At 45.8% G+C, this 893,638-nt stretch overlaps 1 protein-coding gene and 2 pseudogenes across 1 annotated transcript; 2 read left to right on the forward strand and 1 right to left on the reverse strand.

Annotated features, from left to right (window-relative positions):
* Window positions 1-201,554: 201,554 nt before the first annotated feature.
* LOC147677808 (neural-cadherin-like) lies at window positions 201,555-885,687 on the forward strand. Its single transcript, XM_086945589.1, has 33 exons — window positions 201,555-202,887; window positions 313,720-313,917; window positions 315,729-315,954; window positions 329,595-329,799; window positions 342,202-342,313; window positions 344,951-345,200; window positions 363,202-363,344; window positions 365,545-365,717; window positions 381,903-382,071; window positions 383,419-383,589; window positions 386,451-386,623; window positions 393,112-393,279; window positions 395,734-395,983; window positions 403,398-403,525; window positions 404,866-405,052; window positions 408,068-408,211; window positions 534,705-534,988; window positions 536,881-538,492; window positions 547,486-547,579; window positions 548,122-548,306; window positions 549,488-549,723; window positions 594,051-594,328; window positions 621,253-621,461; window positions 645,060-645,187; window positions 693,414-693,541; window positions 694,458-694,581; window positions 708,312-708,492; window positions 754,051-754,217; window positions 769,798-770,062; window positions 810,168-810,348; window positions 869,615-869,859; window positions 870,464-870,618; window positions 884,595-885,687. The coding sequence occupies exons 1-33, from the start codon at window positions 201,555-201,557 to the stop codon at window positions 885,009-885,011; spliced, it is 8,919 nt and encodes a 2,972-aa protein (XP_086801715.1). The 3' UTR covers window positions 885,012-885,687.
* LOC147677809 (uncharacterized) lies at window positions 249,969-252,284 on the reverse strand (annotated as a pseudogene).
* On the forward strand, window positions 739,950-740,102 carry LOC147677810 (U4 spliceosomal RNA; annotated as a pseudogene).
* Window positions 885,688-893,638: the final 7,951 nt, after the last annotated feature.

Here is an 893,638-nt window from a genome sequence, read left to right on the forward strand (position 1 = left end):
TAGGATAGAGGTAACACCTCTCTCCATTGCAGGCATCTATTGTATCTTTTCTTGGGGGTCGTTGGTACATCTCCCCAGGAGAGCAGAAAGCTGTCTCTGGGACAGGCACCTTGTGCAACCATTTAGGCACAAGAGATTAAAGGCAACAAAGTGGCAACTTTGTAAAAGTTGCAGACTGCAGCATGGTTCATTGAGCGTAATGTAGAGAGTTGTTTGATACATGGGAGTATCAACTTTGGTTGCACCATTCAGGAGTTATCGCAGCTGAGGGGTCACCATGTGTACCTCCCATTGGGGCAACCAAGTCTTTCTACAGTAAAAATGACAGGTTCACGTTTTTACTGCCAGAACATGTAAAATACAATTTCTACCTGTGAAATATGTTGCACCCTTTCTTAGGGTTCGTTAGACCAGCTATAGGGGTGACTTACACACATTGCAGAGGGAGGTTTGGCTTTGCCATTGTTTTAAATGGCAAAGTTGGGGGGCGTGGCCAAGATGGCGGCCTGATCGGACGTGTTTCTGCGAGGCTCTCCTGCCCTGAACCCCAAAGCCCCGTTCTAATCGATTGACGTACCCCCTACCAGCACTAATTCCGTAACCGGGGTCGAAACGCTTAGCACCGGTGCCTCCCCGCTGAAGATACGGACTGTGCTGCCTCCCGGAGCCCGGATACACTCACCGGGAGCTCCCGCCGGCAATCATAGGAGGAATGGCGGCTGCAAGCGCTCACCGCCCAGAGTGAGCCCAAAGCCTTCTAACCCGAGATGGGGCAGCCGGGGGGACAGACGCGGACCGCGCTTCCCTAGACGCCACAGGGGGAAAACGAGCAATGCGAAGCTGACCTCCGGACGACACGGGCGGTTGAGTGACCAGACCGCAGCAGCACGGACAGCCGGATCACGCGAGCCCCCGGCTTGGGGCCTAGTCCGGGAGGAGACCGGACCCGTAAAACTGCTCCTGCATACCAGACACTTGGAAGCCCTCTGGAGTAACAGCAGTCCCCCGACAAGGATAACAGCAGCCCCCTCCGCCACCGAGAGACTGAACACAGATAAACGTGAGCAGGGCGTGCTGCGACGAGGGCCTCAACCCAAAGAAGGCCGCGGTCGCGCCCTAGCAGACAGGGGCGCGGCGGACCTGTACCACCCCGGGACCCGGGCGGCCCTGCACACCACTGTTTAGCAGTGCCCCCCAGTGATTAGCAGACCTACCTACCCCTCGACAGGGGGCTGGAGTCGGCGAACCCCGATCTGTGCGTGCTCCGGAGAGGCACCAACGGCCGGGGCCAGAACAGCTACGGAGCAGACACCGCCAGTCCTGACTGCACCGGGGTTCACAGGAAGAGACTCGACCACAGCTGTAACCCCCCAGAACCAGCATCCACTACGGGGGACCAGCCGCGGGGGTTCCCGGACCAGGAGGTGGGGCCCCCGTACCCCGGCCACGCAGGCGGAGACACGGCGGACCCTGACTGGCTCCTCCAGCCCGCAACTTCCGCACCAAGCAGACGGCACAACGGAGACTCCAGCCGGGAAATAAGGCATCTACCATCGCTAAACCAAAGGAGGTGCCTCACTGGCCCCCCCATTGTCATTGCGTTTGGCTCTGGCGGTTGGCCCGGATCCGGCCCACCACGAGGCAGGCCACGAGACTGCGTCCCGACTCCAGCGCTTAACATGCAAGACACCGTGGCAGATCACCGGCCCTAGTAAGGACTGCTCCCGACATTGCCATAGTGCTTCCTTGATTTTTACGCCGGAGCACCTAAGACCCCATACACCGGCAACATGGCACACACGGGACGCAAGGGATCCCGCAATATCGTGGACCTACTCCCCAAAAGCGCACCCAAAGGGGAGAAATCCCAGATAACGGCGTCCCCAAAGACTCCAGCCAGCCCCCAGGGGCAAGATGACGAGTCCGCTCCCATCACCAAAGCCTTCCTAGCCTCCCTCTTCAACACCCTGAGGGACGACTTCCAAGCCCTGAAACAGGAATTGGCGGGGGAACAACGGGAGCTGCGTCGAGATCTAGACAGCCTGGGCGAGCGCGTGGCGTCGGTAGAAGAAGCAGACCAATCCCGCAGCATGGAGGTCGAGCGGCTGCAGCAAGAGATTCTCCGACTTCAAGATCAGCAAGTGGACCTGCAGGCACACTCGGAAGACCTTGAGAACCGCTCTCGGCGGAATAACATACGGGTCCGGGGAGTCCCGTTGAAGTCCGAGAGTAACAGTGTGGTCGAATATCTGCAGGACCTATTCCGGGAGATCGTGGGGGAATCTGAGGAGTTCGATATACGGATTGACCGCGCACATAGAGTCGGTATGGCACGAAGAGCACCGCCCCCCCCAGACATACTGGCCTTCCTCCCAGACTTCTCCTTGAGAGAACATATATTGAGAGAGGCCCGATCGAAACAACCTATCCACTTCCGGGACGAACCAATAGCACTCTTCCAAGACCTCTCTGCCATCACCCTCCAGAAACGTAAATCTTTCCGGATTGCGACAAACTTCCTGAGAGACAATGGCATACCTTACTCCTGGGGACATCCGTTCCGACTAATCTTTAGGTGGAAAGGATCACTACACCAGCTCAAGTCACTCCGCGATACCTGTGCCTTATTAGACATTGACATGCCCATGGAAACAGGATCTAGAGACGCATCCCCAAGCAGATCACAAGATGGGCCCTTGAGACGACCAGGTGAGGGTTGGCAGATGGTGCGGCGGAGGCGATCCATCCCGAAACCTGATCCTGCCACAGTCGCTCAAGCACAGGAGGCGGCAGTGCAGGAAGTAGCGGATAACACAGCGACCAAACTGTAAGACAATTTTACCCAGGGGTATAACTTCACATTTTGGCTTTGCCCGGGGGGAAGGGCTGGGGAGCCGCCGATTCGGCCGCTGCCACGTTACCCGCCACATTGACTTCCTACGGACCTGCGCTGTGCACCAGTAGGCCCGAGACTATGAATGGTTCTTCTTTTTGGGGTTGTATTGGGGAGATTGGGAGGGCGAACATGGGGGATGGGGAGGGTTTTGTTGGGATTGGGGTAGTTCTGTGGGGTTGGTTGGGAATGGGGGGAGGTTGGCTCGGGGAGAGGGATGGGGGGGAGTTGGTGGGTTGTCCAGTGCTTCGTTCTTTACACAGAGGTCGGAGCCCGATCTCGGCGTATCACACCCGGTCAGGAGCGTTAACCAGCCAGTCCAAATCCCATAGACACCATGCCACCTACCACCCTTAAAATTTTAACCCTGAATGTACGGGGTCTCAACAGTCCTGTCAAAAGACGCGCCATTTTGTCCCTGCTAGAATACTCCCAGGCAGACATCTGTCTTCTGCAAGAAACATATCTGCTGGCGCGTGATTGCCACCGACTACGGTCCCGAAAATTCCCCACCCAGCTCTTTTCATCAGGCCCCAATAAGACCGATGGAGTGGCGATTTTAGTAGCACAGGCGTTTAAAGGTAAAGTCTTACACAAGTGCGCAGAACAGAAAGGAAGGTTGTTAGCATACCGCTTTGCTCTGGGAGGCCTACTGTTTACCATCGGGTCCATTTATAGTCCCAACGAAGGCCAAGAGCGCTTACTCCTTTCAGCCCTCACTGACATCGCCGTCACCCCAGACAGACACATTATACTGGGAGGGGACTTCAATATGGTGTTTAACACAGTATTAGACAGGTCAGCGCAACGTTCCCCCCAGGCTGGGACTTTCTCCGCCAACTGCAATTTCTGCTTGATCCAATGAAGTAATTGGTCTCTTGCCTGCTATATTACTTGTGGTACTTATTTGAACAGTACGAAGCACACTATCACTAAAATGTTGAAATAAATGTTTTTGTACTGCACAGAAGGAATCTCAAAATAATTTATTAACGTAAAGGTTTCCATGATAAATTCTTGGTTATAATCAATAGACCCTGACCACTGTATACGTACCTATCTTAACTGACCCAGGTCAGAGAGTTCTTAGGGTATACCTTTTTGGTCGCTGTTACATCTGCTCGGAGGTTGGGCGAGCTTACGGCGGTGCGCTGTTCTCCCCCTTCTTGAGGTTTCTGGACGACGCGGTGGTCCTTTCTTTGGACCCCGGGTTTTTGCCTAAAATTCGTTCACGTTTCCATTCCTCCCAGGAATTGATTCTTCCTTCTCTCCTTCCTTCTCCTTCCTCGCCCTCTGACATCTTGCTCCATTCTTTAGATCTGAGGCGTGCTTTGTCTGTTTATGTTGCTCGTCCTGCTGGGTTTCGGTCCTCTAACTCCTTCTTTGTTACCTTTGGTCTGGCTGGTATGGGGGAAAGCTGCCTCTCGCCTTACTTTGGGTCGTTGGATCAAGGCTGTGATCTCTTTGGCTTACCGGGGCTCTGGTTTGCCTTGCCCTTTTGGTGTTCAGGCGAGATCTACCAGGGGTGTGTCTGCTTCGTGGGCTGCTTTCCATGGGTTTCCCCTTGATGAGATTTGTAGGGCGAGGACGTGGACGTCCGAATCCACTTTTGTGCGACATTATCGCTTGAATTGTGCTCTGTCGGGCCGCCCAAATTTTGGTTCTGGTGTGTTGCAAGCTGTGGGGGTTCCCCCCCTGTTTGATTTTGTTTGTTAATAAACTCTGTCTTGCTGCACTCCTTTGTGTCTGTTCTGTTTTCTGGATGTGGTGTGCCAAAGGCCTTTTGGGGTTGCTTTGGTATGCCTCATGTGTTATGACTGGGTCGAGGACGAGGGACGTAGAGGTAATGCTTTGATTACTGAAGGTAATCCCCATTACTCTTAGTCCTACTCGTCCTCGACCCAGTCATACTACCCGCCCGCCCTCCCTTTCCGGGCCTTTGGTGCTTGGTACATCAGGATTTGCTTCTGGTGGTGTGGTGTATTATAGCACCTGACAGGAGGGTGGGTGGAGTCTAAAAAGCGTTTCCTGTTTTGTTTCCTGTCGGGTGGAATACCTCATGTGTTATGACTGGGTCGAGGACGAGTAGGACTAAGAGTAATGGGGATTACCTCCCGTAATCAAAGCAATATAGAGTATTGAATTAATCTAGCATTGAGGTGATCAGGGCTCTCACAGCTAATGCCATGATTTGTGCTATTAGAAAAGGCAGAATGAGTTTTACTTTTGTAATTACAAAAAATATATTTGTTGCATTCTTTCCAAGAAGGGCCAAAGTGAAATCTAGCAGAATGTCCAGATTTTTTACGTTTTTTGTTAGAGGCAATCGAAGATTAAAGTTTTTTTGCCGAGGTTAGGAAAGTGGATTATTTTGGGTGGACAAGTGTTCACCTTAAAGGAAAAGCCACCACCTGCTAGATGTCACACAAACTAATTAAAATAAACCTGTGCTCAGTCACTTGTAAGGTGACACAAAGAAGTCCGGCTTAAATCAAAAGAAATGTGTAAAGTATTTAAGGAGTGCATGCACAGTTGAAAATGTCACACTAAACAAAATAAAATTCCACAAACGAATTTTGAAATAAAGAAAAAAAATAAGGCAAAAAATAAGATCCAAAAGCCAATAAAGGGAACAGGAGACATGAATTTTTAAAAGATATGTGAAAATACCTCCAAAAGCACAAAGTGTCAATATTAGTCTATGGAAGTGGTAGCCGAGACCTAGGCACAATTTGAGGCCTACCGCTTTGTAGCACTGGTTAGCCCTGGATGAAGATGAAATTCAATCTGATGCAGAGGATCTTCCAGACAGGTACTTTTTCCCACAGGATCCCTGAAGCTCTGGAGGAAAACATTTTCAGTGTTTTCAAACTTTCTTCTGGTGCCCAAACAAACACAGGAGTGCACTTAAAGACTCTCAGGGTGTCAGGCACAGGCCAACAGCAAAGTCCAGTCTAGGTCCAGTTGCCATTGGTCAGCTGGGTACTGCCTGGAAAAGGCCTCTTGCAGCTTGTTGCACCCCTTTGCTGCACAGGAGGTCAGCCCACTGACCCATGGAGTCCACTTCTTTGTCCTTGGTAAAAGAGGCAGCGCGTGCAGTCCTTCAGAGCTCCTAGGTAGGTCACAAATTCTAATTCTAGTCATCCTCGAATCTTCGGCAGGTCCAGTAAGTGTTCTGAGGATGTGCCTTGAGTTGCCACATTATGGCTGGTACCTGTTAGTTGGTGGTGGCGACTCCTGATCACTCCCTAATCAATGGGGTAAAAGTTCCCAGAAGCAACCCTACCCACTATTTCAGCAGTTTCTGTTTGGCCTACAGCAAACATCCCACAGTGGCCTTGACTCAAAAAGTCAAGAATGGGGAAATATTTCTCCACTTGCGCAGAGACTGTGTGCTAACCCAGAGGTGTGTGTGGCCAGGTTAATGAGCAATCCCTTAAACGTCTTTCAAAACCTGATCTGGGGAAGCTTTCCTCCTGCTGGGTTTGGTGTTAGCCTGACTAAGGGGAAAAAAGACTGTCTCCTTTCCAGGTATCACCTAAAATGTACTTGTGAGAGGGAAGGCCCCTGTGAATTAAATTAAGTTCTTGGGCCTACCTCAATTAGTCTTACTTCCAGAGTACGAAAAACACCTGCTGTCCACTCCCAGAAACCGGTCCTAGGATGCTTGATTCCGGTCCAGGGAAGACATGGCTTGGCATTTCGGGCTGGACTGTTCCCATGAGGTACAGGGTCAAGGCTGATTTGCATATGGCCATGTCTGAACTGGGGTGGGGTGGAGTGCAAAAAAACGATGAATTTAGGCCCAGATCTCTGTTCTGGGGTGAATGTATGACATTGTTCTGCATTCTGTCCATCAACGGTTGTTTTTGCATTTGTCCACTCCCAGGCCACCAACTCTGCACTGGGATCAGTGTTCACACCTCTTTCCCAGTTAATTCAGGCCAAGTAATGGCTGGGCAGTTCTCAACAGGGAATGCCGCCGGCATCTTCAGGCAAGGTAAAGGCAACTTTCTAAAAGTAACATTTCCAATATATTTAATTAAAAAACGACGTCACCAATTGATTGGATTTTTACTAAATATAAAAATAAGTGTTAGAATGGAGCCTGTGGCTGGGTTGTTTTAACCCTTGTCACTGGAGGGACATGCCATTTCGAATGTCGGACCTGTCCCATCGTTAATATTAAGCACTCTACGTTGCGGGCAGCAAGGTGTGCTTAGAGGTGTCTTATTTAATATTTTTAATCCGGTTTTCCTGCCAGTGAAAAGAAAGATTTTGATCAGCCTGTACATTAGGGTTCACACTGCTGTTGTCAGGGCTACACAGGATTGTTCTGAATCCATTTGTTTATACTCCACTGTAGTGGATGACACAATAGGTGCTGCAGTCTACAAGTGGTATTTAACTTTCCATGCTCTGGGTATACATCTGCACCAGATACTATGGTCTTTTAGAAAAATGACATGTGCAATGAGGTTTTAAGCCAATTTCAATGTTTTTTGGGGTCAGAGCACGTACACAGGGCAGTGGATAACAGTTAGAGTTCAAGATTACCAACAGGTAAGTTTCAAGAAATTAACAAACTGGGGGTGACCACCGAAAAAGTGGTCACTTTACAACAGGTGGTACTTTCAATTAAGATGATCTTCCTGTCTCACACAAAGATCATTTATTCTGTTTTGCCTGAGTTGACCAAGGAAGAGTTGGATGATGTAATGACTTGAAATTGTTTAAAAGAGGTTTCAACAGAGGATGGACACCAAGTCATAGGAGAATGTAATCTACTTACGTGTCATCAGTATAAGGATGTGCATGCACCTTGGATCCCTTGATGAGGCCAAATAGGTAGTGCAAGTAAATGTTGAGCACTATAGGAGACAACAGCAAGCCATGGGAACCTCACATGTAAAACTGCTTACCTGTGGCAGATATAGACCAAATTTAACATATTGATAAGAATCCAGGAAACGATAAAACCTTGTGTAGGTTTTCCTAAGTGCCACAGCATGGTTTTTATTTGAAGTGGGCGTAACTCACATAATTTTGTGTAGCGTAATTACCACAAAATGACTCATAATTATGCAAAATGCATCACACATTCAAATTTAGCTGAACGGCCTGTTCATGTAACAATGTAACTTGAAAATGTAATTTTGAGTGGATTTCCAGTTGCTCTGGTTTTGGATTTGTAGGTTTGCACTAAACAACTGTACTAAAAAACTGAACGTTCTGCTCAGGTAAAGAAATCTACCTGGAATGTTTGATTGCTGCCCAGGTTAAAGGAGCTGCCACTCGTGTTCAAAACAATGCTGTTTGCATTCTAATTTGTTTATTCGTGCTCAAAAATTATCCAAAGGATCCATTCAAGTAAAGAATTCTACCTGAAATACTGTTTGTCTTAAAAGACTACCCAAATGCTACATCTTGCATTACAATTTCTCCCTGAAATTACACGATGTGGATCAATGTTGTAATTTTGATAATTTTGCGTAAAGGAGCACTAGGAGAGAATATGAGCCTGCATCTATGAAGCCCAAGGTGGTGTTCAAAAAACCAAGAGGAGGGGTGTTTGGTCCATGTCAGGCCCCAAACACTGATTGCACAACTGAGAGTGTTGTATGCTCTTCCAAGCAGACTTAAACTTGCTTAATAGTGGATCATTACAACACCTTTTATAGCACAGGGTGGTTAGGTATAGGGTGGAAGTTAGAAGGCTGGCTTCTCAATGGAGTCATTAACTGACTTTCTTTCAGCTGACCAGGCACATTTGACTTTCTGATTGAACAATAGAGCAGGTGTGTCGAGGACAGTGTGCTGTTTCATGAGATAGGCAGGGTCTGTAAGAACAGTGGGGCCTCCTCAGCACAGTACTCTGGCCTTAGAGCTCTTGACTGAGTCTGGATGTGCCCATCGATGTACTTTGCAGGGGGGGCCCTCAACTTTCGTTACTGTCTTGCTTCGCCTTTCAGATAATACAGAATCCCCCACATGGTGGCTCAACAAGGCGAAGCAGGAGACCTAAAACACAACAAAACCTAGTAAAGGGTTTTATTTCACAAAATGCAGACTCTTTTTAGAATAAGGCTTGGGGTTTATTTATGCAATGCTCTCTAACAAAAGGGCTTTCCCAGATGCCAAAATGAATCACGTTCAAATACACATATAGATATATATATATATATATATATATATATGCAAGCAAGAATAACTCACTCGATAAATGTGACAGTTGAATGCATGAATAAAACTAATGAATAAACAAGCAGCAAATAATGAGATAAGACTCAAACAAATATATATATATTGGACGTTCTGCAGGAGATCAGAAAGATATATACACTGAATCACAAAGTAAACACCTCAAATCATCAAAGCAACTGGCCACACATCATAATAATCAAAACTCAAACACCTCAAATGACCACAGCCACTGGAACCATGCATTTCAATGGCACTACTCAGAAACAAGTCACATCACCTGATCATTCACTCGACATCCTTGCTAATTCACGCTGGGGGAGGGGGGGCCTTTCACAGCTGGCTTGGACTCTGGACTTGGGCTCAGATTCCGTTTGACTTACAGCAGTACGTCTACTCTGTAAGTGAGCTCCCACCTCAGTTGTCAACAAACCTCCGCTTCATAGTATCAAAACACACACTAGAAGGTTTGCGAGTCTCCCCCCCCCACCCACACCCACACCCACACCCACCAAAGGCATCTTACTGGAACTGGCAAGCTTCCAGGCAGGAATTCCACAGCAGAAAGGAGTTCCCACGTTACCTCTACATTCTCGCATGTTCCAGCCTTTATCTTAATGAAGCTTATTAAAGCCTTCCAGTCAGTGGTCGAAGTGGGGGGAAAAAAGTAGGGGAACTGTGGGTGGAGACTCAGAGGGTGGGGATAACCCAAGGATTGGATCAGTGGGCGGAGTCAGAGGTGTTGCCAGAATGTGCCAAACATCCCAATGTTTAGTATTTGTTTGGCATTTCACCGACCAGTTACAGCTTATTGTGTTATTGAATTCAACCAATGGATACACTTGATTATTTAAGGTTTAATAGAAGTTATTGGCATTTAAATACATTCAAAAAGTGGAATATATTTCCAGTCACACAATGTCCCAAATATGCTTAAATGTGGAATCACAAGCCATTTGTCTCCAAGCCATGCAGTTTCTCTCATTATCACTTCTCCGCCCTTCTTCCACAAGAGCAGTTCAAACATGAATGGCAAAATATCCTAGTTTGCAAATGTTTTCTATATAATTATGGCTCTGCCATATTTGTCACATAATACATCATCCACTGCATAATCTTGCAGTTTTAACTAATCATTTTTGTAGCTCAAACGGATAAAAAGCTACTAAAAACGTGACTTGAGTTGCTGCACAGTGGACGACCCTTTGCAAAGGTTGACTGATTACCTTTCTCACTGCTGCATTTGCATGTTATACTGATACTAATGGGGCAGATTATTTGCAGAGACTTAACATGTGTAAAAATGTCTGAATAATAAAGTATAAGAAAATATATTGCATTACGCTGCAGCCTTTTTTTTCTGTTACATAATTTAGTCAACACTGCAGCATCATTTTGTCCCCCATTGCTGCATAATTCCAGTGGCTCCAGAGCAGGTAGCACATGTTAAAAGTGCTTGTGCATGAAGCAGAGAGTGTGAAGTTTGCAAACTTAGTTTGGTGTGTGTGCAAATCCTGCATTGCCGATTCTTGTTGAGTTGCAGCTACTACTGCTGAAACAAGGCCAATGGAGGTACCAATGGGTGAGGCAGACTGGCCTTGATGGCAGGGCTGGCGTTAGTGCTGGTGCCTGTGCAACAATGTTTGTTGGTGCCCCCAAAGGTCACCTACGCCTTGAACACTACACAGAGACAAACATGTATACGTGTGTAAATCAATGTATAGGAAATGTTACATAAGACAAAGGACTACAAGGTGTAGAAGCCACATGACAACCATACTAGTAGGCAGTATAGTTTAATAGCTCACTGTTCTATGTTAGGATTTTCACTTATAAACTGCAAGTAACAAAAGGATCTCTCTGACGCAAGCAGTAACCTACTAACCTAGTTAACATTATTTGGTATCTTGGTGTTCTCTATGCTATCCTTCTCTGCCTCTATTGGAATGTTCATGTGATGCACCTATCAGAATGTTGGTGTTCTGCCTGAGAGTTTACATTTGGCTAGGCTGAGCACCATGTTGGATGCTCCTGGTGGGGTCTCTCTATACAACTTGGAATAAAGCATCTCTTAAATACTTCATCACTTGTGGACATTTCATCATTACACATTATGTGGACTTTGTGACCTGCATGGTACATGTTCTTTGCAGCAGGCACATTAACCCTCTGTGCCACCTTTCCAGGAGTCAACCCTTCCACTAGACACAACTCTGATCTCTCGCTAGGAAGAACATTAATCAACAAAGTTTTCATGAAATCTTTATTGTTGCTGAAAGTTACTGGAGGCCAGGAAGGAGGCAGCAAGTTTTTTTAAAAACCATAATATACTTGCAAACACTACGGACCCACACGAAATAGGTACCCGTGACCACAGTGACAGAGTCACAGTGACTGGATCACTGTTGCTCTCGGGTGTGCTGCTTCGTAGGCCTGCCCGCAAGGCTGGCGGTGAACTTCAGTATGGATTGTGGTGGTCAGGCCTTCAAGGTTAACCCACAATTGCCACTGCAAAGGTCCACCTGCTGGTGCTAAGACACCTGGGTTCTAAGGTCTAGTGGGGCTTTCTAAGTTCTAGCATGGGAATGTGCTCCCTCAGGAGAGTGGTATGGGGGACTGGTCATGAAGGCTGAACCCGGCTCCCCGGTTCCAAATTCGACAGCTCTGGCCATAGTGCCACATCCTCTCCCCCACTAAACACCATACTGCCCCACTGAGAAAAACTCACACTGCCTTCAGCTACAACCCAATTGTGCCCTGCTAACACCAGGATGCGACTTAATTCAAATTATGCATTTGATAAGAGTAATATGCTGCCTGAAAAACAAAAGAATAAAAGCAAACACTCATAGGGAGGGCAAGATTAAGTAAAACGTGAAATGTAAGCAGAAACCACATGGTTACCTTAACGACCTCTCACTCACTATTCAGAAATCAGTGAGTGGTTTTACCTAAAAAGTTAAGGACATGACTACAGGGCCCTGAAGGGAACCGTTTCAACGTCCATTGCTTATATCCTTAATAAACGTAAATAGTATGGTTTAAAAAGACTACATCCATAAACACAGAGGTACACATTTTGTTTTCCAATCCACCCATCAACCAGGTACTGCAATACCTCCAGGAATGGTGCACTTCCCCACCTGGGGACAACAATGCTGTTCAAAGAAAGATGAGAAAACAAAAGTAGCGCTTCACTGAAAAGTCTGTAAAGTGAGGCTGATGTGTTTGGATGTGAATAAAACCAATCTGGCCACTTTGCAACCACTCTGTTTTGCTTTATTTAGTTATGTATTTATTTTTCATATTTAAAACCTTTTATTTCTCTCCATTCCGAGGCTGCACTTTGGAATAGAAAAATGTTAGAAAAAGGGCATTTCCCCCAAGAGTGTTTTTCTTTTTTTTTTAATCCATCAGTGAAGTTTTACATTGGGTCTTAAACTGCCATGGTGCAGCTCAGAAATGAAAACATAGGTGATAACTATCTGAACTAGTGCCCCCAGTGAAATCTGTGTGTTTCAAGGATCGTTTTCCTGAATGAAACCTAAGCTTGGTCTTGGACCAAAAGTCAGCGGACTCTATAATTCTTGCCTCGGTGCATATTCTAACCATGGGTCCCTGGGCAATAGCTTGCTTAATCTCCACTAACGGCCCCATCAGCGCCGGGGATGCTTGTCTTCACCTTGGAGATGCCCAGGAGGGACCATCTCACAGGGAAAGCCAGGATGGGTTCCCCAGCGGTATACAGCGCCGGGGCGCCCCTTTGCTGGGTCAGCTGTGCGCTTTACAAGTATATGACATTTAACATTTATAAGACCTCCTCTATCTAAGCAATAGGCCTGCTGCCCAGAGTCTGGGATACATGTGTAGCACGTGGGCCAGCTATGCTATGCGAAACCTGAGCCTGTGTATCTTTGTACACTGACTGGCAACTCCAACCCCTATCTAACATCTCTACTTTGGGGATCTGTTTGCTGAGTCTATTAGAGATTTGTGACCGGTGGGATAGCTTTGCCACCCTTTGAGGTATGTGGCATTTGAAGGATTCATCTCTGTGAAAGCTTAGCCTGTGTGAAGTATGTACCCTGAAGGATAGACTTGTTATACAAAGTCTGGGATGTGTAGGCCACTTGGAATAGCTCTTGTCGCTACAGTAGGAGTCTCTACAATCTCTGTAGCACCATGGAAAGCTAGGATTTCTAAACCTGAACCATCCCTGTAACCTTAGGGATAGCTGCCATAGCCTGAAAAAAATACCATATGGAGTAGCTTTGCTGTCCCAAAAAGGGACGGGAATAGCTGTCTAATCCGTTAGTTTGAACGCTGTCTGAGACTTTAGCCTCTACGATCTCTCCTTTAAGTGATAGGGATAGGTTTGTTCACCAAAGCTTTAGACATATTTATAATGTTGGCTGGCTCTGCCATTTGAGGTTTGACTCTGAATATCTTCTCTTGTCCAGTTGGCAGTTCTGAAGCCTGAGCCTGTAACCTGAAGAATAATTGTGTGACTCTGTAAAACACGTATAACCCGCAGGCTAGCCTTGCTGCATGAAAGCTGACCATCAGTTGGGATATCTGTTACCTAAGAGATCGCTGGTTAAAGCGCACATCTGTAAGATGTTTGGTACCTGGACGAGTGCGCAGCACCCTAAAGTCATAGCCAATGGCATCTGTGTGCTCTGAATTGTAGTAAACACTATGCACAACTCCCCCCTCACTGACACGTGGGAACTGGGGATGGGCATTATGCAGGCCACTACTGCAGCTTGCACAGTTAAGGACTGCACAACTGTCTGTCCAACAACAAATGTTGTCAGTATATAAACACATCTTCTGTGTATTTATATGTGCATTAATGAACTGCAAACTCTGTCAATGCAACTTTACAATACCAACACATCACTGTATCAAGATGGTGCTACAGCAATTGCGATCAGCCGGGCTCTATCTTAAAAGCGTTTATAGTACTCAGTATGTTTATATAATGTACAGTTAGCATAAAATGTACTGACAGATCTGAAGTACGTGCCAGATTTTGTTGAGATAAATTAAATTATATCCCAAAACTGAGACAAATTAAACCAAATGATATGCCTAAACAGCTGCCATTCTACCCTTTTCCTCAATCTATGTGGGTGAATATGCGCTCTATCGTTTATAAGGCTGTGCAAAATCTTACAAAATCACCAAGTTTAAAAAGAAGCAGGGGGCTTTAGGGGCTCTACATGGTAATGGTAGACATTCCCATGGCCACAAGGAGTCGCTCAGGGTAACGAGTGAGATGCTGCCTGACCGCTGCCTCCCTCCCTTTGCCATGCACTCAGCTCCCTCCATCTGTCGCTTCTCTACCCCTCACCCATGTAGTTTTGCAGCTTGCCCTCAAGCCAGTCCCTGAATTGCGCCCCACTCCAACTCAGTGGCATCTCTAGAAGTGATTTTTTTGGCGTGTCTCACACTCGGCCTCATAAAGGGCAGAGGAGTTCAGGGGGGGGCCACCAAAGCATCCTGATGTGACCATTGTATCGGTCACAGTGGGGGCTGGCAGGTAGCCTCGGCAGTGATGAGTTGTAAATCACTGCACAGCAGGGCCATCAGAGGCATGCTAACCCAAGACTGATGGCCCGTTCAGTGTTGCTTTGGAGGCCCCTTCTGTTACAGAGGGGAAGAGGGAGGAGGCCGTGGGCACTGCAGAGGCCTTGCTCGAGGCACCTCACAGGGGACACAGCTGAATGCTACAGCTGTAATTTCAATTGGGAGCATTCCTGCCGTCCCGGGACGCTTTTTAAAAATAAAGAAGTAGGGGAACGGACTGTAATAATTTTTCAAAGTAGAGGCACGCCTTGCCCTTCCGTCCCCACCCACTTCTACCACTGCTTCCAGTGCACATTAAACAATCTCTCACAAAAACAATCCTTGAATATGATTAACCCAAACAACTTGTGAGCGTGGCTGTGCGCAGATAAAGCTCAAGCCAGGCAGAGTCAGAATTCAGGATGACATGAGGCCATGTCAAAGCCAATAGTAAGAACTACATAATACTTTTCAATGTTCAAAACATTACATATTTGTGCACCACTGCTTATAGCATCACATACTTCATCTCTCAATGTCCAACACAGTGCTCATTGGTGCACCAATGCTCATAACACTGCCCTTCGAGACCAAAAAGTACATTCCACACCTCTCTCTCTCTCATGCTTTCAAATGCACATCCCACACGTTCTGTTCTTTGCAAGGCTGTCTACTCTGTGACAGCTCCCACTGAAAGAATGCAAGATTACAAGAAAGATACCTTTAAGAGAAACAAGGTATATGCAGGATGTCGAAAGGGAAAAACTTTCCTAGGCAGTGAATACCATTGGCATTACATTGATTTATTTAACATTATGTGGGGGATGACCCAAGCTCAGTGCAATTAGTCAACAACTGTTTAAATCATATTGATTCTTCTTTATTGGGGTTTATCTAAAAGATCAAACATGAAAAAGCAAGGTTCAAAACATTTACATATAAGTGCCTATACATCAATTGTAATGTATTTACCATGGGTTACGAGCGGTAAGCACTTTATCCAAAACAATATAGACAACACAGTACATAAACAACAATTATACATGAATTATAGTTCTGAGAGAAATTGGTAAGAAAGGAGTTAAAACTGGACAGTTGATATATTGTGGCAGGTGGTAACAGTTGTTAAAGTTCTCTATGCGTGTTTCGGCACAGGGCGTGCCTTCGTCAGTAGAGCCACGAAGGTATATCCTGGGAATGGATCAGAAAAAGATATTTGAAGAGCCAGATAAACATGATTCATTTCTTTTGCCCCCCACCCACTGCATTAGCATACTTTAGCAGACCTATTCGTTCTGGCCGTTTCTTACCGACTTTTGGCAACTTTTCTTACAAGACACTAGTCAGCCGATTCAATTTCGACAAACCTGATCCTTTGGTGAACTCATGAACAGAATTGAACAGTTAATTACCAAAAATCTTAACGCTAGGTTGCAATGCAATGGGCTAGAGGCCCAGATCCGACTCTAAAAGACTGGCATAAAGACAGGCTATACTGTAAGATACAAACCGATGATTATAGTAAAACGCTCCCTCCCCAGAGCCGCACAGGGGCTTTTGGGGCCCATATCAAATATACTTAGTGGGCAAAGAGACAGGAGAAACAGATGGGGAGAGTGATGTCATGTTATAAAAATCTATTACTGCATATTGAACATTTTATGTATTGGAAATGGGAATGTTCTACTGTGATTATCCTTTTGTAATTTGTGTAAAACCCGTGGTCTCCCTTTCTAGTTACCTGCTTTGCTCGTCATCCGCTTGTGAGAAGTGCTTAATAAGTTAGGATAGCAGTGTCACTCCATACTCTAACAAATGCTATGTGCAAGTTCCCATGATGTAACCAGACAGACTATGGGCCAGATGTAGGACCGATTTTTGCAGTTCCAAAGGGGTTTTCAGCCCCTTTGCAACTGCAAAATAGGTCAGGCCAATGTACTAACCCTATTTTGCGAGTTGCTAATCAATTAGCAACTCGCAAAAGAGGGTTAGTGACTCGCTATGAGGAAGGGTCATGCCAAGGGCGTCCCGCCCTAACAGCAACTCAAAACCCCATGTAGGAATGTTTTGCAACCGCATTTGCAGTCGCAAAACACTCGCAGTTTACCACTCTTCTCAGTGTGGTCGTACTTCTGGCCCTATATGTTCGTTTGTATCTCATCAATAAATAAATTAAGAATAATAAAAAAATGACCAATAATCTTAATTACTCAGAGTTAAGCTTTTTTTCAATACAGTCCAAGGTTGCTCCTCCAGCCCACCCGTGTTTAGTGGCGCAAGTACAAAAGGAAAGGCAGCCTTCCCATAGGAGGTTATGTAGACACAGTGCTCATCCGTAAGGAAAATTGAATTGTGAATGACCGTTTTACTCCATGCATTATGAGCCTCCGCAAAACGCCTGCATGCAGAGCGACCTAAATAATATTAATGTTGATTCTCAAACCGCAATGTTGTTTGTAGTAGTGTCAAAGTACCTGTAAATGGCACCATTGCTTAAGTAGTTTTATTTTCACTTTTCGACACTTGTGTGTCATGGAGAGTGTTCATGGCTGGCCTATTGGGTTTGAGTGCCGTAGGTCAATGATGCCCCCTGCAGAGCGGCATTTCAGCGTGGGACGCTCAGTTGTACTCACCCACTCAATGGAAAATGCCCGGGAACCGCATCTACAATGTTTTTCGTAGATGACTAAATGTAGGGAATGTGCTGTGCTCTATCTCATACTTTTATCAACAACTACCATATTTAAATATAACGACCCCCCTCCCGGAGAGAGTGTATTTAATCTGTAAAAATGCATAATAAAAACATTTAAAGTAAAAAGAAAAATTACTATATTTATTTATGTTATTGTAATAAATCCATGAGAAGCGATGCGTTCATGCATTCAGGGCAGCGTGGAAGGGGTGCTTTTCTTCATTTGGGATTCCGAATCCCGCGCTAATGCAATGCTAGGCACGCCAGAAAAACTTAAACTTGTCGCCACCCTTCAGCGTATATTTGGTGAGTTACTCATGTGGTAACACAAATCTAATTTATTTCGTTCATATTTTTTCTTTACCCCCTCCCCCCCGTATTGATGTATATGTAAATACTTTTTTTAAACACCGTGAATGATATATGTTCATAGTCCAAAGAGTGAATGTGTGGCTCCATTTGCTCCAGTAATCGAGATACTGGTAAAATAAGTGGGGGGATGCCGTCCACCCGCGTGGTACCCCGACTCGAGCCCTGGGTCGAGCACACCGTAATCACCAGGCATGGCCTGAAACAGGGGTCCTCGCAGTGGGAGACCTGTTCTCTAGCGCCACTCTTCACTTCTAAGAAACGTTGATTGGCGCTTTGGAGTGGGGTCCAGTCAGATTCTCATGAATAACACGCTCTTAGGGACAGCAATCAAGGACACATGGGGGTGAGTGAAATAGAACCCCCTACCAGTGATACACTACGCACAGTCCTCACACGCGGGACAGAACGATGAGTGATTACTCTTTTCTATGGGGCAAACTCCACAGCATTGTGCACAACCTTGGAACCTCTTAATATGAAGTGGGAGGGGGCACTGGATAAGGAAATAACATACCGCGCATGAGAAAAGATCCTAAGGTATACGAAAACCATCACAAGAAATCCACACTTTGAGGATACCAAAATCAACTACATGCGTCAACATATTTGACACCCGGTAACAAAAACGTACCCAAGATCGTAAGGTACTTGCCCACACCTCTGTTATGTTTGGGATTTGGAACATCCCATTTATACGTTGGGTGATAGGAGAATAATGGGTAATGCTGTCACACATGACCAAAATGGTAAAGAAAATAACAAGCATTGGCATAGCCAATAGGTCTCGCCTTTGGGACCTTATAAGTGTTTAGTTATCCAGCACAATATCCTTGGTGCAACAACATCAAGTGTTGCATGGCTAAACACTTAAGAGGTCCCAAAGGCGAGACCTATTGGCTATTCCAATGCTTGTTCTGAGTGAGTGGCTCGTGCAGGTATGCCACTGTGAGGTAGAGATGCTGCGAGTGCTTTTACAGGAGCCCCTGTGACATTGCGCCTCCTCAAAATGTATCTTGGGTCTGGTGTACAACTTCTAGCCCCTATTCCCGTCTTCTCGCACCCAATGCATCCTTAAATGTTCCATGTACAGCCAGGGTTGACACTCCTATTACCCCTCCCCTCAAGTGACACTTTACCTGTCACGGGTGGTGGTGGTGGACATAGTGGTGGTGGACATAGTGGTGGTGGACGTAGTGGTGGTGGTGTACATGGTGGTGGTGGATGTGGTGGTGGTGGACGTGGTGGTGGTGGACGTGGTGGTGGATGTGGATGTGGTAGACGTGGTAGATGTGGTGGACGTGGTGGTGGTAGTGGTGGACGTGGTGGTGGTGGTGGAAGTGGTGGTGGACGTGGTGGTGGTGGACTTGGTGGTGTGGACGTGGTGGTGGAGGTGGACGTGGTGGTGAATGTGGACGTGGTGGTGGCGGTGGACATGTTGGTAGTGGTGGACGTGGTGGTGGTGGTGGACTGAGAATGCAGAATGCTAATTCGAACACTGCGAGAGGAAGTACTGGGAATGCTGATAATTCATTGCCAGAGTTCGCTCGTTTAAGAGATGAGTGAATGAATGGTAGCGGTGATGTTGGTGGCGTTTCTGCGAAAGCAGGAGTTTACACTCGGGTGGCGAGATGGACTGCTTTACCAAAACAGTTTCACGATTTTGTAATGTAATGGGGTGATATCTCAGAAACACTTTTGTACTGTATGTTTCAATTTCATTCATTTATAGCATGCTAAAAAGGAGATAGTGTATATTGTTTTGTGTCTTATTTGCATCTTGTTACTTGTCTAATTATGATCTCGGTTTGGACATTTTATTTTTGTTTTTTTTCCTTAGTCCTTTTAAGGTCAATATTATATGCTTTTGTGGTTTATTTATAATGTGAACTGTAAGAAGGGAGGATGTGTTGTATCCAGGGTAGCAGGTTACCACAGATGTAGTTATAGAATGTTAGAAGCTAGAGGACTGGGGTGGGGGTGGGGGTGGGGGTGGAGGCTGTGCCCCAGCTTGCTCTCTAATAAAAGGTATGTCTTACATGTTAACTGCCGGTCTCGTCACTACAGAAGCAGCTGTCCACAGTTCGGCTCCATCAGCTGTGCTTGGCTAGTGCCAAAAACCTGATCTTTCAGCACGAAACGCTGAACTAATAACCAGAGGAAAATGGGGGTACAGCAAAAAACTGAAATATTGCTTGGTTAGCTGGCGAAACAATGTTGGAATGCACTCTGCTTCAACTGTCATGAAGGTCATCTGAGTGAAAACGTAAAACAGGAGATGTGTCTCAAGCTGCGACAGCGTTTTAATTGGCTGTTCGAGTTGACAGATTGTTATCAAAGCCATTAACGGTCAGTCTTACCTTTTCAGTTTTGCCTCAAGGTATTTACAGTAAATAAGTACGCAAAGGGCATCCTGCCACTCAAGGATTTTCTAAGCTTGCTGTTCTCCATACAGATGATGGATCCAACTGAGACCTGAGCCTAATACTCTAATTCTTAAAGACTGCTTTAAGTCACAGGTTTTCCTCTCCACTATTGAATGTCCCTCAGGATGGTAGGGGTAGTAATTATGCACAGCCATACAAAGACTTGCAAATCTTTTATAACAGTTCGAGCATCAGCCAGTCACTGTGGCCGTACCCATAATAATCAAGAACACGATTTTACTGCTAACAGGATGTATTTAAAGTTACCAGCAGAATTTAGGGGTTCTGCAGTGGTTGAGATACACACAAGCCATCGGCTTGTTACAAACTAGGAGACATGTCTTCAGTGGGCACGCGGTGGTGGAAGCTTTTATTTGTTGATAAATGTCACAGCTAAGGACACATTGCTTGGTGTGTTTGTAAAGACCTGGCCACCAATAGCATTGCTGAAGAAATTAAACTGTAGCCACCACACCTGCATAGGCAGAAGCTAACCCCTTATGTGCAGCTATGATCCATTCTAGTCTGGGGTCTGAATTTGGAATCTCTCAATCTCCCACTCTGAGGATATGAGCAAAAGGTATCTATTGCACACTACACCCAATAGGTGGGAGTATTTTGTAGGATTTTTTTTTCCAGTGGTGGCTGGTGACATTTGAAAGTGGTGGGGTGCACAATTTCGTGGTGACTGCCCGTTGGTGAGCGAGTGTAGTGAGTCAGCCCGATTGCCATAAGGAGTGTTTGTGGGGTTTCTTATCCCCTACCTTTGAAAATTTAGAAAAAGTAGTGGTCACATGGTGCATTTTCAAGCATATTTGAGAAAGCCGGTGGTGGTGTTACGGAGAAGGGAGTGCCCACCACTCCCCCACCAGCAGTGTCATCCTCTGGACCTGCCCCAAAAACTCGTCAAAGTCCTGTGGGTGGGTCCAAGGGATTAAAACAAAACGATAAAAAAACAGGCTTGAACACATTTTATTAACATTTTATTTGCTGATGGTGGTTGAGGGGGGCGGCGCTCCTCCACTCTAATAGAGCATCCGCCGCTGTTTTTTTCAGTAATGGTGTGCAGGCGCACAAAGCATTGACAGCAGCCATGATGTCTCCATCCATTCTTGTATGGGAACGAGTAATTGCAGCTACGTCAGCAGTTTGAACTGCTGCCTTTGTGGCTTCATCAGCCAGTACATTTTCAGCAAAGTGTATTCCATCAATCACATGAGCCTGTGGCAAGCATTCTTTCAAATGTGCCGTCTTTCTCTAAAGCAACTTGTGCTTGATGGTATTCTCTTTAGAGTCTCTGAATCCATTCACGTGCCAATAGTGTAAGTGTGCTCATTGTGAGACTGGACACAATAATATGAATCACACACTATTAGTTTGGGGAATTCAGGATCAATTTTCAAAAGTGACAGAATTAGAGTTTCCAGTTCGTCCAGCTGTGCAGTACAATTTCCTAGTGATGGTGCAAATGTTTTGAGAGGATGGAATTTTCCATCCCACATTTTACCCCTCACCTCTGCGCTGGCGGTGAATTGTTGTTTTATTCCGACTGCGGGCTGGGCAGAACCATCAGTATAGACCGTGAAGTCCTGCTGGTCAAGAGGCAAAACGTCATTGGGCATAAGGTATTCTTGTCAGTAGCTATTAAGGAATGGGCCCACTGTATCCATCTTGGAGTAAGACTTTTACGTTAGGAATGCTGGCCTTTGTAACAGCCTCTAAGGTTGGGATGGGAGTCATGGCAATTATGCTCTTTCCCTGAGCCAGTGATCCCTCCTTGATAAGTCGTTTGAACTGTAGTCAGTAGCTTTTCAGTAGATGCAAAACTCATTTCTGCATTGAAATATACATGCAATGTATATGCAATTGGTACTGCACCACCTTCATTAAAAGTGACATATGTGTAGCCTATGGTCCTCACGATTACGCGGATCACCAGGTTTGTGGTAACACATGTGTACAAATGTTTAGATGCAAGCATGTCTGTTTGTAGTAATCTAAGAATCTGTGTATGTTCTGTTGTCCAGTGTGTACTTGAGAAGTCTGGACTTTTGAAATCATAAAACTGTTTATCTGTTGGGCGTAGTCTGGTATGTATGTTCTACCAAAGTTGAGAAACCCCAAAAGCGATTGGTGGTTGTAGTAGCACACATTTCTCTAAGAAATGTAATGCTAAGCTTTTGCCTTCATTTGGTAGCTCGTGTCCCAAGAATAGGGCACTGAGATGGGCAAGTTTCATTTTCTTGAAGTTGAATTTGTAGCCATTAAAATGGCTACAAGTTCAACTTTAAGGAAACAACCTACCGTCGCAATTAGGGGTTTCCTATTTAGCTGATGAGGATTATTCCCTAGCACGAGGGACGTCTCCATTTAAAGTGACTCTGGGCAGATTTAAGAACTACTCAGGAGACCCATTGAATAAGTACCTGACCTATAACATTGGTGTTGCCATGTGGTACTGTTCCTACTAATCAAGTAAGACTGTGAAGTTGGACAACATATGCGTCAAAATATGGGAACGTGGTCCATGCATACCATGAGAATATGTTGGCCCAATTCCTGGCTAGCTCACAGTGCACCATCTGCACTCCTAAACTGACATGGTACAGGAGGGTGTCTGCGAACTTAGAACATGACCACTATGACTCCCCCCCCCCCCACCCCCCCACCCCCCCTAGGAAATCATTGAGACAGATCTACCCTTTTGTGGTTACCTTAGTGATGCCCAAAGGGAGACAAAATAAATACACAAATTGGCATTTCAAACATTTATTGAAGCAATTGCATTCTTGTGAGGAATACATGAGCTGCAATTATTAGTAGAAGGAAACAAAGCATTATACCAGCATTACAAGATTAATATTTCAACCATCAAAGCATTGCAATGATTACATGTATATATGAATATATATATATATATATATATATATATATATATATATATATATATATATATCATAATGAAAACCCTACCTACCTTAACTCTACTCTAGAGAGCATAATAAAAAGTGCATTCTGCCAGATCTCTTGGAGTCACCTTACTCCCCATTTACCCAAATGAGTGATGTATCAGTAAGCCAGCCTGGTGTGGAAGGGGCCTCTATTAATTGCAGGATGGTGACAGAATTCAGCAGGGCTGGGACACAGCAATGGGAAGCATCCAGGATAATCCAAGGAAGTGCTCCTCTGATAAGCTAAATGTCAGCACCAGTTTATATAATTAAAAACTAGTCTGGTTTGCACTATTTCTGAAGTCCTTAGCTATTAATTGTTTGTATTTCCCACTCAGAGCTGTCTCCGAATGGACAACAATTATACACAGGGGCAGCGTGCTCAATGCACTTTATCCTTGAACATAATGTAAAGTGTTGTGATAAAATGCTTACGAAGAAATGTGCCTACAAGCAGAAAACTTTTGGAGTATGTTATCATATATGTGCAAAGTATATCAAAAGTCACTTGTCTAAAAAGATGTCAAGTTTGAATATGAACATGTAAAATGGAAGCCTTTTTGCACGGGCCCTGTTAAACCTCACTGCATTCCCTCAAGGAACATCACAGAGAGCTCCTAGGAAGTATATCACTCGGTGCTCCTCTTAGGCACATCAATCAGTGCTCTCAGTGGTGTTGTGAAGCCCCCGCTATAGTAGCTACTGTGGGGGAGGGGTTCTTTATGGGCCTCTTCTACTTGGAATTCGGCAGACAAATGCTCCTCATAAACGCTGGAATACATGTCTAAAGAGGAGCAAATATGAGCAAGGAAACCGACAGCTGTGTAAATAGAACAGGGAAAGAAAGAAGGAATATTAGAAGGAAGGGTGAAAAGAAGGAAGTATGGATGAATGAGTGAGTGGACACACGAGTATGTGGATGAATGAGTGGGTGGGTGAAAGTATGAGTGAATGGACAGATGAAAGGATGGCAGAGTACAAAGATGGATGGATGGATGGATGGGTGGATATGTGAATGGACAAGTAAAAGGTTGGCAGAGTAAAGGGATGGAAGGATAGTGTATGGACAAGTGAAAAGATGGCAGAGGGGATGGATGGAAGTTAATGGTGGATGCACAGAGGAAATTATGAAAGAGAATAGGGATGGGTGGGTAGGTGGACAGATAGGTGAAAATATGGCAGAGTGAAGGGATGGATGGATAAATGACTGAATGGATAGGTGGATAAGCAGGTGAAAGGATAGATGGGTGGATAGACAGGTAAAAGGATGATAGAGTAAAGGGATGGGTGGATGGATAGATAGGGGGTGGACAATTGAAAGGATAGAAGAGTGGATGGATGTGAATGGACGGGTGGATGCACAGAGGAGAGGATGGTATAGTAAAGGGATGGATGGGTAGGTGGACAGATAGGTTAATGGATGCCAGAGTAAAGGGATGGATGAGTGGACTGATGGATGATAGCTAGATTGCAAGGTGGATGATGACAAAGTGATTGAATAGATAGATTAATGGGGGATGGGTGGCTAGTAGAGTGAATAGGTGGGCGGATGGTTGAGTGAATGTGTGGTTGGATGTCTGAACGGGTGGATGGCAGAATAGATTGATGGATAGCAGAGTGGATGGATGGACGGACGGACAAATTGAGGGCACTGAATGGATGGATGACAGAAAAGATTGATGGATGGCAGAGTGGGTGGATGGATGGCAGAGTGGATAGATGAATGGATGGATGTCAGAATTGATGGATTAATGGCAGAGGGGATGGATGACAGAGTTGATGGCTGGATGGCAGAGTGGCTGGCTGGATGATTTCAGAGTGCCTGGATTTGGATAGAAGAGAGGATTGATGGATGGCAAAGTGGACGAATGAATGGATGGCTAGATAGCAGAGTTTATGAACTGATTAATGAATGGCAGAGGGGATGGATGTCAGTGTGGATGGATGGATGTCAGAGTGGATGGATAGATGGATGGGTGGCTTAGTGTACGGATGCATAGATGGCAGAGTGTCTACATGGATGAATCCCAGATTGGATGGATGGTAGAGTGAATGCATGGATGGCAAAGGGAAGCCCGATTATTTTCTCCTGTGTTGTCCATTTGGCCACATCGTGGGTTGCGGACTGCTGCACTACATACCTCAGGGGGCACAGTAATCTCGCGGCAGGAGCCTCCCACAGTCCTCGCGCCAGCCGGCGCTCAAGACTGCTTAAGGGCTCCCGCGGCGGGAAAAGCCCGATTATTTTCTCCTGTGTTGTCCGTTTGGCCACATCGTGGGTTGCGGACTGCTGCACTACATACCCCAGGGGGGGAATAATCGCGCGGAAGGAGCCGCGCACTATCCCCGCGCAAGCCGGCGCTCAAAGCTGCTGGAGGGCTCCCGCGGTGGGACGGGCGCCGGCGCGTGCCGGGCGAAGCCCGGGCCAAGGGGGGGGCCGTCAGAGGCCGAATGAGGCTGGGCTGGGCCACGCTATTTGGATTTTTGACTTTGGCTTTGGCAGTGCCTTTCCTGCTATATTGCTGTCCTGATATTCATCTTGAGAACACCCTGCCATAAGGTAACGTGAAGAGCCCTGCCAGCAATTGATTGTACTTGCCTCTGTTCCACTGGTTGGTGGGTCCATTCGTAGGATAAGTGGCCAATACGGAGTTAAAATGAGCAAACAGAGATGGGTAGCCGGGACTCTGGATGCTTTTATTGTGAGGGCTGAGTCACTCCTCATGCATGAGATTGAATTGACGGAGAGATAGCTGTCCCTGGACCCAGCCACATTACACTCAAGTCCGTCGCTGGGGGTCTAGCTGCCCACAATATAATATGCCCAAACTCAGGAAATACATCACCAGTGAGGGTCGATTCTGCCACCGCTACCTCACCCCTGCCACTTCTGGACTCTTCCAATATGTCTGTTTCGGATGCTCCCTGCACCAATACCCGGGGACATGCAGCGAAGTCACATAGAAACACTAAATCAGTTGTTCAACCAATAAAAAGGAAGAAAAACGCTGTCATCGCCAAACCCAAATCTAAAAACTCTAAAAGTGGTCCACCAACTAGTAGCACAAATTTTTGTGAGACTCCTCAGCACAAATTTGGTCGCGACTCAGACAGATATTATCCCAGAGTCCAGGCGCGAGGAGGTTGATGTCGGCGGTATCGGGGGAATAACGCCAACAGGGCCTGTAATAAAATCTCCCGAAATGATGCTGGCCAACATTAAGGATGTGATTGCTAAAAACTTTGATCTGCTTTGGGGGAAGTTAATGGACTTGAATTCTGCCATGGACAAATTAAGCGGCGGGAGGTTGAATAATGTTTCTAATGATGTGGGAGGAAGGAACTCTATCAAATCTGTGGCCAACAAACATGGTCTTGAGTCGCAATTTTTTGCTATTGCTCTTCGCACAGATATACCCCTTGCCAAATCCTGTGTATCCTGCGGCCATCGTGAAGATTATTTTGTGCCTAACCCTACCCTTATTGGGAGAGAAAGTCAGGGTATGTCAAGAGCACATAACTCAAACAATTCCAACATGGCCGTAGGGAGTGTGAATTGTTATTAGCCCCAGCGAGGTATTATTGTGGCTGACCACATCAACGATGTTGGAGATTACCCTAGGGATACACGTCTAAATCCAAACACTGTTGTTTTGAATCAACCGCCTGCCTCTGGTCCCTACGTGTTGGTTTTGGCCGGTGTCCCAAATCTTGCTGGAGGTCAGAGGGAGTCTTGGTCAGACCTTCGAAACAAATCAGTTGACTGGCTTTGCAAACATAAAGGTTTCCACCCATCCGCAATGGATGAAATTATTATGGCCAGGAGAGTAGGGTGGGTCGGCCAATCGAATAAGGATATTAATGGTGACTGCATTGTTCTTAACTTTCAGAGACCGCAAATGATCCGCCGTATATTAACTTCTAGAGAGCAGTCCTTTGTTGAAAATACTGGTAATTGTGCACTTTACCTAGGCTATTTTTATAAACCATTAGCCACACCGGTTAGGGACTCTGATGAATTTCCGTTGGCAGCAAATAGATTTCACGAACTTTCCAATTTAGATGCTCAGGACTGACCACCACTGTTGATGCCCGAAATACAGGTCTATGAGGAGGACCGACTAGGCACTACACCTTTACCTAATGTAGATAGGGCAGTTACAGTTACAACTAGGGCCAACAGGGGGGCCGATCTAAGCATTCTTAGCTGGAAGGTGGCGGGGCTTCAAATCAAGCTTGATAATCAAGACTGGCTTCTTATAATAAAGGAACATGATATAGTCAAAATGGGAAGACCGTCGGGGGCCTATTTATTTGGTTTAATGTGGCCGCTGGAGGTAGCTTCAAGGTCCTGCCTACGAATAGCCAAAATTATCAAGTTTTGTTTTTTAAAAGGAAAGTTTGTTTTCACCTGGTAAATGTTTATAACAATGACTTTTATACTGTTCCTAATAGGAACTTCATTGGGCTTTTTGATTTTATTGCAAATTTAGATACCCAGCTTAATACGGAGGGACCCACAGGGATTGTGTTGGGGGGATATTTTAACGCCAAGCTCACTAATATGGAGCATGTTGCAGGGATAAGTAACTCCGGACCCTCCACTCGTAGGGGCACAGAGCTAGCAATGTTCCTAAGATCACATAATCTGGCCAATGTTATGGATTTGGCTGGAGGCTCTAATGCAACCAACCATATACCGCCAACCTTCAGGGGAAGGGGATGTTGTTCAACTATTGATTTTATTTTTATCTCCCTCTCTCTTGAAGATCAGTTAAAGACCGCAGAGGTCATTGCCACGGATCATGGGGATCACAACCCTATCAAAATGTTATTGAGCTCAGCCCCTAGACCCGTGTCTTCTTTGGAACGGTGGGCCACGTATCTTACACCTTCAACTGATAACTTAAGACTAATATGGAAGGGTGTTGGCAGTGGCGAAGTGTTAAAAAAATTACTTAAGGGTCATATGCATCTTGTAAATTCTTGCTTGTCATTGCAACCCGTACATGCTGTGGTCATTCAGGATTTTTCTAAACTTTGCCAGGCCTCAAAAACTCTCCTGTCATAACCTGCACCCTTGGCAGGAAGTATTCCTAGATGGTTTGATCGAGCCGGTACATTGGCCATAGGAACCTTAGTAGGATCTTGCCATCTAACCAAGGTGCAGAACAGATGTTCAGTTGGCAAGGAGAGAATATAATACAGCGATCTCGAATAGGAAGAAAGCTCTCCTAATTGGAAGCTGGGAAACCCTTTCTGAGGCTGCCGGTATTAAAAAAGGGTAGTATTTTTTGGTCTGCTGTAAAGGACCTCCGATTGATGGGCCAGCTATTAACACCTATTAGCTGTAACATCTCTAGTGAATCTTGGGAAAATCATTTTTCAAAAATGTATGCAACCCCTAAATCAGAGACAGATTATTATGAGGTCGGCCCATTGGCTACCATAGAGCTAACTATCTCTGAAGTGGAAGAAGCTATCCACCAGAGTATAGGGAACAAGGCATCTGGGTCAGATGGGCTGCCTAATGATTTAATTAAGTGGAATCCAGACTTTTGGGCCTGCTACTTTTTAATGTTTTTAATAGTTTAATTCATGCCACTTTACCTGAAACATGGGCTAAGAGTATTAAAGTTTCAATTTTTAAAAAAGGAGACAGGTCCCTGCATAGTAACTATAGACCAATATTGTTAATTGATAACACACTAAAAATATTGGGGAGAGTTCTCTACAACAAAATACTAACCTGGACTGAAGAAAATGATATTCTAGAGCCATGCCAGCTAGGATTCCGTAGCAAGGTGGGTACTACAGAGCAATGCCTTAATCTTAACTTGATTTTAGGAAAATACACCATCGCACGGAAGTCTCCGGTCTATTTGGCCTTCATGGATTTGTCCTCAGCATTTGACCACGTCAATAGGTCAAAGCTGTGGACAATCCTTTTGGCATATGGGCTAGATGAGCCGTTGGTACACTTTTTAGCGTACCTCCATAAAGATCTCTAGACACAGGTGAGGATTGGCATGGGTGGAGAGGTTTCGGGTCCTATTAGGTGGGAAGGGGGGTGAGACAGGGTAGTGTCTTGGCCCCCCTTCTCTTTATTATTTACATCAATGGGTTGAATAACTTATTGAAAACCGCAACTCATGAAGTCCCCTTAGTTAATAGAAAACCAATTCCTGTGTTATTATACGCAGATGATGCGGTTCTTATAGTCCGCACCCCAAATTCTCTGCGTATTCTAGTTAAAACTTTTGTAAGGTATATGGATGGCTTGGACCTGTGTGTTATTTTACAAAACATTTTTTAGTGTCTTGTGGCACAGGGAAGCGAGAGTTAAGTTCCATTGCAGTGGGCAGTCAGAAATTGACATGCACTCGCATATTTTCCTATCTTGGGTTGGTCTTTGCTGCGAACGGCTCCTGGACTGAGCATTTTGCTCACTTCAGGAGCAAGTTCTCAAAGGCCACCAATTCAATCCTTAGTCTTCCCCGCCCAAGGACTACTGGAGCTATTTTAGCTATTCAAAAAATCTACAAACTACAGTGCATTCTTGTGGCTACATATGGGGCTGAGATTTGGGGTATTGCAAATAGTTCATGTATCCAGCAGGAAGAAAATAGGTTTTGCAGGAAACTGCTGGGCATTCCAATCTCTACCCCACAATATATTTACCATAGAGAACTTAATCTTAATTTTATATCGGACTTCATACGTGCTCGACCTGCTCTTTTTTGGCTATCAATATGGAAGAACCAGGCTGCCTCACTTACTAGAGAGATTATTAATGACTGTCTCATGTGTGAGAAAGGGATGGTTATCCCTTGGCTGAGTGGTGTGCAGCAAAGTTTACGTAGTGTTAATAAGGAATGTATTTTCTTAGATCCAAGCACAGCTGAAACATTGTCTAAAAAGGAACTAAGAGATGTTCTCTACTCTCTATACAACACAGAAAGGATAGATTTGTAATCTAAGAAATCTACTGTTCTTAGCTACATGACCATCGAACAGTATTATCATCCTTTACCTATATATCTCACTTTATCCATGGGAAAGGAGCCTATTATTCCGTTTAAGAGCAGGAACTGTCAGATTTGCACTGTGTTTTCCTCTTGGTTACCACTTGAACCTCAATCACACATTATGTCCCTGCGATGTAAAGAGTGGTCAATCAATATAACACTTTTTAGTTTTTTGTAAATATTATACAAAATACTCAAAGTGGCTTTTAATCCCATTTTTTAAAAATAGAGGGCCTATTAGTCTGGAGAAGGCGTACTCGTGCATAGTATCTTTGGCTGATGAAGAGTTGATTTTTTGCACAAGTACATTCCTCAGAATTGCCACTAGAGCACATAAATCGATGTCTGATCCTTGAGATGTTACCCTTGTATAATTGAAGGTTGATATAATGTTTTTATATTAGTAACTTATTGATTACCAATGAAGTTATTCCAATTTTGTAACTAATTTATTGTGGTTATATCATTGCGAATTCTCATATTGCCATGTGTTCTCAAAACTCTCTTTGATTGTTATTTTATTTGTTATGATATTGTGCTTTTATGGGTACTAAGTTACCCGAATAAAGTTTATGAATGAATGAATGAATGGATAGCAAAGTGGATGGATGGCAGAGTGAGTGAATGGATGGATGGAATGGGAAAAGATTGAATGACGGATGACAGAATGTAAAGGTGAGTAAGTGGATAACAGCAGGTGAATGTAAGGGAGAAAGAATGAATGGATAGATGCATCGATGTGACAAGGAAGCTGTTCTAGTGAGAGTTTGGCTACTTGCTTCACTTGCTTGGTGTCATCAGTGCTTTAGTTCAAATTGGGGCCTATTTTAATTTTCTAGCTACTCCCTTGAGTGTTCTCCTGTGGTGCTTCGGCTAATGCTCCCTGAAGAACACCACTTCTACTCTCCTGGTGCACAGTATTATGTGCTCTATTATGGCCCTTAAAACTGTGCTTCCCTGACACACATTTCCATGTCCTCCTGATAAACGTGGTTCTGTATGGCTGGTTTTTGCTCACTGGTGCATGTTTCTTGGTATGTGTGCAAGGGTGCATGTATGTTATATGTTTTATCATGTTAGGTTATCAGGACGTGTACAGGATATTTATAATACTATGATGTTTTGTGGTACTTTTGAAGACTGGGGAGCCACCGGTCCACATCCCATGGGGTTTCTTATTGGCCCAGGTTAATCTGGCCTGTCGTCGTCGTATGTGCCAGTGAAGAGAAAATTGCATAGTTTGAAATGTCGTGTGTGGGCCGTGAGACTTTGTTTGATTTGCAGCATAAGGTTGAACGTTTGTCCTTTGTCCAGCCTAGTGTTAGTTCTATTGAATGGCAGAGGGTGTCCGTCAGTGAGCCAAGGAAATGTGGGCATGGTGTGTTGGATCACTGACAAAATATAGAATGCCAAAATATCGACCTGACAAAATATAGTGGACAAAATATAGAAATCAAAAATATCTAATTCCTATCTGCAAACAGGTAAGTACAAAAAAATCGAATCAAAAATATAGTTGTAAAAAATATAGTTAGTCAAAATATCGAGTTTTATTAAATGTCTGAAAATTATTTATTAATTAATGAAATAAGAAATATAATTAACTAAAACATACTTAAAAATACTTAAATAACCTTAACATTAATAAATAATTCTTGTAAGTTGAAAAAATAAACATACAATTTTATTTTTTATTTTATATATATATATATATATATATATATATATATATAGAATAAAAAATAAAATGTGAGCAAGGACTTGCGTAGCCCGAAACGCGTAATGCACTTTTTTCCAGCTGTATCTGCCAAATAAAGAATACCTGTAACTGATCCTGTGGTCTGGCTCCTATGTGAACGCCTCGCTTGTCCGGACGGATTGGAAGTGGCGTGGAGGAGGTTTCGTGCATATATATATATATTACCTACTGGCGGTCGCCAGTAGGTAGTTATAGTCAGGATTATTTTCAATAGGGAAATCGCAACATTCTATTGGCAATAACTTTGGCGCCGGTTGAGGAATCTGCATGAAAATTTCCTCAAATTTGCCTCGCGGCGCTCCGGCCCTTGCCTGAAAGTTTGGGGGGGATTCAGCCAAGCGGGGGCCGAGTGTTTTCCCCATGTTAAATTCCATAGGGCGGTCGACCTCACTTTTAGCCCGAACGGCTGAATGGATTTCCACGAAACTTGGCAAAATTGTAGGGACTGGTAGCTCGATGTGCCTTTGCTATGTCTCAAGATATGTGCTCCAGTGAATTTTGAGTAATTTAGGTTAAAAAAATATATATATCTATAAGCGCGCCCCGGTACGCGCACCGGGGCGCGAACCAGCGCGCTACGCAAGTTCGCACGTGGAAAGCTGATTGGCTCTCGGGTGTCTGTAAACATTCCAAACAGTCTGGAGCGGCTGCCATCTTGTGTCTCGGTAGGATCGAGACACAAGAGGTGGCAAAAACAAAGAGGGGAATGACCAAAAGGGGGCAGGAGAGACCCCCCCTGACTCCCTAGGTTTTTTTTTTTTTCGATTTGCGCGGGGGGAGCGCCCGATACGCGCACCGGGGAGCGAACCGGGGAGCGTACCATGGGGGAAAAAGAATGACAGAGTTTTTTAAAAATGTAGCCTTTTTTTTATAAATTGAAGGTAGTTCTGAAAAGAACTGTTTTTTTTCTTCTTTTTGTTGTTTTATATTTTTTTTATGTTTGTTTGAACATTTTGTACTTTTTTGGGCTTTTATGAACTATTTTATATTTTTTTTGTTATTTTTCTGGGGAGAAACAAAAAACAAGGACTTGAAAACGGCTCAACTGGAGCAAAAAAAAACAGGAAAAAATTATGGATTTTTGGGGCATTTGTGGTTGTCACCAGCACGGTTGATGAGCCTTATGCTTTGCTCACCATAGGTGATGGTTTTCCCACAAAAAATACAAGTGATCTTGTATTTCCCAAACTGGGGTTGAATGTTTGGGACCATCTCTCTTGTCGCTGGTCCCGATGAAGTGGGTTACTTTTTTTTTTAGGTGCTGGGTGAAGATTGGGGAGGGTTACTGGCCAGTTCTCTCACCTCTGCCGCAGCATAGTTGTTGGGATGCTTGCGCTGCATGTGGCAAATCATGGTGTTATTGCCAAATGAGTATTTTTTGTTAGGGTTCCCCCTTGAAAGTTCCATGTTCCTTTGGCGCATTCACCTTTTTTAGGCCACTTGGGATGGAAAAAAACTCCCATACAATGTGTGGCTTTGGCCTATATGGGGTATTGTCTTCTGGCAGGAATGTCCTCCTCCCCTCCTCTTCCTCCTCCTCCTCTTCCTCCTCTTCCTCTTCTTCATCTCCACCAGTGTGGTGTTGTGGTGGCTGAGATGCTCCTGCTGCTGCTACTACTGAAGCCATTTTTCAGTCCAAAAAAGTACAGAGAGGTCTTTCAACAGGTCTTCTTCACTCAAAGTACAAAGTGAGAATGAGGAAAAAAGGTGGGGGCTTTCATCATTAGGAAAAAAAACTGTCCTGAATCAATGAAAAGTGTTCATTTCAGGTCACATGACCAGGGCTTTCATCATTTGGAAACCAAAACTGTCCTGCACCAATAAAAAGTGTTATTTTTAGGTCACATGACCCGACGTGCTTACGATATGCGCCCAGGGGCGCGTCACGTAAGCGCGTCGGATGCTTACGTTGCGCGATCGTATGCGCTCGAGTGCTTCCGGGTGCGTTTACGCCGTGCGCATCACACGGACGCGGCTACGCGATACGTCACGATGATGGTTTTGTTCGAGGAAAAAGCGCTAACGGGACGCTCACCGGTACGCGCCCTGGGGCGCGCCGCAAGACTGTGCTTGCCGGTGCGCTCACCGGGACGCACACCGGGAGCGCTCCAGGGCAAAAAAAAAATTAAACATGAACAATATACATTGAAAAAATAGTATTACATAAATATACATTATAGGATTCATTATAAAAAATATTACATTTCATAGATATAGAAATTTGCTATTAAAAAACCTATGAAATTCACTGAAAAAACCAAAGGTTTCACACCTGTTATAATTAGGAATTAGCATTTAAAAAACCTTTGAAATTCACTGAAAAAACCATAGGTTTCACACCAGTTATAGTTAAGAATTACCATTTAAAAAACCTATTAAATTCACTGAAAAAAACATAGGTTTCACACCAGTTATAGTTAGCTGGAAATTTTACTGACATAAAAGTCAGTGATGTCATGAGTGATGTCACTGACCATGTCATGAGTGATGTAATATGTGACGTCATCAGCAGTGCATTGCAGGCGCGCAAGTTATAGTGAGTCCAACTCACTATAACGTGGGAATTTCAATGGTTTTATGTCAGTAAAATTTCCAGCTAACTATAACTGGTGTGAAACCTATGGTTTTTTCAGTGAATATATATATATATATATATATATATATATATATATATATATATATATATATATATATATATATATATATAATTGCGTAAAATCCTTCCGAAAAAAGATCAGAGGCCACAAGGGATTTGGGAGCAGGCAAGCTGTTTATTTCATATGTCCCAGCAGCGGCGGATGCATTTCGGCGTATAGCCTTCCTCAGCGCCTTACACTGTGATGAGCCTCTCCCTGATTAGCTCCTCCTATGTGTAAATACCTGCAGGCACTTGAGTCCCCTCCTCCTGATGCAGTCCGCACCCCAATAGCAGCCCGTGTCGAATCTAACGGACTCCAAGTCCCAGCAGGCACGATTTTGGCGTTGTTGGGTAGGTGGTGTGGGGGAGTGGGGAAGAACGGTGAGTTAGTGTCCGCTTTTAGGAGGGTAGGGTGGTCGTAGATCAATGAAACTGCCGGTGCCTGTCCTGGGTCCCCTGTAACTGCTGCAACCAATCCTCCCAGGTCAGATGACAAGCAGGGGCAGTCAAATGAGAGACTTCAGGCCCCCTCGAGATAAAATATCTCCGTCTGCTTCCTCTAGCCTGTGATTCATGGCGGACTCTGGATTTATCCATCCCTCGATCAAGAACAGTGCTGCGAGCAGCGTGGTGCCAGCTTAATCCAGAGTCACTGAGTGCTGCAGGGCCTTCTGTTCTGCGCATCTGGCTAGCGCAGTATACATTGCGTAAAATCCTTCCGAAAAAAGATCAGAGGCCACAAGGGATTTGGGAGCAGGCAAGCCGTTTATTTCATATGTCCCAGCAGCGGCGGATGCATTTCGGCGTATAGCCTTCCTCAGCGTCTTACACTGTGATGAGCCTCTCCCTGATTAGCTCCTCCTATGTGTAAATACCTGCAGCATGTCATGAGTGATGTAATATGTGACGTCATCAGCAGTGCATTGCAGGCGCGCAAGTTATAGTGAGTCCAACTAACTATAACATGGGAATTTCAATGGTTTTATGTCAGTAAAATTTCCAGCTAACTATAACTGGTGTGAAACCTATGGTTTTTTCAGTGAATATATATATTTCTATGGACTCCAGACCAGGCTCCATAGAAAGCCTACAGCGGGCAATTCTATTTTGCACGCTGGTAGTGCGCACCCAGGTCACCTCGTGAAAAGCATCCCGTATGGGGAATTCCTGCGTATTCGCAGGATTTGTAGCTCTGAGGAGGACTTGATAAAGTGCCAAGCAGAAGCATTCCACAGATTCTTGGCCAGAGGCTATGACTCCACGGCCCTCAGGGAGGCAATGACAAAGGCTAATGAGCTCAAGCGAGCAGAATATCTTAAAACAACTACAGCCATCAGAACTAGACAGGAAGGAGCATCTGAGGTCCCTGAGAGATTGGGATTGATCACCACTTTCAATAGTGAGGAGAAAAAATTGAGAGGCATTCTCAGAAAACATTGGCCCCTATTGAAAACTGACATCACGATAGCACCCTTATTACCTGAAGAGCCACTTTTAACTTTCAGGAGGGCACCCTCGATGCGGGATGCCTTGGTAAGATCTAGCCCAGAGGTTATCCCCAAAAAGGAGGGTCTATTTGATAAGTCAGGCTTTTATAGGTGTATATCTTGTAGGGCCTGCAAGTTTGGAGTCTCCACTAAGGAGTACAAAACTGCATTTGATGCTTCCCCCATTTCCATCAGGGGGCATTATACATGCCGGTCCGAGTTTGTAGTTTATGTGCTCCAATGTACTTGTGGGCTCAGGTACGTTGGGAGCACTAAACTACAGGCCTTCAATCGAATACTCCAGCATCTCAGGGCCATAGTAAATGCAGATGACAAATATCCTGTGGCTCGTCATTTTGGCCTAGTACACCAGAAAAATGTAAGTCACCTCAGCTATTTCATAATTGATGGAGTCCCCAAAAGCATCAGAGGGGGTAATAGGGAGAAATCCCTCAGACAGTTGGAAAGCAGGTACATCTTACTATTGGACACAAGGATCCCAAATGGACTGAATACGGGGGAGGACCTTCACTGCTTTTTATAATATCATGGCAGAAGAATTAGCCTTGCTGATTATATTTTATGTAATATTTAGTCCCTCCATATGTCCATTCATCAGCTACTTCTATCTCTGGGAAGAAAAGCTTAGTTATACTGTGTATGTAATAAATGGGATCAGTCCATTGTTCACTTTTTTCATTGTGCATAGGATAATATCATTATCTTCGCACTTTATCACTGTCTGAGTGTCTTATCCCCTACCGATAGATCATTTCCCCTCTCTTGTGTATACACCTTACATCAGGCACATCATTGATTGTAATTTAGATAAATTTGATTGATTCCATCTCCAATTTTGTGTGTACCAGCTGAATAGGAATGTCCAGACTATTATGTTTTGGTACCCTTAAGGCACTATGTCTTAATGTTATCTCTATTGATTGAGATTGTTCATATATTATGGTACTTATTTTTGTGGGGTACCTATTTGCAAAGCACTTGAGTCACGTTTAGTGTTGTGGACTAGGGTGAGTAGTTATATTAACTCTTGCACATGTAAACCTCCTAATAGGGTATAACATGGTGAAGCATGAGTATCTCCCCATTTTTATAATTTTTGACCAGTGTGTTATTTATATTTTAATCAAGTCACATAATAATCACATTTTTTGATTAATTATCTGAATCTCAGGTTGGTTCAGATTACACCTTGATTTTTTCCTTTTTCCCTCCCCCCTTTTTTTACACTAGGTGGTCACGTTAGGGGTCTTACACGCCAATCGACTTGGGTTTGTGAGCGGGTAGAGTTCATAATGAATAATGAAATACGATTGCGCATCATCATCTGATTTTTCAAACAAACGGAACGTAGAATCTGTTCAGGGTTTGTTAATATCAGGAAACAGTAATTTTGATGGATTTACATGTATATATTGTATAGCAATGAATACATAATAGTATTGTAAATTGACCCATTGTACATAGAATGTACATATGAATAATGAGATCAGTTTATAGAATGTAAATATTCAGGCATGTTTATTTCCATTTTGTGGTCTGTTTTTTACTCCTGGATGATATGCATTAAGTGTTTTTTCAGTTTCAATCATTTTACCGCCCTACTTGTTGATTGGTAACCCTTTATATACATTTTCATTGGTTTTGTTCGTCATGTGATCAAGGTCACCGTGCAGTGACCGAAACGCGTCATGCTGGCGAATCCGTGTGAATAAACCTTGTTGATATTTCACCCTTGCGCTGTGGAGTGGTCTGTACCTGTGGTATCCGTTGTGGCAGATTGGATCTTGGTCCTGGTTTGAGGCAGCGGAACAGGACTGTGAAGTGCATATATATATATATATATATATCCAACGTAAAGAGTTGCCTCAAAGACGGAGCCCACACGGGTGAAATCTTCTGCGCTTTATTTTTCGTGGCCAAAACAAAGTGAATGCACCGCCAGCAGCACTTCTAATTAAAAAGTCAAACGCCGACGCGTTTCGGGCTCCTGCCCTTTGTCACAGGCTGACTTTTAGAAAATGAGCACACTCCGAATGTCATTATTTATCAAGTACCTGCCCAGATGAGCGTGGCTGCTCTCCCAGCCTTCTGGTACCTGTAGTTTCGAATCAGACTCCAGTGAGTTTTCGTGTGTGTTCCTGTAATATTTAGTCCATCAAGTTTCCCAGTGGATGGCTTGTCTGTACGGTGCAGATCACCTAATTTCTTTAACTGGTCCCGAAAAGGCAGCACCACGTCCCTACAGCAAACCCTCAGTGTGGCGCCATCTGGGTCCTGCAACAGCAGCACGGCTTCCGTCGCGGCCAGGCATGCCGCTCATATCCAACGTAAAGAGTTGCCTCAAAGACGGAGCCCACAAGTTTCCCAGTGGATGGCTTGTCTGTACGGTGCAGATCACCGAATTTCTTGCGCGCAAGTTATAGTGAGTCCAACTAACTATAACGTGGGAATTTCAATGGTTTTATGTCAGTAAAATTTCCAGCTAACTATAACTGGTGTGAAACCTATGGTTTTTTCAGTGATTATATATATATATATATATATATATATATATATATATATATATATTACCTACTGGCGGTCGCCAGTAGGTATATATAGTTAGGACCTAGTTACCATAGGAAATTCCAAACATTCTATTGGGAATAACTTTGGCGCCGATTGAGGGATTTGCCTGTAAGTTTCCTTAAATTTGCCTCGCTGCGCTCCGCTCCTTCCCTGAAAGTTTCGGGGGGATTCGTCAAGCGGGGGCCGAGAAAAAAGGGGGGTCCCAAAACGTGTTTTCCCCATGTTAATTTCCATAGGGACATTCTGACAAGGCTACAGCTCGAACGGCTGAACGGAATTATACCAGATTTGGCAAAATGGTAGAGACTGGTATGCAGCAGTGCCTTTTGTATGTTTGGTGTAAATCCCTCCAGTAGTTCTTGAGAAAATTGAATTTGAAATTTTTCAAATGGCATTTTCTATGGGACCTTTAGACAGGGCTACAGCCCGAACGGCTGAACGGAATTACACCAAACTAGGCAAAATGGTAGGGACAGGTATGCAGTAGTGCCTTTTCTATATTTGGTGAAAATCCCTCCAGTAGTTGTTGAGAAAATGAATTTGAGCAAATTATATATCTATATGCGCTCTACATTCTATTGGGAATAAATTTGGCGCCGATTGAGGAATCTGTGTGTAATCTTCCAGAATTTTGGCCAGCTCCGCTCCGCTCCTTCCCTGAAAGTTTCGGGGGGATTCGTCAAGCGGGGGCCGAAAGGGGGGTCCCAAAACGTGTTTTACCCATGTTAATTTCCATAGGGACCTTTAGACACGGCTACAGCCCGAACGGCTGAATGGAATTACACCAAACTTGGCAAAATGGTAGGGACAGGTATGCAGTAGTGCCTTTTCTATATCTGGTGAAAATCCCTCCAGTAGTTGAGAAAATTTAATTTGATCAAATTATATATCTATAAGCGCTCACCGTACGCGTACCGTAGGCGTACATGCGCGTACCTTTCTGTGCGCGAGCAAGTTTCTGATTGGCTGGCAGTCGACTGTCAACATTCCAAACTGTCCAAACCAGGAAGTGTTGGCCACCATCTTGTTTTCAGGAGAACTGAGGCACAAGAGAGCCCAAAGCAAGAGTAGAAAACACGAGAAGGGGGCAGGGTAGAGACCCCCCAACCCTCTAGCCCTTCTCAGGGGGTCCCTTATATAGTTAGGAATTAGCATTTAAAAAACCTTGCAAATTCACTTAAAAAACCATAGGTTTCAGGCCTTATATAATTAGGAATTAGCATTTAAAAAACCATGGAAATTGCTCCTATATAGTTAGTTGTACTAACTATATTTCGCACACCCGCAATCCACTGCTGATGATGTCACATATTACATAATTCATGACATGGTCAGTGACATCACTGATGACATCACTGATGACATCTCAAATGACATCACCGATGACATCTCATTTGACATCACTGATCACATCACTGATGATATCATTCATGTGATAATACGATGCACCTCCTCACACTCTAATATAACCTTTGATACACCCAGTGTTAAATACAGACTACCATTCTTGAAACCATTGACACACCAATACCAGTTACTACATACGCACTCACTGATTCCTAGGTCTACACACACATTCACTCATTCACCCAAAGAATCACTCATACATATAGTCACTCATCAATACAACACTATCATATGCGCTCATTTTTTTTTTGTAAAACAATTTTTATTGCAGATTCCAATATGATCTTTACAACGCATTTGCAATTATGTTTGCGCAGGACCCCAGTGTCTCTCATTACTTCTGAGTAGTATGTACACAGCCTTATAACCCGCATCCCTGAGGCCGGGTGGCGTTCATCGTAATCAGTGCATTCTTTTCATTACTCAGTGTAGGCATGTCCAGTGGTCAACTGCCATCTGCTTTTAACTTTTTTTTCCCCCCCCAACAGGTCCCCCCCCTCCAGCAACCGGTCAATGTGTATTTCTAATTTCGTTATCATTGGGGTGCTATACCTCCCTCCCCCTTCGCTCTTCCCTCCCCCCTCCCCTCCGGTGTTCTGTGGTGTCCGTTGCCTGCGTCCGGTAGTAGTGTACTAAAGTATGTGGGTAAGCTGCGGAATATGGAGTAAATCATTGAGTGTGTGTGTCCATGGTAGGCGCAAGGATCGGCGCCGCCTCCCCCTGGACCCCAGAGTCTACTGTGTCCCCTTCCTCCTCGCTCTCCACTGCACTGTCCCTGAGCGCTTGGGCTAGGATTTCCCATGCCAGTGCCATTTCCTGAGCTCTCTCGTCTGACCCCCGTCGTGCTAGTTGGTATCTGATTGTGCTCTCTGCCGCTGCCCACTTCTGAAATTCAGTCAGCCATTTCCGGTGCGTCGGCGCCGTCTTTGACTTCCATCCCCTGGTGAGTTCCCTCTTCGCAATAAGTAGGCCCATGTCTATGAATTTGCTCGTCAGTTTATTTTTGCGTGTGTGTGGGAACCAATGTAAGAGTGTAGTCGCACTGTCATATTGCAGGTCTCTGTCCGTGACTTCATTCAAGGTGTCGCCCACCTCCCTCCAGAAGTCTTGCAGGTGTGGACAGCCACTTAGCATGTGCAGTAAGTCCGCGCCTAAAAGCGCACATCTGGGGCACGCTGCGTCCACCGCGCCAAAGTATTGTGATATTTTATGCGGGGTGAGGTAGGCCCTATGGAGTATGTATAGGTGTATTAATTGGAAGCGGGCGTTTCTGGTGCTTTTCCTGGCTCTCTGAACCAATTGAGCCCACGTCGTGTCCGGGATCTCTCTCTGCAGGTCTGTCTCCCATTGGGTTTTTAGGCGCGTCAGGGGCTGCAAGTTAGCCTCAAGTAGTCTAGAGTGCAGACATGTGACTGCCTTGATCGTCCCTGCAGCCATCATCGTGTATTGGCATGCTGGCGATGTTGGGGGTTCGAGCAGCCCTTCCCCCCAGTGCGCCTGGATCACGCGTACCACGGCCGCATGCAAAAGGTAGCCACCTCTCGGGAGGTCATATTGCTCCTGCAAGGTTTGGTACGGCACGAGCACCCCATCAATGTATAGGTCCCCCACCATCTGCAGGCCAGCCTCCTCCCATCCTTGGAGGTCCGACCAGTCGCCGCCATGTGGAAATGCTGTCAGCATACCCAGTGGGATTTCAGGTGCGTATGGGTGACCGAGACCCGCCCGCTTCTGCATGCGATTCCAGCAGAGCCTCAGCGTCCGTTCTTCCTGGGACAAACCACCGAGCGCGAGTTTCTGCTGCAAGGTAATATATGCCAATACGTGGCGGGGGGTGCCAGTGTCCCTTTCATGTTCCGGGCCCCGGTATACCCTTGCCACCTCTTGTGTGAAGAACTGCAGCTGGGCAGCTAAATAATAGAGTTCAAAGTCCGGGACCGCGAGTCCGCCCTCGTTCTTTGGGCGGGTCAGGGTCGCTAGAGCTATCCTCCGCCTGCCAGTACCCCATAGAAAGGACACCACTTGGGACTTCAGGCGTCGAAAGACGCTTCCCGGTATCCACACTGGGAGAGTCCTAAAGAAGTATAACAATCGTGGCAGGGCTATCATTTTAAGCAGAGATACCCGGCCTGTCATGGATAGCGGAAGAGTGGCCCAAAAGGTCATGTTACCTTGTAATGTACGGATACAGCGGCCGATGTTGCCCTCCAGCAGGTCTGCGGGCTCATGGTAGACATGTACCCCCAAATAAGGGAGGCAGTCTGGTTCCCAGCGGAGCCTGGGGCGGGCCCTGGGACATCGCTCCGCTCTCCGGAGTGGGAAGAGGCACGTCTTTGCCCAGTTCACTCTCAGGCCCGAGACCTCCCCGAATCGCGCCAAAAGGCACTCCGCTCCCTCCACCGCTTCCTCCGCATTGTCCAAGAACAGCAGGAGGTCATCCGCGTACAATGATATGTAGTGGTGGATCCCGCCAACTTCCAGTCCCTGGTAACAGTCTCCTCTTCTGGCCAGTGCCGCTAACGGTTCCATCGCGAGGGCAAATAACAAGGGGGAGAGCGCACACCCCTGCCTAGTACCCTTATGCACTATATAGGGATCCGATATCAGCACACCTATTCGTACCCTGGCTCCAACCGACGCGTAGAGTACTTTCGTCCATCGCATATAGCCCTCACCTATGCCAAAACTGTGCATCACCCTGTACAGGTAGCACCAATCCAGGCTGTCAAAGGCCTTCTCTATGTCAATCGCCATGACCATAGGGGCACTGGCGAGTGGTGGGGGATCCGCCACGAGCCTCAGTAACCTGCGGATATTGTGTGACGTGTTTCTGGTGGGTATGAAGCCCGACTGGTCCTTGTGAATCAGGTCCTGCATGTGGGCTATTAATCTGGCGGCCAGTATGGTACTTAGTATTTTATAATCGGTCGTCAGCATCGACAGAGGCCGGTACGACGCCGGATCAGTGCCGTCCCTACGCGGTTTTAATAGGGGAATCATGATCGCCTCGCGCATCGAGCGGGGCAACTCCCCTTTCTCTTTCGCCTCGTGGTATACGAGTTGGAGTCGTGGTGCTAGGATATCAATATATTTACTATAGAATTCCACTGGTAGTCCATCCACACCCGGCGTTTTATTGCGCGCCATTCTCTTTATGGCCCCTCTAATTTCCCCTAATTCAATCGGGCCCCCGAGGGCTTCTGCCTGTTCTTGCTCGAGGTGTGGCAATTGGACCTCCGATAGCAAGGCGTCTGCCATTTCGGCTCGATCCACCGGGTCTCTCCCATACAGCCGTTCGTAATACCCTCTGAAACAACGCAATATGTCCGGCTGGGAGTTGGATGAAGTGCCATCCGCATTCGCCATTGACAGTATCGGGACAGCGCCTCTACTGGGGTTAGCCAGCCAGGCCAAGAGTGTCCCAGTCTTGTCTCCTTCAGCAAGCGCCTTAGTTAAGTATGTTTTATAATCGAAACTACGGAGGCGCTCCACCTCTATAGCCACTGTCTCTCGCGCGGCACACACCCTTTCCTGCAAGTCGGGCGGTTGGGTCTTTGTTTCTCTACCACTCGCAGGGTTCGCTCAGCCCTGTCCAGGTCATCCAGTAGCGTCCGCCGCGCACCCGCAAATTTCCCTATACAGTGCCCCCTCACCACTACCTTTAGCGCGTCCCATTCCACGGCCCTGGAGGAGGCAGTTCCCTCATTCTCCGCAAAGTACTGGGAGATCCTTTCTTCCAACGCTCCGCTGAACGGTGGGTCATCTAGCGTGTCTGGGCGAAGCCGCCACGTCGGGATCGGTGAGACTTCGTTCATCCAGGCTAGCGTGAGGAGCAAGGGGTTGTGGTCCGATATCGTTCGTGCCAGGTACTCCGTCCGAGTAACCGACGGAATTACCGAGTGAGAGCACAGGAAAGCGTCTATGCGGACATGAAGGTCGTGTATGCCCGAGTAGAAGGAGTAATCCCTCTCAGCCGGGTGCTGTGCGCGCCATGCATCCGTCAATTCCCACCGCCCCTGCCAAGTAGATCTATGCCTCGCTAGTCTGTGTACTGGAGATGCCTGCAGAGGTGGGTGCGATCTGTCCAAGGTGGTATCCTCTATAGAGTTGAAGTCCCCCCCCATCAGCACCGGCCCAGTTAAATAAGAGGCCAACAGCCTGGACAGCCTGGTGAAGTATGAAGCCTGCTCCACTTTCGGCGCATAGGCGCTACAAAGAACAATCTGGCGACCCCTGAGTAACCCCTCAACCGCCACAAATCTCCCGTCAGGGTCTACAGTGTGCCTAGTGACCTGGAAGGGAACCCCCGCCCTGATCCAAATTAGTGTCCCCCTAGCAAACGCCGAGTATGTGGTGTGAAACAGGTGACCCCTCCACCTCCTCTGCAAAGCAACCCCCTCCTTTTTAGTTAAATGGGTCTCTTGCAAAAAGGCTATGTGTACTCCTCTACGAACAAGGTGGGAATGTATCTTGTGCCTTCTCGTCATTGAATTCAGTCCCCGCACATTCCAGGACACACATTTCAGCAAACCCATACTAGCCATTGTCCCAACTTACTCGCTGCAGTCCAATATCAGTTTGCATCCGGACACCAGACACCATCCCGCCCTTTCTCATCCCCAACGCCCCCCTCTTCCCCCCACCCCAAACCCCACCTCGAGTCTCCCCAACTTCTCCAGGCCCCCCCACCCCCAGAATAGGACCCAACTGCAAAGTAGTCGCTCCCATCCAAACCTGTGAGCAACCGCGCCCACTAAACTTTGTAGTCCGTAGTAAACACCACGGAGGCCTTATGGGCCCAGTGGTACGTGAACTGGCTACTGACCCTTCCCAATCCCGTCCCCACGCCCCTCCGCCCTATAGTTCCCAATGTGACTCATAAAAGAAAAGTCTCACAGTGGTCTGTCCCAGTGTTCGTGGGGGCGTCGCCTTCAGAGTCATACCTCTCCGCAATCGTAGACAGCTGTCAGGGTCCGATGATCTCTCCCGAAGTTTGCGGCGTGACCTTCGGGCCTCTGGCGCCATCCAATCCCGACAAGTCAGTGTCCGAGCCCGTAGCCAGGGCCTCCGAGGCCGAGTCCCTTGCCGAGAGGGCCGGTGCCGGTCCCGACACCTCTTTCACCGCAAGTAGTGCCGCCTTCCGTTCTTCCTCCGTTTGCGAGGTCGTCGGTCTTCTGGGGCCCCTGCCACGGTTACGAAGCCTGCGTGATCGTCTGATTGAGTGGCCCTGGCGCTCCTCCTCCGCCTGGTACCGGGCCCCGTCCGTTCCCGCTTTGTAGGTATCCCACCAAGTCCATGCCTCTGCAGATGTTTCAAAAAACAACGCCCTCTCATCTACGATCACACGGAGTTTGGCCGGGAACAGCAGGGAGTACTGCAGCCCCTCTGTACGCAATTCCTTTTTGATGGAGAGGAAGGACGCACGCTGTCTCTGGGTTTCGAACGTGTAGTCCGGGAACAATGTGACCCTGCTGTTATCTATTTGAAATGGGCCTGCGTCCCTGGCCCGCTGTAAGAGCCAATCCCTGTCCTTGTAGTGGAGCAGTTTGATGACCACTGGGCGGGGCGGCAGGCCCTCACGCGGGGGTCGGGAAGGCACGCGGTGCGCCCGCTCCAAGGTGAAGAAGGGAGATAGGCCCTCCGGGGCAACCACAGTTTTTAGCCAGTCGGTCAGGAAACCCACCATGTCCTTGCCCTCTTTTTTTTCCCGAAGGCCCACCAGACGCACATTATTCCGCCGACTGCGGTTTTCTGCATCCTCTGCTCTCCTCTCTAGGGTTTGTATCCGCTCCATCGCGTCTGTGAGCCGTCCCTCCATCGACTTTTGAGCGGGTACAACATCTTTTAGGGCGTCTTCTGTTTCCTTGACCCTGTCCGCCAGCTTCGCATGGTCCGCCCGCAGAAGCCCTAACCCCGTCGCCACCTGACCAATATCCTGGTGTAGTGCCTCCTTCGTGGCCGCAATGGCGTCCAGTATCCGGTCTTGCATCTGTTGGAGCTCCGTGGGAGGACGTGAGGAGTCGTCCGGCGTTTCCGTGGATGGACCTCCCTCTCCCTTGGGTCCTTTAGGCTTCCCCATCTTTCACTCTCAGAGCAGGCTCGGGCCTCTAAAGCCGTCGGGCAGGGACGATGACCCCGGCAACAGGCGGGCCGGCGGCCCCTCGGTGTCTCCGCTACTGGCTCGACGTCCAGCGGTGTAATGCTTCCTCAGGGGAGATCCGTGGGGATCAGGTCGGCACCGGTCGTGGGAATGTCACCTCGGGATCACACTGTGCGCCTCTACCGCTTCTAGAGCTAGGGGTCCGCTTCAGAGTCCACGCGGCAAGCTCCGGTCTCCCCACCACACTCAGCTCCTCTTCGGGGTGTCCGCACCATGCAGCAGTGGCGGGTCCGATCCGCCTTCCCCCGGATAAAAGGAGTAGTCAAGCCTCGACCAGTTCCCCAAACTTAGTGTCTCGCAGGCGGGGGGCGCCCCTCCAGAGTCCCGGGGTGGGGCAGGTGGTCTCAGGTGGTCTGTCCCAGCCCTCAGGGCCGGCGTGCCGGTATCCCCAGGTGCGTCACGCCCAGAGCACGAGGCCGGGTCGCAGCAGTCTCAGGGGGTCTCCGCCGGTCTCACTCAGCACTCAAAGCAGGGGCGTTTACAACTCACAGAGCTCGAGGTCAGGGCTCAGGTGGCCCCAAGCAGTCCCAGCCGGGCCCCCCCAAGGGAGAGGATGCAGTCCCCTGCGCACAGAAGGTCTCTGCCCCAGTGACTCCTGGGTTCAACTCGATGATGCAGTTGTGGATCTGAGCCCCTCCCGGGCCCTCCGCCAAAGCCAGCGCCACAGCACAGATGAGGGCAGGGATCCTAATCCTCGGCCCCGAGACCCGGCTGCATAGTAGGCCTCCCGGGCAGAGTTTGGCTGCACTGGGGCTGGCTCCCCGTTCAGAGACTCCGGAGCGTCCCCGGAGGATCAGTCCCGTCACGGGGCGGTCTTCTCTGGGCAATCCGCCAGGGCCAGGGATCAGGCAGCACTCACCGGAGTCATAGGCCGCGAAGCCGGGGACTGGATTTCCTGCCTCGCCAAGGGGTCCTGCCTCGCCAAGGGGGCGGAGCCTCGCCGAAGCTGCGTTTGCGGACAAGCCGCACACCGCCCTCAGGATCGCCGGTTCACCGGGCAGCCGCCGTCTCCCCTCGGTGGCCTGATGTTGCCCCGCTCTCCTTTCTCGGGCGGGGTGACCCCACGGGCGGACTCGCGGCCGTCTCTCCTTACGCTCAGGTCAGGCAGCCGCCATCTTGCGCTCCGAGGGTCGGGAGATCTTCGGTCTGCAGTGCCCTTTGCGGGTGTTCCCGCGGTTCGCCACTCCCGCCGGGACAGACCTTGGTGTCGTCTGCGGGATCGACCCGGTTTCCGCGGGGATCCCGGGTCCAAAACAGGATGATTCGGCGGATTATGGGCAGAGGGTCGGGAGCCTCGTTAGGCTGCGACCGTCTGCATTGGCTGCTAGCCACGCCCCCATCATATGCGCTCATACACCTTTACAGACACTCACACACTGCCACTCATCCATAGAGTTACTCACAAACCTAGTCAGTCATGCAAAGAATCAATCACACTTCCATTTCCTCAACTATACAGTTATACACACAACACCTTACTTATTCAAACATATACTAACACATACTTACTCTCTTATACAATCACTGATACAAGTACACAATGATCCATATAGCCACTCGCACATTCACTGGCTCTCATGTATAGTCATTTATATATGCCAACTCTCACGTGCACTGTGTTTTACATATGTAATTACTTGCACATGTAGCACTGAAATATTCACCTAGTGAATCAACTGCTCACACATCTATGCACAGAGACACACACCTCCCAGCCACCCACACACACACTCAGTCACCCATTCAAATACTTTGGCAACCAATCAATAACCTATATAGCCACTCATATAGCTACTGATCAACACATGCAGCAGCTTACACAACAACAGACATACTGATGCACACATTCAGACAGTTTAGTCACTAACCCATGCATTTAGTAAGACACATGTAATCACTCACTCATACAGTCAGTCACGCACCTACTAAATCCTTCATCCAGACACTTATACATCCACTCATTCTTCAATATGTAAAACATATTTAAACTTTACAGAAACACACAGTCACTGGAGGATTTCATCAGTGATGTCATCAGTGATGTCAAATGAGATGTCATCAGTGATGTCATTTGAGATGTCATCAGTGATGTCATCAGTGATGTCACTGGCCATGTCATAAATGATGTAATATGTGACATCATCAACAGTGGATTGCGGGTGCGCGAAATATAGTTAGTACAACTAACTATATAGGAGCAATTTCAATGGTTTTTAAAATGCTAATTCCTAACTATATAAGGCCTGAAACCCTATGGTTTTTTAAGTGAATATATATACACCTCAAGTTGAACATTCCAAAATGATCATTGACATGATTAATTTATGTTTGAACAACAATGTTTTTCTGTTTTCTAATCAGCTGTTTCAACAAACCAGGGGTGTAGCAATGGGGGCCTGCTTCTCCCCAAGCTATGCCTGCTTACATATGGGGTATTGGGAGGAGCAGGTCCTGGCCATTGACTTTAGTCCCATTGTCAACACCAAAATAAAGAGGTGGTTAAGATATATTGACGACCTCCTCTTTATTTGGGACGGGTCCACTAGCGAGGTTGCTGAATTTATTGAAAAACTTAATGTAAACAATTTGAACTTGAAGTTTACTAGTAGCATCAGCGCAGAGTCAGTCAGTTTCCTGGACGTTGAGATAGTTGTGGTTGATGGCAGATTGGAGACTAAACTCTTCAGGAAACCCACGGCTGGAAATTCCGTGCTACATGCTGCAAGTCAGCATCCAGCACACCTAATACGGAGCATACCCTATGGGGAGATGCTCCGTATTAGGAGAATATGCAGCAGCGACACGGAATGCCACAAGGCCCAAAGAGAATGTCAGATTAGGTTTCTAAGCAGAGGGTATAACATCGACACTCTGACCAGAGCTATCAACAGAGCTAACTCCAAAGATAGGCAGCAACTACTATTTCCTACAGTGGACAATACTCCAATCCCAGTATCTGACAATGAGACACGTATTATTTTTGGCTTCAGTACCCAACACAAGGCCATTCACAGGATTGTGAAAAACAACTGGTCACTCGTAACTAGTGATCCGGTTGTTGGCCACTTAATGAAGGGCACTCCTAATATCACCTATAGGAAAGCCAGATCCATGCAGGATAGTCTTGTCTCCAGTAGCCCGGAAATTAGAACTAACACATCCTGGCTAGATAGCAGTAGGGGCTTTCTGAAATGCTTTGCTTGCAAAGCCTGCAAAAATGGTATAAGCAAAAAAGAATATACGACCCCTTTCAGTACTGACCCTATTCAAATTCGACACAAACTGAATTGCAGAACCGAATACGCCGTTTACATTCTGGAATGTCCCTGTGGCCTCAGGTATGTGGGAAGTACCAGGCCACAGGTGTACAAACGGATTCTGCAACACCTCAGAGCCATCACAAATGCTGACGCAGCGTATCCTGTTGCGCGGCATTTTGAGGAGTGTCATGCCAAAAATGCCAGTGGGCTCAAATACTTTGTAATAGACACAGTACCACCCCAGAGAAGGGGTGGGGACCGTGAAGCCCAGCTACGTAAACTTGAGACAAGACATATCATCCTGCTTGATACCAAAATACCAAACGGTCTCAATGCCAGTGAGGATTGTTATACCTATCTATGAATTTGGTAACTTAACAGGAGTAATTTTGTATGAAACTTTGTATTTAAATATCTTATTTATCTATACATGCCACGTAACAATGAAATGATGCCTTCCATATTAGATTTTAGCGCACAACTTATTTTCTGTTATTTCACTGGTAGCACCTTTAATTATTATACATATGTATGTATTTTATTTCATTTTAGTTATATACCATTGCTAACAGACATATTCATGTATTTGATATGACTTGCGTTGTTTTGCACATAACTTAAGGTTAGCCCACTTGGGCTCAATGAACCTCCCGGTCACCCTTGAATTAGTGACGGATTTGGTTTTAGCCTCCCTGTAAATATGTGTTTTAAATTGGTTAGATATGTTGATATTTTATCATGACTGACCGGATTTTTCATACACATTTTACCATGGTTTTAGGGAAGCCAAGTCTTTTATCTTTGCAATGGATTTGAATATTTATATTTTAAAACATTTTAGAGAAGTATTTATTGTGTTTTATCATTATTCTTAAATTGCAAATGATAATCAATATAACCGCATATTGTGTAAATTATGTGCAATTACTAATGGCAAGAAATTGTGATTATAACAATTGCCACGCAATGCTACTTGACGTTATGACATTGATTTGAAGTATTTTGTCTGTCTATGTTTACCAATGGCACCGTGCACTTTAAATTTGCTAGTCCGCCTCCGTGACGTTGTAATGTGATCAAGGCCTCGCCAGGCCGAAACGCGTCATGGCAGAGTGGTGTTGGGTTCAAAATAAATGACACGCACCAGATACTGGGTTTGCCTCGTCTCTTGACTGAATCATTGGCTGCTGAGACGACAACGTTTCAGTATGTTTTCTTTGATGTATATCAAAAAATGTATACCTTTTGTTATCTTTGAAGAGGAAGAGTCTTTTACAGTCTTTTTTAGTTGTTTCAGATATGCATAAGATGAAATAACAACTGGGCTTAATATAGCCATGAAATCTGAAGTGTTTTTGTCAAACTTCCATGAATTGAAGTCTTTGCCGCCGTTTGTTTCTCCATATATACAACATCTTAAAGAATTTCATTTGGTCTAAATTAATTAATCTGTATATATTGGCAATTTGTGATGTTCCATTGATGATGGTGAGGGACATGATACATTTACATATCTCTAAAGAAAAATATTTCACTTTTTGCACTTGCACACTAATTCAGTGGTTTAATTTTTATCATGAATTTTTGTCCTTTTTCTTAAAATAGATATGCTAGATTATCCCTGATCGCCTATGAGCACTACGCTCTAATTTTGTTGCAAACTTTTCATTAATTTTGGGAACTGTTTGTTTATGTACCGATCATCTCATATATTGTATTGCCAATTGATGTCGTTATTTTACCCTTACAACCTGTTTCTTTAGGTGTTTGGGCTTTTAATTTTATTTAACCCACCGCCTACTCCTGGCGCGTCATGTGACCAAGCCCCGTTCGCGGGGCGAAACGCGTCATGGAGGGCACTTGCTCTGCACTTTCCACTGCTAATTAAATGCACTGCTTCAACTAACAGCGTTGGTGTCTGGCTCATCTATTGCTCATTGAAGATTGAGGAGTTGTCTCGAGGTCTGCGCTCGCTAATACTGCGACCATAGCAGTTGGGAGTCTGCTGTTTTCATTCATTTTACCGGGAGTGGATTGCTTCCAGTTTCGTGGACCCGCCCCTGTTGAGAGGCACGGCGTTTGCAATCCGACTACGCCTTCGGCGTTTGGAACTTATACTGTGTACAGTATTTCTTGCTGTGCCCCCCGCTATTCAGGAGATTTCGGCATTCATCAACGCGTTTCTGGTGACCGGTTCCGGTGAGGAGCTTCGCAATCTGGGAGGTCGGCGGACTTTCCACGGTTTTGGAGGCGGAAGCCGGTAGGGCACCGGTGGTGCGTTTATTTACCTATCTCAAAAGACTGAATACTTAGCGGGTTGGGGCTTATCCTCCTTTCATTGAAGCCAGCTAGCAGTGAAGCGGTATATTGTTTTAACCGCGAAATAACTTTGCAGAAAATAATGTTTTCCACGGAGGCGCTGAGGAGTAGGGAGTCAGCGGCAGAGGCTCTTTATGGTAATTTGCCGACCACTTCTAGAGAAACTGCCCAAGAGACTCGTATTGCAAGCACCAACAGCAATACCAAAGAACTCTTGAAAACGCTGGAAAAACTGCTTCGAAGTGAATTATCGAAGTGGTGGGAAAAGAAGTCATTGGAGAAGTATGTCGAGGCTAACCGAGTCCCTCGCGGTTTGAGAATATTAATTGTTCCCACTTACGAAAATCCGGACCCCAAAATGCTTCAGGAGTGGGCAGACAACAACTTGGAATCATCTAAAAAGATGTTGGAAATTTTAATAAAATATGCCCACACTGATAGAGAAGCGCTACTGAAGGAAATTGACAGAATCAACAACTTATTGGAAGCTTCTGGTGAAACAGATTTAATAACAGCTACCAGGAAGGAAATTGATCTACGTCTGGTAAAACTGGAACAAACCATTCAAGAGCGTAAGATTCACAAGTTTGCTAGAGACAAACAAGACTATGCCACAGGACGCATTTTTACCTTCTCTCGTAAGTACGACTCTTATAAGAGAAAGGCAATGTCTCTTCAGCAAAAACCAAGTGCTGCTCCAGGTTCCAATGCACAAACCACTGCCACTGCTGGTGTGAGCGAGGACAACTTATCAGTGTCATCTTTCACCGGCTCTGAAGACAGTACGCTATCTGCAGACACTGGGTTAACTGTTCCAACATCTTTTACAGTAGTTGATGAACTAAATTTTGTGAGCGAGGACCGGAGGTATTCCCTGCGCCCACGGTCCAACCCTCCCCAAGCAGGCAAACCAGCAGCCAAAAACGTCGGCGTAGAAAACGAGCCGCCAAAAAGAGGTGGAGGGAGGGGCAGAGCGCGCAGGAATTGGAACAAATAATTGAAACACAAGACAACACCGTGATTAATCTGACTGACCTTGTATTATCCAAAGCGGAAGAGCAACTTTTATCTTTAGGTCTCTCTTATTGCCCACCGAACAACTTCTCCTATGTGCAGGCAAGAATCAATGTATTTAAATTTATAAGGAAAATTAAGCTACAAAAATATTTCCTTTTACATCCTGGAAAACCTGAGGACAGTAGACAACAAGTTGATCCTTCTACAAAAGAGGCTCTTTCCGTCAGGAATTTGCAGGGATTGCAAACCCTCATTTCTCTGGCCCACGAAGATAGCTCACAAAATGAGCCTACAGTCAGTCAAGTTGTCACAGTAAACCGCTCACCATCTACGGAATTTCGGGGAAAGTCTACGTTCATGCCATTAATGCCAAAGGACGCTGTTGATGTTTTCAGCGATAGGGTCATCACTGAGCTCAAGATGTTAAACAAGACCATACTGGGAAAGAAAAAACAGTGTGACTATAACAACTCCCAATATACCAAATTGGTGAAAAAAATCCAAGGCAACAATCAGATAGTTGTGAAAAGTGCGGATAAAGGGGGGAACACAGTTCTTTGGGCTAAGGACGATTATGTGACAGAAGCAACTCGTCAACTGAATGATCCCCTTTGTTATTCTAAATCAACAAAGTTTGCTATGCAGAACAGTCATGTTAAAACAAGAAAGGACATTAACACCTGGTCCAAAAATGGTCTTTTGACTAAAGAAGAATCTAAATTCTTGAATGTTTTGCATCCTATCACGCCTTTATTTTATTTGTTGCCTAAAATCCATAAATGCACTACCCCAGTCCCAGGTCGCCCTATTATTTCAGCACAGGGGAGCATGAACGAGAATATTTCTAAGTATGTTGACTTTTTTTTACAGCCCCACATGAGTTCTCTCCCTTCTTTTTTGAAAGACACTACTGATTTTCTGGGGAAGTTAAGTTGTATCACCTGGGGTCCTGAGTTATGTTTTCTGGTGATGGATATTGAAGCACTTTACACCAGCATTAATCATCACCAGGGTTTGGAAGCAGTTCAGTATTTTTTGGATTCTCGCGAGGCAACTATGAGGGATCACAACCAAATGTTATTGGATATGATCCGCATCTGCCTCTGTAACAACTACTTCCAATTTGGCAAGGAGGTTTATCACCAGGAGCGCGGGGTGGCAATGGGTTCATGCTTCTCCCCCAGTTATTCATGCTTGCATGTTGGCTGGTGGGAGGAGCATGTGCTTGGCGTCACCCATGCTCATTGGCTCCCCCATTTGTTGGCCTATTGGCGGTTCATAGACGATATTTTTATCGTCTGGAAAGGATCACAAACCTTAGCTGCTGATTTTGTTAATGAAATCAATGTGAACACCAGAAACCTTAAATTCACTGCCACAATCACTGATACATCAGCTGAATTTTTGGATGTATTGGTTTACATCGAGAATAACAAAATCGAATCCAAGCTGTTCAGGAAGAGCACTGCGGGCAATTCCATCTTACATGCCCGTAGTGCTCACCCCCGCCATACCATCAACAGTATTCCCCTGGGTGAATTTATCAGGATTAAGCGCATTTGTAGTGATCCAGTTGTCACCGAACAATGTCTAACAGAATCTAGAGATAGATTCCTTCGGAGGGGCTATAAAAAAGCAGTTTTAGACAAGGCCCTTAATTCAGTGTCTATACGTACACGAGAATCACTGCTGACCCCTAAGACAACAGCTGATATTGATGTTAACAAATCTACAACTGCTAGATTTATTACTACTTTTTGTGCCCAAAGTTCCAAGCTTAGCCAGATTATTAGATCTGAATGGCCAATTGTTTTAACTGATGTGATTCTTGCTCCTTTTTTGCCTAAATCTCCTGCAATAACTTTCAGGAGGGCTCCCTCAATGAAAGATTCCCTCGACCGTGCACAACCAGAAAACCAATTGAAAACAACTTGGCTCCATAAAACTGGTTTCTTTAGATGCACCTCATGCCGTGCCTGCACGTTTGCAGTCAACGGCACGGAATATACATCTGCATTTAGCAATCGGCCTATACCAATCAGGGAACACTTGACATGTCGCAGCGACTTTGTTGTATACAAATTGACATGCACATGTTCATTATCATATATAGGGAGCACAAAGTTGCAAGCAAATCAACGCATCTTGCAACACATCAGGGCAATAGTAAATTCGGACATGAATTACCCGGTTGCTCGCCATTTTAAATCTGTTCATGACAAAAAACTGAAAGACCTTACATATACTTTGTTATGTTCAGTGGCTAATCCAGGTAGGGGGGGTGATCGAGAGAGACTTCTCCGTCAAAGAGAGGCCTATTTCATCGCTCTGCTCGATACCAGATCCCCTAACGGATTGAATGCTTTTGATGAATTGCACCATTATTTATAATTTCAGTATGTTTTCTTTGATGTATATCAAAAAATGTATACCTTTTGTTATCTTTGAAGAGGAAGAGTCTTTTACAGTCTTTTTTAGTTGTTTCAGATATTCATAAGATGAAATAACAACTGGGCTTAATATAGCCATGAAATCTGAAGTGTTTTTGTCAAACTTCCATGAATTGAAGTCTTTGCCGCCGTTTGTTTCTCCATATATACAACATCTTAAAGAATTTCATTTGGTCTAAATTAATTAATCTGTATATATTGGCAATTTGTGATGTTCCATTGATGATGGTGAGGGACATGATACATTTACATATCTCTAAAGAAAAATATTTCACTTTTTGCACTTGCACACTAATTCAGTGGTTTAATTTTTATCATGAATTTTTGTCCTTTTTCTTAAAATAGATATGCTAGATTATCCCTGATCGCCTATGAGCACTACGCTCTAATTTTGTTGCAAACTTTTCATTAATTTTGGGAACTGTTTGTTTATGTACCGATCATCTCATATATTGTATTGCCAATTGATGTCGTTATTTTACCCTTACAACCTGTTTCTTTAGGTGTTTGGGCTTTTAATTTTATTTAACCCACCGCCTACTCCTGGCGCGTCATGTGACCAAGCCCCGTTCGCGGGGCGAAACGCGTCATGGAGGGCACTTGCTCTGCACTTTCCACTGCTAATTAAATGCACTGCTTCAACTAACAGCGTTGGTGTCTGGCTCATCTATTGCTCATTGAAGATTGAGGAGTTGTCTCGAGGTCTGCGCTCGCTAATACTGCGACCATAGCAGTTGGGAGTCTGCTGTTTTCATATATATATATATTCACAGAAAAAACCATAGGTTATAGTGGATATATAGTTAGGAATTTGCATTTACAAAACCTTGAAAATTCAATGAAAAAACCATTGGTTTTAGGCCATATATAGTTAGGAATTAGCATTTACAAAACCTTATTTTACTCGCATAAAACCATTGAAATTCCATATATAGTTAGAAGCGCTAACTATATATCGCGCACCCGCAATCCACTGCTGATGATGTCACATATTACATCATTCATGACATGGTCAGTAAAATAAGGTTTTGTAAATGCTAATTCCTAACTATATATGGCCTAAAACCAATGGTTTTTTCATTGAATTTTCAAGGTTTTGTAAATGCAAATTCCTAACTATATATCCACTATAACCTATGGTTTTTTCTGTGAATTTCATTGGTTTTTTAATAGCAAATATGAAAAGCTTTAAAATGTCAAGTACGTGATAGATAAAAACATTTTCGTATTTATGCACGCTGATGTGCTTTGAACGCTGCACCCCCCCCCCCTCCCCTCTTTTGTCTTAGTAGTACTCTCTCTTTGCAGATACTGAAGGGTAGTTAACGCAGGCCTTTACCCCCGTTGTAATCCGTCGTGCCTCCTTGTCTCTCCATTTGATTGATTGTTGTCCAAGCATTTACTGTTTTAGAATTGGTTCTCTTTGGATCATTCTCTATTTACAAACAAGCACAAAGTCGCAATACTCTGTTTAGTCTTTGCAGATAGTGAAAAATCGTGTAAAAAAAAGTAATCGAGCAAAATCAGTAGGCCACTAATTGGATCTCTTTTTGACCTCGCTAAAATAGAAATATTAGGAACAACCCTTCATGAGAAATACGAAAATAGTGAGATGAACTGAGCTCCACACCATGAGGGCTGCAAGACAGCTCGGCTCCATCACCCATCCCGCACAAAATAACGACAAACCCTATGCAAATATTAAAAATATAGACAACACACCAGCAAAGAAACAGGGTAAAACATTTTATTAAAAAACTATTTACATAACGTTGGTTTATAAGATGGTGTCAGTAGTGGACCGATGTGTGAATAGATCGAAAACAGCACAAGGCTCCAAGATCCGGATGGCAAGCTCCTGGATGTTGGGTGCCATAGTTTAGAGTTCTGAATTTCAGCCTTTTTCAATGCCTGTGCTTTGTTGAATCAAAATGGCGGCTTGACACAAAGCTGACTCAAGCGTTGCTACTGATGCTATGCAGACCAAAACTGGTTTTCAGTTTGTACATTTTTCTAGATTTTTCAATCCAAGTTTGGTTGACTTTGTAGAACGATGGCTTCAGATTTTCAACATACGGTGTGGTGGCGCTGACTGGGAGGGGGCGCTTCGCTCCTGCCCCCTCCCCAAGTAAGATTTTCATACGTGAAAGTACGTTAATGGTTTTGGTCCCTGAGATGCTTCGATGTCACTACCATTCTCAAATAGCATAAGTTCTGGATGTTGGGTGCCATAGTTAAGAGTTCTGAGCAGTGCTTGTAACACTGTCTGAAGCTTATTTCCACCTACTGCAGCTTCACTATTCTCAAAGTAAGTGAGTGTCGTTTGTGGACCTGACTGCATTAGAAAACAATGTGATATGTTACCTTCCTAAACAGCTTGACGGAGGCCCCTGAGGGGCGGTGTGATGGCCATGGACTCGGAGAAGACGCTTGGCTCCGACACCCTCCCCAAGTCTTATAGCACTGGTGTAGCCTGAGATCGCCCCCGACATAGGCGGCCGGCTCCCGGGGTCCGGCGGAACTTTTTGCCTTTTGATGACTCTTCAATTCTGGACCTTGTCCCACAATCCGTTTGACCTGAAGACAAGCTGTAGTGGGGCGCCCCTTTATCGTTTTAGTTGCCATTCCGCCCGCTTTTGCTACACTGTGCCTCTTCCGCCATTCAGCTGTTTACCGCCCGCTCTTGCGACTACAGCGTCTCGCTCACCATGTAGTTGAGATGCGCCCGCTCTTGCGCTGCAGCGATAGGCGGCTGCCACAGGACTCTCAAAATGGCGGCCGGCTCTTCGGTTTTGGGCCTGGTCCACTAAAATGGCCCTGGGGCACCTTGGAACTCGGACGCTTGTCTACTAGGGCTTGGGTCCCATTCTCGAAAAGCGTCCCCTCAGCCGTGAAGATTCTACAAAAGTCTTGGGGGCCTCCGACTCCCGCAGGCTTCTGGTGGGGAGCGGCTGCCATGATTGCTCGTGGAATGGCCACGACGGAGCTACGAGATGGTAGTGGTCTCATGCTGACGCCAGCTTTAGTCTCAAACATCCAGAAACACTATAGACTACCAATTCGATCAGTTCCGGTAGCGCCCCAACATGACCCGGAAGAGAAGAACTTGCCCTCCCCTCTTTGACTGATGGTTCTTGTTGCCTGTCCCCTCTGTTGTCATTTAACAGAACTTTTTGGACTGCTGAAAGGGGTTGTGTTCTGAACGCTGGTTGGTGGAGACATTTAGACTATATTCTTGACCTACGTTGTCGCGTAATGCGTTTTATGACACGCCGCGTTAGCGCACCCGGAAGTGATCCGAGGCGCGGCGCGCAGCGCGTAACGTAAGCATAACAGGTCATGTGACTTGTTAATAAAACTTTTCATTGGTTCATTTTACTTTTGTTAATTTAATGATGAAAAGCTTGGTCATATGACCTAAAAATTACGCTTTTTATTATTTTCGAACAATATTTTTTTTTCAAACATATGTTATAATATTCCAGGCTAATGTACTTTCCCGGAAAATTTACAACTGTCTTGCAAGTAAAATATATTCCTTTTTCGAGAAAAAGGGCGTTTCTTCCTTCCATGACGGAGCCGTTGAGTAAAAGAGATTCGGCCTGCTGTCTTAGTCGCCGATACGCCTGATTATCAGATTCTTATCGATCACTTTATGTTGCAGACATGAAAAACACAACTGCCCTTGACCATTTATCTTTACTGCGTTCCTACATATTATACCTTTTATCCGTCATGTAATTGGACTGCTTTATTTCACTTGCCTTTTACTGATTCGAAAACAGTCACTAAAAGTAAAAACTTTACAAATGTAAATACTACTACCGTGTTTTGTTTTAAAAACCTTTATTGTGAAAATGTCAGTATACAAATACGGGCCTATAACCACGTGGGCCGGCCACGGAGCAAACTGAAATCGTATATGATGAGGAGACATTTACATTGTAGAAGAACGTAACGAGCGGGCCATTAGGTGACAAGAACAAAGGTGTCTAACAGTTGCGGAATCGGTGGACGTACATTTTGTAATTAAAATACGACAGGGCCACTTACAATAACATTTTCTAGATATACATTTGCGGGCAAGGAGTTACGAGTCCCATTTATACCGGCGCCATTTTGGGCGAGGCCGGGCAGGTCCAAGATATAGTCAAAATGTCTCCACCAACCATCGGCCAGACCAGAACCCCTTTCGGCCCTTTATGCTACAAGATGGTGTCTTCCATTCAGAAAATATTGTTGGCAGCATTTTGAAAGGAAACAGAAACAGCCGTTCTCCTAGTGAGTTTCACATTGTTACATTTAGGAAGAATGTTGAAGAGTAGTATGTGGAAAATCTGAAGCCATTTTTCTACAAACTCTCAATCAGACTTGGATGGAAAAAAAAAACCTGAAGAATGTACAAACTGAAAACCAATTTTTGTCTGTATAGCACCAACAGTAACGCTTGAGTCAGCTTTGTGTCAAGCCGCCATTTTCATTCAATCAATAGCGTCCCCCTGCACACATTCAGGGACCTGGTCGTGTCTTCAGATGAAACGCATTGTAGGAAAAGAAGCAGAAAGGAAAAGGCAAAAAGTTCCGCCGGACCTAGTGAAGCTGCAGCAGGTGCAAATAAGCTTCAGACAGTCTTACAAGCACTGCTCAGAACTCTCAACTGAGGCACTCAACATCCAGGACTTGCCATTCGGATCTTGGCGCCTTGTGCTGGTTCCGACCTATTCACACATCGGTCCACTACTGACATCACCTCATAAGCCAACGGGGCACCCCACGCCGACTTTCGGCGCAGCATTGTAGGATGGCCACACCAGTGCCGCAACTTGCTGGACACAACATCTGGGCCATCCAGATCTCGGCGCGTTCGACTCACTGTACCGCAACAGTGACCGCAACTCAGCTGGACACGCCGTCTTTCGGCGCAGCATTGTAGGATGGCCACACCAGTGCGGCAATTTGCTGGACACCACCTCGGTGCCATCCGGATCTCGGCGCGTTCGAGTCACTGTACCGCAACAGTGACCGCAATTCAGCTGGACACGCCGTCTTTCGGCGCAGCATTGTAGGATGGCCACACCAGTGCGGCAATTTGCTGGACACCACCTCGGTGCCATCCGGATCTCGGCGCGTTCGAGTCACTGTACCGCAACAGTGACCGCAATTCAGCTGGACACGCCGTCTTTCGGCGCAGCATTGTAGGATGGCCACACCAGTGCGGCAATTTGCTGGACACCACCTCGGTGCCATCCGGATCTCGGCGCGTTCGAGTCACTGTACCGCAACAGTGACCGCAACTCAGCTGGACACGCCGTCTTTCGGCGCAGCATTGTAGGATGGCCACACCAGTGCGGCAATTTGCTGGACACCACCTCGGTACCATCCGGATCTCGGCCCGTTGTGCTGCCTTCGGCCTATTCGCACATCGGTCCGCTACTGACGCCGCCTCACGTGCCAACGGATTTTCTACGCTTTTTGTAGCCCTATGCCGCATAACAGGTCATGTGACTTGTTTATAAAACTTTTCATTGGTTCATTTTACTTTTGGTTTCCTAAAGATGGAAGGCTTGGTCATATGACCTAAAAATAACACTTTTCATTGGTTTAGAACATTTTTTTTTCCCAAACGATGAAAGCCCCACCTTGTTTCTGGATCATTCAGACTGAAGCTGGCGTCAGCATGAGAGCACCACCATCTCGTGGCTCCGTCGTGGTCATTCCGCGAGCAATCATGGCAGCCGCTCCCCACCGGAAGCCTGCGGGAGTCGGGGGCCCCCAAGACTTTTATACAATCTTCACGGCTGAGGGGACGCTTTTCGAGAATGGAGCCCAAGCCCTAGCAGGCAAGCGTCCGAGTTCCAAAGTGTCCCAGGACCATTTCAGTGGACCAGGCCTAAAACCGAGGAGCTGTCCGCCATTTTAAGAGCCATGTGGCAGCCGCCTATCGCTGCACTGCAAGAGTGGGAGCAACTCAACAACATGGTGAGCGAGACGCTGTGGCCGCAAGAGCGAGCGCAACTCAGCTAGATGGCCGCCACCTGGGGAGGCCCGTTCACGCCGGCTCCCCCACGCCCCCCCCCCGGGCCGCCGCACGCCAATTTTCGGAGCAGCATTGTAGGATACCAAAACCAGTGCGGCAGTTTACTGGACATCACCTGGGTGCCTGTCGTACATGTTGTGTCAGCCATGTGACACTGGACACAGACCGCTACTGACGAGGCCTCCCCCCGCACCACCCGGGACGCCCCACGCTGTTTTTCTGTGCTGCATTGTAGGATCCCTAAACCAGTGCGGCACCCAGGCGACATCACCTGGGTGCCGTCCAGAACTCTGCACGTTGTGCTGCCTTGGGACTATTCGCACAACAGACCGCTACTGACGAGGCCTCCCCCCGCCCCACCCGGGACGCCCCACGCCAATTTTCGGAGCAGCATTGTAGGATCCCTAAACCAGTGCGGCACCCAGGCGACATCACCTGGGTGCCGTCCAGAACTCTGCACGTTGTGCTGCCTTGGGACTATTCGCACAAAAGACAGCTTCTAACCATTGTTGCTTTTTGTGTTGAGAAATGTTTAAATGTTTTTAGTTTTTGTTCCGTTCGTTAAAGTTAGTAGTTAATAAAGTTTTATAACCTTACTTTGTTGGAGTGTTATCTATTTTTTTAAAAACGGGTGAATGGGGCCTTGAATCGGGTTATTGTCATGTGTGGGCTTTGGAAGTGTGCTGCTGCAGGATCGGACATTTCAAACTCAAATGCACGTTCTTTTTCTTACCTTTCCGAAGCATGGAGCGCAATAGCAGGCAGAGAAAGGGTGATGCACGTGTTGAACACTACCTGACCTGGCAAGTTGCTGGCAGTGCCCCCCCGCCCGCTCCTGAAAGAGGGCACACACACACCGCCGCCCCGAGTACTTCACAAATCTTTAAAAGACCATGCGCTTGTTCATGAGGCTTAAATGGTTTATCACCTCTTCTAGAACCCCTGCATCGACCCTCTGACGTTTCATGGAAAAATTACCATGTAACACAATACCAAGCCCTGTCAGCTGAAACCCCCAAGGAATCGTGGGGCATATTATCAAGGGGGTTTATCTCCGCTTTTTTGGCTTTAAAAGCCATGAAAGCGGAGATAAAATTATTTCCCTATTACCAAGCTGTCGCTAACACCAGTTAGTGACAGCTAAAAGGAGATAGCGACCATCTTGGGCCCCGCTTTGCATGTCAGTGATACTTATCACTAATGACATGCAAAGTGGCGTGCCAAGATGTTAGCGACTGGAAACAGTCCCTAACATCGCTACCTTCTATTACCAACTTTTGGAGATATTCGCGCTAAGCGCGAATATCTCCAAAATCTAACACCTGCCCTGAGCAGTTCTTAGCCATGTTATCCAATGGGAGGTGGATAACATGGCTAAGAGCATTAGATCGATAATACATGAATATCGCTGACTTTTCACCTGCCCTGAGCAGTTCTTAGCCATGTTATCCAATGGGAGGTGGATAACATGGCTAAGAGCATTAGATCGATAATACATGAATATCGCTGACTTTTCTGCGATAATAGCAAGGTTTATCTGCGATAAAAATCGCCGATGTGCGGCGATAATTTTTGTCTCTAAACAAGTTAGAGACAAAAATTATCGCTAGTTGTTCGTAATATGCCCCCGGGTTTTTGCTTGCAGAAATCGGGAGGCGGGAGACTAGCACTGAAATCAGTACTCACACGCCTGAATCAGGAGGATTGGCATGTCTGAATTCTCTACAGCTGGGGCCATAAACTACATCCGCAGGGTTAGGTGATAGCCTGGGACCAGCCTGGCATCTAAAATGGCTGCCGTGCACGACAAAATTGTGGCATTCGAAAAAAGGCAAGATGGCGCAGCCGCTGGAAGAGATGTATCAACATATATCAGCCTCCTCAGCCACCCTCAGGAAACATAGGGGATTAGGATACGTCTCCCGCACCCCCTTATACCTAGTACTTTAATTAACGAAGCACAAAATGGCGAATTCCCGTTTCGCTACCAGTTTGCGGCCCAGTTCGCGGCCCGTGAAGCGCTTCTACCGTGAAAAATAATTTTTTTTTTATTTTCCCCACGGGACCCTTTAATAACCCCAACAACATTCCTAGGGGGTCAAGAGGGGGATACCTTGCCCCCTTTCATTAAATTCCCCCTTAGTTTTTCACCTTTTCTTCTCTCTCGATCCTACCGAGAGACAAGATGGCGGCCGCTCCGGACTGTCACGCAGCAAAAAAAAAAAAAAGCTCACGCACAGCCGCTGGAAGAGATGTATCAACATATATCAGCCTCCTCAGCCACCCTCAGGAAACATAGGGGATTAGGATACGTCTCCCGCACCCACTTATAACTAGTAATTTAATTAACGAAGCACAAAATGGCGAATTCCCGTTTCGCTACCAGTTCGCGGCCGCGCTTCTACCGTGAAAAATCATTTTTTTTTTATTTTCCCCACGGGACCCTTTAATAACCCCAACAACATTCCTAGGGGGTCAAGAGGGGGATACCTTGCCCCCTTTCATTAAATTCCCCTTTCGTTTTCCACCTCTTCTTCTCTCTCGATCCTACCGAGAGACAAGATGGCGTCCGCTCCGGACTGTTTAGAATGTTGACAGACACCGGAGAGCCAATCAGCTTTCTGCGCGCAAAGTTCCGATAAGCGAAAAGTAAGCGGACCGGATCGCTGCCCAGAGCGCTGTTACAGATATATATCTTGGTTTGAACGTTAATTTCTCAAAAACTACTGGAGCACATATATTGAGACCTAGCAAAGGCACATCGGGCTAACAGTCCCTACAATTTTGCCAAGTTTCGTGCAAATCCATTCAGCCGTTCGAGCTAAAAGTGAGTCCAACCGCCCTATGGAAAAATGAATGGAAAAAACGCGTTTTGGGACCCCCCTTTTTTCTCAGCCCCCCCTTGACGAAACCCCCCTAAATTTTCAGGGGCTGCTCAGAATCAAAATGTGCCATTTTCCTGAAAATTTCAGCCGATTCCGTCCACAAACGCCAAAGTTATTAGACATAGAATTTTCAAAAGTCCCATAGAGAAAAAATCCTAACTATATATACCTACTGGCGATAGCCAGTAGGTAATATATATATATATATATATATATATATATATATATATATATATATATATATATATATATATATTAACGTAATATTAATAAAAATATACAATATTTTTACCGTAGGATAGCGGGAGGGTAAAATGTACTATTCCCACCCCAGTGAGTGCAAAAGTAGGGAAAGTTTTGGATAGCGAGAGGGTAACAATTACTATTCCCACTCCAGAGAGTGCAAGTAGGGAAAGAGTTGGATAGCGGGAGGGTAAAAATTACTATTCCCACTCCAGAGAGTGGGGAATGCGTTGGATAGCGTAGGGGTAAAAATTACTATTCCCACTCCAGTGAGTGCAACAGTAGGGAAAGTAATGATTTAATATATTAATACAAATACATTAAATATCAATACCACTAAAAAATAATGAAAATGAATTACCAATGTAATATTATGTAATAATTAACCATTTAGAAATACAAATAAATATTAGTTATTAAAAATTAATTACCTATTCATAATTATTTAACTTTCTTAATTTTCAGTAACCAAAACTAAATTATAAAAATTAATACCAATTAATAATTAATTAACAGTACATTAATTATCAATACACATTCTTTTTAATATGAAATTAATTACAATTAAATTACTTCCCACCCTATTCCCCTATAAACCCACAATCCGCTACGGAAAATAAATTAATAAAATTATCATAATTATCAATTAATCAATTAATACAAATTAACTACCAATTAATAAAAATGAATTACCAATTAAAAAGTAATTACATTCAAAATGAATACCAATAAATAAATACAAATATTTAATTAATTACAATTAAATTACTTCCCACCCTATTCCCCTATAAACCCACTACCGGCTACAGAACTAAAAAGCAAAATTAAATTAAAAATAATTATTAATTTCTAAAAATTAATATTTAATATAATTAAATTACTTCCCACCCTATTCCCCTATAAACCCACAACCCGCTACAGAAATAAATTACGCAAAAATTAAATAACATAAAATTCATTACTTAAAATAAATTAAACGTACATTACAAAAATAATGTACACTTTTCACACATATACTAACATAAAAAACACTTTTAAAAATTCGATATTATTAAAAATTTGATATATTTTAATGCCTATATTAAATACTTCTATATTTTGACTTCTCTATTTTGACAATCGATATTACTTACCTTCAACTACTATATTGTGTCCATTCGATATTTTGTCAATTCTATATTTTTACTTGGATATTATGTCCATTCTATATTTTTTTCGATATTATGGCTAGTTACCGATGTGTTATATGTTATAGGCAGCATCTTCTGATTGCATCCTTGGGGTGTGATTTTTTTCAGGGCGGTATGCTTTTGGAGTGGCAATGCTTTGCTGATACTAGTACTTTGGTCCCGTGCGTGTCTAATATGTTCAGTAGGTTGCAAAGCCAGTTTTGTGAGTATGGTGACAACACTTTGCCAGCCTGTTGTATTGCTGGTGTCAGGTGTGGCAGCAGAGGATATGGCAGTTGAGTTTCAGAGACCATCCTCTGCCTCCTTGCTTTGTCTTTTGCATGTATCCTGGCTCTTCCTTGGGTGATCTGCAGTTTGTGTGTTGTCGCACAGTAATGCATTACCATTTGTATCCCCCTTGGCGCTGCGGTGGTTGTCTGAAAGTGTGGTGTAGGTGCATCTAAGGGCTTCTGTTGTATCGGTAGCCTGGTACAAGGGTGAGGTGCCATCTGTGCCCCAGCATTCCTTATTGATTGGTGTCAAATGTTTAGATCTCGCGCCTGCATAGTCTTGTGAGGTCTATAAATATCAGTATAGCGAAAACCTCAGTGGGGGTAATAGAACTCTATGAGCATATACACCAAAAGAATATAATAACAGCATACCTAACAATTAAGACGATAGTTTAAGCAGAACACGTGCAGCCGGCGTGGCTTCTTTTGTATATTAATACCGAATGGACAAGATACCAAAGAACAGCAATCAATTGTGCTGAAGTGAAGAGAAGAAAACTCACTTGAGATGCTGAAGGCACCTGCTTTGCCGGATTTTGTGGAAATAACTATATGTGTGTGTGTTGATTCCTGTGCATGCTCTATGTGTTCATTTGTACTTTGGAGTTGTCCCGTGTATAGATGCCAAACCTACTTGGTATTGCTTCTCACATATTCTGCTATACACCATGCTAGCCAGCAGAGGGCGTACTATACCGTCATATGTGCAAAGGCTTCATTTGCGGGCCTGTACAATGTGTCCTGCAATCAGATTAGGTTTTAATCTTCCTTGCATGTCTGTGTTGCTATAAATTCACGATCCATGATACCACCATATGCTTTGATTCATTCATGCAGTGAAAGCCGATCAGTCCTCATATCTCACTCTAGTTTAATCTCAGATTACAGAATGCTTTATATTTCAACATTGCTTGTAATGCTTAAAAGTAATATCCCTTTAGGCTGATCTGAGTAGGTTGTCCAGCCACAAGCACGTGTGATCAGTGTTTGTGTCGCAGGCTATCAGTAGTGCAGCAGGTGCAGTGGCACCGGGCTCAGGAGTGCTAGTGACCGTCTGAGCCCCTGTTATGGTTATATTCTACTTCTCGACCAATGGAAGGGAGGCTCTGCTTCCTTGACTGCACCAGGGCCCCTCGCACCCTTGCCACGCCATTACACTAGTTATAATTTGAGAAAATAGAGAAAAAAAACTTCCAGTTCATTACATCGGACTGTTACATTTATCAGTCGAGTTAAACCAAGAAAATTATGATTTTTTCCGCAAGAGAGAAAACAAACCACACATTTCTACCTGCGATGCATGCTGTATTTGAGTATAGACTTGAACAATGGCGTAACGGAAGTTGAGGGGGCCCTCACTTTGTATTTAATATGGAGTTCTCAGGCCTGAGTATGGTGCTGAGAGGCCCCCTGCAGCTCCCTGGGCCGCTGCATCGCAGGGGCTGCGGGGGACAGTTAAGCCCCTGGACTTGAAGCTCCGCCCACTCTCCGCCCATATTTTTCATTGCCTCGTGTCATTGTCCTTTGTGAATGCTGGCTTCTGATTTGGTAATAGGCTTGTTAGTCCCTCCTTAGTACCAGCTTGTCTTCATTTGCAACCTCCCATGAGGACTGCCCCTTTTATGCCTGTTGTTACACGGCATGTCTTATTTAGTCTGTAAGCACAATTTTCTTTAATGAGTTTCTCCGACAGCAGGCATGACATGCTTTCCTGCAACATTTAGCGGCCCATACACGCTTTCACTTTCCAAGCAGCCTGTGACAATGGGGGCCGCTTCTGTGAAGTGAAATAGGTCTTGCATTTACAACAGTATGAGCTATTGGCATTGTAAATGATAATGCCTTTTATTTATGTGTTAATTATCAAAACAAGCCATTGTCATTTACAATACCAGTACCTTAAACTCTCGCAAATGCAAGACCTATTGCATTGCAAATGCTTGTTATCGGGAGCGGCGGAGCCTGAGAGGAGGCAGTGCCGGCAGAGGAGTGTGTGTGGGAGACGAAGTGGGACCTGCAAAGTGTGTGTGGATGAGGCAGGGCCTGCAGAGGAGTGTGTGTATGGGAGACAAGGTGGGACCTGCAGAGTGCATGTCGGAGAGGAGGTGCGACCTGCAGAGGACTGTCTGTGGGAGGTAGGGCAGGACCTGCAGAGGAGTGTGTGTGTGAGACAAGACGGGACCTGCAGAGGAGTGTGTGCAGGAGACGAGGAGGGACCTGCAGAGGAGTGTGTGTGGAAGACAAGGCGGGACCTGCAGAGGAGTGTGTGTGGGACACGAGGCGGGACCTGCAGAGGAGTGTGTGTGGGAGACAAGGCAGGACCTGCAGAGTGCATGTGGGAGAGGAGGTGGGACCGGCAGAGGACTGTCTGTGGGAGGTAAGGCAGGACCTGCAGAGGAGTGTGTGTGGGAGGCGAAGTGGGACCTGCAAATTGTGTGTGGATGAGGCAGGGCCTGCAGAGGAGTGTGTGTGGGAGACAAGGCGGGACCTGCAGAGGAGTGTGTGTGGAAGACAAGGCGGGACCTGCAGAGGAGTGTGTGTGGGACACGAGGCGGGACCTGCAGAGGAGTGTGTGTGGGAGACAAGGCAGGACCTGCAGAGTGCATGTCGGAGAGGAGGTGCGACCTGCAGAGGACTGTCTGTGGGAGGAAGGGCAGGACCTGCAGAGGAGTGTGTGTGGGAGGCGAAGTTGGACCTGCAAAGTGTGTGTGTGGATGAGGCAGGACCTGCAGAGGAGTGTGTGTGGGAGACAAGGCAGGACCTGCAGAGTGCATGTCGGAGAGGAGGTGCGACCTGCAGAGGACTGTCTGTGGGAGGAAGGGCAGGACCTGCAGAGGAGTGTGTGTGGGAGGCGAAGTTGGACCTGCAAAGTGTGTGTGTGGATGAGGCAGGACCTGCAGAGGAGTGTGTGTGGGAGACAAGGCAGGACCTGCAGAGTGCATGTCGGAGAGGAGGTGCGACCTGCAGAGGACTGTCTGTGGGAGGCAAGACAGGACCTGCAGAGGAGTGTGTGTGGGAGACGAAGTGGGACCTGCAAAGTGTGTGTGTGGATGAGGCAGGACCTGCAGAGGAGTGTGTGTGGGAGACGACGGGACCTGCAGAGGAGTGTGTGTGGGAGACGACAGGACCTGCAGAAGAGTCTGTGGGGGAGACAAGGTGGGACTTGCAGAGTGCGTGTGGGAGAGGAGGTGGGACCTGCAGAGGACTGTTTGTGGGAGACAAGGCAGGACCTGCAGAGGAGTGTCTATGGGAGACAAGGTGGGACATACAGGTGAGTGTGTGTGGGAGACAATGTGGGACCTGCAGAAGGGTGTGTGGTAGAGACGAGGCAGGACCTGCAGAGGAGTGTGTGGGAGACGAGGTGGGACGTACAGGTGAGTGTGTGTGGGAGACAATGTGGGACCTGCAGAAGGGTGTGTGGTAGAGACGAGGCAGGACCTGCAGAGGAGTATGTGTGAAATAGGTCTTGCATCTACAAAAGTTTGAGCTATTGGCATTGTAAATGACAATGCCTTTAATTTATGTGTTAATTATCAAAACAGATAAATAGGAGAACCTGCAGAGTGCGTTTGGATGAGGCGGGACCTGCAGAGGAGTGTCTGTGGGAGGCAAGGCAGGACCTGCAGAGGAGTGTGTGTGGGACACGAGGCGGGACCTGCAGAGTTTTTGTAGATGAGGCGGGACCTGCAGAGGAGTGTGTGTGGGACACGAGGCGGGACCTGCAGAGTTTTTGTGGATGAGGCGGGACCTGCAGAGGAGTGTCTGTGGGAGGCAAGGCAGGACCTGCAGAGGAGTGTGTGTGGGACACGAGGCGGGACCTGCAGAGTTTTTGTGGATGAGGTGGGACCTGCAGTGGAGTGTATTTAGGAGACAATGTGGAACCTTCAGGGTGCGTGTGGATGAGGCAGGACCTGCAGAGAACTGAGTGGATGAGGTGGGGCTTGTAGATGAGTGTGTGTGTGGGAGACGAGGTAGGACCTGCAGAAGTGTGTGTGTGGGAGATCAGGTGGGACCTGGAAAGGAGTGCGTGTGGGAGACGAGGTAGGACCTGCAGTAGGGTGTGTGTGGATGAGGTGGGACCTACAGAGGGGTGTGTGTGAGACGAGGCAGGACCTGCAGAGTGCATGTGGATGAAGTGGGACCTGCAGAAGAGTGTGTGTGGGAAATGATGATGGACTTGCAGAGTGTGTGCGGATGAGGCAGGACCTGCAGAGGAGTGTGTGTGTGGGAGACAAGGTGGGACCTGCAGAAGAGTGTGTGTGGGAGACGAGGAGGGACTTGCAGAGTGTGTGCGGATGAGGCAGGACCTGCAGAGGAGTGTGTGTGTGGGAGACGAGGTGGGACCTGCAGAAGAGTGTGTGCGGAAGATCAGTTGGGACCTGGAAAGGAGTGTGTGTGGGAGATGAGGTGGGACCTGCAGAGGAGAGTTTGTGGGAGACAAGCTGGGGCCTGCCGAGGGGTGTGTGTGGAAGGCGAGATGGGACCTGCAGAAGAGTGTGTGTGGGAGATGTGGCCAGACCTGCAGAGGAGTGTGTGTGGGAGACGAGGTGGGACCTGCAGAAGAGTGTGTGTGGGAGACGAGGTGGGACCTGCAGAAGAGTGTGTGTGGGAGACCAGGTGGGACCTGCAGAAGAGTGTGTGTGGGAGACGAGGTGGGACCTGCAGAGGGGTGTGTGTGTGAGACGAGGCAGGACCAGCAGAGTGCATGTGGATGAAGTGGGACCTGCAGAAGAGTGTGTGTGGAGATCAGGTGGGACCTGAAAAGGAGTGCGTGTGGGAGACAAGGTGGGACCTGCAGTAGGGTGTGTGTGGATGAGGTGGGACCTGCAGAGGGGTGTGTGTGAGACGAGGCAGGACCTGCAGAGTGCATGTGGATGAAGTGGGACCTGCAGAAGAGTGTGTGTGTGAGACGAGGCAGGACCTGCAGAGTGCATGTGGATGAAGTGGGACCTGCAGAAGAGTGTGTGTGGGAGACGAGACAGGACCAGCAGAGTGCATGTGGATGAAGTGGGGCCTGCCGAGGAGTGTGTATGGGAGACAGGATGGGGCTTGCTGAGGAGTGTGTGGGAGACAGGATGGGGCCTGCCGAGGAGTGTGTGTGGGAGACAAGCTGGGGCCTGCCTAGGAGTGTGTGTGGGAGACAAGATGGGGCCTGCTGAGGAGTGTGTGTGGGAGACAAGCTGGGGCCTGCAGAGGAGCGTGTGTGGGAGACAGGATGGGGCCTGCTGAGGAGTGTGTGTGGGAGACAGGATGGGGCCTGCTGAGGAGTGTGTGTGGGAGACAGGATGGGGCCTGCTGAGGAGTGTGTGTGGGAGACAGGATGGGGCCTGCTGAGGAGTGTGTGTGGGAGACAAGCTGGGGCCTGCCTAGGAGTGTGTGTGGGAGACAAGATGGGGCCTGCTGAGGAGTGTGTGTGGGAGACAAGCTGGGGCCTGCCGAGGAGTGTGTGTGGGAGACAGGATGGGACCTGCTGAGGAGTGTGTGTGGGAGACAGGATGGGGCCTGCTGAGGAGTGTGTGTGGGAGACAAGCTGGGGCCTGCCTAGGAGTGTGTGTGGGAGACAAGATGGGGCCTGCTGAGGAGTGTGTGTGGGAGACAAGATGGGGCCTGCTGAGGAGTGTGTGTGGGAGACAAGCTGGGGCCTGCCGAGGAGTGTGTGTGGGAGACAAGCTGGGGCCTGCCTAGGAGTGTGTGTGGGAGACAAGATGGGGCCTGCTGAGGAGTGTGTGTGGGAGACAAGCTGGGGCCTGCCGAGGAGTATGTGTGGGAGACAAGCTGGGGCCTGCCTAGGAGTGTGTGTGGGAGACAAGATGGGGCCTGCTGAGGAGTGTGTGTGGGAGACAAGCTGGGGCCTGCAGAGGAGCGTGTGTGGGAGACAGGATGGGGCCTGCTGAGGAGTGTGTGTGGGAGACAGGATGGGGCCTGCTGAGGAGTGTGTGTGGGAGACAGGATGGGGCCTGCTGAGGAGTGTGTGTGGGAGACAGGATGGGGCCTGCTGAGGAGTGTGTGTGGGAGACAAGCTGGGGCCTGCCTAGGAGTGTGTGTGGGAGACAAGATGGGGCCTGCTGAGGAGTGTGTGTGGGAGACAAGCTGGGGCCTGCCGAGGAGTGTGTGTGGGAGACAGGATGGGACCTGCTGAGGAGTGTGTGTGGGAGACAGGATGGGGCCTGCTGAGGAGTGTGTGTGGGAGACAAGCTGGGGCCTGCCTAGGAGTGTGTGTGGGAGACAAGATGGGGCCTGCTGAGGAGTGTGTGTGGGAGACAAGATGGGGCCTGCTGAGGAGTGTGTGTGGGAGACAAGCTGGGGCCTGCCGAGGAGTGTGTGTGGGAGACAAGCTGGGGCCTGCCTAGGAGTGTGTGTGGGAGACAAGATGGGGCCTGCTGAGGAGTGTGTGTGGGAGACAAGCTGGGGCCTGCCGAGGAGTGTGTGTGGGAGACAGGATGGGACCTGCTGAGGAGTGTGTGTGGGAGACAGGATGGGGCCTGCTGAGGAGTGTGTGTGGGAGACAAGCTGGGGCCTGCCGAGGAGTGTGTGTGGGAGACGAGGTGGGGACTTGTACAGGAGTGTGTGTAAAAAGAGGGTAGGTCGCGCCTTGGAGACAAACAAAGCATCAATGGAGGGACGCAATAAGGCATTCACTGCAGAGGTGTGTGTGCAGCATGGATGTCCCAGTTTTTAATATGAAAGATTAACTCGGCTTTTCATCCTACAGCGATTGATAAAATGAGTCAGTGACACGCCTGTTGGCTAAGGATAGGTCTGCTGAAAACGTTGCATGGCTCATGGAAATCTAAGGAGGTCCATTGTGATAAAAATAATAATCAATCATCATGTCTTGCTTAAGTCACTTAGATGTGTGATAATTTATATTTATTAACTATAAATTAAAAACCTAAAGGGTACAGGCTAAGCCATTGCGTAGAAAATGACCTTTTTCTCTAGCGTTTTGTGACTAGAATATATGGATATAGAAATAGTTGTTTTGTGCCTCACTGACTGCATACCTTTATCGTGATCACTCCTGCACAGCAGTGGCGTAACAAAACTTTAGGGGGCCCCCCTGCAAAGTACATGGATGGGCCCCCCCATGCTCCGGGCCCAGTGAGGGGCTCTCCAGCCTGGGGCAGTACATATTGACATAGGGGGGCCCCAGGGACTCAGGGCCACCTGCACCGCGGGGGCTGTGGGGGTCATTGTTATGCTACTGCTTGACCTCACTATCACAGGTTCGCCCCCCAGTGGCTCCACTCAGCAGTTCATCATTTTGAGGTTGATAAAATTAGTACCATTGAGACTTCGGAAGCAGTGCACATCTGCTACACTGCCCTAAGAAACGCCAGGAGAACATGTGCTTTAAAATACACATGCGGTTATATTTTAAGAGCAACAAGCCTTAGATTTCAGGGGGCATTCCTCTCAAAGTTCCAAGGTATGGAAGGTATGGTATTGAAAAAAAAGCAACCGAAATAGCATGCAGTTCCTGCGACAGTCTGTTTATCAGAGCCAACACAAGGACTGGGCCACTCCAGAGGATCAAGAGATATTCTAGCTCCTTTCAAAAGTGTGGGCAGGTCTGCTCTTTTAGCCACAATGGCACTTCATGATGTTGGTACAGTGGGCAGTCACCAAACGTGGCCTACACATGGAGCAGGCTGTGCTAGGTGTATGAGAATGATCATGTGGTACGTAAGGATTGTCTTATGTGTCTCTCTACAAGAGAATGAAGATAATCACAAAAAATACATGCTATAATGATAGACTCAAAGTGAGGACAATCTGAGTCTTCCTTAAACAAAGCATCCCTGGCAAGGTAGTTCACCTGGAGGGCACCAAAGCAACAACTAGCAGAAGGTATTCAAATGCCAAGGGTCTCGTACAGTCTGGAGTTAACTGGTCTACTACAAGGGAAGACAAAATACCTCATCGATGGCTTGCATTCGAACAGGGTTAGAGACATCTTGGTTGTTGCTTGGTGACTTCAATGACAGGATGTTCATGAGTGCGCTGCAAGGAGGACTTTCACGTGTTGTGGACAACTCTTCTCCTCTGAAACCATCTCAAGAGGAAAGCAACCCAGAAGCTTCAGACCTTCAGAAGGACTGCCAGGCAGTGATCCGGGTTAATCAGGATCTAGGCAGGGTAAAACCACATGGGCAAGAAGGCAGAGATCCAGGCAACTTGGGAAGTTAGACTGTTTGGGTACTGACTGGACAGAGGGACTTTTCTAGGCTACCTCGCATATCTTGTAGACTAGACACAGGCACAAAACCTGATGGGCATGCCGAAAATATGGAATCTACTATAAGTCTTTGATATGAACCATAGTACGTATCAACAGCTGGAGCTGACAACAGAAAAGGTCCAATGACCTTATTTTGCATGTGCTCTTTCAAACAAGCAACCCTTGCATTTCTGATTCATCATGGTGAAAGAGGAAGTCATGATATGCCAGACATATCCACCAGATTACAACACCGCTTCTGTTGGTCCATCGTAGACCATCAACCATCTTCAGAAAGAACAAGGAATCCTTGCAGTAAAGATGATGGATCTTCAGGTCAATTTTGTCATTGACCATAAATGGTGGAAGCACCGTGAATGGACGGGCAGCAACAGTGTCTGATCCATCCATCATGAGTGCACGAGAAGCAAGGGAGGGATAACTAAGGGGAATGCTGACGATGAGGACCGGTCCAGGGCGACAGACACAGAAGGCACACGTGGCGGCTCCTCCGCTAAGGCGGAGTAGCGTTGCCTCACTGATTTTTAGCAGTGAAATAAAGGTAAAATAAAATGATAACTTAACGTTATTATCATTTTTTTTGTTCCTGTTGCGGCAGCTTTGCGGGCGGGGGTCCTCCAATGACAGAGGAGCAGGAGATGGAGTGGTTTGCCCACTCCAAGTGCGCATTAATGTTTGGCTGGCCATCTTGGACCGACCGTACATTCATGCACACTTGGCATGTTCTCCAGGCGAGCTGCACTACAGCCTGGGTGGAGAACATGCCCAGGCTCCCATTCTCTGGCTGAGTGTCGAACCACAGCACTCAGGCCAATCACCAATGCAGCACTGTGATTTGTCGGAGAGCCTGGGTGCTTCCTGTTCCTGTCTTGACACAAGGAGAGATGTGGCATAAGGTAAGTGTTTTTGTCTTTATTATTTTAGACTCCCCCACCACTCCCCTGCCTCCCACCCCGCCACTCAAGGTCTGTGCCGGCCACCACTGGTAGCCACACTGAGTACACTCAAGACAATCAAGAGAAGTCCTGCACAGAAGGGGATGTAAGGCTGGTTGTACCCAGATCCCTGGTGGTGGGACTTTTGGAACCACCATGCATGGATCTTTGGGGGTGGTACAAACAAGATTCAGACTATCACTAAGTGCATTGGTTCCAACGATGATGGCTACAGCGGCATCGCATTTTATGTGTCAAACTACAGGAGCAGCAGAAATAACAAACCTTTTCATGACAGGGACTCCCATTGGTGTTCACTGACAGCGGGTCAGAGTACCTGGTTATTCTAGGTGCGGAGTGTGGATTTTTCCCAAGGAGTAGGATAGAGAATGGTCTTCACCTTCGTAGTGTAGAGAGTAGGAGCATCCAGAAAAGGAAACCTTCTTGGTTGGATATTCTGGGGTTTGGTGGTTCAGGGGTTTGAAAAGGGAGGCAAGCAATCATTATGGTGCAGCGTGCACCTGTCTCTGCTCTTGGAGACAAGCCATTCTGCACATGCACATCCTTGCCTGGTGATTAACATCTGCCAGCAGGGTCCGCTTCTCCGTTGAAGCGGAGGAGCGTAAACCCACTTAAATGCGAGATGAAAAATAAAATGGTAATTCATCATTACCATTTTATTTTCATCCTGACATCCTCCCGTACTGAACTAGTGGCAGGATGAGGGTGAGGCCGCTGCTGAATGACAGCAATAGGGATTGGGAGGAGAGTGGGTTGTTTTTGTCCGTCCATCTTGCGACAGCCAGGCAGACATGCACACTTTGAAATATGTAACCCAGCTGTCTTAAGACCGGTGGGTTAGAGCAACTGCAGGCCTTCATAGCACTGTGGAGAGCGGAGACAGGCCACTCCTCCAATCAGGATGCTGCTCCCATGCTGGTGAGCGCAGCGCCCTAATTTGTCAAGGGAGTTTCCCGGTGGCCGGGCTGCAGCTCGAGGTCTGGTGCAGGAGGGCCAGTCAGGTGTTTCTTTTAATATAGTTTAACTATATATTTGCGTGCACCAGCTTTGTTTGATTTTTTTTAATTTTATCTGAGCGCGTGTGTCCCCCTCTTCCCAATGATGCCAGCTGCCACTTTCAGCCAATGCAGGTATTTCACCAAAACCCCAGGGCTATTCTCATGGACATAATGCCATTATTTAATCAGTCTGCTCTGTTTCGCCTGTGATGCCATCTTGCCTACAGCACTATGCATTCTGCAATTCTGAAACTTCACCTTCCACAGTGCAACGTGCTGTCACTAGGACTGGCTGAAGGTGTCACACATGATATGGCACCAGGAGCTATGCACCCCTTCTAATCGATAAAGACATAAACTTTGACCCTGGTAATGGCAACTGTAGCATTGTTCTGTGCAGTCTAGTGCTTAGGAGGGCGGAGCCAGGACGAAGAACAGGAGGAGCCGGGACCGGCCAGCGGGCAGTTAGAGTAGGGACGCGGTGGATGCTGGACATACGGAATAAAGTTCCAGTAAAAACATAACCAGTGTCTGTGGTTATTTGTAGCGCGATGCTACAACTGGCGACGAGGGTGGGATGGGCATGAACACTGCCCATAGAATCCCACGAGAGCGAGAGTGCCCTGTCCCATGCAGCGTCGAGGAAAGGAGAACGCTGCCGTGTGAAGCTGCCGCCTGAAGAAAGAGGCCAGCAGCAGGTGACTTTCTCCCCAAGCCAGACGACGAAGGGAGCACGAAGGAACCGGGAAAACGAGCGCCAGAGCGCCTGGAGGAGAAGCGCTCGTTCGCGCTAAAACGCGACTCACGCGTGATGCGTGGGAATCGGCGTGCCCTGAAAGAGCAGAAGTCGGGAGCCCACTCTGACTCTGCCTAGCACCCCGCAGTGGGGAGGATCGCCGTGGAAGAGGGCGCTGCCCCCAAGAAGGCCCTCCGGTAAGCGCTGTCGAGCGCAGGGAAACGGAACTTGAGCGTGCCCCGACATCGGGACCTCATGCCCGATGCGTGAGCCTCGGCGCGCTGTCGCCGAGTGAGCGCGAAGCGAAAAAAAGCAAGGTGGGAGCCCACCCCAACCTTACCTGAACGTGCTGGATGTGGACAGGTGGGGAGAACTGGAGAGGTGCTGGTGTTCCTAGGACCGGCGGCCGGTGAGTCCTGTTTTGAATCAGACAGGGTCTGAATGGACAGAGAGAAAGTCTCGTGTGACCTGGGATGTCAGAGACGTCGGCCATCTTTGAGTCAGGCAGTGCCAAGTTAACAAACCTTGATCAATGCAAAAGCAAGATAAGCAAACAAGCACAGGCACATGCAAGAGCTAGATAGAAGCGATATGTAGACACAAATGATCACGAGCAAATGCAAGGAGTATAATAGGAAAACAAACCCAAGCCAACGCAAGAGACGTAATAAGGAAACATAAATAAGCACCAGGAAAGACGAGGACAGATACAAACAAGCACGAGCGAGTGCAGAGAGTGAACCAGAAAACAAGCAGTGACAAATGTAAGTGAACTGCAAGGACAGACATTGGCAAGACTAAAGGAACAATCAGCGGCAAAGGTATAGAACCAAGCACTGGCAAAAGCAAATGCGCGAACACTGACAAACGTGAAGAGAACAAGCACATGCCAAGGAAAGGGTGAAACAAGCCCGAGCAAACACAAGAGCTAACAACACAAGCAAGCACGAGCAAGGACAAGTACCAGACAAGTACCAAAGTAAACTTCAGCACCACGTGAAGACAAATAGCTACGAAAGCAGAAGAAGTCAAGAAAACAACTGACCCAGAAGCAGGAGCAAACAAATATAAAGGAAGTCTTCTCTTGTCAACTAAGTGACTGGTTAATCTGCATTAGTTTGGAACGAAACGCAAGAACACTGACAACGTTGCCATGTATCACTGTGGAAGCACCACCGACCACCTGCAGTTAGCACGCAACACTAAGGAAAGCGGGAATTTGCAGAGCCACAAGTCGCGTATGGTGCAACTGAATGGTGGCCAGTTGACCTCAGGAAATCCTTATCCAACTCACAGAAGCATACCGAGACAGTCGCGCCAAGGGCGGACAACATACAATATTCACCCGGGAGCGGCGAACCATACCACAATTCAAAGGAGACGACCAAGCAAAGACTAACGGCCGAAAAGGGTCAGCAAAAGAAAACAAGAAGGAAGGAGGAAACAGTCCTGTGACAGCGGCATGCCAGCACATTCCACCATCATGTCGGTGAAAGAGGAAACACATATATCGAGCCCCTGCATTGGAGTGCCACCCCCAGTGACACAGACCAGCAACCAGAGTTTGGGTCCAGAATGGAACCGGTGGCTGGAGTCGCTGGATGCATTTCTGGACGTGATCGGAGAGCAAAGAGATAGTAAACGTCTACTACTACTACTCCAATTGGTGGGTCATGAAGGCCGACGCCTGATCAGAACCTTCTCAGCAAAGGATACCGGAACATATATGAAACTCAAAAAGGCGTTATGTGCTCATTTCATCACAAAGGAAGATGTCGATCATGAACGCATTGTTTTCAATGCAGCATGGCGGGAACCAGGAGAATCCTTATCAAACTTTGCAACGCGGTTACACAAGTTGGTACGATACTGTCAATTCAACACATTCACAAATGAGGAAGCTATCCACCTGAGGGTGATTGAAATCTGTTCAGAACCGGACGCACAGCGCAAGATACTTCAAAGGCAATTCTCGTTGAAGGAAATTGTCAGGAGGGCCAAAGCTGGAGAGCGAGCCGAAACAAGAGAAGTGTCAAAAGAGTTGCACATCAATGCCAGAAGAGAAGATAGGCAAAAGGAGACCTCCCTCAGGTTTGAGCGTAAGATTCAAGAGGCAACTGAAACCAGAAAAAGGAAGGGCTTAAGTAGACTAGAGACAAGGCAGTGGGAGAGGCAAAGTGACATAAAACACTCTGAGTCAAGAATGCGAAGACAAAAGACTGGGATGATCCAGAATCATGACAGCCTCACAGACATAACTTCAGGTAGTTATTCAACTTCAAGGAGTCACTTAGCAAATGACACAAACTATTCTGAAGAAGAGTCAAGTGAGATAGCTCACAGGGATGGAACCGATGTCAGCCTACTCAACGAACATGAAGAAAAGACAAGCTCTAGAATATCGGACCAGTCATGTCAACTCTGGGAGCCGGTACACGAGCACACCCGAGCAATCTGCGGGTCACCGACTTTCACAGACAAGTCCGAAGAAACATGCAGTGGTAGGAAACACCACTCCCCGGACACAGACATCAGGGCTCCCAGCGAGCCAGAAGACGAAAGAGGCCTCACAAAACTGGGTGATTCACTCCGACACCAGAAAGTGAGAGGCAAGTACACTCAGGACACCCATGAAAGTGAGGGAACTGAGAGGAGACTAGCAACATCGTACGAGAAGGGCAGCAACGAAAAGCCTCGCAATCGAATAAGAGTAATACACTCTTGGCTTTCAGACAATCATTTCACTGAAACAGCATGGAAGACATGGCGAGACACATACCCCAAGAAGTGTCCCACAGACAACGCTAAAACTGAGAGTCGTTTGTCACAGCCTACCAGTTCAAGAAGTGCATCTGTCCACACACCTTCGAAAGAAGGGTCTCGTAGAAAAGCAACAAGAGATCTCTCTGATTCAGAGGACAAGTCGGTACAATCACTGAGGCCAACAGAATCAAGTTCACAACAACATCCATGGCACCGATCACCTGAACGGACCTTAAACTCAGAGACTACTTCACTCATCCAAAACAGCATAGTGCACGCAGATGTCTCGGAACATTTGATTACCCAGTCAAGCAACTTGTCCTATCTGTCGCAGTCATATCCGGACTTGAGGATGGTACCGTCACCCCTGACGGGGTTTGCGAGGCTGACTCCAAGAGTTGTCAGAAAAGGGGCAGCCATATGGGGCACTGCACACTGGCAGGGGAAAGGACTGTCTCATCACTCCGTCAAGGAGACAAGGTGTGTTGGCAAAGATGGGTCCGCATCGCAGAGACAAAAGGGGACGAGAACGGAACCTGCCCATACTCCCATGCTCGAAAAGTTCAACATTTACAAACGCAAGTGGGAGCAGATAGAATCAATAGGATCTGAAAATACTGTGCTCAATGAGTTAAACACTTGCGAATGCGGGTGGGAGCCGAGAGGATCAATAAAATCTGCATATGAGTCCCACAACCGAACCAAGACACTCAGTGCTCTATTCTCCAACATGCAGGATCGTGAGCACGAGAGCATTGATGCCCCTGACCGAATGGGTAAAGGAAGTGAACTCACAAGCGGATGCTCAGGAAAACATGTGTCACAATGGAGAACGGACTGCCACTGCCACGCCGAGATATCAGTAGCTACACAGCAGAACGAAACCGTGATACCTGTGGAATTTGAGAACAAGCCGTTCACGCACGATATCTCACGCTCTCAAGAACCCGTTCCCATAGTCAAAGTCGTTTGTGGTGAGACAATCGGAAGATCGACCATAGACAGACTCATCACTGATTCGACCTTGCTGATGCTTGAAGACAGGACTGAGTCTGAGTTCATGCATAGAGACACCCTCCTGTGGCCCAAACAGACTGCTTGCCGACATATGGGGCCGAGTGGACAATTGAGAACGTGGTAGAGGTTAATTTCATTTTGTTAAGAAAGGGGGAGATGTAGCCTACTCAACGAACATGAAGAAAAGACAAGCTCTAGAATATCGGACCAGTCATGTCAACTCTGGGAGCCGGTACACGAGCACACCCGAGCAATCTGCGGGTCACCGACTTTCACAGACAAGTCCGAAGAAACATGCAGTGGTAGGAAACACCACTCCCCGGACACAGACATCAGGGCTCCCAGCGAGCCAGAAGACGAAAGACAGGACTGAGTCTGAGTTCATGCATAGAGACACCCTCCTGTGGCCCAAACAGACTGCTTGCCGACATATGGGGCCGAGTGGACAATTGAGAACGTGGTAGAGGTTAATTTCATTTTGTTAAGAAAGGGGGAGATGTAGCATTGTTCTGTGCAGTCTAGTGCTTAGGAGGGCGGAGCCAGGACGAGGAACAGTAGGAGCCGGGACCGGCGGGCGGGCAGTTAGAGTAGGGACAGGGTGGATGCTGGACATACAGAATAAAGTTCCAGTAAAAACATAACCAGTGTCTGTGGTTATGTGTAGCGCAATGCTACAACAGTGCAATATGATTACATAACTTTGAGGGGGAAAAAACTCCAGGCAGCAGTATGCTAATAAACACTGATTTGTGACAGACATAAACTGATGTACAGCTAGTAGAAAATAAAACGTAGAGTTGCGTTAGTAACTTCATTGGTTACCGTTAAATGTGGCTGCCAAGAAACCCCAAATCATTTGTGAATTCTTCACCAAGCCCTGGATTTTTACCTGAAAGTACTCTTCATTCTGTCTTATTTTCTCATAATTCTTATAAAGGTAAACTGAAACCCTTAGCCCCAGATTGCTGTTCTCTGCACACCCGGGAAAGACTGGGGGTGTCACATGTGATATCACGAGACCATTTGCAGCTATTGGCTAATTCGTGCTTGCGATGTGGGCAGCCGCTGCAATGCACCGTCCCTCCTTCCATTTTGCTTGTTGTGGGAGCAGAAGTGACTGAGGGTAAAATGGAGCCGAATGAGGGGTTCTCTAGCCTCCGTGCACAGCGTCCCTTTATGTCCCTAGGTGTAACCAAAGGAGCTTAAGAATGTTTTGTTTGCCCCAGAGCCCCCTTTCCTGATGCAAGTTGAACTCCATGCAACCAATTCCCATGGCTAAGTGCCTTAAACATTCAAAGCGCTTTGCATGATAACCAGGGCCCCTTCATTAAGGGGACAAAGAGCTGTAGTCTGCACAGCTCAGAAACATCTCCAGGCACTCTACCTTTAGGAAACAGCTTTCTGCATGCCTCTTTTAAACTTAATGTAGGTTCCGCCGTGAACCTTCAACTCTTTTCTTTTTTTTTAAGCACCAGGGCCTCCTTTTTAGGTTTTGCCTCGCCAAAAAGATGCGCTCTGCGCATCTTTTTCGGCGCAGGCGAAAACCTGATGAGAACTGTAGTGTGCTTTGGCTCGGCCCTCGTCATTCATTGGCTGGCTCCGTAAATGGAGCCTAGCCATTGGATGAGGGGCCTGTCCGTCAATGCCGGACCAGACACGGGGGCGTTCCCGACATTCTTTGGCTTTTGCCGACGTCACGCGACGCCGGGAACGCCCCCGAGTCTGGTCCGGCATTGCCGGCACTGTAGGGAACGGGACGGACAAGCAGATGGTGCAAAGTTTGTAATGCCCCCTTACGGAAAGCGTTCCGAAGCCGTTTAGGTGCCATAGTAGGCAAGGCGATGAGGTTAACAATGGCCGGGCTTGGTGGAAAATGCTACAGCGACATCCATTACCGGGCAACGGGGACCGCTGAGTACCCGAGCGGGTTTCACTGTGCGAGAATTTGTTAAGGCGGGCGGGGATAAGCAAACTCCCCCACGGCCGAGCCCAGCGGATTGCTGCCAGGTGACGCGGCCGGCAGCCATCCCGTCCGGGATCCAAATTGGCCGCACGACCTAGCCAGCCCCAGGGGCATGTAAACTGCTCAATCTCGAGGTCAGAGAGGCGGGGTGGGCTCCCGACCTCTCAGTACTGCTCCGGCAATGCGGAGGTGTCCGTTAGCTGGCCACGTGGCCAGGGGGTGCCTGTGCCCGCTTCGTGCGGGCTCCCCACGGCCATGATATCATTCACGCCCCTCCAAGCACCGTGCGCAGGGCGAGTGTCTTTCCCCTCCACCGTCTCGTGTGTGACTTTGGCCTGAAATAAGCTCCTAGATATTTTACTGTAGAAATCCAGCGCTGCGTCCGTGCGGGAGAGAACGGGATTCTGAGACTTCCTTAATACACGTGTTCGCAGCTGGGAATGGGGGTTCAACTTGTGTCAGGGGCCCCGTGGGACAGCCGCGGGAAGCAGCGGTCTCTTCCCACTCATTTGTAAATAAAGGACGCCCCTAAACCCGCAGCACCTTAACAACTGCATCTTGATCACCCGGAAAAGCGCTGCAGGTCTCAGTGTGTGTTCCACTTTGTGTGTTTGCCCCCCCCCCCCACCCCCCACCGGCAAGGGCAGTGGCAAGCCGGGGGCGTCCCAGCCGAGTCACTGGGTCCCTTGAGTTGTCTGATGCCAAATGTTTGAAGGGGAGGGGGGAGAGCACGGGGATGGGACTGGTTCCCTTGTCCGCGATCCCGGTGCCCGGAACATCTGCCTCGGGCGGTTTGTCCCTCCGGGTGTCTGCTGGCTTGCCCGGCACCTTTTACCCTCACAACTGACACTGATTGCCACCTCCCCGTGGCCCGTTGTGGTGTCTTGGATTGCTGAAAGCAATAAATTCAGGCAGCGCCGACCCCCTCTCAGTAGTATGCTTGTTAGAATAATAGATTAGTTGTAGCAGTGCGGGCTGGCGGTTGCAGCACCGCAGCTCCAGGTCTTCGCCGATGAGGCAGTTATGTGATGACACAGTTAAACTGCACTAGGAATGAAGGGCTGAGGTGGTTTGGATGGCCAGACACTGCTTTCATGTGGTGGTCCCTGAATGCAGCCCCAGTATATCACTAATTAGGTTCTGTGCAGCTCGTTGCATATGTCTCAGGCGCAACGGTTAGTATAAGCTGGCAGCGGGGTAGACTGTTCGTGCCACAATACAAGTTTATCTTGGCACCTGCTCGTGTATTCGGGTGAACTGGTGATCGGGGAAAACTGCCTCGGGCGTGGGCAGCCATGCACAGAAGCCCGCCGCATGAGGGCAATGGCGCGGGTGCGGACATCTGGCCCCCCTTTTTTCACTTTCACTTCCGGCTGGGGGACATGCACTGGGTCACCCCGGAAAGGTAGAAGGTGGGTCTGGTAATGTCGTGACCTCTGCATCAGTTGGAAGTTAGACCCGAGTACATATATATATATATGCCACTTAGCGAAACAGGTCTCTAAGAACTAGCAGCTGTTCTCCCACACGTCTCTTACAAGGTATTTTATTATCATAGTTCAGTTTTGCAAGTTAACACATCTTTGCTAACTCCTCAAAGAACTTGTGCAATAATTGAATAACAGACTGACAACTATTGGAACATATATTCAATGAGCCAGTTAATGCTTTTGAAGAGATTTATCGCGCTGTGTATATTTAACACCTTGTTTTCTGATCCTGCTAGTGAACAATGACCATTATTCTAGGGCACATTTAACGTCATTGTCTACTGGGAAGGTTTCCAAAGTTTGGCCTTGCACCATTCAAACAGTTTCGTGGAGATGTTTATTAGCATTGCAAATACCCTGCGGCCCTAGTTTTGGGGAAAAGTAGTTAGCCCCGTCTACATCAAAGCCAGTGAAACTGGGTTCATACCGGGCAACAATGCGATAAAACAACGCCCTATCGATGGAGTTTGCACCATCTCTTGTTTTATTTATTTATTTACGCTTGTTATATAGCGCAGACTTTACCCCTAGGGGTCAGAGCGCTTCACAATAGGAACAGGAATGGTCATGAGGAGAAGATCACAAATGAGCATGTTACTAAAGCAAATGGTACATTACATGAAGCAATAGTGAAGACTGTCCATGTATCGAGAGCAACCAAATGTCAAGAGGTAGCAGTCGATACGGTGCAGGAGGAAGAAAGTGACGTGCGCAGGTTACACGAGCGTACAAAGTACAATTAGAGGTATAACACTGCATTTCATGGCAGTTACTCTAGCACAAGAACGTTTCGTTACACGACACAACGGTGGCACTTGTGCATGTACCAGAGCAGACTAGGACAATCATTCAAGGCTTTGAGGCTCGTGGGAGGAAAGGCCCGGGAAATAATAGCTGTAAAAACTGCTTAGACGACGTGCCCCAGTGCTGTCTCGGTGAATTGCAGAGCAATTAATGTGCACTCCGAATACACAGCTGGATTTGCGTTAGTATGCAGATCTGAAGCTACATGGGTCTCTACTGCCTGCTCCTAACATTAGGAATCCACCCCTTGAAACACAATCTTCAAAATGAGTATCTCCTCATCGAGCCCTCTCGCCTCGTCCTCACCTGTACAATATTGGCCTGAATCCAATGGCGAACTGGATTGCTAACAGGCAGTCATTGGCAGGGTTTCATCCCGGACAAAAGACCTCATGTGCAGTTTCTACTGAATGATTTCTAAAAAATCTGCACTTTTAGGTAAGATTTCTTTGGAGGCTTCGTTGATATATTCCCTTACAGGCCCTCCAAATCCTTGTCCAATCTCTTGCTTTCAAGATGATTACAATGTGAATTATCCGCTGACTGCTCTTCCCAAAAAATATCTAGCCCCCATAAGGCATTTTTAACTTGTAGTGGTTTTCTTCCGCAAACGGACCAAACCAATGTGCATTAATTGCAAGTCCGAAATTACCCCCACAACTCCCCCTCCATTTCCTTTCCCCAAACAATGTCCATACTCTTAACTAAATGTAGCTTATGAGCTCAGTCGGTTCGCAGCACGGGGACTGTGGCACAGTCCTTTTCTGGAGTGGAGACAGAATTTTGAAATGGATAAAAGGACACATTCAGCGTGGAGGGGCCACCGCCCCCCCCCCCCCGAAAATTACTTCACTGAATAGGAAACGTTATTTTAAGCAGAATAGGGAATAATTTTACCCGGGGCGTGGTAGTCGCGCTAGAAATGCAGCTTTTTTGGCAGGCACACAGATAAAAATAAACAAATCCGGCTTAAACAGTAATGTTGTTGTTGGCAGCTTTTTATTAAAGTGCGTTTTGCTTTGTGTCCTCGGCGAAGTGGTGTTCTTATCTCTGTTGGTGGCGTGGTATCTCCTGTTCACATCCTGGAGGACGTCCCAATCTGTGACAGTCTTCCTGTGGTTTGCAGTCCAGTTTTGCCCACTGTGTATTGTTGTGCATTCACCTACTACGACAGTTTACTTTGTATGTTCAGTGCTTCAATTCTTTAGCTTCTATTGCTGGGTTTAAAAAAAATATATTTTCATATTCTCGGTTATTGTACTTGTGTTTACCGCGGATATATCAGTGTGCCTCACTTAAGTGCCATTTCTTAGCTAAACTGCTCTTTAAAATTGGAGGCTAGCGCAGCGTACGAAGGGGGTGTTGAACGGCTCCTGTCAGGATTGGGAGGTGGGGGCTGCGTCATGCGCGCGCACTTTATTTTTCCGGGTATCTCGCGCTCTCCAGTGACGCCGAGATTGATGGATCGAATACAGACTGCGCAGAATGATAACTAATGCACACCAGAAGGGTCTGGTATCCTCTGTGGATGAGATCTAAAGCCCTGTGACTCGCATTAAATGTAGCATACTTCTGCTCTGTGTGGGGGGGGCTCTGTGTGGGTGTATGTGTGGAGGGCGCTGTGTGGTTGTGTGGGGGGGCGCTGTGTGTGTGTGTGGGGGGGCTATCTGTGGGTGTTTGTGTGTGGCATTTGCGAGAGATTAAGCTATTGGCATTGTAAATGACAATGCCATTTATTTATGTTAAAAAAAACATAAATAAAAATAATGTCAAGAGCAATGCCAATAGCTCTAACTTTAACAAAGGCAAAACCATTGCATTGTAAATGCTTGTTTCACTATTAGAGCACTCTATACATGTCATTCATTCGTTCCAAAGTAGAAGAGCACTAAAGAAATCAGCACAGCCTGGAAACAGATACGTCTAGCCAGCAAATTACCCCAAGGTCCCAATGAGTAGCTTTCCATTTCATGAGCACCCACAAGATCCTGGTTTCAACAGCAGTGAACACCGTTTCATACAAAGAGGAAACTTCCCAGGACTGAACACAATTAGCCTGAAACCCTCATTTCACAACTCTCTGGCATTCAGCATGCGGCGCTCTCAAGTTTCTGAGGTCCATGCGTGGGTAGCTCATCCCCTCTAGTTTTTTGCTCTGCATTCTGGAACTAGTAGTTAAAACATCTAGACTACAGGTTCTTTAATGTAGACCTAAATCATTGACTGGATGAGCTACTCAGACATGGAATTTGAAACGTGAGCGTCATGCGGCTCAGGCTGAATGTGTCTGCAGCATGGAACTGAACCAGGAGTTACTGGGTAACACACGTAACAAAGCAGGTTTAGATGGGATATTTTGCAGGCCTTTCACACAGGAAGACAACTCAAAGGAGAGTGGAGCTGTGCACACAGATTGTGCTGCCCGCAAAAAAGGGGTGTACAACTTTTATTCCAAAAACGGTGTATCCACGTTTAGATTGAGTAGAAGTTGGTTAAAGAGCCTTGATGGGGCGCGTTACAACGGTGAAGGAAACAGAAGGGTTAACATACTATTGTACACATAGTACAGAATACTAAAATAAACAAGCCCTGGCAAAACTAATAAGGTTCACCTTTAGAAAACCAACACTGGCCTATTGGCTTGTTTTTGTTGGCATTCCACTTCTTTCCAGTGCATGGCAGGTGCACATATCTGGTTCAGTGTGCTAGTCAAGTGTTTCCCAAACTGTGGTCCGCGGACCCCCAGGGGTCCGTGACACATTCCCAGGGGGTCCGTAGGCAACAGTTTTAAAAGCACAGAAACGTTTCTTGTATAATTAGCAGCTTTCCAGCAACAATAAAAGTGTCAAGGGAATGCCAGTGATTAATGTGCCTGCTGGAGAGTGAAGAGAGTTTTCTTCAGTGGCAGCTTTGATTTAACTAATGTAGCACAGAGGGTTAATGTGCCTACTGCAAAGAAAGTGTAACATGCATCATAAAAAGCAGTATTTTATGTGCCTAGGTTCGCAGTTACTGCTTTTGTCACAGAGTTTATTTTGTTACTGTGCACTTCATAAGTGACAATCGTAATCTAGCAGAGGGACCTATAAACTGTCATCAAAGAGCTGCTTGCAAACTGCATGGTACCAGTTAGTAACTTATATTTTGTGACAGTTATTTATTATCCTGATCCTGCTAAAAAGCTATATTTGGGTGGAAATACATTGTTAATGTTAAAGTCAATGCTAGCCACTGTGTTATGTGCTGAATCCTGAGTTTGTGCTTTTCCAGACCATGCACTCTTTAAACATTTTATATACACACTGATTTACATATATGATTCAATGTCTCTATATGTGTGTGATGTAAAGTGCCCTGACATCCTATAATGGTATGAGAGATGCTATAAAACAAATGAAATACATGTGACAGAGGGGCTATTACTTCAATATAAAATACTAAGGGCCAGATGTACGATCTGTTTTTATATGCGCGAACGGGTTCGGGAACCCGTTTGCGCATGCAAAAACGTATTGGGCCATGTACATAGCCTATTTAGCAAGTCGCAATTTGTTTGCGACTCTCTAAATAGGTTTTGCAACTTGCTATTTGGAAGGGGCATTCCCTTCCAAATAGCGAGTCTCAAAACCATGTAAAAAATTTTGCGGTCGCAAAACAGTCACAATTACCACCTACTTCAAGTAGATGGTAATGCATTCGCAAATGGGAAGGGGTCCCAAGGGGACCCATTCCCCTTTGCTAATGCATGCAAAATTATTTTCTAAGGGCAGGCAGTGGTCCCAGGGACCTCTGCCTGCCCTTAGAAAATGAAACGAAAATGTTTCATTTTCTTATTTTTTTTTTAATGCATGGTAAGGCTGCTTTTTTTTTTTAATTGCTTTATTTAAAAGCAGTCCGAGACAGGGGGGCCTGCAGAGCCCAGCAGACCACCATCGCTGGGAGGGCTGGCATTTCCAATGGGCTCTCAAATTGCGAGAGGCTCATCAATATTAATGAACCTCACAATTTGCGACCCCATTGGAAATTCCAAACAGTGTTAAACACACTGTTGTACATTTCATTTAGTGACTCACAATTTGCCACTCGCAATGTGTCGCCAATTGCGAGGCGCTAAATGAAATGGTCGTCCATCTGGCCCCAAAATCCTTAGTACTTTGAGTATTTGTTTTATGTGCACACGTGTGTATTTTTTTAGAATTACCGTTTTAATGTTTGAAATTTAACTCATGCAAATTGCTTGGGGGTCCCCGGCTTCCAGTGGTGACTCAATGGGGGTCCTCAGGAGTCAAATGTTTGGGAACCACTGATAGCTAGTGGGTATTTTGAGGTCTCGCCTAGGCAGCGTGTGCGCTGTCTGATCGGGACATGCTGTATTCAGGATAGGGCATGAAGCTCCGCCCATCTTTTTAATTGGCTCCTGTTCCTGTCCTTTGTAAATAGTAGCTTTCATTCCTCAGTAGGCTTAGCAGTCCCTCCTTAGTAAAGCCTTTTCTGTTCTTGTAGCCTCCCTTGAGGACACCCCCTGTTACATATGTTGTTACGTGTAGGCTTTAATTACAGCCTTCGAGCACTATTTTTTAAATAGCTTTGTCCTGCCTGCCTTTGCAGGCAGGACATGCTTTTCCGCAACAGCTTTTTTTTTTTTTACCTGCGCTGCACACCTTAACGCCGTGTGCCTTCTTTATGTGAGGCTTGCCCGTATTTATCTTAACAAAGTCTTTTTATTTATTTAATTATTTCTAATTCTTTTTATTGAGTCACACAAAAAAAATGAAACAAAAACATAAACAATAAAATACACTGGGTTGCGTCCAAGCAAACAATAAATGATGTCACATCCTCCTAAATACACAAATACAATGCAAATAGTAAACAATGGGTTCAGGGATCTTCCGACAAAGCTGGATCATCCGGTGTGACGGGGGGAGCACAGATACCGCCTCTATACACGTTCCAGGCCCCCCAAATTTCCCCCCACTTCTTGGGTCTCCCCCTGGCCATATACACAGCCCGCTCTCTAAACATGCACCAGTCCAGGTCTTCCATCCATTTCCCGATAGTAGGAGGCTGATTTGCCCCCCACAATTGAGTGATCTTACGCTTGGCGATAGCACATGCCAGCGTGACCCACACCTTACCGTGAGACGTTAGATCAGTTGGTTCCCAGACATTCAAGAGACAACGACGTGCCTCCATCTCAAAGCCCACACCCCACACCTTACGCACCTTACTATGAACTGCGGACCAATAGTCCCGGATGAGGTTACAATCCCATAACATATGCATGAACGTTCCAGCCTCTCCACATCCCCTTCTGCACTCGCCACTTGCAGCCAAACCCATGCGCACCAATCGTGGGCCGGTAACATAGCAGCGGTGGAGGATCTTCAATTGCACCAACCAGAGTCTCATTTGGATGGCAATGACCTTTGGAGAAGCCACCGCCTCTCTCCAGTCCTCATCGTCAAGGACCAGCCCTTCTGCAGTCCACTGGTCCCTAAGAGCCCCAAGGGGATCCTCCATGTGAATAACTAGCTTTTTATAAATCAAGGAGATCGTTTTTGTCGGAAGATGACCGTCCAACACCCGATCCTCCAACGGGAAAGCCTCCGGGGGTGTCACTCCCCGGGGAATACCAGCTAGCAGTGCATGTCTAATCTGCAAGTAACGAAACCGCTCATTCCCCTGCAGTTGTAACCGCTCCTGCAGAGTCTCAAACGGAAGGATCCCATCTTTGACCCACATATCTCTGACCCGGGAAATCCAAATGAAGTCCCATTTGTCAAAACCTTTAGTCTTCCATAGACTACCCAGGCATTCAGCATTCCATAGTGGCGTAGCCTGAGTTATCCTCCCATCCCCTTTAAGGGAACGCGTAGCCTCATGCCAGACCTGAACAGCAACCGCCGTAGGCCCCACAAGGGGAAAACGCCCTTGTCTGGCATACAGAGCCCTGGAGAACTCTCCACCGGGTATCTGGCCGCGATCCATAGCATAGCCGGGTTCCAGCGGCGATCCATAAATAGCGTGATTAACTGCCGCCAGCTGGGATGCCCAATAATACTTCCGGATATTTGGTAAGCCAATCCCCCCGTCATAACAGGGTAACGTCACTTTCGTAAACGCGATTCGCGGCCTACCATCCCAAAGGAGTTGCCTCAGGAGAGACTCAATCTCCTTGAAGTACCACGGGGGAACCGGATCCATAGAGTTTTGGAGCGCGTATAAAAAACGGGGAAGAGCCATCATCTTGAACAGGACAGTGCGTCCCAGCAGGGAGAGCGGGAGCGATTTCCACCGCACCACGTCCTTCCGGAGACTGGCCAGAGGCGGAAACAGATTATTTTTATACCTGCACTGGGAATCCAAGGACACAAAAATACCAAGATACTTGAACCCCTCCGTTTCCAATGTAACCGGGCAGCCCGCAGGGACAACTGGGGGATCACCACTTAAGACAAAAAGGACCGACTTCGCCCAGTTAATGGCGAAGCCGAAATATCTGCCAAACACCGCCAGGATGTCCAAAAACGCTATCTGGACTGGTGACGAGGCTGACTTGCAGAACTTTTTTGAATGACTCAACAACCAGTCAACTGACATAAAATTTACAATGTACAAGAGCAGAGATTCCATTGACTTCCTTGACATTACCATCAAAGAAAATGAAGGCCAACTATACACCACCCTCTACAGAAAACCAGCAGAAAGGAACACCTTGCTGAGATATACGAGTCACCATACTAGAGGACTACGGGACAACCTGCCCTTCGGGCAATTTCTCAGCATCAGGAGGAATTGTTCTCGCAAAGAGAACTACTTTATAGAATCGGATGACCTAATCTTTCGCTTGATCGAAAGGGGATACCCGAAAAGATTGGTGAAAAGATCCAGAAAAAGAGCCTGGTTTCAAGACAGAACCACCTTACTGACACCAAAAGAACGCCAGCCATCTAAGGAACGAATGATATGTGTCACAACATACTGCAACAAAAGCAACGAAATCAAAAGAATAATAAATAAACACTGGGGCTTGGTATCTGACATTATTGAAAGCCCAGAACCACCTATGCATGCCTTTAAAAAGGCAAGGAGCATAAGAGACTACGTAGTTCGATCTCTGCTAGATACACCGCAGGCCCCAACCATACAAGGACTTTGGAATCTACCGGAAGTGGTAGGCCATTTTCGGTGCACGACATGCAAAGCCTGCCCGACATGTTGGGAGACAAAAAGAATTACCAACAACAACCTAACGGTAGATCTTAAATCTTTCACAAACTGCAACTCAAGTGGAGTTATATATGCTATCATCTGCCCATGCGACCTTATGTATATTGGGCAAACCAAACAAAAGATTAAGAACAGAATTTTCCAGCATTGTAGCAGAATTCGCTGCCAGACAGCAGGGGCACCTCTAGTAGAACACTACATGGAAAAGACTCATACTCCCGAGTCCATGAAATGGGTTGTACTGGAAAAGATCACCTTGGGACCACGAGGGGGGAATCTCAATTCTGTCCTTAACATTAGGGAATGCAAATGGATGCACAAGTTCAATACTATACACAAAGGTTTGAATGAACTGGACGATAACTTTGCACAAATGGCAGGACTCGACCCAGAGTGATTTTAATCCAGACCCTTAACCGCACTCTCTAAACCTACTCAGTAAGACACCCGATACCAGCAACATATCCCAACTGAAGGCACTCACTATCACCTCCGATAGCAGTCACACAACCTACTAATAGGCATTTCCACGCTGATATGATGTGTATGAGTATAAATATGCCGGTCATAAGGCTATTCAGAACATCACACTATTGTTAAATTGTGGTATTTTCTTTTATGTACATATTCTATGTTTAAAAACCTCTGACATAAGATAAAGAACTTCCTAGCAGACACTCCTCTGTCAATAATGAAGAGCACCTATATGTTGTTCGAAATAATGCAGAATGTTGACATTGTGTCTAATTTTTCATCAAATGTCGGTACTTTGGATTCTATAACTATGTAGGCATACGCTTGACCCAATGAATGTCGTAAGAAATGTTGCTGCTGACTAAGGCCCCTGCTCTGCTGTCGGATTTAACACTGCTTGGTAATTGTGATGGCCATCCCATCTAGAGTTACAGTAATTTGATACAATACATCCAGATACGAGGAGTCGATATTTTATAAATAAAGATAATGGGTTACCATGCCCCCGAAAAACTACTACTATAATTCAACCCCGGAGCAAACCCTAATACTTTCTAGACGGTCCCCCGTCCAACCACGAGCAACGTCACGGCACATTCGCTTGGCCGCTACCGATTGGCTGCCTGAGTCGAGCTCCCTGCTCCCAGCATCTAGCGGCAGCACCGCGAGCACGGCATCCTCACAATCACGGAGGACGCGACGTGTGCTGTCTGCTGAAGCCCTGCTCTGCATAAGGTATGAGGAAACAACCGTACCGAGTTGCACTCGAACCCATTCTTTTTCCAAATCGGCACTAAGCACTAGTAAAATTTAAATAGTTTGCCTGGTAAAAATAAAAGTGCTCTTAACTGTTGTGCCCCAATGCGGTTATAATACAGGCTAAAATACAGGCTCTTTCACTTAATCTTGCTAAAGGCCCGATTAACACGTAGTCTGTCCTCTTAAAGTCGACTACCTAGTAATGCTGAACCAGCAATTCTGACCTAATATTTATTTTGTGCCTTTTTGGAAATATGTGTGGTGCAAAGTGAAGCCGAGTGTATGAAGAAATAACGATACCCTTCACTACACCAAAGACGCTGATTCGCAGTAAGTAGTTGTGAACAAGTCTTTTCCCTGCCAGTTGGCCAAATGGGCTGCTTAGCATTTCCGCTCAAAACTCCCCTTATTATACTATATTTCAGAAACAACAAGGAGCACATCCAGGCCCTAGACGTGACGCTAGATTCGCCGTCCGTCATTTTTCATGTAGGTAACTCCTCAAGTTAGGCTACATCTAAGTGTCACTTCACCACAAAGATTACTAATACTAGATAAATGCCATGTTTTCCAGGCTCTCTTCTTTGTCCTGATGAAGACCCCAACATGAGGAAAGACTAACCCTTACACGATTTCGGGGTCGAAACGTAGACTACGCCTAATCCTACACACCATAGAAAAAAAGAACGATCTAATCTCATCTATGTGTGATGTACTTTGGGAACATTGTTATTACCTTAATTGTAAAGGCGTTATGATTTGAATGTGATATAACATTGCCACACCACCTTTACCTCGTCCCTCACAAACCCCTCACTTCCTTTTTCCTTTCGCACTGAGAGCACCATGTATGCAATGATTTTACAGACTACAGTGATGATATGCAGATGACTTATAAGTAACTGTGTGCAGTAACAAGCACAACAAGTGCATTTGTATGTGGAAAAAATACAATTCATTTCGTAATACTGCATACCCGATCCTCATTGCGCTAATGCATATCTATTGTGAAATATAATTGTGGTGTTTACAAATGCATACCAATGTAAAATAATTGTAAAATATATCTACCCAACTCGGACCACCCTTTTCTTGTACTTACATATTGACCCAGGTCCATGAGTCTTGAGGGCTTACCCCTTCCTTAACTCAACTTGTTCAAGACGGCAAAGAGATAGGGCCACTCCACTCTTTCAAATGCCATGGTGGCATCCAGGGACAACAAGTTAGTTTACATCTAAGTGTCACTTCACCACAAAGATTACTAATACTAGATAAATGCCATGTTTTCCAGGCTCTCTTCTTTGTCCTGATGAAGACCCCAACATGAGGAAAGACTAACCCTTACACGATTTCGGGGTCGAAACGTAGACTACGCCTAATCCTACACACCATAGAAAAAAAGAACCATCTAATCTCATCTATGTGTGATGTACTTTGGGAACATTGTTATTACCTTAATTGTAAAGGCGTTATGATTTGAATGTGATGTAACATTGCCACACCACCTTTACCTCGTCCCTCACAAACCCCTCACTTCCTTTTTCCTTTCGCACTGAGAGCACCATGTATGCAATGATTTTACAGACTACAGTGATGATATGCAGATGACTTATAAGTAACTGTGTGCAGTAACAAGCACAACAAGTGCATTTGTATGTGGAATAAATACAATTCATTTCGTAATACTGCATACCCGATCCTCATTGCTCTAATGCATATCTATTGTGAAATATAATTGTGGTGTTTACAAATGCATACCAATGTAAAATAATTGTAAAATATATCTACCCAACTCGGACCACCCTTTTCTTGTACTTACATATTGGCCCAGGTCCATGAGTCCTGAGGGCTTACCCCTTCCTTAACTCAACTTGTTCAAGACGGCAAAGAGATAGGGCCACTCCACTCTTTCAAATGCCATGGTGGCATCCAGGGACAACAAGACCGTCGGCTCGTGTATCTGTGAGGCACCGCCCAGGACCCTATGTAATCTGCGCAAGTTAAAGGCCGTATTGCGGCGGGGCAGAAAACCTGACTGATCCGGATGGATCAGTGTCGTAATGACCTTAACTAGCCGAGTCACGAGCAGCTTTGCTAAGACCTTCGCCTCGGCATTCAATAAGGAGATCGGCCGGTATGAAGAGCATTCCGTCTTCGGTTTGCCCTCTTTGTGAAAGACAACGATATTCCCGACCCGCTGATCGTACGAAAGCTGGCCCCTCTCCCTACTCTCATAAAACATATACTTGACAAATGGAGCCAGCTTGTTTGCATTTACTTTATAAAGCTCTATGGGGAGCCCATTGGGGCCAGAAGCCTTCCCAGAGCGAACCCCTCTAATGGCCTGCGCCACTTTGTCATTCGTAAAGGGAGAGTCTAGGTATTCCCTATCCTCATCGGAGAGAGTGGGCATTGGAATATCCCGATTCATTCCCGCATTTTCAGACTCCGTGTACGTACATTCGCCCGCATACACCGCCGCATAGTAGCCAGCGAATTTGTCCGCAATTTTCTGCGGATCCGTTATTTCATCCGAACCAACGGGCTGCAGCACCGGTACCAATTGCAACACCCATTCCCCCTTTTCCAGCCAAGCAATCAACTTCCCAGCCTTATCTCCATGCTCGTACACCCTGCTCTGGGTATCCGTCAGCTGTGTCCTCGCTCTATCACGCGCCAAGTTCCTATACTCATCTCTAAGGAGGCGCAGTCGGTGCAATCCCTCAGGGGTGGAGTCAAACAACACCTCCCGTTCTAGCGCCAGTAGATCTGCCTCCACTCTATCAACCTCAGCCCGGCCCTCCCTCTTCTTCCCGGAAATAAACAATAGCAATTCCCCTCTAAGGACAGTTTTGTATGCTTCCCACAGGGAACACTTTGAGTCCACCGTACCGACTTTTTCTTGAAAATAACTATCAGCAACGCGCACAATCTCCTTTTTAGCTGCAGGGTCCCGCAACGGCCAAGCGCTAATAGGTGCAACTCTAGCCACATCGCGCCCGCCAAGGTCCAAACCAATCCAGACCGGTGAGTGATCCGAGACCCCCCTAGCCAAATGCCGCACCTCCCGGATCCAAGCCGCCTGTGCCGCCGGCACCAATACATAGTCTATCCTGGAAAGGGACCCGTGTGCCGCCGAAGCATGTGTGTATTGAGATTCACCGGGATTTTTAAACCTCCATCCATCAGTCAGACCCGTTGTCTCCACAAAGTCAGCCAACCATCTCCGGGACGGCAACAAGGCCCGCGCCGGACACCTATCAGCCTCTCCATTCATAACTGCATTGAAATCACCACCAACAACCAACACCCCAACAGGCAACGTCAAGAAAATCTTGCAAAGGTCCTGAAAAGTATCGGTCTGAAGGGCCGGTGGGACATAAACAGACAAAAAGGTCACCGTCCTCCCTTCCCATAACCCTGAAATCCCAGCATATCTACCCCTGTTATCGGTCCACGTGGCCTGGATGACCATCGGGAAAGAATTCTTAACCAAATTCCCAACCCCTCTCGACCCAGTTGTGAAACCAGCATGAGTGACCAATTTGTAACCCCTTCTATGTAGAGTCATGCATCGCTTTCCCATGAGGTGAGTCTCCTGCAATAACACCACGTCCGGGGAGTGCCTCCGGATCAACTGGCCAACCATACCTCTCTTGATCTTGTCTCCAAGCCCATTCACATTTCAACTCAATATGGAAATCCCAACCACCCTTTTAGCGTATCACATCACAATACCAAGAAGTTACAGAATCGACTGACGGCACCCAGTGAAAAATAAAACGACAAAAACCTAATACACAAAACAACAATCCCAAATACAGAACCCCCCTCCCCCCCACCCTGCACCCCTGCATGTAGCAAACACCTCATCCCCAACTAGCAGTGTGCCTGTCGCCCCAGCCTAGACTAAGATTAACTAAAAGTAGTAAACAGGGGAGGACCTACTTACAGGTCCGCCACACCCTCCCCCCTCCCGAACCATCACAGCCACCCCTGTATTGTCAATTCAAACGATGAAAACAAAATAAACTATGCTAAACAGGGGATACAAATACTTGCTCCATTGAAACCTAAAGCTACTTAAGACTCATATCAATTCTCACGGCCACATATTTACAAGATCATTGTTCATCCGCCTCCACCTGGTCACCAGTCCCAGATTCCGGCCCATGGGAGCTGTCCAGCCAATCCGCCGCCACTTCAGGATTATCAAAAAACCAGGCCCTACCATTTAGCTCCACACGTAGACGGGCCGGATACAGCATTGCATATTTTACACCCTTGTCTCTCAGTCTCCTCTTGACTGTCAGAAATCCCTGCTGTTGTTTCTGCACCAAGCGAAACAAAAGGGGATGATGGACGGAGCGTTTGAGCAAATCCAAAGGGGGTGATGGAAGGAGCGTTTGAGCAAATCAAACACTGACCCCCAGTCAACTGATCTGGGTTTAATCCATCACCATTCTTTAGCTCACTCAGCCACCCCAGTTCAGACATGGCCATATGCAAATCAGTCTGACCCTGTGCCTCATGGGAACAGTCCAGCCCGAACTGCCAAGCCATGTCTTCCCTGGACCGGAAACAAGCATCCTGGGACTGGTTTCGGATTCATAATCCTTATCAGCCAGGCTATCTTGAATCCAGTGGCCAAGTGAGCAAGGGACTCACGTCTGAGCATACCCTGCCAACTTAGGGCGAACAAAGCGAAACAAAAGGGGATGATGGACGGAGCGTTTGAGCAAATCAAACACTCACTCCCAGTCAACTGATCTGGGTTTAATCCATCACCATTCTTTAGCTCACTCAGCCACCCCAGTTCAGACATGACCATATGCCATCTGCACCAGCTGGGTGAAATCCGGAAAGAAGAGGGGGGACGCATTCTCAAATGCTAACGGGCCCGAGGTGCGAGCAGCCTGAAGGATAACATCCCGGTCTCGGAAGTTAAGGACTCTGGCTATCATAGGACGGGGATTCGCCCCTGGCCTGGGTCTCCCACCCGGGACCCTATTTGCCCGCTTGATCGTAAAGAAGTTACTCAGGCCTTTAGGTTTCAGATAGTTGAGAATGAGGTTTTCCACGAACAGATCTGGCGTAGGACCCTCTGATTTCTCAGCAACTCCTAAAATGCGGATGTTATTGCGCAGTGCCCGCCCTTCGTAGTCGTCGAGCTTCCGGTCAGTAAGATCCCTGGACTTCTTAAGATCCCGCACCTCCTGCTGCAGCAAGTTAACATCATCAATAAGGCTTGTGGCCTTGACCTCCAGAGATTTGACATTCTCGCTGGTTTTTGTGAGGTCTGCCCGCAACAGTCCCATTTCGATGGTGACGATATCAAGTTTGCCGTCCATAGTCTCCATTTTCTGGCCCAGGGACGTCTGAACACCTGTGATCGCGCCCATGAGATCCGCCAAAATAGGCTCCCCAGTTGCGGAAATGTCCTCCGAGCCCCCCGTCGGCCCCCTTTTGGTCTCAACCGGAGATCCCTTAGGCAGTGTATAGCGGTCCAGTTTATTAGACTGAATTTGTCTGGCCCCTCTCATTGACTTGGTCACCGGTTTATCTGATTCCACTCTCGCCGCCATCTCGCCCCATAATGTTCAAGACTCCACCGCGCCTCCGCCACTAGAGTTACAGTGTCTACGCGAGGACCAGAATCAGGATGGGCCCAGGTTCACCACTGTTGTCCACGCCCAGACTCCTCCAGGAGGTCACTCCAGGTCTCCCCTTGGGCCCCGCATGGGAAAGAGACACCCTATCCCTCAAGGGCAGACACCAGTCAGCGCTCTCTCCCGCAGTCCGTTAATATAACCTGCACTGAGATCCGCCACTGCGTCCATCTATTCCAAAGATATGGTGGCACCTCTCTCCCTTCTCCAAGTCATACAACCAAGGGGCAATATGTTGGACCCCAGGGCACACAGTGCGCATCCGCCCCCCAGGCAGCCCCGATAATCCGCGGGCCACCAACGTTGCACACCCACAAGCAACCGACTTGCCACTCTGTGAGGCCCGCCAGATCTCGGGCAATTGCGGCCCCAGGTCCCCTCCACTAGGACGCTCCCGGGGCTGAGCTGATTAGTCTTAATATCGCAGCTTGCACCCGCAGCCCCGCCTCAGGATCAGCATGGAGCCTGCACCAACACACGGGCCCCAGTCACACCTCACCAGTATTGCGGGCTTACTCTCTTCATGGGGCTCCATAGACGTCCAAGCGCCGCCCCGGAACCATGATCTGCAGACCCTGCGGGCGGCCCCCCACAGCCACTCTGGCCCAGGCGACAGCAGGGTGTTGCCCCCAATGGGACTCCTCAATCCAGTGTCCCAAAGCAGCGGTGTCTCTCCCCAGCCGCCGAGCCCGCCAGGGACTCGCGGCAAACTTCTGGGCCAACCTCTGACCAGGCCGACCCTGCCCAGCCCGATGCCCGCAGTTGTTGCACTCCGGGGCGGGCAGTGCGTCACGCGAGGTCCCGGCCACACCGGCAGACAGGCCGTAAACTCTCGGGCCGCTTGCAGGGGCTCCCGACCTCAGCGAAAGTCCAGGCTTTCGCCCTCCGGCGCTGCAGCGATTCACCAACCCGAAAGTGGGCCTGGAGCACAGGATGATGTGCAGGATGTGGATTCAGGATCTGAGGGTCGGCGGAGCCGGTCCCTAAGCGGCCATCTTGGTCGCTGGTACGGCTCCTTCCCCGTCTTTTTATTTTTTAAAGCGCACCATGTCACGCTTTCACTTTAGTGGCAGCTGCGCACCTTTCTTTATAGTGGCTCGCCGTATTTTCATTAACAAAGTATTTTTTTAAAGCACACACATGCTGTGCTTTCATTTTAATGGCGCGGGTGCCGCGATTGCTTTGAGTTGTCCTGCGTATTCTTTGGCACACACAAAGTCAAAGAGACGAACGAGGCACTGCGCTTAACAACTATGACATTCAATGGGCATGTTTGTCAAATGTTCCATATCAAAACCAGTCAAGATGTGAACCCAAGGTACACGGACAGCGTTTGGGTTTGCCTGGCCCCAACATGTCCTCCATAGAAGCCTATTCTTCTGGGGCTTAGGGGCAAGGCAAAGGAGGCAACCCAGTTGGGCACGAACTTGCGTAAGCATGCACACCCTTGCTGAAGGAAACTTGTGCAAGTCCGTCGCTTGAGATGCACACCAAGAAGGAGCAGAACAGAAGGAGCGCGAGGCATCAGCACTGCAGCAACGTGAGCTACAGTGAGAGCGCAAGGTCTTCTCCTTCCGCTTCCGACTCTCTTCAGCCGCCCTCCCGCCATCATGTCCGCCAGCAGTCTACTGGAGCAGGTGAGGCCATCCTGCCGGCATGCTGCCAGCAAAGGCCACGTGCTTCTGTAGCGCGAGAGGGCCGCGGCTCGGGCGGGCGTGAACCTTCACTGTCACAACCATTACCCCCTCATAAATCCATTTCTCAATTGTATACGTAGATCTCACACTTCTTGTCTGCTTACAGGGTAAGCTGGTACGGACTCCCCAGCACAGGCCGTAGTCCCATTTCGGCTTCTCTTCCCTGCCTCAATAAGGCCCTAAATCCTCAAACACCCAGTCAGGGCTTCTTTCTACCTCACCACAAAGTCCTGGTATTCAAATGTATAGCCAAAAGGCCCATGGATCTTTCCCTTACCCGTGTCCTGTTCCTGCCCAGGGATCCGATTTCTTTTCACTGTGCCGCCTTGATTTCCACCCGTCACTCAGCGTGCCTTTGACTCCCCTATTTAGAATGTATTTGCCATGTCACCCCCAGTCTCTCTCTCTCATGTGTCAGAATTGCCCTTATCCCTCTATAGCATCCTAATACAGCGGGCTTTAAGTGGGCCGGGTCTTGCTGGTGCTAAGCAAAAGCCGTTCTAAAAAGGCAGGTGCTGAGACTGGTCCCTATCGGGAGCTCCATTTTTGCTCTCACCCTCAGAGTGAAAAAAGATAAATCTGAACTCTGCAGCAGCACCGCCCTTCACTGCCTTTGATGTAACTCTAAAGAGACTCGTTATAGTATTTACAGTATCCTCATTTCAGAACAGAAGCATTTTCAATATGCTATACATCGAAACCAGTCCAGTGGCACACTAAGCGCAGATTTTCAGCTTACGTGTTTTAAGCCATGTCCCCAATTACATCGACCACGCCCCTTTAAGAGACACCCCCCCCCCCAGTTTTTTCATCCCACTTAAAGCCCTGTTACTTCCCCTTTTTGACCTCCAGCCTTCTAGCTCTCATTTTTTTGAGGGGGGTTTTGCTTTTTCATTAGCACATGGTTTTGTTTTGTTTACTTTTCCCTGCTTTGCACAGGCTTAATTGATTTTCTTTGGTGCCCCCCCCCAGTTTCCCCGGGACATGGCATCCCAGTTCTACCAATCCGCAGTGTTTTACTTCTGTGTCTCCAGTGCGCCCCTTTCCGTAAATGTAAATGTATTTGTCTTGTAAAGCGCACTGCTGCCCTGAGGCATCGTGGCGCTGTAGACCGCTGGGGAACCCGTCCTGGCTATCCCTGTGAGATGGTCTCTACTGGGTATCTCCAAGGTGAAACTAGGCATCCCCAGCGAATGTGGGGGGCCGTTGTAGAGATGAGGCAAGCTAATGCCCAGAGTTGCCGAGTGTGATCCCTGGTTAGAGTAGGCACCGAGCCGAGAATTATCTAGTCCGCTGACCCTGGTCCACGACCCTGCCGCGTTGGGAATTGAACCCTGGTCCCAGGCCGTTCTCTGCTTCCGGGTCTGCCGCCTCTAACCAGTGAGCCACACCACTCCACCGTAATACTAAGGAATAGTTCCCATACTCTTATCAGTACTACTTTTTGGCAGTCATGGGTGGCTCCATGGTACCCCTTCTTTTCCAGCATTAGTGACCCACCTTCCCTAATGGCTTTTTGCTTAAGCTGCTCCCCAATTCATAATGTAATGTACATAGCACTTGTAATGCACTCACTCTTAATTACATATTTTTTTCTGTTCCCTGTTTCTAACGGAACTTGCTTTGGACATGACGCAGAGACCAAAAGGCAGCTAAGAAAAATGAAAGCTTGAGTGTAAGGTAAGATGCCAGACGATATGTATCAAAAAAAGGATTTATTGCAGGTGAAGAGACATTTAGTGCACTCTTTTCCAATGGCAGGACAACGAGAATACGAAGCAATGTGGTTGGGATTACCACATCTAAAGCAGTAATAATTTTTTGAATTGACCTGAGTTTTCGTATTAACATTGGGCTTGCCAGTGGAAAATGAGCTAGAGGATGAAACAGCACTAACATTACCCTCATCAACACTAGAAGATAGTTTACTAACAGTGCCAGAGGAAGCTTTACTTTCTAAAGTTTTCATCCAACGTTCAGATTGTTCAAGAGCTTTGGAGGTACTGATGGTCACCTCTAAACTGGGATCGCCCAGAATCCAAAGCTGCTCCTGAACTTTTTTACTTCTCACATGTACAATAATTTGGTCCCTGAGCATTTCGTCAGTCATTAACCCGAAATTGCAATGAAGGGACAGAGCTCGAAGTGCAGTGAGAAAGTCATCAAAACTTTCATTCTCTTCTTGAGCTCTAGTATAAAACTTATACCTGTTCAATGCTACACTGGTATTGGGTTTAAATCTATTTTCAATTCGCAATAAAGCTTCATCGTAAACATTGTGATCACCTCCTGAACGCATAGGAGGAAGAGTTCTGAAGACATTTTGACCCTCTGAACCCAAGCAGTGGAGGAAAATATTTTTCTTCCTTTCAGCAGACATACGCTCACCATCGATGGCTTTAAGGTAGGTGATAAACTCTTCCTTCCAACGTGACCATGGAATAGGTGGTTCACCTTTGCTCTGCAGAAACTTGCTTGGAGGATCAAATTGCATGGCAGAGTAATAAGTTAATCACACCACTTAAATAAAATAACAGTAACTGTAAATAGCATAGATGATGCCAATGGTGTAGAATGCACACAGAAAATGATAAGAAAGTATCAAAATATCCAAATTATACTTGCACTGTACTGGACACAGCAAAAATGCAGAGTAGCAAAAAAAATATATATATAGTACCAACCCTCAAAGCAGGAGAAGAACAAAGCTTTGAGAAAAGAACAATTGAATAAGTCTTTCAGCGTTTAAGCATCAAAAAGTGTAGCGTTTTCAGTCTGGAAGAATGTCTTAAAACGTTAAGGTGAAAAGCAGTAAATGTCAGTTTTAATCACGTCGTAGCTGTCAGTATTGTAGCGCTAGCGTCAGGATTTCACTCGGTCAGCCTAATTACCTGAGGCGGACGTTGATCCAGGAGGCTTTGATGCCGAGGCAGCGCTGATCTGGGGCACCGCTTGTGACGCGCCTCGAGAAACAAGTGTAGATCCAAGACGCTTTGACGCTGAGGCGGCGTTGAATCAGGACACCCTTTGTGACGCGCCTTTACCAGCAGAAGAAAACAAGGCGGATTGGCTCAAGAGAGAGCGTGATCCGCGTGATGACGCGTTAAGCGTCGTGACGTTTATGACGTGCTGACATGCAGGCAGAAAGGTTGTTATGGCAACCTGCTAACGCTACGTAGATAACGGCAGACCTCTCTTAATGAGGAAAAATAGTAAAAAAGCAATAACTTCCTCAAAGTACATACCACGAGGCTGCCAAACGAACGGATGAGGAGAGGCTTAACTCAACAGCAGTCCGACCACGTAGAAATTGAAGAGAGGTGGATGGGTTCGTTTTTAGAAGAAATCCTCGCACCTGTGCCTAGGAAATGCCGCAAAAGGATTTCTTTGGTTCTCCAGTCGTCGCCAATTTTGTAAGGTAAGATGCCAGACGATATGTATCAAAAAAAGGATTTATTGCAGGTGAAGAGGCACAGAGCATCCAGCTGAACAGCAGGGCAGGCTTAAACTGCCACACAGGGAATCTGGAACACAGAACCAGGAAGGCTCACGCAGGAGCAGGGTTCTAGTTCCAGCAAGGGAAATAAATAATTAAAAGGTGAAATGCAACATTGAGCTATTGGTGTTGCATTATTATTATTAGCCAAGCCAATAGCTCAAACTTTCAGTAATGCAAGACTTATTGCATTGCTAATGCCTGTTTTACTTTACCGTCCCAACATTGCCACTCGCCTTGCGGGATGATGAACTAAAGATCAAAAATAAAGCGAGTTGGGACAGCGGTTCTTAACCTTTTGACTTCTGTGGACCCCCACTGAATTATTACTGGAATTCGAGAACCCCCGCTGAGTCCTTCTCAGAAGTTGGGGACCCTCGTCATAAGCAATTTCTATGATTTGGACCTCAAAACAATACACATAAATACAAACACAGTCTGCACCAAACAAATGCTTAAAAATTGCATTGTTTTATTTCATTCACAGTCAAATATAGAAAAAGTTTTTTAATTCTCAATTTTGCTTCTATATTTGTACAAACGTTATTAATTGCAATGTTATACAATTTTGTAAAAAAGACACGCCCCCTCCCCCCCAACCAGTCATCATGGACTCCCAGGGGTCCTTGGACTACAGGTTAAGAACGACTGCGTTAGCACATTTGCGGAGCTAGCAGCCCCTTGGCACTTTGTACCTACCAGGTCATCAAAGAAAAAGAAACATAAGTAAAATGCGAGGTGGGGAAGCACTGTAGTGGAAAATGTGGGAAGGCAGGCAGGAGGACTTTAGAGGAGTTAGATATCCCCAAAACAGCGTGCAGGTGTGGGGGACCTGGGAATGAAAAAATTGAAAATAAAGGAATTAAATCATTGCGTTTGGGAACTACCTTTAACATGTTAACATTTGCAAAATCTTCTGTGCTTATGCAAGTGCTGGTGGACCCCTATTACCCATTGCCCAAAGCAAACTGATGTCTGTAGGCCATGGCTGAAATGGACTGTCCAAAGTCCCTTTCTGTATCTCTGTGTATGTGTGTGGTATGTGTTGTGGGTACATGTGGAATGGGTTGACATAGCGTTTGTCCAACAGTAAGTTCTCTGTAAGCATCTTAATTATAATTATAAATATAAATTGGGACCTATGTGAGGCAGTAAAGCTTTAATCGGTATTACATTGCTTCCGGGGAAGTGGGGGGCTGAACAGCCAAGATGACATGTGCGCTCCTGCCTGCCATTTGTGTAGAACCTGCTTTTTGGGTACTTGGGGGGCCTATCAAATTAGCGTAAGGCTTGGTCAAGACCCCCAACACACTTCAGGGGGTAGCGGAGGAGCATGAGGCCTCCAATGTAGTGGTTATCGTGGGTCTTGGATCGTGACATCCGCAGGCCTCAAGACAAAAATGCTGGCCCGGGTGGCCAAATGCCTTGGAGAGCTGATTGCCGTGGTGGCTACTCTCCTGGCAGCCTGTTTGGTCCATGCTCGGCCTGCTATCGCAGGACATGCTGTAGCTGAGCGCAAACCCTGCCCAAGTGCCCGCAGGAGGAAAAGCGGCACCGGACGGGTGGGCGGAGCATTGGACCGGGCCTTAAGGTTTGCACGCTGCCGTAGCAAAAGCTGGGCCGCTGCTGCAGGGGTGGCGCTGAGATTGGGAGCCCAGTGAGCTCCAGAGCCCCCTCACCACAGTGGATAAGTGAACTGTTTGGGGAGAGGAATGGCCCCTCCTCCCCATCCGTCTTTGACAGCTCCTGCATCCTTCCTCCTCTAGTGCAGTGGAGTGAGTGGATGTAAGGGACCTGGGGCAGAACTGGGCCTGGGGGCCGGGCCTCACCCCCAACTTGAACTCATGATGACGCACCTTTATGGGGCAAATTGCTTGTGTCACCCACGTGCAATCTGAATGGGCAAGTGGGTTGGGACCCTCCTCCACTGGCCGTTGGCATCAACATATATAGGACAGCTGGATTGGGGATCCGAGTGACCATGGGTTTAACCTGGGATCGGCTACTCCGGGATCACAAAGTGCTACAGTCCCTTAAGTAATGGGCCTGGACAAGGCACCTCAGGACAACATGGATAAATACACCATCCCAGTCAGGAGTGCAAAGGAGACCCCTGGAGGTGAGCAGGGTGCATGACCTCGCAAGATGAGGATAACTCCAGCAGTGATCCTACAAGCCATCCAAGATTCCAAGGCGGAATTAAAGACTAAATCCGGAGACATGGCCTTGCTGCACCAGGACCTCAGGTAGACTTTGGACCAGGTTGTCAAAGCTGAGGGCAGGATATCTGAATTAGAAGACACCATGCACAATATTTCTTCAGAGGTGTCCCAACTGTCGCAAATCTTCTAAATCCTACAAGATTCTGAGAACAGAGCCCGATATAACAACATCCGCTACATAGGTTTTCCGGAGGGGAGTTGAGTGCCCGAACTTGAAAACCTTGCTTGAACAATGGATCCAATCTTGGATTGCAGCAGAATTGTCGCCCTGTTTTATTCTTGAGAGGGCCTACTGGTCCCTGGATGAAAAACCACCCCTGGGCACCTCTGCGACTGATGATGGCAAAATACCGGAATTACAGGGACAAGGTGTTGATATTGATGAAAACTATGACAATGCTTATAATGATACACTCGCATACATGACCAAAATCTCATCACTATTATCAAATTCGCCAATCATGAACTCTCCATCATCACCGATTCAGAAATAAATGATGTCCTGCAGTAACTGATTGACAGGGCACAAGTGGGGTGGCATGTAGCTGACAGACAAACGAGTGAACAGGAAACTCAGGTCCATCCTCCAGATAAGCACAAAAGCACCACAATGGTCCCGAGAAATTTGCCCCAATAAAGCACACATGGCCAGAGGGGTGCGTGCATTCCCAAACCACCATAAAGTCAGATGCCACATGGATTTAGGAACACGCAGTCAATCAGGACACAGCACACACCTTACACGCAGTGATCACGTGCCCCTCATCCTGGACATCTGGACGCATTACCCACAGGGGCACATTGTGTCCATGCAAGGTTGAGGCTCAACTGTATTTGTTTTCAGGGACCTTTCAAACAAGGATCGCTGAATGTACTTTTATGACACCCAAAACTGTATAAAATTTGCTCTGATTGATTGCACTTTGCAACAGTCCTCAGACCTGTTTCTACATGCTGTACTTCCAGCGGAAGAGTTTAATTAAACCAACTGTTCCTGTTTAGCCAAATGCCTCTTGTTTTTTGTTTTTTCAAGATAAATTCATATTCGAGCAACATTCTGGCAAGCCAGATAGGAGAGATTGGTACCTCAAGCCCAACTGCGGCTGAAGGAATGGGACCCCACCCACCCGGGCCGATTCACATCTGTGCAGCAAGGAAGGTGAGCAAATTGTGCAATTGAGTGGAAGTTCTGCTGAATCCGTGGGGTGGATGTCCATCCTGAAGGGATGCTGATTTGCGAGGAGCATGGGTGAAAGGGCAATTATGGTTTCAATCTGGTTGTATCATGTTAATCCCTGACTACACCCAACAGGTCCAGATGAGACTCAATTCCTACGACCAAGTGAAGCAAAAACTACGCTCCAGGCACATAAGTTACATGCTTCTGTACCCTTCCGAACTACACATACTCCACCAATCTAAATCTATATTTTTTAACAACCCCGAGGAGGCTTGGGCCTGGCTCACTGAACAGAGACCCTTGAGTGTGAACCAGCCTCAACAGTGGTAATCGGCCACCCCATCAAAGAATGGCAGGCACAGGCCCGAATGGGCTAAAGCTGTACCACGACACAAATGATCCCAGAAGAGGTGGGGGATGTCTACGAGTTGGATGCTTCTATGGAATCTTCTACGAGGGGGAGCGTTGGGAGCCCTCCATGGCCAAAGGAGCCACAGACCGGGAAGAGCCTTGGGGTGGCCCAGCTGACGATGGGGGCAGAGGTCCGGAGCAGAACCTTCAGGAAGACTAACAATCCTCAGTTTATATTCATTCATTTCAACACACCAGCACCACTGTATCTTGAGCTGAGTCAGTCAATTATGGTTCCTCTGGGCGGTGGTTGGGGGACCTGTCCGGGCCATCTGAGTGCACCCCCCCAACTTAACATCACCTGTGTTAAGTTGGGCATGGGCAACAGATGCTTCTTCAGGGTGGGAAGTATAGGGTAGGAGGAGTTGAGGGGAGAAAGTTCCATTACGTGTTTGTGTTTTGCTTGTTTATTTGTTTTGTTTTGTTGCTTAACATCTTTAGATGTACAGTCCCCCCTTCCCTTGTTCATGATCTTGAGTCTGCACCATGGCTTGCATGAACCCGGCTGGGTCTTCCCCACTACGAGGGGCACAAACTGCAGACGGAGATCTATTGTGCACCTTCTCGGTCACCATGGGGGCTTTAACGGTCGTGACTTCATACTTTAATGGGCTAGTGGACCGGACTAAGAGGGAAGCTGTTCGACAATTCATATATATATACAGTCCCTGGGTATCCTGAAGCTCCAGGGAACCCACCTACAGGGGCACAACTGTTGTTCTTGGCTCTTAGGGGTTACAATAGGGTATACCATGCAAGATACTCCTGAGGTTCAGGTAGGGTGGCCATCATCTTACACAGGACATTGCCTCTGGTGATATCATGTGTCATGAGGGGTGCTCAAGGTAGATTTGTAATCCTCAAGGGCTCTATGGAAGGTACCCCCTAAAATGTCATCAGTGTGTACGTCCCACCGAGCACACACCAGTCTACACTGCTGACCCATTTGGGAGCTAATAGGCTTCCTGCCCCACGGGGCTAAAATTGTGGGAGGGGACTTTAACAAAGTTATTGACCAACAGGATTGGCATAGACTGACAAGTGGGTTTCAAGCAGGGATGGGGATTGGCAGATTGGGCTGTTGGGCTCGGCATGAGCAACTCCTGGCGTATTTGGAACCTTGCATTTTTGTGACTACACACACACATCTGTGGCACACGGCTCACCGGACCACATTGACTATCTATTCTTACCAGCATCAAACCGTCTACATACCACAGGATCACGCATCCTCACCCTATATATACCAGACCATGCTCCAGGGGTCACTAACTTTGGGACTGCGGATACTGGGGATTGTCCAGTGTGGCGTCTCAATGCATGACTCCTCCCAATGGGGAGTTCTCTGAGTACTTAACGGAGAAACTGAAAGCATTCCTTATCCTAAACAATGGCTCGGTGGAATCGGCTCGGGTGTTGGAACTTGTGGGGGGCATGTAAAGCCTCAGTGAGGGATATAGCTCGCTCTTATTCGAGGGGGGGTGGACTGTAAAAAGCAAGTCCACATTCGGGCCCTGGAGGCCTCCTTGCTGGCCCGGGAACGGGGGATCCGGACAGGCAGTCAGCTCTGTTGCAGTGTCAGGTAGCACTCGATAGGGCAACCCTACGTCAGTTATGTATGGAGGTGGTCCGCGAATAAATGATGGCATCCGCTCTGAGGGTGTATGAGGGGGGGGAAGTGGAGCAATCTCCTCTATTGGTCAGCTACAACAGACGGTGTCCAGCGTGATCCCCAGTGTACCTAATGGAGCCGGTCAGGTGGTGGTGAAGGCCAAGGAGTTCACGTCTGTATTTTCTAAATACTCTGAAAAGCTTTGCGCAGAAAAGTGTATATTCTGAATGTGAGTCCACCGCCCCCTTGGTAGAGGTCTTCCCACTGCCCTGTCTGAATGCTATGGACAAAGCGGCCTTAGATCAGGTGTTCATTTGCTTGAGGAAGTAGGGAGCACTCTGGCGGACCTAAACTCCAGGAAAATGCCAGGCCCTGATGGCTAGCTGGTGGAATATTACCGGAAGCTTTGACCCGATATTCCCCCCCTCCTTCCTGGACCTATTTAATGAGGCAAGTACCAAAGGTCAATTCCCACAAGACGGACGACCTGGGTACTCTGGTCATCCTACCTAAACCGGGGCGCATACTGGCCCATTTCTCTCATCAACATGGAGGTCAAATTATTTTAGAGCCTAACCAGTTTTCTTTTGCAGGTGCTACCCCAAATGGTTCACCCGGACCAATGCGGGTTTATTCCCCATCGTAGCACCTGTCATTGCATTGGAGGGTACACTTAGCCTTAAATCAAATTAGGTCTCTAGGGTTTTAGCTGCTTTTTTGTTGATATACTTCGAAAAGGCATTCAACACCCTAAGCTGGTCATTCCTAGATGAAGCACTTGCCAAGATGAGGCCCAGGCCCAAATATCGGGCATATATTAAAGTCCTTTAGCTGCCTCAGGGGCTCAGTTGCCGTTCAACAGGTTTCTGCCGCTATCCTCTCTCCCTCATCTTATTTGCTTTAACTATTGAACCTCTGGTTCACAGGCATAAGGGTTTGACTGGGGATTGGCGGCGGAAGACAAAATAGCATCATATGCTGATGAAGTGTTACTGTTGCTCTCTTGTTGCACTGAGACGGGCCCTGTTTGATCCGTATCCTCTATACTTTTGGGCAGCCTCCTTTTTGAAGGTTAATTGGGACAAATCCCTCCTGGTGCCATATGGGGTGACCGCCAAGGACGAAACTTGGCATCCCAAGATCCCCCATACGCCGATTGAGATTTTTACATCTTGGCATATACATTCCCTGGGAAGCAGAACTCACCTGGAGTCTCAATCTTAGCCCTGTGACCAAGAAAGCATGTGAAGATAAGTTTCAGTGGGGCAAGCTCCCACCTCAACATCATAGGTAGAATAGCCCTCTTTAAAATGATGACCCTTCCAAGGCTACTTTATGTCCTTCAGAATGATCTCCCCCACATTCCACAGGCCTGGTTCAATTCCATGGCTGCCATGACTCAACAGTTTATCTGGGTACACAGGCTACTGAGTGTGGCTTTTGGCAAGTGTGTCCGCTCTGTGTATGAGTGAGAACTTGCTATGGCAGATGTTCACATCTTACTGAGCGGCACAATTACTGACCATTAATGACTGTTTGCATGGGGGACCAAACCTATCAAGGGGAGTTGTCCCCCTTGACCTGAATTGGGTGGTGGGGATCCTATAGGGCACCCAATCCGGCGACCCTTCTGGAATTGACCCAGGTGGTCTTCCAGATGTGGTGGGCGGCGCTGAGATGGATAGGCTAGCACCATAAGCTCACGCTTGCGACCCCCTTGTGGGATGGCAGATGGCTGGTGCAGGTGACATCCCTGGAGGGTTTCCGCTTGGGAGATACACATGACTGGAACCATACTAAATCCTTTCAAGACCTATTGAGGCACATCCGAGGGTGGACTGCTTCGACAACCAACCCGGAGACCAACCCACCCAACCATCTGCTGAACCTTCACCCCCCTTGAACATGAACATCCTTAATGACTGGAACCCAATCTCCACTGAGGACACCATCCGCCTGATGAACTCCATCCACTCAGGATCCCCCACAGACCCATGCCCTCACCACATCTTCAACAAAGCAGACTCCATCATAGCACCGCACCTCCGAGACGTCATCAACTGCTCCTTCAACTCCGCCACCTTCCCGGAAAGCTGGAAACACGCTGAACTCAGCGCCCTTCTGAAAAAACCCACAGCGGACCCCACCGAACTCAAAAATTACCGCCCCATCTGGCTCCTTCCATTCCCGGCCAAAGTCATCGAGAAAGCTGTCAACAACCAGCTCGCCGCCTTCCTCGAAGCCAACAAATCCCTCGACTCCTCACAGTCCGGCTTCCGAGCAAAACACAGCACTGAGACCGCCCTCATCGCAGCAACAGACGACATTAGAACTCTACTGGACAATGGAGACACAGTCGCCCTCATCCTCCTCGACCTCTCCGCAGCCTTTGACACAGTCTGCCATAGCACCCTTCTACAGCGCCTCAGTAACATCGGAATCCAAGGAAAAGCACTTGAATGGATCACCTCGTTCCTCACCGGAAGAACCCAGAGAGTCCGCCTTCCACCATTCAAGTCAGAGGCCACTGAAGTCATCTGCGGTGTACCACAAGGATCCTCACTCAGCCCCACCCTCTTCAACGTATACATGAGCCCCCTCGCGGCCATCGCCCGCCAACACAACCTCAACATCATCTCCTACGCGGATGACACTCAACTGATCCTATCACTCACCAATGACCCTAGCACCGCCAAAACTAACCTACACGAAGGAATGAAAGAAGTTGCCGAATGGATGAAACACAGCCGTCTGAAACTGAACTCAGATAAAACAGAAGTCCTCATCTTAGGTACATCCCCCTCCGCATGAGACGACTCTTGGTGGCCAGAAGCCCTTGGAAAAGCACCCATCCCGACAGACCACGCACGGAACCTAGGCGTCATCCTGGATTCCTCACTTTCAATGAACAGACAAGTCAATGCCGTCTCCTCATCCTGCTTCAACATTCTGCGCATGCTCAAAAAAACATTTCGTTGGATCCCCACCGAAACTAGGAAAACGGTCACCCACGCTCTGGTCACGAGCCGACTGGACTATGGAAACACCCTCTACGCCGGTACTACCGCTAAACTCCAGAAAAAACTCCAACGAATCCAAAACGCCTCAGCCAGGATCATATTAGACATCCCGCGTAAAGAACACATCTCTGATCACCTGAAAAACCTCCACTGGCTTCCCGTCAATAAGAGGATCACTTTCCGGCTCCTAACCCACGCACACAAAGCACTCTACGAAATCGGACCAGAATGCCTCAACACACGACTGTCCTTCTACACCCCCCCCGGCAACTACGATCTTCCAACCAAGCCCTCGCCACTGTACCTCGCATCAACAAAACCACCATGGGAGGTAGATCCTTCTCCTACCTGGCAGCTAAAACCTGGAACTCACTTCCCACTTACCTTCGCCTTACCCAGACCCACCTAGCATTCAGAAAGCAACTTAAAACGTGGATATTTGACAAGTAATCCCCCACCCCTCCCTAAGCGCCTTGAGACCCTCTGGGTATGTAGTGCGCTATATAAATTCTCTGACTTGACTTGACTTGACTTGGGCACACTAGAAGATCTAGGGGTCCTCTTGGAGATGGAACACTAGTGGGTTTGGGCACGCTGGAGGCTAAAAGGGATATAGTCAGACATTGGAACTCTCCTGTGGCCCATTCAATTGTAGCATGGACGAATGGCATGGATTGGTGCGCCAAGAAGAGATGCCCCCATAAATACGAGAATGTCTGGAGAAAATGGTGGCCATATCATGGACTAGATGGATGACGATGGTGGGAATCATGCAAGATTGTTTATCCATGGGATGAGATTGAAGGGGATGGGGGCTGAGCTGTTTCATGTACATGTTGTGAGTTCCAGATGAGCAACTGGTTGTATTGTTCTTCATTAAAATGAAAATAAAAGGTTTATATAAAAAATACTTCTAGAGGTAGGCACTTTTGGTGCGTCAGTGTGGCTTTCAGGATAATGGTGCAATCCCTTTAATACTAATGAATATATACGTAGAAAGACTAGAGAAGGAGTTCATCCGATTGAAAATATGACCTGATCAGATATAATTCAAATATAAATAGAAGTAAAATACAAATATTAAGTGTTACATTTTTATTCTGAGAGTAAAATCAATTGTATAAAGCCATAAACCTGGAGCCACAATCCTTTGAGAAGATTCATAATTTCAGGATGCATGTCGGGAATGAACACTAAATGTCAATTTATGAAAAATAGTATTCCATGTATGTCTGCAATGGATTGCACAACCAGCTCCTAATTCAAGAAGCGCTGCACTGCTGGACATACTTTTTTGTAGGATGGTATAGTGAAAATCGGCAACCTCTGTAGGCCCACCAATCAGAAATTCAGGATGCAGTACATCAATTATATTGGAAAGAACACTATATACCTTTTGCGCTCCTGTGATTTTATTTTTCGTTGACAGTAAGTTTTGGCTCTAATATACCTTCTAAGCCAAATGGTAAAAAAAAGAGATTGAACAAGTTCAGATTAAATGATCCTTTTGCAAAATATATTTCTAAGCGGGGGCCAAACTTGGATTTACCCTCATCAAAATGTTTTCTTCTTGTGGCATGGTCTGCTCCCTGACTCTTTTCTGTTGTGTGACTTTGTTTTATTTTTTTTTAAATTCTTTTTATTGTTGACATCTTAAATACATTCTAGGTACAGTTCCAAACGTTACCATGACCACATGGTACATTGTGTCTTTTCGTAAATTCCTATCTATTGGCCTACTAAATATTACCCAAACCTGTTGTTGTTCTACCTCTAATGTAGAGTGTCTTGTTACCTGGGAGGATTCACAAATATTCCCTCTATATATGTTCCATTTATCCCAGATCTGTGACCAATTCTTGGGACAGCCGCGCAACATATATATACCATCTTCTCCATTAACATGCACCAGTCCATGTCTTTTTTCCACGTGTTCAGCGCAGGCGTCTATGGCGCCCCCCCATAGTTTAGCTATGTTTCTCTTGGCCACCATCATTCCCAAGGCCACCCAGGTGCTTTCCTTCCCTGTTATGTCAGTGGGGTCCCACATATTCAGAAGACACAGTTTTATCTTGGGTTGTACTTGTTTGCACAGTACATTTGTCATGCATTGAGTCACTTTCGTCTGTTGTGTGACTTTAGACTTGTGTGATGCTGGATAGGGGGGCACTGCCAAGCAGATGCATGGCAGAAGGAATCTGAAAGTTGGCAAAATTTCTTTCGTGCTGCCAGGTTGCTTTCTTCTAGCCCTGATGGTGCTAATGTGGGGATTCACTTCAGCTATTCCTCTGACGGGATGTCTGCAGTGACATCGTGATGACCCCCCACCCCCACCCCAACATAACTGGCTGCTGCAGTTCAATTGGAATACTGTCTCCTTTCATCTCCATGCTCTGCCGCTAGATTATGTGCTTTTCCTCTGTTTATTTTTTTGCCGCATTTTCCTGGTATTACACTAGAGAAAATCTATTTTTATCAGTGGTAGAAGTGGGCGGGGACGGAAGGGCACGGCGTGCCCCTACTTCTCAAAATTATTCCAGTCCGTTCCCCTACTTCTTACTCTCAAGAAAGCATCCCGGGACGGAAAGAATAGTTCTCCTTAAAAACGATCACTTTTTTTTCATTCGATTCCAGGGGCTGCTCGCACTTCTCTGTGAACTCCAGAGGCTGCAGCAGCCCCTCCCTGACCTCTCAGACTGCGGGCAGGCCCCTTGTCATTCCGATTGAGGCCGATTAGCCCCTTTCGAATGACAATGCGCCAGCAGTGCTCACTTAAAACTTGGCTATTCAGTAAAGTGTTTTACTCTGATACATAATGTCTGCTCTCCCCGGAGTATTCCCCGGAGTATTAGCGCCATGAATACCTTTGGGTGAAAGTACACTCTATAAATTTCATCTTGTATCTTTATTGGTGGTTGGCCTGAAGTTTGCAAATTAACTATTTTTAATGGAAAACATTTGCAATATTTTATGGTGGAGGCCTGGAGTTAAATATACCTTTTCTCCATTTTCTTGTGTGTTTTTTGTGAATGTTTGTAATGATTTATGTATTTTTTCATTGCCATGTTGTTTTAACCTTTGGGGCCTGGTCTGCACTGCACTAGACCTTGAGTGTATTTTTTAATATAGTTTCATGTTATCATTAATCATTTAGTGGGTTGTGGAAAGATTACATTCAAAATGTATGTTCTTTTTTCTCTAAATGTACCTGTTGGTGGCTAGGTTTGGGGTTGCTCTCAGAGTTCTGGCCCATGTAGCCAGGCATCTTCTTCTGTTCTCAGCTAACTTCTTCTTCCCCATTTGCTTGTGTACCATTTTTTTGTGAGTTTATGTGTGACATTGTTGATACTGTGTTTGAGGTATTCTTAAACCTAATTTAGCTTCTGTTTAGCTTTGCTGATTTAATGGTGGTGGGTAAAGAGCAGGTGCATGTATGTGGGCCCAGTCACATTGGGTAAATAAATAATATCCTTGCCATCCTTTTCCTGCAATGCTACATGAGGCTTTTTAGAGGTGGGGAGGCAGGGCGCGGCAACTGTGTTCTTTGTTGTGTATACCTCCTTCATTGCTATCCATGCAGTGATAGCTATTTTTGTTTAGCCAGTGTGTATGTTTACCATAGGCCACCATTTTGTTTTTGCGCGCTATGTTTTCATATGTGCTAGCAATGCAGCAGTGGTGTGAGAAGTTGTATATGATGTCCACTAATTAAAGTGGTACAAAAGGGGGTGGTGATGGACGGAGCATCTGAACCAACCAAACACTCACACCCAGTCAACAAATCTGGGTTTAATCCATCGCCTTTCTTTAGCCCACTCTGCCACCCCATTTCAGACATGGCCATATGCAAATCAGTCTGACCCTGTGCCTCATGGGAACAGTCCAGCCCGAACTGCCAAGCCATGCCTTCCCGGGGCCTGAAACAACTTTCCTCGGACCAGTTTCTGGCATTCCAGCCGTCTTCCATGGGAGAATACGTGACTACTTCCACTCTTGTTTAGCAAGGTATGTTTTTCCCACAATTACTTGGCACCTTTGTGAGTTTAAAGTCCCCTTTCAAATTCCCCCAAGAAGATCCAGTAGCGGAGCGAGCATCTGCTTCTGTTAGTCACTACAAGACTTGTTAACCTGAAAATTGTGGTGGGAGATCTACAGGACCCCCTTTTGCCCTCCGTGGCTGTCCAGGAAAGCATCATTTCTGCAACAGCAGGAATGAGTGCAGCAGGTTGTAATTCCTGTTCACTCTTTGACTCCGGGCAGAGACCTCTTGCCAATGGTTGGCATCTTTTGGCACCTGTTACACAATCACAAAAGCGTGAGGTTCTGGGGCACTTTGATAAGAAGAAAGTCTACTTGTACTACACAAAAACATAGAATTGTTGCAGAAACAGCCTGGAGTGGCGGGATGATAGAAAAGCAAAGGGGAAGCATCCCTGATATACCTTTCAGTAGATACTGTGCAGAGCAGTGACGGGACAGAAGAGGCAACAGGAAAGAAGAAGTAATAGGGCAGGAGAGGTGACCGGAGCAGGAGAAGGAACGGGCAGGAGAGTTGAGGGGAAAGGAGAAGTGACGGGAAAGGAGAGGTGACGGGAAAGGAGAAGTGACGGGACAGGAGAAGTGACGGGACAGGAGAAGTGACGGGACAGGAGAAGTGACGGGACAGGAGAAGTGACGGGACAGGAGAAGTGACAGGCAGGAGAAGTGACGGGCAGGAGAGAGTGACGGGCAGGAGTAGTGACCGGAAGGTGACGTGATGGACACGTGACATGACGGGCAGGAGAGGTGACCAGGCAGGAGAAGTGAGCAGGCAGGAGAAGTGACTGGGCAAAAGAAGTGACCGGGCAGGAGAAGTGACGGGCAGGTGACGTGACAGGGCAGGAGAGGTGATGGGACAGGAAAGGTGATGGGGCAGAAGAGGTGACGGGGCAGGAGAAGTGGCAAAGCAGATAAGTGATGGGGCAGGAGCGGTCATTAGGCATGAGCAAGAGCAGTAACCGGGCAGGAGCGGTGAATGGACAGGAGCAGAGAACGGGGCAGGAGCAGTGAACAGGGCAGGAGAAGTGAAGCGCCAGGAGAAGTGACGGGGCAGGAGAAGGGATGGGGCCAGGGAATTGACGAAGCAGGAGTGTTGATCGAGCATGAGCAGGAGTACTAACTGGACAGGAGCAGTGAAAGGGCAGGAGCAGGCATTTCCCAGGGCGACTTGAAGGGTAGGGGGCTAGTTTAGTTTGGGGGGACCGATTTTGTACAAGTGCAGGAGTTTTAAAAACACTGCAAAGTTCTTCGTATATTCAGCAGGTTTCGGTCAACAATACATGTGCCAAGATAACTTTGGTGATCAATGTATCTGCTGGAGAGAGATGGGAGCATGTTTTGTCTAGTGGCTGTTTTACTCATCTAAGGTAGCGCAGAGGGGTAATATGCCTGCTGCAAAGAACATGTACCATGCATATCAAAGAACAATATTTTATGTGCATAGTTCAGTGGGTACTGCTTTGTGTTCACTTCCCGAATGAAAGGACACTTGAATACATATGGCCTGGCAGTTCGGGCTGGACTGTTCACATTGGGTGCAAGATCAAGACTGATTTGCATATAGCTGGGTCCAAACTGGAATGGCATGGTGGGCAAAAAACGATGGATTTAGGCCCAAATCTCTGTACTAGGGGGAATGTATGACATTGTTCTGCATTCTGTCCATCAATTGTTCTTTTTGCATTTGTCACCCCGAGTGGGACAGGTATGCTCAGACGTGAGTCCTGTGCTCTCCATGCCACTGGAGTCAAGCTATCCTGGCTGATGAGGGCTGAAAGCCCGAAACCGGTCCTAGGATGCTTGTTTCCAGTCCAGGGAGGACCTGGCCTGGCAGTTCGGGCTGGACTGTTCCCATTGGGTGCAGGATCAAGACTGATTTGCATATGGCTGGGGCCAGACTGGAATGGCGAGAGCAAAGAAACAATTGCTTTAGACCCAGATCTTTGTACTGGGATGAATGTATCACATAGTTCTGCATTCTGTCCACTAGTTATTCTTTTTGCTATATTATGATTGAGCTGCTACTTGGCTGACATGAATATAAAGGATCCTTTGTGGGTTTCCGTGAGTCTAGATTCTCCTGAAGAGTCCCTTTCTCTTCTGAGCCCTACTTAACACATGTGTACAGGAGGAGCCCTGTATTCATGACCTCAATGTTTAAGACAAAAAATATTCATGGATTTCTGAACAATGAGAGTAAAAGCATTAAGGTAATATGTAGTTCCTGCTTATATTTCGCACGCTTTAAATAAACCTGTATTCCCTATGAGTGTTTGCTTTTTCCTGAATTAAACCTCAAATATACATGTTTATCCATTGTTTGAATTAAATAACGTTATAAGCTGTAACTGGTCAGTGAAATGCTAAACGTACAAAAAATTGGCATGTTTTGCTATTTCTAGCCACACCCCTGACTCCGCCCACTGATTCAATCTTCGGTTATTCCCGCCCCCTGATTCTCCACCCACAGTTCCCCTACTTTTTTTTTCCCACTTCGACCACTGATTTTTATCAAAGACAATGAGGCGAGTGTAGTATGCAAATCCCTTAATTTCTTATCTCGGCAGCAGCAGCAGAAGAGTGGAGAGTAAGCAGCACGTTACGAAGCAGAGACATTGATTGACCTGAGGGAGTCTCTCGGGAAAGGGGCTTCGGTGTGAACACCATCACCCCAGATATAGGGCTCTTTGGGGGCAGAGGGGAATGGAGGGCGCCATGATTCAGTATATGCCCCCCGAAGCATTTCAAAGACTCTTACCAGAGGACCAGCAGCCCTGGGAGACCGAGAGAAAGGACAGGGGCATTCGAGAGGGAGGGGGGTCTTTAGAGAGAGGTTGGAATGGGAAACATCTTTTACAACGCAGGGTTTACACATCACGACCTTTACGACGCAGCCATTACAACGCAAGTCATTACTACGACTTGCGCTGGAGGGCGCTCTTGCTTAAGGAATAGTTTGATTTTCTATTCCAACACCTTCCCTACTGTGTCGTGGGCTGGAGTTGGAATAGAAAATTAAATGAATCCACAATCCAGCGCCCTCCAACGCAAGTCGTTGTAACGACTTGTGTTGTAATGGCTGCGTCGTAAAGTACTGCGATCAAAATGATCTCGTTGTACTGACGTACATCCGTTGGAAAGATGCTCAGTGACAGAGTCCAGCACAGTTCAGAGATGACCGAGCGTCTGCCAGATCTTACTGCAATTCCAAATGGGAGACAAAGACTGACACTACAGCAGCCACACCAAATGTGATCAAAATTAAACCTTCGTTCCCTTTTCAGGGAAGAATAGTGCCAGGCAGCTTCAATTACGACATAGACAATTTCATTCAACTTTAAGCTCCCTTTTATCAGTGTGGCTTTCTTTCTCAGCATTATTAAATCGGATACACCTCTTTCTGTACCTTTTCCCCCGTTATGTTTTTTGCAGGTTCTAATTCTCATGAGATTATGGTGCTAACTTTCTGAACTCTTGAGTCAGGTAGCCTTCCATTTTACATAGGTCGCTCCCTCTGTGCCTTTGGTACTCCTCGTCAAACTGAGTCTCTCCAAGTTCATGCCAGCACTTAGGACGAGGACTGTCTTCTCAACCTGTTTTTCCTTGGCTTGTCCCTCACTTTCCCTGGTCGTGCAGGGACAATAATCAATTGGAATGAGGATAAAAGTGCTTTTGGCTAGAGCAAATTCTTATCAAAGGTGTTTCCCTTGACCTGGGGCGGCTGGGGCCGCTGGGTTGCTCCAGTTTGCTATCAGATCCAAGGTTGCCCAAGGCTTTCCGTGGACGTCTAAGGTATTGCTCCACCATTGCCATGCTGTAATTTCCTCCTTCTCCTCCCCTCCTTTAAATTGCCTCCTTCCTTTTCCTAATCTTCCTCTTACTGGTCAAAGACGTTCATCCTGTTCCTCTACTTGTTTAAACAAGGCTCTTCTAGTACCCCTTCTCCAGAATTTCCAGAACCAGTTCTTTCACAGCATGTACCTCTATTTGACTCTTAGGTTGACCAATGATGCAGGTGTATCTGGAAGCCTTTGCCAATCCCTCACCAACCTCAAGAACCTGTTAATTCCTTTCAGCTCATCTTCCAGAACTCTCCGAAGTGGTACTCCCCATACACTGTCAGAATATCTTTGGGGCCTTCCCTTTTCCGACAGGTTTTGCATGGACCCTCTTCCTGAATTAATATTGCTGGGCTTCATAGCGGACTGAGCCCTGTCAGAACTCCTTTCTGAGGACGATGGGGCAAACAGGAGTTACTGGGCCCAGCTGTTGTGATAGAAGGATTTTACTCCTGATGTCTAGGGTCACAAACTATGATGTGCCTTTCAGCACTTTACTCTCACTGGTAGCGCAGGTCGTGATGCAGCGCTTCTCCGGAAATAATTTCTAAAGACATGTCACCTCTCCCTGGAGTATAATTTCTAACATACTATCAACAGTGGGGCCCATATCACTGCGAATCACTTCTAAACACTTACACTTTACTCCATGGATCGGTGAAATTCAAAGGAAAATCTGCTGTATCCTAGTGGAGTGCCTAAAAACTAAATTGCATATTTATACTATTTGCACTTGCAGTTTAGGTTTAAAGTATTTTATTCATTCAATGTGACACATCCAAACTTATATACAGCAATATAAGATCAGCAAATGAAAAGGAGCAAAAGTCCGGCATGTCACAACATTTTAGCCCAAACATTCCCCACCACCCCAACGTCCCAATGCCCCCCCAACTCCCCCCCCCCCCGTCCAGTGCGCTACTAACATGCAGCCTATCTCCCGAGGCTATAGGCAATTGGGGAGGAGGATCCCATCCCTTTCACTGATCTGACGCTGGTGGGCTCGTAAGCCGTAGAAGGCGGAGGTACTTCGGGCAAGTGAGCTCCCTGAACTCTGTGAGCAGCAAAGAGTGAAATGGTTGCCACAGTTCATTAAATTGCGTTACATCCCCAGCTACCACCAAAGACAATTTCTCCATCCCCAGCACATGCCAAAGCCTGTGGAGCCAGCCCGTTATCGTGGGTACTGTGTCTGTACGCCAATGTATCAAGAAATTCTGAACAGCAGAGCCGAGTGCAATGGCGATCTGTCTGCCTCTTCTGGACTTGAGGGGATACATTAGAGCATTTGGGAGTCCTAGCAGGGTATATGCCGGGAAGCGCGGGAGCTCTATGCCGAAATGAGAGTCAATTTCATCCAGCACTTCCTTCCAGTAGTCAGTTAAGAGAGGACAGTCCCAGAGAATGTGTGTGAGCGTGCCCCGATGTCCGCACCCCCACCAGCACGTGTCCGTCTTACTATGGTCGAACTCATGAATCCGCTCAGGCGTATAATACCAGTAAGTGGACACTTTAGTAAAGGTATCTGTGAGGCCCATATGATAAGCTGAGTGGCGCGCCCTATAAGATATGTGGTCCCATTCCCTGGGGCTCAGTGTCCTCCCAAGCTCCCGCTCCCATCGAACCCTCCCTGGATTGTGAAAGTGTGTGGAGGGTAGTTGCAAAAACTTATACAGGTCCGAGATTAGTTTTGAGTCCGATGTACGGGACAGCAGCCATCTCTCACACGGTGAGAGCATCCTATCCGCCACCTCCCGCACTTGTGGCTGAAGGGCCCAATGCCGAACCTGCATGTAACGGTGTCTCTCCGTTTCAGGGAGTGAGAATTCCTGTCGAAATTGTGTGAACGGGATGATACCCTCGGGGCCATACAGGTGACATAAAGCTCTGCATCCTGCCTGCCGCCAATGTGTGAAAGCTCATTTCTCCATTCCGGGGGTGAAGGCAGGATTATCCACTAGCGGCGAAAGGGGCGAAGGAAACGTGGTGAGGTCATACCTAAGGTAGGTCGCATCCCAAACCCGCAAAGGTACTCTGGTAATGAAGGATGCGTAAAGATTCTTAGGCCGATGAGTCCGGTGCAGGAACGGTATCTCCTGCAGAGGCCGCCCGCCACTGCTTGGTCCTGGAAAAGCCAATGCTTGTCCGACTCCCACCTGCACCATTCGACCAAGTACCTCAATTGCGTCGCCTGAAAGTATTTCCGGTAGTCGGGAATGCCCAAGCCTCCAGCGTCAGGAGACAAAAGAGAAAGGGTCCTGCGTAGCCTAGGCTTTTTCCCCTGCCAAATGAAACGGGCTACGTCCGACTCCAATTGCTGTATCCACCCCTTCGGCGGCTGCAGCGGCAGGGCCCTGAATAAGTAGAGCACTTGTGGCAAGATCGTCATCTTGACGGCGGCAATCCTACCCAACCAGGAAAGGATGCCGCGATTCCAGCGGCCTAGCTCGGCCTTGATCTTGGCACCCAAGGCCAAGTAGTTGGCTGAGACCATGGCTGGCAACGTAGGGGCAATCTGAATCCCTAAATACGGTATCGCCTCCGAGGACCAAAGTAACGGGAACCTGTTCTGCAAGTACGCCTTGGTATCAGGCGCCAGGGATATATCCAAAGCCACCGAATTCCCTATATTTACTTTAAAGCCCGAGACCGTGCCGAATGCCTCCAGTTCTTCCATACAGGCCGGAAGTGATGTCCGGGGTGTAGCCAATGTGAAGATGACATCATCAGCGTAGAGACTAACCGCATGGGTAAAGCCACCCATCCGTATCCCCTCCACCGCCGGTCGAGTCCGCACCCGCTGAGCGAGCGGCTCCATGTAGAGAGCGAAGAGCAAGGGTGAGAGTGGACAGCCCTGCCTTGTGCCTCTCTCAATGGGGAAGGCTGCGGAAGTATGGCCATTAACCCGGACCACCGCTGATGGCTCCTTATAGCAGTTGAGGATCATAGAGCGAAACCGTTCTCCAATACCCGCCTTCACCAGCACCTGTTCCAAGAAGGGCCAGTGCACGCGGTCGAACGCTTTTTCTGCGTCGACCGTGAGCATCATCCTCTCTCCCGGAATCCGGGATGCCTTCTCCAGCAGGTGGACCACCTGTTTTGTATTATCCACTGTCTGCCGTCCCGGAACAAAGCCCGCCTGATCCGGATCAACAAGGCCGGGCAGATGAAGCGCCAAGCGGCTTGCCAAGGTCCCAGTATAAAGTTTCAGGTCGACATTTAAGAGAGATATCGGCCTATAAGATCCACAGTGTTTGGGATCTTTCCCCGGTTTGGGGATTACCGTGACAGAAGCCCTCAAGAGATCAGGCGGGATGGCTCCAGGTTCCGCGAAGGAATTGAAAAGGCGGGCAAGGATCGGGGCTACCGATCCGCAGAACGTCTTATAGAAGAGGGCCGAGTAGCCATCCGGGCCTGGTGCTTTGCCGTGCTTAAGTCTGGCAATGGCCGTCACTACTTCCTCTATGCTAATGTCCCTGTCTAGGTGGTCCGCCTGTAGGGGGTCCAAGGAGGGCATAGTGATCGAGTCTAGGTAGGAGGTTATAGCCGGCACATCCAGCGGTTCACCCGCGTAGAGGTTGCCGTAGAACTCTCGGAACACGGCCAAGATGCAGGCGTCATCCGTCACTATACCGCCCATGGGGTCAGAGAGTTCTTTCACCAACTGGCTCTGCCTAGTGGCCCGGAGTCTATTGGCCAAAAGTTTGCCACAGCGATCCCCCCCAGTATAAAACGCATGGCGTAGTCGAAGGGCCGCATATTCCGCCCGGTCCACATCTAAGGCGGCAAGAAGTTTCCTTGCTTCTTTAAGCTGCCGCCAAATCCTCGGGGCCCCAGTTCTGCGGTGAATCAGCTCCAATTCCCGGACCCTGCCAGTGAGCTCATCCCTCTTTATCTTGCGCTCCCTATTTTCGGCCGCAGCGATCGATATGAACTCTCCTCGGAGGACCGCCTTCAAAGCTGCCCACTGGGTGGCTCTGGTAGTATCTGTGTTGTCATTGTGCGCTAAATATTCACGAAGTACCTGCTCAATACGGTCCGTCACCGTTTTCCTGTGGAGCAGAGTATCCCGGAGGCGCCAGACCCTCGCCGGGGCGGCAGACGGTGGCAAGCAGAAGGATGCCTCAACAGGGGCGTGATCCGACAGGGAAATAACCCCCATGTCTACGGTAGTCGCAAGGGCCTGCACCGGGGAGGTGACCAGGAGGTGATCAAGCCTCGCGTAGGTCTTGTGCGCGTGGGAGTAATACAAGTAATCCCTGTCCACAGTGTGCTTATGACGCCAGAGGTCCTGGAGGTCCACCTCCGCCAGTCGCGCCTTGCAACCAGCTGAGAATTCCCCGACTTGCGGGGAGCGCTGAGCCGATCTGTCGACTACCGAATCAAAGACCATGTTAAGGTCGCCCCCGAGGATAACATGCCTATCCGGCGAGGCTGAAATCTCTTCCACCGCAGACTGCAAGAACCGCTCCTGTTTGTCATTAGGACTATAAAGAGAGCCTATCGTGAATATCATGCCCCCTACACGAAACCTATGTGCCAACATCCTCCCTTTAATTTCTGCGAATTTATGGATGTGCTCCCCCCTGAAGTGTCGAGCCACTAGAATCGCTACCCCGGCTGTCTTGGTAGGACCTGAAGAAAAGAACTGCGTCGGAAATTTACGAGAGCGTAGCCTATGCGTGTCCTGTGTCAGTAGGTGGGTTTCCTGAAGGAGGCAAATGTCCGCTTGGGTGTTCTCCAACAGGGAAAGCACCGCTCGCCGCTTAACGGGATTGTTCAGACCCCTGACATTCAGGGTCACGATTTTAAAGGAATGAGGAGGCATAGGAAGAAATGTGTGTAAAGGCGCAGGAGTACTGCATGGTGAATACCGTGGGTGAGCATACTCCCTCCAACTCAAACAGCCAGTCTGTCACCCACCAACAGAATGCAACGCCTCTCCCCCTTGCGCAGTGCGGCCTAGTATCAACCACCAGCCCCAATGCAACCAATTCACCCGCCACACACGCGTCAACCTCACAGACCCCCTCCCCATGCGCCAACCTATCGTCACAAAGCAATGCAAAATGGAGAAACTCAGGCAAAGCAACATTTCCTAGTACAGCGCACTGGACAACTTCTTTCCCCACACCCAACTCCCACGAACCCTCCCGGTGCCCCAACACCCAAAACATCCCCTTCCAGAACCCAAACACTGTCCCCGTCCCTCCAAAAAAGAGTCAAGGAAACCATTGTCCAAGGTCGGCCCAAAAAGGCAAGTCTATGGGAAAGTCTCGAAAGTGGACGTCCAGCCACAACACCACCCCCGCTCCCCCCCCCCCCCAGGCCCCCAAACCTGCAGCTCAACAAAGAAGAAGCGATGTCGATCTCCCCCCGGAGAATTCTTAAGCGGTCAAAGCAACCTCCTCTGTCGCTGTTTCTCTAGCGACCTCCCGCACAGCATTATCCATCTCAGCCCGGATAGTAGGCGAGTCCGGTCTCACCGAAGAAGTCGAAGACCTGCGGCCAGGGATCGATTGCCAGCCATCCCTGGTGATCTGGCGACGACGTGGAGTGGGGCCATCTTCGTCAGTCGCCGTGATGCCCAATACAGTACAGGTGTCCTGAAGGGAGCGCAGCTGATGCAATATTCCGTTCCAGCGGAAGATAATGCGGAAAGGGTGGCCCCAAGAATATTGAATGTCATGCTCCCACAAGAAATCAGTCACAATCTTAAAAGACTTGCGTTTCTGTAGGGTGACCACTGAAAGATCTTGGAAGAGGGCCACCCTATGGCCTCTGAACTCCAAGGAGGGCTTAGTGCGAGCTACCCTTAGAATCCTTTCTTTCAGGGAGTAGTCCGGCAGGAAAGCCAGAAGATCGGGGGAGGCACCGGGGCTCTACGTCGTGGGCCCACTCTATGTGCCCTATCGATCCTGAAAGTAAAGTCTGCCGGCTCACCCAGGACCTCCCGAAACAGATCTTGCAGGTAGGCGGCCGCCTCTTCCCCTTCTTCTCCGAGCGGAACGCCCCGGACCCTGATGTTGTTCCTCCGGGAACGGTTCTCGAGGTCCTCCACATGGGATTGTAGATCAATCTGCTGGTCTCGGAGCCTAATCACTTCCTGCTGAAGCTGTGTGAGTTCCTTGTCCCGGGCATGTCCAGCTTCTTCCACGGATGAGACCCTTTCTCCTAGGCCATCAACCTCTCTCCGGACCTCTCGTACCTCCCCCGCTATTTCCTGCTTAAGAGTCTGGAAGTCATCCCGTAGGGAGCTAAAGAGCGTCTCAAGGAACGACCTAGTAACTGGTGGCTCCCCTCCGCTCGCCCCTGTGAACTGCTAGACTGACTGGGGGAGGGCTGTCCACGGTCCTGCCGAGCATTGCTCCTGTTCAGCATTTCCGGCAGGGTGCGGTCGCCCTTCCTGTCCCCCCTGTTGCCGGCTATCTTGGGCGCCGAATAAGAGTGTTCAAGCCTCACCAGCGATAGTAGCGTTCACAACACCACTTAGCTACCCGCTGTGTGACCGCCCTGACCGAAGAGGCCGCACGTCGCTCCTGTAGTGCAGTCCAACACCCGTTCTCCACCGCTCCGTGCTAGCCGGGCGGAGACTCCTGCTCACTCCACCTCAGTGCTAGGCCGGCGGGATGTAGCTTCCAGGTCAAAATGGCGTCCACGCTCCGTAGCACGCTGCCTCCAAGCAGCCCCCGAGCGGACCCCAGGCCGTACTCAACAAGGGAGCCAACAGGTCCCCGCGGCAGTCGCTTCAAAGGCTTCTGGGCCCGAGTTGTACCACCAGGCACCCACCACTTCCTGTCCGGTTTCAGCGGGTGGGACGATCACGTGCCCCGAGCCAGGCCGGCAAGGCCTCCGAAATCCTCTGCACCGGTCCCATCCACGGCTGTAAATCGGTCTTTCGTCTTGGCGGGGCCCCAATTTCTCACCGCTCCGGTCGCTTTCGCTCAGCGCCAAAGTCAGCGGCTCCGCACTGCAGTAGGGGGCGGACCCGAACTGGTCCCCGCTCCCCTCTAGGCCGTGCCAGCGGCCTACGCACAGCGCCTCAGGCTCGAGTTCGCTCACAGGGCGGGCCCAACGGCACTTCCGGTCGGGCCGCAGCTTTCGAAGATCGCAGCTCGGCTTCCACAGTCCGCCAAAAAGTGCCTTCTGTCGCGCAGATTTCTCACCCAGCAGGGTCCACTAGTTCTCCACTGCACCCGCCGCCGCCAGCTAGCGACGGTGGGGGGAGATCAGCGATAAATAAGGTGCTCAGGGGCCTTGGCCGGAGGAGCTCGCCGAGGTCGCGTCCGTCTACTCCGCCATCTTGGCCACGCCACCATGCACTTGCAGTTTAGATGTATTTACCATGGTTTCATAAAATACGACAATTTTATTAGACACACCACCATTGAGATCGATAGATCTGCTAGTAAGAAAATTAGGCGTAGGAAAACTCAAGACCAGCTTGATTCTCTATTTATCTAATTTTTATTAATAGCAAATTCAGCATGTCTAATATTATTTACTTTTATTTATTTTATTCAGAAAATTCATAACATATAAAGATTCAGATTTAGGACAGTTAAATCATTTATTTGACGGAAAAATCAAAAATAGACGTTATCATTATTTTAATAAATCAGATATTAGCAAAAGACAGATAGTTCCCAAACATTCACCTATTCTCCTAACCTCCCTATCTAGATAAAGTGCATTGCCCTGTAAAAGAAAAACAGAGTTAGGCAGGTTTCTTACATCTCAGGAAAAATCATCAATCCGGCAGCATCTCGAGAGGAAATTGAAGGAAGCGAATCCCTTCAGTAAAATCAGCACTTTGTATACCTTTTTCACTAGCTCTATCTAACTAAAAGTGTATCTTTTAACTTAAATGCGAGTTCTGATTGGACAACTTTGGGGTGGATGAGCATCATCTCGTCATCGAGATTTAAATTCCTTCCGTCCGCAATTTTCTAATGGGCCTTTTGTTTTATTAAATGTCCAGCCTAGTCCGGTTCCCTATTCGCAACGTTCGGCATCTTTCCCACGTTCTGTACCACTGTGCTCATCACTTGGCAGCCATCTGCACTTCCAGTCCAAATCGACCTTGAACTTTATTCAGTCCAGGCTCAAGCTGTTCGCATTCAGTTTTCACACATGCGCAGTTCTTTTGTGGCCACAATAATAAAGTGACTCCATTTTCTCTTAGGCCTCACGACTCCGAAATGGGAACTATCATAGAAACAAACACAAACAAATGTTAATTTAAATCGATTAACCCTTCTGTTTACCTCCACCTTACTAAGGTTTTCCCAATTAGTATTTACCTAGCAAATAGCTACATTTAAGCGCAATATACATAATTTATCTTCGTGTTTTTACACAAAGACACATAAACAAAAGCAGGTTTTATGCTGCATTCCATTAATTTAAAGCTGCTTATTAGTTTAGGACTTGACAAAATCACATAATTAGTTGATTTTGTTTGCAACACAAGAAAGATTCATTTCCCAGGTGTATTTGTGTAGGTGCATTTCTTATTCTAAGTTGGTTATACATTCACGACGTTTCATTAATACAAGTTACTGTTATTGGAGTATGATTTCACAAGGGGTACACAAAATTTTGTTTCACCACCTTGCTCCATCAGTCAAGCAGTCCAAGGCTTCTCTAGGAGGAGGTGGATACAAGGTGTACACAGACTCCCAATTCAAAGCACGCTCATCAACCCCAGTAAATGAATGTGAAGCCAGATACTGGCTTTAATGAAAAAAGTAGTATTTACTTACAAACACAAAGTGAAATATGGCACACAACAAATAATACACACAGGTTTTGTAGGGCTGGCACTCTAGCATTGTTCCAGTAAGTCCCTGAGTCCCACTGCCAGTCTAATTAAGGTGGTTATTATACATTCACATGAGGTGACTGTGAGAAGCTGGCTTGGTATATGGAGTACACTTATGTAAGTGGACCCCTTGCACTAATTCAGATGACACTTATGGTGATTTTAGTGGACCTAGACAATTGTAGAAACCTCTCTAAAAAGTGGTAGCTGTGGAGAGCAGCCTTCAGGCTTAGTCAAGAAGGAGTGTAAAGCAGCTTGTTCTACCAGAACGTAATCTTATAGGTATAGATTAAGTGAAAAGGAACCACACAGTGTATTTATAAAAATATGTTTTTATTATAATATACTCACTAACACATTCCGATATTTCCTAGATGGAGATATACACAATGAGCACAATACTTTTCAATAGAAACAGGTAAGTAGCACACAATATACAGTGGTCGCCACAGGGAGACCAACCCATATACTAAAAAAGTGGTATGCGAACCACGACTCAAGTCAAGACTATACTCTAAAGACGTAGAAGTGCTGGGGACCCAAGGAACCACCCAAGGTAAGGAGCCAGGAGCCCCACGGAGGCCGTGTGCAGAGTGGGAACGCGACCGCGGGATCAATGCAAGTCAATAAGTAAGTTGCGATTGCAATTTTAAAGAAGAAGGACCCTTACCTGTGGACCCTGAAGAAATCCTGTGGTAAACAGAAGGTTGGAGAGCCAACGCAGCTGCGGATACATTAGGAACCAGGATACCTGCACCAGGGAAACTAGGTGCATAGGTGTGAAGTTGCGCCGGAAACCGCAGTCAAACTCAATGTAGGACTTCAGGAAAATGCCGCTGCTGGAGAAGGTGAAAGTGCCCGGTGGAATTCAAAGGTGGATTCAAGATGTGAAGAACCTGCAAGGGGACATAGTCTGTCACTCAGGAGTGACCAGGAGGCATGAAAGATGAATGCCCACCGATGTCGAGTGTTGCAGGAGAGCTGATGGTGACCTTGAAACTGCAGCTGTGTGGACCAGGCAGTGCTGTGGAAGACCAGGAGCTGTACACAAGCTGTCCCATGACGGATGTCGAGAGTTGAGGGGTGGGTGTCCGGCGGGAGGGCCCCAAAAAGCCTTGGTAACTGCAACCAACGTGAAAGTTGAAGAAGGTGCAATGTCGGGACCAGCAAGGTGCAGGAGACTCACCACAAGCAGGGGAGTCAGGGCAGGCCCAAAGAATTCAAAGATGACCCCCAAGAGGACCCACAGACCAGAGGCACTGGAGTTGAGAGAAGATCTCGGGCAGCTCACCAAGAGGCAGGTCCACAATACAAGAGTTGGGGTGAGTATGACAATCTTAGTCACTGGAGATGCTTGAGGTGGGGGCTACTTGGAGCCTGAAGATCTTGATGGAAGGAAGCCAACAAGCCTTTGCATCTTCAAGTCGACGCGGTGCACAGGGGTTCGACTCCTGCGGCTCTAGCGAGGGAAACTGGCCTCAAACTTGATATCATCTTGACCCCCACTGTGCCAGGTACCCCAAGACGATCCCGCCAAAATAAAAGAAGTCTTAGTCATAGAATGAATAGCGAGATAGTGCCAGTTAGATATACATCGCATACCCGACTTATGGCAGACTGGGTTAGTAATTTTCCAAGACACAGTTGTTTACACCTTCGACCAGCACCCTATGCCTAATTTTTCCTCCCAGCGCCAATAAGTGGAATGGTCCACATGACATAATATGTAAGGCAGCCTCCTTAGGTAGCACAGCTATAGGACAGGAGCACAAACATAATTTAAATGTAGAGATAGAGAGTGTGATGAGATATGGGGTAGGGAAAATAGAAGATACACGTCCAGTGAGGGTACACCATACACACAGGAAAAAGAATACAAGCTAAAGTCTCCTCTCCTTTGCTTCCTAGGTAATGGAACGGTACCTGTGGGCAGGAATGCCAATTACAAGAGCACTAGTACTAATTCCGACTCGAAGTACAGCACGTCCATCCTCATTGGCATCTATTGGATATGCGGAGAAAATATGTATCTGCAGCTGCCTCCCCAATGGCAAGGACTTTGTTCTATCTTGACGATGCATGAATGGCATCTCGTCGTCCCAGCAGCGAACATTACCCGCATCCACACACACCCAATGGCAGGTGATGTCACCCTGCCCCACCACCGAAAAAGAGAGGTCAATAAGTACTCCTCAGATGACACATTCCATGAGATTCCGGAAGATTTCAACGATGCTGAACTTTTCTTTGGGGGAGTTATCCCCATGTTCCAGACAAAAGCCAATGCTCAATGGCTCCAAGTAACGAGATATGAACTGATGCAGCTTGTTAACAACACCTGTGATGGGTTCAACGCCGTGGAAGAAGAACTACAACCTTTGAGACTAATGGTTCTGGAACAACGCTATGTTCTAGACTAGTTAATTGCGATGAATAGTGGTGGATGCGACAGAATGGGAAAATGGTCCTGCTGTGTCTTCAGTTTGGCCGATGATGCTGATAACGGAACACTTACAAAGGCCATTGAGGACTTGGACAATTTGGGGAGACAGATGCCTGAGGATGGAAGTGCAAAAGCAGATGTTTTAAGTAATTGGTCCAATTTGGACTGGATGCCTTCATGGCTATCTGCAGTACTAAAATTTATAATGCCTATATTGTATGTGCTTGTGGTTGTCTAATTTTGAACACAGATTATGTTGCATTATGTTGGAAGATTGAGGTCTAAGATAGTTGAGATGAACTACACAGGTACACGCATGGGACAAGGGGAAGATGTAGAGATAGCAGTGCTGAACATAGAGCGTACCATCCCTGACCCTCACTTAGCGCAGGTCCCCTCTGAAAGTCAGTACCTCCCTATGAGACCATGTGTAAGAGATTGGACCAGAAGAGGGTTTGGGAACAAATTCTTCATAAAATTGCCCTGGCCACCCCCATCTCCAGCTAAGTATGCAGTTCGAATGGTGTTTAAAGATGATTTGATAAAGTTCGAATTTCGAACTTAAGGGGGGAATGTTAGAGTAAGAATTTTTACCTGCACAGCTTTCCAAGGACACACCTGTCACCTGCACAACATGACCCCTGTGTGGGCCCTGCTGTTTAGAAGTTACAGGCCTCAGTTACGTTGCCCTGAGCACTGCCATTTTCTCTTAGCTTAAGCAGAAGCAGAAAGCAGGTCTGACCCAAGCTTCACCCAGCAGCTCTTGTCTGCAAGGCTCAGCACTCCTACCAGGCCCCCACCTCATTGTATATTTCGCTCACACTGTAGAAGTCAAGTTCCTCTATAAATCTTGCAACATGCCCCACGTCCCCCACCTAAGCCATGAATAGAACAAGGGAAGTTCCCACCACAGCTACGTCAAGCAAGATATCCGATAAACTGAGGATAACTGTGGCGAAGTATTATCGCAGACTGCCTGATTGACACATGAATAGAACCCTTCAAAGCAATAATAACACATTTCTGATTGATGACAAACTTCCAGTCAGAATGGCAGGAACTCAGTCTAGGCTAGCATACGTGCCACACAATTACGAGAAGGTAGCCACATCTACACTAATGATGGGAAAGTCACCAGGCAGGGGCGTGAGAGGCGGTAGAAGGATATGTGGTTCGAGGTGACGTAATATAGCGTGACCATAGGCCCCTCACCCCTGAACAAGTATAAAAGGGTGGTCCGCCCGATTATCGTTGAACTACTCCCGTCAGCACATGGGTGGCGGACAAGAGTTTTTCCCAGGGGTTACTCGAGATAGCCCCTGTTTTATGTACTTAGGTTTCATGTACTTAGATTCTGCTCCATTGTATATTCTGCTATAATGAAATGCTTTTTCCTTGTTGCATTTAAAGTTGTATTCCATTATTTGAAATGTTATGTTTTCTCTGACTTTGTTTTATCCGCACTGCATTTAAAATCTTTGAACTAATACTTTCAGGACATCTTACAGGTAGTGGTGAGTGTGCCCAATAATATGTGCTTAACCTCTTGTATGCAATATACCTCATGCCTCACCAGTGTTCTTAAAGTATAGTTTCTCTCTCTCATGGCAGCTGTAAAATGTACTTTGCAAACTCGTACTGGTCCATGTGACTTTCAAGAGAATGCTGGGTACAGGACCGAGTACTATATGATTTTTATGCTATCACTGATTATTTCTAGAAGCTGTGTCTTCAAATAAATTGTACAACTCCAAGCTTCAGTCTCCAAAAGCTCATATGTATGTTTTTTCCTGTTTTAGAGCAAGAGGTCCAGGACAGCCCCGGTGCAATTTAAGCCGCCCTATTCCCCTTAGTTCTCACTCATGGTCTCGCCAGCGCGGCTTCTGAAAGCTGCTGCACTGAGTCCTCTTGGCCCCGCCTGCCCTAATAAATCATCCCCTCCGACAAGAGGGCAGGCCTTGAGAGATGTGAAGAACCACCACCTGTGTTGTTGAGCCTTCTGGAGTCCGTGGGAGCCCAGGATCAGCAGACCAGTCAGCTTAGTTGCGGTGCCTGCAGAGGATTCTTGGATGCCCACAGGCCTTGGAATGTTCCTGTATGGAGGACATGCACGGACGTTGCAGCAGACCAGCAGAGTGACGAGATCAGGAGCAGCAGGAGTCTTGCTTGTTACAGCCTTGATGCCCCTGGTGTACCTATGCTCGGGTACCTTAGTACCATATACTAGAGACTGATAGGTTTACACCAGTGTCCAATCTGGGATGTACCTAAGTATCTACCAAACCAATTTAGGGTAGAAAGCACAGAGACAGGGGTCCTGGTTAGCAGGATCCCAGTCAGACTAGCCAGAAACAGCATAGCACCAGGCGAAAAATGGGGGTCACCATAAAAGCAGTTTTCTACTTTCCTACAGTGACTATTCGGGTTAGGCCCCGCTAGGAACCTAGAGGTCCCACAATGGCTTCTTAGGAATTAAAGTGTCCCAGCCCCGTAGTTCTTTTAGTCAGAGCAAGTTCCCCCAGAAGCTTGGTAGCCCAGCAATCAGTCAGTCAGTAACTTTATTTCGGCCATTGCGGCTATAAAAGTGCCACATGCATACAGTACAATACCAACATGAAAAAACATTTGGGTTTACAATAGCAATCTGTTGCGACATATATTTTTTCTTTACTACTCTGAGGGATGAGAAAAATCCACAAAAGTGCTAATGTGTACAGTATGAACGATTAATAACCATCGTACAAAAGCTGGTGCCTAGGATTAATAAAGTCGACCTTATCCCTTGCTATCAAAGCAGGGCCTCAAAAAGTGCCAGTGCCTAAAGTCCATAGAGACTGGAATTTGGTTACAAATTCCCAAAGATTAGTTCAACTCGGAAAAACCTGTCAAAGTAAGAGAGCAAGGTTAAGAGAACATTAAAAAAACGAAAATTATATCTAAGAACTATATCAGCCAAAGTCTATAACGTAAAATTTAACGGCATGACCCGTCATGCAGGTACAGTTCTAAAATTAGCTCAGATCCGAACTAAAAAATAGATACATATTTAAAAACATTTAAAAGTGTTAAAATACAGAAGAGTTACATCTGTTACATGGTCAGTGCGTACCTTCTACTAATCCACATTTCCCCCAGAAATTTAGCAATAGCACAGACAATTAGCATGCTAGAATCAGATTTTACAATACATAGCGCATCACTGTGACAGCGGGTGCCATGCTATCTACAAACAGGAGCTATCCACCTGGATCTTAAATGGTGGTACCTAGGACACGCAAAAAGAATGTGACTGATGGACTCGGCTGCAAGAGAGCAACCAGGGCAGAGCTGGGTTGTGGAAGAGGGCTGGCACCAGGAGACAACAAAGGTGTTCACAGGAAGGGAACCAAATCTAAATTGCATGTAGATTTCCTATCCTGGGGATTTGTAATAACCTCCAGATATTGCTCCTAGGTGCCTTCCAGTTTAAACTCCATAAAATCAAGTGTCAATCGACCCCCGGAAGGATGGGAAATAAGGGACTGCGCCACCCAGTCCCAATAATATTTCTTAACCTGAGCTTTGCTTGGAAGACAATCTGGAGTATTAGTGTCCCATGTACCTTCCATCCCTAAAGTGGACATCACAGATTTCACCATGGTCAGTCAGTCAATTTTCTTATGGCGGTCCAACACATAGGCCTCGTCTAGAGCAGCAGCGTATGGGTGTAACTCAGGGATGGTTTTTAGACTTAACAAAAAAAGCAGAGGACGTAACTGTGCTTTCTGTACAATTGAGAATCTACCCATATCTAGGCTCATCGGTTGCAGGGGGTACTCTGTGGGAGAGAACAAAGTGAACTCAGGAATTTATTTTCAGTTACAAGGAGTGCATCCAATTTTTCAAACCCCCAGAGTTCGGCCCCATAGAGAGCTGCTCCCACTGCTTTGTGATCGTAAATGCAAAGGGGGGCAGATATTGCCTTACTCAATGAGATTTTGTGCTCTTTGATCAGAGCCCCTGAGATACGTCTTAGCTGGAGGTTCTGCCTCTTAACATGTTGTCTCCAGGAAAGATCGTCGGAGAGAGTGACTCCTAGATAACCAAAGGTGCTCACTCTCTCAAGTGGTTTCCCCTCTAGGAACAACTTCCCCTTAAACGCCCAGCAATCATTCTTACCTGCACTTGCTGGAGCTGCGGTTTGGCTGGCTCGGTAATGAGCAGAAGTCTGGATGCTGTGAGGCAGCAAGCATCCACAATGCTGCTTTGGTTGTATAGTAAGCCTTCCTGATTCTGGTGGTCGCTCTTCTCCGGGGCACAGTCGTGGCCGGTGCAGGTGGGCTCTGGCCGGTCTGCTTTTCGTCGACGCTTGGCCCGGGGCAATTCACACGCCCCACGGGCTTCTTGGCGGCCGGCGCCATGCCTGGGGGAATGGTACGATGTTGCCCTTCTGTTCTCTCCCCTCGACCCACGAAGATGGTGGCTGTGGCACACTGGGGCTTAGCCACTCCTCGTTGGCCAAATGTTATGTCGTGGGGCCCTAGGCCCACATGGTGATAAATGACTGCGACACAGACACAGAGATTAGCTGGGTTAGTGTGCCACGAGCATGTGCGCTCGGTTCCTTTTATTAACTGTGTCACATGCTGTCGTGACATCAGTGGTGGGTGGGTGTTTAGTGTAGGCTTACAAATTTAACCCTTGCCTGTGTCTGCTAGGACACAACAGTCGCTCTCAGGATCTCTTGGGTTCAGGTGATTGAAACAATGCTCTTCTCCCGCTAGCCACAACCCACATGCTGTTCTGGCATATGCTGTTTCAGGGCCTCTGCCCTTATGTTCACCACAGCCCTCTCTCCTGGCATATCCGGGTTGTGGACGGCATGCTATAGGGAATGGACACTTCGGGTACATCCTTTACCGTACAGGGGACTTTTCCGTTCCCGCAGATGCTCCTCCCAGATCAGATTACCCTGAACCAATTCCTAACCTGGAGAGGTTGGGTCGCAGGATTAGGAAAAACGATGGGAAATTCCAACTGAATTCCTGTCGCCCAACTGATGCAGTTCATAGTAACTGAGGACTTTTGCTTGATCCCATGTGAATGTCATGGATTGTGGTATGTGTGTTGTGTATGCAGCATGAGCAAACATTTTTGGAAGTTTAAATGGTAAGTAATGCCGTGCACCTAAGTTATATGAAAGCTAAGCACTAAAAACAAAGGAGGAGGTGGCTCACAATCAGCAAGTGCTTCTACCAGCAGAGCACTTTAATTCTTCTTCTAAAGTCATAGAATATACAAAATGTAATGGACGGAATGTGTTGGGATCGAAAAGTCTCTCGCCTTGACGTCTGTCCCTTCCCTGAGTGCCCCAGCTGCTCTGATTCCTGGATTCATTGTACTGATTTTTGTTATCACTGGCGAACATGGATTACGTACATACGCCATGACCTAGGCCTTTCTCACAGATTCTGGTCGTCTTGGACCAGGATGGGCGCCTAAAGCGCTTCCCTTATAGTAGTGAAAGGCTACTGCCTTTACCAAGAGTTAAGCAACAGGAGTGTGTGTTGGCAGCATAGCGTGTAGTGATCAGTAAGAGTGACCTGCCTTTTTACCTGTGTCATTACAGTGAGGCCTACAGGCTCGCTCATTTAAACTTCCACTGCTGTGTGCTCAACTCACCTTTGGACTACATCAGATTGGTGTGTAGTGCTGCAAAGTGCCTATGTGTTGCATGCACATGCAGGGTATATGTGTGCCTGTGAATTGTGCAATACATGGACGATCTAGTGCTGTGCAGTGCATGTATGTTATATGTATATGTGTGCCTGTGATTGGTTGAATATATGGAAATTCTGGATTCCATTTTGGGAGAGCCAGTACTGGCTGGATGAGCATGAAGAGTTAATAGAATCCCCCAGACAGATTTGTGGATTTCTACGTTCCTGTGAGTGAAGTGGGACACACTGGAGCAAGGGAGAAACAGATTCTTCAGTATACTACAAAGGGCGCTCTTTGATTCAGAGAGAGGTCACTTGAAATGGGCCTGGGGACATCTAAGAGTATCATAAAGTGCAGGGCTGAGACCCTGGGTTACCATTTTGTTAGCACATATCACTGTGTCTGACATCCATGGCCTGTGTTGTGGGGCTATCAGATTTGAAGTCGCTCCTGTTGTAACAGACTGCTTTCTGGAGGAAAGGCAGAGGAGAGGGCACTTCAAAAGGAGACAGTCCCCCAACATAAACTTCAAAGACTCTGACGCTAAATAACAATTGGTGATTGGAAATTGACTATAAGAAGGGGAGCTCGAGGCCCCCAAAATTGACAAGCAGCCAGTTGGGCTGTGCGAGGAGAAGCTCTGTAAGACTTCTGCTTGTGACCAGGGCTGGAGGCTCAGGCCTGCCAGTCTCCTAGCTGGGTAAGTGGACATTACCCAGAGAGGGCAAGATCACCTGCCTCTAGAGCACCAATGCCTGCCTGTTTGCGGAGACCAGTGTGCTCTATGAGGAAAAGGAGAGAGTTGGAGAGAGCCAGGTCCAGTGGGAGATCCTGGCGTTTGGAACTGTGTTGCAAGGTGTGAGGAGATGGTTGCTGTACCAGTCAGGTTGTTTCTTGTGTTTAGGTTTGAATCTGTGACCCTTTTTGCCAGTTGGGGCTGCCACAAAAATTACTGTTGTACCAATCGGGCCGTAGCCCATTTGTGCAGAGTGAAGTAATCGACCCTGTATGCCTGGTGAGGCGGCCGTGAAGATTATTACTGTACCAAGTGGGCTGTAGCCCGGGTGGAGAGCAAAGTAGGGAACCCCATGTGACAGGTAAGGCGACTGTGCCAATCAGTCCATAGCCCCTATGCGGAGTGATGACGGAGACCCTGTATTGACCCCATAGGCCAGGCAGGGCCACCAGGAATAAGGCAAGAAGTGTGGTCTGAACTAGACCATCGTCAAAAGCAACAGCACCAGGAGCATTGAATTTTTCTCCCAACCCCTTGTGCGGAGGGCCCAAGGAAGCATCGGAGGAGTGCTGAGGACTGCCCGGTCGCTGCCCCTGCAGGTCCGCATGTGAGGAGCTAGGCCCTGTAAGGCTGCATGTGAGGAACTCACCGGATACAGCCACTGCAGCTTCAGTGCCTGTGAAGGTGGCACGCTTGGAGACTCTGGTCATGCAGGTTCTCCTGGTGAAGGTAGGACGGATTTATGGGCCAAACCGCTCTTGGAAACTTGCCTGTCATATAGCACTTTGGCACTGGAACAGTTTTGGTTTTAATTGAAGTCGTAGACCGACTCGTGAGACTTGGACTACTAGTGGGGCATAATCTGAATGACATATTGTGAATTGGAAATAGTCACTACCGCTACCGGTAGGGGATTGGGACTTCAGGACCCACCTGTTAAAGCACTAGAGCCCCGACCTCAGGGGACTGTGTGTATTGTTTGTGAATGCTGTATTTACATTGTGCTAGTGTATAAATACTTCTTTTTTACATTAAAGCAAGTATTTGATTGGGCAATCATTTATTGTTGTGACTCTATGTATTTTGAGTTAAGAGCCTGTGTTCACCCTCTTGTGTCTACCTCCTGTGTTCACCCTCTTGTGTCTACCTCCCCCCTTCACCCCTGAGAAGCCTTTGACTGCTGGACCCATGCTACCACTGAAAGTCAAATCCTGAAGGGGTACTTAGCTCCTACTTGCCCGCCTCTGAACGGGGTTGTGACAGAATTATTGAATTAACCCCTGCCACTGGTAATTACTCAGTGCCGCATCACAGTCCATTGTTACTTTTTCACTCCAAGCCACCTCTGTTTGGACCCTGCTATATGTAAATCGGTCTTGAACCTGCTCCGATAGGAACTGTCTAGCCTGAACTGCCAAACCAGGTCCTCCCTGTAACAGCACACAAGCAACCCAGAACTTGTTTTGCCATAGTTGGGGCTTATTAGCCATATATACTTTGGTTCCAGTGACACAACATGTCTGGGCAAGCCTGTCTCACTCAAGTCGACACACTAAAGTATACAAAAAGTGATGGATGGAATGCTTGAATTAATATCAGCCACTGGTAATTACTCACAGCCAAATACCAGCCCATCGTTATTGTGCATACAATGGTGCCTCCGTTTGCACCCAGCCATATGCAAATCAGTTTTGACCCTGCTCCATTGAGAACAGTCCACCTCGAACTGCCAGGCCAGGTCCTTCCAAACAGAAACACAGGTAACCCAGGAGCCTATGGCTCAAAGTTCAGCACATTCCAGGTAGCACACTCTTGGAGATATTGTTTCTCAGCACCGAAGACTCCACTCAACATTAACTTTTCACAAGATGGGACAGGCGGATCTGTCCTGTACTGTGTCTGATTCCATCTTTCATGAACCACCTGCTTTTCTGTGTTCATGTCATCTGAATACCCCACGAGTAGATAACTGTCCAGTTTATCATTTATCCACATCAGTGTCACCTCTGAACTACTGATTTGGTATCCAAGTTACGTTTGTCTGGTGGTTCATTGATTTTTTATGTAAGGACATTATACTTACTAAAGAAATCCATCTGTAAGCACAATCATAGTAATATTACATTTTTCTAGTGCTTACAATTAGTTTTTTTAAGTGATAGTAATGTTTCCAGTGACCTATATCAGCTTGGCATATCCGGGTTGTGGACAGCATGCTATAGGTAATGGACACTTCGGGTCACAATATTGCAATGGGGTGATAGCCATCTTTTTGTCACAGTGCTACACCAGGCCGATGGCCTTATCCTCTCCAAGGCCCCATCTGCCATAAGGGGTTCGCGAACACATGCCAGGCGATGGCCACTTCAGGTCACAACATCACAGGGGCAGCAATCTTCTTATTGTCACACCGTTTCACTGAGAACTTTTTTTTACACTTAATTTTAACTGTGCTCCCTTATTTTCTTTTAATTCAAAACATAAAGGGTCATGTAAGGCTTTGGTGGAAGCCAAACATCAGCCTCAAGCCAGCAGGTGTCCTGTACGTCTCTGGTTCACCACAGGGCCGGTGATAGGCATGGGCAGTGTAGGTCGCTGCCAGGGCTTTGCACTCAGCCGACCAGCATGGGGCCCGCTCCAGTTCAACACACCACCAGCCCTCTTGTACTCCTGCCGATTCAATTGAAAGAAATAGTCTTTTTGCAATTGGGCCCATGAGATGGAGGTGAGGGGGCCATCCCTGGGCCTCTTAGGGATGGTGTCCCAGTTGCAAGGAGATGCATTTTGCAGGTTTGTCCTGCAATTAGGGCTCCTGCCCAGCTGCCCATTCAGAGACACTGCGGGATGCCCATTGTCAGCACTTTGGCGCCCCACAGGTTTTACTCTCAGCCCCCAAGCAATTCCACACCTTCAGCCCGAAATGGACTGTAAAAGAGGTGCTTGTAGGAGGCTGGGAGGAGGAAATATGGCCCAAGAGAGGTCTTCACAAAGAAACTTCCGGAGTCCTGAATGTGTCACTTATGTAAATTAGAGCGGCCTCGCACATGCTTTTTCGGCCCAGGGCCCCAAAAATCCTCAACCGGCCCTGGTTCCCAAGACCACTTTTACAGGCAGGCAAGGGTGGTAGAGACTCCCCAGTAAGCACGAGGAAACCTTTTCCAGCAATGGAAGGTCAGACGGAGCTCCGGGACTGAGGCGGACATTTCAGTGTGGGCCACCATGAGTGCCCTAGAGCAGCCAGGTAGAGTACATCAGAAACTGTTCCGAAGTGCTGGAAGAAAACTCCATGCGGAGCAGGGCATTTGCGGTTTTTGTTTCTCAAGAACCCCCTCCTTAGTGGGGTTGTTTTTATGAAATACATTTGTTTTAATTTTTAACACAAGTGTTCCCATATGTTGGTTGGAGCAGGTTCGGGGACTATGACCCCCCCAGAAAAAAAACAGCATTCAAAATAATAAGAGCAGGCTGCCACAGGCGTGATAGCCCACACGGCAAACTCAAAATGTCCCTCGTACTCTTTTTGAAAGCATTAGCTCTGACTAAATGTTGACTTTATTTGCGAGAGTTCTGTATCACACTGTATCTACTACCACAGGAGTATGGTGGAGAACTAACTCCAGACCTGTGGCGACATTGATAAATGAGATTACCCCCCTCTGTTAATGCCCGGTAGACCCTAATTGCCTAGAGAAAATGCCTGGCCAGATACATTGTGCTTGACACTGTGATCTTACCCTCAGTGCCCAAACAAAGCAATACCAAAGGGGGTGATGGAAGGAGCGTTTGAGCAAATCAAACACTGACCCCCTGTCAACTGATCTGGGTTTAATCCATCACCATTCTTTAGCTCAATCCACCGCCCCAGTTCAGACATGGCCATTTGCAAATCAGTCTGACCCTGTGCCTCATGGGAACTGTCCAGCCCGAACTGCCAAGCCAGGTCTTCCCTGGACCGGAAGCAAGCATCCTGGGATCGGTTTCGGATTCATAATCCTCATCAGCCAGGCTATCTTGAATCCAGTGGTAGAGTGAGCAAGGGACCCACGTCTGGGCATACCCTGCCAACGTAGGGCGAACAAAGCGATACCAAAGGGGATGATGGACGGAGCGTTTGAGCAAATGAAACACTCACCCCCAGGCATTTCCACAGAAGTACTGGTGCACCTTTTCATGCCTCCAGGTTTCGGGAGGGTGTGGGAGAAATTTGAAAGACATGCTGGTCCACACCCGCCCGAAACCTGATAAAACATTGCCACTTTCTAGGCACGGGATACAGGGCCACTTTCCATGTGGCAACTGTGCCAGCTGCCACCTGGCAAGAAGGAGCAAACAACTGATTTTCAGCAATGGCACCAAATGGGATCAACGAGGAATGACTAACTGCAACAGCCGCAATGTAGTATACATGATTACCTGCCCTTGCGGTTTGGAATATGTAGGCATGACCACGAGACCTGTGAAAACCCGGATCAGTGAACACAAGAGCAACATCCGGTGCAGGAAGAGCACAACCAAAATGGCGACTCACTACCTTGAAGCACAACACTGTGTCAATGATGTCCTCTGGACAGTCATAGAACAATTACCATCTGAGTCCGGCCTACATGAAAAAGGAACAACGATGGGTGTTCCGCCTGGGGACCCACATAATTGGCCTCAATGATGAAATACCATGGGGCCAACTGACATAGCTAACCTACATTTGACACCCCGGTTCACCAACCATGGAATTTCTGAAATAGGTGATGCATGGAAGTCCTTACAGAACTTGAACCTTTAAGAAAGGGCCCCTTACAATACTTTTAGATGAATACATTCACAGAAATGAACCTTGAACCCAAATCCTTAGGAAGATTCCTACGGTAAATGTCAAGACCTTTTTTGTTAAAAAGGTTATATATAATAAACATAAATGGGCCAGTCAATGCAACTCATCTACTTTTCTATTAACAATTTAGTAGTCTTAGTAAACAACTATGCTGACGAAAAGTCGTACACCCCACAGTGATAGTATGGACTGTCAAGTCAAACCAAAACAATCTTGGACCCTGGTTACTGAATAACAACAAATCTTTCTCCACCCTTATTAAATACTTGGAGTGGGTTAAACAACACCCTACATAGAGCGATTTGAGTATTCTATTCAAAAACTGCACCGTGTGCCTCAGAAATTGAGCATGCTAATTACTTAGCGTGCCTCTATGCACACTCACAATATGTATTGAAAGAACACGGACGTGATACGGCGGGTTGTTCCAACTTTTACGCATGCTCGTTAAAAACCGAATAACCATTAAAGGCGCATGCTCCGGTGAACGACTTTGACGCATGCGCGCTAAGAAACTGAATAGCCATTGAAGGCGCAGGCTCCGGGTAACAACGTTACTATTCTGACGAATGCGCGCAAGCAACCGATGCCTGACCAAGACACCTGATCTCAATCACGATAAAGCAGCATCGGAATACCTATATTTGGGCAAATCCGGTTAGTTAATTGACCCCAATTAACCAATTAACGCTGATATAAAAACGGCACAAAATCATCAACCCCCGCACTCTCAGCGGAGCCGCGTATGGGGCAGTCAGGCAGCAGTGTCTCCTAGACCTTTGTGAGTATTTAAAAGGGTTCAAGAAAAGCGACGATACCGGAATGTAAGTATCAGAACAACATCAACTGGCTGAATGTATTTCTTCTTCCAGGTAGCGAATCAGCATGTAACCCCCTACGTTCTACAGGCTCATGAGGCATTGGAAGTGATACATTACAGTGTGCTACTCTCATTTCATTTGCTTTCTCCCCATTCACTCATTTTGCCTTTAAAATCCAGAGCATTTTCACCACCATAGATGAAACTTGATAAAGAACTCGTTTCTTAGAGAGTGTGTTTTATGTTAAGTGTTAGGTATGTCTTGTAATTGTCCTTTTTTTCACGCCAGGCACAAATTCACAAGTAGTTTGACTTTTACTGTCTAGTGATCGGAGCCCACACTTTGTATTTCTCCACAGGTCACTGCGCCTACTATTGTTTTTGTTTTTGCTCGAAAGGAATGGACTACCAGAAAAAAATGTTGTACCCTTCCTTTACAGGTCGAATCCAGCGACTATATATCATCCTGTAGGTACATAACTTGTCCTGCACTTAAATTTCACTTTTTGTAAATATTCTTCATGTTTTAAGTAGAAATACGTGAGTAAGGTGGGGTTTTGTGTACCCTGTCCTGAAGAAGGAGCTCAGTCTCCCAAACATGTCAACACACACAAAAGGGAGGTAGTGCACATAGCCCTGCACTTCAAACCTCCGTTTACTGCACGTTTTTAATAGAGCCAGCCGGGGGCAGATTAAAATTCTTTTTTTCCCCACGACCCAGGCCCTTTTTAAGTTTCACTCGCCGTTTATAAACCTCACCACTCACATAAGATACCTTCACATACACCACGCACGCACAGTCTGATAAGTGCTCCCGCGTACTCGTAGGTCGTAGCACGCCGCATCCCGTAGAGGGGTGCGAAGACCCCAATGATGAAGCATGACACCAAGGGTCCTTTTGGTGTGTGAGGGGTATTTTACAACACAGGGTGTTCCCAACCAATGTTAGGGAAACCCTTCCTTAAGTGGATTCCTTTTGTTTATCAATACTGACCTGGGGGTATGAATCCACCTATAAACCCTCTCTCCCTCTCTTGTTAATTTTGCGGTTCCTCCAGGTGTCAGGAACAGGAGTAACAACTTCTCCATTGCATTGTCATATGCAGTTTGTTTGAGACAAATACGTTTTTATTAAAGGCCGCTATCAGGAATGCCAGCCAAAGGCTGCCATGTTTTGTAGTTATCTATCAGGAAAAGGTGTCTTGTTTCACCAGGTATTTCATGCCTCATCATTTGACTCTGCAACCTTAAATATGTTTGAGGGCAACTACGACTCCCACCCATCGAATAACAGTAGACTGGACTGCCTACATATTGGACCCCTTATTTATTGTTTCCATATATATAGCGTTGGTTTGGATAGAGTGTACTGTAGGTAGATGGGCAGGAACACCATCCATGTTATTGGATAGATGACGTGAGAGGACTTTAGAACAAATAGGAGTTGCTCTGACCAGTGTTTATTTTTATTTTCTGTTTGTGACCTCCAGGTTTTACCTGGCAGTGGTCGACAGAAATAAAAAAAAAATCTCAGACCGTCCTCCCTATACAGGGCAGGTGGTCTGGTGCCCTTGCTTTGATGGCCCTCGGAGTAAGTTTCATGATGGCAGAGCCAGTAGGGGCAGCAGCTTCAGAAAACGGATGGTCCACTTGACTCAACATAGAGTGGGCAGACTGTGGGCTTGGCACTGCGGGTATTCTGAAAAATGTGTGAATGCGTACCCTGTCCGCCAAATACTAAATCACGCCCTTAGACTTCAGAAGCTTTAGTTCACATTCAGGTTATTCCTACTTACATGTGCAAATCCAAATGTTAAACAGCTGAACTAGTATTACAAGAGATCCCATGGCACTCCCCTGACAAGCCATGCTTTGAGCTCTATTGACGCGTGTGTTTCCCTGACAAAAACGCGTAGACTTCAAACACCATGTGTTGGCAGAGTGTGGTGTGATCTCTTGCAATGTGAATTCATCTTCTGGAATTTTGTAGGATAGTTCCAACTCCACCATCAGATTTCTGTTTCAGTTCCTCATAGGTTCTGCATTCCGCAGTGGCTCCATGTAGCCTACTTCTAACTGAAGGTCCGGGCAACCGAGGGGGGAGGGGTATCTTTTTTTTGTGTTGCTTTGACCAGCAGCAACTAAAAAAGCCTATGTTAATCACCCTGCCAGACCCCCTTGGCCCCAACATTACTCTATTTCTGTGACCTGAAACCGTTTTCTTTGAAGTAGCTTCACCCTCTACATGAGTGTCTGAGCTAGATACAGGACTGGCTGCAGGATAGACTAGCCTGCTGGTGGCCCTGATCATCTAGCCCAGCCCCAGTGTTTGCCCATGGTATGATCTTTTATGGGGTGTGATCAGTGTCGGCCACATGGTGCAACGAGCAGGGTTGGTGTGGCAAGCGGTTCCCTGGTTCTGTAAATGTACTTCTTTGTAGTCAGCTGGACAGGGAATGTAAATATTGAGCCTGTGTGAGTGAATCTCTTGGCAGCATTACCTGCTTTTAGATATGTGAAATGTCTGTCTGTCTCTATTTCAAAGTCTACATGAACAACTTGTGTTGACCAATTCGTTAGGCTGTGTCCTACTTTTTATAACTGCAAACCTTGTGAAGTTTCCTTCTTCCCTAGTATGCTATTGTGGAGTGTTGTCCATGCCCTTGCAGAAATGTATGTACTATTCTGTTTGTTCATATGCCTAACTATCCGTCTTTTATTAGCTCAAGGATAGTTTCTCCAGCTAGCAGATACTTGTGTTTATTCCAGATAGTGTCTATCCAAAAGTTAGATTCTTGCGTTAGTTCAAGGGCAGTTTCTACACAACTATCAGATTCTTGTGTTTGCTCAAAGGCAGTTTCTAAACAACTTTTGGATTCTTGTTATAGTTCCAGGATAGCTTTTGCCCAACTACTGCATTTCTCTGCCAGTTCCATTTTGGTACATAAAGTTCTATCACAGCGTGTTTTAGTTCTCTTGTTGTGCTCACTGATCATGCTGTTTGCCATCCTCTACCCTGTAGCGCCAGTCCCTGATTTGGATTCTCTTGCTGTAGCACCTAAGTCTGAATTCCTGTCCTGCTTTTCCATAGATCCCTTTAATAAATACCCCCCTGATCCAGATTGTCTCTTTTTTTGGGACTTTCGATCTGCCCTCTTTTGTATGTGACACAAATATGTTTTTCAGTGCAGCACTTGTCTGCTGCAACCACTCATGTATCCATCAAGGAAGTCAAGTGATTGAGAGGAGCTGAGTAAGAATAACAAACATAAAACGTTGGATCTCTAATCCTGTAGTTATGCCAGGTGACTTTCTAAAAGTAAAGAGGTTCCAGGATACTTTTTGGAGATAATCTCGCTCTCTCTCTCCCTCTCGATCTCTCTCTCAATCCGTCTCTCTCTCTCTCTCTCAATCGATCTCTCTCTCTCAATCGATCTATCTCTCGCTCGATCTCTCTCGATCTCTTGCGATCGATCTCTCTCTCGATCTGTCTCTTGATCTTTCTCTCCCTCTCGATCTCTATCTCGATCTCCCTCTCGATCTCTCTCTCTCTCTCTCTCTCTCTTGATCTCTCTCTCTCTCACTCGATCTCTCTCTCGGATGTGAAATGACATCAGTACGAGACCCAGAAGTCCTCTTTTTCCTTCAACATGTTGCATCCAATAAATCACATTACCTGTTTTAAAAACCGCCACGTCAGTGCTGTTTTATTCATATACAAGACGGAAGAAGGCTAAACGCTGAAACGAGCCCTTGTGAATAAATTATTTGGAAGTGGCCCTGTGAGTGCAGCGTGTTTCCTTTGGAACTGAGCGTTATATATATATATATATATATATATGTGTGTGTGTGTGTGTATATATATATATATAACAGCGGGGATCCATGCAGGCCTCTCAGATCGTGGGCTGTAGCCGACGCGTTTCGGTGAAATACCTTTTCCAGGCTGGTTTACTGGCTGCAGAGCATCTTTGACCACACCCTTTATTCTCTTATCGGCCTGCTGATAGGTCAATCAGTGAGCTTGAATAAGCAGTGCCCCAAGGTGGTCTGGGACTTGGAATGCGGTTGTTGCTGCCCGATTGGGTGCTGTGCAGGAGGGTCCCTTGATCAAACCCTCTGATGGCTCCCACGGTGTGGCAGGCCTGAAACTTCTTGGTTGCGCTGTCCCCGACAAACATGGCATGATTCCAAGTCAAGGCCCGCTACTGCAGCGTCAATATGATTGCTCCAGTTTGTCCTCAAATTTGACACCCACTCTGACAGCGGGGATCCATGCAGGTCTCTCAGATTGCGGGCTATAGCCGACGTGGCTCGGTGAAATACCTTTTTCCAGGCTTGTTTACCGGCTGCAGAGCGTCTTTGACCACACTCTTTATTCTCTTATCGGCCTGCTGATAGGTCGATCTGTGAGTTTGAATAAACAGTGCCATAAGATGGTCTGGGACTTGGAGTGCGGCTGTTGCTGCCCGATTGGGGGCTGTGCAGCAGTGTCCCTTGATGGAACCCAACAGTGATAAATGGAACTGGGGACACGTGAGGGGTTGGGAAGGTGGCAGATGATACGGTAGGCTGTAGGCTGGCAGTGGTTGCATTCTGTGAGCCCCCCCACTCCCTCCCCCGTGCTCTAGAAAGGGGTTGAGAACAACAAGAAAATTGCCTACCCACCAATATTTTTGCACAAAGTTCAAAAGGTCAAAAAAGCCCATGAATTCCAACAACGTAAGCCTCCAAGCAACTGCCCAGTAAGGTATGTTAGATATCATTTTTGAAAGAAGGCACAATGCAACAGAGTAGTAAACGCATGTAATTGATAGTAGCCATTTCTCTCAAAACAGAATGGTGTGTTGCTTATAAAGTGAAGCGATCACCAAACGGTCAAGGAGGACTCAAATGGTCGCAGTTACACAAGTGAACACAGTGGTCCTTGAGGCTCCCCATTTTTTTCAAACTATTTGGTAGGTGTTCATTTGATATACACCAACTGAGTGTCACTAGAATAGAGTCGAGTCTGGAAATTTGTGAACAAAACTTTATTGTTTTTTACATCTTCCATAGATACAATAATAACGCCCTGAAGAGATCCCAGGCACCCAGTCCTGGAATCGAAACGCGTCGGCATTTCACAAGGAGGACTTGTTTTGTTATTCAAAGCATTACACCAGCAATTGCTGGTCTAAATATGTGTCATTTATTGACCAAACTCCTTTTTGTTTTGAATTAATTTAAGTATACCTCATTGGAATGTTCAATTTCAAAATACATAATTATATCATGCACAGTTTTGTTTAACTGTTTTGTGTTTTATGTAGGATGTTAGCATTCATGTCTTTCTAAGTTTTTTTGCATTGTCACTTTTTGTTCGTAAATTACAATGTACAATACTGTAAATATATGGATGTATAGTGCCCTTATTTGTTGAAAAAATGTTTTCATAAAAATGTAAAATATATATAAATAGTTGGTACTAATAAATACCTGTTCAAACTTGACAAACGCTTTTTTGACCTTTTGAACTTTGTGCAAAAATATCGGTGGGTAGGCAATTTTCTTGTTGTTCTCATTCGAATAGGGTCCAGCTTACCCACTTGTCCTTATGGGCCTAACCCCCTAGGTTTTCACTAGGAAGGGGTTGGGCAAGGCCAAAACTTGGCTGGGCTTGCACGTGCTTTTATCAGCCAGATTTTCTGGGCGGTAAGATTGGACCAGGGTCAAACGCCCGGGAAATCTAGATGAGGGATCATCGGCAATCTATATTTGGCGCTGTGCAGTATATCTCCCGGGTATGCCCTTTAAACTTTGCAGTGTGATAACCCTTGACCTGGCTTCTCAACTACATCCCGATGGGGGCAAGGTCAAAGGTAACATCGCGAGATGTTTTTCGGCTTTCTACGACAGCGTCGAGCTTGCATATTTTCGAAGTGATGCTTTGCAAGTGAATTAATCCTTCCCGATCACGGTGGAACTTCCATTATTGCCGGGCAAATGACTGATCAGGAGCAGACGTCATTGCATGGCGACAAGCGGAAGTCGAGAGCATTTCCTCATGTGAGTTTGTGTCAGTATTTGGCGTACACAATCTTTCTACCGAGGGAGGCAGCCGCAGGCAGAGCAAGTGTCCCATGGACTTTAGGCTTCAGTATTGTGAGAATGCTTAATCGATTTGAAAGTATGAATGGATAATTACGTCACGTGACATTCTGCACTGGAGGCTCTACAAATATACGGCAATATCGTGTTATGCTGCTCACTGGGTGCAAAACAGGAAGCGTGACTGCCGTGTCCAGTAAAATATATACTGACAGTCGGGTAAACGTAATGCTTTTTCCAGTAAATTGGGTGCTTAAAAATTTAGCAGAGAGCGTTTTGCCTTCAGGGCGCATTATTCAGGGGACGTGAAATGCCCCCCACTTAATCATACATGGACAATTCTTAGCGCGGAGGCGGTTTTTTAGTGGGGGCTTCGCTGTCAGAAATACAGTGCTTGAGAGAGCTTTATTTTGATTAACTCTGTAAACGGATCATCAGCTAAAAGCCCAACGTACAACAATGTTTTAATGTACATATTTTTTAATGCGATTACTGCTTCTTTAATTTGCAAAATTGCAGTAAAAAAACGTTGCCCTTGAGTTGACTTGATGTTTGGAAATACGGGGGCTACAACTAACAAGGAAAAGATAATATGCAATGGAAAATATTGTTTTATTTTCTTTCCAAGGGTTTGGCTATGACTTTTTAAAACAATGGTCAAAATATGCACAGTATGTATCTGGTGAGACAGCATCATCTCGACAGACTAAGAGATAAAGTGTGGAAGAGGCCCCTTTATTGAGATAGATCAGAACTAACAATGACACCTCATATCCTAATGCCAAACACCTCACTTTAACAGTAATCAGCCAACAGCTGGCCAAACATTAACCACCATCCATTACATACTTCACATGCACCATGAATCTAACAGTTGTCCTTCTAGCTAGATTACTGTAATTCGTTGTACCTGGGAATCAATAAATCCCAGATACAGCGTTTGCAAACAGTACAAAACGCAGCAGCTCGGTTTGTTACTGATGCCCCGAAGCTTGCCTCAGCTACCTCTATTAGGAAGGACCTTCATTGGCTTCCTATCCAGGCCAGAATAGAGTTCAAGGTTCTATGTCTCACCCATCGTGCTTTGCACGGGCTAGGCTCTGAAGACATCAAACCCTTGGTGACCCCGTATGTCCCCGGCAGGACACTTCGTTCAGCCAATAAACATCTTTTGTCTGTCCCCAAAACCAACAAAGCCAGATGGGGTGACAGAGCTTTCAGCTCCCAGCTCCCGTGCTCCGAAAATTTGAAATACTCTTCCGGCTGAGATCAAGGAACTCACCTCCCACCCCCTCTTTCGAAAGGCTCTGAAGACCTGGCTCTTCAGGGAGGTCTACCACTGACCTTCCCCCCTGCCTCTCCACCTCACAGCTTTTGATTTCATCTTCAGCGCCTTGACGCCCTTGGGCAAAGTAGCACTATACAAATTCTCCCTCAACTCAACTAGCAGTCTTAACCTCTCAGACCTTCCCTAGTAACACTCATCTGCTCATGGCTTGCCCCCTTAAACTCCTCTACAGTTCCCCATTCTGTCCATCTCAGAGCACCATGGCTGAAGACTACTTTACTCCCGCATCCCCACATGTAGACGCGTCCAAGCCAAACACTCCTTATGCTTCTCCTCCACGCAACCAACCCGTATTCATGTTACCTGCCTCCCCCCAGCTTCCGTACCCTCCACCTATTCCGTAAATAGCGCTCTGAATTGTAGCCACGTGGTATCTCCCAAGCGGTCTCGCGAGGTCACCCCTCAGTTCAGATATATACTATTTGTTTCCTGGAAAAGACAAAATAACTCTGCCTTCTCAGAGCAACCACATTCCTTAAATGTTATCTCCTTATGCCTGAGCCGATAAAGACACCCCATAAGACAACCAGCCCCAATTCAACTTCTTCCTTGCTCCACATTCGCCTCAGTGCCAACTGTGTCTGTAACGCGCCGGCTCAATGCCACCTGATATCCTTCAACTCCCATTGGTTTATGCAGAATGACCCCATCATCTGGACTGGGCACCCTCTCCCCTTATGAGGGTTCACTAATATAGGAAGAAGATGCCCCAGCGCATCTCTCACTTTCTCAACCACTCCACCTATATCCTTCCCAAACAATCCTTTTCTTGTGTTTTGCCACCCGCTTCACAAAGGATCCCAGCATGTCAAGACACGTGTTCTTGGCACAGCCGGTCCCACCATTCAAACTCCATGGCATGAAATGATGAGATATAGAAGTAATGGAAGGAGACTAGGAGAAGGGAGGGATTAGGGCTTAGAAGTATCATTAGGCTTCCTTTTGGACACATATCTTTTGCTGCAGTCTACCCCATCCCCAAAGGTTCTTAATCTGGCCATCTGGAAAGCCAATGCTGTTTGTCTCCATTCCAGCCGCAATTCTGAAAAATGTGGCCCATATTGCCATCCTATTGGCCCCAACCTAACCAGGTACAACTTTAAAAAACAGAAGATGCTAAAAGCTTTTCCATTGAAGCCCATTGGAATGGATACATATATACCCTTTTCTTTCCAGCTTTCCTCTGCTGCACGGCATCCATCTTGTCTTGCTTGCTCCTAGTTCCCCCACCTGTGAAAAATTCCCACCAGTCTTTTCAATGGGCATGTCTGTGAAAGGTGCCAAAGTCCCCTCTGTTAACTGGAACACTCTACCACCTCCTGGTTCTCTGGTGGTATCTCTACCTTGTCCTAGCACCAGGACATGGAACCTTTTCCACTGTAAACAAGACAAGGCAGCAAAGTCCTTTTCCGAACCCAGGATATGTTGTGCCTTCTAAATGTTTTCCTCACAATCTATGAAATTGCCATCACTGACTTACGATTTTCTGTAATGCCTGCCACGTAAGCCCTGGCATTCCAACTTAAATACCTTTCTAAAATCCTCACTGCATACCCCTGCTTCTTCGCTCTCTAGACAGAAATATAATCAGGAACCTAATACTACCCCTTTAAATGGCGTGTGTGTGTCGTTTCTCACATTTCTCTATTACCCCTTCCCCTGCCCTGCTGTCCTTGTGATATTCCCTCAAATTTTCAAATTCAGCACAGCCACATGTTTTACACAAGCATGTCAAATCTTCATGAATGTCCTACTACTCAACCCCTGTTGAAAGGCCAAAATGTTCTTGCTGGGTGGGCCTGTTCTATGGCCATCCTCTGACCCTAAACTGGAGGGGATGTTCAAGAAAGGCCGATACAAAAGGGGGAATGAGGCATGGTCTGTAAGGCAAGATAGCAAACATATTCCTGTTAGGCTGTGGCTTAAGTCCCTAATACCATTCATAATCCTGCTGTAGGAATCTATTATGCCTGCTTTTTATGGTTATGTTGGTGCCCTATGTGCTTCTGTAGTGACTGGCCCTAAAATGCCGCTGTGAGGTAGTCATGAAGACTTGATCGATGAGGGAAGAGTGGGGAGGCCTACCCCAGAGCTGTGACACAAGGAGGTGAGGAGCTTTCAGGGCTCCAAGAAATCTCTGATGTGCCTTCATGTCAAAACTATTGCAAGACTGAATAACTTGTGCAGCAGTGATTCTGGTGCCATGGATAGGCAGAGCAGTGAGGTGGGAAGGAAGCTTCCCTGCACTCCATAGACTCAGACACTGTGTGAGCTGCGAAGTGAGTCTGAAGAGAATGGAGTGTGGTCAGCCTCCCTGCAAAGAGGGCACCAGATGATCAATCGAAAGAGCTGAAGGAAGGAGTAGTGTGGTGGAAACATCCACCCTTAGGTCAGGACTCTGCAGGGGCCTGCCTCTGCGGAAAGCTCAAGTGCTTTAGTGAGGCCTTGTTCACTTGTGGTGGTGGCAGACCCGACCATTTTTAGGTCAAGGATCGAGACTGGTTGTATTTAGTTTGTGGGCTTACAGCCTGCCCACTGCTTTTCATTCGTTTGGTTCACTGTCCTTTAAAAATTATTACTTGCTAGTGGTCAATCCTTCCTCTTTGTCCCTCCTTTTTGTCTTTCTTTTCCTCCCAAGGAGCAGGGACCACGTATTGCATCTTTATGCTTTGGTTGTTTATCTGTTTGTTTGTGGGACTATTTTTTTTATTTCTTTCCTGTTCATGTTACACTGTGGGTGCGTGTTCAGCTTCGGCGCTCATATTTTATATCATCTTCGCTCCCACCCTCTGCTTCCCATTGTTGCTGACGTCCTTTTCGCACCTCAAGAATCATTCCAGTCTTGCCTGCATAAGCATGAATGCATGAGTTGCCCAACTAGGCCTGCACTTGATGATCCATTAAAACATGTGCATATTACGTTATGATGCAGTCACATTACTGTTCTAAAAACAAATTATGATATTACGGTTGAAATGAGGGAAGAAATGTTTTTCATTGCCTATTATGGTCACTGTGTAAGTTTCCCTACTTTTGAACATTTTTCTATGGCTTGTTGCCCTTCCTTATATGTTGACGATGAGATGCTCCGAAGTCATTATGCTGCACCTATTGCTGCCTGTGTGAGTTACGCCGGCGGGGCTGCTCCACTTGTGGATATGAGAGTGGTGGCAATGGGTAGCGACTTCTACATGCGATACCACGTAGGTCATAAGGGAAAGTTTGGTCATGAGTTCCTTGAGATTGAGTTAGGGCCAGATGCTAAGGGTTTCCAGGCTCTATTAGAAGGGATGTGGGTAGCTACCTGAGGCCAGGGGTAGCCACACTCTCCAGTTATCTCCACGGTACCGGCATGCACATTGATTTGGACTCGGGCTGCGTTTCAAGTAGCATCTATGTCAATTTATATCACACACTGGTTTTGATGGGGTCAGGAACTGTGCTAAGGTAGTAGCTCTGTTCAATCCACTTTAACACTGTAGTCCCACCAATTGCGTGAGAGACATGGATGCCCTGGGCCCCATTACACAGCTCACCTTACTCTAGATGTGGGTTTGCCACAGTGGTGCCCCATGCAGTTTAGATAAATCCCAGCTTTGAGTACATATCAAGTGGGGATAATTTGGAGCCACGAGTCAGCCCGATGGCTCAATTTAGGACCCATTCCTGAATATTCCACTTTTATCATAAATATCCCCTATCCATGGTCCTTTGTGGTTGTAGTAAAGGGGGGAGATGGGGTCCAATATTGAGGGTACTAGATGTGAGGCCATTTTCGAGCGTGCCCATATTCACACGGTCTGCTCTCCACAATTAGTTCACACACACATTATCTGAAGCACTGTGTGGTTCATTGTCTATTATATGCTTCGTATGGATAATTTAACATGATAGAACCATCTTATACTGCAGATATGACAATAAAGGTGTTTGATACAGCAAGAAATGGGGCTAAAATCTTTTGGTTGATGTGTTCTTCGCAGGGCGACCTCAAATGTTTTATTGTTTTGGCAAATTTTACCCTTCCCTATCACTGCCTTTTTCACATCAATGACTGGGAGCCATATTTCTCACTGGCCCATAATTCGGAAAACTACATTCCAGAAACAGAATAGTCGGATAGACACTTTAAGAGAACATAGCGATACATTTGTGAGGGATTTGTAATTTTGGGTTTCCATCTAGTGCTCAAGCTTTTTTTCCTGTAAAAGCAGATCTTCCTATGAAAGTTGCATTTCCTCTTTGCGTCTGTTTTTTGGGTTCAGCCACACTCAAAGAAAAAAGAATTGTCTAACTCGCTAGATATTTTGATGAAACGGTCAGTCGAGGCAATGTAGAGTCCAAAAAATAACACTTTCAGGTAACCTAAGGGATGTAACAAACTTTAAAACGTTGACCTAGGCATGTATTGTTCTAGGCGGGCTGCTCCTATTCCATAAATGAAGGCTTTGGTTGTTAATCTTGTTCTGTTATGACACATTTGTGGTGCTTAAACACTTTATTCATTGCTTACAATAAGAAAAATGAGTAGGTGAGAGACTGCCAAAGAGCTTCCGTGATCATCATCCTCTTGTGCTAGCATATCAGTCTAAAGATGAGCCATGATGGAGAAGGATGAGATTACCCAGTTTTCAGTTTTCTGTCTGATTTTGTTTACATGTGTAAGGCAGCACCACATCTGACTTCTTTGTTTTTAGTATTTCGTAACTAATTTTTAATCTAGCACCTACATTAAACTCAGGAATAACAAGTCACAACTACCCGTCTCAGCAGAACCTATGTTCTCATCCACTGAATGATGAAAGTCTGAATTTACTGTTTAGGTATTTCAACCTGTAGTTTACAGGTTACACCGATCTCTGTAGCAAATACTACAGCTGCTTGTGCTGTCATGCCGTAACTCTTCATTATGATTCTCAGCGTTCCTCTTAGCTCTTGTTTGCTAGTTCTGTGATTGATTCCCCAAATTTGGGTCACAACTGAAAGAGATATTCGAGTGCAGTTAAGGCATTTGTTTCACACTAAGCATTCAATTGCTCTGTTCTATCATTTCTAGAAATAATTTATTTACTTCCTACACGTTTCTCCTTTAACCAGTCCCTAGTATTGGTAAATAAAACGTTGTTCAATGATGTGTTATTTCTATTCTACCTTGCAACATGAGATTTGTATAGGTTTTTAATCCCTGGCGGCACGGCTCCCAGGATAATGTGGTGCATGGCTAAACACTTATAACAGGGTTCACCAAAGTCGGTCCTGGAGGGCCGTATCCATGCCAGACTTTTAGCATATTCCCATTCAGATAAATGTAGTTATCTTAAAAATCTGTCATGGATCAACTTTAGAGATCCTTGACTAATAAGGTCCCAAAGGCTAGCCTATTGGCTATGCCAATGCTTGTTGTCGGTTAACTGGCAAGAGTCCCCACCCCCATGCTCCCATCCTTTCATACCAGCAGACCGTTGATGTCGGAAGCTAGTCTTGAGACATGACACGGGGAACTGTTGTCTGGTTTGAACCTGGGGCGATTTGGGCACTCAAAAGAAGGTGCCTGATGGCCTCTCTTGCTACGGCCTTTGTCCCTCGACATGTATTGAAGGCCGGATGGGGATGGGTGAGTGAAAGCCTTAGCCTCTTCTTATCCAGCCTCTGAATACTGCTAACGGGGTGTTCATTGTATAGGCACAAAACCTGAAAGGGGTCAGGCTGCCCATGGTCTGATCTCATTGCTAACATGGTAGCTAAAGACAGCCTTCCATATACCCTTGCTGGTCCTGATGCCTTTTATGTATATAGTATTTCTATAGCAAAGGCGAGCTTAAAGTCAGCGAATAGCAGGAGAGGAAGCAGAGTTGCGGTTGATTAATGCATTGTAATGTAATGCTCTTTAAAATGGTGAGTTTTCAAGCCTTGCCTAAATTGGAGCAGCGTTGAGGCGGTGCTGATGGATACAGCGATGTTGTTCCAGATCCTGGGTGCATAGATGGAAAGGCCTGCCGTCTCGTTTCTGTCACCTCATGCGAGGCACTTTGTCCCCATCCTTAGGGGAGTGGATGCCTTCCACATTGCTAATTAATGTGGCGGTGTCAAAGCCCTTGAGGAGGGTATACCCTCGCCAGCCAACCTAAAATACATACTCATACCCAACGATAGGATTTTAACAACAAGGAGTTGATGGTACTTAGTAGTAGTAAAAGCTTTATTCGATTTCATTACATAAGAAATCATAAAAGCAAAAAGAGCAAGAGAAGGATATGTACATACATGCCTGAATGAAATTTAAAATAGGCATTACATCAGATGGAACATGATTCATTTGCAATAGTCCCAGGTCTATTTGTTAAAAACATAAGCTAAAATTGATAACATGTATCTAATAAAAAATACAAATCTTAACAGTCGATATTCATAAGGATAAACCTCACAGTCAAATTGGGCAGAGAGATCATACTATAAAAATTGAAAATTACATTACATTGTTGACAGGGACCTAATTATCGCTTTCAAGTACGATGATACAGCCAGAATAATCACTGTTGATTCTAACATCTGTAATCTAAGCAATGCTGCCCTACAATATCTGATGTTCCAGCATCTGAGAATCGGTTTGAGATATTTTTTCCTGGGTACCGTAAAAAATTTGCAAAATAAAGTGAAGTGCAAAGTTGATTATAAAGATACATCATCACAGGGGCATACAAGTGTTTCAGGTGACCAAACATTTATCACTGGAAATAAAACCATTCTAAAAAGAGCCAGGTCGAAAACGGGCCAGTATCAAACGGCTAAAGGTGCTCGGTACCATCAAAAGATATTGTTGAGTGCCCTCACCACTCAAAATCAATTGGTGTGCCATTACCGTTTGTTTTTCTCTCTCTTTATCCCATCTTTGCTCATCAAGATATTTCAGGCAACGAGCCTTCAGATCTTTCCTGGAAATATCTTCAAGGCTACTGGGGTCAGTGAAGTATTCGGGATGCCCAATGTCATTTGTTAACCCTTTTATATAATGAAACCACACCATTTCTCTGGCCCCATCTAGCTTAAGGCAATCCAGTATTACGTCCCTATTAAAACCTGTTTAGTCCGTTACCCATACCTTGTGCCATAGTAGCAACGGAGCTATCTTGATGGTATCTAATATGTAAGGGATGCCTAATTCCTGATGGCAACTATAGGTAACGGAGGAAGCAGGGACACCTAGAAGAAAACGAGTTGATTGTAAAATCAGAACTGCTTGACTTGTCTTATTGATACCCCACTGCTTAGCTGACAGAGACCACCAGTCATTAAGTAATCAACAGTTTAACAACCGGTAAACCACCTTCACCCCGCATCGTGACCCCGCATGCTGTCACAACACAGTTGTTACAACGACCGCGTTGTGACAACACATACCATTACTCCGCACGTCGTTACAATGACTTGCGGAGGGGGGAGAAGGTGTTGGATTTAAAATCCAACACCTTCCCCACAGTCCGCAAAGATTGGAGTTGGAATAGTAAATTTTACTATTCCAACATCCAGCGCCCCCCCCCCCCCCCTCCGCAAGTCGTTGTAATGACTTGCGAAGTAATGGTATGCGTTGTCACAACGCGGTCGTTGTTACCACTGCATTGTGACAGCATGCGGGATAATGGTATACAGAGTGAAGAGACATATTCTTAACAACCAGATGGTGAAGAAACAAGGTAGCCAGCTGCAAAATCATCTGAAGAAGGTACACATGGAAGGTCCTGTATGAGTGCTAGAAATGCAGGACCAAAAGGAGACCAAAGTGTAGTCAGAGTGATAAGATAACTTTGGAGGAATCCTCGTCCTTAGGCATTCTACAGAACACTAATGACACAAAAACTGTTTTTGAAACATAAATTGGTGAAGTGTGGGTTTATGTGGGCTTTCTAAGAAATCCAAGCACCCTTCAATGCCAAAAGGGGCCGGGTGGTTTATATGTAGAACAAAATAAACTCCCTTTTGGGCAACCTTGCTCTGTATTATCCCAATTTTGTTTCCCTAGGCTAAATGGAGATGCACTAAATGATTATATACAATAAAAAAGTCTTACCACAATCACAAATACTGCCTGGCTCTGGCACCATTTAAAAAAAAAAAACATTCTAACATTTGTATACAATACAATAAATTGTGTCATCTATACATCGCATAACATACGAGAATTAAAAACATACACAAGTTAAAAAGTGGACTGTTCACAGTCCATAATTCTCTAATACAATTACTAAAAATCATTATTACACAAAGAATATTTTCATTCCAATAAAACCATGTATAAAACAACTCAAAAGATTCTGTCAATGCGGCTTTTCGGTGGCACTCAAGATGGTTCACACCACATTCGTCAGGACAAGTATTTGCAAATCATACAAACACCTGGGAGACAGAGAAATATAAAAATTCATATCAGTCTTAATCATTTTTAAAAGTATTAGACAAAACAAAATCCAGCTCAACTGTACATTAGTGCAAACCATTCACCTTACGGGCTCCATCCCACCTTATATTGTATAATCATGCATAATAGTTAGGCCAATTCTTGTATGGGCTCCAGACATTACGGGCAAACCATCCATGCCAACTAAATCAAAATATGTGGGTCACGTTTAAGAGTAATGCCCACCCTGCTGGGGTTGTGTACCTTGTTTTTCTTTTTGCTTCAATCATTGATTATCCATAGTCAAACAACTTAATGGTTTCCTGGAAAGACTCTCATGACGCTTTCTCTCCTAGACTTTATTACACAATATTAGGAGGAGGTGCCTATAGTCAGACCTAATTCATACATTTTTATCATTATGCAGACCCAGCCCATGTTCAAACTTACTATTTCTATGTGATGGACACTTTAATATATTCTGTTTCGATTACCCACAGTTACTTCTTGTGGGAAGGTATCTGTAACCATATATAAATATATATGTTATACTATATTATACAAAAATTGGCCCCTGGGTCTAGATATCCAAGAGAGTGCTGGGATGTCCCTTTCTTAGGATATTTCCCCTCATCCACCTATAGGTAGCATGCTCTGTTTTCTATGACTATGTAACACAGTCATATTGTATCACTACTCTTGTTTCTATACAGGAACTGGATGCCACCTCGAGTCTTGAATGCCGAGGTTTAAGGTGTAATGAGCTTGCCTGACATTTTTGATAGGTCATTACCAAAATGTGTTGAAATGTTAGTGATTATTTGATTAATTGTACTTTTGTGTTGCACTAAGACATGAAAAATTCAAGGTATAGATGTATATTCTACTTTTGAGTGCATGTTAGTAGTTCTGTGTATTTCACATTTAACACTTTGTACTGGTCAGCATGCTCCCTAGAAAGAGACAATCAACGCTTGAGTGGTTATCCACTCCGACTACTGGTTGTATAGCCCATCCACTTACATAATTTGGTATGAGTGGATAGTTCACTTTTTCACACATTAGTCCTGAAGAAAGCCGCTACATCTCTAGTGAGAGTAATAGGCTGAAACATGTCGACCTTTAGAGTTCTGTGACAGATTGAATCTCCCTCTGTCATAGTCACACTTTTTAATCCTGACCTTTCGATGCCCTATTAAAAATTGCTTGGCATACCATATAGCCAGTTTTAGTCCACTTACACTTTCTTTACTTCACCTCTCACCACACCTGCTCATCTAAAGGTTTAGGATTCATCTCCGCTTCACAAATAACACCTCTCTGCACTCCTCTCTCTCAGTGAGGGGGTTGTAGTCCCCTCTACTACTAGGTTCATAGTGCGAGGAGGTTACCCGATGATGACCCATGCCACCTATGGGTGGGTGAGGGGATCAGTCCTAAGAAAGAGACATCCCAGCACTCTTAGATATCTAGACCCAGGGGCCAATTTTTGTGTTTTCAAGCTGCGATAGTGGGGAGTCGGCTTCTGCTGGTTCTTAAACCTCCTCCAGTCCTACCCTTGTGTAATATACTATATTGCACTGCATTTCATTTGGGGCTATCTATCCCTTGTGGTGATTATATGAAGAGCCCATCTTTGTACCTGCTGATTTATTCAAATGTTTTACCCTTTCTTTCAATCTTCTGGGAGACAACTAGCCTTCTTTTTTTACTGGTCCTTCTCTGATCCGGTTTTGGGCTATGGATTGAAAAAATTGAGTAATTGGAAACCTTTCCAACTTCAACTGCCATTTCCTGTTCACCCCGAATTATATTTGAAAAAAACCTCTATGAATATAAAGCCCCCTCCCCCCCTCCTGTATTACTTTAGGCCCTAATTCTGACCGCACAGCAACACCTTCTTAGTAGGATCTCGGGCCAAATCCACTACAATACTCACTACACCACACTGTATGGAACCACATCTTACTTCTATATATTATGTCTTCCTGTCACACCATATTTAGTCCTGAATCCTTGCTGTCCGGCCTGCTGTGCAATTGAATAACTAACAGCACAGACTTGGGGCTGCCCCATAGTTCTACCCGCATATCTAATACATGCTCACCTCGTACACCTGGCGTCTGTCTCACGTTTCAGTATTGTCACCATTTTGCAACACATGTGGTTTATATACCGTGTCCCACCGTGCGTCAAGTGGTACATGCGCACTGCTCATTAGTCTCCTGTAGTGGCCATATTGGTTACAGGCAAACGGCTTATTTAAACATTGTTTTATTGTTGCTAATCCCCAGGTATACTTTATTATTCCTGAATTTCACTGTACTTCTGCATGCTATTATCATTGCCCTCTGGTGGCTCCTCTTTCTCATATGCTAAAAAGCCAATATGGCGTGGAAAATTATTCACAAAGTTATTACCACGGCCATTTGTAAAGGGACCATTGTACTTGGGTCCTTCCATTTTTGGGCTCCCCCTCACATAATGTCTGAACCCCCAACTTATTTTATGTGATTAGATCGCCATTATTATCAGTGGGCTTATTCTTCCATTATAGCCACTATTAGGTCATTACTTTATATATTATTCAACACCTACTGATCACATTTACTATAAGCGTATCTATACCTGGTCCTCCTGCCCACCCTTCATGAGAAAACTCCTCGGTTGCACCAGACTCTATAAGGGTCAAAATCACTTTTATCCATGGATTTACTCCATACTGCAATGGTGTATCCTAAAACAGACTGATGTTTCTATTGCAATGTTCCTGACCATATACCACTACACCAAGTGCTTCCATGCTACCATATCAATCTCTCCTATTCCTGCGAAGTTTAGTTATAATGTAACTATGGTGGGTGGTGGTCAACAGAACTATCCCATTTTGGGGTGGTGGACAGTTGAATAGAAATGTGCGTGGGGGGGCGTGATTTTTGCACACTTCACCGTTAGTCATGTTAAGGTTTGGTTAAACTGGAAGCACAACCAGCCGAATGGGTTCAATGCATGATTTCTCGTACACAGAATTGGTTCATGGCAGGAAGATTAAAGTATGGTAAACAATTAAAAATATCCTAAAAAGTTCATATACTTGGCACAATATCAATTGGGGAATAATAGTACAATAATTGGAATGGCAAGAACCTGCGCTGATCCTCTTACAAGAAACCTACTTACTGGAAACCAAATGCAAATGTAACCTACTTACTGGGTACCAAATGTGAACTTGTCAGGAGAGGGACATATACCACTCAGCATGTGCATGGCTAAGGAGATACCACCCTTTTTGGTTAGAAAAATCTGGATAGACCCTAACGGGTAGTATGTTGGCATCTATGGGATTTGGGGCAGGAAGGACATTGCCATGATTATTATTTATGAGCTGCTGAGGCTAATGAAACTAAACAAAATAATGAACCTTCTCATGGAAGTACCACCCACCTTGCACATTACAGACGGAGACTTTGACAACATCGTCGGCAGATAGGGGTAGAATGGCGGACACTTCTCCTAACATAGATACACTGATACTCTTGGCTCGGTATGGCAGGCGATGAAACTGATTGACATTTGGAGACGAGAGCATGTTTCACATCAATGTTACTCATACTTCTGTCCACACAAGTCATTCTGTAGATTGGGCTAATTCTTCTTCACCTGAAACATAGAGATACCCCACATAGAAAGTGTAGAGTATCCAGCGAGAGGCATACCAGACAGCTGGGATGCTGTCTGGATGCAGTAGTGACACATGGAGACTAGATGTCTGGGTACTAGGAAATGGAGAGACTGTCACTACTCTGATAAATACTAGAAACATCTACTTTACAGAGAATGCTGGGTCTGTCCCATCTCAAATAACACCTGGGGAAGCATAGTGAATGGTGCTGAGGGATAGAGCCAAGGATAGAATTAGTTATAAAAAGAAAACTGGACTCTAATAAAAACATCCTATAGAAGAGATGATTGCAAAGGCGGAAAGGCTTATGAGCAATCTTCTGACTGATACAACAAGAATCGGGCACTTGACACTGGTCTGAACAGTATATTTGAAGACTTAAACTGCAAACATACAATACTTAAATGGCAAAAGTACATTACTTAAACATGCTGAAAAAACTATATAAAGTGAGTCATTTTTGTTTGACTACTGGTTTGGAAAGGCAGGATGAATGAGGTGGCTAGATGGGTTGGTTAGATCTTTACTAAGAAAGGGGTGAAAGCTGCCATACACTGTGAAACATGACAGATTTTGCTAATATGCAGATTTGTAAGCAAGTGATGGAAATGGGCAATGAGGCAGGCATAGCTACTTTTCTGGAGAGATTACATATCTTAAGGTTAAAATGGGAGGATAGAGGAGCTGTAGGTGAAGGTGTCACCCCTCAGGAAGTGGCAGAGACCATTCACCAGCTACAAAAGGGAAAGTTGTAGGATCTAAAGGTCTGCCTGCTGAATAATTTAAAAAATCATACCTCGTCACTTGCTCAACATGTTTAGGGAGGACTACTCAGTAGGAGAAATGCCAAGGGACCATATACATGCCACTATAACAATCATTATACAAAAAAGTAAACCTCAAACTGACTTCTCATCATGTCACCTTATATCGCTTCTTAACATAAAGACGAAAATACAAACCAAAATATTAGCAAACGTATTTGTGAAAATGATCCCATGGCTGATCCACCACATTCAGGCTTGTCTTCGTGCCCTATAGGTCTCAATTTTAAATCTACGCAGGCTCCATAATTGGCTGTACAGAATGAGATGTAGTAAGGATCTGTTAGCGATCCTCTCCATTGATTTCGAGAAGGCTTTTGATTCTTGCCATGTGGGGGTGAAATGACTTAAATATCTACATGAGAGGGAGGCCAGGTATATAAACAGTGCTACCCTGAGGGGCTAATAAGAGCTCTTGAGGTGGGATAATAAAGAAAGCAGTTCCGGGCATTTTCTGTCTGCTAACTCTGGCTTCCGCTCAGTCCGTCCTCCTGAGCTTGGGTGAGCCTTTTATATACAGTCCCCAGAGGAGCAGTAAGAGTAAAATGTGCCCTTTCCTCTACTTGTAAAGTCGGGAGGCGCACAAGGCAGGGTTACCCACTCTCTCTAGTTCTGTTTGCGTTAGGAATTGAACTCTTGACCTGCTAGGTTTGTTCCATATCCAAAATTTGTGAATTTATTTTGGAACATGAAATGGAGGCACAAAATATTTCTTTATGCTAATGATTTCTTATTGTATGTGTCAGAGCCTCTCTGGACGATCCCTGAACTGCTCACTGTTTTCTGGGGTTTCAGAATACTCCCGTTACAGGTTTAATTGAAAGAAGTCTATTGTCATTAAAGTAAGTGAGGAAAATATGGGGGCGTGGCTTGGCACGCAATGGCGACGGACGCACACGGGTAGAGCTCCGACCTAAGCTCCCCTACCCGAGGCCGTTTCTCCGTCACTAGTATCCTAAACAGCCCACGGCTGTGGGCAGACCCGGAGAAGCCGCCCGCCGACAACCTGACCGAGTTTCCGGCTGTTCACACAGCGGGAACCACACCGGCGGAGCCTGAGCGCCTGCAGCCGCATCGGGTGACTCCCGCCGCGGCACACCCAACTACGCGAGGCCGAGGATTTGACGGTTGAGACAGGCCCGACGCCGGAACCCACTTGGCGCCACTCCAACAACGACGCCTAGATGCCTCCTGTGCTCACATGGTTCCACCACCGGTGCTACCCCTACGTTAACCTACGGATTTCCACGAGACGGTTGGCGTGAAGCAATCCCTGCCTGTGGAGGCCCCACACCTCGTGGCCCACCTACCACGCTGCCGATGGAACGCGGGAGGCCGCCTTGGACTTAGTCCTCCACGACACTGCAGAGGCGAGATCCCCCTCCTCCCAATCGTCTGAAGGAGCAACGCTGGTCAGTTAGACGAGCCTGGGGGCAGTGCGAGATCCACAGGCACGCGAGCCGCCATTTGCAAAACCGTACTCTATGGATGAGTAAACTACGCTGCCTGCCTGTTATGCGGCCACTCCTGGCGCTTTTGTGAACTTCATTCTTCGTTCACCTGACCTCAGAACTGTTAGTGGTGGATATTCGACGACACTGCCATAGTACTCTACCCCAAGGCACGGACTGGCGGCCCTCCCGGAGATCAGCGGCCTACCATCCTGGCCACTCAACCACACTGGCTATCTTCTATACCGCTGCATGTCCCTAACATAAAGGACGCTTCAGGCCAAGCCTTGCCCATGTCTGGAGGAGTGAGGACACGCACGGGCACGGGTGGTACATCGCTCAAGGGGAAGCAAACCAAATCACCGCCCAAGATGGCGACAGACGCTGTATCTGCGAAATTGGACAATATGCTTGCGGTGATGGAACGTCTAGAAACGTCTCTACAACAGACTCGCACCTCCCTGGAAGCCAAGATAGACACTGTGGCAATAGACTTGACCCATCTCAAGGCCGATCATAAAAAATTGCAAGATCGTACCACGCTGGAAGGTTCGGTGGCCGATGTCGAGCCCCGAGTGAGCCAATCAGAGAAACATGTCTGTGACCTTCTGAACAGGGTGGAATTCCTGGAGGAACTGGCGGAGGACGCGGAAGGTCGGGCACGCCGAAATAACATAAGACTGGTTGGAATACCGGAAAAATGTGAGGGGGCCGACCCCACGGAACATGTAGAGGACTGCCTGCGGGGCCTACTACCGGAAGGTGTGCTTCTGCCTCATTTCGTGGTGGAAAGAGCACATTGTGTCCCCACACGGCCCCTCCCTCCAGGCTCTAATCCCCGACCACTGATCCTACGCGTCCTCAATTACAGAGACCGTGACACTATTCTACGGGAGTCCAGGAAACTTGGAGACATTCGCATTGACAACGCCACGGTGATGTTCTTTCCGGATTATACCATCCAGGTACAGAGACAGACACTCTTTTTTGGCGGCAAAACGTAGACTGAGACAACTGGGCCTCAAATATTCCCTCCTCTTCCCGGCCAGACTGCGAGTCGTGGCGCAGGACAAAACGCACTTTTTCACTGATCCGGAAGAAGTCGAGGCCTGGTTAGATGGCGGAGGGGAAGGGACACCCAGAAGAACTAAGGGCACCACCACGGTGCCGCGCACCAGAGGACAGAGACGCCGCTGCCGTCCCAAATCGCCCACACCTTATCACACACAGGAGACGACTGCGCACTCCCCCCCCGGCGGACCAAATCCTGCAGGAGCAGCGGGATGCACTACGCAAAGTATCGGAGATCTGCAGCTCCCCAGCGCCATCCTCTATGCTACATGCCAGCCCACAGGCCTTCCCCAGCGATGATGAAGCAATGTATGGCTTACCGGACTCTCAACAATCCGCTGACCTCCCTGACATCACGCCGCAGACGGCGGACCTACCAATCTAAGGAGAACCCCCCCCCCTTTCTTATTTGACGATTGTTTAACTCGACATGATCAATGGCCTCACTGCCGAGACTTTGACTCCTCGTGGCCCATATAGGACACACTAGACCGGAGCACGGGCCCTTGCTCTACAGGCCCTAACGTCGATAGAGACACAGTGAGTAACCCATTGCTATCACCGCAAGTACTGTTTCAATTACATGCATGCAGTCTTTTTTTTAACTTTGCAATTTATATGAGCATTTGCGGTCAATGAGTTAATGGTTGCATTGTTTCCACTCAGTCTCGAAAGCTGGAATATAATTACTAATATACCACTTGCTGCATCAGTTGTTCATAGAGCTTCAGGTGCTCTCACACAGGTTGTTTCAACACAGTATATGCTTTTAGCTGAGGCTACATGGGAGGAGCTCAGAGGAAGAACAGTTTCAGTAAATCAACCTCATTCTCTTTCAAATCGGCCACTATAATCCATCTTAAAAAGTCAACGTCTGAGGCTAACAAAAATAGTAAGCCAGATAAAATGGAGGACCATCCTCAGCTAAAAGCATATACTGTGTTACGAGAGGTGGCCACTTAGAATACAGGGTATTCTTGAGAAGACTAACCGCTGTACAAATAGCTTACCTCAACTGTTTTCTATCATGCCTCGTATTCTGATGCGGAGATTTTCAGTGGGGTCTTCCTGTAGAATTGTGTAGTTTGGTCTGTCTGCCAACAGTCTCAAGCATTCTGTGTCGTATGTCTCATTGGTTTGCAGAACTGTGGCACTGCCTTTGTCAGCTGGTTTTATTATTATGTCTCTGTTACCAGCCAGTTCTTTTATGGCTAGTTGTTCCAGTTTACTGGTATTTTGGAAGGTGTTAGTATCCGTCGGGTTCAGTTTATTGACTTCTGTCATGATGGCTTTCTCAAATGTTAGCTGGGCACACATATCAGTGGACTCAATGACGAGGTCCCGTGGGGACAGCTGTCCACTTGACCTGCCAGCTTGTTCTCTTATAGGTGGCCCTTACCTAGCGTATGTTTTGTAGAACCATTTGTGCACCTGGGTAACATTGAGTTCTTTCAATCTGTTTATCGCAAAGCTATACAGCCACAATAGTCATTTATTGGTGAATAATGACGACTTCACGATCCCTGGCGAAACTCTAACACGAACTCTCGAATATACGGAGAAGAAGCTTCCCCGTGTAACTTTTTCCCCGGAATACGCATGCGCGGATGAATCTATCCACCCTTAGCGCATGCGCTGTACAAACGGCACTTCCGGAGCATGCGCGGAGCAGTTAGCATTTCACGCGCATGCGCGAACTATGCAAACCGGACTACGGGGCTAAATACTCACCGCGGCTGCCTGGATCTTCCTAAAAAGGGCTTGCAATTAACTAATTTACTCGTCTAAACACCTAATTAACGCCGGATTACCCATATATGGGCCCAAACTTACATCCGCCTAGGCGTTAACGAGGCAAGTAATTTACACGCAATTTCGAGTATAAATACCACACACCCTGGGCTTCCTATTCAGTTCAGCGGAGCAGCGTGTGGGGTAAGACGGAGGACGAGTAATCCCGAGCTCGTGAGTATAGGTTTTGCAACAAGCATTTATTATGGCAACCAAAGTAAGTACAGAACCACGCTAAAACCTGCATTAAAACCTGCATTATTTCTTACTTAGATTGCACATAGCAATCACCCCCCAGACGTTCTTGAATGCTCATGAAGCAAGCAAGCAATACTTGATAAGTATGACCACAGCTTCTATAACATTATTAGAGTGGTTTATGTTTCTATGTTGTGTGTTTTTGTAAGTGTCTCTTTTTTCCACAGGGCTAATAAGCATATGGTTTGTTCCAGGTGATTGCACCTGTTAGAACTACCCATTACCAGGGTGACCATTATTCCTTTTCTTTTTCTTTTTCTTTTTCTCAGGTCATGCAATTTGCATAAACTTGAGCCAATCCGCTGTAGGCACATAGTAGCCTGTAGTTACATACACTTATATATATATTTTTTCACTTTTTGTTAATAACATAAAAAACATTTTTTGACATTATAGTGAAACGTGAGTAAGGTGGGGAAGTTGTGCCCCCGTCCTGAAGAAGGAGCTTTGCCTTCGAAACATGTCGACGCACACGTGAGGTACTGTCCATAATCACGTTTACAGGTTTACCTCGCACTTCACTTCTTTTAATAGTACCAGCCCGGGGTCATCAATAAACATTTTTTCAAGTACGCCCACGAGCCAGGTGCTTTTTAATTTTTTCACCTCAACCCACCACTCTATATAAAATATACCCAATCACATGCACCACATATAGTCAAAACTATAAGTGCTCCCGCGTAGTCGTAGGTCGCAGCACGCCGCATCCCGTTAGAAGGGTGCGAAGACCCCTATGATGAAGCATGACACCAAGGGGCCTTTTGGTGTGTGAGGGGTATTTTACAAAACACTAAGTGCTCCCATACCACTGTGGCGAACACTTCCCCAATACCCCAGTAGGATTCCTTTTGTTTATGCGAGTAAGTCTGTGGAGTAAGAATCTTTCTGTGTTACTCTACCTCCCCTCTCCTGTTGATTTATATACCAGTGCTACATTGACACACCAATTTGTAGAGAATGAAAAATTACATCAGCTATGCCCTACAAGAATGAGACCAAAGCATGTTAACTGAAAAAAATGATTTATGAGAACAGGGGTTGTCCTAGAAAGTTATGAAAATGTGAGTAAGTTGCTGGGTCTTGGTGATCTTGATAGAAACCATCCTCTGGGTTCTCAAGCTGTCTGAAATCTTAGGTGAAGGGTGTTACATCAACACATTTATTTGGAAGGGACAGTCCAACATCTGGATGTTGTGGATAACTGTAGATTACTGTTTATGCATGCCTTCTGATCCAAATTGCCACAAGTACTGCAATGCTTTCATATGTTTCTGTAGTAATTGCCTTTCATTTTGTAAATGAAAAAGAATAAAACGTATTTACAAAAAAAGGGCTGATACAAAACTGTGAACCAGCTGGCCACGTTCACTACTGGTGGTGGCCTTCATTCCACGAGTCCTATCTAGCTCACCCCATTTCGATTCTGTTGTCTCAGACCCTCTAGTGAAACTCTTGGTCATATCGCACCTAAGCCAAACCACTTAAGGTAACCTATGCCTTTCTAATCGCAACAATATACTTAAATCACCAATCTTCGAATTCTTGACAACACTTGCACCATGCGTTAGGGGATGTGAGGAAAGTTGACATTCAATTCTCTACCCCGAGTATGAACTAAGTCCTTTTCGCCGACTCCTGTTTATACTTGTTTTAAACCCTCCTTTACTCACACCTCTCTGTGCTGCTGTTTAAAAACAAATCACCAAATTCTCCTTTTCACATTTTCGTTTTGTTTCTGCCCCCAAAGGCAGTTTCTGTTTTGATAGCGAGCTTCCTCAGAGGGTTCTGACTCAGTCTCTGTCTTCTCTATCTTACTGACCCTTTCCCCTGTTTGCCCTCTCCTGCATTGGCTTTTCCTTCTCCAGCCCCAGCACGTTTAGCTCACATTCTGCCATTATGATGGCATCCGTTCACCTTTTGGTTTTGTTGAGGGGTGCCGTCAGCTGACTGAGTGTGTCAGCTTCATGAGTTATAAGTTCTGCAATAGCAAAATCCCTGTATGTTCTCACTTGGTGCAAGTGCGCATTGACCAGCAAATGTTTATTGTTATAATTGATCTATGTCTCTTTTCCTTGGCTGGGATTTCCCTGTGGCTCAGATGGTGTGACTGCTGGAATGCTTGGTAACATTGTGGAATGTTGGGTGCCTGACCTGGGTGAAGAGTGGCAGTTGACAGGGAAATCACTCCTGGTGGGGTTTTACATTTCCATCTAACTTATCTTGAAGAACCTAATCTGGAACTTAACTTAATAAACCTATCCTGTTTATACACCTGGCTCAAGGACTTTCTATTTATAAAAGTTATATATGATAAATAACTGATTGTAGCTAGTGCTGTTGTGTGCGTTGCCAGTTACCTGCATAATCGGGCTTGCTGGGAGAAAGACAACAGATCTGTCTTAATGTGTGCTATCGTTATATGATGTTTGGTGTGTCTTGGTGGGAAGTGAGTACTACTTTGTGAGGCCTGTTTTCTTGGGTACATGGATAACTTCTGTGAGGTGTGCAGTGGACATGCAGCACTTACGTGAATGGTGTGTGTACACACACACACTTGTGTGGGCTCTTGTCCACGTGTGCACACAAGCATGCGCATCTTCAAACTTCAGCATTGAATCCCACCAATCAGAAAGCCACCATGCAATAAACCAATGAGAATCTAAAGAAAGTAGCATTCCAGAGAACCCCTTACCTGTTTCTTTCCGTATACAATAGATGTGGTTCGAATGGAGATGACACACTATTTAAATATATTTAGAACATTGGAATGTTGGGAGCTCCATTGCAGACAATGGAGTGCTCCCTGCTTCTACGGGCCGGTAAAGGTCCGCAGAGCAACATTCCAATGTTCTACAAAGGCTTCTCGAAGCTCGAGGGGATTTATATCCCCTCGAGCTTCGAGAACCCTTTGTTTAATTTGTTAGAACATTCTGCCCTCTAGTGGCAGAATGTTCTAATAGCCTTATAGCCCTTAGTAGCAGGGATATACCGGCTATTAAAGTCCCCCTGTCTTGTTAAAGGTTCAGCGGGCCTTTAATAGCCGGTATAGCCCACTACAGCGGGCTATAAGGCTATACTAAATAAATCCAGGGCACAAGTCCTAAAATAAGAAGTGGGGGGACTGAGCTAGTTTGGCAGTATGCAAGTGACGTCACAGCGCGCGACTTCACACATGGCATCATAGAAAGAGGCATCACAAGCCACTACTTGCATCATAAGAAGTGACATCAGATCTAAAGCTCTCACATATATGTTTAGCGGGTCTATCATGTGTACGTGTGAGCGCATTGCGAGGATAATAGCACAGTGAGCTATGGAACATGATATGTGACTTCTACACCTTGCAATCCCCCAGTTTTATGTAACACAGCCTGTACATTCATGTACAAACAAATATATTTTATTGTACATGTAATGTGCTTGTGTTGATGAAAAGCGCTCCGAGACCCTGCATTGGAATGAGTAGGGCTATACAAGAAAAAATAGTGGTACTTAAATTATTTCAACGCCTCCTCAGGGGAAGTAAGCGCTATATAAAAGCAATTTGTTTTGTGTAAATACTCGGAAAGACCATCACATCTGATATTCTTCCAATGCATGTATATCTCCTAAACAGGGACTGAACAAAATGAAAAGCTGCCTCTCTTAAGTATGTGTGAAATGCTAACAAGGTGTGAGCCTTTGTTTCCCCTCCACTTCATTTGTATCAGGTGTGAGGCTCCCGACTGCTCCCAGCCAGGAGTCTCCAACAAAAGGAGGCCTAATTACACCTCAAATTCGGCCTTTGTTATGGGCCCAGCAGGAGTCTTAAATAAGAAAGCCCCGTACCTGCCTGCAAGTTGTTGCTTGTTGCAGATGGAAAGCAGACAACTTGCAAGCACTGCTGAAAGTGTGTGTGTGTGTGGAGGGTGAGGGGGGTGGGGGGTTGGAAATTACAATGTGTGGAGTTCAGCACATTATTAAGTGCGGCCCAAATTCTTGGCAGAGTGGATGGCGTTCATCCTGTGAAAAAAGTGGGTGGACACCGTTCACCCACTTGTAACCTCGACTCATGCCCTGAATACATCACAGTAGTAGGGTATATCTAATATGGGTTCGGTGATCGAATTGCCAGTGCCCTAAATCACTATGAGAATATTTTGTTTTTGAACTGCATTTTAAAAGTAATAATTTCTTTCTGAGAGACAGCATAATGTGGATTCCTGGCTTCTTGCTGGAATAGTTTCATTAATGCGACTTCAAACTTTGCCTAACAGAGTTATATCTTTCCTATTACTTAGTTTCCGATATTTGCAACAATAAAGCCTTAAAAAGGAACGAATGCTGGTCTGAAAGAGATTTGTATGGGGGAAGCAGGCTGTTCCTTGCTGCTTCCGGTTAAAAGGGCACCAGGCCGCTGGCTGGAGGCCTACACTGAGCTCTGATCCCACAGAGGGGAGCAGGGGGCTGCTGTAAGCACCCAGGGGACTAGCGGGCCTCGTTCCTTAATTCTAACCGACATCTTGCTCCCCAGCCGTGCCCTGGCACCCGGCCCCGTCCCCGGAAGTCACCAGTGCACTGATTAGTGTGGACACCTGCAGCCCCCTCCCAGGCCCTGGGTACCACGAGGCTTGTCGGATGCACGCGCGTGTCAGTGTTTACCAGTCCTTGTGGGCCTGCTGCAGTGATGGTCACGCACATGACACGCATGGGGTTCAGCACAGGGCACTGTGTGCGGAGCGCGAGTTCAGAATTCTATTTTTAATGTATGCAGACGTGAGTTTACTGCCACGAGGAAATGATAACTTTTACAGCACTGACGCTCCTAGTGGGCTCCATGTCCCCATGGAAGCCATGTTACAGTCCTGGGCTTACTTTACCAAATCGTTGATTTCAGCTGCGTTAGACCGAACTGGTTCAGGTGACATGAACCAGGAATACAACTCCCAGAATGCAATCGTTTATTAAAGGAAAGTCCAGGACTGGACAGTTGAGTCCCTGATAATCCGGATCTATCTGGTAAACTGTGAAGCCAAAACCTAAGGCCAGGACTGGACTCCCTTCTGAAGCCAAAGTACCGGCTTTAAAGTGAATACAAATTAAAGGGGCGCAATATAGGTAATTTTGTGGTGAAAATGAATGCACACCTATAAATATACAGAATAACACGCTGCACTAGTGGCAACGTGTGGGCTATGCAAGGGCTAATTAACAAACAATTGGTTACTACTGATACAAAATAAGTCATATGAAGGTCCTTATATAGTATACGAGTGCAGTCGTCGTCAGATATAAATAATATATAAATATGGGCGGTGGTGAGACAACAACCCAAATTTCTTTTGGGGTGTGCTGGAAAGTGCTTTTCCATGGTGTACAAATATTTTCCCTCTGCAGAAAAATAATTTTTACATCTATAAATGCAGGTAGCTAAGCATACACAAATGCTTAATTTGTACTATGTTTAAGTACAGCTGCATTTGCATTTGAGTATTGTATTCATCGCATAGAACACTCCCATCAGAAGTCAACAATCCAGAGTACAAGTCTCAAATAAATCCAGGCCTGACCCACAAGTAACACAGAACCCTGTCTCCAGATGCTACGTTTTCCAATGTAGGAAACCACAGACTACTTACTATGAGGTCAGTTTCTAACAACATAGACAGGCTGTTAACTCAGTTACAGAATATGAATGTAGGCGATGTTGTTAAAATCCTATTGTAAGATTTATAGCTGCACTGAATCTGTTAAAACTCATTGGGTTACTTTTATAGTCTGCCTTGACAGCCCAGCTTTTCCCAGTTCTTATGTAACAACAAAAAAAGAGCTTTCAGAAGTACTTTTGAGAGAGGGGCTCATGCAGGGCCCGCATGTTGGTTTTGTTGAGTACAGCATTTGATTGGGTAGGAGTTGTGTGCTGCCACTGAAAAAAAAGTGCGTGCATCGCACGTGTTACCTTTGGGGAAAGCATTTGCTCAGTACAGAATTACTATGTTGGTTGTGGTGGGAAGCCAATGATCAATGCAATAGGCCTCATCTGTTTAACCCCTTGCGTGCTGCCGTCGGCCAACGCCCTAGTTGGCCGACGGAGCCCCGACCACTCTTTAGAACGCCCGCACCGCAGCGGAAAAACCGCCACGGTTAAGGCTTTAATAATAAAAGTTGCAAAACAAACAGTAGGCCCAAATTATTTATTTTCAAAAGCATTATGTCAAAAGGCAAAGCATTTAAGGGTGGCATGTTATTAATTTATATTAAAACCTGCAGAAAGGTTTTTTATTATATGAAGTCTTCACAGATTCCTCCTAGTAGGACAGGGTTCTAGTGTCCGTTTCTGATGGGGATAGAAGATTTGCGCTTTGAGAATCCTTGTTAGCCAGTTTTTTTTAACAACAAATTTTATTGAGTTTTTAGCGTACCAGATAGGTATAACCCAACAGGGAAAGTACAAAGGAATTGCATAGGATAGAATCTCTAGGTACATCGTAAACATCCCGAAGAGTCTGCGGAACAACAGACCAAGGAAACAAGAAACCCCCCCGTCCCCCCAAGATGCACCAAACATACTTAAAAAACATTACAGGTACATGATTTATACATTTCCATCCACGTATCATCAATGACAGTGCACTAAAAAGGTGAATTGCTCAGAACCAATTGTTCAATGGGATCATAAGTGCCAACCTGCGACAATGGGGACACATCTATACCTCTGTAAGCGGCCCACCGAGACCAGATCTTCTTTTGCTTCTGTGGGCACCCTCTCGCCTGGAAAACCACAATTGCAGCAGACATGCATCTATCTAACGCCTTTTTCCAATTAGTGACGCTGGGTGGGGATGGGTCCTTCCAGTGCTGCGCTATGTCTCGCTTAGCTAACGTAAGGCCCAAGAATAAAAGGTGTCTCTTATAACGGTTCCCCCCAATGTCTTCTGTGCTATGTAGAAGCGCTAATCTGGGGTCTAACGGAATATTCCACGCCAGGACGCGGCCCAAACAAAACGACACACTGGACAAGAATTACTGAATTACTGCGCAGCTCCACACCACGTGTAAAAATGACCCATTTTCTGCATGACAGCGGAGACTCATAGGAGACTGGATTGCGCCCATTTTCCATATCCTATGACGAGTGTAATATACCCTGTGGAGGTATTTAAACTGGATAAGTCTGTATCTGGTGGACACAGCTCTTTTTAGGCTGTTTTAGGAGTGAGGGGAACTTGCTTTACCAAATTTAATTTTGTATACATGTCCAATTTTATGTTTGATTGCCTGATGGTTGTGTTGTGGTAAAGTTTATAATCAATACAGTACGCCTAAATTAGTTTTGGTGACAAGCCATTGAGAAAGGCTATTTGGCTGGTTAATTCACTGGGAAAGGTTATGTCAGATCCAAATCTCTGATTTAGCTTATTATAAAAAAGAAAGTTATGACTTTAGGCCTGGCTGATTTATTGTGAAAAAACATTTGTTAGATCCAGGAGGCCAGCCTCTAACAATGGATTGCTATCACGCTTTGTTACAGGCTGTAGGAAGGTACTGTGTTAAATCCAATTTCACAGATTACTGTAGTAGGCAAGGGTTTTGGTGTTGGTTTCCTGTGCACCCCAGACAAACCACTTGAGTAGAACATTTTAACTGTGATCATCCATGTTAGGCCTTGTTGAAAGGGTTTGTATGGAGGGGTCTTTGAAATGTGTGTAATTGCGCGGAAAACAAATTGCCATTTCACACTATATGTTAGCACCGATTGAGTCCTGCCATCAATTTGTGGTACAAGGACACATTTAAACGAATCACAGTGAACAACATCCTCTCACATTCTGTTACCATGCATTCGCAGTAAAATTCTACCTGGAATGGCGCGTCATTACATGAAGTGCTGTAATGGCGTAATTTCTGGAATCTCGTGTAAAAGGGTAACATGAAATTATGCCAACGTAGTTTACATTCCATCCAGGCCTAGTTATATATTGTATTGCCAACTGTAATTTTGTACATATTTGTAATTTTATGATGGTATGTATGATGGTTGGCAGCTTACGCGCAATTCAATAGGTTTGCATTGGCTATGGAGTCAAACCAATGGTAAAGGCTACAGGCATTATCAGTTCATTGGGAAAGGGTTCGATTCGTTCTGTTTATTGTAAAAGGTAATAAAAAAAGCCAGTAGCCTGACTGAAAAGCATATGTTAAAACCAAATAGTTTTTAAGGATGGACTGTTATAACACTGTGCAAAAGCCTGTTTGCAGGTATTTTTTGCATGTTTGATGTACAATCATAGCTACCAAGGGTTTTGATGTTGAGGACCCACTTGATCAGACTGTGAGGTAGAAGATTTACACTATAATAATCCTTGTTGGGCCTTTTTGGGAGGGATTTTATATTGTTTTGACCATTTCATTTGTGTGCATATTTGTAATTTAATTATGCTAAACTCAATGGTTGCCTTGTGGGAATGCTTATGCTCAATACAGAAAGTAAAGCCATTTTTGGTGGCATGGCAATGATAAAGGCCTGAATAGTTCATTGGGGAATATTATTTCAAATGCCATCAGTCTGATCAGTTTATTATGAAAAGATATACAAAGGCAGTGTCATGATTGGGGAATTCACGTGGAAGGGGTTTTCCCCACCAACTCAATAAACCCATTCTAGTTATGTCAAAACACAGTTCTGGTAGCTATGGCACAAGGAGCAGGCAATCTACCGAGATTTGTGTTTTAAGTTCAAGAAGTACGAATAGTTTCAAATTAAAGAACACAATTCATTAAAATACACAAACCAATTTCGAAAAATCTAATGAATAGAAGACACAGCCAGTTCATTTAAATTGGTTAAGGCGAAACCAACGTATGAATTTCTGACGTTTTAAGGTGTCTAGAAAAAATAAAGCGACATTGAAAAACAACAGTGGTGGACAAGAGCTAGGTGCTATTTCAGGCCAACTGTGATAGAGTGGAGATTGGTTGCATCAAGACTGTCAAAGATTTTAACTTCAAACCTAGTGTACAACAGCTGGGAAAGTTTCTTCTGATCAGTCTTGCAGTCCCCAGGTCCTCAGGGCAGGCTTCGCGCACCAGGTTTCTCCAGTCACATCCCATGCATTGTCCAGGGCTTCTCCTACTTTTTGTGTCTGTTAAGCAGGCAATCAGGAGTCTAGCCAATTGGCCCTTGGAGATCTATTCCAGTCCCTGGGTGCCAGCAGAGGCCAGAGGTCCTTGAGTGCTTGTGTGAGCAGCCTTCTTCTACCAGGAGTCCCATTCCAGTAGGGCCTTCTTCTTCAGAGGTTCCCAGGTTCAAAAATGTTCTGAGGAAGTAAGTGTTGGTTATGGTGCTAGTTGTAGCACTTTGCCCGGGCCAGTTGTGGTTACCAGTCCGGCCCTGATACTGATAAATATTATTTTATTATGTTGTTTTAAAGTTAATTTGTAAAGTAAAGAGCGGTTCTAGCCTGCCGCCATTTCAAAGCGCCTTGTTTCAGGAGCCAGCGCAGCACCGCTCTCTGGCGCTTTGTTCCCAGGCAACCGAAAACCACCGACCACAGAAGACCAAGATAAGAAGGAACGATAGCACGACACATGAGGCGAGGCTCGCATACAATGATGGGGGTTTCAATCATGGACAGCGTCTTGGAGGCAAAACAGCAGTGCTTAATTTGTAAAAAAACCAAAAAAAACAATATGTGCTTTTTAGGAGGCCACTGCAGTTTGCACCAGCTATTGCCCCTGCCAACGCTGTCAGTGACAGTACCAGCACAATTATTAACCATCACACTCCTACAGGTGTGACAATCCAGACGATTCCAGGCTTCCTAACTATAACAATGGCTTGGGTGGCAGGAATGAACTTGTCTGTGCACATTATCCTGCCACTGCCTGCCTGTCTCTGCCCCCCCCCCCACCCTTCCGTCTCTGCGCCTATGCATGCCTCCATGCAGGTTTCTGCTCTTGTTATTGCCTGTGCCTCTACCCGTGCCCGCCTCTTGATGTGCACTCTTTAGCAGTAGGGGTACAGACCAAGAGTTACTCAGAGGAAGTACTAGGAATAATGAAAAGTTACACTAATGAAACTTGGTTTTCTTCGGCGTGCCATGCCCCTCCTGGTTTACTTAGCAGCCGACACACACCCCTCCCATGAGGCTACATTCTGTCGGGCTTCTAAATTAACAGTGTCTTGGCCAAATGAACCACGCTGGAAACGATGATAATTGATTTCATAAATAGGTATTTTTACAGTTATGTTAAACTTTGAGCTCTTCCCCGGGTGAGTACAGGATCACTCCTAGTTTCGAGTCCTAGATTTGATTATATTTTGCCCTGCGCCTCGTCGTCTGTCCTGACTGAAGCTGTGCAGACTGCAGGAAATTCATTTTATTCAAACTGTTTCTCGGTTCGAACCTGCGCTTCCGTGACCCTTGAATTTCACAGTCATAGATTGGGCAGCCGGAAACACGTCACCGTACAGGAGAATGGCTTCACACGGTATTTTCAACAATATTTGTTCACAAGATCACATCAACCAATCATCTTTTTATTTTAATTCGACCACTAAGCTTTGCGATGGATGCCACGCGCCAATGTCTTGCGCACTTCGCGCAAAACTTAATATTTGCATTTCTGGGGTAAAAAAAACTGTTGAATTCAGTGATTTGGGAAAGTCCTGTGTACAACGACAAACCAATATCGGCGCTACATCTATAGACTCCCCAACATAGGCATAAGCTTTGGCATAGCCAATAGGTCTCGCTTTTGGGGCCTTATAAGTGTTTAGTCATGCAACAGTCGATGTTGTTGCTCCAAGGATATTGTGCTGCTGAATATTGTTTTTCTGAATATTTTGGCCTCCGCGGGCAGGGCAAGAGTTCAGTGGGGGCAGAGCTCTAATTATTCCACACCTCGGCCTGCTGCATGTTCTCGTGTTCAGTTTCTTTGGGGGACAACAGAGTGTAAAAGTACATTTCTGTGAACTTTAGAGTGCCAGGATGTTGCTAGAAGTAGGGACCAGGAGGCGCAAAAGTGACAAGCCTGTGCCGAATCTGTGTAGCTGCCAGACAAAGTGCTGTCATTGCAGTGTATAGCACTGCGGAGATTTGCTTTACATAATGAATGCACTGTAATGTTCCACACACACACAACCACACATACAACCATGCACACAACCATACACACAACCACACACACACACAACCACACACACACAATCACACACACAACCACACACACAACACACACAACCACAGAAAACCACACACATAACCACAACCACACGCACAACCACACACACAACCACACACACAACATACACACACAACCACACCCAACCACACACAAAACCACAACCACACATACAACCACACACACAACCACACACAACTATTCACACAAATACACCCAACCTCATACACAAACACACCCAACCACACACACACAATCACACACACAACCACAACCACACCCAAACACACATACACAGAACCACACAGAACCACACACAACCATACAACCACACACACAACCCCACACATACACACACAACCACACACACAGCCACACATACAACCACACACACAACCACAAACAACCACACGCACAACCACACACACACACACACAACCACACACACACAATACCACACACAACCACACACAACCACACACATACACAACCACACACACAACCACACACACAGACACAACCACAAACACAACGACACACACAACCACACACACACAACCACACACAAAACCACACAAAACCACAACCACACACACAACCACACACAACTATTCACACAAATACACTCAACCTCATACACAAACACACCCAACCACACACACACAACCACAACCACACACAACCACACCCAAACACACACACACACACACACACACAACCACACATACACACAACCACACAGAACCACACACAACCATACAACCACACACACAACCACACACATACACACACACAACCACACACACAACCACACATACAACCACACACACAACCACACGCACAACCACACGCACAACCACACACACACACAACCACACACACACAATACCACACACAACCACACACATACACAACCACACACACAACCACACACACAGACACAACCACAAACACGACACACACAACCACACACACAACCACACACACAACCACACACACACACACACAACCACACACATCCACACACACAACCACACACACCACACACACAACCACACACACGCACACACACACACACAACCACACACAGCCACACACACAACCACACACACAACTACACAAACACACACACAAGCACAACCACACACACAACCACACACACAACCACATGCACACACAACTACACACACAACCACACACACAACCACACACAACCACACACACACACACACACACACACACACACAACCACACACACAACCACACACACAACCACAACCACACACACACAACCACACACACAACCATACCGTCAGCGCACACTTTCACCAGACACAGATACCATCAGCCGCCAGTGCACACTTTCACCGGGCACAAACACCACCAGCCGTCGGTGCACGCTTTGAGCAGGCACACACCAACAGACGTCCGTGCAGGCTTTCACCAGGCACACACACACCACCAGCCGTCAGTGCACGCTTTCACCAGGCACACACACACCACCAGCCGCCAGAGCACGCTTTCACTGGGCACACACACCACCAGCCATCAGTGCATGCTTTCACCAGGCACACACACCACCAGCCGTCAGTGCACGCTTCCACCAGGCACACACACCACCAGCTGTCAGTGCACGCTTTCACCAGGCACACACACACCACCAGCCGTCAGTGCACGTTTGGCACACACCACCAGCCGTCAGAGCAAGCTTTCACCAGGCACACACACCACCAGCCGTCAGTGCACACTTTCACCAGGCACACACACCACCCGCCGTCAGTGCACACTTCCACCAGGCACACACACCACCAGCCGGCAGTGCACACTTCCATCAGGCACACACACCACCAGCAGTCAGTGCACGCTTTCACCAGGCACACACACACCACCAGCCCTCAGTGCACACATCAATTGTTAACGCATCCACAATGAACTATTGTAGCAATCGCAGTATAGCGCACTTTACTATTAAACATATTCAACTAAAGCGAGCCACCACTTAAAGCAGGAAGTGGTGGCAGCCCCATTTGGACTTGGACTCGGCCGAGTACCAACAAAAACATAAAAAAGGACAAGGGGGCAGGGTAGGAATACCCAAACCCCCTAGGCCTGGTGATGGGGTACCACAGTGACCAAGAAAGTTTTTTTTATTTTTTTATTCCCACAAATTCATGGAGGATCCACTGGAAGAAAAAAAAAAAAAATATATATATATATATATTTAAAAAGCAGTCTCCCATGCTTGTTTTTATTAGCCGCCTGGGTGGGCCACGTCCTGGGGTGGAATTAACTATTATAAAATGGGGAGGGGGCGCACTCGTCCCCTCTCTCTGGGCCGCTTTTGACCCCAGGGACCCCATTCCCCGGTACCCATCTGATCTAGAAAACAGGGAGGGGGCAGCTGGCCCCCCTCCTCTGACTATTTCGGCCCAGGGACCTCATCCCCTGTGACCCGACTATTCTTTCAGTAGTGAGGAGGGCCCTCTCCTGGAGCCATTAATGACCCCCGGTGCCCACCCCCAGGACATAGGGGTTTCCTCTGTTTGCTCTCACTTGGCTGGAGCAATTTAAAACCTCCCACCATGTGAGAGCAAACAGTAAGTTCCCATCCAGCAGACAGGAGCATGACAAATGCTGCTGCCCGCTGGAAGAGGACTTTTCATCTGTTTCCCTGCCGCGCTGAAGTAGGCAGAGAAAAGGTGAAAATATTGCTCCTGTCCACAGGGAGAAGCATTTTTAGCTGCTCCCTGCGGGCAGGTGCAAGGCTGGCTCCCGATTGAGCGTGGAGCCGGCTGGGGGCAGCGGGTCTTGGGGCTCCACTCAAGGCCCCCAACAAGGAGATGGTGGGTGCCCTGTATGGGCACCAGGGTACTCTCCCTTTTTTGGCTGGGCCCCATGGAATGGAGTCCCCTGGGCCAAATTCGGCCCAGGGAGGGGGTCTTTGTGCCCCCTCCCTGTTTAAAAAAGTAGAGGGCCCCAGGGAATGGGGTCCCAGAGGCCACATTCGCCTGGGGAGTAGGGCTGCTTGATCCCCCCTTTATAATATGGCTGGGCCTAGGAGATGGGGTCCCCGGGGCAAGAAATCGCCCCCCCCTCTATAAATCCAGTGATGGGCCCTGGTGGATAAGGTCCCAGGGGCCAAAAAGGGTCCATGAAGGGGGCCACTTACCACCCATCCCCTAAAAATATGTGGCTAGCCTGGGGGATGGGGTTCCAGGGGCTGAAATTGGCCCAGGGAGGGGGCTGCTTTCTAACCTCCCAGGTTGGCTGCATGTGAGGGGTTGGCTGCAGGGCCTGCCCGCACGCCCCGTCATTCACTGCTAATTATCCCACATCAGAGTTATCTCAAGTTACTATAACTTGTGCCCTATGGTAATTATAACTTGTGCCCTAGCCATGCACTACTAAGTACCCCACATGTTACATCACTCATGACACCTTCTATGACATGATTGATAATATCACTGTAACACTGTAACAGTTCCAACAAAATTATTGATGAGAAAACTGTGCATGACGGGGCCACAGCCTATAGTTACCTTAGGGCACAAGTTATAGTTTTCTGAGATAAGCATAACTATAACTGCTGAATTTGTATGGGTTTGTGTGTGTAAAATCTGACCTTAATTATAACGTCCCTGTAACTTTAGTTTTTTTAGTTAATTTCTAAGGTTTTTTTTAAATTCTATTTCCTAATTAGAACATCCCAGTAACCTTTTTTTTTTCAGAGAAAAATAAATAAATATATATGTGTGTATGTATGTATGTGTATATATATATATATATATGAGGTATGTCCAGTTCCCAACAATAGTAGTGCAGCACAGTCAGCCACACCGACACACAGGAACCAGCGAGACCCAAAGTGGTGCAAATTTAGTTTTATTTAGTATTTAGCCCAGCACCAGTCCGCCATGACGCGTTTCGGCTAGAGATAGCCTTGATCACATATATCGAGCAAGAAGCACACCTGCGCTTTCAGCAGGCACACATAGCACGCCGTGCCTTCCAGCTCTCAAACGCCTCGTGTCCTGGAATACCCGCTTCTCCTTATGATTGTCACATCCATCATGCGCCCTACGCGTTTCGAGGCCCACGCCTCTTCTTCTTGGGGCTGACAAAGAAAGCAGGCTGTGTTTGCACCTCTTGAGAATTCAACTTTATTTCGTTTGAATGCTGACGCCCTAACCGGGCGTGGCTACAGGATCTTGCACAACCAGGGTATATATATATATATATATATGAGGTATGTCCAGTTCTTAAAGCAGGTAGCACAGCGCATTCAGCCACACCAACAAACAGGAACCGGCGAGACCCAAGATGGTGCAAATTTTTCTTTTTATTTAGTTGTTAGCCCAGCACCAGTCCGCCTTGAAGCGTTTCGGCTAGAGATAGCCTTGATCACATATATATTGTTGGACTTGGCCCTTCTGGCAGGTTCACCCCTCAACTTTTTGCTTTGTGAATGGGAATTGGTGGTAATGATTTTTGGTTTCTGCGCACTTTCACTGTGTCCCAGTGGAAAGTGCGTGCGCACACTGAGTGCGTGGAGTGAGGTTGGCCTGCCCTCCCATAGGAATGCATGGGGAATGTTTGTGTCCCTGGTAGTTCCTGATGCGTGAGGTGTGCATGCTCGAGTTTGGTATGTGCGAACTCGTGAGAGTGAATGCTTCGCAATGATGTATGTGGCATGATTATGTCTTGTGTAGAAGTGCCACTTCTAGGAGCTGGCATATTAGTGTAAAATATGCCTGGCATGTGATTGGCTGGAGCTGGCTGGTGAGCCTGGCTCCAGGAAGTCTGGATGGGTCTGCCCGGTAGTGAGTGTGAGATTAGCATGCTGATGTGAGGGAGGGGCTGCACCTGGTTCCTGAATGGGGCTGGGCTTTTCCCCACACAATGCTGGCTCCGCCCCCTGTGGTGCGTCTAATGACCCTAGCCCTGCCAGTGAATGAAAAGGGTGGTTGAGCACATCAAGGGTGCTCCAAAACCAGCTGCGACTGGTTTCTCCCCCACCCTGCACCTACAGACAAAGGAATTAGTAGTATAAGAAGGGGCTGTGTCCCCTTACCAGTTGTTCTGTTCTGTTCCAGGATCCTGCTAGAGGGGACTGCTGCTGTTGCTGGGGCCAGGAGGACCGCCACTTGGATTGCCTCCCTGCCTGTAGACCCAGTGAGCTGGCTCTGGGCCCAGCCTTGCCACTCTGCCTACCTAATGACTTTGCTGGACATTGCCAAGCGCCTGGGAGCGCTTGATTTCGGCCCCCAGCTCTTAATGGCGCTTTAAATTGCTATTCTAGTGCAGAGAGCGCTTTGCTTTCCCCCTTAGCGCTAAGGAGCGCTTCATTTTACTTATAGTGCTGGGCGCGTGGATATTTCTTCCCCCGAGTACTTAGGAGCGCTTTTATGCCACGATCGATTGCCCACCTCGATTTGAGTATTTATTTAAGAAAGCCGGTGCCCACCCTGCATTGCCCCGGTGATTTGCTGCTGTTTTTATATTTAACTCGAGGGAGCCCACCCCTCGGTTAATTACTCCCCAGCCTACGAGTGCCTGAAACGGGCCGCCGCGCTGCCCGCGACGACCCGGAAGTGGTTGGCCGGCCGGCCAATCCGAGCGTGGCCCGACCGGAAGTCCCGCCCTGCAGCCGGCATCCCTTCCCCGGGCCTCCCGAGAGCAAGGGAGAGCCCCAGAGCACAGCGCAGGAGCAGGGAAACCCAAGCAGAGGCCCCAGCAAGAGAGCCGGTGAGTGGAGAAAAGGGAGGAGGGCGTCGGGGCACATTACCGGTGCCCGCCGCTCCCCTCCAGTATGAGTGTCTTCGAGCCCCGAGAGGCTCGCAGGGGCCCAGTGGTGTTTGAGCCCCGAGTGGCTCAGCGCGCCTAGTTGTTTCGAGCCCAGAGAGGCTCTTGGGGCATTCCTTTGTTCTGAGTCCCCGTGAGGGACTCCAACGAAGCCCGCATTTATAATTAGGAGCCACGAGGCTCCAGGGCCCCATATGATTTTCGAGCTCACGAGGCTCCAAGCCCCCCATTGTTCGGCAAGCCCTGAAAGGCTCAGGGGCCCTAGTTGTCTTCGAGAGAGAGAAGGTTCGTGGCGGCATTCTTACAGGAGCCCAGAGAGCTCAAGGGGCATTCATTGATTTCGAGTCCCCAGAGGGGGGACTCCAACGTTGGTGCCACATTTGCTCGAGCCCAGAGAGGCTCAGGAGGACAGTGTAATTGTGCAGAGCCTGGGAGGCTCCCACATCGTTTTTGGTGCTATTGGTTCTTTTAGGAGCCCAGAGGAGACTTCCAGCTGCCCAGCACTTCGTGGGCAGCTGCCACGTTTAGGCCCCTGACATTGGGACACAGGGCCCTAGAGAGGCCAGAGGGCCTAGGGACAGTCACAGGTGGTGACTTATGCGAGTTGGCGCAATTGTTCTTTAATACACCGCTGAATGTGTTGTTCAATGCATCATGTGTTTTCCTTCCCTGCACCTCTGAATGTGTTTTTATGCGTCATGTGCCTTGTTTTTACACCGCTGAATGTCAGTTCTGCATCATGTGTTTTCTTTCCAGACACCTCTGAATGTGTTGTGATGCATCATGTGTAATGTGCTTATACCCCTACTTGTATTGAGATACTTAGGTGTTTGTTCTTGCTAGTACAGGTGGTGCTAGTGAGGTCCTAGTTCCCTGCGTGACCTGTTCCTAAGGTGGTTAGGATTGCGTAGGTGGTACTTAACCATTACCAGTAGTTACTGGTTGTGTACTTTATGTTCTAATTTGTGCTACAGCGATTGTATATTCTAAGTTCTAAAAGTGCTATTTCCTGACAGTGGTCCATGTGGCCCTGTCTTGTACATATCCCCTGTAAATTCTGCCCGTGCCTGTTGGCACATTGTAAAGTGTGTGTTTTATCTAATGTGTTTTGGTATAATACAAAGGCTATTTTTATATATAACCTTGTGTGGAGTTTCCTTTGTGGTGGGCCTTGGGTGTTGTTGCTGGGGTGCGTGCTCAAATACTTAACTCACATAGCCTCCAAGTTTAGCCTTGCTGCTCGCGCCACGTTGGCAGGGGTTATCTTGGCGTGTAGCTCCCTTGCCCTGACTTGGGAGTGGTGGTCTCTGACTGACTTTGGCGCAAGCCCTGGCCAGCCAGGGATCCCATTTCTAATATATATATATATATATATATATATATATATATATATATATATATATATATATATATATATATATATATTCATTCACTGAAAAAAAACAAAGGTTACAGGGACATTATAGTTCGGAAACAACATAAAAGAACCTTAGAAATTCACTGAAAAAACTAAGGTTACAGGGACGTTATAGTTGGGCTCAGATTTCACTCGTACAAAACCAGCGAAATTCAGAATGGTATACTTTCCATACTACTAATGAGTGATACTATCTCTAACATATATTATGTGAGTGGCTGTGTGACTGTGTGTGAGTGGGTGTCTGAGTGCCTGTGTCGGTGTATAAATAGGTGTGAATAGCTGGGCCAGTGGGTGAGTGTGTGTGAGAGTGAATGTATTGGTCAGTGAGTGGGTGTGTCAGTGGCTGTATGGGGGAGTGAGTGGCTGTGTGAGTAGCTGAATGGTTGTGAAGGGAACTGTATGAGTGAGGGAGTAGGTGTCTGAAGGGCTGTATGAGTGAGTGACTGGCTGTGTAAGTGGCTGTATGAGTGAGTGAGTGAATGGCGGTTTGGTTAAGTGAGATGTGTGTCAGTGGCTGTACTGTAGAGTGACGGTCTGCGAATGGATGTATGTGTGAGTGAGTGTATGTAGGAGTGCTTGTATGGATGTGTGAATGGGTATGTATGTGGTTGTGTGGGGGAGTGTGTGTTAAAAAAAATAGAATTTTACTGAAAAAACAAAGATTACAGAGACATTATAGTTAGGACATAGAATAAAAAAACGCCTGGACTCACTCCAGTAGAAGCCACCAGCAGTGTTCAGGACAGGTCTAGTTGTAACTGGTCAGCGGGGCTCATCAGGAAAGTGAGCTTCGTGCAGCTTTTGTGTTCCTGCATCTTAGCAGGGGGTCGCCACTGAATCTTTGAATCCAATTCTCCTCCTGGGTACAAGTGGGAGCAGGTCCAACCCTTGGGGGGTCTGCTCACAGGCCACAAACGCAGGTGCAGTCCTTCTGTCTTGCACAGGTCCAACGGTGTTCTGAAGAGGGTACTGGGGGACCACATTTATGCCCAGTTCCAGACTGTTGATTGAGGAAGCTCCTTGCCACTCCCTAACTAATGTGGTAAATGCTCTCAGGAGTAACCCTACCCACTTTTGAAGCACATCCTGTATGTTTTGCTGCAAACTACCCCACAGTGCCCCTCTCTACCTAAAACTAAGATGGCAGAACCATTCTTCCCCTGTGCAGAGCACCCTCTCCCCACCCAAAGGTGTGGTTATCATAATGGGCATACCCTCCCTTCTGGTACCTTCAAGCCAGTTCTGGGTTAGCTGTCCCTCCCACTGAGTTTGGAGAGAGGTTTGCTATTAAGATAAAATGGAGCAAAGGCTTAGGTGTGAGCTACATCTGCCGGTGATAGGGTAGCCTTCCTTTGAAGCTCAGAAAGGGGCTGGGCACAGCCACTCAGGCCATCCTACTCAGGGAGAAAAAAAATTCCGCACACCCAAACCCATGGTCCACTGTCTGGGAGCAATGCGCATCTCAATACAAGAAAGCCATTATCAGTCAGGTGACACTGAACCTTGGCAGAGAGGCACATTTGCTTAGGCAAGAAAATGACAACAGTCTTAAAGTATGATTTTCAAACAGTAATATAAAATCGGACTTGACCACTAAGTTGGATTTGATATTACTATGAAAATGAATCAATTTTCTAGCTACTCCGAAACTGAAGTTATGCATTATAAGGTGTTATAATGCAAATCAGTTCTTGTCCCTACACCTACCCCAGACAGCTTTCAAGAAATGATTGAAATCAGACAACTTTTCAGAAAGATACGTTTACGTGCTTTCTTTGACGACAAACCTGAACCAAGGAGTCAAGACACTGGATTAAGGAAACCTTCCACTTTCACTCCAACAGATGGGATGGTCCCCCCCAGAGGTCCTTACATTCGAGCGAGCAGTCCTGGCCAGCCTTAAGGACAAACCTCACGTCAACCAGTTCCACAACCTGTCGAATGCTGAGAGACAAGCCTCCATCACCTTGGGCAATGACGAAACCATTGTCATCAAACAAGCAGATAAGGGGGGAGCCACGGTCATTCAAGATTATGACGACTATGCCCTAGAATGCAGACGGCAGTTATCCAACAACACCCACTATAGACCTCTCACTGTGGATCCAACGAAACGTTTGACTACTACCATCATGAGTCTGGTGATCGAGGGCGAAACGAATGAATGGATAACCAAGAAGGAAGCGGACTTCCTCATTACAACGGAACCCGTCACACTCTATTTTTACACACTTCCCAAAATCCACAAGGGTGTCACCCCTGTTCCTGGAAGACCTATTGTCTCCGGAATAGGATCTCTACTGGAACCACTGTCCCAATTTTGTGATGTCTTTTTACAACCAGTAGTGAAGAAAATTCCATCCTATCTCCAGGACACTAGGGATGTCCTCCGCTTGATCAACGATGTGGATGGCAGAGAAGATGTCGACATCCTACTAACATTAGACGTGAAAGCCTTGTATACGAACATCCCCCAACAGGCTACCTTAGAGGCAGTTGAGTCAACTTTGAGGTCTGAAGAATGGTCATCTCCTACCCCGATCTCTTTTATCATGGCATTGGCTAACATAGCCCTAACGGAGAACTTCTTCAAGTACGAGTCACAGCTATACCACCAGATCCGTGGAACATCAATGGGCTCGACTTTCGCACCAAGCCTGGCATGCATATACATGGCCACTTTTGAGAAATACTTCATCTATTCTCCGGATCATAACCCCTTCCTCGAAAACCTGACCTTATGGCGTTGTTATATCGACGATATCCTGATCTTCTGGAAAGGTGACCGGGCGAGTTGTGATGCCTTTTGTACATGGATTAATCTCCAGGATCCATTCTTAAACTTCACAGGGACCATGTCTGAACACTCATTACCCTTCCTGGACTTGACAATCCCGTTAGGACCCACAAAAATTACAACAACCCTCTACAAAAAAGAGACCGACAGAAACAGCCTCCTTCTCTACAACAGCCACCACACTAGGGCTTTGAGGGACAATTTGCCGTTAGGCCAATTTCTGAGGATCCGCAGAAATTGTACCACAGTAACAGACTACAAACGGGAGGCGAACACCCTACAACATAAACTCCTGGATAGGGGGTATCCCACCAGATTACTGAAACAATCGGTGAAGAGAGCACTCAATAATAACAGAGAATATCTCCTAGAGACACATACAAAGGAGACAGAGGATATCATCACATGTGTAACTTCTTACACTAAGAACTCTACGTTCATTAAGAAAACGGTGAACACTCATTGGGGGATCCTGAACTCAGCTGGTTTGGACATCCCCCGGCCTCGGTTTGCCTTCAAAAGAACAACTAATCTTAAGGACACCTTGATTCACACCCGCCCCAAGAAAACGAGTACCCGTCCCCTGAACACCCTGTGGGAGCTACCCCCAGTTGTGGGACATTTCCGGTGTGGCAACTGTGTCGTCTGTCCCCAGTCCAAACAAGAAAAATCTGTCATACTAACTGATACCTTCACATGGCATCTTAACAAACACATGAATTGTAATAGCAGTAAATGCATTTACATGCTTATCTGCCCTTGCGGGTTAAAGTACATTGGGATGACGATGCGTACTGTCAAGGTACGCATTATGGAACACAATAGCAACATCCGCTGCACCGAGACACATACACGCCTGTATAAACATTGCAAACAACAAGGCCACACTGCTGAAAGCATACAATGGATCGTTTTGGAATGTCACCCCTCCATTAGTCAACAGGCTTTATACAGAATCGAACAAAGATGGGTACACCGCCTACAATTAGACACCCAGGGACTTAATGACTCTGTCCCCTGGAATATGCTGGCCGGATAGTTCATCCTTCTGTGGCCTTCTCTGTGTTCAATGGAGACCACAGTACTACCATTTGAACCCGACCTTTATTATTCGGTCATCCTGAGGTGGCAGTCCTTGATAACATTACTCCGTTCCAAGATGGCGCCTTTATGGGACACTCCTTTTGTATAGTCACACTCGGTGTGTCGCCGGTCCTTAGACATTGGGCAATTGATTGGTTTGTTAATCCGGCAACATGACCGCGGGCACTCTTGACCCCAACACATTCCCTTGGCTATCGAGCACTGATCATTAACATATATGTCGAAGCGGCCAGTTCGATCAATGACTCCCGGTTTAATGCGGATTAGATTGGATCGACTATTTAATTACAGCACAATAGTCCCACGATTCATACAGACGGCACTGATTCCTTACAAACTCCGTACACAATCGATCTCCTCAATGTTTACCCCTTTTAAACATGGCGCGCCATTACGGCGCAACGTCATGAAGTTGCTCCCTCCCACACGCATCACCGAGCCGGGTTTGGCCGCATCGCTTAGCAACGAAGCCTTGGACACGCCCACAAACAACGGCCTCGCGGGGCCGTATTTAACAGTGGCAGGAAGCACTGAACTTTGCCAGCTGTTCTACGTGCCGAGTCACGTCGTATTGTGGGGTTAGGTGTTTAGAAGCCACGACCAAGCGATGACCAGGTAAGGTGTTGCACTGTGTTGTGGGACAAACTATCACGATGTGCATCAACCCTCGGACCCTCCAGCGAGGCCGTCTGGGTTCTTGTCCCACCACGCAGGGGTACCTGGAGACTGCCCTCAACCGGGTGAGTGGGGCGGTTTGGACCCGCGTGGAGCCTTTGGGTTACTAGCCACCACGGGGCCTCGCGGGGATCACCTTGATCCGATCTGCCACCCTGCCGACAACAATGGAGGTACCACCACCAGGGGGATGTATTGTGATACATTCCAAGGGGTACACTGTGACTAGGTTGGGGCCCGATAGGCAACCGCGGCGTCTCCGCTTGCGCCGCTGCCTGACTCGAGTGGTATGTCTTACGGGCGCCGACGGGTGGTGGGGTAGGACCACAGACGGGCAGCAGGTCTGTTCCTTCCCGCCCCGGTTTGCCACCTTGCCCACTATTCCTTTCCTCAATTTACAGGTATATTTCCTGAAGCAAAGGTCCCACAAGAACAGTCTGTGGAGACTAATACTAGGGACTGAGGGTAAGATTCCAACTTTTCTCTTAAACACCCTCTTTTCCCTAATTTCTGTTCTTTGGGCACACTTGGCTCCTCACTTGTTGCACAACCAACCAAACCTGATTCACGAAATTATAACAGAATTTTGGTTGAGCATATAATATAGACACAATTGGTTGCTATACACGCATGAATAGATGTTTGGCAAATTGTGTGTGTCTCTCTCTCTTAGTTCTATCACACGACCCAACTGAAGCGATATTCCACGCTCAGGCTTAAGGTCGTTATATACAACATTGACCTGCATAGAAAAGCATGTATGTGTCTGTGGAGAATATTGACCTGGTTATTTTCCTTTTAGGTCTGATTTCCACGCAGGATCCCTTCCTGCCTTGGTGACTGACCCCTCAGGTGGTATATTGCACAATTCTCAGCCCGCCTCGGGCATCCCATGAGTTTATGAGCACTTTTAGGTCCTGAAGAATTGCCTATAGGGCATGAAACATGTTGACCAGATTATAGGTGAGGGTTGAACGAGGCCAATCTACATTGTTTTTGAGCCCCGGTACCCCTCCCTTCACCCATTTTTTAATAAGGCAGTTAGCTACACGAATAAAGTTTTCTTAGTAGACTAACTTACCTTTTTTAATTATACACCTTTTCGCGCTCACTCCTTCACCACTTAGGCCCCTCACACGCACCCAACTAACGGCCAGGAACAAAAGAACTCCACAAAAGTGTAGCACTTTGTGCTACCCGTCAGGCATCGCAGCGCCGGCTTGACGTTGGAGCAGGAAGCCGATGATGAGACGAGACAACCATCCGGCAAGATGACAGCTGTCGTCAAGCTAATTAGTTGTGTGAGGCATCCTAAGTTCCGATAAGGGATTACCTTGTTTCCCTTACTATCCTCTATACATTCACTTAGAGAGAGAGAGATCACTCCTGCCTTACGAACATTACTCCTTGGGGAACTTTGTACAACATTTGATTATAGGTTCTTAGGACACGTACACTGGACCCCCATACATATTGTCCTTTTTAGGTCCCCCTCTGTTGTATACCTATTGGAGAGACAGCCTTGCCACAAATAAAAAAAAACAACTTTGGAGGTTTTTCACTTGCAGGACATGTAAAATATAAGTACACATGTCCTACTTTTTAAATAGCAAGCAGCCTTCCATATGAACTTTTAGGGCCAACTTTAGGGGTAACGTTTAAGTATTGAAAAGTAAGGTTTAGGCCTGGCAAAAGGTTTATTTTGCTAGGTCAAATTGGCAGTTTTTAAACCCGAATACCCAGGAAACAGGAATAAATGTACCAGATACTAGGGGGGACTTACAGGTAAGTAAAATATGGAAGAGTGAGGGCAATTTCTACATGCTTTAGTGGTCGTGGAGTACATGCACTGGGGCCTGGTTAGCAGTATCCCAAATTGCAGAGTCAAAAAACCCAGCAGCATCAATCCAGAAGAAATGAAGGTGACATCCCAAAAGAGGCAATATCCTACACAGCTATTCAAGTTAAGTAGATGGAAAAGTGTGGGGGAGTGGGGATTAGTGGTGTAGTTGATTGAACAGTTGTATGTCTTAATATCGAGGTCAGTATTATTGGCATGCAGATATATTGATTCAACAATATCAACTACCAACATATTATCAGGGAAGGTATATATAGCAACTATATATTTACTATTCTTGAATCCACAACTGTTTATGTTGACGATGTTGTGGTAGTCGATATTGTGACTTTGATATAAGTGTCGGTCTAAACACAGAAGTGTTAGTGATAGGCAAAGCCCCATCGATTTGGTCCTCAGCTTGGTGGCCTTAGACACTGGGACCGACCCCACGCCCCTGCGAACAGGTTAAGAACCTAGGAATGTGGCTGGATACTAAACTATCCTTCAAGGGCCACACCAGGCTGGTGGGGGGGAAATGTTTTTGGGTCATGTGAGGACTTCGGAAGACCCTTGATGTACTTCCTGTTACAGCTCGGAAAACTATGGTCCATGCTTTTGTGACGTCGCGCATGGCCTACGGGAACACTCTCTATCTGGGGGCAAGTAGCAAATGTATACGAAGACTCCAATGCATTCAGAATGCAGCAGCTCGTCTCGTTTTAATGCTACCCAGGAGAGCTCCTTCTATCCAGGCTCTAGCCTCCCTTCACTGGCTTCCGGTGAGGGAACGAATTCTCTTTAAAGCTCTGTCTGTCAGCCACCGCATCCTACAGTGGGAAGGGCCCACCTATCTGCATGACCTACTCACCCCCTACGTCCCGACCCGCAAGCTGAGGTCAAGTAGGGGATGGTGCAGGTCAGTGTTCCGGCCATCAGAAGAGTAAGAATGGGTGGCCGTTCCTTCCGCTTTCTGGCGGCCAAACATTGGAATAAACTTCTCCTTGGTCTCTGGCTGTAGTCCTCTGAGACAATCTTTCAGAAAAAAGTCAAGACCTGGCTTTTTCCGTCTTTGAGCCTTCCCCTCTAACTCTTCTTCTGTTATCTCTTTTCTGCTCCATTCAGGGTCCTCGCTTTTTGCCGCCGCACGGGGACACACTAGCTAGTGTAACCATGCGCTTTACAAATTTGTTGTTTGTTAATATTAAATCATAACTCTGATAATGTATTAAAACCCCCGGTCATATGCTCTAGGGTTTTGAAAAAGGAGAATCAAGAGCTAGGTTGTTATTTGAGTAGGAAAGAGGATCAGCCATTGGCTTCTTCCATAGAAATATTAAAACTTGAGTTTTTAAACACTCAAGGTGTGGAATGGTTGAAGAATGACCGACAAAACAAAACTGTAGATAAAAGGACAAGGGGATGTAGATGTTTGGAGGTGAAGGGGTCAAAAGGGAGACAAGTGGCATGGCTAATTAGAATAAAGCTATTAATTCAGTTGTGATATTGGATCAATTGAGCCCGGCTGGCATGAGACGGTAGGGAGGGAGAAGAGGTGCATCTCAGTGAGGGGCGGTGAGCAGGGAGGTGTGTGTGTGTTTCATATTGTAGTGATTATGGAAGAAGAATAGGATGCTAAGACACTATCTGGGAGGCTGGACATGGTGGTGGAGGTACAAAGCAGACTCAAGAGGGAGGTAGGTGTGTGTGATAGACTCTGGCGCGGGCCCAAGAGAGAAGATGAGGTCAGAGAATATTCTGATGTGGCTGAAGCAAAGAGATTGTTAAAGCACAAAGTGCTGTTTTGTAGGATTTGAGGTTCTGCTTGGAACAGGACTTCATCTGTCACCAAAGGTGAGAGGGCACATTTAGGCCTTGAGCAAGGTCTTGGACTCTGCCCTAATTGCAGCCCTAGACCAGCGTGTGGATCTGTCCCAAATGTTGGCTTTGAGGTGCAGGTTGTACGTCCTGAAACGTCTCTTGAGTATGTTGTTAGCTTCTCAAAATGGCCGCTTCTGGACAGGCTGCTGGCTGCATATTGGCATCCACGGACTGAAACAAGTCTACTAGGAGCAGGACATAGAGTGACTGGGGGCATGCCCGCCTATCATTTCAGTGTGGTGTCCTTTGATGGAAACTCTGGGATTCCTCCATTTTACTGACTTGCAGAAGAAACTCTGGCAAATTCCATTTGCAAAGAGCGCCATCGCAGCACCACAGCCCTCACCTCGTGAGAAGACCCCATAACAAGTCAGTTCCCTTCTCCAGCGCCTCCCTACATATCTAGAGCGCAAATTCAAGCTAAATGGAAAGGCAATTTAGACCTAGAATGCACAGAGTACTCACTTTTCACAATACAATCGTATTTTAGCGCCTTTTTCTTCTTTTTAATTTCTATAACTGATTTGTAGGTTTAACCCCTTGGATGCTGCTGCGATTCTGCGCCTGTGCGGCACATTCCGATCGCGCGTGCGATCATGACGGCCGGGAGCCGTCATCAGCACACAAGCACTGTGTGCCATGACGGCTCCCGGCCGTCATCAGCATGCAAGGGGTTAATAGTAACATGTTTTAGATGCCCTAGGGATACAGAAGGCTGCAGCGATGGCCCTGCGTGGACATAAATCCGTCTTCCTAACGAAACCTGGGCCGATGAAACGTCCAAACCCGGCTTGGTTATAGCGCTACCCGCTGGCTATGCACTGGCCATTGTAGACAGGTTAGGACAAAAGGGGGGAGGCATAGCAATCATATACCGGTCTGGCTTCAAAGCCACCTTTGGGCCACTCAGCAGCCAGGAAGAGAAGCTATGACCTTCAACACTAAAATCACTAACACCTTGTCCTTCCCTGCTCTACTATAGCGGCCGCCAGGGCCGGAATCCATGTTCATACAAGATCTACAGACATTCATGGAATCCTGTCTGGACTCCCCTACCTTCACGACACTGGGTGATTTTAATTTTACCTTGAATGTGATAACAATGCAGATACTTCCACTCTACTGGATAATATGGCAGGTTTCGGACTGACCCAGATAATCGTAGAGCCCGCGCATAATGCCTGTCATACTCTGGACGGTATTTTCACTAACAACTCCAATATTACAGTGGACAAAAAACTTCCTCTAACATGAACGGACCACAAAGCCATTTTTTTCAAACTCTCCTGTATTGAGAGAAACATGTCTCAGTCAAAGAGGCGACCCCCTGCCAAATTTAGATTGTGGCATAAAATCAATATAGAGGATCTAGTAGAAACTCTTAATAAAAATCCACATTTGCCAGTGCTAGACAATGACAAGGCGGCTGACCATCTTGATGGCTGGATTAGATCAGCTATTGATCGGTTGGACCCAGAAAAAATAAATAAACAATGTAGAAATAAAGCTCCAGCCTCTTCGTATAATTCAGATCTTAAACTTATAAAATCTAAGAGTAGGCGCTTAGAGCGCGCATAGAGGGCAAACTACACTGAGCAGGGTAAACCTACGTTTAAACACGCCCTAAATGAATACAAGGAGGCCATTAAAAGCACTAAAACGAACTATTTTACAAGCAAAATCAAGGCGGCTAAAAACTCTTCGACAGAGCTTTTTAAGACCGTCACCTCTGTCCAAATTGAAAAGGGAGAATCAATTTGCACCTGATCAAGCCTTCTGTGACAAAGTGGCTAACTTCTTTCAGACCAAAGTTCAAACGGTCTATGACGAACTTGCAGGGAATGCTCCCGCCTCCATCACGGCTCTTACGCAACCTACTGAGGACTCTATCCCGGAGACTATCCCCTGCCAACTGACCGGTTTCTCACCTTTAACAGTGGCAAAGTATACAATCTGCTATTATCCACTAAATCAGGGTCCCCGGCAGACCCCTGTCCTCGTACTATAATACACCTGGCCTCAAATAAGGTTAGTACTCAATTTGCCCCACTCCTGAATAATGTCATCAGGACAGTGACCGTTCCCGTTTTCTAGAAGAAAGCATGTGTTAGACCCAGACTAAAGAAGCCATCTCTAGACCCTTTTGAGGTGAAAAACTACCGGCCTATATCTTGCCTACTGGACGCGTCCAAAATCCTAGAAAAACCGATCAACAAAGACCTAACTGTCTATCTAGACGCCAATGACCTTCTAGATTCCACCCAACACGGCTTCAGACCACGACACTCCACTGAGTCAGCTCTAATTATGGCCACTGAGGAGATACGCAGACGGCTGGACGGGGGAGGAAGAGCCGTCCTTATCCTACTTGACCTATCAGCAGCTTTTGATACTGTAAACCATTTGATATTAACGCAGCGGCTGAATGAAATAGGAATTAAAGAGGAGCCCCTAACTCTGCTCACCTCGTTCCTCACTTCTAGGGAACAGAGGGTGTGCTGGGACGACTTTAAATCAGAGAGTTTCTCCCTCCCTTGTGGAGTTCCCCAAGGCTCAGCACTGTCGCCAACCTTGTTTAACATCTATGTCACACCTCTGGCCAAGCTGACGATGGCTCACGCTTTCTCCTAGGGATCGTATGCCGACGACACTCAGATTGTTATCTTTATCTCTTGGAGTGTGGATACCGTGGCTGGGAGATTTCACAACTGTCTGAAGCACATTGTGGGGTGGATGCATCAGAACTACCTTAAATCAAATACAGACAAAACAGAGGTCATGGAGTTTGGAAAAGGGCCACCTCTTTGGAAACAATTTTAGTGGCCATAGAAGCAGGTCACTGCTCGAAAACCTCGTAAAAGTTAGGAACTTAGGTTTCCTGTTTGATGACTAACTTAACATTTCAGGACAGATTAACCTCTTGACATCTTCTTGTTTTCAAAATCATGCCTTTCATTCCCCAGGATCTCTGGAAATCCGTTGTAGTCGCCCTAATTCTTTCACGAATTGATTTGGCTGCTGTCTGTGCCTAATCTGTGTGTGAGTGTGAGGGGGAAGCTTGCCTTGCACTCCTGTCTCGCCTGTACCACTCACTGAGTGTAAGAAGCTGGCATAGCTGCTGCCAATGGTCTACCTTGTCTGTGCTTGAGAGGCTGTGAAATGAGTGAATGAACCCGCTTCAAGCAGCTAGCTGCCTGCCCTCCAATCCCGCTTTGCACGCGCCGGGTCTCCACGCCCCCCTCCCTTCCTTCCCTGTGCATCCTCGGAGCTGTCCAACTCTGCAGCAGCTGAACGAGGAGCGGCGGAGCCACGGAGTGCCCCAGCTGTGCCAGGGAGCAGAGCTGCTCTGCCAGCAGGAGACACCTCACAGGAGCAGTGAGTGCGTCACTGAGGGAACAGGGACCCTTCGGACGAGGATCACAGACTGACTCCACGGGACAGTGCGTCGCTGCCTGGAGCCGTGGAAGCAAGGGGCCCTCTCGCCGGAAAACCACACACTGACTCCACAGGAGCAGTGGGAGCAAGGGGTCCTTCACAGGAGGATCACAGACTGACTCAACAGGAGCAGTGCGTCACTGCCAGGAGCTGAGGGAGCAAGGGGCCCTCTCACCGGAGGACCACACACTGACTCCACAGGTGCAGTGGGAGCAAAGGGCCCTTCAGAGGAGGATCACAGACTGACTCCACAGGAGCAGTTCATCACTGGCAGGAGCCGTGGGAGCGGGGGGCCCTTCACAGGAGGACCACACACTGACTCCACAGGAGCAGTGTGTCACTGCCAGGAGCTGAGGGAGCAAGGGGCCCTCTCAACGGAGGACCACACACTGACTCCACAGGTGCAGTGGGAGCAAAGGGCCCTTCACAGGAGGACCACACACTGACTCCACAGGAGCAGTGTGTCACTGCCAGGAGCTGAGGGAGCAAGGGGCCCTCTCAACGGAGGACCACACACTGACTCCACAGGTGCAGTGGGAGCAAAGGGCCCTTCAGAGGAGGATCACAGACTGACTCCACAGGAGCAGTTCATCACTGGCAGGAGCCGTGGGAGCGGGGGGCCCTTCACAGGAGGACCACACACTGACTCCACAGGAGCAGTGTGTCACTGCCAGGAGCTGAGGGAGCAAGGAGGATCACAGACAGACTCCACAGGAGCAGTGCGTCACTGCCAGGAACCGTGGGAGCAAGGGGCCCTTCACTGGAGGATTATAGAGGGGATCCACAGGAGCAGTGCGTCACTCCCAGGAGCCGAGGGCGCGAGGGTCGAGGTACTCGTCACAACGTGAGCATAAACTCGCACGACAAGCGCTGCGCTGTACTGCTAGGACCCGATAGAGCACACACTCCCTCCACGGGAGCAGCGCTGCTCTGCCAGGAGCTGAAGGGGCAAGGGGCAATCACTGCAAGAACACTCACTGGAGGCTGGCAGACTCCCTTAACCGAAGGAGCGCCGCTCCTCACAGAGCCAGGGCTTCACTGGAGGATCACAGACGGACTCCACAGGAGCAGCCCGTCACTGCCAGGGTGGAGGGAGTAAGACACCCCTCACAGGAGGAGCACTGTCAGGAGGAGTCCTGTCAGGAGCTGAGGGAGGAGCACAAACTCGCACCACATGAGCAGCGCTGCACTGTGTCCTGTCAGGAGCTGAGTGAACACAAACTCGCACCACAGGTGCAGCGCGTCACTGCCAGAGCGGAGGGAGTAAGGGACCGCTCACAGGACGAGCACAAACTCGCACCACAGGAGCAGCGCTGCACTGCACTGTCCTGTCAGGAGCCGAGAGCACACAGGAGCAGCGCTGTACTGTCCTGTCAGGAGCCGAGAGCACACAGGAGCAGCGCTGTACTGTCCTGTCAGGAGCCGAGAGCACACAGGAGCAGCGCTGCAGTGCCAGGAGGCGTGAGAGCAAGGGATCCTTCAGAGGGGCACTAAGAGATCTCTCACAGGGCAGCACTGCAGGTCCAGGAGGAAAACAACAAGTCTTACTAGAGCATCTGTTCAAGGCAGAGCGAGCAGGTGCCAAGGCTCACAGGAGCATCTGCGCGCTGCCAGGACCCACGGAGGAACACTGGATCCTTTCAAAACAAGACCTTCACTGCCGGGGCAGCGACGGCCCCACTTGACAGGGGAAGACAATCTCAGATTATCAGCACCGCCGTCCTACTCAGAGAGGCTGTAGGCACTGCAGCACGAGCAGCTCAGCACCATAAGAAGCAGGAGGCGGCACTCTTACAGGAGCAGCCCAGTCCTCTTACAGGAGCAGCCCAGTACTCTTACAGGAGCAGCCCAGTACTAATACAGGAGCAGCCTAGTACTCTTACAGGAGCAGCCCAGTCCTCTTACAGGAGCAGCCCAGTCCTCTTACAGGAGCAGCCCAGTCCTAATACAGGAGCAGCCTAGTACTCTTACAGGAGCAGCCCAGTACTCTTACAGGAGCAGCCCAGTACTCTTACAGGAGCAGCACAGTCAGGGACGGTACTCTTCAGAGAGCAGTCCAGCGAGGAGAAATAATCTGACGAGCAGCCAACAGGAGGGCAGTACTCCAACAGGAGCCTTACAACTGGTAGTAGCAGTCGCACAGGAGCAGCCCAGCAGCGGGGAGTACACCTACAGGAGCAGTCCAGCAGGGGGCAGTACACCTACAGGAGCAGTCCAGCAGGGGGCAGTACACCTACAGGAGCAGTCCAGCAGGGGGCAGTACTCTTACAGGAGAAGATCAGCAGGGGGCAGGACTTTTACAGTCGCCTCTTAGCCAGAGGTATTCCTCGTGTGGGAGCAGACCTGCCTTAACTCGAGCTTCAGAGTGCACTTGGCTTCTGTAGTACAGGGTTGTCCCTCCCGTGCTCACCCTATCCTCAGCCCCGTGCCCGGGTGGTGTCAGATCGCCCTCCGTGCCATCCACGGTGCCCGCTGTTGAAGCTCCTGGCTGCCTCCCTGGCCATCCCTTCCAGAGACAGGAGACCCTCTCAGAAGGAGCACCCCTGAACTGAGAGGAAGAAGCATAGACAGCTGGTGGCAAGCCCCCATTACTTCCAAAGACCCCTCCCAAAGGGCACACTGAACGGCCCCGGGAGCCCTTGGCTGGCAGCAGGTTCGGGACCAGGGCACTGGTATTCCTTCAAAGCCCAGCCTTGATGAGGTTGGCAGCATGGGCTTCAACAGGAGAGCAGCTTCGTTTGATGCCACGACCCTCAGGTCTGTCCTTCTAACTTCCATGCTCACCCTGGTGTCCATGGAGGGCACCACAGGCCTCCGGATGCCCTCCTTCTCAGGGCACATCAAGGAGAACTCCCCGGCTGGCAGCGCTGTGCATGGGCTGGACATGCCTCTGAGCCGCCTGAGCCCCAAGCCCTGGTGCGCTGTGGTCCATGGGAACCGGTGGCACCTCCAGCTGCTGGGAGAGGGTCGGGGGGACTTCGGGCTCCTCCTGCAGCCGCGACGTGGCCGGATATCCCTGCGGAGCACGCAGGCCCTGGACCGAGAGGAGAGGGCCGAGTACCGGCTGCACCTAGTGCTGTGCTGCCAGCACCGCCTGCTCACCGTCCAGGGACCCGGGAACATGCTCACCAAGTTGGCCACCATCTCCATCAGCATCCTGGACGAGAACGACAACGCGCCACGTTTTATGGCCAGCAACGACCTGGGCCCCCACATCAGCCTGGACGAGACCGCCGGGCTCCGCTCGGTGGTGGGCCGGGTCAGTGCGCAGGACCCAGACCAGGGCACCAACGCTGAGGTGGTCTACTACGCGGAGCCCACCAGCACCCACTTCTTTGTTATCCCCAAGACTGGGCAAGTCATCCTGGTTGAGTCACTTCTGAACATGAAGGTGGCAGTCAACCTTACTCTGTATGCCCGGGACCGCGGGCACCCACCGCTGGTCAGCGCACCCCTTGAGGTGGAGATCTGCCCCAAGTCCTTAGAACTTCCCATGAAGGTGGCACCACGGAAGCGAGAAGGTAGATCGCTCCTCCACCAGGGTCGCAACGAGAAGACCAGGTTCATGTCCCTTGAGAAGGTCCACAGTGACAGCACTAAACCTGAATACCACAGAGCCCTTCCTGTTCCACATCCGGGGCATGACCTCGCCCCGTCACTTCCCCATCCTGGTCTCCATAGGACCATCTCCCATTCCATTGCAGCAGTCCACAGCCCCCATCCCCAGGATCAGCATCACAGTATCCAGCCCCATCTCTACGGCACCTTGACCCATCCCAGGCCATACAACACAGACCCCCTGCCAGGGCCAGAGCCCCACACGGCCCTCCTCGTGCCCGAAGACACAGTGCCGGGCTCCCTGCTGACCACCTTGTCTCCTGGCCGCTGGTTCCCTCATGCCTGGTTTGAGCTGCTGTCCCCTCCGGCTCTGGACTCTGCTCTTCACGTGGACAAGGAGACCGGACAAGTGACGCTCACGAGGACCCTGGACCGGGAGAGCGCAGCCCACCTGGAGTACATCATCAAAGTGCACGAGAGGGCAGGTAAGAAACGTGACACTGCCAACCCTGTGTCTTACATACATGCGATGAACAACCCCCAACTGTAATTATTGTGGCTGTAACAAACCTCGACCGTCACCCAGGTCACGACCCAACACACTATCTGCTACTTAAAAATACCCCATCTTCTCAGTATCCCAACATCTTTAGAACACTTTGCTCAAGTCATATTGGAACACAAGATTTTTGCTGCATTTTAAATTCACCATATCTTCTGATTACCTTAATTCCCTGCTTTGTGACCTGGATTTAGGTTCAATTCTATCCCATGGCTTTCTGTAGATTGTTCTGCCACCTTGGGCTCAGGGTCCTAACACTCTGTATCAAGATCCAAATTAAATAAATACCACAGAGTACCATCCTATGACCTCTGACCTCCTGTTCTTCGGGCATCTGTGGACAATGGTCCTGTTGTGGTTTTCATCTCTTTAATATTTTGTGCAGTGATGTGAATCTTTTCCTTATTTTCCCCATTCTTTTTTTAACATCCTTTTTATTAATTTCGGTTTATAATACAGTATAGGTCACAATAACTTTCCATATTAGAAACAACAGTTGGTTCACATCATAACAAAGGCACCAGTGACAACGGCATTATAAGGGTACGACTTCTTGTGACAGTCGATTCCTGTTCTTGCCCCCCCTGCTAGTTCGATCGAAGGGGAGATGCAGATCTCTCCTCTGTATGAGTTCCATTTTCCCCACTTTTTATACCATTTTTTGGGGCAGCCTCTGCCTTTAAAAACCTCTTTTTTGCCAAACATGATTTTCCCATTCTTGATCGGGTTACCCAGGGCCAGTAATGGGCATCTTTTTCAATCAATCAATCAAATAATCTTTATTCGATCCTTTCCCAGATGATCATCAAAGACGTACACGATTTAAAACACTCACGGATTAATATAAAACAGTCAAATAATGAAAGTTTTTAAAATACAGCCATACAAATTGAATGCATACCAGGCACAAATGGGGTCTGCAATGGAGCTCCCAACATTCCAATGTTCTAATATAAAACAATACAGTCACAAAAGCCAGGGCATATGATATAAGTAGAATTGAGCATCTGTTGGTTAGAATAACATTCCCTTTCTCACACGTAAAATGCTCCTAAAAAAATGGGCAACCAAATAACAGGTATCTTGCAGCCTGATTCATGAAGCAAAATTGCGCTCGCAAAGGGCCAGATTCTGAGAATCTGGCCCTTTGCGAGTGCGATTTTTGCATTTGGGATTCATCATCCCAAATGCAAAAATCGCTATTTGCGAAATGGCATATTTGCGAGGAATTGGATTTAAGGAATCTCTATTGGAGATTCCTTAAATGCAATTCATGAACCAATTTTAAATTGCGAATTCGCAATATTTGGTCGCTATTTACCACGAAGTCTGACTTCGTGGTAAATAGCGAAAAAGTAGAAAAAAGCACTTTACAGCATTTTTCTCTGTTGCATGTTATACGCACACATGTCCTTTGGACATGTGTGTGCGCAACACCTGTGTAAATTTGCATTTCAGGGTTGCTACAGGGTGTCCTTTGGACACCCCTGGCACCCTTGAAATCGCTATCTTATTTCCTTAGGCCCATAGGAATGAATGGGGAGTTATTCCTTATTTGCGATTAGCAATTTGCTAATCGCAAATAAGGAATGTGTAGGAATCGCAATTTATTTTGCAATTCCTACATGAATCCCGTTTTGCGAGTCTGTAATAGCGATTTCTTATGAATCGCTATTAAAGACTCGCAAAATGGGTCTTTGATGAATCTACCTGTTGGTCGTTTAGCTGCTGTAAGAAGAGCAAAACAGCTTTGCACTTAGTGCCTGCACAATAGAGGCAATAGAACTCTCCTGGTACAGGCAAGATAGAAATTGCAAAAGAAAACAAAGAGCAGTAAGGTCTGGTTTGAATGCTCGTCACACGGTCAAATACACATATTGTTTGAGAAGTATTGCCCTACAGGGAAAAACAACATCCAGCATCTCGTTCCTAACCTAAAATGAGACAGTAAGTTGCGTTCGTACATGTTCTGCACAAGTAATAGGTAAGGGGCAATCCCCGCTGTCATCTGAACCAAACAATAACCTCTTACAGACGGATTCACCACTTCCCCAGCCTCCTCAGAGGCACGTCTGGGATATTTTTATTTTCTACCTAAATGAGTTCTTTCTCCCCTGCCAGCCTTCTGACACTCCTTAGTATAATCTAACACCACAGAACATAGCAAGACCGCAAATACAATGTAACCCAAAATAGCAGGACATCTCAATGACTTCTTTTATATCTATTAAACAGTTCCTGAATATTTCTCCTTCCGCCTTTCACCCAGTTGTTGCATAATCCCCTCTCTGGTCGCCTGCTTTGCATCTCTAGATGTCTGTACACTGCCTTTGTCATATCTTCAAATGTAACCCCCCTTTTCTATTGTACCACTCTCCCCTCTGAGGTCTAAGAGGACATTTGCCTCGTTCATTCTCCTGATAGTATACTTCAGCTATAGGTGGGTGACTTTGGTGGTTTTTATGCATTTAATGCATCTGGTGCCTACATCTCCTTAGTGTTTCAACCACCCCCCCCCCCTCCATTATAGTTTTTCATCACAGAACTTCATGGCCAATCTCTTCTTTCCTCCCACATCGAGTACTGTTTTTGTGTTTTTTTAACGCTCATTTTTATTGGACTTGTTAATTACAATCATTTTACAGCATATGACTCTGATACGTATGTTGCAATTATCAAATTAATTCAGTAAAGAGCGTATACAACGTAGCTGCAGTACTCCTCGAAGCGCTACATGGGAGTGAGTATAAATCCTGGCGTGACGTGAAATCCAAGCTGGTGGCGAGATGTGGGTCACTGAACCAACAAATATCCGTTGTGCGGCCCGTCATGCATCAAAAGATGGGGCGCTTAATACAGGAATTAGTACCCAAGAGTAAAGCTGTGTATGAGACCAGCAGCACAGCAACAATAGCTGGACAAATAGAAAGTAACAGAGGAGGGTTATTGGCAGCCTTGGGAGAGGAACCCAGGGACGATAAATGAACGAACTGACCTGTCAGTGAATATACCTTCCAAGTGGCATTTTTTTCTTTTTTTTATCTTTCATATAGCGCAAACTTGACTGGGATCGGGTATCAGAGCGCTTTACATAGCACCAGTTGCGTTACATGAGGACACATTAATTTTTGTTAGGCACAGGGAGATTAAGATTCATGATCGGCTCGCAAAGGGCGAGATTCTGAGAATCTGGCCCTTTGCGAGCGCTATTATTGCATTTGGGATTCATCATCCCAAATGCAAAAATTGCAATTCTAGAAATCGCTAAATTGCGATGAATTGCATTTAAGGAATCTCAATTTGAGGTTCCTTAAATGCAATTCATGAACCATTTAAAAATTGCGAATTCGCAATCTGGAGCCGCTATTTACCGCGAAGTCTAACTACGTGGTAATTAGCAAAAACTTTGAAAAGTGCACTAAAGTGCATTTTTCAAAGTTTCATGTTGCGCACACACATGTCCTAAGGGCATGTGTGTGTGCAACATATGTCCACACATCAATTTCAGGGGTGCAACCTGCACCCTTGAAATCGCATTCTCAATTTGCGAATTGCTAAATGCGATTAGCAAATTGAGTTGGTCTTCCCATTCATTCCTATGGGCCTCTAGGCCATAGGAATGAATGGGGAGATATTCCTTAATTGCGACTCCCATTTGCGAGTCGCAATTAAGGAATTATTAGAAATCGCTATTTTTTAATGGATTTCTTGATGAATAGCATTTTGCTATTCCTTAATAGCGAATCGGTATTTTTTGCTATTAAGGAATCGCAAAATGTGTTCTTGATGAATCTGGGGGTAAGTGATTTGCCCAGAATCACAGGATGTTCAGCGTCATTGCCGAGACTCGAACCCAGTTCCCCAGATTCGAGGATGACGGGCCCTAGCCGTTAAGCCAACTCCTGCCCCCTTTCCTTCTTTTTTAAGCTCCAAGACATGCTTGCCCTTTCCTTATGGATGAATAAAGCCCCCTCACCCCCCTCCTATTTGAGTCCTGGGATCAAACCTGCAACTCGTTTTTCTCCATGTATATGTCCATAGTGTGGGGCCTGCCCTTTCTGAATGCAGTTACTAAACATGGGACCCCCGTTATTCGCCTCGTCTCCAACCCCGCAGTGACTCACCTTCTGTTATTCTTCCCTATGCATTGCATTATTTATGCCTGGGCCCAGCGTAAACCACATTGCGTCCTGATTCATAAGAAGGTGCAAGGGGTGGGGTGACCTCCATTGACGGGAAATTGACCTCTTAGCTAGAAGGGGGCAGAGATCCAGGGCACGTGGATCCAGGGCACGTGTTGGGCCCTGCGCTTCTTGGGACGCTGGGAAACCCCCAATGCAGGAGCTTCTCAAGGGGGCTGTGAAGGGATTTCAGTCCAAGCAGGCAATGCGCGGGAGATTTGGGTCCAGTAAGAAGTGAGGGCGCTGCAGCCCCAGAGCACGTGCTGGAAGTCCTCATCAGTGGAAAAACAAAAACAGGCACAAGAAGCAGTAGCCCCCGGAAAAATCTTCTTGATCCTGACAGGGGAAAGGTGAGCCTGATGTAAAAAAATAGAACAGAATTAATTTCAACCTGGCGTTCCAAGAGATCGAATAAGGATATTGTGGCGCCCTCGCCCATTCTTTCTCATGGATTGCCCTTCTAGTTCAGCCTTCCAGAGATCCTGCAAGTGTTGGTGTGAGGGTGGGAGCCGGAGGTGCATTGATGTGATGGTATTTGCCAGTACCGCATTTGAGTTGGTTCCGCGTCTGCAATTGCTCATTTAGTGCGCACAATATGTGATATTAGACAATACGTTAAGCATTGCCCCTTATGGAGCGCATGTTGGTCTTGGAAGGTCCGAAAGGATTGAAGGGAGCCATTTTGATTCACATCAGTCCAATCCCGCTGAACCCCAATGCATAAGTCTCCTCAGGTCAAGGAAAGAATATTGTCCGGAGAGACCCAAAGGAGGCTGCTGAGGGTTTAGGGGGACAGGCTCCTCATGACCAGGCAGAGTTGAGCTAGCCAATGGAGTGTCCTGTCACTCAAACCAATGTAGGTCTGGAACCAGGGAGAACAAAGTTGAATATTTCAGGCAGTCGTAACGGCCTATCAGTTGCACCAGTCTCACCCAGGCCTGCTGCTCAGTCACCTGCCCAACCACTGCAACTGACACACTACATACTGTGCTTCTAAATTAAGGGCCCCAGACTCCCCTGGTCGACTAGGAGGCTCAATGTGGCCAGTGCAACTCTCCGGTGGCCACCAGCCCCTATCACACTCCCAGGAGGACAGCTAAATCCTGAAAGAACCGCCAAGTCAGATCAGTTGGAAGATTGGCTAAGTAGCACAGGAGCCTCGGAAGCATCACCATCTTTAAAACCGCGAGGCGACCCATAACAGAGATTGGGAGTGTTAAAAAATGTATCTGAGTTTTGAGAGAGGTAACACAGCACACAAGGGGTCATCTGTCTATCTATACGCAGATATCGGAGTGTGGTACCCTCCTACTTTATCAAGTCCTCTCCCAGGAATGCATCCAAAGGGGGAAGGCCTCGACGTAAGGGGAAGAAACTTGATTTTCCTTTATTGATCAGTAGACCAGCGGCCCACCTACATTTGTCTAATCTATGGACTATTTCGCCTAAGCTTGAGTGAGGGTCCTTCAAATAAATGAGGACGTAATCCTTGTAAAGAGAGGTCAGATGGACACCACTTGGGAGAGTGATGCCCCAACTGTGTCGTTCCTGTTGCATGGGGACCGCGAATGGCTCCATGGCTAAAGTGAGCAGGAGGGGGTTTGAGCGACCACCACTGTCCTAGTACCTCTGCCAATTACAAAATGGATCCTGTATACGGCTGCCCAGCCGGACTCTAGCCACGGGTTCACTATAGAGCAACTGCACTAGGCGTATAATTCAGGGTTCAAATCCTAAATCATGAAGTACTGCAAAGAGGTAGCGCCAGTTAAACGTATCAAAAATATTATTATCATTATTATGATTTATTATTAATAATCATAATAAACAAATTTATAAAGCGCATGGTTACTCTAGACTAGTGTGTCCCCGCGCTGCGGTACATTAGAGGCAAATGTTCTGGACATAGAGAGCTGAGACCAGTCAGCCTCCACCCTGGACCACCAACGAGTGGCCTGGTGTAGCTTTATAGAGATGTCTCTCTGAGAATGGACTATGGAGCCCGACTCATCACTGAGCACAGTAATGTGGAGATGTTTCGTTTCGGTGGATTGGATCCAGGCCAGAAATCAGAGTGCCTGTTGGTGCTATACGCAGCCCAGTCACAACACAGTCTTTTGATTAACATTGCTTCCTCCTTATTGATGTCTCCAGTCTCGCCCTAGCAGAGGAATGGGATATTATCTTTCATTCTATTTCCAAAAATAATTGTTCAAACCAGGTCAGATCGAGCTCCAGAGATTTACGTGCACCCACCACAGACTGGATACAGCATCCCGAGTCGCCACCTTTAGTGCCTCCCACTCAACTGCCTCCATGAAGGATGAGCCCTCAAAATATTCAACCATTTGGGAGGCAAGATTTTCCCTAAAGCCCTGTCCTCTAACTTTGAAACGAGGATTCGCGAAGTTGGAACCAATGAGTGTGATCTTCCCCAATCCAGGCCCAACAACATTGAACGGAGATCAGATATATCTCTGGCCAAATAGTCGGTCCCAGTAACTATAGGGGAAAGGCTCGTAGTGCAGACCATCCTATTCAAGCGCAGATACAGATCATGTAAAGGCGATAAAAGGAGTAAAGACATGAAACTTTGTTATGATGCCGCCAGATGTTGGATAAGGACCGTTGACAGTCACTGAGTTAATGGGTCTGCTTTCTGCACAGTCGGCTCCCTTGGAACAGGGGGATGGGACCTACTAAGGACCACTTCAAGTACGATACTGACATCTCTGACAAGAAGCCAGGGAATACGCGCCCAATCCGCCAGGTGCACACAAAACTGGTCAAGAAAGGCCTCTCGATGTGTATGTGGTGCATATATGTTGCCTAAGACCACCGTTTCCCCATCTACTCTGCCCTCAAGAAATATAAAGCTGCACTCCAGGTCTGTCACTATCTCATGGCTATTGTTCCTGTTTTTTAAGTCTTCATTATTTCTCCAGTCTAATCAACACGCGTTTATCCTTCTTCCATTTCTGCCTCCAGCCCCTTCCACGACTTGACTGCCATGTCCTCTCTTTCTTTTTTCTCTTTTAAATTACATTTTTGTACTTTTTTTCTAATATATTCTCAATATACTCCTGCTCTTTGTTCGATTCACTGGTCTTAATCGGTGTCTTTTCTGCAGTTTCCTTTCATTGCCTCTTTTCCAGTCCTATGATTTCTAGACCTATATACCTCTTGATGAAATCACTGCAGTGGCGGTTCCTCTGGGAAGGCGGATGAGCGTCGCCCCACTTCTTTTAAGCAATGTCACCAAAGGAAAAATAAAATGATAATAACTCTGTTATTATTTTATTTTTTTCCTTGTTGCAGCAGCTTTGCGGGCTGGAAGGGGAGAGGCTGCTCTGCTGACAGAGCAGGGGAGGGAGGAGTGGTTTGTACTGCCTAAAGCGCGAATGAATGAGGGCCGGACAAACATTCATGTGCAATTTGCTTGTTCTCCATGAAGGCTACATTACAGCCTGCATGGAAAACATGCTCAGCCTCCCATTCGCTGGCTGAGCGCCGATCCACGATGCTCAGACCAATCACAATGCTGCATTGCAGGACCGAGAGGAAGAAGCGGTGGTGCAGGAGGGTGGCAGCGACAGACAGGTAACTGTGTATTTATCCTTTTTATGATTTTTTACCTCCTCGCCCCTTTGACCTACCCTCCACTGCCTTCAAATACCAGCCGCCACTGCATCACTGTCGCCTTTCTGAGCTTGTTTATCTTTCCCCATGCCTACTCCGATCTCCTGCCTGCTTGCTGCTCTGTTTCCTGACTCCCTGCCCCTGTCCACGTGCTTGGTCCAGACAGTGCCCCTTCCACTCACCAAGGTGCACCTAGGGAGGAGATGTGGCCTACTGGCTAAGTTCTTGACTTCCAAACCTGGAGACCTGGGTTTGAATCCAGGATTCGCCATTCGGCCAACAGACAATCAATCTATTGCCTTATGTCACTTACGTTTTTTAGAGGCAACTTTATTTGCAGTGTGTTTTATGCAGTAAAATGAATTAGTTCCTTCCTTCCATTGCCGTCCATGTCCCCTCACTTCAGAACTTCCTCTCTTCACTTTTACCTATCTGTTTCCTCACCCATACGCCTTTCTTACCTCTGTCCTGACCTTATCGGCCGCCCATCCATTCATCTATCCATACATAATTACATACATACATCTGTCCAGTAGAGCAACACCTGATTTGGCAGTTTTTTTTAGAAATGTTCCCTCAAACCGGGTTTGGGAAATAGGTCAAAGGTTTAACGTTAAAGCTGATTTTTCAGGGATCACCTTAACAGACTTATTCAAATAGGAGGCATATGCCTTACACTTACAGATGTGGAAGCCTGGAAGAAGTGTCAATGATACTTCAATGGGTTGAACTGTGAGGTCAAAGAATGTAGAAAACGTTCAGATTTAGCAGCCGGGGGTTTCAAACCTAAGGGACAGAGATGGTTTGTTCGCCCTTCAAAGTCCTTCAAATAGTTGCTTTGGGTGACTTTTATTGCAAAATTGGTACGGGATTGATGTGAGAGGTATTTATATTGAAAAAAAATGTATTACCAGATGTACAAGTTCTCCTGCGCGTATCGGTTAAAGGGGAATGACAATTGCCTTCTGTTGATCTATAATTCTTTGAGTGACTTCCATTCCTTAAAGAAATCTTTAGTGAACTCTTTTACAGAGGGTTTTGTCTTATAGGAAAGTTAAATAGGCCAAAAGGGTAGTTTCATTTGCACACCTCAGGATTGTGGAGGGAACACGGGGATTTTACTACTGTTTAGCAGTGGTAAAGTGCACAGAGTGCTAAAGAAACCAAAATGAGACGTGAACAATTGGGAGGACCACTACAATTTTTTTTACAGTAATAATGTGGTGTCATGCTGGTTTGTGCTTGTATCCCAAGCCCGTCTCTAAGTGGTTAGCAAGTGCACTGGGTTTTGCAGGTGGTAGGAAATAACTATATAAGATCAATACAGCAGTAGCAGTGATTGGCTATGGCATGTACAACTCCTAATGACATATGCCTTCCTGTTTAAAGTTTGCAGGTTCATGGCACAATCTGGATAGTTGTGGAATGCCTTCAACATCTTGGTGTGCTGTTTTTAGAGGGGTTATGTCTGTTGAGGTCCTCGTGTGTCCTTGGTCTATGCAATTGTTGTTTATTTCAGGGACCATGTAGCCTCAGTTTTTTGTACAGTCCTCTTTTGAAGAGTGACCGGCAGTTTTTGAGTTCCAAGTAGGTCATGTTGCAGAGTTGTTACCGAGTAATGTTGTCTGTTGAAGGGGATGATATGTGTACTCTGTTCCTTGTCTGTCTCGTTGCACTGTTCTAACTGTATATCATGCTGCAGAACTCTTACTGTGATCTGTGGTTTATTGCAGGGTGTACATATTGGTCATGTTGCACAGTGGTTACTATATAGTGTTGTAATGATAATAACAATTGACTCACAGTATTGTCTTTTGCAGTGGGAAGCCATGTTCAGTTCCTATAGTGTCATGTTGTTTAGTTCCTATTTTGCTCTGTTAATAATTTTGAGGCTGGGTGTGTGAGGGTCTTTTTTCGAAATGAGAGGACTCTTCTCCTGACTTTTTGACTCTACACTACCATGTGGAGCCCATGATCACACACAACTACCTGCTTAAGACATTAGGAACTGCATACCACTTTTGTAGAATAATTTTAAGGTGCCTGCCTTTTGTGTTTGTCAATTTGTTCCCCATGATGTTGCACAGTTCCTGATATATATGATTTCTCTTAGGTGCAGTTATGCCTCAGTCATAAGTTAGGTCTAACTTATCTCAGTTTGCAGGGCAGACTTAGCCTGTGTGTCTCTGGCCTCCTTACAATGTGTTGTCAGATGCGTTCAGCTCTTGTCACATACAGATGAGAGTTGAGTTGGCCATTATACCATTCCGTAATAGCCGGAATCTGCCTAGGATTGGGCCGGGTGCTGTTGCCCTAGTCATGGATCATGGCGAGTAGGCAGTTCTCTGATTAGATTCCCTTCTACATTCAGTAGACAGTGCAGTGCCGCAAACAGAAGAACAGGTTATATTCATTCGCAAAATGGGTTGAACATTACTATATCGTGGGTAAGTATTGACCTTCCAAAATATAGCATCCACTGTATTGCCTACTACCACATCATATAGTGGATGTATTTGAAAACAAGGCAAAGAGTATTTTGAAACATAGCTAGCTAATTAATGTCCCTGATATCTGCAACTCTAAAACGCTTGGAAACCATAATAAATGTATATGACGGAATAACGAACAGATGCAGAATAGGCAATACTAATAAAGACAAATACAAAAAATACTTTTGATAGTTCTTAGGTCTTGTATCTTAGATTTAGCAAATCTTCTTATCATGATAGGGTATAGAAGTTAGAATGTAGGTGATGTGTAGTGCTGGTAGAACAGGGAATATAGAATTTAGTGCATGGCGGTTGGAGGATTATTGTTTGAACTATGGCTTTCTGGTGTCTTCATCCTGAGCCTCGTCCTGTTGTCCTATTCCTGCAGCTGGAAATAAAGACTCTCAGTCAGGTAGAGTGTCTGTTAACGCAGCAAATTTGGAGATGGAGGCAATTAAAGAAAGAATGGATCAATGAGCGGAGTCTTATAAAGCACATGGACACTCCTGGGAGTGTCCCGATGATGTGGACCAGTGGTACGGAGAAAACGCCATTTAGGCATGAGTGAATAGCCAGGTTTTAAGGTGCTCCCTGAAAAGCAATCCACAACTAACAGTGCAAAGCTCAGCAAGGAGCTGATTCCATGATTGAGCAGCCACGTGGGAAGAGGAGCGATATCCCTTTCTAGGCTGCCCGACCTTGGGTACCACCACCAGAGAACGTGTAGAGGACCAAGACCCCATGGTGGAGAGTAATGCAACAGCCTGGCCGAGAGGTATTAGGGGCCAACAGAAAAATAGGCCTAAAGTGCCAGTGGTAGTGCCTTGAAGAGCATTCATTTTTCCACTGGCACCCAATGTAACAATGAATGAGCTTTAAAATCACATGCACAGCTACATTTTGGACAATCTGTAGCCTGGCAATCAAACAGTCCGGGAGAGCAACATACAACATTTTGGCATAGTCCAACCTGGATGTACAAATGGCATTGACAACTGTCTTATGGAAGTTCAAAGGGAGAAAGAAATGAACTTTATTTAGGGCTCAGAGTAGCTTAAATCATGCACCAACCACTGATGACACCTGGGTATGAAAAGGACAGCCCAGTGTCAAACTTGACCCTCAAATTCTTAACAGCTGCAGATGGCTGAGGAGAGGCGGGGACAGAATTGGGCCAATAGCTCTGTCATCAATTTGGCAGAAAGGACCCAAATATTATAAGTCTCCAACTTATTTGTATTTCAGATCAAGTGGCTGTAACTCAGCCAATCAAAGACTGCTTGGAGACCGGCTTTGAAGGGAGCAGCCGTGGTCTCAGAACCCTTCTCAAAAGAGAGCAGCAACTGAGTGTCATCAGCATCGGCCACCACCGTAAATCCATGGAGTTCAACGAAAGATGCTAGTAGAGCCATGTAGATGTTAAAGAACATTGGGCTAATGAAGGGCCTGAGGGACTGGGGCTTGTTTGCTGGGAAGAAAGGGGCCAGCCAAACTGATTGCCCTCTGACCCCAGGAAAGACTTAATCCAATCCATGGCGAGGCCCGCTATCCCCAAGCTTGCAAGGCATTGCAGGATTGCATGGGATCCGGTATCAAAAGCCGCAGATAGATTGAGTAATATCAATGCAGCTCTTCCCCCGTGGAGTTTCAGTTTAATGTATTCCGAAATGTCTGATAATACTGTCTCCGTACAATGTTTCGGACGAAAACCCAAATGACTTGAGTAGAGTAGCATATATTTTTCCAGATGTTTTAAGAGCTGCTTATTTATCAGCTTCTCAAACATTTTCAAAATTGCAGGAAGGTGTGATATTGGTCTGAAATTAGGCAACAATTTGGGATCAGTTTCTGAAAAAAATGTTCAAGTTTTGCTTGTTTACAGACCAACGTTGCCGAGGCGATTGATAGTGAGGTGCTAAAAACCTTGTTCAAAACTGGATTGATCGTCTCAACAGCAAGCCCCAGCATAGAAGGTGGACGCAGGTCTGCTGGAGGGCCCAATATGCTTGTCAAAATGGCAACTTTGGACTCCTCCAGCGCGATGGAATTAAAATGGAGGAGTGAACAGAGCCTAGGTGCAGCTTCTGGACACAAAGGCAATTCGCCATCCCCATCCGGTGTAGATGCCACCACCGACTTGTTCTGCATTCTGGTGATTTTTGCCTCAAAGAATGTCGAGGGATAATCTCAACGCACCTGAGCAGGTAAGATCCCAAAGATACACGATGATGGAGGCAATCTATTGTTTGCAATTTTCAAAATCTCCTGAAGGTCATTGGAAGCAGAAGCAATTTTGTAGTAAAAAATAAGCCGCTTAACGTTTCCGAGAATACCTTGAGACGGATAGCGAGATCCTCCTCCAAAATAGGTCTGGGTGAGAACAGATATAAAGTTCGAAATTTAAACATCAACTCAAATGCAACCTCAGACTTCATTAACGATTCAACCTCATCCAATGTTTTTGAATGGCCCGACAATGACTGTGAAAAGATCTAAAAAACGCTTTTGCCCGCTTGAGACTGAGGCAATAAGCTCCTGATGGGCAGATGATTCTTGAGCAGTTAAGGAGAGAATATAAAAAATTATATAACAGCTTAATCAAGCACAAGAAGAATCGGCTCTAACACATAGTCTTGGATTGGATGCTAATAGCACTAAGTAAAAAACAGGCATTTGTAATGCAATAGGTCTCGCATTTACGAGAGTTTGAGCTATTGGCATCGTGAATAATAATGTCTTTTATTTATATCAAAGAACAATCTTCCGCTGGAACTTCGGCTTGAACCCTCCGAAGTCCAGTTTAGGAAAAAACTTAAAACGCACCTTTTCAGCAGATAGCTTGGTTGGGAGGAGGGGGGACAGTCACTCCACTTGTCATAGCGCGGGGACACGCCAGTGGCGTAACCAGGCGCTTAATAAATGTCCATTAATAATAATAATAATAATAATATATGTTTTGAAAACCTGAAAGAGGCATGTAAACCCTGCTTACAGGTTTTATAAACACATAAATAAAAGAAATTGTCATTTCCAATGCCAATAGCGCAAATTCGTGTTCCTGTAATGTAGATGTATTTTCAGCCTAAAGTGTCTCTGCTAGGTGTTTTCTGTGCTATGATCTACTGTGCTCCACTGCCAACGAACACCTGGCACCTGACATACTAGGAAACACTGTGTTTCTGTGTGCAGTCTGTTGGTGCGGCGAAGGTAAACACAAACCTGTACTGAAGATGCGGTTAGCCTCAGGCCAGCCTCCTGAACGCCCCCCCTTAATCATTGCCCACCCAGTCAAATGGGACAGTACTAACGTGAAGCGATACGGGATCACTCCTGTCACTTCCATACGCTGCTTCCCCAGCTGCGGTGCATCCAATCTTGAATAGATTTGCAATTGAAGTCCAGAGTATCCAGCCGCAGGCTGAGACTTCCAATGTGAGTTCTCTATTACCTTTTAAACATCCTGTGGTCTTTTCACAAGTTCTTGGTTCCTTTGTGTGCTTTCCTCCTCTTGGCCCTTTCTGTGATTTTGTATTCCCCTCGGTCTGCTTTGGTCTTATGTCAGTTGGGTCTCTATGGCCAATCTAGTACCCAAGATTCCACCCAGGCTCCTTGCTGCCTTCTTCCTAGCTCTAGTGGGGGTTGGCAGTCTATTTTTTGGGTTTGAGTTCCAGCTCCTCTAGAGATTTGGCTCTTCACTTCAATGAAATTAAAGCCCTGTAGCCTGCTTAGGAAGGACACTAGTTTGTTGTTACCTTTTCCAGGGATACCTTCATGCTGGAGGCGATGGATGTGTCATGCACACTCAGTTACACTATGTCCCATGACCTTCACTTGAGACTATTTGAGTATGTGTTGCACAATCCAAGTAGATGTATAAATTCACAGGCTCACCTCATCACATGATCAAAGTTTACATTGGGAAAGTTTTGCAGTTTGAGCATAAATTTGACTCTGACCTTATTCGGTATAGTTGTATTTATGGTCTGGCTTCAGAACACAGCTGTCGCTAGACAATAAAGTGAGAATCAGCAGGAGAAGGACATTGATTCCGCCCACATGTTGGGAACAGGAATACATGTTTTAATTGATCAGACGTTATGTGCTTCCACCCAAAAAAGTGTTTACCCTCCACACAGCTGTGATAATTTTATTTATCCGGCTGCCTGAGCTTGAATTTTCAGGGTGCAAGCACATTCCATTGTAATGCTATTAAAATGTGTTAAGACAACTAGATAATTTATGACGTTTTTCTCTGGCAGCAGTAATTTATGCACATTGATTTTTTGTTCTGGCTCACTGAATCACCTTAGCTCCATCAGGCTGGTTCCAAGTTGTTTGGAAGAGAGAGGGTATTGATGTGTTTCGGCAGGGTGATACAGAGGGCCAGGTAGGGAGCTCATAGGGTGCTTAAAATAGTGCCCACAGCACGTTAAAAAAATTTGAAGCCCTTTAAATCCCTGGAGCCAAGGAAGACGGGCATTGCTGTTTGGAGGACTTTTAAGCAGACGGTTCCTTTCGTCCCTCTGAAAAGTGGCCCACTTGGCCTGGGCACAGCTCGCCCATTCAAAAAGCTGACCCTGCACATACATATTAGGAGAAATGTACCTCATGAATTTCACGGGATATTATTTGCATATGTGTTGGACGTGCCGAAAATCTGACTGGGTTTTACCATTTAAATTAGACCGTTAACATAGTGCTCTATAAGGACATCCTCTTGCATGGTTTCCTACTACCAATTGTTCACTCTGCACCTTTCATTAATCTCCTGATGTGGTCTTTGTTTTCTTGCAGGCGGAGGGGAAGCTGTTGTGGCATTCAATCTTCACAAATAGTTATTTCACATTTTTGTGGCCCCTTTAATATATTTTGCATTATTGATCTTATTTTTTGTTTCTTGGTTCCAGGACCATAAGCCGCAATTTTTGTGAGGCTCCATAGGCTGATTATTTTCTGCAATATCTCTAAAACATTTCAAACTAAAGCCTGTGCTTACAACCAAAATCATAATTAATATGCTTGTTTGACTTCAACCTTGCATATAGTGGATCTTATGAGTTTGCGCCCCCAAAAGCAAGGGGTGGACGAGAAAAATCATTTGAGTGCATTAAACAAGTTTGCCACAAGATGTTGCCAGAGTAAAATGTGCACAAGTGTCTTGTCCGGCTGAAAATCCATGCTGCAAGGGCGATCACATAAAGCGAGCATGTGATGGACTAATTTAAGATATCTGTGCTCCAGCGTTTTGGGCTGGTTGGTGTCTTAAAGGTGGAGCGCAAATAACTTTGCACCAGCAAGTATACTGTGATGCTGCGTGCAATGGGGGCAGGTTGAGTGAGCTTGGGGTGGAGGGGTTTCAAAGGCGTAGCTACAAAACTAAATATTTTTCCGCTAACTTCATATAAAAATTACTATTATATAAAACGTATACCGCGCTCAGTCACCCAGGGGCATCCCAGCGCTGTAGAAACAGGAAAAAGGCTCGACTCAGTCACTACACCGGAAACAGATAGGTCTTCAAGAATTTCCTAAAGTGCAAGATATTGGGCTCTGAACGAATCTTAAAGGGCATGGAGTTCCACAGTGCAGCCACTTGCACTGAAAAACGCCGGCCCCCAGAGCGAGCTCTTTTTACTCTAGCTGACTGAAGAAGATGTCTTTGGTCCGAACGCAGAGGGCGTGTGGGCTTATAGGGGCGTGCCATAGTGGACAGAATAGAGGGGCCCTTACCATGCAAGATCTTATGGGCTATGCATAACGCTTTGAATTTCACCCGCTCCTTGACGGGGAGCCAGTGAAGCGTTTTCAGGGCCAGGGCAGCTGAGTGTCTTCTCGGAACCTCCATCAGCACTCTAGCGGCTGCATTCTGCACCTGTTGAAGGGTTTTAAACGTCGCTTCGGGAGCACCGAGAAACAGCGCATTCCTGTAGTCAAGCCTCGACAAGATTAAACCACGGATCAGGAGCTTCCTAGATGGATTAGGGAGCAGTGGTAGCACCTTGCGAGCTGATCGCAACAGACCGAAACACACCCCCGCGGTCTTCCTGGCGTGGGTCCTAAAGGACAGATCTTCCTCCAACCAGACTCCCAGGGTCTTAATCTCCTTTTTGGGAGATGGTGGGTCACCCAGAGACCGGGGCCAGCAACTAGCAATGAGAGAAGGACAGGATTTGCCCATCAGCATCAGCTCGGTTTTCTCACCATTGAGCTTAAGGGCAGAATGAGACATCCAACGATGGACATTCGCGAGGCAGTCATGAAAAACTTCGGGTTGTTCCACCAGTTGGGTAAGGCCTACCACGAGCAGAGTATCATCAGCATAGCTGATGATCCTCACTCCTGAGGGGGAGACCACTCTTTCAAGAGGAGTCATATAAATATTAAATAAGGTAGGGCTCAAAGATGAGCCCTGAGGGACTCCACATTGAAGAGGGAACAAGGTCGACTGCTCTGCACCTTCCCAGACTTGATAGAAACGGTTAGAGAGGAAGGATTCAAGCCATTTCAAGGCCGTTCCTGTCACACCTACCCCCGACAGACGTTGGAGGAGCACCTGGTGGCTTACGGTGTCGAAGGCAGCACTCAAGTCCAGGAGGATCACTGCCACTGACCCCCCTGAATCAAGAATGCTCCTTGCTTCCTCCACCACTGCCAGTAAGGCAGTGTCTGTCCCCTGACCGGGGCGAAAGCCCGTCTGGGAGTCTCCCAGCAAGTGGTGGGACTCTAGATTGTAAGAGAGCTGGCGATTAACCAACTTTTCTGCGACCTTTGAGAAACCAGGCAGAAGTGAAATAGGCCTAAAGTTGGCCAAATTAGAAGAGTCTAATCCTGGTTTTTTCAATAATGCTTTGACAACTGCATTTTTCCATCTCTGAGGCACTATACCCTGGGAGAGTGAAAGGTTAATGAGGTCAGTGAGCGTGGTGGACAAAGTATTAGCCACTAATTTAAGATATTTCATGGGCACCGGGTCACTAGGAGACCCACTCTTCATCCCTTTCAGGACTTTTGTAACCTCCTCCTCTGAAAAAGGGCCGAAAGAGGACAACTCAGCGGGGCATATTGCTGGGCTAGGGTCCATCTCCGGGATCTGAGGGGTCGCAGGCAGTGAGGACAGGATCTTCTCTATTTTCGAATGAAAAAAACTAGCCAGTTCTTCACATTTTTCTTGAGGATTGTCGTGGACAACTGGGGGGACCGGAGCCTTAAGGAGTTCCTTAAAGATTTTAAAGGATTCCCCTGGTGAGTTACTTGCCCTTTCGATCCTATCGCTGAAAAAGTTCCTTTTGACATCTTTCAGAGCGACTTTATACTTCCTCATCTCTATCTTATAGCCTTCCCGACTTTCTTCCGTTCGCTCTCTCCTCCATGCACGTTCTGATCTTTTACATGATGTTCTGAGACCCCTAAGTTCAGGGGTATACCAGGGAGCGGAACCGACTCTTCTTTCCCTGATGGGCCTTCTCTTTTTCGGGATCAGCGAGTCCAGAGTATTAGTCAGCCAGTGTCCCACATGCTGATCGGCAATAATGGGGTCAGTGACAGGGGGAGGACAGGTTCTTGCCAACTCTGCCGCCCAACTATCTACTGGTAGCCTCGACCAGAGACGTTCCATTGTATACCGTTTAGGTACGGTATCCCTCCCCTTCCCCAACTGCCATGTAAAGGGAACTAAACAATGGTCAGTCCAGGGAAGATCCAAGGGCTGGAGGGCCTGCAGGTTTTCCAAGTTAGCAAAAACCACATCCAGCTGATGACCCCTATTATGGGTGGCACCAACATTAGCAAGGTGAAGATCAAGTGCACCCAATGTGCTTTGTAGGTCTCTCGCCACTACATCGCAGGGATCATCGAAATGTAAATTGAGGTCTCCGAGAACTATAAAGTTAGAGAACGCGGCAGCCAGTGGTATCACTGCCTCAATGAAGGAATCTAAAAAATTCCCCATCGTTGCCGGAGGCCGATAGACAAGAAGGCCAGATATAGAGTTGGTAGGAGATATGCGCAGCGAAAATTGACAGCCTTCTGAGTTATTAATACCGCAATCTACCGCTTTACATATATATTTATCTCTATACACAATGGCCACTCCTCCCCCTCTACCATCCGGCCTATCAAGATGTAACATAAGGTATCCGAAGGGAGGGCTTTAATAATATCGGGTCCAGAACATGAGGTCAGCCAAGTTTCCGTGAGGAACAGGGCATCCAAACTATGGTCCAGGATCAAGGAATTAATTTCAGTGGCGTGGCACGGTAATGACCTGCAATTGAGCAGACCCATGGAGATCTGTGTCCGGTCCTTAAAGCAGCTACCTGTACAGCATAAAGGGCATTGTATAAAAGGGGTACCTTCTTCCCACTGGTAGCTACAGCTAGTATGTCTAGGGGCCCGTAGCGACTACAGAATATCCCTAGGGTACCTGAGGGTTGAGTCCATAAAAACGTCGGAGTCGACCAGAGTAACGTGCCCTATGCCCGTCTGGGCCCGGACGGGCACAGACGGGCTTAACTCTGGCGAAACTCCGGCGAAGTTCCGGTGATGACGCTGCGTGATGACGCTGCGCGTCTGCATGGCTACTTTTATGCTCGCCGAGCGCCTGACAGCTAGAGCGCTACCCGCGCCGCCGGCAATGTCCCCCCTCCCAAGATGGCTACCACACGAGACAGTGGGCAGGGACCCGCGATAACGCGGTGATCTCACCAATTAGAGTGGGGGTAAGGTGGCAGCAGTCCAGGGAAGATAATGCAAACCTTAAATTAAAAATGTGTCTTTTCACAAAAGGTAGGGGATCTGTTTTTGAACACTGAGAGTGTTTTCTGATAATCTTGCGCTTATCAGAAAACAGGTGAGCAAAATATCCAGTCAGGGTGGTCGGGGCCTAAGGGAGACAGGGCGGACACTAACCCCGCTTCCAAAGAAGCCCGACACAAAACCAACGACAATAGATCTCGCCAAGGCGTCGCAGCGCATGCGCTGCAACGCAGGCGAGACCTAATGACTCCAGGAAATTCTGGAAGGTAGTCAAATGGGGACGAAGTGGTCTGCTGACAAACCTAGACCAGGGAGTGGGAGATATAGATTGGCTTCAACCATCTTCCACTTTGTATGACAGCTACAATAGTAACATCAATGATCAAACTGAAACGACATCTCCAGGAGTCAACACCAGACAACAAATTCACAACTGAAGAAGCAGGATAGGCAATTCGTTTCCAGAAAAGGAACAAGGCCCCCCAGTCCCAATAGTTTCCACCAACGTCTTTTGTAACAATCTTTCTATGTGAGCTACTATCGTTAAGGCAGTATATAATGTCATCTGATACACTTCCTTTATTCTGGAGTCATGGAGGGCGGCTGTCATAGTTCCAATATTTAAATGAGCATTGGCAAAGCCAATAGGTCTTGCTTTGGGTGCCACGCTTCTGGCAATGCTTGTTTTGTTTTGTCAAGGTTTTTGCAAACCTTTGTTGTTTGGGCATATGCTGCCACTTGTCAAGCTAAAAACCAGAAATCATTTGCTACAGGCAAAACCGTTTTTTGGCTTTAAAAAACACAGACATTGCCATAGTACTCACTGGCAGTGAAGGGAACTAGTTTGTGTGTGGAAGTGTTCCTTGTCAAAGGGCTGCATGCTATAAATCTTAGTTTAGGCTGCCAATGGCTGAGGTGGGCTGATACATCGCTCCTTAGTTCATGCTAGGGTGAATAGAAGAAAGATGTGAATGGCACCAACCACAGTCTACTGAATGAAGTCTGGCTGAAATTCTTATAAGAAACTATGTTTTACACATACTTTTAGTAATATCAAAAGGTCTTGGCAAATATAGACCTAAAAAGGCAATCATTCTGGCAACGACTGCAAGCTTCTTGCAAGAGAAAGAAAGAAGAAAGTAAAGAAGGAAATAAGGAAGAAGGCAAGAAAGAAAGATTGCAAGAAAAATGGCAGGAAAGAAAGAAGGCAAATAAAATTGCAAGAAAGAAAGAAGGTATCTAAAATGGCAGAAAAGAAGGCAAGCAAAATGGCGAGAAAGAAAGAAGGCGGGTAAAATGGCAAAAAAGGAGACAAGTCAAATGGCAAGAAAGGAAGACAGCAAGTAAAATGACAAGAAAGAAGGAAAACGAAAGAAAGATGAAGAAAAAGATAGGGTAATACAACAAGAGAAGAGGAGAAGGAAAGAGAAGGAAAAAAGATGGAAGTAAAGAGAATGACAGAAAGACAAGGAAAGAGAAAGAAATGGAAAGTAAAAGAGAAGGAAAGAGAAAACGAAAGAGAAGGCGAAAGAGAAGCAAAGAATACATGAAATAATGCAAGAATGAAAAAAGGCAAGAGAAAGAAAAATAGAGAAAGACCGAGAGAAGGAAAGAAAGAAGGAAACAATAAAAAAGAAAGAGAAAAGGAAAGAGAAGGATGGAGAGAAGAAAAAAGAAAAAGAACAAAAGAAGGCAATAAAAAGGATAATGTGTAGATCTCAAGAACTAATGCCCAATATTAGTACTGGATGGGGCAGACAGAATGGATGGGATGTCATTCTTCAATCCCATTTGAGACTGGGCCAAGGAGCTGTCCAGCCCTGCCTCCAGGCAGACATCAGACTTAGAGTTGGCACAGGATACCGGGCAATGAGATTGTACTTCACATGTATCAAATATTTGCCGATACTAAAGTCCGCCCTGTTTCTACCCTTCATTTACCTAAAAAGCGTCAGATAGCTTCTCCACCCGAGCAAGAGATTGCATAGATTGCCCGGTCGGGTTTACATCAACATTTGGATTGACCAACTGATGTTACATGTTTTTGCACTGGTCAATCAATGCTAAAGTTTTAGAGTACAATTGCAAGGGTAGTTGCAACTGTATAGTCGGTGTAATCCGCAAATGTAAGTAAATATTTGCACTGGTGCCCTCTAAATCGTGGGGCCCTGGAATAACAGTGCTATTGCAATAGAGATTTTGGAAGGCGGAAGTGCTCCGCAGATGCTGACTGGCGCTCGCGGCAGCCCCATCATCTGTGGTGATGCAATTTCTAGTGATTTGTGCATATTCGGCCCAGGCCCTGAACTGTTGTCATCAACTCCGACGATTTATCCAGCAGGAAAGCTTTCCCTTCCGTAAAATAAGCCCCTCGATGTCTGTGACCGGAAGCTGAGCGGCCCCATGCGTGCGCTAATCTGCGCCATATGTCTGCGCCCAGTGAAGCAAGTAATCACTGCACGTGGGACGGACGGCGTGATTGCTCTGTTTTACACCGAAATCCACTCACGCAGCGGAGAAGCAGAGACCTGACTTGTCCTCGTGCCCTGCGGCTCCTCCTTGGCGGTGCGCGCGCTCCCCGCGCGCTGCTCGAGGTGCGCAGCTGCTGCGATTAATCTGTCACTTGTATTAGTTGCAGAAGATGCCCATAAAGGAACAGATAATAGAGAAAGGTTGTGACGACCTGGTTAAGCCTTATTTGGCTGCCGAACTGCGCCACAAAGTCAGTGCATTTGTGCTTGCTGCTGCTATGTTTGTGGTAATATGAGAGGAATAACTGTAAAAAAAAGCTTTGGCAAAGCCAATAGGGCTCACCTATGCAAGAGCAACTGACTTTGCCAATATATGTTAGCCATGTTGTACACCGGTGTGACTGCTGTTTAGCATGGCTAAATGTTAGTTGGATAAAGGAGAGTGGCGTGGAGTGGAGTGGAGTGTCGTAAAGTGGAGTAGAGTGTAGTGTTATGGAGTGGAGTGGCCTAGAGTTTAGCTGGGTGTCATGGAGTTGAGTGAACTGGAGTGTCATGGAGTGGTGTAGAGTGTTGTGGAGTGAGTAGAGTGTCGTGGAGTGGAAAGGCGTAAAGTGTCAGGATGGAGTAGAATGTCGTGGAGTGGCATAGAGTGTTTTGGAGTGGCATAGAGGGTGTTGCTTTGAGTGGAGTAGAGTGTTGTAAAGTAGTGTAGGAGAGTAGAACATAATACACTGGACTAGAGTGTTGTAAAGTCAAGAGGCGTAAAGTGGAGTCGCATAGCGAGTCATGGGGTGGCAAAGAGTGGAGAAGTGTATCATAAAATAGAGTGGAGTAAAGTGGCATAGAGGGAGTTGCATACAGCCTCCTAGAGTGGAGTAGTTTTGCAGAGTGGCATAGAGTGGAGTAGAATGTCAGAGTGGAGTGCAGTGACGTAGATTAGAGTGGTGTAGAGTGCAGTAGCGTAGAGAAGAGTGGTGCAGAGTAGACTGCAGTGGCGTAAAGTGCAGAGACGTATAGTGCAGTGGCGTGCAGTAGATTTTCAAAATAGAGTAAAGTGGCATCGAGTGGAGTGGTGCAGGGTAGAGTGCAGTAGAGTAGAGTGGTGTACAGTGCTGTGGTATGGAGTGTAGTGGTACAGAAAAGATTAAAATGGGGGAGTGGCGTAGAGTGCAATGGGGTAGAGTGTAGTGGCATAGAATGCAGTTGAGTGGCTTAGATTTGAGTGGTGCAGAGTAGTGTACAGTGGCATAGCACAGTGGCGGAGAGTGCAGTCTTGATGAGTGTGGTAGAGTGCCGCATAGTAGAGTGGTGCATAGAGCAGTGGCGTAGAGTACAGTGGTGCAGAGTACAAAAGAGTGGCATAGAGTGCAGTGAGGTAGAGCTCAATGGTATGTAGTGGTGTTGAGTGCAGTGGCATAGAGTACAGTGGCGTACAGTGCTACAGAGTAGAGTGTCATAGAGTGGCGCAGCATAGAGTGCAGTAGTTTAGAGAGAGCGTCCTAGAGCGCAGTGGCGTAGAGTGAAGCAGAGTTTAGTGGCATGGAGTCCATTGGCGTAGAGTGTAGTGGCATAGAGAGCAGTGTTATAGAAAGCAGTAGTGCAAAGTGGATTAGAATGATGTAAATTGTAGTGGTGTAGAGTGCATTGGTAGAGTAGAGTGCTGCAGAGTAGAGTGTCATAGAGTGACACAGCATAGAATGCAGGGACGTGGCATGCAGAATGGTAAAGTGATGCAGAGTATAGTATAATGGCATATAGAGTGAAATGATGCCCAGGTGTAAGTGATGCAGAGGAGCTGGCGTAAAACACACTGGCATAGAGTACATTGGTTTTGAGTAAAGTGGTGTTGAGTGTATTGGCGTAGAGTGTAGTGGTTTAGAGAGAGTGGTATAGGGCACAGTGACGCAGAGTGGACTGCTACAGAGTGAAGCAGAGTGCAGTGGCTTAAAGTAGATTATTTCAGAGTAGAGTGATGATGGGAAAAGTGCATTGGTGCAGGTTAGAGAGCAGTGGCATAGAGTAGGGGCATAGAGCACAGTGGTGTAGAGTGGTACAGAGAAGAGTGTAGTGGCCCCGAGTGGAGTCCAGTGGCATAGCAGGCAGTGTCATAGAGTAGATTGTATCAGAGTACAGTGAAAGGGAGTAGAGTGAAGTGGTGTAGAGCGGAGTGGTGCAGGGTAGAGTGGAATGGTGCAAAGTAGAGTGCAGTGACATAGATTCCATTGGTGAAGAGTGCAGTGACAAAGTGTGCAGTGTTTCAGAATAGAGTGGCAAAGAGTGGAGTGGTGCAGAGTAGAATGGAGTGGTGTAGAGTGCACCGGTGCATAGTAGAGTGGGGTAGAATGCACTAGCATGAGTAAAGAGGTGCAGAGTAGAGAGGCGTGGAATGTAGAGACATAGTGTGCAGTATTATATAAGGCAGTAGTGCACAGCAGATTAAAGTGGTGTAGAGTGTGGTGGTGTAGAGTGCATTGAGGTGAAGTGCACTGGCGTAGAGTGGTGCAGTGGTGGAGAGTGCAGTGACGGAGAGTACAGTGGTGTAGAGTGCAGGGGTGTAGAGTAGAGTGTAGAGTGCATTTGTGTAGAGTGGTATGGGTTAGAGTAAAGAGATGTAGAGTGCAGTGGTGTAGAGTAGAGTCAGAGGCGTAAAGTAGAGTTGCAGTTTATATTGGTGTACAGTGCAGTGATGCAGAGTAAAGTGGTGTGGAGGGCAGTGGTGTAGAGTGCATCAGCGTAGAATAGAGTAACTTGGAGTGGAGTGGCGAAGGGTGGAGAGGACTAGCAAGAAGTCGAATGGCACAGTGGAATAGAGCGCAGTAGCTTAGAGTTGATTGTTTCAAAGTAGAGTGCAATGGCGAATAGTTCAGTGGTGCAGAGTAGAGCGGTGTAGTCTGTAGTGGTGGACAGTGCATTGATGTAGAGTAGTGCAGAGTGGAGTTATGCAGAGTTGAGTGGCATAGAGCAAAGCAGTGTAGAGTGGAGTGGTGCAGAGTAGAAAGGAGTGGTGTTGGGTAGAATGCAGTAGCATAGAGTGTGAAGACGTAGAGTGGTGCAGAGTAGTGTTCAGTGGCGTAGAGTGCAGGGCATGAGTGACCGAGTGTGGTGGCAGAGAGTGCAGTGGTGTATAGTAGAGTGGTACAGAGTAGAATAGTGTGACTCAGAGTACACTGGCATAGAGTGCAGTGGCGTATAGTACAGTGGCATAAAGTGTTGCAGAGTAGATTATAATGATGCAGAAGAAGACAGTGGTGCATAGTAGAGTAGTGTGAGGTAGACTGCATTTGCATAGAGTAGAGTTGTGTAGAATAGAGAGGCCTACAGTGAAGTGTCGTAGAGTGGAGAGGTGCAGAGTAGAGTGGAGTGATGCAGTGTGGAGAGGAGTGGAAAATGCATGGTGTAGTAGCACACTTCCATTACAGACAACACACTTTTAATTGAAATCACAGTTACATTTGCACAGACATACAATTTCACTCATAAAAGTATACAGCGCACAAACTATAATGTATGGAAATGTCATCACCTAGTGTATTGATTTTTTAAATCATTTTAAAATAATTGTTTCCACCACACTTCAGAATTACTAAAAAATGTGCTTCATTTGGACTTTTCTAATTCTCAAGTATCTGCCCAGTTCATTTACAGACATTCACATTTTGCTGTGTGCTATAAAAAACTACCATGATACAGCCTTCCTCAAGAACTCTCCAGAGCCAGCATGATTGGCACATAAATGCTCTCACTTTGAAGTCAGAGAAAGAAAAGTTAAGCCAAACTGCCTGTAAGATAGACCCAGACATTTGACCTCTGCCTTTGAGTACACAGCAAATGTTACAAGATAAGAACACAATTTATAGGCCTGTTTACAGAAAGGGAGCACTCGGAAGGATACAGTAAATAAGGTTTGGGCAAGGGTAGGGACACACTTGAGCTGGACATCCTAAAACAGAGTCAGCAAATAGAACGCAAGCAAATGTTAATTGCAAACCACAAAGCCAATGGTAAACAACGGTCGGAATGCATTCCCAGGGAAGCTTTTCGAGCGTCCCCAAGATGTCGTTATCAAACCAGACAGCTGTGCTGTCTGGTATGCTTTTGACCTAAAAAACAGCCCACCAGACCATAAAACATGCCCATGACTCCACACACTTATTGGCTTGTCAGACCAGCCTTTCGGCCTTTTCCAGATTCCCCTGTAGACCAGTCCAACCTTTGTGCTTTAACCCCTCCTGTGTATATGAGGAGGCCAGCACGTCATGATCCACAGCGCTCCGGTGCTCATGACGAGCTGAGCTCGTCATGACCGCCCCCGTTAAATGGAACGCTCGCATGCTGGGCTGATTCCCCTGCTGTGCTGAGCGTTCCATTGGAACAGGCGTGGTCATGACGAGGTCAGCTGGGGGAAACAGCCCCGCAGTGAATGTGTTAAGCAGCAGGTGATTACTGGTGTAGCAAATGTGCCAGGGGCCCCAGTACAAGAAATGAAAATGGATCATGAAACTGCAGTCTGAGTGATAAAATACAGTCATTATTGTGGTTTATTGGGACACTTAGGCTGTGGCCCCAGTGCCACTGCACCACTGATAGCTACACCTCTGCTGGTAATGCTTTTACACATTTGTCGCTTGTAAAAAAAATTCTTAATTTCAACTGCAGGCACATGAGAAGCTGCTGCCCATGTGTCCAAAATGAACAAAAATTTTAAAGAAAAGCAAAAAGTCCGCAGAAGCTGCAGATGAAGCCTAGAAATGAAAGAAGCATTGGCAAAGCCAATAACTCTGGCATTAGCTGGTAACCTATTTGGCTTTGCCAATGCTTGGTTATGGTCTGGCTTGACAGTACAGCTATTGCCAGACAATTATGTGATAATCCCCAGGAGAAAGGTTTGGCTCCGCTCACATATTGGGAGTTAGGAGTACATGTTTTGATTGGACAGAAGTTGTGTGCATCCACAAAAAATTGATTATCCTCCACCCAGCTGTGATCATTTTGTTTATGTATCCAGCGGTCTGAGCTTGAACTTTTAGGGGCACACAAATTACATTGCAGTGCTATTAAGGTAGAGTGGCATGGACTGGCATAGAGTGCCATTGAATGAAGTAGAGGGATGCAGAGTAAAGATCGTAGAGTGGTATGGAGTGGAGTGGTGTAGAGTGGAGTGGCGCAGAGTGGATTAGCATAGAGTGGCTTAGAATAGGGTGGCATAGAGTGGCATTGAGTGAAGTGGCGGGGAGTGGCTTAGTATAGAGCGGCGTGGAGTGACAGAGTGGGATGGTATAGAGCAGAGTGGTATGGCACAGAGTGGCGTGGCATAGAGGTGCATGCAGTGTCGTTGAATGGCGTAGAGTGGCGCTGAATGGAGTAGAGTTGCGTCAAACTAATAGAGTGGAGTGGCTTGAAATGATATAGAGTGAAATGGCATGGCATAGTGGCGTAGACTTGAGTGTCATAAGGTGGCACAGCGTAGAGTCATAGAGTGGAGTGGCGTAGAGTGGTATAAAGTGGAGTGGAATCGAGTGGGGTGCAATAGAGTGTTATAGGGTGGCATGGAGTGGCATAAAGTTGCATGGCATAGAGTGTCATGGAGTGGCGTGGCGTCTAATGGTGTAGAGTGGAATGGAATAGCTTAGAGTGTCATGGAGTAGAGTGGAATTGAGCAGTGTGGGGTGAAGTGGCATAGAGTAGAGTAGCATAGAGTAGAGTGACGTAGCGTAGTACAGTTCAAAAATGCATTTATAAACGAAATGAACGGAGAAAGCAGCATGAGAACTTGAAACAGAGGAAGTGTTCAGAAATACCCAAGTGTACAATGAAAAGCAATATAAACATGTAAATACAAAAGTTCAGCAGTCAAAGAAATACTGCTTGAATCACAGCCCGAGTAGCAGACAGACTCTAATTAAGATGAATCAATCTGTGCTCAGTCCACGTTCAACACAAAGAGAAAGAAGTGACACCTTGTATATGCTGACCAAGTAGTAGACAGCAAAGTTGAGTGACAATGATGCCAATGAATGCTAAAGAATGGAAGGGGTCCAAGCTCTTCATAGTAAACAATATCCCTTCCAGCAGACACCGCATGAGCTGTCGGCAGGCAAGACCTAAAAAGTTCAATAATAAATAAATAAAACACAATGGCCCAAAAGTCCCTAAATCTAAGGAGACTTTTTTCTCTGTGAGTGACAATATTACTACTGGGTAGAGTGCCATCAGTCACAGAAAAAGTTACCAATGACTGAAGTGGGCTGACCCATTGCTTCATGCTGTATGCTGTGTGCAGGCCAAGAGAAGAGGTTTTGTTGAAAGTCCCTACCTTTAAGTATATAATGTATATGTATTTTTGGTAAAATGAAACGGTCCACATGAAAACCTGAGACTCAACTGTCTGTCCTGATGATTGTGAGTTAATGTCCACTTTTGCCAAAACGTTTATCTCTAACAGTATTGCCACAGAACTTTCTGAACCGGCTGTAATTGGACACAGGCAATAGATTGTCAAACACTTCCTGATACGCCACGTATATTAACCCATGTTTTTTTCTATAAGCCAATAAAAAAATCTCACTGGACAAAACTAGTTGGAAGAACAACTTTGTGAAAAATATAATTGGTTACCTTTGCCTTACAGACTGATTCAAGCGCCATGGATAATTCTGATCCCTGCTGAAAACCCTGTTTTGCCATGGGCAAAACTCATAATCACCGGAGAACAAATTTCCGTGCTGTGAATGAACATATATTTATGGCATTCTTTCCCTTGAAACACTCTTCCAGCTCCAGGAGTAAATTCATTTGTGACCATTCCCTTTTACAAGTGTAAAATCACCTTTTGTGAATGGCCATAATGTTTTTTTTTACTACATGCAGATGTAACTCTAATCATACATGTTCAAATATACTTGTGAACTGGGCCCCTGGTGCTTTATGCGACTGTCAGGCCGTTTTATGTCCTCACGAATCCAGTGTGGTAACATGGTTTGAACTGTTCACCAAGACCTTCTCTAAGATTTAAGCACAGTGTTGCAATGTGAGAACTCAGAAATATTGGTTGCGATATAACTTTGTCTTGTTTAGACTTGCATGTTTAGGTGACAGAAGGTCTCTCCTAAACATATGTATGTGCGTGTGTATATATATATATATATATATATGTTGCTTTTATTCATTTCAGGTTGGCTTGGTTGGTATTTTACCAATTCAAAGCTGTAATATTGTGCCTGGAGTGATAAATGGCTTTTGTCATTTTACAGCTCGTCAAGTACAGCACTGCGCTAATCCTATGCTTAAAAACGTAGCTGTAGAAGTGGCAAAAGACTTTGTCCATTTCTATCTCGGCGCGGATAGCACTGTGCCAATCCTATGCTTAAAGACTTTGATAGAAAAGCAGACATTTGAGGTGAGCAGATCTAGAGTGTCGATGGTGTTGAGAGTGCTCTATACAGGAGCTGCTTTCCACCTAAACTTGAGAACTACCCAGAATTCTCTGCTTCTTTTTTGCATAATTTATACGTCACTCTATGCCTGAAAGGGTATTTTTTTTACTAATACTGGGTGCTCCCTAGTGTCTGGACAAAGCTATACCTCTCTGAAGAGCTCTAATTAGAGCGAAACACTGTGTCAGGGGTTGCTAAACTTGAGAACAACCCAGAGTTCTCTGCTTCATATATATATATATATATATATATATATATATATATATATATATATATATATATATATATATATATATATATATATATATATATATATATATATATATATATATATATATATATCTCCAAGCAAAAACACAGTTGTTTTAGTTTCTCACCAACAGCGGCCACGGACACGAAAGAGGACTTTGAAGCAGCCAAATTTATTAATATGCAGACAGAGTGGCAATCCGGCAGAACACTCAATGCGTTTCGGGACTTGCTCCCTCGTTCACGCAAAGCAAAAACAGCGTTTTTACTTGGATTTTACGAGGCTAGCCTGCCTCGCTGCGGACCACTGCCATGAGAGGCAAGGGAAAGGCGTTGCTGGTGTGGCACACCAGCATTTGACTTTATATATATATATATATATATATATATATAATATATATACACATACACATGCACACAAACACCCTCGCCAAAGCACATGGTGAAGGAAGGAACGAGCCACTCCAGATCAGCATGTTTCACAGTCTTTAATATGGCAACAAACAAAAGCAATGCGTTTCAACCAAATCAAGTTCTTGATCATATGACCTCGGGTCCACCTCTGTGCTCTTATAAAATGTCATGGCAAACAAGACAATAATTAACAAAGTATAAAGACTATCAGTCTGAAAACACACATTGCGGGCCAATATTATGCAGTCAAAGTACTTGATTCAGCTCCCACTTTCTGCAACGTAAATCATATTGTATTTCACCCCTGGACGCCACAAGAACGCTACTACCGACCTGGGAGCTGCGTTGGAGGAGGACTCACGGAGAAGCCCGCTCTCTAACCCTCGGGTTACCGCTGTTTACCGCTGGAGCTTGCCGCGCGGTTTACAGCGAGGGGCGCTGCTGCTTGGGCGCTGTGAGCCCTAGGGAGCAAGACTTGACTATTACAAGGGCGTGCACTAGCAAGGACTCGGAACACCAGGAGTCCCTGTGCTGCACAGGTGTGTACGGCCGGGCCCCAAGCGAGACACTCCCCCCGCCCGGCCAAGACTAAAGGCGTGTGGCTGCTGCATTCCTTGGGACGCCACAAGAACGCTACTACCGACCTGGGAGCTGCGTTGGAGGAGGACTCACGGAGAAGCCCGCTCTCTAACCCTCGGGTTACCGCTGTTTACCACTGGAGCTTGCCGCACCCGCTTCGCGGGTGCCGCTGCGCGGTTTACAGCGAGGGGCGGTGCTGCTTGGGCGCTGTGAGCCCTAGGGAGCAGGACTTGACTATTACAAGGGCGAGCACTAGCAGGGACTCGGAACACCAGGAGTCCCTGCGCTGCACAGGTGTGTACGGCCGCGCCCCCAGCGAGACACGCCCCCCGCCTGCAACGCCACCTACTTCACAGCTCGCCTAACGCTTAGCGGGACGCGAGCAGGATGCAGAGCGAAGCCCGGGCAAAGGGCAGGCAGTCTGTGGCAGTCAGGGGCTGTCAGAGGCTGGGCTGGGCCACGTCCCTAACATCTTGCCTGTGGACCTAGTAGGTTGCGTGACTGTGTCAGAGGGAATATACCCCACTATGTCTACCCGCTCCGGGAAATTGCTTAGGTGCGGGGGAGAGGGCGGAGTATCTGAGAGTTCTACAATAGGAACCATGGACCGCTTCATAACCAGAGTAGCAGCGGTCATTGAGAAGGAGATCGTTATGACCGAACGTCGCCTCTCTGAGGTCTACCTACCAGCTAGACGCTCCTCTCTAGGTGCTGTGGCCCAGGCCTTGTCCCCTACTTCTGGACGGGTTTCATCTCCCCACCCCTTAGATGCTCCAGTGCAGCCTCGGTTGTCTGCAATAGGAGCAAGTATAGATAGATTAGAGAATCTTGCTGACCTACTGCCAGTGGGGGGTGGTATCGAGACGGCGGGGGAAAAGATTTCTCAAACTTTACTGTGCCCCGCCTTGAGCCAGACTTCCCCAACGTTAGATCAGGATCAGGCTCCCTCTGCGGAGCCGCTACCGACCACCCAGTCTTTAGGCACTACAAATCAGGCGAAAAGGAAAAGGGTTATGAGCTCCCACAAAGGTAATCACACTACACTCCACAAGTGACCAAGAAAGCAGGGGCAAAGGGGTTTTGGGTCGAAAGTAGAAAACGGTCTAGCTCCAACGCATACTGGTAGGGTAGGGGAGCCTCCTGTTGCGGGAACAACTTCTGACATTTTGCCTGTACACCCTAATGCCCATGAGAGAGTAGTTGTCCCCCTAGAACCTGACTCACTTAAAATAATTACGGACCTGATTAAAAGCCTATTGGCTCCGTTGATGGATCAACTTAAGGGTTTGGGGGCGAGAGTGGACCAATTCGAACAATCCACCCTTGATAATTTTTTCTCACTTAAGACTCTGATTAAACATCACTCTAGAGCAAGTGAGGATCCTGCGGGTATGAACAAGGGAAAAGGATTGCCGGCAGTTCCTGTCCCAGCGCAGGTTGTCCCAAGGTGACACCCTCCAGGGACCCATCTTCAGTCCCCCTGGTCCCTTCCACCTCCAAGCCAGGCCCTGCCCCGCATATTTCCCATACAAAAACAAAGCCCCCTGTGGTCCCTAAAAACCAGCCTAAGAAAACACCTCAGGTAAAGACACCGGCAGGTGCGGGTTTGGCCAAGAGCAGCCAAACTGCCCAGCCGAGTGTCAATGCCAAGGGGGTCGGGGCAGCACCGCCAGCCAAGGTCGACAGATGCAATCTGGCATCTGACGCCACTGTAGCTGCTCCCCCAAATATCATCCCCCGGAGCCCCCGGTAAATCTTCCCCCGATTGCCATCCCTACGTTGTAGTGCTTGTCAACGTCCCACCACTGAGGGCTAATCAGATTGAGACCCACCAGACCCTAAAAAATAAGAGTCTCCATTGGTTAAAAATAAACAAACCACTTCCAACAGGTGTGGATGGATTAATCCTCAGTGTCCGTAGGGTAGGCTGGGTGGGACAGGGCAAAAAGCGATTGGAGGGAGACTGTATTATCATTAATTTCCAGGACAACAGAGTGGCAAAGATAATCTGTGGCCAAAATCAAGAGGTGGTTGGTCCAGGTGTTAGAGTAGTGGATCTGAGTTACTTTTATCCTAGGCCCGTTGCTAACCTTTTCAGGCCTGTCATTAGGGAGCCTTGATTTGGCCTTAGCGGAGGCCCACAATATTCTATGGAGCCCCATTTCTATCCCCAAACTGGATGGCCAGAGACGACCTGGGGCTCTTGGGGACACTGACTTGAGGGTAAGGGTGGGACGGTAGAGGGGGAGCGGAGAGAGTCTTCATTCCCTACCATAGTGCAGCCCCCATCCCCATCCCCACCCCCTCTTAAAATCCATTCTGATTCGGATGTTGGGGAAATGGTAGAGATCCAAGAATCCACTGGTGTATGTGGAACACTGGTGGATTCACAAGAGGTGGCCCCTTGTCACGACCCTGTATCTGGCAGCGCCCTAGCTGTGACGGACCCAGTCTTTAAGGTCCTCAGCTGGAACGTAGCTGGAATTTCAAGGAAGCTGACATTGCCCGACTGGAATGCATTGGTGGATGACCATTCCATATGCATTTTCCAGGAGACATGGTGCACGGAGCCCACCCATAAGGCGGGTTATTCGTCCTACTCTATCCCAGCAGTATGCTCTGACTCGGGGAGGGGACGCCCCTCTGGTGGCCTCCTCATCTGGGTTGCTGCCACATTGAACTGTAGGATAGTGGAGCAGCGGACCGGTTGTCCGGACATTCTTAATATTACCCTGAAGGACTCAAGGGGTCGTGCTATTCTAAATATTTACAATATTTATGCACGAGGTACTAAGGGGGGAAGGCAGTCCCCAACAATTGCACTCCTGGAGGGCCTCTTAAGATCAACCCCATACAAGGCTTGCATCCTGGTAGCCGGCGATATTAACTGCACATTCGAGCCCTTAGGCTCGGATGTCTTGCTGGACCAGGATGAGGAGGATGCTAGGAGGGGGATTCCCGCCTTAGAAATAGCTCCCATCAAGAGGTGGACAGAGGTGGCCCTGCAAATGTATACCCTCAGTATGGAATTCAACTTGAGGGCCCTTAACAGGAGGTCAGTGTCGGACAAGGGGGGGCCCACACTTATAATAGGCCCAACCACACATCAAGAATTGATTACATCTTGCTTGATGTGTGTTTGTGGAACTCGGTGAGGGATATGGTTGTGGTCACCTCAGTAGAGAGTGATCACAACTTACTTTCCCTCGCTCTAGTCTCCTGGTGGTCAGGCAGTAGGGGAGGCTCGGCTCCCCCCTTCACAGCAGATCTGGGCGAGTCGCAAGTTGCACTTTGTGGGAGGCGAATAAAGTGGACTGAACTCGCCCTCTCTGAGGAGAAGGTTGCAGCAATAACCCATCTCCTAGCCCTAGCACAACTTAATCTGGGGACCACCACAGAAAGGATGGGGGCGGCTTGTAGGGTATTTAGCGACCTTACCAAGGCCTTAATAAATCTGTTCACTGCTCAACCAAGTAGAGTAGGGACCAAAGAAAGGCAACCAAAAGTTAAGGGATGGTATACCCACACATGTTGGGCGATGAAGACTAGACTGATAGAGGCAGTCAAATCCAAATCGCAAAGCAAGACCAGGGAGGCGAGAAAGGCCTACTCTAGGACCCTCCAAACTGCCAAGAAGTAATGGGAGGAAAAGTACTGGGCGGACTTACTGGTTGCTAGTAAAAGTAAGGACGCAAGAGGGTTTTGGAATCTGGTGGGCTCCCGTAACAGACCGGATGAGACCCTGAGGACTTGTAACATCCCTCCCTAGAATTGGTCAAAACACTTTGGGGCCCTATACGCTCTGGTTGAAGGTCCCCTAAATGACCCAGCCCCTTTCACCGGCTCGCTAGGGGATGTTACTCTTGATCTTTTTACGGCACGGGAGGTAGAGGAGGTGATTAAATGGGTGGCACCACGGAAAGCAGCAGGCCCGGATGGGCTTCCAGGAGACCTTTTGCGTGCATACCCAATTGACTGGGGCATTGTAATCGCTGCGCTTCTAAACGACATCTTGAAGGGTGGCGCAGTACCAGACTCATGGAGGGGGGCGATGGTTGTTCCCATTTATAAAAAGGGTTGTAGAGATACCCCAGGGAATTACAGGCCAATTATCCTGATCGACTCAACGCAAAAGGTGGCAGGAAAGGCAAACTTGGGAAGGATTCTACACTGGGTGGACGAGAATAGAGTGCTATCTGACTTCCAGGCCGGTTTCCGTTCAGGAACGGGTACCATTGAGCAGGTCTTCAGGTTAGCACTCTTAAACTGGAAGGTCGTAGAACTAGGCAAGGGCAGTCTTTACTTGGCCTTCATCGACCTGAAGACTGCCTTTGACCTGGTCACTAGGGAGGAACTTTGGAGGGTACTACAGGGCCTGGGGCTGCCCCCCTACATTTTGTCCCTACTCATCAAACTCCACACCAGTAACTATGCCCAGGTCTGTTGGGGGAAAAATGGGGAAACAACGGACAGGATCCCGGTCTGCAGGTGTGTCAGACAGGGTTGCGTGCTAGCTCCCACACTATTTTCACTGTACGTTAATGGTGTGGTTGAGCACCTCCAGCAAGAACCAGCGGATGCACCCTGTCTGGGGGGCGTACGGATCCCTACCCTGCTGTTTGCAGACGATACTCTGCTTATTTTAAAAACTCCCCAGGGGCTACAGAAACTATTGACCCGCTTCCAGGACTTTTGTCTATCCAGAGGATTGGTAATCAACGTGGATAAAACTAAATATCTGATTTTACATCCTCCAAGGAAAATAGGTCGCCCGCCTGTTTTGAACACCGTCCCCTTGGAGAAAGTTTCCGAATTTGATTACCTAGGGCTGCGTATAACTGACAACATGAATTGGTCCTCCCATATTGACAAGATGGTCCTGAATCACAAAAAAGTAGGGGGTGCTCTGCTTAGGGAATTTCGAGCATCACCCAAATATTCTGTGAGACCTGCAATCGAGATCTACAAGGCCAGAGGCGTAACATCAGCATTGTATGGGGCAGAGCTGTGGGGACATGGCAATCTAGAGTCCCTATCCAAGGCTGAAAATAAGTTTTTGAAGGACCTCCTAGCCCTCCCCATGAGTACCCCGACAGTCCCGGTGCTCCTGGACGTTGGTTGCAAGAGCATTAAAGACCAGGCTCTCCTTCGACCACTGCTCCTTTGGTCCCGCATATGGAGGGTCCCGGAGTTAAAATCTTATGCCGACGGCTTGGCAGAGGTAATGAGTATGGGAGGCTGGGCCAAGATTAAGTGGTTGAGGGACACCAAAAATCTCCTGGGGGAGTTGGGCTTGGGGGACTGCTGGACTACAAAATCTGCTCCACCAAAGGCTGACCTCAAAAAACTTTATTGGGACTGGGTCTCTGGCAAACGTATCGGGAACCCAAACCATTGTAACTCGACTGCAGCATTTCTGGAAATAAAGGATGCGCCAGCCTTTGAACCTTACCTGGACTTAATCACCTTACCAGTCGACAGGGCTCTATACATTAAGCTCAGGGTGGGCACCCTCCCGATCGGGGCCCTTGTGTCCAAATGGAAATCCGGCATTCAACTATCGCCTTTCTGTGTCCTTTGTCCATCTAGGCCTGAAACGGTAGCACACCTCTTTTTTGAGTGCCCGGACTATATTAATCCTAGGAGATACTGGCTTAAACCACTTTTTAGACGCCTGGGAACACGTAGGCATTTAGTTGCACTACGTATTTTATTGACTGATACCCCCCCTCCAATTGTGTGTGGTGTTTCCAAATTTTTAAAACGTTCCTGGTTGATTCGCTGCAAGAGACTGTCAATTTCAATTTAATAGACTTTTTAGCTAATTTATGTAGGGTCACTTCCTATTTTTATTCTCTTAGCATTTAAATGTTGACATGTCTACTTTCTGTTTTGAAATGCTGTTTTTATATGTATGTTTGCTTTCAAGATATCTTGCATATCGAATAAAAGCTTTTCAACCAATCAACCCTGTACATGAGACATTGTAATTGATCTAGCATGATGATTTTTATCAAAGTCAAAACTCAAAAACATACTTTGCAAAGGAAATCTCCACCAGTTAGAAATAGCCCAATAATAGCATTAAACAATCGATAGTTGCAGGGCATATCCAGCAATACCTACTAATTCCTGAAATTTCTCCTCAGTGCTCATGTTTTAAAATTTATAGGGATGTGAATAGCCAGTTATCCAAATATGAGTGGCAGCAATTTACAGCCTGTTCAATCATTGTACTATACGGCTTCCAATTTTGAGGAAATTACCCCTTTGGTCTTCACATAAATATTCATTCATCATTATGATTGACTGCATACGAACAGCGAAATTCAAAAAAGTAATAAATAGCAAAATAGAAAGTTAAATAAAAGGACACAAATTAGAAAAACGATTTCTCATTTCTTTAGCTAGCCCGCAGAGGCGGGACGATATCTGATGAGGGCTTTCATTTTAAATTCCTTCATGATACCCACACACAATCAGTTCAGTTCAAAAATCTTTATTTCGGTAAAAATTTACCATAAAAGACAATTTATATAAAACAATTCATTAAAATGATTTATACAGTGGATTATAAAATTCATAAAAACATTACTAGAAAGAAATCCTTATATACTAAAACAGATCCGTACTCAAGTCTGTGTTATGAGACATTTCCTTCTAATAGACCAGAGGGCGCCCAAGTACTTGGCCATAGCAAACACAATATGGTCCGACAAATCAGTTTTTAAGACTCTAAAAGCGGCCAAACACTTCTTGAATCCCAGATTCCTACATAGGGGAACAATCCAGTACCTTCGGATCTCTCGATAAGCTGGACAGAAAAAAAGGATGTGGAGCTCACTTTCGTCTGAAATTCTGCATGCTGGACATGTGCTACTTGGATCATGACTCCATTTGGTTGTGAGAGTTCTGATGGGGAGAGATCCATGTCTCCACTGGAGGTATAATTTTCTCAGTATGGAGGAATACATTTTATCCAGAGTTGGTTCCATATTGTAATTCACCTTGTGGGACAAAAAGGAAGCTGTCAAGGACCCGAGATGTTGGTGGTTAAGTATCAGGGAGAGTTTGCTTTCTCGGTATGACCTAGCTAGATCCTTTTTAGAGAGGATATGGCACGTGTTCTGGGGGTCAGACCACATTGTTGAAAGACCTAGGGCCTCCAATTCTAATTTAATAGAATTGAGCCATTTAATTTTTCCAGCACCTGGAGTGGCAAGAACCTCCCTGAGTCCTTCCCTGTAACTGGCCAATTCTGGAGTTGTCCATATTCTACGCCAGAAGGCCAGTGGGCGAAGAGCCAGATCCTCATCAAGCGGGCATAGGCCTAGGTCCATCCTGAGGGGGACAAGGGGGGTGCTCGGTGGTAGCCCAACAAGGTTACGAATGAAATTATTTTCCACCTTCAGCAGCTTTGATGTGTTTTCATGGCCCCAAAGTTCAGATCCATAGGTGACAGCCCCCTTGGCCTGGGATTTGTAAATCTGTAATGGGGGGCCAATTGGCCTGATTGAGGATTTGTTGCTTGCCAAGAGCTTCATTATGCCCTCGCGAATGCTGGGTCAATTTAAGTGCAGCTTTCTCCAGGTGTGAGCTCCAGGTAAATTTATCATTTAGTGCAATTCCCAGGTATTCAAAGGTTTTTACTCTTTCCAGCTTGATATGTGCAATGCTTGGACTGAAGTGGAATTTCTGTGGGGGGTTGAGGACCATGAATTTCGTCTTGGTGGCGTTAATTTCTAATCCATGGGCCTCGCAGAAGTCCACAAAGCCGTCAAGGATGCGCTGGATGCCTTTTGCCGACTTGGATAATAGCAGTGTGTCGTCGGCAAACATGATGAATGGGACCCTCTCAGTAGCCAATTTTGGGGCGTCAGAGTTGGAAACACCCGCTAAGTGGGAGATTACCCCGTTGACATAGAGGCAGAACAGGGTTGGTGCAAGCACACAACCCTGCCTTACCCCCCTGCGAACGGGGAACCTCTCAGACAATTCCCCCATCCTGCCGCATCTAACCTGGGCAAAATTAGTGGTGTGGAGGCGGATTATCATATTCAAAAGACCTTCGGGGACCCCCAGTTTGTCAAGGACCTCCCACAGCTTGTTCCTCGGGACCAGGTCGAACGCTGCCCTCAGGTCCACAAATACAGTATAGAGGCTGCCACCCTCCAACTGCACTGTTTTCCAGTATATGAGGACGAGACGAAAGACCTGGTCCACAGTGGAGACCTTCTCCCTGAAGCCTGCTTGAAAGGGGCTAAGGATGTTAAAGTCCCTGATCCACTCATGTAAGCGATTTAACAAAAGCTTGGAAAAAAGTTTCTGGGATACATCAATTAGGCTTATAGGCCTATAGTTTGCAGGGAGGAGGGGGGACCCCTTTTTGAAAATTGGCACTATTTCGGCCCCTGGCCAGGTGGAAGGGATTGGCAGACCTTTCAAAATGGAATTGAATAATACCCCAAGATAGGGAGCCCAGACTTTGGGTTCGTGCTTGTAAAGATCGCCTGGAAGCCTGTCTAGGCCCGGCGCCTTACCTGCAGACAGGGAGGAGATTGCCAAGGTGACTTCCTCTATGCTGAAACCATCCATGGCAATTACAATATTTTTGATTTTGGGGGACACTCCTGCAAGTTCACTTCTCCCACTGTCACTGCTATGTGGATGGTATAGATTTTTAAAATGTTCCTCCCAGACAGATGGTGCTATGCAGGCCTCGACTGCTGCAAGTGGTTCGGCCGAGCCGTGCCTAACAATTTGCCAAAAGGTCCGTGAGTCTTGGCAAGCGAGGGCAGCTGTTATTTTTGTCCAATTCTCCTCGTCCCAATCTATTTTTGCAGTGTGGAGGGCAGATTTGTAGGCTACTCGTCTCTCCCTAATTGTGTTTGAAGTGTCTCGTGCTTTGAGTGATTCCAGCAGTAGGATTTTTGCTTCCCTGCAAGAGGCATTGAACCAAGTCGCTCTTCTCTGTTTGGGCTTGCGAGGCCTGGCAACTGGATTCAGTACCTCTGCAAGATTTGTGCATAACTCCGAATGGATGTTGCCAAGAACAGCCAATTGTGCCTGAGTACCCAAACTACCTGTGGTTTTGGTCTCGGATTCGCTGGCTGAATGGTTCATGCAGCACTCTACTTTTTCCAGGGCGGGGGCGACTAGTGCATAGAGTCTCTCAATGTTGTTGTGGTTTTCCAGCAATTTGGTCCATTTGATTCTGCGCCTATTGCTGGATAGCACAAGGTCGGGCTGTGATGGTGCATTAGTGTCTACCTTATCTGTTTGCCGGCCAGGGATCTCGAATTTTAGTGACCGCAGATTGTGATCACTATCATATCTGGGGATAACTTTAAAATCTTTCACCCTCCTCCAATCCCTGGCTGGAACCATTATATAATCGATCCGTGACTCGTAGCCCGGTCTATTAAAGGTGTTTTTTGGCGGGATATCTCCCTCAGTCCGACCGTTACACGCCCTCAGCGAGTGGCTGAGAGTGAGGGACATTATCTGGATGGCAAGAGCCTTGCCATCCAGATCCAGTGACATGCCTTGGTCACTGGATCTGTCAGGGTAGGAATGTCCCATAGGTCATCCTCCTCGCTGGATATGCCCTCCAGGTAGTCAGGAAGTGGTTCGTATTGCCGATTAAAGTCTCCACCTATGATTAGAGGGGAAGAAAAATTATTTGTGTCGAGGAACTGTGCTAAATCTTCCACTGGACCCGAAGTTGCTGCAACCCCCACTGGCCTTGAGTATATGTTAATCAGTACAAGCTTCCCTCCACATGGCCAATCAAGGGAGACACACTGGAAGTCACAGGAATTAGTTTCCAGATGTGTGGCCCTACAGGCCAAATGGGACCCAACCCAGGTCGAACGTCCTTCTGAGGGTCGGCCCTTTCCTCCCCATTTCGCTTCAGTGTTAAAAATAGCGAATCCCTGGTGGCTGAATTGTTCTCTAGCCCATGTCTCTTGTAGGAGACATATATCATAGCCCTCTACTAGGTCTGTCCAGTCAGGAGTGTCTACTTTATTGGCTAGCCCTGCCACATTCCAGGACAGAATGGAAATTATGCCCGGAGCCTCTGGTGTGCTTCTAGTATCTGGTATCACGAAGCACTCTTGTGCTACAGGTTTCCCACATTGGTTGGGTGGGGGGGCGTCCAGTGGGGCACTATTTAATTTGAGGCTATGTGAAATGGGGGGATTATGTTCCAGCCTCAGGTTGGAATCAGTAGTTACACCCTTGGATGAGCATGTGACTTGCCTGCCTACCCCTACTCTGAAATCATTTGTCATTATGTGGGCTGGTGTTGATGGAAAAGATTGACCGACCATGTGTGTATTTAGAACACTGATGGTTGGTGCGTCGCCCGTAAACTGAGTGCGGGCGCAGTTTGGGGTGGGTGAAGGGGGTACGGTAGTTGTTGAATGTAGAAGTCAGTCCACTTCCTCAAGACATCCATATCTATTGGAAGTCGGGAACCCGTTCCATCCTCCGAGTGTATCTACCCACCAATTGCTTTGTACTCCCCATGTGTGGTTCCTCGCCTGGATCCTACTCCAATTCCCCCCCTGAGCTGGAGGGGCACATGGTGATTAGAAAAAAGTAAGTGGTCTTGCTATTATTGATGCAGTTGAACCATGGTTGATCCATGAGTAAATGGCGTGAGCAGTGTTAGAATCCTCAAAGGAGACGATCACACAGTCTCCGCAGATGGACTTTTGTGTGGTCCCTACCCAAGGTACCCTCCGTACCATAAGGATTTTGCTCCTTAGGTGGTTGGGTATTGGTTTATTGGCGTCCAACCAGTGGATCACTTTATTCTTTAGGGAGGCAAAGTTTTCCTGCTGGTTGTACGTCAATTTGGTTACCCCGCTCAGCACCACAACATAGGGGCTAACCTCAGGGGGAAGATCTACAAATCCCCTTGATCGTATAAAGCTGGTGCTGGCTCTCTGCGATGTTGGAGGGTTTGTATTCTGGCCATTTTGCCTCGGATTAGGGTGGTCAGTCGGGGCAGGTGCTCTTTGGCCAGATGTAGCTAGGGGGGGTGGCGGGAGGGATACAGCCCCCGATTGCGTGGTATTTGACATTACCCTACTAGGAGCATTATGGGTTTCTACCTTGGTTCGGGGTTTAGGTGTTGGTTTGACCTTGGGTGTAGCGGTAAGAATAGCAAAAGAAGAGGTTGCAGCAGGGTAGGAAGGCGGAAGTGTGTTGGTGGTTCCTGGTGGCTTGACCTTGGGAGGGGGCCGCGGGTTCACAGCAACTTGAGTAGTAGGATCAGAAGGTGCTGCTGGAGGCAGGGGTCCATTTGAGCATGTAAATTTAGGGTTCTGCATAGTGATGGTTGCCAGATTTAGTATGCTTTTTTCTATTTCCAGTAGCTGTGTTTCTATATGTGTGAATCTCTTTTCTAGTGGGGAAAGTAGTTTTTTTAGTGTTTCCCAGACAACAGTGAGAAATTCAACGTCCTTCCCTTTAATGGTACAGAGCGGGGTTCCTACAGTGTCACTTTCTATGATGAGGTCATTATTTTCTTGGATGACTACTGTGTGAAGGGGAGTGTTTTCTGGGCATGTTACCAGGGGAGAAAATTTAGGTGGTGGCAGCGTAGCAAGGGGAGGTGCCTTTGTTGGTAACTGCGCCTTGGCCACTTTGGCCTTTTTCCTTGAGTATGCCGAGGTAGGGTTACGTTTCCTTTTATTGTGTGGGCGCTTTTGTGATTTGGGTAAACTACCACCTTTTTCTTGTAAAGCAGGGGTGGGTTCGACTTTGGAGGGTAAGCCCTCCTCAGTTCCCTTCTTTTGTTCTACAATCGCGCCCAGATGGGAATTTGGAGAGGGAGTGGGGTTTTGTGGGAATTCCCCCTGTGGGGGAGATATACTATCTGCTTGTGCTGCATGGATAACGGCATTTGTAACAATCAGGGTGGGTGTGGAGCCGGGCGGGCGCTCTGGTGTTTTTGCCCAGGCAATAGGACCAAGAGAGGATTTTTTGGCGGCAGTTAACTCGACTGACAGTCTTCTAGCAGCTTCGAGTTCTAATGAAACCCTGTGTTGCATCTTAGTTATTTCGTTATCGATGGCAGTGTGGGTCCTGGTGATGAAATCGTCCAAGGTACCATTTTTTAGTTTAGATTTGGCTGCTCTGTCTCTAAACTCGCGGGTTGCCATCATGGATGCAAAGTGAAGAGTGTAATAGAGGAATCAAATGGGGTGGCCCAGCCCAGTCTCTAACTGCCTCTAACGGCCTAAAACGGCCCGCTCTTTGCCCGGTCTTCGCCCTGGCCTTAGCCCCGCGCGCGTCCCGCGTGCGCGAGACTGTCAAGAGTTATCAAGGGGAGGGACAGGTGTAGGGGGCGGGAAGAGGACCAGCTGCGGCCGATCAGCGCCGCTGAGCAGGCTGGTCCTCGCAGTCCCGCCTCTCGCCTTGGGTGATGAGTTAAGGTTGCTCAAAGGACGTTGGTGCTCCTATGCACTTGAAAGGGCCAAAGAAACAGACACAGCCAAAGTCTGCAGCCTGCGAGCGGCACCCGCGGAGCGGGGGCCGCGAGGCGTGGCTTAACGGCCGGAAAAGTCGCTAGCAACCGGGACAGCACTCCCGACTAAACCAGTGGTAGAACCCAGCAAACACTCACTCCGCAATCCTTTTGGCTGGTGTAGGGGGCGGGAAGAGGACCAGCTGCGGCCGATCAGCGCCGCTGAGCAGGCTGGTCCTCGCAGTCCCGCCTCTCGCCTTGGGTGATGAGTTAAGGTTGCTCAAAGGACGTTGGTGCTCCTATGCACTTGAAAGGGCCAAAGAAACAGACACAGCCAAAGTCTGCAGCCTGCGAGCGGCTCCCGCGGAGCGGGGGCCGCGAGGCGTGGCTTAACGGCCGGAAAAGTCGCTAGCAACCGGGACGGCACTCCCGACTAAACCAGTGGTAGAACCCAGCAAACACTCACTCCGCAATCCTTTTGGCTGGTGTAGGGGGCGGGAAAAGGACCAGCTGCGGCCGATCAGCGCCGCTGAGCAGGCTGGTCCTCGCAGTCCCGCCTCTCGCCTTGGGTGATGAGTTAAGGTTGCTCAAAGGACGTTGGTGCTCCTATGCACTTGAAAGGGCCAAAGAAACAGACACAGCCAAAGTCTGCAGCCTGCGAGCGGCACCCGCGGAGCGGGGGCCGCGAGGCGTGGCTTAACGTGGCTTAACGGCCGGAAAAGTCGCTAGCAACCGGGACAGCACTCCCGACTAAACCAGTGGTAGAATCACATGTGAGGTTACAAGTAGCCTATTTGTGGGACATATGGCTTGCTAATGCTAGTCTGCCTGTATTGCCATAACTATATCTCATAAAGGATTTTAAACATATGCAGGGAGAAAGTCCCCTTTTCCATACTCTACACTTACTAAACTAGGAAATCTGGTTACACTGGTTCAACTTCCTTGCTGGACTGTATCTTACTCATGACTGGCTGGCCTCCCTGAAAGGGAGAAAGACTTCCACAGTTACGTAGTTCACATCTCCAAAGCACATTAATTGTCTCTATCATGGCTAGCCTTTGATCTTCTGCGTGTCATGCCTATACCTTTTGAAGGAAAAAAAACAAATATAAACGTTACTTGAGTTCATGATGAAGAGAACTAAAACGTACGAAATAAATACTACAAACTAAACCCAAGAGGAGTCAATTAATACTTAAGCCCTAATGTTTCCCAACATGCTCCTACTGATACAAATCCTAAATCACACATGACAAATAAGAAAAACAAAACAATGGAGCACCTAAGAGCAGTATCAATTGTGGGAGGCTATCTCTGTTACCCTTGTTATAAATGTGAATGTAGGTCCTCATCAACATTCATCCCGATTGGGGTGATGCATTCAGCTTGTAGAATCAATCTTGAGTCTAGTCTGTGGAGTGCAGTGGCTCTGCTTCCACCACTTGAATGTTTAGGCACTCAATCAATGCCCAACAATTTGCCTTTCATCCAGTCCATATTGTGTTCCTCGTTGAAACGTTTGGCTGTGCTATAACTTTGATTGTTATTTGTGATGGCTGTCCCATGCTTTAATAGGTACTTTTTGATGGGAATGTTTTTGAACCAATAGACCATTTGTCAACAAGGACATGTAATGACATATACCACAAAATCAGTTTTACGGGTAATCCATTTAAAAATGCACCATTTCTTGATCACTCTCTGTAGAGTATTGTTTTGTACATTTGCACTATATTTACAAGCTTTGCATTGGCCACAGCGACGGAAATCCTTACCCTGTTTTAGCCAATTAGTTGCTAAATAGTTGTGTACGAGCATATCTTTCAAGGAAGCGTTACTTGGTTTGTTCACTGTTGAAGTACTTCATATTTTATCCCTTAAAATGTGATCCTGGGCTAAGATATCCCTCTGTAACGTGGGCGAGAAGCAGACCAGGACAAAGTGGGTTGCTGTTCACTAAGGGGAGTTTTATTAGGTCAAAGAAACTTAGAGGGTATGGAAATGTTCTTCCAAAAACGGGCTACTAAAGAGTTTTCAATTGGTTCCCCAGTAGAGGCTTATGGGAGTTGTAGTCCGGTTACCTCTTGGGGTTATTAGGCCAACACCTCCGTGTCTTGTGGCAGCCTCTTCCTTCACTGGTTGCTCCGTGGTTTGGTGAGTTGGACCCCAGGGAAAGAAGAAAACAGAAAAGAACAGTTAGGAAGGGGGTTTCCTTCCTTTCTAGGTCGCGGGTGTGCCGGGGAAAATGCAGGGAAACCACCACTACCGTCACCAGTGTAGCGCTCGTGCTGTGGAGAATGTGCCTCTAGGTTTGCTCCCCCTTACTGCTTCCACTCTTACGCTCCACCCGGTCACCTCCCCACACTAGCCCAAGGAGTCCCCGTACCTTGTGGAGCCACGACCCTTCTCCTGGGCCGTGGCGGGCGTCAGTGCGTTGCCAGCTAGGGTCTGGCTGCCCTTCTAGTCGGTCGTCCGTTCTTCCCAGTAGCAAGACGTCTACGCCAGCAACCGGGTCTGCGTCCTCCGTCAACAACGAATCCTTGTTCCATGGAAAGACTTTGAAGGTCGTCACCAGCGTCTCCTCCTCACAGGCGGGTCCTGCCGAACGCTGAACTTCCTCCGCGTCTCCCGTTTTCAGCGCGTCTGCACCATGTGATCCCGTCACATGACCCCCCCCCAGGAGGCGGACTTAAAGGGGCCGTAAGACCCGGGGACGTTCTGTGAATACAGAAGGGGAGAACAGTGAGGTGAAAAGGGCCCCGATTGTGTCTCCAGAGAGTCCGTGTCCTCACACACCCCTACCCCAGTTTGTTCACGCTCAGGGAACAAAGGAAGGCGTGAAAGAAAGTCAGCATTTCCATTATCGGTTCCCTTCCGATGGACCACCTCAAAGGAAAACGGCTGGAGGGAAAGGAACCAACGCAATATTCGTGGATTGTTTCCCTTGTTGCGACTCATCCATTGTAGGGGAGCGTGATCCGTATATAGAAGGAAATGGGCCCCCTCCAAATAGTATCTAGTTTCTCAATCGCCCACTTAATAGCAAGGCATTCCTTCTCTATTATCGGATACTTCTGCTCACGGGGAAATAACTTCCTGCTAAGGAAAAGAATTGGGTGTTCTACCCCTTCGGGGGACAATTGGGACAACACAGCCCCTAACCCGTGTTCGGATGCATCTGTGTGTAACAAGAAAGGTTTCGAGAAATCAGGAGACCTCAAAACTGGTGTAGTGGTTATAGCTGTTTTTAGGTTCACAAAGGCTGTTTTGGCGCTCGCGCAGGGGTGTTGGATGTCTTTCGTCTTAATGTTTTTCTGCAGTAGGTCGGTCAGAGGAGCGGCCAGTTCAGAATACTGTGGGATGAACCTTCTGTAATACCCAAAGAGCCCCAGGAAGGCCCTAACCTCTTTCTTGCTTGATGGAAAGGTGCCTCCAGTATAGCCTTTACTTTTTCAGATTGCGGTTCGATAACACCGTTTCCCAAAAGGAACCCAAGGTATTTCACTTTTCTAAACCCTGCTCTTAATTTTTTTGCATTGATATGCAAAGCTGCCTCTTGAAGGGACTTAAGAACCTGGGTAAAATGCTGTAAATGGGTTTCCCAATCGGGGCTGAATATAACAATGTCATCAAGGTATGCGGAGGAGTACTCCTGATGTTCTCTCAATACCTTGTTCATGAGGCGTTGGAATGTGGCAGGGGCCCCATGTAACCTAAAGGGTAAGACTGTAAATTCGTACAAGCCGCTTGGTGTGTGGGATAAGAGTCGCACTTTGATATAGAGTTTACAGCCCGGAAGTCAATGCAAAAGCGGACTGAGCCGTCCGGTTTTGGCACGAGCACTATGGGAGAGGACCAATCGCTTTTAGATGGCTTTATGACGCCTAGGTCTAGCATGTTTTTAGCCTCATCTTCTATGGCTTGTTCAGCTAACTGGGTCTTTCCTGGTATGTTGGAGAAAATATGGGAAAAGGGACTCAAGGTATCCTGAAGGAGCCTATCTTGGTCCTTAGACAAATCAGGATTGACTACCAACTCCTTCAGAGTAGTTTCATTCTGGGATGGTTTGTCTATGCTATGTACATCTTGAGGGGGGCCTAGCCACTTTTTGAGTAGATTTATATGATACAGTTGGGTCTTTTTGGGTTTGATCTGTATCTTGTAAGATGTTAAACCTACTTTCTCTGTGACTTTATATGGGCCTTGCCACCCTGACCGTGGTTTCCCTAGGTTGGAAGGTAAAAGGACCAGCACCCAATCCCCTACATTGAGGTGGCGCCACTTCTTTCCCTTGTTATATATCGTTTGTTATTGTCTTTGGGCTTTCTCTAGATTGGAATCAGCAAACTCCCTTAGTTTGTGGAGTCGTGAGTGGAGGTTCTGTGTATACTCAAGAAATTTTTTAGTATCCTCTTCCTTCTCTTGTTCCCATACCTCCTTAGTAATCTCCAAAAGGCTCTGAGGTTCTCTCCCAAACAGGAGTTGGAACGGGGAGCACCCTAGACTGGCTTGGACCTGGCTCCGGATTACATACAATGATAGAGGAAGCAGCAGGTCCCATTCTTTACCCTCGACAGTTAGAAGCTTCTTCAATGTCAATTTCAAAGTGGCGTTGTAACGCTCACAGAGTCCATCCGTCTGGGGATGATATACAGACATTTTAATGTGGGAAATGTCCAAAGACTTACAGATTTGTCCCATTAGCTTAGAGACAAAGGGGGTACCCTGATCGGTAAGTATTTCCCGAGGGAAACCGACCCGTGAGAAGAGCTCCAGGAGTTTCTCAGAAATGTTGCGGGTTGTGGGAGTGCGTAGAGGGAAGGCTTCCGGGTATCTCGTGGCATAGTCAACCACGACCAAACCGTAGACGTGGCCCTTCTTGGTACGTGGCAATGGACCAATGAGATCCATACCGATCCTTTCGAACGGGTTATCCACAATCGGCAATGGTTGTAATGGGACTGCTGGTGGCCTGTACGGGTTCTTTTTTGGGCAAATCTCGCATTCTTGGCAGAACCGAGTGACTTGTGAAAATATGCCAGGCCAATAAAAATGTCGCAACAACATCTGCATCGTCTTTTGGGCCCCTCTGTGCCCCGTGAGCAGATGCGAATGGGCAAAAAAAAGAACCTGTTCCCGAAAAGCTTGAGGCACCAACAACTGGGGATCATCCCCTTGTTTCCCTATGCGATATAACAAGTTGTTTTTTGTTTGGAAAGAAGGGTAACTATTGGGTGTTTGTCGAACTTGATCCCATGCTGATTGTAAGGTTGGGTCGTTTTTCTGAGCATACTTGAAGCTTCGATCAATGACCCATGGAGCTTGGGTTAGAGGAGTAGGCAGTGCTCCGGATGTGGAAGGGATGTTCTGCAACTTGTTTCTTAGCATTTTAAGGAATGAGGGATTGTCTTGCCCTATTATCATTTGTTCGGGCAGACTAGGAACAACCCCGAGCCTGATATCTATAGTCTGACCTTGGGGAAGAGTGACAGGGCCTTGGATGACCGGATAAACCTTCACATTCCCTTGGATACACCTAATTGGTACAGAGTCTTTCACCTTATCAGGGAGAGGTAACACAATGGACTGGAGAATGACTGACTGTTTGCATCCTGAGTCTAGCAACGCCCTCTCTTGTACACCCTTTACTTGGACATTTACGTCAAAGCTGGGTCCTAGTTCCGTGGAATATAGAATGGAACGGGGAATACATCCAATGTCCATCGGCTCTTCGGGTGGTTTCTTCCGTGGACAGTTACGTGCTATATGAACCCACTCTCCACATTCAAAGCACTCTGGATTACGTAGGGGAGGTGGTTCTAAACGGGGTGTTCTTGGCTTTACTATGTCTAGCGGGGCCTTTAGTGGTTTCTTTTCAGGTTTTACTGGACCTCCCATTGGTTTTGTGGGTTTGTCAGAGTCCCATGGTAAGGCCCTAGGTTGTGCCCTATAAAACGTAGTGGCCATTTCTACAGCCTGTTCAGGACTCAGGTGTTTGTGTTGCTTCAGCCATCTTTGAATGGGGAATGGCAGGGCCTCTAAGAACTGCTCTAAATAAATCATATCCATGATTTCATCCTTTGTTTGTGAATGGGGTCTTAGCCATTTATCCGCTGCTGCTTTTAACTTGAAATACAGCGTTTTGGGGTTATCTGATACGGTGCCGCGTTCATTCCTGAACCGTACCCTATACGCCTCCGCATCCATGCCCATATGATCCAATATCAAGTCCTTTATTTCTGCATATGGAGTATTGCCATTTGGATTAGCCACCTGGTAGGCGGCTTGTGCTTCTCCAGTAAGAAGGGGTGCTAGGAAGAAAGGTCATTTAGCTTCAGGCCACTCAGATGCCCTTGCCGCCCTTTTGAAGTTAAGAAGGAAGGCATCTGGGTCTTCTCCAGTCACATACTTCTGGAGAGATACGTTTGGCCCGGTTCCTGCCCTTATTTGGAGTTGTGTTGTTAACTCCCGCCTGTCGTCTGCTACTTTCTGCATTTGGTCTGCATGGTTAGCCAGACTGTCTCTCATAAGTTCCCGGTCTGCTTGGGCAGAGGTCCTCTATGTTTCTACTGCCCATTCCAGCTTTTCTTGCCCACGGATTAGTTGCTGAATTAAGTTTTCCATCGTGATCCCACTTCTGACACCACGTGTAACGTGGGCGAGAAGCAGACCAGGACAAAGTGGGTTGCTGTTCACTAAGGTGAGTTATATTAGGTCAAACAAACTTAGAGGGTATGGAAATGTTCTTCCAAAAACGAGTCTTCAATTGGTTCCCCAGTATAGGATTATGGGAGTTGTAGTGCGGTTATGTCTTGGGGTTATTAGGCCAACACCTCCGTGACTTGTGGCAGCCTCTTCCTTCACTGGTTGCTCCGTGGTTTGGTGAGTTGGACCCCAGGGAAAGAAGAAAACAGAAAAGAACAATTAGGAAGGGGGTTTCCTTACTTTCTAGGTCGCGGGTGTGCCGGGGAAAGTGCAGGGAAGCCACCACTACCGTCACCAGTGTAGCGCTCGTGCTGTGGAGAACGCGCTTCTAGGTTTGCTCCCCCTTACTGCTTCCACTCTTACGCTCCACCCGGTCACGTCCCGACACTAGCCAAAGGCGTCCCCGTACCTTGTGGAGCCACAACCCTTCTCCTGGGCCGTGGCGAGCATCAGTGCGTTGCCAGCTAGGGTCTGGCTGCCCTTCTTGTCGGTCGTCCGTTCTTCCCAATAGCAAGACGTCTTCGTCAGCAACCGGGTCTGCGTCCTCCGTCAACGACGAATCCTTGTTCCATGGAAAGACTTTGAAGGTCGTCACCAGCCTCTCCTCCTTACAGGCGGGTCCTGCCGAACGCCGAACTTCCTCCACGTCTCCCGTTTTCAGCGCGTCTGCACCATGTGATCCCGTCACATGACCGGCCCAGGCAGCAGACTTAGAGGGGCCATACTCCCCGGGGACATTCTGTGAATACAGAAGTGGAGAACAGTGAGGGCAAAAGTGCCCCGATTGTGTCTCCAGACAGTCCGTGTCCTCACACTCTCATAGTCTCCAGAATCCCTTTTAGTTTCCCATCATTGATTTTGCATTTTTAGTAAAGAACCGAATGGATTCTGTCCAACATTGACTCTTCTCAGGGGGAGGCCGAGACAGTGCTTCCTCTCATTTGATTTTATAAGCTCATGTTCTTGCCGGTTTCAGAGCCCTACATGGGTAGTCTGTAGCCCAAAATCTCTTAGTCATTTCAAATTTCACCACCTGACAGCTATGTTCTGAGCTACAGTTCCTTTTCGCTCTGAGATGAAGGGGATACTCCATAATTGGTGGGGGGGGGGGGCACTTGATGCACGTTGAATTGAATTCCCAGCTGTCTCTTTTTTAACAATTCTGCGATTAATACCCAATCAGCTCTTGTCAGTCTGATATCTAAGAAGTCTATTGTGTTTTGGTCATGTTGCAATGAAAATTTCAAATTCAAATTGTTCTCATTTATGGCACGTCCAAAGGCATTAGGATCAGTTTCAATAACATTCCAAATAAAAAAAAACCATCATCAATGTATCTAAGCCTAACATTGATTTTCTCAGTCCAGTGTGCCAGCTCACTTCCCAGAACACATTTTCTTCTCACCAGCCCACCCCAAATTGGCGTAGCTGTGCCCACCGCAGTCCCCTGTATCTGTTTAAACAAATCATTTTGAAACATAAAAATATTTTCCGACAAACATATCTCAATAATTTTCAAAATTATATGTGTATGTTCCAGATGATTAATGCTCCTGGCTCGTAGGAAATATTTACTGGCATGGGGACAACCAGTATTTTTGATACTCGTGTAAAGACACTCTACATCCAAAACACACCAACCACTATGTTTACTCCCAGTGGAGATTCCGTATTTTCGGAATTAAATCTTTAGTGTCCCTCTCATAGAAGTTTAAACTAGTCACAAAAGGAAACAAGAAATAGTCTACTTAAATAGAAGTGTTTTCAAAAAGATTATTCTTCGATGAGATGTAGAATATCCCAGAGGGTTGTTTAAACTTCTGTGGAATTTGGGAAGCAGATATAGGATGGTAATTGTAGCTGAATACTTTTTGGGGGTTTCAATTCGTCTCAGTTAAAGAATTGGTTGTTATAGGAGTCCTGCAAAAGATCTCTGTATTTAGATTGCATACCACTAAAATACGATTTCTGTATCCTAACATAACATGCTGTGATATATAGCTGCTACGAGCTTCCTTCAGGTAATTCTCTCAAGTCATGAGGACTACATTGCCTCCCTTATCAAAAAGTTTTATTACCAGGTCTTGGTCTTTCTATAATGCAGTCACAGCTTCCCACTGTTGTTTATTCAGATTGGATTTGTGTGATCCCTTATTACATAGTTTACGGTTGTCATTGGCGACCACTTCACAGAAGACATCAATATTGTCTCTATGGAGTGGTACAGTGTCATTTATTGGGGCAGCGCTGGGATGCCTCGTCCCTAAGGCAGCTTTGCGCTCTATAAAATTTAAATAATAATAATAATACTAATGTGGGACATATTTTGAGGGTTGCTAAATGTCGTAGCAATGCTAGCACCTGTATCCATGCCAAATGAGGTGAGTACATTTGTCACAAAACTAGGATCGAATGGATCGCACAGTTCCCATGCCGTGGTGTCCTCCCCAGAGTTACCCAGATTGTCAAAAAAAATGGAGTGTCTCAATGTTATCAATTAATAAGTCAGATCTTTGTCTTACTTGGCAAGCATACGTCTGTGTGTATCCCTTTGAGTTTTCAGGGCACTAACTTTGTATAGTTTCAACTTGCGAGCAAATTTATACAGGTCCACTCGTACCTGTGTGCATAATCCAGTGGCACATCTGAACAAAACGATAGCCCCAATTTAAGAACTTGACCCTGTGTTGCAGTGAGCTCCCTTTTAGAGAGCTTTATTACCATGAGCTGGGATGTTGTCCTTTTTGGGATCCATCATTGTTTCCTCTGTCCCTGGCCACGTGTTCCCATGCCAGTATCGCTGTCTTTTCCTGCGTTCCTTTAGTTTTTGATTTTGGATTTTGCACCTCTGCCTCTCTGTTTGCCCTTGAAAGACTGTTCATTGTTTTGTTTTAATAACCAATATTCCTCAGAAAATGACATCTTTTCTCTTTGTATAACAATCAAATCTTCGCTGGAATCCAGGTCAGAGCTTAAATCAGTGCTGGAGTCTCCTCTTCCTTTATCCACGGATCAGAGTGTTGCTATCTCTGCGAACTCACTCTGGGTTTTGTCAAATTTTCTCGCAAATGTCAGGTTGCATCCTGGCATGTAATCACGCTCATCATGCTGGAACTTGAGTTGTTTCCTTTTCATTACATCTTTCTCATATATCTAGATCCTTTCATTCACTAATTTCGGTGTGTTGATTACCCATTCCTGGTCTGTCTCGGCTTTAAATTCCTCCATTAATTTCTGGATCTTAACCATTAGGCTTGTATGTTCATATCATGTATGTTTAATCAGGATCTGAAGCATGACCTTGGAACATGCATTGGTATTATCAGCCTATTTCTAAATTGTTGTGGGTTGGGATTGGATAAAGTGAGTATTTTTATAAAAATCCGTAGACCTTGTGGGATCCATTCTACTTCAAGGAATTTTTGAATTGAGGTGGCTTCAGATGTGTGCATGTTGGTATTTCTAGAGTGCAAACCTAGCTGTGAAGCAACAGCGCACTATATAAGACAAAGTAGTAGAGGGGTTTTGGATCATTTACGTGCACGTACAGGAGAGGGTAGTCAGTAGATGTTTCTGGGTAAGGGATATGGGGGACAGGCACACTGACTATATAATGGATACAGAGGGGTGCTATGAAGAGGTGAGCTTTATCTCTTTTCTGAAGCACAGGACCGAAGGTGTTAGCCCGATGTAAGGTAAGATCCAGAGCTTCAGATATTGAAGAGGCCGAAACATGTGAAAGCTTTTTTAATATTTTTTTTCTTTTCTGCATTTCTTGACTTAGACTTCAAGACTAGGGACATTGTGTGTGATAACTTTTCCAGCATATTCTAGTAACTGTTTAGGCCGTTCGGGATTCCGACATCCGCTTACAATCGCATCTTTTTCAGGTCTAACTTTTAGCCTTGTAGCGTTGGCTACAATTAAGAGTGCAATTCCTGTTCAGAGATCATTTTGTTGCTTACAAAGTGTTGCACCATCCGCTTCTAAGCAACTCTCCTACCAAAATATCGTTCCTCATGAGTGTGTTTTGCCCATCACTCACTGTGGTTATAACCCTTGGTGGTAATTATTGACTGCTGATGGTGGTTATCTACACACCTACTTCTTTATGTATTGACGGATATTCTGGTTCCCTTTTTTTTCACATGGTTCTTCATATGTCTTGTTTTGGGCATCAACTTTTGCTTGACTGATTAAGTTCCCTAATAGATCAAGCTGTATCTGTGCAGTATTCTTTCATCATCTCTGATTTAATGTGCACAGGCTGAATTTGATACACATTGAAATGCGTCAACAACTACCTGACTGACAGAGACATTCATTAAATGACCTTTATGTGCAGAAATCCCTTGTTTACTCTTGGGCTTTAATTTCTTAAATGTTGCAGCAACTGCACATGTTATTGGGATCGTTCTGCCGTCTTTGTGTGTTTATTGAGATCACCTTTTTTTGCGCCACGTGCACATTCAATTGAGCACTCCGTGTTCACACAGCACTGAGCACTCATTGCACTGGTTTTAATGAATGTGCATGCACACATACAATTGGCCAAGAGAAATCTTTTTGTAGAAAGTGAATTATTTAGTTGGATCTTCCTTGTTGACTTGTTCTGTACAATACATGTTTTGGTATTGCATGAATGTTGAATTTTGATCTTTAAGGATACCTTTTGGGACACTGTTGCATATTGATGTTTAATACCCTTGTTCTTTGGATCTATGGGTGCCTTCTTTGGAATGGATATGTACATGTGTGTTTTTTTTTACTATCATAGTGTTAATGGTATTCAGTCCCCACTAGAACAGTTTAAGGTCCGTTTCTGGATATATAGTTCACTTGATTGAACATCTAGGGAGTCTTCTGACTTTTTAAAAGGAGTTCTTCAGACCTCAGGGTTAAAACTGGGCACCAAAACTCCTTAGCACAAATAATATTTGTGCTGGGTATCGGGTGTGGGTTTATTTTTTAATTTGATTTACACATTGGTGTAAGAAAACTGGGGAGTAATGTACACAAACACTTTTAGCTCCCATTTTGCGTATGTCATGCACCAGTTTGTTGGTATTTTTGCATGTTATATTATCACCAGCAATAAGCTGGTGGTAAAAGCTTGTGAGCACGAGTAGTTTGGACTCAGCTTAAAAATGGTGCCGACGTAATCTGCAGTTGTAATGTATTGAATGTACTCCTCCCCCCAAAGCAGGCTGAAATGTGTAGGTATGTCCCTCTTGTACTCAACCAGGTACAGGACCAAGGACACACATGCTCTCAACCACACATGGGTATCCACTGCATCATTCTTCATTGTACTTTACTCAAAAAGGAAATCAGGCAAACATTGATGCATTTGGGTGTCCTTCTGCAATGGCATTTGTTAAACTTTTAAGATGGTAGGTCATGAATTTCTGCCTCAAATATGACAATACAAGCAAAGGAAACTGACGTGAAAGCGGTTTGGGTGAGTTCTGCCCCTAATAATGTTTATTTTTATTGAAATTGTGCTTTGTACGCACAATTTTTACATAAATTGACTACACTTCCAGAGGTTCTACATTGAAGGTCAAGAAGTAGATCTGCAATTATGTGCTGTTCCAGGCATGTTTACACTCTCTACATTGGTTAATGGAGGTTTCCCGCACAAGGAAGTCTTTGGAAAAAGGTGTAAATTTCCATTAAAAAATTATTAAATAGCTGTATGTATTACAGGCAGTGTATATGAGGTGACAATGCAATTTCACATGTCCTACCTTTAAAAAAATATATGTATCTTTCTTCACGTCATATTTTTATGCAGCTGCTGATTTTGAGTAGATTTTAAATCATATGTTATGACTGTGAATCTACTTGGAAAGGGCAGTGTGGAGAAATCAAAGTTCCACAGCTCTCACAATCACGTGTCATAGACAGCAGAGCTAGAGAAATCTTACAGGTTCATACAGCAGTGTTGCTGCTACATGACATAGAACAGATTCATGGAGCATGCAGATTATACCTAAGTTACATGCTGTTGTGTCCGAAAGCAGTAGTCCTATCATAGAAAGGTTTTCTATGGATAATTAAATTACTTCATTTAAGTTTGCAATTGCACATACATTACTGGAGCAGTTGTCATATGTTCCATTCTCCTTTACATTCATTCTTTTAAGGTGAAAGATGACGGGCCGATAATAGCACCCATGGGGTCCTGTTTGCAATTGTGAACCCACCACCAAGGCAGGTGACAGCTGCTTCGGCAATACATTTTTTTTTATCTATCATAAAATTCCACCACTCAGCAATGCAGGAGACAGTGGCGGCTCCTCCACTAAGGAAGAGGAGCGTTCCCCCACTGCTCAAAAGAAAAAATAAAATAATACTAACATATTGTTATCATTTTATTTTTACTATTGCAGTCAGTGGCAGGCGGTGTTGCCCAGAGCAGTGGAGGAGTGATTTGCACTCCCTAAGTGAACATGACTGTTTGGCCGGCCAAACAGTCATGCGCACTTTGCATGTTCCCCACCAGGCTGCATGACATAGCCTTGTGAGGAAAATGCACATGCTCTCTATCCCTGTCTGAGCTCCGAACCACGGCGCTCAGACCAACCACAAAGCTGCAAAGCAGCATTGTGATTAGATCAGGGGAGGCTGGGTGCTTCCTGCTGCTGGCCGGGACCTGAGACATGAAGGAAAAAGAGGACGGAGGAGAAGGCGCGCAGCCGGCAGATCAGGTTATTCCTTTCACCTTTTATTTTCACCTCTCCCCCCCCCCCCCCTCCCCAGCCCTGCACTCCATCTGGTAGCAGCCGCTACTGGAAGGGGAAACAATTAGTCCCTTAGTGCGTGGGCAAGGCAGAGGGTGACCAACTACCCTCTATCATTTTCCAACATGGGAGGTGAATTAAATCTCACCCTACTCCTGGGCAAGACTGGGATCTACCAAATATGTTCTCCTCCTTGGGCAAGGAGGGTAGACATGAAATAACCTTGGACAAAGTGGTGCTAAGGAGATGACAGCAATCCCCAGAAACACCCCGTCCCCTAACTTGGGCAAGATGATTGGATTTACTCCTTCTCCTCCTTGTCCCTTGAGCAAGGTCAGGGAGGTTGGCTTTGAACATCTGTCCCCTGTGTCTGGCCGGGGTGTGCTTGTTTCTAATGAAGACACACATGTCCAGAGTTGTTGTTTCCCACAAAATTCCACTTTGGAAGTGCTCTTTGGGAACACTGGTTTGTTTAAAACAGTTGAGGTGAAGCAGGGGATGACAGCCTAGAAGTGCTGGAAAAATAATGGGAGAAACACACAGTAAATTGGTAGCATGTAGGTAAGTGGAAAGAGGACATTATGGGTGCAGGGAGTAGAAAGGAAACAGGAACTCCGGGACATGCAAAAGAAAGTGGCAAACCTGACAGGGAGTTTAAATGCCAATGATGGAAGTACTGAAAGCAATGAAGCGAAACGAAAACAGATACTACTCTAAGGTGACATCAGTAAACATATGCTACGATTGGCAGGTTGGTGGGAGTAGAAATGAAAATGGACATCATAGAGAAAGTGAATGAAAGGAGAGAGGAGATAATAGTCACAGGTGGATTTAGAGAAATAAAGTCATACATTACCTGGAGCAGAAAAACAGCGAGGGAAAGAGAGCCATAAATATTAAGTAGAAATGGGAGAACAAATTATGACTTCATTCTTCTGCCCTTTTTAGCAATGTTGCCTTAAAGCAGCCTTCCTCCAGACCATGCTTAAGTTCGGGTACCTCCCATAAAGGGTGTTATCTTTACTCAGTGAATTTGTGAGGCAAATACTTTGCAGACAGATTCATTTGCTACAAGCTCTGTATTCTTTCTCAACAACCAATTTCTGGCATTTTATATTTATCCTTTCCAAAGAATAATTTCTAATAGGCAGGAAGCAGTTACTTTTCGAATATATTTTACTTTTTGTTTTGTCATTCAATTATCTATTAAACTTTCAAATTCAAATGCATGTTGCACTAAAATCTATTAAAAGTATACCCACACACTATGATTCTGTTTTGCTATTGCTGTACCTAAACTCTACTTAACCACTCAACAATGTCCGAGCTAAGTGCAAGAGGTAGGTGGAGAACTTGAAAGGGATGGAAGAGCAAACCAGGAGTTCATGCCAAGCTTCTAGGGGATAGATTGGACCCCATAAAAGTGAGAGGTCATGGAGAAGTAAACAGAACTAATAGTGCATCGGGGAGAGTTTGTGCAGTGTTCCCTACCCTGATGGTGAAATCATGAAGTGGGTGTGGCTGACTACCACATATATTGTTCCTTCAGAGAGGTAGACTAGCAGGGGTCCAATGAACCATCTGACGCTTGCTAGAACAAATGAATCCTTCAATGGTAACAACCTATAGAGCCAACTAAAATGCCAGAGAATATATTAAATTAGGAAAGTGCCATCCACCCTGAGCTAGGAAAATGACAAACGACTTTTACCACTCCAGGTACAGTATTGCAGCGGGCGCTATGCTATTCGGATGCTTAAAAACTCTAGTTACAAAAACAGTTGTTTAAGGTGAACAGTTTTGAAGTATCAGAAGTAGTGTATGGTGCTCCATATGAAGGAGCTTCTTTCCGTCTAAAACTTGGCAACTACTCAGGGTTCCCCCTTCTTTTTTGCATAATTTATGCAGCACTACAAGCCGGAAAGAGTCTTGCTTTGACTTGTACTGGATGCTCCCTTGTGTTTGGGCTCAGCTGTGTCTTTCTGATTATCTCAAATAAGAGCAAAACACGTGTCGGAGGCTTTTCTTATTTGTTGCACGTTGGCTTGGGTGGTATTTTACCACTCCAAACCTGTCATACTGTGCCTGGGGTGGTTAAATGCTTTTGCGCTTTTTCAACTTGGGATGGTTGGCACTAGCTAATCCTAGCTAGAAAAACAGACATTTGTTGTGAGCAGTTTTGGAGTGTTGGTGGTATTGTACAAAGCTCCAAATAAATATCAGTAAAATAAGCTGACTGTCCACTCAGCAAAATAGCAAGCCTACCTGCATGGCTCTCCTCTGGAGCCTCTCTAAGATTTCGCTTCAAAGCACGCTTCATGAAAATTAAAAAAGCTCAAAAATGAATTTGTTCGGTCAGGTCTTCTGCAAGGCTTGTTCTGAACTGAGAGCTTCACCAGCTTCGCAATACTTATTTTATGAAGACTTTTAGCTTGAGGGGCTTCATCTGTATTTGCCCCTTTCTCTGAAACCACTCTAAAGAGGCCTTGTAGCAGCGCCTGAGCTACACAAAAACAAAAGAGCAACAAATTGTGTTTGTGGTGGTACAGATCCCATCTGCGGTTGTACTCTGCACCACTCCCCTCTTCTGGTGGACCGGATCATGACCTGCTTGCTCTACATCAGAGGTTGACAGTTCTCCTGATGCGCTGATGTCGGGTTGGGTTCACCCTCTGCCAGATATGTGTCCTACAGATCCGACAGTTGTATCCCACCGCCACGCATACGCGTCACTGCGCTGTCAGTTCCTGTGGGCGCATCATGGGAAGGACGCTGATCTCTGAGGATGTGCCACGCGGGCTTAGCTGTGATAGGTGTCCCGGTTACAGCAGTACGTCGGTCCAGGGGTGGTGCAGCCATCACAAGGAGATGATGTGATGATCTGATGCCATATCACAGAACCATGGAGGTAACCCTGGGGGAGGGTGACTCAGGCAACAGCTGCAAAGAGATCATGTTCGCCTCTCACCTGCCCTCCTCCTTCACCCTCACTATCTGCCCATGCTATGTTATGTACTTAGCCTTTTGAATGAGGCATCTCCTGCAATCAAAGATCATTAGTACTTTGACATATTGCAAGCTTCATGGAACACAATGGAGCAGCAGAAGGTCAATCATGGTCAGTATAGACTTCTGATCCAACATTCCAGTGTTTTTCTTATTCCTTCCCGCTGTTTAATGTAGAACGTTTCACCCGTCAGTGAGTTCACAGGTCTGAGGGCAGGGCTTTAAGTGGGCCGGGTCTCACCGGGTCTGAGCACCTGCAGTGTTTTTTAAAGGGACCTCGAAACGTTCTCTATCGGGCTCTGTTTTGTGCCCTGGCACAGGCGGTCCGTTTTTTTCCAGACTGCAGTGACCGGAGGCACATCGATGCACGCGTGCTCACACTGCTCACTTCTCACTAGTGGAGAAGTTACGGCATGACGTCATGCCAGGTGAGCATGGTAGGAGAAGGGAAATCCTGTAAAGAGTCATTTTCTCGCTGGATTTCCCTTCTCTTTTTGAAACCCAGGAGCAGGAAATCATCCTGGTGTCAGCAGGGCTTTAAGTGGAAGCTTTTTCAATATTATATACAACAAGCCATAGTTGCTGCTTATTTGTCTTATGCAACGAACAACCATTGACAAAGCCAATAGTTCTGCCTTGTTGTAGGTATGATGTTACTTGTTGAATAATATATCTGGATGCAATGACAGAAACCGCAAAATACAAGTCGGGCGGCACTCTATGCTAAGCACAGATTTTTAGCTTATGTGTTTTAAGCCACACCCTTAATTACATTGGCCAGGCCCCTTTGAGAGACCCCCCAGTTGTTTCATCCCACTTAAAGCCCTGTCTAAGGGCATCATCGCCTCTTGCCTTCTGTTATAGGCTCTGACCTATATGTTGAGTTGAGGGCCTTTAACAACTGATATAGCTCTCAAAAGCTTTATTAAAGCGCTCCTTTTCGTGATGATGTAAACATTAATAAATATCAGTCCACCTTGAAGTTCATGCGAAAAGCACACTAGGCAATGTTATTTTATGTTTTACGGAACTTGTTTGTCCCGGGTGTGAGGTTTGGCTTTGGATTCATGTGCAAAAGCATCATTTAAGATCATGTTGGGTGGATAAGTGGCAATCTTGCCATTGAGTTGGGGGTGTATGATATTGCTGTCAGGAGAGTTCAAGTTAGAGGGCTTTGCTGGTTGTCTTTGAGTTTCTTAGGTATAAAACATCTTGTGCTAAGAGGTAGTTTGAGCTAGGTATTGGCTGGCGGAATTGTGAGATAACGTGGGTCAAGTAGTAATGAGGTGTACAATGAGCAATCCAGCAGTGGGAGTGTGGGGCAGTGAAGGGTACAGTCATGGTATGCGCAGTGGGTTTCCCACAGTAGTAGTGTGGAAAAGGGTGGGGTCCATCACTGGAGTGTGCACTATAGTGTCCAGCAGTAAATGTGGGGGGCAGTGTGCGACCAAAGATGTGTATGTACTGAGGCATTTCCTTTGTGGTGCTGATGATGGAAACAGAGCAGCCATGGTGTGTGACAGAGTGGTGACAAGTGGCAAACTATGCAAATAAGCAGTGACAATGCTACTATGTGGGGTGCGATGCGGATAGTCCAGCAGTGATCCTGTTGAATAGTGTTTGGTCCATTGATGGGGCATGAAGCACAGAGTCCATCATAGGTAATGGGGCACAGTTATGGCCCCCGGTGAGTGCCTGTGTGACAGAGGACAATGTGAGTGGCGCTAATAGCGCCGCTACTGGTGTGGGACAGAGTGTGGTCCGGTGAGGGCGTGTGCAACGGAACGTCCAGTCGCAATAGTGTTGGGCTCAGTAACGCAGCATGCATCGCCGATTCCAGCAGGGATAGAGTGGTCCAGTGACAGGTCCAGTGATGCTTTGTGCATCAGAACATCTGAAATTGATAACGTGGGACAAATTAGTAACATAAATAAAAGGTAACCTGGGCACAGTGATATGCAAGAAGAACGGTTCTTTCTGGAGCAGATGTATAGGGAATAGATGATGTATCTCAAGGGGCAGAAATGCAATTCGTTTGTCAAAATATTGAATAGTAAATTGCATAATCCATACTCTGGTATGAACACAATTGGGCATATTGGACACAAGAGAACGTAATACAGTTACAAAATTCATTTGAAAAACATTAGTTAATGGTCAGTTAAAGAATAAAAGACAAATCCGGGATGGAACAGTATATATTTATGCATAGTATACAGAAAGCGCTACAAGGGTTTAAAGTGATATGGTGCAGTGCTCAGAATACTTTGAAGTTTATGAAGGTAATGTAAAGGGGAGCATTCCAGTTAGGCAATGGCTGTCAGGTGCACATAATAGTACATGAGATAAACTGTTGTAAATGTACAATATTTTCAGGTGTTTTTTATTTGTTTATATGGACAGTCCCAAGGTATTAGCGTCTGTGTGAGTATAATGTGAGCCTGGGTGATGGTGTGGTCCACTGATGGCGTGCGCAACAGACAGATAAGATGCAAGTATACAATGAAGATCTAAGCCCACCGTAACTAACAATGTGTCTTGCAACAGACAGGGCATGCGCTGTCTAGTAGGCAAGACCTAAAATACAGTTAGTGCTAAGAGGGCTTGTGGGCTTTTAATCCAATGCAATCAAATCAGAAACCCTCAATGTGAGCAAGAGTTAGGCAGCAGTAACCTTAAAACTTTGCATGCTCTCATCACTATCCTGTGAAGCAGGAAGCAATATCACACTGAGAGACTAAATGCAAGTAAAAGGACTACATACCACTTTAATATGATGTGTATTTTCCATAAATAAGGTGATTTTAGCTTGTCTCTACTGTCTTGCCTTTAAAGATTTAAGTTGCTTGATTTCACCAAGTCTTATTTGTTTGTAATGTTTCTGATATGTCATCCATCTTTCCTTTCTTGTACTTTTCTAAAGCACATAGACACATGCCCCGCAGTCACTAACACTCTTTCCCAAACTCCCCCTGCACCATTATTTATGAGTAATCACACTGAATGGTTTTCTAGTCAGTGCCTTTTCATGCACTGAGGAGCGAAATATGGGGGCCAAACATGGTGATGATATCTCCAAAGAGGAAAAAGTACATCCGTTTAAATTTCATAAACTTCGGAGACTTTTTCCACTCGCTTAGACATGAAAAGGGTCATTTAGATCAATGTATCAGTAATTGACTTCTTACCCAGTTGAAAGTATCCACCTGACTGCATTATAACAGAGGGCTGACAATGGCCTACTCAAGTTTCCAAAACCGTTTCAAGTGATGCCAAAAGATTCAGGGCCCATGTGTTGGTACTTCCTGTGAGGTCAAAGTGCACGACACTTATGGGATGTACCTTCCAGTGACAGCCAGAGTGAGCCCCCCCATGCTGATTAGGTTAACTGTTGCCACTGACCGACTGTGAAAGTAAGAAATTGCAAAATTACAAAGCCTCCAAAACCAAGTAGCCATGATTTGCTTTAATTACACAAATCAGATCTAATCTCTCTAGCCCTCAAAACTCTTCACTGGGTTCCAGTGGCACAAACAATACCAGTCAAGCGTCTAATTCCCACTTTCAAAGCACAGGAGGGTCTTTGCCCCTAATACTTACAGAAATATTCAATCACTACACTCCTAGCAGTGCTTAATTTGTATAAATAAGTGCCAGGACCCTCGTAAGGAAGCGCCTGCAGCTTGCACCCTCCATTGCCCCTACCAGCGCTGCCAGTACCAACACAACTACTAACCATCATGCACCTACAAGTCTGACGTTGTAGACTATTCCAGATACCCAAACCTATAGGAATGGCTTCGGCGTCAGGCATTAGTCATGTTTAATGTATATTTAATTAATAAACTATTGTTGTTGTGCTGATCTCTAAATTAAACAAACAACGCCACCATGTGGCAGAATGTTATAAGTGCAAGAGTTGACAATTAAGTGCCGGTACCGATCACCGGAAACCACCTGCTCAAATAAAGCACTAACGCATCCTGACATCAAACATGGCAGACCTAACCATACAACTACAATCTTGAGAAGCGTGGAGGAAGGTAAACCTGTGATTCATTTGGGCACTCGAGGCTGGAACATGCTATGCCATCTTGGAAATCTTCTTGCCAAAAAGTGAAAACACATCAGTTTAAAAAGTCTTCCCTATCCTTCTAAAGTTGTTGAGACCACCCACTCTACCTGTGGGGAAAAGCAACCCAAAGGGTTCAAAAGTACCATCTACAGGCAGCGATCCTCATGATTTTGAGGAAGGAGGTTAGAGAAAGGGCCATTGAAGAACTACAGTGTAGGTTTCAGCAGCACTACTAAGATGCTCCTGTAATACACTACACCTTTCAGAAGATTTCAATACATAAATAAACAAGGAGCTCCATTTAGAAGGTTATAAATGTAAATGTAAATGTGGGATATTTGTAAAGCGCACTGTTACTCTAACCGAGTGTCCTGGCGCTGCAGACCACTGGGGAACCCGTCCTGGTATTCCCTGTGAGATGGTCCCTTACTGGGTATCTCCAGGGTGAAACCAGGCATCCCTGGCGTCTGTGGGGGGCGGTTGTAGAGATAAGGCAAGCTTAATGCCCAGAGTTACCGAGTGTGTTCCCAGGTTAGAGTAGGTGCTGAGGCGAGAATTATCGAGTCCGTTGACCTCTGGTCCATGACCCTGCTGCGTCGGGAATTGAACCCTGGTCCCGGGCCGTTCTCTGCTTACAGGTCTACCGCCTCTAACCAGTGAGCCACACCTCTCCACTATGCCACCTGGACTTGTATCGTCAGACGTAAAATTGTCCTGATTGGCTAATTTGAGCGTACACTAGCAGAGTATTATTCTAAATATTGTGCTACAAAAATATGGTAGCCAGAATATCGAACCTTCGAAATATCATGAAGGTAAGTATATATAGGTTAGTATAGATATACCTTACTTAACTCTGCATCAATGTACCATGACATTGTATTGCTTCACGGTATGAAGACATATAGTTAAAAATAGTAAATCTACTTATGCATGTATATTTGCCTTCAAAATGTTTTGAAAATCGATGTTTTGGCTACTGTGTTTTTGCAGCATGATATTTTTGTTTTGTTTTCATCTTTTGATATATAATCATTTTTAATGAGCTACCTGATTTAAATATTGAGCGCATTGTCAGTTGTGTTGGGGAGGGAGGTGAAGAAAGCCGTATATGGCAGGGGCTTCTTCCATATTCACTTGGAATTGTTGATGAAAAGATTCACCAGGGCGTTTTTACATAGGAGTTGCCCTGGAGTCCTCTCTGCTACTCAGATAGTGAAACCTCATGCATCATACATTGAGCTTGAAGTATTCACCTCAATGCATAGGTCAGTTAAAGTATGAGGTGTACATCCTGTGTCAAGAATACCATAGGTAGGCTACAAGAGTCTGCAAGTGTCATGAAACATAAAAGGGGAAATCTTAAATGAACTGTCAACTATACAAGGTGGTCTAAAAGGAGATTTTTGAGAAGGTAATATGGCTGAGCATGATACTTTAATTTCTGTAAGAAAGATTATACTGCTGTATATGTGAGAGTGAAAAGTCAATTACAAAAAAAAATGCTTAACTTTGTTTTAACTTGCTTCCAAACGTAAATCTATTATTTGCAAAGCATCAGTTTATGTCAAACCCTCAAAGTTAAAAGTATGGTTTATGAAGCATGGTTGTAGGTTTAATTCTCTAAAGAAGTGCTACCCAAACTTTATAGAACCATGACCCAATTTTTAGAACAACAAACTTATTTTTTTTAATAGTAGAATTGCTTTTCCAAATTCTGTGAATTATCACAATAGCATACTTTTTACAGTTTTTTGCGTTCCTCTCTACCTACCAGCAGTTGGTTGTAAATGTCCTGTCCTTCACCATACACCTTTGATAAGTCTTTATCAGACTGTGTCCAAGATATTGATGTGGCCATAAAAGTGCTAGAGGGTGAACCTCATTGGAGCTAGAACACTTTTCAGAGTGAGGTGCTGGCCTGTTGCTTCTGAAAAATCTTGGTGTTGCTATCAGTGATTTTAGTAAATTTGAAAAACACATTCTGCAGCAGAGTATGGATAAAGCCTTGTAAAAAATTGGGGTACTGACTAAGGGGGGTGAAACCCTACTCAAACAGCAACCATGATTCTCTGTTAAGGTGAAGTCACAAGCATCCCCAAATAAACTGTGTTCAGCCCTCTGGTAGCTTGGCACAGAGCATGCAGGCTTACCTTGGGGGCAATGTGTAAAGTATTTGTGCAACATTTCAAACAGTAATAGATTAAAAACACCACACAAGAATAATCCCACATCAGATTAAAAAACATAAAGTATGTTTTAATATATAAAGCAAGACTAAACAACAAAAATCTAATCACTATTTTAAACTAACAAAATCGCTGAAATTGACCAGTTATAGTTATCTCAATCAACCAATCAATACCTTTATTTCCATCTAAAAGGCCATAAAAGAAAATTAACCATATCTCGTGCCCTAAAGTAACTATAACTCTTTCCTCGTCATGCACAGTGTTGCCATCAATGATGTCATTTCAGATGTTGCAGTGATGATATCAATAATGTCATAGAACATGTCATGAGTGATGTAATATGTAAGATAACTAGCAGTGCATGACATGGGCTCTCGGCCACTTTTTGCGCAAGCCTTTGGCAATGTTCTACGTGAAATTGGGCGGAGGGCCTTGCCTGTGGTAGCCAGGCCCTGCACCAAACACATCGCTGCTGCCTACACCTGACTGTGTCCTGTAATAACATCAAGGGTGTCATTTTAAGTAAGGCAGACCTACTGACTTTGTCAAAGCATCAAAATACCACAATACAAAAATGATGCCTGCTTATTGGCTTTATTTAGGGGTCCGCACGTCAACATACATACAGCAGACCTGCTGGCTTTGTCAAAAAGTCACCAATAACTAAAATAAAAAGCGTATCTCACACATTGCAATGTTTTATATTATTGATTGTCACCAAATATTGTCAAGAAAGCATTATTTAAAAAAAAAAGCATTAAATATGTCCTTGTGTCTTTTTTCTCATTTTTCAAATCACAAAGTGCAACTAACCATGCACTCCAGCTGAGGAGCATGCAACACCTGCTCGGGGTGCTTTAAAAAAATATAGTAAGGTCTCCTGTGGTCATGGATTCAATGACCAAGAAGACTTATTGTGTTTTTTTCTTAATGTTGCTGGGGGGCTGCTGCACTCCCTGCAGCTCTCCACAACATTACAAAAATGGCTTGTGGTGCCCCTGTACCCCTGCTACGAGGACCACTAGCATCTACAAATATTTAATAAAAAGACCTTGAAGGGCATAATGGGGTGCTTCCCAGCTGGAAAAGTGAATGTGAAATGAGCAGCTACTCCACTCCTTTCCCATAAACTGTTTTTGTTTATGTTGGGAGGGGAGCTTGGAGTTGCCCCGGGATAACGGACTATTGGGGAGAAGTGACAGAAGCACTAGGCGTAATGCTAGACACGCATATAGAATGTTTAGTAAAAGTGTGCCTGTTGGGCCTGGTCCCGAATATACGAGCAAGAAAGCATAAGTTCTGTGTAATCGCATTGCTAATGGCTAAGCGTAGAGTCTCAATCCTCTGGAACAGCAAAAAGCACCCTAAGATAAAACACTGGTTGGCAGATCTCACATATTGTAAAGACACATTAAATACGTATGAGGAGGAACTACCAGCAGGTGCTAGGCCCAAAGACTACTGGATGTACCTAATTGAATATCTGAAGGGGAGGTCAACAACAGCGGATGAGTAAACAGTAGTTTCTTTTCTGTGTGTTTCCTCTGTTGGTAAGGCCCGTGGTAACATGGAGACACCATGTCAGAAATCACTAACAGAATACAATGAACAAGACAGGAGTGAGAATGTTGTGATGCAGTGCTCTTTGTTGAGATATGGAAAGTTAAGGATGTTAATACATAGAAAAATTTACAAAATGTTCTACTGTGACGACATATTCAATTAGGTACATCCAGTAGTCTTTGGGCCTAGCACCTGCTGGTAGTTCCTCCTCATACGTATTTAATGTGTCTTTACAATATGTGAGATCTGCCAACCAGTGTTTTATCTTAGGGTGCTTTTTGCTGTTCCAGAGGATTGAGACTCTACGCTTAGCCATTAGCAATGCGATTACACAGAACTTATGCTTTCTTGCTCGTATATTCGGGACCAGGCCCAACAGGCACACTTTTACTAAACATTCTATATGCGTGTCTAGCATTACGCCTAGTGCTTCTGTCACTTCTCCCCAATAGTCCGTTATCCCGGGGCAACTCCAAGCTAGATGTATAAAATCTGCGTCTTCCATTCTACATCTCTTACATCTTGAGTCTGCACTTAAACCGTATCTATGCAATTTGTGTGGTGTGTAGTACATTTGATGTAAGTATTTGTAGTGAATTATTCTTAGGTTACCATTTGGGGTAAGCATGTCAGTTAAGGTACATGTTATGGACCATTCTTCTGTAGATAGTGGTTCATCTATAACGCTATTCCATTTAAGCCTCTTCTGTCTGTGTTGTTCGCAATGTCTTCCTGTAATCTGGCATATAGCCTTGAAACTAAATGCGCTGCTGTGGGCGTTGTCAACAGATACTGTAAGGAGAGCAGTTGCTGAGGCTCTTCAGGGTATACAATGTATAGCTCCTTCATCGCCCTCTGCAGTCGGTAATAAGTGAAAGTGAAATGTAACGTCAGGTTACTAATATAACTCAATGTGTCTAGTGTTTTAAAACGCCCTTCCTCGTAAAGATCGCCCATTTTATCAATTCCTGCACGTTGTAACAGTTCCCTGCCTACCGTTTCTTGCGTCACCGATAGCGCCGGATGATGTGCTATAGGTAAGTCAGGTGCATACAGCGGGAGCTTGTTTGCTTTTTTTGCCATCAGTTGCCATGCTGTGTTGGTGGTATCTATCGTATTTATGTCTTTTGTATGTAGTGGTGGACGCTTGTGAGGCAGTATTGCTGACAAAGGAATAGGTTGGGCATCTCCTGTCTCAATAGGTACGTGCGACATGAAGGGTATCTCGTGGTACCAGTAGAAAGCGAATTGCGCTTGAGCGCACAGATAATAGAGATAAAGATCTGGCACCTTAAACCCGCCCTGCGCATATGGTAGCGTTAATGTTTGGAGTCCAAGTCTAGCCTGTTTTTCCACCCAGATAAGACTCAAGACCAATTTGTTTATGTTTTGGAAGACTGCTGCCGGTGGTTTGATAGGAATGTTGTTAAACAAGTAGAGAAACTTAGGTAGAAGTACCAATTTTACCATGGCAGTTATGTCTGCTAACGAAAGCGGTAATTTATTCCATCTATTTATTCTCTCCTCCTTGTCGGAAATGACCCTCACATAATTCGTGCGTATGACCAGTTCAGGGTCCCGGTGATCCCAGATGCCTAAGTATCTCGTGGGTTCGTCCTGCTATTCCAGTGGGTAATCCAGTGCAAATGGGGTGGTGCTGTCAGTTAGCGCCAATATTAGGGATTTGGCCCAGTTGATCAGCAGACCAGAGTGTTGGCCAAATTTAATGTATTCCCTCAACAGTGGGTTGAGGTTTTGGGCGGGGTCTTTCACGTAGAGCACCATATCGTCGGCATATAAGGATATATGTAAGGGTCGCGTTGGGAACTGCAGTGCCGAATAGTGGTGGTGTTGCCTGATTTTGCATGCTAGCGGTTCCAGCACCAGCGCGAACAGCAGGGGGGACAAGGGGGCAACCCTGTCTAGTCCCCCTACCGATCGCTACCGGGTCCGAAACGTAACCATTGACCCTTATTCTAGCCGACAGATCTGTGTACAGCATAGCAATCCATTGTGTAAACATTATCGGAAAGCCCATTCATCTCAATACTGCATGCAGGTATTCCCATTCAATTGTATGCGCCCGAAACTTTGATACCTGAAATTGATTGTAACATACTGAATGCATTGTAATTTGTTGACTTTACTGCTGTTTTGTTTGCTTTCCAAAGAATTTTAAGAGTTATTTTTACAGAATATGAATCTTGTTTTTATTATTAAAGTAGATATTTTTTAAAGAAAGTTATTTTTTTGTACCTTGAGGGTGAATCACGAGTTTCGATCCTCACTTCTGGTTTGACCTTACGATCCGTGTCAGTGGTCTAGTGGCTTATGGATAGGTCGTAAGGGAACTACAAGAGTTGATGGGCTGCACATTTGCGCAGTGGAGGCATGCTACAGGTGTGCTCAAGCCAAGTCCGCCTGCTCTCATCCACCCCCAAGGGGGCCCAGGGGCCAGTCATCTTGCCCAATGTATTAGGTACACTGCTTGGGAACTTCTGAGTATGCGTCAAACAGACCAGGGATTGAGTTAAGAGGCTCTTTTATGCTTAGAAGGAAAATACATTCTGACACAGCATACCAGAACTAATAGAATGGTGACTCAGCACCCAAGCACCAAGTGTGCCAGTATTATAACAGAGGTAAGCCCTTGCAAGGATGTATCAAAATAGCCTACCTTAATAGAAGTCCCTTATTGAACTTAAGGTGGTCATTTTGGGGGCCTTGGAATCCAGAAACCTTGATATCTTACTTTTAACTAGAACCTGGCTAGCAAAAGAGTCCTTGCCAGGCTTACTAGCAGCCATTACTGACAATTATTATCTGCTAGTGTAACAGAACAGAGACTAAGAAAGGTGGATGCATTGTGGCAATCATAGACCGCCATTTTCAAACCACAGCTATTGAAATTGCCCCTACTGAAAATTTAGATGTGCTCTTTCAAATAGTACTACCTAATAATTTGGTGATATGCTTATTAGTGTATCGCCCTCCTGGCTATATGGCCTACTGCCTGCAGCTTTTTCTTATAACAAGTTTGTACGCTAGCAATGGATTATGCAACATATTAATAAAGATCAACAGTATTTTAATTTAATGGCATCACTCAACTACAAATAACATATTAGCTGCCCCACACATAATAAAGGCCATACCTTAGACCAAATTTGGTCTTGTATTATCGCTCCTATCAACGTAACGGTGTAACCATATACTTGGTTGGATCACTATCTGATAGCTTTTGATATATGGGGCATGGTATATAGGCCCTCAATAAACTAAATAGTAAACATATCTGTAAATGGGGCAAAATCAATACGCAAGCAATGATAGATACCCTTCAGTCAACCTAAACTACTAATAGTTCGAATAAATGTAAAGCAGTTTTCAGGTTGGATTAATAATGCTGTTGATGTGCAGGCTTTGCTTATCTTCACGCGGCTACAAAAACCAGTCACTTGGTTTTCACCTGTATTGAAAGAGGCTAAATTAGAAATCATGACGCTTTGAAGGAGTTTGGCGTTAAAATAAATCAGTAGAACGAACTTTAAAGCAAGATTAGGGGACTATAAATGAAAATTGGCTGCCACTAAAACCAAGTATTACTCTAATAAGTAAGTAGTAGCAGACAGCAAACAAAAGGAGATTTATTAAATCCTTGAAGAACTTTCATTCCCTGAAAGAATTAATGGTAGTCTCATTACTACTCAAGAATTCTGCAGTGGCCTGAATGTTTTTTTTGTAAGCAAAATTAAGATCATCAGAGACATTATACATAATGCATCCTTAGTGGAAGTAGTTACGGAAATTATAAGGCACTCCACTCCTTCTAATGAAGTAATAGGGAACTTCTTAGTTGCCTTCCTAGAAATAGAGGAAAAATGCCTGAAGCAACTTATAGGGTAGGGGAAATCAGGCTCTCCACTCAACCCCTGATCTCTGGGAGTTTTTTAAATTCTTGGCCAAAGCAGTGAATAATCTTTTCATTTGCAATAAATCCCTAACTCAAAGCATTGTTCCAGATTCATTTAGGCATGCGGTGGTGCTCAGGTTGTTAAAAAATTAGGGAGAAGATCCATCACTGCCTAAAAATTACAGGCCTCTTTCACTGCTCCCTTTTTCGGCTAAGGTACTGAAGGCTGTTGAAATCTGTTGACACCTACAAACAACAGACTTTTTCTACCTCCTCCAGGCGGGGGTTTGGCGCTTGCATAATACGGACTTAACCATCTTGTCTGTAATTGATGATATTTAATGGGAAGTTGATCAGGGGCTGGTTTCTGTGCTGGTACTCTTAGATTTGTCTGCAGCCTTCAACAATGCCGGCCATAACATCCTGGTCGCCAATGCGGAGGAAGCTGACATTCAGGGAAATTCCCTGAATTTAATCAAATATTTTTCTATCAAATCGGACCCGGACAGTTCCCCTTGGGGAGTTTGCAGCAAAACCTGTGGCATTTGACTGTGGAGTCCCTCAAGGACCCATCTATCCTCCCATTTATTCAACTTATATACTAAGGGCCAGATGTACAACGAGAATTAGCAGGCGCAAACAGGTTTGCGACCCGTTTGTGCATGCTAATTCTGATAGGGCCATGTACAAACACTATTTTGCGAGTCGCAAATAATTTGCGACTTGCAAAATAGTGTTTTGTGACTCGCTATTAGGAAGGGGCGTTCTTCGCAAAACCCTCGCAAATTACCACCCTCTTCAAGAGGGTGGTAATGCAGTCAGTCAAAAGTGTACGTGACGCTGGTTTCGTACAAGTGAGGCCTGCCCTTATATATTTACAAATGCTTAGTAGTGTCCATGTTATGTATAATGTAGCAGGTTTCTTGGTGGCTGCGGCCCGGATAAACAATTGGAGACTTATTCATTTTTTTTTGAAGACCTTTATTGTTTAAAGGACAAGAAAATACAGTTGTACATGTCACATCGTCTGCAATCTGCAGGAATAGCAGTTGAAAAAGAAGAATAAAGAATGTTCAAGAAAGACATTGATTAGTGAACACAGCCTTTCTGCCGGCAACCCTGAGGTCCGGCGGCGCAGTCTAAGAGAAGAATGAAGAACATAGATGTAACATTAAACATGCTGTACAATGGCTATTTGGCCTGTGGTTTTTGTGTGTTTATGTTGGTTCTCAGTTTAAACATATCATCGCATTGTTAGCATCTGTATCATATGAGCCGCAAGTTAAGTCCACATTATAATACAATCAAAAGGTGGCAACAGCTCCCAGGTAGGGTGTGGGCTCTGAGTAGAGACCCTAAAGTGTTTGTGTGTGCGATGCTATCTTGTCATGGGCAGGTGTTCAATAGTATAGCTCACCAATACAAGGTAGTAGGCACTTGTGGTCGACGACATCAGGTTGCGACCGTTACAGCGGGGTCCAGGCGATTGTTGGCCCAGTGCGGGTTGAGCCCTCTAGTGTTCACTGTCCATATATGGATGCTAGAGGTGGGGGTTCGTATGAGTATAAATCACTCGGCGCCAGATGGCAGTTTTTCCGAGTATGGTCCGCATCCTACGTGGGTGGTGCGCTGTAGCCTGCCGTGGCACCTAAGGTGTAATGTGTCTAAAGGTATCTAGCATTCTGCGACTTGTCACGGCACGTAGGCCATTTCTGTGATCAACAATTTCGGGCTTGGTCAGAAAACGTAACCGGTTAATAAACAATAACAAGCATCAACGCGATAATGAGGGAAGTAGGAAAGGGAGGGGAAGGAGTGCGTATGTCTAGTGGCTTGGTAGGTAAGGGGATGGTAGCAGTTCCGACGACAGGTCATCGACTCTGGGGCGGGGCATGGCGGAGTAATTTCTGGAGCTCGTGGGAGGTCTGGGTGGAGGCGTATGTGTTACATCCCCAGATTATAGTTATCTGAGGGATTTTTCACTAAGAAAAGACATGGTGTAGAGCTGTCATATGGGAGATATATTATGGAACGTCAGGCATGTCAGTCTGTCGACTGCAGTGGGTCGTGTACCGCGAACGGGTGGGGACGGGTGCATAAAAGCAGTGTGGTGTTATGTGGGGTTGCTCAAGTTATTCCCTGCTCCTGACATGCTTGTTGGAAGGATGCAAGGAGGTCACCCCAGAGTTGCGCGATGGGGAATTTTCGAAGTCCAGCTATTTCCTCCCGGAGGAGGACTGTGCCTTCCGCCCATGCGTAATTAATTAAGGATGTGTGCCAATGTCGGGTGTGTGCGCGCTGGCCTTCCAATGTTTGGTCAGTAAGCGTTTAGCTGTGATGAGGCCCATGTCCCAGAATCTTGTTTGTACTTTGTTGAGCTTTGTGCACTTGTAAAGCCCCAAAATACAGGCTTCCCATGTTTTCGGTATTTGCTCATCAGTGCACTGCGTGAGTAGTGTCGTGACTTCATCCCAGTATGTCTGTATGATAGGGCAGTGCCAAAGCATGTGCAGGAGATCCGCTCCTATCAAAGAACATCTTTGGCAGTGTCAGTGACTGAGAAGTATCTGTTTATCTTGTCAGGGGTTAGGTAGGCCCGGTGTAAGATGTAGAATTGGATAAGTTTGAATCGGGGGTTGCGTGGGACATTAATCGGTCCAACTAGTATCATCGCCCACTCCTTGTAAGTCCAATCCCTCCCTCTGTCAGTCACCCATTTTTCTCTGAGTGGTTGTGTGGAGGGCTTCATGTGTAATAGTAGGCCCTGCGCTAGCCAATGTATAATGTGCGAGCCATTGCCCATAACATGTAAGTACTGTACAAAATGATGCATCAGCAATTCCTCCGACACATCGCCCCAGGAGGCAGTCAGTGCGTGTGCATGGGATGCATGTAGTAAAAACTGCCCGGCAGGGAGATCCGTGCTGGCGGCGAGGTCCGCAAACGAGAGCAGTGCGCCATCTGCATAGAGATCACCCAGCGTTTCCACCCCTGCGCATGTCCAGCTAGTCAATTGGGCCTCCGTCAGTGTCCCTGCCGTTCCAGGAGTGCCTAAGAGCGGGAGTATCGGTGCATAGGGCTTTGTGGCGCGAGTGAGCCGTAAGCAGCGCAGTATACATCGTCGCGCCACCGCCAGATGTAATTGCGAAGGACAGGGGGTGCGAGTCATGGGGTGAAAGAGTGTGTGCATTTGCGTCTGGGTGCAGATAGTTGTGTCCGAGGCGGTGTCCCCCAGATTCTTGCCGCAGAGCCATCCTGATACCCATTGCATTTGTGCTGCTAAATAGTATAGTTCCATGTTGGGGACCGCCAGGCCTACCGATTCAGTAGTCATGTGTAGTTTGGTCAGCACCACTCGGGGTCGGCCTGCATTCCAGATTAGGCCACCGATCAGGGCCTCTAGTTCCCGAAATATTTTGGTAGGCACATATGTCGGGATGTTGGCGAAATAATATAGGAGTCGTGGCAGTACAATCATCTTGGTCAGCGCCACCCGGCTAGGCACATTCAGGGGTAGGGTCTTCCAGAAACCAATTTGGGCGCGGATGGAGGCAATCGCCCGTAGCAAGTTTCCCTCTAGGATGTCTGCCGGGGCCCAGTAAATATGTATTCACAGATACCGAAACGTGGTGGGATACCACTGTAGCCTCTCCCTACCGATGTGAATGTCGCTTTCAGGCGTGTCTGGACTAAAAGAATAGGCCCCTGATTTGGACCAATTGACCCGCAGCCCCGACATGCTTTCGAAGGTTTGGAAAATGTCCGTAAGGGATTCCGGTACTGCGGTCAGGTCTTTGACATATAATAGCAGGTCGTGATTCCCCATTCCTGGCCCTGGTCCCTAAGGATCGTGGCCAGTGGTTCCATGGCTAACGAAAACAGCAGGGGTTACAGGGGGCAACCCTGTCTGGTACCCCTTCGCACACGGATAGCGTCAGATAGTAATTGACCGGTGCGGACTCGGACCGTGGGTCCACAGAATAGCAAGTTGACCATGTTCTCATAGCCATCGCCCAGGCGGTACTTCTCCATCACAGCCGTCAGATATGGCCACTCAACCGAGTCCAATGCCTTCTCAAGGTCTAGAACCAGGCACCCCGCCCGCGGCCAACGCTGGACCGCATACTCCTGCATCCGGAACAGTCGGCGGATGTTGTATGAGGTGTGGCGCGCCGGCACAAAGCCATTCTGGTCGTGGTGCACCAGTTGGGGAACCAGAGGGGCCAGCCTTCGTGCTAGGGTGGAGGCCAGTATCTTATAATCTGTATTCAGAAGGGCTAGGGGGCGGTAAGAGCCCACTCTTGTGGCATCTCTGCCGGGTTTAGGGACGGAGATCAGATTGGCTTCGTTTAGAGTAGGAGGGAGGGAGGAGTCTTCCGTAGCCGCGGTGTAAATTTTTAGAAGTTCTGGAATGAGAATGTCTGAGCCAGCCTTATAAAATTCGGCCGGTAGGCCATCCGGGCCAGGGGATTTGCCGTTAGATAGGTTGAATATGGCTTCACGTAGCTCCTCCGGCGTGAACAAAGCTCCCAGATCGTCCTGTTGCGCAACAGTGAGTTGCGGCATCTGGAGGGGGATAAGTATTCCAGTGCGTCAGGGCGGGGGTTGCGTAGTCGGGAGCGATAAAGGGCATCATAGTGAGATGTGAACGCCTCATGGATTTGGCGTTGTGAGTATACCAGTCCCTTTCCGTCAACATGCAACGCCGCTACTGGAGCCGCTCGGTCTTCTTGCGAAATCAACCAAGCCAACAGTTTGCCGGGCCTGTCACTTAGGTGATGCGTTCGCGCCGATTGTGCAGCGTTGTTGAGGTTGCGCAGTCTCTCTAGGAGGCGCATATGTTCCGCCCGTGCCTCCGTTAGTAGGTCGTCAGTTCCATCTACCGCTTCCCGTTCTTGATTAAGCAGGTCAGCCTCCAGTCGCGTTAAGTCGCCCTCCAGTTGACGCCTCATGTGTCCCTGTGTTCCCAAGCAATGGCCCCGTATCACAACCTTAAAGGCATCCCATTCCACCTGGGGAGAGGATGCTGTGCCAGTGTTCTCTTCAAAGTATTGGGCAGTTTCTGTGAGGAGGGAGTCTCGAAAAGCCAAGTCTAGTAGTAGCGCCGGTTGGAGTCGCCACGTGGGAATGGGCGGGTGTGGGAGCTCCCAGGCTATGGTTAAGAAGTATGGGTTGCGGTCTGAGTGTGTGCGTCCCATGTATCTTGTGTCTGTAACAATTGGGAGAAGTTCTGCAGATACCATAAATCTGTCCAGGCGTACGTGTAGGTTATGTGCACCCGAGTAATAAGAATACACTCGTGTTGCAGGGTTGTGTGATCGCCACGCGTCATGTAGGTCCCATTGTGCAGCCCATCCATTCAGTGTCTTCATGGCTCCGTGCGTTGGCGCACCTGGTGGTGGTGGGAAAGAGCGGTCTAGTGACGTGTCCAATACACAGTTATAGTCGCCCCCCAGTATCCAAGGGACTGCATGCCAGGTCGCCATTCTCAACGAGAGGCGCGCCAAGAAAACTCCCTGGTCAGTGTTGGGTGAGTAAAGGGAGGTCAATACCACTTGTTGCCCATCCAATCTGCCCTGCGCTGCTACGAATCTACCCTCGGGGTCTATATGTGTATCCGTGGCTTTCCAGGGGGTCCCAGGACGAACCCACACCAGTGCGCCGTGCGCGTATGAAGAATAATCTGTGGCATAAAGCTGCCCGCGCCATCTGCGATGTAATGCTCGTGCCTCTGTTTTGTTCAGGTGAGTCTCTTGAAGCAGCGCTACATGTATTTTATGGCGCTTTAAATATGAGTATATCTGGTATCGCCTAGCCGGTGTGTGCATGCCCCTTACATTCCAGGTACATATCCGAATGTCAGCCATAATCTCTGTCCATGAGTGTCCTGCCCATGTTGGCTAGGGCCCGTCCCCCAACCCCAATTCCCCGCCAGTTTTTCAATTGCATCCCGCCTTCAGATTATCCGTAGCTGCCAGTACATTATGCAATAATTCCCCTTGGAGTAAAATGGTGGGAAAAAAGGGGAATTGAATAAACCAAACAAAAGTAACATAGTAAATAATGCCAAAAGGTCGGCTGCACAACATGTCGCCGTCCAAAAACTCAAGTGAGCTATAGTAAACTATACAGTTCTATGGGGAGATGAGTGGCTTATGCAACAAAAGTTCTAGTGTCAGTCTTATTGACGAAAAGAGGTATCACCTCTCCCGGGCCTGTAAGGAGCGGCCGCGTGTGACTGGCAGGCCCGCCAGTCCGCCCACCCTGTGTAGTCTAAGTGTTGCCCTCCGATGCCAGAAATTGCAGTGAAGAGTTCTTACAGGGTCCCCACCGTTGGCAAGTCCAGTACAATTGGAGACTTATTCATATGTAATTATTTAGTAGGTCAAAAAGGGGCTTATGGTTTTAATTTGAAATACCCAATGAAGCACTTTATACCAAATGTATTGGCCCCCTGGGCTTAGGGCCTTTTAACTATATTGTATATGATATATTCATTGTATTGTAGACAGCGTATATATGAACTGTAACAACCGAATGCTTATTTATTTTATAGCTATTTTTAAATGTGAGGTGGACTTTTTTTCTTGCATTGTCTTTTATGATTTTAACTATCGAAATAAAGAATTTTTGACTGACTGGTAATGCAGTCGAAAATGGGAATGGTTCCCCAGGGGACCCCTTCCCCTTTGTGACTGGCTCTGAAATATTTTGTAAGGGCAGACAGGGTTCCAAGGGACCACTACCTGCCCTTAAAAAATTAAACGAAAAATGTATTTTTTAAATACATCTCGTTTTCCTTTAAGGAAAGAGAGGCTGCATTTAAAAAATAAAACTGCTTTATTTCGAAGCAGTTACTGACATGGAGGTCTGCTGAGCCCAGCAGGCCATCATCCCTGGGAGGGCCAGCCATTCCCAATGGGGTCACAAATTGCGAGTGGCTCATTAATATTCACGCGCCTCGCATTATGCGACCCCATTGGAAATTGCAATCAGTGTCTCCGACACTGTTGTACATTCCAAATTGCGACTTTCAATTTGAAACTCGCAATTGAGCGCAAATTGCGAGTCGCAATATGGAATGGTCATACATCTGGTCATAAACCTTTAATAGAGGAAGTTTCTGCCATGGGTTGCAGACTCCATACCTATGCAGATGACATGCAACTGTTGATGCATCTAGATGGGACCCTCGATTTTCAATATGCGTTTCAAAAAGTCATGCATTTCACTGGAAGCTGGATATATGCTAACTCCCTAAAACCTAATTCTGATCAAACTGAAATTGCTATTACACAGAATAAGGTTAATTTCTGGCAACACTAATATTGGGCTGCAGAACTGGAAACAGTCCACAGCCTCAACCATCTGCTTAAAGAGTTGGAGTGATTGTTGACCTCAATCTGGCAATGAAAAACTAATGTAAACTCTGTAACAGCAAGATGGATGTATAGTTACCCCTAAGATGTTGAATTATTCCACTTCTGCCTTTAGGGGCTTGTATCATGATTATCCTGGCAATAATAAAATCTCAACTAGACTGTGCTAATTTATTTTATCTTTGTATCCGTGATAAAACACTACGAAAATTCCAGTTTATTAAAAACTAGCAGCCCGCCCCAGCGTTGCCTGGGGTAGAAGGGGGCTGGGGGCTGCATTTCAGGTTTGCGTGCTCTCCCGCCCAGGCCCCCGCCCGCCACGACATTGTCTGTGTCCCGGACAATGTTGTGGCGGGCGGGGGCTGGGGCGGGAGAGCACGCAAACCTGAAATGCTGGCTTCCCCTACCCCCGCCTGCCCTGACATTCCCCAGCAGCCCGTGCCCCGCCCCCCTGCCGCGACCCTGGCTGCCCCGGATTCTTACCTTGCCTCTGCTGCTCACACCGCCGGTCCATATTTCTCCGCTCCGCCGCTCTGCCACTCACCACCTGTCCACCGCCGCTCCTCCCCGCGCCATATCCGCCTCTCCGCTCCGTCGCTGGCCTCACTTCACCGCTCCTCCCCTGCGCGCCATGTCCGCCGCTCCTGGGACGTTGCTCCTCCCCTGCTCCTGACGTGACGACGCACAGTCGCGGCCGGCGCTACTTTGGGGGAACTACTTTTTGTAAAAATGTAACTTTTTATATAACGTTTATTTAAAAAATTTTTAAAGCCTATGACCATCTACACACCCTGCTGATTTCAACGGTGTATCGGATGTGTAGATTGGCGCTGTGGTTCCCGAGTTTACCTTGCCTAAAGGTGCAAGTTCTCTCTTTATAATAGTAGTATAGATAAAGCAGCACCGTCCATTCAATTTAAAATCTCACTTTCAAGAGCCCGACTGGCCAGGGCCCGCTGTTCCTAGCCAGGAAATTAAATAACCATCTTACAAATCGCAATATAGGATCAGCATCGGCTAAATCTCTGATGGTGCCTACATTTCATAAATGCAGAGCCGGAGGAATGCCTTTTGCAGCTAAACCTCCTACTATTTGGAATGCCCTTCCAGCTCATCTATGCCATGACGATGATTTCAAATAATTTCGGCAAAATGTAATAACTTCTGAATTACAAAACAAAAGGGCTTCATTTTTGCTTTCCTAATTGCTGATATATTCTTATTATGTGTACATTTTATTTACACAGGTTTGAAAATTTGTTGTGCATTACCAAACATGGACTCCTACAGCCTTTCCTTTAACACTCCATGTATCTCAGCAAGATTGCCACATATTTAACTTTATAAACGGCTCTCACTTTGCGGTCAGAGAAAGAAAAGTAAACCACTCCAATCCACATGTTAAAAAAATAAGCAAAAATTTGTCAGAAGATGTAGCCTGACATTTAACCCCTGTCTTTCAAGCACAGCAAATGTGACAAGATAAATACAAAATTAAAAGCATATTTATTTATTTCTCCTTTGGCGACTCATTAGAAATTGGCTGGCAACCCTGTGTTTGTGAAACACTGCCTTAATGAGTAAGAGTGTACAATGTTTGGTGTGAATTTTTTAGCATATGCCCTTTGGATAGTTTTCAAAGTTTCCTGGTTCTACTTTGCTCACTGATTTTTTTAAATCCAAATTGCTAAATAATTTCCATGCTGTTAGGTGACTACCCTGACAAACATGATTCAAAATGCACGAGCCACAGAACATGCATATTTATATCATAATTGCATGCTTGAACACTTTTGCATATTTTCTCTCTGTAAGTTTACATTTTGAAGAGCTTTTCTGCACCCACCATATTGTGGAGGAGAAGAACACTTACTGTTTTCTGCAAAGTATGTCTTCTCCAGAACTAATGTAGCAACAAACAAGGATATAAACAACATACATTATTGTAACGGTTATGATATTTAAATGGAAGAAAAATGAACAAATCTGCAAACTACATTGAGTGCACATTTTCACCTAAACCACAGCGATTAAAAAAAACTTTGCAACTGCTCATGCCCCGTTTATGAGTTTATGATAGAAATAAAGTGCACATGTAAATTGAGAGCTAACCTAGCTATCAGAGTTTGTGTTAGAAACATGGCTATGGTAAAAGGGTTTTTCACTGGAGACATAAATAACCCCTTTATGGGGGAAGGGTGTAGGGAAGGCAATGTACTGAAGTCTTCTGGCTCCCCAAACAAAAAGTTGAAGGCCACAAAACGGGGATATAACCCAAGGAATCAGGGTATGTTCTCATTTAAACAGACTTTCTTCATGGAATATATAGGAAGGGATTTAAGGGTGAAATGTAAACACCCATCCCCTTTATTATTAAAGGTTCTATTGTATTAATACAGAAGCACGATATGGTGTCTAATCTACTCTCCAAAGTGCTCATTTACATATAATTAATTGAATTAACAAACACATTATCCTACACTAGTTTTAAAATTCAATACATAGGGACAGTGGTACACTTGTTCAATAATATATATTCAGGGCTACTCCTGAGCCTAGCCGTTTTTTCCAGTAAAGGTAGTAGAGTAGCTAACAGGCTTGCAGGGGTGGCCTTAGGCATGTGCAAGTTGTGCACCTGCACAGGACCACCAAACCCCAGGGGCCACTATGCCCATATATATCCTTAATATAATAGTCCTCTCAGGATGGATACATATTTGCGTGGCGGCCCCTGGCAGGGATTAGGCGGCCTCCGGCTCTGTTCCACTTCCAAACACCCTGACTCCCCCTCTTCACTGGCCTCCGTGCTCCGCCCCGCCTGAAACCCCTCTTCCGGGACCCCCTACCTACGCTCCCTGCCCAGGGCCGCCATGAGCCTAGAGCCGCCCCTAAGGCTTGCATTGCTTTATTCTCAATTTACGGAATGATTCGTTGTTGGTGAATTGCTCAAGCCACCTCTCTCCTCTCATCAGGATTATAAACTTATTTTCCACTTTGCGAGTTTTCATAAAGAGTTATGTGTCAAGAGCATCCACCCTAGTTTGCACTTGTTTATTCGACATGAAAGCATCTGTTAGGATTAACAACTCCATAGTCCTTTACATTAGTTCAACTAGAGAAGCCAGTGGAATATTGATTGTCCTTAAAACTATGGGCTGTTCTTAAAAGAAGTATGGTATTAAAAGAAGTATGGTATTAAAAGAAGTATGGTATTAAAGTGTTAGAATACGTGTTACCTTGTCGAAGTGTGTAGCCGAACCACCTATTAATCAATGCTTTTTATACTACAGCTGCGAATCGATGCCTAGAATATAATCATAACTGTGAAACACAGCTGCATAACAATCAAGGTATCTCTCGTAGCAAACAGTATATAGAAATTCAGAGTGTTGTTCACAGATACCACAGTTTTTTCTTGTCTGTGGATATCAATGATATGATAGTGCAGATTAAGCCCAAATCTGCACCCATTCAGTGTGAGAATATCCAGTGTCCCTGTTTTTCTCTTTTGTCCCATTCCCCTTTCCCTGGGTCAACATCTCATCTGCCTGTTTTTAGTGTAAGGTTGGCTTTGGGTTAGAAGAGATGTGGACGCTCACATACAAACAAATCCATCTGGTATCAGGAATTCTTCCGAGAAGATGACTTCATATCTAAGCGTAGGTCATAGCTCATTTGATTGAGGAAATGTCTTTCTTGACAGCATCAGTGGCGGCTCCTTTGCTAAGGCAGAGGAGCGTCGCCCCACTGCTTTTCACAGTGAGTGAAAAAATTGAAAAATAAAATGATAACTCAACGTTATTATCATTTTATTTGTTCCTGCTGCGGTGTTTTGGCGGGCGGGCAGGCAGGCGGATCTGCTCTGCTCTCAGAGCAGGGGGCGGAGTGGTGGGTACTATGTGAGTGCACATGAATGTTTGGCCGGCCCGAACAGTGTTGCACACTTTACATGTTCTCCACCCAGGCTGCATTACAGCCTGAGTGGAGAACATGCCCAGGCCCCCATTCACTGGCTGAGCGCCAAACCACAGTGCTCAGACCAATCACTATGCTGCATTGCAGCATTGTTATTGACTATGGGGAGCCTGGGAGCTTCCTGTTTACACAGGAGAAGCCAGGAAGAGACGGAGGAGAGGCGGCGGCCGGCCCACTGCTGCTTCCCAGGAGCAGCCGCCACTGGACAGCATATCAGAAAAACTCCCCAAACCCTTCTAATGGCAGTGGAATGACTCATTAAATGTATTTGAATCCTGGTTGCCACCTTTGGGGCTTCTTTTTAAGGCCATATGTTTGACGGATGACCTAGAATTCTGTAAACTGGTGGAGCAGGTTGATGGTCAGAGGGAAGGATACGTGGATAATTGTTCTGGAGACACTGGAAATTATTTAGCCTGCCCATCTGATAAAGAAGATGAGAAGTCTTCCAAATATATCTCTGAAAAAAAAGAAAAGGAGAGAAATAATGATAAAGGCCCAAAGAAACTGTTGTCACGGGGTAAGCAAACTTTACCGTACATGCCTAGCAACCGGTTTGTAATCAGTCCTATGAACACAGCAGTTTCAGGCTAGTGTTTGATATTGTGCCAGAAGGCCGCTGACGTCACAGTAGCTGCAGGGTATGAAAGTAAGCCTTGTGACAGGCCACCCTCTTGACACTGCAGCAGGCTTCTGGGCCTCACAGTAGGCCTTTGACCTCACAGTGGACCTTTGTGATATCATCTCAGAGTGAACTTTGAAGAGATCATTCAGAGCTGGGCTGGAAGAAGTCTGATGATGCCTCACCTGGGAGCTGGGCTTGGCTGCCTCACTTGGCGCTTTAACGATTACATGCTATTAGGAGCCTTGTTACCCTTAAGCAGTTGCCATCTGCTTTATCAGTTGTAAGTACACTCCACTTCTGCACCTTTTATCTGACTTTTATAGTTATACATGCTGCTGGGTGTCCACCCCAGGCCCAATATCTAAGCTGAGTTTCATACACTTTTATTGAGCAGCTGGTCCTGGATCCGAGTGGCGATGCCTATCCAACTGTAATAGGTTGAGAGGTCAGGTTGCCAATAATGTGATTAAATGCCTTTCTAACACACCAATACACAGGAATCATTATTAGGTACCTTGATGGGTTGGAGGAGTATTGATTTCTGTAGTTGGTTTACAATAGTACAGATTCAGAGTGTGGGGCAAAAACCATGCCCAGTGTTTCCTCCACCATCTTTTCTTGATGTGTTCCATAGAGTCTGGGTGGTAGTGGTCTCATCGAAGGGTAGAACGCATTCGTAAAGAGAGGGGACTTTAGGAGATGTTGGCAGTAGAGTTAGGGACAGTAATCCATGGACGCTCTGGACCGGAGTGTATGGTCTATTCCTTGAACACAGTATGTGTAGCCATTGGCTAAGATTTAGTCGCTGCAGAGGAGGAAGTGGGGTGGGTTATGGAGCTGGGGAATAAGTCAGTATCTGAATTATTGCATGGCTGGTGTGGTAAAGGAAGGGAAAATGGAATTTTGTGTACCGAAAGTACATTCCTCTTGTTGAAATAAAGTATGTTTCTAAATGGTCAAATGCAGCAACAGGAAAGCCTGCACAGCCCATAAGGTCTTCTCAGTACACTGCTAAGTAAACAGTCCAACCTTGTTTAAGTCTCCAGTGCTACCTGACTATGTCAGACTCACTAGACTGGCAGGAGTGGCGCTGTTCATCCCATGGCAAAGGCCGGCTGGTATATATACATTCTGGACTAACTCTTGTATAGTGCACTCAACTATGAAGTCACTGTGCTCTTTCATTGGTCTTGCTGTGCTGGCTTTACTGTAACTTTGTTGCTTTTTACCCTTCGTCTTGTAAAGTGCTTTAACTCCTGAGTCATGTTTATGCATAAGTACATCAATGAATAGTGGGTGATAGCCTAAGGTGGGATTCAGAACGTCTAGAATGTGGCAGGTGCAAGAAGCTATATTGTGGAAGGGGTTAAAGTGCTTTTAAGAGATGTCTTCAGTTAAAAAATGCCGCATAGCAAAAGGCTTTAGTTTGACCAGGTTGATTAGTTCCTGACACACCTACAAACTGGAGATAGCCTCTCCCAAAAACACCCCAAGTGTTGGCAATGCCAATAGGTCTCAGTATGGTATGTTGTGGTATGGTTTGGTATGGCGTGGTATGATATGGTACAGGTTGTCATGTCATGGTGTGGTATGGGAAGGTTTGGCCTATCATATAGTATGGTTTTATATGGTGTGGCCTATCATTATATTGTATGGTATGATTACCTTCCTTACACACGTATATCCTCTATGTGCTTATGCATCTATATATTTATTACTTTACTCCTGCTGTTAAATAAAAACAAAAAAAACGTTTTGAGTCTCTCTAATGCACTACCCTGTTTCACAACCCTTTCTAAAGCCTTCCCTCGTGTATCCCTCCTTTAGACTCATCCAACAATTCATTTTACTACTATGATCTCCCTAATGCAATTATAGAGACTTTTCCCGTCTCCATCTCTCCTTTACTCATCCCAAAGCTCCTCCTACTACTATGATTCTCCCAATAAACACTTTCTAGACTCTTCCCCAGGTCCCCTCTTCTATACCTCTATTATCTTTTTAAACCCAACTAACAGACTCACATGTCCACCGCTCAAAATTAACTCATTCTTCCCTATACTAATTCACTACTAATCCTTTTTGGGTTCCAGAGTAGCATGCTACTCGTCGAAAAGCACTTCGACGCCTCATCAGGGGTAGTAAGCACTATATGAATACAACTACAATTACAATGACAAATTTTCGCTGCTGGGGTATTGAAAATATCTCCTGGTTTTCACATTGCCATTGGGAAGCATAAGATACATTTTTAAGCAGCTGTAGATGGCTGAAGATGTTATGTTAGTTGTCACCTCATTAGTTCATTTTCAGATCCTCTGTGGTTTTTGAACCTTGTTGTGTTGTGCGGGCTCTGCAGTTGTGAATTAGATGACTCTTCTTTGCAGGACACTAGCAGTGCATTCGGTGAATATTCCAAGCATAACTGTTTGTTCTTCTAAGCTGATTACTTCACTGTTGTGGCTGAAGCTTACCTTGAACATATGGCCGAATGGTTGATGGTTGATATTGTTAGTTGGCTAAATTTCACTGCATTCAAGTTGTTGACTGAATGGTGGGCTGTGTGTTCTCTGTCATCAGTCAAAGAGATAACTTCTCCCATCTGAAGGAGTTTGTGAGCCACAGAAACCTGACACTAATCTAAAATGGATTTCATTATTCTTATCCATGCTGATGTCATCTTCATTCTTCCCTTAAAAGGTAATAGCGCCCCTTTGCCAACATCAAATTATACAACATATTGTTACAATTATCGAAACAATGGAGCATGTTTTCTGTGGCTCCACAGCCAATATTGCACGCGTACCCATTACACTGAGGTCCTTGTCAAGGGGTAGGTCAGTGTGCAGTAGGCTTCTATATCACAGTGCACAAGCCCACTACACCCAAGCCCCAACTCAAACCCACACTACACTGTCAATGTCCACTGCCATGCTGGCCCTTTCCTGGTGTTTGCATAAGGAATCCAGGTCTGCCAACTCACACGGTCATGCCACGTCGTTACACGGGTTCATGCCTCATCACGCTGCCACACAATGAAGAGGTACCATCACACATTAAGCTGGAAACCCTTGCACAGAAGGGGTTTCCAGCTCAGTGTGAACTCTCTACACTGTCTACACTGGTGGGCTCCAATTTAGAACCTCCACAGCACATTGGAGGTGGCACAAGATGAGTTCCTTATTGGCGCGAGGGAGAGTACCGAAAAAATAAATGATGCTACACAAAGTTTTGTCCAGAAGGCTGTGGCTGGCACTACTGAAGGTCAGGGAACTGCATGCCCATGCTGCATTATTTTATTCTACCTCCTGCCTCTTTAACCCTCTACCAGGCACTCCCTGTCTTTTTATCTCACTCTTACAGGTTCATTTCATCCCTGCTTTCCCCCTTTGTAACTGCTTTTCCATCTTTCTCTACCCCCCTTCTTTACTCCTATTGTGTGTTTCTCTTTCGTGCTTTAGATCAAAAGGTTATTGAGGAAAATTGAGTGCCTGTCCCAGTGGCGGCTGCCACAATAAAGAGGTGGTGAGCGGGTGGTGGGGGTGCGTGGGAGGGGAAGCGTACAGGGGGTTTTAATAATAAAAATAAAAAAATAAACCCTTACCTTGAGCTGCTGCCCACCTCCTGCAGTGCGCTCAGCCTTGTCCTTCCTGGTCCCGGCAAGCACTGGGGCCGCGTCACAGACTTCCTACAATCCCTGTGCTGCTCTTATGTGAGAGCAGCACGGAGATTGGTCTGAGCAGGCTGGAAAGATGCTCTGCTCAGACCAGGGAGTCTGTGAGGGTTTCTCCGGCCCAACTGTTGAATGCAGCCAAGCTGGAGAAACCTAAATGTGCATGTGTGCTTTGGTCGGCCCGAAACAGCCGGCCTAACACATATGAGCGCTTCGCGAGGGAGTGCACATAGCACTCCTCCTCGCCATGCCCCACCCCTTTCTGCACAAGCTGGCTCAGAGCCGGCAAACGAAAAATAAAACAATGGCATTGTTTTATTTTTCATTTGTTGTGTCTGAGCCAGGCAATGGGGCGACGCTCCTCTGCCATTGTGGAGGAGCCAACGCTGGCCAGTCCCCAAAAGTGAGTGCCGATGGAACTTGTATGCAACCACCGGCTCAAATTAACCACTGGCCCCACCCCCTTACCAAAGCCTCGTCCAATTCTCCCCGCACGCTCATAGGGTGAAAACCATTCCAGGATCAAGGAAACCTCCTCTCCAGTACAGGCCTGCAGTCTACATGGCCAGGGGCGTAGTTTCAGTTGGGGGGTTTTGAGTGTTACACCCCCCTAGTAAATGCATGTTCTGGTCAATAGTTGGGTCCAGGTGCTTTCAGTCGGGTATGGTGAGGTGGCTGTTGGATTTCACCAGGAATTGTTCCATACACACAATCAAAAACGCACATACTCTCTCCCTCTCTGTTTTAAAAGTCTTCAAAAATGTTATTTGACAAAATATTGTTTTTTCTCTCACTCCGTACCTCTACCAATCCGCGTTCGTCTCCCCTTCCACTGCCTTTTTCGCCTCTCATGCGCCCTGCTTGTCGTATAATGTATTTTAATATTTTATGTCAATGTGATTGTTGGAAAATCCGAACCTCACCCCACCAATCTTGCTAACCAAGCTACTTCCTTGTACATGGCTATAGTAGCAGGTGGCTAATAGGAGGACCTGTCTGTGCTGTGCCTCAGAGATGTATATATGTACATCAGTTCATCTGTATCACGTAAGAGGGTTTTGCAAACACCCACAAAAGTTGCAAGTCTCACAGGAGATCTGTTTCTTAAAATGGGCGCAGTGTTTGAGGAGGACCGCCCGCTGGTGATTCTCATCCGTGTGTGATGTCCGTTGTTTTGGACGGGTATAACTGCTCTTGCAACACATATCTCGTCCACATTCAGCGCATCCTCTGTTTACAGCTGGCGCATAATTGACTGTTGGTATTTTAATTAATACATTATTTTAATAAACACAATTGACCCCCCCCATTTCTGAACCTCTCGAGGGTAAATGGGTGGACATATCTTGTCAGGATTAGGAGCAGGAGGTTGAACAAATGTCTTTGCAGCAGACAACTAACCCACTGACCTATTTCCAAACTGCTTGAAACTGACTGCGCAGTCGAAATATTCTAAATTCCTGTAAAAATGACGAAACCATTGATGTGTCGTAAAAAAAGTATATAACTGTAATGAACAGAAATAAGTCCATTCTTTGTGATTTAAATGATGTATTTATTTTAGTTGTATTCAAGATGAAGGAGAGCCCCACCAGGAGCGGTCTGCGTTCTGCTCAGCCCATTCAGCAACTGATCACATCCAACCAACATTCTAACATCAATACTTCTTGAATAAATACTACATTCAAATTACAAAGAATGGACTACGCCTATTAATGTCCATTACAATAACCCTGCTTTGTATTACAATAAATGCTTAGAGAATCCTGCCCTAAATATCTCCGATTTTGTCATTTATAGTTTTATAAGATAAGCGCAACCAGGGCAACTAGTACAATCTGGTGCAGAGAGGGGCGCGGGAGGCAAAGATTTCTGTTAAAAGCAAAGGATTACATGCATTTTGTGTCTGCTTGGAGGAATTGAGCACAAAAGCTGTTTAAGATTGCTTACTGGTTCCCATCCCATGCAATTAATTTCCATGGACGAAGTCAGCATCTTAAAAAGCCCTAACATTCGACACAAATCTGTTAATCTGCCTCAGGGAGCAAACATATGGCCACAATCTTTCTGGCCTAGAGCTGATTCCTGGATTTTAGATACAACACCGTGGTTTCTGCTGTATAACATTTCATTGCACATAGTACTTCTGTTCTTGCTATTCTATTTATGTCTATACACTAGCGCTGTGAGGCCAGACTAACTCTCGAAGCACTTTATACAAAGTCAAGACACAAAAAAATAACATAATACAACACATAAAATAAAGTCCTACCGATACCTTTTGTAGGTTTTTGTTTTTTTATGTACTACGAAGTGGTTTCTATTTCCCTTGCTCTCTCCTCACTTTTAATTCAATAGCTTAAAGCCCTTACAGTTAATTTGTTGTGTAGCTTGATATTTGCAGATTATCTAAAATAAAAAAAAATTCTCTACGAATGTTCTGTGCAATATTAGATGTCGCTTTTGTCTGTGTTGTTTCTCGCTATTTTCATTTCGGTTGTGTATTATCAAACAGACTGTATTATGATTCCGGCTATAAAAAACTCCTATTACCAGCAGTGTAAGGATTTCCTCATAGCTCGTAATGGAAGCCTTAAACTGCATATATACCCACAATAGTAAACAAGCCAATAGGTAATACATTATCATTTGTACCCCTCCGAATACACTAAATTAGCATGGGGGGGGGGGGGGGTACCACAATTTCTTTTTTTCACTTTTTTTAAGGTTTTATGAAAGTGTATATTTATTCATTCCTTTTTGATGCTATGTTCATTGCAGAACACAGCCAATAAAAAAAATATTAGGAAATATTGCTAATGTGGCGTGGGGAAGAAGTAATTAATTGACAACTTCCATTGTTGAGCGAATACCCGTGTGTTAGATCAAGTCCTGAAGAAAGTCTTGGACCATAGAGACCTCACACATACGTCTGAAATTTGTTGTCTCGAGTTAGGGTGTAGGGACCCTACATTCCTCCGGAACCCCCTTTCAGATGCAAGTGTACCTCTTGCACTTACAAGTAAAGGGATACCTCAGTGACTCTAAGGTCTATGCAGGGTCACTGGAATTATGCAGCAGGGGGGGGGGCAAATTATGCAGCGGGATGAATAAATTATGCTGCAAAAAAAGGCAAATTAAGCGGCGTAATGCAGCACATTTTGTGATAGTATTAATTCATTATTTTGTTATTTTTACACTTGTTAACACTGTCTGGGCATTGGCTGCGTCTCATTTTAACACCCATTTATAGCAATAAACAACCAGGTAACCTTTTCAAATGGCCTTTCACAGCGCAGCAACACCTGTTTCTGCATTTTCAGTAACTTTAGAACTGTTTGAGCTAGAAATATTTTTTTCCGCTCAAATGTGTGGATTATGCAGCAAGTGATGCATTATGTGGCAAGTGTGGCTAATATATAGTAATGCGAAAATTGCTGCAGACGCACAGTCACATAATTCCAGTGACGCTGGGTGTTAGAAATGGGGGTCTCTAGTTGGCAGAGGTGGGTACACTTATCCAAATAGGGAGACCCTTGCTTCTAGTCAGTGTACGGGTATACACTCCTAAAATAACCCCTGCTCACAGCCTTGGTAGCTTGTCACGAGCAGACAGGCTTATCTCAGAGGCAATGTGTAAAGCATTTGTGAACCCATACAGTGAAAACACTACAAATGGACACCACACCAGTTTAGAAAAATAAGTAATCTTTATCTAAACCAAACAAGACCAAAACGATAAATATCCACAATACAGTAATAAAAATATGACTTTCAAATAGTAGAAATCATATTGCCTCTGGTCCCTGAGGTAATCAGCTTCGCTTATTTGTTAGTTGATTTCCAGAAGTAATAGAGTTGTGCTGGAGTTTCAGGATAAACACTTGGGCCTGATTCACCTTTATCAATCTGGCCTTGCCTGTGGAAGTGATTCCTATTGTGTGTAAATGCATCTTCTCATCTTATGTGGATAGAGTGAATGTGCAAACATATCTTCTTTTTTAATGTGCTGAAAAAGTTTCATAACTAAAATATCAACTACCACAAAATCTTAAAGCTAAGAATATATATAGGCAAGTGTTGATTTACTCTTTTTAATTTGCATACATATATCCTGATTGTGTGTGTGTGTATATACATACTTTTAGAAGGACTGAAGCCTATATATATATATATATATATATATATATATATATATATATATATATATATATATATACATATATATACATACGTACACACACACCTTTGAAGTACATCGATCTGGAGTTAGGAATAGTAAGTCTATACTTACCTATATGTACTTAGCATCACAATATTTTGGTAGTCGATATTTTTGAAGCACAGCATTTTTCTACATGATATTGTAACGTGTAATCCGCAGTGAAGGCCTTCGTTGACCAATGGTCGACAGCCCAGTATCCTGCGATCCGTTTTAAGGTATGGTTTATGGGATCCGATGAGTCCGAGTCCCGCAAGGCTCATTGGGTCGTCCTTCAATAAGCTGATCTGACCTACAAACGCCAGGAGCAGCCGGTCTTCTCACCCAGGATGGTGTAATCGTAATAATACCGCGCGTCTCTGCTTTGGACACGCCATGAAGAACTGACTCACAGGGACATGCTCACTGGAGTATATTTGCAGCAATGTCACATCTTTGTGTTCTCAGTCTAAACGGCAGTGTCAGTTCTCTCAATTATATAGAGGCTGAGGAGACCGCTCCCTGCAACAAATAGTGATGTGTTTGAGTCAATCTTACTGAAAAGGAGAGGGGGAACCGTCTGTGGAGGATGTTGGCAAATGATTGAGCCTCCTTTTCCAGTCTGGGATTACCCTCATAAAAGTAATGAGATGAACAGCTGTCTTTTGAGTATATTTCTGCATTTTTGGTTGACTAATTCAGTTTAGTTCTTACTTAAGCACGAATGTTTCAATATGAACAGCCTAACTAAGGGGCTGATTAGGATGGAGGATTTTTCGCATCCTCCGGGCTGGCGGAAGCCACCGCCGGCCCGGAGGATGCGGAAAATCCTCTGCGGACCCACCAAAGACCCACCGCCACATTAGGATGGCTGGTGGGTCCTGGTTTCAGTCCGCCGCTTTTCCGCCGCGGTTGACTTACAACCGCAGCGGAAAAGCTGTAACATGGCTGGCAGTGTCTATCAGACACCGCCAGCCATATTAGGATAGAGTAAAAGAGATGCTTTTCGACTGCGGCTTTTCCGCCGTGGAAAAGCATACAGAATTTTACTTCGGGGGCCTGTTGCGGGCCCCCTGGGTAAAGGGGGGGTGGGGGGTGCACTTGGGGGGTACCCATGGTACCCCCCTGCATTTGTATGCAGCAATCGGCAGGCACCGCGCTGTGCCTGCCGCTTTCTGCATACAAATGCAATGTATGCATTTTTAACATTGCGGCGGGTGCAGCTTGAAGCTGCACCCGCCGCAATGTTAAAGATAGAGGATGTGACCGCCACCCTGGCGGTCACATCCTAATCTGCACGGAGGGAACGCCGCTGCCCATGCGGATGTTCCCTCCTACTCTGGGGTCGCGGACGGACTCAAGTCCGTCCGCAATCCTAATGAGCCCCATAGTGTGAATAAGGGGAATAAAGGCACTAGTGGCAATACCCGTATAGATTGTGGATTATTAACAACATTAACAAAACTGTCTTCGGTTGTTTGGGGCGGGGGGGGGGTGGAAAGCTCAAAAACATCTCTTCATATTACTTAATGGTATTAGACCTGCCAACTAGCACTGGACATACAAGATTACTGGAACTATGCATCAATGGATAACCAAATTAAGTGGTAGGGTTAGCTACATATTGCAGCAACAAAGGGAAAAGTAAGACGCATGCAGTGTGTGGAACTAATATTTCACTATTTTGTCATTTTAACACACATTAATTCTGTCTGGGCAAAGGTTTCACCCCAGTAGTACTAGTTTAACACCTCAATGCGGCCATCGTCACCTGAAAGACAACTAGTTAAATTATGCAAAGGGTCTGCCACTGCTCTTTAATTTGTAACTTTTGGGGTTTTTGAGCCAGCAAGATTTATTTTTGATGAACTATGCAAATTATGCAGCAGGTGATTAATTATGGGGCAAGCGGGGTACATTCATTATTATTCCTAAACGGCTGCAGAATCGCCTAATTCCAGGAGCCCTGGGTTCAGGCTTTTTCACATGGGCTACAGTTAAGTAGTTTGCTCACACAGTGGTCACCAAGCTGAGCTGGAAACGTTTATATAGATACTGAGTTGGTTTCACAGCTCTGAAATGAAAGCTTTGCTAGCTCCGAAGTCATGACCATTTATGCAGTCTCACCCCTTGACATGGGAGGTGGTCTCAAGCCGCACCCTTTTATGGTTTAAATCTTTTATTGAGATTTCACAAAGAACAAAACAATAAGGCCTTGCTTCGTCAGGCAATGGTAGCATGTCAAGTTCCAATATATGATCAATGAGCTTATGCAGTGTCAGCCTAAGTTGTTTGATGACCTAAGACGTTCGAAATGCCTTAAAACAAAACATCAAGTCCCTCCCCCTTCCCACCCCCCCTGTCCACCAAAGAAAACACTAACTCCATTACAACCTATAGAAAAAGGTAACGAGGTAATCATTTGAGCCTGTGTGTCCGTTTGCTCTTGGATGCCTTTTGGTCCGGGATCGGGGTATCTGCCAATCGCAGAAGACGCAAGTATCTGGGACAGCTCAGCTCACGGAATTCCCCTTTGAGCAGCGTTAAGAAGGGGCGCCACAGCTCTGGGAATTCCTCCCCTTTCCCGGCCTGTACCAAAGACAGCAAGCCCCACCCTTTTACAGGACCCCGGTATTCTGCAAGACACCACCTTCCTGAAGCAGACAGTAAAACGTACTTCAAGGTTGGCAGGTAGTCTTTTTCTCAATTCAGTAAAAAAACACTTTAATGAATATTTCAGAGAAGGAGCTGTAAACTTATAAATAAAAACCTGTAGGCAAACAAAAAACAGGTATCCCACAGTTGATTTTCTCATCTCACAACACTTTACTTAAGTAATGGCTGGTGTTCCACAAGAGGTGGACAAAAGTTCAGAGTAGCCTGGGCCCGTGGGAGGACTACATTACACATGAAGTCATAGGTATTTATAAAATTACAATTCACTTCCTTAGTGCAAATTTCATAATGTGGCCAACTTGGGGTGTCACCTTTTACCTGCTCAACAGAGTACACAGTACAGACATAAAATTGGTGTATACATTTAGCTTTTTATTATATACAATTTGGCCGCCCTCTTTACTTTTTACTGTTCCTTCTTTTGCAACACGTTTTCTGCATTATTAGTTAAATGTTTGTAGAACCATTGCAGCTCAATAGTCCAGACCTGTGCAAATGTAAACAATATACGTTACCCATCTATATACACTTCAATAGGAGGAGAGTGTGAGATGGCCCTGCAGGGATATCAGAGTGTGATCTGCAGGTTAGACACGGATCCTTAGGCACCCACTAAGATGTCTCTGACCTGAAAGCCTACCACTGCCATTAAGCAGATATTGGGAAATAAATGCCCGTGTTTAGCGCAGTATAGAATGTTTTTGAGCTCATCAACCTCCAGCAGATTCACATAAAAAAGTCACATTCCAGATGCAGTGACGTAGCCTCGCAAATTGTTGACATTTACAACTTTTTTAGTGAAATCTATCTACCATTTTAGCAGATGTATATGTGTAATCCGGTTTCCACTAATCCTGCAATTTGTTTTAACGAAGGCATAAAATCTGCAAGGTTAGGAAAAATAGGCATGGGCACAATATTTAGATCTGGCCTAGAGACAGTTTTAGCAGTATTACCAGTCTTGTGAATAAATTAAAAACAATCATAATTAAAATACGTACATATAATATAACGGCTTTCGTCGGGGCTCTTTCTACATTGGTCTTTTCAAGAGTCATTAATGTTTTGCTTTCACCCACAACAACATACACCATGGGGAGGTGGGTCAGCACACTTCAGACGGGGGATCACAATACTTACCTACTTACCTAATCACACGTGCTGCACAGCTATCAGAAAAGGAGTGCACTTCAGGGCTGGTATGCCTGTGCTGCTGGACCACTTCTTTATGCTGATATTTCTGTCAATATATAATATATATTGGCACTTTTGCCATAAAATAAATAAATAAATAAATACAATTTTAAAATATGCACGCTTGCCAGTGCCAACCTAGTGGCTTTGCCAATGCTTGCTTTTATAATCTTTTTTTCCCTTCGCAATCTTCATCATACATGCCAGCATTTTAGAAGAGGAAAGTAGGAAATATTTAAAATATAATCAGGAAAATGTACTTCCCCCACTGGCTTCTATTGAAGCAGAGGCAGTTTCAGGCGGGAGAGAGCCAAAATAAAGCCATTTTTGGCTTTAAAATATCAGGCGTCTTGGGTCTATTGGCATGAATGCATTATGGTTGTACGAGCATTTACACACACTCACTACACAATTTGCACCTGCTTTAAATTGAGAAGTACAGTAAGTGTGAGAAGGCCGGGGCAAAGTTATGATCACAACATGCACCCAAAGACCTACGATGCTGTGAGTATTCACTACATGCGCATTGCCAGTTCCCACCAAGGCTACCAGCTGAAAACACCATTGTACACCACACACGTATGACTCCAAATAAATCTTCACATCGTGGACATTTTTCACATGCGGGCGTGCGCGAAATCTCCACTGTAAAACCAGTGCAGATCATAAATTTGTGAATTAGGATTGGGGATTTCAGAGTTCAATTTGCAATATTTTGCACTTTGCAGTTACATTTGAATTAAAAAACACACTTAAGAATTGGGTCCTTGCTCTTTTCTTAGAACTGTTTCCCCATAGGTGACTTGTTTTGCTGCATTCTACCGGGCCCTCAAATACCAACCTCTTTGTCAGAGGCCATCAGGCATCTACCTCCAATTTCAGAGGCTTGTGAACCACAAGCTCCATATGTAGTTGCCAGAAACACAACATTCCTAAATCTCATCCTCATCAAGACATGTTTAAGTACACTCCTAATGGTTTTATACAGCACAATAAGGGATCTTAACCAATTTCCCTCTGGACTAGGCTTGGTGCCTTACTGTCTTTCTACTTCTCTTCAGATCATTAAAGAGTACCGTATACCTATCCTTGTAAACACAAGAATAACATTGGTTTAGTGTTGGGTTCAGTTTGTATGTGGTCAACTACTATTTTTATTAGTACATGCAGTCAGTCCTGATTGTGATGGGAAACAAGAATATCTTTGCAACATCAGATTTGGTGGATTGCCCCTTCTTCTCCCAGGTAAAGTTACAGCTCTATTTACTGTTTGTATTCTTATGTGAGAGTGCTCTACGGGGTCAAAGACAAAATACAGAGATTGAAGGGGTAACTGGCTTTTGAGAGTGGAAGTAGGCTGCCACTGTGCCATGATATAGTGTGCCTAAAAGTGGTGTATATTCAGCTCTGTTTTTAACCCCTTCGATGCTATTGATGGAAACGTTCCGTCATGAGCGTCGGTTGGCCTGTGCTCATGACGGAACCGTTCCGTCATGAGCCCGTTGGCTCATTAGAACGTTCAGCACAGCGCAGAATCTGCGCCACACTGAAGGTGTTAATTGAAGTAGGTTTTGGACAGCTCTGATGGCTAAAGGGACGGTGTTCCGCATACTGGGTTGGCTGGGTGCGAACAAATCACTCTGGATCCACAATGTATGTGTATTCGATCATTTCTGGAGCAGTGCATACTTTGCAGTGAGTCTGCTGTTGGTGAAAACTAAATTATCAAAGGGGTTTCCTCATACCCTAGTAGGCACCGAGCTGTTGGTGCCTGGCACTCATGAGGATGGTCGCTTCCTCATATTTTATTTGTTTTTTTTTGCACTTCATTGTCTACAGTGTGATACTGTCCTGGCAATGGGTGTGCCCAGAGCCACTGGGGGTGGTGAGCTTGACAGCCAGAGAGATAGGGCTGCCAGCATTTAGAGTCTCAAGAGGCTCTGTATAGAATTTGAAGATGAATAGGGACACAATATAACGCGTGTTTGATATGGGGATGTCTAGTTGGCAGCGGTATGCACCCTGTCCAAGTAGAGACCCTTCCTTCTAGTCAGGATAGGGAAGCTACACACCCTTGGTAGCTTGGCACGAGCAGGCCGGCTTATCAGGAAATATGTAAAGTATTTGACATAGCACACATAGTAACACTGTGAAAACACTACAAATGGACACCACACCAGTTTAGAGAAATAGAGTATCTACCTTTATCTAAACCAAACAAGACCAAAATGACAAATATCCAACATGCACCACTCAAAATATGACTTTTAAAGGTTTTTGTTTGGATGAATACAGCTTGGTGGCTTATATACAAATTGTTACATCTTAAAAGGGCAACCTTAAGAGAAAGATCTTCCGGCTGACACAGACCTCAACCATGTGCTCGCCGCTGCACAGGGACGACCTGCGCTGAAGACAGAGCGGCAGGTTCAAACTACCCTTCCTCGTTCTTTGCCAGTAGACTGGCTTGACCATTGTGAGCCGGTGAGAATCGCCCCTCCCCCTGCATGCCGGGTAAGCATGTGACTGCACCTGGTTCATAGTGGTGCCCCGCCTGGAAGGATCACTGGGACACGCGTGCCCTTCATCAAAGGCTCCTTTGGGAGCTTCGCTGTCTGTGCTCCACTTCCAATGTGCCTCACAGGCACATCTCAAACAACGTGACGTGGATACAGGCGTATGCAGGTGGGAGCCACTGGGTGTTGGAGATGCCATTTTACGTGAGAATACCGATATGAAGCCATGGGTGGCGACCACAAGGGAGAAGCAGTATAATGCATAAGAGTAGGAGGTCCATAATGTACTATTAAGATCTGCATGATGCGTAGATTGCCCACAATGTGGCTGCAAGGGTCAAGGGACCACCATAATGCATACAACGTAATTTCAAAATACACCTAGTTGCAAGGGGTACTGACTACCATTTGCCTAAGGCTAGTGGCCACAGATGAGATGACAATGAGTAGCTACCACGTACCAGGTTTCGGCTACCAGATATTACTGGATGGCCACAGATACCCTGGGGTGGCCACAAGGCAGACAGACACATACAAACACAGAGGCACAAAAACATAGAATGACGCATGTAAACGAAGCAGAAACATTCCCACACACACACCGGGTCCAGGTTTACACACTCCTACTTGTTGGCCCTTTCCAACTCCAAAATTTACTTGCCTGCAGCCTAGTCTCATTGATAACCGTGGGCAGCTGCTGCCTCTTATTCTGTACCCACTCCCCCCCTTGGGCATCCGGCCGCGAGCCGCAGACTAAAAACAAGTCATTGTGGCTGAAAGCAAAATGTCAGCCATGCAGGGCTAATTACCACAAAGTTACCAGGAAGTGCAGTCGGTCATTGGCCGTTGACGGCAGGCTCATTTCAGTTACACTGCAGACCCCGTCAGAGCAGCATGATTGGCTGGGTGCCTCGTTTCCTCAGTAGAGGCCTCATCTCGATGATCCTCCCTGTCCCAGTTTGTTCTATACTTTTTTTTAAATTATTTATTTATTGAATTTTTCATCAAAATGAAACTGTACAATCAGTCAATAGAACGAAGGCCAGTACATTCCTGCATTCATCATTCATGTGTTTTTGTAACATACACAGTATATAAGACAGAGCCAGTCGAAGTATAATACATACAGTTCGGTAACATTAGAATAGAAGATATAGACATCGTTATTTACAATATTGCATCCATTTCCTTATCCTGCAGGTAAGCGGTGAGGTATCTCCAAAAATCTTTTGGTCGCGATCTGGCCGGTAGTTCCTCTTCATATGTTAGTAATCTATCCCTGCAACTAGTCATGTCGCGCAACCATTGTTTGATACCAGGTGACGGTGTACCGCACCAGCATTTAGATATATGATGTTTGGCTATGAGGAGCGCAATAGCACAAAATTTACGTTTCTCAGTTTGTTCTATACTTTAGTGGAGAGCCTCTCGTTATAATAAATCCTCGGTTCTAAATTCCAACAAGCTGTTCAGCCCATCTTCAAGCGGAATCAGAGCCCTCTTTCACGTTTTCTCCCATCTTTTCTAATGCTGCTCACTCTTCGTATGAAAAAGGAGATCAACTCTAATTTTCAGCTCCAGATCGCAAAGTCTGTTTGTTTCTCCCAAAAAGCTGTCCAGGATAGCTTCTAAAAGCTTGTGATAGATCACTGGCGCGGTCTTATGAGCAGTGGAAGTGGGTCACCGTAGGGAGCTGTCAGGAGGGCCTGAATTAAAGCTTGGCGTTAGAGGTGGCCATCTGCCCAGAATGACCAAAGGCCTTCAAGGGTGGGATCACCCCTAACAATCCTTGGCATCTCCCTGTTGGGACATCACACCAAGTCGCTCACCCAGAAGCCGGAATCTGGATGGTCCAAAAGGTCTGTCCACTGCGTGCCATTGTTTTCCCTATGGTGCCAAAAAGGTTCATTAGACTGCCTTGTAGTAGGCCTATAAATTAGGGAGAACCCCTCCTCACAAGGTAGGCAGAAACCCATTGGGCAATCCTGAAACCCACTCTCACTCCCTTTTCAATGGACTTCTCTGAATAAGGGCCTGTCTTCATGTCGACACCTCTGTGATTATCACTAAATCGAGTGGAAAAGGGCAGGCTTAGCTTTCTACGTAAACTTCAAAAGAAATGGAGATCTGGAACTTCAATTCATACCTAATTTGTTTTTTCTTCAGTCAGTGAGTCGGTGACCTGCAGGCTTGAAGTTTAGCGGCGGTGCGTGTGGAGAAGTCCTCAAAGACTGACATCCATGAACTCTTATGCCACGTAGCCTTCCAACCTTTCAATATAGAGAATATTTCGGACATTTCCTAGAAATAATGCTGCCTTGCAATAAGAATGATGGGACTACACAAGGTGTTTCACCCTTCTATGAAAAATACAAGATCATGGCCCAACTCCCATTCACTGCAAAGAAGATATTGACAGTGTCTTTAACCATAATTTCCACTTCTCGCTGAGTCTACCCTTCCTCTTCCAGCAAGACACTAATCTCAGCAGATCTATTATCAAAATCGCTTAGATGTTGAGTCTCTGTTATGTTGTATGTTCCTTTAAATATCACGAGGTTAGAATATAGAGTGTAATGTGTTTGGAGTTCCATGTGGAACATCTGTTGGTATGCTGAGCTGTTGAGAGGAAGACATCGCTTCCCTGGCTCTCACCTGTTTGTCACTTTGATCTTTATGGAATAAATATATATTCTACAATTTCATCTTGTTGAGTACTTCACTACAGTCTCCTTTCTAGTTCTGATACCTGTTCATGCATAGAGGTGCCACCAATTCCCTGAGCCTTTCATTCTTCGCAGATGTTGGTTCTCACTGCCACAGTGTCAGAGCAGGTCTTCATATCTGTGTCTAGCGCCTATGATGAAAACAAATCTAGTGCCTATGTGGGAATAAGTGCTTAGTGGTTCAGGGTTTATTGGTGTGCAGCCTTTACAGTGGCAGTGGATCATTTACTGGTTAAGATTTGCACGTCCTCCTGATTTTCCACTGTTTTTGTATATGCATGATAGGTGTTTCTGTGTTTGATGCTCTACTGAAGGTTACTATGCCGACCAGAGATGAAGCTTCTGTGATGTCATCAATGGAATGTTGGCACTGCTGCTATGGTGAAGGAGTGTGTGGACATGTTGAGGACTAGTGGGAGAAGAGAGAGGAGTCCAGATCAGAAAGACTGAATACGAGGGCTGTAGTTTGACACAGGTAACACAGATAAGAGGGTGTGTTTAAGTAGCCTTTGGGGTAATTTATATTTTGAATGCTATCCTAACTCTCTGCGACATATCCTTAGAGTGATCCCAATTTCTAGAGGCTGCAAGTGGGTTTAATTGATCTACGCTCAATTCCTCAGAGTTGCTACTCGATGAGAGGTGGACCTGAGAAAACTGGTGATCAAGGTGGACTGCCTGGCTCCAGTTGGCAGCATTGAGGTAATGGAGTCATTCTCTGGTTTGCCTGATAAGTCAGAACAGGGTCAGGTGGACTTCATTTTTGTACGTCTTCATTCGTGATATGATAATGAGGTATCACTTTAAGAAAATGAGTGAAGTTAAAGAATCTGGTATGATCGGTGCTAGGTTTTCTCCTGTTTACGTATCGAACATGGAACCCATTTTCCCTAAGTGTGCGTGTGTTGAGGGTATGCTGGGAGAACCACATGGGGATGTTAGTTGACTGGAAGGAGAGTGATAACTGAGAATTCAGATGATCACCCTACCCGCTCCCTGTACGAAGGTTGCTTCTTGGTGCCTGGAGAACGGCAATATGTGAAAGGCCCGGTACTTTGGAAATGATACCCCATATATAATCCTGTGTCCAACATAGGGAAACGGTCATGCCCATTGAGAGACGTTCAGACTGACGATTAAAGCTCTGTATTGCAGACAATGTGCACAAATTAGCCAAATGACATCTGCAATGCCATGAACCCAACCTTGAATTGCCCACTAATTCTACAGCCATGAAACTACAAGACATTCAGAAAGCATTGCACTGTGTTCCAGACCAAAAACACCACCATTGGTTTTGCAGAACGGAAACCTGATGAGCGCGGCCTTGAATCTGCTGTGGTTACAGCTGCAGACATAGACAAGGTTCTTAAACCTGAAGTGAGATGTCCTGCACAATGGGAAGTGCACAACACACCGATTTCACAGGAGAATACATGGTCAGACCAGAAAGGTGGACAGAGTTGGGAGTCCTAGCAGAGCCAATATGTCATTCCCATGCACAGGAAGGGGTCACCACTCTGAAAAGAGAAAAGGTCTGCTTGAAGCCAGCTAGAGCTCTCCCCAAAGTCTGGTGAGTTGAATGAAGCTGGAATTATATTGGATTTAAATGATAGTTATAGAGTTTTCAGAAAGCAAATATGTGGGAGGTGAGATTTCTAGTTGTACTGCTCGCTCATACAGGATCACATATCTATGCCTCGTTAAGAAAGAGGAAAAGAGGAGCATAAGTAGATGTAATCCAACCAGTTTTTCACCTGGAGTTTGCAGACACCTGTTACATATTTGAAAAGAAAAATACCGATAGTCTCAGGGAAATCAAGGCTCTGGGCCTAGATTTGTATCTTGTTTCCCACACTATTTATAATTTCATTATTATTTCCTAGTCCTGTTGACTTCATTTCTCCTGTTCCCTTGTCTCTTTCTAATGAGACCGCTGGTCACCGCCCTAGAGGGAGGGGGAATTGGAAGGGTCTTCACCACAATAAGCAATACACTGCGCAAGGCCCTGGCGGAGTGCTTAATTAGTAAAAGAATACAGTTTTCCTCAGAAGTTGCAGCCAGCGCTCTTGTTTGTCACATGCCAAATACCAGGTCTGTATAATCTTAATTCCACCTCACATCTCATTCATCCCCCACCAGGCACTCCCTACCGTATAATCCCTCTTGTAGTTCAAGCTTTCTCCTTTGTCAGTTTTTCTCTCTTTCTCTTTCTCCTTCTTTCCCCCTTGTGTGTTTTGCCCGGCTTTGCTCTGAGTCAGTCTGAAGAGGAATAATAAGTGCTGATCCCTAAAAAAGGAATGCCGGTGGGACCCACTTAAAACCATCTCCTCAAATTAAGCACCTCCCCGGTGAGCCTACACTTGCTGCCTTTGGATTGGATCTCCATGTAGCCCAAACTGATTGGTGATCTGGGTGCCACACAAGGCTGCCGACCGAAAAGGATTGGGTAAGCACCAGACGTACCTGTGGGCCAGCACCCCTGCGTTGCAGATTCACTTCACTCAACCAATAGGATGGGACGTCTCATCCCACCTTCTTCAGTCGGTAAGACGAAATGGATGATCCCAAGCCTACTGGCTTGACAACTGCAATGTGTCTGTGCTCTAAGGTTTAGTGGCAGGTACTACTCCCCGTCACCATGTGTTCATGCGTGTGATACGTTGCTATTCCTGGGACTTTTAAAATATCGTTCAACTGTTTTTCTCATACATTTCACAATGTGCGTGTTGTGCTCCATCAATGTTACTACGGCCTTCAGTGCTTACACGTGTGGGCTACGGACTTGGAGCTGCATTATACTGTAGGTATTTGTTTGTCATATGGGGGGGGAGAATAAATATATACAAGGTGTAGGTTATTTCCTGGCACTGTGGCATTTGCATTTCATTATCAGTTGCAGCCTGTTTCATGGCTGATGTGGTCATATCCCTGAGCTGATGTCCATATATGACATCAGCTCAGATGGACCAGCAGAGTGCACAGAAACAGTTACCTTGACAAAAGAAGCAGTCTCCAGTGAAGATCCGGTGTTAGTGGCTCCTTGCCATTGACTGCTATGGAGTGGTCCTGATGCAAGGAATACAGGGTGGTGAAGATGCTCAAGAATGCTGAAAATGCTGCGCAGTCGACGGGGATCTTCCTCTGACTACTACTTGGTCTGAAGGGATCCTGGCCACAGAGGTAGGTGTCCCTCGAAGTCCCCTTGAGCCTGGCAGAAGTCCGGTCAAAACTGGGCTACCAGTCACCAGGTACAGTGGTTTTTAGTGGTTCCCTTCTTCTGGTGTTATCTTGCCTCTGGACAACCAAGTTGCCCTCTGATGTCTCTCCCAGGTCCAGCATACTGGGGGGCAACTTTTGAGCACTGGATTCTGGTCCCTGGTTCTGCACAGCAGAGAGCACTGGTGTTCCAGTGATCGAGGCTACCAACTCGCCCCAGCAGGCTTCTTCAGCAGTTGTGGACCTGTGCTGTGAACAGGTGGTCAGTCAACTGACACCTGAAGTCTCTCAGTGGAGAAGTGTGGCTGACTGGTTAGAGGCGGCAGACCCAGAAGCAGAGGTCGGCCTGGGACCAGTGTTCAATTCCCGACGCGGCAGGGTACGGAACCAATGTCAGCGGGCTCGATAAATCTCGCCTCGGTGCCTCACTAACCATGGGTCCCACGCTGTAACTCTGGGCAATAGCTTGCTTAATCTCCACAACAGCCCCCTCGCTGCCGGGGATGCCTGGCTTCACCTTGGGGATGCCCAATAGGGACCATCTCACAGGGAAAGCCAGGACGGGTTCCCCAGCGGTACACAGCGCCAAGAAACCCTGGGGTGAACGTGCGCTCTACAAATTCATACTAACATAACATAACATAACATCTCACTTCGGCTGGACTTAGGAATCAACTTCTCCACAAGCAGGGCACAGCAGGCACAGTCCCTTTCCTTTGCTAGCAACCAGGTGCAGTCGATGTCGGTGCAGCCGTTCTTCACCGGGTCCTTGGTGTAGCAGGTCAGTCTTTCTTCGGTTGACTTATCCAGTCCATTGAGATCGGATTTCTGAGTGCCAGGGGTGCCCTTCAGATGCCCCCAAAATGCCCTCAGGGTATGTCACAGTTACTAGTCAATAGGCTATCAGGTTCCCCCCCTCCTGATTACTTCTTCCTCCGAACTGTGGCATCTAGCTATCCCAGAAGTCTGTTCTGCCCACTTCCATCATTTTCAGAACTCCTTTCTTGGTGTGCAGATCTCCCTACCCCCAACCCAGAGGTGTGGCTACGAAGGGGGCTAAACGGGCCTGAAAAACGGGTTGACAACTGGCTTTCCCTCTCTGTCCCTAGTGCCAGCCTGTCTGCCTAAAGAATAGAGCAGCCCCTCTCCCAAGTGTTTGCCATTTGCTGTTCAAAAGTGGCTTTCCCTTTGAAGCTCGCCTTTTGGCCCAACACTCATTTGACTTCTTATGAGGGAGAGGTCACCACTCTTCCCCACGCAGGCTTCTATTGTGTTCTCTCGTGGGAGTAGTTCACATGTGCCCCTTGGGCGGCAGAAGGCCATCTGTGAGGACAATTTTGTGTGCAACTGTAAACGGGCACTGGATACCTTGGGCCACTAAAATGGCAACTTCCAAAGTTGCACTTTGCCCACCAGTGACATTAAATTCGATGTAATCATTAAATCAGATTTACTGTACTGATGTTTTTTTAAACCTTACAGTACAAACTTTTGTAGTCGCAGTCAGATGTTAGCAGGACTGAGGGGTCAGCCTCTAGCTCGCCAATGGGGCTACTAGCCTTTTCCATAGTAAAAACAACAATTTAGGGTTTTTACTGTTGGAACATGTTAATGTACATGTTCCACCTTTTAATATACAGCACCCTGCTTTCAGGCTTACCTTAGGGTTGACTTACATATATATATTAAAGGGGGGGGGGGCTTGGCTATGCCATTATCTTGAATGGCAAAGTTGAGTGAGCAGTTTTAAACTTCCCATCCAGTCTGCAGTAGCAGACTGGGAGCCATGTTTTTCATTATCCTTCTCAGGGTGGCACAACAAGTGCTGCCGTTCCTGAGGGGATGCTAACTTACAGGCCCTGGGTACACCTGGTGCCATATAATAGGGGATTACAAGTAAATTAGGCTATGCCATGTGGGTATAAGCCAGTCAACCATGTACCTTTTTAAATGTCAGAGCTCATTCTCTGAGTCCTGATTAGGAGGTCTCAGAGCATTTCAGAGCCATTACACCAGTGCCTATTAGTCATAATTGAGTGTTCGGTTTAGCACACAATAGAACTATATAACAATAGCAAGAGGCTGCACATCCCACAGGGTTTGTCTGTTTAAAGGCTCACTTCAACTTAAATGCAAAGGCAAGAATAAAATTCGAACTTTGCTCTTGCAGTATGATGCTTTCATGTAAAGTGTATATATCATTTGTCTTTGCCCCAAGCTGCTGACTGAAAGACGGGCCCTCTTTAAGCACCTCTGGAATACAGAAATGATTAGAACATGTAGGGCAGCAGTCCTAGCTTGCTTCGATCCGAGGAACACTAAATTAAACTGTGCCCTTGTCAGATTTATGGATCAAGCAGCAAAAAAACTTTGTGAGGAGCCCACAGTCTGTGGTCACTCGTTAGTACTATGACTTGGCAGGCTTCACCAGTCATTTTTACCCATATCAGATATTACTTACCCATATTGAATATTATTTATCCACTCTTTTAAATGAACTTTTAAATGTATTTTAAACACTTTTTGATACCTTCTAAATCCTGTACTTGCAATGGTTTTTTAAATCACGCAATAAAGTTATTTACTGTAAAGTGTATGCAACGCTATACACTCTAGATCAGTGCCTCACAAACGTTTTAGAACCATGGCCCAATTTTAAGATCGACAAACCTTTGTGACCCACCTAGCTTTAATGGACATCACACAGACCATTTTTTAATGTAAATAAAGCATTGTGTGGTGGTGCACTGTCATTTACAAACGGCACATTTTCCATAGAAATGGTCACTAAATTTACACAGGCATACAGTTTTACTGATATAACTATATTGCACATTAATGATAATGTGTGGAAATTGAGTTTCGGTGAATATATATCATTTGTAAATCGCCAATTAAAATATCTTGATTTGTTTTGATCTTATTAAAATCTTTGTTCCTATCACACCTCAGAATTACAAAAAATGCGTGCTTCATTTTTTGTTTTCCTAACTTCTGAATGTGCATAGTTCATTTATAGGTATTTACATTTTGTTTTGGGTTTCATTAAAATGTCATCCCCCAGTCTTTCCCTTCATACACCTGTGCACCAGCAAGATTGTCACATAATTCACTTTACTGTTCTTTCTCTGACTGCAAAGCGAGAGGAGTTTGTAAACACCAATACCCATGTTAAAACAAATAAGCAGCAGTTTGTAAGAAGACATAGCCTGACATTTGACCTCTGTCTTTGACGTGCAGCAAGCGTGACATAACTACAGAGTTTTCTTTTTACATTTCTTTTTATTGAATGCATGTTCATCTTTCCACAACATGGTTATATAACATGACATTGTTGTTCCATTTACACTTCTCTATACAATTGCGACATCCAATTTAGCACTTCAATTATTAATACAGTGCACTGCTTAGAGTATTCTCGCCCCTCATCTGATCAACTAGAGTCTATTGCCGACTCACTCGGGGGTGGGGTGCATATATTCCCTCTATATGAGTTCCATTTTCCCCATATGTGTTCCCATTTCTTCGGGCACCCCCAATGTATATATGCCTCCCTTTCTGCCAACCATTGCATTGTCCATATCACTGCTCCATTCTTGGTATGTCGGATCTCCCCAGTGTTTAGCTATGTTGCGTTTGGCAAGCATGATCCCTAGCGTCGTCCAGTCTTGCACTGCATGAGATAACTACAGAATTGAATTGAAATTTGTGACCCTCCAAAAATCGGTCCTGACCCATATTTTGGTAAACCCTACTCTACAACACTGTGCAGTAAAGTTTCATCTCATGTAATGTCACTCTTCTGAGTTTCTAGATCTGTATTTGCTCTTGCAGTTTCATTGTATTATATAGATTGCCTGCAATATTATCTACAATACTGTCCATGCAAATCAGTCTTGAGGTCTCTGTTTGCATTCGCACTAAGACTGCATTAGAGCATATGCTTACTACTGTCAACTTTTATTCAGTCTCCAATGCTGTCTTGGCTTCCACAGTATGATTACATTTTATATTTAACGTATTATAACATTGTCGGCTCTAGTCAGTCTTCAGCTCCGACTTCAGTCTTGGAGTATTGTTGTATTATATATATATTCACTGAAAAAAAAACAGGTTAAAGGGATGTTATAGTTAGGTGAAAATGGCATTTAAAACATCCTATTTTAAACTATCAAAACCACTCAAATTCAATAGTTATCTTGGCGGGCAGCCAACCCCACACAGCGCACAGCCTTTGGCCATGGGTGGGCAAATTCCGGCAACCCTCCCTGCTGCTTACAAGCCATGCTGAGTGGGGGGGGGGGGCTAGGTGAAAAGTCTGGCGCCCAAACTTTCACTGGTGCCCATGGCTGAATAGAAGTGGTGCCATTTTAAGTAAGGATGAGCTTTTTACTTTGTCAAAGGTTCAGTATATCAACATAAAGAAAATGGGCCTATTGTCTTTGTCAAAAAAGTGACCATTAATTATAATAAAAAAATATTTAATTAATTCACACAGGTCAATGTGTAATTAAAGTGATTGTCATTAATAAATCTAACTAAGCTTTATTAAAAAAAAAACAGCAACATTTCTATTTTAAACTTTTTTCAAGTTATAAAGTACAGTCATAGACTGACCGCAAGGGGGCTCTGCCCTCTAGGTGAAGAACATAGAGCTCTAGCTAGGAGTGTTTTAAAAACATCTAGTCAGTTCTCCTAGGGTCATGGATTTAATGACCCCGGGAGACTTACTGTGGGGGAAGCCAGAGGGCCCCCCAACATGTACCCTACCTGGGTGCAGCAGGAGCTGACTTTGCTCCTGCCTGGTTTTGGTCCTGCGCTTGTTTTTAATAAAGCCCTAGGATGGGGGCATGCCTCCCTCCATGGGCATTTTTATGCCCTGGGGACCACCACCTCCCCCGGGGCTTATGTTAAAATTATGGCAGGGGGGAGTGTTGAACCTCTTCCTGGGCCCTGGGGACCATCACCTCCCCAGGGTTTAATTTAATAAAAAATGTGACACGGCCTCATGGACCACCCCACGCCCTGGGGATCAGCACCTTGCCAGCGCAGTAAATTAAATAAATAGGTGGGGGCGAGTAGACTCCCCGTGCCCTGGGGACTACCACCTTCCCGGGGATATAATTACCATTAAAGAGGGAGACCATGTGACCCCCCTTCTGGAGCCAATTATGACCCTAGGGACCTCCACACCCCAGGGCTGACTCCTGCTATGTCCCAGGGTGCCAGCCCCCGGGACATAGCTGTTTGCTTTTGCTTGACAGAGGCCCACAGCTCCAGCCAAGCAAAGGCAAACACTCCGATTCCAGCAGGCACGAGCTGCCAAAGTGCTCCCACCTGCTGAAAGCTGAGTTTCTATCTCTTTCTCTGCCAGCAGACACGACGGGGCTCGGACCATGGATGCCTTGAGGCTCCCCCTGTGGTCCCCATGCTGCACACTGGGTGCCCTGGGTGAGGAGGCATGGTGGTCATTTGAGATGTCACCAGTAATGCCACTGACCATGTTAGGAGTGATGTAATATGTAAGGTCATAAGCAGTGCATTGTGGGGTCGTAAGTTATAGTTAGCTCAGGATGAATGAATTTCTATGGTTTTGTACTAGTGAAATCTGATCCTAACTATTACTATCCCTGTAACCTTTGTTGTTTTCATTGAACATATATGTAAATATATATAGGTTCCCACTTGGTGTGTCCAAGGCCCTAAAGGAAAATTATATTTTTGAACTAGTGTTCTGTTTATCGATTGAAAAATATTTCTAATCATAATTATTTTTCTGCCAACCGTATCTTATGCGATTTTAGTGTTTATTCCCTTGTTATTTTTCTTCTTAAACTAAAAAAAAGCCTGGCTTGAAAAGTGGGTTTGACAAAAGTGGTCAGTGTTTCAGAAATGTTAAGTTACGTGTTTGATAACCATCACACTACGTATGATAATTGCTCCTCTGATGTTAGCATGCAAAACATCTTAAACTTCTGTAAATATTTGCACAGGACCTACGGTTAAACACCCAGAATTAAAATGCAAGCCTTTCGCCTTCTGATGATATAAACAAGCATTTGCAATGCAATAGGTCTCGCATTACTGATAGTTTGAGGTATTGGTGTTGCAAATAAAAATGCAATTCCAACAGCTCATACTTTCATTAATGCGAGACCTAGTGCATTGCAAATGTTTCTGTAGTGAGCCAGGAACCAGCAGTGTATTTCTCATTGCAGTACCGCAAGCTGCTCCTAGAGGTCCCTAGTGAGCAAGCCACAAGAACTGCATGTCCAGGTGCAGTACCGCAAGCTGCTTCTAGAGGTCTGTAGTGAGCAAGGCACCAGCACTGCATGTCTAGGTGCAGTCCTGCAAGCTGCTCCTAGAGGTCCCTAGTGAGCAAGGCACCAGCACTGTTTGTCTAGGTGCAGTACCTCAAGCTGCTCCTAGAGGTCCCTAGTGAGCAACGCACCAGCACTGCATGTCTTGGTGCAGTACCGCAAGCTGCTGCTAGAGGTCCCTAGTGAGCAAGGCACCAGCACTGCTTGCCTGGGTGCAGTACCGCAAGCTGCTCCTAGAGGTCCATAGTGAGCATCATACATTTTTGGTCACATATGGTACTGCACCCTGCAGAAGATATGGTAAATCCACCCTGCCCATAATGCATTGCATGCAAGACAGTACCACAAGTACATTCAAATTGCTATGTCCATATATACAATTAGTAGCTTTGAAATGTGACAAAAGAATGATTACATTAATTCTGGATTAGGTTGTACTCTATGTAGAGCTGATGACGGAAAATTTATAGAAGGTCTAATATAAATGTTAGATGTGCTAGCGAGTAAAGTAACCAGTGCCAACCTAGTTTAGGACCATATGAGTGTCCTGTCTGAAGGCCTTTAAGAAAATAGTGCCTTTAGGCTGTAATTAAAAACTAGGGCGTAACAACACATATAACAGGGGATGTCCTAATGGAAAGTTACAAGAAGAGACAAGGCGGTACTAAGGAGGGGACTACTAAGCCTGAGGACCAATAAAAATCCACCATTTACAAAGAACAGGGACAGGAGCCAATTAAAAAGATGGGCGGAAAGTAGGCGGAGCTTTATGCACATATCCTGAATACAGCAGGTCTCGAAGAGACAGCGCAAGCGCTGCCCAGGTGGGACATAAAAATGTTCTTTCCATATAGGTGTATATAGAAACATCTGAGGTGGGATTTTCCGCGTAATATACTAAAGAGAAATGTGATCATCTTAACTACCTGGTAGAGGAAATGAAGAGCGTAATGGAGGTGTATTGGGTCTATACCTATATACTTTAGTACAAAAATAAAAAAAAATTGCAGCTATCACTGCTACTAACTAAACATATTATATGTCTGCTGTGACACAAGTTAAAACACCTCTGATGGCAGGATGGGATGCAAATGTGGTTCAATATTTGGTTAATATGACAAATCTCAAAGTCTAAAAGTTACCTGAAGCTAAGTTTCATAGATTACTATGTTGAGGTATTTAGGGCACCATTTGTGCATTGGACTAGAAAATGTGTAATTTGTGAGTGTGTTTAGTCATGCTTTTGGCACAATGGTTATTCTGGTTAAAGTATTCAAATATCTTTAAACTTCATTTTAAATTTTGTTAGCTCGGCTGTTCAGTGTTTTTTCTCAAAGTTGCCTTTCTCCTCTCAGGCATGAACTGGTTCTTAATTCGTTTACAACTTACGGTACTGGATGTGAACGACAATGCACCGGAATGGACTTTGGAACCCTTCCCATACTTGGCAGTGGTTTCCCCAGGGGCTGCTGGTGGCTCCAAGGTCTACCAGCTTCTAGCCCAAGATGCTGATGAAGGGGAGCATGGACAAGTAGAATACTTTCTCTTGGAAGGTAAGCTCCTGCTACTATTGCCTTGGAATATGGAGGTTTTCGGGGGAGTGAGTAGGTTGTGTATAGGGTCATATAATGTTGGAGGTAAATGTTTACACACACCCACATATATACACATATATAATGGGGAAGCAGCAATATGGCACTATACTGTACTTGTAGAACTCTGATGACAATAAACCAAGAGGCCAAAGGTCAAGTGTTTTGTAAATGACATCTAATCCTCGAGATGGCATTACTGGAGTATAATATAAATGTTACTTATTTATGGTAAAAAAAAGAAAATGTTTCATTATGGTTCCCATTGTTTACAGGATTGTAAAAGCACCTTTAGCTTAGTTAAAATCTGTTTTGTCTGTAGAAGTGAGAGCTTTATGAAGCTGCTCTCTATGGGCCAGCAGTATAAAGAGTAGGATTAGCAATTTTGAATAGCAATTATCCCGAATCGCTATTTGGAAATCGCTATTCCTTATGTATGAAACTTTTTGGTTCATACTTGCTATTCCTAGTGGGATACAAAGCGACCTACCTCATGAATATTAATGAGGTAGGTTACCGTTTGCGACCCATTAGGAATCCCTACAATCACAGGGATGGTGGCCTGCTGGGGTCAGCAGACCACCATGTCTGTGATTGCCTTTGAATAAAGGTGTTTTTTTGGTTGAAATGCAACCCGTTTTCCTCAACAATAAAAAATAAAACGTTTTGTTTTAGTTTTTTAAGAGCAGGCAGTGGTACATAATTTGTTTTTTCAACATTCACAAAGGGGAAGGGGTCCCTTCCAATATGCGAATGCATTACCACCAACTTTGAGTTGCATTTAGGTCACAAAACCTTGATACATAACACGGACGCCCTAACACGCCCCTTTCAAATAGCGATTTCAAAACCCAAACTGTGATTCTGGAGAATCGCAGTTTGGGTGCTTGTACATCAGGAAAAGTATTTTTGCCATCGCAAATGGCGCTATTTCGCAACTCTGGATTTTTGTGAAAGTTTAAGCTAACAATGTCCCTGATTGCAATTAGACTGTTCAGGCTTTGTCATCCTTTTTTGTTTTTAAGAGAATGGTTATTATCGGAGGACAATGGAAAATCTTAGCCTAGTGTTTTGGGGCTGTCATTACTTAATTGTACTGTCATGCTTAGATACTGGTTAGCAGAAAGGAAGTGGATCAGTCTGAGAGTAGGCTTCCAATTGGATGAAATTCATATTTCACTGGAATGATGTTGTATCTGTGAAGTTACCCCTCTGCTTGAAAAACCTATTTTTAAACCACTACTTAGAACTATTGCATAGATCATAGTGCTGGTCACGAATACTTTTTCATAAACCATTGTCACCACCTTGTTGGGGCACCTCCTGTTCCTCTGCTAAATGACTCATGCACTCAATCTTATCTGTTTTTGCCACCATACCCTAAAGAGGGAGCCAATGGGAAGAAAGTTCAGCCGTACAAAAAATTTCTGTCACATCAATTGCCAGTGGTTATGGTTGTCCTATATGCCTAAGATAGAGATAGGTTTAGTAGAGGCGAGTAAATATATATAAAGAACACATTGGTTGTCCCACCGTGTTCTGACATACATTTACTGTTGTAAATTACCTTTTTCTATGGCTCCACGTTTTCTTGCTTTAGCTCCTGTTTTCTGTCTTCACCTTAAGTGTTGTTCTCAAGTATCTGAACTTTACTTTAGTGTACTTTGTATGTTCCATTTTTCATAGGTTTGGATGCAAATTACTTCATCTCATGGCCGGTCCACATAAATATTATTGACTGTCAGGTTTTCTTTTGGTTGATTTCTCATTAGGTGGGGAAGGCAGATTTGAAGTCGATAGAAACACTGGCTGGATCCGTACGACAGGTCTGTCGTTGGAGAAGAATAAGGAGTACCTGTTAATGGTGCAAGCTTCCGATAAGCTTGGAGAAAAAGGACCACCAGCCTCTGTATCTGTCATCGCTGGACTTCGACCACCTCAGTTCAGAAATGCCACATATACTGTTCACGTACCTGAAAACACACCACAGGGAGAGCCGTAAGTAGTTCTATAGCACCTCAAACTTACCTGGTGGTGAAGTCACTTCATCATCCACAAAAGGCTTACTGGTAACTGTACATATGATTCACGAAGGATAAACATGAAGTGAAGGCAAGAGCGTTTAGTTTACTTGAAAAGGAATTATAACCAGACACAAGTCAATGCATAGGATAAACATCAGAGTTGACTTTTTCTTTATTTTCTATGTCACATGAATGAATACTTGACCTTAGCAGGGAGGAAGAAATGTTCTCAATACTAGGTATTGTAAACCAGGACTTTGTTGCTTGCAGGTATGATGGGACTTAGGTGTGTGGTTGACAGATTGATGGATGCGTTTGGTACTGTCATCTCTGACCTTCCAAGGTGCTTCGAGGAAGGTGCAGAGGCCAGTCTCTGGGCATTTGGAGTCAGAATCTGTTGTGTTTTCTTGAAGCTTAAGTGATCATTAGAGATTGCCTTGGCCCTTGGGCCAATGTAGACTGGCTTCATGAGAAATTGGGAGACCAATGCTTCTGAACAAAGGAGAGAGAGGGAAGAGCAAATCATATATCTGGTGAGCCCGGCTGACAAACCACATACTCATCTTGATTGTATCCCTTGCAGAAATTGAAAGGAACTTGCCTATGTGAGGCAGACGGCTTGGGGTGAGGTAGTAATTTTGGGGAGTCCCGGGCCACTGCTGTGACTTGCATTTTACTGCTGAAGATGCCCACTCAAACAATCGTCTACCCGAACCGCACCACCCCAACTTTTCCTAAGTAAATCCATTTCTTCTTCCCAACCACAAACCCACCTTTACTTAACTTTAAATATCATCCTCCCATGTGGAGAAGTCCTTGCTCTGATCGAAAGATTGCTCTGGTAACTTCTGTGTTGCTGCAGACCTTCCTACTCCGAGATCCCTTATTTGTTGGAAAATTGAAATAACCGTCCCTCCTGTTATGAGACCTCAAGCGCAGAAAGACTGATAGAAGTATGAGAGAGAAAGTGAAACATGGCGGGAGAAGTGTGTGAGAGAAAGTGAAACGTGGCGGGATCTCTGTGCATTTGGGGGTACTGTAGATGGATTAAGGGTTTTGCAGAATGGGATCTGCACAAAACAGAAAGCAAGGTGTCTTCCCATCATGTCTATATTCCTTCCACGACCCAGGAAGGAGCCTGGCATTTCTTTCAATTAACTGGCACCAGACAATGTGGAGATGCTGATGCCCTTTGAGGAGAAAGAAAAAACTACATTAATAATAATAATAATAAGACCTTTATAATGCCACAACTTTACTTTGGACTTTCACCTGTACTGCCAGCTCAGTTCTGACTTTGTTTTCGATGGCATCTTTATTTCACGGCCAGTTTTCTGGTTTACAGTATGTTTCTAGTCTGGACCATATCTTAGTAAATTCCTCCTGATCTGATTTTTTTAAAGACATTTTTGCTTGAATCCCAGCTACCTCGGGTAGATCTGTCCTACTTGCCTCTTCACTGTGCTACAGTTGCCAATGGGGTCCAGTGGGCTACCTCAGAGGCCTGCCTACCTGAGGAGCTGAATCACTGTCAGCAAGAGGTACTGGGTAGCCTTCAAGTACACAATTTCCACTTCACTTGAGCATTCATGGAGATCCCCATTGCCCCTCTGCTTCCATTGACCATTTTATGTTCAAAGAATGATCTGGAGGTACCTCTGTGTTGGTGCCTAGGATCCGTGTGGTGTTTTTCTGGTTAAGTCATTAGCACTGTACTCTTCAGAACATTAGCTTCCTGCTAACTGAGCCCCTCATTCACATTGCTGAATGACTTTCATTGTGGTAACACTGCATCCAAACTTTCGACAACACAAGTGAGGTCATTTCTTGGTGTAGCATTACTATCCTATTCTGAGTTATCCCATGAAGAATGGGGATTTACTGCAGAGATTGGTATTTCTGCATCAGTTATCCCATGCAATTCCCATATTCTGCATTGTTTTCCAGAGACATGTTCCAACCTACAAAAACAGAGTGATGGTTCACCTGGGAGGCTGGTTTAGACCTAAAGGAAATCCATCTTTGAATGATTGGTTTTCTCCAGAAATATGGGGCCAAATTCAAATCATCTAATCGGCCAGTTGACTTCAGACAAACTGCCACTGATCCTAAATATGTATCCGTTTTGGCTTATGAACGCTTATGCAGAAAAAGGCTGGGTCCAGAGACAGACACCTTTGGCTTTCTTACCTAAAGGATTGGGGCACATGCTCAAAGATTGAGTGTTGAATTGCAACTTGGAAGAGAGAAGGAGATGGAATGCTTGGCATGTAGAGAATCTTTCTGGGGTTGGCGCAGAGCCAGACGCCAGCTCCAGAATGCTGCCTGAAGGGGTTTAGTGCACTGGAGGCTGAATATTGATGACTTGCGAGTGCTTTCCAGCTCAACCAAGATTGTGGCTGCACTGCCATGAATAAAGAGAGAGAAGAGAACCTATCTGGGCTGCCTACAAATGGAGTGTGTAGTAAAGGAAGATGCACAAGTAAGCTCCAAGCAGCTTAGCCTGAGTTGACCAACTGACACTGTGAGCACAGAGAGACACCCATGCATTCTATGATGTCATGGTACATTCTATTCAGTGGAGAACAGTAGAGAAGTAATTTACTACAGAGTGCAGCTTGTCAGAGATCTCCCTCTGTTCCCTGCACCACCTTGAACTGTGCTGCCCCTCCCGGAGAGTGTTAGATGGTCCTGATACCCCATTGGCAGGATATGTTCTCAGATTTTCATTTTGCGGGGACTCGCTGGCGTTGCAATCAACCTGAAGTGCCAGCATCACAGTGAGAGCTGAATACTTCCATGCACCTACACCTGTTTGAGACCAAGGCATGCCAGATGCTGACTTCATCTTGAGGCCCATGAGATCCACCTTGGGCGCCTCAGAGAGCAGAGGACCGGTACCCACCACCTACTGGAAGAACTGAACTCTGAGGATGAAGCAGCACTTCGCGTCTGGATGAAGACATGTCCTCAACAAACTGCTGAATGGTGACAGAACAGTGCTCAAACACCACAGACTCCTGGCTAAGAAGAATTGAATTATTCCAAGCATGCAACCAAACATTGAGCCAGACTTTCATGCTGCTGACACTTTCTAATCTCCCTAAGCCCAAACACTGTGTTTTGTGTACTCTTCAGATTGTAAACCTTGCTGAGACACAGTATGATTATGCATAGTCCAATTGCGCAGAAGATAACACAAAGTAATCTTTGGCCCTTATTTAGAACTGATTACATATTGTTTAGCCATATCACTAATCAAAGTATATTTGATAGAAATAAAGCCTTTTTTCCTAAGAAGGTAACCTGCTTAGATGCTGATTCAGTGTGCATGCACATTGAAGAAAACAATCTGGACCACAGATTGTCTTCAGGATTAGTCCTTGACTGTGCAACCTCCCTTACCCCGGAGAATCGAAGCACGATCTGCATTATTTCTTTCTGTATATCATGTCTTATATCATTTGTAAAAAAGAGTAACAGTACTTATTGCGAGATGCATGCTCTAGTTGAACTAAGGGCTCTATCCCCACACCACCCTCTGAGACCAATCCTTGAGTGATCTACCTCACTAGTCCCTCAAAGTCAAAGTCCAAAGAAGGGGTGCTAATCAATTAGTACCTGGTCCCTCTGCTCTAGGCAAGAAGAAAAGTGACAAAAAAATTCCGAGAATTGCACGTGCTGATGGTAATGGCCTGGTAATTCCAGACCTCCCATATTATTACCAATTCCAGACCAAAAACTCATGTTCGCCAATAACTGGGGTAGAGATAATAGATAAAATCAGTAACAACAGTCACAGTATTTCCACCCTTAATTACCTGTCATCTTAAAAAGAAGGGTCGCAGACGGCCCACGCTGAAAATTAGAAAAAAATTACTGCCACAAAAAAACACAAATACTGACAAAACCAGTAGGTCTCAGCTCCAAAAGTCTCAGCTGTTAACGTTGCCAATGCTTTTTACTAGTAGCATGCAGGCGCATGCATCAAGACACATGTGCACGATTGGCAGCCACTCTTGCAATGATGGGCTTTCTATATAAGAAAACCTATTTCATGATGGCCACCGATGCACTGTGATGCATATTCACGCGTGCCATGATAAATGCTTCTTGAGACCTGCCTGCATCTTGATGCATGGCGGACATTTTGAATGTACCATTCTAACATGGCAGACAGGTGTGTGAGAAAAGTATGTTAAAACTGCTTCAAAACAAGAAAAGGGAAGTGTGTGTAAGGAGCAAAAAAGGAAGTCATCAGCCCAGCAGCTGCCTGACCCACATAAAATTTAATAAATAAAATACAAAAATCATAACATAGGGGCAGGACGGGAGCATCAGAGAAGGGAAACAATGGAAACAAAGCGTACAGGAAAGCATTGGGTAAAGGGAAAAACAGGGGGAAAGAGAAAGGAAAGACATGAACGCCAGCGAGAACTGATTACAAAAAAAGAAAAGAGTTCCCCCGAGTATGCAGTGGAAGGATTTTATGTACCCAATTAGAGCACTGGGAGACCAAACTGCTCCTCTGTGAGAGAAGCACAAGAATAGGGAGGAACGCCATTAAATAAAGAGCAGCTCCACTCCAGAGTAGGCAACAAAAAACGTTCAATCATGAGCAAGGGGCTGCTTGCTCCAAAGCTCATTCTAAGATATCTACTGAAGACAATGTCTGCCAACAAGCTGACTGGGTCCAAAACCTAAGAAACAATTCTTCAGAATGGCTGTGTTTTTTTAGACCGCTTATACTATGCAACATACGTTTGCTGTCCTAACTTCAGTTCCTCATTATTTTTTGTCTTCCCAAATTGCACATCACAAATTTGAATTCCAGCAGAATTCCAGACTTTTCCACCCAGATAAGTAATGCCAACATATGTTTCAGAGTTATAGAGCTGCTTTACAGCGGCAGCTAGTTATACTGTGAATCCAACACTAGTTGTTGAACTGAAATCAGGAGAGCAGTTTTGGAGGGCAGAATACTGCAGTTCTGAAATCGTTTGTAGCTTTCTACAAACCAACCTTTATGAAAGACAGGGCACAGAAACGGATAGTCTGTTGCTAAGTGTTGGTGGAGTGCCTGTAACCTACCAGGTTTAACATTTATTACTAAATGAACTAAAAATATCTGTCTATCACTACTATTCCATGGATTAGGTGTGATTGCAAGTTAATTCAGTTTGAGGAGAATAATTGTCTTTTCACGTGTTTGTGGGCAATAGCGTACCAAACGAGCATTGACAAAGACAGTAAGTCTGGGTTTACTGTGCCTACAAGTGCAAACTAAACACATTTAAGGCAGGCATGAAAGGAAAGCCCCACTGGATTGAGGGCGCCCTTGCCTTAGGCAGAGTCCTATCTTTGTTTCTATTTGAGGTCAGATGTCAATGGAGAGATTATTATAGTGATCCTTAAATTCTTATGGCTAGAAAAATAGGAAGGGCTATAATGAAGTCTTTTCAAGCCGGCCTTATTTTGACATACAAACAAAAAGAGGAGGGTATTGAAGACACCTTTAGTGTCCATGCAGAAAAATTTAAATAACTATACAGTGCCCAATTTGTAAAATATTAAGTGCCAGGGCTCTGACCAGGAGGCCACTGAAGCTTGCACCACTCATCGCCCAAACAACTACTAACCATGTCTCTCCCGTGTAAATACGACAGTGAAGATAATTCCAGGTCCCCAAAGCAGAAGGAATAGCTGGGGATGCAGGTATTAGCAATTTTAATGATTATTATATTCCTAAACAACCGTTGTTCTGTTCATCTCAAAATTAGATGAGCAGCGCCACCATATGGTAGACTGTTCTAAGTATGGTGTTGACAATTAGGTGACGGTGCTGAGCACCGATAACCAAGTGCCGGTGCTGAGCACCGGAAAGCACTGGCTCAAATTAAGCACAGTGCCACTTGCCTTTCTCTCCCGGAAGCCTCTGGCAGGGAAAGGTGGGTGGGTTGAAAAAAAGCACCAGCACCTAGAGGAGGGAGGGTTGGAGTGAGGTGGTATGATGAGCTGTCCAGTACAAGGAATGAGGTGTGCGTGTGGGAAGGAGGGTGGGGTGTGAGAAAGGTACAAAAGGGTAGCTGGGAGGGGAAACGAGGAGTGCACAGTGGAAAGAGGGCGATATGAGAGGTTGGAGGGCAGGAGGAACGAAGAACACACAGAAGAAAGAGGGAGGCATGACGATGATCAGAGAGGGCGAACAGAAGAGAAGCAGAGTGATGATTGTGGGAGGGATCCAACAGGAATGAAGAGAAAGGGCTATAGTAGTATTTATTCCTTAATGTAATTCAATGCAAGCACTCCAAGTTTGGGTGACCCAGACGAGCAATAGCACCAGGGGAGAGATCAACGCGCCACTGTGTTGAGTCAATACGTGGTTGGCAAAGTCTCAAGTCAATGTCTGAAAGAGGCTGGTCGATGAAAGTGGTTGAAAGATGCGGACCCATGGCCCATTCCTTGTAGATATGAAGCAGTAGGTCTGTCTGTCAGCTGTGCTGTCAAAACCTAACCTATGTGACTAATGCTTATGGAGGGGCAGGGGGAGATTTGTTTAGGCCTCTGAGCAAAGTTTCTATTCACATAGGGAAATTTTGGCAGAGGATTTCAAATATAGGGGACTTTAAAACATCAAGACGGGAGCATCTGATACCCTGACATCACTGGCCACTCACTCTCTGGCTGTTTTACAAGGGAATATACTCTAAAACTGGAGGCATTTAATTGAATCTCGAAGGTAAATATTAGAGATGAGTTAAATTAAAATTTTGCGTCTGAAGTTGACAAACGTGATTACTTTTCAGTTTCGGAAAACAAATGCTCGTGACTGCAAATCACCAAAAATACATGTTTTTTCAAAATGTTAAAAAAAACTTTTTAAAAATAACGTCAATTATTAAGATTATAAAGACTGAAAAGTTTAAATAAAATTTCCTGAAGGTATGGGAAAAACCCTTTGCCACTTCGCCCACCCCACATGCGGCGTTGACCTTACGTTGGTGTCCTTGAAAATGCAGTAGTATGAACGATGATTTCTTAAACAAATCCTTTGCATAATATAGTGTGTAACCAAAAACTGTATTGTTTTAAGGTTCGTCTCCGATTCCAAGCTGATTGGGTATTGCTTGTTATCTCCTCTGCTAAAAGGCAGAAACTAACCTGAATAAGAGCTTCCATGTATATTTAGATGTATGTATATACGTACGTATGTATGTATATATGTGGTATTTCTCTAGGGCAAATCTAACTAAAGACAGAGGAGCGCTTAGAAGGGTCAGAGAATAGTATAAAGTCAATGGATGATAGTAGAGAGTTGGTTAGTTTGATGGTGTAGTGTTTTTTTTAAAAAGCGCATCAGCAGCTCTTTCCTAAACTGAAGCAGCATTGAGGCAGTCCTGATAGAATCAGTGATGTAGTCTCAGATGCAGCATGCCAAGATGGAAAAGGCCTGCTCTCTTGTTTTTTTCTTTTTTTACACTTCTCATTGTGCAGTCTAAGGGGTTTTTATACAAAAGGACCTTCATCGCTGATGCACCTAAAACCAACAAGAGCTGCCACTGAACCCTTTTCAGTGACCTAAGACATATACAACCCAGATTTGGAAATACTGAAGCTAAAACATCTTTTCACAAAGACAACCCTAGTGCTTCCTACTCTGCTTGGCATCCGCTGGAACTAGGATGCCTGCAGGAGCTGTTGAAGTACATGAATGACTGATCACCCTTTCCCGCCGGTCCTCTCATCCTCCAGGGAGCCCAGCTTTACCCTCAAAATTTGTATTCCTTTTATTAAAAACACCTATAATCGGTCCCGAAGCTACCAAATAGAAGAAGGTGCACGCAACACAGCACTGCATATATCTGACCACAGGACACTTCTGTCCAGAACCAGCTGCTCAGGTGCCCACAAGAGTACGCTATGAGGGTAGCACTGTAAAGCAGACTGCAGTGGGCCTGGCATGAGAGAGAAGTACAATGGACAAGAGATAGATGGCAATACACTGTGGAGGATTATGATCTCTAAACTACTTTCAATTCAATTGTTAGTTTTAGGCATTAAAGGATAGCAATTTAGTAGTTTTGCACTGTTTTGTATTGGGGTCCTTATTTACTACTGCATATCCCATGGCAGAGTACCAAAGTGCATCTTCGGAAAGGTAGACCGCTACGGTGTAGGGAGTGCTTGGTTGGTGAGGTTCTGCTTTTCCTGTGGTCCTATTTGGGAGTTGCATGTACTTGTGGCCAGAGAGGAGCTCTTTTCTTGGCACACATCTCTTAGAAGCGATATAGAGGAGGACGTGCTAACGATAGAGGCGCTCGCTATGGTTGTACTCAGTTAGCCTCTAAGATTAGCTCTGTATGTCCCTTATCACGAGGATGGCTTTCCTCTATTTTCAATCCAGTCTGAGTACAGATTACAAAAGGGGGTGGCGATGGACGGAGCATCTGAACCAATCAAACACTCACACCCAGTCAACAGATCTGGGTTTAATCCATCACCGTTCTTTAGCCCACTCTGCCACCCCAGTTCAGACATGGCCATATGCAAATCACTCTGACCCTGTGCCTCATGGGAACAGTCCAGCCCGAACTGCCAAGCCATGCCTTCCCTGGACCGGAAACAAGCTTCCGAGGACCGGTTTCTGGCATTCCAGCCGTCTTCAGCCCGGCTTGCTTGAATCCAGTGGCAAAGTGAGCAAGGGACTCACGTCTGAGCATACCCTACCAACTTATGGCAAACAAAGCGGTACAAAAGGGGGTGGCGATGGACGGAGCATCAGATAGGTAAATACACTGATGTCTTATGGTTCAGGGGGAAATGACTGACAGAGAAAAACAAGCATTTGCAATGCATTAGATCGTGCATTTGCGAGAGTTTGAGCTATTGGAATTGTAAATTATATTGCCTTTTATCTATGTGTTGGTTTTTAAAACAGATAAATAAAAGGCATTGTCATTTACAATACCAATAGCTTAAACTCTTTCAAATGCGAAACCTATTGCTTATCCAATAGGTCTCGCCTTTGGGACCTTATAAGTGTTTAGCCATGCAACAGTTGATGTTGTTGCACCAAGGATATTGTGCTGCGTAACTAAATACTTATAAGGTCCCAAAAGCGAGACCTATTGGCTATGCCAATGCTTGTTGTTTATGGGGCTAAGGCTCCACCATAGTGGTCACATTGAAATACACTATGGCGGATGCTTGGTTTTGAGGGTCACAAAAAAAACATATAGAAAGGATGATAACATATTTTATTTACAATATAAATAATTGATGGTAAAGCCATACTCGCGTTAGAAATTATGGTGAGTTACAGGATGATTTACTTCTGTGAAAAATGCTGATCTACATTGGAATTTGATAACAAGGGATTTTTTCCCATTATTTAGTCTTGAAAATAATGGTAAGAGCTCTAGAAGACAGAATGAGGGCATGTATGTCCTATAAATCAAAATATATCTTCCTCTATCCTGTGATAAAATAAGTCTGGCATTTTTTTTTTAATCTGTTTTTATTGTTTTATAGAGTCACACATAGTCCTTATACAGCAACAAAAAACATTATACCATACATCATATCATCAATGTCTGTGCCCCCGTAGGCTCATAGAATGAGCTATTTCTCCTTCCAAGGCCGATACAGTATAAGTTACGTCTCGATACTCGTCACATCGTACTTATAGCTATCCCAACAGGGGCACATTATCGACACTGTTAACGCCTACCTTTTAGCAATGTAAGTAAATCAATGAACAATAGACCAACCCAATCAAACTCCCCACCCCCTCAGGGGCGGCCTTAGGCATGTGCAAGCTGTGCAACTGCACAGGGCCACCAAACCCCAGTGGCCACTACGCCAATATATATCCTTAATATAATTATCCTCTGAGTATGGATACACATTTGCGTGGCGTCCCCTGGCAGGGATTTGGCGGCCTCCTGCTCTGTTCCACTTCCAAACACCCTGGCCCCCCCTCTTCACTGGCCTCCGCACTCCGCCCCGGCCGGACACCCTACCTACGCTCCCTGCCCAGGGCCGCCATGAACCTAGAGCCGCCCCTGACCCCCCTCCCTCTGCCTCCGGTGCACCCAGTCTTCCAATCTCAGTCTCCAATATGCATATCAAGTACCCCAGATCTCGTTTCAGTATATCTTGGGGACCATACCTGCCCTTCGCCTTGTATTTCCCGTTATCCCATTCACCCATCACCGGACCAGGGCCCCACCCCCTTCCCTACTCCAGGTTCAATCAAGGATAAAATTAGTCTGGCATGCGGAGTAAAACACACACTCCCAACAGAATCAGCCGCTGGTCACTTGACTGTCCAGTGTTCTTTTACAGTTTCATCACAGTCGCTAGCTTTCTGTGATCTTGGTAATGGTGAACGCATTTGACTACCATGCTGCTTGAATTGGAGCTGTAGAATTGAAATGATTTCCATGGAGGAGACTATAGTAATGAGGACACATTTTATATACGTTTTCAAGTACCCTCCCCACTCGTCAGAAAAAAATCGTTGAGCATGCTGTGAGTGAAAGTTACTTTTAGCAGCAGCAGTCAGTTAGTTGGTCCTCAGTGTGCTACACTAGCTGCACAATGAAGTGCCAATGAACCAGTAGAGCGCTATCATTCTCTATTTATGGCAGAAGTGAGGCGATCATGAATGGCACTTTGCTGTTAATAGGAGCTGTTGTATTTATAGCCTTTGCTGTGGAACAGGCTGGAATGAATTATTGAAAAAGATCCCTAGTTTAATCCACTTCCCCTTACCCTCTCAGATCATCCATCCTCTTTGTTGAATATTGCCTCCTTAATTTTAAAATAGTAACCTTTTGGTAGACATAAATGTTTTTCTTTAATTGTCCATTTAAATGTATTGGAGTAGACCTTTTTTTTTTTTAGAGGTGCAGTAACATATTTGCAGACTAGACTAATCTCATATTTAAAATGTTTAGATTTGTGACCACAGACAACATGACTGCCCTCAAGCACGCCACCCGCAAACACCACCAGCTGATCCGCACCACCAAGAAGACAGCATTCAAAGAACGACTGAACAACAACGCCCACACAGCAAGGAACTCTTCAGTATCGTCAAAGATCTCTCCAACCCCAGCGCCGGAAACAACAACATCACTCCCTCGCAAGACCTCTGCGACTCACTCGCCGCGTTCTTCCACAGCAAGATCGCCGACATACACAACAGCTTCGGCGCACAGACCACGCACCCAACCTCCGAACCAACGCCCCCCACCACCACCCTCTGCGCCTGGACCCCGGTCAGCACCGAAGACACCACCCGCACGATGAACACCATCCACTCCGGATCACCAACCGACCCCTGCCCCCACCACGTCTTCAACAAGGCCGATTCCATCATCGCACCCCAACTCCGGGACATCATCAACACCTCCTTCAACACCGCCACCTTCCCGGAGAGCTGGAAGCACGCCGAGCTCAGCGCCCTCCTGAAGAAACCAACAGCGGACCCCACCGACCTCAAAAACTTCCGCCCCATCTCGCTCCTCCCTTTTCCCGCCAAAGTCATCGAGAAGACCATCAACAGACAGCTTGCCGCCTTCCTCGAGACGAACGGATCCCTCAACCACTCGCAGTCCGGTTTCCGAGCCAACCACAGCACCGAGACCGCCCTCATCGCAGCCACTGACGACATCAGATCCCTGCTCGACAACGGGGAAACAGCGGTCCTCATCCTCCTGGACCTCTCCGCAGAGTTCGACACTGTCTGTCACCGCACCCTAGTGCAGCGCCTCAGCAACATCGGAATCCAAGACAAGGCACTGGAGTGGATCATCTCGTTCCTCACCGGAAGAACCCAGAGAGTCCACCTCCCCCCATTCAGATCCAAGGCCACCGAAGTCATCTGCGGCGTACCACAAGGATCATCACTCAGCCCCACCCTCTTCAACTTCTACATGAGCCCCCTCGCAGCCATCGCACGCCAACACAACCTCAACATCATCTCCTACGCCGACGACACCCAGCTGATCCTCTCCCTCACCAACGACCCCGCCACCGCCAGAACCAGCCTACACGAAGGGATGAAAGACGTCGCCGAGTGGATGAAGAACAGCCGCCTGAAACTGAACTCAGACAAGACGGAAGTCCTCATCCTAGGTTCATCGCCCTCCGCCTGGGACGACTCCTGGTGGCCCCCTGCCCTGGGCACCACTCCCAAGCCAACGGACCACGCACGTAACCTGGGCTTCATCCTGGACTCCTCCCTCTCGATGACCAGACAAGTCAACGCCGTCTCATCATTGTGCTTCAACACCCTGCGCATGCTCCGAAAGATCTACCGGTGGATCCCCACCGAAACCAGGAAGACGGTCACCCAGGCACTCGTCACCAGCCGACTGGACTACGGAAACACCCTCTACGCCGGAACCACAGCCAAACTTCAGAAAATACTCCAGCGCATCCAGAACGCCTCCGCACGACTCGTCCTGGACATCCCCCGACACAGCCACATCTCCGGCCACCTGAGAGACCTGCACTGGCTCCCCGTCAGCAAGAGTATCATGTTCAGACTACTCACTCACGCACACAAGGCTCTCCACGACCTGGGCCCCAAATACCTCAACAACCGACTGACCTTCTACACTCCCACCCGCCAGCTACGATCAACCAGCCTCGCCCTCGCCGCCGTTCCACGCATCCGCAGAGCCACCACCGGAGAAAGATCCTTCTCCTACCTGGCAGCCAAGACATGGAACTCCCTCCCCATCCACCTCCGGCTAACCCAGGACCATCTCTACTTCAGGAAGCAACTCAAGACCTGGCTTTTCGAGCAGTAACGTACCCCTCTGCCCCAGCGCCTTGAGACCCCTCCCGGTGAGTAGAGCGCTATACAAATGTTATGATTGATTGATTGATTGATTGCTCGGATGGGCAGAAGCGCCATTCAAAAATATCTTCTGTTAGTACATTTAATAATAAAAAAATAAAAATATAAAAAACAATTCACTTAATCATTCATGCACTGACTTCAAAATTAATTTTTATTGTGAGTTAAATATAAATAAATAATTAAATTGTTTCAAAATATATGGTCTTAGTCTAAAGGACTACATTTGCATGTAATTAATTAAAACATATGTTTGAATAAGTAGCGTTTTAATTCGGCCAGAGCGTCCGACTTCAGAGTTGGGGAACCAGGTTCGAGTCCTGGTCTCGGCTCAATATCCTGTGATTCTGGGCAAATCACTTAATCTCCCCATGCCTACCGTAGATGAATGTGTCCTTAACTGGTGCTCATGAAAAGCGCTGGTGTTGATAATTAAGTACACCACTGGCTCAAATTAAGCAATGGCTAGTATACAATCAACATTTTGGTAGTGCACTGCTGTCTGGTTTTAAATAAGTAATCTGTGGGAAATTCAAGATTCACGATACAAATACAACCAATTGAAAATAATCCCAAAATCTAATGGAAAGGAAACCCAGAATACGAAAGTGTTGGAATGTCATTAAAATGTTGGAAATGTGGTATAAAAGTGCTGATGACGTAACATTGGTGTATGCTAAATGTGTCTCTGACGATATCATGTTTTTGTTTGTTCTTTCACCCTGCCTGCCTCTACCTAGGATCATCACTGTATCTGCTTCCTCCTTCCAGAAGCAGCCCTTTAGCTACAGTTTGCTGTTGAACCCCAGCAGCATATTTAAAATCAACCAGGTAACTGGGGAGATCAGTTTAACGCGAAGTGTTGATTATGAGAGCAACCAGCATCAGTATCTGTTGCTCGTGAAAGTGACGGAGAACCTGGAGCAGCTCACGAGCACAGCAGAAGTATGTATTGTTGTAAACCTTTTGTAAGATTTTTTGTGAACAAGGCATTTAATAGCCACTGATGTATCCAGAAAGGATAACGGCTTGTATTGTGTTTTCTTGTAAGGAACAAGAAATACTGTGATGTCATGTTACTAGTAAAAGTATTTTTATCTTTGCCTCAAAATGCAAATTACTCAACACAATTTATATATGACCAAATACTAGTGCAGCAAAGTAGTTCTGCTGATGAGAAGAGACAAGCATTGGAAATGCAATAGGTCTCGCATCATTAGAGTTAGTGCTTTTTGAATTGTTTATGGGTTTTTTTGTAAATGTTTAGCATTTTTGTTTCCTGTAGCCAATGCTGAAGAATTACAAATAAAAAAAGCCATAAACATTTCTAAAAGCTCTAACTGAAATGGTCTGAGACCTATTGCACTGTGTGAGGGTGAGGGGTTGAGGGTGAGTGAGGGTGAGGGTGAGGGTGGGTGAGGGTGAGTGAGGAGTTGAGGGTGAGTGAGGGTGAGTGAGGGTGAGGGGTTGAGGGTGAGTGAGGGTGAGTGAGGGTGAGGGTGAGTGAGGGTGAGGGTGAGGGGTTGAGGTTGAGGGTGAGGTGTTGAGGGTGAGTGAGGGTGAGGGTGAGTGAGGGGTTGAGGGTGAGTGAGGGTGAGGGTGAGTTAGGGTGAGGGGTTGAGGGTGAGTGAGGGTGAGGGGTTGAGGGTGAGTGAGGATGAGTGAGAGTGAGGGTGAGTGAGGGGTTGAGGGTGAGGGGTTGAGGGTGAGTGAGGGTGAGGGTGAGTGAGGGGTTGAGGTTGAGTGAGGGTGAGGGTGAGTGAGGGTTGAGGGTGAGGGGTTGAGGGTGAGTGAGGGTGAGGGTGAGTGAGGTGTTGAGGTTGAGTGAGGGTGAGGGTGAGTTAGGGTGAGGGGTTGAGGGTGAGTGAGGGTGAGGGTGAGGGGTTGAGGGTGAGTGAGAGTGAGGGTGAGTGAGGGGGTGAGGGTGAGGGGTTGAGGGTGAGTGAGGGTGAGGGTGAGTGAGGGTGAGTGAGGGTGAGGGGTTGAGGGTGAGTGAGGGTGAGTGAGGGTGAGTGAGGGTGAGGGTGAGTGAGGGTGAGGGGTTGAGGGTGGTGAGGGTGAGGGTGAGTGAGGGTGAGGTGTTGAGGGTGAGTGAGGGGTTGAGGGTGAGTGAGGGTGAGGGGTTGAGGGTGAGTGAGGGTGAGGGGTTGAGGGTGAGTGAGGGTGAGGAGTTGAGGGTGAGTGAGGGTGAGGGGTTGAGGGTGAGTGAGGGTGAGTTAGGGTGAGGGGTTGAGGGTGAGTGAGGGTGAGTGAGGGTGAGGGGTTGAGGGTGAGTGAGAGTGAGGGTGAGTGAGGGGTTGAGGGTGAGGGGTTGAGGGTGAGTGAGGGTGAGGGGTTGAGGGTGAGTGAATTTGTGTTGCACAGTGACATGCACAAATGAAAACCGAAGAGTCAGCTGGAGTTTCTTTAATAAATCAAGGATGACTACAATAAACCAGAATTAACAAAAGCAACAGATCTGCCTTTTGTAAAGAGGCTGCATGGAAATACCTTCACTTATGCACACAAAGAGGCCGACATGCGCAAAGTCAACCCACATACAGGTGTCCATGCACACAGACAACACAAGGGGCGCACACACCTGCATAAATGCCATGTGGCCCCTCGTCATGTGACATCTTCAGTCAGTCCTTATTTGTTGGACGACCGCATTACTTGTGCTGTGATTTAAAAAATTGTACTTGTGAACTTAAAGCAAAAACCTTAAAAGAAAGAAGGCACCTTGTATGGTATAAATACAAGTGGTAGAAGGCATCACAGATGATACAAACGACTTCGGAGCGGAGACATGAGGAACTGCCCACATGACCGGGAGGAAATGGAGCAAAAACAAACGGCTTATCTAGCGAAAAACAGTTCGTGTTTTCTACTTTGCAATCCCCATGCAGTAAATAGAAGTCGTTCCATCTTTGAAACTGCAGTAAATTGCCGAAATGCGACAGCTTAGATTGATAACACCAATTGCAATACACATGTCTTTATAGTTAAATAAAAAAAGCAGAGCCCTACCAAGAAAACATTTAACTATAGTAAAAGACAAGACGGAGGGAAGAGAGAGAAGGGGAGGGGGGAGGAGAAATGCGACACGGCGGGCAGGGGAGGGGGCGGAGCGGGGGCCTGGAGTGCGGCTGAGGGAACTGATGTGCACACTGTCCACGCACACCTGAAAAATAACATTGACACTGTAGGGACAAGATCACTCACACAACCCCTGGTAACAATGAAAGCACCCTCATGCCAAATTACCCTCTGAAGCCCTGGAGCGGCCCAACCAAAAAGTGAACGATGACGTGTAACTATTCCTGAAATTAGCTAAGAAATGAACAGATTACTGCTCAGGCGCACTGTTCAGCACTGTGTTCCTCTCATTATGTTTACGCCACCATTTCACAGAACCGTAATTCTGGGGACGAAACTTTGTTTTACTCCAATGTAACTGGCGTAATTTCAGGAATTTTATGTTACACTTGTTACATACAATTCCCAAATTATGCAATTTCCCGCCATTTTCAGTAAAAATGTACCAAGCGCTGTGGGTAGCCTCACGGAAACGCTGCCCTGAACTGACTTGGGGCTCATGTATGAAATCAGAACAATGTTTGCCGACTTGCTCAGTGCGATGGCCGAGCTCTGGAAACATGGGCTAAATATAAATATTCCAGCTTAGGGAGTGCAGCGCCTTCCGTGTCTCCGTGTAAAGAACGAGGAGCTTTGAGTGCAGTTCCCAAGTTCTCGAAGTACGGACTGGCCTGTAAATGGCTCCGCTTAAGAGCGCACTGTTTGCATTGAACATGGCGCTCTGAGTGCGCCGCTGTGGGAAGATGGGCAAGTCTGCAGGGAACCGGGTCAACTGCTGTGTATGGTTTACAAATCAGAGTTCGTGATGAGAGGATTGTCCTCAAAGGCTCACAGCCTTGTAGGATAGTCAAAACACAGCTTTTAAACAAACGCTGAGAGCTGTGATTTTCAGCAAATTGCGAGGCAGGGACACCGGTCTCTGCCAGCAACTCTTCAGCCTTATAGCGAGGGCATGAGAGACTACCTGCACAGCCCTCTGTTCCTGTCCACGTGGCTCCGCTGTGTTGCTGGAGCCCGTGATTGATTGAAATGGAGGGGGGAGAGAGAGCGGTGGGGTGGAGGAGCAGGGTAAATACATACAAAAATTAAAGCAGAACCAGCGCGACGCACATGAAAGAGAAAACCTCAGACAATAAAAAAAACACTTACAATAATAAACTGCCCCGAAGCCATAATGACCATTGAAGATGTCAGAGCGATCTACATCGACGCGACATGGCAGGCAGGGGAGGGGGCGGAGCGGGGGTGTGGGAGGAGTGCGGGAACAGACGGCGAGGGGAGGAGAGCAGGAGGAGGAGAGTAGGGGAGGCACGGCCTAGCGGCCGTGCAATCAAGAAGTGAGGGGGGGGAGAGTAGGCAAGGCAGGCGGCTGGGGGCATGTGCACGCGCTTTTAAGCTCAATGCGCATGCGCATTGAGCTTAAAAGTCACGGGCACTGCAAGGAATCGCCACAATTCCTTGCAAGTTGGATAAAGAGTGGATAAGCCCCCAAAGTCTCGCTTGCTCGATGCGCATGCGCATCGACAGGCGAGACCTAAAAACTACAATGAGTAGAGTGTAACTTGAATATAAATTCAAAAGCGGCAGAGTATACAACACAAAATAATACAATTTCAGTTGCACTGCAGCTTTGTATTCCTACCACAATCAGAAGTCAGGTTTGAAGATGTTTCAGTGCTATCAAGAGCGATCAACCTACTTTAGCTATTCCCGAGTTATACTCATCTTAAACCTACCAGCATGGGGACAGCCTCCTTCAGCCATTGGCTTACCCGAGTGTGTAGGATGCTTTCTACTGTTGCACATTGTGTACATCCTCACTCTAAGTAGTCCCCTTTAGTGTCAGTGACTACTGACCCAGTGTGTGCTTTTGCATAATTAGTTTTTTCTTTTACTCAATGCATATTTTACATAATGCTTATTTTACTTTGGCGAGGGCTGGTTAGTTCTCCCAATACTGCTACTGGGCGGCTCGTGTGTTACAAGTCATATTCATGCATCTCGCATAAATCATTATTTTTGCACAAAAAAATAATTTAAAAAGCCACCTTTGGAAGGCCATTCGTGCATATGCACCTGCGTGCACAGCTGCCAACGATTCAATGTTTGTCACTTTTATAAACAAAATTCAGGATTGACAGACCCTGCATGCGCTCTTATGCACATGCCTAAACAGCCATCTTTAATGTTTTGTTTACAAGATTAAAAGCCATTGAAAGATGGGCAGCCATACATACCTGTCCGCATGCCAATACGCCTATCTTTCTATAGCTTTTTTGAAACTTTATTACAAAATGTTAGGTCTCCACTGGCCCAAGCACTGCAGGGACGTAGCATGCACCAATCCCCTTAACCAGCCCCGTGGACCCCCACAGGTCAGAATACTATGTGGGCACCAGGGGACCTGAAAAGAGGGTGGTAATAATGTAAAGACACCAAGTCTTCCACCCTTGGCGACGAAAAGAAGACAGCTCCCTCCTGCTTTACGCTTCTGCACCAAACTGTAATAGAAAAAACAGCACACCCCTTTAATCTCACTGCAGATAGAATGTTACCCAGCCCTCCATAATCATGCCTTGGATCACACACACAACCCCTCTTACCGCCTTAATATGCAGGCTTGGCTTCGTAAAGCATCAGAGTGTATATCAGCTCCACACTCTTGGTACTGCAATATTCTGAAATGGGGCTTGCAGTTAAGGAGAGGACGCTGTCGTCGCAAAGGCCAAAAAACCCATAAACAAAAGAATACTGGCCCGGAAAGGGAAAAAGGACACTGCCTGAAAAAACCCTCTTTATGTGGCCAAGTAGTAGAGCACTCGTATCACCAGCCGAGTCTGCCAAGACTCAGCGCTGCCTTCGCGGAGTGACCCAAAACGTCACTTCCGCAAACAAAGAAGCGGAGGGCGGCAACAGCGAAGACGCGCTGAAGCCCGCCGGCGCTCCGTTCTGAATTCCGCGTTGCTTTCTCCGAAGAGAAAAAAGAATACAATGCAACGCTCGTGTGAGCGGGGGCCCCCGGACACACGCAAAGTAAAAAATACGAAGGCAGTAAATAAGTATAAAAAACGGGCGGAAGGGGGAACCCAGGGCACCCTACAAACTAGGACAGGGGGTGAAAGGGACAACAAGGAGGGAAAAAACGGCAAGCCTTCTCACGAGCCCGTGAGAAGGGGGAGGAACACAACCCAAGGAATGAGGGATCCAAAAACAGCAGGGAAGAGCTCAATCCAACAGCAAAACGTCAGCCAACAACCAGGGTAGGAATCCAAACACTGGCAGATATCAAGCATCGAGCTAAAGGTAGGACCACCTTTTATCCTACTTCCCTGTCATGTGATCACAAGGCATGATCATAAACAAAGGACTACCCGACCCCTAACACAAAACCCATTTCATGATGGCCGCCACTGCTTATGTATGCCCGCTCAAGCATATGCATAAACAGGCAACAACCTTTGAATGGGATTAGTAATAAAGTTTTACAAAAACTCTTCACAAAAAAACATGCATTGACAAAACCAGAAGGGCAGCAGCCAATGTGAGACCTATCGGTTTAGGAAATACCTGTTTAATAATTGGGGTTATGTACACTGTGGTTCGCAGTTCTTCTGATGGTCTTCTGTGAATGACTAGGGGTAATCACTGTGGTTTTTGTTCTTGGGTAGTCCTCCTATTGCCCAGTATTATTTTTTTTGTATGAATACGTGTACTAAACCCAAATTTTGAGTTGTCGTTGGCTACCTTCTAACACGCAGGGTATTCCCCCAGAGCTTTGTGATTGTCTGAGAGGGGCTTCTTCCATACAATTGGGGTACTTACTTCTGGGTTTTGTGGCTTTCCCAAAAATATTTTGTTAAACGGTTTTCCAGTTGCCCAAAATGCTGTTATTTTAAAAATGTGGAGTACTCTTCCTTTTTAGGTCTCGCCCTGCGATTACAGGCCAAAGGCCTGTTGTCGCAGAGCGAGACTATTGTTGTCATTCCGGCTTTCAAGGACTGAAAGGGAGAGGACAACAGACTGTCACGCGCACGCAGCAGCAGCCTGCCGGGATCAGGTCACGCGCGTCAACGCGCGCTCCGATTCCGGCAGGCTTTTCACCACACATGCACAACACACATACAACGCCCATACAGACCCCCACGCACGCACACACATACACAGAGAACCCCCTCCCCCTCCCCCGCGCTTACACACACATCCCCTACCTCGTCTCGGCGTCTTCGTGCTCCCTTACCCCCGCTCCTCTGGCCGATTGTGCTCTGTGAACGCGCACGTCTCCGGAAGACGTGCTGCGCCCGAGCTGCCTCCAGCTTGGTTTTTTGGATCCATTTCGCGGCCGACGCAACTAAACGCTGACGTCTTGTTTCTGTGTGTTGTGTTCCTTGTCCTTTGTTGTAATAACGTCAGTGTGTGCTTGCAATTCTTTTTTTTATAACTGAAGGCTGTTAATTACAAGCAAAGGAACAATTATCTTTAAAACACGCACCCATGGCACGCTCTTAAATGGGTTTGAGTCTCTGCATTTGCTCCCGGCCTACTCCTCTGAATGGCCAATGGCTGTCCCTATAACAGTGCTTTTGCCCCTGTGTTCCACTTCACCTTTAACTCTGCCTGCTTTAGTTTCCTCATCGGCCTTAGCCGGCAAAGACCAACTGTTTTGCTCAAATTGGAGCTGCTACAACGGGGATGCTCTGCTGTTTGGTGAGTGCAGGTACGCTCTCTCGTAGATCCCGCTCATTTTTTCTGGTGATATAATCTGCCTGAGCAGACCAGTATTGGGAAAACGGAAGATGATTCCAGAATATGTCTTTGTTTACTCAGTCACTACGGCCGCACACATCTGAACTCGCTTCCCTCGTGGGCTGTGGCAAACAGGTGCTGATCCAGAAAGCTGCAACGCCTTCGGATACCACAGCCAGTGATCTGGCGCTGCAGCCAGTGCTTTTACAGCTGATACAGTGCTCTAGTGGCACAGCGCTCCACTACAACTCCCAAAATCACTGATGAATGAATAAAAGTACAGGATATGAACATCCTGCCTGGTTAGATGAAATTATTTAATCCCCATTTTCCTGCCAGACAAACCACTACTATCAAACGCGTATGCCCCACCCACCCCTCATAATATAAGAACTGAAGCTGGTAGCGCGGTGACTGACGTCTTCAATCAAGCATAAATGTAGATTGTTGCAGTGAATAGTTTTTTTTCATATCTAACACTTAAGCGCTGTCACATCATCACTCACGAGGCTTATATACAGCACATAAAAAGCAAAATAATGGCATGCCCACGCAGAACACATCCAGAAGATTTCAGCAGACAACCAGGTAAATAAATACATTTTTTGAACTCGTTTTGGACTTGATTTGTCAACAACTGCAGCTTGTCTCTTTTGCCAGTCACTCAGATGGCACTGGCGGTTTTGTTAGGATTTTAGCACATGCACAGGCAGTATTATTTTTTATTTTTTATTTTATTTATTTCATTTGTAAAGCGCTCCATCACCTGACTGCATCCTGGCGCTAAGAAACTCTGGGTACACAGCAGAAGACAGAGAGGCAAGGGCAGCAGCAACCGTAAAAGTTCTGTAGCTTGGAGCTCTCATATAATTATTCAAATTATCTACTTATGCAAACATACTGCAGTCTTGGAGGTGCTCAGTGCTCCGCTCGGCAAAAGTTTTACTCTTTGTCAGAGGGTGACTGAACAGAGGAGAACTTGCGCTCTTGGGCCTGTCACTGATCTCGTGCCATAATCAGGTTTTTGCCACCACAAAAAAGTTCTCTGAGATCGTTCCGCTCGGACAGGAAGCCAGCTTCTTTTTCACCCCTTTTAATTCCTCTGCTTCACTACTTCTGTGACAGCAACAGTACAATACTCGGTCCTCGGGGTTCCTCTCTGGTTTAGATTTGGGTATTTATTAAAACAAGCTTTTTGTTTCTTCAGTTCCCTACTGAAGCAGATTCAGGTGGAGGAACTATGAACGGAAATCCCTATCTGTTTGAAGTAATGCACCATTAGTATTCTGCTAATCATAAAGCATGCCGACCCAAACATACCTATGATGAATCAAAAAGAATTCAAAACGTATCTACGTATCTCTGATTGTTGCATGTTTTTGAGAATCATTAGTCTTTGACAAGGTCATGTTCAAAGTGACGATGCCCTCAAAGTATTACATTTTACTGACATTTTGCTTGGATTCTGGAGTAAAAAAAAAAAAAGTTTTCAAGTGAAAATTTAAATGTAAATGTACCACAAGTATGGGTTTTATTCAGAATGCATCGATCAGTTATAGAGGGCTCCCGGGCATAAAATGCAAGTAAAGCTTCTAATTTTATAAAGGGACGCTGCCTTCCGAGGAATGCTGGGATGTCGCCCTTTTATAATAATAATATGAAGCACTGTGGGATCACCTTGTTTTAGGTCGAGCCTGGGCAGCGCCTGCGCTGCTCTATGAGGCATGCAGTATTATGGTAAGGCATAGAAGCTCCGCCCATTTCCACCCATCTTTTCAATTGGTTCTGATTACTGTCCTTGCAAAATCTTTCATTTGTGAATAGGCTTAGTAGTCCCTCCTTAGCACCACCTTGTCTGCATTTGTAGCCACCCATAACAACTGGACTTTTTACTCGTGTTGTTACACGGTCTGCTTTAAAAGTCAGTGACCACTATTTTCTTAAAAATAATGCGGGCCAATGGCGACCGCTTCTTCTAAACATATTAGATCATTTACACACTGACAATCGCATATTCCATAAGTGCATGTCATCAAGATCAAATTAAAAATGGCGGCTGCCAAATTATATGGGTTTATTACGATTAAAATGATGCTTAAAAAATCTCAGTAATACTCCAAAAACCTGCTTTCTAACCTGGAGACTCAGTTACACGCAAATCTCCTCCTGACAAGCAAGTGTGACCTTTACACTTACCTTAACATTTTAATTGCTGTCAGACAGTGAGACTGGTGACATCAGGGGGCTGTATAGCCTTGCATGTCCAGTCACTCACTAGCTATCTACATTGCGCTCCGATGGTCACCAGCGCTTAGGGTTCATCTACTGTGTGAGGACCTGAGATTCCATTTTGGAAGTGAGACTAATTTATATCACTGGGCGCTGACAAGCAAACCACTTTTATTGCACCTTATTCTGATTGAAATCAAGTTAGTGGTTATCCTTATTGGGTCTCGAATCTGATACATCAGCAATGTGGATCAAGCAAGAAAATAAGTGCAACTTTAAACTAAATACTACCCAGCAGTAGCGCCGCACTTAATTCTCTAGCGCATGTGAGCTCTTAACTGCTAGCAGTGGGCCACTGGCATAGGAACGCCTACCAGATCTTTAAGTGCCGCCAAAGCCCAACCTGCTACCCACTAACATGAGCACACAGTTCTAAGGCCTCCCATCAACATGCTCTACTCCATGGCCCAACATAGTACTCCTCTGTGACACCAAAAATTCTAGGATGCAAGGATAATAGATCAAGACTGTGAGACCTGCATTACTATATTGCCAGAAAAAGTATCACTAAGAAAGGCACAGAACTGAAAGTTCAGGGCATCTTTATAATACCAAATCATGGCCTATGTGGTAGAGATAAAATTCTAGTTTGAAAAAAGGGCAAAGCAGAACCCCCGCTGGTCCTGACCTGCTGATTAAAAACAAAACAGACATTAATTCTACAAGGTACACAATCTTAAAACACTGGCTGTTGTACTTAAGTTAGCCGTCAGAACTAAAACAACAAGCATTTGCAATGCAATAGGTCTCGCAGTTGTGACAGTTTGAGCTATTGGCATTGTAAATGGCAATGCCTTTTATTTATGTGTTGGTTTTTAAAACATATATAAATGGCATTGTCATTTACAATGCCAAAAGCCTAAACTCTCGCAAATGCGAGACCTATTGCATCGCAAATGCTTGTTTTTCTATGTCTTTTTCTTTGAAAGGTTATTTACTCACCCTTGTTTTTTCAGGTGTGCAGACTTTGTGCTGTGTTTATTTTGTCAATGGGCATTTGACCGCCTGCACTGCAGCGTCTAATTAAACAGCTCTGTAGTTGGAGGTGGATCAATGCCCCTGGGTAGGGTGGGGAGGAGAGTGGGTGTGTTTTAAAATACAGCCAATAAAAAGGAGGACTGAATAAAAAATTCAGTTCTAAAGTGGAATTCGGAAAAACCATGAAGGTTTATTACCGAATTTCAGTAATACAATACAGGGAAAACATATGACATAAAGGCTCAAAGTAAATAGCATACTACAAATAAAATGCGTAATCAGAAAACAGGCCTAGGGCCTTATGTTCAAAGTTATTTTGTGGGCACAGAGACTCTGATTCTCAAAATAGGAGGTTTTGCAACCGCAAAATAGCTTTAGGAATGATCAAAACCCAAGTTGCGATTTGGTAACTTGCTACCGAATCACAAAATAGGTTTACGACCAAGTACTAACTGGCAAATTGAATTAAGCTTGTTTAGAGCGTCGCTTCCAATTCACAATTTCTTTTGGCATGTATTAATGGTTTCGCGGTCGCAAATCATTGATAGGTTACCGACCCTTCGAAGGAGGTGGTAATTCACGCAAGTGGGAAGGAGTCCCTTGTCGATATTGTAAAAACTTTTTTTTTAGGAGTAGCCATTGGTCCCTGAGACCTCTGCTTACCCCGAAAAAAGGTGTTTAGAACTTTTTTTATTCAAACACATCTTATTTTCCTGTAACTCGTTCCGTGCCAGTGACGGAACCACTCCATCACGAGCCACGGGCGTGCTGTGCTCATGACGCAGTAGTTCCGTCACGCCGCTGCCGCTCCGCCCACGTGGCACTGATTCCCCACCTGTGCGGGCGAATTAGTGAGTGGGCGGAGCTGTGACGGAACCACTCCGTCATAAGCATAGGGTGCCCGTGGCTCGTGACGGAGTGGTTCCGTCACAAGCATGGCGGCGCTGCACGACCCCCCCCACCCCAGCGCCACGGCGGAATTACCGCCGCGGCCAAGGGGTTAAGGAAAACAGACTGCTTTAAAAAACTAAAATATATATTGCTTTATTTAAAGCATTCCCAGACATGGTGGGTCTGCTGACCCCAGTAGGCCACCATCCCGTTGATGGCAGCGATTCGTAGTGGGTCTCTATTTACAACATACCTCATGCATAATAATGATGTAGATAAAAAAACTGCAACCCCCTACAAATCGAATTTTGCAAACCAGCATGTTTGAATATATGTTGGTTTGGAAAGAATCAATGCATTCAGTAAAAGTAAGTGCTCAAGTTTCGGCCACTTTTACTGAATGCATTGTAAGAACATAATGCCCAAAGTCCCAACTGTGCAGCAAAATCAGTCAGAAATCAGGTAGCATCCCTAGCGGTCTGGCTCACCCTCAAATACAAGGGTTTATATACAGTTTTCGTGCATAGACATTACACAGAACTGCATGGTATATGATCCTTGCTCCAGCAAATCACAGTGTTTCAATTAAAAACGTCACACTGCCCTCTCTCTTTAGCACTAGCCCACTACATAAATATTGATTGAGCCCTTCTGACCTTTTTTCACCCGGAAGTGTCAGAACAAATTAGTTACATGAACAACAGTGACCCATTGTGAATGAATGCAAAACCGCATGTAAGCGGAAGATCCTTGTTATTTGTCACTGAAGTTCTCCCCAGCAGTCTCTCTTCGAGAACAGTGCCATTCAAAATAAACAAACCCACATCTTGTTGCACGTAGTGTCAAGCAGAAATATGAACAGAAAATTGTATGATGTAACATCCATTCTGAACAAGATGGCATCATGGTCTAACTGAGGCCTATTTAGCCTAAGCAAGAAAAATACACACTTTAATATGTCATAGCAAATTTGTTTAAATTGTGATAGCTCCGTGTCAGTATACATACATTAATTCAAATATAAATTAAGTGCTCTGAACACTATTAATAATGCGCATTTTGATTTAAACACACAAAAGCTTTAACACAGTCATAACCATGCCAATGATGACAGCAGTGGCAAAAAAATGCAATATAAATTGCACATTGCAGAGAGCAACACATTCCGCACACCTTGAAAATATAAATCCCATGCCTAGACTATGGTGTTCATGTGGGATAATTTTACGGTCATATAAACAGCATTAGTAAATTGTGGCAGACCTTCATAGGGCTAGTGATACAGTCTTCAAAATCAGTACAGTTCACTTTGCTTTTAGTACCACCTTTCCTTTTAAAAGAAACTAATCACTGCTCTCTTCTCTGCAGGTGTTGGTAGTCATCACAGATGTAAATGATTGCATTCCAGAATTTCAGCAGTCAGTCTATAGTAAAGACAATGTCCCAGAAACAGCCCCTGTTGCTGTCTCTCTTCTGCAAGGTACGTTTTATTCACTATATTCAGGAGGGGGATTTGTGTGCTTGTTAGTGTATGACTGTTTGAGGTGTCATTTGCTTCATGTTGCAATCATTTGATGCAAATTGTTGAAATTAAGTTCGGTCATATAGTAAATAAAGCGTATGACTGAGGTTTTTTCTTCCTAATGTTGAAGCCTCTGGCTCACTGACCTTTGTAAGTTTGAAGTTTAATGGTGCTTGTGCCATTCATGACAGAAATGCTGCATTCTATAAATACTATGAGGGTGCTTCAGTTAAGGCTCCTACAGGCATTGACTTATTTGGCTCAGGAACCTCTAGCCATTAGCTGAAGATATTGTTAATCACATTTTGGATGAGCCTTAGTTCAACCTTCAAGGCTATTTGGATGTATCCTTCCCCTTCCGTTGGAGTGCACAAAGGACTATTTTAAATCGTAGAGGTACACTGTTATCACACATTTAGGGCCAGATGTGCTAAGAACTGGTCACAAAACAGACCACTGTACTATTTTACCAACCAATCTGTGTACTAATAGGTCGTTTTGCCAAACATCGAATCTTTGTGGGTCGTAAATTGACCTACCTCATGAATATTAATGAGGTAGGTTGCAAATTGCAACCTACCTTAATTCACAGTCATCACAGGAATGGCAGCCTACTGGGTCAGCAGACCATGATGTCTTTAATTCCTTGAAGGAAAATGGGATGTGTTTGGGAAAAAAAAAAGCATTTGCAATGCAATTGGTCTCACCTTTGAGACTTTATTTGTATTTAGCTATGCAGCACATTAGTCTTGGTGCTGAAACATCTACAGTTCTTTACCCAGGAGGGAAAGTAAGCACCAAACTGCGTGACACACCAGGCATGGGAACACATGGAGAGAAACATTGCCTTTAAGCGGGAAATGGTGTAGTCCAAAGCTCTGTCTATAATATAAAATCAGGGCTTTCGGTGGTCATATCGCTGAAAATACAAGATCTGAAAAAAATAGTATTGTCTACAGGTGCTCGTAGAAGACAATTTCTATGGACTGGAATCTAGAGAATGCTAAAGTGATTATGGTATTTTGCTGACCTCTGCTGGTCGTTTTCTATCAAGAAAGTTAAATAGAGGCAGTTACCAGAAAAATTAAAAAAAGAAAGGCCCCCAGCAGAAAGCAATTCTGGTATTTTACTGACCTCTACTGGTCATTTTCTATCAAGACAGTTAAACAGAGGCAGTTGAACAGAAAAAAGTACCGAAGCGGAAGCAGACAAGTCCTAGGGCTGATCTCCAGAGCCGACAAAGTACATACACATATAAGTATATACTAAAGTATATACAAGAGGTCTCGAATGCTCAACCTAAAAAATGAAAACCGTAACAAAATTCTTTTAGGTGTAGGCTGTGGTCTATAGGACCACTGCATACTCCTAAGAAATACTTTTAGCAACATTCACAAAGGGGATAGGAAGGGACGCACTAAACACGCCCCTTCCAAACACCAGTTTGGTATGTAGTTGCAAAGCAAAATTGATATCCGGTAACATGTTTGCGAATCACAATTTGTGTTTGCTACATACCAAAAGACTTTTTGCAATCACAAACTGCCTGATTTTAGGAATTGAAACCCTAGTGAACTCAAAAGGCCATAGTAGATCTGGCCCTTAATGCTATATCTCATGCTTATCCAACCTTTTATTTTAATTGTTTTGTACAGCAAAATACATTTTTGTTGCTTTTGTCAGTGGTCAAGGGTGAGTGTCAAGTCTATTGCATGTTATATTGTAAACCTTTAACAGAGTGTTTAGTACTATTCATTCAAGCATTTGGACAAAAGATCTGCACTCATGAATAAGAATTTGACTAATTGGTTGGTCAAACCGTCTCATTATTTGTTAGTTGAGAGCTGACATAGCTTGCCTACTTAACTGCACGTTAGTGAGGCATTGATCTGGGTGTTTTATCTCTCTCTACCTCACTGAATGATTTTGCTTGCAAGCTTCTTTGATTGAATAACCCTCACTTGCAGGGCACAAGTCCTAAAAAAAGAAGTGGGGGGACGCGGTCACCGGAAGTGACGTCACAGGGGTATTCATATGCCTTTAGATGAGTCTGCAACCTGCCGCACCCCACACCACGCCTGAGGCCTGGTGCCAAGGTGAAACGCAGGGCAGATCAGCTGAAAAACTGTCACAAACAATTACACAAAAACTGATTACCGCTGCTAAGAAGAGGCTGCCGGTGTGTTTCCCACTACAAAGCCTCACTTGTAATTACGCATCGGCAGATTTCGCGGCTCGGTGCTCTAATTGCCAGGCTTTCGAGCTGCCAGAGAGGCCAAAGAGTGAAGTCCAGCTTTTGTGCAGGGGGGACTGTGTCCACCCGGTAAAATGAGTGAGGGGAAGCCGTCCACCCGCGTGGTACCCAGACTCGAGCCCTGCTCACTTGTATCTGCTGCCTCAATGATTAGTACCCTCATCAAAATGGTGTTTTGAAAGTTTGACTATTGAAAGAATCTTGTACAGGGACACTCTTCGTAACCTTCTACTCTGTTAATTGTTTCATGTTTCTTATGCTTATTAACAGAACTTAATGTTTCATGTTTCTTGTGCTTATTAACAGGACTTAACTTTGTAGAATGATTCTCTTGTTTTTAGTGGCAGCCAAAGACTGTGATTCAGGGCGGAACTCAGAGGTGCTGTACCACACCCTGAGCCCTGACTTCAGCATCTCTGCCAATGGCACGATTTCACCAGCCAGACCTCTCGACTACGAGCGAGCCAACCACCTTTATGAGTTTGTGGTCATGGCAACAGACAAGGGCCTAGACCCGAAGACCGGGACCACCACAGTCAGGATCCGCATGTCAAACGTGAATGATGAGCCACCAGAGTTTTCTCAGCCAATGTAAGTATGACTCAAGGGTTTCCTTTTCTTTCTGCTTTGAGACGCATATACCATTTCACTGTCACCGCTTTTAGTCTTATTGCTCTAGAGAAAATGTACCAAGCTCTAGAATCCAGCCCACACAACTGACTGGTGGGAAACTGACCTCAGTGAAATACCTAGAAATTCTCTCACTAGATCAACCAGTGAGTCAGATCAATCAATCAATCATCGCATTTATATAGCGCACTACTTACCCAGAGGGTCTCAAGGCGCTGGGGGAGGGGGATCTGCTACTGCTCGAACAACCAGGTCTTGAGTTGCTTCCTGAAGGCGAGGTGGTCCTGGGTCAGGCGGAGGTGGGTGGGGAGGGAGTTCCATGTCTTGGCGGCGAGGTAGGAGAAGGACCGTCCCCCTGTGGTGGCTCTGCGGATGCGGGGGACGGCGGCGAGGGCGTGGCTGGTCGATCGAAGCTGGCGTTTGGGAGCGTAGAAGTTGAGGCGGCTGTTGAGGTATCCTGGGCCTTGGCTGTGTAGGGCTTTGTGTGCGTGGGTGAGGAGACGGAAGGTGATTCTCTTTTTGACCGGGAGCCAGTGCAGGTCTCTCAGGTGTCCGGAGATGTGGCTGCGACGGGGGATGTCCAGGATGAGTCGTGCTGAGGCGTTCTGGATCCGCTGGAGTCTCTTCTGGAGTTTGGCGGTGGTTCCGGCGTAGAGGGTGTTGCCGTAGTCCAGACGGCTGGTGACGAGGGCCTGGGTGACCGTCTTCCTGGTCTCGGTGGGAATCCACCGGAAGATCTTACGTAGCATGCGCAGGATGTTGAAGCACGACGAGGAGACGGCGTTGACTTGTCTGGTCATGGAGAGGGAGGAGTCCAGGATGAAGCCCAGGTTGCGTGCGTGGCCTGTTGGTTTGGGTGCGCTGCCTAGGGTGGGGGGCCACCAGGAGTCGTCCCAAGCGGCGGGTGAGGATCCCAGGATGATGACTTCCGTCTTATCTGAGTTCAGTTTCAGGCGGCTGTTCTTCATCCATTCGGCTAACTCTTTCATCCCTTCGTGAAGGTTGGCTCTGGCGGTGGCGGGGTCGTTGGTAAGGAAGAGAATCAGTTGGGTGTCGTCGGCGTGGGAGATGATGTTGAGGTTGTGCTGGCGTGCGATGTCTGCGAGGGGGCTCATGTAGATGTTGAAGAGGGTTGGACTGAGCGAGGAGCCTTGAGGGACGCCGCCGATGACTTCGGTGGCTTCAGATCTGAACGGAGGGAGGCGGACTCTCTGTGTCCTACCGGCGAGGAAGGAGATGATCCACTCCAGTGCCTTCTCCTGGACTCCGACGTTGCTGAGGCATTGTACTAGGGTACGATGGCAGACAGTGTCGAAGGCCGCGGAGAGGTCGAGGAGGATGAGGGCCGCTGTTTCTCCGTTGTCGAGCAGCGCTCGGATGTCATCGGTGACTGCAATCAGGGCGGTCTCGGTGCTGTGGTTGGCCCGGAAGCCAGACTGCGAGGGGTCGAGGGATCCGTTCGTCTCGAGGAAGGCGGCCAGCTGCTTGTTGACGGTCTTCTCGATGTCTTTTGCAGGAAACGGGAGCAGCGAGATGGGGCGGTAGTTTTTGAGGCCGGTGGGGTCAGCCGATGGCTTCTTGAGTAGAGCGCCGAGTTCGGCGTGCTTCCAGCTCTCCGGGAAGGTAGCGGTGTCGAAGGAGGTGTTGATGATGTCCCGCAGGTGGGGTGCGATGACAGCTTCGGCCTTGTTGAAGACGTGGTGCGGGCAGGGGTCGGTCGGAGATCCGGAGTGGATGGAGTTCATCGTGCGGACGGTCAGATCCCTAAATGCTTAATTCTGTAGCATGCTGAAACCTTGAAAACATGTACCTAGTAAATTTTATAGCTTATAAATAAAATGTATTTTTGTAGAATAGGGCTTCACCATACACATTGGATTGCTCCACATCTGTTCTTCCTTTGCAAATGTGAAGCATGCTTTCACATTTTAGTCCTAAAAATATGAGGCTGCCTGCTGACTATGAACAAATGTATTACCTCTCAGTGATAATGACTTAACCTTTTCTTTTGTATTTGCTTGTCTTTTACTTGTCTCACTTTGCCATGGGGTAAGGGCTGTCAGTTGCATGACCAAGCACAGCATGGATCAGAACCTTCTCTGAATCTTGTGTGAGAGTTCTGCAATGATGCAAGGACTCGCAGCTTTACATCTGGAGTGTGAAAAAAGTTGAGGTGTGGCACACCCCAACCATCTTTTTTTCCCTTGTTCGATAGCAATGGAGCTGTAGCCTATGGGCAATATGACATTGTGCATTGCTGTGGTTCGGTCAGTTACAGGTCTATCCTAAGAGACTTGCATGGAAAAGGTTGTACCTTCACCTGCAACACCTGGAAGTGATTCACAAAATCTGGAACACACACATGAGAATGCAGGTTCCATCTACATTTGTGGAATTTGTCCAAAGTTTGTGTAACTATGCAGTGTTCACCATGACTAGATTTGAGCGCTCTTATGGGAGTGTCAAAGGCCAAGTCCGGAAATTGCATTGTGGAGGAGGTGGTCCTCTACACAGATGTTACCAGCTCCCTCAGAATTATGAGATTTCAGGTAACATGATACATCTATTTACTTTCATCTAGAGATTTTGGCTGCTGAAAGTTCGGGCTGAAATGGGGAATAACCAGTGGAATCAGGCCCAGAATTCCCAATTCACGAGTAATTCCTCAATTCTTAGTGGGTCATCAGTGTCTGACTTGTAATGGGGTGTATTTTCACATCCCCGAAATTACTGGTACCCCTGGATTGGTAACCCCAGGGTGGACCTATATATTGACGGCCAAAGTCTTTCATAAACATTACTTCCTTCTTCAGAGATTTCCAAGCAAAAGAGTCGAATAGCCCCATAGGTACTTGCATTCAATTTAAGGAGATATCACAAAATGTTTCTTTGTAAACAGTGAATGTATGTTTAAAACAACTGCGTCCTTGTCCCTCATATTTTAATCAATAAGACTATTTACTACTCTCATTGCATTTCTTGTAGTTTCCAGAAGAGACAAATTCTGAAAATAATTAATTTGTTTTTTGGTTCCACTGTAATTTTAAATACTCAAGCATCCCTCCAAACTCTTGGATAAAATGACATATTTCTGCTTCACACCATGTGAATTTGAGGTCCCACCTTTATCCATTTGATGCCTAGTAGTATCAATGAGGTAGTTGTGTTCCTTCTCCCTTAATCAGGAGATTATGGCCAAAAAGTAAGGTCTTTCTCTGTTTGTGCTTCATTCAGTATTCCTTTTTAGTCTTCATTAATGGTTATCCAGGGAGATTTGGGCGAGGGTCTGGAAACCACATACAATTTTTATATTGCTTACAATCTAGGCTCTAAAATAATGAATTGTTCACATTTCTAGGTTTCTAGGTTTAACCAACCATTAATATCCACCCTTCTGGTTAGACCCACCCTTCTGATAGAAGGTTTTTCTAAAACTTTCCAGCACAATCCAACTGGCTCAGTTTATTAATTGTTTTAAAAGTATTGGACAACCTGGCTTCTCAGGGCCAACTTGTAAATCATGTATTTTGTCTACAATTCTTGAAACCTGTCAATTTGACCGCATTGCTCAACCATAGGGGCTTATCAAAGTTATTTTCTACTCTCAAACAGTTTCCTTCATCATTTGGATCCAGTTCTCAATTATCATTGTCACTGTAGATGGAAGTTGATTCTGGGGTCTCTCTCATAAAAAATTGAGCCACCCAATTCTTTGGCCATAATATTCGCATCCATTTGAATCAAATGGTTGTTAATGGACTAATACTGCCAGTCGTTTCTTAGTATTAGTTGTGCTGTTCAGTGGCACTTGTATGTTTAGTAACCTCCCTCTGCCCCCTTTCCCTGCAGTTATGCATCATGACTCCATAGCACTTCTTGGGGTTTCGTCTCTCCCCTTGCACGCTCACAAAGACGTTTGGACATTATAGAGTGGGCATTCTAGATAAAGGAATCCGACAACCTTCAAGAAGAATCTATAACCCATCACCCAGTGATAAACCAACGTGGGCTCCTGGTTTGCCAGGTCAGAGGATCTCCCACCAATTTAAAGATTCCCAGCTGCCTGGCAAAGGATCTCTAAAGCCTTCACTGCAGCTGCCAGTGAAGCTGGTGCACTGAAGGCAGAGAACTTTGCAGAAAATGTGCCATGTTTGTTCTGCTCACTTTGCAAACTTTTTTGTTTTTCAAAACCAAAATCCCAAAGGGTCAGTGTACCTTTGAAAAACTAAAAGTCTGTGGCCTTTTCTCACTTGGACATTACTTTATTACCATCGCTGGAAACATAGGCAGAGAAATTTAGTAAGAGTTGCCTCTTAACTGATGGACTTGTGGAGGACAGGATGTTAGGTGCAAGAATTCCAGCAGTGGAGCCATCTGAGGTGCTGCCATCTGAAACCGAGTGGTTCCACAACTTCTATCTGAGGAACTGTGAAGTTGGCAGATGGAGGATCTGCAGTTTTTTGCGAATACCCCTCACCCGCCAAACTTTAAATGCCTCACCCCAACATCTTAACACTGCGGGCGCTATATCATCTTCAAAAATCCTAATTTAAGACTGCAAATAGTAGTATTTACTATGGCAAAATCTACCTCCTGGCACACAAAATCAAGAATTGTGTTTATTTTGCCCTAGGGAGTGTTTTCACTTACAGTTCTACCAGCCTGTCATTTTGTATCAGTCCACCCCTATTATTAAACTAAGCTGCCTACTGATCTTTTAAAAGTGATTATTCCTTTGTCTGTCACTAGTTGTATAAATTATGTGTACCTTTTAGCAAACAGTGGGGGTTTCTGCGTGTGACCTGAAGCAACACAAAGCATTGTTTTCATTTACTTACCATTATAAAACCCTTCGGGCACAGAGCAAAATTGTGCAGCACTGCGCACGCGCCCATGTGACCCTTAGTAAATAAGCCTGCCAGTTTGTTAACATGTCACAGCCTCAAGTTTGTTTACAGAGATGGTTTACAAAAACTGTGCGATCGCGGCCATCTTGGTAAAACACCATGTCAAATTAAGGCTTAATAGGAAGAGCGGTGTCACTTTCGCGTTCTCTATAAGCATTATGAAACAGTGCAGCAAATTTTCACTGACCCTAGAAAAGATTAATTTGCACTCTCCTTCGGCTGTGGAGATCTTGTGAATAAATTAGGAATATTTAGTAAATTTGTGCATAGTCCTATTTTCATTAAAGTGAAGCAACGATTATTGGGCCTTTGGTGAAACAAGAAAATCAGAAGATAATTATTGTTTTTTACAATGAGGCTTAAGAAAACTTTCTTTCTTTAAGACAAAGTTTAAACTTAATATATATCTTCCAACACAGGACTGGTCTTTATTTTTAGAAATGTTCTTTGTTTACAGATACTGGCGAAGGACTCCTTAGTAGAGTCGCTGTTGTTAGGATTGCCCAGTTTTTTTTTACCTGCCTCTACTTTTGAAAGAGTTTCTTTTAAAAGGGTAATGGCAGTGGCATAACAAACTTGAGCCCCCCCCCTGCAAAATGCATGGAGGGGGCCTCACACCCCCCAGACCCAGTCAGGAGCTCTTAGTCCAGGGGCCCACTGCCCGTGCGCAGTGTGGGAAGGAACCCCTGGAGCTCGGGGGCCACCTGCACCATTGTGGCGCCACTGGGTCATGGGAGAGCCTTGAATATGTCTGTAGAGATTACCTATTAATTTTAGATATCTAAAATGTGTTTTCCACCGCCAGTATCAGTCTCTGTCATAAGAAATTAGCAAAAAGGACCAATTACTTTTGAGTATAAAACTTTTTTCCAGTTCTTTTCTCTTTAGTTTTTATATATTTGGAAAATTGCCAGTCTTGACGCCAAGTAGGGAACAGTAACATTGACGACCATTAATTGCATTGTTCCAGGGGGCTGACAAGGTGACAGAAACACCTTTAGAGCCGAGTCTGACATTGTCATTTGCAATCTCCATACAATCTTGCTGCGGATACAATTTCTTTCTTTTCTTCTGATCTTCCAGAGACCTCACTGCAAAGGTTCAAACTTGCTCGCGTCCCTCTCTCTAATAATCGTCGATGTTGATCATTGTCCTCTGATTCCATGTTGCGAAGGTTGTGCCTTCGGGCTAGACGTTGCTGCTGGATGGTTGAACTCAATTTGAGCATGCCTCTCCTCTATTTAGCTGCCTATTATTTAGTCTTATCAGGAAGCCACTCATCGAGTCCCTAAGATGTATCAGTTTTACTAACGAGACGTGTCCCTAGAAGCGTGCCGCTCGCACAGTGTCATACTCCACTGGCTTTCCATGCCTGTCACTTTTGGTCCTTTTTACCAAACCCGCTGAGGACTTTCCACTCCAGCAGAGCATATAGGTCAGAATCATCCAGGCTTTCCTCCAGTTAGGCCCACTCTTAATTTTGACGGTCTGACATGTATTCTGTCGTGTTTCTTTGTTTTTTTTTTCGTTGACTTGCATGCCTGTGCTCAACAATCTTGCTGGCTACGCTAAAAAAGACACATGAACGGTTTTTAGACATGATTGTGATAAACGTGAGGCTGTGTTAGTTCATGTTAGTCTAGCGGTGTAACCAGGATGTCATGAAGCCGCATTGTTGTAATTGAAGATCTGAGCATTGAGCTAATTGTTTCACAGAATGTGACAGCTGAGCTAGGGTCATCAGAGGAGGTAGCTGGGAGGGACAGGCAGCTGGATCTGGAACAGGTTAGGGTGCAAATAGTAATGTGGCGTTTCTCTTCTTCATCTGCTTCATTAGTGGATCCAGCTATAGCTTTAACTCTTCAAAAGCAAATTTATTTAGGGAGCAGTTTGAGATGCGCGATGCATCAGGATCACTGAAGACAGGGGAAGGATCATTTGCAAGTGTGCTCCTTTTTCATACAAAATGCTGTGCACACTTGAACGCTTTGCAATGCACATTGCTATTGATAGTGTGCCATGACAGTAAGAAATGCCCGTTCATTCAAAGTTGACCTTCTAGCACCAAATGTGGGTGCTTTTCTTCAAGTCCTACGGCAGCAACTGGCAACTGCCTAGGTAGTGGTTATGTTGGGGACTACTGTTAAGCACTTGTGCTGTATGGGCGCTTTACTCTCCAAGGGTGGCAAGTCGAACAGTGAAGTCTTACTCCAGAAGATGGTTGATGGTTTCTAACTCATATACTATAAGGCCAGAAACAAACACAATCAGTGTGGGCCCTTGTGTCGCACCTGTGCTAATTACTAGAAATATTGTGAATTGCTACGCTCTACTTTTCATGACCCCACTGCTTTGAGATCCCAAATATTGAACCACCACAAAACAAATTGAAAAGGAGCATATTTTTATACACCTATTTTCAGCTGTAATTGAAGCCATCAAAAAGTTCAGAAAATATCCAATATGATCCAATTCAGTATAATTCAATTCTCAGGAGTATCGCCATTGTGTTTCAGAATTCAACTATTCATTATTCATTTTTTACAAACAAAACTTTTTTAATCAGCCAACGCGTTTCATCCTATAGGCACAGTTTGCGTTTCCGTCAGTACTCAACCACACAAATGATCTTTGGAGTTCCCGTCCACCGGCACCTTCAACAGAGAGGAAAAGTCTGATCTTTGCAGTTCCCATCTGCCAGCACCCTTGACAGAAAGGAAAAGTCCAGTTCATTCCTTAGGCTCACACTAGCATTTAGCAAAACGAAATATAGCCGCAGCCTGAAACAGACCATGTGAAGCAGGGTGGCAGCATGGAAGCATGTGTTTCCTACCAATGACAGGCCTGGAGAAGCAAATTAAAAATTGATTTGGATCTTTTGGAGACGATGTCATTGAAAATATACAAAAACCCTCCACAGAATAGTTATTCAACAGGTTTGCACCAGACTGGAGCCACTCAGAAAAGAAAATACACACAGCCCTGATGAAATCCAATTGGACGAAACGCGTTGGTTGGGCTGATTGAAAAGTGGTGTTTGGAAAAATGAATAAAGTTGGAATTCTGAAACACAATGGCGAGACTCCTGAGAATTTAATTATACTGAATTGGATCATATTGAATATTTTTCTGAACTTTTTGATGGTTTGAATTATGCCTGAAAATAGATACATAAAAAATGCACTCCTTTTCAATGTGTCTTGTTCAGATACTAAAGGACTCAAGTAATTACTGTCAATGTCCAGTCAGAGATAACGCTTTTAAGAATAGTTCCTTATGTACACATATTAGAGGTCAACAGTTAAAATAAATAAAAACACAAAAAACAAAGTTCTTGCATCGTTCGAGGCCATGGTACAACCCCAACCAATACTATAGTGCATGTGCAGTAACTCAGTGTATTAAATTAACATGCAGTCCAATGGCCAACCGTAGTTTAAGGGAAACAGTTAGGGTTTTCTACATTACCATTGTGCACTCTCATGCCGGGGTGTGAGACCGAATGCACGCTGCACATGACACATCTGCTCTAATTCTTTGTAGCCCTTGTGCAATGATTGGGTCTGAAACCATTGTTTGACTTTCCAGCAAAATTGTTAAAAAATCCTTACTGCTGAAAAAATCCACCAAAAATCCAAACAAGAACAGGAATGCTTCCTAAGTCCAGAGTTAAGCTTAAGGTGCCATTGGGACAAGTTACATGTTACTGGTCTATACAGTGATGTGGTAGTTGGAATCTATATTTGAGACACAGTTCAGGGGGAGACTTGTTGTAAACTGGCCTCAGTGCAGTATTCAGTCAGTGTGATTACTGGTCCTGGCATTGGTAGCATCTAATGTAGATTCCCTTGGGTTCCAAACATCAGTTTCCTGTACCACAAAGCCTCATCAGCTTGGAATGGGGAACTGTGACACAGAGTTGGGGCCCAAAGCACAATCAATGCTTCAATTAGGGAGGTAAACTACAACCAATGGTGCAGCACTCCAAGTTCTGTGGTGCAGAAGAGAAAACCCATGTCTGTTTGGGGATGAAGACTGGTGGTTAAAGGCTTTCTTAAAGTCGGAGAATGTACTGACTGGGTCATTCGTCAGCACCCAATCATATATATACTTCTCAGGAGGGCCTTGGCTCTCTGGGCTGCAAGCTACTGATGTCATGGATGGCTCACTCCCTCGCTGTGACCCCGAAATGCCAGAAACCGGTCCCCGGAAGCTTGTTTCCTTCCCAGTATAAGAATTGGCTTGGTAGTTTGGTCTGCCCTGTTCCCATGATGCACTGGGCCAGGGTCAGACTAATTTGCATGTAGCCAGGTTCTGAGCTGGGATGGTGCAGTGAGCTAAAAAACGATGATGGATCAAGCCCTGATCTTTGGACTGGGTAAGAGTGGTCTGCTTAATTCAGACACTCTGTTCATCACCACCCCCTTTTCTGAATCGTTTTTGTCCACCATAAGCGTGGAAGGGTATACTCAGATGTGAGTCCCTTGCTCATTGCACCATCAGGATTCAAGCAAGCCGGGCCGAAGACGGCTGAAATGCCAGAAACCTGTCCCCGGAAGCTTGTTTCCTTCCCAGTATAAGAATTGGCTTGGTAGTTTGGTCTGCCCTGTTCCCATGATGCATTGGGCCAGGGTCAGACTAATTTGCATGTAGCCAGGTTCTGAGCTGGGATGGTGCAGTGAGCTAAAAAACGGTGATGGATCAAGCCCTGATCTTTGGACTGGGTAAGAGTGGTCTGCTTAATTCAGACACTCTGTTCATCACCACCCCCTTTTCTGAATCGTTTTTGTCCACCATAAGCGTGGAAGGGTATACTCAGATGTGAGTCCCTTGCTCATTGCACCATCAGGATTCAAGCAAGCCGGGCCGAAGACGGCTGAAATGCCAGAAACCGGTCCCCGGAAGCTTGTTTCCTTCCCAGTATAAGAATTGGCTTGGTAGTTTGGTCTGCCCTGTTCCCATGATGCACTGGGCCAGGGTCAGACTAATTTGCATGTAGCCAGGTTCTGAGCTGGGATGGTGCAGTGAGCTAAAAAACGGTGATGTATCAAGCCCTGATCTTTGGACTGGGTAAGAGTGGTCTGCTTAATTTAGACACTCTGTTCATCACCACCCCCTTTTCTGAATCGTGGCCTCCACGCAGGCTTCCTTCTGCTGGACCTTGCTGTTGTCACCAGGTCAGGAGGCCACTCATCTCCTCACAGTAGGCAGAACATCTTCATTTTCTTTTAAAGTAGGTTGCACGAGCAGGGTTTCTCCTTACTCCTAGGCATAGTTGCGACCTTGAAAGAAGCAGCAACCAGCAGTTTCCTCTTTCTGGCAAACGTCTCTCTCAGCTAGACAGTCTCCTACATACGTCAGGACAAAATACAACTACTGGCCGGTTGGAACTGGTTATTTACCCCTCTTTGGAGGCACTGGCAGCTAGCCAGGGCTGACAAAGCACAGGCTCCCTTTAAAATGTGAAGCACTCTAGAGACAGGTATCACCAGGTCAAGAAATGTGGAGTAGCCTTTGGCTGACACCAGACATACTTGACAAGGTCCCTGGTCGCTAGTCGGTGCCATCCCCCGCAGCCTACAATGTGCCTACTAAATCCTGGGGTGGAGTCTCCAGAACAATCTACATGAAGGTTGTCAAGTCCACAGAGAAAAACATATGTATTTATTTATTTTTATTTATAAAGTTTCATATATTGATAACTGCCTTTGTACAAAACAAATATTAATAAACTAATTCAGCATTCAGTTCATCATTTGCATGCCGAACTGCAACTCTCTTTGAGAATTAAGGACAAAACCAATCCGAGAACTTCACTAGAACGTTTTGGGGGTTCATTTTAGATGTTTTAGAACACCACTTCTAAAATGAACAGGTCGTCATACAAACATTGAATTGTATGATGATGACCTGCAAACTGCACATGTAAAAAGCTGTATGTACTTTACAAAAGAACCCAGCTCTCTCTAGTGAAGTATTGTGTGCACAATACATTAGTGCTAAGTAGCAGTAGAAAATGTTGTGACATTCATCGTACAGTGCACAGACAAAAAGCCCACCCAACACCATTTAGGGCTAAAAAATGAATACCTCCTGGTGCAATATATGTATACCGGCTCACTGTTGGGAAGATTATCGCTTCAGAAGGAGACACAGCCTTTCTTCATGAACACATTTCGAAGATCAGCACTTTGTGATCCTGGCTAGCGTCAAAGACCACAAGAGAGCCAGTAAGAGCAGTTGCTACTTTGCTTCATGGATCTAAAAATGACCCTTGAACCAGTAAAGAGCCAAAGTTATAGGCATTGCTAATAGCTTGAAGTTGACTTGAGCTTGACAGTAGAGGTGGGGTCTCATCATGACACAAAAACGTTGAACGTGAAGCAACAATAGGGCGTAGGGTTACTGGAAGAGGATTGGGTGGGTAGATATTGATTACATATGGAGGACCATAAACTCTCTTGTCTGCCTTGTTCTCCCCCTCCAGCATCTCCAAAAGTGCTCCATAGTTTAAGATCACCCCAAGCACCGATGCTATTTGGAGAGAAGATGGCTAACGTCAGAGCACATATCGCAAGCATACAAGTAGCTGAGCTTTCAAAGCACCCAGACACACGTTTCTGCGGGAAAAGATTAACTAATGTCTTCCTAATGTTTCCGTAGCTCACTATTTGACAGCTTGGTTGAGTCTGATGCTTAATTTATTTTATTTGTTTATTGTGTGCAGTTTTATATAGCACAAATGTGTCCCAAGGGCATTAAAGCACTTTACACGAGCAAAATGTTGCATTGCACACAGTCAGAATTATTTTTTGGGGGGGTACAGAGAATGTAAGTGATTTTCCCAGAAGCACATGATGTGGAGCCCAAGCCAGGACTTGAACCTGTTTCCCCAGTCCAAAGTCAGCATCTTTGACAGTTAGGCTGCATCTTTGGTGATGGGGAATGCAACAAATAGTAACCAAATTTCAGATAGCTTTCATGATTTAAAAAAATGATGTCCAGACAAGGTACATCCTAAACATATCAAGACTGTATTTAGTACAAACTACCTAAAGACAAAAAGTTCCAATAAAACCACACGGATAATGTAGGAGTGACTATTCAATTTTGAAGTCGGTTTAAAGTCTTAGAATAAATTATTGTTCAGGGGCCCCATTAAAATCTACTGCCAGGGGGGCGTGGCCAGGTAGGATGGCTGAGTGGACGTGATCCACCTCAGCTCCAGAGCCACGGAAATGCCGAATGGTGTTTTCTCTGAACGGAGGAACTGAAACTGCTGGTACCACATCGCAATGGAGGAGTGAGGCAGTGGGAAGCCTGGCACACACATTCGCTGTGGCGATCGGACCATTTTGCTGGCTTTGTGTGGCGCAGTCTGAGGCATCACATTTCTTCGGAGAAAAGATCACACCATAGCCATTCTTCCAGAGGAATCCCAGAATGGCTTAGCCCTGCGGAAGCAACACTAGCAGCGGCGATATTGGGAGCAGTTACCTGACCTCCATTGCTGCAATCGGAGATGTTGCACAGGTTTCCTGCGCCCTTGCCGAGGCCCCTGGTGATGTGAGGGAAGAACAATTGCGGTAAATAATGCTGCAGCAGGGAATCGCCCTGATGCCGACAACGGAATCCTGAGGTAAGCGAGGCACCGGGGCATACCAAAATTAGTCAGCTGGGGCATTCCAGGGGATCCCCCATAAGCAGCGCTCTGTCCTGGGGGCATAGTGAGGCCTGGATATTCACGGAAAGGCCAGGCTTTCCCTGACTCTAAAATGGCTCCCAGAAAAAGTTTTCAGTACCACTATAGGGGACTGCAGAGTGCAAAGGACTGGTGAGGGGAAGGTTTTTACTGCACAATTCTTCTTCAGTCTAACCCCCACTAAGAGAATTGAATGCTAGAAGGATGTGTCCCAGAATCCCAGGTCTGCCTACTCTAACTGCCTGGCCTTAAGAGGGCTTCCCTAGACTGACTCCTGGGAGCATTGCTGCCGATCTCACTGCAACCCAACAACAATTCACTGCCTTGCTCCATTCTACACAGGGTGCTCACGTGCCGGAGGGGGAGCTGCGCACTTCGCTGGTCAGGCTCGTGCCGCAGCCCCTATGCTACCAAAAAAAGTATCCAACAAGTTCTCCCAACTACTTCCATCAGCTAAAAAGGGTCCAGCACATGACGAAGGAGAGCAGGCCTTCCTGATGGCACTTACTAGAGAAGACCTGGTGGCTGCACTACTTGATTTTAAAACAGAACTGTGTGCGGAGATTAAGCAAGATATACATGCCTCTCTGGACCAATTAAAGATGGGCCTCTCCGGCCACATCTCTTCTCTCCATCAAGTTGTTGATGCCGCAGGATCCAGGGTGATGGAACTGGAAGACCAGACACAAGCACTTGATGACCGCACATTCAAGCTGCAGAACAAACAGCACGATCTCCAGTCGCAACTCCATCAGGTTTTTACGAAGACGGAAGATCTAGAAAACAGATCCAGACGGGAGAACATAAGCATCCGAGATCTGGAGGAAGGAGCGGAGGGACCAGACCTGGGAGCCTTTGTGGAGGGCCCATTAGCTGAGATATTGAGCCCAAGCCAACTGACGATTTAGATCGACAGGGTGCATCTTGTGGGAAACCAACAAATGGGAGAGAGGAGACGCCCATGAGCCGTGCTAGTCAAGCTGCACTCTTTCACGACAAAGGTAGCAATCCTACAGGCGGCACGAAAATCTATTGCAGGAGAAAAATGATCAAGAAAATTACTCCGTATGAGTGGCCTTGAGATTGAGTTGAGCCTGTTGAGTATAATAAACTTGGCAGATAGTGATTTCCTCAAATGAAGGGTCTGTGAAGCAGGCTCTGGTCCCAGAGCGAGTCCATAGAAGTCCTTGGTTCAACTTGGCAGGTGCAACGCACCATGATACGTAAATACAAAGATTATACTTTAGGTGGAAACCACCCACTACTTGTCAATTTTTATGAACTCAAAAAGTTCTATGTTTATTTTCTTGTGCAGGAAGGCTGCATAATAAAGATTTGACATCCCACGTTTTGTTCGACAAGTTACCATGCATAGATGTTTCTTCACACTTAATTCTGTTTTTACATTATATTCTCACTTGCTTCATATTGTTCATGGTTATGTTGAGCAGCACATCAACTTTTTCTTGAAATCTTCCAGTTTGGTCTCCATAAGACCCTTGGAACATGATTTCCTTTCCCCACTTCCGGATACCCTAATCTTTGGCACTGGATTAGCCCTCACTGAGACTGTTTTCAAAATAATAAGGATGAACTTGTGATGTCCCATTGACAATAACACTAAGTCAAATCAGACCTTCTCTGTTTTCTGACCAATTCTTGAAGCTGCTGTAATCAAAGCTTGAAGGATCTTTTAGACCTAATTTCTACTGATTACCTATAATGAGGAGTAACAATTCAATCCATTTCATTAAATACATCGGAAAGAATTTTCCTATTTCAGGCTGTAGCATAACCTGGTGGTCACAAGTGCCAAGTAGGGGTTCTGCAGGACATCATAAACATCTCTGTTGTGTACACTGTTTGGCTCAGCTCTAAAAGGTTTGTTTTGACACCCATGGGTGGCACGGGCGAGCGAAGTTCAATGCACCAATGCTTGAAGGTGAAAGACAGCTTTTTGTTGCCCTCGATGACCCCACCCAATACACAGTTGAAGTGGCATTGATGCTTTCGAGTTACGCACAGTCCCTAAACAGGGATCCACGGACACCAAGGTTGCAAATCTATTTTGTCCTCTCTGATATCACACACACACACACAAACTGCACTAAGAAAAAACTAACTTTTTACTAAAAGTATTTTTCTTTCAACAGTCTCAATCTGTTGCTTAGCACATTTAAAATAACAACACAAAATATCATAACACGTGAATGTTGCAAACACAAAGAATAAAATAAACATTTCCACCATGGTTAAAATGTCGTCTAAAAACCTAGCACCCTGAAACCTACTGTGTGAGCTACACTAGGAGAGTATGAAGTAGAATCATCTAGATTTTCTTGTTGGGAATAAGCGCACTGCATACCTTTTTACAGCAAAGCGCAGTAGTTGTTAAAAGTCAGGGAAACCGTGTTCCCTGTGAAAGGTAAACATAAGTCACATCAGCTCCTCCCCTCCTGGACTTGGGCTGGCAATCAGCTTTCAGGAGAAAGTGTGATGCGGCAGCATCTCTGGCAGTCAGTGTCATCTCTGGCAGTATCTTGTGCTATAATCTGAGGGTGAAGAACCTCTCATGCCAAGTAGTCAATGATCAGGCCTTTTATATCATTAAAGGAATTCAAGGAGGAGAATGTAGGAAGAAACTAAAAAGCAGACATACACACTCCTAAGCAAAAGGGCTGTAATTGCTAATATCTACAAGCTTCTAACTCTCTCCTGCTTGACGCCGCCCGACCTCCGGGTTGTGGGCCTAAAGGCTGTGTACGGAACTGAACAGAGAACAGAGCACTGTGGAGCCAGAGATATAATGTATGTATGGAAATATTCGAAGTCCTGTAAGTCTGCAATAAAAATTACTTTAAAAAAAAAGAAAATCAGGCCTTTTATATCATACTTATCTAATATGTGAAATTCCTACATCCCCCTAGAAATGGCTGGCGCAGCCAATGTGCATCACAATGCTAGTCTAATGTGCATTCCTATTAACAAATAAGGTAAAAATACAACAATATAAACTCCACTTTTTTGGCTACTGTTTTTGTCTTACCTTGAAATAAAGATAACAAGGCACAGACTGATGTTGTATCAGGTGTATTATCAATGTCATTGTTTGAGTGACTTATCACTTTCAAGGTTTATGGAAAGATCAGGACAGGTGACACCTGCGTTAAAACAGACATGTTGATGATTCTGCAAAAATGAAAAAAAGTTTAGTCTTGGCCTGATCAAAATGTAGTCTTACCACCAGCACGGGATTCACATTTGTTGTCTGTTGCTGTTACTCAGAACCCCTTGATGAAAAACATTCCCTTTATTCACTGTTACCTTCTATACTTCTCTGTATTATGTATAGAAAAATCTAATTATAATAGAACAGAATATGTGACACAAAAATTACAAGGTAACAGGTGTGATCTGGCAGAAGACGAATAGCTCCATAAAGCAGGATTTGACTGAGCTGCTATGCATAGAACTCAGCAAGGGCCACATGCTGTATTTACACCCTGAAGAGAAACAGTTAAAATATATATATATATATTTTTTTATTACATTTTTTATGAAGAATAACAAGAGTGGTACTGACGGGTACTCCCATTAAACATAGAAACATGGAGGGAGACTTTAACACGGTCATGATCATTTTGACATAATAAATTATCATAAATTGCACAGTATAATTATAAAGAAAGCACTGCAGCAGCAGCAGCATCATCATTTTCAGCGAGTCCATAATATTCTATCCATCTTCCCCATATTTTAAGAAATTTGCGTGGGCAACCCCTACTTTTATAAGTTACTTTTCAGCTGTCATAAATAAATCCATAACCTTCCTCCATTCAACAAGATTGGGCACCTCAGAAGGGATGTATGACATCACAACGCATGCTTTTACTCCGCATGCCATTACAACGCAGATTTTACAACGCAAGTCGTTACAACGACTTGCGTTGGGGGGCGCTGGATAGTGGAATAGTTTAATTTTCTATTCCAACTCCAGTCCCCGTGGATAGTAGGGAAGTTGTTGGATAGAAAATGAAACTATTCCCTATCCTACAGCGCCCTCCAGCGCAAGTCGTTGTAACGACTTGCATTGTAATAGCTGCGTCGTAATGGTAGTGCGGAGTAAAAGTTGCATTGTAAAGGATGTTCCCCATCAGAAGCTCCCTATCACTCTGAAGAGAAATTATTCCCCGAGTTGACAGAGTAAAACATTGTTTACGGATAATGGACATTTTGTTCTGTGCACAACAGACAGAGCTAATATTCACATTTGTGGGGTCGAGTGGTGTACCTAAAGGCTCATTATCTGCGTTCTATAACTGAATGTAAGTAGTAACTAATAGTTACTTATTGGAAGAGACAGTAAGACAGAGAGTGTCTAGTTATCACAACTGTAAGAGGCTGTGGGTTCTTTACTGGGTGTTCACACAATATGTGCAAATGGTTTGCTGCACTGAGAAACAATATTTCAATGTGGTCCTAAAAAATGTGTTCTTTGCAGACTTTAAAGGTGAGATGCCACAGTGAATTATGTTTTTATGTGCTTCAGTTGGCTATTTCTAATCTTTCCTATTCTGTATTTTTAAACAACTATGGGCCATATGTAGGTAAATGGCATTTACCGAATCGTAAATACCGAATTTTACCGATTCGGTATTTACAATTCGGTAAATGCCATGTAGGTAATTATTCTGTAAATATTACCGAATCGGTAATATGCGGTAATTACCGAATCGGTATTTACCGATTCGGTAATTGCCATTGATTCCTATGGGCCTTGAGGCCCATAGGAATCAATGGCATTTACCGAATCGGTAAATACCGATTCGGTAATTTTACCGATTTGTCAAGAGGGACAGGGTGTCACTTTGACACCCTGTTGCACCCCTGATTTTGGCTTGTGTGCAATGTGACACACATACATGCCCTTAGGGCATGTATGTGTGCCACATGGCACAGGTGTACATGCACAGATGTGCATGTACACAGAAATTCGTTATTTACCATGCCATTGTATTTCATGGTAAATACCGAATTTCTAAGGGCCTGTGGCACTGTTTCCAGTGCCACCTACATCCCAAATTTCCGATTCTGTACATTTACCGAATCGGTACTTTACCGATTCGGTAGAATTACCGATTCGGTAAATATACAGAATCGGTAATTTTCTTGCCCCCTACATCTGGAATTACGAATACCAGTCGGTAACGGCCGAAATCGGCCGTTACCGACCGGTATTTTGCCACCTACATATGGCCCTAAACTGTTTGGTCTCGATAACTCTGAAGCCATTGATTTAAATTTGATGTATCTTGCTTGGTGGGTTGTTTCTGAGTTGATGCTTTTTCTGCAGTTACAAGTCCTTTGTGTCAGAAGACGCAGGGCCCGGCACCTTGGTGGCCACCGTGCACGCATCCGACCCTGATGGAGATGGGATAATCTATGAAATATCTGGAGGGAACAAAGAAGGAAACTTTGTTATTGATCCAAAAAAAGGTAATAAACAGAATAAAAAGGCTCATATTCTGAGAAATACACCATTCAAAACAATAACCCCACAATATTGCAACAATGGGTCAATCATTAGTATTTTTGGAAACCTTCATTGGCCAGATTTGGGCAAACATAGGAAATAGATCCGTTGAAATGACTAGAACTGGGCTCTACGCAAACTGTCCCTTCATTGAATTTGCACAGACCTCGAAACGCAAACCTTATGTATTAATGCCCTGACATCCCTTGTGGCGCAGGCCAGAAGGAAAGCCTGAAAAGGGCAGTTGATCTTCTGTGCCCTTCAATACATTGTCTGGCCTTCAGGAGGAGTATTAAACAGCAGGCACTGATTGAAAAATAGTTTGTACCAAGTGCGCTTCTAGTAATTTCCTGCTTTGTCTCTTAATCAAGGTCATTGGAGCCCAAATTCCTGTAAATACACTGGCATTTTTTTGGATTTTACTTGCAATGCACTGCAGTGCTTTTGCATAATCTCCCTACATTTGAGAACATTGGAATGTTGAGCGCTCCATTGAAAACAATAGGTTGTTCGAGGCTTCTAATGGCTGGCAGAAGTCCGGAGCATCAACACTACAATCTTTGTTCACAGCAACAGCTGGAGCGGGCCTTTAATGGCTGGTAGAGTTTGCTACGACAGATCTAAGGCTAAAAGATTATTTTCTGTTGACGCTTGAATACTGAGTCATTTACAGAGAGAGAGAAAGCTTTGAGTGTGTGTCCATCCATCCGATCTGAAACGCTAAAACTTCTTAGGTTACCCCAGTCATTGCCAGAGCTGGACTGGTCCTTCTGCGACTCTGGCACTTACCAGTGGGCCGCTTTTAGAGGTGGATGGAGGGCCATCACTGAACTAGGCCCTCTTGAACTCATTCTAGTCCTGATCACTTGCAGCGTGGTGCTGATTGAAGCCTTATTACAAGGAATGATTTTGGTTTCCAGTCCACCCTCTGATTATTGCCTGCATGTCTGACTGACAAGGTGCAAAGTAGCAGAGATGTCTTATCAAGCATCAAGAAGGCTGTTAATAATGCCACGGAGTGGCAGTCCAAGAGACAGATTTAGAAGAAAAAAACACTTGAGGGTAGAGCACATTATGAGCACGTACAACAAAAATGCCACTAACCTCAAACAATATTTGGCTAAGGCAGGGATCTTGTCAAGTTTATGCAAAATAATTATTAACCCCTTTGATGCTGATGACGAGCTCAGCTCGTCATCACCCACGGGTGTCGTGTGCTGATGACGAGCTGAGCTCGTCATGGTGCCACTAAAATGGCAATTTCCAGCACAGGGGGGGGGGGAAACGCCTAGCAGCCAAGTGGTTAATTGCAATATGGAGGGAAAAAACGAAACTTACATAACTGTGGTCAAATCGTTGTCAACTCAGCAGCCACTTGGTTTTGCAAAGCAGTTTACAAAAGCCAAGCCTCACAGTATAAGATTTGAAATCTAACTAAGAATATAGCCTTATAGCCTGCCGTAATGGGCTATACCGGCCATTGAAGAACCGCTCCAGCGTTAAAGGCCCGAGACAAAGGCGAGGACTCATTAACAAGGGTGCAGGCCTTTATTGTCCAGTATAGCCTGCTACGGCAGACTATATGCCTATTAGAACATTCCGCCACTAGAGGCCATAATGTTCTAACAAATAAAACAAATGCCTCACGGAGCCCAAGGGGATTTCCATTAGGCCTTTGTTCACAGCAACAGCTGTGAACGATAACATTGGAATGTGGAGCTCCGGGCTTCTGCTGGCCATTAGTCTTCAATGGAGTAGAGTAGATGAATGAACTATACAATATCTTTTCATTGTATTTGTGCAAAGCCCCCAAGACATTGCACTCCCAATCTCTTAGATGTTGTAATGCAGATGTTTGCGAGGCTCTACAGCTGTCTATTTTTCAGACAGTTGTTATCAGGGCCAGAGGGGACTAGAATGTCTAGAAATGTCGGAATGTCCTTGTTTCTGTGGAAAGGGAATCCATGAAGTGACCTATTTGAATTACGTTTAGCACTATTATGGCTTGTGCTCTGAAGTGAGGAAAAGTGTGGATGTATCCCCAATGATTCTCTTCACTCCTAGGATCCCAAGACATAATTGGATACTAAGTATGGTCTATGATATTTGAGAAGGCAATTAAATTGGATACATTTTTTCATCACCTTTCGATTTACTTTCCAGGACTGATTCGCCTCCGATCAAACGCGGTTTCCAGATTCCATGGCACAGAGTACATGCTTAATGTGACTGCTACTGATGACAATGCGTCTGGTGGCCCTGGCTCCTTATCCAGCAGCGCCATTGTGATTGTGCGAATCAATGACGTCAATAATAATAAGCCGCTGTTCCAAAAGGTATGTTTAAAACGGTTCCTGGAAAAGAGGCTATTGACATAAGTGTGGTGGACCTGCTGGGTGTGTATTTATAAGCACTTTGGTCTAATAGCCAGTTTGGTGGACACAACATCAGGTAACACTGACACAGGCACTGCCATGTTTTTAAGTGGGAGTCTGTATGGAAGGTATGTTTTGTCCTAATATCATCCACACTGTGTTTGCAGTGGTGTTGCATTGGAGAGCACACTAGAATAGAAATTCTGCCACACCAAGCTCCAAACGTCACTAGGGAAAATATTTCATTGAAACTCTCCTGCATGTCCAATTTTCATCTTCTGCTGCACATGTTCGAATATTTGCCCGCTTCTAGGTCTGATATATCAGACCTGCAGCTCCTGGCGGGGTCCAATTTTCCAACAGTTTCCCCAACACTGCTTTCCTTTCCTTTGTCCCCATCTTTAGCCTTGTCTGGTTTCTTGCCCCTGAATCCTCCTAGCCCCATTGTTTGATACATTGTACTCATCCTTATCCCCCATTCCCACACTTGACCAGCCAGTTTACCACCCCACCCTGTACTTCAGGATTCTTCCATGGCTTCGTGGTTTCTGCATTGACACCCTGTTTGCTCAATAATAAATAGAGCCTCATAATTCTAAAGTCCAAATAGACTCTTTAAAGTGTATTCATCTGGAGTTCTGTTTATTGCACCGCTGGTGTAAGGGTCATATGAATCTTCAAAGGGAATTGTGAATGTGTTGTGGGTTTGGTCTAGCAGAGCCCTAGTCATGTAGAAATGTGACCACAGAATCAGTAGGTGGGACCATAGGCCAAACAATTCTGACAACACATTGAGTGGCCGTGTATACAGGTGGCAAATGCACAGTCTTCACCAAGTGAAATGGCAGGTAAGGGTCAACTATCCCATGGGCACAAAAGCCCACACAAACACCCCAGCCACACAGCAAAAATAATAGTTCATGGTACATACACATTTAAATCACAGGTACAGGCACAGACGGAACAAACGATTATTAAACCTATATTGTGTTAAAAACCCCTGTTGCCGAACCCACCCAAAATCGAACACTCCCAAAGCAATTTACATTTAAGAGCCATGGGACGCATACAAGAATGTACCTATGTATGTGGAGTAATTATATTGTGCAGACTAGGGTGGCCATCTGGCATGGGTGCAAATTCAGAACAGTCAGTGTTAAAATTCAGGACAAAGGGTCAAAATTCAGGACAAAAATTCAGGACAGAAGGTCAAAATTCAGGACAAAAATTCAGGACAGAAGGTCAAAATTCAGGACAAAAATTTGGGACAAAACATACGGTTTACAGACATATTAGAGGAGGTCCCACAATAGTGTATAAGTAAATAGACAACCAAAATAAGTACAAGTCAAAATAAGTTTATATAAGGTTGAGACAATCGTGCATTTCACAGTTTTTCAGTATGCGCGCAGCTTTGCAAAGCGACATCAGACCCTTTCTGCAATCAAGATTTGTGCGCAGAAGGCTCACCACTTGCTGTCACTATAATAGGGCCTATTGTCATCCTATCTGTGATAATCGTCTGCAGTCTCAGCATGACAATGGGCCAGTCCACAGTCTTTGCGATGTTCGGGAGGGGCTGCTGCAGGCAGCCTCAGTCTACAGATTAAAAGACAAGTGTGAGAGGCCCCGAGTGGAAACTTTTAAACTCACGGGGGCCTCTCACAGGGGAACAGCATACCTTGCTGAAATTCCCCAATTTGATTTTAGTAGGATGTCTGTAAGGCGTCCGTAATTTGGTGACCCCAAATTACGGACGCCTTACAGACATAATAAAATAACGAACGGTCCATGAAATGTACGGATGGTTGGTCCCCCTAGTGCAGCTAGCTACAAAGCATCATCGCACCTTACAGTGGTGGAGGTACATAATAGGGGGTCACCAGACAGATCTGAGAGAGTGGTGAGGAGAGGGTTTCCAAGCATTGAACAGAAAGGACAAGAGGAGTTTATTCACAAGTGGCGTCAGAAGGAATCCGGTGATACAAGAAGGAGGATCTATCTAGAAGGCACCAAACATCCAGAAAGGTTAAGGTGTTGCGCGATGACGTGGATCGTCAGCTCTCTCTCTCTCTCTCTCTCTCCCCCTCTCTCCCTCTCTCTGGGGTGTATTAGCTGACCTTTAGGGTATGGTGTAGAAAGACTGCCAGCGCCTGATCTGTTTTATTCGGATGTGTAACCCAGCATGCGGGGGCATGTTTTTGCAGGCATGCAAGCAGTGTTACCTATGTGCGGATTGCAGTCAAATGTAATAGCCTCCTGTGCTTATTTTGTGCCGGTGAATGTAGGCGGTGGGCATCAGCACCTCGTTTTTGAGAATAGGGGCTTATTTTTAATTTCCACACTTTGGGCCAGAGCAAGAAGGAGGTAGACAGAAAGAAGGGGGAATCAAAAGTTAGGGAAACTGGGGGGGCGTGGCTAGCAGCCAAGCATGGCGGCCGCATAGCGTGAGAGCTCCCGAGGGCACTGCAGCCTTTTCATAAATCCGTCACATTAATCCGCCATTTAGCGCGCCTGAAGCGGCGGCGTTCGAGTCCGGGACCCAAGCGGTGTCACCAGTCCAAGTCTCGAAGGAATCGGAGCACCGGAGTCCGAGCAGCATCGAGAGGCGAGTTGGGGCCTGCAGCGGGAGGCGGAGCACCGGACTTGCGTGGAGGCTGAGCCCAGGCGGAAGTGCGACGGAGCCGGCGGAAAACAGTGATCACACCCCGGTGCAGAGCGTTACCTTCGGACCAAGCCCACAACTACAGGCGGAACCCTCAGGTGACGAGCAGGCTGCCGCCAACGCCAGAGCAGGACCGAACCGGTGCAAAGGTCTGTACAACCCCAGCCTGGGCCACGCGAAACGGGGAAATTGCCCTGCAGCAACCCCCCCCCGGCACCAACATCAAAACGCAGACACACCTAGTGCCGCAACGCTGCGGGGGGCACTCTCAGACACCACATGCAAGCGGAGAGACGAAGGGCCCGCACTACGTGCCAGTACAATAGACGATTGGTAAATGCCCCGGGGGGACGGCGACTCACCGGGCAGCAACGAGGAACGCAAGGGTGACCCCCGGACCCGCCATTAACAGCGTCGCCACGACGGTAGTGACCCGTCGCTCAGCGGCCAGTGCAGTGCAGAACAGCAGGGGGAGAGATCATAGTGGCAGCTCCGTCCCGGAGAGAGACTACCGGGGACAACGAAACGGCACGCGTCAGCGGCTCCCGGACTCCCGCGTGACCATCCGGTGTGCCCTACTCCTGGCTGGCTAATAACGCCTATTAGAGACCTCCATTGGCCCACAAGCCGCGTTCGCCTGGGACATATCTCTGGCACCTACAGGCCCCAGCACCATGGCGGGAAAAGGCCTCAGGAGCGGATCCACGCAAGCCAAACTGGATAAGTTCGCCTATGGACACCAGGGGCAGCAGCAAAATACAGGGCGATCCTCCATGGGCCATGCCCAGGTAGCGGAAAAGACAACGACAATAACGCTGGAAGACATCATGAAAACGCTCACGGAAGTCAAAACCACAGTGGGCGCCATCTCCTCAGAGGTTTCACTGCTACGAGCGGACTTTCACAAAATGGCGGAGAGGGTGTCGCAGGTGGAAGTGGTCACGAAATCACTCGTAGAAGACACCTCAGAGCTCCAATTGGCCATGGAAAGAATGCAAAAAGTCACCAAACTCCTGCACGACAAGCTGGACGATCAGGAAGGGCGTTCACGCCGCAACAACGTGCGTATCCTTGGACTTCCAGAAACAGAGGGAAAGGGGGCCATGGACCTCTATGTAGACGACCTCATCAAGAACAAGCTTCAGCCCAAGGGCCTATCGCACTTCTTTTCGGTAGAGAGAGCGCACAGGGTCCCGGGGGGCCCACCTAAGACGGGGGCAAATCCACGACCGGTCCTAGCCCGGCTGTTTAACTTCAGGGACAGAGATGCAATATTACAGGCGGCGAGGAACTCACCACCAGTGCGAATTCAGAATGCAACATTGGCGTTCTTCCCGGACTACACGGCAGAGGTGGCCAGGCGACGTAAGTCCTTCACAGAGGTTAAGAAAGCACTACGCGACAGAGAACTGCCATACTCCATGATGTTCCCGGCGAAACTTCGAATAGTGGCCGAAGGGAAGACCTGGTTTTTTGACACGCCGGAGGTGGCTCAAGAATGGCTGGAGGGCTGGCGACCAGCAGGGCGAAGACACCGCTCACAGCGAGACCAGCCGCGACACCAGACTGACCGGACATCGCCTAGTCAGTCCTCCCAACGACCACGCCAGGGAGGCGAGACAGAACTTGACTCCGACCTCGAAAGGGATCCACTAGACTCTGGACAATCTGCTCCGGTGTAACACTTACCTGTATTGTTTCTTGGGACTGTGTGGGCCGCGGAACTGTGGCTCGGACGTAGCTGAGTAGGGCGGGCAAAGGCAGTGCCCGGAGGGGACTCACCTACCCTACAAGCAAGTAAGAAGTTTAGGGGAGGGCTGAAGCACTCTGCAAAGTTGGGGATGCGGGCGGGAGTTTGTCCGTGGAGCAGGGTAGCAGGGAGGGGGGATGGGTTTGAAGTTTATTTGTTGAAGTGTTTACTCTTGTTTGTAGTCATCATACACCACCTACACAGTAATGTCACCCTGGCATCAACATGCCTCATACACGACACGACACTAGTCGTCGCCTGGGCTAAGCCACAGCACCCATTGTGTGCCAGACTCCCTCATCAACCTGATGGCCAGGCCACTTAATCACACGCCCACGGAGGGCCCCTCAGCAACCGGAACGATTCCTCCACTGCGCATAATGACGTGGAATGTCCGAGGCCTGGGTGACAAAATCAAGAGAGGCTTGGTCCTCCAGGCCATAAAACGGCAGAACCCAGATGTGGTCCTCCTACAGGAAACCCATCTCACGGGATCCACCTGCAAAGCCCTAGACAGACGTGGGTACACAATGGCGATCCACGCCGATTTCACTACTGGCTCCAGGGGAACGGGCATACTGGTGAGAAGATCCTCCCCCCTTATGGTATCCAACCGTGTGGCAGACGACCAGGGTCGCTTTGCAGCGATCCACGGACAATGGGAGGGCAGGACCCTAAACGTGATTTCGGTATACATTCCCCCAGCCCTGCACTCGGTAGCCCTACCAGCCCTAGGCAAGTTCCTTCTCGATCTCCCTGAAGGCGACATGATTGTTGGGGGAGACTTTAACGCAGTCATGGATCCACTTAAGGACACCTTTCCCTCCAGAACCCGACCGCGAGGTATTACACCTCTGTCGGATTTTGTGGAAGCCCTGGGCCTTGTAGACCTCGGGCGGCAAATGTACACAGACACCACTCACTACACTTACTACTCAGCGGTACACAACAGCCTGTCTCGCATAGACTACCTCATGACACTGGGTTTGGGAATGGATATGATAGAAAAAGTAGACACACTACCCAGGGGGGTTTCAGATCACTCTCCGATCGTCCTATCACTGACCACAGGAGGGAAACGAAATGCACGACCATACCCGATCTACCCCAACTTCCTGAAAATCCCCAAGATCCGAAAGAAGCTCCAACTAACAACGTCACTATATTTTACTGAAAACACGGGCACGGTGGAGTCGCCCTCCACCCTGTGGGAGGCATACAAAACTGTCCTCAGGGGGGCGGCCATTGCGGCGATTACAGGACACAAACGGGACGCACGAAAGGAAATTGCAGACCTAGAACTTGCACTGGCAACGGCCAATAACGCTCATATGACAAACCCCTCCCCGACCACGACACACACACTCACACTCCGGCAGCAACAATACCTAGCCCACCTCAAAACGACGGAGAAGGGATTCATCGCGAACACTAGGCATAGAATCTATGATGTGGGCGACAAAGCGGGGCGTATGCTAGCGTGGCTGGACAAGAGAAGTAATGGAGTAAGAGGTATCCAAAAACTCAATACGGAGGATGGGCGGACACTGGTACACCCGGAGGCAATAGTGGGCGAACTGGCTCGTCATTATCAGGGCGTCTATACACCGGGACGGAGGGTCACACGACAAATGGCGTTAGCAACACTTACAGACACTACCATCCCCAGCATTACACAGGAGGATAGCGACGCCCTAGAACTAGACCCAACGAGGGAAGAAATCCAGCTGGCGATCCAGGCGCTACAGTCAGGTAAAGCACTGGGCCCTAATGGAATACCGGTGGAGTGGTACAAGTCCATGGCCGTAGACCTCAGTGCCCCATTACTAGCTATGTATTTAGAAAGCAGAGACAAACTAGAGCTACCACTGGACCAACGCACAGCGACGATTGTAGCAATACCCAAGCCCGGGAAACCACCGACAGAATGCACCTCATACCGCCCAATATCATTACTGAACATCGAAGCCAAAATACTAGCTAAACTTCTGGCAACCCGGTTGATGCCCCATCTTAGTACCCTAATCCACCCTGACCAGTCGGGCTTCATGCCCCACCGGAGTACGGCACTGAATCTCCGAAGAGTACACGGAGTGCTAGCCCGTGCGCACCTCCTCACGGAACAAGCGGTAATCCTCTCCCTCGACGCCAAAATGGCGTTCGACTTAGTAGAATGGGAATACCTCTTTGTGGTGCTGGAACGCATGGGTTTTGGCCCAAAATACATTAGGTGGATACGGCTGCTCTACACAAACCCCGTGGCGCAGGTGGTGGCCAACGGCCACACGTCGCCTAGATTCCCACTGAGCAGGGGGACCAGACAGGGCTGCCCCCTGTCCCCCCTGCTCTTTGCACTGACACTTGAACCCCTGGCCATCCAAATCAGATCAACGCCGCTATTCGCAGGAATCAAATGGGAGGAGGGATGGGAGGACAAAGTCTCGCTATACGCAGACGATATGCTCATATACATGGCCGCACCCGAGACCGGCATCCCAGCCCTATTGGACCTTTGCGACACACATGGGCACACATCGGGCTACACTCTCAATTGGTCGAAATCCACCATATACATATTAAAAGGCCCAGAACCAAGACTACAGAGGGACTGTCCTATGCTTAAGACGTCGGCCTCTTTCAAATACCTGGGTATCATCATCGCGAGCGGGGAAACAGAATTTTTCGTGAACAACCTTAAACCACCTATAGACCGCCTGCGAGCGGATGTTAAGCACTGGGCAGCCCTCCCCCTGACCCTACTGGGCAGGGCGGCATTGTACAAGATGATGGCCCTCCCAAGACTCCTCTACGTACTGGAAAATACACCGCACCTGGTACCACAGCGTTACTTTCAACAGATAGTGGCACTGGTCACGGTCCTGCTCTGGAACACAGGCCCGGCACGCATAGCTTATGACAAACTGGTAAAGAGCTGGTACGAGGGTGGCATAGCGCTCCCCAACATACAGCTCTATTACTGGGCGGCCCAACTCAAGATTATAAATTACTGGATACACACCCCGAAGAACGACCCGGCCTACCGGGCGGACTGGTCGCAACTGGGGACGGACTGCATGCTGTCCGTACTTTACAACAAATCGCAACTGAAGGTCCTGATCGGTCCGACCAAACACACGGCGGCGCTGTGGCATGTGGCACAGGCCCGTCTGGGGTGGACAGGTCGACTCACTAAAATGACACCCCTATGGGACACGAAAGCACTGGGGAACCTGAGAGGCTGTAGGGGGTTTGACCGGTGGGACTCAATAGGTATTTCTACGATAGGAGACCTCTGGGAAGGCGACACAGTATTACCATTTCCACAATTGCAACAGCAATACAACCTCGGACCCACAGAAACGTTTAGATATGTCCAGATTAGGCATGCATTACTACAGGCCATCCCTGCTGGCACCACGCTACCAGATTCTTCTCCTTTGGAAGATAGATTACTGACAGACTTCATGCTCCAGAGCGCCACCTCCCTTACATACAAGAAGCTAATTAACAATCTCACAGACCCAACGCTAAAACTTAAGGAGAAATGGGAAGGGGAACTAGGCGAGACAGACGAATTTGAATGGAATGAGGCCCTGGCCTCCCCGAAGGAGGCGGGAATCTCTAGTAGGCTCAGGCTGGTCCAGCTAAAAATCTTGCACCGCATATACTACACCAGAACACTGCTGCACAAAATACAAAGAGCACCGCACCCCTACTGTTTGCGAGGCTGCGGGGAGGAAGGGACATTGTTCCACACACTATGGGACTGCCCGCAGATACGCGAATTTTGGAGACAGGTGCTCCGATCCATCTCCCAGGCCCTTAAATTGTCAGTTCTGCCCGAACCACGTAAATGTCTTCTAAACATCTGGGACCCGAACGACCTGGGTAGATATGAACTGATTTGGGCGACACTGGCATTGACCGTAGCTAAGCGGGACATAGCACAGAAATGGGGGGCGCCGGACATACCCACCGCCAGTAGGTGGGCTAAAAACATGGATATACTAATGGTGACAGAAAGAGCGGTCTATGTGCTTCGAGCGGCGCCCCGGAAATGGAACAAAGTCTGGGCGGCATGGAACTTGTACAGAGGGGAGCTTTGTGAGCCCTTGCCAGAGGGTGAGGGATCTGACTCGGAAGGGGAAGAAGAGTGAATGGGCAGCTACGGGGGAGCGGCCTCAGGCATGTAATTCGGGTGCATAGGTGGCGATGGTATGGCCATTTCTTGTGACACGATCGACGGCACAGGTGACTGCAAGATGTGGGGTAAATTCGGGGGATATGATGACAAAGGGTTGGGGGGGAAAGTTGAGGAGTTTGTTCCTAGTAGTTAAAGGGAAGGAACCATAGTCGTCAGTGAACTTGGGAGGAGGGGTTACCGGAGACATACGCATGGTAAACAGATGTCAAAATAGTGAATGCCTAGACGAAAACCGTACCACAGCGTGAACTATGTTTTACTTACGAAACTGTAACCTGCGGACTACCGCGCAGATAAGATGTACAAGATGCAAGATTACAAATTGAATGTATGCAATTGATTGACCACTGTTCCTTCCTAACAATAAAGTTTTTAAAAAAAAAAAAGTTAGGGAAACTGTGACAAAGGAAGAACCAAGGATGAAAAAGAACCTGCAAGAATAGAGGAAAGCGACACGAATTGTAAGGTCATAGAATAGAGATATTAGCTGGAATCAAGGTTTGGTATTGGACAACCCCGGCATTTAGCAGCGCTACAGTGGGCTCTTAAGAAAAACTGCACCATTGCACAATTTTTTAAAAATATATAGGGAACCTCCTCTATGCTGGATGGATAGTCGCCGGAATCGTATTTGGAATATGTTTTCTTCTCTTTTGGGGACTGCATGTTGTATGCTGAGATGATGATGTTTTGATTGGGCTGGACGTTTTTTGGCTCATTCGAATGGTGCTATCACCATGGTTGGTACTTTCATTTTAAGGCAAGGATGCTGGTCGGTGGCCGGGATCCCTGTTGGCGAGTTGGCCGTATGTAGGTATGCTACAGTTATAAGTCATACATTTTGAGGCATAGTGTATTAGAATAGAGCTGCAGCATCTCCCGCTAAGGTGTTTAACACTTATGGTAGTGTTTCTCATGGATTACATTTTTTTTTAAATTATTTCTTCAGAGTGTGTGTGTGTGTAAAATATTTTAACCATTGATGCTGTGGCATGTTTGGGACTCACTGCATGCTATGTAGGGGTGCAAATCCTTACCTTGATGTACTTCTGTGTTTTTTCTCTATTCTAAACATTCCCAGTAGCAAGCCTTGAGACCTTTAGGACAGTGAGCCCTGTGCTGCTGGTCGCCAAGTTTGAGGGGACACCCTTTGCCTGCCTGGCTAAGGCGAGATAAGAGTAGCCTGCCGATACATTTGTGTGGCCGCCATTTTTAGGGGAGATTAATAACTGCAGGATAATTCCGGTGGTTAACATACTTGATGGAGACATCTGTGATTTGCTAATAACAGTTTTGACTCAAGATGAAGTAGAATAGAGGGCTGAAGTTCCTGCTGCACAGTATGTATAACATGCAGACCATAGGGTTGTGTCTTATGTAGCTCAGTGGAATACTGATTTTGTCACGGAGATCCTTTTGTTGGGTTAATAAGTTACAAACACATTGAACAATGAATTGGCATCAAAGTGCTGTATGCAAATTGCAAGGCATAGGTATTAGAATTGTATTTATTCATATTTTTTTTAAATCAATCTTTCGTTATTTTAAGGATGCTATCAAGGTTTCCTCTGGGTAGTGATACAAATAAATTAGTACGACTCCCCTAACCATTCTGTTACACTTCAAATCTGGAGTTTATGGGGTAGATTTACTAACACTTTGTACCTAGTCTGCATCACAAAAGTGACACAAACCCGATGTAAGGTGTTGTTTTGGGATATACTTCCCTGTGCAAATTCTGAATTGTATTGGAAAGTGGACTTAAAGTAACATAAAGTAGCACTATGTACTACTTTGCATCAAGGAGGCGTACCATGGGTGGTATATAGGTATTCCCATGCACCCACAATAGATTTAGACGATCATTTCGATCAACTAACTTTGGTAGAGAGGAATTTGTACTAAAAAATGATGGCTCCTCGAAGCAGGTGTAAAGTAGGAGAAAAGATTCGTTTTCTCCAAACCTTTCTAACTTTTTGTGTGCTGTACCGTTTAGCACACCTGCAAAGTGGTAAAGTGGTAAACTTTGTCAAAGCATGGAATTTTGTGCTGGAAGTGTTCTCTTCCTGTGTAAAGCTAATGATTGGTATCACGCAATCACTTGCACTATGGTCAAGGGTGTGGGCATTAGTGCAAGTCAACCTAAGGTACGACAGCACTAGAGGAGTGGGCAACAGTGGTGTAACAACACTTGAGGGGGCCTCCATACAAGGTACATAGAGGGGGCCCCTACAGACTCAATCAGGAGCTTACAGACCAGGGTACTACGCTGAGGGGGCCCCCTGGGGGTCGCCCCCCCACACCGCACGGGCTGCTGGGGTCCATGTTACACCTCTGGCGGGAAACAGCACCATATCTAAATGGATATAGTGCTCAGCAACGCCATATTGTAGTAGATATGGTGCTGTTGTGGTCTCTCCTTTTCAAGAAATGCAGCGCTGCCCCTTCGGTTACTGAACTGCATGAAAACCTGATAAATCTGCCCCTTTGTTTCTCCAGACCAAGCTGTCTTAACATCTAATGCCTAACAGCACGGATGACATGCAACTCTTATTCATTGTTATTCTCGTTGTCTTAAGTAATATTTCCTATATATTGATTTAGACACTTGTATAACTCATTGTCTCTGCATAATGTTTTTGATGTAAAGTGCTCTGACACTCTTCATTGGGATGAGAAGCACTACAAAATAAATAATTGTGAGAGAGATGTCAAGGAGACATGAGAGGCACCATTGGAGAGTGTTAGCGAGGGAATCCATGAAGATGATGGTCATGGCATGAGCCACCACAAAATTGTTGCACAGTGCACCATGAAGGTTAACGCCAGATCTGTGCGGAGATCTCCATAGCAGAGAACTCGGCACAGCAGAATGGGATCCACTGTGTAAATGCACATGTTTTTCTTTTTTTATATATTTTTTTAAAAACCTTTATTGTTCATTTCAATAACATTACAGGCATGGGCTTACAACCACAGGGGCAGGCTGCTAATCAACATAGGAGCAAATATATTGTAGTATGCCACAGCTCTTTAGCCGACATCCTAAAGGTCCGGCAGCGATTCAGGATAAAATTCGTATTGAACGCATAATTAAGTCACAGGATGTGATGGAGGTTTCATTTTTGAATTAACTAAATAAACGCATCGGGTGCCACACAATCAAAAATACTAATACGGTGGCTAGGCAGAGAAACAGGATATGTAGATTAAGAACAGCTATAATTGAGACGCTGGCGTTAAAGCATACTATTCAGGATATAAAACCATGCAATACACAGTCTACATTAAGCGCCAGTCCTCAGAGCCCGCCCACCCAAAGATCAGGATAATGAAAGAAGCAAGAGAGCCCAATACGGATATACAATACTAATCAGAACGTTTCGCCAACTTACTAATCAAAGGAAAGAAAAGAAAAGGAAGAAAAAGGCCATAGAAACAAAATAAAGGCAAAACAAACCCCCCCAACCCCCCACCCTGCACCGCTGCAGTTGTCTACAGCCTAACCCCCCCTAGCAGCGTGCCTGTCGCTCCGAATAACTAAGACCCTAAAAGAAGGAAGAAGTGGAGGAGGAGAAAGCGTATGAGCACCCGGTCTCCTTCTCCGCAGCCGGACACCAACCACCCCTGCGATAGCTCAAATTATACCAGGAGATATGACAGTAAAAATACAGGGGAATCACTAAACCCCGCCCGACCTCACTCTAATACCCAGATCCAAGTCTCATGTTAGCCAAGGCCCCAAAGTCAAACCTATCGAAACAGTCTCATCCTTGGCCCTTCCGATCTTGCACGCAAACACCATCCGGCAGCAGCACCGCAGTCATTGTAGATCCAGGATACTAGAGGAGTACCGCAGAGGATAGTCCACAGAAAGCCCGAAAAACAAAGTCATTACCAGCCACGATCATCAATAGGCCCTCTATCATCGGCCCCCTGTCCAAGTGATGTTCCCTCCGCGGAAGCGGCAAAGTAGACGGGGAGGCAGAGATTGTGTGGCGTTCCAGTCGACTCCGATGGAAAACTCCAGGATAAAGAGGCCAAGCGGAAGTACCCCAGGCAAAAACAATGGCGGGTGCGACCAACTCTCCGTGGGACCAAGTTCGCTACTCTTTGTCGGTACACGACTCAGGGGCTGCACCAGATCATTTTGCCCTGGGCGGTCATCATTGGTCCTCCCAGACCTCACGGGAACCGTTGATAGTGGTAGTCGCAGTAAAAGATCAGAGCCCGGTCCCATACAGTCCTCTTCAGGCCCATCGGCAAGCATATTATGGAGTCGAGATTCAATATGCACTTGCAGCTCCATGATGGCGGCCAAAACGGTCCGCAATGTCGGCTCTTTATTCGTCAGATCTGCCTCCGCTCTTCCGATCACAGACATAGTGGCAGTCCCCGAAGAGCCCGGTCCTCCCGGGGGGCAATGACAGAGCGGAGCGGTTCGCAACTGAGGGTGTCCTCTAGACAAAATGGTCCTGGACAGCGAGCGAGGGCCCCACACCGGCGGACCCCGGCGATGTCTAACCGGGTCCCCGGGCCAGGAGTCTCCAAACCTCCACAGACGTCTCAGGTCAATTGTCTGACAACATAAAGAAAACAACGTCGATCGCCATCTAAATCAGACATGGAGACTTCCACTGTTGAGACCGGACCCTGTCGTAGTCACACGGCCGATGTTGTTCAACTACGTCCCGGCTGGGCTCAAACTCGAGGCCCCGGCTTACAAGCTGCGATAGGCCAGGATCCAAAAGACGACATAACTCAGTCAATTCTGGCTACAAAGGTCTGGGGATTGAATCATACGATTCAGCAAGGCTTCATCTCCCTGGAGGTCGGGCATAACATCAGGATAAGTTGCAGGATCATCCGTCTGGAAACGGAGGTCGGCGGAGCCGGGCGCCTAAGCGGCCATCTTAGTTGGTAGCGTAGCTCCTCCCCTCCACATGTTTTTCTTTGTGAGAAAATCCTCCTCCTACTTACCCAGAACGTTCTTGGGGTGATCCATTCCCCTTCCCACCCTGGAAGGGGCATTATGCTAGCCCTGTGCCAGACTTAGTGTACAACACTTTCCAGATTGGAAAGTGGAGGGTTTGGAATTTGGGAATGCCAACAAAGCATTCTTGTTTGTGGGTGCTCTTAAACTTCAAAGGCAACCCACACCATGGAGAGCCTTCTTCCCAACCGCTTGTGTGGGATTTACCAATGCAGAGATCTCCACCCTATGAAAAGCCTTTATGCCTATCAGGAATCTCTTTGTAATTCCTAGCAGGTGTAAAGGTAAGTTTGGTTGCAAGCATTGGATTTGCCTTTTAGAATAGGCCTCTGTGGTTCAAACAAGAGTCGATCTGTTTAATGTAAGTGAACTTTTCACCACCGAGATCCACTGTTTTGTCTCTCATTTGATGGAGTTGTTTTGTTGATGTTCTGGGGTTCCTGCGTAATGTGGTATGTTCAAGGAGTCTGTTCTTTAGGCTGGCTTGGTTGGACTATATGTTATCATGATTTGGTGCCCCGAGTCTCATATTTGGAAGGGCATTTAACTGTACGCTGCTTGGTCATATATTCATGGCAAGTGGATTTGAATGGTGGTTTGTTTTGGCATATATGTCATGGGTGCTTTATAATTTGAAAGTTTGCTAGATTTCTACATGTAATTTTTAGAATTGCGATTTTTCCCCCAAAGATCATTTTACTGATATTTTGATCACATTAGATGGGATTGCATTACATGCTGGTTTGAGCCAATGGTTGCCAGTTTAGAAATTCAGGAAAGTAGTTTCATGTTTAGGCCATCTTTAAATACATGAAAAATTTCCATGGACTCACTCTGTTAAGATTTCTCATGGATTCAATCTTTTATGATTTCTCGGCAAAAGCAGGTGTACCGCATTCTGTCTAATACTGTTTTCTTGTGTAAGGTACTTATAAATATTTCATTTTCTATATTTTAATTGGTAAAATCCACAGGAAGAGCATATTTTTAGCTAAAGCATCACTATCATTATAACATCAAGAAGAAATTAAGAGGATAATTTGGAAGTGGGTGGTAACAAAGCATCAGCAACCAATCAGCTGCCCACCTCTTAGTGTTCCTACCTGATTTAGAGATGTGGTAACCACTGTCTTTCTGGTGGCAGTTCCTCACCCATCTCACCAACAGGAACACCTTTGCTGGAGGCCAGCTACTGCAGCAACACCAGTCTTTGGTGGCAGAAGGCATGTCCATTGAGGGATTTCAACAGTGATTTTTCCTGCCTGGTAGGGTCACGTCAAGTATGATGTTCTTGGCAGGAACAAAACTACGGTGTTTCCCAGGCGTCATTGGCATTGATTTTATTGTTTTTCAGAAATAAACTCTTGATTTGGGACTTAACTTCTGAAAAACAAAATGCCAGCTGGTAGCTCTAATGAGATGGGACAGCTGGCATTGCACAAGTTCCCAACACCTACTCCCACAATATCAGTGAAAGCAGTTTTGGAGACAAATCCCCACACATTTTGGAAGAGAGATACATTTAGCATGTAAATAAGGCCCAAATGGCCTTGTGTAGCAGTCTAGACTGGGTATAAGCCCCCTTCCTGCTCCCTCTTTGTAGTATCCATTGGTGTAGTTCAAACACTATACCATATGCAAATTTCGTAGTCTGCATGCATCCTCCTGCCAATACAAGTTTATACTAAGATACTACATTATGCGGCACATCGCACCTGCCTGGGTTCATACATACAACACCTTCAGCGCCCACTTCAGATGTTGTGTTAAAATAAATCCAGCACCGCTCGGAGACGAAGGAACAGAGGAATGGTAAACACTTTGAAGAGATCAAAATCATTTATGTATCTTCTAGTTTTAGAGATAAGAAACGGAGAAAACAAAATATCAAGATTTAAAGAAAAAAAACATTTATTGTTCACTGTCGAAAAACTTTAATTTTGCACTAAGGCAAGACATTCTGGTGTTTAATATTAAAAGTAATGCAATGTCCTGAATCAGAGTAGTTGCAGGGCAACTCATGCTGCCCTGACTGGTCTCCTAGTCTTTGCCCATCTCCCTCTTGTTGTGTGTCTCTATTTGGTGCTTCAGTGCTTACATACCTCTTTTCATTCCTTTGCCTTCCACTCGTCTCCACCTAGATAACCTCTTCTAGACCCTACTCTAGATCAGACCACACCGAGCCACTTCTTTCGGGAAGGACAACTGCTCCCATCCACAGCTATTTTCAAATGTTTTCTACCTTCCCAACTATCCCTCTCAGATTAAGAACAAAACATTATGGTGAACTAAATGTCTCAGTCAAAACTTTCGATGCTAGAATATTGCATGGGTGAAAGGGGGATCCATATAGTGGAAAAACATTGTCAGGGATTGGGCTGGATGGGGAAACCCTTTACACCTAGCTTCATGCACAAAAGTTGCATCTTACAAATTCCATGAAAAAATAAAAGGTTGATACATTATCTTTTAGTACTACTTCAAATGTTAACATAAGAAAGAGTGCAAGTAATTTGCTTTTACTCTTTGTCTAGTGTCAACATTACAGAGACCACGCCTCTGTCATGGAAAACCAGGCACCTGGGACCGTTGTGTTGCAAGTGGAGGCAACAGATGCTGATGAAGGGCCAAATGGCAGAGTGAAGTATGGGATCATGCACAGAGATGGCACTGTCCCGGTGTTTAGCATCCACCCGGACACAGGTAAAGGAAAAACAATTGCATCTCAATTATTGTGTCATTGGATGACCCTGTCATTGTAAGCATCATTAAGACATTAAGGTATGCAAAGCTCTGCTTTTTCCATAATTCAATATTCCCTGCATGTGAGAAGGCATTTGACTTGTACGGTATTTGCAGAACAACCAGATGTTGTTATGAGTTGGAGCAGAATCTGAATCTTCTTTGCATAATTGTAAAAAGGAGAAGATTTGGGGACAGAATATGGGTCAAATAGGAGAGGGGAGAGGTAAGAGCTTTGAGTCACTCGACTAGAATTGATATTAAAGTATGGTGATTAGGGCAATGGTTAATGAGGAGGAATATTGACAGGTTCAATTCTAATGCTTAAGAAACATTTCACTCATTGGATTACCAATTTGTTATCCCTACATCAGCAACACGGCCAAGGATAGTGATCCAATGTGTCCAATGTCGGATAGTGATCCACTGTGTCAAATGTCGGATAATGATCCAATGTGTCAAATGTCGGATAGTGATCCACTGTATCAAATGTCGGATAATGATCCATTGTGTCAAATGTTGGATAGCGATCGATTTTGTCAAATGTTGGATAGTGATCCATTGTGTCAAATGTGTCAGAGATGCCGAAATGGGGTAGAGCTTTAGTAAATCCTTGGTTCACCTCATTACAGAGACTGAGTGCAAAACATAGAACAGATTCCTCGGCCCAGAACCCAGCTGAAAAATAATCAACAACATTATGCTGTTCGTTAGACTGAATTGTAAAGGCCACTGGCCTTTCTGAGAGTTTTATGGAATATGGCAAGTTGTAGACTGGTCTACAAGAAGCAGAGTTCTTCAGGTCAAGTGAGGGAGGACTTTTTAATGAGCGTCAAAACTAGATTTCTCGTAAGTTACTCAGGGACAAGGCTGGATGCAAAAGACGTCATGCTAGTCCTACAGAGTGATGCACAACTTCCAATCAAAGAAATAGACATGTAAAGATGCCAGCTGAGCACACAAGCCAAACAATTGACCGACCTGAACCGTAGAATTACACTGATCCGCTTCTAGGGGGAATTAACCTTTTAAGAGTATTCTGTTGACTGGAAATGGTACTCTAAACCCCATGCTCCAGTCATATCCCTGTAGCAAGTGCAATGTGGTCATATTTTGTCATGCCTGTCGTGCTATGGAAGTGTTCTCCTATATGGCCTGTGTTCGCAGCAGTCTTCTGACCCTCTTTAGCATCCTGTTTACGGTATCTTTAGTATGGGGTGCCTGACTCAGAATTAAGATACAATACCGTTGCAGATGCCTCCATTGCCAGAATCTTCTCAGTGAACATTGATTTACTTTTCTTTTCAGGGATTTTGACAACACTCGAGAGGTTTAATCGTGAGCAACAAAGGGAGTATGCCATCACCCTGACCGCTACAGACCAAGCCACAGAGCCGCTCATCGGGATCTGCCAGATAAACATCATCATCCTGGACCAAAACGACAATGACCCCAGATTTGAAAACATCCGCTATGAACGTAACTAATTCAGTTGACTAGAGAGCTGCCTACTTGGATCCTTTAAATTCTTAACACCCTGAATCAATTATCATTCCAAAGCACTTAAATTATCATTATTCAGTCCCTAAGTCGTCTGTGCTTTTAAGTGCCAAAATAAATCAAATCTAAATTGAACTGGACTCGGGAACTAACCAAATAGCAAAATCACGTCAGATTTGGGAATGATCAACTAATTATGCAAAATGGACTCCACTGTAATTCAGTATATGTAAATGTATCGATTCATTAAAACCTGACTGGATTTAACTGTCCTGGGAAATGAGGAGCCTAGTTCTAAATCTATGTAAATAAGACATTATTCCTGTGACTTTTTTCCTGTTTCCTACTGGTTTAAGCCCCTCAGTTCTCAGGAGTTATGCCACACCTGTGAACTACCATTACACAAAAATGGGGAAACTTGGGTAATATATGTTAAAAGACAAAAGTGGTCCTGGCGGAGCCCATAAACATTTCAAAGAACACATTTTTCAAAGAACACGTTTTTGCATACCTAAGAATGAACACACTATATACAAATAAGGATTGGTTGCATTGTTAATCAGATTATCTTGATTGCATTTTTTCTTTTGTATTGGAGATTGTTAATCAGATTGTCTGATTAGCAATCTTCAATATTAAAGAAAACATGCAATGAATCCTTATTTGTATTTTTATAAATAAATAAATAGTCTGCTCATTCTTGGGTGTGCGAAAATTTGATCTTTGAAAACATTTTTTTTTTAAATGTTTATGGTCTCCTCCAAGACCCCTTGTGTCTTTCTACCTGTGAACTGCGGCATTTGTGTCACAGATGCCTTGTAATATCCATGAAGTGTGTGTTTTTTTAACTAACCTGAACATAAAATAAGTAATTATATCAAGAGCTGTGACATATAACAAATACCTAATGTAGTTATGGGCTAATTGGTTATGTAGTCGGCGGTAATGCATTGAAAAAGTTACAACGTGATTTTAACAATATTAATGTAATGCAAAAACACAAATCTTGAACTCCAAAAGTACAAGCATTTTAAAGATGTGCTTATTTCTATTAAAAATGTTTAACCCCCTTTGAAAGACAATGCTGAATCGAAACTCCAACGAGTATATTAACAGCACTTTATTGGACTACGAAAGAAGATGCTTTCATTTGCCTTTTAATAAGAACCTCAGAATGGGCATCGAGCTCCAAGTTTATTATGTCACTAAAACTCCTCGAGGGTATAAAAGGGGCATAGTAGAAAAGCTCAGATTTATAACCATGGGCAGTAAAAATGGAAATGCGCAAAAAGTTGCGCTTCTGCGTAAAATAATTTGCGCACAAGCAGAGTGGACTTGACCATCTGTCATTCACTGAGTGTTGCGCAGCTCTGCACTATTCTTCCTTTTCCTGTAAGAATCGTGATCCATTGCAGCATTCCCACAGGATAAGGTGCATTGCAGACTGAAGAGATGTATGCTCATACTAGTACTGCACTAACATACACCAAAGCTCATGCAAGGATTTAATTTGTAATCTTGTTAATTGGGGATAATCCCTTTGTGATCCATCCAGGACAATTAACTTCCCTGAACCAGAATGGTGTTGGGGCTGGGGCTTGCTGACCTGAGTAGACCCTTTTCCCGCTATTCATGCAGCCCGTGGTAGCTAACTAATTCAAAAGAAACGGGGTCATGTGTGCTGCTTAAGTAGTCATGGAGGGCTGGGCTTTGATACGCTCCGCTGCTGGGCCGGCCCTCCTCCTGCATGCACGGGCCCTTTGCCAATCAGGATGCGAGTGTAGTAATACTGCCCTTGCACAACCGCAGGGTGAAGTTAGTTAGTGCCAGATGTATGAAGCTGAAATGGGTTCGCAAACGCCGAAATTCTCAGAATTTCGGCGTTGGCGAACTCATTTGAGCAAAATGGTATGTATGTAGCAAAATTCAGTGCAAAATAAGGAATCGCAAATTTGTGATTCCTTATTTTGCGATTGCATTTAAGGAATCCCAAAATTTGCGATTCCTTATTTTGCGATTGCATTTAAGGAATCCCAAAATTTGCGATTCCTTAAATGCAATGTATGAAGCAAAAATAATTGCTAATTGTCCTTAAGGAATCGCAAATTACCACCAACTTCAAGTTGGTGGTAATTTGCTAATTTCTTGAAAAATGCCGATTTTTGCATTTTTCAAAGTGCCATGTGATGCACATACATGCCCTTAGGGCATGTATGTGCACCACATGTGCACCCATGCTTATTTCAGGGGTGCAACAGGGTGTCCTTTGGACACCCCTGCACCCTTGAAATTATTCTCAATTTGCAATTCGCAAATTGCGAATCGCAAACTGAGAATAATTTCACATTCATTCCTATGGCCCTCCTGGCCCATAGAGATGAATGGGAAATTATTCCTTAATTGCGATTAGCAATTTGCTAATCGCAAATAAGGAATTTTAAGAAATCGCTAAAAAATAGCGAATTTCTACATACATACTGTATTGCAATTCTCAAATAGCGATTCCTTAAATATCGCTATTTGAGAATCGCAAAAGTGTATCTTGATACATCTGGCCCTTAGTGCCTTGCAGGTGTGCTTATCTTTAATGATTTATTGTTCTCAAAAAGTCCCCTCTTTTTAGCTAGACAATTGGCTTGTTTCCTAAATGTTTTACCGTCAAGTGATGTGTAGGATAGACCTGGCAGTTATAATGGGAGCAAAACAAATGAACTTCGTCTCTCTTACAAAGTTTAGTTTCTTTTTGCTATTTTCAGTAACTATCCTGGTCAGGGTTTTCAAACTGGTTCCAGTATCACAGACTAGAATAGTTGACTTGAAGCTGTTGTTCCCTCTTTCAGATTTCTTACATGAAGATACTGCAGTTGGGACCAGCTTTCTCCGCATTGCTGCCCATGACGATGATTATGGAACAAATGCTGCGATTACATACTCCGCGGCAGGTGAAGAACCGAAGTATTTCCAAATTAATCCCACCACGGGCTGGGTCTATCTGGCCCGCCCTATATCAAAGGTAAGCTTGTACTCCAGGATTTCGAATATAGAATTCTTAGGTTGTCTAGTGGGAAGTTGGCTTAAAGGGTTAGTGGGCTGGCCGGATATAATGCAGATAACACTCCCCTTTCTACTACTGCCTGGAGTTGACCCCTCATTTGGCATTGAGGTTAGTTTATGGCATTGGGGACTGGATAATTAGCTGATGGACTATCCTCTTCACTGATTCACATCAAAGTTAGATCACAAGCCTTGAAACCTGTCACTCATCTGGTATTGGTTCCTTGCTTTGCAACAAAGAACTATGTTCTGTATTGGGGAAGCCAACTTGATTTAAAGGGCAGGGAATTTTCAACAGGGTCTAGGCTAGGGAAAGAGACTGTCATAGAGCGCAGCAATGAGCCATCTGACAGCTATGTGCATCCTTTGAGAGGCTGGCTCCTGGGTGGAAGGAACTTCTATTATTGAGACTGAGAACCTTGCCTGATGTCTCAGGTTATTGGTTCCAGTGCCACAGTAAGTGTGCCATTGGCTCTGGTGTAAGCAAAGGAAATGTCCCACCCACTGGTTGGGTAATGAAATACAAGTGTACCTGGAGTTTTAGTGTACTTTCTAAACCTCTATCTATAATGCCATGCCTGCTGCACTATTGATAGCTATGAACCAGGGGGCCGTATTTTTATAGCTAAGGTACACTATACCTAATAGACAGGTTGCGCCTGGTGCAAACAGAGACCGTGCACCCTTTTACAGATAATAACCTACCCCCAGGGTAGCTGTAAACTCACGACTGGCCTGGAGTCAGACACTGGTGAAAGGCAGATGGGCTCTTTGAAGCAGCTGCCCTTCTCTCCCAATTTAGGCCGTTCCAAGTCTACAGTTTAAGGGGGAACAGAGATCTCCCTGCAAGTGGGTGCAGTGAGCGACTGTGCAGTCTGCGGGCGAGTCCATGGGGCCCCCTTATCCCACTGCAAGTGTTGCACTGACTGTGCGCATCCTCTCTGTCCCACAGTCTGGTGGATGGGACAGGATTTTCTCTCAACTGATATGGGTTGTGACTCTCAGAAAACCTTTTAGACAGATTCTGAGATGCATTTTCAGATAATGGTGCATCCGGTTCTTCAAACCTCCAACCTGGTTCGGCGAGGCTGGCCCCTCTTGTTTATATGCTTACCACAGCTGAGAGCCAACATCTCCAAACTCTCCTTGCTATCTGCTCGGTGCTCCCTACCTTTGGGACCTGCATGGAAAATCCCCCAGCAGCGACCACCACACCTCTTAGGCTTTGTGCATGTTTCAGTACTGCCACAGCAACTAGTGGATATTAGATACATGGGGAGTGCAGCAGGGGCATTATTGAAGCAGGGCCCACATCTAACATCCTGGGTGCTTAGGGCCATATGTATCAACAAACCCTTTTGCGATTCCTAAATAGCGAATTTTAAGGAATCGCTATTTTGGAATCGCAAAATGGTATGTATGAAGAAATTCGGTTATTTTTAGCGATTCCTTAATCTTCCTTATTTGCGAATTCGCATTTTGCGAATTCGCAATTAAGGAATAATTTCCAATGCATTCCTATGGGCCAGGAGACCCATAGGAATGATTGTGAAATAATTCTCAAATTGCGAATTTGCAATTTGCTAATCGCAATTTAAGAATTATTTCAAGGGTGCAGGGGTGTCTCAAGGACACCCTGCTGCACCCCTGTAAATTACATGTGTGTGCATATGGCGCACATACATGCCCAATGGGCATGTATGTGCGTCATATGCCACCCTCACAAATGCACAATTGTGCATATTTACAAGAAATCGCAAATTACCACCAACTACAAGTTGGTGGTAATTTGCGATTTCTAAACCTGAAATCGCAATTTTGTAAAGCTTCATACATAGCATTTAAGGAATCGCAAAATTGCGATTCCTTAAATGCTTAAGCAAAATAAGGAATCACAATTTTTTGCGATTCCTTATTTTGCTAATTTTTAATACATTCCAAAATCGGTAAAAAGGCCGTTTGCGATTCGCTAAGGCCGGAATTCTGCGAATTTCGGCCTTAACGAATCGCAAAAGGCTTGATACATATGGCCCTAAATGCATATGCACACGTTGGCTAGACCTCAGAGTACCTCCCAAACCCAGTGTCTCTTAAAGATACATTATTGTGTAGGGAACAACCAGGCCTGTATGCCCTGTTCAAATGTGAAATATTCCTTCAGTCGGGGGGAATAATGGAAGGCAACCAATTCCATAATATAGCACAAATGAATGAGAATAGGCAGCTCGGCTGGAAAGACGTCTACCGGCTGATCACATCAGGAAGGAAGGGCAACAGCCAAAAATATTGTCTATGAAGAAAAAACCTTTTTTGCAAAGAGCATTGCAAGAAAGCGCAATGACTTATAGGCTATTCACCACAACACTGGACGTCTGTTGCTTATAAAGCGCTTCAAATTTAGCAGAAGTTGGACGGGCTCATTCTGAAGTTTCTGAAGTCATATCACTGCAGACTTAGGAAGTTCCAGATTCAATTGGTTACAGTGTTATGACTTAGATGATTGAAATTAGTTTCTCACAGAAACTCAGGGGGAATTATAAAGTACCGCAGATGCCTTTTCAAGATGTGTAGGAGAAAGAAGAAGCTTTGTACTACGGCCCTACTTTGTGTTGAGGACAAGAGTTAAGAGTATATTTAAAATCCCAAGTTGTCAATGTGTTTTAACTGGTGTGAGAGTAGGTACACAAGGTCAGATTTACTCACGCCAAAAATCAAGGGTGCTGTAGCATTTTGAATGCATTGAAGTCTGATCAGATATATTTCTGACAAACCCAAGAAGACTACATTGCAACAGTGGATTGTGGAATGGATAAACTATATTGATCACTACAACTTTCTGTGGGAAAGGAAGAAAAAGGGAGAAGAAATAATTTTAGCTGATGATCCAAGGATTTTTCTCAAACAATGAGAATACCCAATTGTATTTACTACTGAGACTTGCTCAGGGCAGGACCTAGGTTGGCAGGCCATAAAATAGCCTTCGACAGATTGGTTGGATTATTGGTTAATATGACCTATTTTAGATGGAGTCGGTTTGATATATTTGTGACACATCCATCATTTGATTTTCAGGGCTTCCAGGAGTAAAAAGTACTTTATGTAATGCCTTGCCTAATCTCCAGAAGGATCTGTGTCTTATCTTTATACAGTGCAAATGACACTCCTAGTTCTGATAAAACGAGGACCAAAGGGAACATGTGTGTATTAAAGAGGAAAGACAATAGAGCTGTTCTATGGAGCAAATCCCAGGAGACAGGCGTCAAGTTCGACGAATAGTGCCCAATCTTCACTGGCACCAAGCACTCTTATAAAAAAGATTTAGCCCAGTTCAGTAACCCCATTATCCAAATCTGAGAGAAAAGTGAGCAGAACATTGTGATCAACGGTGTTGAGGGCCACAACAATACCATTGCCTACAATGAAACACATCTAACTTAAAATTGAGACAGTGGCCATCTCGAAACTGTAACCTGGGCAAAACCTGAATTGCAAAGGTTATAATATGTGATTACATTCAATTAAATTTTGAATAGTGACAAAACTATCAGTAGTTTTTGTGGTATTGGGCGGCGATGAAATAGGTGTAAAATGTATTGTGTCAGTAGGATCTAAACCATTTTTTTAAATAAAGGTTAATACGTGAAGTCATCGTAGTTTGGACTATGGAACAGATACTATGAGCAAAGACCTCAGGAGTATATTTCGGATCCTCCACAGGCATAGGTCTAATGGTGACCCAGTGGGTTGCTTCCTTTTGTCGAGGCAATAATGTAATGACGCAAAGTGAAACAAAGACGGCAAAGGGGTTATTCCCCTCAGTGGCGTTAATGGCAGACTCAAATTATTCAGACCCTAGGTATTTGATTGAATTTCCTCCCTGGTAAGTCTCACCTTATTGATGCAAGAGACCAGGCATCGAATAAGCTAAAAGCTGCACTGAGATCACTGTTATGGATTCCTTGGCCACCAAGATCATATCTTGAACTGTTCTAAATAAAGATTTTACAGATGAAGTTGCTGAGTTGATCTTAGAAGAAAAATATCTCCTCTTTGCTGGCCAGACTAGATGGCAGTGGTTGCACAGTAGGCGTATATACAAAGATTTAGCGTCTATGACATAGGATTTCCTCTAGCAGTGTTACAAGTGATTTAGAATTGCTTTTTCTGCCTGAATCATGGGGTTAACCCATTTCCAAATGAAGGATTTATCCTTTAGTGTTTTACAGTCTTTTGAAGGGGATCAACAAAAACAGAGGTCATAACTTCATTAAAAAAAATCTAAACATAGAGCGTGATCATTGCGAGAGTGGGGAAGCAGAATGTTCTTCATTTTATTCTCATGCCAGAGTCAAGATTGGAGATTTAACATTTTTTTCCAGGGTCTCGACTACTGCTTACATGGTGCCTGGTTTCAAGTCGATTGTCCGGAATTAACATAACCACGAATTAAGAATAGGATAAGGTTGTGAACTGACCATGGTATAGGTGTGACTGACGTAACGAAGATCAATGGTGTACCCAGCTGTGTGTGTAGGGAACTTCACCAGTTATGAAAGATCAAGGACATTCATAAATACGGTGAGCAGAAAGCATCATCCACATGTAGATTAAAATCACCTAAAATCAATCCCAGTTGCCAGATGAATCAACATATCTTACAATCACTCCAAGAACGGTTTGTGTGTTAGAATGTTAGTAGATCAGTGCGACATCATTATTATAGACTCTTGGTAACTTTAAATTCTCTACTAAAATCTCCACATTGTTATAGATTTGGCAGGGACCCTGCATAATGTTTGCCTAAGCAGTAGATGATCATAATGCTTACACCTTTACTTAAGCCTCTGTCAAGTTTTCAAATATTATGTTGCAGGGGGAAAAAGTCTTCCAAAAAATGCCTGCAATCATTGGCCACAGTGTCTCAGTTATTGCCTACAGGTGTAACAGCGTGTTCTGATTACGTGCCTATTTTAGGCTGAGCCTACCCGAGCTGTCAAGGCCTATTGTGGGCTTAAAAAGAGTTTACAGAGGTTTAAAGCCCACCCATTGTTTACCATTGATTTGCTTTATTGTCACTATTGTGTGCTTGATTTTTATTTGCTGGCTTTCCTTGTCCATCTTGTGTTTGTCCTCCCCCTGGAGCCCAGCCTCTTTACCTTCTCTTTGACTGGATGACTTGCGTCCTTCCACTGCTCACTTTCAGTGAACTATCTTTTTCTTTTTGGTTAAGCACTTCATCAGAGTGCATGTCTTTCTTGCTCTCTCCCTTTTGTCTTTCTTCCTCCCCCAAAATACCTACTGGGTGCTCTCTCTCTCTCTCTCTCTCTCTCTTGAGACTTCACGTTCTTTTTCCCATGAACATCTCATCCCACACTCTGCCATCCTCTGTTTTGTTGTCGCCTTTGTGTACTTCTCCACCTACTTCCCTATATGGCTGCTGTCTTCCTCATGTGCTTCTCCCCCACCAATGTGTTGGTCTCAATCTCGTGCCCCCACCAGTTATCGTCGCTGTTCCCCAACCTGCTCTTCCCCCACCCCCTGGTAGCCAACCCATCTCCACTATGTTTCCTAAAATATATTTTATTTGGAGTGGCATGCAACAAATTGCTGTCATCCTACACATAAGTTCTTTCGCACATGCTAAAAAATGTATTAACCAATCTAAGTTCCAGCCGCCGTTTTAGATCAGTCAATAAAATATAAAAGAAAATGGCACCCACATCAGTCTGTAGGTGCACGCTTACGTAAAGACGTATGCCTATAGAATGACACAACCATGACATTCCCCCTTTAATTGCCAATACTAAATCACATCTGCAAAAAGCACTGTTAACATATTTGGGGTTACCTTTCACTTAAAATTAGTAAAAACTTTTTTTTCGAAGGGTAGAGGATGAATGAGATTCTCAGCTTGAAAGACTGTTTTAGACTGCTTTATCCACTGCCTCACACCCATAACAAAGTGCATTTCCAGTCCTCCTCACTTTCATCTGAATCCCTCCAATTAGCATACATTCCCTATCAATGTTCTCCTTACCAATGCCCATAACCCCCCACTCCTGTTTCCTTTAACCTGCTTGCAGTGCTGTCTTAAGTGGCACTCAATCTGTTATAGTTCTAGTGGGAAATAGCTCCTACGTCAAAGCTTCAAGAAGGCTGTAAGCATCTCTACCCTCCTCCTCGAACCCCAAAAAACAGGGAAGTATGAGAAATGTAGCAACACCAAGGCAAAAGCGTGGCTGGAATTTCCCTTTAAAGGGTGGACAATTTGCCTGTTTTTATAAGAATACAGGCATCCCTTCTGAGGACAGGGAAAGAAGTGCCCTCCTGCCCTTCCACGTCCCCTTCACTGATTGACTCTTTGCGCTTTGGTCCGATCACTCTTCTTCACGCCTACAACATGCCGCTCAAACAGAACCCGAAGATGCGTTTGCTCTTCTTTTTCAGAGATCCTTCATAACTCAGGAGATTATTGCCACGGATGGAGGTAATAGGAGCAGTCAGGTGGAGCTGGCGGTGACCATTACCAATGCCAAGAACCAGCCCCCAGTGTGGGAGAAGGACAGTTACGAGATAGTCATCCCGGAGAACACCATGAGAGACACGGCCATTGTGGTAAGAAATTTGAGTCACCTATCTGCACCTACTGCCCATAGCTCTATGCTCATCACTCACATCCTTGTACACTTAATCAATGAAGCCTGCCTTGAATCTTGTCACACAGAGGTCATATAATGCCCCCTGAAGCTCATTGGGCTCGTTTATTGACCACATGGAAGGAATTTAGCATTTTTATATGTCCTTCATTCTGCCTTTTATGTGGTCTGATTGGGTCTGTTTTTTTAGTTTATTTTAGCACCTCTGAGAAAAGTGTTGTATTCTACAATAGTGTTTTGTGTGGAGAAGTGTGGCTCAATGGTTAGAGCGGCAGACCCTGATGCAGAGGTCCAGCCCGGGACCAGGGTTCAATTCCCGCCTCGGCGGGTGTTGGGCTCAATTTCCGCGGACCTGATAATTCTCGCCTCAGTGCCTATTCTAATCATGGGTCCCACTCAGCAACCCTGGGCAATAGCTTGCTTAATCTCCACAATGGCCCCAACAACACTAGGATGCCTGGCTTCACCTTGGGGGTGCCCTGGAGTGGGCACTTCACAGGGAAAAGCCAGGAAGGGTTCCACAGCGATATGCGTAGAAGCGACTGAGATACCCCTTCGGGGTCGATTTGGTGCGCTATACAAATACTACTACATTTACATTTACATTCTCACATTAGTGTATTGTTGTTTTTTCCAGTCTAGAACACTGTTGAAGTTGAACTATCCTACTGAGTGCCAATGAAATGGTGTAATATTAAATTGACTGATAGCAAATTACAACATAAATTTACATTACTTGATTTTTGACAAATACACTCACTGCATCACTCTCTTGGTTTTAACCCCACTCAGAAGCTTCAGATATCCCTCGCCATATTCCATTACTTCTTTTGCCAACACCCTTCAAAACAACACTCTTCTGTGGTTGAATGGTTGTTCTGCAAAATTAGATCTGCTTTCCCTAAAGTAATGACAGCAAATTCGTATTCTGTTATCCTCCATAATCCGTGTTTTGCCGCCACTGTAAGTATCGTACGCTTAAGTGCATGCTATAATCTTTGATCTAAAAACGGGCCACACAAAAAAAGAGGTGATTTGAGGCTAACCTGGGGTACAGTGGTATTAATTTGCTCATTGCAAATTGTAATACATGGATGCCTGCAATCCTTTCATAAAAACCTGTCTCCAATTTTCTTATTACAGTTTTGCTGTGGCATCACTGCGATAACCTGTAAAAGAAAATGAAGTAGCTAATGGTAATAACGTATTAAAGGTGTGTTGTGACGTCACTATCTCTTCTGCCAAAAGCAGCAGACAGTGACTTGAAGATCTTCATATAGAGTTGCACATGTTGTTTCAACAATGAAAAAAATGAGAACTAAGCTCTTCTGATTTGTTTTCCTAAAAACGAAGAGCCATTAGCAGAACGATGATATTCATTTCTTGCCCAGCTATCTTTCATTACAGGAAGCAGCGATCGCCCCATAAGTTAATGTACATTCTGAACTACAGCATTTGTAGTCCTATAGTAAACTATTTATATTAGCTGCAATCAAACTATTTCATATTAAGCTGCAAGAGACCAAGAAGGTAAGTCTCTTAAGGGGAAGGGTAATGTTGTGACCCTAGATCATATAGATCATGATTAGGGCTCCCGGTTTTATGGTATTTATTTTTTTGACATTTTCGTCAGTATTTATCCATATTTATTTGGGGTTTTGTAAAAAAAAATGAAGCTGAAACAGGATTATTTCCACAGTTATTTAACTGATAAATATGCACTCATGCTTGAATGTCTGCCAGGTTTCATTAATATGAACATCCGGGGAAGATAAATCAATGCACTTATATGAACATATGCATATTTCAGTATCAACCTTGTGCTTATCTACGGCTGTTTAAGACTTTTCTAAAATTCCTTTATTTTTTGACCAACCTAAAAATCCACACATTTATTGGTCGGGCAGTCATGGCATAGAGTATTTAGAATCACTCAAAAGCAGCCCAATTTCAGTTTTTATCCACATTTAAAAATGAATACAGACAAGAAAATAAATGTTTTTCTGTCTGTATCTATCTGTAAAAATCAGTAAAAACGGAAAACAGGGAAACATGGTTATGATACCCTCTGCCGTTTATTATGAGGAGATTATACGACTCCTCGGAGTTCCATGTCCTACTAAGGAAACTTGGCCTTCGGCATCCTTCCTTTAAAAGGTGAAAAACAATCCTTGGTGACTTAGAATATCATTACAGAGGCTATTTTATCCCATATATCATTGATTCCTTGATGAAAAATGTGTATTAGAAAGTGGATTTAATGCTCAGCGTTCCATGGGTTTAACATGTAATGTAACCAAAACATGCTTTACTTTTACATTTGCATATTTGGCAAGTGATTTCTTATTTTATTAGCCTATGTCTGTAAGAAAAGGAGTTGCTAAATATCTGCTTATTATTTTTCGTTGGACAGACCGTTAAAGCAAACTCTCCTCTGGGCGACCCTCGTGTGACCTATATTCTGGAGGAGGGACTTGTTCCTGAAACTAACATGCCCATCCACTTCTACCTAACCCCAAACAGAGAAGACGGATCTGCTTCTGTGCTGGTGGCTGAGCCTTTGGATTACGAGAGCACGAAGAATTTCCTGCTGAAGGTCCGGGCGCAGAATGTCGCCACCGTACCATTGGCCGCGTTTGCGACCATCTGCATCAATTTAACAGGTAAGAAGATCAAATGATGCATGGACATCCTCTTCAGAAACGTGTAACATACGGAGAGCCACGTAACATGGCGACTAGGGACCTGCTCTGATGGTAGCCTCCCTTGGTGGCCATAGATGGACTACTGCAGAAAGGGTGGGCAGTGCTGATGGGCCCTTGTTTAGATGGTCATCAACATACTGCTACAGAAGGATGGACACCATGTATTTGATTTGATTTCAATATCTTTTGAGTGCAGCAAACATCTGTGAAAAAGAAGGATCAAATAGTATCTCTAGAAACTGTGGTAGAGAAGTGGTTGAAGGATTCACAGGTGACTACAGCATAGATAATTAGGACAGTAGTGATTTAGGGCCCAATTTATACTTTAAAGATATTCAGTCGTTGATCTAACCGCTATAAATGTATTTACTACAGCATAGTTGTATGCCACAAGTGTCTACAAATAGGCAGATTAAGTCCAAGCAAGGGATGGGCGCATCATGGTGTAGTATCCCATGTACGTGTGCAAACATCCCTAAACTTGTTGATTTGTGGACCTTCACAAACTCCTTTCCCACCCTTTGGCATCTTGGAAAATGCTTCAACCCTTAACCATCTTGGAAAATACATCAATTCTGTGCCATTTTGGAAAGACCAGAGAAAAAGGTCTGTAAATAGAGGGACAGGGTTCAACAAAGAGGAAACTGTTTTCAACATGATGAAAAGCAGAAAATAAAACATTTGCATTCTCACATTTGGCAGCTGGTTCATAGATCATAATCGTACCCTACGTACAGTTCTTCAATGTGGAAATAGTCTTTAAAACTGGCCTGACTTAGTAAGTAGTATGTCAGGAAAGTTGCGACATGTGCAATTTTCGAGGTATGGTATTGCAGAGTTTTGTGAATTGGAGACAATTGTGAATCTGCCCCATGTTGAACAGTACTTCTGTGAGTCCGGATTTATGATTTCTTTTGTGAATCGGACCCTTAATTCTATCTCAAGATGGTGCATGAGGAGCAGTATCAAACTGCTTCAGGTAAACTTGTGCCCCAGTTAGGGACCATTTAGACACTTGTAGATCAAACATAAAAGCCCAAGTTTACTTGACGTTAACGCAGCGCAGCAGGGGGATTTGCTGCACTGCGTTGTGCCAATAGGACAGAGCAGAAACGTCCCATTAACCGCATCGCTGCGGCGGTTATTTTTCCGCTGTGCGGCTTTTTTCTAAAAGCCGCGTTACATGACGAGCTCAGCTCGTCATCCGCACACGACCACCGTGGCTGATGACGAGCTGAGCTCGTCATCAGCAGTGAAGGGGTTAAGATATGGCACATTTCTGCTCTCGTAGCACTGGCACACTTTTGGCAGCCTAGCTCCAACGCAGGCAACGTTGCCCCACGAGGGAAGGATGCCTGCATTGTGGTCGGAATAGATGTTGTGCAAGAAGGGATACTTTCCTGCAGAAAAACTGTTCTTGGAGGCTTATTCCTCTTCAAAGAGGAAGTAACGAGGAGAAATAAAGCTATTTCTGGCCCTTATGTGAGCCTTGACTAGGCGCTCGATTTTGGCTCAAACCCATGTTTAGCGACTTTGGGGAATATGGGTTTGCATCAAAATACATGGGCGGATGCTCATGTTCCACCCATGTAACGCCTCCGGAACGCAAGAAATGCAAGGCAGCATTATGCTCTGCATTACTTTACTTCTGAGATCAAATCCTGTGCAAGGGCAATCAGATCTTGATTTGTGGGCCTTAGTATTAGTAAATCCCAACATCTATTTTGTCTCAGAGCTGAGCTACAAAAGTGGTGCAACCGCGAGGCAAGATCTTGGTATACGTGGACCAGAATCTTGAATACAATTCTCAGTTGCACAGGTAGCCAGTGAAGCAGTCGTCTCAGTCTTGAAGCTAGAATAGAAATTAGAAAGTGTACAAACTAGAAGGGAAGCTGCTTTGCTCCAATTGAAGTCGGTTTTGGTTTATAATGTTGGAGGCTAGAATACAGCATGTTCTCATAGTCCCATTTAGAGTTGATCAAAGCCAATATAACCACATGGTCTTTTTGGAAGAGGCTAAAAAGGAGTACCTGCTTATGGTCTTATAATTTCATATAAGGCACACTTAGTTTATGGCCCAATTTGACCCTCTAGGCTCATAGACTACTCCCACCACAAACATGATTGGGCAAGGAATGACATTAATTGTTGAGAACTTATATATGTTCACCTTGATTATAATTGATACAATGTGTTAAAGGAGGGCAGCACTGATAGCTGCTTGCCTTCATTCTTGTTGATGTACTGCTGCATAAAGGGGTGCAGCACTGATAGCTGCTTGCCTTCATTCTTGTTGATGTACTGCTTCATAAAGGGGTGCAGCACTGATAGCTGCTTGCCTTCATTCTTGTTGATGTACTGCTGCATAAAGGGGTGCAGCACTGAGAGCTGCTTGCCTTCATTCTTATTGATGTACTGCTGCATAAAGGGGTGCAGCACTGAGAGCTGCTTGCCTTCATTCTTATTGATGTACTGCTGCATAAAGGGGTGCAGCACTGATAGCTGCTTGCCTTCATTCTTATTGATGTACTGCTGCATAAAGGGGTGCAGCACTGATAGCTGCTTGCCTTCATTCTTATTGATGTACTGCTGCATAAAGGGGTGCAGCACTGATAGCTGCTTGCCTTCATTCTTATTGATGTACTGCTGCATAAAGGGGTGCAGCACTGAGAGCTGCTTGCCTTCATTCTTGTTGATGTACTGCTGCATAAAGGGGTGCAGCACTGATAGCTGCTTGCCTTCATTCTTATTGATGTACTGCTGCATAAAGGGGTGCAGCACTGAGAGCTGCTTGCCTTCATTCTTATTGATGTACTGCTGCATAAAGGGGTGCAGCACTGAGAGCTGCTTGCCTTCATTCTTATTGATGTACTGCTGCATAAAGGGGTGCAGCACTGATAGCTGCTTGCCTTCATTCTTATTGATGTACTGCTGCATAAAGGGGTGCAGCACTGATAGCTGCTTGCCTTCATTCTTATTGATGTACTGCTGCATAAAGGGGTGCAGCACTGATAGCTGCTTGCCTTCATTCTTATTGATGTACTGCTGCATAAAGGGGTGCAGCACTGAGAGCTGCTTGCCTTCATTCTTGTTGATGTACTGCTGCATAAAGGGGTGCAGCACTGATAGCTGCTTGCCTTCATTCTTATTGATGTACTGCTGCATAAAGGGGTGCAGCACTGATAGCTGCTTGCCCTGATTCTCAGTGATGTACTGCTGCATAAAGGGGTGCAGCACTGAGAGCTGCTTGCCTTCATTCTTGTTGATGTACTGCTGCATAAAGGAGTGCAGCACTGATAGCTGCTTGCCTCCATTCTTGTTAATGTACTGCTGCATAAAGGGGTGCAGCACTGATAGCTGCTTGCCTTCATTCTTGTTAATGTACTGCTGCATAAAGGGGTGCAGCACTGATAGCTGCTTGCCTTCATTCTTATTGATGTACTGCTGCATAAAGGGGTGCAGCACTGATAGCTGCTTGCCCTGATTCTCAGTGATGTACTGCTGCATAAAGGGGTGCAGCACTGAGAGCTGCTTGCCTTCATTCTTGTTGATGTACTGCTGCATAAAGGGGTGCAGCACTGATAGCTGCTTGCCTTCATTCTTGTTAATGTACTGCTGCATAAAGGGGTGCAGCACTGATAGCTGCTTGCCCTGATTCTCAGTGATGTACTGCTGCATAGAGGGGTGCAGCACTGATAGCTGCTTGCCTTCATTCTTATTGATGTACTGCTGCATAAAGGGGTGCAGCACTGATAGCTGCTTGCCTTCATTCTTGTTGATGTACTGCTGCATAAAGGGGTGCAGCACTGATAGCTGCTTGCCTTCATTCTTATTGATGTACTGCTGCATAAAGGGGTGCAGCACTGATAGCTGCTTGCCTTCATTCTTATTGGTGTACTGCTGCATAAAGGGGTGCAGCACTGATAGCTGCTTGCCCTGATTCTCAGTGATGTACTGCTGCATAGAGGGGTGCAGCACTGATAGCTGCTTGCCTTCATTCTTATTGATGTACTGCTGCATAAAGGGGTGCAGCACTGATAGCTGCTTGCCTTCATTCTTGTTGATGTACTGCTGCATAAAGGGGTGCAGCACTGATAGCTGCTTGCCTTCATTCTTATTGATGTACTGCTGCATAAAGGGGTGCAGCACTGATAGCTGCTTGCCTTCATTCTTATTGATGTACTGCTGCATAAAGGGGTGCAGCACTGATAGCTGCTTGCCTTGATTCTCAGTGATGTACTGCTGCATAAAGGGGTGCAGCACTGATAGCTGCTTGCCTTGATTCTCAGTGATGTACTGCTGCATAAAGGGGTGCAGCAGTGCAGCACTGACTGCTGCTTGCCTTCATTCTTAGTCACGTACCGCAGCAGAGCTGTGCAGCACTGATAGCTGCTTCCCTTCATGATTAGTGACGTACTGCTGCATAAAGGGGTGGAGAACTGATAGCTGCTTGCCTTCATGCTTAGTGACGTACTGCTGCACAGAGGTGTGCAGCACTTATAGCTGCTTGCCTTCATTCTTACTGACGTAATGCTGCAGAGGTGTGCAGCACTGATAGCTGGTTGACTTCATTCGAAGTGCCGTACTGCTTCACAGAGGTGTGCAGCACTGATTGCTGCTTGCCTCATTCTTAGTCACGTACTGCAGCAGAGGTGTGCAGCACTGATAGCTGCTTCCCTTCATGCTTAGTGACGTACTGCTGCACAGAGGTGTGCAGCACTGATAGCTGGTTACCTTGATTCTTAATGACGTGCGGCTGCAGCGGTGTGCAGCACTGATTGCTGCTTGCCTTCATTCTTAGTGACGTATGACTGCAGAGGTGTGCAGCACTGATTGCTGTTTGCCTATATTCATAGTGACTTACTGCTGCAGAGGTGTGCAGCACTGATAGCTGCTTGCCTTCATTCTTACTGACGTATGACTGCAGAGGTGTGAAGCTCTGATAGTTATAGCTACATGCCTTGATTCTTTTTGACGTACTGCAGCACAGAGCCATGCAGCACTGATAGCTGCTTGCCTTCATTATTAGTTACGTACTGCAGCAAAGACTTATGCAGCACTGATAGCTGCTTCCCTTCATGCTTAGTGACGTACTGCTGCATAGAGGTGTGCAGCACTGATAGCTGGTTACCTTGATTCTTAATGACGTACGGCTGCAGAGGTGTGCAGCACTGATTGCTGTTTGCCTAGATTCTTAGTGAAGTACTTCTGCAGAGGTGTGAAGCACTGATAGTTATAGCTACATGCCTTGATTCTTTTTGACGTACTGCAGCACAGATGTGTGAAGAACTGAATGCTGCTTGCCTTGATTCTTAGTGATGTACTGCCGCTGAGGTGTGAAGCACTGATAGCTACTTACCTTTATTCTTAGTGGTGTACTACTGCACAGAGCCAGCTGCTTCCCTTCATGCTTAGTGACGTACTGCTGCACAGAGGTGTGCAGCACTGATAGCTGCTTGCCTTGATTCTTAATGACGTACGGCTGCAGAGGTGTGCAGGACTGATAGCTGCTTCCCTTGATTCTTAATGACGTATGACTGCAGAGGTGTGCAGCACTGATTGCTGCTTGCCTAGATTCATAGTGACTTACTGCTGCAGAGCTGTGCAGCACTGATAGCTGCTTGCCTTGATTCTTAATGACGTACGGCTGCAGAGGTGTGCAGGACTGATAGCTGCTTCCCTTGATTCTTAATGACGTATGACTGCAGAGGTGTGCAGCACTGATTGCTGCTTGCCTAGATTCATAGTGACTTACTGCTGCAGAGGTGTGCAGCACTGATAGCTGCTTGCCTTCATGATTAGTGACGTACTGCTGCATAAAGGGGTGGAGCACTGATAGCTGCTTGCCTTCATGCTTAGTGACGTACTGCTGCACAGAGGTGTGCAGCACTGATAGCTGCTTGCCTTCATTCTTACTGACGTAATGCTGCAGAGGTGTGCGGCACTGATAGCTGGTTGACTTCATTCGAAGTGCCGTACTGCTTCACAGAGGTGTGCAGCACTGATTGCTGCTTGCCTTCATTCTTAGTCACGTACTGCAGCAGAGCTGTGCAGCACTGATAGCTGCTTCCCTTCATGATTAGTGACGTACTGCTGCAGAGCTGTGCAGCACTGATAGCTGGTTACCTTGATTCTCAGTGATGTACTGCTGCACAGAGGTGTGCAGCACTGATAGCTGCTTGCCTTGAGTCTTAGTGACTACTACTGCATAGAGATGTGCAGCACTTATAGCTGCTTGCCTTGGTTCTCAGTGATGTACTGCTGCACAGAGGTGTGCAGCACTGATAGCTGCTTGCCTTGAGTCTTAGTGACTACTACTGCATAGAGATGTGCAGCACTTCTAGCTGCTTGCCTTGATTCTCAGTGATGTACTGCTGCACAGAGGTGTGCAGCACTGATAGCTGCTTGCCTTGAGTCTTAGTGACTACTACTGCATAGAGATGTGCAGCACTTATAGCTGCTTGCCTTGATTCTCAGTGATGTACTGCTGCACAGAGGTGTGCAGCACTGATAGCTGCTTGCCTTGAGTCTTAGTGACTACTACTGCATAGAGATGTGCAGCACTTCTAGCTGCTTGCCTTGATTCTCAGTGATGTACTGCTGCACAGAGGTGTGCAGCACTGATAGATGCTTGCCTTGAGTCTTAGTGACTACTACTGCATAGAGATGTACAGCACTGATAGCTGCTTGCCTTGATTCTCAGTGATGTACTGCTGCACAGAGGTGTGCAGCACTGATAGCTGCTTGCCTTGAGTCTTAGTGACTACTACTGCATAGAGATGTGCAGCACTTATAGCTGCTTGCCTTGATTCTCAGTGATGTACTGCTGCACAGAGGTGTGCAGCACTGATAGCTGCTTGCCTTGAGTCTTAGTGACTACTACTGCATAGATGTGCAGCACTTCTAGCTGCTTGCCTTGATTCTCAGTGATGTACTGCTGCACAGAGGTGTGCAGCACTGATAGCTGCTTGCCTTGAGTCTTAGTGACTACTACTGCATAGAGATGTGCAGCACTTATAGCTGCTTGCCTTGATTCTCAGTGATGTACTGCTGCATAGAGATGTGCAGCACTGATAGCTGGTTACCTTGATTCTTAATGACGTATGGCTGCAGAGGGCGACTTACTGCACCACAGAGGTGTGCATCACTGATAGCTGGTTGCCTTGGTTATTCGTAAGGTACTACTGCATAGAGCCGTCCAGCACTAATAGCTGCTTCCATTAGTTTTCATTGATGCATTGATGTAAAAATGTTTGCAGCACTGATAGCTGCTTATATTGATGATCACCGACTTGTTGCCAAATATATATGGACGGTGAAGATGGCTGCTTGCCTGATGGTGAATGACACACCTTTTTCTTATTCTTTCCAGATGTGAACGACAACGTTCCTTTCTTTACCTCTTCAATTTACGAAGCCGCAGTCACAGAGGGGACTCCAGCCGGTACATTCGTTCTTCAGGTGTCTGCAACAGACCTAGATCTTGATCTAAATGGAAAGGTGAGCTCTTAGCAGACCATTTATGTCATTTATTGCCTGATGAGGCATAACATAATAGCTCACATTTTGAAATAAATGTCAAATGTGCATCATATTTTGTATAGGAAATACATGAGTTGAGATAACTTCAGAGGCAATTGGAGTTTTTTCGAAGCAACTGAAGTCAATGAATGGAAAAAGAGCATGGAATACATTTTTCAGTTGTATTCTTTCCCCCCTGCCCCCTCATACTCCCCAGCCCAGCACTTCTCATGCAGCTGGTGGTGTGAGCCAGAGGAACGAGTGCTCTGTGTCTGTCTTCTACCAGCTTGAGAATAATTACTAGTGAGTTGGATCATAATGACATCTCCTACATAAACCCAACATGCAGGCCTGTTTGTTATATGAGCTTTAATGGTTAACGGTGGGCAGAGAATTCCGCTCTGTCAGCGGTGTTTGCGAAGATTTCCCAACTTCGCACTTCACTGAGAATGCAGAGTAAAGGGAAAACTCCTACTCCACAGCGGAGCGGAGTTAGCCAACCCCCTCACCGCTAAATTAGCTCCCTGCCTCCACCCCCCTAATAAATAATACTTGCAAGGTTATTTTTAAAAAAAATCACTTACCTGTATTGCGGTGTCCCCGGGCTGCCCTCCACCTCCTCGGCATACATCTTGTGAGAACTGCGCATGCGCGCACCCATGCGCAGTTCTCACAAGACCGCACATGTGCACTTCTCGCAAGATGCACACCGAGGAGGTGGGCAGCCTGGGGACGCCGCAATACAGGTAAGTGAATGTATTTCTTTTAAATAACCTTGCAAGTATTTTTTATAGGGGGGGTGGAGGGGGTGGCAGAGCGGAGTTCCACTGAGTTTTTCCCCAACTCTGTGGACCTCCAGGTAGTTGCACTCCGCCAGCACAGCCCAGGGTTAAACATGGTTTGCCCAGGAACATAAAAATAAGGTATAAATAACCTCATTTTTATATTAATAGCAAATCTTACTGGGGGTTAGTCTTATGAAAGGTTTTACGGGTTCCTTCTTTCAGTTTCTTGATTTTCCTCTGAATTTGTTTGTAAATTGGTAAGCATTGGCAGACCAATGCATGGTGAGTTGTGGGAACTCAGCATTGTGTCTACGTGTCACGTGGTCACTTGTGATCTAGTCCACAGTAGACACCTTTCCCAGCTGTAAGCCTTTACTGCTTAAAAAGAGACATGGTGGGGCAACAACAGGGAGCTCCTGCAGCTAGCTAGGGTCTGTCAAGTCATAACTTCGAGAACATTCCTCGTTGTATTACTTGAATACAGATGGACAGTTGTAACAGATTTCATCAATGCTGTTGTTTCTCTTTCTTTAGATAACCTACTCTTTGTTGCATGATCGTAACGGGGATAACACATTTTTCCGCATCGATCCTGAGACTGGCTCAGTCTATACTACCACTGTTTTTGACAGAGAGATAAAGGGATCCTACTTGTTAGAATTAAAGTCAACAGACGGCTCAGAATCTGCTCGTCCCGGAAAACACGGGCAGCCTAATTCAGGTGAGACACAAATCTATCTATGTTAGTTTTGTAAAATATAATTGCTTCTTATAGAAGATGTCTAAACTGATATCTAAGATAGTATATAAGCTGTGTTATTGATGTAGTCTTTGCCAGGCAAAGCTAATCGGTCTCACTTTGCCAATGCTTTGAGGTCGCTGCTATTGGCTTTGCCAATGCCCTTTGCTTTTAAAATGCACTGTCATTGGCAAAGCCAATAGTGGTGACTGGTCATCCTAAATTTGTAGAAACCATTATTTCCTGTAATTTCAAGATGGCCACCACACTGTGTGATGCAACATGACGTCTCAACATGGCCGCCATTTTGAAAGAAAAGGAAACTATTTATGCATATTTTAAATATGGCCAGCACACTGCCTGATGCAATGTGGGACACATGCAGCAGCCATCTTTTCTATACTTTAATGGATTATTGATGGCTGCCACATTGTGCGAGAAAATGTGGCGATTCTACGCAACAGGGATCATGAAAGTATGAAAACATTGTTTTATATACTTTCAAGATGGTTGCATTGTCATATAACTTGGAAGTATATAAAACAATGCTTTATATGCTGTTTTAGATAGACAATCAAGTTTTCTGTATGTTTAACGTAGTCAGACATCGTTACTGGCTTTGCCAGTGCCGGTGCATTTTAAAAGCATCTGCCATTGCCAATGGCAATAGAAGTGGCCACCATGGAGCAGGAAAAGGGTGGTAAGGGAGGGAGAGAACATAGGGAAAAGGGAGAATAAAGAGGCACAGGATAATGCTACAAGACAATATTCAGGACAGCTCCTGGTACGTCGAAGAGGACTACTGGGAGAAATCGATGGTAGGAGGAAGGTGAGGTAGGACAGGTGCGAGGAGTGAGTGAAATAGCACAAACACACTATGAAGCGGAGAAAAGAGCAGAACATTCACTCCCATGGAGTTCTAAGTGAGAAACAACATGTTGAGAAAAAAGAACAGTAGTTCCATGAGGTTGGCAGTGGAAGGATACATCTTTTCCAATTAATAGCAAGGGGGAGGGGGGTAAAATCTGTGCTCCAGGGCTAAGACTAACACAGGAATAGGGAAGAAAGCCTTCCAATAAAGAGCACGGAACTGAAATCGACTAAAAAGACATCAAATCACTAGTATGGGGCTGATTCAAAGCCGACTCCATATAGTATTATGTAAAGTGCTCTCTGCAACAGGCAGCTGAATCGGTCTGTTGCGAGACCCCAAAAGGGACAAGTGAAATGTACTGGAAGGACCCTTAATGCCCTGATTGCCTTCTATTGGTAGCGATAGATTGTGTTGATGGTGATTATGATGTCAAGTAAAAGTCCAGCTCTCTTAGTCAGAAACTACTTAAGCAGAATGCACCCTCTGCCATAAGAGCACTGAGGAGACATTGGAACAACGGAAACTGCATTCAGCAGAAGGGCTGAATGTATGTCTTCCACAGCCCTTAAAAACAGTCAAATAGCCTGCATCATTGTTAACAGAGACCTGTACATACAGGGTGCGGTGTAACCTCACTATATCATTTGTGAGTTCAAACAGCAATAATATGCCCTTCACTACATCGACCTAACCATTGCATCTCAAGGTAGGAGTAATCCAGTGAATATCACAATCAATGGAATTAGGTAATCAAAATGAAAATAATAAAATACATGCCTAGGAGATGTAATAGAATGCAATATACTGAATGCATTATATTTTAGTTTGATAATTTCCATTTTAATATAAGACCTTTTTTTGAGTTTAGAGTGTGGGATACTCTGTCCCAAATGTGGCGGATATCCTGTCTGCCGTATTATAAGTGTAATGAATCTGTCCTTTTGTAACGTAACTGGTGTTCATTTAACCCCTTCGATGCTGATGACGAGCTCAGCTCGTCATCAGCCACGGGTGGCGTGTGCTGATTACGAGCTGAGCTCGTCATGTAACGCGGTATTTTTTAAAATGCCGCACAGCGCAAAAATCACCGCAGCAGCGATGCGGTTAAAGTTCTCCAATAGCTCTAGATTGAGTTTGTGCTACATAAATCTGCAAAAAAAAGCTATAATGCACTTGTAATATGGAGAAAGGAATCTTTACCTCTTTTGTAACAGAGTAGCCCTCCTGCCAAACTAAAAAAAAAATCCCAGTGTCTTACACTCACAGCCACATGTGAGAAACCTGAGTATTGTCCAGTCCTTATAAACTCTGGTTTCATATTGCTAGTTGTAGGGTTTAGGCCGCTCGTCATTGTGCCACCCTGGCCTCGAGTGGTGCATGGACTTGCTCATTTCAAGATTACAACAAATAAGGACTGGTGCAAAGCGTGGAACTTTCAAGAGTTATGAACATGGCTCCTTGTCTTGTGTCAGTCCGCCCCAGATAATTGGTGGAATTTGGCTTGCAAAGGACTGTGTGTGGCCTTATTTTTCTTGCTGCCAGACATTTCACATTTCTGTAGTTCCAGGAACACTTGAAAGGGAAAGACAACTAAAGAGGGCAGATATCAGCAGTGAAAGGGGGACATACTCTGGCATGTCTCCCTTCACACTTATCAAGTGACAGAGCCTAGGAACTTGGCAGCAAACGAGCATTAGCTAATGTAACCCAGTGAGCCCTAGCTGCATTGTTTCCAAAGCTAATGGAGGTTGTTGTTTACTGCTCGAGAAGTCATCCAGGCATTCAGTTAGGAAGTGAAGGTTACACAAATGAAATAGGAATTTGATTAGTTATCATTTAATTTTGGGGCTAGAACGGAGAATTAAAGTTGGTGCCCGAAGCTGAAAGAAAAGAACAAAGTTATGACTTCTGGCATCAATTATTCACATGCTTTATGTTTAGGCGAAACGAATTTGACGTTTGTTTGAAATCCGAGTGCTTTTGAGTAATGTCGGTGCATGGGTTGCCTGCAGCCTGAGGGCTCGTTTCTGAATTGCGCGCGTGGGTGCCCTCGGCGCGAGGGATCGCAGTTGACAGCGCAGCCACAGCTGAGCCCTTGCGTCTCTTGTCTCGTGCCTCTCCAGACACGGCCTACGTGCGCATTTCCATCAGCGACGTGAACGACAACAGGCCCGCCTTCACCCAGAGCGCGTACGAGGTGAGCGTGGACGAAGACCAGGACGTGGGCAGCGCCGTCATCACGGTCAGCGCCAACGACGAGGATGAAGGTAACGTACCAACCGTCCCATTAGCAATTGGTTCGGTTAAGCATTCTGAGATGAATTTAATGGCTTGCCAGAGAGGTAACTACGTAGATGACGCTGTAATTGAAATCTCCGTATGCTTCATTGGGCTTGCTCTCGCGCAGGGCCTTGAGGTATAAAGGAAATCGTGTGTTAGTAACGTGTTCCAGAGTTTGAAATTGTGCACTGAGAAGAGGGCCTTTGCGGCCAAACATATCAATCAAGATGGGCTTGCGAATTAATGCAGATTCTCAATGCACCATTCCTTTTTCGTTCTACAAATCTAAATGTCTACTTGTAGGCGTCATTTACGTAAGGAATCCTGTCCGTTTATGAATGTGTTTTTATCTCTCCCGTGAACCAAGCCCTCGTGATTTTTGTAAAATGATATATGTAATATACTTCGTTTTAGGGGCTTTCAGCCAGCCTCTTCATTCATTGTTCTATTATTGTATCATTCACATTTTTCCTTCCCCCCACCCCACTACAGCATACATCATGGAGCTATGTGTTAACGCACTTTAGTCACTGACGAACTTCACTGTGAGTTATGGGATTCGGCCCTTTTACAAGGAGCACATACAAAGTAGTTCTCTTAAGTGCCAGGAACTACGATGGAAATGTGTGGTTTTGTAGACCATAAATATTTTCCTTTTAGCCAGTGTTTTTTTAGCGTTCCCAACTATAAAGTTTTGTAAAACCAATGACAAAACAAACACAACGCCTGACCTATTGGCTTTGAAAATGCTTGTTTTTCTATGCGAGTATGTGCCTCTCTCTTCACCCCCACGGCTCCTTCCATATCATACTCACTCCCTCTTCTGACTAGTGCCTTTATTTATCTACTGAGATGAAGAGGTCTGTAAAACTAGAACCCATTAAGGACGGCCTTTGGACAATGGCCGACGCCTGCACTCCCTCCCCATAGCATTTGAAAGTCATTGGCCGTTGCTGGGGAGCATTTAAAAGGACCCTTTGGTGCATTTCCTTTTTAGGTCTCGCCTGTCAATGCGCATGCGCATTGAGCTTGCGAGACTATGGGGGCTTAAACAGACTTTAACCAACTTGCGATTCCATGGCGATTCCTTGCAGTGCCCGTCAAATTGAAGCTCAATGCGCAAGCGCATTGACATTAAAAGCGCGTGCACATGAAAGCGACAAGGCTCCCTCCCACGGCTATCCCCACCCCCTCCCCTCTCTCTCCCCGCACACAGCCAGGCTCGCATTTCTCCTCCCCCTCCTCAGCCGCCAGCACCTCCAATCTCTCTCCCAGCACACAGCCAGGCTCGCATTTCTCCTCCCCCTCCCCAGTAGCCAGCACCTCCCCTCTCTCTCCCTGCAGTTTCACGGCTGTGTCTCGTCTTAAACCCTTAAACCTGCACAACTCATTTTTTGCCCACTGAAACAGACTATTTCTTAAACAAAATTCGCCAGCCTTCGCCATCTGTTCCCCAGCCCCTCCCCTCTCTCTCCCCGGGCACAGCCAGGCTCGCAATTCTCCTCCCCCTCCCCAGACGCCAGCACCTCCCCTCTCCAGCACCTCCCCTCTCTCTCCCTGCACACAGCCAGGCTCGCATTTCTACTCCCCCTCCCCAGCCGCCAGCACCTCCCCTCTCTCTCCCAGCACACAGCCAGGCTCGCATTTCTCCTCCCCCCCCCAGCCGCCAGCACTTCCCCTCTCTCTCCCTGCAGTTTCACGGCCGTGTCTCGTCTTAAACCCTTAAACCTGCACAACTAATTTTTTGCCCACTGAAACAGACTATTTCTTAAACAAAATTCGCCAGCCTTCGCCATCCGTTCCCCAGCCGCCAGCACCTCCCCTCTCTCTCCCCGGGCACAGCCAGGCTCGCAATTCTCCTCCCCCTCCCCAGACGCCAGCACCTCCCCTCTCCAGCACCTCCCCTCTCTCTCCCTGCACACAGCCAGGCTCGCATTTCTACTCCCCCTCCCCAGCCCCCAGCCGCCAGCACCTCCCCTCTCTCTCCCTGCAGTTTCACGGCCGTGTCTCGTCTTAAACCCGCATTTCACATCTTCGCATTGAATACTAAAAGATGTTGGAAGCCTCATGTTCTTAAAAGAATTTGGAATAACTAACACACATTAATTAGCCTTGTACCGAAAACAATAAATACACTACCCTAAATGTGTGCTAGTGAACGGCAGCGTTCCAATGCTGGTGAGCCCAACAAAATCAAAATAAAATGGCAGTCCTCTATCTGTTTCGTGTGCCTTGATGGGGTGGGGGGCTGAGGGGGCTTTCAATGCGGCTTCCCTTTGCAGGCTCAGAACAATATCAAAATAAAATGGCAGCCCTCTATCTGTTTCGTGTGCCTTGATGGGGTGGGGGGCTGAGGGGGCTTTCAATGCGGATTCCCTTTGCAGGCTCAGTTTGAAGCCCTGGTCTTAACTATGCAGCCTGCAACTTGCAAAACTCCACGACTCCAAGCGAGCATGCACAACTCAATTCGCCAGCCTTCGCCATGAATAACTAACACACATTAATTAGCCTTGTACCGAAAACAATAAATACACTACCCTAGATGTGTGCTAGTGAACGGCAGCGTTCCAATGCTGGTGAGCCCAACAAAATCAAAATAAAATGGCAGCCCTCTATCTGTTTCGTGTGCCTTGATGGGGTGGGGGGCTGAGGGGGCTTTCAATGCGGCTTCCCTTTGCAGGCTCAGAACAATATCAAAATAAAATGGCAGCCCTCTATCTGTTTCGTGTGCCTTGATGGGGTGGGGGGGCTGAGGGGGCTTTCAATGCGGCTTCCCTTTGCAGGCTCAGTTTGAAGCCCTGGTCTTAACTATGCAGCCTGCAACTTGCAAAACTCCACGACTCCAAGCGAGCATGCACAACTCAATTCGCCAGCCTTCGCCATCTGTTCCCCAGCCCCCAGCCGCAAGCACCTCCCCTCTCTCTCCACGCACACAGCCAGGATCGCATTTCTCCTCCCCCTCAACAGACGCCTTCACACACTCTCACAACCTCACACACCCTCACACCCTCAATCACACTCACACCCTCACACACCATCATTTACCAACACACCCTCACCCACAACCTCAACACCCTCACCCTCAATCACCGTCACACCATCACACACCATCACTCAACATCACCCCCTCACCCTCACACACCCTCACCCTCACCCACAGTCACACACTCAACCTTCAAACTCGCACACCCTCACTCACCTTCACACCCTCACAACACTCACCCTCACTCACCCTCAAACTCTCACCCTCACTCACCCACACCTGTCACACACCCTCACACTCCATTAGCCTCACCCCCTCATGTTCACACATCCTCACCCCTTCACCCTCACAAACCCTCACCCCTTCACCCTCACAACCCTCACACCCTCACTCATACTCACTCTGTCACCCTCACTCACCCTCACACACCATCACACACCCCCACACCCCCTGACCCTCACATCCACTCACACTTACACCGTCCAAGTCCACCCCCCCATTAGCCTCACCCCCTCATGTTCACACACCCTCACCCCTTCACCCTCACACACCCTCACCCCTTCACCCTCACAACCCTCACTCATACTCACACCGTCACCCTCACTCACCCTCACACCCCCTGGCCCTCACATCCACTCACCCTCACACTCACACCGTCCAAGTCCACCCTCACACCCTCACTCATACTCACACAGTCACACTCACTCACCCTCACACACCATCACCCACCCTCACACCCTCACATCCACTCACCCTCACATCCACTCACCCTCACCCTCACACCATCCAAGTCCACCCTCACAACCCTCACACCCTCACTCATACTCACACCGTCACCCTCACTCACCCACCATCACACACCCTCACACCCCCTGACCCTACATCCACTCACACTCACACCGTCCAACTCCACCCTCCAACTCCACCCTACAACACCACCCTACAACTCCACCCGCCAATATGACTGCGCATCTATGTTAATGCAAGCAAAGCTTTTGCTGTGCAAATTGATGCGTACCTTACAAAAAAAAAGAAAACTTTTTACATGGATAATATAAAAAAAGTTTATGATGTGTTTGTTTTTGGATTCAGCGCTAACAACATCATCAATCAACATTACATAGGTCTCTATTAGCTTCTGAAACAACGCTTCACTACATTAATACATTTGAAGTGTCCAATATTCACAGAGAAAAAAAGAACACTTATAGGCATCATCACAACAACTCACACTCACACCCACACCCACCCTCACCCTCACTCATCCTCACCCTCCCTCACACCCTCACACACCATCAATCACCAACACACCCTCACCCACAACCTCAACACCCTCACCCTCACACACCCTCAATCACCCTCACCAACTCACCATCACACACCATCACTCAACATCACCCCATCACCCCCTCACCCTCACACCCCCTCACCCTCACCCACAGTCACACACTCAACCTTCAAACTCGCACACCCTCACTCACCTTCACAACATCACAACACTCACCCTCACTCACCCTCAAACTCTCACCTTCACTCACCCACACCTATCATCACACACTCTCACATCCCATTAACCTCACCCCCTCATCTTCACACACACTCACCCCCTCACCCTCACACCCACTCACCCCCTCACCCTCACACCCACACTCATACTCACACCGTCACCCTCACTCACCCTCACACACCCTCACAACCCCTGAACCTCACATCCACTCAACCTCACACTGTCCAAGTACACCCTCACAACCCTCACACCCTCACTCATACTCACACCGTCATCCTCACTCCCCCTCACACACCATCACACACCCTCACACCACCTGACCCTCACATCCACTCACACTCACACCGTCCAAGTCCACCCTCCAACTACACCCTATAACTACAATACCACCCTACAACTCTACCCTCCAACTACAACTCCACCCTCCAACTCCACACATAAATAGCGTTAGGCAACATTTATTTTAATACGTAAAAATCGAATTACACACTTGTAGCTATTCATAAATTTAAACTCAATGCAACGCAAGGACAGTGCAGCAATTAATAATCAAAAATGAAGAAAGGGATTGTAAAATAAAACTTCTTTCACAAAGATCATAAATGCACACAAAATAGGCAAACATCTGAATACACAGCAAATAATACAACAATTTAAAAGTGGACAAAGCGAGCTAAAGGAAACAAATTCACAACATAAAGCACTTACTAAAGTAAGGGAAAATAAACCATTAAACAATGCCAGAAAAAAATCAAAAACACAAACAAAGTGCGTAATCACAAAAGCACGAGACTTCACAGCCTAATTGCAATTCCTCCAAAAATACAACAAAGTATTTCACTCAAAGTAACAAAAGAAATCTAAACAATGCATTTAAGTATTCAAAAAAATAAAGAAAATAAACAGCAGCGCTAACAACAGCATCAATCAACATTACATAGGTCTCTTAGCTTCTGAAACAACGCTTCACAACATTAATACATTTGAAGTGTACAATATTCACGGAGAAAAAATGAACACTTATAGGCATCATCACAACAACTCTCACTCAAACCCTCACCCACCCTCACCCTCAGCCTCACACACCCTCACTCATCCTCACCCTCCCTCACACCATCACTCACCAACACACCCTCACCCTCAACACCCTCACCCTCACACACCCTCACTCACCCTCACCCACTCACCCTCACACACCATCACTCAACATCACCCCCTCACCCTCACACCCCCTCACACCCCCTCACCCTCACACACCCTCACCCACAGTCACACACTCAACCTTCAAACTCGCACACCCTCACTCACCTTCACACACTCACACCCTCACAACACTCACCCTCACTCACCCTCAAACTCTCACCCTCACTAACCCACACCTATCATCACACACACTCACACCCCATTACCCTCACCCCCTCATATTCAGACACCCTCACCCCCTCACCCTCACAACCCTCACACCCTCACTCATACTCACACAGTCACCCTCACTCACCCTTACACGCCATCACACACCCTCACACCCCTTGACCCTCACATCCACTCACCCTCACACTCACACCGTCCAACTCCACCCTCCAACTCCACCCTACAACACCACCCTACAACACCACCCTACAACACCACCCTACAACTACTACACCATCCTCCAACTACTAATACACCCTTCAACTCAAATAAATAGCATTAGGCAACATTTAATTCAATAAAAAAACATCGGATTACACACTTGTAGGTATTCAAAAATGAAAACTTAATGCATCGCGAGGACAGTGCACCAATTAATACATAAAAACGCAGAAAAGGATTGTTAAATATAACATTTTTACGAAAAAAAAATAAAAAAGAAAATAGGGAAACATCTGAATACACAGCGAGTAATACACCAATTTAAAAGGGGACACAGACATCTAAAGGACACAAATTCACAACATAAAGCAGTTACTAAAGTAAGGGGAAATAAATAAACCATTAAACAATGGTGGAAAGAATCCACAAAACAAACAAAGTGCGTAATCACAAGAGCACAAGACCTCACATCCTAATTGCAATTCTTCCATAAGTACAATTAAGGATTCCACTCAAAGTACACAACAAAAACAATACAATTTTTAAAGGTGGCTTCATACTTATACTTTGCCACAATTAATGCGCATCTGTAGTCGGAAATTTAAAAGGAGGTAAACATTGTTTCTAATGAGCAAACACAGACAAAATCACTGCGCATCTATGTTAATGCAAGCCAAGCTTTTGCAGTGCGAATTGATGTGTACCTTACAAAAAAAGGTAACTTTTTACATGCATTATATAAAAAACGTTACTGATGTGTTTGTTTTTTGATTCAGCATTAACAGCATCAATCAACATTACATAGATCTTGATTAGCTTCTAAAACAGCGCTTCACAACATTAATACATTTGAAGTGTACAATAATCACGGAAAAAAATGATCACTTATAGGCATCATCACAACCACTCACACCCTCACCCTCAGCCTCACACACCCTCACTCATCCTCACCCTACATCACACCCTCACACTCTCACAACCTCACACCCTCAATCACACTCATACCCTCACACACCATCACTCACCAACACACGCTCAGTCTCACTCACAACCTCAAACTCCCAGACACTCACATCCACTCACCCTCACACTCACACCGTCCGAGTCCACCCTCCAACTACACCCTAAAACTACAATACCACACTACAACTCTACCCTCCAAATACAACTCCAGCCTCCAACTGTACACATAAATAGCGTTAAGCAACTATTTGATATATACGTAAAACGCGGATTACACACTTGCAGCTATCCAAAATGCAAACTTAAAGCAACGCAAGGAGAGTGCAGCTATTAATACACAAATATGCAAACAGGGATTGGAAAATAAAACATTTTTCACAAAACGCATAAAATACACACATTACATCACTATGCATCCTCTTAATACATTGATAGGGAAAATAAATACAGCAAATACAAAAACTTTCCTTTAATACATCGATAAGCTCAATAACATATAATCCGGCTACTTCAGCATCACAGGAAAAAAACAATGCAAACACAACATACATAAATATAATAGAAACTAAATAGCACTTCAAAGTTCAAACAACAGCTCTTGTACGTCAAATAACAAACACCAGCTAAAAATACATTACATTACAGTTTTCAAAAACATATACATTACATATCGACGAATAAAAACAAGATTTTAATTTACATTACATAATAAACATTTACAAATATTACGATCGAAAACAAACAATGTCAACAGTTATAAAAATACACTCCTATTCATTCGTTAAGTTAAACATACTATAGATACTACATTACATTACATAAAAAAACACTTTGGAATAAATTCTTACCTGTCAAACGACGCAGCAACAGCACAGGAACAAGAACACGCCTTCCGCGCACCAACATTCTCGATCTTCTTGGGAATTCCACTGTTGACGTAAGCAAATCGGAACGCAACGTCAAAAACGTCGCGCTACGATTGGCTACAAATAAACGTCAAGGAAACGTAAACACTCACAACACAAAAAAAACTAGAACGCTAACGTAGGGAACGTCAAGGGGACGCATTGTGTCGGCCATTTTTAAATTAATACAATTAATACGGGACTCCACAGACACCAAAAACACACATAACACCACACATTAATTAAAACACACACACAGTTAAATTACATAAAAAAATACACATAAGGCAGGACAATTACAAAGGGAAGCTCTATCATCTTTTTTTTATACACAACACATATTAAAAAGAATTTTTTTTTTTATTATTAACATACACACACTCATAACATCACCCTCACACACCAAAACTCTCACACACCTTCACACACCCTCAATCACCCTCACACAACGTCACCCTCACACACCATCACACACCTTCAGCCTCACACCCACTCACTCACCCTCACCCTCACACACACTCACACCCCCTCACACTCACACACACTCACACACCCTCACTCCCCTCAAAGACTCACACCCCTCACAACAATCTCACACTCACTACACCGGACAGCCTCACCCTCACACACTCACCCCCTCACACTCTCTCACCATCAACACCCCTCAGCCTCACACACCCTTACCCTCATCCCCTCACCCTCACACACCCTCAATCACCCTCACACCATCACCCTCACACACCCTAACTCTCACCCTCAACCGCTCACACACACTCACACTCCCTCGCTCACCCTCACCCTCACACACACTCACACCCCCTCACCCTCACACCCCATCACCCTCACACACCCTCACTCCCCTCACACCCTCACACCCCTCACAACACTCTCACACTCACTACACCTCAACACACTCACCCTCAAACACCCTCACACACACTCACCCACCCTCAGCCTTGCAAAATCTCAACATAAACACCCCTCACCCTCACACATCCTTACCCTCATCCCCTCAACCACATTCACCCTCAGTCACCCTCAAACACCCTAACTCTCAAACTCACCCACTCACACACCCTCACACTCCATAACTCACCCTCGCACACCCTCACCCTCACACCATCACACACCCACACACTCACACTCAATCATTCACCATCAAACACACACACTCACCCTCACACACCGTCACACAACCTCATCCTCACACCACCTCACTCACCCTCACCCACACTCACACCCCCTCACCCTCACAGCCCCTCACACACACTCGCTACACTCACAACTTCACACCCCTCACAACACTCTCACACTCACTACACCGCACACCCTCACCCTCACAGACTCACTCCACTCACCCTCTCTCAACATCAACCCCCTCAGACTCACACACCCTTACACTCATTCTGTCACCCTCACACACACTCAGTCACCCTCACACCCTCACCCTCACACACCCTCACTCCCACCCTCACCCACTCACACAACCTCACACTCCCTCACTCACCCTCAAACACACTCACACTCACACAACGTCACACAACCACACCCTCACACTCCCTCACTCACACTCACTCACACTCACTCACAATGACTCACACTCACCCTCACACACCCTCACCCTCACACACCGTCACACACCCTCTGCCTAACAACACCTCTTTCACCCTCACTCACCCTCACACACACTCACACACCGTCACACACCCAAAGCCTCACACCCCCTCACTCACCCTCACCCTCACACACACACCCCCTCACCCTCAAACACCTTACACTCACACATCCACGCTCCCCTCACACCCATCACAACACTCTCACACTCACTACACCTCACACACTCTCAGCCGCAAACAACCCCACTCACCCTCACCCTCACACACTCACACACCCTCACACCCCATCACCCTCACACACGCTCACTCCCCTCACACCCTCACACGCCTCACAACACTCTCACACTCACTACACCTCACACCCTCACCATCAAACACCCTCCCACACACTCACCCACCCTCAGCTTTGCAACTTGTCACAATCAACACGCCTCACCCTCACACAACCTTACCATCATCCCCTCACCCTCATTCACACTCAATCAACATCACAACACCTAACTCTCAGACTCACCCACTCACACACAATCACACTCCCTAACTCACCCTCACACACCCTCACCCTCACACCGTCACACACCCACACACTCACACTCCCTCAATCAACATCAAACAACCTCACTCACCCTCACACACCCTCACCAACACACACCGTCACACACACTCAGCCTCACAAACACTCCCTCAACTTCACCATCACACACACTCACACCCCCTCACACTCACACTCCCTCACACTCACAACGCTCATGTTCACACCCCTCACCCTTACATCCCTCACCCTCACATCCCTCACCCTCACACCCCTCACCCTCACACCACTCAAGCCACAGATGGGTGTGAGATGGGAGGACGTTCAGCTTGCAGGGCTGTGCTTCTATCCCCTGCTGCACTCTCCTGCTCTCTAGAAAGGTGGCATAACAACAAAAGCTGCCATCAAAGTCACGTCAATACAAATCATGTGGCATTCCAAATGCTATAGGTGTCACATTCACAAACATTAAAACTATTGGCATTGTAAATGACAAATCTATCAATGTAGCTATTTGGAAAAACTACACACAAAAAAAAATCATTTACAAGACCTATAGCTCCTACTTTTCTAATGCGAGACCTATTGCATTTCCAATGCTTGTTTAGGTTGAAGCTTTTCTCAGCTGTCTGATTTGCTCACAAAGTCTTGGGACTATTCTTCAAGCTTCCCTGGGAATGTTTTTTGCCCACTGCTTACAGTTGGCTGTGTTGCAACTCACAGTTGCTTGCTTTCTATTTACAAACTTTATTTGCTTTAGACTGTCCGGTGAGTTCATCCCTCCTGTGGAGCATCTTTTGTTTACTATATCTTTCCGAGTACTCATTTTCTGTGAACAGACTTTTAAATCTTGTTCCTATCTTGTTACATTTGCTGTGCATTCAAAGACAGAGGTCAAATGTCAGGCTCTGCCTTCTGAGGGAGCTTGGTGATCACGTTTCTTTCTCCACTTCAAAGTGAGAGAATTTATGTGACAATCCTACTGGGTATTAACACACAAAAGGGAGCCTGATGAGGTTTAAAGACCTGCAGGGACCAACTCCCCAAAATTAGAAGTAACAACATACAGCAAGACCCCTGGGCTTACAAATAGAAATGAGAAGTATAACAAGAGAGTGCTGGACTGTCCCTTTTACAGGGCAATTCCCCTCACACACCCGTAGGTGGCATGCTTCATCATTGGGAAACCTCCTCGCATTGCAAACCTATTTGCAGTGGGGGCTACAACCCCCTGTCTGAGAGAGAGGAGCTCCGGGATGTTTTCAGTGTTTTCAAGAGAGGTCTCATAAAACCAATAGTTTAGCAAGGTGTGGTAAGGAATGAAAAGAAAGATCCTGCTCGGTATCCTTGTGAGAGGAGATGCTGCAGGATGTTATTTTTTCTAGCACACAACAAAAATGAACTGTTTGATATATCAGAATTGGAAAGTACAAATGAAGGATATCTTATTTGTAATTCTGAAGTGTGGGGGAAACAAATATTTGAATATGATCAAAACACATCAATACACTCAGGCGATGACATTTCCACACATTATTATTTGTGCTCAGTAAAACTGTATGTCTGTGCAAACGTAATGGTCATTTCAATTGAATATGTGTCTATAGCGGCAGTGGCTTGCCATACTATGCATACTACAAACTACACCACTCCACTCTATGCCACGCCATTCCATTCATTGACACTCTTCTTAATGACCTGCTACTCCACTCTAAGCCCTGACACTCTGGGCCACCTCATTCTACACCACGCCACTCCACACCACTCCATTCCACACTATCCCTCTCCGCTCCATTCTACGCCCCTCCACTTACCCCACTCCAATCTACATCAGTCTACCCAACTTCAATCTACCCCATTCCACTCTACCCCAATCTACTCCACCTCAATCTACTTCACTACACTGCCATCTACTCCACTCTGTCTACCCCACTCTACTTTACCCCACTCCATTCCACCTGATCAACCCCACTCCAGTTTACCCCAATCTACCTGACTCCACTCCACTCTACCCCCCTCAACTCCAATCTAGCCCACTTTCGTTCCATCCCAATGTACCCCACTCCCCTCTACCCCAATTTACCCAATCCACTCCAATATACACTCCAGTGTACCCCAGTCTACTCCACTTCACTAAAATCTACGACAGTTTACTCCACTGCAAACTAGCCCATTCCAATCTACACCACTCCATTGTAACCCACTCTACTCCACTCCAATCTACAACAATCTACCCCACTCCACTCTATTCTATACTAATCCACCACACTCCAATCAACCCCAATCCAACCCACACCACCTCACTCTACCCCACTCCCTTTTACCCCAGTCTACCTCACTCCACCCCAGTCTACCCCACTCCACTCTATCCCACTCACTCCAATCTACTTCACTCCTCTTCAGTCTACCCCACTCTAATCTACCACAATCTACTTCGCTTCACTAAACCCCAATCTATCCCACTTCACACCAATCTACCCAACTCCACCACACACTACTCCACTCTACCTCATTCCACTCCAGTCTACCCCACTCTACAGTATTCCACTGGAATACACCACACTCTGCTACAATCTACCCTAATCTAACCCACTCCACTCCAATACACTCCAATCTACCCCAATCCTCCCCACTCCATTCAATCCCAATCCAATCCACTCCAATCTACTTCATTCCACCCCACCCCAATCTAACCCATTCCAATTTACCCCAATACTCCCCACTCAAATCTACCTCAATCCAACCAACTCTATCCTATTCCACCACACTGCACTCCAATCTACCCCACGCCACCCAACCACACTCCATTCCAATTTACCCTACACAACACCAATCTCCACTCCAATCGATCACACTCCACTCCACCACATTCCTCTCCATTCTACCCCACTCCACCCTACCAGAATCTGTCCCACTCCACTGCACCCCTATCTACCCAATCTACTCCACTCCTCTCCAGTATACCCCACACCATTCTTGCTGAGTCCCCTCAAATATACCCCACTTCACTCCAATCTAACCACTCCAATCTACCCCAATCCACCCACTCAAATCTACCCCTTACATTCTGCCCCAATCTACCTCTCCTCAATCTAACCCTCTCCAAGATATACCCCTTCAATCTACCTCAATCTACTCCACCCCACTTCAGTCTACTCAAATCCTACTCAAGCTACTTGAGTCTCCCAAACAGTACCCCAGTCTACCTCGCTCCGGTCTACCCCACCCCAAGTCTACCTCACTCCACTCTAGTCCGCTCCAATCGACCCTATTCTCCCCCACGCCAAACTATCCCACTTCAATCTATTCCACTCTAATCTACCCCAATCCATCCCACTCCACGCCAATCTATCACACTCCACTCCAGTCTCTCCCACTCCCCATTCCAATCTACCCTACTGCATCCCACCCAATCTACCCCACTCCAGTCTACCGTGCTCCATTCTAATCTACACGAGCTCCACCCTAATCTACCCCACTTCACTTTACCATACTCCACCCCAATGTACTGCACTCCAATCTATCCCAATTCACCCCACTCTTCCCCAGTCTACACCACTCCACTCTAACTCAATCAATTCTACCCCGGTCTACCCCACTCCAGTCTACCCCAATCCGCTCTAATCTACCCCACTCCACTCCAATCTATTTTACCCCATACCAGTCTACCCCACTTAACTCTAATCTACCCTGTCTACTTGACTCCAGTCTACCCCACTAAAATCTACCCCACTACATTCTACCCCAAATTGACCACACTCCAGCCTACCCAACTCTACCTCAATCCAACCTACCCCACTCCTATCTGCCCCACCCCACTAACTTTAAGCCCTGCTGAATGGCATCCGCACTAGTGTACAACATGGCTAAAACACGTTGCCAATAGCGCTTTCATAGGCGAGACCTATTGGTTTTTTACCAGTGCTTGTATTTTCAGCTTCCACAGCAACTGTAGCGGTTTTTTTCTTATTTTCTTTGTAATGGCGATCATCATGCATTTACACTGACGGCATTGCAGCTCATTTAATTTTCACTGCATTGGTGCTCGGGTGTATCTCAGCCACCCAAGCACTGTTTGTCGTGGGGGAGCTATCATTGGAAAGGGGAGAATCTCCTCTTTTCAATGCTATCTCTTCCTAGTGGATTCCTGCCTGGGCTCCCTGCAGGATGGCGATTCCCAAGCAGGAATTCACCCACTAAACACCAGGGATATTATTGGGGCTCCCCAGTCTATCCCGGGGGGGTGGTGTCAGAAAGTCCACTAGACACCAGGGACTGACATTATGCAGTATTGTTTTTTGGGGGTAAGCAGCCCCCTGAGCATGGGCCCATGTCCCCCTCACACCCACCCTGGGCCTCCATAGATTTCTGCTTCCCCTGGGGAGTGGATATGGGTACTCACCCCAAATCTGCCCCAATGAGTGGTGGAAGCTCATTAGAACCTAGGGACTGCATTTATGCAGTATTTTTATTGGGGGGGATGGCCCCCGGCACTGGGCATGTGCTCCGCTTCACACCTTGGGGCCCAATAGACTTTTTACTCCCCCGGGGGGATGAATATTCTCCCTAATCTGCCTCGGGGGTGAGGGCAGAAAGCACACTAGACCCCAGGGACTGCATTTATGCAGTATTTAACTATGCAAGGGAGCAGGCCCCCTGGGCTTGGGCCTGTGCTCCCCTCACCCCTGGGTTGATTAGACATTCTGCCCTCAATGGGGAATGGATGGAGGTATTCACCTCCAATCTGCCTGCTCCCCACCCCAGGGCACAGAAATGGGCTGGACACCTGGGACTACATTTATATTATTATGTTATGTTTTATTGATTTGTATTGTGCACTAATTAGCCAAGAGGGTTTCTAGGCACTTGGGCAGGTGTGTAGGTATGTTGTCCCCAAGGTGCTTATACAAAGAGCCAGGATTTCAGCTTCTTGTGGAATTCAAGAAGTGAGGAGGAGACTCTGATGTGTTGAGAGAGGTTGTTCCATGTCTTGGGAGCTATTTAGGAGAGTGAGCATCCTCCAGTTTTGCTTTTGCAGATGCAGGGAGTATGTGCAAATTAGAATAAGGCAGAGTGTAGGCATCTAGTGAGTTGATGAAAGTGTATGTGGCTGGGCCCATGTGCTCCTAACCCAGGGCTTTATATACTCAATTTATTTTCTGTCCCCCGGTAGAATGCATATGGGTGTTCACCCCAATCTGCCAGCCCTGGGGTAGAGAGCCCACTAGATATAAGGGACTTCATTTATGCAGTGTTTTCTGGGGGATAGCAGCCCCCCTCGGCATACGCATGTGCTCCCTCCACCCCTGGGCCGATTTGACGTTTTGTCCCAGAGGAGTTGGAAGGGGTACCCCCCAAACTACCAGGGGGGGAGGAGAAAGCCCATTAGACACCCGAGATTTCAAAATGGCACCAAAATAAAAGGTTGAGATGGTCTACCCTGGCTCGAGCCATACCCCCACCCCAGAGGGGGCATCAGTATCTTACTGCCCCCCTGGGAATTTTGACTTTGGGGCAAAAGCAAGGGGTGTGGACTTGGCACTCTGGCATTGGCCATACCGCTATCCCAAAAGGTTCAAACCAGTTTTTCTGCTCCCCCCCCAGGGTAGATAGGGTTCGCCCCGAATGCCCCTGGAGGGGCAAAAAGCCCACTAGACACCAGCGATTTTGAAATGGTGCCAAAGCAAAGAAAAGGTTGGGGCCACCTAGCCTGGTATCGATCCATACCCTCGCCCCAGTAAGGGCAATAGTGTCTTTCTATCCTTCTGGGGGAAGATAGGAGTTGTGTCCTAATTGGGGAAGTTGCCCCAAATGGATATTAAACACCAGGATTTTGCATTTGAGGCAGAAGAAAGGTGTGCAGCCTCAAACTCTGACACTGGCCATACTCCCACCCTAAAAGGGCAAGCCAGTATTTTGGCCTCCCTGGAGGGCAGAGAGGAGATTTGCCTCCTAGGAGACAGAAAGCCCACTGATGGCAAGCCTATTCTTTTAATAACCTATGAGGTGAGTCTGGCTCATCCTGACATCAGGATCCACCCTCACACCTAAAGCTTCAACAATCTTTCTGCTTCCCTGCTGACTAAGCGGTACAAAAGGGGGTGGTGATGGACGGAGCATCTGAACCAATCAAACACTCACACCCAGTCAACAGATCTGGGTTTAATCCATCACCGTTCTTTAGCCCACTCTGCCACCCCAGTTCAGACATGGCCATATGCAAATCAGTCTGACCCTGTGCCTCATGGGAACAGTCCAGCCCGAACTGCCAAGCCATGCCTTCCCTGGCCCGGAAACAAGCTTCTTAGGACCGGTTTCTGGCATTACAGCCGTCTTCAGTCAGGTTTGCTTGAATCCAGTGGCAAAGTGAGCAAGGGACTCACGTCTGAGCATACCCTGCCAACTTATGGCGAACAAAGCGGTACAAAAGTGGGTGGTGATGGACGGAGCATCTGAACCAATCAAACACTCACACCCTGTCAACAGATCTGGGTTTAATCCATCACCGTTCTTTAGCCCACTCTTCCACCCCAGTTCAGACATGGCCATATGCAAATCAGTCTGTCTGAAGACGGCTGTAACACCAGAAACCGGTCCTAGGAAGCTTGTTTCCGGTCCAGGGAAGGCATGGCTTGGCAGTACGGGCTGGACTGTTCCCATGAGGCACAGGGTCAGACTGATTTGCATATGGCCATGTCTGAACTTGGGTTGCTAATTCTGTGAACATATCCTGACAGTTACAGACTAACAGTAGCTGCATGGACAGCTGCAAGCTCAACTGAGCATGTGCGAAGGTGGAAGATGCTAAATATAGTTAGTTTCTAGGCAGATTACAAGAGCAGTCAACACTGAGGGAGGACAGAGCACATGGTGAGCACACGGTAGCACTTGGCAAACAAAATGGCTGCCAGAAATACAAAATGGATTCCACAAAACGGACAAGATAGCCTCCATATACAGGATGGCTTCTGCTAATGCTAACCTAATCGCTGCCAAATTACAACAGACAACCTTTTTACCATTAGCTGAAGACATTCGTTCATCTGGGGTAATCTAGATATGCATCCTGTACATTGATGCTCATAATCTCAGTAATCTCCTTGTTTAGCATTTGTTGGGCTTTCATTTCTGCAACATTTCTTTTGGTAGGTGTACTAGCAGTAATGTAGATATAGCAAAGCATGGGACCACATTGTATACATACACAGCATGTAAATAGCATCATCAATAGTATACATAAGATAGTCAGTAGCTTCCAGCCCCAAGTGATAAAGAGTGTCCATATCCAGTTCGAAAATGTCCATGTACCAGTCTCCTGGTGAATCTCTGCAGCAATCTTATGCAGTTTTGATATTGCATCGTATACTGAAGGTGAGTGATCTGGTATAAATACGCAGCAACTGCTACTGATGATGCGACATGCACCACCTCGATCAGCCAAAATCACATCAAGCACCATTCTGTTTTAGAGTGCTACAATCCTTGCAATTTGCAGTTCTTCTGTAATGTTCCCAAGTGCCATAGCTGTTTGATTGGTGACAGCTTCCACAACACGAGTCAATCGCCTTATCTTTCTGCTATTCAAGGCAGCACCCACAAAGAACAACAATCCTAAGTTAAAATCGACATATTGTTGTAGAGCAGTGTCAGTTTGATCAACTTCGTCCATACTTATTGTTCTCTTATTTCGGTTCTTAGAGATATCATTATAAAGTTTATAGTCTCTGTGATAAGATGCAGGTGCCAGAAACACAGGGGGCAATAGAAAGGATACATAGCACACGCCAGACCACCCAACAGGTAGTTGATAATATCCCTTATTTCCGCAAACGAAATAAGTATTATGTGAGGCTGTAAAACTGCTGTTATTAGCACCTTCAATGGGCAGAACTACTGTACACTCACTCCTTCCTACTGGAATTCTCCTAAAACTACTAATACACAAATCTGCTTTAGGTCTTGTCACAGAAATTACAAAAGGTCTATTGTTTTTAATGGTTCTCATGTTCGTGAAGACATATGGTGTCGAAATATGGTCAGGTTGATACTCTTCCCATTCCCATTTAGTCCCTTTAGCTTGAGGATAACCATCTTTATCTTGATAGCATACTTTATTCAGATGAAAGTTAACCCCACCTACTGAAGGCTTTCCGGAAGCAAACAAAAGTGCATACCAAGCTTGACATGAACCATTATAGGAAAACGGCAGAGGAATAAAAGGTGTTCCTCCGTTCTTTTGTTGTGCAGGTATCATTCCACACACCCAACAGTTGGTAGTATTCGTGGCATTGTGTGTATGATGCAACATCTGGATGAATGTATTATTTAGGTAGGATTGTCGATGCTTCTGCTCATGGTACGGAAGCGTAAAGTAGTGATGTTCCACTGGCACTGGAGTAGTGGCAATAAAAAGCTGTCGAACAGGAGCCACTTTCTCAACAAACCAGGTGATTATTGCCATAACCACCAGAGCAACAACAAACCCTACAGCACAAATGATTCTTTTGTTATGCATTTTAGCAACAGCGATAATTGATCTTTCTACAAACTCGTTGAAACAATCGTTGGAGCTCTTATCCTTAGCCAGCCGTTCATTTCTTCACCACGGGCCAAGACGGGTGTCACTACACTAAGCAGTACTGACCCCCCCCCCCCCTTGCCACATCGGCTCTCCGTTTCACTAACCCAGGGCGGTAGCTCAACCAGTCTTTTTCAGCACTGCAGATTCTTTCCTCGATCTCAAGTGGTATCGCGATGCTTCAGGAATCGTGTGGTCCAGGAAGACTTCCGCAGATTTGTCAGGTGAGATAGCTTGACCTTTCTCTGTCTCTAGAATCTCTTGATGGTCGGTCAGCACAGCAGGTTCCACCAAGGTAGGTAGTACTCTCTTGCAGTGAGTACTATGGACCCAATTCTTTTGATTCGTCACTCGAACTGCAGTCCTTGTCGCAAGGAGCAGTTGCTCTGGTCCTCGCCACCTCGGCTCCAAGCTGTTCGATCTGTCAAAGACCATGACCATCACGTGGTCGCCAGGACGGAGTTCATGTTCCTCACCTGTAGATCTGCCAGGAAGAGCTTCCCGAACCTGTTGATGAATAGAAATCAAACTGTCGGTTAACTGTACCAAATAATCATTCATCAAAACACAGGGAACATCATGTATGGGGTGTGGCTTAGGGACTCCCCAAATGTTCATTGGTCTCCCAAAGACCACTTCATATGGGGTAAGGCCAGATTGTGAATGTGGCACCGATCTTATGGATTCAAATGCCAAGGGTAGTGCATTTGGCCAGTTCAAAGACGTGGAAGCCAGTATTTTCGCCAACTTCAATTTCAAAGTAGTAATCCTGCTGATTGCGGGTGGAAGACTGCATGGAATTTCTGCTTGATCCCTAATCCTTTCAGGACATGCTCAACAACTTGCCCAATAAAATGCAGTCCGTTGTCACTCCACAAAAGTTTACAAAGACCATATCTAGGGAAAAACTCCTTTAGAAGCACCTTCCTGTGGTGAGAGCAGTATTATCCTTTGTAGGGTATGCCTCTATCTATTTACTGAAGGCACATACCACCACTAGGACGTATTTCAGATTATTGCAGCTTTCAAGTTGGATGTAATCCATCTGCAAAACTTCAAAAGGTGCGGTTGGTGTAGCTAACCCTCCTGTAGGAGTCCGTGTCCCTTTACCAGGATTATACTGCCAACAGATCAAACAGGACTGTACTACTCTTTTAGCTGTGCTGGCAATTTCAGTATGCTCCCAAACTTGCGTAAGCAATTTAGTTATTGCTAGAGCTCCAACATGTGCCAGCCCATGTGCCATTGGGTTGTAAATAAGCAGCAGGCAATTTCCACTTATTCATTTCTTTGTTTCGCCAACAGCCCTCATCATCGAACATTCCTTCTTTAGACCATTGCTCAAGTTCTTTCACAGAGGCAGATCTCTGTATATCCAATACTTCCTCTCTAGCATCATGCCAACGCTCAGCTGGTGATTTCACTACGTACATGGATGTAGTGCTTCGTTGCATCGCAGTCTCACGGGCTACGCGGTCTGCAAAGGCATTGCCTTGTCTTATTTTGTCAATGATTTTCTTGTGTGCGCTACACTTCATAATAGCAACTTTCTTTGGGTATGTGAGTGCAGTCAAGAGATTATGCACTAATTCTCCATGCATTATCTGCATCCCGTGGGATGTAAGAAAGCCTCTTTCCTTCCAGAGTAGGCCAAAATCATGAACAACTCCAAAAGCATAGCGGCTATCCGTGTAGATGTTCACACACAAGTCAGTGCTAAGTTCACACGCTCGTGTCAAAGCTATTAGTTCAGCTGCTTGAGCCGACTTCTGTGGTATGCGAGCTGTTTCCACTACTGTCTCAAGTGTAGTGATTGCATATGCAGCTGAGGTCGTGCCATCTGGTAACTTCAAACAGGACCCATCAACCCACAGTTCCCCACCTACATCTGGAAGGGGCGTATCTTGCAAATCGATGCGACCCTTTGTCTGTTCCTCAGTAAGGAATATACAATCGTGAGGCTCCTTTGACTGAGAATGAGTCACAGGATATGGCAACAAAGTGGCTAGGTTCAGTGTTGCTCCAAAACAATAAGGGAAGTGCAGAGGAGTTGATAGAATCACCCTCCAAAACGATATATATAAACAAAGAGATTCTATCAATGTGTGGACATGTATTTTATTTGTTGGTTTTACAGTGATGAAAATATAGTGAAAGTACTCTCTCTTAGGGTGATAAAGATGAGAGCGCTATGTGCTTTTTAAAATACCCCTCACACACTAAAAAAATCCAGTAGTGTCATGCTTCATCATTGGGGTCTTCCCGTCCCTCTACGGGGCGGGGCGTGCTACGACCTGACCGACTACGCGGGAGCACTGAAGTGGTGACAGGACTATGTGATGGTGCAAGGTGTCAGTGAAAGTGTAGGGACCTAACAATGTGTGTGAGTACAAAAATTAAAAATCCTCTGGCTAGTAGAAAAAAACAATTTATTAGCTTCTCTAGCTGGGGACGTTAAGAAGGGGGTTTTGGGGTTGAGCCGATCGCTACAACCTGGTCTACATGTTTCGTAGGCAGTCCCCTACTGCCTACTCATCAGGACCTTCTACTGGTCCCTACGAAAATAAGCTCAGTTGCTAAGTATTGTCAGCCTGTCTTCCTAAAAACTAACAGTAAAATTCCACTGTTAGTTTATGCTTCAGGGCATGAGCTGGCCCCCTGGGAAGCAAAAATTGTCAAAATTAGTGACCCAAATGTGGTCTTGTTGTGGCAACTGCGTGGTGCCCCATGAGCTGACAATCGGTAGGAATTCACCGCGGCGCTTTTGTCCGCATAATCCCTAAGTCTTACTTCTACCAGTGTTGCGCATCTCTTCAAGGTAATATGAGGTACTAACAGTGTCAATTCGTATCCTGTCAAACGGGCACTACTTAAGTGTTGTGTCTTGGTCTGATTCAAAAGGTCATCTACTGCATGGGGTACTAGCACCAACAGTGTGTGTGACAAAACTATCCCTTCACTCTGACGTATGGACACAGCTGTTGCTGCAACTGAACAAAAACACTCAGGCAATGCACGAGCAACAGGATCAAGGACGGCTGAAAAATATGCACAGGGACGCTGCTTGTCACCGTGTGTCTGTACTAGAACTGACAATGCACATCTATATTTTTCGTGTACATAGAGTGTAAAAGGCTTTGTGTAATCTGGAGTGCCTAACACTGGTGCAGAACAAAGAGCTTGACGTAACTGTCGAAAAGCATTCTCACATTCATCTGTCCATGGAAGGGGCACTGGAGTGTCTTTCGTCAAAAGCGCTAGCAGAGGTTTTACAATGTGTGAACACCCTAATATCTATTGCCTACAAAACAAGGTCAGACCAATGAATGCATGGACATCTTTCTGAGTGGAAGGTACTGGTGTGTCTAAAATTGCTTGAATGCGATCTGGTGTCAGTGCACGGCCCTCCTTAGACAGAAGGTGACCTAAGTAGGTTACCTTCGGTCTACAATATTGCAATTTCTTTCGTGACTCTATATGATGGTGTGTAGCAAGAAAAGAAAGCAAAGACAAAGTACACTCTTCACACAGTTCAGGCATATCAGCTGCCAACAAGATGTCATCAACATATTGTATGAGAGCCACTCCTTTAGGCAAAACAAAAGAATCAAGTTGTCGTTTCAGTGCTTGGCTATAGATACTAGGACTCTCAGTGTACCCTTGAGGAATTCTACAAAATCTGTATGACCGATTATTTAAAGTGAAACCAAACAAATATATGCTATCAGGATGAATAGGGATTGAGAAGAAAGCATTCTTCAAGTCAATCACGCTAAATGTCGCTGTCGGGGGAACCAAAGTAAGTAGTGTCGTAATGTCAGAAACCACTGGGTATTGTGGTACTACAATCTTGTTAACTTCTCGCAAATCATTAATGAATCTGTAAATCTTAGTATAAGTATCCTTTTTCAAAATGGGCAGAATAGGACCGTTACAAACATTGTAAGGGACTTCCTCCACAACCCCCACTTTAATCAAATCATGGACAATGCGAATGAGTGCTTCTTTGCCTTCCTGAGAAATTTTAGAATGAGGCAAGCGCGGCAATGAAGCGCCCTCCTTGACACTAATATGCACTGGTGGAATAACCATTTGTCCTACATCAGTGTCTGAAGTAGCCCACAAAGCACTAGGGAGTGAAGCTAATGCAGTATCTTCTTTAACCAAACAAGATCACTCAGTCATGGGGTAGTTGTCATTCAAAATAACACGCACTCCTTCAGGAGAACATCGTATCGTAGTCCTGAAATACTTGAGCATATCAAGACCCACAATATTGTCTGGTGTGTTTGAAGAGAGCAAAAATGGACATGGAGCAGTGAACTTATCAACATGGAATGCAAGTGGTTGTGACAATGGGCTAAGGGAGGGTCTTCCATCGAACCCTATCGATGTAATGGTTGAGCCAGACAGGGAAGTCCTTGGAACCAATTGTTTAGATAAGGCACTACGAGTAGCTCCCATATCAATCAGAAACTGATCAGTAGAACCCAAAACATGTGCTGTAACATAGGGACCCCTCTGATCTACTGGAACTTCAACTGATTCCTTATCGCATCCTAGGCAATCCTATGCATAAGCAGAATCTTGAAAATCAGACGTCACATAGTCGGACATTTGATATTTGGTTCCTTCTATCAAAAGTGTTAAACCCATCCTGCCCACGTGTATTAACATCAAAACTAGCACGATCATTTGCGCTTCCTCTAGGCCCTGGATATCCTGAACGATTTCTCATTTGTCCCCAACCACGTGGACTCTGCTGAGCACACAGCACTGGACAATCAGAAAGCCAATGTCCAAATTTTTTGCAGTACGCACACTGGTCAACAGACAAATTCGAACGAGTAAAGGAAGGAAAGGACGAGCCACAAGATCCACATCCACCCCTATCATTACCTCTAGAAGGCGGACCATAAGCCTGAGCCAACATAACCTTTGTTTTCAATTCTTTAGTCTTCTTATGCTCATTGCCCTTCGCTTCTAATTCCTGGCGTTCATAATACTGAGCCATAGTCAAAAGAGAAACCGGAGAAGAGGTAGTCCATGAACTCTCACTGGCCTTTAGGCGACTAGCTTTTCCTGGCAAAAAGTTTGCGACATATTTATCGACAAACAGATGCCTACCCGTGTCATCTGTCAATGACTGGCCACTAAAATCGTGGAATGCCTCCTCAAAGCGTATAAAAAAATCTGAAACCGATTCATCTGCCTTTTGCTTACACAACGCTAATACAGTCCAATCTATCTTTATAGGGGCAATAATCGTCTTTAACTTAACTAATATAGCTGTAGGGAGATCTAAAATCAATTTACATGGTTTCTGTGCAGGCTCCTGCTCTATATCCATTTGTTCTAACTCTTTCCATAATGCCCCAAAAGTTGCACAATCATCAACTTAACGCACAGTTCTCCACATGCCAGGCAGCAATATCAATCTGAAAAACAAATCAATATCAGGCAAAGTCATGGTACAAGAGCTAATAGCACCCTTAACTTCCTCATAAAAAGCTGCTGGATTTTTGCTCGGATCAGGCAATGCATTTTTAAGGGCCATAACATCCACTCTATTCCAAGGAGTATAGACCCAATTATAAATAAAGTAAACCTTCGAATCGGGAGAACTTTTATCATCTGTTCCCTTGCCTCTAGGAGGAAAATACAAAGGTGCGGCTTCCCGCATAGGCTCCGCATGAACTATCATAGTATTATCTGTTCCGAAGATAGAAGCTTGTGCCTCGCCGGTCTGAGATGTTTGTGCAGCTGCATCTGCTGCCTTTTTCTCCTCTCGCAAACGGACTGCCTCAACACGTAATTTAACCAAGCGCCTGATAGAGTCAGTCACCTGAGAAAAGAGAAAAAGACCATCACGCATTTACTTACAATCATTTGCTAGATCAACAAGCTCTGATTCCTCAGAATATTTCCTAAACCGTTCAACAACTTGTACGGCAAACACCTCTGTAAAATACACTTGCTCCCTTTTCTTCCAACTCTTCATTTCATCTAAAAGTTCAGAGGCAGTATTACGGGCGCCCTTGCGAGCAGCAGATCTAAGCTCAGCAGAACGCGCAGTGGGCAACATAGAACGAGTTTCTCGCGTTTTAGCCTGATCTGTAGGAGATTCCTCATCGGACTTATGAGGAGCGGAAGGTAAAATATACAGAGGTGGAGAATGATCTAATAACAAGAAATCATCTTGCGGTTTATTAAGGATAGGATAAAGGGGTTGCCTAACAGCCTATTGGCCAGTTACCTGGAAATGGCGCTCCCTATCCTCTCTCTCTTTTTGTTCTTTCGTTTCCTTGTTTTTTAAATCTAATGCTTTCGCATAAAGGTTCTTTCGCTGTTCTTTTTCAATCAAGGCTTGCTCACGTTTCATTCGTTCACGCACTTCTTTCTCCCACATACGCACAAAGTCAAACATATCTTGCCTAGTCTTTTGCTTAAACATATATTGTTCCACATACTGAATCTTTCGCAAATCAAATGACCCATGCATAGGCCAACGCAACTCAGAATCCTTACGAGTATATTTATCCCATAACGTGCTGCACATTATAGAAGAAATACCATACTTAATATACATGTCCCTATTAGGCGTCCCCTCCGGGGGGGCCGGTTGTGCTTGATCGAGTCTCAAACTGGTACCTCTGCAAAAGCAACACATCCTACGAAGTGTGCTGGAAACAGGCATGCCAAAAATTGTGCAAAATATGCAGTATTATAATCAAAGTAGCGCTTAAGATACTCTTCGTACGTTGCGCCGTTCAAACAAATTCAAATAGAGAAAAATCTCCTCATTACCTGCCTATTTAAATTGCAATTTATATATTACATACATACAAATACAAATATTGGCCAATCATACAAATCAAAAGCCGCAGTAAATGTTACTAAACTACCGTACCAATCCAAGGCATCAAAAACCAACAGCAAGTGCAGCAGAACGACTCTTACCAATCAAATGGTGTCCAGGTTCCAACTGCCAAGTTCTCAAATCGACCAAATGGTCACTGCAAGGCGAGTCAACAGAAGAGATCTCAGTCGAGGACTGGCACCACCTGGATGGTCAGATCAGAAATAAAGGAAAAACGCCGTGGTTGCCAAGACTCTGGTCTCCTCAGGCAGCGATCGCGTCCAAAGCGAGATTCCAATCCTTCGTCTCGACCACGCCTTCGGGCATCCGAGTCGCCGATGAGCCCCGCGTTGGAAGCACCAATTTGTGGTGATGAGCCTCAGCAAGGCCTACCAGTGCAAGGGATTCACCCTTCTCTGCACACAGGGGCTCAAAAGAAGGTGGCACAAGTACAAGGAGAAGGTTTTAGGTACATATAAGGTCATACAGGAAATGCACAGTCTACAAGTGGGAGAAGCTAACAGTTGCTAATTCTGGTGAACACATCCTGACAGTTACAGACTAACAGCAGCTGCATGGACAGCTGCAAGCTCAACTGAGCATGTGCGAAGGTGGAAGATGCTAAATATAGTTAGCTTCTAGGCAGATTACAAGAGCAGTCAACACTGAGGGAGGACAGAGCATATGGTGAGCACACGGTAGCACTACTTGTGTTTCTGGACCTAGTGACCGTGACAGGAGCAGATCAAACCAGGTTCAATATGAGTCTTACCAGTCCCAGGAAATACGGCAGCTACCACTATAGCTGGGGTGCAGTTGTTGTCAGGAGTCATGTGGGAATTCTGGATGGTATGAAATTTGTGGATCCCCACAGATTCCAGAACGTTCCTGCACAGATATGTGAAGAACATTTGTGTTTTTAGTTTGAGATGTGCAAAGGCTTCTGGGTAACTAAACCGTCTGGGAGTCAAACAAGTCCCCTCATCCTGGATTCCCCTAGGTATATAGTTTTAAAAAATGTACAGGTTTACTAGGTTTCCGTAGGCCCTGGCTGAACAAGGGCAAAAAATCCACAGCTACTCATGTTGCAAAAAAAGGCTCTGTTTTTTCAGTGTAAAAATGTGATGTGTCCATGTTGCGTTTTGTGCCCTTTCTTGTCATGGGCACTAGCCCTACCCACGCAAGTGAGGTAAGGTTGTTAACAAGAGACCTGTGGGAATACAGAATATCAGAACATTTCTTATTGTCAATTGGATTTCTCTGTATTGGTTCCTTCCAAATGTAAGCCAGTGTGTAAGAAAGAAGACATTTTGAGAAATGCCCCAATGAATCCAATGCTAGTGGGTACCCACAAATTCAGAGATGTACAAATACCCACTGCTGCTAAACTTCTTACCTGGAGTCCATTTCAGAAATGGTTTCCTTGATACTCATTTTTCACTCTTCGTGTTTTACCATATGAATTTCTCCACATTCGGTACAGAATGAAAAACAATTTTAAGGTGCAGCACAGTTGTCTCTGGGTACCTCTGCCTCTTGGACAACCCTCCAAAACTACATGTCCTGCCAACCAGAAGGGTCTTGCAGACGTAGTGATATATTGCTTTTGTAAATTGTCCATCGTTACAAGAAGTTACAGATGAAAACTTTGTCACAAATGGCAGTTTTTTCCTACTCATTTTCTATATATTTCAACCACTAGTTTCTGTGGCAAAACTCTTGGGGGATCTGCACAAATTGTCCCCTTGCTGAATTGAAAATGTTGTCTACTTTTCAGACATCTATAGCCTTTTGGGATCACCCATGGGTTTCACACAGGTTTCCACAACAACCTGAAAGTAGGCTGGAAGCAATTCCCAAAATGTAGTAAAAAATAGTTTTTTTATTCAGCTCTCCATGATCCTAAAAGCTGGGAATATGATGACTTTAGCACAGGAAACCTTTCTTTGATTACATTTTTAGGAAGAAAAATAAATGTTTCTGCAGAACACCTTTTACCTATTTTTTTCAAAACCTCAAAGTGTAGCTATAATTTGGCTATTTTCTTGGTTCTCTCCTGGTGAATCCACAAAGCCTAGATACCATTAGAAGCTTCAACACGTTGGAAAAAAGGACGCAAATGTAGCCTCCGGTCATTACTCACAGACCGCCCAGGGGTACCGACGGACAGAGCAGGGCCCCCTTCCCTGAGTAATTACCAGGTAGAGATGAGGGTGACACCCAACATTTGTGGGTAACAGATAATTTGTTCCATCGCTGACAAGCTGGATTATGTCGGTGGAGTATATGAACTATTTATTTTGAAATTTATCACATTTTCCTTTTTCACATTTGAGCAGCAGCTATATATATTTCTAGCTTAATTGGTCCTGAGGAATGCCCCGATACTTATAGATCCTTGTGAGGGCAGAAACATATCGACCTTTTCCATCGTCTAACTTTTGCTTTTCAATAGTTAGCATTCTGCTTGTTAACCATTTCAGGGGCACTCTGAGAATAAAATTGGTATGGAGCTCCCTTAGTCATTTTTAAACACACTTTTTTATTATTATTTAGTGCTGCACTTATTCTTCCTTTGAAGTACCCTCTTTACCTGGCAGGAATTTATGCCTATGGGTTTCATGGTGTGCTCTGCGGAGTCATCAGCCATCCTCTGAATGAAAACAGCTGAGGGTATCTCAGTCATATTCCTAGACTGAGTACCCCATAAGAGGAGGCCAGACCCAAATGATGACAACTCACGATCTGTGAATGATGGGTTTTTGGCAACTCAGTTCTCTCCTCTTCTTGTGAGGTGGTTGATATCCTAACCCTGTGACATACATTCTTTATCCTTGGTCCCTTCACGCCCATTTTTTCACCCCTGTATATAGACCCAAGGTGTTTTGTGGTGTATGTTTTGCAAAAAGGGGTAACACTTTGCAGGTCTTTAAACTGAACCCTGAGACCCTCCTTATTGTTTTGTGTTCCGTTAAAAACTGGAAGCCATCTTGGTTTTTTAAAAATGTATCTGCTAATGCACCAACCTGTGCGGTTGAGAATTAAAGCAACACATGCCGATACCCATCTTCTACCCTCAGCCTTGATTTTGGTTAATGATAAAGATTGTGAGCTGTGGTAAGAATTTCACAAGTACAATTCACAAAATCATTACTGTTTCTTGGTCTGAGTTCATTCAAATAATGTCACTTAACATAACACCCATCAGCATATTAATGGTTGTATACAGTTTTTAAGCAAGAAAGTGCAGTTTTTTCCCTATCAAAGTGCACCCACCTCCAGTGCTTAAATTGTTAAAGAAAGAGTGCTGGTGTCCGAAGTTCTGCTTCGAAGCCTGCAGCTGGTGCAAGATAACGTCGATGCACTGAATGCCTCAGTAATCCACTACCAGACACTCACCTTCCCCTTATTTCACTATTTCAGGTTACTGCATTCTCCCTTTGTGATGTATTTTCCATCTTTTTCTTCCTCCATCCTTCAGATTTGTGTGTTTTTCCCTCTTTTGTGCTCGGATAAATAAGCACAGGTCCAAAACATAAGGGCTCAAATTAAGCGCTGCTGATGTCCCTCCACCCATTTAACTACTGCAGATGTATTTGTAGCATATGCTTTCTGCTATTATTGTCTGACCTGGACACAATCATTGATGAGTATCTGTTTGCAGCCCCTTAACTATCAGCTCATGTGTTCAGCTAGCAGAGCTGTTTCAATAAAACAAAAAGCAATGTGATTGGTCTCAGGTAGTTACTTCAAGTCCAGATAGAGCATATATTCTCAGTAAAGCATTTTCAGGAAAATTACACAAATCTATAGACTTTAATGAAAAGTTTTTGCAGCCAGAATAGGAATGCCTAGAACTATTTTAAAACATCAGAAATTAAATATTTACGATGGGGTCTATAAAGTAGATACAAAGTCATCTTAATGCTAGTTCCTGCATTAAAAGTGAACCTCTATTCAGAAAGTAGGGAAGTCCTGAAGTCATTGAAGCAGGCTTCACTAGCAGTTGAAATTCTCTCCAGTTAAACCCTGTCTGATAAACCACCTTTGTCCTCTCTTTATGAGTTTCTTCCCTTCATGTGAAAGATGGAAGGCTGAATTAATTATCAGAAGGAGAAACCTGGAGAGCTTTGCAGATCTTACTGAGGTTGAACCTTTATGTGCAGAAAGAAGGGAAATTGACTGCAGCACTGGCCACCATGAAAAAAGGGGGCGTTTCTGAAGGGATGGTGGTTGGCCTAGGGAGGGAATGAGTGTATGTGAGAGAACTAATCATTGTATGGGAGAAGTGGCAGAAGAAGCAGCCAGAAGTCAGTGCAACAGGTCAGGAAAACGCTGTGGTGTTATCTGCCAGTATGTGCATAAGCAACCAAAGTGATGGAGGAACATGCCGAAGTTCGTAATTTCTTGCAGCCAAACTCAGCCGTCTTAGGGCTTTCCGTTTTTGAATCCCCAGTAGCTGCTTTAAAATGATAGCCTATTTTGAGGATAAGATTGATTTGGGTAGCTAGTACAGACTGCACGAAAGGCTACTGACTAAAGGATCAGTCGGGCAAAGAGACCTACAATGCGGTGCAATGACTCTTTTCTTTTATTTATTTATTTATTGGTTTGTATAGCGCTGGAATCAACTCTCAGTGGAGTATCTCTGCGCTTTGACACCTGTAGAACACCAAGAAATAAATGGGGGTGGAAGCTAAATTTCATTTTTAAACAGTATTGTTTTCAATTGTTTCCGAAATTTTAGATGGTCTGTGCATTGTTTGAGTGACAGAGGGAGTTTATTCCAGAGAGTAGGTCATGCTATGGAAAGTGCCTTGCTCCCGTGTCTGGCTTTCTTAGCCCGTGGTACCTGCAAAAGAAGATCATTACTGGACCTAAGAGATCGAGTGGGGGTGTAAGGGACAAATGTCTTTTTCAAATAAGCAGGTCCTTGGCCATTTAGGCACTTGTGAATCAGGCAGCATGTTTTAAATTTCGTTCTCTGCCGGACAGAAAGCCATGCTAACCTATTTTCTAGTTGCATAATATTTTGACCATTTCCAACCAAAGAGCAACAATGTTTAGGGCTCACCTGGCATTAGCAGCTCACATGCGCTGCTCTCGCCATGCGAGGGCCTTTTGAAACAGTACGGATTCCAGATGTGCACTCGGGGGGACAGAAGGTGTGCACGCGGGGACTGGATGCTTTACTCGCGACGTGAGATGGACGCACTATATTTCTGGCTCTGCTTAGTGTAAGAAGCACACGTTTTTCAGAACGAGTTAAAATTGAAACTGGGTTTATTGGTGAATGCTTCCCTAAAGTGGACATTTGGTGGCATTGTGCCCGCTAAAAATATGCAGTTTCCGTGTTCATTCTCACAGCTGAATTAGTTGTATGCGTTTATCACCGGACCTCCGACCTCACCAAACCTGGAACTTTTGCCCATCTTCCAGTAGGATTGGCACGTTTCTTAGAAAGAAACACGTCATTTGTTCATGCGCACTTCAAAACCTATTTCAAGCTTTAAAATAAAACATTTGTTTCTTAAACTCTTTGATGCAGCATGTGTTCCCTAATGGTATTTCCTTTAAAATTACAATGTGCCTGCAATTACACACAGCTGTCTCCAGATGGCTCCATTTGCTAGGCGGCAAAGGGTGATTAGCAGCAACACCGCATGAGACACACAGCTATACCGAAGACCTCCTGTACCACAAACGGTATTCTTTCATTTGTCTCAAGTTTGCACATTTAAAATGTATATTTTAATTCCATGTGCCTTCTCACGCCTCTTAAGGCTGCTCAGCTGCCTTTAACAAAGTTACACCATAATTACTCCTCCACATTCGCTTTGCTTTCTTTCGCCCTCAGCCCGGTGCATCTAACATTATAACTGCGGAAATTCGACCTCAGTGTCTTTTGATTTTTTTTTAAATAGAAGTCTGCTTTACTGAAACAGTCGCTTGACACAAAACTGTCTTAGCTTTTTGAGTGAATTGGCGCGCACTCTCCTTCTTCTCCTTGGGCTACAGCTACCTGCTTCGATCTATAAACAGCGCGTTTCAAATTCGAACTGCGCCACAGCGGCATCATTGTTCTTTTCATGAGGGGGCGTGGCTTGATGCCGGCGATGGTGGCTGCCTAAACGGGGAGCTCCGCAACTGAGACCCCATATATCCTGCAAGACCGGAGCTTGGGACCCCCACCTCCCGCTCGGAGGTAGAGGAAGGGGCGCCCCCCGAGACCAAAAACCGGAGGGAGCGGACGACCCAGAGACCGGCTGGAGCCCGGCTGCGAACTACCTGTGCATCGTGAAAGGCGCACCCAAGATGGCGCCTGCATCATCCAGTTGAAACCCCAGAGAGCCACATTGGTGCGCACGACGGCGGGCTGCTGCGACCTCTGCTGGGGTGGTGAGCACCGGTGGGGACACTTGGGGGTCCCTCCGACCTCAGCGGAAAGGGCGGGTGTGACCCGCGACCGCACCTGACACCAGGGGCGAAATAGCGGCGGACTACGCCACAACGCGCTGAGTACCTGGCTGATTCCCCCGGAGGCGAAATAAACTATCGCGGGGGCCGCCGAGGAGTGGGGGAGTGTTGAGAGCAGAAGGCCAGCTGGCGTAGCGGCGACCGCAAAATAATATAGCGCCTGGTCTTCACGGCGCAGGCGGACGACACAGAGGACACTGAAGCCGTGACGACTGCGATGGCGTGCCAGATGATAGGCGGGGGACGAAGAGTGGCCATAGCTGGTGCAGAGAGTGGCCGCCTGGCGGCAGTGTGAGCCCCCCCCCACTGGTGGAGCGGAAGTGCCCCTTGGAAGCTAGACGATTGCTCAGTGAGGTCGCGCAACTGCTGAAGGAACAGCTTTAGCGTGAGGCCCGCTTGACATACCAGACAACCTGCGAGGCGCTTGAGACCCCACTACACGTTGGGGCCTAGGAACTACGATCTGGGACCGGCGAGGGGACCGCTCTAGGTGTTCGAGCACAATAGCGATCCCAAAACCGGGCCTGGCAAGATGGCGGCCATGACGACCCCCAGCTGGAATATTCTAAGAGCCTCTGAAAGGGATTGAAGAGTGGAGGCTGGTGGATCTTCCGGTAAAGGCTACTGCTGGCACCGCTGTCCCTGCGACGAGCCCGAATTCTGTGTGGGGCTATATCGTGTCCACACGCGCTATACTGCATTTGGGGCCGAATCCTCCTGAGGAGCGGAACGAGTGGAGTGAGGGCCTGCGACCGATGATAGCTGGGCCATACAGCGCACCTGCGAATCACCCACTAGGACGGTGTACGTGCAGATTGGTCTGAGCACGATTGATCATGGGGAAACCGAAGGGGGGCAGGGGCAGCACTCAGCCGTCCGTGGAAGAAGAGCCCACTGACCGAGGAGAACTAACAGAGCATGGTCCGGTGCAAGACACCCACCTGCAACAACAGCTGGACAGAATCCTAATGGCCATAGCTGATTCACGCATGGCGCTCCAGCAGGACATATCACAGGTAGCCACGGGACTGGGGCTGTTAAAAGCCGATCATGGTAAACTTATGGATAGAGTTAAATTGGTGGAAAACACGCTCCAAACCGTTGAACCAGCGTACAAAGACCTCAAAGCTACTGTAGCACACATGGTGGAGCGAGTCGACGCCCTGGAACGAAGAGCAGAGGAAGCCGAAGGCCGTAATCGACGAAACAACATCCGCGTAGTGGGCCTACCGGAAAAAATTGAGGGGTCGGACATGGTACAGTACCTTGAAGATTGGATAAAGACAGTGGTGGCATCGGAGGGCCTGTCTGCCTTCTACACTTCTAGAGCGGGCCCACCGGGTGCCGGCTCCGCCGCCTCAACAAGGGCGGCCTCCGCGACCGGTGGTGGCCCGACTATTACATTTTCGGGACCGGGACTTAATCTTACAGAAAGCACGAGTAGATGGTCCCTTCCAGGTGGAGAACAGTAGAGTCAACATATTCCCAGACTACACCTATGAAACCCAACGACGGCGAACTTCTTTTCTGGCCTTCAAAAGGGAATTGCTCAGCGAAGGACTCCAATATTCTCCCCTTTTGCCAGCTAGGCTGAGGGTCAATGTGAATGACAAAACATGGTTCTTCGATACCCCAGATGATGCTTCTGCTTGGCTGGAACTGTATAAGGTGGGGAAGGATGACGGTGGGAGAAGCGCGCAGATCGCCTCGGAGGGGCTGCCTCCGCGAAAATCGTGACGGATCCGCAACAGAGGACGGGAACTGAGGAAGCCTTCATCGTCACAGACAGAAGTGGAGCGGTGAGATGTACTGGCGGTGGTTTCCACATTGTCGGGGACGCAGGAAACTCCATCGCTGGAGGGCACAGGATCAGAAAAGGACAATAATCGATCTGACTCTGAACACTCCGAAGCGGACATCGAGCACCTACCGACAGTGACCCCAGAGACGGCGGAGGGAATATTGGACGAGGGGTAAACGGACCGGGGGAGCTGGCTGGAGTGCGGAATTGGAATTGAGATGGACTCCCAGGTGTGGCATATCCGGAGGGTTTAGCTCTATGGTGTTGAGAGGGAGGGGGGGTGCCAGAGGGGGTCTACTTATAGTGGGCTCAGTTGCACAGGGAGATCTGGAAATTAGGGGCGGCAACCAGTTGTTATACAGTCCCCCCTCACCGCCCTTAAGGCATGCCCACAGTGTCTGCTGTTGTGCTTCGTAGTTGTTTGATCGATATAATGGTTTGGATGGGAACTAGATGGGAGTTGCTAGTTCCTGTTCTTGGGAGGTTGGGAGGTGTGGGATGTTTGGGGGGGAGTTGGGGAGGGGCGATCACCGATGCAGACACAGAGGTACGACTCCAATTGTTCAGGGACACATGGGAGAATGGGTGATTCAGCTAATTTGAGATGCATAACCTGGAATGTGAGGGGACTTCATACCATAACAAGACGCCATAAGATTCACGCCTATCTAGTTCGCAGGGGAGTACACATTGCACTACTCCAAGAAACACACTTAACGAAGGCTGAAGGTATTGCGCTACAGCGAAGATGGAGGGGCCAAGTATATAGCACCACATACTCTGCTTATGCTAGAGGAGCGCTGATCTGGATTAGGGCAGGAGTCCCTTTTCAGGTAACTAGACAGTCAATAGACCCTGAGGGCAGGTTTGTGGCCATTGAAGGAAAAGTGAGAGGTAGGGACATTGCCTTCTGTAGTGTCTATGCGCCTAATGTTGATCAGCTGGGTTTTCTGGCGAGAATGTCTGGATCGCTGGCGCACTATCTTGCGAGTCCTCTGGTGATGGGGGTAGACTTCAATTCCATTGCAGACATATCCCTGGATAGATCACACCCCCCCTCGCCGAATCCCCGATCCATCGCTTGACCAAGGTTAGGCTAGATTTGAAAACACGATGGGGACTAGTAGATGCTTGGCGTGCGCAACACCCAGGCGATCAAGACTACTCCTATTTTTCTGGCATGCATGAGTTACACGTAAGGTTAGACATGGTGCTGTGCTCCCCCGCAGTAATGCCATCTATTGCGCGGACTGAATATTTAACCAGAACGATATCTGACCATAACCCGTTGTTAGTCACCATGCAATGGATGACTGGACTCTTGTGCATCCCCACGTGGAAATTGCGCCCCAAGACACTAGATGACCCGCTCTTCCATGCTGCGCTGGAGGAGGGGATTACCCACTATTTTGCGGAAAACGCTGGTTTGACTGTGACGAGGGCCACGGAATGGGAAGCCTTCAAGGTAGTTATGAGGGAGCTCTGCATAGGGAAGCACGCGGGAGTGTGGAAAGTCCTCTTGGACGATCTGAACAAAGCTGAGGATAAACTACGCCAGGCGGAATTATTAAGGCCTGGCCATCCTGATTTACAGGCGGAGGTTAGTGCAGCGAAGGAGGTGGTGGCGGCAGAAGTAGAGCGTTTGCGTAGCTTTGATCATAAGGCTTACATGACGAGGACCCATGCGGAGGGAGATAAGGCTGGGACACTGCTGGCCTGGCTAGCCAACCCCTCCAAAAGGAGTACCCCCATATTAGCTTTAGAAACGGAAGGAGGAGATGTAGTTCATACCCAAAATGAGATCCTGCAATGCTTCACACGCTACTATGAGGCACTTTACAAAAGTACGCTGATGACCGGGGACCCTGCCATTGATATCTTGATAAGAACTGTGCCTTCCAGGACTAGATCAGGAGCAGGCGAAAGATTTGGGTAAAAACAGAGCTGGGAGAGATTAGAGGGGCCATTAAGCACATGGCCCGCAACAAAACCCTGGGTCTAGATGGGCTACCCATAGAATTTTATGGGAAATTTGTTGACCTATTGGCACCAAGACTCCAGGAAGTCTATCAGGAGGCAAGAGAGACAGCAGCTTCCCCAATCTATGTGGGAAGCGCTGGTGATCCCACTGCTGAAAACAGGGAGGGAGAGTATGAATACGGCCTCTTATAGACCATTGTCGATGTTAACCACCGACTACAAAATACTGAGCAGCATCTTGGCGACCCGACTATTAAAGCATATGACCACACTAGTCCACGCAGATCGGGCTGGTTTCATACCAACACGGAACACGACCACGAACATCAGACGGTTGGTGCGCCAACTGGAAGAGGACCATCCAAGGGCGCTACAGCCAATGGTACTATCGGTAGATATCGAAAAAGCTTTTGATAGCTTAGAGTGGGAGTATCTATACAAGGTGATGGGACGATTTGGTCTGGGAGGGGACTATCTGCAATGAACGAAAGTCTTATATACGTCTGCGGTGGCCAGAGTGAGGCTAGGCACGCTGATATCCTCGCAATACCCGGTAGAACGAGGGACGAGACAAGGGTGTTCGCTGTCCCCGTTACTGTTTGCCTTGGCAATGGAACCCCTCGTGGTTACGATTCGGACGGGACATCACTATAGGGGACTAGAGAGTAGAGAGGGCCAACAGTATATATCGCTTTACGCGGACGATCTATTGCTCTTCCTAGAAGATGCTGGCAAAGCGATGACGGGGGCTGAACATTTGCTCTCGGACTTTGGAGAAATCTCAGGCCTGAGAGTAAACTGGTCGAAGACATGTATGTTCCCGATAAGGCAGGGGGAGACCCAAACTGATACGGTCCGAGCGGTAAGGTGGGAACCCACCTGCTTGAAGTACCTGGGAGTGCACACACGGCAGCGGACATGCTGGAGGGGAATGTGGATCGCGGCGTGAGTGCGTTGAAAAGCAGCATGGTCTTTTGGGCCACCCTCCCATTGTCAGTGACAGGCCGCGTAGCCCTCTTAAAAATGATAGCGCTGCCTCGTTTCTTATACTATTTTAGAACACTCCCAGTGTGGGTACCGAGCTCCACGTTTTAATCACTGAAGTTACTCGTAGTGTCTTTCCTCTGGGGTGTGCAGGCAGACGTAGAGTTGCGCAGGCAACGCTCGTACGGCCTAAAGTTGGGGGTGGACTGGCAGTCCCAGACTTTGAGTTGTACTACTTAGCGTTCCAACTGCTGATCTTCACGCAAGAAGTAGCAAGAGAATTTAGAGGACCGGAACATAAGTGAGGTAGGGGAATACCGTGCCCTGTCCTCTCCTTTATAGCGTTACAATAGAGGCTCGACCTCGGAGATTTACTAACAGAGGAGAAGACGCTCAGACTTTGTTGGAACTGCTCCCAATGTAGGGCGGGAGTGTTGCACCCGTATGCGCCCAAAATCCCACCTGGAATGGTGACGGGGTTACCGCACGGCGGGGACTGGTCACGATTGCAGATCTGGGAAGAGGCGGGACTCCAAATGCTGGGGGACCTCTACGAGGACAGGGCTCTACTACCCTTCCAGACACTCCAGGAGAGGTTTGACCTACCGATAGGGTCTTTCTTATTGCACGCAGCGTTAACGAGAGCAATACAAGCGCACTGGCGGGAGGGACTGATGGAGCCTAGGACGTCGATGGCCTGCCAGTACACTATGATGGCGGCTGGGACCATTAAGGCGCTCACACGTTTATACTCCAGAATGCTCAATGAAGGGTTAGCGCCCCTAGCTACACTGAAAAAAAAGTGGGAAGTAGATTTAGGGAAAGCTATCCCTGATGCAGCCTGGGCGCCAATAATGCGGACAGCCTGGAAGAGCACGAGGAACGCAAGGTTCCAGTTGATACTCTTTTATATACTCCACGAGAGTACTTAACGCCAGGGAAAATCCAGAAATACTTCAAGGTGGCAGAGGCGACATGCCCCAGATGCACGAGAGCCGGGGTAGAATTAGAACATATGTTATGGTCCTGCCCAGCGATGGGACACTATTCGGAAGAAGTGGGATACACCCTAAATGCATAACAGAGAGGCAACTGGTATTTGATATGGCTACTAGCATTCTGCATTGGTTCCCCCACACATCTAAGAATAAGACCACAAGTAAATTTGTGGACATGGGGCTTATACTGGCAAAGCGTGAAATCACGAAACATTGGAAGGCAACAGTGGGACCCAGCAGCGCATGGTGGAAGGGCGAGTTTTTAAAATAGGCCAACAGGGAGAGCGCGTTAAGGTATCAGTTAGCGCGTAGGCGAAACAGTGTTAAAGAGCTAGAGGCAGCGACTGCATGGGAAACCTTAGTGCAGGCACTGCGAGAGTATGAGTCGCATGACGACTGAGCGGAGCGGATCACTGACTGAGGGCAACCCCGAAACAGGACAGGTACATCAAATGGGTCAATATGTGATAATTCCTGTGCATGTATAACAAAGAGAATAACTACGGTTGTGCGCGTCGGTGATGGGGGGGGCTCGGAAGAGGGAGGGAGGGCGCAGTTTTGGTAGGAGGGAATAGAAGGGTTGTATCCCGGAGGGCATAGTTTAATCTGGTACACTGATTGCAAAGAGCTGCTATATCAACATAACATGTAAAGTACGACAGGTGGAGGGTTTGCAACCGATTCAATGAGGCTGATACAGCAATTGTTTTGTCAATGTTTATGTATGTTTTGTACAGAAAACCAATAAACTACGTCTTAAAAAAAAAATCATTGTTCTTTTCATCGTCTCGATATACAATAGAGCTGCAGTTAAACCAAGCTGTTTTTACTCCGTGCACTCGCCTCTCCTCACAAACTTATAAGGTCCCAAAAGCGAGACCTATTGGCTATGCCAATGCTTGTTTTTACTTGCTTGTTTTTTTTAAGGCATGGAGTATAGGCTGCCTCCTCTGTAGGAGCACCTCTGTGATTTATCAACTCGAGCCAGATGGGGTATTTCTCGTCTTTCTCCTACTTGCAAGTTTTTAGCAAAGGAAAGTCCATGACCAGTGTGTAAGGTGTCAAGTGCCAGCTAGAAGCCTCTACATTTTCTTCTTAAAGATTCTAACTTTACAATACATACATCTCCTCTTCTTAGCTTGTATGGGTAAGCCTTTTGGGGAGACATAGAAAGAGCTCACCTATTAAGTTTCACAGCTAGCTCTCCAATATAAATCCCAAAGAATGCAAGGGGGGTGCATGCCCACATGGGGCTAGTTAAATTACTCCAATCCAGAGGTCTACATTAAGAACTACATGCCTGCCCAAAGAGCCAGAATGCCACTAGGGCAGTGCTGCCTCTGAACAAGGGGTTAGATACAGCTTACAGGATGTTGGTCGGTCAGAGGGATGAACCAACTGAGCAGGCCTCTATTCAGCATTAAAAAGTGGACTTATATGAAAACTCAGACACTGTACAATTCAGTAAAATCAAATCAAATCAAAGACAACTTTATTCGGTTTCACGTATATAAAACCATAAAAGTTTCACAGCATCCAAATCTCATTTAAAACATGATACAATAAAATTACATACAAAATACAGTTCATATCAGTAAAAGGGGAAAAAAGATGGCCCAGTTTTTGTGACTCATACACTAAACATTAAAACAAAGAGTGCCTTCTACCAAGTGGGGTTGCTAAATTTCCAAACAGGCCCTAGTTCTCACCGTAGATTTCAAATAACACACAATGAAAAAGATACAGTCTGTCTTCAGCAATTGCAAATACAGAAGCTGGGCGAACCTGGTTAAAATTCAACTTCTTTAAAACAGGGAACAAAAAATATCTCCGGGGTACCTCGTAAACTTTACAAAAGAACATGAAGTTTAGCAGATCCTGTGGAGACACACCGTCGCAGCCACAGGAAGCTAACGCCTGTCCTCTACTGCACCCTTTTGGAACAGCAAGTAACAAATGAAAGAGATCCAGAAGGAACCTGGACAGTAAAAAACTCTCATATGTAGACAATGACCCCAGGAGATGAGGCTCTGTGGATGGGTTTGTTTTTAGCACCAGGAATTTGCAACCACTAGGTTTTCGCACTTCAAGCTTGTCTCTTTCTAGTTTCCTTAGGCTGCTAAAAGATTTCTTGACAAACTCCACATCCTTTTGTACAATGGAATCAGGCTTTGATAAAAGTTCAGGGCACCCCACTTCTTCAAAGCAACCTTTAATATATTTCAGCCATGGTATACGGGACTTGTGATTGAGGCTAATACATTCGGTTATAATCTGCTGGCTGAGGGCTAAATCCTTATTCAGCCAACACTTGAGCCAGAACACTAGTGGGCACAAAGCCAAGGTGTCACATAGAAAAGGCACCCCCAATTCCTTGTGAGCCACTAAGTTAGATAAACCGCCTGTCACGCCCAACAAGCGCTTTAAAAAAGTGTTCTCGACCACCTGCAATGCATCTGTGGCAATGTGCCCCCAAATTTCACTACCATAGCAAGCTGTGGCTACACTTTTGGCCTGATAAACTTTCAACATGGCTGCAATTGGGCGCTTGCCCATTTTTGCGGCAAAGTTGAAAATAGCAGCGTTTACCCTTGTAAGCTCCCTCTTTTTCTTCTGAATAAGAGGCCACCACTTCAAACGGTCATCCAATAAAACCCCCAAGTGTGAAAAGACAGTCGTCAGAGGGACCTTCTCGGGGCCTACTGTGAAGAGGTACTTTTTCTTGGGCCGCATCCCTCACTGCAATATATAGGATTAAGCGTTGTTTATTGCTAAATCTCAGGCCCCCATAAAATTTAAGAAGGTGTCAAGCAGGGATTGAAATCCCCTAGCAGTTCTGGCTATAAGGACCGCATCATCCGCATATAGTAGGACAGGGAGACCCTGTCGCCCTACATACGGAAAATATGCCCCTGTGTTAGCCAAAACTCTGTCCAGATCCTTTATATAAAGGTTGAACAGAAAAGGGTCCAAAATGCAGCCTTGCCATACCTCTCGATTTTAAAGTCCCTAGAGACACGAAGACCCTGAGCGTATCTAACGTTGGCCTTGGTGGCCCTGTGCAGGTTCTCTAGGAAGTTAACGATATTGCCCTCCACCCTCATGGTCCTCATGGACTGCCACAGCTTGATCCGGTTCACACAGTCAAACGCGGATGAGAGGTCCATGAAGGCCAAGTAGATCGTACCAGGGCAGGCAATCGTGTACTTACCGAGGATCAAGTAGAGATTGAGGCATGGGCCACAGTTGCCCGCCCTGGGCGAAACCCTTATTGAATATCAGAAATGATCTTGTGCTCCTCTGCCCAGAAAGATAATCTTTCTAATATCACCCCTCCCACAACCTTTACCACTGAGTCAAGTAGGGAGATTGGCCTATAGCAAAAAGTGCTATTGCGGTCCCCCTTCTTAACCCCTTCCCTGCTCATGACGAGCTCAGCTCGTCATGCAGTACACTGGTCGTGTGCTTATGACGAGCTGAGCTCGTCATGAACAAATGGCACCAGGGATTTTCCAGCACAGGAGGGGAAAACCTCTAGCAGCCAAGGTGTTAAACACTGGCACAATAGTTGAAGTGGCCAAGGAGTCAGGGCAGCCATCCCTGGCTGCAGCATTAAGCACCACCACAAGAACTGGTGCCCAAAAAAGTGGATCCGATTGAAAGAGGTCCGGTGGGATGCCGTCCGGGCCTGGTGTCTTGTTACATGTCTCAATCTGTTTAGTGATCAATCACTCCAAGATGACCAATGAACAACCGTGCAGCCTAGCAGAGCAAAATAAACAGAAAAATCCCTTTGTACGCACACGTCCATACACATAATTCTTTACTGATTGGATATGATTTTTATTTGCTTCCGACACATAAGTATTTCTCTTAAAACAAATAGGACTAAAATATTATTACTATTAAATCTTATTAGAAACAAAATACAGAAACATAAAACAAAAATAAGATAGTTAAAATGTTAAACATAATTCATGTCTATGTTAGGGACAATTACTCAGGAAAAAAGTAATAGAAGTAATTTAAATAGTGCAAAATTACGAGTGCGTGAAGAATCTAACCTTCCACATTATGAGGAAACAAAGATATATTGTCCCAGAGGGTATCTCTTATTCATCCACATGTATGTTTATCTTGCCCAGTTTGGGTATGTTCTAACATAAGAGCTTGGGAAGTTTCCTAACTCTCCATACCTTATAGGGGCACATGTATCAAGCTAAGCAATTGCGATTTCTTAATAGTGATTATTAAGGAATTGCTGTTAAGGAATCGCAATTGCCTATGCATGTGGGTTTCGCTAAAAAAAAATAGCAATTATTACAAAATTCCTAAGAGCAAATCGCAAATTGCGATTCGCAATTAGGGAATGCTTTCCCATTCATTCCTATGGGCCTAGAATGAATGGGAAAGCATTCCCTTATGGCCTAGATTTTCAGTCAAGAAAAAAGCCATTTTGCTCACATTTGTATGCTTCAAAATTACCTTGTTTAACACCTTGAGATCCCCCTTCATGTAAAATAGATGTACATGTTCAGTCCAAGCTTTTTCAGAAAAGTGGATAGTGGTAGTTTAGTCTGTTTTACACTATACCATGCTAGGCTCTTCTGTTGCCTCCTTAGTTTCGATTGAAAGCAATATCTCTTTCCAGTGAAAACGTACAGCATGCACTTTCACATGTGCCGTAAGTTGAATTTTTTCCATTTTCCCCAAATATTTTGAGAGAAAAAGAGCTTTTAATCAATTGTTGGTTTATGCAGAAAAACTAATTTGGAAGTTTTTAATCAGTGATGTCATATCCAGCACCCCATTCCTTGCAAAGCAGTAAAGTTATTAACTAACTCAGTGAAAACTGAGTAGAAGATGACAACAAGCTTCTAGATCAAATAGTTATGGCACTGGTCTCATGGACAAGCAATTGTTTCAAAAGCTTGTATGACAATGCTAATCTTTGTAGGTGTAATTCACAAAGATCTTGTCATGGGTAGGTGTGTCTTACTCTTTTAGTACCTGTTATGTTATGTTAAAGGAGTATTTGTAAAGCCCGCATCTACTCAATAGAGTACCCCGGCTCTGAAGGAGTAGTGACAACGTAGCCCTGTGCTGTGGAGACCAGGTTGAATATTATTGCTGGAATAACCAGGTTTTCAATGACTTCCGAAACACGAGAAGGTCTTGCATTAGTCTTAGTTCCAGTGACAGAATGTTCCACAGTTGAGCTGCCTGTACCTGGAAGGAGCCTATACTTCTGAAATCCAGGAGGAAATCAGAAGTCCTACTGGCTTACTCCTAGAGTTCAGTAGTAATCCAAAAGTACATCACAAGTAAGTCACAGCAAAATCTTTGTGGATTGGGCCTATTGTCAGTAACAGACTAGAGGTTAAATTTGACTACATACCAGATGGAATGCATGTTGACAGACAATAGTGAGACAGCCAAGTGGTCTGCTCTGGATGTAACCAGGACGTTTTAATTATATTTTATTAGAATTTTTTATAACATATTTTATTGGGTTTCTCTAACTTAAATACAACACTGTCCAAAAGATTAGCATGGTTCCATTCCTTCTCCCTCCCCGAAACAGCTTTAGGTTCAGAGGCAATAATAAAGTCGGGGTGGGGTTGCAGATATTTGTCTCAGGCCCCTTTTATGTGCTCTGTAGCACAGACTTCCAGGTACTGGAAACCAGTTGTACTTATTTTTAATTATTTTGCCCAGAATGTAGACTGCATCTTGTTTCCCAGGAGATACAGTAAGGATTTTGTAAAGTTGATGCATAGACCGTAGTGGTCCCTACAGATCCACAGGATCTGGAGGGTCCACTGGCCTGACCATTGTGGGTCTGTCAGGAAAATGGGACTACTGTCTGCATATGCTGCAATCTCATCTAACATGCCGGGTCTCCACTCAGACCTCCTAACTAGCGCATCTTTCCTTAGCCATTCTGCCAGGGGCTCAATAGCAAGTGCGAAAAGCAAAGGCGAAAGATGACACCCCTGTCAATTGCCCCACAGGATTGGAAACATAAGGGTCACTTAGCCACTGACAAATGTCATAAGGTCGCCATAGAGCAGTTTGACTAAGCTTATGTATCCTGGGCAGAAGTTCATTTTAGGAAAGAGTGCAACTAGGTATGTGCGTTCTATTCTGGTAGTCTGGGTGCTAGTGCCAGGGCGTTCTTTATGCACCGGATGCAGTGCCTCGTGGCTTGGCTTGGCATGAAACAGGATTGTTCTGGGTGGACCAAAGTGCCTGCGATTTCAGCAGCCAGTTGGCTGAGCCTTTTGCCCATGTTTTTACCTCCACATTGAGAAGGGAAATGGGGCGATAAAGACGAACAACGGGTGGCAGGTTGACCTGGTTTAGGTATAATGGCTACATCTGCTAGTCAGAGGTCCAATAGAAACTGCGCTCATGAGGGCTGCGGTATATATGTTTGTCCCAGCCGGGACAAGTCTGCTTTGTAGAATTCTACTGGCTACCCGCTAGGGATTGGGGTTTTAGCCGATTGAAGTTGGGTCAGGGCCTCCCCCAGCTTCCCCAATGCAACATCTCCCTCTAGTGAGGTCCTATCTTCAGTACTAAGGCTCTGGTTGGGTATGCCGGCCCTGAAGAAAGGCAAGGCTGATTCGATGGCCCAGTCTACGTGAGACTATCATGGGTTTGGTGGTGATGACGTTTCCTTCATCGTCTTCTAAGTGGCATATTGATGTTCATGAGGCGGCAGTGGAGCAGAGGCAGTGCAGGATTTCACTGGATTTGTCCCCCAATGGTAGATTTGCGCTTGCATTGCAAGCCAGCTCAATTGCACCTCATCTGTGAGTCAGGTCTGGAGCAGCTGTGTAAGTGTGTACCATGTCACTAAAGTTCGCTTCCCAGACCGCCACCTCCGTAAGGCCCTTACATTTTTTGCCCATGTAGTAACTGATGATAACCCCTCGTATAGTGGCTTTAAGTGCCTCCCACAGTGTCTTGGGTAAGGCAACCATGCCTTTGTTGTATGACAGGTAGGACTTTATCTCTGTCATGAAGTGATGCCTGGCTGCAGGATCTTTCAGGAACGTTAAAGTGCCAGTCAGATGTCTGGGGTCCATGTCATAGGGTGAGTTTGACTAGAAAGTGGTTGGATAGACTTCTGGCAAGGAAGCATGTTTCCAGTATCCTGGCGACCTCCGTGGTAGGTAGCAAAAAATAGTCAGGGCGGTAAAATATCTTGTGCGTGCCGAAGAAGTAAGAGTAGCTCCGCGTATTGAAAAAGTGCGAGAGCAAGCCGTCTGTTAGTTTCATGTTATCAATAAAAGTGGATAGGGTTGTTTGTGGTGTTATAATCCTGGATCTTTTGGGAGCAGGATCCCCTATCCCATTAAAGTCTCCTCCCCCAGCACCCACAGCCCATCAGGAAATGGCAACAAGACGTCCCCCAAGGATTCAAAGAATTCTGCTCACAACAGGGGATGCTACTGAAGGAAATATGAGTTCTCTATAGTAATCTGAATACCGCTATGTACCTCCCCCACTTGTCAAGCAGAACCCATGACATCTGGAAGGGGTGGTTTTACAGATCAGAATGGCAACCCCTCCATGAACCCCTAATAAATCTGAAATGGTAGACTTGTGTGTATTTAGCCTTCACTACAAAGGGACATGGGTCACCTGCTAGATCTGTTTCTTGGAGCATGGATTTGTCAGGCCTGATGCCTGAGGAGACTTAAGGACTGCTCCTCTCTTCATTTGATCTAATAGCCCATTTACATTCCTAGTGAGGAGCTTGATCTGGCCTTCCTCCATAGGAGAGGTTCTGGGGGCCATCAAGGAGGGAAGCAGATGGCACAGTGCAACAGCTTGAGTGATCAATAAGGGCCAGTGGCACCCTTGCTTGTTGTTCTAAGGGTCTGTGTCTGGGGAAAGGTGTCATACTGGATATGTGTTAAACTCTACCTCCCTCCCAATACTTAAAAAAACTGGAGATGCCACAGACAATGGTGGGGACAACTGTCAACCAGGCAATTGAAACAACAACCCATCACCACCTTCCACCATCTCTTTAAACAGTCCCTGAAACAACTTATTAACAAAATAATGCAAAGATCAAAGTAAAACTGTCAAATCCAGCTTAAGGTATAACAGTATAGCAAACCACAATAGACATGTCTGTGAGACATGGGCTGCAGTGTTATTTATTGTTCAAAGCGGTCAATGTTTTATCCTCTATGCTGGGCAATTACTATCTCCGTCTGCCCTCCCCCACTCCCCGACATCACCTCTGGCAACTTCACTAAAGGCAGAATGTTGTACCCCTTCTTTGTTCGGTTTTCTGCCCATTCTTTGATCCAATGCCACACACCCACTGGGTGTTCTGCATGAACTTTGGGACAAGTTGGGAAGAGCAACATGTATTGGATTTGCACAAGCCCTAGTTTTTGTTTAAGGCTGAGAAAGGATCGATGTTGTTGTTGTATCTGTAGCATATAGTCTGGAAATATCATAATTTTTGAGGAGTTGTGGAGGCGAGTTTCCTTTTTGTTGGAGACCCGCACTATAGAGTCTCAGTCCGCAAAGTTGAGCATGTAGGCGATAATTGACCTTGGGGGCATAGTCAGGGGCCAGGGATCTATGTCCCCATTCAGCTAGGAAGCATGTGGACAGTTTGTGGGGATTTGTTACTAATGGAATGTTAAGTGGTTGCTAGGAGTTTGGGATGTTGTTCCTTGAAGTAGATGAACAGACATTGGAGTTGCAGATGAAGCTGGAGGTCTTGTTTCTCTTCTACTACAAATAAAGATCTACCAACTTATTTCCTGTGTTGGAGACATCTTTACATTGGCGACGAGGACTTATCTTTGCAGGGGACAGACTTCAAGAACCTCCACCCCTGGATGATACCTGAGATTGGTGTACATTTCACAAATTAATTTAAGGATTTTCGCATGATACTTTGTTACTGGTATGTACTTCGTGTTCAGTGAATATCCGCTTCTATGATCTGCTTCACTTCATCTTACTTCAACTTTATTCTAATTTTGTTTCTGGACATTGACTGTATTTGGCATGCATCATTACTCTTTCTGAAAACTGTACTTATCTTCACTCAAACCCCACTGAGGAAACTTTGTATATCTACTTGTGTGCATTACTGCGCTTAAGGATTCATCTTTAAAACCTGGATCTTTTAATCCCACAACATTACTTCTTAAAGCCTGTAACGTATGTACGCATGCAATGAAATTCCTATTCTCGGATAAAAAGCGTTTTCCTATGTAATTTCATAGGAAACCCATATCTGTGATAAAGCTGCTGAAATCGCCGTTCTGCTAACAAACTTAAAGAACTTAACGTCTATGAGTTATTTACTGTTATGATGCATCTTATTTAATTTCGACAATCAGAGCCTGCAGCTTCTGAAAAGCCGCGGTATCCTGGTAACACTCGAGCACTGGTAACGCTCGAGCACTCCTGAAGCTTTCCTCTGAATTGTGCTCCATAGCCTATCGAAAATCAACGCTGCGCCACAACGTACGCAAGGTCAAAGACGTGACCTGTACGTGGCAGCCATTTTGCTTAAGGATCGGGAGTAAGTTTTCAAAGAAAGGTTTTTCGACACATCACGCTGCATTACCTCGGCACTACAATTCTTGGCTCAGCACGCTACATTAACCTTTCCGAAGAGAAATTCCAACAATAAACAATTAGGCATTTGACAATAACTGTTTTCAGAGAACCCTTCGTGACAAGAATTTTATTGTTTATAATAATTGGCACAACATGCTACATTAATCTTTCGGAACTGAAATTCCAACAATAAATAAAAACGCATTTGAAAATAACTGTTCTCAAGGGACCCTTTGAGACAAAGAATGTTGATTGTTTATAATAATACCGAATTCACATCAATCTACAAGGAGCCCTTTGTGACAGTAATTTGTTATTTTATCACATTATTTTAGTTTATTGTTTTCTCTAACATTATTTCCTTTTCAGGTTGTTGATTATTTGCAATTTGACTTATATTTCTTTATTTCCTGTTTGGCTTACTTCATGGCTGACCAAGGATTGGCCGCACCTCTTTCATTTTTTCCAACTCCGGGTGAACCTGCAATACCCTGAAAGGAATGGAAAAACATATTTTTAACTTATATTTTAGCAACAGGTGCAGACAAATATGGTCCTATTCGCAAACAAGCTGTCTTACTTCATCATTTGGGTGTTGAAGGTAGACGTTTGTATGAAGACTTACCTGAGATTTCCTTAGGGATGGAGAATGGCCAACCAACCAATGCTTATGATATGAGTATGCAAATGTTAGAGAAAAGATTTATCACGAAGAATAATAGTGTTAGAAAGGCACACATTTTTTTGTCGTTTCCAAAAAGAGGAGGAGGATATTGCAACTTATGTAGCTGCATTAACAGGGTTGTCTTTAAATTGCCAGTTTGAAAGTTTGGGTGATTCACTTATAAGTGATCAAATTGTTAGATGTACTAACAACAAGAGGATGCGAGAGAAACTACTTATTAAAGACTGCACGTTAGATGAAGCCATACAAATAGCTAAGGGTCTAGAAAATACGGATCTATGGATCAAAGAAATGGATAAGTGTACAATAGTGTCTAAAAATGTAGTTTCCAAGGATTCCGAATCAAAAGATTTAAATTCCAAATATTCTCAAATTCATGCATGCATTGATGAGACAAAAGCTGTAAAGAATAGAGGGAAGTTCCAACCAAAACCTTTTAACAAGTCTTTTGGGATGACTCTTTCCGCCAATGTTACCCAACAAGCTAATTCACGCACTTTTAAATGTTATAGGTGTGGTGCTCCTGGGCATATTGCATCAAGTACGAAATGCATGGCTAGAAATGCGATTTATAGAGCGTATGGGAAGAGAGGACATATTGCAAAAGCTTGTAATGCCAAAACCCAATATGTTCATGAGATTGACGACACTTGGGAAAATGTTCAAGAATTAATGCTGTATGTGGAAGCATCGTCTATACATGAGGTTTTCAGTTCGGAATCTGTTTGTGATGTAGAAGTACCCACTGAGAGCTCCGATAAACTTGAGAAGCCACACTGTCTTATAAACTTTGATAGCAAGGATGTAAAGCACCCTGGTACGAAGGATATCATGATGTTGATTGATTCCGGTAGTTTGTATACACTATTGTCTAAAGAAATGTATATTGAAGTTTGGGGTGATGAAAGTGATATGAACTCCTGGGATGTGCCTGACATTAGAGCCGTTGGTTATGGAGGAAAGACTATTGATATCCTGGGACTTAGGTGGATGATATTAAGTTTTTCTGATAGGAAGGTATATGGGCGAGTGTCTCTAACGAAACAAGGCTCCAATTTATTGGGTTGGCGCCATCAAAAAGATTTGGGAATTTTGCTCAATCCTAATGCACCTGAGCCGGTTATGTCTTTACCTATTCTTAACATTGATGCTTTTGAAACTGATATTATGAAGACATTTTCAAATGTTTTCTCTGACAAACTGGGAAAATTAATAGGTTTTTCTCATAAGATCATCCTCAAGAAAAATGCTGTACCAGTCGTTCACAAGGTGAGGAATGTACCCTATTTAATGAGAGGTCCCCTTCAAGAAGAGCTTGACAAGCTGTTGAAGTTAAACATCATTGAGCCCATAGAGGCTTCAGAATGGCTTGCGCCCATTGTAGTCGTGCCGAAGGATGGGGGGGGGCAAAATTCGGCTTTGTGTGGATTTGCGCGACCTTAATAGGAACATTTGGGTGGACAGACAACCGCTGCCAAATATATCTGAGATGTTAACTGCCATGGGTGGAGGTGTTGTATTCAGTGTCATAGATATGTCCGCTGCTTATCATCAGATCGATTTGGATAAAGAGTCCAGGCACCTCACCTCATTCGTAACACCACTGTGAGCATTTAGCTACTGCAGAATGCCTTTTGGTTTAGCGTCTGCCTCAGTGGTGTTTCAAAGGATCATGCAACAGATATTTGGCAATATGAGCAATGTTCTGTGTTTTCAGGACAATGTATTGGTCGTAGGGAAGGATTGTGATCATCATGATAACGTTTTGACTTAGGTGCTGAGACGTATGGAGAGGCATGGGTTGACCATAAAAAAAGAAAAATGTCAACTGAAAAGAGACTGTGTGACCTATTTAGGACATGAAATATCTGGGTTAGGAATAAAACCGAAGAAGAGTATTGTCTCAGCAATTAATGATGCTCCACTCCCCTGAATAAGGATCAATTGAAGTCCTTCCTGGGTCTTGCCAAGTATTGTTCAAAGTTCATAAGTGGGTTCTCAGAAGTCGTGGAACCTTTGAGATTACTAATGAAAAATGGAGTTGCTTTTGAGTGGAATGATGCTTGTGAGAAGGCGTTCAAGTGTGTTAAATAAGGGATTTTGCATGCACCTACCCTTGGGCATTTTGTTGTCAAGGCAAGAACTTTTGTCACTACGGATGCCAGTGCAATTGGAATTGGGGCTGTGTTGTCTCAGGTTCATGAGGGTGTGGAGAGAATCATTGGTTTTGCGTCAAGAAGACTTCAAGGAGCGGAAACTTCATATTCTGCCATTGAGCGAGGTGCTGGCGTGTGCTTGGGGTATTAAGCATTTTAGATATTTTCTTTGGGGCTTGCCATTCAGGGTGCGCACTGACCACAAACCACTAGTGCACTTGTTTAAAGGTGGGAGAGGTCTAGAAGGTAGTGTTACTCCCCGAATATCCAGGTGCATCTTGTCTGTACTTGAGTACAATTTTGAGATGGAATACATGAAAGGAGTACTTATCTAGAATGCCAGTGGAGGAGATTAGAGAAGAGTTTGAGGATGTTGGTGAGGTGATTAGATGCAATGAGGAACAAGCATTTGAGAAAGAGGAATGGGACAGTGCCATGTCTGAAGATGAGTTAATAACACCATTGCGGCTGCAGCAATTCCCCTCCTGTGCTGCAGATTCTTCATTCCCATTGTTCATGACGAGCTCAGCTCGTCATCAGCACAGCTCAACCATGCCTCATGACGAGCTGAGCTCGTCATGAGCATTGAAGGGGATAAGGCAAGCCATGAATTGTGTATCCAATGGATGGACTAAGGAATTTTGTGATGATGTTCGTTTTAAAGGGTTTTATCACGTTGAGGGTGAGCTGAGTGTAATTGAAGGAAAGTTGTGAAGAAGGAGCAGTTTAGTACCACCAACTAAACTGAGATGTAGAATTATGAATATAGCACATGAAGGGCACTTGGGGAGAGATATGACCAAGAGGAGAATTCGTCAATTGTTCTGGTGGCCAGGGATGGACAATGATATTGATGTTTTGGTTAAATAGTGCTACGCATGTGTGAGGAGTGACAAAACTAAGATTGTTAGACAACCTCCCCTTGCTTGTGTGGAATTCCCTGAACGCCCTTGGGAAAAAGTGGTGATTGATTTTCTTGGTCCAATTTCTAGATTGGGATCTCGCAGCAGATTTTTAGGTTTCGCCTGGGGCACGGAGCTTTAGCTCCGCCCCCAGGAGAAATCTTTAGTTTTCAGTATGGGGGACTTGAATACGCCCTCTGTTCCATTGGCTAGCTCCATAAATGGAGGCTAGCCATTGGAACAGAGATCTGTCCGTCATTCACGGACCAGATTCGTGGGCGTTCCTGCATTTTTTTCCCTCTCCACCCTTTTTGCATCGTCATTGGGCGGTGGGCGGAGTTTCGTTTTTTTTTTTCTTCTTGGTTTGTTGTTGTCACTCCATGCCGACCATGGCCGCCGGAGGAAGTCCAGGTGAGTGCCCGTTCTCGCCCCCCCCTCCCGCTGTCCGTGTGCCATTCCCCCCCCCCTCCCACTGCTCGTGTTCCCGCCCCCCTCCCGCTGTCCGTTCCCCGCCCGCAGCTCTCCTTCCCCAGTTCCAAAGCCCAGAGCTCTGCCCGTAATCACATCTCCTTGTTTCTTTCTGTTTTCATGCAAGTGCTTACAACCGAACAAATCTAGCAGGCGCGAAGGCAGTCTGCAGCTGCAGCTCCTCTGAGCCAGGCTACGTCAGCCAAAAGCCAATTCTCGGGAACGCCCCCGAATCTGGTCTGGCATTGACGGCACCCGCCTTCCTGCTCGGGCCGAGATGTCCAGGTGAAAAGCTCAGCGCGCTGCCATTTCAGTTGGAGCTACTTGCACTGATCTAGCAAACTGTATTTTATACCTCACCACCGTAGCCTACATACCACGATAAACGGGGAAATCTTATACTTATCGGTGTCTGCAGGAGCTGTCTGGCGTGCCTGGTTGCATCAGCTATTAACACAAAAGAAGGACCAATTGCTGCGGCACCCCGCCTTTCTGAAAACATAGTAAAAAATACTTTGTGTTGAAGGAAAGTTCACAGATTTAATTTAATGATATATTACGACTCTGCTGATCGCTTTAGAGGCGCTGCACCCGCCTCCCTGTCCGGGGCCGCGCTGCCATTGGCAGCCCCGGAGAAACCTTCTCAGCCCGGCGATTGGTCCTCGGCCGCCGGGACTCCCCCGCGTCATTCCTGGGCCGCGCAGGGATTGGCCCGACCTGAGAGGCGTCCCCGCGCGCGCCCGGAGGTATCTGGAGTCCGGCCGTCCCTCAAAGCAAGTCCGGAGAGAAGGAGCAATGCGACCCCCGCAAGGAGCCCCCGCCAGAGTGCCCGGTAAGTCAAATGGGCTAGGGAAGGCTCCGTGTGGCGGGGTGTCACTCCTCTGAGCCTGCAAGGCTCCCTCGATGTCCGGAGCCCTGCGAGGCTCCCCCGTGTTGTCCTGAGCCTAACTTCTTTTAGTGTTGCTGTTTTGAATAGTAACGTTTTTTGGATGGTGTCATTTTCCATATCTAGTTTAGTATGTAATAAAAGTAATGCATTTTTATGTTTTGGTAAAGGTACGTTTTGTATCTGTCATGAAGGGCACCTACTGAATGACTTGGGAGTAAATATTTTGAGCATTGAACACATTTGGATGAGATTAGGGTGAGGGAGTTTGCGTAAAAGGACGTTCCGATAAAGATTAAATAATGACCAGGCTTGTAACCCCATCATTATGAGGTTGTGGTCTGAACCCATCGTTATGTAGTGGTTGCTGGTGCTGTACCTACAGTAAAAGACAGATGGAAATTTAAGACCATTTATGGGACATACCGACGATTTAGTTTAGATTAAACATTGTTTCTTTGAAAGTGTTTGTCGTTTAAGCTCTCTTTGGAAGGAGAACTGCCCAGTCGAACATCGAGATATCCCTCCCACCCCGGCCGCTTCTTTAAATGTATTTATTTCACTACACAAACTCATAACAGACTTGAGAACCACACACACAAACACACAGAAGCTTGGGAAGCTTGGGACCCGGTGCCACTGCACCGGTGGTCGCTGCACCTCTGAGTGATGCAGAGAGGATGAGGCGCAAGAGCCGTTGGCTGAGAAGCAGGGCTGCGCCATCCCGAGGGGGGTGGGTGTCAGGCCAGCAGAGGTGAGGGGCCGTTTGTAAGCAGGGCAGGTGAGAGATGGTGGCTGTAAGCAGGGTAGTGCAGAGGGGCCGTTTGTAAGCAGGGCAAGTGAGAGATGGTGGTTGTAAGCAGGGTAGCAGAGAGAGGTCCATTGTTGAAGGCAGGAGAGAGGAGGTGGTTGGAAGCAGGGGAGATGAGGTGGTTGGAAGCAGGGCAGAGGAAAGAGGCCGATTGTTGTACACAGGGGAGGGGCAGATTATAAGCAGAGCAGGCGAGATAAGGTGGTTAGAAGCAGGGCTGGCGAGAGGGGTCGATTGTTGTAAGCAGAACAGGTGAGAGGATGTGGTTGGAAGCAGGGCAGTGGAGAGGGGCCGATTGTTGTAGGCAGAGGAGAGGAGGTGGTTATAAGCATGGCAGGTGAAAGGGTCAACGTGTGTGTGTGGCTGGCTGTGTATGTGTGGCTCTGGGTGTCTGTGGCTCTGGGTGTGTGTGTGTGGTAGTAATTGCTGTCTGCTGAGCTCGTACAGTAGGGGACAATAGGTCTCACATTTGCGAGAGATTAAGCTATTGGCAATGTAAATGACAATGCCATTTATTTATCTGTTTTCAAAACCAACACATAAATAAAAATGTTGTCATTTACAATGCCAACAGCTCTAACTTTTGCAAAGGCGAAACAGTTGCATTGTAAATGCTTGTTGATGGTTCTTGTGGATTACCATTCAAAGTGGTTTGTGATGGAGTCTACGGATTGCATTGAGACTGGTAAAGTGATTGCTTTTATGGAAAGGGTTTTTATAAATGAGGGAATACCGAAGACCTTGGTATTGGATAATGGAGTCCAGTTGGTTTCTAAACGAATGAAGGAGTTTTTGTGTAAAATGGGAATTAATCATGAGAAGGTTGCGTTATTCAGGCCACAAGCAAATGGTCTTGTTGAGAGAATCAACCGTTTGTTAATGGACAATATTCAACTCTCATTAGCGAATGGATTGGCATGGTCTGAAGAACTGAAGAGGTTAGTGTGGTCGTATAGAGTCACACTGCACTCCATAACTGGAGTTTCTCCGTTTGTTTCTCTTAAGGATCGTGAGCCAGGTGTGAAAGAAGTTCCAGGTTGGTTGAAGAATAAGGAATGTGTGTGGGTGAATCGTGCTGCGGTGAAAGATGATGTAGTGAAGCAACAGAATGCATCCACGAATCGTTACAATTTGAGGAAGGGAGTGAAGGAATTGAATATAAAGGAAGGTGATTGGGTTGTTGTTAAAAGAGGAGAAATTGTCACTAAGGGGGAGAGCAAATTTACTCAACCTATCCGAGTAAAAGTGTCAAGAAAAATGACCTCATCTTAACTGATGGGTCTGCTTGGAGCAGTGGCAATGTTTCAAAATGTCATATTCCTTAAATTATTTCCCATTTTGTATCTTTATGTGAATCGGTCTTTATATTCATTGTATTAAAGTTCTTTTATTTTTGTTCTGTGGAAGGGGGGAGATATTTGGGGATTTGTTACTAATGGAATGTTAAGTGGTTGCTCGGAGTTTGGAATGTTATTCCTTGAAGTAGATGAACAGACATTGGAGTTGCAGATGAAGCTGGAGGTCTTGTTTCTCTTCTACTACAAATAAAGATCTACCAACTTATTTCCTGTGTTGGAGACATCTTTACACAGTTCCAATGCTGGTACTTCGGATTGCAGCCACTGAGTAACAAATTAGGTAGAACGAGGCCCTTCCATGCCCTCAGGGAAATCCACCAGGCGGATATTATTGCAGCTGGAGCAACACTTGGCATCCTTTGCTAGCCTCTTAGGTGGGTGGATGGTCTTCCACAATTGCATTAAATGCTCCCATAGTCTCATTATCTTATCTTCTGCTTCAGAAATGCACCACTCTACTCCTGTGACTCTGTCTACCGCATTTCATAAGTGTTGCCATAAAATGGAGGGGTCTCCGATCCTCGCTTCTAGGAATGACGGGACTCTTGAATTTTCAGGAGGATTGCCTTGGCGCAGTCAGGAGGTAACTTAATGGGGGTTTTTTGCAGAGTGCGTGAGTCTCTTGCTCTCTGGGCTGCGTGTGAGCCTCATATATTTGTCCATGTAACCCTGCCTGACCTGCAAAATATGTTAGTCTTTCCCCATATTGAGAGCATTTCCTGGCTCACCTGGGCAGCGGGACCTCCACAGTGGGGACTGGGGTAATTGCATACCTTAGGTCTTTTCTGAGGGAGTGCGCCTCCAGAAAGGCATGCTGGGTCCCTGGACCACTCAGGGGTAAGGCAGTCTCTTGTCTGTGTATCTCTTGAGGGAGAAACTGGCGTTTCTCAGTCAGGGCCCCAGGATTCAGCACATTCTTACAGGTGAGTACTCACTGTGGGCGTTTGGTGGTAGGTCTGTCTCCTAGGGATCATTGCTGCATAGTCTTGCTGGGCCTCAGCCCAGGCTCCAGAAACGTCACTGCTGGTGTATCCAGTAAGTTCAAGGTCCCAGTTGTCGTCCCACTTCCCCTCGGCAGAGCTCAAGTCGCCGAAGCAGTCACCGGTAGTGGATGCCCTTGTGGTCTGTGTGCAGGGTAGTTTTGCCCTCGGGGTGCACCTTGTGTTCCTTGGGGGTATGCAGCATCCAGGTGTGGGCTTTCTGGAGGACCTGTACGCCTCTGTGGTGTTTCTGATAAGGGCTGTGCCTGAGGTGGGGCTCACGCTCTGTCGTACTGCCGGGTGTATTCCGGGACTGCTGTGTCAGTGCTCTCCACACAACTGGAGTCAAGCTATCCTGGCTGAAGATGGCTGATAGCCAGAAACCGGTCCTAGGATCCTTGATTCCGGTCCAGGAAAGACATGGCTTGGCAGTTAGGGCTGGACTGTTCCCATGAGGCACAGGGTCTAGGCTGATTTGCATATGGCCATGTCTGAACTGCAAACTCACCTATGTGTGATGTAAATGTAAATGTATAGGCATTTATATAGCGCACTACTTACCCGGAGGGTCCCAAGGCGCTTCGACCGCTGCGAAACCCTTCCTGGCTTCCCTGAGAGATGGTCCCTTAATGGGTATCTCCAGGGTGAGACCAGGCATCCCCAGCGGTCTGGTGGGGCCGTTAGTGAAGATGAGGCAAGCTAATGCCCAGAGTTGCCGAGTGTGATCGCTGATCAGAGTGGGCACCGAGGCAAGAGAATTATCGAGTCCACTGACCCTGGTCCAGAAACCTGCCGCGCCGGGAATCGAACCCTGGTCCCGGGCCGTCCTCTGCTCTCGGGTCTGCCGCCTCATGACAGGCTGATCCTTATCCGCCGCTACAGGTTGTTTCTCCTCCCTTTTCCTCCTTAGGATAACGGAAGTCCATAATTCCTTCATGCCTTTGCAGAGCTGCACCTGTCACCCTGTGCATTCTCTACTCCATAACACTTGTGATTATCCAGTTTTGCTCCTATGTTTTTCTCTTCTCTTAGATACCCTGAGATCCACCAGGATGAAATCCATTAAGTAGCTCCTCTTTACTACTGGTCTCCGCCCGTCCTACGCTTCTCACTTTACACAGTGCACCACAGTTTACTTTAGGGTTCGTTATACTCTGTGTTTTTTTGTCACAGTATGTATTCCTTCTGCACCTTAGGGTTTCCACGATCACTCTAGCTTCATCACCCCACAAACCATGCCGTTGTCAATGGTTCATTTAGTAATTCATCCTTATTTTATTTTATTATTTTTTCTCCCTCCTTCCTTTCATGTTTCCTTAGCCCTGATGAGTCACATCTCCTTCACGGTGTGACAAAACACGTGTCGGCTGGCTACCTCCTACGCCACAGCATCACTCAACGCCACAGCATCACTCAATGCTACAGCATCACTCAGCACCACTCAACGCCACAGCACCACTCAACGCCACAGCATTACTCAACGCCCAGCATCACTCAATGCCACAGCATCACTCAACGCCACAGCATCACTCAGCACCACTCAACGCCACAGCACCTCTGAAGGCCACAGTATCACTCAGCACCACTGAAGGCCACAGCATCACTCAGCACTACTGAAGGCTACAGCATCACTCTGCACCACTGAACGCCACAGCATCACTCTGTGCAACCATTCAACAACAACTGGTTCTAATATGTTCTCTCAATGTTTCAAGCTTTATTACAAATGTCACAAAAAGATGTTAATATTTCACTGCTGTTCTTGGATTTTCATCACAATAAAATACGCTGAACATAATCTTCCCAAAAGTTATTTACAAAAGTTTAAGCTATTGCCATTATAAATTACAATAACTTTTATTTAAGTATTAATTATTTTAAAAAATAAAAGCCATTGTTACATCTAAGTCATGTAAATACAACACATATTGCATTACAAATGCTATAGGTGTCACGTTTGCGAAAGTTAAAACTATTGGCATTGTAAATGACAAAGCTATTAATTTCGCTATTTTCAAAACCAACACATAAATAAAATATTTGTCATTTACAATACCAATAGCTCAAACTTTCCTAACGCGAGACCTATTGCATTGCAAATGCTTGTTTTAGTTCCCATCTATTTGATGACTGTTTGAGAAGCAGGGCACTGGGCAGGATTGCATCACCCACAATTCCTCATGCTGCCAGGAGGTGAAGGCGGCATGGCAGATTGAGATTGCACTTTTAAACGCATTAAGTCTCACAGCTTGAGACGTGTGCCGGTCTTGCCCAGGCACATGCCTGGGCCAAGATCGGGCCCGTCTGCATCCATCTACACCCGAATGAGGTCAGGCCATGTCCTTTTTTTCTGACCAGATTATAAGTAAGAGGATGTCTCCATGCAACCCCACTACTGGTCCGAAGACTGCACATTCTTGCACCTTGATAATCGCCTATTTGGCTCTGCTGTAAGCTTGCTTTCTGAAGAGATCTCATCAGTAGAGCAAGAGCTGGGTTTGGGGAAAAGTAGGGATGGGAGTGCCCCTGGATCTCAGCCGGGTAAATCTGCAGTGTGAGAAGCTGGCCTGGTATATGATGTCCACTAATGTAAGTGGGTACCTTGCACCAGTCTAGACAACCCTTATGTTATTTAGGGGTCTCGGACAACCTTAGAAAGCTTTCCAAGTGGCAGGTATGGAGAGCAACCTTCAGCCTTAGTCTTTTTGAGGAGTGTAAACAGCTTGTTTTACCAGAATGCAATATTATATTATAGGTTGCATGAAAAAGTATTTATTATATATCACTATCTATTACGTTATAGTATCTCCCACATGGAGACAGACACAAAGCTCACAATACTTTAGCAAAGAAATCACAGTAAAAAGCACTAATACACAGTGAGCCCCAGGGGGGTACCAAATCATATACTAAGAAAGTGATATAAGAACCACGACTCGACAGTGTTGAAAGGATGAGAATTACTGGGGACGCACAGAACCACCCAAGGCAAGTAGATCAGGACCCCACTGAGAGCATGTGCAGTGTGTGACCACGACTGCGTGCTCCGTACAAGTCGAAGTGCAAGTCACGGTTAGATTTTTAAAGATTAGGGACCCTTCCCAATGGACCCTGAGAAAACCCAGTGGAACACAGAAGGTTGGCGATCCACCCTACCCCTGGATACCGTGGTACCCAAGTTACCTATCCCAGGGAAGTTGGATGCATAGGTGTGAATTGGCGTAGGAAATTGCAGTTGAACCCAATGGAGGACTTCAGGAAAGTGCCGCTGCTGGAAGAGGAGAAAGTATCTAGAGAAATCGAAATGTGGATTCTCAAAGAGGAGTACCTGAAAGCAGAGGGGAAAGAGTCTGTCACTCCGGAGTGGCCAGGAGCCTTGGAAGACAAATGCCCACCACTGTTGGGTGCTTCAGGAAAGATGACTATGACCTTGACTCTGCAGCTGCGAGGACCAGGCGATGCTGAGGTTGACCAGGACCCGGATACGAGCTGTGCCACGAAGGATGCCGAGTGCTGATCGGTCGGTGTCTGGCGGGAGCACCAACAAGCCTTGGCAAATGCAACCCATGCAGGAAGTCAAGAAGGTGCAACGTTGGGACCAGCAAGGTCCTGGGGACTCACCACAAGCAGGGGAGTCAGGGCAAGCCCCGAGAAACCAGGGGAGCCCAAGGAAAGCAAAGGTGGTCCTCAAATGGAGCCACAGGCCGGAGGCACAGGCGTCGCGAGAGGACCTCAAGCAGCTCACCAAAAGGAGCAGGCCACAGTGCCCACGAAGTGGTGTGGCTGAAGATCATGGTGGAAGAAGTTGCCGGAGGTTGGGGCTACTTGGAGCCCAATGCCCTTGTTGCAGAGTTGACAGCAAGAATTTGCACTTGCACAAGTACTCAGTGCACAGGGGTTCGGTTAATGCAGCCCCCACGAGGGATTCTGACCTTAAACTTGGTGAGAGGACAGCTTAGGCCTCGAGGGACGTAGAAAACCACCACCTGTGTTGTTGACCCCTTCGGAGTCCATAGGAGCTCAGGATCAGCAGACTGGTTAGCAGTGTTGAGGTGCCTACGAATGCAGGGAAGTGATTCCTTCACTTTAAGGGAGATTCCTTCAAGTGTCTTGGATGCTCCACTGGTCCTGCACGGATCCTGTATGGTGCACAGGCACAGACTATGCAGCAGACTGAAAGGGAGACAAAGTCAGGCTCAAACAAAGTCCAACGAAGTCCAGAGTGCCTAGACGGTGCAAGTGCATTGGTTTCAGTTCTGAATTTCCTCCCATGACGAATCTAAAGACCTACACCCAGGTAAGCCCTTAAGTATCCTAGGGAAAGGGTTGGGAAGATTCAGAGGACCCTCCCAGGGGAGAGTCTGGACAGGGGGAGGTTATTCCCATGTCCTTTGTCCACTTTGTGACAGAGCGAGAGGCAGCGGCTCCCAGCCCGGGGCTGGTTTGAACTGGACTATGCACAGGGACACCAAATGTGCCCCATATGCAGACTTTCTGGAGGTGGCAAGCGCGCCCACCCAGCCCAGATACACTAAATCCTGTCTGGGAGGTGGGTACACCTCCATGTGACAGGATGCCTATTGATCTACCTTCCTCTGCTTGAGCTTAGCTCAGCAGCAGGAGGGCAGAAATGTTTCTCTGGTCTATGATTACAACATGATAGGATTCGTTGCAGCCGTTTTCAAGATGTTCATCGCGCGATTACGCGTTGCCCCTCTATATAGTATATGGCTGCTTCACTGACAACCCATGAGAATGGACTCCATAGGCTGCAGGTGTGTCCTGCTCATGCAGTGTCACCCTCTCACTTAGAACCTAGCACCCTGCCCCCAGGGTAGCAAAAGCCTGCTATAGGGGTGATCTTTATTGACATTTGATACAATCATACAATATCCAAATATATAGTTCCGTAGTCATACAGTTGGGATTCCAGAAGCTCCGTGAGCACCAGGTAAGTGAATTGAATACATTCCATACAGTTGTCATGTCCCTCCCTTCAGGATTTGGGTCCCATAATCATGCATGCTACTTTGACGGATTCTAACCCCAAGGATCGTCTTGGGTTATGTCCCAGTGCTTGCGCGCAACCAATGTCAACAACATTAATCCCAAAACCCCCCTCCCCACCCTCAACTAAAGCAATCCCCCCTTTATCCATGTCTGGTGTGCGTCTCATGTTATTAACCCCCATCTCTGCCCTTACAGTACATGTCCACCATTGCCCAAGCTGTTCCTGATAATCGGCCTCTCCCTCTACCCCAGTTCTCTCGGGCCCACTTGCTATCCGTGCAGTCCACCCAACTCCCTCCTGTTCTTCACTTTTCATCTCTTCACTTGACAGCTCCTCCAACATCACGCTCCACGCCTGCAGATCATCCTCTAACTTTTCGTCATGTCATGTCTGCTGCATACGGATCACTGCAGCTGTTGCCCATTCCTTTATATCCCGTACCCACTGGGGCGCCCTGGGCGCAAGAGAAAAAAAGAGACTGTAATTTAAAGGAAGTCTGTAGCAGTCCGAATCTTATTCTGGGGCTGAGGGGGAGCCTTTATTAGACCTGTGCAAGTACTGGAATTCTGTGTACTTTAATAATTTTGATAGTAATATGATGGACACTGTTGTGAATAGGTTCTACATTAGACTATTGAAGCGCGTCGAGATTGGGCTCCTCCGAGAGGAAGTCCGAGTGGTGGACACACAAGCAGAAATATGCCGGCTGGCGATGCAACGGGCAGGGCGTAAATCCCTGCTGGAAAGGCTGCGGTGCTCAAACTACACAGCACATTCAGCTCGCTCACGCACTACAGCAGACAGAGCTGGGCGATTATTGGCTTGGATCATACGCCTGGGAGTCTCTTGGACATCCATCATGGTGCTCCGCTCCTCTGTTGGTACGTTATTCTACACACAAAAAGAGATACATGCCGAGCTTATGCGTCACTACTCAGACCTGTTTCTGTCACCCGCTGTGACCACCCCGGTCGAGATCTGCTCATTCCTCTCTGCACTGCAACTGCTGCGCATCACCCCTGAACAACGGGCGGAGTTGGAAGAGCCGATCACTCAAGAAGAGGTTTTGCTCAGGTTCCGGGCCCTTGCCACTGGGAAATCTCAGGTACCTGACTGGCTGCCGGCTGAGTTTTATAAAATCTATACTGCATTGCTCGCCCCGCAGTTGAAGCTCTTATACAAAGAAACCCTTTCAGTTGCCACTCTTTCTGAGTCCCAGCATGAGGAACTATTCGTCTCCCTAAACCCTGGAGAAGTGTGGCTCACCAGTTAGACCACCCCCTTTTGTACCGCTTTTGGCCGCCATAAGTGTGGCAGGGTATGCTCAGACGTGAGTCCCTTGCTCACTTTGCCACTGGATTCAAGCAAGCCTGGCTGAAGATGGCTGGAATGCCAGAAACCGGTCCTCTGAAGCTTGTTTCCGGTCCAGGGAAGACATGGCTTGGCAGTTCGGGCTGGACTGTTCCCATGAGGCACAGGGTCAGACTGATTTGCATATAGCCATGTCTGAACTGGGGTGGCAGAGTGGGCTAAAGAACGGTGATGGATTAAACCCAGATATTTTCACTGGGTGTGAGTGTTTGATTGATTCAGATGCTCTGTCCATCACCACCCCCTTTTGTACCGCGTCACCAGTTAGAGGCGGCAGACCCAGAAGCAGAGGTCGGCCCGGGACCAGGGTTCAATTCCCGACGTGGCAGGGTACGGAACCAATGCAGCGGGCTCGATAAATCTCGCCTCGGTGCCTCTCTAACCATGGGTCCCACGCTGCAATTCTGGGCAATAGCTTGCTTAATCTCCCCAACAGCCCCCTCGCTGCCGGGGATGCCTGGCTTCACCTTGGGGATGCCCTATAGGGACCATCTCACGGGGAAAGCCAGGACGGGTTCCCCAGCGGTACACAGCGCCAAGAAACCCTAAGGGTGAACGTGCGCTCTACAAATTCATACTAACATAACATAACATAAACCCGATAGGGACCCGACGGAACTGGGGTCCTACAAACTACTTGCGCTACTCAGTACATATAACAAAATCCTGGCCAGGGTCGTGGTGGCCCGCTTGACTCCCTTAATTCAGACCCTGCTACACCCGGATCAAAACTGATTTGTGTCAGCACGCAACACAATATGCTATGCTTTTGCTGAGTTCAGGCTTACTCACCACACTCCTGGACTCGGGGCAGAAGCCTGCTGCTAGATCTCGAGAAGGCCTTCGACTCACTAGAATGGCCATTCCAATTTGTGGCATTACATCAATATGGACTCGGAGCGTGTTTCATACATCTGGTACAACTACTATATGGACAGCCTCTCTTTAGGGTCAGGACTGGTTCATTAATATCTGAATTGATACTGACTGCCCATGGCACCCAGCAGGGGTGCCCTCTTTCGCCTTTGCTATTTTCTCTGGTAATTCAACCATTGGCCGCAGAGCTTCGTAGGAAGAGCATGGACTGGGGCATACAGCTGGGTGATGGCCTAAATATAGTATCCCTATACGCAGGTGACCTGCTGTTGTACCTCAAGGATATCCACACTATACTGGGTGTGGTAGCCGAAATATTGCACTGATTTTCTGAACTGTCGGGCTTTCGGGTAAACTGGAGGAAGTCCTGCCTGTTTTCTTTTGTGTCGGATCTTCCGGATCCAGGGCTAGCCTTTAACGAAACAGTGGTGCCCTGGCAGCCCACCACGTTTTGGTATCTGGGCGTTCGTATATATCGCTCCTCCGATTATCTACTAGACGGCAACCATACACGAGTGGTGTCCTCCACCCAAACTGAGATGGTGTTCTGGAGGACGCTACCGTTATTTGAGATGGGTTGGTTTGCATTGTTGAAGATGTTGATCTGTCCTAGACTACTGTACTACTTTTCAAGCTTACCCATTTACATAATAGCTAAACTTGATCGAGACCTTGAACAAAAATTGTGCGAATTGATTTGGAATGCTGGGTGCTGCAGGGTAGCATTGCCGAAGCTGTATGCGCCTCTGGATAAGGGAGGGTGTTAGCAGTACCAAATTTAGAACTAGACTACTGACCAGCCCAGCTGCCATAGGTGGTCAGATGGCTCTCAGGATTGCATCTGACTGACACAGCCACCACTTTCCCACCCTGGTCGATGCCTCATATCCACCACCTATTTCAGCGATCACTTAACCCGCCACACCAGGTCCCTGGTTATTAACTGTCACACACCGCTGCTACTGATGGAGCCTTTCCTTGACGCGTTTCGTGATCCCGTATGCACCTGCGCTGCCCCTCCTAGGCATGCCTAGAAGTACCGCCATCACATCTGGGGCTGAGCTCACCACTTGGCATGCGGCTGGACTACATTCACTTGGTGTCTTGCTGCCCTATGAAGAGCTGGCGGGAAGCACAGACTTGTCCCTGGGGCAATTTTTACTACACAACTCTTACTCGCCACGCTGGCACGTGCATGGGCCGAAATATAACAACCTCGAAAAGCAGCCAGAGTTCCAATATGGCCGCTAGAGAATGCCGCCTTTCAACCTTTTCTTTACTCTATAGTCCTTCAGGGATCCCACCCCACACAGGTCAAACCTTTTACTCAATTAACACAAGTATAAAAACTGATCCTCTGCACCACTCGTTCACAGCACGGAAGCCATGGACGAGGGAGGATGCGAGGATTTCCTTGGGTCAAGTGAGTACGGCATAGCCGATGTAGGGAGCAGTTTAAGACTCTGAGCAAAGTTCACAAGCCAAATATTGAATGCTGGTACACCCTACTTTTTTACCAACAGATGGACTTTACCCCTCTTTCCTGATGGGCTCATGGGGCATTGACTCCTAGAAATTCCAGTATGTATCCCATATATATCAATATGTACAGTTCTCTTTAATTACAGCTCACCATTAGAATGTACAGATCTTCACAACAGAGTGTGTGTCTTATGCTTTGTGTTTGTTGTGTCTTGTGGTGTGTTTTTCCCCCTCCCTCTTTTCATACAGGTCACAGAACCTGAGTGTGCCTTACAGCATTAAGATACGCTTATCATGTATAGTCACCGTTAAGGTCATCAAGCATTTTCCTTTTACAGGTGACAGATAAACGCACATTGGGACGCGCGCTGAAAGTACTTACGTGCTCTCTCCTTTATCTTTCAGGCCCACGTACCAGTAATACTGTTAGGGCTTTAATCGTAATTTAATCTCATACCACATAGGTATTGATATTTTTCATTTTTCACTTGTATATAAACAGAGCACATAGTGGTGACAATATTAGTGAGTGACAGAGGGATCTGACCCCGTCCTGACGAAGAGGAATGAGCCTCGAAACATGTTGACACCATCAGGAGAATTAGCTCATTGCCAAGCTTTATATTCTCCGTTACACCTATTTTAACAGTACCAGCCTATGGCTAATAAAGAATTTTTGTTTATCATAAGGCCAGGTATTTTTTAAACCTCACTTTCTCTATCACTCCTGACCCTACTGACACTCACTCCAATACACTTCACATAGCACTTACAATATCTAAGTGCTCCTGCATAGTCGCTAGTCGTAGCACGCCCCGTCCCGCAGCGGGGCGGGAAAACCCCGATGATGAAGCATGACACCAAGGGACCTTTTGGTGTGTGAGGGATATTTTAACAAAGACTGTATGTACCTATTACACTCTGGCTGAAAGTAAAACTTCCTAGAGGTGGATCTTTTTGTTTGTATAAACCATTGACTGGAGGAGGGTGCATCCACCTGAGTGCAGTCTAAGCCCTACCTCTTCACTCCCTCTTTTGATTTACTAGTAACTCATACAATTTTATATCATACACAGAACATATCTAACCCCCACCAAAACAAATCGATATTTTCGTCGGACAGACGCTGCTTGCCTCCGATGTGCACCAGTTGGGGGTGACCTGCTCCACATGTTATGGCACTGCCCTGCCTTACACGCCTACTGGCAAGATATCACAACTCGATTATCTCCTTGCACAGACCATCCAGCATTAGATACTTGGGAGGCGTCTGTGCTAGGTCTGTTCCCCAGACCCAAAAGACATAGGGTCACTTCCCGATTACTTGACCTGGGCTTCATAACTTCTAATCGGCTTATTACTCACCGGTGGAAGTCCCCCATTTATGGCCTGGCTACTTCCTTGTGTGGGTGCAGGTGGAGAGTACGGCACTACACAGGGAACACATCCTAGGACTGCGCAAATATCGAGAACTTCAAAACTGGGACGCAATGCTGGTAGATTTCCAATCAGTGACAAAGGCTCCAGAGGAGGGGGGGACACAATTGAGAGGAGGGCTGGGGTTTGGTAAACGCAGAGACTGTGTCATGTTAGTGAAGACATCAGGAGCTAAAATTACTGCGTTGCTGATGGCAGACATGCGGGAGGGTGGCGCCGCTCTGACATCCATGAGTATGTACCAGCGCTAATGGTTGTGGGTGGGGGGAATGACACAGTTGTGTATCACTGTACTTGTGGACTCAAATTGGTCTCTTTGGTTGAAGTTTTCTTCTTAACATAATCAAAAATCTTGCAATGTACGCTGGCCCAAACCGTTGTTTTGATGCCTACACAGTATATATGTCAAAGACTGTGCTAATTATTTATAGGTAACAAGGACGCCCTGAAAATATGGATATGGTAATTCCTAGGTCAGGGATAAACAACTCCGTGCTAATACAGGCGGGAAGGGGGCATTTGCCTTCGGTAATCCTGGCTCCATACTGAAATTGTCATTTGCTGAATTTCATATATGAGATATGTACCTGTTGTAATCAGAAGCAGATATGTTGTGTACTGTATTGTCATATGAGCTGATATTGCAAGAGATAACCACTAAAATGCAATAAAGAGATTCCAACAGAAAAATGGTTGAGGTCCCTCACTTTAAAGCAGGGTGCATAGAAAGCAGTGATCATCTAAAAAAGAAAGTTATTCACTGTTGTGGTGAAAGTAGTGGGAGTGGACCTTCTCTAGTTGACCAAATAATTTTGGCCAGGCGAGTTGACTAGGTGGAGATGCGCCCTGAGACCAGTAACGGCTACTGTGTGGTCACAAATTTCAATCAGCCGAGAATTGTGGAAAGGTTGCTTACAGTGCCTTACTATTTGGGCAGTCGACCCTCCACGATCCAACTTCGCCTACTTGTGTTTTTTTAAATCTCCCACTAAACCCTCCTACTCCCAGACTCCCGCATAGCCCTGCTGGCAGTCAGGATTAAGCACCTTGTATTAACCGAACCAGGGTACCAAACTCCCTCACTCCCAGTCACTACTACATATGCTGTAACTTGGACGGTGTTTAAATAATTGTTTCTGGAGGGTTTTATTTTCTATTTCTTACCAGCAACTCCCGGCTTGATGAGCAGAGCTAAGGGTGGCTCACTTACACTAATTTCTCTTAACCTAGATTGTAAAATCACAGTTTATGATAGTCTCTCTCCAGACGTCTTAAAGTGCTTGCTTTCTTTTCCCAAACCATCCAACTTGTTGGTGCTTAATTTATATAATTTGTCTCAGTCTCGCTCTCCAGGCTAATTAATTTTTGTAAGGTTATTAGTCGAGGCCATAGCAATCATAATTCAGTTAATCTCATGCTAAGCTGGGATAATTATGGCATGCTCTCTGAGTCCCCTTGATAGAGCGCGCGGGTCACCCGGGTCACTAGATTACCAAATTTCCACGCACTGGGCCCTGGCGTGCATATGATGACAGTGTTTTGCATGAACCGGGTGAAACCTCTCCACGCTACTATGAGTAATCGATTGGGTGACTCTTACACCACTTACTATTCATGTACCTGACTTACCACAGGCACATTACTCCTGACGGATCAGGAGCTAGCAGTGGACAGGAGATAAGAGTTTTCCTAAAAGGGAGAAAATGCTTTACACATTTAGTACCTTTAATTCCACTTTAATGTATAATGACCACAGACACCTTGATAGTTTTAAGGATTTTATATAGTATAAGTTTAAAAAGAAAATGCCATTACAAGTAGGCAAATGCAAAGCAATACATCAATGATTAGAATCAGAACCAGGATGTAACTATGGATGAGTGTGAGTATCATAGAATAAAAGGGAACACTATAGGGCATGAATCCTAATAAAACATATTAAGCTAATATGGTTTAAACTAGGGCAAGGACGTGAGGAGGACCTAATGTGAGGCTTAATCTCTTAATACTAATTCCTAAACCTTATGCTATCTTTACTAACTTCACGGCAACCATACTAAGGGAAAAGGGAATAAGTGGAACAAACTGGATGAACAGTTGATTTTAACAATGTCCTATAGGAGGGGTAAAAGTGGAACATTTACTAATAATCAATTGCATAAAATTACATTCAAAGGAGATATGGAGAATATCACAGGCAAGATTGCTTTAATCAGAGGAGGAAAAGTTTAGGGTATAGTATAGACAGACACCTATGCCAATATTTACCTAAGTGAGAATGAGGACTAACCCTGGCCACGGGTCAGATGGGAAAGAACGGGACAAGGACCCTCAAGGATTCAGGAAATACCAGAAGGTGAGCAGGTACAGCTCATGGACAGTCAGGACAGGATACCCCTCAGGTCTGGGTCAGGACTGGGTTCACCAAGGCACGACCAACCCCTCACAGCTTCGGACGTTACCCCCTCTTCTGCACGGAATTCGCCAACAACCCCGATTGGGTTTTCGAATCTCCCAGCAAAGTGCTTCGCTTAGCACTTAGGACTAATTTCCACCCCTTGGAGTTTGTGGAAAGTTTCAGGCAGAATGCTCCGCAGCACTCTGTATCAGGCACCTATAGAGTTCGTAGGGTCAGTGACAGGTCTGCTACTCGGACAAGTCGGACAATTTCTCTAAACTAAGCTAGGCTATATATACAGTTTTAAGTCCCCAAGACCACCCATAAATGTTGCAATATGACAAAGCCCCATCTTCTGATTGGTCAAGGGAGGTGGTTAGGTCATAGGTACCACCTATATTCTTATTACGTTTTTTTCACGTGACATTACCCTCCCCCTAACACCTGGGTTCCCAGGCCTACGTGTGGGAAAGTACAATAGTGAAGAAAAGGTTTGCAACATTGTTGCGCATTTCAGAGTAAAAATAGCAAGTCTTCAAGGGCGAAGGTGCGTCAGGAAAGGACAGTCCCCTTTTCAATGGCCAACTGGCCAGGTTCCATTGCTGCACGTCCCAGATCTTAGGTCACGTGATGAGGGATACGTCAGCTTCAATATGGTTCTGGTCACTAATTCCAGGCCCTCATTTACGCGGTACATGAAAAGTAAGCGAAAACAAATTAATAACACAAAATAAAATGAATACACTGTACACCATGACCAACTACTCTTAATCCCTTATTTTATAATACTTATAGCTTTAAGAGTTAGTGCAGAAAAGATGCATATACAAAAGCGGCTTAAGATAGCATGAAGCATGATTAGTGACAAGCGGCCATTTTAACAACAATGCGCATGAGCGAACTTTTCCCTCCAGATTGCGAGTGCGTCACATCACATGGGTATGACCGACGCATGCGCAGACTGGATTTCTGCAAAGCGGCCATTTTATTAATGTGCAAGCTTGATTATGATGAAAAAACACATAGGCAAGCCTCCTAGGGACACCCGTGTGTTGGGGAAATACAAATAAAATGACAAACAATCGGAGTTAGTACAGTTATGATTCAAGCGAGGTTCATAAAAGAGAGCAAGTCGCGTTACGTGCGAATCCTTGCTCCATCAATCCCCTCTTTGATGATATTTACTATCATCACTACACATGAAAACAGATGCCAACTTCATTCTTCCATTTCATCCATCTCAACCTCAGTGAACTTATTGTTGAGTTTTCTCTCTGCCTCTCTGTGTGTATGATTGTTCTTTATTTTCTTATATATCTGGTTTCTTAATTCTTCTAATTCTAATTCTTCAGCCTTTCGCTTTCCTCTTTTATTCACTATATATTTTCTGCATTTCTGGCATTTGCAACAGATGAATATGATCAGAACAATCAAACCTATTCCAGCTATTGGCATCAGTATTTTCCATATAAGACTTTTACCTAAATTAGAGAACCAACTACCTACAGAGGAGAGACCATCAGTCAGTCTCTTCCAGGCACTGTCAACCTCTAATGGTTTGAGTTCTTTTTCCAAATTAGTAATATTTCTTATATATTTCTTAATTTCGACACTTTTATCAGGAATGTAAGTGCAACAATGTTGTGCCCTCAGCATCCTGCAGACTCCGCCCTCTTTTGCCAATAAGGTATCAAGAGCAAGGCGATTTTGTAAAACCATTGATCTGATCGCAACCATTTCGGTATTGATCATCAGAAATCCAGCAGCAGTGTCAGTTGATAACCGATCCACTACTGTAGATAATTTGCAGATTCTGTGAGTATTCAGAACTACCCCCATTCCAGGTATCAGTGCACTAAAAATATCACCTACAATTTCTCCTACACTTTCACGTTTTCTACGCACTAAGCCATTAGTAATCTCATTGCTTCCAGCTGCATTGTTCACATGGTATATTTTCGGAAAGACAATGCCAAAGTAGCAGCTTCCATACCAGTGATCCGGCAATTTGAAATACGCCTTGTTTCCACATATATAATAAATTCCTGGAAACACAGGTTCTGACCCATTTTTGAAACCCCAACCTCCAATTACCTTGTAATTATGTTCACACTCGCTGGAACCAATGAATACATTGTTATAATAACTAGTCTTTTCTCTATGAAGACAGAGTTTCCCTTTCCGTTCAAAATCCAGCAACAGAGCAGGAGTAACTTCGCTTTGTGAGGTGTTATCCATGTTTTCTGCCCATCTAGGTGTTCTGTCCTTCTCGTCATTTGCCTTTTTCTGAAACTTTTCCCTTCTCTTCTCTGCCATTTTTAAGAACATTTTCTCTTGTGCATGTAAGGAACACGTCAAGTTGTCTCTACGAGCTTCATTCAGATCTATGTCACCTATCGTCAGGAAGTATTCCCCCATGTAGCGAGTCACTCCACCAAGGGTATGTACAAGGTTCAGATTCCCTCTAATAGGAAGTTCTGAAAAGATAACGTCAGTGTTTGAGTAATAGTACTGTAAAGTGCTTCTATAGAACAAACTAGCTAGAATACTACAGGAGATTCCATAGGTCAAGGGTAAATGGTGGTAGGTCACGCCTTCAGCTACTGAAGTAGGTAGCATCATGCAGACATAGCAATCTTCTATTTCCATAGCTTCTACATAGTGCACTAAAAGATTAGCGAAAACATTTAAGTGTGTCCTGTTCTTCATTTGGTGATAATGTAATTCTCCCTCATCTGATGTTTCTAAGTCAGGTCGTGTATGTCTCAGCCTCATTGAATTGTCACGTCTTTCTACTCTTCGTGGTGTTTCTTCGGTATGTACAACTTCTGCGTCTTGTGTCGTCAAGTCTGTAGGATATATGTTAGGGTCTTTGCTTATCATAAAAGGTATAAACACTGTTAATCCTATCCATATCATTACTATCAGTACTATACTACAGATGCATATTTTACAGCATGTCTTGCAACAGCTAAATCTGGATCTTCCAGTGACATTTGAATCAGACATTTTATCTTACAGGGGGCTTTTCAACCCCTCTTCGTTTCTTCTCAGCAGAGGTTTTATTTCGCTTCACCTCAAGGAGGGTCTTCGTCAGAACTCCGATTAGCAATTGACTCTTTGTCACTTTTGCCACAGGCTTCGGGCTCATCAATTTCTTCCAACACCAAATAGGTCCACTCAGGGCTCCGATACAGTCTGTTCTGTTTCTTTATTCTGTCGCCCTTTCGGATGGACTTCCCTCGGGCTTCTTTTCTTTCACTTTCAGCCCTTTTTTGGTCTTTCAGTTTTTCTTCGACTGTTTTTATTCTTATTCTCAGTCTTTTTACATATCGGGGTTCATCCTTCTTTTCGATCCTTTTTGTAGTCGAGGAAACTTGCTCTTCCTCGTGAACTCTTTTGCTTTTTCTTCTTTGTCGCACTATTGCTTCAGCAGTGTCTTTTTCCCTTCCTGTCTGACTAGTTCCAGGTCTTTCATCTATTTCTTCTGCCTGGTCCTTAAGCTGACCTAGTTCAGGTTTAGACTGTATTTGATCTTCGTTTGTGAGTGATTCACTGGACTCTTCTTCCTGAACACGTTCATCTATTACTAACTGATCCTGTTCATGCTCTTCGATCTCTTGATTTTCTTCCGCATGAACTTCTGCTTTGACTACTATCTGTCCCTTTCCCGTCTCCTCGGTCTCGAAAGGAGTGTCGATGTCTTGATCTGTCCCTACTTGGCCTATTCCCTGATCAGATTTTATGATGGCTTTGATGATCTGACCTTCTTCTTCTTGTTCTGACTCACCTGCACTGTCCCACTCACTACCTAGGTAAGAGTATTTTCTGGTTCTTATTGGATCCAGAACCTGGTCATCAGCAGGAAACCATTCAATTTCTTGACTTGTGCCTGGTAGTTCGATGTCAGCGGGATCCGGACCCTCTTCTGGAGTCTCCTCAGCTGGACTACCTTCGGCTTCAGTCGCGTTTTCTCCAGTCACCTTCTTCGTGTGACTTGCATGGATCCACTTTGGTGCACCAGCACACTTCACAGCAGTTGTGGTGACAAGGATCACTTGTCGAGGCTTGCCCCACTTTGGTCCAAGGCAACTCTTCCGGATATGTTTCTTCAACACCACCCAATCACCTGGTCTCAGATTGTGTGCTGGAGTTGTAGGCCATTCGACAGCAGTCTCTCCAATCTGGTGAGAGATAGAATGCACTTGGTCACCCAACTGCCTGCAGTATTCTAGCACCATATCATCAGAAATACTTAGCAGTTTGTGTCCAGGTACCCATGCCTGTCGCATCATTCTTCCCATTAGCACTTCATGGGGGCTCAGGCCTGTCTTTCTGTTTGGAATACTTCTCAAGCTCATCAGCACCATGGGCAAAGCCTCTATCCAGTTCATTTTTGTGGAGTCACACAGTTTTGCCAGCCTGGACTTGAGAGTTCCATTTATTTGCTCGACTATCCCAGAAGCCTCTGGATGATAGGCACAGTGCAGCCTTTGCTCCATTTTGAATGCTTCGCAGAGTTCTTTTAGGACTTCGTTTGAAAAATGTCCACCTTGGTCTGTTTCAATTGTCTCAGGAATTCCAAAGCGGGGGATCAGTTCCCTAAGTAACAATTTAGCTACCGTCAGGGCATCATTCTTCTTAGCTGGATAAGCCTCCACCCACCGGGAAAACAAGCAAACTATGACCAGGACATATCGATATCCCTTGCACAGGGGCATTGTTATGAAGTCTGCCTGCATCCTAATGAAGGGACCTTCTGCTCTCCCAATGGTACTTTGTTCCACTACTGTCTTCTTTCCTGCATTGAACTGTTGACACACTAAACACCTCTGACAAAGTTTGTCTGCTGTGCTCCTGAATTTTGGACTGTAGAACACCTTTTCAAACATTCGGCACATGGCATCCCTCCCAATATGTGTTGGTTCATGTATTATCCGTGCCATTGCGGTAACCAGTCGTTCAGGGAGTACAGGCATACCAGTCACGTGGACCACAACACCATCCCTTTCCCTTGGTCGACATTCATCCTGCCTCCACCTGTTCCTTTCTTCCCTGTCTGTTGTCTGTTGTAGTTCTCTCAATTCATCCCATGTTCCCAATCTTTCAAACAACATCAGTTGGCAGCTGCTTCCACCTCCCCATAATTTAATTAGGAGGGACATTTTGTGTCGGGCGCAGTACTGGGCAATTTGGTCAGCATATCTGTTTCCGGCTGTCACCTCGTCATTTCCAGATCGGTGAGCCGCACACTTGACCACAGCCAATTCTTTGGGCAATTGGATGGCTTCTAGTAAGTTTTGCACTGGTTTCCCATTCCGGATAGGAGAACCTGAGGAAGTCATGAATTCTCTTTGCAACCAGAGCTGGCCGAAGTCATGAACAACCCCATAGCAGTACTGACTGTCAGTATAAACAGTTACTCTTTTGTTTTTCCCAATTTTACAAGCTCTTGTTAGAGCAATGAGCTCCGCTACTTGAGCAGATTTAACTTCGCAAAGATAGGAAGCTTCCAGGGTCTTTTCCAAAGTGACTACAGCATAGGCAGCACTCAAACCTCCATCCTCATGTCTCAAACATGAACCATCCACAAACATTTTAAGGTCTTCATCAACCAAAGCCACTTCTCTGATATCAGGACGGGGTTTTGTGCTAAATTCAGTTAAGTCTATGCAGCTATGTTCAATTTCATCTCCTGCCTCTACATCAATGGGAAGGGGCAATAGAGTTGCAGGGTTTAGAATGTTACATCGGGAAATTATTACATTTTCTGCACCAATGAGAATCCTCTCATACTTAGTCAGCCGACTAGGGGTGAGATACTGTGTCTTGGTTCGGGTAAGTAATATCACAACTGAATGTGGAACAAATACAGTGACAGGATGTCCCATCACAATGTTCTCACTTTGCTCTAGACTAGTACAGGTAGCGGCTACTGCTTTCAGACATCCAGGTAATCCAGCAGCCACTGGATCTAGGGCGGCTGAAAAGTAGGCCACGGGACGTCTAATCAGACCATGTTCCTGGGTTAGGACCGAGAGCGCACAATTGTCTCTCGTGTCACAGAACAGTTCAAAGTTCTTGGAATAGTCAGGCATTCCTAAGGCTGGAGCTGTGCACAGACAATTTCGCAATTTTACCCACGCAGTCATGCATTCATCATTCCAGCAAACTGGGTCTTCCGCTCCTTTCTTTGTCATGTTAATCAAGGGTTTAGCTATAGCCGCGAAACCCACGATCCACTGTCTGCAGTACCCAACAACTCCTAGGAACATTCTTACTTCTTTCTGGGTTACTGGTAGTGACATTTCTCGAATTATTTTAATTCTTTCGGTAGTGACTTTCCGGATCCCTTTCTCTATCTGGTGCCCCAGATATTTTACTGAGGTTTTGCAGAACTGCAGCTTGTCTGGTGAAACCTTATGTCCTCCCTTTCCTAGGTGATTCAGCAAGGCAATGGTATCAGTGACACAGTCGTCTTGACTTCTAGATGCTACCAGCAGGTCATCTATGTACTGCACCAGGACAGACTCTTTAGGCAGTACCAAAGATTCAAGGGATTTCTTTAGAATCTGGTTGAAAATCGATGGACTTTCGGTGTACCCCTGGGGGACACGATTCCAGACATAGACCTGGCTGTTAAATTCAAAACTGAAAAGGAATTTGCTTTCTGGATGCAATGGGATGGAAAAGAATGCATGGCACAGGTCAATGACAGTGAACCATTCCGCATTCCATGGAATCTGATACAGTATCACTGCGGGGTTAGGCACTATTGGACAGCAAGGTACTACAATTTGGTTTACCTTGCGCAGGTCCTGCACTACCCGATATTTTCCGCTAGGCTTCTTAATTCCAAGTATGGGTGAATTACAGGGACTGCTCATCACTTCCTGAATGATGTTTGCTTTGAGCAATCTGTTTAATTCCTTTGCAACTCCTTCTTTCACTTCTGCACTCATTTTATACTGTTTGGTATTTGGGTATACAGCATTTGCTTTTATGGCTATTTTTACTGGGTCTACATTTGCCATTAAGCCTACATCTTTTCCAGTAAAATCCCAAACTTCAGGTATTACGCTCGATTGTAGTTCTTCAGGTAGACTTTCAATAGACATGGGCTTAATTTCTGTGTCGGGCCTCAGTAACATCAATTTATACAGGCCATCTTCATCTGGGGTCTGGATTTCAACACCATTTGGTGAGCAAAAGATGGTGCAACGCATTTTGCACAGCAAATCTCGTCCTAATAGGTTTACAGGACTGGAATCACAGACCACAAATCTGTGCATTTCCTTGAAATTTCCTATGGAGATTTCCATAGGTTCTGTTACCGGAGTACTGATTATTTGATTAGAAACTCCCACTACTTGGATAGCTTCTCCCGAGAGGGGTAGGTTAGGAACATCCGCTGTTCTCACAGTGGAACGGGTAGCACCAGTGTCCAACAGAAAGGTGACATCTGTCCCTTCAACCTTTCCTTCAATGTATGGTCCAGTCTGGTCTACCGGTAAGGAGGCGCCAAGCACGCACTCCTTGTCCTCCCCTCTCAGGCCCCGTCAGTATTGATCATCACAGAGAAAAGTATCATTTAACAGGTACTGTGGAATGGGTGCATTTCTTTCATTCTCTCCTTCCCACACTTCGACCCTTTCATTCTGTTGACCCTGATTCCTATAACTTTGTCTAGGAGCGCGTGGCACCGGGGGTTGATTTACCTGTTGTTGGGTCTTTCGGATCTCCTCTTTCTGCACCTGTGGATTTAAACCATTTACGGGGGCATTACCAGCCTGCGAGTGCGGACATTTATCTCTCCAATGCCCCATCTGACCACATCCGTGACAGGGGAATTTTTCCATAGCCTCTTCCCTACTCATTTTTACCCGGGGCCTGCCTCCACCCCCAGTATTCGGATTTGGAACATTATTACTATTAGTCATTTTACTTAACTGTTTTTCTTGTTGTTCAGCTAATTTCACCTGAGCCCACATCACCTTCTCCTTTAGGGCTTTCTTTTTGTTCTCGATCTCATCTTCGCAGTATTTGGCATATTTGAGAACATCATCAATGGGTTTCCCTTGCCAACGGATTTTGTTATCTCTAATCCACTGGGATATTTCAGGTCTCAATCCCAACACGAATCGATAACTGAAATGAGTCATATCCTTCATGTCCACATTATCGATTCCACTGTAAGTTTTGAACACCTGTAGTAACCTTTCATAAAAGGAGTGGACTGATTCATCACGCTCTTGGGTCGTTCTATCTATACGGGTCCAATCAGTTTCTTTTGCAGGTACCTTTTTCTTTAGGTATTGTATGACTTGATCATACTTTCTCATTACTTCAGGTGAGGGAGCGCCTGTTCTATCGTCTCTTGCATATTCCTCATTGGGCCAATCAATTTCAATTTTGCATTCGGTCCACAAATCTACAGGCACCACAATGTCGAAAAAACCATCCAGGTCTTTCAGAAGACATTTCTGAACTTTTATGAAGCGTTCGACCTGTCGGTACCAATCGACTGGTTTCTCCCGTAGTTTTGGAAAGTCATTAGTAAATGACACTATATCTTGCCTGGACCAAGGGACATGGACATATTTTCCCCCTGGGACTTCTCTCATGGGACATAATTTTTCTGGTTTGTCAACTTCTTGTAGGACGTATTCAGCAGTACGTGGTCTTTCCTTGCTATCCTCCTTTTTCTTTGCCCATCTGGCTTTCCACTTGTCTAGATCTCCCCATTTCTGTGCTAAGTTTATCAGTTCCTTAATCTGCATCTTCTTCCCTGCGGTATTCAGGTTTTCTAGATCTTTGTCTGAAAATTCTACCCTGTAGGATTTCTGTAGTACCTTGGATCTGCTGATATCTATTCCCATACATACTGCCGTGTCCATTAATTTGTCATAGTATAATTTTGCGTTCCGAGTAAGGTGTTTGCACATGAACAACAACTCATCTTCCTCCCGGACATTCAATCGGTCTAGACTCACATTCCCTGCGCTCAGTTCCTCTAGCTCTATTCTTAGCTTATAAATATCTAGTGGTTTTGGATGAGGGGTTCCCTTTTCTAATTCTCGGGTCCACCTTTCTATTTCCTCGGGAGTTACCACTGTCGCACTTTGTGTTCCTGATGAAGACTCTATTAGTACGTCTTTGTTCCTAGTCTGAGTTCCCGTTCGAGACATACTAGGTCCCTGTTCCCTATTAGGCAGATCCATCAAGGAAACCATGGACTCACATTCGCTTGTCTGGTCATCAATAATGAGTGGTTCCCTTCTGGGCGGGGGCATCATCGGGGTTATGACTGGAGTTTTAGGAGTATTCATTCTGTCCCCATATAGAGGAAAAACTGGACCAATGGTTACTGGAATCGTCAGGGCTTCAGGATTTGGATTAATCTGAGCTATGGCATGTATGAGATCATTCCGCTGTCCTCTCAGGGCATCCCTTTCCTGCTCGTGTAATACTCGATTCATGGGGGGATCCTGTATCATTTGGGGTACTAGGGAAGGATAAATATTCGGAGCAGATGGAGTGGATAAAACTGATCTTTCCTCACCAAAAGGGTTGTAATTTGGGACCACGGGGTCTGGTCTACCAAATCCCTCTCCTCCCGCTCTTCTCTGTTCTATCCCTGTGGAATCTGCTTCACTAGTACTTTTTCTTCCTGAAGGTCTCAATGGAGTAGTTAAGCTTTGAGATCTGGTTTCTTCATTATAAGGCGGGGGATTTTTCATGAATAAGTCTTCTAAAAACTCATCTTCCGATTCACCCAGGGGCATCATGTGTCGGGTTTTCTCAGTACATTTTTTCCCTCCCATCATTTCATTAGCTCCGAACATGGGAAATAACCCTTCTACCATCATATTTTGTCTCCACTGTTTCAATTTCTGCTCCTTGGTTTCCTTTACCATTTTTGGATACCATCGGGTCACTCCCTTGTCCATTCGGGGTCTGTCTCGCTCTAGAGCCTCAATCTCCCATTCCTCTAAAGCTTCATACTGAGTTAATCTAGGTCTGGGATGCAATTCATTCATTCGGGTCCTCAGGTTAAATAGGACTCTCCCGTTAAAAGTACCATCTATGGGAAAGGCTAAAACTCCATCCTCCGCAGTGTACTTTACCCAGTTCTCTAACCATACACAGGTATGATACCCTTTCTCCAACATCATGAAAGAGGCTGGAGTATTTGGCGGAGGAATGATCACACCTTCCCTAGTTCGTACGGGTTTGTCAGTTTTGAAGAAATTCTTTATCTTGCTGGCAAATGACATTTTCCTCTTTCCTCCGTACATGTTGTGAGGTCTGCCTTTACTCATCAACTCCTTATGACACCCTAGATTTCTTGGATCAGGCAGAAAGTCAGGGTACCACATACACCGCTCGTAACAATCTATAAGCTCGGTGCGGAAAATTTTGACTACCTCGTTTGAGCTTCCAATGCTAGCGTGACTCCAATTTCGCAACAACCAATCAGTGCAGAGGTTGCAAAAATTCTTGACCAATGGGTGTGCGGCCTTTTCGCGAGACGCGTTCTCACGCTCAGGCACTCACCCCTCCCTTACAATTTCGGCTTCACTACACACCCGCTGGTTTAACCAATCCCAGCGCGGCACGGAGTGACGTCAGAGCAGCCCTTCGACTGACTCCCTCCTTTACAAGGTAACGGAAACTTTGTATTTTCTCTAAGATGCTAATATTAATTTTAGTCAACAACGTGTAACATTCGCCATTGTGTAGGAGTGTTCTAAAGAGATAGAAATTTCTCCTTTTACTGCAAGTAAACCACTTCTGTCTACTTTTCATACACTTCGGATAGACTTCTCTTGCCTACCCTCACGCAAGCATTAGAAAACCTGCTATTACCCAGTCTCATCCACTTCTTTCCGGGATATATACTAAGCCTGGGGTTCGTCAGCGCTTCCCTTTGCTATCATACAAGCTCCGATGACTCTATTACTCCCTTAGTGTGACCCTTACTAGGTGATATCAGACCAAGGTTTCTATCAGCAGTCCCGTCACTGTCATTCATACAGTTTTCCGAAAAAGACCTAATTAGCGCTTCCAGTTCCACTTGAACCATGCACTAACCTTTCCTCCCTACAAATGACCTCAGAACGCGATGGATTCTACTCACCATCCGTTATACAATTCCCCGGGGATTTCAGACAACACTCAACAGTCACACACAATTGGTTAATAAAACATATAATATTTAGCAGCAATACATATATATAAAATTTTCTCAAAACATTTAAAATATTTTTAAAAACAGTTGCGCAATAAAATATTAAGTAACACAATCAATATTAAAAATTTTAGCAGCACATTTATTTTTCACGGTTTATTTTCTAACTATCTTATCTACCTATCTTACTAGTCCTAACCATTCCTCTGCTTACCAGAAATTACTGATAGAGCGCGCGGGTCACCCGGGTCACTAGATTACCAAATTTCCACGCACTGGGCCCTGGTGTGCATATGATGACAGTGTTTTGCATGAACCGGGTGAAACCTCTCCACGCTACTATGAGTAATCGATTGGGTGACTCTTACACCACTTACTATTCATGTACCTGACTTACCACAGGCACATTACTCCTGACGGATCAGGAGCTAGCAGTGGACAGGAGATAAGGGTTTTCCTAAAAGGGAGAAAATGCTTTACACATTTAGTACCTTTAATTCCACTTTAATGTATAATGACCACAGACACCTTGATAGTTTTAAGGATTTTATATAGTATAAGTTTAAAAAGAAAATGCCATTACAAGTAGGCAAATGCAAAGCAATACATCAATGATTAGAATCAGAACCAGGATGTAACTATGGATGAGTGTGAGTATCATAGAATAAAAGGGAACACTATAGGGCATGAATCCTAATAAAACATATTAAGCTAATATGGTTTAAACTAGGGCAAGGACGTGAGGAGGACCTAATGTGAGGCTTAATCTCTTAATACTAATTCCTAAACCTTATGCTATCTTTACTAACTTCACGGCAACCATACTAAGGGAAAAGGGAATAAGTGGAACAAACTGGATAAACAGTTGATTTTAACAATGTCCTATAGGAGGGGTAAAAGTGGAACATTTACTAATAATCAATTGCATAAAATTACATTCAAAGGAGATATGGAGAATATCACAGGCAAGATTGCTTTAATCAGAGGAGGAAAAGTTTAGGGTATAGTATAGACAGACACCAATATTTACCTAAGTGAGAATGAGGACTAACCCTGGCCACGGGTCAGATGGGAAAGAACGGGACAAGGACCCTCAAGGATTCAGGAAATACCAGAAGGTGAGCAGGTACAGCTCATGGACAGTCAGGACAGGATACCCCTCAGGTCTGGGTCAGGACTGGGTTCACCAAGGCACGACCAACCCCTCACAGCTTCGGATGCAACGCCAGCGTTACCCCCTCTTCTGCACGGAATTCGCCAACAACCCCGATTGGGTTTTCGAATCTCCCAGCAAAGTGCTTCGCTTAGCACTTAGGACTAATTTCCACCCCTTGGAGTTTGTGGAAAGTTTCAGGCAGAATGCTCCGCAGCACTCTGTATCAGGCACCTATAGAGTTCGTAGGGTCAGTGACAGGTCTGCTACTCGGACAAGTCGGACAATTTCTCTAAACTAAGCTAGGCTATATATACAGTTTTAAGTCCCCAAGACCACCCATATATGTTGCAATATGACAAAGCCCCATCTTCTGATTGGTCAAGGGAGGTGGTTAGGTCATAGGTACCACCTATATTCTTATTACGTTTTTTTCACGTGACATTACCCTCCCCCTAACACCTGGGTTCCCAGGCCTACGTGTGGGAAAGTACAATAGTGAAGAAAAGGTTTGCAACATTGTTGCGCATTTCAGAGTAAAAATAGCAAGTCTTCAAGGGCGAAGGTGCGTCAGGAAAGGACAGTCCCCTTTTCAATGGCCAACTGGCCAGGTTCCATTGCTGCACGTCCCAGATCTTAGGTCACGTGATGAGGGATACGTCAGCTTCAATATGGTTCTGGTCACTAATTCCAGGCCCTCATTTACGCGGTACATGAAAAGTAAGCGAAAACAAATTAATAACACAAAATAAAATGAATACACTGTACACCATGACCAACTACTCTTAATCCCTTATTTTATAATACTTATAGCTTTAAGAGTTAGTGCAGAAAAGATGCATATACAAAAGCGGCTTAAGATAGCATGAAGCATGATTAGTGACAAGCGGCCATTTTAACAACAATGCGCATGAGCGAACTTTTCCCTCCAGATTGCGAGTGCGTCACATCACATGGGTATGACCGACGCATGCGCAGACTGGATTTCTGCAAAGCGGCCATTTTATTAATGTGCAAGCTTGATTATGATGAAAAAACACATAGGCAAGCCTCCTAGGGACACCCGTGTGTTGGGGAAATACAAATAAAATGACAAACAATCGGAGTTGGTACAGTTATGATTCAAGCGAGGTTCATGAAAGAGAGCAAGTCGCGTTACGTGCGAATCCTTGCTCCATCACCCTCAGTGTATGTCAGAGAAGTAGTCCAACGGATAAAGATCATAGGCTAAAGTGGGATGAAGTAATCCATGTGGTACTCTACCCCAAACCTATTAGTACGAACCAAGATTTCAAGGTGTGTCTGGCTGAGAATAGTTCAGTCATTGCAGTTGTGACCTTGTTGTCCAATATTTGTGAAAAGATTAAGGGGGAGCTAATGCGACCATGTTTAATCAACTTGGATCACTTCTGTAGATGGTTAAACAGTAATTGCTGTAGCTGCAGAAGGCTTTGAGGTCCATTCGTAGGGAAGATAATGCAATAATGGAGAGAAAAGCCCAATTAAGGGAGGACGCATGGGACCAGCTATGGCACACCAACACTCACAGAGATAGTTCTTTATTCTGGGAAATCACTGATAGCCCAATTTCTTTGTAGATAATGGAAATATAGTGTGCGCTCATAACTCTCAGGAAAAATGGACTAATCACTTCAAGGGTATTTATAATTTGCCCACTAGTAGTGACAGACGGTTCTTCATTAATGACTACCTCTGGTGTTTCCTCTTTTTTCACATTTGAAGAAATGGCCGATGGTATTGCACTTTTAACTAAGTATAAACCTCCAGGGCGGGGTACCTGCTGATGTCTTTAAGTCGAAACCTAGTTTGTGGTTTCCAGGTATTGCTCTGACTTTGAATTCATCAGCAAGGGTGGGGATCCCCAAGTCTTGGTCACCATGTATAGTGGTACCAATTTTCAAGAGAAGGGACAAAAGTGATCCCCATTGTTACAGACCTATCTCTCTGATCAATTTGACTTTTAAGGTCTTTGGACATGTGTTCCTAGCCAGACTCACTGATTGGGCACAGAAGAATCATATGATTTTGGATGTTTAGTAGGGCTTTAGGGCGGGCTGGTGTACCATTGATCAATGTCTGAACTTATACCATATAATTAAGACTTGTTCATTTATAAAAGCGGAAAAATACTGAAAATGGTTCAGGTTGTGAGATACTTTCCATGCTCTCTTTCATGAATTCCAGGCAACAACTGAGCAGATAGACAGCATGGAGAGAAAAACAGGTTGGGATTTCCTTAAATACATGCATATGTTAACATATATTTGTAGTACAATGCTAATGTGTACCTGTGAGTGTAGTGTTTTGTGGCTGCTTAATTTGCTAAATCGTGACAAGCATCTATGTATGAATGAAAATTAAACAGTTAAATAAATGTGGAAATATACCATTTTACGGCTCCATTTATTCTCAAAACACAAAATAAATATGGGTAAATACAAATAAGATGGCCAAAAAAGCAATAAGGATAAATATTGTCCTTCACCCCTTGTTAAAATGGCTTTTAATCTGGTCTAACCTGGACACTTAGATTAATAGATACATTTGGCATCACTGCCTACTATTAGAATGCGTAGGAAGAGCCCCTGGATACATTATGTTAAGATTAATTTTAAATGTCTTGGGCACCTGGAATTGTTTAGCCATCCTGAGTGTAATAAGAAGTCAGATCTGTTATGGGCAAAAAGGAGTTTTCTTTGTTATCAGCATTCTGCTTGAGATTTACTAGAATTGAGCAAAATGTGTGTGCACGTCTTAGTCATCACAACTTTATCGATTGAGCCCTATCTTATTTTCTTTACTAATGCGAATGACAGATTCCTCCTTGTGAGGTTCAGATTACATTTATTTAGTTATTTATAAATGTATTACATTGCCTTTTGGTTTTCCCGAAAGGGCGAAATTGACTTAGTGATCTGGGACAGTGTGCATGCAACATGCTCTTGGATCAAGACACATTGCACCGTACCTTATTTTTATGCTGCTTGTCGAGCTAACTTATGTTAAGAAATATTAATGTTACACCTGCCAAGTCGCCACTGACCTTTTTAGGTCTCGGACCGTAGGCTGCGCTTGCGCAGTCTCGCTCCGAGATTTTATGTTTTCTAGAGTGGGGCTTGAACCCTCCCCTCATCTCCATTGGCTGGCTTCCTAAACGGAGGCCAGCCATTGGAGGAGAGGGGCATCACTCCGTTCAAGCCCTGTCTTTTTGGGATTCGGGGTGTGTTTTTTACATCCTTTCTCTTTTCTTTCTCTCCTCTTCCCACTGGCTGGATTTTTACCTTCCAGCCAATGGGAAGAGGAGAGAAAGAAAAACACGCCCCTGAATCCCAAAATGACGCTGCATTTCTCCGAGGCATTTCTGCCTTGCCTCGGAGAAACATGGTGGTCTCTGAGTGTCTGTCCCTCGGTACCCGGCTTGTTGTCCTTGCAAATCAGTTTATTTCTGCTTTGTATACATTAGGAAATTTTTCCATCTTCATATAAAAGTCTCCTGACTTTGAGGCCCAGCGCGCGTGCCTCCAGATCAGCGGTCCTCTTCCCCGTCGGCTGATTCCTCGCTGCCCTCGGTTCCTCGCTGATAAGCCGCCCCTTGCAGGAGAATTACTGGAGCCCTGCGTGGAAACAACTGATAAAACATCAGACGCGGCGGAGTGCTGCAAGAGGGCGATTGTTTCGCTCCGCTTATAGCTCATTCCGTCTTCACCTTGTCCAAATAAACACTCTTCCAATGTACACAGCGACAGAACAGGGCAGTCTCTCTCCACCGGGCAGCGAAGGCCAATTAAGGGTCCGACCTCACCCAGCGACGGACAGAAACACACCACAAATGTGTCCACACGGAAATGCTGCTTGTAAGCGACACGTCCTTCTGCTGTTCTTCTGGTGGCGGTGATCTCCAAGCACGTAATAACCATTTCGGTTGGCAGTGACCGAGTAGTGCTACCAAGAATTTTGTCTGGCTCGATCTTAAGCCAAGAAAATCCAACGTGACGTAACATTATTTATTTTTAATTGACTTCATCGTTTTCAATTGGTCTTTACTATTCGCGTCACCGTAAGAAAATTCTGTCGATGATAATAATAGTAGTTCTCATGCTTGGACTTGTAGGCCTGTATAATAAGAAATACCAAACTACAATCCCAAGCGTAGTTAGAAAAGGCAGGGCTGCAGGGAGATGACACCTATATATGTCGACACAGAACATACATTATCAAAGAATATAGAGAGGTAAAGAAATACGAGGATACGGATATTAAGATTAAGAAGAGAGAAAGGGGCAGTGTGAGTGTGTGTGAATGCGCACCTGCACATACAGGTGCATGTACTGTAGTGATTCGCACATCTAGCCAACATAACATTTCCGTGTGAGTAACCATACATTTATTGGTGAATACGCTGCAAACACAGGATGCTGTTTGGTTGCACTTTTCTCATGAAGCAGGCAGTAATTTAATATCTGCCCAAGGAGGCGCTTAGAATTTTATTTCATTTAGAGGCTATTGATCATTTTTGCTTTTCTCATAAAATATTAATACTTCCGATTGCAAGAGATGGAATCGATAAAATACAGTCCTTTCATTCGAAGAGAATGTATTGTAATCAAGAATGTAGCCCACTGGGATCTGAAAAAGATTTGATTTCACCAAAGACTGTTCAAGAGTTGAAGATCACTCAGCCCACTGCTGCCCCCGCCGATCCATATGTCTGCATCCTGATGCGGATGAGCGAAAGCTGCCTGGGCTGAAACTCGACAGCCCCAAACCACTTACTCCCACCCTGTCCAGGGAGTTAATGTTTTCATCTTCTGCTGTCCATCATGTAAGACATCCCGGCGTGGATTACAGGATCTTCACTTGTTATCACTGACGGCAATGCCATGACTTTACAGCAAGCAGTAATGATCCGTGTGCCTGTGTGTCCCACGCATTACGAGTGCTCTTGTGGTAGACTAGCGCACAACCAGAGTGGCCACTTTACACCCCATGTGTCGTTACACAGACACACCTGCAGTTCTCACGGGCGCCTTAACCCGTTGCATTGACTCCCTCCCTTTCCTCAGTAACTTCTGTGGTTTCTTTGAACCCCTGCCGCCATTCAGAGCCGGCCTGTGCAGCGCTTAGCAACTGCATTATTAAGCAAATGTCGGGTGGCCGCTGGGCTGCTCTGCAGTGGATGGGAGCCCTTGCTGCGGCACAGCCCGCTGCACACTTCTGTATGCACGGTCAGCCGGGTATGTGCTGCTTTTCACAACGCATATAAGGCGCTGCCAGCAAGAAGGCTGGGCGCTGTGAGTTTTGTTCTTCTGGTGGGACGCCTTACTTTTCTTTTGCACTATTTTCCTGTCAGTATAGCTCAGTAAATTGCTCAGTGGTGCCTAAGTAATAAATATAGATACATTAGTACATAGTATACCTCTTTATATCAAGAAATGCACATATCTTTAGATAAATATAATCAAATTAAATGTATATCCTCTACCTCCACCCGGACTCCTCCCAAATCATATTCCACTACTATGATCTCCAAAATAACCCTTTCTAGACTCTTCCCTCCTCTATCCCCCCTTGGGTCACCCCAAAACCTCATTTTAATACTATAATTTCCCAAACTACCCTGCTAAATTTTTCGTTCATGCATCTCTCCTGTTTACTCATCCCAAACCTCATCTCCCAATGAACACTATCTAGACTCTTCAATCTTCTATCCCCCACTATCCTTTTCAATTCAACTAACACTCACATGTCCACTGCTCAAATTAACACATATTTCCCTTTCTAATCCTTTCTGGGTTCTGGAGCAGCGTGCTACTCGCCGAAAAGAACTTCATTGCCTCATTAGGGGTCGTAAGTGCTTTATTAATACAATTAAAATAAAATACAGGCATTGGGTTCTGCCCCTGATCTAATTTAAGGATTTATTTGGCCTGCTTTCAGCCCGGTGGGCATAGGCAGGTGTGCTTTTGGTCTTTCAGCACTATGTTTGATCTTTTTGACACCATGCATTGCGTGTGGTGTCACTGCAACTTTTTTCAATTGCCTTAAAGGGTCTAAAAGGCACCAGACGAGATGGATCACTGCTTTGATAGTGGGAGGCCCTCCATTTCCTGTCACTAATATAGTAAAGGGACCATCCGGCGAATTATGTGGAGCGTGGGTGCCAATCGCAGCTGTCCTTTCTGTGCCCTCTGCCAACCTAAACACCCCCCTCCACTCGCTTGTGTGTGTGGGTGGCTCTGTGTGGGTGGCTCTTTGTGTGTGTGGGTGGCTCTGTGTGTATGTGGCTCTGTGTGTATGTGGGTGGCTTTGTGTGTGGGTGGCTCTGTGTGTGTGTGCGTCTCTGTGTGGGTGTGCGTCTCTGTGTGGGTAGCTTTGTGTGGGTGGCTTTGTGTGGGTGGTTCTGTGTGGGTGGTTCTGTGTGGGTGGTTCTGTGTGGATGGCTCTGTGTGGGTGGCTCTGTATGTGTGTGTGGGTGGCTTTGTGTGTATGTGTGTGTGTGGCTCTGTGTGTGGGTGGCTCTGTGTGTGTGTGGGTGGCTCTCTGTGTGTGTGTGTGGCTCTGTGTGTGTGTGTGGCTTTGTCTGTGTGTGGGTGGCTCTGTCTCTGTGTGGGTGGCTCTGTCTCTGTGTGGGTGGCTCTGTCTGTGTGTGTGGCTCTGTAGGTAGCTTTTTTTGTAGGTGGCTCTATGTCTGTGTGGGTGGCTCTGTGTGTGTGTGTGTGGGTGGCTCTGTGTGTGTGTGGGTGGCTCTCTGTGTGTGTGTGTGTGGGTGGCTCTGTGTGTGGGTGGGTGGCTCGATGTGAATGACTCTGTGTGGGTGGCTCTCTATGTGTGTGTGGGTGGCTTTGTGTGTGTGGTTCTGTGTGAGTGCAATTGCAATAGGTCTCGCATTTGCGAGCGATTAAGCTATTGGCATTGTAAATGACAATGCCATTTATTTATGTTTTGAAAACAAAAACATAAATAAAAATGTCATGAGCAATGCCAATAGCTCTAACTTAAACAATGCCGAGACCATTGCAATGTAAATGCTTGTTACAAATGTTAACTTCTGAGCAGAGCTGTTATTTTATTGCACGTTTTTTTTATCTCGCTCTGTGATTAAAAAGGTCTTTAATGGATGTTTAACTTTTTTATTTGTATGTGCTTTTATGGGCTATGATTACATTGAAATAAAGTTATTTTAATGACACTTATACATTTTTACGTTTTGATCCTGGGGCCATATTAGGGATACGGCGCACTTTCTTCGTTTGAGCCAGGGCACACTTTTCAAAAAGTGTGCCTATAGCACACAAGGAATGTTTGAGGTATTAGAACGAATGCGCTGTCCCCAGGGCAGCCAAGGGCTCGCGCTGCCCCCAGGTCAGCGTATTGAAGTGAAATACACAGCAGCTGTTGTAAAAGCTGCTCTGTGTTTCATTGTGTAGGCGGCAACCCACCTGCACTTCTAAGGGGGATTAGTAATCTCCCTGAAGGTGGGTGCAGTTAGTGACTGCACCCGCCTGCTAGGGGATGTCTGAGGAGGTCCAAGCAACCCTTTTTCTTCCCCCCACCCCCAAAGAGGGCTGCCTGTAGGAGGCGCACAGAAAGTGCGCCTTTTTGTGCTGCACTTTCAGCGTGCCTCTTAAATACATTTTTGCCTCTGTTCCCACATTGGTAATATGGCACAGGTGCATAGGCAAATTAATACCCTAATATGAATTGTGCCACGTCCCCATGCAAATGAGGGAATTCCCTCTCAGGATAGCATTGGCGCAACATGTGCGCCAGCATTATCTGTATTACATAAGGGGACGCACTGGTGTCTGCAGCCCCCTCTGTGATACCATTGTGCCCCGGGGGCACTCAAAGTGGGCACACACACCCATTGAGCACCCAGGGCACAATTTATAATTCGAGCCATGGTTTTTATCCATATTTTTTTGGTCTGTTAAAAATTAGATTGCAACTAATAGATTTGCACATTTATTTAACCCATAAATTGACTCTTGTATTAGGACAACCATAGGGCTTTCGTGTTACAGGTAAACTAATACAAAACAACAATGTACTCGTGAAATTATTAGCATAAGGTGTGCACCACTGAAGGTGTTTCAGCTTGATTTGGCTATGTGATCCTTCTGTCACTAATCACAGCTACTAGCCTGGCAGGCGTGAATAGCAGCAGGAATAGTCATTCAAAAGAAGAAGTCATTTCTATTTTTTCCATGTATGAAAATGCAAACAGGCATAGGTTTTTTTCTGTCTCTATGAGCAAAATCAGTGATTATTAAAGTCTGGAAGCCTTACTAATAGAGGACTTGATTCACATCAGCATTTATATACTCATCATTCAACGTAGGACACACATACATTCAGTGATCAGGAGGAAATCTCAGTTCTGATTCAAATAATCTGGAATGATGAAATTTTACTATTTGGAAAGTCCACCAATGTGGTGGGATTTCCACCATCATAAATGAATGGCTGTTGGCTGGTTTGTAGGTGTTTCTTGATGGTTCCTTTGCAAAATAGGTAACCAACAACAAACGCGGCAGAAGCAAACGTTTTTCCTGAATCAGAAGGAAGAGGGCACACTTCCCAAATTTAATGAGCAGCAAAGGGAAAGAGATTTCTTCATGAGGCATGATATGCTGCCCATTAAGAAATGTAACATTTAATGTGCACATTCTCATGTGGGTCAGATTTTTCAATGTACAATTTTCAAATATCGTGGATATTCTACATGCGTACGGTTTGCATATGGTAGTACTCCTGGAAAATGGACTCCAGTGGCAGAATGTTAAAGTGAAATAGGCCCCTGGTAAACCAAGGGCGGTGTTGTGGGTGAATTGTGGGTTTTTGATTAACATACCATTGCTTACACTGTGATGCACCAGTCCTCCCAGTAGCTCAAGCACATAAACACACGAGAGGAAGGCATCCTAACTTTTTCCTCAAAGTATGTATTATCTAAAAGCATTTTTGTAGTGTTAATTAAGACTATACTATATGCAAAATTAGTTGTTATTAGTAGTTATTAGTAGAAACAAGCTTTATTTCGATATATTGCACATATCTTAAAAAGCGTTACAATACAATAAAAAGACATTAAAAAACTCATTACATTGATAAAAACATTTCGTTTCTTATTTAAAAGCAAACAAAACATTTGCACAGGTAGGAAGGGTATTTATGGGAGACTCAGTAGCCTAGAGGATCTAACCCGCCAAGCCCAACCAAGGAATTTGGCCAGGCAACAAGCAAACAGAGGGCAGGGGTCTGATCTTAAAATTCGTAGGGCCTCCAGATGAGATCTAGTACCAAGGCTCCTGCAGAGTGGCTTCAACCATATGCGGCGCGGGACTGCATAGGCTGGACATACAAACAGTAAGTGATGGACTGACTCGAGTCTGTTTACACAGAAGGGGCAATATGGTGTCGTTTGTGCCGGTACCTTCCAGCTAGCAGTCAGTTTCCCCACTGGCAGTAAGCCCTGAACTTAAAATATAGTGCCCTATCCCAAGATTTGCAGATCATGTCCAAATATGGTTCACAAAAGGGGACCTCCTTGACCATCAGAAATTCTACCGTAGTTCTACACAATTTGGAGTTGCAGTTTCTGCCATCCGTCACCCATGACCAGTATAGCTTCTTTAGAGTCAGCTTAGGCGGGGCAGTTCTATTAGCCCAGGCATCCTCAAGGCCCAGGTCAAGGAGAAGGCACTTAACTTCTTTTAACCAACGGACCTTGTGCCAACCAGATGTTGAGAGGAGTTCCCTTAAGCCTTCAGCATAACTAGACAGTTCTGGTACCCTCCAAATTCGTGCCCATAGGAGGAGGGGGCGCAACCTCGCCTGATCACTTATTGGGCGAGTACCCGCATCTAAAAGAAGTGGAAGAGATGGTGTACTATGCGGTAAGCCCATAAGGACTTTGTGGAATTTATTTTCTGAACGGGTCAAAAAGTCTACTTTCTGTACACCCCATAGTTCAGACCCGTACAGAGCTGCACTCACCCCCCTTGCCCTATAGATGTCCAGTACAGGACCAATGGGTTTAAGTGAAGAAGCACGATGTTCCTTCAAAAGTGCCCCTACCACCCTCTTGTGATTCAACAATATCTTTTGATGGTGGGATTTCCAGCTCATGGAATCACATAGGCGGATGCCTAAGTAATCGAACTCTTTTACCCTCTCGAGTGGGACAGAGTCCAAGGAAGGTGGAATAACAGTTTTCCTCGGAGGGTTTAAGACCTGGAACTTAGTTTTACCTACATTAATAGCAAGACCCCTAGAATCACAGAAGTTCTTAAAGCTGGTAAGTAGACATTGCAGGCCTACTGGGGTTTTTGAGATCAGGAGGGTGTCATCTGCAAATAGGAGGGTGGGGATTTTCCTACCAGCCAGGGAAGGTGCGTCTGCTGATTGTTTGAGTAGATGCTCCACCACTCCGTTAACATATAAAGAAAACAGAGTGGGGGCTAGCACACAGCCCTGGCGGACACCCCTATTTACAGGGATACGTGATGTTTTTTGACCCTGGTCACCCCACCTGATCTGTGCAAAGTTATCCTCGTGCAGCTTTATGAGCATATTAAGTAGATATGAGGGGATACCCAATGCGTCAAGGACACTCCACAGTTGGTCACGTGGGACCAGGTCAAAGGCAGTCCGTAAGTCTATGAATGCAAGGTACAGACTGCCCTTGCCCAGTACAACCACTTTCCAGTAGATCATTAATAACCGGAATGTCTGTTCAATGGTCCCCGTGCCAGATCTGAAACCAGCCTGATAATCCGAGAGTATTTGTTTTTTCTCACCCACTGCAAAACTCTTCCTAGGACTACCTTGCCGGCTACCTTCTGTGTGGAGTCTAACAGGCTGATTGGGCAATAGTTAGCGGGGTCGTCCCGGCTCCCTTTTTTAAAAATTGGGACGACCTCCGCGCCCTTCCATGAGTCCGGTAGGCGCCCACCCATCAAGGCAGCATTCAGAAGTGAGGCAATGAGTCTGCTCCACTCTTCTGGGTTAGCCCGAAGTAGGTCGCCTGGGATACCGTCAGGTCCCGCAGCCTTGTTCGGATCCAGGCACTTAATCGCCCCCTCTACTTCCTTGGTAAAAAAGAGATAAGCCTCATTGTGATCGGGACATTCAGTGTGCGGCAGATCCGTCGGGCTGACTGGAGGACCCCCAGATAAGGAGTAGAGCTGGGAAAAATGGGTAAACCACGCCTCCCCGGTTATGTTGCATGTCAATAGGGAATCTGCGGGTTTATCCCTTACTCTCATCAATTCCCAGAAGCCCTTCGAGTCTTTCCTGGAGCTAGCCGCCATTAGATCATTCCAAAATTTAGTTTCGTGCTCGACCCTAGCTGTGACTAGTGCCTTTTTGTAGTTTTTCCTAGCAAGACTGATGTGTCCAGCAACCTTAGATTTCACTGCTCTGATGAGTTCACGTTTTGCGGAGCGACAGGCAAGGGAAAACCAACTCGCGCCGCCCTTAGGTACACCTCTTTTCTTGTCCCTTGCGCCTGCTGGATGGGCAGTGAACAGTTCACCTAGTGCTTTGGTTGTTTCTGTAAAGAGAGTCGGGACATCAAGTTTACTGAGACCCGGGGAGTCTAACCGCAACTTCACATTAGACATTATGGATTTTGCTAGTGTTATCTTTCCTTCATCCGCCGCCCCTTTTTTCCATTTCAGCCGCCTACCACAGTTCGAGGGGCATACTTTGTGCGTTGATTTCCATGTGTGTAAGGGTGGAATTGGGATCATACCCTTCCAGGGGGGACGACAAAGTCAAGGCTAGTGGATTGTGGTCGCTATCGGTAGATGACAAGACCTCCATATCTAGCAAATGTGCCCAGAGCCTATAATTCAAGAGTATATAATCAATCCGTGAGGTGTGACCCACCCTGTTATATGTGTGTACCCCTTGGGAGTCAGACTTGGATCTACCATTGGTTGCCCTAAGGCCAAATTCCATGCAGAGGGCGTTAAGATCTATAGCGCTCTGGGTCCATTTTTTGATGGGTGGGAGAGTGAGCGGGGGGATACCTCTCCTAGCATCTTCTTCCCAGATATCTAGGATATCCTCACCGGCAAGTGGTTCAAAGGAACAGTTAAGGTCCCCAGCTAGTAAAACAAGGGAGTCAGCATTACAGGATCCGAGTTTCTCCTCAATGCCTGTGAGTGGCAGCATAGAAACACCACCCCTTGCCCCCCTTAGGTAGATGTTAAAAACTTCTAGCTTTTTCCCCCCATGGCCTTTAATTGATACTCTCTGCAGGTCAAGTGATTTTGAGGGCATGTGCCTAATAGTTAGACCCAACGAAATGCTAGCCCAGATTAGGAGGCCACCCAACGGGCGGCCTATGCTGCCAGGTGGTTGTGACGCAGTCACAAAGTAGGTAGTGTAACCCACCCTGTGATGTGGTTCCAAGCACCAGGTTTCCTGCAGAAGGCAAATCCCGAAGGATTCAACAAAAGAGTTCCAATCGGGAATGTCGATGTTACGTGCAAGTCCTCCTACATTCCAGCTGAGAACCCTCAACGCTGGGCTACCAACAACCCTCGGCCCTAATATAGAGGCAGACACAAGGGGATCGAAAGCAGGGCTAAGCCTCCTTGCCATGGGCAGCGACAATAGATCCGCATCATCTTCCCCCAATAGGATTTGAATGTCCTCCACCCTTACAGGTTTAGTTTCCGGGGGATCTAAATCAATGGCGGCATTATTTCTGAGGTTGATTACAGGAACCGATGACAGTGTTGTTAGAGAGGTCTGGGACAAAGTGCCAGAAGCATGGGCCGCCTTGTGGATAAAATTGCTCAGCACCCCCTGCTCGGCTGCAGCATTCGATATTAATTGGCCAAAAGAATGTGTTGCGACTGGAATGAGATCTGGAATAATAGACGTTGACCTGTCTAAGTCCGTTTCTGTACCTATAAATGGACTACTCCCGCTTGAGTTACTCTCGGGAGGCATAGAGTCAATAAATGGTGGGGGCAGTTTATCCTTCACATCAGGTGGTAGTCCCAGAGACATGGGGAGTCAGTCTACCTCTTCTAGACAGCCAAACCTATTAAAGGTTGGTGCCCCGTACCACCTTCTATTTGGGCCTTGCCATCCATCTCACACCCCTCCACGGGCCGGGTGTCGAACCAATGACCAATCCCTCCCATAATTTAGGCTAGGACGAGGAGGATAGAAGAATGTTAGTGGTCTGACTACAATGGATGAATTCTCCCCACCTGTGTTCCACGAACATATGTGTTGGGCCGTATGTGGGTCCTCAAATGAGACTACGATACAATCACCTGGAATAGTTTTGCATGATGGACCTATCCAGGGGACTCTACGCACCATTAGAATTTTGCTTCTCAGATGGTTAGGAATCGGTCTGTTTACATTCAGCCAATGAATAACCTTGTTTTTGAGGGAATAATAATTTTCTATGGCTCCCATTTTCTGGTACACCAGCTAATACCGCCACATATGGCCTTACATCTGGGGGGAGATCTATATAACCCCCGCGAATGTTACCTATAGTTTGTGGCCCCTGTGAGATGGTTCGATGAGCCTTAGTGTCATTCAACCTTGGAGCAACGCCTTCTTTGTGTGATATAATTGGTTGTTGAAGGGGGTGCTTTGGTGACTTAAGAGGGAATTTGGGGGCTTTATGTTCATAACCCTTTGTGCGTGGTTTGGGTATTGGCCTACTGGGGGGCAGTGCTAGTGGGGTAATGGTAGGTGTTAGTGCGATTAGATCAGCTTCTGGAGGGATAGTAATTTTGTTGTCCTGGAAGCTAAGGCTTGCTAGGGTTAAGATGCTCTTTTCTACCTCTAGAAGATGGTTTTCTATGCGTGAGAGTCTTAATTCCAGGGGAGTTAGGAGCTTTTTTAGGGTCTCCCAAACTATTTTTAGGAAATCCTCATCTTTTCCCTCAGACTCGCATAGTTGTACCCCGTTGTCCTCTTCTACAGTAACTGTCTTGGTAGTGTCCATAATTGAACAATTCTCATCTACGCTTGGGAGCTCCTGCACTGGGGCTACAGTCCTTCCCACTTCACTTTGTACATGCAGATTTCTATCAATAGGATAGTGTGCCCTAGCAACTTTGTCCTTCTTCCGTGAATAGGCAGATCTTATATTGCGTTTTCTTTTGTGTACTGTACCCTTAATGTTGGTGCGCAGGGAGTTCTCATGCACCTCAATAGTCGGTGGAGTGTTTTCAGTGAGTGGGCCCAAATCAGATTCAGTAACAATCAAGGAAGGGTTCTGGATGGAATGCAGATGGATAGGACCTGAAGTCGGTATTGTCACAGGTGATGTGGCTGGAGTGTGGTGAACATCTGCCTGCGTTGTGATGAGTCGTGGGTTTGATGGTTGCTCAGGGGTTTTTGCAGTCGCTATGTGTCCTAAGGATGATTTTTTAGACATAGAAATATCTTGTGACAATCTTCTAGCTGCGTCTAAATCTAGGGAAACTCGCTTTTGTATTTTGGTGATTTCATTATCTATGGCAGTGTTTGTTCTAGTTATAAAATCATCGAGTGTCCCATTTAACATCTTACCACCCTTTGCGGCCCTACTACGGCTTGCCCGTGAACACATGGTTCCTGTAGGACCTTGCTAAACTAGAGTTACAATAAGAATAACAAAAGATAGTACCAATGGAGCGGGGATAACGAAAAGGGTAGGGCCCAGTCCAGTCTCTCCAGTCCTCGAACGGCCTCAAACGGCCCGCCCTTTGCCCGGGCTTCGCCCCGTGCTCCGTCCCGCGTTCGCGGGATGGAGGTGGGTTAAGTACAAGAGGACTATTACGCCAGAGGGCGGAGTTGGGCGGGAAGAGTCGCAGGTGCGCTGGTGGCTGACGCGCAATTCCTGCTGGGACTCGCAGTCCCACCCCCACAGTTGCAGATGATGAAAGGCTCTCGCCTGGGTCCTCAGGTCCTCGGTAGGAATTCGCTCTCCCTCGAGGCACAGCAGTAAAGAAACAAAGGTCCGGCACTACGGCTGCGAGCGGCTCCCGCGGAGCGGGGGCCGCGAGCCGTTTTTAACAGGTGAGGGCGGAGTTGGGCGGGAAGAGTCGCAGGTGCGCTGGTGGCTGACGCGCAATTCCTGCTGGGACTCGCAGTCCCACCCCCACAGTTGCAGATGATGAAAGGCTCTCGCCTGGGTCCTCAGGTCCTCGGTAGGAATTCGCTCTCCCTCGAGGCACAGCAGTAAAGAAACAAAGGTCCGGCACTACGGCTGCGAGCGGCTCCCGCGGAGCGGGGGCCGCGAGCCGTTTTTAACAGGTGAGGGCGGAGTTGGGCGGGAAGAGTCGCAGGTGCGCTGGTGGCTGACGCGCAATTCCTGCTGGGACTCGCAGTCCCACCCCCACAGTTGCAGATGATGAAAGGCTCTCGCCTGGGTCCTCAGGTCCTCGGTAGGAATTCGCTCTCCCTCGAGGCACAGCAGTAAACAAACAAAGGTCCGGCACTACGGCTGCGAGCGGCACCCCGCTTAGTTGTTGTAAAAGCCACGATTTTCACAGCATTGCAACATTTTAATACCTTTATAAATATTGTCTACAAATCCTTGCACACCACTATTTGTAGTACCTCTGTTCTCCCTTCCTCCAAGTCCCACTTCTACCATTGTTCTATAATTAAAAGTTAATTAGGGAGACAGTACTTGACCCTGACATTGTGGGGAGAGGAGCCAATGAATACGTTCCCCTACATTACAGGTGATCATTACAACTGCCAACCAAATAAGGAAGCTATGTGCCAGTCAAAACAAAGTTTCCTTCATTTGGCCACTGCTCTTCAACATATTTCTCTCACTACATCATATCAGTGGAGCTCAGAAAGGAATGAAAGATTCATCTCTTTAATGAAATTAGGATTTATTTCTTCTTCGGTTATTATTGTTAAAGACCACCCAGCTCATTTTGAACTAATAATGACAAACTGTCCCTTGTCCACTGTCGTTTAATGTGCTTGATCAGAAATAGTTTCCTAACTCCATCTGCAACAGTCTAAGCTTTTCCCCTTCATGCTGCTATATACAGCACTTGGTTGCTCGATACATGATTAGCATTACAGCTCCTGATGCAGTATTTGAAATGCATAAAATTTCTCTTAGCAAAGGATGTGCAATAGCCATTTCTAGACTGAGCCTAGGCAGCACACATGCGCCGACCCCGATACATGCTGTATTCCGTAAAATTACTTTGATCCCAGCTGCTGCTTACCATAGGTTGACTCCAGTGTTGCTCTTCTTTGCTACCTCCTAACTGGTTCACACAGCCGATACGTCACTTCCATTCTTAGCTGAGGAGCACTGGCCAAGTACAGATAAATTCCTCTTGATTAGTGCTCATCTGCTGCGATGCAGGTACTAATTCTTCTACTCCCTCCCGTTCTCCCTGTCCTCTTTGCTAAGGTGTGTTTTTAAAGGACTTGTGGAAATGGGCTCCTTCTATACAAACGTGGCACCCATCTTAGAAGTGGGCTGAAACCTCGAATTTGGGGTAAAATTGTTGTACTAACTGAAACATCTACTTTTTTTTATGTTTATAGTATCAACAAATTATTCTGGCAGTACTAGTGTTATTTCCATTCAACCTAACATTATCAAATTCAAATTCATTACACATATTTCATTTAAATTGATTGCTATCAAAATGCAATTGCTCTTAATGAATCTAGCTGTTTAAAAAACGAAAAAAGTATGATGTAAAGATATAGGTTGCCTGTGACTGATCGAGATCTTGCAATATTTTGAAGTCGTCATGCCGCTCCGAGAGTGCTCTGCTGCCTGTTCCTGCATGGCATGGCATCCGGGGCTGAGAGAAGTGGGGAGACTAAATTCAATCCGTAGGGAGTCTCGCAAATCCTGGCTTGAAACACTCCGGTTTCATTCTTTCTGAGAACAGGATATTTTTTCCAGCAAGGACCCTCCATGTTTACAAACCCGGTTGGGTTTTACTTCTGCAGTAGTTTGGGGTCTAACTACAGCTGTCATCATCAAGTGGGCCTCTAAGCCTGGGCTCTACGGTCTAATGAGACACTGGGCACCGATAGAGCAGCAGCATGTGCCCCTCTCGGTATGTACGACTGTCTGTTTTACACTGGCTGGGAATTTTAATGGGTCACCTGGCCACCAGTAACTTGAAATAGTCCTGTTTTCACTGATTTGTATGTTAGACTGTTTAATTATCAGCTCTAAGAAAGACATTGGGTAACGCTTTGTACACATTCCCGTGCCTATGTATGTGCCTGTATTCCTAAATGCTTCTTCTTTTTGTGATCACTAGAAGGTTAGAAGTGCAGACTATTCACATAGTCTTAGCCAGTGTATTTATCCTTTGTAACTACAGTGGGATATCTGACCGTAAAGGACAGGTACGGATTATCAAAGCCACCATTCTCCCCCTCCCCCTCCCTGTTACCTCTTTAAAAAAATAGACCATTTATTTTTCCTCGTTGCTAAGGATTAACCCTTCGAGAGAATCTAGCTTCTACCACGTCGATAGGTCGTAGGTCAAGAGTTCTGGTATTTTGCATCACTTCCTTCTGAAACGTTGCATTCCTTTCCCGGCGGGTGCTATGTCCAACCTACCAGGTCCTTCCCTTCCTTCCTTTTCGGGGTCTGCAAATGGCGGCTATGGAAGGGCCTCTGGCCGTGCTGGGCGAGCACACCTCCGAGGAGGCAGTCCACAGCCAGAATGCTAATAACACTGTGGTTGTTTGCTCATGGGTGGGTAGGTGATGCTTAATCCTAAAAGTCTCCTATTAGCTGTTTCAACAAGCATGGGGCGGTACGACCTTGGGCTTTGCCCACATCTCTACAACTGCTTTTTTGTAATGCCTCTTGTCGTTGAGCAATGGTCTCCACTTCACTGATGTCTTATGCACTTCGGACACTTTTGAGGGATTACGGCTATTTGGCTTTTTATTGGTACAGCACAAGAGGCCCGTTTCAATGACAATGGCTGACATAGCTCTTTCTATGATTACACTAGAGCACAACATTCTATGGTTTTACTGAACTACCTCCGACAGTAGAACGGATGTTAATTTTTCTATTAAATGGCATGGTTGAAACAATAAAATCTGACTGGTTACAAAATCAAAATGTTGAATTTTCGTCAAAATTTGTTGTCATTTTTATTGGGACCTCCAAATGAGAGCTGTAGGAAAGTAGGATCTGCTTTTATTGTTACCCCAACTTTTTGCCTGGTGCTATGCTGTTTCTGAATAGTCTAACTAGGGACAATCCGCTTCCTTTTCCCTACGCAAGGAGAGCCCTTACCTGCATTCTGCAACTTGTGCATCGGAGCCCTTCCCTCGCCACCGGCAGTGCAGCTCACCCCCCGCCGCCGCGCACAACACTCTACAGCGGCCGCAGAGTGGGGGCGAGCATCAGGAGGCTGCAACTACATCTCCCAGCAGCCTCCTTGGCCGGAAGTACCTCACCCGGGAAGCGCGCCAGGAGGCGCTTAAGACCAAGCGTCACTCCCGGGTGAGTGGGACAATCTGCTTCCTTTTCCCTACGCAAGGAGAGCCCTTACCTGCATTCTGCAACCTGTGCATCGGAGCCCTTCCCTCGCCACCGGCAGTGCAGCTCACCCCCGCCGCCGCGCACAACACTCTACAGCGGCCGCAGAGTGGGGGCGAGCATCAGGAGGCTGCAACTACATCTCCCAGCAGCCTCCTTGGCCGGAAGTACCTCACCCGGGAAGCGCGCCAGGAGGCGCTTAAGACCAAGCGTCACTCCCAGGTGAGTGGGACAATCCGCTTCCTTTTCGCTACGCAAGGAGAGCCTTTACCTGCATTCTGCAACCTGTGCATCGGAGCCCTTCCCTCGCCACCGGCAGTGCAGCTCACCCCCCGCCGCCGCGCACAACACTCTACAGCGGCCGCAGAGTGGGGGCGAGCATCAGGAGGCTGCAACTACATCTCCCAGCAGCCTCCTTGGCCGGAAGTACCTCACCCGGGAAGCGCGCCAGGAGGCGCTTAAGACCAAGCGTCACTCCCGGGTGAGTGGGACAATCTGCTTCCTTTTCCCTACGCAGGGAGAGCCCTTACCTGCATTCTGCAACCTGTGCATCGGAGCCCTTCCCTCGCCACCGGCAGTGCAGCTCACCCCCCGCCGCCGCGCACAACACTCTACAGCGGCCGCAGAGTGGGGGCGAGCATCAGGAGGCTGCAACTACATCTCCCAGCAGCCTCCTTGGCCGGAAGTACCTCACCCGGGAAGCGCGCCAGGAGGCGCTTAAGACCAAGCGTCACTCCCAGGTGAGTGGGACAATCCGCTTCCTTTTCGCTACGCAAGGAGAGCCTTTACCTGCATTCTGCAACCTGTGCATCGGAGCCCTTCCCTCGCCACCGGCAGTGCAGCTCACCCCCCGCCGCCGCGCACAACACTCTACAGCGGCCGCAGAGTGGGGGCGAGCATCAGGAGGCTGCAACTACATCTCCCAGCAGCCTCCTTGGCCGGAAGTACCTCACCCGGGAAGCGCGCCAGGAGGCGCTTGAGACCAAGGGTCACTCCCGGGTGAGTGGGACAATCTGCTTCCTTTTCCCTACGCAAGGAGAGCCCTTACCTGCAAATTTCTGCAACCTGTGCATCGGAGCCCTTCCCTCGCCACCGGCAGTGCAGCTCACCCCCCGCCGACGCGCACAACACTCTACAGCGGCCGCAGAGTGGGGGCGAGCATCAGGAGGCTGCAACTACATCTCCCAGCAGCCTCCTTGGCCGGAAATACCTCACCCGGGAAGCGCGCCAGGAGGCACTTAAGACCAAGCGTCACTCCCGGGTGAGTGGGACAATCCGCTTCCTTTTCCCTACGCAAGGAGAGCCCTTACCTGCATTCTGCAACCGGTGCATCGGAGCCCTTCTCTCGCCACCGGCAGTGCAGCTCACCCCCCGCCGCCGCGCACAACACTCTACAGCGGCCGCAGAGTGGGGGCGAGCATCAGGAGGCTGCAACTACATCTCCCAGCAGCCTCCTTGGCCGTAAGTACCTCACCCGGGAAGCGCGCCAGGAGGCGCTTAAGACCAAGCGTCACTCCCAGGTGAGTGGGACAATCCGCTTCCTTTTCCCTACGCAAGGAGAGCCCTTACCTGCATTCTGCAACCTGTGCATCGGAGCCCTTCCCTCGCCACCGGCAGTGCAGCTCACCCCCCGCCGCCGCGCACAACACTCTACAGCGGCCGCAGAGTGGGGGAGAGCATCAGGAGGCTGCAACTACATCTCCCAGCAGCCTCCTTGGCCGGAAGTACCTCACCCGGGAAGCGCTCCAGGAGGCGCTTAAGACCAAGCGTCACTCCTGTGTGAGTGAGACAATCCGCTTCCTTTTCCCTACGCAAGGAGAGCCCTTACCTGCATTCTGCAACCTGTGCATCGGAGCCCTTCCCTCGCCACCGGCAGTGCAGCTCACCCCCCGCCGCCGCGCACAGCACTCTACAGCGGCCGCAGAGTGGGGGCGAGCATCAGGAGGCTGCAACTACATCTCCCAGCAGCCTCCTTGGCCGGAAGTACCTCACCCGGGAAGCGCGCCAGGAGGCGCTTAAGACCAAGCGTCACTCCCGGGTGAGTGGGACAATCCGCTTCCTTTTCCCTACGCAAGGAGAGCCCTTACCTGCATTCTGCAACCTGTGCATCGGAGCCCTTCCCTCGCCACCGGCAGTGCAGCTCACCCCCCGCCGCCGCGCACAACACTCTACAGCGGCCGCAGAGTGGGGGGAGCATCAGGAGGCTGCAACTACATCTCCCAGCAGCCTCCTTGGCCGGAAGTACCTCACCCGGGAAGCGCGCCAGGAGGCGCTTAAGACCAAGCGTCACTCCCGGGTGAGTGGGACAATCCGCTTCCTTTTCCCTACGCAAGGAGAGCCCTTACCTGCATTCTGCAACCTGTGCATCGGAGCCCTTCCCTCGCCACCGGCAGTGCAGCTCACCCCCCGCCGCCGCGCACAACACTCTACAGCGGCCGCAGAGTGGGGGCGAGCATCAGGAGGCTGCAACTACATCTCCCAGCAGCCTCCTTGGCCGGAAGTACCTCACCCGGGAAGCGCGCCAGGAGGCGCTTAAGACCAAGCGTCACTCCCCGCCTCGCGGGACGCGCGCGGGTGGCGCCGGGCTAAGCCTGGGCAAAGGGCGGGCCCTCTGTGGCCCTCAGAGGCCTGAAGAGCCTGGGCTGGGCCACTCACCCTGCTTTAATCGTATCAACTTACCGACACATGGACATCTGAACTGTAAGCACGGGTGCAATAATTCGAACTCCTTCTCACTTAGATACAAAGGGGGTGTGTATACTTGCTTAGTATTTGTTTTTTGCTGGGATTTGATAAGACTGTAACTTAAGCATTAAGAGGAGTTGATATGGAGTGCCGAGAGACCAGAAGTATGACTGCAGGGGTTAAAAAGTTGACTGGTACCCTAGATGATTTTATAGTTCGTACCAACTCACAAATTGATGAGGGGATAGTCTTAATGGGCAGAAGGGTGTCACAAGATTTGGCATTGGCCAAAAGATCCTCATTAGGCCATATTGCCCAGACACGAACACCTGACACCTCAGTATGCATTACTATGCCAGCTAGGTGCAGTCCCCAACAAAGCCCTGGTGTACCCCCTGACTCTAATTCTTTGTTAGAAGGCACACTGGGAAACTATTCTGCAGCCTTGCATGTGAACACCCAATCCATGACTACTGATATTAACCAGAGGGGACAGATAGAGGGGGCGATTCCTAAAATTAGACCTACCAAGTCGATTGTCAATAAAACCAGGAAAGTAGAAACCATCTCTAACCAGATGACAGCTGGCAAAGAGACTGTAGTTGTTAGTGGGGACTCGGCCGTAAGAGTCGAAGATCCAGGGGACGTCCAGCTGGTAGCTGGTGGCCTATCATTGAGTTTACCTGATGATACGCTTGCAGATGACAGTTTGGATGATATCCTGGAAGTAAGTGGGGAAGCTGACAACTTGGGGGATACTCGCAAGGAAGGAAGAGAGGCAAACCTGATGAGCAACAATGTCATTGAAATCTTGAAAACCCTACTTGCACCTTTGGAGGCAAGGCTTCGCGGCATTGAACTTGTGTTGAAAAATATCCATATGGATATAAGTGAACCTAGCCCCGCTAAGAATAACCTGGACCCCAGTGCGACAACTAACGCTCGTAAACAACCTCTGGCTAATAACAATGCAGCCACGGGTAAAAAAACATGCCAAAGAACCCGACTAGGACCTCAAACTTGGGAGGATCAAATGTTAAGACACCTGAATTAAATAAAACACCTATTCCTGTTAACCCCAAGCCTACCACCCAGGTTAAATTTAAAGACCAGGTACCACAGACCCCTCTGACCCCAAATCTGGACTCAGCCCCACTAGAAAAGGCAGAGCCCCGAAGAAATATTCACCTTCCTCCAGATGCTGGCCCCTATGTTGTGGTTCTGACCGGGGTAACAGAACTAACACCACCCTACGTGAAACCCTTCCAAGCACTAAAGAATAAGGTATGGCACTGGCTATCAAATAACCATCCCCTACCAGTGAACACCCCCAGTAACATTTTAATGGTGGAAAGAACCCCTTGGGTGGGTGGAAACAAGAAAAGATTACAAGGGGATTGCATAGTGGTAACCTTTGAAACCCCGCAGGTGGTGGAACATATCTGCCGTAGGACCCCTCACTATCAAGCCAGTACAGTCACTGCTAGGCCACTCTCTTATTTCTAACTGCCAACTGAGCAGATGGACAAAAGATGGAGTTGGCTGAGAGCTCCAAATGACCAAAAGGGAAGGAGGAGGTCTAACTTCCCATGGAATGCTAATGCCCATGGATGGGGTGGTGGAGGTGAGGATAGCTGGAGCATGGTTTATGGAAGAGGTGGTAGATCCACACATGGGGGATTTGGGGCAGGGTCATTTAATGGCCATTTTAACAGTTATCCCCAGTCTGTCAACTGTCAAGAACAATACTTTAATATCCCCATGGCTAATCGTTATGACTGCTTGTCCAACCTAGGCTGGGTAGACTGACAAACACAGGGCCCATTGGTAAGTGAGATGGAAAACACCCCCCAAACCCCACCACAGCAGGTAAAAAGTACCCAGACTTTTCAGGAATTGAATACAGACACGGGCCTACCAGCCTTAGTTACCGACCCATGTATTGGCGGTGGCGAACAAGAACCCGTAATTGAAAATAAGAAAGTAAGAGGGAAGGGGGAGTTATTTGTGGCCACATGGAATATTGCCGGTCTTAGGAACAAAGTTGATGACCCCATTTGGAGGGATTTCCTAAGTACTATGGACATTATCGGCATGCAGGAAACCTGGGACACACAAAATGTCTTAACAGTAGATGGTTTCACCACTTTCTATCTCCCAGCTGTCTCCTCTACTCGGGGACGGGCGCGGGGTGGTTTGGTAACGCTGATCTCTGCTAAAATCCCTGGTACGTACAAAGAAATAGCCACTGGCTGCCCCTATTGCCTGGCAGTACAAATAACACGTAAGGGTCACCACAATGTCCTTGTGGTAAACTTTTATAATTCCTTTGACAGGGCTCAACCTACTAGCAACTTAATGATGCTAAACTCTTTCTTCTTAAGATTTAAAGAGTCACTTGAGGCTGAATGCACAATTTTAGTGTTGGGGGACTTTAATATCCATGAGTGTCCGGACAAATGTCCACCAAACGTTTTTTTGGGTCCCCCGGATCAAGTTGACATTCACTTCGAGCATACAGACCAGGGTGTTTTACTGGAAACCATGTTGGCTGAAAATGGGCTGATGTTACTAAGTAGGGGAGGTGAAGACATTCCCACATTTAAAGGACAAGGCAGCGGGTCAACAATAGATTTTATTTTTTTAAGTAGTACCTGTGGCAGTCATATCATCAGTTATTCCGTTGCGAGGTCCCATTTCAGTGACCACAATCCAGTCCTGTTAAGGATAAGAGATGTTATCATAATAACTGAGAGTAGGCCGAATATGGTGGACAAATGCGATATCCGGTCAACTGACCAAGCCCGTAGAATTAAGTGGTGCAAGATAGTCCCAAAGGAGTTTTTCTCAAATCTCTGTAATGGTAGCCGGGAGAAACTGGACCTTTGTATGAATGCCGATGCTGGGGACAAAGAAGTAGTCGAGGCGTATCAAAAAGTTTGTCATGAAATTGCCTCCAACCTGACACGACATGGCAAAGGTAAAACCAATGGGAGGGCAGGCTGGTTTGATAAAAATTGTTCAATGGCCAACAAAAAACTAAAAGCGGCCCTTAAAAGCAAACCAGTGGACAGACTGCTTGTAGCCCCCCTCAGGAAAGATTATAAGGTAGCCGTTGAAAGGAGGCGACGTGAGATTAGAGAGGACGCCTGGGCAGAGTTAACGTCAATTGACGTGTTGAAAAATAGCGCCAAGTTCTGGGCAGTGGTAAACCAATCTTATTTTGCTGACTCTTGTAACAATGAACTGGACTGCGGAATACAAGAAAATAAATGGCTGCTGCACTTTAAGTCAGTTTATGAGGATGAGAATTCTGGGGCTGAGGCGTCGACCACCTTCATCAGGCTCCCTTATACCTTAGTAGTAAACGAAGGTGAGGTGGGCGACACAATTGACAAAATGACTAGTAATAAGGCTCCAGGGCCGGATGGTGTCCCCTCCGACCTTTTCAAAGCTAACATAGCATTTTGGTCCAAAATCTTAACGAATGTTTTAAATAGAATTTCTAGTATAGGCATTCCGGAGACATGGTCCCAGTCGGTGATTGTCCCTATCTATAAAAAAGGCGATAGAGGTGACTCGGGTAATTACCGCCCAATTTCTCTCATTGATTCAGCCGTAAAGGTCCTAGGGAGAGTGGTCTTATGCAAACTTACTGATTGGCTTGAAGAAACTGATACTCTTTCCGCCCTACAGTATGGTTTTAGAAAAGGGCGAAGCACAATAGACCAAAGCCTCAATTTGCAACTGCTCATAGGGAAGTACACAATAGCGAAGCAAGGAAATCTGTATATTGCATTTATGGACCTATCCTCGGCGTTTGATCGAGTAAATAGGACAAGGTATGGGGTTTGCTTTTAAGGATTGGTATTGACCCCGATATTGTGTACTTCCTGGCAGACCTCCATAGGGATCTGACAGCCTCTGTGAGGTATGATCGAAAAGGTAACAGCACAGGGAAGATTAGCATCTCCAATGGTGTAAGGCAAGAATGCATTTTAGCTCCTTTGCTTTTTACACTATATATTAACGATCTGGGAAGTGTTTTAGAACTATCATGTAAAGATATACCCAGGGCTGGGACGTTTCTATTACCGGCATTATTATATGCAGATGATGCCGCCCTCTTAGCCCGCACTGCAGTGGGTCTCCAATGCCTACTAAATTCTTTTTATGTTTTTATGTCATCTCTTGATCTAAGTGTCAATTATGGTAAATCTCATGTAATGGTTGTGGGCCAGAAAGGTAGGGCCCAGAAAAATTTTAAGGCGTTGCATTGCAATGGGCATAAATTGACAAGAGTGTCGAGATTTCCCTATTTGGGGGTTGTTTTTGATGACTGTTCAACTTGGCATCCCCAACTGTTGGAGAAAAAGAATGCCTTTGTTCGTTCTATCTCGGCATTTCTGGGTTTTTCCCGCAAATTAGGGGTGAAACCTCTGGAGGCAGTACTGAAGGTTTATACTGCAAAATGCATTGCTATTGCGATGTATGGTGCAGACTTGTGGGGCTTCAGACCCGTTAAGATGCTTCAGGTAGCGGAGGACAATTTTCTCAAAACAATTCTTTCCTTACCAAGATCTATGGCCGGTTTTATTGTACATCAGGAATGTGGCATAGATTATTTGGAGGATCGAATCGCTATGGCCCCACTACTGAAGTGGATTTCAGTCTGGCTGATCCCGGAATTGAAGGTGAACCACAAAGTTTTAAATGATTGCCTCGCACTAGATCATTGGGACTACATTCCGTGGTTGAAATATGTCCAACAATTATCCATAAAGCTGGGACGGCCAGAACTGTTTAATAAGCCATCTCACTTGGTCAAGGGCGACTAAAGTGGGTGAAAAGCACCTTTATGTTAAATAGAGGGTCGGACAGAGAAGGCCTGGAACTGGCAAAGCCTACTGTGAGAACGCATCAATTGATCGTATCCTCTGGGTGCGAACTGGAACTGTATCTAAAGGTCGTCAACATCTCAAACCATAGATATCTTTTAACTAAGTTTCGGTTAAATAAAATCCACTTTTTGATTTCTGGCCGCCCCTGTTGGACTAAATCCCTTGATCTGGATTTGTGCAAATGCGATGGTTGTTCCCTCATGGATACTGCCCATTTCTTGTTTTTCTGTGGTTACTTCACTTATATAAGGAAAAAGTTTATTATACCCTTATTAAAGGGGAAAGGATTTAGCCAAGTGAAGCCCGCTTTACTGTACCTTCAATTACTGCCAAACATATGGGAAATCTGCAATGTCGCCAAATTTTTAACCATAGCAATGAGACTCAGTAAAAAGATCAATTGGACTTAGATGAATTATAATACATCTTATTTCTTTTTAAAATAAGTGCATAATGTTTTTATTCCTCTCTTTTAACCATGGATTGCTGCTCATAACTCTTTTTTAAATTGGACACCATGTACTTGTACTTTTATGCATTTTCAATTGGGCATTCACCCCTGTTTGTACCTAAATTGCATATATTTTTTGTTATTGTGCTACTTGGTGCCCTTTGGACCTCGTTGCATGTTTTTGTATACTTTTGTGGTTTTTGTAATGAACCGAATAAAGTATTTTTGACTGACTTTGAATAGTCTAACTGGGATACTGCTAATCAGGAACCCAGTCTCTCTGCTTTCTCCTTTAAATTGTTATGGTAAGTACTTGGGTAAATCCCAGATTGGATACTGGGGTACCCTTATAAGTTCCTGGTATATTGTACTAAGCTACCAATTGCATAGGTACCCCAGGGGTCCCCCTTAGGCTGAAGCATATATTATGCCACCTATGAGAGACCATTCAAACGGTCACTGCAGGCCTGCCATTGCAGTATGTGTAAGCTGGTGCTAACACCACTTACGAAAGATATAGGTTCCCTATATCTAGGGTCACTGCACTTAAAACCTATAAGTCACCCCTACAGCAGGCCTTTTCAGTCCTGAAGGCAGGCATGGGCATCCGCAGAAATTTTTCCGGGGAGGGGGGGGGGCTGGGGGCAAAATGTTAACGTCATCACCATCCTCCGACATGATGTGTGCCAGGTGGGGCACAAGAAACACTGGGGCGCAGGAGGAGCCATGGGGGGCAGGAAGCAGGCCGCATATGTTCTCATACACCATAGGGTTGTTGTTCCACAGCCATCTCTTTCTTTTGTGGCACCCCAAAATCCATACCTGCCCTGGTCCCTAAAATTACCCCCTAGGACCCTACAACCCATACCTACCCTGAACTCTAAAATTACCCGACTCACCCAAAACTCATACCCTCCCTGAACCCTAAAATGACACCCCTGGCACCCCAAAACCCCTACCTACCCTGAACCCTAAAATTACCCCTACCCCCCCCAAAACTCATACCCGCCCTGAACCCTAAAATGACCCCCCTGGCACCCATAACCCATACCCACCCTGACCCCTAAAATGTAACCCCTGATACCCCAAAACCCATACCCACCGAACCCTAAAATTACCCCCTTGGCACCCCATAACCCATACCCGCCCTGACCCCTAAAATTGTCTCCCTGGCACCCCAAAACCCATACCTGCCCTGAACCCTAAAATTTCCCCCTTGCACCCCAAAACCCGTACATCCCCTGAACCCTAAAATTACCCCCTGGTACCCCAGAACCCATACCCACCCTGAACCCTAAAATTATCCCCCTGGCACTCCAAAAACTGAACACTACATTCTGATTGAGTATCGCACCGTCTCCCTGCTCAGGGAGGATCTGCTGGTCTGGATCGGCTCGCCCTGGTCTGGTTCTGCTCGCCCTTCTCTGGAGCTATGCTGCCTGCCCTGTCCCTCTTCCGGACCCACCGAGCCTGCCTCCGTGCACACTGCCTGGACCTACTCTGTCTGCCCTGGTTCTTTCTCCCTTAGACCCGCTGTCTTCACTGGTGGAGTTAGGACACAGGTCTCACCTCTCTGAAGCTGCTCTCCCTCACCCAGACCCCCCACTCCCCCTCCACTTGCTCTCTCATCTTCCTTCCTCCCTACTTCTCGGTCTCTCTTTCCCCACTGCTTCTCTCTCCCCCCACTTCGTTCACACTCACCCCCACCGTATTCGTCTCCCCGACCCCACCAAGTCTTCCTCTGTCTCCCCTCTCTCTACCGCCTCCTCATGTTGGTGATAGGGAGCCCGGGCCCTCTCTGAAAATGCGAGCTGGAGGTGACTTTAAGTGTGAAAGCACCAAGGTGTTAACCGAGAGAAGAGGCGGGGAAGGAGTGGGCGGCAGGTAGAGGGTCAAACGGGGCACTGGCTTTCAGAGAGGTGAGAAGGGGTGCCGCGGAGAGCCTGGTGTAAACTGAAGAAACGTACACTTCTTAGCACTACAAAGCAGCCGAAGGGCGCCTTTCACAAGATTCAAGAACCTGACCCATCGCGAACAAACAGCAGCCACAGGAGAAACCAGCAGTGTCACGAACAAAGGACAGAGTGACAGACGACTGCCGCCGAAACCTGGAAGTACAACTTACACCTTTACACCTTTAACAAAAGGCAATTACTGGTGCAAGTACACACGCCAGAGCACTATAAATATATAAATCTCCCATCTTTACTTCGGGTACTGGACCAGTACCTGTGCTATCCTGGAAATCTTCCTGTCCTGAGGTTTGGGGTGTTAGTTACAACTTGTGGCGCCCCCTGCCTAGAAGGTCTATGTATGCGAAGGATCTCGGAATAGGGGTCCTCAATTATGCAAATCTCAAAACCACTACATTTAGACCCTACATTCTTCTAAGCACCTACTGGCTATTTAGTTGACTGATTGAGTCAAATGTATGCAAAAATAAAAACACGTGTTATGACCATTTACAACGCTTTACTGTGATTAGGAAAAACTGTGAACAGATGGACAGAAAAAGAGATTCGGCCCAAAGTTGAAAGAGGATGGAAAGATGGCCTTTTTTGTCGCATTACAAAGTACCTAATTATGGATTCTCGACATTTTGTACTGTATTTTTGGTAATTAGGGAAGGGGATGATAAATGAAAATGAAACGGATGTTTCTACAACCATTTTTACTCTATACATCACAAATTACATTTACCTCTTGCACTGGTGTTACTTAACTTGGTTACCTTTATCAAGCTCAAGCAGTCTTGGAGCACGTACTACATTCTAAAATTAGGTTAGAGTGGAAGTTCGAACTGCTTGGTCATCGCTGCACCACTAACCCCTTGTTTCTGACGTCACCAGATAGTCACTTAGTGCAGGTGAGGAATGCAGATATCGTTTTGGCAGGATGCTACGGAAATATCTTCCCCAGTCTACTCAGGAGCACCTCTTAGCATTCACGCTTCCTAACCCATCTGGATATCCCCTCTGTACTGACTTATGTCTAACACTTCCTTTCCATTCGTTTTCTGTTTGTGTTATCTTTCTTGATAAATGCAACTTATTAAATCAAAAATCATCCATTGATGTCCACCATTTTATGTCAGAGCGGTGCCCACGTTAAAATATACTCTTTTATTCAAATGTGACTATTCTTTCTGCTTAGTAATGTACTTAAAAGCAACTGATCTAGGCAGTCCCTCACTACAATCCAATAATTATTTGAAAAGACTTTGCCTCAATCTTGTTATTGTGTTAGAGCGCGCTATAAAGTCCGAGGTCTCCTTGCGCTTCTGACTAAATTATAAGATGGAGCGGGGGCAGAGGGTACTCAGAAGGATCTCGAAAAGAGCAGAGTCTCCAGGTATTGTCTAGATGTGACGTGCGATGAGATGCACAGGAGTTCACCTAGAAGAGAGTGCCAAAGGGACGGTGCAGGAAAATGAAGCCCGCGTCTTGTCCTACTGAGCCCTGGGATGCAGAGGAGCTTCAGACTAGAACAGAGAGTGCGAGCTGGATAGGAACAGTGGCTGGAGCACCATGTGCTATGCACAGTGGAATGGGCGTCCGCAGGGGGCAGGGCCGGCTTTAGCGCTGGTGGCACCCAGTGACCACCTCCACCACGGATTCTCTCACTAGCACCCTTTAACAGTGACCAAGTCTCCATAACCACTCTCTCTCAGATGCATTGAATTAGTTATATAGCGCTACTCATACCATTAAAGTATGTCCGAGCACATTGCATCACACACACATTACACAGACAATCAATCATACTTGTGTAAATCAGTGTATAGAAAATGTTACATAAGCCAAAGGACTAAAAGTGTAGGAGTCACATGTCATCCATACTGGTAGGCAGTATAGTTTAGGAGTGCTTGGTGTGGAGAAGCACAAACTCGGAGTCGAAAAAGAAACAGCATAGTTGGGAGTTTTCTTTAATAATAAGAATCCATTTCTACCCAAATTAACCCTTTTTGCAACATTAATCAATGTTCTATACTTAGCAGAGTGTATTCACTTCTACGATGAAAGTTAATACCTCATTCTTCTATATTAGGACTTTAAGTTATAAATTGAAAGTAACAAAAGAATGGCTCTTTTAAAAGTAGTAACCTGCTGATCTATTTACATTAAATGCACTCTGTAATCTACTTGGTACATGTTCTTTGCAGTAGGCATATTAACCCTCTGTATTACCGTCACATAAGTAAAAAACCTCAACTACACAAAACTCTGATCTCTGGCCAGGAAGAACATTAGAATCCACTCCTTGGAAACGGGGGTGTTACCTCCACAGTGGGGAACACCTATATGTTTTTAGGTCCCCTCCCACACCAACAGGTGGTTTTTTTTTTAGATGTGAGTGTATAGTGGGGTTTGGGGAATGGTGAAAGTTAAAAAGAACCTGGCACCGAAACATGTCGACGCACACAGAAAGGAGATACGCACATTGACAGCGTAGAGACCTCCTATCCTCTTTTTTAACAGCACCAGCCCGGGGGCTTATTAAATAATTTTTAGTCACCCCACGAGCCAGGTTCTTTTTAACTTTCTACTTTTAGGGAAAAGGAGGGGAAAGATAGACTCAGGTACGTCAGTCAATGGTAATAAGGAAAAACACTGTTTTCCTTATAAAGCCCTCACCCACCGACCTAGTCGGTGGCATGCTTCATCATTGGGCCCACCACAGTGGCACCGAATGCGCCCCGGGTGTGCTACAACGCCAGGTGACTGCGGAGCTGGTATGTTGCTGAGTGTGCAGTGAAGGGGTGAGATAAGTGAAGTTTAAAATGCTATACAAGGGGTCCCAGCACCCGAGGGTTAACCAAGGTGCCGCAGAAGGACGAATAGGTCCAAGGAGGAACCAGACCGCACTACTCGGTCTCTTTCTCTGCCAGGCGACCCATGAGGCTTTCTACAGAAATTAACAGACTAAGCCAGAGGGAATCCCCCTCTACCAGTTATAGCGCCTTAGCGTGCGCAACACATAAACAAAAAATAAACACAAACACTTAATATAGTTCTTTATTATTTAACTTGCACATTTCACTTATCCTATTGGTCCTGAGGAAAGCCAGCTTAGAATATAAAGGCACTGGCTGAAACATGTAGACCACACTGGACGTTGGAGGTCATCATAACACTCCTATTCACGTTCCTTTGCCTTTTTAATCTGCTAACAGAGGCCCAGTTTATTAAAAATTTGTTAACCCTCGGGTGCTGGGACCCCTTGTATAGCATTTTAAACTTCACTTATCTCACCCCTTCACTGCACACTCAGCAACATACCAGCTCCGCAGTCACCTGGCGTTGTGGCGCATTCGGTGCCACTGTGGTGGGCCCGATGATGAAGCATGCCACCGACTAGGTCGGTGGGTGAGGGCTTTATAAGGAAAACAGTGTTTTTCCTTATTACCATTGACTGACGTACCTGAGTCTCTCTTTCCCCTCCTTTTCCCTAAAAGTAGCTAGTCCTTATTGATTTAAACATATAAACCCGGGGGATCCGGGCTAGCCTATCTAGTCCTCTCTCTCTCTTTGATCTGCGTAATCTTTTTAACTTTCACCATTCTCAAAACCCCACTATACACTCACATCTAAAAAAAAAAAAACCCCACCTACACCAACATCACCCCACCTACACCAACATCACACAGTCTTATACAAGTGCTCCCGCGTCTTCGTAGGTTGCAGCACGCCGTACCCCGTAGAGGGGTACGATGGCCCCGATGATGAAGCATGACACCAAGGGGCCTGTTGGTGTGTGAGGGGACCTAAAAACATATAGGTGTTCCCCACTGCGGAGGTAACACCCCCGTTTCCAAGGAGTGGATTCTAACTGTTTATTTATGTATGCCCAGGGAGAATGAATCCATTCTAAATCTCTCTCTCCCCCTATTGTTTGTTAAGTACAGGAAGAACATTAATCACAGGATTTATCTTGACATTTTTGTGAGGCCCCATAATTGCAGGAGGAAAGGAACGTGCAGCAGGTGCTTTTAAAATCATAATTAAGTTGTAAACACGGCGCACCAGGAAGCCAGACGGGGGAAAGCACCCCTCCTTGCCCCCCCTGCGGACGCCCATGAAGGCAGGGTGCTCGGTTTTAAGTGTGAGGGTGCCCCTGCATGAGCAGGACACCCCTACAGCCTTCGGAGTCCATTCTCCCGGGTTGTAAGTGAAACAGCCATATAACATATAGAAGGGCACCGCATCATTACACTATGACCATCTCAAAACTGGCTGTAACGAGCCCAGTCATGTTTGGTATCAAACAGGTTGGAATCATACACCCACACCCTAAACGGTGTGGTAGGTATGATTCCAAGCACTGTAAAGGCCCTCCGTTAGGCTCTCAGGACTCCAGGTACCAGTCTTCTAGACCCGGACAGCACAACATTGCTGTTGCCGACTAGAGACATGATTATACCCTCCTGCTGCTGAGCCAAGCTCGAGCAGGGGAAGGCAGAACAATAAGTATCCTGTCACCACCTCCCAGACAGGGTTTAGGAAATTGAAGCCGGGTAAGAGCGCTTGCCAGTGCCACTCAGTCTGCTTGAAGGGCACAGTTGGTGCCCTCCTTGCATAGTCCAGTTCAAACCAGCCCAGGGAGCTGTTGGCTCCTGGTCTGGCATGAAACTGGACAAAGGACATGGAAGTATCCTCCTCACTGTCCAACCCCTTCTGGGAGGGAACACTGAATCGACCCAACCCTTTCCTTAGGGTACTTAAGGGCTTACCTGAGGGTGGGTCCCTAGATCCATCGTGGGACACAATACAATTCAGACCACCTCAACTTTGACCGTCTGGGACACAATACAATTCAGATACCACTTCAACTGCGACCGTCTGGGCACTCTGGACTTCGCTCTGGGTATCTAGGCTGCAACCAGGAAGACTCCGGCTGCTCCTAATCTCTTTGCCCTGCTCGTCTGCTGCAACATCCGTGCCTGTGCTCCATACAGGAAACCTTTCAAGCCTATGGGCATTCAAAAAACCTGAAGAAATCTCCTTTGAAGTGAAGGAGTCACTTCCCTGCATCTGCAGGCATTGCAACTATGCTGACCGGTCAGCAGTTCCTGAGTTCCCACAGACTCCAAAAGGCTCAGTGACACAGGTGGTGGTTCTTCACATCCCTCAACGCCTGCCCTGTCCTCTCACCAAGTTCGAAGCCAGTATCCCTCGTCGGAACCGCAACAACCGAACCCCTGTGCACCACGTCAACTTGCAGTTATTAAGGTTTGTTGGCTTCCTTCCACCAAGATCTTCAGGCTCCAAGTAGCCCTAACCTCAAACATCTCCAGTGACCAAGATCTTTGTCCTTCCCACATCACTTGCATTCTGGTCCCACTTATTTGGTGAGCTGCTCGAGGCCCTCTTTCAACTCCAGTGCCTCCGGACTGATGGTCCTATTGAGGGTCACCATTGAATTCTTTGGGCTCCCCTAATTGCTCGGGTCTGCCTGACTCCCCTACTTGTGGTGAGTCTCCTGGACCTTGTTGGTCCAGACACTGTACCTTCTTCGCTTTCCACATTGTTTGCAGTTGCCAAGGCTTGCTGGTGCTCCTGACGGACAGCGACCCCTCAACTCTCGACATCTGACGTGGGACAGTTTATGAATGGCTCCTGGTCTTCCACAGCATCGCCTGGTCCTTACAACTGCAGCTCCAAGATCACCATCAACTCTCCTACAGCACCCGGCATCGGTGGGCATTCGTCTTCCGTCCCTCCTGGTCACATTCAAGTGGCATAGACTCTCTCCCCTCTGCTTTCAGGTACTTCTCAACTTGAATCCACCTTTAGGCTCCACCGGACACTTTCTCCTTCTCCAGCAGCATCATCTTCCTGAAGTCCTCCATTGGGTTTGACTGCGGTTTCCAAAGCCATTTCACACCTTGTTCCTAAGGTATCCATGGGTGGGGTGGCTCTCCAACCTTCGGTCTTCCAAAAGGTTTCTTCAGGGTCCACTGGGAAGGGTCCTTCTTCTGTAAAATCTCAACCATATTTTACACGTTGATTTGTATGGAGAACGCAGTGGTGTTCCTACACTACACACAACCTCTGTGGGACTCCTAGATACTCACCTTGGGTGGTTCCTTGGGTCCCTGGTACTTCTGTGTTCTCTGAGTGTTGTCTTGATTTGAGCCGTGGTTCGCATACCACTATTTTAGTATATGGTTTGTTCTCCCCCTGGGGACCACTGTGTATTCTGTGCTAATTACCTGTTTCTATTACAAAGTATTGTGTGCATTGTGTATATCTCCGTCTAGGAGATATTTGTATGCGTTAGTGAGTGTCTTATAATGAATACATATTTTTTTATAAATACACTGTGTGGTTCTTTTTCATTTAATCTATACCTAAAAGGATTATGTTCTGGTAAAACATGCTGCTTTACACTCCTTCTGGACTAAGCCTGAAAGCTGCTCTTCACAGCTACCACTTAGAGAGCTTTCTAAGGTTGTCTCAGACCGCTAAAATCACCATAAGGGTTGTCTGGATCAGTACAATGTATCCACTTACATAAGTGTACATCGTATACTGAGTCAGCCTTTCAGAAGAGCCCTTTGAATATTTCTAAAACACAATCGCATTTCGTTTTCTAATAGTTGTCATGCAAACTACAGATTTGTCTGCCCCTCTCATCTCTCTCTCAATCTCCCACTACCCCTCTCATCTTGCCCCTCTCATCCCTCACTCACACGCCATGTCTCCTCTCTATACTGCCTGCTCACCCATGCTACCTTCCTGTACCTCCTCACGCTGTGCACTGGTACACCTCTCGCCTCCCTCCATGGGTGCCACTCCCACTTGTCCCTCTATCTCTCTTTCTCGTACTCTCACCTCTCTCTCTCTCTCTCTCTCTCTCTCTTTCGCTCACGCATTGTTCCTGCCTCTCTCATATAATTGACTTTAGGTCTTCAAGTACAGTTTCTTTCCTGAGCCTATTCAAGGTTTCCGTCCCTCAAACACATGCTTTCCTCCTCTTCTTAGGGGTCTTCAGCGTACACAGGTGCTTCCTCTATATGTGTCTGCAGCCTGCTCTCCCTTTCTTTCTCACTCACTTTCTGCTCCTATTTCTGGAGTTCATTCACCACTTCCTGAAAAAACTACCTACCCCTCTCTATCTTCCTTTCTATCTATTCTGTGCAGCTCTCACCCCTATCTATTCACCATACCAGATAATTCCCTACGCAAATACACTACACACCACCAAATTCCATCTTACACAATTCCACAACAAACAATTCTAACACAACCCACATAATTCCACTCCACATCACATACATCCACTACACTCCAAACCAAAACACATAGGTGAAAGGCATTGGCATTTACAGGGCCAAAAGCTCGAACTCTCCCAAATGCAAGCCCTATTACATTGCAAATGCTTGTTTTCATTTCAGTAAACTACAAATTTGCCTATACCACAATTATTTTAAGCTCTCATTATTCTTGCTTAATGGTCAAAACCTTTTTGTTTGTACTGGTATTTTATTTATACCTTTTGATTTAAATTTTATATTTTCATTTAGCACATTTATGTATGAAGGGGAGAAAAAAGATCTATTTTGTACAAAATTTACAAATATACAAATATTTACAAAAACCATTTAAAGTCCACATTTTCACTAAAACATACTTCACATACTACATCAAAAAGTACAAAACTTTACACAAAAAAACCTTTACACAAAAAAACAGACATTAATAACCTTCTTAATTTGCAACTGAATAAATCAATATCCAAATGCACAACCAAAGACTTCAAAGGAGCAATCAACCAAAAATCGCAAATTTCATTAGTAGCAGAACTTAATTCAAGCTATCTCAGAACAAAAACTTGGTTCCATGTAGTTTGTGCTCCTCTGCTGTGCCGACGCGTTTCAAATCCAGGGAAATGAATACACAGATTCTCATCTGGGCTTTCTTGTTTTTCTGTGCAAGATGTGTAAAAAAAAAGTATTTACAAATTTGAAAAGCTTCCTTACTTTCAATATGTTTCACTAACTCTTCAATATGTTTCACTAACTCTATCATAAACTTGATATTGTACTTGATTATAATACAGATGAGCCTTCTCGTTATTAATTCTAAGCTCTAATCAGGCTGTTGCAAATCTGGCTAGGATGTTCCTATTTGTGGTTCACTTAAAGATTTCTTGGCTCCTTGGTTTAATTTCTACAAAAAGATACGAATTTGGATTTATAGAAGCCTAATTGAGCGATATTTAATGGTGCTGGCACTTGACCCTAGAGTAGTGCATACCTCAAGACTGTTGTCTCCCTTCTTATCACAATAGTCGCAGCTTTATTTTTCAAGTGCGGCCGTCACTATTTTCCTTGTGAATCTACCGTAAAATGAATATTTATATTAAATATAAGCTTCACGTTGTTCATTCACAAACTGTTTTAAATACACACAAAGACGTGGCACGTACCTCGCGGGTTTACTGTAACACGCTCGCTGGGTTTCTATTTTCGTTTTTCAAAGGGCGCGTTCGTTATGCATTGCCGCATTTATTTTGGCAAAAGCTGGTGAGAAATGGATACATTTATCAACAACCTCCTCGCTACATTTGTATCAGTGTATTAATACGAACAGTTCATAACCAACAGCGCTCACGCGTACCTCGTAGAAGCGGTTTAACGGGTCGCGCTGATGCTCGGAACTCCTATTTTTTCTTACTGCGTTTCCTGGAGCAATAAAGAGTTTGTTTAGTTAACCAGTAATCCAGCCGCTAGCTTATATTTGACTCAATTTGAACTAAATTAGTTACCTCCATGTCGACTTAAAAGGCAGTTATCAGCTTCTCCACAAGTCGAAGCGGACATCTTAGAGGCGGAGCCCCATCCCCTTTATCCTCGTAAGTTGAATTCTGGGTGATGCAGTGCGTGTTCTACAAAGCGGTTTAGTTTGGCCCAAAGTTTTTGCATTATGGGAAACTGAGTTCATTATTTCAAATCAAGCTCTAATGCAGACATCTATGCATTATATTCTTTATATTTCCGACAGATTATTCAACCCTGTCTGTGCAATATTAAATTTAAGTATCAAATACACCTCTTTTTGAAGTAAAACTTTATCGATGCCAACAGGACGTTTCATTGTATTCATGGAGAATAAAATTGTCCATTTAAAGTAATTTTCCCCATTGGATTTTTCAATAAAATGTTTAACCATAGGGCCTGTAATGACCTTTTTTTTAATTTGTTTTCATTTCAGGCACAATGTATCAAACAGTCTCTGCTTCTCCGATGGCACACACATTTGTCTTATTTTTAGTGTTTCTGTGGTGCATTTTATTATCTGAAAGGCACATAACTGATTTTATACTGAAGAAGCAAATTGTAATCTCTTCTCTTCACTAAGATCAAATGCAGTATTTGTTTCACCTTTTTGTCTGAATCTGCTCTGTCGATACACCCCCTCGCTGTGTTCGCTTTTGTCTTTGTGGGGACAGGCCAAAAGGTGTTTTGCTCTGGAAAGGTTCACTTTCACAACACAAAGAATTCTTTGCATCGCTTTGCATCAAGGGGGCATCTCTCAAAAAACAATGCTTTACTTGTGTGCTGCAGTGCACAGCACACATCTAATGTGTATGAACCTTCAGAGTTTGTCTGTGCATATGAATGTGTACTGGAGGGTTATGCTTCCACCACACACTACCATTCATGCCATGGTACTCATTTTTGAGGACCAGGCCTTATTTTTCTGTCATCAGCCTTCGTCACTGGAAAGCAGGGATTGAAAAGAACCTGCAAAAGTAAGATGAAGAGAAAGGAAGGCGTTTGGGTGGTGCAAGAAAATGACATGAGGTTGAATCAGGAGTTGACAGCTTTGCTATTAAGCAACCCCGATAATCGGGATTGCTAATGGTGGTCTCCACAGAAAAACCTTTGGCACCAGGACATTTTATTAACAAATTATGCACTGAACATCACTACTGCCCTACATGGTAGCAACTTATATTGTACCTGCTTCGTTGTAAACAGATTGAATCCCATTTTTCGACTCACAGGCCATGTTCAGAACACCGTTGCTACCCAGCTCGGGTCACATTATTCAAGTACCCCTATATACGTACATACACAATTATTCGAGACGGAAACCAAAGTAAGCATATGAGTCTCCAAGAGAGTAAATCATGAATATGTTGATTCTTAAATCGGTTCAATCAACAATTGTGAGTGGAAATATCGCACCTTTTGTCCAGAAGTTAAACCCAGATTGCATGCTGAAGAGAAGAAGGGGAGGAAAACAAATGGAGAACGAGGGAATAAGCATAAGGAGAGTGAGCATGGAAAAAGGTATGTCAGTCTAGAAGTGAAGTTCAAGATGGGACTGTAATTTGGCAAGAAGAAATAGTCTAGTGAAGAAAGAAAAGAAGAAAGAAAATCCTGGGAATCATCAGCATGTGCAGCACAGGGAAGACTAAAAGCGAAGAATGAAGCAAGAGCCCTAGTAAAGATCAAAACAGGAGTTGACTAAGAAGTGAGTTGACCTTGAGGAGCACCAACTTAGATAGAAAGAGAGGGAAATGCAAGGCCAGCCCATGAAACTGAAGAGGTACGATGTGAAATATAGGAAGGGAGCAATGGAAGTGGAATATCAATTATACGAGCAAAAGAATTACAAGTCAAGAGGAATAAAATGTGAAGAAAATTTAGACTGAGGAGCAGAAGGGAGAAAATTTGTGACAGACCGAAGAGCTGCTTCTCTTATACATGCTGGGTGCTGAGACTCCAGAGATCCACAATACTTGTGCCCAGGTCGTGAGGGGAACGGCCCTTGCTCACCTTTTATTGCTGGCTGCCTGTTTGCTTTCTTTCTCCGCGGCCGTTTCCCTCACGGCAGCGGAGAAAGAAAGCAATCGCCTGAAACGCGCCCGCAGCCCCCGTGCCTACATCTCCCAGGGGGCTGTGCGAAGCGCTCTGCCACACCCCGTCATCGGAGGGCGCCGGAGGCCTTCATAGTCAGCCCGGCCCTCATGCAGCGCGGGACGCGCTGAGACTCCAGAGACCCACGATACTTGTGCCCAGGCCGTGAGGGGAACGGCCCTTGCTCACCTTTTATTGCCGGATACCTGTTTGCTTTCTTTCTCCTCTGCCGTGAGGGGAACGGCCATCGCCTGAAACGCGCCCGCAGCCCCGTGCCTAAACCTCCCAGGGAGCTCCGCGAGGCGCTCTGACACACCACGTCATCGGAGGGCGCCGGATGCCTTCATAGTCAACCCGGCCCTCACGCAGCGCGGGACGCGCGTGGGCGGACCCGTCAGCGGCCGATAGAGGCCGGGCTGGGCCACCCCCCTAAAGTCGCCACCAGGATCTGAAGTAAGCAGTTCAATAACTTCATCTTTGGTACCCAGTAGAACATTGTTGCGACTTTACCATTAGCACCAGCACGAACATCAAGCTAACTGTGCCATAACCACTTTGGCGTCAAGCTGGCCAGATAGTGACTTTTTCTTGGTTGATTGGTGACTGGTGTACGTCCAAAAAAAGCGATAAATTAGATCATGAGTAAACCAAAAAGCAAAGGAGGGAATGGGGGAAGAGTTATGGTGACCTTGGACGCATTCCTTAATAGGGCTGAGTCCGTGCTAATGCATGAGATCCAGCTCACTGAGCGGAGGTTATCATTGGAACCCCTGCATTTACCCATACCCCAGGTTCCCCCGTTAGAGCCCAATATTGTCATAGTTAATAGACAACGAACACCACAGAGTCCCGCTCCGTCCCAGCCACAGGTCATCACAGCACCACCAACACCGGGTAATTCAACTTGTCTAACATTATCACCTTCTCCCTCTCCCCCTCTCACCCGGACTAGGCAATCAAAAATCCTGCCAGTGCCCAAAGGAAAACACCAGCCAAAAAAAGGAAAAGCTCGTAGTGCTCCAAAAACAAGCCAACAGATTACCAAACAGGCTAAAAAGAGGAATGCTACGCACGAGCAGGGAGGGTCGGTAGCTATACTACCCGACCCAGATACTCATAATGGGGACGTGGTCAGCACTAGTTTGACAACAGGAGTGTTACATGTCAAAAGGAGGGGAGGTGGATCACATCAAGATCCAAGGGCTCAGATTACCATTCAAGAAAATAGCAGAATGGAAGGTCCAGCCACAGTCAGAGCCCCAAGGGACAATGTCAAGCAAAGACAGACTCGGCTGTGCCTGAAGGATATAAGAAGGGAAAAGGTACGGTCACAAGGAGGGTACAGGTAGTGCTCATTGGAGAGCTACCCTGGATATCCAATTTGTTGGTTTTAATGGCCTCACACACCCTTGCGAGTGTCATGCTTCATCATTGGCGTTTGCTCCTCGTTGGGCAGGCGGTGCAATGCCCAACGGGCTCACCTCAAAGAGGGGCTCTTTGGCGGAGATCTTTTTACCAACTGCCTAAGGGTGAAGTGCGGGTGAGGGGCCAGAAAGGAAAGGATAGTGTAAATACGTGGATTAAAATGTGGCACAAGGTACAGGAGATCAATTTATTCTGGTGGTCCCCGGCCACAAGTAAAAGCAGTGGGTAGTCTATGATCGCTGGAAATTAGGATTCCACGTCACGATCCAGGACTACAATACATATCGTGAGGTCAACATGTTTCTCGCCTTTGCACACTGGCTGCGATTCTTCAGGACCTAATAGTTACATCTATCTCTAGTAAGACATGACCTAGTTTAGTGTCAGTTTATAAATAGTTGTACTACCTGTATGGGACAGCTCTTGCCTAGGGAGACAAAAGAAATCGTTACCATAGTTCAGTGACAACAAGTGCCTTTTGTGACCGTGAACACGCAGTGTTGTTGTGGGTGGAGTGACATAATAGCAGTGACATACTAGTGATAATTGGTGACCAGTATGTATTGACTTATATCACAATGCAACAATACACAGCATTCGTAAATTAAAACCAAAGGTAAAGTTTAAAAACAGCAGCAATTACTTCAAAGTCTTCGGTCCAAAACCTATAGCAAGGGTAACATGTTACTCACCTAAAGGTCACGGTGTCTAGGTGTCAACAGTACCCGGTAGGTTTTACATCAAGGGGAGAGAACCATAGGGGTTTAAGGCTAAAAGGGAACAAGCACAATGGCAGGCTGAATGAATCACTTTTCTTACTTCTTTTTTCAAACAGTCGCCTGCTGGTGTTGGAATGAAGAGTAAGTGGCCAGCTATGAACAAGAAACACTGTTTATTCGCTGTGTATAACTTCGTGACGACGCTCCCTGTTAGATGGTTGATTCCAATGTTTGGATATTTAACACACACAAGGTAAAGCTTCACGCGCTTACTGGGAGGGTTCCCCAAAGTGAATACATCATGGGGTGGCATCATGGATAACCCTTATCATGCCTGTAGTTGGAGCGAAGTAGGCTCTGGTTGACCCCCATCTTTAGTTGGCTAAGGGTGCTTAAGGCGCTTTAGTCGTGTGTCTAAAGTCCCCACTCGACAGAGTGCATTCCCTGTACCAATTCGGGTTTGAGGGTAACCATAACTTGAAAGAATTATTAAATTTAAATTAGAAGGTGAGTGTTCCCTCTCAGTGTCCATCTCGTGTTGTTATAAAAGCGGCTCATAAAAGACACCTAGCAGGAATATGTCAGAGTGCTAGGGGCAGTCTCGAGCAGATTACTGTTTTCTCCCGTTGCCCGTATCGTGTGTCAAAATCCCGTTTAAATTGGGCCAGATTTAGGGGAGAGTATCAAGTAATGCATACAATGCCTCAAGGGGTGAATGCACGATAGAACTGGCAAAGCGGAACCCTCGCCATTGAGCAGCGTGATGAAAAGCAGGACGCGTTGCCGTTGTACGGATAGACGGAATGCAGGTCGCGCTATCGCATACGGGTCTCAGCGTCTGTTTATTTGTCTTTTGGAATTTAGCAGGTCAGGGTAATATCGCGCGTGTGTGGCTTAGCGCGGTGCTGGCTATCGCGTGTCAGTACCCGCGTGTGGTGACTGCGAGGGAGAGAGAACCCACTTACTTCTCGCTGCCTTGGTCAGTGCGTGGTCTGCCTACCCATCTCTACCGGGATCTGGATAGTACCGAGTCCTCGGGTGGGGATCTGTTAAATGGTTGTTGGGGGCGTGGTCATTGCTCGGAGTAGTCTCGCCCTGAGTGTCATGTGGGAACCAGCGTTAACGCGGGGGTCATCTTGGAAGGGACCCATACTCATTAAAACCAATGTATGGCAAGGATGGTAGAGATGTGAGTTTAATAAATGGGAGCTATATATATACTCTCACTAATTCAGAAGCTTATTTACATATGTGTGTTACCAAATATTCATGTAGTCCAAGCCAGGCAGGATTATGTGGGCAACCTCCTAATGGTGTGTTTTACTAATATAGTGGTATTGTTATAGTGCACTCCACGGGCCATTTCTACGTGACATAGTGCATGTTTCTACGCTGGTCCTACCTATAGAGCAGCGTTTTCTTGCACTAAAATACCGTTTATGGCACCAAGGCCACTTTTTTACTAGTCCACAGAGAGATTTCTCGCTGCAGAAAACCCTTGAGATGGATCGCACTAACTATGTGTTGTTTGTCTTTTTTGTATGTATGTCTTTTTCTTTCAGACTGTACAGGTACCTCAAAATTGAAGCTATCCCACTACTTATGGTTTGTTTTTTGCACTTTAATTTTTCCACAGCTGCTTTTAACTTTCACGTCCTCAGGTAAGGGTGGGCCTTAGCGTGCCCATACCGCCGAGGTACACCATCTTACGGTCCTGATGAAAGCCCAGTAAATGACACATAGAAGGGCAGAAACATGTTGACCCCACTTTAAGTGGAAACAACCAAGTCATTAACTGGTAAGTTTCCCACACATATTTTATCCATGTCAGACTGACCATTGAATAAACTTTTTGTATGGTACAGTTTTTGACATTTTTAATCCACATTTCTTATTGACACCCTTGCCACGAAGAACCAGCTCCGCAGTAATCTGGCTTTGTAGCACACCAGGGAGGCACTCGGCTTCTCCTGGTGGGCCCGATGATGAAGCATGTCACCACCCAGGGTGGTGAGTGAGGGCTTCCTGAAAAATCCCCACTGATTTCCAATGTGACTTATTCAGGGTGATTCTTCTTTCTCTGTGTCTAGTGCTCATACACTTTTTCCACAACACTCTTTTGTTGTTTAACAAGATTGACCAGGGGGACCAAGAGCGCCCTTTACCCTCTCTCTCAATTTGTTATTATTGAGGTGGCAGAGAACATCTTCCTGAAACAGTTACTGGGGGTACCCAAAGGAACAGCCAATCTAATAGTTCACGAGGAAACCGGAACACCCTATATCGGCGATACCATAGCACTACGGCCTCTACTGTTCTGGCTCAAGTGCTGGCTAAACAAAGACCTGGTTCTTAATCATCAGCTGTTAAGTGACGTGTTGTCTCAGGAACATATGCCTAACGTACCATGGCTTAAATATCTAAAATGTTGTTTTACTGGGCTGGGGCGCCCAGATCTATTTTTAAATCCTGAACTGATTGTCGCCGTTGGTGTAGAGTTTGTTAAAAAAAACTTTTGCTTATGAAACAACTAGCCAGAGATGTGGTGGAATTGGTAAAACCTAGCATACGTAAATTTGTAATGCTCAAAACCACATCTCTAATGGAGCCTTATCTATCATGGCCCATTACAAATCACAAACGGTTTCTTTTAACAAGGTTCCGGCTGGTATATTATCATCTTTTATTAGCTATACCTAGGGGATTACATAGAGGCCAGATGTTACCCTCCTACGGCTGCGCCAATTTGTCTCCGCAGGACTTGGTGCATTTTTTATTTATTTGTCCTTTCTATCACTCCCCGCGGAGATTTTACTTGAAACCCTAGTTAAAGAAACTAAAATTCAAACAGGTTCGCCCCGCACTGTGTTACCTGCAAAAGTTAAAACCTGAAAGCACTTTATATACGGTCAGTTTTCTTAAATCAGCACTAAAATCAAGAAATGCCAGAGAACTCTAACAGTTTACCAACTTGTTATCAAATCTGTTTTTTACCGATATATCTTATGTGCCTCTGTAAATGAAATGAATTGAGTTTAAATTGAGGAATTGATCTTGTTTTTTATCTTTTTAAACTTTTATGCCCATGCTGTTATGTTGCTTTTATGGTTTTAATATGTGTAAAACCGAATAAATTATTTTTGACTTTGACAAAATTTCCACCGGCAAAGAAGATAAGGCAAGTCAAGATATGCACAAGATTGCAGCAAGGAAATAGTATAAGGCAATCAAAATATGTAGTGTGTGTCACATTGGGTCAGTCAGATCTGAAAGAAAAAAATAGTAAAGAGATAAGATGAAAATCAGCAGAAAAAGAATAGACAAAAGTTTGCTTCCCAAGAGTAGAAGGATGCTTTTAGTGTGTGTAAAGGCATCTGGGGAAGTGCTGGAAGAGAAAAACGGGTTGTAGTGCTGGGAGGTAGAGAAGAAGTGAAGTGTAAATAGATACGGGAAGAGGAGAAGGATCTTAAGGAGTAGACGTGTGGGGATAGTACATGTTCAGCAGGAAAGGATCTTAGAGTCAGGAAAGCCTATAAAGGAAGGTATCGAAAGAATATCAGTGGGGAGAAAAAGGTGTCAAAATAGGAGAAGAAACAGGAAAGAGAGACTAGACCTTTCCAATGTCAGTGGTGAAGAGTGTTTTAAAACCATCTACCTTCGTGAACATCTACTTTTCCCATAGAAGGTGTTTTCCTAACTGTTTGACTTTACATAGAAGTATATCACATCGCTGCCAAAGGCCTGACCTCCTTCACCCATGGTGAACTGTGGGCTCTTATAGGACTCTCACTTAGCACTGACCTGGTGGCTTTCCCTGCGCAAATTCACCAGGTAACATCTAGCAGAATGTATGTAGGTAAGAAGTGTGAGATTCCACGTCTTGCAGCTGGAGAAAAATATGCCATATTAATATAATATGTGGCTGCTGTGACCTGCTGAACTTGTAAAGGGGTTGTGATACCATGCATTTTAAAATCCACAGCTTGCACCAGTATTGATTCAGGTGTTATTACCTCTCAGTATTACCCTGCAGATTCCAATAAGATGCTCATGAGTTTTCTGTTGAACTTCAGCTTTGTTGTTTTTGTGTGCTTCTCAAGGGGGTTGTCAAGGAAACATGTTTTTTCAGTGAAGTAAGTTGCAGGATCACTTATATTCATGTATGTATTTTTATGGTACTTTTTACAGCTGTGTTAAACACTGAAGTGTAAAAAAACAGTATTCAATCACAATAAAATTCAACCTACATAATATAATTCTTTGAGACACATTTTTGTGTGGGTGTTTGAGATCGCAATAAAGATAAAGGTATGCACTATCTAACACTGTATTTATGTTCTCAGGGGTAAATGCCAAAATAAGGTACCTGATCACAGCCGGAAACGTTGGTGGTATGTTCAATATTGAACCGGAAACAGGTGTGATCTTCATTTCTCAACCACTGGATTATGAAGCGGTGCCCAGGTACGAACTTGAACTCTCAGCCTCGGATGGTAAATGGGAAGACTACGCTGTGGTCATCGTGAGGGTTGTCAATAAAAACGATGAAGCCCCAGTCTTCAACATCAATGAATACTACGGCAATGTGACTGAGGAGTTGGTTGAATTACCCAGCTTTGTGCTTCAGGTAGGAGACTTCTTCAGTCAGAAGTTTGTTCATTTGAGTATAGTTATGAGGACTTATAAGTGACATCTTTTTTTTATAAAAGTGTAATATGCTTTATGGACGTCTGTACATTCCTTTTCAAATAAGTTAAGTTGTATCAAAAAGTTGATGAATTATGTACCTGCCAATCAGTACTCTACAAAGCAATAAAAATTGCCCATAAGCCAACCATTATTTAGTTGAGCAATTCTTTAGATAAAAAGGACAATAAGATTCCTGACTTTGAACTCGATGTATATTGATGAAATAAAAGAAATAGTTTTTCTCGGTACGAGCAGTAAATACATTGAACTTACTCCCAGAAAGAGTGAAAAAATCTGAAGGATTATTCAGGGCACAAAGTTTCATAAAAACACAGAAGTGAAAAAGCAGTAGTAAATCGAGGAGGAAGATGTAGATTTCTTTAGCATTTGGAGCTCTACATTAGGTTTGAAACAGGCAGAATAGATGAGGCTGGCATTCTTAGCTTGCCTTGAAATACAATCTTTTGATGATTCTAGTGTTAGCAAGGTACCTCCTAGAGTGTCTGTTCTGAATCTATTCCCATCAGACTGATTTCAAAGCCCGTCACAAAATCAGTGGTCCAGCGGCTTGGCTGACACCAACCTCAAGTGTGCTGGTGCCTGGGGGCCGTGGTTGTTGCTTCAACAAATGCAAGACATATTTCAGACCATGTCCAATGAGTTATTTGATAGAGCTTATAAGATGAGTTGTTACATTGATGACTTGGATACCAACATTTCAGACCTCTTCACAAAAGCAGGAGTCAGGGCCGGCTTTAGCACTGGTGGTGCCCTGTGCGACAATGTCTGTTGGCGACCCCTACCCAATGACCACCTCTGCCACGGATTCCCTCACTAGCACCCTTTAACAGTGCCTCTCATGTTCCATAACCACTGTCTCTCAGATTCATTTAGTTTTATAGCACCACTCATACCAGTGTAAGGTGTCGGGGCACTTTACACATCGCACACATTGCACAGAGACCATCATATATTTGTAAATCAGTGTATAGGACATGTTATATCAGACAGCACTACAAGGTGTAGTGTAGGAGTGATATGATATCCATACTGGTAGGCAATGTAGTTTGAGTCCTTATTCTGGAAAAGCACAAATGCAGAATTTTAACCGTAACATCATTGTTAGGGGTTCTCTTTCATCATAAGAATTGTTTTCAACCCAAATGAACCCTTTTCACAAGATTAGGATGATGAAAGACTGGGCAAAAAACCTGTAGCTCTAACAATTAGCTTGCAGTTTGCATGCAGCCTCTAGGATGACAGTTAATAGCTCAATGTTCTATATTAGGATTTTGACTTCTAAACAACGTTACAAAAGGATCTCTCTTACAGAAACAGTAATCCACTGACCTATTTACATTATATGCGTTTCATTATCTGCATGGTACATGTTCTTAGCAGCAGGCATTTTAACCCTCTGCGCTACCGTAGGATGAGTTGAAACTTACACTAGACAAACCTTTGGTCTTTTTCCAGGAAGACGATTATTCACTGGAGTTATCTTGACATTTTAATCGATGTCTAAAAAGTGCTTGAGGCAGGAACGCGTCAGCAGATGCTTTTAAAATGATAATATACATTTTCAAAAATGAAGCCCCCACCCCAAGTCAACTCCTGGTGCAGTCGCACGGATCGCACCTCCCTAGAGCCGGCCCTGGCAGGAATGGAGACCATGAGCAACGTAGAAAGCCTCATGCCACATTTGTCTGATCAGATAGAAGCGTGTTTTATATATGTGACATGAATGCCTGAACTATTTTCTCCTGATTATTAAGATGTTAGCTTTTAAATGGTACAGCAAATTTCACTATACCGCCCTTTCTTTTATAGGTTTCAGCATCCGATCCGGACGATGACATTAATCAAGGAGACATCCGATATTCTCTTCATGGGCATGGTGCAGAAAATGTATTCACTATAGACCAGAAGTCTGGCAAAATTTTTGCTCAGAAGGCTCTTGACCGCGAAGAGCGTGCACTTTGGCGATTTGTTGTCTTGGCTACTGATGAGGGAGGAGAAGGACTAACTGGATTTTCTGACATCATCATCACCGTCATCGACATAAATGATAATGCACCAAAATTCCTCTGTATGCCTGATAAATGCAATGGCAGTGTGTTTGAAAATTCTCCGGCAGGCACACTGGTGATGGAAATGGCCGCAGTTGATTTGGATGATCATGTTGGATCACATGCTTTTCTTACTTATCGGATCATTGACAGTGTAAGTACCGGGTTAAACGTGGACCTGTTCAGTATTAACCCCAGAAGTGGAGCTATTCACCTGGCCAATAGAACATTAGACAGAGAATTGAATGATAAATATTTTTTGACTGTTGAAGCATGCGATGGTGGAGGATTAACAGGAACGGGAACCGCAACTATCCATGTTTTAGATGTGAATGACCACATTCCAGAATTCACTCAACGTTTCTGGCAAGTAGTGATCCCAGAAACAAGTGAGATCCACTCTTCAGTGCTTGTGGTAACAGCACGGGATGCTGACCTGGGAGAGAACGCTCATCTAACTTTTAGCATTGTTGGGGGGGATGAAGAACAGAAGTTTTACATTGAACATAATAAGCATGAACAACATGCAATGATTAGACTGAAAAAGAAAGTAGACTATGAGAAACCTCGTGAACGAAAGTTTAATCTTACTGTGAAAGTGGAAGACCTTCATTTCACCAGTACGGCATCCTGTGTGATTATGGTAGAAGACTCAAATGATCATGCTCCAGTTTTGGTTCCACAGTTTCTACAGGTGGATCCTATCTTTGAAAATGTACCTGTTGGCACCACAGTAGCCAAACTCACAGCCACTGATGAGGATTCCGGTTTGAATGGATATATTTCCTTAATGTTCCAGGCAGAGTCTGACCCCCTGAACCAGTTTGCAGTTGACCAAGCTGGGCATGTGATGGTTGCCAATGCACTTGATCGAGAAACAGTTCAACAGTATACTCTGATTGTACTTGCAAGCGACCAAGGATCACCTTCACAAACTGGAACCGCTACAGTGCTCATCGGTGTGCTTGATGTAAATGACAATAAGCCTGTGTTCGAAACTGTGTACAGCCCTGTTGTTTTGGAAAATACGCCAGGCCCACATGTGATCCAGGTTAACCAGACATCTTACTTAGTACATGCTCTTGATCGTGACACTTCTGAAAATGGTTCACCTTTTACATTTTCTCTGCCACCAGACTACCGTAATTCCTCTGATTTCACTCTAACTGACAATAGAAACAACACTGCAACCATCACAGCTCTAAGACTCTTTGACCGGGAAAAACAGAAGGAGTTCCACCTGCCTATTATTATAACAGACAGTGGCAGCCCACCTATGACTGCTACAAATACACTCACTATAACAATTGGGGATGAAAATGATACCCCTCATGCAGCTGGCCATAAGGATGTCTACATTTATACCCACAAAGGTAATATGTAATTGATGACAAACACTTGCACAGTATGTAAAATGGAGAATGTTGTCCTACAATGTTTTGCCAATAACTTTCTCTTCACACACAATAACCATAATTTTCTGTATTGCTGCTACTGTTGATTGAATAGTTCAGTGATTTGAGGGCCATCTACAAGGATCTGAGTAAATACTAGAGGTTGCTGGTTTGTATCGTGTAGAGCCATCTCAGCCTTAAACCCTCTGATGGTGTTAAAATAATAGCTACAGATTTGGATAGTTATAACATAGTAGCCCGGAGATCTTCAAACTGGAGTGTGGGGCCTGATATAATCTTGTGGAGAGGTGTGCCAGTCTCTTTCCACAAGTAGCATTAGTTATGCCCCTAGGAAACAGACAAACACAGTGCTTAAAACAGTGTTGTACTTTTTAATGAAAGAAAAGAGGGTGGCAGTGAGCCACTCTTTAGTTGGCCCTCGGTAATGTATTTTTTCACTCATGTATTAGCTGGAGGATGGTGTCAAAGTGTGAGGGGGGCTACAAATCAATCTCAAATTCCCACCCCCGTTTCTGATCAAGGATCACACTATAAATTCTCTTACACTTAAGGGAGGAGTCCAGGCTGTCACATGCATGTTGGCAATTATGTACCTGATTGCAATGTTTTAAAGAAATAAGTGAACATATCTGCAATGTTTGAATTTGTTACAGTCAGATTTGACAATTGTTTAGAACAATTATGAGCAAGTATAATTGCCATTGTCTGGAGCCCCGATATATATTTTTTTACATGAAGGGGGTGTGGCATTATAAAGATTAAAGACCACTGTACTAGTCTTAGATCCTTCCAAGGTTGATAAAATAAGTATAATTTACTTAGAGAATAATGGCATATATGTCTAAGCTTGAATAGACTGTTCTCTTTTTGATGTGAGCTAGATAATTTGACCATTTGTCTCATCCCTCTTAAATTTATGACACTGGTCTAGTAACACTGTGACACTGCGCTAATAAATATTACCAATAGCTGTTTAATTCTTTTAGGGTTGCACCTCAATCAGAAGCAGCTGTGTTACTGGTAACAGTAGGGAACAAGTAGAAGAGAGTGAAGGACACAAGGATGTAAGAAAAGAAAAAGAGCGAGTCGGGGTAGCTGAAAAGAGAATCTCAGTCTGAGTTTAAAAGCAGAACCATTATAAAATAAAAGCTCTATAGATGCCTAATGCCTATGGAGCTCTATTGGAAGCCAAATAATGGTGAAATAGGGTCCACTTCAACACATCTATCCTAAAACATGTTGGACATATGCTCCTGTAGTGTAACTCGTATGTTTGGAGCAGATTTCCACCTTTTTTGGAATTTTCAAATCATAAGCAATCAAACAAGGGACCTTACATAAACCTCTATTTTCCAGAGGGAAATCTCTTCCGCTACAGTTCCATTAACTTTAGAGATGCTTCCACTACACTAATCCTGGAAACACATTTACTCAAGTCTGTGCTTTTCTAGGGTGGCAAACTACTTCCTTCCAAGCATTGGTAAATACATCCAGATTACAACTTTGTGAGCATTCATCAACTTTCCCACAAGAACTCTAAACCCTCCTGTAACACTGATTGTGCAAATACAGATTTCCCACATGCCTCTGGAATTTTATATTGGCAGATCCTATTTGCAAGTACTAATGTCTACCATTCCAGATTCTGGTAATCATGAATGTGATTATACTCTTGCAAATTCTTTGTTTTGAGCACTTACAATATATATGTGTACAAAAATATTTGGGAAGCCGGCCAGCAGCCCACAGTTGATAACATAGACAACAATTTATTGGTGCTCAACTGCATTTTTATTATCAATATCAAACGCTTGGAATGCTGAATTAACAAGGAAAGGATTTGCATCTGTGACCTGTATACGTCCAAGTGGGAACTCAACTGTGAGCTTTCTTGCCAACTTGAGCAAAGAGAATCATGATGAAAATTTGGTGTGCATAATTAACCCTTTGTTTTTGCAAAATGAGGGGCTTTACCCTCTCATGAGCAGTTTTTCCTGCTCTGCCGGATATACAATCTGCTTAAACTCTGAGAGTCTGCCAACCGAATTTGCAGATATCTGCCTCATCAATATTCATGAGGTAGGATTCCTTCTTCAAAGCCGTGTGACTGTATGTAAATAAGATGGTCGCTTGCAAGGGACAGAAGACCTCCCCCTCTGCGTTTGTCTTCGATAGTGCTATGTTGCAAGCCCGGTCTATGCTCCTCCACATGCAGCATGCAGCTGTCACATTGTACAACACAAGCTCTGGGCACTCATTGCTTTTTTGCACTCACCAGGCACCCCCCGCACAGCGGATTTAGCGCTGCCGCGGGTCCAAGATCACGATCTTGCTGCCATTCCTGGGACTCCCCAGGACACGCCCACGACTGCTGGTCACGCCCCCCTCATAAGACTATATAACGCGCGCTGAATACAAGCGCCGTAAATAGAAAGCAACCTCCTGAGGCGGAAGCCGGGAGGGCCGATAGCACGCTGTTTTTAAAAAACGGTATAATACTGCGCTTTTGTTTTAAACTGTCAGAAATCCCCGCTCTGGGCACTCATTGCTTATTTGCACTCACCAGGCCCCCCCCGCACAGCGGATTTAGCGCTGCCGCGGGTCCAAGATCACGATCTTGCCGCCATTCCTGGGACTCCCCAGGACATGCCCACGACTGCTGGCCACGCCCCCCTCCAATACCCCCAGCCGCCTATAAAGCATGTGTATTTTCCGGACGCGCAGCGGACGAGCGCAGCAGGCACGCCGTTTGCGCGCCGAAGGCGAGCCTAAGGCAAGCCCGTCTGGGGCACGGGGCATGTCTCCCTGCCGGTTTCATCCAATACACCTCTACAGATCTGATCCGATTACATCCTCATAGGTCTACCCCCCCCCGCGACTCTGTTGGGCTTTGAGCCACTGGGGTTCCTCTGTACTAGAGACACATTCCCTGAGATAGTAACCGGTTCGCCCTCAGCTCCCCCTTCAACTACCAATCCTCCACCCAACAAACGGACCCCATACCTCAATCTCACAGTGACCTATCTCAACACACGCTCACTGGTAAAACACCAGCTGGAAATCTTTGCTCTGTTAGACTCTGAGAAACCGGATATACTGCTGTTAACAGAGACATTGCTTAATGAGGAATCTGCCCCCGATATACTCGCTGCAATCCCCGCTGGTTACTACATCCTCCAGGCAAACCGAGCTCCCGGGAGGCCGGGAGGTGGGGTAGCAGCGATTATCAAAAATTCCATCCGGTTCTCCGCCTTGACTTCAGTCGGCATCCCCTCGGTCGACTATCTTGTGCTTAGACTGGAATCCTCAGCCACCCCATTTATCTGTGTCCTAGTCTACCGCCCCCCCCAATCTATGCCTGATTTTCCCACGTTGTTTGGGGAAATGTTCTCCCAACTTATCATTAATAATTAAAAAAAATTGGTATTAGGCGATTTTAATTATTGGCCTTCTGACGTAAAGGAGAATGCTTGCTCTATCTCATTTACCGATCTCCTATCTAGCATGAACTGCCTGACACACTTAAAGTCAGCCACCCACGTTAAGGGTCACATTCTGGACCAGGTTTGGACATCCAACCTGGACATATCTGCCCCTCTCATCTCACCCTGCCTATGGTCAGACCATTTTATAATCTCCTTCTCCATTACGGCTACTACCAGCCTTGGTAGACCTCTGGAAGGCAACCTTTCGGCCCGGAATTGGAACAAGGCCGATCTCAGAGAATTTGTCACCCTACTTAGAACCTCCACCCCCTCTAATCTGGGCTCCATCGACACCCAAGCCTCTGCCCTCACACACTGTCTGGAGTCAGCCAGCGACATCGTGGCTCCACTCAGACAGATTAAACTTAGACGCCTGCACGACGCCCAAAAGTGGTTCACGGAAGACCTCAAAGCCCTGAAGCTGGGCCTTAGGCAGGCCGAGCGCCAGTGGCGACGCAGCTACGCCCCAGACATGAAACTACGCTTCACTACCCTGCTCAAAGATTATAAATTAGCGGTCCTACAAACTAAGACCACTTATTTTTCAAACAAGATTGCTGACTCCGCCACCAAAATCAAAGACATTTTTTCTATTGTGGAGGAGCTGTCAAACCCAGATAGGGTCACCGCTAAACCTCTCCCCTCCAGCGCACTCTGTGACTCCCTAAATCTTTTCTTCGTCGAGAAGATAGTCAATATCAAAAACAGTATTTTATCCTCAGCCCCGCCTCACCCCCTTGGGTCCGACTTCACCTCGCCTTCCCCCAACCCCAAGCAGTTGACCCAGATCCCTCTAATCTCGGAGACAGAGCTTCCTGCCCTCCTTAAGAAGGTTGCCTCTGGATCCCCCACCGACTGTTGTCCTCCCTTGATCTTTCGTGAGGCCTTTATAGCCTGTCCTTCCCGGAGCCCCCCCCCCCCCCCCCCCCCCCCCCTCTGGCACTGCTGAACAATTCTCTTTCTTCTGGCACTGTCCCCGGGTCATTCAAATGCGACGAGGTCATGCCCATTCTCAAAAAACCCACAGCAGACCCTACGATTATGAGCAACTTCCGTCCCATTTCCCTCCTCCCCTACCTCAGCAAAGTCCTTGAGTCCCATGTGACTAACACCCTGAGTACCTTTATTGAAGACTCTCACTTCCTCGACTCCCAACAGGCCGGCTTTAGACCCAATCATTCTACTGAATCTGTTATACTTTCAGTCATGGAGGAACTGCGGAGAGGAGCGGACTCCAACATCAGCCAGGTTCTGGTGCTCCTGGACCTGTCGGCCGCCTTTGATACGGTCGACCATGACATTCTAGTCGGCCGTGTCAGAGAGGCCGGCATCCAGGGCTCTGCCCTGGCCTGGGTCCGCTCCTTCCTGAGCAACCGCCGCCAGGCGGTTCGGCTCTCTCAGTTTTCTGCGGACAAGGTCGAGCTAACTTGCGGCGTCCCGCAGGGCTCCTCCTTATCCCCTCTTCTTTTTAATTTATACCTCACCCCCCTTATTCGTTCCTTACGAGGTAGCTGAGTCACCGCATTTAATTACACGGATGACATCCAGCTGGTCTTCGACATCAACGCCATGGACCAATCTATCGACAATTTTCAAACCACCCTCTGTCATATCAGCGACTGGATGGGGGCGAATCATCTGAAGCTCAACCCCGACAAGACAGAACTGTTGCTTGTCCGGGGTGCAGCCAATCTCTGGAATTCCACCTTTTGGCCCACAACGCTGGGCCCCAACCCAACCCTGTCAGTTCAGTAAAAAGCCTTGGGGTCATTATTAGTAACGACCTCACGATGAAACCCCAGAACAACGCAGTAGTTTCCTCCAGCTTTTTCCAGTTGAGAAAAATCCGAAAGATTGCCCGCTTCCTGACCACCGAGGCCCTCACCCTGGTCCTATTGGCTTTAGTCATCTCTAGGATAGACTATGCCAACTCCCTTTATGTTGGCATACCGGCATACCAACTAAAGAGGCTACAACTTGTCCAGAACCAGGCCGCACAGCTCATTCATCATCAACCCAAACACCAACACGTACGCCCTCTTTTAAAATCCCTCCACTGGCTTCCTGTTTCTGAGCGGTGCAAGTTCAAACTGGGCTGCATTATTTTTAAGTCCCTTGCTGGCACAGGTCCTTCGTATATTTCTTCACTACTGCACCCATACGTTCCTTCTCGCAATCTCCGCTCCTCCCATCTGGCTTTACTCCAGATCCCGACCTTCAAACGCAAAAAACAGGGAGGACTGAGGTTCTCATTCCTTGCCCCGTCCTTCTGGAACGCCCTCCCTCTAGGCCTAAGACTAGCCTCCCCCCACACCCACTTCAGGTCCCTTCTAAAAACTCACCTGTTCCGTAACGCCTACAATTAACGCTTCCAGCCCCATGGATTGTTTGTTTTCTTTATGCTTCAGTGCCAAGAAACCGCCAGGTGTTAGTTGCGCTTTATAAGTTCTTTTTACATTATATTACATTACACATTGCAAGCTGCCCCTTATGGATAGCATTCACAGATTGAATGGTTAGTGGCTGACAAAGGCAGCAGGTAGCCTCTCAATGCTTAGTGACCACATCCATCATTTTTAAAAAAAAAATCTTTTTATTATTTCAAACACAAACAAGACCTGAGAAGGGGCCAATACACATACAAGGCACATACAAGGCGCCCCACATTCCATGCTCGTATAAGATTCGACAATTATACATCAATTACCAAAGCATACAATCCCAATTCCAATCCTAACGCTGTAATGTCAATCTCTTCAGTCTGCACAGGAACCTGCCTGAGTCCAGGCACTGAATTCTTAGCATTGCCCTATACGTGGCCCCCCTCTATATCTATCAACTCCCATCCCCCACCCCTGCCGCTGCTGTTTAGATAAATAGTGTTGCTAAGTTACTACTCTCGCGTGTAATGTATTTACGGGTCAGCTCACTAACTATACTAAGATTCCTCATAACCTCCTATGTTGCGGGGACTTCCCACTGCGCTAATTCCCCCCAGATCGAAGGAAGCCTCCTATGCCTGCTCCTCTCCCACCGATGATACAGAATCCGAGTCAACATCCCCATCTAGCATCCGAAGCTCCACAACCAAGGCCTCCCACGCTCGTGCCGCCTCCAACGCTTTATCACTATGGGATCTATGAGCTTGCTGCATTCTAATGGAGCCCTCACTGCCCGCGTGCATCAGGAAATGACTGCGCGGAAGGCCAAAAGACTCCTGTACCATGCTAAATGACAACAATACGCCGTCCGCATACAGGTCACTCACCATCTGCAGGCCCAGCTCCTCCCACTCCTCCCACTCCGCCAAACCGGACCAATCGCCACCATGTGGCAGCGCCATACACATGTCCAATGGGATCTCGGGTGCATAAGGACGCTGCACTCCAATTTTGCTGTGGAACCGTTTCCAACAATGCCTTAGGGTGCTCTCTACCATCGATAAATCGGCAGACCTCAGTCGCTGCTGCAATATCACAAACGATAGTACATGTCTCGGTACCTCTGGTATAGTCCCCCTGTCCGGACCTCTAAACTCCAATGCTACCGCCTGAGTGAGAATCTAAAATTGCGCAGCTAGTGACCACATCCCTCATCACAAAACACTGGTACAGTTCCTGGGGAATCACAAGGAAGAGCAAGAAGTCTTTTTGTAACATTATTTTTTCTTGTGATTCACAAAGAGCCACAATGATACAAAAGTGATTAGCAAAGATATTGTGACTCAGCCATTTTTTTATATTTCAAATTGTTTTTTATCCTTGCAAAGCCTGCTACTTTGTGCAAGACAGTCTTTGTATGCGACAAAAGCGTTTTATATATCAGGCCCCAGGTTCTTTACCACACTTAATCAAGGTGTGCACTAAAAAACTTTTCCTAGCATTAAACAGAGAAAATGCATGCAGGTCCTATTATTATCCTTCTGGCAGAACTATGTTTGGGACCTTGAGTTTCCACTGCAAGAATAGAATAATGCTCTCAAAATGTATGTTCTTGCAGGCTACTACCTTGAAAACTGGAAAGGCCACATCACTCATCCCAGATATTTCCACATATCCCAGATATTTCCACATAGGCCTGGTTGGCTGTCAGGTGTATCGAAGCCAGAGCAGGCAGTAATCCCCACCACAGTGAGGAAGGATTCTGTCAGATTGAGTATGCAGCCACAGATTTCAAGTGTGTACATCTTGACTCTACACTTTTGCATACGTCATCCAGGGGCTGACGTTCACTCCCATGACTGAGACCCATCCTAGCACAAATTGACGTGATGCACCCTAAAGCAGCTCCATGGTTGACCTATAAACATATCAATGAATCTACTATTGCACTCCAATCGGCTTCCAGGTGTTCTCAAATACATACAGTTACTAACAATTGGTTTGAGAATGACATTCTGACCAAACAGTGTTGTAAATGTCCTCTAAAATGCTGATTAAATTGTAATAAAATGTGCCAAATATGTCCGAAATCTGTAACCCAGAATCAAGTAACTTATCACCAAAAAACAACAATTATGATACAAAGATGATATGACTACGGAATACAACTGACACTGTGAAAAAAAGTAAGTTAAAGGGAAGTTATGTTTAGCTTTGATTATAACACATTAACATATGTTTAAGAAAAATCTTAGACATTCACTTAAGAAAATCAGTTATAGTGCGGTTATGGTCACAAATTAAAACAGAAAAACCAACTGAAATGCGCAAGTTACAGTTAGTGCACACTCCATACATCACAAAATAGCCATGCAAACCATACCTTTCACACCAGACTCAATGATCATTACCTCACCCTTAATGAAACCGGTGCAATTACAAACGTTGTAAATCATCTTGCAGTTGAGATTGTGTATCAATTTACCCATACCACTTTAACAGATACAACTATGAATGTAATATTAGTTATTGGTCTGAGTATGTGGTATTTTTTAGTTACATTTTCATTGTGGGTGTTGTTACCTATTTGTATAGCTATTGTGAGGTCAAGGGCATTGAATTTGCCATGCAAGAATGTTTGGCACTTACTTTGCTCTTATTAGAGCTCACAAGAGTTACACAACTCATTCTGGACAAGAGCAAGAAGAGCATACCCACTTTTGAAAGTTCCTCAAAATATACCTCTTTTAAACATGTGAAGTAATTCTATCCACTGCATGCTTTCTTGCCCTTCCTATCCCCAAATCTATTACGGTGTGTCATACCTTTAAGCTATATCAAAATCTGCTATCAAACCAGCCTGTTACACATACCTTAATGAATGCCAGTAGCCAAATGCCAAATTGAGAATTTAAAAAATATTGCCATATGCCCTAAAAGTTCATGAAATGACAAGCATATTTGTTAGGAAAGTGATTGTGACAAAACCAAACAATTGCATTCTGCAAATGATTCGTAAATACAATAGGAAGACATTAAAATAATTTGAGATTCCAAAATTAACTTCTAACTCTTTTTTCAACAGGGAATTGGCCACCAACAATTCTTGGACAGATCTATGCACCAGATGATGATGACTGGGGCAACAAAACATTTGAGTCGGAAACACGATTGCCCAGGTAAGAGACACGGTATGAAAACTAAACATCTGCTCATTGCGCTGGTGTTGTGGCATCAGCTGGCCTATCAGAGCTCAGGTATTGTACTCAATTCTAAATGGACTTGAGCCATCACAACGCTGAATCCAGTAAGATTTGTTTTTATTGGTGAGAAACACAGAAATAAGGCATCCGCAGTCCAATTCGAGGGTGGACAAAACAAATGCATGGGACACGATAATGCATATTTCAGTGCAGCAGAACATATTTTCTGAGCCTCTCTTTACCCAGTTGAAGATTCCCAGGAATATGTGATACACTGAAGCCTTTAGATAGGATTTCATAACTTAACATGGTAAATTACTGTTCCTTCTCTTCCCATTTTTCCAGTCCTTCTCAATGCCATGATCTGGGTGCTTATTGCTGGTAGCAGTATCAGCCAGTGTACCATCTTGCCTGTCATTATGTAACTAAATGGGGGAAAACAGGTCCTGGGAACTCTCATAAAACATTAGCATGTCTTTAATCCAAATTTATTTTTTATTTTATTTGGTTGCTTTTAGGTATTTTAGGTTGAATAAAAGTACTGGCACCCTAACAATGATAGATCCTGCTCCTCCTGGGACATTCGACCTGAAATTCCGGGTTTCCGATGCTATCTGGCCTGATGTAATTTCTACTGTCAAGGTTCACGTGAAAGCATTACAAGATGAACTCATACAAAACTCTGCTACGTTACATCTTAAAGGTGAGTTACACCAAGAGTTCAGAGGTTCTACCATGATGCCCTGACCAAACTTCTGTCATTCTAAAAAGGGATGATGGAAGTACAATTCTATATAAGAGCATCGTGGCACAAGATGGTGGCACAAGATAATGTTTCAAAGGTTAGGGAAGCCCAACAAAAGGGATGAAACGTGGCACTGTAGTAGTATGTAGAAAGTGTAAGACAGAAGTATCTTCCTGTTAGGGTGAAGAGAGAATGGGAGGATGTCCACTTCCCAGAAAAAAAGGACTTAGCATACAGTCCTGCACCATCAACACCTGTGGACAAAGAGTCGTCACCAGCAAACACTCTGGGGTCACAGAAATCTGTGGGGCAGATATGGATTAGAAGTGCACATACAAGCATGAAGCATTCAATACTGTTGGGCCACTCAAAGGTTCACCCTATCAGAGTGTCTGTTCTTCATGGAACATATAAAAGTGATCCGCACCAGGTTGTGCTCCTCAATGGCCTTTAGTGCCCTTTCACTGACTAAATGAAAGGTGCTTCTTAAATAAAGTAATATGTATGCATGTCATCCTTTACTCTTAACACACAAGACTATTACCTTTACAATACATGCAGTGTTTTCTAACTACTTAGTGGGGCAAAAGTGCACGTTTTCCATATGCTTATAAAGTAAATAGGGCTGCTTTTTTTAAATCATTTTTTTGGGTGAATTCTAAGTTCAGTTGCCTCAATGTGTGAAAGAGAGGCATGTAAGTTACTGTACGTTAAAATGGCACTGGATTTATATTTGTGTGTTATGTGTGTGTGTTCGTCTAGGGCTATCCCTGAATAAAGTCAATTCGTAATTGCACTGCCAGATCCCCCATTCATGGTTCTATGGGGATATTTAGCTTTACGTGTGGAATAGCATGTAAAAATGGTATTATTGAGTAATTTTTCACTTTGTATACTGCAATGTTAGCACCCACTTTTTGCTTGTTTAAGAGCATGGTTGTCCTATTGTGTGATGCAGTATTAGTGTAATTTCTAATGCGGTATAATAGCATTTGTTTAAATAGAAAATTGTGTTACATGTGCAATAATCTACTTATCTCATATCTGACACCATTTATGCACTTCTGACCTTCTCTGAAGGAAGCTGTGAATGTTGTTGATTCAGTATAACCCGCATCTGATCTTATTCTTGTTCTCAGATTTAACAGCAGAAGACCTCCTACAAAAAGATGAATTTGGGGTCAGCAGACTTGATAGATTTAAGGAAGTGATGTCCGAAATTCTGCCAGCAAGTCCCAGGAATATAGAGATATTCAGCTTGGCGAACACTGCTGGAAGACAGACTATCCTACGATTTTCAGTTCTGGGCTCTATAGGGCACACTTACTACACACCAGAGAAAATACATGGTGAAATGGATGCTCATAAGGACAAGGTAAAATCCACAGCTTTTATAATCTGCTTACTGACCAGTGCTCTTATATTTTGTGAGATAAAGACTACAATCATTTACAGGAGTGGAGACTATGTCTCATGTTTTAAGTCACATAGATGCCATCATTTAGTCAGAATATAGCATGTCACTGTGAAGCATGACATATTGGCACAGATTTACTAAGGCTTCGTGCTGGCGCTAGGGTGATACAAAGCAACTCATGCTTTCTACTATCCAGCTCAAAAGATGTTTTGCATTACAAAGCAGCATTTTTCAAAGGGCCAAAACTACTTTATGTCAAGGGGATGTTACTGCGGTAGTACAAACACCCAAAGCTTGATCTACTGAAGTAGAGAGACAGGACATTGAATAAAAAATGAATGCCAATGACAATGACCCTGTGATCTGCCGAATCGAGGAGAGGGGGAGCAAGCTGTGAATACTTTCCAGCGGCACTGCTGTGGATTCTGTGTCCCGTGATCCCTCTGGTTCCTACAACGCGCTTAAAAAGCGCCACACAGCCCGCAGCCTCTGTAGCCGACAACAATGAATTGAGGCGAGGGGGAGCAAGCTGTGCATACTTTCCAGCTGCACACTTTGGGACTTTGTTTCCTGTGAGCTCTCTGGTTCCTACAATGTGTTTAAAAAGTGCCTTGCATACTCGTGGATGGGTACGCGCACGGGGACTTGCCGGGGGCAAAGTGCAGGCCCGTCCACACCCGTTGGAGCCTGAAGGAGGCTGGGCTGGGCCCGTCTCTAACGGCTGGATTTCTACAGGACATTGGAAACCTTTCTACATCTGACATGGGGAAAAAGAAGGTAGATCCATCGGTCCCCGAGGGGAGTATCATACCTACACTAGACTCCTTCTTGGTAAAAGCAACAACAGCGATATCAAATCAGATTGCCTTAATAGAGAAAAGACTATCACTGGGGTAGCACTATAACTGAACCCTCTTTAACATCTGATACTATGCTGTCAGCGATGGAATTACAGGGCGTCGCCTCTAATGCCATCATAACGGACTTACCTCATTTGCCGCAAATCACTCCAGAGATAATTACTCTGCCGACTAGAATGTCCCTTTCCAAGAGGAAAAGAGATGCCCCAAGAGAAACTTTGCTTATTAAACCAAAAACATTGAGAAAGTCATCATCTATAATCCCTTCCTCAGACTCACTAAATCAGATTCAAGGAAAGAGGACTGCATCGCCTGTTTGGAATGAGGACGATTTAAGCAATAAACTATCTCTATTACTGCAACCAATATTGTTATGTCTAACCTCAATAGAGGACATATTAAAGGTGTTGATGAATGGCAAGGTGGCCACTGAGGGGGTAGGGTCTGACAGATCCCAAGCACATTTAGTTAATTGATGGTTAAAGAAGGGGTTTCTTGCAATGAGACAAGCGGGAAGGAGAGATTGAATCTGACCGCTACTTCCATTTTGCAACCGGTGCCATCCTCTTGTGGATTGCTTCGTTAGGGGGGCATAGGGGCGGCAAGTTTATCACAAAACTCAGGAGCAGAAAATGCTATCCAGAAGTGGGCTTGAGAGGTGGGATATGATGAAAGGTTCTGATGGTAATGGAAGCAGAACTCCTAAGAGGCAGCATCTTTGGACAAAAACACATTATCAATCTCTGAATTTTCCTCCAGTTGCCTGTCCTTTTGTTATAGTCATGGTAAACGTTCCGGTTCTTAGAGTAGGTGAACAAGAAACAACTATCCAACTCAGGGATAAAGCTAGGCACTGGTTAACAAAATCCAGCAGTCTGACCTACTCTGTATATGATCCGTTAACCCCTTCCACGCTGATGACGAGCTGAGCTCGTCATGGCGTAGCCTCCTCACACGCTGATGACGAGCCCAGCTCGTCACGTAACATGCGTTTTCGCAAATCTCAGCGTGCGAGCGGAATTAGGCTAGCGCGCATGAGGTTAACTATGGCCAAAAGACTGCTCTCAACCTCTCATTTAGCAGATCGCCCAAATTTAATGGACAACAGGGAAATCAGCTGACAAGCACAATGACGTCGATAACGGACACTCAATTAGAAATTGTAGGAAATAGGCAGAGTGCGAACTAATCCAAACCCCAATACTAATGGATTAATAGGCAATGTGGAGTTAATGAGTAACGATAACCATATCTTACTCTCCTGGAACATTGCAGGATATAATATTAAAAAAATGTAATGAGGAGTGGTATAATGAATTAGCAAATCACCATATTATATGTCTACAAGAAACCTGGGAGTTGAATACCATTTATTTAAACAGGTATTGTTGCCTGAAAACCCCAGCTCTTCCATTGAAAAGAGGGAGAGCTAAAGGAGGCCTATTAACCTCTCTAGCTAACAGAACTATATTTAAATTGGTTGTTTTTGTAAATAATTCGCCTTATTTTTTATATTTTGCTGCTAAATGATGATCCCAGCATGAACTTAATGATAATACATTTCTATAATAATGACTTTGAGGATCCAACCTCAGTGGTTAAGCAATTAGAGAGTATCCTGAAGGATGTAATGTTTCAACAGTCAAAGCCAGTGTATGTCATCTGGGTTGGTGATTTCAATATAAATAGATGCATGAACGATGACTTCGGGTAATGTGTCCTCACTGTCCATGAGGAGGAATTGATCAACCACTTTACTCACTCAATATATGGAAATGCCTTAAATAGCCTATTAATAAACTGGCAGCTAGAAATCAGAGCCCAGAGAGGTGCTACTGATGCCCAAATGATTGCCTGATCAATAGATCATATTATAACTTCGGCCAACTATGGAGATAATTCCAGTAAGTTATCTTGGATTGGGGTATGTTTCATAGATTCACATGCCTGAATCATTCCCCGTCGCCGAGGCGGGAGTCCTACGGTACATAAAAAAACAGTGCAAAAAGCACATTATAGTAGTAGGCCCTAGAAAAAGGCCTGAGGCCTAGATTGTAGTAGACTATCTACCTCATTATGCTAAAAAAGACCAAAGTCTTTGCATCAACCAATTAGCTTACAGCACCCTCTAGAACCCTCTCTGCAGAGCCAGTTCTCCTCAGATTTTCACAGCACGTCGTGTGGAAGGGAGTCTCCCTGAGTCTTGACTCAGTTTTTATCCTGACAAGAAGGCCTTGTTTAGACCTTGTAGAACCTGCGAAAAGAAAAAGGTCCATGTTGATGACTAACATAAGGACTGTATTTATTGTCTCTACCCTAAACATGAGGCAAAATGTTTTAAAATCTGCCGCACCTTCCCTTCAAAAACCTTAAGGGATAGGGAGGCCAGAGTCTTTTTGTGGCTGAAATCCTGTTCTACGGATGACAATGACAAGGCCTCTACCTCCAGCAAAAGGGCGAGGTCTAAAGAGGATGATTCAAGTGAGGGGAGAACGCTGCTAAAACCTCCCACTCCACTTCAGGCTCCTTACAGAGATCTCCACATTCTGTCTCTGGAGCCTCAGCCACCAAAGATTCTTCAAAGAAAACCGTGAGTAAGAGCTCTGCTGTCTCCTCACCAGTGAGTACTATCTCTACTTCGGCCTCTTCTTCTATGGCTATGATCTCCACCACAGCTATCACTTCTCCTATTGTTTCTACGAGAATATGTATTGTGACTAAGAAGGCTCTCGTAGACGACCCGTCGACGACGACATCATCGTCAACGAAGCTTTTGTCAACTAAGAGGATCCCGTCGACGAAGTCATCGCCACCACCGTTGACGACTGTCTCATCGACGAAGAAGCGTATCCCGTCGACGACATCGACGACGAGTCCGTCGACGGCTGCCCCGTCGACGTCGAGTCCGTCAACGGCTGCCCCGTCGACGATTGTCCCGTCGACGACGGCTCCATCGACGTCGAGCCCATCAACGACGGTCCCGTCGACGTTGAGCCCATCGATGACGGTCCCGTCGACGGCAATTCCATCGACGACGATGATCCTCCCGTCGACGACGACATCTTTACAGCTAGCAACTGCACCATTGTCACCGGTGCCATCAAGAAGAATGGATTCAGCTTTGGTTAAGCCTATCGCTGTGAAGCAGGCTGAAAAATTTGATGACGATAATGAGGGAGCTTTTGGAGTAGCTCGCCATCCATCCGAACTCGTTATTAAGTGCCAGGATGAGGATGAAGACGATACTTATTCAGGACACTATTACCAGGAAGACATTGTAGTGCCTCATTCTATGGAACAGCAAAGACGACCTAAAGTTTCGGAGGTCACTCATTTACCACCTAACCTTATTCAGGACTTACAGGCTATGCTTGCAGATTATAAACAGCGTTTACCGGCGCAAATACCTCAACCTGTTGCTCCGGTTCCTCCGCCTCAAGTTCCGCCACTTTCTCCGGTCGTAGACGCTCCGCAACCTGAGTTGCCTACACACACCCCGGACACTTCTTCGGATGAAGAAGTAGAGGAAGGAGAGTTACCTAACGTGCCTCCAGTGGATCCGTGGGATGACTACGTTATCCCCATGCCATCCCCCCAACGCCTCAACCTTCAGACTCGCCACCTGAAGATATAGGGGGATTCCACAATCTTATGCAGAGAGCAGCAAATAAATTTAAGCTCCTGGTGATGGTGGATCAAACGGAATGTTTTCTTCACGATTTCAAAGAAGAAACTAGGAAGGTGTCTAGAGCCATTCCGATTATTGACTACATCTGGCAAGAGGGCATCAAGGTGATGAAAAATCCTGCTTCTGTGTCTGCTGTGTTACCACGAATTGAAACGAAATATCGTGCCCCACTCGGTAGTCCTATTCATAACAGACAAGGGAACCCTATAGGTATGCAAGGACCTAGGGTATCAACTTAGTAAGAAACAACGGTCCTTGACCAGGAAGAATTAACAATTTATAATAATTATAGGCCACAATAAGCACTATAATGAACAGGAAGTCCAGCCGGACTTCAACATTTATTCAATACTTAAATAGAACAGATAAACCAGAACAACAAATAAAGCAGTGGGACACAGTCCTGTATCCACAGTACTAGACATACAATACACAGTACACAAAACTAGGGATTTTCAGGCATTCAAAAGGAACGGGAGCAAAGAAAAGTAATCTTACAATCTGATTGCTTCACATATGTGGGAAACACATGAATTTTTGACACATAATCGTGAACTAGTGCTTAAACCACATATTATGTCGACGGCGTTTCGATCCAGTTATAAATAATGGATCATCATCAGGACATTCAGTGTCTGCCTGAGTTTAAAAGCCTAGAACCGGTGGAAGGGACTAATAGGTTCCCTAGGGCGAGCAAACTGTCAGATGGTGGGGTCTTGTTGCGGCTTGCGCTTCAGTGGGGCGTATGAACCCTGCACGACAATAATCAGCCTCATCGCAAGTGGTGATTCACACGGACTGAAGGTGGGGAGAGGTACGAGCCTCGCTACTTGGGTATCTTGGAGGGCGCGAGGGTGGAGAAAAGTAATGCTACAGATGTCGCAGGGGTGGCGTATCAGTCTTGGCAATGTTCCTTGCGCAGGTTGATGTCTGAGAAGCCGCCAATAAAATTCCTGGCTGGGATAACTTGGAAGCACGATGGCTTGCAGTATCTCGCTGGTGTAGCTTAGGTTGTGAGTATATCTTCCGTGATAGGGGAACGTCAGAGGAGCTGGGGCAATAGGGAACCTATTAAGTTTGTACAAGGAGCACGATGGCCCATTGGGACGCTCCTTAGGTTCACAATGGAACCAGTGAGCAGGTCTACTCGGTGCCGGATCGCGCCGTAGCACTCGGTAGTCCTGCATGCCTCATCGGTCATCCGCGTCCAGATTAAGTCATTTCACAGGCTGCACAACAAAGGTCAAAGAACCCAGCCACCCCTATTTCTACACCACCTGATAAGGAGGGGCGCCGTTTAGACCTTATTGGTAAACAATTCTCTACGATGGCTGCGGCTTCCATTAGAGCGGCAAATTCCTTGGCGACTATAGGGCGCAATGATCGCCAAATGTGGTCCGAAATGGCTTGTTTCATGGATCTGAGGACAAGAGACAAAAAGTGCGTAAAATTCTAATGGAAGGAGAACGCTCAGCTGCGGAATCTATTGACTGTGCATTGGATGTTGCGAACACGAATTTCAGACAGTTGACAGGAGCGGCGGTCTTGAGACGTCAAGGGTGGTTGAAGGCCACTACCTTTAGGCCAGAGGTTCAATTTAAAATACTGGACATGGCATATGACGGAGAGTCCCTGTTTGGGAAACATATTGATGAGGCTCTCCAAGCAATTAAAACAGACACTGATACTGCGAGATCACTGGGCTCATTGCAGTACATAAGAGGGTCCTTCAGAGGCGCAAGAGGACGTGGTTACTCGTCCAGAGGAAATCATTATCAACAAGGCAGGCAATACCAGCAGCAATATTGTCAGAACTATCAATCCTCTTATCGCCAGTCAGGATCAACTGGTTTCTCTCGCCAAGGAGGAAGAAAGCTCACAAATAATCAAGGCAGAGGCACTCACAAAAAACAGTGAGGTCAGTTGGGCGTCAACCTCAGTTCCCTACCTTCCCGTGGGCACGAAGATATCTGCCTTCCAACAAAAATGGCAACAGATCACTACCAATCGGTGGGTTTTGGACCTAGTCCAGCATGGTCACACCCTGGAGTTTATCAACAAACCTCCAACACTCCGCCCAGGGGTCCCCCTCCCCCTCATCTTCACTTATTGTTCAAGGAGGTTCAAATAATGCTTCTCAAGAACGCTATGGAGAAGGTTCCAATCCATCAGAGAAGGACAGGCTTCTATTCCCGTTTTTTCCTCATAAAGAAGAAATCAGGGGAATGGCGACCGATCCTAGATCTGCGCAATCTCAACAGATATCGCAAGAAGCAGGGTTTCCGAATGGTTACTCTTTCGGACATTCTCAACTGCCTCAACGAGGGAGATTATATGGCTCCCTTGGACATGGAAGATGCATACTTTCACATCCCAATCCACCCAAAACATCGAAAATATCTCAGTTTCACTGTAGCTGGCGCCCATTACCAGTTCAAAGTCCTTCCATTTGGCCTCAAGTCAGCTCCAAGGATTTTTACAAAGTGCCTGGCTCCTGTAGCGCCAACTCTTAGATCATCAAAGGTTCAGGTGTTCCCGTACTTGGACGACTGGCTAGTCAAGGGTCCATCGAAGGCCAAAGTAAAGTCCGACATTGCAGTATGCCGCACTCTCTTTGCATCGCTAGGCCTCACGATCAACAAGAGCAAATCTCATTTGATTCCGAAGCAGAGCATACTGTTTCTAGGAGCTTGTCTGGACACAGTAGGATGCAAGGCATTCTTGTCTCAAGAGCGACAACTCCGGCTACAAGCTTTGGCCATAAAGCTATCAAGAAAAAGGTCACTTTCAGTTCGCCTATTCGCATCCCTTCTGGGGATGTGCTCTGCAGCCATCAATCTCATTCCAATAGCACGGCTCAAGATGCAGCCTTTACAGGAAGAGCTACATCGTCAATGGCAGCATGCGACGAGCTCTTTCGAGGACACCATCACAGTCACCACCCGAATGGTGGAGGCCCTTCAATGGTGGACACAATTACACAATCTGAAACAGGGGCTCACGTTCTTGCAAACTCCTCCAGATTTCATTCTGACAACAGATGCGTCCATGAAGGGCTGGGGAGGTCATCTCCAAGACTTACAGGTGCAAGGCAAATGGTCTCAACAACACAAAAAATGCCACATCAACAGTCTAGAGCTGAGAGACATCTTTCTTTCTCTTCAAGCGTTCCTTCCCAGGATAGCAGGGTCCTCAGTCCTGGTCAGAACGGACAATACCACCAGCATGTTTCATATAAACAAGCAGGGAGGGACAAGATCAGCAACATTGTCCAAGGAGGCCCAAGAGTTATGGGAATGGTTAACAGTACACAACATAACTCTCAAGGCAGACCACGTCAGAGGTCTCTATAACACATTAGCGGACAAACTAAGCAGGTCCTTGTCAGATTGCCACGAGTTGGAACTAGACAACGGTCAACTGAGCAAGGTGTTTCAGAGGTGGGGCAAGCCGATGTTGGAACTATTTGCAACACAACAAAACAAGAAATGCCGGTATTACGCCAGCAGATACCCTCAACAGAGATCAAGGGGAAATGCCCTGTCCATGCGATGGTCAGGGATTTATGCTTACCCCTTTCCTCCGATCCCTTTGATTCCACGAGTGTTACGCAAGATGAAGTTGGAGAGTTGCCGCCTTCTCCCAATTGCTCCCAGATGGCCTCGCCAGTATTGGTTTCAGGAGCTCATGCTACTAGCACAGGAGCCACCGATCAGGCTTTTGATATCTCCGGCACTACTGTCACGCAACGAGGGTCAGATACTTCACCCAGACCCTCAATCGCTGAAATTGCACGCATGCCTCCTAACTTCCTAGAATTTCAACATCTCCAAATTCCTCAAGACTGCCGAGACATTCTGAAGAAAGCAAGAGCCCAGAGCACGTTAAAGACTTATCGTCTCAAATGGAAGTGTTTCTGCGCTTGGTGTACGTCAAACTCTTTACACCCTAGTGAAGCTCAAGCTGAAAAAATACTGCCTTATTTATTGCATTTGGCTCGCTCTGGTCTTTCTTTCTCCTCAATAAAGGTCCACTTAGAGGCTTTATCCAGGTACAGGAAAGTGGATAACGCTCCATCGCTATGCTCTTCATCGCTAATAAAACAGTTCATGAGAGGTCTTTTCTGGGCTTATCCTCCAGTAAAGTCTTCGCCACCAGAATGGGAGCTTAACACAGTCCTCTCACAGCTGATGAAACACCCGTTCGAACCAATTCACAAAGCTGATCTAAAATTCTTGACATGGAAGGTTGCTTTGCTGTTAGCACTAACTTCCGCCAGAAGAGTGGGAGAAATTCAAGCCTTCACCATAAAGGAACCCTTTTTACATTTCTCCCAGGAGTATGTCACTCTGCGGACGAATCCAACCTTCATACCGAAAGTGCCTTCTCAATTCCATCTAAATGAACCTGTAAAACTGAAAGTTTTCTTTCCAAATCCTACAACCCCGGCGGAAAGAACATTGCATTCTTTAGACATTAAGCGATGCTTAAAGTTTTATCTTCAGAGAACCAAAAACTTGAGAAAATCAGATCAACTATTTGTGGCGTATGGCCAGACTACATTGGGAAAAGCGGTCCTAATGGCACAATTTCCAGATGGATAGCCTCCGCTATTCTTTTCTGCCACATCAAGGCTAACCGACCATTGACCAGGTCTGTTCGATCTCATTCCACAAGGGCTGGCTGTGGCAGCGTCTGCAGCTTTGTTTGCAGGAGTGACGCTTGAGAACATTTGCCGTGCTGCGACATGGAAGAATGTCCACACATTTACAAGACATTATTGCCTGCAATCAGCAAATCAGGATGATGCGGCAGTGGGCCAAGCTGTTTTACGTCACCTGTTTCCATAAGGGATATATTCAGGTACCAATATTTGCTTATTCCATATGTTGTGAATACAGATCAGTATGTTGTTGATATAATATACAGGCATTTGTTAACGTGTCATCCGCATTGTGAATACAAATCAGTATGTTGTTGATATAATATACAGGCATTTGTTAACGTGTCATCCTATGCGGATGACACGCAGTTGGTCCTGGCCATCAAAAACAACGGCGATAGGGTGGCAGAGAGCATTAAAAAAGGTATGTTGGCAATTGGGGACTGGATGGCTTCCAACTGTTTAAAACTTAATTCAGAAAAGACTGAAGTCGTCATATTCGGACAACTCACCCCAGGTTGGTCCTCCGTATGGTGGCCCACGGCCTTCGGAACCCCGCCTAAACCCGCAATCAAGGTGAGAAACTTGGGAGTGGTCTTTGACGACCATCTCAACTTTGTCTCGCATGCCAACCAAATCGCATCCTCAGCCTTCCATAAACTACGTCTAATAAAGAAAATCATCCCCTTCCTCCCTGAAACCGCCGGGAAAACCTTGGTGACCTCTCTAGGTCTGTCCACTCTGGACTATTGTAACGCTCTTTTTGCAAATGCCCAGGTAAGGGTCATCAAAAAAATGCAAACCGTCCAAAACTCAGGAGCAAGACTTTTGGCCAGAATTCCTAAACATAAGTCCGCGACCGACACCATCAGAAACCTACACTGGCTTCTCATCAGAAGCAGGATTATGTTTAAAACTCTCTGCATTGTATACAAGTCTCTGCATAATCAAGGACCCTCCTTTCTCAAGGAACAACTGATTCCCTACCGTCCATCTGGATCTCTTCGTTCCTCCACTCTAAACGATCTAGTGGTTCCCCGCACCAAAACTGTTTCCTGGGGTGATCGGAGGTTCTTGGTCTCGGCCCCGAAACTATGGAACACCTTACCCCAGTCAATAAAAACCAGCCCCTCACTTTGGTCCTTCCGCAAACAGCTACAGACTTGGCTGTTCAACCAGTAACATCAGATCATACTCTTGCAGTAGGAGAATTATTCGCAGATATCTTAGCGCCGAGACGCCCACGGGCATTTGTTCGCGCTTAATTAAATGTTATAAAATAAATGAATATTGTTTACATAATATCGTGCTAATATTTCTTCCTGTGGAAAACTGCATGATTTCTATTTTGAAGTTGGACATGATTTATTAACACCTTCAATGCTAAGTCAATTCCCCCAGAGTGCTGACATCCCTTGAACAGCTTGTCATAAGCACAGCTCAACCGTGCCTCATGACGAGCTGAGCTCGTCATGAGCAGCGGAGGGGTTAATAGATCATTTACTATGTGATTGTTGGTTGTTGCATATAAATTTATGGGGGTGCACCACAATAAGTCTCCCACCATCCGCAACCGACTTTTGCCTGGCTTACTGCTTGCTATTCTGATCCAGGCATGTGAATCTATGAAAGATACCCCAATACTGGATAAGAAAACAAGTTACTTACCTGTAACTTCAGTTATCCAGTATTGGTATCTTTCATAGATTCACATGCACCCACCCTCCTCCCCGGAGAGTCAGTTCTATAGATTTGGTATACTTGTTCCCCACTTGTGCTACAAAAATCTGAGGAGAACTAGCTCTGCAGAGAGGGTTCTAGAGGGTGCTGTAAGCTGATTGGTTGGTGCAAAGACTTTGGTCTTTTTTAGCATACTGAGGTAGATAGGCTACTACAATCTAGGCCTCAGGCCTTTTTCTAGGGCCTACTACTATAATGTGCTTTTTGCACTGTTTTTTTATTTACCGTGGGACTCCCGCCTCGGTGACGGGGAATGATTCAGGCATGTGAATCTATGAAAGATACCAATACTGGATAACTGAAGTTACAGGTAAGTAACTTGTTTTCATATATATTATTATGACTGAACTCAGCGACGATGCAGTAATATCTACAATGATCCCATGGAAAGAAGAATCGATAAAATGGCGGGGTAGAAAGATTCCTAAACCTATCCTTGTTAGATCAAATGGATCCACATTAAGGTGGGACAAAATTGATGAAAAGGCTCTTTCCACAAAAGTGATATCTACTAATTACAATGAGGTCTTGACGTGTCTAGATACCTCTGTAAATATATATCAGGTAATCCAAGCATTTTATAAGATTTTAGAAACTATCAAACTGCAAAAATCCCACCCGTTAACAGCAAGAACTCAGTAACCAATTCGGTGGTTTGATCAAAACTGCACAGAAGCATCGGCTAACCTCTGCAATGCTTTAAAACTGAATCCTAGAGAAAAGGATCAAATTTAAATCCGGAGAGCCACATACAAAAAATCTTGAGAAAACAGAAAGAAAAAATTAAGAGCTGAGGCCTGGGAAACATTAAGGCTAGCATCTAATAGTAATGTTAGCAAAGCTTTCTGCAAAGTGATTAATGCCCTCCTTCTGTTAGATCAGGGAGGACCCTTGTTGGATACATTTATAGACGAGGTCACATGGATTTATCACTTTCAGAAATGTTTTCTAAAGAATGAGATGGGCACTTCTAGAGATTATTTTGTAGTTCTAACAGATACCCTCGTCTTTGAATTTTAGAATGGAAGAGATAGACCTTGCTCTATCACAATCCTCGAGCCTAAAGGCAGCTGGCGCAGATGATGTCCCTGTGGATATATTTCTTATTAATAAAAGTTTATGGGTTTCTTTAATCACCTCAGTTTTTAACAGAATTAGTAACTCAGGGCCTCTCCCTTCATGGAAGCAATCCCTAATCATCCCAGTATTTAAGAAAGGGGATGGTTCAAATCCAACAAACTATCCCTCCATTGCTTTAATAGATAACACCGCAAAAAATAATGGGTCAATTATTATTAAACAGACTGAAAGATTGGGTTGCTGAGAATAGGATCCTAGCGGAAGTCCAATATGGATTCAGGAACGGAGGGGCACACTGGACCAGTGTTTAAATCTCGCTTTAGTATCAGCAAAATATTCAATAGCGGGGTGTGGTCTGGCCACGTAGGAAGATGGCCGCCTGCTAAGTGAGCTCTGCCGAGGGACGGACCACCGACTAGCTTCTATGACTTGCCTGCTGGAGCGGGACGTCCTTTTCCTGATGGCAGTGCTCCGGAACTTGTGAGGATTCCGGCGGTGTTCTTCTTTTCTGGGCAGCGGCTCCTATTCCCATGACAGCGGAGTGATGGTGAGGCGGCCGGCTCCCACAGCGTACGCCTCGGCATTCGCGCGCTTTTGTGGCCGCGCCTCTCTTCAGCCGAGGCGGCGCCTGAACTACTACAGGGCCGCGCCTCCTTAATACCAGGGCTGCGCCTCCTCAGGCGCTTTAGAAACGCTGCAAGCTGCTTCTTCATCATTCTATTGCCAATGTGAGCAGTCAGCAGCGCCCTCCTCAGGTTCCTTTCATATTAACATTCCTCATAAGCTGCATTTAAGGCTTTTTACATGGAAAAGACACCTCAACAGAATTGAAAGGAACCTAACAGTCTGGGACGCTCGTTCTTTCACAACAACATGTCTATTTAATTACTTTTAATACTTGTTATTACATAAGGAAGCCAACAATTACTATTATTTGAAGGGGCAGAAATAATGCTACTGGCAGATTTACATGCAGCAGTACTGATCCATTTCGTCCCCTCACCAATTGGTTTTGCACCTTTTGTTTAACTGTTCTCTAGACCACAAGTGTCCTTTGGGTCAGATTGACTTGACCTTCTCCGTTTTACTACCTTTGTTCTCTGCCTTATTCTCCTAAAATGATACCTTACCAATTACACTCTTCCAAAGAGATGCAGACGGGGGAAAATACTGACGACTGAACTTACATTTACAGTTACTAGTTTCTATTGTGCGCTCATGTGCTTTGTTTTTCTTTGCAACCATTTACTGTCTTTACATGCTTTGCTTATGAGGTAGTTTACGTACGCAAAATTGATTACTCTGATATTTCATTGATTTTGTGACATATTATTCGCCTTTCTATGCAATGTTGTCATAATTTTCCGATTTCAGGAGTTACCTTTCTGCTGTTAGTATTGGTTATTGTATTCCTACGTACACCCTATTACCTCATTGTTATTTGCTATATTCCTGGCTTCATCATTGCCTCATATTCCAATATCTCCTCTATTCGCTACTGCAGACCCCCATTGAAAAGGTCAACGGTCATGTCTAACAATAGAAATGGTAGTCGTGGGCCTAAACAACCACTTTTCACTGATGTGGTAAAACAGCCCTCTCCTGTGGCAGTTAAAGGTAATGGTTCTGCGTTATCTCCTTCATCGAAAGTTGCATTGCCTCAGAGCGACACATCCTTATCTGACACTATGCAACGCATTTTGCAAGAACTTTCTGGGGTCAATCGGCGATTAGAGGGTCTAGATATTACCATGACTTCATTGACTGCAGAAACTAAGTCTATCAGGGCAGAACTTTCTACTTTTCATTCCAGGATTGATGTCATTGACTCTAAAATAATGGACATAGAGGGCCGTCCGGATTCTGTTCAGGGTTCAGATCAAGACTTACTTTTCCTACACAGCAAGATCATCAATTTGGAAGATCGCAGTCGTAGGGACAATATCCGTTTTTTTGGTTTTCCTGAAAATGTTGAGAAGCAAGACATGAAGACCTTTCTTTGTGATGGCCTTCCCACTCTGACTGGACTCTCTTTCACTCCTCCTCTTGAGCTCCAACGTGCTCACAGATTGGGTCCGCCACGTTCTGGCTCTTCTGCAAGACCTAGACCTATCATTGCATACTTCCTTAGACATGAACAAACCAGACAGGTTCTATCATTGGCTCGTACTCATGGTTCCTTCCTGTTTCAGGGTCATACCATCCATATGGCTGCTGATTTCTCTAAAGAAACGAATGAACGACGAAAGGCATTTCTTTCCATGCTACCCCAATTACGTCAAATGGACATCAAATATGGATTATTTGAGCCTGTGCGTTTTCGTATTACTAGGAATGGAGAATCCAAAGACTTTTATGATCCTGCACTTCTACAACAGTTTCTGAATGATATCAGGTCCGAAAATATATGGAAACGCAGTCTCCTTCTTATGCTCAACCTTCTCAGTCCAAGTCCTCATCTCCGAATCCTCCATCGTCTCAATCACACACCTCTCCTGAATCTAGACAACGTGGCAGAGATTTCACTCGTCTGTCTCGCTCTCAGGATGGCAAGGATTCAGCTCTACGTTCTGTCTCTTCTCACACCAATACACAGTAAAGGGACAAGTCCAGGTCGCCTCTTAAGACACCCTCTGATGCTGACTGAACTCTTTTCAATGCTTTAATGTTTAATTACTTTTTCTTATCCTATAAGTCTATAGCATTGTTTATTATTCATAATGCTTTCACTGTTCATGTAGCTCAACCAGCTTTTAACGCATGGTACAATAAGATTTATTCTCTTTAGTATTCTATATAGTACTCTGTGCTCTATTGTTCTTCTATATTTACTACTACTATGTGGTTTACTCTTAAAAATCCCTCTGAGGCTGACTGAATTCCCTTTTTTGTGTTCTACTGATTTTGTTTTTCCATGAGTTGATGGCCGCCCATGTTGTTACTGTTCTGCTTCTTGCTTTGTTCACTGATACTCCCTAGCACTGTATGATGTGTCTAGATCGCCTCTTAAGACGCCATTTGATGCTGACTGAATTCTTTTAATGTTTTAATGCTTTATTACTTTTTCTTACTTTAGAAGCTTATAGCAGTGTTTATAGTTCACAATGCTTTTGTTGCTCGCTTAGCTCACTGAGATTTTACTGCATGGTGTTGTTGTTCTTATATGTTGCTTCATGCTCTATTGTTATTTTCAACTCGCTACAGATTTTTATGCATGGTATAATTAGATTCACTCTCCTTAGTGTCCTATATGGTATTCTGTACCATATTGTTCTTCTATATTTACTAATAATATGTGATTTAATTATTTCGGGTTTCGCTTATTATATACTATAAGACTGTTCCCCATCCCACAAGAGATCTTTCTCCTCCTGTCCACTCCCCTAGCTATGGTGTTGTTATTGTTGCTACGCCTCTCATCATTTGTTTTATGTATTCATTATTCCGGTTTTATTTGATGTTCTTTGTTTTACTGTTTTCTTGGTTTAAAATTGTGTTTGATCATTTTTCTTGGTTTCTTCTCTGTTGTATGACTTTACGGGGTTTTTTCCTCCTTTTCTTCTACTTTCTATCTCTTTCCCTCCTTTTCCATGACAATGTTGGTATGTCCCTCATTCCTGTTTGTATCTTATCTCCCCTTTGCTTTGTCCTTCCTGCTTCTTTTCACTCTTTTCATGTCCTTCCCATGTAATCTTTAGGATCTTGGGGGTTTTGAAGTGTTGGTTATTCTTCTTATTACATTTTGTGACAGACTCCTGTGGAGACGTTCAGGAGTTGGTCCAGACTTTTATGATGATATTTTATTCTCTTATGCTTTATGTATTTCATGTTACAATTTATCCTATAGGTCCCCATTCTTCTTTACTTGAAGGGGGTCCGGTTCCCCCTGGCGTTGCTCTAAGTACACCCAGACCGTAGTTAACAGTCCAGGTTGCTCTTTCCTCCTACTGTTCTTACTTATTTTTCCTTTTCTTTTTCCTTCTTTTCTTCTCCTTTTTCCCTCCCAGAGTAACATTTCTCCTTTTTCTTTCTGCTTTTCCTCACTTATTGTTAACTTAATCCTATTATCATGCCTTCTATCCATCCGTTGTCTGTGGTTTCTTGGAATGTTCACGGCCTCACCCACTACATAAAACGTAAGAAAGTTCTTTCCTATTAACATTCTAAGCATGTGGATGTGGCTCTATTGCAGGAGACTCATTTGGATGATATTGAGTCTAGTCAGCTCAGCAGAGATTGGGTTGGTAAAGTCATTCATAGTTCAGTCTCTAAACCTGATCCCACCAATCCTAATCCTATTCGTAAATGCGGAGTCACCATTCTTTTTCGGAAGTCACTTCCTTTCACAATTTTAAAGACATGGTCGGATCCGGAAGGTCGGTATGTTTTTGTTAAATTGAAGTTTGGCAATTCCTTGCTTTGTCTTGGTTCTGTATACGCTCCGCTTGGTTCCAAAAAACAATTTTTCCTTCGACTAAATCGTCTTCTTACGGAAATAAATGCTTCTCAATTTCTCATTGGTGGTGATTAGAATTTAGCACTGGATCCTGCTCTTGACAGAACAGGTTGCATTGACACTATCAACGCTTCTGACAGAGCCATTTTAGGTGACATCCTTGCTGACACTGGTCTTGTTGACCACTGGAGACTAAGTCAACCACAGGATAAAGAATATACGTTTTTTTCTTCTACTCACGGTACATTTTCGCGTCTTGATTACTTTCTTCTTTCGCAAGATTCAGTCCGACTGGTTACTGATTCTAAGATTTTAGAAGCAGCTATTTCTGATCATTCTCCTGTCCTTTTGTCTCTAGATTTGGGTCTTATGAATCCGGGGCGCAAATCGTGGCGTTTGAAAATCAACAAATATAAAACGCCAGCGGGTAAACTTCTTTTACAATCCCACTTACGTGACTTTCTTCTTAATAATGCAGATTCGGTTTCCTCTAAACGAACGGTTTGGGCAGCTGCTAAGGCAACCATTAGAGGCCAAATTATGCGGGACGCTGATCTTTATAATAAAAAGAACGCTGCCAAGCAGACTGAACTGGAACATGATATTCGCCAACTCTCTCAATTATATATTTCGCAGCCATCTTTACAAAACCGAAAGTTATTAGAACAGGCGCGTATGTCTCTCAATACTCTTTTTACTTCTAAGGCGGAATACGCCTTACAAAAAATGAAGGGCCGTCATTATGAACAAGTGGAAAAAGCTGGTCGGTTATTGGCTGCGCAGTTGCGCCAAAGAGAGGCCGCTATGGCGATTCCAGCAATAAGATCAAGTGGTGGTGATATTCTTACTCGACCACAAGAGATAGTTGAGGAATTCGCCTCATTTTATAGATCTCTATACTCCCCAGGCACTCAGGTAGATAAGATAGTGATGTCTAAATTTCTGGATGACGTTCATCTTCCGAGGCTCTCCGATGATGGCAGGGCTCTACTTGAGGGAAATATCACGAAGGAGGAAATTTCTTCAGCTATATCTTCCTTACCGTACCATAAAGCTCCGGGAGATGATGGTTTCCCTCCTGAATTTTTTTAATGGATTGGTCAGAGTATGCTTGATACTCTTCATGCTGCCTTTGAGGAAGCCGTGGAGGAGTCTTCTCTTGGTTCTATCTCTAACAAAGCCATCATTGCAGTCTTGCCAAAACCTGGCAAGGATCCTCTATTGTGTAGTAGTTAACGTCCTATATCTCTTTTAAATTCTGATGTTAAGATTCTTGCCAGCATCCTAGCATCACGACTCTGCAAGGTTTTGCCTTCCTTAATCCATAATTCCCAAGTAGGTTTTGTTCCCGGTCGTTCCTCCCGCAATCATTTACGTACTCTCTCCCATGCCCTATGGTCCGCTAAGAAATTTGCAGATGATGCCCTCCTTCTTTCTTTAGATGCTGAAAAAGCATTTGATCGTATTGAGTGGGAATACCCCTTTACCATAATGCAAAAATTTGGATTAGGTGATCAGTTCATAGCCAAAGTACGACTACTTTACGATAGCCCATCTGCCCAAGTTAACTGTGGAGGTTTTCTCTATACTCCATTTCCTATTCGGCGGAGTACCCGTCAAGGTTGTCCACTCTCCCCTCTTCTTTTCCTTTTGGCTATGGAACCTCTGGTTGCTGCAATTCGTCAATCGACTGCTGTGGTGGGTGTTCCTCTTCCAATTGGTCATTCGAAAATGTATTTATATGCAGACGATATTCTTCTTACACTTACTAATCTTCCGCAATCTCTCCCTGCTCTCCTCCTTGTCATTGATGATTTTTCTTCTTTTTCTGGCTATAAGATAAACTGGGACAAAAGCGAAGCCTTACCTATGTCCCTTGGTACTACAAAGGATGCAATCTCTGTTTTTCCATTTCACTGGCAACCTTATCGGCTTAAGTACTTCGGAATACTCCTTAATAGAGGATTGGATAACGTTGTCACGGACAATTTAACTCCCTTGATTGTGCAAATGCAAAGGGACTTCGATAAATGGAAAGCCCTGGGTTTATCCCTTTGGGGACGGGTTCAGGCGATTAAGATGGTCACCTTACCGCGTTTCCTTTATGTTCTGGGTATGCTTCCTTTGACTATTCCTTTGGCTACTCTTCGGTCCATTGATTCCAAAATTAAACTTTTTATATGGGGTACAGTTAAACCGCGTCTCACCTTTGCAAAATTAAAATCCCACCAATTGCAGGGAGGTTTGGGTCTTCCCTCTATCGAGCACTATTCCCTTGCCCTTCACCTTTCCCATCTTTCTTTCTTTTTACCTAAGTCTAAAGAAATCCCTCAATGGGTGCCACTTGAACGCCATTTATTGGCTTCAGGCCCTGGTTTGTCCCTTTTATATGGCAAGGGTTCCAGTTCTCTTGACCCCAAAAATCCTATCTTATCTGCCATGTTTAAGTCTTGGCAAAGAAGTCACCGTCTCCTTAAATCTAATTCGCGGCTTCACTTTAATGCTCCTATATGGTCTAATTCGGCTATTCGAGTTCGAGGTCGAACTGTATCCTGGCCTTTATGGCAGGGCGCTGGTATTCATTCCCTGGAACAACTGGTGACAATTTTAAATCCTTTTCCCAATTAAATGAGAAATTTCATTTACCACCCACTCAATCCTGTAAATATTCTCATCTTCAGTAAGCTATCACAAAACATCTAAGTTCCCCACCTGAATTGTTGTCCGCTTCTCCTATCCTATCTTACCTGAATTTATGGGGAACTTTTAAGGGTGTCACTTCTGGTCTTTATAAGACTTTTCTGCACCCTCTATTTTCGCATCCCCTTTCGAAAGCTCTTCAATTGAAATGGCAAACACGCCTCTCAGTGACATGCTCAGATACTCAATGGGATCTCATTTTGGAAGGATTACATAAGGGTGTTCGTGAAGCTCGCCTTAAATTTTGTATTTTTAAAATACTTCATGAATGGCACTGGTCTCCGGTCAAATTACATCATGCTAAGTTACTTTCGCATTCCTTCTGTTGGAGATGTTCTGCTTCCGGCTGTGACATAACGCACATTATATGTGAGTGCCCTCGTACCAGATCATTTTGGCTTTTTGTACGAAACACTTTGGCTCATTCTATGTCATTGCCCTTAGCCTTTACCTCTGCAAACTTAATTCTACATGACTTTCGTGGCCTTTCCAAGTTTACTAAACCACAGACCCGTTTCCTCCATACTGCTTTAGCCACGGCAAAAATTTGTATATTGCGTCACTGGAAGTCTCCCTTACCTCCTTCTCAGGAGGAATGGTTGGTGGCAATGATACAAACTGCCTCTTATGAACGTATAATTTACAGTCTACAGGACCAAGCTTCCATTTTTCTTCAAGTATGGTCCCCATTCCTGGAAACCACAGTGGATAATGACTCTGTCTCTACTTCTTCTTCTTCTACGACTACTCTTCCTTCTTAAATTCACCTTCCTTGTAACACGCTTACTTTCTCTTCCCTCTCTCTTTTCCGCTTCCTATCGTTTTTCTTGTTTCCATCTCTTTTCACAACTAGTTTGTTACTCTGGGGCTTCCTTTCTCTTTCTTTTTCCTTTTTTCCTTTCTTTCTCTTCTCTTTCTTTTCTTTTCCTTTTTTTTTTTTAATTTTACCCTGAATTTCGCCTTAAGAATACTAGAGGATGTGTTGTTTTATACCTCCTTTGTTATATTTTATGAATGATTTCCTCATTTATACTGTGATCCATTACTTCCTCTGCATATGTATCTGCATTTGTGACTTTTTTGAAATTTTCTTAATGAACAATTTCAACACAGAAAAAAATATTCAATAGCTAAACAAGTTAACCTTTACATAGCCTTCTTGTACCTGTCGGCAGCATTTGATTGTGTTAATCACAACAAATGATGGTATATCATGGAGGAAATGGTGGTGGATCCAGCAATAATAATCCTCATTAGGCAATTATATATAGCAGCTACGGCGAGGATCCATTATGGGAAAGAGGTAGAATGTACTAAATCTTTCAAAATTAAATTGAGAAAAGAGTAAGACAGGGCTGCGTTTTGGCTTCTTTCCTATTCTCACTGTACACCAATAAATTAAATGATGTCCCGTAAAAAAACATAATCTAAGGATATTCCTTATGTAGACTCTACGCCGTTCAATCAATCAATCAATCAATCAATCATAGACATTTATAGAGCGCTCTACTTACCCGGAGGGTCTCAAGGCGCTAGGGGGGGGGGAGTGCTGCTACTGCTCGAACAGCCAGGTCTTGAGCTTCTTCCTGAAAGCGAGGTGGTCTTGGGTCAGGCGCAGGTCGGTCGGGAGGGAGTTCCAGGTCTTTGCGGCCAGGTAGGAGAAGGACCTTCCTCCTGTCGTCGCTCTTCGGATGCGGGGGACGGCGGCGAGGGCGTGACTGGCTGATCGGAGGTGACGTTTGGGAGCGTAGAAGTTGATGCGGTTGTTGAGGTAGCTCGGGCCTTGATCGTGCAGGGCTTTGTGTGCGTGGGTGAGGAGACGGAAGGTGATTCTCTTGTTGACCGGGAGCCAGTGCAGGTCTCTGAGGTGTCCGGAGATGTGGCTGTGTCGTGGGACGTCGAGGATGAGTCTGGCTGAGGCGTTCTGGATCCGTTGGAGTCTCTTCTGGAGCTTAGCGGTGGTTCCGGCATAGAGGGCGTTACCGTAGTCCAGTCGGCTGGTGACTAGGGCCTGGGTGACCGTCTTCCTGGTCTCGGTGGGGATCCACCTGAAGATCTTACGTAGCATGCGCAGGATGTTGAAGCATGACGAGGAGACGGCTTTGACTTGTTTGGTCATGGAGAGGGAGGAGTCCAGGATGAAGCCCAGGTTGCGTGCGTGTTCTGTCGGTTTGGGTGCGGTGCCCAGGGCGGGGGGCCACCAGGAGTCGTCCCAGGCGGAGGGCGAGGTTCCCAGGATGAGGACTTCCGTCTTGTCCGAGTTCAGCTTCAGGCGGTTGGTCGACATCCACTCGGCTACCTCTTTCATCCCTTCGTGAAGGTTGGCTCTGGCGGCGGCGGGGTCGTTGGTCAGGGAGAGGATCAGCTGGGTGTCGTCGGCGTAGGAGATGATGTTCAGGTTGTGTTGGCGTGCGATGGCCACGAGGGGGCTCATGTAGACGTTGAAGAGGGTTGGGCTCAGCGAGGATCCTTGGGGTACTCCGCAGATGACTTCGGTGGCCTCTGACTTGTACGGTGATAGGCGGACTCTTTGTGTCCTTCCGTCGAGGAAGGAGATGATCCATTCCAGTGCCTTCTCCTGGATTCCGACGATGTTGAGGCGCTGCGCTAGGGTGCGGTGGCATACGGTGTCGAAGGCCGCGGAGAGGTCTAGGAGGATGAGGGCCGCTGTTTCTCCGTTGTCCATCAGGGCTCGAATGTCATCGGTGGCAGCGATGAGGGCGGTCTCGGTGCTGTGGTTGGCCCGGAAGCCAGACTGTGAGGGGTCGAGGGATCCATTCGTCTCGAGGAAGGCGGCTAGCTGCTTGTTGCCGTTCCCCATCCTGCTATATGCAGATGATGTGGCAAGGACCCCTCTGTCTTTACAGAAGTGTATCACAAATTACATACCATTTATGAGGGATCTTGACTTGCATGTTAATAAAACACCATGACAGTGGGAGCTGGGAGAAAAAAAGACAGGCAAATATCAGATTGAAGGTAGGAAAATAGATTACGTAGATAATTTTTCAAAGCTGGGTATCCATTTTTATTCCAAATTAAGGTGAAATGAGAGGGTGATATCCAGAGCCAACCAAATGAATAAAAGTATAGCTGCAATTTTTAAATTTGCTAAAAACTTAAGTAATAAGGCTATACAGGAGATGGTTAAAATCTACCTAGCAAAAACAATACATGTTGTCACTTACGGAGCAGCAATTTGGGGCACTGTACAAGTGGACAGCCTACAAACGATAGAGGATAGATTTGCTAAGAAATTATTGTCTGTCCCATTGAGCTGTTCCAATTCTATCCCCCATAAAGAATTAGGCCTACCTTTTTCTAGTGATACTATTAAAATGGCCCCTTTATTACTATGGTTGTCTATTAGGAAAAGAAAGACGCTGCAGTTAAACCAGCGCCTTTTAAAGCATGTAATGAATTTAGATCATGTCGTTAAAATTCCATGGCTGTGTTAAGTAAGGCAGTTATATGTCTCTTTGGGTTTGGCGGACCTCTATAATAATCCAACTCACTGTGAAATATTTCCTAAAACCAGACCAAAAGATATCTATCTTTATGGCCAAAAGTTCACTTGATAGATGGGATCGAAATAAAGAAACATCCACAATAATTTCATTCTACACTTTGCCCTCTGTATTATACGGATCTGCTTCCTATCTTGCTTTTGTCGAAAATTATCTCCACCGGTATATTTTAACAGGATTTTGTTTAAATTACGTTCCTTTAGTGGTGGGGTACCCTGCAAATTGTATTTGCATTGAAGCATCTTTCATCTAGCCCATGTGATGCTATTTCAAAGCAGTCGACTGAAAATATCTTATTTTTCTGTCTGTTCTATCAGATCGAAAGGAAAAAGTTTATTAGTCTTCTTCTAACAAAATTCAGTTTGTGTAATCATTGGGTAGCTCTTCGCATTCTGCAACAACTAGAAACACCCTATATATGCTTTGTATTGGCTTCTTTTCTATTGGCAGCTATAAAAACTTGCGGGCTGTCATTTCTCCGACACTACAAGTTGAAGAGCAGAAAATATGTATATGGGGCCTCTACCTTGTGAACATACATGAATTTTGGAGTGTCTCCAGTCAAATAATGACAAGACTTGGTCGTAATTTTTAATTGAAAATTAATGTGAGGAGAACAACATAGAGAATACTCACTTTTTATTAGGTATTGATGAATCATTAGGTAGGGAATATATTGACATAAAAGTGATTAAGTAATGCATATAATATATCATTAAATAGCGAGGCGCTAGGGGGCGCACAGCGACATGGCTGCCTGAGCTGCAGCTCCGCCGGGCGATCAACAAAGATGTGATCGTTTGCCGGTATCGCCCCCACTACCCGCACACCGGACACATCGGCAGGTGGGAGAAGACGTCCTGCACCGACTGCGGTGCAGATCACGCTCCAAAGAACGACTATTAGGAGCTTTCGCGCCTTGTACAACTTTGGCGCTTCAGACTGCCTGACAAGATGGCCGGCGCTAACGGACAGCCGAGAGACGAGCGAGGAGCCAGCAGCGATTAATCACCCTCCAACACCGGCGCTGTCACCAAGGGGGTAAGGAGCTGATCCCTGTACCTTCCGGTGCAATTAACTCGTCTCTGACTCAGGCGGATGACCAGAGGCTTCTGCTGAGTCCCCAAGCAGGATGCCTGACAATATGGCGGCGATTAGCACTGGACGGAGGAGACTGCAGCCTTTTCCCTGGTAGCCACGAAACCACCCCACTCTCACTGTTGTACCGGCGGGATACAGCGTTCTCTGCTGCCTGAAGAGCTGCTGTGTGGGCATAATCGACGTGAATGCTGCGCAAACTATGTTGTGTGGGCTGATCGGTGTGAAGTAGGTGAGGTCCAACAGCACGTGTCCACTGCCCTGGGTGAGGTATCAACAGGGTGGGGACCTGCGCGCCAGCCTGCAGCGACTGCACTGAAGACTGGACTAGCGCACTACTGGTAACTAGCCAAATAGCGTCGCATTACAGCGTGGGATTACCGCTGGCGATCTCCCGATTGACCACACGACTGGGTGACTGGCAGTGAGAGCCCCTTCCTACTCCGGGGGACGATATAGTGTGCGTCCAGGGTGCGCTCTGAGTGGTACATCACGGCAGCGGCAGCCAGAGTCACGCGGGCATCTGGACCCACAAGCAAAAAGGCGACATCCCCAACTGCCAAAATGGGAAAGCCAGATAAACAACAGCAAAAAATATCGTTTGAGAATAAAAAGGCGACGAAACCCACGGGAGATGTGATGGACGACAGGGATCATGCGGGACCTGCGACGAACAACAACATAGAGAAGATACTGTTGGCGATCCAGTCCAATTTGCAGGATATAAATGGCAAGCTGGATAGTCTGACTTGCAGAATGGACAGCATGGCCGCTCGACAGGAGAAGCATGGCGAGCGCTTAGATGAGGCCGAAACAAGAATATCCGCAGTCGAGGATGAAGCGCGGGCCTCCACCTCAAAGTGCGCAGGGATGGAACGTCTCCTGGAGGTGATCAGAGCGAAGGAGGAAGATTTGGAAGCGCGTTCGAGGCGCAACAACGTACGCATCACGGGCCTGCCGGAGACTACCAACACAGGGAGGATGGAGACATACATTGAGAATCTGTGCAAAGATCTGTTTGGAGCGGAGGCATTATCGCCACTTTTCATCGTGGAGCGTGCACATAGATCACTGGCCCCGAAACCACCGCCTGGTGCTCCGCCGAGACCGATAGTGGCGCGGATCCTCAATTATCGTGACAGGGACGCGATCCTTCGACTTGCGAGGGAAAAGGGGAAAATTCAACATCAGGGTAACTCCTTGGAGTTCTATCCGGACCACACGGTGGCGGTCCAGCAGGCCCGGAAGGAGTACACCACCGTGAAGGCCAAACTGCGTGACTTAAACATTGGGTACTCAATGTTATATCCAGCAAAACTCAGGGTGGTATGGAAGGAGAAAGTGCTTGTACTGGCGACTCCGAAGACAGCCCAAGACTTTGTTAAAAAGGTACAGCGCGAGATGAGGGAAAGCTCGCAAAATGACCAGCATCGTGACTCAGATTGAAACCAGGGGCTAGACTTCACGTCCACCAGCGGTGAGTTGTACTGTGTTATTCGCCTATAAATATTGTACCATGGCCACAGACATAGGCTCTGATAGAGAAAGATGGCGCCGGACTCCTACGTGAAGTGTTCTAGAGTTGGCGTGGTACTGTCAGGAGTGCCGGATAGTGGGCGACTGTTGGGGCAGCCAGGATTGCAGTTCGTTTGTAGAATGTAAATATAGCTTATGGCCTGTGGCTGCCCCACGTTTGCAATGCCCCCCCTCACACTACACTGTCTGATGAAGGAGAGATGTCAGGGCGCCATTTTACGGACCCCGAAAAGGTGGACTTGGGCCCGCACTCCGCAATCATTGATATATCCTCTCATCGTACGCACTGAGGTGAGGCGTTCGTGTGTGCTCAAGGCACGGTGACTGATGGACCTTGCGATATGTAGGCCGGCACCTATGCACTAGCGCCTACACGCCTAAAACAATGCTAATATTACAGGTAGCTCACATACAATATGGGGCAAAATAGACACTGGGCGAGATATGGACTGTACTGTTTGCCGCAATCTGCTGTAGTTGTTGGGTAATAGTTCTGCCATTAGCATGTTGATATCGTTGTAACACTGTTGGTGTGTTCTTGGGGGGGGTTGGGGGCGGAGGTGAATGATCACTTGTATTGCGTAACTAGACTGTTTCTATAGCATCGCCTGCACCCATCTATCGGGTGGAGAATTGTGCTCCTAGCGGACCCCCGTGAGGGTAAAACCCACTAAGAGTTCTAACTGGGCACTGTATTTATGGTTATAAGTTCTGGGGAATGGTGCACTGAAGGGGCAAGGCTTCGGCAGGTTGGGGTTGCTGGAGTGGGTGGGTTGAGGGATGGGGGGTTGTTTTCATGTATGCAGAGACCGACAGTCTTCAGGACAACTATCCTTTTTGTTCCCCCGAGGGTACAGGCTGCCATTGTGTGGCTCGAACATTATGCTGAGGATATGCTCACATTCCTTGCAGTGTTGCACTGGGTAAAACTGACAGGCATTGTATTGAGCGATATTGATGGGTACTAGAGGTACAGGTAGGAGAAGTTTGAACGTTCTTACCTGGAACATTAGAGGGTTCTCCCAACCTCGTAAAATCAGACAGATTTTCGCCAGCCTGGAGAGGTGGAATGTAGACATTGCCTTCATACAGGAGTCACACCTAGCGCCACACACTCATCAACAACTGGGGTCAAGGTGGGCGGAGGCGACCTACATGGCCTCTTATTCTTCATACTCTAGAGGGGTGCTCATATTGATTAAGCGGGGGGTTGGCTTCGAAACACGCCACGTCACGCAAGATCCCTCTGGTAGATATGTGTTGGTATCGGGTGCATTAAGGGGACAGAAAGTGACATTGTTAAATGTGTATGGTCCGAACACGGACGCTCCAGACTTCTACCGGGAAGTCTGGGATCACTTGCAAAAACATACTAGTACACACATACTATGCGGGGGTGACTGGAACGTGACTCTACAGGACAGCTTAGACCGCTCACCCAACTCTCTGGAACAACACAAGCAATCACGTCTACTAGTGGGGCACATGATGAAAGATCTGGCATTAGAAGACCTCTGGAGGCTGAAACACTCTGAAGCGTCAGGAGCCACGCACATAACAGCGTCACATAACAGTTGGTCCAGGTTGGATTACTGGCTAGGCTCTGAGGATATGGCACTATGGGCTCGTCAACTACAGGTCTTACCCCGCACGTTGTCGGACCATAACCCGGTCCTGTTACAACTGGAAATTCCACAGTACACACCCCCTCCCTTTCAATGGCGCTTCAATTCACAGGCCCTCACTGACGCGGTGTATGCAGACACCATTAAAAAAGCGATTAGAGACTACTTTGACATTAACGAAAAGACAACTGAAGACCCTTGTCTTCTCTGGGAGGCATTTAAAGCCACGATCAGAGGGGTATGCATTAGCACCACAATAGGGGTACTGAAGGATATTAGGGGCCAGCTTCACCGCTGTGAGCGGCAGATGAGGGACTTGGAATCAATGTATGAGACAACTCAGGATGTCTCCCTCCTAGCTAAGCTGCGAGAAGTACACACTGAACACGCAGACTTCCTGGAGTCCGAAATAAAGTACAGGGATCGCAAACATGTGGCTAGATCCTTTGGAGAAGGGGGAAGGCCAGGGGCAGCACTAGCCCGCAAAATCTGTGATGGCCGTGGTCCAACAGCAATACTCAGAGTGAGGTCTAGGGAGGGCATACTGCAAACACACGCTACAGACATATTAAAATGCTTCGTCGACTCCTTTGGGTCGTTATACAAGTCACAACCCACAGCACCAGCGGCAGACACATATGATTATCTACACAATGTGGCGATTGGCTGCACACAGGGAATACCTGGCTAGGCCCATCACGGTGGAAGAGGTGACCGAGGTGATAGGATCTCTTCCGAACGGTAAGGCGCCAGGCCCTGACGGGTACACCTCGGAATTTTACAAACAATATGCGGACATTCTTGCACCACACTTGGTGGACATGTATGGCACCTCATTTGAAAAATCACTGCTCCCCCCCACGCTGCGCGAGGCCATGATCATCGCTCTCCTTAAACCATCCAAAGACCCGGAGGAGTGTGACTCGTACAGACCACTGTCTCTTATCAATGTGGACTCAAAAATCCTTGCGAAACTTATAGCGAAGCGTCTGTCTCCCCTGATGACTTGTCTAGTTCTGCCGGACCAATCTGGCTTTGTGCCAACCAGATCAACCGCACATAACACCAGGTCCCTGTTTGCACTCTCACATTATCTTCAACCCTCTGTTAAAGCGGTGGCTGTCATGCTCGACGCCGCAAAGGCATTCGATTCCATTGAATGGCGATACATGATTACCGTCCTAAATAGAATGGGGTTTCCTAAACGTTTCGTGCAATGGGTCTCCTTGCTCTATACTCAGCCGTGTGCCAGGGTTAGAATTAATGGCTATGTATCGGACAAATTTGCAATTGAACGAGGTACGAGGCAGGGCTGCCCGCTCTCGCCTCTCCTGTTCGCACTGGCACTGGAGCCACTGGCCTGTCTGGTACGTCAGAACTACAAAGAATCAGCTTTGCAATTTATAGCCAGACCACTACACATATCGCTATATGCGGACGATATGTTGCTCTATGTTCGTGACCCAGAGACTCATCTCAACCCATTGCTAAGGGAATACATCAGATTTGGCGGACACTCGGGGCTAGCGATCAATTGGGCTAAATCCTCAATTATACCCCTTACTGACACCACATCCCCCTTTGTTGTGGATTTCCACTTAGAGTGGCAACAGGACCCGATTAGATACCTAGGGGTAATGTATCACAGAGACCCAGAGGAGGTACTGCGAGCGAACTATGGTGTGGTACTCTCAAAGCTAGAGGACAGCATCCAACGCTGGATACACCTGCCACTATCGCTAGCCGACAGGATAGCAATTGTTAAAATGAACGTGTTGCCCAAATTGTTATACATGTTTAATAATATTCCAATCACACCGCCGCAAGCAATCTTCCGTCGCATAAACTCCATGGTGAGGACCCTGATATGGGCGGGCAAACAGGCCCGCGTTGACCTGCAGACTCTGACACTCCCATTTGCACAAGGTGGCTTCAGTGTACCCGATTTCCTTCTATACTATCTCTGCGCACAGGCGCAATACGCGGCATACTGGTACCATACAATCCCATACATCACACATGCGGCTATAGAGGAGAGTGATGCACATCCTGTTCCCCTCTCGGCAATAATCTCGCATACACGACCCCACCTACATGTCAGGGACATTAACACAGTGGACACTACGATCAAGGCGTGGCACAGACTTGGACAGCTGGCGCATAAAATCCCACTGTACGCCCCGGCCATGCCATTGCACCATCACCAGGCACTGTCCGTTACAGGGGAAAGAATCGGAATGTCCTTACTGAGTAGGGCTGGCATTGACAAGCTGGGGGATGTATATCAAGGGGGCACATTTATAAGCCTGGACCAACTGATTTATATACAGAACCAAACCCCCATGTTTCGCTTTACATATTATAGGCTGACCAGAGCATTGAGGGAACACTATCCGACGTTTCCATCGGAACCAGAATGCCTTGCACCACTGCAATTATTGATCACAACTAACGACTTATCCCACTTGGTATCTAGACTGTACTCAGCTGCACAAGCGGAATTAGCGGGACACACACTGAAGGCCAAAGAACGATGGGATACGGTATTAGACACACCACTGACAGATGAGGAGTGGACAAGCACCTGCGCCCTGACACAAATATTGACACCTAACGGTAATTTAAGAATTATTCACTTTAAATTTCTCCACCAGATCTACTACACGCCGCAGAAAATGCTTAGATTCGGATTACAGGAAGAGGACAGGTGTAAAAGATGCAACAGGGAGGGAGCGGGCTTTACACATTTGGCCTGGGACTGCGCCAAAATAGCGGGGTATTGGGAAGAGGTCACTGCCACATTATCTGTCATACTGGAGGAAGAGGTGCAGTGCACGCCCAAGGTCTGTTTATTGGGTATAGTACCACAATTTAGAGCATTGAAACGCAGGTTTTGTGCGATAGCCTTATTGTTAGCAAAACGGCAGGTGGCACAATGCTGGCACAGTCGGAAGGTGCCGACAAGAAAAATATGGTTGCATGACATGTCCACCTGTCGTGACAAACTACAAACTTATGAGGAGCAGCTGCCAGCGAAGTCCAGGCCAAAGAATGTTTGGTGTTATTTAGAGGACTACCTCGCCTCAATACCGGATGGTGAGGAAGATGAGCAACTCGAATGAATAAGTTAGGTATTGTGACACTTAGGGCACGAGGTGGAGCCGAGTGGTGGCGGTCTGTCGGGGGGAACTAGAATCGATGTCACAGTTGGAGTTTAGCACGTAAGAGGTAGCACTGTACGGTCTTAGTTGGGGTATGTTTTCTGTTTTTGTTAACTATAAAAGAAGAAAATGTAAGACTCACATCTTGTTATCAGCAAATAGCCGAACGGGAGGCACACGGGATGGCTCGACATCACAGTGCAGAAATGGTAATGTACAATGCGAATATGCTTTGAGGAATGTTCATACAAACGTAGCGAGCCGGCCCCCGGGTTGTAGGCTCATGCTGTGTGTTGGAACTGGGGTCACCAGTCCCCTAGGGTAGCATGGCACGAGCGGGTAGGCATCCGAAAGCTTATGTGTAAAGCAACCATACAGCACACGCAACCACTGAGTCAGAAACCTGGGCACGCAATTAGTGACACCACTCCAGTGAGTTTGTGTAAAAACTCAAGTTAACTTTATTAGGATAGAGCAGGATCAGGGTATTAGGAATTCATCATAAAATTAGCTTATTAGCTTTCCATTAAAATGCATGTGTGAGAACACTTGGCAATAAATACTGGATGAATAAATAATAAATATTAAATATTAAATAACCACAGGCCTGACCTTGGCCTGGTTTCTCATCATCACCTGTAAGAAATACATTATAAGGTCATGAATACAACACTGCGTTAAGTAATGAGGAAACATTTCACTAAAAGTGTAACATCCTATTAGCCTCAGCATTAGGCTCCTCCTCCCCTATCAGGGGTAAAACTTATGAATGCATAAAGGATGTATCATAACTAACTTTAGGCTTCAACAAATATAACACTCAAGAGGCAAAACATTTCATCATAAATAAATGACCTCTTGTGTAGGTTAAACCATCTCCCTATTTAGGAATAAAACATCTCACTGGGGAAAACCAGCATTTCATTTAGGCATTTCAACATAGTGCACATAAAACCTTCCCTTAAAGGCAGAGCATTTCTCTATGTAACATTCTTTGTTAGAAGTTAGGCCCTTCCACCTTACATGAGTGATAACCAGCTGCTCAATAAAGAATCAGGTATGGTCTTCTGGTTTACCCCCTTGGAGGTAAGTAATCAACTTTTACTTGTAAAACACACTCCTGTAGGAATAACGTTTTCTTAGATAACTGACAGGCATCGCACTAGGCAGAGTTAGACATTTAACTACCCAGTGCCAAATATTCCTATAGGGCTTTCCATCCTAATATGCCACAGTGCATTTCATCACTCCTCTAAACAGGAATACACATGTCCTTACTCAGGAATCAACATTTCCTCATGAAAGGGAAAACATTTCATGTAAGGCCATTCAATTCTTTATGTCACTAACTTATTTAAATAAAGAATAAAACATTGCCTTACCCAGCATTGGGCATTTCCCGGAGTTATACTTAGGGAACATTGCACTTGGCATCTTACCCTTCCCTATGCATAGGTAAAACATTTCCCTGTGGACCAGGCAACAACTCATTAGAGTTTGGATAACATTTCATTAGACAAGGGCAACCAGGCAATTAACTACCAGTTACCCTAAGTAAGAATAACCATTCCATTTCAACAGGGATTCATATCTAATTCTGTCTGGTAAGAATAAAAACCTTTCATTAGATGTAAAATATTTAATCAGCATACCCCTATGCAAGGTTTAACATTTCATTCCAACTGGTCACTTTAGCAATAACCATCTAATTGGCAGACACAAAGTCCTCCCTGAGGGCTTTGCTGACAATCCGGGGCTCTTACCCAGTTCAACGGGGCCAACGGGGCCCAACACAGTCTCCCTCAGGGAAGGGCGAACCCGGGTCTCCCTCCGGCCTTCTGCTCTCCTCCCCAGGGGGGTTTTCACCTTCTCCTTCGGCTCATGGAGGAGCCCTTGTGCCGGTTCCGGGGTCTGACGGGGAGGGCTCCGGCCCTCTAGTAGGCCTCCCACGTCCTTGGATTGAGGCCCGGCAGATTAGGGTTAGCCCGGGGCCTCTGATGCAGCAATGGAGGCCCCGAACCGCCAAGGCACAGTCTTCCCAGCAAGTAAGTGCCGGCCGCCAACCACAGCGCGGCCGGCAAAGGGGCTTGACGCTTGCAGCCAATAGCTGCGCGGCAATGGGCGGGGGTGCGGCCGATGACACGGCGCACCTCCGTCACGTGAGGTGAGGTCGGGGCTTCACGGCCTGTCAGGCCCAGCGCGACCTGACTGGAATTCCGGCGGCCCCCTCCTGACACCGGGGGTTGCCGTGGAGACTCCTTCTGCTTGGCCTGGGCTGCGGCGGTGATCGCAACACTCAGCAATGCTGCGGCGGCCCTCTCCAGGCACCGGGGGCTGCCGAGGACGATGACTGCACTCCCAGCAGTCCCACCTGGACAACCGGGGCGGCGGTGGTGAGTGGACCCGGCCTGCGCCTCTTCACAGCGCTAAGTAGCAGGATGGCGGCCAAAGCGCCGCGGGGTTACAACAGGACCGTATGTCCAGCGCTTTGCCAGGCAATCGGGTTTTTCGAGGCGGCAACCTCCTCCAGTCCCCCAGCGCTCCTCATAGGGTCAGCAGGAGAACGCTGGGAAAGTAGGGCTGACAGCACGATTCATTCCCAATCCCTTTTGGGCAGTCCAGCGCCTGGAGCAGAGATATAGCGCTTGTATGGGTGCCACCGTTCTAGGGAGTCCAGCGCTCTTCCAGGGGCACACAAGAAAGCGCTTGAGGGGCAATACAGCTCGACTCAGTTTTCCATAGATTAGCAAGGCGGCTCAATCAGGACAGCAATCCAGGCAGATATAGCGCTTCAGGATTCTAGCGCTTCAGGGCCACTATAGCCTCAAGAATCACAGCGCACTCTGGCAATATCAGCAGGCTCAGTGCTTCTCACAGGGACACAGTAGATAAGCGCTTGGAGGGCAATGTAGCGCTTTGGCAGTTTCTAGGAGGCTAGCGCTTCAGCAGTAGCTGACTTCAAACAAGGGCAGATCACAGGTCAAGCCACACAGCAGTGGCAGGTGAGCGCAGGAACCCCAGGTGGCGTCAGGGGGCACAGGGAGCGACACAGCGCCAATACCTGGTGGGTTCCTCAAAAGTCCTGTGGGGTTTTAGTTTCCTTCTTGGCGTGATGTTTCTTGCGCCCTTAGTTTAGTTGCTTGGTTTCTTGTTTCCTTTGGTTTCTTATTCCTTGAAGGGGGTTAAGTTGGTGGCTGGTGTTAGATCTCCTCAGCCAATCCCCTCAAATGGTCCCTGGGGGTTCCCTGCCGCGGGGCTAGGTCAGTGGGGGGGGAACAGGATACCTCAACACTTGCAAAGCAGCACACTAGGCCCTGTCATTCCAGCATCATAAGACCCTGCCCTGACCCCCACTGCCTATCCTCCTGCGTAGGTACTTCCCCAGGTCTTCCCCTCAGCTTCTCTCCTTCTTCTCCTCGGGAAAGTTCCCTCCCTTTCCTTTTATAGTGCCAGTTGACAGTTGGTAGTGTCAGTTGATGTCAGTTGGTGTCACCTCACCTCTCCCAGAAGGTTCCAGAGGCTTCCAGGAGGTTCCACCATTCTACCTGTGGACAGGCTGGCAGGCTAAGATGGATACATTGCCTGAGGGTTCCAGCCAGCCCCTGGCTACTAGAATGCGCCCTCTAAACCACGCTGCTGCAGCAGTGGTCTGTGGCGGCCATGTTAGGGGTAGGAAGCACCTGTACTTTAACACCAGTTTTAAACTACACAGGGCATTCTCCACCACCCAAGGCCTACACAGTGTTGTTTCAATAGGGGCATTCTAAATTAACAGGGGATAAAAAGCGAAAAATTTCTGGGGAAAGGGCCAAGTCTCACACATCTCCCCCCCAGCCAAAAGCCAGGGTAGACTGATCATTCCCTTGACGGGCTTCCCTGCTTGGGGCGGAAAAAGGTGGACGCAGGCCCAATACCACCATGACATCCTCGCTAATCCAACCACCCCACTGGTGTTCCTAGTGGGATGCGGCCAGGACAGACCTCCAATCCAGATGTCTCTGGCCCTCAGAGTGGGGGGCAGTCGCCCCAGGCCCGTGGTACCTTTTTCCACTCTCCTTCTCAACCTAGGGTCTAAACCCTTAAGTTGAATTGGTGACAGGGGCGAGACTTACCTCTCCCTGCACCCCCTCCCAGGGTTCCGCACCCTCCCACCTGGAGTAGTACCCCTGAGAGTCACAACCGGAGGAACTCTGAATACAGAGATTCCTCCCGCCAGGTCAGGCAACCCCTGAACCTGGCCACCCAACCCAGGATCTTAACCCCGTGGCTGGACCGGTGCCAGAGGAGAGACCTTCCTCCCTCTGCACCCCCTCCCAGGGTTCCGCACCCTCCCACCTGGAGTAGTACCCCTGGAAGTCACAACCGGAGGAACTCTGAATACAGAGATTCCTCCCGCCAGGTCAGGCAACCCCTGAACCTGGCCACCCAACCCAGGATCTTAACCCCATGGCTGGACCGGTGCCAGAGGAGAGTTCTTCCTCCCTCTGCACCCCCTCCCAGGGTTCCGCACCCTCCCACCTGGATAGGTACCCCTGGAAGTCACAACCGGAGGAACTCTGAATACAGAGATTCCTCCCGCCAGGTCAGGCAACCCCTGAACCTAGCCACCCAACCCAGGATCTGCGCCCTGTGGCTGGACCGGTGCCAGAGGAGAGTCCTTCCTCCCTCTGCACCCCCTCCCAGGGTTCCGCACCCTCCCACCTGGATAGGTACCCCTGGAAGTCACAACCGGAGGAACTCTGAATACAGAGATTCCTCCCGCCAGGTCAGGCAACCCCTGAACCTAGCCACCCAACCCAGGATCTGCGCCCTGTGGCTGGACCGGTGCCAGAGGAGAGTCCTTCCTCCCTCTGCACCCCCTCCCAGGGTTCCGCACCCTCCCACCTGGATAGGTACCCCTGGAAGTCACAACCGGAGGAACTCTGAATACAGAGATTCCTCCCGCCAGGTCAGGCAACCCCTGAACCTAGCCACCCAACCCAGGATCTGCGCCCTGTGGCTGGACCGGTGCCAGAGGAGAGTCCTTCCTCCCTCTGCACCCCCTCCCAGGGTTCCGCACCCTCCCACCTGGATAGGTACCCCTGAGAGTCACATTGGTAGGGTCCTTAGTTACCGGTACCCCACCCTCCAGGTCAGGCAATTCCTGATCCTGAAACCCCAGTCCAGGTCCTACACTCTGTGACTGGTCTAAACTCCGAACCTCGGGTACGCTGCCACCATTGGAAGCACCTGGTACACATAATTCCAAGGCCTTCAGCTCTAACTCTTCTAGCTGAAGCCTGTGCACCAGCTTCCTCTCATCCATTGCAAAGCTCTCACTCTCCCTCTCATGCTCTATCATCTTAGACGACGTACACCCCCAGTTACTCTACTCCCTGCCCCAGAACATCCTCCCGGTAGCACATTGTCAGACACAACAATTTTGAGTAGGCCTGGTTCTTCTGGTGTGCCCGCCTCCCTGGGTGTGACCTGCCCCTCCTGTTCCCCATCCCCTCTCCCCTCTGGGTGGGCTCCTACCCGTGCCCCCAAAGTGGTACGGAGTTCCTTCTTCCCTCCGCCCAACAGGCACCCCCATCCCCTGACAACACTCCAGTATGCCAGGTGGGGACTCAGATAAATCTGGGAAAAGATACCAGGACGTGGGTGACAGGATTAGGTCTAACAGATCTTGATACACTCACAGGCTAGACAGTGGAGGGGTCAATTACTTAGGCTTGCACACACAATAGGTGTGCAGCCTAATTGCTGTGCACCCTGTCCCAATGGAGGGTGCTGCATGGTCACAAGTCCTGGATCCCACCGCTCAACACCAATATGTTGGAACTGGGGTCACCAGTCCCCTAGGGTAGCATGGCACGAGCGGGTAGGCATCCGAAAGCTTATGTGTAAAGCAACCATACAGCACACGCAACCACTGAGTCAGAAACCTGGGCACGCAATTAGTGACACCACTCCAGTGAGTTTGTGTAAAAACTCAAGTTAACTTTATTAGGATAGAGCAGGATCAGGGTATTAGGAATTCATCATAAAATTAGCTTATTAGCTTTCCATTAAAATACATGTGTGAGAACACTTGGCAATAAATACTGGATGAATAAATAATAAATATTAAATATTAAATAACCACAGGCCTAACCTTGGCCTGGTTTCTCATCATCACCTGTAAGAAATACATTATAAGGTCATGAATACAACACTGCGTTAAGTAATGAGGAAACATTTCACTAAAAGTGTAACATCCTATTAGCCTCAGCATTAGGCTCCTCCTCCCCTATCAGGGGTAAAACTTATGAATGCATAAAGGATGTATCATAACTAACTTTAGGCTTCAACAAATATAACACTCAAGAGGCAAAACATTTCATCATAAATAAATGACCTCTTGTGTAGGTTAAACCATCTCCCTATTTAGGAATAAAACATCTCACTGGGGAAAACCAGCATTTCATTTAGGCATTTCAACATAGTGCACATAAAACCTTCCCTTAAAGGCAGAGCATTTCTCTATGTAACATTCTTTGTTAGAAGTTAGGCCCTTCCACCTTACATGAGTGATAACCAGCTGCTCAATAAAGAATCAGGTATGGTCTTCTGGTTTACCCCCTTGGAGGTAAGTAATCAACTTTTACTTGTAAAACACACTCCTGTAGGAATAACGTTTTCTTAGATAACTGACAGGCATCGCACTAGGCAGAGTTAGACATTTAACTACCCAGTGCCAAATATTCCTATAGGGCTTTCCATCCTAATATGCCACAGTGCATTTCATCACTCCTCTAAACAGGAATACACATGTCCTTACTCAGGAATCAACATTTCCTCATGAAAGGGAAAACATTTCATGTAAGGCCATTCAATTCTTTATGTCACTAACTTATTTAAATAAAGAATAAAACATTGCCTTACCCAGCATTGGGCATTTCCCGGAGTTATATTTAGGGAACATTGCACTTGGCTTCTTACCCTTCCCTATGCATAGGTAAAACATTTCCCTGTGGACCAGGCAACAACTCATTAGAGTTTGGATAACATTTCATTAGACAAGGGCAACCAGGCAATTAACTACCAGTTACCCTAAGTAAGAATAACCATTCCATTTCAACAGGGATTCATATCTAATTCTGTCTGGTAAGAATAAAAACCTTTCATTAGATGTAAAACATTTAATCAGCATACCCCTATGCAAGGTTTAACATTTCATTCCAACTGGTCACTTTAGCAATAACCATCTAATTGGCAGACACAAAGTCCTCCCTGAGGGCTTTGCTGACAATCCGGGGCTCTTACCCAGTTCAACGGGGCCAACGGGGCCCAACACAGTCTCCCTCAGGGAAGGGCGAACCCGGGTCTCCCTCCGGCCTTCTGCTCTCCTCCCCAGGGGGGTTTTCACCTTCTCCTTCGGCTCATGGAGGAGCCCTTGTGCCGGTTCCGGGGTCTGACGGGGAGGGCTCCGGCCCTCTAGTAGGCCTCCCACGTCCTTGGATTGAGGCCCGGCAGATTAGGGTTAGCCCGGGGCCTCTGATGCAGCAATGGAGGCCCCGAACCGCCAAGGCACAGTCTTCCCAGCAAGTAAGTGCCGGCCGCCAACCACAGCGCGGCCGGCAAAGGGGCTTGACGCTTGCAGCCAATAGCTGCGCGGCAATGGGCGGGGGTGCGGCCGATGACACGGCGCACCTCCGTCACGTGAGGTGAGGTCGGGGCTTCACGGCCTGTCAGGCCCAGCGCGACCTGACTGGAGTTCCGGCGGCCCCCTCCTGACACCGGGGGTTGCCGTGGAGACTCCTTCTGCTTGGCCTGGGCTGCGGCGGTGATCGCAACACTCAGCAATGCTGCGGCGGCCCTCTCCAGGCACCGGGGGCTGCCGAGGACGATGACTGCACTCCCAGCAGTCCCACCTGGACAACCAGGGCGGCGGTGGTGAGTGGACCCGGCCTGCGCCTCTTCACAGCGCTAAGTAGCAGGATGGCGGCCAAAGCGCCGCGGGGTTACAACAGGACCGTATGTCCAGCGCTTTGCCAGGCAATCGGGTTTTTCGAGGCGGCAACCTCCTCCAGTCCCCCAGCGCTCCTCATAGGATCAGCAGGAGAACGCTGGGAAAGTAGGGCTGACAGCACGATTCATTCCCAATCCCTTTTGGGCAGTCCAGCGCCTGGAGCAGAGATATAGCGCTTGTATGGGTGCCACCGTTCTAGGGAGTCCAGCGCTCTTCCAGGGGCACACAAGAAAGCGCTTGAGGGGCAATACAGCTCGACTCAGTTTTCCATAGATTAGCAAGGCGGCTCAATCAGGACAGCAATCCAGGCAGATATAGCGCTTCAGGATTCTAGCGCTTCAGGGCCACTATAGCCTCAAGAATCACAGCGCACTCTGGCAATATCAGCAGGCTCAGTGCTTCTCACAGGGACACAGTAGATAAGCGCTTGGAGGGCAATGTAGCGCTTTGGCAGTTTCTAGGAGGCTAGCGCTTCAGCAGTAGCTGACTTCAAACAAGGGCAGATCACAGGTCAAGCCACACAGCAGTGGCAGGTGAGCGCAGGAACCCCAGGTGGCGTCAGGGGGCACAGGGAGCGACACAGCGCCAATACCTGGTGGGTTCCTCAAAAGTCCTGTGGGGTTTTAGTTTCCTTCTTGGCGTGATGTTTCTTGCGCCCTTAGTTTAGTTGCTTGGTTTCTTGTTTCCTTTGGTTTCTTATTCCTTGAAGGGGGTTAAGTTGGTGGCTGGTGTTAGATCTCCTCAGCCAATCCCCTCAAGTGGTCCCTGGGGGTTCCCTGCCGCGGGGCTAGGTCAGTGGGGGGGGGAACAGGATACCTCAACACTTGCAAAGCAGCACACTAGGCCCTGTCATTCCAGCATCATAAGACCCTGCCCTGACCCCCACTGCCTATCCTCCTGCGTAGGTACTTCCCCAGGTCTTCCCCTCAGCTTCTCTCCTTCTTCTCCTCAGGAAAGTTCCCTCCCTTTCCTTTTATAGTGCCAGTTGACAGTTGGTAGTGTCAGTTGATGTCAGTTGGTGTCACCTCACCTCTCCCAGAAGGTTCCAGAGGCTTCCAGCGCGTTCCACCATTCTACCTGTGGACAGGCTGGCAGGCTAAGATGGATACATTGCCTGAGGGTTCCAGCCAGCCCCTGGCTACTAGAATGCGCCCTCTAAACCACGCTGCTGCAGCAGTGGTCTGTGGCGGCCATGTTAGGGGTAGGAAGCACCTGTACTTTAACACCAGTTTTAAACTACACAGGGCATTCTCCACCACCCAAGGCCTACACAGTGTTGTTTCAATAGGGGCATTCTAAATTAACAGGGGATAAAAAGCGAAAAATTTCTGGGGAAAGGGCCAAGTCTCACACTGTGTAAACTACTTGTGTTAATAAAGGTCTTACACAAAAAAAAAAATATATATATATATCATTAAATATGTTCATTTATATGACGATACGGTGTGGCTGTATTTTTTAGTTAAGAGAAACAGAATAGATAACACTTCCTCCCTAAGAAGTAAACTATTTATGAAATATAATGTGTTAGAGGGGAATAAACTAATGTAAGAATGGTCTGGTAAAATGTTTAAGATATTATTTTAATTTTGTGATGAAATGATTTTATGTTCTATCACTTTTATTCTAATTTAATGTATTGTTCTCTACACTTGCATTCATTTCGTTGTGAAATAAAGTTCTAACTAACTAATGCCTACTTGAGGCAGACACAAATAAGGAAAAATGTGTTAATTTCTCAAGACACAATGACATATTGCAAGTGTGCTGCAGAGCACATCACATACCACATGTGTGGTAAACTTCTGAGTTTGTCTAAGGTAGGAATCTTTAATGGAGGAGTATGCTTCCCATACAAATCCAGTGCAAACTCACCTCCACATCATGGTGTGAGACTATGCATCATACTAGGCAGTATTGTTTGTGCACCAGTACAGGGGGTGACTCCTGGAGCAGGCCAATCTTTGTGGATATGGTATCGTGCTGTGTTTTTCCACTTGCACAACTCATTGCTGCCAATTGCCATGCCTCGTTACCTTGCCTAAAAAATTAGTAAGTCTGGGCACCTGTCTTGTGTTACCTTGCGCTGTGTATTCCTATCTTAAATATCAAATCTTCACTGACTGGAGCCTGCTCTCAGCTTCTCATATGTAAGGAGCTGTTTCATTTTAGAAAGCACGTACCTTAAACTGGAGCTCTATATATCAGACAGACCTGCAAAAAATATATATTCTTAAAGATCCGCAATTTACAAAGGCAAATTAAATCTGTAATTTTCAAGCCAATGAAGTTGTAGCCCATGCTCCAATCCCAAAAGTTAATAAGATGGATCAAGCTGCAGTCATGCTGCAGTACCATAAGACATTCGACTGACTTCCAGCTCGTACACCACCTGCATTTCCTAAAGTCCTTGCACACTGAAACCATAGCCTTCATTTATGCAAGAGATTGATTTTCCTATTACTGGTTTAAACACCACAGCTTAAACCCAGGCACATGTTCTCCCTTTTTGTTTAATATGTACTATTGAATTACCTTTTGTAGAAAAAAATCAGGGACAGTATGTAATTCACTATAAGTTGAGAAGTGGTCCTTTTTATGTCTATTAGTAAAATGAACAGGTTTTCACAGGTGAATATGAGCAGATGGATATGTTCACCTTCGGGGTACCTGCATCCCCCAGAATGACAAGAAAGCATATACAAATAGGACAAATAGAGGGTGACATAGTCCCCAGCAAGATGGCTCCCATGAAGTAAATGCTCCTCACAGACATCTGCAGTAATTTTCTGGTAACATGGTGAATCCTGGCAATGTCAATTCAGTCTTCCTTCCTTCACATTTGAGTAAATGGAGTACCATTAAATTGGGGAACCGTAATATCTATTATTTTCAGCATTAAGGCATGCCGCATGTGCAGTATGATATACAAAACAAGTTATTACAATTAGTAAACAATGTAATGTTTGAACATGAGCGTATGCATACCTTTTCATAGACATTATACATCCCAGAATAGAGAAACTTAGATAGAGGCTACAGGTTTTCGGAGCCAGGCAATCTGCTTAATCACTTGCGATGTTATAAAAGGGTTGTTTGTATTCAGCTGCTGAGGAATAAAAGAAAGTTAAAGTCAGATGTATATTTGCGGAAGACTTATAATGGACAGAAACTTTTTATTGTTCTGTTCCAAGTCCTTGTACATTTCACAACCTTACAAAAGAGGACTTTGAAGACTATCAACCCAGACTTCATTTATGCAGGTGTGTGGCCATCACTTTACAGACATTGAAAACACTTCCTAGAGATGGTTGCCTGCCCATCCAAAATGAAAACGTCCTTCTCCGCTCTACACCAAGTATTCTGCCCGTTTGATGTTTTGTTTGTCTAATTATCTCTCACAAATCAGCCTATTTGCACTTCTTTAATCATCTTCTCTGATCAAAACCATAGTTGATGCTAACTGCAGTTTCTGTCCTCATTCTGCTCGAAATGACTTTGTGCTTATGTCAAATAAATAAATACCATGTTAGTCGCTGACAACCTTCGGTCTAAAGCCTTTGTTACCAGGCCCTACAATACAAAAGGAAAACACCACCCTCCATGAGTGTTTCCCCAGGATTATGTGAAAATGAGAACCATCAGAAGAGTGAAGATTAACTAAAAACAGTAATCAGAATACAGGAGACTTCTCATCTGTTCTCCAAAGTACAGCATGTCCTTCCTAGAGGACAGTAGATCGACTACATGTCCAGTTCTCAAAAGATAATTCCTCAAAAGAGGTATTTATTTCTACAAAGACCTAGCAGCTACAGGAAGAGCATAATTCTGTGAAGATGACTTCTGCAAAGCAAATGCTTGTAGGACGAAGATTACATCAGCTGGACCTCTTTGAGTGCTATTTACACTAAAAGGCAATCATTGTCTTTGGTTTGAGTTATGAAGTAACTATACACCATCCAAAAATCCTATCCATTTGACATTGTTGAATGTGACAATCACATTACTAATTATGAAAATCTGGACCAACTGGATTATTATCTCAAAACTAGTGTCGAATTGCGAAAACCTTGGCAACCATTATATGCTTAGAACTCCCTGCAAAAAACACTAACCACCATCCTGATGAGTAGGTATCAGTCAGATTTCCTACTGTAATGTGGAATCAAAGCCACTCTATTTAACCTTAGCGAGTAACTATTCAATACAGTGTTCGGATTAAATTGCTCACATCGCTCACTGCAGAGGATAGGCCTGTCATCTGCTGATTCTCGTCTTCATTTGACTACTCCACTCAATAAGTCAAACGTGTATGCTCCTTTGTGAAATTAAGCTGCAAAATCTCAAAGGATAAACTCCACTGATGGTCCTCTTCAACAACTACACTGCTATGTTTGCTATATTTTGGAAGCCCACCACCCTGGTAACCCTCTTGAAGCAGAAGATGTGCATGGCTATTGTAGGCTAGAAGAGGAATCTCGTATAAGTCATTTCAGATAAACTACTTCATTCTCAAGTGTGAGAAGACAAAGCTCTTGGTTATTTCCCAAGTGGGTGCTTCACCGTGCCCTTTCATGTGGCCCAACTCCTTAGAACTCTTGCTGTTGCCAGACCAGAAAGTTTACAAAGTAGTGAGTATTTCAAATCAAGTCGACGGAACCCCCAAGAATAACGGATTGAAAAAATAAGTCAGCAGACACTTGAAATGGATTGAAGTGGATTAACCTTCCTAAATATTACATACATATTAACATAAAATCGTGCTGACAAGTGTTTTAATGGAAATAGCCTCACCATATAGCACCTTAGCCCATAGCACAGACAGCATCTTATTACTGCTTGAAAGGACACTAAACAGATTACAGTTGAGCAAATGAGCAAACAGATCCTAATTAGCATGGGATGACATGATATAAATTATTTTATTGTATTAAATAGTGTTGGGGTAAACACAGTGCCTATTTAAATATAATCCACCCCCGCATCCAGTCATTAACGAAAATTGGTAGACTGTATAACCTTCAATGGGTTCTCCTTAATCCCACTATTATCTTCTATGCAATTCCTTAGGAGTTGTTTGCACATTTTCGTAGAAAGTAGTATTCGTATGTAAAGTGACACTGATGAGTATATTCTCTGGAATGTATAATTTTAGATGTAGCCCTACACCTGAAAGTAGCATGCTGCACCTTTCTGCAATATCTATATTCTTATTTTTGGCGTTACCAGAATAAAACCATCCTTGTAGCCGAGTGACCTAAGATTAAAAAACACCTGTTTAGGTATGTGAAATGTGGAATCCCTAACCATATTATTTTGCTCTCACTCCTTTTCTCTAAAATAGGTTGTCATTAAAGTCCCATATAACAGTTTCTCAACTTTCCTTTAATTCTCTCAGTGACATTTAAAATTATTTGTAGATTATCAGTCGTTTGTGCTAATTTGGGAGACAGGTGTATTGTAATGTGTATAATCTCTTTCCTTGAAATATTGTTCTCAGATACATTTAGGTGACGGCCTCCATTGCTTTGGAGGTAGTCTATAATGAGCTACAGACATAAGCTAGGACGTTTGCTATACATGTATTAAATCCCCACTGGGTCAGTTCTTATTTTTTTTTCCCTGCAAATTCTTGGTTGTTTTTCTGCAAACACTTTATGGTTTGAAGCGTTTGAATTTGACAGGTAGGTTAAGCACCATCAAACTTGTGTATAAATAATGTGATACTCATTTAACAATTCACACAGTGAAGGCTCTATGGAGGATAGGTTTTATATGCCCTATCTATTTTCCATAACAGAAAACCAATTCTGGAAACCAATATCGTTCCAGAAGATGTTTTGGAAACATTGGTTTATTGGAGTCCTACTTCCCCTAAATCCACTGCTTCACCATCTAAGAGGTTATAGAGTGACATAATTTCTATCAAGTTCCCATTGGATTATAATGTTGCCTACAGCTAAAGGAAGCAGGAACATATCTCAAGCAGATTAGCCTTGTCAAGAAAGCTTCTCTTTGGACTTAAATTATGTCTTCTTTTCCCAACTGTCTATATTCTGTTATTATTTTAAACCTATTGTTGAATTAAAAATCACAGGAAATAATTCCTGTTTGCAACAAAGCTGCCAAATAAATTGTTGAATTATTGATCCTTTTAGATCCAGCTGGCAATGAAGGTGGATGCTCTGCAGATTAGTTATGATGAATGCATGCGAAGAGACTGTGGCAATGGCGGTGGGTGCACTTCCTATTTCACAGTCACTGAGGCGCCGTCCGTGATGGATGCTGGCAACGTTTCACTTGTGTCCATTACACCAACCTTCCGAACAGTTTGCACCTGTGAAGCCACGGAAAAAGTACACAAGTCGTGTGCCTCTTATGCAACTGGCCCTTGTCTAAATGGTGGAACTTGTGTGGACTCCAGGAATGGCTACAGGTAGGCCAATTGTAAAATAGTGCATAGAAAATATCAAGTCTCCTGTATATTGGGGTTTATACTGGGAAAAATACTTTGCACCCAACACCGGGAATACACAGTATCTGAACCAACTGATAGAGAGCAAGTAACTTTGAGATATACCCCTTACATATTGTACTTACAGGTGACTCTTCTCACTGCATTGATCCCGCAAGCACTCTGACACTGCTGTTGTACAATTGAAGTGTAGACATTTCCACCTAGCTCTTATCTGTGTATCTCACAAGTGCAAGGGGTGCCGTCTCACCTGTTGGAGCACATTCTTACTATTAGCCATCTGTAATGGCCACATTCATTACCTTTAAAGAAATCTCACACTTAGAAATGACTTTGTTTGATGAAATCCTTAGCCTTTGGACTGAAGCCAAAACCACTCAGGTGAAATGTTCAAAATAATCTTAAACACTGGCACTTACTCTGGCCTCAATCTGGTCTATTGTTTCCTGCCCACTGTACCAGTGCAGACCGCTACCAACAATCTGCAAATCATCCATTTTTCTGCTCCAATGAGAATAGTCCAATCCAAATTGTATCTCACGTCCAGTCTGAATGGTAACAAAAGCAACCGCAGACCAGTCTCAAATTAGATTTTACCAGGGAAATGTAGCCTGAGTCCTGTGGCACAGTAGGCAACTGGGCCTACATCTGGACATAAAGGTAACCCTTGCGGAGTATCACTGACAAAAAAACGATTGTTGGAATGTTTAAGTAATGTCTGCCACAGGTAATAATCTGGACTCTTTAGAGGCTACAACGCAAACGTCCCCGAGACGCTCACATGCAAAATATAATTTTCCAAAGCCACATTGATTTGCCAACTTTTTGTACCCAGTAGAATGTCTGGGAATATGGGATGGAGGAAAACATTCAACCTCTTTCCTCAGTTTACAGTGAAAAGTACCTTCATCAAGAAGTAAGCCTCCATTCTTGTGTCTTGCTTTCCATCATTCCAGTGGAGCCATATTTTACTGGAGCGTTTTGCTGATGTCTATCAAACCCCTCCCTCTCTTTGTGAAGTTCAAATCCCCGAATACGCTTTTGCATGTGTTATAGCCATAGTTATTTGGAAACTTATCATTTGAAATTAATGTATTACTTGTATAACATTATTGGGTATTACTGGCACTAAGCCTTTTTCTAAGCATTCCCAGTTCTGGAAGAGAAGAAATATTAGGAAAAGGAGATGAAGCTAAATTACAAGAAAGATAGTTTGTTTAAGTGGGAAGCCGCCATAAGCAATCTGATCTTCTACTTCCACAGCCACCACTTGGCCACTAAACTGTATTTTGTACGTACCTAAGTTCATGTTTCACTTATTACTCATGAATGTGTTGGTTTTCACGCAATCCCATTAACTTATTAGAACTGGCTTTGAACCCAAGTGTGTAGAAGCTTAATTCATATTTTAATTTCCAGATATCTCATTTACTTTTAGGTGACCACGTGTTATTTGATTGGAGTTTAGAGTACTTTCCATGATGTCCTCCAACATTTACCCTGTAAAACTAAAAATGAAAAGCACTTAAGGAGAAAGTTGTCACTACTTTAATGTAAAACATTTTTTCAGTGAGAGAAAGGAAATGGGGAAAGAAGCACAGGTTATGCAATAGATAAAAACAGATATGGGGAAATGAATGAGAGAAGAGAAAATGTGTAGTAGATGTTGCTGTCTCTTATCTTGTGTTTGGGTTTTTCTGTGCTATTCAGTGTTATTTTATGCTTGAATGATCTAACCTATGTTTTCCTGCACTGTGATGTGAATGTTTTGTTGTACTGTTTTCTTTTGTGCTGTTGTGTTCTCTGTGAACTGTATTTTTCTGTTGTTCTAATCCAGAGCTCCCAACCTTTTGTGGGCACAGACCAACATTTACATGTCAAACAAAATGGTGAGCAGCACCCAAACCTTGAACGAACATACAGCTGCACAGGTGATTACTACATGAATTTCAATTAACTTAATCAGTCATTAATTCTGGGTTTTAACCTGATTTAGAAACAGAGATAACTGTTTTAGTCAAGCAAAATATTATTCTATGAGTTCATTATCTGGTATGGAGGATTCTCTCCCGAGGAATTCTTGTGCAATTTAGTGTGAATTGTTACATTTGTAGGACTTAACACCAGTAGGTCTAGTCCACAAGTTGCAAGACTAAACTGTAGATCAGTTTGAAGGAGGACTTGGTGATTATTATTGGAAATTTAGCAGCATTTTGTGCATTTTTACCATATTAGATCAAGTATTAGTCACAAGCATTGTAGGATGTGAACACAGCTTTAAAGTGGAGTTTGGAAATTTGGAGCAATCATATAGCAAATGACGTGTTTAATATCAAAGTACATTAGGCAGTATTTGTCCGGACTGGTGGGATTCAAAAAGTGCTCATAGACGTTTTATAGGTGTTAGGCAACAGATAGTTGCTGTATGTAGAGGCACCTTTGGTATGTTTAAGTTAATTAGGCTAGTAAAGTTGTTCTAAGCCTGATAGAACCTGTCCAACTTTACAGAGAGGCATGTGGTTCTTGCGCAAGAAAATCTGGGAAAATTATAACAAAAAAAGAAGTAGCTAATCTCATTAAAACAGTACATTTAAGTATAAAGTTTGCTAAGAATTTTATACCAATACACTCCCCCAAGGAATTACTGTCAAATGAATTGTCAAATAGAGCATTTTAGGCTCAGTAGGCCAGTAACCATAATCACAAGATTTTCGAAGTTAAAGACCATTTACCAGGGATTTGGTCTCCTCCTCATTTCCAAAAACTGTTAGGGAAACACACTGGTAACAACCTATGTATAACACCCTATAGCTAGTCATGGAACAGACATATCCAACATTTTGTGCTAATTGTTGCCTCTAAAGATTTCTTATATGGAGATAATTCAATTTTTGCTGAATCAATGGTGCAGTCAAGATAGGTCTGTGGTTAGTGTATCCTCAACAGGCACCATCTTGGATTCTGTGTTATATCACATAGTGCTGTGTAGTTCCTTTATCCTTGACTAGGGTTTCTCTGGCAGCATTTACAAGCGGGTCGGGTTTTGGCAATTTGCCAAAGGATCCTTAAGTTCTTCTTTTCATGGAGTGGGCTCTCCTTCAGTAAAACATGATTATTCTTGAATTATATTCCAAGATAGCGGCACTTTTAAAATAAATCTTTCTGTATTCAAGTTTTCACCAACCACAATGCAGACGCATATTCTCCAAGAATCGCTTAGATCAGCGACCAACACCATTAAAGGAAACGTGTTCATTAACAATTCTCACTTGCTTACATCCCATTTCTTTTGGGAGTTTGCTCTCTAACAATAACCAATATAATATGCATTCAACTACAAACACAACTATCTACTCCTTGCAGCTTTCCTCTTCTACCCCGCACCATCCCCTAAAGAGCACATAGTATTATTACTTCTGTATGTGAAATACACAGCATCATTCTATTACGATATTTTAGTTTAACATTTCTCAAACCCCCCAGTTATAATTCGTTCTGATTTCTCCTTTGTTAGCCCATATATGTATCTTGCCCTCTTGAATTAATCAGGAGCAGATATACACCCAGTTCAGTCCTCTCTAGCACTAGTTAAGCCCTAGTAAGCATCAGCACCCTACCCAAATTATCCACCTGCAGTTTATTTGTGTTCTGATAAATCTGCACCCCAATGAATTTGAATGTTTCCGCTTCCCAACTGAGCAGGGAAATGTAAAGCAGTCCTATGTGTGGGGTGCCGACTAAGTGGGCAGGACTTGTCCTGATAAGTCCCGAAACCTTTTCAATAGTTCATTACCTCCGGATGACTGTCCCTTGGACAGCTTAACCCCTTCGCCGCGGGCTAATTCCCCCAGCGGCCCCTGTGTGTGTGATGATGCCTGTCTACTCTGTCATGGAGCAAATGAGCAATCTGTCAGTTTCACCCCACACCAGCCATGCAAAGAAATGTCCTGCTGTCTCCCTCACCATTTTCCTTAGTCAAATACTCTAAATCGAATTGCTCCTGAGTCTATCCAATAACTCAGCGTGCTGTTTCAGCTTGTATGCCCTCGTCTGGAGTGTCCCTGGTTCCAACACCCCCTTTTTATCTAGCTCACGTAATTCTTCTATTCAGTTGCTGTGTATCACTGGAACTGGTTTGATACTGTATATAGAGTCTAGACTTCAGACGCATTCCTCTCAGCACCACATTGAAAGCTTACCATTGCAGCATTGTGATTTCAGATGTTCCATCATTATCGTTAAACTAGTTATCAATCTGTTCTTCAATCTATTTTCAGAAGAGGGAATTAATCAGAGCCTCTGCCCTTAACTCCCATGCTGAAATCTCTGATTGCATTGTACCACCTATAAACTGCAACTGCAGTGGTTTGTGACGTGAGACATTCCATGCCAGGTAGTCCTACTCATCAAATCAAATCCCCTCCAGCTGTGACCAGAAAGACATCCAAATGTGACTAGATCGCATGCACCAGAAAAAGGATACTCTCTGTGTTCAGCTCCCTCCAGGGTTCCAGGAACTGCCACTGTGCCATCCACACTTTATATTTCTGTGGATTGGACCTACATGTTGCGTCCTGTAAAGGGGGATAGACCGGTCTATATTTAAATCTAACACCATGTTGAAGTCACCTCCCCAAGCCTTTGGTGTGTATAATCTAGTATAGATAGTAGTCCAAATATTGTCCCTGCCCCAAGTTCAAAAATATATGCTTGCCAGAGATTTTAATTTACTTTCAATTGTTCCTTCCCGGATGTGAGTCGCTAATAAAATAGGGTATCCCTGGTCTTATCCATATCAGTGTCCCCTATGAGAATGCAGAGAAAGTGATTTCCCAAATCGGACAATCCAATCTTTTCATAGTTTATCAAGTTCTTCTTTTACTAAGTGTGTCTCCTGAACAAATGCAATTTCCACCTTAATTCACTTTAAGACAGAGAACAATCTGTGTTGCTTGTCGTCTCTACCCAAGCTGGATATATTCCAGGTCAACAGATTATAAGTTCTTTACCATGGCATGTTGTAAGTCATGGGACTCTAATATCCCATTCCTGTAGTTGTATGATGGAACCATACATGCTATTACCACGCATGCCTCTATAACCTGTCCATTACAACACATATGCCCTTACCACGGAAACCTTTACCCCCATATACCTTTACCACTCTTGCCTTTACAACAAAAATGTAAGTATTTTGCAGGTAAGTATAAACCCTTTGTGTGTTTGTGTGTGTGTGTGTGTGTGTGTGGGTGTGTGTGTGTGTGTGTGTGTATATATATATATATATAATACTCCCGTACCTGGCTATGAATATCACCTTCCAACCCCCATCTAATCTAGTGGAAGTCTGGGTGTCTCTTATCTACCCGCACCACTTCTTCTCTTCCAGGGAGTTCTGTTAGGTCCATCGATCTCCGGACCTTTTCTGGGGACATGAAAAAGTGTTATTTTTTCCTGAGCTTTGTGCGTCATAGCAGGGCGTAGGAGATGTTCCTCTCTCACAGTGACCTTTTAATGACTACATAGGAATATCTTAGGCATTGCACCTGCACCTCGTAATCTGGAAAAACTTTAACCTTGGCATTTTCAATTACCCAGGTACTGTGTTCACCGGCTTGCTGCAGAATGTGATCTGTATCCCTCAAGATCAGGAGCCTGGCCACCATGGGTCTCAGAGGTGCACCAGTGGCCAGAGGGCGCCCTGGTACCCTGTCCACTTTCTCTACCACAAGAAGTGGCGATAGCAGTCTTGCTTATACATTGTTTTTAAGCGATACCAAAGGGGATGATGGAAGTGGCGATAGCAGTCTTGCTTATACATTGTTTTTAAGCGATACCAAAGGGGATGATGGACGGAGCGCTTGAGCAAATCAAACACTCACCCCCAGTCAACTGATCTAGGTTTAATCCATCATCATTCTTTAGCTCCCTCCACCACCCCAGTTCAGACATGGCCATACGCAAATCAGTCTGACCCTGTGCCTCATGGGAACAGTCCAGCCCGAACTGCCAAGCTGTGTCTTCCCTGGACCGGAAACAAGCATCCTGGGACCGGTTTTGGGTTCATAACCCTCATCCGCCAGGCTATCTTTAATCCAGTGGCAAAGTGAGCAAGGGACCCATGTCTGGGCATACCCTGCCAACTTAGGACGAACAAAGCGATACCAAAGGGGAAGATGGACGGAGCGCCTGAGCAAATCAAACACTCACCCAATGTCAACTGATCTGGGTTTAATCTATCATCATTCTTTAGCTCACTCCACCACCCCAGTTCAGACATGGCCATATGCAAATCAGTCTGACCCTGTGCCTCATGAGAACACTCCAGCCCGAACTGCCAAGCCATGTTTTCCCTGGACCGGAAATAGGCATCCTGGGACCGGTTTTGGGTTCTTAACCCTCATCAGCCTGGCTATCTTGAATCCAGTGGCAAAGTGAGCAAGGGACCCACGTCTGGACATACCCTGCCAACTTAGGGGGAACAAAGCGATAACAAAGGGGATAATGGACGGAGTGCTTGAGCAAATCAAACACTCACCCCCAGTCAACTGATCTGGGTGTAACCCATTATCATTCTTTAGCTCACTCCACCACCCCAGTTCAGACATGGCCATATGCAAATCGGTCTGACCCTATGCTATACATTGTTATCTGAAAGAAACAGGGTAGTGTGAGATTCCTTACCTTAGATATCCCCAGGAGTCAGACTGGATCCGGAAAGTTTTGCGTAGCAGTACCCCTGCGCGTTGGTAGGCGTCGTCTGCGGCTCTGCGTCCATCGTCGGCGTTGTGATCGCCGGGATGACATCGCCAGAGTACTTAGACGCCGCCCTCGCGTGCTGATGTCAGTTCTTCTTTTTTCCACGCCAGCAAGCGCAGATCTGGGAAGAGCAGTACTCCAGTCAATTGTTTACTAACTTTCTGATCTCTTTTGATCACGTTTCGAGTCGACTCTCGACTCGCAGTGCCGATAGGGATGCCTCGTTTTAAACCTTGCAAGGCCTGATGTCGGTGACAGACCCCCACCGTCGGTGTCTTTATTGCCTCGGGCCGACCATGATGACAAGTCGTGATTCGACTGCCGGGCTTTGACCTCGAAGGCTAGACGGGAGTGGTCCCGTAAGCTGCTTGAGCTCCGGCAGTCGGCAGTCATCGCCGCTCAACGAGTCACCACCACTCGCCGGGCTCCAAGTCCTCAGGTAAGTCGAGGCATTCTAAAAAGATGTTGAAGAGTTGTCATCGCTATTCTGACTCCCCCCCGAGGAAGCTCGCGCGACGCGGACATGGGTTCGGGCAACACCGCACGCGCGGCTCTGCCGGAGCTGCCATGTCCAGTTCCATACCCTCCAGTCCCTGGGCTGCACGCGACGCCGGAGTGCTTTCCTCACGGCCATGAGGTCGCACTTCCCTCCGTCGGAACCTGCCAAGGCACCTTCGGCCCCCACGGTCCGACTGGGATTTCTAGCGGGCTGGCAGCTCCGGCCCCGGCGCCGTCGGGTGCTTTGGCCCCAGCGCCATCGTCGACTCCGGTCCCGACGCTGCAAGGCCCCGCAGGATCCAGACCTGGATCCGGGTCGTTGCCAGTCGACCTCACGACTCCTCCGCTGGCGCCGACCCCAAGGGTATCGCTCCCGGCGCCGTCCTCGGACGACGTCGACCTCAGTTTTAGTCCGGGTCTGGCGTCGGACCGGCTCCGCTCTGCGCCGTCTCCGACTTCGATGGGTGAGGCCATCACCCACGACCCGGATCCATCATTTTTGCCTGTTTATCAGGAGATGGATGACGAGGAGGGTTGGGAGGGGTCTGAGGACCCGGTGGCACAGCAGTGCCAGTTGAGCCAGACTGGGCAGATGAGCTGGGGGAGGCCGGTGGTCTGGACACTTCGCCAGACACTGGATTCGTCTCTCCTCCCTCCGTGGCTTCGGAGGAGGGGGCTGCTTACAGCGTGGTGTTTAACAGGGCAGCCAAGGCCTTAGCTCTTGAGCTCCCTGTGGCGGCCGTGAGGACTAACCTTCTCAATGAAGGGCTCAAACCACAGGCAAGCTCCTCGGAGCCTCTACTGCCATTTAACGAAGCCCTCTCCAACGTTCTGATGGGCACCTGGTCCAATCCCTCCTCAGGCCTCCCTGTGGATCGGAATGTGGCCCGATGCTTTCTGTCCACCCACCCCACCACCGAGAGCCTGGTAATCCAGGCCTCTACGTCTCAGATGGCATTCCCGACCGCTCCACCGTATCGGGAATCCTAAAGGTATGATCAGTTTGGGAAGAAACTGTTCTCCTCTTTGAGTTTGGGGCTGCGGTCTGTCAACACCGCTTGCCTTTTGGGCCGTTACACCCACTCTCTATGGGATACGGTTGCGGAAGTGCTGCCACAGTGTCCGGAGGAGGCCCGAATACAGCTCGCCTAAGCCCTGACGGAGGGGCGGGATGCAGCACGGTACCTGATCAGGTGTGGACTTAACACCACAGACTCGCTGGGTAGAGCGATTGCAACGACTGTGGCGGTTCGCCTCCATGCCTGGCTGAGGTCCGCCAACTTTTCGGGGGATGCCCAGGTCACGCTCATGGACATGCCCTTTGATGGCCGTCGCCTTTTTGGTGACAAAGCGGATAGTGCGCTGGAACGTTTTAAGGACTCCAGGGCTACGGCCAAGTCCTTGTGCGTAGGCCAACGCCAGCAAACATCCGCTTTTCGCCCCATTCGTGGCCAAGGAAGGGGCGCCCCTACATGTCCAAGCAGCCACAGGCTGCAGAACCAGTCTCAACGCGGTCGCGAACGTGGTTACCGCCGTGGCGGTGCCGGGGGGCAACGGCAAGGTTAGTCCACACCCGCTCCCGCAGCATCTGCCTCTAAACCTTCCTAGTCCGGCATTTCAGGCACCTAAGACGCCAGTGGGGGGCAGGGTTCGCCATCACCTCCTCCACTGGCACACCATCACGTCGGACAGGTGGGTGCTGCAAATCGTCCGAAAGGGCTACTCCCTCCCAATCGAGGCAACCCCTCCAGCCATGCCACCGCAGTACCACTGCATGTCGGGGGATCACTTGCAACTTCTGCAGGAGCATATTACAGCCCTCTTGGCCAAGCGGCCCATCGAGCGCGTTCCTGGGCCAGAAGTAGGAAGTGGTTGCTAGTCTCACAACTTTCTCGTACCCAAGAAGGGCAAAGTAGGCCTACCCCCTATCTTGGACCTACGGAGCGTCAACAGCTTCCTCCGGAAGGAGAAGTTCAAGATGCTGATTTTGGCTCCGGTCCTAGCTGCCATGGACCCAGGAGAATGGATGGTAGCGTTGGACTTGCAGGACGCGTATTTCCACATCCCTGTCCTGCCAGCCCACCGGCGCTACCTGTAGTTCACAGTAGGCCATGAGCACTTTCAGTTTACTGTGCTCCCCTTCGGCCTTACCAGCGCCCTTCGGGTGTTCACGAAAGTGATGGCGGTGGTCGCAGCTCATCTGTGCAGATTAGGGGTTGTAGACGACTGGTTGTTGAAGGCGGGCTCGCCCCAGACAGTTGTCTCCCCCCTCCAGACTACGGCCGACCTCATGCACTCGCTGGGGTTCTCCATCAGCATGCCGAAGTCACACCTGTGTCCCTCTCAGAGGCTCCTTTTCATCGGAGCGATTCTGGACTCGGCGCAGTTCCGGGTTTATCCCCCCGAACAGCAGATTTGGGATATTCAGGCTCTGATTCCGATCTTTCAGCCTTTATCCCGAGTTTTGGTCAGGTTGACGCTGCGGCTCCTGGGACTGATGGCCTCCTGCATCCTTCTGGTGCATCACACCAGGTGGCGGATGCGGGCTCTGCAGTGGGATCTGAAGTTTCAGTGGGCACAGCATCAGGGCAACCTGTCCGACCATGTCCTGATCTTGGAGGGCACTGCGAGTCAGTTGCAGTGGTGGCTCATGAACCGCGATTGGGTCAGCAGCAGATCCCTCTCCCTACCCCAACTGTAGCACGTAGTGGTGACAGATGCGTCCCTCCTGGGATGGGGGGCCACATGGGCGAGGGGAAGATCAGAGGCCTCTGGTCTCCGGCGAAGTCCTCGCTCTATATCAACCTTCTGGAGCTGCGGGCGATCCGGCTTGCACTGAAGGCATTCCTTCCCTCTGTCCGGGGAAGTGTAGTGCAGGTGTTCACAGACAACACCATTGCCATGTGGTACTGCAACAAACAAGGCGGGGTGGGGTCATGGGCCCTTTGTCAGGAGGCTCTGCGCCTCTGGCAATGGCTGGAACACCAGGGCGTCACCCTGATGGTTCAACACCTGGCAGGTTCTCTGAACACCAGGACAGACGAACTCAGCCGCCAGTGCATGCTTGATCACGAATGGCGTCTGAACTCGGGCGTGGCGCAAGGTCTCTTTCAGCAGTGGGGGGAGCCTTGGTTAGATCTATTTGCCAACGAAGAGAACACGCAATGTCATCAGTTCTGCGCATTGGAATTTCCAAGGCGGCACTTGCTCGGTGGCACTTTTCATTCGCGAGTGGAGCTGCGGTCTGTTGTACGCCTTTCTGCCTATACCACTTCTGCCCAGAGTGTTGAAAATCAGGCGAGACCGGGCCCAAGTTCTCCTTGTGGCTCCGGACTGGGCACGAAGATACTGGTATCCCGAGCTACTCAGCATGTCAGTCGATCCCCCGATTCGTCTGCCTCTTCAGGAGGACCTTCTGTCTCAGCAGCAGGGGACGGTCCTCCACCTGAACCTGTCCAGTCTCCACCTACATGCGTGGAGATTGAGCAGCGGCAGTTGAGGCCATTTCACTTGCCTCCTGAAGTCTGTGATGTGATTCTGACAGCTAGGCGTCCCTCCACAAAAACGGTATACGCCTGCAGGTGGAACAAATTTGTGGCATGGTGCACAGCAAAGGCTGTGGATCCACTCTCTGCCCCCCTTTCAGAGGTTCTCCTCTTCCTTCTTTCTCTTTCCCAGCAGGGCTCTGCTCTGGGCACTATCAAAGGCTACCTCTCGGACATTTCAGCCTTCTTAAGGCTTCCTGAACAGCCTTCTCTTTTCAAGTCCCCTGTTGTAAATCGATTCTTGAAAGGCATCACACACATGTTTCCTCCTGTTCCCTTCGAGATGCCTCAGTGGAACTTGAATCTGGTTCTAACGTATCTGATGTGCGCTCCCTTTGAGCCACTTCATAACTGTCCTCCTAGTCTTTTGACTCTTAAAACTGCATTCCTGGTTGCCATCACCTCTGCAGGAGAGTTGAGTGAGCTCCAGGCTCTATCTTCAAAACCTCCTTTCCTCTCTGTCCATCCGGACAAGATTGTTCTGAGTACTCGTCCTTCTTTCCTGCCCAAGGTGGTCATAGCCTTTCATATCGGGCAGTCCATCACCTTGCCCACCTTCTTTCTGCCTCCGCATCCCTTGAAAGAAGAAGAGAGGCTCCACCGTCTGGACCCAAAACGTGCGCTCTCCTTCTGTCTGGATCGCACACGCCAGTTCCGGGTGGATGACCAGCTCTTTGTTGGTTACCTGGGCGCTAAAAAGGGACTGGCGGTGCACAAGCGGACCATCTCTCGGTGGGTCGTCTTGTGCATCAAGGTTTGCTACTCTTTGGCGAAAAAAGAGCCTCCTGTTGCGCTGCGCGCCCATTCCACTCGGGCCACGGTGGCTACTACTTCCCTGGATCGGGGAGTCCCCTTGCAGGACATCTGTCAAGGAGCTACGTGGGCCTCGCTGCACACGTTTGCTAGACATTACTGCCTGGACAGCCAAGTCCGGAGAGATGGCTTTTTCGGCCGTTCGGTTCTCCAGGACTTTCTGGTGTCATCTTGGTTCGCAGACTCACCACCGGGGTTTGTATTGCTGGGGTATCTATTCTAAGGTAAGGAATCTAACACTCACCTGTTTCTTTCAGATGCAGAAGTTACTTACCTTCGGTAACGATATATCTGTAAGAAACAGTAGTTAGTGTTAGATTCCTTACCGCCCCGCCCATCCTCCCCGTTCTCCGAACCGATATCTAGGGTTACGGCCATCCCTTTCAGGGCCCTAGTCCTAGCACCAGTGTCTGTTTCTATCATGGCTCTGCATTCCTGGCACGGAAAGCTATGTACAGAACTGACGTCGGCGCGCGAGGGCGGCGTCCGAGTACTCTGACAACGTCATCCCGGCTATCACGACGCCGACGACAGACGCGGAGCCGCAGACGACGCCTACTGAAGCGCAAGGGTACTGCTTAGTAAAACTTTCCGGATCCAGTCTGACACCTGGGGATATTCTACGGTAAGGACTCTAACACTAACTACTGTTTCTTACAGATATATCGTTACCGAAGGTAAGTAACTTGTGCTTTAAGGCAATTCTTCAGAAATACATCCACTCTCTGACCTTCTTGTCCCTCGGGTACACCCAATAGGCGAATGTTACTATGCTTGGATCGCCCCGCAAAGTCTTGAGCCCTATGTTTAGTTCCTCCAACTGTTCATGCAGTTTTACCATGGAATGAATTGAGGCCCACATTTATTCATTCTCTGATACCCTACTAGATAATTTCATTTGGTGTGTTCTCAGTAAGTTGACTTCTAATGCGACAGAGTCTGTCTTGTGTTCAAAGAGTGATTTTGCCTTGTATCACTAGCAAAATAGCCTAGATCTTCTCTGCATGCCCTTTAATAATGGTCTCAATCGAGTGTAGTGCACCTTGTGCCTCCGGGCATGTACCCCTGTTAGCCTCCTCATGCTAATTGAGCAGATGCCCTGTAGTTACATTTGGCTTAACCACTGTATCAACTGTCTCATGTCACCTTTAAACTACCTTTTAGCCAGTTGTTGTACCAAACAGTACAAACAGAGTTGATGCAACGCCCCAGACCAGTCCACACTTCGTGGAAGTCAGCACATCATCTCCTCTGCCCCACTAGGTACACAGACGTAGATCGATCCGGTATAAATGCCATTTACAACTTCCACACAACTTTCTCATATTCAGACCATCATAATTTAATTAATTCCATCTGAGATCTGCTCTCTTTAGTCCTTCCCAAATTTGCACCACCTCCGTCTTTTTTTTTTGTCCCAGCATGGCGCAAAGACCGTAAGCTTCAGCAAACACACCGCCATCATCACCAGGGTTTAGGGGCGTTTATCAAACCACCACACACCCACCTGGAAACTTTGCTCTTAGTGACCCGGGGAAAGGCCGTCTGGTTCTGGCACTGTAGGCTGCAAATGAGGCTCCAGGTCCTGGGTTGGCCGATAGAGCCTACCGCTCTCCAGTGAGGCAGTCAACATGAGCAGTTGTGTGCAACAGTATCAAGGCAGGTTGTTCACAAAGCCAGCTTCAGAATATCATTGCACCACTCCACATGCCCGGCAAGTACTCTTCTTGTATTGTGGGCACCATCTTCGCCTGTGAACACGCCACCAAAACTCTTGCACTTTTCGGGAAGCCCCCCTTGTCCCATGGACATGGATGGGTATGCTCAGACGTGAGTCCCATGCTCTCCACACCACTGGAGTCAAGCTATTCTGGCTGAAGACGGCTGATAGCCAGAAACCGGTCCTAGGATGCTTGATTTCGGTTCAGGAAAGACATGGCTTGGCAGTTCGGGCTGGACTGTTCCCATGAGGCACAGGGTCAGGGCTGATTTGCATATGGCCATGTCTGAACTGGAGTGGTGTGGAGTGCAAAAGAACGATGGATTTAGGCCCAGATCTCTGTACTGGGGTGAATGTATGACATTGTTCTGCATTCTGTCCATCAACTGTTGTTTTTCCATCCACACAGGCAGCATCAAAGCACATCCTATAGACTGCTTAACTAGCCACACCTACAAGATGGTGGCACTTAATATTCTTATTAGCGAAGATAGCCCAAATCATCATGGCTATCATTCAATACTTTCAAGGTTTCTCTGCAGGCATCTGTTTCCTACACATAAAGCTGCGTGGAAACATTGTATCTTTCAGAGGGTGCCATCTATTCTTAAGACAATTAGAAGAAAGCATTGAAGTTCAACTATGGTCCAGCCCTTGACATCAACAGATACGCCACACTATTCTACTAAAGCCCAATGGTGCCTCCATTAGCAATTCTTTCAAAGCTTTCATAATATTTTCAATACAAGCATTCAAGTAAGAACTGCTACAAGGCATTGTAATCCTAGGGGATATCATTAATTAGTAATGCCCTGGTTACTCCGAGTATAGTCTTCCTTGCCACATGAGTAACAAAGTGAGCTTCAGTTCCACACCAGAACCCTCCAAAGCAAAAATGTCAGCCTCCCATGCCTCCCATCCCTTCCTAATATGTCAAACCCATTACACTCTTGACCTCTATAAGAGGCGGGCCGGCCCAACCCTTCAGCCTGAAACTACCAAGGATAAACATGGAGCCGATAGCTAGACAGGGAGGGAGGGATGGGAACTCATGTGGCGAGAAAGACTACTCGGAGTAATGAAGATTACCGGTAAGTAACCGGGGCATTACCTCCTCGTTATTCTTCCTCGCCACATGACTAACAAAATGAGCACATACCAAAGCAAGAGGCTACATGGAAACTCACAAGAAACCAATGGATCAGAATGGATACCCACGAAAGAGGGCAAACCCTAAAACACAAACGAAAAAAAACACCCAAGAGAGAGGCAACCACGAGCAGGAAGAACCAGCCCAGGAAACAGACATCTGAAGGGCCGAGACCCCAGACCCCCGAGACCTGTAGGCCAGCCAGAAGCAGGCCCAAAACCAACGACAGAAGAGGACAGAGAAGGACCGGGAGGAAACTGCAAGAAGCTAAAGCCAACAACAGGCCCCAGAACAGAGAATAGGTAGCAGGCCCCAAACACACCAAGACCGACCGACGGACAGCCAATAGTGAGAAGGAAGTTGAAACCCAGACTTCGGAACCGAAGAAAAGAGAGAGCACCCCACCACAGCGGCCACACAAGAAGCCACAGCGGCAAGAGACACAGTCCGACTGATACCAGCCACCAAACCACCCCAAAACCAATGACCGGAGGGGAGGATGGAAACAAAAACCCACCAGGCCAGGCGGCAACCGAGCCGAAGCAGAGGAACCAGACGGGAACTACCCAGACCGGAAGGAACCAGAAGAACGGAAGAAGGCGCAGAAAGGAACCCAGCACCCCAACCGAACAACAAAAATGAAGGGCACCCAAATCCCACCAGCAAGGAGAGAACAGGCGGGACCCGTACCCCAGCCATACAAAGGGCCACCCGGAAGGGAGCCCGACACCAATGAGAGAAGCCATGCAAGGACAAGGCAAAACCGACCCAGGAGGCCGCAGCAAATGACACCGAACCGCATAAGGCTGGAAGCCCACAAGACCCCCATGAAGGCCTAAGACCGAACTCCAGGCCCCACCCAGCAGACACCACCCAAAGGAAGCAGACCAACCAAAGAGCCACAGCACTAAGGACAGGAGCAGGGGAGTACAACATCCTAGAAGAGGAGTGGCCCAGCAGCGGGCAGGACCCAAGGAACCGTGCCACACAGGATGACACCACAGAAGGCCCGAAACAGAACCCTGATCCCCAGGAAGAGAGGAGAAGCACGGCCAGGAAGGGGGGGGCAAGAGCAGCCTGCCGAGACAGGGAGCAGGAGGAGGAGGCAGCATCAAGCCGGGCCCCGGAGAAACATCCCGGAGCCAAAACAGAAGCAAGAGCCCATCAGGTGACCACCGAAGCAGCCCAGAGACGGACCGGAAAGTGCCAACTGCAGCCGCCCCCAACAGACACGCAGCAGGACACAGCCCCTGTAACCCCCAGAGGACGTCCAACAATGGAACGACCGGAACAGACCCCGCACAACAACGGAGAGCAGGCGGGAACAGGAGACCATACGACACAAGGACCACAGGCCCAAAGCCCGGAAGGGAGAAGGAGATGGGGGCAAACACAGCAAACAAGGGAAGCCGTGGCCCCATGACACCCCAAAATGCTATGCAAAACACCAGGACAGGAACACACGCACAGCAGCCTACAGACATTGGCAAACCCAGCAGGAATCCCATCCAGGAACCGACCAGACCCGACCCTGCGAAATCGCTTGAGAGCAGAGGAGACCACGTGCAGCAGGGTCCCAAGGCCCTGGGCCTAACGGTCAAACAGGCAAAAGAAGGAGCACCACCAGGACGCACATTAATGGCAAACAAAGACGCACCCACTGGAAACGCGTAAGTCCACCCAAAAGGGACCCATAAGTCAAGTCATTAAAAAACCTTCAATATCTGCTAGGCCCTGGCTGACCCCCACCCAGGCACTAACTGAGCCCGAACCTGCGTAACTCCAGAGAACAGACGAGACCAGGAGGTAAAAGGGCGGTATGGCCCTAGGCAGAAAGAAAGATATAGAGGGCCCAGTGACATGTCATGAAGTGCACGAGACAGGGTAAGCACGGCAACTTGACGCCATACCTTAAAGAAAGTAACAGTACTTTAATTCACGACGAGAACCCAAAATCAGGATTTTAACACATGACCTCCAGGGTAAGATTCTGTAACCCTAACCACTAGGCCACAGTACCTCGTCAACCCAAAACACGAGCACGCACACTAAAAACCAGACAGCAACGACCAGCAGGGAAGAAAAGAAGACAGAATGCAACAACAAGTCGCACGGGGAGACCAACAGACAAAGCACAAAACACCAATGCGCTATGCACCTGGCAACCCCAGACCGTCTCTCCACAAGGGACCAACCAGGCCCGAAGCCGCTCAACCACCGAGAGCAGGCAAAAGCCGGAGCTGACAAGCAGGAAGAGCCCCATTACCGGCCCCACTTAGTCATAGCGTGCCACGATGCAGGCCAGAACTGCCAAAAACAGAGAAATAGCCGTCACCCAGAGTAAAAATTACCCTTCGGACAACCCGTGACAGACTGAAGCCGAGCTGATTAGAGAATGCAAAATAAAATATTTTCCAGGGAAAACACCCATGGGTCCAGTTCTACTGAAGAACCAAACCTATGGAAACTCTGGGTTAGAACATGCAACCATGAGGCAGAGAGTCCGAGATGTAACCACTAGGATGCTGGCTCCCACCACAACCAGTACCTATGCACAGCCGCACCCAATACCCGCCGTAAAGTCCAGCAGTGCGAGAAGGGGAAAATCGCGCGCGTGTGTGAAAAACACTCAAAAAAAACCCTGAAAGCTACAGACTGAAGCCGAGCCAAGAGGCAGAAAGAGACCCACCAGGGAACGGTGTCACTCCAGGGACACCAAAAAACTACCCGCCCCACGCCCCTGGACTGAGGAACGGGAGAGCGTGAGGCAAAATTGGGACCAGGATTGCAAGATGCAAGCGCCGCCGACCACGGCTCCAGACAGCCCGCAGCCACGCGCGGACCCCGGAAGTATACGGGCCAACACTGGCCCGGGGAGCAGCACCGGGTCAACCCTAAACAGGCATACGGAGGCAGAGCGCAAGGAGTCCGGCTACCAGGACCGAAAGTGTCCAACCGAGGCATGCAAGGAGTAGCGCAGCCCTGCAACAGCCGGAGCAAAAACAGGTATGGACACACCACAAGCCCCCGGGACAGAGACAGAAAAGGCTGCAGGGAAGCCCCCAGGGGACCCCGACCAATACAACAAGGCAGCGGATGAGCGCACTGGGACCGTAGAACGGACCGCCGGGCACCCCACCCCCCATCCCCCATAAGACCCCCAAGACCAGTAGGCCAGCCACCAATAGTGGCTACAAAACAGGGCAAAAGCCGCCGTGAGGCCCAAACAGCCCGGAAGGGGGGGGGGGGGAGGAGGGCGAGCAGGACAGGGCTAAGAGAAAGAGACCTGACACACACTGCCCACACGGACGAGGGGACAGGAGACGGTCCAGAAAAGGGCCAGCCCCCCTTTTCCGGCCTCCTGTAAACCCATCGCTCGCTAAATCAGAGCTTAACCGGCCCAGACCAGACACCGGGGGAAGGAAGGAGGAAGGCCCCAGAGTCCTAGGGCCCGCCAGAGCAGGGCCACCAACCAGGGACCCCAGTCCCAGCTACAGCAGGAACCACTTACCCGAAGACACGCACAGAAGGATCTGCAGCGCAGAACGGAAAAAACAGGCTGTAGGGTTGGGCCAACCCGCCTCTTATAGAGGTCAAGGGTGTAATGGGTCGGCCATATTGGGAAGGCATGGGAGGCTGCCTTTTTTGCTTTGGAGGGTTCTAGTGTGGAGCTGAAGCTCAACGTGTTACTCATGTGGCGAGGAAGACTAACGAGGAGGTAATACTTCATTCCTCAACCGCATAAGGATGAATGACTGCGCCAACTGTACCAGGTTTCAAACTTGTCACTGTAGACTGAAAACGGTTCTCTATAATGAATGCATAACTGACTCATACCACAAGCATTTTTTTTGTCAAAATCTTTTTATTGGTTTTTATAAAGATACACAACATTTGTAGCTCAACTGAGCGCAGTTCTTATGCCAAGATAAACAGATATCTGAAAATAAAACACAGCTTTTCCACAAGTTCTCAGCATAACTTTTTTTGAATTTCCCAGATGTTCTAGACCCAGCATTACTGCGCTTCAAATATACAGTTGATATGTTTCACATTGCGCCTGCAGTCTTTACTCGAGAGCTAACAAAATAAACATAACTGTGAAAGAAACAAAAAACACAATTAAACATTTCCGTGGTATCTCGTGTTAATGATTTAATGTGACTGGGGAGGACGTAGGGCGGGTGCCAGCTGGGGCCCAGAGAACCCAAGGGATCTCCCACACCAAACCCAGAAGGGTGTGCAGGACCAATCACAGGGGATGTGTCGTGGGACCCTGGGGCCCCAACTGCAAGGAAGGTCAACTTTGATGCCAGATCTGTTATATCTGAAAGAGGTGAAGGGCCCGCAATCTGGGTCCGCAGGAAAACAAGGGCAACCCCTCCAACAAATAACCCACCAAAGGACTCCAGGTGTAATCGAAACTCTTGCATGAGTCCTCGACTATATCCGTCATCTGTTCAAGGGCCAGAGCTCACCACAGACGGGCATGCCATTGGGTAAGGGAGGGGGGCCTCCGGTTTCTTCCAGGCTGCGGCTATTGCCATTTTAGCCACCCCTAAACATAGTCACATAATGAAGGGGTCCCCCTGTGTTGGTTCTTCAGACTAGGGTCCCGCACCCCCAGAAGAGTGTGTTCTTCGGAATCTGGGATTGGATATCCCAGAATCTGTTTGATTTGGGATAGGATTTCTTTCCAAAAGGGTTGGATGGAGGGGCAGTCGCACCATTTATGATGCAAGTCCCCCAAAAGTCCACAGCCCCATCAACATTAGTCTGAGGTATTTGGGAATATAGTGTGTAATTTTTGGGGGTGTAAATACCATTCGTACACAATTTTGTAATGAGCTTCTCTCAGAAACATGGATAGGTTATATTTAGCAATGTCTTTGTATAGGGAACCCCACAGTTTCTCTCCTATGGGGGTGGCTAGCAAGGTATACCAGAACCATCTGTGTTGCGGAGCTAAAGGAGGGCCCACCGTTAGAAAAGAGAGTACACAAATGATATGCAGCCCTTAGTTGTAGTGCTGGATTGCATGAATCTCTTTATTAGGAGCAAGTCCCTGGTCGCGGCCAGCCGCTCCTGGGGTTGTTGTAGCTAATGTTTTACCTGGAAGTAATGATATTCTTCTGTGGGCAGCAGCTTAAAAAGGGCTATGCATTCAGCAAAGGAACGCCATTCTCCCTGTTCAAAGAGATTGGATAACATGGGGTATCCACCCTCCCTTCATTTATCATAGGGACCCGCAAGTAACGCTGGGGGGAAGGCCAGATTGAAATGAATGGGAGTGTAGGGAGATGGATAGGTCTTTAGAGGCAGTGTCTTGGTGACGTTGTCCCATACTAAAAGTATTTTTAACTTTCCAAATTTCCATATAGATCTTTACACCCCCTTTAACATACCACTTTTCAGATTTCCAAAATGACCATGCATCCATGATTAGCCCAGTTTATTACTCCCTGACCTCAGTTATTCATCAAAAAGCATGGTCTCATCAGTTCAAAGTTTTTACCTTATAGCCTAGTGGCCTAGCAAGTACGGCCTTGGGCCGATAGCAAAGTAGTAAATAGTCCCCCTAGGCCTTGGTTAGTTAGTAAAAGATAATGCTAATTGGAGTGAGTGACTCTTCACCCGCCCGATCTTAGTCCCACTGCCCCTACTGCATCATTGATCACTATACCCCAATCAGAGCTGTGTGGGTGTTAAACCTGGCATTCAAACTCACCAGGCTCCCTTTGGCGTGCATAAGTGACCTTCTTACTGGTTTCAGATGTACTGGCTGGAATGTTGCACCTGGTTTTATTCACAGAGCTGGGCATAGCCTAGCTGGTTTGGTAAATAATTCTGTTGGCCATTTTAAACCTTTGCGTTCCAGGCCTGGACACAATGCTGGGCCAGAAGCATAGGGAGTGGGAAATATTGCAGTATGTCATATGTAATCCTTCCCTGGAACCATGCACTCATCGGTGCAATGACCCTGCATATGAGGGGAAAGTACCTGCTCAATGGCTTCTCTCATCAGATAATCAACAGTTGTACATCTCCCTGGGAATGTGGAGGTAATTAAATCCATTAGGTCAACTAGCAAAGCCATCCTCTTCCTGTATGATACACTGAAAGAGGGACTTTGGACCATATAACTTGATTGAACCCTTAAGGTATTGTACTGGCTTGTTGAAGGGTCTTGGGAGTGTCTGCTCCTGTCAGTGAAATGCTCAAAAGGATAATAGTCTGAGATGTTGCACCATGAAAACTGATGGTATGATATGGTATTTGTACATATAATGGATCCCCAGGGTGGTGGGGGTTTGAGGGTCAGTGCAGGGATAAATACATTGATCTCTATAATGACTCGGATACTACAGAGGCTCCTACATTGTTAAAATTGGAAGTTTGAGTTTGATTCAAGTGCCTCTTTACCACCACATGCATTCAAAACATCCAGTCGGTACTTTTACTGAACTGCCAAAATCCATTCTCCACATACATTGTTTTCTGGAAAAGGTATATAGACGATGTCCTTGACATCTGTCAGGGACCGCTCGATATACTCATAGACTTCACCAAATGGATCAATACCTGTGACCAAAATCTGAGGTTCACAAACACCGTTGACCCAGACAAAATGATTTTCCTGGACATTACTATCACGAACGAGAATGGTCACCTAGAGACTAATACCTACCACAAACCTAGTGCCAAAAACAACCTACTCAGGTTTGAAAGCTTCCACCCCAGACCACTGAGGGAGAACCTTCCCTATGGTCAGTACTTGAGACTACGCCTGAATTGTAGCAAAGTCACAGACTATCATACCCAGGCAGCAACTCTCACTGAAAAACTTACTACTAGAGGCTATCCAAAACAGATCCTCAATAAATGCCAAAAGAGAGCACGAAATCAACCCAGGGAAGCACTTCTTGAAGATAAAATACGTTTAGAGAAGAATATACCCCAGACATGTGTGACCACCTACAACACTGCATCAAACCTTATGACAAGATCTATCAACAAAGATTGGTCTATCCTTAATACAGGAAATTTACATTGGAAAAAAACGCTTTTTTCTTTCAAGAGATCACGTAGCCTAAAGGATTCCCTTGTGTATACACGCCCCAGAAATACCTCCCAAAAGATGACACAATCAATCACCATGGCATGGGGGCTTCTAAATGTGGTGGGTCACTACCAGTGTGGCAATTGCAGCGTATGCCTTTTAACTAGCAACACAAAAACACTGTCATTAGAACCAGGGAAAGAGTGGAACCAACTGGTCCACACTAATTGCAACAGTACCAATGTGGTATATCTAATCAAGTGTTCTTGCAATCTTCCCTACGTGGGCATGACCTGCAGAAAAATAAAGCAAAGGATCTGCGAACATCGCAGCACAATCAGATGCAGAAAGTCCGTGACGAAACTGACCGAACATTTCCTAGAGAAAATCACACCACCAATTACATAAAATGGACAGTCATTGAACAAATTAAGACTGGGCCTAGGATACAACAACATTTTTTTGAGAAAGAACAACGTTGGATTTACAGACTTTCAACTAGCAAAGTAGGATTAAATGACAATATTCCCTGGAATTCAGTCCTTTAACGATGAGACTACAGCTATTCTCTTGCACACTGTAACATGTATAATGACCACAAGATCCCTGAACCCAACACCCATATATACTTTATTGTGAAATTGAATATAACTCTTCACATACCACTTATGTAATATATGGGACAATTGAGTATACGTATAACACTCTCCAGCAGGTTCAGACACAGAGGTAATCCTTGACATAACCCTTTGAACCATCTGTTCAGGAATACACCCCCTTTTGGTCCTCCTTTGGTCCAATTATTGACTCCACATTTGACTTATTCATGTTGAATTTTTATTATAACACTGTATTCTTTTCTTATATGCTGACACTCAGCATACTACTTCGCTTACACTGTGCTGAAAGGTGCCACTTAAATCATTAAGGACGCCTTTCTTTTGCACCATAATCCCCACTGCAACCGATCCATCTATCTTTTAAGCAGCCTTAGGCACTACTCCTCCTTTGTTTACAGAGGTTTCCATAGTTACACCATGACGTCTCCGCGCTCATCACGTGACCACATGATAACGCGACCACGCCCCACCCGGAAGAGACCTCCATTTAGTATTGGGTTTGGTCAGCTTCTCCACCCACGGGGAGCTGAGGTCGGCGTCGGCATAATGGATTTTCCTATTTTCCGGTCACAGTGAGTAATTGAGCGGCAGTTGACAAGCGGGAGACTTAGCTTCGGCGATGGTATTTTCCGTTTTCCTTCATATTGCGCTACTTTTCCCGAACCCGGGGAAACACAATGCCCTTTTCTTTCCTTTACAAACAGATAGTGTTTCAGAAGTAGCAGTCTGACCCAGACTCCTATGAGGCACTAATCACTCGATAACCGAGTACGCAATGCCCTCCCTTGATTTACCCTCCCATAGCTAACGCTACCTTATCTACCGATTTCCTGATCAGATTACATGCATGCATTTTATTTAGCTCACAGATGGGACATGAGCGAGAAAAACCACTTCTTAAATTTGAATGTAAGTGGTGTATTAACTGTATACTAACCGGCGCACTTAAATTGGTACAGAGTGAGTGTGAATGACACTGCAGTGTTATGGAACCCACAGCATGGTTTCCTATTCTCCTGTATAATCGTTTATTACAGGATTGCTCTAGTGCATATTTGAGCACTCTACATGATAGCTACAGTGCACACCTAGAGCACTCTGCTTGCTCACGCTAGCATTATAGCCACCACCAGTACAGTATGCATTGTATTCGCTCTAGCTGCACGCATGATGGGGAAAACATGGAGCACCTAACCACGGAGAAACTACGTTGCAGGCATGTATCTTGTATGTTTGTGATTGTACTTTTGTTTCCACAGGTTTTATTTTGTCCTTTCTCCAAACTTTGGACGCAAGGGCACCTGACTGGAAGTACGCAGTTAGGTCACAGGGGCCGAGGGTTGGATACACCTTAGCGTGTGTATACCGCCCAGGTCTCCCTTCACTTGGTCCTGAAGAAAACCTGGCAATTTCCTCTACAGGTTGAAACATGTAGACCTTATTACACCCACATAGATACTGTCGGTCAATCTAACCAACTCAAGTATCAAAGTATTGTTTTTAACATTGTCCAGTAGCTTCAGAATAAAGTTTTTTCTTCGAAGTTATACATGGCCAATTTTTAACTCACTATTTTCACACCACACTCAACAAAAATTACCCGCTCCACTGTAATCAGGTGTCGCAGCACACCCGGATGGCACTCGGCTGTCCGGGTGGGACCTCGATGATGAAGCATGTCACCAACCAGGTTGGTGAGTGAGGGGTCTTCTAACAAAATAACTATTTTTTTTTAACATCCCCTTTCCCCACACTCCATTAGGACCTGTCAGGTCCAGTGGTGATACTCCTTCCTTTGTTTATATATACTTTTCCTGCTGCTTCATCGCCAAAGGGTTAGTTCATATGTTGTGAGAAGGGTAGTTTGAGCAGCAGTTCAAAGTAGCTACAAGACGTTTTATATGTATGTAGCAGGGAAAAGACACTTGAGTGAGGACACACCAGGAAAATTCTGATCTGCAAATTGTAAAAATCATATATGTACTGTGGTGAGGAGACTTAAAGGGTAGGGGTTGGATGGTTGCAAACCTTATTTTTTCCAGAACTAGAACCTCCTATGGATCTATGGATCTTCTAATGGCACATAGTTAAATATGACTGTCGGTCAGCAGCAGAGTTGTGTACTCACTGTTCTGTACTGTGGCAGTTTCAAGGCATTTGCAGCTCAGAGAGGAAAATAAACCCTATACTCATTTTGAAACAAAGAATAACTTGTCTTAGGCCCTAAGAAGGGGGATGGAAATTGATATCTTCACCGGCACGTGCATTGGCTGTGATCATCTGTGCAGTCCCTCAGCTGTGACCCAACAGCCATAGAGGAAGGAATAACTACCTCTGGGCTGTGTTGTGAAGGACTTGATTTGGGGACTGTGTGTGTCTGTTTGAAGTTGAATGAATTGTATGTATTGGAAGTGTATGAGGTTAGTCGGGTTTGTGATGATGGAGTCATGTTGCTAAAATGTTTTGGATTGTTGTTCGGAAGATATGATGAATTTGGTACTATTATGTAATAATGCAGTTTATAAGATGAATTTGGTAGTATTATGTAATAATGCAGTTTATAAGATGAATTTGGTAGTATTATGTGATGAAACATTTAACACCTTACACTTTATATTGAACTTGAGAAAAAGGTATACAAATTATTACATTTTAATGCATATATTTGAAATAATTTTGGGTCAATAATTACTTGTCTGATTAATTCAGAGTGTGAAGAGGCACAAGTTAAACAGGAATATTTTTTGCTGATTGTTGTGTAATTTACCCTATTTCCCAAACTAAAAATATGTTGTTAGGGGGCTTCTCTTGTTCACATCTTGGTATAGTACCAACAGATGCTAGTGGAATCACTTTAAAGTTGTTTAGGTGAAATTGATTATTGGCGGGGGAAGTTGAATGGCAGGAGGAAACTCTGTAGCTATAAGCTCTCATTTGGTACATCCAATGCTGTTGAGCAGAAGGGCAAACCGGTTTTGTGTGCCCATTTTCATAAAATTACTCTGGGAGGTGTGAGGTTTGAGAAAGTGTTGGGCTATTGGAGACTAAGGACACATTTAGAATTTACCAGTTAATAGAGAGATTCCAAAGTGACAGTGGTAGACATTTACCGGTTATGGGGAGGCTCCTATAACTAATTTCAAGAGAACTGGAACTCCTAATTCCACCCCAGAGTACGCCAGCTTAACATACTTTTCAAGAGGGTTATTTTGCTTTGGAGATTTTGTTCTGGGCGAGATTTACTAGATTTGCTGGGCAAAAGCTCAATTGTAACTGGTTCCAGATGACAGGACTAAGGTAGGATTATCCATTTGTCAAGGAAAGTCCTTGTCAGATAACTGCACCATCTTGTCCTGTTCGGAGATGTTTTTTCTGCAAAAACTGTTCATCAAGTCCTCAGCATATAGATCTTAAACTAGACAAGTTTGGGTATAGTTGCCACTTGGCACTGACTTTAAATGTAGCACCCTCTCACATTTGTTTTCAATGTGACTTTTTTTTTTCATTTGGCCTAACCTTGTCTGATAATCTTTGTGTCTTTGATTTTTCCTTATTACACTTTCTATCTTTTTACATAAACTTTGCTGCAGACTTTAAGGGTTTTATTTCTTAGATGTTAGTATTGTTTGGTTGATTTATTACACATAATGCCTTTTATTTGCAGGATGCATTGCTGCTTGGCCAAACTAATAAGCAGGCCAAGGATTTCCTTATTAAAACCAGTTTACCACATTGGAATGCTTGGTTGGGCAGTCTGTGAGCCAAGTGTCTCTCTTCTACAGACAACCATTGACATTTTGGATTTTCGATCAACGTATTTACAACCAGACTAGATGAAAGTGGGATTTCTATCTTCACTACATATTTTGGCAAAGGCTGGGATTTTTCTTGTCATGTTATTTGGTGTCAGAAATGTGCACATTTTTCTCCCTTGTTTGGTTATGGTCATACAGAAATGTTCCTGTTTGCATATGGACTCTTATTAGGAAACTATCCAGATCTTACCAATTAGTAGACCATTTATGGATTTTGTCTTTTTTCCACTATTCTAATTAGGTAAATATGCCACAATATGATCTAGAGATTATTTTACACATTTCAATATTCCAGCTTCTGTGGCATGTAATTATTGTCAATCAATAAGACTATTTCCCTGCTGGCCTTGGATCTTAGGCGTCAATTGCCGTATGAGCATTGTGTGTCTCTCAAAAGCAGCCACGTACACACATGTATACCAAGACAGGCATAAACCCACACTGATAAATAAATCCATCAATTTACTCATGGTCCCCCCCCCCCATATAACCTTCCTCAAATTATTTCTGACATTTTGTTTTTTAAGGACTCTTTTCTTTACTATTAAGAAACACTATTCCTCCAGTAATTATATCATGTGCATGGGTGTTTTATTTTTGTAAAGATCTTCATAACCTGCATGAATTTAGGAAATTAGCAGCTTGTACATATTAAAGAAACAACTAGCATGTGTACTACACCTAAACCTTATATTCTTAGCACCTCCTTATGCAGACAGAAGCACAATCTGTTAAGGGTTGGTTTATTTCATTGACCAGCATTCTCATTTTTCATGGTGGTTCCATATATAATACAATGACACTGCTTATGCCTAATTGTTTTTTTAGACACAGGTAACTTTACTCTTTTTTAAATATTTTGCCATGTACTTTTCCTGATTGTCCCTGTAATCTTCTCTCCTCAGGTGTCAGTGTTCTCCTCAGCTCCATGGACCAGACTGTCAACAGACTATGCACAGCTTTCATGGCAATGGATTTGCCTGGTTTCCGCCCCTGCGCCCTTGCACTGAGAGTCGCCTTTCCTTGGAGTTTATCACGGAGGCTCCTGGTGGTCTTCTTCTCTACAGTGGCCCTTTGTCTGAACCAGGGTATTTACATTACTCCATGTCAATAGGTAATTCAAAAGAACAGATACTCAAGAACTACCTCAGCATTTTTGAAAGGTTATATTAAGTAATATTAAAGTCACTTACGCACAAGTTCAAAACTGTTGACCTTGTAAAATAAAAAGTTCTTATTTTTAAGGTAACAGCATCTATCATCAGAAAGTGCTGACTGAAAGATATGTTTAAAATGGGTATCTGATTTCTACGCCTGGTAGAACTAAGACTGTGATGGACATATTCTGTTATTATTTCCCCTGAAATCAATGGTTATACATTAGCCATGGATTACTGAGGTTTGATAGATGGCACGTACAATGGTTTTGACACGTATGTTTTTCAATGGGGATGCTAAATGTTCAGCGAGAAGCACCAACAGCAGCCAGATGTAAATTATAGCAACATGGTCAGGATAGTAATATGTAAGGTCCAGCACCCTCTTTCTGTCTAATGAAATACCCAAAGTTTGTTGGGGGTGAACACTCCAATGGGGCTCGGACCCTTTTTACCCTAATAACAAACAATTTGAAACCAGAATAGGGGTCTCCTCCCTTTCAAAATCAATCAAATTGGCATCCATTCATTGTTTGACATGTGCTCCTTTGTTTAGGGTAAGTCATTCCTTGTTCTGGTATGGGTGAAATATGCCATTTGGTGTACAGTATGACATATGGAACAGCTGACATTTGTTTCATCCCTTGTGGCTGATATGCCTGGGGCTTTCTCAAGGCTGCAACTGAGAAAAGATCAAAGGTGGCTAAGGTTTGGGGTCCTGTGTTCCAAAACAACCATCACCACGGTGTGAGGTGATGGAGCACCAGTTTTTCCTTCTGCAGACACTAAAGTGAACTGCTCATTCCAATTCTCCTGTAATACAGCACATTTGGTGATCATTGGTGATTCCCAGCGGGGGGTTTGAGAGAAGGGAAAGAAGAAAGGAAACAGAATCTCATGCTGTGATAGAACATAATCACAATAGTGTGTATTAATGTTTAGATCAAAGTTTTTCACTTAGTACTTAATGTGTGCGGATAACAGATCAAGGCATGATAGCTTGCCAATTTATTATCATAGTAATGATAACGTAGCTCAGAATATAACAAATCCAGTCATGTCTTCTTAGTGTCTGCCTTGGACTAAGTATACCTAAACAGAAATCCATTTTGTCCTAATCAGATCAGGAAAACTCATAGTCTGAGTATCTCATTACATTTCCCAATTGATGTATAATTTTGCTGTCATTAATAACCTCTAATGCCTTGACAGTTGGTTCATATCCACAATAATGTCATGTGCCAAAGGACGGGGTTATTACAATATACGACAACCTGCTCGCCTGTTCCAAATGCATTATATGAGACGTACATGTTAAAGATTAGGGAGGAATCCTTAGGGAATCAGAAAGCAGATACATCTTAATGGATAGTAAGTGAGTGATACATTTTATATAGAGGCATGGGTTGCATAATTGCATAACTATAGAGTAGAACTTACTTATCAAATGGGGCATTTAGTACATGACTTAAAAAGATGGCACATATTTATCAGGTTATAAGACACATATATATATATATATTGTCTGCTGTTTCCTATGACAGCTTCAGCGCGGGGACACGCCGTGATGGCGTTACTGAGCGCTCTATAAGCTCTATATTATTATTATTATTATTATACAGTTGTTAAAAGGTTGCTCTTGCGATACATAATCCATTCAGGTAAACAGCATTGGAGTATATTCAGAAAGCAGTCCTGATTCCAAGTACTGTGTGCTACAGACTCATCCATACAGTATTGGTTGCTTCAAGCGTTCATATTATAATGGGAAAGCTAGGGAATCTGATATGTTGCGCTTCAAATTAATGGAGTGCACATGGATACAGTGAAGTGATGCCTTTCACATATTACCAGTTGTTTAATCACTTGCAACCTCTAGACTATCTAATCATGCTTTTAATGGCAGGAATAGCTACGGAGTGTAATACTGTACACTTCGATGTACTAGAGGGCACCCGGGTACAGAGAGGCACACAATGCGCTACCCTATCCCGGTTCTGGTTCACTATAAGAAAACCCCGAGCGTGTCGGGCACCAGAGCCCAGTTTGTCTCAGTGGGGGATGCTGAGTGATGAAATGCAGAGCACTCCTTGGTGTCGGGCTGCACCCTGGTAAAAAGAAATGCCCCAAAAGATTTGCAATGTAATGATTCTAGTTGTGATGAAATGCCAAGCACTCATTGGTGTTGGAGTGCACCTGGGTAATGTGGAGTGCCCCGATAGATTTGCAATGTAACAATTCAAGCACACTTGGAGTAGTAAAGCATGTTTTAAACACAATTGGGGCTTATTTATGAAAACTGTCGCATCACGGTGTGAAAACAGCAATGTGACCGTTTTCACTGCGACCTCCCTGCGAAACGATGGATGCGCCGTATTTACTGTATAGCGCTCCATGTTGCAAGGAGTGACAGATACACCAGGATTCCTGATGCATCTGTGGGCGAAAAAGACATGCATTGCTAGAGTAGTTGCAAGCATGACGCAACTCCAGCAATACGGTTGGTAGGCCTATCCTTCAAGCCCCTCGTCATCCTTACACTTGCCATGAGGCAGACGTAAGGTTTTGACGCAGTAGTGTCCTAGAAGTGATGCAGGGAAATCTGATTGATTTCATTGCGCCACTCCTATGAGGCTTTGTTTTTTGGGAACGCACACCTTGCATACATTATACCTGACGCAGGTATAATATGGCGCAGGGCTTTACAAGGTAAAAAAAAAACAAAAAAGAACAATTGATGGACAGAATGCAGAACAATGTCATACATTCACCCCAGTACATAGATCTGGGTCTAAATCCATCATTTCTTTGCTCACCCTGCCATTCCAGTTTGGACCCAGCCATATGCAAAGCAGTCTTGGACATGCGCCCAATGGGAACGTCTAGCCCGAATTGCCAGGTCAGGTCCTCCCTGGACTGGAAACAAGCATCCTAGGACCGGTTTCGGGTTTTCAGCCCTCATCAGCTAGGATAGCTTGACTCCAGTGGCATGGAGAGCACGGGACCCGCGTCTGGGCATACCCGTCCCACTCAGGGTGACAAATGCAAAAAGAACAATTGATGGACAGAATGTGGAACAATGTCATACATTCACCCCTGTACAGAGATCTGTGCCTAGATCCGTCACCTTGTAAATATGCTGCAACGTGGTGCATTGTTTACGCCATTGCTGTGTCACAAAAAGTGACGCAACTGTGGCGCAAAAGTGTTGCAATGGGCTCATAAATAAGTCCCAGTTGTGTCGAGCCCTTAAATTGGGCAGGCCCCTATCCGGTCCTGGATCAAATCCCTTGCTGCAGTCTGTCCTTGAGTGAGTATGTTGGCATGGTACTAATGCGCCTTTCTTTTAGGTAGTTTGAAATCCATCTTTTGTGTCAGTGACGAGTAAGCGAGAGGACGTTCTATATCCTAACCGGGGCTGCCATCTTGGTGTATGTGAGACTTAGCCTTATTTCTCTAGTGAATACATTTTGGAATGTTCTTGAAGGTGATTGTAAGTCAATTAAAAGATGTAATTTGAAGAGTCCTGCATAATGTAGTAATTGTTTCCAATTTGTCTTGTTCCTTATGCAACGGAGGCGAAAAAAGGGGAAGAGTAAAGAGGGGCAGGTTTGGAAAAGGGAAAGAAACAATTTACATGGCATTGTTGTGTCGAAAAGCTCCTACTATCGAGAATTCGACATCCCCGTGGTGATGGTGGTTTCGGAACACAGGACCCCAAACGTTTATAGCAGCAAGTACATGTGATCATTGCTTCTTCTTCTTTGAAGCAGTATGATTAATAAAACGTAGTAAATATGATCAACAAGGTCTTCAAAATGGCTTCTACATACACTAAATGTGTGACGGCTTCTGGCCAAAACTCCAGTGACTCTTGAACTTCAAGTTCTTTTTCAGATAATGAGATATTAGGATCAAGAGAGAAAACCAAATTGCACAAGCACCCTCTTAACAGTCCATTAATCTATGAACATGAATGTAGTCATTTCCAAGGTTCTTGCACCAACATTATTCAATGGTTCGATGTCAATGTAAAATATGGATCCAAAACCAGATCTTGTACTTAAAGTTCTTTATTATTCAAATAGGTTAAATGATTCCCAGCTTTACACTGCCGACACGTGTTTCGCCCTCTCCAAGGCTTTTTCAAGGCTGGAAACATAAAAGTTGCAATAAGTATATCTCATAAAATATATATACACTAAATATATACAATATCCCTAGATAAATACACTTGGTCTATTTACATGGTCTCATGCATATAATCCTGTATATATACATTCATATTGACATCCCTAGAAAACCACTAAAAACAGGGACATTAACATGTTGCCTGTGGGCTGATCACAAAGAGATAAGGAAGTGTCAGATACTGCCGGTAAAGACATCACAAACACATCAAGGCAGGCTAAAGAAATTATATACATATAGTTTCAAGCTACGAGGCTGTAGTCTCATAATACTGCATGTGTAGATTTGGTATATTAAAGGCTTCTTAGCTCCAGTATATTGAAATTGTCTAATGTCTGAGTAGTATCCAGATTTTGTTACTTTTTCACTTTTCACTTAACCATGTTCAAGATTAGATAACACAGTATTTTGCAAAAAATGTTGGGATTTGAATACACAAGATGCAACTGTAATGAGACAAAGACCTACCTATCTTGTTCTGGTCTTATGCTGCTCTGGTCTTATGCTGCTCTGGCATCGGACTGGTTTATAATTCAAAAAGATATGGGTATGAAGCGTTTTATACGAAACCTAATGGGGATGGAGTACAGCATATGTTATACAACTATTGGGATCAAGATGTTTCAAATATAAGCAAGATTGTAGCCTAATTTAAGGAGACTAACCCTACCTATTGGATGTCTTGGTCACAGCGAGCTTTTCAGAAAGTAGATTCCCTCTAAGTAACATTGGTCTTGTTTCGTCCCTCATGGAGCATTGAACGAACAGAGATGATTTAGATTAGTCCTATAATTTAAACAAAAAATGGACACATTAGTTTTAGTCCTAGGTGCAGCAGAGGAAACACACAAGAAAAATGTATAGGTGTGTTAACACATAAATCAAGCCAGTTGTACTGTGCTCCTTATGAATACAAGATATTAATCTAGCTCCAAGAGACAATCATCCTACAGTGGGAACAATAGTTCTGTGTTTGTAATTCCTTGTAGCATATCCAAGGAATTGCGAAAGTTGGAGAAATTCCAAAAGAGAGATTTGGTTTTGGACTAGTCACTCACTTGTTATGGGGGTGCGTCTCGCTGCGTGGAGATAAGTCCTATCTCGTTGAGTGAGAGATTCTTGAAGACCTTGATAAGTCTGGAAAAAACAAATAAAAGAAGGGCTGATGTATCCAGAGTCTATATGCCCTGCATGTCTGCGTTTCAATAAGTGATCTGTTGGGGAGAAGCCCAGTGTACATTTCCAAATGGGGTCGTAGTTAATATTGAACCTTACGGAACCAGTGGCACGAGGTAAAGCACACCACAAACGTTTAAATGCACTGTGTGCACCACACGACTTGTTCCTGGCTAGCCACGAGGGATTCAGTGGGAAGAAACCCAAAGAAAACACACAGGCAGATCAAACTTAGTGATATAGTTGATCTGCCCCAAAGAGTAAAAGTACAGATGGGCAAATGGGAATATCTGTGTGCTCTTAATTAAACCCCATATACATAAAATGCTATGCGCACACAGCCCTATCCGTGTTCCGGTACATTCCAGGCACCAAGTGGTTGCCCGTAGCATGTTAGACTGACGTGGACAAAATAAAAGGAAAAAAACGGACAAACGACTAACTGTCCGAGTCAAACAAATAGAAGGTGGCGCATGTCTGGCAGAGTGCCACACATATAAGAGCTCTCTCATTTACCTTATTAATGTTGTTTCCGGGCGCCGAGTCTCCACTGCAAGGCACTGAAGTTGACGCGATCCCGCGTTCATTATTTAAAGGGACGCCGGGAGGGAGTTACCGCGGGAAAACAGTAGCAAGCGACCATCCTATGAGATGCGACTAGTTCCAAGGAAATACGGCGGCCATCTTGGAAAAGTACTTGGACCATAGTATTACATGCCGGTCCACTAAACAAACCTTTGGTTTGTGGAATCGAACAGTCAAGTTTTTCAAAAGTATGAATTTATAAGTAAGGAACTCCATTTATGTGGTAATGTAAATTACAGACCCGTCTTGAGTAGGATTAAAGGCATAATATTGTGTTCAGTTCATTAGTACTGTTAGTGTATCATCGACCTTCTGTTGGGTATATTTCACGAGTATACAGCTATTTTAGGACTAAAAGACTGTAAGTCCTCATATAGACTAGTCTGATAAGTTACATAGCGCCCCTATGTATAGATTTCAAGCCTATGGGCCCATAGCGGGCTGGGTGTAGTAGAGAAATAGTATTTAGGGGTAACAATATTAAATCCCCTCAAAATAGAACAGCGTGGCAATCTATCAAAGACATTGGTGGCAGTTCAAAATAAAAATATAGATGGAAGAAAAGGTAAGAGAAAGTTAATTAATTGAAAATTGAGGACACAGGAATCAGCATATCCTCATATATACATCCTAGCAAAATCTTGTATATGATCTTTCATCAGGAAAACAGTGCATTCATAGAAGAAACATATATGTACTTCATGTCACCATGAAATTTATCACATGTAGAAAACACAAAGATTGCAGTTGAATTTCATAATATACAGAGACATATGACAGATAAAATTAATCCTTGAGGAAGACATAAAGGTCCCTGTCTGTGTTAAGCCCTAGGTCTACTGCACGCAATTTGATTAGCCATTGTGATTCTAATTTACGGAGGGCAAGAGTGTTATCTCCTCCTCTTGGGTCAGGTTTGATCATATCAATGCCATGAAAACGGATGCCCAATACCTCCAGTTCCAAATGCTCCTTGTTGTAGTGTGCTGCTAGTGGGTATCTGGCATCGTTATTGCGGATAGCTCTAATGTGTTCCTGCAGTCTTTCCTTGAGGGGACGGATGGTACTCCCCACATAGATCAACCCGCAGTGGCATATGATGCAGTAGACTACCAACTTTGAATTACAGTTGATAAAGTGCCTGATTTTGTGGGTTCGTTTGGTATTGTAAGAGAATGTCTTTTTCTTGTCCATGGCAAATTGACATATATTGCACATGGTGCATTTGTAGAAACCACAGGGTCTAATGGGCATCCATTTGTTAATGCTAGTTAGTACGTGGTTATTAGGTGTAGGGTTCCTAATGTTAGACGGACTAAGCCAGTTTCTGAGTGTTTTGCCCTTTTTGTAGACAATGCGTGGTTTATTTCCAATGTGTTTGTCCAGATCTTTGTCTAGTTGTAGAAGATGCCAGTGCTTTTTGAACACATTAAAGATCTTGGAACTATTCGCATTGTATTTGGTTATAATGGCAAGCTTTTTATCTGCACCTTGTTTACGCTCCTTAGGTTTTCTTTTCAGAGTTGACTCCCTAGAGATCTTATGTATCTTTTCCTGTGCCTTATTGAGAAGTTGATTGTCATATCCTCTTGTCAAAAATCTTTTCTTTAGGATCTCTAGTTCCGCCACAAATATATCATCTGTACTACAATTGCGTCGTAGTCTGGTCATTTCGCCGTATGGAATGGCCCCAATCTGGGAATTTGGGTGGGCACTGCTGGCGTGTAAGACCGAGTTACAGGAGGTGCTCTTCCTGAACAGTTTGGATTCAATTTTGTTGTTAGAGATAAATAGGGTGACATCTAGAAATGGGATGCTGTTATCACTGTATTCATGGGTGAATTTAAGATTATACTCATTCTCATTGAGATAGCGAAATGACCAGACTACGACGCATTTGTAGTACAGATGATATATTTGTGGCGGAACTAGAGATCCTAAAGAAAAGATTTTTGACAAGAGGATATGACAATCAACTTCTCAATAAGGCACAGGAAAAGATACATAAGATCTCTAGGGAGTCAACTCTGAAAAGAAAACCTAAGGAGCGTAAACAAGGTGCAGATAAAAAGCTTGCCATTATAACCAAATACAATGCGAATAGTTCCAAGATCTTTAATGTGTTCAAAAAGCACTGGCATCTTCTACAACTAGACAAAGATCTGGACAAACACATTGGAAATAAACCACGCATTGTCTACAAAAAGGGCAAAACACTCAGAAACTGGCTTAGTCCGTCTAACATTAGGAACCCTACACCTAATAACCACGTACTAACTAGCATTAACAAATGGATGCCCATTAGACCCTGTGGTTTCTACAAATGCACCATGTGCAATATATGTCAATTTGCCATGGACAAGAAAAAGACATTCTCTTACAATACCAAACGAACCCACAAAATCAGGCACTTTATCAACTGTAATTCAAAGTTGGTAGTCTACTGCATCATATGCCACTGCGGGTTGATCTATGTGGGGAGTACCATCCGTCCCCTCAAGGAAAGACTGCAGGAACACATTAGAGCTATCCGCAATAACGATGCCAGATACCCACTAACAGCACACTACAACAAGGAGCATTTGGAACTGGAGGTATTGGGCATCCGTTTTCATGGCATTGATATGATCAAACCTGACCCAAGAGGAGGAGATAACACTCTTGCCCTCCGTAAATTAGAATCACAATGGCTAATCAAATTGCGTGCAGTAGACTTAGGGCTTAACACAGACAGGGACCTTTATGTCTTCCTCAAGGATTAATTTTATCTGTCATATGTCTCTGTATATTATGAAATTCAACTGCAATCTTTGTGTTTTCTACATGTGATAAATTTCATGGTGACATGAAGTACATATATGTTTCTTCTATGAATGCACTGTTTTCCTGATGAAAGATCATATACAAGATTTTGCTAGGATGTATATATGAGGATATGCTGATTCCTGTGTCCTCAATTTTCAATTAATTAACTTTCTCTTACCTTTTCTTCCATCTATATTTTTATTTTGAACTGCCACCAATGTCTTTGATAGATTGCCACGCTGTTCTATTTTGAGGGGATTTAATATTGTTACCCCTAAATACTATTTCTCTACTACACCCAGCCCGCTATGGGCCCATAGGCTTGAAATCTATACATAGGGGCGCTATGTAACTTATCAGACTAGTCTATATGAGGACTTACAGTCTTTTAGTCCTAAAATAGCTGTATACTCGTGCAATATACCCAACAGAAGGTCGATGATACACTAACAGTACTAATGAACTGAACACAATATTATGCCTTTAATCCTACTCAAGACGGGTCTGTAATTTACATTACCACATAAATGGAGTTCCTTACTTATAAATTCATACTTTTGAAAAACTTGACTGTTCGATTCCACAAACCAAAGGTTTGTTTAGTGGACCGGCATGTAATACTATGGTCCAAGTACTTTTCCAAGATGGCCGCCGTATTTCCTTGGAACTAGTCGCATCTGATAGGATGGTCGCTTGCTACTGTTTTCCCGCGGTAACTCCCTCCCGGCGTCCCTTTAAATAATGAACGCGGGATCGCGTCAACTTCAGTGCCTTGCAGTGGAGACTCGGCGCCCGGAAACAACATTAATAAGGTAAATGAGAGAGCTCTTATATGTGTGGCACTCTGCCAGACATGCGCCACCTTCTATTTGTTTGACTCGGACAGTTAGTCGTTTGTCCGTTTTTTTCCTTTTATTTTGTCCACGTCAGTCTAACATGCTACGGGCAACCACTTGGTGCCTGGAATGTACCGGAACACGGATAGGGCTGTGTGCGCATAGCATTTTATGTATATGGGGTTTAATTAAGAGCACACAGATATTCCCATTTGCCCATCTGTACTTTTACTCTTTGGGGCAGATCAACTATATCACTAAGTTTGATCTGCCTGTGTGTTTTCTTTGGGTTTCTTCCCACTGAATCCCTCGTGGCTAGCCAGGAACAAGTCGTGTGGTGCACACAGTGCATTTAAACGTTTGTGGTATGCTTTACCTCGTGCCACTGGTTCCGTAAGGTTCAATATTAACTACGACCCCATTTTGGAAATGTACACTGGGCTTCTCCCCAACAGATCACTTATTGAAACGCAGACATGCAGGGCATATAGACTCTGGATACATCAGCCCTTCTTTTATTTGTTTTTTCCAGACTTATCAAGGTCTTCAAGAATCTCTCACTCAACGAGATAGGACTTATCTCCACGCAGCGAGACGCACCCCCATAACAAGTGAGTGACTAGTCCAAAACCAAATCTCTCTTTTGGAATTTCTCCAACTTTCGCAATTCCTTGGATATGCTACAAGGAATTACAAACACAGAACTATTGTTCCCACTGTAGGATGATTGTCTCTTGGAGCTAGATTAATATCTTGTATTCATAAGGAGCACAGTACAACTGGCTTGATTTATGTGTTAACACACCTATACATTTTTCTTGTGTGTTTCCTCTGCTGCACCTAGGACTAAAACTAATGTGTCCATTTTTTGTTTAAATTATAGGACTAATCTAAATCATCTCTGTTCGTTCAATGCTCCATGAGGGACGAAACAAGACCAATGTTACTTAGAGGGAATCTACTTTCTGAAAAGCTCGCTGTGACCAAGACATCCAATAGGTAGGGTTAGTCTCCTTAAATTAGGCTACAATCTTGCTTATATTTGAAACATCTTGATCCCAATAGTTGTATAACATATGCTGTACTCCATCCCCATTAGGTTTCGCATAAAACGCTTCATACCCATATCTTTTTGAATTATAAACCAGTCCGATGCCAGAGCAGCATAAGACCAGAGCAGCATAAGACCAGAACAAGATAGGTAGGTCTTTGTCTCATTACAGTTGCATCTTGTGTATTCAAATCCCAACATTTTTTGCAAAATACTGTGTTATCTAATCTTGAACATGGTTAAGTGAAAAGTGAAAAAGTAACAAAATCTGGATACTACTCAGACATTAGACAATTTCAATATACTGGAGCTAAGAAGCCTTTAATATACCAAATCTACACATGCAGTATTATGAGACTACAGCCTCGTAGCTTGAAACTATATGTATATAATTTCTTTAGCCTGCCTTGATGTGTTTGTGATGTCTTTACAGGCAGTATCTGACACTTCCTTATCTCTTTGTGATCAGCCCACAGGCAACATGTTAATGTCCCTGTTTTTAGTGGTTTTCTAGGGATGTCAATATGAATGTATATATACAGGATTATATGCATGAGACCATGTAAATAGACCAAGTGTATTTATCTAGGGATATTGTATATATTTAGTGTATATATATTTTATGAGATATACTTATTGCAACTTTTATGTTTCCAGCCTTGAAAAAGCCCTGGAGAGGGCGAAACACGTGTCGGCAGTGTAAAGCTGGGAATCTTTTAACCTATTTGAATAATAAAGAACTTTAAGTACAAGATCTGGTTTTGGATCCATATTTTACATTGACATCGAACCATTGAATAATGTTGGTGCAAGAACCTTGGAAATGACTACATTCATGTTCATAGATTAATGGACTGTTAAGAGGGTGCTTGTGCAATTTGGTTTTCTCTCTTGATTCGTGGTATTTGCATTCAGTTGCATTGCTCAAACACCCCTGGTGGTGGGTGTCTTATCAAGTTCTCAGTGCACCTCTATATCTTTTTGATACCTCACGCATTACGTACCCGGGGAGAATAACTAACAACAGTAGGTGCGGACGTTTTCTCTGATGAGAAACACTACCGCCATTTTGTTTGTATAAATGAGATATTAGGAACCATGGGCCAAATGTACGAAATTGCGTGTTAGCGATTTCCTAATAGTACATTTTTGTGATTTGCTATTAGGAAACCACAAACTGTGTTGTACAATAGTGTGTTTCACACTGTTAGCAATTCGCAAATGGACCTGTGTAAGAACTGGGGTCACCAGTTCCCCGGGGGTAGCCTGGCACGAGCAGGTAGGCACCCAAAAGCTCAGGTGTTAAGTGACTACACAGTACACGCATCCACAGAGACAATAAGTGCACGCTAGGACTTAGACCACACCAGTTACGTTTGATTCAAATTAATAAGCTTTTATATAAGATTAGAATCAGGGCAATCAAAAATTCACAGTAGCAATAACTTATGAGTTTCCCTTAAAAGCACATGTGTTTCATCACTCGGCAATAAATACTTAAATAAATGAATATTAAATATTAGATGACTGGGGGCTTGGCAACAACCTTGCTCCTGATCAGCACCTGCAAGGAATTCTGTATAAAGACATTCAAATAACATTGCATCAAGCATCAATAACCATTTCTTCATGTAAGCAACCCTCTCATTTAAGAATAAACGTTATGTTACTCAGCATTAAACATTTCCCGGAGTAGTACTTAGGGGAACACTGCAGTTGGCATATAACACTTCACTATGCAGGAGTAATACATTTCACTGAAGGCCAGGCAACATCTCATTAAAGATTGGGCCACCATTCATTAGGCAAGGGTAAACTCTTCCTTGGACCAGGGTAGCCTTCCTTCAGGTAAAACTAAACAGTTCCCCAATTAGGATTCGGCCCTTTCATTGGAAAATTAACACCATTCTCTTACTCAGCACCAAGTATTTCATTATTTCCAACATGGGCCAGGCTGGTATTCAACTATACCCCAGGCAGGGGTTAACGTTTTGTCACTGGAGGCCCCACGGTGTCTTTTAGGGGCCGATTAGGGCCAACAGGGCCCAGCCACAGTCTACCCGAGGGGAGGGGCGGTTTTGGGGCCTCCCTCTCGCTCTTAGGAGGTCCCGCGTCACCACGAGTTCTCCGCCCTCCCCCGGGCTTTACCTGCTGTGTTCGGGCTGTTCCGGGGCCCCTTGCGGTGATTGCTGCCGGTGGGAGAGCTCCCGCTCTCCGGAGGACCTCACTCGGCTTGGTGCGGGCGGAGAGGCTCGCGGAGCCCAGCGGAGCCCCCACGCCGCACTGGAATCAGTCCTGGGCCTCACGCTGACTCCGGGCCCAGGGTACACTCTGGCACAGCCTCGGGGCAGACGCGCCCGCAGCCGCCAATGTCAGAGCGGCCTGCGGGGCGGAGGACCAAGGCTCACTGCAGGCACCGCGCCGGCGGAGGCGGAGCCCAAGTCGCGCCCCCGTCACGTGACGCGGGAACAGGCTTCAGAGCCCAGTGCGGCCCACTGTGAACTCCGGCGGCCCTCTCCTGGCACCGGGGGCTGCCGTAACGATGGCACTACGTGGGCGGAGGGGGGGTCCTCAGCCCGGCACACCGCCGCGACAGCGTCGGCAGAGCTAGAGGCAGCAGGCAGCGCGAATTGCAGCGCTTCTCAGGGGGGCAATCAACACAGCGCCTCGATGCAGCAGGCAGCGCTCTGGGGCACACAGAGGGTCCGCGGTGGTGGCGGTGAGTACCACAGAGCTTGGGCGTTCCCGCGCTCGAGGGGGGGTTCCGCTCGACAGTTCTTGCGATATCACTGGGAACACAGCGCTCTTCAAGGATTCAGCAGGGGAGTGCTAGGGGGCAGATCAGGCCACACGGAGGGAGTAAAGCACCTCAGGGGCACAGCAATCCAGGCAGTTCAGTCAGGGAGTGAAGCAGGATAGCGCGGCGGGGCCAGGTTGAGGAAAAGGGCGCGGAGTGGGCACAGCCCTGTACCTGGTTGATCTCCAGTGGTGCTGATTAGCGCAGGGGAGTCTCTTATCGGCTCTTGTTGGTTCTGCCACCCTTCTGTGGAAACAGGTTCCTTGGTTTCTTGAGGGGGGGCGAGTTGAAGGCTTGACAGCAGGTCACTTCAGATGGTCCCTGAGTTCCCCTCCCGCCGGGCCAGATCAGTGGGCTAGCTCAGGGTTCCTCACTCTACTTGGAAGGCAGCACCTAAGCCCTGTCACTCCCAGTGGCATAGGTCCCTGACCTGGCCCGTACCGCCTAAATCTCCTGTGTAGGTTCCCCCAGGCCAGTGATGCCCCAACTACTCTGCTCTGACAGGAAAGTTTCCCTCCCTTTCCTTATATAGCGACAGTTGGCAGTGGCAGTTGATGTCACCTCCCCTGTTCTAGAAGGTTCCAGGAGCTTCCCTCATTCTAGATATGGGCAGGCTGGCATTGAAACATTGTTTAAGGGTTCCAGCCTGCTCCTGGCTACTAGTGTGCGTCTACAAAGACCGCACTGCAGTAGCAGGGGTCAGTGGCAGCCATGTTAGGGGAAGAGAGCACCTGCACCTTAGCATTGGGAACAATGGGAAGGTGCCCAGAGACCTAGGACCAACAAAAAGTTGGTGGGAAAAATAAGGCCAAGGCGAAAAAAATAGGGAAAGACCACCCTAGGGCTGACAGGTCTAACAACCTGCCTCATAATTATTCATGAGGCAGGTCGCAATTTGAGACCCATTGTGAATGGCTACAATCACAGGGATCTGGTGGCCTGCTGAGGTCAGCAGACCGCCATGTCTGTGATTGCTTTTTAAATAAAGCAATATTTTATTTTTGTAATGCAGCCCGTTTTCCTTATAGTTAAACTGGATGTTTTGAAAAAAATGAAAAGCTACCTTTTAATTTTTTAAGAGTAGGCAGTGGTCTGAGGGACCACTGCCTGCTCTTAAGAAATTCTGGGGCCCACATTGACACAGGGGAAGTGGTCCCTTGAGGACCACTTCCCATTTGAGAATGAGTTACCACCAATTTAAAGTTGGTGGTAACTGCAAATGTTTCGCAACTGCATTCCCGGTCGCAAAACATTCATACAATTCGGTATTAGGAAGGAACACCCAAAACACAACCATTTCTCATACCGAATCGCAAAAGCAAAATGCGATTCGGTAACAAGTTAAAGAGTCACATTTTGCCTTCTGTACAAGGCAAAATGCATTTTACTGGTCCCAAATGGCCCGATGGGCCACTTGTAGCCAGTAAAATGCTTTGTACACCGGCCCCACATTCAGTGGGAAATTTACGAACATTATGTGCTGGGTTTGTACCACAAAATTGACACAAACTGAGTGCAAAATATTTTGTTGGGAATTACTTTATAACCCAAATTCAGATTTGCTTTGGAAAGCTTCCTAAAATTATGGAAAATAGTGTTATGGGCTACTTTGCATCATGTAGGCATTCCATGAGCATTTCTATGAACTAACCCCTGGGTTTTGATGCAGAACCCTTATCTATGATAGAAGTAGACATGACTTTGTGTCAAAAATGTGCACCACCTCAAGGCAGGCGTTTGGCTTGGGAAAAGTTTTTTTTCCCCAAACCTTACCAACCTTGCAAGTGTTCACTGCCTAAAACATAGTAACATTGGCTTACACTCTATTGGCATTCTTATAAGACCTTAGTAAATTGGTACTACATGTACCCAGGGCCTTTAAATGAAATGCTACTAGTGGTCCTGCAGCACTCATTGTGCCATCCACCTAAGTAGCCTTTTTTAACATATCTCAGGAACACCCCAAGACTTTGCCCAGACAGGCCAAAACTCCCGTCCAGAAAGGGTTAAGGATCTAGCAGCTCTAGGAAGTGTGGAGGAAGTCTCCCTCGTGGGTTGTACCGCGATGGCATAAAAGTGAAGTGATAACACCTGTATGCCAGAGTTTAGCACATCTGATGTACACCCAGTGTAAGTACTTAAACTGTACAAGCCAAAACTGGGCGGCTATTGCCACTTCTCTGTGGGAGCTTAGGGCCTCTCGTCAATCATCATCATCATCATCATCTAATTGTTCGATGTCCCTCGCCCTGGCTGCTCCCAGGACTTGAAAGGAGTCTGGACTGTGTATGACCAATAATATGTATCTTGCGGACTCTTTGTGCCACATTGGGGGATGAGCTAAAGAATAATAGAGTACCTGGGCCTCTAGGGGACTGAACTGAGGCAGTTCCGTCTTGCTTAATGTGTAAGGCTGAAGGGTATGCCTGTGTTGTAGGTAGTGGTAAAATTGGGTTCTATGGAGTTCAAACTCCGTCTGAAGGCTTGTAAGGGATTTAATGGTCGTTCATGTCATGACGTTTTTCCGGTGTGGAGATACTAATGATGTCCCATTCTTTGAAACCCTTCAATGACAACACTTGTGGGAGCCAGCATATCTCTCACAAGGGTGTTTCCCCGTATGGTGCCTGCCCCATTCATGTCCACTCAGCGCATCACTTCAGATATGGTATAACACCGGCATCACCAGGGGGAATGTCGGGGGGGGAGGGCCTTCATAAAAGAAGCGAGAAATCGGGGTTCCCTCTAAGTCCCACCTCTCCACACCCATGTCACTACTCGTCGAGCACAACCAAGTGTGCAGTACTGTAGTGTGATAAGAGGTCCAGCGTAGCTACAGTGAAAGATAAACAACAAGGAGGGAGGAAATCTCACAAAATCCTTGTTAGTTTATGCTAAGTTATAAGACGAAGAGAAATTGAATCCAGCAAACTCACATCTGTGATTGAAGGTGTAACGCATTCCTCAGAGTAGAGAGTTCATGCCTGATATCAAATACAGAAAGAAAAAAATCAGAAGAGTTGTGGTGCTTAAACTAAATTAAGCCCATGCTTCACAGAAAAACAGATCCGGGTGCATATTCAACAGTGATACATAATATGAATAGTTAACATTAATAAATGAATACTATTGATAAAGATTTTTGTGTTTCAAGATTATTCAGTAAAAAAAATCAGTGATAGACTCTAGAGCTGTGCTGCCATGTTTCAGGTGACCAGTGGCACTTGCAAGAAGGTAAAGTCATATTCTACAACACAATTTTGAAAATGTCACTTTTATAAAGTTGAACCCAGAAGAGGAGTAAGGCCCCTTTGGACAGGACTTAGGTAGGGCCGTGTATTAAATATTAGAAAAAAGATTTACCAAAAGTCCTATTTTTTAATTAGAAAAATCACACTATATACTTTTTGAAATTTGGGTTATTTATTAACCCTTTCCTTACTTATTTCTTCTTTTTCTTACAAATAGATATCCTCTTATTTTTAGTGAATCACATATAAAGTTTACTCATACATTTACATTTACTACATAAAAGACAAAATCTACACACCATGAAACGAATCACATTATCAATACATAAAACATCCGATATGTCACTGAGTTATTCAACATTAATTCCACCGTATACATGTAATGTATATAAGCTCTCACATACGCCACCAACTATTTGGGCATATGTGCACAACAAACCAATTTGGCTGACTTCAAAAAAACATTATTCGACATCAAACATTGATTCAGCCGACGCGTACAGACTCATTCTGGAGTTACGAACTCTCAATCTATACATCAAGAAAGAAGAGTTTTGCATGTTGGCGCTTCATCAAATATATCCACATCTTGGCAGGGGGATTGGATGTGTTTGTTGGACCTGCAAGATGCGTACTTCCATGTCCCGATCAATCAACGTCACAGGCAATTCCTGCGGTTCCGAGTAGGATCCGTTCACTATCAGTTCAAAGTCCTACCCTTTGGGTTGAAGTCCGCTCCCAGAGTGTTTACGAAGTGCATAGCGGTGGTGGCAGCCGCTCTATGCCGCAGGGGTGTCTTTGTGTACCCTTACTTTGACGACTGGCTGTTGAAGTGTCCTTCTTCGGGCAGTGTCAAAAATCATTTCCGGAGGTGCATAGACCTATGTCACCGGCTGGGTCTGCATGTGAATTTCAACAAGTCAACTTCACAACCGACACAGAAAATATATTTCTTAGGAGCTCTGCTAGACTCCAAGGTAGGAAAAGTGTTTCCTTCGGAGGAGAGACAGTGTTCCATCATTCAGAAATGCCATCTAGTTCTGAACAACAAGAAACTGCTGGTGCGTCGGATTGCCTCCTTGCTAGGGTCGATGGCGTCCTGCATTTTCCTGGTCCCCATTGCCAAACTACGGATGCGTCCTCTTCAGCAGGATCTGGAGGACAAGTGGGACCAACAGTCAGATCGCTCGGACAACAAAATATCTGTCTCACGCGGCTTGAGAGTCCATACCTTGGTGGATGAAAAGACGGAATATGCAAGTCTGAATTCCATTCCATCAACCTACTCCCACACAGACACTGATCACAGATGCCTCGCTGCAAGGTTGGGGGCTCACATGGGACTTCTTCAAACTCAAGGACTGTGGTCTCCCAAAGAGCGCTCCTACCACATCAACATGTTGGAGCTGAGAGCAGTTCATCTAGCCCTCAAAGCTTTCCTACCTTTGATCCAGGCAGCCTCAGTGTTAATACAGACGGACAATACCACCACCATGTACTACCTGAACAAACAGGGGGGAACGCGCTCAAGCACACTTTCCCTGGAGGCACAGAATCTATGGCATTGGCTCCTGGCTCAGAATTTATTTATTTTATTTATTTATTTATTTTTAAAATTTCTAGAGCGCACAAATACCTTCCGGTGTCTCGGCGCTAGTGCATACAGATTACATGGTTGTTAAAGGATGTTACTGGTTAAAAAGCCATGTTTTAAGGTGTTTTCGAAAGGAAAACAACGAGGTATGTTCCTTGATCTGAGATGGAATCTGGTTCCACAGTTTGGATGCAGCCACTACAAATCGTCTATCTCCCCAAGTTGCCTTTTTTGTTGGGGGGATTTGGAGCTGTTGGACTGTAGATGACCGCAGAGTTCGACTGGGCTTATAAATTTTGAAAGCGTTTTTGAAGAAGTCAGGACCGTTATTGTTCAAGGCCTTGTAGGTTATACACATGGCCTTGAACTTTATCCTGCTTCTTATGGGTAGCCAGTGAAGCTCTCTTATTATAGGGGAGATAGAGGCGTATTTTGGTATCCCCAGAAGGACCCTCGCAGCAGCATTTTGAACAAGCTGTAACTTATTCACAACTTGCTCCTGTGCATTAAGCAGTAAGCCATTACAATAATCCACCTTGGATAGTACCAAGGAGGACATCAGCGTTTTGCCAGCGGTAGGAGGAAGAAACGGAAGCAGTTTCTTCACCATTCTCAAGGTGAAAAACGAAGCCGATACCACGGCGTTAGCATGGCCAAGGAACGTCAGCCTACTGTCAAAAAGCACGCCCAAGTTTTTCACCTTGGCAACTGGCAGTGGAGGTGTACCCAGTTCAGGAGGCCACCAGACCGGAGACCAAGACGGAGTTAGTTCGCCAAAAACCAGTACCTCCGTTTTGTCGGAATTCAGCTTTAAGCAGTTCCGATTCATCCATGTACTGATTGCCTTCATGCCTGCCTGAAAGTTAGCTGCCACAGCTACTCCATTTTTATGTATTTCCAGGATCAGCTGTGTGTCATCGGCATACGATGTAAGCCCTATGCCGAATGACTTTATTACCCTCGCCAAGTCCGACACATAGATGTTGAAGAGTGTCGGACTTAGCGAGGAGCCCTGGGGGACACCGCACGGAAGAGTGAAGTCAGGGGAACTGAAGTTTCCCATCTTCACGGATTGTATCCTATTGGCCAGGAAGGAGGCAAGCGTTGCTCTGGCCCTGCCCTGGATGCCAAGGGCGGCGACACGGTCGATCAAAATAGAGTGATCGACCGTGTCAAAGGCCGCGGATAAGTCCAGTAGTATCAGAATCGCTGTACCACCCCTGTCCATAATAGTCCTGACCTCCTCAGCTGCTTTGATCAGGGCCGTCTCCGTCCCATGACCCTTCCGAAACCCGAACTGCGTATTGTCCAGCAGGTCGTTCTGGTCGATAAAGTTGACAGCTGTTGATTCATCGCCTTTTCGATAATTTTGGAAGGGTAAGGGAGGGAGGCAATTGGACGATAGTTTTTCGGCTCTAGGGGATTTAGTGAGGGTTTTTTCAGGAGAGGTGTTACAGTAGACTTTTTCCAAATTTCGGGAAATATGCCGAGAATCTGTCAATCACAGCAGTCCACTTGCCAGGAGAGCAGAACGTGAGAGCAGACGCGCTCAGCCGTCATTTCGAAGACAGAGAGGACTGGGTTCTCAAGGACGAGGTCGTCGAAGACATCTTCCAGTCATGGGGTCGTCCTACCATCGATCTATTCGCGGACGACGAAAACACCAAATGTCGAGACTTCGCCTCTCAGTCCTACCAGCCAGGATCGAAAGGGAATGCCCTTTTGATAGACTGGTCAGGGGCATTTGTGTACGCCTTTCTACCAGTTTCGCTGATCCCGAAGGTGGTGAACAAGCTCTCTCATTCGTCCACAAGGATGATACTCATCACCCCGGACTGGCCGAGACAATAGTGGTACCCAGACCTTCTGCATCTATCAGAGTGTCCGCACAGGAGGCTGCTGTGCAGACCGGACCTGCTATCCAAGATGAACGGGAGGATTCATCATCCCAACCTTCCCTCACTGAACTTGGCAGCATGGCTCCTGGGGATCTACAGTACGGCCACCTAGGACTACTGCAGGACTGCATGCCCATTTTGAAAGAGGCAAGGAGACCTTCCACGAGGCATTCCTATGTGGTGTATGCAGAACAATTATAGTCCTATCAAAGGTCAGGAAGAGGTCGTTCCTCCTTACCTACTTTATCTGGCGAAAGCAGGGTTGAAGTTTAATTCCATTAAGGTGCATTTAGCAGCTATAACAGCTTATAGACGTTCACCTTCTCATCCTTCTTTCTTCCAATATACAAGCTGTTAAGGATTTTCTGGAGGGCTAGAAGAAGGTCTATCCTCTGGTACGACCTCCATCGCCACCTTGGGAGCTCAACCTGGTGCTATTGAAATTGATTGGTTCTCCTTTCGAACCCATAAATAAAGCGACCTTGCAACATATTTCTTGGAAGGCTGCTTTTTTGGTAGCGATCACGTCAGCTCGCAGAGTGAGCGAGATACAAGCTCTCTGTTCTAAAGAGCCTTATCCAGTTTTCCATCTAAATAGGGTGGTGTTGAGAACACATCCCTCTTTTCTTCCTAAAGTGGTGTCGGATTTCCATGTGAATCAGACCATCTCTCTACCCACCGGTCCAAATCTATAAGAAAATCTGATCAACTGTTTCTCAACTATGGTTCGATCAGGTCTGGTTTTGCAGCTTCGAAATGTTCCATTTCCCGATGGATAGTTTCATGTATCAAACTTGCTTATCAACTGGCGCAGAAACCCCTTGGTTTTTCTCCCAAAGCACATTCCACCAGAGGAAAAGCGGCTACTACAGCTTTTCTTCATAATGTGCCCATGTCTGAAATTTGTAAGGCGGCGACCTGGAGGACCGTCCATACATTTACCAGACATTACTGTCTGGAATCAGACACCAGAGCAGACACCCAAGTAGGCCAGGCCTCCTTGCGGAATCTGTTCAACAGCTGATTTCGGCTGTTGCATTTTGTTGGGTCATGTTTTTTCTCATTTACCTGCAGGGGGTTGATGGGCTTGATATTCTATTCAGTGCTTCTGACTATTGATGAGAATCCCCTGGAAGAGAAGGATAAGTTACTTACCTGTAATCCTACTTCTCTTCCAGGGGTATCCTCATCAAAGTCATAAGCAACTCACCCTCCGTCCCAGGTAAATGTGACACTGTCAAAGTGTTAATGGATATTGTTGAGCCCTGACTTTCAGGGTTATGCAAAGAACAACTGACCTAACTGTCACCCCTGAGGCATGATGGGAAGCTGGGGGTCATGGCTGCCTTAAAGGCACGGTGCCAGTTTTTGTTGAAAATGCTTTCATTTTCTATGGTATTGTTTTACAATGCAGCCTGTAGGCTAACAATGTCTGATTTATTTGCAGTTGTCATGATATATGAGTGATTTGCTCATTAAAACACAGAGTTCAAGTGCTACTTGCCCTAATGTGATTTTTATGTTTGCAAATGCAGTCTCTATATGGGTGATTACATTGTTTAGCCTCCTTTTGGGAGCTGCATTGGTATGAGAAAAAATGATATATGTACATACATATATGTGGATCTAGGTATATATGTGATTTCCATATATAATTTTTATATTATATCCCGGGTCCCCGCACATGGGTGGGAATATTTAGTGCTTATGACTTTGATGAGGATACCCTTGGAAGAGAACTAGGATTACAGGTAAGTAACTTATCCGTGCCTGCAGCCTGTAATCCTGGGTCACATGACTAGGAGTAGCTGGCAGTTGGTCTTTGTATATTGCTCCCAGACAGTGAGAGAAAGGGGGAATAGGTATTGACACAATGGGCCATCTCTGACCAGTTAGGGGGTGGAGCTTTCTCCTACCACACGTACACATCGCAAAGCCTTTGTTTGAGCTCAACTAGCAAGGGTTTGAAACTATTCTTTTGTGACTCCAGACCAGCCGTGGCCAGGGCAGGAAGGCTGGAAATTCCAAACACCTCTTGGGGTGGAAACCCCTAAAACCTTCTCCTACTTCAAAGCTGGCACAAAGTATGAATATTGGACCCTCAGACCCAACTCTTCAGTACTCCTCTGACATATGAAAAACTCAGAAGAACTGTTGTGCTGCTCTGCTGCCATTCTGTCTGAGTGAGAAGAACTGGACCTGCATCTCGAACCCTGGACCACCAGAGTGACTCCAAGGGCTTACTGACTGGCCTACTGATCAGAGCCTTAGGGACAGAAAAGGCTCCAAGCACCTTGACCCCAGCACCGGGAGCCTTGGAAGTGGGCCTGGAGGTGCTCTGGCAGTCCAGCTGTGGTCCCTGCAGATCCAACGCAGCGCAATCCATCGCTAATAGAACCGCTGCTCCATAATGCATTTTCACGCATCACAGCCATGCAGCTCCTCAGAACCCCCGCTGTGTTATGCATCTTGACACAGGACATTGCATCACAGCCCCACAGCTCCTCAGCTCCTCTGAACTGCCACTGCAAGATGCAGAACCTCGCATTGCAGCCCCTCGAAACTACCTCTGCAGTGCATCTCGACAAAGCACCTTCGCATTGCTGCCCCGCAGTTAATCAGAACAGCCGCTTGTCTGGAGGTACGACACATCTTCTGTGCAAGACTTTGCAACGCTAGGCCAGCCAGATTTAAGGTGCTTTGTACAGCGGGTCTAACTTGGTCCCTGTATCTGGCCCACACTCCATTGTAATAGGCCTGAACTTGTGACTTTGTCCCAATCCGGCACAATAGGCGCTTTGTGCTTTTAAGCACTGTTTTCACTTAAATCTTTAAAACTGCATATCTCCAGGTCTATTAATACGATTTTCGTTGTTTTGCTATCACCTAACTTATAAAATGTTACTCTATTTTTCAAATTTGGAGTAGGATTTTTCTTGTGGTATTTTCACTGTATTACTGTTTGTATAGCTGCATTAATACTTTACACATTGCCTTTTAGTTAAGCCTTTTTGCATTGTGCCAAGCTACCGGAGAGTTAAGCACAGGTTAATTTAGAGTTTGCTTGTGACTTCACCCTGATATGTATTGTGGTTGCTGCTTGAGTAGTGTTTCACCCCCCTCAACCAGTAACTCAATTCCCTACATCTGCTAATCCACATTTATACACAAGTCACTTTGAAATGTGAACAACCCTACAATTTGGTTGGGAGCTTGACTAGCGTCCAGCTCTCCCAAACATTATATGTGGCAGCAAGTAACCCAGATTGCTTGAGGACCTGGCATGTAACAATTTGAATGGAATTTGTCTGGTATATAAATAACTCTAAACCGCCATTATCTATTTAAATTACATGTTCTTTCTCTGTTAGAACTTTCAAATGGGACTCCGGTGCTGAAAATGAACCATGGAGCAGGTTCTCTAGTCCTGACGTTCCCTGCGGGAGTAAATGTCGCTGACCGACAATGGCATCGCCTTGATGTGAGAATCAGCAGGCAGGTTGGTTTCTTTTATAAATTAATGTTTTTTTTTTTTTTGAAAACCTTTATTTATCAAATGCACAATACACAGCGTCTGCCTACAACCCCTTCGGGCCGGCCGCTATGACAAGAGAGCAAAGTATCCATCACATTACACTGCGGAAAAGGCCGTATAACGCTTCAATACGGTGTAGTGGCATAAAACATCATATAAAGGATACTGAAGGTTCAATTTTGTAATTTTGTCGAAGTCAAACAAACAACAAAAACAAATACATGGTAAAGCAATGGCAAGTTCACGGGAGGGGAGGAAAAGCGGGAAACAGTATATATGAATGGAAGCAGGTCTACTAGGGGAGGGAAACAATGAAAGGGGTGTTAAGAATGGAAGCTGATTAAAGGAACGTCAACTATGGGGAGGAGGGAATGGCGTCAGTGTAGTCAAGGGGCGGGGTACAAATGTCACCCCGGTATTCATTCCATTGTGCCCAGATTCCACCCCACTTCCTAAGACTACCCAGAGCCTCATACACCGTCTTCTCCCGAAACATGCACCAATCCATGTTATCTTTCCAGGCATTGAGTCCAGGCGGTCTGTGGGAGCCCCAGAGCTGCGCTATGTCCCTCTTGGCAACCATGTTACCCAGGGTGATCCAGAAGGTCTGAGCGGCCGTACAGTCCGTAGGCTCCCATACATTAAGCAGGCAGCGCCTCGTCTCAGGAAGGAGGGGGACCCCAGTGACACGCCCCATCACATCGTGGATCCTAGACCAAAAAGCAGAAATAACCGGGCATTCCCATAAAATATGAAGAGAAGTACCATTCATACCACAGCCACGCCTACACAATCCATCAGTTGCGAGCCCCATTCGTACCAGACGCATACCAGTCACATAGACTCGATGGAGGATCTTCAATTGCACAAAACGAAGCCTAGCCGGAATAGCCACCTCCTTAGGGGAGGAAATCGCCATTTGCCAGTCTTCGTCATCCAATTCGAGACCATCTGCCACCCAGGAGGCCCGAAGCTTCACCAGAAGGTCAACCCTATTGTTAATGAGTTTTTTATAAATTAAGGAAATTGTACTATCCGGGACATGACCGTCCAGAATACGATCTTCCAACGGGGACGACTGGGGGATTTCCGTCCCAGGGGGAAAGGCAGAGAGCAAGGCGTGCCGCACCTGAAGGTAACGAAAATACTCCTTGTCATCCAGTTGATATTCTACCTTCAGGGCCTCAAAGGATTTTACTGTTCCTCTGGCCCAAAGATCCTCCACCTTGCTAATCCCAATCATATCCCATCTATCAAACCCTTTCGTCCGCCACAGGTTACCCAGCCGTTCAGAATCATACAGAGGGGTCATGCGCGTCAATCTATCGCCCCAACCTGTAGCCACAGTCGCATCCTTCCAGGCACATTTCGTGGGACCGGTCAAGAGACAAAGTGGTGACTTCGAGTATAAGGCTCTATTGAAGTTGCCGCCCGGCAACAGGAGTTTATCCATAGCGAAAGCGGTAGCGGGTCCTGGAGAATACGTCACATGGTTAATTGCACTTAATTGTGAGGCCCAGTAATAACGTCTGATGTCAGGCAGAGCAATACCGCCATCGTAACAGGGGAGCGAGAGTTTTGATAGGGCTCCACTGCAGCCTTTATTGAAAAGCTAGTGGAAAGCGTCACAGAAGCCGCATTACGCTCGGATAAATACCTGGTCTTAGGGGACCTTAGCCTGCATTTAGATACCCCTGCGGATAGATTGGCGAGTGATCTATGTCACACGATGGCCAGCTTACAGTTCGAACAGAAGGTATTGCATCCTACCCATAAGCTGGGCCACCTTCTGGACCCAGTTTTCGCAAACTGGAACCAAGTAGACGCCCAACCCCCGATTCCCATCCCATGGTCTGACCATCTTCTTGTCCCCTTTACCATCGAAATGCAGGGACCTCGCCCCAGTGACCCCCCTGCTGATAAACACCCAAGGCGTAGATGGGCAGCGTTCTCCCAGGCCAAATTCAATCTGGCACTTACTGAGAAGGGTCATCCTGGGGGCGATGGGGTAGATGAAATTAATTCCAACTTTGACCAACGCATCATGGAAGCCTTGAATCAGGTGGCACCATTGGGTATGGCGAAATTGGGGGGCCGAGTGCAAAGATCGGCACCTTGGTACAATGAGGATTTGCGAACGGCCAAAGCAGCATGTAAACGTGCCGAAAGGCAATGGAGGATTGCCTATTCCACTCAGGCCAAAACCGTTTACATAGACTGCAGACGCGTCTATCACACGTTGATTAGGAAGGCCAAATCATTGTACTACTGCAATAAGATAGAGGAAGCAGAGCAGTCCACCAAGGAGCTTTTCTCTATTTATAAGTCTATTGCGATTGGAAAACCTGCCGCGGTGCCTAAGAAACTCTGCACCACGGAGGGCTGTAACCGAATTGCTGAGTTCTTTGCAACTAAGGTCACCAACATCTATAACTCCTTTCCCCAGAGGACAGACAGTGGCTCTGCCCCCTCGGAATCCTCCAGAATGAAAGGGGAACAACGTCTAACCACTTTTGTTACTCCTTCCACTACGGAACTTCTCCGTATTTGTGGATCTATAAAATCCGGTTCCCCTAGAGATCCGACCACTCCTAGTCGGCTAAAGGACAGCTTGCCAGTACTAGAGCCCTATGTGCGTCATTTACTAGACACCTCCTTTGAGTCTCAGGTGGTCCCGAAGGCCTGGAAGCAGGCAGTGGTACTTCCTCTGCAAAAGAACACCAACGTCAGCTTTGATAAACTGGATAACCTCCGTCCCATTTCCCTCCTGCCCTATATGGCGAAGGTGGCGGAAAAAATAGCCAACATACAGCTTATGCAGTTTGTGGAGACGGCCTCGCTACTCCACGACTCGCAATTTGGCTTCCGCCCCCGTCACTCGACGGAGTCTGCTCTTCTCGTGGCGGTGGAAGCACTTAGACAGGGAGTGGACGAGGGCCAAACCATGGCATTGATCCTACTTGACTTAAGCGCAGCATTCGACACTGTAGCACACTCCACCTTGCTACAGTGTCTGAATGGAGGAGGGGTGACAGGAGCTGCGCGTGGCTGGATCAAGTCCTTCCTGTCTGATAGGTGCTTTCAAGTCAGATTGGGTGATTGCTACTCCAGGGAGATTGAGTTGGGCCAGGGCTTTCTAAACAAGCACCTTCCTCATGGAAACTTGCTAAAATCATATTTTTTCTGAAAAAGGGGAAACCAGAAAAAGAGTGTGGTTCGTATCGGCCCATATCTCTACTAAACTCCGATGTGAAAATTTTTGCTAAAATCCTAGCTAATCGGTTAGCGTCCCATATGCCGGACATTGTTAATCCCCAACAGCATGGCTTTGTGATGGGTAGAGATACCACTCTGCATGTTAATACCTCAATAACCGCTTTGGATGTAGCAGAAACCACTAACACCCCACTCGGTATGATAATGTTAGATGCTGAAAAAGCATTTGACCGAGTGGGGTGGGACTATCTGTGGACAGTATTAAGTAAAATGGGTATAAATGGCTCTTACCTAGATTGGGTTAAGTCAATTTATGATGAACCATGGGCCGTGATCAGCTATGGAGGTACAGATTCTAATAATTTTAAGATTGCAAGAGGTACAAGACAGGGATGCCCCTTTTCCCCACTATTATTTGCTTTATCTTTAGAACCCTTTTTAAATGCCTTAAATGACCAAACCAATATAATACCAGCTCAACATGGGGACATAACCCTTAAATTAACTGCCTTCGCGGATGATATCCCAATATATACATCGGATGTTTGTAAAGCTATGCCTGCAATTATAGAGGAAGCACATAAGTATGGGAAAATCTCTGGGTATAAATTAAATGTTAATAAAACCCAAATCATACTCAACTATACTCCGGCTACATGTACTTATAAAACCTGCAAAGAAGCCGTATATTTAGGTATAAAGCTCATGGCTAAAGTGGAGAAAATTGTTGAAATAAATTATGGGTCATTTCTCAAAGAAACAACTGCGAGCTTTAAAAAATGGCATAAGATACCTCTGAGTTTACTAGGGAGATTAAATCTGATCAAAATGAAAATCTTACCTAAGCTACTTTATTTGTGTAGAGCTATACCGCTACAACCAAATAAGCTTTTTTTTAAGAAATTGGATGGCATCTGTAGCAGCTTTATCTGGGGGTATAAAAAGGCACGAAGGGCGGTAACATTTCTGACATTACCTATCTCTAAAGGGGGACTCACCTTTCCGGATTTTAATCTTTATTTTTTTGCTACTTTTTTTTTGCGCATTAGGAGCTTATTAAAAAACACTCCATCTTTATTTTTTCATCAATACATGCTGGGGGCCGATGCCAATCAATTTCTATTACGCGTCCATGACCCTAATTACTTTAAAAGAGTAAAATTTAAGACTGCTAAGCATGCTATAAGAATTTGGGACAAAATTCTGCACATTAGTAATAGCTCATTTTATAACGCTGAGCTTAGATTATGGAATAATCCTGGCCTTCCTGGTATTTTTTCGGATGGATTGGGTAATCGGTGGATGAGACAGGATATAAACACACTAGGAGACCTGTATGGTATTAATGGTTTGATGGATTTTGAGAATTTAAAAATCACAAATGGGCTCACGGATGATATGCACTTTAAATATAGACAACTTAGAGATTTTTTTTGTAATAAATTGAAAATAATGGAAGTCAAACAATCTGATATTCTTGAGGGTATTTATTCAGAAAAAACTAAATCATTAATTAAATGGGGATATCAATGGCTCATTAAGGAGAAGGGAGAAAACACAACTCAAATCGCAGCCAAATGGTCTCGTAGATTAAATCAAAATATTAATTCAGTCCACATTGGTAATGCCCTAACCCATTTAAATGATATAATCCATTCTTCCAATCTGAAAATGCAACTATATAGGACAATCACGGAACTGTACTATACGCCACAAAGAATATCCAGCTGGGCACAAGGTAATTCTTTGACAGATAAATCCAGGTGTGCTAAATGTAATACTGCCGCGGCTGGAATTGAACATATGTTATTCTCCAGTCCCGCACTTTCCAATTTTTGGGATCGTATATCTTATCATCTTCAATTTAATCAAATAAGTTCAACGGATCTTACGGCACAAATGGTTTTGTTAGATATTCAAGATAGGAACTGTCCCAACAAAGATCTTTCAACGATTTTGCTAGCATGTGCTAGATTAATTATAGCCAGGGTCTGGATTTCTAAAGAACCCCCTAAGGTTGCAGATTGGCTATCATTGGTGTATGAAATTAGAACTATGGAGTTTTCTCTAGCTAAGCTTAGAGGTCCTAAAGCTCTTCGGAGGAAAGAAAAGATATGGAAGAACCTTTTTGATGGTCAAGAGATGTGATTAGGCCTAATCTGGTTTTTCTGTCTTAGTAGTTTATTACTTTAATAGTAGAGTCAATGTGAAGTTTGATTTACGGATTACTTTATGTTGTTTCCATTCCTCAATTTTATTTGTTGTTTGTAGCAATTGTATTTGTATGCTAAGTATGGAATTGAATTGTCATGAATACTGTCACTTCTTGCAAACAATAAAAATGTTTAAAAAAAAAAAAAGAGTTGGGCCAGGGCATACCTTAGGGTTCGTCCCTGAGCCCAACCCTATTTAATATCTACGTCTCCCCCCTGGCGGCCATCGTGGAGGGATATGGTCTTCGCCTGGTGTCCTACGCCGATGACACGCAGTTGGTCATCTCCCTATCGCGTGCGCCCGGCCTTGCAGCGGACATCTTCAGGAATTGCATGCAAGATCTTGCTGCCTGGATGTCCGCAAACTGTTTAAAGTTGAACGGTAGCAAGACCGAGGTGCTCGTGGTGGGGGGTGCACCGTCTGCGTGGTCGTCGGCGTGGTGGCCACCTTGTCTGGGTGAAGTTCCTGCTCCCTGCCGCGAGGCCAGGAACCTTGGCGTGTGGCTGGATAAGGACCTCACCTTCGGTCCACAGGTCGGTCGGGTGGCGGGGATATGCTTCAGTGTTCTGAGAGCCCTCAGGAAAGTGTTAGATCTGCTTCCCATTTCTGCTCGAAAGACGCTGGTGCATGCCCTGGTCACCTCCCGACTTGATTATGGGAACCTGCTCTATCTGGGGGCCACAGGCAGGGTTATGGGCCGCCTGCAGGTTCTTCAAAATGCGGCAGCGCGGCTGGTTCTCAGACTCCCCAGGAGGTCTTCCGCCAAACCAGCTCTACGGGCCCTCCATTGGCTCCCCATTGAGAGGAGAGTGGAGTTTAAGGCCCTTGCCACATGTCACCGTATCCTGAGCGGCAAAGCACCTCTTCCGCTCCAGAGCCTAGTATCCCGTTATGAGCCCGCACGCAGTCTTCGGTCTTCTCAGACTGGGCTGCTAAAAGTCCCAAGAGTATTCAAAGCTCGTATGGGAGGTAGATCCTTTAGATACCTTGCTCCCAAGTGCTGGAATAATCTCCCGCTGGAACTTCGACTCGAACCTTCTGAAGTCCAGTTCAGAAAAAAACTTAAAACGCATTTTTTCAGCAGATAGCTTTTGTGGGAGGAGGAGGGACAGCCACTTCACTTGTCATAGCGCGGGGACACGCCAGTGGCGTAACCAGGCGCTTAATAAATGTCCGATAATAATAATAATAAAGATACGGGCTCGTCCGTCCCAAATCAACTGTCTCTGCAGGCCTTCAACCTCACGGAAATAACGAGCGGGGACAGGATCGAAAAAGTTCTGTAAGGCATATAAAAACCGGGGGAGGGACATCATTTTAAAAAGTGCCGCTCGTCCCAATGGAGACAAGGGCAATTCACGCCACCTTCGTACATCCTGCTTGAGGCGACGAAGAGGAGCGTAAAGATTACGATCATAGCGCACTGAGGAGTCCATGGAAATAAAAATCCCCAAATATTTAAAGCCATCCTCCGCCACCTGGATCGGGAACCTACGAGGCAGCGGAGGCAAAACCCCCGCTATAACATAGACACACGACTTGGTCCAGTTAATAACAAGCCCGGAGTTCTTACCAAAGGAGGTGAGAACATCGAAGAGCACGTTTAAAGACTTCTGAGGTGAGGTGAAATAGAGAAGGATATCGTCAGCGTAGAGTGAGACGCGATCCTCCAGATCCGGTGTCCACCGGATCCCTTTAATCGAAGGCTCCCAGCGAAGCCATGCTGCAAGGGGTTCCAATGCCAATGCAAAGAGAAGTGGGGAGAGCGGGCACCCCTGACGGGTGCCACGTCCCAATGGAAATTAATCAGAGCCTCTGCCGTTCACCACGACTTGGGCTAACGGTTGTTCATATAGGAGCCGCACCCATGCGATGAAGCTAGGGCCAAACCCGAACTTGGAAAGGGCCGCCCACAAATATGGCCACTCAATGGTGTCGAAGGCCATTGTAGCATCCAGGGAGGCCACTACTGCAGGCTCAGTGAGAGCCTCAGCTCTCGCGAGAACGCTGTGGAGTCTACGGAGATTAAGAGCTGTGTTTCGATGGGGAATGAAACCGGACTGATCCGGATGGATCAAGTTGCAGATTACAGACAATAGTCGATTAGCTAGGACTTTGGCCAGAATTTTAGGCTCGGCGTTGAGCAGCGAGATCGGCGATAAGAGGTGCATCGGTCACGAGGCTTGCCATCCTTATAAATGACCACTATGGTAGCCAAGCGCTGTTCAGGTGGAAGGACGCCCGCTTCGAATGCATCAAGAAACATAGTGCGCAAATGGGCAGCCATTTTGTCCAGTCGGAGTTTATAGAGCTCGATAGGCAAACCATTGGGCCCCATCGCTTTGCCCGATCGCAAGGACCTAATGGCAAGAGCGATCTCGTCCACTGTGATAGGAGCCTCCAGAGCCAATCTATCCTCCTCCGAGACACAAGGTAGCGCAATGTCGCGCAAAAGTAAACGAGAGTCAGCCTCATCACGGTCACTCACTGAACTGTACACCGTTCGGAAATGATCCACAAAAGATTCAACGATCTCCCCCGGATCAGTCACACATTCACCATTCTCACGGGTGATAACGGGCACCACACGGTTTAGTCTCTCAGCCTTGTCCAGCCACGCCAGGAGTTTACTAGCCTTGTCACCCACATCGTAAAGACGGCCTAGCTGATTCATGCGCATCACCTTAGCAGCATCAGTCACAAGGGCTCTATAATCTGCCTGCTTCAGTTCTAAGAAGTGCAAGAGTGCAGGTGTATCATCTCCACCCAACCCACTCTCGAGCGTAGTTATTTCGGACTCAAGGGCCGACACAGCCTCCCTCCTAGCCTTCCTATCAGCTGCAATAAGGGACAGCGCAGAACCCCGTATAACGGTTTTAAAGGCCTCCCACAAGGTCGTAGGGGAAGCGACCGAACCCACATTCTCATCAAAATAACAATCGATCGCCTTTACCAAATTCGAGCGGAGCTGAGGATTCCTAAAGTGCCAGGGGGGAACAGGAGGAACTCTGCTTCCGGAAAAGCCTGCCACCGAAACCTCGAGTAACAAGGGGGAATGGTCAGAGATACCCCTAGAGAGATGCCGGATTTCACGCACCAAGGAGGAGTTAGCAGTGAGCATCAAAAAATAATCAATCCTTGAGAGGCTGCCATGAGCACCAGAGTGAAAAGTGTACTGAGTTTGCGTGGGGTGCAACATCCGCCAAACATCTACCAACCCGAAGGTCTCCGTCAAGTCAGTCAGCCACATCTGGGACAATGGCAGAACTCTAGGGGGCAGCCGGTCACACTCGCCCGACATTACCAATTTGAAATCCCCACCTATGATCAGGAGACCATCTGGAAGCCCAAGAAGAGTCCTACCGAGGTCAGCATAAGTGGTAGCCTGCAGTCCCGGGGGGACATAAACAGCAACAATTACAATCAGCCTCCCCTCCCATCTCCCCGAGACAGCAGCGTATCGACCCCGATCATCGAGGGTGACATCACCTATTTCAAGGGCCAAGGAGGATTTCACCATTATACCAACTCCTCGGGAGCCGGATGTAAAGCCAGCGTGAGCCACAAGTCGATAACCTCGGCGGTCAAGAGCTTTACAAGCATTGCCTATCAAGTGAGTTTCCTGGAGTAGAACAACATCAGGGGAATGACGTCTTATAAATTGCAGCACAATACCACGTTTGATCCTGTCTCCCAAACCATTAACGTTCCAAGATAGCACTTTCACGTCACCCCCCCCCCATTCCAGTAAGTCTCCCAAACCACCCCCTCCCGGAACCTCAGAGCAAGGATACAGGCAAGCGATACAGTACCATGTGAAAAAGAAAACACAGAACACAAAACACAACCAAGTCCCCACCTCCCACCCCCAACCAAGAACCCGTTACAACACCCCCCACCCTGCACCCCTGCTGACTGATAAGCCACCCCAAACTGCAGTGTGCCTGTCGCCCCTACCGAAATCTACACGAAGAACCCCTGAGGAGGAAGGGAGAGACTACCCCAACCCGCCCCACCCCTGGGCCTAAAGGTGAAAGCATATATTAATACTCTGCAAAAGTTACAACCCAAAATCGGACCTCAGGACCCAAAGTCAGTCTTGCGCCGTTGCGCCTCCGTCCGCGCCTCCGGGGCCTCTGCTCTCGGCGTCATCCTTTGGCAATGACTCCAGCCAGTCACTGACACTGTCCGGTTGATCGAAGAAGAAAGCACGTTCCCTGTACTCGATACGTAGGCGAGCGGGGAACAGCATCGCATATTTAAGTCCCAAGTCTCTCAGGCGACGTTTCACTCCCAGGAATCCGGATCGTTGCCGCTGCACTTGAGGAGTAAAGTCAGGGTAGATAGAAATGGAGCTGTTCTCAAACTTCAGCGGGCCGTGCTTGCGAGAGGCCATAAGAATAGCGTCCCTGTCCCGAAAGTGAAATAGCCTAGCAATAATAGGCCTCGGGGGTGCCCCCGGCTTGATCTGCGGTACGCACGCTCGACCGCAAAGAACTTAGTAAGGCCTGCGGGAGCAAGTTTGGCAACAATTAATTCCTCGACCAGCAAATCGATTGAGGCAGCACCACTGTCCTCCGGTACCCCGACCAGGCGAATGTTGTTCCGTCGGGCCCTGTTAACGTACTCCTCCATACGTCTGGCCAGCAGATCCTGCGATGACCGCAGATTCCCGATCTCAGATTGCGCTTCCGCCATGTCCGTCACTAGACTGGTAGCTTTAAGGTCCAATGCCTTGACCCTCTCGTTAGTTTTAGCCAAGTCGGCTCGAATAAGGGTAACATCAACCGCCACCGTGTCTATCTTGGACACGATGGCCTCGTATTGTTGACCCATATCAGCCTTGAGTCCTGTAATGGCGGCCAGTAGGTCTTGGAGACACCTCCGATGAGGCCGTCATGTCCGTCCTCGGATTCTCTAAACTGCGGCTGGCAGCGCTGGGGGATCCTCTTGGCTGAGTATAACGATCTATCACATTGGACTGGACCGATCCCCCACGATTGGTGACTTTCCTGCGCTTCTCCAGCTCGGGTTTCGTCGCCATGTTGGAATCAGCACCTCGTTGGGTCTAACCGGGTGCGATAGAATGGCAGCGACCCTCTGGTCTCCGAAATTCGCAGCCTCACAAAAATCACAGACCACTGATCCGGGGCTGTGGTGAGGATGTACAGCTGGGTAGACCACCAGAACCAGGAGTGCAGATTAGGTCTCAGGCAGTCAGTTCAAGGATGGAAGAGAAACCGAAAGTGAAAGTGACACACCACCGGTTGAGCAGATGCCAGGCGACCGTTGTTGTTGAATTACTGCTCGGCCATCCAAAGCAGCAGAGTCCCCGGTGCCGTCCGGAGCTAGGCCAGAAAACTTAGGACGACGCAGATATGGTTCCCGAAGTCCGATCTCGGCCCCCAAAAGTGCAGCAGCATCAGCAAGAGTAGCACTTCAAAAGCCCATCAAAGCCCATCAAAGTAACCAGGATTTCAGAAGGATAGATCAATAAGGGCGGCGCGGGTCTCGGGAGCTCTCTGCTCACGCGACCATCTTGGATGCCCGCGTAGCTCCTCCTCTATAAATTAATGTTTAGAAAGTGATACCACATCTTTACCTATGGCAATGAACACCTGCTTGGAGACAAGGCTTCAACATCTTTTTCCACTTTGCCACACACAATGGGCCAGACAAGTCACTTTAAAAAAGAACATGTGTTTGTTTGATATTAGCAGGTTTTCCCATTTATTTGTGTGGACATGAAAAGGTTTGACTGAATGTGTATCATGTTTGGGGTCAGAAGGTTGTATGATGTGTATATATAAAGTATTTCTATAGTGCAAACCAAGCCAAAAGGCAGCAGAGCACTGTACACAGTAAAAGACCAACATAAAAAGAACAAGTAAGAGGAGAGGAGAGTAAGGTGTAAAGTGCATGGGGGGGCACAACAAGGTTATAAAGCTCTGTGCAAATGCTACAGTTAAATATAATATAATGCGGCATGTGGGAAAGGGCCTCTTTTTACATGGGTAAACCCCACTTTCAGCCTAGTTTTGATGTGGTTTCGATTGTAGTCCACAGGGTCTCTGCCAACTTGGTCCCCTGTGCCAGTGCTTTTTCCATAAAAACACATCTCCTATTGGTACTTCTACATCCTGTAGGTCCTTAGTAAATGACACCCTAGGAACATAGAGCCTGGGAGCTGAAGAGGGTCACCTGGAACTCCCCTCTCTGGGACCATGCCACTGCTCTTGCAGCTTGGATGCCACTGTGAAGGAGAAAACGAAAAAGTTGACATGGCACCGCGTTTGGGTGCTATGCCAGCTAGCTCTGCCCTAAGGCATGTGTAAGTCACCCCTGGAGCAGGCTTCACAGCCCTAAGGCAGGGTGCAGTATACCAAAGGTGAGGGCATATCTGCATGAGCAGATTTTCCCCAACAATATTAGTGTCAATTCCTTAATATTGTAAGTGCCAGTGAAGCCATAGAGAATAAATGGACTGGAAACTCAACAACTCGAGTTCCACAGCACCATGATGGCCACACTGAACACAGGAGTGTTTGGCACCAAACTACATATTTCATTAAATCCACACTGATACCAGTGTAGGATTTATTGAACCATGTACTCATAGGGCACCTGAGAGGTGTCCTCTAAAAATCTACCTACCCTGGTGTGGTCTCTGACCGGATGCAGGCAGCCAGCCACCACCAGACAAGTTCTGGACCCCTGGGTAGAGAGCCTCTGCTCTCTGGGACCAGGAACAATGCACATCCTGGGTGTAGGCGTCACGCTGTCTCCCCCAGGATGGGCCAGTGCTTGAAGGAGGAAGCTTGAAAGGCCTGCCCCTTTTGTAATGCGACCCCAGCCTCTGCTGCTAGTAGCAGATGGCAGCCCCTAGTTTACACCTCCACTTTGGGCAGGAAAACTCAAAAGAATAGGAGGTGTGTCCACCTCTATCAAATCCACCCCTAAGGTGGGGGAGACGGGGAGAAGCATATCTTTCAGTCCTCACCATCTTGAATATGGGGGGGATCCTTCCAGTCTGGGCTAGGTCTATGATACCTCCCACAGGAGGGTGGCATAATAGAGGGTGTAGTCACCACAGGTAAGGTGCACATTGGCCCTTCCTGCTACTCCCCTAAAACACCCCTAGTATTTAGGTGGCTCCCAGAGACCTAGGAACTAGATCTGCAATGACCTAAAAAACAAGAAGGGGAACCTGCAGAGAAGACTGAAGACGACAACAGTCTTGGCCTCAAACTTACTAGGGTCGCAGTGTCTCTGCAGAAAGGCTCTGCGTCTCTGGTCCTGGGTTCAGGATCATCAGATTTTTCCCCACCCCGCCCCCGCCTCCCAGCTGCTCCGCCCTCGCCCCTCCCCCCTCCACCATCCAGATATGACAGATGCCTCTACATGCAGCGTTCACGTGCAGCGGTCGCGCCCCATGCGCGCCGAAGGTGCGCCAAAGGTAAGCCCGTCTACGCCCGTCCGCTCCTGGACCTCACCCAGCGCCATACCCCCTGGCCCCCACAAAATCCATTCCGCCCGCATATCATACGACGCCGCAACCCTCTCAGCCCTTAACCCCGGCCGCACACCACAATGCTACCAATCTGCCCCAGGACACACCCATGGACCCTTCACCTGCCACTCCTGCAAATTCGACTGCATCAGGACCCACACCAAATCCACAAACTCCAAACAGAGCTCCGACACCAACCATCTAAAGTGCATCCTGCTCAACACCCGCTCGGTCCACAGACACTCCATTGAACTCTGGAACCTACTCGACACTACTTTACCGGACGTCGCCTTCCTTACAGAAACCTGGATGAACGCCTCTTCAGCACCCGACATCGCCATAGCCATCCCGGACGGCTACAAGATCATCCGAAAGGACCGCATCAACCAAACAGGAGGAGGCATCGCCATCGTCCATAAGAGCACCATCCGCATCACAACCAGCTCCGATGATAACCTTGCTAACGCCGAACACCTTCACTTTCAGATCCACACCAACCCCAAGACCACACTCAGAGGCACCCTCATCTACAGACCACCAGGGCCCCGCACACAATTCAGTTGAGACATCACTGACTTCATCAGCCCACATGTCCTCACCTCAGAGAACTACATTCTACTAGGAGACCTCAACTTCCATTTGGAAAAGAAAAACGACAGCAACACCACCTCCCTTGTGGACAATGTGAACAATCTCGGACTCAAACAACTTGTCGACACCCCCACCCACCTTGCCGGACACACGCTCGACCCTATCTTCACCTCCAGCAAGCACATCTCCTTCGATCACACCACAGCCCTCCATTGGACGGACCACAGCTGCGTTCATTTCAGCTACAAAAAGACCACGACCCACAACCCCCCACATCCTATTCCTCGAAGAAACTGGAACAAAATCACCACCGACCAGCTCTTCACTTCGCTCCACCCAAACCCCCCTGCCATATCATTGAACTCAAACCAAGCAGCCACCAACCTCACACAATGGATCACCCACAGCGCCGACGTACTAGCACCCTTGAAGAACCATCCTTTCAAACAAGGTAGCAAAAAAGCCCCCTGATTCAACGATGACCTCAAGAAATCCAAGAAGATCTGTCGAACTCACGAGAAAGCCTGGAGAAAAAACCCAACCTCTGACAACCTGGCCACCTTCAAGAACGCCACTCGCAAACACCACCAAATGATCCGATCCACCAAGAAATCAGCATTCAAGGACCGACTCGACAACAATGCCCATAACAGCATGGAACTATTCAACATCATCAAAGAATTTACCAACCCCACCGCCGGCACCAACGACATCACTCCCTCCCAAGAACTCTGCGACTCTCTATCCTCATTCTTCTACAACAAAATCGCCGATATACATAACAGCTTTGAAAACCAGTCCGAAAACCAGTCCTCCCCACCCACCTCCGAACCAAAACCGCACTCTAACAACCTGTGCGCCTGGAACCCAATCACCACCGAAGACACCATCCGCCTTATGAACTCCATCCACTCAGGATCCCCAACCGACCCATGCCCCCACTACATTTTCAACAAAGCAGACTCCATCATCGCACCCCATCTCTGCGATGTCATCAACTGTTCCTTCAACTCCGCTACCTTCCCGGAAAGCTGGAAACATGCCGAACTCAGCGCCCTTCTGAAGAAACCCACAGCAGATCCCACTGAACTTAAGAACTACCGCCCCATCTCGCTCCTCCCATTCCCTACCAAAGTCATTGAGAAAGCCGTCAACAGTCAACTCGCCGCCTTCCTCGAATCCAACAAATCCCTCGACCCTTCACAGTCCGGCTTCCGAGCCAAACACAGTACCGAAACCGCCCTCATCGCAGCAACAGACAACATTCGAACACTACTGGACAACGGAGAAACAGTTGCCCTCATTCTACTCGACCTCTCCGCAGCCTTCGACACAGTCTGTCATAGCACCCTCATACAGCGCCTTAGCAACATCGGAATACAAGGGAAAGCTTTGGACTGGATCATCTCGTTCCTCGCCGGAAGAACCCAGAGAGTCCGCCTCCCCCCTTTTAGATCAGAGGCCACCGAAGTCATCTGCGGCGTACCACAAGGATCATCACTCAGTCCCACCCTCTTCAACGTATACATGAGTCCCCTCGCATCCATAGCACGCCAACACAACCTCAACATTATCTCCTACGCAGACGACACTCAGCTGATCCTATCCCTCACCAAAGACCTAAACACCGCCAAGACCAACCTACACGAAGGGATGAAAGACGTAGCCGAGTGGATGAAGAACAGCCGCCTAAAACTGAACTCGGACAAAACGGAAGTCCTCATCTTAGGATCATCCCCCTCTGCCTGGGACGACTCTTGGTGGCCACCAGCCCTGGGAACCGCACCCAGACCTACGGATCACGCACGTAACCTTGGCTTCATCCTGGACTCCTCCCTCTCGATGACCACAAGCCAATGCAGTCTCATCATCTTGCTTCAACATCCTCCGCATGCTCAAAAAAATCTTCCGTTGGATCCCCACCGAAACAAGAATGACAGTCACCCATGCACTGGTCACCAGCCGACTGGATTAGGGAAACACCCTTTACGCCGGAACCACAGCCAAACTACAGAAAAAACTCCAACAAATCCAAAACGCCTCAGCCAGACTCATATTGGACATTCCTCTGCAAGCTCACATTTCTGACCACCTCAAAGACCTCAATTGGCTCCCCGTCAACAAGAGAATAACGTTCCGCCTCCTCACCCACGCACACAAAGCCCTCTACGACCAAGGACCCGATTGCCTCAACACGCGACTGTCCTTCTACTCCCCCTCCCGCCAACTACGATCGTCCAATCAAGCCCTCGCCGCTATTCCGCGAATCAATAAATCCACCATGGGGGGAAGATCCTTCTCCTACCTAGCGGCCACAACCTGGAATTCTCTCCCCACCCACCACCGCCTTACACAGAACCACCTCGCCTTCAGAAAGCAACTAAAAAACTTGGATATTCGACAAGTAAAGCACCCCCCCTCCCTCAAGCGCCTTGAGACCCTATGGGTGAGAAGTGCGCTATACAAATCCCCGAACTTGAACTTGATGGCAAATCATCTGGCCGGAGTTCTGAACGTGCGTGCAGGCAGTCTCAGTCGGCAGTTCTCGGCCGACCAAGAGTGGAGGCTTCATCCAAAGGTAGTTTGTCACATCTTTCGGACATGGGGGACTCCTCGGGTGGACCTGTTCGCCACTCTCGAGAATGATCACTGCCCGTCATTCTGCAGCCTCCAGTTTCCGATGCAGGGAGCCTTAGGGGACGCGTTTCAGTTGAGTTGGGAATCGCAACTCCTCTACGCGTTTCCCCCCATACCCTTGATTCCTCGGGTTCTGAGGAAGATTCGCCAAGACCGGGCCCAAGTTATATTGATCGCCCCTGATTGGCCAAGACGGGTGTGGTACACAGATCTTCTCCACCTCTTCTCGTGCCCGCCGCTCCGTCTCCCTCTCAGGGCAGATCTCCTCTCTCAGATGGAGGGGCAGGTTCTACAGCCCCACCTCCAGACCTTACCCTTTCATGCCTGGAGATTGAACGGGCAACCTGAATTCCTTTTCTCTCCCACATGATGTGGTGGATGTCATTCCATCGGCCAGGCGTGACTCTACCAAGTCAATCTATTCATACAGATGGTCTAAATTTGTGACTTGGTTTGAGGAGAAGTCCATTGACCCTTTGAGAGCTCGTTTGTCAGATATACTTCTATTTGCTCTTTCTTTAGCGCAGCAAGGGTTTGCTGTGGCTACATTTAAAGGTTATCTTTCGGATTTGTCGGCATTTCTCTGCTTGCCGGATCAGCCGTCCTTATTTAAATCTCCTATTGTTTTAAGATTCCTGAAGGGTCTTATAAATACATTTTCTCCTTCTCCTTTTATTGTGCCTCAATGGGACTTGAATCTGGTGCTTACTTTCTAATGGGTTCTCCTTTCGAACCTTTACATAATTGTCCCTTGAGGTTGTTGTCTTTTAAGACGGTTTTCCTAGTTGCAATTAACTCGGCAAGGAGGGTAAGTGAGCTTCAAGCTCTTAGTTCAAAGCCCCCAATCTTGACCATTCATGCTGAACGAATGGTTCTTAGGACCAGGGCTGCTTTTCTGCCTAAGTTGGTAACTCCCTTCTATCTAGGACAGTCTATTAGCCTTCCTACCTTCTATCCTCCCCCTCACCCTTCCAAGGAGGAGGAGCGGCTTCACCGTCTGGACCCTAAGAGGGCGGTGAGCTTTTATCTTGATAGGACGAAGGACTATCGAGTGGATGACCAGCTGTTTGTTGGATTTGCTGGCTGCAGAAAAGGAAGAGCTGTGCACAAGCGCACACTTTCGAGATGGATAATATTATGCATCAAGATCTGCTACGCCCTGGCTGGTCAGGAACCTCCAGAGGGTATAAGAGCCCACTCTACTAGAGCAAAGTCATCTACATCTGCTTTGTCTTGGGTGTACCTTTCTGATAGATACATCTGCCTTGTGGATTTCTCACCTTGTGAATATCCCCCTTGCGCCAGCAACGTTCGGAAAATTCTTTGTAGCACGGCGGCGTGGTCGACGTCATAGGAGCACGGCATTGCGCGCGACTCCGTCTGACGTCACCAACTCCTCATAAGACCCACGTCGGCGTGATGACGTCAGTTCCCTTTTTTCCGCGTGGTCGACGCTAACGGTGTCTGGGATCTTCTGCGATACTTTGAGTATCTTGTTGCTATTTGGTGTTACTGTTTCTCTTTTGAGATTTTCTTCTTCGTCGAGGATGTCGTCGAGGAAGACGGGGTTCAAGCAGTGTGGTTTCGGTGCCCGAATGATGTCGATCACTGATCCGCATTCCGACTGTCTTTGGTGTCTTGGGTCGGACCATGATGTTAAGAACTGTCGTTCTAGCTTCAAGATGAACCCCAAGGCCTTGCGAGAGCGGGAGGCGAAGCTTCTTCTTGCGAAGGTGAAAGAAAGAGAAGCTGGAAGATCTTCGAGGTCGGTTTCCAGGCGCTCGAAGTCGAGGCAGATGTCGAAGTCTAGGTCAAGGTCGGCTTCGAGGTCGAGGTCCAGAGCGAGGTCGAGATCCAGAGAGAGGTCGAGGTCTGGATCCAAGTCGGCTTCGGGCCATTCTTCGAGCTCCTCGAGGAAGAAGCATAAGAGGAGTAAGCATCGCTCTAAACATCACTCTGGCAAGGAGTCTTCGGATTCGAAGAAGAAGTCTCGTAAGCATCATAAGGACTTCGTGTCTCCTTCTCCGGCACAGTCTCATGTAGGTTCTCCTGTTCAAGAGCAGGAACCGGATCTGGAGTCGCACCATTCTTCGGTGCATGATGAAGAAGAGGTTCCTCGAGCTCCGACTCCGGATGTGGAGCCTGAAAATCAAGAGGGCCAGGGTGCACCTTTGCCGGATCAGCCTCCTTCGGAGCGGCCGTTGGGTTTGTACCCTCCCCTCCCTTTCCTGGTCCAGGTCAGGATCCCTCGCAGTTTTTAAATGCCATGTTTGGTGTTTATGCGAGGGCAATGTACCCCACTGGCGCACCAATAGGTCCCATTGGTCCATTGTCTTTTAATTTAGGTGTGCCTCAGGCTTATGCCCCGGCCCCCTTTATGCCGTTTATGCCGACGCCTTGTGCTCCTTGGCTCGGTACGGCTCCGCCGAGGTCGTCGACTTCGCATGCGGCTTCGCCGGCTCCAGATCGACCTCGTGGTGATTCGGATCGTGCTGCTTCCTGTCCTCAAGTTCCTTGTTCGATGTCGGCTCCGGCTCCGTCAGAGTCTTTGCCGGATCTATCGACTTCGGTCCGCATGGAATGGTCGAAGCGCAGAGCTCAACGCCTCTTGGAGGAGAAGGAGTATATGGATTCCGAGGTTGAGGAAGGAGAGCTACAAGATCAAGGGGATTGTTTTGAGGACCTCCAAAGTGCTAGTGGCCTGGAACTTTCTCCTGAGTGGGGTTTGCCATCCGTTTCGGATACACCATCCAAGGACGTTGCACCCTATCACGTGTTGATAAGGATGGCTGCGGATTTGCTAGGCTTGACTTTGACCACTGTTGAGTACAAGCCCAACATCCTCACGGAGGTTTTACATTCGCCTTCTTCTATTATAGAGCCTACTCTTCCTGTCACTGACGCATTGACTGAGCCTATAAAGGAGGTTTGGAAGAGGCCTTTGACTGCTCCTGCGGTTTCCAGGTCGGTGGCAAGGCGTTACAGGGTGGCTCCTGGTGACCCTGAATTTCTTTCCTCACATCCTTCTCCGGAGAGTCTGGTGGTGCAGGCCGCTTGTTCCAGCAGGGCTGCAGGTTCATTCCCTCAGGTGCCGGCAGACAAGGACTCTAAAAAATTGGACCAGTCTGCTAAAAAGATTTTCTCCTCAGGTAGCATGGCTTAAAAATCCACTAATGCTACTTGCCTGTTGAGGAGATATGTTCATGCATTGATGGACTCTGTGAAACAACTTTCATCTAAGCTTCCAGAGGATGATAGGAAGAACTTTAATGAAGTGGTCTCCGATACTCAGGCTGCAGCCCGTATGGTAATACAGAGTGGCATGGACACGGTGGACTCTGTTGCCAGGATTATGGGCTCTACTGTTGCTACCAGAAGGGCTGCATGGCTTAAATCTTCTGATTTTTCAACTGATGTTCAGTCTACCTTGTTGGACTTGCCATTTGATGGGACAGGCCTCTTTGGTAAGAAAGCTGACGTGGCCCTGGAGAGATTCAAGGACAGCCGGGCTACGGCGAGGTCTTTGGGCCTTCAGGCAAGGGGTTCTGCAACTAAGAAGTTTAAGGGATTTGGCAGATCCACTTTTCGTTCCTATAACCAAGGTCAGCAGCAGCAGCAGCAGCAGCGACAGAATCCTCTGTATAAGACCTACAGAGGAAAGCAAAGGGGCCGTGGTCGTGGACGCCAGGCCTCCTCCTCCTCCACTTCCTCTAATAATCAACCCCCTCCCTCTACAGCAAAGCAGCCCTAGATCCGCCATTCTGGATCATGTGGCTCCGGTGGGGGGTCGGCTTACTCATTTTCTACGGGATTGGGAATCGGTTACATCAGATCTTTGGGTTCTCAATCTCGTAGAAAATGGGTATGCTCTTCCTTTCCAGGAGTTCCCTCCCAATTACCCTCCTTGCCAGGGTTATTGTTTGGAGGACCACCTGCTTCGCCTGCAGGAAGAAGTCCTGGCTCTGTTCTGAAAAGGTGCGACAGAGGTGGTCCCGGAGCAGGAGAGGGGTCAGGGGTGCTACTCCCGGTATTTCCTGATCCCCAAGAAGGATGGCAGGTTACGTCCAATCTTGGACCTCAGGATTTTGAATCTCTACCTCAAACAGGAGAAGTTCAAAATGCTCACACTTGCGCAGGTTCTTCAAGCGCTGTTGGAAGAAGACTGGATGGTGTCAATCGACTTGCAGGATGCGTATTTTCACATCCCCATTCTGAAGTCGCACAGGAAGTATCTCCGTTTTACGGTGGGATCGCAACACTACCAGTTTGCGGTCCTTCCGTTTGGACTTACTACTGCGCCTCGAGTTTTCACCAAGGTGATGGCGGTGGTGGCTGCGCATCTCAGGAGGTCTGGGATTCCTGTGTTCCCCTATCTGGACGACTGGCTGATCAAAGCGGAGTCGCCCGAGAAGGTGCTTCATCACCTGCAAGAGACATCGCAGCTGTTGTAAGGTTGGGTTTTTCGATAAACGTGCCCAAATCTCACCTGGTGCCCTCCCAGCGCAACCTGTTCATAGGTGCAGTACTGGACACTACTGTATGTTGTGCATTCCCTCCTCCTCAAAGGATTTGCGACATTCAGGAAATGATTCCTTTGTTCTACAATGGAGCGGTTGTTCCAGTCCTGAAGGTTCTTCGCCTGCTCGGTCTGATGGCTTCTTGCATTCTGTTGGTCAACCATGCACGCTGGCACATGAGGGCACTCCAGTGGTGCCTCTGCAGGCAGTGGTATCAGCACAACAGAGATCTCAGGGAGTCAGTGAAGAGCTCCAGAGAAACTGCAGCGGATCTGTCTTGGTGGGGCGTGGAAGGCAATCTGTCACAAGGAAAGCCTTTTCAGCTTCCACTATCGGTGGCCACGGTGATAACGGATGCATCCACTCTAGGGTGGGGTGCTCATCTGGGGGATCTGGAGGTCAAGGGTCTTTGGTCTCCAGAGGAAAGGTTGCTTCACATCAACCTTCTCGAGTTGCGGGCCATACGTCTGGCGCTCAAGGCCTTCCTCCCTTCCCTTCGCGGTCAGTCGATCCAAGTCCTGACGAACAACACGACCGCGATGTGGTACATCAACAAGCAGGGAGGAGTAGGGTCGCAGTGTCTCTGCAAAGAGGCTCTGCGTCTCTGGTCCTGGGTTCAGGATCATCAGATTTGTCTCATGGCAAATCATCTGGCCGGAGTTCTGAACGTTCGTGCAGACGTTCTCAGTCGGCAGTTCTCTGCCGACCACCAGTGGAGGCTTCACCCGGAGGTTGTTCACGACATCTTTCAGATGTGGGGAACTCCTCGGGTGGACCTGTTTGCCACTTGCGAGAATGCTCACTGCCCGTAATTCTGCAGTCTCCAGTATCCGATGCAAGGAGCATTGGGGGACGCGTTTCAGTTGAGCTGGGGAGGTCAGCTCCTTTACGCGTTTCCCCCCATACCCTTGATTCCTCGGGTTCTGAGGAAGATTCGCCAAGACCGGGCCCAAGTCATATTGGTCGCCCCGGATTGGCCAAGAAGGGTGTGGTACTCGGACCTTCTCCACCTCTCCTCTCACCCGCCGCTCCGTCTCCCTCTCAGGGCAGACCTCCTCTCTCAGATGGAGGGGCAGGTTCTACACCCCCACCTCCAGACATTACACCTTCATGCCTGGAGATTGAACGGGGCAACTTGAATTCCTTTTCTCTCCCTCACGATGTGGTGGATGTCATTCTTTCTGCCAGGCGCGACTCCACCAAGTATATCTATTCGTATAGGTGGTCTAAGTTTGTCTCTTGGTGCAGGGAGAGGGATGTTGACCCTTTGAAGGCTCATTTGTCTGACATTTTGTTGTTTGCTCTTTCTCTGGCACGGCAAGGGTTTGCTGTTGCTACGGTCAAAGGATATCTTTCGGCCTTATCGGCATTTCTTTGTTTGCCGGATCAGCCCTCTCTTTTTAAGTCTCCTGTAGTATTAAGATTTAATAAGTTCCCTCCTTCTCCCTTTATTGTTCCTCATTGGGACTTGAATCTTGTGTTAACTTATCTGATGGGTTCTCCGTTTAAACCCTTGCACAAGTGTCCCATGAGGCTTCTTTCTTTTAAAACGGTCTTCTTGGTTGCAATTACCTCGGCAAGGAGGGTAAGTGAGCTTCAGGCTCTTAGTTCCAAGCCCCCTTTCTTGGCCATTCATGCTGAAAGAATGGTTCTCAGGACCAGGGCTGCTTTTCTGCCTAAGGTGGTAACTCCCTTCCATCTAGGACAATCCATTACCCTTCCTACCTTTTATCCTCCCCCACACCCTTCCAAGGAGGAGGAGAGGCTTCATCGCTTGGACCCGAAGAGAGCGGTTAGTTTCTATCTTGATAGGACTAAAGACTATCGTATTGACGATCAGCTCTTCGTGGGTTTTGCTGGCTGCAAGAAGGGCAGAGCGGTGCACAAGCGCACACTTTCCAGGTGGATTATACTCTGCATCAAGATTTGCTACTCTCTGGCGGGTAAGGACCCTCCTGAGGGTATTAGAGCTCATTCAACTAGAGCGAAGTCTGCAACTTCTGCATTGTCTAGAGGTGTTCCTGTTGAGGACATTTGCAGGGCCGCGACATGGGCCTCCCTCCACACTTTTGCGAAGCACTACTGCTTGGATGCTGAGGTGAGGAGGGACAGCCACTTCGCACGCTCTGTTCTCCAAGATTTCCCGGTGTAGCAGAGTGGACACCCTCCTCCGGGAGTGGGGACTGCTGTGGGACTCCATTCACAAGGTGAGGAATCCACAAGGCAGATGTATCTGATGAAACACCATCCTCTACCCCCCATTGAAGTTTCCCTTGGCTATGATAGCTTCTGTGAGTGGTTAAATCACTCACTAGATATGCTTATACCGGCCAGGTGGAGTAAGACTAGATCGAGTCCTTCTAGTCCTTAGTATGACGAATCCCTTAAAAAGCTTAAATCTTCCTGTAAAAAGGCGGAACGTGCTTGGCGCAAAACTTATGATGCTGACCTCAAGTCGGCCTATAGGGCCTGCACCAGAGTGTACCATCGGGCCATATGCTCAGCTAGGGCTGCCTTCTACTCTAAGGAGATAAAGAACAGCACGAATCCTACCAAGGTTATCTTCAGGGTATGTAAGGACCTCACAAGCAAAAAGACTGACACTACTACTCTTGAAGCCTCCTTGGCACACTGTGAGGATTTGGCCTCGTTTTTTGTTGAAAAGGTGGAGGCCATCTACAGGTCATTCTCTCAGCCTACCATCAGGGAGAACATTATTGCACCAATGGTCTCTAAACCACTGTTAATTATTCCCAGTCCTACTCTGGAGGAGTTCAAAGCCTTGATGACAAAAGTCAAATCCGGTTCACCGGATGACCCTATGAGACCCACTCAATTCCGGGAACTTGCCGAGTGCTGCTACCGTGCCATGCACAGTCTTATTGATCTGTCCTTTAACACTGGCAGTGTTCCCACTGCTTGGAAGCAGGCGACTATCATTCCTATTCTTAAAAAGCCTGCCCTTGACCCTACTAAATCAGAACACTATCGACCTATCTCCCTTCTCCCTTGGCTAGCCAAATTAGCAGAAGCGCATGCTAATCACATTCTATCATCTCATCTGCAGGAAGCCAATATACTGGACAACTCCCAGAATGGGTTCCGCGCGGGCCACAGTACCGAGACTGCTCTCTTGGTTGTGGTGGAGCACATCAGGAAGATGCTGGACCAGGGTCAGACGGCGGCACTGATCCTATTGGATCTCAGTGCCGCCTTCGACACGGTCTCCCACCAGATCCTTTTACACCGTCTGGTGGAGGCAGGAGTTGGAGAGGTAGCACTTGAGTGGTTCCGATCCTTTCTCACGGATCGAACCTTCAAAGTATCTACACCGCCCTATGTCTCTGCCCCTCGCCCCATTCCTCAGGGTGTCCCGCAGGGATCGGCCCTTAGCCCTACCTTATTTAATTTGTATGTTCAGCCGCTGGCGGAGGTAGCCCACAGTTTTGGTCTCACCTTGGTGTCATACGCCGATGACACGCAGCTGGCGGTGGCACTCAATGGCGATTCCAACATGGATGCCCCCACCTTTCAGTCAGCTCTTAAAGCTGTGGCAGGCTGGATGGCGAATAATCGACTCCAACTCAATGCCTCTAAGACCGAGGTCATCATTTTTGGTAGGGAAAGTGGGTTATGGGGAGATCAATGGTGGCCATCTGAATTGGGCCCTGTTCCCACTCCCGTAGCTGAAGTCAGAAATCTCGGGGTATGGCTCGACGACAAACTCTCTTTCACCTCCCACACTAAACGTGTAGCTGGTACTTGTTTTGGTGCCCTGCAGTGCCTTCGACCTATCTTCAAGTTTTTTGATGCGGACACCAGACAGATCATAGTCCAAGCTCTGGTCCTTACCAGATTGGACTATGCCAGCTCTCTGTTTTTGGGCGTGAATCAGGCAGAACTAGTCCGCCTTCAGAGGGTCCAAAATGCGGCGGCCAGGATGCTGGTCGGCCTCCCGAAGTTCGTCTCTGCTCGTCGAACTATCCAAGATCTTCACTGGTTACCTGTAGGGCAAATAATTAAGTTCAAAGCTCTCTGCTTAACTTTTAAAATTCTTAAGTCAGCCTCCCCTCCTATCCTCTCGCAGACTATCCTTCACTATGCCCCTTCCAGAGCTCTTCGATCCTCAGGATTAAATCTTGCCATCGTGCCACGCTTTAAAAGAGCTAGAATGGGTGGACGTTCTTTTTCAGTGCTGGCCGCAGCTCTCTGGAACTCTTTGCCTGCCCCTCTCTGCTCCATCCCCCGACCAGCTCCCTTTTAGGAAGGCATTAAAAACCTTCCTATTTTCTACAGTTTAGTCCCATTCCTTTTTAGGTTATCTCTGCTGTGTTGTGTTACACCATCTCCTAAAGCGCCGGGACGCCGCTTGGCTGCGGCATCTGCGCGCTATATAAAATAAAATCACATAACATAACATCTATCAGAAGAACAAGTTACTTACCTTCGGTAACGCTTTTTCTGGTAGATACAGTATCTGCCTGTGGATTCCTCACTGACCCACCCGCCTCCCCTTTGTCCACTCTGCTATACCTGAGTTTATGTGCAAATGTACTTATGTATTTGTATTTCTGGTATTTTATGCTTTTGCACTTTTAGTGTTTTTGGATTGCGTGTACTGTGTACATTGTATATATGTATATATTTGTTGGTCCGTCTGGGTGCCTCGAAGGCACGGAAAAAAGGGCGGAACTGAAGTCATCACGCCGACGTGGGTCTTATGAGGAGTTGGTGACGTCAGACGGAGTCGCGCGCAATGCCGTGCTCCTATGACGTCGACCACGCCGGCGTGCTACAAAAAAAATTCCGAACGTTGCTGGCGCAAGGGGGATATTCACAAGGTGAGGAATCCACAGGCAGATACTGTATCTACCAGAAAAAGCGTTACCGAAGGTAAGTAACTTGTTCGTTAAGGACATTCATAAAGCGGCAATTTGGGCCTCCCTCCACACTTTCGCAAGCATTACTGCCTGGACACCGAAGTGAGGAGGGACGGCCACTTTGCGCGTTCTATCTTTCAGGACTTTCTGGTATAGAGGAGTGGACACCTTCCTCCGGGAGTGGGGACTGCTGTGGGAATCTTTTCACAAGGTGAGGAATCATCTGGCAGATGTATCCATCAGAAGAACAAGTTACTTACCTTCGGTAACGCTTTTTCTGGTGGATACAGTATCTGCCTGTGGATTCCTCACTGACCAACCTGCCTCCCCGTTGTCCACTCTTCTATACCCGAGTAACTGTGATGTTAATATGTTTTTTATTGTTGAAGGAAAAGTTTTATTTCTATTGCTTTTTTCTGCTTGGTTTCATACTATGTGTGTGTTCTTGACATTTGTGTACTATGTATACTGTGTATATATCTACTGATGTTGGTCCGTCCGTGTGCCTCGAAGGCACGGAAAAAAGGGCAGAACTGATGTCATGAAGCTGGCGTGAGCCTATTATGGAGTCGGTGGCGTCAGCGGAGTCGCGCGCGGTGTCGTGCCTCAGTGACGTCGCCCACATCGGCGAGAAGCTACAAAAAGAATTTCCGAATGTTGCTGACGCAAGGGGATATTCACAAGGTGAGGAATCCACAGGGAGATACTGTATCCACCAGAAAAAGCATTACCGAAGGTAAGTAACTTGTTCAACCGAACCAAATGCCCCCTCAGGATGTCTCTGCCCCACTTATCAGGTGATCGTCTGACACTTGACAACCTATCCCGCAAGATTAAATCAGGCTTGCTCTAAAAGATATGAACTCTCTAAAACTCCCATCCCAGACAGGTACCCAGTTGAATACTATTGCCTTTATTTAATTGGGTTATCCCGAATATTTTAACACCCCATCCTCTATGAAGAACATTACAAGAAAGATATTAAAAAAGGAGGGCATGCATTTCTTAGAAACTAAAAGATTAAACGGATAATCTGCAGTTAAAATAACCGTATGAAATCATCAGTTGCTGCGTACTACACTATGAATGGAGCCGTACTTATCTTTTGTTCCCGGATCTTTTGATAGATTTTTTTCTTACAAGGTTAAGACTGGGTATTATTAATAGGCTGGTGACATTTCCAAAGATGAATGATTGGTCTTGTAACCTCTCACACTGCCCATGTGATAACACATTCACTCAGTTCAACATGCACCTAGTCCTATCTTGTAAGTTTTTTTGCGAGTTTAGGAAAGCTTGGATTATACCTTTGTTAAGAAAGCTGGGCCTTAGGCGGTGCCGTGAAGCAATGCACCAACTTTTACTGTTAGAGAATGAGCATACAGCATGGTGGGTGGCCCAGTTCTTGAAAGCTGCATTTTATATGAGGAAAAGTTTTGTTTTAATGGAATAGAATCATGTAAATTGACTATACTGTGTCTTTTCATCTTTTATTTGTAAATAGTATGTTGTATTTTCCTTTTAACCTATGTGCTTTTATGACTGTTAAATATAGCAGCCGAATAAAGCTTGACTGAACTAAACTGAACTTTAACCTTTGTCAGTTACTCCTGATACCCCTCCTCATCTGCTCATTTACCAAGAACTGATAACAAATGGCCATTTCCCCCTGGAACTTGACCTGGCAACTGTTGTAGTGTTACATAAATCAGGTCACCACCCTGAATGTTTACGTTTTATTGACTGATATCTCTTACCAATACAGAGCTTAAGATTTATGCTAATGTCCTGGCAAACAGACTCCTAAGACTGGTGCCATACCTGGTCCACCCAGATCATTTAGGGTTTATTCCGCACTGCGGCACCAGACACTGTATCCACAGAGCCCAAATCTCTGTAATAAGCCTCTCCAACCTGAGAGATCCTACTACCTTATTGATTATGAATTTTGAGAAGGCCTTTGACTCGGTCGACTGGTCTTTTCTGGAGGTAGTACTAATGAAAATTGGGTTTGGGCTCAGCTTCCAGTCATACATCCAGATTCTGTAAACACACCCATGTGCTTAAGTTCAAGTCAATGGCAACCTTTTGGCTCCTTTCTCAATTGGTAAAGGCAATCGGCAAGGTTGTTTGCTATCTCCCCTTATATTTGCCTTGGTCATATCATCCCCTAGTGGTATGGATCAGGTGTGATGCCCAGAGCTGAGGATTCTGTTGGGGAGTGGCGATGTAGGACCGTATAGTGCTATATGGAGATGATGTTTTCTAGTTCTTCTTTCGGGCCTCTCTTATAGTCCTCCACCTGTTTCAGTTCTCTTCCAGGGGATACTCATCAAAAGTCATAAGCACTGAATAGTCCCGCCCACGTGCGGGACCCCGGAGCAATAGCCAATAATATGCATATATCGACATATATATATATATATATATATATAAATACACATAAAAACCCATATATATATATATATATAGAGAGAGAGATAATATGCATATACACATACATATGCAGCCTGAAATACACCATACTAGGCTAAAAAACACTGCCATTATTTGCATGTAACACTTTTACATTTGCTAAATAAAGACATGTATATTACATTATATGATAATGTAAAGAAGAAACACTGCCCTGGGTTTCTTTCAAACACACAACCTTTATTTTCAAAGGTAAAAACAGGCAGGATCATAGAGGCAGATTTAGCCTAGGTAGGCTGCATAGTAACAACTGAAAAACTTGGCGCTGTGCCTTTAAGACCTCCATGAGCCTCCAGGCTCCCATCATGCACCACAGGTGACAGTTAGGTCAGTTCTTTTTTCCGGCTCCTTTCTGGAGCATTGAGCTCACCAGTTGGTGATATTTTATCACTTTATTCTGGTATTTCTCAAATTATTTTGTCTTTACTCGACGTTTTTAGTCATTGTTTGACTAATTCAATAATTTTTTTCCTGGTTTTTGACTATTTTTCCAGTCATAAATCCGGCCTTGTTTGTTAAGTATCCGCCCTGTGGTAATAAAATGGCCAAGTCAGACCCTCATTCGGTCTTTGTAGCTTCTTTACCATCTTCTCACAAGCCAGAACTCTGCTACCACTTCAGCAAGTTGTCTAACCGAACTCTCAGGGAGAGGGAGAAGAGCAGGCTACAGTCCCTGTATGACAGAGGAGAAACTGTGAGTGGAAGAGAAGATGTTCATTCCAAGAGGCCTTCTTCTCAGCACAAAGAGCGCAAAGACAAAGGGGAGAAGAGAAAACATTGGTCCCCTACTGCGTCGAGGGACAGATCTTCTTCTAAGGTACCTCTGTGTTCAAAATCAGCATCAAAATCACCGTCGCGGCGACCGTCGCGTCGAGGCATCCTTCGCCGTTGAAGAAGATCACACTGTCGAAGCAAGGTGAGAAGAGGCAGGCGCGTAGGCTGTCCAGGTCCGGCTCATCTACGACTGCAAGAGGGTGGGACTCAACGTCGTCTCATCGACGTCGACAGTCGCCGCCGCGTGGCTCGGAACATAAGTCAAGGTCGCTGTCGAGAGGTGCCATGACGTCGACGTCGAACCGGCCAGCAGAGGTTTCGGCGTCGAGGCACATGACGTCGAGAAATTCATCGCCGTTGAGGCGCATGACGTCGACGCCTAAGAGACCATAGCCGTCGAGGTAATCACCTCCGAGGAAATCGCCGCCGAGGAAATCGCCGCCGAGGAAGTCAATGCCGAGGAAGAGATCGCCGTTGAGGAGATCGTCGTCGAGGAGGTCGTCGTCGACGTCTCCTGCACCTATGAAGCATAGGACGGTGTCTAAAGACCGGTCTAAGGTTAATAATGTGTCTTCTGGGAAATCCTCTTCCTCCCCTGAACTACAGATTGTGCAAATCTCTCCAGAGCCCTCGAGAGCACCTTCCCCTATTCAGCCGGCAACTAATATCTCGCCACGCTGGCTGGGGGAGATTAGAGACTGGAAGATAAGGGAAATTAATCTTCCAAGGTCTCATTCCAGGTCACCTGTGTCTGCAAGACCTGCTTCGAGATCAAGATCCCCTCAAAGACAGTTGGTGCACTCTCCGAGAAGACGTGAGCGTACTCCTCCGAGAAAGTCTCCATCAGTGAGGAGGCGGACTTCACCTTCTTCTAGATCCTCACGTCGCCACTCTTCGAGGAGGCGCGATACTAGATCCTCTACAAGATCTACAAATTCAAAAAGGGGCTATTCACCGACACTGTCATCAACTCCTCCAAGTAGGATTTCACCGATTGATGACGTGATTACCTTTAATGAGGATCTCTGTCGTGGAGCAGCTAAACTTAATATCGAAATGCCGGTCTCTACCACCAAGACAACGGTCATTTTCGAGACTTTGCACCAAAAGCTAACGTCAAGGCCCTTACTTCCTCTGGTACCATGTCTGCTGGAGCCAGCGGAGCACAAGTTCTTAACTCCAGCAGCATTGGGAGCGGTTCCTTCTCGGATCGCTAAGAAATATAGAGCACCGGACAATGATCCGTTCTTTCTGAGGGCTGAGCCAAAACCGGATTCTGTAATTGTCTTAGCAGCACGTAAGAATCAAACAGGAGCGGCGTCATCTTCTGTGCCGCCGGATAAGGACAGTAAGGCTATGGACTCAGTAGAGAAGAGAATGCGTGCCACCTCTGCTTCCTACATGAAAGTCGCCAGCGCTACAGCTTTGCTAGGTCGCTTTGACCGTGCCCTATGGGACTCCATGTCACGTTTTGCAGAAAAGCTTCCAAAAGAAGACAAACATAATTTTCTGGAGATCTTACATGAAGGTGGGCTAGTAGCTAACCAGGTGATTAGAGCAGCCGCTGATGCTTCTGATTTATCTATGCATGGTTACGCACATGGACTCTGCGCCAGGCGCTCACCTTGGTTGAGGCTCATGGGTCTTAAGCCTGAGGCACAACACTGAATTCTTAATCTGCCCTTTAACGGAAAATCGCTCTTCGGATCTCATGCTGACGATGAGATGTCACGAATGAAAACAGAACTTGATACAATGAGAGCTGTTGGTCTTGAGAAAAGGAAGGATTTTAAGAAAAAAAACGTCCGTACGACAGGAGACAGAACCAGCAGAGGGTTCAAACCCCTCAATGGTCGTCTCAGCAGAATCAGGGAAGATCTCAGTTCTCCCAGCGTCGTCCTGGTCGAGGAAGAGGTGGCATTTCCAGGCAGTCTGCTCCTGGAAACAAGCAGCAGCAACAAAAACAGTGAGCTTTTGCTTCCCCTGGGCCAGTTACCCACTCCGGTGGGGGGGAAGTGTTCGTTTTTGCCTGGAAGAGTGGACAAACATCACAATAGACAAATTGGTTCTGAATATTGTAAAGAATGGATATACCATCAGATTCAAGTCCCCTCCGCCTTCCATTCCTCCTCAAAAGTCTGTGACCCATCGTATTCATCTTTTGAGACAAGAAGTGTCTGCCCTAATCATAAAGAATGCCATTGAGGAGGTCCCAAAGACACAGCGTCGGCAAGGCATTTACTCCCGATATTTTCTAGTTCCAAAGAAAGGTCCAAACAAGGAGTTCAGGCCCATACTAGATCTCAGGCGCCTCAACCAATTTATTCGGCGAGAAAAGTTCAGAATGTTGGCGTTACATCAAATAATTCCACTTCTGCATCAAGGGGACTGGATGTGCTCCATAGATCTTCAAGATGCTTATTTTCACATCCCCATCGCCCCAAAGCATCGGAAGTTTCTAAGGTTTTGCATCCAAACAAGCCACTTCCAGTTCACAGTCCTGCCCTTTGGGCTAAAGTCAGCTCCTCGCACGTTTTCAAAGTGCATGGCAGTCGTAGCAGCTTTCCTGAGGAAGAGACACATTTTCGTCTATCCTTACCTAGACGATTGGCTTCTAAAGAGTATGCTTTCAAGTGGAAGCGCTTTTTCATGTGGTGTGTTGCTGAAGGTCATGACCCGATTCGAGGTCAAGAACAGGTACTGTTACCATACTTACTTTCTTTGGCCAAAGCAGGTTTACAGTATTCTTCTATAAAGGTCCATCTGGCAGCAATAACAGCATATCGAAAGTCTCCCACTCAGGTTTCTTTCTTTCAAATGCCAGTGGTAAACGATTTTCTGGAGGGTCTCAAGAAAGTTTACCCTCCGGTGAGGGCTCCCTCTCCGCCTTGGGAGTTGAATGTGGTTTTGTCTAAATTGATGGGTCCCCCATTCGAACCTATTCATAAGGCGTTCCTTCAACATCTGTCGTGGAAGGTGGCCTTCTTAGTAGCTATCACTTCTGCGCGCAGGGTGAGCGAGATACAGGCTTTTTGTTCTACAGAACCTTATCTCGTTTTCCATGCGAATAGAGTGGTGCTTCGCACTCATCCGAGATTCCTTCCTAAGGTGGTCTCGGATTTTCACATTAACCAGTCAGTTACACTGCCTACGTTTTTTGCTAGTCCAAACACTCCAGCTGAGAAAGCTCTACATTCTTTGGACCTAAAAAGAGTTCTGAAATGTTATCTTGACAAAACCAAGAGTGTTCGAAAGTCTGATCATTTGTTTGTGAACTATGGCCCTCTGAATACAGGCTTGTCTGCATCTAAGAGGCCCATTTCTAGATGGATTGTGTCATGCATTATGTTATCTTATCAGTTGGCACGGAAACAGCTCCCGGGCAAGCCGGGAGCACATTCCACTAGAGGAAAAGCTGCTATGATAGCAATGCTTAAAAATGTTCCTATCCATGAGATTTGTAAGGCAGTTACGTGGCGTTCGGTCCATACCTTTGCACGCCATTACTGCCTTGATTCTGATACTCAAGCGGATGCTCAAGTTGGTCACGCATCCCTGAGGAATTTTTTTGGGTAATGTTTATTAGTATACTGTTTAGAGAGACTGGTATTCGTCCGCAGGGTATGGGATGGGCTTGCTACTCTATTCAGTGCTTATGACTATTGATGAGTATCCCCTGGAAGAGAAGGATAAGTTACTTACCTGTAATCCTAGTTCTCTCCCAGGGGTATACTCATCAAAGTCATAAGCAACCCACCCTCCTCCCCGGGCGAATACCAGGACTGTCTATTTTTCCATGTTACCCATGCTGTGATTACACTGTTATACGCCGTCCAAAAAGAACTGACCTAACTGTCACCTGTGGTGCATGATGGGAGCCTGGAGGCTCATGGAGGTCTTAAAGGCACGACGCCAAGTTTTTCAGTTGTTACTATGCAGCCTACCTAGGCTAAATCTGCCTCTATGATCCTGCCTGTTTTTACCTTTGAAAATAAAGGTTGTGTGTTTCAAAGAAACCCAGGGCAGTGTTTCTTATTTACATTATCATATAATGTAATATATATGTCTTGTTACATGCAATAATGGCAGTGTTTTTTAGCCTAGTATGGTGTATTTCAGGCTGCATATGTATGTGGATATGCATATTATATATATATATATATATATATATATATATATATATATATATATATATATATATATATATATATATATATATATATATATATATATATATATATATATATATATATGTGTAGATATATGCATATTATTGACTATTGCTCCGGGGTCCGGCACGTGGGCGGGACTATTCAGTGCTTATGACTTTGATGAGTATACCCCTGGAAGAGAACTAGGATTACAGGTAAGTAACTTATCCATACTGCCTCTCTATGCCGGTCCGGCAGACTTAGTTTTCAGTATGTAGAGCACATCTTGCTTGCTGTGATACTGGGATTCCTGTGGCTGCTGTGCGTGCTGTGCTGTGCGTGCTGTACCTTACCGGTTCCGAAGGAGGAGACGCCATCACATGCCTTGCACCGCCACCCCACTACCCAGCTGCCGGCCATTACAGGGCCTCTGCCGCCCCAAGTTTGTTTTGGCCTAGGCTTTTGCTCTGCCCTGCCTGACTGGGGGATCACAACACTGCTGGACACCCTGCAGAGCCGGAGAAAGGTAGGCAGTAGGAGGCGCGGGCGGCTCCAGCGACCATGTTTCACGCCGGTGCCAAGGAACAGAAACGAAGATGAAGTGCATGAATGCTTTTTGCCCCCACTCAACCCTCACCAGTATTATCTACAGACTAAAGAAGGCGAAATTGCCAGCATTTATCAGCCTTACTAGTATAGTCCGCATTATCAGCATAGGCATCAATATTTTCTCTGGGATTGATTAAACCCGGCAAGGCAGCATTTGATCCTGGCATATTGTTGGCATTTTGTTAGAGTGGTTGGGTGGGTAAGGAGTACATTAAGAGTGATTGGAGACAGCGCAAATAGGGGAGCTGTGACTTAGTTACTGCCGTATTGTGCCCTGTGCCTGTGGAGGCGGCCCAGCTAGGCCTGGGTGCGGCTTGTAAACCAGGTGAGCTCTGCTCCCTTTTCTCTTGCTACACTTTGTACGCCACCCACTTCTCTTCCTGTGGTCCGACAGCCTTGCCCCTTGGTAACACATAATTTGGGAGTTGCCAAAAGAGTTGCTGAACTGAACTGAACTGTTCTGCCCAGGTAAAGAAGCAACAGCTCCTTATCCTACTTTTAGTTTGGATTAAAGGTCCCTCCAGAGCTAGGATTTTAAAGACCTCCCTGAGGAGGGAGCAATTTTCCTGGGGAGCTACACATTCTGGAATCAATTAGGCAAACAAAAACAGAAAAACTAATACAGAGGCATAGACCCAAATCTTCTTTAAAATCCCCTTCAATAAACATCATTGCCTGGTCTGTAAAACATAAGGAGGTCTTAATGGCAGTAGAATTGATTCTCCATCTGTCCCCTGTGGATTGTGTATTTTCGCCTGTTCCCTCATTAAATGAGCCTACAAGTGAGCACTCTATCTTTTTCGAAAAAAGCTGTTAGCGAGCACTCTATCCATTTTTGACACGCTGCTGCCTCCTAGTACATCAAATGCCCGATTTAACCAAGGCTAAGAATCATCTTTGGGAGATTGCTCCTTTGAACAGCTACAAGATGACAGTGGGACCAAGTGTTGGAACCATGATACTGCACACATTTCAGCAGAAGGAATGCAACCATCTTGTGAGCATAGCAGGGTTTGGAACAAGATGTTCATTTTCATCTGTTTCAAACATTGGACACTACCTCAAAAGCGCTTGAGTTTCAATTGAATAAATTCAATATACAAATCTCGCTGCTGGAGTCTCTGGCACAATATACTACTACTATAGAATGACGCTTTGAGAACTTGCACTTGACAGTAAAAGAATTGCTTAGTGAATCTAACAAACCTCTCTCTACTGCTAATCAGAGAATGACTCCAAAATGCATAGGTAGTTCCATTGTGGAAAAACAACAGGAATTCTCGACTTTCGTGCCTTCTCTGGTTGAAGAAGTTAAATCTATTAAGGCACTTTTTTTTCCACCCCTCTTCAATGGTCACTCACTCTGGGCTGCCTCATTGTTCATAACCTTTAGAATCAGTAAAACAAAACTCTCTTACACCATCTCTAACTGACCCTTAGGCTCCAACTAAATTGTGTATGATAGCAGGGGTACACAAAAGTCAGGACCATGAACAAAATAATGAGTGTGAATTGCCCAACTTCAACAAGCCTGCATCTGATATAAAAACTTTATCATTTTCTGAAACTTCGAGGAAAAAAAAGTCCTTCATCAAATTCTCTCATTAAAGTTTCCACTTCCTCTGGGAGTAAATGAAAAACATTGAGGTAACAAAAAAAGGAAAGAACAAAATGCAAAAGCTCTGAAACGAAGAGAAACTACTAACAAATTGTTACAAATATCTCAAAGGCCAAAGAGAAGGCACGCACTGATCAATGCCATGGACAAACACAAGAAGTGATTTTCTCTGTCTGTACTAAGACAGCTTCTCCATGATCACAAAATGTTACAATCTCATCCATCTGAGAGTGTGAAACACCCGGCACCTACATGTACGAACTTCTCACCTCCTTTGAAAATAATGAACAAGGAGCGAGCTAGCCCTGGGAGTCACCAGATGTTAAGAATGGATAGAAAAGAACTAATTGCTGGAATCCATCAGAAGGTACAGGTAAACCAGCAGATGCCAACTGAGAAACGGTTTGACCATCATTGCAGTATGAACATACCACAAGTGTTCTCACTCAGTGGTCTAACTCAAGCTCCTGAAATTGGTTCACAAATATTAAGTGTTTAGGAACACACTCCTCCAACTCATACAGACCCCTCTAGTTTCAAGTTTAGTTTATTATGATAATGGAACTCTTTACGAGGTCCACATAAAAGACATAAAATATACATACAGAGAAAGCATTAAACGTAAAACTTCAAGCATGTACATAGCATCAAAATACACAACAATCTAAAAGAAAAAAAAAATACCAACTTAATACAGATCCAAAAAACATTTGAAAAATGTGTACAGTTTAAAACAAAACATTTCATTTGGCGGGTTAATCATAGCCGCCCTGAAAGCAGTGGCAGACAAAATGTTGAGTTGAAGGCAGATTGGTCTTAACCATCTTCGCCTAAGAGACATCAGGGCTGGACAAACGAAAATGACATGGGACAAATCTTGGTCGTACATCTGACAGAAATCACAGACCGCTGAATGGCCATACCATCTGGAATAAAGAGATTTCAACGGGAGCAAATCCTGTCTTACCAAAAACACTAGGCGTCTAACGCCATGAGGAATGTTCCATTGAGTATACGGTTGAGCTTTCCTCAATAGGCAGGAATCAATAACAGGAGTGCAGCCTTTTTTCAACATCCGGAAATCTCTATCCAGTCTGAACCCTAGTTCCCACGTGGAGGACTTCAAAAGGGTTTTTAACCTCTTCGCCGCTAATGACAAGGGTAACTCGTCATGGACTTTCCATTGATTTCAATGGAAAGTAAATGGCAATAAAAATAATGCCTTAGCAGTAAAGGGGCTAACTGATAAGATGATATGGAAAATAAAACATCTTTATCCAGTTGTAATTGACCCACGGCATATCTGAAGTTTTTTACGATCAATGAATAGTCATTAAAGTTTCCCAACAACTCATTTTTTATAAGATGTCTTAAGGTATTGGGCTCACTCCTTGCAAGGCTTACAACCCAGCGTACGATACCAGCCAGACCTTGGACCCAGCTACTACGTAAGCCGAGTTCCTGTCTTAAGGCAGCAGTTGAATTTGCTGTGCTGACGGATAATAAACTACGTAAAATTTTTCCTTCCGAGGAATTTAAAAAGCTCCAATTTTTTAGGTCAATTAACTCTATTCCGTAGAGTAGGGAGGCAGGAACTTTTGCTCTAAATACATCCAGTAATATAGAAAAATGCCTTCTACCTGTAGCCTTATACAAGGATACCAAACTCTTTCCCTGAGAAATAGCTTTCCGGGAATTATTGGCCATATGAGCTTTCTCACTTAAATTACTCATAACAATTTTACCAAGGAAGGCATAAGATTTCACAGTTTCCAATTTTTGACCCCCTACTGCCCATGGAAAGTTAGAAAATTTAGGTTTCTTCCTTCCAGCCATGCACATCACTTTGCTTTTCGCAGTATTTATCAACAGATAATGGTTTCCAGCATATTCATATAGAGCTTGCAGGCGATTATTCAGGCCCTTCGGAGTAAGATCGAGAATCAAAATATCATCAGCATACATGAGGCATACAATCGGAACGCCCCCCAAAGTCGGGGCAATACCTGAGCATGCTGAGAGAGCCAGAGGTAAATCGACTGTATATAGCGAAAAAAGTAAAGGAGCCAATAGGCAGCCTTGCTTTAACCCGTTGGATGTGGGTATTATTCTAGATAAACCTCTTTCACCGCCAAGCAGCACTCTGCACCAGGTGTCTGAATAAAGGGCACGGATTAATTTAATAAGGAAGGGGGGCATCCCTAAATCAAATAGCTTTCTCCACAACAATGTTCTGTCCACTTTATCAAATGCTGTAGAGAAGTCGATAAATGCACCATAAACATGCCCTCCACGGACTTTCACATATTTTTCCGTAATAACCTGAAGTGCAGTCAAGTTATCTAACGTTCCATGCTTTTGCCTGAAACCAGTTTGTTCAAAAGGCAGAATTTTGAACTCAGTTACCCAATCGTTGATTAAGGTGAGAATACATTTTGCAAAAACCTTGCCAATGGCGTCGAGCAAAGCAATTTGACGATAATTTTGAGGAAGGTCTCTTGCCCCTTTTTTATATAAAGGAACAAGGATACTCCCTTTCCAGGAAGGGGGGACTATTCCGCTAGCAAAGCAAGATTTAAACACAGGAAAAAGAATTTTGCTCCATAGCTCACTCTGTTGTTTTAGCACAGAGATGGGAACCTCGTCGGGACCCATCGCACCGGAGGAGCGCATATTCTTAATAGCGAATTCAATTTCCTTTTCAGATGGGGAATCGTACACACTAGAATCAGCATAAGTTACCCTCTATATTACACACAAATGAGATATAAAACACAAGGGGAAAAACTAAGACTGTATTTCAACGTCAGTACAAATCCCAGGGCAGCAGTGACATCTTAAGTAGGCGTAATATTCTGAGACTTTTAGCCACACAGGAAGATCTGTGTCATCTCTCTTCCTCGAGCATTGAGGCAGTTGAATTAAAACCAGCTGCAGCAGCAAAATTGATACTTTAAAAACATGAAGTTTTTGCTGAATGGGGAATATCAATATCATTCTTGCCCAAGGAAAAGTACTCCATTGTGCTATTAGCCGATGTCTTAGAACGGAAACCAATGAAGAAGGATAAATATTGGGCTTAACAGAACTTGAAGAAAACCACCACATTGCTGAAAAGTGCATTAGGTGCTTGTGGAGCTAATCAGACTACCCTAATAGATTATGTTACAATCTCACTAAATTGTTAACGAGGCCGCCATTGTTGGTTTTTCAATTCCACAATTTTCCAATCCGCCAATTGGAACTGGCTATCATCTAATCTTAATTAAAATAAAATTGATTGACACTGTTTTGTGAAATATTCTGATAAATTCAATAGGATGTTAAATGTAAATGTGCTTGTATTTATATAGCGCCTTCTACCCAGAGGTCTCGTAGCGCTGTATTCATACCGCTGTGGAACCCTTCCTGGCTTTCCTGTGAGATGTCCACTCCTGGGCACCCCCAGGGTGAAGCCAGGCATCCAAGCACTGCTGGGGCTGTTGTGGAGATTAAGCAAGCTATTGCCCAGAGTCATAGAGTGGGACCCATGATTAGACTAGGCACCGAGGCGAGAATTATCAGGTCCGGGGAGATTGAGTCCAAGAGCCGCCAAGGCGGGAATTGAACCCTGGTCCTGGGCCAGACCTTTGCATCAGGGTCTGCCGCTCTAACCATTGAGCCACGCTTCTCCACAGGATAAAATACTCAGCACAACAACTTCCTTTTGGCCAGGCCGCGCAAAACATAATCTGTTGTGATAGTAAGCCTCTCCAAAAGACACCATGATCCATGTCCATTATTTTATGGAACATAGCAGTAGTTAAAAAAAACTCAGATCCAGAACTCAAGTCGCATTTAAGGAGGCTTTATTTGGCCTGTCTTCAAGAGACATTATAAATAGAGTCAGTCAATCAATCCACTTTATTCGATTAATTAAAATCATAAAAGTACAGCACAAAAAATACAAAAACCACTAGACAAATAAAACACATTAACAGTAAAATTCATCAGTAATAAAACGTAATGTGTCGAATTATATAAAATGTCCTTAAAATATAGATGTATGGGCTTTAAGCATGAATTATCATAGAAATTTTCCTTTTCCTGAGGCGAACAGCAGCAACAAGAAAAATTGCAATATAAAAAATATCCCAAGTACTGTTAAACATCTGAAGGTAAAGCAACGCTAGTCTAACCTGTAAAAAGCCTTTATCCTTCAATAAGGGGACTAAAAACTTCCTACGAATATCATTGTAGTAACGGCAAATCATCATAAAGTGCAATGTATCCTATGGGGAATGGTTATCACACAGGCACCGAGCAGCATCCTCTGGTTTACACCACCCCGGCAAATTCCCCAGCGTGAAATGGATCAGATTAAAACAAAATCTAACTTTAGGTTTCTGTAGCTCCCACTCCTCTCAATTCAAAGCCACTATATTCAAAAACTGGTATTTTACCCAAGTCACATCTTCTTTTGTAATCCCCTCAGGAGAATTAAAAAGATCAGGCCGCCCCAATTTAAAGAGCATGAGGCAGCCATGGACTACTACTGGCTTTGTCCAGCTTAACGCAGTCCCACAGGATCTGATCGTTCAGGGTAATATCTGCGTTAAGCCAGGTTTTAAGCCAACAAACCAGCGGTGCTAGGCTCAACTGATCTGAAACATAGCCCAACCCCAGGTCCTGATGTGAAGCAAAAGTTGAGGAAGATTGTTGTACAGACAGAAGGGCACGTAGAAATCTAGTTTCTGCTAACTGTACCCCATCCTGCTGTTTGTAACCCCAAATAGAGGAGCCATACTTAGCAATTGCCAGGCACTCAGATCTGTAAATATTAAGCATGGCCTCAAACGGCCTCGCCCCCAAGCGCTGTGCAAACCCTGATAAAGCTGAGATAGTGATGTACTAAAAATCCTCATGGTCCTTCTCAGGGGTCTTACCAATAAGTAGTCCATTCAAAAGCAGCAAAGAAATCAACAGAGAATCTGAAATATGAAAAGACATCTTTATTACAATTAATTGTGAGGCTACGTCGCCCGGTCACACCTAAAGCAACTGAATGAGGCAGCCTGCTGAATGGTCTCAGCACAGACCTTTTAAACCATTTATTATGCTCTAGGCACACATTTTCTCTTTGAAGTACATTATTGTTGGTCACTCCCAGGACGTGCACACAAAGCACTGTATGATGACAAACCCACTTTCAAGATAAGTCCAGGCCATAAACAATGTCCACATAATGCGTACATTCTCTAGCTGACAAGGCCGGATAAACCCAAAACAGTAAGATCACAGCCCATGTCATAAATAGCTCGTGGAGGCAGGAACAGGAACAGATGGAATAAAGATGGGCACGTTTGTGTAGTAAATCTTTACAATGTCCTGTGCTCTGATCTATATAATCTTGATCAGCTAAAGGGCAGGAACTGGCTTGGCAAGGTTAGCCTCAAGCAACAGGGTCAGCTTTCGCCAGGTCATGCAGGAGTCAGCACAAACCCATGCTAAGGTTATGTCCTTAAATACTTGTTCTGCCACAGTGAGGGCCTACTGTAAGGGCAATCCACAAAATGGCTGCTATGCACAAGATGGAACCCGAGGGTTCAGAACAAAACCTTCAAATACACAGTGAAACCATTGGTGTAACATGACGAAAACACTCGCACTTGCTGAACTCACTGTTTACGGTCTGCTGTTACCAAATTCATAACAGAATCATGATATTTAAAACACAGGTTCAGAATTCAAGGAACCACAATAGATCTAACAACTGCATTCTTTTTAACTCTCTGTTGGGGGACCCAGGAGCATTTTTAATCGAAAAGTACCCCCAAATAAGTAAAGGAGGTCAGCCCCATTACAAAAAAAGGATTTAGACTTCCTATTTCCTCGGCCCATTGTCATAACATGAGATTTTAAAATATTAACTATTAGGTCCAGGGACAGTATGTAAGCTCCAAAGGCATCCAGCAGCCATTGTAGACCTACCGCAGTACGGGCTAGTAACACAGCATCGTCTGCATTTAGAAGAACAGGGATGAGCCTTTCCTCTACATGCGGAACGTCCGGGGTTGCCACTACTAGTGATTTTTCAAGCAGATTGATTTAAAGAGTAAAGAGTAGTGGCGCCAGTATGCACCCCTGTCGGACTCCTCTGCCCGATTTAAAGTGCATTGTGCAATTCCCTGCTTGAGAGACCTTAACTGAAGCTGATAGATCCTGGTGCAAATCAGCCAAAAAGTAAACCAGGCAAGGATCAATGCCCATATCAAGCAAAATGGTCCACAGCTTCGATCTGTTAACCAGATCGAATGCTGAGGAAAGGTCCATAAAGGCCATATGTAAGGAAACTGATTTAGCCATTGTGTATTTGCCTATTAAAAGATAAAGATTAAGGCACTGATCCATGGTGCTTCTGCCCTGCCTGAATCCGTATTGTAGGTTGGATAGGACATCATTATCATTTACCCAAACCATTACTTTGGCTAGAATTGCCTTACCTAGTATTTTAACAGCAGAGTCAATCAATGAAATCGGTCTATAACACTGAGGATCCCCTCTCTGCCCCTTTTTAAATACCGGTATAATTGTTGACCCGGACCAAGATGCAGGGAACCCCAGTGCGCCTGAAGCATTAAAAACATTTGTTAATATCTTTGACCAAAATTTGGGGTGACATTTATACAGATCCACTGGCACACAGTCAGGGCCAAGTGCTTTATTGCTAGAAATCTCAGTTATTGCCCTTTCAATGTCCTCCTCCTTAAAAACCAGCTAAGTTGAGCCCCTCTGGCATAATGAAATCACACAGGAGTCCTGACCCACATTAGACCCATAAACACCCTCAAAATGGGAAATCCACTGTGCCTCAGTAATATTGCGTTCCATAGAGTCATTTTCAAGGCTAGAAAAAAGTGGAGTGTTAACGATAGCCCAGAATCTCGAGCTATCCTTAAGGACTTCGACCGATAGAAGTGCATCGAATGCCTCAACTTTGATCTTATTTTTACGTATATGGAGCGCTAACTTATATTGCTTTCTTAGACTGGCTAAAATAATCTTACCAGGAGGTATATTTTTCAGGGCCTGAAGTAAATTACGGTGGGCCCATGAACAGTTATTTTCAAACCATTTTCCCCTTTGTTAGATCTTGGTTTAGATAACACTGTCAGGTCTGCTGCTATCTGTTCACAAATTCCATCAAAGGCGCTTAAGACCTCAGCCCTTGGGGTGGTTAAATCAGTGCATTTTACTATGTTCTTTGCAGCCTTTGTACAAAGATAATTATAAATAGAGGAACTGCGACTGGAAGGGTATGTGGTAGTTTTCACCTCAGCAGAAAAAGCCAAGAAAAATGGGCTTTCTATGGGTGGCCTTTCAATTTATGAGACGATGGGCAAGTCTTTTAGCTTAAGCCGCTTGGAATCTACTTTGCCGCAAATACTTGGCTTAATAATATTTAATTGGGTCTTTGGAAGTAAAACTGGCCCAATCATCATTTTAAATATCTATATCAACCCAGGCTCCAGGCAAAGTGAGCAAAACATAAAGTTATTGAAAAGTTCCTCATGGAACTGAAAGGTGCCTATAGTGGATTCTCACAAATACTTACAGGTGAATTTAATCTCAATTTGGCAAATCACCTCAGAAGAAGTTGTAACCTAAGAAGGATGGATATGCGCTGGGGTATTCCGATACAAACTTCCGAATACAATCTTATCAATAAATTAGACCACAACCTCCTCCGCACTCTAGAGGCTCTTGGATACCGGGCAGTCAATTGGTGCTGTCACTGTGACACTTTGAGGACTGCCACAAGAAAATCATGCAAACCAGATTCTGTCTTGGAATACACTTTTGTAACTCTTTCCCTCTTCAATAAAATTGTGAGTTTCAACATAGCTGCACGATGCGAGAGTGACTATTCACCACAGATCATTAGGATCATGAAGTCCAATGAGCGAGTACAAGCATATGATGTTATTGGCACACAGGACGCAGGTTGCCATTGACAAAGGAACAGGTGGAACACCCTCACATCAGCCTGTTGTGAGGAGTGGAGGCAGACTAGTACAACATTAAACTGGTACCTCAAAGATCCAATCAGGGCATGGGATACGACTCAAGATGAACTTAAAGGGTATTCCCTTAAATCTAGTAAATGGCCCTGGCAGAGATGTCGACCAAGAAAAAACAGGAAATGGTACTCAAAATCATCAAAGCCTCATTGTTGAGCAGTGATAACTGAAATGAAGGCTACTAATACCCATCCTGATCCCGCATTTCAGCGTAAAAAATTCAGTGAGCTACGTAAAGACTACAAAAAGGCAGTTTGATCAGCAAAAAGATCCCAAACCGAACAGGATTGGATAGACATCATGCAAGCTTGCAAAAGTAATAATTGAAAATCTCTTTGGTGTCTTTTTAACAAACTTGATAGAGATTCAACTGCCACAATAGGCAATAATGTCACTGAAGAAACATGGGTGAGGCATATTGAATCTTTATACAAAAGCCGGGACCTAAACCCTCTCCTGTTACACAAGGACCACCACACAACACCTTTATCCTTTTTCTGAATGAAATAAAACAAAAGGTTGAGAAATGCACACCTGGCCCAAATGGGCTTCCTGTGGCTATTGTTAAACAAGACTGTGATTTTGGTGGGCCCGTTTTCATTCCATATTTAATTAATGTATATCTGAGAAGGAAGTTCCAGAATCACGGTGTGGCTCTATTTTCTAACCTATTCTCAAGAAAGGCCAGTATGCTACCCTGACAGCTACTGTATGAATGCCCTTTTGGATGTAGACTCAACAATCTTTGCTAGCTTGCTGCTGGCTGAGCTGGAACACTGGGTGGTAAGAGAAAAATTAATGGCCTTTAATCAAACAGGTTTTAAAGGTGAATGTAGTACCACAGATAACTAGGTTGTACCCTCAATGATCACTGAGAAATATATCATCCGTAAAAAACAACTTTTATATACCTGCTTTGTAGATTTCTCGAAATCATTCGATTATGTCAACCGTAATACCCTATGCAGGAAATTGGCTGACTGGTACATTCCAGCAAAATGACTATGTTCCATCCACTTTTATACTCAAACAATTGGGCAAATGTCAAACTTGGTTCTAACAAAAGCTTGTCTACCATAATAGAAGTCAAGAGGATCTTGAAACAAGGGTACGTTCTTGCCCTAAAGCTTTTCAATCTGTTTACATTGGCCTTAAGTGCACACCTTTGCGCAACCAAATCCATCCACCAAGGCTGAGGCACTGTCAGGTGACCTCATTACAATTTGCTGATGATGCAGTTCTGATTAACTTGACTGGAATTGGGCTTCAGAGGCTATTAACCAATCTCCATACTTACTTACTGTGCTGAAAATGAAATGGCGGTGAATCTTACAAAAACTCAGATTGTGTTTTTGGAAGGAAGGTTGGGAAGAAAAGTAGCTGGTTCCTAGGCAGCCTGCCGGTCTCAGGAAGCTCTTGCTATAAATATCTATGTGTTTGGCTGCAGGATTGCTTGGCTTATCGTTTGCATCAAAATTCATTAACCAAAGACCGCCTCCTTAATTGCTACTTTTCAGTACTTACACTGCAAATGGCAAAGCCCAACTTTGACACCTCTTCTTGCGGTGATAATTGCCAAACTTAGCCCAACTTATGTCCTTTCTTAACTCTGCACAAAGTAAGACATTTCGTATTCTTTTTCAACTATCATAAAAAAATCCCAAGCCAGGTTGTGGTTGGAATTTGGTCAGCTTAACCAAGTGTTTGCTCAACGCGGCTCCATACTTTAATATATATCACTAATAAGACTGTCCGATCAGACGACACTGCGTTCCTAGATATAGATTGGAATTCAAATTGCCATTCGAAAAAAACAAAAAGCTGGACACGCGCTTTTGATCTGGCCTTGAATGACCTTGCAGCAAATGAACTATGAGAATCTACACTCTTGCAAGTTCTTTTCAAAACATCTCTAAATAAACAAATAAAGATCTCATGGAATAGGGACAAGAAAGGCTTTAGTAAAAGGAGCCATGGATGGACGGTCATTGACTCTTACAACAACATTACCGGCAGTAATACTTAACTGCTTTAATTAGATTTTTTTTTAAATTCAAGTTGCTACACCTGTGTTTTGGCTTGGGTCAAACTACTGATTGCCTGCCAAACTGGTCATTGAAACCTCTATGTTCTAAGTGCAGCCTTAGTCATCAGCATATGGAAAGTCTGCCTCATACTGTATCAATTTGCCCAAGCTTTTGACTGAACGAAAGGCTTTGCTGCACAACTTTTTTATTCAGAACGGCATCAGGGAAGAGAGTGTGGCCTAATGGCTAGGGTGGTGGACCTCAAATCTAGGAAACCGGGTTCGAGTCTCGGCAACGACGCTTAACATCCTGTGATAGTGGGCAAATCACTAAATCTTCCAGTGCCTAACAAAAATTAATGTGTCCTTATGTAATGCAACTGGTACTCATGTAAAGCTCTCTGATACCTTCGCGTCAAGTTCGCGCTATATAAAACTCCTTTAAAAAAAAATCAGAACATGCTGCCATGCCTTACTCTTTTGTCTAAAAGGTGAATGCCCCCAAGTGCTTGCAGCTTTCATAAAGTGTATTACAAGAGCAGACAGGCTGCTGTTGTTTGACTGCAGCAATGTGAAGGAGCACGAGCAAAGGTTCTAGCCTGATGCAGTTTAATGCTTTCAATGTCACCCTGTAAACAATAGGAGTATTACCTGGCTACTGGTCTGTGAACCCGAACTTTACTTTAAACAGGTACAACAAACAATCCAGCATTACATTATGCTTGGATCAAGTTATTTATTTAACTTTACCCTTTTAGAAATGTTCAATGTTACTTTGATTTTTCAAACGTCTCAAGACAAGGAAAACATTTCTCCTTAAAACATTCAAACAACATTTAACAAACAATTTGACATTAGACTATATACTTAAACATACAAATCTTTCTATATACAGTAGTGCAATCTTGCACCAATTCCTAGCCACATTATATTTACAATAACACTGCAACTTTTGTAAATTATATCATTTCTTTGGAAGTCAACCTATGACCTATCGTTTGTCTTTTATAAGAAACATTTTTAGAGATGCCAAACACTTTTAGAAATGCAGACGCGTTTCTAGTTCCATTCCCCCTTGAGGAACTTTCATCAGGGCTTCTTATACACTTTGTGTGCAGAAATTCTTTGGTCTTCTATGAGAACCATTGCTGGGTTCATCAACATAGTGGTACAACTCTCAACTAGTCATGTGGGGGACTTAGTAACATTTGCTGATCGATACTGGTATCTGTGTTGCCTGGATTTTCCACTTGAAAAATGAATAATGTGGTCGCCTGCTTCTGGATTATTTTGTTCCTGCCAGGCGTTCAAGATTCGTTCTGCCTGGCAGCTGGGATCAGTATGCGCGAGATGAATCGACTGAATAACTGAAAAAAGAAAGAAAGTATGTTGGGAACAGCAGCGGCAGCGTGAACAAGGAGTGCGACAGGAGCCGACCGAGTAATGAGGCGCAAACAAATCTTGAACGCCTAGCAGGAACAAAATAATCCAGAAGCAGGCGACCCCATTATTCATTTTTTATTTTTTTAAGGGCAGGCAGTGGTCTCTGGGACCACTGCCTGCTCTTAAAAAATATTTTCAAACATACTCACAAAGGGCAAGGGGTCCCCTGAGGACCCCTTCCCGTTTGTGAGTGGTTTACCACCTACTTGAAGTAGGTGGTAAACTGCAAGTGTTTTGCGGCTACAAATGCGGTTGCTAAACACTAGTACAAAGCATGTTGACTCACTATTAGGAAGGGACGCCCCTTCCTAATAGCAAGAGTCGCAAATGCTATTTTGCGAGTCAGGGAGGTTCTCCCGTTTGCGGCTGCAAAAAAGGGTTGTACATCTGGCCCTTGGTTCCTTGGAAAAGGTAGTGTAAGACACAATGGGAAACAATGTGAAACAAGGGAATATGGGGCGATACTGCTCTCCATAAATGAGGTTATTGTTTTATAATTGTGTGAATGTTTTTCATTTTCTGCTTTGTGATGTGTACATTTATGGTTTTAACTAACCAAGATACATTTGTTACTGTTACTGTCAGTATTTAGTGGTGTATTTGGCACTGAAACCTAACCTGCAAACTGTACTTTAACCCTTTAATGTTTAATTTGATGACAGTTCTTACCACATTTGTCCAAACTTCCACTTAATGTTCTCAGCCGAGTAGCACTATTTAAAATTATAATGTTACCATGAATACTCAACGCCATTCAGAACTTTCCCTTGCCTGTACCCCAAACCTGGTTCCAAACAATGTTTACTAAAAGGAATTCCTTCTTGTGGCTAAACCAACCGTCTAGGGTGGCCTTTGGCAAATGTGTCCCTATTACTATCTGGTGAAGGGATAGGTATGGCAGACATCCACCTCTGCTATTGGGCATCGCGGTTGTTGATAGTGGATGAGTGGCAGATAGCTGATGTACAACTGGCTTGTTTCAAACTGTCCTGTTGAAGTGATACACATTTCCTATGCTGGCAGATTGTTGATTCTGTTGTTACTGACTATTCTCAAAATAATAAAATATGATTATAAAAAAAAATTCTGATGTGGGCAGCAGTGGCAGGTACCCGCCTTATTGGAATTATAAGGCCCACAGTAACTTCACTAACCTGCTAAGTTTCACTCAGGGGCTCTGGCTGCTGAAAGCTGCTGAAATTTGCAGATGAAATTCTATGGGAGAATGAGTTCTTATTGGTCGAACCAGACCCAGGATATACGATTCCGTGGTAGTTCCTTTTTCTCAGTGGAACCTCAAGATTCAACCCGTAATCCATGTTTACTCAGCCTCTCTGGAGTTATTAGTAACCCCGATATAGGTAACTCTTAGAAAACAGATGTGACGTGACAACTATCGGGGACCTCATAATGAGGCTTTAGTTTTTTATCCATCGATAGTCTTACAACTCTTCATTTTGTTTACATAGGATGTTTATTTCATTCTTGACCGCTGTCAGGCCGCTGTTGTCTCGGAGGCAGAGGGAGTGGGACAAGGGCTGTCAACCGATGATCGCTCAAGCTGTGAGGCTACAGGGATGCTTGCTCTAAACAGAAGGTACACACCTTATTATACATTTTATGAGAAATCAAGGTATACATGTTTATAGTGCCTATCCCATGCCTAGGGATATGAAGATTAGAAGCTCTCAAATAATCTTTTGGAGCTTCAGAAAGGTCCTTTCATACCCCTTGTCAAAAAGGGAGGGTGCTGTCTGAGATGGGAAGTTAGTTGAGAAATTAATAGTTAGTCACAAACATAGTACTCTACGATTAGAGCTTTTATGGGTCCATTTACTTCTAAATAGATTGTTCTGAATGTTTCCCAGCAAAAACAGTGTAATAGCCACATTTGAGAAGTTACCATTCCACATTCAGTGGCGGAGAACAGAGCTTAAAAGTCAAATAGTTTCAGGATTTAAGTTTACTGTTAAGTATTGTAAACATATCATGACAGGTCGGTGTCAGAGCTGGATGTATGTGAGTGGCACTTCCATTTGTGGAGAAAGTGATACATCCTCTGGAAGAAGTGTCTCACCTGGTGAAGAATCCTCTGGTGGCATTACATCTGGTGTAGGTAAGGCAGAACTAATTGTAGTGTGGGATTCATCAAAAGAGGAGAATCCTCCAACAGAGGCTTTATTACTTACAGCAAAAATATGAGAATTTTCTCTGATCACCATACTCTAAATCTAGCTCAAGTGTTGCAAGATGTGTTCTCTGTTCACTAGCAAATTGTTGTGGGTGCCTTCGATATATATTGACCTACTCCAGGTCTCAGCGAAGTTTAGAACACCCCTGTGCCCGGGTTCTAGCTCTTTACAGATTTTATCAATGTATTTGGTTTTTCTTTGATTGTTGTGACATTGACATATCTTTTCCTGAATTTGTTCTAGGCCACAAGGCGACCCTTTGTCTTAAGAATATTCAAGTGCCTAAGGAATATGCACTAAAGTTGCCTTCTTCTTTTAAAGCTATTGGAGTGGACACCCGGTGCTGCAGTTGGGTGGCGTCAAGGAGACCATCCCTTACTCCTATCCTCGCTTACAACACAAGCATTTCACAGGCTGCCTGCGCAATGTTATCTTAGACAGTCAGGTTGGTACACAGAAGATGTCTTTTAACATGGTGTCCTATGGTTGTTTATTATTCATACTGTATAGGGGACTCAAGCAGTAAAGAGCTGTCTTGAATATTGTACAGGAATCAAGCAGGATTTGTATAGCCTGGTTGCATTATCCGTGAGGGTCTTGAGGCCCTGTTGGGTCATGCTGCGGGATCACGCTGTCTGTTCTTATTGGTTGAACGTCCAGGTCTTGATACAGAAAGCATGTAATGTATGGGCAGTGACGGATTAAGGATGAGTGAGAGGAACCATTATTTATGAGTGTTTGATGCACAAAGTAGCTTTCAACTAGTGGTTTGCCCCAAATAATAAATTGTCCTTTCTAGAATCCAGAAACCCTGTTCTATTTGTGATATCTCCACTGATCAATATTGGATGGTCCTTGTCAGATCACTTACTTTTTATGTACTTAGCTCCATTAAATACAAAACAGGATTTCTTGGAAGACCGGTTACATGCCCATATTTGATGCAGCGTAAAAAATAGACACCCGAAGGAGGAGCCAAGACGGCGGCCAAAATGGCCGCATAGACGCCCGGCTCCGCCGCTCGCCCTCGCCTCCCGCACCATCCTGGCGCATATCCTGTATCCCGATCGTGGCCCCGTATTGGTGAAGGTGTGTGGAGCTCGGCGGTGTGACTCCGGCGCGAAGCCCACCTCTGATGGCCGTGATCCGTCGATCTGAACTTTCTGGCCCTTGGAGGGAGCGAACCGGGGCTTCCAGTGACGCAGCGGCCGGCACAGACGTAATCAACTTCGGCTCCGGTCGGCCATGTTTGTCCGGTGACCCAAACCGGGACTTGTAAATGTACGTGGCCGTGGACGGTCGATCGGGGCTTGGCGCTGGAGCCCCCGAGCAGCCCACTTAAGGTGACATGTTGGTGCCTCTAATGCGTACAACCTCAGCCGCAACTATCGATGCTCAGCCTGGATCTGCCCTGCCTTGGGGACTGCTGGCGACCGAACGATCTCCCTGCAATGCTCTTTATTGTGGCAGTCTCCGCCTGCGGCTGGTAAGCGATTGACGGTGCGGAGTGCGCCTGCTATTACCCGTGTGTGTGTTACGGGCAGCACTTGATTTCTCGGCTGCCTGTGGGCTTGCTGCCTCTCCTGCTCTGAGGTGCCCTGCGTAACACTGAAAATCGGAGTTGGCGGATCATGTTGCCGAGCTCCTGTTGTTGCTGACTTTCCTACTTCCCAGCCCACTATTTCCTCTCCTGCTCTACAGTGTTCAGTTCTCCTGGTGGCCAGTGGGACATGGCGATTGCTCATCGCATCGACGCTTTTGTTTTTACCCGTAGTCGGCTCGGCTCCAACAGGGATTGTTGACTCATTGTACTTGCCACTCCATGATATACGTTTCTCTACTATTGCAGTTTGCACCGGCCAGGGCTGAATCTGGCTGTTTAGGTATTTGTTGGCTGTTTTTGGTGTCGGTCTGTATCATGGCTTGTGACATTGATTTGGGGTGATCGGGATGACTATATACTGTTGTTTGCCCTCCATCATGGCGGGCTTCCAGGGTTTTCGGGATGGGTGGGGGGGGGCGTATCTGGGGCCGGAGCTAGGGCCCTCCTTCCAATTTCCCTCTTGTGAGTTTTCTGGGGCGACAGGCATGCCTATGGGGGGGGGGTGGGCCGTGGCCTTCCGCTGCATGCAGGGTGGGGGGTGGGGGGTGGGACGTCTTCCTGTTTTTCTTTGTCTCTATGGCCCTACTTTCTTTCTTCCTTTCTTATTCTTTCTTGATGTATTTTCCTTTCTCGCACATTTTCTTATAGTTGGAGGCGGGGGTTTGGGTTTCTTGGGAAGATTATCGCCTGTGTCCCTTTTTGCTACGGACTTTGGTTGTCATTGCTCGCGTTCGTGAATGGGACCCTGTGGTACAGTTTGATCGTATTTGGCTTCATACCTTCCTATTGTTCTCCCAATGTTATATTCGACTAAATGCTATTATCCTGTCCTGCGTATTGTTTGCTATGTGACATCGTAATAATGCTTGCTGTTCGATCCTTCAACTCTATTATAAATTGGATTCCTCTCATATCCTGTAATAATGTGGACAATTTTGCACGTCGATCCTGATTTACTATGGCTGGTCGGGCCAGGGTGCACCGTACTGTTTTCCCATTGTTGCATGACATTATGATCTCTGGCACTATGTTGTTTGGTGGCCCCCTGGCCTATACTTGCTTTGCTGTAATGTTTGAGGTTTCCAAATACAATTTTTACAAAAAAAAAAAAAATAGACACCCATCCTTGCTTAGTGATTATTATTTCTGAAATGCTTATCTTTGTAGAACCAATTTTGGTATACACTATGGATTAAAATATTTAGAAAGGGCTACCATGGAAACATGTTTCTAAGAGCGGCTATTTCACCAGGTTTCAAGATGTGTTTTTCGTGAGCTACTACATTAAGCCATGTGTTTACCTCAGTCCAAAAGAGTATAATAAATATGGAAGAAAGAGGCTCCTTTGCTCACACGTTTGGAGGCTCTTCTTCATAACTATTGCTGTTTATTTAAAGAAACATTGTAGACTTAAAAGATTAAAAAAGCTTGAAGAAACGCTAGCTAATGCTGAAAATGGCACTGCTGTTGCAGAAAATTTTCATCAGCCCTTGTTTTGTCCCTAACATCAGATGTGACATTGCATTACCATTCCACCGATTATATTGCTAGTAGTGACATCACAGCCTTTGGCTGGTGAAATCACGTTGAGGTTGATACACGTAGTCTATGATAATTTCTCCAGACACCGCAAAAACAGACCTGAGCCAGGTGTAAGTCACAATGGCAGCATTCAGATCTTATATCCACTCCCAGTGGCAGCCAAACGATGCCTTTGATGTCAGCTTTGGGCTAGAGAATGCCTGTACATCAGTTTAGTATTGGGCTGCTCTTTGTTCACACGGAACATGCACAAGCGTTACATCACAGAATGTTATATTGTTGTGTATGACATGTGTAATGTTCACGCAGTTCTGCTCTGTGCCACCTGGTACTGACAACACACTGGTCGAGGATGTCTTTCCATACACCACAGGGCAAAATTAACTTACTGCAGCTAACTACTACTAGAGTCAAGCAAGCTCTAGTGATGTATCTTGCATCTCAATTTCAGCTGCAAGAAAAACCCTGTTTGTGCAAGGAGGAGCTGCAACATTGCCTTGTGCTAGTACGTGGTGAGAGGAATATGTGGGTCACCCTGAATGGTGACAGTGCTAATGAACCAGATGCAGTTAGGCCAAAAGCTTCTGTCGGAGTAAGAGGCTCCAAGAGGGCTTGACGTAAGCCACTTTGATATGTGAAGTTCGAAGCGCTCTCAAGTTCTGTGCTGAGGTTGCTGAAGGCGTGTATATTTGAATGTGGTGAAGGCATTTTTCCTCAACGTACAGTTGGTGTAGGCTCAGGGATGGTTTCAACAAACTTAGTCCACTTGAAGAATTTCCTGCCTGGTGAGAAACTTCTTCCGATTTCAAGTTCATTACAGCAATCGAGATTGCAGAAGTAAGGCCACCAGCAGTTAAGCTGCCGCCAGCAATGTCAGCAGGGGACTGACACTCATTTCTTCAGAACAATTCCTAGGGGCCAAAAAATGGAAGCAGAGAGAGTAAGAGATCTCAGTAGGCAGGCAAGTGTTTTTGTTGTCTTTGTCCCAGTCTTGATCAGATGTTCCAGTGGGTCGACAATGGGATTTTAAAAAACATCTAGCTTAATTTTGTGGGTGCCCTAGTTCAATCCCTCAAACGTTCCTATACATAAAAACCCTACGTCTACTGTGTTCTTTGTTTGCTGCTTGTGTGAATGACTTGTGACATAAGAAATCACAAAGTGTCCTTACAGCAAAATTCAACATTGTAGCATAAGTGAGGAAGAGCGTTCACATGTCTTTCAGATACACCCCTTTTTTTCACCAGTTTAGCTTAGCCTAGGTATAAGGCAACCCAGCACCTCCTGGAATCACTCCATTGATCTCTCCCACAGAACTGTCTGTTCCGGCAGCTAGAGACATATGAAGCCTCAGGAGTGGATATGAAGAGACATCTCCCTACCTCCTTTTAAGGGACACTGCTCACCAGTATCAGATTGGACAGCAAAGCCTAGGGACGAGAAACAGCAGTCATACCAAGAGAGCTGGAACAACACAGGACGATAATCAATAAGATGTCCGCAAAGTGTAGTCTTAGTCTGTGTTCAAAATAATTCACCCTGGCCACACTGCCAGAGTATCTAAGGGAACCACCTGATCCGGGATTCACTGCTACTTATCATTTGAATCGCCAGCAGCAACTTTGGAGGAATGATGAAGAATCACTCTGGAGAATGATAGGAAGCTGGCACAAGTAGGAGTGATGGGAGTCAGTATGAAGTAATCCCCCTATCTAGAGGATCGCAGTGGAATAGGTCAATATTCGAGGGGTCAGGAGAGAGCTACAAAGTAGGGAGGAACAAGAACATAGGGAATTGTACAAATGAAGGAAAGCGAGTAATGCAAAAACTGCATCAGTCGACATCTCGTACATTTTGGAAAATATTGGAGCCCTCTCCCAAACTCAAATAAGTAATAGAAGGAGATTCATGAACATTTCTGAAACATCTTCATCACAAAGTTTAGGGGAAGATCATACAAAGGAGTCAGTAACTTTGAACTACTTGACAGGAGGGCTCCTGTTTTAGGATGAGGTGCCAGAAAAGGCAGAGAAAGGAGACCAGAATCAAGCTGTTCCACTTGAAGGGTTGGGGGCCCTTGCACAACAGGGCTGCATCAGCTGCGTTGTGTGAAAGAGAAAGAACTGGACAGCATCATATCTCCTAAGATATTTAGTTTTATTTTTGATTTTTGAGTTTTATATAGCGTTAACTCGACCTGAATGTATCAGAGCGCTTTACATTACCACCAGTTGTGTTACAGACAGAGACATTCATTTTTTTAGGCACAGGGGTAATTTGCCCAGAATCACAGGATCTTAAGCGTCCCCTGCGAAGACTCAAACTCCGTTCTTCCGCTTCAAGGTCATCCCTCTAGCCGGTACAGGTGCACTTCAGGCTGCCTTACAGTAAGCACACACCTTGTTGACACCCATCCAGTACAGAAAGCTATGCTTGGACATGCATTAAAATGTTTCCAACTTTTAATGTGTGCTGTACTTTATGGCACATATGTAAAGTTTGAAAAGTTGGGAGAAACAACATGTTCTCCTCCCTCCTTATGCCTGCCTTGTGGAGGCTAGTGTTTTTGGCACAAATCCTTGTATATAGATATTAGTATATAGGGCATTTGGGTCAAACATCCATGTATTGTTGCATGGGAATGCCTTTGTACCACCCATGGGACAGCCACTTCATGCAAAATAGCACACAGCAGCACATATCTCTACTTTGTGTTACTCTAGTGCCTCAAATACAAAACAAGTTTTCCACTGGAAAGTAAATTCCAAATAAACACTTTCCATTAGTTTATGTCACTTTTGGTGACACTGCACCTGAGCAGTGTTGATAAATTGACCAAAAATGTTCTGTGGGGAAATTGAAAACATGGCAAATCCTGCATCCAGCACCATATAGTGACATTAGCTAACGGTTTTGTCATTAATGAAGAGGACAGCTTTGCTGTAAAATCTATAAGCAAATGTTAGTCACCTGAGTGCAGGTGTGGGGAGTAATCGTTCTTATGCCTATGTTCTGAACATACTGAGGTTGTGGGGTTTATCAACCTACTCTACAGTCCCATAACCTACGCCACTGTCCCCATCAATTACACATAGGCATTGAAAAAATGTGGCATGTATATTATGAGCTTGATACTAAAGGTTTGACAACTCTCAGAGTCAGCCTTGTGTTCTGATAGTAAATAAGCTCAATTTAGCAGACCACAAGTGGCTGATCAGTAGACTCTTAAGCCCAAATCATAATTTACTAGTGCATATACATTTGTGGGACATGCAAGATGCCATAGAACCTGATGGGGTAATAGTTGTTGACAACCACAAAACATTATGTTCGAGGCATGTGGGCTGCTGAGTTCATATCTTAGCATAGATCGCCGCTAGTGTTGGGTCCGGATGTTTGCACCTTGTTGTCTTGGAAGAGTCTTCGAAGTATCTCAAGATAGGTGACTCCTCCCCTGGACTACAGTACGCATGGGCATCTTCTCCATCTTCAGATTGTTTTTCTCCGCAATTGGGTTCGGATGCACTTCGACAACTCCAACTTCGGGACCAAAGTTTTCCTATTTTCTAAGGCCAAAAACCTCATAATTTCGATGGTATTGTTTCCGCTCGGTATCCCTCGACTCAACAACTCTTTCCATCCATCTCTGGTAGTCGATGCGGGCCGTTGGGCCTTTTCGACGCCACGTGGGCCTCCCGCCGATGGAAAGGACCCCGTTCAAAAGATGCCCACAATGTCGATCCAAGTTTCCACATAGCGACAAGCATACAGTATGCAACAAGTGCCTGTCTGCGGAGCACAACGAGGAAGACTGTCCAGCTTGTGCTCAGTTCCGGTCGATGAAAACTATCTGCTCAGCTAGAGATGCAGCGACAGGCACCTGAACCGGAAAACATTTTCGACGACGAACATGAACTTCCAGAGGCAGCCGACTCCGACCTAGAGCTCGTCACAGTAGAAGACCAGTCGGACTCCGATGACGACATCCCACCGGGGCAAACCGTGAGTACTTAAGCCCGTACCCTGCCTCCACCTCCAGACAAAGGCTCCAGTCGAAGCATCTCCAAGAGGACTTAGCCGCAACCTAAACACTGCTTCAGAAGCCCCGCCTTCCGGCTCGGCTCCGAAGACCATTACCAAACCTTCCTGTACCCCAGGACCGAGCAAGACTCTTCCCAAAAAGAGCGTAGACTCAAAAACACCCGCACAGCCGAGAACGGGCCCAGACACTAAAAAAGTCGTCGACCCGAAAAACACTGATCAACCAAAAAAGGTTGTCGATCCGAAAAAGACTGTCGATCAGAAAAAGGGCATAGATCCAAAGAAAAGTATTAACCGGAAGAAGGGCGTCGATCCATGAAAGACCGTCGACCCAAAAAAGGTCATCGACCCGAAAAAAGGAATCGACCCAAACAAAGTCGTCGATCCGAACACTGCCTACGACCCGAAGAAGGCCATCGAACCGAAAAGGGCAGTGGAGCCGAAAACAGACGTCGACCCGAAAAAACAAATTGAGCCGAAAAAGGCTGTCGACCTGAAAAAACACATCGAGCCGAAAAAGACAGTCGAACATAAGAAGGTCGTCAAGTCGAACAAGGCTGTCGAGCCAAAAACAGCCGTCGAGCCGACAAAAGACGTCGAGCCGAAAAAAGCTCAAGACAAAAAGAAAAACAAGCAAGCAAGTGACCTATCCAAAAACATCGGTGCCGAAGCCACGAACAGTGGAAGAAGAACTCTCATCCTGATCCAGTGAGCCCAGACCAAAATAGACTGTTTATAGAACCTGATACAGGACATATAACAGTTTACAATAAGAACAAGAGAAGACTGGACACTGAGGCTCCGTCTCCTGTTCCTCCTAAGAAAAAGGACTTTGGGACATCCCCTTCTAGACCTTTTACACCTCCTCCTTTCACTCCTGACATGCCTTACGTTCCATATTCACCTATACCTCCACATTATGATGAGGGAGAAGACATGGGTGAAGACCCTCATCAGGACTTTATAGACCCTGATGATCCGGGAAACCAAGATCATACATGGGACGATCAGAATGACCCTAATGACCCATATGATACACAACCCATACCAGATCCCTCTACATATCCCACAAAACTATCCCCTACTAACGACACGGTTGCTTTTAACCAGCTAGTTGACAGGGCAGCTCAGTATCCTGGTGTAAGCATGCACACTGACCCTGTAGAGGAGGATTTCCTATTTGATACCTTCCCAACATCAGAGAAGAGTATACGTACACTCCCTATGCTAAAGGGAGTACTTAAGCACGCACCAGACATCTTTAAAGACCCAGCCAGAGCGCGTGCCCTCAATCCAAGAATTGAAAATAAATATAAACCAGCCCCTACAGACCCCTCTTATATCAAGTCTCAGTTACCACTAGACTCTCTAGTTGTTTCTGATGCCAGAAAGAGAGCAAACTCTCAAACAACAGGTGATGCCCCCCCCCCCCCCTCCTGACAAGGAGTCAAAGATCTTAGAAGCCTCAGGAAAGAGAGTGGCCTCTCAGGCAGCAAATACCTGGAGAATTGCCAATACACAAGCTCTCCTAGCACGCTGACAGAGCACACTATGATGAACTGGAGGGATTACTGCAACACCTATCAGAACCCTATAAGGCAAAGGCTAATGACCTAATTCAAGAAGGGAAATTCATCACTAACGCATCTATAAAATGCGCCCTTGATGCAGCCGATACAGCCGCTAGGTCTGTCAACACAAGTGTGTTGCTACGCCGGCATACCTGGCTACGCATCTCAGGTTTTAAAAATGAAGTACAGTCTACCATACTTAAGCAACCCATTAATCAGGATTTCTTGTTTGGCCCAGCAGTTGATAACATCTTAGAAAAGATGAAAAAAGATACTGACACTGCAAAGTCCATGGGTGCACTTCAATTTCAACAGTCTAGGGGCTCCTTTCGCCGCTCCTCCTTTCGAGGCACCACATCACAAACCTCTTCATCATTTAAAACTAATACCCAAGGCACCTTTAATAAAGGCTCCAACAGAGGAGGTTATAGAGGAAATAATAACAAAGGCAGAGGACGTGGTGGTAATAACACCAGAGCCTCCACCACCTCCAAACAATGACTTGTTCACACTCCCTCCAGACTACTTAACACCAGTCGGAGGCAGAATTAGACAATTCCTACCAGTCTGGAATGCCATTACCACAGACAGATGGGTGAGATAAATTATCCAGTATGGCTACTGCCTGGAACTCAATTCTACTCCACCCAACATACCACCCAAACACCGTCCAAAGCACACATCACCCTGTTACAACAAGAAGTGCCATCCATGCTAAAAAAGGGAGCCATAGAGCCAGTCCCTTTTCAACACCAGGGCATAAGAGTATATTCTCTGTACTTCCTTATTCCCAAAAAGGGCGGCTCCCTCAGACCAATATTGGACCTCAGACCTCTGAACCAATATATACTTTTAGAGCATTTCCATATGATCACTCTACAACAAGTACTCCCGCTACTCCAGTAAGGCGACTTTCTCGCTACATTAGACCTCAAGGATGCATATTTTCACATACCTATACATCCAGCTCACAGGAAAAACCTCAGGTTTACAATAGAGGGTCACCACTATCAATTCAAAGTTCTTCCCTTCGAGGTAACTACAGCACCAAGGGTTTTTACAAAATGCCTAGCAGTAGTAGCAGCACACCTCAGAAGGCAACACATCCATGTGTTCCCATACCTGGACAATTGGCTCATAAAAGCCAGCTCATACATACAGTGTGCAAACCATACATCTCAAACTATCCAGCTACTGCACAGTCTGGGATTTTGCATAAATTACCCAAAATCACATCTGCAGCCCTCCTACATACAACAATATCTGGGAGCAACAATAGATACCTCAGTGGCAAAGGCATATCCAAATGCAGCCAGGATATCCAACATACAGTCTCCCATTCAAAGATTTCAGCCACAACACTCCCTGCCAGCTCGAGTGTTCATGCAGCTTATAGGCATGATGGCCTCCTGCATATTCATTGTTCCTCATACCCGACTTCAAATGCGTCCATTGCAGGAATGCCTAGCACGGCAGTGGAACCAAGCTCAAGGACAACTGAAAGACCTAGTGTTGGTAGACAGTCAAACTTACAACTCTCTGCAGTGGTGGAACCCACAAAACCTTTCCAAGGGGCGACTGTTTCAAGAGCCGGTTCCACAAGTAGTATTAACAGAGGACGCATCACTGACAGGTTGGGAAGCCCATCTCCTTAAATACACAGTCCAAGGTCTCTAGACAGTCAAACAAAAGATACTTCATATAAACCACTTAGAGTTACTAGCAGTATTTCTTGCAATGAAAGCCTTCCAGAAATACTTGTACAACAAGGCTGTGTTAATCCGGATGGACAACATGACAGTCATGTACTACATACAGAAACAAGGAGGGACACATTCTCCACAGCTCTCTCACCTAGCACAGAGCATATGGAGGTGGGCAATTCCAAAGAACATCTTTCTCCTGGCAGAACACCTCCCAGGGATAGGCAATCATATAGCAGATCTACTAAGCCGACACAGTCAACAAATACACGAATGGGAGATTCACCCTCCGGTTCTACAACCATTCTTCCAAAAGTCGGACATCCAGAAATAGATCTGTTTGCCACAAAAGAAAACTCAAAATGCCCGTCCTTTGCCGCCAGGTTCCCACACCCGTTGTTACAAGGCAATGCGATATGGATGAACTGGTCAGGCAGATTTGCTTACGCTTTTCCACCAACCCCACTGGTTCCATTAGTGGCACACAAACTAAGGCAACAGTCGCTCATAATGATCCTGGTTGCTCCCACATCGGCAAGACAGCCATGGTACACAACCCTTCTAGAACTCTCAGTAGTTCCGCACCAAAGACTACACCTGTCGCCACAATTGCTAACACAGAACCATGGCGAAATCAGGCACCCAGACCCCAATCAGATGAACCTAGCGATCTGGCTCCAGAAGTCTTAGAGTTCGGATACCCTAACTTGCCTCCAGACTGCATGAACATTATCAAGGAAGCAAGGCGCCCCACTATCAAGAGCATGCTACGCAGCTAAATGGAAAAGATTTGTTATCTATTGTAATAATAACCAAATCAATCCATTAGATGTCTCCATCCAGAACATAATATTTTACTTGCTACATCTTCAAAGATGTAATCTGGCATACTCATCCATAAGGCTACACCTTGCTGCTATAGCAGCATATCTTCAAAACAGGCAACACATGTCCCTGTTCAGAATACCACCTATCAAAGCTTTTATGGAAGAACTCAAAAGAATGATCCCTCCAAAGCATCCACCTTCGCCAGTCTGGAACTTAAACGTAATACTAACCAGGCTCATGGGGCCACCTTTCGAACCACTCCATTCATGTGAACTACAATTCTTAACATGGAAGGTGGCATTTTTAATTGCCATTACTTCCCTCAGGCGAGTGAGTGAGCTACAGGCACTAACCATTCAGGAACCCTTCATGCAAATTCACCACAATAAGGTTGTGCTTTGCTCTAACCCTAAATTTATGCCAAAAGTAATATCCACTTTCCACATCAATCAGTCCATAGAATTGCCAGTTTTCTTTCAAAACCTGCAGTCGGTGTCAGATGTCAAAAGAGCTCTGCTATATTACTTTGACAGAACAAAATCATTCAGGAAAACAAAACAACTTTTTGTTGCCTTTTCTCCACAACATAAGGGTAATTCCATTTCAAAGACAGGACTAGCTAGATGGATAGTTAAATGCATTCAAATATGCTATCAAAAGGCAAAGCGCACTTTAACAGTTCCCCCAAAAGCCCACTCAACGCGCAAAATGGGGGCATCTATGGCTTTCCTAGGAAATATTCCCCTAGAAGACATATGTAGGGCGGCTACATGGTCTACCATACACACTTTCACTAAACACTACTGTATAATGTTAATGTTAATGTTAATATAAATTTATTAAGCGCTCGTATGCCCGGGGCTTCATGGCGCTATAGAAGGAACACAACACACCGGTTAGAGGTAGAGATGAAGCGGCTCAGCAATACGCCTGGGAGAAAAGCCAGGTTTTAAGGGAGTGTCTGAAACTCAGGATGTTATCACTCAGTTTTAATTGAAGAGGAAGGGAGTTCCAGAAAATGGCTGCAAGATGGTCAAAGCAGCAGCCTCCGAGACGCTTCCTCTTATAAGAGGGGACAATCAGAAGGGATTTGAGAGTGGACCGGAGATTGCGGGAAGGGTCATATCTGTTGAATAGATCTCTGATAAACTGAGGGCCAGAGTCATGTAGGGACTTAAATAGCAATACGCCTGGGAGAAAAGCCAGGTTTATAGATTGTATAGATGTGCAAGCTAAGCAACAAGCTGCTGTAGGCCAGGCTGTCCTTAAAACTCTTTTTTAAACCACTGCAGCTGGTACAGGTAACCACCGCTAGAGTAGAAACTGCTATACAGTCTATGCTAAGATATGAATTCAGCAGCCCAAATGCCTCGAACGGAAAATGCTACTTACCAGTATGCATCTGTTCTTGGCATGTAGGGCTGCTGACATTCATATCGCCCACCCTCCTCCCTGGTGCCTGTCACAGCTGCAGAGTTATACTTTACATACATTTACATGGTCATCTCTTACTTTCCTATACTCCATCTTTGCCACAATGGCGAAAAACAATCTGAAGATGGAGAAGATGCCCATGCGCACTGTAGTCCAGGGGAGGAATCACCTATCTCGTGATACTTCGAAGACTCTTCCAAGACAAAACGGTGCAAACATCCGGACCCAACACTAGGCGGCGATCTATGGTAAGATATGAATGTCAGCAGCCCCACATGCCAAGAACAGATGCATACTGGTAAGTAGCATTTTCCTATTAAGCAGTATCTTTGGTGTATGTACACGCTATAACCATGAAAGTATAATGACAGTGTGTGGTATTTAGTAATACTTTCAAGACTGGAGATAAGTTTTTCACTGGGAACTTAACTACTTGCAAATTGAGTGTTGTGGATGCCATTTTGTTAAAACGGGATAACGCAAAGAGTAGTGACACCACCCTTTTCTTGGAGGGGGACATTCGGCATTTACAGAGGCAGTACATGAGCAGGACTTCAGAGTAATTAGGGAGAAAATATTGTTAAATACATTACAGTTAGAACTGGGCACTCAAAGCTCTTTATGATAGAGAACAAGAGCGAAGCTTGAGATTTCTATTATGTTACTCAGAACCCAAGGTGAAAAATCGCCCTGTAATACACTTTTTACCCAACTATAATTTTATGTAATTTATGACCCTGAAATCATCTGTCCCTGGTTTCAACTGCTACGTTGAGGCAGAGGAGTAATGGGAGAGCCATACATAACATGTCCTCTGTTCTGTGTCTAAATTGTAAATAAATAAATACCTGAACTCCTGCACCCTCCCCACTCCTCTGTGCCTCTTCTACAGAAGCTGTGCTCCCTGGTTTCCAGTATTGTTCTAACAAGTTCTTAAAGAGCCCAGCCAGAGCCCCTTGTAATGCCCATATGATGTAAAAACAGTGGTAACCACTTTAATTAATAACTGTTGCCAAGTCATAGCAGTGTTCATGCTAGTGGATGTCTACGAGAACCATACATAGCAATGAAATGTTACTGACTGCTTTAAATAGTATCCCAGGGGGAACGGGGAAGACAGCTATGGTTAGATGGAGTCATAAAGGACTAGAAATGACACTGGGGAGCAATGAAAGTGAAATAACAAGGCTAATGGCTGCAGACCACTTAGGATCAATTTCTGAAGTGCATGTAGAAGAAGGCTATGATGGACAACCTTGTAATTGCTTCCCTATTATCACAGTCTATATTTCTATCGAGCCTCAACTTAATCAGCCCCCTTTCCCATCCCAAGATTACCATCAATAACATGAGAATTTATATATTTTGGTTCACAGTACTGAAACAAGAATACCAAGCTTCTGTAGCCCAAATCCCAATTGACTGACATATATTGCTTTATTTATTTTAAAAGATATATGACCTGGGATCTCCAGCTGAGTCCTTGAACACCTCCCCTGGATGTGCCCTCCCTTTCGATGGTTGTGATACTGGGAGCTCCTCTACCTGTGGGCCTCATGGCACTTGTCTAGGAGAGCAGAAATCTTTCCAGTGTCTTTGCCAACCAGGATTCTCCGGACGGCAATGTGATGAAGGTAAAGAATTTACCACCCTAAATATTTTTTCTAAACGCGTATGTAGGTATTTTTTTATATTTCTATAGTCCAAACCTAGGTAGTGAGCAATGGAGGGTGGTATATCAATAAGAGATATGCAAGATCACATATCTCCAGTAAACATTTTTTATACATTTTTCACATTACAAAAATGTTACCGCATTAGCTTCTCTGTCCCCGTGCATACTGATATATACAGTTGAATACGAAGGATCTTTATGAAGTTAACTACATTAGAATGGAAATGTTGAGAGTCACCTCACACTAAAACAATCGCCAAATGGAATATGAGGTGACTGCATTACAGTATATCAATATCTCTCTCTTACATTAGGCTTTTTATGATTGTGTATAGTTTTGTGATGCCTCTTGGATCTGGGTAATTATCATCCTGTTCAAAAACTTGATAAAGTAGTTTCTCAATTGATGCCTCAATGTGGGATCATCCAACCTTGTAGTCTGGCTCTGAACCATAGGAGTTTGCACATCTCAAGGACCTATTTGTGCAGGGCTGAAAACGCACGCAGGATGTTTATGATTTCAATTTGGAATTATTGTGAAATAGCATTAAACAAATAAAAACAGTTTATAGATCAAGGTTTGGCATAGGCTAAAAATGGAGGACCTTTGATGCATAAGCTGTTTGTCATTGTTTTATGTGCTGTCACAATGTTTTCTAATTGTATATACATGAGCGCAATCAAGTAGTAAAGTCTTGTATAAAAAGTTGATCCATCTTCTTCCAGTAGCCTGGGTAAGTCATTTTGGCAGCAGAGTCTCAGTGGGATGCTGTACATGCCCGCAATGCATGCACCTCTGTAAATAGGGTATAGGATTGGAGGTCAGATGAGGGTCACACAGTACCTCAGAGGAAACAGCAGCATAGTCAGGCTACATGAGGGTGTTCTCACTGCCTAGAGAACGGTAAAAGTGGGTAGTGGCTGTGAAAGAGGGTTGAAGAAGGCTGACGGTAGCAGGATTTCAGCCTGCTTGCATTGGAGAAGGTTACAACTGGCTCTATGGACTTAGAGCAATTTCACCTTGAATATGGTTGTATGATTAGTTAGAATGAGCCTCAAATTGTGCATCGCGTTTCTTTCCAAAAAGGCATTGAGTTAGTGGCAATCAATGTCTCAAATCACAAGAGTAAATGTATAGGCATAAAATCCCCTTTCAAACCTCACCATCCAATACTTGGGCGATCCCAAAGGCTTGCATACATAGAAGCCTACACAAGATTGCAGTTATCTTGAAAGGATTGAGAATGCTTAATGATCTATTCCCTTCTTTCCAGGGAATTTCCCTTACTAAGACTTCCTTCTCCGAGCAGGTAATCAAGTTGGCAGCGGTGAAGTGTGAGGCGGTGTCAGCAGGGATTTGACTGTGGAACAAAGCATGCCAAAGTGGATGGGTGTGGACTCCCTGTGATGGTGCCCTCCATTCCAGCAAGGCACAGTACACTCTTAGATTAAATTGGGAACACAGGTCAAAGATTTAGGGACTGCTCTCAGGGGAACACTCCTTCGTGCTGCAGGAGCTAGATTATGACAGTGTTTTGAACTTGGTCGCTGGTCTGTATTATGTAAAAGAGCAACAGAAACCTGGAGTTGTTCTTAGTCATAGGGTCTTTATGTTACCCACCAAGGAGCCGATTATAAGGTCCCTGGTAATCGCAATTCAGGCAATAGCAGGAGTTAGCTGCCAACTCTGAGATCCGCTGCAACTGCTCAGTTCATAGTTGTTTCTCCAATGGAAAGATAAGGGATTACCAGGCGAAACGGGACAGAATTGCTGATTCCTCTGGGAATTCCTCTATTTCAGGGGAACATCAAAGCCCCTCTTGTAATCCCTGTTAACGTTGCCCCCTAAGTCACCACTACCCCCATTATCGTTATCTCTGGGGCATATTTAATGGGGAGATAACAGGGACCGCAAAATGAAACCATGACAGTAAAGAAGAGATTGGAAGCACAGTGATGTTACTGCTGAAAGAGCTATACTTGCCACCTGGCCAATATTTTACTGGCCTGTGGGAAAAGTAAACTGGAGCACCAAGAGGTGTGTTGCTTTTCTTTTCACAACAACATTGAGTTAGTGGCAAACAATGTCAGCATTCTCAAACCTGCAAGATCCCAGAGAACTGTTTCCCCAGGTAGTTCCTTATCTCTCAGGGAAACTTTGGAGTCCCTTTGGTAATTCCAATTAAGTACACTGCCTGACTTACTGGCAATATTTATTATCGTTAATGCTGTGGTTGAAGATAAACCTGAAGGTAGTGGTGACCTCGTTATGAGTCCCTCGACTCCTGAAGGTCAAGAAGAAGGTGGAAGCACAATGATTTTGCTTCTGAAAGGACTTGCACACAGGGAAAAGGTAGATAGTTATATAACAGAGAAGGAAATATGCGAGTAGAAGAAACTTGATGTTCCTTTTTCTGTCAAAAAGAAGGTTTTACTGGCAGACCCACAATCTTGTCTTCTTGCTTACACCCTTATACTCCAATAAGATCTCACTGTGTTACCTGATTAGACGGTTGTACGACGCTACAACGCACGTAAATACTTTGCATGCCTTTGCCACTCATTTTTTAGCTTGCATGTTTTTAATTTGAATATGCATTTACAATGCATGCCAATACCACATATTGTTTTTACATTTTATAAACAATGTCCACCTCCTCCAATTTGCCTTAAATGTGTGGTATTGGTATGCATTGTAAATGCATATTCGCTGTAAAGATATATGTGCTTAAACATGTGTGGTAAAGGGACAACGAGGTAAAAACCTCGTTGTAAAGGCTGTTTCCCGATTAGACCAGCTTCTACAATGTTAAGCTTGGGAGTTGATGCTCCTCATTTCCAATGCTGCTATCATGGTGATTGGCTTAGGGGAGCCTAGGTGTTTCCTGGAAGAGAAGCAGAGGAGAGACGACACAGGAGAGACAGCATGCAGAGGTAAGTGAATTTTTCTTTCTTCCCCGCTTCACCACCCTTGTCCCTTACCGGCCACCACTGAACTCAACAACTGAGCCTTCAAGATCCTTGTATGCCAGATCATATCTAAAGGAAACCACCTGGTGAATTCATTAGATTTTTAATGACTTCAAGGGCTACATATTAGACCAAAAATAAATGAGAACGCTATTGGTAAAGGCAAACCTTAGTAGTGCACTGCAGCAGATACAGAGCTATAACTCCCCTGCATGTGTGACTTGTGGAGCTGTAACTCCTAGTGAGAGGTAGGATCCAGATACAGGAACACAATCCCCTAGTCCCTGTAAGTATATGTGTAAGGGTGGTTCCAGAATGACTCCCTGATCTAGACTGACCACCACTGCATTAAGTCCAAAATCAAAGAATTCAAATTCCTGAGAGTGGGGTTTGTAGGAGAGTAGGGTCTGCAATCCTATGGTCACCCCAGATTTTTGCTTTTTGCTTCACTGGTTTACGACTTTCCCTGGCTGTGGGCCTGCTAATCAGACCCACAGCCTAGCTGTGCTCTCTCTAAATTGACATCCATGTACCTTAGCTGCATTTACCTATTGGTATTGGGTCACTCTTGTAAGTCCTTGTACAGTGTACCATAGGTACCCAGGGCATAAGTGAACCCAAGGCCTACCAGGGGCTGCAGCATGTATTATGCCACCCCTGGCTGGCCATCCAAATCTGACACAACTGGCTGATCAATCAGCTGGGGCAAGGTGGTGTAATCACCCTTTGCTTTAGATATAGTATACCTATATCTAAACCTAAAATGGACACATATACTCCTATAAGTCACTCCTATGGCAGGCCTTAACAATCCTGGAGGCAGAGTGCTTGGAATTATGTGAGATAGTGCTCTGGCATGAGCTGAGCCTGTCTACAGCTTTCGGAACCAAGTCCTTTAGCTGTTTCCATGATAACGCTATACCATATACTCTTAAGTGCATTATAATCCTTGCGGTTATTGCTAACTTTGGCATAGCATTATCAAAACATGTCGAGTAAGGTGTTATACGAATTGGAATACTACCCCCTCGCCAATTCTTGTGACGGGGGTAGCATTCCACCCTTCTAGAGGGGCACGACATGTACCTAACTGTGAACCCCGGTTAAAGGTAACCCGAGCCTCAGCATCACAAAATGGATGCTGCCACCACAGACACAAGTCTGACCTCCTGCTGCTGGGAGTCCTTCCAGCGAGGGAGGCTTGGCAAAGGGTTTCCTGCCTTGGGAGGTGCTAGCACCACCCCAGACAGGAGTTTGTGTATTGGGTAGGACAGGGCTGAAAGGAATGAGACATGCCTGGGGCACACAAGGTGTCCCCGTGCATACACCGGTCTAAACCAGTTCCTGGGGCTCTCCAGCCCCAGCTCTGGCGCAAGACCGGACAAAGGATAGGGGGTGTAACCACCCCCCTTCCTGGTCCCACCTGTAGGAGGGACCTAGTCGTAGTACAGCCCCCTTAAGCAGGATAAAGGTAGGAGCTGGTCCCATTCCGAGTTAGATTAATCCTGAACTGAAACTCTGCAAGAATAAACTCTGGACTTCGACTTTCTGCCAAGAAGACTGAAGAAATCTCCCTTGTGGGCAAGGAGTGTCCACCCTGCACAAGCAGGCACCATCAGCGTCCAGCGGCTTCCCTTTGTCGTCTTCCCTCGAGGATCCAGACTTTAGAGCCCGACGAGACCCGGATTCCCAGACCTCTCCGACCTCTACCTACATCTGCAGCACAGCTGAGATCCGTGGGTGCGACGAGACACGTGGGACCGGCCATCTTGGAAGAAGCAGCACTTCGCTCCAGCACGACTTCTGAGGTAACCTCGACCAAGTGCTTTGGGGACTGAGAAGCCCCGACCCTGAGCAGCTCCTGCACCGAAGACCAGCCCTCCAGCATCCACGAGATCTGCGTGGGGCCCTTCTGCCTGTTTGCTGCTCGACACGTTGTCTGGTCACTTGCAGGCTGGCTAGTGACCTCCTAGACGACGAACCTTGAAATCCAATCTGCTGGTCTGGTTGCTCCAATCTGGCCCCTGCTTCCCTGCAAAGGAGAAGCACCCCGGACCCTCCTGGTCCACTCCAGACGCCGTTTCCACTCACCGCTTGGGTTGCCTTTGCCAAGGCCTGTTGACTCCAAATCCGGATCCGACACCACCGATTTCGAGAGCCTGTGTGGGACAGCTCGTGTCTCCATCCTTGTCGTCGAAGACAGCACCTGGTCCACGTGGCTGCAGAGACAAGCGTCCACTCTTCACCTGATCGTGACGACGACATCTGGTTCCACTCCAGTCACTGGCTAGTGACTTTGAACATTGTCCCCTCTGCTTTCAGGTTCTCCTCTTCACTGATCCACCCTTGGATCACACCGGACATCTTCCTCCTGGTCGCCTGCAGCATCTTTTCTTCCAGGCTCCATAGACTTCAACGCCGGAACCCGACACAACTTCGCACCTATGCACCCACAGCCTGTGGGTGAGGTAACAAGAGCATTTTGGTGCTCAAGGGTAGATTGACTCTCCTAGTGTCCAGTTCAACAGTCGTTTTAGTCCTAACTAGTCAGGATTGTACGTACTCACCTTTTACTTGAACTGTACTGTCCATAGACGTTGTTACGGATCTCGCGTGTGAGTTCACACTCTGCACACACGTTCCGTGGGCCTCCTATTACTTACCTAAGGTTAGGGTAGTGTGGTCCCAGCGATCCTACAGCCTCTGGACAGCTCCATTCCTTCTATCAACTTTCTCATTCCACTTACTTAGTATATGGTTTGTTGTGCCCCTAGGGCAACATTGTAACTGTGCAACTTAAACGTATTTTTCTTAAGAGTCTTGTCATGTGCTTAGCCCTCTGATCTCATAAAGAGTTCAGAGGTGTTTGTTTGTTAATAAATATCTTGTTTATTTTCATAACTACCTGTGTGGTGTCCTTTCATTTGGTATTCAAGGGGTTATATGTGGTAAAACAGCTGGCTTCACATGCCAAAAGAGTTTAGCCTAAGACTGCTTTGTCCATGCTACCATTAGGATAGCGGGTCTAAAAGGTTGACTTACAACCAATCACCATAAGGGTTGTTTGGACTGATACAAGGTGATCACTAGAACTAGTGAACATCATATATCAGGCCAACTTCTCACAGGGTTTACAAAATAGCTGCACAGGTCTTGACAGTGGACCCAGGTGCAGCATAGCCAAGTGATCCAATACATCATAACAGAGAGAAAACCAGGAATGAAGGCCATATTCCAAGGATAACATCAGTGGTCCACTGCGGGTGGCATTGAAATCCTTCCACTGAACGAATAAATGTACCTGGATTTACAGCTGGCTTTGCAGTAGCTGACAAAGGGACATAACAGCTTAACAAACCATACATTCGGAGAAAACATGGCCTCAAAATCCTTCCTGAAGCAAGAGCCTATGAAACCAACATCTTGGACATCAATGAGGTTGCACGTTTTTTGGTTCAGGGAGAATCTCTTTCTCCATCAGAATCTGGTAAGCCATGCAAGCATCCACAGCATTCTCTTCCCTACAGGAAGAGTGAATCATCCAAGTAAAGGTGGCGGCAAGCTCCTAGACTGCGGAGAAACAGTACCAAAGGATGGTAGATTTAACCCCTAAGGAGCAGTACCTCAAACTGAAAATGAATGCCAAGGTATGCAAACTTCAATAAGCATTTGTTTTATCTTTCTCCTGCAGTGTGCTGGTGCGCAACCTCTAGTGCTACTACATACATCCCCTTTGGTATCATTACATATAATAGCTTCACTAGAAGAATACGTAGATTATTCTCTTAAGAGAGTCCATCTGGAAATGTATTGCTTTTACAAACACATTTACCCTTTTTAGATTATATTAATCAGAAGCCTTCTGGTGACCTTTTGACTGTACTGTAGCGCAGTCCCATACACTCCTTCAGTTAGGGATCTTAAAAAATTACCTTCATTTTTGGTTCAAATTTATTTTTATTGTTGCTTTACAAAGACAGTAAAAATTAAAAGCAAGGGGGTGCCTACGTGCACACCTAATATTGCAAAATCAACTTTTAAATGGGTCCCAACTCCCCACCCTCCCTCCGTCCTCCCCCTTGGGCACTCAACACATGATCAAGATCGTTAATGATGACAACATCCATATAGGAGATTGCGAAGATTGGACCCCCCTGGTGGTGTAGGTGTTGGTTCAGTTAAATGGAGCAATCTGAGATACCTTGTGCAGGTCAGTTCCATAAACTCCTGAGAAAAGAGTGAAATGAAGGGCCTTCAAATTTCTCAGTAAGAATCACCCTGTGCAGTTAATTTCAAAGTGAGCAAATCTATCCCCAGTAGATGCCACATGCGGTGAAGCCAACACTGATGAATCAACACCCTATCAGTTCCCCAATTTGCCAAAATTGTCTGATGTGCCGTCCCCAATGACAGACACATTTGTCGAACCCTGCGAGATGTAAGTAAAATGTAATTAAATTGGGTAGACCCAGAATAATGTATGCTTGAAATCTAGGCAATTGAGTTTGCAAATACGTATCAATGTAATTTAAAATCTTGCTCCAAAATTGGGCTAGCTGGAGACAGACCAAAAGAATATGCAAGAGTGTCCCAGGTGTACAACACCCCCCTCATGCTCCAGGTTACCGCTATGCAGGCGGACAGGGATCAGATACCAAAAGGTGACATTACATGGAAGTTTCCCTGCTAGAAGTGTTGCGAGCTGTATGCCCCACTCCATAGTATATATCCTGTAGTATATATCCTGCCAATCCTTGGGGTACAGCGGTCTACCTAGCTCTGATTCCCATCTGACCTGAGCTGCGGTCTTTGATTTGGGGCTTGGTAGAGTAATATAGCGTACAGTTCCATAGTTAAATGTTTATCTGTATCCTTGATGAGAACCCACTTTTCATACCTTGTTAGCTGCCTTTGCAGCCTCCCTGACCGGAGTATGTGCAAGCCAATGCCTTAACTGCAGATAATGAAATCTCTCGGTCAAAATATATTGGACCCTCAGCATTAAAAACTGTCCAATTGAGCGGCAACCCACCTCCTCCCATACCCTTAACCTCTTCGATGCTCATGACGAGCTCAGCTCGTCATGCAGTACACTGCTCGTGTGCTCATGACAAGCTCAGCTCGTCATGAAGTATGGGATTTTTGCTTGTGCTCGTCTCCCGAGCACAAGTTGAAAGACTGTGATGCCTGCAAATCATTTTGAAAACTCTTTGCCATCGTCGGGCGACGTCGAGAAATACAGCGTCAAAGCATTGAAGACACACTTCAGTGAACATTTTGATCATGACAATGTGGGGGCATCAGCGGCGGAGGAAGAAGAAATCTTCTCTGAATTGGACCTCGAGATAGACCTCGACATCAAGGAATTGCTACAAGGATGGGGTCCTTTACAAATTACACCTCAGGATTCTCCACAGTCTCTCCTTGATAATGATGATATTGATGAAGAGGGTACACATTTACCAGCAGACCCATGGTCAGATTATACTCTTGATCCCCAACAGATAACGACCCTGACCTTTACCCTGCCAAGCCATAGCACCCAGATGACAATGTAGCCTAACAAGAACTCATTGCCAGAGCAGCACAATATCATGGGGTGGCACTACACAAAGAGGCATTAGAGGAAGATGTTTTGTTTGAAACCTTAGGGTCCACACATAGGTCGTCGCAAACACTTCCTATGCTTAAGGGCATGATGAGACATGCATATGACATTTTCGACATTTTTAAGGATCCTGTGCGTACTTGCATATAAACTCCTAGAGTTGACAAAAAATATAAGGCCTCCCCGACTGATCCTGTATTTATCAAGGGGCAATTACCATTAGATTTACTAGTGGTATCTAATGCACGTAAAAGAGTTAATTCCCAAACATCAGGGTAGAGGACAAGGCAGCACGCCATGTAATTCCCCTTCCCCTAATAAACAGTGACTTCTCCACACTCCCCCCCCCCCCCCCCCCCGACTATACCACACCTGTCGCGGGAAGACTGCAACAATTCCACCCCATTTGACAGTTCATAACTACAGACAAATTGGTGTTAGGAATTATCCAACATGGTTATTGCCTGGAGCTTACTACCAATCCTCCAAACATTCAACCTCGTTCTCACAAAATGTCAAGAATATATCACACCTGCTTAACACCTTGGCTGCTATGGCTTTTCCCCTCCTGTGCTGACTATTTATGAGCCCCATTGTTCATGACTAGCTCAGCTCGTCATAAGCACAGCTCAACCGTGCCTCATGATGAGCTGAGCTCGTCATGAGCATGGAAGGGGTTAAACAAGAAGCCCAGTCTCTTTTGCTAAAAGGAGCTATAGAGCTTGTACCATTACAAGATCAAGTGTCAGATATATACTCCCTGTATGTTCTAATTCCCAAAAAGGAAAGCTCATTTAGACCTATTCTAGACCTCAGTGAACTAAACCTCTGCATACTGTCAGCACATTTCCACATGGTGACACTTCAACAAGTGCTCCTACTCTTACAACAGGGTGACTTTATGTCTACCCTAGACTTAAAGGACGCATATTTCCACATTCCAATTAACCCTGCTCATCGCAAATATTTCAGATTTGTGATAGCGGGTCAACATTACCAATTCAAAGTACTACCATTTGGAGTCACCACTGCTCCTAGAGTATTTACCAAATGCCTGGCAGTAGTCGCAGCTTATCTGAGAAGATAACACTTCCATGTCTTCCCATACCTGGACGACTGGCTCATCAAAACCAGCACTTAACAGAAGTGTCTCTAACACACTCAAGCCACAATCCACTTGTTACACCAACTAGGGTTTACAGTGAATGCGTTGGAGTCCCATTTGCAGCCTTCCAACACAAAGACATACCTGGGAGCCTCCATAGACACTTAAAATGCTCTAGCCTCTCCTAGTGCAGCCAGGATCTCCAGTATTTAGTCTCTTCTCACCCAGTTTCAGCCCAACCAATCATTACCAGGAAGAGTTTTCATGCAACTGCTAGGAATGATGGTGTCTTGCATAGTTATTGTTCCTCATGCAAGACTTCATATGCGTCCCCTTAAAGAATGGTCAGCAAGTCAGTGGAACCAATTGTAGGGTCAATTTACTGATCGACTGTTGGTAGATGGCCGCTCCCATCACTTTCTGCATTGGTGGAAGCCACAAAATGTATCCAAAAGGGGCCCCTGTTCCACAGACATTATTAACAGCAGACTCATTGCTCACTGTTTGGGGTGCTCACTTACTCAATCACACAATTCAAGGATTGTGGAGCATAAAGCACAAAAGTCTTCATATAAATCACCTAGAACTTCTAGCAGTGTTTCTAGGGCTCAGAGCCTTTCAAACTCACCTCATAGGCAAAGCTGTCCTAGTCCGCATGGACAACATGACAGCTACGTCCTACAAAAAAGGGGGACACTTTTTCCAACTGTCAAGCCTAGCACAAGCCATTTGGAATTGTGCGATACACCACAAGATTTATCTCCTGGCAGAGCATCTTCCAAGAATAAACAATCAGATTGCAACCTTCTCAGCAGACAGTAGCAGCAAATACACAAGTGGGAACCTCATCCTCAGGGTCTCCTCCCATACTTTCAGGAATGGGGTTTTCTTCACATAGACCTGTTTGCCACAAAGCAAAAGGCAAAATGCCCAAGCTTCGCTTCCAGGTTCCTCGGCTGTTCTCCAAAGGCAGTGCCCTATGGATGAACTGGTCAGAGATATTTGCTTACGCTTTTCCGCCTCTCCCACTCATTCCGCTGGTATTCGGAAGCTCAGGCAAACATCCCTCATGCTGATTCTCATAGTTGTCACATGGGCACGTCAACCCTGGTTCTCCACCCTGCTGGATTTGTCAGTAGTTCCACACTAAAAGCTGCATCTCGCCTCCAATCACCTCCCTCAGAGCCATGTAGAAATCAGGCATCCAAATCCCAAAGAACTCAATCTGGCGATCTGGCTTCTGAGGTCATAGAGTTTGGTTATTTACAATTACCACCAGACTGTATGAATATCCTAAAAGAGGCTAGAAAGCCGACTACTAGGGCATGTTATGCAGCAAAATGGAAATGGTTTCTTACCTATTTTAACAATAACAATATCAATCCTCTTGATGATTATGTACAGAACATTATCTGTTACCTGTTACAGTTACAGAAATCTGGACTAGCCTACACATCCAATCGCTTACATCTAGCAGCAATGGCTGCATACTTACTAAACAGACAACACTTATCTCTATGTAGAGAATCAGTAATTAAAGCCTTTATGGGAGGATTAAAAAGAGTAATACCGCCAAGATTCCCACCTGCTCCAGCGTGGAACTTAAATATAGTCCTTACAAGGCTGATGGGTCCACCATTTGAACCAATGCACAACTATCAGTTACAATTCCTCTCATGGAAGTTTGCTTTCCTCATAGCAATAACTTTACTAAGGAGAGTTGGTGAACTCCAAGTATTAACTATACATGAGCCCTTCTTTCAGCTTCATAAAGACGAAGTGGTTCTTCGAACTAATCCTAAATTTCTTCCTAAGATAGTTTCTGCCTTTCATATCAATCAATCAGTTGAGTTACCTGTGTTTTTTCCTCAACATGATTCTGTAGCAGAACCAGTTCTTAACACACTTGATGTTAGAAGAGCTCTACTATATTACAAGGAAAGAACAAAGGATTTTCGCAAAACAAATCAGCTCTTTGTTGTTTTTTTCTCCGCCACACATGGCAATCCCATATCTAAATCGGGCATTGCATAATGGATCGATGGATCGTGAAATGTATCCAGACAATATACATTAGAAAGGTCAAAGAACCTTAGGGGTAAAGTAGTCCCTTGTGGGCGTTGGCGTGGGCGTGACAAACTCCACTTGGGCGCTGGTGTGGGCGTGGTCTTGGGCGTGGGCGTGTCAAACTACACAAACTCCACTTGGGCGTTGGCGTGTCTTGGGCGTGGTCTTGGGCGTGTCAAACTACACTTCACATTATTACTTTGTGGGCGTGCACCGTTGTTAGAGGGGCGTGGCGCAACATCGTAGTCAGAGGGCCGTGCCACAAATAAAAGAAAAAATGGCCGCCTACTTCAGTAGCGTGCCTTTCATAAGCAATGTGCGCGCCCATTCACGCTCCACCTTGGCGTTCTGCTCACTTCTCACACGTCCGTCTACAAACACCAATCTGGCCGTATTCACGCACATTGCCATTCAGGCGCTGTTAATGATATAAGTGCGAAGCAAACTTTGTGGGCATAACCGTTAGTGTTGTCACAAGGGGCTAAACCACAAATAAAATAAAAAGGGGCGGGCCTTTTGCCGGCAATGTGCGCGCACATTCACGCTCCACCTTGGCATTATGATGAAGCCACATTAATGATATATAGTGCGGCGCTAACTTAGTGGGCGGTCGCCACAAGGTAGTTATAGTTAGAACCTAGTTTCAATAGGAAAAGCGTTTTTTGATTTGCTAGTAACTTGGGCGTCGTTTGACGAAGGTTCACGAAATTCTCCAAAAAAAAGATCTATCCAGGTCAGCTCCTATCCTGAAAGTTTGGGGGTGATTCGTCAAGCGGAGGCTCAGAAAAAAGGGGGTCTCAAAAAGTGTATTTTCCATGTTAATTTCCATAGGAAATTGTATTACAGGCTACAGCCCGAACTGCTGAACGGAATTACACCAAATTTGGCAAAAAGGTAGCGCTTAGTTCAGAAAACGACTTTTTTTTTTTTAAATGGTGTAAATCCGTTCAGTAGTTGTTGAGAAATTCAAAAAATAAAAGTCTAAAAATCAATGTCCCATAGGAAACTTTAGCCAAGGAACTGCACCAAATTTGGCAAAAAGGTAGTGTTTTTTGAATGGTGTAAATGCGTTCAGTAGTTGCTTAGAAATTAAAAAAATAAAAGTTTCGATATCTGGGGCAACAGTAGGTTCGTGCACCCTCCCAACCACGAGGTTCACTGTGATTGGCTGCCAACACTTCAAACCAGGAGGTGTTGGCAGCCATCTTGTGACTCTGTAGAACCGAGTCACAAGAAAACAGTTGAAAAAAGATTAAAAAAGAAGAAAAGGGGGCAGGGGAGAAGCACACTGACCCCCTAGCCCCTAGTTTTTTTTTTTAAACGTCCGAATACACGCTGGTTGAGCAAATCCAGACGAAAAAATGAAACTAAAATGAAGCGGAGGCTCCCCCACTTCATTTAAATGAGTCCCCGGGTGGGCCAGGTTCCAGGGGCAATCGTATAATTATATTGCGGGGGCCTGCGGGGCCTCCACAGCCTCGGGGACCACCACCTCCCCGGGGCTATGTAAATTGGGTATTTTGAGGCCGCAGCCCCGGGGACCCCCACTTCCCTGGGGCTTGTTGTGTAATTATTGTGGGGCCCCCCAAGCCCCGGTGATCGCTACCCCCGGGGCTTTAATTAAATATGCATGGGGGGCCTCGCGGACTCCCCGAAGCCCCCCTCCCCTTTTAAATATAATAAGGAGATGTGGGCATGCCTCGGGGGATGGGGTCCCCGAGGCGAATGTAAATTAATGAAAGTGAATGGTTTTTTCCCAAAAAAAATTGCCTGGCTACCCTAGCTCGGCCTTCAGCGCTGCCCCCTAGTGTGAACCCGAAGGGTGTGCGCCTCTCAGCACGGCCCCCTAGTGTGAACACGAAGGATGCGCGGCTCTCAGCGCAGATCCCTAGTGTGAGCACGAAGGGTGCTTGGCTCTCTGCACGGTCTCCTAGTGTGAACCCGATGGGTGCGCGCCCACCTAGTGTGAACGTGGTGGGTGTGCGGCTCTCAGCGCGACCTCTAGTGTGAACGCGATGGGTGGGAGACTCCAAGCATAAATAATTTTTTTTTAATTGTAAAGCTAGGTTATATGTTGGGTTACTAGGTGGGTCTAAAAAGAGCACTTGTTTTTATTGGGAGATTTTTGTAGCTACATGTAAGTGCCGATGCAGAGCCTTAGGTTGTTGAGAAGGACTCTGTTTCCCTTATCTGTGAAGTGTGCACCATCACTCCTGTAGATGCCATCCATATCGAAACCCAGATTGTTGTTGTATATGGAACCCATTCTATGGTCTCTGAGATAAGCAGAAACAGTTTTATTGAAATTGACATAATTGATTGGACCATTTCCATTTCTGTCTTCGGCATATGTTAAAGTATACAAAGACAGTTTGGGGGAAAAGCAACAACAATTCTGCATAGGTGTCCTTCATTGGCATTTCCAGTCCTACCCCAGCCAATGTGCCTAGGTCATTGCCACCACAGTGTACAATAATGAGGTCAAGGGGTTGGAAATGTAAAAAGGTTTTAACCAAAGGCATCAATTGGTGCCACTTTAATCCTCTTTGCACAATCCATTTAATGCTCACATTTGCCAAAGCTAGATCTTTGTCAATACCTCTGTGTTCAGCATACCTTTTGCACCAGAAAACATAGCTGTACCCACAATCCACACTCTTAAGCATCTTGAAGGGAAGTCTGGATGCACTGAAAAGATGTCTGTAGCTGAAGTAGGCAGTTGGTAGAATGAGAGGTATCTAAAATGGAGGATAAAATGCAGTTTTTGAAAAAGAAGAGGAATGATTGGTTGTTTAAGAACATTTGGGTGGGTAGGTGGGGGGTTGGGGACATTGGAAGGAGAGAAACAAGTGGCAGAGACTCAGAGTTTAAAGAAAAAAGGAACTACTTCACAAATCTAAGTGAGACAAACTTGCACATCTATTGCGGAGCTGCACCTATTCATGTTTAGGGAGCTTACTCTTCTGATGCCATTACTATACCACTACTCTGCACAAGCGAACCCTGTGGCTACTGCCTGTGCTGCAAATGCTCCTTGTGTGGGAGAAGAATGTGGAGATTTAGCAGTGAGTGCACAGTAGTATAATCTCACCTCACCTTCAGGAATGTAAATGGTGAGATTGAGTTAACTACCCATTACTGCCTCCTGTGTATTTGTACTTGTGGATACTGCCTCAGTGAACCACAGCACCTCTGCCACGCAATTGTGGCTGCCCCATGAATCGTGCATAAGCACTGCCAAAAAGTGTAGTTATTCCCATCCACAAGTTTATCATATCATGTTCACATGTGAGTATTTTTAAAGCTGTCGTGTATCAAGAGGGAGAGAGAGGACCAGAAAGCTAGTCCAAATCCCCGAGTTTATATGAAGTTAATCAAAAGGAGACTAGCTTGAGTAAAAAGGGGGGGTTAACAAAAATAATTAATTTTAGTTCAAAGGACCGGTTCTGCGAAGGAGGCACTACAGGTCCAAAGCTGGCTCTGCCCAGAAATTCTGGCCAACCCTTGCCACTTCACAACCTTGAAGCAGAATATTGCTTAAACTAGCGTGTTTTTTGAGAAGGGAATCCCCCTCTCACACATAGAAAAACACTTTAGGGCGTGTATACACATAGTCTGAATTACACACCCACTAGTTTTAATTACACACACATAATTTTAATCCGTCCTGAAGAAAGCCAGCATATTCATAAGGCACTGGCTGAAACATGTTGACCCACCAAGGATGTAGGAGGTCGTAACTCGCCTCTAACATCCCACAGCCTTATTTTTAACCACTGACGGTGGCCCAGGTATTAAAGTCTAATTCACCTCCGGGTACTGGGACCCCCGCCAAGCCGTTTTAATCCAACTTTCATAACACTCTTCACCACACACTCAGCGACATACCTGCTCCGCTGTAATCAGGCGTCAAAGCACACCCGGGACACGCTAGGTGTCACTGGGTGGGCCCGATGATGAAGCATGCCACCAACTAGGTTGGTGGGTGAGGGCTTCATGAGCACACTCACAAGGTGCCACTACCCCCGACAAAACATACTTGAGTCCTTTGAACCAAAATTAATTATTTTTGTTAACCCCCCCCTTTTTACTCAAGCTAGTCTCCTTTTGATTAACTTCATATTTTTAAAGCTGGACAGCTATGAGTTGACCCTAGGATGGCGAACACCAGTCTGCCCTACAGGTTCATTTTTTTTTTTTTTTTTTTTTAAATATATTTTTATTGCAGGAATCAGTACAACAATACAGTAACGACCAGCATCATATTATAGCCAACTTTTACCAGATATAGCCCACCGACCCCCTTCCATAGCATTGCTATACAGCCAAGCAGCCCATATCCCTGGGGTTGGGCGGCGAATGTAGCTGGGGTCAGTAGGATGCGGGAGCTGGTCCGGATAATACACTGTCCGTCCTCTGCTTTTCTAAACAAACCCCAACCCCCAAAAGGTACCCCCCCCTCAAACTTCCAGTCATTGTGAAACTCCCCCCTCCCCCCCCCCCCCCCACCATCAGCGCCAGGGAGCTTATCACTTTAGGATCCACTGCTTGACCCACGGGGAAGGTAATAGTGCTGTTAATGCTAGTGTCTAACGGGACTCGGGTCTAGTTGCTTCTTCGCTTTCGGAGTCGCTGGGGGCACAATAATCCCTGAGGGCCTGCACCAGCGTTTCCCATTCTAACGCGGCCTCCTGCGCCTTCTCATTGCTTTGCCTCCAAGCCAACTGATATCGCAGCGCGCTCTCCCCCGCCGCCCATATGCCCTACAGGTTCATATTCTGACACATAGCGCAGACTAGTAATTGACTACATTTCCTGAAGTATATTTGGCATATAATGTCTTTAGGTACTCTTTCTCTACAATTGAAGTTTTGTCACATGCATACTGGTTGATAATTCGGTGCAGTGCAGTGCACACTGACACATCCACGCACATACTGTACAACAGTTGCATTTAAGGATGCATGACCATGCACTGCATAGTTGGACTAGCGCTTGAAATAATGTTGCACAGTATGTTCCACTGATTACAGTGCAGGTTCTCGCCGTGCAGGCCCACCTTAGTGATTTATGGAATAAGTGGGGCAAGCAGATATCTTCCCAGGACAAGTAGATTTCTGTAAAAAAATTCCATTGGCCAAGTAGAATTTTGACAAATTTCCACACCCCTGATTTGTAATATATTTTTGAATTCCCGTATGGATTTGCGGTGCCATCGTTTTCGATGCACGGTCGAGTCCCGACTTAAAAAAATTCCAGAAGCAGTTTGGGTTCAGTTAGAAGTCAGTTGGTAAGGGTTGATATGTGTAACCAATAGAAATATGTTTTAGAATTTGAAATAATCTGGTAAGCAATGTGATTTGTTATTTACATGTATACGTGTGGAGAAAGAGAGGGAAACTTTGCCATTTCTGGTTTTGCTTTGCTGAGAGAAGTGCTATACATATTGATTGTGTGCATATGAAAATCTTTTCTGAGTTTCTGATACTTCATAATCTACAAATCAATTTGAAAGGTGAGTTATTATTTTTTGAGGTGTATTATGTGTTGGCTTTGTTTTTAAAGGTAAAATATAAATCCTGAACTTTGAAATTTGACATATATTATTAAATGTAGAAATGTTAATTACAGTTTGTTGTAATGTATTTAAATGTTATTTAACCCCTTTGGTGCTTAGGACGGCCCCTGGCTGTCATATCACGGTGGGCATGTGCAGAGGACGGCCGGGGGACGTCCAAACCCCGCCCGCTCATTAATTCTCCCGCGCAGCTGGAGAATTATCACAGCACGCAAGAGGTTACTATAGATTCTGTATAGTATCATGTGTATTTTGGAATATGGATTACTGATTATGGTAGTTTATTTCAGTGTGTGGATATGTACATTTGTAGTATACTGCATAATTTTAGGTGTTGCTTTCAAGTTCGAAGTGTATATGTTGAGTTTAGGTATTAGTAGTTGGACTAGGTTTGGAGAAGTGTGGCTCAGGGGTTAGAGGCGGCAGACCCGGAAGCTGAGATTGGCCCTGGACCAGGGTTCAATTCCCCGCCTCGGCGGGTCTTGGGCTCAAAAAATTCCACGGACTCGATAATTCTCGCTCCGGTGCCTTCTCAACTCATGGGTTCACACTCTGCGACTCTGGGCAATAGCTTGCTTAATCTCCACAACGGCCCCTCGCGGGGGGTTGCCTGGCTTTCACCTTGTGGATACCCTGCCGGGGTTATCTCACAGGGGAATACCAGGACGGGTTCCCTAAGCAAGCGCCGGGAAACCCTTTGTGGGTAGCTGGGCGCTATATAAGCTCAAATACATTTACATTACATTTAGGTTTTATAAGTGTTTAGAGAGGTATAGTTGAATTATACCACATAATGCTTAGTTTTTGATTTAAATTTGAAGTTTGTTCTGTGAATTTATGAGGTGTACGTAGTGTTAAGGTAGAGACATATCCATGCATGTTTTCAGGAATATGGTGAGATTTATAGCAGAGACATGTGCACGGTTCCTGCTTTCTATTTGGCTAGGTGTAACATTATAAGTAGTTGTAAAATGGTACAGCGGGAGCACAAAAGTGAGTTTTGAGATATGTTTGTAGAGATATTATCACTCAGGCACTTTGTATGTACTCCTGAAATCTCCGAGACATTACCCTAGCACTCATGGAATCACTAGGCATTACGTATATACCTGTGTAATCTCTTAGACATACTTCTGCAGTCATTGATTAATCAATGCATTAGCTATACACTGGTTCAATCACTCAGGCACTATCCTTGTACTGCTCTAATCACACTGTCAGGATCTACACACTCTTCCAATCATTTAGGCAGTGCTGATGCACTTTCAAAAGGCCATACCTATGCAATTATGTATTCACCTAGACACTACCGTTGCACTCCTGCAATCACCTTGTCACATAGGCTGTGCACATGCACTACCTTAAGACTTCTCCAATCACATATACATTTGTAGTATACTGCATAATTGTAGGTGTTGCTTTCAAATTGGAAGTGCAGTCTGTCAAGTTTAAAGGTGTGCATGTAGTTGTGTGTGAAGTATGTCTCTACATGCATATGTTGAGTTAAGGTATTTCTGATTAAACTAGTTTTTATACGTCTATAGAGAGGAGTTTGTTCTGTGAATTTATGAGGTGTACATAGTGTTGTGGTACAGAGATATCCATTCATGTTTTAGGAATGTGGTGAGACTTATAGCAGAGAAATGTGAATGGTTCCTGCTTTGCATTTGACTAGGTGTAACATTAAAAGTAGTTGTAAAATAGTAAAGCAGCAGCACTGCTACAATCCCCTAAGCTCTACTCTTGCAGTGCAGTCATCGCCCTGTCAGTATCCATGCACTCCTCCAATCACCCATCCAGCACCATGTACTTATTCAATCGTCCTGCCAATACCCAAGCACTTATAAATTCACCATGCACTCTCTTTGCAGCACTGTAATCATCCAGTCACTACTCACGTACTCATGCAATGACGCAGGCACTAACATATGCACTGCGACAATCAACTGTGCACTATCCATGCAGACCTCTAACCAGCTACATACTACTGATTCACTCCTCCAATTATCCAGGTAGTACCCGTGCAGTACAGCAATCCCCCTGGCAGTCCCAATGCCCTCCTCCAATCACCCATTCACTCCATGTACTTATCCAATCAGTCTGCCAATACCCAAGCACTTAGAAACTCACCTTGCACTCTCTTTGCACTACTGTAATCAGCCAGTCAGTATCTATGTACTCGTGCAATAACCCAGTCACTAACTCATGCACTATTACAATCCCCATGCACTATCCATGCAGACCTCTAACCACCTACACACTACTGATTCCCTCTTCTAATTACCTAGGTAGTACCCATGCAGTCAAGCAATCCCGCCACTCCCCATGCACTCCTCCAACTACCCATCCAGCAGCATGTAGTTTTCCAATCACTCCGCCAATAACCAAGCACTTATAAATTCACCCTGCACTCTCTTTGCAGCACTGTAATTATCGAGTCACTACCCATGTACTCATGCAATGACCCAGGCACCACCATATGCACTGCTACAATCCTCTGTGCACTATCCATGCAGACCTCTAACCAGGTACACGCTACTGATTCACTCCTCCAATTACCCAGGTAGTAGCCATGCACTCCAGCAATCCCCCTGTCGCTCTCCATGCACTCCTCCAATCACCCATCCAGCACAGTATAGTTTTCTAATCACTTTGCCAATTCTCAAGCACTTATAAACTCACCAAGCATTCTCTTTGCAGCACTGTAATCATCCAGTCACTACCCATGTACTCATGCGATGACCCAGTCAGTAATACATGCACTATTACAATCCAGTGTGCACTATCCATGCAGACCTCTAACCAGGTACACACTACTGATTCATTCCTCCAATTACCCAGGTAGTGCCCCTGCACTCCAGCAATCCCCCTGTCACTCCCCTTGCACCCCTCCAATCACCCATCCAGCACCATGTAGTTTTCCAATCTCTCCACCAATACCCAAGCACTTATAAATTCACCATGCACTCTCTTTGCACTACTGTGATCATCCAGTCAGTATCTATGTACTCATGCAATAACCCAGTCAGTAATACATGCACTATTACAATCCAGTGTGCACTATCCATGCAGACCTCTAACCAGCTACAGATTCACTCCTCCAATTACCCAGGCGGTACCCATGCACTACAGCAATTCCCCTGTCACTCCCATGCACTCCTCCAATCACCCATGCAGCACCATCTACTTATCCAATCACTTCGCCAATACCTAGGCAATTATACATTCATCATGCACTCTCTTTGCAGTCGTCTAATCATCCAGTCAGTACTCATGTACTCATGCAATGACCTACATACTAACTCATGCACTTCTATAATCCCTTGAGCAGTACAGTTGCAGTGCAGCCATTGCCCTGTCAGTGCCCATGTACTCCTCTAATCACTCACCCAGCACCTTGTAGTTATCCAATCACTCAGCCAATACCCAAGCACTTATAAATTCACAATGCAATCTCTTTGCAGCACTGTAATCATCCAGTCACTACCTATGTACTCATGCAATGACCCAGGCACTAACATATGCAGTGCTACAATCCTCTGTGCACTACCCATGCAGGCCTCTAACCAGGGACACACTACTGATTCACTCCTCCAATTACCCAGGTAGTACCCATGCACTCCAGCAATCCCCCTGTCACTCCCCATGCACTCCTCCAATCACCCGTCCTGCACCATGTAGTTTTCTAATCACTTCACCAATACCCAAGCACTTATAAATTCACCATGCACTCTATTTGCAGCACTGTAATTATCCAGTCACTACCCATGTGCTCATGCAATGACCTAGACACTAACATATGCACTGCTACAATCCTCTGTGCACTATCCATGCAGACCTCTAACCACCTACACACTACTGATTCACTCCTCTAATTACCCAGGTAGTACCCATGCAGTCCAGCAAACCCACTGTCACTCCCCATGCATTCCTTCAATCACCCATTCAGCACCATGTACTTTTCCAATAACTATGCCAATACCGAAGCACTTATTAATTCACAATTCACTTTCTTTGCAGCACTGTAATCATCTAGTTACTACCCATGTACTCAATCACATGCAATGAATCAGGCACAAATTTGTGCACTGCTACAATCCTCTGTGCACCATCCATGCAGACTTTAACCAGCTACACACTACTGATTCATTACTGCAATTACCCCGGTAGTACCCATGCACTACATCAATTCCCCTGTCACTCCCCATTCACTCCTCCAATCACCCATCCAGCAGCATGTACTTATCCAAACACTCTGCCAGTACTGAAGCACTTATAAATTCACCATGAACTCTCTTTGCAGTAGTCTAATCGTCCAGTCAGTATGCATGTACTTATGGAATGATCCAGGTACTAAATCATGCACTGCTACAATCCCCTAAACACTAGCCTTGCAGTGCAGTCATCACCCTGTCCACTACCCATGCACTCCTCTAATCACCCATCCAGCACCATGTAGTTTTTGAATCACTCCGCCAATACCCAAGCAGTTATAAATTCACCATGCAGTACTCTAATCATCTAGTCAGTACCCATGTGTTGATGCAATGGTCCAGGCACTAATGCATATACTGCTACAATCCGCTGAGCACTATCTATACACTCCAGCCATCGCCCTGTCACTACACATGCACTCTTCCAATCACTCCGCCAATGTAATGTACTAATCCAGTCACTCTGACAATACCCAAGCACTTGTAAATTCACTATGCATTATCCTTGCAGTACTCTAATCATCCAAGCGTACCCATGTACTTATGCAATGATCCAGGTACTAACCATGCACTTCTACAATCACCTGTGTACTATCCATGCTGTCCTCTAATCTCCTACACACTACTCATGCACTCTTCCAATTATCCAGGTAGTACAGTTCCACTGCTCTAATCATTGTGGTATTATCATTGTATCTATTTTTATATTTAAACATGCGAATATTTCAATATAATTATTTTAATTATACTACATTGTTTTTAAAACTTTTTTTACAGATATTTTGCATAATTATTAAGACAGAGTTCCAATGACAAGAAAAGAGCAAACAAAAAGAAAACAAAGAAAAGGGGCCTATGTAAAGAAAACAGCAGAGGAGCAATTAGATCAAGTACAACATGGGTCCTTAAAGTAAAAGCCTGCTGGTAAGAGAAGTAAAGAATTTGTAAAGAAAGTTTTAAAGTCTGAAAATAAAGAAGAGAGAGACAAAAGATATACAGTGAAACAAAAGGAAAAGAAAAATGTACAAAAAAGTACAAAATTGGATTATCAGAAAAAAATGTTAAAAAGGAGGAAGAAACAATTTTTAGAAATTCGAAAAAGATTATATAAAAATAGTATTACAAAATTTGTTACAAAATGTAAAAATCCATAAAGATATCAGCATTTTACAAACATAAAAAAGGAGATTTTAAGTGTGATTGAAAAAGCATTTAAATTGAAAAGAAAATTGTTTATCTTAGTTTTAAACAGATTGAAGACTTTAAATACAATAATGCAGCCCATGAATGACAAATGTAAAATAAAAAGAATTGTAAATAGAACTAACTTTTGTATAATATTTTCTGGAGAGTGGAAGCTTGCTTCAACGCAGCTGAATAAATGGCGGCCACTGCGCGAGTGCGCAGCGGACGCGCCGAAGGCGCACCTAAGGCAAGCCCGCCTGCACCCAGACCGCGCCCAGCTCCAGAACCCCTGGCCCTCACGCCACCCGTGACGTCCGCTACCACTATGACGCCACCACCCTCAGTGCTCTCAACCACGGACCGACCATCAACTGCTACAAGGCCACCCGCAAGCGCACCCACGGCCCCTTTACCTGCCAGAACTGCAACTTCCCCTGCAACAGCGACACCCTAGCGGGTAAGTAGTGCGCTTTACGATTCCCTTGATTGATTGATGGATTGAGTACAGAATTTTTTTTTAATAAAGAAAGCTATTTTCAACAAAATACATTAGCTCACGCAGTTCATACCTATGGTCGTTGTTACGAACTCAAAAATGGTTGTCCAATTGAAAAAGAAAAGATGGTTCCTAGAAATGTGGAAGAAGTAATAGCTGAGGAAGTTCAAGGAAGACGTACCCAGGCTCCAGTGTTTACATGGCATTGTAGTAGTATTTGTAGTATACGACAGGAATCTATTGATATATTACTAAATTTCTTAAGAGAATATGAAGAAAATAAACTGTGAAACAGAATATAAAGATATTACAAGGACTGGATCCTTGCAAAGTGAGACAAAATACAGGGCTGCAAGGTCTTTCTCTGGCTTGTCTTTCTAGGAAAGTGTGTCAAAGTCGTTTTCATTATTTAAGAATGTCAGCAGTACAATATTCCGAAATGCGGAAGTTAGTTAGATTATACTACGTGAAAAGTCCTGCATTATGTCTAAATGAAATTAATACTGCTCTTTTGCATGGTTCAGTGTTGGATGTAAAAAAAAGTGTGTGATGATATAGAGTTACATTTCTTTTCTGGTCAAGAGGAGTGTAGAGAAAGTGAGAGTTTGATAAGTGTAGGTCTTGAAGAAGAGATGGAAGATACTACTGATGTGAAGTTTGAAAAAGAAATAACAAAGTTTAAAGTAGTTTCTGGTGAAAATCCCAACTATGTTTGTATTTGTTGCCGACGTACTCACTATAAAATTCAAACTAGGAATGTATATGTGCTTCTAACCCCTTGTGCGCAGTGTTAATTCTCCCGCTGTGCGGGAGAATTAACAATTGGGTGGGATTCAGACGGCCCCTGGCGGTCCTTCGCACACGCCCACTGTGACGTCGGATGGCCAGGGGCCGTCCTGAGCACCGAAAGGGTTAAAAAGTGAAAAGGAAAACAATGATAAATGGACGGAATGTGCTGTTTGTTTGTGGAAGGTCGTTCCAGTTGGGTACTCAACAATGTATTTGTAAATATTGTTACAATAAATTTGAAGATAAAAAAATGCCAGCGAGAGCTGTTCATGATGACCTAGAATTAGTAGCTATACCTACAGAACTTGAAGATTTAAATACATATGAGTCCATTCAATCTTTGCACCCATTTCAGGCTATAATTCTTATGGAGCCTAAAACAGACAAGCTGCCTCCAACAGATCTACAAAGAGGTTTAATAGGAAGAGTTGTGTATTTACCTTTAGATTTTAAGAAAAATGTTGACACTGTTGGTGTAGAAAGAGAGGAAAGTGAACCTGTAGTCATTCTTGTTAATGGTGTACCTACAAAGAGTAGGAAAATATGGCAAGAGTTAGTAGATGTCACCAAGTCTAAAAGGCTACATTTTATCTGGTGCAAAACAATATTTACTATAAAACTGTAAATGTAGAAGAACAAGAAATATGTTTAGAAGATAAAACAGACTTTTCAAGTGGACAAGTAGAAAAAGTGGAGAAGTCCAGAAAAGAAGAAATGTATGACCATTACACTATACACCCTCTGCACTCAAAAGAAGTGATAGGAGACATTATTGAATTGTTCCATATGAAAATAGCAAAAGGAACTCCCATGAGTGTATGGGAAAAAAGTTTGGAAGCTCGTTGTTTTCCACAGCTGTTCCCTACAGGAAAAGGTGGATGATATTTAAACAGTGTATTCCATATTTGTTTCATCTTTTATTTGATAGTGACCTTTTTGCACTTTCATATGCAGTGAATCACATATTAAAAACGGATTCAATTTTCGGATGCTTCTGCAAAGAAATTCATGGACAAAGTTGAAGAAAGAGACGAACAATTAGAAACACAGTTAATTAATTTGATGGCATTTCAACGAGGCACTAATGAATATTGGTATCGACGTCATGAAGAACTAAAATGTATGTTAAGGAGCTTAGGAACTCCTACGTAGTTTGTTACACTTAGTTGTGCTGAGTGCGTATGGGATGATTTACTTGATTTTCTACAACAAGGAATTCAAATATAGAGAATATTGAATTGAAGACAGCTGGAGTACTGTGTTCCCTGGATCGAGTAAATGTGTGCAGATATTTTAATCATAGGTTTAAAGCTATGATGTCTTTCATCTGTAATAAAAAGAATCCACCTATTGGCGAAGTTATTGATTTATTTTGGAGAAAGGAATATCAAGCTAGTGTTGCACCTCATATTCATATGCTGTTATGGATCAAGAATGCACCAAAATTTTGAACTGACAGTGATGAGATTGTTCTGTCTTTTATTGAACAACATGTTACCTGTACCATACTAAAAGAAAAAGCAGGAAATAACTTGAGAATAACAAGTTATACGGTTTCAAAATCATCGATGTGGAAAATATTGTCGACGGAAATACAAGTCAAAGGAAAAACTTTACACAAAATGTTGATTTATTTTTTCACGTCCAGTAATTTCCAAAGGAAGAGTGAACAGTTTTATGTCAGAAGTGAGGCATACTATCACTCGAAAATCACCAAAAAATACTTATAATATAGAAAGAACAGAAGAATCAAAGTACATTAGTGATTACAATCCAGTGATTTTGACGATGTGGAATGCAAATATGGACATACAATATGTTGCAGATAATCAATTGCTGTTGCTCGCTATGTTACGTCATACATTTCCAAATCTGAATAGACAGAATTGAAAGAAATGTGGAAAGAAATTTCACAAGACAAGACACTTAGAAAAAAATTGTACAGCTTCAGCTTGAAGATGCTTTCACATCGAGAAATTAGATACTACGAATGTTCGGATCGATTGACGTTTGCAAGTTTATTCAAAGTCAAGAGGAATCATCTGGATAAGTCTGGGTCTTGCTGCGACACAAAATCAAGTTTTGAAATCTGTACAAGAAATTAAAAACTTTGCATTAAATGATCCAGAAAGTACAGATATTCTTAAAACAAATATGTTGGATACGTACTATCAAAATAGAAGTCCACATCTGGAAAAGATATTTCTATATGAAGTACTGCAACATTACAGCTTTAAGAAAAATGTTACGGAATATATAAATGAAGGAAAATGTGCTGTAATTGGATGTGAAGGATGTTTGGTAAAACATGCCAAAGGAAATCTGATTAATCACACAAAACTAAGCTGCGATACTCCATATAAAAGGGAGTTTTTCTATTTAGCTCTTCTGAAACTCTTTAAACCTTGGCGGAGTAAAATTGAATCACTTGGCGATTTTGACTGCTATGATGTTTCTTTCAATGCATGTAAAGATAGCATTGAATGTACAATTTTTCCAAATATTGAACGAAGAGATTAATCAAGGAAGTACCATTGCAGCTGAAATAGCTAAAGATAGTTCTCAAGATAGTCAGAGTTCTGCTGCACAAAGCCAAGATCAACTAGGAGAAGCCATACTTGAAAATGAAGCAACAGTAGCAATGAGTGAAGTGGAAACGGTGATGCAACAAACACAACAGGACAATATTGATTTGAAAAACTTAGAGGAACAACTGAATACTGAACAGAAATAAATAAATGACCAAGTTACATAACAAATAGAACACAGACTACTTCACGAAAAGAGTGTTTGCCAATGTACACCATTTAAACCAATTCTTATGTATATCAGTGGGCAAGCTGGAACAGCAAAAAGTTTCTTGATTAAATGTTTGTCAAATTATCTACAGAAAACGGATTCACATGTATTTGTGTTGTAACTGCTCCAACTGGATTAGCAGCACCCAGTATCAAAGGGATTACATAACATCGCTTATTTCTGTTACCAGTAGAACATGAAAATAAGTTGGAATATCACAAGCTATATGGAGAAGCTTGTTTCAAAGTTTCAAGAGGACTGAAGAAAATGAAACTTCTGATAATTGATGAGGTAAGCATGGTTTCAAACTTAATGCTTGCGTTTGTACATTTGAGAATACAGCAGATTTTAAAAACAAATTACAATGTTTTATTTGGAGGAAAACATGTAATTGTATTCAGTGATCTACTACAACTCCTGCCTGTGAATGGCCAACCAGTTTTTAACATCCTTCTTCATGAAGACACTAAAACATCATTGGGAAGTATTGGAAATGTGAACATTTGGACTTATTTTGAATATAAAGTACTTATTAAGAACATGCGACAAGCAAATAACGAAGATTATGGAAAAATTCTCAAAAATATTAGAATCGGTGTGTTAACAAAGTATGGCAAAGAAGCTTTAGTAATACGTCTACTAACAAACTTGTTTCCAAAAGAAAATATTGCACCTGAAACTATCTACCAAAAAATTGCAGAAAAGAAGTCTATAATTTGCCTTATGCCAAAACTGAAAGAATGCTCTACATTCAACGAATAACTGTTGAAACTGGAGAAACAACCAATAATGAAAATGGTAGCCACTGATAAAATAGAACATGAAGGAGTAACTATTCTTCTGTCAGAGAAATTACAGTTACAATTAGACTCTTTGGAAAAATCTAAATCTAAGACTTCTGGTTTGGAAAATACCTTGTATGTATCTGTAAACTGTCGGGTAATATTACGGCGTAATTTAGATGTTGAGAAAAGTTTAGTAAATGGAGCAATGGGGAAAGTTGTTGACTTTGTTAGTTATTCAAATAGAGATGGAATTGAATTTCTGAAGATTAAATTTGATCAGATTGAAGAGGTGAAATAGTTTGCATGTTGTGGTGTCCGTTTCTTGCTTGTAAAAGATTTGTTTGTTCGTAGAAAACAGTTTCCTGTTTGTTTAGCATATGCAGTGACCATTCATAAATCTCAAGGTTTAAGTGTTGACAGTGTTTTGGTAACCATTTCGAAGTTCTGTGTTTAAAGAGGGTATGGCATATGTTGCATTGTCTCGAGTAAGAACATTATCTGGATTGTATTTGATTGATTTTGAAGAGGAAAAAGTTAGTGCAGATGTAAATTGTGTAAAAGAGTACAATAGTTTAAGAAGACTCTACGCTCCTAACTTAGGTGAATATCCTATTTATGAAAAATGTTAGATACGTCCTAAACGAAAATATGAGAAACATTCCAGTGAGGTTATAAAGAAGAAAAGAACTGAACAGAATGTTGAGGCTGGAAAGAAAATGGAAGTGGACATGGTTGCTAATATTGTCGGATATCAGTTAGAAAATAGTTCAGGTATCAACTGCTATGCTAATGTAATCGTGAATGTTGTGTTTTTAAAAAAAATATACAACATGCAATTATGGAAAATCAAGAAAAAAGATGCGTATTCTTTGTTACATTAATGTTTAATGAAAAGTTGAAAACTGATAAAACGAAAATCCATACTGCTTCTGACGTGCAGAATATTCTGGATATATGTTCTGGTTCTTAACAATTTACACAGAATGTACAGCAAGGTGCTCAGGAATTTCTGATGTTTAGGCTTGCAGTATTGGAAGATCAAGGAATACAAATTGAAAATCTGTTTGGACTACGTTACAGATGGGATCATACATGTGACAGCTGTTCATTTTCATCTACCACTAAAATAGACACTGAAAGATTCATATATTTGACAATACCAGATTGCAAAACAGTGTCTTTCAATGAATTAGTGAAATCAGCTAATCAAGATATGGAATGTACTCAGTGCAAATCGGAAATGTTGCCAACATTATTTATAGAAAGATTTGGACAATATATCATTTTAATGCTGCAACGTTGTAGAGCAGATGGAACAAAATTGGAAACCAAACTTAAAAATGTTGTGGCAGGTCAAGTGGCAGTTTCAGGAAGAACTTTTAAAACAGTGGCTATTGTTTTCAACAATGGACCTACTTCAACATCTGGACACTATACTGTGTATTTAAAATGCAATAAAGGATGGACACTTAGCAGTGATGCACATATACAGTTCAAATGTCTGTTGCCTAATGAATTACCTGTATAACAACATGAAGAGGCAGTTCCCAATAATATGGAGGACCAATAGGTTCCAATAGTAACAATTGCCCACAGAACAGCTGAATATATTCAAGTTATTTTATTATCATTTGTATTCATAAAAAATTGCATAGAGAAAAGTCCATACTTCAATGAGTAGAACAACTTATATCATTCATATAGCGTCAGCCCACAGCTACAAGGAACAATAAAAACATTCTTCATACATCATTCACTGGTTCAATCAATCACAAACTCACTCACAGACCAGTACATCCATCTAGATTCCTACAACTAAAAAACTCAACAGCCAGACAGAAAGAAGCGCCGACGCGCGTTTCGGAAAAATGCCACAGTGGGGAAATCCTTCATCAGGGCGCCAATCGTTCAGGTACATAGGACCATCACAGTCCTCCAAATGTCCAAGAGGGTAGAGTTAAATCAATTTCATAATTTCTGGGCAAACACCAGCATATCTGTGGGCAAAACAGATTGAATCAATAGCAAATCCAAAATAAATAAAGTACTCTAATACAGAAAGAAGGGGATTGGTCATGACATGGAGTAAAAGAATACAAAATCACGTCTTAATACACCCAATCGACATACATACAATGAAAAAGGTTTATTAAATTGAAGAGTTTCTGTTAGGGAGACATATGTGCAAAGGAATAGAAACTAGCCAAATAATCATATCTATTCCACTGAATCAGCAAGTGCTGCAGTCCAGAATCTAGAAAGAGCAGCCGGCTAATGAGGGAAAGAGAAGGATGTCCAAGTGTTTACATACCAGGAAGGAGGTTTCTACGACGTCTAGACCATAAGGATGGTTAACGGCAAGCCTTGCGATAAATGAAGGTCAGAGTAATTTCAAGCGCAGAAATGTCCGTCTCTGTGCTGTAGTATATGTAAAGCGAGAAAGAGTAGGGCCATATAATACAAATATACTAGAGAGTAATCTAGCGCTAGCAGCCCTACTCCATATCGAGTTTTTGTACAGCAAAATGTAGTACAGACAAAATATCCAAGAGCTGAATATCCCCAACAGACAGCAGAAGCTCACCTGAATTTTCAAAAGAGCAGGGATTCAGAGGAAATGTAGAATCACAACGTTCCTGGTACCAGTAACGTGAAGTTTAAAAGTTTATTTGGATGATGTCCTCTAAATAAGAAAAAACAAGGAATAGACATTCGCCTGTAAGTACACCTGCGAATAATATAAATTACACAAAGAAACCCGAGAAACAACAACTAATTCACAAAGGAGCCATCATTAGCTTAGGTAGATCGTAATCTTCTATGCGCCGTCGACTGAAAAGCTACAACTGAATATGGCTATGCGGTCTGATATAAACCAAAAGGTCTAAAAAAGTACCTAGGACCCAGATCTAACAACGAACAGTCGAAATATCAACAAGAGTTATTACCTCGTTTATACAAGTAGGCAGGACATAATCAGGCATCGGGGTAGAAACTCCAACCGATGCAGTCACCAGAGTCAGGAAGACATATAGTTCAAACACAGTCCTACGGAAAGGCAAAAAACACGGCTTACAAAGCGACCAGGGTAGAATTTCAAAGCAGATGTAAAGACAGCTGCATAGAGGCGGGCTTACCTAACATGAAAATAACGAGGATCTCGGAGTCCAAGCCACACGGGTAAACCTTCTGCACCGGTAAGAGAGAAGAGCCCGTGACAACCGTAAGGTATATATATCGTACGGGAATCATATGATGTGCGGCACCTGTGTGCGATAAGATAGAACATGCACAACACTAGACCGCTAGACTCAACAGCGGCTAAGGACGAAAGTAAGCCGCCATTGCCTAATGAATTACCGAATTCATATCTATTTTTGATGCCAAAATTCTGAGAAGATGTCAACATGAATTACTGGGTATATTTTGGATATTTTCACTACTAATGATTTCAGACACATCATTCGGCCTATTCGGAAGATGTGAATATGAATTCAGAAGTTTATGTTGGATAGCCTTAATGTAAATGTTCTTAGAAACATCATTCGGCCTATTGGGAAGATGTCGAGAAATATGGTTTAAATTATTGAGTCTGTTCTTTGATATTGCATTTGGAAAATTGTGTTCAAAAGAAGGTGCTGATATATTTGATCTTTGTATTATATACAATGTTAATGAGGCTGTTCATTTGTGAAAATGTAAATAGATAGTTGAGTTTGTTGTAGATATTTTGAACACAGATTTGTATTTTTTAACAATCTTATTGATTGTATGTTTTTGCCCGCTGTCAACTGATGATCAAAATTGAAATCACTGTGCAGCTTTTGCGCAGTTGCAGTATTGTAGCCAATGAGGTTTAACTGAGGCATGATTATTGCTTATTGAAAACTGAAATCACTGTGTATGGTGAAATTCAATAGAATCTGAAGACAGCAGAAAAAGCAAACTGAATATGTTATGTAATTGTAAAATTATGTTGTGTTCTTAAAACAATAAAATTATATGTAATAACAGGAGTTTTGTCTTCTCTTTTACAGGCCATACTACTAAAGTTTAAAATATTTTAAATTTACTTTACAAAAAAAGAAGTGAAAAAATGTTTCAATCAGTTTTATATCAACTTCAAAACAGGTACGATTAAGTCACCCAAGCACTACCCATGCACTGCTACAATCACTTGTGCACTACCCTTACAGTCCTCTAACCACCTACGTACTACTGATCCTCTCCTCAAATTACCCCGGTAGTACCCATGCACTCCAACAATCCCCCTGTCATTTCCCATGCACTCCTCCAATCACCCATCTAGCACCATGTACTTATACAATCGCTCCGCCAATACTCAAGCACTTATAAATTGACCACACACTCTCTTTGCAGTACTCTAATCATCCTTTCACTTCACTATATATGTACTCATGCAATGACCCAGGCACTAACACATGCACTGCTTCAATCAACTGTGTACTACCCATGCAGTCCTCTAACCAACTAGATACTCCTCATGCACTCCTCCAATTACTCAGGTAGTACCCATGCACTCCAGCAATCCCCCTGTCAGTACCCGTGCACTCCTCCAATCACCCAGCTAGTACCATGTACTTATCTAATCACCCCGCCAATACGCAAGCACTTATAAAGTCACTATCCTCTCTCTTTGTAGTACTCTAATCATCCAGTCAGTACCTATGTACCTATGTACTCATGCAATGCCCAGGCAGTAACTCATGCACTACTACAGTCCCTTGAGCACTACCCTTCCAGTCCTGCCATGGCCCTGTCACTACCCATGCACTCCTTCAATCACCCATCCAGCACCATGTACTTATCCATTCACTCCGCCAAAACCCAAGCACTTATAAAATCACTATGCACTCTCTTTGTAGTAGTCTAATGATCTAGTCAGTACCCAAGTACCCATGTCGTCTGGATGTTTTTCCCCCATCTCCCCGACCGAGTTAATTTCTTTGTTAAATTCAGTGAGCTCGGGCTCTCAATGATTGCTGCCCCCCTCAAATCCTCAAAGAAGCTTTCTTAGCCTGTCCGGATCCCCCGCTGTCATTGCTCAACAACTCGCTTGCCACCGGCATAGTCCCAGCCTCTTTCAAACAGGCGGTCGTAGTTCCCATTCTTAAGAAACCCGGCGCAGCTCCCTCGATTATGAGTAATTTTCGTCCAATCTCCCTTCTCCCGTACCTGGGGAAAGTTTTGGAGACTTATGTCACTCGCTGTATCAGCACATTTATTGAGGGTTCTTCTTTTCTGGATAACCAGCAAGCCGGCTTTCGACCAGCTCATTCCACCGAAGCTGTCATCGTGGCCGTGATGGATGTGTTACGACAAGGTGCCGACAAGAACATCGCCCAGGCTCTTGTATTACTTGATCTGTCGGCTGCGTTTGACACGGTCGATCATACCATCTTGATCGACCGTGTCAACAATGCGGGCATCCAGGGTACTGCCCTTGACTGGATCAGATCCTTCCTGCACCAGCGCTCCCAGGCAGTCCACCTGTCCACTTTCTCTGCTTCTTACTTCCCCCTTTCCTGTGGAGTCCCTCAGGGCTCTGCTCTGTCGCCACTTCTGTTTAACCTTTATATGCATCCCCTCATGGTTTCCCTCCGTCACACCCCAGCTACTATCTTTAATTATGCTGACGACTTACAATTGATTTTTCCTGTTGATTCCTCCCCCTCTTCCTGCACTAACTTTCAATCCACCATGCTTGCTATCTCTGAGTGGATGCACTACAGCCAGCTGAAGCTTAACCCCAACAAGACGGAGCTGGTGCTGATGGGTGGGCCAGCCAACCCTTGGAATTCCAGCTTCTTGTCACCCACTCTTGGGTCCTCGCCCTGCCCTGTCAATTCAGTAAAGAGCCTGGGCGTCATTATAAGTAGTGACCTATCTATGAGGCCCCAAATTAATGCAGTTACATCATCCTGCTTCTTCCACCTGTGCAGGATAGGCAAAATCCGTAGGTTCCTCACCACTGAGGCGCTCATCCTTGTCATCATGGCTCTTGTCACCTCCCGTATTGACTACGCCAACTCCCTCTATGTTGGAATACCGGCTCTCCATCTACACCGGCTGCAGTTGGTGCAAAACCAGGCGGCCAGACTGGTCTTTCGTCAGCCTAAACATCAACACGTCTTGCCCCTGCTGAGGAGACTGCATTGGCTTCCTGTGGCCTACCGCTGTATGTTCAAACTTGGCTGTATTGTTTTTAAGGCTCTTGACGATCAGGCTCCTGCCTTCATCACCTCCAGCCTTCAGCTGTACACCCCCTCGAGAGACTTCGGTCCATCTCCCACAACATTTTGATGGTCCCAAGGTACAAACGTAAAAAGTATGGTCGCTCGTGTTTTTCTTTACTGGCCCCCACTCTGTGGAATTCCCTCCCCATTTCTCTCAGACTCTGCCCCAGTTATGTCCACTTTCGCAAACTTCTTAAAATCCACTTCTTCCAGTTAGCCTATTGAGTTATTCTGCTGCACTGCTTACCCGCTGTTGTCTTTGAGCACCATGAAACCATTTTGGTGACCGTGCGCGGTATAAATGTTTTTAACATAACATAACATAACATAACATGCAATGACCCAGCCACTAACACATGCAGAGCTACAATCACATGTGCACTACCCATGCAGTCCTCAAACCACCTACACATTGCTCATTCACACCTTCATTTTCCCAGGTAGTACCCATGGAGTCCAGCAATCGCACTCTTACTCCCGTGCACTCCTCCAGTTACCCAGTCAGTACCATATACTAATCCAATCACTCTGTCAATATGCAAGCACTTATAAATTCACCATACACTCTCCTTGCAGTACTCTAATCATCCAGTCACTAACATGTACCCATACAATCACCCACACACTAACACATGCAGTGCTACAATCACATGTGCACTACCCATGCAGTCCTCTAACCACCTACACACTGCTCATTCACACGTTCATATTCCCAGGTAATAACCATGCACTCCAGCAATCACACTGTCACTCTCCGTGCACTCCTCCAATCACCCAGCCACTACCATGTACTAATCCAATCACTCCGCCAATACCCACGCACTTATAAATTCACAATGCACTCTCTTAACAGTACTCTAATCGTCGTGTCACTAACCATGGACTCATGCAATGACCCAGGCAATAACACTTGCACAGCTACAATCACATGTGCACTATTCGTGCAGTCCTGTAACGACTTATACACTGCTCATTCACACAATCACTCAACCACCACTTATATACTAATACAGTCACCAATGTATTATCCATCCACTCATGCAATAACTCACGGATTACAGATACACTTGTACAATCATGTAGGCAGTACTCATGCACTCATACAATTACCATGCGCTACCCATGCACTCTTTGAATCAATCATGTTCAACACATATACTCCAGCAATCATGCAGACATTAGCATGAAGTTATTGCTCTTTTTAAACCTGATAATGTAGTTCTGAACAGAACTCTTTTTAGTCTTCTTTTTTGTTTTTCATTTTTTTGGTGTTTTTTAAAAACTATTTCGTAAATTATTTTGGTGTTTTGGGAAAACCGAAAAAAGCAAAAGGATAAAGTCTTAACATTGGGAATTGTAAAATCATTCCAACAAAAAAATAGCAACAATGGTTCCTGCTGCAGAACAAACAGCATCCCCAGATTGTTCACCACAACATAGGATGGCGTTGCAGTTTATGCATAGCTGTTTTAAATTTCCAAACTCTGAGTGTATGTCCGGCCCTCGAGATGATGTACTTGACGCTCCTGAAGTGCTGGGACCAGCTCCCTGGTCACCTTGTTGCATATTTTGTTGGGCACGTCGCATCTGCTCCTGTGCAAAATGTCTGGGGTGGATTGTCTGGAGGTGATTGTACATGCTCGACGTGCCACAAGAGTATTTTTTGTCACTACCTCTAGACAAAATCCGTGGACAGAGAGTACAACTGACCTTCCTTGCGTTGAGACTCTTTTCACCATCTGGGCTGGTGAAAAATTTCCAGACAATGGATTCTGGTATCTTTTGGGGAGGTGGTTCTTCTATCTCTTCTTCATCAGAAGTATATTCTTGCTGAGGATTGGAAGAAGCTATTTCCAAATCTTTCCAGAAAACACCCAAAAAATGTACAGACTAGCTGCAAAAACACAACAGGTGTCTATCCTGTGAAGCTGCAGAGAGAATGACTAAAATGGGTGGGATTCTTCAACTGTTAGAATGGGAAACCATATGAACCAATCAAATGCTCTCTTTTAAAGTCAGATGGGTGTCACGCACTCGGTGCGCAACCAGTGCACCCGACGTGAATACGCGAAAATATATTTAACAATAATATAAGTTTAGTACAAGTACAAATATATTATTTTGATAAATAGTTTAGATAATCTCTTGCCCTCATGTATACATTAAAGTTATATACATATAGTTTTAAATCATTAAAAAATTTTGCAGGGGTCGCACACCCGGCGCGATTCCATACGTATTTGACGTTACGCGGGGCCAGGCACCGCGCACCCATCGCCCACCAAACGCACACACAACGCGATCCCATACGCACATGACATTACGCGGGGCCAGACACAATGCTCCCGTTGCACACCAAATGCGCATCCTTCACTACTTTAGCAATATGGCGGCTTTAATCTGCACACCCACTGAGATGGGTGCACGATGGGTGCGTGACTTCACTTTTTCCTAAAAAAAAATATATATATATATTTTAGAACACACAAGACATTACATAATATTGAAAAATAAATTAAAAAACGACTACAATTCGAAAATATCACTCAATTATTTTTTTTCATTTACAGAAAAAAGAAAGGTTTTATAAATATTAAACTTACAACTTAGCAATTAAAAAGCGTTTGAAATTCACTGAAAAAAACAGGTTTCAGGGACGTTATAGTTAGAAATTTACATCTAAAAAACCTTTGCAATTCACTAAAAAAAAACATAGGTTTCAGGCATGTTATAGTTAGAAATTAGCATTTAAAAAACCTTAGAAATTCACTGAAAAAACCATAGGTTTCAGGGACATTATAGTTAGTTGGACATGTCTCTCGTACAAAACCATAGAAATTCCCCCGTTATAGTTAGTTCAGCTAACTGTAACTCGCTTACCCGCAATGCATTGCTGATGACGTCACATATTACATCATTCATGACCTGGTCAGTGACATCACTGATGACATATTTGGAAGTGCCACCAGTTTCATCAGTGCCCTCTTATCCCCAAGTTCACTTCTAGAGACACCTCTGTGCCCTCTCTTCCCCCAATTCACTTCTAGAGACGCCACTGGAGATTGCTCATTCCATTGAGCCTATATATCTTTTCCACTTGCCCTTGTACAAGGGTCCTAGAAGGGGATCTCTGTGATTTATTTTCACATGATGATTTCTTCCATAATGCAGAAAGCATCATGTGAAGGCGTTAAATGATGCTTTCACTGCACATTTAACGGCAGTTTATACTGCAACGACCTGCGAGGAGGGTTTTGCCCAGTTTCCGGAGGACATAGAGGGCCTCCAGTTGCCATGTCTTTCACGGGACTACCGTGTTTCGATTGGGACCCTGTTGTCAAGGCAGGAATTGCTGATGGTCATAGGTGCTCTGAAAAATGCCAAATTGCCTCGGGGAGATGGGATCCCGGCAGAATTGCATAAAACGTTTGCTGGGACACTGGTGGATCATCTGTTACTGGTCTGCAATGAGGCATTGGAGAGGGAGGTACTCCCGGGTTCCTTGAATGAAGCATTCGTAGTCCTAATACCGAAACAGGGGAACGACCCTCTAGAGCAGTGTTCTTCAATCTGTGGGGCGCGCCCCCCTGGGGGGGCGCGACACCATCCCAGGGGGGGGGGGGGGCGCACTTCACTACAATCTGACCTTTGTTCCGTCCTCCGTGCAAATATCCCAGGAGGGGGTTAATTCACGGAGGTGACAGCTTCAACTGCAGTGTGAGGCAAGGAGTCTCCTCTGCTAAACAAGCACTGGCGTTGCCAATAGGTTTCGCCTTTGGAAAGTTGGAGCTATTGGTTTTGTAAATGACATTTTATATTTATATATCGTTATTGGCATTGTCAATAACAATATATAAATATAAAATGTCATTTACAAAACCAATAGCTCCAACTTTCCAAATGCGAAACCTATTGGCAACGCCAGTGCTTGTTTACTTATCTTGCTGCTAATCAAAATAAAGCAAGAAAAGAAGGCATAATACTCGCCTCCGTGTCTTTAATAAAATTAAGACTTTCCGTCATAAGTACTAGGAAAATCTACATTGCGTGGAACCCAAGGAGGATAAAGGTGATGCAGGTCCCTGGACCAAGCCACGACAGGCAGTTTGATTTTATCTGGCACAAGAAGCCGGGTGTAGAGTTGTCCTGGCTGTCCTTGGTGCTGAAGCAGGAGCTGCGGCAGAGCTGGTTTTAGCGCGGACATGGTGTTGGTGGGCAACAGGGTGCATAATGTCAACAACAAAGGCCATTGCTGACGTTGGATTAAGTTTTTTTTTTAATAGTGTTACTTCTTTATTTTGTCATTTTTACACATTTTAACACTGTCTGGTAAAAGGTTTCATCTCTTTACCACCAATGTAACACACAAACATCACATTAAGTAACAGAAAGTTTCCCACTCAGCCTGTCTAAAGAGCCTTTCCCTGCCCACAACACTGGTTGCTGAGTTTTAGTAACTTTTGATCTGCTTTAGCTAGAAACCTTTTTTTGGTTAAAATCTGCAGGACGTGGAGATGACGGTGGATTGTGTGGCAAATGGGACACAACCATAAATATGCGGAAAAAGTTGCTGCTGCACGATTGCATAATTCCATTGGCCCTGCCTATAGCCATAGATTCTATGTCTATGAAAGGGAGTGTTTATTTACTGTTTTTATATATCTCTGTTTTCATACTGGTTCGCATCTCGCAATGCTGATCTTCCTCTGCCAATTGTAAAGGGTTTTGATATAGTTCTGAGTGGACCGTTGTATCCTTTTCAGTTTCATCGTGTGAATGGCATGTTGATATTGATGGGGTGTTTCACCGTGTGAATGGCATGTTGATATTGATGGGGGGTTTCACGTGTAAAGGCGCAATTTGATATTGTTAGGTTTCTCTCCGTTGTCACCAGCCTAATGTGAAACCTCAAATAATGTAAATAAAGTTATTTATACCCCTCCCCCTTTCAAGGGTGCACTACACCAAAGCTGGGGGTGGGAAGTCAATATGCCAGTAAAACGCGCAGATCCGGTCCTACTGGACGGCCCCCTCCCACCCATGTAGTACCAGTTGCTGCGCACTGCCGGCCCGGCCCCTCACCCCGCGATGAACCCAACACTCTTCCCCTGTGTAGGGTTTAGCGTTTTGACGCAGCAGTTCAAAGGGGGCCCCGAGCTGGGATCGTGTAATCCGGGGTTTTGCCGCAGCTGGGGGCAGGATGGCGCTTATCTGCCTGCCGGACTGGGATCTTTACACCGCTCACACTTAGAAGGGAAACCCCCCCTTTGAAATGCAGCGCATCTTCAAACAGGCCGAGCGCACCTCGAATCAAACGCTCCGGGAAAGGACGGGCTGGAAATCACCAACTGGAGGAGCAACTAGCGTTAGAAAGAAACGTAAAGTTTGAGGAGGTGCCGTGTGAATAAAGTAAAATCTGTGTGCGGTGTAAACAGTCCGATTGAAAAATGGTGCTGTGATTAAAATTGAAAAGTGGCAGGACTTTTTACACTTAACGTCTGAAATGTTTAAGTGTATTTAGTGTAATTTTTTGGAGCGTAGCTCCCTCCACCCCCCGTTATTGGATGCATCATCGTAGCGCGATAGCAAGCACTGTAAATACCAAGTATGTAAATATTTAAAATCTATTTCACTATCTGCTGAAGATCGCACTCTCGCTCTGGCCAAGGGTTTGACTCTTTCCCTATATGTTTAAGTATATTTACTTGCAACCCCCAACACGAGGGCAAGAAGCGGCGGTGGGCTCTAAAGTGAAAAACTTGCTTTGTAGGGAATGTGATGCTCTTCAGTATTCTTGGGTGGTGACACAAACTGCAACGGCGGGAATAATAACCCTGTGTTATACCATTGTTTACAAGAATCAGCATTTATAATTTGCAAAACAGACAACTTCGTACCCCCCACCCCCCCTACCCCCCCTTACTGGTGTGCGGAACAGAATAATCGATATAACATGCCCTTTTCCACATAAAGGTGTGGCTTAATATAGCACGGATATCTCCAGCTAATTTTAATTGTATGTGCCTATCAAATGGAAACGAATGGAGTAATGTACACATGATGTATGCTATATTTCAGCAATTGTACAGATCTGATTAACAAACTCAAATACACGTTTTTTTCTGCAACAGTGTGAAAAAATGAGCGGTTCTTATTTCCTCTTATTTTCAGCTTCTTTAATTGACAAAAACAAAATATGCTGGCTTGTCATCTCGGAGACAGCATGGCGGACATCGATATGTATCCGTGTGAGAGCAGATATATGCGGGTGTTACCCGCCAACGTGGCGCGCAATTAGAGAAGCGCTAATAAAATCGCATTCCGTATTCATTTATGCCGGAATTTGCACGAACTTTGACCCGAGGAGGATTGCAGGAATTAGCAACAAAATCAGTTACTTTTTGATGGTCATTTTGAATTTGCGTCTAATAACGCAGGTTCAAATAATGAACCTTGAGACACAAAATTAAGTGGACACGTATTATATAAAAGTAGCGTTCGCGAGCTTCTCTTCTTTTTATAAACGATGCCAGTTGCAATGTTGAGTTTAGAAACTAATGAATGTACTGCGAGTGTCATTAATATTTATGGACTGAGCTTGGTCGACGCAATCGATAATATATCGATATTGCTGATTTCAACGTTTTTTTTTAAAAACAAATACCTTTATTGGCGCCATAAAACATCACGACCCAAAAACAACATAATTCCACGTCAGCCTGAATGAGAGATATGTATTGCTACATACGGTGTTATCAAATCCAAATAAAACGTGATTTGCATTCAGTGGTGTTTAAAAAATCATAGTGATATGTAAGTATGTTACTGAAGTAGTGAAATCAATAAAAAACAAGCACTGGGGAATGCAGTGCAGATCTGCGCAGAGCGCTGGAAACCGGATGCGGGCCTCACTCAGCTCTAGGTTGGGGCAGGCGCTCTGGTTATGCTATGCTGAACAGTCAAACAAACAGGGGGGAAAGAAAACACAGTCAAGCAAAGAAAAAAAAAGGGACTGACGCTGCTCCGAGTGCTCCTATAGCCACGACCACTCAAATTATGTAAATAAACCGGTCTAAAACCAAATCTTGATTTGTCGCTCGTTCAGGCAGAGGTTGTTGGCGATCTCAACGCGCCTCCGGCGAGTGAGATATCTATTAAAATGAAACTCCTTCTCCAGCTCCAAGGTCTGATAGCGCGTGTAGCTGGTCCGGGATCGCTTGCTGTCTGTTTCTGTAACGGGCAGAAGGGCGCACCGTTGTGAAAAAAAAACACTGATTGAAGTTTGGTTCAATTTAAAGGCAACATATCAAAGAAACTGTTGTGTGTGATTTTATTTCCATATCTCCATATGGAAGGTCTAGCAACAAGGGACTGACGCTGCTCCGTGTGCTCCTATAGCGCCGACCACTCAAATTATGTAAATAAACCGGTCTGTGACGTAAGGCTTAAGAGGGTACAAGGGAAGCCGAATGGGTGCGGGAGAGCCTGGTGGGGGGGCGGGAATGCGAGCGAGGGGAGAAGTGTGGCAGGCAGATGCACGGAGGGAAGCCGGATGGGGGCGGGAATGCGAGCGAGGAGAGAGAAGTGTGGCAGGTGGATTAGGGAGATGCGCGTGCTTGTGTGGTCACGTGACCCGCTTTTGTGGTCACGTGACTCACATGCACTGTGAAGAAACCGCAGTGGTTTGACGAGTCGATCGAGCCCTTGAATTTTTGCCTATTACATTCGCAAGCGAATGATAATAGGCGAAACCTAAAACGAAAGCAAACAAACAGACACACTTTCGGTTTTAGAAGAGGAGACCCCTTGCCTCCCACTGCGGCTGAAGCATTTCAGCGCTGTGAATTAAGTTCATATCCACTGCTTTCCATGCTGAATGTGGGTCTAAATATCCTAAGTCACGCCCTGGCAACTAGATTGCTTCCACATCTCACCCAGGTGGTCCACACAGACCAATCGGGCTTCATACCACATTGGAATACTCTGGGAAACCATCGCCACTTAATGCATGTTATGCATGCCCTGGTATTTGAAGAGGACCAGTATGCTCTGGCCTTCTTAGAAAAAGAGCAAGCTTTTTATTCAATGAGATGGGACTATATCTGGCAGGTCCTGCATAGGAAATGGACAGAGGCATGACTATATTTGTTGAATAAAATGTTTCTATGGTTGCCCGCGGGCGAGAGTACAAATAGGTAGATATGTTTCCACTGAAATACTTTTACAGAGGGGCACCAGAAAGGTATGCCCCCTGTGCCTCATAATATTCACATTGGAGATGGAGCCTCTGGCATGTCACCTTCAACAGATTCAAACACTATATTTGTGGGGCATAATTATTGGAAACATGAATCATGTGGTGGTATACACAGATGACGCTATGATATACTTGCGCAGACCTGATATATCCGGTCCCATATTACTTAAAGTAATGCAGGAATTATGGGATTTCTTGGGACTCTGTGTCAACAGGGGAAAGTCGGCCCTCTTTCCACTTGGGCAACTGCGGGTATGTCACTTGCGTGGTTGCCGGAGGTTGGTTAACATGGCAGGTAGATCATGTTAAATATTTGGGCATTTCTATCGCCGACAAAGAACACACATACGAGTTAAATTTAGGGTGTGTGATTGCAAATCTGCACCCCTCTATAATGTTCTGGAACATGCTGAAGTTGTCCTTGATTGGACACATATCTCATAAAGATGGTGGTCCTACCCCAATGTTTGCATGTGCTGCAGGGAGCTTCGTATGGTATACCAAAGAAGGTGTTCCGAGGGTTTGACAGCTTGCTGGTGGAGCTCCTTTGGGCTGGTAAACACAACATGGTAAGGCTTAGAAGCCTCCAGAGAGAATGGGACAAGCAGGGAGTGGAGGTATCCGACCTGGAACTTTAATACTTAACGGCGCATTTACAACACGCTATCCATTGCTAGGTGGGGAATAGAATTGGGAGAGGGCCTTGTTGGAGTGCAATCACAACGGTTCCAAGATGGGGGTTTAGTTGAAGCATGGTGGTGTCATGCTTGATTGATTTCTGCATCTGATCCATCAGATGTGCTGGTTGTGGGGAAGAGCAGTGAGGGGTGTAGGCAGAGTGCCATATGCGCTGGTACTAGATATATGAATAGTGTGCCCTTTTGAGCAGATGTCGCAAATTATGGCACTAAACCGGTGGTAGGAGAGAGGTTGTATTATGCTGTAAGATTTGCATCTGGAGGGTCACTTGTAACCATGATGGATGCGAAGGCAACGTTTGATCTGGGGAGAGGTCAATTTCTCCAATACGGCCAAATAGCAGCCATGGCCAGACAGCTCTGGCCATCCTTCCCGAGGCCCTTGAGCCTACCCAGACTTTGGTGATACTTCTTTCTATGACGGGGGACGTAGGTTCATTAATCATATCTACAGCTCGCGCTCCGCGCTGCTAGGTTTTAGACTCCACTTTGTGTGGAGGTGGTATGCCAGCGTGAAAGTGCAGAAACCTTTTAGACTAAAGATTGGTCAAGGACACACACAGAAGGAGAAAGGTCTCAGTTAGAGAACGGTTTAAACAAATTCAACTTAATATGGTGCACATGACGTACCTCTCATCTAAGAGGCTGCTACAAGCTACCCCTCCAGAATAGTGTGCTATCCTAGATGCAGGGCCAGCTGATTTTCTGAATATGGTGTGGCGGTGCCTGGGTATAATGTTATACTAGGCTGGGATACTGCACCATCTTCAAGAGGTGATGGGATGGGAGGTGAAGGGCACAATTAAACAGTGTGTGCCTGGCTTCAGGGCCAGCTTTAGGGCAGTGCGGCCGCACTGGGCGCTGACCTGTGAAGGGGGCGCTGACCTCAGGGAGGGGTCACTGTGCTTAGCAAAAGCTTATGATTGAAGAGATGAGGGGCACTTTTGCCCGGTGGTATTGAGAGAATCCAAGGAGGCAGTCATGGGGTGGGGGTGCCAAAAGTGACTATCGCACCGGGCGCCATCAGCTCTAAAGCTGGCCCTGCTTGGCCTCCTTCCTGATAATCCAAAGAAAAGACTGAGCTGCTGATTTACAGTGTTAGGTTTATAATTGCTAAAAGGCACATAGAATTCAGCTGAATTAGCTCTAGACCCCACCCCCCCTCCCAAACAAGAAGACTGGTGGAACGATTTACTCAAATGGGCTGTAGCGGTGGAGGCAAACATGAGGCAAACCCGTAGGGATGACAGGGTTGCAGATGACTTACTCTCCCTGTGGGATTATGGTACAAGCTGTGCTGGAGTCTCCTGGTGAAGCTTGGCCGGGGGCGGCAGACTGAGAAAATGCCGAGGTGGTTGAGACGGGCTAGCGGAGCAGCTTAGCGCCATCAGCTCTAAAGCTGGCCCTGCTTGGCCTCCTTCCTGATAATCCAAACAAAATACTGAGCTGCTGATTTACAGTGTTAGGTTTAATATTTGCTAAAAGGCACATAGCATTCAGCTGAATTAGCACTAGACCCCACCCGCCCTCCCAAACAAGAAAACTGGTGGAACGATTTACTCAAATGGGCTGAAGCGGTGGAGGCACACATGAGGCAAACCCGTAGGGATGACAGGGGTGCAGATGACTTACTCTGTGGGATTATGGTACAAGCTGTGCTGAAGTCTCCTGGTGAAGCTTGGCCGGGGGCGACAGACTGAGAAAATGCAGAGGTGGTTGAGACTGGCGAGCGGAGCAGCTTAGTTGCATGACCGAAGGAACATTCAGGGTCCGTGTGACCTTCTCACAATATACGCACAGGCACATGAAAGCCCCTTTCATTGCAGTTTATTCGATGAATGGAAGCAGGGGGGGTGGGTAAGGGCAGGGGGGTATGTTTGTAACGTTGATGATCATTACAGGATAATCCTTTGAGTTTTATATTTCTATTTTTATGCAAACAGATGCTGATGCTGTATTGTGTTGGACTTTATTGTTTCTCTCCCTCGTTTTATGACTAAATGTTGTCTCATGAGAAGGATATTGAGCCTGCAGCACGAGGGAGCGTTGGAACATGGTTGATTTCACCGGATAATGCTTCATAGTATGTTTACAAGATGTAAAACAGCTTAGCTGTGTAAAACTGTTTTGTCGATAATTATGGCTTGTTTTCTTTTTGCTCTTTGATACGACAATAATGAAATTGAGAAACCAAAATGCATATCAAGACATAGCTACAAGGAACCTGAGGCATACGAAATCCTTCTGTAATTTACAACGATACCAGCATCTCATATTGAAGAGTTTATAAAAGCACCTACCTGCCTTTGAATTTGTGCAAGCTCAAAATGACTGTGTAGCAAAGAACATTCACTGGAACTGTGAGTACCCTTTTCAAAATAGCTATGGTCTTTAACCTCTTCGCCGCTAATGACAAGGGTAACTCGTCATGCCCCTCCCATTCAGGTGAGCAAAGGAACTGGTCAAGCAAGTGCACAAGTCCCCAAAGCCATGCACTAGTGTTAGCTCATTCCAAGGAAAATCTTAAAAATTTAAATATAAGGACCTACAACACGCCTAGGCCTTCTACGTGTCATTGCATTGCAGAAATAAATAACAGTATTAACATTCTTCTTCTAATAATAATAATGATAATCTGAAGAGCGATAAACTATTTCATTTTACCCATATATTACCGACCTTGATGTCTTTTTTGTCATCATTTCTTAGTTCCCAGAGGATACTCCTTTGGGGCGGCTAGCCACATTCTCTATGGACTTCCCGCCACCATCTCGGCTCGCAAGACCCTTTTACAGGTGATGATCAGGACGCGGCATTCCGACGGCTACATCATGAGTCTCTCCTCTCGAGGCCAGACTGAGCAGATCACTCTTCAGGTAAGACGCACAGAAATGGATTGCCTGCATAATGGAGGCTGACTGAGGGAAACATGATGAGTTTATGCTTGTTAACACACGTGTGTAAGAAATGCTTTCACTTTCTGCGGTTGACTTGGCATTACAATCTCTGAGAAGTCACTTACCAGTACACACACTACTTTTCTAAGAACAAATGTATAAAACATAAGAAGAATGCCATGATTAATGGAAAGTCTCAGAAGCCCCTTATGTATCTAATCATAATTATCCAAAGCAAATACTGTTCTAGAAATAGCTGAGAATAATTGTTGAAATAATTAAAATGCTTTGCTGCATGTCCATGATTACAATTTATATAGTGGCTTCACTATTAAAATATCAATGCTTTTCTGGTAGTATATGTAATTTTAGATAGATTTAAGGGTATCTATCCCATTACACTCTAAAGGACGAGAGCCAGTTTCTGGAAAGTGATGAGACAGCTATTGCATTTCCAGTTGGCTAATATGATGGCTGATAGATATTGTCTAATATTTTTTGATAGATGCTAATTCATCATCCTCATAAACGTTATTCAATTTTACCAATAATATTATACAAATACAGTAAAAACAGTAATACAGCAATATATAAAAAAAAACACCATGATAAAAAGCAACGTCATATCCTAATAGTTTCATTAGACCTCAAAATTCAGCATTGTACCCGATGAATAGCTTTATAATCCCCACAAGAAACTTTGACAAATTGTAACAAAATGTATGTGAATCTAGAAGTTGCAGGAATAAAATGGGTGGCCTGGCCTGCTAAAAACCATGATTTAAAGAATGGTTTTAAAAACTTGTGCCGAAGATGTGCATACAAAGGACAAATCATGACAATGTGCAGAGTATTGAATTTAAAAGGCAGGTTGCAAGTACCTAATGGGGGCTCAGTATACTCATACCACATTCCATCATGATACAACAGCTGGTGAAGCAAACCTAATCTAAAAAAAAGGTCAAAAGACGACGGTGAAAGATAGGCTTGCCAGAGTATATATGGCTCAATCTCATGCACTGATTTAACCATAATAAAACTGCGAACTAGGAGCTTGGTCAAGGACTTTGCTTCCTTCTCTGCTATTGATCTAAGGAGATAAGTCTCCTTGAGCCACATAATATCAGGTTTGGTAATAATGGCAGGATTAAAGTTTAATTCGGCTCTACTGAGGAGCATTAGATTCTCTCAAATTCATACCAGTCAGGGTACTTTAGAATGGGAAAGAAAAAGGTTAGTATTAGATTCCTTACCTTAGAATATCCCCAGGTGTCAGACTGGATCTGGAAATTTTTGCGTAGCAGTACCCTTGCGCATCGGTAGGCTCCGCGTCCGTCGTGGGCGCCGTGATGACGTCGTCGGAGTACTTAGACGCCGCCTCCGCGTGCTGACGTCAGTTCTTCTTTTTTCCGCGCCAGCAGCGCAGATCCGGAAAAAGTGGTACCTTAGTCACTTTTTGACTAAACTTTTTGTGATCTCTTTTGATCCTTTTTCAAGTCTTCGACTCCGAACAGTGCCGGTAGGGATGCCAGGTTTCAAACCCTGTGAGGACTGCGACCGACTGATGTCGGTCACCGACCCTCACCGCTGGTGCCTCCACTGTCTCGGCGTCGATCACGACGACAAGGCCTGCTCCAACTGCCGGGCCCTAACTTCGAAAGCTAGGCGGGAGCAGTCCCGCAAGCAGCTCTAACTCCGGCAGTCGGCCCTGCGCCGCGAGAGGTCCCGGTCCGGATGGAAGTCGAGGGACACGTCGCGGGGTCGAAGCCATCATAGCTCCGGGAGTCACCATCACTCCTCAGGCTCGAAGTCGTCAGGTAAGCACAAGAAGTCGAAGAGACGTCATCGCTCTTCTGACTCCGCCCGACGCTCGCGCGACGTGGCCGGTGGTTCGGGTGACACCGCCCACGCGGCTCCGTCGGAGTCACGGGCGTCGCGACCTGCCCCATACCCTCCGGTCCCTGGGCAGCAAGCGACGCCGGAGGAGATCGAGCGTTTCCTCATGGCCATGAGGTCCCTCACTCCTCCGGCGCGCTCCGCGGCACCTCCGGACCCAGCGGACCCGTCTGGGGGCCCTAGCGGGTCGGGTGCTTCGGCCCCGACGCCGCTGGCGCCGCAGGGCCCCACTGGATCCACTTCTGGATCCGGATCGTCGCCGGTCGACCTGACAACCTCACCGGCGCCGGTCCCTCAGGTGTCATCTCCGGTGCCGTCCTCGGGAGGCGCCGTTCCTGATACCTCCCTCGACCCGGTTCCGGCGCCAGAGCGGCGCCGCTGGGCGCCACTCTCGACGCCGCTTGGGGAGTTTTACTTCAATGAACCGGCCCCATCATTTGACAACCCTGATTATCAGGGGATGGGTGATGAGGAGTATTGGGAGGGGTCTGAGGACCCTCTGAGACGTGCGTGTCAGTCCCAGGAGGACTGGACAGGTCTTGGGGATGCCAGTGGTCTGGACACTTCGCCAGACACTGGTTTTGTCTCACCTCCTACCGTTGCTACGGAGGAGGGGGCATCCTTCAGTGTGGTGTTCACGCGGGCGGCCAAGGCTTGACCCTTGAGCTCCCTGACGCGGCCATGAGGACTAACCTCCTCACTGAGGTCCTTAAACCGCAGTCAAGCTCGGCTGAGCCTCTGCTGTCATTTAATGAGCCCTTGACTGACGTTCTTTTGGGCACTTGGTCCAGTCCCGCTACAGGTCAGCCTGTAGATAGTAACGTGGCCAGACGCCACCGCCCGGCCCCGGGCGACCCTGCTTTCCTGTCCACCAACCCCACTCCTGAGAGCCTGGTCATCTAGGCCTCTAACTCCGAGATCGCATTCCCGTCGGCTCCGCCTGATCGGGAATCCAAGAGGTATGAGAATTAAGGAAAGAAGATATTCTCCTCCCTTAGTTTGGGACTGTGGTCTTCCAACACCGCATGCCTTTTGGGCCGCTACACCCACTCCCTGTGGGACACGGTCGCGGACGTGCTGCCACAATGCCCGGCGGAGTTCAAGGCTAAACTCGCCCATGCCCTTGCGGAGGGTCGAGATGCGGCACGTTTTTCCATCCGGTGTGGGCTGGATACCACCGACTCACTGGGCAGAGCGATGGCAACGAGGGTGGCGATTCGTCGCCACGCCTGGTTGAGGTCCGCCAACTTTTCAGCGGATGTCCAGAATACCCTCATGGACATGCTGTTTGATGGCCGCCGCCTTTTCGGCGACAAGGCAGACCATGCGCTTGAGCGCTTTAAGGACTCCAGGGCTACATCCAAGTCCTTGGGCCTCTCGGCCCCGCGCCAACAAACGGGTGCCTTTCGCTCCTTTTGTGGCCAAGGAAGGGGTGCCCCCACACGTGCTGCCAGCCCCGCATCGCAGACTAACATCCAACGCGGTGGCGGCCGTGGAAACCGCTGTGGAGGCGGTCGGGGACAACTGCGAGGCCAGTCCACACCTTCCCCCGCAGCATCCGCCTAAAAACCTTCCTAGTCCATGCTTTCAGGCCCAGGTGACGCAAGTGGGGGGCAGGGTTCGCCATCACCACTTCCACTGGCGCACTGTCACATCGGACAGGTGGGTGCTGCAAATCGTCCGAAGGGGCTACTCCCTTCCCTTCGAGACGACCCCTCCAGCCATGCCACCGCAATACCACCGCGTATCGGGGGATCATTTGCTTCTGTAGGAGGAAGTTACGGCCCTCTTGGCCAAGGGGGCCATCGAGCGTGTTCCTAGGCCAGAAGTAGGGTGTGGTTGCTACTCCCACTACTTTCTGGTACCCAAGAAGGGCAAAGGGGGCCTACGCCCTATCTTGGACCTACGGAACGTCAACGGCTTCCCCCGGAAGGAGAAGTTCAAAATGCTGACACTGGCTCAGGTCTTGGCTGCCCTGGACACAGGAGACTGGATGGTAGCGTTGGACTTGCAGGACACTTATTTCCACATCCCCGTCCTGCCGGCCCACCGGCGCTACCTACGGTTCACGGTAGGCCACGAGCACCACAGAGATGGCGGTGGTCGCAGCTCACATGCGCAGGTTAGGGGTTTCAGTCTTCCCCTACCTCGATGACTGGTTGTTGAAGGCGGGCTCGCCCCAGACAGTCGTCAGCCACCTACAGACTACGGCGGACCTCCTGCACCTGCTGGGGTTCTCCATCAATGTACCGAAGTCACACCTGTGTCCCTCTCAAAAGCTCCTCTTCATCGGAGCCGTTCTAGACTCGGCGCAGTTTTGGGTTATCCCCCCGAGCAGCGGGTTCGGGATATTCAGGCTTTGATTCCGATCTTTCAGCCTTTATCCCGAGTCTCGGTCAGGTTGACGCTGCGGCTTCTGGGGCTGATGACTTCCTGCATCCTTCTTGTGCATCACGCCCATTGGCGGATGCGGGCTCTGCAGTGGGACCTGAAGTTTCAGTGGGCCCAGCATCAGGGCAACCTGTCCGACCATGTCCTGATCTCAGAGGGCACTGCAAGACAGCTGCAGTGGTGGCTCACGGACCGCAATTGGGTCAGCGGCAGATCCCTCTCCCTTCCCCAACCGGAGCACGTAGTTGTGACGGACGCGTCCCTCCAGGGCTGGGGAGGCCACATGGGAGAGGCGGAGATCAGAGGCCTCTGGTCTCCGGCGGAGTCCCGGCTCCATATCAACCTTTTGGAGCTGCGGTCGATTCGTCTTACACTGAAGGCATTCCTCCCCTCTGTCCGGGGGAGTGTAGTGCAGGTGTTCACAGACAACACCACCGCCATGTGGTACTGCAACAAACAGGGCGGGGTGGGGTGGTGTACCCTCTGCCAGGAGGCTCTGTGCCTTTGGCAGTGGCTGGAACATCAGGGCGTGACCCTGGTGGTTCAACACCTGGCAGGTTCTCTGAACGCCAGGGCGGATTAACTCAGCCGCGGGTGCATGATGGATCACGAATGGCGTCTGAACTCGGACGTGGCGCAAAGTCTCTTTCTGCAGTTGGGAGAGCCTTGGTTAGATCTATTCGCCACAGAAGAGAATGCGCAATGTCATCAGTTCTGCGCGTTGGAGTTTCCAAGGCGGCACTCGCTCGGAGACGCTTTTCGTCGCAAGTGGAGTTGCTGTCTGTTGTACGCCTTTCCGCCTATACCACTTCTGCCCAGAGTGCTGAAGAAGATCAAACGCGACCGGGCCCAAGTCATCCTTGTGGCTCCAGACTGGGCACGAAGGTACTGGTATCCGGAGCTACTCAGTATGTCAGTCGATTCCCCGGTTCGTCTGCCTCTTCAGGAGGACCTTCTGTCGCAGCAGCAGGGGACGGTCCTCCACCCGAACCTGCCAATCTCCACCTCCATGCTTGGAGATTGAGCGGCGACAGTTGAGGCCATTTGACTTGCCTCCTGAAGTTTGTAACATCATTCTGGCAGCCAGGCGTCCCTCCACAAAGTCGGTATACGCCTGCAGGTGGAACAGATTTGTGGCATGGTACGCAGCAAAGGCTGTGGATCCTCTCTCTGCCCCTATTTCTGGGGTTCTTCTCTTCCTTCTTTCTCTTGCCCAGCAGGGCTCTGCTCTGGGCACTATCAAGGGCTACCTTTCAGCCTTTCTAAGGCTGCCTGATCAGCCATCTTTGTTCAAGTCCGCTATTGTAACTCGTTTTCTGAAAGGCATCACACATACGTTTCCACCTGTTCCTTTCGTGATGCCTCAGTGGGACTTGAACCTGGTTCTTGCTTATCTGATGTGCGCTCCCATTGAGCCACTTCACAACTGTCCTATCCGCCTTCTTACTCTGAAGACTGCTTTCCTGGTTGCTATCACCTCTGCCAGGAGAGTGAGTGAGCTCCAGGCTCTTTCATCCAAACCTCCTTTACTTTCTGTCCATCTGGACAAAGTTGTGTTGCGGACTAGACCCTCTTTCCTGCCCAAGGTTGTCACGGCCTTCCACATCGGGCAGTCTATCACCTTGCCCACCTTCTTTCCGCCTCCGCATCCCTCAAAGGAGGAAGAGCGGCTCCACCGTCTGGACCCAAAACTTGCGCTCTCATTCTATCTGGATCGCACACGCCAGTTCCGGGTGGATGACCAACTCTTTGTTGGTTACGTGGGCGCTAAGAAGGGATGGGCGGTACACAAGCGGACCATCTCTCGGTGGGTCGTCTTGTGTATCAAGACTTGTTACTCCTTGGCAAAGAAGGAGCCTCCTGTTGGGCTGAGGGCCCATTCCAATCGGGCCACGGTGGCTACCACTGCCCTGGGCCGGGGTGTCCCCTTGCAGGACATCTGTCAGGCAGCTACGTGGGCATCGCTGCACACGTTTGCGAGACACTACTGTCTGGACAGCCAAGTCCGGAGGGATGGCTTCTTTGGCCGTTCCGTCCTCCAGGACTTTCTGGTGTAATTATTGGTTCGCAGACCCACCACCGGGGTTGGTATTGCTGGGGTATCTATTCTAAGGTAAGGAATCTAATACTAACCTGTTTCTTTCAGATGAACAAGTTCTCTTCATGGGGATCCTCATCAATAGTCATAAGCATTAGAATATTCCCGCCCATGCGCGGGACCCCGGAAACACTATAATATATGTGCCCCACATATAAATACTCATATATATACATATATATATATATTCACTGAAAAAACCATAGGTTATAGACCATATATAGTTAGGAATTTGCATTTACAAAACCATGAAAATTCACAGAAAAAACCATTGGTTATAGACCATATATAGTTAGGGATTAGCATTTACAAAACCTTCATTTACTCGCACAAAACCATAGAAATTCGCATATATAGTTAGTTGCAATAACTATATATCGCGCACCCGCAATCCACTGCTGATGATGTCACATATTACATCATTCATGACATGGTCAGTGACATCACTGGTGACATCACTGATGACATCACTGATGACATCTCAAATGACATCACTGATGACATCTCAAATGACATCACTGATGACAACATCCAGTGACTGTATGTTTCTGTAAAGTTAAAATATGTCTTACATATTGAAGAATGAGTGGATGTATAAGTGTTTGGATGAAGGATTTAGTAGGTGCATGACTGACTGTATGAGAGAATGATTAAATGTGTCTCACTGAGTGCATGGGTTAGTGACTAAACTGTCTTAATTTGTGCATCATTATTTCTGTAGTTCTGTAAACTGCTGCATGTGTTGATCAGTAGCTATATGAGTAACTATATGGGTTATTGATTGGTTGCCCAAATATTTGTATGGGAGAGTGAGTGTGTGTGTGTGGGGGTGGCTGGGAGGTATGTGACTCTGTGCATAGATGTGTGAGCAGTTGATTCAGTAGATGTATGGGTTCAAAAGTGCATGTGGAAACAGCTGTATGGGCGGTTGACTGTCTGCATGAGTGTATTGGTGAGTGATTGGATTTCTCAGTGCTACATGTCAAAGTAAGTACATATGTAAAACACAGTACATGTAAGAGTTGACATATTTAAATAACTGTGCATAAGAGCCAGTAAATGTGTGAGTGGCTGTATGGATCATTGTGAACTTGTATCAGTGATTGTATAAGAGAGTAAATATGTGTTAGTATATGTTTGATTAAGTAAGGTGTGTATAACTGTATAGTTGAGGAAATGGAGGTGTGATTGATTCTTTGCATGACTGACTAGGTGTGTGAGTAACTCCATGGATGAGTGACAGTCTGTGAGTGTCTGTTTACACTGATTGTATCTAAGGTTATATTAGAGTCTGAAGAGGTTCATCGTATTATCACATGAATGATATCATCAGTGATGTGATCAGTAATGTCAAATGAGATGTTATCAGTGATTTCATCAGTGATGTCATTTGAGATGTCATCAGTGATGTCATCAGTGATGTCATTTGAGATGTCATCAGTGATGTCATTTGAGATGTCATCAGTGATGTCATCAGTGATGTCACTGACCATGTCATGAATGATGTAATATGTGACATCATCAGCAGTGGATTGCGGGTGCGCGATATATAGTTATTGCAACTAACTATATATGCGAATTTCTATGGTTTTGTGCGAGTAAATTAAGGTTTTGTAAATGCTAATCCCTAACTATATATGGTCTATAACCAATGGTTTTTTCAGTGAATTTTCATGGTTTTGTAAATGCAAATTCCTAACTATATATGGTCTATAACCTATGGTTTTTTCAGTGAATTTCATTGGTTTTTTAAAAGCTAATATCTATAGCTGTAAAATATATTCTTTATTACGTGACGTATCACGTAGCCACGTGAGACGCCTCATGACGCTTCGCATAAACGTGACGTATCGTCTCTGCAGCGCAAACTAAAACCGTAACGTAAGCGCGCCAGAGCACGCTTACAGATATATATATATTTTTTTAACCTTAATTAGACAAAATCCACACGTGCACATATCTTGAGGCCTTGCAAAGGCACATCAAACAAACAGTCCCTACAATTTTGCCAAGTTTGGTGGAAATCTATTCCTTTAAATTTTATTTTACTGTTTCTCTTGGTTTTCCCCTTGTTACGCTTACCGGAACGCTACCCGGTACGCAAACCGGACGCTCCAAAAACACAAGATGTCGGACTCCCGTTACGCTGCCGGTTAGCTGCCCGGTTGGCGTACCGGGAAGCGCCTCTACCGCGAAAAATCGCAATTTTCTTTTTTTTTCTTTTGCCCCGCGGGGCACTTTAATATCCCCCTCATCAATCCTAGGGGGTCAGGAGGGGTCTACCTTGCCCCCTTTCCTTCATTTTCCCCTTCGTTTTTCACCACCTCTTGTCTCTCGATCCTACCAAGAGACAAGATGGCGGCCGCTCCGGACTGTTTACAATGTTGACAGCCAATCAGCTTCTCCTCAGACTCCTGTTACGCTGCCGGTTAGCTGCCCAGTTAGCTGCCCGGTTCGCGTACCGGGACGCGCCTCTACGGCGAAAAATCGCAATTTATTTATTTATTTATTTATTTATTTTTTGCCCCGCGGGCCACTTTAATATCCCCCTCATCAATCCTAGGGGGTCAGGAGGGGTCTACCTTGCCCCCTTTCCTTCATTTCCCCCTTCGTTTTGGCCTCCTCTTGTCTCTCGATCCTACCGAGAGACAAGATGGCGGCCGCTCCAGACTGTTTAGAATGTTGACAGAAACCGGAGAGCCAATCAGCTTCGCTTCGCAAAGCTCCGTTACGCGAAAAGTACGCGAACTGGTGCGCTATCCGGTACGCTGTCACAGATATATCTGTTTTTTTAAACGTTAATTTCTCAAAATCCACTGGAGCACATATATTGAGACCCAGCAAAGGCACATCGGGCTAACAGTCCCTACAATTTTGCCAAGTTTCGTGCAAATCCATTCAGCCGTTCGAGCTAAAAGTGAGGCCAAACGCCCTATGGAAAAATGAATGGGACAAACGCGTTTTGGGACCCCCCTTTTTTCTCGGCCCCCCCTTGACGGAACCCCCCCAAATTTTCAGGGGCTGCTCAGAACCAAAATGTGCCATTTTCCTGAACATTTCAGCCGATTCCGTCCACAAACGCCAAAGTTATTAGACATAGAATTTTCAAAAGTTCCATAGAGAAAAAATCCTAACTATATATACCTACTGGCTATCGCCAGTAGGTAATATATATATATATATATATATATATATATATATATATATATATATATATTTTCAGCAAAACTCTTCAAAAGAGAAAACGCCGCACACTATTTCGATTGTTGATCTTTAGTTTATAACTTTTAGTTTGTAACCGTGATCAGGGACAGTTTGTTGTCCGAAACGCGTAGGTGGGGAACCTACAGAAAATAAACTAAAGAGCAACAATCGAAATAGTGTGCGGCGTTTTCTCTTGTGAAGAGTTTTGCTGAAAACATTACTTGCGAGGGTGTCCTGAACAGCACCAGCCACTTTTGCTCCTCTCATCTTGGGACATTATATATATATATATATATATATCTGCCCAAACAGTGAGAAGCACTCTGACACAGGCACTGGCTTCAAGCCCTTTATTGGTACAGGTACGATGAGCCTGCTGATTCCTTAAGCAGCTGTACACCACATACGCCTGACGAAGATACAAACTTCTTTCGCAGAGTGTTATGGGAATAGAAGTCCCAGCTGGAAAATTGTTCCATTTAAAAGTGACAAATGTACTGCCGGAAGATTGCAAGTCCATGAATGAGCCTCAGCAGGTGGGCGTATCTTTATCCTTGTGTCTGTGCCCCACGTAGCAGAACTGTAGAATTACAACTCCAGCGGCCCCCTGAGTTTGCGGGTGGTGCTTCTCGGCGGCAAGGCTGCCGCCAATATCTCATGCTCCAAGTCTGCCCAAACAGTGAGAAGCACTCTGCGAGGATTATAATGCACTTAAGAGTATATGGTATAGCGTTATCATGGAAACAGCTAAAGGACTTGGTTCCGAAAGCTGCAGACAGGCTCAGCTCATGCCAGAGCACTATCTCACATAATTCCAAGCACTCTGCTTCCAGGATTGTTAAGGCCTGCCTTAGGAGCGACATATAGGAGTATATGTGTCCATTTTAGGTTTAGATATAGGTATACTATATCTAAAGCAAAGGGTGATTACACCACCTTGACCCAGCTGATTGATCAGCCAGTTGTGTCAGATTTGGATGGCCAGCCAGGGGTGGCAAAATACATGCTGCAGCCCCTGGTAGGTTTTGGGTTCACTTATGCCCTAGGTACCTATGGTAAGCTGTACAAGGACTTACAAGAGTGACCCAATACCAATTGGTAAATGCACCTAAGGTACATGGATGTCAATTTAGAGAGAGAACAGCTAGGCTGTGGGTCTGATTATCAGGCCCACAGCCAGGGAAAGTCGTAAACCAGTGAAGCAAAAAGCAAAAATCTGGAGTGACCATTGGATTGCAGACCCTACTCTCCTACAGTCGGGACACTCGGCTACGAGATCCAGGGATGGTTCAGTGATCCTAGTGACTGAATCAGCCACCCGTCGCTCTTCTGGCTCTTCCAGATCCCCATCAAGATCCAGAAATCCTGCCCGCAGATCTAGAAGTCCTGCCCGCAGACCTCCCACTGATGGTGTGCAGTTGTCTCCCAGATGGAATATGCCTCTGCACAGTTGGCGAGACTCAGGGGCTACAAGACAGCTGCAGGAATATGTCAGCCCAGTACACCGATCTCCTCTGCAAAGACTGGTCGAGGAATTGGACAGTCGCAGCCCTCCCAGGCACAGAGAAAGATCGCCTGTGAGGCTAGCTGCATCTTGTTCTCCTGCACCACAAGAACGCTCAGGGAGGTCTCACGAGAGGAGGCGCACTCGTTCCCCTAGATGGGAGGTACCCACCAGAAGATCTCGCGAAAGGAGAGCTCGAACACCAGCTACTTCTCCTACCTCCTCTACCCGCTCTTCCATACGGGATTACTCCCCCGGGATTACTCCCCCACTTTGGTTGATAGCCCTGCCTCTAGGGTTTCCCCGGTGGACGATGTCAACACCTATCATGATGTCCTACAGAGGGGTGCACTGAAATTAAACATCGAGCTGTCTGGGCCACAGGTCTCCACAACAGTGATCTTTAAGACCCTTCATCAAAAGTCGGGATCTCGTCCAGTGCTACCGTTGGTCCCAGGGATCATGGATCCTGTCAATGATGTGTTCCTGGCTCCAGCATCGGTAAAAGCGGTGCCGGCTCGCATCCAAAAGAAGTATAAGGCCGCACCCTCTGACGCGATCTTTGTAAAAGCGGACCCGCCCGCCGACTCAGTAGTCGTGGCGGCAGCACGAAAAACCCACTCAGTCTCTCCCTCCTCCTCAACTCCTCCTGACAGCAAGTTGCAAGACTCGTGGGGCCACAAGGTCTGCAGTTCTGCCGCTTCGACGCTGAAGGTTTCTAGCGCGGCTGCGCTTTTAGGCATGTATTATAGAGCCTTATGGGACTCAATGGAGCGTTATAAATCAAAATTGCCTAAGGAGGACCAACAAGACTTCGAGGAGACCCTGACGGAAGGAAGTCTGGTGGCTAACCAGATAATTAGCACTGCTGCAGATGGAGCAATACTGGCGGGACATACATATGCCCATGGGGTATGTGCCAGACGTTCATCGTGGCTGCGCCTGACAGGCCTCAAGCCCGATGCGCAACAGCGCATTCTGAACCTCCCGTTTACCGGATCATCTCTCTTTGGCCAGCACACGGACAACAAGATGAGTCGGATGAAAGCTGAGCTCGACACCGTCAAGGCAGTCGGCTTAGAAGAAAAAAAGAGAGTTTAATTGCCGTTTCAAGTCCAACAAAGGCAGAGGGGCTCAACAGAGGGTTCAAACCCCTCAGTTGTCCCAAAACAAGACCCAGAGCAAGACCAAGTTTCGAGGTGGTAAGGCCAGCCTAGGTAGAGGAGGTCACCAGCAGTCCTCTTCCTCGACGAGAGGAGGAAAACAATGAGCACTGGCTTCCTCTGGCGTATATATATATATATATATATATATATATATATATATATATATATATATATATATATATATATATATATATATATATATATATATATATATATATATATATATATATATACACAATTGCAGCCAAATTCCCAATAGAGCTGGATTATGCTGTAAAGAATTTCCACCATACATGAAACATATGCATTAGAAACATGAAAATGAATATTATATGATATATATATGATATTATATGATATATATATATATATATATATATATATATATATATATATATATATATTCCAACCGGAGGTTGCGGCGCTTCCACAACAAACCCAGTGCGCAGACACAGATGGATAAATCCACAGCCAGACTTTTTTAAAGGTATTTTCTTCGTCCTTTATTTCATCAACGTGCAGAGGTGCAACACACTGCCAAACAGAAGCGTTTCGGGCGTGAACGCCCTTGCTCACTGTCCATATATATATATATATGGGGCACATATAATATAGTGTTTCCGGGGTCCCGCGCATGGGCGGGAATATTCTAATGCTTATGACTTTGATGAGGATACCCTTGGAAGAGAACTAGGATTACAGGTAAGTAACTAATCCTTACTTACCTTGGGTAACGATATATCTATAAGAAACAGTAGTTAGTATTAGATTCCTTACCGCCCCACCCATCCTCCCCGTTCTGCGAACCGATATCTAGAGTTAAGGTCATCCCCTTTCAGGCCCAATTTCAATGGCACCAGTGTTGGTTTTTAACATGGCTCTGCGTTTCTGGCGCAGAAAAGCTGTGTCTAAGAACTGACGTCAGCACGCGGAGGTGGCGTCTAAGTACTCTGACAATGTCATCACGGCACCTACAACGCCGACAACGGACGCGGAGCCGCAGACAACGCCTACCGATGCGTAAGGGTACTGCTACGCAAAAATCTCCGGATCCAGTTTGACGCCTGGGGATATTCTAAGGTAAGGAATCTAATACTAACTACTGTTTCTTACAGATATATCGTTACCGAAGGTAAGTAACTTGTTCTACACAATCCAATTTTATGCAATCTAATATCATTCATCTGTTCAAACTGAACACACTCTTTAAGCAGACATTTCTTATGAAGAATTTCGGGGGGATTCGATTGTCTCAAACCCAAGAACCCTCTGAGATATGTTTTCTCCGTGATCCCCAGAGGATCAATATCAACATAACCCCAAATTTCACTGCTAAAAGTTGATATTGGGGTACACTTAGCCCTATAGACATCCAGCATGGTTTTTAACCCCTTCCACGCTGATGACGAGCTGGGCTCGTCATGGTGTAGCCTCCTCGCACGCTGATGACGAGCCCAGCTCGTCACGTAAAGTGCGGTTTTGAAAATCTCAGCGTGCAAGCGGAATTCCGCTAGCGCGCATGAGGTTAATGGCCTTTGACCTAGGTGGGAAGAAAATGTATTAACGCCAGCACAGGCTCTTATCAAATTAGCAGTGTTCTTCTTAAGTAGAGGTTGCCAATGAAGTTTAAAAACAATTAAAATACCTAAGTAACTAACATTTTCAACCTTGGACAATGTGTGGCTCTGCACAGAAAAAGTTAAACTTTTTGTATTTTTTGGTCCTAAAATAATTACATGAGACTTAACATTAGTGTGCAAATCCACAGTACTCATTAAGTCAACAAACAAATCTAAAAGCTGCTTTTGGGTTTTAGCAGTGTGGGCAATTAAACCAGCATCATCTGCCTAGCCCCTGGCTCTTGTAACGTCTATGTCCGGTACCGTGAGTGCTTTTTCAAGGCGATTAACATACATAATAAAAAGAAAGAGGGCCAAAATACAGCCCTGTCGGACCCCCTTCCTGAGTACAAAGTGCTTAGTACATTCGCCATTGCCACTATAGCGCACTGAAACTGTCAAACCGCAATGGAGGTCCCTGAGGAAATTAACCAGAGATGCTAGGTATTTCATGCATGCTGGCTAATATGTGAGGTCTAATAAGTGTTGCCAAATATGTACTGACTTATACATTAGTCAATACATATTAGCCTACATACATATCGGGTAGTGTGTATTAGGTGAATTATATTGTCTGGTTTGTTAGAACCAATATATAATGACTTAAATACTTTGAATACATTTTGTTTTATTTGATAACTGCTGTCTGAAATATATATATTCACCAGCTATCTTTAAGCATTGGCTGATCTGCTTTGATGTATTAGCTGATTTGTTAACTAGTATATATTCGGTTATGCGTGTTGCCTTAAAAGCATTTACTAGGTTTTAGTGGCTGTATTTATTGGCTGATACATGCAGACTGAAATTTACTTGTTGACAAGTACTAGCTTGAATATTTTGGATGATGAGCGCATACTGGTTGTCAGATATGTGCTGATGAGTATTGATTGATATATGTTGTCTATTATGCGTGCAGGGATATGTACAAACTGATAGGTACTTACTGATGTGGATTGAACAATACATATTGTCCTAGCTATAGTGGATGATGTGTATTAGTCATATGTATATGCCAACATATGCAGACGCAGACAAATGTAGGCCGACAGGTATTGGCTGTTGTGTGTTGGCTGATAAATAGTGGCTATGTCTGTTGATTGATATTTATTGACTGATATGATATTTATTGCCGGCTATATCGTGGCTAATATGTGTTTTCTGATGCACGTTGGTGTTTATATGCATGGGTTGATATGTGAGACTTACCAGGGTATTGGTAGTTCAAAGTGGTCTTATCTTCAAGATGTCCAGATATTGGGTACTATTCTGACAGTAAATATGATGTCATTTTATTTGCTTGGATATTTGCTTGGATAAAGGACACTCACCTTACAGGCACATGGTTTTAGGGAAACCCACAGAAAATGTCCATTAACACCACATTCATACAGTACATTGTAAAAGTAATGATGACTGGAGATCAGTAAGTATATCCCAGGACAGCAATTCCTATTACACTTATAAGAGCATATAGATGCCCCACCATTAGCCCATTGGTCTCACTTGTCCAACAATTAGTCCAGCTACTAACACTGACTAAACCGTTCCTTACAGTGTGCTGCAAGCATCACACAACAAAATGCTGGAGTAGGGACCCACTGACATATACAAAGGGAAGTGCAGGACAAAACACTATACATTTTGCAATCTAAAAAAGAGAACTCTGATATTGTCACAGGTGCTGCAAGGATTGCTGGTAGTTTCCTACAACCTTGGAGATGGTGATTACAGAATGCAGCTTCCTTCCTTTTCTATCGACAATGGAGAGTGGCACTCAGTTACCCTGGAGCGCTTCGACAATGAGTTCATTCTGCGCCTCGACGGTGGAGGAGGAAAGAGAGAAGTAACAAAGTTATTAGGAGACTACAAAGAAATAGTGATTGATCCTAACAGTCTGGTTATTGGGAACCTTTATCACACACAGCTGAATGCAAGCTTTCAAGGTGAGTTTTCTCTACGCATGGATTGCTTGTTACAAAAAACTCTTTCCTGCACGAATATGCATGGTAATAGGTTGTCAGGAATGTGGCCTGTCACCTATATATGCTTTCTAATACACCAGATAGCTACTGGTACACTCATGATCATATAAAAACATTATTCAGTTGTAAACTGTAATACATATCACATACAGTAGTAGATGCATCAATAGCGTTCTTTGGACTTTCTCAGGAATTTGCTACTTGAGGGTTCTTAGGTTTCTCATCAGCATAATGTTTTTATAATCATGCTTTCACAGCGAACACACGTTTTGTGCCAGGATCACTTTTTTCAGGGCCATAGCTTCCACAGTACCACAATGTATCTACGTTTATCAGTACATTGATAACATATCTTAAAATAATTCTACACACTTATCTATCTTGTGAATCTGCACACAAGTCACTCTTATTTAATTTTAGGGGTTTATGCCTTTTATGATAAAGTTATTTACACACAAGCAATTATTTAAAATGGAACATTTTATACATTACACATCTTGTATTCAAATTAAAAGCCTTTGCATATTACACATATTTTCTTACATATAATCATAGGAGTTAATATATTTAGTTATGATTAGAGGACACTAATAACTGTCTCACACAGATTCCAAGACTACTTGTACACAATAGAAGATCTACAGATTATTGCATTATTTTGTAATTTTATCATAATGTAGACAACAATTTTCTATCATTTTTATTCATTTTATGATTATTTATATTGTTTGCAGCACTCTCCTCTGCAGTTAGCTTCCCCGCCTTCAGTCTAATCTGCCTGAGGTCTTCAATCAGTCTTAGCATCAGTTACACAAATTTCTATGAGGCAGAAGTATCTTTGATTTGCAACAATACAGCAATCATCTTTTACATACCTGGATAAATATCCCATGGTTAATAATGATTTTGCATTTGGTCCACAACTCAGTGACTGATTGCCCAATCTTTCCTCTGAATTGTTTTTATTACAATATCACTGTTTTTCCTCTATCATCAAAATAGGACAAATAGTGGCATATCAAACCAAGATGGATTAAGAACCTAATCATCTTTGACTGGATAAAATACTGAATGGATCCCTCGTACAACTTATGGTCGAAATTAAATCATATAAATTTGATTCCACATCTGGGTGTTGTCACAACAAACCTAAAAAGCCTTCAGACGTCAGTTGAATAGCCTTTATACATCTATAAATGATCATTTCAGGACACAATCAAATGTGAGAGGTTGTAATTGGAAGCAAACATCTGCTTAACAGCATGCATGACTTAAAAACAGCATGAAATATTTTGACTAATAAGAAAGATATTTTCAATCCAAACTCACTTAGCGTAAGTACACATATGACCATGTGGGGAAGGCCCTGTGCATGACAGCAAACTTACATCTTACTGGTTATTAATATTTGTACTTCCCAGTGACAGCCTACTAACCATTCAATATGTCAGGCCACTTCCATGTTGGGACAGACTGTACTGTGAATGTAGTAGTGTAATGAACACCATTTTCAATATATGCAAAGAAGTGTTCAACAGCAAATAGACAACAATAGTCTTACAAAATCCTTTGTGCCTGAAAGTGCAGACCGGGCCCTCAATATTCCTAATACTTTATGTAATATGAGTACGATTGAGTTCAATTACCAATTTACCACGTAATCCACGTTTCAGCACTAGGATCTCCTTTCTTCCCATGATGAATCTGTGAATATAGTATTAGTAGTCAAAGAGCAACATTTTACATTTCAAAATATAAATTGTATCAACAGTTTAAGTTCAGCCTATGATGAGAGTTGGGATACGTTTTTATAACGTTTATGCTCATTAAGAGATTAGTAAAGGTTTTCTGTTTATTTCATCTTTATTTCAGTACGTCCATAAATCAAATAAATTTACAGAAATCTCATCATGAAGTTTGGTTAGATTAAAGCCTCAAATATTTCATTAAGCAAGTTCCATAAAGGAATAGGTTCCGATTCCTAAGATCAAAGTCAGAGTTTTAGATTTGTAGAACCCATTAAGGACTCCGAATCAAACTGAAAAGAATGAGGCTAGAGGAGCGTAAAGCTTCAAAGCTAAATTGGAACAGTAGAACTTCCCATATAGAGTAGCTAATAAGACTCAGTCAAGTGTCAATAAATCCAAATAGAGCAGCATACAGTTTCTGTAGCAATCTGTTGAAAATCAAATAGCAAAATGAAAGCAGTAGTAGCCACAACTGCCAGGGGTCCAGCAAGGGAAAAGGGAAAAATCTTTACATCCACCTAGGCACACTCACTAAAATAAAAGTCCGGAAAACCTATTAAAAACATCGCATCAGGCTTCTTCCTCCATGGACTAATAGGATGGCAACATTCTTTGGTAAGCAGGTTCAGCTCTTCTGTTCCCATGAAAATACATGCGACTTGCAACATTTTATGGCAAGGTTAGCTGCAGACAATCCTGCGTAGTTAAATTCTGGAGACATAAGGCTTAGTTCCAATAGGCATTTTAGCATAGGTCAGCCTTCTACATCTCAATCTGTTTCACTGTGAGAACAATGAACTACTAACTAAAAGGCAAATCACTGTTACTAATGCATTCCATTTAATACGAACAAGAATTACTGTCTATAATGCACAAGTTATTCCATTCAAATGTTATATGAAACAGGAGAAAATTGGAAGATCTTGACATTCATGAATAAAATGTTGCTTATAAAGTAATACATTTGTTAAACCGGTACATTCTGAAGTTAGAACGAACATCTTACTTTATCGTCAAGCTTCAAATTCACGTTGTGCACATTTCAGCAATACTAGGTTTGCTTCAAGTTAAAGAAAACTTCCTTCTTAGCTTTCGATGGCTTATACAGATAACTATGGCTGCCTATTTGCAAATCAGCATATTTCAAATGTGTGTCCTTTTAACATTACATTTTGCATTTATCTGTGCACATATCAGCTACTAAGCTAATTAATTTTTATGTTAATTAATAGACTTTCTTATGTCCAACAGCAAAACCAAATCTGACAAAATCCTTTAGGCCCATGTATCATGGTGGAGCTATTTTGAAACATGGGATTTTCATTTTCGATGATTTGTCACAATAAATTTGCAAACCAATCACTCAAGCATTGAAGTGAAGTATTGCACATTCTCATCGTACACCATTTGGTTTAACCTGCACATTTCCGTAAGAAAGCAGCTCAAGGCTGCAAAACTCGTGCCAGCTGTATCTAATTGGAAAAATATTAAAATATTGACATATTAAAAATTCACACTATGTGCAGATATTGCCAGAGGAACAAACTGCTTACCTATAGAATATACCCCATATGCCAGACTTGACCTGGAGAATTCTTTCAGCTGTGCTCCCACATGCAAATATGTGATGCAGCTCAGGTCTGCGTTGACTACATACTCCCCCACCTCTGAAATCACATACCAGAGGTCCATATAAACAACACCCCTGCAGGCTGATATCAGTTTAGACAATTTTTGGTGACTTTGTGCTGATCTTCAACTTGGTACTGTTTTAAATGTTAAATAGAGACACTCCACAGAACAGTGAGGTGGGATAGCAGTGAGGAATCTGTGGTTGGATATCCACCACAAAGAGCATTACTTGTTCTTCTAATGGATGCTTCTGACCACAGATTACTCCAGTATTGGAACTTTCATAGATTCACATGCCTGAATCATTCCCCGTCGTCGAGACAGGAGTCTCCGGTATATAAAAAAGCAATGCTTAGTAGTATAGCAAACTGAAAAGAGGCCGAGGCCCATTTCCCTTTTGCAACCCTTAGCCTTTGGTGTGTAAAAAAGGCCCAAACTTTTCCATGAACCAATCAGAGCTCCTCACCCTCTAGAACCTTCTGCCCCTCAGATTTTCTACCGCACGTTGTACTAGGGAGCCTCCTTTGAGCTCTGCTCAAACTCTTTACTTTTACAGTATTTTGACTGAGATATGAGCTGTGATAAAGGCTGAAGTCAAGGACGTCCAGTGCTAAAGACTCTGGTGTAATATCTCCTGTACGTTTCCTGCACGTCGCAGCCTGCCAGCCTTACCAGGACAAACGCCGACTTGGGTCTCTCTCCTTCACCACCGCGGGACTGCGAGGACCCAGGTGCGGCCGGTATCTGTGGCACTAGGCAACCTGGTCCTCGCAGTCTCTCCTTCACCACCGCGGGACTGCGAGGACCAGGTTACCTATCGCCACAGACACCGGCCGCACCAAGGACGAACAAGGCCGGGCCAGTCCTCTTTCAACGGCTTTTCCCATTCATTGATTCCTTGATAATTTGTATTTTATTGATTTAGTCAAGGTAACCATCTATAAAGCATACTGATAAGGAAGTCATTATGCCTTTGCGTTCAGGAAAAGATAGAAATGTTGCGCTTTCTTCCTCTGGAGGGATGGTTACTGGTACCCTGGATCAATTTTTTAAAAGGGCAACTATAATTATTGAAAAGGAAATAGCCCTCACTGAGAAGCGCTTATCCTTGGATTTAATTACAGGGAAGCGCTTATCGTTAGGTGCAATTGGGACTGTACTATCCCCTGTACCTCCGAGTCAGTTAGGTTGTGGTGCTAGCCCCAAGCAGGTAGTTGCCGCTGACTCTAATGCTGTGGGCTGCTCTATAATAATAACAATAATAATATAGAGCTTATAGAGCGCTCAGTAACGCCATCACGGCGTGTCCCCGCGCTGAAGCTGTCATATAGCTAATGTATCTCTTTTAAGCTTGGCTTCTAGTAATGGTAGTGTCACAGAGGTATCTAATCCTGTTTTGGTACATAGTTTTCCTCAAATAGCACAGAATCAGGGATCATTGATTGTTCCAATACATAATAAAAGGAAAAGAGGGGTGGTGCTTCCAAGGGGGCCCTGCTAAAATACAGAAGAAAAATAGTAGTATTACTCCGACCCCACTAGCTGTTGTCCATCCCCCTAGCCCGCTTATGGCTCCAATAGACTTATTAATCCCCCTCATGTATTGTTGATGATGATGGTGGTGGTCTTTTGGGAAAAATTGAAATTTTGGTAAAATCACTGATGCTTCCATTATTGGAGAGAATTAGGATGATTGCCTCCAAATTAGACCAGATCGAGAAGCAGGTCTTAGGAAATTCACATAAACTGGATAATATGCAAAGTGGTATGGCTAATAGAAAAATCCCCCAAACCAACGTAGAGGGTCTAGGATCGGGTAATGGTTCTAGGGCGAATCAACCGATCCTGGCTGCCAAGCCAAATAGCCAGCCTGACAAACCAGGCCAAAAGAGGCACCTAGTAGATAAAAATCTACCAGGCAGTTCTAAATCTGGGGTGAAGTAGGTCGCACCTAGTCAGCAGTCCATCCTTCCCTCAACAGAAGACGGTAGAAAGTCAAATGGTCATCAGCCTGCAAGTAATATCCCAGCTATTCCCAATACTGCTTCCCAGCTTAGTCGTGGTATAACTACCGGGCCCTTGGAGGTAGACCAGGCTATATCTAAAAAGCTAGCTGACCCGCTCAAAGACAAGGGAATAGCAGCCAATAGTAGGATGGGGAGTAAACTAACACCTGACTTGCCCCCTGAAGCTAATCCCTTAGTAGTTATTTTAGCGGGTGTGCCTACTTTGGGAGAGAATGTGAAGGAAAACTTTGCCTCACTCAAAAATAAGGTAGCTAACTGGCTCAATTTGAATAGGCCGCTGCCCTCCCATATTGTGAGTGAGATTGTAATGGTTAGGAGGACCCCATGGATTGGAAGAACAGTTAAAAGTATGAAGGTGACTGTATAGTGGTCACCTTTAGAGACCCTAGAACTGTCTCTCATATATGTGCTTGGTTAAACCAAGGAATGGATGGTATCATCCAGACATTACCACTAACCTTCTTTTACCCACCCTACTGTGCAGAGGCAGATAAGGGAAATCCTTTTGCATGGACAGGAGTAGTAAGGAGGGGAGTGAATAGGGGGACGTGGAATAGACCGGATCCTATGTCCTGGAATAGACCGGATCCTATGTACATAGCGGACATGTTCCTTATCTACAATCGTTTTAATTGTCTTGAGGCGGTAGATTGACTGAGCTCATCGCAAACGATAGGGTTGCATCAGGACCAGGAAGGGGTGGTAAGGGCCCCTCTAGAACAGCCAGAACCATTAAGCCAATCAGAGCCTAATTTTAAGGAGGTTTGCGACCCAAAAGGTAGTGTAGACTCACGTATGCAGGAGGATGTGAATAAGGGTGAGTTAAGTGGTCAACTTAGTCTTCCTGTGACAGGGAATGATAGTTTAAATCCCAACCTAGCACACCCGGGGGCTAGAGATGATGTATCCAGGGAAATGAATAGAATCCCCTAATTGGAACAAGCTAAAGGTCAGAGAGGGTATACATTTGCCTGTTGGAATATTGCAGGCTGGAACAGCAAAATAGGGTCTTTGGGTTGGAGAGACACTGTGGATAGTTATGACATCCTCTGCCTCCAAGAGACATGGAGTGTGGAAGACATAAGTTACGAAGGATTTGTCTCATTTAATCTACCAGCCCAAGGTTCGACCATGGGCAGAGCTAGAGGTGGTCTCCTGATTCTGCTGTCTATTAACCTCCCTGTGCAAGTTATTTTACACGAGAAGGTTGGATGTCATTCCCAACTGTTATGGTTGTGTCACAAAAATGGCTGTAACGTTTTATTGATCAATTATTATAATAACCTACCGGACTCATTACGCTTGACTGCAGTTAATGAATTGGAGAAGGCCATGGACAAGATCTGCCGGGCTAATCATGTTAATTTTGTATTTATCTGGGGGGGGATTTTAATGTTCAAATGTGTTCGTTATCATTAAGCAATGTATGTGGTTTCAATGATGAGAATGGTGATGGTTGTCTACACTTTACTCACAGCGTGTATGGAGAGTCGTTGAACTCAGTCTTAGCAAAATATGATCTAGTTGCTTTACAAGCTGCAAAGGATCGTGAGGGCAACATTGTCCCTACATTCACTGGGAGGAATGCCGCTACGGTTATTTACCATGTGTTGATCTCAGATAATATGAGTGGGTTTTGTGATACTTCATTCGTATTGGACCTTGCGATGAGTGGCCATAATTGTGTCACACAGGTATTAACTATTTGGGGCAATAAAGTACTAGCAGCTAAAACTGTGGTTACTGATGTTGTCCCAAGCTGACCAAATGGCCACAGGATTAAATGGAGGGGAGACAATTCTGATAACCTATTGGCTAAAATTGTGGTGGCCTGCTTGCCAAACCTCCATTGTTGCTTGGATGTGAATACTGACTCGAGGGACATTTTGATAAGTTTCAGCATGATCAATGACCTAATTGGTAACATTATGACTATCACTAAGTTTAGTAATAAGAAACCGAGGTCCGGATGGTTTGACACCGCTTTTTCGGAGTCACTGCGGAACTTAAAGAAGGCCCTAGCTAGCAGGTCCAGAGATAGGCTGATTATTAAAAATCTAAGGGTTGCTTACAAAGGGCAGATAAAGCGCAGGAAGCATGAATTGCAGGAGAAAGCATGGGACAAGCTGGCCAGGGCTGTCGAACTCTTAAGACAGTAAACTTTTTTGGGACACTGTTAACTGCCCCTTCCTTAAGAGCGATAACACGCCAGTCCTCACTGCTCAAGTTAGTGAGGATTGCTGGGTCCCACATTTTACGAGCATTTTCGACCCGGAAGGGGTGGGCGATTCAATTACCATGTTGGCCAATCAATGGCCTACCATCCCACTAGGCATTACTATTCCAGAGGTATAGCTTGCCATTAGACGTAGTAAGGGTGGGAAAGCCCCAGGCCCTGATGGGGTGCGCATCGACCTGTATAAGGCTGATATAAAATTATGGGGCCCCGTCTTGACCAAGGTTTTTAATGTGGTAGTTGAGTAAAGCACCCCACATACTTGGGGCGAATCTATAATTATTCCAATATATAAAAAGGGAGATAGGTCGGATGCGAATAACTACCGACCTATCTCCCTTTTAGACTCATCACTTAAAACGATGAGTCGAGTACTGCTGGCCAGGTTAGAGGAATGGGCGGAAGCTGGTGGCATCCTTGCGCAGTCCCAATTTGGGTTCCGTAAAGGCTTGGGAACCATAGAACTGTGCATAAGTTTAGACCTCCTAATAGGGAAGTATACGCACGCCAAGCTGGGTTCGTTGTTCCTCTGCGTCGCGGATCTTAGTAGCGCGTTTGATCTTGTTGACCATGCATTGTTATGGTCAACCTTGTTAGAGCAAGGCGCTCCTCCTGGGATTATTTATTTCTTGGCCAGATTATACTCAAAATTATCTGTCCGCATAAGATATGGCCAAGGGGGAGAATGTACGGATAGCGTCAGAGTAAATCTGGGCATAAGACAAGGGTGCGTTCTTGCGCCCCTTCTTTTCTCCCTCTTTATCAACGCAATTGACACTGAATTTAAGCAGGTCAGTTCTGATGCCCCACAAGCAGATGGTCTGGCTATTCCCGTTTTGCTTTATGCCGACGATTCGGTGCTCTTATCTAGAACTCCTTGTGGCCTGCAGAGGTTAACGGACAAGTTTGCGGGATTCATCAAGGGTAGGAAGTTAAAAATAAATAATACCAAAACTTTTATTATGCAGTGTGGGAAGAAAATGAGGAAGTTGAAACAATTTTATATATTTATTTATTTATTTATTGACATTTGTAGAGCGCGGCGAATACCCGTGGGCGTCTCGGCGCTAATTAAGGGATGGATCAGCAACTGGGGTAAAGAAGATATACAAGGCTATTGGTCAAATAACCACGTCTTTAGCTGTTTGCGGAATGTGAACAGGGAGGGACTTGCTCGGATATGTGCAGGAAGGGTGTTCCAGAGTCTAGGGGCGGCAACCAGGAAACGCCTGTCGCCCCAGGTGACTGTTCTAGTGCGAGGCACAGCCAAGAAGTTCTGAATAGAGGAACGAAGAGATCGGGTTGGGACATGATGGAGAAGATTCTGTTTGAGAAAGTGGGGACCTTGATTATTGAGTGACTTGTAAACAATACACAGCGATTTGAATTTGATACGGCTGCGTATCGGGAGCCAATGGAGATCCCTAATGATATTTGTAACTGGTGCGAACTTGGGGATCCCAGCCAGCATTCGTAGAGGATAAGAAAATAGAAATCGTAAAAAAATTCTGCTATTTAGGTATTACGTTTAGCAGTAATGGCATTTGGTCCCAAGAGATAATTAATGAGAAGGCCAAAATGTCTAAAAGTGCCCACAGAATTTTCAAATTTGCGACCAAGCTTGGGGACCGTCATATCCATGATATGCTGCACATCTACTGTTGCAGATGTGTTTCAATCGCATCATATGGATCCGGTGTTTGGGGGTATAGTCGTCACGTGGATCTACAGGTGGAGGAAAATTGTTTTATTAAAAAATTGTTATGTTTACCCAAATCAGTCTCAACTGAGATAACACACCAGGAATTGGGGTTGGAGTATTCGTCTGACTTAATCACCCTAAGGCCCTTGATGGTGTGGAGAGCAATCTGGATGAAGGAAGAAACTGGTTTTACCAGGAGTATTATTAGTGACTGCCTTCTCCTAGATAAATGCTCCTGATCCCATGGATTCATTATGTTGTGGCAACAGCTAGAGATGTATTTAATCTAGACGTCCAGGCTGACCCCGACAGCCTATCTGATATCCCCATGAAAGAGTTAAAGTGTCGTTATTTGAGTAAGAAAGCACAATCACAGAGAAATGTTAATATGCTGCTAATTACGTCACAATTCTATTATTCCAATGTGGTGACACCTGGCTTTCAAAATTATCTGAGGATAGTTACTAGACCATCCTCACTAGATTACGATTAGGAATCGTTCACCATTTGGTGGCATTCCCTCGTATGAAAAATCATCCTTCCTCACCCTGCCCTTATGACAAGGTTACTAAACAGAGCACTGTACACTTCCTATTTATTTGTGATCTTTATTTGCACCTTCGCATTGCTTATTTGAAACCTTTATTTAAAAAAAAGGCTGTAACAACGATAAAATCAACAATGAGCTTACTGTTTTCCCTAGAGGATCCTGATATCTGTTTCTTCACAGCTACATTTATTTTGAAATCAATGGCCGTTAGGAAAAGTATGGTCTTTTAATCTTCTAAGCTGTTTTTTAATTATTACGAGCTGCATCATGTTTACATTTTTATCAATGTTTTTTTCCTTTTAATTGGTATTTCTTAGTGATATTGGAACTAGAGTGTATCAGGAGGAATGTATTTTGTACATATTCTGTATGCTTTTATGATTGTTTTTTTAAATAATCGAATAAAGCTTTTGAAACGAAACTACTGAGATTTGATGTCTCTCATCTTCTAATTTCTTCTTATTGGAATTTCTTATTCATCTACCATGTCTGAGAAGGAGAAAAAGGGATTATTTAGAGCTTGTTCCACCTGCTCTAAGAAGAGACTTTATACAGATGACCCTCTCAAAGATTGCATATACTGCCTATATCTAGACTGTAAGGCAGCAGATTGTAAGGTATGTCGAACCTTTTCAAATAAAACCATGAGGGATCGTGAGGGAAGGCTGCTGATTTGGCTCCAGAAGGTCAAAGCAAGGAAAGAAATCCTCTCAAGTGAGAGTGAGGAGGAGTCTGTATTGTCTAAGAGATCTCAAAAGAGAAGTAGATCTCCTCAGACACATTCCTCAGAAGAAAGACCTGAGAAGGCCCCAAAAAAGACCACTCCAGGGTCTTCTGGGCGTAGTCCCTCAAAATCCCCTTCAGGTAAAGCTAAGGGGAAGACGGGTTCTGCTTCTGTGGTAAAGCAGGAGAAGTCCGCCTCAGAACCTCCAAAATCGCCTCATGGAGTCAAGATTACCATCAAGAGAACTTCCTCTGCGCCTTCTGAGGAGAAAGGAAGTGTTTCAGCGCTGTCGACGGGACCGTCGACGAAAAAGATGTCATCGTCGATGAAAAAACCATTGACGTCGTCGACGAGAAAAGAAGTAAAAGCTGGTGAGAAGACAGCGTCAACGCTTTCACCATCGATGGCGATATCGTCGACGGTTTCGTCGGTGACTAAGGCGTCCACGAGCGTTGCTGTGTCTTCATCGTCGACGGCAGCGTCGACAACGGCAGCGTCAACGAGGACAACGACGACGGCCGGAGCGTTGACGAAGACAGCGTCGACGGTAACTGCAATGTCGACGGTGGTGTCGACGACGATAACTTGGTCGGCGACGGGGATCTCATCGACGGGCTCGTCGACGACGGAAAAGACACCAGAGAAAAGATTGGTACCCTGGAAAAAGCCTATAACACCAGAGGTTACATCGCCGAGCAAAGTGTCTCCATTGGTTCCATCTCACCTGTTGGAAGAGGAAAATTCGGAGGAAGGGGATGACGAGGATCCTTATGGTTTTGCGAGTAGCCCTTCGCAATTACAGGTCAAGTACCAGGAGGTCGAGTCTGAGGAAGAATATGGGGGTCTTCAAGAGCATCCCCAAGAACAGCACCAATATCACCAACAGCAGCGTGAGGAGATGACGAGTGTACCATCCTCTTTGTCGAAAGACCTCCAGGGTATGTTGGAGGATTATAGAAGAAGATATCCAACGGCTCCAGCCACTCAGGGAAATCCAGAGGCTACTCCACGTCCACGGTCTGTACCAGGGACGCCAGTGCGTAGGAGAGAAATTTTGCCGGAGCCAACTGCTAGGTCTCCACCACCAGCGTCTCAACACGATACCTCGGATGATGACCACGAGGATGGAGAGATTGCGGAGCCAAGTGCAGAGTGGAATGACTATCTCATCCCCTCACCTCCAACTCCTACGCCAAAGCCAGTAGATTCTCCACTGGAGGACATTGGTGGTTTTCATAATTTAATGGAAAGAGCCACTAAGAGGTTTGCACTCACCATGACTGAGGGTAAAGCGGAATGCTTTTTATACGACTTTAAGGATTCGTTTTGCAAATCTGTGCGATCCTTGCCTATCGTGAGTCATATTTGGGAGGAAGGATTGAAGGTCATGGAGACGCCAGCTACGGTGACACCGGTTCTGGCCAGACTAGACAAAAAGTATAAGGCACCTACAGATGCACCAGCTTGTCTTTTGGGTCATCCCAAGCCGGATTCTGTAATTACTCAGGCGGCACAGCAGAAGTCCAGAAACCCGTCTGCTCCAAACACGACACCTCCAGACAGAGAGGGCAGAAGACTGGATAATGCAGGAAAACGTTTTTCCTTAATGTCGGCGCTGCTGGTTAAAGCCGCTAATGCCCTCGCGATCTTGGGATGGTACGACAGGCAAATGTAGTGTGACCTATCTCCATACATTAACCAGGTGCCGGAATCGGAGAAGCAGGAGGCTAGGAAGATTCTCCTGGAAGGGGAAAAGACTTCGGCTGAAGTCATAGACTGCACTATGGATATAGCGATGACGGCACTTAGATCTTTGGGAGGAGCAGCAGTACTGCGCAGGCAAGGATGGCTACGAGCAACGGCTTTTAGGCCGGAAGTTCAAAACAAGATTCTAGACCTCCCATTCAATGGAGAAGATCTATTTGGGAAGCATATTGATGATACTCTGCAGACCTTTTCGTGGCTCCAGAGGTAGAGGGCAGTCCTTGTATAGAGGAGGATATCAACAAGGGAGATATACCTCTTATTCTGCCTCATCGCAGCCCTACCGTCCGTACAATCAGCGTCAATCAGGGCGATATACTAAATCAGCCCCAAGAGGAAGGGGTGGCCGTCAGGGGAAGGATAACACCCGACGGCAATGACAACCTCCATCTTCCGGCTATGTCAACATTCCAAAGATCACGTGCTCCCCTGGGTGGAAAGATTGCTCACCATCTTCAAAATTGGCGGAAAATAACAACGGACCAATGGGTCCTCAAAATTGTTCAATTAGGTCACACCCTAGAATTTCTTCAAACGCCCCCTTGTACGCCACCGAGGCATCAGCGAGCCAACCATCTGCATCAACTCCAGCAGGAGATTCGGACAATGCTCCGAAAGGGAGCAATAAAACCGGTACCGAATGCCCAAGAAAACAAGGGGTTTTACTCCCGGTTTTTTCTTGTCAAGAAAAGCAAGCTCCAATGGCGTCCCGTTCTGGATCTCAGATCCTTAAATACCGATCTCAAAAAGCAATCTTTCAGGATGGTGTCTCTACAGGACATCCTTCCGTTATTGTACCCAGGAGATCATATGACTACATTAGACCTACAAGTCCCGTATTTCCACGTGCCGATCCATCCCGCACACATACAGTACCTTCGGTTCTTAGTAGCCGGAAGACATTACCAATTCACGGTACTGCCATTCGGCTTAAAGTCAGCGCCAAGAGTGTTCACAAAATGCCTGGCCCCAGTGGCGGCTGTGTTAAGGAAGCAAAAACATCAAATATTTCCTTACCTCGACGACTGGTTAGTCAAAGCTCCATCGAAAGCACAAGCCAGAGCGTCAACACAGACCTGCATAGATCTGTTCGCCAAACTGGGTTTGACTCTTCACGAAGGAAAGTCAAACCTCCAACCAGCAAGGGTGATCACATTTCTGGGGGCGATACTAGACACAGACTGCAACAAGGCATTTCCCTCCGATGAAAGGCAACTGAGGATTGTTTCCCTCTTCCAAGTCTCTTTCACTCCGAAGGTACAAATCCTTGCTGGGCATGATGTCATTTTGCATTACCCTTGTACCTCACTGCAGATTAAGGATGCGCCCATGGCAGGAACAGATCGATCTTCAGTGGCGTCAGGCGGAGGGATCCTTCGACGACACAATACAAGTGACACCAGTGATGGTGCAAGCAACGGCATGGTGGACGCAGAAAGAGAATGTATCTCAGGGTCTGATGTTTCTTTCAAGAGCGGCTCCATTAGTGGTGACAACAGATGCGTCCTTAGAAGGATGGGGAGCTTTCCTTCAGGATCTTCAGGTCAGCGGTCGTTGGAAGATACACGAGCAGCGATTACACATAAATCTGCTGGAACTCAGGGCGATCCGCTTAGCATTGCAAGCCTTCCTACCGCAAATACGAAGTTTGCCGGTGTTGGTTAGAACAGACAACACTACGGCGATGCACTATTTAAACAAGCAGGGGGAACAAGATCTCTCTCCCTATCTCAGGAGGCCCAGGAGATATGGGAATGGGCTCTTCGACAAGGAATATCATTGTCAGCGGAACACCTCCCGGGAGATCAAAGCGCCAAGGCAGATACTCTCAGCAGGCTCAAATCGTCCTGCCACGAATGGGAGCTCGACCAGGGGACCCTGGACAGCATCTTTCAAAGGTGGGGAGCACCAATAGTGGACCTCTTCACCACAAGAGAGAACAGGAAATGCCGGTGCTTCGCAAGCTGGCTTCCCCAGAAGGGATCTTGGGGGAATGCGTTTTCCATGGCATGGTCCGGCGTCTTTGCCTACGGTTTTCCTCCAATTCCTCTTCTCCCCCGCTTACTGGTGAAGATCAAGAAAGAGCCGTGCAGGCTGATCCTAATAGCCCCGTGGTGGCCCAGACAACACTGGTTCACGGAACTCCTGCTGCTGTCAAAGGACCGTCCAGTTCGGCTGCGACCAATTCCATCGCTGTTGACAATGTCCAGAGGTCAGGTGCTCCATCCGGACCCGAAATCCTTGCGATTAGCAGCCTTTCTCCTGAACACTGTGAGTTTAGTCATCTAAACATCTCACACGAATGTAGGAGTATCCTGTCCAAAGCTAGAGCAGACAGTACCAACAAAACCTACAGGATGAAATGGAAGAGGTTTTGTCTGTGGTGTAAGAGGCATGACACTCACCCTTACTGCTGCACCTCATCAGATTATTCCTTACATTCTGCTGTTGGCGAAGTCAGGATTGGCACACGCTTCCATCAAGGTGCATTTGGCTGCTTTATCCCCCTACAGGAGGTCTTCATCGGGCCCGTCCTTATGGTCATCAAGGATCATCAAACAGTTTATGAAGGGTTTATTCAGGGTCTTTCCTCCAGTAAAACCTCCACCACCACTATGGAATCTCAATATAGTACTGTCACAATTGATGAAACCACCGTTTGAGCCGATACACAGAGCGGACCTTAAGTTCTTGTCCTGGAAAGTGGCTCTTCTCATTGCACTAACTTCAGCGAGAAGAGTAGGGGAACTGCAAGCGCTCACTATTCAGGAGCCTTTCTTACAGTTTCAGGAAGATAGAATGATTCTTAGGACTAATCCGAAATTCATTCCGAAACTGCCAACTGATTTTCATCTGAATGAGCCGTTGGTGTTAAAACGTTTCTTTCCTCATCCGTCAACACCGGCGGAAAGAGTGTTACACTCACTAGACGTTCAAAGATGTATGAAGTTCTACTTGAAGGAAACTAAGAGCTTTCGCAAATCTTCTCAGCTCTTCGTCGCTTTCAGCGCACCCAGGAAAGGTTTCACTTTATCAAAGAGGGGAATTGCCAGATGGATTTCCAGTGCAATTGTCTACTGTCATCAAGCTGCTGGCAAACCTCTAAATGCACGAGTTTGTGCTCATTCCACGAGGGCAGTGGCCACATCCACTGCACTATTTGGAAAAGTGCCAATCCAGGATATCTGCAGAGCAGCGACCTGGGCATCTACGCACACCTTCACCAGGCACTACTGCTTGGAGGCAGCCGCAGAGTCAGATGCGGCAGTGGGAGAGGCGGTACTGCGGAATATCATCCAGTAACGGTGAACCTTCTTTCCATCCCTCCATCCGTAATTTCTTTTGTTTTACAAAGTCACATTTTATATGTTATGCTTGGTTTTTCAAGTAGTATTACATGATTATGAAATGTATCAGAGAAATGTGCTTTGTAATCTCACTGCTCGCTATTCTGATTCAGGCATGTGAATCTATGAAAGTTCCAATACTGGAGTAAGAAAACAAGTTACTTACCTGTAACTTTAGTTCTCCAGTATTGGAAGCTTTCATAGATTCACATGCACCCACCCTCCTCCCCTGAGAGGCTCACCTTGGATTTAGCACCACAAGTGTTGTTGATGCACAAGTGCTCGAAAATCTGAGGTGCAGAAGGTTCTCTCAGGAGTGTTCTAGAGGGTGAGGAGCTCTGATTGGTTCAGGGAAAAGTTTGGGCCTTTTTTACATAACAAAGGCTAAGGGTTGCAAAAGGGAAATGGCCTAGGTCTCTTTTCAGTTTGCTATACTACTAAGCTTTGCTTTTTTATATACCGGAGACTCCCGTCTCGACGACGGGGAATGATTCAGGCATGTGAATCTATGAAAGCTTCCAATGCTGGAGAACTAAAGTTACAGGTAAGTAACTTGTTTTCTTCCTCAACTTTAGCATATATATCAAAGCAGTAACTCCCAAAGGTGGAAGTGATGGGGAGTGGATTCAGACCAAAATGTCCTGCCAGACCTAGTGAGAGAAATTACTCTTGTTGGACCTGGCTGTCAAGGCAGTGGTGTTCCGTAAATATATGTACTGATGCCCATGTCACAGCATGGTAGATAGCAAGAACAGGCACACCTTATGCTAATATAGTAGCGCAACCCTGACACTGGTGGCATGGGTTCTCAGCAATCGAGGTCTGCTTTTTGGCCAGTGTGTAGCAGATGTAAATGCAGCGGACTATGCACCTCAGCAGGGTCTACTTTTGCACAGTCATCCCTTTTTTCACTCCAGAAAACCCCACAAAGAATCGACTTGATGGACCTTGGTAGGATCAATATACAAATTGAAAGCCCTTTTGGGGTCCAACCAATGGTGTTTATCCTCCTCTTTCAAGGGTTCAGGGGGAGCAAAGACCTCTGGCAGGTTGTTCAACTGCCCAACTGGAAGGAAATGAAAACCTTTGCTATAAAAGGGCAGTCCGAGTCCTCAGCTCCAGTTTGTCGCAAAGAGGGTGATGTTGTACAGGGTAGGTACGCTGAAAGTGCCTGCAGTTTGCTAAAGTGACAAGCTGACAATCAGAATAGGAAGACAGTTTTCAGGATCAAAAGGCACAGCAAGCAACTATGCATCAGCTTGACTGGTATACATGTAAGAAATGCCAAGACTGAATTAACGATTTTGAGGGGGGCGGGGGGGGGGGGGGGGGCTGTGGGTCAAATATTTAAATATACCAAATAACAACTGGTGATTTAAACAGCTTGTCTGAAAAATGTAGAGAGGCAGGTAAAAACATTTTATAGTGCCCACTGCAAGGTATTGCTGGGTTAATGAAAGACCAAACAACAGAACTTCCAAAAGCTTAGCCTGTAAGGGGGGTCAGTGTTTTGTGCCCCACATCGGGCAACAAACTTGACCCAATGCCTAGCATAGATAGATTTAGAGGAAGGGCTTCTAGAAGCAAGAATGAAATGAATACCTCAGATATCAACTTAATCAGTTAAATGGCACTGCTCAATCTCCACGTATGGTGGTTTAAGTTTGCGGAGATTCAGATGAAGGACTCTGCCTTGTTGCTGAGACAGAAGGTCCTCCCGAATTTGTTGCCTGATCAGAGTCCCATTTCCCATTCTTAGGACTTTCAGGTACCATACTCATCTGGCCCAGTCCAGAGCAATTAGGATGAGATGGGCATTGCTCATTCTTGATCTTCGTCAGAACTCAGAGCAGGAAAGATAGCAGTGAGAAGGTGCATAGGAGTCCCTCATTCCATTCCAGCCAGATAGTGTCTCTTCCCAAACTTCTAATGCTCAAACCATTGACACTGAGAGCTCAACTTTGGTAAACAGGTTTAGCTAGGACTTTCCTCGCTGATAGAATACGTGCTGCACCATCATTGGTACGCAATTGTTGGGATGCAGGGGCCACTCATGATCTGTCAGTGGACGTCTTCTTAATTCATCTGCACTAGCATTCAGGGCCCCCGGTAGGCGGTTGGCTACTAGAAAGATGTTCTGCTACTACAGCCACCTCCAAAAATGTAAAACCTCTTAGCACAGGCTCCACAATGCCACTCTGTGGTGTCAAATACAGAAACTCCAAGGTATGTAAATACAGGAACTTCAGGCAACAACTGTGGTACTGTAGGATGGGTGTATGAAAATGTGCTTCACGCAAAACACAGGAACACCATTGAGTCCTCTGGATCTTTGACAGATAGAATCTGTGCCAAACATGAGCACAGATTCTATCTGCGTATCTGCCCACATGACCATTTTGGACTTGCCCTTCCACAAGTTGGTATTTAGAGGCTGAAGGTCAAGGCACGCAAAAGAAAGAGATGCACTTCCTGCAGTATGATGGATGGATGTGCCTCCATGATTCATGACTGGTGCAGGAGGAAGGTAGGTTGGAGATCAAAATCAAATGCAGGACGTAGCCCCTTTGAACAGTCTGTGACGCCCATCTGTCATACATGGTGGCTCGCCAGTATGGGAGGAAATAATGAATCCTGCCACACTCTGGTTAGTCATGAGTCATTGAAAACAAAATAAAGTTGCATTGTAGCAAGAGGATGAGGAGTTGAAGGAATGATGCCACTGTTGTCATGTGTGATGTCAGCACAACATGCATGGTCTCAAAGTTCTGGGCTGGCTGCTTCTGTGCTGGCTGGAAAGGCTGCAGTTATGTACAACCAGCTTCCTTGAATGGACCCTAAATTTGTGGAACTGATGGGGAGTCAAAAATCCCAAGGAATGTGTTGTGGCCCCACTCTCTATAAACAGTTCCTGGGCATACTCCTTCTGTTCAAAGTCTGGCACCATCAAAAGGCATGTCCATCTGTGATGCGTGCACATTCCCAGAAAGTTTGGTCTACCTCATCCAGGCAAGCCAGGGAAGCACCACACTACTACAAACTGCTCTGCAATCTAATCCGTGGTGTCTAGGCCGATTTGGATGACATATTTTGCTGCATCATGCCATCTATGGATAGTCTGAGCCAGGAAGGTCCTAACGCCCTCTGGAATTGCTGGCAAGATCTCACTAGCCATTTCCACGTAGCATGTGCCTGACAGTCTAGTGTAGCGGCATAACAAGCAGTCTGCATTTATGGACCATAGTGCTAAGTAGGCATAAGAAAACATCTGTTTGTCAAAAGCATAAATCCATCTGGATTCTGTATCCAGGGGATTGCTCAGAAATAAGTTAGAACTAACCTTACTGGTTGAAGCCTGCACAAAAAGAATTTTCGGAATAGGGTTCTTGGTAAGGAAGCCTGGATCCCCATAACCAGATCTATGTTGTTTGGCTACTTGCTGATTAATGGGCAGACAAGAACATAGTTTCAACAATGTAGCCATCAAGGCATCTGTGAAGGCATCATTAAATGGGAGTAAGGGCTTCTATATTGCCGGCCCAGGTTGGAAAACCTCTGTTAGAACATTTGCCTTAGTCTCAGTGGAGATCAACTGCAGTTTTAGTACCTCAGCTACCCTCCAATCGTCAATGCAAACAAGGCACTTTATTCTATTGGTGACCAATGTTTCAGAGCAGGTGTCAAGCCCATTGATATTTTGTGAATAAAATTAGAAGGGCTCATCAGTATAATGAGGGGCAATAGCCATCCTCCTCCCCATCATCATCAGTATCTTGGGGTGGTCTCTGTTCTGGTGTGGGATCAGGTTCAGAGGTAAAAGGAAAGTTGAGCCTCTGCTTATAGTGGCCTCATGGCAGAGGCATTAGGTTAGAGCTAGGAAACATGATAAACGGTTGTGCTTTAGTTGTTTTGTAACATGACATGGGGCAAACTAGAACTGCCTTCAGTTTGGGGTCTAACATGGGCGTTAGCACTGGGTCATCGATTGGCATTGGTGGCGCCGGCAATGGCATTGGTGCAGTGGAAACCAGCGTGAAACATGGGACCAGAGCGGATGCTTGTACTGGAGTCAGTAAGGTCCTAAGGGGGGCAAGAAGGCATTGAGGTAACAGCTGTTGATAGAAACCGAATTAGAGGCCTCTGTTGCTCTGTGGGACCTGAAGGTGCACCAAAAGGAGTCAGAAGTGCACTAAAGATTTGCAGCATGGCCTCCTTGAAGGGATTTACCATTACACAGTTGGTTATCAACTACCTGTTATTTTATACACAGGTTATTGTATAAGACTCACTCCTTTCTTTACCATTTCCTCATGGATGTTCTTTTAGTTTATTTTTGGGGTTATGAATGAAATTGTACCCATCTTATAGAGCAGTGAGTTCAAACAAGTCAACAGATGGCTGCCAACACTTCAGGCTGCCAACACTTCCTGGTTTGAAGTGTTGGAAGCCAGTCCTATGTCGGCACAAGCTCGGGAGGGGTTGTGGATCCTCTGCGTCCCCAGATATACAACTGGAAATTTCTTTCAATAACTCCGGAACTACTGAACGGATTTATACCAAATCACAAAAGGCACTTCCCTGAACCATCATCTAACTTCCTGTCAAATTTGGTGTAATTCTGTTCACCAGTTCGGGCTGTAGCTGTGTCTAAAGTTTCCTATGAAAATTAACATTTGAAAAACGCATTTCGGGACCCCTTTTTTCTTGGACCCGGCTTGACGAATCGACCCGAAACTTTCAAGACAGCAGCTGAATGGAGCGTCGAACTCGTTTCAAGAATTTCGCGAGGATTCATCAAACAACGCTAAAGTTGTTGGCAAAACATAAAACTGCTTTTCCTATGGAAACTAGGTCCTAACTATAGCTCCCGACTGGCGATATATAATATATAGATAGATAGATAGACAGATAGATAGATAGATAGATAGATAGATAGATAGATAGATAGATAGATAGATAGATAGATAGATAGATAGATAGATAGATATTTCCTCATCAAATTGGTCCATAATGAAGGGCGCACTTTTCACAGTTGGTGCACTCGTCAGGGGTGGACTACCCCCGCAAAATATTTGTTCCAACCAGAAAGTAACATTGCACTTGCCTTACGATATATCCAAGTACTTTATTGAGTCATAAAGCAACTCCGCCCAGTACTCCCACCTACGCGTTTCGACCACACTGGTCTTGATCACGGTAAACCATGATCAGTGTGGTGGAAAGGTGTAGGTGGGAGTACTGGGCTGAGTTGATTTATGTCTCAATAAAGTACTTGGATATATTATAAGGCGAGTGCAACGTTATCTTCTGTTTGGAGCATATATCCGAGTCCAAACTAAGGTGGCATGGTGTGCCAAGTAACAATGGACTGGGATGTGGCCCGAGTAATTACCAGTGGCTTAGATTAACAAAAGTATATATATATCCACAGTGTGGAGCATAGGTGTGACTGTATGGGCCACCACTCTCAGGATGGCAGGGGGAAGTTGAGCCCAGCCCCAATTACACTTGAATATGTTCTTCCCTGTCTCTACACATAGGGTTTCATAACCCCTGTAGTTAGTCTGGAGCCAGGGCCAGAAAAGCAGGGCATCTATGCTTCTCCCCACTTCAAAGCCACAACTGTGTATTAAAGAAGGACCTCAGACACCAACTCTTCAAAACATTTCTGGAACTGTGGATAGTCTGCCAAGAAGGAGGACTTCTGTGCTTCTACAAGGACAGCTGCTCTAAAGGAACTGCTGCCCTTCTGTGCTGACCTGCTGCCTGCTACCCTCTTGCCTAGGGAAGAAGACCTGCATTTTCATCTTGAACCAAGGACCCCACCGTGTCTCATAGGGCTAATATACTGGCCTATTGATCTCAGCCTCAGGAACATAAAAGGCTTCCCATCCAGCTCCTGGACCCAGCTACAAGTTCTCGACCCCCATGTGGTGCCCGTCAGGCCCAGGGCCCTGGGTGTGGCTCCTGAGCTCTTGAGAGCAATCTTTGGCTCTGTGCGACAGCAAACAGGCCCATTTGCACCATAAACGCGCCGCTCGCACCAAAATTCAGCGCCAGTCCCCACTAGCCCATCTCTGTGTACAGCACCATTGACAGCCCGTGGGAGAATGCCAGTGCAAACCTTCAGCCTGTCTGTCCACGACGCCCGGCCTGCTCTTCGCACCATGCTGACTCTTGCCAAGCTCTTTGTGCGACCTTCTCCAACGTGAAAGGGACTCTTGGAAGAAAACTTGAGAAGGTAAAACTTTAGTGTGCCTAATCTGGGACTATATTTGACCTGTGCTCTATCGCGGCTGGCCTGAACTTTTCGCTTTGACCCAGTTCAATGTTACCAGATAGCTGTGTTTCACGCATTATGCTTTTAGACGCTGTATTGCAGTTTATTCTTTGGAAAAGAATAACTATGGTTCTTCTGATTGGAATTTAATCTTTTTGGTCTTGTTTTATTTATTATATTTTGCTTTGCCTTTTTGACCTTATTTAGGATATTTTTGTGTGGAGGTTTCCGCTATTTTACTATTTTAAGTGTTGCACAAATATATTTTACAAATCCTCAAAGTTAAGCCTGACCGCTCTGTGCCAAGCTACCAGGGGGTTGAGCACAGGTTAATTTGGGGTTTGAATTTGCCTTACACAGACTAGGATTGTGGTTGCTGCTTCACCAGGGCTCATATCCCAGCCAGCCAACAACCCAAGTTCTAACATGCTTTTATGGATAATGGATATTCTCTTCCAGGAGATCCTCATCAATATTCATGAGCACTAGAATATTCCCACCCATGCGCGGGACCGCAGAAACACAATCCTATATGTGCCCCACATATATGTGTATATATGTATATATATATATATATATATATATATATATCTGCGCAAACTCCCAAGAACGCCACTTCTGATCCTAGTACGACCTAGGACCCACGAGGCAAGCAGGAGACGGACCACAATCAGGATTCACAGGTCTTTATTGCAAGAAGGTTGGAAAATAAGAGGGCAAGACGCGTTTCGGGCTTACAAAGCCCTTGTTCATATGTATATATATATGTATATATATATGTATATATATATGTATATATATATATCCACCAACTTGGCTCGTCTTTGTCGACCCCTGGCGCTTCTACAACCGGTGCAGTATTCCTCGGCAGAGCCCCGCCGAATTCAATCAACCACACATCCTCTTCAGGAATGAATACGCACTCGCAGGATCTCTTCTTTTCAGATTATTTATTTATCCACAGTTTCCAGCATAATAAATACCGACGCGTTTCGCCGCCAACTGACGGCTTGCTCACGGTTGATATTTACATTGACATCTAACTTCCTTTAAGGAGTAGTTACCAAACACACGTGATTTGATTGTGACTTCCTGTAATACTCGCTAAGCCTCACGGGTTTTGTAGTTTGTTCGATCTTTTGGTACACAGGTTTCTATTTACAAACACCAAATTGCAATTTCACAGATAACCAATTCCGATCATCATGTATATATAATGCCCCACAGTATTACGATGTTATCCTTTGGTGCCCTAAGGTTTTAAACATTTTTTTCGCCCCAGATTTAATTACTTCAAACAATGATCGTATCAGTATAACCAATTAGAATTAAATTCATTGTCCTCATTCTCAATATGTCAAGGGTTTTTGTGTGTGTTTATGGGGTGTAGCCCTCTAGTGGGCAATTTTAACATGGTGGTTATTGTTCAATTAAAGCCCTCCAGTGGGCTCTTTTAATTTACATTTATAGAGGCAACCTTCAACTCATTTCTGTTTAAGGGCTTGGCATTGGTCATTCCCATATCCTCTTATTTAAACAGTTTTTTTCTATTTATGATATGATTTGTTGTGCAAAATTACAGAAGGTAAAAATTATATATGTTTAGCACTCCCCATACGACTGTTCAACAGATTGGTGCATTATTTCTTTTTACAAATGTACATAAAGTTCCTCGCTCTGGTTCAGACCGTCCGGATATAAAGTTCGAAAGTTTAATATTTGTCGTGATTCCCTGCATCTTAATTTTCGCTCTCTGTCCCCCCCTCTCTCATGAGGGCCAATTGTCTCTAGAGCATAACATTTTAGAAGTTTCCAGTCCCTATTATGCGCAGCTTCCATATGTTTCGCAACGGCATTGCCTCTGTCCTTGTTTACTGTAGCTCTTACATGTTCAAGGATTCTTTTTTTCAATTCTTTCTTTGTGCTGCCGATGTATTTCAAAGCACATGGACATTCTATCACGTAAACTACAAATTCAGTTTTGCAGTTTATCAGTTGTTTGATTATCCAAGATTTTTTATTGGGTAAGGTTACTTCTGTTTTGTTTATTGCAATCTGGCATACTTTACACTGTTGACATTTCACAAAGCCTTTGCTTTTCAACCACTGAATGCCTTTTTTCTTTTTGTCCGGATCTTGATGGTGGCTATGCACCAGCTTGTCTTTCAGACTTGTTACCCGTCTGAATGTTACTTCTGGGTGTTTCCCCATTATCTTGCCAGCAGTTTCATCCAGATGTAGGATTTTCCAATTCTTTCTTAGGACACTTATGATTTGTTTAGATTCCCTTGAGTGATCTATGATGAGTCTCACCTGTTGTTTTTCTGGCTGCAATGTATCCTTATGTTTAGATTTTGTTTGGAGGATTTCTTCTCTCTTCTTTTCATTGGCTCGTGCCCAGCATTTTGTAATGACTCCTTGTTTATAGCCCCGTTGTTTGAATCTTCTTGCCATGTCGCAACTGTTCATTTTCCATTCTTTTTCTTGAGAACTGATGCGGCGTAATCCTAAAAATTCACCATACGGTATGTTGTCCTTTACTGTGGCTTTGTGGAAACTTTCAGCATGTAGTGTTGCATTTGTTGATGTCTCCTTCCTGTATAGTGTGGTCTCTACCTTGTTGTCGTGTATGTAGATCTCAGTATCCAGGAAAATTGCTTTGTCCCGACTTACATTGTATGTAAATCTTAAATTTGTATCTGTCGAGTTCAGAATCTTAAAATAGGTTTCAAATTCCTGAGCTGATCCATCCCACACTATTAGGAGATCATCAATGTATCTCATCCATTTCGCTATTTTGTTCACGTGATGGTCATTGTCTGGATGCCAGGCTACTTGTTGTTCCCACCACCCCATGGTAAGACATGCGAATGCTGGGCTGAAGGAGAAGCCCATTGCACAGCCTTTGACTTGCTGATAAATTTCTTCACCGAAGAGAAAGATGTTTTGGGTAAGACACATTTCGATCATATCCAGAAGCATCTGGTTTTGTCTTGTGAATTGGATGTCTCTTTCTTTTAGAAAAAAGGCACATGCTGTTGTTCCAATGCTGTGGTCAATGTTCGTGTATAGCGCAATTACGTCCATCGTAATTAACATGTAATTGGATTGCCATGGGAGTTCCTGAAGATTTTTCAATAGGTCAGTCGTGTCACGTAAATATGAACTCAAGTTTAGTACAAAAGGCATAAGAAAATAATCAATATAATTAGCCACTGGTTCCATAAGTGATCCCTTTGCTGATACAATTGGTCTCCCTGGTGGTTTTAGTGGATTCTTATGCACTTTCGGTAGGAAATAGATCGTGGCGGTTACCGGATGTTCAGTCATTAGAAATTTGCATTCAGATTTTCACTATGCCATTCCATGATCTTTTTATCTAGGTTTGTTTTGAAGATTTTTGTTGGATTCCGATCCAATTTCCTGTAATATTTTTTGTTTCTCAGTTGTGAATGGGCTTCAGTTATGTAGTCTTTTTTGTCGAGAATAACAATATTTCTGCCCTTGTCGGCCATTTTAATTGTTATCATCTGATCTTCCATGAGATTTTTTAAAGCTCGTCTTTCTTCTTTCTTTAAGTTGTCACGATATTTTGTACCTTTGATTTTGTAGATATCCCGAATTACTGCCTCCTGGAATATGTCGATTTTATTTCCTTGTGGTAATTGAGGATAGAATTTTGAGGGGGGGGGGTTTCCACTCAATCCTGCTCCTTTTTGAGGACAGACCTCCTCTTCTGTGATTATATCGCAATCTTCCATTACGTGGAGATTTACAAGGGTCATTAATGCCGGTAGGTTAGTTGTAGTTAAGCCTTGTACTTCAGTATTCATTTCCATCTTTTTTTTCTTTTTCATTTTCGTGTAGTTTGCCATTTCTTGATTTTCTTGAAAGATTTTAGCCAATTTGATTTTCCTTATATATTTATATATATCAATACGTGTCTGTGCCATATCCATTGATTCCGTCGGACATAAGTTGATTCCATATTTTAGAAGGGAGTTTTCATAGGTACTTAGGGGACGAGATGATAAGTTTATGATTACCAATTCATCCTTTATCATATTTTCCTGCCAATTTATTTTGAGTTCTTCCGACGCATGCTCCTGTTTTTGGTTCCTATTTCCTCTGAGGAGCCACTTCCTCCTTTTGCCTCTTCTTGTTTTTTTTATGCTCCCGGGGCTCCTGTTCTGGGTACCCATTTGCGTCCTCTCCCTCTTGCTCTTCCCCCTTGGCTTTGATTTTGTTCCCAAAATCTTTGTTTGAGGACTAGCCTCATGTCCCCTAAAAAATCCTGTGTCGTCTGGTCCTTAATTTCTTGCGAACCATTTTCACTTGTTCCTGTTGATGTTAGTGATGTTACACTTGTAGAACTTTGAGAATTGGTTTTGTTCACTTTTTGATCTTGGAAAATGTCAAACTTTTTTGCATAAGTAAATATGCGTCCTTGTGCATAATCTTCTTTGTTTCTTTGGTATTTCATTTGTTTGCAATTTCTTACTATATCCTCATGTTTTTCCACATATTTCTCCAGATCTGCTTTTAATTTCGTCATTTCTTGGTTCATGTCAGTAGATGCTTACCTTCACCTTCCGATGCCGGTCCGCCGGCCTGTTTGTGTTACCACACCGTTCACGGCGAAACGCGTCGGTATTTATTATGCTGGAAACTGTGGATAAATAAATAATCTGAAAAGAAGAGATCCTGCGAGTGCGTATTCATTCCTGAAGAGGAGGTGTGGTTGATTGAATTCGGCGGGGCTCTGCCGAGGAATACTGCACCGGTTGTAGAAGCGCCAGGGGTCGACAAAGACGAGCCAAGTTGGTGGATTTAACATGGCTGACCCGGTGAACGCCAAATCGAAGTAACACAAGGTGCGGACTTGAACGGTGTGGTAACACAAACGGACCGGAAGACCGGCATCGGAAGGTGAAGGTAAGCACGGTCGCAGTGCGTGTCTCCAATTGAACACTAGCATCCACGAGAGCAGTCACAAAACTGACATTTGGTTGATTCCGAGCGAAAGGGGTGGCTCGGTTGCGCTGTATCGTGGCCATAATTGTAAACAATCCAAGACGATTGAGTGTGGCGGCAATTCCAAACAGTAGCAACACTGATATCCACCCTCTCGGGCAGGAACTCAAAATATTCCCGAAAATAAAACTTGTGGACTTCAATAATTACGTAATAACCTATTTATGTGAGCAAAACGAGTTTCCAACGCTTAGAAAATAAATACACAGTAACATGGAACAAAGAGAAGCGAAACGCAGTGAACATTTGAACTCCCTCTTTGACGAAGACACAACGGTGTAAGATAAAGAAAAGACCAAACAAAGTATCCCGAAATCAGACACAAGGAGTAAACTCAAATTATGGGAAAAGTTGAGTAAAAAAGAAATAAATAAGTGGTGGGAGCTGATTACTTAAAAAAAATATTTGGAAGTAAGAAGAGTACCAAGGGGATTGAGAATCTCACTCATGTCGAGTCAGCAAGACGCCTCAAACGATCTACTGAAGGAAGGGGCCAACATATATTGGATTCCTCATTAGGATTGATGACCATCCTAGTCAAACACTTGGAAATATCCTTGGCAAAAATCAAAGAGGAGTTAACAGAATTGGAAAAAGATCTGGCATCTACTGACATGAACCAAGAATTGACGAAATTAAAAGCAGATCTGGAGAAATATGTGGAAAAACATGAGGATATAGTAAGAAATCGCAAACAAATGAAATACCAAAGAGACAAAGAAGATTATGCACAAGGACGCATTTTTACTTATGCAAAAAAGTTTGACATTTTCCAAGATCAAAAAGTGAACAAAACCAATTCTCAAAGTTCTACAAGTGTAACATCACTAACATCAACAGGAACAAGTGAAAATGGTTCGGAAGAAATTGAGGACCAGACGACACAGGATTTTTTAGGGGACATGAGGCTAGTCCTCAAAAGATTTTGGGAACAAAATCAAAGCCAAGGGGGAAGAGCAAGAGGGAGAGGACGCAAATGGGTACCCAGAACAGGAGCCCCGGGAGCATCAAAAAAACAAGAAGAGGCAAAAGGAGGAAGTGGCTCCTCAGAGGAAATAGGAACCAAAAACAGGAGCATGCGCCGGAAGAACTCAAAATAAATTGGCAGGAAAATATGATAAAGGATGAATTGGTAATCATAAACTTATCATCCCGTCCCCTAAGTACCTATGAAAACTCCCTTCTAAAATATGGAATCAACTTCTGTCCGACGGAATCAATGGATATGGCACAGACACGTATTGATATATATAAATATATAAGGAAAATCAAATTGGCTAAAATCTTTCAAGAAAATCAGGAAATGGCAAACTACAAGAAAATGAAAAAGAAAAAAAGATGGAAATGAATACTGAAGTACAAGGCTTAACTACAACTAACCTACCGGCATTAATGACCCTTGTAAATCTCGACGTAATGGAAGATTGCAATATAATCACAGAAGAGGAGGTCTGTCCTCAAAAAGGAGCAGGATTGAGTGGGAAAAACCCCCCCTCAAAATTCTATCCTCAATTACCACAAGGAAATAAAATCGACATATTCCAGGAGGCAGTAATTCGGGATATCTACAAAATCAAAGGTACAAAATATCGTGACAACTTAAAGAAAGAAGAAAGACAAGCTTTAAAAAATATCATGGAAGATCAGATGATAACAATTAAAATGGCCGACAAGGGCAGAAATATTGTTATTCTCGACAAAAAAAAGACTACATAACTAAAGCCCATTCACAATTGAGAAACAAAAAATATTACAGAAAATTGGATCAGAATCCAACAAAAATCTTCAAAACAAACCTAGATAAAAAGATCATGGAATGGCATAGTGAAAATCTGATTGACATTGATGAATGCAAATTTCTAATGACTGAACATCCGGTAACCGCCACGATCTATTTCCTACCGAAAATGCATGAGAATCCACTAAAACCACCAGGGAGACCAATTTTATCAGCAAAGGGATCACTTATGGAACCAGTGGCTAATTATATTGATTATTTTCTTATGCCTTTTGTACTAAACTTGAGTTCATATTTACGTGACACGACTGACCTATTGAAAAATCTTCAGGAACTCCCATGGCAATCCAATTACATGTTAATTACGATGGACGTAATTGTGCTATACACGAACATTGACCACAGCATTGGAACAACAGCATGTGCCTTTTTTCTAAAAGAAAGAGACATCCAATTCACAAGACATAACCAGATGCTTCTGGATATGATCGAAATGTGTCTTACCCAAAACATCTTTCTCTTCAGTGAGGAAATTTATCAGCAAGTCAAAGGCTGTGCAATGGGCTTCTCCTTCAGCCCAGCATTCGCATGTCTTACCATGGGGTGGTGGGAACAACAAGTGGCCTGGCATCCAGACAATGACCATCACGTGAACAAAATAGCGAAATGGATGAGATAAATTGATGATCTCCTAATAGTGTGGGATGGATCAGCCCAGGAATTTGAAACCTATTTTAACATTCTGAACTCGACAGATGCAAATGTAAGATTTACATACAATATAAGTCGGCACAAAGCAATTTTCCTGGATACTGAGATCTAAATACACGACAACAATTTAGAGACCACACTATACAGGAAGGAGACATCAACAAATGCAACACTACATGCTGAAAGTTTCCACAAAGCCACAGTAAAGGACAACATACCGTATGGGGAATTTTTAAGATTACGCCGCATCTGTTCTCAAGAAAAAGAATGGAAAATGAACAGTTGCGACATGGCAAGAAGATTCAAACAACGGGGCTACAAACAAGGAGTCATTATAAAATGCTGGGCACGAGCCAATTAAAAGAAGAGAGAAGAAATCCTCCAAACCAAATCTAAACATAAGGATACATTGCAGCCAGAAAAACAACAGGTGAGACTCATCATAGATCACTCAAGGGAATCTAAACAAATCATAAGTGTCCTAAGAAAGAATTGGAAAATCCTACATCTGGATGAAACTGCTGGCAAGATAATGGGGAAACACCCAGAAGTAACATTCAGACGGGCAACAAGTCTGAAAGACAAGCTGGTGCATAGCCACCATCAAGATCCGGACAAAAAGAAAAAAGGCATTCAGTGGTTGAAAAGCAAAGGCTTTGTGAAATGTCAACTGTGTAAAGTATGCCAGATTGCAATAAACAAAACAGAAGTAAGCTTACCCAATAAAAAATCTTGGATAATCAAACAACTGATAAACTGCAAAACTGAATTTGTAGTTTACGTGATAGAATGTCCATGTGCTTTGAAATACATCGGCAGCACAAAGAAAGAATTGAAAAAAGAATCCTTGAACATGTAAGAGCGACGGTGAACAAGGACAGAGGCAATGCCGTTGCGAAACATATGGAAGCTGCGCATAATGGGGACTGGAAACTTCAAAAATTTTACGCTCTAGAGACAATTGTCCCTCATGAGAGAGGGAGGGACAGAGAGCGAAAATTAAGATGCAGGGAATCATGACAAATATTAAACTTTCGAACTTTATATCCGGACGGTCTGAACCAGAGCGAGGAACTTAATGTACATTTGTAAAAAGAAATAATGCACCAATCTGTTGAACAGTCGTATCGGGAGTGCTAAACATATATAATTTTTACCTTCTGTAATTTTGCACAACAAATCATGAATAGAAAAAAACGGGTTAAATAAGAGGATATGGGAATGACCATACACCAATGCCAAGCCCTTAAACAGAAATGAGTTGAAGGTTGCCTCTATAAATGTAAATTAAAAGAGCCCACTGGAGGGCTTTAATTGAACAATAACCACCATGTTAAAATTGCCCCCTAGAGGGCTACACCCCATAAACACACACAAAAACCCTTGACATATTGAGAATGAGGACAATGAATTTAATTGTAATTGGTTATACTGATACGATCATTGTTTGAAGTAATTAAATCTGGGGCGAAACATTTTTTTAAAACCTTAGGGCACCAAAGGATAACATCGTAATACTGTGGGGCATTATATATACATGATGATTGGAATTGGTTATCTGTGAAATTGCAATTTGGTGTTTGTAAATAGAAACCTGTGTACCAAAAGATCGAACAAACTACAAAACCCGTGAGGCTTAGCGAGTATTACAGGAAGTCACAATCAAATCACGTGTGTTTGGTAACTACTCCTTAAAGGAAGTTAGATGTCAATGTAAATATCAACCGTGAGCAAGCCGTCAGTTGGCGGCGAAACGTGTCGGTATTTATTATGCTGGAAACTGTGGATAAATAAATAATCTGAAAAGAAGAGATCCTGCGAGTGCGTATTCATTCCTGAAGAGGAGGTGTGGTTGAGATATATATATATATATATATATATATATATATATATATATATATATATATATATATATATATATATATATATATATAGATATATATATATATATATATATAATAAAAAAGCAAATGCAGCCTTACACACACTAGAGCTGAATTATGCTGTAAGGACTCCCCATTATATCATAAAAGTATACATTAGTTACAGGGAATAACAACAGCAGAGCATGTTTTAGAACTATGTTAATGCTTAGCAGTCATCACAAACTCTCACATAGTACTGAAAGCATATACAGCTCCCAGGCTGCATTGCAGAAACCTAGCCTAAAAAGGCTGAAAAGCTAACTCATAGCAACATAGAGATAAACTGGCACCGTGCCTTTAAGGCAGTCATGACCCCAGCTTCCCATCATGCCTCAGGGGTGACAGTTAGGTCCATTGTTATTTCCGGCTCCTTCAGGAAGGATCCTGGTTACACAGCTCAACTTCTTTCTGATTTTAGTCGGAAATAATCATCACTTCTATGGAAATTCTTGACTTACTTCGACGTCTTTCATCTCTTGAAGTAAGGTTCTGTCTTTTTTTGACAGTTTTGGGCATTTTTCCTCTCAAAATGCCATCTCTTTTTGACCCCTGCCCTTCTTGTGGAAATAAGAAAGCCAGGTCAGATTCTCCTGAGGTCTACATTCTTTGTTTGCCTAAGGACCAGGACCCTAAGGCTTGTCCTCATTGCCGGACCCTGTCCAAAAAGACTTTGAAGTACAGAGAAAGGATCCGTCTAATGGGCTGGCAGAAAAGTCTTCCAGAGGCAGGTCACCGGTGAAGAAGGGCTCCAAGAGGGCGAGATCTCCATCCAGAAGCAAGCTCCCTCGACCTTGTACTTCAGCGTTGGGCTCGGCGCTGAAAAATCTACCACCGGTGGGTAATTTTTCCAAGAAAAGACCATCGACAGCGGGCTCGCCGTCGAGAAGACAAAGTCATTCAGGTACGTCGTTGACGTCGAAGAATCGTGATCCTCCGCCGTTGTCAACCCGGCGGCGAGGAGTATCAGCCCTCCACCGTCATCATCCCGCCGACGATCGGCGTTGAGGAGTAGAAGTCCCCCGCCGTCGTCAGCTCGACGTTCGGTGTCGAGGGCAGGTACCCACCCATCGTCAGTCCATCGACGTCGAGCGGCAGTAGTCCTCTGCCGTCGTCAACCCGGCGACGATCGGCGTCGAGGATCGGAACCCCTCCGCCGTCGTTTTCACGACGATTGGCGTAGAGGATTAGCAGCTCTCCACCGTCGTCTCAGCGACGAGGAAGAAGAACCCTCCGCCGTCGTCAACACGGCGACAATCGGTGTCGAGAAGTAGGTGCCCTTTATCTACATCTGCACGACGTCGTTTGGCGTCGAGGAGTTGAAACCCACCGCCGTCGTCGGCTCATCATTGTTCGACATTAAGACGAAGGGATGTTCAGGCGTCGTCTGCAAGGGACTCGACATCGAGGAACAGGGAAGCGTCATAGAGACCAGGTCCAACATCAGACTGGAGATCGACGTTGAGAAGGAGGTCCATGTCTGCGTCGAGAGGCGCATGCCCGACGTCAAGACCCACTTCAGTGAGGTCTGGAGAAGGATCAGTGGTTCTAAGAGAATCAGCGTCACGCCATTCTTCCTCTCATTCCTCAAGACATCCTTCAACGAGGCATTCACCATCTGCCTCTCCAGAAAGACGTTCAAGCAGACCAAGTCATAGGTCTCCTTCACAGCACAGGGAGGCTTCCCCTGCAATGCACTTGTCTCCAAGATGGCTCCTTCCCCTGCATCACTGGTGTAAAGATACAGGAGCAGCACAGCGGTGCAAGAATATCCCAGTCCTCTTCATAGGTCACCTCTACAGAGATTGGTGCAGGAAGTGGACAGATCGCATTCGCCCAGACGTGAGGAGAGAACTGGCAGATCACGGGAACATAGACATAGTTCCCATCGCAAAAGACGAGGGTCACCTACGTGGTCTTCTCTCACTCGATCCTCGAGGAGGGACTATTCTCCCACCCTATCAGACAGGCCTTTGTCCAGAGTGTCTCCGATAGATGACATCAACACCTACCATGATGTGCTTCAGAGAGGGACTCAGAAGCTGAACATTGAGATGTCTACCCCTCAGGTGGCAACAACAGTTATCTTTGAGACTCTGCATCAGAGAGCAGCCTCTCGTCCGTTACTTCCCCTGGTTCCTGGTCTTTTGGAACCCGTGATGGACATTTTCCTGATGCCAGCTGCGATTAAGGCAGCACCGGCTAGGATTCAAAAGAAATACAAGCCGGCCTCCACAGACCCTGTGTTCTTGAAGACAGATCCGCCTGCGGACTGTGTTATAATTGCGGCAGCGAGAAAAACGAATGCTGTGGCTGCGTCTTCATCGGTGCCACCCGATAAAGAAAGTAGGTCCCAGGACTCTTGGGGTCGTAAGGTTTGCGGTTCTGCAGCATCATCACTAAAGGTCTCCAGTGCAGCAGCCTTATTAGGTCGCTATGACAGGGCCTTGTGGGATTCCTTGGACCGCTTCAAAGAGAAGTTGCCAAAATAGGATCAAAAGGCCTTTGAGGAGGTCATCACGGAAGAGAGGCTTGTTGCCAACCAAGTGATCAGCACGGCAGCGGATGGTGCTGCACTGTCGGTGCACTCATATGCCCATGGGATTTGCGCTTGGAGATCCTCCTGGTTGAGACTGACAGCTCTCAAACCAGATGCCCAACAGAGGATCCTGAATCTCCCTTTTTCTGGCTCCTCCCTGTTTGGCACTCATACAGATGAGGAAATGGGTAGGATGAAGGCAGAGCTCGATACCCTCAAAACCGTTGGATTGGAAAAGAAGGAGTTTAAGCGTTGGTACAGACCCAACCAATGCAAGGGCTACCAACAGAGGGTTCAAACCCCTCAATGGTCCCAGAGTAAAGGCCAATGCAAGTCGCAGTATCAAGGCTGTAAATCCAACAGAGGTAGAGGAGATCACCAGCAGCAGTCCTCTAACACGGCCAGGTCGGCAGGGAAGCAATGAGCAGGAGCTCCCTCTAGCGCCGTTGCCCACTCCAGTGGGAGAAAGTGCTTCACATCATCTGGAAGAGTGGTGCAGCATAACAAATGATCATTGATTGCTAAGTATACTGCACAATGGATACAGCACTACCTTTTCGTGTGCTTCCAAAGGACATTCCTCCGAAAAGATCTCGTCCTCACCAGTTAAAGTTGCTTCGGCAGGTAGTGATAACCCTTCTGTGAAAAAAGGCCATAGAAGAGGTTCCTTCTGGTCAGCGAGAGAAGGGAGTCTAATCCTGGTGCTTTCTTGTGCCCAAAAAAGATCAGGAGCACAAGTTCAGACCTATCCTGGACCTTAGCTTGCTGAACAAAGTCATTGTGAAGGAGAAGTTTTGCATGTTGGCCCTTCATCAAATATGTCCACATCTACAAGCAGGAGATTGGATGTGTTTGGTGGACCTCCAAGATGCGTACTTCCATATACCTATCATTCCACGAATACCTTCGATTCGTGGTTTGTGGCAAGCACTTTCCGTACAAGGTCTTGCCCTTCGGACTGAAATCTGCCCCACGAGTCTTTACCAAGTGCATGGCAGTGGTGGCGGCCGCCCTACACAGAAAAGGTCTGTTCGTCTACCCTTACTTAGATGATTGGCTCCTCAAAGGGCCATCGCCTCAAAAAGTAAGGAAGGATTTCCAAGTCTGTCTACATCTGCTCCACAGACTGGGTCTTCATGTGAACATGGAGAAGTCAGTCTAACAGCCTACCCAGACAATCCATTATTTGGGATCGACTCTGGACTCAAACAAAGGGAGAATGTTTCCTTCTGAGGAGAAACTTTCCTCAATGCAGCAGAAATGCAAAGCTCTGCAGTAGTCTGACAGGTGGCATCTCTGCTGGAGTCAATGGCCTCCTGCATATTTCTCATTCCCAACGCCAGGCTGAGAATGAGACAGTTGCAGCAAGATCTAGAAGATAAATGGGACCAAGCAACGGGTCGCTGGGAGGATCGGATTGTGCTCTCCCAAGCAGCAAAATCGTCCATCATGTGGTGGACTGGACAGCAGAACCTGTTAGTGGGAGTCCCTTTCCATCAACCAGTTCCAGTGCAATCATTGATAACGGATGTATCTCTGCAAGGATGGGGGGCACACATGGGGTGCCTTCAAATGCAGGGCTGGTGGTCCACAAAAGAGCAGTCCTATCACATAAACATGTTGGAGTTACGGGCAGTCCATCTTGCTCTGAAAGCTTTTTGGCCGTCTATAACGTCCAACTCGATCCTGATCCAAACAGACAACACGACCAGCATGTATAATCTAAACAAACAGGGTGGTACGCGCTCTCGTCCTCTCTCCCTGGAGGCTCAAGCGATCTGGCACTGACTTCTGTCTCAGAACCTCTCCATAGTGGCGGTGCACCTTCCGGGAGAGCAGAACGTAAGAGTAGACGTGCTTAGTCCGCACTTCGAAGATCAGCCAGACTGGGTGCTGCACGACGAGGTGGTGGTAGATATTTTCCAGCAGTGGGGTCGTCCGTCAATAGATTTGTTTGCAGATGACAAAAACAAAAAATGCCACGCCTTCGCATCTAGATTCCACCGTCTAGGGACAAGGGGGAATGCACTTTTGATGGATTGGTCAGAGACATTTGCATGCGCCTTTCCTTCTCTGCCTCTGATCCCGAAGGTGGTGTCCAGGCTCATCAGATCCAACATGAAGATGATTCTGATAGCTCCAGACTGCGGGGGTACCCGGACCTTCTGCAGTTTGCGGTACTCCCCCACAGTAGACTACCTTGCAGAGCGGACCTGCTGACCAAAATGGACGGGAAGATTCTCCATCCCAGCCTTCCTTCTCTGAACTTGGCAGCATGGCTCCTGAGGTCCTACAATACGGACACTTGAATATGCCACAGGACTGCATGCACATTCTGAAAGAGACTAAGAGGCCTTCCGCAAGAGCGTCCTACGCTTTCAAGTGGAAGAGATTCTATCTATAGTGTGTTGCAAATCATTTTGATGCTACAACGGGGCAGGAGGAAGTGATTCTTCCTTACCTCCTTTTTTTAGCCAGAGCGGTTCTGAAATATGCCTCTGTCAGGGTTCATTTGTCAGCCATTACGGCATACAGGAAATCACCCAACCAATCTTCTTTTTTCCAGTTACAGGTGATTAAGGATTTCCTACAGGGGTTGGAGAAAGTGTATCCCCTGGTGCGAACTCTTTCTCCCCCTTGGGAACAGAATCTGGTGCTGTCTAGATTGATGGGCTCTCCTTTTGAGCCCATTCATAAAGCCACATTGCAGCACCTGACATGGAAAACCGCTTTTCTGGTAGCGATAACATCAGCGGGTAGAGTAAGTGAAATCCAAGCGCTGTGTGCAAAAGAACCATATACTGTGTTTCACCACAACAGGGTAGTGTTAAGGGCTTACCCTGCTTTTTTCCCAAAAGTTATATATGATTTCCATATTAATAAATCAATGTCCCTGCCGTCCTTTTTTCCCAACCCCGCAACTCCTGCGGAGAGGTCGCTGCACTCCTTGGACCTTAAAAGAGTGCTAAAACTCTATTTGGAGGGTACAAAGGGCATAAGGAAATCAGATCAATTGTTTTTGAATTATGGTTCCATGAGAACAGGTTTCCCAGCCTCCAAAAGATCCATTTCAAGATGGATAGTGTCCTGTATAAAATTGGCCTACCAGTTGGCGCATAAACCCCTTTTGTTGTCTCCTAAAGCACATTCCACTAGGGGAAAAGTGGCCACAGTAGCTTTCTTGCATGATGTTCCACTGTCAGAAATTTGCAAGGCAGCAACCTGGAGATCGGTTCACACTTTCACAAGGCATTATTGTCTAGAATCCAATTCCAGAGCGGATACTTAAGTGGGCCAGGCCTCCTTGAGGAATCTTTTCGGATAGTAATACATCAATCCAGGCTTATTGTTTCCTTTGCCCGCAGCGGGATGAGGTGAGGCTCGCTATTCTATTCTAGTGCTTATGACTATTGACGAGGATCCCCTGGAAGAGAAGAATTAGTTACTTACCTGTAATCCTAGTTCTCTTCCAGGGGTATCCTCATCAAAGTCATAAGCAACCCTCCCGCCTTCCCGGCCAAAGGAGCACTGTATTTTTAAGAAAAAGGTAATGTCAACTCTTTGTGTTGTGGCTTTTGAGTCACCGCAAAGAACAACTGACCTGTCACCCTGAGGCATGATGAGAAGCAGGGGGTCATGACTGCCTTAACAGCTTGCATGCTCGTGACGGAACCATTCCGTCACGAGCCACGGTGGTACTGTGCTGGTGACGGAATGGTTCCGTCACGGCCCGGCCGCCGCACCTGCGCGGCGCTGATTCCACGCCTGCGCTGAAGGTTCTATTAGGTGGTCGGGGCCGTGACGGAACCATTCCGTCACAAGCAAGGCGCCACCGCGGCTCGTGACGGAGTGGTTCCATCACAAGCATGGTGGCGCTGTGCGGCCCCCCTAACCCCTAGCGCTGCGGCAGAATTACCGCCGCAGCCAAGGGGTTAAAGGCACGGTGCCAGTTTGTCTCTATGTTGCTATGAGTTAGCTTTTCAGCCTTTTTAGGCTATGTTTCTGCAATGCAGCCTGTGAGCTGTATATGCTTTCAGTCCTATGTGAGAGTTTGTGATGACTGCTAAGCATTAAAACCGTTCTAAAACATGCTCTGCTGTTGTTTTTCCCTGTTTCTAATGTATTCTTTTATGATATAATGGGGAGTCCTTACAGCATAATTAAGTTCTAGTGTGTGTAAGGCTGCATTTACCTTTTTATTACATATATATATATATATATATATATATATATATATATATATATATATATATATATATATATATATATATACATATATATCGTTCACCAAAAAGAATTAATGTCCGTACTCGCTCAGTTACGTTAGTTGGGTTTATTGAACCAGAGACTCACAAGTAGCCCCCTTCAGTGAAGGGGGCTACTTGTGAGTCTCTGGTTCAATAAACCCAACTAACGTAACTGAGCGAGTGCGGACATTAATTCTTTTTGGTGAACGATTTATCTGTAGGGAAACGTTCATCCCTACTGTCCGACACCGACCGCGAGAAGCGTGCACCTTCTAAAGAACGATTTGGTGGAATATATATATATATATATATATATATATATATATATATATAGAGAGAGAGAGAGAGAGAGAGAGAGAGAGAGAGAGAGAGAGAGAGAGAGAGAGAGAGAGAGAGAGAGAGAGAGAGAGAGAGAGAGAGAGAGAGAGAGAGAGAGAGAGAGAGAGAGAGAGAGAGAGAGAGAGAGAGAGAGAGAGAGAGAGAGAGAGAGAGAGAGAGAGAGAGAGAGAGAGAGAGAGAGAGAGAGAGAGAGAGAGAGAGAGAGAGAGAGAGAGAGAGAGAGAGAGAGAGAGAGAGAGAGAGAGAGAGAGAGATATATATATATATATATATATATATATATATATATATATATATATATATATATATATATATATATCTAAGGCGGAGGCCTTAGATCTCAAGAGTGGCTCACCTTAGTGAAATCTGCCAAACACTGCCTCAACAAGGAGGACATATGTAAACAGGTAAGTCTCATGTCCCAGGTACATTTATGGAGAAAATAATCTATGCCTTTAGAGGTATCAACAGCTGTGCTCATCAGTCTATGCAAACTGCAGTATTTGAAAGATTTCTTCACATAAGGCACACTAATTTTGTTGTCGAGGTTGTAAAAGTTGTAATTCAAACAAATCACTGATCCTGGATATATCTCAATCTGTGCAGCATTCTGAATTTCTCCATTTGGCAAAACTCCCTTACAGCATTCTGGAACAATTTCAGTCTCAGGCTCTGCTGCAACCGTCACTAAAAAGGAAGAGATTTAATGACTGCTTGTTCTTAAAGCTGGCAAGGTGAAGGCCACAATCACGTCCCACCAGGGCTTCTTGGATATAAATATAGGGACATTTACATACATTTTCAACTATGTTGGCCTTTTGTGTGAGAGATTATCATAAACTTTACTGCTGCCCATTCTATTGTGTAAGGGACATACAAGAGGGCCAGTCAGCATAGAAGTGCTTGCTCCACCCATGAGCCTTTTGCAGTATTTCTTGGGCATCAATGTTTTGCTAGGGCTTGGAAGCAGGAGGCTTGCCAGTTTAAGGGAATGTGTGACTAAGGTCTATACATATTATACTGTGTCTTCATTTGCAGGTTTTTATGAATTGTTAAAGGGTTTTAATGTAATGCTTTGCCACTTTGTGATTCTACGTTTTGGAAAATGTTCTTCTAATTATGCATCAATACTTTGTGTCTCACTCTGACGGGCATAAACAAGGTCGTACATTTCTCCATTGCATGCCTCCAAATTTGGTGTGTGTGGATGAAATCACAGATGTTAAGTATTTGTAAATAACTATATGCATTGAACATTTATAATTTTCAGAGTGGAGAGGAAAATCCAGAATAATTTGTTGTGTATGTGGGAAAATTAAAAAAAAGTAAGAATTAGGACTCTCTTCAAGTCTTATTATTACAAGAGGACTCAAGGTGTAATACTGTACATTGGACAAATATGTCCATCTCCGATATTATGCTGTCACTGATAAGTGTTTTTGGAGAAATTCTACTTTACATTTTACATGGTTAAACAGCTGTATACAACAATGACCTTTCATAGTTTGCCTTATCTTTTGACCTAGGGTGTATGAAAGACGTGCGATTCAATAACTACCAGTTGCCTCTCAATAATCGGAGCACTGCTACAGTGATGGTCCTACGATCCCATGGAGTAACAGAAGGCTGCTCATCGGACGCTTGCGGGAGCAGCCCGTGTCGCCATCCTTTCTCATGTACCGATCTCTGGAGGACGTATGAATGCAGGTAGGGTCTAATGGGATTGGTCGCGGCTCCACATTGACATTCTAGCCCAGGTGTAGCTAGACGTGGTGGGACAACAAGAACCTTAAGTGATAAATGATTACATTATTTACAGTGCTTCAAACTGACAGTATCGAACATTTCTTATTTAAAATAACATGTGTCATCTATAAATTCTTCAAAGGTCAACATGTAAAATGGAATCAACCACCAAAGTACAATATAGTATAAACAAAGGTCTAATGCACAAATTCTTAAATCAGACATTTACAGAAAATAAAATCTTTAATCTTTGGCTGCATTCTATCAAATTGAATAAAGCGATAAATCTAGCCAGTTTTTGGGGGGATGTGATTCACAACTTTCTTTTTTTGTATTAAAAACAAAAGTACTAAACCAACCCACCTCATTATGCTAGATGCTAGGTTTTTTAGCAATGAATACCTACCCTCACATCACTGGCAGTAGCCTATCATGGATATCTCGCCCTTCCCCATCCCTCACCCCCCTCTCTCTCTCCCTCCTATTCTTATATCTCCCTGGGGTCTCCTTTGTTACACCCCTTCTTCTCATCCCTGACCCTTCCCCCCAAGTTTTACCTTAATTCATATCTCTGATCATTAATATGTGGCTGAGAAATATCCCAGCTGATTGCATTTTGTTTTACTTTTGAATGTACTTTTATATCAGAAGCATTATCCTCATTATGAACTGCCAATACCCTCCTTTTTTGCCTCCCCTCCTTTTTGTATCCAATAAAACCAATAAAAATGTGTTAACTACAAAAAAAGAAGCCTACAAATTTCACTATCATTTTTAAAAAATTAGCTAGCTTTTTACTTATTTTCCGTTCTTTATGTAATTGACAAAGCATTTTTTACCATTAGCTTTAAGGAGTGTAAAATGTTCTCCTGTGCTTCATATAGAGGTGTTAAAAATTGAGTGACTATTACGCAATGTTGCTGAAATTACACACATGACATTTTCGTGTGATATGATAGCTCGAGTAAAACAGCAAATACACGTAGAAGACAAGACATTTGCTGCGCAGGTCTGAGCAGAGAACAGCGGGAGAGGTGCTGGAGGTGTTCCCACTGCAGCTGGAGACCGCCTGGGTGGTGCTGACCCACCTCTAGATCTCAAGACAAGGACTTGGAATGTCCTCCGTCAGTGATCATGGTGAGCACCTTGCTGCAGCATGCGAGCTGCGCGGCCACTGGGTGGAAGGACCAGAGGCTTTTTGCAATGCCAGAATTGTAGGTAAGCGGCAGGGCAAGAGTGACTGGGGCCCACACTGCACCAGAGCCATGCAGCGGGTGTGGGACAGAGTGTATCCCCTCAACTGCGGCGGGGGGATTCGGGTGGGATGCCGAGAGAAACTGTAGTCGCTGCCCGCTTCTGATGTATACATCTGCCTGTGGATTCCTCACCTTATGAATATCCCCTGCGTCAGCATTCCGCGGAAAATTTTCGTAGCTCTCCGCGCCGACGAGGACGTCATTGCGTCATGGCTCCGCACGTGGCCCCGCATGACGTCACCGGAGCCATAAGAAGACCATGTCGGCGTGATGACCTCAGTTGCCTTTTTTCCGCACATTCGAAACAAACTTTTTTTTCTGAGACTCTCCATACTTCGTTTGGATATTTTGTATTTTTGAATGTATCTCTTCCTTTCTTTGTCATGTCTGCTCCTAGGAAGTCAGGGTTTAAACCTTTCAGAGAATGCGGTAAACATATGTCGATCACTGACCCGCATGAGGACTGCCTTTGGTGTTTGTCTTCAGACCATGACGTCAAGGGATGCTCATCGTGCAAGAAGATAAACCCGAAGGCGTTAATGGAGTGAGAAGCCAAACTTAACATGGCCAAGGTGAAAAAAGAGAAAAGGAGTCGAAAAAGATCAAAGTCTAGTTCTTCGGCGTCGCATGACTCCAAGAAGAAGTATAAGAAGAAGAGGAGGCATGCTTCTCAACGTCGTTCTTCGAAGTCGGTGGTGTTGAGGTTGCCTTCACCTGCTCTTCGATGTCGAGAAAAGGACTTTGTTTCTCCTTCACCCTTGGTGTCTCCTCAGGTGTCTCCAGCTCATTCTCCTTCCTTTACGGGCACTCCGGAGCAGGCAATGACGCCAAGATTCTCACCATTGAACCCGGCTGATGATGATGAGGTTCCTTCGCCTCCGGCTGTTCCACCTGTGGCTCCAGCGGCTCTGATTGGAGAGGTACCTGAATTGGATCCGGAACCGGCTTCTTACCCTCAGTTTCCGACACCGGGTTCCGATCCCTCGCATTTTTTAAATGCAATGTATGATTTTTTCACCAGGGCCTCTTAGCCCTCTGGACCACCTTTGGATCCCATGGGTCAGTTGGCTTATAATTTGGGTGTGCCTCATCAGTATCCTCAGGCCCCCTTTATGCCAGCGACATCGTCCTGGTCTTTTTCCGGCTCCATCCCTTGAAGCATCTCGGATTCGCACGGCGCCGCTAATGAATCCACCTTTGACGCTTCTGCAGGAGCCATCGATGCGGCGTGTGGCGCCGCCGACGCCGCAACCAAAGATGCGCCCGAGAAGAGAGGCACAGAGGTTAGTGGAGGAAGAGCTGTACCGGGATGAAGAGAGAGAGGAAGAAGAAGTGTATGACACTGAGGATGCTTTTGAAGACTTGTGTGAAGCAAGTGGACTTGACACTTCCCCAGAGTGGGACTTTGTTTCTCAAAAGGCTTCTCCTTCTAAGGATGTTGCACCATATCACACAGTTATTAGGAAGGCTGCAGAAATGTTGGACTTGCGGCTTCTTGTAGCAGAGTATAGACCTAATATTCTCACCGAAGTGCTTCATTCTCCTTCTTCGGTGATTGAGCCTCTTTTACCGTTTAATGATGCTCTAACTGAGCCGATACTTGAGGTGCGGCGTAATCCTCTTTTAGTACCTGCAGTTTCGAGGTAGGTCTCAAGAAGATCTAGACCTGCTCCAGGAGATCCGGTTTTCCTATCCTCTCACTCTTCTCCTGAATGGCTGGTTTTGCAGGCTTCTTGCAAGAAGCAGGCAACAGGAGAGTTTTCGCAGGCCCCCGCAGACAGGGACTCTAAGAAGCTGGAGCAGTCTGCGAAAAAGGTCTTTTCTTCAGCCAGTATGGCATTAAAATCTACCAATGCCACTTGTCTCTTGGGCAGGTATATTCATGCTTTAATGGACTCTGCGAAACAGCGTCTCCCTAAGTTATCCGAGGAGGACAAGGGGAATCTGAGTGAGGTGTTTGTGGATGCTCGCCAGGTTATCCAGTCTGATCTGGATACAGCGGGTTCTGTTGCCAGGGTCATGGGCTTGTCTATTGCAACAAGGAGGCAGGCTTGGTTAAAATCTTCAGGGTTCTCTCCTGACATGCAGGCTGCTCCTATTGATTTGCCATATGATAGTTCCAAGCTTTTTGGTGAAAAGGCGGACTCTGCCCTGCAGAGATTCAAGGACTGTAAAGCAACTGCAAGGTCTTTGGGTCTGCAGACTCAATCAAGAGGTTATGGGTATAAAAGATACCGTGGCTTTGGGAAGTCTTCCTTTTGTGGATCCAGACAACCTCAGCAACAGCAGCAAAACCCATTGTATAGGAGCTACAGGGGTAAAGGTAGAGGTCGCCTTCGTGGAGCCGGGTGTCAACCCTCTTCCTCCTCTGCCTCCCCAACCCCTCCTGGTAATGCAGGAAAGCAGCCCTAGATCCGCCATCCTGGATCATGTGGGTCCCGTGGGAGGCCGGCTTACCCATTTTCTTCAAGATTTGAGGTTAATCACTTCAGACCTTTGAGTTTTAGATCTTGTGGAAAATGGGTACGCCCTTCCCCTCAGGGAATTCCCTCCTCTTTACCCTACTTGCCAGGGGTTTTGCATGAAGGATCATTTGCTTCTCCTTCAGAAGGAGGTTCTTACCCGGTTACAAAAAGGTGCGATAGAGGTGGTTCCGGAGCAGGAAAGAGGTCAGGGATGCTACTCCCGGTATTTTCTGATTCCCAAGAAGGATGGCAGGTTACGTCCTATCCTGGACCTCAGAATCTTGAATCTATTTCTCAAGCAGGAGAGATTCAAGATGCTCACCCTAGCGCAGGTTCTTCAGGCACCGCAACAAGAGAACTGGATGGTGTCCATCGACTTGCAGGATGCTTATTTTCACATTCCAATCCTGAATTCGCACAGGAAGTATCTCCATTTCACGGTTGGGTCGCAACACTACCAGTTTGCAGTCTTTCCGTTTGGTCTTACTACCGCACCACGAGACTTCACCAAGGTGATGGCAGTGATGGCTGCCCATCTCAGGAGATCAGGATCCCAGTTTTCCCCTACCTGGATGACTGGCTGTTGAAGGCAGAGTCTCCAGAGATGGTGAGTCATCATTTGCAGGTTACAGCCCAGCTGTTGTACAAATTAGGTTTTTCGATAAATGTACCCAAGTCTCACCTGGTGCCCTCTCAGCACAACCTGTTCATAGGGGCAGTACTGGATACCACTGTGTGTCGAGCACTCCCTCCTCCGCAAAAGATTCTCGACATTCAGGAAATGAGATTCCCTTGTTTTACAATGGAGCGGTTCCAGTTCTGATGGTCCTTCGTCTGCTCGGTCTGTTCGCTTCCTGCATCCTGCTGGTCAACCATGCACGCTGGCACATGAGGGCGCTCCAGTGGTGTCTCCGCAGGCAGTGGTATCAGCACAATGGAGATCTCAGGGAGTCAGTCAGGAACTCCAGAAGAGCTGAGGCGGATCTTTCTTGGTGGAGTGTGGAGGGCATTCTGTCTCAAGGAAAGCCCTGCCATCTTCCTCCATCGGTGGCCACAGCGATAACTGATGCCTCCACTTTAGGGTTGGGTGCTCATTTTGGGGATATGGAGATCAAAGGTCTTTGGTCTCCAGAGGAGAGGCTGCTTCACATCAACCTTTTGGAATTGCCGGCGATACGTTTGGCACTCAAGGCCTTCCTCCCTTCCATCGGCGGTCAGTCGGTTCAAGTCCTGACGGACAACACTGCCACGATGTGGTATGTCAACAAGCGTGGAGGTAGTAGGGTCATACAGTCTCTACAGAGAGGCGTTGCGGCTCTGGTCCTGGGCTCAGAACCATCAAATTTGCTTGATGGCAAACCATGTGGCCGGGGTGCTGAACGGGTGTGCGGACAGTCTCAGTCGGCAGTTCTCCACTGACGCCGACTGGAGGCTTCATCCGGAGGTGGTTGGACACATCTTCCAGACGTTGCAAACTCCTCGGGTGGACCTGTTTGCCACTCTCGAGAACGTGCACTGCCTGTCATTCTGCAGTCTCTAGTTTCCGAGGCAGGGAGCGTTGGGGGACGGGTTTCAGTTGAGTTGGAGCTCACAACTCATTTACGCGTTTCCTCCCATATTCTTGATTCCTCGGGTTCTGAGGAAGATTCGCCAAGACCGGGCCCAAGTTAAATTGATCGCCCCGGATTGGCCAAGAAGGGTGTGGTACACAGATCTACTTCACTTCTTGTTGCATCCTCCGCTCCGTCTCCCTCTCAGGGCAGACCTCCTCTCTCTAATGAAGAGGCAGGTTCTACACCCCAAGCTCCAGATCCTGCACCTTCATGCCGAGAGACTGAACGGGGCAACCTGACTTCTTTTTCTCTCCTGCCTGACGTGGTGGATATTATTTTATCGGCCAGGCGACACTCCACCAAATCTATCTGCTCCTACAGGTGGTCGAAATTTGTTAGATGGTGTGGAGAGAAATCTGTTGATCCTCTGAAAGCACATCTTACTGATGATCTTTGTTTTTCACTTTATTTGGCTCAGCAGGGTTGTGCTGTAGCCACTGTTAAGGGATATTTGGCGGATTCGGCGGCATTTCTTTGTTCGCCCGATCATCCTTCTCTGTTTAAGTCTCCTATAGTCTTATGGTTTATCAAGGGGCTTACTAACATGTTTCCGCCCACTCCTTTTATTATTCCTCAGTGGGATTTAAATCTGGTGTTAACTTTTTTAATGGGTTCTACGTTTGAATCTATGCATAGTTGTCCTCTGAGACTGCTGACATTTAAAATGGTCTTTCTAGTGGCTATCACTTCAGCTAGGAGGGTGAGTGAGCTTCAGGCTTTGAGTTCAAAGCCTCCTTTTTTGACCATACATGCTGAAAGTTGGTACTCAGGACCAGGGCTGCTTTTCTGACTCAGGTGGTAACTCCCTTCCACCTAGGTCAGTCCATTACCCTCCCTACTTTTTATCCTCGCCCTCCTCCATCCAAGGAGGAGGAGAGGCTTCATCGATTGGATCCAAAGAGAATAGATTAGCTTCTATTTGGATAGAACAAGGACTTCTGTCAAGATTATCAGCTCTTTGTTGGATATGCTGGTTGTATGAAGGGCAAGGCAGTGCACAAGCGCAGTTTATCCAGGTGGATCATCTTGTGCGTCAAGATATGCTACTCCCTGGCTGGTAAGGAGCCTCCTGTATGCATTAGAGGTCATTCCACCAGTGCTAAATCATCTACTTCTGCCTTGTCCAGAGATGTTCCTGTGTTGGACATATGTGAAGCTGCAACTTGGGCCTCCCTCCACACTTTCGCGAAGCAGTATTGCTTGGATTCCGAGGTGAGGAGGGATGGCCATTTTTGCATGCTCCTTTCTACAAGACTTTTTGGTATAGAAGGGTGGACACCCTCTTCCGGGGGTTGGACTTCTGTGGGATTCTATTCATAAGGTGAGGAATCCACAGGCAGATGTATCCATCAGAAGAACAAGTTACTTACCTTCGGTTTCGCTTTTTCGGTGGATACAGTATCTGCCTGTGGATTCCTCACTGACTGTCCACCCTGAAAAAACACTGGACAAGCACTTCAAGGAATGTGAAACCTTGCAGCAACAGATTCTCCACCTAGATCAGTAAATTAGTCTCCAAGAGAAAAGCAAGGACTTGGAGAACAAGTCATGCCTCAACAATATTCACATCTGCAGCATTCCATCCACAGTGTTAGACGCAGTTCTTCAACCATACCTCTCCGACCTCTTCAACGCCATCCTGGAACGCAACTCATGCATATGGACGGAGTGCACAGGGTCATGTCTCTCCGCTCACCTTCTCCTTTTTCAGGACCTCTCAGCCACAACCCTTGTAAAGCAGCACACCTTCAAGCCAGTCACAGACTTCTTACTCTCCAAAGGTCTTAGCTGGCAGCGCATGCAACTGCTTCAGGCTTGGGGGCTGGCTCAGGCAGCTCACTCTGGCCTGGGTTGGCTACAATGTTTCACTGAGTCACCGCAGCAAAGTGACCGATGTCACATCTAGACCGAATCTCATTATCTAATTTGACCAATCAACAGCCAGGACACACAATCACTGATGAGGGTCTGGGCTGTGGCATAGAGTTCAGTTAGCAGATTCGGATGGACCCATGCAGCCGTCGCCGGAGAATAGTGGTGTGTGTTTAGCATCCTAGCCCGCCACCCTGCGCTGACTGCAGTCCACTGCTGGTGCAGCCATGAATGCTGCTCAAGTCGGAGTCCTGGACCGTGGCGCGGCGCTGCTAAGACCGGCAGACCGGAAGGTGCCGGGGGGAGTTCTTGGGGCTGGTCGGGCTGTACCGTAACAGAGTGTCACTACTAATCACTTGGCTTCCTACTTTAATTTTTTAGGAGTGCGCCTCATCATTCAGCCTGTAATTTACATTTAGCAGAGAGGCTGCTCCGCTCTACATTGTAGCATACGCAGACAGTCTGTACAAAGTTACTTCACAGCCACGAGCAAGAAGTAAACGTTACACAGCTTAGAGCTCTTCAGTCACTGACTGTCTAAACAACAAGTTGAGTTCTGTTCATGAGGGGCTGGCTCAGGCCTGCTCCGTGCTGGGGTCTTTCACAAGTCTTCCCCTCCCCCATTTCTGGTGCTTTGCAGGAGTTTTAAGATCTTCTTAGAGTTTTGCTCAAATGGGTGCTTGATTTTGGTCGCGAGAAAGTGCTGCGCATAGTCGTTGAATGTCACTCATAATTACACTTAAATCATGAAGCTGTCACACATAGCCATTCTGAAACATTGGCAGCTATGCAACTGCAGTTGGAAAGCACTGCTGAGTCCAGCATGAGCTTGTGGGGGGGGCGATCCAGGCGGCCCCACCTTTTTCCATCTCATTCTAAACAGGTGCGAGAGCTGCAAGTGCAAACCCGATGAGGGACAAACATGTAGCTCGCCTGGAGAGCTTGATGGGGGGTACAACCCCAGGTGCTCATGGCGGCAAGCAGAGAAGGACCCACAACAAAAGCTGAGTTTTGGCAGTCTAAGGTCCTAATAGACTGGTACGTGCAGAGAGAAGGGAGCTGAGTGGACTGCAAGCCTCATAAGCCCCAGGAACTTTCACATGTCAGAAGGCGCCAGGAGGTGGTTCCTTCAAGCCCGGCAAGGGGCTCATAAACAAACCGTATTACCAGTAGTGTGGGATGTGTGCGGGACGCGTATGGGGTGTGCCGATGGGAAGCCCCGTCCAATGACAGGCCCATCCACGCCAGTCAAAGCCTTGAGGACGCTGGGTTGGGCCACCCCACTTGGTTGTGCTACTTTAAAGGTACTAATTAGAATTATTCTTCCTTGTATTCTTGCCTGCCTCATCAGTACTTCTGAGCCTAGCTCTGCTTGGCTGCGGTTACCATGTGGAATACATGGGAAAGAAGAAAGTACCTGGTAGCCAATCTGCTTCCACTCCTCCAGTGAAGTATACCTCAATTGAAAGAATGTTGGGCAGGGCTATGGGGGTTATTAGCACTGAGATCACCTTGACAGAGGCATCGGTCTGTGCTTCATGCCTCCTCGCTGGGGCAAGGGATGACACCAGCAGCTTCAATCCTTGATCTCCAGTAAGCAAGAGGGGAAATGGGGAATCCACAACAGACACGGAACGGCATCCGTCTCAGTCAACCCGACCTGCCAAATCATGGCAACAATCTCAGCTCCTCATGCCCCAATCACTCCCAATTCTTGTGTACCTGGTCAAGCGCATTCTCGGCGTAGACCGTAAGCAAGTGGGCCTTGATGTCCGAGTGATCAGCCTTGTCTATCAGGTGCAGGACTTGTTTTGTGTTGTCACTACTTTGTCTTTGATGAATAAACCCCGCCTGGTCAGGGTCAATAATAAACCAGCATCAGGGGGCCCAGTCAGGGCGCTAATTTGCTTGTGAAGAGCTTTATGCCGTAGCGTGAAGCCCGGGCCAAGTGCGGGTCCGTCTCCACCTGTCAGCGCCAGACAGAGGCAGGGCATGGCCACCCCCCTTGGTTCCATGCTGACGGCACTTTGAAAACGTAAGTACTGCATATTGTGACTTTTGCTGTATTCTGCACTCCTCCTGGCTCTTTCTCTCTCAGTTACCCCCCTCGCATGGTCATCATGGGGAAAAAGGAAAGCGTCTGACAAAAGTATGGGCCCTGGGAGTGTAAGGAAAATCCCGAGACATGCGGCAGAAAACTGCACTTTATCTGAAATAGATGAGCTAATAGAGGAGGTAGAGGACCTCTTAGCTCCCCATCACAGACCATCTGGCCAAAGCGCAAGAGAAAGGGAAAAAGTCCCTTGGAGAAACGATCTTCAAATCCTAAAAGCGTAGCTTCCTACTTTGGGACTTGCACAGCCTCAAGCTCAGCTAACATCTCCCTCAGCCAAAGACCACGTACTGAACATCAGCAACAACCTACGTTCAGTGTGGCAAACCCTCCTACTAATGGTAGTGACTAGTACGTCTTCACCGTCGACTGTGCGAACAAATACTTGCCCCTGGACATCCACCGACACCAGCACTCACATAAGGGGCAGGTGGGTTCCTGACTAGCCTGGACTTGGCAGACCAATTGAACGATCTTAAGCAGGAAGTTAAATCATCAGAGGCGGTAATGGAGAGAATGGCAAAACTGTTATTCGAAAAAAATGGACACACTGATATTGTAGCAGCACGAGGTTAGTCAAGGCCACGTGGGTATAGTAACCCAAGTGTACTGCACCAAATGAGTCCACTAAGAGGTCCATTAACGGGCCATCTAATCCCCCTGTTGCTCATCATACAAGCTTAACTACCCAATAACAAAGCCAAACCAGGAACAATACTATGTATGAGGACAATATAGGCAAATGGGACCGTGTTCCCCTAAGGGAATTGACGCCTGCTCAGTTCGCTATTCCTTTCAAAGCACTTTTGGACTATAAGCCCCATACCCTTTTCACAAATAAAATTCCATATAGGTCACAACAACAAAGCACCCCTTAACACTCAAGGTTTTGAGCTCTACATGATCAATGCCCCAAAGCTCCAGAAACCCCACACAGAAACATATGAGGGTCTAGTGAATAAAGTAACTCATTGGATTCGCTACAAAAGGGGTTGCAGCTCAATTATAAGAGAGGACATAACAAGAGTCAAGAGGTTCTCAACAGGAACATCTGAAAGGGACTATATAGGTGTGACGTTTAGGGATCCAGCCCTAGCAAAAGACCAATTGTATTAGAACTCCGTTTTAGACCAGACACAGATTTGCATATCACATAAAAAATGAACCCCGGTATCATTCATTAGTCACACCCCTTACCACTCGCCAAAATCGGGCCTCTAGCGTATTGAAGGTGAACCCTAGGGAAATCGCTAGTGCTAGCACCTCCCAACACGTCAGACATCAATTGACCTACTATCCACTGCCCAGCACCGTGCACCTCAATTAAACCAACTCGAATGACATCGACCGAAAGGCCTCTACCCCACACTAAGCGGGATAGTGATGGGTTGCCAAGGCATAGGGGTTTAGCTAAAGACAATGACAAAGGGGGGCACGCAACATTGCAGGGAGAACCCACCAAGATGATTACGCGGTCTTTAGGGCCGATGGACAGTGAATACCTAAACTTTTTGTCATGGCATGTTGCGGGCATTAAGTCCAAATTCTCTGATCCCGAGTGGGGAGCGTTTATTGATTCTCACCATATTATCCTGCTACAAGAAACTTGGGCTACCAAGCCGGTGCATCGCCCAGGTTATGTTGCTTTTAACAAAAGCACAGTTCCATCTCCGGCAGGGCGACCATCAGGTGCCTCCTATTATGGCTAAGAATGGAGTTGTTCCCAGTGGCTAAAATCCTACATACTACTTTAAAGACATATTTGCCCTGCAAATTAAGATTAACATTGGGATACGCCCCACACACAAAATCTTAGTAAATATATATGCCAGATCAACAACCCTAAATGTTCAATCTCCAATCGTAAGTAAGCTAGACTATCTATTGGGTCAGTTTGCTCAAAAATCTTTAAAAATTGTAGCTGGAGATTTTAATACCTGCCTCCCAATATCTGGAGGGCATATACATGAAGATCTATCGCCCCCCTCGTGAACTTAAGAAAATAGCAAAAATGTCAAAGGTGGGCACTCAGATTATTGATGTAATTACTGACTATGGCCTACGACTAGCGAATGGCAACACCAAATCTAATTGCCCCACTCGCTTTAGCTTCAATAGAGGCCTTAGTAAATCCAGAATTTACTATATGCTAGTGGATAAAGACCTCTGGTCATAATTGCAGGACATGCAATTTATTTCTAGACCAGACAGTTACCACCAGGCACTAAGTGGATCTTTCCTAATGCCCAGATTTTGAGACTCAAAACTAGAGGCGGTCGTATACACTAATCGAATTACAACTTCCAACAATTTGATAAATGTCAAGTGGGCAGAATTGGTGGTAGATGATTACAAACTCTCCTTAATTCATGATCTTTTTGTGTCCAATTTCTCTCAGATTGACACAATTAATATTCACAATATTAATTTCATCCCCATACACAGTGAGCTCATGGACAAACTGAGACCATGCTACATGAAAGAACAGAGGAGAGGAGCACCTAGAAAGTCAGCACCGTCCTGGTATGACAAGGCCTGTCGAACAGGAAAGATCCTCCTGCTGACTGCAATTAAAAGGGGTTCAAGGCCAGAAATAATAAAGACCAGGGGAGACTTCAAAACCCTCCTATCGAAAGCCAAAAGAGAATGTGTGGAAGAACAATGGGCAATGATTGCTGAAGCCTTAGAGAAGGGTGACCCAAAAAGTTTTGAAAACTTATAGCTGTGAACCCCTCCAACCCTTATCCCCTCGACCCAACGATTAACCTTGACAACTGGGTCTCACACGCAGCAAAACAACAGCTAAGTGACCCCTTGACCTGAAGAGGTTTATTGGCCCTCAAACCCTAAATATGACTAGCCCAGTTACAAACTCTACTCTTACATTTACTTTATCTGAAACACTCAAAGCAATAGAACAAACAGACAAGGGTAAAGTCCCAGGGATGGACAGCATACCGGGAGACCTCTTCCTCTCCGAACCATACATTTGGGCCCCCTATTTGAATGTTTTATCAAAAAGCATAATAGGAGGGAACATGATCCCACCCTCATGGCAAAGTGCCATAATTATACCAATGTTTAGGTCTTGCGCCTAGCGTTGCAGTGCGCAGCATTGCTCGTGCAGCGCAAGACATTTAGTAGGTAAAAATGGGGTTTAAGAAGCTGACCTAGGAATGGCACATGCAGGAGCGTGTGATTTTCCTTTTGGGGCATGCTATTGGACTTTGCATGCGCGTTTTTCACTAATACGGCACGCAATAGGCCATAGGCGGGCGCACTGCTCCGCCCATGGCCTATTGGTGTCTGTTGCGAGCACCGGCCGTCATGTGGTTTCAATTATTGTGCCCAGGCACGGGCGCAATAATTAAAAGCACATGTCTCGCTGTTGCGCGCGCACGCACTACTCGCAGGATTGTTCGTTGTTCATTTTTGGATCCATTTCTTAGGGAAGCAACTAAATGAAAGAACCGCTGACGTCTTGTGTGCTTCTTGTTCCCAATTCCAACAGCAGCGCACGGGGCTTAAAATATTTTACCTATTAGCGTTTTAAACGTAATTTAGCCGGGGAAGGACACACGAACGTACAGCCGCCTCAAACGGTCCTCCCTGCCCGATTTGCTGCTGATAAAGGTGGACGCCCTGTCTGCGGCCAGGCCCGCTCCCTACTCACCTCTCCCTCCCTGTTTGCTGCGTCTGTACCTCCGAAACCTACCTACAGAACGAGTCACGCTACCTGGCACGTCCTTGCCCCGGGTTGGACCCATAACACAGGGGGAGGAGTTCAGCAACTTTCAGTTCGAGGCATTGTTGGAACCGGGGCAGACCATGAGCGGAAGGGAAGCTCACCTTTGTAAATGTAAATGTAAATGTATAGGCATTTATATAGCGCACTACTTACCCGGAGGGTCCCAAGGCGCTTCGACCGCTGCGAAACCCTTCCTGGCTTCCCTGAGAGATGGTCCCTTAATGGGTATCTCCAGGGTGAGACCAGGGATCCCCGGCGGTCTGGTGGGGCCGTTAGTGAAGATGAGGCAAGCTAATGCCCAGAGTTGCCGAATGTGATCGCTGATCAGAGTGGGCACCGAGGCGAGAGAATTATCGAGTCCGCTGACCCTGGTCCAGAAACCTGCCGCGCCGGGAATCGAACCCTGGTCCCGGGCCGTCCTCTGCTCTCGGGTCTGCCGCCTCTAACCGGTGAGCCACACAGCAGCAGCAGAGCCCCGGCTGCCTCCCCCGTCACATGATGCAGTCATGGTGAGTGGAAACACGCGTGGGGTTGTGGGCGATGGCGGAGGCTGACCTTGTAGGCAGGTGCGTGTGAGGGACAGCCACCCGTGTGCGTTTAGTTCACAGACTAGTTTCCTAATCTGCTGGGAAACTCACCATTCTCCCTTTGGTGGACAGTAGATCAGCCCAGCACTACTAGGAGCCCTCGTGACGTCTACCCCGAGCAAACCCAGCCTCCCTTTACAAACCTGCTTAATTCCCCTCTTGCATGTCGTAATTAAGCATGCATCAACCCTGCAAGCTGTTTACCTGAGCTCGTCTTAAGTGTGCTTAGTCCCTGCTCTGCGAACTGGTTACCTGGACTCTGTAAATAAAACATGGGTGCAGACAGCGCATCTCTGCGGACTAGGCGAACGTGTTTGACTGGAATCCTTTCTAGTCTGTGGACTTCCATGACGTAACTGATGGGCAGCGTCTTATTTTCAGCAGTCTGCACTTGTATTGTCTGCAGGTGCGTTTCTAGGAATAGCCATACCAGAGAGAATAGACATACCTCGTCCTGGAAATCCTGCTTAACCCCTTAACTTCGGGGGTAATTCCCCTCCTGTGCGGGGGGAGGGGGGCCGCGCGCATCGCCGTGGTGCTCATGACGAGCCCAGCTCGTCATGAGGCCCAATGCAGCTGTGCTCACGCAGAGCTGGGCTCGTCTGCACAGGTGTGAAATTCGCTGCGCGGGGGAGTGGCGCGGCCGTTAGGACGAGCTCAGCTTGTCATGAGCACAGCTCCACTGTGCCTCAGCAGGCAAGGGGTTCATGTTTCAGCACAACGCCTGCTCATACTTTCACAATGGCAGCGCGCCTTTCTTATTTTCTGTATTTTATAGTTTGGGGAAAGATGTCTCAGTCTGTTTGTGGTTTTTATATTTTATTTCTCTTTTCAGTCCTAATTGGCACTGACTGCACAGTTTGCGGTGTCCGGTGCTGAGCACTCTGTGAACTTCTCGTTTTTGGACCTTTCGCATCACTGTGTGGGTTCGGACTCTTTCTGTCTTCTTCTCTAAGCAGCAACAGCTCTTGCAGTGAATGGTATGCATGTTCTGTGCAGGTAATATGGTTCAGGAGGAAAATGATCCAAGAATCCCCAGTAAAGCGGCGATTATCCCTGGGAATGGTGTGGGCAGCTTGGAGTCCTGCCTGTGGTACGGAACGACCAAGAAACGACTTGATAAGAAATACGGTAGCACTTTCACGGACAGCCCCAGAGTGTATTTTAGTGTTTCAGACCCACACACAGTCAGGTGGGGAGAATATGCGAAAGAAATGCAGGTACCATACTGTCGGGGCTTTTAGGTGGGATGAAAAAACTGCGGCCGGGGTGGTCTCTCAAAGGGGCCTGGCCAATGGGCGTGGTTTAAAACTGCTTTAAAACACGTAAGCTAAAAATCGGTGTTTAGCATAGTGTGCTACCTGACTTGTATTTTGTTGCTTTTGTCACTACATCCAGATATATAATACAAGTAGCATTACTCCTACAACAAGCCGGGACTATTGGCTTTGTCAATGGTTGTTAGTTGCATAAAATAAATAAGCAACTACTATGGCTTCGTTGTATATAATATTAAAACTGCTTCAATTCTGACATGAGACTGTGTAAAAAGTAAAACAAGTCTATTTGAAGTTATACCAAAGCCTGTGAAGGATGGTACTGCTGCAAAGTGAAGATTTTTATTTTCACCCTAAGGGTGAAGTCAACAATTGAAGAGCCTAATAAGGACCCTTCTCTGCACCTGCAGGACCCGGCCCACTTAAAGCTCTGCATACAGTGTATGTTTTTGTAGGGGACGCAATATTCGTAGAAACATGAATAGCTTTAGTTGTATCCAGCGTTTGCAATCACCAATTTGCTGGTTCGTAGCACGATAAACAGTGCTACCACGTATTTCCATGTAAAGTCTTATCAGTAAGTCATGACTTTTCAACCAACTGCCTGTTACTTTCTGAGGCTTTCTTTTTTTTCGTAACATTGTAAATTTTGGTTACAAAAAAGCCCAGCACGAGTAGTGGTATTGAAGTAAAAGCCAGGACTGGCTGAAGGTGTCACACATTACAGGATCCACATAATTAATATGTTTTCTAGTGCTTCAAGCAGGAATAAATAGCATGAAAAGTTGGAAGGCTATACAAACTCTAATAAGAATAACCCTGTTAGTTGTGGCTCAACAAGCGTAAATCAGAAACGTGTTGTGAGGACCTTGTCATTTAGGTAAAATAGCACAATCACAACAAAAGACTGTCAAATACTGTTCCCCTTACCGCCTATAAACAATCACCTCAACAATTCATAGATCAAACTATGCCTAAACCGCCCTACCCCTCTGGGCCTCCTAGGCGTAAAACCCTCTGTAGCATTTATAATTGCATTTCTCCTTCTGTCTGTGATCTATCTGAATGCAATCCATGAAACCGTCCTTAAGCCTCATTTCAGCTGTCTATTCTTTCCAGGCTATTTCTTTTTTTTTTTTTATTTCAAATCTTTTTTATTGAAGAATAAGGATAAAAATAAAGACAATACAATAAATCTTTAAAGGTACAAATGAACAAATTCTTGGTATCATGACACTTACAATAATCAAAAAGCAAATCAAGGGAAGAAGATAAGAAAAGGGAGAGAGAGAAAGAGAGGTAGAGAAGGGAAAAGATAGAGAAGAAGAGAAGAGAGAGGTGAGAAGAGAGAGGACAGGTGTATCCATAGGGCAGTAGTAGTTGGTTTACCCAGACTCGGTACACTGTGTGCGTAGCAGAGAATATACAGTAAGTATACAAAACCAAAAGCAAACACCTCAAATTCCGCCTAGATACTGTCTAGGAAAGTCAATTGTTGAGGTGCATATCATGGTGGTTCAAAGTGGGAGGATGACGCATCCAGGGATGTCCAGAGTTTTTTGTTCGAGGGCTTCCAAGTGGCTGACTGCAGTTCAGGATTATCTGCCCCTCTTAAAAATGAGAGCCATTCCAGCCACATTTTGAAGTTGACTTCGTCAAAAAATTTTCCATTTGTAAAGAATGACCTTGCACGCTGAAGTGAAGGACTGAAGTGTTGCATTCTCCCTCATCTGGGTCTAAACCTCTATTACCATTTAATGAGGCAATTTTGGAGCCAGTGTTGGAGGTTTGGAAGAAGAATTTGTCTGCTCCTGCGGTCTCCAGAACTGTGGAACGGAGATATAGGGTGGCACCTGACGATCCAGAGTTTTTGTCGGCTCATCCTTCGCCTGAGAGCCTTGTAGTTCAGGCGGCTTGCTCAAATAAGTCTTCAGGGGCTTTTCCTCAGGTTCTGGCTGACAGGGATTCAAAGCGCATTGACCAGTCTGCCAAAAAGGTATTCTCATCTGCAAGCATGGCGCTAAAATCTACAAATGCTACTTGCTTGATGGGAAGGTATATCCATGCCTTGATGGATTCTTCTAAGCACTTGCTGCCAAAACTACCCCATTAATTGCCTTACCCTTGATTACGAAGGAGAGGCTGACAGCTCTCTTGGGTCGGGTCAAATCGGGCTCCCAGGCAGACCCATGCCCACCAGAAGTGTTCAAACTAGCACTGCCTGGTATAGAGGAAGACGTGCTGAGCCTCTTGAATACATCCTTACAAACAGGACAAGTACTGTCTTCCTTTAAGGAGGCCCGGCTGATTCCCCTGCTGAAAAAAAACAGGGGTGGATGTGAAATGCCTGAAAAATTTCAGGCCTATATCTCAGTTGCCGTTCTTGGCGAAGGTGGTGGAGCAACATGTACTCACCATCCTGTCGGAACATCTGGAAAGAAACATCTTGCTTGAGCCGAACCAGGCTGGGTCCAGTGCGAATCACAGCACGGAACTCGTTATGCTGTCTATTCTGGACGAATTGAGGAACAGGGCAGATAAGAAAACTCCAGGTGCCGGTGGTGCTGTTGGACCTCTCCGCGGCATTTGACACCGTTTGTCATAAACAACTATTGTCGCGGCTGATGGACTTCGGCATTCAGGGCACGGCACATGCCTGGCTTTCCTCTTTCCTCCAAGGGAGGTCACAGAGAGTGCAGCTTGGTGACCTTCTTTCCACCACTACATCGATCACCTGCGGAGTGCCGCAAGGGTCTGCCCTGTCACCCCTCCTTTTTAATATCTACTTACAGCCTCTGATTAGACTGCTTAACCAGATGGACTGCCAGGTGTACAATTATGCAGATGACACCCAGATCGTGATCCAATTAGATGATGGTCCGGGTGCTTTCGCAAGATTGCAAAACATCTTGAAGTACACAGCCAATTGGATGTCCATGAACTCACTAAAGATCAACCCGGACAAGACCGAGGTATTGCCTATTACCATCGCGGGCAACCCATGGAACGACCAATTCTGGCCAAGAGAACTATGGTCACCTCCGGAACCTGCGGCCGTGGTTAAAAGCTTGGGCATCCATGTGGATGGCAAGCTGTCCATGCAGAAACAAGTTATGGCTGTCGTGGGGACCTGTGTCGGCCTCCTTCGACAACTTAGGAAAGTTTCCCGCTGTTGTCCTTTTCCACCCTGAGGCGTGCGGTCTCTGCCACGATCTTAGCCAGGCTGGACTATGGCAATTCGCTATACATAGGGCTGCTGCAAAAACTCCTGAATAAGATGCAAGTTGTCATGAATGACGCTGCTAGGCTTATTTTTAAAAAGTCAAGGAACACCCATTCATCTCCCCTCATGCGAGAACTGCACTGGTTGCCAGTTAAGCAGAGGGTGATGTTCAAGGGGCTGTGCATTGTACACAAAGCCCTTTATGGTAAGGCGCCAATCTACATGAAATCTCGCCTAACCCCCTATAGGCCAGCTAGGGTGCTTCGATCTGCAGATGCCACCCTTCTCACTCAACCACGTTGCAGATTGGCCACAGTGGGTGGTCGTGCCTTTTCCTATACACTCCCTGCCGCTTGGAACAAGTTGCCAATGGAACTGCGGAAGGAAACCAATTTGTTGCCCTTCCGAAAGAAATTAAAAACAGTACTTTTTCAGCAAGCGTGGGGTGGCCTGTAATTTTATGACTAGCTGTTTTCCACTGTACTCGATGTTCGATCCTGACAAAGCGCTTAGAGACCCCTGGGTTATAATGCGCTATATAAATCAAATAAATAAAATAAAATAAATAAATAAAACTGTCTGATGAAGATAAGAACAATTTTCAGGAGGTTTTGGACGATACCCAGGCTGCTGCTCGTCAAGTCATCCAGAGCAGCCTAGATACGGCTGACTCAGTGGCAAGAATTATGGGCTCTGCAGTTGCTACGAGAAGAGGGGCTTGGTTGAAGTCTTCAGACTTTTCTTCTGATGTGCAGGGTACTCTGTTGAACTTGCCATTCGATGGAACAGGACTTTTTGGTAAGAAGGCGGATGCCACTCTTGAGAGGTTCAAAGATTGCAAGGCCACAGCAAGATTACTTGGCTTGCAGACTCAATCTAGAGGATCTTTTAGAAGGTATAGAGGATTTGGAAAGTCGTCCTTTCGTTCGCAAGGACAGCCTCAGCAGAAGCAGCAGCAGCAACAAAATACGCTGTATAAATCCTATAGGGGAAAAGGCAGACGTCGTCCACGAGGTCGTCAACCCTCCTCCTCCTCCTCCTCCTCCTCCTCCTCCTCCTCCTCCTCCTCCTCCTCCTCCTCTTCTTCTACCTCACCCCCTATCACTGCAGCAAAGCAGCCCTAGATTCCCCATTCTCAATCATATTGGTCCTGTGGAGGGTCGGCTTACCCATTTTCTGCGGGATTGGGAATCGATCACTACAGACCAATGGGTTCTCAATCTTGTGGCAAATGGGTATGCTCTTCCCTTTCGGGAATTTCCTCCAAATTACCCTCCTTGCCAAGGGGCTTGCTCAGAAGAACATCTCCGTCTCCTACAGGAGGAAGTTCTGACCTTGTTAAAGAAAGGTGCGATAGAGGTGGTTCCAGAGCAGGAAAGGGGTCAGGAATGCTACTCCCGGTATTTCCTGATTCCCAAGAAGGATGGCAGGTTGCGTCCAATCCTGGATCTCAGGATCTTGAACCTTTATCTGAAACGAGAGAAGTTCAAGATGCTCACCCTTGCGCAGGTTCTTCAAGCGCTTTTGGAAGAAGACTGGATGGTGTCACTCGACTTGCAGGACGCGTATTTTCATATTCCGATCCTGGAGTCGCACAGGAAGTATCTCCGTTTCACGGTGGGTTCGCAGCACTACCAGTTTGCGGTCCTTCCGTTTGGAATTACTACTGCGCCTCGAGTCTTTACCAAGGTGATGGCAGTGGTGGCAGCACATCTCAGAAGGTCGGGGATTCCGGTTTTCCCCTATCTGGACGACTGGCTGATCAAAGCAGAGTCCCCAGAGAAGGTGCTACATCATCTGGAAGAGACAACTCAGTTGTTATTCAGATTGGGTTTTTCGATAAATGTACCCAAGTCTCACCTGGTGCCCTCCCAGCGCAACCTGTTCATAGGTGCGGTACTGGACACAACTGTTTGTCGTGCATTCCCTCCTCCTCAAAGGATTAACGACATACAGGAAATGATTCTGTTATTTTACAATGGAGCGGTTGTTCCAGTCCTGAAGGTCCTTCGCTTGCCCAGTCTGTTTGCTTCCTGTATTCTCCTGGTCAACCATGCACGCTGGCACATGAGGGCACTCCAGTGGTGTCTCCCCAGGCAGTGATATCAGCACAACGGGGATCTCAGGGAGTCTGTGAGGATCTCCAGAGAAACTGCAGCGGATCGGTGGAGCGTGGAGGGCAATCTGTCTCAAGGAAAGCCCTTTCATCTGTCTCCATCGGTTGCCACGGATAACGGATGCATCCACTCTAGGGTGGGGTGCTCATCTGGGGATCTGGAGATCAAGGGTCTTTGGTCTCTGGAGGAAAGGTTGCTTCACATCAACCTTCTGGAGTTAAGAGCGATTCGTTTGGCACTCAAGGCCTTCCTCCCTTACCTTCGTGGTCTGCCAGTTCAGGTCCTGACGGACAACCCGACCGCGATGTGGTATATCAACAAGCAGGGAGGAGTGGGATCGCATCTTCTCTGCAAAGAAGCTCTGCGTCTCTGGTCCTGGGCTCAGGACCACCAGATTTGTCTGATGGCAAATCATCTGGCCGGAGTTCTGAACGTTCGTGCAGACAGTCTCAGTCGGCAGTTCTCAGCCGACCACGAGTGGAGGCTTCATCCGGAGGTGGTTTGTCACGTCTTTTGGATGTGGGGAACTCCTCGGGTGGACCTGTTCGCCACTCACGAGAACGCCCACTGCCTGTTGTTCTGCAGCCTCCAGTATCCAATGCAGGGATCCTTGGGAGATGCGTTTCAGTTGAGTTGGGACTCGCAACTCCTTTACGCGTTTCCTCCCATACCCTTGATTCCTTGGGTTCTGAGGAAGATTCGCCAAGACCGGGCCCAAGTTATTTTGGTCGCCCCGGATTGGCCAAGAAGGGTGTGGTACACAGATCTTCTCCACCTCTCCTCGTGCCCTCCGCTCCGTCTCCCTCTCAGGGCAGATCTCCTCTCTTAGATGGAGGGGCAGGTTCTACACCCCCACCTCCAGACCTTACACCTTCATGCCTGGAGATTGAATGGGGCAACCTGAATTCTTTTTCTCTCCCACACGATGTGGTGGATGTCATATTATCGGCCAGGCGTGACTCCACCAAGTCGATCTATTCCTACAGGTGGTCCAAATTTGTTTCCTGGTGTGGAGAGAAGTCTATTGACCCCTTGAGGGCGCGTTTGTCCAACATTCTTCAATTTGCTCTTTCTTTGGCCCAGCAGGGTTTTGCTGTGGCGACTGTAAAAGGCTATTTGTCGGCATTCCTTTGTTTGCCGGACCAGCCGTCTTTATTTAAGTCACCTATTCTTTTACATTTTATCAAAGGTCTTACCAACAAATTCCCTCCAACTCCATTTATTGTGCATCAATGGGACTTGAATCTTGCCTTGACTTACTTGATGGGTTCACCCTTTGAACCTTTACACTAGTGTCCCCTGAGACTTCTGTCTTTCAAGACAATTTTTCTTGTAGCAATTACCTCGGCAAGGAGGGTAAGTGAGCTTCAAGCTCTAATTTTGAAACCCCAATTCCTGACCATTCATGCTGAGAAAATGGTACTTAGGACCAGGGCTGCATTTCTGCCTAAGTTGGTAACTCCCTTCCATCTGGGGCAGTCCATTACCTTCCCTACCTTTTATTCTCCCCCTCACCCTTCCAAGGAGGAGAAGCGACTTCACCGCCTAGACCCTAAGAGGGCGGTGAGTTCCTACCTCGATAGGACTAAAGACTATCGTGTGGATGACCAGCTTTTCGTTGGATTTGCTGGCTGAAAGAGAAGAAAAGCGATGCAGAAGCGCACTCTGTCGAGATGGATAATCCTGTGTATAAAGATTTGCTACGCCCTTGCTGGTAAGGAACCTCCAGAGGGTATAAGGGCTCACTCTACTAGAGCAAAGTCAACAACGTCTGCTTTATCTAGGGGTGTACCTGTTGAGGATATTTGTAGAGCCGCAACTTGGTCCTCCCTCCACACTTTCGCGAAGCATTACTGCTTGGATTCCGAGGTGAGGAGGGATGGTCTCTTTTCGCGCTCTGTCCTCCAAGATTACTTGGTATAGCCGAGTGGACACCCTCCTCCGGGAGTGGGGACTGCTGTGGGATTCTATTCACAAGGTGAGGAATCCACTGGCAGATGTATCTATCAGAAGAACAAGTTACTTACCTTCGGTAACGCTTTTTCTGGTAGATACAGTATCTGCCTTTGGATTACTCACTGACCCACCCGCCTCCCTGTTGTCCACTCTTCTATACCTGCTAAGTGTATATTTGTTTAAAATTTTAAATGAATGTATTTATATGTTCATGCATATTGCATTGGTTTCACACTGTGTGTGCTGTTTTGAATACTGTGTACTATGTATACTATTACTGTTATGTCGGTCCGTCTGTGTGCCTCGGGGGCACAGAAAAAAGGGCGGAACTGACGTCATCACGCCAACGAGGCCCTATTATGGATCCAGTGACGTTAGCGGGGTCGCGAGCGGAGTCGTACCCTCTGTGACGTCGTCCATGACCTTGCCGGCGTGGAGAGCTACAAAAGTTTCCGATTGGCTGCTGCGCAGGGGATATTCACAAGGTGAGGAATCCACAGGCAGATACTGTATCTACCAGAAAAAGCGTTATCGAAGGTAAGTAACTTGTTCTTCTGGCGCAGGGCTTTACAACGTGACCCATATCCCAGATGCGTCACGTTGTAAATACCTCGCAGCATGGCGCATCTTTTGTGCCGCCGCTGCGTCACAAAAGTGATGTAATTGCGGCGTAAAACAGGCACAAGGGGCATGTAAATCTGTCCCTTTGTAGCCAGGAAAATCCTCCCCCGACAAGATTTCGTGTCCCATCCATTTGTGGCACAAGTCCTAAACAAGCATTTTCAATGCAATAGGTCTCGCATTACTGTAAGTTTGAGCTATTGGTGTTGCAAATTATAATGTTTGTTAGGTTTTTTGTTAACATATATCCTAGCAGTAGCGTAAGTAATAAGCAAGAAAAGGGTGCTGTATCACAGGCTGTTACTAGGTGTCTCTGTGGAGTTATAAAGAGAAAACTCTATTAGCCATATAAGGTATTGCACCCTTACTTATACCACTGCTGGTTTTATAATACACCATCCCTTTCGCACACAATACTTCCTTACTTATACCCAACTGCTACTTGACGTTTTCTCCCTCCCTCCCTGAGTCTTCCTCCTTATTTCTAAACCCCTACTGATTTAACTACATACGCTTCTTCTCTTTCTCTAAGGCCCCTTCTGCTTTAACTACATGCCACTACTAGTTGCTTTTTCCTTGGCGCTCCTCTCTCCAACAACCCCCTTCAATTTTTTTAATTGAATGCCAGCCCATTTCCATTATTAAATACCCACACAAATGCCCTTTAATCTTTTTTCCCTCTTCCATATGCTTATTTTTATCTTTTTAGCATACAATAGCGCCTTACTATGTTATATACCCATACACAACTTCTTTTACACCTTCTTTTTATTGTTCCCCATGTATTTTTTAGCTCTACTATATCTTAAATAGGCTGCCCCAAGGCCCCCCTAGCACCCTACAAAGACTCCGTATTACCAGGGGGCTGGCAATAACCTTATACTGTACACATTATTACACTACAGTTTTTGCTTGCGCAACATTGCTTACTAACTTCTTGCCTGTTATGCGCCTTTATACACTTCAAATGTTATAATCCGCTATCTTTCCGACGAAATTACCAGATTTTTGCATGATGTACAAAATGTTTCCCTATTATTTCTACTTTTAGAAAATTCCTTATTATACTATTTTTATATGAACTGCTTAAAGCATAAACAAGCAGTTACAAGTAAAGTCACCTTGCACAACAAAACAAATTATAAATGCATTGGTACAGCAAATGTAGTACCACCAACTTATATTTCTCATACATTTATTCCTACATAATATTCCTATATTTTTTCATAATACAAGCACACACAATCCCACTCTATAAACGTTCCTCCACTTTACACAACTCAACACCACACCATGCTAAACTACTCAACTCCACTACACTCTGTAATAATTTCCTCTACTCTATACTACACCACTTCACTGTACCACACTACACTCTTTAGGTCTACATAAAAAAAATGAGATAGTAATGTTGCATACGCCAATAACTCAAGCTTTTAATAATGCAAGACCTATTGGATTGCAAATGCTTGTTAACAAAGGGGACAGAATCATCCCCTCTAATTATAGACCCATAAGCTTACCTGATAATTCCAACAAAAAATTCTTCAGACAGGTCTTATTCAAATTAAATGACTGGTTACTACTGAATAATGTCTTGGAAGAGTCTCAAGCAGGCTTTAGATTAAAAGTCAGCACATTAGACCAGGTCCTCCGCTTCAAGGTGATAACCTGCAAATATATCACCTTGCTGCGTGACCATCTATATGTCGCCTTTATAGACTTAAGAGCGGCGTTTGACCTGGTCCAGAGAAACACACTGTGGTTGGTACTAGCTGGGTATGGCATTCCCTTAGATCTATTGCGAATGCTCAGGCTCCTACATGATAACACATACGCGAGGGTCAGATGGAACCCTACAAGTGACATGACTGACAAGATAGAGATCCTGAAGGGGTCAGACAGGGGTGGGTGCGTTCTTCCACCAACACTATTTAGCTCATTCATCAATGGCGCAGTGAAGCGAATGATGGAATGCAAACATGATGCCCCAAGAGTGGTGGGAAAATCAATACCTATATTAATGTTTACTGTTGATACCCTGCTGATCTCCCAAACCCCTATGGGCCTTCAATCTGAATTAAATGCTTTTGTTACTTTTTGCGGGAAGAGGGGCCTTGAGCTAAACTCGTCAAAATCAGAGGTTCTCATGATCACTCCACACAAAGGGTGCAGGGGCAGTGTGACTGTTGAGGGGCTCCCACTAGTGGTACTTCACCACTTTGATTATCTTGGGGCGAGGCTAAGTAACACCCAAGCATGGGGCCCTTAGTTAGAAAACCGCCCTTCATCAGAAAGCCTCTGCCATAGCGAGACGGTATAAAGCAGCATCTAGTGGAGCTGTCTCTCCGGTCATCACCATATATTAATCCTCAGCAGTAGCGTCCGCAATATATGGTGCTCAGATCTGGGGCCACGCTGATGCTGAGAGTCTACCAAAAATAGAAAACAGGTTCATCAAAACACATTTTGCGCTTCCAGTAAGCTCTCCTACTACACCCCTACGCTTAGACCTGGCTTTCAATCCAATGCACTTAACAGTGGTTTTAAAAGCCCTCCTATACTGGGCCAGATCATGGACCACCAATGAATTGGCAGCCTATATAGAGAGTGTGTGAAAGATCTTTTGGTTCTCGTTAGAAACTTGAGAACACCATGGTTGAAACACATTAAAGAATTAATGCACAGAATGGTGGTGAATGCCACAGGAAGGCATTGTGTTCCAACGCCATGTGCAAAGAGACTCTGCAAGCATGGCACCTTTGTCTCGCCATCTCCAACCAAGTTCAGCTGCCACTGCCCCAAATTATACTTTAGTCGCAAATGTGTAATCATGCTGGCGGTCTACCACATGGATGGAGGCCTCAGCTATGGACCGCCCCGGAGACAATAGTAAAAGGAGATGCACTAAAAATAAAACCGTCTTACTGAGAGGCAGTCCTACTCCAAACGTGGGAAACGCACCAGACCAACTCTCTCACTGGAAAATTCCTGATTCATAAAAGTGCGCCCAGGCTTGAACCTTATCTGAACAGAATGCACCCATATCAGCTAAAATGTCTATGTACAATATAGGTGCAGGGCTCTGGCCTTTGAGATCGCACTCTTCCAAATGGGCTAATGCTACTTGCCAGGCCGATTGCTGCCCAAATTGTCTGAGTGTAGTGGAAACGGAGTCCCACTTCATGCTATTCTACCCCTCATACCGAAAGGTTAGGATAAAATGGTTGATGGCTGTATGTAACCACATGGGTGTGAGACACTACTGGAGAGACTCTTCAAAAATGAGACAACTGAACCTTATCTTCGCTGTCTCCAAGTACTTGTATATCGTTTGGGCACTAAGAAAGAAGGCTATCTGCAAATCTGAACCCCAATAGAGATCTGCCCTATCTCCCCTTCCTACTATCAAGTGTTTATGAATTGTTCCACATATCTATTCTGCCAACTCTTTCCTTTTATCCAGTATTGGGGTATCTTTCATAGATTCACATGCCTGAGTCATTCCCCGTGGCCGAGGCGGGAGTCCTACGGTAAAATACAAAAGGAGTGCCTTAGAGAGACAGTAGTAAGCTAAAAAGAAAAGTCCATAGGCCTAAAACTTAGTAGCCTATCTACATCATTTTATAAAAAAAGAACTAACAAATAGTTCCAACCAATCAGCTATCAGCACCCTCTAGAACATTCCCAGCAGAGGCAGTACTCCTCAAATTTTCACTGCGCGTCATGTGGAAGGGAGTCTTCCTGAGTGCCTACTCAGTTTCTTCACCTTTGTTCTTCAAAATGTCTGGCAAGAAGGCTCTTTTTAGAGCTTGCAGGACCTGTGAGAAGAAGAGGGTCTATGTAGATGATCAACACAAGGACTGCATCTACTGTCTACATCCCAAACATGTTGTTAAGGATTGTGGAATATGCGGGCCTTCCCTGCTAAAACTATTAGGGACAGGGAAGCAAGGCTGATTTTGTGGTTGAAATCCTCTTCGGCTGAGAAGGATGACAAGGCCTCAACATCTAGCAAGAGGGCTAGATCTCATGACAGCTCCTCCAGTAAGGGAAGAAAACATTACAAGACTTCCCATGACGTTTCTGACCAGTCACAGAGGTCTCCCAAACTATCCTCTGGGTCAACGCTGACTCCGTCATCTGAGGTTCCTCAAAGGCCTTCAACCACCAGAACCGTGAGTAAAATCCAGGTTAAAACCCTAACTCTGGTTTCCTCTCATACGGTCTCTGTGACTTCTGCTGCTCCACTATCTACAGCTACAGTCTCCACTACAGCCATCTCTTCACCTATTGCGTCTTCTAAGATCACCGCATCAAAGAATCCAGTGGGACGAAGGATTCGTCGACAAAGGGTTCAAAGTCCCCGTTGACGTCGAGTTCGTCGACAACAGTTCCATCAACGACAAAGGTAAAGTCCATCTCCTCAACGTTGAGCCCGTCGACGATGACAGCGTCGACGACGACGACACCGTCGACCAAGAGCCCGTCGTTGACGACACTGTCGACGGCGACACCATCGACGAAGATCATTCCGTCGACGACGAAGAGCCCGTCGACGAAGAGTCTGTCAACTGCGATTTCTCCAGTTTCACAGACTACACCTATCACCTATTTCTTACACTCATTTTCAATTAAAAACTTACCAGAGGCATGATTACAGCAACATATCTCCTCTGCTACCATTTCATATTCTGGAGACGTATGTGGAAGATGAGGATTTTGATGATGAGGGACCGTTCGGCATAGCTCGCCACCCCTTTGAACTTCGAATAAAGTGTCAGGATGATGAGGAGGAAGAGGATTATCAGGAGCATTTTTACCAGGAACTCCTCTCTGTTCCTTATCAGAAACCTCCCAGAAAGGTTACTGATCAAGGAGAGACAAGTCATCTTCCTCCCACATTAATACAAGATCTGCAAGCTATGTTGGCAGATTACCGTCAGAGGTTTCCTTCAGTACCGACTGCTCCTGTTTTACCACCCTTACATACGGAAGTACCAATCTCGCTACCGCAGGTGGAGGTCCCTAGCTCTCCAACTCAACTGTCTGGAGCTGTACCTCAACCACTCCATGATACTTCTTCCTCGGACGAGGCTGATGTCTAAGAGGGTGAATAACTCGACAATGCGGATCCGTGGGATGACTATGTCATTCCCATGCCTTCGCCGCCCATTCCTCAGTCATCAGATTCTCCTCATGAGGACATCAGTGGTTTTCACAACCTAATGCAACATGCTGCAACCAGATTTCAGTTACCAGTCACGATAGAGCACACGGATTGCTTCCTGCATGATTTTAAAGAAGAATACAGGAAAATAACAAGTGATTCCCATCATTGATTACATTTGGAATGAAGGGATAAAAATCATGAAAACTCCTGCCTCTATACCTGCGGTCCTCCCACGCACTGAGAAAAAGTACTGTGCTCCTCCGGATACTCCTTCTTGTCTGATAGGTCATCCTCGACCGGATTCACTTATATCACAGGCTGCACAACAGAGATCCAAAAATCCAGCTACGCCAATTTCAACACCGCAGGATAAAGAAGGAGGAAGGTTGGACTTGATTGGGAAAAAGATTTCCTCTAATGCAGCAGCCTCCATTAAGGCAGCAAATTTGCTGGCCATTCTAGGTCGATACGACTGCCAAATGTGGTCTGATTTAAAAGAATTTTTAAACCTCATCCCAGAAGATCATAGACAAGAGGCAAGAAAAATACTTTTGGAAGGGGAGCGAGCCGCATCAGAAATTATAGACTGCGCTCTAGATATTGCTAACACCAACTTCAGACAACTTGCTGGTGCTTCAGTTCTTAGACACCAAGGATGGCTTAAATCAACATCTTTTAGGCCAGAGGTACAAACTAAAATCCATGACATGGCTTATGAGGGGGATTCCTTATTCGGAAAACACATAGACGAGGCCCTTCTTGCCATTAAGACGGATACAGCAAAATCATTAGCTGCTCTCCAGTACAAGCGTGGGTCTTTCCGAGGAGCCAGAGGTTGTGGCTTTACATCCAGAGGAGAGGAGGATATCAGACTCAGCAGAATAGGCAGTATCAGTCACAAATCAGACAGCCTTATGGCCAGTCGTCTTACAGACAATCATCCTCGAGCAGTTTCTCTTGCCAGGGCGGACGAAGGCGATCGAACAATCAAGGTCGCGACTCCAACAGGAAACAATGAGTGCAGCAGGACGCAAGTCATCCATCCTTCCCTCCCTGTGAGCGCAAAGATCTCAGCCTTTGTTCACCAGTGGCAACAGATCACTTCAGATCGATGGGTTCTCGACCTAGTCAAGAAGGGTCACACCCCAGAATTCATCGAACGACCACCTACTACCCCGCCCAAGGGTCCCCCTCCCCCTCGTCTTCACTTACTTTTCAACAAAGCCTTAAAAATACTCTACAAGAACGCAATAGAGAAGGTCCCTTTACCACAGAAGGGAACCGGGTTCTACTCTTGTTTCTTCCTCATAATGAAAAAATCAGGGGAGTGGCGCCAGATTCTCGATCATTGCAAGCTCAACAAATTTCTGAAGAAACAGAGTTTCCGAATGGTGACACTGGCCGAGGTTTTAAGCTGTCTAAACGAAGGAGATTTTATGGCTTCTCTGGATTTGGAGGATGCATACTTCCATATACCTATACACCCCAAATATCGCAAATACCTGCGCTTCACAGTGGCTGGCGTCCACTATCAGTTCAAAGTACTTCCATTCGGACTGAAATCAGCACCAATGATCTTCACGAAATGCCTAGCGCCAGTGTCCGCAGATTTGGGATCTCAGGGAATATAAGTGTTTCCTTATCTCGACGACGGGTTGCTCAAGGGTCCTTCGGAGCAGGTAACTGAGGATGCTATATCAACATGCCTCCATCTCTTTTCAACATTAGGACTCACTCTCAACGGAAGCAAGTCACAGTTACGTCATCTTCAGGTGATTCCATTTCTGGGAGCAATACTGGACACCATACAGTGTAAAGCATTCTTGTCAAAAGATCGCCAACTACGACTGCAAAGATTGGCAATATCAATTTCAAAAAGAAAGTCAGTTTCTGTCCGGACATTTGCTTCTCTTCAGGGGATGTGCTCATCTGCAATAAACCTTGTACCGTTGGCACGACTCAGAATGAGACCTCTGCAAGAAGAGTTGCATCTTCAATGGCAGCAAACCATAGGGTCATTCCACGACTCCATCAAGGTCACAAGGCGCATGATAGACTCTCTGCATTGGTGGTCTCAGAAAGCGAACTTGACTCCGGGTCTCACTTTCCTGCCAACTCCTCCAGAGTTCGTTCTAACAACAGACGCCTCCATGGAGGGATGGGGAGGTCATCTTCAGGACTTGCAAATTCAGGGACGATGGTCACAAGAATACCGTCTGCAGCACATCAACAGATTGGAGCTGTGCACCATCTTTCTCTCTCTGCAGGCATTCCTCCTGAGGATTGCTGGCTCCTCTGTGCTGGTTCGTACCGACAATACGACCAGCATGTATTGCATCAACAAACAGGGGGGAACAAGGTCACTGTCCCTGTCACAGGAGGCTCAGCAACTGTGGGAGTGGGTTACAGCCCACAAGATAACCCTAAGAGCAGAATATGTCAAAGGGCTCCAAAATACCTTGGCCGACACCCTAAGCAGATCTCTCTCGGGTTATCACGAGTGGGAGTTAGAGCAGAAGCAAGTGGAGAAGATCTTTCACGTTTGGGGCAAACCAAAGCTTGACTTGTTTGCGACAAGAGAGAACAAGAAATGCCAATACGATGCCAGCAGGTTCCCTCAACGGGGATGAAGAGGGACAAGCCATTCTTAAACATCGATTTCACTAAGGTTAGAATTATGTATTCATCTATACTGCATTGTATATGTATGTATAATATGATTATGGATTTCTATTGAAATTATACTTGTATATTAAGTTTATTTTCTTAAATTACGGTTCATTTTCCTCGCATTCTTTAATCTGAAACTGTATATTCTTTATTAATATTCTGACCTTCCCGGATGTGTTTGGGAGTATATAAACCAGGTCTCCCACCGTCTGCAAATGACACTACTTGGCTTACTGCTTGCTATTCTGATTCAGGCATGTGAATCTATGAAAGATACCCCAATACTGGATAAGAAAACAAGTTACTTACCTGTAACTACATGTTTGAGGCATATGAGCTGCAGATTACACACTATGCATAAATGGCCACTTAGTGTTGGGCCTGGATGTTTGAAGTTTGTTTTGTTGTAGAAAAATATTTCGGAGTCACAGGATAGGTGACTCCTCCTTAGGATGATACTGCGCATGGGCATCGGCTCCATCCCCAGATTGTTTTTTTCCGCCCCCGGGGTCGGATGTGTTTCCAGCGCTCCGTGTTGGAACCAATTTCCTTCGGCAGGCAATCCTCACCAAACTACAAAACTTAGTTTCAAATGCTTTCCAGTCGACGCTACTCTTCAGACAACGAGAATCTCGATTCCGGTCGTCGTCGACGGCCTTTGGGCCTACCTAGGCCGCAACTCCAACTCATGGAAAGGACGCCATTTAAGAAGTGTCCTCAATGTGGGTCGAAGTTTCCCCACACCGACCTGCATGAGGTGTGTAACCTCTGTCTCTCTCCGGAGCACGAGGCGAAAGACTGTTCAGCTTGTGCCTCTTTCCGCTCCAAAAAGACTATCCGGGACTGAAGAGCGAGTAGAACAATGGCTCAACGATCTGCAGCTCCGATTCCAGATGACATCTTCGAGGAGGGCGTCAACATCCCTGAACAGCACGACGTCGACAGCAGCTCCGAAGCAGACGATTCTGAAGTCGAGGACATCACTCCAGCGCAGCGAGTCATAAGTAAGACTGTCGACCCCAACCCCTCCTCGACACAGAAGGCCCCGGTCACACCCTCGCCCTCCAGCTCGGGTGCACACCGGCAAACTGCTTCTACTGCCCCACCTTCGGGCCCGGCTAAGAAGTTAACCAGCCTTCAGGCGACTCGAGCTCGAGTCGACCTTCACACGGTGCCGGTGCACTCACAACGGCACCGAAAAAGGCAACGGTCCTGACATCCAAGCCACCGGCACCAAAGCACACCACTACTCCTTCGGCACCGAAAACCAGGCCGGAATCAAGCAAGCCTGCTTTGGATTCCAAGACAACACCGGAACCGAAAAAATCATCGGATCCAAAAAAGTAATCGGATCCAAAAACAATACCGGAACCGAAAAAACACTTGGAACCGAGGAAAGTTTCGGAGCCGAAAAAGACGGCTTCCTCCCCAGTGAAAGGCATTGCTAAAAAGCCAAAACAAGCCGGCTTGGTACACAAGACTTCCTCCGCACCAAAAGATCCATTCCCTGCAGTGGATTTATCCTACACAGACCTGGCTCAAAAGACTTCTGGCCAAGGACCCAGTCACTGGACACCTTGTTTTGGCTCCAAAGAAGCTACCACTGGACACTCCAGCTTCGCATTCCAAAAAGGACATGGCTACCTCGCCTTTAAGACTGCCTTCCCCTTCTCTTTCACCTGTACCATCACCACCACCACAGCATTCATTAGCATCCACTATCACACCACACAGGGATGATAGCTCTGATTGTGAGACGTTGGCCTGATATGTGATGTCCACTATTCTAGTGGACACCCTGTATCAGTCCAAACAACCCTTATGGTGATGGTTGTAAAGTCAACCTTATAGACCAGCTATCCCAGTGGTAGCATGGACAAAGCAGTCTTAGGCTAAAACTTCAGAGAGCTTGTGAAGCCAGCTGTTTTACCATGTGTAACCGCTTGAATATCAAATGAAAGGACACCACACAGGTTATATATAAAATATATTTGTATTTATTACTAACACAACCCCTCTGAACTGTTTATGAGGTCAGAGGCCAAAGCACATAACAAGTTACTCAATTATCATACAATACGTTGCACAAAATACAGTCGAGCCCTAGGGGCGTTGCAAACCATATACTAAAATAGTGGTATAAGGAGTCCTGTATAAAAGATGCTGCAGGCGACCAGGAGAGAAGTGTCCGGTTGGATCCATGGGTGGATCGAGGATGAAGAGTACCTGACAGCAGAGGGGACAGAGTCTGGGTCACTAGCCAGTGACCAGGAAGGAACCAGGCGATGTCGTGAAACAATCAGATGATGTTGTGAAGCTTGTCTCTGCAGCCACAAGGTCCAGGAGGCGTAGACGGCGACCAGGCGCTGGAATCGAGCTGTCGTACGATGGATCTAGAGGTCTGCGGCGTCGGGACCCGGATTGGACCCAACAAGCCTTGGCAAATGCAACACGCAGGAATCGAATATTCGCTTCGAGTCAAACCAGCAAGGTCTGGGGGGCTTCTCTTTTTCAGGGAAGCAGGAGCAAGCCTGGAGCAACCAGGCCAGCGGTGTAGATTCAATGGTTCGCCTTCACAGAGGCCACTAGCCAACGGGCAAGTGACCGGAAAGGTGCATTGAGCTCAAAAGCAACAGCAGGCCCACGCGGCACTCGTGGAGTGTGGAGGGCTGCGAGTCGCTGCAAATGTGGCTCCGGCTGGGGCTTCTCAATCCCCAATGCACAACTTCGAGGGTGCCTCAGAAGCTGCGCAATTAGCAATAAGCAGGTTTTTCAAGATGTCCGGTCCCACGTCTCTCGTAGCCTCCACGGGTCTCAGCTCTGCTGCAAATGTGGGTCGGGGTCAGAGAAGTCTGGAATTCCAGTTCCTGTCTGGCTCTGTGCTCGGGCTCCGGCGGGAGCGTCGACAAAGCAAACCGGCAAGTCGCTGCTGGTGCCTGTTTGCACAGGGTGGTCACTCCTTGACCACAAGGGAGATTCTTCAGTCTTCTAGTTGCAGTAGAATGTCGAAGGTCCAGAGTTTCGTTTCAAGTTTCATTTCAGGATAATGTAAAGTCTCTAGACTCAGCTCCTAGCTTTATATGAATTAAAGGGGCTGGATTACCTGCTAGGTCCCTCCTATGGGTGGGACCAGGGAAGGGGGTGGTTACAACCCTTTCCCTTTGTCCAGTTTCGCGCCAGAGCTGGGGCTGGAGTGCCCCAGCAACTGGTTTGAACCGGGCTATGCATGGAATACCTTGTGTGCCCCAGGCAGTTTCTCATTTCATTCAGCCCTCCCTGCCCCAATACACTATGGCCTGTCTGGGGGGGTGCTAGCACCTCCCAAGACAGGAAACCTATTGTCCAAGCCTTCCTCGCTGGAAGGACTCCCAGCAGCAGGAGCTCAGACTTGTGTCTGTGGCAGCAGCATCCATTTTGTGATGCTGGGGATCTGGTTAACTTTAACCGGGATTAACAGGAACAACATGTCTTCTCCCTCTAGAAGGGTGGAATGCTACCCCCGTCGTCAGAACTGGCGAGGGGGTAGTATTCCAAAGCGTATGACACCTTACACAACATGTTTTGATAAAGCCAAACCAAAGTTAGCATTAACCGCAAGGATTATAATGCTATTAAGAGTATATGGTATGGCTATATCATAGAACAGCTATAAGGACATGGTTCCGAAAGCTGCAGACAGGCTCAGCTCATGCTAGAGCCTCATCTCACATAAAACCAAGCACTCTGCCTTCAGGATTGTTAAGGCCTGCCATAGGAGTGACTTATAGGTATATATGTGTCTATATGTAATGGTAGGTATAGGGATACTATACCTAAGCATGGGTTTATTACACGACCTTGCCCCAGCTGAGTGATCAGCCAGTTGTGTCAATGTGGACGGCCAGCCAGGGGTGGCATAATACATGCTGCAGCCCCTGGTAGGCCTTGGATGCACCTATGGCCTGGGCACCCAAGGTACACTATACAGGGGCTCACAAAGGTGACCCAATTCCCAATTGGATCTGTACCTAAAGTACATGGTATGAATTTAGAGAGAGAACAGCTGGGCTGTGGGTCTGATCATCAGGCCCACAGCCACACTAAAGTCGAAAAACCAGTAAAGCAAAGCAAAAAGTGGCGGTTATCATAGGAAGCAGACCCTACTCTCCTACACTAATGACATGGGGGGTAACACACCTAATCCGTCAACTCCCACAGGATCCCCAGACCCCTGGGACAATTATACCACCCCAGATGTCCTAAATGTCCCTCAGGATGAAATTTATCCCTCAAGGCCTTCCCCACCAGAAGACACTATTGGTTTTAACGAACTAATTCACAGGGCTGCACACTATCATGGTGTAGACATTTACACAGACCCTGTTGAGGAAGACTTCCTTATGGATACATTTGACAACGCACAAAGGTTGTCCTCCATCTTGCCCATGCTTAAAGGAGTGCTTAAGAATACTCCCGAAGTCTTCAAAGACCCAGTCAGAACTCGGGTCATTAACCCCTCGGAAAGAGAAAAAATATAAGGCTGCTCCATCTGACCCAGCTTATATTAAAGGCCCAGTACCACTAGACTCACTGGTAGTTTCCAATGCACGCAAGAGGGCAAACTCCCAAACATCGGGCGAGGCTGCACCACCAGACAAGGAGTCTAAGCTACTTGACTCATCAGGCAAAAGAACAGCATCTCAAGCAGCAAACATGTGGCGTATCGCCAATACACAGGCACTACTTGCCAGATATGACAGGGCACATTACGATGAGCTAGAGTCACTAAGGAGGCACCTCCCTGACAAGTACAAGGATAGAGCAAACAAGCTCATCCAGGAAGGAAAAAACATCACAAACACCTCCATTAGGTGCGCCCTTGATGCAGCGGACACAGCTTCTAGGGCAGTTAACACCAGCGTCTTGCTAGGCAGACACGCCTGGCTGCGCATATCCGGGTTCAAACCCAAGGTACAAAGCGCCATTCTTAACCAACCCTTCGACCAACAACATCTATTTGGACCCGAGGTAGATGTATCATTAGAGAAAATGAAAAAAGATACAGACACTGCCAAATCTATGGGAGCCCTGCAGTCGCAGGCTCCCAGATGTTTGGTAGCTCAAACTATCGAGGTGCCACCAGGGGATATACATCATACACAGCTTCCACCTCATACAAAACCCCTACACAGTCTATCTACAGTAAAGGCTACCAAAGGGGTGGGTACAGGGGTAACAATAACAAAGGCAGAGGCAAAAACAATAACTCAACGCTCTGCCTCTACCCCTGCCCAATGACTCCCTTTCCCTTCCCCCGCCTCATTCCACTCCTGTCGGGGGAAGACATCAACAATACATACCAGCATGGGAAAACATCACATCAGACAGTTGAGTGCTCCAAATAATTCAATCAGGTTATTGTCTGGATCTAACATCTACCCCGCCAAACATACCACCCAAGCAACGTCCAATGTCACAGGAACATTTAACGCTGCTCAGCCAGGAGGTAATATCCCTCCTGCAGAAAAATGCAATAGAAATAGCTCCAGAGCATCAGAAAAACAAAGGAGTAAATTCCCTATATTTCCTAATACCAAAGAAGGACGGATCACTAAGACCCATCTAGACCTCAGACCTCTAAACATTTATGTTGGACTTGACCCTTCTGGCAGGTTCACCCCTAATCTTTTTGCTTTTCATCTGCGATCTGTGTTGATGATTTTTAGGTCTCTGCGCACTTTTTCCCTGTGTCCCAGAGTAAAGTGCGTGCATGTAGTTAGGCTGGCCTGCTCTCCCATAGGGATGCATGGGAAATGTGTGTGTCCCTGGATGCGTGGGGAGTGCAGACTCGAATTTGGTATGTGCGAACTCGTGAGAATGAATGCTTCGCAATGATGTATGTGGCATGAGTGTGTCTTGTGCGGAAGTGCCACTTCTAGGAGTTGGCATATTAATGTAAAATATGCCTGGAGTGTGATTGGCTGGAGCTGGCTGGTGAGCCTGGCTCCAGGAAGTCTGGATGGGTCTGTCCGGTGGTGAGTGTGAGATAAGCATGTTGATGGCTGGGGAGGAGTGTAACTGGTTCCTGATGGGGCTGGACTTTCCCCACACAATGCTGGCCCCGCACCCTGTGGTGCGACTGATGACCCTAGCCCTGCTAGTGAATGAAATGGGTGGCTGGGCCATCAAGGGTGCTCCAAAACCAGCTGCGACTGGTTTCTCCCCCACCCTGCACCTACAGACAAAGGAATTTACAGTATAAGAAGGGGCTGTGTCCCTATACAATTGGTTTTTCTTTTGGATCCTAGCTGAGGGGGCTGCTGCTGTTGCTGGGGCCAGGAGGACCGCCACTTAGATTGTCTCCCTGCCTGGAGACCCAGTGAGCTGGCTCTGGGCCCAGCCTTGCCCCCTGCCTGCCTCCAGACCTTGCTGGAGCTTTTGCTTTTGCCCTTGCGCTTAAGAGCGCTTTATTTCTCCCCTAAGCGCTGGGAGCGCTTTATTTGTATTTCAAGCGCTGAGAGCGCTTTTCCTGTGGTCCCTAGCGCTTAGGAGCGCTTTATTTACAGAAGCTGGTGCCCACCCGGCATTGCCCTGTGTTTTGTTTGATTACTTTAAGCTGGAGCCCACCCGGCATTGCCCCGTGTTTGGCCGCCGCAGCCCAGAAGACCCTGCCGGGCCGCCGCGCTGCCTACGGCGACCCGGAAGTCCCGCCTCCATACCCCCAGGGCCGCGCTGCCATTGGCGGCCCCGAAGCGGAAGTCAGTCGGATTGCAGCGTGACGGGGCCAGGCCGGAGAAGCATGGAGCAGCCGGCCGTGTCCACGAGGCTCCCCGAGTGAAGAGGAGCCCCGCGCTGCCGGAGAGGAGAGCCGTCCCACCAGCGAGACAGCCGGTGAGTGGGGCCCAAAGCGCAGAATCGGGGAGGAGGGCGTCTGGGCACATTGCCGGTGCCCGTCCCTCCCCGTCAGTGTGTAGAGACGATTGAGGCTCTTGGGGCATTTGCAGTTTAGAGCCCTGAGAGTCTCCGTGGCATTGTCTGAGCCCCGAGGCTCTTGCGGGCATTTTTGCATTTAGAGTTCCCCGAGAGGGACTCCAACGACACCCGCAGTTGTGTGCAGAGCCCCGAGGCTCCCGCCCTTATTGATTTACGAGCCTGAGAGGCTCTAGGGGCATTTCATTGTTTTAGAGCGCTGAAGCTCTATAGTGCCAGCATATTTGTTTAAGAGGCTCTTAAGTGCCTATTTGCTTTGCGAGCCCAGAGAGGCCTTGGGGGCAGTAGTTGGTCAGAGCCCCAAGGCTCCCACGCAGTACTTGCCCTCACCCTTGTGCTTGAGCCCACGAGGCTCCAACGTTGGCCATCTTTGATTTACAACTGTCCAGCACTTAGTGGACAGTTGCTACGTTTAGGCTTTGTGTTCGTTGCTGCCTGCGCAGCCTTCCCTGACATTTGGTCTCAGGGCATTTCAGCCCTTGCGAGGCCAGTTGGCCTGAGGGACAGTTCTAGTGTTGTGCTATGTGCACCCTGCGCATTGTGATTTACTTGCTTATTTGATTCCTGCGCAAATGTTCTACCTGCACCTCTGAATGTATTTTAATGCCTCATGTGCAATTGTTTATGTTTTATCCCCTTTGCTAAAAGTGACCTACTTAGAGGATTGTTTATGTATTACCTTTGCTAAAAGTGACCTGCTTAGATGATTATTTTATGTTTTATCCCCTTTGCTAAAAGTGACCTGCTTAGGTGATGGTTTTCCTTCTATAGGTCCTGATGATAAGGTCCTAGTTCCCTGCGTGATTTTCCTACAGTGTTTAGGGTTGCGTAGGAGGTATTTACCTTTACCAGTAATTACTGGTTGTGTGCTACATTTACTATTTTGGTACTACAGTCATTATATGTTTATGTGCTAAGTGTTATACCTACAAGTATTATTTCTAAAAGTGTCTACCCCTGACAGTGGTCTAGGTGGCCCTGTCCTGTACATAATCCCTTGTAAATTCTGCCCGTGCCTGTTGGCACATTGTAAAGTATGTGTGTTATCTAATGTGTTTTTACTATAATACAAAGGCTATTTTTTATATAATCTTGTGTGGAGTTTCCTTTGTGGTGGGCCTTGGGTGTTGTTGCTGGATGCGCGCGCAAACGCTTTACACATCGCCTCCGAGATTAGCCTTGCTGCTTGCGTAACGTTACCTAGAGGGTGAGCAGGGGTTATCTTGGTGTGTAACTCCCTTGCCCTGACCTTAGACATGGTGATCTTGACTGACTTTGGCGCGAGCCTTGTCCAGCCGGGGTCCCGGGTCTAACAATTTACATACAGTCAGATCATTATCATATGGTCACACTACAACAGGTCCTCCCGTTACTGGTATTAAACGACTTCCTTGTCACTCTAGATCTCAAGGACACCTACTTCCATATTCCCATCCACGCAGCACACAGAAAATATCTCAGATTTGTGCTAGACGGACAACACCACCAGTTAAAAGTGCTCCCATTCGGAGTCACAACAGCGCCAAGGGTGTTTACCAAATGCCTAGCAGTAGTAGCAGCTCACCTAAGAAGACAGCACATTCAAGTCTTCCCATACCGGGACGACTGGCTCATAAAAGCCAGCTCATACAGACAGTGTGTACAAAACACTCAAGCTACTATTCAACTGCTTCACGACTTAGGATTCACAGTAAATCACGTCAAATCCCACCTTCACCCCTCACACATACAACAATATCTTGGCGCTACAATAAACACCCAATTAACACTAGGTTATCCCTCTCCAGCCAGGATAACAAGTGTACAAACTCTCCTAACAAAATTCAAGCCACAACACTCACTACCAGCTCGAGTGTTCATGCAACTCATAGGAATGATGGCATCTTGCATATCTGTAGTACCTCACGCAAGATTGCAAATGCGTCCACTTCAAGAGTGCCTAGCACGCCGATGGAACCAGGCTCAAGGTCAATTAACAGACCTAGTGTTGGTAGACGGTCGGACTCATCGTTCTGTGCAATGGTGGAACACCAAAAACCTTTCCAAGAGACAACTGTTTCTGGAGCCAGTTCCCCAAATAGTCATGACAGCGGACGCATCGCTCTCCGGCTGGGGAGCCCATCTACTGAATCACACCATGCAGGGCAGGGTGGACACTGCAACAAAAGTTGCTCTATATCAATCATTTGGAGTTGCTAGCCGTGTTTCTAGCTCTAAAAGCATTTCAGACTCAAGTATCAGGCAAGGCTGTCTTAGTCTGCTTAGCCAATATGACAGCCATGTACTACATAAACAAACAAGGGGACACACACTCTCTGCAGCTCTCTCAATTAGCTCAGCAGATATGGAGATGGGCTATACCGCTAAACACCTTCCTCTTAGCCCAACACGTCCCAGGAGTACAAAACACAATCGCAGATCTGCTAAGTCGACAAACACAGCAGATCCACAAGTGGGAACTTCACCTGCAAGTTCTTCATCCGTTCTTCCAAATGTGGGGACAACCTCAGATAGATCTCTTTGCCATCCACGAAAACGCAAAATGCCCAAACTTTGCCGCCAGATATCCACACCCATTGTCCAAGGGCAATGCGATATGGATGAACTGGTCAAGAATATTTGCGTACGCTTTTCCTCCTCTCCCACTACTTCCGTTAGTGGTGCGCAAACTACAACAACATTCCCTAACACTCATTCTAGTCGCTCCAACTTGAGCCGGACAACCGTGGTACACCACGCTGCTGCAAATGTCTGTGGTGCCACATCAAAAAATAAATCTATCTCCACGCCTATTAACGCAGAACCATGGAGAGATCAGACACCCGGACCCAGCTCAGCTCAACCTAGCGATCTGGCTCCTGAGGTCATAGAGTTTGGTTACCTCAACTTTCCTCCAGAATGCATGAACATCATTAAAGAGGCTAGACGTCCCACTACCAGAGCATGTTATGCTGCTAAGTGGAAAAGCTTTGTTATATACTGCCAAAACAACCAAATAGATCACTTAGACGGTTCTATCCAACACATCATAGGATATCTATTACACATTCAAAATTGTAACTTGGCCTATACGTCTATCAGACTACACCTTGATGCCATTGCAGCATACTTACAGAACAGACAACACCTGTCTCTTTTTAGAGTACCAGCTATTAAAGCTTTCATTGAAGGACTCAAAAGAATAATTCCTCCCAGAACGCCACCAGCACCATCAGTTGAGCTGCCCATATTCTTCTCGCAGCCTCAAACTGTCGCAGAAAGGGCTCTACACACCTTAGACGTTAAAAGAGCACTACTGTACTATATCGAAAGAACACAATCGTTTCGTAAAACAAAACAACTCTTTGTGTCTTTCTCGCCGCCACACAAAGGCAACCCTATTTCAAAATCAGGAATCGCCAGATGGATAGTTAAATGCATACAAATTTGTTACCAAAAAGCAAAACGCACATTAACAATTCCTCCAAAAGCCCACTCAACAAGAAAGATGGGACTTCAATGGCATTCTTAGGGAACATCCCCTTAGATGACATAAGCAGAGCAGCGACATGGCTTACACCGCACACATTCACAAAGCATTATTGTGTAGATGTGCAAACTAAACAACAAGCCACTGTGGGCCAGGTTGTACTAAAAACACTGTTTCAAACAACTACAACAGATACGGGTGGTCGCCGCTAGGTGGGGTACTGCTATATAATCTATGCATAGTGTGTAATCTGCAGCTCATATGCCTCGAACGGAAAATGCTACTTACCAGCATGCATCTGTTCTTGGCATGTAGAGCTGCAGAGTTGCACACGCCCACCCGCCTCCCCGGCTACCTTTATCAGTTTTCGGTATTATCTTAATTAGATACAAATGACATGAACATCACTACTTCTTGTACAGCTCCATCACTTCCCTAATGGCGAAAAACAATCTGGGGATGGAGCCAATGCCCATGCGCAGTATCATCTTAAGGAGGAGTCACCTATCCCGTGACTCCGAAAGAGTTTTCTACAACAAAACAAACTGCAAACATCTGGGCCCAAAACTAGGTGACCATCTATGCATAGTGTGTAACTCTGCAGCTCTACATGCCAAGAACAGATGCATACTGGTAAGCAGCATTTTCCTTATCCAGTATTGATATCTTTCATAGATTCACATGCACCCACCCTCCTCCCTGGCGAGACAGTTCTTTTACTTGTGATCCCTACTTCCCACTTGTGGTAAGAAAATCTGAGGAGAACTGCCTCTGCTGGGAAGGTTGTAAAGGGTGCTGATAGCTGATTGGTTGGAACTATTTTTTAGTTCTTTTTATATAATGATGTAGATAGGCTACTAAGTTTTAGGCCTATGGGCTTTTCTTTTTAGCCTACTACTGTTTCTCCAAGGCACTGCTTTTGTATTTTACCGTGGGACTCCCGCCTCGGCGACAGGGTATGATTCAGGCATGTGAATCTATGAAAGATACCAATACTGGATAATTGTAGTTACAGGTAAGTAACTTGTTTTCGTCCCCCTATGACTATTTGAACATTTTATGATCGGTTAGGCTACTTATCACCAAAATGTATATTTGGTTATCTTAGCAGGTCCACAATCACTTCTCAGTACTGACGTCCCGTTTTTAGCACTTTTAACTCAATGCAATGTTTTTAATTGCTTTCACAGTAATCCATCAGTACCTTGATTTCTTACGTTTTTATTTTGTATAACTTTTAAAGTATCTGAAATGTATCTTGTTGTATTGATCTGATGTGTTTTATGGGCTGTGCCCAAAATAAACAATTTCTTACTTAACATAGAAAGCTTTGTAAAAGATTGCCGAGTATCCATCTGGGCCTGGGGACTTTAAGGGCTTCAAACGCGAGATCGCAGAAATGATCTCCTTTAATTTATTAGGGAAGTCTAGTGAGACCGCCTGTGTTGGTGTGAAGCTGGACGTGGTTGCCTCTTGCACATAAGAAGTAATGTTCTGTGGTTCCAACTCCTGTCCTCAGTATAGATCCGCATAAAAGTCCCAAAATCCTGCTGAAATGGATTTATCGTCCACTAGCTTCCTCCCCCCTGTGTTCTAATGGAGTGGACCCTGTTTGCTGTCACTGGGCTCTCGGCTTATTGGTTAAAAGCTTCCCAGTTTTATCTCCCCCCAATATAGAAGTAATGTTTCAGCTGAAGCGCTGCATATTCCGCCCTGTCTAGATACAATCCTGCAAGTTGAATGCATGCTGAGTGGAGTTGGTGCGATTCTCTTCGGGCCGTGTTTGACTGTGAATGCGTTCTAGCTCTCTGACCTGATTGGTCAATTGCTCCCCCTTGTCTTTACGGGTATTGCTGTCCGCTGCCGAGATTGCTATGAGTTCTCCCCTCACTACCACTTTCAGAGCCTCCCAAAGCGTGGAGACCGAGGTCTCCGGGATATCATTAAAGCCTAGATAACTTTGTATTGCTGTAGTGATGTGTTGTCAACCGTGGGGCATTGTAGTAGGGTCTCCCTATGTCGCCATATCCCTGAGGAGTCTTCCTGCGGAGGGAGTTCCAGTGTGAGGGTGACAGCGTCGTGGTCTGACAGTGCCGTTGGCTCTATATCTGATGCCTTCATGATATTGTGTATATCCCTAATCCCCAGCAAATAATCTAACCGTGCATACATTTTATGAGCATGCGAGAAGATGGTGTACTGAAGAGTATGTGGGTGGGATTCCCTCCAGAGATCCAGCAACCCTGTCCCCTGTAGCCAACTGCCCACTGCATTCGACAGAGCCCCCGCCTGACTAAAGCGATTTCCAGATCTATCTGTATCCAACACAAGGTTCAGCTCCCCTCCAATTAGTACCCACTGAATCTGCAGGGTTTGCACCTCTGATACCGCTGAGTGTAGAAACTGTTCCCGTCCCGTGTTAGGAGCGTTAATAGATCCCAGCACTAGAGAGTGACCTCCAATGTATACAGTGTGTGTGAGGAGTCTACCCTTCAATTCCGCTACATTAGGTCCCACTCTTCCCCTGAAGGATTTAGCGATCAGGATGGCTAGCCCCTCTTTTTTAGAGGATGTAGAACAAAAGAACTGATTAGGAAAGGCTCTGGAGCGGAGACAAAGCCAATCTCTGCTCAGAAGATGGGTCTCTTGCCATTGTGGGTGCCAGCAGGGGCGGGGGGACCCGTCCGAGCCCTGTTCGCAGGCACCAGCAGGAGAGTCTTCAATTCCAAGGACATGGCAGGTCTCTGCAAGGGAGCGCAGCTGGTACAGCCTGCCTTCCATGCAAAAGATGATGCAAAAGGGGTGGCCCCATGAGTAGGTTATCCCGAAATTCCGTACATGTAGGGTAGCCAGGCAAAATTCTTGTCTCTTTTGAATAGTGGTCATAACGATATCTTGGAAGAACATGGGTGTTTGTCCCTGGAAAAACAGTGGATGTTTCTTCCTGGCTTTGCATAAGATAATTTCTTTCAGTGGAAAATCGTGCAGGCAATCCAGGATGTCCGAAGGAGAGGCGGACTCCAGCCTTGGTGGGCCAACCCTGTGAGCAAGATCAATTTTTGTCTCCAGGTCAGGGGAGGGCTCCAGGATGACGTAGAATAGTTCTATCCGGTAGAGATCCAAATACGAGCCCTCTGCCAAAGGTGGAATGCCCTTATTGCCAATGTTATTGCACCTGGAGCAATTCTCCAGGTCATCTGCATGGGCCTGGAGGTTGATCGGTTGTTCTCACAATCGGAACACTTCCTGTTGGAGTTGCTCCACTTCCTCATCTCATGTGTGCTCTTGGTATTCTAGTGCAGAGACCCTCTCTCTGATAGAATCTCCTTGATATCGCTGGAAAGGTCACTCCTGAGGGCCTGCAGGTCTTCCCGCGGGGAGGAGAACAGTGCCTCCAGGAAGGAGCGGGTGATGGGCTCCTCACCCCCCCTACGCTTCCTGTATTTGACTTGCGTTTGGCGCTGCTTGTCTGTCCCCAACCGCCACAGCAGGGAGCTTAGTCAGCATGTCCTTTAGGGACCGGTCCTTCTTCCCCCCTCACAAATGCCATGTCTTTTGGGGGGGGATCTCATTTGTCTCGTTAATGAGCCGTCGCCCAGGCTCGGTTAATTCTATCTGCTGTGTTAAGGCAGGCGGCCCTGCTGCGCGAGTGGGCCCCGTGCCCAGGGTTCACCCACAATGCCCTCGGCGCCCCGTGAAGGATCGCAATCTCAGCAGCCCGAGATTCCAGAGTGACTACTACTGGGGATCGCTACTGTGCTCTGCTACTTCAGCCCAGGAAAGGGGCACCCTCGGTCTGTGTGATGTGGTTGCTGCTCACCTTATAGGCGCCGAGGGCCAAGTCTCTCACATGGAGCTAGCTCGGCTTTCAGCTGGTTGAACCCCATCGGGTCTGCACTGGGGGGTCACCACACCTGGCACCACCAGGGGGATTACTGCGCCTATCAATTAGGGCCCTCTCTTCTCTTCAGCGAGTCCCCAGTTGCGATGGACAGGGAGACTGCTCCACTCACCGCTTCCAGACTGTGCCCTCACTACCTGGTCCACTGCTTGGGTTGTCGCAGGCCCTCCAGCCCTCTGTGTTCTTTTGTGGGCCTTTTGTAGCGTAGTGGGCGAGGGCGGTGGCCAAATCAGCTATGGTCTCTGCAGGCTCACCTTGTCATTATATTGTGCCTGCCTGTTTCTCGGTCTCAGCGGACTGATGCTTTCCAGCCACCAAGCCCCCCGCAGGGCCTCCCTACAGGGCCTCTCCTCCACTAACACAACACAGTATCTGGCCCCCGTTAGCTCACGGGTCTAGGGCCGCCGTCTTCCCTACCCCTTCCATCTGTCCGCTTGTATCTGAAGCACGCTTGTGTGTGTGTACACGTCTTCTGCGCTGGGGCCGCTACCCCAGGCTCCCTCACTCGCTCTCACAAGTCGGGCCTCAGCACCTGTCTTTTGCAGGGGTCCGAGGCACCCCCGCATTGCATTGGCATAACAAACGCCCTCGCAGCCCCCGCAGTGCGGGGGGGGGGGGCAGTCTTCGGAAGGTGAGCGAGGCTTGCTCTAAAGCAGCTGCAGTGTCTGCAGTCTGCCCTGAGCCCCTCGTGCTGAAGAGAAACAAAGTAACATTGTTTCTCTTCAGTCAGCCTCCAGTCCAGGAACAAGGAGCCTTCTGCTGAAGTAATATTTTGTAATTTGCAGAGTGCTTTAACAAATGTGGTGCTTTTTTGTAAAGTGCTGTAAACTCTGTAACAGAACAATGTCCAGCCAGTGCTTTATTTTTTAGAAAAAGATAAGAGTTCTTTAACACATGCTAGATACTATAAATTCTATAGAGATGAAAAATAAAAAAGATAACTCTGTAGCTCCTTTCCTGCTAGAGTTGAAAAAGGATTTATAGTGTTTGAGGCAGGGGCATAACAGACAGGGGGGGGAGGCTGTCGGCCATCAGAGACCGCATTCCCCACAGGGCACAGCCTCTGAGAAGGGAGAGGACAAGGATGGGGGTGGGGGCCCCAAAGACAGCATTCCCCACAGGGCACAGCCTCTGAGAAGGGAGAGGACAAGGATGGGGGTGGGGGCCCCAGAGAGCAGGAGGCAGCACAGAGTGCTGACTGGGGCAGGAGAAGGTTTACAGCTTCCACCAGGAACAGGATCTGCTGGGACGCATTGGAAGTTAAACACCATTTGCAATATATGGTTTTGCAATATATGCAAGTCATATATGGTTTGGATTGGCATAGTTAGTTGTGGAATTGTGTTGTGTGGATTGGATCTGTGTAGTGAAATAATGTGGCACAGTGTGCAGTGTAATTATGTGGATATTAATTGTATGGTATTGAGTGTACTGGAATTATGTGGAGTGGGATTGTGTGTCATGGAGAGGGATTGTGTGTTTTGGAAAGAGATTATCTGGAATGGTATTTTGTGTTGTGGAGTGGTATGCCGTGGAGTTTACTTGGGAAACATCCTTAACAACGAAGTATGAATAACGAATAACCTGAACCACGAATCCCAAACAACGACCAAACACTTTACCACAAGTTCATTATCAACGAGCTTCATTAACAACGAATTCCTTTACAACCACTTACATCACTCATCTCCGTCCCCCCAACTCGACAAGAAATAAGACGGATGCTTTTACAAGGTGATTGAGGGTAGATCGGGGGTGTGGGGTGTTTCCCCCCACAAATAAGCATGCTAGGAATACGTTTAAATGGGTAGATGGGGGATCTGGGCGGTCTCCCCCCACAAATACGATTAAAAAATATATATATTTAGAAATATAACGTGATGATTTAATTCGTAATAGTTAAGTTTCAAAAACAGCTAAGATTGTTGAAGAAATTGGTTTACATTTAATTTACCGGTTTATGTCAGGAGATGGCAGTGTTGCTTTGATTTTCTCAATTGTAAATGCTTTCCATTCACGAACAGAATATGATCAGTGTGCTCGTTTTTGAAAACAGAACTTAACTAGTATTTTAGAAAAAAAAATGGCATAAATTGAAAAAGTGTCATTAAATCTAATTTTTTCGTGGCTTAGGTAGTAGTGGTTTAAAATGTAGTGGTTAAGTAATGGTCGTGCTTTAGCCTTCGTTGTTCCAGAAGTTGTGGTTTAGGCAGTAGTTAAGTCATAGTCATTTACTTATGTGGTATGCTGTTAAATATTGTAGCATGATGTGGAATTTTGTGGTGAAGATTGGATGTATGTGGTGTGTTGTGTAATTGTGTTGTTGGCTTGAATGATGTACTTAGTTGTTGAATTATGTGGTGTAGATTGAAAATGTCTAGAGTTGAATTTGTGTGACGTGGAAGTGTGCGTTGTTGAGTGAAAATTATGTTGAATGGTATTATGAGGCATGGTGTGAAGTGTGGTTATGTGGAATGTTGCTATGTGGCATAGACTGGATTTTTGTGGAGTGTATTTATGCAGCATAATTATGTAGAGGTAAATTGTGTGGGCCTGAATGGTATTATGTGGAGTGTAATTTTGTTGTGTGATGAATTGTGTCGGCATGAATTGTGGAATTGTGTGACGTGGGGAATTATGTGGCATGGTGTGGTATATAATTGTGCGGAGTGGAATTATGCAGCAAATTGCAGAGTTGTATTTTGTGGAGGCTAATTATGTGTTTTGGAGTAGAGTATAAATATGTTGTGTGAAGTATAATTATATAGGTTAAAGTGGAATTATGTGTAGTTGAATTATGTTGTGTGGAGTGGAATGATGTGGTTTGTAGTGGTATTAAATTGGGTGGAATGTTATTATGTGATGTGGAATTATGTGGTATGGAGTGAAGTAGAAATATGTGTTTTTTTATTTTTAGGATTGTAATTATGTGGTATGGAATGCTGTAGGGTTACATTATTTATAGTTTAATTGTGTGGCATGGAATTATGAGATGTTCAAATGTGCTGTGTGTGGTAGACTTAGCTAGCTGCCAAGGTTTCAGATTTCAATGTGTGACATTTTCATAATTTCAGTGTAAATATGAGTGACATTTCAACGACCATGAGTGACACTTTCTCGTGAGCAAAATCAAGCAATGAAGAGGAGGGAAACATACAATTCTCTTCCAGGGGGTCCTCATCAATAGTCATAAGCACTAGAATATTCCCGCCCATGCGCGGGAATATTCTAGTGCTTATGACTTTGATGAGGATACCGTTGGAAGAGAACTAGGATTACAGGTAAGTAACTAATCCATATTAGAAATTAGGCCCATTTGAGCTACTAGAAACTCCTAAGAAAGTCACTAAACTAAAGTGCGCTAACATCAGGCTACTAAAAACTGAGCAGAGTCAGACTGTGTGAATGTCACCCATTAGTACAGTTAAATTATGAAAACGTCACACTTACCAACCTGAAACTGTGGCATCTATGAGTGAATCAGTGTAAAAATGTGCTCAAATTGAGGTGTATTCCTCTGCACCCTCATGGTGACCAGCCTGCCAGGTGTCTTTGCAAACTTGCAAGCTCCAAGCAGTTTTCCATCAGCTACATGTTAATGTAACTATACAAAATAAATACATAGGATGTTCTCTGCAGAAAGCTGAGGTTTGCTTGCGCCAGGTTACACTTACTCCAGCACTTTAAAAGTGGCTGTTCATTCAAGGTCCAATCAGGCCTCCGATAATGTCTGGTTACTCTGCGTAGAAATGTTTTTTTAAAATGCTAATCTGTGGTCAGATTAAACCTTCCAAAAAGAGCTGCTTTCATCTATGGGTAATCAGTCTGTTTCTGGGGACCCGATTCACAAAACTAATCGGAGACAAAATCCTAAATTTACGACTTTCGTTAATTTGACTTAAATTATTTAAGACCAAAACTTGAAAAAAGATTGACTGAGATAAAATCCTAACTTTAGTACTCCTAAATGCCTTCTGTGAATACTGAAAGTCGTAAAGTTAGGATTTTGTCTTAGATTACTTTTGTGAATTAGGCCCTGGGATGCCAAAATCACAGTAAGACCCAGTGACCTACCCTCTAGTGCCTCCTCAGTGATCTTCTGTCTGAGGTAGGGTGCAACTGGGATCTAACTTGTTTTAGAACTATGTGGTCTAGACTGCCCTTGGCTGAAGTGTTTCATCCATTTAACCAGGAAAGTGAGGAGTGGAGATCCGAGCCTGAAGCCGTGTGTGCAGTGGTGCCTCTGATGCTCCCAGACTAGAGTTAGGCCACAGTTCCCTGCACCACGGTAGGAACCTAGACCCTCCGCACAATCAGCTCGTCTGCGGAGCAAGGTCTTTAGGTGCATTAATGCAACACCTGCGGCCTCTTCTGTGTGTGTAAATTGGGGCTCACAGGCAGGGCCGGACTGGGAACCAGAACCGGCCCTGGCACAGTGCTCGGCCAGCCCCCCTCTCATCCTCCGGGAGGAGAGGGGAGGGGGGAGAGGTGCGACCGCGCTCTGTGACAGGGCCGGTTTTCGGCTGTTTTTGTTACAGGGCCGTTTTTGCAGCATAACGGCCCTGTAACAAAAACGGCCCCAGGGGCCCAAAACCGGCCCCCAACCATGCGGCCCACCGGGGGATTGCCCGGTGCCCTCAACGGCCAGTCCGGGCCTGCTCACAGGCTTGCGACCAGCAGGCAGAGGCCCGAACTTGAAAGGCTGGATGAGGCAATATAGTAGACTGTTAGAGCAGGCCTCTCAATGGACTCTAGTCAAAAGAGGAGCATTGAGGACCGCGGGCGGGCCAACAGGCGTTGGATGGTTGTGAGGTGACTGACCACAGTAACAGGTGGAACTACGAGAGATGACTGGAGGCGCTATTCCTCTGAGGAGCAATAATTCATGGCAGTGAGGGGAGGGGAGGTTATGTCTATGCACTGCAAGAGTGTATTGTGCGGTATCAATACAATGTCACCTGGGTACAGTAATGCTTTCGGAAACCATTGTCACGCATTTAGCAATTACTCAATGTAACAACCCTAATCAGTGCAGCTATACATCTCCCTTGCACCTGAAGAAATCAATACTCTGACACAGATAAGAGTTACCAATACACCAAGGTCACAGGCGTTACGGGACTTTCACAATTAACGTTTTTGTTTTTCATTCCGGTATGTCTGCTGCTGAAAGTATCTATTACCGCCATGTGAAAGATTTGAAAAAAACAAGTAGGAATCAGCCTGAATAAAAACTCCTGCATGTTATTCCTTTAATATTTACTCATCGTTATTTCCATTCCCCCAACAACAAGACAGCAATGAAATTGGGCACTTCAGCGCTGTGGTGTCATTGTGTTGGAATCTTAGATCCCGGCTCCTCCATGCAGAGTGGCAGTTTTTGCCCATCGCTCCCAGCAGGGAGGCAGAGGTTATCACGGGTCACATCATCCACTCCAGCGCTCTGGTGCCCTTCTCAAGCCCCTAGCTATAGTCAGGAACCAGTCTTTGCAGATGTCGCACTCGAAACAGCTGACATCGAAGGGGTACCGGTGCATGGCGTGGGCATGTCTGCAACAAATCCTCGCGATACCTAACTTTATGGACATACTACGGAAATACGGCGAAATTTTGTGGGCATAGAAAGGGACATTCATTACAGGACTACCACACAGACAGCTGTACTGCATAACAACATTTACTGCATCGCATTTAGGAGACAGGGGAAGCACCAGAAAACGGCAGCTACATGGAAATACTACACCAGCATTGATTAGCAGCACTGGTACCCGAGGAGGTGCTATGCCTGTTATGCGTGATTTTGCATTTCAGTGCAGTGATATGGATCACCACACCGAAATGCGTTAGTCTAACGCCAGATGTGTGGTACTTGGCAGGGCTGAATTAGGTGGCGTGGATTTGGACAAGCTCTGCACGCTAAGGCTTTTATGTCATGGGGTATAAAGTGGTCTTTTGTCTATTTTTCTTTGTAAAAATAATATGGGCTGTTTATTTACCTTCGGTACATTTCTGAACAATTTGTTAAGCTAAATTGTATTGTAGCATTGTGTGCGCATGCAGGGAAGAACGTGTGTCTGGCAGACATGCAAAAAATCATCCTACGTCTCAGTATTAACTTCCACACTTCTAAGCAGTAATTCCGATCCTAGAATGAGTTCCTTGTTTGCTTTACAATGACAGTTAAAAAGAACAAGTAAGTGCTTTGCAAGCCTGTATAAGTAGCAAAGGCTTTAAAGGGACTTGTTTTCGTGCAAGGTATTGCTTTTCCCAGTTCACTGAAGGGATAAAAAACATCTCTAGATAATGAGTGTTGACAGGATGGTGCAATAGCAGAATATTGAGATATATGTGGATCTGGTGAGGACTGCGGGCAGCAAGTGCTTGATACACTATTAGCATAAGAAAGTACTATATATTTTTTTTGTTATCCTCCATTAGTTATTAGTAAGGAAGGGGTAAGAGAAGAGTTCACCAACAGCATTCGGTTAGTCTTAGGGAGACAAATAATGCTGTGGTCTGTGGTAGATGCTGCCCAGAATTCATAGGTATATGTATCAGGAGCTGCCATCGAAAGGAAGTGGAAATGCGCTTTAGATGTTGCCAGTATCGATGGCTACTGTGAGGTTGCAGACTTTGCTGGGCTGACAGCTGGTGGGAAATGCTACATTGTCACTGTAGGTTTAATTTCATGAATCGCGCATTCTCTCTGGTGTTTGTCATTGGGGTACGTCCTGACTGGTGCTACATATGGGATCGGATTTGCCTTTGACAGGAGGTATGGTTTAGTGGGGTACATAGTTTAAATTAATGTTGGCGTGAGCAAACAAAAATCAGACCCTTTGTACATTTAATATTATTGTGTGCATCATGCAGAGGATGAAAAGTAGCGGGAACGGCTTTGATGCCGTAGAGGCTAGCAGGAAGAACTGTTTTGGGGTGGTCAGTTGAAGAGATTGTTTAACATGTTTTAAACTACTACAGTGGGATTGGGGAGGGCAGCAGCTGAAAGGCTCTGTCTTTACTGGCAGGCAGTGCTTAGATGGGGACTGGCCATCAGTCTTTCTGTCGGTGGTGGACAGGGAAACACTGAGCTGCGGTCACGGGTTCACAGTGACATCTGAGGGGTGGTTTTGAAAACAGGTGGAAAAGCATAACTGCAGGTTTCGTAGGGGTGAGACTAGAGTTAATGGCGGCGTTAATAGCAGGCATGAAGGCAGTGGCCTGTGTTTGAAGGTCAACTGAGCAGGCTTCGCTTGAATGTGGGTCATCAAGTAGGAGGATGTGTTTGGTGAGCCGGCTGGAGGCAGTGTTATGTAACTTTGCTGGAGGGCACAGCAGCAGTATTTACTGATGTATGTAAATCGCCCGATGAAAGTGACCAATAGAGGAACACAAATCCTTTTTTATGGCTGGGTAAGCCCCTGCAGTATGGCGGGTCGCTGGCCTGAGAGCTCTTGACTGCCGCGGAGAATCGGGAGCCCCCTCCATGTACTTTGCAGGGGGGCCCCCTCAAGTTTCATTACGCCACTGCCGCATTGGTCTGCCCAATCTCGGCGCCCCTTCTCTCCAAGGGTTGGCTATCCCCAGGTCCAGCAGAATCCTCCAGCCGCGCATGGCCCTGCGGGAAACTGCACCGCTGACTAGGCCGCAGCCGTCATCTTGCAGTGCTGGCTTTCTCACCTCGGATAGCTCTGGATTTTGGGCTGAGGCGGATGGGAACAACTCCACGCACGAGTCCTCGCACTCCCGACTCCCGCTGGTGGTAATTGCTGATCTTGGTGGGCGATTTCGGCCCTGGTTACGGCAGGAGGTGGGGACGAGGAGATGAGAAAGACACGTCTTACTCGCTCGCAGTTTTGGCCACGCCCCCCGTTAATTAACTTTTATAATAATGATTTTTTAAAATTCTGTACTTTTTGCTCAACTGTTCTCATTTCTATGGTATCTCAAACCACTAGAGGCTGGGTTGTCCTCTCATCTCCATTTCGTGCTCCGTGGGGATTTTAATGACAAACTGTTAAAAACCTATGAAGAGCATGAGTTGAACTGCTCTGTGTACTTTAGGGATCAACCAGACGGCAGAGTAAAGGAGTTAAGCCAGTTTGTGGCCGCACATGATTTTGTAGATGTTATCGATATGTTTAGGGGATATGGACCTTCTTTGGCAACTTATAGAGGATCTAGGAGGGCTTCTATTATTGATTACATATTTGCTACGAGAAATTTCTACAGTGTGCTATCATTGAAACTTAGTACAGAGACCATAATGGTCTAACAGCAGTAGGACCTTTCCTGAGGATAGATATCCCTACATAAATTATTTCAGCTCCTCAACATATTAGCGATGGTCCCAAGTTAGTATGGCAATCTAAGGAACCAGATGTTACTCTTGGCTTAATCTTGAAGGCCCATGCAAAGGTTTTACTGAACTCCTTGTTTGACATGAGTGAGGGGGCATTGATAGATCAATCTGAAGAACTATTCATATGCATTAGGAACCATTTGTTGAAGCCAAATCGATGTACCTTAGAGGGTCCCAGGAAGTTTGATAGGCACTGCACCACAGCAAATCGCAGGTTAAGAACAGCACTGAAGTCCAAACCAAAATATCCTGTAGAGGTCGGTGTAGCTAGGAAGATTTATAAGCATGCCTTGCAGGATAGGAGGGATGCTTTGAATAAAAAGGGACTGGGAGCACTTACAATGTGCAGCGCTTTCCAACAACAGCAAATTGTTTTGAGACGTAGTAAAAATGTTGAGACAAAGGGATGGCCTGGCTAATCAGCAAATTGTTTTGAGACGTAGTAAAAAAGTTGAGACAAAGGGATGGCCTGGCTAATCCACCCTTCCAGTGTAATGTAGCTGGCCCCAAATAGGTCTCACACTTCAGTGCATTTTATTACGCTGAACCAGAGTAGAGTTTAGTGGAAAAATCCTTCGGGCAAGCTGGTTAACTCACCTATATTGTGTATTACCCTGCAAGAGATAGAGGAAGCTATCAGGCAAAGTCCAAGTTGCAAGGCCCCGGGTCGGATGGGGTCTCAATGGACCTCCTCAAATGCAATGTGAATCTCTGGGGATTATTGATCACAAATGTATTGAACAGCTTTCAGGCAATAAGATGCTTCGCTCTTGGGCCCTTTCTGCCATATGCCCTATTTTCAAGAAAGGCGATCGTATGTCAAATGTTACCTCCCCATCTCCCTCATTGATAGTTCTGTTAAAATAACTGAGAGGATGATCTTCAATTGTGAAAAATATTGAGCTCATTCAAATAACATCCTGTTTCCCCATCAATCTGGTTTCCATTCAGGGATGGGTTCAGTGGAACACCGCTTAAACATAAATCCGATAGTTGGAAAGTATACCATTGTCAAGCGCAGTCCACTGAACCTGGCCTTTATGGATTTGTCAACTGCATGTGATTGTGTCAACAGAACCAAATTATGGTTCTTGCTCTTAGATGATTTGGGGGCTGAAGTGGCTTTGGTGAACTTTTTGTATAAACACCTTGAGAATACAGTTACAAGGGAACGATTTGGGTCGGAGGGAAATGTCCAATACATTTACAATCACAAGAGGAGTATGCCAAGGTTGCAAATTGGCCCTGCAGTTGTTCATCTTGTATATCAATAATCGGAGCCTATTTTTGATTAACGTTGTTAAAGACACTCCAAGGATAGCAAACATGTCTGTACCTGTGTTATTACACACTGATGATGCAATACTAATGGCATGGACCCCGAAGGCTCTCTATTTGTGGAGTCTTTTGTGACTTTCATGAGAAAACTGGATCTCCTCACAAATTTCAGGAAGTCACATATTATGATGTGTGGTCCAGGCAGGAAAATATGTTCACAAAGTAACGTTTAGTGGTCAATCCCTGGGCAGTGTGTCCGATTTGAGTTATTTGGGGATTGTCTTGAACTCTTTGGGCTCTTGGCAGCCGCAGATCAGTAGCTCCCATATAAAGTGCGGTAGGGTGGCTCGGATACTATTCCATCAACCATAACCCTTGGGAGGGGGGATCCATTACTCCGTATTTGAACATATACAAGTCTCAGTAGCTTTGTATGGCGCTGGGGTGTGGATTATCGCGATGCTGCGCCTTACTAATAGAGGAATATTGTATCTGCAGGCAGCTCTTGCATTCTTCTGTCACTAGTTCCCATTTTATCATTCAGTCTGAGTTAGATTTTGAGTACATATTGGACAAAGCCAGGTTAGTCCCACTTATGCTCTGGGTTAGCATTTGGACTAACCAAAAGCTAGTTTCAACAGAAAGACTGCCTTAAATTAGAAAAGGGTGTATCTCTCCGTTGGTTGGGTACGTCTCCAAACCCCTGATAGAACTGAGCCTGCTTGATATGTGCAAGGTACCTACCAATTTAAATGAGAATTACAGGGTAGTATTACTCTATCTCCAGCTGTTAGGCAGCACTTGTGTCAGTCACAGTGTCTGCTCATTTCTTAAAGCAGCAGTGAGGAGCAGAAAATCAATAGAGGTCAAGTTTTCTTCTTTTTTTTGGAAGCCATATTGCAGCCACTTTTTATGTCAATTTTTACTTACAAAAGCTTAAACTGGCAAGGTTGAGGTTCCTCTTTTTAGGTCTCGTAGCGAAAACACAGCGCGTAAGCGCTGTGTCTCGCCAGAGATCTTTTGTTGCTGACTCTGCTTCCCAGGAGACAGCACCGGCCATGCGCATCTCGCAAAAGGCGATCGGCGCAGGCCACGCGCGCGCGAACGCGCACGCCGTGTCCGTCTCCTGGGAAGCGCATACATACACAGGCACACTTCCCCCTGCACGCATGCGCACACACACGAGCGCACATACACGCACGCACACATACAGAGACCCCCGTCGCGCGCACACACACACACGCTCCTCCGTCGCACACACACACACACGCTCGCACACACAAGCGCACCGCCCCCCCGTCCCACTTACCACCAGTCCGGTCTTTCCCCTCATCTCGTGCACAAGCTGCGCTGGACACCAGTTTATGCATCCCCTCTCCTCGCGCGCCACAGTCCACGTCGTACGTCATAACTTCGGGACGGGGCTAACGGTTGGGGGCGGAGTCCGGCAAGGCGTGGCGCGTTAGAGCTTTGGGATTGTTGTGACGTCACCAACCGGCGCCGGACCGGAAGGAACGTGCAGGTACTTTGTTAGCTGTGCCAATACTCTGCCATTAAAAGTGCAGATACTCTGCTATTGAAAGTGCTGGTTCTCTGCTGGAAGAGCAGGTACTCTGTTAGAAGTTCCGATACTCTGCTATTAAAAGTGCAGATACTCTGCTATCGAAGGTGCTGGTTCTCAGCTAGTAGTAGCGGTGCTCTGCTACTGAAGGTCCAGCCTCCTGCGGCGGTTTAACCCCTTGCTTTCCAGAAGCACTAAGGAGCGCTGCGTTTGATGGTGTTGGCGGTGGGAGGGGCTGGACCAGGAGTCGCCGTATGATGTGATGAGAGATGCTTCCGTCTTGGGCGCACCGGGCACCTCTTGAGGGAGGGGGGGCAGCACAGGTGCCGCCCCTCCCCTCCCCTCCCCTCGGCTGCAGGTGACCTGGGAGGAGGCAGCAGAGAGCTGCAGCCCCGCACCTGTGCACACCTGACGGGCGCCGGACTCACCACACCCGCTCTGGACGTGCCGGATCAGAGCACTCCCACCCGTCCAACAAGTAACAGAGGCCCCCGCCCCCCACAGGCACCTCAAGACCCCCCAAACTGACAGGGAGAGAGAGGACTGGACCCCCTCAAGGAAAGTAAGTGCCGTTAATGGAGACGGGAGTGGGGTGGGCTGGGGTCTGGAACCTGTGAGGTGAGGGGGCTGCAGTCTGCGCGTTCGACATTCTAATGCCGCTCACGAGGCAGCCGAGTTAGCTGAGTGGGTTGCTGCCCCTGCTGCATTGACCGTTGTGCAAGACACAGGTCCCACGTTTAATCTCTGCGCTGACTCTGCTTCTAACCCTTCCACAACTTGCCACATTATCCCATGTGTAGTGCTACGAATCCTTAAGAATCTGTCAGGAAGCACTACACAAAAACTGTAGTTTGCTGTTTCGAATTCCCTTTATTTTTCGAATGTCCAGGGGAAACACACGAGCACCCACAGTGCTGTCACGGTCTGCAGTTACAATCCGATGCCATCAAACCCGCACACCGACACCCACACTGTCTTTAAAACCATGCCACCCTTCACACAGACACTCCTACACAACTCTCAACGATAACCTCGACCTACACGGAAGCACCTTTCCCCCTTCCACTCAGGCACCGCAACCTGCACGCTGGCGCCCCCTGACTACATCCTACACACAGAGTAGCACTGACAGACTCTGATGCACGGACTGGCCACACTTCTACACCATTGCCATAGTATCCCTCACCCAACCAGCACTAACAGCCCAGGCAACACACTTCCCCCTCGCACTCTCCACACACTGAGCCACTAGACCCTGTCACTGCACACCGACAAACCCCACCTTCACACCTCCCTATCACTGACAGACTCCCCAGACTACCACCCTGTCACCTGTGACCCTGCCACCCATCAGTATGCTCGCCGGATGACAGCCTCACCATGCCTCCCTACTTCATGAAACACGAAAAAACGAGCATGGCACAAAAGTGAAAAAATAAACCCAGCAGCCATGTCCCAAGTTTTCAACAGCCAAGTTATTCTAAAGTGTCTTTCTTTATTACTGCAAAAAAGCAACACCACAGGGCAATATTGTACACGTGTTTACAGCAGCATCCCTAACCTGTGCAACAAACTCACACAGCCCCCTCCTCCCCCCAGTATTTCCCAGTGGCCCCATCTTCTTTATGCAAGCCTGAATAGTAGCACAGCTGCGCGCAGCCCCCCCTCCCCCGCACAACGTCACACTTTACGGCTGATTCGACAGAACGCAGGCATGTACCAAACAATACATTCAGTGCACGCACTTTCAAACAGCATCCTTCCAGTTCGCACTTACTGAAACAGTGTGCACTGCTGCCCCTCGCAGACTGCGACAGAGATCAGTGTGGAGTGACTGCTCGTAACATGCATATGTGGAGTGGCAGGCCGATATATCCATGATTGATAAACTCGATAAGATGCCGAAAGCGGTGACGTACGAGTCATTTGGGGCCCTTTGTTAGTAGAGCAGGAGAGGTGTATTTCAACTCTGTACAAAGGGACAGTGCGCCGTGAGATGCATCATCAGAGCTGTGTGAATAATAACAGCTGTGAGCCCATGCCTGAGGTGCATCATCAGAGCTGTGTAAATAATAACTGCGTCAGTCCCGTGCGTGAGGTACATCATCAGAGCTGTATGAATATTAACAGCTGTGAGCCCGTGCCTGAGGTGCATCATCAGAGCTGTGTGAATAATAACTGCGTCAGCCCAGTGTCAGAGCTGTGTGAAAGGGACAGTGCGCCGTGAGGTGCATCATCAGAGCTGTGTGAATAATAACAGCTGTGAGCCCGTGCGTTAGGTGCATCATCAGAGCTGTGTGAATAAGAACTGCGTCAGCCCCGTGCGTGAGGTGCATCATCAGAGCTGTGTGAATAATAACAGCTGTGAGCCTGTGCCTGAGGTGCATCATCAGAGCTGTGTGAATAAGAACTGCGTCAGCCCCGTGCGTGAGGTGCATCATCAGAGCTGTGTGAATAATAACGGCTGTGAGCAACAGCATACTCTTGCACACACTCACTGCTCATCAATTCAAAGTTTGCTAAAAACGTTATGCAACGCATTGTCATACACAATGCCAATATCTCAAACGTTAATGCAGCGAGACCTATTGCATTGCAAATGCTTGTTTTATCTGGGTACCACGTTTTTAGAGTTCTCGGACTCTTGAGTACTGAGGTATAGCCCCTTTAGTTACATTTGTCTAAGCTATCCGTAGTGCACATGGCACCCAAGTGATCACAGTGCCTATTGAATTGTAAAGAGATTGTTATATTTATGTATGTTGCCTCATTGTATGCACTTTAGATTCGAATGTGTATTCACCTGTAACAAATCAATTCGCTTTGGTTTACTCTGTGAACAGACTGCATCACCCATCGCAGATAAAGAGGAGTTCATGACCTAGGTGTCTTCACTCCGCATTATTCTAGGACCACTCAGTTGAACATTGAAGTTCATATCTCCCCCAGAAACTATTTTGGCGCTGGTGTCATTGTATACTTTTGTCTCATTATAGTTGTGCAGAGGGAACCATCATGGTGGTGAATGCCACAGGAAGGCATTGTGTTCCAACGCCATGTGCCAAGAGACCCTGCAAGCATGGCACCTGTGTCTCGCCATCTCCAACCAAATTCAGCTGCCACTGCCCCAAAGGATACGTTGGTCGCAAATGTGAAATCATGCTGGCAGTCTTCCATACGGATGGAGGCCTCAGCTTCAGATCGATGTTCACCATCTGTGTGTGCTTCTCTGCACTTCTAGGTAGCTATTTAAACTGGATGTTGTGCCGTCAATTATCTACACATATTACAAACCTTGCCATGATACCTCAGCAGTACATTTCTAAATGTTGATCCCTCCTCTTCATGCCTGTCCCACCTCTACTATCTGACTCACAAGCTGCTTGACAACCTAAAGTACTCTAGTTAGAATTAAAATGGCACAAGCATGACCATGAGAGACATATATGAGCAGCCGCTCCAGGTCACATGTCTATCAATCAGACCTTTGGCATTATTTGTCTAAACATTCATTAACCCTTTTCCAATCAGACAGTTCCTGCATTAGACAGCGGAAAGGTTATTCATTATTAATACTACCCGCTGTGCGAAACGGCAAATTACACTTTGTTTCAGATATCTGATGTATTGCCCATATTTTTATAGCATGACGTTGCACCCATGTATGTTGTACCTGTTCAGTAAACAAAGCTATCAGGAAAACCATTTGGTGCATTTAGCACGCAACAAACCCTTGCCTCATAAGTGATTTATTGAGTGAGAAGGACAGACCTTCAGAGTTGTTGATGTTTGCACCACTTCATGTATCTGAATGTAGCTTATCTTAATTCACCTTTCTCTTACAGTTCTGATTGTTGGTGTTTTTCTGTGGAATAGATGGAAGACTAAAACCACATTAAATGAAGGGGTGTACCACATTTCGGCTTATCATGATGACCTAGAAGAAATAAGGGAAAATATCCTTAACTACAATGAAGAAGGTGGTGGGGAACAAGATCACGTAAGGGCTGTAGCATTTGCCAACATTTCGAAGTGCAGACCTATGTAGCGAAAAGCTGTATGCCTCCTCTCTTGAGAGATCTGATGGTTTGTTCCACATATAAACACCATATCAAATCGAAGTTCAACTTTATGCTCAACATGATCCTATGTTAATAACAGCGTTATTCATATTTTCGTTGAACACCGAAATACATATGTGATTAGTGCAAGGGGATAAACAGCCAATGAGATAAGAATTATGACCAAAAAATAATATTGTGACGAAATAGAGGCAATTTGAAAGCGAAAACTGAAAGCAGAGATTCAATGTCTGTGACAGTTTAGGTTGATTAATTTATTGAAGACTGTCAAGGAAAAGTTCAGCATCAACATACAGTCACAGCACTATTAGTGTTAATTATCCATGATGGAGTAGGAAAATAAAAACAATCATTGGCAAAGACAATATGTCAGGCATTGGCTGCCAACCTTTTGCTTTGGTCAGTGTCTTTATTGAAATGGCTTTTGGAAAAACATTACTTTTCGAAAAGTTGCTGGGCTTAATTTGGAATTAAAATAAAAAGGGCAGTGACTAAATGCTAACAATATTTTTGGGTCACAAAAGGCACATATTGCCATTGAAGTCCCTAGCACTGAAGGGAACTATTGTGTGTGGGTGCGCTTCTTGTGAAAAGGCAGAATGCAATACTTCACAGGGAAGATAGCCAATAGCTAAAGTGGGTTGACTCATTGCCCCATGCTATATGCTGTAGTGAGCAGCTGAAAAATGTGAATAACACAATTACATATCAGTGGATGAAGAGGACTGTCTGACAGTCCCCCAAAGTTTATACATTACATTTTAATAAAATGACACAGTCTTGACCAGCACCAGACCAGAGACAATTTAGAAAACTGCATCTATTACCTGAATCCAAGCAATGCGAAATGTCACTATGCTGTTTCTCTCATCATACTGTTGTTTCCGCTTACAATATAAATTTACTTATCACTGTCGGCAAGTAAAGCATTGTCATTCTGAGCCCATGGTCTTGATTGTGCTGTAACAAGAACTACAATAAATGTATTCAATTACAATTTAAAGTGTCAGATGCTATAATATAGATATTGCAAGCTCAAAAAATCAAATCACTCAACAAGTGTAGTGGATGGCTCACACTTGAATGATTGTGAAATAAATAAGTGCCTTCAATTAGGCATGAATGGTATAAGTTATACGTTATGGTTTTAGGTAACGAATCAGCTGAGGCTCTAAGAGCACTGGTGATTAGTGACTCCGAGTTCTTCAATATTTAATCATTTCTGTTTGAGGCCCTAATGGCTTGATCAAAGTTGGACTGGCCATTGCGCCACTCTGGCAACTGCCCTGTGGGCTGTAAGCCATAGGGCTGCTTTCAGTGGTGGCTAGTCTGCTATGACCAAGGGCCACATTCTAGTTGCTGCCTCCTGCAGTGTGAAATGTTTTGCCAGGGGTGATTTCGAGTTCCAGTCCTGCTCCACCTTTGATCTGAATAGCCAGCAAGACAAAGTAGTCAACAAGGTTTTATTGGACGCCATTGTCCATATTACTTATATGGTGCTCTTTCCCGGTTTGTACCACGGCTCACATTTAAATAGCTGCGCCGTGTGCAAACAGGGACAGTGAGCCGTATTACCGAGAATGTGCTGCCCCGAATTTGTGCTGCCCCAAGGGCAGTGCATTCAATTGAAATTCGGAGCAGCTGCTTCAAAGCCGCTCCCTGTTTTATAGTGCAGGAGAGAGCCCAACTTCCTTTCCTCCAGAGAGCTGCCCTTAGGAGGCGCACTGAAAGGGCACCACTTTTTTTGTGGTGCACTTTCAGTGCGCCTCCTAAAGGCATGTTTGCCTCTATGCCGGCATCCAAAACATGCAAAAAGAACAAATGATGGACAGAATGCAGAACACTGTCATACATTCACACCAGTACAAAGTTGTGGGCCTAAATCCATTGTTTATTTGCTCACCATGCCATTCCAAGTTGGACCCAGCCATATGCAAATCAGTCTTGACCCTGCGCCCAATGGGAACAGTCCAGCCTGAACTGCCAGGCCAGGTCCTCCCTGGACTGGAAACAAGAATCCTAGGACCGGTTTCAGGCTTTCAGCCATCACCTGTCCCCATGGAGCACAAGGTCAAGACTGATTTGCATATGGCTTGGTCCAAACTGGGGTGGGCAAAAGAACCCTGGATTTAACCCAGATCTTTTGACTGGGGAGAATGTTTGCATTGTCAGCATTCCGTCCATCATTTGTTTGCTGTAACACTTTTCGCCCTAAGTAGGATGGGTATGCCCAGCTGTGGGTTCCTTGCTCACTGTGCCACTGGATTCCAGCTAGCCTGGCTGACGAAGGGTAACATACCCTGAAACCGGTACAGAATGCTGCAGCAAGACTGATCCTCGACATCCTCCGTCGTAGCTAAATAAATACAATACCTCCATGATCTCTACTGGCTCCCACTCGAAAGACGAATTACCTTTATGCTCCTCACCCACGCATACATGGCCCTGCACAATACCGGACCAACATACCTGAACAACCGCCCCTCCTTCCATGCACCCAAAAGACACCTCGGATTAGCCGGCCTCTCTTTAGCCACCGTCCCATGCAATTACAGGACCAGAACAGGAGGAAAGGTCTTCTCCTATCTTGCAGCCAAGGCCTACCTCCCCCTCCACCAAGCCCCCACACTGTCACAGTTAAGGAAGGACCTCTAAGAACCTGGCTCTTCGGATGACCCAGCACTCAACAAAGCCTCCCCCTCCACACCTCCCAGTGCCTCGAGACCCTCACTGGTGAGTAGTTGTGCTTTACAAACCGTGATTGATTGAATAAGCCATGTTTTCAATAGTTTCTTAGACTTCTCATCTGAAGGACAAAATCACAGCTTAAAAGAAAGGGAGCTCTGTAGTTTGTAGCCTAGAAAGGCAAAAGAACGAGCCCCTTGTCTTGCCCTTGTGTACTGGGGGATCACTGCTCGGTTATGGCTCGCCGAACGCAAGAATCGTTCTGGACAGTATGGATGGACCACCTCACTAAGAAATTGAGGGCCAGGCTTCGTCATAGCTTCATACATGTAGTAAAGAGCCTTAAACTTGATTCACTTATTAACTGGGAGCCAATGAAGCTTCAGAAGATGCAGTGAGATCAATTCAAATTTTGTAATATGACAGAGCAGACGAGCCATCATATTCTGTGCAATCTTGGTAGCTCCTGAATATAAGACATTACAATATTCAAGGTTTGAAATAAATAAAGCCTGCACAATTGTCCTCTGAGAAGCGAATGGCAATAGACAGAGCATCTTTCTTGGACACCTTAATAGAACAAAGCAACCAGCATCTGTTTGTTGATTTGATATTGCATGGTCAGTTTGTTATCGAGCCAGAAGCCTAGATTGTTAACTTCTCGAGATGGAGAGGGTAAAGCCCCAAAATATGTTGCCCATCATTGCGGACCCCATAGGTTCGGCTTACTTCCTACAACTAGCACTTCCGTCTTAGGGGCCTTAAGCTTAAGACAATTTCTTTTCATCCATTATGCAAATTCCGTCAAACACACGGGTGGTGGTAACATTCTTTCTGGTGAATACTCTACACTTGTTCTTCTGATGGATATTTCTGCCTGCAAATTCCTCACCTTTTGAACAAATCCCAAATCAGTACCTCCGATGTGGTGGGTCTGTGGACTGGCTCAAACTAAAAAGTCCGGCATGACCAAGAGGCAAAGTGCCCCTCTAATTGGACCTGGCTGTCCAGACAACAGTGCTTTGTAAATGTGTCAAACGACAACCATGTAGCATCCTGGCAAATACCCAAAACAGGTTCTCTGGGTGCCAACTCAGTGATAGCACTTTAGCTCTTTCAGAATGAGCCCACAAGACTTATGGGGGGCTGCTTCTTCGCCAGCGTGTAACAAAGTCTGATGCAGAGAATGATCATGTGAGAAACGGTACTTTTCTGTAGTGCACTAGCCTTATTCATTCCAGAGAATCCAACAGAGAGCTGATCGTTTACATGATGTTCCCTAGTAGAATCAATGTAGAAGCTAAGAGCTCTTTCAGGATCCAGCAGAGGGGTGAGGTTAACCAACGAATGCTTAGTGGGTGAAGCTTCAACTAAAATTGAGAGTAGTGATCACTTTCTGTAGAAAAGAGGCTCAGGTCTTCATCACCAGCTTGTCTGGAAAGAATGTGGTGTACTGCAGCTTGATAGAGAAGGCTTGTACTTTACACACACGTCTCATCTATGTTATTTATGGCAATGAGGAAGACAGTCCTTAGCCCCTTGCATGCGTCGGACGCCCCCCCAGCCGTCCGACGTCATGGTGGGCGTGTGCATCGGACAGCCGGGAGCCATCCGATCTGCACACGTGTGGAATTTTCCCGCACTGGGGAAATTCCAGCAGCGGTCAAAGGGTTAAAGTGAAAAGTGCAATGGACAGCTGTGCAGAGGTTCAAAGGGAGTATTTATTTATTTATAAAGTTTTATATAGCGCAAACATGATCGCGGAGTTTATCAGGGCGCTTCACAATGCTTAGTAAAAGAAGAATAGCACCCAGCCCAGGTCTTAAAGGTGTAAGTCCTATGCAATAGGGCAGGCAATCCAAAACCCATTTACAGGTAAGAAATTGTTCATAAGGAATCTTTTTACTTCCAATTTGAATGCAATCTTGGAGGAGATTCTACGTATTTCCGGTGGGAGAGAGTTCCACATCTTCTGAGCAGAGCCGGAAAAAGCTCGGTGACATGATCTCTTTTTGCGAAAGATATCTGGTTTCAGGAGGAGAGAGTTAGCACTCCTTGAAGGTCTTCCCCCTCCAGATAATTCTAGCTTTTGCGCTAGATAACTGGGGGGTTTGAAATGGAGGGCTTTGTGTACATTATACATGTTTGCGTTATATAAAACTTTATAAATAAATAAATTAGTAATGTGAGGACTAGATGCAGGTCTCACTAGGCATGATAAAGGGTGTAGAAGTATTCAACAAAAAGCATCACACCATTTGATATAAATATAGAAAGCTGGTCCAGCAAATGCAAAGAAGCAATAAGAGCTGACAAATAACCTTTAACTGTGCCCAAAGCAAGGTCTCATCGGGCAAGAGACAACACATACATACTTCAGATAGTTTGGCTTGAAGTGGGTGAAATTGCAGAGTACCACACCAAACCACAAACTTGTCCCAATGGCAGGCCTATTCTGATTATGTGAAGGGACGCCTAGCTGCCAAAATGACATCAACTACTTCAGGAAGAAGGTTGAATGAAGTTAACTGCTGACACTCAATCTTCAAGCAGGGAGATGAAGGTTCTGTAGGCCCCGGAGCAGGACACTGCTGCTGCATCATAAGGTCCTCCCAAAGCAGCAGACTAATCGAAGGACAGATGCTCCATGCCCAAGAATTCCAGGTACCATACTCTCCTTACCAGTCTGGTGCCAGTAGGATGACTTGGGCTCGGTCATTATTGATCTTCTTCAGAACTTGGGCAAGAAAGGTAGCAACAGAAAGGCATATATGAGCCCCAAATGCCACTCTAGGCGTAATGGGTTCCTGGCAAAGAGCTGTCCCGAGAAGAGCAATGTGAAAAAATGCTGACATTGGGCATTCTCTGCAAAGACAAAGAGATCGAGCCAAGGTTTTTTCCATTTGCGGGTGAGAATTTGTGCCACCTCTAGGTGTAGCTGCCATTCCGGATCTCTAGGCATTAGTGGCTGGGTTCATCAGTCATGGGATTCAAACAGCCCACCAGGTGTGTGCCACCAAGAAAATCCCTTGGCATTCCACCCACTTTCAGAGGCATTGACACAGGGTCCACAGCCCCACCTTGCTTGTTGCAGTAGCACAGGATATTGTCCGTGAGCATCTGCGTCATAATGTGGCATTAGTTGACTACTACATGGGGGGAGCCCGCCTTCAAAAGCCAGTTGATGAGGTAGAGGAAAACTGATGCTCCGACCTTCGTAGATCTGCTGCAACCACTGGCATCACTTTTCTGAACACCTGAGTGGCACTGGTGAGACCAAAGGGGAGCACAGCAAATCCAAAGTGCTCTTGCTGCACCATCTGATCTCCAGACCTCAGAGCATCCAGGCGGCTGCAGCAAAACTGGCACTCTCCCGAGAGCGAAGATCCTCGACCACCCTCGCTCTCGCCGACCTACACTGGTTACCTGTACATCAGAGGATTCTCTTTAAATCCCTATGCACGGTGTTTAAGGCAGTGCATGGGATGGGCCCCCGACCACTTCAAAACAAATTCAAGTGGTATGAACCCACTCGGTCCCTTCGTTCTTCCTTATCCAATCTCATCAACATACCCAGGATTAGGAAAGCCACCTGCGGTGGCAGAGCCTTCAGTATAGCAGCAGCTCATCTGTGGAATAGGCTACCTATTGATATCAGGAAAACAGGTGATCTGATGGCCTTTCGAAAAAAGGTGAAAACGTGGCTCTTCCCAAAAATCTAACTCCAACTCATGATATCCCTTACGCCCATGATGCACAGTGTTAATTAGCTATGTCAACACAGCGCCAGGATGCCCGTAGGGTTACAAAAGCGCTCTATAAATACTATAAATAAATAAATAAAATGAACCCCGGGTAATGCTTGCAGGTCGGGGATGTGAAAATAAGCATTCTGCAAGTCCAATGCTACGATCCAACCTCCAGGGCTGAGGGCAGGCAAGACCTGGCTGGGGAAAACATCATGAATTTATCCTTTCTTTGAAAGGCATTGCGAGGGCAAAGGTCTAATATAGAACAAAGACCTCCATCCTTCAACACCAGAAAGTATTTTATTTTATCTGTTTATTAACACCAGAAAGTATTGGGAGTCACAGCCAGTTCATAAAACAGCAGGGCATAACCCAGCCAGACAATATACAGGGCCTACTTATCTTGAGTGCTTACTTGTACCCTTGGAAAAATTACTAGATCCTGCCTCCCAACAGTGTAGCTGTGTGTCTGGAAGGATCCACTGAAGAGGCTTTGCCGCTGAGGCAGCGGGGTGCTGTTGATTGGGCTGCTCACTGCCCCTGCAGTCCACGTTGTCTGTGGGTGCTGCAGCGACAGCCACAAAAATGTTGTAGGGTCTGTTGGTGGTATTGAAAGCCCCTACTATAGCTGTGGAGGGGTCAAAACTTCAGGTGGAACTATTGTGCTGGATCTCGCTGTGGCCATGCAGTCTTTAAAGTGCTTGAGGCTCAAGTCTGCTTTTTCACTGAAGAGGTGAGAGCAATTGAAGGGAATGTCCACTCTGGAAAATTGGAAATCCCCAGAGAATCCTATAGCTATTATCCAAGCATGTCTCTTGAATGTCACACTGGTGCCAATTGCCCGACCATGGCAATCTGTGATGCACAGAATTGTAATACACAGGGAATTGTGAAGGTTACCGCATCGCAGCCATCCTGGATGACATGTGTTGTAGTGGATGCAAGTCCTCCGGTACAGCAGTTAGTAAATGAGAGACAGAGTCCCAAAGGGTGTGATTGTATAGATCCAATAAATAGCCGGCATTGACAGACCTTAATGCCAGACTGGTGGTGGAAACATTGTTTCTAAAGGTTTCTAGGTGTTTTTACACGTTAGCCGATAGGGACGACATTTGGACTGACCCTGCTCATGGTCGCTTGCACCTCTAAGCCTTCAGAGGTCAGGTGCTGCATTGCGAAAGCTGGCTCACCTGTGGCTCCTCGCTATCTACTTATTTACTGGAAGACCGTAACTTGGGTTTGCCCAGGTCTCAAGAAGGGTGTCTGTGAGGGCCTCATTAAAAGGCAATAGGGACTCAACAGTGGTATGTCTGGGTTAGAGGAAATCGTAATACTAGGCAACTGGAGATCAAGAACCTCTGAGGCCGTGCATCACTACTGCGATAGAGGCACTTTCCTCAGTAGATGGCCCAGGTGAAGGACCATCCTAGTGTCTGGAGAAGGATCCAATCAGCTGGCAGCTTGTAGCTCATCATACACACGGTCTTCAGTATATGGCTGAGCAAACTCGTCCCATTCATCCGAGTGATCGTTAAAAGTTTTGTTAATGATCTAGGCCCTTCTTTGAGGTAAGGGCAAAATGTAAGAGCCGAATGGGTTTCCGAAAGGCTGTGCCCAATATGATTAGGGTGCAGCCTCAAGCAATGCGGAATCAGCTCAAAGTCAGATAACAATATGGGTTGCACTTCATCATCCGGTGTCAATGCTTCTGGGGTCCAGCATGAGTTGTAATGCCTTGACAGGCATCAGGACTGAAGCTGGTGAAGGGGCTGAAATGGCTTCAGAGGTTCCAGCTGGCACCAAGGGCAAACCCACCGGTAGAGTCCCAGTCCAAAATCCTTGCGGTTCTATGGGGCTCGACGGTGCACCAGGAGCATAGCTGCACAGAACTCGTGGATTTGCTATGGAGTCGTTGAAGGACCTGGAAACTCTGATTGCCCCATGATGAGATTTGGAATTGGCTCTGAAAGACATAAGAATTCGGAATGAAGTCTTCTGGTGTTTGCCGATATATAGCTTTGCCTCACTATCCCAGATGGCCTTCAGATTCATCAAGGCATACAGGTAGATTCATCAAGCCGAAATCGGCTCGCAAAGGGCCAGATTCTGAGAACCTGGCCCTTTGCGAGCGCTATTTTTGCATTTGGGAAATCATCCCAAATGCAAAAATCGCAATTCTAGAAATCGCTAAATTGCGATGAATTGCATTTAAGGAATCTCAATTTGAGATTCCTTAAATGCAATTCATGAACCATTTTAAAATTGCGAATTCGCAATCTGGGGCCGCTATTTACCGCGAAGTCTAACTACGTGGTAAATAGCAAAAACTTAGAAAAACGCACTTTAGTGCATTTTTCTAAGTTGTATGTTACACACACACATGTCCTTTGGACATGTGTGTGCGCAACACCAGTGAACATTACCATTTCAGGGGTGCTACAGGGTGTCCTTTGGACACCCTGGCACCCTTGAAATTGCTTCCTTATTTGCGATTCGCTAATTGCTAATCGCAAATAAGGAATGGCTCCCCATTCATTCCTATGGGCCTTTAGGTCCATAGGAATGAATGGGAAAGCCATTCCTTATTTGCGATTCGCAATTAGCGAATCACAAATAAGGAAGCAGTAGAAATCGCATAAAATATTGCGATTTCTACATGCAACGCGTTTTGCGAGTCTTTAATAGCGATTCCTTAAAATTCGATAATAAGGACTCGCAAAACGTTACTTTGATGAATCTGGGGGTGAGTCACAACATACCTTGGAGCCGTGGTCCGACCCCAAGCAACAAAGACAAATCTGGTGGAGATCTGTTACAGACATTTGAGTGCGACAGTCCTTACAAGGTTTGAATCCTCTGGTTTTAGGAGGTGACGTCCTTTGCCCGCTGGTATTTAAGGTTACATTTTGAGAAATTAGTCTTGTGAAGAGACAAGGTGTAGCTCCAGATTCGCATATGGTGGCGTGGAAAGAAAAAAGCCGACATCGTCTTGCTTTGGTGGCACTTTTATGTGACACTACATATCACTTCTAGGGCGTAACAACGTTGTCGCCGAGCTGCATGCTTCCATGTGCCAGCACACAGGGGTGCTGTTAGAAAATGTCCTGATGCCTGGAGAATATTCAAAAGAGGAGTAATCTGCAGTTAGAAGTATCAATCAGAAATATATATTATAAGCATTGGTATTTCAAAACCAGAAATTTAACAGTGATATGAAACTCAGCATGACATTTCTTAACATATTGGGGCTGATTCACAAAGGTAAAATTACACTTTTGTGTAAGTTTACTGTTTATCCAGTATTGGGGTATCTTTCATAGATTCACTTGCCTGAATCATTCCCAGTCGTTGAGGCGGGAGTCCCACGGTAAAAATATATACAATAGCAGAGCCTAAAAACTTTCTTGTAGTAGGCTGGAAAAGCTTAAAGGCCTAGCTAAGCCCAAAACTTAGCAGCCTATCTACCTCATTATGTAAAAAGACCTGAAATAGTAGCTTCAGCCAATCAGCTGTCCCCACCCTCTAGAACCTTCCCAGCTCAGGCAGTTCTCCTCAGATTTTCACCGCACTTCGTGTGTAAGGGAGTCTCCCTCAGTGCCTACTCAGTTTTTGTCTTTTTTCTCTTCAAAATGTCTGAAAAGAAGGCTCTTTTCAAGGCTTGTGGAACTTGCTTTAAGAAGATGGTCCATGTGGACGACCAGCACTCTGACTGCATTTATTGTCTGCACCCCTCACATGTTTGAAGGATTGTAGGATTTGCCGTACCTTCCCTTCAAAAACTATCAGGGATAGAGAGGCAAGGGTTCTTTTGTGGTTAAAATCATCTTCCACAGATGATGAGGACAAGGCCTCTACCTCCAGCAAAAGAGCCAGATCCAGAGAGAGCTCTTCCCCTGAGAGGAAGAAAAAACTTAAATCCTCTCAAAGAGTCTCAGAACCCTCAAAGAGTGCATCGCTTCCTTCAGGACCGTCCACTGTGAGTACTACTACTTTGACGTCTACCTCTTCAATTTCTTCTGTTACGGTCACCACTTCGGCTATTACTTCTCCTGTGGTGTCTGCTAAAATGTTGCCGTAGAAATCATCGTCTACTGTCCCGTCGTCGACGGCTCCGTCGACGAAGATCCCTTCAGCCATGTCGACTAAGGCCCCGTCGACAAAATCTACAGGCCCGTCGACGGCAGTTCCATCGACGAAGTCATCAGCGGCCTTGTCGGCGAAGGTCTCGTCGACGAAGCCACCATCTACGGCCTCGTCGACAAAGGGCTCGTCGACGAAGACACCATCGACGGCCTCGTCGACGAAGACACCATCGACGGCCTCGTCGACGAAGACACCATCGTCGACGGAGTGTCCGTCGATAAAGACATCATCAACGGTCTCGTCGACGGCAACATCAATACCGTCGACGGCAGCTCAGTCTACGGAAATGTCATCTGCAATTCCAATGTCGACAGGTTCGTCGTCAACGAATAGACATCAGCTCATCTATTGCACAGCACACCTCCAAACAGGATGCAATATACTCATTTTCAGATGAAAACTTATCAGAGAGACTTCTCTCACATTTCTCCACTCGTTCCATCACATCTTTTGGAGACTTATATGGACGAAGAATCGGATGACGGCGAAGAGGATGAGGGACCTTTTGGGGTTGCCCATCACCCTTCACAATTGAACATCAAATATCAGGAGGCTGATGAGGACTATGACCAAGAGCATTATGCGAAAGAAGAGTTGTCAATGCCATACCATTCGCCCCATACCAGACCCTCTCGTTCAGAGGACACAAGTCATCTCCCACCTACTTTGATCCAAGATTTACAAGCTATGCTGGGAGACTATCGCCAGAGATTTCCTCCAGCTCCAGTTACACCTTCTGTGCAGCCTGTCCCAGTTGACATACCAAGGTCTCCTTCACCACAAGCTTCATTGTCACCAAGGCAGTACACTGGCCCTACACCCCAAGCTGACACTGATACCTCTTCTCAGGATGATAATGAGAGCAGGGAAGAGGGCGAGTTGCCGGATCATACACCTACGGATCCGTGGGATGGTTGTGTCATTCCCATGCCTTCAACGCCTGTTCCACGCCCGTCGGATTCTCCGTCTGAGGATATTGGCGGATTTCACAATCTTATGCACCGTGCTGCTAGTAGATTTGAATTGTCTGTCACAGTTGAGCAGTCTGACTGCTTTTTGCATGACTTTAAAGAGGGGTATCGCAGAGTCACCAGAGATATACCTATTATCGATTACATATGGAAGGAGGGCCTCAACATCATGAAAACACCTGCTTCCATTCCGGCAGTCCTTCCAAGAATTGAGAAGAAGTATCGAGCTCCACCTGATACTCCATCTTGCGTAATTGGACACCCTCGACCGGACTCGGTCATATCTCAGGCAGCACAACAGAGATCCAAGAACCCTTCATCTCCTATTTCAACGCCACCTGACAAGGAAGGCAGGAGACTGGATGCAATTGGGAAGAAGTTCTCTGCTAATGCAGCGGCCTCCATTAAGGCAGCTAATTCACTAGCAATTCTGGCCCGTTATGATAGACAGATGTGGTCAGATCTGTCTGAGTTCCTTGATCTGATCCCTGAGGATCGTCAACAGGAGGTACGCAGGACCGTACTTGAGGGAGAAAGAGCGGCATCGGAAATCTTGGATTGTGCCCTTGATATTTCCAACACCAACTTTAGGCAATTTGCGGGAGCAGCAGTCCTTCGGCGCCAAGGTTGCTACCACCTTCAGACCTGAGGTCCAAACGAAGATCTTGGACATGGCGTACGATGGGGATTCACTTTTTGGAAAACACATTGATGACGCTTTACTGGCAATAAAAACGGATACGGACACTGCCAAATCTCTAGGTACCCTACAATACAAGAGGGGGTCCTTTAGAGGAGCAAGAGGCCGTGGTTACTCTTCCAGAGGGAACTATTCCCACCAGCAAAATCGACCGTACCAGTCCCAGTACAAACAACCGTACTATCAGTCATCCTACAGACAACCGATGTGAAACGGTGTCTAAAGTTTTATCTTCAAAAAACAAAGGACATACGCAAATCTAATCAGCTTTTTGTTGCTTATGGTCAAGTCACCTTGGGTCAGGCTGTAACTAAGGCAACTATAGCTAGATTGTTGTCATCGACGATTCTCTTCTGTCATGACAAAGCTAACAAACCTTTAGCAAGAAAGGTTAAAGCGCATTCCACCAGAACAATGTCAGCGTCGACAGCCCTTTTCACTGGAGTGACGCTGGAGAACATTTGCCGAGCTGCTGCGTGGAAAAGTGTGCACACTTTTACGAAGCACTACTGTCTGCAGTCGGCAAATCTGGATGATACCGCAGTTGGGGAAGCGGTGTTGCAGCATCTTCTTCAATAAGGTTAGACTCTTTATAGTCTTTTATCCTTCTTTTGACTGTTTTAAGCATATGTATTTCATTATGATGTTTTAATCTTTTCACACGCTGTCCTATTCTTTAATGTTCTTTATGAAGGTTTTTGATGCATATGTTATGTAAACAAATTTGTGCTCTATAACCTTCCAGGTTGTGTGGGGGTGTATACGATGTATTTTGTCTTCCACCTTCCTCTAACGACAGACATGATGTCACTGCTTGCTACTCTGATTCAGGAATGTGAATCTATGAAAGATACCCCAATACTGGATAAGAAAACAAGTTACTTACCTGTAACTACGGTTATCCAGTATTGGTATCTTTCATAGATTCACATGCACCCACCCTCCTCCCCGGCAGGGCAGTTCTGTTTTATGGATACTTATTCTCACTTGTGCTGGGAAAATCTGAGGAGAACTGCCTGAGCTGGGAAGGTTCTAGAGGGTGGGGACAGCTGATTGGCTGAGGCTACTATTTCAGGTCTTTTTACATAATGAGGTAGATAGGCTGCTATGTTTTGGGCCTAGCTAGGCCTTTAGGCTTTTCCAGCCTACTACAAGAAAGTTTTTAGGCACTGCTATTGTATATATTTTTACCGTGGGACTCCCGCCTCGACGACGGGGAATGATTCAGGCATGTGAATCTATGAAAGATACCAATACTGGATAACCGTAGTTACAGGTAAGTAACTTGTTTTCTTTTTTGCCATTCACAAACTATGAGTTAATAGTAAGTTTATTACTGTGGAGACTGCTCAGTCAGGGCGGAGAACTAGGCACATAAAAAGATAGGCCTGAATCTCCGCAGTCGTGAACTTACTATTAACTCATAGTTTGTGAACAGCAAAAAAAGAATAAACTTCCACCAAAGTGTACGTTTACATTTGTGAATCAGGCTCACAATCTATACTATGAACAGCATGTGCAGCAGTTACGCTATTTTGACTACTTTTTCATCTTTGCTGGCTGCGTATTTACCAAAATTGCTTCCATCCATGCTGCAAGAAGTTTTGAGTTACATGTGAAGTCTTATATTTACCTTTGCTTTGCAGGACACCTACAACATGGTTGAACTACAATTGTCTCTACAAACCAGCCCAACATTTTCCCTCTGCAAGCAGCCTGAGAATGTGCCACAGGAGGACCAGCCTTCAGACTTAGATGTGGTTGCCAGTCGGAAGGACAAGACAGAAGTCTCTCTTAGGCCGGCCTCACTCACCAGTGAAGAGTTCAGTAGTTATCTTTGGGAGGTAGTCCAGGAGGCAGACCAGAACCAGGAAGCATTCTTTTCTGATTCTTTGAAGTTGTACTGCACAGAAGGGGGTGGATCACTAGCTGGAAGTCTTAGCACACTACAATCAGCTACGCAGGACGAAGATTTACCGTACGAGGACATGAAAGAATGGGGCTCAAAGTTTGATACACTAAATGAACTTTATTCATACACAGACCAGGAAGAAGATCTCTAGAAGGGACACTACATTAAGAGTGGGAGCGAGAAATCAGGAACGACAATCTAAAGCAATGTTAATGCTCATTATCAGATGCCCCTTTGGTGTGACTCGGCTCAGATAATACCAAAGTCTATTAAGCTAGAACATAAGAGCCAGGACATGATCATTTTTGTAATTCTGTCGAAGCACAATTCGGAAAGAGCAGACATTTGAAGAGACAATGCTGGTCAAATCTTGCTTTCTTGTTACGTCCAACATGGAAACTGATAAAAGGTCATTCAGAGAGTCAATTTCCAACCACTCACTGATCACACTACACAGATTAGCAGGAACAGACAATATAATATATAATTATTCATAGAAAATGACTTTTTAAAGTTCTTGCACAAATTTAAAGGTTGTTTGCAGGTATTGCAATGATACATTTACCACAGTGATATTTATTTGGTGTACACTCACTCATGGCATTTCCACTTCTTGTGTAAACTCTTGGTATTTGATGTTTTTTAGTGTACAAACAGTTAAGATGAGGTTCACAGATCCAGAAAAGGAGTGTGGGAATCATGCACTCGTTATATTGCAGTATTTCACATTAAAACACATGCAAATATATATTATTGTTAACTTCCTCCGTCCTCTAAACTCCACTTGCATTTTGTTCCTATTTCACTGGTAATAAATCTGAATAATCAATATAGCAACTTATATCTTTTCACTTACTTGTCACGGTAAATGATAACCAAACATGTTGCTTATGTTTTAATAACTGATACTATTAATTTCAGCGATGCTATCCTAGTTATCAAAAGTGATAGATTCCTATGTTTTTAATATAGCTTTGAAGCCTGGACGCTGTACCAGCAGTTGAAGGGTTACCCTAAGTGTATGCCCATGCCCTTGCCACAGGTGAGTGCCTTTATCAACCAGTGTCTGTTGAGTACTGAGCTTGTATTGCCACACTAACCTCAGTGAGGCGTCTGTGGCTGCTCACCAATGCTACCCATGGGAGTGAAGTGCTGACAGTGTTGTACTTGGCCCAGTTTGCACAGCTATATTAGAACAGAATCACTGCTTGTCTCTCCCGTATGGGATGTGATGCAGATGAATAATCTAGCTTCTTCAGAGGATAGAAGAAATGGTTCTAATGGATTGGAAATGGAGATTTGCAAGGGATCTTTATACTGGTGCTACCTGGGCAGTGCCAGCCCTTTTAGGGTAATGACCCTAGAAGTAGTAAAAGTGTAACTAAGGTAGCCGTGGCGCTGCAGAACAGCAACCAATCCGTTCTTTTTTGGGCCTGCACAAGCAAAAACTATCTTAGTCGCTGGTTATGATTTTGTCATCAACAAGGTCTATGAAAATATTGCAGACAAGGGTATCATTAATAAGGAAATGGAGTAATGAAAGATGCCTTTGTTGAAGGATCTGCCTTCGAGGATGCAGCTGATGAGGGCAAAGTTGTTGATGAGGTCACGGATGGAGTTGTCATCAATGGTGGTCTCATCGCTTAACAAGTTTTTTCTTGATGGAGATGGGTTCTTAGTTAGTGTCGATTATATCTTTATCGACGGTCATTTAGGCGTGAAAGCATTTGAGCAGTAGCTCACCTTAAACCTGATTGCAGCTTTTGTGTCAGACCATTTAGACACCTGCAAAGGAACTTCCTTGGAGTAGAATCATCCATAGCGGAGACATATGTGATAATGTACATTTTTTCTGGCTGTGATTTGTCCTACCTTTTCACTTTTTTGAAGTGGACAGTGGGGCATTTATAAGAAATTTATCAGATGAAGAAATTTCTCTTTTTAACCTGTAGGGGGCACTGCTTTCTCAGTATTGCACTCTTGTGGCTTGTGCTGCCGGTACAAGCAATTTAATGCACTTGCTTATGCACATCCTCAGAGTGGAGGAGCGTTATGCCACATCTCACACAAGTTCTGAAGAAAACCACCTTAAGTCAAACTCCCAAACTCAAAGTATCCCCAGAGACAATTTCAAAGAAAAGGCTGCCTAAAATCTTTATTAGAAGTTGTTCATCAGATTTCTCTTCCAGGGGATACTCATTAATAGTCATAAGCACTGAATAGTCCCACCCATGTGCGGGACCCCGGAGCAATAGTCAATAATATGCATATATCTACATCTATATATATATATATATATATATATATATATATATATATATATATATATATATATATATATATATACACACACACATACAACGATTTGGTTCCTGGTGCCTTCCGTATGGCGCTGCTTGTAGGTGCGTAGCTTTTTGCGGTTGAACCACACGGCTCTTTATTCCAACAACGTATTCCACAGAAGACAATAAAGCCGCCACTCCAGTCACTCGAGTTTGTTGAGACACACTTAATTTATTCTTCAATCCATTGACAGCAGTTTCACAGCAGGTTTGTGCTGTGAAACTGCTGTCAATGGACTGAAGAACATGGGCTTTTTCTCCCTAGAAGACAGGATGGCATTCAGCATCTTGTAAATCCATGTTGCATCTTCTTTTTTACTGGCAGTAGTGGGGCACATCACATGAACAGTGAAAAGTAGGTTTTCTTTAATGATATTGATTTTCTCCTAAAGTTCGAATTGCTCAGCTGCATCCCCTGCAACATTTTCTGGTATCCTAAAGAATGGATTTCACATTTGGGGAATTATCTTTGAAATGTGATGACGTATTTATCACCGTCCATGGAATATTGGATCTACAATGGTGTGAAATGGTCTAAAAAGTCAAAAGAATGCTTTACTTTATGGAAGCCTAGTGGGCAGGATAAAAATTAATGGTGTCTCATTAAATGAACAACAGGACTGCTGTTGAATGCCTCAATGATTATTATATGTGCTTCTTGAGATGCAAAAGCTTACTCCATCTATAAATCTAACAAAATGTAGATATTCGGACCCCAAGCGTAGTGGGCTATTACTGATGACAAGTGTGAAATACCTGGAGCAGACTAATGCAGCAATTATCTAGTGAGCTGAAAAGACGAGAAGAACAAACAATATACAGGTGAAGTGAGAGAGAGGTAGACTGTGTGCTACACTACAGGGATACCAAACTAGTTACATACCCGTAACAATAGGTTCCAGGCATAGGAACTGCAGATTCTACACTTTGCATTAGATCGCCACCTGGTGTTGGGCTCAGATGATTGCATGTTGTTGTCGACTTGGAAGAAGTCTTTGTAGTCACGAGATAGGCGACTCCTCCCTTGTACGATAGTGCGCATGGGGGCTCCATCCTTAGATTGTTTTTTTCCACCACTGCGTTCGGATGAAACTTTTCTGCTCCGGTTCTAAATATACTTTTCAAGTACTTTGACGCGTAAAAATGTCTTCAAACTTAACCAATCAACTTTCGATACCAATAAACATCGACTAGACTTAGTCAGCTCGATTCCGGTCGTTGACGCGGGCCATTGGGCCTACCCACGCCGTGAGGCCTACACCTCATGGAAAGGACGCCACGAGTGTGGAGCCAAATTTCCACACAGTGACCATCATGAGGTCTGTAACCTGTGCTTATCGCCAGATCACGACGAATCCAGATGCACAGCCTGTGCATCCTATCGAATGAAAAAGACCATTCGGGAATGGAGGGCCCATCGACGCGACATACAGAGATCAGCGCCGGAACCAGTGGATATCTCGACGAAGGTCCATGTGTCCCGGAGGAAGATTCCGATGATCTCCAGATCGTATCCGAGGCAGATGACTCCATACCTTCCGGTCAACGCGTGAGTACCACTGCCCCTACCCAAGCCCAAACAACAAAATTGAAGGCAAAGGTCAACACTCCGCCTGCGGGACCCAGTCGAGACCGAAAAAACACTTTGAAAGCCCTGCCATCGAGCCCAGCTCCGAAGAAAATAATGAAGCCTTCCGATAGCTCCATACCGAGCAAACTGCATGTGCTGATACCACCTGCTCCCTTGGCACCAAAACAAAAAGAAGTCCCGGTTCCAAAAGACACTCCAAAACAGTCGACTTCGAGAGACAAAGTGGCTCCGAAAAAACAACAAAGCCTGATTCCGATGCCCCGAAAACAGCTTCAACTCCGAAGCCAATACCCTCGATGCCGAAACAAACAAAGCCTGCTTCTGATCCTTCAAAGTCCACAAAACAGGCTTCATCTCCAAAGACAATACCTTTGGTGCCAAAATCTACGCCAAAGGACTCAACATCGGCTCCTAAGGCTAAAGACAAGCAACAAACCAGTTCGGAACCGAAAAGATTGGCGCCGAAGGCTGTGCCTCAAGAAGAGGAGCTTTTCCAACCACATCCTTTACAAAAAAGGATCTACATTGATCCAGAAACAGGACATGTTTTCACCACACCACACAGGAAGAGGAAGTCAGATACAGCACCTACACCTCCAGTGCCTGTCAAGAAGAAGGACTCTGCCACATCTCCTATGCACCCTCTTCTCCTGCTCTTCCTTTAAACATTTCACCTCAAAATTCTCCTCCTCATTCTCCACAACATACACCTCCTCAGGATGTTGATGATGATGAGTATAGCATGGGGGAGGTAGACCCAGATGACCCTTTTCCCTACCCAACAGGTTCACCAGACTGGGAGTATCCAAACCCACAGGATGTACCAGATATTCCTGACCCACATATATATCCATCTAAACCTTCCCCTCCAGAAGACAATATTGGGTTTGGACAGTTAATTAATAGGGCTGCCATCTATCACAATGTCACCATGCATTCATATGAGGCAGAGGAAATCTTTTTACTAGACACTTTTGAACACTCCCAAAAATCTGTGCAAATACTGCCAATGAATAAAGGAGTCATTAAACATGCACCAGAAGTGTTTAAAGATCCTGTAAGAGCTAGAATCATAAACCCAAGGATAGAGAAAAGGTACAGAGCAGCTTCTGGGGATCCTTACTACATTAAAGGACAGCTACCCTTAGACTCCCTAGTAGTTTCAAACGCTAGGAAAAGAGCAAATACCCAAACATCAGGTGAAGCACCACCTCCTGATAAAGAATCAAAGATCATAGATGCTTCTGGAAAAAGAATAGCTGCCCATGCTAGCAATACATGGCGCATCGCTAACACACAGGCCCTCCTCGCAAGATACGACAGGGCTCACTATGATCAGCTAGAGAAGCTCTTACAACATCTACCTGACCAATATAAGGCACAAGCAGATGACCTCATACAAGAGGGTAAGCTTATATCAAATGTCTCCATTAAACGCGCAGTAGATGTAGCAGACACTGCATCCAGAGCAATAAACACCAGTGTCCTCCTTGGACGTCACGCTTGGCTACGCATTTCAGGATTTAAGCAAGAGGTGCAAACTACTATCTTAAATCAACCGTTCAACCAACAACAATTGTTTGGTACAGAGGTAGACACAGCACTGGAAAAAATGAAAAAAGACACTGACACAGCCAAGTCTATGGGAGCTCTGCAGTCCACCCAAGCAAGAGGCTCCTTTCGTCGCGCCTTCTACAGAGGAGGCTCCAAACAAGCTGGAGTAGACAATTAAGCTTCCTTTAAAACAAATACACAAAACAGTGACTTCCTTCTGCACCCCCAACAGCATTCCACTCCTGTAGGGGGCAGACAAACACAGTTCCTACCTGTCTGGACTTCCATCACATCAGACAAGTGGGTAAGACAAATTATCCAGTATGGTTACTGCCTAAAGCTTACAGCTACCCTTCCACATATACCACCCAGACAGCGTCCAATGTCCATAGAACATCTAACGCTGCTCCAACAAGAGGTTCACTCATTACTGCAAAAAGATGCAATAGAGCTAGTTTCGTTAAAACATCAAGGAACAGGGGTTTACTCACTATTTCATAATGCCCAAAACGGACGGAACACTAAGACAAATTCTAGACCTAAGGCCTCCCAATCTGTATATACACTCAGATATTTTTCACATGATCACTTTACAAGTGCTCCCATTGTTACAACAAGGTGATTTCCTAACCATACTAGACCTCAAGGACGCCTACTTCCACATTCCCATACATCCTTCTCACAGGAAGTATCTCAGATTTGTACTAGAAGGACAACACTATCAGTTCAAAGTCCTTCCATTCGGGGTCACAACTGCACCACAAGTGTTTACAAAGTGCCTAGCAGTAGTAGCAGCACATCTCAGAAGACAACATATCCACGTCTTCCCATACTTAGATGATTGGGTCATAAAAGCCAAGTCATTCAATCTGTGTGTCCAACACACATCTCAAACAATTCAAATGCTGCACAACTTGGGATTTACAATCAATACACCAAGTCACATCTCCAGTCCTCTCATATACATCAAAACCTAGGGGTTACCATAAACACCAATAGAGCTCTAGCTTATCCCAGTCCAGCCAGGATACTAAGCATTCAAGCCTTAGTTACAAGGTTTCAAAACCAACACACTCTCCGAGCCAGAGTGTTCATGCAATTAATAGGCATGATGGCATCTTGCATTTTCATTGTACCATATGCAAGACTGCAAATGCGCCCATTGCAGGAATGTATAGCACATCAGTGGAATCAGGCACAAGGACAACTAACAGACCTGGTGTTGTTGTACAGCCGCACACATCGCTCTCTGCAGTGGTGGAACACCAAAAACGTGTCCAAAGGGCGGCGTTCCTCGAGCCAGTTCCTCAGATAGTACTGACGATAGACGCATCCCTGACAGGATGGGGAGCACATCTGCATCACCACACAACTCAGGGAAGATGGACCGCTCAACAAAAGATGCTTCACATCAATCACCTAGAGTTGCTGGCAGTTTTCCTAGCACTGAAGTCCTTCCAAGTGCACATAAGGAAGAAAGCTGTCTTAATCCGGACGGACAACATGACAGCCATGTACTACATACAAAACCAAGGAAGCGCACATTCCCTGCAGCTTTCCCAGCTCGCACAAAACATTTGGAGATGGGCCATTCCACAAAGGATATATCTGCTTGCAGAACACCTTCCAGGAGTTCACAATCAGATAGCCGATCTGTTAAGTCGACAGACACAACAGATTCACGAATGGGAACTACATCTGCAAGTTCTTCAACCATTCTTTCACAAGTGCAGTTATCCAGACATAGACCGGTTTGCCACACACGAAAACGCAAAATGCCCAACCTTCGCCGCCAGGTTTCCACACCCGTTGTCCAAGGGCAATGCCATATGGATGAACTGTCAGGCAGATTTGCGTACGCTTTTCCGCCAATCCCACTAGTGGTACGCAAGCTCAGACAACAGTCTCTCAAACTGATCTGGTAGCCACACTGCTAGAACTCTCTCTAGTTCCACACCAAAAACTGTCTCTGACACATCCATGCTCACGCAGTACCATGGAGATATCAGGCATCCACATCCAAGTCAACTGGATCTGGTAATCTGGCTGCTGGAGTCTTCGAGTTTGGTTACCTTAAACTGCCCCCAGACTGTATGAATATCATTAAAGAAGCCAGAAGACCTACTACTAGAGCTTGCTATGCTGCTAAATGGAAAAAATTTACTATTTACTGCACTAATAATCAAATTGATCCTTTAGATGCTTCCATTCAAAATATTATCTGTTACCTTCTCCATTTACAGAGATGTAATCTGGCATATTCAACTATAGGTTTACATCTTGCAGCCATTGCGGCATATCTACAAAACAGACAACATATGTCATTGTTTAGAGTACCAGCAATAAAAGCTTTTATGGAAGGATTAAAAAGAATTATTCCTCCTAGGTTACTACCCTCTCCAGTGTGGAACCTAAACATTGTTCTTACCAGGCTCATGGGACCCCCTTTTGAACCTTTACACAAATGTGAACTGCAATTTCTCACATGGAAAACAGCTTTCCTCATTGCTATTACCTCTTAGAAGAGTTAGTGAGATTAAAGCTTTCACTATACAAGAACCATTCTTACAATTACACCGTAACAAAGTGGTTATAAAGACTAATCCTAAATTCCTTCCTAAAGTAATTACAACTTTTCATCTAAACCAATCTATAGAGTTACCAGAGTTTTTTTTAAAACCCAGACTCTGTAGCAGAGAGAGCTCTACACACACTAGATGTCAAAAGAGCTCTTCTCTATTACATCAATAGGACCAAATCCTTTAGCAAAACCATGCAACTATTTGTAGCTTTCTCTCCACCACATAAAGGCAACCCCGTTTCTAAACCAGGAATTGCGAGGTGGATTGTTAAATGTATACAAATATGCTATCACAAGGCAAAACGCACATTAACAGTTCCTCCTAGAGCGCACTCCACACGCAAACTAGGAGCCTCCATGGCTTTCTTAGCGAGCATTCCCCTAGAAGACATCTGCAAGGCAGCAACATAGTCTACAACACACACCTTCACTAAACACTATTGTGTTGATGTGCAAGCCAAGCAGCAAGCTGCAGTAGGCCAAGCTGTCCTCAAAACTCTCTTTCAAACTACTTCAATGGATACAGGTGACCACCGCTAGGGGAGACACTGCTGCACAATCTATGCAAAGTGTAGAATCTGCAGCTCATATTCCACGAACTGAAAATACTACTTACCAGTATGCATCTGTTCTTGGCATGTAGAGCTGCGGATTTCTACATGCCCTCCTGCCTCCCCGGGACCAGCATCTGTACCAGTTTTATCTTAATT

Source organism: Lissotriton vulgaris, chromosome 12 (genome assembly GCF_964263255.1).
Source record: "Lissotriton vulgaris chromosome 12, aLisVul1.2, whole genome shotgun sequence".
Classification (NCBI taxonomy): domain Eukaryota; kingdom Metazoa; phylum Chordata; class Amphibia; order Caudata; family Salamandridae; genus Lissotriton; species Lissotriton vulgaris.

Excerpts from the sequence above, each read along its gene's own strand:
- LOC147677808 (XM_086945589.1), top strand. The coding sequence starts at position 201,555 with ATGGGCTTCAACAGGAGAGCAGCTTCGTTTGATGCCACGACCCTCAGG. Across the intron at positions 408,212-534,704 it reads CGCCAACGACGAGGATGAAG|GGGTAAATGCCAAAATAAGG; the intron begins GTAACGTACCAA and ends TTATGTTCTCAG. Across the intron at positions 693,542-694,457 it reads ATGCTTGCTCTAAACAGAAG|CTATTGGAGTGGACACCCGG; the intron begins GTACACACCTTA and ends CTTCTTTTAAAG.